Here is a 975,007-nt window from a genome sequence, read left to right as displayed (position 1 = left end):
GTTTGGGCAAACCGTATTTATGGAGGTAAGTGAAGTTTGAGCTGTAGTTGATAGCGCACTTCCCTGACATATTTAGCCTGAGGCAAAGCCAAGTAATGGTGAAGGGTACGCGATGGGGTTCATGGTAAACACGAAGCGTGATTGATGTTCAAAATCGATCACTCGATAGTCGCCCGTCTGGGAGAAAGGCAGCTGTGGTGTTGTTCTTCAGTTGCCGATGAACGGCCACCACTGAACGTTGGTTGAACAAATGATTCTTGTGGGGGGTGATGCTCGACTAGCAGCAGAATGTGAGCGTGGTACCTGAATGGAAATGTACACCATCTGAATTGCACGATCTGCAGAGCTGTTAAGGGGTGCATCACTTTGTTCCATTTGTGTGCAGCTCGAAGGCGTTGATAAATGCAGGGCTGGCCCATTCGGGCGAGACACCCTGGCGATGCCCCACCTGACAGCCATGGACCCTGACTCCCACGTCATCTGTATCGCGACAGCACCATGGCTTACGAGGCCGCCGGCCCTTTGTTTGGCCGTGCGAGGCTCAGCCCCTCGCACCTGGGGTCGCGGGCTGTACATGGACGTGACAACAGATAGTCCTAGACAGTCTCATCGCACTCTGTCGTCGGTAGTAATGGCCAACCCCACACCCATCTCCCCGCCCAGTGAGGGACCCATGTCCCCTGTCTCACAACCGCCTGGTACAAGGCTCACGCACACAACGTCTGCTGCAGTCCCGACGCATGTCCCCCTGATAGACACCTCGGTGCCCGCGATCAACGCGCAGCCCGTGGAGCTAGACGGCATGCCGACGAGCCCGCAAGAGCAGGAGCTGAAGCGCCGCGAAACGAGTGGCAGCCGAGTGCTCAGCGCGACAGACGAAGACGCGGATGGCGCGCTGCTGAGCCAGCTGGACAAGGACACGGGGCGCTTGGGGCAAGAGGTGAATTGCGAGGCTTGTAGCGCGACGGGACACGACGCTGACGGTGCTGCAGAAGCGCGCGGCGATGCTGGCGAGTAGATCGAAAGATCCAGGTGTCATTGTCGACATACCCGACGAGCCCACCGCGGACGCTGTCGAGGCCGCGGATAGTAAGGACAGGAAAGGGGTTGAGGCAAGCACATAGGTTTGGCAACACGCGTGACAAAGCGGTGGCGGTCGAGAGAGACGTAGTATGCGTTAGTCAGACAACTGGCAAGGCAGGTTTCGTTGCGATGGTGCAGGATAAGTAGGATTGGCAAAGGCCTTTTTGAGTTTCAAGTCAATGTTCAGCTGCAGTCGTAGCTCATCAATGCTATCAAGCGCGTCCTCCCAAGACTGCTCACAGTCTGGCTCTGCCCCCACCAAGAGGACCGGGCGACCAGCAGAGCCACACGACTTGGTCAGGTTGCTAAGCCCAGCGACGACTCTCGACAAGGTTTCCTCTTCAACAGATAGTACCTGCAGAGTCCCACTGAGCAGCGGCGCATTCCTCGCTGTTGGCTTGTCTATTCGAAAACATGCGGATACGACTTCTCTTCGGTGAGTCCCTGGACGCGTGGCGGACTTTCTACGCAGGCTTTGGCTGGCTGACCGCGTACTGGGCCAGGAAATCGGGATCGTTGTCGAACTCCTCCTTGACCTGTCGAGTGTTAGCTAGGTCTCCACAGGACGTGCGGGTTACTCGCAATGTCAAGGCCTCCTACGAGCTCGCCGTCTGCCCAAAGCTGAGGAAATGTCGGCCAGTCGGCAAACTCCTTGAGCCCCTGCCTGACCTCGTCGTCGGCCAGGATGTTGAAGAAGCCGTATCTGATGCCCTTCTCGCGCAGGAGGCTGACGGTCTGGCGGGAAAAGCCGCACTGCGGGGCGCTCGGGGTGCCCTTCATGAACAGCATGACGGGGGCGGCCTTGACGAGCTCGCTCAGGCGCTTGTGCAGCTCCTCCTTGGTGGTCTCGGGCTCGGCTGCGCTGTACTCGGGCGCGGTCTTGGGGTCGCCGGGGCCGGGCGCATAGGCGGCCAGGCCCTTGGGGCTGTCGCCGTTGGCGCCGTTCTCGACGGGCGGCCGTGTGACTGTCTGGGCGGGCGGCAGGCCCGGGGCGGCAGGGCCAGAGCCGGGGCCGGCATGGCGTTCGACGGCGGCGCGCACCTTGGCGGCGTCGGAGCCGCTGACGGTGTCGAGGGTGCGGCCGTCCTTTTGCACGACAATGTAGGGCACGGCGGTTACGTCGTACTGCTCGGAGACGTCGGGCAGCTCTTCGGCGTTGAGCGAGAGGAAGGCAATCGGGGCGTCGGCGGGGTAGGTGCTGGCGAGCGTCTTCAGGATTACGGCCATCTGCTCGCACGGCTTGGCCCACGGCGCATGGAAGTAGACGACGGCGAGCGTGCCGGCGGGCAGGCCCTGCACGGTGGACGCGAAGGCGGCCTCGTCGGTGACTTCGCGCACGGTGGCCATGGCGGGAGGGCGGGGGCGGCGGGTGGACGGGCGAGGCAGCGCGGCAGGGCGTGGAAGAGCACGAGAGCAGTGGGACTGCGCACACGGCGGATGGATGGTGCCATCTGCAGCGCGCCGGCCGCCGTGACGTGCTCGGCGCGGGCTGACTGACGCGCCCCCCACCAGCGACGTCGGGCGTCGGAATTTGCTCAGGGCCCCGCGCCGCACCGCTTATCAGATCCTTCAGGTGCAGCGGCGCAGCGCCGCCGCCCAGCCGCTTTGGGCCAACTCGGGCGCGCCGCTCAAAAAAAAGTGCCAGCTGCGAAATCTTGGCGCACCGCTGCACTGCACTGCACTGCACCGCACATCGACCACCACCAGCTCGCACCGCCCAGCAGCCGCCCCAGCAGCCGCCCACCATGATCAAGGCCGTGTAGGTGCCCCGTCCGCAGAGCGCCGCGTCGCCGCCACTGACGCCGTCCAGCAGCAAGCCCAAGAATGCGCGCGCCGCGCGCGCCATGAAGGCCCGCGAGCCGCAGCAGCACGAGAACCCCAAGACGACGCTCTTCGTCACCGGCCAGCGCACCTCGCAGATCCTCAAGCTCGCCGCCGCCGACCTGGCCACGCTCAAGCGGCCCTTTGTCGAGCGCTTCACCAAGAAGAACGACATCCACCCCTTCGACGACGCCTCGTCGCTCGAGTTCTTCGCCCTCAAGAATGACACCTCGCTGCTCGCCCTGTCGCTGCACTCCAAGAAGCGCCCGCACTGCCTCACCCTGGTGCGCACCTTCGGCTACAAGGTGCTGGACATGCTCGAGCTGTACATCAACCCGGACACCTTCCGCACCCTGCAGCAGTTCAAGAACAAGAAGCCCAGCGTCGGCCTCAAGCCGCTCATCTCCTTCCACGGCACCGTCTTCGAGGACCCGAACGAGACCAAGTACACCCTCGCCAAGAGCCTCTTCGTCGACCTGTTCCGCGGCCAGGACACCGACGAGGTCGATGTCGAGGGCCTGCAGTACCTCATCAGCATCAGCGCCGAGGAGCCCACCGACGCCCGCCCGAGCCCCGAGATCAAGCTGCGCTTCTACCTGCTCAAGACCAAGCGCAGCGGCCAGAAGCTGCCGCGCGTCGAGGTCGAGGAGATGGGCCCGCGCATCGACTTCGCCCTGGGCCGCGAGCAGTTCCCCGACGCCGACATGCTCAAGCAGGCCCTGAAGAAGCCCAAGGGCAGCGAGGAGCGCACCAAGAAGAACATCACCACCGACGCCATGGGCGACAAGGTCGCCAGGATCCACCCGGGCAAGCAGGACTTCAGCACCATGCAGACGCGGAAAATGAAGGGCTTGAAGCGGAGTCGTGACGACGACGTCGAGGGCGATGCCACTATGGCTGAGCCCGCCGAGGACAAGGTCGACAACGACGCGCTGAAGCAGGCCTTGTTGAAGAAGGCAAGGAATCAGTAGAACCTTGACCAAGACTTGCATGGGCGGCGTTACGGCATTTCGGGAGTTCTTTGACGGCTTATACCACCTTCGCGGGCAGCTGGGCACATGAAAAGTCTGTTTACATCCACGAACAGCTGCACATGAATGTTGAATGTTGAATCGTGAATGTATAGTGGGATATCTTTGAATCTATTTTCCAACTTTGCACCGTCCTCACCTTCGTTCGCATCGTCTACTCATCATCGCCCGCCTCGTCAATCTCTAGCCACTTGGCCCGACACTTGACCGCTGCGCTCCTAACCTCTCTCTTCCTATCATCCAGCGCTGCCGTCAATTTCTTGACCACCTGTCTGCGATACGGAAGCACCGTCTCCGCCTTGAACTTCTCCGGCACCAGCGTCAAACAGCGGAGCGCTGCGACGCGAACCTTGGCCTGGGGTGCCGACTCCTTGCCCACTGTGGCGTTTGCAAGCAGCCGTGAGATGAGGCTGCCACTGTGCTCCTCGAGAAGCTCCGCCTTCTCCACCAGCGTCGACGTAAGCGTGCCAATCGTTGCCTCCTTGACGTTGTCAATGCCCTTCAAATCCAGCGACTGCAGAAGCAGAGTGACAAGCTGGTGCACTTCTTCGACAACAATGTCAAACGGCATCCACCTCAGTATGCCGCTCAGCGCAATGAGGTAGTTCGGCTTCGTCTCCGCTGATGCCTCGCGGAAGGACTGCACAATGCTGGGAACGAGGAGCGCAAAACTCTTCTGCTTGTGCAATCCAGAGATCTGGCAGTGGCTCTGCTTCGTCAGCATGTCGTCAGGTTGCAGCAGACTTGTGAACCCGTGTGCCACTGTACTGCCATGCTGCGGGTGAGCAAGTAACGAGAGCACCGTGGTGTACAGGGTATTGAGGACAGGGCTACTCCTTAAGGCAATGCCTTTCAGACAGGCGAAAATTACTCGTATACGTTGAGTGTCGAGCTTCTCGCTGCTGAACAAATCGAATTCAGATAGCAAAGGGTCCATGCATGTCTTTAGACCAGATGCGGAATAGTATTTGTTGATGACGAGAGAAAGTTGCCGCAGGGAAGCGGAGCGGACAGGTACCGAAAGGCGCGGTAGTTGCGCGTACCCGGCCAGTGAGGTTGTGAGAAGCTGCAGCTCACATGGCAGGGCAGTCTCTCTCCTAAAAGAAGCCAAGAGGTGAGTGCTGATCACCATCGTCTTGTCCGTCTCTGGCGCAGAGTCGAGGTTGAAGGGAGGCAGCTCGGATTGCGTCGTGCCACGGAAAAGTGTGTATACTTCTGTCGCAATCATAGTCTGCGACTCTACGGTTTGTGATCTGATAATTAGGCCGCATATACGTCCGACGAGATCGAGCGTACTCTCGTCGTTGAAAGCCGCCGGATGCGATGAGTCTGAGCTGGACGCTCGCTGTAGCAGTGGTAGTGCAATATCGTTGTAATAGGTGGACGTTTCGGGGCTTTGGGAGAGCTTTGCCTCCCCCTTATTGAGGGCATAGAGCATGGCAGACAACAGCGCAACCAAGTAACTTGACGATGCGCCTTGTTGCACTGCAGTGCTGAACTTGTTCTTTAATCGCAGGAGGACAGTGTCGAAAATCTTCTCTTCACTTGCAAGCTTTGCAAATGCTTCCAGTACCGAGGAGTAGCTCTTTGAGCCATCTGTATCGCAGTCCGGTAGCTGGGCCAAAAAGACAGGGAAAGCATTGTCGACCACAAGCTGAGGCTTTTGATGTGCAATCTCCACAAGACCACTCACGGCAGCTTCTTTGACCTCGTCCTTCCCATATGGATCTTCGTACACGACCACGTTTTGAATGACCTGGATTGTTCGGCGAATCTCTTCGTCGCTCAGGAGTTGTCGTACTTTAGACAACTGTAGGAGTCCATCCAAGCACACTAGGCGGAATGAGACCTCTTTTACTGGCGCTGATTCAACGCCATTAAGTAGGATCTCCAACGCTTGCCCGCTGAATCCCCTTAACGCATTGGTGCTCACTTGATCGCCGGAGGCGCCTGGTGCACGCCAGTCACCATACTCGGCTACGTTGGCACGGATCAACTGTATCAAAACTTCGAGTAGCCCCCTTCGCTTTGCCATGGTGTCTGCGTTCTGAAACAGCAGAAACAAAGTAGGAAGCACACCTGCTAACAAGATGTTGTTGACCTCAGCAGACACTTGCGCGATCTTGTGTAATATACGTGCAGATGCTTGTGACTGTTTCGTTGGCGCATCCTCAAGGTGTTCATTGCATTCTTTTACAATGGGGCGTAGGTAAGCGTTGAGTGGTCCGCTGGTGCCCTGTGACAAAGATCGTGCGATAGCGGCCAGACCATTCAGAGCTTCCTCTGCGAGATCCTCCTCCTGTACGTTTAAAATCTCGAACTTCAAAGCATCCCATAGAGTTATCGAGTAAAGCGAGATCGTTCGAGCGCCGTATTCATGCACTGACGCGGTGATCGCTTGTAAAACGTCGCGCTTCGTATTCATTGACGTCGAGTCAAGCTTGTCCAGCAAGGCGGGAAAGGCGTATGGCGCAAAGTCTGGTGTCGAAGATATGCAATCTCTCAAGCGGTCCTTCAGATCTTGAGCAGTGATACCGTACGGGTCGTCCGGTGGCGGTCGAAAAGTAATAGGAAAGTAGTTAAAGACGGCATCGAAGAGGTCCTGGGCGTCGGCACCAATACTCCATTCAGTCATGGGCACCCGCAAAATGGAGAAAACAACCATCAGATTGCGAGGGTCTTTCTCGCCATCGAAGTACGATATGAAGCGGGGCAGGAAATCGCCATTCTCTATGTGATGTACGCGGAGGGGCTCCCGGTATTTGGCCATGAGTGTATCGATGAGTCGAAGGACGGGGTATCGTTCCGTCTGCTGCTTGTACTGGCGGAGAGGGTGTGTGTTGCTGAGCAGGGATTCCAGTATGGCCACCACTCTCGTGTCGTCCCACTTGCCCAGCGCTTCAAGTGCCAACAGCGCCTTCGCACAAGACCCTATGCCTTCGCTGTCTTCCGTGCGGGACACTACAAAGTCACAGAGTAGATTCCGCTGCTGCAGCGACAGCACCTTTTGGGGCGTCGCGGCAACGACCTCAGCGAGGTAGGAAACCGTTTTCGAGCGTACTGCGCCATCTTCGCTGTTGAAGTATTCTCCGAGGTCTCCCACCAGCTTCAGAAGCTTCAATTGGCCGCTTTGCAGTTCTGTTCGTGATCAGCCTTCGTCCCATGCTACCCCTCCAGATGCCCACACATACGGATTGCGCTACGCTGCGCGGTGGCAGACGCTTCCTTCTTATTACGGTCATAGTCCAGCAGGTATTGCTGGATGTCTGACATACTCGCGACGCGTCTCAAGGCTTGTGTCGGTCGTACTGGAAGGACGGCGATCCGTACCAGTGCTTCGAAGCCAAAGAGCGGCGGCTTATGACGCAACTTCCCCAACCCGCTGATTGGTCGCCGCATTCGGTGGGGCAGAAAAAAGTCAAGACACCACGAAAAGTGCGGCGCCTTTACAGACGGAGGTTTTAGGATGACACAGACCAAACGTCTTCTTGTCCTTCGCGTCGGGATACGCGTAAAGTAGCCAACTGCCTCCCACCTTTCCTTCTGAAGTCCTGCCCGCTTTCACCTTCCCCCCATCATGGCCGCCGACAAGCCCAACTGCAAGGTAATCCTCGCGAACAACATCGCGAAAAGCCTTCTTGGAGAAATCCAGGACGGTCTCAAGGCGCTCGATCGTAAGCCACTCCTTGTGGGCTTCCTTTCAAGCAGCGATCCTGCCGCGCGAGTGTATGCAGAATGGACGGGCAAGACTTGCAACGAGAAGTGAGCCCACCCATTGCGCTGCTCTTCCTGTCTGTGCCGGACAGCCAGAGACAAAAAACTCATGCATGACAGTGGCTTTGACTACGAACTGCGCGAAGTCGACCGCGAGGAGCTGGAAGACGCTCTGATCGACGCCAACAACGACGCCAGAGTCGACGGTATCATGGTCTACTACCCAATCTTCGGCAACAGGCAAGACCAGTACCTGCAGCAGATCGTCTCCACCGATAAAGATGTCGAGGGTCTGTCTCACCAGTACATTTTCAACATGTACCAGAACATCCGCTTCCTCGATCCCGCCGGTACCAAAAAAAGCATCCTGCCATGCACGCCACTTGCCGTTATCAAAATCCTCGAGTATCTTAGGATCTACAACACCATACTTGCCTACGGTAACAGGCTGCATGGGCGTACAATCACTGTTATCAACCGAAGTGAAGTTGTGGGCCGGCCACTGGCAGCTCTGCTGGCCAACGATGGCGCGACTGTGTACAGCGTGGACATTGCCGACGTGCAAGAGTTTACTCGAGGTGAAGGCATCAGGAAGAAGAAGCACGATGTTGTGGAGAAGCCTGGATGGGAGCTCAAGGACTGCCTTTCCAAAAGTGATGTTGTCATCAGTGGTGTGCCGGGGGAGAAGTACAAGGTACCTGCACACCTGCTGAAGGATGGCGCTGTGTGCATCAACTTCTCGAGCGAACGCAACTTCAACCCTGATGTGAAGGAGAAGGCGTCAATCTACGTTCCAGCTATTGGCAAGGTTACTATTGCGGTCTTGCTACGAAACCTGCTCGTATGTCCTATCCCAAACATGATTGGTATCCCAAAGCTAACTTTTCCATAGCGTCTTGCCCAGAACAAGGTTGACGCTGCCACCGCGACTCAGTCTGCAACTCAGTCCATTGAAGACGAGAAGAAGCCTGCAGCTGAGAGTGCCGTTCCGGTGCTGGCTTCCTAGGACTCCATTCATTGACATATAGATATACATTGCGTTTCTGATACCCTGAAGTCGACCGGACAGTCAACCAACATCAACTTGTCATCACTATATGATAAGATTCTATTCAAAAGAATGCAAACTTGCATAAAACTTCTCGAAACTATAGGTATAGTGAGCTGTTCATATTGATACAACAAAACAGTAATTTGCGTGACGCCTCCATCCTTCGTGATGCTCATACAAACGATGCTACGCTGAAATCACCTTCACTGTGTCGTTTCAACAGCCATGCGTAGGTGGGAGATGTTTGAAATAGAAAGTAGCATGTGGGTCTAATAACGAATGTATGGCCCTATCCACACCCCAATGCTGAGGTGCCCAGGCAATGGCAAATGATTAATCTTCCCCTTCTTGCTCTGTGCTTAATTGTGATGTCTTGAGGCAGCCAACTGCTGCAGTTTCACGGCCCTCTTGTTACCGATCAGGCTACTGAAACCAAATATGTCACTTTCTGCCATCACACGCCTTAACTTATTCGCCGCATCGTGCATATTCTGCTGTTCTGTGTGAGCTTTGGAGTCAGCGAATATCTGAGTGCTGGTTCCAAGTGTGGGATCATAAAACGGAGAGGCCGGATCCGTTGAGTTCAGTGAGAAAGTACTGAGTGGAGGTACGCAAAGTGTATCCTTCGCAGGCAACGCGCCTGTCTGGAAATACGCCTTGATCCTTTCATATGCGCACAGGTTTGTAGCCGAAAAAGAGCAATGACCCGCCTGATCGTTGACAAGAAGCCTGCTATTGGGGAATTTGGACTGCATAATTCTCCCGCTTCGCAGCGGTGTGACGGGATCCGCGGTGTTGCTAACAAACAGAATCGGGTAGCTTGTGTTACCTCCATACTCCCCATCGAATTTGTAGCTTGCGGTAATTTTCCAAGCGGCACACTTCATCTTCAGCATTGCCCATAGGTCTCCAGCTGGATACGAGATAGTCTGTAGAAGATGCCAGTACTCGACAAACTCATTGGGACTCAGGTTCTGCTGATCTATGCCGTCGGCGCACAGGATGGCGAATGTCGGAACATCATTGGTATACGAGATGCTAGGGTTGACATTCCCATTAACATCACACGATAGCGTGTGATCAAGCCGGAAGGGTTTTGACAGGTAGTCGATCAAATCACCATGACCAGCTTCGAGCTGTGCAAGCAGTTGCCCAAGAATCTCAAATGTGATGTGTGGTTGATAGATGCTGCTGAAGATGGTACTTTTGAGGTCAGAGTAAGTGAAGACCTCTGGGCCATCTGCTGAAGCGAGGATGAATGGATTATGGTAAAGCGAGTTTATGATCCTCTCGACGCGCTCTTTGATCTCCGCGGTAGTAGTGGTATTTTCCAGTGCTAAGGGGCAAACTGTTGATCCAGAAAGTAGACAGTAGGAATAGAAAGACTCCATGGCTTTTTCGCTGTCTACCAGACTCCCGTTACCTAAGGAATGGACGTAGTCCCATTCATTAACAACACCATCGAGCACGGCTCGGCCAACTCGATCTGGAAACATGGACGCGAACGTGGAGCCAAGAAATGTTCCGTAGGAAAATCCCCAGTACTGTAGCTTAGCTTCTCCTGGAGTATATTTTGGGTGTGAATTAGTGTGAGGGCCGGAACGTTTTCCGTTGTTGTGCGTTTCTCGTGCGACCTTATGCACATTGTACTCAGCATGTCTTTCGACAATCTCGAGCATATCTCGAGCAACAAAGGCAGTGGTCATGTACTGCTTCACGTCTGGACCGTCCTCCTCGTCCATAGCTAGTCTGCACGAAGAACCGAGCGCATGGGTCATAGACCACAATCGACCGAGCGCGGCGTCTGAGCTGCCTAAGATACCTTCTTCGGACTCTCTCAGTCTCCAGGACCACGCTGCGGCAGCATCTGAGATACATGTGGCGGCGGGCGTAGTCTCGCCGATACCGCGAGGATCGAAACCGATTATATCGAAGAATCGGGAATCATCTTCCGCTGAGGTGGGTTTCGAATCTGCGTCCACCACCCACTGTAGTGATTTGGCTGTGGATAGCGCGAATTGCGCTCCTGGCCCCCCTGGTCCGCCCGGGTTGAGCAGAATCGGACCTCCGTATCTGGGGTCATTGATGGATACCTTCGCAGGCAGCTTCGCAATTGCCACACTAACAGTGGCGTCTGGAAACGTGCCATTGAAATAGTCCAATGGTAGGCTCAATTTCGCACACTCAAAACCGTCAAAGCATTCATGGAACTCGAGATATTCCTGGGCCTCAATCTACGTGGGCGGTCAGTATGTTGAAATTTGTGCTCGAACAAATGACGATGCAGATTCCAGAGCGCATAGCGTACAGTGGTGAAAGACCTCGATTTGGCAAGATGACAATACACATATGAATTGAACCACCATGTTGTTCAAGCCTAGAGACCTAGTTCAGATCTTTCGCCGGTCACTGACGATGGTATACAAACGCCGTGTCATGTCTATCATTTCCCACACCACCCGCTGTTGTAATGTTGCAAGGGTAGATTGAGGAAAGGACGAGACACAGTATGCACGGTCCCCACATTGCTAATGCTTAGGAATGTCAACACGTACCTGAGACCATTCGAACGATTTCGAGCCGTGGCTGATTCCTACCCGTGGCTTGTTACCGACGTTCGGAATGTATCGATGCTGGAAGCTGGGAAAGATGGTATCTAATCCAGCCACAAGGACAAGTGCAACAAAGGCAGCAGTCAGGAAGCGAGCGCCTGAGGGAGCCCGCTGAGGTGCAATCCGTGCGTCATCATGTCCATTCCAACTCTTCATGATGTCCTCGAGCCTGCTGGAAATGGCCGGTGGTGGTTGTGTTCCAGCAATCCGGGGACACGGATTGCTTCCCTGTCCACGTTCCAGCCTCTGCGCCAACCCCTAAGGCAGCAGCGATGCGGGTCACCCGGAAAACATGGCTGCGCGTGGGGCGCCTGACTTACGACGATCACTTGCATCCGCAGTCCGCATCTGCTCTATTGTATGCACTCTTCTGCAGCCCGTCTCTAGACTCACGGCGGCTAGGTGCGTTCTATGCGGGCTTATCACAATGCGTTGGCTGAGCTGACAGTCTGGGCTGTCTTACAGAATAACTGCATTGGCACAATGTTGTATAACGGTCATGTCGCAACATGTGTAGGGTTGTGTTACACATTACCTAGCTGGATTGACGGGGCCACCAGCTGGTCGACTTCAGCTTGATTGCCGGCAAGCGCTCGTTTTCTGGGAGCTGGTGCCTACGAAGCAGAGCCTTCTCCATGAATCGTCTGCCTGGCATACTGAATGAATGGCGATTTTGAGAAGACTTGGTGTTCATGTTCAGCAAGCTTGGAAATGCTAGCACCTTGTCATGCACATCAGAAATTGGCCAGATACAAGAAGAAGCCGTGAATAGGGTTGAGTCAGACAGCTAAAACCACGACCTGAGATAAGCAAGTCCTGATTCAATGGGTATCAATCATCTCGTCAGTGCGACTCCAAGACAACCTGCAAAGCCCTGAAATAGGAGCTCGAGAGCACATTGAACCGCCAGCACCCATCCCAGTCCGACACAGTATCTGTCAAAGCTCGAACATCAGTCCTCCATCGAAGTCCGGACGTAGTGAACTTCTTGCTGAGACCCTCAACAACGAAATTGGCTGATGTTGTGACACATGTTGCCGTCGCTGTGAGGGAAGCTTTGCTAGAGCCTTTACCACTGGCCGCCGCCGCCGCCCTGCTGCTGCTGTTGGTCGCCGTAGCCTTGACGCTGGCCGCCCTGGCCGCCGTAGCCGCCTTGACCTTGGTAACCACCGCCCTGACCACCAGGGGGGCCCCATTGACCACCATAGCCTATCAAAATTGTCAGTAAAGATCGGGCTCCCATGAATTGTGGTTACGAACCACGACCGCCACCGCCGCCACCGTAGCCTGACGTCGAGTTAGTAAGAGAACGCTCAGTGTTGGATCTCATAATCTCACCATTGCCGCCGCCGCCGTAGCTACCACCACCGCCGCCGCCTCCACGTCCGTAGCCGCCTCCGAAGCCGCCGCGGCCACCACCTCCACCACCTCCACCGGCACGGTCAGAAGCCTTGTCGACGCGGATGGTACGTCCATCGAATCTAATGTATGATCAGCAAGTTCCAATGAGAAGACTCGTTGGCGCGAAACAGAAGACGACGTGTAGAGCGCACGATCGATCGCGCCACAAAGTAGGAGCACCTACTCAATGTTGTTCATGTTCTGCATAGCAGTGTCGGCCTCGGCATCGGTGGCGAAACGGACGAAACCGAATCCCCTGCTGCGGCCAGTGTCGCGGTCCTTGACGACTACCTGTAGTGAGGTGAGCTACCATGCTTGCTTACTGGCACCTTCTTGCTCAATGAACGTGACTTACTGCCTCTTCAACTTGGCCGAACTCCTCGAACTTCTGGCGCAGGGTTGCGTCATCAGTGTGCCACGCAAGACCGCTACCGCAATGTTAGTGGCAGCCTCGTAGTGACAGTGAGGTCAGACTTACCCTATGAAGAGCTTTGACATGGTGATCTAAAGGAGCACTGAACTGTCTCAATACTGACTCTCGAGCAAAACGAACGCGCACGCGATACAAAGAGCCTCACAACAGGTAAACGAGAAGAGTGTTAGAGAAAGGAAGTTGGGAGGACACATGCGAAGGAAGCCCATCGCGGCGTCCTCTGCAGGTCATAACAAGCAACGTGACGGAACGAACATTTAGTCTTAAGCACCAGGCTGTTTCGGTATCGATGGCACAAGCAATCGATAATGCGTGTGGACGAAGGAAGAAGTCTGCTGCAAGGTCGTGATGATGGGCAGAGAAAGCGAGGTGGAGGGCGTCGGTTGGCGGGGCAGGTAGAACTAAGGACCCCTCCAGTGAAAGAACGCTAGCTGGATTGGTGTAGGGTTGGCGCTCACGCAAGAGCAGGAACCTGGGTCGATGGTGACGGCGGGATAGTTGAGAAGAGCTGGCTCGCGGCCAATGAACCGATCGTTAGGCGCTTTAAATGCTACGTGTCGAGAAGGGCACGGGAGGCACAGGACGAGAGTAGGGCTATTGCGCCCATGAATTCACTTGCTGGCCCAACACCTCATTGCAGAACACCAGCTCTCCCACACCTCTGCTCCAGCTGAGCTAGCTCGTCCCGTGTGCGTTTCCTCATGCCGGAATTATGCAACCCATAGCTAGCTTCAGACTAGTGGGATCCAATGACAGGGCAGCAGGCCGGCAAAAAGAGACAGGTCGACTTGTCTGATTCGACTTTTCGAGGGGCCGGCACGCACGCAGGGGCATTATTGGACGGTTGCGAACGGCCTGCGCTCAGAGGGCCTTACAGGCTGCGGCTTGCGTGCTCGGAAGGTGAAGAGCGCATTCGGATGCAGCCAAACCAGAGGCATCACCAAGGACATGGCGTACACCTCGTGGGATTGGTCAATTGACAGGTGGGTCCAGGCCGCTTGTCATAGTCACATCCAAGGAACCTGGAGGGGCTGCGGCACGATCGAGTGGAAAGACCGTGCGCTTCTGGCATTCACTCATTTGCAACGCGCAAAACCTACGCGAGCCATCGCAGATCTGCCCTTAAAACGCGTTTCCGCGCGATACTCGACACGCTGCTTTAAGTTTCGCCGAATCACTCGCCAGTGTAGATAGAACGGCGTCCGTTGCTCCCTAGCTGCAAGCTCTATCAGCACTTGCATGCGAGGGCGATCGGTATCCAGTTACAGGGATCCGGGGCTGAAGACGCACGGCTGCTAGCTCCCAACTTCGCTATGTCGGAGCAGATTCTCGTCCAGCGTCACGAAACTTACAAGGGGACCGCACGTCTCCCGAGTTTCACAGTCCATACCTCGACAGTCGATACATACAGACCTAAAGAAGCTGTCATCGTGGTGTCCTCCTTCTGCGAAAGTATCGGATGTCAAGTCACGAGGGACATGCGATGGCTATAGGCTGGCAGCTGCAGGCTTCAGGTGTGGGACAAGACCGCTGACCGCACTCACCCGTGGCCGGATGATTATGAGTGTAATGTCTACCGTTGATGAGGTGTATTCGTAAGTTCCGATTGGCGAAGAACGCCTTTCAATATACGCCGATGGCGAGTGCAGCACGATGGCTGTGAAATTTGGGCAGATCCTTGTGCGCCTGGGCAACTGCCAGTACTCAAGTAAGGCTCGACATGTGCAATATCCGTCATGTCTGCCTCTTGGGAAAGGGCACCTGGCGGCCAAGCAGCTTTGACGAGCACTTTCAACATGCCTTCCCTACTCATGCGCGTTACTCGATTCCAGCAGCATCGAGCGGCGCCATGTCTGTTCACACCATTTTCCTGTCTTCCTTCCGGGTTACACAAAGTCAACCTCATAGGGCTCAAGGCTCGTTGTCGCAGCCTACCCCGGTGCGCTGCTGTACAACATCCTTTTATCGTCACAGTCTCCAGCGCTACCTGGTTTGATTCTCCCGACGGGACCGCTGGCTCAACACCGCTTGTCCTATCATAAATGCAGTGGAATGCAACAATCGGGCCGTAAAATGGATATTCGAAAGTGGCTTGCTGAGACCGAGAGTCCAGTCCGGTTCAAGCGACCAGATGTTGAGCATTTCCTCCTGCCAAAGCAGCCTGATCCTGTTCCACATACAAGACGAAGACAAAAGTGCAGCTCGTCAGACAGCTCGCTACTCGAAGAGCTTCCTTCACAGTCGCGGCCTAAAGATATCTCAACACTGGAGAAACCCAGAAATGATGTCCGAGATGCCGTCGAAGTCGCATGTAGCGTAGCAGCTCACTCTGCTTTTAGTAATTCTGTGGGCAGCAGTGCTGCAAGGCAACGTTATGCGCGACAACCTCGCCGCAAGATACGCCCGGGTAAATACGACACTCAGTCAAAGAAGCTGAAGGAGCAAAAACAGACGTTACACTCAGACCGTGCGATCGGTTCCAAGAAATCGAAACAGAAATCCAAGCAAAGAAGTGACGGGAAACTACACAACGGTATTGGTCATGAGTCTTTGGCTAGAACCAACTCCAAGGATCGGTTGACAGTCAGTGTTATACATACGTGAAATGCCAGCTATATTGACAACTAGTCTAGCTGAAGCCGCCGGACAAGACAGGGCTTTTCAGCAATGGCAAAAGCTCGGCTTCTGTTAGGGGCCGTGGTCGTAAGCCTACTCCGTTGCAACCGTCCGAGCCTTGAGCCCACAACGGTTCGCGTAGTACCAAATCGACTGACACTATGACAGTACCCGATCTAGTCTTCTCTGAGATGAAGTTTTTACGAAACGGCCATGATGAGCAAGACTATGCTGCACAACCCTCGCAAACGAAGAAGAAGCGCAAGATGGATCACACACGGAGAAAAGAAGAAGACGTCTCTGCATACTTCACTTCGGCGCGACCTGCATTGGCAGATACTCACGGAGGTGCTGTACCAAGCAGCACACACTCGCTATTGATGTCATCTGCCGCAGTAAGGCCCAGTCGTCCAGAACGAGCGCGAGAACTTGGCGTATCCGATGTTGCTGTTCAAACAAATGAGTCTGAAGGTAACGCGTTGTACCCAATGACTGGTCGTGGGGGACCCAGCCATGAGAGCAGCAGCTACTTCTCATGGTCAGATTCTGTTCGCGCTCCCAGTACTGCGCCAGTACAAGCGAGAGATCGGCTCACGGTTGGAGGTAGGCGGTTCGATATATTGAACCGGGAAGTCGAGGAGGTGCAGCATCACAGACACAGCCAGGCTCGCGAACAGATGCCCGCTTCAGTTAGTTTATTTGGCATCAGTAGTGCAGAAAAACCCAAGGTATCATCGATAGCTCCAAAATCCGTAGGCCTTGCGAGGTCACCATTGTCGCTTCAACGGTCTCCTTCTCTCCAGCAATCAGGGCTTATCGATCGAGCCGCTTGCCACTCAGTTGAACGCGCTACTTCATCCTCCTGGAAGCCGCCACATTGGCAGACTCAAATCAACGCCGAGGGTACAACCCTCCCCAGGGTCGGGCGCTCAGATCAGACGGCTTATACAAACGATAATGCACCGTCAGCCCAGAGACGAATCTCTATCGATGTTCCCAACTGTCCCTTATCATACCAGAGTCTGCAATGCCCAACGGATCTAGACGAAGTACTACAGTATTATAACAATTCGTCCCTGGCGGTGTCTCAGCAAGTATCATCGCAAGATAATCTCGACAGAGTCTGTCCAGCCTCTGGCCCCCAAAGCACAGCTCAGCAAGCTCGACGTGTTCCCCCTCGAGTGACTGCATACGCGCCTACAGCACGATTTGACGTTCCAAGTGTGCAGCAATTCAGTCTGCCGAACTTCTCTGGCCCCAACTCCTATGTAGTGCAGGAACAGCAGCTTGTGCCATCACAGCTTGATGTTGGCAAAGGCAGTGATTGCCAGGACACGGGTATCACTGATGATGCAGATACATGTGAGAGCGAGATGTTGGACCAGGGGAGCTTTGAGGGTTTCTCGGGAGAGTCAAGTCTGGGAGAAGTGGTGGAGGACATCGACGATGGACTGGTAGGCGTAGTGGATCAAGTCGAACAGAGGCAAGAGCCCGAGCATGCAAAGCTGTTGGGCCGGGGTTTCTGGCGGCCACATAGACTGTATTAAACATTTGAGGTTCAGGGACAGACCGCAGGCGAGCGATGCAGACTGCAGGTGTGATGATACAGACTGCAGACGCAATGATAGATGACAGGCGTGGCTTCCCCACGCAGCGACTCAGTGAGGCAGGAGCCGTCCGTGCGTTGCGCGTGGAAAACCTCCGGCAGCTCCCACACCTCGGTTTGAGCACGAGGAGCGTTGCCGGCCAGTCGAGCTAAGCGGCCCCCTGATAATTACCGTCTGCATGCACTGCTCGCGATCGTTGCTGAGGCTCAACGTAGCCAAGCGAGCCGGTCGCCCTCTGCCATTGTCCATCCTGAGCCCTGGGTCTGCCCCATGCCGGCAGACGCTCGTCACACTGGCTAACCAACACCGCCCGCCTGCGCGTGCGCCTGCCAGCCCCACTAGACCCCTCCAGCGCCTCGACAAAATCCAGCAGCACTTCTCCTCCTCCACTTCACCCTCCACAACTCTCAAGTCAGCACCCACCAGCATGGCTTACTCCACCCGCAAGGTCGCTGCGGCGAACACGCTCGAGCACCGCGTCTTCATCGAGAAGGACGGCCAGCCGATCTCGGCATGGCACGACATCCCGCTCTACGCCAATGAGCAGCAGACGGTCCTCAACATGATCGTCGAGGTCCCCCGCTGGAGCAACGCCAAGATGGAGGTGAGTGCCCCGGCATTGAGTGCCATTGAGCGTTCGCGAGCGCCCGCCGCCCGCTACCCCGCCATGGCGACATGCCACTGACCGCCCCAACAGATCTCCAAGGAGGAGACCCTGAACCCCATCAAGCAGGACATCAAGAAGGGCAAGCTCCGCTTCGTGCGCAACTGCTTCCCCCACAAGGGCTACCTCTGGAACTACGGTGCCTTCCCCCAGGTACGATGACGCCCGCCCCCTGTCGGCCACGACGACTGCGTACTGACCGCTGCTGCAGACCTGGGAGGACCCCAACGTCACCCACCCCGAGACCAAGGCCAATGGCGACAACGACCCGCTCGACGTGTGCGAGATTGGCGAGCTTGTCAACAAGCCCGGTGATGTCATCCAGGTCAAGGTCCTCGGTGTCATGGCTCTGCTCGACGAGGGCGAGACAGACTGGAAGATCATTGTCGTCAACGTGAACGACCCCTTGGCCCCCAAGCTCAACGACGTTGAGGATGTCGAGCGCCACCTGCCCGGTCTTCTGCGTGCCACCAACGAGTGGTTCCGCATCTACAAGATCCCCGATGGCAAGCCCGAGAACCAGTTCGCCTTCTCCGGCGAGTGCAAGAACAAGAAGTACGCCATGGACATTGTCCGTGAGTGCGCTGAGGCGTGGGAGAAGCTCGTCGCTGGCAAGACTGCCAAGAACGACCTCTCTCTCGTCAACACGACGCTTGCCCACTCGGCCGAGAAGACCGACGCCAGCTCGCTGAGCATCCCCGCTGGCGAGGACAAGGCCCCCGCGCCTATCGACTCTAGCATCGACAAGTGGTTCTACATCTCTGGCGCCCCCTCCAGCTAGACGTCTGGAATCACCAATGACGGCAGGAAACGGCTCTCGTGGAAGACGGTCATATATCGCATCGCAAACAAATGAAGACATGACGGGCCCACGGATCGACGTGGCTACGGCCAGAGGCATGGACGGAAAAAGGGGTTGCGATTGAGAAAAAGTCTATTCTTGGCCAAACACATAGATTCATCCAAAAGCGATAGTCATGTTGACATGCAGTGGCTCCAGCCCGTGCCGTGACTCGGTGTGATGCTTCTTATATACATGGCTAATATACATGGCGGTGCTGGCGTCGGCGGCTCGCGTGCTCGGTAGCAGACGCGTGTGCAAGACTGCGGTGTGTGGAGCAGTGTGTGGAGCGATGTGCCGAGCGATGTGACGAGCGACGTGACGAGCAATGTGACGAGCAATGCCCCAAGGCTTTAGTTGCCTGTCAGCTCTTCCTTACGCGCAAGCATGCGCGAGTGGCGGTCGACCTGCTCCATGACGTCTGTGATGCGCATGTTGGACAGGTCGAGGTTCATCTGCTTGCCATCCTCTGCGGGCGGGTCAGCGCTGGCGGACGTGGCGGGCCTGGGGTGGACCGGGGCGAGCGGGCACACGTACTGAACTTGACGTCCAAGGTGGCATTGTCCTTGCTGGTGCGCGGCAGCAGCTTCGACTGGACGAGCATGCCCGAGGCGCGGGCGTCGGCGGGGATGAGCGACAGGAACAGGCGCGCGGGCTTCGAGCGCGGGCTGAAGGGATTGAAGGCGACGCGCACCTCGGTCAGGAAGCGGGTGATCATGCTGGCGGTGTTGCGGCCGGCTGCGAGGCTGCGAGGCTGCGAGGCTGCGAGACTGCGAGACTGCGAGGAGAGCCAGACCAGACCGTCTGGGCCGCGGGATGCGTCGCCCAGTGCACCGCGCCCGTGCTGCAGTTTTCGCCTGGCGCCGTGGACTGGCGCGGTGGGTCTGAACGGCCCGCTGGACGGCTCCCCTCCGTCATAGGCGCACCGCACTCCGACCACCTGTTGCGCTGCACCATGGCGCCGCTCCCTGCGACCACGCACACGCTCACCGCCCGCCTGACTGCCCTGACCGAGTCCAACAAGTCCGTCGCCCAGCTCATACAGCGCCTGGCCAAGCTCGACTTCCAGCCCGGCTCGCAGCCACTGCACGCCGACGCCGCCGACGTGCGCCTGGAGCTGAGCGCCGAGATCCACGAGACGCTGAAGGCCGTTGAGGAGGAACTCGAGCTGCTGCGCCAAGAGGTCGAGGACGTCCTCCAATACGGCCCCGCCACAGCTGCGAAGCGCAGAGACAGCGCCAGGGAGGCCGAACGCGCGCGGCTAGCTGTCCTGCTCGCGCGCCTCACCGAGGACCTCAAAGCGTACGTCCCCCCGCCCGTGCGAGTCGTCACCGCGCGCTGACAGCACCAGGTCACGCGCACAGTACCGCAAGGCCCAGCTCGTTGCCAAGCACAACGCCGAGCGCGCAAAGCTCAAGGAGCGCGAGCTCCTCTTCTCGAACCTGCAGTCCGGCGCCTCCACGCCATCGTCCACCTACCGCCAGCGCAGACAGAACAAGGGCCTCAACGAGGACGAGATTGTCGCCCAGGCCTCGTCCGACGTCACAGCCGCCCTTCGACGAACGCATGCGTTGATGCAAAACGAGCTCTCTCGCTCACGCTTCGCCCAGGAAACCCTCGAAGAGTCGACGGCTGCACTCGCCGATCTAGGAGAGAAGTACGCCGACCTCAACACGCTTCTCGCAAACAGCAGAACCCTCGTCACCACCCTGCTGAAGAGCACCAAGAGCGATACCTGGTACCTCGAGACCACCTTCTACATCCTCATCACGACCATCATCTGGCTCGTCTTCCGCCGCTGGCTCTACGGCCCGCTGACCTGGTTCCTGATCTGGCCCCTGAAGCTCGTCTTCCGCATCGTCTTTGGCGTCGTCGGCATCACCACAGCCGCAGGCGCATCCAAGTCCTCGAGTCTCGCTGTCGTCTCCGGCTCGAGCACCAGTCTCGTCGTGCAGCCAAGTGCGACAGGAGGCCCTCCGCGGAGGAACTTCGATCCCAACGCCCCACCGCCCAACAATTACATCCGTGTTGGTGGCGGAGGCAGGGGTTATCACCAAGGCGATCCAAGTCCCCCAGGCTCAGTAAGTCAAGAAGTTGGCAAGATGGCGGAGCAGGCGCAGCAACAACAACAACAGCAGCAGCAGCAGCCGCAGGCAGAGGATGTTCATCCTCAACTAAGGGAGAACAGACAGCAGCCAGACGACGAAGGCCCGGTGATCCGCGGTGACGGGACTGTGCTGAAGGAGAGTGACAAGCCTCGAAACCCGAAGAAAAAGATGTGGGAGGAGGACGTGGAGAGGGAGAAGTTTGAGCAGACACAGGAGCAGCAACAAGCAGGCGGTCAGAGGAGGAAACGCGATGAGCTGTAGCGCATGCACGGCCTGTCATGACACGAGAAACATAAAAACATAAAGTGGACTACTCTACACGACATGCATATACTGATAGAAGAACCTGGGTATCAAAATCCGCTTCAGCGCTCCCCACGCACCTCAAAACGACGGTAGAGACCCCACCGTCCACACAACAAAAATGCATATGACACTCTCAAACACGATACTCGTTATCCCCCTCCCCCTCCCCCTCCCCCTCCTCCTCGCCCACAAGCACCTCATCCTCAATCTCCTCATGCAGCAAAACCCCCATCTCGAACGTCTTCTCGCGCACCTCGTCCGCCGCGTCGCGATCGCACTGCAAGTCCTCCATGATCAGCCGCACCGCAACTTCGGGCACCAGCACGGCCTGCACGAACGTCGCGGGGCCCGAGGTCTGCACGACGGGGTCGCGCGACTGCGCGATCGGCGTGTGCAGGAGGGTCATCACGGCTTCGGTGATGTGGCGCCGGCCGCGCGGGCCGTAGTAGCCTGGATAGACGGTCGCGTCGTCAAAGGTACACGAGGCGAGGGCGTTTTGCTGAGAGGGGGGCAGGTCGCGGCGCGTGGAGGGCGCGGCGGCGGCTTTGCCGGTCAGCGCGAGGGGCGCGTAGCGCGCGCGGTACGGGCTCGGGGCGTCGCCGGTGAGGATGGTGTACAGGTCCATGCGGTGCTTCTTGATGCGCGAGGAGAGCGTGGCCCAGTCGATCGGCGGGTAGCCCTCGGCGGCGTACTCTTCTCGTGCAGACGCCTCTCTGTGGGTGTGGCAGAAGGTGGCTTGGTTCTTGACCGTCTTGTCGCGGCCTTTCCAGAAGGCCCAGTAGCGTTCTTGGTCAACGCGCTCGTGGCAGATGGGGCATGCGGCGTCTTCGTCTGCTTCGGCGGGCAGGTCGCGGACGTACGAGTCGAGGGTGTCCATGTCTTCTTGTGGTGCGCTCGACGCCGGCAGCGAAGAGTATGCGTCGTCGGTCAGACCGAGCTGTTCACGCAATGTCGGCTTGAGGAGGTTGGCGAGCTCTGTACCGTCCACAGCAGACGGCTCTAGCGTATTGCCGTTTGTCTGAGCTTCTTTCTTCTTCTTCCGTGGAACTTTACGCAGCTCTGGATCCTCTGGTTCCGGTTCGGGCGCTTCCTCGTCCCGTGGGTCGGTCATCATGGAGACATTGTCATCCTCATCGCTATCGTACTCGACTGGAGTCTTTGGCTTGTTGGACTTGGTTCCAAACTTTACTGGTCCCTTGCTCGGCTTCGTCGCAGGGAGTGCTGCATGTATGTTGAACGTTTTGCTCTTGGAGCTGTAGTCTTTTCTCCTTCCACTCTGCGGACTTTGGCTCGAAGCAAGGAGCAGCGGGTTGAGCCCCCAATCGTTCCCCTGTGATGAGAGCGGCGGTGTGTGGGTCGTCGATGCACCTGCTTTGCCGGCGTGGAGCTCTTCCTTGGCTGCCCTGCTTTGTTCAAACTGGCCAGATCTTGGTGCTCGAACTGCAGTGATGCGAGGCCTCGCGGCCTTGGGTTTTCTCAACCCTTGCTCGGGGTCTGGTTCTCGTCCGGGCAGCAGTGCATCTGCTTTCCGCTTTCGATTTGAGCCCGGGGGCTTCTTGAGTGCGTCTTCATTGTCACTTTGGAAGGACTGTGTGTGCTTTCGGTGTTTCGGTGGGGGCCTGAGTGTGTCTTCGGTGTCGCTCTTCAGGGACTGCGTCGGCTTTGAGCGTTTGGGCGGGGGTCTCAGTGCGTCGTCGTTGTCGTCTGTTGAGGATTGCGTCGGCTTTGAGTGTTTGGGCGGAGGTCTCGAGGTCTCGCCGTCCGAGGACACAGGGTCAGCGTCAAAGTCTTCAAGAACAGGGTCAGCGTCGAAGTCTTCAAGGACATGTTCCTGTTGCGGGGCTTCTTCGTGGTCGTGTGGTCCAGCATGCACCTTCCCCCGGACAATCTTCAAGAGCGGTCGGGCTGCGTGTCGGGTCTGGCCAACGCGAACAGCCATTGATGACGCAGCAAGCTCGCCGAAGGTGGCTAAAGCGAATGGACGCAAAAACAGGCGGAAACGGCCGCAGCAGCAGAAACACGGCGGCAAGACGCGGACCGCGAGCACCGCGCAATCGCACCTGAGGGCACGCGCTGAGGGACGCGATGCGGAGAGACGCACGGGCTAGGTCAGGTGCGGGCTAGCGCGGCTGTTATCGATTAGAAAAAAAGCTCCCGCCGCGCCATTCACTCGCCGGCTCGCCAGGCCCTCGACGACCGACGACTCGACGACACCGCCCGCACATCCGCCCGCACATCCGCCATGGCCGTCGACGAAGCGCTCCAGCAGCCGCTGAACTTCACGGGCCACCGCCACCTGGTGTCGCGCCTGCTGCTCGCGACCCTCACCGGACGCCCGATCCGCATCTCGCAGATCCGCTCGGCGTCGACCAGCCCCGGCCTCACGCGCTACGAGACCAACTTTGTGCGCCTGCTCGACGCCGTCACCAATGGCGGCCAGGTGCAGTTCAGCATGACGGGCACGACGCTCGTCTACCGCCCCGGCCTCATCACCGGCTCGGCAGAGGGCCTCGGCGCCCACGGCGGCGTCATCCGCCACGAGATCCCGCGCGAGTGCGCCCGCAGGGGCGTCTCGTGGTGGCTGATCCCGCTGTGCATCCTGTCGCCCTTCGCCAAGGACAAGGTCAACGTGATCCTGCACGGCGAGGGCTGCGTCACGGGCGCGACCCCCAGCGGCGACGTCAGCGCCGACACGGTCCGCACCGCGCTACTACCACTATACAAGCCCTTTGGCATCGAGCGCAATATCGAGCTGCGCATCCTGCGCCGCAGCTGCGCCCCGGGCCCCGCCAAGAGCGCCGGCGGCGAGGTCCAGCTCGTCTTCAACCACCAGGTGCGCCTGCCCAAGACCCTGCACCTGCTCAACCCGGGCCGCGTCAAGAAGATCCGCGGCGTCGCCTACTGCGTCGAGGTCCCCAAGAGCAACAACGAGCGCATGATCCACGAGGCCCGCGGCATCCTCAACAAATTCGTGCCCGACACATACATCTTCTCCGACGCCTCGCCCGCGCCCCTGATCCCAACCACGCAAAAGGGCAGCGCCGGCGCCAAAGTGAAGGGGGCCGTGGGCTTTGGCCTGAGTCTGGTCGCCGAGAGCAGCACGGGCTGTCTATACAGTGCCGACGTGTGCTCGCCGCCCGAGGGCGGCGTGCCAGCCGACGACATCGGCAAGCAGTGCGCGTACCAGCTGTTGGAGAAGATCTCGCAGGGCGGCGCCGTGGAGAAGATCGCCGCGCCCACAGTGCTGATGCTCATGGCCATGGGGTCCGAGGACGTCGGCAGAGTCGCGTTGGGCAAGGACGTGCTGGCTAGCGAGGAGATCATCTCGCTGGCTCGAGACTCAAAGGTGTTTGGCGGCAGTGGGTGGGGATTCCGCGAGAACGGCGGCGACCAGGACCGCGGCGAGATTGTTGTGAGCGTGGTTGGCCGCGGCGTGGGCAACGTCGGGCGGAAGGTAGCGTAGCGTAGCGTAGCGAAGCGTTGCTTAACGTAACGTAGCGTAACGTAGTCACAGAGAGCTTGCATGGTTTGGCGTTTGGGGCGGAAAAGCATGTAGAATCAACGATACCCATTTCAATGCTGTACGCATATTACAGACGTCCTCTCGCAGCGGGCGAGTCATTTGAGTCTATAGCAAACGGGCGCAAATGCAATTCCAAACGCAACGCCGCCCAATGCCCCTTCCTACATCCTTTGTACATAAGCAGAAGACTCCTCTTTCCGTCGTTTCTAGTCAAGCAAGCTCCATCGTCTCTAGTCAAGCTCGTCGTCGTCTCGTCTACTCCTTCCGTCTCCCGGCCGAGCTTCCACTGACCTCGCTCCCGTCATCGTCATCGCGCTTGCCGTGCTTCTCGTTGAACCTCTCCTGGTCGCGATACGGCCCCTCATCTCCACCGTCGCTATCGCTGAGCAGGTCCTCGTCGCTCTCACCAGCAAACGCATCGTACAACTCTCCACCTCTCCTCGCGCGACCCTTCTTCTTCGCGGCTGCGCCGCTAAGCATGCCCGTCTCTTCACGGTCCTCGACGTCATCGAGCACCTCGAACTCGTAAGCGTCACGCGATGACTTTTGCTGCTTGCGCCGCGCAATGTAGAAGTAGGCGCCGAGTCCGGCCACAAAGACTAGGATGAGGGCGAGCGACCCGTAGATCCAGATCTGCGTGCGGCGCGAGACACCGAACGTGGGGAAGATGGAAGGAAGAAGGCTCTCGTTCTCGTTTTCCGGTGCGCCGGTGGGGGATGCCGAAGGTGTTGGTGTTGCTTCTGTCGTGGCAGATGCTTCGGCAGCGTCTGTCGGCTTCTGATTCACAGGGCGATCGGGGTGGTCAGTGGGGTTCGATGTGACGGTCGGCTTGGAGCTGGGCAGCGCGACTGAGGTGGTGTGTGCAGGATGGTCCTCAATCTTGTCGTGGTCGTCGTCGTCGTGTTCGGTGGGGATAGGACGAAGGGTAGCCTTGGAGGAGTCGATACACTCGCCCCAGAGACGCAACTTCCAGTCCGTCAGGCTGCCAGTCTTCTTGTTATTGGCGACGGTGTCTTTGATGATGACTGTCCAGTTTCCAATGCCGGATTCGCCCCAGTGAGCGACAGACATGAAGGTCCAGTCTTCGTAGCCACGAATGTCCTCATCATCGCGGCGGGCAGTCGAGAGATGGGAGCTCATGCCGGCCGGGGAGATCAACTCGACGCTGAGATCGCCACGCCGTTGGTGCTTGACGTTCATGGTTAGAGTGATGTGTTCCACGCGCTCGAAGTTGGCGCCCTTGAGCATATCGCCAGTAACCTCAAATACACTTGCAAGACCTTCTTTGCCCTCGGGAATTGCCTTCTTGACATGCATCCACGGGGAGTAGAACCAGGCTTGAGGCTTGACAAGTTTCCAAGTCTTGGCCATTTCCACGATGGCCCATGCGTCAAGTTTTCCATAGCCAAACTGGTGGCTGTACATGCGGTCGAGGGCAGTCTTTGTCCAGTCGCTGGGTGTGTCGAAAGGCACAGCTGTCAGTACAGTCAGCCACTGCACGTCACGCCAGGTGAGTTCAGGGCGAGCCTGCAGCACCAGAGCATACACTCCGACGCCGAGAGGACCAGCAGCTGAGGTACCGCCGTGCTGACTTGTGCATTTGTTGGCGCCAACGTCTGTGGTGTGGATTGCATCACCGCCTCCACTGCTGTAGGTGACGACCAGCTGCGCGGAGCAAGCCTCTGAGTAGTAGGGGTGCTGGTTGTGCATGTCGATGGCGCCCACGGTGATGCTGTAGATGCTGTTCGTGTAGCCATCAAAGTTGCAGTTGTCATCGCTCGCGGCACCGTTGCCAGCGGCAAAGACGTAGACAGAGCCCTTGCCACCACGCCCTTGTTGCACAGCCGTTACCATGGCCTTCTCAATCAGGACGCCCGGTGCTTGCATAGTCTTGCCGTCGTCTGGGGGGCCCCACGAGCACGAGTAAATGTCGTTCTTCTGCATCTCGTAGTTGATGGCCAGCGCTTCGTCCATGTCTGTGATCTGGCCCGAGAGAATGCGCACACCAGAGATCTTTGCGTCGTACGCCAGACCAACACCGCAGACGTTGTTCTTCCCGGCAGCAATCTCGCCAGCGCACCGTGTGCCGTGCCTGTCATCAGAGAGCTTCGGGGTGGGCAGGTCTTCGTTGTCGTTGAAGTCGTGCGAGCCTTCTGCGAAGAAGTTGTCCTTGAGGTCGCCGCTGTCGTAGTCGAGTCCGTCGTCGACAACACAGGCCGTGACGCCCTTGCCCGTGATGCCCTGCATCCACACGTCGGTGATGTTCATGTCGTTGCCGGGGGTCTTGACGTTGAAGATGTGCCACTGCTCGTTGAAAATGGGGTCTTGGATGCTCAGCGACTTGGCGACCTCGCGCTGTGTGTTGATGGCTTCGTTGACGTCCTGGCGGGCGGGGATGACGCTGCGCTTCCAATGGCGGGGCTTGAGCTTCTGCTTCTGGGCGAAGTGGATGCTGTCGAGCGGGTGGTATTCAGGGCCGAGCTCGCGCTTCCGCCGGCGGCGCTTCAGCTCCTGCCGGGCATCCTGGACGATGTCACCGTCGTGCTTGGGGGCCTTGAAGACGTGGTGGTCGTCGAGGGAGCCAAAGGGGCCCTCGTAGGTCAGGCCGAGCAGGTCGGCGAGGTCGGCGGGCGAGGCGGACGGGGCGACGTGCAGGGCGTAGTAGTCGCTGGTTACGTAGTTGCGCTTGGGCAGGTGGTGTGCGGCGGCGGCCAGCGAGGCGGCCGACAGCACGCTGAGGAGGTCGAGCAGGCGCATGGCGGACGGCAGAGAAGGGGCGAGGAGGAGGTTGTCGGACGAAGAGGACAGCAGCGCTGGGAGACGCAGCCAGCTGCGATCAGGCGGTCAGGCGGTCAGGGCGGTCGGCGCCGCGGTGTAAAGCCAAAGGTGCCGTATAAAGTAAAGGTGCAGTATAAAGTGCAAGGTGTCGTGTACTAAGTTATTGTCGGCCTATTGAGGAAGGCGCGGCGGCGGCTTACTCGCACAACGAGGGTTCGGGGCGGTGGCGAGGCGAGGGCGGCGGCGGGCAGCAGCTCGCTTTGCGGCAGGGAGTCTGCTGGGACGGCGGTGGGCGACAGAGCAGCGGCGACGCAATGAAGAGCTCCAGGCTGTGAAACGCGGTGCGTCGCTGTGCAGCCCCCGGCGGCCGCGCCACAGCGATCTGCACAGACACCGAGCGGCGGCCGGAAGCAGCTAGCGCGCGGGACTGCGGCTGCGGTGGGGCCCAGCCTAGGCCGAGCTAGCTAGCCGCTGAGCTTCCCAGCTTCCCAGCTGGAGGCGCGGGAGGCCATGGAAGCCCGAGGGGGCTGGCGTGGCTTGCTCGAAGGCTGGCACTCGAGTGGTGATGAGCTGGCGGCGCAGTCGCACGCCGCCCCTGCGTCTGCCTGCTCCTCGTCTCCAGCGCCTGTACGTGTGTGCATAGCAGAGCGACGGCCGCCTGCGTCCATTGCGAGTCCTCCCAGAGCGTCGCGCCGTCCAGCCCGTCCAGCGAGCCCGTCCAGCGAGCGCATCCTTACCACGCCCTGCACCGCGTCCTGCACCCTCCCCGTCCGCGTCGCCAGGTAGCTATTGCGCACGCCGTGCCCATTGAGCCGCCTCCAAGTGATCTGCCGTGCCAGTGTAACCCGCACCACGTGGCCGCCTTCATGGGCGCCCGCCGTCATGGACACCAGTAGAGCCAGCGGCACCTATGCCTCGCGCGTTGCGAGCCCGCCGACCACCCAGCAGCACCACGAAACTTTTCCCCAGCGCCGCAATTCCTACCGCCGCCCGGCAGACGCGCGCCCGCAGCCCCAGGAATCCGGCATGGCGCCCCTCGCCTCCAGCACCGCGCCCCTCGTCCCCAGCAACACCGCCCGCCCCGTCCAGGCCCCCGCCGCCAACGGCCTGCCGAGGGCTGCCTCGCACCGCCGCCGCCAGAGCCAGCCCCGCCCGTCCAAGCCCGGCGGCGTGGCCGAGTCGCTGCCCACTGCCCCAGACGTCCCACGCGCACCGCCCTCCGCGTACAAGGACCCCTACGCCCACAAGGCCGCCTCCCGCGCCCCGCCACGCCCGTCGCGCGAACCTGCCATCCAGGTCAATGCGAGCAGACAGCAGCCCACCATCCAGACAGCCGCCGGCAGACTGTATGAGCTGCGCTCGCCCCCGTATGCCCCGGTCGAGCCGCTGTCCGGCACTGTCGAGCGCCGGTCGTCGTCGTCGCAGCGCAAGCCCTCGGTGCCGGACCGGTCGCCGCTCCAGAAGCTCGAGGGCAAGCTCGATGACATCAGCAAAGAGGAGCGCCGCGCCCGCATCCTCGAGGCCGAGCTGGCCGCTCAGGAACGCGTCGAGGCCGAGATGCGCGCCCGTCGAGCCCGCGACGCCGCCGAGAAAGAGAAGACGCTCGCAGCACAGCCCGAGCCACTCTACGACCCCGTCCCGAACCACACTGAACGCCCTGCAAGTAGCAAGCGCCACGTCTCACAGCCGACTTACGAGATGGTGCCCGACGCCATCCAGCGCGCAGGATCCAACAAGCGCAATGTCTCGGCGCCACTCCAAAGCCACCCCAAGTCCCCCGTTATCAGCGACCTGGAGTCCGAAGATGGCCTGGTCTACGACCTCTCTGATCCGTGGGACCCCTCTGCCGCTCAAGCAGTCGCCGTTCCTGCCCCACACCGCATCCCTTCACAGAAGCAGCCACGCCTCACCTCCATATCAAAGGTCCCCAACGCAGATCCATACATCGCGCGTAATCCCTGCATCAAAGGCAAGGAACCAGCAGCCAGTTTTCGAGACCGCACAGTTGCACCCACCGCACCAGCTACTTCTGCCGCACCAGCTGTACAGCGCATCCACCGGAAGCCAGTCGAACACCCCATCGGGAGTCTGACTCCTCTTTCTGGGCTCGGCTTGGAGGATGCTGGCATCGACGACGTCATGGGAGGAGCTGAGGTCGCCCGTTTTGACGACAGGCAATTTGCGAAGAACGCCCAACTGACAGGTCGGCATGGGAGCCAAAGAGACAGCAGGGGCATCATGGCTGCTCGTATGGAGATGCAGCAGCAACAGATCGATCAGAACCGCGTTCCACAAACCAACGGCCAGTTTCAGGTCCATCCATACGACTCTCCCCTTCCACCCGTCGCTCGCAAGAGCGTCGGCTTCTCTGACGTCGATGATGAGATTCACCCGCAAGGAGTGCACGAGTCTCACCGCTTTTCACGCCATCACGGTCCCGAGCGGACGTACGTCAAAACGCCCATGTTAGAAGAGTGGAGACAAGCGCCCGTTGCCACTCTAGTTGCTGAGGACCTCGACTTTATGACACCTACAAGGACCCCAAATACCGCGAACAACAACACTTGGTGGGAAGGGAACCAAACAGGCCGGCGCCGGCGGTCAGGCACACATGTGGAGCCTACATACGATGGCTATGCCGATGAGCCTTTTCCCCAGACAATCTTCGATCCTCCGCTGCACCTCAAGTGTGGACCACTGCTACGATACACTGGCCTACGAAGAGACCAAAGCCGGGCGGGCAAAGAACGAGAGATATGGAGAGGAAGTGTAATGATCGTTACCACCGACGCCGGGTCAACGTATCATAAAACGCCCGTCCTACGTCTTTTCAAACAGGCAATGGACATCCTTCCACCGCCACCACAGGAGCTTGACGGCGATGAGCTCAACCCTGCTTATGTTGATCCCATCGAAGGACAATGTAAAGTCTCGAGAACCGGGCAGACCATGTACGTGAAACCTGTCCACGAGATAGCCGAAGGCGAGGATCTGTCTCGAACCGAAGACGAGTCTGGTCTTTTCTCGTTGGTTCGTTCACTGAGCGCCCCCGGCGCGAGACCGACGCGCATTCATAAAAAAGACGGCGAAAAGCTCGGTAAAGTAAGAGAGATTCCTGGAGTTCGTCTGCACGCTGAACGAGGCGTCACGTTTTGGCGCTTCAATCTCGAGGTCGAACTTGGAAGCGCGCAAGCACGTGTTGCATACAGGATCAACAACGGCCCTGCGGTCGGTTTCTGGGTACCAGCCAAGGGCGAGACTATGAATGTCATGTTCCACAGCTGCAACGGCTTTTCATTGAGCGTAGACCCAAAGCAGTTTTGTGGACCAGATCCAATGTGGCGCGACGTTCTAAACTCACATCAAAGCAGGCCGTTCCACGTTATGCTTGGAGGGGGCGACCAAATCTACAATGATGCTGCCATGAAGCAGACGACATTGTTCAGACAGTGGACCGAGAACAGGAATCCGCTAGATAAACATCATACTCCATTCTCCGAGGCAATGCAGAATGAGCTGGAGCAGTTCTACTTGGATCGATATTCCATGTGGTTCTCACAAGGTCTCTTTGGCATGGCCAACTCCCAGATTCCAATGGTCAACATATGGGATGACCACGACATAATTGACGTAAGCCATCTTTCATCTCATCTCCAGCTTCAGGCACTAATGAACACAGGGCTACGGATCTTATCCCCACCACTTCATGCAGACACCAGTCTTTACTGGCATCGGTGCTGTGGCCTTCAAGTACTACATGTTGTTCCAGCACCAGTCTGTTCCTGCCGAAACCGAACAGACAGAACCCTCGTGGGTACTCGGCAAAAGTCCCGGACCATACATCAAGGAGCGTTCTCGAAGTGTGTTCATGCATCTTGGCCAACAGTTGGCCTTCTTGGGACTGGATTGTCGGACTGAACGACAACGTGACGAGATCTTGACTGAGGATTCATACGATGTCATTTTTGATCGTCTTGAAGATGAGATCATCAAGGGTCAGACCAAACACTTGATCGTACTCCTTGGAGTGCCAATTGCTTACCCAAGATTGAACTTTCTCGAAAACATATTGACTAGCAGATTGATGGACCCTATCAAAGCCATGGGACGCGCCGGTCTGCTTGGTGGCTTTGTCAACAGATTCGACGGTGGCGTCGAAATTCTTGACGACCTCGATGATCACTGGACGGCCAAGCACCACAAAGAAGAACGAAACTGGTTCATCAAGGAGCTGCAGCATATCGCAGAGACAAAATCCGTTCGTGTGACCATCCTTGGAGGTGACGTGCATCTCGGTGCTGTAGGTCAATTTTACTCCAACAAGAAGCTTAAGATACCAAAAGACAAAGACGCCAGGTACATGCCCAACGTCATCTCTTCTGCTATCGTCAATACGCCTCCTCCAGATATGATGGCCGATATTCTCAATAAGCGCAACAAGGTTCATCACCTCGACGCCAACACCGACGAAGACATGATTCCAATCTTCACTCATGGCGTAGACGGAAAGAAGCGAAACAACAATCACCTCCTCCCTCACCGGAACTGGTGCAGCATCCGCGAATACAAGCCGGGGTCGTCACCGCCGGGCACTCCTAATCCTGAAACAAGGCCCCAGCCTGGTAGGAGACTATCAGACTCTTTCAATCCTCGTCAGATGGTCAGGAGATTCAGTAGTGACCAGGCGCGTCGACCAAGCGCGCGTGGACGCGGCCCACCTTTGTCGTACTACAACAACCCTCAGAACGCCACTGCCGACGAGCTTCAGACCGACGTACACAATCAACCACAATCATCATTCTCTCCAGATAGATCTGAGAGTGAAAGGCCTCGGTCTCGCCGCAACTCGCTAACTTCACTGTTTCGCCGCCGCGCTTCAGTCGACAGTGGCGATCGTCACAACTCTACACAAAGTCTGCCACCAGTGCAAGCCCGGAACAATGCCTCCCTCGAGCGCCCGTCCGAGTTTCGTCGTAGACCCAGCGTCTTGACAAAGAAGGGCTTACAACAGAAACAAAAGGGCGACTTCATCAACCTCGAAGGTGGTCTAGATATCTCTCTGAATATGGAGGTCTCACAACACGATCCCGCTGGCATCACTGTTCCTTACCGCCTTTTGGTGCCTACGCTCAACTACACGGTCCCAGAGCCTGGCACCACCGAGAAGCAGCCACGCAAGGGCAGCTTTTTGGGCATGTTTGGAGGTCGGCGAAAGAGGAAGACTATCGGTGACGACGGCTATTCGCAGAGCGGCAGTGAGAGTGGAACTGACAGTGACGTAGGAGAGATGTCTGAAGACGACGAGGAAGAGCGCGCTCGCCAAAGGTACAGGGTCGGGCCCAGGATCCTGATTCCTGGCTTTGGATCTAGGAACAAGCGTACTGCTTCTGCGAACCAAGCCCCCGCACACGATACTGGTTTGAGCTCAGGGTTCCATGCTAATGAAGATTTGGTCGACCATGCGCGTACGGGCGGGTCGCGCGATATGGGACCAAATCGAAGGCAAAGCGTAGACGTGGAACCTACAAACCATGGCACTGACGGTTCAGCATGGGAGGCTGTTGGAGGGAGAAGACACAGCAGTGCCCCACAATCACAATCTGCACCTCCAACTGCAGCTCTACCTCCTATGCGTTCTGGCCCCTTACACAGAACACCCACGCACAACTCATCCCACAAATCGCAGCTGCCTGAGCCCCAGTCTCCTGATGTCCAGAGGCGTTCTATGGGTGGGATTCTCAATCAGCATGGCGACGAGATCTTTGAGCACGATGCTCACGTACTTGCTCATACCTCTTCCAAGTCGAAGCGGGACTCCTACAAACGCGACTCCTACCCACCGCACCCTGCCATCGTAGGTGCCGGACCAGACTCACCGTACAACTATCGAGGCGGTATGCAAGCCCGAGACGACACCGCAGGTGGTGATTACTTCAGCAGTGGCAGTCGACAGCCACGACCCACGAGCCAGACCCGTCCCATATCCAATGGACATTTTATACACCCAACACCTCAACGCGCAATTCCTGCGCCCGCCCCTGCGCCTGCCACTGCATCTATAAGGGCTGTGTATGCTGAACGAGGTGGCTATGACCGGATGTCGTATCCTGCTTACCCCAGCCGAAACGGCAATGGTGCTGGAGATGACGAGTATGATAGCGTCGATGATGACGACAGAAGCTACAGTGGTGGTGGGCAAGAGATGAGCCAGGAGAGCTTTGTGCCGCCAAAGCCGAAGAAGAAGTGGCAGATCTGGCGGTAGAGCGTGAGCTTCGATGTTGAATTGGATTCGGCGAAACACCTATCCTTATGATTAATGACGCTATGATCAACGGCAGCTTTGTGGATGGATAAGAGAGAAAGTACATAATAGTCTTTTAACATACGTTCAGCATTCAAATCTCATCTTTCCATGCTGATGTAGCTCGTGTCTCGCGGGTCAGCGGAGGAGGCAACAAGCGTTCCTTCTCTTGTGCTTGGCGGTCAACAACCAGAAGGTGCAGTTCGACTGATGATTGGCTGCTACAAAGTGTTCTTGGCGAGAGTTTAGCTTCGACAAGACAATCCGCCTTAAACGTTAGTTCCCATCACCTGTTCCGCCACGACACGATTTTGATAGATCGCCAAGCACCCCAACCGACGCCCAGTTTGGATTTAACCATGCCGCGAAGGATTTCAAGCGGAACACGAACGTTTTACCAATGAGAGCGAGAATCTGGGGATCCCGCCCGATGCTGCAGCGCACATTATCCACGACGTCCGGATAAACGGGAAGTTCACCCTTTCCAAGCAAGTAGCCTCTTCGAAGGGGTTCACACCACGCTTACATTTGTATCGACGGCGTGCGCATCCTCGTGATCAACAGTCCCGGTGGTCTTGTTATGAGGTCTCGCCGGCTGCAGACTTGAGCGACCAGCTTGTGGCGCCGACGAGCGTGATGCTGATGTGCTCTGCACAGCTGAAATGTCCGAGGCACGGTACACCACGTTTCATGGTAAAAGTCAAATTTACTTGCCATGCCAGATGCACAGAATTGACAGCAAGTCATGGATAGCCTGTAGTATCTCCATCGCAAACAAAACCCAGCATGAATAGACAGACTGGAGTCAATGGCCACTCCCAGTGCTTTCGACTCATCTGCAAGCTCGGAGATACCCTGCAGGATGCTCTAGGACCCGCAAGGGAAAAGATAGGTACATCACGGTACCAATTATAAGCGCAAATGCATATTCGGAATCACAGCAGCACCATACAACTCAACCCGGTCCTCTTTTCGTTGCAGTAGTCAAGGGTAAATTCCCCACCAATACATTCGGACCAATAATTTTAGTCGCGCCTGTGGTCTTGCATGCGCAACGCTTAGAATGCGTGCTATCGGTGCGGCTTCCCTGCTCCCCCAGCTTTCAATATGGAGCTACATTGTGCGGCGCGCAGTCCATTAACGCGGTGAGCTTCGGTAAGGGATCCCAAGATCTATGACCAATGAAACAATTGTTCTTGGCCCAGGTTCGTCGGGCCTGTGTGCCAACGGGTGGCTTAAAGGGCAGGCTTGGTATCAATCCATTGGCGAGATTCGGTCTTCGTCTGACAATCCCCACAAGCACCCCGGACAAACTCACATGACGGGCCGTCCACCATGGGGCGCCTGTCGAGTTCTGGAGTCAAATCCTGGATGATTTGCGGCGAGCATAAATACTACTTGATGGTAGTGTGCCCATCTTACTCCACGCCGAAATACCCTGGGGGTTGATCACTCATTTCCTCATACCACCACGCACTGTAGGAACTCCGATCCATCATGCCGGTCTTTGCTGTCGGCGCCAAAGCGCCCAACAGCAATGCTGTTGCGGCCCGCGAAGATGCACCTGAATTCGAGAAGGTCAACTGGCGGAAAGAGCCCAACATGCGCAAGCTCTACTTTTGGGCTTGCGTTCTCTGCGTTGCTTCGGCCACCACTGGTTACGACGGGTATGTTCCAAACCGAACCATGGCCATACTATTTGCTGACTGAGGTGTCAGTATGATGATGAACTCGTCACAACAGATGAACCGATGGACCGCATACTTCAACAAGCCTGATGACAACCGCCTGGGTCTCATGAACAACGCCTACAACATTGGTTCCATCGTCAGTTTCTTCATTGTGTAAGAAATCAGCTCCACTTCTCATGGTAATGCAAATTACTGACTGTTCCATACAGACCCTTTGCCGCTGAATGGTGGGGCCGCAAGATCCCCATCGCTATTGGTTGTTCCATCATGATCGCAGGTGCTCTGGTTTCCACGTTCGCAAAGAACTGGGAGACCTACATGGCCGGTCGCTTGGTCCTTGGTTTCGGCAACAGTTTTGCACAGATGTGCTCCCCCATCCTGCTCACAGAAATCTGCCACCCTCAGCATCGCGCTAAGTTCACAGCCGTTTACAACTGTCTGTGGAACCTGGGCGCTCTTTTCGTTGCGTGGATTGCTTGGGGCACGTCGCAAGCCGACAACGAGTGGTCTTGGAGGTCAATCACTCTTCTTCAGGGTCTGCCCTCTGCCATCCAGCTTTGCTTCATCTACTGGGTTCCAGAATCACCTAGAGTAAGCCTCGCAAGACCAGTGTATCTGTTCAGTGCTGACAATATCCCAGTGGCTCATCTCAAAAGAGCGCTACGAAGATGCCTTGAACATGCTGTCATACTACCATGCGAACGGCGACAAGAACAACACGACTGTCCAGTTTGAATACCAGGAGATGAAAGAGACTATCCGCATGGAGATGGACGCTTCCAAGAACTCCAGCTACCTCGACTTCCTCAAGACTCGCGGCAACCGCTGGAGGTTGGCTATCTTGATTTCTCTGGGTATCATCTCGCAGTACAGCGGTAATGCTTTGTTCTCCAACTACATCAACCTGGTCTACGAAGGCGCTGGCATCACAAGCCAGAACCAGAAGATGGGTGTAAGTATTGACACCACTAAGAATTTCGATGCAGACGCTGACTTCTTATAGCTCACTGGCGGCGAGCGAATCCTGGCTTTGTGTGTCTCCCTCTACGCTGCTACCCTGATCGACAAGGTCGGCCGCAGGAAGCTCTTCCTGATCGCGACTACCGGTACGTACACTCACACCACAACTCCACTCCCCCAAGCTAACTCTCCCAAGGCATGGTCGTCAACTTCATCTGCTGGACCATCACGTGCGCCATCTACGAGCGCTCGGGCGAGACAAACACGAGCGCCGGCTACGCGCAGATCCCCTTCATCTGGATCTTCGGCGTCTTCTACTCGCTCGCCTGGTCCGGTCTACTTGTCGCCTACGCGCTGGAGATCCTGCCCTACCGTCTGCGCGGCAAGGGCCTCATGATCATGAACATCACCGTGCAGGCGATTCTCGCCGTCGGCGGCCAGACAAACCCCGTCGCCTGGAAACGCCTGCCAAACCACTGGAACCTGGCGCTGTTCTACACTGTAAGTCTACGAGCGTCCTCTATATTCACGAATGGCAATGCTGACTTGACGGATATAGTGCTGGATCTGCGTCGAGCTTGTCTGGGTCTACTTCGTCTACCCCGAGACCCGGGGCCCGACGCTCGAGGAGATTGGCAAGATCTTCGACGGCGAGGATGCCACGGTTGCGCACATCAGCATGAAGCAGGTCGAGAGGGAGGCCGAGGAGCGCGAGGTGATTGACGAGAAGACGCCTCAGGTTGCTGAGAAGCGCGTTTGAGTGTGTTGACACCTATGCGTTGCGCGCTCGACAAAGGTCGTCGGGAATATGTCACTGTAATGGGTGGTGCGGCTATGCAAACTGTAGACTGTCGTTACAAGTAATTGGGGATTGCTACGTCCCGCTCATGCCATGCGCTCGGTTGCTTTCACTGGTCGTCAATGACTGACTGATGCGATGACGGGTAATCCCACAGTCGATCAAGCCCGCCCAAGCCTTGCTTTAGACTTCAATTCTGCACATTCATAGCAACTGACACAAGCCTCTAGAAGGTATTTTGCAAGGGCTCAGCATCTCGCGTCTCATTTCTGTATAACCTCCTTGGCAACCGCAGCACACAACTCAACGCCCACCCCGGCACCACTGAGGACATGTATCCAAAGCCTCTGCGTATCACTCAAGCGATCATTCTCACTCTTGACCTCCGCAAACCTGACCTCGCCCTTTTCCCCCTCCCCGGTTCCCGTTCTCCAGAGGAACAGATCCGGTACACCGCCGCCGCGCTGCCCGTACTCCTGCGCCATGACTTTGCACACCGTGGCCAGTGCTTCGCCGTCGAAACAGCGGACAATCTCCCGCAGATCAGCGACGTCGTACGTCCAATCCAAACCGACCACACAGGTGCGTCGTTCGTGGTGCTCGGCGTACACCCTCTGCACAATACGCTCTGCGTCGCCATTGCTGATCTCGTTCAGCCGCGCGTTGATCTCCGAGATGCGCGACGGGTAGAATGCGTCGGTATGGAGATCAAGCGGACACGTCTGGTACTGTGTTTGGAAGACGTTGGGCACGTAGGTGAACAGGACGTCGTAGAAGAGGTATGCGAACAGCGTGCGGATGATGCCGCCCTCGCTGTGGAAGCCCTTCCAGCCTTGGTTGCGGTAGTGAGACAGACACATTGCTTCGACGCTGCATTCGCCTGCTTCGCGCGGGTCGATCCAGATTGTTTTGCCACCGCGGCGATTTGGGGCTGGGGAGCTGTTCCGGCGGTTCGAGGTGGGTGGGCGCAAAATTTGTGTTCCTTCGAAAGTGACCTCGACAGGTTTTGTGAGTCGCACGTGAGTGAATTCGTGTTGTGAGCGTTTGGGGATGTTGAGGGATCTCTCGAGCTTGGTGATTCGTTTCTGAAGGTCGTAATGGTGCATTATGTGGACAAGATTGTCTTGCAGACCATCCTCACATGTTTGTAGGGCAATACGCTTCCAGTGCTTCTTCTGTTGTTCTTCGCTACGCTTTTCAGTTGGGAAAAGAACTGCCATGTAATGCTCTTCTAAAAGTGCTTTGCGCTGATACCAAGCACCGCGGCGGGAGTGATGGAAGAGGCGTTGTCGGACAAGAGCAGATGTCACATCGTACTCTAGCCTGTGCTCCTTACGACGGGCAATGACATACATTGCCTTGTGGATTATGCGGGTGTACACCCAAGCTGGTGACAAGCGGCGTATATAAGACCCTTCGCCACTGTGATAGATGCTATCCTCCTTGCGCTGTTCCTCATCAACAAGAATCTGCCACCGAGGATACACCTCCTGAAAACAATCAACTATCTCTTGATAGTCTTTCTCCGTCGGCCTTCCGTTGAACTCTAGAATGCTGTCAATCCGAAACTGAGTCCGTATAGCTGCCTCATATTCCAGAAGCAAGGACCGCGAGGCGAAAATGTTTGCGGATCGGGAGACGATATACTCAGGGAAATTACGGCGGGCTATCTTGGCCAGGATGATAGTTGTCAATGACTTCTCGGTCCATTCTGTTGAGCGGTAAAAGACAAGATGCACACGTTCAAAAAGCTTCCTGGCGGGTGCTGAAAGTCGGATGCAGGACCCAGTCTCACTCATGATCTTGCGAGTAAAATGCGCATCGCGGTTAGCGTTGTCGGACAAGTCAGAAAGATTGGCCTCGTCGGCATCTTCCAGTTCTGGCGTCGCTGTGCCCGACACGGAAGACTGTCTCGACGTTCTGGAGTGCCGAGAACTTTCTGTATCCGACCGTTTCAGTCCGACATGTCCCAAGCCAGCTTGCTTCTTACTCGTTCGTCGAAGTGCCGTCAATAGCTCCCTTTTGTTCTTTCCTTGCACCTTTGCATCTTTCGCCAACGCCTTAAGTTCGTCGAGACGCAAAAGGGAAGATGCCTCGTCTAACGTTGTAATCTCATCCTCGGACCTGTCCGCAAATGTGAAGGCCTTCGTCAAATTTGTGTCAATCGGCGCGTCCTGCTCGCCAGGATGGATCTCGACTTCAGCAGACGATGCTGGCAGATTGAACGTGCGTTGTAGCGTTTCGACCGCTGTCTCTAAATCAGAAAGATCGCTGTGATATCCAAGGTTCTTTATGCGATGCCATGCGGACGTCTTCCGTAGGAAGAGGCGTACGTAGAGGTATTGAGCCTCGTAGTTGAAATCTCTCCAAATCTCGAACACTTTGGTCTCAGCCTCGTCAAAAAGATGGCTCTCTTCTTCCAAGACGGTGTCTAGCGCTAGATTGAACGCATCGACGTATAATGAACTTTTCCCTCTGACCCATGAACGGTCTTTCAGACGCTCTTCTGCGCCCTCAGCGGTTTCTTCATGAGATGCCTTGAATGCCTCATATGCCTCTATGGCTTGTTCACCAATGTCGATAGGCGGCAATGCGCTCTCTAAATCTGTCTTTACATCTTTCTCTTCTTCTTTGATAATAGAATCTTCATTGTCGGCGTCCGATTCACCTGCGTCTGCTGTGAGGTTACGACTCCTACGTGGCGTGGGCGGCGGCCTAATTACGTCACCGGTCCGCCTACGCTTTGGAGACCGGTCGTTCTCGCCGTCGAAGTTGGTCGATTTGGGATGCTTTATGAACTGCGTGATCATCTGGTTATGGCATGAAGGACTGCGCAGCCGTAGCGCCATCGTTGTGTGAAAGAGGCACGCCGCCTTAGCCACGCTTGTGGCCGCTCCAATAGGGACGCGATATCCTCCTCGCGCTGTCACGTGTGCGCTAGGCTGCATTCAATGTGAAAAGGACCTTTGGCTCCATGACTCCACATGTTCGCCCGCTTGACTAACGATCCGTTCCGGGCTATCGTTAACTGTCAATTTGAGGTGGGGAAGAGCAAAGCGCAGTAAAGGGTTCTTGGTCGTGCGACTTGGTGTAGTCGATCAGTACCTTGCGATCAGCAGGGGAGAAAGTCGTCTTTAATATTAACTCTAATAAAGTACAGCTCAGGAAAAAGACATCACTTCCTGCCTCCCTCGATCTGAGTTCTTTGGACACCCTGAACCGCTGTCCCGTCCCAGCTGTCTCTTTGTATCTCGACTCTGGTGTCCACCTGCACCTCCATCACGTTCATCCCCTTCCAACTTCCCAATCCGTGGAGTGCCCTCTCCTGGCTGTCAAGACTGCTCTTCCCAGATCTAGAATCCGCGCCCGGCAAGTGTGGAGAGGAATGTATAGACCGCGCACCCGACTTCATGTATGAGTTCTTGAGTTCCAATTCATCCGAATCAACATTTCCCATAGTGCTGCGTATGTGACTGCGCTGGGGCTTTGACAAATTCCCGTAGTTGGAGCCATAGCCATATTGTGGCATGCGAGATTGTCCCGTAATGTATGAATTGGTGTGATCGCGAAGAAAGCGAATATGCTCCCTTAGCAGCGGCCAGATGCCTGGTAGATTGGCTACGTAGACAGCTACCGAGGCTTCCCGTGTGTACCATAACATGTAGGCTGTATCGTATACGTCGGATAAATTGTAGACTTTAGTGAGGATTGCAGCGATGATCTATTGGCAGTGTCAGTGGACGATGATGATGCTTCGTAGAATTCAACCTACAACAAACGTGCCCATACTGAATAGCACTCCCAGACCAAGCTTCTGTTTGTTTGGCAGAGTCAGTGACACAACCATTGGTATAGGAAGAGCGATGATCAAGACGTCGCTGCTGAGGTTGAATGACGCTTGCACGATTGCAAAGTGCTCTAGTGTGGTGCATTGAGGATTCGAGACGGGTACAGCCCAGTATCCACGGAAGGGTATGCAAGCTGTGAAGAAGGCAATCTGCACTGCTATCCAGCCAACTATAACGTACACAGCGACAAATTTGATCCATTTGAGGTGCGTCGTTCCTGATGTCATGCGTGCAAACATCAGCAGCATGCAAGCCTTGAGGGTCCAGATCACGTTCAGCATGCACTGTGGACTGTCAATCATCTGAGACGCAATCAAGGGGGGACTTGACTTACTTGTTCGGAGACAATCACTATCTTGGATCCCTTGATGCGCTCCTCTATGTCCTTTTGCGAGAAAGTGGAGAACTCTTCTGGGGGAAACAAATTACTCCCTCCACCTTGTGCGATGACGTTCAAGCAGACGATCAGTCCTGTGTAGAATAGTGGTACAGCCGTCAACATCAACCAATCGTCCAGTGCCAATTGTGAAGGACTCCGTACTCTTCGCCATCGTGCAACACTGCGAACTCGGTGTAAGTCATAGAGACACTTCGTAGGCTTTGCGAACTTACGTTCGAATGATTATCGTGAACATTCCAATGCCGTATAGTGTCCATGATTGGCTAGCCAATTCCTGCTGGAAAGACACGTCAAAGCCTTGATTAGCCATTGCTGTCGATCTAGCAAGAGAGAGCAGTTTTGGCAGAGGGCCTCAAAGGGGTAATCTCAGTGTTGGACCAAGACTAAGTGCCGATCACAGAGGGTATCGAGAACGCGGAGCAGAGACCATGTCCCGAATACTGAGTCTCGATGTACTGGACAAAGTGGATCTGCTGGAGCAGGCAGCTGCGCCGCAGTAAAACAAATATAGAAGTTTCGGGTCCCACAACGATCTACGATGTCTCCAGTCCAGTACAATGGAAACAGTACATGAACACCCACCAGGGAACTGGCCACCTTTGAGTGAGACAGCCCAATGAGCCTTCGAACAGGCCCCAGTACTTGCCGAGCCATTCTCCGGTCACCTAACGGCTCACGTATCTCTAGACTACTAGTACATACCCGTGCGCGATATCGTGTGAGGAATTGGCCGGAGGCGATCGCTCGTAATATACCTAGTATGAATGATCACGACCAGGGTAAGATCTCAAAGAGCCTTAGGGGCGGTGCCTAGAGGCACAATGGGGTATGTATCCCACGACCCGTCAATGCGAGATGAGATCCGCCGCGTTGGCACCGTGGGCGACGGGAGCGTCGATGTCACCCGCACGCCTTCAGCCGGACGTTAGGTATGGCAGAAGGGGCAAGATCGTCATCTGGTTGGTCTGCGCAGTCGAGCGCATGAACAACGTCGAAGAGATGGCATGAGTGTAGGCTAAGAACGCCTACGAGTCGCACCTGCATCGAAACTCAGGCCTCTCCTGACAACTTGGGGTACCGAGACAGGGAGTGGTAGTGGCGGTTGGAAGGAGATAAGATGTTCAAGGTACCTACTTCAGGGACCACGACATGCGCGGGTGGTGGCGTCGAGCTTATTGGACCGCAGGTCTCTTTTGAGGTAGCTTACCTCCAGATACAGTCGTATGATGTTCTGGGGACTCTCTGTTTCAAATCAAACGGTCGGTCGACACTGCAGGCTACAGCGACGATCGGAGAGCTCTCCGTGCCGTTGGTATCGCCGTACATACAGCTCAGAATCGGGGTTGGTTCGAGCTTTCACATTACTGCAACATAATCATTGCGAATGTAAAGCTCACATGTGCGCGAAAGGGGCAACGACTGTTGATGCGAACGACAATCGCATGAATCAATGATAACCGTATGAATCCATGGCAACGATTCAGGTGCGCGTTATCGTCAGCGTGGGCGTGGGCGTAATGGCGAATGAATGATCAAAAGGAATAAGCCCACGATAAGGAAACAACGGGAAACGCCCAGGCACCTCGCGTATTATGCCTCTTGTGCTATCTCACGGGTCCCAGGACGATGAGCCGCAGGAACTAGTGAGTCTTCCTCGCCTTTCCTCGCCTCACAAGTTGAGCCCAGATCTCTCGGCGATCCGGGCTCTGTCATTGGCACGTTGAATAGCGCCCGTAGTCCCGCAGCAGAGCTACCTGCAGTAGGCTGTAGCCATTGAGAGGTAGAACGCATGCTTTTGAGATGCCTCGAGCGTACAAAAAGCACCTGCGGTTCTGATCGGTTGGCTCAAATTGCATCGTGCATCAACAACAAACTTCAGATAGATTATCAGGTTGTACTATCGTGTGGGCAAATTATATGTCAGTGTTGGGCGGCTGAAACCCAAGCCATGCAATATCGAGACAGTATGCAAGATAACGCCAAAAGTAGAAAACGCCAGATCGCTGTAAGCACACGCTGAATCGCCCAGTAAATGCAAGTGTAGATCAGACCAGGCGCCAAAGACTCAGAGTCCCCAGCTCCCTTTTCTTACAGCAACTCCATGGCTTTCGGCAGAAGGCTGTTCGCTCATCTTAGGGTGCTGCCTGGCCCATTCCTGTATGTAAACGCGCAGAGCCCTCCAGCGCGTGCATGTCTCTTCTGTTATCTCAGAATTTTTTAAGTTTCCGTCCTCGCCTAGACGGATGTAGCCTGAGGACTTTTCAAGGTGATCATCTTGCCTCAGCTCAGACACAGAGATACCAGAGATTTTAGACAATTCTGGGTCAAAAGGCTGCGCCATAGCTGGATAACCCAACGACAGGTAATTATAAACCTGAGTGACGAAGTCGTCACCGAATTCCTCTTCAATGGTCTGTTCGATGGCAAGTTTCTCGTCGATATTGCCAAAGTCGGTCGATGATGCCGGTGGTGTGGGTGGCAAAAGACTCATGCTCATAGCAGGGGACGGGTTTGGTGACATCGGATTTCCCTTCTCGTGGCTGGGCGTTAGAATACCGGTAGGTCCCCGGGGCGACTGCTCTCCACCATTATTGACGCACATCCCACCCCACAGCCCATGGGTACTAGACGCTCTGCTGTTGGCGGTGGACCAGAGCGATGGTGTTGTGCTTGTTTGCTTGCCATTGCCTTTGCCACACCACAAGCTTTCTCTCCCGTCTTCAGCAGCTTTGCTTTGTTCTGACAAGTAGCACATCGCTGTGCGTACTGCGTCACATCCTTGGGTAGGATCAAAACGTGCTGGTTCTGGGGACGCACATCGTGGGAACTTGATGTTCTTTCCAAGCATAGGAGGACGTGCTCCTTTCCGCATCGGCTCGACCTCACGGTCTTGTGCAAGCTTCTTAGTAGTCGATGCATCAAGGAAAGCGGCCGGGTTACCGAAGGGACTGAACGCAGGCTCGGTCGTCACTACAGCCTTTTGCAGCTGAGCAGTCCGCCTTTCCAACTTTCGCTTCTCGTATTCCTGGAGATCATGGTACTCTCGCATATCCTTCAGATCCCAGTTGACTTCGCTATAAGATGATCCACGTCTGTCCTGTGCATTAGTGTCATCCGTCTCATGGTCAATGAAATGGTCGACGGGCTCGTGGAAGTCGTCATTGGGAAAAGCGGCCATGGCTTGTTCGCGCAGTTGTCTTTCGGCAGCTTTAGCGGCGAGCGCAAGCATGTATCCAGAAGAACTCTCGTCAACGCTTTCTCTTCTTCGTGTAGCCTCCTTGTACATAAAGGAGTGGTCAGAGGTTGAAGTGGTAGGCGATGGCGGACTCGACGCTTCTGATTCAGAAGATTCGATAGGCTCCAGATCTGGGACGCGGAATGAGTGCTGTGAGCAGGAAAACCAGGATCTTCGTCTTGATGGAGGTAACTCCGAGCGCTGAATTTCTAAAAACAGGGGGTTGTGAGAAAGAGGATTGTGTGGAAGATCGATGGTTGGCGTGTTGTTTGGTGCCGACGGTGAAATGCCCAAAATCCGGGCTTTCCTAGCACTTATGGCTTTGCTCTCAGGCGTTGCCTCCGTTTTGTCGGATGGCAATAGTGCTGGGGTGTTGTCGCCTGCTTTGCGTGATCTTTGAGCGCTCTCTATCAGCTGTGGTGCGAATTTTCTTGGGCTGGGTGGGTGTCTGTTGCCTCTCGAGGTTGTCTCCAAGGGTTCGGCCTTGAATCTACGAGGGGATGTCGTCTCGTCCCACTCCCTAGCAAACTTGCGGCGACTATTTTTGCTTGACGTTGCAGTTGTCTCTACAGGCTCTGGGGCAAACCGACGAACTCTTCTCTGGGAAGTTTCAATGGGTTTGGGAGCAAACTTGCGATTTGTTGATTGTGTAGTTTCAATCGGCTGAGGGGTGAACTTGCGATTCGTTGACTGTGTGGTTTCGATGGGTTCGGACACAAACTTGCGATTTGTGGACTGTGTGGTCTCAATCGGCTGAGGAGCAAACTTGCGGTTTGTCTTTTGTGTCGTCTCAACTGGCTCCGGAACAAACTTGCGGTTAGTCTTCGTTGTGGTTTCCATCGGCTCTGGCACAAATCGTCGGTTTGTCTTGGTCGTTATTTCCATCGGTTCTGGTTCAAATCGACGGTTGGTCCGTTGCGTTGTCTCCACGGGCTCTGGAGCAAACTTGCGATTACTCTTGGTCGTGGTCTCAATCGGCTCAGGTGCAAACTTCCGAGCAGGTATTGACGTTGCTTCATCCAACTCTTGCTTTCGTTCTTTGGAGCTTGATGTAGTGGTCTCGAGAGGCTCTACTTTGAAGCGTCTTGGGGGAGCATCAGACGCCATGATGTAAACAGCCTGGGCGCGAAAGTGGTATGGTGCCCTTATACGTTCTTAGAGCTTGGTTTGGCTGACGTGTGAGGTGTTGCCAATCGCAGCGATGCCGTCGGTCGCACGGGTAGACTAGTGTCACGCCAGGGCTGCACGTTTGACGTGCGGGTGCGCACTCTCGATGCGGGGACGCCCAAAATTCGGGTATTTACGGGAGCGTGCAACGATCTCCTGCAAAGTGCATGCAATCCAAATGCTGTGCGATGTGTGATTTTCGGGACGGCGCACGCTGTGTCTCAGTCTTCCCACCGAACCTGCATATAACCTGCGCAATAGACACGTCCTTGTTGTGCCGGCAATAGTGCGGTCGCGTGTTCGACGGTTGAAATAGGCTGTATCGAGTATTCAGAGATCGGGGATGTACCTGTGAGGATGTCAGAGCGCATTCACATGCCAATTCGACCAAAGCTCACCAGTCCTCGAAAGAGAATAACCGCACGGCCAAAGACTTCTCGAATTCGCACTGCAGAAGGCCTTTTAACGAGCTGAACTTCGGAAACATGTGAGATCGGACGGTGTCGAGCTATGGTTTTGACGTGCAGCAACAGAATGACGTAGCTAAGGTGGAGCGAACGTGGAGAGTATCCGAGAGAACCGCAAGTGTGAAATGAACGTGGAGGTGGAATGTGAGTCTTCGCCGCTGAGGCTGGGGGGCCCGTGGTTTTCTTTGTGGAGGAGTGCGGCTGTGGTGCCACTATACAGTCTGGACAAATATGAGCTGGTGGTGCTTCTTGTTGAGCCAAGGGATTGCGCTGGGATCAGATCTCGAACGATCCGCGGACGGGCCCAGTGAGGTGTCAATGGGCCAAGATTGGACAATCAATGCTTGCTCACCGCAAGTGCAATGTGTGTTGCTTCAATGAACCAGCAAAGGACATGTCTCGAGGTGAGACCCTCTAAGCTGCATACGTACCTTCAATAAGAGTTAGCCTGCGTGAGAGGCACTGCACCGCTCAAAGGCCGCACCACAGAGTCACGAACGCACACGAAGCCACAATCAGCAGGCATCAAGATGACTAGCGCCTGACTCGTCGAAACAAGCAGTTGGTCTTGTGGGTCCGTGGCAACGACTCCAGTCCGATATTCCTGGAGACTCGAAATGTTGGAGAAATCCTCTTGGGGGATCTGCGAATGCGCTGCTGCAGCTCCGCACTTGCCTCGACTGGCTCTGGTTGTGTAGCTCTCCTAGACACTGCACTCCGTTCGCGCAGCCAGAGCCCCTATCTACGAAGCCACCTGCGATATCGACACACAGCCATCAGCTTTAAACGACACGCAATGCTCAGCAGCAGGAGCCAGCGTCGGGCCCGCGGTACGAAACCTAGAACAAAAAGCCGCGGCGCCCAACTTCCGCTCTAGGCAACGCCTCAACATCGGGCTGCATGGTTGTACCACTTGCACATTGACGAGCAAAGCTCGCGATTACGGAGTGCGGGTGAAATAGGGTTGTTGTGGGTTACCGTGCGCGCCACCCCCACATACAGCGAAAGTGCACCCGCGGCGCGTTCTTCCCGCGGGAGTGGGATTGCTCCTACCTGGCAGCGACCACCACATCGCCTGCAGTACTTCGTTTGACCATGAACTCGGGTCCCCCCAACGTTAGCGCATGCATTGTATGCTCACGGGACACGCACGGGCGGGGAGGAATGCGCTTTAAACATCCTCCTACGCCGCTATTTTCAGGAGACTGTTCGCGCCTGTATGCACCTCAAGTAATCGCTTGTCAAAAAGGAACACTTGGGTGATAGTGAGCAAGTATATTGACTAACCACAGCTTACATAGACTAGATGCTAGAACCCTTGTTCATTTTGTTCCACACAATCTGCCAGTCTCCCACCAACGCCAAACATGAAACGGATATGTAAGTAATACTGGAGTACAATCCACCGCCAACGCCATGCAACGAGAACCACCATGAGACAATCCAATCTTGCTCTAGACTCTTGGGGCGTATTCTTCATCTGGTATGAGCATGTGCTCGACCACCTTCCCACGCGCATGCTGGTATTCTGCGCTCAGCCGAAGAGGTGTCAGAATGTAGACGCGTTGACTGTGTTCAACGCGAGTTCTCTCCGGAACTACATGCAACCATCCACCGATTCCGGGACCCGGAGATATTATTTGCACGTTTCCTCGACCAGTGCCTACGCTGCTTAGGGTTTCCACACTGTAGGGCTCATCAAGAGGGCTCACTGTCCTGCCTTCGTCGCCGTTGTAGAGCAGTGAAGAAGCGGAAATTCGATCCCGGCCCAGCAACGTCTCGCTGAATTGTAGGATTTCGGGTCTCTCCAGAAGCCAAACGATGACCTGATGCGACATGGCACGCGGTGACAAGACCCCAGGATTTGGGCGACTAGGGTTCTCACTATCGACGCCATGGTCTGGTGTATACTGGGCAGGCGCAGGATCCTCTCCATCCTCAGACTCGCTCGAGCCGATCGCTGTCACGCTGTCGCTCAGCCGCTCGCTCTCGTCACCGTCGCCAGCACAACCACAGCCACATCCGCAATGGCAACCACAGATGGTCTCGTTCCGTTGCGGTGACATGTTGGGAGACACTACCATGGGCCTGTATTCGCCCATGGACACGATGGAGTCGTAACTTTGATCCATTGTGATATGACTGGAAATAGTCAGTAACTGGCCATCCGTGTCGGCTTCAGGCTACTGCTGGGCATAACACAAACAAAGAGACATGTGGCAAGCTGTGACTTACCTGAAGAAGAAAGATCAGTACGCACAAACGCCAATGGCTTCCCAGGTTATCCTAGAAAGGCAAAGGAACCGTTTCAGTGTTTGGTAGGGCTGATAAGCCAATGCAAGATCAATGCGTACAAGATGTCAAGATGCTCCAGGGCAAGGAAAGTCTGTCAAGAGGGTAATCAATTAGACGATGACTGTTTTTCTAGCTTTATGTCCTTTGTAGAAGAGGGGTATGAAGCAACGCACAGTATCCTGTGACCGTGACCCTGAACGGAAGGGAAAGACAGCTCACAGTTGCCTGCAGACCTGCAGAGCCACAGCTCATTCGCCAATTGCTCTCCGATCCTGCTCAGTTCAAGCTTCATTGGCTCTGAGGTCTTGACTCACGACAAGTCTCACGCCAGGGTAACATTCGTCATCGCTGCCCAGGTCTCCTATGGGTCGATCATTGAACTTTATAGCCACCGGCAGCGGCGTCTATACACGCCGTATACCTCGCCTAAGCGCTGGATGTACAACCGTCTACAGCCGCTGGCAACCTTGAGAGGATACGGATAGCTGTCCTGATCCACGTGTTCCGCGTTGTCAAATAACGATGTAAGTTCAGCCCTATTGGAGGAGCGGCACGACCCCACGAGCCGTCTCAGCCTTATACGTCAAAACTTACACCAGCCGATATCTGCTTACCCCACATTGACACCTCACATCCCACCTCGGAACCCCCCGACACTCAGATTGCGGAGAGATTTGCTCGAACCAGGTCACCGGTGGGCGAGTATTTCACATATCGAGGAGGCAATTGACCTTCCGGTCAGCCGTTTCATTTGGGTACTTGATCCGACGTGCAGCCTTATGCAAGGGTGGATTGCTTGAACGAGACCGCTGCAAGCACCTCGGCTTTACGGCTCGATTGTGATTGGATGCGTGATTCCATGTGATACTTCGTGGCTGCAAACTGCACGTTGGGCGTAACAGATCATTGTTCATATTCTCCGGAGCTGCACTCGTATCCACCTGACGGGCGGCAGGTTGATCGGCAGGTAACTTGGCGTACAGTGGCTTAACAAGGATGAAGTGCAGGTGACATTGTCTAGGGTATCTTATGTGCGATCAACAAGAAAATTACAGCTCATCGAACTTACGCAGCAGCCGATCGTCCAGCCCAGCAGACGACTTAGCGGATGGCGTTTGCAGCCGAACGGTGGGGACTGACGTTGCTAGCTCCAGAATGTCCTCCTTTGCCATCTTCGGTATTGGCGCTTCCAGGATCTTGGCCTTGACAGCAGAGTCAAGGGCGGGCTTCGGTTTTGTTTCCACATGGATGGGTTTCAGATGGTGGAGAACCACCAAGATGACGATGAGCGAGATGATCGAGACTACTACGCCACCAAACCATCGCCACCAACCTACATACATCGTTAGCATGCGCATCTCGATATGAAAGCCAAAAACGAACGGTTTGTGCTAGCCTCCCACTGAGCCTCGCTCCTCGCCCTTCTATCAACTCTGTCTTTCGCTTCCACCAACCTTGCAGTGAGCGCGTCTGCCTTCTGCTTGCCCGCGTTGATTCTTTCTTCCAACGCCGTAACTTGGTGTTGCTGTGCATCAAAGGTGTTTGAGCCCTCGAACTGTCCCTTCACGTCATCAAGGAGGTCTTGAGCATCGGTCTCAAAGTTGCGGTGGAGTTCTTTCGTAAGACCAGAGAGCTCTTGTAATGTGCCAATAGTCTGGCGTAGCGTGGAGACTTTTTCGAGAATCGAATAGTAAGTATCATCGAGGCGGCGAGAGGCCTTGAGCGATTGATCTGAAAGGGATTGTAGGGCGTTGCGGAGTTCTCTATCATCGTGTTATTCCTGGCAGCTGTGAATGACCTATGTGATGCGCACCTTTCCCTTACTTCCACCCTCTTTGCCTCTCGTTCTATTTCCTCCCGCCGCAGTGGTCTTGGCGGCGGTATGGTAAGGCCAGTATCGCCACTCACCATCTGTTGCTTGCCGGCCTCTCCCCTGTTCGGACTTTGTCGTCGACTGCGACTGCGACTGCGACTGTGACTTGGTGAGCTGTTTTTACTGCCTCTTGCCTGCTTCAGGAGATCTCCAAAGCTCGTCGGGGGCTGCAGCGCAGACGCCACGACTTCTTTGGCATGGTGGCGCGTGGAGCTATGGCGGCGGTGCTCGTCATGGTGATGGTGGTGACGATGCGACGACTTGTGCTTGTGCAGATGAGGTCGCCGGCTACTGGCATCCGGATCGGAGCTCACACGAATGGACGGTCGAGAGTCGCGGTCGTAAAAATTGGGACGCAGAGGCCTGGAGTAACCTGAGTGCAGATAGAGGTTATCCATGTGGACATGTTAGTGGTGAGGGTTGATAGGAGCATGAGGCACGGAGGAGCCGCGGCTGCGTCACTGAACCCTGAGCTTGCGCCAAGCGAGCGCAGGAGTGACAACGACGTGGCTCACCAAACGCACTGGCATATTGAAGCACGTCCGCAACAGGGCCTCGCAGACGCACCGTTACCGCCTCAGTTATCGTGTATACATAGTATTCGCAAGCACTGCATAACGCTGTGCTGTGACGCGCCAGCGTGGCGTTTCTGATGTGGCCCCTCTGTGCAAATGAATCCCTAGAACGCCGTACACAATGCATGCTCAACGCGCCCGGGCAGACTCCCAATGGCCCTGCTCCTAGTATCGCTGCATCCTCTTATTTTGGCGCTTCTCCGTGCTGAAGGTAGCAAAATAGGCAGCGCCTTCGCGTCCACTTGATCCACCCCATCCAAGATCGCAGAAAGTCTGTTGTGTCTGCGCGCATCTTGCAACAACACCTCACGACTTCAACATGGCATTGCGCTTCTCTCTCCTCTTCAGGCGCTCGACGCGCTTCTTGTGCATCTTCTCCTCCATCTTCTGGAACCGCTCTCGCTCCTCCTTCGCGGCGCGCTTTTCCCGGATCCGGTCAACCTGCGCCTGCTTTGTAGCCGCTTTCTCGTCCTTCAACTCCTTCTCCTTGGATTTGACAGCAGCTAGTGCTTTCCTATCCGCTGTACGTTTATCCCATGAGGTCTGGTTCGCGCGGGGCCGAAAGGCTCTCTTGTTGTCGTGCCACTGCTTGCCTGATATGCGTTGAGTCTCTTGTGATACTCAGGTCACGCCTGGTGCTACATACCGTTCTTCTTCATTCCCTTGACGGCAGCCGTAGCCGGCGCAGCGGTCGCCTCTGTTGCTACTTCAGACATGTTGGGCGTAGTATTGGTGATGTTCGGTGGTGTTGCATCCACATTCGCGACCCCAAAGTCTCGAACGCGCCCCAGCGAAAATAATCTGAGCCGGTATCGATAGGTACGACGCTAGTGGTGCACTAGGCTGTGTTTGTGTCGCTCCGTTTGGTGGGTCAATCCAAGGATCAGTTGATTTTGGCAAAGCCAAAGATCAGATAACTCGTTATCAGATCAAAAGGCACAGGGCTGGGAATTCATATGAGCCATTTGGTCGTCGGCGCTCTAGTCTTTCGCACTACGTATCTCAGCTTCCCACGCACTGTGCGGCATTTCCGCCCTTTGCAGCTCGTCGTACGTATGCAGGGTTCTCACAAGACTAGCTGAAAATTTCGTCACACCTCTGCACATTTGTACAATATCGGGCCCCGATTGCCTTGGGTGCGTTCACCAACACCCCGTTACAGAACCCACCCCGCGGTCCACTGCGTACTCGAGACCTTAGCCGCCGTGTGCTACGTCGTGCCCACGGCTCCTTCCGCACTCGCCAAATCATATAATATCGCGCCTGCCCTTATGGGCCCAACAGCTTGAGCGAACACCTCTCGCCCTCCTCACCACCTACAATCGCTGCTCTGTTTAGTGTACCATGTTCACTGCTTCATGACCAGACATTGACCGCTACATCTTGTGCATATTCAACATACATTCGAATCGAGAGTACCAGCACAACCCCATGGAACTGCGCGAGAGTCCGGTATCGGTGGTGGGGGCAAGAGGTGGATTGACCAAACCAGTCATTGTGGAAGAGACACGTCCCACAGCCGTCGCAAACACCGGCGGGCAAGGGGAAGAGGCGTTGAAAGACGTTGTGTGCGGTTCAGTCGCTGGCATTGTTGGCAAATACATTGAGTACCCATTCGACACAGTCAAGGTCCGCCTGCAGTCACAGCCAGACACTGTCCCTCTGCGGTACAATGGGCCCTTGGATTGCTTCAAGCAATCCCTACAGCGAGATGGGTTCATTGGCATATACAGGGGCATAAGTGCGCCGCTGGTCGGTGCTGCTGTTGAGACAAGTACCCTGTTCTTCAGTGTAAGGCTTCACATTGGATGAGCAACTTATGCGCATTCGGCTAACCATGTTGCAGTACCGAGTTGCCGGAGACACCCTGAAAGCATCTGGATTCTATCCCGAGCTAAAGAGAAATCCCGATCAAGACCTACCCTATCCTGCGATGCTCGGCTGTGGTATGGTCGCTGGGGCCATCACTTCGCTCTTCCTCACGCCTATTGAGCTCGTCAAATGCAAGGTGCAGGTACCAGTAGAGACACCTGGGGGTATCGTTGCTCGCCCTACCGTGCTCAGCAGCATCGTCTCGGTATATCGACACCAGGGAATCCTTGGCTACTGGCACGGCCAGCTTGGAACCTTGATTCGTGAGACTGGTGGCGGTGCAGCGTGGTTCGGTGGATATGAGGGCATGAAGATCATCTTCAAGAAGATGAACGGATCTACCAACGATGATCTTCCGATCTATCAACGTATGACAGCCGGGTCCATTGCTGGCGCGGCGTACAACTTTGCGTTCTACCCTGCAGACACCATTAAGTCGCGCATGCAGACAGAAGATGTAGGGAAATTGACGGGTGGCCGTTCCACCTTTGGCGCAGTTGGGAAAGCATTGTGGAAGGACCACGGTATCAAGGGCATGTATCGCGGATGCGGCATCACCGTCGCGCGGTCAATTCCTAGCTCGGCATTCATCTTCACCATATACGAGGAGCTAAAGAAGCACTGGCCAGAGAGGCGGATGGATTGAGGGAGCATTCAGTATCATCTTGGGCGTAACGAATTGTTCATTGTTGCGCGATACCCTATAGAAGCATTGGGTAGCTACGGCGTTGGTCGGGGTTCAAAAGAGCGTCATGTAGAGTGATATGATATAATCTTCACATACTCGAGGCCATACAGATTGTGTACTTTCCTAAAAATCGCCTTTGATTTCATCGGTTTGCCAGCACGAGCATGTGAACGTGCATCGCAATCTCACATGCCAACAACCCCTGTCACTTTCCCCACGTTGGAAGCCCCAGATCGCGCTAAGCTTTCGCCGATAATGTGACGCTATGCCGAGGCCAAACGCCCATCGACTGCACCCAGCTCGATAGCCGGCTGGTTCACTCAGGCTTGCGACTCGATCGAATGTACCACATTTCACGCTTCTACTGTTCCCTTCATTGTCGCGCCTCTCAACCTCGACAATACTGCCGACAGCAAGTTTGAAGAAGGAAACTTTCGCGGCGCATCATTTCCTGGTACCGAGGCTTCAGATACCGCAACGCGACATGGACAAGTTACATGCACTCGAAGTGCGGAAGCGTGCAGAACCTTACAAGAGACGTACACTGACTTCTCATAGTCTGCGCTGGAGAAAATTATTCTTGACCCAAAGTACCACGACATCCTTACACTGGTAAAAGGTGTACGGAATGGCATCGTTTACGGCGCCAAAGTGCGCTTCCCGCACGCACTTGTGTACGCCTTCTACGATGTAAACCTCGGTTTCAGAAAGCTAATTAAACTTAAGGATGATCTTCCTCTTCCGCTCGGGAACGTACGTACCGCCTCGATCACTGCGACCCTTCATCTTGAACTAACGTCAACAGAATACGCTCAAAATGCTGGCTTGTCTACAAAGCCACACGGCAGCATGCCCGTAATCTCGGCCTTTTCGCCCTCACCTACAAGACCACTATGCTCTTCCTCCGCCATACCTCTCCCACAGGCAAGGAGCGCCACTACGACTCGTTCCTCGCCGGCCTGCTCGGCGGCTACACAGTCTTCGGGCGCACAATACATAACTCTGTCTCTCAACAGATCGTCATATACGTATTTGCACGAGTGGCGCTGGCGCTGGCGAAACTCGCTGTGCAGCCGAGACATGTTGCTGGGACTCCAGGCGGAGCAGGTGGGTGGGAGCTGTTCGGAGACGGAGAGATGCGGAGGATTCTGATCCGCAATGGATGGCCAGCCTTTGCGAGTTTGAGCTGGGCTATGGTTATGTATCTGTTCAGGTGGCATCCAGAGACTGTACAGAGCAGTTTGAGGAGCAGCATGAGTTACATGTGGGTATCTTCCCATTCAGGCGATTCAAGTTTGCTAATTTGTGACAGTTATGTACAGTCGGATCATTGGGACTCGCTGCGAACGTTGGTTTGGCACAACAAATGAGGCGAACAGACCCAGAGCATCACACGGGCTCGCTACAAGTGTACTGATGCAGACTCGGCATGAATCCGGGCGCATCGGCTGGTATGAGCGTCAGACTTGTCATCCGCCTGGTACAACTTATATGTGGTATGGATGTACTCGTGCAAGCAGCCTTACCTTGCAGCTCCATCGGCGACAGCACGTGGCAGGCGCGACTAAGATTGCCCTGTTGACTGCAAGTCCGTAGTTACTAGTAATATGCGACCGATACGATTTTGTTTTCACTCTCCTTATAGCGTCGTTGTGATGGTGTGGTCTCTGATATCTCGTATCCTTGTCTCGAAATGAGTTTACACATTTTTTCACCTTTAGACCAATTTCATGTCATATTGCTGCTGCAATATCTCGATAATTGCCGCTTTCTCAACCGTTTCTGTTACTGAGCCGTGTAAGAGCAAACACCTAACATTTCCACCTCAAACGTAGTTGTTAGTGGGCTACATGCATGAGGCGTATACGTGTCGATTTTGGTGTTATTCTTCACAATTAGGTTTGCAGAGTAAAGATCATATCGAGGCGTCAGTCTAGTCATCTTGTTTACTTCGGGACACCCGCATGTGCTGTGTGCAGTCTTTGAACTGTGCGAGAGCAAAGATCCAGTCAAATCCGACAGAGATGGAAGAAACTCCGAGTCGAAGACATGAGCAACGAAAGATCATCTTGGCGGTGCTTACAATGACACAGAACATGATGCTGTAGTGAGTTGTCTTGCAAACCTATTGTCAGTACTGGCTTGAGGAAGTACATTTAAGATCGCTGTCTTCGTCCAAAAGATTGAAATGTCCCTCACTTGAAGCAAGGACACCATGGAAGTCTCTCGTATATATCTAAACAAGAAGACACAAGCAGTGTTGTTTTGTGAGAAGAACCGGATCGAAAGTAGAGGAGAGTTCCATCACGCTTCTGAGCCTGCACGGACAGGACACAAAACAGGAGCCGAATTCTGTATAAATCTTTGACATGGCTTCTGTCCAAAGCTCTCGCCTCCAGATAGATGCCTGGCGTGATGAATAGCGCAGAGAGGCTTACTGCAGGACATCGGTAATCTAGGCAACTATATTGGGTAGGAGGAGTAAGTGCATAGTGTTACGTGGATCTGGCACTGTTGGAAGGGTGGGTAAACAATATGGCACAGGATAGTAAGTATGTTTACTCTTGACATTTGATAGAGAAGAGACGGGTGAACTGTCTAAAGGCCCGGAAAAGGTGGCCGCGAGTACGTGACAGAGAAGAGATTCAGCCGCCATGAATGCCAAAACGCCGGACGTGCTTGCCGCATGATATCACTTGACTAAACATGTACGCTTAAAACCATATACGCCATTGATGCACTTCCAATCCATTTCCGCCACTAAGAGCCTCCGCCGGGCCACTGTCGGTGAGGCGTCATGTTCCAGACGTGAATCGAGAACCCGACATACTGGCTGATCTTCGGATCGTATACACCAACTACATTCAATGTCAAACGTGCTTTGCTCCCATGCACTTCGACCAGCGCATGTACTCCGAACGCACCACGTGGTACATTCTGGACGACGATCCGGTTCGCCTTTTGAAAGTCCTGTCGGAATTGCCCAAGATCAAGTGTAAGCGCCTTGGGATCTGGGAGAGCAAAGCTCACTTCCTTTTCAGAGCCAGCTGCAGAAGAAGATGAGGGTGACGTTGGCTGCTGTGTAGCTGCAGGCAACGAAGGGCCAAACGGAGAGGCAGTGGCGGCGGTGGCAGAGGATGCCGCAGAACCCGTTGACGGCGACGGGGTCGCGACCTGCTGCGTCATTTGTGTAAGATGCTCGGTCTTTTCTGCCCATCCTATATACACAGCAATGTCGTTCCACGTCCGCTCTGCTTTTCTCTTTGTGTCTTCGTACAACGCACCAGCAGCTGCGCTGGGCCGAAGCAGCTTGTGGAGTCGGTGATGATGGACTGGCTCGACATCTCGGGTGGTTTTCCGCCACTCCAGGTCTTCGGTCAGCTCGTAGCCCGGACGCTCGTACTCGGGAGGTGGTCCAGGTGGGAACTTGAACTCAATCCATACCCGTCCCTTCTTGTGATCGACCTCTCCGATCTTAGCAGCGTATGCTGGTGCACTGAATGCCGTCCGGACCAAATCCACTAAATTTTGCCGTATCCTCTCGACCCTCGCTTTGTCTTGGCTGACTTTTTTAAACTCTTGCCATTCTGGGTCTGAGCCTTTGTAGAGTGTTGTTGGTTTCCTCCTTGAAAGTCCTGTGGGAAAGAACAAGACAGCCTCGTCGTACTCTTCTTCGTCCTCGTCCTCCTCGTCTTCCTCTTCGGCCTCTCCGATCTCATTTGCCTCTTCATCGTCTACCTCCTCCAGGGTGCCGTCTTCCTTGCGCACCTGTTTTTTCCAACGCCCTGGCTTCTTATCTTCCACTTCTCGCTCTTCAATCTCTACTTCGAGGCCGAGGTACTGTCCAAGCCCGTACGTGGCTGTAGCAATAGCCACTGCGCCAACGAGTCGCTGCTTGCTGAGGAAGGGCTTCTGTATTCGAACTCGGTGTATCGTTATGCTTTCGTGACCGTCGCGTGCGGCGGACTGTACTATTCTTGAGGTCGGCACTCGGTTGAAGACGGAGAAGCTCCGCCGCAGCACTTGAGCCTTGAACATGGCGGCGATGTGCGGGGAGGCAGCAGGCGTTATAAGGGATGGGAGGCGACGTGGTGAGACATGAGGCGGGCGGGCCAGGCGTGACGTTCGTCAGGCTGTAGCGATAAGTGGTGTTCCTGTATCAATATGATATTTTGCGCGGCGCAGTTCGTACGGTTGGGCGATGGTGAATCGGTGACGGCGAATCAGAGCAGGTGAACGCCTCTGGACGCACGGACGGGCCTGCTTGGAAGCTGCGACGAACGACACCGACTGCATCATCGCCGCAGCTGCACGCATCCCAACCCCATCACCCCGCCACAATGAAACTGTCCTGGGGCCTCGTCGCCTCCTCGCTGTACTGCGCCGCTGCAGCAGCGAAGCACGGCCATGTCTTCACCTTCGACGGCACCAAGAACCACGCCGCCCCAGCGTCATCGCCCATCGACCCTGAAACAGCTCGACTGATCCTCGCCCAGCGCCTTGGTCTCTCGCGATTCCACTCGATCAAAGACGCCGATGCCCAGGCGATCAAGGACATCAACACGCATGGAGGGAGACAGCAGAAGCTGTTTGGTGAGGACGCGGATGCATCACGGGCCCGATTGCTCGTATGGCTAGAGGATGCCGAGGAGAGTCTTGTTGCCAGTAGGCCCAGCCGTCTCGTTCGCATGGCCGACGATTAACACGTATGCAGAACTGCGCGATGTTTCCACGACATCCTTCGACATCTCAACCCCCCCGCCTTCGGCAGACAATGACCGCCTTATCGAGGACTTTGCAACACAGGCCGAGTCCCTGCCAAAGCACGCTGATCCTCAGGCGAAGACATACTCAGCAGGCATCGATGCTGATTCCGCGTTGTCTGCACTGAAGAGGACTACGCTCCACAACGAGTACTTGACCATCTTCCGCGCCAACAAGAACGACGACATCGAAAGCAACATTCTTCAGTACACTCTTCCTGGCCTCGCTGAGCGCGGTCTTGACATTACTGTTGTCACTATGCCATCTTCTTCTGGCAACTCGAAGCGCCGTGTTGTCTCCCCCTACGGCAACTATGGCATGCCCTCCGTCGACGCGCGTGGCAACCGTCAGAATTCCGAGGCGCTCCTCTCTTTCACACCCGAGCCATCCACCTCGCCCAAGGCCGACTATTCAGATCTTGAGGACTTCCCCGTTTTCACCTCAGCAAAGAAGAGCAACGGTACTGTTCACGGCATCTTGCCACCCTTCTTCAACACCCTCGCCTCTTGCGAGAAAACAACGCTAAATTGCTCTGGCCACGGTGAGTGCAAGTTGCTGCACAAGGCCCAGGGTAAGACTCAGCAGGACCGATACGGCTGTGCTTGCTCGCCCACCATCATTGGTGAGGGCAAGAGCCGAAAGGTTACCGACTGGGCTGGCCCTGCATGCCAGAAGAAGGACATCTCGATCCCCTTCTGGCTGTTCGTTGGTACCGGTGTTATGCTGGCTTTCCTGATTTCGACCATCATCGGTATGATGTACTCAATTGGTAGCGAAGAGCTGCCGAGCGTTATCGGTGCCGGTGTCAGTGGACCAGTCAGGAAGTAGAGGAAGTTGCAATGGTGAGGAGGTGAAGAGGTGTTGGGAGATGAAGAAGAGCAGAGGAACTGTATATCTGGTGCTAGGCACCGCCATTTTATTAGACAGCGAGACGAGCTTGTACGATGAGATTGGCTGAGTTTGGGTCAATATGGGAACGGCGTTGTAGCACTGCAATTCACCACATGAACACTAAGTTGACCTCCATGCCCTTTGACTCTCGAGAGCGAAAGATGTGTCAAGTCTGAAGCTGAATCGGCGTTGCCTTAATCGGAAGACGTATCTCCTCGATGCTATCCTAGAAGAGTATCATATCGTGGCCCTGCCAACACCTAACGCCAGGCATGCAATGCGTATAATAAACACCCTCCGTCTGTCCTCACAATGTCACATCACTCCAGTCGATCCTCCAGGCTCCCACCACGATGTCAAGCATTCACTTATTTCTTGCCCTTCTTCTTCTTCTTTCCACTTGGGCTCTCGACCATGACCGCATCATCGCCCATCACACTCCCCGCAACACTAGCTGCAGGGGTGCCGACAACGCTCCCTGTCCCTGCAACGCTACCCTCGCGACTTCTAATTTGCTCCTCGTCCAGCTCCTTCATGAAAGAGCTCTGGATCTCAGCGCGGCGACTGGTCCACCACTGCGATTCCTTGGGCGCTTTGGCGAGAATCTCGTCTAGACGCTCGCGGATGTGGTTGTTCTGGGCCATTTCAGAGGCGGACTGGAAGATGGTCTGGCCCCAGTTGGGCGCGAACGCGTTGGCCTGAGTTGTGTCAGCAGGACTCTTGAGATGTCATGTGTTGCGCTGTCAGTGGCTCACCTCTTGCACAACGTCTCTGAGCTCCTCCTCAATTTCCTTCTCGGCACGCTCAAATCGCTTCCACAGATCGTCGCCAACGCTGCCTCGCTGCAGAAGAACTTGGAGTGCCTGTTTCGCGTTCCTGATCTGGACAATGCGGTGGATGTCTTCTGTTGCGCGGCGCAGGAGCGCAGCCTTCAGAATGCTGTCCGGGACTTTAGGGTCTTCCTGGTGCAGCAGCGACAGGTAGATGTTGCGCTGGATGTGCTGTGGGAACCATGGCTCCAGGGAGGACGCGGCGGCTGCTTGACGCTTGCGATATAGCGATGAGAAGACTGTGAGCGAGCCGATCAGGATGAAGAGGTAGGCGAAGGGGATCAGGAGCATAAGCCAGTCGACGGCGTCAAAGGGCCACATTCTGGTAGCGGGCTGCAGGGCAGACTTGCTCAGTTACGTGCGGGCGGTATGTTGCAATTTCCCCTTGGGTGGTGAAAATCCCTGCGCAGACCGACTGGAGGTAAAAGAGCGACTGTAAGAAAGGTCCGGACGGTGAGTGTGAATGTTTTGTGATGTGAATGATGCCAGATAATCGTTCACCAAGCGCGCTAGAGCTGCGGCGGGACATCCCTGTCCGCCGGGCTTAAGCACTAAGGCAATGACGACTAAGTTCCGGGAGCTTCGAGCGCGCATGGTAACGAACGCTGCCACCTAACCACCTCCACCGCACTTTCCTCTCAGCTGTATATTCACAGTCAGCCCCTCACCTCTCTACTTCAACCTGCCCCGACAAAACACGTCATGATTCTCCGATTCGTGAGCAAAGAGGGCCAGTTCCGCCTCACCGTGGAGCCCACGACGACCTTTACAGATATATTGCCTCAGGTGGCGGAGAAACTACCAAAGAGTGCTGACCTTGCGAGTGTCGCCGTTAGCAATAAGCCTCAGGGAGGAGATGCCAGGAAGCTTTCTTCGCTCCAAGGCGTGACTTTCGAGCAAGTGGGACTATCGTAGGTAGCTAGCTCTAAATCGCCATCGCGTCTGACACATTCACAGACATGGCGCACAACTCTTCCTGACCTTCGACGAGCAGTCCGCGACATCAAACGGTGCACCTACAGTCCCTTCAGGCGCTGCCCGCCTGAACGGCAAAGCTGTCGAGCAGTCTGACTTACCCTCTGTGCCCCTCGGCGGCCATACACAGCTGATCAAGAACCCGTGGGAAGTAGTTAAGCAATCACCACTCGATGACCGGCTCGACAGGCTGGACGGCAAAATCTCGCGCAAGCGCGATGTCAGGATGTGCACACATGGGCCGAAAGGCATGTGCGATTACTGTATGCCTGTAGAGCCGTACGATGCAGCATACCTAGCCGAAAAGAAGATCAAGCACCTCTCGTTCCACTCGTATCTGCGCAAGGTTAATTCTGCAAAGAACAGGCCGGAACTCGGAAGCTCTTACATCCCGCCACTCAACGAACCATACTATCGCGTACGACCAGACTGCCCGTCCGGCCACAAGCCGTTCCCCGACGGAATTTGCACAAAGTGTCAGCCCAGTGCCATTTCGCTCAAGCCACAGGAATACCGCATGGTTGACCACGTGGAGTTCGCGTCGACGCAAGTTGTAGATGATCTCATCAACTTCTGGCGAAACACAGGCTGTCAGCGACTAGGCTTCTTATACGGCCGATATGAGGAGTACACAGAGGTGCCGCTGGGGACAAAGGCCATAGTAGAAACGATCTACGAGCCACCACAAGTGAATGAGCTAGACGGCATCTCGCTGAGCGACTGGGATAACGAGAAGGACATCGATGATATTGCTGCACAGTGCGGGCTGCAAAAGGTCGGCGTCATATTCACAGATCTTCTGGATGCAGATAAGGGCGATGGATCGGTCATCTGCAAACGTCACGCAGATTCATACTTTCTGTCCTCTTTGGAAATCACATTTGCGGCACGGTACCAAGCCAGACACCCACGACCTTCGAAGTGGAGTGAGACTGGTCAGTTTGGGTCGAACTTCGTCACTTGCGTTATCAGCGGAGATGCAGAGGGGCAAATTGGCATCTCGTCATACCAGGCGTCGAACGCAGCGGTAGAGATGGCGCGTGCAGACATCATCGAGCCGTCAGCTGAGCCTTCCGTGATGCTGGTACAAGATGAAGCGGACAACGAAACTCTGAATCGAGCACGATACATCCCTGAAGTATTCTACCGACGGATCAACGAGCACGGTGCAAATGTGCAGGAGAATGCGAAGCCTGACTTTCCTGTCGAATATCTGCTACTCACGCTAACACACGGCTTCCCTACACAACCCAACCCCCTGTTCACAGGTGGCAAGTTCCCGATCGAGAACCGCGAGATCATGGGCGAGATGGCAGATGTGTCGGCACTGAGCAAGGTGCTCAACGCGAAGGCCAACGGACTTGCGCTGAACACAACAAGTGGTCTCAACGCCATTTCGAACTTTCATCTGCTTAGCTTCGTTCACAATCTCGGCATTTTGTCGAAGGTACGTTTGATGTGACAGGAATTTGCTTTGTTCTAACGCACGGCACAGGACGAAGAGTCTCTTCTCTTCAAAGTTGCATCGGCACACGACCCATCAGAAGGCTCAGCACTCCAGCACACCGGAGGGTGGGCGACGTTATTAACGGTTCTCAAAGAAAGCGGTGAGCGCCCCCCTAAACGATCTCATTACACCTCACCTTCGTCTTCTTCTGCTCCGCATTCCGCCAGTAGGGGGGTAGCTCACCGCAACCTTGCGCGACAGCCCTCTAACGGCTCCGACTCCGATTCTGTACAACTGGCTAAGCGATTGAAGGCTAGTAACTTGAGGGGAAAGTAGGGCTTTCCTCGGGTTGAAGCTTCTGGTGTGTAGATCTTACCGAACGATTGTCTGCATGTGGTGCGGGTGAATAGACTGGCATTACGAACAAAGCATGGGTTGGCGTAGGAGGAGGTTTCCAATAAGCAGGTAGCATTCTAGGTCTGCACAATTGAAGGACAAATGTGTCGACTTTGAGAAGCGACTTTTGGTGTGATGCTGTCATTGGCGGACCGTGCCCTGAACGTGAACGCGCGCTTGCCAGTCGCGTCGCGCGTCGCGCGTTGCACTTTAGCTCCTGCCATCTGGTCCCGCAACATCTTGACACTACGCAGTCGCACACAATGGCTGACTTCTTCAACCTCAAAGCGCGGCAACAAGCTGCTGCCCGAGCGAACTTGTCGAAAGCACCGTCCACAAAGCAGCAACCCGATCGCCTGCAACCATGGGTCGAGAAATAGTACTGCGTCCATCCACATCGTCACCTCGAGGCATCATCTGAAGCTAACACTTCCATACAGCCGCCCCAAGACGCTCTCGGAAGTCACAGCGCAAGACAACACCATCCAAATCCTCTCGCGCACCCTACAATCCTCCAACCTCCCACACATGCTGTTTTACGGCCCACCAGGCACGGGCAAAACGTCTACAATCCTCGCTCTCGCAAAACAGCTTTACGGCCCTGAGCTCATGAAGTCGCGCGTTCTCGAACTAAACGCCTCCGATGAGCGCGGTATCAGCATTGTGCGCCAGAAGGTCAAGGACTTTGCGCGCCAACAGCTCAGCTCCGCTCCTACATATAACGTCATGACGGAAGATAAGGATGGTGGTGAAGGCAAGATGGTCAGATACAGGGACAAGTACCCTTGTCCTCCGTTCAAGATCATTGTGCTGGATGAGGCAGATAGCATGACGCAGGATGCGCAATCTGCGCTGAGAAGGACGATGGAGACGTACAGCAGGATGACGAGATTCTGTCTTGTGTGTAACTATGTCACGCGCATTATTGATCCCCTGGCGTCGAGATGCAGTAAGTTCCGCTTCAAGAGCTTGGATCAAGGCAACGCAGTGAAGCGTGTCGAGGACATTGCAAAACTCGAGGGCGTTATGATGGATCAGGGCGCAGCCGAGGAGCTGGTCAGGGTCTCCGATGGTGATCTGAGAAAAGCGATCACGTTCCTGCAGTCTGCAGCGAGACTGGTGAGCGCTACACAAACACCAAAGGAGCCGAGTCGGAAAGGGAAGCCCCTCATCGACGATGACGAGATGGATGTCGACTCCGATACCACTCTTGTAGACAAGAACACCGTCTCACTACAGTCGATCGCGGAGATCGCAGGTGTGATTCCCGCCGCGACGCTCAATACATTCTCAGACTCGCTCTTCCCCAAGAGCTCAAGCCGGAGCATACGGTACAACGAGATCGCAAAAGTGGTGGAGAACATGATCGCAGAGGGATGGAGCGCAAGTCAAACGGTCGCACAATTATACGAGCAAGTCATGTTCGATGAGAGGGTAGAAGATGTCAAGAAGGTCCGCCTGGCAGGCGTGTTCAGCGAAACTGATAAGAGGCTCGTAGACGGTGGGGACGAACATCTCGCGGTGCTGGATCTGGGGGTTAGGGTTGCGGGTGTACTATGTGGTGCTTGAGGGCAAACAGCAACGCGTCCAGGTGACATGAGCTCTCTGCGAAGATGTACTGTACCATGTGATTCGATCAGGCAGCTTCTTCGCCCGCAGATGCACTATAAAATAATAGCAGTAAGCTGTTTGTCTTCCTTCTCAATCCTCTTCTGGCATCTTCCCACCCTAGCCGCCGACTTCCGTTCAACGTTGAACCTGATTCGGAACCGGCGTTCCGATCAATGCTCAGAATGTTGCGACATTATCACCTGCTAGACGCCATGCCGGCCTCCGTCTCGCGCCAATAACGGCGCCTACCTCTCCCGGACACCACGCCGTGCAGAGTGAACGCTTTGGCCCAATGACCTCGACGGACGCACATGGGATTCCGAGGTCCAAGACGAACCGAGCACACACTATTTCGTACACTGTTGATGCTCTACCAGGATTGGATTAATGACCGTGGGGTAAGGGCCACAGCACCGCTTCGCTTCGCTCAGTGCAGGGCTTCCCCGCGGAAGAGTTAACTTAATCGGGCAGATGCCTAGGCATTGATCTGGCCTGACGCGCACATGCAGGTACATACAACTCAGCGCGGCCTGTTAACAAAGGCATGGCACAAGGGGCTTAGAGCTGGGCGAAACATACGGGGACATACTTAAGATCCTCAACGTCCCGCCGCAGGGTCGTGACGCAACAAATTCACTTTTGAGGAGTCGAGCACTGCACTACATCCCATCGCATCACCATCACCAACGTTGTAGTCTTGGCAAAGATCAAAGTCATATCCCAATCATAATGGCCGCCCCAGCATCTGTCAGTGTTAAGAACCTACAAGGGAAATGGGTCATGGTATGTGGAGTCAGCGACCACCATTTCGTGCTCCACTAACGCGTCAGGCAGAACAAGAGCCAGTCTGACAGCTTCGAGCCTGTTCTTGCCCTCCAAGGCATCGGCTGGCTGACCCGTAAGGCACTCGGTGCTGCCACTGTAACCCAGCACCTGAAGCAACACGTCGCCGAGGACGGCACCTCTGTGCAGATTGACATTGACCAACTCGTCTCCGGTGGTCTAAAAGGTACCTCGGAGAAACGCACACTCGACTGGGAGTATCGTGGACACACCGACTATCTCTTTGGCACAGTCAAGGGCCGCAACAGGTATACCACACTTGCTACTGTGCTCGAGGAAGCGAAGGGCAAGGGTGTCGTAGAGGAAGATGCGAAATTTCTTGCCGAGGGCTGGCTCAAGGAGACCGCAGAGGGCGATATAATTGAGGCTTTTGTGGAAAACGAGGGAAACAAGTGGACAGCATGGCAGATCTGGGGTTTCGCGGAGATTGGCGGGGAGAGGAAGTACGTCAGGCGTATTGCGGTGCGGAAGACTGACAAGAACGAGGTGCAGAGGGTGAGGCTTGTGTATGACTATGCTGGAGAGTTGGCGTAGTGTGAGTGCCCGTTTCTCGTCCAATACCGTCTATGATAGTCACGTTCCAGTTCTCTTCATTTCAGTCGCTTGTTCTGGATCCTCCCTTGCATCTGAGACGAAGTTGCACGTTATTTCCTGAGATATGCCGTGTGAAGCATCCAAACATGGTTCTGTCACGGAGCACTCGATGAAGCAAGCTAAGCGCGAAACACAACCACCACCTTCATCGCTAGGGCCAAACTCGAACGTCAACCTCACAAATATGGCTTCATGTTCTTTGCCTTGACACCTAGCTCAAGTGACAGTTCGAGCGCTTCAAGAATTTTTAGATCTCTTCCTTTCACAACCCTGGACCATGCCTTGTTCGCTACCTCGAGCGCTGTAGTCTCTTTTACCCTTCTTTCCAAGCACTTCCTCAGGGCGCAGTGCGCTGACTACTTTGTCGTAGCTATTCTTCTTCATCTCGTCTCAATCGTTCTGCACCTGTCACTTTGTGGTTGCACAATCGTTCATCAAACGCCCCACAATAACTGGTCGAAACGCTACACCTGTGCGCTTGCTTCCCACATCAGACGCCTTGCTTCCCGTATTAGGCGCCTTGCGACAGGTATCAGCAGACTTATTACCTGGGCAAACGTGCAGAATCCCGGCTTGGACTTCAGACTATTTCTTTGTTTCGTTCTCTTTGTTCCATTCAGAAGCACAAAGAACGTTGTTTGGCTTGTTCGGGCAATCGAGCATTCGGTTCATTTCGCATGCACACTTCAGCTTGCCTGGAGTAGACATTCATCTTAAGCTTGGACTCGTCTTCACTTTCACTACATCCGCATTTCACGGCTGCCTACGACGCTCGCGCTCACCTTGTTTGTCAACAAGAGCAACAACGACCTTACTGCACGCACGATCTTCCAACACTTCAGCACCATACGCCGTCACGATTCTACGCTTACCACGCCATCTTACACCGCAAAACATGAAGCTAACGACTATTCTTTCTACTTGTGCGCTTCTTGCCAGCGCCATCGCCAGCACTGTGCACCCCAACATCCATGCTGTTGCAGACCTTATCGCGCGCGATGTGGACCTAGCGACCATGGACCCGACCAAGCTCTCCATCCTCTCAGTCCTGAAAACCGCAATGCCCACCCCGACCGGCACCGACACCGAGATCGCCCTGCCCACGGGCGACGTGGCTCCACAGTGGTACAAAGATCTCCCTGCAGACGTCATGGTACTGTTGGCGCAGATGTATCCAGCAACATCCTCAGTGGCCGTTGGTACGTCGAGCGAGACGGCAATTGTTAGCCCGAGCACGTCTTCACCCTCGATGCAGGAGGTCAGCAGCATGTCGGCAACTCAGACAACGCTTACCAGGACACTCGAGCTTGTTCCTACCGTCACGGCGGTGTCTAATGGTTCGCTGTCGACTGGATCGTCAAGCGCTACCTTGGCGAATGGTACACTTACCACCGGCTCACCCAGTCCGACGCAGTCTTCCGTCTCAACTGGTGCTAAGAACACTGTTGACATCAAGCTATGGTCGCTTGTGATGGGTCTGAGTATCGCTGTGTTGTTCTTCCTCGTCGCCTAGCTGGCTTGGATGATGTCCGACTTATTGATGGAGCAAGAGATGCGCAGAAACACATGACCCTGGAGGAGTACCGTAGCCGAAGAATTGGTGACGCTACGCGCGTCAATGTACTTGAGCATTTGGAACAGGGCGATGTGCTTGGATTAATGAGCTTGAGGCTAGGCGTGCGGTGTGTGTAGTTTTCCTTTTGAGATATCCCAATGTTCAATTTTGTCTTTGCTACGACTGGCCCAGAGTTCCTGAAGGGGCCAATTATCCCACTCGGCTCTCTTTCGTGGCGCACTAGTTTTGGTACAAGCTCGTATTGCTTCAAGAGAGGCGAAGGCTCCATACGGTGTGACATGACAAGCTAAGAACCTCACCTATTGCACAAGACCGATCTGTGCGACAGCCAAACTTCGTCATACGACTACACATGTGACAGCCATGTCCTCCAAACATGCTGCTGAACATCAGGCATCCCCCCATCCTGTCTTCCCAGGCAAGTCACCAACATTTCCACCACAATGCCATCAACTCCCCTAGTCCTCACCCTTGCTATCCTCACCGCAACAATCCTCGTCCTCCTCATCATATGGCTGTTCATCCGCTACACCAAGGTCCGCCACGCACACCACACCTCTCACGCCCTAATGCCTCATGAGGAGATCTCTACAGCCGACAACGGCGAGAGCACTGTGCAGCTGTACAACACGTACCGGCCGACCGGCGCTCCACAAGCAGCCGGCGATGCCGGCGTTGAGCTGCAGTATTTGCGAGTTCGCGACTGTGCTGAGGGGGAGAAAGCGGAGGTGTGGTTGCAGAGGGGCACTAGCAGGGGTGGTATGAGGGCAGGCGGTGCCGAGAGAACGCAGCCCCTTGGGAGGGTGAAGGAGGAGGAGCAAGTTGTGCTGGGTACACGCACGGTGAGGATGTAGGGCGGAGGCGGCGGGGAATAAATGTTTGATTTGTCGCCTGGGTCTGGACGAAGGCTGGATTGGGCCTGTAGAGGAGCCGAGCACACAGGGCGATAAAAGTTTCTCTAGTCTACGGCCAGCAGAGCTACTAAAGGAGTGGCCGGATACCGTGGTGGGCCAGAAGTCCGTACTATTAGATTGATGTGTCCATTCAGACGTCGTTTCGATCAAACCTGCTCCCCTCTGTCAACATACCGCGACGGCAAACCCGTGCCCCCTGGGTAATCGAATCTGTTTCTACACCCGAGTGAAAGAAGGCGGGTTGGATACTTTTTCACTGATCCGCTAAAGGCAGCAGGTGAAAAGATTGTGCTGCGTTCTTGAACAGATTTATGCTCGGGTTGAGAGGGTATCAGTAGACAGCAAGGCGTGCTGAACTAAGACCCTCCCCTTGACCGAGAACCGTCCTTTCACTCTTGACACGTGTACGCCTCGGTCCTGTTCTTGAACGCACTGAAGTCCGACTTCAGATATTTTGGTCGGGAATTGGAGAGTCAGCCATGATGATTAGCAGACCCTCCAAGGCATAGACACAATGTATGACAAGCACGATGTGCTCACTTGGCACTTGAGTATCATGGTGGCTCACCTATGGCGCATTCATGGATAACCGTTGTGCAGACGCGGTTGTGATAGGAACGTGGCAGGTGCAGTGGAGCGGTAAGCTAGGCAGTCTAGCGCGTGGTCGGTGCGCGGCGGTGTCTACCGTAAATTTCCATGACCATTGTAAACAACTGCTTGTTGTTCTCGCGCACTTGACCCTTTCTCTCTTTCTACCACCTCGGCGCGCCATCATCGTCACACAGACATAGCATAAACAGTCGCGCCACGACCGCGCCTCTTCGTGAATCGACTCCGCGACCGCTGCCCCACTACATTCACCCCTCGCACAACCCACTGCACGAGCACACGAGCTTGCTTGTCGCAGCACCCACTGTTTCGCAATGCCTGCCGATATGGACATCGATTTCACGCGTCGCAACAAGAAGCCTCGCCCACTGTCCGAGCACGAGAAGGAGAAGTTGGACGAGTTTGTTGACGCGATCCACTACTCGGCGAGGTGCGTTGTTTACTCGGAACCTTGTATGCGCGCCCGCTGACAACAACACAGATACTCGGACGACGAATTCGAGTACCGCCACGTCCAACTACCCAAGCAGATGCTGAAGATCATTCCCAAAGACTATTTTGATGGCGCTAGAGGCACACTGAAGTTGCTGTGGGAGGAGGAATGGAGAGCACTCGGCATCACTCAGGTAAGGAAGAATCAGCGCGAGACATGCGCATCATGCTGATACGTGCGCAGAGCTTAGGATGGGAACACTACGAAGTACACGAGCCTGAGCCGCACATCCTTCTTTTCAAGTACGTTCCTTATCTTGCTGGCAACCTGCAATCATACTGATACGGTCCTCAGGCGACCGATCAATTACCAGCCTCCCATGCACTAAACGTATGGGCAATTCAACCTATTCAGAGGGAAAGCTTCCCTTGCCGATTCGACGATCGCGATCGTTGCCTCTAGGATCCACGATAGGACATGGCACCTCGCAGCGACCCAATCCAGCTTCTTTGTCTATTTTGAGCGCGACATGTTAGATATAACGACGACATGATAATGGCGGAACAAACGACGTGCTGAAGTCAGAGCTACAGGTCATTTGGGCTCCCATGGCGACTGTACCATCGTGGGCGAGAAGAAAGGCCGACCTTGTACATACGGCTGCTGCACAAGCTCGGTTAGGCAGCTGGCCGCGAAAGAGTATGTCTTAAGCTCGTTGCTTGTGAGCAGAGAGCACCTATGTTAGCTACCGCCAATTCTTAGGGAAATCAAAGCACCGCTCCATCAAAACGCTTCAAAAATCGTAGTACAACGGCTCAGACACATACAAAAATATCAGACCCAACTTCGGGTGCCCTTCAAAACCACTCATACGATTTACGCAGCGGTCTATGGTCCGGGAAACCGTCGTCGCAAGGGTCACGTGGCAGACACATGTCCCATAGGTTCCTATCTACCTAGCATCGTCAACTTCTAGACCCTTTCTTGCTTCGGATCCAGATCCACCGGATTCTGGGACCCTGATGCAAATCATCCGTATTTTCTTATCGATCTACGCATTCGGCCCATATGCTTCAATCCCGTGGTCGCTCTTCTTAAGATCATACTACATAGCGACTTTAGATGACATTCCAACCTGGTGGCATAGACCGAGGTTGCTTCACTACTAGAGACTTGCTTTGATACAAGAGATTCGCTTGATTACAAGAGATGATCGTGGGGTGGCAGGTTTGGCATGGATAATTAGTATCGAATTTGAATATCGACTGGTTGTTGTATCGGATGACAGAGCCTCAAAAGGTCGAGAACAAGACCTTGGACATGCAATGACGCGCTGTGAGACCTCCGGTATAACGATCGACAGCGTGGCACAGTGAGTGCTAAAAGCCTTCGCGACAACATGACGCTGCGGCAGTGCTCCACTCGCATACATCGAATCGAGCTTCTTAAACATCGTCCCAACCTCGACGCCCAACCCCGTCAGTACGTACCCCGGACTAAATCGGCCCGGGGTCGACCCAATGCCGGGCTGAGATGTTATCCAGTCGAAAGCCCCCGCTTCATTCACATGCAGATCTCGGCAAAATTCTCTCTCGTAACAACATCCGCAACTATGGAAACAGTGAGCAGATCTTGAAACGACTACGGAAGGCAGAGCGATCAGTGCAGCCTCGACGTTGCAAGCCGCCGCTTGTAGTATGTACTGCTGGGTACACGTGCAAGGCTAGAACTGCACAGCTCACACAAGATGCAGCACACAAAGCATGTTGGCCATCTGATATTTCGATCATGCGTGCATCTGCGGCATGCAGCTTTCAGCCGCCGGACGAGAGCAGGTTTGAACTTGCCGACTTACTCCCTAAGTAGATTGCTAGCTTCACTGTTACGTACATGTATCGATCTTGTCATATCCTGGAGCCTTGGAAGGTTTGGCGTTTCCCAATTCGCCGCGGAAGGCTTTAATCTGTGTCTGAGTCGCGTTGCACGGTGGGCAACTGTATGACATAAGGTGAGACCTTTGAAAAGCGCCCACGAGGATTGGCGGAGATTTGCGGGCTCAACAGCCGGTCTCGGAGCGGTGGAAGCCTTGCCTGAAGCGTGAGCGTTTGGGGCGGAGCGGAGATCACAGGTCCGGGGACACGTGTGGTGCTTGATCGCAAGGCTGCAGATTCGAGAACTGCCATGGTAGGCCCGTCTACAGCGGCCTTGCAAGCATACTCAAAGAAACGTTGAAATCTTACGAAGGCACAGCATCACTCTGCATGACCATTACATACTGAGACACACTTCAACCAGCAACAACACCGACATTAGTAGTCAAACGGCAAAGTGCGGTCTGGCGAGTTCCTTCCCAAACGGTCCGCGCAGAACGATAGGCGGTAGATTACGATGCGTCAGGCACTTGAGGAGGGCAACGTTGTCGCTCGAACCGCGGGTGACGTGCATATGCCAATACCGAGTACCTAACAGCAATTCAGTGCTTGGCTGGTGTTGCTACGAACTACGTCGCGGTGTAGAGGCCGGAGATGATCCAGAGATAGCCTCCAAAAGTTGGCATAATAATTTTACGCGCATCAAAGCAGCAGCGGGCAAAAATCGCTCCCATTGGCCCTTACATTCTTATCTTCTTGGTACTCGGATGGCTGCCGCCCTGCAGATGGTTGCTCGTCTGCCACTTAGCCGCATTCGGTTTGCTATCACGTAACGGGCAGAAGCACAAGCCATCCAGGCACATGTTCGCAGATGTGTGAAGCGTAAACCTCAAAAGACATCGACAACGCTCTCAACACAGACGGTTTTACGACTTCCTGGATTATGTGTCCGTTCGCCCCCCGCACAGGGTTCTAGATCTTCATCGTCACCCCAGGCTTTGCCCGCCATCGCCGCACGTGTCCGCCTCCTAAAAAGCATTCAATGACGGCACGCACCACCAAACATCTTATACTTCTCGCAGCCGTTACCGGCAACCTAGGCCCTTGAGGCTGTCACTGAAGAATTTATCCACAGAAATCGGGATTACTCAATTCTCTGTGCCTCTCGCCCGACTGGCAGGATATAGCCTGTGGGCCAACTACACTACTCCCACGCGATAAGCCCCAGCAGCTACCCGATTTGGGCCCTATCTACCTCAGCATCGTGTGACTGGTGCACCGTGGCACTCTTGCTTCTGGCATCCTTCCCGGCACCTATTCTCCGGCGCCCAGCCAACGGCCCGTTGTCTATCAGTAGTATAGACCTTGCCTGTTGCTGTACCCAGGCCTACGCCGACCCTCTTACGACATCCGTCCTTATCTGCAGTGCACTATTTGTGCCATCAGATAGCGATATGACGACCGTACTGGCTATACAGCCTGCGTTGCCTCGCGCGACACCGGTTCCTATTGCTGCCGCTCGTCCACGCAAACAACAGAAGCTCGCCTCGCCGGGGAAAGAGAACGTTGTTGCCAACAAACCGACCTCGACCAACGGACCTGTTTCTAACATACGATCACGAAGGGAACGCCCTTGCGACGCGTGCAGGAGGAGGAAGAGCCGTTGTGTGATTCACGAAGGTGCCGCCTTGTGTGTTCTGTGCGAGTTCCACAAGCAAGAGTGCACCTTCGTGCAGAGCCCACTACCCAGGAAAAGGAAGGTTGTCGACGGTGATAAGAAGGACTCACCCAACGTCTCCAAAAAGAGGTATGTTTAGACATTGCAGCACGCTCCATGTTCGATCCAGCGTCCAGGCGTCGTCAACATCACCCCACCACTCAGTCGAAAGTAATGTCACGTGCGCACGTGCGAGCGTACTCCCAACACTCAGTCGATTATGAAACTTTGTTACATGTCGTCTGGAGCCTCCAAACCTTCTGGGTCGCGTTGTGAACGTTGTCACACACGGACATGCAGCTAACCTTGTCGGCAGGTCTGTTGATGCAGAGCCACCCCCACTAGCACTCGCAACGCCCACCATCACTGCAACTGCGCCAAGTCCCCCACCGCCCCAGCCGTTGCTGGCGGCAAACATCCACCTGCCTCAACTGGGTGAGACCTTGGGTCTGCAGCGTCGCCAGCACAGCAGGTATATCGGGTTAAGCTCGCCGTTTGATCCTACACTTATCGGTCTGTCGCACTTCGATATCCGCAACGAGTCCACTTTCGATCTTGGCACACTGCGACGAGTAAATGATCATGAATGTTTCATTATGCTTCCTGACGAACACACCCAAGACCATGCTGAAGAGGCGAATTATCTGAGCCATGTTGAGCAGCTTGTTCATCCCCATGGTCCCGCACTTCTTGACATCTACTTCCAGGTGGTCCACCCAAGCTATCCCATCATCCAGAAGCACCTCTTTATCGAACGGTATCGAACAGGCGACAGAAGCTTTTCGCCCGCCCTGCTAGCTGGAATGTATATCTTGGCTCTTAACTGGTGGTCGTTCGATCCTAAGCTTGCAAACTACTCGAAGCCAGATGCAGCTCGTTTGGAGGCGATCGCGATGAGGTCGCTTACTCTAGCTATGGAGCGGCCAAAGCTGTCCGCAGTCCAGGCAGGGCTACTGTTGTTACAACGTCCAGATTCAGATTCGTGGAGTCTGACAACGCAGTTGGTAGCGATTGGGCAGGAGCTAGGCCTTCACCTCGACTGCACATCTTGGTCCATTCCTCACTGGGAGCGTGGTCTGAGGAAGCGCATTGCGTGGGCGCTATATATGCAGGATAAGTGGAGCTCGCTTATCCACGGGCGACCGTCGCATATTTTCAACGCAAACTGGGCAGTGAAGCCAATTACGGAAGACGATTTCAACGAGGAGGGAGACGGGTACGAGACGCGACAGGATGAAACAGAAGAAGAGGAAGAAGAAGCCCAACGAAGCCGCGTTTTGTTCGCCCAGATGATCAGTCTTACCCAAATCATGGCGGAGGTTATGGACACTTTCTACACCCAGACAGCGATCCAGGATTTTGCGAACGCCGGACGGAAGTCGACAGAGTTGATCTTGGCGCGGGCAAAGCCCGTCCAGATCAAACTTCGCCAGTGGCACGAGCGGCTGCCTACAGAGGTTAAGATGCATACGCCGAGCAAAAGCAAATTGATCTCGACTGGATACCTGCATCTCGCTTATTTCGCAACCGAGATCACCCTCCACCGCCGAATCGTACAGTCGCTTGACACGAAGGAGCCTGATAATTACGGCCTTTTCATGTGCCGCAACGCCGCAAAGACACGTCTCATCTCTGCCATGGACTTCGTCAACCGCCTAAAGCCTGAGCACCTCCAGGCCTTCTGGTTCTTCGCGTCGAAGGTGAACTTCACCCTCATTGGCACATTCGGTTCGCTTCTTTGGGCGACAGCGCCAGCGTCTGAAGAGGCTGAGTTCTATAAGCTCAGACTTCGCGAATACCGCTGGACACTATCCGTCTCTTCAAAGCGCGCAGACTTCCTTGAGTACGCGGTATCGATGCTCGATGCCAGCCGTGCCATGCTCAATAACCTCGCTGAGAAGCCCAGCTTGGCTGAGCACATCAGCAAGGTCGGTGTTCCGCCTCCGGCACCCCCGATGATGTACCCGGTTATGAGACAGCAGTTCGATGACGGCGAGGACATGCACATGAATGATGACGGCGCGAGTTTCGAGGGTTTCGATGATGAGTCGCAATACGGGAGTCGACCCGGCAGCGGTGCGCATTCACCGCGTTCCCAGTAATCATTGCAGCCAACTGCACTGCACAACATCTTGTCGAGCGTTTCAGCGAGGGAGGGTAACAGCGCCAAAAAGCGCTTGTCTCAATTTACGAGAATGGACTTCAGGCGTTATATATGGGTAAGCGGTCACAAGGTCGCGTAATGATCGCGCGATATGGCGCCACGACCACGATTTCATCCACGAATTTGATACGCTTCGCGCGTTCTTGATGACGGTTATTGTTATGATTCGATTTGTAGCGATGATATCTTAGACTTCTGGGCATACGGAATAGATGCAAGACGTGCGATGGCACGATAATCTTACCCACTTTGGATTATTATACTCTGAGTGCAAAAGGGGAGATGATCATGCTTGGAGAGTGACGCGTGCAACTACCAGGGTATAATAAGGTTATACTTCCCCTCAATCTCCGCACTTCCATATATTGCCTTGGATCTACCAGGACGACCCATGTGTCAACATGTGCGCTTTCCTTTGTCTCTGGAATGGGATCCTCGTCTCTAGTGACTGCATCCCCTTGGTGCACATCCGACCAACCACTTGACACCTTTGTGGGTTTCAAACAAATCCTGTCGTGGCTGGTATACTGCAGGACTGCAGTAGAAAAAAGAGCCTCAAAAATCACGAGATCCGCGAGGCAGCTGAATCAAACGCTGAAGCCACACCATCGTCCGTCGTTACTGGCGCCGTACATCTGACATACTACACAGCAACTATATGGAGACGCAGCATCGATATATGCAACGCTAGAGCTTCCAAAATAGCTGACATCAGTGAAAGATCGTCGATTAGTGCCGCTGGTGATGTTGTCGGCTGCGCAAGCAGCATGCGCAGTCTACCGAGAACCGGCGTCAACCTAGCAAGAGGCCAGTCATTGACAGATCATATCTCACACCCTGTTTCAGACGTAAGCTTACAACTACTGCAACGGTAGCTACTCGCGCTGTTGACATAGGTCCGACTTTGGTATAATAATGTATAGCCGATACCGACCTGACCTGCTCTTCGGTGCTGATAACAAGAATAGTTGCAAGAGCAAAAGATGCTGTTGTCTCTCAGAACGTTCACACTTCAGTAGATGTATGGCTAGAATTATATTCCCGAGATATGCGCATCTCTTATATGATGATCCTCAAGGCTCATTAGTCGAAGACGAAACTGACCATCGAGACTTCAGAGATACCGTAGCATTCTTAGACAGATGTCTTTCTGCTTGCTTAGCCACAAGGAATACCGGAACGCAGGCAGAATGGTAGTCATAGTAGAAATCGTTCTTCTCCCCCTCTCTATATCGCATATTAAAGTCTATCCTGTTATACGTGAAAGTACTGGATGATCGTGAATCCAGACAGCGGTGTTAGACTACACATCGCAGGCGAAGCATCGACATATCTCCCGTTACTCTTACAAATTACTCGTCACGCCCTTCTGAATGCGTTCCAGCTTCTCCGCCAGCTCGCCCCACACCCTCTGTTGATCCTTCCAACCCTCTGCACTCATCACATACTTCGACGGCTGCTGCACCATGCAGTCACTCACATACTGACCGTGCGATTCTGGGCCCATCGACGCTGCATGTACCAGATTACGGCTTCCGGCCTCCGTGCTGCGTGCCAGAAACATCTTCAAGATCGTCAGTCCCCAGCCCGCCTCACGCCCGAGCTCGCTATGGCAGAGGCCGGGGTTGACGTTATTGATCGTGACGGGAATCTGCGGCGCGGGTTTCTGCTCGGCGATGGCGCGCACGGTGAGCACTTCGAGCAGCTTGGAGACCATGTAGCGATCGCTGATGGCGCCTGTTTTCTCGTTGGAAGAGAGCGTCTCGAATATCTTGCCTTCGGGAGCTTTGCGCTCTTCAAAAGCGGCCCAGGCGTGGACTTCGGATGAGGTAATAGTGAGATTGGGCCGGGTGTTGTATTTCGAGGCGGTGGATTTCATCTTGGGTAGTAGCGAGAGGGCGAGGAGAAATGTCGAGATCACGTTAACAGTGATGGTGGATTCTTCGCCTTCGGCTTCTTCCCAAACGCCTCGTGCAACGCCGGCATTGAGCAGCGCGACGTCGAGTCGGTCAAGATCTTTTGATGCCTTGGCTGAGAAGTCAAGAACGCTCTGGTAGGACGACATGTCGAGCTGCCATACTTGGACAACGCCTTGTTTACGTGTGCTGGACTCAATGTCGCGTTTTGCTGCTTCACCTTTCTCGATCGAGCGTACTGCGAGGATCACCGTGGATGCTCCAAGGCGCGTGAAGTGTCGTGCCGCTTCCTTGCCGAGACCGACATTAGAGCCTGTGACGATGACTGTCTTTCCTGTGTAGTCATATGTGGGCGATGGAAGCGAAGCAAGGAGTTGGGAGTAGATGAAACCCATGATGGTGTTGTGACGTCCTCCGTGAGCTATTGCTATTTACGATTGAGTTGGAAGTGTACAGGTACTGAGTCGCGACGTTATCCGTAGCAGCTGGTAAATTGCTGATATGATGAGTTTGGAATGAGACAGGTGAGAAATGAAAATGGGGCAGCTTTCTTATACATCTCTTCGCGTTACTAGGTCCGTGAACACTTCTCTTCTCAACCGCCCTGTCGGCGCAACTTGACCCCACACATGGTCACGATCTAACCTCCATTCGTATTTCGGTCGAACGAGCGTGCTGTACTGACGACATTATCGGCCAAAGAGATCACGTCCGTGGTAGGTCCGTACAAGCTAGCAAGGCGGGAAGGTACATAGCGTTCCCGTCTTCGGTCATATCGGACAGCGTCTTCTTCGGCGGCGTTAAGCTTCAAACGGCGTTAAGGCGGTAAGCCTCTTTGATCTTAAGACCAAACATGATGGGGCGCCTCGTTTGTGAGGTTGGTAAGAACGCATGGCTCCGAAGCCGATACCATTGAATAGCAATACTACTAAAGGGCGAGCGAGAAGAAAACGTGGGTGTTGCTGCGGATTTAGCAACCCCAGTCGTGACGCAAGACGCGCTTGCGCCAGTTCCTAGAAATCCTGTCACGGGTCTAACCACTTGGCCGGAACGAATGCATCGAGAAGTGATAATGAAGATGGATGAAGGCAGACGAAGCAGACGAATAAGTGGTTTGCTGATGATCGTCGCTGCCGTCCGACTCCTATTGTATCCGTCGGGTCGGCTATGGGTCCCGTCGGCTATCTCAAATCGTACTTGCATCTTTTCGCCAATCGCAACCTCCATCTAAACTTCATCAATTCTAGAATATTCAAATAGCAATGGTTGCCGGTGGAAATGTAAGCCACTCTCCAAATATTCGTGAATCAGACTCACACGACACAGGACAAGAACACGCCTGCCGTGGTTTCGCTGGCCGCAGGCGGAATTGCAGGGGGCATAGAGGGTTTTCTCTCGGTACATATGCCAAGCGACGTTAGTAATTTGACGCGAATCTGACTCGAATTTTAGTATCCATTCGAGTTTGCAAAGACCAGAGTCCAATTAAGGCAAGAGAAGGGACAGTCGACTCCGCGCAACCCGTTTTTGGTGGTTACACAGGTCTACCAAAATGAGGGTCTGCGTGCATTGTACAAAGGCTGCGGCGCACTTGTCTTTGGTTCTGTGGGCAAGGATGCTGTACGCTTCCTATTCTTTGACCAGATCAAAGAGTCATTCGCGGATCCAGTGACTGGCACATTGTCCCCTGGGCGCAACTTGCTGGCTGGCATGACCGCCGGTGTCGTTGCATCTATCACAGCAGTGACGCCAACCGAACGCATAAAGACTGCCTTAATTGACGATGCGCGCAACGAGAAAAGATTCCGCTCAGGCCTTCACGCTACACGTGTCATCTGGAACGAGCACGGTATTTTTGGGCTGTACAGAGGCTTTGCAGGAACCACTCTGAAGCAGGCATCGGCTACAGCATTCCGAATGGGGACCTATAATATTCTGAAGGACTACGAGAAGAAGAAGGACATCTCACAAAATACCGCTGTCAACTTTGCGAACGGGTCGGTTGCCGGGACCGTTACAACACTCGCAACACAACCGTTTGATGTAATCAAGACCAGATCACAAAGCGCTAGGGGTACGAGCACCCTTGAAGCTATCAAAACCGTTCTTCTTGATTACGGTATTCGCGGATTCTGGAAGGGCACGACCATGCGATTGGGGCGAACGGTGTTTAGCGGCGGCATCCTCTTCACGAGCTACGAAGCCGCGGTCAAGGTCATCATGCCATTGTACTCTGGATCTTCACGGGCAAAAGATGTCGAGGCAGCATAATCTAACAATATATCTACCTAATGTCCTGTCATATGAATACATGCCATGACTTCCACCCAAGATTTGAGTTTCATACTCTTTCTTCAAACTCGTCAATAACGCTGACTGGTTTCACAAACCTGCCCAATGGCTTGTACTCCAAATGAGTCAAACCGAAAGCACTGGGTCCGCCTATTTCGACACCTTTCGGGCTGGTCCATCGCTCGCTGGCAGTAATTCCAATGACCAGGACCAACAACCCGTATCTATACTCGGGTGTCCCAATCGCCTCACCGTTCTGCGCATCGATGACCGAAATTAGATCGGGTACAATGGCGAGCACATCCTCATTGCGCTCCTCTCCAGTCTTGCTTTCCTGTCCATCGTGCATACGGATGGCGGCGATATTCTCGTTCTTGAATGGTATCTTAACCTTCCCAGAGAATTGCGCCTCGGTGCCTTCGATAATGACCTCGCCGTAAACGTGACCCATCCAGAGCTTGCGTTCGACGCCGACGATCTTGCCTTTGAAGAGGACACGGCCAGTGTCTGGCCCTCCCACAGCATCGATGATAGACTCAGCTACGCTGTCGATGCGATTTTCCTTTCTTGCTCGAGCGACTTCCCGACCTATGCGCCATGAAAGCGACATGGTGTGTTCAACTGCCCATCGTTTCGTCTCCTCCCCAGTGACCGGGGCATCGGCTGTACCAACTGCGCTTCCCATTTGACTCAGAGCCGACCTGATGACCTGCTCAACCTTCAGGTCGCTTTGCGCTGTAGGCATGTAAAGTGTATTACCATTGCCATCAGCAACACATACTGGAGCGAAGACGATCTCACGCTCTCCAAACACCACAGGAGTAGTCTGCCACTTTGTGGGATAGGCACGGCCCATCCAATCGCCATCGACGCACGGCACATTCATGTTCGTCGATGCGGCAAGGACAAGGCCCTGAAGGCCGTTGGAACCCCCAATCTCTATAGGGATTACGTGAGTCGCCCGACCTCCCTTAAACAGCTCGTAGAGGCTGTTTTGAGCGTCCATCATCTCATCTGCTGACAGCTTTTCGATACCAACCGTTGGACTGCCAGCACCGCCGCCACTGCCGATGAGATCTTTGTCTTTGAGATCATCTGGACTGACTACCCGTATGGTACCACCAGCTTGTAAGATTCCGCGTACTCTCAGCATTGTCGAGTAGGGCGAACCGCCACCACCGGTACCCAGGATATAGCAGCCTATTGTGATCCAGTCGAGGTCCGTCTCGGAAATCCACCATTCACGGGCAACGATCTTAGGCTTGTAGCCTGCGATGTCAACTTCTGGAACTGCGTCGTTTTCGAAAGTGGTGTCCTTGATTGATGCTGGCGTGATTGCATCATGTGCGGTGTTCACGCTCGTTGCGTCCTCGTCCACTTTGGTAAGCTCAAGGTTTGCGAAGTCTTGTGCGCGAGAAAAGTCAAAGTCTCCAGCAGCTCTGACAATAAAACGCGTCTTGTCAGCCACATATTGAAGTGGAAGTGCTTCGATTTCGACAATGTTCACAGAATCAGCTAATGCGCCTGCCTCAATGGTTCGCCTCTTGGCTTCTGCAGAAATTTCGACCAGCAGTTCCTTCTCGGATTGCTTCTCTGTCGACTTGACAGTGTCCACGACAGCGCTGACTCTGGCCATGGCAGCACCAATTGCGTTCGCGATGCCCGACCATCGTGGCTTGATGACCCGGCTCGCACCTTTCAAGCGATCTGGCGCTACCACGGCACCACCTCCAACAAGCAGTACCGGAACGTCTTCTGGAGACGTCTTCATAGTGTCAACGATACGTTCTAACATAGCTTTGGTCTCTTCTTTAAATTCTGCGATTTCGCTCTCATCGAGCTTGCCTCGCACATGCTCTGGCTTACCGATCGTGACTTCAAGGGAGCCTGCCACGGTGTAGTCGGTGGCAGTTGGCACGTCGCCACCAAATACCAACGCCTTCTCGGGTAGACGGTAGCCTACAGACTCGGGTCCGACTTGGATTTTTCCGCCGACTCTCCTCACCAGGCTACCACCTCCGAGACCTATACTTTTCACGTCTGGATACGAAAAGTTCATCCTGACGCCAGACAATTCAGAGTAAGCTGCTTGTTGGCGTGGGAATCCATTCGCCAAGAGGAGGCCAACGTCTGTCGTCGTGCCACCCACATCGACTACCATCATTGCCTCGTTGTTCTCTTGCTTTCCGACAAGGAAGGCAGCGCCGCGCATACTGTTGGTCGGGCCCGACGAGAATGTCCGAATAGGTAGCCGGCTTGCTGCCTCACCACTAAGGATTGTCCCGTCGTTCTGCGTGATGAAGACTGGGCATTCCAATCCGAGTTGTTTTATTGGAGCTTGAAAGGCTGCAATCGTCTTGCGTGCAAATGACAGGATCGAGGCATTGAGTATCGCAGCATTCTCTCGCTCCAAGAAGCCGAGGTTAGCAACAGTCTTGCTGAGAACGATATCCACTTGCTCACCAAGCTCTCGCTTGATGATCTGGGCAGCTCGCTGTTCCTGCAACTCGATGGTGTCAATTGGACTGAAAACTCCGTTGACCACAATACTCTTGATACCCTTCTCTTTGATAATCTTGCACTGCTCCACAATTTCTTGCTCCTTGATGTCTGATATGAGGCTGCCATCAATCTCAAGGCCACCTTTCACTAGGGCGTAATGCGCCAAGATGATCTTGCGAAGTGAAGCTGGCCAATCAACACAAGGGGGCGCATGCTTGCTGAATGGTCCAGACAGGCGCAGCACTGCGACTGGCGAGAGTCGAGAGGAGTCGCGGGTCACCACCGCATTCACGAAATGTGTCGTCCCAATCGTGACGCTGGCGACCGAACTGGGATCCACGGATGCGGTCTTGAACATAGTAGTGATCGCATCGGCAATTCCATGACTTGGATCCGCCGTAGTGGGAGCCTTGTGCCTGAGAAAGTATCTTTGTCAGAAGAATGGTCGGTCCAGGAGGTGAGAGTGAAGGTTGATGTCACGTGCTCTTATCGTGGCATACAAATGTTATCACTCACCAGGCAACAATTCCTTTATCGGCCTCGATTGATCTTGCGGGATCTATGATTACTCCATCGGTGTTGGTACTGCAATGTCATGTTAGGCAAATTGAGTCTGGTCGACGGCAGGCGCTTACCCGCCAACATCAACACCAATGCGCAAGTTGCGCAAAGCACTCATGACTCTAGACGTCGATGTATTTTGTGTACGGTGGCGGAGATCCAATAGCAAGACGAGGGGTAGAGAAAGCTCGAGGCAGTTGCATCAGATAAGATAATCTGCGTGGTGGGGCACCAGCGAAGATCGGGCGCCGTCATCCGCAGAAGGCGTCACCTTCCTTGACGGTTGCCCGCCAGCTGCACCAATGTACCCGCCTGTCACCATTGGAGAACGTCACATCCCGTGAATAATGTGGTATTCATGCTGTCGATCATGGCGCCAACCTTGATCTGATAATCTAAATCGGCGTACCCCTCACCTGGCTTGCCTATCACGTTGGTCGCTTTATCAACCTGCGTATCACGGCTTCCGCTTTTGAGAAGTAACTCCGACTATCTCGACTTGGAGGTTGACTTGGCTTGAAGTGTAACATAGAACTTGAGATGTAAATGTCCGCCTTTTCAATAGGATGATGGGGCCTTTGAATTTCCATCCTCTCATCTGCCCTGGAATACCAACAAACTTCTCATTATGACTATGAGGCAGAGGCTAGTGTCACTCGATCAACACGTACGGTTGAAGGGTGATGACAGCCGACATGAGCAGACTGACGCTTGGAGCAACCGCGACCTGATCCCCTTGCCACCAGAGCGACGAACTTGGTACCTCAGGATACAACTCTGCCTCGACTGTGATTCTGACAACATGCAGGGGTTGGTTCAACTTTTTTGGCTTCTGGGCCATAGCAAGCTTGAACGTTGCGAACTGGCAAACCCCAAGCTCTTACTTGAGTATGTGTGACTCAAGAGGAGTATCAACACGCTGACGTGTCTTAGCACTTGGCTTGTCTGTTCCCCAGGCTATGCTCATCATTGTTGTCAGCAGGTTACTTATCGTCATGTTTTCCACGCTGATTGCGTGGATCGGACTGACATGGCATATCGGATTTACGGTACAGAATCGTTATTCTTGGGGCATGAGAGGCAGCTTTATTCCACTACTGCAAAGAATCTTGCTCAACTTCATCTGGAATGCTGTACAGTGTATGTCATAGTCACGATCAGATCCGTTGACTGCTAATCGATGGCAGGTTGGAACGGGGGCCGCTTGATTGCAGTGTGCTTGACAGCCATATGGCCTTCCTATGCGCGGATGCCAAATACATTTGGACCGAACATGCCAGCCACGACGGATCAGTTTGTGGGATTTGTCGTATTTTGGTTCCTATCGACACCCTTTCTCTGGCTCCGCCCTGAAAAGTTCAAGATCCCGTTCCAGATCGTATGTACTTGGTGTGGTGTCGGTATGCTGGCTTGGATGATTTGGGCTCTCGCTGTCGCAAAAGGTGTAGGCCCGCTTTGGAGTGCTGGACAAAGTATTCCTGCTGGCTCCCCCTTCAACTCATCCTGGCTCATCATGGCTGGCATCAATCAGGGTATTGGCGGACTGGCGGCAGGAATCACCAATGGCTCGGACTTCTCGAGGTATGCTAGTGCCCGCAGACACTATGTCTACAGTACGATAAGCAGCTGCTTCATCACTGGTATTCTGGTATCGTTTGTGGGTCTTGTCACTGCATCGGCAGCACAAAAGATATATGGTGAAGTGTATTGGAACCCTCCTGATTTGCTCATGGTCATGATGGATAACGGCAACGGCAGCTCCAAGGCTCGGGCCGGCGTCTTCTTCCTGGCTGCAGGATTCGCCTTTACTGCAATGTTCGAGAACATATGTGGCAACGCTATCGCTGGAGGCATCGATCTGGCGGGCCTGTTTCCCCGATATATCGATATACGGCGTGGCGCCATCATCACATTCGTCGCTGCCTGGATCGTACAGCCATGGCAGCTTATCAATCGTGCCACGACCTTCATAGCTGTTCTATCGTCGTTCTCCGTCTTTTTAGCTCCTATTATAGGTATTATGGCCACTGATTACTACCTACTGCGCAAGAGGAGGATCAGGCTTACACATCTTTATAAGACAACTGACTCCTGCTATTTCTTTTGGAATGGAATCAATTGGCGGGCTATACCAGCGTGGATTTGTGGATGGGCGCCTACAATAGGCGGGCTGATTGTCACGGTTCGAGGAGATGCCGCGCCGCCGAGGGCATTGGTGCAACTGTACTACATGGCCTTTTTGATTGGTAAGTGGTAGACGGGGTGTCTCACATGTAATGCGAGTACTAACACTCTGGTAGGCTTCTTTGTCAGCGCCGCGGTCTTCTATGGTCTCAACGTCATCTTCCCGCTTCCCGACATGGACCAGTTGGATTCGGTCGATGTTTATGGGACATTTACAGGAGCAGAAGCCCGTCGAATCGGGGTTGTTCCACTCGAGGAAGACTCTTCGGCTTTTGGGATCACTGGCACATCCATCGGACCAAGTCTATCGGAAAAGAATACCATGGGTGAGAAGGAAGTGTAATGAAGGGTAGCGGGAATAAAGCCGCGAACGTACCTTTCCAGGCCTGGGCATATCCACAGCCTCAAAGCGTTCGGCATACGAGAGTATTACCTAGAGCTCGTCCCCACTGGGCGCCAAAATGTCTGATCCTTGCTTGTTACGCCCAATGGCTGCATTCACGGGAGGCTGCGGATACCCTGTAATAGCATCAAGATCTATCTCTGACGTGACCCGAGAAGAAATAATTTGAAAAGTGATGCCAAGGCTCCGGGAAGTCTCAAGCACGACGAGATATCGAGTTATAGATTGCAACTCCTGAATCCTTTCGGCCAAGAACAACAGCGCCGACGGTCACGGCTACAAGCTTGCGATACATCGAAGAATGCAGGTATGAGAGATAAGACTCATTGAACAATAAAGAGGTAAATTGGACTTTTGCCCAAGACATGCATGGCATTATACCTGTCAGTTGCGCAATGTCTTCCTTGCTGAATCAGGAGTTGGATGCATGGTCGCAATCGGGCAGAGATCATAACGTAGTTGCAGCGATCATTAAAGCGCGACTCAATAGTAGACTGTGTACTACGGTTGCTGGCATAAGTAGTATTATCCATTGCCCCTTGCAAGGAATTTGAAGTCGATGATCAGGCTCATCAGGGTTGGTGTTCTTCAAGTGGGCCCTGTTAGCGCCATGAAGGGACGGCCAGCCCCTTCGGCTTCGTCACCTTGCGCTGATCTTCTTCGCATCACTGGTTCCCGTTGAGCCTCAATGCCATTCCTTTGCTCTTGGCGATAAGCGTCACAGTGTGCGTGCAGTCTTGTCTACGTCAAACAGTGGAGCCTTCTCTGTGCATCAATGCGCCTAACTCAAGCCCAAGCAACGGCCCGATTGCGACATAAGGCTGACTTGGGTATTGGCCGAGTGCACTGCCCCCAAAGATCTTCGTCTTGTAGCGACAGAAGTTAGGTATGGGCAAGTTGGGCCACAGGTCGCAATCTCTTAGAGCGACGCGTAACGATCAGCATAACTTTCATCGGCGGTGTACACGTTGACCACCCACCAGGTGGGTTTGTGCTCCAGCGTAACACTTCAGCTCCAGCAGAATTACCCCCGAGAGCACATTTTGGAACACACTTGGGGGGGAAACATTTTTATCGAGGTCGAGATAGGCTTTTTGCCTTCAGGCTTAGGCTTGGCTGTGCAACACTCAAACACTGAGTGGGCCCAGGGCATTGTTGAGACGGCGACCCTATCGCTCATGGTTGTCTCGGACAGGATCTGTTGCACTCCCAAAGCAACTAGTGTGTATTATTCCGCGATCTTATCAGGACGACAAGCTTATCTGGTGCACGGCTGTGGCTTCCACGTCGCCAGGTGGGTGGGGCCGCTTTCTTGGATGCGTTTTGTGCTGCTTGGCATCAACATCCGACACAATTGGGTCCGCTTTTGACGTTTCGTCACCCGTTTCACACCTTTTCGACGGGCGCCAGTCCGCACTTGAGCCGCAGCCAATTACCCGCCGCCTAAGTCCCGGACCTACCCTCCATCTAGTCTACAATTGGTAATCGGGAGATGCCGGTCTTCACCATTCCATGGTGATCCATATCAGAGACCGCCAGGTCCAGCCAGAAGGGGGGTCCGTAACGTGGTAGGGGGCTTCCCTGGTCCGCGGCGGCATCCCGCGTCCTCCCTGAACACAGACTCCTTCCGTCGTTGTATTCTCGTGTATCCGCAACTCCATTACCCCAAAGTGCTCTGCTTCACAGCGGAGCGTCTGCCAAGCTCACCTCGGTGAAATGCACTAGCCCAATGCTTGCGCGGCAGTGGATTCAGACTGTACCTGAGTCTGCACAACCATTCGTTCTAAGCATCTACACAAGCAACAGTACATGCAAGTGTTACGCGTTCATTAAATCTCTTATCACAGCACTCAAGAGATCTTGTGTCCAAACACCTTGGCGGAGCGGACGCTGCCAAGGCATGTGTTTCCGTTTATGGACTGGGATGAGGCGAAGACGACCTCAGGTTGCTTTGAAAAAGCACGTGCATTGCCTGTGTCGCAAAGCTTATTCGGCGCTTTGATGTGGATATCAGGAGCAAGTACGCAACACATCACTCCAGCCAAGCTTGTCAAGGTCCCAATCCACCCCTACGTCGCTACTCAGAGCCACTTTGCTAACCGCCAGAATTGTCTAGTGCCAATCGTGGTACATGGTTCGAAACGACCTTGGGTTGGGGAACGCCCACTCCCCCATGCTGGTTCTGCTCCCCACTTGTTATTACTTCGCCTCTCGCACTTCGCGTCCATCTCCTTTCCTAACGGCCCGGTGCTGAATTAATAATTGTTACTACACCCTTCTGCATGTCATATTCCTTCACTTTTTTTCCAGGCGTCTCCATTCGTTAGTTCCCACGGTGCAGGCCACCTCTTTCACATCAAAAATGGACTCCCGATTCCAGCCTGAGGGATTGACCTTCGACAACAAAGACAGGAACAACTTCAGCCCTAACTTTGACAACAATGGACCAAGCTACTCTCGTCCTCAGTCTGATCCGCGACCTGCCCTGTACTCAGGACCAACTGTTGGCCTTCCTTCTTCAGTCCGACCAGTGTCTCCTCCGCAAGCAGTTCAGTACGCACAACCGGCATACCAGCCGGATAACAGATATATCAATCAAGGCCCTCCTCAGCACGATAACCGCAATTTGCCCATGAACGTTCAACAGCCCGTAAACATGCAGCAAGAGAGCCAATATCCTGCTCAGTCACAGCAGACCACCCGAACCAACACCTGGGTCCAGACACCTGCGGGTCCTTACCCAACGGGCGAAGCCTACTTCACGGGACCTGTGGATACCAATGGCTATCCTATCGACTCTAAGAACACAGTGGTAGATAACCCTTTCAACGACCCCTCGTCTCGACCTCCTCCCATGGCTATGCCTACACCTCCAGCCTCGATCGACCTCGAGAAGCAGAAACACGATGATCATGGCCATGGCAGCGGCTGGGATCACAACTCGAAGTTGCCACACAGAAAGGACCCGAACCAGCCATACATGACCTTCAGTGAACGTCTCCGCCATTTCACATGGGCCTGGTACACTCTGACCATGGCTACGGGCGGTATTGCGACACTGATTGCCAACCAGCCCCATGCTTTCCCCGGATTGATTACCATCGGTGCTGTCTTCTTCATCTTCAATCTCATCCTCTTCGTTGGTGTCACGGGAACTATGATTCTGAGATTTACCAAGTTCCCTGGTGCCTTCAAGGGTTCCATCACACACGAGCGTGAGGCCCTCTTCTTGGGGCCTTTCTTCCTCTCGATAGCCACCATCATCACTGGAACGCAGAAGTACATCATTCAGGCTTATGAGATCGATCACCCAAACCGCGCCTGGGCTATCACTACCATGTCGGTCGCGTTCTGGCTCTACACATTCTTCGCCTTCTGTCTGGCTGTATTCCAATACTCCTTCTTGTTCAGTGCACACACCTACAAGCTGACTAGCTTCATGCCCTCGTGGCTTCTTCCCATCTTCCCTATCATGCTTTCAGGAACTATTTCTGCAACCATTGCAGCTGACCAGCCGTTGGGCGCCAGGTATCCCATCATCGTGGCGGGTATCGGATGTCAAGGTCTTGGTTTCACGGTCGCCATTCTCATGTATGCTCACTACATTGGCCGCCTCATGCAGGTTGGATACCCAGACCGCGAGCATCGCGGAGCCATGTTCATCGGAGTTGGTCCACCCTCTTTCACCTGCTTGGCTTTCATCGGTATGGCCAACGCTCTTCCCGAGGATTTCGATATTCAGGGCGACGGCCTCTTGGATGGCAAAGTCATCCGTACTCTGGCCATTGTCGGTGCTTTGTTTCTCTGGGTGCTGGCTATGTGGTTCTTCATGATTGCCCTTATGGCCGTAAGTTTCCGCATCAAGTCTTGCAAAATCACCACTAATTCGTCACCAGGTTATCAATCAATGGGCTGTCTACTTCCACTTGGGTTGGTGGGCTATGGTTTTCCCCAACACTGGTTTCGCCCTTGCCACAATCTCAATTGGTAACGCGTTGCAAGATGAAACAATTCTGTTCGTCGGCAACGGTCTTTCCATCGCCATTATCGCGATGTGGTTCTTCGTCCTGTTTAATCACGTGCGATCCGTCGTTGTCGGCGATATTCTGTACCCCATGAGGGACGAGGATGTCGCAGACCACTAGGCTGATCGCACACACCGTTTGAACTGCAAACACAACATCAAATTGCTCAAGTCCAATGTGTTCTGCAGAGCCTATGAGCACGGGTGTCGTTCTCGCACTGATTATAAGGTTTTTGTCTTTTTCTCATTCACTCTTTTTGGCAGCAAACAAGCGTCGCGCTGCAATTGCAACAGACATTCCTTTATACCCCTCCCCTGTTCTTCCCCTTCCCAGTTCCCTACAAGTCGTCTGCAGGATCAGCGCCTCTCGTATGTACTTAGACATTGGAGCTCTGAAGCTCGGCGGCTATCTCTGTAATCTAACCACTTTCTTTCCGTTCGCATTTGCTTTTCACATAGCGCTGGCGTCAAAACGGGAAGGGCACATATACCATGGGCATCACATTCTGCATATAGATTGATGAGACGTTAAACGCGTCCGGACGGCCGATCAATGATAGAGATCGAATTTCAATGCACTATCGCGTTTGTGGCCCTTCCCAGCTTTGCATCACGTTGTGATACATTTTTTGCAACATACGAAATGCCTCCGAATAATGACATAATACTCGCAGTGCTACAGACCACAGCTTGGAAGTCTTGGTTCAGCGTGGCAGCTGCTGGGCAAAATGAACGAAACGTTTCGAGGTAAACGGGAAGGAACAACTCCGACCCACGGGCTCATGCCGGTGATGTTTACTTCCGATGCAAGAGAAGTCTTGACTTTCTAGGTGCTTACAGCCAAGCAGTCTTGATTGTCAGGAGAAGACCTTGGTACGGAGATCAACAGTGACATTCCCATAATCCAGCTTTCTGGACGGCACACCCACACCACACTGATAGTTCCACAAATGGACTCACCAATTTGCAAGGCTGTGTCTGAGACGTACATACCATGGGTACTTGTCGGGATCAGTACAGAAGCAGTACTTGGTGCGCAGATCGGTTGGCCAGGGCGACTACCGGCGCATCAGATGCTTCAGCAGCCGCTTCATTAGTATAACAAAAACTCTACTAAGCCACAATTGATTGTGCACAGGAAAGCAGATAGAAGGCATCGGGCCGTTCGTGGATGGGATTGTTCTCGAAGCCCATAGTTTTCGAAGCACGTGAAAATGCGATGAATGACGTAATGTGGAATGTGCACCGCCACGCCGCGGCAACGGCACCACAACTGTGTCCCTGGGCGGTGGCAACACACGTCTCCTATATCAGGCAACAAGTCACCGACCCTCGAAACCCTCCACAACACGTCCATACGACATCAAGAAGTCCTTCAAATCCTTTCCGACAGTACCAAATATTTATTCAACCGCCAAAATGGACGAAGACCTTCTCGCACTCGTCGTGGTCATGGGCGTCTTCGTGACTTTCCCGCTCGGCGTCGTCCTCTTCACTACGGGCTGCATCGCATACTCGCGCACCAAGAAGTGGGACAAGGAGCGCAACCTCAAGGCCGTCAACGCCGAGTCTTCCGATCGGCTGATCGATGACGAAGACGACTTCCTCGACACCGACGATGAGGAGGAATACGCCACAAAGAAGGCTGAGGAGGAGAACGACAAGACCCTGACCTTCAAGCAGAAGTTCCGCAAGGAATTCCGCGCTGTGTGGTCAGGCAAAGGCAGGGAGCAGATCATCAAGGAGAGGGAGCGTGAGGAGAGGAGGAAGCTGGCCAAGGCCGTCGCGAAGGAGCTCGAGAGGCGGGAGCGCAGGCGTGCAAGGAAGGCTGAGAGCCAGGCGGGCTTTGAGGCTGCGCCGCCGAGCTACAAGAACTAGATGGTGTTGGTGTGATAGAGTCAAGCTGCGATACTGCTGTGACTGGCGCGAGTTGAAGTTTCCATTGGCCTAAGATTGATATACCCCCTACTATTCTGCACCTTTACTATTCGCAAATCAAAAATGCCACATACCAGCACGTGCTTCACAAAACGCTCGTGGACGGCTCCTTATCCTTCATCGAGCGTACCATCGCAAGTGCCGTATCCAGCCCTTTCTTCGTGTTTTCAAAGTATATGTGCGAGAACTCACTGCTCGCCTGCCCGCTGATAGTCCTTGCTTGGATCCCATGACTGATCGTGCTGCCCTACCCCTGATGTTAGCCGGATATCTCCCTGCATCACATCACAAAGTACATACCCGCATCAAGTGAAACACCTTTGCAATCTCCCATTGATCCGTCCTAGGATCCCACCCGGCGATCTTCGTATACTCATCTACCAACTCGTCCATGCTGGGCATCCCGTTACTCCTCTGGTTCTCAGGCAGATACACCTCACCGCCCTGATCATCCCTTACTGCGCCACCTTTTGCCGCTCGGTTCCAGTACGGGCCGCACGCGTAGCACACGTCCATCATCGGGTTTCCTAGCGTACTCAATTCCCAATCGAGAATTGCAATGACTCTCGGCTCAGTAGGGTGCAAGATCAGGTTGTCGAACTTGTAGTCGCCATGGACAATGCTAGAGCGATCTGTGGGCACGTTCTTGCGAATGTAGTCAACAATTTCGTCGAAGTTTGAATGCGCACGACCTAATTCTTTGCCTGTGTTGATATCTTTGACTTTGGCCTGCTGGGATTCTATGCGCGAGAAGGTGTTACAGTGGCGCGTGTAGAAGTCAGTCTTCTTACCGAAGCCCGAAAGGCCGATGGTATCTGGATCAATGGAGTGCAACCAGGCCAACGTGGATATCATCGAGAACCAGGCTGAGCGCCTCTGGGTCGGTGGCAAGGTGGAGAGATTTGGGTCGGTGATGATACGGCCTTTGACGAATTCCATTACCTATCACATCGTTGGCGCCAGTCGTATGCTTCAAGCGTAGTATGACTTACGTAGAATGCTGTCCCAATGACTGACGTATCCATACATAGGCAAAACACTTTTGGTACTGGGAAACCGCTAACCTTTCCAAGTGCTTCGAGTACTTTGTACTCTCGATCGACCTGGTGCGCAACTGGCGAGATGATGGTTCCGCTGGGCTTCTTTCGAAGGATGTATCGAACATTGTTGGCATCGTCAACAAAGTAAGTCGGGTTACTCTGCCCATATCCGATCTTCGTTGATATTATGGGAAGCTTCAGAATTGAAATGTGCTGTTGTAGGTACTTGCCCAGCTTGTCGTCGTTGAGGTCATGTCGTGCTGATTGCTTCGAAGAGGCCATGTTGAGTTGCTTTTCTTGTTGCTTGGAACCGTGAACACTTTTTCACCTTATTTACGGGCGGTCGCCTTTGCTAAATTACATGCCGTTTGGTGTTGTTCGAGTAAGCTGTGTCGAGCGAAGGTTAGCCTCGGTGAAGATGATTGGTGCGGGGTCAACCAGGTACATCGAAGCCTCAATCTTGTGTGCGAGATTGGAAATAATGAAGATTCTTGTGCTTAAAGATTTTTATTGACAGTATGCTTGTTCTTGACTCGACTGCCTTTCTTCTAGGATTGCGCCATGTTGTCTCACTCGCCGACAGCGTCCCAAGCGCTCAGAGGATCAGCCCAGATCTCCCAGTGTCCTATCCTACCTTGCTCGTCGAATTCACTGAACTTGTGAATGAACTGCTCATCCCAGCCTCTGCCTGTCTTTTGGCTTGAGAAGTAGCCTTTTCCTACTACACTCACCACTCCGGCCTCAGCATCGACGCAAAAGGCTTTGGCGTCTGGAAAGGCGTCTGGACCCAGAGACATCGCGAGTGTCTCGGTCATCAGCTTGAAGTACTCTTCGCATCCATCTTTGCCTGTGAAGGTCTTCGCGAGGAAGGGAAGGCGAGATCGTGCCCACTCGGGTCCATGCTCAGTAATCTTGGGATTATTCGAGAAGTACTGCGACAGAAGCTCAGGCAGCGGAGGGGGTGCAATCAGAGCTGAGCAGAACTCGGAAGTGATGCTGCGAAGTGTGTTGCTGCGTGTCGAAGCCATGCTTAATCGTATACAACGGTGTGTTCGTAGATGGTCGGGCGCTCCTGGGTCTCGTGCGCGTGGGGATGCACAGCTGGCAAGGTACAATATGCACGTTCGCCTATCTCAGCTCCTGATTTGGTGGAAATTCGGTGGCTTGAACCAAAGCGGTGAATGGCATTTATGGCTTTCGGTTGGAGGCTCAGTGACAGACTGTCGGGTACAACAAGGCACCGCAAAGCGGTAGGCGTTAAGCTACGGTTGCAGTGGGGAGCGCTGAGTGAGAATTTAGCGTGGAAGGAAGCAACAGCGACACATGCGGCCGTTGCGAAATGCGCAGATAAGCCCAGCTCAATGGCAACGCTGGCACAGACCTTGCTGAACGCGTAAGGCTGACGGAAATATTGCAGCAAAGTGGTGTGTTCAGCAGGTAAGCTGTAAGGCGATTACGTCACTGTTGGTAGGGGTCATCTAAGCATGCCAAATGCTTTCCCACACCATTGGAACAAATCAAATCAATTGAGACGCTTGAATTTGAATGAGAAGAATTTCCTGTAAAATGGGAAGACAGTGACAGAAGATAATCAGTCCGCCTGTCGAATGGTATTCAAACTATTTGATGAAGTACGACTAATGATCGTATCGGTATGGGTATCATAAAGTCTCCTGAAAGAGATGCCTCCGGGGTATCTATTTCTCTAGCAGTCGATCCAGTCGATCATTCATTCGCGCCACGCAGCGCATACGCAAACAACCCTCTTTGAGTCCAGCTCTCATCCCCCATGTTTTGAGGAGTTTAATTCATCGCCGTGAACAAACAGGTCTGGCGTGCCATCTGGCTCGCAAGCAGCACCTCTCGAAAAACTTGGTCCATACCACCAGCGAAATGGATTGTGTAGCTGTCGACTTTCCCGCTCCTCTTCTTTTCACCCCACACTAGCTTTGTTGCTTGTGCATCATCACACCGCTTTCCTGTTCGGCTGCCTGTCTTTGCCCAATCTTTTCGAAACTCGTACAGCGTCTCCGGCATCGAGTCATCCTTGGAATCACCGGACTTCCATACAAAACGTCGACCTCCGTAAGTGAAGCGCCGCGGCGACCATGGGATCTTCTGTTGCCGGTCTGGGTATTCCCTGATGGATTGCGCAAAAGCATCTTTGGCATCCAGATGAATGCATCGCGACTTGTAGGCGGCATCCTTTGATGATGTGGACAGGCGTTGTTTCTCGATCCCAGAAAGGAGTATGCGAATGCAGGTTTTAGGATACTCAGCAGCCCGGAAGAAGTCGGCTGCAGTAATCTGATTATCACCACGATGCATGGCTTCGAGCATGTACATGGCATACTTGTCTGAATGCTCACGTGCCGTGTAAACATATTTGCGGCTGCCAGAGAGACCAGTCCACTCCCGTGTGCGATGGAGGTGGTATGTTGTTGGCGCCTGGTATGGGTCCAGCATTGAAGAGTAAGGAACATCTGGGGATGGTAGCTCATCATAAAGTGGTGAATAGGGTGGCGTGACAGAGATTGGTGACGATGATTGCCATGTGAGAAGTTTGTGTATCTAGGACAACGTTAGTTCGTTTGCATGTCATGGTGAGAGAGGAGACATACAGAGGACAAAGTCTCGCTTTCCTCATCAAGGTCCCCATTCGCGCCCCACTGGTTCGGTGCAGGCACAAATGTGCATTCGTTCCCCCATCCATCGAAATCACCACTACCGCTCTCTAAATGGGGCCTCAGCGCTTTTTGTCGCTCCCTGTGAATTGTGATTTGTGTCTTGATAATCCTGATCTGCTCGTCCGAGTTCTCATCTGGTGATATACTAGCTAACGACCGTTCGATCTCTTGCTCAAGCGCTACCGCAGCTGCCTCGTGCTCCATGTAAGATGTGTCATATTGCCAGGCGTGCTCGGATTCAAAGGCGGAACTGCGTAGAGCCTCCAGGCGCTCATGGGACATAAAGTCTTCCCTGCCCATGCTGGGCGCATAGTAGATTGAATGCATCCAGATGGTTGGCTGTGAGTGGGTAGTCGGAGGAGTAGAGAGACTTCTAGGTTGTTTGGGAATACCGCCAGTTATCTTGTTACAGAGGCGATTTGCAAGATAGGAGGAATGTGTCAAGGCATCGAAAGGCTCATGAACAGAAGGCTGAATTGTAGTGCCCGATACTGCTGATAAACAGCTGAGATGACCCGTGAGCAGGGTGCGCTAGAGGCCCTGGTATCCCCGTTGACCCCTGTCATGCTGCGTCTGTCCTGTGTGACGCTGCATGACCGGGCCGGGATCAAGTTGCGGTGGACATGGGGTAGAGCCAGGGCTATTCGCGAAACTAGCTGGATACAGGCGTAACTCAATGTAACTGAGCGCTGAGACAATCATTTGCTGCTGGGACAAAACCCCATGCGAGAGAGTCCTGACCGCTGGAAGTGCGGCGTTTCCGGTGACCTGTACGAGTTCCCAGCGTGGCCGTCCGCCACCAAATGGCATGCAGTCCTTGTGGAAACACGCTACATATTCCTTTTCCATTCGGTTAGTCGGCCCAGGGGTGCAGGACGATGCCGACTGGTCTTACGCATGCCATGTCCTCCTGGGCTTGAGCTCGGCGATCAAGAACTCCAATGATATGGGCTTGTTGTCCACCAACTACCTGGGCACTCTTTGCACCACGTTCTTCCTCCCTTGACTCGCGCGATTTACTGTCGGTAAAGAGTATCTTCTGAGCGCGGACGCAGAACTTTGACACGGTTTGGCGGGCGGGCGGGCTTTTGTCGCGTTTTGCAGGGACAGGCGTTTGGTGTGGGCAGCGCTGACAGCAGATGGGTTGCGCTGTAGCGCCTTACCAGCTCCACCATCAGCTCCCTCACAAGCTCAACCTATCCGACGGCGTCGGCCCCTCAGACTGCGGCGTGATGAACAACATTATTGCGACAACTCACCATCGAAGTCGTCACCTGCGCACGAGTCTAGAGCCAGCAACACCTCACAGGGCTGCCAGACGAGCCGTCACAGTGGGTTGCACTAGCGGGAGGTGGGGCTGGACGGGGGCGAAGCGGCTCGGGCGCGGGGACATCTTGTTGGCGCAACGACCTGGAGTGCCAACCAAACACTATGCACTGGCCATTCGAATATTGTTATCTCAATCGCGGCAATGTATGATTATTGCAGCGCGAAGTCTATCATGTTGAGCCGAGGACGCAACTCGATTCGAGCCACAGATGTCATGACGTGACAGGGGCGATACTTCATTCCTCCGCCCTGCACATGTCGATGTGCCACAGTTGCTGCCTTGCCTCATGCCTCTTACCTTTCCGGATGACCCCCCACCGGAAGGGCTGGGGGCCGTGAGCACAGCCTCTGATCAGGCATATGGTTTTGTGTTACGGCAATCAAATGAGCATTCGGTTCCGCCGTTTGCGTTGGGACTGAGAACAAGCAGCACGGTCCGCTCAGGTGTTTGTAGGCCTCGCCGAACTGTGCGCCGAACTACGCTGACCGCTTCTGTTGTGCCACCACTCTCGTTTCGCGCGTCATGCAGGACCCATGTGCTCAACGTCGAACTGCGATCGCGATATGGAAGTGAGCGATCAAACAATCCGCTATACCAACAACAACAACAGCAGCAAGAGCTGTAGAAGGAGGAGATGATGGTGTTCGAAGAGCTCAGGAGATGCTTCCTCGGTCTGGCGTGTACATGTCGTGATGTGCTACGTCATCCATTTCCGGTAGTGCCGCATTAAGTACAAAGCTGAAGGGTTTTCCTATGTGTACAACCCCAAGAGCAAAGTCAACCCTTTTCACGCTTTCACTAGGACTCAGACACTTCATAATCATGGCTCCAGGCGACAACCTTCCGGATTTCTTGACGAACACTCCACTGCACCCATCCTTCGATAAGGATATCAAGGATACGCATCTTATTTACGACTACGACGCACAAGACAAAGATGGCAACCCGGAGAAGTGGCGGTACGAGCTTTGGTGCTTCTCGGAAGATCGTGTTGTTTATGCTATCCACGGAGGTCCAATGGCAGGGCGTATCAACTACCAGAGGGCAACATACCAGTGCATCCGTCCCGGGGAGCTTTGGCAGATCAATTGGCTTGAAGAGACAGGTACTGTAGTCTCTGCTGTCTATGACATCCCCAACAAGAAGATCACAACCTTGATATCGTTTTCTGAAGGACATTGGAAGAACGCAGAGGTCGCGCACGGAGACAAGAGACACAAGGAGAATCTAGAGAAGTGGAGGAAGCTAGCCGATGTAGGAAACCAGACCAGCAGATTTATGTTGAGTGAGCAGGCGCATATCTCTGAGGTCTTCAAGGTCAGTATCCTCATTAAGTCCACAGAATGCACTGACATCCCATTTTCAGGGCAAGGGCGATCTGGTCCCGATAAGCGAGGAGGACCCCACGTTCTGATTCAGTAGCACAAAGTAGAAAACCTTGTTCGTCCAAATAATGATTGTATGAGATATTGCTAAGTTGATGCTCTCCTCAGATCAAAGGTCAGGGCTTTTGCTGAATGCAGTTAGTCGCCTTGGCACATTGGGGTTCGCTCAACTTTTTCCAAGCTTCGTCAACTCACTCACACCTGCACGTCGCACCTATCGTGTGCCCACGGAACATTGCGTCGCACTTTCTTCGCTTGCGCACTTTGATAGATTCTCATTCTGCTAATCAACAGTAAGGTTACCAGCAATCCCTCATCAGCGGTACGTTTGAATTTCTGCAAAATACCCCTCCCCACGCTAGAAGATGAGATACATCAGACCATATCAATCTATAGGAAGAGCCGGAAAAGGTATGGCTAGCATCGACATATGCTACGCCGTCGCTGCTTATAAAACGGTCGCTGAGAGCGAATATTCCCCTACGCATTACAAGCACGCATCGGCTGCATGTACTGACTCTGGGACGACAGATAAATTCTCCTCGAACGAACGATACGAGTGTCGCCTTGCACCTGTGTATACAACCTCGTTCCGCGGATGCGCTTCTGCAGTTACAGTTGCCGCGGCTGCGATCTTGATGAGGATTGTGGTGATTGGCAGCGACTTTCATGGTCAGCGACATCACGGCGCAATCAACGTAGCAAGAGTAGAACAATATATTTCAATCCGTCTAGTACACATTTCCTGCACATTTTGCGCTGGTCATATGCGCTCTTGATCTACATTGTACACAGCGTGGTCAGCTTAGTGGAGCTGGTGCGGATGAAACAGCGGACATGTCGAAGTCTGGTGTCACATCAAGTGTGAAGTCGGTACCTGCCATATCATTCTGAAGTAGCATGGCCAAATTGATATCGAAGTCGAATGTCGGATCTATAAGTATCGGTTTCGTACTTGGATACTGTCCGAAATCGATAAAAGTAGAGTCCCATCCACTTAGGCTTGACAACTGCTCATTTGACAGTGTGGAGTCGGTATCTGAATTGTCACCGTCGGGTGATCCCATGACCCAGGGCTGTATCGGTTGCTCATCAATCGAGGTCTCCCCAAACCCGGCAGCTGTGATCTGTGCTGCCTGTACCATAAAGTCGTCGCTCAATGTCGAATTTGAATCGAAATGGTATTTTGCCAGCTCAGAGATGTCGAACGTGTCCCAGTCGAAGTTCTCCAAATTCGAAGGGCTTGCATCGGACCCCGATGATGGGCTTGAGCTACTGTGTTGCGCCGCGACTATGTTCGTGTACTCTCGTGGCGTTGTGTTGGTCTTGTCTTTAAAGATCTTGTGGAAATACCTTGGTGTCAGACCGACTTTCTTCGCAAGATCGTGCAACTTCAATTGTTTTGCGTCGCCTCTTCTCACCGCTTCCTCGATGAAACCCATTGCCTTCGCGACAGCTTTGTCTTGTGGGTCTTCGTTCTCAACGTTCGGTCTACACCGTTTGCATGCCCTAAAACCTAACGCTTCTGCCTCCGCAATTGTCTTTTGGAAACTGATGTTGGCTCGTCGCGCAAGTCTCGCTGGACACGTCGGTCTGCAGTAAATCTGTGTCGATTTGACGGAATAGAAGAAGTGCCCGTTGGCGTTGGGATCACGTGTGGCTAACGCACGCCACCGTTGAGCCTCTGTTATGTACGACATGGATGCGAGAGTTTTCGTGCTACAGACCTAAAAAACACAGGGTTAACAAAACAGTTCGCGGAACATTAACATGAGTACAATCAATACTGACTTCAAAAACCAGCCTCTACACGTGACATCCGCCTGCAATCCAAAAGTGGGGCGCTTGTTGGGACTGGCTGTTGGCGGTCCAGGAGCACACCAAGTGGTAATCGATGTAAAGACAAAACTTATAGCGTGTGGATGCGCTTGCTAAGGATCGCTAGGTAGAGGTAGTTGTGGAAGAGACGGAGCCAACTGACTGCGCGCTCGTAGAAGTTCACAATTGCCGATGACGGAAGAACAGCGCTCTGATTGGCTAAATTGAAAGCATCCTTAACTTCAGATCATACGCTCCAACATCGCGACTCCACTAACCGCAATCAAGATGTGCAGAAACGAGACAGTGATTGTAAGCTGTTAGATTGTATTGATAGAAGCTGGTCACATGATGGCGCGGCGCCTGCGTGCCCATCTGGGCAGGCGGTCGACCCATCTACGCGGTTCGCCTAGCTGAAGGGAAGGCACGATGAGTTGGCTCACCTCAAGCCTGACGATTGCCACTCCATGACGGAATCCAGTCTCATTTCGAATACAATACCATATCCTGCCGAGCATGATAGGTGGTAGAGAAGACAATGCACCGCCGGGGATCGCAGCACTTCCACCGACAACAGTGCGACAACTCGGCTCTCATCAGTTGATCACTGATCCCAGCTCCGCGGTCAAGGAACTAATAGACAATGCTCTTGATGCACGAGCTAAAAGCATATTTGTTGATATCGCCTCTAACACCATCGACTTCATACAAGTTAAGGATGACGGTCATGGCATTCCCAGCGAGGACAGAGCACTTGCGTGCCGTCGCTACTGCACTAGCAAGATCAGAGACTTCCACGACCTGAAGGAGGCAGGAAGGAAATGGCTTGGCTTCCGTGGGGAAGCACTCGCTAGTATGGCTGACATGAGTGATGCCGTCCTCATCACGACCCGTGTGGAGGGTGAGCAAGTGGCTGTGAAGCTTACTTACCAGCGTAACGGTGAACTCACGAAGTGGGTTCGACTCGGGGGTAAGGCAACCACAGCGCTAATGGATCACACAGGATCGAGCGCGACTCTCACCCAGTGGGCACTACAGTCAAGGTTGTACGATTGCTGGAGTCGGCAAGGGTTCGAAGAGACTTGGTTATCAAGAATTCAGTGAAATCCCTCGCAAAGACTCGACGTCTCATCCAAGCGTACGCACTTGCGAGACCTGCCGTGCGTTTCAGATTACACGTTCTCAAAGCGAAGAACAACAAAGGTGACTTTGTCTATGCGCCGAAAGCCGATGCCAATGTCGAAGATGCTGCTTTCAAAGTCATCGGCAAGGATTGCGCCTTACAGTGTGACTGGACAGCACTTGAAATGAGCGGCTACGAGTTGCATGCATTTCTACCAAAGCCTGCTGCAACAGCGTCAAAGATCGCAAATCACGGTGCTTTCATCTCAGTCGATTCCAGACCAGTTTCTGCCACGCGAGGTACTCTCAAGAAGATTGCCTTGGCTGTCAGAAGCCGACTACGTAAGGCTCATTCAACGTTGTCTGACGTCAAAGATCCTTTCTTTTGCCTGAACATCATCTGTCCGGTGGATAGCTATGATCCAAATGTCGAGCCGGCAAAAGACGATGTCATCTTCGGCGATGAAAGCCTTGTCATCACACTGGTAGATCGCCTGCTGATCTCGTACTATCCCGAGAATATCAGCAACTCTACCGAAGAGATTCAGTCCGAGAAATCGGTGATCATGCAGTCAGGCCAAGATCCAGACGCGGAGCCATCATCTCAGACACTGTCATCTATCCATCAAGATAGCCCCAGTGAGGAGCTCAATGTGCCGATACAGCAACCTCGATGGAGGTCCAGTATGTACGGTATTGACGAAGAAGATCTGGAATTCTTGCAACAAAACAACCCTGTCGCAATCGAGGAGGAAGAAGATTGTCGCGATATATCCATCTCAAACCCCTGGACCATCGCTCGTATGAACGCCCCTGTCAAATCCAGAGGGCCTACCAGCAACAGGCAGCTACTGAGTCCTGCAAAGAGCCAAGAAGATGCAAACCGCGCGGTTCGATCCCCTACACCAGTGGCGACACCAGGTCGGTCTAGACTTGTCGAACCTCTAACGCCCCAAACGATGTCACAAGCCAACGTACACAGGGACACACTCGATGGTGAACAGCTGCGAAGTACACAACACTTGAATCCACTTGCTGCTTCAGAGAACGTCTCCTCTGTCACCCATTCAGGCCCCCGACCGGATCGCGCCTTGGAGCACCCATCGTTCGATGAGAGAATGTCTTTTGGCTTTTGTCAGCCAGCACCTCAAGCCTCGACCCCAGATTCATCTTTTCAGTCATTCACAGGCCCAACAGAAATACAAACTAACCTGAGATCTCGTAGAGGGCTCAAAACAAAATCAAATGTGTCACTAGATCCACAATCAAACGTCGCTTGGTTTGGACAACCCATGCGTAACGCGCCCAAAGCTGCTCGCCCACAGAAACGTTCCCGACAGAAAGCGCCGCCCGTCACTGTGACCGAGGATTCCTTTGGCTCACGGTATTCGCTGGTGTTACCAGCAGCTGAACGCCTCACTGAGCCAAGGTTGGCCTCGAAGAACAATACCGACATTCGTGAGTTCTTCGGTAAGTCGAGACGTGTGCCAGACGATGTGGCCTGTTCTCCTACATATAGAAACAGGCAGCCACAGGATGTTTTAGACCAGCCTCGAGCGCACGTCGAGCAGGATAGTCCAATGGAAGGTTCATCACACAGATCAAAATCAGCTGATCCATACGAGCGCCCGACAGTCACGGCTCGAGAGATGAACGCTGTCTTCGCGCTCCACCAAAACACACCTCCCAGCCAAATGTCAAGTTCAGCACGCGTTTCAAACCCCATAGATACTGCGCAACCAACTCGACCAGTCCAACGCCTACAGCGTCGTCGAACCGCAGACACTACTCTCCACCGCACCAAGTCCTCCACCCTACCCCTCAACTCCACACCCCTCGGCTCCGAGACACACAACTTATCCCTCACCATCAACACAAGCGTTTCCTCCATCGAACAATACGCGCGCAAACTCGACATGACCGCCAACAGCCTCGAATGGGGCTACGACAGTACGGACGCATTCGATGTCTTCGGTACGCCGGTCTCAGAGCGCACGATCATGCAGTGGGTGGTCAGAGTCGACGGGCTACTGCATGCAAGCTTCGAGCGGGTGGAGGGCGTGGAGGCTAGGGGCGCGTTGCACGAGGGTGTTCAGCGCTTCCTGGATACGCGTAGGGAGCAGCGAGAGCGTGGGGATAGGTGTGCGATCGTTGCTGCAGGCGGACAGGAACCTGTCGCTATGGAACGCGATGGTATGCGCCGGGATACGGACGGCGTGCCGGAGCCGGGAGGTGAGATGGGGAGAGACATGATTGCGGACTGGGTGGCTGGAACAGCAACTGCGGATTCTGCGATTGAGTCGGACGATTGCCCAGGGGGAATGGATCTCTCCCCGCTTGTTGAGCTTGATGGCGACGCGAGGCAAGGTTCTCCCGTGCTGGTTATCAAGGCCGAGGATGACTTCGGTGATGGCATTGATGATGAGATGTTGATGGATCTATGAGGGGCCGTGGAGAAATGAGGAGCGCTTGGGCAACGTTCGGACTCTGACCTGATAGCGATTTTAGGCGAAGGGCAGAGTATGTTGCAGGAAAATGTACGATTAAGATGAAGCAGGTGGTTCAAAGTAGATGCATTAACAGGCCTTTATGGGTATCCAATACCGCTCTTGAGAATAAACGCCGACCTTTTGTCTATACCTCACCTCCCCCAGAGCGCCTGCTCGCTCACACCTGCCGGAAAGCGACCTCCTCCGGCAGCCTGAAGGTAGCGCAGAACATGCGCTTCTTCGGTGCCACATCCCTGACATCATAGATGTCTACACCGGGCATGTCAGGCGTGAGCGTATATCCCATCTGCCGCGACAGCTCCTCGCAGATCTCCTCCTTCTCCCTGACGTTGTCGTCGCTCTTGGTGCTGAAGCAGTGCACGTGTACCATGGGCAAGTCGCGGGTCTCGAACAGCTTGCGGATGTCGGCAACGGGCACACCGGGCACGTTGGCGTACAGGCCCACGAAGCTCGAGACGAAGTTTATGCCCGACGCGGGCAGGTTCATGACGTAGTGGCTGAAGAGGCGCGGCTGCGTGAGGGTTTTGAGGGGCGCGGGTTTGGTCTTGGGCGGGTTGGAGCGCGAGAACTTGGTCTTGGGCATGATGTCGACGGCGTGCTCGGTTGTGAGGAGCTCGTGCGACGCGGTGCGGATGAAGTCGGTGCCGTCGCTGTTGAAGGCGCGCACGTAGTCGCCGACCTTGTTGAGCGTGATGTTGTGCGCCAGGCTCTTGAAGCTGTCGGGGTTCAGGTCGTTGGCCCACACGAAGCAGCGCTTCTTGCCTGCCGGCACGGCAAAAGGACCCACGCCGGCGGTGACGTCGCAGACTGCCTCGCCCTCCTGGAAGATGGAGCAGATCCGCTCGTGCTCGGTGTGCAGGCGCGTGTTCCAGTAGACTTTGGCAAAGTCGAACTTGAAGGTGCAGCCCTGCTCGTGGACTTCGACGTTGAGGTCGTCTTCGCCAACGAGGACCTCGTACTGGAACGTGCGGAAGGCGTTCTCGCTGCCGACGTTGTCCAGCTTGTTGATGACCGTCTTCACCATGGGGTTTTTGTCGGCGAGCACCGTCGCAATGAGGTGCTTGTACGGCCAGTAGCGCTCGCGCAGATTGAGGTGGGCGACATGGCCGGCCAGCGTGAAGCCCTGGGGTATCTCGTCGTCGTTCTTCTTCTCGGGCGGGGGTATGGTCGCGCTCGTGATCTCCGCGTAGCTGAAGTAGTCGTAGTCGAGGTGCAGCTGGTAGGGTAGCACGCCGAGCGTGCCGTCCTGCTCGAGGTCGCGCAGCTTAGGGCTCCATGTGGTACGATCTGCCTGCCGTTCAGACTCAGCACCCCGGGGCGTCGCGCGGGGCAGGGGACTCACCGTTGTGCACAATATCAGGCTTCAGGACGAGGCACTTGCCGCCCTTCTGCGCCCGTTCGGCGTCGGGGTCTGGCCGGACCGGCTGTATGCGGTTGTTGGGGAGCGTGTCGTTGCTGAGCTGCAGCTCCTTGCGGCAGCGCGCAATGTCCTGCGGCTTGAAGATTCTCGCCGCAGATGCGGGGACCGTTTTCTGGAAGAAGCTGCGGTCCAGCACCTTCATGGCGCGGTTCACGGGCGGCGCAAACATGTCGTCAGCCATGGGACTGCAGTATGACCGGCACAAGCTCAACTGTGTGTTTCTGATATTCTTCACCCACCAGCCGTCGCTCGAATTATTGGGCGATGACAGGCGCCAAGAGCAGGGTCCAAGCCGGCAAGCATGGGCAAGGATCCACGCGTGTTATTAGTTGCCGCGACTCGATCACAACAATCGTGACGCTCCACTGCTGACCGCCTCCTTTACTGCCCTAGTACCACATTTACAGACTCGCCGTGGTATATGCTCCTCGATGTCCTGCACATGACCGCCAAATAACCTCTGCCTTGCCCGGCGTTCACTCCTTACGCCGCACCAACATAATCTTGGAAACTAAACATTAATAAGCCATACATCATGGCGTCAGGCGGCGGCAATATCAAGGTGGTGGTGAGGTGTAGGCCCTTCAATGGTCGAGGTATGCTGCACCCGGATTCCCGGCCTATCCACTGGCTAAGATACCACAGAGAAACAACGCAATGCCCAGTGCATTGTCGAGATGAAAGGCGACCAGACCATTCTCCGACCTCCTTCAAACCTCCAAGGAAAGGCTGCCAAAGTTGCTGCCGAAGGTGTAAAGGCTTTTGCCTTCGATCGTTCCTACTGGTCCTTCGACCGCGATGCGCCCAACTATGCCGGACAAGATAACCTGCACGAGGATCTGGGGAAACCGTTGCTGGACAACGCCTTCCAGGGTTACAATAACTGTATCTTCGCGTATGGCCAGACGGGCTCAGGAAAATCATACTCGATGATGGGATATGGGCAGGAGTATGGAATCATCCCTAAGATCTGTCAAGACATGTTCGAGAGGATTGGGGAGATGCAAAAAGACAAGAACTTAAGTTGTACAGTGGAGGTGTCATATCTGGAGATCTACAACGAACGCGTTCGCGATCTTTTAAATCCTTCGAATAAGGGTAACCTCAGGGTCCGAGAGCACCCTTCGACCGGTCCATACGTTGAAGACTTGGCGAAGCTGGTGGTACAATCGTTCCCAGATATCGAAAACTTGATGGATGAAGGAAACAAGGCCCGTACCGTTGCAGCGACGAACATGAACGAGACCTCCTCCCGATCGCACGCCGTCTTCACCGTAACCCTCACACAAAACCGCCATGATGTACAGGCTGGCATGAGCGGTGAAAGAGTTGCGAAGATCAGTCTGGTCGATTTGGCTGGTTCAGAACGAGCGCAGTCTACTGGTGCGACAGGAGCTCGACTGAAGGAAGGTGCAGAGATCAACAGATCTCTTTCGACCCTGGGACGTGTCATTGCGGCGCTAGCAGATCAGTCGACGGGAAAGAAGAAGACGCAGGTACCATATCGAGATTCCGTTCTGACATGGCTGCTGAAAGATTCGCTTGGAGGAAACAGTATGACTGCCATGGTCGCAGCTATTTCACCAGCCGATATCAACTTCGACGAAACCCTTTCCACACTCCGATACGCCGACTCTGCGAAACGAATCAAAAATCATGCTGTTGTCAACGAAGATCCGAATGCGCGCATGATCCGAGAACTCAATGAGGAACTGGCAAAACTTCGCTCCCAACTCAGTGGAGGCGGCGGGGGCGGCAGTGGTGGTATGGTCGCAGAACAGTATCCCGCGGGCACACCACTAGAGGAGCAGATCGTCACAATTACCGAGGTGGACGGCACCGAGAAGAAGGTGTCCAAAGCCGAGATTGTAGAGAAACTGAATCAGTCTGAGAAGCTGTACAAGGATCTGAATCAGACGTGGGAGGAGAAGCTTCAAAAGACGGAGGAGATTCACAAGGAGCGTGAGACCGCCTTGGAAGAGCTTGGTATCAGCATCGAGAAGGGCTTTGTTGGGTTGTCCACGCCGAAGAACATGCCCCATCTGGTGAACTTGAGTGACGATGCGCTTATGAACGAGTGTCTCATTTACAATCTTAAGCCTGGCACCACGGCTGTGGGCAATTCCGATGACAAGGATCAGACTGCGACGATTCGCTTGAACGGATCGCAAATACTTGCACATCATTGCGATCTCGAGAACGCGGATGGCACTGTCACTGTAGTTCCACAGGAAGGGGCGAGCATCATGGTGAACGGTCTGCGTATCGACAAGCCGACGCAACTCAAAAGTGGCCACCGCATCATTCTCGGCGACTTCCACATTTTCCGATTCAACAATCCAGGAGAAGTAAGAGCAGAGCGTGCCGAGATAGGAAAGAGCCTGCTGAGACATACGGTACATGCCAGTCAACTGAACACGCCCTCGCCAGCACCACGGCCTGGACATGACAGGACGCAGAGCACCATCAGTATTGCAAATTCCGAGTTCGACCCGGACAGTCCGCGAGCATCTTCGCCCGCTTTCTGGCAGCGTGGGAAAGAGTCCGAATTCTCGTTCGCGCGCAGGGAAGCACTTGCTGCATGGCTAGGGCCGGAAAAGCGTCTCGAAAATTTGCCAGATGACGAATTCGATGCTATCATTGACGACCTGCAAAGACAGCGGGATAACCGTAAGGCTGGTAATACAAGTCGTTTGTTCGAGCAGGAAGAAGACATGGAGTCGACATCTTCTTATCCCATACGTGAGAAGTATGCTTCCAATGGAACCATCGACAACTTCTCGCTCGATACGATGCTGACTTCGCCTTCCACGCCTCAATACGAAGACAGCGAGAAAATGAGAGAATTGAAAAGTGACATGCAGGACAAGCTAGACAAGCAGAAGGAGGACTTCCAAGCCAAGCTAAAAGCTGATGAAGAAGCTAAAGTTGAGCTGGAAACGCTGCGCGCCGCCAAAGATGAGATGGAAGCCAAGCTGAGGAAACAGAAAGAGGCGTTCGAGCGCCAACTGAGAAAGCTGGGTGTTGAGCCAGAGCCAGAGGCTGAACCCTCGTCTACGAAGGAAGGCTTGAATGAGCAACAGCTCGCTCGCGCCAGAACAGCATTCCAACACTGGCGAAAGCGGAAGTACGTCATGATGGCTGAGACAATCTTGCAGAACGCTTCCATCCTAAAGGAAGCGCAAGTCATGAGCCAGCAGATGGACAAGAGCGTCGTCTTTCAGTTCTGCATCGTTGATGTCGGTCAAACTGTCCCATCAACCTATGACCTCATCAATCTTGCTGATACAGGGGAGGAGGACGACGATGATCTGGACGACACACCGAAGCCATGTGTTGGTGTTCGCGTGATCGACTTCAAGCATGAGGTGATACATCTGTGGTCACTTCAGAAATTGCGTCAACGCGTACGGCGAATGCATCAAATGCACCAGTACATGAACCGACCTGAGTACATGCAGCACTTCAACCCAGAGAGCCCTTTCTCGGATCCTTGCATGCCCGAGTTTTCTCGTGTTGGCGATGTTGATGTACCACTTGCTGCGGTGTTCGAATCGAGAGTACGAGACATGAAACTCGACGTCACCTCACCGTATACCGCCAACCCAATTGGAATCATTCATCTGTCTGTGGAGCCCTCTTCCGCAGAAGCTCCGACCACGACTCTCAACTTCAGCGTCACACTTCACGAGCTTGTAGGTTTTCCCGAAAGGGAAGGCACAGACGTTCATGCTTTGCTGTATCTGCCAACCCTCTTGAAAGAAGGGGGCGCGACGAGTACCATGTTCATGAACAAGTTTGATGAGGGGCCTATCCGTTTCCAGACCTTCCACAGCATGAGCATACCATATCCGAGCCCACCAGACACCTTTCTGCGAGTCGCAATTTTCGCCCGAGTAACCTCGATGCATCTTGACAAACTCCTCAGTTGGGACGACATGCGAGATCAGGCTCCTCAGCGGAAGCAGAAGCGCCGTACCGCACGGATAGCGGAGTCGGAGTTCTACACTGAAGATAATCACGACATCTTTTCACGCATTCAAATCCAAGAAATCACAGATGATGGAACCTACAAGCCTGTTGAAGTCACGCAAAGCAGTGTTCTTGATGCTGGTGTTTATCAGCTACATCAAGGTCTAGCAAGACGCGTTGTAGTGAACCTGACACATACTTGCGGCGACACCTTGCAGTGGCAAAACGTCACATCAATGCGCATGGGCCGTATTCGTCTGATCGATGCATCTGGCAACGCCCCCGGGATAGACTCTCCTGTGCGCGAAGTGCCTATCGATCTGACCGCACCGCCTATTGTCAGAGACAACGCTGATGGAACCACAAACGTAAAATTTATCGGACGATGGGATAGTACAGCTCACGGATCGCTTCTTCTTGACCGTGCTACTCAGGACAAGTACCGCGTACAAGCCAACCTGCTCTTCAACGTCACATCCGCGAAGCTTGATGAGCCGATGATATTCTCCCTGGATCTCAACATGCAGATTCGCAACCGTGCCTACATTCGTCAGAACTCCCTTTTCTCCCTCTCGAATCTTTGGAATCAAGTCAAGGTCGTTCACTCCACCGTCGGCATCTTCAACGTCGCTATCCGTCCAACTTCGGTCAAGCGCGCCACCGACCTCTGGCGCATGAACACACGCGAGGACTACGTCAAGGGCGAGGAGGACCTCGCCGACTGGACACCGCGTGGTGTCTCGCTCGTGAAAGACTACATTGGAGTCGAACGCCGCCGTCGGCGCATCGCAGAAATCGAGCTCGCACGTACTGTGCTTTCGCCGAAGATGCTTACCGTCACGGCATCAGAGACCCCCACAACAGACCTAGATGACCGGCAAAAGGCCCTCTTAACCCGCATAATCGACGTGTGGACATCAAACAAACCCCCCGAATCCATCATCCTCTCCAGCACCAATCTCGAGCCCCCCTCCGCCGGTGCCGCTTTCGCCCCGCGCTCGCCCTCGCGCGGCAGCTCCCCTGCTCCCAAACCCAGCCTCACCGCCTCGGTCCGCTTCGTGTCCAAAAACCCCAACCTGCTCAAGGCCAGCTTCCTCCTCACCCCAGACCCCACCAACACGCGCTGGATCCGCCGCTACGTCGAGTTCCGCAAGCCGTATCTGCACATATACAGCGTCGACGGGGATGAGCTCAACGCCGTGAATCTCAAGAACGCGCGCGTCAATCACAGTCCGGAGATTGCGCGGCTCATGGGCGGTGGCGGCGGCGGCGGCAGTGGTCAGCGCGGCCATGTCCGCAATGTGAGTGAGGGCGTCACGCCGCAGCAGAAAGACACCATTTTCGCCGTGTTTGCGAAGACGAACACGTATATTTTCCGCGCGAAGAGCGAAAGGGAGAAGATTGAGTGGATTCTGAGGATCGATCAGGGGTATTTTAGCAGTGAGGGCGAGGACTCCGGGTGAACTTGGATTGACGTGCAACAGACCCACGATGGAGTGGCGAGAGAGAGCAGATTTGGATCGTGATTTGTTGGTACATGCGTGAGGCGTTTAGCGTTGGTTATGTTGTGGCATTTACGTGTATTGCTTGGGATACCCAGAGCGCTGGCAACGCGCACGAGCGAATCAAGACCTCAAGATCAATTATGACTACTTATGCATTTGTTTGGGGTCCGTGTCTGTATCGTTGCTTACAACATACATCTGACTATATGCAGTGCTCGTGATGTCTCCAACACGATGAATCTATCTGTATAAGAAGCCCCTCCGCTCGACTTATTCAGTCCTCGATATCGTCATCCTCAAGCACCAGACTCGCCCCCTTCGCCGCCAGCCCCGCAATCGCAGACTCGGCCTCCTCGCTCTTACTCGCAACGAATCTCACGCCCTTCTTCCTCCGCGGCGTGCCCGGCACGTTCTTGTCGGTAGCCCACTGCTCCTCCCCGCCCTGCTGCTCCAGCATCTCCTCGCCGTCGTCCTCTGCGCCCGCTTTGCCCGCGCCATGGAATGAAGTGAGTTTCTGGATCTCGCGGAGCGTGGCGGCGGTCGTGGGCGCTGGCCGCGTGCGGCGCAGGATAGCGGCCAGGTAGGGAAGGCGCTCGAGGAGCATTTCGGAGCGTGCGGAGGCGCCGCTGCCGAGAAGGGTCGGGGGCGGGTCGCCAGTGGCGTGGGACTGGGGCGGTTTCGACGCGGGGTCGTTGCGGGTCCATGATTCCACGCCGCCGCTGGGGAGGAAGGACTTCGCTTGGTTGGGGAGTGTGGAGAAGAGGTCGCCGCGCTGGCCGCGCGCGGTCCACAGCTCGAGGAGGCTGGTTGTTTCTTCTTGCTGTTTCCAGATGCGGAGCGAGGCGGGGTAGTACATGACGAAGGCGCTGCCGCTCTTTGGGGGTGCGGTGCTGGCGCCTTGTCCTTTGGCCTTGATGCCCATGACGCCGGGGGGTGGTGCCATTCGTTTCACGGGATGCGGGAGGTTGTATAGGAGGCCGCGCACGCTGGTCTGGAAACACATCTCGTCTTGGCGGAGATGGTCTGTACTTGAGCCTTGCAGGTTTCGTCGACCTGAGCCAGCGCCAAATCGGTCCGGGGACAGCAGGTCAGCGTCGGATAAAGCTTCGATACAACCGTCCACCGACTCCATGGTTTCTTCGCTGTCGGCTCCCCCGCATGAGAGGACATAGTTTTCGTGCAAAGCAGCAGTAAAAGTATGGGTATCGGTGCCGAGCTCGTCGATGAGCGTGTCGAGGTTGACCTCCGAAGCCTTCGGTCGGCGTCGCTCGGGGAACGAATGTGGTGGTTGAGGCACAGGATGTGTCGGATCTTCAGGAAGACGTTTGTTGTGAACAACCTTCCCGACAGCGTGGAAGATTCCTAAAGTGCTTTCTCGCCGTGTCACTAATTCGAGCGATTCTCTCTCCATTTTTGTAATCGGTACATCCTTGGGCCCCTTCTTTTTCGAAAAGTTGACCTTCGCGCCCCAACCCTCCGAGTCATCTCCCCGCAAGCAGAGAAACTCAAGCGATGATACGGCACTGCGAATGTCTCCAAGCTCGGCCAGCTGTTGTATGACCTGGGGCCCAACGGTGTTCCTACGCCCTGATTTGCGCGCCTCCTTGATCACTGTGAGATCCAGCGCCTTTGTCATGAATGTAAGGGCGACCGGGTTGAATTCGATCACTGACACCCCGGGGTGGGTCAGAATCTCAGGGCCGAGCAGACGGTGGGCAGTAAAGCTGTCGGCAGCGGCCGTAGTCGTAGAGAGCAGTGTCTCGGAGATGATCATAACAATTGGCGTCACAGACTGCCCGAGTCCAGGCTGCTTAGCAAAGAAAGTAGTAGCTGAGGGAGTGGTGGCAGCAAGATAGTTGAGAACAGATGATCGAAATGATTGCACGGCGGCAGAAGCACGTGCGAATGTATTGGGAAACTCCTCTACAAGGACGAGCTGCTTTTGCCTACTGTCGGTGCTGTGCACAGCCTGTGTTGGGGTTTGCTGTGGCCCATCGAAGGTGAGGCAGCCGAATGCGCCTGCCCTCTCGACAAAATCCTCGAACTGGGCAGTCGCAGAGACCAGGCCCTCGGACGCGGTCAAGGAGCTGGTGGGATTCCTCCACTCGTGCATGTGGATGCCCAGCTCTCGCGCGAGCAGTGCCATGGTAGTGGTCTTGCCGCTGCCCGCAGGACCCTTCAGAAGGAGCAGCCGTTTCCGCAGTCTGCCTCCGTAGACATCTTCGAGCCACGCGCGCACGTCCGACACCTTCTTCTTGTGGACTGCCAGCTCCTCGAGCGACTGCGGGCCGTATTTCTCGGTCCATGGCCGCCCGTCTACGGGCTCTCTGCGAGGCGGCTGGGGTGGCGGGGGCGTGCTGCGAGCGCCGGTTGCTGTGCGAAGGAACTTCTGGCTGGGCTTGGGGCCGCTGCCAGCATCGGCAGCGAGAGGCGTCACGCTCTTGCGCTTGCGCACGGGCAGGGCGGTGGGTGGCTGGGAGCGGCGATCATCCTCGGAGGATTCGAGGATGTCGTCGAAGTCGTCCGGCGGTGAGGCGCGCTTCTCAGGGCTGGGGGTCGGTGTGGACTGCACAGCCTGCGGACGGGGAACAGGTCCCGGGCGGAAGAAGGAAGTGATGGGCTTATGAAGCGTCTTCAGCTGCCCGGGCGGCTTAGTGGGCGACTTCTGGGTCGCCACAGTCGACGACGGCGCCGGCGACCCTGCACGTCTCGTCTGCACGCGAGTCGTCCTCGCATTGCTGCTGCCATGCACCTCGGCGGACGAACTGGCTAGCGGGCCCCTCCTGGGTCTCTTGGGGGCCGGCGGGGGGCTGTCCTCAGCGTCGGACGAGAGCACGACTGGCTGCTTGCGCGCAGCTCGTGGCTTCACCATGCCGCCTCAGGTTGGGCGGTCTGAGATGTGGCCCGCGGCCAGTGGACATGCTGGGACGGCCGTGGTTGGCGCGCCGGTGGAGCCGTTGACGCGAACCTCACCTCGACGGCCAAACGCGCCTTGCGGAGCGAGCACGACATCACGTGACTCGCTGAGCGCAGGCCGCCACTGCACCGCTGCGCTGGCCATGCGTCCCAAAGCCACACACCGCACCTCCGCCGTGCTGCACGTACCCGCTCTTCTCGGCTCACTAATGATGCGCCTGCTGGAGGCTGCTGCAGCTAGCGGCCGTGTTCTCGTGCTCACTGACGTTGCACCAGTCGCAGGCCACCACATACCCACTATCACGCTGCCTGCATAGGAGGTCCGATCTGCACCCCAAGCACAGACAGCACATCCCCATCGATCTGCTTCTCTGGATTTCGAATCAGTCATAATGCCGCCCAAATCCTCTCCCAGCCACTTCACTCACGCTGATGGTTCTGAAGCGTGTCTGGTGGTGTCTTCGTGGCCCGTTGTAAGAGGCATGAAGAACGTCCCGTGGCGAAAGATGCCCCACACATGTGCGAGGCTGGTGATGCTGTCTTTAGACGCCGAATATACTTCGCCCGGGGCGCATAGATTACTCGGCTCGGACTACGTTGCCAGCTCACTCTCCCTGCAATCGCCCCCATTGGACAGTCGTGCGTAACCAACTCAAGTCATCTTCATGCACCATGCATCCCGTCTTATATAGCCCCTAATGCGCGTATTCGCTGGCTATCTACATGTTCCCCCGTCAGAGTGCCACGCGCGCAATTACATAGCCTCACTCGTGACGATTGCTACCAGGCATTGTGCAAGCCAGACATAACTACCCCAGGATATCGGCGCTCGGGGTCTCCACATTCAGTCACAGGGGCCGTCTCAATTGCCATAATGGCAAAGAAGAACAAGAAGAAGAGCACGCAAAAGCAGGTTGACGTCACATCCACACCAGCAAGCCCTCAGCCGACGCCAACACCAGCTGTCGAGGATCCCGTCGAGCTTGAAAAGCTGACGCCTGAGGCACCTATCGTCGAGTCGACTCCAGAAGAGCCGACAGAAACAGCGACAGAAACAGCGACAGAAACAGTGACAGAAGAACCAGAGGCGAAGATCGATGATGCGGTAGAAGCACCCACATCTGAGCCATCTACTCAGGAAACAACAGCTCCTGAGGTTCCGTCGTTATCCGAAGAGCAAATTGAGGCTGAAGCGACTGCACCGGACGCCGAGGCTGTTCCTGAGCCAACCGCGGAGCCTATCGCAGAAATCGAGGCACCCAGTACGGATGAAGCTGTCAAAGACCTAACTGCTGGGGAAGGGCCGGAAGAGGCGATAGCAGAAGCTGCGACAGAACCCGTGGAGCAAGTCGAGAAGCTAGATTCCACAGCACCAGAAGCAACTTCTGAGCCAATAGCCAAGGATGAAACCGAGGCTATTAGTGAAGAGCTTGCAGCTCCAGCTCTGGAGACACCAGCAGAGGCAGAGCAGCAGGATACTGAAGCGCCCGAAATCACACATGAAGATGGGCTCAACAGCGAGGTTGAGCCTGTTGTAGCACCAGCTGAGCCGCTTCCTGTTGTCGAAAAGCCCTCAGAAGAGCCTGCGGAACCAGCGCCCGTTGAGATTGCCCCCACAGCAGGCGATGCGCCTGCGCCTGAGCCTCAGGATGCTACAGAGGACGACTGGGCTCCTATAGCAAAGAAGGGCAAAAAGAACAAGAAGAACAACAAGAAGAAGCAAGACTCTGTTATAGAGCCGATTCTGATTCCAGAACCAGCCGAGGTTCAGCCTACTGAACAGGAGCCTGTTGTAGAGCAGAAAGGTAGATTTCCCGCAATGCGCTGTGCAGTCCACGATCAAATCGGCTAACGCCTAAACAGACGAACTTCCTGTACAAGAAGCTGATCAGCCTCCGATCGCAGATGACACAGCAACACGCGAACCAGCGATAGAGCCAGAATCGATCGCCCAAGAGCCAGCAGTTGAGCCAGCGCTTGAGCCAGCACTTGAGCCAGCGGTTGAGCCAGCGGTTGTCGAGACTGCACGAGCGCTTACGCCTGCGCCTCGTCCCGAACCAGAGCCAGAGCCGCCTGCAGCTCCCGTAGCTGCTGCAGACCCCGGTCCCTCTGACGCCGAGCGTGACACCTGTCAACCAACCCCTGCTGTATCAGAGCAGCCTCCACAATCGCCTCACTCCGCGGCCACAGTAGCGACAAAGTCCAGATCTCCCGAGGCCCCACGATCGCGTGCAGCCCCAGCCCCTCCAAAAGCTGTTCGTCATGTCGTTGACGAAAGGCCGCCAGCCCCCAGTCCACCTGTGGAGAGAGCGCGCACGCGACATGTCCCTAGTTACGATGACGATTCCGATTCCGATGCCGCCCTTGTCCATCGTCGACGTTTGGATCGAAGCGGTGAGGCGTTAGTCTCCTCACGTGACAGCAGTGGGTCTCGATACCCACAGCATGCAGCGCCAGCGCATCATCCCCGTACTAGTGGCTTCGCCTCGCGCGTGCCAGTTGAGCACTACTCAAATCCTCCACCGCCTCCACCAGGGTATCATCCAAGGTATGGGTACGCGCCAGGTGCCCCGCCATACTATCCAAATCAAAATGGGTATGGCATGAGTCAGCCGGGATATTCAAACCCTAATCCCTACGGCTCCTCCTCTCACAACTCTTCTTCTCCATATCAAGAGACTTGGAACCAGTACCCACCAGGGTATCCTCCTAATGGAACTCCACACCAACACCATGACACCTCTGCCTCTAGAGACTATGGCGTTGGCGTGCCTGCTATAGAGAACGGCTCTCCATTTGACGGTGAAGCCGCTGACATCTTCTCCCGTATATCCCAAGCTATCCCTGACCTGCACGCTTCGCTTGCAAGACAGAAGGAAGTACATGGTCAGCTCTCACACAAGCTAAGAGCTAAGGACGAAGAGATATACGACCTGAAAGAAAGGATCATCAACATTGAGAACAAGCATTCACTTGAAGCCAAGGAGCAGATCAAAGAGCTTCGAGAACAGATTGCGGAGACTCACAAACACAAGAGGGAGGCAGAAGATACCAAGCTTGCGTGGGACGCATCAACCAAAAATTGGGAGACCAAGGTAAAAGAGTTGGAAGCCATGTATGCCTCTGAGAGGGCCCAGGCGAGGAGGGAGTTTGATGAGTGGAAGGCAGCAGCTTCTACAAGGCATGATGCCGAGAAGATCGCGCTCGCCATTCAGTTTGACAAAAAGCTCAAAGAGGCCGATCTGCTTGCTGAAACTAGACGACAGGAAGAGGTGGATGCTCTTGCTGCTGAGAAAGAGGAGTTAGCGGCTGAGTATGAGCGACAGCAGCAAGAACGTGAAGCCAGCTTCAACGATGAGCGCGATGAGCTTGAGACAAAGCTCAGCGATGCTCAGAGAGATCACGAAGAAGCCCGCGAGAACTGGTTGGCGGAGCGTGATGACCTAATTAGAAGCCACCAGGCGCAAAGTGACAGCCTTCAGAGTGGGTGGAGCGAAGAGCGTGAGGCCCTGGACTCCAACTACCAACAGGCAAAGGAAGAGTCTGACAGGGCCTGGGCTGAGCTGCACAGTGAAGCGAACCGAAGAGCTGACGAGTTGGCCCGTGAAAGGGACGACTTGCTCAGTAAGTACGAACAGCTGAAGGCAGAGAGCCAGAAAGAGAAGGAGATCATCAAGAGCGTCGCCACCAACCTTGAGTCCGAGAAGGCTAGGCTGGAGAAGATGATGGAATGCTATGGAGACATCGCAGAAATCAAAAGCAAGGGCGATACATACTAGTAAGTACATTCGGATTGTTCATTTTTGATTTGGAGGACTTCATGGTGCTGAGGAGGGCCAAATGTCTTGGGTCATTTGCGCCTGCCCACCAGCAAGCGCACATGGCACCCAAGGCAGGCAGCCTGGACTGTATCTCGACCGTAGAGCTAGACAGTTATCCTCGTGTTTCCCAATGCAATTGTTTTTGTCGCACCTGTTCCCTGTCTTTGCACTGTACTCCTTTGGATATTTGCTGATTCTTGCCTCAGCTTAGTGTCGTTCTCGCAGCTACAGAAGCAGATTATCGACCTGGCCGCTACACACTTCAAACACCTCCCAGTCCGCCCTCCGCACGAGGATCTGGCTCAGGTGCCTCACAATCTTCCATCCTTCTTGGGCGATACTCCGGCATCCAAGTACGTACAGAAACACCTCTTGAGAACGCACCTTACTAACTGGACATCTTTAGGCAAGTTCGTGCTGCCTACATTGCACACACCGTGTCGAAACTGATCACGTATCGAGTCTTTGGGCCCTTCCTATTCAGTCTGGGCCGCCGCTACGACAAGGCCGACTCTTTGTTCCTGTCAATGAGCAACCACATCCGGGACAAGAGCACAAGGAAAGAAGCGATCTGGCGTCAGCAGACCCTCCTCGCTGCATTTACAAGCAGCGGAGCAAAGCAACGTATTAACACCGCTGCTGGCACCGTCGTCGAAGAAATCGTGAATGCAATCAAACATTTCGCCGATCCTAGAGAAGAGGAGGGAATCAAGATTGCCGTCAAGAGAATCGTCAAGCTTGCTGCTGAGACGTGGCGTTTTGCTCGTCTTGAGCGCGAAATGATCACGGCTACCATGCCAGCTCTGTACGACGAAGAGCATCAGTTCACCGGTGGCGAGTTCTGGCCTGCTTACGAGAGCACTTACAAGTCTGATGGCACATTAATAGCCTCTATGGCCGATACTGTGCATCCCGCTGATGCGCAGGCGAGACTTCTACTGAGACTTTTCCCTGTCATCTACCGCGAAGCCAAGCACGAGAACTTCCACGCGAATGGAGAACAGAACGATGAAGGCTGCATCTACCACCATGGAATGGCTTTGTACGATGATGCAGAGCCTGTAATGGCAAGGGCGGAGGAGCTCAAATCAGCCGGTTTGCCATCCTTCACAACTGCTTCACCGACAAATGCTGAAATTGGGAAGTTTCCGCCGCCTATGGTTCCCCCACCCAGGAACCCCCTCCCACCTACACCGGCTATGTCTGAGAAAACGGCTTCAACAAGTGCCAAGTCGCCTCCTCCATCTCCTGTTGAGGGATCTGATCGGTCACCCGAACGACGGAGGTCGCCACCGCCACCTCCTTCGTCGATTGCTGCGTTCAACGAGCCTATGGGTCAGCCAGTGCGAGCATATCAACGTCCTCCACCGGGGCCCATCGACTTTGCAACACCACGCAACATTATTGGTATGCCGCCACCTGTTGAGAGCCTCTTCACGCCAGGCCCCTCAAAGGCTTCCAAGGCTCTATCGGAGGCGGTGTTCGTCGAGACTGGTCGCCTGCTTGCGGAGACTGCTTCTATCCCGGAGGCGATCGAAGAATTGTCTGAGGAGTCACCTCAAGACAGCGAAACCCTGCCCGTGTTTCTCGAACATGAGCCTCCAACACCACCCCATTCTCGTTCCAGCACGCCACCACGTCCTGCGTCTCCACTGTATGAGGCTATGGATGAAATTGAGTCGCTGCAGAATCATCGCGCTCATCCGTCCTTGAGGCACCGCCGCTCCACGCGTACCCGCCAGACTGAGGACGAGTTGCCAGACATCAACCCCCGCCCTGAGACTCTACGACGAACTAGCGGTTATGCGCTCAGCAGTCGCACCCTAAAGAGCGAGCGCAGCGAACGAACCGAGCGAACCGGAAAATCAGAGCGCACTGAAAAACCTGACCTCAAAACCCGCTACTTGTGTGAGAGCCGCAGTGCTGGTGTCAAGGCCCTATACCCCAACAGCCCAATGTCGTCGCAGAGCGGCAAGGCCTTCAAGGAGGCCATGCAGGCCAAGCGAAGCTCAAAGGATTCGACAAAGTCCGAAAGTCACCAAAAGTGGCTGAAGGAGCAGAGAAAGCAGAGTCCTGAAAAGCAGGAAAAGCCTGGAAAGCCTGAGCGATCTGAAAAGTCCGAGCGATCCGACCGACCAGAGCGTTCCGAACGATCAGAGCGCTCTGAACGACCGCGGTCCGAGAGGAGTATGAAAGAGCTGCGGCGCGAGAAGAGCACCAGGAGCGTGATCGACAGGAGCGTGGTCGAGACGATCGCGGACAACGGGACCTGGGACACCAACTCCACGCTCTCCAGTCTGGAACCGAACACCCAGTACTCTGTCAACGAGCGCTAGCCTTTGGGTTCTATCTCAGATGTCTTGCAACGGTTTAGCGTTTCTTTTGTCATTTCCTTTGTGACAGCGTTCGTGTTGCTTTGCGTTTCTATTCCTTTAATGAAGCGTGCCAGCGGATGCATGAGTGGAGACCGGCGACGACGCATGGACATGTTTAACGGCCGAATACAGCATAGCACGACAGTGATGAAGTTAGCGAGCATCGTCACGACTAAGGTCGTATGACCGGGCGAGGTGCAGATTACGAGGTCTGTGTTTGGCGTTTGGGGGCTTTCGCTTCATGCTGTAAATTATATGGACTACAACCTTTTGTGCATTATTGCCGTTAAGATCGTTCAGGCTTTCTTTGAGTGGTGTGCTCTATGGGCGACGTGATGTGTAGGAAGGACCATATTGTCCCTGGGCGTGAATATACTGGTCTCAAGCGAGACTACAACTTCGCCGGTTTGTCAAAAGCGAAAAGGCCTCTCCCTTTCGTCTTCTTATCCTGCCATACCCATCCGGACTTACCTACGATTTCAACTGCCCCCTCCGCCATCTGCCGAAGCGTACTCTCATCCCCTTGATTGGCAAGAAACCTCTTATTATTGCTCTTCAGCCGTCCAACAATATGGCCTCGCAACGGAGTCCCATCGCGATTGAACTCAACAGTATACGTCTGCCCAAAGTCAGCAATCGCCTCACAGCCATATCTCGGCTACATACCTCAACGACACACTCCCCGTGCGCCTCCTCCGCCAGCGCCGGCACCTCAACATCACTCAGCACCTCCGGCAGCGGATTCCCCACCGGATACCCCGACGCCCTCGGCTCCGTCCCCAGAACCACGACATGCTGATAACTCAGCACGCCCCCATTACACAGAACAAGCCCCTTCCGCCCCCGCCCCGCGCGCAGCTGCCGCGTCATCTCCGTCAGCGCGTGCATACTGTAATTGTTCCCCGCGCCGCCGAAGCTCGTCAGCCCGCCCAGCAGCGTGAGCGGCTTCGCGCCACCGACTATCGGCAGCCCGAGCGCGGTCGCTGCCAGCTTGGGCACGATCGGGAAGCACGAGTAGATGTCCACAAGGTCCAATTCCGCGGGGCTGGTGTCCGCGGCGGCGAGCGCGGCGGCCAGTGAGCGCTCGATCGAGGGGGAGGTGTGGAAGTTGGGCCGGGCCCAGAACTCCGAGGCGTCGGAGGTGCCGGCGCCAGCGAGCGGGTAGATCCAGCGGGATTCCGGGACCGCGAGGGCTTTTGCGATGGAGGTGGAGGTTAGGATTACGGCGGAGGCGAGGTTGACGGTGTTAAAGGCGTTCATGAGGAGCGGGTAGGGGGTGCATATCATTCTGTTCTTTGGGCTCACGGTACCGATGGCTGTTTTGTCGAGGGTTTTGCCGTGGCTCCAGGCGAAGGGCTGGGTGGAGGCGACTGTGCTGAAGTCGGCGTAGAGCTGTGCGCTTTCTTCGTTGTTGGCTTGGAGAGTCTGGTTGCGGTGCGCGCGGAAGGCGTTCTCGTACAATGGGTAGACGTGTATGGGGGCACCGATCTTGTGGATGGCGCCGAGGTCTGTAGGGGAGTGAGTGGAGAGACGTTGCCAGAGGGTGGAGATCGTACTGTTTCCCAGGTCTCGGCCGGTGGGTGTGAAGACAGAATCTACGGCCGAGGAGGGGGTGGTCCAACCTGGCGGAGGCAGCTTTTTGGCTGCTGCACATGCAGATACTGGATCTTTTAGCAGCTGCATATAGTTTTTGATGGGCAATGTTGTGATGACGCACGTGATGCCAGCGCTTCACCACCAGTGATGACGGCAACTTTGCACTCTCCCTTTGCGATCCGTTTTGCAGCCTCGTCGAAGAGCTTTCCTGGTTGATTGCCGCCATGTTCGGAATAGTTCTTCCACTTGACACTGTCCTGGACACCTATCTTTTCTGACAACAGGCTGGGTAGGTCAGGGTAAGGCCAAGTCCAAGTCTTTACGACGTCTATGCTGTCTATTGAAGATTTAAGCTTCAATGCTGAGCTCGATGAAGCATCTTTGAGAGCGAGGTCAATGGCTTCGAGCATGAGCGTTGCTGGCTCTCTTGGGTCGTTGACATCGCGGTTCTTGACGTCGCCGACGCCGATGATGACTGGAACTTCCATCATCGCTTTCAAATATTGTACGTTTAAGAAACAAGAGCAAAAGCTCGTTGATCGAAGATCACATATTGGTCAAGGTGTTGTTGCCCCCGGAGAGTCGTGAGGAGCGAGAGGTGGTTGCCGAGGTACGAATGGATTGATAAGATTAGATTCCCCTCTTCATTAACCACCTCTTCAACAACCACCTCACTTCAGGAAACTCACTTCATATAGGCTTCTACTTACCGTCCCTGTATACCTACTACAGGAAGCTCACTGTGCTCAATATTGGTGACCTAAGCTCGAGTCAGCATGATCAGGGTTCCACACTACAGTTTCACGCTGATCGTTTCATCGGCTCCCCACGCTCGATGACAATTTTGATCAAAGACTCAGCCTCCCATCACCACATAAAGCATCCTGGTCGTTGTACAGCCAATGAGCAGGCATGCAGTGCGAACAAAGTTACCGAATTCGCAGCGAAGGCCATCATTCGCTACAGTACAGAGGATTGGTGCCGTATCAGCGATGGATGACCATACCAATAGTAGAGCTTCGGACTTCCAAGACTTCTCAAAAGTGAGATCCGGGATGCGACGATGGCGTCCTATTATTAGTTGACAGCTCGCACATGTTTCGTTTTTTAAGCTTACTCTTACTCTTGTAACTCTGTTTCCACTGTGCGTCTTTCTATATGTACATCGGCTTGTCGAGCCTCTCGTCTAACGTACATCCAGTAATTCTTCAATTCCTGCAATGCCTTCAATAGTTCCACTACCCGCCTCCCGGATCCCCTCCATCAAGCCGGATACAAGATCGTTACCAAGGATACTTTGTCTGCACGGCGGCGGTGTCAATGCAGCCATCTTCGAAGCCCAGTCGCGATCACTCATCAAACACTTGCAACACTCTTTTCGTCTGGTATGGGCAGATGCACCCTTCTTTTGCGACCCGCATCACGACGTGATCGACGTCTACGGTTCATACGCGCCTTTCCGTCGCTGGCTGAGATGGTTACCAGAGCACGCAGAGATTGACGCCGAGAGCTGCATTGAAGAGATTGGCTATGCAATCCGGACCACAATGGAAGATGATGACCGAGAAGGTGGCACAGGGGAATGGGTAGGGCTGATGGGGTTCAGCCAAGGTGCGAAGATGTCCGCAAGTATTCTGCTCGAGCAGCAGGCCAGAGAAGCAGAGGCGCGAAGAACGGGACGAGGCATCGATGTCGGTTTTACAGGAGTGCCAGACTTGCACTGGCGGTTCGGGATCTTACTCGCAGGAAGAGCTCCGCTCAGCAACCTGAACCCAGGAGTTCTGTCGAGCCCAGCGTTAGTAGACGCAAGCGACTTGTCTGAAGGCTTCCAATTCTGTAAAGAAGTGGACGAGGATACGATACTGCGGATGCCTACTTTGCATGTGCATGGCATGGCTGATGCAGGACTACACCTCCACAGAAAACTATTACACGATTACTGTTCGCAAGACTCCACGACACTGGTAGAGTGGGAAGGCGCACACCGAATACCCTTGAAGAGCAAGGACGTTGATAAAGTCATTGGCGCTATCTATAACATTGCGCAAGGAACCGGAGTCAGAGTGAATAGAACCTTATAGCTATCCAGGCAGGAACGCAAATGAACTCGTTGGCACCTCGTCCGGCTTCTCCTGGCGACCTTCCCCCTCCGCGGAACTCCCACGCTAGCGCCACTATCGACTTCTCCCTTTCTGTTCAACTTACTTCCTCACCAAGACACAGTCAAGCAACAACTTGCGATTAGTCAATGCGACCAGTCGTCACTCCGCAAGATACAATTCTGAGTCAAGCTCGCGATAATGAAAGTCATGACGTATAGGCGGGTGTCACGCAGATATCTTGACGACTTGTGACGCAATGGTCTATTCCATCATTCGGAAACACAAGACTGAATAGCATATCAAAACCTATCCTAATTATCACGCGAAGTAAACCCCATCATCTTGAAACGTAAGAATCACCATAGTCAACATGTCAAGCCAGCCAGGATCCCACACAACCGACGCCGACATCCCGAACAAGGCTCAGCAGGAAGCGCCTCAGGGCAAGAAGGAGAACATGGTAAATGTATATCGCTCCAAAAAGTTATCAACCGTTCGACGGACTAACGTAGGACTAGGCAAGAGCTCCTGGCCACATTTCCGGCGTTGAAGGGAAAAGCGTAAGAACGAACACGAAATAGTGTGTGGTCAAAACTGATCAGACTTATCCAGACCGACAACACTGCTGCAGACACCGACGACCCTGAGGTCGCCCAGAGCCATGCTAAAAACGGAGGACAGGCTTCCATCGTGCCGCAGAAAATCCAGGAGGCGCTGCCGGAGAGTGCCGAACGTGCTGTGCCGAACGCTATCCACGATACTGGGAACAAATAGGGTTCCCGGAACAGAGACGTTTTTAGTAAGTAGCAACAGAACCAAGAAGCTTCAAATATAATGCACCATGTCGGTATACTGCGGTGTTGTGTTATGATACTTCGGCACAGATTGACCTGCCGCAGCGAGCGGTTCGCGCCGCCAGGGGACTGTCTCCCCACCCTGTAGTCGTTCAAGGAAGGAGCATCCCCACTCGAATCGTTCCAGCCGCGTTGGTAATCGAAATGCATCTGAATTATGAGAATATATCGTTATAACATTATACTTTCGGATAGCAGCATGGCGCTCGGCGCCGGTACACTTTCGCGGTCGATCGCCTGGACAGTACTGGTCGGCTTCGGCGCCTTCTTTCTCGCTTCGAGCTGAGAGCAGACTGCACTTGGCGGTATATGAGGATATTGCAGAACCAAGGTTTAGTGAGTGCGGATCGCCAGATGATTCCTTCTTGGAGGAGACTGAATGTTGCACAGCCTGTTACAATTGAAATCATTGGGTGCTCTGTAGCTCGAGCTGACGCTGATCTTTGTTGTTCGCTGCTTCCACCTGCCTCCTCAAGGTGGCACAACCCCAGTTACCCCGACGCATGTAAGCAGGCCAAGCCCGCCATACTGCCCGACTGGTCCGGAATTAAGCATTGATAGTAACCTCCTCGTCTGCCAAGCGTATCACAGAGTACTGGCTCTTGGCCTCTATCTCCCGTTTCGGAAAAAAGATTGTAGATAATCAGTACACTGTAACTACATTGGTTCGTACAACCCGATGCAGCTTGTTCTCATGCACTAATGTCAGGGTTCCTGCACCCCTCTGATGTAACGCCTTCAAAAACTACTGAAACCCTGCAGGACGAGATAGTTACTGCTCTGCTCTTTATGATGGCGCTTATAATGATGGCCATGGGTTCTTTTCTGCCTCGTTTTCCTCAATTATGAGCATTGCGTCTCTATTGTCTGCATAATTTTTGTTAGGATGGCTGCTTCCAGCACTTCGACCGCCAAACATGAGGAGGTGTCAAAACGGAGTCTATGGAGTGCGCACACTAGCAGGATTATTCTCACATCTTCTCTCGTGGTCGTACCTATGGTTGCGTTCACCATCACCATCCTCACAATCGTTTTCTCGCACACCATCGATCTCGATGAGTGCCTACAACACGATCTTTGTCCATTCAATGACACTTCTAGTTCAGCCAACAGCTCGGATTACTATGTGGACTTTCCTGTCGGTCGTCTTGCATTTGTGTCATCATTATCGTCAACAATCAGCTTTGCAATGGTGGCGGCGATAATGAGCTTGTATACATACGTAGTTGCTTGCCAATTATTGCAAGCTTCAGAACTAGATCAGGAGCATGCTACGTTGCCGACACCTCGCGAGGCAAGTAATCTCATTCGACTGCTCAATGCGGAGATCATTCTCTTGCTGGAAATGATGCAGAGTTGCTATCAAAGGATCGCAAGGCAAAAACACGCTGATCAGCGTGGAAAGAGCAAAGGATCCCCGCTGATGCGGCGATGTCGAACTGTGTTTCTACTCGGACTAGCTGCCAGGTGATTATATCTCCCACATAGAGCATGCATTGAGGCTGACTATCGGCACAGTGTGTTGATACAAGCAGCAGACACATATCTCCACGTTGTCATCGAAGCTATCAGTGTGACTCGGCTCTCGTTATTGCCTAATAGTGCAAATCAATTGAGCAGGACCTTGGGTCAGTGGGTCTTTGATGAGTATGATCCTGCAGGAGACAAGTTCTTTTGGAGCTCAGCTCTGGAAGATGGCTTGTTTCTTGCCAACTTATCGACTTTCACTGAAGTTGTTGAAACAGTCGATACATACTTACTCAACTATACAGACGCGCAGGGCATCTCCTATGTCTTGGTGAAGCCAGAGGTTGTAGATCCAAGCCTGGACTGGATAGGTAAAACTTACGGAGTGTCCAACCGATGCTCCGCGATACCGCGTAATAGCTGTAATATCCGGCCGATGAATACGACCGATAGAACACAACCGTTCCAATGCATGACGAACTCGCCGCGGAGAAACATCACAGGTCGACTTGGCCCACACTCGCATGAGACATGGGCCGACGACTGGCATCGATACCTGAAGGAATCGCCGCCCTTTGTCGACAGCAGGGGTTCTGGTGGTGTTGTAAGAATGAGCGTCATTGACGGCTTCAACGAGTCTTCCGTTATGAATATGACTAGAGAGGACTCGAATGCCCTTTTCCGCAACCCATGGCATTGGCTGTCGAAAGTACAAGTCTTGGCCCCAGACTCAGAGTTGCCTGATGTCTATCTGCAAAGCCAGCTCATCCAAAAAGAATCTGCCAATTCTTCTATATTCCTGTTAGAGTGCAACACCACCGGTCAGTACTCCTGTCCTCTCATCGAGTCTGCATTGACATACCGCAGTCTACGATGTAACCTACAATATCATAAACGGGGAAGTGACATCGCTGTCTCTACAAGAAAGTGACGGCGCGGTAGCAGGCATGGTCTCAATGACAAGCCTCGCCTCAGTTGGCAAGTTCATAACTGGTCGCAACAAAGTCAGCCTCCAAGCCAACTATCGTCGCACCACGCCCGAGGCATTCATTCAGAGATATGAGCTTTCAATGAGCAAGCAGATGAGTGTGCCGCTCGTCGTGCACACTGTTCCTGCACCAGCACTTCTGACACAACGCCGCAGTGAGGCGATCATTACGAGATTGCCAAAAGTAGCACTCTGGTTGCTGATTGTATCAAATATTGCGTTTGCGATACTCGGTCTTGTCCTCGCCCTCTTAGCTGTCAAAGCAACGTCTCCAGACGTTCATCAGGTATACGTACGGCTTAGCACAGCTGGACTGGCCGCGCAGTTACTTGATGCTCAGCATGCCCGGCGAGCTGTGACGAACGATGCTAAACTTTTCGAAGAATATGATATCAGGAAGGCCCCTGATTTCAAGAAACGAGTTGCATTGAGACGTACAGGCCTTGGTGGCGCAAAGTTTGTCACGGTTGTGAAAAGCCAAGAGGCAGACATGGAGGATGGTGGGCAAACGTTGCTTCAGCACCACACGCATGCAAGTACAGGCTAGCTTTTCTTTCGGCCAGTTACACAAGAATTTGGATCAAGTTATCCAGAAAGTGCACTTTCTTCAAGGAGTCGAGCCAATACGCGCGATCAATACAACATCGCTCTTTCTCACGATGTTATTTCCCTGACGCTGGCGTTATCTCATTGGAACGACAGTTAGACAGCTTAGAAGTGCTACTGTTTGTACTTCCATATCAACAAAATCATTACAACTCAAAACTAGCAACTCCTTCCTAACATTGGCAGCACACTAGATTAATGTAACATTGTGTTGCATGCAAATGACGAAGTGTCACCAAGTTCCTCCACTGATACCTCCGTGACATAGGTGTCGATCGAGCGGCGGCAACAATCAAAACCAAACTCCATGATGTAGTTGTAAAATGCAAAGACCCTCAAGCTACATGCCTTCGTCGGCAAGATCCCCACCTGTGTCATTTTGTCACACACATGAATAAGAGGTAGAGTTATTCAATATCTTTGCACGGATTTGTTGCCTGATCATGATATGGTTTATTGCACATGTCACAGGCTTGACAGTGTTTGATTGTTTAAAGACGTATAAACAAGGATAAGATTTTGTTGCTAACTGAAAGCGTAGCTACGGCTTTCAAATGAATGACTGCATATACTGATCTCTCTGCTTCGAACTTCTAGTACTAACAATGAACATTGACCTCGCTGAAGTACTCACGATCGTCTCGAAGAACCTTTTCTGGTCTCTAACAGAAGTGGTCGCCTCGCCAGGTACGACCAACAGCAAGGTCGTTGGCGCCGCCACCGTTGGTCCTGCGATCGTAGCCGTATCCATCCTGACCGCAGTAGTGACTGACGACAGTATGCATGTCAATGATCAACTGGTAGGTCAGGAAGTTGCCCTGGTAGTTGCAGAAGAAAGAAGTCTCGGCACCAAGGTGAACCTGATTCTGTTAGTCAACGCAAATGAAAGGTGCGATACCTAGGACGACATGACTTACCCAGCCTGTATGACCTTTGTCGTGCCAGCCTTGAGCGTTGGCATTGTTGGCTAGCTGCACATTGGCTTGGTTGAGTGTACCAAGATCGATGGAGCGACGCCCAGAACAAGTAGTACCGCGCTTAAGGAGGTTGCGCTCGTCCACTGCAGACGTAGATCCTCCATCGATATCAATGCTGGCAAGCTCAGCAAGAGGGGTGAACTCGACATCAGCAACGCCCGTCTCGTTGTTAAATATGGCACGGTAGAAGCCATCACCCTGGTCCATTTCGCCGCGCACGACAAGGCCGGAGGCTGAGAGGGACTCGGTCGGCGCACCGAGGACGGTGGCGGCAAAGAGGAGGGCGATGGTAGAGAACTGCATATTGAAAAAGATGTGAGAATCTGTTGTCCGTTGGATTGTTCTCGCTTGGGGGGGATGTGTTTTGATGGACAATAATTTGAGGTGGTGCTGCTTGCTTTCATATGATTCTGCCTGCATCCTAGCAGTCACGAACACGACGTGAAAACCGTGCCAAGAGGGTGTGCTTACTCCAAGTCAGCTGAACAATGGAGTATCTATTACTCGAAGTAAGCAGCACAGGGGAAGTTAATTGCTCGAAGTAAGCTGAACTCTCGCCAAGACAGCCTTACGTACCTGAAAATTGCGCGATGGATTGGAATTGCACAGCTACGCCAGGGCTTCGGAACAAAGGAAGGGGGCCTGAGGTAAAGGTAGTCAGACCTAATTCAACTATGGTGTCGTCTTTTCGAACGATCTACCGACTTTAGGAGCTGGCAATATCTCGAGGGATTCTCAATGACATTCGTTCCGTTTCATGGTGGGAACTAGATACCTAAGAGCTAACATGGCCTCTATATATTCAGAAACAATACCTGAGCACTTGGGTGTAATGTCATCTCAGTCCGGCGTGGCACAAACCCCGAAAAATATTTCTCAACTGTGATGGAAAAGGACGATACAAGACATTAAGGTTTCGGGCCGTCAAAGGGTGGGCCCGTCAGCAAGGGTCAGTCGCTCTTCTATTGGTGGAGAGTAGCGCCACGTTTGTGTTACATCACAGTCTTGGAAGCTCACCAGGCTATACCAATTCTCTAAGAAACTCCACAAAACACGAACAGCCTACCCGAATTAGTGTCTCTGACCGAACACTTTGGTCTCCAACCCCGGGCTGCCCACCTGGTCAGTCACATGGTCAGGTCCAAGTTCGAATTACGAAGTAGATCTGCCATGTACAAGCGCATTTCATTCCCTGTATAGGAAAAAGGGTTCCGTTTAGGACGTTCTCGACATGCCGTTTACTGAATAGGAAAACGGTTTCTGTAAAAGACATTCTCAGCATGCCGTTCACTGAATAGGAGAATGGGCTCCGTAAGGAGCCCTAACCCTCTGTACATTCATCGCCTCCGAATTAACCTTGTCCCTGCAGTAGCAGCTGTTGCCCTTGTCGTTGAGCCTGACGGCGTTCTGCGTGTGGATTTGCTCACTCTTGTCGGTACTAAAATTCCAGGTGGCACACCTCTTAGCTTTCAAATCGATCAAGAGTAACAGATCTTGTCTTGTCTTGCCATCAATTCTCATCAACCTTTATCGAGACATGGTTTCCATGACCAGTCCAATTCGACAATGGGTATAATAAAAATAATCCCCCCAATCGTTTGCGGGTGATTTCATTGGATTGCGCGTTGGACCCTAGGCCTCGAAAAACGCAGGGTTGAACCAGGCTTGCCGACGATAAAAATCACATTATCGAACCGCTGTACTCTGCCATTAAATTCACAGGCATTCCAAACGGGCCTATAATCTTGTGTTGAGAACTATCTGACGTACCTGCGAAGATGTTCTACTATAGGTTCACACTTTGCAATTGCCTTGCGTGAACCAAAGTGCGAAAGCCAACAATCCATAGAGGTAAGATGCGCAGACTATATAAACATCTCTGCATTCTCATTTCTTGTCATTCCACCATCGCAATTCAAGCTACATCCTCTCCCAGAGTACAACTGTCCCAAAATCCAAAGTCCTCAAGACTCCGAGCCCAAAGCTACAGTACGAACACAACACCATCACCCCAAACCACACCCCATCACCCAGCTCCAACCCCCCACCATCATCAAAATGGGTTGCTGCTTCAGTTCTCCGAAGCCAAAGCCCTCTTACACCAAGAGGAAGTTGACTCCTTCTGAGAAAGTAAGTTATCCCCCCTTTCTTTCACCTGCTGTTTCGCGTACTATACCCACAGCGAATAATTCCTTGCACTTCACTGTCTCCAAATCTTGAAATATCAAATGCTAAGCCTGCACAGCAAAAGCGGGTCAAAACCCGCAAAGTCTCGACTGGTCCAATGCCAATGACTGAGGAGACTTGGAGAGAGAATCTGCAGAACACTGCCGGCTTGTATTACTTGCCGAGCTACAATTATCCGCCTTTTATGTACACCGGTTGGGACGGTTGGGGAGCACCTCAGTCACAGTAACGCAAAGTTCGGATCATGTATCCCAATCTGGGAGCAGCTTCGTTATAGTAATGCAAAGTTTGGTTCATACATCACTGAACTCCCTGCCACTTAAAGAAAACGTGAAGATATCTCAAGTGATGCTATGACCTAAGAGCATTTCTTTGGCACGATGATTGGAGTGACTTGGTATTCTGGTGAGGTACGATGAAGAATTGTCCCATTTTCTCTGTAATGTAAAAAAAAAGAGACAACAACTGGCCATGGCCAGTAAGTCTCCAAGCCTTGGTAACATGGAAATACTAGGGGTATCGTGACCGGAAGACGTCGAGCGTGTTAGCGCCACCACCCTGATACTTCGAGACCTGTTGAATTATCTGCCGAGCTACTTTCGGCACCCATGCCGGCACCGAAGTACAAGTGCGTTGTCTTTAACACTGCTCTCCGGTGTTTTTTATCTGGTTTTATATCACAGTGAGAATAAACGTCTGAGATAGCAAACAATGGACTAAAGATCATTTCGCCTGCATAGCGATGGGCAAAAATCGAGCCATAGCGCTCCCGAACTGTGAATGCAAGCCCAACGCAAGTACTGGCATCTGGCTTGGACGAATGAAAGAGTTTGTCTGGCAGAGATCACCTGGTTCGAGACAGGCTTCGCTATCGAGAACACACAAGGAAGACGCCGAACTGCAGAGCATGCATTTGGTGCTTCTTACTGTGTACAATGAGACATTCAGTCACACCCCACCCAGTATCAATGTCAGAAGCTTTCTGGTGGATCAACGGTGTTTTCTTGATGGCATCGCACTCAGCTCCAGCCGGGCCATCACACTCTTGCAGAGAACGAATTTTGGCTACGCGCCATTGCAAGTGTATCACGGTATCTGTTTAGCGATTTGACGGTCAGCGATGGACAAGCAGCATGTTTTTCTCTACAAAACTGGACTTCTTACTTTTTTTCGGTCGTATGCGAATTGCGCAATGGCCGAAGAGCCATTTGTATGGACTCGGGGCGATCATTAGACAGAAACTGGGCGGAAGAGATGCCGGCGAGCTGGACAGGACACTGGACCGGAGTCTTTGACTCTGGCTACATGATGTTGGATGATTTAAGTACCGCGGTACACATATCTACGAAATGGACTCTGGCGAAGGGTGAAATGCTCTGGAAGCCGGATGTCAGGATCTTCCAATGCAGCTGCAAAGCCACTAAGGGTAGCAGATGCATATGCGAAGCAGGCGTGCGGAAGGAAGGTGTGTCGCGGTGCATGAACTCCTTGGGTCCCTGGATGCTCACACGGGTTCTGTACGCAGTGAAGAGAAGAAAAGTAAGTGTACAACAGGCAGCAAGTGATCGTCTCAGCAACAAGTCAACCCTTTGTGTAGCCCGTACTATCACTCAGCACACTCAATACAGATGGAATTCTGTGGCCGGCTCACCGCTCTTCCGCCAGTTCTCAACTGCCTGGCCACCCATAATTGCGTGCACGTAAGCCTCCCCAACCAAACGAAAGTGTTGGCCGTCTCCAAGTGGACGCAAGACGAAAGGAACAGTGCCTCCAAACAACACAACCACCAGATCACCTTCTTGCATTGCTAGAGGACCGAGTCCCAGATCGCCGCCGGTTGTTATGAAGAAGCGCCTCTCGATGACGTTGGCAGATATGTTCATGTAGAAGCGATAAGCCGATTGGACCTCAGCATTATACTTTTGGGGCGGAGGTGGTATGTCAGTGCCAGTCATGAAATATTGGTCCACATTCCAAGCCAGAAAATTTTGGAAGCTCGCAATGTGAGATGCGATCTGACGAGACTGTGTTGGCTCAGCTAAATGCCCGTCAGGCCCCCGGCCAGCGGACATCGTGAAGGCTATTGTTTCTTCGTTATAATCGCCCTGGAATTCAAGGCACAGCTTTTGAATGTACCTGAACGACTCTGAATTTGACCCTCCAAAGGAATTACCATTAAGGTTCTCGGTGGAACGCCGAATACCGCCAACAACAATACCTTTGATGGATACAACAGGTCCATTGTGGCTTATCTTCCCGCAAGTAGTGCAAGACGGCCTTTCTATAGTGGCAAGAGTCCCCAAGCTGGTGTTTCTCGAACGGCTCATGAAAATGCTGGTCCGAGGATGGCTCCAATCTGGTACCCACGATGGCCAGTCTTGAGCTAGGCAAGGCCCATGTTGGACCATCGCAAGAACGTCTGTATCTTGCTTCTCGAAACAGAGCTTCTCTGCAACTGTCGTATAGACTTCGACAACGGAAAGGCTATAGTCAGGCTTGAGAAAGTGGGATGCCCTTAGGACTGGATTTTTCATTCTCAGCCCTAACATACCATACACTTTGTCCCTGGGATCTGAGACTTCGTAATCTCTTGTGAGCTCTAGAATTTCCAGAAGCAGGTCATCCTCCCACGGCGCGAGCCGAATCCCGCGCATAACAATGCAATGCATTACACCGCGAATAGCCTCACGTGTATCAATAAACACTGCTGTATGAAAACTGGATACATAGATTGCAGCGAGCTCGAGCAAATCAAAACTGATGCTTCCGAGACCCCAAACCACCACCGCTGCCTTAGAGAGCACAATTTCTTGGAGTATCCAGAGGCGAGTGAACCAACGGCAGGTGAACAATGGGTAGAGCGCATCCACGTCTGCAAACTCGGGCAGCTCTCGCGACGCGTGTCTTGTTCTTGGTGATGAATTTGTGTCAGCTCGTAATTTGTAGGTTGAGTTGTGCCAATTTTGAGGCGCAAGTGCCCGCTCGAGTTGATTGGGACGGCCTTGACGCGCCTCGTCCCAGCCTCTACTTGCGATTTGACACACCAGGTCTAGGCCAGCCTCCACTTTCTCGGGGCTATCGTGTCCGAGCCAGACAAGTACCCTGATTGCGTTGGAATAGATCGAGCCCATTATCTGTACTTGTTGGCTCTTTTCCTCGGTGTCGCTTTGATTTATGCAAATACCGTCTGCCCATAGTGTACGAGGGCCTTCGCCGACCAACGGCCGCAAGATCTGTAGAGCATCAAACAGAGAGTTTGTGATGGACAAATTCTGGTTGCCACATATTATTTCCCGACATTTGGTTGGGTCGCCCCAGACATACGAGATTGCTTCGTACGGTGCACTCTCGTCCAACGGGTCGAGGCCTACAGTCGATAGCGAGCATCGTATCGTGTCTTCCCATTGCCCAGGATATAGCGTCAGCAGACGGAGGCAACGACCCTCGGAGGGGAGGCGATCATATGTGAAGCCTTGTGACTCTACATTGGGAAGGCTGGAGGCCGCATGAGGCTCGAGAATGTGTTTGGCGTGCTTTTGAGGAAGTGGCATAACGCGAGACACTTTGAAAACACTGAAAAGAGTGAGTGAAGCCTGTTCCGATGTCTAGCCGAGCGATGGTGTGAAGTGGAGAAGGCTGAGTTATACGGTAGAGACCGGGGTCGAGATAGGCTGAGCCAAGCCCGGTCGCACCTTCCTGCACGTTGTTCCAAGCAAGAGGCCGGGGCAGTCGAAGAGTCAGTTAGATCTCCTGCCTATCATGCGATACATATGCGTCTCCACACTTTTCCTTGTTCCAAAGCCCATGTTCTTCTTATTCTTCGAAAACCATAGCATGCACGCTGTCGCCCGTCAAAGTGGGATTTTACCTCGATTGCTTGCATCATATCATTCCTTCAAAACGGGTATCTAAATCACATCCCCTGCCCACTGCAAAGATAGCGCCTTTGTCACATCCCATTTCTTTCGTGCAAATCGTATCCAACACCAGTCCCACCACACCATAAGACTCCTGCCCGCTCCCCATAGCCCCGAAACGCTAGACCGTCCTGTGGTCTCCGGCGTGCCGTTGGAAAGCCCAGCCGAACCTCCGAGGCTTCCAGGGCGCTCTCCAAGAATGTCTTTAACTGACAGATGCTAGATTGGAAGTTGTTCGCTCGCTCAACGCTGACGGATGATTTCTAATACAGTCCAGTATCAGTCGACTCGGAAATCGAGTTAAAGAGGAAGAGAGCTTGCGCACCTGTCAGGAACTCCTCGCTGTTTGGGTGTTAGTAGATGTTCATGTAACGCCAGAATACCGAGGCGCATCGACTGCTGCCAGCACTTACAAGCTTAATGTGATGTATCCATCTCGGTCCTCGTCATATTTTTTGAAGACGTCTGTCATTCTCTTAAGGCTGATGCACGCCTGCACGAACAGGTCGAAGCTCATCGCGTTCTGGCCGCCACGATCGTAGGTGCGGTATAGTAGGGTAACGAACTGCTGTGATAGGCGGTATCCGAAAGCGACCAGGGCTTCGTTGAACTCTACATAGGAGATGGAACCACTGTGGTCTGCATCGAAGCGGTCGAAAAGGCCGCGCCATGCAGAAAGGAATCCCCACAGCCCGCTGAGAAGCATCAGTAGGTAACTGTAACAGACAACAGCGCGTTTTAACGTACCAGAATTCGTCAAAGTTCACAGACCCAGAGCGATCAGTGTCAAACATCCTGCTCCCATTAGTATTAACCTATCTAGTGGCTCAATGAAGCTTACCTGATCATCATGCGTACGGTATGCGGGTCGAAGGGACTCCAGTCACCGTTGACAAGCGCAGTCCGTAGCTCAGCTTCTGTCAGACTTCCGCTGGCATCTCTGTCCACAGCCCCAAACAGCTTCCAAAGCGCATCCCGATCATTCGCGTCTCGTGGCGGCGCAGGTGTTGGAGGGGGTCTCTGCACCTGAGAAATCGGTGGCCGTCCGTGGTAGTTCTGCGGCGGCGGCCCATTGCCGTAGTTCGCAGGTGGGGGGCTGCCGACGCTGGGTCGGGAATCGAAGCGCGAGTCGTAGCGGTCGTTGCGGTCGTTAAATGAGCCTGGAGGCGGGCGCGAGTCATAGCTCGCTGGGCGGCCGCCGTAGCGCTCCTCTGGGCGATGTGACTGCTGTGAGCCGGGAACTGGTGGAGCGGGCTTGTTGTAGTCCGGCCTCGCAGACGATGTCCGTGGAGGCCGTGAGGACTGCGACAGCATTTGTGCAGCCTGGGACGTGTCAATGGGCGTATCAGTTTGCAAGCACATATACGGACCTGCTCTGGCTCTGCATGCGCGGGCAGCCTGTCTGGGTTGAATCCTTTGTTGTATGCCATGGTGGGGTGTATGAGCTACGAAGGGAGAGCAAAGGAGGGGCGTTGGTGCCAGCAGCCGTGGGAGGTCACACGAGGCGCGAGCTGATATAAGGCGCAAACGGGGCCTGCGTATTTAGAGAGGCTGCGTATTCGGACCTGCAAGATTGGCGACAGATTATGTTCTGAGCTCCACACTTGTGTCGACGCCCAATTCACAGCCTGGTTATGGCTGAACCGTGGCGCGGGGCCCTTGCCCTATGACGCCCGTCTTCGGAAACGGCAAAGTGCACAGGACACAATCAGAGCCCAGCATCATGTTCTTCGGGGGTCGGCCTGGAAATGCCGAATGAACACTGCCTGTGGGACACTCAGCCCGTTGAGCCCGACCTTTGATGATGACTGGGTTGAGGCTCTTGTTCAGGGGTCATCGCTGTAGCGATCGGTAAGGCGGCGCAGAGCTGAGGTCTGACAAACTGCGGCTGTCAACCAGTGGAGGCGCACGCACCACAGTCGAGCAGTCGAACGCTCGCACAGTCAAGGTGGGAAAATAATTGCCGCGTCTGTTCAGACAAGAGGCACATACTCAGAGTGAGTGAAGATTGCTTTTAATCTTTAAATTGGTATTTACGCCTAAGGCCTCATCTCCATCTTCGTGACTATCGTGCAATTCTTCGCGTCTTGAACTCAAGACACCCAATGGCATTACATAGCTGAACGAAACAACAAACATACTCGGGTGTCGTGGGTATCCTATAACGCCTACAACATCGAACAAAACAGCACGCTGTGGAAAGGCAACATATGTGCGAAACAAGTGCCGCGCTCGAAAGCAGAAGGGAAGAATAAAATGGTACTACAGGTCAAGAACACCTAAGTCTTCGCCCTCTTCTGACTGGTATCGCTGCCCCCGTCAGATGTCTTGCGTTTGCGATCTGCAGAATCATCGCGTGCGAAAGACGGCCCGTTTGTGACGACTGGTGTTTGGAAAGTCAACGGGCTGGGCAGCATGTTGGAATCACCGCGACCAAAACCCCACTCTGGGTAGAAGCTGCTTGGTGATGGAAGCAACCCGTTCTCAACGAATCGTGACGGCAGTGCCGAGATGGGCGTCTCCATGTCACGATTGCTGCTGCCGTACGAGTTGCTGTTCGTAGGGGGTGGTGGGCGAGCGAAAGGGTTTGGGGGCCCGGTTGCGCCAGCGCTGAGAAGGGAATTTGCGGACGGTGATGGAGGTGGGAGAACGACGCCGGACGAGTGCGAGGCGTCTGTGCTGCGAGCTGGCGTGGCGCCTGAGATTGAGTCTTTGGGTGACGAGTCGGCCGTAGCGCTACCTCCATCGGAATGCTCGCTTGGTATCTGAACTCGTAACTTCGGCTTGTTTTTGTCCATCTGTAGACTGTTCGTTCGCGTGGGCGGAGCTATTGGGGGTACGGACGAGGTAGATTGCGTTCGTAGAGGAGGTTGCAGCGGCGGTTGTGGGCTTGGAATCTTTAGGGGCTGTAAAGACTGAGGACCGTTTGGCTGGAGCCGTGACATAGCAGCTACATCAATTGATTGCGACCGATTTTCTTGTTTCACGGCGTGAAGATCACTGCGAGGTGGAACCATACTACTGCTACCCCAATGCGCGGCTAGCATTGACTGACTATCGTCGATAGGTGTGAATATACTGTGCTTGGCGGAGGCATGTAACGGCTTTGGCTGCGGAAGGGGTGGGCTCTGGAAATCATGGTGCTGCGGTGGTGACGGGACGGTGATGGTAGGCTGCGGTGGTCGCTCAAGTTGCTGCTGCGGTGGAGGCTGTGGTGTCTGCGATTGTTGCTGTTGCTGTTGCTGCTGCTGCTGTGCCTGCTGTTGCGCTTGCTGTTGCGCTTGCTGTTGCTGTTGTTGATGCTGGATTTGCTGTTGTTGTTGCTGTTGAATTTGTTGCTGCTGCTGGTGCTGCTGCTGCTGTTGTTGGTGCTGAGATGGGTGCGATTGCATCTGTGCCGTTGGCTGCATTTGCGGGGAAGGCTGCATCTGGGGCACGGGCGGCATAGACTGTCGGCGTTGGTCCTGTTGCATATACTGCTGTACTTGAGGATTTGGCATAGGGTGCGTTGCATAGTGGTACTGGGCACCTGGCGGGCCTTGCGGCCGCTGAGCAGTTTGAGGGTTGTAGAACGGCGGGTTCGGCATATAGGCATAGCTGGGCTGCGGCTGCGGTGCTTGCGAAGGGTACGGTTGGGGAGGAGCGAGATTGGAGCTTCGGCGGACATGACCTGGGTGCTGTTCCAGACGCGAATTCGGTCGCGACAGGTGGTGGGGAGGTTGCGGCGAGGGCCCGCGATGCTGGAACCCGTTCGGAATCGGCGGCGAGGCGGAGGGCGTGACGTGACGGACGTGTTGAAAGGCCTGGGCATGCTGCATGTGGTGTGGCATCAGGCCGTGTTGCTCCGGCGGCGTGTGCGAGTCGCGCGGAGGCGCGCCGTCGTCGTCCTCGTCTTCTTCGTCGTCGTCTTTCTTGCCCATGAAGTCCTCCGGCCCCTTGTGCTCGTGCGCGCCGCCATACTGCGTGACCTGTCAGCGCGACTCGATTAGGGGACGCGCTCCACTATCAAAGAGAAAGGAAAGACTTACATATTGGTAGCGACCGATGGTCTCGTTGATGTCTCCGGATGAAAACTCGTACAGCTTCTTGTTGTGGCCGAAGATGATGACCGCAACGTCCACAGAGCAGAGCACAGACAGCTCGTGTGCCTTCTTGAACAGACCGCCTTTGCGCTTCAGGAAGGTCCTGCGTAATGTTAGCGATAGGCCGCGGAGGCGCGCGTCGAGGGGAAGGCGTACACAGAGCGGTTACGGTCATCCTTAATGGCCTTGATCTCGATCTTTCGGCGACCCATGATGAACAGCAGACTCAGGCGTCAGCGCGCATCGAGCGTGGAGGGGTAGAGGCGGTGATGGCGTGGCTCGCAGTCGAGCGTCGTCGAGGCAGCGGCGTCGATTAGCTTGCGCGGCGGCGCCGTAATGAGCGCAACCACGTTACTACGAAAGCGTTTCAGGAGGCCAGTGTGGGCGGCCAAAGTCGGCGCGAAGAGTGCTGGTTCTGCCGCAGCTCGCAGACTATATGGCCACAGTGCGCGACGCAGAGCTGTACCCAGAGCTCCCAGATTCGTGAGGCTCAGAATGAGAGATGATGTGCAGAGGCATCGAGGCAGGCGCGGCGGGCACGCCTCTATAATTAGAAGCCGTGGGCTGCTGTCGAGCCTGGGCCACTGCTCGACAAAATGACCCTTCGCGGACATTTGCTTCCTGTGCCACGGCAGCTTGGCTATCGTAATTGGTCACAGCACGATCATGACACTCACCGGCAGCCGCTAATATCACCCGTCTTGGGCTAGACCGGTAGCAAACGGGCTAATTATAGGTCATATTATAGCCGGGACGCCGTTGACAGACCCTCGACGGTTTGTGATGGAGATGCAGAAACAGACCCTGATGTTCTTTGCGGCTTTCCTTATGCGTGTGCCTGCACACGCTGCACAGATGGCCAGAGTGCATCATCCATGACGCCGGGCCTGTCTCACCAACCCCGCAGAACGAGTGCGCGTGCAAGGCGAGCAGAATGTCTGCATCAGTCCGAAGGGCAGGTAGCATTGAATTGCGGGAGCTCGACCAGGACGACTCGACCATCTCGTCGTGTGTCGCCAGGAATGCTGCTTGTACACACACCACGGCCACAGTTTCCCTGAGCTGTGCCAGCAACCATTAGCATTTGTGTCGCACAGCTCTGCGGAGCACTGCGGCGCCCAAAAGCACTGCTTCGTCAATACTGCAGTGCATCGCCGTCAAACTCGCCCTTCGCCATCGCACCAGCCACTGCGTACTGCGCTGTCAGCGGACAGCGAGACCTGCTTCTCTGTACGCGCCCCAGCCTCACCGATATCCATCATAACCTCGTCGTGGTGTCGTAGCTCGTCACCCTCGCGTACCTTTGCCTCCGCTGTCACAGACGCTCTAAATTTAGCTATGCATGCACCCACGCGGGATGACGCAGCCGTGAGCGACCCACTGAACTACACTAAATGCTAATGGGCTACGACACTGTGATCGGTTGCGCTTTCGTGACGACTTTCGAGTGCCATTGGCGAAACGCTTGCCTCAGCTGCCAGTAGTTCCCTGAGCGGGATTGAGGATGACCCGATCACGCACCGCAAACCGAGCTAGGACAGTGTTGGAACTCCATTCGTAAACACGCATGAGTATCTTGTCTATGTCTTGCGATTGGGCTCGTCAGATATGCAGCGTGATCAAGCCGCACAACAGCTGGCAGGGTTGTACAATACAGCGTTGAATCGAGATCTATTGATGAGGAATCTATTGATATTCGAAAGCCCTTTGCAAAATGCATTACATGCCAAAGTGGGATACTTATTTGCATGAATCGACTAGGTCCATATGTTTGTATGGATATTGTCCATCTCAATTACCTTGGAGAACAAAGATTGAATTATAAGAAGCGCAGTAAGTCAAAAGCAGAAACGCTGAAGACATAAGAGGGTATTAAATGTCCGAGAGCAAAACGGAAATGGGTATCTGTGCTCTTTGTACGCTGAGGAATTAGGCAGTATGTGTAGACATGTGAAAGATCTAACCAGATATTAACCATCGGCCCACCGTAAGATAGATCCTGGACATACCTGATCATATGAATCGAGTGTTCTAACGCATAGCACCGCCAGGTCTGCCGGGCACTCCATCGACGTTACCAGTCAGTTCCGCCACGCGGGCCTTGATACGAGCGACACGGCTCTCAATTGTCTCTTCACCACTGGTCTCCCCTTCGTCAGTGCGCTGACTTTGGCTTTGGCTTCGGCTGCGACGCGTCTGCTCTTCGCTTAATCGTGCTGCGCGATCAGCAGCATTCTTTCTGATCTGCGCCCATCTATCCTGTGTAGGTGAGGCTTGCCTGCCAACATCGACCGAGTCTTCTGACATATCATCCCTTCCATATGCGGCCTGCTGCTGAGGTGGCGTGACTGGGCGAGGTATCCTGGATTCCTGGCCCATTGGTCGACGGTGGATTGCAGGTGGAGCAGCAGAATCCTCATCGTCACTGTCTTCGGGAACAAAGGCTGGCATATCTTCCATGGGTCCTTGATCAAACCTCGAAAAAGCCCGATCCGCCTCGCGTTGCTCAAGAGCAGCACTGCCTGGAGCGAGTGGCGGACTGGGTGGCTCCATCATGTGTTGATCTTGCTCCATAGGATAATGGTTATGTTCCAATGCTGGAGAGTACGTACGTACAGGTTCGGCCTGCTTAATGCTGACATCTGGCGACGACTCTCGGTATTGCTGGTTGTGATGTGAGATCCGAGATGTGCTTCGGGCAGCGTCAAGTGCCCGTAATTGCGAATCGTCCTCCGAGGGCCTCGGCTGGTTGACAGCAGCTGGAGCGGAGATGTCAGTCTTTTTCCTGCCAAAAAGCTTCCTGAAACCGCCACCGCCTTCCTTCTTCTTCTTCTCTAGCTTCTTGGGTTCGAGCTGTTTCGTCTGCTCTTCACTACGGCGAACATTTGTGGGCGCCGGCGTAATCGCCCTATGATCAGGAACCGACGTCTTCAAGACCGGTGGAGGAGCCAGTGCCTTGTCATCCGATTCCAGCCTAGGTGTGGGAAGGGGTGAGTCCTCGGGCCACGGAACCGGTGTAATAGTGACGTCCTGACTTGCGTTGCTCGCAGGGTTCTCCCACACCTGCGACCTCGATGCAGGTAGGTTCGTCTGAGATTTAGGTAGCGCAGGCAGGTCACGGTTCGAAATCTCAGGAGGTAACGGCGAGGAACGTCCGTTAGCTGTAGACTTGAGATCGGTGCCCTTTCCTGCATGGATGTCTCCAAGATACTGCGCCCGCAGGGCATCTTTGTCCTTCGCACCCTCTCCAAATCTCTTGTCCCACTTCATCGCAGGCCCGGCTTCGCTCAGTAGATGTGGTTGCAGAGTCAGCACACTGTTCGTCTTGACGGACGTAGTATCGTCCATTCTAGCTCGGCGCTGCCCACGCTGTTCCGCGGCTTTCTGTTCACGTTCTTTCTGTGCCAACTTAGCAGCTGCAGCCTGTATACGCGCGTGCTGGTCTACGCCAATAGTACTCGACGGCGTATTTGTGTTGGTTCGATTATAAGGATCCTTCGCAGCAGGCGCTGTCTTCTTGCCAGTAGACTTTCTTCGTCCTAGACGTCCGCGTTTTGTGAAGCTGAACTTCGACTTTTTCTCTGCAATGTAAGCCCCTTCTTCGAGTCCTGCGGCAGCGCCCTTGATCTGCTCCTCCATGATAAGCCATTTCCCGCCTGGAATACGTGTCTCAATGATTGTGCATCTGCCAAAGGCCGCCTTGCGATCGGGAGTTTCCTCATTGGCAAGACTTGTCATCCACACCCACCAAAACGTCTCATCTAGATCAAATGCGGTTATGCTAGCTAGTTCGCCTGGTTCGAGGTCTTCCTCGGAGCCATTTATGTTGCGTACGTGCGATTGGGAGCTGTGTACACGGGCCGGCTCGCCAAGCGGAGGGAGCTTCTGCGAGGGAAGCAGCAAAGTGGTGGGCGAGGCCTGGCTGTTCTCATCAGCGAACCCAGATGAAAGGAAATCAGCCCAGGATGGGGTGGTTGGCCGGCCGAAGTCAGTCTCTTTGGAGCGAGCGCCGTTTCGAAGCCCAGAGAACTCATGCGTGCCTCCCGCTGCCGGAGCACCGTTTGTTCCGCTAGCAGAATTGTCCAAGAGCTCAGCGAATCCGAAGTCCTCGAATCGAGACCAAGTTGGATCTGGGGTAGTGGCAGCCGGTGACGTGACGGACTGATTCGCCGACGCAATAGAATCTAACACTCTGCGACACTCCTCTGTGAGCGCCTTGACAGTATCGTCATAAGCCGAGAATTGCTGCAACGCTGCGTCTTCGTCCCGGTATTCAAAGTTCTTAGCCCGGCGTAATAATGCAAATGGCGTTGGCGAAACGGAGTCCACAATCATTACTACCTTTGTCGTACGAGATTGCATAAGTGCAGGCGCTTGTGGTGGGTATTCGGTTTGGGAAAGCAATGCTTGTAAGGAACGAGGAAGGGAAATGCCGCCCAATGCATTTGCATCGGGAGAGAGTGATCGGAGGTACGCAAAGAAGAGATGACTTGCAGCGTCTGCTGCCCTGTGGTTCGAATCAATTAGCGATGCGCTTCTAGACATGATGTGTCCGAACTTACTTCTCCCATGTACGGTAACCTCCATCGAAGCCATTCCCGTCGTCGTGGAATTCAAAAGCCCACCAGCCAGCCATGCGCGACAGCTTCCTACCGCCCATGCCATTGGTCTTGCCTCGCGCTGCGACCGCGGACAAGAGGTCAAAGAAATCGAAGATTATGCGCTGGCGTGCCTCTACGTCGACGCTGAGGGGTATGAACGTATCGAAAGCATGACGTGCAAAGTTCGAGTCTGGGAGGCATGTCAGTTCGCACTTGCGGAATCACTTAGTTTTGTGGTGGTTGCGTACCAGATTCGCCAATGCGAAAGAGCTCGTAGGCATCCCAAGTCACCACACCACCTGGTAGCCTACTCCAACACCATTTGATGATACTGCACAACGTCTGAATCTGTCAGTGTATGGTCCAGCTCCGAGGGTGTAATTCGCCGTACCAGTGGCTCGGACAGCCGAAGCTCTTGCTTCAGACTCTCGCCTCGATATTGCCGTGTCCCTTCGTACTGTGCTTTGAAGAAACTACGCACGAAGTTTCGTGAAGCGCTCGAGTCGGAAGTGGGGCGGAAAGGGAGGAGTATGAAGGGCATGTCGACAGCTGTTGCGAGATTAGCACCGACTACCCTGTGAGCCAGGACCATTTCTGCACCTACCTCTCGATTTCATCTCTTGAGTGCAAAGGTGAACGAGCTCTTGAATCTCTTCTGGGGCGACATCTTTGCGAGACCATGCGTCTTCCCATCGTGGCCGTGGTGCAGGCTCGCTGCTGGCCTCGGCCTTGGACCCTGACCTGGATGTATCTTTCGATTTGAATACATGTTTGAAGAATGGCATGCTGGATCGGCACAGGCAGCCTCAATGGGCGACTACTGTGCGCGGGGCCAGTGGGTATTAGGAGAGGGCGGTTGGCGTGGAGCGTGCTGGGGCGCGCGAGCGAGATTTGTGAAGCGCGCAGGGCCGGGGTGAAGCTAAGTATGCAATGGCTGCGCAAGAAGTGGGAGCGTCGCGCAATGTACCTCAGGACGTGCTGCAGGGCCTCGAAAAGGTGCTAGGTGGAAAGGAGAAGCACGAGGCAGTTGCTTGCTTCTGAGGCAAACCTACGCTCCCGGATAGCGAGAAGCGAAATGACAAGGGTGCGTCCAATAACGCGAACGACTGAACCTGGAGCCAATGCCGTCGCCCTCCAACGTGTGGCTCCTTCCTTGTGCACGTACTGGAGATTGTTCTCTAGACCTGCAACGGTTCCCTGCCCGCCAGCACATCGCCTACGAGATTGTCTGGCTGCCTTGCCCATACATAGCCCTTGGGACCTCCCATTGGCCAGGCTTCGCCGATGCGTTGTCGTCGTCGCGTCACTCGCCGCAAATCATTGCACTCTGCGGCCGGCATGTGTAGAACATGTACCGAACGCCACATCTCTCAGGCACATTTCCCTGTGCAACCTTCGCAACACAGGGGTTTGGCTATCAGCGCCGCTCTGATGGGGACCTCGCATCGCTAGTCTGCTGGGCGCTGCCCCTGAGCTGCTGGTAGCCGTTTGTTTAAGCTCCAGTGTCCCACCTTGCGGCCCGAGCGACGTCGCATGAATGTCAGTTCCACTCACATTTGCTGCTGTCGAGTGCAAGCAAGGATCGCCTGCCAGCGTGGCATTGGGCGAGCTTGATCGACCATGAAGGACACCTCAAGCCGATGACAGCAATCTCAGCTGTGTGCTGAAAAAGAAATGCTTGCATTGGGCATGCAAGCCATCATCTTGCAATCTCCGAGAGGCTCGAAACAAAAGCGAAGAAGCAGCTTCAATGCTTATGTCACGCCAAGAATGCGAGAAATGCTCTGTCCAAAGATTAGCTCGCGATCTTGCGCGCGTACAGAGACTGGGGATTGTTCGTGCTCCGTTCGTGGAGCATACCTGACAGATTCGGAGAGCGTCACGTGAGATCGCGTTGTGTTTATTTCCCAGATTACCTAGCGTTATCGCGCATTAGCGTCGCTGTTTTGGACCCTTTGCGCTTGACAGACTGTAGGGCCTGAAACTGTACCACCGCTCGTCTTGCATTTTGTGACCCACACTTCGTCCATCAAAGTTCACGGATCTGATCGGTCGGTTTCACATAGTTACTCCGGCTCAGGTTCACTGCATCGCGCAACTTTGTTAAGCAAACCAGCACAAACATACGCCATCTGCAATGCCAGCTGAAACAGCTTGTCCAATCTCTGGGGTCGACCGAGCGCTGTCGTCATACATCAATTCTCGTGATGACACGCTAAAGATCAGACGGACGCTCTCGCGCTATCTCACATCCAGTCTCCGGCCAGTGAATCATGCAACTCAAAATCAGCATATGGTTCACGAGCATCCGCTAGGCATTTCAGCTGCCAGTACAAATCCGCCTGGCTTGAAAGAATCGCGCATAACTTACCTGCAAGCGCTGCGAGCAAGAAGTCAGGCAGAGGCGAAGCATCGAGAGCTCCAAACATCATTGGAAGATTTCCAGAACCGCCACGTCGACGAAAATCCTACCCTACCACGACAAGGCCAAGACGACGAGTCCACGCGAGGATATATCAACTTGCTCCGACAGCGTCGGAAGCTTGCAGAGTTGACTGTCATTCAAGAATCTCTGGAAAAACTACTGTGTGCACAGCCGACCAAGCGGCATCATGACCCAAGAGATCACGTTCAGGAAGTCATCGGAGAGCAGCCAGATCTCCCAGCTGAGAGATTAGAGCAGATTGCTCAACCCGAGGACAACCAAAGTTCAATATTCAGGTTGAAGCAAGAAGTACTGGACGCACGAAGCCGAATGGATCGGGCAAATATCGCCAGACAACAAGCGAACAGTACAGTCCGAGGTCGATCTGGACTTCAAGGCCAAATTAATGCTCTTGAAAAAGCGCGAAACGAGATTGTGGAGTGGATGCAGGGCGAGTTGGCCAAGATGGAGGAAGAATCGGTGTTTCTTGAGGATGCCTCGCCCATCAAACGTTCAGTACATGAGGACACTCTTGTAGACCTTGAGTCTGCTGAAGCTCGCGTCCGTGCCTCTTACAATCGCTACATCGCAGCTCGAGTGGAGTTAATAAAGACCTATGAGAGCCTGGACGAGCCCTTGCCTGAGGGCAAAAAGACGGAGTCTGATGATGCCGCGAAGTCCTCTGCTGAGAGTCTCAGAGACCCCAACCTTGTGAGACCTATCACAAAGCTGCTCCCTCATATTCCTCAGCTCGCTCGCTCAGCTCAGAATGAACGCTTCTTGCTACAGCAAGCCGTATATCTCCAAAGTCAACTGGCTGCTTCGGACCAGGAAACAGAAGAGGCACTGCTGCGCTTGTCGGGCGAAAGCCACTTACTGCCGGCCGGATCGAAGGAGGCCAGCGCGTGGGGCAAAGTCGCCGTCGAGGCAGAATCTGCGACTGAGACAGTCGTGAAAAAGCTTCTGAGGGAAAGCCGCCAGGAAGTCGGCAGTATTGACGCTGTTGCTGATCTTTGCTCACTACAAAGTAAGGTATTGGCTTCTGTGTAGGAAAGTCAGCGTTCCATTATGATGCCATGTTTGCGTCAAATCCGAGATCTCCAGATCTGATCGCACCTGTAAAAGCCGAGGGGAAAACACACATGTGTTCGTGTTGTTGATACCAGTCGTAATGGTGAAAAACCAGCGAATGTTTGACGGGGCTGCCTACGTTGAAGCGACCAGGCAGTGCTCATTCGCGTCGCCATCACATCTTACGTGAATCTCACGGGAAGGGCACCGATCGTGTAGCCCGCATTATAATACCCTGACAGATTGTATTCGACGACGCCACAAAGGATCGGGAAGATTTAGAGTGTCATGTCGCAGATCGAGCTTTCCTGTCCGCATCGTTCACGACACCAAGATAATTACACAGATAGGCTAGAGTCACGACTTCGAACGGAGTGCTCGCTATGATTGCCGTTGAGCACGACAAGAGTCCGGCAAATGTTTTCACCAAGAAGTCGCGAGCAATTGAAAGAAAGAAGATATTCATGCAAAGCTATGGCTGCCCAGAAAGAGAGCGACTGTGCTGCTGCGTCGCCGCCGTACGCACGTACATATCAAGCCAGTGTGACAGCAATCCGCTACAAAACCGCCTGTGAATGTCCTGTCGTGTCCTGTGATGCACACCAAGAGCATCCATTGCCGAACAGAAGCCTTGACCCAATCCCGACCCCGACCGTAAACAAATTAGATAAGGAAAAAAACTTACGACTGCCCATTCAGATGGCGTCGTGAAGTAAAAGTAGCACCGCTCAACGTGTTGTGACAATCAAATCGTAGGAAGCGATGGCATGTGCGTCGCAATGTGCCTTGTGTGTTTGTTAGTGCGGGCAGAAGTAGACCTGCAGACACCACGAACGTCAAGATGGCGAGAGGCCTAGATCTCCTCTTCGGCATCAGCGACGGTAGCATCGCTCTCCGGGTGGAGCTCATCAGCAGAGTCGGGCTCAGGCTTGACCTTGGCTATTGAAGTCAACAATCAGGAGTCGGCACATGTTACGATGGTGTTTACTTACAGTCCTCCTCCTCAGGCTCCGGCTTGGGCTTGGCCTTGGAGGGACGGCCCCGCTTCTTGGGAGACGCATCGCCGTCCTCAGGCTGCTTGATGGCACGCTTGCGGGGAGTCTTGGGGGTGGCATCGCCGTCGTCCTCCTTCTTCTTGCGGCCACCAGCCTTCTTGGGAGTGGGAGGAACAGCACCATCAGCAGATGTCGTGAGCTTCTTCTTGATGGCGGCCCAGGCGTTGCTAGCGGAACGTGGGTTGGTCATGCTCGCAAAGGCGGCCAGCTTCTCGTAGTCGATCTGGGCTTGTTAGTACTGTCCACGGCAGAGGAGGAGTGGAAGGCACATACTTCAGGAGGACCTGACTTCAAGGACTGCATGGCCCAGCCCAGGATTTGAAGCTCGCGTTCGGTGAACTTGGGAGCCTCTGTGGCAGCGCCAGGGGCGGGAGACTTGGAAGTGTCGGACATGGTCACTAGTGAGGCGAAGTACAAGCGAGACGGAATGTGATATGAGTGTGGAGCAAATTGTGGTAGTTGCAAGTGGTGGAAAATATAGAGGAATGCGATGGTGAGAAGTGGCGGGGTATTAACGGTTCTTATGCATGCAGGGGAGAACAGAGAGTGAAGGTGAATGCGCGCCGATGCTACCAGATAGCGGCGGATGCGCGCTTGATGCGGCTTTACCTGCTCTCTGTTGATGAACGTGATCTGGACCCTGTCCAACTATCCAATAGGGCATGGCAAAAGCTTGACTGATCAAGATTCACTAGGAGTGGCAGCTGTTATGAAGCTAAACTCCACCACATGCATGTGGACTTCTATGGCGGCAACGTTTACCTACCAGGTACGGAGTATACAGTCTTAGAGAGTTGATCCCAACCGACTGTACTGATGCGTATGCTGTGGCGGTCGTCATACCCTACAACTGATGTGTGCATGTACTCCACAAGCTCTGAGCAGAGCAGAGTAGCACCGAGATCTTGCTAGCAATAGCCGCGAGCCTACATCCATTATCTCATCCTAGTGATAGAAGCCCTAGTAGATACTATGGTAGAACCCATCCGTCACTCTGCAAATGTCGTCTAAACGGCAAGTGCAAAGCAGGTGAAGGCATCAAAGAGCAAACAAAGCGGGCAAGGGTATCTCGGTGAAGAATTGCATCTGCCAGCGTACTCCTCACGATCACTTCCATTTAGCTCATATAAAAGAGCTGCGTACGCATCCATTGTCGTTGTTTGCATTGCGCATGAAAGAGGTGAGGTCAGCCTTCGAATGACACAGAGCCGCGATGGGCGACTATTGGCCTGACTCGCGGACCACCACCGAGCCACTGACCTTGGAAGCGTTAGGCACAGGAGCTCCCGCCGCCGCCAACCCAGTCGCAGCACCCGCCCGAGCCATTGTCGCCAGATTCCTTCTCCAAACATCTTTCTTCGAGAGCATACTTTCCCACAAAATGGCTGACCCCATAGACAGCGCCCTGTAAGTCGTGCCCGCGCCAGGCTCCCCAAACAGCCCCACTAACATGCCCCAGCGACCTCCTCAGGCGCCTCAACCCTAAGGATGTCAAGAAGAACGTCGACCACATTATCAGCCTGAACCCCGCGCTCGAAGAAGATCTCCTCGAATCCGTCGATATCCCGCTCACCGCGAAGAAGTGCTCGAAGACGAAGCGCGATTTCCTGTGCTGCGACTACAACCGCGACGGCGATAGCTGGAGGAGTCCGTGGAGCAACGAGTTCGAGCCGCCGATTGAGGATGGCGTGACCCCAAGCGAGAGGATCAGGAAGATGGAGGTCAAGGCGAACGAGGCGTTTGACGTGTATCGTGAGCTGTGAGTGCATTGGCGGGGTCGTCTCGCGCGTGGTCTAACACGGGCAGGTACTTCGAGGGCGGCATATCGAGTGTCTACCTCTGGGACATGGACGATGGCTTTGCAGGCTGTGTGCTGTTGAAGAAGGGTATGCGACCAGCATTACATATTATAAGCTGTTAAGCTGACCCAAGCAGCGGTCAACCCCACACAACGCAGCTCCGGCAGCTGGGACAGCATTCACGTCTTCGACGCGCAGGACCGCGCCCGTACCGCCCACTACAAGCTGACCTCTACTGTCATTCTCTCCCTCGGCACTGACTCCGAAGCGCTCGGTGGTCTGGACCTGTCTGGTAACATGGTTCGCCAGGTCGAGGCTGACATGGCTGTCGAGGACGACACTTCACACGTTGCGAACATCGGCAAGATGGTTGAGGACATGGAGCTGAAGATGCGCAACTTGCTGCAAGAGGTCTATTTCGGCAAGGCCAAGGATGTTGTTGGTGACCTGAGGAGCATCCCGCCGCTCAGCCAGACGAACAAGGATAGGGCGACACAGAGGGAGATGATCAGCAGCATGGGGAAATAGACTCATGTTGTGGTATAGTGAAATTAAAGTGAGATATTGAGAGCCACTCTTTAGCTCTTGTAAAATCTCGTCCAGTCACCTCGGAAGTATCGTCATTCGTTGTCGCTCACTAAGGCAGGATGTTCTTGTATCAATCCTCACCGTCACCAAATTCAGCCCATGTCTCTTCATCATCTGTACTGATGTAGTCGCTGTCCCAATCCATACGTCTACGACCGATCTTACCAACAAAGCCTGCGTCAGACTTGTGGATCAGACAGCGTATGTTTGGGCAGACAGTCTCCCTCAGCTCCTTGCAGACCCTATCTCTGTCCTTGGTATCCCCTTCCAGAAGTTCAAGGCGCTCGATGGCTTCAAGCTGAGCTGGCAATCGCTTCTTCAGCCAAGTTCTCATTCCTAGCTCGACGGCGAAAGAGAAAGTATTCTTCCTGTAAACAAGAGTGGCTGTCTCAGAGTAAATCTGTCGACACACTTCAGGCAGTCGCATGCCGAGCTGTCTGACGGCGGACCGCGGTGGACGTGTAGAGAAACCGCTCCTCGAGTACCGGCGGACACTGTTGAAGTACATCTTGAGGCGCACCTTGGACGTCAACGTGTACTTGAAGATCATGTTACGGAATTCTGGTGGCAGGCGAAGCAGAGGGGAATTGGCATTGGCGATCGTGCTTTATGCCTCGTCAACTCTGATGTTCATGCTGACAAGGACCATCACTCACATATGCTGCAAGCCCCAGGTCTTCTTCAAGTTGACTAGACCTTTGGTACTCGCATAGCGCTTGTGGCGAGGCAGTGGAGCCCTACCGGGCCTTCGAGGTGGAGGTCTGCGTACGAAACCTTTCTTAATTGCAGCATCGGCACTGGCTTGGGTCTTGTCTTGGGTGCTCTTCCGAAGGGTGGGAGCCATTATGGCTACACAACAGTGTGATAATGCGTAGTTGGCGTCGAAGAGAGTTGAGAGAGGAGAGGAGGAGCGACAAAGGCGAAGGTCATGTGGGTGGGAAGCTCTTTCCTTCGACGCGTCCATGAACGCGCTAGCACGCGAGCACACAGTGACGACTCGGTGGCAGATCAGATCGGAAAGTTCAATAAGGAGTGTATCCAACTTCGACCGTCTACTCAAATATGTACGTTTCGATACTATGAACAAAAGAAAGAACCGTCGAGGTACAACCCAGATCTATGCCACATTTCCCACCGCCCCACGCTATGCATTCACCGATATCAGACACGCCCCAGCTCCATACAATGCAACGCAACTGCTTATACCCAAATCACTCTCCCTTCACCGCATGCCTCACCGTCCCCTCCGCATTCCAGCTCCCCTCATACTTCTCCTGCAGCACCCTCAACTTGCTGAAGAACACATCATCATCCACATACGCGCCCTTCAGCCACCTCTCGCCCTTTGTCGCGTCAAACGCCCGGCGCGCATGCAGCACCCTCCTGTTGTCGAAGATCACACACTCGCCCTCGTTGAGCCGGTACTCGTACAGGTTCTCCTCGGCGCTGAGCAGCTTCTCAAACGCGTGGCTTGCAGCGACGAAGGACCGGAACGAGGTCTGGTTGTTGCTGCCGATGCGGGCTTCGAATGGGGCTTGGAAAGGCGGGGACCAGTTGACGCGGCGGATCGCGAGGTTTGTGGGCTCGCTGTATTTCGGGTAGGGGAAAAGCTCGATTACCGGACGGGTGAAGTGGTAATGCTCTGTTGGGTGGTGGTAGTGGTATGTGACAGGGAACTTGCAGAGAGTGCGAAAGTGGAATGCTGAGAAGCGCTGCAGTTGATTGACGGCGTTGAACGAGTCGCTGAAGAACGATTCTCCCCCTGGTGTGCGAGCGCGTAGTGAGTGGAGCAATTGCAGATGTGGTGGGTTGGTTGTGTACAGGAGGTCCATGTGCAGCCCGAGGAACTGAGGCGTATAGGCAATGTTCTCGGCTTTAGCTTTCGAGCGAACATCCCAGGTGCGGCCGTAAAATGTGTCCTTGAGGTTACCGATGCGCTCTGAGAGCTTAACTACAGACTCTTCTGAATCGGGGATATTCTTGATGAAGAGCAGACCGTACTTGTGCAAGTGCGTCAGAGCATCGTAAAGGACCTCATCCTGACCCATGTAGTCGTTGTAGTCAAGCCATTTGTTATCTCTTGTAATCTTCTGCTTGTCCCAAAGCACTCGATCATCCTGCCGTACGCCACCTCTTAGTTCGACCTCTTGGTGGATCGACCTTTGCAGCCATTCGATCGAGTGTCGTGTCCGGTGATCTGGTCCATATCCTTTGACGTCGTCCTTCCACTGAAGTTCGATTGAAGGCCCCTTGTTTTCATCCTCGACAAGCCTGTAGCTCCCTTCTAGGTCTTTCGGAATATCGGACGTCTGGAAAACTTTCTGCTTGCTGTCTGGGTCTCTGCACTGGGTGCACGAGCAGCTGTCCCGCAAGAAGGCAGTGTCGAAAACTCGAGCATTTCCATCTATTTCCACAGCAATATGTTTCGCAGGGGCACCATCAACCTGACCGATTTCTGATTCTTCTGGAACCGGGAATTCTTGTGCTGCTTTTTCTGCAAGTTCTTTCTCCTGTTGCTCCCTGACCTGTAGCTTGCTTTGCCGATGAGGGCCGTCAATCGCGGGGCTCCATTCCGCCTGCTCTGCCGAACTTGCAGCCTTGCTCCAAAAAGACCGAAATGAAAAGTGCCGTCTCTGCACAGAAGTTACTGATTGATATCTCGGTGCAATTCTCCGTGCAGTTCGGAGCGCAGGCAATTTGGTGGTAACGTTCAATGACATGGTGTTTGCGGTACTTCAATGCTGGGGACCTCCGTGGAGATATATGTCATATGCCGACCGCAACAATTCCATCCGACGACCGAGGCGCAAGCTCCTTCTCGACCGCGCACGCCAACATTGGGCCTTTTCTCCGGGAACTTCCACGGTCCATCGCCCGCCGGCAGCTTTCATCGCGTGTTCGCGGCACGTGTGCGCTACTGTGTGGCATTGAGTTGCTAAGCGCATGTCTGAGGGTGTCGCACAGCTCAAGCATGAGGTAGGCGTGGATGTCGTCTTCGCGTTTCACAGAGTGCTCACAAATTTCCCAGGGTTCTCAGCGGCAGGTTGTAGTAGCTGGCGCTGTCGCGGGCCTCGTGTCGCGGTTTGTCAACCCTAGCCCTGAGGGTCTCCTTTACGCCATGCTAACTGTTACAGCTTTGTGATAGCTCCCCTCGATGTTATCAAAATCCGCCTGCAGCTACAGATTCACTCGCTCTCCGACCCACTAAGTGTTCGCGGCATCGGTGGCCCTGTCTACAAAGGAACATTTGGTACCCTCAAGCAGATCCTGCAACAGGAAGGCCTGACGGGACTATGGAAGGGCAATATCCCCGCTGAGCTGATGTACCTTGCGTACGGCAGCATTCAGTTTTCCGCCTACACATACACGTCCTCCCTCCTGGAGCACCCTGCTCTGCCATTCCACCTCCCTAGCTCGGCTGTCAACTTCGTCAGCGGCGCAGCTGCCGGTGCTGCTGCGACAACGGCTACATACCCGCTGGATTTGCTGCGCACGCGCTTCGCTGCTCAGGGAAACGATCGCGTGTACAGCTCCATCGCGGCCTCGTTGAAGCAGATAGCACAGCAGGAGGGCCCTGCAGGGTTCTTCCGCGGCCTTGGAGCTGGTGTGAGCCAGATTGTGCCATACATGGGGCTGTTTTTTGCAAGCTATGAGAGTCTGAAGCCAGTCATGGCAAGCTCGCCAATACCCCTACCTTTCGGCACTTCAGATGCCGCTGCTGGCGTAATTGCTAGCATCCTTTCGAAGACCGTCGTCTACCCTCTCGATACCACACGGAAGCGCCTACAGGTCCAAGGTCCGATGTTGGCGCGCTACATTCACGGTAACATCCCTGAGTACAGGGGTGTGACCAGTACTGTAATGCGCATATGGAAACACGAAGGTAGGCGTGGGCTGTACCGTGGCTTGACCGTCAGTCTACTGAAGGCTGCACCGGCGAGTGCCGTCACAATGTGGACATACGAAAGAACTATGGCGACCATGGTGGCATGGGACGAAGCGGAAGTATGACGGTTTATTAATACGCACGAACTGCCATTGGGTTCACAGGGCGTCAGAGATACCACATCAATGGATTGCATTTCAACATGTCTGCATCTTGTGACACTGATCACAATCTTGGTCTATCACCACCATCCAGTCACACAACATTCTGTTCCAACCACTCCTCCCATTGTTGCTCCGTCCAGCCTGAGGAGATATCGTTGTTGACAACGCCGTCAAAGACGACCGTCGGTGTTACGTGGACACCCTGCAGTCGGTTTTGCTTTGTCTGCAGCTTGACAAAGTCGGTCACCCCGTTTCCTACATTCAGCCCTCCGTCCTTGTCAGGCTTGTCACTAATCTCCAACAGATTGTACACCTCCTGCTCGTTGACGCCTACACTCCCTGCAATCTTCGCCAGTCGCTTGTATGTGTTGTTCCTGGTCTCGTTCACCACGTTCGCATCGAAGAAGTCCTTCTGCTGCTCAAACAGCTTCTCGCTGAAGTCGTAGAACTTGTCCGGCTGAACCTTGAGCACAGCGAAGCCCGCTTCATGTACAAGCGTAGAGGATGGGTGCCATGGCTGGATCTGCTGGCGGAAGATGGTGACGACGCGATCGGAGTACTTCTCGAGGAGCGTCTTGCGCAGAGGCGAGCTGTAGACAGTTTTGAATATCTTGGCGCTGAAGGGACAGACGTAGTCGAGGTCTGAAGTGAGTCAGTATTTGTAGGTGGTGGAATGATGTCAGATCAGCGCGTACAAATCTCAATGGTGTGGACAGCTTTGGGTTGGATGGCAGCGGCAGCGAGCTTCTGCCCAGCGAACTTGGGTGCGAGAGCCATTCTTGATGTTGGAGAGCTTAATTGAACAAGGACTGATTCAGCTGAGGCCTGAACACTTTATATATCGAAGAGAAGGTCTAGACAATGCTGAGAAAGCACGCAAGATGACGCTGAAGCTTGGAGGGGTAGCTTCGGAAGCTCTGGAAGCTCCAGCACGAAGGGGCTCGCTTTTGAGACTCGATACCTCCCGAGGCACTCTTCTATTTCTGCTCAATATTGCTTGATACCACGACATGATAGGCTCTTCTCGCTTGCTCAGAACTCTAGCACAAGTAACCCGCTATCTGTCAATATAAGATACGTATCTACTCTGCTTGTTGTGATATCATCGTTTCCCGCAATCGGCTGTATACATGCGACGCAGTGACGAGCTTGCTCGTACGACGTTGTGGGTCGACAGATGTTCCTATGCTTCACTCTGCACTGGCGTACCTTGCGCAAAGGCTAGGTTCTTGTTCTTACAAATATTTGGAGCGCTCCAGGAACAGGAGCAAGGTGCATAGCCACAGAGCTCTGGCGGCCCCACATCTCCCCGCACACTTCCGAGCACTTGAACATGCAATGCACAGCACAACTTCATACACAAACGGTGTAGTCCAACACTATTATATGTGACCATGTCAGGCTCCGGATCTGTGGACGATGATCTTCTTGCTCGCCTGAACGCGCTCAAGAAGAGCAGCGTCAATCTCGACACTACATACAGCTCCTCCATAGCGCGATCTCCAAAGCATACAGATGACCTTGCTTCGCGGTTCGCACGCCTTGGCTCCGCATCGCCTTCCGGCTCGCCACAGCCGTCGCGCACAGCTTCCGCAAATAATGTGATAGCTCCCGGAGCGCCGAGTTACCTAGAAGGTGCAGCCCAGGGTGTGGGAGGTGGATCGGTCGAGTTCAATGAGGAGGATGAGAAGAGTCTGGAAGAACTGCTCGAGGAGTTGAACGGAGCTGTAGGGCATAGGAAGGAGTGGGATATGAGTCGCGAAGAGCAAGGTGATGTTGGGAAGCTGCTCAAGGATATGAAGACGCTCCTGCCAGAGTTGCAGAACGACCGGGCTCAGAATGCTGCACAACGACAGCCAGCCAACGGCAAAGGCAAGGGCGAAGCGCTCACAGATTGGGAAAACGTCGAGTTTGATGTTGGCAGTGGCTCGGTGGGACCAAAACGTGACGAAGAGGACAGCGGCAGCGATAATGAAGACGGCGAGGGCAAGAAGCAGACGCTGGAAGCAGAGGCCGACGATGTGATAGCACGCATCATGGCTGAACTTGAAATCAGCAAGAAATACGATCCTCCATCTCCACCCCCACCTTACTCCGATCGCGATCCAGAGCAACCAAATGCTGAGAAGTCAACCGAGGACCACACAGAAGATACCTCGCTCTCTCTTCCTTCCGCACCAACAACCCTCAAGCCCTCAGACTCCCTCGACGAGACGCAAGCGCTCGAAGACGCCTTCACTGCCCGTCTCGCCGCCCTCGCAGGCCCTAAGACCGACTCCCTCGGGCTCCCCTCCGCACCCTCCTTCGCGCCCTCCGCAAAGCCGCCCAAAGTCCAGTCCAGCCTGCAGCAGAAGCTCGATGAGGAGATAGACACTTGGTGCATCATCTGCCAGGACGACGCGACACTGAAGTGTCTAGGCTGCGAGGGCGACTTGTACTGCAGGAATTGCTGGATGGAAGGGCACAAAGGGGAGAGCGCGGGGTTTGAGGAGAGAAGCCACAAAGCTGTCGAGTTTGTTAAGGGGGGCGATAAGAAGAAGAGGCTGGCTGCTGCGGGTTGAGAAGCTCCGAACAGAGTTAGGACGCGCATCAGACGGAAATGAGAGACCGAGGCCGCGGGTTCTAGAGGCCGGCAAGTTGCGAAGATACGAGTCGCCAACCTGTGTCTATCTGCCGGGCCGTTCAGTCTGCGAGGTTGCGACGGGTGACATCGATCTTTGCGCTGCTCACTAGAGCATCGGTCAGTGCTTGACACGAGGATTGACGGCAGATGAATGTCACATGACATCATTCATTGGGCTCTACAGTGTATACTTCAAAGGCAAGCTTCCAGAACAGCTAGAAGCAGCGCCGCGGCAGCAGAGTAAACGGCTTGAGTAGCTAACGGACAATGCTAAGGCATAGAAAACAAACTCATGTCATAAGTAGATGTGTTCTATGCATATAAAATAACAAGAGCAATTCATTACGACTATCTTTGGGCCAGCACCAGTCGGACCACTTTGCAGTTATCATCTACAGCTCTGGCAGCATGTCATTAACCCGCCTTTGAGACTCTGCAATCAGCAGTCTACTACCTTGCATCTATGCAGGGGTAGTGACATTAATACCAATCGCCTTCAGCGCCGGCGCAGCATCCAGGTCCAGCTTGATAGTATTCGCCTTGATCGCCTCCTCATAGTACGTCAGATGCTCTCCATTCCTCACACTGCTGTTGCCCACAATCTCCAGCGGCAGGACGCCGTTCTTGTACGTGCTCAGCACCATGGTCAGAATAGCGGGCTGATCGACGTGCGCCTGCATCGGCACGCTGTTCTCGCCGGGGCGCAGCACCAGGTCGGGCAGCAGGCAGTAGCCGATCGAGGTTCCGGCGACGGCGAGGTTCATGGTCACGTTGCCCAGGTCGAGGGTCATGACGGACGGGTTGGGGATGTTCACTGTGCCGACCATGTTGGAGCCGTCGGGCAGGATTTGCTTGACGCCGGAGAGGATTCGGATGTCGCTGATGTTGAGGCCGGAGAGGTGGTTCAGACCTGTGGGAAGATGTTAGAAAGGAAGGAATGTTATCGGTGGATATTTGACTTACCCTTCATGGTGATCTTCTTGTTGTAGTCGACGTCTGTCTTCGGGAGGCCGGAGATGTGGATTGTAGTTTTGCCGTTGAGGTCAATGGTGAGCTCTTCGCTGCCAAGGACAGCTTTGGTGTATCTGATTGTTGCGTAAGCGAGTGTTTGAGGAATCGGGCTTGAGTGATGGCTTACGCAGTGAAACCTTCAGAAGATTCGAAAGTCACGTCCTGATCGACGGTGATGAATGTCTCTCCTTCAGACTTTGCTTCAGGGATGTCGATGTAGATAAAGGGGTCCTGGCCTTCGAGAGACAGACCAGCACGGAAGGCCTCAATCCTGGGGTGGTAGCTGCTGTCACTTCTGATGGTGTTGTCGATCTTCAAGTGGATGCTATCTGGGGTCGGGTTTGTAACTTCCATGTTTGTCACCTCTAGTGTAGACGAGTTGATCTCCTTCTGTGCTTTCCTTGGAAGGCCAACGAAGATGAGTGGCAGAACAACGACCAAGACTATGACGATAAGGACACAGCAGTCTACTCACCATCAGCACATATTTGAGTACTCGAGAGGTTAAACTTACCACACCACCAGAACTTCCTGCAATGGTTCTTGACCCGCCCGCCAGCACCTGGCTTTGGTCCAGGAGGGTAAAGTTTGTTCATGACACCCCCTTTCCGCGGTGCAGTGTACACCTCCTCTTCCGACACTGGTCGCTCATTCTTTTCCATCATAGTGAGTTGTCGAGATAGGATCAAAGTCGATGTTCGGATGCACTTTTCTTTACAGGCAGAGGTTTCAAGATGTGCTTTTTACGAAACCTTACGATAGGACAGTTGCACAAGGGCTGTGAAATAAGAACTACCCCAGAGCCGAAGACCGAGTGGAGATTTGCGGGGAAGAGAACCCTTATGAGACTCAAAACTTGAGTATCGAAGCACATGGCCAGCTTAACGAAGATCCTCACGGACCAAATCGTATACAGGCGCGCTGCCGCGAGTGGAGCCGGACCTCGACAGAGGCGCGGTCACTGACAGGGTGTGTGCCACGAATGACATTCAACCGCCAGAGCTGGATATGGCAGAGCCCCGAGATGATTGCCACCATCTCTTCGCGAATAGTACGAAGCCGAGGCACGAGCACCATTAACTTGAAAGGATCGACTGACACATGTTTGCGTCGCTACTCGAAATGTAGCAGTGCTGTGTAACATCTGGAACCAGAGCACGCTGAGTGGCTCAGTTCTCGGAAGCTAAAAACGGGCCATCTCTTCGACTATCTTTCGGTGGTTCTAACATGGCAGGGAGGCGTGGAGTATCCACGACTATTGGCAGCAGGACTGATGAACAGCAGAAGAAGCAAGGCCTACCAAGCAATTCAACGAAGAGCCCCTGCAACGCTCCCCGGAATTGGCGGATCGTTGGCGTCCAAAGGCTCCCGCTGTGGGGAAGCATCCTTGTCGACAACCAATCCGAAGCACCCAAGACCGGCCTCCCACCTGTTTTGAGCCAAAAGGTCTTTTCTCTTGCCTAAGAGGTCGTCAAAGGAGCATGTGAGCCAGCACTCAATAAGTTCGATGCGGCGAGAACAATCACACCCGCGGCTCAAATTTTTCACATGAAGGAGCGCCAAATGTTAGATTGGAGGGCCTCACCGACTCAACAAACGGCTGGGAGATGGAACTCCAGCATAAGTCCCAACCACGTTGCCATCGCCGGGCCCATATAACGCTATGGCAAATACCTGGTGCATTTGTGCGCTACATCCAGGGTATACGTGTGGAGGGCAGAAGTGCATTGGAATGGATACGGGACTCAGGCGCATGGCGCGTGAGCATAGGCCTCATGATAATTGAGATTGCTCGGCCAAATACGTGTATACGATCGGAGCGAGTGCTGATTTGGCTTGTTCAGGTCCTCGTTGCCATTCGCATCCTCTGGGGTTCAGAGATCTCCTGGAAAGACAGCCAATGAGGCAAATATGTCGCAATGCCACTGCAATGCCACTGCAGCGCCGAGAGCGCAAGGTTTAGGCGATGTTAGTTACTCGATATTAGACGAGGCTGCAGGTCAGGCATGTCGTCAGGAGAAGAGTCTGGGGAAGCAGCGATCGCTGTCAGGGACGCGGGGTGCCAAGCATGACGCTATGTGGGTCGCTCAAGACGGACTTCTTGGGAGCTGCAGTTCGTCCTTACTGCTCACCACGATCACGCCAGCAACATGTCGAACTCAGACGAGGAAGATGACTACATGAACATGGTGTTCGAGGATGCGCCCAAAGGTCCAAAATTCGAAACCGCACTGCAGCGCGCCGCGCGCAGGCGCAAAGAGGTACGCGCGTGTTGAAAATTCTCGAGTCGCGCAAGCTAACGCGTTTACAGGGCGAGGCACGATCGCGACAGAAGACAAAGGCAGAGAAGGCAGCAGACGCTGAAGCAGCGCGAGAGGAAGCACTCGCGACAGCCCTCCCAGAAACCAACAAGGGCTTCAAAATGATGGCTAAACTCGGCTTCAAGCAGGGCGATACACTCGGTAAATCCGCAGACGCGCGCAAAGCACCCATTACAGTCGACATCAAAGCGGACAAGGGAGGCATTGGTCTTGAGTCAGAGAAGAAGCGCAAATTCCGCGAGCAGTGGGAAGAGGCAGACCGATTGGCCAAGCGCTCCAAAGAAGAAGAGGGCGACTATCTTGAGGTGCGACGACAGGAACAGCAGGAGAAACAGGCGGAGAGGGATCTTGACAACGCACAGCGCACAGCTGAGCGATTGTTCGAGAAGCAGGCTGAAGAGAAAGGCACCCCCGAGCCCAGCGACAAGCCTCTCAAAGACATCAACGTGCTCTGGCGCAGCCGTGTCAGAAGAAGGGTGGAGAAACAACAAGACAAGCAGCAGCGGCGTGAGCTGAACGACAGCCTGGCTTCGCGACTGCCCACGTTAGCCGACGAAGGTGATGTCGACAACGACACCAAAGTCGCACTGGGCCAGGACCTGACACCCTTCTATACCACGCTCGAGAGTGATCTCGCAGCAGAAGACCCCGAGCTCGCTGAGTTCGAAGCATTGCCCGTGACCGAGCGACTTGAAAAGGTATTGCTCTTCCTCCGCGATGAGTTTCACTACTGCCTCTACTGCGGGTACCAGTATCCTGATGCGGTTCTGGAAGGTTGCCCAGGAGTGACTGAGAAAGATCACGATTGATTTATGCATGTTGAACTCAGACACTCTTGCAGGCGATTACGGTCAAACCATGTAGAAGGACGATCAGTAAGTGACGTAGGATGGACTACGATTGGGGCACATCATGCATCTAAAGCATCCCTGTGCTATGTTTGTGAATCAGCACATGAGTATCGCTGCATTTCCGAAGGCCAGGTATTATATGCTGGCATTATGAAGATTCTGCAGGGGAAGGATGGTGTATAGGACTCAGAGATACCCAATGGAAATAAGCAAAACTTATCTCATCAGCTCCCATTAAACGTGTCAAAGTGTGTACCTCAAGATCGTCCTCTGCATGTTCAAAGTGAAGCATACACGTGTTCCCGTGCCTACGTGCTTAGCGCCGTCGCGCCGTGCTCTCCTGTGGACCCTGGCAAATCCATCTTCAACAACACGCTGAAAGTTCGCAAACATCACTCTATAGCAATGGATTTAGAACATCAGCGATGCTACATATATCAACCTCCTGAGGATGAAGAGCGGGCTCCCAAACGTCAGCGCATTGAGCAATCCCGATCTCAACCACAGCTTGCAGAACGACTCCAGATCTATCGCGACCTGTGGGCAGCGCAAGATCAACGCATACAAGTAGTCATCACGTGAGCTGTAGAATCAACTTGACTAACTGTGGCAGGCTACTCTCGAAGAAGCAGACAGCGCGACACAAGGGAGCATTGTTGATTTTGTCTCGGCATCAGGATCATCACCAGATGAACCAAAGTTTGCCATACCTACAGGTCTTGTAGTCGCTGGGCCAAGCATTGCATCCCATGGACCCTACTTTGAGCGACTAGGGCACAATATCAGATCTGATACGGATAGCGCCTACGTTCTCCTCAATTCTGGCGAGTGTCCTAATTTAAAGACTCTACTCAAGGTGCTCATCAAAAAGGCGACATCACGGCTTGAGGACGAGGACGAAGATGACTTGGATCAACCGAAGCCGTCAAGGCGCGGGCCGAAACTGCTGAACTATGACCTGGGACATATCCAGGAATGGCGGAAGAAGAACCGAGTGTCGAGCGTTGTTGTTACGATCCAAGACAGCGAAGCATTTGATGCTGGGCTGCTGATCGATCTGATTGATCTTCTTCAGTAAGTTGGAGCATCTATTCACATAACAAAGCTAACTCGTGAAGCTCGTGGCTCGATCGCATTCCATTTGTGCTCCTGTTTGGTATCGCTACATCGGCAGACAGCTTCGAAGACCGTATATCTGGGAAATCTCTGCGATATCTGGAAGGTGAGAGATTTGACGTCACGCAGTCCGACGATATCATCGAGAAGCTGTTCAGCGCAACCGTTGCCAGCCTTGACAATCGCCTTTTCATCGGTCCACAGATATGCCGGCGTATGCTCGACCGACAGAAAGACTACGTGCAGAACGTGCAAGACTTCTGTGATGGTCTCAAGTACGCGTACATGTCACACTTCTATCCGAGCGTTCCGACTATATTCCTGGACTCTACTCTAGAATTACAGGATATAGACGCAGGTGCCTTTGCAGCAATACGCAATTTGCCGTCATTTCGACGGCACATCGAAAAGAGGATTGAGCAAGGCCCTTTGGCTCGCCAGATTGCCGGCAGCCTGCTCAGGTCGGACCGAGAATTATTCGAGGCCGTCAAATACGGCATCAACTTGGCTCAGGACGAATTGACCGGTCTGAACCACGCAGTACAGGTCCTCTTCAGTATCCGGGAAGCTCTGCAAATGACACCGAGAGTTAAAGCGTCTACCATTTGGCTGCGAGCATTATCTGCAGAGTTGCTTGATTCCCCAATCCTCCGTGAAACAATGCTCAGTCTCAAAAAGACGCCTTCGGACAAATTCGCCAGCTTCCTGTCGGCGTTGAGCGAGTTGTCGAAGCAAAGAGAGATGCCATATGAAGGAGAAACCGAGCAAGCTATAGAGACATTAGACGTGAGCAGCATACAGGCAGAGTTCAACACCATCGTCCAACAGCAAACCACATCCGCCCCGCTCCGCACAGAGCACGACGTCCAAAACGCCAGTGTCCGCGCTACAGTCGTGGCGCAGAAAGTCCTGCTCTCCAAGCACAAAGCAGCCCTCTCCAAGCAAGACCAAGCGTACTCGGACCTGGTCACTCGCGTCCACCGCCAGCTGGCGTCGTTCTTCGAGCTGACCCTCGTCGAGCCGCAAGCCCTGCTCTTCTCCGAGGTCTTCATGTACGACCTCAAATCACCCCATCTCGAAGTCTTCCAGCCGAAGCCGCGGTTCGCCATCGAGCGGGCTTTGGCGTCGCCTCATGACTACCTGGGATGTGATTGCTGTGGCACTGTCGATGGCAAGGAGTCGGTTCTTGGTGCGACACAGCCGGCGACTGCGATCGTGTACCAGATGTACCTCGAGTCGGGAGCGCTGATCAACGTGACTGATTTGTGGTCGGCGTTCAAAGCAATTGCTGGGAACGACGATGGTGAGGACGAGTCCATTACGATGTAAGTTTTATCTGTGATAGCTACGAAGATAGACTGACGTCCTCAGGGCACTGTTCCAGCGAGCGCTTGCCGAGCTCAAGTATCTGGGCCTGCTCAGACCGACTAAGAAGAAGACCGACCATGTCGCCAAGGTCATGTGGAAGGGTCTGTGAGGTCTTATAGAAACACTGTATTTTACACGCCGGGCTTGAAGCAAAGCCTGCGCCTCGACTGCATCTACGAGGGCTGGAATGGGACCTTGTCGCCTTCACTGGTCTTCGCACTCGCCTCTGCTTCCTTTGCACTCTTGCCCTTCTCCTCCGCCACGTCATCTTTGGCCTCTTCCTCCAGCTTCTCCTCAGCGCTCTGATCCGAATTCGCAGGCTTCGCCGGCTTCGCGGACTTCTCGCCAGACTTCGAGGGAGCTGTGTCGCACAGCGTACCGCAGTTTCCACACGTCCTCAGCTTGGTATCCGCCTTGAACGCATTCACCGCATCCTTGATCTGCGTCCCCAGATCGGTGCAGTGGAACGCAGCCTCATGCACCTTCTCGCCGCAGCTCTGGCAGTACCACCTCAGCCGGTCCAGACTCCCCTCTGGGCGGTGCTGCTCCAGCACCAAGCCCACAGTGTCCTTGAAGCGGACGGGGTTGTGCGGCGTGTTGGGCGGCAGCAGGAACATGTCGCCCTCGTGGATGTGGATGTCGCGGAAGGCGTTGTCGTCGACGACCTTGAGCAGCATCGAGCCCTTGTGCTGGTAGAACCACTCGGCGGTCTCGTTGATGTGGTAGTCGGTGCGCTCGTTGGGGCCGCCGACGATCATGACGGTGACATTGTCGTTGTAGACGCAGTAGTTGTTGATCGGCGGCTTGAGCATGTGCGAGTTCTCAGCTACCCTGGTCTCATTAGCGGTGCTTGGAGGCAGAGCGGATTCAGTACCATTTCGGCACGTTCAAGGGCGGCGCGAGGAGGCGCGCGGGTGCTGTGCGGGAGAAGTGTCGCGGTGGGGTGATAGCTCCGGAGGTCCGCAGCAGGCGTGGAGTGGGGTTCTGGGCGTAGCGCGCAGCCAGACGGAGGGAGTGCATGGTTGTGGGCTGTTAGTGCTGCAATCTCATTTCAGATCAGATGTCACCGAGTTGCTGTCGTGGCGAGCTGTAGAGTGCGCGTCATGCGGCTGCAGCGTGCAAGTGTCAGCGGTAGCTTACCCATCTGGACCCTGAGGGAAACTTGCTCACCGCGGGGCGGCGATCTCGACGTGCAGGGATGGTGCGACGCGCGTGATACGCCCCGTTCCCTCGCTGCAGCAGCGTCTTGACACCTCTCCCTCCCACGCAGACAGCAGACAGCAGAACGCAGAACGCAGAACGCACACAATGGATCACTCGCACATGGACCATGGCCACATGGACCACGGCCACATGGACCACGACATGCCCGGCATGGACCACGGCCACAAGTGCAACATGAACGTACGCCTCCCAGCCGTCGAGCTCCACACGCCAGGCTAACCCCCACAGATGCTGTTCACCTGGGACACCACCGACCTCTGCATCGTCTTCCGCAGCTGGCACGTCAGCGGCACCTTCTCACTCATCGTCGCCCTAATCGGCATCGTGCTGCTGACCGCGGGCTACGAAGCGGTGCGCGAAGCATCTCGGCGCTACGAAGCGCACTCGAACAAAGCGCTCGAGGCCCGCAGGGGCGGCGACGACCTCAGAGGTGAGTCTCTCTCCACTCGTCGCGCGCCGGGCGCTGCACAGCGCGGGGCCGGGGCCGCTTTCCTTGCTCCGTCTCGCATCTGTTGGAACGCCAGCTGAGTCCCGCGCGCGAAGATGTGCTCACGGCCGATGAATCGAGCTCATTGCTTCACCCAGGGAGACACGCAGGCAATGCGGAGCAGCAGGCGAAGCTCGTCAAGGCTGCGCTGTATGCGGCGCAGGTCTTCTACTCGTTCTTCATCATGTAAGTGCTTTCGATGCTCTGTCACGCGTGCTTTAGGGTGTTGACGGGATAGGTTGCTGTTCATGACATACAATGGCTGGATTATGATCGCGGTCGCGGTGGGCGCGTTCGTCGGTTACTTGCTGTTTGCCAACTCGAGCCCGACGAAGTCGGCTGCTTGCCACTAGCATCCACAACTGATGTTGTCAGCATCGTACTGAGGTCTCAAGATGCAGTCTGCAGGACAGGGTCCAGACTGTGCATGTTTATAACTCGCATTTGAGCGGTTTCCTCCCGACGCATTGTTCCATCAGTGTCCGATTGACGGAATTGACGGAAATTGCGGAAAGGACGGCGGTGAGCTGTCTATTGTGATGATTTGGCGTTGGGTATCTGGTAGATTCAATGTTGGATCTGGCAATCAGTGTGCAAGATATGTCTGCAGTGAACTTTTATTCAGACCATTCAATCGCAGTCGCGTCAAGTGGAGCCGAGCATCTCGCAGCATGGACGCTCGGGGTGGACTACCCCGAGTGGAATTCGGACTGCCCCAGCGAGGTCACGAAGCCTATCATGGACACGGGCGTTTGTCTTGAGAGGAGGAAGAAACTTCGCGCATTGATTACGTTGAGGGATAATGCGTCCCGGTCACAGCAAACACAATTGACTCAAGCACACATCAGGCAATGCAGCCCCCTGCGTGGCAGTTTCTGGTGGAGCAAACGCCGGTCGGCGACTGAAGTGGCAGCGACATGTGTGCGGGCAAAATTGCCAAAGTCGGCAAAGGACACAATACCTGTGAAGAAAACGAGCGGCGGAGCTGCAGTCATGACTGTCAGAACTCGATGATGCTCTAATACATGGCCGCCAGTTTCGGGCGTGTTCACATGAAAGACGCTCCACGCGTGACTTCACCCCAGATTCTGGGCGCGTTGGACGAGATGCCGGCGTCGGTCTCAGCCAACCACAGCGCCGCAGTTCGGTCATCATGTGGAAGGCGACCGAGCTTTGCATCTTCACATGCGATGCGCGGCGCAGCGAGTCTGAAACCCGCAAGTGCATCACGGGGCGCTGGAGCGAACAGTCGGTCTTCCGGGCCCCAGCCTACAAACAGCGCGCCTCTCACTGGCTGGCCGGCACACTTGCACTGGGGAGACCCGCATGCGCTGACACTAGCGCATTCTCCCCATAGCCTCGGCACCCGAAGCGGACGGAACTGCCACCGCCTGTACAAAGGCACTGTCTCCGCACTTTTCACCCGCATTTGCGCCCGCGAGACTTTCTTCCTACCTTCTTTGCTTGCATCTGCCAAAATGACTGCGAAGGTTATCGTTGTTGGTGCTGGCTGTACGTTCAAGATGCTGCATCATGTGCACGGCTAACATCCACAGTGTCCGGCCTGAGCGCTGCTCACACCATCTATCTGGCTGGCGGCAATGTCGTTCTGCTCGACAAGAACAGTGAGTGTAAAAGTCGAGTATTCAAAATGCGAATGCTGACCATCAGACTTCATGGGAGGCAACTCCACAAAGGCCACATCCGGTATCAACGGTGCCCTCACAAGGACACAGGTTGATCACCAGATTGGCGACAGCGTCAAGCAGTTCTACGAGGACACACTGAAGTCTGCGCGCGACAAGGCGAGGCCGGACCTGATCAAGGTCCTGACCTACAAGTCCGCCGCTGCCGTCGAGTGGCTGATGGATGTCTTCAACCTCGACCTGACGCTCGTTTCTCGTCTCGGGTGAGTTCAGACCGAAACGGATATCTACGGTGACTGACAGAAACAGCGGCCACTCATTCCCCCGCACACATCGTGGTCACGATGCCAAGTTCCCCGGTATGGCCATCACATACGCCCTGATGCAGCGGTTCGAGGAGCTGGCCGAGGCCGAGCCCGAGCGTGTGCAGCTCGTCAAGAAGGCCAAGGTCACCAAGGTCAACATGGACGGCAACCGCACCACCGGCGTCACCTACACATTCGGCGGTGAGGAGACCACTCTTGAGGGTCCCGTCATTCTCGCGACCGGTGGTTACGCTGCAGACTTCACAGAGGACTCGCTGCTGAAGAAGTGGAGACCCGACACATTCGACCTGTCCACCACCAACGGCGCCCACGCCACCGGTGACGGCCACAAGATGCTGATGAAGGTTGGTGCCCAGGGCATCGACATGGACAAGGTCCAGGTCCACCCCACGGGTCTCGTCGACCCCAAGGACCCCACTGCTAAGACCAAGTTCTTGGCCGCTGAGGCGCTCCGTGGCGAGGGCGGTATCCTGCTCAACAACAAGGGCCAGCGCTTCTGCGACGACCTTGGCCACCGCGACTACGTGTCCGGCAAGATGTGGGAGGAGAAGGAGAAGGGCCAGTGGCCGATCCGCCTCGTGCTCAACTCCAAGGCGTCGAATGTGCTCGACTTCCACACAAGGCATTACTCGGGCCGCGGTCTGATGAAGAAGATGTCCGGCAAGGAGCTCGCCAAGGAGATTGGCATCAACCCCGAGCAGCTCCAGGAGGAGTTCACAAGCTACAACGCCATTGCCAAGGGCGACAAGAAGGACGTCTGGGGCAAGAAGTACTTCCACAACCTGCCGTTTGACATCAACGACACATTCCATGTTGCGCTGATGGAGCCCGTTCTCCACTTCACCATGGGCGGTATCGAGATCAACGACCAGGCGCAGTGCCTGAACGAGCAGGGCAAGCCGTTTGACGGCCTGTTCGTGTGCGGTGAGCTCGCTGGTGGTGTCCACGGCGCCAACCGTCTCGGTGGCTCGTCGCTGCTCGGGTGTGTCGTGTACGGCCGTGTTGCCGGTGACTCGGCGTCCAAGTACCTCTTCCAGCAGGCACTCAACAACGCCGGCGGGTCGGCCGTGTCGCGTCTCGGGCAGATCTCGCTGCACATCGACCCCAGCACACCCGGCAAGATCTCGGTGGAGTGGGGCAGCGGCGGTGCGCAGGGGCAGACCGGTGTCGACAAGGTAGCACAGCAGTCGCAGATCTCAGCGGCGCCCGTCATGTCGAGCGACGCCGACTCCGCGGACCCCGGCAAGGTGACCAAGCCCAGCCAGCCGGCCAAGTTCACGATCCCGGACAAGGAGTTCTCGCTCGAGGAGATTGCCAAGCACAACAAAAAGGACGACCTGTGGATCGCGGTCAAGGGCATCGTCATGGACGTGACCAACTGGACCGACGAGCACCCGGGCGGCCCGCAGGCGCTGTTCAGCCACATGGGCAAGGACGCGTCCGAGGAGTTTGAGATGCTGCACGACGACGAGGTGATTCCCAAGTACGCGCCCGAGATTGTCATTGGCAAGGTCAAGGGCCAGGCGGTGACGCTCGAGTACTAGGAAGGAAGAAGGGGAGGGTGTACTGTACTTCTAGCATGTCCGAATGATATCCTTTGCATGATCACGTACTGCATCTGTCGCATGTGAGGATGGTGTGGTGGCGCTAGCGGTCGATCGGCGGAGTTCCCCAGACCTCGGGGGTCCGCCAGCAGCCACGCAGTGTACCGCAGCCACGCACGCCGACCCTTTCTCAATTGCAGTATACCGCAGCATCGCACCCCGCACGCTGACCGTTTCTCACGCAGTGTACCGCAGCCGACCGTTTCTCGCGCAGTGTACCGCAGCCGACCTTTCTCTCGCAGTGTACCGCAGCCAACCCTTTCTCACACTGTACCGCAGTATCGCACTCCGCACCGCACCGACCCTGACTGCACAATGCTGCGCTGCCTCGCCCGCGCCTCGACACCCCGATCATGACCGAGTACGACGACTACGGCGTCCCCGTCGGCGCATACCAGGAGCCGGACAGCTTCACGGGCCAGACGTACCGCACGGCGCGCGCCTTCTTCCTGTACCGCGTCAAGCCGCTCGTGGCGCGCAGCGTGGCCCAGGGGCGATGGAAGCGGGTGTTTAGCCTGGCGAACGCGCTGGTGGTGGTGTGGTGGATGGCCGTGTACTGGGGCGAGCGGGCGGCGTTTGACAGCGCGGTGGGGAGCTGCAATTGGGACGCGTGGGAGGACTGGGTCGGTCACTCGTGCATGTGTGAGTATATGGTTGGGCTAACGAGAGTAGGAACCCGGCGCAAACCCCCACCGCCTCGTCTTCGTCGCTGACCCCCAGCTCGTCGACCCGCACACGTACCCCGGCCGCCCGTGGCCGCTCAACCCGCTGACCATCAAGTACACCGACCAGTACATGCGCCGCGCGTACTCGCGCATCCAGACAGAATTGTACCCAGACACGGTCTTCTTCCTGGGGGATCTGTTTGATGGTGGCCGCGAGTGGTCGACGCGCACGACCAAGTCGCCCGAGAAGCAGTACCAGCGATATGGGGACAGCTACTGGCTGAACGAGTACCGGCGCTTTGGCAGCATCTTCTTCGCGCACTGGGGCGACGGCGGGACGCGGCCGCGCGCAGGCCAGCCCGGGCGCAAGCTCATCACCAGCCTGCCCGGCAACCACGACCTGGGCTTCGCAAAGGGCGTGCAGCTCGGCGTGCGCGACCGCTTCCACGCCTACTTCGGCGACGGCAACCGGATTGACATTGTCGGCAACCACTCGTTCGTGTCCATCGACAGCGTCTCGCTGGGCGCGCTGGGCGTGCCGTCGCCGCACGAACTGAAGGACATCTGGGGCCCCACCGCCGACTTCCTCGCCACCGCCCAAGCCCAGAAGCGCAAGCTCGTCCAGCGCGAACTGCGCCGCCAGCAAGGTCTACAGCCGTACCCGGGCTTCCCGCACCGCGAGATCCCCACCGACCAACTCGCCCACTCCCCGCTGCCCCACGCCGACACCGACGTCGCCGACTTCCCCACCGTCCTGCTCACCCACGTCCCCCTCTACCGCCCCCCGGGCACCCCCTGCGGCCCGCTCCGCGAGCGCTCGCCGCCCTCGCCCCCCGCGCCCGGCGAAACATCCCCGCCCGACCCCGACCCGCCAAACGCGATATCTGTGTCCGGCGGCTACCAGTACCAGAACGTGCAGACCAAGGACCTCAGCGCCTCGCTCACCTCCCAGATCGGCCACATCAGCGCCGCCTTCTCGGGCGACGACCACGACTACTGCGAGGTGGTGCACCGGGGCTACGCGTCCGCCGGCGGCGGCATCCGCGAGATCACCGTGAAAAGCATATCGTGGGCGATGGGCGTGCGGCGCCCCGGCTTCGTGGCCGTGAGTCTGTGGAACCCCGTTGATGCACGGGGCGCGCCCCTCAAGGGCCAGGGGGAGAAGACGCTGCAGACACACCTCTGCCTGCTGCCCGACCAGATCGGCACGTTCGCGCGCTACGCGCTGCTCTTCGCGCTCACGCTGCTCTTGCTCGCCGCCCGCGCCGCGCTCGTCGTCGCCCGCGTGCTGCCCGCCCCGGCGCCGCCCGTCAGTGCGCCGCTGCTCCCCACCGCGGTCGAGAAACACGCGCACGCGGCGACCTCGTCGGCGGCGGGGGGAGCGTCGCTGAGTCGGAGGACTGCGTCGCCCGCGGACGGGGGTGCGTATGCAGGCGCAGGCGCAGGAGGATATGCGTATGGGAATGGGAATGGCAATGGGAATGGATATGGCTACGCGCCCGCGCCCGCGCCGCTCCCGCACCACCAGTCCTCCGCATACACGTTCCCGCTCGTGCAGCACGCGGGGTACACCGCCGCGCTCGACGCCGACGCGCACGCGCAGAATGACGTAGATTGGGACCGCAGCAAGACCAAGAAATCGAAGGTCTACGGCAGCACCACGGTGAGGAAAACAGGCGCGGCGCTGTTCTGGGCTGAGATGAGGGGTGGGCTGGGGTGGGTGGTGGGGTGGGGGGTGGGGTGGTATGTGTGGCTTGTTTGGCGGGGGTGAGGGGGGGTGTATCAACAACACGACACAAGTCGGGTTTGCATGTGTGGCGTTTGGCGTTCGGGCTGTAGAGTAGGTGCATGGAAGCATGAGAGTATGGTAGTGTACTGCTAGAATAGATGTATCCGAGGTGTACCGCTAGAATATACACAGTATGTATCAGAGCACATGTGCCAGGACCGATGCGTCAAAGCAGGGCCGGCGGAGCGTGGCTAGTACGGCAGGGCCAGTATATCGTATCAATCTAGGCACAGCATGTCCCTGCGTTGTCCACGCCTGCAGGAGTAGTGCTTAACTCTAAGTCTCAACATGTCTAACATGTCTGATACCCTGGCATTCCTAAGTGCTGTGTACATCTATGTACTCTCTCACCTGCAGAATCTTGATACAGCAGCCTAGACACACTAAACCGCGTGTCAAACACACCTACACAAGTACATCTCCTAGAGCATCCAACACCCATCCACCAGACCACACCACCGCACCCGCCAGCCCTCAGTACCGAGCCCAAAATAGTGAGTCCTCTCCCAACGCACACAATAGCGAGTCCTCGCTTGGTACAGTGTATGTTGCGCTTCCGTCCCAAGGCACAGGAGAGGGGATCTGATGGTGTTGTGCATAGTGCTAGGATTGGTCTAACACGCGGGTTCTGGTATACCTGATGTTGAGAATGCTGATAGGCCTAAGTGCTGTGTGCTGTGTATATCTACTCTCTTCTGCGTAATTCTGATATAGTAGTCCAAGTACAGTAGAGTGTGTGTTGGGCGTGGCTGTACGGGCATGATCATCGTGGCATGTCTATCGGAGCATGTGTATCGGAGTATGTATATCAGAGCATGCCCATCACATCACACCCATCAGATCCCACCCACCCCACCAGAGCGCGTCTATCGTGTCACACCAACGCAGTTGAGTTGAAGCATGGCGCTGCATCACACACACCGCACCGCACCGCACCGCACCGCACCGGCAGAAGCATTGCTCCAAAGATGCAAATACTGATCATTCCTGATATGTTGAACATGAGCGTTTCCGGCGTTTGGTGGGTGGTGCTGGGTACAATTACAGCACAACAATGCATAGCACGACACACACACCCGATCAGCAGTCGTACTTACTGGTAGTAGCATTCATAGCAGCACTGGTAGTAGTATCGGTAGCAGCATTCATAGCAGCATCGGTAGCAGCATTCATAGTATCACTGGTATAGCATTCATAGCAGCATTCATAGCAACACTGATAGCAACACTGACAGCAACACTAATAGTCGCATTCATAGCATTCATAGCATCCATAGCATCGATAGCATTGCCAGTCACCCCCCACCCCTTAGACAGCCAACTTCTCAATCCACCGCCTCGCCTCCTCAACACCCTCATCCACGCGCGCAGCCTCAGTCCCCTGCCCAACCGCCGTCGCCGCGCCCGCCTTGCCGCCCGCCTTGCCGCCGATAATCGGCGTTACCGAGGCAGCCCACTGGGGCCCGTCGGCGCCTTTGGCCTTGAACGGCTGTTTGGATTAGCATACACACACGGGATAGTTTTGGAAGGGGGGGTAAGGATAGGGGCGGGTAAGGATATCGCGGACTCACCTCAGAAACATAACACCCATGCACGACCTTCCCCTCCTCGGGGCTGGCAGCGAACAAATACACACTGCGGTCCTTCAGCGCGCTCTTGGGCGCCGACACCGTCTTGACGACCTCGCTGATGGTCTTGCCGACGGACGGCGAGTACGCGACCTTCAGCACGCAGAAGCGGTTCGCGTCGTCCTTGAAATGCGCGGTGACTTGGTCCAGGACGGCCTTCTGCTCGGCTTTTGCGGCGGCTTTCTGCGCGTCGAGCAGGGACTTGGAAATCGCGGCCATGCGGGTGCGGAAGCGGGACTTGGTCAGCGCGGAGATGGTGAGCGCGTTGAGGTCGACCTGGGTGCGCTTCGCGTCGGCTTCTTTCTGGGCGCCAAAGGGGAGTTTGTCGAGGGCGTCGAGGCGCGCGGCGAAGTCGGCGGCGATGCGCTGCACGTCGTAGGCTTCCTGGCCCGTGACGGCGATGACGCGGCGGATGCCCTTTGCGATGCCGGACTCCTCGAGCACGACGAGCTGCTTGATCTCGCCCGTCTTGAGCACGTGCGTGCCGCCGCAGAACTCGATGGAGAGCTTGCTCCAGGCGGCGTTCTTGGGGTCCGCAATCAGGTCGTCGACCGAGGCGCCGACCGAGACGACGCGGACGGGGTCGGGGTACGTCTCGCCGAAGACGGCGCGCAGGCCGTTGATCTCGCGGGCGACGGCGAGCGGGACGTCCTTGGCGAAGACCTGCGCGTCCTGCTTGATGTAGTCCGAGGCGATCTGCTCGACCTTCTCGAGCTCGGCGTCGGTCAGGCCGGCCTTGTGCGAGAAGTCGAAGCGCAGCTTCTCGGGCGCGACCAGCGAGCCCTTCTGGTCAACCTCGTTGCCGAGGACCTCGCGCAGCGCGTAGTTGAGGACGTGGGTGCCGGTGTGGTTGTTGCGGATGGGGTTTCTCCGGAGCTCGTCGAACTCGGCAATGACCTGGCTGCCAACGCTGAGCTCGCCCTCGCCGAGATAGCCGGTGTGCAGGACGTAGCCGGCGTACACCTGGACGTCGTCGACGGTGAAGTCGGCCTCGCCGTCGATGACGAGCTTGCCAAAGTCGGCCTCCTGGCCACCCTGCTCGGCGTAGAAGTTGGTCTTGTCGAGCAGGATGCCGAAGCGCTCGCCCTGGGGGACCTCCTTTGTGCTCTTGAGGAACTGCTTGTTGTGGTAGATGGCCTTGATGGTGGCGGTGATGTTCTCGCGGCCGTGCTTGGCATTGTCGTCGGTCTTGGGGACTTCGGGCATGTTCTCGAGGGCGCCGAGATCGTGGACATCAAGCTTGACCACGACGCCGGCAGCCTTCTTGTCGCCCTTGCTGGCCTCGCGTGCCTTCTCCTGCGCCTCCTCGACCTCCTTGTCGTTGATGTTCAGGCCGCGCTCCTCGGCCATGAGCTTGGTGAGGTCGACGGGGAAGCCGTAGGTGTCGTACAGCCGCCAGACGTCGTCGCCGGGCAGGTCGTTTGAGCCCTTGGCCTTTGCCTTTTGTGCGTATTTTTCGAAAATGACCTCGCCGCGGTCCAGCGACTTGGCAAAGGCCTTCTCTTCCTCGTCAAGAATCTCGATGATGTCCTGCTGCTTCTTCTTGATCTCCGGGAACATGCCGCCCATCTGCTCGACCAGGGTGGGGACGATCTTGGAGAAGAAGTCGCCAATGTCCGTCTCGAAGTACTTGCGGGCGTAGCGGGCGCCTCGTCGCAGGACGCGGCGCACGACATAGCCGCGGCCGACGTTGTTCGGGACGCCGCCGTCAGCGATCGCAAAGGACATCATGCGGACGTGGTCGGCGACGACGCGGTAGGCAGTGTCAATGCCGTCGGCGTCCTCCTTGCCGAACTTGGCGTTGTACGGGCGCGCGCCGGTGATCTCCTGGATGCGGTCGAACAGCGGGGTGAAGACGTCGGTGTCGTAGTTGGACATCTTCTTTTGCAGCAGACACACCAGACGCTCGAAGCCCATGCCGGTGTCGATGTGCTTGTTGGGCAGCGAGCGCAGCGAGCGGTCGGGCTCGCGGTTATACTGCATGAAGACGTTGTTCCAGATCTCAATGACCTCGGGGTCGTCGGCGTTGACCAGCTCAGCGGCGTTCCTGTACTCGCCGTTGACGGGCTCGCGCAGGTCGTAGTGCACCTCGGAGCAGGGGCCGCAGGGGCCCTGGTCGCCCATCTCCCAAAAGTTGTCCTTCATGTTGCCGGGCAGGATGTGGTCCTCGGGCACGCCGACGCTCTTCCACAGCTCGAGGGCTTCCAGGTCCGGCTCGAGGCCGCCGGCGGCGTCGCCCTCGAAGTAGGTGACGTACAGGCGCTTCGGGTCGATGCCGTACACGCCCGTCAGCAGCTCCCAGGTGAAGCCCACGGCCTCCTTCTTGAAGTAGTCGCCGAACGACCAGTTGCCCAGCATCTCGAAGAAGGTGTGGTGGTAGCTGTCCTTGCCGACATCGTCGAGGTCGTTGTGCTTGCCGCCGGCGCGGATGCACTTTTGCGAGTTGGCGGCGCGCTTCAGCTGGGCAAAGTCGGACGACGGGTCGACGGTGCCCTGGAAGATGGCCTTGTACTGGTTCATGCCGGCATTGGTGAACAGCAGCGTGGGGTCGGACAGCGGCACGACCGAGGACGAGGGCACTGCATGGTCAATTGGGCTCTTGATACAACAGGGCAGGCGTACCAAAGGTGTGGCCGCGCTCGGAGAAGTAGTCCAGGAAAGTCTGGCGCACTTTGGCGGCAGGCCACTGTTGGGTCGCCATGGTTGCAGCCGCGCGGGGGATCGAGAGGGTGAAGCGCGCAGCGAGCGTGTGCGGGAGGCGGGCGTGTCGCAGTGCGTGGCCGTGACTCAGATGGGCAGCGCGAGAGAGTGTGTGGAGCATGCCGAAGCAGACGCGCAGGCGGCGGGGCAGCGGCGGGGAGCTACGAGCTCATTTTTGGAGGCATCGCTAGCGGATAAGCCCGCGGTAGTCACTGCAATCTGTGCGTCTGTGTTCGTGTAGGAGACGCCGCAGATTATTTTTTAGTACAGACTGCATGCCCGTTCGCCATGCTGCCTGGGAGTCTGCAGTCCTCAGTGCCTCGAGAATGGCATGGCTGCGTGCTCGGAACGCTTCTGCGCTGTTCTCGAAACGCCCAGAAGCGGGCTCGCTCCTGATAAACACGCGCGACCGCCGCGCCCATCAACCCTCGTGACGACCAGGAAAGTGAGACCGCCCTTGCACAGCCTGTGATGGATGGCGACCGCCATAGCGCCCGGCAGCGACCAACACCGCCATGCGATGACCACACCGCACGGCACGAAGCGGCCGGCTGACAGCGCCGCCGACGGCGACGGCGAGCAGCGCCTGCGCAAACGCTTCGACCGCCTGGCCCTGGGTACGTTGTGTGTTCTGCGTGCCGTGGAAGTGCTAACAGTGTAGACGCCCACGCCAGCAGCGCGAATATCCACGCCAGCAGCGCAGACAGCAGCGCAGCCTACACCCCCGTGCCCGCCGCCGCAACCACACCACCGCCCGCCCCCCATGTGCCCCCCAAGCGCCCGCGCCCGCGCCCGCGCCCCGCCGACTCCATGGCCGTCGACGACACCCCGCACCGCGTCTACATCCACGACCTAGCCGCCGAGCTGTCCGACTCGGACTCGGACGCCGACCGCCCGGTCTTCCTGTCCGACATCGAGAAGCACCTGAGCCGCATCCCGCGCCACGTGCTGCTGGGCCCGCCGCCCGCCCCGACCGCCCACAACCAGGTCGTGCTGTACAATGTGCCCGCGAGCCTGAGCGTGCCGCACGAGCGGGACGGCGTGCGCAAGGCCATTGTGGAGGCAAGGCAGCGCATTAGGGACAGGCAGGTCAGCGGGGTCACCGAGCTGGGGAGGGCGGGAGTGTCTGGGGTGGATAATACAAGTGCTGGGGTAGACAATACAAGCGCTGGGCCTGCGGACGAGGATGCCATGGATCTGGACTGATGGCTACTGGATTGAGATGCTATACTGGACTGAAGGCTGTACTGGACTGAATGGCTATGCACTACTGATTCAAATCATGGCTACACTGCACTGAGATGGCTATACACTGAACAAAGAATAGTTACACACCGCACTGAGAATGGCTACATCATCTAGACGCCAGGCCCGGATAGACTACTACTAATTCGAATTCAAATCATAACCTCATAACCTCGTCAACCCGCACGCATACAAAACCCCCAAGCAACGCACGCAACGCACGCTGAACAGCACTAGCACCGTAATTACAAAAAAGCTAACCCGCACCGCAGTACCAGTACCAGTAACAATTAGTATACCCCCGAAGTACGAACCAGCCACACTTCCCTTTTCATTGCTTTTGCACATCCCGTCCCGCCGCGCCTCACGCCAGCCTACTTGCGAAACCGATCCGTAAACCCCTTCAGCACCGCTTTGGCCTTCTGCGGCGGCCGAGGAGGGAGTCCTTGCTCTGCATCCGCCCCTCCATTCCCTCCACCAGTCGCACCCACAACACCACTGACCTGCTGACCCACCGGCGGCCCACCATACATCCCCATCTCCACCCCGCCAGCGTCCTGCTTCGGCGCCCCGGGCGCAAAGTACTGCGGCGGCGCGTCGCCCGTGTACGTCGGCGGGGCGTCGGTCCAGGCACCCCCGTTGTTGGGCCGGGCGGTGTAGGGGTTTTGCTGGGATGAGGGGGGCGCGTAGAAGGTGAAGTTGTTTTGGGCGCTGGGGGTGTGGCGGTTGAGATCTTGGCGGGAGACGAGGAACTGGTGACATCAGCCTGAGATTCGAAGGATGGGAGAGAAGGACGGATGGATGGGGTTATAAAGGGTGGAAGGGTGGAAACGAATCACTCACCCGATGGTACTTCAACAGCGGCTTCCCCGCCTTCATGCGCCGCCGCGCGTGGATATACCCGCCGATGAACCACAGCATGAACAGCGCAAACAGGCTGCCCAGGATCGACCATTTGATCACCTGCCCGTGCTGCGCTCGCGTTAGTCTCCACACACCTACACAATCATGAATGTGCGTACCGTGGTGTACCAGAACCCCGTTTCGCGGAAACACTCGACCGTGCCGTTGACGTACTCGAGGCAGTATCTCTTCGCTACCGGCATTGTGGATGTGAGATGTGGATGTGTGATGTGTGTGAAGTGAAGTAAAATGCCGATCTCCAACGTGCTCTCCACACAATACAAAGGATGTAAATGATACGAACAACACGCCTCTCGAAGAAATGTAGATGTAGAAGTAAGTCGTAACTCTCAGAATCTCCCTAATAGTAAAAGAGCGACCAGAATCAAAAATCCTCAATCCGAAATTCGAACAAGAAGAAGAAGAACAGCAGGCCCGTCCTCCGCACAGCAACGGCGCACCCAAGGGATAAGGACCGCGCCCCAGAGGTTCCCTCCGCACTGGTGGCGCGGCACACCCGGCGCTGCAAGCCCGGCGCTCCTGCGCTCCGACGTGCGCTCTGTCGCAGCCGCGACGCGCTCCCACGCAGGCTGTTTCGGTGGTCTCGACGCCGTTTCAAGGGCGTGCGCAGGGGTTGCTGCGGCGCTGCGGCGCTGCGGTGCCGACGCGGGGGGGAGTGGTAGCAGGCACGTCACTACGTTCAGCAGACACTTCACTGGGTTCAGGACACGCGTCGCTGGGCGGCCAGCCGCGGAGACATGTTCGTGTCTGCAACACACTCGTCCTCGCGGCCGCGCTGATATAGCAGGCCTGAGGTTGGAGCCGAAGCCGGGAACGTGGTTCGGGCTGGGGATCTGCAACGCTTGCGCGTCGCTAGCGCGCCACACAGGGGCACCTGCCCAACATCACGCCAGCCTTGCCCTGCAGCGCTTGGCTCGTGCCAGCGAGTGGACACGTGTGGCGCGCAGTGAACGAGATGCGGCAGCTGATATCACTTGCAACAGCACAGGGCTTCAGCCAAGGGCTCAGTCTTGCAAAGTCGTGTTGGTCTATCTAACGTATCCGTAGGTATCTACCGAGGGCCGAGAGGACCAGTCTGCGCATGTCCGTGACACGCCCTGGGTCCTCGGAAGCAACGTCCGCCAAGCAAGACCTCGCAAACGAAATGAAGAAACGTGTGGTATCGTGCCACCGGCTCCCTTGCAGTACCCAATAAATCAATGCAATATACCCAGCTGTATACCGGCTGCGCCACAAAAGGCTGCGCCACCTATGCTGCAAATGCTAAACGGGCAGTGACAACTCCTGCCAATGAGCCCAAGGTATCGTAATAGTACAAAACAAAGATAACGAAAGCCAAAAACTCAGTGCAACAAATTACGAAGCGAAGGGCTGGCGCTAGCGCCCGTGTTGGCACGTTCTGTCGGTGCAGACGTTACCATCGGAGCCTCTCGCATCACCGTATCGCGTGGCGTCTCCGGTCGGCCCGCCGCGGGGTTGTGGTGGAGAGTGTAGTGTGGGACTGAGGATGCAGGCGCCGCAAACGGACTCTCGGTCGAACGAGACGAGTGGTACTCGTGAGGGTGTGTGGGCGAGTAGGGCATATTGCGCGGTGAGTGCAAACCGTTGACCATCATCGCATTGTTATTGAGATGCAACGGCGGGGGCGGTCCACTCGAGGGCGGAGGGTAAGGGCGCATTGGGGCCGGTGGCATCTGGGGGTGCACCGGCGCTGCCGAGTGTGGGGGGTATCCGTTGGAAGGAGGATACGGTGCGTGGAAGGGCGCGTGATGGCCGACAGGAGCGTGCGGAGCATATCCTATGCCATTCTGAAGATGGTGTGGAGGATGCGATGGTGCTGGTGGGCCAGGTGGTCCTGCACTGTGCCATGCTGGCAACGGCGGGGGCTGGTTCGAAAGGGCCGGGGGTCCTCCCGGAATGCCCCAAGGCGTGAGTGCTGCGGGAGGTGGCGGTGCCACGAACGCCTGCACAGGAGAGCGGAGAGGGAGTTGTTGGGGCTCTGGGAGAACAGACTTCGACCTCTCTCGCTCGTCGTTCTCATCAATACCCTGCTCTTTCTTCCAGTGGCACTTCTGACATAGGTACGAGCTTCCAGCTGCGACACTCGTGTCTAGATGCAAACGAGGGCTTGTCGATTTGACAGCGGATGGTACGTCGCCCATGGGATGATCAGCAGTGCCGTTCGGCACCTGTCCGTTCTCGAGGCTTGGCTCGCCCACATGCCCGTTGGTCTCGACGCCATTCTGTTTTGGCACATCACCTGCAGCATCTTCGATCTTCCACCACCGTGGGCTAGCATCGACTTTGCACCGCGCACAATTGCGCTCCGGTCTGGGCATCGAAGGTTCTGCAGGCTCCTCTTTGATAGGTAGTCCGGCATTGGAGGTGCGACCCCGAGCAGAAGTGGGTGTCTGAGCAGTGACAGCAGAAGCACGTCGGTTGACGGTTGTTGATACAGGCTGCGAGGTGATTCGCGTTGATTGGTCGACCAGATTGGCTTTGCGTGCTGTTCCCGTAAGCGTCAGGTCCGCCTGCTTGAACTCGCGAGCGAAGAGTTGCAAGGCGATCATGTCCGTGCCCTCCACCTCTTCGTTAACAGGATGCACGGGGGTCTTTGGACTGTGCTCCTTGCACCATATAGCCGCTGCCATAGTGCCCGTGTCCCCATTGAGTGTGACTGTGGGTACGGTGTCTCTTCGGGTAGCCTTGACCGGGGTCATGTCGAAGCCAAAGGTGTAGCCCCGCTCGTGCGCACAGCCGACGTGGAAATTTGCATGGCACTGCAGGCACGACACGCAGGCACCGTGAGAAGTCTTGCAGAGCTTGCAGGTCTGATCGTACCGCAGAGTGCTTGCGCCAACCCCTTCGACCATGTCGAGGCGATTGGCGTTGCTGAACTTCACCTCGGCATGCCAGAGTGCGCAGTACACGTGCACCCAGTTGTTGTCTGCGGTGCGCTTGAGTGGCTCTCGAGGAACAATTGGTCGGCCCTTTTCCTGCTGCCGAGTGCGGTAGTCTTCCCTGGCATTCTCGATGAGCTCTCTCTCCATGCGCTCCTTCTCCCTGTCCCTGTCGCTCTTCTTCTTGTGTGTGACTTTGATCTGCTCATAGAAGTCCTGGTCTGTGATTTTATGGGGACACAAGACGCACTCGTATGTCTGATGACTGTTAGGTCCTGTAAAGAACGTTCTGGCGGAAGACTTACATAGGATACGCTCTCTTTCTTGTCATTCCTGCACGTATCGCAATACCATTTGTTCGACTGTCGACCGTCCTCGACGCCGTAGCAGGCTTTGTGCACCGTCAAGCGACAGGCGGCGCATTCCAAACGTGCGCCATCTGCTGATCGACAAACAGCACAAGGTAACACCTTCAATCGCGGCTGCGCTGGGACAGGCGGCGGGGTTGGGGCCTTCGGCGGTGGTGCAACCTTCTCCTTCTCTTTCCGCTTGGCAAGCTCATTGTTGGGAGTTGAGATACCGCTGTCACCATTTCCAGCGTTGATCTTCTGCTTCTTTTTCGCGGGCTCACCCACGACTTGAGCTGCTGCAGCAGGAAGGTCCAGATATTCCGGTGCGCTGGCCGCAGGAGCAGGGTCAACATGTGCGGCGTAGACTTCTCGGAGCAGCTCTTCATCGATCCTCCTCTTCCAAGCCTTGCCGCCGCCTTGTGCGACTTTCTTAGCAATCTCGTCAACGTTCTCCCACTTGACTGCATATTTGCGCCAAAGGTTCGCACAGCGCAGGCAAAGTGCCACGACATGACCCGACTTGTCCTTGGCGCGACCATCTGCAGGGATCATTTGACCCGGTGATACGCCGGGAGCGCGTCTCCACTGCCGAGAGTGGCGGACGGTGCAGAACTTGCATTGAAAGTTGCGCTTTCGCTGCACAGCTTTCTCGTTATCGAAGGCTGAGTCATCCTGGTTGTCGGCGACATCGTCTAACAGCCGACTCTGCGCGTCGGGTTCAACCCTCTTGCTCTTGCCTTTGCGGTTGCTGTAGGAGCCCCAAATCTCCTTACCTTTCGGGGTTTTCTTCCACATATAGTAGTATCGGACCGCATCTCCATAGAACATGCTTTTGCTGGTGTGCAAGCGGACGCTCCTGATCTCAGAACCAAATTTAGCGACGCCCTCGTTCCACTTCTTCTCTTCATCCTTGGTAAGCTCCGGCTCTTTCAAGTCCTTGCGCTTGTCGAGCTTCTTAACCTGTTTCAATGCAGCGTCGGCATCGTACTGGTGTTTCGTGAATAGTGCCAGCGCTTTGGTGAGGAAGTTAGTGTTGTATGATTCAACGCCAACATGCTTCGCCAGGGCTTTCGCGCGATCCATGTAGGCTTCTAACTGCTCTTCGGTGACTGTCGGTGCATCGTCTTCCCCACGCGTCGAGTGCACTCCCAAGGGGGGCATCTTGAACGTCAACTCGGCGGTGCATTTCGAGTCCTTGTTCGGGAGGTCTTCGCCACGGCGGACATAACCCACAGGTTCGTCCATGACGTGCTTTGGTCGTTTGGCCTTCTCGGCCTTATCCGCTTCAATCGCTGCGACGGTTTCCTTGGTCAGTTTCCCTTCTTTCTTGTTGTTGGTCGACTTGACATAGCGCTTCTTGATCTCTGCCGGCTTGACAAATTCTACAGCCTGGCCGTGCCAAACGTTCACGTTCGCTTGGTGTCGGGGTCCTAATCGAGAGCTAGCGCGTGGGTATATAGCTCTGTCATCGTATTGCAGAGCGTCTTCCACTCGGCAGTGAATGCCCAGGTATCGCATTGGCCACATTTTTGCCAGGGCAATCTCAGCTTGGGTGCCTGGGTGCAGGTCGACTTGACTTTCAGGGTCGGGGGTTGTGGCGCTGTCACTACCAGCCTCCTCTTCTTCTTCGTCGATGACCTCCTCCTCCTCGCCGTCTTCGTTTGTCGCACCCATTAATGGAGTTCTTCGGGCTTCGAGCTTCTTCTCCTGTGCTCTGCTGCATGGCCCGCAAGCCCAGGCAAACCCACGGGACGGCTTTTTCAGTAATGGCGGACGAACACAATTCATGTGATACGTGTTGTGACATACCGCGCACTCTACAGAGTCATTACTAGACACGTTTAGCAAGCAGTGAGATGGAAGGATCTGGCCAAGACTTACGATGCACAGTACCCGACACAGCGCTTACAGGACTTCACCGCGCTAGTCAGTTCTTTCACCCGACTCGTTTCAAGGCAGATGTATTTCCAGCGCTCGTCTAGTGCTTTCTTCACCTTCACCGGAACGTTGATGACCTGTGAAGTAGGTATGACATCGTACCAGCGATGGATGAAGCGATCGAAGACTTGATTGAACCAAAAACTGTCCTTGCCTTTGCGATACTCGTCAAGATCGCCGATTTCGCTTCTGTGCAGGATCTTGCACTTTCCGCGCAAGGAGGCTATGGGGCATACATCCGAGTGCATCGTTGCATACACCAGGCGCGTGTCGTTGTTGTAGCGCCCGACATCCCGTGGACGATAGAACCAGTTGACTCTAAATGAGTCGACACGCTGCTTTGGATCATTCTCTTTGTGAATGAACTCCATAATGCGACACAGGTAGTATGGCTCCCCGGGCGGCTCACACACGAGGTACACTTGGTCTAGACGCCGCATTAGAAATCGCAAGCTAAGCCGCAGGACGTGGCTGGCGCAACATCACAGCTGTCAGCCGCGGCAAAGAAAGGTCAAAACTTACCATTAACGGACAGGGTCTGTCCATCGTCTGCCTGCAATTTGCCGTCTTTCGGAAAGGCACCGCTGAATTCAAATGTCATCATATTAGACTCTCGCGTGTAGGGGGCCGCTGCTGGGGCCTGGACCTGGGCAGCGCGCTTCGCAACTTGGCTTGGCGCGGTCGCACCTGCCTGGATTCCATTTGTGGCATCTTTGGTGGCATTCTTTCGCCGCTTTGATGTGGGTTGCGCTGTGGTGGCCTGAGGAGCTGGTGTAGTTGCCGACGAGCCGGAAATACTGAGGGTTGCTGGTGTGTCTTTAGGGTTGGGTCCGGAGTTACCCCACGGCGCACTACTCTGTGCAGCACCTGCACCTTTCTTCCCACTCACACCTGAAGATTGACCATTTTCGGCTGCCATGGAATTTCGCGACGGAGGATCAGACGCGTTCCCATTCGTCGACGCATGGGCGGTCATCTCAAAATCCATTTCAGTGTCTTCTGCATAGTTGATGCGCGACCTGCCTGGACGATTACGCGATCGCGTTCCATACGGCGCAGCAGCCTCTTCTGAGCCCTTTCTCGAAGGCTGCACTGAATCAGAATCGATGTTTACCGTGTCCTGCGGTGGCTGGTCCACATCCATGGTGGTAGTCGCGTCAGTGGGCCCTTGTGTAGGAGGTTGAGATTCTGATGTAGAAAGTGCAGGCGTTGAATTCCTGGTAGATGGTGATTTGCCGGTTGCTTTGGAAGGTGTGGTACCTTCGGTGGCGTTGGTGTCGTTCACTTCACCGTTGTGCGCGTCGACTTTGCTGTGCACTGAATCCGCATTGACGGCCCCAGACAACTGAGCATCGCCATCCTCTTTCTGTGCATCCATTTCGACGGCCTCCTGCCGTCAGGCAGTCGGTTTGCGAAACGTGTCAGATGATCTTTGTAGCAAGCTCAGACGGGTGCGATGTTAACAAGTTGCCCCGTGAAGAGCGAGTCTCGAGGTCGCATGGAAGGACCAATGGCGTAGAACGCGGAACTTCTGGACTCTGGGATGCCAAAAGTGGCAATGTGGAGGATAATCCACTGTTGGAGGAGTCGAGCGGTTAGTGAGAATCAGTATTGATCCAGAGTCAAGCGCGGAAGCGCGATGGGAAGGATATTTAGAATTGGGTGTGAGGAAGTGTCGGAGGGAGAACTTGGGAGGATCATCGCGGCATTCACGTCCATAGAAGCGTGCGCACGGGCCTGACCTGCCCATTTTCGGTTCTCTCTGCTCTGACGCATGCCATATCAGACAGCTCCTATCGGGACGCACCGCGTTTGTACTTGCTTCGACGCAGGCGTTCCTCCCGAGGAATATCTGCGAGCACACTATGTCGCCCCTTGGCCCGCACCCGATCTGACTTCTACGCATCACAACCGCATACATTGCGCCTTGAGTCGCTGCCCCAGCAAGTCCGGAAGCACGATAGGAAAAAGCCCCGGGCCATGCAAATGCCTTGCTACTGGACGCCGTGATAATCGCCAGATGCTTACTTTCCCCACGGCTGCCAAGGTCGAGGCTGCGCGGTGCTGTCAAAACAATAACAGGACTCTGGTCGTATTAGCTGCGAACCCAAGTTGTTCCGATCGTGGACTGCGATTGGACTGCCTTGTGGTGTCGCTAGTCAGTCCACGAGCACCGTTGGCGACCTCAAGAACTCTAGAAGTGTCGCTAGTCAGTTCACGAGCCCCGTTGGCGACCTCAAGAACTCCAGAAGTGTCGATGTCTTAGTGCGGCCTAGGCGGCGGCAGGGGTGGTGGTGAGGCCCTGAAGGGATCACAAAGAACAGGAACGCGCCCACCAACACTCCCACTGAATTTTGTCCCACCCCAAGATGGCCATCACCAACCTAACAGTGCGGTTTTGAGCAACACTGCCGTCCAAGCGATCGTATTCGCGACTGCTTCGCAGCACCTAAATCTTATCCGGCTTCATCCTTTTGCGGGCCGACCGTGATCAGCACCAGTAACGAAGTGACCCGTCAAAAAAACAGCGAGTCCTCCCTCCTTGCTCAGGCGGCCTTCGTGCGCGGCGGTTCAACTATGCATGCGACAAGGTCCGCGCCGTCACCCAGCGGGGGCAGATCCATTACAACCACGACTGAGGCCGTGTCGAAACTTCAGCCGTGCGCTAACCATTTCTGCCGGGCGCCATGCAACCATCAGCCACCATTCGCTAGACGCGAAAGGGTCTGATTGGACGATCGGGCGCGGCCCTGGACCTCATCTCTTCGGCCACGTTCGCTGTTGGCGTCTACCAGCTCCTCCAACAGTAAGCAGACAGCCGACTGAAGGCTAGATACGACCACCTGCGGTGTGAGGAACTGGTCTCGGTACGAGCGCAGATGGAAAAGGCTTGGCGTGTGCAGTGTTGATGACGCCGACATGCCTCCAAACCAAGTACACAGCTTGATCTCGGCAAACTATTCTGGTTCGTTACGACACGTCCGCTATCTCTTCAGATCCAGCACCCTTGCATCGTGCCCAAAGAACGCATGAGACCCTTCGCTTTAGGTGTATCAGATGCTGCCATTATTATTCAGCCTACCGAGACCGTTAGATCACAGCACTATTGGCCTACTTGGTACAGCGTGCGCAAGCTTGGAGGCACTTCGCATGCGGAAGTGTCGCATGTTGCGCCCTCGACGAGACCTCTCGGCGACCTTTAAGACATGGTTAACAACAGCTCTCTTTCGATCCGAGTATAGCAGCTTGTGGGCAATCACCCCACTAGTCCTCCCTGATGAAAATTCTTGGTTTTCGTTTCGAGCTAAATACACCCCCATCTTTGCTGACGGTATTTTGCTGAGCTGTGTCTATGACTTGCAGTCTGGCACGAAATTTGTCGTTCACGGCGGCCTATTGTCCGACTAAACAACCACGCGCTTGTTAGGAGCACAACCTTGGTTTGCTATGGGCTGAAACCGGTTTGACTGAAGCACTATCCCTGTTATGCAGTGATCGTCTGTCCATATCTCTCATGCGCTGCTCTGCAACAAAGACCGCCTACAAGGCTAATAGATGTAGTGGGTGCCACGACTCCTCCTGCTTCAAACAAGCGAAAGGCCGCGTCGTCTTATTCAGATAAGACCCAAACAGCGAAGTCAAGATTAGCCTCAGAATACAAGAGAAGACCTACTTTGGGGGAGAATTATGAAAGCTGAAGAAGCCACCACATGGAAGTCAACGTATATGAGATGGGCGACATGCAACTACTTATCGCTGGTCGCGCTTTCCTGACGTAACATAGCTCTCAAGTTTCAGAAAAAACGGCGGATAAAACCCTAAGCTTACCAACTTTACAGAATACTGAACTTGTAGCAATCATCATACCTATAAGAGCTTCCTATATTGTAAGTAAAAAAGTATTTTATAGAGTTTGTTAGTATTTTCCCTACTTAACTGTCGTGTGGTGTACTTGGCTTATATTCTCAGTTCGCCATTTATTCTGCAACGTGAGAGCATAACTTGCACGTCACATCAACGAGCTAGTCTCCTGAAGTAGCCACCTTCCCCACGTCCCTCCTTCTTTGCTATCGTGCGTCCGGAAATGACTGATCTAGCAAAGGGCGCCCTTCGCTGGCATATTGTATATATAGAGGTCATTCCATAATTGACTCGCCATTAACATGTTGTGATAGTAGTGTTCTGTGAAGACAAGGGTATTGATCCTTCTTGTTTGATGAGGCACCCAACATCCATGTTTTAAGTGGCACCAGTGCATCCACCTTGCGACCTTAGATCGACCTCTCGTATTGCGAAAAAAGGGGACCAGTTACTATCATCTTTCAATTCGTATACTTTTGCCAGGAGATATCCTGGCATTTACGGTCCTTTGCTAGCAAAACATGTTGTAGCTTTCAACCGGTGACTTACAAATCTTTCCCGGATCTGCCCTGGGACCTGCGCAGGTGCCAAGTGTTGATGACTCGTCGCCCATCTTCCAGAATTTCGAGAGAAGTACATACCCGTCTCCCGACAGGTTCTCCCAAGGATAGATGTTGGGTATATGGCAAACTACAGTTGTTGTCAAAACTGCCATAGGATCGGTGTGATTTGTAAAGGTCGTGCAATCACAGATCAGGTAGAAAATCACGCTGGGTATCAAAATGCGAGGCTCGGCAAAGCTTCGCGGCATGATAGCTCGGTCTCGGTAACGGCTTTCACGGTACGAAGTGGAAGTCATGCCGGCCTCCTGCTTCTTTTGTACGTCATACAATCGGAACACCTGACCCGTGTACAACTTCATCCATTATCGACGCTATCTCACTAGCCAGTCACTCTCATATCGATCCGCCGCGCAGACGCCAGCCCTGTCACATGCAAGATGCTGTCAAGCAAGAGCAGGTAAATCGTCAATAGTACGTTGGAAACCATCACACAAACGTTACGCGTCTACGCACTACTGCCGTAACCTAGCATGCGACGCACGTTGTCGACGCTTTACCCCTCAGTTGTACCACCGCACTCGATACATGGATCGAAAGTTCAAGTCCTTAATGCACGACCCACTACAGCTAAAGCAGCGGTTTGTTTTCTTGCTGAAAACCTTCAGATGACATCTACAAGGCGAAGACAGCGAGGAGACCAGCGAGACCAGCACCACCGAAGTGAGCAGAGACGAAGTTGGCAGCACCAGTAGCCGCAGCACTGGAGCCAGTCTGGGTACCGGAAGAACCAGTGCCGGATGCGCCTGCGTAAGTGTCAGTCTAAGTCAATTGCTACAAGTCATTTCAACCTACCAGTCGCAGCAGCAGTGCCGGAAGCACCGTTGGAACCAGAGACAGCGGCGGAGGCTGCGCCGCCGGGGACGGCCGCACCGGTCTGGGAGGAGGGGAACAGCTTGGCAATGCAGCCCTGAACACAGTCGGAGTACTTCTGGGTGGCTTCGGCGGAACCATCACCCTGGTCGCACTTCTCAGCGCACTCCGTGGTCTCTACGGCCTGGGAGGAGTTGGGGCGGGCAATGCCTAAGCAGCTGGCCTGGCAGGTGCTGGACTGTGTAAGCGCGTTTAATGGGGCGGAGTCAAATTGTCCTTACACATCACCAGCAGAGCAGGCCGAGACACAGCTAATGGAGGGGGCAACCGCGGGGGCAGATGTAGTCGCAGGAGCGTCAGTGATGACGGAGGACTGGGCGAGCGCGCCGGCAGCGAAGGCGAGGAGGACAGCGGTGTACTTCATTTTGGATGTTTGGTCGCGTGATGCAGTTGAAATGTTCGAGAAACGAGAGTATTGTTTATTAGTAGGTGTATTGGTAAATTACAGCGAGTGAGTGTTATGCAATTGAAGAAGTATCTGTGCAAAAAACGAGTGTACAGAAAGTGCTGGAGGGACTACCCGAAATTCTGGGGAAGAGCCAGCTTTATTGACCGTTGCAAAGGGGCGCCATGAGCCCACGGGCGAATTAGCACTCGCAAGGATATATTGGGACCACACCAAACCCTTTGAGGCCTGGTTGCTTGCGGGCTTGGTACTCATTTAATGCAGGTCGGAAGCAATGGCAAGGGTCTTTCTCGCCTGATCGGCAAAGAAACGCGCTAGTCAAAACAACGCGTTAACTTTAGGCATCGTTGCCACTGTTGAAACAACCATTGATGCCGTGCGACACTATGTCGGATAGCGATGACTACGGCGACGGTTACGACGACACTGAGTTCTTCAATGCGGCGACGCAGGTCGAAACAGACGACACGCCTACATTCCAGCCGTCGCCACGAGCAACCAAGCGCCGTAAGATCAGTGAGGCACGTGACAAGGCCAAGTCCATTCCGTCCAAGCAGACACCGAATCGACGACGACAACCATTCGCAGGGTCATCTGACGAAGACGTCTCTGATTTTGCAGCCAACAGCGGCAATGAGTCCTTCAATGCACGTGGCGACGATGATTCGGCTGCAACGATTGAGGAACTGCAAGGAAAGCGGCCATCAACTCGCAATAAGAGGGCCACATCCAAGCAGCATGACGGAATAGACGGGGAGGATATATCGCCTGTACGAGCTACAGTAGCTCAGAAACGGCGAGAGCGCATACATATCCCGACAGCAGACCTTGATATGACAGACGTCTTCTTCACCCAACCGCCACGAGAGCATTCTCCGCCGTGGAAGCCTAGAGGCGCAATCTGGGCGAAGCCGACCAGTATCGGAGTGCACAAAAACTCCGCGGAGCCTACGAGGCGGAGCGGACTGGATACAATGAAAACCATGGCCTTGCCTAGTAGGCGGTCAATCTCATCACGGCCGAGCGCACCAGTCTCGAATGCCACCAAGGATTCTGAATCTGCTCCCGGGGATGATCAGCTCGCTCAAGCTCCCGCAGTTGCTGGCGCGTCGGCAGCTTATGATTACACGCAGGACCTCGCTGACCTACCCTCTGATGCGTTCTCATCCTCAGCAGGATCACCGCAAAAGCCGGACGCGGACGACGTCACCTTTATGTCGGAAACTCGTACAAGAGTCATGGCACCTCAGACCGGGTTGCGACAAACTACTTTATTTGGAAGACAGGGTGTCGACGGTCAAATTCCACCATCGCAACTAAACAAGCGTTACAATTTTGTCGTCGACCAAAGGCAGGAGCCTCCAACTCACCACAAACTCGACCAGGAAGCCCTGAAAACATGGGTGTATCCGACAAACCTGGGAACTATCCGCGATTATCAGTTTAACATCGTGCAAAGAGGTTTGTTCCACAACCTCCTCGTTGCTTTGCCTACCGGACTAGGAAAAACCTTCATTGCAGCAACAGTCATGTTAAACTGGTATCGCTGGACAGTCGACTCGCAAATCGTGTTTGTTGCGCCAACTAGGCCGCTTGTGGCCCAGCAGGTTCAAGCTTGCTTTGGTATCGCTGGTATCCCTCGATCCGCTACCACTATGCTTACGGGAGGAATCAAAACCGGGATAAGATCAGAGGAGTGGAAGAGCAAGCGTGTGTTCTTCATGACACCACAGACACTGTTGAACGACCTCAAGCACGGGTACGCAGATCCCAAGAAGATTGTCCTCATTGTAGTCGATGAGGCGCATCGCGCGACCGGATCATACGCATACGTAGAGGTAGTCAGCTTCCTTCGACGCTTCAATCAGAGCTTCCGTGTTCTGGCTCTCACAGCTACTCCAGGCGCCGATGTCGAGGCGGTCCAAAAGGTCATCGATGGGCTTGACATCTCGAAGGTGGAGATTCGAACCGAAAACTCAATGGACATCTGCAGCTACGTGCATCAGCGTAGGGTTGAGAAACGCGTCTTCCAAAACAACGAGGAGATGGAGATGTGCATGGACTTGTACAGCCAGGCTTTGCAGCCATTGGTCAACCAAGTCGCGGGAATGGGGGCGTATTGGAGCAACGATCCGCGAACACTCACGCCGTTCGGTTGCACGCAGGCAGCAAGCAAATGGGTAAACGAGACTGGGCGGCATGCGAACCAGGGTGTGAAGAACATGGTCCGCACTATCCTGACTCTGCTGGCATCTATTTCTCACGGCATGGATCTGCTCAAGTTTTATGGCATGGCGCCCTTCTACACAAAGCTCAAGGATTTCAGGGACGATAGCGAAAAGACGAAGTCAAAGTATAAGAAGCAGATTCTTGATAGCGACGCTTTCAAGAAGCTCATGACTCGGCTAGAGATGTGGCTCAACGATGAGACCTTTACCGGACACCCCAAACTCGAGTACGTGCAGGAGTGCATCCTAGAGCACTTTGTCAATGCTGGCGATGGACCAAACGCTTTGCAGACCAGAATCATGGTTTTTGCTCACTTCCGAGATAGCGCTGAAGAGATTGCTCGCATATTAAAGAAACACGAGCCCATGATCCGGCCTCGTGTGTTTGTTGGCCAAGCAGCAGCAAAGAACTCGGAAGGCATGAATCAAAAACAGCAACTTGAAGCAATCGAAGACTTCAAGGCAGGCAAATTTAACACCCTAATTGCCACCTCCATCGGCGAGGAAGGTCTCGACATCGGTGAAGTCGATCTCATCATCTGTTACGACTCAAAGGCGTCACCGATCCGCATGTTGCAGAGGATGGGGCGTACTGGTCGTAAGCGCGAGGGAAAGATCATCATGCTTCAAATGCAAGGAAAGGAGGAGAACGATGCCAACAAGGCCAAAGACAGCTACGAAAAGATGCAAGAGCTCATTGCAAACGGGTCCCATTTTACGTTTCACGATGAAACATCCCGAAGGATTGTACCAACGGATGTTAAACCTGTTGTCGACCGCCGGATCGTCGACATCCCTCCAGAGAACTCACAGGGAGACTGGCTTCCCGAGCCCAAAAAGAAGGGTCGAGTAAAAAAGCCTCCAAAGAAGTTCCACATGCCGGATGGTGTTCTGACCGGCTTCGTTACCGCGGGGCGGATGGACGAAGAGATCGTCCCTAAGGGACGTGGCAAGAAAGCGCCTGTTATCACGTACCCAAGCGAGGAGGCGATAGAGATACCATCATTCGAATCGGTGCTGCTAAACGAAATAGAGACGAACGATCTAGAGAGGCGGTTTCAGACTGTGTACGATGACGACGACGCACCGATGGTTAGTGCTCTGGATCTCGGTCAATACGCTGATCATCAGCGGACGTTAACCAAGACACACCTTCTGTCAATATCCGGACGAAACACACGGGATTTTGTAGCAATGATGCAGCGCGTCCACGATATGGACACCAACCGTGTCGAGTCCTTCAAACAAAACCTCCACCTTGCCGATTACGAGTCGGATAGTTTGGACAGCAATAGTCTCATCGCAGATACAGCAGCGCGGCCGGCGATACGCGACGATATGTGGGCTGATGATGATCCTGCATCACAGGAGATCGTCAAGTCAAAAGCAAAAAGCAAAGCCAAACCAAAGGCAGCACCAAAGCCAAAAGCCAAACCTGAATCCCAACCAAAGGCGAAAGTACCGCTGGAGGCCCCCGCTGCTCGTGGCCGCCCACGGAAAGAAGCCGCCACAGTAATTGCTGCATACACGCCAGTTCGACCGTCGAATGTAATCTTGCAAACACCACAGACAAGAACACCCGATTGGGGGGTATCGGCACTGGCTGCGGAGGGCGAGGGCTCGTCGCCACCTCCTACAGATCCTCGTTTCCGTATAGCCTCGCAAGCGGATACTATAGGCTCTCAGGATAGCATGGCTGGTATGGAGGCGGAAGATAACTCTCTCTGGAGATTGGATTCAGACCTTCAAAGTTTCATTGTCGACAGCACAGTTGTGGAAGAAGAAGTCCCGGCATCGAGTCTGCCCAACCTTGACTTCAATGGCCTCGGAAAGGCCACACAGGCGATGATCAGATCCGCTACAAAGACAAAGAGACCCGCAAGAGCCGAGAAGCTCTTCACTAGCGACGTTACGGACAACGACGCGGTGGTTAGCAGCGACAGTGACAACGATGCACCTTTGCTTGACCCGGGCAAAGGTGCAACTAGAAAGCACATTTGTGTTATAGACTCTTCGGAGGTGTCTTCGCCGGTAAAACAGAGGAAGAGAGCGCGAAGGGTGGTTTTGGATGACGACGATGATGATGAATGAACCTTACATGCATGTATATCAAGACACTAGATGGCTCTGCCAGCGTCGCAGCAATGATACCTTTTTCGCACTTTGGCTTATGCAAATTGTTTCCAGTACTCGGGTTCAAAGCCTTCCAGTTGCTGCGTGTACAAATTCCCAGCTTTGACCCAGCCTTTGATGCCGCCTTCAAGGGTCAAAGACTGCAATTGATTGTCGTCTTGTTCGGCAATGTAGTCTGCGAACCAGCCTGAACAGCGCGGGCCTCTGCCATTTGACGAACCTAACACGTTTCAGCCACCGTGCAGTCAGCGAGGCGAACACCCGGCAACAGCATGACACTGGGCTCACATTCCCCACATCATCAATGGAGTTGCGTTACTTACCACAATAGAACGCAACCTTCTTCACGCCTGCTCTCTTGCACAAATCAAACAATACGGCCCGGTTCATGTAGAAGCTGTGAGCAGGCAGATTGAGGCTGCCTTTGATGGTGCCGCCCTCGAAGTCTGTTCGACGCACATCGACCAAAAGCAGGTCACCAGAGCTGAGGACAGGCAATACCTCCTCACGTGTGATGGTTGGTGCTGTCGCACGTGGCGCTGGGAATGCATCGTGCCAGTTAGGCTTGGGGTGGTCTGTCGTCGCGCTGTTCATTTGTACCAAGACCTGCAATCTAACGCCGCTGATTGGAGTCGGTGCCTGCACTAGTCAGGAGATTTTTCAAGGATGGGTATGTTGAGGTTGAGGCTCTGGCTCAGCCCTACTGCGTGGCATCCGCGGCTAGTGGCATCTGTCAGCTCCGCTCCTCCCCTAACGCCACTGCGGGTTCCGTGGATGGTCCGATCAACGTGTGATTAGACGACCGGTCCGGCGACGTTATTAATCCAACTTGCAGTCTGTCCTTTCCACAGCTCGCTGCCTGCCGCTTAGTGCGTGTTCTTCATATAGTCACGCCGTGTCCTTCATTTACGCAGATCGTCCGTTTCGACTTAGATTGCCTATTGCGGCCACGCCTACCCTCAGCGCCCGGCCCAGTGCTCCTGCCATTTGTGTCGACGGCGTTTCAATGCACTCTGGCCTCTTGTCATACCCCACACCAATATCCGGCCGTTAATCTTCCGGCGACTCTTAATTGTGAGTGTACCCGGCATCGCGAGTCGCAGAGCTACAATCGCTTTGAGACTCACATCGCAGACGTTTGCTGACCGGAGGACTGTAGTAGCACATTTGAGCTAGCTAGAAGACAAAATGCGCACAGCATCGCAGGTGTTCTACCTGGCAGTCTTCTCGCTGCTGGGTAGCTCGCACGCTGCCAGCCATGCCGCGCCTACAAAGTCCAAATCCCCGCCACCAAACGTCTGCAATGTAAGCAAAAAAGCGACCCCCGCGGCCACACACACCTATAGTGACGGTACTGAGACTACTTTCCAGCTGGAGCCTGGCGCGATCGTGTCAGACGCCTGCGCAAGCTACAGCACCCTCGAGCAGCTGAACGAAGCCGTACACCCCTACCTGCACTCGATTACGCAAGACACCGACTTCTTCTCGCACTACCGCCTGAGTCTGTACAGCAAGAAATGCCCCTTTTGGGACGACGAGAACGGGATATGCGGCAACGTGGCATGCGCAGTGAATACTTTGGATAACGAGGAGGACATTCCGCTGGTTTGGCGCGCGAAAGAGTTGGGACGTCTGGAGGGGCCCACGGCGCATCACCCTGGCAAGAAGGAGCAGAAGGAAGACAGGAAAAGGCCGCTTCGTGGCAGCTTGGGCGAAAATGTCGATGAGAGCTGCGTAGTCGAATACGATGACGAGTGCGACGAGCGCGACTACTGCGTACCCGACGACGCGTTCGCTCCGGCCAAGGGCGACTACGTCTCTCTTGTGGACAACCCGGAGCGCTTCACAGGATACGCTGGTGTGGGTGCCCAGCAGGTCTGGGAGGCCATCTACCGTGAAAACTGCTTCAGCAAGCCTCCGAAAATGGCTCCCGGACAGTCCGGTGGACAATCCAACCCACTAGGGGCTTCACCGTTTGGTGGATTTGGCAATCAGCAGCAAGTAATGGCAGCGAACCAGCTGCGGAACGTCATGAAAGAGGGGGGTGTTCAGCAAAAGGTTCAATCCGCAATCGCCCACGGAACGGCTGTGGCACGTCTCGATCCCGTCGAGTTTGACGACACCTGCTTGGAAAAGCGAGTCTTCCACCGCGTTGTTTCGGGCATGCATGCGTCTATCTCTACGCACCTGTGCTGGGATTACCTAAACCAGACAACCGGCCAATGGGGACCAAATCTTTCCTGCTACGAACAACGACTCCACAACTACCCCGAACGCATCTCCAATATCTACTTCAACTACGCGCTTGTCATGCGCGCGGTAGGAAAGATCAAGCAGCACATCCAGGACTACTCCTTCTGTTCTGAGGATCCTGAGCAGGATCTGCGCACCAAGAACTCTGTTCTACGTCTTGCTTCCGCGCTCCCTTCAGGTCCCGAGATTTTTGACGAGACCGTCATGTTCCAAGACCCAGATACTGTTGCTCTGAAGGAAGATTTCCGTAACCGCTTCAGGAACGTGAGTAGAATCATGGACTGCGTTGGCTGCGACAAGTGCCGCCTTTGGGGCAAGTTGCAGACGAACGGCTACGGCACAGCCCTCAAGGTGCTGTTCGAATTCGATGAGAACGACTCTTCAAAGGACCCCCCGCTCCGCAGGACCGAACTCGTTGCACTCATCAACACCATGGACCGTCTTTCCCATTCACTATCAGCCATCAAAGAGTTCCGTCGCATGATCGACGAGCGTGAAGGTATCCCTAAAGCGGTTGTCCCTGTATCGCAAGAGCCTTCCCAGGGCGTCCTCAAAACGAAGCTTGCACTGGAAAAGAAGGAACCCGAGATGAAGTACAGGGACGACGGCCTTCCCGACTTCAATCGCGACTGGGATGCCAGCAAGATGACGGTCTGGGAGGAGGTGGTTGCAGAGTGGCAGCTGGTGATGCGTGTCTTCAGATACGTCTTGGTCCAATGGTATTACATGCCGAAGAAGTTGTAAGTCACGCGTCTCACGCACTTACAGGAATGTCACTAACATCTCACAGTGGCACAATTGCTGTTCTTGAGGCCAAGCGCCTGTACGACTGGTGGGTAGGCACGGTGCCCGGCGAGAGGAGCTGGGAGATTTACATCCCTAGACGTGACGAGATATAGGTATTCGTCTCAGAGCCACTACATGTATCGCTCTCTCTAAAGTGGTATTTTTTGCATAGCACAGGCGTTCAACTTAGGTTTGTTGGCATTGGATTGCGTTGTTATATACTACTAGCCATTTGGGCTCTATCAATATCCAGATATATCCAACCTGAACACAATTGCACACAACGTTCGTTACATGTATCTGCGTGATCAACCCTTCCGTCGCGCGCCTTTCCGGCCACGATACGTCATTACACTCGTACTCACGCTGGCATCTCGGCCAAACCGCGCGCCTCAGCTTCAGCGCCCTCGCCAAACCGCCATTTCGCCCGACCGGTCTCATTACCAACCCATCCATCTCCGGCGCCTCTCGCAGGAGCCCCGTCCCCACGCCGCAATTGGCCGTGAGCCACAAACAAGACTTCCGTCAAGCCCGCACCTGTTTCCCACAGCTGCCGCTTCGGGCAGGCGCACGGCTGCCAAGCACGGCGCCTGCAATCGACGGCAGCTGCTCGCGGAAGGTTGCGGGCAGCGCGTGGGCGGGCGAGGCTGGCGTGGGGCCGAGGACAAGGCCGCGTTTGGGCGTCGAGGGTTGCGGGTTACGCTGGTGTCGGTTTCCAAGCCCAACGCCTGTTTTCCACGGCGGTGCTGGAGGGTTGCTGTTTGTGGTATGTTCGGGGCTGCGCCGGGGGTGCTGTGCTTCTCTTTTTCCTCTTAGAGGGCGCGATTGACGTGTTGGCGGGCACGGGTGTCTTGTGCTGTCGCAGAGTCGCCTCTCGCGTGTTGCTAGGTAGGTCGGCTGCAGGGTGTCGGTACCTAGTCCAGCCCTATTAGAGACCCTGAGAAGTTAATTATCAGACTCAATCCCATGTGCAGATGCGAGAAACTCTATCAAGAGCCGAACATCTCCCAGGCCGAATATCTCCCAGCTACGCTGTAAGTCCGTGATCCATGGTTGCTGCGTTGTCGACTACCTCCTACGCGAGAGCCTCTGTACTTTAGCGGTGCTGGGGTCCAGGACAGCCCTGCGGCTGTTAACGGCTGCTGGTCGGCCGAAGGTGGTTAAGGTTAAGGTTAGAGTTGCAAGGAAGCTCAACGCCTGCAATTGACGGTTGCCGCGTTAGGGAGTTTTCAAGGTTACAAGCTCGACGCCTACTTTCGACGCAATGCTAACAAGTTGCCCCATACGGTAACTTGGTGAGAGACCTCGCAACAAGTGTGGTGCAGCATGGCTGTTTGCGGTGGTCATGGACGGACAGTGGGACGTCGTTGGCTGCTTCCTTTGTCCTTCAATGCTGTCGGGTGGGAAAGTTCCGTCGCGCTGCGGGGTACTCCGAAAGGGTCGCTGTTGCATCCTGGACGACATGTCTTCGCGCAAAGCTACTTCATATGTTACCTAGGGGATATTGGGGTCAGGTTATCTGGGTTCATTGCTACCTGAAATCTTCCGATGCTTGATATATATGCTCAGGTGTCCAGTCGCACCATGCAACAGTGGCAGTAAGCAATCAGTTTTGGCCCCCACGCGCTGTACGGTCGGCTCTGTAGCCTAACAATATGCGACAAGCCGAATCCGCGCACCGTGTACAATCTCCACGATGCGTGTGATCTATCTGTTATACTCTTCTCCGCGTGCCTTTGTGACGAACTAGCTCTCAACATACATCGAGCATGAAGCTGTGCGACTACTGCATCGCCAACGTCTTGGAAAGCGACGTCTCCTGGGACTTCCATAATCACTCTTATGACGCTCTGACTCCATCGTCGAAGTATCGATGCCTCTTTTGTTCGACGCTTCGAAAAGACATCAGGCGAGTGGCGCCGTGGTTGAAGGAGTCTGACTATGCAGAGTCCTGGCCAGTTTATCGCTGGAGCATCAGGAGTCTGGCCAAGATTCGAGAGAGTCCGGAGACAGCGGTCGTGACGTTTCGATATGTGCCTCCGAAGAAGAGACTTGCCGTCGGAGTGGACGCAGATCTAGACAATATTGATCTCCCAACGAGAACCTTCTTCCTCTTTCCTGACGAAGGTAGGCACTTGATCTTAGCAAGACCGTTCTCGATATCTCGCTGATTGTTCATAGATTTGCAGCCTCTACCGACGCTGCTACAACTTGGTCGGTCGACAAATCCAAGCGTGAACGGCGGTCGTCAGATCCGCGAGTGGGTCGGGAGGTGCGACCAACAGCACACAGACTGCATGAGACGAAGGAAGGCCACCCCAAAAGCGTCTCGTTTCATCCCAACCCGTCTGCTAGATATCAGTGGACCACCCGAGTCCGCTATTCGGGTAATAGAGACCGCGACAACGACTGTTCATGGGCCATACTGTTCTCTGTCGCACTGCTGGGGAAAGCCCGACTTCGTCCAATTACGCGATAACAACAGGAAGTCGTTCATGACTGACGGTGTGTCGTGGAACATGCTCACCAACAACTTCAGGCAAGCCATCGAGGTTGCTCGCTTTCTTGAGATCGGGTACATCTGGATCGACAGCCTTTGTATCATCCAGGGCAGTGCAGAGGACTGGGTACGTGAAGCAAGTAAGATGCATCTGGTGTACAGGAATAGCTACTGCAATATCGCGATCGCGGACTCCGTAGGTCAGTACGGGGGCGCCTTTCGTAGTCGTGAACCCATGGATGTGTCTCCAGTCGAGTATACGCCTCGCGAAGCTTCATCCATGTTCACTGGCAAGAAATGGAGGGTTGTACCTGAAGATCTATGGGATCGTGAGCTATTACAGTCGAGTTTGTACACGCGTGGGTGGGTGTTCCAAGGTACGTGGCAAAGATCAAATGCTAGCGAGATGCTGACCCAACACCAGAAAGAATGCTGTCACCTCGGATTCTCCATTTCACCCGGGGCCAGGTGTTTTGGGATTGTCCTTCTCTGAGCGCTTGTGAAAGTCTTCCGGCCGGCTTACCAAAACCCATGGATAAGACATCGAAACCCGACAGACACTGGAGAGGCCGCCTCCAGGAACCCGAAGGCAGTCGCGATCTCGCCGGACCAAATGATCAGCCTCTCTCCGTTTACTGGCAAAGTGCGGTTCGGAATTACACGAGCTGTAACCTGACACAACGTTCTGACAAGCTCATTGCACTCTGGGGTATTGCAAAACTCATTAAAGACAGCATGGGTGTGGAGTACGGCGAAGGCCTCTGGGAAGACAACCTCGAAGATCAGTTAGCGTGGCGGGTTGCTGAGTGCAAACTCAAGGAGCGCCCTGTCACAGAAAGGCGAAAGATCCCGTCTTGGTCATGGGCGTCCATGGACGGCGAGATCATAATCGCCGACAGACTCTCCGACAAGAGTCATCGCACAGTGTGCGACCACAACGGTCGTGACCTCGAACTCGATCTCAAAGGCGTGAAGCGTTACGCACGGCCGTCGTTGCCTTCGAGACCTCGAGGTCCGGGACCGTTTCTGCCGCAACGAGTCCAGAGCGATAGTGTACTGGAAGTCAAACATGCAAAGACGAAAGCTCAGAAGGATATAGGCCACTACGGTCAGGGTGAAAAGGCCGACAAAGTGGATGAAAATGCCGAGCCAGTACTTCACAACTACGCTATAGCTATCCAAGGGCATATCAACCACGGTATACTTCGCTTCAGCGAGACTAGAAGAGCATGGGTTCTACGAGTACACGATGAAAATAATTTCGAAATGGAAGCCTATCCAGACACTATCCCAAGCCTGATGAACGGCGAACACCCGTCAAAGTTTGTGGTACTGTCAGTAAAGAAAGTGGTAAAACTGAAGGCAGAGAGCATGCAGACACATGGCAGCGGAGATATAGAGTTCGAAGGTCGTGGTATTCTTCTAGAGTCTGTTGATAAAGAAGAAGGAGATCGGTTTCGCAGAGTGGGTGCGTTTGACTTCCGCGGTGCAAACGCGGAGACATTCAGTAGGCTGTTAGTGACCGCTGGCAGTGAGAAGCTTCCGCCTCAGGAATATAGTGCGAGATTGGGGAGGAAGTTTTGGTTAGAATAGCGTTCTATAGCCTTCTTCAAGATTATGTCCAAGCTACCGTGCCTTTCCGAACAATGAAGGTCTGAGGAGGTGCTTCTTCAATAGCCGGCATAGTCGTCATAGTTCTTGAGAGTTTGTATGGATTGATCTGTTGTGGCTCCTCGTATGTGTTCTGTGGCTCAAAGCGAGCTGTGGACGACCTCTGAGGTGTACCGAACTCTGAAAGTGCAGAGCCTCGACGGCTACTGGCTTCGATTTGTATGGCGGCTCGGTGAAGAGCTTGATTGTATCTCTGTTCCACATAGAACAGGAAGTTCCTGTTATAGATCTTGAGTCTTTGTGGGCCTTCAACCATTATGTCGACGAGCCAGCCCCTGGTTGCTTCGACAATCTCCTCCCCACTGTAAATACCAGGGATATCGAACCCTCGTAATTGCTCACGTAGTTCATCTATCGCCTCCCCGTCATCATACCGGCCCGCGGAAGCGATAGCTTTCAGCGCAATTGCCCGTTGATGCTTGGGCTGAGCCTCGATGCTTTCGAGTCCACAGTCGAACAGGGCAACGATAGGTGCAGGAAGTTGTTGTCTCCTGGCATCGAGGCTCTCAGCAGTCTCCATATCATGCACCAGGTCTAATCTCGCCCGTGCCATCGCAATGTTTCCATATGAGTTCAGTTCGATATCGTCGACAAGCTGTGTGATAGGCTTTACATCCCGTGTGGACACTAAACTCTCGCCCAGTGCAGACAGAGGGGGCTTCCGACCGCGACTGTTGAGTCCCAGGTCGCCATGCTCGCGTTCCAAATCCCATGCAATGAAGGCCTTCATCACATCTGGTGGGACCCATAGCCTGACGTTGACATGATCATAGTCCTCCATGAGGTTGTCGTGGACATTACTGTAGCACACATTAGAGAGTGGAGAATCCAGGGCATATGGAAACTCACCACGAGTGGCAAGTTTTGCCTGCGTCTCTGCACACAAAACACATGGTGAAGCCTTCGCAACTATTGTCAAGGCATAGCATATACATATCCAGTGGAATTTGGTTGACATGGTTGTGACATTCGCGAATATCGCATTGAGCCTCTCTCTGCTCGAAGGCCGCTGAGCGAGACGTCAACAGAACCCTCGTTCCTTTTTGTTGCAGATCAGCCAATTCTGTCTCCAACATATACCGTACTGTGGGGCCACATCTGTCAATACCGTCAAGAATCAAAAACGCGTAACTGTCGTTAGCTGCTTCAAGGCTCGCATGGACAGCTTGACGAAGACACCCTAGTCGTTTCCTCCTCTGTGCACCCATCGATTGAGGGTCACATAAGTCGCTGTACTCCTCATACAACCGGTCAGACTCATCGCTCTGGTGGAGGACAGACTCCTTAATGTTGTGATACACTGTGACCAAGAAGGCTTCGATGAAGTCGATCTGGCAATTGGGGATGTCTTTGTCGATACAGACCAAGATGATAGGACAGCCTTGATGTTCAGGGTGCTGCCTTAGGTGCCGAGACGCCAATCTCGCGAACGTTGTCTACTCTGGTGTCAGTAGGACTGTATCTATTTTCAGCATCTTGAAATGACATGACTTGCGCCCGAATCTCTGTGAACCAACAGTGAAAAGGACCAGCTCCACGACAAGCAAAGCTCGGACAGATTGTGGCCTTCCGAGGGACCACACCGGTGTGGCGATTCCTTGTTGAGGCTGTCACACGACGTAATGGATTTGCTCACCTTCCCAGACCCCGGTCCTCCGATACAGTGCAATTGCCACTTCCCATGACCTCGATGCCATCTTTGAAAGGCGTCGCTCTCGAACACCCATCCAAGAAGGTCGGGGAAGATGTCTGTAGAAATATTTTGGTCAAGGTGCTGTGGAGCCAGGTACTCCATCTTGGACGCGGGGGTCTATGGTGTGAATGGCAAGTCCTTGTGGAAGTTTGTTGTGTATTGCAGATGAATAGCCTGCAATCAAGTGCGCATACAGAGTGGGGCCTGTAATGAGCAGTCAGCACTTAGTCCCGATGTGTATGGGGCTGAAGCCGGTGTCAGATTCTCTAAATGGCACATGCAGGTGTAAGGCTTTGCCGCGGGTGCCTGGACGGCTTAACTCGCCCCCAAATAGGTATATTTGGGGGCCATTTGAGCGTATGCATGGCGTCCGCCTCGCCGACTTGCAAACGCCATCAACGATAAAAACGAGATTGCTTAAATTAATGATGCCCCCTTATTTAATAAGATCGTTATCCTGACAGCCTCTTGCCTGTGCTGTTGTATTCGAAAGGATGATCTGCAGAAGCTTGTTGGTGCTCGGCTTTGCGGCCTCCAGCTTTGCCCGCTCAGTGCCGCAAAGAATTGCCCGGCAGGAACCATCGACTACTGCAAGTGCCTCAGATGCCCAATCGACGATTTGTGGAAAGATCATCGATGCTGTGAACGAAGGTGAGTCAGTTCCAGGTTGAAGAGCAGAGGGGAGGGGTCAAAATTAGCGCGTTACGCGTTGCTACTACCATCTCAACCCTAGTTATCGCATTTTCGTTCTTATCAAGCTAATGCTGAATAGGGTATTCATTCTTTGCTGCCAGCGATGCCTACGAATGCCTCACTAGTGTGCCATTCAACAGTGCCGTCGCTTCGCGCTTTATCGCCTATTGGAACGAAACTCTCCAATTCCAGACTACTCTTGCATACCTGAAGAACCCTCCCGAAGGGTATCAACAGCCGGCAGTCGATTTTGAGACCGAACTTGGGAAGATACAACAGCGTGTCGATGCAGGTGCATACCGCAACCAGTATGACTTTGAGGCAGACGTCCAGCTCCTGACGTACGCCTTGAAGGATGGTCATGTCATACTGAACGCCGGCATTCTATCAGCCTTCTCCTTTGGCAGCCCCTACGAGATTACCTCAGCCTCCATCGATGGCAAACAGGCACCAAAAATCTACATCACTGATGACCTCCTCCCAGAGAAGGCATCGCAGCCCTGGACACCGTCACCAATCGTCACCATCAACGGGACGGAGGTCAACGAGTTTATCAGTACCTACGCTGCGCTAAACTCATGGGGATATGTTGAGCCGCATGCTGAATGGAACGATCTGATGTCTCATCCTACACTTGACATTCTAGGTGGACTGACTACATTCTCCGGTGCAGGCACATTCTACCCGGGCGACAATCTGACTTTCACGTACGAGAACGGCACGTCCAAGGACACCATTTGGGTGGCGATTTACAACGAGCCTGCCAATGCCACAGGCCCTTTGACGACAGGTGGTGACTTCTACAACTACTTCGTGCTCGGTCTCTTGCCTGCTTCGTTTGAGCCTGTTGCCTCCCCGCTGGAAAGCTCTGGCACTGTGCAGGCTGCTCCTGGGAATTGGTCAGAGGCAAGCTTCGGTGCCTTTCCGGAAGACCCGGACATCGTTCAATACGACCTCGGTGTCTATTACACCGGTCTCGTGTCTGGATACTTCTACAAGGACATCTCCACGGGCGTCTTGAGCCTTCCAAGCTTTGACGGTGTCCCAGAGACACTAGGGAATTGGACGGATACAGTCTCTTATTTTGTCCGCAACATCTCTACTGCAGGTGTAGACAGGGTCGTGATCGACCTCCAACGTAACTCTGGAGGCACTCCCCTGCTCGCATTCACCACCTTTAAAGAATTCTTTCCAGATCTGTTCCCGTTTGCAGGGAGCAGAAGGCGCAGCTTTGATGTAGCCAATGTAATGGGCTCAGCGACCACGGAATGGTGGTCCTCTCTGAGCGAAGCCAACGAGACGGAAGAGTACATAAAGTATGACAATGCAGCGAACGAATGGGTCATCACCGATCGACTCAATGCTGTTACTGGCAGCAATTTCAGCAGCTGGTCCGAATACCAGGGACCAATCAGGGCGCAAGATGACGAGTTCTCCCTTGTCGAGCAATATGACCTAGCCAACCCTACCTTTGATACCGTAAGTCGGTTCAAGCCACCGAGATAGTAGCTCGCTCTGATAATTCTTAGGCTGCCTTCGATGAGTGGATTCCAACGTGGTATCTACCTGAAAACAGCATCGGGCCGTTCCTACCACGACCTGTGCAGGCGGATCGTATCGTCCTGCTTACTGACGGCCTTTGCGCATCTGCCTGTGCTCTATTTGTCGAGATGATGACGCAGGCAGGAGCGAAGACGGTGGTCGCTGGAGGTCGTCCAACAAAAGGGCCTATGCAAGCCGCCAGTGGTACCCGTGGTGCCAGATCATACGACACATGGACACTGGACAACGACATGATCTACGCACGAAGCCTTGACGAGAGCGTCGCAACGAACGTCAACGCGACAGTACCCGAGATCAGAGATTCCGCAATGTTCGTCAAGTACGGCGGATTTAATCTTCGCGATCAGATCAGAAAAGAAGACACTACTCCGCTGCAATTCAAGTATGAAGCCGCCGACTGCCGCATCTACTACACAGTGGACAACATCTACAACATGACCCGCTTGTGGCACGACGTCTCTGCTGCAGCATTCACGGACTCTTCTCTATGCGTGGAGGGATCCACCGGGTTTTCCAAGACCAACAACACGAACCCCATCGCACCGCCTCAGCCAGATGCACAGAAGCCCGTCCTCAGCCTCAACACAACATCAATCGCGCAAGCCAAGTGGGATGACGATGACAGTGACAGCTTCCACGCAGCCGTGAATAGCAAGGGCACACGCAACAAGGACCCTTTTCCGCTTTGCGTTCCCGTCCCGTTAACCGGCGGTCAAGGCTGTACTGACGCTGGCTCAGTATGCAGACAGGTATCCGTGTATTGTACCAAGGACAAGGCGTATAAGAACCCGTACAGGTGCGTCTCAGAATGCCGGAACCAACCAGGGAGCAAATGCCATGGATCTTGCAAACTTGACTCTCCTAGCGCGGAGAGCAAACCCGTCTACGCGAACGCAGCGGGAACTGAGTTCTCAGAGAAGCTCTCGACAGGTTACTGCTACCCTTCAGTAGGCACTAAAGCGCTCGGATGCTCAGCGGACGGGTGATTTTACAACTAGACGCATATATAGAATCCGATTATCACTGCGGACAACTTGCATCTGAGTGAACATATGGTGATCGTATCAAATGAATTACTAGCTTACAAATTCGAGAGGAGAGCCTTTTACCGCACAAACCTCATGCCAAAGCATTTCCTAACTCCTCTAAACTTCCTTTGTAGATGAGTCGAGAACGCTGTATAAACAGGACACAAAATCTCCTCGAGGTTGATCCGTCTTGCTTGCCTCACAGACCTATCCTATCCGACCCCGGTGGGTATATGGCTCTTTTATTCTTCCCATGTTACTCTGCCGTGAAGCAGGATAATGAGTACATGTCATTTACAATGGTCGTCCACCAACGAACTCGCTCCATGTGCGGACTTCGGTGGGGATGCCCTCCTTCTTGGGCAGCTTCTCGCTCATGCACTGAGCGAAAAGGACAGCAGTCTGTGGACTGTTAGCATGTGATGATGGTGGAGATGAGAGTCCTGGCTTACCTTGGGCTCCATGAAGAGAGGGACGCCAAAGTCGACTGCGTTCCTGCGCATGACATAGTCTTCGTCAAGCAGACCGTTGGCCCTGAACTTGGCCAGGTTGAAGCAACCACGGATGTCGTTCTTCTCAAAGACCTCACGGAGAGCACGCTTATCCTCCTTGGGGAAAGCGATGACTTCGACCTTGACACCCTCGACGCTCTTCTCGAGCAGAGCCTTGACGTTCTCGTTGGCGGCAAGGAACTTGTAGCCAAGAGACTGGATGTACTTGGCAATCTGGATCAGGGAGTTGGAGTGAAGAGATCCAGCTGTGACATCACCGCCGAAGAGAAGACTCTCACCAGGCTGAGGCAGGCGGAAGTTCATCTGCGACTGAGCAGCTGCCCAGTAGGCCTCAATGAGGTCCTTACCGAAGCAGGCCATCTCACCAGTGGAGGACATCTCGACGCCGAGGTAGGGGTCAGCACCAGCCAGCCTGGTCCAGGAGAACTGAGGAACCTTGGTGGCAACGTAGTCACGGTCAACCTTCATGAGATCAGTAGGCTCGGGAACCTCGCGACCGACAAGAGCCCTGGTGGCAACATCGATGAAGTTGGTGCCAAGGACCTTGCTGACGAAGGGGAATGAGCGGGATGCACGAAGGTTGCACTCAATGACCTTGAGGTTGGGCTCCGCACCCTCGACCTCCTCCATGATGATTTGCATGTTGAAGGGACCGGTGATGTTCCATGCCTTGGCGACCTTGTCGGCGATCTCCTTAACGCGCTCCTGGATCCTGGTGTTGAGGTTGACAGGAGGCAGGACAAGTGTGGCATCACCAGAGTGGACACCAGCGTTCTCGATGTGCTCACTGACAGCGTGAACAAGGACCTTTCCGTTGGAGGCCACAGCATCGCAGTCAATTTCCTGAGCGCCGTCGATGAATTTGGTGATAACAACAGGGTGGTCAGGCGAGACGGAAGAGGCGGCCAGAAGCTTCTCCTCGAGCTCATCCTCGCTGCGGATGACTGTCATGGCAGCACCGGAGAGAACGTAGGATGGGCGAACCAGGACAGGGTATTTGACAGCGTCAGCGAACTTCTTCGCCTCTTCGTACGAAGTCAGCTCCTTCCACGCGGGCTGATCAACGCCGATGGAGTCCAGGATCGAAGAGAACTTGTGGCGGTCCTCGGCCTTGTCAATGTCGTTAGGGTCGGTTCCGAGAACCTTAGCCTTGCCAGACTCCTGGAGCTTCAAGGCGATGTTCTGAGGCAGCTGACCACCGACAGAGACAACGACACCCTGGGCGGTCTCCAGCTCGTAGATATCCATGACACGCTCGTAGCTCAACTCCTCGAAGTAGAGCCTGTCCGCGACGTCGAAATCGGTCGACTAAAATATGTCAGCAATGGCAAAACCAGCGGAATCGGGGGTTACCGACATAAGTCTCAGGATTCTGGATCCGTCAAGTTAGCATAATACATTCAAGTAAAGGAGGTTGGGGTTGGGTAAGGGTGAAGGGGTATACTTGGGTTGGACCCGGAGTTCCAAAAATTGGAGGAAAGTGGTCCGTGCATGGGAGGTCTGCGGCAGGGATTGTAGCTTACATACTGTCGCGATATGTTAGCATGTGTACTACAATTGAGTCTTTCCAAAGGCCTGGGGACGGACAGATAGTCCTGGAGGCTTTCAGGGAAACGTACGTTGATCATGACAGTCTTCTTGCCGAGCTTGTTGAGCGACATGGTGGCGTTGACAGCACACCAATCGAACTCGACAGAGCTACCAATACGGTAGACACCGCTACCAAGGACGAGGACACCGTGGTCGTCGAACGAGACATCGTGGGAGGAGGCGTTGTAGGTGGTCTGAAGTAAAGATTAGTAGTTGCAGAAGTGTGAACAATGACGAAATTTCGCGTTGAGGAAATCTGATGAAGTGGCGTAAAGGTCCTCAGTTAGACATTAAATGGCTCTTCAATCGGTCCAGAAAGTGCGCCAAACGAGCCGCTCAGACAGAGCGAATAGTGACGATCATGAGCTCCAACTCGGTATCGACAGTGTCGATTAGCTGATGCCACCGGATATATGACGCGTTGAGTATATCAGACGACGTCAAAAAGATCGAGGCTGTCGATTTGAGTTACCCAAAGAGCTCAGAGCTCAATGAGGTAGCCTTCAGCTCGAACATGAAAGCCTGGTGCTTCCTGCCCTTGCAGCGACAGTCCCAGTTCTTGCGCACGTCGGTGCCATAGCCGCAAGGGCCACACTCGAAGAGTCGCGGTGTGGGTTGGCTTCTTAGGCACGGTGCTTCTCTGTCTTGTTGTGCTCGTCAAGGTCGGACTTGTGGTGGCAGGACTTCTTGCAGATATCGCAATAGTAGGTAGAAGACCGTTAGAGGCCTCCAAGAGACCGCATGTCGAATATGTGCAGTGACCGTGTAGTGTAGAAGACCTCCTACGAGCCGTCCGGTAGAGTGGCAGGACAAAAAATATTGATGTGTACAACGGGTAGGCAGATCAAATGAAGGCCTCCAGAGAGCGGTGTGTGATGTGCGTGCAGTAGTGCAGGTAGCGCTGATGACCTCCAGCAATCCAGGGAAGTCCAGTCTAGGAGATGGCAAAAGGGGAAAGATTCAATAGGAAGGGGTACTCAAAACAAAGGAGATCAAGGGTAGGGGATCAGGGACTTACGTAAAGGTAGTCTATAACGTGTTAGCAAGCGTACGAAGCACAGGGGAGGGTCATTAACGTACTTGTGTCAGCGGGAAATCTTTTGAAAGTTAGCATAGAGATCGATGAGTGGAGATGGGGAACATACTCAGCAGCCAGGGTGTCAATCTTCTTGACCCAGGGCCTGATGCCGAAGCTCTTCCTGCGAGCGCGGACCTCGTCTTCGGTGCTGTTGACAGCCTTGGCAATCTGCTTGTCGGAGAAACCGAGCTTCTTGGACTTGAGGATGATTTCCTTCTTGAGGCCAAAGAGGCTGCCGATCTCCTCGAGCTCCTTTGTGCAGTCGACGATGTTCTGGAGCTTGTACAAGAACCACTTGTCAATCTTGGTGAGCTCGTGCACCCTGTCGACAGTGTAGCCCTCGTGGTACATGGCCTGACCAACAGCGAGCCATCGGCGATCTGTGGGGTTCGCAAGCTCGTAGTCAAGGCTCTCGCCGTACTTCTCGGACTGGAAGCCGAGGAACTTGGGGTCAACCTGTCGGCAGGCCTTCTGGAAAGACTCCTCGAATGTACGACCGATAGCCATGACCTCACCAACGGACTTCATGGAGCTACCGATGTCGCGCTTCACGTTCTGGAACTTGCTCAGATCCCATCGGGGCATCTTTGTGACTACGTAGTCGAGGGAGGGCTCGAAGTTGGCAGTGGTGGTCTTGGTGACAGCGTTGGGGAGCTCAGGCAGAGTGTGTCCGAGACCAATCTTTGCGGCAGTGTAGGCCAAGGGGTAACCGGTAGCCTTCGAGGCCAAAGCAGAAGAACGAGAAAGACGAGCGTTGACCTCGATGACCCTGTAGTCAAGACCGTCGGGCTGGAGGCAGTACTGTACGTTGCACTCACCAACGACACCCAAGTGTCGCACAATCTTGATCGAGGCAGAGCGGAGCATGTGGTACTCCTCATCGCTGAAAGTCTGACTAGGCGAGACGACAATGCTGTCACCGGTGTGCACACCGAGAGGGTCGAAGTTCTCCATGTTGCAGACAGTGATGCAGTTATCAGCCGCATCACGAACGACCTCGTACTCAGCCTCCTTCCAGCCCTTCAGCGATTTCTCAACCAAGATCTGGGGGGAGAGAGTGAGCGATCGAGCAGACAAGTCCCTGAGTTCATCGGGGTTGTTGGCGAAACCAGATCCCAGACCACCGAGCGCGTACGCAGCACGGACGATGATGGGGTAGCCGACCTTCTCGGCAGCGTCGAGAGCCTCGTCGACAGTGTTGACAGCAATCGACTTGGCAATGGGGATATCGATTTCGTCCAGAGCCCTTGCGAACAAATCACGATCCTCAGAAGTCTCGAGAGTCTTGACGCTTGTTCCAAGAACCTTGACACCATACTTCTCGAAGAGGCCCTTCCTGTTCATTTGGACACCCAGGTTCAGCGCAGTCTGTCCACCGAAGGACAGGAAAATGCCATCGGGCTTCTCCTTCTGGATGACATATTCGACGTATTCGGGGGGTGACAGGCAGGTAGTAGATTTCATCGGCAAGCACGTGCGATGTCTGGATAGTCGCAATATTGGGGTTGATAAGCACCGACTGTACGCCAGCCTCCTTAAGGGCCTTCAAAGCCTGAGAGCCTACGTTACGAATTAGTATGCAGCATCTCTTTTAGCATCTGCTCTTTCATACCTGAGTAGTCGAACTCTCCGGCCTGTCCAATGCTGAGACCTCCACTACCAATGACCAAGACCTTCTTCACGTCGACGAGATCGCGGGCACCAGAAATGGCGCCGCTGTTAAGGTAGGCCTGCGCATTTGGCGCTTCCTGTGTCTGGTTGAAAGTGGACGAGACTTTTGTGAAAGCGCGCAGCTGGCGGTATGTCGCAGTTGACTCACCCTTCGCGCGGAGGGAGGTCAAAGGACGAGCTGTACGAGATGTGAAGCTTCGCGCAGAGACAGAAGATGCAATGCTGCGGAATTGGCCTGTCGTAGTAGGTACGCGACGTGCCAGACGCGCGCAGAGAGCCATGTTGCAGGCGGTAAAGCAGCTGCTGAGCCGAGCTCTGAGAACACCCAGTGACGTAGAGGAGAGGGCGACGAACGCGCGAGAGGAAGTCGCTCGAGGGCTAAAGGTGCGATTGAGGGGTGCTAGAGCTCAAGCTCAACAGAGCAGAGGGAATGTGACTCTATATGAATTATTGAATCGTGGGGAAGATGTGAAGCTTGCCAAACTTTCTATTGCCGATTTTAGCTCCATCCGATTGCGATAAGACCCGTGGTTCAGTGCGCAGGGCCCGCTTGAGTCAACGGAACCCAGGGTTGATGCTTTTTTTTTATTACACAAATGAATCAATTGACTACTCAGCATGATTGCGCTTGCTTGATTGGCTTTGTACACTGGCTCGATGTCACTCGTTACGCTCTCTCTCGTTCAGCCAGCACTGTGCTTCACACAAAGACCATTCGGATCAGGGCCGATAACGGCGCCGAACACTAACACTGGCATGCGCACTGGCGGGAAGAAATTTTGAAGCAGTTTTGCGGGCTGCCGTCACCCGCAGAGCTCACGGACCCTATTCCACACCGAAGGAGTCATTACGACTCAAACCGGTACTTTAGACTGCGTCAGAGGTGCCCGCGTCAGAAGAGCAGATTTCCTTCTTTGTCGTCCTAGGCACGTCTGTGCGCGCTAGTAGCGTTGATCATCGACTGGGCGATGGCATAGCTTGCAATCAAAATCCTCAGATCGAAGAGTCAGAATTCTTGGATTCCGAGTGCGAAGACCTGGCATTGCTTCCAAGAGGTCGCATGATGGTACCCCGTGGAGCGTGCTTCTCACATCTACATGATGCCATGGAATCTTGAATATGCAGATGAATTCCTCACACACTTCTGTGTTGTAATCTTTGTTGCTCAAGTCTTCTTTGACTTGTCTGCTGCCGCATGTCTACTTTTGTACTCTCGTGGACTCTCTAGGCCCTGAGCCTTTGCGCCAGCCAGCCTTTGTAATAGTCCAGGTTTCGACCACATGCCGACCTTGCGTTCTTTGGCCTGCTCTTCAGCAGCGCGATACTCTGCTTCAGAATTTCCAAACTCAGCCCCAGACTTGGCTTCGTAGACGGTGGCTAAGCCGGCCTTCAGCATCTCCAACCCCACGTCTTTCTTGAAGAACCATTTCCGGTAGTAGACCTGCGCTACCACTCTATCGTATTGATCGCGTCTGTATAGTTGCGCACGAACTCGTCGGTTAAGAATGAGGTCGGTAAGCATCTCAAGTGCTTCTTTTGAGTACGGCTGAGCTTCTCGGCCCCAATGCGCGAGTTCTGGCGCATCGACTCCCGCGATTCGAATGTGCAGCTTCAATTCCTGTCAGTGTCATGGCAAAGAGCAAGACCAAGCACTTATCGCCATAGTAGAGGTGCATGCTTACTGTTTGTTTCATGAGTTGGTCTCTTTTCGTTGGTACACTCTTCCATGGCAACCAGCCCCATCCTGCCAGTCGTCCGCCAGGGGTATGATACAGTCTGAAGTTGTCTGCATCTCCAACGCTTGTGACCTGACCAAACAAACTTTTGCGCCGAAAGTAGTCGGGTTTGATGTGGTTGACGCTGGGTATTCTCCGTAGGTAGGATTTGTAAAGGCGAACACCAGCGACGGTGGTCACTGTGAGCGCAAGAGATGGGATCAGGGTCCTTGGCTCCAATAACGATGCCGCCCAGTCATCTGAGCTGTAATGTTCAGTCCATGCTGCGAGGCCGGTCTTCTTCCGTTCATTATCGTCGCCTGACCAAGGCCATCGCATCGTTTAGTTTTGCAAAAGGTGTTGTTTCTGGTAAACAACGTTGCTGCGGGGGTCCGCATTTACGTCAATCGAAATACATCACTGGCCGCCCGTGCCCAGCTTCCCGCCTCCACGTGATAGGCTCACTTGCATGCACCTGCAGTACATGGATCGATAATGCTCGAATGCAGTCACTTTCGTATTATACTTCGCTCTAAATTGAGCGACAATGAGAACATACACAATCGGTGTCACCACTAAGATTGCCCGGCAAGGCAGAATCAAATCAGCATCGTGAGTCGGCAGCTTCGTATGGCTTACGACACAAACGTGCACAATTGTACATAGCAGGCTATTACCTCGGCGCTCTCGTTGCGAGCACCACCTCCAGCCTCATTCACGGAACACGGTCCTTGCGCCAACAACATGCAAGCAAACTGATGAATCCCGCCTTTGTAGGCTCAATCTCCGCTTGTTGAAGGATCGTCTACCCGCACTAGAAGAGTCTACAGCGGTCTTCGACGGTCTTCATAGTGTTCAGATGTTGTGGTTGTTCCTCGTAATAAGCCCAATCATCATGAATATCGTCGAATCTAAGACAGCTATCGTCTCGGCGTCGAGGGTTCGCGCTCTGTTGACCATGTCAGCTTTCGTTTACAACAATCTTCGATAACGCGGCCATACTGATTTGCCCGGACTATGCATGTTTCAGCACCAAGTGTCCATAGCGGGCGCTGCTTGCCATCTCTAAGTATCGGATTCTGTCAGTGGTCCAGATAGTATCTCACAACTCCAGGTGACGAGTGATGCGGAAGGTCATCGCAAGATGCCTCAGGAGCGACTTCATGCCACCAGAATTACCTGTCTGGATTTCAAACCTCATAAACTCGAAGTTCGTCTGCCAGCTTTATTATTCATGTAGACATCAATCGTGTCGACTACGTGGAATATGAGCTACGTGGTGGATAGCGCACAGTACCCCTCACGAATACGCATCGAATATCGACCTGATTGCTGTGCGCTAAATTATCGTGTTGCCGTTGTTTCGACGATGCGGCGATGTCAATGCTGTACGAGGGGAGAATTTGTTCTCATTACGGTTCTAGAAGTGTGGGCCAGCGCTCCGAGATCAGTGGTGCTCAATCAACACCAACCTGATCGAGTAAGGTGGCCTTTGACTGCACGTATCTCCGGGTGCAGGTCTTAGCCAAAAGCGATGCTTGAAGTGGGTGGAACTTAGAAGGCGGCGAAGAGGGGTGCGATGGAGCTGCGCAGGGATCGCTCTAAACGCGGCTGCCGAAGAAGGAACGGCCACTCGTGTGGCTAGGCTTCCCGTGCTCAACCTCTTCACTCACGCCCGCCGCGCATGGGATCTAACATCTTTACAACAATCGAATCCTCCATGCCTGCAGGACCTGTAATCATTCGTTACATACTTCGGATCCCCTTTACATCTTGTCGCATGGACCTGCGCGATCTGTAACCCTTGTGCGGGAACATCAGGTGTTCGCACGAGATTATCCCTCCCGGGTGGAGGCCATCATCATGTTTTCCGCCTTTGCGTCTGGGGCCGACACAAATACACTGGATGACGACTCCGATATGTTCGAGCAATCTCACCAAGACTTTCTGTCGCTACCAATAACGCATGGAAGCATGGATCTGAAGGGTGGTACCGCTCCTATGCCTGGGCTTAGTAACATTGGCTATGGCAGAGAATCGGCGACATCGTCCGTGCACTACGGCGAGAACAACGACACATCGGAGACCAGTCATCAAAGCGGCAATCAGGAGGCAGATGGATCTACACCTGGTCCCTTCACGAATGCGTATGGTTTCAATCTTACTCCCTCGCCACTGCCATGTCCAAATACACCGCACTCCACGGTGGAGAATGGAACACACGGTATCAACGGAAACAACTCGAACAACAATGGGAATGGGATATCCAAGGCTGTTGATGGGAGTGTCACTCATCAGAGCGACGGGATATCAAGACTGAAAGATGCCTCAACCAAGCACAGCTTCATAACGAGAACGCCACAAAGCTTGAGCCGCGAATCTCAACCATCTTCGACACCTGAGCTATTACAATCAAATGAGCGTACTGCTAAGCGGCGGTTAGTAACCACTCCGAAAGGCAAGCCGGTGGAGTGGAGAGCAAATTCAAGCATACCTAGCGACATGTCATGGCCAGAGTTTGGCAGGCAATGCATTCTGGCAGCAGAAAGCAGTAGACTCAATCCGTTTGCCCTGCATCCAACAGAATATCGGCTTCTAAGGAACCATATCAACCACGCGCAGGTCACCATTTACCTCAACATACGGAACGCGATCTTGAGATTATGGCACCGCAATCCTCTGGTCTACGTTTCATCCGAAGAAGCCGCAGGTTGCACTCGAGACAAGCGCTTCTTTGGCCTTGCAAAAGTAGCATACCAGTGGCTTCTCAGAAACGGATACATCAACTTCGGATGCGTTGAGGTACCGGATACGGTACCAGCAATGTCTAAGAAGAAAACGAAGGACAGTTCACAGCGAACGATTATTGTTGTCGGTGCTGGGATGTCAGGCCTAGGTTGCGCTCGACAGCTGGAAGCGCTTTTCGCTCAGCTGGCAGATCAACCACTCAACGACGGTGAACGTCCACCGAAGATCGTTGTCATTGAAGCCCGTCCACGCGTAGGTGGTAGGGTGTACTCACATCCCTTTCTCAATCAAACTAACTCTTCGCTTCCTCCGGGGCACCGCTGTACAGCCGAGATGGGCGCGCAGATCGTCACAGGATTCGAGCACGGCAACCCTCTGAACGCCATTATTCGTGGGCAGCTCGGTATTCCATACCATGGTTTACGCGATAATACGATACTCTATGATTACGATGGCACAACCGTAGACCGTGAGCCTGACCTGTTGGTAGAGAGGCTGTACAATGATGTGTTGGAGCGAGCCAGCGTTTATCGAAACAAAGCTCCCGCGCAGCGAATTGTAGAGGGCGATCGTAACCTTATAATGTTTGGCCGCGACGCAAACGATAACGGTGGACCAACGGTTGCGGAACTGGAGAATTCGGACGCGCCGTTGTCTGTTAATGCGAAGAGTACGGCGTCGACAACAGTCGATAAACCTACAACGGGAGTAGAGAAGCTGGCTGGTAGAGCTTACCAGCTTAGTGCTGGCTTCAACCCGGACATCACAGCGGCTGAGGGGATTCACAATCTTGGGTGGAGGCTCAAAGCAGGGGTGTCAATGACACAGACTGTAGACTTGGATGCAGTTGCGAAGACAACAGAATTCCCTACGTTGGGTCACACTATGGACGAGGGTATCAAGCAATATCAAGCTATCGTTGACATGAAACCGAGAGACATGCGGCTACTGAGTTGGCACCATGCCAATCTTGAATATGCAAATGCAGTCAGTGTCAACAAGCTCAGTCTGGGCGGTTGGGATCAGGATATGGGCAATGAGTTCGAAGGCGAGCATTCGGAGGTCATTGGAGGCTACCAGCAAGTTCCGCGAGGACTCTGGAAGTCGCCGAGCCAACTGGACGTTCGCTTCAACACGCCGATCAAGTCAGTCCGGTACAATACGGAGGAGACCGGGACTGGGAAAGCTGTGACGATTGAATGCAGCAACGGACAGTCCTTTGAGGCTGACCGAGTTGTATTGACAACACCTCTAGGCGTTTTGAAGTCAGGGTCAATAACGTTCCAGCCGCCTCTTCCCGACTGGAAACAGGGTGTGATTGAGCGTATGGGCTTCGGACTACTCAACAAGGTCAGTGTTTGGATGTGTTTGGATTGCAGTGACTAATGGCGCGTAAAGGTCATATTAGTATACGAAAAGGCCTTCTGGGAGCCCGACCGTGACATGTTCGGCTTGCTGAACGAAGCCGAGCACGAAGCCAGTCTCCGACCTGAAGACTATAGGGCGCGGCGAGGACGATTCTACTTGTTCTGGAACTGTATCAAGACCAGCGGCAAGCCAACGCTTGTTGCGCTTATGGCTGGCGATGCTGCTCACTACGCTGAGGCGACGTCAAACGACCAGCTGGTCAAAGAAGTTACAGACCGACTGAGTTCGATGTTCGCATCGAAGACGGTTCCACTTCCCACAGAGGCTATTGTCACAAGATGGAGCAAAGACCCTTTTGCCCGCGGCAGCTACTCATACGTTGGCGCAAAGACACAGACGGGCGACTACGACGTCATGGCTCGACCGCATGGTCCATTACATTTCGCAGGAGAAGCGACATGTGGAACGCATCCTGCTACGGTTCATGGCGCATACTTGTCAGGCCTCCGCGCTGCCGCTGAAGTATATGAAGCAATGAGCGGGCCTATCGAAGTCCCCAGTCCGTTGGTGGAGAAGAAGATCAAGCTCGAGCAGCCAGCTACTCCCTCGTTCGCGGACTTCAAACCAGGGTTTGCGCCTGCAGTGTTGCCCACGCAGACGGAAAAGACAGCACGAGCTCAACAGGACGAAGACTACGAGGCGGCCATTATTGGTGCTATTCTAGAGGAGATTGGCGAGCGACCGATCAAACCAGGCCGCTCTGGAGTGAATCCGTTTTTGCTCTTCACCAAAGACTACTGGTACACTGTTAAGAAAGAGTGCGACGACGCGCGTGTGGCTGCCACGGGCAACCCAGAGGCAAAAGCGTCAAAGCAGGAGGTCCGGATTGCCATCGGCCTCAAGTGGCGGACGGCGGGCGAGGACGTCAAGAAGCCCTTCCAGGAGCAGGCTGACAATGCACGGGACAGTGCAACGTCTCACGCAGCAGACTTCAAGGAGCGAGTGGTCCGCTGGGACAGCGAGGCTTCACGCATACGGCGGGAATACATCCAGAAGAACCCGCCACCGGGCGGGAACGAAGACCTGATACTCAACAGCCGCACGGCGATTGAGCTGGGCGCTGGCAAGCGAATGCGGCGGCTGTGAAGCAGTTTGCGTTTCATTCTATTTTACTTTCTGTTGTAACACCATGTACATGTAGTTGCATTCGACTGCGCGGCACTTGCATTTCACGGGCGTTGGTGGAGGCTCCAGGCCACGCGGTGCGGGCAGGCTCGTGTGGGCGACGGAGGCTGGACGGCTAAATGGGGCATGGCTGTTGGGCGGGTTAGTGGATTTGCGCCATTTGTGATGTGGCGTGGACAGGTGAGCAGCGGACGAACAAGGCCCGCGCGCGCGGTGCATGTCTGGCCGGCAGCAGGCGCGAGCAGTAGCAATGCAGTAATAGAGGTGCCAGTGGACGCCCGTGAGCCCGTGAGCCTGAGGCCCCGTGATCAGCGCGTTCGCAGCATTAGCCGCCGGCCGGCTAGGACGTGGTTTGGAGCCAGGCGCGGCGGCGACGCTCGACGCTGGTGACGCACTCGCAGTGACAGTGCCGATCGCTGGCAACGTTCACTGCGGCTGCAGGGTTGCGCATGCATGGGTGGGGTTCTGTGGGGAGACCGGGCGCTCGGAGTTCGCGTCAACTGGGACGACTAGACGCCTGGGGGCTTGGGCGGGCGGCCGACTGCCTCCAAGCCTCGTCGCGCTCGGGACGATTCAAGACGGCCGGCCGTCGTGCTGAGCGAGGCCCGCTGGCGTGCCGTGCGGTCTGCGTGTGCTCTGCTCTGCATCCTGCCACTGCTGCTGTGCCATAGTAATACGGACCTGTGCTGCGCCGCTGCCCCATGTCTGCTCGCCCGGGCTCTACCCCAGCATCTCGCTCGCCGCCGGTCCTCGCCCGCACCTCCGCCTGCACGCCTCTGCCCGCCCCCCCGCGCGCCCGCCGCCGCGAGCTGCCACGATGAGCTCGTTCTTCGGCCGCCTCAAGTCGGGCGCTGTGAGTGCCCCTGCGAAGGCCCCCGCGACTGCTGCGACGCGCCGCCGCGCAATGGCTCGTACTGACGGCTGCAGGCCCCGGCCAGTCCCGCCGCTGGCCACCCGGTCGCGAAGAAGGACCCCAACGCGCCCGAGCCGACGCCGCTGGAGAAGCTGCTGGCCAACGCCGGGCCTCTGCGCGGCGACGGCAGCGACAAGTTCTTCGGCTTCGAGAATGTGAGTGCGCCCGCCCCGCGCGACGACGCTGCTGACCCCCCCAGTTTGGAAGCACCTGGTAAGCCGCCGCCGCCGCCGCCGCCACTGACCCGCTGCCTCTGACTGACCGCCAGCTACTGCAATTCCGTCGTGCAGTGCCTGTACTACTCGGTGCCCTTCCGCGAGCAGGTCATCAACTTCCCCGCCCGCTCCGCCCCCGAGACGCTCGAGCGCCCGCAGTCGCTGCCGCGCATCAACACCAACCTGCAGAATGGCCAGTCCGCCCTCTCGCCCGCCGGCCGCAACTCGCTGTCGAGTCCCACCTCCAAGGCCCCGCCGCTGCCCGGCCAGCCGCCCAAGCCCGAGGACAACAAGGACTCGCCCGAGTACAAGAAGAAGCAGGCCCTGGCCGCCGGCCCCGTGCTGACCATGGACTACGAGAACGCCAAGGCCTACGGCATGTCCGAGTCGCTCTTCACCTCGCTCAAGGACATCTTCGAGGCCGTCATCGCGAACAGCTCGCGCATGGGCGTCGTCAGCCCCCACAAGTTCCTCGAGATCCTGCGCCGCGACAACGAGATGTTCCGCACCCCCATGCACCAGGACGCCCACGAGTTCCTGAACCTGCTGCTGAACGAGGTCGTCGAGAACGTCGAGCAGTTCTCCAAGTCACGCATCGCAGAGGTCGGCGAGACCGAGCAGAACGGCGTCGTCGCCCCTGCGCTGAACAACAACAACAATATCAACACCGGTTGGGTGCACGAGCTCTTCGAGGGCACGCTGACATCCGAGACACGGTGCTTGACATGCGAGAACACCTCGCAGCGAGACGAGGCCTTCCTGGACTTGTCGGTCGATCTCGAGCAGCACTCGTCCGTCACCAGCTGCTTACGAAAGTTTTCCGAGGAAGAGATGCTGTGCGAGCGCAACAAGTTCCACTGCGACAACTGCGGAGGCCTGCAGGAAGCAGAGAAGAGGATGAAGATCAAACGGTTACCGAAGATCTTAGCGCTGCACCTGAAGCGTTTCAAGTATACAGAGGATCTGCAACGGCTACAGAAGCTGTTCCACCGCGTCGTATACCCGTACTATCTCCGCCTGTTCAACACGACAGACGATGCGGAAGATCCCGACCGGCTGTACGAGCTGTATGCTATCGTCGTCCACATCGGCGGCGGTCCGTACCACGGCCATTATGTTTCCATCATCAAGACCCAGGACCGCGGCTGGCTTCTGTTTGACGATGAGATGGTCGAGCCTGTCGACAAAGCCTATGTGCGCAACTTCTTTGGCGGAGAAAACGTCCTTGCGTGCGCATATGTTCTCTTCTACCAGGAGACAACCGAGGAGGCTATGATGAAAGAGCAAGAAGCAGATGCACGCGAAGCCGCCGCGAAGCAGGCATCAGAACTCAACCCAGAGGCTGTCACTGTTGCTACATCACCAAAAACTAACGGTTTCCCAAATGGCGCCGGCCACGCCCAACGACTATCGACAGCACAGACGCCAACGATAGAAGAAGAGGACCAGTTCGCAAGCCTCAACCACGCCGCCACAGCACCTGCCCTCAACTCGACCGAGCACGCCCACCCCGTCGAACACGTCAGCACCAACATCCCCGTCCTTGCCGCGAAGAAGAGCAACGCCGGCCTCGGCCTCTTTGGCAAGAAATCCAAAGCCGAAAAAGAGGAACGCAAAGCCGCCGAAAAGGAACTCGAAGCCCAGGCCAAGCAGAAACGCAAGGAAATGGAACAGCAGCGCCGCAACAACTACAAGCGCCAGGAAGACGAACTCCAGGCCGCCCTCGCCGCCTCCAAAGAAACCGCTGCCGAGGAGAGCAGGAAACGCAGCCCCGACGACACCCCTGCGACCCCCGGCACGCCTACGGTCCCCAACGGCGGCGGCGCGCTCGGCAAGGCCTCGGGCCTGAGTCGCTTCAGACACTCCAGCATGAGTCTCAAAGGCAAGCCGAAGTTCTGGGGCGGCAAGGATAAGGGCGAGGCGAACGGGGAGGATTCGGCGGGCGGCGGCGACGAGCCCAAGGGCCATGGCTTGGGGCGGAAGAAGAGCGTGTTCAAGTTTTAGGTGTTGTGTTCGTTGTCGTGGAGCATGGAACGGAGCATGGAGCGGAGCATGGAGTCGAGCATGGAGCGGAGCATGGAGCATGTAGCATGGCTGTTGGAGCATGGCTGTTGGAGCACCGCTGTTGCAGCACAGTCTCGCGTCGCGTTCTCTGCATGCATGCGTCGACACACAGACGCGAAACCACAACAGAAAGAAACGCGAGAGAGACAGAGACAGACAGAGAGAGTTGTATCAGTGGGCATTTTGTACATTCACGGCGCCCGTGCATACCGCACCCGAAGCGCCCACGCCGCCGGGGCGCCATCGCCGTTGCGTTGCGTTGCGTTGCGTTGCGTTGCGCCAGTATGGTATATGTAGCTGAGTGGACGCAGCAAAGGGGGTTTTTAAGCATGGTTTGCGGCATGGCATGGTATGGCATGGCATGGTGCTGGCGTGCAACGCGTGACTTGTGTAGATGCATAGCCGAATGGGAATCCGTTAATCGAATGTCGAGTGTCGAGTGTCTGCTGATGTGTGCTTTAGATTGTGGTCACACCATCTCCGGCGTCTCCAGGGGGTGAGAGCCGTGCTGCTGGTGTGTTGGGTTGGGTTGTGGTGGCTCTTCGTGCGTTGTCTTGCGCGCTGTCTGCGCTGCTGTAGGCTCCCTGCTGTATACTATCCACTGTATTCTCCCCACCGTACACTCCACGGCACGCAACCCAACACCCCCGCCACGACCACCTCCAGCAGCGCGCCAATACCCATACTAGCCACACTGCTATCCCCGCATCCCAACCCACACACATACAGCTGCACCTCCCCAAACCAGCCACTTCCATACCTCATACCCCGTAAGCTCCACCTACACACCGCGCCCACAGTTGTTATAAACACCTGCGCGTACTACGAGAAATTGCTCGAGGAGGTACTTGGTAGAGGAGGTACTTGGTAGACACACGCCACCACGGCGGTTTGTGCCTGCTGCGTGGCTGTTGGGATGTGGTGCGACTCGTGTCTTGGACATGGAGGGTTGGGGGTTGAGGGTCGAGGGGGGTTGGTGTGTGGTGTGTGTCTGGCTGGCGGTGGGATGCGAGGTGGAGGTGGAGGTGGATTGCGTGAGAGGGGGGGTTGGTGTTGTGGATGGTTAGTCTTGTGGAGCACTGAGTGTTGTAGAGCACTGGGTCTTGTAGAGCACTGGGTCTTGTGGATGTTTGGACTTGTGGATACTCTGTCTTGTTAGTTTTTGGTATTAGAGATGTTTGGTCTTGTCAACGCACAGTTCTGTAGATGCTAAGTCTTGCAGATGTTTAGCTCGCAGCTGTTTAGTCTTACAAATGTTTGGTTTTACGAAAGCTTAGTGTAAGATGACACTAGGTCTTGTGGAGCACTTGTCTGGCGGTGGGATGGGTCTGGTTGGTGCTGTGGGTGCTGTGTTCTTTCTGTGGGTTATACGGCTCCGTGGTGTTTTCGTGATGGGATGGAAGAGGGTGGTGGGCGCTCGGGCGGGTGTGCAGTTGGCATCCTACCGCGCTTTCCATGCGAAGTCTCGTGCCGGTTTGCTTCTGTTTACGGGGTACGTGGAGTGTGTCTTTTGGAGTGGTGACGTCTGCATTATTGCCATCCGTTTCTACGACATGGCGTTTGGCTATGTAGTCTGCCTATAGACGCCCTAGCTCGGCTCTGACGCTGGTCTGCCACACTTTTATGGCCCTGAGTTCCAGCTCTTGTTGTAGGTCGAGCCTATGGTCCTTCTAACGCCGCGCTACACATCGATCGTCTGGTGCCAATGGTATTGCCTCGAACAGCGGATCGCCTCATTCACGTCCTCCTATGTCCGGGCGCGTTGAGTCCCGCATCTTGCTATGCTGATGCTCGGTGTGGAAAGCCGGGCTCGAATGCTTTTGTATGCGCGCGTTGTTCACCCAAGAACCAGGAGGTAGACAATCATGAGTGTGTTGATGAACATGAGCGGTACTACGGCCGAGTCAGCATGATGTTCCCAGTGTGTCTCTAGGCCAAATGTCTGACAAGGGGGCGCTGACGTACTTCTCATAAGTGTTCGTACTGAAGAAACCAGGTTTATTAATCGTGCCTTTATGCTCGCATCGTCTCGTTGCCCAAAGCCAGGCTCTGCTGCGCCCGCAGTCCAACCAACTGTCATTTCTCGTCAGCAAGGCCTAAAGGTGTAGTACATTGCGCGCAACTGCAAGCAGTCTTCGTGTGGTATGAGGGGTAGCGGGGTTCGCGGAGGCTTGCGCGGGATCTGGACGTACTGCGTGCGAGGAATCGGTCTTCAGAGAGAATGGCTATCGCGTTGATGAGGAGAACGGCGACTGCACATGGAGTCAGCCTTCATTCGATGTGCGCATGGCTAGATATTCTACCATAGAAGAGGCCACCAAGGCCGAAAGTGAACATGTTGTTGCTAGAGTAGGCTGAGACTTGTCAGAGAGAATGTCAAGTATTCTTTGGTGGGCTGCAAGGTCAAGTTGGCTTCAATGGTGTTGCCTATCGAGGAGACAGCTGTTCGAGCTGTCCTGTCGAATGCCAAGACCCAGGGTCACGATCACGTGTCGATGGCCGAGCCGTTGTAGGTACCGGGTATCCCGAACCCGGGGATTAGACGGAGACAGAGGGCCTACTCAGTCTGTACCACTACTAGGCTTAGTGCGATCGCAAAATGATCCATCTCAAAGACTGCGCGCGCATGCAGCCCTGCAAACATGCCTGACTTGTGCAAGGCTGTCGGGCAAGGCCGATGCATCATGTGGCTCACAGGCGAGCAGGGGTGCCCATCTAGCCAGGAGAGCCAGTGCGCATCGCCGAGGCCTTTGGAAGTTCGATCGAAGCGCAACAGCTGCACGGGGAAATACTCCGCTCCAACGTGGGCAGTTCGAAGTCTTTCGAGTGCATTTTCTGCTCCTTGCTGGAGGACAAAATCCACAAGACTTGGAAAGCATCAATGCGATCGGCGCAGATCGGTGGGCCTGCGTGCGCTTAAATGGAGTGTCTCCAGTTTCAGCATCTAGCAATCGAGTCTGCATTCGAATCGTGAGCGACGGATGTCTTTCCTGGCCCCCACTAAAAGACCCTTTCAACATGTGTTGCCAGCGCCCAATGACGATGTTTGTCTGGCAGACCCGACAACGTGACGTTCTAGAACTACCGAGGGCTTCTCCACTACAACAATGCCCAAGTCCGAGTGTTTGACAGGCGCAGCGCGCATTTCGTGCCGGTCGGTCGTTCCCACCAACTTCACACCTCACAACCCAACAGCAGAGGAAAGAAACCGAATCTACTTACTGCAACTTCCTGGGTGGCCTAGAACAGCCGCCGAGCCACTGATCTACCACCATCATCCGCTTCTAGAAGAGCCGCAAATCCCCGCCGGGGCGCGCATTTACAAACGTTTTGCAGTCGATTTCCTGCCCCTCGAGGCCTTCTCTCTCCCTTCTACGCCTCCGTCGGTACCTCTGCATTCGACACCCCTCATGTTAGCGTTGCGCCACTCCCTCAAGTACTCCCGGTTGACCTAGAGGAGCCCTGGTCTGTTCTGCCTTCGCCGACGATCGTCCGGCAATCTGGGCTTTGGAGCACTGCGCCCTTGGCCTGGGGCGCATTCATAGACTGCCACAATCCCGGTTTGCGCGTCTAATCTCAACATGATGCCTGAGGAACTAGAGGACGCTGAAAGCGGGTATTTCCCTTCCAGCGACCGTCCGAAGTCCCCAAGCTCGCTGCACAGCAACGATTCCATGTCAATACACTCGTCTCAGCCGTCCGCTATGGTGGCGTCCTTGACCGCGCTGCAGTATCTCCCAGTTCCTCTTTTGGTTCTCTCGACCAATAAGACCGTAGTGATCGCGAACGAGGCCATGGGTCGCCTGCTCGGAATCGACTTTGAGAGCACCGCCTACCATGATTTCTCGATAACTGAGGTCCTACAAGAGAAGTCCATGGGTGAGCTGGGTATTGATATTCTACAAAATGGGTCTCCACTGCTAGTGACCTGGGAGGTGCGTGTGAGTGCTTGAGGATGTTGTTCGTTGGTTAACATGACAAAAGGATTTCCTGGATTGCGTGATCGACGATGCCCAGAAGAATAGCACGAATGAAGAAGATGATCAGTTGGAAAGTGGCAATACTACACCTACTGCGCATACTGCAAATAGCCGACCTGATTCACCATCGAACCCTTCGTTGCCTCGTTTGAGCACCACGAATCTAGCGCGGACGACTGTGCATGATGTTTCGGTAGAGGTGATTGTGTCGCCTCTTTCCCGAGGCCCTGGCGGTGCTGTAACGAAGAAAGACAAGATGCACTCACAACACGGTGCTTTCCAGGCCACTTGTATCATCTCGATATGGGGGATAGAAGACACCCAGTACTTTACTTTGACCTTTACTAGTGCCACAACTACGCAGTCAGCAACTACATCGCGCCCCTCGAGTCGAGTTGTCAATCGCACTCATACAGGACCGCACATGAGCAAGTCGCGCGGCTCCGGGTCGAGCTCATCTTCTGGTCGTCGCTCAGGAAGCAGCTCAAACAACGTATCCAAAGCCGTCACACCTACCATGCAGCAGCCGATGTTTCCGCCTCGTGGCCCACCTTTGCTGCGTGATTTGGACACCTCCACAACGTCGATTTTCCAGAAGGCTACGCAGCTGAAGGATGCCCTTCTTAATTCAATCAACATGCCAGCATATTCCATGTGGAAAGATGAGAGCTTTGGGATACCAAACAATGCACTTCTAAGACTTTTGCCCAAGGATGCAGTGTACACCTCAGGCGACCAGCGAGCGTTCCTTGCTCTGTTTCAGGTTTGGACCGAGGATTTCCAGCAAATGCTCGACGTCGATGACTTTCCCATTATACAAGTATGCAGAACACAGAAGCGCCTTGAAAAGGTGCGACTCGGTATGCGACAACCAGGTACCGGCAGAGGCATCGTCTTTGAAGTTACTGGGGAACCGGTCACAAATCCGGATACTGGTGACTTCTTGGGTGGTATTGTGATCTTCAAGGATGTTACAGAGTATACCAAGGCAATAGCAGAAAAGGTGGAAGAGAACGAGAAGCAATTCGAGTACATCGCCAACTTCATGCCAGTCATGGTCTGGACAACAACACCTGATGGCCTCCACGATTGGTTTTCGCAACGCTGGTATGATTACACAGGCCTCACCGAAGCACAGAGTCTCGGCGAGGGCTGGAAATTGCCCTTCCACCCTGAAGATATGGTTACAACGAAGGATGTTTGGTTCAAGTGCCTCGAGACTGGTGATGAATACAACACGGAGTACCGATGTCAAAGATACGACGGGGAGTGGCGTTGGATGCTTGGACGAGCGATACCTTTCCTCGACGACTCCGGGAAGATCATCAAGTGGTTCGGCACTTGCACCGACATACATGATCTAGTCATGGCTCGGCAGGAGGCAAAGCAAACACGCGAGCAGCTGCAAAAGGTTATTGAACACGCCAAAATCATGCTGTGGGCTGTTGATCGGCAAAACAATCTGGTCCTGATGGAAGGCGATTTGGGGCCAGACAGGGATCGAAAGGACATCCTCGGCAAAAACATGTTTGATCAGTTCGACATGAACGCTCCAGATCGCGTGCGTTGGAGAGAGCCGATACAAGAGATCCTTAATGGAAAGGCGCAGGACGAGATGGTGGAACGATACATGTCTTCAGATCGGTACTTCCGCACTCGCCTTGTCCCGCGCTGGAGCAGTGTACGAACGGGGGGAGTTGAAGGCGAAAGATTCATCGATGGCGTTATTGGTGTTTCGATGGATATAACAGAACTGCGGGAAAGAGAAGATCAGCTGAGGCTGCAAGAGAAGGAGAACTCAAGATTGCTGGCTAATGCGGCGGCTGCCAGCGAGGCCAGTAGGATGAAGAGTCAGTTCCTGGCCAACATGTCACACGAAATCCGGACACCAATCGCTGGAGTAATCGGCATGAGCGAGCTTCTTTTCGACATGGATCTTGATGCGGAGCAAAAGGACTGCGCGGAAAACATCCACCGGTCAGCCAACAGCCTCCTGACTGTGATCAACGACATTCTCGACTTTTCAAAGGTCGAAAGCGGGCGACTCGATGTTGAAGAAGTGCAGTTCAGTCTTAGTGTCGTCCTTCGAGATGTCAACAAGATGATGTCTTTCGCTGCACAACGAAAAGGGCTGGCATATCACAGCTTTATCGAGCCAGAAGTGGAACAAGATTTGAGAGTCGTCGGAGACCCAGGACGACTCCGTCAAATATTGACGAACGTATTGACGAACAGTATCAAATTCACATCTGACGGATTCGTAAAGTTGAGTGTCGCAATCACTCAAAGATCCAAAGATTCTGTTACCGTAAATTTTACGGTTCAAGACACAGGCATCGGTATCGAGGAGGAGGTTCGCAAGCACTTGTTCCAGCCGTTCAGTCAGGCCGATTCATCTACAGCTCGCCGTTTCGGCGGAACCGGCCTTGGGTTGACCATCAGTAAGAACCTTGTGGAACTCATGAAGGGTCAGATCTGGCTTGATTCCAAATTGGGCCAAGGCACTACAGCTACGTTCTGGATTCCGTTTGCGAAGGCGTCCTATTCCGATGACGGCTCGCCGTTGGTTGATCTCGCGTCGATCCCGGATAGACTGCAGAGTGATGTGTCGGTGTCTGTTGGAAGCTCTGAAGATCACACCCCACCATTGACACCTAGAGAGTCAGCAAATGGGCATTCTCGAATGCAATCGTTCCCCATTGGGAGCAAGCTGCCGGATCATCTGACCAGTCTTCCAGAGAATGAACGGAAGAAGACTCACGTATTGGTTGTGGAAGACAAGTAAGTCTATTCACTCAATGGCCTATGTCGACCGTGCCTAATGTTATGATTTAGCCACATTAATCAGCAGATTGCCTTGAAGACGATCAAGAAACTAAGTTTCTCGGTGAACGCAGTCTGGAATGGTCAGGAGGTCTTGGACTATCTCGCTCAGGACTTCACTCCATCTCATCCACGCCCCGACATCATCTTGATGGATGTTCAAGTCAGTAAAAATCGCAATGCAATATTGATCTTGGAGCTAACGACTGACATGCAGATGCCTATCCGCGATGGTTATTCAGCCACCCATGCCATCAGGACAGAGGCACCATGGAGGGACAAACCTGAAATTCGAGGTGTTCCTATTGTCGCTATGACAGCCAGCGCCATTCAAGGTGATAAAGAAAAGTGCACGCTGGCAGGCATGGATGTAAGCCTTCAACACACTTCCCCTATACTTCAAGGACCGGTGGCTGACGCTTTGCAGGACTACTTGGCCAAGCCAGTGAAAGGCAAGCTCCTCGAGAAGGTATGGCTAGCCAATTCTAGGGTGGACAATTACTGACTCGTGCTAGATGCTTGTCAAGTGGGCGATCGAGGGACGGCGGAAAACGGCGGCCGCAAAGCCATCCGTAAACATACCTGATCGACATGGAACGCCGTTCACCCTGGCGCCTCCGACCACGGACAGCGTTAGCGCAAAAGATGGTTCGCAAATCACGAGCAAGCCAGGTCCACCTGAAACAACGGCTTCAGCACTGACCGCTCAACTTGACCGGCTGCACTATCAAAGCGATGCAGCGTTCGCAAGGACATCGGAGAACGAGGCAGACAGGGCTTTGAGGCGTAGCGAAGCTGAGGAGAGAGATACGAAGCTACGTGACGACAAATTGCTGTCACTCACGGGGCCGCAGCTTCACCGCCATGGCACCGCTCAGGGGCGGGAGAAAGAACCTAGCATGCCACTTACAGAGGAGAACATGGAGAGGTTTTCGCATGCCCAGGATGGCGAAGCAAACCCACGAAGGTCAACGGAATCTCCGGAAGCCAGGTCAGACGTTGTTAATCTACCGCATAGCCGGACACAGAGTAGGGCAGAGCAGCTTGCGCCTCGACCGTCGCTTTCAGAGTCGCGTCTTCGTGAAAGCCAGCAAACAATTACCCCGAAGACTCTCTCCCCGAATTGATTCTGTCGCAACGATGGGACTGGCGACACAGTTGTTGGCTTCTATTGCCGTTGAATACCAGCGGTTTCTGGGAGACGAAGGAAATATTTAGAGTCATGTTGAGGGGTACAGCGAGCACAACACGACAATAAGCACGAATAGTGTTGCTTTGCCTGGATAAATGCATTGCTTTGCATTTCCCCGATGCCCGCTGCGTCCCGGGGCCGGCATAAGCACAACCAACCAGCGCAACTCGCGGCACCATAACGCATTTCACCTTGGCTAGCACCAGCACCCATGGAGTTTTCCATGGGCTGTGAGTAAGTCCAATCACGATTATTCGGTCATTGTTTGGTCACTGTGTACGGGCCATGGTGGAGGAGGTCACGAGGTCCTTTGGCAGATGGTATCGGCGACCACAGCCTCACTTTATTGGCACGGAGAATTATCGCGGTTTAGCGCCATCGCGCATTCAGTCAAGGCATGCATCTGTGCTGCGTCCGCAAGCAGAAAGGAAATAACAAATGCGGGAGTACAGCTGCACAGATAGACCATGCACAATGAACACGTCCATATCAGGTTTGGCCCCTGAGATGTCCAGGAACTATCACAGGACCTTCTCGTGACTCTAGCTTTGGCTTTGAACATGTCTCCACCTTAAGCTTCCCACTTCGCAGCGGGTAGCCATCCTTCATGCACTGTCTTTAGACCGTGACCGGACGTTTGATTGGGTCGCGACTGCATCTGGAGGCAGTTGTGGATGCTGGAAAAGGAGAATTGATAACGATCGGCCATGTCGTCAAATACGCTTCACTGTTTCGAGACTGTGTGCCTTTCGCATGGGGACCTGGAAACTCAAATGGGGACTTGAACCAAAGGATTGGGTGTTCGCAGGTTGATCTTCTTCACAATGGTAAAGGGAGATGAGCAAGATCGTCGTACGACACGTGGGTGACAACCTCGAGGATTCGATTTCCTGGTATCTAGCTAGCCATGAACGCAACATCCTTGACCCCAAAGCTGCCCAAGATCTGCTGCGAGCTGACTCCAACGGTAGAATCTGTGCACATGCAAGTGCGAAGCCGCCACCATCTGACAAGTTGACACCTGGCAACGGCGCCTCATTTCAGAGTGTTACATCGCGCTTTGCACATGAGTTGTGGCCGACGTGCGACCGATGCGTTTTGGTATTGCTGGGCATTGCTGTGCCATTGGCCGAGCTGGCAAAAAGCACCCTAGACGTTTACCGTACCCCTCGAAGGTTTTCACTGCCCAAAAAGCTAGCAGAGCAATATACCGCTGCGCTGGGAACAAGCTACTCGAACTTTCTGCCTCGCCGATGTGAGGCAATGATTCGAGTACAGCGTCACATGGGATAGCGAAAGTATTCACACGTCTAATCGGCTTGACTCGGCCTGCCAGTTCGGGTCGCTACTCTTGCGTGATTTTGACTGGTGTTAGAAGACGTTGGTTCAAGGTTGGTTGATGTGGAGGGATGGCGTAGAGGGGAAGCTTCCCTCCGATGTTAGCGTGTTGTTGGTGCCATCCTGTTGCCGAATGGAGGGCGGGCCACATGATACGAAGGTACAGCCAACAAGGCCGAGCGATAGCGGCCTGAGTAGGCGCGGAGTCAGTTGCGGAATGTTTTGCTGTTCACGGCAAACTGGGCAAGTTTCAGATTTCCAGTCATGAACCTATTGTTGATTTACTGGACACGAAGGGAGACCCACGAGCTTCGACACTCGTGTGATCCTAGATCTTAGAGAGCCGCGCGTCTGGTTCGTGCTATGTGAGATGAGATCTGACACGATTCCACGAGAGGAATGTGTGTAAGACGATCACACAGATGATGGCATCTAGTTGCACGAGTGACATTTTGCGTTCTCCAGTGTTTCTGCGACGGCGTGCTTGGGTCCTTCCACAACCATCCATAATTGTGGAAATAAAGAGGACCAAGAGCTTGACGAGACACCGTGAGCTTGGCGGCCCTTCAATGCCGCCGTGGACTCGACCAAAGTTTGGATGCAGTGCACAGTGGGCTGTTGTACTCACTAATGTTGACATGGTAGCTTCTGCAGGGTCCTATCTACTGTGGAGGCTCGCCGAGCTTTACGGATGGAAAGAGCCGTTGGTTTAGGGTGGCGGCTATGGAGATGTTGAAGCCCATTCCAAGTTTTGCTTTTGTACTATTGGTACTTTTGATCCAAGGACTCCACCGGTAGGTACCTAGTCAACGGCTTTGGGGTTGCTTTACCGTATGTCGTTAGCAGAGCGACTTCTGCCATATTCCGTAGACATTTGCCTTTGAGAGGCGCCAAAAACAAGCGAGGTCTGGCAATGCTAGCGCTGCATACAAGTCAACAAGGTTGGAATGTGCAAAGCCCGGTGGGGCGATGGGGCAAGCGGATGGCGCTCGCCAACCACAGGTGCCCTGCATGATGAGACGCCTAGCGAGCAGTAAGGCTAGCGAGGACAACATGGCTGACAGCAGCTGCTCGTGAGTGGTCAAGTCTTAGGGGAGACTTGGGCGGACTGCGGAGCGGTGAGGATGCTAAGTTGGAGACGGTTCGCCACCCGCGCTGTCGTCTCGTGCATTGTGAATTGTGACGGAGAGAGGACCGCATGTTCCTCGCGCATGCAGCGCGTGAGCGGGCCATGATTTCGTCAAGATGGTGTGGAGTCTCTATCGTTGGCTGTTCAGATAATTCAGTGTCACTCGGGCGACAAAATTTCCCGCACACCGCCGAGATTCCGGCCTCACACCCACACCACCATCACCAGCACCCTGTTGCCTCATTGCTTATTCCCCGGATTGGGAAGCTCACGTAGCAGGCCTCTCTTCATTGGATTCTCGTCCGCTTTGTAGAAAGGGGCGAGATCAATTTAGGTGTTGTAAAGGAAGACAATGACTTCTCCAACGGGGCAATATCGCGTGGAATCAAATGCAGAACAGTATCACTTTCTCGTGACAAGACCTCTTCCAGAAGAACAGGGTAAGAGAAAGCATTCAATAGAAAGCATATTTACACCTTTACGTGGGCCTGTATACATAACAAGCAGGAGTTGTGTAGAACCTTATTACTCAACGACCTTGCAGTATTGAATTGCTCTACCAAACGAGCGCGACAATTGAGTGTGATGACAGCTATTACTCGGCGCTGTAGGTTTGTGTGGGTGGTGCTGGATACCTGCTCATCTTGGTGTGCGAGCTTTTCTGTCACCCGTGAGGGTACATACCTCTGACCGCTATGTTCAATGACATAATTGGTCAGAAGGGAAGCAGAATGACGACACTGTCTGAGTTGCTAACCCAGGTCAGCAGAGCTCAACCTTGGCCACAGCATGGCTCATTTATCGCATGGCTAACAGCCCGTCTTTCCTCCTGTGTCCCGCAAGTACCATCCATGACAGGCCAGCGCACACGGGCTTTGTAGTGAGCCAGGAAACGTTTGAACGGTCGCGGAGGTTGAGGCCTGCAACATTGGCGGGAATAGTAGACATGACTCGGCTGTCAAGCGCCCGGAGCTGACACCGATTCTTGTGCTTGACTGGAGCCAAGCTCACATTGCGAAGGGCTAGGGACTGTGCCTTTGCGGGATTGCGCTCTCGTAGAGGGTGGAATGTGCAGGTACGGCGAACCCTAGCTGCATCTTCCATCGTTGAAGTGGCGTACGCCCATTCAGTGGACGGGCTGACACTTCCACGATCCACAGCAGCAAAAAGGAAGCTCAGGACGGCGATCAAACGCTTGACCAGTGCTTAAACAGCCGGCACAGGCACTGCCTCATGAGACTAATTTCGACTTGGGCACGTTGGGAGGCCCCGCGCTCGGCATGAGGACAGCGGAACCAGCACTAAAGGAGGGTTTTAAGAGGTTACATTCTGTGTGCGCAACAACGTGGAGAAAAGTACGCGGTTAGCGGTCGGGTTTCTCCCCTGTCAATCTTCAGTGAATGACCTGCCCCCCTTTTTTTGGCCCTGCCCCGCCCTCCGACTGCTGTGCGACGTTCTGCAGCAACAGCAGCATAGCAGCAGCGACAGGGCTGAACAGCTTCAAGGCAAGCATGCAGGCAGTCGTAGGATCCTTCACAAGGGAACAATGACCTCCACCGCCACCCGTTGCATGGCAGCACAGCGGGAAGTTGCCATTCAGCCTAGCGCTCAATGGTCAGTACCAAAGCGGCAGCATCGGATTCCAGTGAAGGCTAAAGCTGCATTGAGTATGCCTGCCAACCCTGGCTTTTGCTCCTTTGCCGCCACGACAGCCATCCCGTCACCAAGCGTTGCTGATTCGCGCGGGCGCAAGCTATGACGCCTTAATGCTGGTCGCTCGGTGCACCGTCGGACCCTCTTACGGCTCGCTGCGTAGCCGGCCACGAGATTAAGGTCTAGCAGATTTAGCGGCTTCTGAACGGCGGGAGGCTTTGCGCTTCGAATCGGCCAAACAAACTCCAAAGGCACGGGAGGAAGAAGACCGGGGTGCTATTCACTTTTCTGACCCCACCTACCCACCCTAAAGCAGCCCCGAGAGCTGGCTAGCGTTGCTGTGGACCCCTGCGGGTGAAGCCAACCTGTTGCGCCTTTGCTTGGCTCAGAAGCCTATGATGAATGTGCATGGATTGCGAGAGACAGAATTTAACTCCCCATTGATGCCCGCTGATCAGCACTCTTCATACCTCAAAGCTTCACTCGGTTTTGCATCGTCTCTGACTACAACACGCACCACAGTCAATCAATTCCCCTTACGTCCTTACGCTACGCACATCCTTTCTTCTTTGTCGCTGGTCTGCTGCCGTCAACCTGAATGCGTTAGCGGCCGCCCGCACCTTCACCACCGCGACACGCAAGCTTACACTCTCGCGGTCCGCCCCTGTGCCCGCTGCACAACTGCCTTCTCCACAGGCACCTGAAACGCTCGAGCACCAGTCAGTCGTGTCCGCTAGGACTCAGCGTCTAATCTCGCAGCCCTCCGCTACAGCTCCCGCCTAGGACAGGTCAACTGATCGGCATACCGAGGGGTTTATCATTACTCGTCTCGGCGAACCACACTACAGCTGTCCCCAGTGTCAGTCTCCAGTTCAAAAGGCCCGCAGATCTCACCACCACCTGCCACTGATCGTCTCTATCCCCACGTTGACCGACCTTCGAACCACCTGTTTCAGCCGTTGGATTAACAAGAGTCGCGTACCATCCGTAGAGCACTCTTCTTTGTTTGTCTGCATACCCTCCACTCTTGTCTCCCACCCCAACACATCTCCGTTGTTTCCGCAATGGCTATGGCCGTAGACAACCGCCAGCAAACCCAGCTTGCTGGCATGGGTTACGATGCTTTGCGTTACCCAGCAGCACCACACTTCACCAACCCGTGGGTGTCGGCGCCTGGTGCTACACAGCAATTGTACTCGACATCCCTCACACCCAATGCTTCGGCCGGACTTGAGCAGTCTCAGCCTCGTCCTACAAGCATCGCGATTCCGTACCACGGTATTCCAGTAACCGCTGCTCCTCTCGGACAAGGTATTGCCCTCCCGGAAGGTCCATTCGCGACAGAAGACTTACTAGATGCGTCGCAAGATCTCATGTCAAGGAGCTATACAGGCGGATATGCCACATCTGCTTCTCCAAACAACCAAACGTATGCACCCACTTCGGCTCCTTACTCTCAGGTGGAATATGCCACACAAGATCGGGTTCCATACACATATCAGGATGCTGCGCGTCGCTCCTCACACCCGTCAGTCCCCTCATTAGCGCTCTATGAATACTCCATGGATACACAGCGACAACGCCAAAGTTCACTTGTTGACTTTAGCAGAATGAATGCGCCACAGCAAGCTCCTCGCAGCAGCTTCAGCGATGCGCTCGATGCCAGCCGCGGTATGGTCTCTTTGAGCCAGTCTGATATCACACCACGGAATATCTACGGCGCTCAGGGGTCCAGCCGCAGCTCGACCGACTCGTACGGTTTCCCCTCGACGCACTCAGCACACTCGTCGATCTCTTCCGCAAGCTATGGTGCCAACGGTTACTACGCCGGTGAAGGATCCGTTACCGACTACAGCTCTGCCTCCGAGTCTGTCGATCTTACCAATTCGAGGACTCTGCCCCGTCCCAGCGCGCTTTTGGGAGCATCTATGCCTCCTGCGCCGCAATCGATGATGGGCCAGTTCAGCTCCAAGGTCTCTTCCAGCTCACAGAAGAAGCACAAGTGCAAGATTTGCGATAAGCGCTTTACGCGCCCCAGCTCGCTACAGACGCACATGTACAGCCACACCGGCGAGAAGCGTATGTCCAATCAAACATCGCACATTGAATTTCACTAACAACTGATAGCATTCGCCTGCGAAGTAGAGGGCTGTGGCCGCCACTTCTCTGTTGTCTCCAACCTGAGAAGGCATCGCAAAGTACACAAGAACGACGGTGCCCAGGATCATCCATCGCCAGACGACGTATGAAGTGCCGATTATTGAACGATCGACACCTTTCCTTGGACTTCCTTTTTCATCGTTCCATGTAACTTTTTTGATACCTTTGTTTGAGATATCCACTGTCGCGTTTTCGCAGCACAGCGAGTTCCGGTTGGAATTAGACGAATCTCTCGCTATACCACGATGTTGGTTACTTCCCGACCACCTCACATTACGAGGGGCTATCATGGCGTTTTCCGGCGTTCGCATCGATTACGAGTACCATTTCCTGGGCGAGTCAACCTCCCCACCTGTATCAGTACGAACTCTCTCGATGTTTGAATTCGCAGCTTGTTCATCACATCCGACCGCCTGTGGTCCATGGGCAGATACCCAGGTCTTCATAGAGCACGACCATCGTTACATTTTTAATACCTTAGACACCCTCACTAGCAACATTGCTGACCATAGACGGTCACATGTTCGCACACTTATTCGTATAATATCCTGGGAGGGTTAACGCGGGCGCGCTCGTGTCGAACGAGCTTGCCAGCGCCCCATACCTCGCCGCTGAATACAAGACAATGACCGAATACCGTCTCTTACTTCTGCAGTGACGACAATGTCGACGCCAATGATTCAATCTCACCCACATCCGAGATTCACGATTCTGTGATTGGTCGAAGTGGCCCCACACCGGTTGCCGCTTGCGTCCTGTTACATCATCGTGCAGGACCCTGACATGCTTTGATCACGGCTGGGGCCCATCGTCACAGCTGTTCAAAGCTTGCTAACTGGGGTCATCGGACCAACCGTCATGAAGCGCCCAACACGAGTTGTGGCCGCTTGCGCAACATGGTCGTCGGATGTCTTTCTTAGTCTGTCATGTCGGTTGTAGTCTGCCTTCGCTGTCTCCCAATCGTGATGCCTGAGTAGCGGGTGGGAGTGCGTTGTGCCTGAGAATTGTTTCCAAGTGTGGAAGGATTGGCAAGGGACGCGACGACACGCATGACGCGAAACACAAGGCTGAACAGCTGAGGGCGGCCACTGGGAATGCTCGCTGCATTGGCAGTGGCCACCAGCCAGTCATGATCGAGGAGTAGATTGAACATCAACACCCCTTTCATGTCGATATCAAAGCCCTCGGGACCTTGAAACTCTACTCTACACAGCCATCAGCCACGCGGTCGTTCCACTGTTCCCCGCCTTACAAAGTTGACGATCATGTTATCAAACAGCAGTTTGGAGTTGCTGTCAGCTGTCGTCCAAGCGTTGCAGTTGGATTATGGTTGGCTACGAGTAAGCCACATGCTGCAATTTACCAGGATGCAGATTGCAGCCCGCAGGACCCTACACACAGACTCTGTGAGAGCGTAACACCGGCACGCTACGTCTCAGGTGAGATGAAGCGAGAGCTCAACATGGACTCTTCTGCCGAACAGCGCCCTGTGCACCCTTCTCGAAATGTGCCAGAAATACATCTGAGGGCCTTGCATCCTTTGGAGAAGATGCTTGTTACGTGCTGTGTTATAGTTATATGCCCTTCTGTGTGCATGGTATAGGCTGGTTTGATTGATCTTCTATCTGTAACTGCTTGGCTACCATCATTGTGCACCTTGTACCCAGGTACTCACCATTATCTAATCGACGATATGGCGGAGTCTCGGGACGCGCTTCAATCTAGCCGATGCGCTGCTAAGGCACGAACCTCCGCGCGCGTTTTCCGGTGTGCCAAGTGGACTACGCGCTCTTCTGCACCAGTGGAAGTAAGCAACCAGAAGGAGTAATCTCCACTCCGACGAAGAAGCGAGCGTATGATTTACCAACGGTGAAGGTCGCAGAGGGACCCACTTCGAATCGAGAAAGCTGCGACGCCGTCCCGCACCCCGCGATGCAAGTGCATCTTGCAGTTTATCCACCGGGCACGCGCGCAATCTTTTCTGCTCATGCCTCCGAACCTTCCTAATCTGTTCACAAGTCCCTCTCGCTCTCCACTTTGGATCCATAGGACGCGCAATGCAAACTGCCTTGCAATTGCCTCGTCGTATCTTTTGATTGCCAGGGCGTGTGGCATCACGATACCATCGTAGGTTCGGCGTGCTGTGGTCGCCACTTAGGCCCTTCACTCTCTTCCGTATGAAATCTTATTCCTCTTCACTGATGCGCTGTCCGCATCATCGTCGTCTCCGGCCTTCTTCTTTTTGCTTCCTCCCCTCGCGCCGTTCGCTGTAGGCTGACTTGACTCGCGGGTGGGAAACGATGAAATTGGCGTAGCTGCATGTGATGGAGTTGTTCCTGCAGAAGCTGGTGTCGATGCCTCCTACACGTGCATGGTCAGCATGAGTGCCGTAATGCCGACTGCAAATCAGCCTGTTGTATTCGCCAACATACTCTCAGGAAACTAGACGAGCTTCGACTGAAGATTCGGTCTACGTCGCTGACCTGTGCTTTGCGCCGTGTCGCTGTGCCCGCTCCACTTGTGGTCGTGGTAGTCGCCGCGCCTTTAATATAGTTGTCGAAGCCTTTTATGATGTTTCCCGCGCTTGTTTCCTCCAAATATTGCGTCTCGACTCGGAGGATGTTGTCTTCAAGCTGCTGCTACGCACAAAGTAAGCGCAACGCGTCGAAGCGCGTCGTCTTTTGTACGCACCAGGTTATTATCCAGAACGCGTTTCTTTTGGAGTGATTCGCGCAGGTCGCGTCGTAGTCGTTCGTAGTAGGGCATGCCGCGCGAGGCAGCATCAGAGGCCGCATTAGCGCCCCCGGGAGGCGCGTTTTCGGCCATGGTCTATGATATGAGTGCGGTTGTATATTTCGAAGCGTCGAGGCAGTATCTTGGTCGTTGCGGTCGTTGGCGTCGTTGTTGCTATTGTTTTCAGACACTCGATATCGTCCAGTGAACCCCAGCTCGCGCTAGCGGCAACGCCAAGGCCGAGCTCTTTGCAGACAACAACTTCTCGCTTTGAAAGCCTTGTCTCTCCCAACCACCAACTCATACTCCGCCAACCTGTAGCTGTCGTCGCGCCACAGCCCCCCATTCGCGACCCTGCTCCCAAGACGAGAGATCACCAAACGCATACCGAGCTCGAGCGATCGACACGAACAATATCGCGTGCGCCTCTGCGAAACCTTTAGCTCGAAAGTCAATCCCAGGATCCGCATTTGCGTGACCCGCCAGAACGAAGATGGCCATGGATGCTAAGGAAATTGAGCTGCGGGGAAAGGCGATTGGCAAGGCTATTCAAGAGAATGAACCCAGTGCTTCCGTCATCAAATTGCTGAACGACCTCAAAACTGGCGTTCACGCGACCGAGGACATCCTACGCTCTACCCGAATTGGTGTGACCATCAACCGCCTGCGTACACACAAGGACCCAGCTGTCCAAAAGCTTGCGACAGAGTTGGTCTCAAAGTGGAGGGATGAGGTCAAGAAGCAACCTAAGAAGGGCACTTCGCCTGCGCCTGCGCCTGCGCCTGCGCCTAGTCAGAGCAAGCAAAAACACAGCGTAGATCCCGCAAAGCGGAACCATAAGACAGACAAGGTCAACTATGAGGTTACTGGAGATGATGCGCGAGACATGTCGGTCCGCCTTATGTACGACGGTCTGGCGCATATGAGCACCGAACGTAAGTCTAAATGCTCAAATCCACCGGAGTTTGTACTGACATAGATACAGTGCCCGATGTCATCCTTCCGATCGCAAAGCAAATTGAAGCCGCTGCCTACGCCAACGCCGGCAGCGTCAACGACGAGTACAAGGGGAAGATGCGCTCCCTCTTCCAGAACCTGAAAGCCAAGTCCAACCCCACTCTGCGGCAGCAAGTCCTCCTCGGCCAGATCAAACCGAAGAAATTTGTGATCATGACACACGACGAGATGAAGTCCGAAGAGCGCCGCCTAGAAGACAAGAAGATAGACGAAGTGAACTTGAGAGAGGCCATGGTTGCACAGGTCGAGAAGAGTATTTCCACGGAATTCCAGTGCGGAAAGTGCAAACAGAGGAAGGTTTCTTACAGTCAGGCGCAGACAAGGAGTGCCGACGAACCTATGACGACATTCTGCGAGTGCATGAATTGCGGTAACAGGTGGAAGTTCTCTTAGGATTGGTCCTTGTGGCACCAGTGCGATTGAATGCAGGGTTGAAGATCCGAAAAATTTTGCAGCGGGGCGTTTCACGGGCATGGAGAGGCGCGTTCATCTTCATTCGATTACTTTCTAATGGGTACAATCAGGCGGTTGTGCTCAGTGCGGAGACACCAGTCAGCCTCCGTACATACATCCTTGGAGCGAGTCACATCATGCAGTGTGGCTCAAGAATATACACACCATCACAGGCGGCGATGGTCAACATATACTACTCGTCATACCACATGTGCCGCTTCATCTCCACCATCTTCATGTGGTCCCAGGTTCTCCTCTTTCACCGCGTTGAATCCAACCCAAGGGATGGGACTCCGCAGTGCGAGACTGCTGCAAACCACGCTGATGCTGCTCAGCGCCATAGCTAAGGAAGCCCACACTGGATCTAGCCTGATATGTTTCCCACCGCTGTGCGAGCCATGACTGTCTGTCCCTCCACCAGTCGTGATTGGATACAAGACTCCAGCAGCTATTGGCATCGCTACTAAGTTGTAGATAGTGGCCCACCCAAAGTTGAAGTACACTCTCCGAAACACCACACGTGACAAGTCTAGCAGGGTGATGATCGTATCGAGCTGGCTGTTGATGAGGATGAACGAGGACGACGAAAGCGCAATGTCTGAACCACTACCGATGGCAATGCTTAGATCTGCCGTGGTGAGCGCAGGGGCATCGTTGATACCGTCTCCGACCATGGCGATAGTGGCACGTTTGCTCTGCCTCTTCTTGCGCAATATCGATGGCAGTTGAAACAATGTCGATTTTCGTGACCTCATCAGTGTCTGCTGAAGGTACTCGATCTGTTTCGCCTTTTGATCGGGAAGCACACCAGCAATTATGTTGGTGGCGGCGATTCCGACTTGAGCGCCAACAGCATTTGCTGTCGTAGGATTATCGCCCGATAGCATCCAAACAACTATTCCTCTCTTCTTGAGAGCGCTCACAACGCCAATTGCCTCTGGTCGAAGGGGATCAGAGATGGCGAAAAGGCCAGCAAGTTGCCAACGGTTGTTTGTGTAGGCTGAACACAAGGCAAGTACTGCTATAGACTCCCCACGTGCTTTCCAATGCTCTAGTGTGGTTGCCGTGTCCACATCAATAGAGACGTTGTGGTCGTTCATGAGGTCTTCGTTGCCAATGACAGCATTCATGTTGGCTCCGTTAACGTCGAAGAGTCCTTTCAACCCCTTTCCAGGAATCTCGTCGACGGAGACCAGAACTGATGTACTGAGTACCTGCTCACTGCAGAATTTTGACAATGCTTGAGCAATCGGATGACTGCTGTTCTCTTCCAGAGCTTTGACAACGGCGAAAGTAAGCGATGGATTTTGCCCGGCTCGGACAAGCCGATGGTCGGTTACTGCAGGACTACCGCCCTGTGTCAGTGTCCCAGTCTTATCGAATACGATGCAATCAAGTGAGCTCGCTTCTTGAAAGGCTTCCCCACCACCTCGTACAAGTATGCCATGTTTGGCTGCCAATCCACCACCAACAAACAGTGCAGTTGGTGCCGCAAGCCCGATTCCGCAAGGGCATGCGACCACGAAGACAGCGATGGCAAATCTCAATGACCATAATGCCCAGCCTCCAGCCTCTTCATCCCTCCAGCTCTTCGGTATCACGCCTGTTGAGCCCAGTATAAGCCAAATGATCCAGGTACACGTGGCAACAAGGACTACGAATGGGACGAAGTGAGCGGTGATTGTATCAGCTGCCCTCTCAACGGGCGCCCGACGAGTTTGTCCTTCTCTGACAGCGTCGATAATCTGGTCAAGCATTGACGTGCCCGTGATTGTGGTGACTGTCATCTTGACCGGTGCCCCTTTGTTCACAGTACCTGAAAATATCTGGTCGCCAACACCCTTCTTGATAAGACGAGACTCTCCAGTAAGACTCGACTCGTCAAAGCTGGCAGTGCCTTCCAGAATAATTCCATCGAAAGGAGGCGAGGTGCCATGGTGAATACGAACCACATCGCCAATTTCGAGCACATCAGTCGGGACCTTTGTGTCGCCGCTGATAGAGTTGACCAAGACCGCTTCATTTGGACGTAGTGCGCCCAGTGATGCGACAGTATCTCCGGTCTTAGCTTTACTGAGGGCCTCCAGGAATCGTCCGATGAGTAGGAACATCGTCAAGAATACCACTGCATCAAAATAGGAGTTTTCCATCGACCCGGACGATTTCTTGCTGGCAGCTAACGCCAGCTCAGCCACTGACGCAAGGAAAGCTATCGTCGTCCCGAGTGACATGAGCATATTCATGCTACCAAAGCGCGTGAGTCTTTGGCGCATAGATGTCCGACTACCTGGACGCCACAGTACTTTCAACTCTTTGCAAGCTCGGATATGGAATGATTTAGCTGAGTAGAAATAGACCGGAAGAGAAAGAATGAACAATGCCCAGCTCAGTCGGGAAGCGTTCCCACACCAAGGTTGCATCAGATACTGCCGGACACGGTTATTCTTTGGGACTAAACTCATGAGGACGATACCCAGTATGAAGGCTGGTATGGCGACAGCAATGCAAACGCCCAGATGGCGCAGTGTCCGCCTTCGCTCCGCCGTATGCATGGCCTTGACGCGTTCCTCGATAGTAACTGGATGGTAGACTGATGTTTGGAAGGCTGGATTGATGCCTGTAATCGTCGCGAAGATCTCTCTGATGGTAAAGCCACCTCTAGGGTCTGGCAGATACTCAATATCGAGTATCGGTGATGCCAATGACAACTGTGAAGTTTTGACACGGATCCTTCCCGCAAACGTGCTTTCGAGGCTCTGTATGATATTGCTTGGGCAATGATCACAGAACATCCCAATGATATTGACCGACACAGTGCGCATGCGAGGGGCTTCAGCGATGGCGTCTATTGCAATGACGCTGCCAAGCGTCGCTGAGTAGCCAGCATCTTCGATGATCTCTTTGATTTTTGGGAGATGTTCTTTGCCTCTGAATGCGATGATGGCGCTGTTGTCAACCAGATTGATATTCACCTGGTCGACCCAAGTGTATGGTCCCAATGCATCTCTGACATGACTAACGCAAGAGCCACAAGTCATGCCGCCGATCGCATAGGTGGCTCGCCATCGTTTATTGCATTCTTCCTCTGGAGAATCAGTCGCAAGTGTCGCCAATGTGATATCTTCCAACTTCTGCACACTGGCCTCGAATCCGCAATCTTTGATCGTGGTAGTGATGCCTTGAACAACATCCACTCCCTCAAACACTACTACGCCACTGTTCGTGAGAAGATTGATATTGGCCGTATGCACATAAGGCAGCTGGTCCAAAGCATGAGCGATGCTCCTTGCACATGAACTGCAGGTCATTCCTGAGAGAGCCAAGGTCACTCTGTGTACCGCAAGAGGAGTGGGTGTTTCGGCGCTGTGGAGAGACTGTCGAGCGGAACCTTGGGATTGTACGGGGAGCGTATCCTTAGAACTGGAGGTCGAAAATGGCTCTGCACTAGGTGTTCCCTTGCAGTCCTCGAATCCCAAGTGGATACCTCCCTGTTCGACCTTACACTGCTCACACCGTTCCATATGTATCGTCTTCTTGTTCTTGTCTTCTGCGTCTCTGAGCGGCCCAGAAGAAGTCCACCCAGATATTGCATGCTCCAGCCTTGAAGACCAACTCCGGTTTTGATCGGTTGGCATAGCGCGGTGAGGCGATTCATAGACTGGCTTATTGTCCTGGAAGACACTGTGCACCTCGAATCCAGCAGCTTCGAGTGAGCCGGCAATTATTTTGACTGGGAGAGAAGCACTGTGGTAGATGACGACGGTGTGGGCGACGATCGAGATTTGAACATCCTCAGGCGCAGGTATCAGGGCACCTAAGCAATCGCGTATAGTCTCCACACATGATGGACAGTGTAGGTTAGCAATGAAACAGGTTGTGGTGGCGTTTGTGGGGAGCAGATCGTGAGTCCTGGAAGTGGGATCCCTTGGTGGCATCATGTTGAGTAAAGTCGTTGTCGCCTTGTAGTTTCCTGTCTTGTAACTGCGCTAGGAACTGGGTAGGTACCTTCGTGCGACTAAATACTGGAAACAGTACGGTCGAGTCTTGCAAACAAGAAGTACAACGAAACGACGAGGATGAGCTCACAAGCAATCAATTATAGCGTTGCCGATTTGCCATTCTCAGATTGCCACAATTCGAGTCATCACTCGCACATATCGCGCACCCTGCAGTTTCGTTGGTCATTCCGCACAATGCGCGCAAGTGACACCCTGTCCAATAGCGTTACTTGAAACGCAGCTAGGTATCCACAAATGGGTCTGACTGTATATGTTGCTGAACAAACGTGTTACAAATTCTTCACACCCGATCCTAGCGGAGGGAAAGTGGTAAGTTGATCAATCGATAGAAAACTACAGAACATCTTGCTAAGGAAGCGAGATAGCCTAGTAGTAGCCGAATCCATCTTAGCTTCTATTATCGTGATGAAGACGGTGCCTCCTTGTCGTGCTCAACGTCTTTGCCTACGTGTTCCTGCGACGAGGCGTATGCCAAAGGAGCCTCCCCACCCTCAGCCTTGACCAAGTCACCGACTGGCGCGCCAGAAATTTCGCCTTTGGTCTCCATCGCGAATGTTGGTTCTGTTCCTTCGCCGCGACGTTCGTACGGAATGAAAGCGTCGTAGTACCTGGGAACGGTGAAACCGACGATGATGACCACCATTGTCAGATTTGCCAGAATGAAGCCTGTGATGTACATAGGATCATAACGTAAGGTGTGGAACTCCGGATACGCAAAGCTGAAAATCATGGCGAGTACCGGTCCGGAGATATAACGTAGTAGGAATGGAAGAAAAGCAGGAATCTTCCAGTTCTTGCCTTGTCCGACAATGACATTAAGGTCGCGGCGAAGTTGATTGCCCTACAATGGTCAGTGTAAGCCCTTGAGTTTCGTGATAGACTCACGGAATAGAAAGCCAAGAACCAAAATCTCCGCAGGAAGACATTCTTGTTCCAAAAAGACGGTGCTGCAACGCCAGGTGTCTGTGAAATGATCACAGAAATCACAGTAAACACAACGTAGAAGCCAATGCCTGCTCCAGCACCTACACCAGGATTGTTGATGCCATGCGCGAGGACTATACCGAAAAATTGAGCACCAAAGAAGCCGAAGTTGTACAAGCTGAATGACACAATACCAGTCTGATCCACAATGTCGTGCCAGCGATACACTGTAGTGGCACTCGTGACCTCAGTCCAGACCACGAAAATAAGGGCAATATTGTTGATCCATCTGTCAACTCCATCAAGAAGGTAGTAACCAAACTCGGTGCAATATGGCAAGCACATAAGAAAAGAGAGGACTGTGAGTACGGTAACGACAACTGAGCGGGAAGCCTTGACCATTCCAGAATCGCAGATCAAGGTTACCACGACATCCAGCATGACGAATGCCGAGGAGAAACCCAAAACGATCAGGGTGAAGAACAGGAGAACAGCCCAGAAATTTGCACCTGGCATCTGCAGCACAGCTTCCGGCAGTGTCAAGAAGCCAACGACGAACGCACCAAGCCGGACGTCAGGCTGGGGCCATAGCTCGAGGTAGCCAACAACCCCGAAGATGGCGAACGCGGCGAAATTTTCGAACAGAACATTGCTGCTGCAAATGAGAATCGCGTCCATAACAGCGTTGGCATGCTTCTGGTTGTAACTCGCGTAGCTTGTAAAGTACCCGAAACCAATACCGGTGGAGAAGAATACTTGTCCAACAGCAGTTTGCCATACAATGCCAGATCCGAGCTGCTCGCCTCTGAAGTTGGTCCACAGGAGTTTGACACCCTCGCTAGCATTCGGAAGCGATAATGCGCGTCCAACGAAGATGATAGTGGTCACAATGGGCAGGCCCATTGTAAAGTAGACGACTCTGCCAGTCATTCCGACCCCACGGAATATGGAGACCCAAATCAGGAACCAGACAAAGATGCTCCAGCCGACAGTTTCACCGATCAAAGATACGTTGGAATAACCGACATATGCTGCCACACTCTTGCCGTCTTCGGTCAGACCCCCTTCGGTGATATTGCCGACACGAAGCACGTCGTTCCAGTAAAACTGTTCGATCCGGTTTTCCCATGGCAAGGGGCTTGTGAAGCTATGGCGAAAGTAACTCATGATCCACGCGAGATTGACGGTGAAGTACTGAACGACTATGAAGGACACAATGACTGGTCCCATTCCAACCCCCTTTAACCGTCTGTTCATGTTGTTGAATGCGATGACGGTGCCTCCTCGGTAAGCTTGGCCTATGGAGACTTCCAGGATCAGGGCAGGGATGGCGATGAGGAATACGGCCAGCAGGTACGGAATGAACCATTGCAGTCCATAGTTGTTGTAAACCACGGAGGGATATCGAAGGAGATTTCCTTGTCCAGCACAGCCGCCCATGGCAGCAAGAAGGAAGGCTGCACGCGAGGGCCATTGATCACGTCCGTCATCCGACTTTGGTGGGGGCGGTGCAAGATATGCACCAATCTTACGTAGGTAATCCATCCTCCTGGAAGGTAAACGACTTGGGACGACAGGAGAGGGTATGGGAGAGACCGAGCGGAGACAACGTAGGCGAAGCTTGCACTTGTATGCCGTTTGTTGGAAGGCAACGCCAAGGACAATGCTGGATGCAAAGATCCTGAATACGTTCATCTCACGTCCCATGGTGACGGCGTTCACGCCAGTGACGGCCCTCCTTGTCTGGACTAGGCAAAGCGTAGACGCAATGCGACCCTCATATTCTGACTTGGCGTGAGCGTTGCCCCACCTGGGCGTCTGCGAACATTCACAGTACATATAAATCTTCTGGGCATGGATAGAATCTCAGAGATGATTTGGTAACGGATAACGAAGGTCTCGAACCATCTGCAGTAGGCTTGGAACCCTCTTGAACGTGGTTGCACTGCCTCCATTGCAGTGATTGTTGTCTCGAAAGCCGACCAGCAACTGCATCGGTACCACACAAACTTCGAAAACGGCCTCCATCTTGATGCCAAGTTTCCGCTGCACGATGTGGATACTACACACGGGCGGAGGTTCGGCGCACGTCAGGTGTGGCGTGTCTGATGCGTTTCCGGCGAATTATCAACCATCTCACTTGCCGATTGCCGACTTGACAAGCCTGGGCATAGCTTGGCCTCCGCCGTCCTGGTCTCAACCTTGCATAGTGCTTGTCAGCCACGAGAAGTGAAGGCGCCGTTATTTTTTCATTTCGTGCTTACAAGGTCTCATTGCGTGCTCACGCAAACTTCGCTGGCAAATGCACCCCTAGGTTTGGAAAGGATTGCGGAAAGGATCGCTACAGTAGACGCCTACTCCCCGAAGAAGGGAATTGCGACGTACGTGCCACGGCAGTCCCGAGGGTTTGCAGCAAGATCGGCTCTGCAGCGTGAGAGTGGGGTGGTAAAGTCTTGTTTGCCTTTGGATTGTTGCTTATAGTCTTTAAGCGGGGTTCTCTTCTCTTGAGTATCCACTGCCATGCTGGGTATCATGGAATACCGGGGAGTGACTGGTGTGTGGACGCCATGTTCCCAAGCCTGTCCAGCTGAAAGTTGTGAACTTTCATTATCGATATCCCTACGCAGGAAAGTAGCCCAGCAAAGCCGAGAGCATCTCGTCCTGGAATAAATCAAACTACCAAGGTACTTCCTACAGGTCTGGGTTTCGACAGAGCGGTGTCCCAAGGGCTTGATCAGTGCATCGAAACGGACGGAAGCCATATATCGTTTCCGAACCTGTGCAGGACCTGTGCTGTTGCCGGGAAATGCATCTCATGCAGGACATTTCGAATGTAATCAATCTTCGACGAAAGCGAAGTTCTTATCAGCTTGCACTGTCCTCAGTTTCAATTTCCCACTGTAGGTGCCTCACCAATGCTTTCTCTGCTTCGAGTTCTGCTTCAAGTGTGTTGATCCGATAGCTAAGTTCGGTAACTTTGGCATCTCTTGCTTTGATCGTAGATCGTGCAACGTCGCGTCCTCGTTTGAGACCTTCTGTGGCTTTCATATGTTTGGTCAGCAGAAACATAAGATCGTTTTCTGCCGGCACATCGAGCTTGATTCTGGCATTTTGTAAGAGAGTAGACACTTCATGGGCAAGGTCTTCTGATCCCATATATTTGGAGCGACTAGGTCTAGGCATCTCGTATGGCGAAGAAGAAGGCGTAGCAATTCGATGTGGCGTGCCAGCGGTTTGAGAGGATGGCGGTACACATTCGCGAGAATTCGATGACGAGGGGCCAGCTCGAGGAGAAGTAGCCGTTTGTGGCATCTGAATTCCATTGGAATGGTCTACATTCCAAGGTAGAGTGCGTCTCGTCGAAGGTGTCACCAAAGTACTTGTTCTGGCTGCTTTCCTGGGCGTATCGACTGTAGTCAAGAGATCGTCTTCGAATGCCTCATCGCTGGCCTTGAAGCCAAACTCATCATCCAAATCGATGCTGTGAGCTCGCTCTCGTTTCCGGGCACCTTCCCTGCTCTCAGACCCAATCGTGTACGGTGGTGGAGGAGATGCTGGACGCTTGGAGGGAATCTTCGTGTGTGAAGACTCGGTACGGGAATTGTTTGCAAGAGCAGCTGCCTCCCGGGGATGAGCGTCACTGTCCCATAGAAAGAACTTGCACCGAGATTTGTCGTCTGGCTGCTTCTGACATGTCGAACTACGGTGGATCAGTCCCTATGGGATCATTGAGGCATACGCAGCATCTTGACGCTTACACCATCTGCCCTGATTTGGACCCTGCTTCTTCACTTCGAAATGATTCGCTGGCTGCTGAGGAGTACAGTCGCCTTGAGATCATTAGTTAAGTGTTGCATGCAGTGCTGTGCATTGCACTCACAGTGCCAGACGCCGTCCACAAACAGCCCTCTTAGTGGAGCGCCAGCTCCTATGCGGCGGGGTGTGGAGCCGGACATGCTCGCGAAAAGGCTACCAAGCTAGATATTCAACCACGATAATGTTATTTCGTGGGACATGTGTCGTTGTTCAGCCGCAGGAGGTGACCGTGCGTCCAGCATGGAGAGGTGGGGTCGGGCGACCATCCAGGGCCTTCTGGGTCAGGGTCCACTGGGCAAGAGCGACGACGATTACGGGCCGTCGCGCGTGCCCTCGTCGTGCCTGATGATCGTTCCCACCCCCAATTATCTTCCGTGGGCTCTTCATGCATGTCTTTCCAAAGGGACCCTCGGGTCTGTCCTGCGGATAAGCTGAGCCCTGGGTTGCAGTCTCGGCAGGGGTCTCACAAGCCCCAAGGGAGCTGACTTCCCCTCGCACATTCAAAGCTGCGCTCCATCACGACCTGCTCGGAAATGTAGCTGGCTGAGGCTGCAACTTGTCAAATCTACGGGCAATCTCTCTACCTCCATTGTGGAGCTTCCAGACGCCAGGATGCTTGTCCGAACTCTCAGGATCCCTCCAGCCTTCGTATTTCTTCTCGTGTTCCTTGCGTTTCTCGGATGGCAGCTTAGCCAAGGCCCGTCCCATGAAGAGGGACCCGTAAGCACGGCGCCGGTCCCTGCTGAAGCTCCCGTCGAGCAGAAGAAGCCGCCTCGTGTGGCGCTTATGACTTTTGTGACCGAAGAGCGCTCATACCATCATCTCTCGCTCAAGAGCAAAGACCGTAAGTTGAAGCTCATAGCACAGTCACCAAGCTCACACAACGGCTCCAGATTACGCCCGTCGCCATGGCTACGACTTCATTGTTGACTACGAATCGCACACCGACCGCGCCGTTATCTTCTGGAAGTACAACATGGCTGAGCGTCTCATCAAGACTGGCAAATACGATTGGATATGGTGGCTTGATTTCGACACTCTGATCACCAACACGGATATCAAGCTCACCGATATCATCGAAGAGGAACTCAAGAACGTCACAAACCCCGACGCCATTGACTACCTTACTACCCACGATTGCAATGGCTATAACTCCGGCTCCTTCCTCGTCCGTGGACATGAGAGATCGCTGAAGCTGATCCACGACTCTTTCGCAATCCACGACGAAGCTAAGGGAAGGGACAAGCAAATGAGCGAACAAGACGCGACCGTGCAGCTGCTTAAAGACGACCAAGCTATGGCTGAGACTGTGCACCGGGTGCCTCAGTGGAAGCTGAATGCTTTCCCACAAGAAATTGCATGTTTTGACGATTCGCATCAAGTATGGGTGCATGGCACGTTTGTTATACACTTTGCTGGAGCATGGGCACATGTGAAGGGCGATGACCCTACAGGCCAGCTTATGCAGAAGTACGAACGCGACATCATATGGGGCGATTGGAAGGAATTCTACGACCAGTAAATACCCAGACATTCTAGAGTGATGGTGTTGAACGCATCAATGTGACGTTTTCGAAAGAGCTTCAAAACAGGCTAGCATCCAGCTTTCATGATAGTACTTTGTGGCTAGTTCTCAATCCTGCTAGATTACGGAAAGAAAGCCAGAACAATGCAGGTGGCATATTGGAGTCCTCCCAGCCAGATTTATACCGAGGTCTCACGTCCATCTATCGGTGAATACGAGCAATGACAGCATAGGGTCCACGCGGAGTCGGCAACTTGATGGTCCCGTACACTTGACTCCACATGCGGCTTCGAGGCCTCCCATGTTGCCACAAAAGCTGTGTCTAAGCAGGCAGACCCCCGACTTCTGTTATGCACTTGATCTAAACTTACCCGTGGTTTATAATTCGATAGGCATTTGGACGACTACAGGAAGCTTTACTCACCGGATTGTATAAACTGGATCTAACGACCACGAAAGTCTCCAGGCTCCACCAACTTTGGGATCGGTGTCTGGATTTTGGGGCGACATGTGAAGAGAACTTGCCTGACGCGAGTCACCATGTGTGTCGATCTCCGCCTTCATCTGTCCAAGCATGCTGCAACCCTTGTGCTCGTGTTGGCGACCCAATGCGGTTGTTGGGATAGTCAGACAACACGCACCATGTTATACAAAGGGTTTAACCTCCCTTTTCATGGAGTTTCTTCTCTACTTTATGTAGCCAGGGGGTCTTAGCTAATCCAAGATGTATTTGCTGTAAAAGAGAAAGTCTATTACTTTCCTGCAGGCAGCTATGAACACCAGCCCACTTTATCGGCAAAATGAAAACCCCAGCTGCACAATATCTCCGATCGTTTCATGGAGATTACTGGGGCTTTGTGAGATCTCAGCAGCCTCTGTGGTAGGACAGCATTCCTTCTGTTGCAGTCAGGTCGTCGCGTCAGCACCCCCACGGCGCTCCCGCACGAATCAAACAAGCTTGCGGCTCAAATGCAGGGGTATTGAGTGGGATCGGCAAGAACACTTTCCGCGATAACGGGTGCACCGTTATACACCCCCCGGGAGGTCCTCAGCGCTTTGTATGCGTGAAGGCCCTGAGACCAGTAAGGTTGGTTGGGTGCTGTGACGATTGTTGTTGTGCGCAAAGCACGCGTGTACGGAGCTTATCGACAATTAGCGTTTCCAATCTTTAAGTCTTCGGCGGTGACGTATGTCGCATGTGGAAATCTCGGCGAGTTCAACGGTATTTTGTGCAACGTTGATTCGTGACAGACAAGCACTCTTACTGGGCGTTCACTGGCCACAAGCATAGGCTTTCGTACCAAACTTGTCCCAACAGCCTCGAGTAAGTTGGGATCCACATGGATGCGCGCCATCGACGTCGGTCGATCTCATAGCTGCAGCTGCCGTGACTTGTTCGCTCTTGACCCAGTTTTCCTCGCAATCCAGTTGGCGACAAGGGCCCAAAGGGGCAGCCGTCGTCTTGTCGAAATGAACAGGTCGATCGGATCCCTCATATATCTCACAGTCTCGTCTGGGCCGCACATCACTTCTCCACCAAGTCCACCGATATTGTCTGGAATTCCCACATCCTTTCATAATACTCAACATTCACTTACATTCACTTACCATCACTTTTTACTATCACTCGCTACTAGACGGCCTAAGGAACTTCTGGTGTACGGCAAAATTTCACAAACGCTACGTCACTTCAATTGCTAGCTTCATCTACGACATCTCGTATAGATACGACCAGCCATCGGTAATTGACTGCTCGCCGGACGCTTCAGGTCGCTGGACCTTCGAAAATCAGCAAACATGACAACACCCGTAAACGAGCGGCCCGAGCCAACGTACAATATGGATAGTACCACACATGGCCCTGCGACGCACCAGCGCTCATCTGACGACGACGGCACATATGTCGGCGAGGATCTGAGCCACCAACAGTCCAACACATCAGCGCCAGCGAATCCACCGAGATTGGCGACCGGCACCCGGCCGCGATCGGGAACTCATTTGACCGTAGAAACCCAATACGACTACCCGCAGCAGATGCAGTCACCGTCTCAGACACGCGAGCAGGCGAGCAGACTTGATGATGATCTTGCGGTACTCCAGATCGAGCGGGGCATTATCGATGCCGAAGCGCTCGAAAGAGGTCAATCCGTAAGTCGTTCTATGCAGAGGGTCAGATCCCGACGCGACGAGCCTATAGACGACTTCGATGCGGCGACGAACCCTCTACACGAGCAGGCGGCCCGCTACAAGCCCCCAGAGAACCCGACTACAAAGTTTTCGATATTCTTCAAGAAGGTGCACAATTCGAGTTGGATTGTTAGGTACTTCACATACATCACACCTCTGGTTCTCATTATCCTCATCCCGCTTTTGATCGGCGCTCTGGCTTTCCCAGATGTGAGTGTTGGCGGTGTTGAGCTTGTGTGGTTCTCAATATGGCTGATGATTATTTGGTTGACACTTTGGGCTGGCAGGGTAAGCTATCTACATTCGCTTCGTTAATATGTCTGACATGTGGCAGCTTCTTGCAAAATTGCTTCCATGGCCCATTGGTCTCGTCTCTAGCTTGTTCACCAACAACAGCAAGAAGTGGAGAGATATGGGCAAACAGCTCGAGTTGCCAGCAACATTGTTCTTCTGGTGGTTAGCCATCGAAGTATCCTTCCTTCCGACAATGACACATCACAACATCGACCCAGCAAAGAACGGACAGACGCAGCCATGGCAAAAAACGATGAACAAGGTGCTTGTTTCATTCTTCGTTGGCTTCGTCCTAAACTTCGTCGAGAAGATCATTATCCAGCTCATCGCCATCAGTTTCCATCTTCGAACCTACCAAGACCGCATCGAACTGAATAAGTTTCAAATCGGCAGTCTGGTTAAGCTTTATACGTACTCGAAACAAAAGATTGCTATGGAGGACTCTGAATTCGAGCACAATGATCAAGGACCATCCGGCGCACGTACTCCAGGTCAATTGATGGGTGAGGCTCAAAAGAATATCAAGGAGGGCTTCAGCAAGTTTGGAGACATTGCAGGAAAGGTTGCTGGTGATTTTACTGGCCGTCAGGTCACATCGAGCAACCACCCTAGTCAAGTTGTCATTCAACTCCTCAGCACCAACAGCGGTGGACAAGTTCTTGCCCGTCGTTTGTACCGGACCTTCGCACGACCCGACACCGAGACAGTACACTCTGACGACCTCAAGAACGCCTTCGAGAGCGACGAGGAAGCAGATGCTGCTTTCTCTATGTTTGACAAAGACATGAACGGCGACATTTCCATGGAAGAACTGGAGGCGGTGTGTGTCGAAATCGGCCGTGAACGCAAGTCCATCACCGCATCGCTGAAGGATCTTGATAGTGTCGTCGGAAAGCTTGACGATGTTTTCATGTTCATCGTGCTTATCATCACAATCATCGTCTTCATTTCGTTGATCTCAACATCAGCATCTGGTGTGCTCACATCCGCTGGCTCAACTCTTTTGGCTCTGTCATGGCTGTTCTCTGCCACCGCGCAAGAGTAAGTGGACAGAAAGACTCTCGGATGATCTATCGTAGTGCTGACACATAGCTAGGTTTCTTCAATCGTGCATCTTTGTCTTCATCAAACATCCGTACGATGTTGGCGATCGTGTGCAGATTTACGGTAACAGCGGTGACCTCGGACTCGGTGATGACTACTTCGTCAAAGAGATAGCACTCTTCTACACCGAGTTCAAGAAGATGCAAGGCCACGTCGTTCAAGCACCAAACAGTTACCTGAACACGCTGTTCATTCTTAACCACCGCCGATCTGGAGCTCTCGCCGAAGCTGTACCTATCATTATCAAGTTTGGAACCACGCTCGAACAGATTGAGAATCTCCGCGCTATGCTACTCGAATTCGTTACGTCAGAGAAGCGGGAGTATCAGACTAACATTTTGACTGAACTGAGAGCAGTCAAAGAGGTTCACTGGCTCGAAATGAACGTCGTGTTCTTCTACAAGTCAAATTGGCAGAACGAGTTGTTACGTCTACAGCGCCGTAACAAGTTTATCTGCGCGCTTACAATGTCTATCCAGGAGTGTGGCATCGAAGGACCTCGCATGCGCTACCCTGGACAGAAGGAGTCGTTCCCCGTATACCTACAGAATCTCCAGAACAACCCTACGCCTGGTATGGGGCAGAATGGCCACCCCGACAATCCGAGTGGACACATCAACAACCAAAGTCAAGACGCGCCTTTCGTGCCAGCAGTAGATGGCTCCAACGATGCCAATCACGCTGCGGGGCCTGGTCGCCGTGGCTCCATCTTACGCCAACCCGGGCAGTCCCGTGGAGAATCAATAGCCGCAATGGGCAAACGTGTGGACTTTTCGCTGGGCATGAAGGGAATGATTGACGACCCCAGCGGTGATGTTCTAGACGACCGTGACGTTGCGGCCCGTCAACGCGCTACCGTTGTGAGAGTGACCTCGCCATCACGCTCACAGGATCGAGCGCGCTCGTCTCAAGACACGGCCCACTCCACAGGCATCCAGCGTGTCGGTACGAATAGCAGCCTGGGAGCGCGAGAGCGCAACCACAGGAATAGGTTTTTCAGCCGTAGCCGTGGTGGCGACGAAGAGACCGGGATGGCCAACATACCTGAGGGCGACTACGACAGCACACCGGGTGGTACGGAGAAGCTCGATCCGCGTACTGGACTGGTCAGCCCCAGGGCTGTAAGGTCGAGTGACGAACCTCGAGCGACAACATCATCTGGTGCTCTGAACCAGGTCAATTCCATCACCTCAGAGAGAAGCTTTGCTGCTCCAGCACGGTCACGGACCGATAACATCGAGATGAGACGATTCCACTAGTCTGTTTGTGATTTGACTTATTGTTTGCTTTCTTAATATAGACTGCTGGGACTGAGGGCTCAAGCTATAGCGTGGTAGATTTGCAGTCGATACAACATAGCAGACCAAGGGCAGTGCGCCATGGTCATGCACTTCAGCTTTCTGAAGTTCGCATCGCAGAGCGTGCATAGGGACGATCATAGATACACGGATTGATTGGAACGTTCTCAGAATATCGCATTCATCTGTGACAGGTAGTCTTGATCATCTAGGAGGTATTGAAAGAGTGACGCTAAGTTACTTAATACTGAGTTGCCAACTTTTTAAATGGTGCGAGCTCCATTGACTACCTAGGTATGTCGAAGAATGGTAGCGACTGCGGGAGAGGAGACCCTGACGGCCCAGCTGGCGCAATTGCTGTTCAACATAGCTTTCGGCGGGACGTTGCAGCCGTGCCTAGTTTGCATGAATCGCAGCGGTAATGGCAGTAGCCACGGCCCGTTAAAGCATTCTGCTCATCGCTGGAAATGATCTGGGCAGCTGTCTCGATACGGACGCACCCTGAATCTGGTCTAGACTAAGATGGAAAGGAGCGCTTGTCGCGTAAACAAAGCTAGCGCGACACGCCCCTGCAGAAAGTGGGGGCTTCTGGCGGTGAGACAACGAGCGAACGACTTCAGAGATTCTCAATTAACTCCCTGGCTCCGACCTTGAACCCATTGCTCCAGTCTGTTTGATACAGCGTCGACCATCCACCATGCGAGGAGAGGTACGTCTGCCCGCGTTGCAAGCCCCGGGCACGTCTGCCTGTTCAACGACAACACCCCTCCTACGCGCCTGAGACGAGACGAGAGCTCCGCTTGCTCGCCGCACAACATGCGTGAGCTAGCCGAGGACCGAGGAGTCGCGTTCATCGCCAATGGCCCTGACATTGTCGCGGATTGAGGCTGCGTACGGCATTCAGCACAAGGTGCTAACATCCAACTCTGCAGATCTGCCACCTCCACATCGGCCAGGCCGGTACCCAGCTCGGTAACAGCGCCTGGGAGCTGTACGTCTTGCAACCCGACACGTTCACCATCACGAAGCTCGACAGCTAACCCTGCCTCCTCAGGTACCTTCTCGAGCACGGTCTCAAGGCTGATGGTCGCCCGGATCCCGATGCGAAGCACCTCAACGAGGGCGGCTCGTTCGAGACCTTCTTCACGGAGACTGGCAACGGCAAATACGTCCCTCGCTCCATCTTCGTCGACCTGGACCCTTCTGTACGTTGCACAGTACATGCTGCGTAGCTGCAAGCTAATGGCCGTAGCCCATCGATGAGATCCGCACGGGTCCCTACCGCCAGCTGTTCCACCCTGAGCTGTTGGTCAGCGGCAAGGAGGATGCTGCCAACAACTGTGTGTTTCCTGGAGTTTGTTCGTCAACACACAGCGCTGACATGTATCAGATGCTCGTGGCCACTACACAATTGGCAAGGAGATGGTTGACGGTGTTATTGACAAGATCCGCCGCGTCGCCGGTACGTATCTGGGTACCACGTTGCATCACAATTTGTACTGATGATCGTCAGACAACTGCTCCTCGCTTCAGGGTTTCCTCATCTTCCACTCGTTCGGTGGAGGTACAGGTTCCGGGTTCGGTGCTCTACTCCTCGAGCGCCTTTCCACCGACTACGGCAAGAAGTGCAAGCTCGAGTTTGCCGTTTACCCTGCTCCACGAGTCTCCACCTCCGTCGTTGAGCCCTACAACGCCGTCCTCTCAACTCACAGCACCATCGAGAACGCCGATTGCACATTCCTTGTTGACAACGAAGCGGTTTACGACATCTGCCGTCGCAGCCTGGATATTCCTAGGCCCAACTACGAGCACCTCAACCGTCTGATCGCCCAGGTCGTCAGCTCTATCACCTCTTCCCTGCGCTTTGATGGTGCGCTCAACGTTGATCTGAACGAATTCCAGACGAACCTTGTGCCTTACCCGCGTATCCATTACCCTCTCATCAGCTACGCACCCGTCATCTCAGCCAAGAAGAGTTCTCACGAGAGCTTCAAGGTCAGCGACCTTACCTTCCAGTGTAAGTTCTCCAATGAATCGCCTTCCCGCAATGCTGACTGATCATTTCAGGCTTTGAGCCCAACAACCAGATGGTCGTTTGCGACCCACGCAACGGAAAGTACATGGCTGTTGCCCTTCTGTACCGTGGTGACATCGTTCCTCGCGACTGCACTGCTGCCGCCGGTGCGCTCAAGGCCAAGTCTTCCTTCAACTTGGTCGAGTGGTGCCCCACCGGTTTCAAGCTCGGAATCAACTACACCAAGCCCATCAGCGTTCCCGGAAGCGAGCTCGCCGCTGTCGACCGAAGCGTTTCTATGCTCAGCAACACCACCGCCATTGCGGAGGCCTGGTCGCGTCTCGACCACAAGTTCGATCTCATGTACTCCAAGCGTGCTTTCGTCCATTGGTACGTTGGTGAGGGTATGGAGGAAGGAGAATTCTCCGAAGCTCGCGAGGATTTGGCAGCACTCGAGAAAGACTATGTAATCGCCCCCATCCACCGCAAAACCTTAAGCACAGCTAACAAAAGCAGGAGGAGGTTGCCAGCGATTCTCTGGAGGACGAGGTCGAGGAGGGCGAATACTAAGCGTTATACCACTGCCATGAAATGTAGCTTGGGCATTTTGTTAGGTTCGATATGTCAAGTTGTCGCCGTGGTATTGCTCAGAGATAGAAAGCCAACTAGACAATATGTCAACATGCTCCTGGATGTGATGTCTCAGTTGCAAGTTGACTGTCATGCGACAAATTGGACCTACAGTATAGCAGGGGTAAGTAATCAACGTAGATCCTTGAATATTCTTCTTCTAGCAGCACCTCTCTGCAAGTGATAGTGAAGCACACTAGACTAAACAATAAAGTGCTAACATTGAAGCTGAAATATGTTGTATACATCTATAGGTTATGTTTTGTTGACAGTTAGCTGCTGCGAAGTCTTGTGACACATTAACTACTTACCCCTGTCATACTGTAAGAGCTCACCTCAATAGCATCTGGTGAGTTTTCACGGTGCGTTCGCCCGGGTTCTTGCGAAAGCTGTTCGTGAGAATTGCAGTAAACAGCCTCTGTTGCGAAATATGCACAGGACCGTACACACGCCTATTTGATGGAGCTCAACCACTAATGGTAATGGTTGCGAGCGGGGCGAGGTCACGGTAATGATCCGAACCAAGCGTCACGTCATGCCCAATCGAGCGATCTGCGCCCGAGTTATGATGGAGCTGCTCCCCGCACGCAATTGCATTGTATTGCTTCAAGCCCAGCTTCAAGCGACAGAACACACCCGACAACTCCTCACTATGTTCACCCTGCCTAGAATAGCTCTACCAGCATTCCTCACTGGAGGAGGCGGGAATCACCAAGCAATCGACATTCCCTCTGTCGAAGTCCACGACATTGAGACCGCCGCCGAGAAGCGCTCGCGAACCTTGAAGCACTTAATAAAGGCGAACCATGCGAATTACTCGATCATATATCACGATCTGCGTTTCCATAATCACACGCCGCACGTATGCTGCTCCAATGCCCATCAAGGCTGAAGGTAGCTGCTAAGCTCGCAGAACAGATCCTGGGATCCGCGTACATCCTTGGAGGCACGGCAGAGCACCTGAATCTCATTTATGAGAAGGAAGCTGAGGGTCTAGAGCCATGGCATGATGCACCGGCGGAGATCACCAGCGATGACTGGAGAGATTTCCTCGGCAAGCGAGAGTGGGTTTTACCATAGAGGCAGCCGGCTTACGCTGACCTTCCTCAGGTACCAACGCGCGTTCGTGGACTTTTTCGAGGATCAGCTTGTGTTCAGACAATACAATATTGAGCTGGTGCTGGAAGAGTTTCTATTGAGTGGGAAGAGACCGCTCATCAATGGCATGATCTCCGGACTCGCACATCCTCTTATCCACCTTGGCTACGCGTACGAACTCGGATCGACGACCGTTGCAATTGAGGCGCTAGCTCTCGGTGCATGTTTCTACAGCCCTCTCCACAACTACCTCGACGACCCATCGTACACAAAGCCGAGTCCCCATCGCAGCGGGAACCTCCATGAGATCTTAGAGAAAGTACGCGTGGATAACCGCTTTGACGGGTTATATCCGCATCGCAGCGGAGATATCTCGAAGGTATTGGAAAAGCAAGAAGAAGCGTTCCTAGAATATTGGAATGCATGGGAGTTGTCAGATCCACAGGCGGCGTTTCGACAGTCGCAGGAACTCGCGGTCTCGATATTGATGGGCACAGAGGCGTCTGACAACACGAAGTTCGATTTCTTCTTCGTGCATATCCTTACCTCGTCACACGCAGTCCGCGTATTGCTCCCATTGATCCCAGCAAAGTTCCACGTGAGCCTAGTACGACAGTGGTGGCTTTTCACGTTAGCTGTATACATTGCGCAAACAAGACCTGGGATCGATCCCACCCTCGTCGAGAAGTACGAGCTCGAAGGACGAGACTGGAAGTTTGTTGTACACAAGGCGCTCGACTCGTCTGAATCAACAGACGCACACTACGTCAAAGGTATTACCACACGCAAGATTTCCCCAGATGCCCCACTAACCCCACATAGCTTTACGTTGTATGAAAGCAATCAAAGAGACCTGGGGTGACGACTCGCAGTACTTCGAGAAGGCGGCAGTCAAGTTCGCAGACGAGTTTGAGCACTGGGGGGGTTTCAGTACTGAGGAGGATGCTGCGAATCTAGCGTACCCTGAGAGGCAGTAAGCTGCAATGCAGGACAAGCAAAATATCGTCGCAGGAACAGAAGCTGCGACTAGACACGTCGCCGATGATCACAGGGGCCTTAGCAAGTCATTTCCTGTTCTCGTTTCGTAAAAGAGCCAATGAGCGAAGATCTACTGAAGGGAATTACTATGACGAAGTTGCGACACCAGTGGTCATGGGGCCTCTCATCTTGCAGACGGAAAGGGGTGGGTTATGAGCACAGTCAGTTTTGGTGTACATTGCATAACCAGGAATACCTCAGCTACCCCCAGGCTATCTTATTTCTCTTGTAAATATTATGTAGTCTTCTGGTATATCTACCGAATTACAAGCCTCTCTCCTAACTACACGCTCCCTCGGGGCCAGAGTTAGGTATTGAGGACTTGTTAGCCCGCTTTTCAGCAACAAGAAAGTGATTTCCATGTGTGGCGTCCTAATGAAGATCTACTGGTCTAGACATGTACATCAACAAGATTTACTACCGGTAAATGCATGCTTTTGTGATAAGCATGCGAAATGCCATGTTGCGACAAGGGGAAATACCTGAAAATCGACAAACAGGCCTTTGGCATTTGGAACCCACCTTTCTTTTGTCATGCAAGAGTCGGCAAATCGAGGGATCGAAGCTCGTCTTGTTGTGCGTAATCGTGATTCGTTCGAGGCCTCCAGATTATGCACGGCTGACCGCTCTGCACGACGATGTCCACAACGAGGCAGTCAGAGGTTTCATCAAGCGCGATTGGTGAGCTCAGCTTGGCCCAACCTGCTCGAAGTGGGGTCCTGTCAGCTGGGCTTGGGAAAGCTTCAGTGTGCTTCAGCATGTGGGTAGGTAATCGTTGCCACAAGCAGTCGGATGTGACAATGCAGTAGCCAATGCGTCAGCATGGTCAAAGGCCATTGAGAAGTCCTAAGGCCTTGAGGGCTGAAGACCTGTTAAAGGACTCGCGACAAAAGGCTCACGCTGACCGACCTCTTCCCCAATCTCATCGGTTGCCCCCGTATCACAGTCGAAGGATCTTACCGGATATCAAACAAACGTCATACCGACGCATCCGCGGTCTGTTCATAGATTTCTCGGGCGCGGCCTGACAAGCTTTCCAACGCTAGAGACGCATTCGGAACGCACGCGCCACACCTTCCGGGGTGCACAAACTGCGTCATACCGAGTGCAGCAAGAAAGAAGCCAGCACCGCATTCGCGATCAGAAGGAACCCGGCGGTACTACGGTTCCGGCTTCTCCGATTGATACATCAGGCCCTTATTATCTTTTCGTACTCCCCACAAAGATCGCGTTTTCCAAACCGACCTCTTCCCTACGTCCTTGCCCCTCCATTCCGTCGGCTTGCCCCGCCTTGCGAATTGGTAGTCTCTCCACACGCGATCCGGGCACAGCTTCGACACAACGAACACAACAATGCCAACCGCACTAAAGAAAGCGCTTGAGAAGCTCAAGCCAGGCCACAGTGACCATGGCTCCGGGGAGGAGAACAGCCTCAAGTCGCCGACCGGAACAAAGTCACCAGTAGGCGTATCTGCTAACGGTAGAGCCCAGTCTCCCGCAGCTACGCCGCGCTCTTCTGGCATCTTCCACAGGCCCAGTGGTGAGATGAAGCGCGACCAGATCGTTTCTCCTACGGATAGTCGGTCAAGCCTCGATCGTGTCGGCGGGCCCCCCCGCAAGTCCATGACTGGCGTCTTCCACCGCGCAACACACAGCCCTAGTCGATCTGGCTCCAAGGACCGTCACCATGAGCGAAGCGCCTCACTTGGCAGCCCCATGCGTGTCGTCAAGGAAAAGCTTCACCTTAATGATACCTCCAGTGACGATGGCACTCCCATCAATCGCGAGGGGGAGCCCATGTCTCGCAACCAGCTGCGTAAACACGAGAAGCACGCGCAGCAGGAGGAGCGCCACAAGCAGAACTTAGAAAAGGACGCGGAGATTGAGAAGAGAAGGAAGGAGATGGAGGAGCAAGCCAACGCTGAGTTAACTCCCGAACAGAAAGCGAAATACGGCCTTGTTCCCCCAAACAGCTATGCTGGTGAGTGGAAGCACGAACAGCGCCACAAGATCCAAGACTTCACGGCGGCCGATGTTGGCAAGGAGGTTATCTTCCGCGCTCGTATCCACCACCTGCGCAAGATGAGCTCCAAGTTCGTCTTCTTTGTGTTCCGTCAGCAGCTCGCCACTATTCAGGGTGTGCTCATGGAGCACGCAGACATCTCCAAGTACATGTTGTACTGGGCAGAACACCTCGAGGTTGAGAGCGTCGTTCTTGTCAAGGGTATCTTACAGGCACCCAACTCAAAGCAGGGTGAGGTTACTGGAACTTCTCTCCACGACGTCGAAATCTCCGTGCACGCACTGCACGTGGAAGCTGCAGTCTCCGAGAACCTTCCCTTCAATGTATACGAGGCCGAAGTTACACAAGCCGATGTCGACGCCGAGATTGCTGCGGCCGAGCACAAAGAAGGACACAACCGCGTCAGGATTGCAGACAGGACGCGCTTGAACAACCGTGTTATCGATCTACGATCAACAGCATCCCAAGGTATCTTCCGGATTCAATCTGGTATCTGCAATCTCTTCCGTACGGCTTTGGACGAACAAGGCTTCATCGAAATTCACACACCCAAACTGCAGGGTGGTGCTACCGAGTCTGGTGCTAGTGTCTTCAAGGTTGAGTACTTCACTCGCGGTGCTTTCCTTGCCCAAAGTCCACAACTGGCGAAGCAGATGGCCATCTCCGCGGATTTCGGCAGGGTGTACGAGATCGGCCCCGTGTTCCGTGCCGAGAACAGTAACACATACCGCCACTTGACAGAGTACACCGGTCTCGATCTCGAGATGCAAATCGACGAGCACTACCATGAAGTCCTCCGTGTCCTTGATCGCACGTTCAAGGCAATCTTCAAGGGTATCTACGAGCGGTACCGTCCAGAGATCGAGGCTGTCAAGAAGCACTTCCCTCATGAGGACTTGGTCTGGCTGGACCAGACCCCCATCATTCCTTTCGCTGAGGCTGTGCGTATGCTCAACGAGTCAGGGTGGAGAGATGACAACGGTAACCCGCTGGACGAGAACGAAGACCTAGGTACCCGGGATGAAGTTCAACTCGGCCGTGTCATCAAGCAGAAGCTCGGTACCGACTATTATGTCTTGGACAAGTTCCCGGCCAACGCGCGACCTTTTTACGCCATGGTAGACCCTAATAACCCTGAACTCACGAACTCTTTCGACATCTTCTGCCGTGGTCAGGAAATCCTCAGTGGTGGACAACGTATCCACGACTCCAGAGTGCTGCTTGACAAGATGTCCAAGCTGAAGATGGACCCTAGCACCATGGAGGAGTACATCCAGGGCTTTCAATGGGGAGCACCTCCTCATGGCGGCGGTGGTATTGGTCTGGAGCGTATCCTTATGCTTCTGCTTAACCTCGGAAACATCCGTCACGCATCAATGTTTCCTCGCGACCCCAAGAGCTTGCCTGAGAAGCCTGTTATCAAGCAGCTGCGCCACCCGGAGGCTAGCACTATGCATCCACCTTGGGAGGGACAAGACCGCGTGCTGGCCAAGATCGATCTGCAACGCATTGAACAGCTCATTGCCAACTACGGCGATGCAACCAACACATCGTGGCTGGAGCCTCGCACAGAGATTTGGCGTGACCAGAACACTGGTGCAGCAGTCGGCTTTGTGCCTCAGGACGGCTTTGCCATCACTGTTGGTGACCCTCTTTGTCACGAGTCTCAGTATCTGAAGACAATGACTGGATACCTCAAGTACATCAAGAAGGAGCGCAACCTCAAGCCACTTTGGCTTCTCGTTGGTGCTCCTGTAGAGGAGGTGCTTGCCACAAAGTTCAACTGGCGGACATTCTCAGTCACCGGCGAGCAACGTGTGGACCCAGCCCATAACCCTGCAGAAAAGGACGCTGATGTCCAGCGTAAGATTCGTCACGCTGAGAAGGAAGGCGTCAAGATCAGCGACTACGCGATTGGCACGCCGCCACCACCAGAGGTCAAGAAGCAGGTTGATGCTCGTGTTGAGGACTGGTTGAAGGGCCGCAAGGGTCGCCAAGTGCACTTGACCAACATCCACCCATGGCAGGACGAGGAGCACCGCCAGTATCACATCGCACAGACGCCGGATGGCACCATTGCTGCTTTCGTTGCGATGGCACAGCTGTCTCCTGACCACGGCTGGCAGGTCAAGTACTCGCTTGACTTCCCCAATGCGCCTTCTGGATCGATTGAGTACATTGTTACCCATGCACTCAAAGCGGTCGCTGCTTCTGGTGCCGAGTCTGTGACCTTCGGCGGAGGAGCTAGCTCCAAATTCACACCTGGCCACAACGTCAAGGGCACGCGCGTCAAGGTGCTCAGCCGCGCATACCACGCGATTGCAACCGAGCTCAAGCTTACCAACAAGACTGAGTTCCGTGAGAAGCTGGGCGCGGTCGATGACCCGAGCTACATTTGCTACCCACCACACGGGCTGGGCCCAATGGCTATCAAAGCCATCTTGAACTTCTTTGAAGATGATGATATGTAGATGGAGATATGACTTTAGGGCATGATACCACGGCACGTAAAGGCCACATTCGAGTTGACAGTTGCGAGTTGGCTCACTTTTCTTTTGTTAGTGTAGTGAGCTTAACGATGCTTCGTTTGATTAGTTAGAGACGAGCTTATTCCCTAATACAGTACCCTGTACACCCTTATCATCAATGTTTCACGCTGTTGTTCAACGGGCTGCTGACGTGCGACGGCATACGTCCCTATTGCGTTATTGGCAATTTCATCTTTCTGACCCTCTTCACCTATAGTATATTTGTCTGCCATCCTACTCGAAAAGTTGGTGTTTGGCCCGACGTGAAGTCCTCTGAGTGTGCCAACCAAGTGGTAGCATTTGCTTAGATGTGTACAAATGATCATCACAAATCACATGTGATGAGCACAAGCTATCCAATCGCACTGCTCCCGAGACGCTTACGATGCACAACATTCAATGGCCGCTGCATTGACGTTTTGAGGCTCACGGAACAGAGAGTCGGCAATCTTACACTCCACATAGTTGCGTCAACCCCACAACCCCTGGTTACCACTCTGGCCAGTGCAGCGCACAAGACTCGGTCAATCGCGCGTCCTAATCGGGAGCAGCACGAGACGACGGCAGCCGAAGGATGGATCCCAATGGCGGGGGAAACTCGGACTGCGGGGTATCCACGCCCAGCCTTCAGCGTCCCGGAGCCTGGAATCGGCTTCGCAACGTCGATTGGAGAAGGGTCTGATTGGACGATACTCGTCCGCCCCACGACGAGGACGGCCGGCCGATGCTTGAACGGTCTCGTGCGGGTCCTGGGTGTCGTCGGAAGCATGCTCGTTACCAGCATGTTTTCTGCATGTTGGACCAGGTCGGGGCTTGGAGCTTTAGACCTGGAGGAGCTGACAGTGGGTGGAATCAGGATATAAGGAAGGCGCGTCGCCAGGTCGAAGTGAGCATCAACATATCGAGCTGAAGCGGTTACGTCAAAGGTGTGCTCTTCCGTTTGCGCGACGACTCCTCTTATACAAGTGCGGTCCTCGATCTTGTCTCTTCCCTCCTCACAACCTTCACAATGTTTCTTACGATCTTCCTTACGCCATATACCCTCATCCTTCTCCCAGTCCTCTACTACATTCTGCCTTATATTCGCAATTGGCAGATCAAGGACGTCCCTGCACCTTTTCCGGCAGCCTTCACAAACCTATGGCTCCTCCTCCAAGCCCGTCAAGGAAAGCGGTATCTAGCTGTCGACGATGCGCACAAGAGACTCGGAAAGATGGTTAGGATTCAACCGCACCATGTTAGCATCGCAGACGCCGATGCGATCCCCATCATCTACGGCCACGGCAACGGCATGCTGAAGAGGTAAGAAGAAAGCCATGACTAAACGTGCCGCAATTGACATCGTCTAGCGAATACTACGACGCCTTCGTTTCGATCCGCCGCGGCCTCTTCAACACCCGCGACCGTGCCGAGCACACTCGCAAGCGCAAGACTGTTTCGCACACTTTCTCGGCCAAGTCAGTCCTCCAATTCGAACAATACATCCACCACAATCTCGAGGAGCTGCAGAATCAATGGGACAAGCGCGCGGCCTCCAAGCAGGGCGGCTGGTACCAGATGGACGCCCTGAACTGGTTCAACTACCTGGCTTTCGACGTCATTGGCGATCTGGCGTTCGGTGCCCCATTTGGCATGCTCGTAAAAGGGAAGGATGTCGCTGAGGTTAGGAAGACGCCTGATGCTGAGCCTACATTTGCGCCTGCTATTGAGGTCCTGAACCGCAGGGGCGAAGTCTCTGGGTATGTTGGAATCTCCCTCCAAGCGCTTTCGGACCACAACTAATCTTCCGCTCAGAACCGTTGGCATCCTCCCGCAAATCAAGCCCTACGCAAAGTACTTCCCGGATCCCTTCTTCAGCCAGGGCATGAAAGCCATCGAGAACCTCGCCGGCATCGCCGTCGCCCGTGTAAACGAGCGCCTCGCCCGACCAGACACCGACCGCGTCGACCTGCTCGCGCGCCTCATGGAAGGCCGCGACGAGAGCGGCAACAAGCTGGGCCGCGAGGAGCTCACCGCCGAGGCACTCACCCAGCTCATTGCCGGCTCCGACACGACCTCGAACACGTCCTGCGCCCTGCTATTCCACTGCCTGCAGCACCCGGACGTCATCCGCAAACTGCAGCAGGAGCTCGACAACGCGCTGCCCAGCGACGACGTGCCGACGTACGCCGCGATCAAGGATCTGACGTACGTCGACAACGTCATCAAGGAGACGATGCGCATCCACAGCACGTCCTCGCTCGGCCTGCCCCGCGTGATTCCCCCGGGTCCCGGTCTGACGATCAACGGCCGCCACTTCCCCCAGGGCACCGTGCTCTCTGTTCCCGCGTACACGATTCACCACTCGAAGGAGATCTGGGGCCCGGATGCGGATACGTTCCGACCAGAGCGTTGGGAGAAAGTTACCGAGAAGCAGAAAGCTGCCTTCATTCCCTTCAGCTACGGACCCAGGGCGTGTGTTGGTAGGAACGTTGCGGAGATGGAGCTGGCTCTCATCGTGTGCACTGTGTTCAAGAGATACGAGTTTGAGCTAAGGCAGGGTGAGATGGAGACAAGAGAAGGCTTCTTGAGGAAACCATTGGGTCTCGAAGTTGGTATGCGCAGGAGGCAAAAGTAAAACTCGCGACTCGAGATACGATTATGACCACAAGACATATCATTTTTGGAAATTCTTCTTGTATATGTTTCTGTAGCTAAAATGTTCCGACGAATACATACTTGTATCAAACTACCGCACGTGGTGCTAATCAGCGCTTCTGTATTCCCCCTGCTTCACCAATCTGCACGGCTTGTATCATGTTGCTTGCTCACCTTCTCTTGAGCATCCTCAACTGGCGAACCATCGATGGCGTCTTCAGTCGCGTACACTCTTCATCGCCCTTACGAATATGGATCCTGAAAGAATCCTCGGTGTATGTCACACCACGCTCCATGAGTCCAGGCGCATTATCTGGCTGACCCAGCTCCCTCCATGCCACATCGACAGGCTTGTTTGTCTCAATCAAATCGAGCGTCTCGACTTCGAAAGCATCTGGGTAGCTCTTTGTTGGGTCTTCTGAGCTGGAGTGGTACATGCTGCTAATGCAAGTCGCAATTGCAGAAATTGAGCGCTGCTGCTGGCGGTGCGCGTTGACCCATCGCTTCGTTATAGCTTCGCGAATTTGCCCCATTCGCTCAAGGTCTCCGCTAGCACCATTGCAGACGTTGGCGTTGATTATGCGGGCGATATGTAGAGCTCGTTCTATGCCCTGGAAAGAACTTGACATCCAACCGTGCTTGGTATTTGTGGCTAAAAGCAAGTCAGTGGGTGGATCTGTGCCTCTCAGAACATCGGACACTTACCCAGTTCATGCTTGTGTATAAGCGCTTGAAGCTCCTCGATCTTTTTATACTCACGGGTGATGAGAATTTCCGACTTCCCTCCTCGTCGCACATGGTTGGGTGTACTCAGCTTATCCCTCATGAATCTCAACCAGATCTTACGAAGCCGGCGATATGCCTCGTCCTTATGAATGTTGCCAATCGTATCCGCCAGCAACTGAATCCGACTATGCCAGGCTGCCGGTCTAGGACAATGCAGGAGTGCAGGAGTTTCAATCGGGCCCAGCGCCACAAACGGCTCCACGACGAAGAATATCGCAGCAACAGCCTCATCCGATTGCCAGTTATACGAAAGCCCAGGAGCTGGTCGAACTTCCACCTGCTTGAGGCTTGAATGGTTGGTGGCGGACTGGTCCTCTGTTGCAGGCGAGAGCATGTCGACGAATTTTTGCACAGTGTCCCGCACCTGGTAGAGTTCGTAGTCTTCGGCGCTGAGACCAAACGAACCAATGCCCTTGATTTTGAAGTGGCTGATTGCGAATCTTACATCAACACAGAGCTTGCGAATCCGCTGTGCACCTGCTTGACACAGAGCTTTGTTGATGTCGGAGTACTTGTCATCACCGTTCGTGTTCCAGGTCCTTCCAAGAAACTTGATGTAAGAACGATCGATATGAGCCTCGAACTCAAGCTCGTTGTAGACAATGGAGGAAGCTGCCAGGTGGAACGTTCGATTGACACTCAAGACGGCTCCGGTGTGGCGGCAAAGACCATTCTTGTCGACGGTCTTTGGAAATAGATACCGAAAGATCATGAGAAGTAGTTCGGTGGGAAGTTCCATAATGCCGCACGGGAGCGTACTGGTCCCTTTCTCGTGTTTGACGCAAAGGTGGTATGGAGGCGAATGTGGTGCGAGTCGGCCACACATCCGCCCACACTCCTCCATAGCTTGGCATTTGCCCGCTTTCTTCATTGACCAGTATCTGTTGTGGGTTCCACATACTGGATAGAAGCCTGTGGTGAAGACCTTGGCCTTGCGGCTGCACTTCTGGCGAGTCTGTGTCAGAGCATTGCAGTGTGTTGCTAATGAATCGACGTGGAGAGTGCAGTGCTGCTCGTGAGGGCCATCCGACTCAAATTCTTCATCTGTGTCTGATTCATTAGTGTCTGTGAAGGCATTTGTGGCACCATGATCGCCTCCGAAACAGCCGTCAGATTGATCGTCAGTGTAATAGGAGTCTTCGCGGAAGGCATAGTTGAACGAGCGAGGAGGACTCGAAAGGGGAGTCGAATCCTCACCGGCTTCATCAGACGGCCCTGCCATGATGAAAGGTGTCAATGGTGGAAGAGAGGTGTGGGCCTGGAAGAGGCCGCTATGTGGGTGAGCGAAGTGAGACGCGTCGCGAAAAGCGCGCTATCACGCGTAGTGACAGTAGGCAGGGAAGGGGCGACGTGCAACACGTTCAGAGCAAGTACAGCGCGAACAAAGGTGCTATATGTCAGCCTAGGGTCTTTGCCAGTGGTGGGAACTGCGCTGCATTGATGGGTATTTGGCAGCCGCTACCTTGTGGTTCTTCTGCGCACTCGAGCCGTGCTGGCTGCTTCTCGGTTACTCAAGAGTACCTCTTCCATGCGAGTCCTCCCTACTTCGAGTCTTTTACTAGCAACCTTTTGTACAATGCATTCATTGCGCCATAACACCATTCATTCCCTGGCCTGTACAAACTTTGTCTGCCCACGCCAGAATGCCCGACACTCAAATCCATGCTTCTCTTGTATTCCATCGCTCAGTTGATGAAGTTGACACAGAAGAAGTGCAACAGCAAGCTCCCAAACACAAAGTCAGCAAACGCCCGCTCGTGCGAAATGCTCTCGAAGTCGGCCTTGTTCTCGGGGTTGGTCTGCATGCGGAGGGAAGCTGTGAGGACGAATTGGCCGACGCAGGCGCTGAAGCCAGACAGGAACGCATTGAAGGGCTGTTCTTACGTTAGCACCTAGTTCTGCGATTGCGCCGTTGCATGCAAGGTCTAGGAGTATGCGGCTGAACGTACAAAGTTGCCAACGACTACGACGTAGAGGAATTGCAGGGCGCCAACGACGACCAGGAACAGCATGAAGCTGTCGAGCAGCTTCGTGCGTTGTGTGGTCTTCTCAACGTAGCGGCTCCATACTCCCTGCACGATGTCTTGCGCGTTGTTTCCAGTCTTTGGTTTCGCGGGCGCGTAGGGCGTGCCGGGGACGGTCTGGGGGGCTACTGTGCGTTGCTTGGGCGGCATTGTGAAGTCTAGTCGAGCTGAGGCGTGCAGCGGGCGACAATGGATTGAGTTGCGAGGATTGGTGTTGAGCTTGCTGGAGCTACGTACGCACGTTGAGGCCACATTCGTAAGCCCCGGGCGGCAGGGTTGCAGGTCGGCATCATCGGCAGTCCGAAGCTCCCCGCAACACCATAGCTAAGTACCGTCATCTGTCAGCTTGCGGAGTTCCGCAGCTTCCTCCCTTGGACACGATACTAAACTGTAACTCAAGCTTCAGTTTCGCCCATAGTTTCGATATCGCTGACCACAGTCGCTGAACGTCCATCACAACCATGGTAAGGACCTCTGAGAGCTTCCTCCGGCTCTCAACCCAATCACACCGGTCGAATTGCGATGCATACTAACAACACACAGTCTCTCTCAAATATCGCTCTCATTCTCGGTGCTCTCACTGCTGGTGGAGGTATCACAGGATACATCCGTACCGGATCAATTCCCTCCGTCGCAGCAGGCGTCACCGTCGGACTGCTCTACATCCTCGGAGGACTGCGCATCCAGAACCGCAACCCCTACGGTGTTGAGCTCGCTCTTCTTGCTTCGATAGTACTTGCTGGCAGCTCGATTCCCCGCGCGATTAAGTCCGGCAAGCCGCTGCCCATTGGACTGAGTCTTTTGGCTACGTTTGGACTGTACACTTTTGGCACTGCGTTCCAGAGGGGAAGCGCGAGGGTCTAGGGCATCGAACACGCTCATGATTGGAACAGGCAAGGGGGAAACATGTGTACTGTAGGACTATATTGGAATCAAGTTGAGTTTTCTCAATGCACGCTATCTAATGCCGATTGCTACAACTGAACCAAACTACGTTCACTATAAACACTTCCCGCTCAGTGACCGTTGGCCTTGCCCAGCTTGAACTCCTCCCTCACAGCTTCGCCCAATCTCCTAATGCCCTCATCGATCTTCTCCGCCGGCGCCGCTGCATATGTCGCCCTGAAGAACAGTGTATCATGGCTCTCTTCAGTATCCGCATAGAACCAACTTCCGCGCATGACCAACGCTCCGTGATCAATGACCTTAAGGAAAATCTCCTCCTCGATCGTCTCAATGGTCTTCGCCGGATAATCTGGGTGCTTCCTGAAGTCAACCTGCATCCAATGGAACATACCGGCCATGGGCGGATTCCAGCTCATGACCTCGCGGGGGAGGTGTTTGGCGCAGGACGCAAGGATAGCGTCGCGGCGCTTGGTGTACTCCATGCGGATGTAGATCAGCCAGTCGAGGTAGCCGGGGTGGCCCCAGTGCTCATCCAGCAGCTTGAAGAGCACAAGCTGCGATATGCCCGACGGATTCTGCGTCGACAGGTCCGCGTGCTTCTGGTACTTTTCGATGACTTCGGCAGACGCGGTGACCCACCCGATGCGGGACCCGGGCGCGATCACTTTGGAAAACGAGTCGAGACGCATGACGCGACCGTCGGTATCCATGGAGAGGAGACTGGGTACGAGGGTTTCCAGGAACTCGGCATGGGATTTGGGCGGTGGGGCGACTGGGGCGTTAGGACCGGTGTACGGTTGCATTTGGAGGAAATAGTATGGCTCATCTTCAATGATGTAGACGTCATGCTTCTGGCACACCTTGTACAGTGCTCGTCGACGCTCAGTGCTCTGCGTGGCACCTGTGGGGTTCTGGCCTGTAGGAACGGTGTAGAGGAGATGGGGTTTGCGGCAGCCTCGAGTGCTGACATCCCAGCTTGAAAGAATATCGTCCATAGCCTCGGGAAGTAGACCTTCGGCATCGACCGGAATACCGCAAACGCGAACACCCATTGGACGTGCTGTTTCTACAGCCGCTGAAAACGTGTACTCCTCAGAAAGCATCACGTCACCAGGTCGTGTAAGTAGTCTCAGAGCCATTTCGAGCCCAGATGTGCTTCCGATGCTCATCGTGCATCGCCAGTCCTCGTAAGGCGGGTCGTGTACCATCTCAGTGTGCTCGGTCACCCAACGCAACATCTGTGCAGCTCCAGCACCTTGGCCATAGTTGAAGGCGGTTGCAATGTCGAAAGTGGATTTGTTTTCCGCAAGGTCATGCTTGCCTGATTTGATGATGACGCCTGAGGTCTTTGTCTCGGCCTCAGAAAACTTTCCCACTGTAGGGACCTTGATCGACAGCTCTTCGAAGGGGAAGTATTCACTTGACGGTAGCCCACCTCCAAGAGATATAATACCTGGTGTGCTTAAATACTTCGCAGCTTCCTTGAGCGAATTACCCTTCCTCATCCGCGCTTCATGGCTGAAATAGTCTGGGCGACAGAAGTCAGCTTTCCATATCTTATCAAGCAGTCAGTGGAACATACGCTGCCAGGATTTTGCTTTGGGCTTGTGGTCGTGTGATCGCAGTCTGAAGTTTGCTGTATTTGCTGGAGCTGCGGTGCCCCATTGAGCTCTGTCCGTCTTCTTTCGTCGTCCGTACAGATCGTTGTTCTGCACAGGAGCAGTGAGAGGATTTGGTAGAGTGACACCGGTTGTGTCTGAGACCGCTGAGACCTCTATGGCTGATGGTGGCGCCATTGTGCTCGTGGCTTTCAGCACAAGTGTGTGTACGTCAAGTGGGTGTCAATTGGCCTGATATGCGGTGTGCTTCACGTATACTTGAAACGTTGGGGTGATGGAACTCTAATTTCGTTGAGAAGTATGTAGTACGAGAGACAATTGTTGGGGTAGACCGAAACTCTTTATCATTCCTGCCGTATCGGCGGCATAGTCATGGGATATCGGGGTCCCATCTCCACGCCCTGCACGCGTTTGAGACCCATTGTTTGTCGTTACCCGATTAGTACCGGCTAGGTACGGATCGGGCGAACAACGTCAAGCGAGCCAGTTACACGAGAAGCACTAGTAGCGCGCCCTGTGTGTTACACGCCCTGTGGAGTACTCCGAGCAGTGTTCCGATGAGGGCTGTAGAGAGGCGCTTGCGATAAGCATGATTGTAGGAGTTTTTGGGAACTTGCAGTTCTTGAGGAGGGTAGCTGTCGGCCATGCCCTTGTGGCGGTGAGGGGGCAAAGAAGGGTTCAACATACGTAAGACGCTTCTATGGTTGACGTAAACGCCGTAGACGGACAAAGCCGTGGTCAACCGCATTGGCGAGCAGACAACTGCATCACCTTCCGAGCTGCCGATTGACCTGAATGTTGCAATAGCAGCTAACGATGTGTCAATTAGTGCATCACCTGCCTCGATCTTATAGATATATGAAAGCTGTTCAAAATGTCTTGTCTGTGGAGACGCGCCCTCTTATGTTGCAGAACAGGTAGTAGCTTCATTATAGAATATATTTAGCTACCCTTGGACATGTATACATGATATAGTGAGTACGTGATAGTCTAACAGCTATATGAGCATATAAAGCTGTTGCTATGGTGGGCTCTACAAGTCTGCAAGAAACGAGGGCAGTGAAACACATACCTAAGCAAGGACACCATAACCAGAAACCACGCCTCTTACCATCGTTAACGGTGGACCCTGCCACTCTCTTGTACAAGTTCAGCATTACCATTATTATTTTTCCATTATTTGCTCATCTAAAATTTTCCATTACTCCGCTCGAATCTTGGTATAAAACACAACGTAGATGCCAAAAAACCTAAAGAAACTAGCACTCAGACCGAAGCGCTCTATGCAACCATACCATGCAGATTCGCCATGTCGTAATCGTAGCGCAGTGCTTCGGGCAAGCTGCTTCCATGCATGCGTAGCTTTTGTGGGGAATTGCGAAAAGAAGCTCACATCACTGTGCAGTTTTCGTCTTTTCCGTCTTTCCCTTCTTTTCCGTCTTTCCCTTCTTTTCCGTTCTTCTTGAGCTTGCCTTTCTCATTACCGGTTGGCGTGTGCACTTGGCCTGATGCTGCGGCTTGAATGATGGCAAGGCGTTGCTTGGCTCTCTCGTCGCCGTGACCAGCGGCCTTGACGTACCAAACATTCGCTTCGAGTGGATCACGTCTGCAACCGATGCCCATCTCTGTGAAATAACCGCAGGCATACTCAGCTTTGGGAAGACCTGGATTGGTTAGCATTAGACCGCGAAAAGATTAACGATAGCATACCATGCTCTGCAGCTTTCTTGGCCCACTCATATGCCTCATTCTCGTCCTTCTCCAATACAGGCTCAGCACCGACCATGTACCATGCACAAAGGTTCATCATTGCATCAGGTATATCGGCTTGGGCGGCGCAATTATAGTAATGGACCGAGAGAGCAGCATCCTTGGGACAGCATAGGTATCCGTGCTCATAAGCCTCTCCTAGTTTTAAAGCCGCGGACGGATGCCCTAGCTCTGCAGCCTGGGTGAAGAGCTGAACCGCGTATACCTCGTCTTTGAAGATGTCGTCTCCGTAACCTGTTTCATGCAAGAGGCCAAGTTCATACGGGGCGTTGTTATACTGGTAGTCGGCGGATTCGGATGCACGCTTCAGCCACTTTACACCCTCCCTGTACTTGCCCTGAAGACCCATGTCGCCTCTGAGGCATGCAGAACCAAGCCGTGTAGCGGCTCCAGGGTGATTCTTGGACGCAGCAGCACGGAAAAATTGCACAGCTTTGGCGTAGTCTTTGCGGCATCCCCAGCCAAATTCGTAGCAAAGGGCGGCGCGGTAACCGGACTCGGCGTGGCCATGCTTACTGGCAGCAACGAACAGAGGGAACGCTCGATCGTAATCGGGCTTGTCCTTGTTGAACAGACCGGAAGCATAACCGTCCGCGAGATAGTATTGCGCAAACGGGTAGCTACGGTCAGCTAAGCGCTGTAAGATCTGCCGTGCTTCCTTCAGAAGCTCAGTAGGCGACAGGCCGCGGTCATCGTGTGTCGGTCCAGCTTCTGTGATCTCACGTGCCACCTGTACCATGAACAGTGCAAACTCATACTGCACCGGGCTATCCTGTGTCTTCTTCAGATTGGCCCTGTACATATCCAGGGTCTTCTTGGTGTCGAGAAGCGAAGCGTTCTGTCCCACAGCACCTCGTAATTGCGAGCTCCCTATGTTTGCAGCCGGGGCAACCTGCTGATTGTAAGGTAGGTTCAGCAAGTCCACATATGATACAGGCCTGATGTCTGGAGACCGGCGATTTCCCGAGGCTTGTCGCTGGTAGCCAACTGGGGAGCTGGTGGGCGACGGAGACCCACCCACTGAAAGATGTGGAGAATGCGTAGGACGACTAGTGTTCATTTCGGGACCGAGGGTATATGCGGAGTTCGGCCGTACGTGTGTGGTGCGGGGCACTTGCAGGGGCGATCCGCTGCCAAAGTCGAATCCGTGGGAGTCAGTGCCTGGAGACTGAACTGGAGAATGGACTGGAGAGTGCATAGGGTCGCGAGCTGGATACGCGGACAGCGGAGGGGTGGGCTGCGAAGAGTGACCGGCTTGGTACTGCTCTCGAGGAGTATAGATGGAATCAGGCTCATCTTGCACGCTTGCCATCTCCAGCTCTCCGGCGTGAGAATACCGGCTGCCGTAGGAACCGTCGCTGATGTGCAGCTGCCGAATGGGTATGTCCCTTGTCACCGCATCCGAGGCTGCCGAGTCTCGATTGTTTGCTAGATCCGGTGTCTCTCTTGACGGTGTTCTGGAGTGACCGACGGAGCTTGGTGTCAGAGACGACCCGGACTGCCTCGAATCGCGGCCTCCGGCCATTGTGTCGGCATGCTCGTCGATGCTGAAGGACGGAATCGGAGGCCTGCGGATGGGACTCGCACCAGTTTGCGCGTTGGCGCCATGGGGCGGAGGCGTTGGAGGTAGGTCCCTTGTGGGCACAGCTGAAGTCGTTTCGGCCATTGTGGTGCGTGGTGCTGTTTCTCTTCTATGCTGGCGGCTCGAATGGTAGAATCGGCGGTGTGCGCGCTACTGGAAGCAGCAAACTCGCGATGGACAGCAAATGGCAACGGAACAGGTTGCCAGGCTGCGGAACTCCTCAGAGCGTCTGCCGTGTCTGCTCCCAGTCAGCGTCCAAGTTGTGGCGTGGAATGTCCAGAGGCCCGGCAGGCTACAAGACATGACATGCATGCGCTGAACCCTGGATCGGCGCCGTCGGAACGTGGAACGTGGAACACTTAGTCACTTACTTGGTGCAGCTACTTAACACGGTACTGGGAACGTCACAGTTTTCCTGACGGAGAGCCAACCGTGGTCTGGAGGCCGCCGGGATGGCAGGATGGGCGCAGTGCTGTACAAGACCGAATTCGCGGCCGTGCTGCTTCCCCACTATCACTTGCAGATGGCAAGCACGATGCACGATGGAGCAAGACGTGATCCTGGCAGCGCCCCACACAAGCCCTTTCGTTCGCGCTAGAAAGCTTGGGCTGCTGAGGACCCTAACGACCCTAACACGAGCTGCTGGCCGCCCAAAGTGGCTTGCAATTGCAGACCGGGCGCTATTGTCTGCAGACTCTTGCGCGCCCGAAGCGCACTGGGCTCAGAGCGTACACAGCAGCCATGACCAAGGATGCTGTCAGCAAAGAAGGTCTCGAGAGGCTCAGCTGCTGGAGGTGTCGCTTGGCGAGCAATTGGGTGCGGTGAGGCAGACGTCCCAAAATGGAAGGAAAATACACACTCGGTAGCGTACATTTTCCCGTGCGCAACAGGTGCGGCAATAATTCGCCGTGCATATACCTAGGGACGGGGTCGTCATTCGCCATGGCCGGTGCCGGGCTGGTGGTTGGCTGGCAGCGATGCTGAGCAATGCCATGCGCAATGCCATGCGTGCTGCCATCGCACCAGGCGCGGATCGCATCCCAGGCTGTGCATCCATGGATCGCAGCAGTCACTGACTGACTGAGGCACAGAAAGCTTGACCCTGTGGACGATTCGTGGGGGGGCCCTAGTGGCCCTGCAGGATTCAAGAGGCTCTAGCATTATTCATGTTCACTAAGACCCTGGATCGTCGCCGGGCGTTTCGGCTGTCAGTCAGAGCTACAGAGGCACGCTGCAGGCACAAAGGGGGGAGGATTTAGTCTGGAGGCGCAGTCCCGTGTCCGTCAGGCTCCCAATAAGAGGTGCATTTGGGGACAGGACGGGGACAGGACGTGGACAGGCACAACTTGCGTCTGCCTGTGCCGTGGTGCTGTGAGTGTGAGCCTCGCGGGTCCCAAGCCTCGGCATGGCTGCTGGCCCCAAGCACGTCTGATCGGGCAAGATCTTCAGTCAAGTGGATTGCCAGCAATGCTGGAGCTCACGGATCCTGGGTCGGCGACAGTGCGTCTAGCTGCATGCTGGTTCGCGTGTGTTGTGGGGGTGGGTCGAGGGTGCGCGACTCTCAAGTGTCTCGAGGCTGGCAATGGCAGAACGAGCACGAAGACGCACCGGCCAGTGCAGCGCCATCGCCGCGACAGCGCCCGCTCGACACGGATGGCGTCTGTTGCCATCGCCGAGAACGATCGCCCGCGCGCGCGAAATCACGATGCTCTCACGGCTGGAGCCCCGAAGTCCCGTCCGGCCTAGCGCAGCAGATGGATCGAAATAGAACCTGTGGCCAATGTGATTTGCCCATCTGTTGCCCCTGGCCGGCGCCATCTGTAGTTGCCCTCTCAACTCCCGCTCGAGGTCCAGGGCAGTCACAGCACGCACTGAGCCTTGCCGCTCCGTCGCTCACCGCAGCACTGTGTCCACGCCCACGCTCGCTCTTGCTAAGAGTCGCTCGCTTTGCCCCCGCATCCTCTCGCTGAAACGCCTGGCTCTTGCTCCTGCTGCCGACTCCACGTCGCCCCCACAGCAACAGCAACACACGGCTTGGCTGCACGCCCGCACAACAGCCGCACAACAGCAGCAGCCTCACTCGGGACTGCGGCTCTATAGCGCCGCCTTCTGTCCCGGCCCTTGCTGGCCATCGTCTGCTGAGCTGTGCCACGGCCAGGGAGGCTGCATTCCTCGACATGTCTCTGCCACAGCGGCCAGAGAGCGGCTCGCGGAGGGAGGAGCGACACCGCCGCCGCCGCACCTCAGATGCCGAGAATACGCGCTCTCACGACCGGACACACAGCCACGGCAAGAGTGGCGCGCAATCGCACGCTCGTCCGCTTCCTTCGCCCGGCACGGGGCCAGTGCCCATGGAACGCGACCCCATCATGCGCAGTCAACAGTCAACGCCTGTGCAGGACTTGGGCAGGAAGCGCAGTCTGATTCGCCCAGAGCGCCGCCGCGTCGATCCGAGCGACCCCAACTATTACTACCGCAAGCATGCGCAGCGCATGAACGTCCACCCCTCAACCACCGGCAACGACCCTATCATGGAAGATGCCATGGAGGCCGAGACGGTCAGCTCCGCCAGCACTGACCTAAAGCCGCCACACATGCGCAATGCGTCGGGAGGCGGCTACAACGACAAGCAGGCGCCACTGGACGACGAGACACCGCACGTCGAGCGCAGGCTGACACGGAGCAAGACAATGGAGAACCTGGAGAAACAGCGCCAGAAGGAGAAGGACAAGATGCGCCCTCCGAGTCTGTGGAACGTCTACTGCGCCATCATCACCTTCTGGTGTCCGAACGCCGTCCTGAAGTGCTTTGGCAAGCCGCAGAAGGCGCAGCAGCGTGCTTGGAGAGAGAAAGTCGGTCTGGTCAGCATCATCTTGCTGATCTGTACATTCGTTGGTTACCTTACCTTCGGTTTCACTGAGACCGTATGCCCTTCTAATGGCAACGTTCGCCTGCGCGCCAATGAGGTGGGTGGAGGATACATGATCATCCATGGCAAAGCATATGATCTGGCCCAATCCACACACCCTCTCGCACGAGGTGTCCCGGCCGGCGCCAATGTGTTGTTCGACCTGCCCGAGAAGCACGGAGGACAAGACGGCAGTTTCCTCTTCCAGAACGTCAACGGTGCTTGCAAGGGGCTTATCACACCCAAGGCTAATTCTGGCATCCCTGAAGTAAATGGTAATCTTGGCTGGTACTTTCCCTGCCGCACTTTCAACCAGGATGGGTCCTCGAAGCCGAACATAACTTTCCTCGAGTACGGTGGCTTCCAATGCCATACTTCTGACAACGCTCGCAGGGCCTTCTATGGGCTCAGGAACGCCGGTGATGTGTACTTCACCTGGGATGACATCCGCAACAGCTCCCGCAACCTGATGGTCTGGGGTGGAGATGTCATGGATCTATCCCTGCTTGATTGGTTCAACAGCACCCAGGTGAATGTGCCCACTATCTTCGAAGACATTAAGAACAACCCAGCCGTACGAGGAATCGATGTCACCCGTGCGTACTCTTCCAGCTACGAGAAGCAAGTCGCACGTTGCTTTACCGAGATCATCAAGGTCGGCTCAATCGACACCGAAAGCATTGGCTGCATTGCTTCCAAGGTCGTTCTTTACATCTCGCTTGTTTTCATCTTAGCTGTCGTTGTCGCTAAGTTCGTGCTTGCCCTGGCATTTCAATGGTTCCTCAGCCGCAAATTCGGTGCCGACAAGACATCTACCGGCAAAGCAGACTCGAAGGAGAGGAAGCAGCAGATCGAGGAATGGAGTGACGACATCTACCGTCCGCCTCCACGACTCGCAGACCCTGCCGCCGGACCTGACCGTTCAAGCAAGCGCGGTAGTACCTTCTTGCCATCCACTTCCAGGTTTACCAGCCCGTACGCTATGGAAAAGTCATCAAAGACTCGAGCACCACCAACCACCATGACCAGCCAGAGCGCGACATCTCGTCTTAATTCGTCCAACAACGGTATGTACAGACAACTCAACTCCAGCCAAGGTACCCTTCCAACGACCTATCTCGAAGCGAAGACCCAGGGCCAGTCACGTTCAAGCTTGCTTCTGTCAGGATCTGCAGACAATCGCTACTCCAGTGTTATAGGTGAAGAAGGACCCGGCCCGTCCGGCTTCATCCACGAGGCCGTTGTACCCCAACCTCCTCCTGAATGGCAACCGTTTGGTTATCCCTTGGCTCATTCTATCTGTCTGGTTACTGCATACTCCGAAGGTGCGGAGGGTCTGCGTACTACATTGGACTCTATTGCGACTACCGACTATCCGAACAGCCACAAGTTGATCTTGGTTATTTGCGACGGTATGATCAAGGGCCAAGGTGAAGATCTGACCACACCTGAGATCGCACTGGCCATGATGAAGGACCACGCTGTACTACCCCATGAAGTTCAAGCGTACTCTTATGTTGCAGTCGCTAGCGGTTCGAAGCGACACAACATGGCCAAAATCTACTCGGGTTTCTACAACTACGGCGAGGATTCTCGTATTGCCTCAGACAAGCAGCAACGTGTACCAATGATGGTTGTTGTCAAGTGTGGTACACCTGACGAGGCGACGAAATCCAAGGCTGGTAACCGCGGAAAGCGTGACAGTCAGATCATTCTTATGTCATTCTTGCAAAAAGTCATGTTTGATGAACGTATGACGGAGCTTGAGTTCGAGATGTTCAACGGCATCTGGAAGATTACTGGCATTTCGCCGGACTTTTACGAGATAGTACTCATGGTCGACGCCGACACCAAGGTCTTCCCGGATAGTTTGACTCACATGATTTCCGCCATGGTCAAGGATCCAGAGATTATGGGACTCTGTGGCGAGACAAAGATCGCCAACAAGCGGGATTCGTGGGTTTCCATGATCCAGGTGTTTGAGTAAGCATTGCCCCTAACGTATGACGATCGCGCCACTGACAGCGGTAGATACTTCATCTCGCATCACTTGGCCAAATCTTTCGAATCGGTGTTCGGAGGTGTTACCTGCCTTCCCGGATGTTTCTGCATGTACCGCATCAAGGCTCCCAAAGGTGGACAAAACTATTGGGTCCCTATTCTGGCTAACCCAGACGTTGTCGAGCACTACTCGGAGAACGTGGTCGACACGTTGCACAAGAAGAACCTTCTACTGTTGGGCGAGGATCGTTACCTCTCGACACTAATGCTCAAGACGTTCCCGAAGCGTAAGCAGGTTTTTGTGCCCCAGGCCGTCTGCAAAACTACTGTACCGGACGAATTCAAAGTCCTACTGTCACAACGTAGGCGATGGATTAATAGTACAGTCCACAACCTGATGGAGCTGGTACTAGTACGAGATCTCTGCGGCACCTTCTGCTTCAGTATGCAGTTTGTTGTGTTCGTCGAGCTTATCGGAACACTGGTTCTGCCAGCCGCCATCGCTTTCACCTTCTACCTGAGTAAGCTTGTGTGCTCCACATCCATAATTTTGTGGCGCTAACGTTTTCTAGTCGCTATTGCCATCAAAGCAGCCGTGCTAAACACCGCGGCGCCTGTCATCCCTCTCATTCTTCTTGCCCTTATCTTGGGTCTGCCTGCGATCCTCATCGTTGTCACGGCACATCGCTGGTCTTATGTCGCTTGGATGCTTGTCTATCTATTGTCGCTTCCGATCTGGAACTTTGTGCTCCCCACATACGCGTTCTGGAAGTTTGATGATTTTAGTTGGGGCGATACCCGAAAGACATCGGGCGAAACGACGAAGAAGGCAGGCCTGGAGTATGAAGGCGAGTTTGACAGCAGCAAGATTACGATGCGGAGGTGGCACGACTTTGAAGCAGGTAAGGTACACCGATTACCCCTGAGAATGCCTGTCACTAACATTGGGCGCCAACAGAGCGGAGACTGAAGACACCCGGCGGCGGGTGGTCACAGACGACATCGGCTGGGGGATGGCCGCAGCAGCAGCAAGGATATGAGCCATACTATGACAACTGATTTTCGCATGGTGGCGTCGTTTAGGAAAGCAAGCCGCCCAGTCGTTTGCGCGGCGAGCTAAAAGACTGCATGTTGTACCACGTTCCTTCTCACTGCATTGCCAGGATGCTCGGGCGTATTTCTCACGCCAGTTTTGTCGGTTTTATGGGTACTGTAGATGTTGGCACTGGCCAGTATAGGGGCCGCCTAGACTAATTGTAGCATTAATTCATTTCACCCAGCATGAGTGTCCCGGTGATACAAGGCGCGTCCTCCAGACAGCAGGCTGAATGCCTCGTCGCCCCTTTCGGACAGCCCGTCTGGCAGCTTGTCATGCCTTCTACCTGACACTCCCGTCCCCACTACGCACTGACAAAGTTTGCCGTGTGGCGGCTGCTGTGGAGTGCCAGCGACTGCGTGCACAGCATACTCGTGCAAACCTTGGCTTGCGGTGGCCGTTACACGCCGCAACGGACAGTGGCCTTGTTGCCGGCCACTCCTGCTCTCGTGCAATGCCTGCGTCCCAAAGCGGACTGACATTATCTCGTCTCGCTTCCTGACACGGGCGCAGGAAGACCAAAACGGCACTCGAGCCACAGGGCAGGGAGGGCTGGCGAGCATGCGAGGGGTGATTCGCTCCACGCATGAGCTGTGCAACGTCGCCAGCTCGCGGTGCGCGCAGAGGGTCGAACGTTGTCGTGCTGGCAGGCCATGTGAGCTGTAGCACACCCCATCCCCGCCTTTGCTCGTTGATTAAAACCGTTGTGCAACTGCAGCCAGGCAGCACGCCGTGCCGGCCGCGTCGCCCTGACAGTGAGCGACAGGCTGCAGCGGGCTCTTGCACGGCAACGAGCGCGGCGAGCACAGATCTGCGGCGTGCGCATGTCGAGATCTGCGACCGAGGTTGCGTGGGCGGCCGCACAGCTTGTCCAGCTCGTCCAGCTCTGTGGCATCGTGGAGAGCGGGCGGTCTGCGGCGGCGTGCCTGGCCTAGATCAGCGCACTCTCGCCGCAATGCCATGCCGCGGACCACAGGGTTTGGCGTAGCATCCCCAGCAGCGCGGTGGGTGAGCCGCCCCTTCGCGTGCGTGCATTGCATGGTCTGATCGCCTGCACCGCGCCGACTGCCTGCAGCAGCGCAGCTCCAATAGCGCAGTGCAGCGCAACCAGTGCACCCGACGGCGACACCCCACCGCGCTCGATGCGGCACCTGGCTCGCCTGCAGCGCTGCAGCTCCCGTGCAGGCGGCCCAGCGAGTAGTCAGCGCGGCCAGCGTCGTTCGGCGCTCCCTACATAGCGCCTGCGTCCACATGTGTCGTCGGTGAATGCAAGTCGTCCAGTAGCAGCAGCCCACCCCACGCTGCGCCCGCCCATAGAGAGAGCCGCCGCGCCGCCCGCCCGACTGACTGCAGCAGCTCGCACCTCCGCACGCAAACGCACCGCCGACGCAGACACGCACGCCGCCGCCCGCCGCCGCAGACCGCGCGCCCATCGCTGCCCGCTGCCCACGGCTGCCCAGTGGCTCTGCGACAAGCTGGCCGACCGCGGGCTGCCATGGCCAGCCCGCCCGCCGCGCTGCCGCACCCCGACGACGGCCTGCACCTCGCCGCCCCGAACAACGTCACGCTGAGCTACGCGGCCGACGCACCACCAGCACCAGACGCAGGCACCGGCCCCGGCGCCCCGGCCTCGTTCAGCGTGCTCGCCGCCGCCGCGACACTCGCCACGCTGTCCGACAGCCGCCCGCCCACCAGCCACGGGGACGATGCCGTCAGCGACGACGACGACGGCGGGGGCATATCGTTAGCAGACTTCTCCGCACCGCCGCCCGCGCCGCTGCTGGCGAGCACCCTGAGCCCCGGCGCCATCCACATGCACGCCATCATGGCCCAGTTGCAGTACGACGCCGTGCCGCCGCCGGCCAGCGACATGACCTCCTTCCACATCAACAACGTGCACCTGCCGCCGCCGCCCTCGTACCTCGCCCACCTGTCGAGCTCCGAGCCCTCGCTGGAGCCCCTGCCCGCCTGGCCCGAGGCCTACCTGAGCATCAAGGACAAGAGCCAATTCGTGCCCATCACCTCCTTCTTCCACTACCTTACTCCGGAGAAGACGACTGTCCCGGGCCTCGATCTTGTCCAGGTGCCAGACACCATCACGCGCGACGATCTGCAGGGCGACAAGTACGACTTCCAGGGCATCGACTGGAGCGTGCGCAACACCACAAGAAGCTCTGTACGAGCCAAACGGAGGGAGTGTGAGCAGGAACGGCTGTCGCCCAGTCTGAGGGAGACGCGCACAGTAGGCACATCTGACACCGCTGAAGATATTGTTGAGCTAACAAGGGCCAGCAGTGGACTCCCCCAGTCCCCAACACAGACAACTTCTTCTCGTTTCGGAGGAACACCACGTCTCATCGCGTGTACTTCCCCCACTTCCAACTGCGCAACGTATTGGCGGCAACGTCCAGGAACGATGTTCTATATGCAGCCGGTCAGAAAGTCATGTGCACAGATGCTGAGGGCGCGCCCGCCAAAGCAGTCCTCGATCTGAGCAAGAAGACAGCTGCCGATGGCTCCATCACAACCATTGCCACTCTGAATGATGTGTTGATAGCAGGTGCCTTCGAGGGCGAGTATGCTATTACGGATCTGTCATCCACAACAGACACTCCCTGTACGTTCGGCCGCACGGCCGATTTTGTCTCAGATACAAACTCCAAGATTGTCAACCATCTGCATCTTTTCGAATCACGGACTACGTATCACCCCCAAGGAGTCCTCTGCTCGAACGACCATCACTTGCGCATACTGGATTGCGCAACCAATACTTTCATACACAATTTCGAGTACTCAGCTGCCGTCAACTGCTCGGCCACCAGTCCCAACGGTCGAATGCGCGTCGTGGTCGGTGACTTCCAAGAAACACTAATCACGAACGCCGAGACAGGGCGGCCTTTCGAGACTCTGAAGACCCACACCGACGACGCTTTCGCTTGTGCTTGGGCTGACGATGGCATCCACGTCGCTACCGCAGCCCAAGACTCCACCATTGCCGTCTGGGACGCACGGTACTGGAACCAACCGCTCGCCGTCCTCACAAGCGAGCTCAGCGTCCCCCGCGCTCTCCGCTTCTCCCCAGTCGGCTCAGGTCCGCGCGTCCTCGTTGCCGCTGAGGCAGATGACTACGTCAGCATCATCAACGCGCAGACGTTCGAGTCGAAACAGGTCTTCGATTTCTTCGGCCCGCTGGGCGGCGTGACGTTCACGCCCGACGGGCAGTCCCTTTTCATCGCCAATGGCGAGCGCCGCTTCGGCGGCATCATTGAGCTCGAACGCACGGGCTGGGCTGAGCGCACAGCCCGCCGCGCCTCGTTCGACTCCGACCGCGACGACCTGGTCTCCGACTGGGCGCCCGACCACTGTCTCGCCGCCTTCGATAGGAACTACAGCGGTGATGTCGAGCGGCAGCGGAGAGGTGTCGACTTCAGCCAGCTTGTCGTATGACAGCGGCTTTGTAGATGTTTTGCAAGTGCGCCTGGTGGGATATGGAGGAATTAATCATGATGCATTATGGATCCTTTCTTGTTTGCCTTTTTTTTCTCCCGGCGTTGATATAGAGGTGGGCTGGCCCGTTTTCCGGCTTCGTACATGACTTGACGCACTCGACTGGACTGGACTGGATTGGACTGGAAGATACCACAGCATCATCGGCATCGCGATTGGTGTTGACGAGTATTTTAATATGGCATTTTCATGTGTATATTGCATCTGGAGATATTTATTAATCACATTATTCGTATCTTTCACATTGTTGCTTGCTGTGCTGCACTGGTTTGTTGGTGATTGTGCAGGTATACTAGAATGGTGCATAAAGCTCTGGGTTGATGGGAGTTGTGCGGTGGACATGGAGAAATATCGTTGTTCACATTCTCTGCAATATAGTGTTCATTTAACGTTCATTTGTAGATACGACTACATGATTTCGCACTTGGCCGGTAACCCACAGGGGCCCTCGCCATCCTTCTTCTCCTGAGGACCAGAAGGCTGCTCAGGGACCCTCTGCGTCGTCGGCGCCGCACCGTTTGTCCCGCTCTCTGTTTTATCTTTTGTGGGGTTTGTAGATGTGTTTGGCGTTGCGCTATCCGCCACGACGGCAGGGGGAGTCTGCTGCTCCGCCCCCGTCTTTGCAGTATCTAGTCACGGGTGCGCCTTGGCCACGGCGGCGTAGAAGGCCTTGCCCTGCTCCGTGGCAATGGTCAGCTCCAGCGGGGTGGGCTGGCGGCTGCCGTCGGCGCCGGAGAAGGTGCCCGCGCCCCAGGGCGAACCGCCGTGGATCTCCTCGAGGTTGGCCAGCTGTGCGAACACGGTCTTGTAGCCGAGCGGCACGTAGATGAAGCCGTGGTGCGTCAATGTCGACATGGCCGCGATGGCGGTCGACTCCTGGCCACCGCCCAGGGTGCCGGTGCTGATGAACAGACCGGCGTACTTGCCCCAGAAGGAGCCCTGCTGCCACTGCTTGCCGGTCTTGTCCCAGAAGGTCTTGAACTGGGCAGGGAAGTTACCGTAACGGGTGGGGATGCCGAAGAGAACGGCGTCGAAGGCCTCGAGCTCGGCGGGGTCGTTCAGGGTGGGGATGTCGGTGGGCTTGGGCGGGGCGTACATCTTTCCGAGGACTTCGTCGGAGAGGGTCTCGGGAACCTGGAAGAGGGTGGCGTCGCCACCGGCCTCGCGGATGCCCTTGAGTTCAGCTTCGGCCTGTTGGGAGGTTAGCCAGGTTGGAGAAGAGGTCAATGGCGAGAGCAACGTACCAATGTCTTGACATGGCCGTACATGGAGTAGTAGACGATAGCGATCTTGGGAGCCATTGTGAAGGATTTGGGGTATCAGAAACAGAAAGGACGGGGTCAATTGATGGTAGTGGTTGACGATAGAGGGGTAGCATCAGTCCTTATATACGGAAACATTACACGGGCGAGAGCATTCCACGCCGAGCCAATAAGACCGAGAGCAGCATCTCGATCGAATCATTGCCATTGATTGTCTGGCGATGAAGCCATCGATGCATAGAGCTGTTTTCCAATCGTGGTCAAGCTCGCTCGAATGATGCAACTTGAGCTGCGTTAGCGCCGTCTAGATGTGGGGCGTTGATTATCAAAGGCTCATGTAATGGTTGTCAACCCATTTGGAAGGCTCTACCTGTTGGCACAGCCTTGCTGCATAATAGTGCGGTTCCCTTTCCGCTTTCGTCGTAATGTACAGCGCGATTTACAATCACTGGACGACGTTATCAAGCATCGTCGTGCCCGGAGGAGAGGGACTTCCGGACCCGCTTGCAGCTTACAGCGTGCTGTGTAAGCACGCGAAGTTGCAAATGCCGTAGTACCTGGACTAACGCCATGCGCACTACGGGCTTCGGTAATGCGGGGTGCACATCTCCTGAGTAAGTGCTGTTTCCACTGCATTCATACTTATGCTTCTCTTGTTCGGTAAGTAAAGCGAGCAGACGGCCTTCGACGTGTACCCAAATGTACGCGTTCGTACGTTCACATGAGGCCTCGACCTCACAATCAGCCACCGAACTCATTACTTAGAAGCCGTGTCTGAAACACGCACCGTTTGTGCCCCAGGTCTGAACCTTCGGCGCCACACGATATCAATCGTCGTCGTGCACGATCTACGAACCACATCCACCGTTCTTGATCGGAGAGGCCTTTGCGGGGCCTGTTGGATTCAGGTTCCCACCTACATGCTTGCCGGCTAGTCTGCTGGTGCGCCTTCAAGCACACGACAGTTCATGGCCGCACCGTCTGGCTCGCAGTCTCACATGCAAGCAGGCAGCGCTTCTAACGCTGGATGACGACGGCATTGCGACGCAAAACCTTCGGGACTCGAGATTGGCCTCGAGCATGCTTTGCCAATGGACTAGGTTAGGGTTCTCAGTAAGCGTGAAGAGCTCTTTGTACAATCTGCTGCAGTGCCATCTCTTCCGCTTACCTGCAAAGCCTCGCAACACATAAATACTTCTTCGAATGAGACCGTATCACCTTCAGAAAACGACGAAGCAGGTTTCGTTGCGGGAATTCTTCGGGACACAAACCCATGTCACTATATCAGGACCGTACTCTTTTCAGCAGCCGCAAGATAAGCGTCTTTCACACGACTCCCGATAACAACCTACTAAAGATCAATCCACGAGCTCTAGAATCACGATGAAACACCTCCGCAGACCTTTCGGGAGCTTACTCCTTGAGAAGCCATGTAGGAGTCAATATTCGCAGCCAAGTGTAGACTACGGGCATATGGAACGTCTTACGGTTGTCCAATGACGTTTCTCTGGCCCAATCTCGCAGAGTCATTGGCTTGAAGGCTTACATGGGATTGATGGACAATCGGTCGACAAATCCGCCTATGCGGCACAGATTGTCGTAAGCTGCACGCAGCCCCGACGTCCCCAGAAAGTGACAAGCCCCTTGCGCACATCTTACGCAAGGTCTATCAGAAGTGCACGAATGTCTATTTCCTTCTAGGTGAGTATGTTAGTCGATGAAAACCTAAGACAATGCCGTTGAATTACGGTACCCCAGGGGGACATCTGTTTCTGCAGGAAAACTAAGGAAGACGTAGGACAGGGTTGAAGTGCAAATATGTTCGTGCGCGATTCATCTGTCCGGGGCAATCAATCAACAGGACGGAGCAGCATTTCCCAATACAGTAACAGGCGAACAACTACAAACCCACACCGTATGGACGGACATCACGACAATACAGCGGCACTACCTTTAAGCCTTTATGGGTCTTAGTGAACTCTATACTGGTCCGTGAGTATCTTGTATAGCCACACAGCCACTTCGTTGATGAGGATTCCTTCGCGTGTTTCCTATATACAACACGGCCCACTTTTCGGGGAGTTTGCCGACTCTGGGGACGCCTTGTATACCTGCACAACGCGGGGTTGAATGCTTCCACGTACCAGCACTCAGTCAGACAAGCGCACACCAATGAAAGCAAGGATTTGCGAAGCTTGTCCACTTGATAGGACGGAGATTAAGCAACAACATCCACACAAGCAATTTGGCAATCCTTGTCCGGCATTCGACCACGCGGCCGCCCGGCACTCTTTGTCTTCACGGACCACTACTCCAAGCCTTACGTTCTCCAAGTGCTGTCTATCTAGCGTTGTACAATGGCATATTATACGGCCTTGGCTATTAAGGCTGCCGCGTGATGCCGGGAGACATAGTATCTAATCTCTATTTTCTCCGTCTCTCAAGTCTGGTCCACAATGGTGTATTTAAAGAGCGGCTGCTCCTGTTTCTCCGAATTATCCTAAGCATCGTCGACAATATGAAGTTCTCAGTTCTTACAATTGGAGGTGCCATCGCTAGCGTGAACGCTGCTGCCCTGGGTGAGCGTTCCCAGTTTGAAGAGCGAGCTACGTATGCTGTTATCGGCAAGCCAGAAGGCTTCGCATCTGGGACCACGGGGGGTGGAAGTGCTGCATGTGCTATCCCATCCAGCGTCGCGCAGTTGAAGACCTGGCTTACAGATAGCACTGCTCGATGCATCGTGCTGGACAAGGAGTGAGAATTTTCCAGCATACCCTGAGATAATCTGACTAAGAATCTTTAGGTACAACTTCAAAGGCACCGAAGGCACTACCACTGAGACTGGATGTCGGCCAGCGTCCAACACATGCCCGGGTAATGGTGGTCAAGACGCAATCAACAAGGCCTCCTGGTGCACCAACGGAAATGCAGGTGCTGGCGTCAAATCTATCAGTGTTACCTACGATACCGCTGGTGTTGCGGGTATCAATGTAGGCTCTAACAAGAGCATCATTGGAGTTGGATCGAAGGGCGTGATTCGTGGAAAGGGTCTGCGTATGGCCAACGGCGCAAAGAATGGTGAGTAGGATTGACGTCCGGCCTCTCTGCAACACTAATCGAACTTGCTAGTTATCATTCAAAATATTCATATCACTGAGGTAAGCTCGATGATCCTTCGTTATTCGACAGTCAGCTAACCAATGTCAACAGCTCAACCCTCAGTACATCTGGGGTGGAGATGCCTTGACTGTGGATGGTTCAGATCTCATCTGGGTTGGTATGTTGCAACAAGTACACCCTTAAACCCCAAGAACGGTCACTTACATCTACATAGACCACGTTAAAGTATCTCTCATCGGCCGCCAGATGTTCGTCGCCGGAAACGGTGCCTCAAACCGCGTCACCATCTCGAACAGCGAGTTCGACGGGTCGACCAGTTGGTCCGCTACCTGTGACGGCCACCACTACTGGGGCATCTACTTGACTGGCTCCTCAGACCTGATCACCATGAAGGGCAACTACATCCACCACACCTCCGGCCGCAGCCCCAAGATTGGAGGAAACACCCTCCTGCACGCAGCCAACAACTACTGGTACGCCAACTCTGGCCACGCCTTTGACATCGCAGCCGGTGGCCAGGCTGTCGTCGAGGGCTCCGTGTTCCAGAACGTGGTCACGCCGCTTCTCGCCAACTCGGGGGGCAAGCTTTTCGGCAGCCCGTCTACGAGTGCCAACACTGCCTGCTCCAACTACTTGGGCCACGCTTGCCAGTTGAATGCTTTTGGAAGCTCTGGAACCCTGGGAGGGACTGATACCTCTTTCTTCAGCAACTTCAATGGCAAGTCTATTGCTAGTGCTGCCACGGCTAGTTCGAATATCGCAAATACTGCGGGTGTTGGCAAGATCTGAGTCGGCAAATTCAATTTGCGTATCTGATCACGGATTTACCGTTCAAGCGTGGCGGCATATGTAGCCTTTGATTAATCAATTTACACATTCAATCGAGCATCACAAGGTCCTCTTGGAGGCACTTCTCACCAATTCACCGTACAAGCCAGAAAAGTGTGAAGAAGTTATAGTGTGTTGTTGCGGCGGTGTCGACTTATCATCAGTGCTTCACGCTTTCCCCCTGGATGTATGATCATGCCGTGGTTTCGTCGTGCTTGGGAATCCCCTCTCCTAGCGACGTGCCAGTGAAGTTCATTCTGGGCCGAAGAACGCAGCGAACTGTATGCGGCAGTCAGTTCCTATGCCGACCCTTGGCAATCTTCGAAGCACTGTTGTGTAAAGGGAGCATACTGAAAGGTGCTCTTGTGCTATAAGTGTGCGCTTTGAAGGTGTCATGTAAGGGCTTTTCGTGCCGAACGAAAGATAACAGCCCGTCGTGTAATTTGCACAGTTCCTCAACACGCAACATGAACGACCTGAAGCCGTGTTGCTGTGCTACTGCGATAAGGGCATTCTACATTCCTGAATGTCGGATACGAGCACGACGATCTAACAGGCCATTGAGCTTATAGGGGTCATCTTGACGGTCTCCAAAAGATGAGTCTGACGAATCCATGAGCGCAACGAAACGGCGTTGGAACGGCTGCATATCTCAGTGTAGGGCAGGTGGAATGTTGGTTGAGTCATACTCAGGGGCTCCGTAGAGAGGGGACGAACTTCTTGTCCCTGTGCACATTGAAATGTGGATATCAATTAGGGAGCTGATGAAGTGACGATTTGTCGTACTCATCCGTGAATCGTGCGGTGTCGCCTCATGGTGCCATGCTCCGTGCACCGTGCACATATCGGCGTCATATGGTTGCCACGTAGACACTACCTATTCAAGCGGTTAGCCCTCAAATCTCACGATGCTTGGAATAATGGGGCGAAAAGAAGAAGGTCACGATGCCTTCAGTAGTGTTGCGGCGTCTAGCGCCGAGCATACGTGTCACACGTCCAGCCTCGTGACTGTGACTTGGAGCTGGGGAACATGAAGAGTCCGTGTGTATAGCAAGCGCATCCTGGACTACCGAACCAGGCGACCCCCGAGGACCTGACCCTGATGGTTTGGGCAAGTGCGTGCGATAGGCCAATTTGAGCCTTACGCTTTATAGGAGGCAAAAGCCAACCGTCAGGGGTCGAAGATCTTTTCGCGGGGTAGCGTCTCTTTTAGTTCCAGACCCTATAGAAAGCATTGTTGATCTCAGAATGATCCGACTGTTGTTCCGTTTAACTTCATCGAAGGGATGTGATGTACAAAGGCAATAGCCAAAAGGCGTAGGATCTGCGCACATCAGCGCCAGAACGAGTCTGTACTCGCCCTCCAGTAACACAAACGAAGAGATCAGCCTCGCAGTCGGACTGCAAGCAAATCTTTTACGGTGTGCATCCCGAGCTAAAGTAGCTCCCGTACCTTCAACGATGCATGTGGAGACATAAGGGTCGCATGCGGGGAAGGTTCGGAAACGTAAGAGATTACTAAAGAAGCTGTTTCGAAGGCGATGCTGCCGCAGCTTAGCTCGTCTCCTGCAGACGCCAAAGACGCGTGTCTGCAGGTAAGATTGAAGTATCGTGAAAATTCTGTGGTGGTGTCCGCACTTGGGATGAAAGCTCGATGGCATGGACCACAGCCGCTCCGGCATCGTTCCCGAGATCACAGTGTCCTCGAAAGGAGGTATGCCAGATACCATCATAGGATTGCAATAGCAAATTGTAGTCAGCAGCATTTGGTAGCCACATTTGCGCGTTGTTCCACTGGTCAAGATGGAAGGACTCCATAACACGTCAAGATGCAGAAACGGATGCGCTGCATGAGACATGATGGCGACAACTGACGAAATCGAAGGTGTGAGACCAGACACCGATGGCGACACAGGTAGTTGCAGCCGCCAGGAGATGCGGAAATATGGAAATTGTGCAACAGGGTGTGTGCACGAAGGGTCGAGCAAGCCACGTTCTCCGCACATTCCTTTCTGAGCATCAGGATGTGAAGTGCAAGGCTTCAATGGATCACCGAGGGGCATGCGGCATGCATCGGCAGCACCAGCGACGTGCTTTGCAAACGTCCGACGCCACAGACCGGTCGCAAACGACGCCAGCAGCGAAGTGCTGAGCAGGCACGAGGTGGTGAACGGTGGTCGGACAGTCCTGCCAAAGGATTTCGATGTGTCAAGAACATCAATCTGTTACCCCTTCAAAATTGAGAGTTGGCCTTGTGACCCATCGCACGTGACGGCTGAGTCGCTCATTTTGCTCCGCCCAGCCCGGGGAAAGGACCGCTTGGCAAGCTCTTACATCACAGAAATCCATTCATGGCAGCGGCAACCAGGCTCTCCAACGCCTCTCCGTCGCGGAAGCACACGCGTGCTACCCTTAGACTCATAGGCTAATTGGTCAATCCGTGTCATTCTTGTGCCAGAATGATCTTTTTAGCTCGCTCCACTCTGTACCCGGTGTCCGAGCAGTTGGCGCTGCTGCAGGAGCTGGGGAAAGTTGACTCTTGACTAACAACATACCATGGTGCCCTTTGTCTAATAAAATTCTGCACTCCCAGTGAGCGAGGGCTGTTTCTGCTATAAGAGACAGCCCTCCCACTTTCACCTGAGGTCCAGACCACCTGACCTGAACCAAAGCATCTCACCTTGTCTACGACTCACCTCATCACTACCTAGGTATTTCGCCACATAAGGCATCCACAATAACATCGTATCGTCGACCACCTTACAATACCACCCAACGTACTGTCGATCATTCAATGCACATCCAACAACTTCCGTTCGAAATCCTTTCCAAGATCCTCGAGGAGGTTGCTGAAGCCAATATTCGAGATGGTCCTACCTTCACATTCGGCCTTTCTCAGGCACCCCTGCCGCTCCAGAAGTCAACTCTCCAACGCTATGTGAGAGGTCCTGTTCCACCTGAGATGCTCAAGTGGGATGCCATCTGTGCTATGCGAACCGTTTGCTGGCAATGGCACGAGTGGGCGCTGGGTTATGCTCTGAAGAATGTGTACATTCGCCGCTGGAAGGGGGGAGAGGTAAGCATGATGCAATTCTCATGATGCAGGACACTGTTTGACATTTCCTAGCGATGGGCAGAGCTGTCCAACCGAAGATCGAGCTACCCCTTGTACGAGCTCATTGACCGCCCAACCGGCACTGCTGTTTACCGCGATCCATTTGCTTCTCTTAGGCAGACTGTGAGGAATTTCAACGACTTCCCGGATCTTGCCTCTAAGATCAAGCGCATGTGGTTCCACGGTTTCTACACCGCCGAGACGAACCGCATGATCTTCGACTCCCTCAAGAACTGCACCAACCTTACCAGCCTATCCGTTCCATGGACCACGATCCGGCACTTGGACGCAAACTCATGGAGAACGCTCCTGACTGGCAACGGCAAGCCCCTTGAATCTCTGGAGCTTCAGTGCATCGACCCCACCTCTCAGCAGGCTGCCGAGAAAGAGAACCAGGTTAACCTCATGGCACTCCAGTCAGTTAACTTCGGTCAGCTGAGGCGATTGAAGATCTTCGGTGACACCAGCTTCATGCCGATCGTCGATGACGATCTCTTTGCGATTGCTCGTACCGCCGTCCAACTTGAGGAGTTCCACATGACCTGTATCTCCTCCATCACCATTGATGGTGTCATGGCTGTTGTCAAGGCATCTCGCAACACATTACGAGTACTCGAGCACAGCCCGCGGTCGCAGGATGGCTTCTGGCATCCCCACCCAGGATCTCCCAGCGACAGCGAGCACCTTTGTGAGACATTCCGCAGTTGCCCCAAGCTCGAGACTCTGTCTATCTCGCTTCCATCTGTGTGCGCAGACCTGTTCTCCCACGAAGACGCCAGATTCAGGGGCGACATGCAGGTGCGCGCGCTTCACCTGTGCGGCCACGAGCACGGGCGCTCTACCCAGGAAGCCACAGATGCTTTGCAGAAGCTGCTGCAGCAGGCACGTGCCTTGGTGCAGCGCCGCGCTAAGAGCGACATTCCCCAGGAGCTCTATGTGGAGCTTTTCTTCGCAGACTGCATTTTTGAGCCTGGATTCGGCTCCGTTCACGGCGACTTTGCCCTAGCGCAGGTTATCTCGAACGGGCTTTGGCCTGAGCATGTCGAGTTCAGTGGCAAGGGCCCATTTGGTAGCACTGGGCTCTACGAGAAAGAGGAAGAGGGCCCGTTCCAACGGATTGACGAGGACGAGTTCCTGACTGGCGTCCGCCGGAGACTCCACTCCATTTCGACTTGATCACATCAACCGCAGAGCGATTGATGACAAACAACTTCGCTTCTTCTGTACTTCTATTGCGCTTCAGCATTACGACTTTGATGATTCCCTTTACGCATATGCAGCGAGCTTGGATGATACCAGGCCAAGGAGCCATCAAAAGAAAAAGTTTCTGCATACTGACACATCTGTTTGGGCGGGCATTTGCATGGGGCGACAACACGTCGCACCCGATTAGCATTCTGGCGTTTGCTTGCGCATTATCTTGCAAGGAGGGGTGTTCTACCTCCAGGTCACCTATCTCAAATCGTAGAAGATTACGTAGTCTTCAACAAGTTTATTACCCATCAAAGTTCGTGCAGTCCTGCTGTGAAATGTCTGGAGTGAACTGTTTAGACTCATCTCCCACTTATGCTTACATCGACCATATGTAGAGTGGATTGAAGTATAACTCCTAGAACTTCAGTGATACACGAATCGCCCACGAAGACACCACCCCTGCCTCAAAATAGAGCTCCTACTGATATTCTATATAGACACGAGTCGCCAATGTGCCCAGCTTGAAGACAGCACTCGGTCACCCATACAGCTAGGTAAACTGAGAAGCGCACTTCTACATGCACTTCAGACCGATCTAATCAAACTGTATGTAGTTGCTCGGTGGCATAGCTCTGGATGGCTGACAGACTGACTACGGAGTCTTCGAGGACACTGTTGTTGGGTGCGGGTTCCTACAGTGTCGATGGACATGGCGTCCATCGACACTGTCCTCTCATGCCTGAGAAGCGTATCACCGAGTCAACCTTTACAATATAACGGACAGTTGTTCCTGCACTTATGTTACACCGGCCACTCAACTGTGGGCGCTGGTACGGGGCAGATATCTTGCACATAAAGTAGCAACTGGTCAAACAGCGAGCGGATTGGTAAAGTAAGCAATGCGTGTACGGAGAGCGAGCTGGTACTCTTTATAGGGTGCGTAGATGGGGTTGATTATGAAGCGATAGGAAAACAGGCTTCCACTAAGATCGCAGAGGAAATAGTAGGAGCCTACTATGAAAATACCGAGTCTTAAATCGCCCCGAAAGCTGACAAGACGTTGGGATGTGATTACCTTCCACAACTATGTAGAAACTTTCTCTCAAGACACCAGAATTGTCTTTTGGAGAGCATCTAGACGCATGGTTCGCCGTACATGTGCTTAGAGAAGCACTGTTCCCGGTTGCTAGACTACAAGTTCCACACGAGACAAGTGCTCCTGCCGACCTTCGATCTACAGTATAGCCTGCTTGCGCAACACAACAATTTCTTCATTGCATGACGGTCATATCTTACTAGCTTGTTGCACTACGTTCTTGGTCAACACCTCACCCTTCTTTCTCACCTCACTCAGCCTCCCCATCTTCAGTAGATTCCCAATCAAGCGCTCATCTCCGAAATGGCTATTATGCTCGAAATCCGGCTCCTCCCCATACGCAACCCTTGCCGCATCAACCAAAATCCTCGCTGTCATGCCAAACACCCTGAACGTCGTCAGATCATCCAACGCGCTAGGTTCCGGCCTCGGATCGTCGCCTTCGGGCTGACCACTCCCGTGCTCGGAGGATTTGGCTGGGAGCTGTGAGTTGGCAGCATTCCTCCGCATTTCCTGGGAGGATGGAGGGGGCTTGGGAATGTAGAAATTGTGCATACGCCATCGGCTCTCGTGCCAGTCTGTCCAGCTGCCTCGGTACCATTTCTCTGGCGTGCCGTTCTTCTGAACTGGCATTGGGCCCGGCCCGGACCACTCTTTACGGAGGAAGGCGCGGAAGGGTGCGGTGAAGACGGCGGCAACCTCTTTGGGGTCGAGACGAGGAATCAGGCGATCCTCGACTTCGCTGTCACTGCCAGACGAAGTACCGCTGTCCGAGGCGCTCGGCGATAGGTATGCTACGCAAGGACGAACACCGAGCTCCGTCTTCGCCAGGTTCGCTGGTAGCTCGCAGAGGTGCTCCACTTTGAAGCCCTTTAGCTTGGAATCATCTAGGGGCAATCCAATCTCTTCATATGCCTCTCTCCTGGCAGTGTCCCATGGTGTTTCTTCCAGTGAGTCTGCCTTTCCACCAGGTAGAGCAGCTTGGCCCGCATAATTCCTTAGCGAAGCGCTTCGCATAGTAAGTACGACTTTGAGGTCGCCATGGCGGTCGGGAAAGAGAACGATCAGAACGGCAGCGCGACGGCTCAAGGGACAATTATAGTAATTCGTGGTTGGCGGAGTGTATGCGCGCAAGCGGGCGAGTACTTGCTACATGGCTGTCAGCATATCGAGATTTCTATGAAGGCGTTGCTTAAGCAGAGCTCTGAGTAACAGACATACAACTGAGGTGGGAGAGAGCGCCATTGTCGCAAAGGCTCTGCTTTGCGCGAGCCATGCTGTCGGTCTCATGAGTTAGATGCTCGGCAATTGAGGCTCTCCATGCAGCTACACGAGGGGTCGCCGAGGTAATCGATAAGCGAACAGTGACGTCACCAGTTTCAGACTCGAATCTCAGGACTCGATATTGACCATGAGCTTTGAAAATAGTTGTCACGATGTTAATCTTCTGGAGCTGTTCCGTCACAGCGAGCAGTCAGCACCGCAAAGAGATATGGTCAGAACAGGGAACTTTTCAGTGACTATCATGCAATTGAACTGCATCTCTATATGAAAGGAAACTCATGATCGTTATCGTAGACAAGCGTGACCACGGGAAGCGTATTCCATCGCGCGGGCATGCCTCGATCGATCGTAGCACATCCTCGGAGAACAAAAAAGCCCATGAGAAATAGCTAAGAAACAGTAGATTGCATAGAAAAACATCCCAGCCAACTGACGTCTCTATCATCTGCAAGAAACATTCTTTTGGGGAAATCATTTCGCACATGAAAAGGACAAACGCCAAGATGCCGCGATGGGTAGACGACCGCTCGTCCCACTTATCGCTTTTGTGCCGAATCAACAAAGCACGCCTGATCTCGCAGGCGCGTCCGAATTAATCACCACCGCGTCTATGCCAGTCGCACCACTCGATTTACTGAGTGGGGATGGAGGACAGTGATTGGAAAGCAAGGAACAGCTGTTTAGATGAGGTCTGTGAAGTGGGTTAGCGCATGTCATCTCTGCGTTTGGGTTGCGGAACTTACCAGCCACGTTCATGGGCATCTCCTCGATCTGTGTGCTGTAGAACTGCTCAATCTCGCGCATCATGCGGACATCGTCAGCGGTGACGAAGTTGATGGCAACACCCTTTCGTCCGAAACGTCCACCACGACCGATGCGGTGGATGTAGTTCTCGCGGTTGGCGGGAAGGTCGTAGTTGATGACCAGGGAAACCTGCTGGACATCGATACCACGGGCGAGGAGGTCAGTGGCGATGAGGACACGGGAAGATCCGGAACGGAACTCCTTCATGATGACATCACGCTGGCCCTGGTCCATGTCACCGTGCATGGCGGAGACAGTGAAGTCACGGGCAGTGAGCTTGTCGGTGAGCCAGTCAACCTTCCTGCGGGTGTTGCAGAAGATGACGGCTTGGGTGATGGTGACGGTCTCGTACAAGTCGGAGAGAGTATCGAGCTTCCAGTCCTCCTTCTCGACGGCAATGTAGAACTGCTTGATACCTTCAAGGGTAAGCTCGTCCTTCTTGACGAGGATACGGATGGGGTCGCGCATGAACTTGGTGGTGACCTCGAGGACGTCCTGGGGCATGGTAGCGGACAGGAGAACGACCTGGGTGGACTGGGGCAGAAGCTGGAAGATATCGTAGATCTGCTCGGTGAAACCGCGGGACAGCATCTCGTCGGCCTCGTCAAGGACGAACATCTTCATGGAGTCGGTCTTAAGAACACGGCGCTGGATCATGTCCTGGACACGGCCGGGAGTACCGACGACGACCTGGGGACCGTCCTGGAGGGCCTTCATGTCGTCACGGACGGAAGTACCACCAATGCAGGCGTGGCAGGAGATGTCCATGAAGTCACCGATGGCGATGACGACCTTCTGGATCTGCTGGGCCAACTCGCGGGTAGGGGCGAGGATAAGAGCCTGGCAGGCCTTGACGGAGGAGTCGATCTTCTGGAGGGTGGAGATCGAGAAGGTAGCGGTTTTACCCGTACCGGACTGAGCCTGCGCGATGACATCGTGGCCTACGAGCGTTAGTCACTGGCGTTTGGCTGGAGCTGTGCCGGTCAAACTTACCCTTAATGACGGGCATGATGGCGCGCTGCTGGATAGCAGAAGGGCGCTCGAAACCGTAGGCGTAGACACCACGGAGGAGCTCAGCCTTCAGGTTCATGTTGTCGAACGAGTCGGTGGTCTCATCGTAGTTGGACTCGATCTGGCCTGCATGGCGTGTCAGTCTGCGCTCGAAAAGTTGCTGTTGCCCTGCGCTGAGCACCTGCCGCTGTCGCGGTCGTCGCTGCAGCGCGGTGCAAATATTTCAGAGGCACTCACCCTCAGGCACGTCCTCAAGACCCTTGTCAGCCATGATTGCGGTTTGGTGTGCGAAAGACTACTGGCACTGCCTGTAGTCGGGAGAGAACTGGTTGTATTGGAGTAGCAGAGGGACCGTAAGGTGACCGCTGCTGTTTTGTATGTTGTGTTTGAAAAGTTGTCGGTGGGTGAGGGCAGAGACAAGCGGCGGGGCAAAAGTGATTTTTTATGACCCCCGAAAGTGCGCTAGCTCGCCCGCGCTTAGTTTTGTTCTGGGGCGACCTCCAACAATCCAAGGTTTCGCCTTTCACGCCCGTGGTCCGGCCTGTGACTCCTCGCCGCTTTGTGCTTACCTTTGGCTCAGCTGTGCACAGCACAATAGTATTTTTCAATTTTGCAGAACATCTGTTGCGCCGTCGTTGAACCATGGCGCCGGGAATTTTACAGGATCCTGGCTTTTCGCCCGTCGAATCACAGCCCGCCAAAAAGAGAAGACTTACAGTTCCAGTGCATGTCGAACAGGACGACGAGGAAGTGGCAACAGCTGTGCCCTCGCATCCGTTGGGTGTCAAGCCGGCCGGGAATGCGTACACAGCAACGGTGAACCTCAAATCAAGATGTGGATCTTTTGCAAGGCTGCCTGATGAGCTGCTGAACCACATTCTTGAGTCATTCGATGCCGACGCTCTCATACGACTTGGGAGTACGTGTCGGGCGCTGTACGCATTCACTAGGCTGGATGAGTTGTGGAGGGCCTTATTCGTAGGGTGAGTGGCACAGTTGTTTGACTCCTACTTTCCTGTCAGCCCCAGCCCCAGCCAGTATTCCAGTCATACCTGAACAAGATGCGAAACTCCAAGTCAGGCCATCCACGAAGGGGACAGTGTATTGCTGTGACTCATACCGGTAGCTCCAGACGAAGCCGGCATTAGTTTATGCGAGGCGAGTGTTGAGCAGCAATGACTTTCCTCTTCGAGACTTGTCTGTGCGAGTCTGGAGTGAGGACAGAGCTGTCCCAGTATCGACAGTTGAGGCCTCCCCATAAAGTTTCATGCTTTCGAGGTCAACCCAGATTAGTTCATCAGGTTGCCACATCAATACATCATTTTCTGAGACCAGCATCTCAATCCGCGCACACTTCAGTAATCTTGGCAAACACTGACAGGCCCCAGATCCTCCCCCGAGAACTTTACATGGCGAGGGACATGGCGGGCCACATATCTGAACACACCAGCCGAGAAGGTGACAAACATTCGCTGCGAGAATCTCTTTTCAGACGTTCTCTATCGCCCCTTCCAATGTGCACATACCTCTCTCAATCCCTATGTCACGAGAATCCCAGCAGCCAACGCCATCGCTCGCCTACCCGACCTCACACCTGAAGAGTACTCCGCCAAATGGACTGACAAACCCTTCATCCTCACCGAGCCGGTCAAGGCCTGGCCTGTGTACGGCAAATGGACATCCCAGTACCTCCTCGACAACTTCCCCGACACCAAATTCACCGCCGAGGCCGTAGACTGGCCCATGTCAACCTACACCACCTACATCAACAATAACACCGACGAATCGCCCCTCTACCTCTTCGACCGCGCCTTCGCCCCCAAAACAAACATCGACACATCGCTACCCCCCCCACCACCCCAACGCCGCCTACTGGACTCCGGAATGCTTCGGCCCCGACCTCTTCAGCGTCCTCGGCCCCCACCGCCCCGACTGCCGCTGGCTGATCCTAGGCCCCGCCCGCAGCGGCTCGACCTTCCACAAAGACCCCAACGCCACCTCGGCCTGGAACGCCGTGCTCACAGGGTCAAAGTACTGGCTCATGTTCCCGTCGGGCGGCGCCCACGCCCCGCCGCCGGGCATCATCGTGTCGGACGACCAGAGCGAGATCACCGCCCCGCTCAGCATCGCAGAGTACCTGCTCACGTTCCACGAGCTGGCGCGCGCCACGCCCGGCGCCAAAGAGGGCATCTGCTATCAGGGCGAGGTGCTGCATGTGCCCAGCGGCTGGTTCCATCTCGTGCTCAACCTGGACGAGAGTCTGGCGCTGACGCAGAATTTCGTACCCAGGGCTCGGGTCGCGGATGTGCTGGGGTTTCTGCGCGATCAGAGGGAGCAGGTGAGTGGGTTCAAGGAGGATGTGGCGGATCGTGCGTTTGAGTTGTTTGTAGAGAGGTTGGGTGAGGAGCATCCTGATGTGTTGGCGGAGGGGATGGAGAAGCTGGAGAAGAGGAGCAAGCAGGGACGGGGAAGGTGGGAAGAGTTGACGAAGGGCGGCGAGGACGGAGAGGGCGGTGGGGGGACCTTTAGCTTTGGGTTTGCAGGGGACGATAGCGATGCTGATATCCCGTGAATGAACCCGGTGGCACGTGTGTGAGTAGCAATTGAGTCTGTCATCTTCAACGAGGTCGATGTTGAACGTGATTCGTAAATTAATGATCTATCGATCAGCCCAGTCCCACCCAATATTGCCCCCGCGGCTCACTGGTACTGTCTCTGGAAAGACTCCAGCAAGCCCGTAAACTCCAATTCCACATCGACGGGCGCCTCTCGCGGAGCGTCAAGCGTCGCAACCCCATCTGGACAGCCATCCTCCATTCGAGTTTCCCCACCACAGCCATCCAAAAAAACAACTGCAGCACCAGCCTACGATGCAACAGCCTTCCGCTCATCCTCTTCCTTCCGCATGTCCTCCAAGAACTTCTCCCACGTCTCGATAGTCCCCTGGAAGAAATTGACATGCGCATCAGCCAAATCGCCGAGAGTATCTTTGAACTCGACTGCCTTGATCCTCTCGAAGTCCGCGACCTCCTTGACAGTATGCTCATCGAAAGCCTCGGTGGCCTTCTTGCTGTTCTCTACCTCGCCCGTCAGGCGCTCGATCTCGACCTCGAGTTTGCGCACACGCTGGCGCCGCGCTTGGTCGTGGTCAATGCCGCGGAAGTCCTCGACCTTGCTGCGCAGGAAACCCGAGGCGCCCAAGCCAGCACCGTGCTGCGAGGCGAGCGAGTCGCGGTCGGCAGCGGATTTGGCAAGGTATTCGGAGAGGGCCTCGAAGTCGAGCTGTTTGCCTTCTCGTGTGCGCAGGAGGTTGCGGAGGGCGAGGATGTAAGCGTCCATGTCGCGAAGGGAGGTGAGGTAGTTTTGGTCTGTGTGCTCTTTGATGGATTTGAAGCCCTGTGATGTCGTGGTGACAGAGGCTGCAAACGATGTCAGGGTGCTCTCGACCGCTGGTTCGAGGGTCGTTAGCTTCTGGCATTGCGTCGCGAGGTCGGCGTAGTCTTGCTCGAGGTCGGCCTGCCGCCTAGCTACGCGAACAGTAACCTTCTCGACGTTGTTCAGATCCTCGGTGAGCTTGCCAGCTCGTTCACTGACTTCAATGAAGCGCTTGTCTGGCTTGTGGACTTTGGTGAAGGTGTTGACGAGGCTCTCTGCAATTGCGTCGACAAGGCCGCCGCTAGGCTCCGACCCGCTTGCAGCTCTGGACGACCTCCCCTTCATGTGCTGGTTCCAGTCCGGGCTCTCAAGGAAGGTGATCAGGAGCATGGCCCTCCGCAGCACGGGGTGCAGCGATAACCGCTTCAGGAAGCGGTGCAGGGAGTGTGCGCGCCGTTGAGTGAAGTCCGGACCGAAGCGGTCTCCGCGGACATACTCCATCTTGTGCTTGTCGGGCAGCGGGGGGACGGCGCATTGCGGGTACTCTTTCGAGAGCTGTTTCCAGAGGAAGACGAAGTCGGTGAAGCGGCGGCGGACGGAGAAATCGGGCTTCTGGAAGGACTGGTAGTCGGACTGCAGACGCGTGAGCATTTCGGTGCTTCTACAGAGACGCAGCACCGAGCGCGAGCCTGTAGTGTACCTTTGTAGAGACCAGGTAGGAGACATAGGCGTTCTGGGTGCCTGCCAGCTCCTTCTGCGGGCTGCCGACGAGCGTCTCTAGGCGCCCTTCGCTGAAATCCTCCGCCATTGCGCGGGCGTCGAGGGCAGACGGGGGGTTTTGAAGGGCGTGAAGATGGTCTGCAACGTCTGACCAGTCGTCCGAGTGCTCAGAGGCGCTATCGCTCCAGATTTCCTCAAAGGTCGTTGGATCTAGGGTCGAGCTTGGGGTCGGTGGAGTCGAGGCTGGCGCCGGCGGTGACGACACTGTGGTTTGGCTAAGCTCATCTCCAGCCCCGCGCCACAGCTCCGTCGACCGAAACGCGCGCCCGTGCTTCGCAAAACCGTGCGGATCGAACTTCATGCTGGGTGTGTAGAAGATGTTGCAAAAGTGATAGTTTGATGTAAACAACGCATTATGAGCGTTTACAGGGAACGTGACCGCGCGTGCCAGTGGCGGTCAATATATACAAGTGAAAGAGACCCGTGCCTGCCCAATCATACAAGTACCTCGGAGCTTCGTAATACATAGAAACACACAGAAGGCCGTGCCATGTCGTCGACATGCTGCCGAAACCTGCCACCCATCCAAGCAAGCAAAATGGTATATAACAGACTACAGGCCGCCAATAATCTCGGGAGGAGGTATCCCAAAGCGCCTGCCGAACTCTTTGAACAGCTGGGGGGTGATCTCGTCACTGCTGTTGCCGTTCACAGTCCACAAAAGGCCGGCCTTGTCGTAGTGCTCGAGGAGCGGCTCGTTGTTCTCCTTGAAGCTCCGTAATCGCTGCTTCCACACCTCAGGATCGTCATCGGCCCGGCGCGTAAGCGGCTCGCCGGTAATGTCGTCCTTGCCTTCCACCTTCGGCGCATTGAAGGTGGTATTGTATACACGCCCTGAGGGTGCGTGCACCCACCGATTGCAAATGCGATCAATAATGATCTCACTCGGCGTGTCGATGCTGACAACCATATTGATGGGCACAATGTCGTTCAGCTGGACCGCCTGGTTTGCCGTGCGAGGAAAGCCGTCGAGAATAAACGAGGCCTCGGGATGATCCGAGTATGTGTACTTTGCTGTCTTGATCGCAGACGGGATGGACACCGAGTCGACTGTCGTTTCCTCTACGGTCGCTGAGCTCGAATACACGGCGTATGGCCGCAGAGTGCTGTCCCTAATCCATCCGCGCGTTGAAAGTTCGTTGATGATGAGTCGTAGAATCATGCTGTCGGGGACCAGTGCGCCGGCCTTCATCTTGGATTCGGCCTGGATGCCTGGATTCTGTTAGCGATGCATTGTCACCCGCAGAACGCGCATACCCAGCGGGGTTTGCTCTCTGACATTCTTCCTGAGCAGATCGCCTGAGCTGATCGAAGAGAGCTCCGGGAACTTTTTCATCAGACGCTCGGTCTGAGTGCCCTTGCCCACTCCTGGTGCGCCAACCAGGATAATTCGCGCCGCTCTTGAAAGATTCTGGACAGCCATTGTTTGCGATTCAGACCGGTCAATTTTGGAGATATGCAGATGAGTAATACTGTTGAGGATGTAGGGATGGTGCAACAAAACGGAAGCCGAGGCCTTCAACGGGGAGGGTTTCTCTTAGCAAGAGATCATCTTGATAGCAGGCCGAGATGTGTTATGGAGGGAAGCAGTCGCAACACAGAACACAGACACTAAAGGAGTGAAGTCGTCGGAAATGCAAGCGCGAGCGTGGTGAGTTTGGAGGGGCGGCTGGCCGCGGCGAACATAAGAATCTCGGATTATTGCCCCAACTGTCTTGGACTTCTCCGCATCACCGGTTTCGGCCCCGAGACGCTTGGCTGGCGCCCGCGTGTCGTCGTGCGCGAAACTGGGTGGACGGTCGAGCGACAAATCTGCTGACGTGCTGCCTCGGTCCGTGGCGGCACGGCCAACAGCGCCCTGCATGCGTTGACGTCTGCCTGAAACACACCCGAGTTCTCCCATGCCAGCTGTCGCGGTCCCGCCATCCCAAGCCGGCAGTCCGAGCCCAGCCCTACGAAGGCCAAGCTTTCGGGGCGCGAACGGCCGCAGCGATCTGTTCCTGGGACCTTTGAATTATTCTAGCTCTTTCGTCAGAGCGTTTTCATCATAATCTCGCATTCCGCATCAGCACCTCGCCCCTGGCCGGCTGCTGTGATCGACTGCTGTACTATAGCTTTCTTCTTCCCTCTGCTGTACTACTACGCTTTTTCTGAACCACCACGCCGCTCTCTACACCCCTGACACCGCCATGTACGTCGCCCGAACTGCCTCCCGGGCTGCGCCCGCTGTCTTCAGGGCTGGCATGAGGACCGCTGGCCGACCCTACCATCGCCCCATGCCCAAGAACGTCTCTGCCATTGCCATCCTGCTGCCGTACCGAAGCTTCCAGACCGACACATCGCAGACAAGTACACAAGGCAACCCCCTCCCGTCTGGCTTCAACCCCAACCAGGCGAGCAAACCCGTCGCCTCGAAAGAGCAGCAAGCCGCCCAGCAGAACAATGCTACACCTCTCGAGAAGGACACCATTGTCCCCAAGTCCGAGCCTACCGCAACCCCCAAGACCGCCGCCCAGGATGCACACACCATGAGCGAACTCGCCTCGGAAAAGGCAAACGCAGAGACCGACGCTGAGAAGAAGGCGGTTGCAAAGAAAGAGGAGATCAAGAAGAAGTTGACACTGTGGGAGAAGGTCAAGCACGAGGCAGCGCACTACTGGGACGGCACCAAGCTGCTTGGTTTTGAGATCAAGATCAGCTCCAAGCTCGCCTTGAAGATGGCTGCCGGCTACGAGCTCACAAGACGTGAGCGGCGACAGGTATGAGCTCGAGACAGTGTGCCACTATAGAAGACTAACGAGAGTGCAGCTGCAACGTACTGTGCAGGATCTGGGACGGCTGATTCCCTTCCTGCCTTTCGTCATCGTTCCCTTTGCCGAGCTGTTGCTCCCTGTCGCTCTCAAGCTGTTCCCCAACATGCTTCCCAGCACATACGAAGGCCAGTCCTCGAAAGACGCCAAGGCTAAGCGACTTCGATCGACACGAAAGGAGGTCAGCGAGTTCCTGCGCACAACGCTGAAGGAGACTGGTCTGCCCATCTCCGCTGAGAACGCACAGAGGGCTGAGTTTGCCGAGTTCTTCCGCAAGGTACGTACACCCGACATGAGATGTTAACTTGAACTGCGATGTTGACGAACACAGGTCCGCACTACCGGCGAGAAGCCCACCCCCGCGGAGATTGTCAAGGTCTGCAAGATCTTCAAGGACGATCTGACCCTCGACAACTTGTCCCGCCCACAGCTTGTCTCGATCTGCCGCTACATGAACATTACCTCATTTGGTACCGACAACTTCCTTCGTTACCAAGTCCGTGTTCGCATGAGGCAAATCAAGCGTGACGACAGGGCGATCGCATATGAAGGTGTCGAGACCCTTTCCGTACCCGAGCTCCAGACTGCCTGCGCCAGCCGTGGTCTCCGCACATACGGTGTCTCTCCTGGCCGTCTCCGAGATGATCTTCAGACATGGCTCGACCTTCGTCTCAAGCAAGGTGTTCCCTCCACCATCCTTGTCCTCTCGAACGCTTTTGTCTACATTCAGGGTAAGGAGGCCGATGCTACATCGCAGATTGATGCATTGGAGTCTGTTCTCTCCAGTGTGCCCGAAGAGCTGTACCACGAGATCGAGCTCGAGGTGAGCACGACCGAAGGTGCAGCTACCAACAAGCAGCGTCTGGAGGTCCTCAAGGAACAGCAAGAGCTCATTGAAGAGGAGAACGAGCAGGCACAGTCTCACGAGAACAAGGCGACTGCTTCGCCCAAGGATCACGAGGACATTGACGAGGACGATAAGCCTAAGAAGGTTGAGGCTAAGGCTGCAGCAGAGGAGAGCAACGAGGCCGAGGCCAGTAGCGGTGATTCCAATGCTTCTCAGGGCAGTGCTGAGCGTGCAGAGCAGGACGAGCGCGCCAGGAAGGACGAGATGCCAGAAGGTAAGGAGGAGCAGGCTGCTCAGACCCCGAAGAAGGAGTAGAGTTGACACGATTTCCAATTCTACCATGTGTGAATAGAATAAACTCCATTCAAAATGTATCTTAGACTTGGACCAACAAAATACCCATTACCCCGCCTTGGGCGGACATATAGACTGTACATATATAACAACAACCATGAAACTGGAACAGAATAGCATTTCGCTGAGGGTATCATATCGCTACGTCAATCAATGCACAACTCCATCAATCACCAGCTCCCCAACATCCAAGCTCATCATCCCCTCTCGATCCCGCATCCACACATCTCCCTCCCCCACCCTCCCCTCACCGTCATGAATAACCACAGCCTCCCTCCGTCGCCGCCGCGCATCTCGCTCCTCCTCGGCAACCCTCTCGCCCCCCCAGATCGACTCGCGCGCCCGCGTACCCCCCGTCCATTCCACACCCGCATCCCACTGCCCGCGCGGCTCCACGCCGCCAAACCCATAGCTCAGCCCATGGGCGCGAAACACGCCATAGTCACGCAGCAAGCGGAACGCCAGCTGCGCCGCGCGCTGGACGTGAGTATCGGCGCTGCCCAGGTCGCGCAGCAGCAGCTTGCGCGCGGCCGAGTTGGCGTAGAAGCGCTCGCACAGCAGCTTGGTGGCGCTGGTGCGGATCTCGATGTTGTGCGACTGCGCGAGGGTGAGCAGCGAAGCGGTTTTGATCGCGTCTTCTTGCGAGGTCGGGGGGTGGATGCCGAGCGGTTGGGGCGCGGGGCGGTCCACGGTGGTTAGGCGCTTGACGGTGCGGAGGCCGTGAGCGACGTGGCGGATGGCGAGGAAGGTGAGGGCGCCTGGAGGGTTAGCTGGGGTGGAGGTGGTGGTGGACGGGGGCGTACCAAGGCCGAGCCACAGGTAGCGGTCAGGTATGTTGGGGGCCATGATGAGCTATGGCGAGGATCGTGGGACCATGTTATGCAGCTGGCGGGCGTGGACGATGTGCTGCCATATACTCTTCGCGGTGTTCAAGAGCGATGATGCAGCCGCGGCGGAAGGAACAGGGGTCTTGTGAGCTAGTCCACGAATAGAAGGCGGTGAGACCGCCAAAATAATTTCTAGATGGCGGAGCATCAAGCACCTCTCACCCTCGCATTGCCGCAGGTCTCACCCGTCGCTCTTTAATAACTCCCACAGAGCGCTTGCCATAATGCCGCCCTCCCAACTCAAGCGCCTCAAAGCGTCGCTGCGCGACCAGGGCATAACGGGCCCGCAAAAATCCAAGAAGGAAAAGAAATCCCAGTCCAAGAGCGCCTCGCACCACGCCCAGAAAGCCTCCGCGCTCGCCTCGATCCGCGAGTCCTTCAACCCCTTCGAATTCAAGCACCTCAGCCGCCCGCAGAAATTCGAGTACGCGACCACAAATGCCAAACCTAAGGTGCTTGGACGCCCCGGCGTCACCAAGAGCGCGGGCGAGGAGACGCGCCGCAAGACGCTGCTGCCGGAGATGAATCGCAAGAACAAGACGGGTGGGATTCTGGATCGCCGAATTGGTGAAAACGATCCGACGATGAGCATGGACGACCGGATGATGGCGCGGTTCGAGCGCGAACAGCTGCGCAACCGCGGCGGGAATATGTTTGATCTCGAGGATGGCGATGACGAGATTGAGCTTACGCACGGTGGGCAGACGCTGAAGTTTGATGACGAGATTGGGGACGAGGATTATGATGCTGCGAGTGTGAGCGGTAGTGATAGTGATGGCGAGGATGGGTTCCTGAAGAAGAAGAGGAGGAGAGACGACGATGAGGAAGGCGATGGTGAGGCTGAAGGGGAGGATCAGCCGGAGAGGAAGAAGAGTAAGGCTGAGGTCATGAAGGAGGTCATGGCTAAGAGCAAGCTGCACAAGTATGAGAGACAGCAGGCGAAGGAAGACGACGAGGAGCTGAGGGAGGAGCTTGACAAAGATCTGAACGATGTTCTTGCTGCGTTGAGAGGCCACATCAACAAGAAGCCTGAACCCGAAAAGATCAAGCAAGTGGCGCAGAACGACTTCGGCATGAACGCCGATCGAGCAGCGCTGCTCGCGACATTGTCGCAGGAAGGCAAAGATAAGGAGTACGACCGCCGGGTCCGCGAGCTCTTCAATGATGAGCGATCGAAGCCCACCGAACGGACAAAGACGGCCGAAGAGAAGGCCAAGGAGGAGGCTGACCGCTTAAAGAAGCTCGAGGACAGGCGCCAGAAGCGCATGAGGGGAGAGCCTGTCAGTGATGATGAGGAGCCTGCTAAGAAGCCGCAAGACGATGATGACGACGACGAGATGTCTGATGTCAATGACGATGCTGCTGAGTTCGGACTTGCTGCACCGCCAGCACCCGGGCAAACCAGACCCGTTGGCGTGGACGACGAGGATGACTTTATATTGGATGACGATCTTGTGGCTACAGACTCAGAAGCCGACATCTCTGATGAGGAGTCGGATAGCGAAGCTGAAGTGGACGACACAATGGCCATGGAGGAAGACGATGCCGACTTCCTGAAAGATGTAGTGGAGCAGCCAAAATCTCAACCCAAGGCTGTAAAAGGCGTGCTCACAATTGGCGCCAGTACGACGTCTTCAAAGTTGGCGTACACATACCCGTGTCCACGGTCGCACGAGGAGCTTCTCGAGGTCTTCAAAAAGGTCGATGTCAAGGACACCTCCACAGTCATCCAGAGGATACGAGCGCTGTACCATGCTGGCTTGAGAGAGGACAACAAGAACAAGCTCGCCGACTTTGCGTGCGCACTGATTGATCACGTCTCGTACCTGGCGAACCAGACACCAGCAGCGCCGCTGTCGGTCATCGAGTCCATCATCCGCCATATCCACTCCATCTCGCGCTCATACCCAGTGCAGATCGCCACGCAGTTTCGCAAGCACCTCAAAGCATTCCAGCTGTCCAACCAGCCAACACCAGGAGACCTAGCGCTTCTGACGGCCATTGGAACCATCTACCCAACATCCGACCACTTCCACCAAGTCGTCACCCCCGCTATAACCCTCATGGCACGCTGGATGGGCCTCACCACGCCGTCCTCCGCTAGCGACATTGCGACCGGCGCCTTCATCGGTGCGCAGTGCCTACAGTACCAGACGCTCGCGAAACGCTACATCCCCGAGTTCATCCGCTACACATCGCTCTGCCTGCGCTCACCTGACGCCACAAAAGCGCTGCTGAGCTCACACACACGCAATATCCTCACAGCAGCCGATCTCTGGAGCGCCTCCCCCGCCTTCATTGAGATTTTCACACCACTGCTCGGTCCTCTCAAGTCCGCGCACCAGACCCGCACAACGCAGAACCTGACTGCGCGCCTCAATAACGCAAAGCTGTCCCGCCGCCCGCAAACACTGCACCACCACCGCCCACTCCCAATTCCGAGCCGCATTCCCAAGTTCGAGGAATCCTTCGACCCGACCAAGCACTACGACGCGGACCGCGAGCGCTCCGACACCGCCAAGCTGCAGAAGGAGTACAAGCGCGAGCGCAAGGGCGCCATGCGCGAGCTGCGCAAGGACGCAAACTTCATTGCGCGCGAGAAGCTGCGCGAGAAGAAGGAGAAGGACGCTGCGTACGAGGTCAAGTACAAGCGCCTGGTTGCGGAGATCCAGGGCGAGGAGGGGTACGAGAAGAACCAGTACGAGAGGGAGAAGAGGAAGAGGAAGGGCAACTAGAAAGGATTGCAAATAGAATTCTCATTTTTCGGAAGCAGACGTGTGTCTGGCTTCTGCGTCGTACTTTACAGCTGTTCAATGTCGTGTTCTGAGTCGTGTGGGTATCGCAAGGTCGTGCTGTCGTAAATCGTGTCTGCTGTCTCGTGTCCTCCGTGATGCTTCACTGCCTGCTCCGCCCTACTTCGCATGGCACACAATCTCCGCGTACATATCTTCTGGAATCTGACCCGAGAAGCTCACAGCTACGTCGATAATCTTCCGCGCCTGCAGCCCAGGCAGGTTCCTCAGGATCTGGTTCGGGCTGATAGCACATTAGCATAGTACACCCAAGCAGCTCAACATCTAAACTGACCTCGGACTGTTCAAAATCTCTCCCCGGAGCAGCACCAGCTGCGCCACAATACACAAGATATTCAGATGCGGGCCGTACGCAAACAGAAAGTCCCACAGCAACAGCACCTCGGGCAGCGGCGGCGTGCACGCACACATGGTTAGCACCGACGCAAACGCGTAGATCTTGGCCTCCATGCGGTGCGCCATCAGGTGCGCGTGCAGCTTGGGGTCCACAACCTCCAGCACGCGGTCCACCAGCGCAAGCCCCCTGTGCACCCCGTCCATGCTGCCGCGCACATAGCCGGGACACTCGCGCGTAATCAGCGTCTCGAAGCCCGTAAACGCCTCGACCTCGCCCTTGGCCGCGTACAGAAACGGCCCGCACAGCACGTTCATGCCCTGCACGTAGCCGATCTGCTCGGCGTCGGTGGTGGTGCTGGGGTTGGCCGTGCTGAAGCTGTGGCGCGAGATGATGCTGGTGTTGGGGGACCCGCCGAACTCGCTCAGCGTCGGCGGCGACTGCCAGCCGTTGACGCGCGCCTCGTGCGCGTCGTTGAGCCGCCATGCGACCGCGTTGAGCACCCGCGTGATGCTGTTTTGCGTCACGCGCCGCCGGAACAGCGGATCGCCCTGGAAGGTGCGGAAGGTGTCGTTTTGGATTTTGGCGTGCGCGGGCGAGGCGCCTTGACGCACGAGGTCGAGGTACACATCGGTGCGGAGGGGAGGTGCGTTGAGGAGGATGAGCCAGACGTAGATGCGGAGCTCGGACTGGAGGCGGGGGTTAGCGGTGTGTTGCGGTTGTGAGGACTGTGTGGGTGTGTGGTTGTCGTCAGGGCCGTTGTTGTGGAGAAGGGAGGCGCACCATGCCCTCGCTGTTTGCGGGTATGCCCTTGGTCAGGATTGTGTAGCGCAGTTCCGCCAGGTTCTCCTCTGTCAAGCCATCATTGGCGCCTTTCAGTAGCAGCACGTCCAGATTCGTCATAATGGCGGTGTTGTTGGGTGTGGAAGCATTGGGGTGACGCGAAGTTGTCCGATGTTGATGTTTCGAAGGTTGTGGACAAGACCCTGTTTCACGCCGTCGATTCACACCACGGACTCTCCACACCAAACATCCATTCCTAGTTCTGCGCCTCTTTTCCGGGCGTGGCTTTTTGTCTCGAGAGCGCGACTGGCACGATTGGTCTGGGCGTGTTCGAAAATCTCTTGAGTCAGTGTCCAGTAGCTGGCAGCTCAGCCGGCCTGCCGAAGCGAAGAAGAAGAAAGGAAGTAGAGCGGAAGCGTCATGCGGCGAGATTTATCACCGCTTCCATGGTCTAGGCCATGTTGATAAGAACTCTGATTGAGCAAACACCCATCTGTCGACGCATAGTTGCAGCATGTACACCGGTTCTGCCACGTGCCAAACCTTACGGCTTGCATCAGCGAGCTGCGCAACAGGCTGGCTGAGGCTGAAACAAGAAGTGTTGGTAGGTTCTTGTAAGCTCCTGAACGCATTTGAAAAGCTTATTGGCGGAAAACGATCTCACATGTCGTCCAACGCCAGTACGAAATATGGTCCTTTCTTCATACCTCAGCTCAGCCCGCCCTCAGCTTCTTCACTTAGCGTGCACGGAGTCGTCAACAGAAATTTACTCTCAGGCCCGCTGTTAGCGCCCGAAGAATGCTCAAGATGCGGGAGAGTCGCAGTCTAGGAAAGATTTCAGCCTTGCCAGCTTCTGCTCGCTGTAATCCAATTCGAAGATGTCCTTGACCATCTCAAATCCGGGACATGTGGCTATGTCACCAAGACCGCTCCTGCTTTCCCTCCCAGCAGAACTTCGCAATATAATATGGGCCCTCGTACTAGGCGACACCACCTTCGAGATAAACAGCGAAGTACGCATACCATGGGGCGTCACAGTTCGAAACACCACCGCCCAGCGACATAGTCTCGCCCTTCTCCGCACCTGCCGCCAAATCCATGCGGAAACTTGGTCTCTCCCATTCACACTCAATACCTTCCAGTTCCGGTCTGAAGATGCATTCAAGCCCTGGCTTGCCAGATTCAAGCCTGCCCAACGCGCAGCGATTGCGCAGGTCAAGCTTGTCACATGGAAGGCGAGACATATGGTCGAGAGCCGAGGGTTTGCGCCGAGGAAATTGGGGGATGTGTTTTCTGTGGAGATGTTCGGGGGTTTGAGGAGGGTGGATGTTGAAGTCAGGCATACGGGGGTGGTGAGAGACTGTGAGAAGTGGGTGTGCGCGGGGAGTGAGTTGGAGGATACAGATTGGATGGAGCAGGAGGGCAGATTGAGGCTGAGGTGGAAGAAACATGATCCGCAGTTGCAAGTACGCTTTGAAAGAGTTGCCGTGTGAGCGCCAACAGTCATCTGAGGGTGAGAGAAGGCGGCATGCGTCTCAAACTCACTTGTCAGAGGGTGCCACGATACACATATATTCTCTTCGACCAAGATCAGTTTCAGTCTCTTCAACATCGCCTGCAAACAACCAGGCCACCTACGATGGCGCCAAAGAGGATTTCCTTACGCCCTACTACTCGAAACAAACGGGCCTTCGTAATTGCAGCTTGGTCCCGGGTCATGAAAGCAAGATCGCAGCCCAACCCTGCCCGTCGCCTCAAGAATGGTCTGCTTGACGTTACCAGCAAATGCGGAGAGCATCTCGAGATGTCAGTCTAGACACCCACAGTCTTGACCTGAGCAAAAGACATTGACAGTGTTCAGCGTTAAGATGAATTCTGAGGCGCCACTGCTTCGCCTGCCGGCAGAACTCAGGAACCGAATCTGGGAGTACACACTTGGCGGCAACATCTTTGATGTCGTCTTCGTCGAAACTTACAAAGGCCGGTACGTGGAGGAGAAGACATTCGTCCACTCAAGGACTTTCAAGCCGAACACCAATGCCCTACTGCAAGTCTGCCGACAGATCTACATGGAGACAGCACTCATTCCCTTCTCACATAATGCATTTCGGTTCCAAAGATGGGAGGCGTTCGAATGGGTCCGCCAACTCCTCCCGATCAATCAGGACTCGATCAGAGAGGTGCATATCGAGGCCTATCGAGCTGGATGCGTGCTTGGCCGGTGGTACGAGAACAGCGACGATTCCTCTATGCCAGAGACGTTCCCTCTCGAGGTCTTCCCAAAGGTCAAGAGGATCGTCCTTGCAATCGATATCTCGCTCAAAGACGACTTTCTCACTGGATTTGGGCTGAACGCGGAAGAGCGTGCTCACCGTGTCGAAGAGTTTGTGGGCAAATTCACCGATTACATAAAGGAAGCGAATCCCAACGCCGAGCTCGTCTTCGAGTTCCCTAGCATGGACCCCCGTGAGCATGGCTACGCGGCATGTTAACTACATCCCGACGTCTTGGAGAGCGATAAAAAAATGCGGATTGGCTGCGGACTTCATTGCTCTGATAGGCATGGCCTCACGTGCTATTCTTTTTCTTCGTCAACAGCCACTTGATGGCACAGTCATTTGGGTTAATTTCCTCTGAATATCGGTTCGTAAACATTAATGACTCTTTTCACTCACTATCACCTCTCACTTCACTCGTGCGGCTTCTACTTGGCAGCCCTTCACTTCACTCGGCTATTTCAGCTATAACTAGTCCCAGCCGGCCCCACCGCTCCTCCAAACCCAAACTCTCAATCTCCTCCAATCCATCACACTTGGAGCTACCTCGCCAACACCGACGATCAAGGACTCGCCGTCACCATGGCGCCTCGCACATCGGAGCCAGCGATCGCAGACCGCAAGCCAGCAGTGGAGGCTGCAAGGGTCTCCAAGTCCACGTCAGAGAAGACTAAAGGCACGGCCAGCGCTCACGTGCGTGCTGCCCCGTATCTCGTCAAGAAGTATAGGAACGGCCTCGTGAATGTTGAGAGGACACCTGCGCATCTGGTGAAAACGTATGTTCTGTTATCAAGGTTGTTATATCGATTGCTCACTCCAGAGAAGTGTTCGACGCAACGCCAAGAAGTCGCCTCTACTCCGCCTGCCACCCGAATTAAGAAACCAAATCTGGATCCTTGCAATGGGCGGTAACATTGTGGTTCTTACCCACAAAGGCTACCCGAAAGGCGGTGCAGTGGATCTCAAGACGTATTTATCGCTACGTCTCAAGAAGTGTCCCTGGCCGTATATACACACGCAGCGGGTCACCAAACTTCCTGCAGCTTTCCATCTCCCAGAAGTCTGTCGCCAGATCTATGCCGAGACAGCTCTGACAGCATATCAACAAAACACTTTTCTGATCACGTATCAGGGTATGACATCAAGATGTTCACTCGAAAGCCTGAAATCGGGTCAGAGAAAGGCCATCAAGAGTATTCAGCTCGAATACACCTTCTTGCGTAGATGCGGGAGTATGCGTTTCTACGATGGAATTCTTCCATTGCCTAACCTCAGCTCCATATCATTGACAAGACACACATTGAGACGTTTGCACTCGCTTTGCAAACGTGATTCGACGGCTCGTCACGATCACACTCTAAAAGAGTGTCAATCTCCGATTGTGGCGTCCCTAAGATGGTTGTGTGGCGACAAGGTGAACATTCTGATTGAGGGCATCGCTACCACGTAAGCACATTACCGTCAGCTAAGTCGCCATTGATCGCGACGGAAATCTTCAGAGCAGAACCAAAATGGCAAACCTGAGCATTCAGAGTTTGGAATCAGCCCGCAGACTCTCCCACCGGACTGCCTCTGAGGTATACGTCGAGGGATTTGATTCGCTGCGGAGTTTTTGGTACATGGCTGGCGTATACCATTATATAATTGGCGTATCTTTGCTGCTTTTTGAGCCATTTGGCAGGACAATTTGTCGATTATGTAGCTTCAGACAATCAACAACTACTTCCATAGCGATTCTTGAAAAGTAACATGCCGCTCGTTGCACGCCTCCACACATCGTGACGAGACAGCCTTTCCATCTAGCCACTCTCACCACTCTTTTACCTTCGGTCTTTCTTCTGGGCGCTTGGGCTTGGTGTTTTCCACCTTGATCGACGGGTTTCTCGTCTATCGCACCATTTTTTCAGTTAAAGAATAAACATTGCAAATACCGAGCCGTTTCCAGAGACATCGTTTCTATTGAGAGGCTGTTTCTGTCTGGATGCATATGATATCGTACCCAGGTAGCATTCCAGATTTGTTCAACGTACGTGTTCCTGATCTTGCTGCGAGCGGACCTTTGTCGATTTCCTCTCATGTCTAGATGTAATGAGCGTTGCTATGACTACGAAGTTGTCACAGGTGTTTAGCGTTGAGTCCCTCACCTTCCTTTCACTTGTTGCTTTCGCATATGGGCCCGTGCACCTTACCTTACCCTTGCAAACCTGCTTCTTCCACTCACCACACGGCTCGCCACCGCAAAACCTCACACACACATAACACCACGCAACGCAACAACATTGCTTGAGTGCGCCTAGCAATGGAGCCCAACGCAGCGGAAGTGAAAGAGTCGAAGTCATCAGCGCGTCCAGTCCAACAGTCCGAAGCTAGCAGTCGCATAAAGCGCTACGAAAACGGGCTTCTCAACCTAGAGAAAACGCCTTCTCATCTTATTGCCATGTGAGACAGGCTCGGACATTGTCACGTGTATCGTCTCTCATGCTGATCCTTCTCGAAGCGTCAAGAAGAACGCCGACTCACCTCTTCTACGCCTCCCCGCCGAGATTCGAATCCAAATCTGGAGTTTCGCATGTGGTGGACAACTGGTGGTCTTACGCAGCAGACTGTCTCGTACTGGCAAAGGTGGAGCCGTATATTGCCAAAAGGATGAAGACCTGATCAAGACTGCCAAAACTCTTCAAGGTTTCTGCAACCATACCCAAAATTTCACTCGCATGTCCTCGGCTTTTCACTTGCCCGAAGTGTGTCGCCAGATCTACTCTGAGACTGTGTTGACCTCGTATAGAGAGAATATCTTTGTCTGGGATTTCTCTATGTTTAGCAACAAACGTCCGATGTCCCAGTTGATGCCTGTTCAGAGGAGATCAATTCAGACCTTGCAGCCAGATCGTCGAGCACTGCACTGGATGATGGATCGTGGCAGGAAACTTTTCGGGAACAATATGTTGAAGGTGTTACCAAACCTTCGCACTCTTCGCATCGACTCCTTCGCTTTGAAGTACGTACAACTCTTCTTCATCACCCATCACTTGGATGAAAAACAAATGCGGCTCTGGAATCAAGAGGAGTGGCAGGATAACGTAGCCAAGCAACTCGCGTCGCTGACGGAGGCTGGTGTCAAGATACTGTTCGAAGACTGATCAGGTCTCATGGTGAAGGTTCGGATGACGGAAGCGTAGGCCTGTGCCCACATCGGCGTTGTTCAGGTCAGAATGTACCACCAGAACATTGGTACAGATCTTGTTCGTCAAATAGCCCGGTCATGCCATTTGGGCCAGACTAAAACACTTTCACTGAAGGAGAAAGATAGGAACAATAATCTTAATTGAAAATGTATGAGACGCTGAAGTGCTACAAAAGACCGCCCACCGTTGCTATGCAAAAGCAATCTGACATGAATGCATGACGCTCGAATATAGCTACACCAAGTCGAAATGCGGTCCAAAACACGCGAGTGATCTCACAAAGAGTTCTCGGTCTTGACAAGCTCATCAAACGCTTCTCGCCACTTGTTCGTCTCCTCTTTCGATGGTCTGGGAAGCGGCTTGCGAGCATATCCTCCATACCCAAAGTGCGCAACAAGGCCAGCCTTGGTGCCGATAATGCCGCCCTGAATTGCCGCCCAATCGCCACGGGCAACAATGGCCTGCACCTTTTGAGCTTCCGCGAGCTTGCCAGATTTGAAAAGCTCGACCAGTTTGACGCAGGTCTTTGGCGCAATGTTTGCCGTGCCGCCGATGATGCCGGATCCTCCACCAACAAGCGTCTGCAGGGTAAAGTCGACGGAGCCGCCCATGCACATGAAGCCTGATCCAGGGCTGGAGACTGTGGCTGCGTTTGTGGCTGCGGCAACTCGGTTGAGCTTTCCGGTGTTGCCACAAGTCAGCTTGCAGCCCACAATATTGGGGTGCTGTGCTAGCTCAATGATGACATCCGAGTTGAGATCCAGGCCCGAAACAGCACCGGGGTAGTTGTAGATCAAGATCGGGATTGGAGAAGCCGTGGCAACATCCTTGAAGAATTCCTTGATTGTATCTTTGGAAAACAGGCCCTGGTAGTACGCGGGAGGAAGAACCAGCGCGTAGTCTCCGCCAGCGGAGGCTGCTTCTTCGCAGAGCTCAATGCACTCCCGTGTTGATTGGACACCACAGCCGACAATCACAGGCATGTTCTCGAATCCAGCAGCATCGAGGGCTTGGCGGGTTGTGCTGGTGATGAGATTACGCTCCTTGTGGGATAGATGGACGGCCTCGCCATTGGAGCCTTGTGTTGTGATACCGGCAACACCAGCTTTTGCGAGACGGACTGCGTGGCTGGCAATGGTTTCGACATCTACGTCATCTGTTGCTGGGTCGAAGAATGCTACAGTCGGAACGTATATCCCCGGTACAAGGGGTCGGTTGCTGGAGTTGTTGCTCATTGTGTACGCTGATTGAACGGGCTGGTAAGGCTCGTCGGAGTAGGAGTAGCTATCTGGGGTGGAAGGTGCGTCAAGGAGTGGTGACATGGTAACCAAAAATATTGTTGAGTTAAGACTTTTACGTGCTTATATAGAAACAATCGGTTGCAGATCAAAGCGGAGACTTTTTGACAAAGAGTAATTCGGGAAGCAGAGCGACGAACGGAACAAATACGTCAACGGTAATGGTTGGATCACCTACCTAGGATAGTAGAGGTACTTAAATAGTGCGAACGGGGGATGGAGTAACGCTCCCGCTCACGAGCCAGGCTGAGTGTGGGGGTCCAGCTGACGGCTGGTAGGTAGTAGCTCGGGATGAACAGGCAAAGGAGGCGCTCGCAAGAGCCGTCAGGGTTTCACAGACAGGTCAAAGAGGCGGTGTCTGCAGTAGCCAATGTCAGGCACGGCTGTTTGCGCCAATGGAGCAGGTGCCTGATATTGCTTGCCGCACGGTCTGCACAGTCGACAAGCCATACAGGGTCAAATCTTGGCTGATGGTCGACAGCAAGGGTGGGCGCCATGCGACGATCTTTGGGACGCATACTAGACGGCCATAGGTCAATGCTTGCCACTGCTCGCGCGATCCGAAATGCTGGCGGGCTCAAAACGGCGTTGGTGGAGACCGTTCGGGGGATCTTAGTGTGGGGGTGGGGAATGGTAGCAACCAGTCTTCGCCTCCTCGTATCATCTGATTCCGCACCCGTGGGCCCCGCAAATTCCGTGTTCACTGAGGGTCCATAGCCAGCTTTGTTCATGACTGCGGAGGAGCAGATGCGGGGTGAATAGAGAGGTTGTTGAAACGTGGCAAAGCCTGCTAGGGAAGATGATCACAAGACCTGAACAACATCATCATTACTTGGGTGAAATGAGCAACCCACTGATGATCACATCCCTGCGTAACTGACATGCGCGCCTCGTCAAGACAGGCTTTGCCAACTTGACGAAGCTTTCACAACGCCCCCACGTTGTTACTTCAAGTGGCGTTTTTCTGGTCCATGCTCCGCTCTAGCCCATGAGCATCTCTCGACCTCATGTCTCTGCAACATGGACTTCATTTTCCGACTCCACTCAAGCGCATAGCCACGCGGACCTAAGCTCAAGCATTGTCAGGCGGAGGCGCAGACAGAGTCCGCATGACTTTCAGATGGCGCTCTTTGCCAGCTGGCAACAGAATACGAGAGGAGACTCCTCCACGCATAATGCAGGGAGTAGAGGGTACCTAGGTACTTCCGCTCGATACAGCAAGACACACGGCAGCAACGGCACCAGGTGTGACCCGAGGTCCTGGAGTCACATCGCGTTTCTTACCAGGATTCAGGTCGGACAAGTCAGGCCCGACAGAACAGCCTCGCGAGCTGTGCCTGATCCTCAGTGGACCTGGCTCATGTTCCCCCACGCCAGTAGCCGAGGTCCAAGAAGGGAACCAGCAACATGCTCTCCGCTGTGGGTCCTCGAGATCCCGATGCTTGAGAAGAAATTCTTGTTTCGTACTCTTCAAATGCCGATATTTTACAAGTCATGCCGCTGCTCCACATTACCGTGTCAAGTTGCCAAGGCGTCCAACCCGATAATCAGAGACGCAAACGACCATCGCTTAAGTCATAAGAGATCGAACATCCTCGGACGATCCATCGAATGAGATCGAACATGATTCTTGGGCGCCCATGTGCACAACTTCACGATGGTACCCAGTAAAAGGCCTGCATCTTTATGCACGCCAATCCTGTCTTACCCCACAAATTGGCGTCCCGAGGAAAGCTTCCCCGCTTTCACCCTCAATCTGTACAAGCTATCCATCACCGCCTGCAGCTGCCTCTGACATGCATGAGCGTGTGGTCAGAGGCTGTACTGACGGTAAAATTGGTCGACGCCACAGCACCTTCGAGGTTGAGAGTCGGCCCATCCATTCATTTGCTACATCCACATGTCTTGGCGAATGAATATCTTCAAGGGACATAGCTGCACCAGCTCTACTAACACATTTACCTGGATGATGTATCTATGGCAGTTTCAGAACTCAGTCAACACCATGGCATAATATAGCCGCACAACATCTTCCAAAGGCCAGCTCAGATCACGTAGCTTTCTACTCGATTGCTGCAAAGCATGTTCGATGAGTGTACCCCGGACGGCATCTGCGTTCAGCTATGAAGACCCCATGGCATAACACCAAACTTCCAATCGCGACTATCACTGTCGCGATTCGTGGAAACCATGCTACAAGTTCGCACAGAATCGCCAAGATAGTATGATTAGTCACCTTTTCAACCCACTGAGCTGCTTGACAACACTACACGCGGGAAGTCCGGTGTTATAAGCCTGATTATTGGGGTCATGTTCGTCTGTTGAGAAGTCATGCATTTGCTGTCTGACGTGGGGGTCGTGAGAAGCTCACATGCAGCCTTGGGCGGGATGACTTTGCCACGATCCTTCGCACTTTGTCCGGATCTGGAAGCATATGGAGCCTCAACGGTGTGAACCGAAATGTATGCGTGGGACAACATCGTACGAACACTTTCCAAACATGGAGTAAGCGTGGGGTGCCAAGATTTAATGGAGGATTCTAGTCCAACCTCACTCCAAACTCGATACCGAGGATGTCAAGAGTCTGGAAGAAAATGTCACGGTTGCATTACAGGCGGCGATCAAGAAAGATTAACAGCTCAAGCCTCACGCACTGCTGAAGGATAATTACCCGTAGAAAAGAGAACAAGGTTTCCCGTATCCGGATAAGTGAGCGGACAACGCAACCCGAGAGGGCGCACTGGAATGCATCCGTCAGCCTAAATTTGGCGTCAAGTCTGTTGTAAGATGGCACATGCTCTGACTCGTTTGTTCGACTGCCGAGCAATAATGCTTTTCCAATCATCAACTTCTCTCCACACCTAGTGGTGCACGCCTCGCACTTCTTCCCGACCACACAAGTCCTTGTGCTTCCCTCTGGTTCTTGCGCTACGTGCGTACACATGAAGTCCGAACAACCGACTTTCAGCCCAGAACCACACGATATGTATCCGCGGCCACGGACTTAAGAGTCGATGCGGCGCTAGAAGAAGGGTGTTGTTAGAGGTCACCTGTGGGACGGGATTCCAAGGTATAGATTTTGTCGACCATCAAGTCCAAGCCTGGACACTCTCGACATGGACCTAACCCAATTTGAGCCATTGCTCAACATCCTGCCACACATATCAGGCAGCCTTTTGGAAGAGAAGCGACCTATGGTAAGTATTCAGACTGGCCGCAGATGTGTAGCGGCCCAAGCTTGTCATCGCATGTTTCCACCAATCCGCGCAGGTCAACCGGGATGTCGGAAGAAGTCAGGAAGTCCGGAGACCTTCTGACACCCCGGTGTCCATCAATCCTAAGAAAGGATTTGAGTTCTCGTTTGACTGTTCCGTGACATACAGTGTGCTTATTCTTCATGGTTGGGACGAAGAGTCTGCTTCGACAACGTCAGTACATAGCCGTGGGCCCGTGTCACGAATCTATGATCTGCTCAAGTATAAGTACGTCTGGTTTTAATACACTAGTAAGGTCATTCAAACAGGTTTATGTGCAGTCTTACATAGAGACTGCACGTGACAAGGTCCGCTATTTACAAAGGCACCCATGGAAGATACATGATGCTGGGTAGGTATCTTCAGAAGGCGCGAGAACTAATCAAGTTAACTGTTCATCATGCGTATTGTATTGTAATCTGTTCCAATTGAGCGAGCTCTCGGTCAAGACGCGAGAACTGTGTTGACTATGACTGCGAGAACACAATTGATATAGTCACATAGACGAACGACCAAGATACCCCTAGCAACAAGAAAGCATCGCTAATACCGGATTTGGCCGTATCCTAGTAGGAGCCGCAAACGAAACCCCGCAATGCACACCTACTTCCCGGCTCCAGGCGCTGTGTATGTAGCGCCGCCGTTGCCGTCATTGTAGTAAGTTGAGCCATTGGAGTTGGAGTAGTAGTACGAGCCGTCCCTGTAGTACTATCAGTAGTCGCTCTGATAATAGACTATGTCTCTCACGTGTTAGAGTAATGGTAAGAGTTCTGATTCGCAGCACTTGGACCAGGATCGCGGTGGCAGTAGTGGTTTCCAGCTTCGTTCGTGCCGGAGCTAGTCACTGTGTAGGAACTGCTCTCGTTCGATGAGCCGCTTGGCGTCGAGTTGGAATTGCTGTTGTTCGACATTCTGAAGTGTATCTCCTGATAGAATTTGCGATAGAGTCTGTGACGGATGGGTGATGGATGGGTGATGGACGGGTGGTGTAGACGAGGACGCTAGGAAGCGTCGATAAGATTGTACCGACCGTAGCACCGAGTACCGGTATGTACCTACCATGTTTAGTACTAGCTCCTTACACAATTTGGTATAGCTACAGGCACGTCCGATCAGTCGCTTAGCAAAACGCAGTATCAGGCAAGAAGGATCAATGCTTTCACCACAACTCGTTCTTGTGTGAAGTCCAGTGGAGGTATTTCGTTGTTAAGAATGGACTGTGACCTGAAGGTGTACCTGCGTTATATGTGCTGCATGCCCCTTGTCAAGCGTTGATTTGGAACGGACAAAGCTTGTGGTATCAGTGCTTGCGGACTTGCGCAGACTAACCTATCCATAGAATCGAGATGCGGCAGGAAGGCCCTGTTACCGCCTGTTTTGATACTTCATATGCAAGTAGTGTAGATACTAGCCAATGACAGAGCTACTAGACTCTTTTTACTTGATCATAATGTGAAGGGGCTTGCATAATGTGACAAAGGTTATACTTGCTACCGAAATTGCGTGTCAAAGCTTTGCAGTTTGTGTTAGACGATTGAAGGTTACTAGGCAGAATGATTGTAGTGGACAAACTTGCTCCCCTGCACGGAGTAGACTAAGTATAGCCTAACGATTTCAATACAGCATGTACTTCGATGGCTTCCAGGAACTACTAAAGCCTTGTACGTCACCAGTTTGCTCCTCAAACTGCTAGCTTGTGTATACTAGTTTGGTCGTCGACATGTCAAAATGCGTTCATTTCCACTAGACGGTATGTCCATGCCAGGACAATGGACCCTTGCCAGAACGATCAGACTAAATAATAATGAGGATTAGACCCTGCATCTAGCAAGTGAAGGAATATTTTTTCTCTTGGTAAAGAGCCTCAAACCGCTGGCTTGCTCGTATTTGTAGCATGAATCAGAATAAACACCATGAACAGATTATCAGCTATACTGACGAGAAAAGAGTCCAGCTCCTATGTCTTGAAATGCTTCAATGAAGTCTAATTGATGTGCGGAATTACTCATGAGTCCTAGCTTTTACGTAGTATACATTGGCCCATAGTTCATGCTCGGTTCTGGGCTCGTTCGAGATCTTTGCTCTTCCTGCCATCGCTACTGAGATCGCTGTCATCATCGCTATCGCTCAATAAGCCATTCCACGCTTCGTCATCCACGCTGTTCAGGTCGTCTTCTCTTGCAACAGGTTTATTGTCCAGCTTAACAGTAGAGAAGAGTACCCACAGGCCTATGTCATATGTGATCCTGCAAGTACCAGTCGCGAGGAAAGCAACCCAGAACGCGTTGCTGCCTGACAGGAGACCAGTAATCGAGGGCCCAACACTCATTGCCAGAGTCCTGACCATACTTGTGATACCCATAGCGCCTGTACGCTCCTCGGGTTTCACAACAGCTGCAATGAATGCTGTGCGTGGAGCCTGATCCATGCTGTTGAGGGCGGCCCGAAAGAGAAGGATGCCGATTGTTGGGCCAATGGTCTTCGGTAGTGGTACGAAGGCGCTCGCGATCGATGATGGAAGATGTGTAAACACCATAGTGTTAATGAGCCCAATCTTCTTGGCTAGCGGTCCAGCGAACACTGCACTGACAGCGCAAAGAAACTGCGAAGCGGAGGTAATGTCGCCTAGTGTCGCCTTCGAGACGTGGAACTTCTGTTCCACATAGTAGTTTATAAGGGAGTACGGTGTCATACCATCCGCAAGAGAGTCAATAGCCAGGAGTATCCAGAGTTTGTACATGATGGAGCGAGTTGTCTTCGAGATCTGACTGAAATAGCTCTGCTTTTTCTTGGGCGAAACCCTGATATCTGCGTGTCTCGCTGGGCGTATTTCCTCGTGATCTGAACCGTCAGCGGAACTTGGTGCCATAGCTTCCAATAGGACTTCCTCTTCTTCTCCATCGTTGCGTCTACGTTTTTGTAACTCTGCATGTCTCTCGCCGGCGGCCTCACAACGCTCACTGAGTCCCAGACACAGAACGCTTCCAACGACCCCGAAAGCTGCGTATGCCCAGAACAATGCATGATAAGCCTTGACCACATCATGTCTTTTCTCCAATGCGTGTACAACCCTTCCTGCAACTTCCGCGCCTACAGCTCCTGCCATGGTGGTGAACGTAACGTACCAAGCCAGCACGTCGCTTCGTGTTTTCTCATCTGTGAGGCCACTCAAGATGCTCTCTTCGACTGCTCGAAAGGGACCGCAGTCGGCACCAGTTACGCTTATGATACCAAAGACAGCCGCGATCAACAAAGTCCAGAAATTCTCAGACAAAGCAAAAACAACTCCCGAGAATGCCATCATAATGCTACCACCAAATAGTATTCGCCTTCGACCTAATTTATCCGCGACAAGAGTGAGCAATAGTGACAGAAGTACATCGCCAAGCAAAGTCAAAGTCATGAAAACCCCGATCCTCGAGTCCGGGAACTTGAGCGAAGCAAAGAACAATGCGAGAATCAACGATGGGATTCCAGACGTGAACATGCGTAGAGAGCGCAGTGTGATGATGATATAGGCATCTCGTCCGGTTGCTCGAAGCGAGGTGATGCCGAGGAAGCCTGCAATGCTCGATAGGATCGGTATAGCCATGGCGGGGTTCGTCAACACTTGAAACGGCCTACCAGCGAACAATGGAGAAGCGCTTCTGCTTGTACAAACAGTAACGTTCTTAGTATCAGATCTGGAAGGTGAGGAAAGAGGTCAAGAAAGAAGCAGCGATGAGTCGAGCTTGAGAGGCTGATCGCACCTGTCGCCTAAGCTGCATATGGGCAGCGGTAAATCCGCGTGCGAGCTCTCGGGATTAACACCCAGCCACAAGATGCTTCTGAGTCATCCGTCCTGCAACGAAAGTTGCTGTGGCGTTCATCACTAAGCTTAGCAGCAAGCTCAAGCCGAGAGATGTCGATGGTCGTGTGCTTTTCGCGTTCCTCAACACTGCAGAGACATGACGTCATTCTCTCCACAGCTTCGCACAAACACGTCCGAGGCTTTATCGACTGGAGGGACTTCTTCTTCTGCTCCAAAAACTCTGTTGCTTGGAAGACGCATTCTATGGGGGAAGACAACCATGTCATGTATTTCGGTTGCCCAGTGCCGGGATTCGCACAAGCTATCACCATCACCTTTAACGTCAGGCCGGCTCATTTCAAAACGTCACATCACTTTGCTCACGTACACGACACAGCAGCTTTCAACTCCGTGCATCGCACTTGGTGGCGTCAAAGCGACCGCTGTTTTAGATCCGCCAAAGAATCGATGCCGTTCCTCTCGGCTCTGCACAAGATCGAGTAGCAGACTCTAGGCCTCTCATACGTCGTGTTATGAGAGATGAACAGCTGTGTATACTGTGTAGTGTGCCGTTCTTTTGGGGACTAGCCTTTCTCAGCTTGAGCGCGCGCATGAGAGGTAATACCAGTTACCTGCTGTGATAAACGTGACGAACAGAGTGCATACTGAGTCTGAAGAGTTTCTCTCTTAAATTCCAGTGAGCCTACAATCAATAACAGGCGACAAAGCAGGATTACCGTGTTCACAGATGCAAGAAATCCTTAGCCAGACGCTGTATATTTGTTCATCGTATGCACCATGAAAAGGCGTTCGCCCCAGACTGACAGTATGCAGTTCTAGGACGTTACGAGTTCTTACAGTCCTATGTCCACATGTGTCCGGTAGATGCTTTAGGCTCACTGTGTAGAGCGGTGGGAACCCTCTGGCTCCAGTTGCACGATGTCATCTCACGTACCAAGTCCAGTGTCATCGAATTTTCGTATTGCGGAGCGCTCATGTAGTTGATGCGTTCCACAAACCTATTGCGGGAAGGCGGGTTGAAAGCCAAGAGTGAACCCTCTGGTAGATGCTCGCCGCACCAATCGAAAGGTGTCATACCAAAATATATGTAAAAGTTACACGGGCTACAGAAGCTTGTTCCAGCCCGCCTTCACCCCGCTCCACCCTCAGCTCCGTGTCATCTTGTTGTCGTTGAGACCCTCTTCTAAAAGCGGCCCAGAAGAGGATACTGCAGCTGGTACCCCATTGGCGCCCCACGCCGACCCACTAGAGTCAGGGCCGTCCTGGAGTGACGCACTTGTCTCCGTCATGAGCTCCAACACTGAAAGAGCCTTCAAGAGCCTTAATTAGGTTACCCGCGATTGTCGATGGCGGCGTAATGAGTGTGCAAAGGCTGTCCTGCAAAATGTCAGGAGGATGCGATTACCGCGGCAAAAAAGTCGTCACTACACTGCGCAATAACGAATAAGCATAAAAAGAACAAATTGCACAGGTGCCTTTGTCGAAAGATGCACATGTCGGTCGCACCGGGGACATTCGACATCACTGCCTGTGAGCACGCCATTCTGACCCGCCAATCTCTACAACACCATTGGCTGAATATCGCGTGCGGTTAGCGGCTAGCGAATCCTCAGTGTACTATCCCTGTCGCTCTAGCCGAGTTTCTCTGTAAACTCACATTCGGCCTTCCACGCACGCCGACCGCGGCAGTTAGCAGCAATGCTACCCCAAGGCCTGAGGGCCAACATGTCCACATTATTATGTCACTTGTCAAGTTCTGACCTTGAAGTGTCTTGCTTTAAGGTGGTCCAAAACTTCGTCTCTTACATTCGTCTTTCCTGCCGCATCCTCAGTACTTGGGCATACGCGTCTGCATCGAGCTGGGGCCTAGACATCGCCATCCGTCAACCCTGTCGTTCTGGTCCGTCTAGTCAACAAGCTCCTGTCACGCAATAAGCCGCTACTTTAAGCAATTTCGAGGCGTTCCCCAAGCTTTCTGCTTTGCATTGCCGCACCGGAGGTACCTGAATTTGCATCCCATAATTCGATATCACTGGCCTAGTTGCTGGACAGTCTCCCGCTATTCGTTGGAAGTGGACTTCCCGCACGGAACCTTTGCCTTCCCAAGTGCCTGGTCCCTTGATACATAAGTGCCAAACCCTGGCAACCGTTCATGTGGTAGCTTGTCAAGTCTTGTCAGTCTTGTCAGTCTTGTCTTCTCACTCCTCCCTTGGAAGGGCCAGTTAGCACGTGGGACCATTGTCGGACCGTCTCGACCATACCCATCTGGCTCAGCTCGCCTTGTCCCTCTACGGACACAACCTTCCATTATGGCGAACAAACTTGGCAACGGTCTCGCCAAAGCCCTTGGTATCGACCTTCACTACCGGAATGAGACTGGTTCAGAGCGTGTGACCCGTGGAGAGAGTGTCTTCACAGTGGGTTCTGCGCATACCTACGTCGAAGAAGAGCCCACTGCTGCCGAATGGTTTCGGGAAGTGATTCCTACCGGAGCGGAGTTTGGGCAGTATTGCTACAGTCTCTTTCCGTTCGTCCACTGGATTGGCCGGTACAACGTCCAGTGGCTCATTGGTGACCTTATCGCTGGTATGTGCTTCTTGTAGCATTTTGAGCAATTTCTTACATATTTTAGGTATTACTGTCGGTGCTGTCGTCGTTCCCCAAGGAATGGCCTACGCCAAACTTGCCCAACTTCCCGTCGAATTCGGACTGTACTCTTCCTTCATGGGAGTACTTATCTACTGGTTCTTCGCCACTTCCAAGGATATTACCATCGGTCCTGTCGCCGTCCTGTCGACCGTCACGGGCAACGTCGTGCTGAAGGCCGAGGCTACAGGAGTCGATGCTTCTCGCGATATGATTGCATCGTCATTGGCCATCATCGCAGGCGCAATTGTGCTCTTCTTCGGTTTGGCACGGTTGGGCTGGATCGTTGATGTTATTTCGTTACCTGCTATCTCGGCCTTCATGACAGGCTCCGCTATCAGCATCGCTGCTGGACAAGTACCAACCATGATGGGTATCACTGGCTTCTCAACACGCGAAGCGACATACAAAGTCATTATCAACACCCTCAAACACCTTGGACGCACGAATCTTAACGCTTCATTCGGTCTCACCTCGCTTTTCCTGCTGTATTTCATCCGGTGGTTTTGTGGTTTCCTGGCGAAGAAATATCCCAGCAGAGCTAAGATGTTTTTCTTCGTGAACACGCTCCGCACTGTGTTTATCATCCTTCTCTACGTCTTGATCAGCTACCTTGTCAACCGAAACCACCGGGCTAAGCCGCTCGTCTCAACACTAGGCAAGGTTCCTCGAGGCTTCCAGCACGCTCGCGTTCCTCAAATAACGATTCCCATCATCAAATCTTTCGCCTCGGAACTGCCGTCGACCGTCATTGTTCTCCTCATTGAGCACATCTCCATTGCCAAGTCCTTTGGTCGTGTCAACAACTACTCTATCAACCCCTCTCAGGAGCTGGTCGCCATTGGTGTTAGCAACTGTCTGGGACCTTTCCTTGGCGCTTACCCTGCCACCGGATCATTCTCGCGTACCGCTATTAAGTCCAAGGCTGGCGTGCGCACTCCTTTTGCTGGTGTTATCACAGCCGTTGTTGTGCTGCTTGCAATCTATGCACTTCCTGCTATGTTTTGGTACATTCCAAACGCCACGTTAGCTGCGGTTATTATCCATGCTGTGGGTGACCTGATCTTGTCACCCAACACAGTGTACCAGTTCTGGCGAATCTCACCTATCGAGGTGCCTATCTTCTTCGCTGGTGTCTTTGTCACGGTCTTTTCCAGTATCGAAAACGGTATTTACACCACTGTCGCCGTCTCCGCAGCGCTCTGGGCTTTCCGAGCCTTCAAGGCGAGAGGTCGTTTCCTTGGCCGTGCGAAGATCCATTCTGTCATTGGAGACCACCTCCTTGACCCTACGAACGAAGACAAGCCGGAGCGCAAGAAGAACCCTACTGAAAGTGAGGACTCAGTGCGCAGCATATTTTTGCCTATCGATCATCACGATGGCTCCAACCCTCAGATCCAACTTGAGGACCCTTACCCAGGTATCTTTCTCTATCGATTCAGCGAGGGATTCAACTTCCCCAACGCCAATCACTATCTCGACGACCTTGTTGAGACGATTTTCAAGAAGACACGCCGCACAAATCCATCTTCGTACTCAAGACTCGGCGACCGACCTTGGAACGACCCCGGTCCACGACGTGGGAAGGATACTGCCGTATCTGACGATCGCCCTACGCTGAAGGCCATCATTTTGGATTTCTCTTCCGTCAACAACGTTGATCTTACGTCCATTCAAAATCTCATCGACGTCCGTAATCAGCTCGACAAATACGCTGCACCAGATACAGTGGACTGGCACTTCTGCAACATCAACAGCCGTTGGACTAAGCGCGCCCTCGCTGCTGGAGGTTTTGGATACTACACACCCGAGCCCGACACGAGCGGTCTCCACCGCTGGAAACCCGTCTTTTCAGTCGCCGAGATTGGTGGCTCCGATTCTGCTGCCGCGGCAGCTGAGGCTCGGGAAAATCGCCACGCTCAGCGCGCACTGTCACAAGTACGCACAAACGATATCGAGGCTGCACACGAAAGTGCTGAGTCTAGCGATGCTGGGTCATTGAACAAGCAACTTGAGCTTTCCAAGGCGTACGGGGGTGCTGAAGTTGATGCTTCAGGCGGAACAGCGGGCAGGATCGCTGTTGTACAGGGTCTTAACCGACCGTTATTCCACGTGGATGTTACTGCGGCGCTCGACAGTGCATTGGCCAATGCGCAGAGGAAGAGCCATTAGTGTTGCATTATAATATTGGGGGCGCTATGGTGTTTTCCAGGAGGATATGAAGCGATGACACGCATGGCTTGCGAGTACATGATTCCCATAGAAGCTGTTACTATCTATCTACTTTTTGCAGGGTCGATTGACCTGAAGCCTCTCAAAATACCTCTTCCACTGCACTCATCATGTTCGTGACGTTGCCAAATAATCACGTTAAAACCACCAAACCCTCAATGGTAGAATCACTGCTGAAAACAGTCTGGACCCGCGCATCACGTCAGTGGAGACGGTGAACAGCTACTATCTGAACTGCCATTATCCTCCTGGTCGATAGATCTACGTAGTCCAAATCCTTGCTTTATTACGTGGATGTGAGCATAATTTGTAAAGGACCAATTTCTCCATGCGCCATCTTCATGTTTAGGAAATGGACTAAATCGTGCACTTCGGACACGATGGACTGGTAGCTGTCGGGGGTTTCTAAGACCATGAACCCAGGGGCCTTGATGTGAACAGTCGTCAGAAACGTGTCTAGGAATGGCCAGCCCGTCAGGACACTGTAGATGCTACCTGGACTACCTTCCAAACGTTGCATTGAAGCTTGCATGTTAGCGGTTTCCACGTACGTTTGCCAGCAGACGAGAGAGAGGACCATGGGTTCGATTTCCTTCCCAGTATCATCCACAAATGAGAGGCCCTTGTCATCTTCCAAAATGATAATACTCTTGTGGATAGCCGAGTACTCGTAAATCAGGTTGCGCAGCTCGGCAGGTAGGCGAAGTAGTGGTGACTGCTCCTGGTTGAGGACAGTACTTGGTCATGGTATTAGCCTTACATCAGCCTTTAGATTCCTGGAACTTACAGCTCACTTATCTGACGTGAACCCATTATTTTCCGTAGTTTAGACACTTGAGATAAGTGATGGTGAGACTGGATGCCGTTTATGTATGGCGCACTTTGAGATCCGCAAGACATGGTCTTAATATAACAGTGAGATCATTCCGCTTGCTCTGCATCGATTACACCAGTTGAAGTGATGGCTTCCCACGAATGTTTGCTCTGTGATTGCAAGCGGAAACTTCAGTCGGATGCGTTTCCCAGTTGCAAGCCCAGGGACATCTATAGGCAAACGTCTGCTTTATTGTAATTACAGACCCTTGCTGCTTCACACGAACAATCTTGAGAGATGGGGTTCTGCGCTCCAAGTCTATGTCCACACAGGGCACGTGGGCTGAAAAGCGGCTTGTCATGATGGAGATCCACGTCCGCTGAGAATCCGTAATACTTATTGAGATAGCATTCAAACGTATGCATGTGTTGCACGCATGCAAGCTGCTGCTGGGCTACTAATACGACTGGTACCTCTCGAATAGGCAAGGATGAATAAAGTATTCCCACTGTCTAGAGACCTGAAGAGATGAATGCAGAACATGGTCAGCAATTGGATTGATCATGGTAATGACACTACCAGCTTGTCGATATTGCAAAAGAGTCGATGCTGGAAAAAAATTAGAGATTGAGATAGGTTCATGAAGAACGTGGCTTCCTCGCAGTGAGCCACACGCTGTAGAACTGTCGGAAAAAAACACACTGCATTCTCTATCTTGTGAAGCCGTTTGCTAGACGAGGCTGTTAGCTGTGTTGAAGATGTTGTCGCAATTAAGGTGTCAGCGGCGCGTCGCGTTGTGCTTTCCCCACATTTGCCCGTCCCACCAGCTTCATGACGATTGGTGACCTCACAACTCGTCTATCAAACAGAACCGCAACATCGTAGTGATGCTCTACCCGCCCAACTCTGAGCTCCAGAAGCATTCGTCTTGTTTTGCAGCACCATTTGATTGATACCCACACTTTGTTCCAACGTCTGCAATTAATTCCACAGATCCTCACAATGGCTGCGTCTGTATCGAGGAAAGACCTTCTTAAGAAGGTGTACAACATGGTCCCACCCATGCTTGAGAGCTTTCACAAGGGTAGATATATCTTTGAAGAGTGTGTCACAGCAGTACTAATACATTCAAAGGTCAACTCGGTCGTGTAGCCGTCATCGGCGGCAGCGAGGACTACACAGGCGCACCCTACTTCTCCGCCATGGCGTCTGCAAAGCTCGGCTGCGATATGGTACCTTTTCCTTCACCTAATCCCCAAAATAGCTAACATCAGTCTTAGTCTCACGTCATCTGCGAACCCGGCGCCGCCGCTGTGATCAAGACCTACTCCCCCAACCTGATGGTGCACCCGATCATGCGCCAGGAGAAGAACGCTGCGCAGTCTGAGAGCGTCGAATCTGTGTCAGCCGAAGTCGTCGGGATGCTGTCTCGTCTACACGTTATCGTCATTGGCCCCGGTCTCGGTCGCGACAAATTGATGCAGGACACATGCGCGAAGGTGATTGAAGAGGCGAGGAAGCAGGGCATTCCGTTTGTGCTGGACGCCGACGGTCTGTTCCTGGCTCAAACACGCCCGGAGCTAGTTGATGGCTGCAAAGAGTGCATTCTCACACCCAACGTTGTGGAGTTTGGGCGGTTGGCGAAGGCGAAGGGGGTTGATGTCAATGAGGGCGACCCAGCTGAGCTCTGCTCTAAGCTGTCCAAGGCATTTGGTGGCGTCACAATTGTGCAGAAGGGCGCTAAGGACTACATTTCCAACGGCGAGAACACACTTGTCTCAGATGGTGAGGGTGGTCTGAAGCGCTCTGGTGGCCAGGGCGACACTCTGACGGGCAGTCTGGCGACACTACTGGCATACCGGAAGGCATACCATGACAGGATTTGGGAGCATGACAACAGCATGCAGAGAAGCGAGACTCTGGCTTTGGCTGCGTATGGTGGTAGCTGCATCACAAGGGAGTGCTCGAAGCTCGCATTCAAGGAGAAGGGTCGTTCACTACAGGCCAGCGACCTGACCGAGCACGTCCATACTGCCTTCCTCAACGTCATCGGGGAAAGAAAAGAGACTCCACAATTGTAGATAGAGGTGCAGGAGATTGGGTCGTAATAATATAGACACGTCCTACTACGCTCGGGAAAGTATACATGAACAACGACGAAATGAATCTTCTGCTTGATCATCTCATCCACCAGATGGAGCACTGAATGTTAGGAGAACGTGAGCGTGCCTGGCAAGAAGCCTGTTCACAAGATGACTGCAGCCGATAAGGGTAGGACGGAGTTGTATAGGTTTCTATGTAGGGTTTGCTCGTAATGTGTAAGCTATGACGGTAGTGCGTCTCATTGCACATCCCAGCTACGATGCAATCGTGGCCAACATGCCTTCCACCAGTGGTTTGATATCTGTGCCCTTCGCCTTCTCCTTCTGAAGTGCCACGACCAGCGGCTTGGTCTCCTTCGGGGCAGTGAACATCAGAAGTCGTTGTTTTCCTTTGCCACCGGCTGCTAATTTGCTGCGCAATGTGTCCCGTTTTCGTGGTTTAGCTGACTTGGTCGACGCAGGAGGCAAGCTGGAGATGGTCAACAACATCACGCCTAGACTCGAGACGCTATACTTACGGAGTCTCGGGCTCGGGCTCTGGCTCTGGTTCAGGTACGGGCTCTGGTTCAGCAGCTAGTTGGATATCCTGCGGCTGTTCTTCAAGCGGGGCCTCAGCATACATGTCTATCAAATCATCAATGACTGAATCGGGGTTACCTTCAGACTCAGGAACTTCCGCAGGTTCCTCTGCAGGCGCTTCGTCTGTTGGTGGTGGCTCTTCGGCCGGAGGGTCTTCAGCAGGGGATGGCTCGACAGGTGGGTCCTCGGCAGGCGGTTCTTCTACAGCAGGTTCAGGTTCAGTAGCCTCAGGTGGTTCTTCAACCGTAGGTTCTGGGGCAGGTGCTTCCTCGGGCGATGAATCTGCTGCTGGCTCTTCTGCAGGTGGCTCTTCAGAGGGAGGCTCCTCTGCAGCTGGTTCTGGAGCAGGTTGAGGCTGTTCTTCCTTTGGAGCATCCTCCGGTACAGCGGCCGGTGTACCAGCGTCTGACATATTGATCAGTGAAACAGAGACCTGCCGAGAAAAGGGCTTCAGTGAGTGTTAAAATGACAATGGTAAGGAGTGGCTGTGATGAATGCGGGAGAAGAGCAAAACAATGGCAACGAAGTACGGATGAAGATTTGAAGCGCCGAGGTAGCATCATAATTGTTTGCAGCATCGCGTGGCTACGAGAGAAGTCGTGGCTTTGAGGACCTGCCCTCTGCGACTTGGAGGCAGTCATGGATTGGAGTGAGGTAAGTGCACCACATCATGTTTAGTGAGGAATATGAACGAAGTCAACACGTCCGGTTGAACATACGAGCTCTGGAAAATCTTCAAACAACTTTGTTCGGGTCAGAACGTATTGATCGTTGTTGAAGTCAAGGTGGCGGAGGACGCGACGCGTGCGGACCTCCGCAAGTGCCAAGCCGAGCCACATGCATCATCGGAGCTCGCGTCTCCACAGCCCAACCTTCCTCAACCTTTACCCAACGTACTGAGCCATTGCTTTACAGCAACCATGGCTCTCAGCATCGATCAGAAGCGCCTCAAGGCCACCAAGTTTCCCCCGGAGTTCGATCGTAAAGTTGACATCGAGAAAGTGAACATCGATCTCATGAAGAAGTGGATCGCGCAGAAGATCACAGATATACTGGGCGACGAAGACGACATTGTCGTGGAGACATGCTACAATTTGATCGAACAGAGTCAATACGTGAGTAGTTCTACACGTTCACCGCCACGACGTTGGCTGACATTCGCAGCCAAAAATAAAAGAGATCCAAATCCAGCTCACCGGCTTTCTCAACAAAGATACCCCAGGGTTTTGCAAAGAGCTCTGGGACCTGATGCTTAGTGCACAAGACAGCCCTATGGGTGTTCCAAAGGAAATGCTTGAGGCGAAGAAGCTCGAATTACAGCAGGAGCAGGTAAGGCTACACGAAACGCTTCCTACAGGTCACAGCTGACACACATCCCTAGCTCTCGAAGGCCGCCGCCGAATCCCGTCGTAAAGAGCAGACAGATCAGGACGATATCGTGAACATGTTCCGCGACAACGAGCGCCCAGATAGGGGAGACCGGGGCCGTGGTCGTGGAGGACGTGGAGGTGGCTTCCGTGGCGACCGCGGAGACCGCGGTGACCGTGGAGACCGAGGAGACCGTGGAGGCTACCGAGGTGGTAGAGGAGGTAGAGACTTTGAGCGTCGAGCACCGCGTCGAGACTCACGATCTCCTCCACCGTGAGTGCAGTTGCTTGGTGCAAAAGCTCACACTGACAAATGGCAGGAGGCGTAGGTCACCACTGCGCCGCGAGCGTGACATCTACGTGCCCAGTGGCCGTGGTCGAGGACGCGATCGTCGCGATAGCTCACCAAATCGCCGTCGCGTACCCTCGAACAGCCGTTCTAGATCCCCATCGCCGCGTCGCACCCGCCGCTCACCCTCGTCAGACCGTTCACGCACACCACCCCGCCGCCGAAGACGCTCGCCTTCCAGTGAGCGCTCGAGATCGCCACCACGCCGATCAAGACGCTCTCCTTCTCCGCGGCGCAAACGAAGAGATGGTGGACGGGATAAGTCTTGGTCTCCGAGCAACGACAGCAGAAGGCTGCCTAGGCATCAACCGCGACCTGCTTCCCCCAAAGAGAAAGCAAGCTCACCAGCACCCAGGCTGTCAAGGTCAAGATCCCGCACGCCGCCGCGCCGCCGCCGCGCCGCAAGATCAAGCAGTTCACGGTCTGTAAGCCCTGTAAGACGACGCAGACGTGATTCTTCCGATGTCGGCTCCGGCTCTCCGGCTGAGATCAAGAAACGTAAACGTTCTCCTAGTTCAAGCAGGTCAAGGTCTCGAAGTCGAGGCGGCCGCAACAGAAAGCGCGCCACACGGTCACCGTCGGACTCGCCTCCACCAAGAAAGGAGAAGAGCTCTGAGGACTAGGTTGGTATATCATCTCATCACCAGGACCTGAATCGCGAATCAACGTAGCTGCTCGATCGCCGACATATGATTGGAGACTTGTATGCCTAACGAACTCTGATCTGTCCGCAATGTCCCAGCCAGATACCCGCCATACGTGTCTCGATTATAGATCCTGCACAGAGTGCGCTGAGAGGCCATGCTTTTCTTAGAAGCGCTTGTATCATACTAAAATTCCATGCCAATTAATGTCTGAAATCCTCCTTATGCTGTTCATATCGCTCATAAATGTCTTCGTGAACTTGTCACTTGTCGTGAAGGAGCCTGGCGATTCTCGGGCGCGTGTTGGGCGCTTGGACGGCTGTGCCATGGCCGTAGGCAGCGTCATTAGCAGTACTGGATGCTGAACCCCAATTCTTTGGAGCCATGTCCGCTACCGATCGCCCGTTGAGGTAGCTGTGTGCTTTTGTGTCGTCAACATGGAATCGGTGCTTCAGCCGTTGCGCCTCTTGCACTGAGCAGCGACGACACTGATGTCATCGAGCTTGCCTGCACACAGTCAGAATGTATCCCACAAGCTTTCGCGTCAATCAACACTTACCTCCTTCAATGCTCAATCCCTCGTCAATGGCCTTCTCCATGTACGGACTCTCAGCAAAGGGATCCTCAGCAATCTCCCTTGCCGCATTCACCAGCCTCTGCGCAACGAACCGCATACCGTCCGCATAGCTCTGCTCTTGCTCGTCTTTCCCCGTCTCGCCGACTTCCCGCCCCTCGACCTCCTTCACGCCCTCGCTCCGCCATTTCTCAATGCTCTCGCACACGTTCGTGACGACTTCGTGCTCCCACAGGTTATCCACCACGCCGTCGGTCATGGCGATCACGACGTCGTCCTCGAGGATCTCGATTTGGTCGAGCGCGGCGTTGGAGTCGGGCGTGTCGGGCGAATTGGTGCCGAGTTGGCGTGGACAGTCGAACCAGTGCCACTGCTCCTCTGTGCGGAAGAGCACTTCTTTCGTGCTCGGTCTGATGACGAGAATCTGGCCGTCGCCGATCTGCGTCACATACAACAGCGGCTGGTCGTTTTTGTTCGCGCTGAGCAGGGCGCCGCACGCGGTCGTTGTGCCGTGCCATTCGTTGGGCTCTGAGACCGCAGCCTTGGTCTTGTCGAAGGCCGTCTGGAGGTATGCGATGGGGGTGGGCGGGTCCGTGGGTGAGAATGGCGCGGCCTCGACTTCCAACGACCAGAAGTGCAGGATGAGTCTGGACCAGAGGCTGTGGGACTGTGTTAGCACGATGCGTGTGGGGATGCCAGGGGTGGACGTACGCGGCGTGTCCGCGCTCGCGGGTAGCCCATGCGCCTACGCCGTCGTTGGCGCCAATGAAGTAGTCGCTGACGAGGACTGCGTCGTCGCCGTTCGTGACCCCCCGTATCATCTCTCCGTTGACTCGCGGTCGCCGGTCACGGCTCCTGTTGTACGTGCTCAGAGGCTCCGAGAAGCTGGTCGACGGCAGCGAAAGGAACGGCGGGGGGAATGGTCGACTAGGCCGCTTTGCATACAGCGCGTATCCGGCCTCGAAGTAGAACGGCGACTTCGGCGGGGGTGGGGGCGCATCATCTGGGACGGGAGTGGTTGTGCCTAGATGTGGGTTTTGCGGCTGATGGGCGTAGCCTCTTATCTGTGTCTGCTGTGCTACAGGAACCCATATTTGTGTTCGTGATCGTGGTGCGCGAACTGGTATGCGAACGGTCCGTGGAAGGTGGAGAACAGGACTGCGCAGGCGGAGAAGCGCGGGCATGCCAGCGACCGTAGGAGATGTGTAGGGGACGAGGCGTCCGGTAGCAAGGGTTATAAGCGCATGAAGGCGCGCAGTCTCACGTTTGGCAAGGAGTTTTGACCTGCAAGATTCAAGTGGAACAATGTCGGGTTATCAGGGTCGGGTCGGTTGCCGAATCCATGGATGGTTGAGGAGCGCGGATAGGGCTGAGCCTCACTAAGCCTTTCCAAGGTAGCATGACGTCTAGTTTCTTTCGTGTCGTGAAATGGTCGTGATGTGCTTATGTGATAGCCTCAAAACATTTGAAAGCGTGCAGAGTACTCTTGCATAGATGTACCAGGCGATCACTTGGAATTAACCATGATTAACGTCTAGGATCTACGATAGGCGAACCGCTAACTCTTTACAAGATTGCTTTTTGCTCTGCTGCAGTTGTCTGGCACTTCATGTGCACGTGCAGTCCAGTTCTTGGAGGGAATGTTGAATCAACCCTCCTGTGACATCTCCATAACACCTCCTCCCAAGTGGTATCCGAAGCAAACGCCGAGCAATGCAGAATGGTCTTGAACCCCGTCTCCTCTTCGAACCTTCTCATGCCCTTGTCTTCAGAAACTTGTCCAAGTCGTCTGTCGTTGCGACACCAAGGACAAATTTGCGGCTTGCATCTGTGACGACCGCGAAGTCCTGCTTCCCACTACCGTCCACTCCACCCTTGAAGAACTCCTCGAGCTCCTCAAGCGGCGTCTCCATGTCGATGACCTTGTATCGCCTCCCACGTCGCTGGAACTTGTGCATTGCTGCCTCAACCGCGTCATTCTCATTCACTTTGCGCTCTTTCAGCAACTGCTGTAGGCGCGGGATGCTGATGTATCCGAGCAGAGCGCGGTTCTCTTGTGACACGACAGTCAGGTGCGTGTAGTCGCGTTCGAGGCCACTCATGAGCGCCCATGAGATAGGGTCTGTAGGCTTGACGGAGAGAGCTGGAGGTGGGTCGAGGTCTTCTACCGTTGCCTGTTCAATCGTTAGCATCTGGTCTGGTAGAGATGCGATGACTACATACTCCGCGGTATTTGTTCGCCCACAGCGCCTTGTATTCAGCACTGTGGTCGCCATTTGTGGAGGGTGCTTGGGTTGCCATGTTTGTGTGTAGTGGGGACCTTGTTGGCGCAACTTGAGAAATGTCCTGATCTGCAACTCCCCGCGCTAGTATGGAAGCACGAGCCCGCAGTGAACGCTTGCAGCCTCGTGTAAGATCCGAGAGTCCAAAAAGCATGTTTCAAGAGCAAAAGGTTGACTGGTGTTTGTAGACAGGGATTCTCACGCCATGCATGATAGTCAGAGTGATCGAAGATCTGCAGGTGTTTCTGACGAGATCTATGTACCACCACGCCTTACGTCCTTACGTGAGGTAGGTCCCTTAATCTCGAAGGCGTCCAGGCATCTACAGTTCTGTTTGTCACGGTCATGAGACCGTCTTTACAGAGTCCATAAGCGATGGCCGTAGCAAGCCTCATGCAGTTGACGTCTGCTGCTTGATTCAGGTTGCGCGTGGCTGCACGTGATAGAGCGCCGATAGTAGCGACCAGCAGACCATTTCGATCGTACAGAACCGCCTACCTCGAACACCATCTTCGCCATATCTACCAGCATCAGCAAATGCCCAAGCTCTTCTGCGATACCGAACGTTCCGATGCGCCGACCCCATTATTGTTTGGCGAGCGACGACGATGGCGCTGCTCCATAACCGCTTGATCTGCTTGCTGCGCGGCAGCCCCTCGGTCGACCGATGACCTCAAGCCGCCGACCGCCACGCCCACAGCACACGCCCATTCTGCAGGTTTCTAGCCATATTCGAAGGCAGATCGAGTTATGCGCTGCATTTATACACTCTACACGATGCAACGACTGGTTCGAGCTCTGCACGACCCATGACTGCGTTGAGCGGACACCAAAGGCACCACAGATTGGTCGAACACTATTCTATCAATACCTAAGGCTGCGTCTGTCTAGACGCCCACAATAACACACCTGTCATTGGATAGCACAAGGCGGATGATGCTGGCTTGCAAGTGTTCAAGTCACTCCACGCCCCGAAAAGCGACGTGTGAAGAGTTATCATTTTTTACCACGACGATGTCTGGGCTATCGGTCATGCTGATGACAACATGGACCAGCACCATCAGAGAGCAAGAGCCAGGTAATCACAGAGAGTCAGCGAGGATGCAAGCACACCGGACTAAGGGCCGTATGCTGTTGTACCAGAGCTTATCGATAGCAATCTGCACCGGAGGCTCTCCGCAACGAAGCCGCGGCAAGGGTGTTGGTGAGTACGCAGCTGTCCCGCTCGAGCGCGTCCAGACCTGTTGGTCTCGGAAATTACACCACTGTGCCTGAGTTTGACTCGCACTTCGTGCAAATGCCCAATATGGTAGGCCTACTCACGGTTGAGTTCCGTTCCAGTATCGTCATGTTCCTTCGTGAAGGTGTGAAAGCCTTTCAAGTGGCTCTTGAAAGCTTCGATGCAGCTTCGGTGCAGCTCCCGAGAAGCGTCATGTAGGCTGCAACGCAGACGTATGGCTGACTGTCTTGCGGCCAGTCTTAGGCACACACGGGAGTAGAATTCCGCGTAAGTCATTCATTTAGTAAGGCTCATACGGCAGATTGTAGACCATCCATCATCTTGAACCCTGCGCTGGGATTCTCGGACAGTCGCACTGCAGACCGCCTGCTGACAGTCAGCTCCTTTACGTTCATTTGTATTCTTTGTCCACCACTACATGAGGGGACACTTCAGGATTGTTGGAGCGAGGCCAGTGACAGCGTGGGAAGAGTATGACTTGGTGAGAATGCTAGAAGCTCTATGTGCCCATGGCCTGCAAACTCCTTGCGCGTAGAGTACAGTAAGTGCATCTCTCGACCCCTAAATTCTCCAGCTAATGTGTACTCAGTAGTTAAATCGCATTGGGCCTTGCAGCCTTCCAGTGAACGACTCTCCAATCATTGGTCCCTTTTGACGTCGTGGTATTTTTATCATTCGCGGGTCGCGATTTGATGGCGAGAACAGGTGATCTGTAGCAAGGTAAGAAGGTAGAGAACGAACAATGGCTAACGATACAACAGTTGGGCGTCCAATATGTGCGACATGTCACCACTGCCATTTGCTGCGACGAATCGCGCTCTGACATGGAAGGCGCAGCCTAGCTCATTGGCGGCTTGTCTGGAAAAGCCGAGCAGCCGCGTACGCCATCATTTCCATCAGGCCTGATCGCCAAAGGGGGAGTCAAGGGTCATCGGGACACCAGCAATCACATACCACGATCGCATATTGCTGGCTTCACCAAGTGCCTTCGTGGGATCCTCTGCGCTGCGTATCGAGGGGCGGATCCTGTACTCCAACGCACGGCCCTCTCGAGGCATCGCGCCAAACCTTGGAAGGCACCAACAACATTACGAGACAGCATTACGATCACAACATCCAACAGCTGCAACGGCTTCAAACTGGAGGCGGTGATTGCGGTACGGTCAGGGAAGCACCTCCATTTTTTGCGGTCAAAGTAGGGGCAGCATTGCGGCCAATCTAGCGCGCGTCATATTCACGTGACAAGAATTGAAAGTTACGTCCCGACGCTTCGCTCTTCACAATCCCCACTCCACCACGACACGACCCAACCACCTTCACCACCGCGCGTCATCAACACACGTCGCCACCCATCAAGTACGCGGTACACATATCGCGTCCGACACCTCGTCAGCTTTAATCGCTGTTTCCCATCCATCCTACGCGTCGATAGCAGACCGTGCTACCGTAAGCTAGACACGAACCATGGCGGACGCGGCGGCAACACCCGTGGCAACCGAGCCTACGATCTCCACCGAGATCCCAACGCGTCCCGCAGACGCCGCAGCTGCGCCCGCTGTCGCCGAAGCGAAGCCCTCTGAGGGGGATGCCGTCATCGCTACCGAGGGAGTCGCTGAAGGTGAGAGAACTTGCGCGTAGCTCCCACGGCGCTTGCTGACGCGACAATGTTTCAGTTGCAGACAAGGAGAAGACTGAGGAGTCCACTGCTGCGAAGGATGAGGCCACTGCCGACGCGCCCGACACAGCCGCACCAAGCAATGACACGGGTACGCGAAAACAGCTTCACCACGGCCTAAAGTCGTGTCAGCGGACCTTACAGACACCAACAAAATACTGACGTTCGTCCTAGACGCCGCGCCTGTCACCGAACCTGCCGCCGAACCTGCAGCTGAGCCCCCAGCTGCTGGCTCCGCGACCAACGGCACCGCCACCACCCCGGCTAAGACAAGTAACAGCAGGCGAAAGTCAGGGGCTGGCGTGCCTGAGCATAAGAAGAAGACACCTGCCAAGAGCAAGAAGAAGGCACCCGAGCTCCGTCTCGATGCTCAGCCGGGAGACATGTACATGGTCGCTATGCGAGGGTACCAGCCGTGGCCGGTCATCGTTTGCGACGAGGAGATGCTCCCCGAATCTCTCCTGAGCAAGCGACCGGTCAGCGCGAAGCGCATCGACGGCACATACCGCGAGGACTTCCTCGAGGGTGGGAAGAACGCGAAAGACCGCAGGTATCCTATCATGTTCCTCGGTACCAACGAGTTGTGAGTCTTGTTTCGTAATCCCCACCGCTCAGTGCATTTGCTGACGTCCTACAGCGCATGGCAGGTAAATACCGAGCTCCTGACATTCAATGTTGAAGACGTAAAGAAGGATGTCGAGGCCGGGAACTCGGCGAAGAAGAACAAGGCGCTGTGGTCAGCGTACGAGATGGCCGCAGAGGGCCACGATCTGGCCTACTTCAAGACCATGCTCGCAAGCCACGAAGCAGCTCTGCAAGAGGATGCTGAGGCACGTGAAGCTAAGGAAGCCGAGAAGAAGGAGAAGAAGGACAAGGCCTCTAAGCGGAAGAGCACGGCTGCGGTCGACTCGGACGATGTGGAGATGGGAGATGCTGGCGATGATGCAGCGCCTTCTGCGAAGAAGGCCAAGGCAACAAAGAAGCGCAAGAAGGAGGATGGCAGCGACGGCGAGGAGCCTGCGGCTAAGACCCCGAAGACTACCAAGCTGAAGCTCAACAATAAGACCCCCAAGGAAGGTTCTGCCGCGAAGCCGAAGAAGGAGACAAAGTCTAAGAAGAAGGCCGTTGAAGAGCCTGCGCCAGCCATATCAGAGGAGCCTGAGATGACTGCCGAAGAGCGGTTCGCTAAGCGCGAGAAGCAGAGTATGTACACCACTGTTCACATCACGAGCAGACATTGACCATCATAGTTCTATACCTTCGACACCGGTTGCAGAAGGGTTTCCTTTCGCGAGACCAGGCACCCAAGGACGAAGACATGACTAACATGGCCGACTACCTGAAGCAGCTTGAAGCGTACGATGACCTCGAGGCTGAGATCATCAAGAGAACGAAGGTCCACAAGGTCCTCAAGGCCATCATCAAGCTCGACAACATCCCCCAGGAAGAGCAGCACAGCTTCAAGCAACGCTCTGCGGAACTGCTCGGCAAGTGGAATGCTTCGCTGGCTTCTGCTGACAGAGACTCTGCGGAGAAGACCACACCTGCTGCTACCAACGGTGTCAAGGCCGACGACGAGAAGTCCGAGTCCGCAAAGGCCGAGACCCCAGTGGTCGAGAAGAAGGAGGAGACCACAGAGGAGACCAAGGGGGAGACCAACGCTGAGCCGACAGAAGAGAAGGAGGAGGCACCAAAGGTCGAGGCACCAGCCGAGCCTACTGCTGCGGCGCCTGCCGACAAGGATGGTGACGTGTCGATGGCCGATGTTGAGGCTACCAAGGAGGCTCCCGCAATCATGGATGCACCCAACCCGGAAGGCGTCAATGCTGCGACCACTGAATCGGCATCAGAGACCGCGGCCGCAACTACCTCCTGAGCAACCCTGTTAGCTTGGTGACAGCTAGGCAAGTGGACAAGCCTATTGAGTGAGAATGATACACTTTGAGATTGACAAGGCGAGGCGTCTGATTGGACGTCAAGACTGCGATGCGCGGAGAGGGTGCAATACCCAGTGGTCTTACAAGCCCAAGGGCGTTGACGTACTGTACATATATTGCTGCTTAGCATTGTCAGCCGTTTTGGTTGGAGATGGAGAGCGGCGGGTGGTTATTCTTTGAGCGAATCTGATCCAAATCAAGCACTGCAATCACTTTGTCTATCTATTATGTGTTCTTCGCGACTGGTATATTTGGAAATACTGGCTCCTCTCGACTATCTCGCAAAGCGTCATCGCCATTTCATACCAACAGGTCTTGATATGTAGCAGCATATCTGCACAACACTGTCTACTTCAGATTGAGCTCGGAACTGGCAATATTTCTAGAATGATTTTCTGAGCTGTTAACATACACGAAAATCCAGGCGAAAAGCACTCACTACGCAGCATATCACACATTTCGAGAGGCAGCAACCCATGCTCGATAATTATGATATCACGGGCTAGACTAGACAGATGATGAGCCTGCAGTGTATGTTGTGTGCTGAAAGTGACACAAAGCACTGAGACAGGACAAGAAACCGATTAATTGTGTTGATGATGTGGAACAGCGCATTTATTGTAGCAGATATTGCCACTGGCTCTCCAGCATACACACCGAGCCGCAAACTTTCTTGCGCGCCACGGGCAAGAGATGGCGGCTGACTGTGCGTGGAGATAGCATTGCACCTGCGTACTCGCGCACATGGAGTCTGGAAACGAATCAGGCGTGGAGTACTGCAGGCAAGCAACGCAGATCCGTAGGTCCCTGTACGAGCACCTCTGCTACAACCTCTGCTACAATCTCTGCAGAAATTCCTGCGGGCACATCCAAACCCTTACCCCCGCCTTCTCACTACCCTGCCCCAGGCACTCGAACTCGAACCCCTCTTCCCGTAGACTAGACACACTCGTCCCCCGCCATCTCTCCCTCACGCGCCCCCCATCGCCCGCTCAACATCCCCCCTCGCCCCCGCCAACGTCCTCCCCAGCGCCCCCGTTCGACACCGCTCGCGTACGCCGTAGTGCAGCGCAACGAGGTCTTTTGCACGACGCAGGTCCGGGTCTTGTTCTTCTTGTCCCTCTTGTGCGGTGGGTTGGGCGGTGGTTTGTGCGGAGGACTGGTCGGGCGTGTGGGCCGCGGGTTGGGGGCGTGCGGATACAAGGGCCAGGGCTGCGGCGGGGTCCTGGGTGTGTTAGAAGGAGGTTGTGTATGTCTATGTAGATGTGTGTGGGGACGCGTGGGAGGCAGCTAGCAGCGGCGCTTGGGACGCAGGAGGATGGGGGATGGAGGGTGCAGGATGGATGGAAGAGGGGGCGTACACAAACACCCGCCCGCAGGCTCATCAGATCGCTCAGGATCTGGGCTACCTGCATATCCGGGCTCTGCTGTGCTGCCATTTTTCTCTCTGTGTGTCTCTTTCTCGCGCGCGATGGACGGGCGCTGAGTCTGTGTGCAGGTGGTAAGATTCCGCGGGTCGTCAATCGCCAGCCGTCAGTCGCCAGCCGTCGATCGTCAGTCCTCGCAGTGCTCCCCGTGATATCCAAGTCGAAGTCGAAGTCGAAGTCAAAGTCCCAACCCAAACCCAAGACCAAGACCAAGCTCAAACCCGACCTCGGCGACGACCTAACATCTGCCACCCGAAATTCAAACCCCAAGCCCAAGCTCAAGCTCCAGCTCCCAAACGCGCTAGCCGATGACGCACGCGGGGCCCAGAACGCACGGCACGACACGACACGCTACGGGACACGCCCCGGCCTCGGCCGCGGCAGATACGGGTCTGCGCCGGGCGTTGAAGTAGCAGCGGAGCGAGGCGCGAGCGAGTCTCGCTGTGTCTGTGTGGGAATCTTGGTGCGGCTTTCTTTGTACATACACGATTTTCTGGTATTACTACTCTTATTCCTACTATCATTATACAAGAACAGTAAAAATGGCGAGCGCGCAGAGCATTGCGCGGAATTGCCGCAAGGTATGTGGCTCTCTCTTCTCTCCGCAGCCTGTACGCATCGCGTCGAGTTTCTGCGTGCGTTGGTTGCTGCGAGCTGGGGGTTCTGGAGGGAAGGGGCCATGGCTGTGGACACCACTGCAGCTACACGGCATCGCTCATGGTGTCTGCTGTCGCGCAATGGCTCTGGGACTTTACTGCACAGCAGTGACAGCACTACATCGCATCACACACCACACAGTATGCAGAGCACCGCCCGGCTAACGCCCCCAGATAATGTGCATTGGCCGCAACTACGCGGCGCACATCGCGGAGCTCAACTCGGCGACGCCCAAGCAGCCCTTCTTCTTCCTCAAGCCCGCGTCGTCGATCCTGCTGCCCGGCGCGGGCCCCGTGCTGCGGCCGCGCGGCGTGACGATGCACTACGAGGTCGAGTTGGGGCTTGTCATGGGGCGGACGGTGCGGGACTTGCGCGAGGACGACGAGCAGGGCGCGCTGGATGCTATTGCGGGTATGTATTGATTCTATGGGGTTGATTGCGGATACATGGGGAATATCTAGGGGGAGCTGGGAACATAGGGCTGACGATGATAGGATACCTCCTTGCTATTGATATGACGGGGCGCAATGTGCAGGATGAGGCGAAGAAGAAGGGTCTGCCATGGTCGATTGCAAAGGGCTTCGACACCTTCATGCCCATCTCGCAGCTGATTGCCAAATCGCGCATTCCCGATCCGCAGAACGCGCATCTCTGGCTGTCTGTCAACGGCGAGATGAAGCAGTCCGACAGCACCGCGCTGATGCTGCACCGTATCCCCGAGCAGTTGAGCGCTATTAGCAGGGTCATGACGCTGGAGGCGGGAGACATTATCCTGACGGGCACGCCGAAGGGTGTTGGGCCGGTCCAGACAGGGGATGTTATGCGGGCTGGAATCAAGGTTGACGGGAAGGACATTGAAGAAGCGAGCCTCGAGGTTCCGGTCGAGGACCGCGAGGGTTTGTATTCGTTTGCTGAGACATAAAAGATCGGACAGTTGAATGAAGACATAGACCACTCTTACTTCTGTTTCGTCTTCTGCTTCGATGGAGAAGCTTTTGGATTTTGTGTGTTCTTCGCTCTCGGTGCGCGAGAGCTGGCTGCGGTAGGAGCAGCGACAGACTTCTTTGACGGCGAAGCAAGCGGACGTTTGGCAGGGCTCTGCTGTCGCGGTACTTCAGGGCTGACAGTTACAGATCTTTCTCGCTCGTCGTGCGCGGGATTGGCATCGTCCTCTGATTTCTTGATAGGCAGCAGTGCTTTCTTCTTACCGGGACTGGCTGATACTCCATTGACTGGCGCGCTGGAGCCGAAGGCAAGAGGATACTCGCAAGCAATACCAAACTTGACGCAGCGACCACAGTTCGGGTGTGTCCGATCGCACTTCTGGTGGCGTGCACGACACGCTTGGCATGCGCCTGCTGGCTGTCGGTGCCCCTTTCCTTCCTTCTTCACAACGGCAGGAGTTTTGGAGCTACTAGCTGCTTGAGGTGCTGGCTGCTTAGTCGGCTTCTTGGTCTGCTTGGACTTGCTGACATTTTTGCGTGACTTCACAGTCTTAGCTACCGTCACAGCTGGCTCCACGACGGGAAGTGGGTCGATTTCTGGTATGCTTGTGCTGGCTTGTGCTGTCTTCCGTACAGGACTGTTCACAGCTGGCTCCTGATTGTTCAATGTCTTGCGGGGAGATGGAGGCGGCGCCAAAGAATTATCACCAGGGACTGAAGGAGCAGCCTCCAGAACGACTTTGTCGTCCTTTATCTTGCTCTTGCTCGCACTTCCAGCAACAGGCTTCTTAGCAGCGGTTTTACCGTCACCGAGCTTCGGCCGGGTCACTCGCTGGACAGGAGCGTCGTCGACACGCTTCCGCTTCGCTGTCGTCTTGTTGCCAGTGCGTGTCTCATCGGGGGGTAGTGCACTGGCCAACAGTGAAGGGCGAGGAGTTCGATCTGGTCCCGGCTCAGCGTCCTGTCTGCGTTGCTTCACTGAAGGCAGTCGTGTTGAAGGTAGTCGTGGATTATGGATGGAAGGCCGCTTCATGATGTTTCGCCGGGCTGACTGCGTCTCTGTTCGCTTTGGTGGCGACGAAGGCAGCCACATCTCAGAGCTGCCAATCGTCAGTCATATCTCAACCTCATACACGCGGTGAAAACTTGCCTCAAACCATCCACTGAGCCACGAGTGAGGTCCATGCGAGACTGTTGGCGATCAGCACCGTCGTTCTCCCCCTCTGCCTCAGTAGTAGCATCCGAGAATCCAAGAATCTCCTCCCGGGGAACGATCAGTGTCTCCTGGGGACGCTGCGTCATGTCTGCTGTCTCGCTGTCATGCTTAGACTCTTGTGTCCTGCACATCGCTCGAAGCTCATCAAGCTCTTTCTGCATGTCCTTGTACTGCTGAGTGTTCTCCCAACCGTAGTCGACCGGGGGAGCCGCTTCCCGAGGATCAAAGGTATGCTCCGGCAGCGCGGTGTCCTCGTCTGGTGGTTGCAGGTTGCCACGTCGCTGCTGTGGTGACTCAGTACGCTTTCTCGCAGGACGATCCTGACGGCGCGCATTGGGCGTCTCGAACCGACCCTTCTGCCTCAATGGCGACTGCTGACGCCTCTGCGAATCGATCCCGTAGAACACCGCCAGCGGATCATCATCCATCAGCGGAGAATCATCCACCAGCACCTGTCCGCAACCCTCCGCACCCGCATCCTCAACACCCACCTCCTCCCTCCGCTCCTCCTTCTCACCCTCCAACACCCCCACCCTCCTCACCACGTCTTTAAGCAACCCACCCCCACCTTCAACCTCCTCCCCCAACCTCTCCACCTCCCTCTCCAACCCCCCCACCTTCCCCCTCACCCCCTTCAGCCCATCAACCACGACCTGCAACTGCCCCACCGCCTCCTGCACCCACTTATCAAACGGGCGCTCCGCGTCCTCGGCCTCAATGGCGCAGACCTTCGCGTCCAAGCCACGCACCTGCTGGACCGCGGCGTCGGCCGCCTCGGCCACGGCTTCGGCGGCCCGGATGCGCGCGTCGTAGGCGGCGTGCTGGGCCTGCAGGGTCTGCAGTTGCTGCGCGAGATGGGTGGTTAGGCGGTGGGTTTGGCGCTCCCAGAGGAGCGCTTCGCCGGCTTCGTAGGGGAGGCGCGGGGTCCGGGTGAGTGGTTGGGCGGTGCTGGGGCGCCGCGGGGTGGTGCTGATGCTGCTCATGGCTGTGGGTGAGTGGTTCGAATTCTGCTTTCTGGTGTGGCGGTATGAGGGGTTTTTTAGTATCGTTTTTGTTGGTGCTTGAAGAGAGCTTGCTGGGTAGATGAATTGAGACTGCTCTGGCTGTGGTGAAGTGTAAGTGCGTCAGTGCTTACATTCAGACACACGATGCAAAGAATTGCAGCCTGAGGTGAGGCGAGTGTCTCCAGGCCGGTAGGACAGAAAAGAAGATTTCTTCTCGCGAGAAGCGAAGTGTGGTGAGACTGCAAGCTCCTGCTCGGAATGGAAAGAGCAGGACGAGCGCACCTTCCCCCGTCTCCGCCCACCTCAGGCTGTCACACACCGTCTGCGCTGCAATCCAAATCATCAGCACGTCATGTCTAGAAGAGTGTAGATTGGACCTTTCTTATTGAGGCTACCTTATTTTACTATTTGGCTGGCTGCAGCTCGACATTGACCAGTCACACGGCACGTTTCGGCCCCTTGGGCACGTCTAAGACCTCGTCTCTCTTCATGATTCTTATCTTGCCATCCTTCTTGCTGTCCTCGACCTCCTCGCCGTCCTTCGGCCGCTCGGCAACGCTCTTGTCGTAGCTGCTGGGGTCGATGCCGAGGATGCCGCCGACGTTGTTGCGGTCGCCAGGCACAGAGAACTCGCGGAACGCGTAGCGCCACTCGTTTAGAAAGCCGCGGATGGCTTTGCCGACCTTGTCCTTGCCGTTCTTGGAGTGATGGCCGGTGCCGGTGATGGCATAGACGGGGCGCGAGGAAGCGCTGTGTTTGACGAGGATGCCTTCGAGATAGGATACAGATTCATCCGGATGGAGTCCTGCATGCATGTCAATGAGTGCAACAGTCATGGATATCAGGTGGCTCACCATGTAAATCAACATACAACTCCTTCGAGTCGTCGTTGCGTTTATTGCGCTCTTCATAGAGAATGCGCGCAGCCTCGCGATGAGCTTCACGCATCAGGTTGTTCTCGCTCTGCCCCCTCAGACTGAGGGCTTTGGCGGCGCGGGAATCGCTGCGATTCCAAGCTTGTGCGGCACTGTACGGAGTCAGTACATATATAATCCGCCGTCGAATAGACTTACCTCTGCAAGAACTTATTCCGCAGACTGCCATGCTTAAAAGCCTCTGCGCGAGCCTTCAGATACGCCTGATTCCCCTTCTCGCCCGTCTCGAGCCACGGAATGTGCTGTGGTGCAGGGATGGCCTGGGCGGCAGCGCTGTTCTCGCGGGATCCAGTAAAGCTCTTAGCAGTCCTGAGGCCCTTGCGCGCTGGAACAGGCGACGCTGGTGCTGGCGACATGCGCACGACGTCCGACAGATTACTCGAGGCCAGAACATCCTTGTGGCCGTGGCCACCTCGCTTTCCGTGGTGTCGCTTGCCGGTCTTTGCAGCAGCGGCCGAGCCAAGACTCGGGAAGGCATCGTTGTCGTCGACGGCGAGCACGGACGGCGTTGTGGCACGAGAGACTTGACGGCTGCCAGTCCGCGACTGAGGACGACTGCCAGCTCCAGGAGTGAAGACTGGAAAGGGGCTGAGGCCAGGTGGAGGCCGGGTGTGGCCGCTGCCTGTCAGTCCGTAGAGCTGCTCCAACGAAGGCTGCGGGGCGCCGTACGGAGAGTCGGCTCCTTGGAGAGAAGGGAACATGTCAAAGTCGGACATGTGGAAGTTGGGCACAGCGGCCTGGAGAGGCGGTGTCGAGACGTCTGAAATAGCCATGCGAGCCATCATGGCCGAGGGATCGTGCGAGAACAAGCAGGTGTCGCCGGCGAGACAGTTGCCGTTGAGGAAGTACCTGAGATGTCAGCACGTATAGTAATAGCTTGGACGGGAGACTCACTTGCACAGCGTCTTGGTGGTGTCATGGCTGAATCTACAATCCGCCCGGGCACAGTGCCCGGTCGATAGGAAGTACTTGCACACAATGTTGCTCTTCTGCTGTCCGACAGGGGTAGCCGGCCGGTAGGCTGGGCTCATTGACTTCCCGATCAGATAGCCCGACTCGCTGCCCATGGGCGTAGTGGCGACGGCGGCCTGGCCGTTCTGGGCGACCATCAGGGCCAGCAGGGCGGCGGTCAGGTCGTAGGCATTGGCTTCCAGGGCGACCTCGATCTCCTCGTCGGAGCGCTCGTTGCCCAGCACGGAGCGCAGCATGTCATATGGGCCCATGTCCATGGCCTGGGGCTGGACCCACTCGGCGGCGGCGCCATTCAGGGTGCCGTCGCCCAGCAGCGACGACTCGGTGCTGCCGGAGTCGTCATTGACCAGCCAGTCGACCGAGTGGCTGTCGAGGTCGCCGTACTCGTGGTTGGGGCTGGCGCCCTCGCTGAACTGGTATGCGCTGAGGCTGGGGCTGTGGGGGATGTGCGGCGTGGCAAAGGCCAGGCGCGGCGACGGACGCGGCGAGGTGAAGGGCGAGGCGGTGCCCGTGTGCGACTTTGCACGGTTGAAGGCAGGCGGGGCGATGCCGAAGCCGGGCGGCGGGTTGACGAGGCGCGGCGACTGGCTGACGGGGGTCGGGGCGCGGTTCTGCTGCCACGGGGCGGGCGACGGCCGGCGGATGATGGTGTGGCGGCTGGGCGGCGGCGAGCTCGACGAGCTGCCGGCGTCACGGTAGCGCCAGAGGCAGTCCAGCACGACGTTCTCCAGCGACTTGCCCGTCAGGCCCGTCTCCTTGCGCAGCAGCTCCTCCAGGCGGTCCGTCTTGTCCTCGTCGTCCAGGGCGTCGTCTTGCAGGATGGGCCGCGCCTTGTCATACAGGGCGTCGGGCACCATGGCGGCGGCGGATGGGGTGGTAGGGAGGTGGAGGCGGTGGTGGTGATGCAGCCGCGGACGGCGCGTCGGGGGTTCGCGCGCTCAGCGGCGGCCACTGCACCAGTCGGGCGCGGCGGGGGAGAGGCGGGCAGCGCAGAGGCGGCGCAGAGGCAGCGCGGGGGCAGCGCGGAGGGCAGCAGGAGCCTGCGCGCGCGGATGGCTGGAGACTCGAAGGTCGAAAGTGTGGGGGAGCTGTTGGTTCCCGGAGGCGGCAAGCGGCAAGCTGCACCCTCGGCCAGGTCGGACGCTGGGGCAACCAGCCACGCTTGGGGACGCTGCTGCATTTGTACACAGAGTCCGCGAGAGGCCACGCACCGCCGGCCCGCTGCCTGGAGCCTCGCCGCCGCAGCTGGCACACGCAGGGCACCGCTGCTGGGCTGCATTCACGTGCGACCGGCGGTGCATCAGCGCGTCGGCCGCCGTCAGGGCACCGCGCGGGGAGTACCAGCAGCGCAGCGGTGCCCTGGAATGGCTGCAGAGGCCGTGGAATGGCCCTGCTGCACGTCCGTGTACGCTGCGTGTGACCGTGTGACGGCTCTGCCACAGCTCTGCCAGCTGCCGCCCTCTACGTCTGGCACTGCACCGCCTCAGACCCTGGCGGCGGCTCTCCGGATGCCGCTGAAACGGCGCTGCTAGTCCGCTAAACGCCGTCAGCGAGACCACCATGTACGCGCAGTCGAGCTCCCGCGTACCAGCACACCGTCCCCCCCGCTCCATCGACATGTCCCGCAGGTAGCGATCGCGAGCCCCCGTAGTCCCCCTCACGCATCCCACCCCACCGCGCCTCGCTGCCCGTCCCGCGCTCCTCCGCCACAGCCCGTCCGGCGCCACGCCCACCGCCCACGCCCGCCATGCCTGCCGACGACTACGACGCCCGCGCCCTCGCGCTGCCCCTCGAGGACGACGCCACGGGCGAGACGCCCATCTGGAGCCGCCGCTCGCAGTCGTTCGCGCGCACCGCCCACCCCCAGCCGCCCGCAGACCTTCCTGCAGCGCGCCTCGGCCACGGCCGCCATGCTGCAGCGCCGCGGCCTGGCCCAGTACAACAAGCTGTCGCCCGTGCAGAAGGTGCTGTTCAGCCTGGGCGGCATCGCCGTCTTCATCACCAGCATCTTGTTCCTGGTGTACAACGAGGCCATCTTCGGCGCCCTGCTGCCCTACGCCCGCAAGTGGCGCGACGTGCCGGCTGGCTGGCTGGTGCTGTGGGCGCTCATCTTCACCGTGTCGTTCCCGCCGCTGATCGGCTACTCGTCGCTGCTCACCATTGCCGGCTTCGTCTACGGGTTCCCCAACGGGTACGGCCTCCCAGTCACGCTCCCGTCTGATCATTCCCCCTCTATGCTCTCACCCCGCCCCATACCTCACCACGGCTAACCCCGCCCAGCTGGTTCATCGCCGCCTCGGCCACCGTCGCCGGCAGCACCGCGTCTTTCCTGCTCTCGCGCACCCTGCTGCGCACCATGGTCACCCGCCTGATCGCCAACGACAAGCGCTTCGCCGCCCTCGCCCTGACGCTAAAACACGACGGCCTGAAGCTGCTGGTCATGATCCGCATGTGCCCGCTGCCGTACTCGCTGTCCAACGGCGCCGTCGCCACCTTCCCGACCGTGCACTGGGCCTCGTACGCGCTGGCCACCGCCATCGTCTCCCCGAAGCTGATGCTGCACATTTTCATCGGCGCGCAGCTCGAGAAAATCGCCGAGAGCGGCGGCAAAATGGACGCCCGCACAAAAGCCATTAGCTACCTGTCCATTGCCATTGGCGCCGTTGCCGGTGTCGCCACGGGCTGGTTCATGTACCGCAAGACGAAGCAGCGGGCCGCCGAGCTCGAGGAGGAGGAGCGCCAGGGCGTGCGCAGGGCCAGTGAGGACGCGCTTGAGAATGAGTATGCGGATGATCCGGATGCGCTGGAGGCGGCGCAGCAGCTGCGCGAGGAGGACGACGATATCAGTCTGCGCGGCGGCTGGGACGATGAGTACACGGATGATGTGGATGCCGCCGAGGTCGCGGATGATATCTTTGATGACGACGACGAGGGGCAGGAGGGCCGCGGGCGGAAATAGGCGAGTAGATTACTTGTAGAATAGATGGCGTTGGACTGTGGCTTTCTAGACGCTCCAAATGAGATCATGTTGTTTGCTTATGCGGTACACCTCAACTCCGTGCCTTGACCAGCTCGCACGTCCATGAACACTCTTGGAGTACGTCAAGATGCAGCTGCCAGGCGGAGCACATCGACATCTTGCACAATCTATGCGTCAACACCACACACTCACAATACAGTCAAACTTTCACATCACAACACATCTGTAACAGAACAGAAATGGATTCGCGATATACAACGTCTGCATCCGCATATTTACCGCTAACAGAGGAAAGCATCTCGGAGATCGCAGAAACCCCGTCTTCCGAGGAGGTATCGTCCGACACGCACGCACACCCATCAGTCGCTGCAATGACGAAAAAGAACCTTCTCATATTGAAACAGCTGATGGCGAGGACGCATCTTCTATTATACATCTATTCTCAGAGACCAATCAGCACATTTTGACCCCGCAAGAACCTTGGAATAGAGAGTACCCACTCTTCAACCCCTTGTCATTTATGCCGTGAAGCTCTTGGTGAAGCTAATGGCAACCTCCTTCAGCTTGGACTCGAGGTCCTTGCTGAGGGCACCTTCCCGCTCGATGGTGGCAAGAAGCTCAGACTCGTTCGACCTGAGGTGGGCGAGGAAGTCGGCCTCCCATGTCAGGATCTTGTTGACGGGGACCTTGTCGAGAAGACCGTTGACACCGGCGTAGATCAAGGGAACCATCTCGTTGACGGCCATGGGGCTGTACTGCTTCTGCTTGAGGAGCTCAGTCAGACGCTCACCACGGGCGAGGGTCTGCTTGGTGGCGGCATCCAAATCGGAACCGAACTGGGCGAAGGCGGCGACCTCACGGTACTGGGCCAAGAAGAGCTTCAGAGAACCAGCGACCTGCTTCATGGCCTTGACCTGGGCAGCGGAACCGACACGGGAGACGGAAAGACCGACGTTAATCGCGGGGCGGATACCCTTGTAGAACAGCTCAGCCTCCAAGAAGATCTGGCCGTCGGTGATGGAAATGACGTTGGTGGGAATGTAAGCGGAAACGTCACCACCCTGGGTCTCAATGATGGGAAGGGCAGTGAGCGAGCCGCCGCCGAGGGAGTCGTTCATCTTGGCCGCACGCTCGAGGAGACGAGAGTGGAGGTAGAAGACGTCACCGGGGTAAGCCTCACGACCTAATTTCAGTTAATACCTGGGTGCCGCAAAGTCTTGACGTGGAATGCATACCAGGAGGACGACGGAGCAGCAGAGACATTTGACGGTAGGCTACAGCCTGCTTTGTAAGATCGTCGTAGATGATCAGAGCGTGCTTGCCGTTGTCACGGAACCTGGGGATTGTTAGCATATCGATATGCTGCTATCAGATGGCTACATACCACTCTCCCATGGAGCAACCAGTGAAGGGGGCTAGAAAGACGTCAGTACAAGTATCACAGCATCGACGGCGTCGTCGGCTTACCCAGGTATTGCAGGGGAGCCTTTTGTAAGTTAGCTGAATGCTGCTAGATGAATGAACATAGTGGATGACTTACGGCCTCGGAGGCAGTGGCGGCAACAATGGTGGTGTACTTCATGGCGTCGTTCTCCTCAAGAGTCTTGACGAGCTGGGCAACGGTGGATCGCTTCTGACCAATGGCGACGTAGATGCAGTAAAGCTTCTTCTTCTCGTCGGTACCTAACGTAAAGTCAGTAAAGTCTCACTCCTGGGACTGACAGGGAATCCAACCTTTGTTCCAGCGACCCTGGTTAAGCATGGCGTCGAGGGCGACGGCGGTCTTTCCGGTCTGACGATCACCAATGATCAACTCACGCTGACCACGGCCGATGGGGACCATGGCGTCGACGGACTTGAGACCAGTCTGGACAGCCTCGCGGACGGACTGACGGGGCAGAATACCGGGGGCCTTGAGCTGGGCACGGCGCCTCTCGGTGGTCTTGAGGGGACCCTTTCCATCGATGGGGTTGCCGAGAGCGTCAACGACACGGCCGAGAAGAGCCTCGCCGACGGGGACATCGACCTGGGCGCGTTAGCTGGGAGGCACTCGGTACAAGCTCGCTGCACTCACAATCTCTCCGGTACGCTTGACGGACTCGCCCTCCTTGACGAGACGATCGGAACCGAAAAGCACGACACCGACCTGGCCGGCCTCGAGGTTCATGCACATGCCCTTGACACCGGAGGCGAACCTGCGATCCCGTTAGCTTCTGCTGGCGGCTGAGAATGGAATTTGGCGTACTCGACGAGCTCCTCGGCCTGGACGTTGTTCATGCCGTGGACACGGGCGATACCGTCACTGTCTCCTCGTCAGCGGACTGCGTTTTTGAATGGCCGCGACGGCGCTTTGGTGTGGTGCGGCGTACCCGACGGAGAGGACACGACCGGTCTCGGCGAGGGAGTTCTCCTCCTGGACGCCACGGATGCGCTGCTCCAGGATGGAGGAGACCTCGGTGGGGGTGGCCTTAGCATCGACAGCGTAGGCGCGAGCAGCGGTGAACGCAGGGGCGCGGGCCTGTGGTGGGAAAAGTCGTCAGTATGGTGGTTCGTGGCTTGGCTCGGCGGAGGGGAGCTCCCATCGCCATCTCAGCACCGCGCGCTGCAACCCGGAATCCATCATCGATGGAGCTTCAATGCATTGCCAATGGCATCGGGATCCGATTTTTCGAGCTGCAGACGACGGCGGAGGTGGCGGCAGGCGCAATGGCTGGCAGTTGCGATGGACTTACCGAAGCAATCCTGCTCGAGGCAGAGATTGCGGCGACCCGGCGGCTGGACTGGCGGATGGCCCTTGAGAACATGACTGCAGTGCTCAAGAGTCTAATGGGATGGCTCTGCAACCAATTGAGATTGATGCAGGAAGGGAGGAGGGGAGAGGTTGATGGAGTAGGAGATGGAGCTCTGAGGAAAAGACTTGAGCGGTCCCCGGGAGGAAAGCGCAACCCACGCTAGACAGGAACGCGCTAGCCAAAAAGCGACCAGGGAGCGACCAAAACACGGGATCTGGGGATGCTCCAGCACCTCATAATTGTGAGTGTTTGCAGCATGTGGAAGAGGAACCTGGCAGTAAGTAAGGTCGTTATTGTACACATAATTTTTGCAGTGTTCATGTCACCCTGCCCGTGATATATACTGAAACAGGACCTGCACGTTCGGTACATCCCGGGGAGAGCTCCAGGACCTACGGAGCACTCGATGTTGTGTCGTAGTAGCTCCGGGACGGGCGATCTATCCAACAATATGTCCATCACATAGGCGGCTGTGCAGGCTCCGACAATGCCAGATGTATTAACGCTAAATGATCGCTGTAGTATGCTCAATCCTGTCCCCAGCTCCCACGTAGATGTACATACCCACTGCACATGCATATACTGGACGCCGGGACACCGTACTCCCACGCAATGCTGTAACCTTCCTCTTCTCACCAAGCTCGCACCCAGTTTCGTCTGTGCGTCCTCTTCCGACAACTCCTTTACTTTCGACAGCCAACTCCAGCCTTCTTCAACCGGTACCCACCGTGCCTGGTCTGTGAGACTCAGTGAGCCTTGCCATTCTGTTCCTTGCTCTTCTTGAACTTCTCAATGTCCTCCTCAACCGCTTTGTCGATGCGACTCTTCAGCTCTGGGCGGTAGCCGAGGGAGAACAAGATCTCAAACCACACAAAGAATGGCGCCAGGAAAAAGGCCTGCACAAGGTTGTCGAGCAGCGCAGGAGCCCTACCCTCAAACTTTCCGTGGCCGACAAACTGCGCAATCCAGCATGCGACGTTGATTCCACCTGCCCAGTAGTTTGCTGTTGCGCCGTAGGTCGTCGTGAGGTAGTTTCCGTAGGCAGTCGCACCGATGAGAATGGGCGCAAGTAGAGCCCCTGCCACCGGCTCCATGAGGACGTATAGGGTCGAGTACAGCACTGCGCCGAACGTTCCGACGTTGAGGGGTAGGTTGGGTATCGACAGCCACGTGGGCAGCGGAACGGCGGGGGTGTTGGTGAGCTAGCAGCACGTAAGCGGCCGTCGAGCGTGCGCGTTGCCAGAGCTTACGAGCAGAAATGCCGTCAACAGAATCGGGGGCACGCAAAGGACATGTATCCCCACATTGACCTGGACGAAAAGCGGCGTCAGTTGACATGTGCAAGGCCGCGGTCAGGAGTTGAACCCACGGGGTTGTGGTGGTATGCGCCGTACTGTGGTTCAGTCAGTCTCTACGCCCACCATCTTCAGTCTCTTGTGAATGACGTACGAAGCGCAACTGCTTCTCCAGATTCAAAGACATGGTGCCCGATGCGGTTCTTTCTCGCGTGTCAAGGTGTGGGAGAAACCAGAACCATGTCTTGGTAAATGTGAGTGGCCGAGAGAATCCGTTAACGTGCTCACGAGATCCCACGCTTCCGACCGTGAGCGCACAGTGATAAGCAAGACGGTTCGCAGGGTGACTGGTTCCACGACATGGGTGGGGCGGCCGCTCAGCGCTGGCAGGTGCGACCCGGCACGGATTATCTAATCGGCGGCTGAAGGCAGGCGCGACTTGCATGGCCTGGCATTATTCACCAAGGACTCCACACCCCGCATCCGCCCTCCACGACCTTTCCCGCTTCAGAACTGCCCTCGCTAGCTGGCGCGACCGCCTTGAGAGCTTTGCGCGTAGACTGCTGGAGCGTGGATTGAAGAGGATAGCTTTGCAGGCGGTACGCGCCTCTCACTCGAGGCTTGCGCGCCGGTCGCTCACTACAGTCGCTACAGCGATCGCAAGAAGATATTAGTCGCATAATACGAAGGCGCCCGCGCCCGTACTTTCTCCATCACCGTGCAATCGTGCCAACAATCTCGTCTCTATAACCCAACCACGCACCCCTTCCGTGCGCCTGCGCAGTCATGTTCTTCCTCAAGGAGCTTGAGAAGACCATCCAGCTGCACCCTTCATACTTCGGTCCGCTCATCCGCTCGCACATCCACAAGGAGCTACTGCAGAAGGAGGAGGGTTCGAGCACGGGAAAATACACCATTGTGTGCATATTGGACTCGTTCGACATTACAGATGGCCAGGTGATGCCGGGGTCAGGCTCTGCCGAGTACACGGTCCACTACAAGGCCATCGTATGGCGGCCGTACAAGGGAGAAGTGGTATGTTGGAACTGGAAGGACGGCAAACCGGTGCATGTGGCTGACCATGATTAGATGGATGGCATTGTCACCTCGATTCTTCCTTCTGGCTTCTTCGTGGACTGCGGTTCTTTACAAGCTTTCGTCGCGCGCAACGTATGATGACCTTGACAAGCTCCTTCTGAAGGCATAAGCTGACCCTGAACAGATGATCCCTTCTGATATCAAATTCGAGGGAAACGCAGCACCGCCGCAATGGACCGACGGCGCAGACCAGGTCATTGAGAAGGGCACAAATATTCGCATCAAGATCAAGGGTATTCGATCTGAGGTTGACAAGATGTTTGCAGTTGGCACCATGAAAGAGGTATGCAATTGCCCGTTCTGGAGTTGCGCTGATAGTTCGCTGACATTCTATAGGACTATCTTGGTCCTCTGTCGCAGTAGTCTGCAACAGGATTATTCTACTTGGCGAGCATTTTAGGACACGACGGTGCAAGAAGCTGATGCGACATATTCAGCTGAAGAAACATCTTCCTGTCGTGAGGCTGAACTTGTGCGATCAGCTTGCTGGCAGCACAGCCCATGCGCTCTTGACACACAACTACAGACTGTTTCACATCTATCACCAGACTCTTCGATAGAATTTGCGAAACCGAGATTGGAGGTACTTGGATAATTTCTCGTTCTCGGTATGCATGCAACAAATCGCCGTTATTGAGGCGTATTCCAGACTGCAAACGGTGTAGTGCAGACGTTCCTCGGCATTTCCAGATGTTCCAATAGAGTTCCCAAAAAAGGGTCTGAATAGAAATTCGTTCATCGCGTTCTTTGTCTTACGCAATGTTTTGGAAGTGTTGAAATGTGTCAAAGGGTGGCTTGGTAGTTTCGGCGATTCAAGGCACCTCCGTGTCGCCGCAACCTGAGCACCGCAGGCAGCCAGCTGACCACCAGCTGTGCGACTGTGGGCGATATTACCTCTGAACTCACACAGCTTACATCTCTGGACGGATGCGAATATGATATAATCGCGAACACACAATCTACACCACCCTTACAATGCCGCGCGAGCGCGCCACGATCGAGGAGGAGGCGGAGCTGCTGGGAGGGCACGCGGCGGCCGCGCGAGTCTCAGAAGACGGTTCTGAAGCTTCCGGGTCTTCGATATCGACCATGTCGCTTGTACTGGAACACATCAATGACGGCGAACCGAACGCCTCCTTGCACTCGAGACTGAACGAGAAGTACACAGACGATGACGGCTACGTACCGGGGCGTGCCCGCGAGCAGCTGGACATTGAGGACGGTCGTCTGGAACCTCTCAAGCCGGTGGATAAGAAGGCGCGGCGCATGCTGTGGATCGTGGGCACGATCTGTATTATTGGATGGGGCCTGGCGCTCTTGTCGTTCTTATACAGTGGGAGCTACAAGCACGCCTCTACCCGGCCGCACGATCCTCTAGCAAGCTCTACAAAAGGCTCGGGGAAGAAGGTCACTCTTGATCAGGTCATGAGCGGGCAGTGGTACCCGCATACACAGAGTGTGTCATGGATACCAGGTCCCAACGACGAGGATGGCTTGCTGCTGGAGCAGGGCGTTGGCGGTAAAGACTACCTTGTCGTTGAGGACATCAGGGATCAGGGCAAGAAAGGCAGCAAAAGTCACACCATTTTGATCAAGGAAAACAGCTTCAGGGTTGGAGATGCTTATGTCTACCCAAGCGAGGTCGTGCCGAGTAAAGACTTCAAGAAGGTGCTGGTGCAGTCCGAACGTCAGAAGAATTACAGACATTCTTCTACAGGTCTATACTGGATATTCGATGTCGCAACACAGACCGGTGAGCCTGTCGATCCTGAGAATCCCAAGGCACGAATTCAGATTGCGTCGTGGTCGCCACAGTCGGACGCCGTGGTCTTCACCCGAGACAACAATATGTTCATGCGCAAGCTCGACTCAAAGACAGTCGTTCAAATCACCCAAGACGGTGGCGCTGAATTGTTCTACGGTATACCAGATTGGGTGTACGAGGAAGAGGTCTTTTCAGGCGACAGTGCGACGTGGTGGTCTGAAGATGGGAAATACATCGCCTTCCTCCGCACAGACGAGTCGACTGTTCCTACGTATCCGGTTCAGTACTTCCTCTCTCGTCCCAGCGGAGAGCAACCAAAGGCTGGCGAGGAGAGCTACCCGGAGGTCCGTGACATTAAGTATCCCAAGGCCGGTGCACCCAACCCTATTGTCTCGCTCGAGTTCTACGATGTGGAGAAAGGCGAGGTCTTCAATATCAAGATCGAAAACGACTTTGCAGACGGCACCCGTCTGATCACCGAAATCGTATGGGCAGGCTCAACCAAGCAAGTACTCGTCCGAGAGACTAACCGCGAGAGCGACATCCTGAAGCTCGTCCTCATGGACGTGCAGAAGCGCACAGGTAAAACTGTCCGGACCGAGAACGTAGCAGAACTAGACGGAGGCTGGATGGAAGTGTCCCAAAAAACCACCTTCGTCCCTGCCGACCCGTCGAAAGGCCGCGAGCACGATGGCTACGTTGACACTATCATCCATGAAGGCTACGACCATATCGGGTACTTCACACCCTTGGACAGTGATAAGCCGATCCTGCTCACGCAAGGCGAGTGGGAGGTTGTCGACGCCCCATCACGTATAGATCTCAAGAACAACCTGGTCTACTACATCTCTACCGAGCGCGGCTCTACCGAGCGCCATGCATACGCTGTCAAACTCGATGGCACTGGGAAGCAAGAAGTTATTGAGAACAGTGGAGTAGGCTACCACGATGCGTCGTTCTCTTCCGGTGGGTCATTCGCCCTCATCACGTACAAAGGCCCGGGCATCCCATGGCAGAAGATCATCTCCACGCCATCGAACTCCGAGAAGTTTGAAAAGGTTCTCGAAGAGAACAAATCTCTGGAACGCTTCGCCGCTGCCCATGAGCTCCCCATCCTCAAATACGATACCATCGAAGTCGACGGCTTCAAACTCAACGTCCTCGAGCGCCGACCTCCGCATTTTAGCGAAAAGAAGAAATACCCCGTACTCTTCTACCAGTACTCTGGGCCCAACAGCCAGCAAGTCGATCGTAAATTTACCGTCGATTTTCAGTCCTTCATCGCCTCGTCGTTGGGATACATAGTTGTGACTGTCGATGGGCGCGGTACTGGCTTCCTCGGGCGCAAACACCGTTGTATCACGCGTGGTAATATTGGGCACTACGAAGCGCTCGACCAAATCGCGGCAGGCAAGATCTGGGCTAAAAAGAAGTATGTTGACGAGGACCGGATGGCGATCTGGGGGTGGTCGTATGGCGGCTTCCAGACACTAAAGACTCTCGAGACCGACGCAGGCGAGACATTCAAGTACGGTATGGCTGTTGCGCCAGTTACAGACTGGCGGTTCTACGGTACGTCATATCCTCACCCTCGCAGAGTGCTGAAAGAACATCAACTGACAAGTCTACAGACTCCATCTACACTGAGCGCTATATGCACATGCCGCAGCACAACATTGCAGGCTACGACAACACCTCGATCAGCGACGTTGCCTCGCTCGCCAAGAATGTCCGCTTCCTGGTCATGCATGGCATTGCCGACGATAACGTCCACATGCAGAACACCCTTACTCTGCTGGATAAACTGGACCTTGCAAGTGTGGAGAACTACGACGTGCATGTCTTCCCGGACAGCGATCACAGCATCTACTTCCACAACGCGAATCGCATTGTATACGATAAGCTGACGTGGTGGTTGACGAACGCTTTCAACGGCGAGTGGCTGAGATTGCAGACTGTGAGGCCGAAGGCGCAGATTGATAGCAAGGAGAAGGAGAGGTAATGTTGCAGCATCTTCGGTTTTGGTGTTCAGGTAATTGTGGGATGGTGTAGTCGAAAGCAAGCAATGTAATATCAGCGTATTCAAATTAAACACCTAAATCCCTTCATACAAGCCTTGCACTTCTGAACACACCTCATTGCGCCCTTGAAAGGCTCGTTATTCAGTACATCTCCTCAAACAACTCCGCGTTCTCATGCCCCCCGACTCTAACAAATGTCTTCATACTATCCAAAACCTGCTTCTTGAGATCCGTTCTCGCGACGTTCTGGCCCATGAAGCCGCCAAACGTCGCATCGAACTCGTACGGCTTCAACGCCTTCCAGATCCCGTGAATCTTGCTCGGCGGCAGCGGAATCATGTTCGGGTACGACCACATGAAGCTGTACGCCGTGGTCTTCGGGTCTCTTTCCGCACGGCCTGCATTATAGAAGCCAGACTGGGTGTTGTTAGCTGGCGTCGTTGCTTGCTGTGAGTGACAGGAGGCATACAGGAACACTCATCATCGTGTCCGCAATGAAAAGCTTCTTCTCCCAGTGCAGCACCGAACTGCCGTCGAAATGCCCGCCGCACTGCACCGCCGTCACCCCCGGCACCACTTCCTGCGCACCTCGGAACAGTACCCGCACACCCTTCGCATCTGCGCGGTTCTGCCACTCGGCATCGTCGGCAGCTACGTACACAGGACACCCGAACTGCGCGGCCCACTCGAGATGCGAGGTGTAGAAGTGCGGGTGGCTGATGACGATGGCTTTTAGGCCGCCCTTGCTGTTGACAAAATCCACGGTCTCGCGGTTGAGGAAGGCGATGGCGTCCCAGAGGATGCTGCCGTGGGCGGTTTGCAGCAGGATTGCTCGCTGGCCAATGCCGAGTTGCTTGCGGGTTGTTGTGCTATCGCTGAGGCCGGGAGGGAGTTCGGAGGGGGTCAGGGGCTTTGTTGTGATATAGTGGATGCGAGGGTCCTGCTCATCCGTGTGAAATTCATTCTTCTGAGTGTCCTGCGCGGCATTGAGGGATGTCCAGGTTTGGCCGTGGGCGGGAACGTATTGGCGAGGGTCCTGACCATGTTAGATTTAGCTGGGCGAAGTGGATCTTGAGTTTCTATGGAAGGGGCTGTTGTTTCTGAAATTTTATAGCTCTCACTGCCGGCCAACCACTTGACACATTTGTAGGATTAACCATCTTCATCGCAGCCAACAAGTCGCGAAGTACGACTGGACAACATTGCTCAAGCGTATGCATCTTAACGTAAAAAGCACTTTGTTGTCTGATGCTGCATCCATGCCCACTTTGGTTGTGCTCAAGTGCAGTAGTGGATTTGACGTCACTTACAAGACAGATACGGCAGTTTTCCGGTGGTGAGGAGAGGGGAACGTCGAATTGCGTGCCGCACACTTCGCAGATAGCGAGGTCACCGGATTCAAAGTTCATAATGAGTGCGCGGGGACTTGGTCAGTCGGATGTGAGAAGACTGGATTGTGCGATTGAGCCTGTACAGACTTATTGTCGTTTATGTACATGTAGAGTGGGGGTGTAGAGCTCACTGCCCAGATGGGATAGCTTCCCAGATTACGTTCGGAAAGCTGCCGCCTCCACAGCTTACCAACTTGGGGTGTTATGTCATGCGGAGTTGAATGTGTAAGGCTTCGGGTCTCGAATGGCATTGGCCAGATTGCGGACAGTGTCCTTAAGCCGAAGCGGTCAAAAGTGCCTCTTACGCCTAGAATTACCACACAAGGAAAAGTGTCTCGAGAAGCCGCGAGGACGAAAACTCCTTTGCGGAATTCCACGGTCTATGATAGTGAGCCTCCAAGCACCCAGATCTCGCCATTCGCGGCCTTGTCAGCAATGCTCGTAACTTCGATGTTGCCGGGCTGGATCTGCATGGTTCGTCAGCACAGGTCGTAGCAGTAATACGTTCAACCAGCCACTTGGCAGTTTTGTAGAATCCAACCCATTACTATCGTAGCCAGTAAGTCGCAGAAATCCAACTGAATAATCCTGTCTAAGTGTGTGTAGTCCAATGAGAAGGAGTCCTGATGAGACCATTCATCATTCCCGACTGATGCTGTAATTTGCCAAACAGCTGATCGGACGGCAGTATACGTAAAAAACTGAGCAATAGACCTGACAAAACAAGACAGTAGAAGACCAGGGTCCAAAAGATAGTCTGGATGGCAGGGCTGGGCCGCGGTGTCGCTAAGTAGCGCCGTTCCGGACTTTCACCGCCACAGCACCCACACCACCAAAAAAAGATATCCTGGAGTGCTCAAGCATTGTTGAACGAAGCTGATGAGGACGGGACTCGAACCCGCGCCACTTTCGTGACCAGGAAGCTTATCGCTAAGCAATGCTAAGGAGGAAGACCTTAACCTGGCGCCATAACCAACTCGGCCACCTCACCCATCGATCCAGTTGTAACCGGACTGATTCCATGATTTGATGGAAGAAAGGAAACAAGGAGACAATATATAATCAGTGCCATAGAGAGATCGCATGTGTTCTGAGAAGGATGCCGATGAACGGGATGACTTTGAAATTTGCTGTCACTTACCGATTTTTGGCCGTTCTTCGACTCCCACCAAACTTCGTTTCCCGCTAGCGTCTTTACTTTCTTGCCTTCCTCCCAGGGACTCTCCGGAATAATGTGATGGTTCAAGAATCGTTCAAGATTGCTCTGCGCACGATCTGATCCGCCAGTCCCCTCGTAGGCTTGCGCGCCAAACTGATTGTAGTCTTCTGGGTCTTTCCACGGCTTTGTCTTCATGTTCTTCATAACAGTGTTGTTTGGCGCGAGTACCGTGGCATTCTGCGCTGCATCATCAAGACGACCAGACACTGCGTCGATGTGATGCGTCAGACCGTTAAAGATAGCGATGTCTTCCACCCGCCCAATCAAGTCTGAGATGATGATCCCGCTGGAAGCATCGCTTGGGGGCATCATGTAGTTTTGCAGCGGCGACTGCTCGATGGGCGCCTTGAGGTTGGTATCAAAGGGTCGTGACTCTGCGGCGCACGCGAGAAAAAGGCAAAGACTTGCGAGGGGATGCGCAAATAGTCTCATTGCTCTTGTTTCGTATTAACAAGGATGGTGTTGGGTGACTACATGGCTGAGGCAAAGACGTCATCTTTCCGGGGGAATGCCAAGGGCACGTGAAGACGTGAGCGATTAGCGACTTCGAGACCCACGCCTTTCCTCTTCCACACCATACTCGCAAGAAGGTAACAGCCGCCCACAGCGGGCACCTTCCACTACAGCTCACTCAAAATGGCCACGATGGCACCCCAACTCCCTACAGTCACCGTTGTAAGTTCATGTATGTTATCTAGGTGTTGCGAAAACACGCTAAATATTACAAGGATGATTTACGCGACTTTCACGCGAAACACTTCCCCAACGCGCCTACGCCTGAGCATTTCCTCTATGGTATAGATCATGAGCCTGCTGAAGAGTATTACGAGGAGAAGGAAGTTGACCTAGGCTGCTATGAAGACGGTACGCCGCGCACTCTCACCGACGAACAAATCGCTATGTTCAGGCACTCCGAGATCCAGGGTATCATCCGTAAGCGAAGGCAGCAACGCGATAACGGTGTTGGTTTGGAGGAAGGAGAAGCAGAGGGCTCAGCCGCTGAGAGTTCAGCTATGGCCGAATCCCCTCCCTCTCAACCCGCTGCCACTGCGGTTTCGGAAACAGACAAGGTTGCATCTGGCCGTGTGGAGAAACTGAAACATCAGCAGCAATGGACGACGAGTAGTCCAAGAACAAAGGCTAGGAACAAGAGGAATCGTGATAAGTACAAGGCTAAGAAGAGAGATGGAAGGCCTAACCGCGAACAAGCTCGAAAGAATCACCGCGATCAAGATGACGAAAGCGACGAGTGGGATCCCTGGCACCAAGCCAAGGGACCAGACGTACAGAAAGACGATACCGTGGACCTGGATTACTGAACCTGGAGCAAATGCATGCTTCCGGCAGCACAGCGCTCTTCGCTACGTACGTACCCCTTCCCTGATACATCAGCATCGTGCAATGATGAAATCCGATATCGTCATCCTTAGACAGAGAAGAAGCCGGGCTTGAGTCGAGGATGTTAGATCGCTCTGCGATTGGACTCCTTGATTCGCCGAGGCACCTTCAATGATGAGTTTACAATCTTCTCTCTGATTGCACTTTGGCCTCACATCCTGCTTACGCAACCAATCTCCTTATATCACGGCTGACATTTGCGCAGGGTATGCGATCTCATACGGTTCGCAGTTGCGTGGCACCAACTACCGTTTTGGCAGTGACTAGGCCTCCGTGCGACTTAATTTCACTTCAATTGACCACGCCCCACCATCATCTACAGCCCATCAATTCACCACAGCCTCGGTGCGCAAAGGCTTCGCATCGGTCACATAATGTCACACGGTTTGTCATGGTTCCAAGAATGACTCCAGCCACGGGTAAATATCTCCAGCTACTTGCGATGAGCACACCCAGTCGCGTCAGTAAAAGCCTCAAAGGAGGACTTCGAGGCTGTCATGAATTCAGGCTGGGAATATTGAGCGTTACCTCGAAGTCAGACGAGCAAAACCTAGAAGTAAAGGTCGCACTCGCCTGGTCTTCGAGTGAAGCAGAGACTAACATCGTATCGTAGCGTAGACAGCGATAGCAAGTCTTCACTATTAAGTCTACCTTCGGAGATTTGCAACAGTTTCTAGGCCTACATGTCCAAGCATACAACAGTGCTAGCAGATATCATCCTTCATAACCTGTGCTTGAAGGTGTGCGTTATTATGAACCCCGTGGTACTTCTGCGCACTTGTCGTCAAGTCTGCCTTGACACCGCTGTGCTACCAGATAAGCTCAACACGTTCAGTATCTGCTCCGTTCCGAAGACAAGCATGTTCTTGCTAGTCAAAAGGTTGCTACCGTATCAATGCACGCAGATCACTTCACTTCAATTTGTGATCTCTGACATCAATGAGTTCACAGACATAGCTTCTCCTGTTCTCTTTGCTTCGCATCTTGAACAGCTATCAGCTCTCAGGCGAGTGTAATTCCGCATTTATACGTACTTCATTACTCACGCTGAGTGCACGGTCGTTCTGCTGAGTGATCTTCAAAAAAAAAAGCTGCTGCAGATTATGTTTACTGCTACGGACCTTTGGGCTTGCGCTGTACTTCACCATATGCTAAGGATCTTCTGATCAAGAGCGGCAGTACGATCGCAAGGAGTAAGGGCCAGTCATCACAGTCAACGCTGTAAGTAAGTATACAGCTCGAAAATTGGTGACATCGCGATATTATCAAGTGATACATTGTCTGCTAGTAATGTACACGTCTCATCTCTCCCCGTCTCTATTATCTCCACATTGTTGTTAGTACGTGCCAACGCTGCCTCGTACGCTGCCGCTCGATTAGACCTTGTGATGTATCACTTCACTCAGAAACTCATTTCACCTTCACTTGCTCCGCATCTTGCACTAGCGCGACGAAGGCAGCAGCTATACCATACCTGCGGCCTTCATCTCTTGACCATCACACGCCCGCATTACTGCAACCACGTACAAGTCCCTCCGATATGGCGCCACGCAAGCCTGCTACGCCCGCAAAGGTAGCCAAGAAAAGCCTTGCAAGTCCAAACAACAGGATTGTCAAGCGACCCGCTCGCGGCTACCACAAGTACAAGAATGGACTGTTGAATGTCACGCCCAAGGGCGGGGAGATGAACATGTAAGTCGGGCTGAACTCTATCAAAGGGCTGAGACAGCTAAGGAAATACGCAGCGTGAAAAACAATCAGGATACGCCACTGCTACGCCTGCCTCCTGAGATCAGGAATCGTATCTGGGAGCATACCCTCGGTCGCAGCAGTTTTAGGGCACAAGTGTCCAAGCAGGGAAGGAAGAACGTAGCCACAATGGTATCGCTGTCGGACGAGCCTGGTGTTGGCGTCGCTCTTCTACGCTCTTGCCGCCAGATCTACTCCGAAGCTGCAATGATGCCTATCTGTCTGAACACTTTCGTAATCAGAGACTACTGGCGTAATATGAAAGCCTTCCGGCTCTTCTCAGCGCATCAGTTCAAGCGAATCACTATGATCCGACTCGAACTTCAATTTCCTATATTCTACCTGGATGCCCTCGAAATTCAGCCTCTGTTTCCTGCGATGAATGATATTGAGATAGTTATACATTCAGCCAACAGTGTTACCAACAGTGTTACCAACAGTGTTAGTTTCGAAGATGCAGCAGCAGCCATTCGCGTCTACTATCAGCCTTTCATGGAGTCTGGCGCTATTACCATGACGATCAAGCGACTGGATCAAAGCATTACTGCCTGACGATCGATCTAGGTGAAAGATTGACGAAACGGATTTCCAGCATTGCATGATGCGTTGTTGAGGGGACGAGGGGAGCTAGGGGAGATGGCGAACATTGGCATGCGCGGACCATGGCAGTCGGCAGCTGCAATCGTGTTCATTGTTGCCGGTCAATGCAGTCTGTGCAACCCGGGCGAGTCTGAGGCATCCTTGCGTTTCCGTACGAACATGTCGATACATACACTCCATAAGAGTCACGCCACCAAGTCCTTTTTTGGATAAATTGAGGGCTGATTGCGCAGGGGCGTTATTCGGACAGAAATCGAGGATGCAGGATGATCAGGAGCTGTTCTACCCCTCACCAGAAATAGAGCTCAGCGTACAATGCGTTTATCGTTTGTTGCATGTGATTCGTGCCGGATCTGGTACTTTGAGGAGATGAGCACATGCTTGTCTATTGATAGTACACAGTTTCTCTGTAATCTGGCAAATACATCAATTTACGTAAGTTCGTGTATGTTGCTGCATACCAAGGAGGCATTCTGTGATTTGGAAGGTTCGTGAGTTGCGGCTGTGCAAAGAACAACCATGTGAACATTCAGTTAACGTGTAAAGAACGGAAGCGGAATCCATGGTTTCCATTTCCGTGATGAATCTCAGCTCAACATCTTGCAGCCTTGGCCTTGGCAAAGCAAGCTCATCGCTCTTTGTTCTAGGTGTTCTACCTGGATATCTAATACATGCGGGAAGGCTCATTGAGACTAAGAACATAGAAAATCACAAATCGCACCTTTCCTCTTCCGGTAGTCTTCGGCTGTACGATCTAGACTTACTGTTACCCGTTAGTCTTCGGATCTCAGCCATCAGCCCTACCGATCCGTGGTTCTGGATCGATAGACATCGTTCATCGCGCGTTGCCAGATCTTACTATAACGCTTGGGGAAAAAGGCGCGACCAGAAAGGTTTCGATTCGGACTATCGGTACGCTTGTATTTGCCACACGGGATACTCTTGGCAGGTTTCCAGCTGAGTTGGGACTGGTGAAAGTACGGTAGCGAGAGCGCGGGGCGATACCGTCGATCCGGGTGCTGGAGCGAAAAACGAGTGCGAGTATGGGATTTTCCAATACTCGGTACAGGGTCTGTACCTGATCCATTACCATGGTGAAGCTCGTGAGCAGAGTCTACCGGAGCCTTCGTCCCTTGCTTGCATTCTTACACTAAGTCTCGTGGGAACGGATTGGATACTGAGGACTGTTGAATCAAATCAAATACGTGTTCGGTTGCCCCAACGATCACATGTGCTCTAATAGTACATTTACTTACATTACATCGGATGTGATGCTCTGTTCAACAAAGTGATGTCTCTCAGTGAATGCATGTAATGAATACATAGCAATGCCTCAAGATACACGCCCTTCTATCATGTTAATTGAGGACTGATGGAGTTTTTTTCTCACAGTCTGGATATAAAGGCAGGATATTCTGAAGATTGATAAAAATTCGTATAATCGTGATATGTACAAAGTTGTGCTAGTATATACAGTTTCTCTACTCCACTCTGTCTCTGTCTCTATCTTCTTCTGGTGCTGCTCGTCGCCGCCTTCGTCGAAGAAGACTTTTTTGTGCTCGTACTTGAAGAACTTGCAACCTTTGCGGCTGAGGTGATTGTGGAAGATGAACGGGCGGTGGTAGCAGCCACCGCCGGTGCAGATTTTCCAGTAGTTGTGGGTACTGCAGTGGCTGTAGATGAAGTGGATGATACAACAACAGTGGAAAGAGTCTTAGGTGGTCCGTTGATGCGGTAATCTTCAAGTGCCTCCTCAAGCTTCTCAACATTGCTGTAAGCCTCCATTGCCTCGAATTTTGACATCTTATCCATGATGAATGCCTCCTGACTGTCTTCTGCGCTTATGGCCTTGCTGCGGTATTTTTCCTCCATGGGATCGAGGAACTTGGTGGTCTCAGGGTAGCCCCAGTCAGAAAGGCTAGTGACGTTGAAAGCAGCCATCATGTCGTGATCCTCGTGGATGAGGTTGTGGCAGTGAAACATGTAGACACCGTCGTAAGGAGCGTAGCGTGCAATCACTGTGACCTTCTCGTTCTCGCCAAGAAGAACGACGTCCTTGAGTGCTTCCTTCTCATAATTGAGCACAGGACGCTTGCCACCAGTGCGAGACAAGATCTGGAAGTCGACAAGGTGGATGTGTACGGGGTGGGACCAGCCACCACTGGAGTTCTCAAGCTCCCAAACTTCGATAGCACCACGTTGAGGCTTAGCCAGGATTCGGTTGTTAACGTCAGCGAAAGTGACACCATTGACGGTCCAGGCGCCACCGGACTTGCCAAACTTGAATGTCCTATCAACACCGTTCTTCTTTGGGGGAAAGGGAACAGTGCGAAGAGTACCAGGGAGGGGGCCGTTGTTAGTTGTATCCGGGGCACCGGTACCAACAACAAATTGCATGACCTTGTCGGTAGCTGCGTAGTCTTCGTCGTGCTGGACATCGCGTCCATTCTTGAGGGTCACGTTCTTTCCAGCATACGGGCCGAAGTCAAATACAACTTCCCAGCGTTCCGCCATCGATATTTCCAAATTGCTAGTTTGTACAGGCTTGGTCAAGAGACCAGTATCGGCAGCGATGACGTGGAAGGGAATGGCCTTACCATCAGCTTCAAATGTGAGCTTGAAGGCCCGGCTGATGGATGCATCGAGGAAGCGGAGACGGTACTTGCGAGCCTCGACTTTGTGGTATGGCCATGGCTGCCCATTAACGTGGATGACATCACCAAAGAGTGAGTCTCTTTCGTTAACGGGGTCAAAGAGAGTTCCATCTGGGTTGTACTGTTTCGCCGATAGGGCGAGAGGAAGATCGTACTTCGGGCCAGAGGGTAGACCCAGCTTAGCTTCGGCAGGGTCCTCCAGAATGTAGAAGCCAGCTTGGCCGAAATAAGCGTTTTCGGCAGTGTGGTGGACAGCATGGTCGTGATACCACAGAGTGCGAGCGCTCTGGTGATTGGGGTAGTCTAGCCAAGATTAGTGGTGAAGTGTTCACGAAGTAGACAGCTACTCACAATAGTCTTTGTACTGTTTTGGTTTAGTCACGTCCTCGGCCCAGCCATCAAAAGGCGCTCGGCTGTAAGAACCGTGAAGATGAACCGAGAGATCCTTATCACCGTTGTTCATAAATCGTACGACTGTCTCTCGTCCCTTCTGTGTGCGGATTGTGGGACCAGGAGACACGCCATCGTAGCCGACCAATCGGGCAGGCTTCAAGCCAGGGTAGACCTGATGCTCGAAGGGCTTGACGTCGATCTCATAGTAGTCGATTGTGTTGCCAGTGGTCTTGTTGGTGTAGCTATAACGAGGAGACTTTTCAGGGGGGAATGGTAGGGGATTTTGGAAGATTTGCTTGTACTCTGGACTGAGCCAGTCTTTGTCGCCAGCGAAAACCCCTGATGTGAAGAAGGCAGTGACGCCCAAGAAGAGTGATTGGCGCATATTGTGTAGAAGATGAGAACGATGAGCCGGAATGAGGCTGTTCTCGATGCTGAGAAGCAGGTATGAAAAGGTTTGAGCTGATGAAAAAATGAGAAGAGCGAGTTGTCGAGGACTTATATATCCATCGAACATCAAGGATACACGGCGCAGGCCGTTGGACTCCATGTTGTTGGACGTTCTCGAGCCATCCAGTGGGCTCGACTATCCAAATCTGCCATGGCTCCATATTCGTGAAAGCCTCATGTCAGCGCCTATCGTGAAAGTCTCGGTGCGTCGATACGCATGGCAGCCACACCGCTAGGCCACCCGTCCAGGCGAGTGTACGCCCACAGCCGCACCTCGTGTAGGTCCAGATGTCAATGCCATACCCGACGATGCCTTGGAGATGCTTGAGACGTGAGCACCAGACCACACAAAGACCGTGCACAAAGCTTGGTTGTTATGCCACAATGCCAGTAGTGACAATGGGGCTAGTCATGCTTGTCTGAGCGGGCTCGACGACTGTACAGGCTTCAAGTCGCCGATCGATGATTTCATGCCAAACTCTTCAAAGGTCTGCTGCTGCCAAGAGCTTGAAGCTCTGAGATGACTATCCTCTTTGTCTGATAGTCTTCTCGCGAAGTATGGGACAAGCGAGCAACGATACCTAATTTGGACCAGTTGGAGAGCTGTAAGTCTGAAGAAGACTTGAGATGGTAAGGGCCGGCGACGAAATGTACCGAACAGACATGGCAAGGCTTCTAGTTCTCAATTCTGCCAGTAAGCCACGGCTGAACATCGCTTGGGTAGGTATAGCGCACGGCACATACATCGATTCTAGCGCTAAGATCAGGGTAGACCCCTGCCTACACCAGCCGAAGTTGTCCACAGAACGATGGTCTCATGGCAGGCGAGGACCGGTCGGGCCTCTGGAAGGCTCAAAATAGCCCGTGCGTGGAACGAGAATTCGATGTAGCTGTCAGCTAATGCGCGGGGCTAAGCTCATGCCCAGAGATGGGGTTTGTCCATAAGATTCTTTCCGTGGGGAAGTGGATGGAGGTCGAGACTTCGGACGCTAAGCCAAAAGCCCGCTTGAATCACGTGGTAACAACATTCGGCGATCAGAGCGGCCGGATTTGCAAGGCGTTGGTCGACACTGCTTTTCAGCCTCAGACCGCCGCTTTACGCTACCTCAACTCATCACGTTTTGTTTCAAAGACAATGCTAACGACTTTCACCACGGCCTCCAGGTACTGCTGTGAGATGAAGGAATCACCAATTTGGGGAATTTCGATCGCAAGGGCTGGCAGCATCTGACATGCTCCTGACGTTTGACATCCATGCCTTCCCCCGCCTCGCCAGGCCTATTGCTTAGAAGAGGCCCTTCAAGCTTGCTTGGCCTTGCTGTCTGGCTTGGCACCTGAGCGACTTGTCCACGCAAAACTACCTAGGCAGCCGCTTCGGAAGCTTCACAGAAGGCTGCTGATCCCTGACCTCAGCTCGCGTCGGCAATGCCGCCTAGATCGAGAGCAAGGCGGGCTGCGGCTGTCGATCTGGAAACAGTCCGAGCGCTAGACCTCAGAATCTGTGCAAATCCAAAATGGCATGCATACGTGCAATTTCGCTTCACACGGGAGGCTTCATATGTGCCGATGAGACAATGGTATCGAAGTTTTGTGTGCTCATCTTCATCATTCACTTTCATTGCCTACCCACTTCTACAGCTACGTCAATACCCGACGTTCGTTTTGAGCATTGCTATCTCTCTCTCTAATCACTCGCTTAGGACTACTGCCTCGCCTTTTTCCAATACATGGCTTGCAGTCGCCAAGGCTGTTCTCCGGTTGATGATGCTTGGCACACAGGAAGTAAGCCCTGCGGATACGAGCAACTGCAGCTTGGCTATCAAACCTTCCTAGTATCGCCGTATCCACCGCCATCACGATCCTTGGGGGCTAGATATGCAATGACCCTTACACCGTATTCTCGACCGTCTCGCAAACCACATGTTCACTTAGTGCATCGTGGAGATCTGGTCGTGCCCACGTTGGCAGCCTCCAACGCTTGCTAGGTCCCAGATTTCCGATAGTGCGATCTATCTGATGACTGGGTAATGCGGTCGGGCCAGCATCTGATGACTTCAGCATAATACCGTCTGGTCTTTGCCTGCCGAGCATCTCCCGTCTGACCTGTAGATTCCGTATTGTATTGCCGCTGCCGAAGTACGCCACTGACCATAGCTGAACCGCGAACCAGGAATAGTTCCCGTGCCTCCTAAGTACCGACTACCGACAGGCTGGATAGCCTTCGATATGGGATCATGGATGCATCCTCTGGCGACTTGCTTGTGACGGCGGCCGTAATATGTTGTGTTGAGGGTCCTTATCCGCTGACTGCCTTCCATTCAAAGCCCTACAGCTTCAGCTGCAATTGTTCAATGCAGTCTAGAACGTGCTCCATCAAACAAAGGACATTCTTGGCAGTCTTTGTTCGATTTGTCTTGACTCATACATTGTCGCCTTCGCATAAATCGTGATGCTATAGTTAGTAATCACATATGTACAGCGTTGTGCAGTCAATAGCAATCCAAAATGGTCGCGAAAACTGCACGCTTCGAGCTGCCTGCTTTCATGCCTCCCGCTCTTGCCCACAAGTCTCGCGTTTGGAGAGTGATATTGAGTGACCGCATGATATTGTCTCGGAAGAGCCGAATCATGTCATCATCCCTACGGCACTAGTAGGTATATATGGTCATATGACCCATGCAAGTCGCTTGACCATGGTATATGCAGCAGTGTTGTATCGCAGCATACCGAAGCCAGCCATCCACTGGGATCATCTGATGCGAACGGCAATGTGCAGGAGTCTTACCGAATCCCAATAACATGAATGATCAGCAGACATGGCACTAACAAAGTATTGATTGAGTCCCAAGTAGAAGGCACATGTATGGCAGACCTCATACAATCAACAGAAGGCGAAACACTACATCGCTTTGTAGGTCGCTCTAAAGGATTCACAGAGAATCTTCATGTCAAGCGAATAGTCTCTAAAGTGGAGGAAATTACCCGGATCTCTTTCAGTGTATACATGATGAACGGATCTCGAAATCAAGTGAATTGATGACTAGACGCACAGAGGGTGTCAACGATTCAATATTAGACAAAAGCGCTCAAATATATGTTGTCAGATGACGATAGCTCATGGATCAATGATCTAAGACTTGGACAGGTTGCCTTCCTAAACCCAATCTTGAAATCCACGTCTTGCACACTGCTACTAAGCCTCATCATTCTAAGCCACTCGTCCACTTGGCCTACCACTCCCTCACGTCTATCGTCCAACAGCTTTTTGTCTACATCTTCACCAACGAACACACAAGCGACCCAAACACCACGAACATGCTCGCCCTCTGCAATCCTGCAAATGCCTTGGGGTTGTGCACCTACATTGTAACCGTATAGACTGGTGTAGATCATCGCTTGTGTCGCAGTCGCAAGGGAATGTCACAAGGGACGAGAGCATCTTCGTGACAGCCCCGAAAGACGTATTGACAGAGTCTGGTATGACCATGAAAGTCAAGGTAACGAGTTTGCAACAGGATGTATTCTCAACCGGAGTAAGTTCAATAGGGAGATCCTGATACGACATCCAAAGGTTGTTTGTGGTGCGATCGAGACCCGCTGTCATTATAATTAGGTAGTATCTCACAGCACCCTGTCCCATATTCAAAGAGCAAGTGTACAAATCACGACTAGACATCTCGTCAAAGACTCCTGCCACCGCCAAAACAATGCTGACCGCTACAGGCTCTGTTTTAGCATTCTCATCTCCGTCTCGTCGAACTGGCTCCTCGCACCCACACAGCGCCCTTGTGTTGACCAGATCCAGCCGCCGAGGCGAGTTTTGGAAAGAGTCCATGTGTTTCATGAGCTTGGTATCACCCAGCACCATGTTGTAAAAGTACTCCTCGCCACTTTCGGCGGTTACCTGCGTGTACCGCAGTGCCTTTAAGGCTCCGCCTAGTTCTTCATCATGGGGACGGGATGAGATGTCGCGCATGTGCACTTTTCTCCATCGCCGGAACAGAGCGCGGCTCTGCTGCGTGTCGTCGTGAAGTCTGGGTCGTACGATCGCGATGCCAGGACGGCGTTGGGAAACCATGCCGTCCATGTTCCGTAGTGTATACATGGGATAGTGTTCTATCCGTAAGCAAGCGACTACTTCGACTAAAACAATGAATTTGAAGTTGTTTTAAAGTTGAGGAGAAGCTTCAACGGGCTAAGGTGAGGAGTGCCGGCGTGCATGCTGTAGACGCGGTCATGCTGCTGTGCGTCGAGGGAAGATCGCTGCACGGTAGGGACAAGGATCAGAGGACAGTTAGTACTACAAGTAAGTTGATCGGAGATGATGTAAACCGAAAAGTGAATGTAATTGAGTGCGAAAAGTTGATGTCGAATGCATTCGGTGGTATATTTTCCCCAAACGCACATTCATACTCAATCTTCTTGTTGTGAGCTACAATCGTAACATGCAGACAGATTTATGGCATCTTGTAAAAAGGAACTGGTATAATGGCTACCTGAAGGAGAGGGGACATGATGAAACGAATGAGATCACGAACTTCATCACCCTGGGTCGCGCTAGTGCTCAGCGCCAACAACGGGAGATCGACAAACCGAGACTTCCACCCATGACAAACTCTATTCCTCTTCACGCACAGAAGCCAGCATGCGCCCTCCACCCCGCCGCCACCGTCCCCTCACTCTCGCAACACTTGCAGGCTTTGCGTCTCTCATCTTGCCAGCCGTCACCCTCGCACGCCTCTACACAATCAATCCCACGCTCAAGTCCTCCCTTCTGCCTGCCGCGTATACATGCTTTATCAGTGGTGCCACATTCATCACGTATGGATATGATAAGATGCAGGCACGGAATCTTGAGTGGCGGGTCAGCGAGTGGACATTGCACACGCTCGGGTTACTGGGCGGCTGGCCCGGTGCAATAGTTGGGATGCACTTCTTCCAACACAAGACAAGGAAAACGGCGTTCTTGATCCCTTTCTGGAGCATCGTCCTGGGATGGCAAGGGCTATTATGGAGGTACTTATATGGAGATCAGAGTCAGGTTACATGGTGATTTTAGGTAGGTCGAGCTATGGGTATACAAAAGGGTCTCCGCCAACACCGCGCTACGTCAGTCGTTATTCGTGGAACATCATCGTTGCTACGTCTCCTCTGCCTTCTGCTGCGTCTTCTCAGCCGCCTTCTCGGATTGCTCCTTGAAGGATTTTACACTCTCCAGTGCGCCGCTCGCGTACGCTTGCGCCATGTCTCGTACTGAGCTGGCGCTCAACTGCATGGTATCCTATACGTTGCTTGCGGTTCGCACTACAGACGCAAGCATATTAGCGACCTGTGAATGGGCTTGTAAGGCTGTCAGCAGCCTCGCCTGTGAATTCGCCAATTGGGTTCTGTGCTGCACCGCCGGCAAGGTTGCTGACGCCCTTCTTCAGCTGCAGAGGGTCGGTCTGGTCGGACGTGGGGATCTTGTCGATTTGGCCTGGTTGGCATTAGCAGGCCATCTTGCCATGCTGACAGTCACTTCTGAGAGGACATACCCTTGGCAACGTAGGACAGCTTGTTCTCGCCCATGGTCTTGAGAGCTGCGCGCTCCATCTTGCGCTTAAGCTCAGGCGGGATACCGAAAAGGAAGATAGCCAGGCTGATGACAGCGATGACGCCAGCGAGGGCAGTGAAGAAGCTTGCGGCAGTCATCGTGAGAATGGTATACGCGTGGGTGTAGACAGATCCGTGAATGATGTCGTGAAGAATGCGATCAAGAGGAAGAAAGGGTTTTATTTTGTAGAACGCCCTTTTGTCAGGTTTCTTGAAGTTGACCTGACGCGTGTGATGTCATCTGCGACTGCTCCATGAACGACCCCTGCAAACGCGAGCCCTTGCTGTTCGAACTCTTTGCAGCTTGGCAAGACATGTGCAAGTGGAACTTGTTCGGAAGGAACGGCGCTGGGTCCCTTCGTGCGCGTTTCACCTACGTTCAGCGTCGGTACTAAGCGTAGAGGATTCGCCCAGTGAAGATGACATGTGCGCGAGGCTGACTGACATGTGCATCGGCATGTTGATGGCATGTTGAATCAACAGTAAGACACGAACATTGTCTTTGATGTAGCTGCTGGGCGAACGACAAATTATAACTCGGTGCTTCTTCGACGACAAGTTAGGCCAGTGCACAGCCATACTCATCTCCCTAAATATCACAGCCTTACGAACCGATATGCCTGAGGCGCGTGCGTCGAGCAATCTAGCTGCGCCTCGAACGAACGCGCCTGCCGCCAACCCGCACCTGGCGGAGACCGACCAGCAACGCACAGGAGCTTCAACTTCTTCCAAGACCCTGCAGTGCCTATTACTGACACTTTCTGCGCCTCCTTTAACAATTTCCTTTGAGCCTCTCTCTTTCTCCCTACAGCCATTGTTATCGACTGTTGACAACCTACCCCTCATCACCCCCACCACCAGCTGCACGCTGTCATAAAGGCCAACCCGTCTTACTCCCAACCCACAAAGACATCTGGCAGTCTTGTTGCTGCGACACTTTGCCCATTATGAGTTGCGCTCCTCTCTCTTAGCCTTTTTATCTGCTTTGACAACCACTAATGCGCTATCGCAGTGACAAACATGCTCAACAAGCTGCACGGCCAGCCTGACAGCTATGACCGCAAGTCCGTGCCTCATGAGAACCCCCCGCACACGAAAACGTACTGAGCAAATCAATCGCAGGTCACGCTACAAGTTTGGAAAGACACTAGGTGCTGGAACCTATGGCATTGTCCGAGAGGCCGACTGCCCAGATGGCAAGGTCGCGGTCAAAATTATCTTGAAGAAAAACGTCCGCGGTAACGAGCAGATGGTCTATGACGAGCTGGAGATGCTGCAGAAAATGAAACATCCGCACATTGTCAAGTTCCACGATTGGTTCGAATCGAGGGTACGCGCCAGGCGGACGCAGAAACTAAGGTCAAAGGTCTGACAACTTGCAGGACAAATATTACATTGTGACCCAGTTGGCAACCGGAGGAGAACTCTTCGATCGTATTTGCGAGAAGGGCAAGTTCACTGAGAAGGATGCTGCCGAGACGATCCGTCAGGTTCTTGATGCAGTGAACTACCTTCACCAACACAACTGCGTCCACAGAGGTACGATTTGTAACGCGCTCATATGAGTATTGCGCTTACGTTGCATAGACTTGAAACCCGAGAACCTCCTCTACCTGACACGGGAAGCCAACTCCTCCCTTGTACTGGCTGACTTTGGTATCGCGAAGATGCTCGATTCGAAACACGAGGTGCTGACTACCATGGCTGGCTCCTTTGGTTATGCGGCACCTGAGGTAATGCTAAAGAAGGGACATGGCAAGCCCGTTGATATGTGGTCTATGGGAGTCATCACGTATACACTGCTTTGCGGTTACTCTCCATTCAGATCTGAGAATCTTGCAGATCTGATCGAGGAATGCAAGAACGGCCGTGTCATCTTCCATGAGCGCTACTGGAAGGAAGTCAGCAAGGACGCAAAGGACTTCATTACACTGCTGCTGCAACCAAACCCGGATAAGAGGCCAAGCAGCGAGGTGAGAGAGGTTCCAAACTCTGAAAGGTGCAAGGCTGACAATACTAGGATGCGCTCAAGCATGTCTGGCTGAGCGGCAAGACTGCCAGCGACCACAACTTGCTGCCCGAGATTCGCGCATACGTCGCGAAGGCTCGCCTCAAGCGCGGTATTGAGCTGGTCAAGCTTGCGAATCGTATTGAAGCCCTGAAGATGCAGGAAGATGAGGAAGAGGGAGTGCCTGGTGAGGCAGACGTGCCTGCCAACGCACTGGAGACGGCTGGTGAGGCGATCGCAAACCACACTACAAGCAAGGCCTTGAAGACGACAGAAGACGCGACTGGTACCGGCGCTAGCACAACCGGAAAGGGACCAAGCCGTTTGAGTCAGATCGCGAAGGGCGCCATCTTCCGCGAAGTCGTGCTTGCGAAGGTGCGCGAGATGAAGGAGCAAGAGGCCCGAAAGGAGTTTGAAAAGACCGCGACAGAGGCTGCTTCCAAGAAGAGCTAAGTGATGAATTCATTCATGCACCTTTCAAATTGGTCTCAACGAACATGATCGGATTGCTGCGGTACTTAGCGGAGGTTTATATTGCTGTTCAAATACCCTGAAGCAACGTCAGGGCCTAGTTTCTAGACACCACAATGCCATTTTGAACGGCTCCTACATGGCTAAGTGAGCCTATATAATTGCACACCAACAGAAAATGGAATTGTGCATCCTGCATCTGTGCTGCTCCAGTACAGGTCAGATAGCTCTAGGTAGATATCCAGCTTTTGGAGGAGTAATTTGATTAAGGTCGCACGTGACTAAGCACCTAGCTCCACATCCTGGCGCAACACCAGTTCGCGACTACTGCGACGCGGTTACGACGGCCAGCTCCAGCAACGCAGTGCACCGGCACCACGACCCCAGAATTCTTCCGATAGCGTCGAGACCGGCTTCGATCGACGACGCGACTGCGAATACGCGAAAATGGAGAGTGCGTCGAAGCGCAAGGCGGGTAATGTTGCGCTGAGCCCTGGCGAGGGTCGGCCTGCAAAGCGACAGAAAGCGCCGGTACGTGCACTCCCCAATGGCGCGCAATGGCGTTGGCTGCATCGTGGGTGACGTGTGGAGACGTGCACGCTGTGTTTGGCGCGTTGCGGGATGCGCACTTGAACATGGGCGCGACACTCCGGTCTGGATCGACCTACGGGCAGCACTTCACATCACCGAGCGGCCGCCGCGAACGCCAGACGCCGTCGCGATGCAGCCAAAGAAGGAGAACACAACGTGTGCAGACATCGAGGAATACCTTGCTGACCATACCTTCTGTGCGTGCAGACCGCTAGCGGAGAGACGGCTGAGTCGACAACGGAGATGGGCTTGAAGTTCCTGGATGGCTTGAAGCAGGCCAAAGACAAGACGTACGTGCATATGGGGAGCATACATAGTGGGGGAACATAGGACTAATGCTGGACAGCGGACGGCCCATTGCAGTGCATTTCATGACACTGCCAGACAAGGTGAGTGCTCCTATCGACTACGCCTTGGCAATGCGCTGATCAGGTTGCATAGGACGAGCTGCCAGACTACTTCGAGTTCACCAAACTGCCACTGGCCTTGGACTCGATTGAGGTACGGCTGCAATCTCCCATATTTCTAGCACTTGCTGCCCGCAGCTCACGCAACCTTCAAGCGTCAGTCGAGTGGCCGCAGCCACGGCATCGCGATGAGCATTCGATCCAAAGTATTGCACTGACGCACAGTAGGAAAAACTCAACAATGGCGAATATACTTCTCTTGCACAGGTCGAAAGCGACTGCAAACGGCTCGTCAACAATGCCAAAGCATACAACGACAAAAAGTCGATCATTTACGAGGATGCTGAGCGACTTCGTAAAACCGCCTCCAACTGGATGGTCAAGCATAACCCTGCGTACCGTGATGGGAATTACGTAGCGGTCGCCACGCCAGTTCCAGGCGAGGAGAACATGCCGCCTGGGAAACCAATTCCACGTATTGCATCCACACCACGAGCTGCTGCTACGCCCACACCCGCGTCCACTGTAGCCACAGAACGTCCTCGACGCGCTGCAGCGTTGGCACAACCAGAGACACCCGTTCCTTTGAAGCCGAGACAGTCTACTTCTGCCGCGCCAGAATCGCGATCGACCGGTACTCGTGGAGCTTCTACACCGTCTTTCCAACATGCGCAAGAGCAGATCATCCAAGAAATCATCGACCACACGGATCCAGGGTATGGGCTACTATCACCGATTGGTGCATCATGCTAACGTACACTTAGTGGCGACCTTGCCATTTTTCAACCGTTCCTCAATCTTCCAACTCGTGCCCTGAAGGACTACTATCAACTCATCAAAGATCCCATGTCACTAGCAGCTATCAAGAAGAAGGTGCAGGGTGTGGTCGGCCGTGACGCACCTACCGGTCATACTTTGTTCAAGAGCTGGGATGCTTTTGAAAGTGCAATGAGTTTGGTGTGGAGCAATGCGCGCATCTACAACGAAGACGGGAGCGAGCTCTACAATCTTTCTCTGGAGCTCGAGGTGCGTAAACAGAAAGCCTGAAGTGGTGTTGTCACTAACATCAGTAGGAAACCTTCAAGGAGAAGCTCAGAGCTATGAGAGCCAGGGTGGATGAACCACCTCAGCCAAAACTTAAGCTGAACATGTCTGGTGCAGCGCCGAGCCCAGCTCCCAAACCAAATCTCAAGCTTAAGCTCAGGCAAAGCCCGGTCTCAGGGTCCAATACGCCCAACGCCCGGGACTCTGCAACGCCCGGAGTCATAGTAGACAACGAGGCACTTCAGCGTCAGCAACGGCACGTCAACGACAGCATGGGCGGACGGCGGTCACGCCCAACAGACAAGGCCGCGACACCGGTAGCGTCGAATCCATTCTCTGGGACGAGGGTACCTTCCACTATCATTACTCCTGTCCTTGCTGCACAAGCACGGAATGCTGGGTCACCAGTAGCGAACGGTGTGAAGCAAGATGTCCAGTCGCCAGCATTGAGTGCGATCAGACCTGGCAGCAACGCACCAGATTCACAACGAATGAGCGTTCCTGCTCACACTCCGCTCCCAGCCATGGCGCCGCCACAAGTCATGTCACGCCCGCCAAGTGGCAGCCCACACCCCAACGGTCTTTATAGCCAACAAAATGGCCTATCAACCCCGGGATTTCAACAACCGACACCATATATCCCGCCTTCTATTCCCCGTACCGATGTCTTCCGCAAGGTGCCTCTCAAAAGTAAGTCACTTCCTATCAACCACACAGCTATTCGTTGACACAAAACAGAACTCAATGAAGCCCTTATCCCCAGTCTGACTCTGAACACGCATCCAGCCCTCAATCTTCCTCATCCTTGGACTATAACCATCCCTGCGAGCAAGACCAAGACGCACCACAGCGCCACTATCAATCTCTCACCCACGCATTCCTATCTCCAGATCACACCTAAAGTTCCCATCGCCCTGACGGGCCGCATGTACCGCCTCTACGTCCAAGTCAACAGCAACAAAACTTTCGAAGTCAACCGCGTGCCCGTAACTGCAGGCATAAATGGCAGCAGCGAAAGCACAGGTTTTGAGGGTGGAAAGAAGAAGGGCGAACCGGTCTTCGAGGCGAAGCTCGTTGGTGGTGTCAACAGAATCGAAGTAGATATTATCGCCGAGAAAGCACTAAGGGATGGAGAGCTTGCGAGCGGCAAAGACAACACTGTGGAGATTGAGAAATATACGGTATTCCTGCACTTGGCAAGGCAGGGATACTAAAGACTATGACCAAGTGAGCACAATAAGGCTCAGCAGACCGAGTCCGTCAGGCTTGTCAGACACTTCTGCTCGAGAATTTCGCCGCTCGTGTACCGTTCCTTAAGGTGTTTTGGCGCTCTGGGGGTCATTGAGCATAAGGTACGCCTTGGTGCACTGGGATTGGGAGGCTATGGTTATGTTTCCTTACTTTCTGTTCTAATTTCGAGGACCCTCCATTAGCTCGCTTGGGCATCACTGGCCTGGCTTGTATAGTATCTAGCTGGACTTAAGAAATGCACATGGTACACGTACTAGCCGACCAAGCACGCCAGCTTGACGCTATGGAAGCGTGCGTTGCGAACGTGACTTTTCTGTGGATCAGTATATGTAGTTATTCGCAGTCTGGCATTTTGTGCGGGCCAGCCCTACATGTGGTGAACGAAGGCGTAAAGATAAGCGGGCGGGCAAGTCCCTAGTATATCTGCTAACTTGTGACTTTGATGACAGATGATATTGGGAACATTTTATAGCGTGGTTCGTAGCACGGAAAAGTGGCTACTCGAATTTGGTTCAAGGTATCATGCGTATCACTACTTGTATGTACAGTTGTATGTGCAGTACTATGTCAAGTCTAGCCCTCTCATAGTTGGTATACAGATGTTCGGTCCCCTGAATCCGAAAAGTGGCCTAAACTTAATCAGAGAGCTTATGTACCCGGTATCTGGATTGTCGGTTTTACACGGTACCAAGAAAGAGATGGTCAGCACATGTTCCCATGCACTGCCTGTTGAACGTTGCACGACATCTACCTATGTAGGTATGCACGCCATCTCTAGTCGAAGCAGGATGCAGGTCAAGCGAATTCCATGCGAATCGGTTCCTGGTGATCGACGGTCTCACTGCATTTGCATCGGGACTCCACACCTTAGCCCGGTAAGCTGAGACAAGATACTAAGTACATAAGCACCCCAGCGTAGTTCAGCATAGTGCCCAACACCGAAACTTCTTGGTTTCTCGTCTGAAAACCCCTTAGCGATATATGACACGCAATGAACGGCCTTATTCTAGCTTCCGGTTCAGCCTCTGGCATTGCCGACAAACACCCAGGCATCATGATCGTGCGCCCCAGTCTACATCATGAGACGGACGAGAACGCAGCGACATTCAAGCGCTGGACCGTCATGCACTTCAATGACCTGCTTCATTGCACTCCTCCCACATCCAGTACCAGAGGTGTTACTCACGCTCTCCGCTACATCAATACAGACGGCCAGATGTTGTACACTATTCTTGCGGATGACATCTCAGTCTGGCAAACGCCGCCGTATTACGCGACTAGTCGACGTCTGGACCTTGAGAATACCAGGGAAGTGGTGGACGGTGAGAATAATGTCTTGTTGGGCGAGCATGGCTTTGGGAATGAGCCGATGGTGTGGCAGCTTGTTGATGCTGCGTTTGGTATTTTCAAAAGACATGCGGAAACTTCTTTGAATAAGGGAGACAAAACTGAGTACCAAGCTCTGCCTCATTCTCAGGTGTCAAGTACGAGGGAGAATTTCGGTGCGCCGGAGTCTACGCTCGTCACGCTCACATACACCTCTTCCTGTGCCAGCAAAGAGGGAGATGATGCTGTACCACCGGAACCACTCGCCCACGTCAAGAATCAAGTGCTGCATTCCTTGTCTGCAAAGAAGACGGATGATCGAAAATACTATCACAGCATGTACCGTCATGATCCGGGCGCGCAACCAGATATGCATCCGACAATTGCAGAAGGTGCGGATGGAAATGGGTCGTGGGTGGCCTGTATTCTGGTCATGGGTGAATTAGATGCAGCGGAGCGAACACGGCTGCAAGATGATATAAGCAGGAAGATCGAGGCGATGATTAGAATGGAGAGTTTGGATCAGAAAGAAGAGAAATGGGGAATCAAAGTTGGTTTTTGGGGCGGTGAGGTATTTGTAGCTTGATACTTTGACGTGAGAACACATACCTTGACGCGTTGGTTGCTAGATGTAGGACTAAAACAAGAGTGGGACTATTTCGACTTGCAGGGACATCCGTCTTTCTGTTGTTGCGAGGCAATTTGGCCTTTGGCAGGAACCTAGCAAATGATCGGTAGGTTTCGCTCGTCATCAGGCACCGCCTCCACAGACAAAGAAGATACAGGTACCTCAGTCAAATCTCTACCAGGAAATCATCTGAGAATGCATGCGAGAGCTGTTATGAAGTACTGGCGAATGCAGACACGTTGGCAGATTCATGTTTATGTAATCATACGCTAAGTGGGTGAGGGCTGCACCTGACAGGGACCCCATCATTGCTTTCGCAATCTCCTCAGGCTGGGATACTAAAGGCCATCGTTATTACACTCTTTATACAGGAGTGCGCTACACAATGTATATATATCTTGTGTTCACCACTATCCCTGCCTGCTGCGCCGCAGAGCAAGGCTGAAGACGGCTAGCGATCACGACGCGTCGGTCACCGACACTCCAGCCACTATCATCATGATCATACAGTGCTCACCTACTTGAAGACGCTGTTGAACATATTTGCAGCACATCTGATTCCCTACTAGAGTGACTCGAACTTCAGCATGCCCTTCCTGGATGTATGCCATTTGCGTTTCGAACCCGCCGTCGCCATAGAAGATGAGGCATCCATATTCGGCAAAGAATGGCGCATGACGCTCCAGTATGTCTTGCATCAAAATGGATTAAAAGCTGCGTACAGGACGCATCTTAGCGACGAACATGATCTGTGGTTCTTATTGTGTAAGTTTGTGTGTCATTCATTCGCCTCTGTTGCTGAACCGTTCCCAAGTGTGGGACTCCGAAGACAGCCGGTACAAGTTCTACCACCAGACGCCCGGTCTAGGTTTCATGAGTCAGCGCATGGCGAAGGCGCCGAGTGTGCTCTTCTTTTGCAACGATTCATATCTGGAGCTGGATGAATCAAGAAACTGGACTATCGATGTCCTTAGTGCGGAGACAAAGGATACGAGCGAGCTAGAGCATTCAAAAGATGCGAAGCAAATGTCCAAATTGCAAGAGCAGCAGTTTGTTGAGTTGTTGAATCGACACCGCTTCGTCGCTCGACACGAGCAGGCAGTAGTCGAGAATCTATACCAGGGCAATTGCTTTGGCAACGCGTTCTTCGGTCTCATCAGGAGTGACCTATGCGGCGAGAAAGATATAAAAGGTGGATTCAGCTCGGAGCGATATTCTCTTGAGCTTCAAAAGCTCGAGCCGGGCCTTCATCCGACCTGTGCTCACACGGATGTGCCCACCGATATTGCACACCTTACCAGAAAACTGCCATGGGAGTATGCGGTGCTAAAGTTTGATACCTCGGAGTACTCTGACACAGCTTATCCGATGAACTTGAGTTTCCGGCCGATGTCGACACTTGCAATGGCGGACAAATTCCTATCGGAATCCGATGGTCTCTCAACTACGTGCGCAGAAGTGGGCAATGCACACGCCGTTTGTATCGTTTCCAAGTTGGTAGATTCTGGCTACCCGACTGGAATTGATAAAGATGCAAATGATTCGCGAGCGGAGATGGGTCTGCATGATGGAGTCAAAGGGCTACAAGAGCTCAGTATCTTACAGATGACCGGTAATCAAGCTAAGAACAAGACGGTTCGATTTCTATGTTGTACGTCACATTCAGATTTTACTCGCACGTCGATCTGACCAAGAGCCTAGCATGGGACACAACTGTTGATTTCGAGCAATGGCGGCAGAATATCGCGGTTCGTGATCACTGTAGTGTGGACTTGACGTGGACTAGTGGTGAAGTTGGAATGCCGAAATTGAAGTTAGAGGACATGCCTTTGACGCCCGACAACCAGTCATGGCAGGACGTTGACAAGATTCTGGAGATCGTCGAGTTCACTTTTATGCAAAATCTGTCCCCAGTGGAGAAGGAAGCATTTGAACACAGAGTTTACGCTCTTACTAAGTAAGTGGCTTTCTATACCGCGCCCTTTGTAAGACTCACACCGCCTAGCACAATGTCGTCTTGTTGGTCTGGGGACATCGATGGAAGGCCAGTGGTATACGCAGAAGACCCAGTCTGGACTCAATCTGAAGAGGCCCTGCCATCCTGTCTGTTGCTCCTATCATGGGACGGAACAGCGCAGCGCACAGCGTGGCTGAGAAGCTTCATGGCAAATGGCTTCATTTGGACAGGCCACATCGCTTTCGCGTTGGGTACATTATGTAACCGTGTCGAATCCGGTACCTACAACATGGACAAGGTGTATTCATCTGACACGAAACGCGATGTGCCATCGGGTGTGGAAGATGGAGGCGATACGGGTTATGATAGCGACCGAGACATGGGCTTCTGAGACGGATGGCGTGAAATGATCATAGGATGATTGTGTATGATACAATTCTCTGTTTCTTGATTCATGTCAACAAGGCAAATAGATTGCCAGCGGACATGTATGCATTTGAAGATCATTGTTGGTGGCACGGTAAGGTCGCTTCGCCGTATGTCGGACTTCACGCCTCCTTCGTTTCGAAGGACAAATAAATGCCCACAGGACGGACTTCGCCAGATGCACAAACTGAACCTCAGCTAAGCCTGCTTCCGTCTCACCGACCCACCCCAACAGAGACTTGGCAGGTACCGGACATTACGAGAGTGCGTCAGCATGTATGATTGGATGTCCGATCCTTGTCTCTACTATCGCATCTCAAGTATATCAAGTGCATCACGCTGCATCGTTGTACAGAACTTATAGCAATTGTCTGACATTCACTTCGTTTCTTTTTGACTGCTCTGGAGCCGTCGTCCATTCTTTCCTCCAAACATCATGAAGCTTTTCGGCGCAGACGTTCTTTGTGCGGCATTGCTGTTCGTCAATGCTAATGCATTCTCGTTTGACCTTTCAAAGCGGGCTTTGAAATTCGACGCTTCTTGTAACACCAAGTATGGCTCGCTCACTGCAAAGCAGCTGATAGACAAGAGTATGGACTTGCAGCCAAAACTCGCAGCGGCTGGAAAAGACAGTCTGGACATCCTCATTACAGCACTCGAATATCAGAGCAAACCCGCTGGCGCCAACCTCAAAAAGCCTTCAGTCAGCAAAGACAAACTCGACAAGATCATCGCGACTTACCGTGTTCTATTCGGTGAAATCCAGGCAAAGAAAGCCGATGGCACACCAAACCCGAATTTCGAGACAGAGGCGAAGAAACACATCGCCGCCATCAAGGTCACGAGGGAATCACTCGACCGTATGACCAAGTCTGGAAAGCCAAATCTGATCATCCATTGTAATGATGACTGGCTTACTGAGAAAGCTCCAAAGACTGCAAAGGCTAAGCCGACTGAGAAACTGGAAACGGGCTTCCAGTATCTTTACGACATGGATCGTGCTGAATGGACGAAGGTTAAAGGAGGCAAGCCATGCCAGGGCAATAAGGCTGCAGTCACCTCAATTAACAAGAACCTGCCAACGGGAGGACGAGAGAAGGGCCCGGAAAGGTATAGCAATTACATTGATCATATCCTGAAAGATGATGAGCACTGATCGCCTCCAGGATAACCTTTTGTAAAGAATACTTGAAGCGTCAGCACCAGCTTGAGAAAGACAAGCAACCTCATCTCTGGGACATTTCCAAGACCAAGTTACCCGATACCTTCACAACCTACACACAGGCTGGCAAGAAAGATAAGACGTTGCCTTTCCATATCTCTGCTTTCGGTAAAAAGATGGGCGCGAAGTGGTTCCACGAGTTCATGCATACGCAACTCTTTCATCCAGTCAGGAACGAGTTTTCAGACAAGAAGATCCCGGATACTCAAGGAGGCACCGGGGGGTCGGCTTACGGTTTTGCTGGCGCTGTCGGACTCGCAAAACACAAGGGAATTGCCGAATCATCTCGTAATATCGAAAATATCCTGTACTGGTCTTTGGCCATGTACTACGATCAGTGGTTGTGGAGCACTGGTAACCCTGAGGATCCGGAGACATTGACGGCTCCTCCGGTCAAGGCTGCTAGCATTGAAGAAGAAGAAGGAGACTTCCAGGTGGATGCGGCAGCGAAGAAACCACCAAAGAAGCCTACTAAGCCTGCTGATCCGCCTAAGACAACTGCTGCACCACCACCTGCCAGCTCAAAAGCTGATCAGCCTATCACTTCACAGCCGCAGCTACCAGCAAATAGCGCAGCCCCTCCAGCATCTGTGCCACAAACCAGTCCACCCGCCAGTAACCAAGTGAGCGTTTCCAAGCCCACATCTGCACCTTCGGTCAGCAACCCTGTGTCTGGATCATCCAACTCTGTCTCCGGCTCCATGACCGGCTCGAAGACTAGCCTCGCTCGTTCATCTTGCTCAAACACACTCTGCACACTTACCTCCTCATCCGGCTCTGCGACGTCTTCCGAGGCCATTCCGCAAGAAACCTTCGAGTCGGAGCCCATGAACGCCGGCTCCATGACTGCGGACGAGATCATCGCTATCGCAGGAACCATTGCTTCCGAGCAAGTTGCTGCGATGGCCTTGTGGGATCAGGCAATTGTCGAGATGGATCTGCCGAGTGAAACGATCGGGGGAGATCCGACGGCAAGTTTAGGAACAGGGCTACCGATGGCAACTGGTGGAGCGGGGGGCGCTATGAATGGAACATGGTCTATGCCAGCGTTGAAAGCGAGGGAGAGTAAGGATACGAACGGAGCGAGGCAGAGAAGGATGTATGATTATGCCAGTTGAAGCAATTGCCTAGAAGATTGTAGAGATGTGGATGGCGAGAAGTGGTTTATTGAGTAGGTCACGAATGCAGAAGTCAGATCTTTTAGGAGAAGCATGTGCGGGTGTAGTGGACAAAGTGAGAATCGAACGTGTATGTAGACACGGAGAGTGTATTAAATGCCTTCAGATGCCCATATCCCGATGAAATCGACAGCCTTTTGGATGGATCCGTGCTCGTGGAGCAAATTATCGACGCACGCTTGCTTTTTCTTGAGCATTTTGACAATCAGATGAGGTTCAGTCTTCTTATTCCACATGTTTGAAGGGAAGAAGCGGACGTTCGCTATGTTCAAATCCTTGACGTGTTTACCACGGCGCCAGTTCTTCTTCATACCCTTATGCGCTTTGATCCAACTGGGAGGAGCTTCTCCACGAATAGCTTCAAGAATTCGATAACCAAAAGTAAGAAATCCCTGGAGATGCTGGTCAAACTTCCAGTTTGGTACGCACACTCGAATGATGGCCTTGGGATGAGTCTCGCCAAACTTAAGAATTCCGTGTAGAAGTGTTTCGTCTACGTGGTGGCCGATAGAGAAGTTTCCAATGAGGGTGACAAGACGAACGTTGGCGTACCACGCTGCCTGGTTTGGGTGTGTCTGCAGTTGACTTCTGAATGTGTCGAACGTCCACCCATTGCATTGAATTTCGTTTTGTTGGAACTCCATCCCGCGCACTTCTCTATACAGTTCTTTGCATGTGTATTGTAGCTGGTTGTAGGGCTTCGGCAGCTCAACGTTGTAACGATGATGGGATGCAAACGCTTGCCGAAAACCGCCAACTGGCATGATGCCTGTCGAAGTCACGCCTGGTCGTAGCTTGTCAGCCTCTTCGAAGATGTAAATTGTATTTGATTCAGTAGTCAAAGCAAATTCACAGATCATTCGTCGTAGCTCCAGGGGTAGTCCTTGAATCGGAAGGGCGGTGCAGCTTTGGAGTGGGTCCGAGACTCTGGGTTGTCGATAACGCCAGAGCTTCGAGCTGAAGCCATGGTAAGTTTGTGTGACCGTATAGGCCCAAGAGATGCGAACTGAGCACAAGGATGGTCGGGTACGGTAAAATCTCGTCCGGACGGAATGGAAGTGGAACCAGGGGGCAGCTTTCCTCAGCCAGATCAGAATCTCGAAGACTTGAGTGCAGCTACTGGCAGTGCATTGGGGACTGCGATGCCAAGGGTCGATGCCGCGTAGCTTTCTGTGGAGCTGCTGCCTGAGCTTACCTTCACTCTCACGGTGAGCTCACTAGCTTGAGGCCCTAGCGCCTGCGCGTGGGCATATAATCTGCATTGCCCCGCTCCTCAGAGATTTCAATTTGTTTCTCTCTTTCCACCTCCTCCTTCTTACAACACAGGACTTGCACCAACTCTCTTTTCAATTGGTGGCGTCAGTTGGTGTCAGTGCCACGATGCAAGGTCGTGATGTACTCCGTACGGACTCATCATCTCCTCTCAAGTGCGCGAGTACTGAGTCCTCAACGGATATCAAGCTTGCTGTTTCACACTGTGCAGGTGCAGGTCTGCCTACGGTCACTGAACGTTGAGTATTGCGCGGGATCGCGGCACGGTGGAAACGAACTTGTTCTGCTCCATCAGACTAACGCCTGCGAGCAATTTCTCTGCCGGGGAGGAATCCCAAACCGGACGTGTGGACGAGCTGGCTCGTAGGTCATGCGTTGTGGTGGTGTGCAGAGACACTTCGGTGTCTCGCCGCACAGAGGAAAGTCGGGAAGCGCCCCGTTATGGGCCCGGCGAGTAGTGGCGTGTTCGGCAGGTTCGAACGCGAGCAACGCTCAGCTCAATACTCAGTTGTGTCCTGTAACAACATCCTTTTTCGTTGAGTGTATCCCAATGGGATCGCTTGAAGAAGATGGTAGCACTAGGTGACTACCCTTGGTTCCTCCATGGTGTGACTAAGCCTTACAAGTTTACAGGAAATCTCTCGCGGATCCTCTCGCCGAATATGTAGAAGAGAATGGGAGCAGGCGCGAGTATCAAACCGGTGAAGGCAAACACACTAATTCCCCAGCCATAACCTAGCTTCTCGAATAACCCTGGCGCAGCTAACGGCACAACGCCACCAACGAGACTTCTGAACACAGTGCCTGCTGCGATCGCACTTGCCGCATACTTCTCGAAACTGTCAATGTAATAGTTTTGAGTGCAGTTTAAAATCATGACTTGGCCGATGCCGTAGAAGAAGGTCGCTGAGATAGATGCGAACCAATGCGCGTGAGTTTCTACCGTCCACGCAAACCAGAACAACGATACTGGGATAAGTACCGCACCGATATTTGCAAGAGGTAGGCGATATTCAGGCTTGGCCTTCTCGCCATGTTTTGCTGTGAGACTCTTGTATACTGTATCAATCCGAGGTACCAGAAAGAAGACTGCGAAGATAAAGCCAAGACCGGGTCCAAGATACAATAGGCCAACTTGTTCGGTATTGAAGCCGTATAGATCAGAATATATTTTCTGCATATTCGTGTAGATGCTGAATGTCGTTCCAAAGATAAGAGCCTGGTACACAGCCATAGTTGCAACAATTGGTTGTGCGAAGATCTTCGGTGGTCGCTTTAAAGAATGCAGGATCTTTTGGCGTAGCGGTCGGGTATCTTCGCCTTCGTACGTATACTTTGCGCCATCGGAACCAGAGGCCTCACGCTCGAACTCGTCTTTCTTTTGGCTCAAAATCCGTGGCACGTATGTTTCACGTAGAAGGAAGTAGCCCGCTGCTGTATTTGTAAGGGATACGACGGCCATAATCCAGTATGTCCAGCGCCATCCAAGCTCTTGCACGATCACACCGCCGAGCAGAGGGCCGATCGTCGGGCTAGAGTTGTTAGCAAATGGTATCGTGTATGGTGCATGACTCGCTCACCCCAGTAAAGGGCCTAATAGGTACCATCCGAAAACCCCAGCTCGCTCACTTGGAATGAACATATCTAGCTGTCAATCAGTTTCTGCAGACTGCATCACTTATCTTGCTTCTTACCTGAAATCGTTCCTCCTCCGTTGGCTACGCCTACACTACCAAAGAAGCCTGTAACACTGCGTATGACGATGAGGAATTCGATGTTGGGAGAGAAACCTGTTGGGATCTGTAAAAGGGCGAATATAGAGAAGCAAGTAAGGTAGAGATTGCGGCGGCCAAAGGTTTCTGAAAGCGGTGCTAAAAGTAAAGGCCCAATCCCTAACATAACAATGTATCCGGTAGTTGTACCAATAACAGCGGTGGTAGAAGTATTAAGATCTTCAGCAATCTGCGCAATTCCTGGAGTGAACATGCTACTAACGAGGGGACTCAAAACTGGTATTGATCAGTTCTTGTAAGAAAAGGCAATTTGATGCTACAAACTTGACATGCATGCAATGACGACTACGTTGGCCATCTTATTCCATCTCGACCACTCTCTTGGATTGTACTCAGTGGGAAGATCTTCAATACGTAGAAGCTGTTCGACTTTAGCATTGATCAAATTCACGCTTACACGCGACACACGATCTTACAGTTCGGCTCTCGCCTTCCTCACTCCACCTCTCCTGGAGCAGCGGCGTCTGCTCATTGTTTCGGGACATATCAACAGCTTAACGACAGGACTGTTCAAGGGCAAACTCTAGGAAGTCCGGGGAAGGAACATATAAAGGTTAGAAACGAACGCGTCAAGCATAATTACCGCTCCACAACAATCGTCATGATGGGAAACATGCGCACCACGAGCTTGTTAGACGCAGAAGGCAAATGCGAATCAGCCGCAGACTCTCTTTCATCATCGATCCTAAGCCGCGGATCGGTCGAGGTTCCGATTCTACGCTAAGTCGTAGCGCTTCGCTTATTAGCCAACCAAACAGCTCTAGGTCGCGCGTCACTTTGGGCATCATGTTGCTCATCCTAACAACCTTGTCGTGTAGTTATATATATGTATATATAATATTAGCTACTTAAACCTTTTAGAACTGTGCTGGTCTTTGGCGCACTGATATGCACTATAAAATCTTACATACCCCCCCCCCCCCCTCAAGGAGGTACACTATACACTGCTTCAGACTGGTCAGCCCTCGTTCTTGGAGTCTTTCCAAAGCTTGAGTTGGGAAAAGTTTGGCTTTCACTGAATACACTTTATTTAAACTCTACTACGCCTAGGTAGCTATAGATTCCTGGTTCCGCAGAAGAGACTGCAGAGCGGATTACAAAACGGGGGCATCCCTTGATGCTCGGATGAGTTCATGTAATCCAAACTCGACACAGAACTCTCCATCTATGGATCTCGAGACGGACGTGTGGTATGCAATGGCTCTTCTACAATGAGTTGGGAAAACTTTGATAACTACCTAGATCGAATTTTGGGTGCTCTTGTCATAAAGTTTGGGCAACAATTATCTACAGTCCCCTGAAGAGTCAGACTGGATCGCATTAGAAACTTCACTGCTTTCAATAATCGCCTGTTTGCAGCGTAAGGACTGTCGTTTACTAACGAGATTGTTCTATCGACTCAGAGCGCAGCAACTCTTCGTCAGTTCAGTGATTGTATGGAGACCAGTATGGCAAGCCTGATCGAGTAGTATTATCTTAGGATTGACATTGTTCGCGAGTGACACGAAACCCTAGGAATCTATTAATCAGCTCATTACGGCTTTCGGTGGTCTGCATTTCCCATCGATGGTCACGCGTGCAAACAAGGGTGTCAAGTCTAAAGCCCTCCTGTGCACCTTCAATGAGTTTTCCTGTATAAGGAACCGAGCGCTAATACCTCCATCGTCACCTCTTCCTTATTGGAAAAATCGAGGCTTTCACTATCTGCGATGCGTGTCTTGCTTTGGCGTCTCCCAATATAAGCGAAGTGAAGGGCTCATCCGGTCTTTACATCCCCTCAACTATAAGAGACTACCGCCCGAAAAACTACAACCATCAACTACAATCATCAAACACAACAACAATGCCATCAAAAGCCATCCCGACAACTTCTGAAAGTCGCGGTGAGACTAGACTTAGCTCTCAGTATGCTAGTCGATACCCGTCTTATGATATCGCTAATTTTGGAAGCTCTTTCACTCATCAACACAGATCTCATCTCCTCCGTCTCCCCGCTGAGCTCCGTAACATCATATACGCTTACACCTTTGGCGGCAACACCTGGTCGATCAACATGAGCGGCGGCCAGACACCGCGCGCTGACAACGCCGTGAAGCACGCTTTGGCACTCTTGCGAGTCAATCAGCAGATCTACGCCGAGTCCCACCTCTTCCCCTACCTCTGCAATACCTTCGCAGGTCGTCACAACGGCCACTTGCGGGAGTGGATCCAATCCTTGTGCGCCATGCACCGCGAGTCAATCACCTGCATCCAGCACAGCCACCGCGGCTACCTCATCAAGGGCGCAAACGGTGTAGACGTGAGCCCCATCTTCTAGATGGATATCTTGAATGTGTCGCAATGGCAGTTGAGCGGTTTGAAGCAGATCAAGATCGAAGTTACTCTGAACAAATGGGGTTGGGAGATTGATGAAGCGGAGGCTACGGCGGCAAAGGCAGGGGCGCTGGCCAAGCTGCGCAAGCTGTTGGAGGAGGCACATCCTGGACTGGAAGTTAACGTCAAACTGAGGCGCGGGTATTGAAGGTGGTACGGTTGGCAATGAGCCAAACTGCAGTCGTTCAATAGGCCGGCAACAGATCCGGAAGGAAGACCTTCACGGTTCATTATTCGTCAACCTTTATGGTCAGGATAGTTGGTAACGATTCGTTCTCCACTATGCTCAGTTAATTGCGCCACATACCATGAAAGAACGCCAGAGGTCAATCGTTTTGCGACACATCCCCGACGTACCAGATTTAGAAGGCACAGTCCTGTTAGCACACCTAATTTCGTCAGTATCTGATGTTGCCCCTGGCTTCTTGGTTTACGCGGTACCCATCACCATCCCCTCTTTACTTCTGATCGATCTCGGCAGGAAGATGCCCATTTATGTTTTTTCAACGATTCGTCCATTTTAATACTAACATAGAACCAGTAGTTCAGCCTACCCATCTTAGCAGATCCACTATTAACGTAAAAACTAGCCTGTTTTATCTCTAAAGTTAAAGTTGTGGTTAGCGTTCTAGTAGCTCTCATTACTGTTCCACGTCTTGAGTTTGATCTTGGGTTCGACATCCCGCGGACTCTGTAGATAGGGCCATCTAACTGCCCGTACTGCATCTAGCTCGCGGAGAAGTCATGGTATAGGGCAGTCTTTCGCAACGACACTGAGCATTGCTCCACATCTTGTTGTATGGGGTGTGGACAGAACTCATCGAGAGGGGTAAGTACAAAATGGAGCAAAAGGCCGATTAAGTAACTTTCGATAAAGATTGTGAGGTCTAGAAAAGCCCGTCACATGTACTACTGTATGACGAGCCTTAGGATAGTACCTACTTCGTAGAACAGTGCGCAACCATGAGTGATTGAGTGATCGATTTGATCTGCTGTGGATACCCTGTTCTGTATTGGTACTAGCCTACAAAAACGCGCTGCTTTCGTTGCCGATACCGAACATCGGTCCGCATCATGCGACCATCACGTCCGCTATGGTGCCAAGAAGATGAGCTTCGAAGTCCGCTAAGCTTTGCAAAGCAATGATCTGATCGAACATGGTGTATCTCCGAGTCGGCTGCGCGCAAGCCCTGTGGCGGCTGCCACGACCCCTGTACTGACGTCAATTGAGACCGAATTGACGACTCGGAACTATTCCCGACTGGCGGTATCCAGGAGAATGCGCCAGCAAACAATTCTTCGTTCAAAAGTTCGATGCAACGACTATCCACTTCCCCTCTTTGCTACCGGCCAAGATGCGGAGTACGGGTGAACCACGGCAGAGATGGGAGGAGCTCGTTACGAGGCTAATGCAGCGCACATGCATCACGTACGTGCGGGTACAGCATGATGTGCTCTCTAAATGGAGTAAGAACATAGACTATAAGACCAGCCTCTCGTTCAACTTCAAATCTTCGCCCACACCCTCACGAGAACTCTAACCGGCTGCACGATGAAGTCATCTCATCTTCTTGCCCTGAGCATAGCCCTATTCTCGAGATCATCACTATCTCAAGGCTATACCAACGAGTCAGAGGTACCACTGTATGGCCAGAGTCCGCCTATCTATCCTAGCCGTGAGTTGTTTACCATTCCTAAGCATTGATATATCCATGTTGCTAATGAAGCCCAGCAAGCAGTAGCGGCTCAAGCTCATCGGCATGGGCAGAGGCATACGCGCGAGCGAAACAATTAGTCGCTGAACTGACGCTCGAAGAGAAGTCGAACCTAACTCATGGAGTCACCGGCCCCTGTGTCGGACAGACCGGCGCTGTCCCACGTCTCGAGATTCCCGAATTATGTTTTGCAGACGCCCCAGCCGGTGTACGTGGCCAGGAGTTCGTTTCATCATTTCCATCTGGTATTCATCTTGGAGCAACTTTTGACCGAGACCTTATGCTGAGGTATGGCCACGCCCTGGGGCGTGAGTACCGCGGGAAAGGTATACACGTAGCGCTCGGCCCATTTATTGGCCCAATAGGACGAGTTGCACGAGGTGGACGAAATTGGGAGGGCCTGGGGGCAGATCCGGTCCTTGCAGGAGTCGGTGGTGGGCTGATTACGCGGGGCATACAAGCGGAGGGTGTCATCGCGACCCCGAAGGTAATCTTGTCCCCTCGTTGGTCATGTATTCATCATACTGACAGACTCATAGCATTGGCTGCATCAAGAACAAGAGTACAGGCGCGTGCCTACATCAGAAGGCGAAGCGGTGTCCTCCAATGTGGATGATCGAACAACACATGAGTTGTACGCTTGGCCTTTCATGGATTCGCTAAGGGAAGGTGCCGCATCCCTCATGTGCTCGTATCAACGCACCAACAACAGTTATGGTTGTCAGAACAGCAAATTGCTCAATGGCATTCTTAAAACCGAACTCGGTTTTGAGGGATTCGTCGTATCAGACTGGGATGCACAGCACTCTGGGGTAGGATCTGCTAACGCTGGCCTTGATGTCGTCATGCCAAATGCAAAGTTTTGGGGCAACAATCTTACAGAGGCAGTTACCAATGGTTCAGTGTCATCCGAAAGACTCGACGATATGAACGCGCGGTTACTCGCGGCCTACTTTTACGTCAACCAGGATGAAGGCTTCCCTGAGAACGCAGTGTATCCATACAATGTTATCCACCCGATTGTGGACGTACGCGAAGATCATGCGTCTCTAATCAGAGAGATTGGAGCTGCTGGCACCGTTCTGGTTAAGAACGTCAACAACACATTGCCGCTCCAAAACCCTCGATTCCTGAACATCTATGGCTATGATGCTGAGGTCAAGGCCCAGCCATGGAATAACCCTGCTCGTTTTGGTGGCGGGTATGAGGAGAACTTCGGCTGGTCAATCCTCAATGGCACATTGATTACAGCAGGCGGTTCCGGTTCGAGCACTCCGCCATACGTGATCAGCCCATTCAAAGCGATCCAGGATCGCATCATCGCAGATCGCGGCACCCTTCGTTGGGACTTTTTTGGTGTCAACCCAACTGTATACGCCAACGCAGATGCGTGCCTTGTGTTCATTAACGCCTACGCCTCTGAAAGTTTCGATCGCACAAGCCTCGCGGACGGTTTCAGTGATCAGCTTGTTAACAACGTAGCGAAGAATTGCAGCAACACGATCGTTGTGTTGCACAGCGCTGGTATCCGCGTCGTCGATTCTTGGATTGAGCACCCAAATGTCACTGCAGTTATCTTTGCAGGTGTCCCCGGACAGGAAAGTGGGAACGCGCTTGTCGATGTCTTGTACGGTGACGTGAACCCGTCTGGTCGCCTGCCCTACACAGTCGCACGCAATGAGTCAGACTATGGCCACCTTCTCAACTCTACTATCGACCTAACCCACCCTGCCTTCTTGCAAAGCAACTTCACCGAGGGTTTATATATCGACTACCGCGCATTCGATCAACAGAACATCACGCCAAGATACGAGTTTGGTTACGGTCTCTCATATACTACCTTCGAGCACGCTGATCTGAGCATTGAGAGCATAGCGGATGCATCTCTTACCAGCTTCCCGTCGGAATCTGTTCCAGTCGTGCAAGGCGGGCATCCTGAGCTCTGGCAGGTACTTTACCGGGCGCACATCAACATCACCAATACCGGCGAAGTAGCAGGACACGAGGTTGTACAATTGTACCTAGGTATTCCAAACGCACCTGAGCGACAACTGCGAGGTTTCGAGCGTGTGGGCATATTGCAGCCTGGTGAGAGTCGAGAAGTCGTGATTGCGCTGGACAGGCGTGATCTGAGCGTATGGAGCGTGGAAGCGCAGAAATGGGAGCTTCAAAAAGGAACTTACAAAGTGTGGGTAGGCGCTAGCAGCAGGGACTTGAGAGCTGAGGGCGAGATTGTTGTATCGTAGCCAAAGCCATATCATAGCCAAAGTTATATCCAAAGTCATAAAGTGTAGGAAATGCTCTACCAGCTTGTTTCAGACAAGACCCCGTTAGACATCCTTTTGTGCTTAGCAATTTGTGGGAAACATTGAATCAGCGATTGGCTGGTAGTAAAGATGTTAGGGTAAAGTGAAGGGATTGGAATTTGATGCCATGGTTTTGTTATCATTGTGCGTTTGTGCTTCTTGCTTTTTTCTGGTATAACTGGCGTGTACCTGCTCAAATGCAAATGGGTATCTCTTACTGCATCTCCCTGAATGCACACGTTGGCGACCCTTGCTTCACTCTCCTCGCTCGGCCAGCAGCTTTGTGATCTTCTCCTCGAGCATTTTGATGTCGTCGCCTACCACTTTGACATTGCCCTGCATGGCCTTCTCGTGCTTCTTCACGTCCTCTTCCACCAGCTCCAACTGCTTCTCCCAGTTCTTTATCTCCTCTTCCTGCTTAGACTGCCGCGACTCCAGCTCGGTCAGTACCTCATCTGCTTGCCATGCACTGGTGTGTACGAGGCGCAATGTGCGAAGGCGCTCTAGGACAAGAGGCAGAATGGGCGAGAGCTTATCAATTGAGGGCAGAGTACCGTAGAGTGCATTGATCTTGGCTTCCTGGTCTGGCGTTGTGCTTTCTTCGGATGAGCCGGCGCGCGACGCTTCTAATCGAGCCTCCTTGAGATCCTCGGCCTCCTCTATCAGTTTTTTGATCTGCTGTGATGCTCCGTCGAGATTGCTTGACGAGGCGTCACCAATCGCGCCAAGCGTTTGCTCAAGTCTTTGTAGCGTTGTGAAGACAGGGGATGTGGTGTCCTCGCTCATCTCCGGTATGGTGTTGCCATTAAGCCCGAGGCTGCTCTCCATTTGCGTGATTCTTTGGTCGAACTCCGCTGCTTGAGCCAGAACATGATTTAGTTGGCTCTTCTGAATCTGCGAGCCTGGTAAAGGGGGCTGGTTGGCAATCGCTGCTGTGATCTTCGAGCTCGGCGCAAAGGGTTCGTAGTCGTTGAATCTCTGTATTGTCCGGTCGAGCAGCGGTTCTGCACTTTGAGCACCACCTCTGCGGCTAGCGTATATTTCATCGACCTTGTCTGAGATGAGGTCTATCACCTCCTTGGCGTCTCGTTCTTCAATTTTGGTCTTGTCTCCAGATTTCTTCCTCTGTTCATATTCGTCCTCCAGCTCCTGCAGTTCGCGCTTCACCCTTATGAGTTTCCGCGAGAAGCTTTCTTGTTCTTCGTCGCTGTCATCGCCCAATATTTCGCCCCGCCGCCGCTGCTGTGTGTACGTGCGGTATGCTTGCCGTTGAGCGATGTTGTCGGAGAAGTCTACACCATTGGCATCTACTCGTGAGGGTTGAAAACGATTGCGCGCCTGATCTGTCTGCAAGCGTTGATGGTTTACAGCAGAGCTGTCGGGGTCAGAGTCTCCGTAATCTGACTCTGATATTGCTGTGGACGCTTGTATTGTCGAGACATCTTCGGCGAGTTCGGGGGTTTCATAAACGTCCGGTGCTGTGTCTATTCCCGGCAGGCTGTCATACTTCGGTCGCGATGCTTCCGAAGACATTGTGGGGGTAACAGAAGAAAGGGCGAGGAAGGGGCGGGCTGGATTGGTGGGGTGTTGACGTTGTGGGGTGGACTGCGGGAACGCGTCGAGTGGAAGTCGCGACCCGTCCGTGCACCCAAATCAGTTACCTCAACCTCGGGGTCCACAAACACCTTCAAAGAATGATACGTTGTGTGGGTCTCAATTCAAAGTCACTTCAAGCTCAAAGCAAGGCTTGTCACGTTATGTCTGTGTTGGCTTGGCATTGTCTTGTCTTCTTCTCGACAAACTACTTGTCTCGCCATGTGCTTTATGCCTGTACCCTGAATGTTCGTCCGCTCGCTGTCTTGCGCTCCTTCTCTTCTGCCTCGGGCCTTGCTCTTCGGAGGACTGTGATACGGTAAATACATGAATTTCACGTGAAGGACTGAGTTCCACATACCCTGGAGGAAGTCTGCAGTCCTCTTACGCATCCTCGAGTGAATGAACGCTTTGGAGGCCTTGATGTGATAGTGAAAGTAGTCGCGGAAGGTCTGGATGTGAGAAATGACGTCCGCTCGTCGAGCAGCTGTCAGATGGCGAGGGAAAAGGACTGTTCCTGTTAGCAAACTCCATTTGTGGACGTTGCGCTAGACGCACCAAACGTAATGTAGCCAATATCGGCAGAACCAGATGTGTCAACTCCTGGGATACCCTGCAGCTCGAGAGGTGGGTCGTTACGGAAAAGTACTTGGGGTGCGTTTTGGATAGCTCTCCGCCTGGCGTCGACAAACTCCTGAAGGAAGACCTTTCCGAAGATCCTGTCGGTCTCTTCCCTGAACACTGTGGAGAAAATTACTGTAACACGGTCGAAGCTGGCCTTGATGTATATCGCTTCCTCCTCACGGTAGTGAATAGCGCGGACCTCACCGCCCTCTTTCATGCCCTGGGGCGCTGATTCTGATGTGTACTTGGAAGCTTCCTCCTGCAGCTGTGCAAACTCGTCGAAAGCTTGCTCGAAAGGTGCAGCCATAGCGTTCCGCTTAAGGAGGGAAATGCGCCTGATAAGATCATCACGGTCCTCTAACCACCGTCAGCAGTTGCCGTGTCCCAATTGACATATGACCATACCTTTTTCTTCCGGCAAGTTTTCCAAGTCTACCAGCACTGAGAAGTCGTACCCCGACTCGGGCGACACAATGTACGGGCCATACTCGCGCTCGAGGACGGCCTGAGCGCCGTACTGGACCAGCTCCGAGAAGCACTTGATCTGCAGAGATACGAGGATCTTGGTCTTGCTTTCGGGCGTCGAGATGTGAAAGGTGACGCCGTCGAAGTCGGAGACGACCTGGTCGATGTTCGCGGGAGCTCCCCTGTATGCGGTCAGTCGGGCGGGTTGCGGTGTAGGCAGTGGCGGGGCAGGCGCACCCAGAGAAGCGGTCCTTCAGCAGGGACTCAATGAGCACATTCTGGTAATCGAGGAGAAGCATTGTGGCTGTATTGGCGCTGTGAAGGGGTGTAGCTGCGTATGGTGGGGAGCTCTGACAGGCTGCTGCGGAGCCGGAGGTGCCCAGTGTCGTCGCTGGGTGGGCCGTCTGTGGCTGGTGCAGAGCTGTGGCGCTCCTTAGTTAGGGCGGGCCGCAACTTCCAAAAAGTTTCGAGAGCTGCTGCCGAGAAAAGTGCACCACCTTTCACACTGGCGGCCAACAACAGCAGTGGAAGTCGGACTAGTGATGACCTAAAAGTTGTTCGACATATCTTTCATTTTTCTCGAATCTCTTCTGGGCGCTCGCAAGTCTTACTAGTGGCGCATAATGGTGAAGTCCTACAGGTATGCAGTGCAGGCGCAAACTCAGTATACCTGCCACTGACTCCTAGACAGCAAGTACGAGCAGAGCGACGCCTTTGGCGTCGTTGCGACTGCCACTTCGAACCTCGTCTGGACCGCCGAAGCCACCCAACCCGGCACCAAGTCCTCCGGAGCAGGACGCGCATACGCCGCCGCAAACGAAGAAGTCCTCTGTTGGGATGTGAAGAAGGGCGAGCTACTGAGCAGGTGGCGGGATGCAAGCTGCACTGATGAGGTTACTGTCATTCGTAGAAGCGACACCGACCCCGATGTCTTCGCTGTGGGATACGCAGACGGAAGCATTCGAATCTGGGATGCAAGGACGTCGACCGCCATCATCAGCTTCAATGGGCACAAGTCAGCCGTTACCACACTGGCCTTCGACCAGAGTGGGGTGCGACTGGCCAGTGGCGCAAAGGACACAGACATCGTCATCTGGGACCTTGTTTCTGAGACTGGCCTGTTCAAGCTACGAGGGCACAAGGGACAGGTCACTGGATTGCAGTTTCTCCATCCCGGAGCAACGCCGCAGGAAGGCGGGGAAGAGACGGAAATGGCCACGGACCAGACCTACCTCTTGTCGACGAGCAAGGATGCTTTGATGAAGATCTGGGACATTGGCACGCAGCACTGTATCGAGACACACATTGCACAAACAAACGGAGAGTGCTGGGCGTTGGGCGTATCACCAGATGGCAGTGGTTGTATTACAGTAGGGAATGACGGCGAACTCAAGGTCTGGGCCATCGATCTACCTGGTTTACGACAAGCTGGATCGACCGTTGGCGAAGCTTCCGAGCAACGCTATCTCACGGCGAGGGGCGTACTGTATCGATCCGGTAAAGATCGAACACAGGGCATCTCTTTCCACCCCAAGTCGAACTATGTCGCAGTGCATGGCACAGAAAAAGCTGTTGAGATTTGGCGGATACGCACGGAAGAGGAGGTGAAAAAGAGCTTAGCAAGGAAGAGGAGAAGAAGACGCGAGAAGGGAAAGAACGAGGCAAACAGCGATGCGCAAGAGGAGGAGGCAGAAGACAAGATCAATGTCGCTGATGCAGATATTGGTGATGTCATCACCTCGTACGTTACCGTACGGACCGCAGGAAAAGTCAGGTCTGTTGCGTGGATGAAGACAAGGGGGTCGAAAAAGATGCAACTCCTAATCGGCACCAACAACAACCTCATCGACGTATTCGACATTCCTACAAAAAGCAAGTCGAAATCCGACGAGGTGCCAGACTACACTCGCACATTGTCTGTCGAGCTCGCAGGCCATAGGAACGATGTACGAGCACTGGCGCTTAGCTCAGACGATCGTATGCTGGCATCAGCTTCAAGTGGCGGCCTGAAGATATGGAACATCAAGACCCAAAATTGCCTGCGCACACTAGAGTGTGGCTACGCACTTTGCTGTGCATTCTTGCCGGGTGACAAGATTGTTGTCGTGGGCACGAAAGAAGGTCATCTTGAGTTATACGACATTGCAGCCTCATCGTTACTTGACAAGATTGAGGCCCACGAAGGCGCTGTCTGGACTTTACAAGTTCATCCTGACGGCAAGTCGCTCATCTCTGGTAGCGCGGACAAGTCGGTCAAGTTCTGGAACTTTGAGATCGTCCAGGAAGAGATTCCTGGCACAAAACGCACGATGCCTCGCCTCCGGCTCGTTCAGTCACGCATTTTGAAGCTCAACGACGATGTTCTGAGCGTTCAGTTCTCGCCCGATTCTAGGCTATTGGCTGTCGCGACACTGGACAACACCGTAAAAGTCTTCTTCGTCGACTCGTTGAAGCTTTTCCTTAATCTCTACGGTCATAAGCTTCCGGTACTGAACATGTCGATATCGAGTGACAGTAAGCTCATTGTAACATGTTCAGCCGACAAAAACGTGCGGATCTGGGGTCTGGACTTTGGTGATTGCCACAAAGCACTCTTTGGCCACGAAGACAGTATTATGCAGATATCCTTTATTCCGCATCCTGTTGATAGCGACGAGAAGCACTTATTCTTCAGTGCCAGCAAAGACAAGACGATCAAGAGTTGGGACGGCGACAAGTTCCAGCAGATACAAAAATTTCGCGGACATCACGGCGAAATCTGGGCCATGACCCTCGCACGCACCGGCGACTTCATTGTCACCGCTTCGCACGACAAGAGTATCCGCATTTGGACCAAATCCGATGAGCCCATCTTCCTCGAGGAAGAGCGCGAACGCGAGCTTGAAGAACTCTACGAAAACACACTCGCCCATTCCCTCGAAGACGAAGAACCTCTGACAGGCGAGCGCGCAGAAGCTGTCGATGCCTCCAAACAAACAATCAGCTCCCTCACAGCCGGAGAACGCATCCAAGAAGCACTAGATCTTGGTGTTGCGGATCTGGAGGTCGTCCGCGCGTGGGAGGTGCAGAAGCGAGCGAATCCAAAGATCGCGCCACCACAGCGCAATCCTCTGTTCATGGCACTGGGCAATATCTCAGCAGAGCGTCACGTTCTGAACACCATGGCAAAGATTCCCGCCGCTCAACTCCAGGACGCGCTTCTTGTTCTGCCCTTTGCCTCACTTCCAGCACTCTTCACGTTTCTCAGCATCTGGGTTCAGAAACAGTGGAATGTTACACTCACATGTCGCGTTCTTTTCTTCATGGTCAAGACGCACCAGAAGCAAATCGTTTCCTCGAGGGAATTGAAGACAGTCCTCGAAGACATGAGGAGTGATCTGAGGAGAACTTTGAGCGGTAACAAAGATTTGATCGGTTTTAATGTTGCGGCTCTCAGGTTTGTGGGCGAGAGAGTGGATGAGCAGAAGGTTGTGAGATTGGAGGACGTTGAACGGATTGAGGAGGAAGGAAAGCAGAGAAAGAAGAGAGGGTTCGTGGACGTTGCGTAAAAGTGTGGTGCGAAGGCATCGGAGGAGTTGTAGGCGTTGTTGGATCTGTACAGATGCTGATCATCTTTCTTCACCTGTTGTCTAGCTACAAGAAACTTGTTAGTCCGTGAAGTAATGCTCTATCCCCGCCCTCCGACTCACTGCACAATCCAACCAAAGAACCCCTACCACCATTACCTACTTCTGCCCCGCCCGCTGCTTGACAACAGGCACATCCTCGTCCAAAGTACGCAGCTTGCTCACACCGTTCTAGAACATCTATACATCACCATTTTCTCTCGCACCAAGACCCAGCGAATACCAACGCAATGCTCATCTACAACTAACCCTGTAGGCCTTGCTAGATTCATGTGATATGGCTTCAGATGGAAACATGTTGAAGCACTGACGTGAACTTGACGTCATATATCTAATGGTACAATGATTTGTTATCAGAAGACGACAGGAGGTATAATGTAGCACCATCAGGTTTAGTTGAGTTGAGAGACAATCCAGACATACATGATCAGATCAAAGAGCAACTTCATGCATGTCATTGCGTCTCAGGAAGAGACCCTTCGCACAGCGCTATACGATCTACTTTGCGACAAGAGACAGTACTTACATGTCAAAAAGACACGTCTTCAGAAGACTGGTTGAGTGGACGTGTGTTGTGCTATTGTTAGCATATCCCAGTTCAAGCATGATCACGAAATACGGGTCGGACAACGGAACAGTTCTATCACCGATCATTGACATCTCAGGGTCTCGTGCTTGGTCGAGTACGGGTGAAATTGGAACAGTGCAATCGCTACACAGTCACGAGGGGCGAACGGGAAATCGGAGGACCGGAAGTGGTCCGTAGAGGCTCTACTATTGACGTGGCAGAGAATCAGACGCACCTTGAATGTCTTGTTCAGCTCTGTAATCTCCAGTTCTGCCAGTTCTCTCCGCTTCCCGGCCATCCAGTCGGAACACGCGCCAAACCGGTGAACTGCACTTGGACAGTGGTCTTTTATCGTACGCGCACACCCATTTCACCTGCAGGACTGCGTACATTTATGAAACGACGGGGAGGACGCAATACGAAACGTACAACTGAGCAGCAGCGTCGCTGTAGCTTCTTATCATCATCAGCTCACGACATGGCAGGGTTAGGTCGTTCATGGAGCGGCACGGAACTGAGGTTTGACAGCACTGCCACTTAGGCAAGCCATCCACTTCCAACCCTGGCGTGGTCTGGCCACTGACACTCGCCGCTAAAGGGCGTTCCTGCTGCGTGTGGGTCACCGGTCAAGCCTTGTCGTCGCTGTGCATTTCCCTGGCCAGTGGGTTCGACCGCCCTTTGCAGCCGATTTTGGCTGTGCATGCTCTGCTTTTGGTGCAGAAATGGCGGTGATTTGTCGCAACAGTGCAACTCTGCGCAATCGCACGGGCAACGACTACAACGCGCATCTACGAAACGGATGGCGAATAGAATGGGGCAGATGGCGCCCTCACTGGTGAACAACTTGCGTCAGAGCCGGGCGTTTTTATTATGCTCGCAGCGAATAGTCGCGTAAGCTCAGAATTGGCAGCGAGTTATTGAGGCGTTAGGGCTTAGCTTTCACGCTAACTTCAGGCAACAGCGACCGCGCATCCCGTTCCACGATCCTGGCTGTCAGCGTCGAGTGCTCAACTCGTGCTGTCCCTCCCTCTCTTCTACTCTCAACTTGCCCAACTCATCACTCCTCCTACGTCCTGTTTTCTGTCCTGAGGCCTGCAACCCCTCTTTTGCACTGCGCTCCCGCCCTTCTGCATCACTTCGCCACGCACGCAGCCCGTCTCACCCGCACTGCGCCGCCTTTCATATACCGCCCACTTCCCCACGCCGAACAACGAAAGGACTCTGCACGCCCTTCCTCCTCCACTTGATCCATTTCTATCATTCGGCCAATCAACTACGTCTTTCCGCGGCCGCCAGCTCGCTGATTCCGAACCGGTCAATGAGAACGTGATCCAGGACTTGCACTACCATTATCGGTTCCGGCCATAGGTCAATAGGATCCCTCGGGCTCTGTGAATTGTCCACTCGCCGTGACTCATAACCTGAGGCCTCCTTCCCATCTTAGCGCGTCTGGATTCAGTCATACAACATGTCTGCACCTCATCCCCAGAACAGCCACCCCCGCCGCCGTCCTTTTAAGGGCAACGTCTCTCCTCTTAGCACCCATGGCATGCATCTTCGCAAGTCCGGTACCTTCTCGTCACCCAAGTCGTTGAGCAACGACATCTGTGGCCTAGAGAACCAACCGTTCATGCCCAGGAGATCACCGACAAGCACTGAGAGTCTCGAAGCCCTCCTTCAAGACCATCACCCTAGTGTCAGCCGTGTTGCCAACCTGCTCAAGGACTTTGACCAGAAGCTCGCAGGTCACAAGGCTGCATCTGTATCCGGTGCAAACATCCTCAACGATCCTGAGGTGCTTCCTGTACCCAGCTTCATGCTTGACAGCACCACTCTGGATGACATGCCTATGGACATTGACTCTAAGCCCATAGCAGTTGAGCATAACCCCCACGAGCACGCTTCAGACAGTGGTCTGGGTTCCAGCGTCGGCTCCAAGTACAGTAAGGACTCAATGCAACTACTCATCTTGGACGCCCCACAATCTAACATACATAAAGGCGACGCTCGCACCACCAGTGCCCGCGAATCCATCCACTCTTCCGTCACCACCCACTCTGCTGTCACTCGCTCGTTCTCGGCATTGGGCGTATCAGAAGAGAAGCACACTCTCGGCGAGTACGCTTGCAAACAAATACACGACTCGATCGTCAAACCCATCCTCGCTGAGGAGTCGCTGAAGGACTTTCACTCTCTGATCCAAGACGTACCTCGTCGCATAGGTGAGAAGAGTATTTGCAACCTCCGTGATCTTGAAAAGACCCTGGTCTTCCTGGCTCCTGTAAGTGGTATCCGTTGTCTTTTAAACAGTGCAAAAGCTTATTGCATTCTTCTCGGTTTTAAGGAGTTTTCGGCAACACCGGCATCTTACCTTCGATTCTGCGAACGATCAATTCAACTGCTTCACACAACTGTCGAGTACCTTTCGGAACGCGACCAGCGACTACCAACCGACCGCCCGTACACTAACAACTACTTTCTCGACTTGATCGAACAGATCCGAAGATACGCTGCAATCATGGCTGCCACCAGACAAAAAGAAGCCCAAGGAGAGCACCTGGACGATATGGACTACTCCCGGTATGACCGTGCCGCGAAATTTCTTTTTACCCGCTCGGCTAACCGTTCCGTTCCTAGTGATGAGAAGATCACCCTTCGTGGTGGCCTCAGCCACAACGGCCGCCCAGTCGAGCTCGTTCGTGAGAAAGATGGCAAGGTCATCTCCCTTGCGAACGGCCCGGAACACGTTTACAAGAAGCGTGCTCTTTCAGAAGAAGATATCGACGACGATGACGCCATGCGCTCTATGGCTCGTCGTAGGAAGTCTGACAAGCCCGGCGATGTCCTGCACATGTGCCGTGACTGCAAGAAAGAGTTCAAGCGCCCTTGTGACCTGACCAAGCATGAGAAGACTCACTCTCGCCCATGGAAGTGCTCCGAAGAGAAGTGCAAGTATTTTGATCTTGGATGGCCTACTGAGAAGGAGCGCGACAGGCACGTCAACGACAAGCACTCTGCTGCGCCGGCGCAGTACAAGTGTCTCTACCCTCCGTGCACATACGCCTCCAAGCGTGAGTCGAATTGCAAGCAGCACATGGAGAAAGCTCACGGTTGGGAATACGTTCGATCCAAGAGTAACGGCCGTAAGAAGAGCCACGCGGTCAGCAACAGCCCCGCCACTCCCCTCACACCGTTCCTCGGTACACCACAATCTGCTGCTCTCACCACACCCATCACACCTTTCATGGCTTCTCCCTCGGTGCCACTGATGAATGACTTTGATCCATACGGCTTCAACACTCCAGCGATGAGCCTCCACAACTTCCAAGATGATTTCCGCCGAGACTCAATTGCTACTGACGGCACGCATCTTACCTTCTCTTCCGGCAACTCGCCGGTCGAACCAAACTCTTTTATGGAAGCTGCCGTGACTCCAGCTGATGTTACCATCGACCACACTGCTTCTTTATTCCCAGAGTGCTCGAACTTCAACATGGGCTTCCAGCAGCACACACCTGCTCTCAGCACAGACTTCAATTTCAGTGAACCCATGTTCACAATGGCTTCCAACCAGACGCTGGGTCTTCCTCAGTTGTCACCCATGGCACGGCCCGATCTCACTCTCTTCTCTCCTCAGATGCAGATGGATGAGGGCTTTGGAGACGCCATGGACACTATGGACATGCAGGCCTTCAGTCGCCCTACGGAGGACTTCACTCTGTTCGATTCTGCGCCAGCCAGCAACTTGTTAATGAGCAACACTGCCAACTTCTTCCCCGACTTCAACCAGCTTGGGGGTCAGTTTGACAGCGGAGCTCAGCCTTACAACAACACCTTCTACAACTCCACTACCTTGGACACTACATTGGATGAGATGCTTGGTCTCAGCTCGAGCAACCAGCAGTAGATGCCGGTCTGCTTCGTAAACGATGACGGACGTGCACTTGGATAAGGATCTTCACCACTTTGTTTTTACGGCGCATAGCGAGCACAATGAACATCACAGCGGACGCTTTACGGTTACGGTATGGATATGGCATGGAACACAGGATTTCCCTCTCTGCTACACGGTGGCACGGTCCACCCCAGAACAGAAAATCCACAAAACAGATGACTCCTGGATCTCATCTCCCCATCATTTAATTGATTTGATCTCCCCCCTTGTTTGCTTGGGTGTGCGAAAGCAAGGTGCGGTTGAGATCATCAGATATTTAGTGTAGAATAGATATACAACACAAACAAATTGTGGAGGATATTGTGTCTTCGAAACTGCGTCGTGATGTGAGACACGTGGTGACTCTGATCTTGTGACACATTCCGCGTCAATGACTCTGTCGCGTCATAGCAACCATACATAATTCTCCTGGACCCTGAGTCGCGGCAAGAACAGGGTCTTGAATCCAGCACTGACCTCACCAGACTAGCCCCTAACAGGATGACATCACGGACTCTGTCTTTCGATATAGATGGTGCAGACGAGTCGGACTTAGCGCCCTGAGCTGAGCAGCGGAGTGGGTCGACACGGACATCGGATGCAAGTGGCACGGACTTGAAACACTCGAGCGGCTCGCGAACCAAGGCCCCCTCCTCTTCAACCGTCATGCAGCCTTCTATCCTTGACAGGCGGAGGCTCTTGTCGTCGTCGTCGTAAAGACGCGTTCTTGTCACTCTCTTTGAAAAGCTTTAGCCTCCATAGGCTGTCCAGTCTCTATCCCTATCTTGTCTATCTTTTTATAGGGTACGCTGGTCGTTTCCCTGCCTCCGACGAATCCGCGCCGATTCTGCGCCGTTCCAGTTTTCTCGATCTATTCACGTTGATTTTCACGGTTTTCAGGATGTTGGGCTTTCACAAGAGAACGAGGAGTCTGATTCCAGTCAAAGAGCTAGCCAAGTACGATGTTGTACCGCACGATGAGGAATTGCACGACTATGAGAGCGAGAGTGAAGACGAGGAAGAGCTGGAGAACCAGACCACAGACGCGTCCGATTCAACAGCACACTCGCGTACAAGACAACTGCTCCTCGTCTATCTGATCTTTTTCGCTGAAGCGTAAGTTTATTACTCTGTCATATGTTTACTTTCAACGTGCACTCCACGGACCCTGAGTCAAATGTAACAACGCTAATGCACGACATGCAGCATCATGGCATCGAGCCTACAGCCACAACTCCAAATGCTTCTCTCCTCTTCCGATTATTGCGGCAACCTCTCCACATCCTATCTTCGCAGCATCCTCGATTGCGCGTATGCGTTCGGCGGCACTACCGGTCTGTTCTGGGGATACCTGGCTGATCGCATGGGCCGACGTCGTGTTACGCTGATTGGGTTGTGGAGCATGGTGATCTGCTGTCTGAGCATGGGCTTTGCGACGAACCTTGCGGCTTGTGCTATTTTCAGGTTCTTTGCAGGCATGGTCAGCTCGGCTGTCATGTGTACCAGCTTGACCATGATTGGGGATTTGAGTGGGACTGCTGAGGAGAGAGCAAGGAACGTTACCAAATTACCGTTCATCTCACTGTGTGGCTCCGTTGGGCCGCTCGCCCAGGGTATGGTCTCGGAGAGTTTGCAAGCATACGGCATGGTGTGGGAGAAATTCCCTACACTTGGTTCGGAACTGGCCTGCGGAAGTGTGCTCTTTGCGATCGCGCTGGCTGCTTCTGTCTTCCTCAAGGAGAGCCTGCCGCTACACTACGAATTGCCAGCCGAGCCTATGGATTTGGACTGCGAGAAAGCAGCCTTCCTGACACGCAGCTCGGAGGACACCAACATCACCCTTGTCGACATCGCTCACCCCGATCCCATCACCATCACTCAGTTCATGCAAGCGCCCTCCCTCATGGTCCTCCTCTCGTCATTCTGCATTCTCTCTCTTCATGCGGCAACCTTCGACGTCCTCCTCCCACACTTGGGACAAAGCAGTACACGGCACGGTGGCATGGGTATTCCATGTGACTGGCTCAGCATTGTCGTACTAGCTATGCGCGGTATTGCTGCCATGGCGATCTTTGCTTTCGTTCCAACGGTGATGAAAAAACATGGCCTGCTTAAGCTCTACCGCACGGTCTCGCTCCTGTTCCCTACCATATACATCATCACACCACTCCTCGCTCTCTTGGTAACATTTTCTGGCCTCGCCCCGGTTCTCTCTGTCTTCGCCATCTTGACAAAACACATCCTTGCAAGCAGCGCATTCGTCCTTGTTGTTCTTCTTGTCCTCAACACCACACCTGATGCCTTCTCTACAGGAACAGTCGTCGGCATGATGCAAGTTGCATCGCTATTCAAAGCGTTCGCTGTCGCTGTAAGCGGTGCCAGTTACTACGTCAGCAGCGATGTCAGTGTACCGGTCACTAACTTTGCCCTTTGGACATGCCTCGCTATCTTCGGTGCAGCAGGTGCCGTGTGTGCGTGGTTCGTGAAGGAGAGGCCAAGTGTGGGCCTCGACTTCAAGGGCGAGGTGTTGAAGTGGGAAAGTGTCTTCGACTTCGATGCTGACGAAGTCGTGGAGGCGAAATTCGAAGAGAGTTTCGTGATTGGCGATGACTGAATATATTTTCTTACTTTGTTGTTTTTATCTAGCGACTTCTTTCATTCGTAGCTCTCTCTTTGTGTATATATTACTGCATTTCGAATGCCATCTCGTTGAACCACGCCCAAGGCATGGCATTGCTATACATAGTGATAACACTTAAACACCCTTGTCTTGCTTGCAGCCCAGCGAGATTACGGTCAAGATGCACGTGAATGGGATTAGGCAGCCGAACTGTGAAACACGCCAACACGCTGCTCGGAAGTTGGTACATATGCGGAACGTGAACACGTCGCACTCGTGGTGGTTTCTGCTGCGCAGGTTGATAAGAGCAGGGCAGCAAAGTATGTAGGCAAACGATCAAGCCTTTTTAACGATCCATGTGCTGCACTCCACGCGTTCGCCATGGAGATCCTCCCCGCAGTTGACAGGTTTCCATGTGGCACTAGCAACCAAAAGAGGCTAGAAAACAACAACGCAGTTGCGACACGAGTAGCGGCGGGATGCCCCTGCATGACAGCCCTCAAAATGAGGGAGGGAGTGGTCGCGGTGGCTTCTGTTTGGGGATGACCGAATCACGCTTGCAAAGGCGACCGCAATCTGCGTCCCTTTCACTTTCCTGACCACAACACGCCTTGCAGACTGTTTGTTTATCGATTTCGCGCTTGTGCGACCGAACCCCCACCACCACAAACAACCGTATCTATTAAGCCCGCAACACTACACAACATTTAGCAGACGACAGAATTTGCGACGATCGGTGCCATGACGCTCAGCGACACATACAAGCGGTTCCTAGACCGTCCTTCGCAGGGCGATCTTGCGGAAAAAGTAGCGCTGCACTACATCACCACCCTAACCAGCATCAACGACAGTGCCGCGATCATCAAGCATCTGCAGATTCAGGAGAAGCTGCTGAAGAAGACGAAGCAGCAGGTTGTGAGCGTAGTCGAGGGCAGGCATGCGCTCAGTGTAGATGTGGAGACGACGATTGAGTTCCTGAACGGTGGCGGCGCGTACTTGCCAGGCTTGGACGACAACTTTGTGGCAGACCGCACTGTCACTTTCCCTATGGTGAACTGACCTCCACAAGGTGCTCGAGCGCATACTGACAATAATGCAGGTCCACATTGTGCACTTCGACAGCGCAGACAAGATCACACAGATCCGCCAGTACTGGGATCAGGGCTCGCTGCTCAAGCAAATCGACGTGATAGGCGCACGCTCCCGCAACTGGCCTATTCGCGAGGGCCCAGAGCAGGCGAAGCTGATCAAGTCATCCGCTCAAACTGCACAGCCTGACTCGGCGCCGTCTTCACGTCCTTCGACCGCTTCACGAGGCGCAGACGAGGTCTCGATCCGCTCGCGCGGCTCGACTAGCAACGCCATGAACGACCCACACGCCTCCCTCTCGCTCTTCGAACGCCGCCAGATTGAGGAGAATGAGCTGCCCAGTGCGCACCCGACAGCGCCTCGCGTTCAGTCCGCGAAGCCTCCCCCACGCGAATACTCTGAGTTGTTTGTTGGCGAGAACACAGGCTCGCCATCGACTCAGCAGCAGAGGTTCCCAGTGAAGGCAGGCGCCAACAAGCAGTCACAGGTGAACCGATTGTTTGATGAGACAGACGAGGACAGGATTGCTGCTACCACACCGCTCAAGGCCACCAAGACGAATCCGAAGAAGTTCAACCACTTCGAGTTTGGTGACGGCGAAAGCGAGAAGACACCTCGTGGTCGTGATGCATCAAGGAAGGAGGCTCCTCGCGGCAACAGCAAGAGCCAGGCCAATTGGAATTTTGAGGACTTCGTTACACCCGAGAAGACAAACCCAAAGAATGATCCCCAGGCCGTTCGCAACTTCAGCTGGGAAGACGATGAGGTAAGTGCGGGATGCAAGGAAAGTTCGGCTCTTTGGCCTTCACAACTTTGTGTCAAGAAAACATTTCGGCGAGAGCTGTGCTGATACTTTGCAGGTCGAGGACTCTCCTGTCCGCGTTGAGCGTGTAATCAAAGCACGTCCTGGGACTGGCCACCAATTTGAATTCGAGGACGACGGCACGCCAACTGCGCGCAAGACACTACCTCCCACCAAGGGTGGTGTATCGAACAAGGGTCAAGGGCTGTACAAAGATCATGTTACCGCCAACGACGATGATGAAGGCACCGCTCATGGCGACAACCGACCACTGAGCGACGTGACCAAGGTCGTCAAGAACAAGAATCGCTCGAAAGATTTCGGCGCCCATTGGGAGATGAACGACAACACTCCCGTTGGCAAGTCCAGTGAGAACCGCAACCCTGGACAATCCCACCAGGCTACCAAGTCCAACTTCGGCTTTTATGACGAGTCACCTCAGCCGGCATACAAGATCAACATCGCTGGTAATGGCATGGGCAACCGTGCTGGCACACAGTTTTCGTTGTTTGATGATGAGCCGGAGCCAGCTGTTGATGATAGAAGCATTGGCAACCACAAGGGTATCCAAGCCGCTGGTGACGGTATGGGCGGACGCAAGGGCGCGGACAAGAGCTTTTGGGACTTCTAAGTGCCGAGACGCTCGCGTATGTCTTGATACCATTCTTGGGGTTTCAAGTTGTATTTGTTTCTGTACTTTCGAGACGCTTGGATGTGCTGTCACGATATCTGACGCGTTCGGCACAGCAACATGGTCCAGCTGGCGCAAACATAGGTATACCATGATGACATAGTTGCAATTCATAACGCAAATTGAGCGAGTACTCATGCTTGTGATCTACTCTCACCTATCACTCAGTGAGTGCAGGTTCTGTTTGCGAGTGCCTCCCAGCCTTTGTAAAGATAACTTCTAGCTCGTCTCCTACCCGATAACTGTCCATCTCGCCATCCCACTTGACGAGCCTGATAGAAGACTGGAGACCCATCCGCGTCCCTCCATTCCCTGCGCACAACCCTCTTTCTACTAGCATGTCCCACACGCACCGAAACGCCTCGCCTTCATACTCGCGCTCGCCACCCTCTCCGTCCGTCACAGGGTCGTTGAACCATACACCCCGCTCCACGATCCGTGACAGGTCATCGCAGCTGTCCATGCTCGCCCAGATGTCCCAAGGCATGTACTTGACGCGCACCTCGGCCAGCGTCGTCGACGCATCCAGCATACACAACGCGTGAGCGGCGACGTGCACCCAGTACCGCACCTTCAACGGCAGCGTGTAGCCGGGACGGCTGTTGCGGCGGTGCCAGAAGGACTCGCGCGAGATGAAGTACAGCGGAAGGGTCACTGAGGTCAGATGGGGGAAAGTAGTGTTAGAGAAGTATGTGAAGAGCGGCGCGACTTCCATGTCAACTAATAGATCGAGTTTCGTGCTCAAGTCCTCCACCGTATGCGAGGTCGTTGTAGGGTGGTACGCCTCCTCAGCGTCCTGGAACGGATTGTGGTCGAATAGGCTGGAGAGGTCATTCGCGGCGGTATTGGGGTTTAGGGCAGGGGCATGGTGAGTATATGCAGGGTACAGCGCGGTGTCGGCGGGGTCGTAGAAGTTGTCGTCATAGTAGCCGCCCGTATGGTCGTGCTCATCGTAGTGCCCGTTGTAAGCAGCGCCGCGCACGTAGTCGACGTCGACCTCGATATTGTCGTGGCCTTCGCCGCCGCCGCTCTCAAACCACCATTCGTCACGCCCCTCCGTGCGGTCTGGCGGGTACATGCGCAGGTCGGGGAATGTGACCCAGTCCAGCTCGATGGCTTTCAACCATGTGAGCCATTGAGCGCCGGACTCGTGTTGTTCGACAGCTTCGAGCAGCAATTTCAGGACGAAGGGTCCGCAGCTGAGAAAGACGGTATGGTGCTTGAAAAGTGCTTCGAGGGCCTCCAGGGCGACCTGGCGGTTGAGAAGGAAGTACTCGTGGTGCAGGATGAGGAGTAGGGCGGCGGCGCTGGGGCAAAAGTGCTTCAGGTTGCGGCGCTCGATGCGAAGGGCGCGATCACTGCGCTTATCGGGGATGTTGAAGGCATGGTTATAGATCTGGAAATGGGTAAGCCATTGTCGTAAAGATGGTAGCTGGAGCCTGGAAGCATACCTGATCACGAAGCTCGCGTGGAAGTCGCAAAAATGGTAAAATTAACCTGCTCGGCGCGTTGTGTCCATCACCTGCAGAAGTATCAGGCACAGATGCTACGGGTGCAGCAGACGCAGTGGCAGCCATCTTACCTCGTCCCTCGATTGTCGCGTCGTATCTCGTGTTCACGGAAGCGCATCCCGCGGTGCCTCTACGCGATTTGCACGTGATAGGCTGTGGGGCTGGGGATCCCTGCTCGGAAGCAGATCTCTCTTTCGGGCAGGAGCGACAGATCGACGGCGTTGTTGTAGGCGGGCCGGCCGGCGAGTGAACGTGTTTCTTGCATTGACGCTGCACCCGTGGCTCCATGCCAATTGCTGCTAACCGTGGGATGCTCTTCCACGGTCCAAGTGCGGAGTAATATCACTGTACCATGGTTTTTTGTGGACCACGCTGTTGATGCAACGTGTTGCTGAGATCTTACTTCTGCTTCTTACAGACCCCTGAGCGATTGCTCGAATGATGCCACTTGAAGTCTCAATCGAAAGTCTTGCCCGTGCCGAGGAAAGCCACATCAGATCTGGCTAAAATTCCGCTAGTTGATTTGGCGATCACTGACAGAACAAAATTGTCGTCGGCGGTGCTCACAAGCCAGCGGGCACAACGCCGTCCGCTACCGCTGCAGGTATGATGTAGATTACCTTTGGGGGACACGCTATGTGATGTGCAGCAGTGAACTCAGGGGCGAGCGCATCTAGCCGCCGGAATGTTTTCCCGAAAGTTTACCAACGTGGTTGTACGATTCGGATGTCGGACGTATTGGTATCTCTGGTGTTGATCACGGATTGAAGCGAGAGGACTAGGCAATTTCGCAACTATTGGCCCGAAATTACTGTGTTGGCATGTCACTTGAAGGACTCTTCGGAGAGTAAAGCTAACTGCCGACGAGCTGCAGAGCCTTGTCAATTACCTGAACGCCGTGCCACCTGCCAGCCATGTACCAACTGCATCTGTGCCACGGCCAGAGTCCCAACAGTTCCACCTATGAACGGCTACGGCCGTTGACTTACGAGGCTCGATGCACAGCATGAGGTTTTAATCCGTGTGTTTCGGCTTGAGTCTGTCCTAGCAACGTGTTATCCTCTGGCGACACAAAGGCTGTTGAGATTCTATAAGCCAATAGGTGGCTCAAATCGGACAGCAACGATGCAGTACGAAGAACTGTGATATTTCCAGAGCCAAGGTTCGCAACGAGGCTAGATGCCGACGATCCACCTGACCGTACGCAGACGTCCCATCTGTCGTGTAAGCAGTTGCCTCAAAAGGTGGTGTTATACGGCCAATGCAAGGCTGACGTACAGTAGCTTGTGTGTACTGAAGAATGGTAGGTAGTTTGTTGTCTGTAATCAGTCGTGCATCCTGGAGTTTCAAGATCTGCAGGTCGACGCAGGGCGAAGACAAGGGCTCAACATGTCCCCATTACGAACACAGACACTCTTCCAAATCATGGACACTCGGTGAAAGACATGATCACTTCATCTAGAACAAGGCCAGTAGCAACACCAAGATGACATGACTCACGGCCCATGCTGAGAGGTGTTTTGTGTACAGAGCATGCATTGGCACCTGACACGAAAGCCGTTATTCTGGAAACCTGGTTGTCGGTTCTTGCGTAGTGTCGCACAATCCGGGTCTCAAGCAAAGAGGCGTACATGCAGCGGTGGACCTGACGCCCACCTCGAGCTAAGCCAGTGACTATGGCGAAGATGCTCAGAAACGACGAGAGATGCAGGCCGTCTGAAGGAGTCGGTCGCGCTTTGCTGGGAATTGCGAGGCTGCTGTAACCATGGGATTCAGCCGTCCATTTGTGCTACACTGTGACCAGACCGCACCTTGACTGATCTTCATTGTTTGTCTCAGAGGGGAGGCAGGTCTACCGGGACGCCTCAATTCTGCCACCACCTAGACACCGTTGTCGTAAGGCACGTGGTAATTCATCTGGGCCTTTGCGTTCCTGAACTCTGGGTGAGTATCTCGAGAAATCGAGTGCCTAGATGCACACAGGTCTGCAGTACTGCTTGACATCTTGGAAGATTGTACGAGACCACTTTCGTAGACCTAATCTGTTGGAACCACGCAGAAACAGCGTTGCTTGCAGTCACAGACCTGCGTCAACAGGATCCGTAGGCACCGTGACCACTGACGATGTCGTGTAACTGCCGTGATCGATCGGCACAAGCCGTGGGGGCATTCTGGGAGAAGGGTGATCGCAGAGCCACGGAACAGCGCAATCCTTGAACTTTTCAATCTTTCTGGTCCAGGGGTGACAGGCGAGAAGTTTGGGGTTCCCCACCTGGCATTGCGCTGTTCACGAGACGAGGATCTGATCGTGTTGATCATCTCTTCCCCTCCACAGGTACAATGTGGGACCATTTGCAAGGGTGGGCGGCCTCGATATTCCTGCTGGTTGTAGGCATCCAAGGAGCATTTCGGAGGGCCTCAAAAACCAGTTGGTCTTCCCTTGTTGGTGCTCTGAATCATAAACATTTCAGGGTTGCTGATTGTCAGGCGCGTGGGAGCATGGGCGTCATGCACCTTGTCTTATTTGGTTTGGACGACTCTTCGTTTGCGGCTCGGACACTGTGCTTTCAGCGTAGCCCCAGCTTTCAATGCACACGCGCACTGATAGGCAATGATTGATAGATAAACAGGGAGAGGTTCTGCTGCTCATGCAAAGTCAATTGCGATAGGTATTGCGATGGTGCTGGCAGTGTTGTTGTATGCGGCATGCACGACTCGGCGTAGTGTCGGCCGTGAGGATCATCAGTGAGGCGCAGACTTTGCTTCTCCCGGCGAACGCGCCGGTTGGGCAGGAGACGTGGAGAAAGGTGGCCCTCGTGGCGGACGATGCTCTGTACACGGCGGCTTTACTAATTCCGCGCCTTCACACGGCTCAAATGCTGGTCTTCTACCATGGTACGGTGAAGTTACTTCTCAATCTGGCCCACGCATGGCAGCTGGCTGGAATGCTGGCTACTGGTGCGCAGTCGCGGCCGCCGGCGCTGAGAGCGCTGCAGCTGTCGTGCTGCTGGGGCGTCATCTGCACCGCCATCTGACCAGTGACCCATGAGCAACGCAGCAGTTCGCGCGGAGCCAGGGAGCGCCATATTAGTCGCGACTTGCCGCCGCTAGACGGGCTTGTTTAGATACACGAGGCCTCGATTGAACGATTCCCACGTGCGGCCGGCTTTGTTCTGGGCAGCAGTACCCTCATTAATTGGTCCCTCCCAAAGGTGCCCTTGCTGATCGAATTCGTGCCTGTTGGCTTTCCACTCCGCTGCAAGCTCCTCCACTTCGAATCCGTCCCGCGGTCGCACACACGTCCAGACCACCGGCTGCGCGCTGCTTGACCGTGTCTCTATCCGGCTCGTTGTGTGCCCTCCGCGCCCTTGGAACTGCACGGAGCCTGTCCATGCAAGGCACGCTGCCCTCATTGAATCATCAGTCGCGAGCAACAGCTGCTGCCCCCTCAGTGCCCTCACCCTTCCCACGACCCCAAGGCGACCTGATGTCCGCTGAAGCTGGCCCTTTTTCCACCTAGCACCCACCTGTCTCCATCCTGCGCGTGCAGCCATTTCCAGAGTGTCTGCGCTGATTCGCGCTGGCTTTGTTTTCGCCGCGCCCGATCTGTTTGGGGAGTCCAGTTCGACCGCACTCGACGTGTGCAACCTCCAGGCGCCACCATCAGCTGCTCCATAGGTCTCCGGAACAGGCCAAAGCTCATCAGCGACCTCTGGCGCGCCTCGTAGGCAGCCTGCACGTTGCATCGGATCGTCAGCACGCCAGTCATCGCGTAATCCTGAACGCCCGCCTCCAGGACGCTGTGTACCAGTCCCAAGCAAGATTGGTTCTGCAAGCAATTGACCTTGCTGCAACGCAGACCCGCCGAGGATTGCACTGCAGCCACGTCCAATTTGGCAACGAGCGCTCGTGAGAGCTTCATGATCCATCTAGGCCGGCGCGACTATCACTCGTTTAGCCTGGTGTTGCTGCTGTCCGCCAAAAGAAGGGCGTCTCGGCATCGTCATCGCTCACATCGGCTGCAACTGCGAGTACCTGCGACTCCTGCCCAGCCGAACTATTTGCGTGTAGATCACACTCGACTGCGCCTGCCTCTGCAGCAAAGCAGAGCGTTTGCTTGGCACGCACCCGGGATATTCGTTCTGCTGGCTTGCCCCACCAAACGTCTACTCGACCGCAAAGGGTAGGAGCGGTCACATCCCGTGCGCCCTTGACCCTCGACCTTCCTTCTCTCCAGCCTGCAGCACTCCCTGGCCATCTTCCCCCTCCACGCTGCTGCCATCCTTCGACCCCAGATCATCACCCTCTCTTATTACCATCCACTCGGTTCAGTAACCGCTGCAACGGGAGAGTCGCCCATCTCTAACGCTCCCTTCTGGGCTTCGCTCTCTTGCTTCTCATTGGCCAGCTACCCACCACTGGCGCTCTGCATCACCATCCACCCACGGCAACCAACCCCAGGTTTGCCTCCCAACCTCAGGTAGTGCAACAGGAACTGGCCCTCGCTCATTGTCATCGTTATGGAGTCTGTCTCTCAACAACGGCCACCCGCGCCCGGCAACGGGTCTCACCCTCAGGCTCTGCCCTCCATTGCTTCTCTCACCAGTAGCCTCTCTCCGTCTGAACAGAGCCCAGTTCGATTCAGACAGCACTCCGAGTCTCGCGAAGCTCGTGATTCTGGTAATTGGTCCATCTCTCAGAGCAAACGTGAGTGCTTCCTATCACTTGCTCTTGGGCCCGCGCAGGCCCCTTCTTGCCAGTGCTGACCATTCACAGACTCCTCCACCGTGTCCAACAACATGGGCCTTCAACTGCAGACCATTCTCAACGCTGAGGACTCACCAACACGTAATGTGCCCGACACACCCTCTTCGGCCAGGCATCAGGCTGTCCACCCTCAACAGGTACGTCGCTCGTGACCTCCGAGAACACTCGCTAAGAAGCATGCAGCACAATGCGCCATTCCCTTCCCTCAACCAGGGTTTCGGCGATAATCGCTTGAGCACTGATGCGAGCTCACATTTCGACTCTCGACGCAGTAGCGTGGACAGTCGAATGAATGTTGGAATGGGTCACCTTCAGATCAGCCCTGCTTCCCCGTACGACAGTCAGAACACATCGCGCGTGTCGCTCGTTTCCAACCTCCAGCATCAGCGAGGTATCACCAACCCTGATGCACGCATCAACGGTGCTTCTCCACTGTCGCCGTCTGTTCGCAATAGCGGCATCCGTGCTAACCACCCTCCTCGCCGAGCACCTGTGATCAACCCCAATCCTCGCAGCGTGTCGGGCATGCCAGACCCTATGGCTGCAGCACCCACCAAGGGTTATGCCTGGGCTTTCCCTGCCGAGTTTGAGCCTGACGAGAGGCGGCAATCCAGCAGCGGTGAGTCCAGCGCGGGGAATTCACATATCCCATCGCGCCAAAATAGCTTTGCCACATCCATCAACAGCAGTATATATACCACAGATTCACACCTCCCCTCTGGCCAGAAGCGGTTGGATAACGGCACGAACACCCGATCCACGATAAGGTACATTTGCTAATTTTACACAGACATCTCGACCACCCACCACCACTCTATGCAGCATCGCAGCGTCACGAGTCTTCAGGGCCTTGATCACGGGTCTCTGGCTCAAGGTAGTGGGAACTACAGCCGAACTCCAGAGCTTCGCATAAGCCACAAGATGGCTGAAAGGAAGCGCCGCAGCGAGATGAAGAATCTGTTCGATGAACTGAATCAGATTCTGCCGAATTCTCCTGGAAGTAAGTCCAGCAAGTGGGAAATTCTCACAAAGTGTAAGTGTTTCAATTTTTGCACCTCGGGGCCTTCATGTTAATACTCTGATAGCTATTGAGTACATCAAAAACCTCGGCAGAGCACATGAAGCTGCCCGATCCGAGAACGCACGACTGCGACCCGAAGCAGACTACTCGCGCCGAGCACAGGAAGAAAACGAGCTTCTGAAGAATGAACTGACCGCAATGTGGACCAGCCTGCGCCGCCTTGATCCGAACAATCCACATATATATGGAAGCATGACAGGCATGCTCGCACAACAGCAGGGTAACACACCAGCTTCCACCAACAACGTGCTGCCACCGTTGCAGCAACAGCAGCAGCAGTCCCAAGCACAGCCTGCGCCACAACAAACTCAATGGGCCACGCCGACGCCTACGGCGATGCAAGGCGTCGAGTTTGGTGGCATGCGGCCTTATGAGCACCCACATCGCTGAAGCCCATGTCACACATGCAGGTCAGGTTGCTAGACTCGTCCCCAGGGACTTGCTGTACATTACCATTTTAACATTCACGGATTACGGGCGTTATCGCATACACTATTCGACTTTCCAAAATTTCCCATCGGCCGTCATTACGCTGGCGGTTTTGAGCCTGCACTATGGCCGGCATGGCTTTCTCATTTGTTAACACATACGGTGGCGGCATGAGCTGGGTCATATCATGTGTAACCCACCTTTCGCCCTCACGTTCTTCGTTAGCGGGCTCCATCAGACATAATGGCCAAGCTCGGTGGCATACCCTGGCTGCTGTCTATTTTCCAATGGTTTCTCGCATTGTACTGTCTTTTTCTGGACTATTCTATGGAGGATGGCCCATATCGGTCGGCGGATTTACGTAAGGTGTTTCGATCTTGGACTTACAGCAAAAGTATGTTACGCGCACGTATCCTACACGATATACATGGCTGTTTTCGGGAAGCGTATCTGAGAGGTACGGCACTAATTGTTCGCTGTGGGCATGGCATGCGCCAATTTAATGTCAGAAGGGGTCATCATTGCTATCTGGACTTCGGTCTCAATGAACGTGGAACGGCCTATCTGCATGGATGTTATGTGTTTGGTAATCGTGCTGTTCACAATGCACACAAAAAGCATAGGCTGGCTAGAACAACGAAACCTAGTTATCACACATTTCTGCCAATTAGATCTGGGTAATTTCATCGCAAAGCTCCGAGGTGCTCGACCCTCCCATGCGAGCTGTGATGGCTTCTTACCTTATGCAGACAAGGCCTCACATTTGCTTGCTGATTAACACATAATTTTGACAGGTCGTTGGACCACGAGCGTAGATCGTCAAGATCTACAGATCTGCACTGCAGCACTTGCGGTCGGTCGCGTCTCCGATCGCTGAGCGAGCACATGGCCATCAGATTGTTGGGTCAGGCTTGGGAAGTTCGGCAAGCTGAACCGGTAATCCGCGGGATTGGTGGGTGTCTGTTGGTGTGGTGCCTCCAAGTGTTGAGGTACTAGAGATACATTCCTAGGCACCTGCATCCGAGGACGTAAGATCACTAAACTCTAGTTCCTGCCTTGATCACGCTGACGCGGGTCAGAGGAGATACCTGTCTGTTAATCGTGGAATTCGCCGATCCCCACAGCTGTGCAAGGAAAATCTCTTGTCCAATCGAGCAAACGCTGCTGCCAAGCCGATAGAGAAATGTAAACCACAGGTTCTCTAATAGCATCCAGGTCAAGAAGTAAAAGTAGATGCATCAATACACGTGAGTACGAAAAAGGAAGTGATATGATGTCTACGTTTTGCTTTTGCAGGTTGTTATTCGAGAGCATGGTCTTCACTGATTGTGCACAACGGCTCCAGACGTGATAGTAAAGCTGACGCGCACAAGCCGTCACCATCATTGGACCAGTCCGATCCTGAGCAACCCAAGTGTGACGAACAGGCACATCAATATCGTGAGATCAAGCGGTCAGCTGTCATAGCATGAATATGTGCACCTCAACATTGTTGTGTTGGGATTAGGAGTAGGCCAATGCTAAGAGGCTGGAAAATGCTTGCTCAGACTAGATGAAAGCCATGAGGCATGAATGCAGCAAATAGAATAGCCCAATCTGTGTGGTTCCTTCCTTTTCGCTTTCATGTGCTACACGTCCCTGAACGTATCCTGACAAACAACGCTAAATCAAACGCTCATTACGCCATGCTAAGAATTAATTTATGCCAAACCAATGTCGATGTCTTGTCCACTCCAGACTATGATCCGAATTACTTCATGTACTGATCCCGCTGGAGACAGTCCAGACACCAGGAATCCTTTTCTTGCCCGACCTCTGCAGTACATTCTCTGCAAACCTTCCTTCCACACCCGCCCAAACACTGCCTTGCACAGATGTAGCATGTTCGGCCAACGCATCGCTTGCAGTCCATGTAATTCTCAAGATCGCTCTTTCGTTTCGGGGCTGATTTGCACGCGTGACATGCTCGCAAGTCGGCAACGGCGTGGGACAGGACCTGGCCATATGTAAGGCCTACTGGTGGGGCTGCCCCGCCATCGGTGTCCATAAGGTGTGATGTCGGCTTAACCAGAGCGAGCTTGTGGTTGGTGCGTTTGATCTGTTTCATTGGACGATGTTCCGCTGTTGAACACGCTCGGTCGTTGTTATGGTCGAAGGTCGATACATAGTGTGGACGGGGCCCTCGACTTGGATGTGTTGTGTCTCCTTCGTGTGTTCGCTTTCTTTTCCCCAGACCGGCCGCATCGTGCTGTGTTTCTGCCATGACGTGCCAGTGGCGGGGCGATTGGTTGTGTGTGTCAACAGGACCGAAGAGGTCCGATGTGATATAAACCATGGCAGCGGCCACTGGTGGTGTAGAGTAAAACAGGTGGAAGCTGAATCGAAGGAGCGCGCCGCGGCAAAGTGGTGGAAAGGCCAAATGAAGATGCTGATACGGTCGAATATAGTGCAGGCGGGTATAACGTGGGAACGCAGATGCTAGACAAACAAGACGGTCAAGAATGAGTGTATCGACAATAGAGGCGAAGACCTCAATGATCTTGGTTGTTGTCGGAGGATCGACCTAGCGCAAGGCATCACCACGCTAATGCAGGAGGGGAAAGCGTGGTCTCCACACGACGCGCTTCACGTGCCAGAGCAGCGTCCGAGCTGCGTGCCCACTGTACATAGACGGCCTGGCCCCCGTTAATGGAGGTCAACCTTGCGACTGAGTATATTGTTTTTGGCAACTAACACAGGATGTTTCGACATGTCCTACGGGATTTGTCATGAATCAGCGACATTCACGATCTTCATCTACGCCTCACTACCGCACGCGACCGCGTCACTAGGCCATGGACAGCGTCAACGTCTCCGAGCTGGTCGCTCGATTGGGAGCGGATGAGGAGTCGACTAGGAAGATGGCAGCATTCAAGCTGCAGTCTGCCATTGGAGACCCTTCATTCGCAGACGTGTTCATGTACGAAGGCGGTTTGCCAAAACTTAGGTTTCTGGCCCTGCATGCAACTGGAAACACACTGGCATATGGCCTCACGTCGCTGGCGCGCCTTCTGGAGCTAGACAAGGGCTGGGACCATGTCACAGATGATCTCATAGTGAGGGTGCGTGCTACGGCGGGAATTAGCAACGTCTGGAGAAGACTGACGGAGCGGTAACAGATAGTTGATCTCGTAGTCGCGCAGCCGCTCGTCAATGTCAATCGAGGTGCCATGTCGGTATTGGCTGCGATCGTCGGACACCCTCTCCACCGAACCTCTCAACCTGGTGTCACTGGCTTCCAACGGCTCAAGCCAGCAGTCGACACCCAACCACAATTCCTTCCTTCGCTTGTCGAAAAGATCACCTCCGCCGACCATGCCCTCTGCGCAAATTCGCTCCAGCTGATCAATGCGCTGATGCGCGACGCTATCGCACACGATGCGGACTTCGAGGCGCCTAAGTTTATAAAGCAGCTCCAAGAGCTAGGTGTGATCAAGAGCGTGTATGTTCTCATGCAGAGCTCTGCGATACAAGACCTGGCGCATCCGTTACTCGACTTCCAGACGCTCACAAAAATATTGCTACGCAATTGGCGGGAAGAGAAGGTTGATTTGGAAAAGTCCGATCACCGAAGGGCTATTCGAGGCTTGCACACTGCCAGCACTGTTGAAAAGGGAGATGCTCTAGGCAGCAAGAAGCTGAAGTGGAGGCGATTGGGATTCGACACCGAGTCGCCGGCGTGGGAATTCGAGGCTACAGGTTTCCTTGGTCTCATGGACTTTACTGACTACGTCTATAAGAACGAAGATGGTTTCCAGAAGCTCCTGTTGGAGCAGTCAGCAGAGCCTGTTGAGCAGCGCTGTCCAATTGCTCGGGCCAGTCTCTCAGTGACGTCCATTCTATACGAACACTTTGAAGTAGAAAGGGCAGACGATCTGGACTCGCAACGGTACACAATTCTGGAGTCTCGGGCAAACTTCGACCGTTCTTTTAGGCCTCTGTTACTCCACTGGTCGAGAGTGCACACAAGTGGTCTCAATGCGCTCATCCGGTTGTGGAAGACAGCAGGAGCTCAGGTCGAGGACTTCGACAAGATTGAAGAACTGGTCCGGATACTGATCGAGCAGGTCGTAGGCCAGGCGCCCCGCACGAGGGACATCAAGGATGTCGAAGAAGAGCTTGCAGGGTTTGAGATACAGAGACTGCGCGAGCTGCAGATGGAGTTACTCGAACTCACATATGAGGATGCATGGGGCCATCACTTGCGGTATGTCCTTCTTTCGGCGGCTCCGCTGTCAATGCCAAGACTGACCTTGCGTAGCCAAGTCCGTGAAGAACTGAACCATGAGGCCCTCCAATTCGTCAAAGAGCAGAGAATAAGGTGCTTACTCCAAGGCGGGTGGTTTCCAAGTGGCCTCGATCATAGCTCGGGTGCGGGGCCAGTCATAAGCAAGACTCTCAGCCGTGCAGTCCCCTCAGCGTGGCGTTTTGTACGACTATCACACAACCGACGATATCTGCATTACGCCGATTTCGACGAGAAAACATCAGCGGAACCGAGGTTGGACGCCTTGCAGGAGAAAAGTAAGTGCTACCGATCTGCATAGGGTGCATGCCTGCGTGGACAATGTGGCTGACATGCAGTGACAGTCGATCTCTCTATCGTGTCTTCTGTGGTGAGCAACGTTTCGGCAGGAGCACCATCATCCTCTTCGTCTGACAGCACGGTCAAGAGTCTCCCGCACGAGCGAGCGACTACCTCGACTAAAATAACAATTCATGGCTACTTGCCAGCTACCAGTCACTCACGACAGGCATCCAGCGGCTCAGGTGCGGGCCGCAAAGAGTCTGTTCTGCTCCACTTGCACCCCCAGAGCCATACTCTTGCCTCAGAATGGCTGGACGGCCTGCTTATGCTATTGAACCAACAGCCTATTACGGCTGACACCAATAAGCTTGTGAACTTCATTGGGGGCTATGGACTGAAGATACGCCTGCTGAACGTGCGCTTCGAGGATGTTGGGTTGGAGGAGCCGATCTTACCAAGTCGTGAAGGATTGGACGACGAGTATTATTACGACATAGCTGGAGCATGAGGCTGAGTACAGCCGTTTCTATTGGCAGTACACGCCGTGTCTCATTTGTTCACAGACCTGAGGGCTCTGCCGAAAGTTAATAGGCTTTGACATGGCGCTACCATTCCGCAATCTTGAGATTGGCAGTCCAGCGCACAAGGTCAGGAGTTTTTGACTATAACAGTGGGCAAGTTTTTGGGGGCGGCAATTTGTTGTTGGGTGTTGAGATATCCTTGCTTGTACTCGCAAACTATAGTAATCACCGTAGATGCTTATTGGCAGTGCTTCCGCTACATGCATCGAGCATGTCCTCTCGCTCTTTGGCGTCACACAGCGCATGCTTGCAATGTAACACAAATGGCACATGTGCGACGTCCGGCTGATCCAGATGAGATGGACACGAGGTCAGGTTGAGGCATGCTGAAAACAAACAATGACGACACCTGCAAAGGAAACCAAGACTCGATTCTAACGCGAACAACTCTAATGTACGCGCAAATGCCTGCAAGCCAGAGGTCTGTTGGCAAATCGGTGTGTCGCAAGCTAGTGCGTAGCGGCAGTGTTGGCCTGAAACAGCGGACGGAAGAAAGTGGAGAGCGGGGATGTGTGCAACCACCATGCGGCGATGCGCAGTCACGACTGCAGCAAACTTGGTACGTGCTGTGGTGTTTTGACTGGGTCGTGGCTCGCGGGGGCTCTTTAGATGCCACCATAACGGACAATGCTCTGGTTTTAGAGCGTTTTAGCTGCCTCACCCACGATCGACTCTCGAGAGCCGCGACCGGCCAACTGACTTTCGGTTCCTGAGTCCGGGCTGAATTGGACCACGTCTCTTAGCGGCTTGTTGGCATCCCGACTCGCATGTACTTACGTTCTAAGTGTGCATGTCGCTCGTATGTAATAAGCCCTCACTGTTTTGTTTATTTCGCGTCTTCGTTGCTTCTTCGACCCTTTGCACCCTCGCTCGTCTATCGTTGCCTTCATTGGACGATCCTCCTTGACGATCATTCCACGGGCATCTTTTAACACCCACGGTGAGGTCGACGCACTTCTGCCAGGGTGTGATCCTGCTGCAGGAGGGCCCGTATGTCCCTGAATCCGGCTGTCAAGCCTTATCGCACTCGAAACCATGAAGAGAAAAACGAAGACAGTCCCTCCGCGGCTCCCAGAGGTCGCTTACGACACGCTTCCAGAGTCAGTAAAGTACGTGTGTCTCAGCGTTTTCTGATTTGTCGAAAATGTGAATGGCGTGTCGTCGCGTGCATGAGCTCCACGATTATTGTTCTGTACCTTGCAGGCCAGCCAGAAGCTAACCCATATTGCTGCAGGAGGAAGTACTTTTCATCCTTCGAGCGACTGCAAATACAGCAGCGGGCCGCCGGTGACCAGACAAGCGAGCCGTCTTCTGGCTCCTCATCTCGTGCAGCTTCCACAACACCATTTCGACATTTGCACTCGAGACGTCGAGCTCGTACTGTGGGAAATCAGCAGGAGCCCCGTTTCACGCAAGCAGAAGCTGCGTTCTTCCTGTCATTACCTGTCAAAGTACGGAAACAGCATTTTTCCCGCGAGGAACAAGTCATCCTTCTAGCCAAGTGTGATCAGGCGTTCCTTCCTCCTGATCACGACCTAGACACGGACGAGGTGGCCAGGCAGCGTTTCCACGATTTTCACTTTGACTTCTCCACCAACGACCTCGCCAACGCATTGGAAGGCGTTGAATCACGAGGGCGTCGTTCTTCAATTTCTACGTATAGCCCTCGCCGCCCTTCGTTTGGTTTCTCGCCAAGATCAAAGAAAGAACGGGACGCAGAAAGCAGTGTATTCTTCATCGACACTATGGACTCACCATCAACAAAGAAGACACGACAGGCAGGTTTCAGACGAACGATGTCTTTGGGTGGCCCACCCAGTCGACACTCAACATGTTCTGGGCCAGCTTCTCCGCTGTTCATTCTCCCAGCAGAGTATCGCCCTCAACATCAGCGTTCACATTCATCGGCACTATCGGGACGACGTTCCTCGTATACACCACCAACACCAACGTTCGATCCAGAGGCCAAGTACTACCAGGATCCAGAAACAAGGACAAAACTACGCATGTACCTGGCGTCGCCACAGAAATTCGACGAGGCCATCGAATTCGGCTTCCCATCTGCTCGGGAACAAGAAGCCGCCGTACCTCATTATCAACTGCCTCCAGTCACGAAGCACTCGCGTAAATTCAGCCGGGACATGCATACTTTCCTCAGAGATGGCAGAATGTCCTTCCTCGAAAACAAAAATTGCGACAATCAAGGCCTCGAGTCGGATGGCGAATCCACCGCTGATCTTGATTTACCGAGAACACCCTCCAGCACAGGTTTATCTTTCCGTCTTCACACTCGTCAGATGTCTTCGATCGACTCCAACGGCCTACCAACTTCACCCCCTAGTTCTGGACACATGAATCGTGAGATGACTCTCCGCATGACTCTCACTCGGCCAGAACTCCGAGCAGATGAGGATGCTCTATACGGCTGGCAGGGCCCGTCTCACCAACAGCACCAGCATCAGAATCAACACCCAAAATCGACAGTAACAGCGACCATTCAAGATGACCCACTCGCCCTGGAAGAGCTCATTCTGACGGACGATCAGACCGGTACCAAGGGACCGTTCTACGTCAAGCCGAAGCCAAGAGGCAACCTTGTCACGCGGCTTCTAAAGCGCACAAGCCTCAAGGGACGATCGCACACATCCTAGCCGCTAAAGTCACGTTTCCTCACTTCACGACTCATGTTTTTCCAATCTTCGAGCGACTATATTGTTGCATGTTAGCGGGCGTTTTGCTTCCAGCCACATACACGGCTATGTACGATGACGATATGCATGAACGAGGCGTTTTCATTTTCATTCTAATGATTTCCATTCGACCGAAGACAGAAAGAGAATCAAGTGCCGAATGAATAGTGTCGCGCGCGCTTCAAAACGTCGCTGTTTTGCCTATCAATCCCCGAGCCAGTGACCATCAGTTAGTGCGCTTGAGGCTGAGGCTACTACACTTGCCGCCAGCAGTATGGCCCACAGTCTTTTGTTCTCAGATGGCTGTCTAGGTTTTCCACGTGTGTGTAGGTTTTTCGCTATAGATAGAGTTAGGTCTCTTCGTTAGACTTACCTCTTCATCGGCTCACTTGCTTTCCTGTCGCGTCCAATGGCGACCGTTATATCTAAGCCCTAGAAATGTGTATGGCGATGTGTAACGCCGGAAGCGTCATGGCAGGACTAGTCTCCGGGTTGCATGTGGCCAAAAACGGCCACACTGCTCGAGTCGTCTTCTGCCCTACAGTGCCGATCTAGCAGTGACGTGCCGTGTCCCGTCCCAGAAGACTAGCAATTTCGAGTGGCAATTATGGGGTTTTTTTTTGAACATCGCACACCGCATTGCCGGAGGACTTCTCGACATTAGCCAACCCACAACTGATAATCATAGCAGTGCCACCAACTACCATACTCTAGGTTTCGAGGATACACACCACAACGAATGACAGGTTTCTCATTATCGATCCTATAGCAGACCATAACAGCGAAATGCCGTGACCAATAATGTGTCAACTCTGTGTCGAATGCACGCCTACCAAGGAATGTAATTCTAGCGTGAGTGTAGCGCGGCAGTCAGAAATTTGGCAGCATGAAGCCACAACACAGAATGCATAGCACGAAAGACAAAGGAGCACGCGAGAACTCTGATCCTGTCTCCACTTGGCCGTCGTTCACGCAAGGCGGCTGCGTCGCAGCCTTAGCGGCCTTGAAACAGTAGTCTACCAAACCTCATGCGACATTCACCGGATGCCTTCCCTGCCACCTCTTACCTCCCACAGATCTCAACCCGCATCCTGCGATCGGTCACAGCTTACGCATGGTTGCTCGGCTCCACAGGATGTGCCGAATGATCGTGAGATGCGGTATCCAAGGTCGCAACTCTGCCCTTGTGGCCCGGCAAGGATGTGTGTGGCTTGCACGGGCAGGAAAGTGGATAGACGGGATCCGCATTACCAGATGTCGGTGGGTAGTTGATTGGGGGCGTGGTTTCGGTTGACGTGGGTGCCGAAGTAAGTAGATCTATTGCAGGCATGCCTATGCTATAGTTGGAATCTACCTCTATAGCGGGTGGATGTATAACAGTTGTATTATGATGCCCACCTACTCTTTGCCATGAATTCCTTCCGGGTCAGACGGCAGAAATTACATTTTCCCACTTGCTCGGTTGATGGGGGTGCCGGACTCATCAGCATGCGTCGTTGTAATGTTTAGCATGAGCGTGACGTGTTCGCGCTGCTGGTGAGATACCTTGCGTCAGCTCGTGCATTTCCAGCGCTGCTGCATCACCACGTTAGTGTTGATTGTATGTAAGGAATCGAACTTGCAATGTGGCACGCTCGAGAATGCTGCAGGGGCTGTTGCGCGACTGCTGTGTTGTGGCCACGCGAAGACGCAGCAAGGGACTCGAGAGGAAGCAGAGCCCGGCATCGTGCGCCCAGGCCTGGTGGTAGCGATGGCTCCAATGACCTGGTTACCTATGGACCAGTTAGGATCTGGAGCGAGTTAACGCTTACTGTCTCCACTCTGCAAGTATCGATCGATGTGGACATAATAGAGATACGGTTGTGGGTCTGAGACTGGGCTGAGAATAAGCTCACACGGACGTGCTGACCTCGCTTACACATTCATCTGCAGCAGCTTGCCTTGATGTAAGTAAGGGTAGTCGCAGCGTTGGTTGACGTACACCTCAGTCTCAATTGATTTGTGGACTTGAAATGGGTGCACAAAGTTTGCTTCAATGGCTTTTTCATTACTCATGGTTGGTTTCGACTGCTCGTTGCTAGTTCAACAAGAGTGCCTTACTTGAACCGACATTGTGATTCGTGCACATCTATCCACGGGATAGATTAACCTTTACCTCGACAGAGCAATGTCATCAATCCGGAGGATCATCTTCACTGTCTCCGCCGCTAGCTCGATCGCACTTGTGCTGACGAGCAGGGGCTGGAGGACATTCTCTTCTGCGATGTCGTTCTTCACCCCTCCACTCTTGATGCTGATACCGGCATTCTTCTGATCCTGTGCGTGCCTATGTCTCAGCTCTGTGACGACCTTGATGCTGTTCAGACCGGCGTTCTCAGCCAAAGTTGTGGGAATGACCTCCATAGCGTCGGCGAAAGCCTTCCAGCAGATTGCTTCTGTGCCAGACAACTCGCGGGCGCGGAGGGAAAGCTGGTGTGCGATCTCGATTTCCGGTGCGCCACCACCAGCGAGAAGAGCCTTCTTCTTGACCAGTGAGCGGATAGCACAGTGAGCGTCGTGCAGCGAGCGCTCAGTCTCATCCAGGATAAGCGTGTTGGCTCCCCGGCAGACGATAGAAACGGTCGATACTGCCGACTTAACGCCGGAAACCTTTACATAGCGTGCGCCTGATGCCTGGACCTCCTCCACGAGATCTGCAGAGCCAAGCTTGTCTTCGGTGAAAGAATCGACATCCGCAATCGGCTTGCAACCTGTGCTCTTACAGATGAACTCGATCTCATCACGCTCGATGTCCTTGATAACCATGATCTTCAGCTTGGACAAGAAGTGCAAGCTAAGGTCGTTCACAGCATCGCGCAGGATCGACTTCTGGATGAAGAGAACGTTGCACTTCGCTTTCTGGATCTTCTTGACCATGTTGAGCAAGTATGTTCGCTCCTCCTTGAGGATCTTGTCCATCTGCCTGTAATCGTTGACGACAATCTGGTTCTCCATATCCGGCTTGGGAGGGCTCAGCTGGAACTGAATGAGACCTATCCGTGCCTTCTCCTTGATTGTGGGTCCACCAGCGCTCTTCACTACAGGCTGGTTGAGCACCAAGCCGTCGATCATCTCACTGTCCTCGATGGTTCCACCCTGCTTCTTGATCATCCTGATGTTCTTTAGGTCGACATTGTTGGCGGTCTTGGGGTCAATGACCTTCAGGACCGAATCGACTGCCATGATGGGCAGCTTAGGTTCCTGTGCGACGATCTTGGACGACAGCGCAGTAGTCGCGGTCTTAAGAAGTGTCGGTCTGTCGGTCAGGGAGATAGGGATTGACATGTCTGTCAAGATCTGTATCGCCTCGCGTGCTGCACGCTGGAAAGCCTCTGAAATGACGGTGGGGTGGATGCCTTTTGACAGTAGGCGCTCGGCTGCGCCCAACAGACTTCCAGCAATGACGATGACTGATGTTGTTCCATCTCCAGCTTCAATGTCTTGGGCGTGTGCGAGGTCGACGAGCATCTTCGCTGAGGGGTGGAGAACGCTCATCTGGCTGAGCATAGTGGCGCCGTCGTTGGTGATGATGGTTTCACCCTTGCCGGTTTGGATCTGCGATAGGTCAGCTCACTTGCATGCTTATGATCTTTCAAGGTACGTACCATCTTGTCCATACCCTTTGGTCCCAAGGACTATTCCATGTCAGTACTCGATTGCTCCCCCGCACTTCGCAACGGGACATACAGTTCGGATCGCATCAGCCACAGCTATACATTTTGATTAGCAATACGTTCATATGGAGCTTGGGAGGCTTCTCGTACCTCGTGCAGCAATGATGTTGGCGCTGCGAACAGCTCTGGGCTTCTCCTTGTCCTGCAGGCTGCATCAGTCACTATTTTCAAAGCTCCGGAATCGCGGTTCGTACCTTGAAAGCGGCATTTCCGCTGCCACCGTTTGCGATCTGAGCGGCCATCTTGTGTTGTATGCGGTAAACAAAGACAAAAAGAGGGGTATCGTGGGTGAAGGCGCGTTGTGCTGTATTCCAAACTTCGAATAATTTCCACGCGGCGCGCGGAGTCGATGCCAAGTCCCCCGACCGCCGACATCAGTGCCTCAGCCGCCGTCACTGATTACACAACACCACGCCCGCCATCCACAGCAACTCACCCAGCAGCCCTCTCGCCATTTCCCTCTCGTCTTCCTATTCCTTCTACACCTACAAAGCGCTCGAAGCTTAGCCAGCGGCCCCTCACCCCACGCAGACCGCAAACATGCCCAGCGCCACGGGCTCGAGCTGGGAGAAGTACCAGAAGAACTTCGCAGACGACGAGGTCGAGGAGAAGAAGATCACGCCTCTTACCGACGAGTAGGCATACTAGGAGGTCGGTACACAAAGCTAGAAACTGACACCGCCCAGGGACATTCAGGTGCTGAAGACGTATGGCGCGGCACCCTACGGCGCGGAGCTCAGGAAGCTCGAGAAGGAGATCAAGGACAAGCAGCAGACAATAAACGAGAAGATCGGCGTTAAGGTAGCTATACTAGCCGCATCACTACCAAGCTACAGCAACTTATACTCCGCAGGAATCAGATACCGGACTAGCACCACCACATCTCTGGGACATCGCCGCCGACCGGCAACGAATGCAAGAAGAGCAGCCCCTGCAAGTCGCCCGCTGCACCAAGATAATACAAGATGAGAAGGACTCCGAGAAGAGCAAATATGTCATCAACGTCAAGCAGATCGCCAAGTTCGTTGTCAACCTCGGAGAGCGCGTGTCACCTACAGATATTGAGGAGGGCATGCGCGTGGGCGTCGACCGCAACAAGTACCAAATCTTGCTTCCTCTGCCACCCAAGATCGATCCCTCGGTTACAATGATGACGGTCGAAGACAAGCCGGATGTCACATACGGAGATGTGGGAGGTTGCAAGGAGCAGATCGAGAAGCTGCGAGAAGTCGTCGAGATGCCTCTCCTGTCACCGGAACGCTTTGTCAACCTCGGTATTGACCCCCCGAAGGGTGCGCTTCTCTATGGACCTCCGGGAACCGGAAAGACACTCTGCGCGCGAGCCGTTGCCAACCGTACAGACGCCACCTTCATCCGTGTCATCGGATCAGAGCTAGTCCAGAAGTACGTTGGTGAGGGAGCTCGCATGGTCAGAGAGCTTTTCGAGATGGCACGGACAAAGAAAGCGTGCATCATCTTCTTCGACGAGATTGATGCTGTGGGTGGAGCGCGTTTCGACGACGGCGCAGGAGGCGACAATGAAGTGCAGCGTACCATGTTGGAGCTGATCACACAACTCGATGGTTTCGACGCGCGAGGAAACATCAAGGTCATGTTCGCCACAAACAGGCCCTCTACTCTCGATCCCGCACTCATGCGTCCCGGACGTATCGACCGAAAGATCGAGTTCTCGCTGCCCGACATGGAGGGTCGCGCCAATATCCTTCGCATTCACGCGAAGAGTATGAGCGTCGAGCGCGACATCCGTTGGGAGCTCATCTCGCGTCTATGCCCGAACAGCACAGGCGCCGAGCTGAGGAGTGTCGCTACAGAGGCGGGCATGTTCGCGATTAGGGCTAGAAGAAAGGTTGCTACCGAGAAGGACTTTCTGGCTGCTGTGGACAAGGTCATCAAGGGCAATCTGAAGTTCAACTCTACCGCAACTTACATGCAGTACAATTAGAGCGGGTTAGACAGGAAAGAGAACACTGCATCACGGATGGGGAGCTTGACTCTTGTATGACTAGATATCACGATCGAGCTATGAACATAGCCATAATGCATCTTTTGACAGTTCATGGCCACTATCTCAAGTTGCGTGATGAGTGAGCTACATATTCTACTACACGACAGTAAAGTAGGGAGAATACACCGAAACTCTATGGAATACGTTTTTACCTACAATATAGGTAACGCCTAGCTATATTTTAGCTTTACGTATTACGATAGCTACAAGTTCTGCACCGAAGTCAATTAGCTTGAAACGTTTTCTCCGAACTTTGAGAGACTATATCTCAGGACATCTACGCGAAGGGTCCAGCCATCTTTCTACAAGCTATCGCACTCATTCCTAGCACTCCAGTAGCGCGATAAGTGACAAACGACACCTCGAATTTCTTGTCAACTGCACCCGGCAAGCTCTCGATTGGCAAGGAGTCTGACCGCACAGTGGCCTAGCAACCTCCTCTGGCCATCTACGAGGACGCGTGTGCTCTCATGGTACTTTGAAGGGCTCCACACCTATGTTCGCAGCGTCTGGGAAAGCGGGTGATGGAACCAGGTTCAACCAGCACTATCTTCAGTTCAACGTGCAGATGAAGCATCTCCTTTGATTGGTTCCAAGATGCATCGATGTAGGGCGACTGCTCTGTTAGATTATTGTAACTTGGTTCAGTTGTTAAATTAAGTATAGGATAGGATCATAAGCACTACAGTAAAAGTGTAGTGTAAACAACACTGCCGAAGTGTAGCTAGTATCTAGTTCTATTGTAGGTTCGTAGCTAGGTTCCTCCTTTAAGGCTTATAGCCTACTATCTCTCTATTACCCCTCTTCTTGTTTTTATATATCTCTCCGCTCTCTCTCCTCTCTCCTCTCCGCTCTCTCTCCTCTCTCCTCTCCGCTCTCTCCCCTCTCTCCCTCTACCCTCTACCCTCTACCCCCCTATACATACTTCTTCTCTTCTCTATTTATTCTCTCTCTCTCTTCTTTCTCTCTTCTTTCTCTCTCCTCTCTCTCTTCTTACGCTCTCTCTACCCCCCCCCCCCCCCCCCCCCTACAGCTCTACCTTCTCTTTTTACTTTCTTCCCCCCCTCTTCTTTGCCCCCCCCCCTTCCTCTACTAGATAGATAGATACTAGATAGAATAACAGGCCTATATAAAAAACTACTATAACGTGAAAAAACACCGCGTAAGTAGGTAGAAAATACTGCGTTAACGGGTAAAATATACCCCCCCTATAGTGGACTTTCTTCTATATAATTTACCCGTTAGGTGTTAGGCCTCAGTACCGAGCTACTGAGCTAAGCAAACCTCCAAAAGGTATTACGACTCACACGATAGTGAGTCCTCGCTCGGTACAGTATATACTGCCCTTTCATCCCAAGTCTCATGAGATGGGACCTGACGTTAGGAGTTCGGTGTTTTTTTCCCGATTTTGTACCTCAGTAAAGGCGAACACTAAGAATACGGTGTTGTGGCATCTAACACATGTGATATATTAGACTATTACTTACGGGGTATTATACGTACAGGTGGTTTATCAATTGATTGAATAATATTTGCGTCTATGAGAGGTACATGTAAAGCCTCCTGGGGGCATAGTAGACGTGTAAGTTTGTAGGGGTAGTGCGGGTGTGGACGTGGAGGTCTTCCCGAGGGAGTATAAGTGCTAATATCTCCGCTGGTTAAGAAAGTGGCATGGTGTGTTAAGGGAGCATGTGGTAGTGAGCGTACCAGAATCCTAGTGTTAGCTACGGGCCATTATTGTCATACAAAAAGACAATGAGAGTTTTCGTAGCAGGGGGGATGAGTAGGGGAGAGAGAGGAGGGGTAGATAGTGGCCTATCTTGTGTCGGGTACTGACAACCGCCCTGGGTCGCATCCAGGGGGTAGTTGTCATATACAGGTCTGGGCGTAAAACCTTGTAATCTCCAGGAATTTCGTGAAGTCTTTAGGGTCTAGTAGGCAGGCAAGTATTAGCGCCCTTCACTCGCGTTCGTGAGCGGTCCATACTGGCTCCGAAGGCGCCATCGAGAATTGACTATATGATCCGGGGTCTGGGTCTGCCGCACGAGCAGTCCGGAACTTTCTATGTACCAGGATATTCATACGAATGGAACACGCACAGTAAGCGAATAAGTCGTCATACTGTCAAAAGGGGGGTTTGTTTGTTACCTTTGCATTGGTATATTCGAACGACTTGAAGATCAAAATCTCTAACATGCATTGCCAATCAACCATCCAATATACATAGAATACAGGACGAAATCCCTCTCTCCTTTTCCTCGGCGTCTCAAACCCGCACCACTAGCGCATCTAGTAGGTACGCTTGAAAGGCGGGACAGCCTTGCATTCGTTCTCGTCCAATGTTGTACCGACCACCCTCCTGTAGCCGAGCTCGGTCTTGCCGTGAGGCTGCTTCTGCCACGATAGTGTGTGCTTCATCCAGTTCTCGTCGTCACGCTCAGGGAAGTCCTCGCGGGCGTGCGCTCCTCTCGACTCCTTGCGGTTGGCGGCAGATTCGGCAGTTTGAACGGCGCAAGTGAGCAAGTTCCTCAGCTCGAGAGTCTCAACGAGGTCAGAGTTCCAGATCATGCTGCGGTCCTTGATGCCAACATCATCGAAGGTGGCGTCGACCTCGTGGATCTTCTTGACACCCTCGTCCAGGGACTCCTGGGTACGGAAGACAGCGACATCGGTCTGCATGACCTTCTGCATGGCGAGGCGGATCTCGGCGGTCGACTTGGAACCATCTGCAGTGCGAACCTTGTCGATAACGGCGATGGATTCGGCGCCAGCGTCGGCAGAAACAGGATCGGCCTTCTGTCCGGGGCTGAAGTTGTCACGAATGGTATGCGAAACAGCGCGGCCGAAGACGATGAGATCCAGAAGAGAGTTGGCACCGAGACGGTTAGCACCGTGGACAGAGACGGAGGCGGCCTCACCGCAAGCGAACAGACCAGGAACGACCTGATCCTGACCCTGAGCGTCTTGTGTGATAACTTCGCCAGTGTACTTGGTAGGAATACCGCCCATGTTATAGTGAACGGTGGGCAGGACGGGGATAGGCTGTTTGGTGACATCTACGCCAGCGAAAATGGCGGCGGTCTCAGAGATACCGGGCAGACGCTCGTGGAGGATCTCAGGAGGCAAATGGCTGAGCTGGAGGTAGATGTGGTCCTTCTCAGGTCCAACACCGCGGCCCTCACGGATCTCAAGGGTCATCGAACGGGAGACAACGTCGCGGGAGGCAAGATCCTTAGCGGTGGGTGCGTAACGCTCCATGAATCGCTCACCCTCAGAGTTGAGCAGGTAACCGCCCTCACCACGGGAGCCCTCAGTGATCAAGCAACCAGCACCGTAGATACCAGTAGGGTGGAACTGGACGAACTCGAGATCCTGGTTGGGGAGACCAGCACGGGCGACCATGGCCATACCATCACCGGTACATGTATGGGCAGATGTGCAGGAGAAGTAGGCACGTCCGTATCCTCCGGTAGCCAGAACAGTGTTCTTTGCGATGAACCTGTGAATCGTGCCGTCTTCCTGGTTATAGGCAACGACACCCTTGCAGACACCATCCTCCATGATCAAATCGGTGGCGAAGTACTCGATGAAGTACTTGGTGTTGTGGCGCAGAGACTGTCCGTACAGAGTGTGGAGAAGGGCGTGGCCGGTTCGGTCGGCGGCAGCGCAGCATCGGTATGCCTGTCCACCCTTGCCGAACTTTTGAGACTGACCACCGAAAGCACGCTGGTAGCTGGAAACAATTAGCGGTCAGATACGAACACAATAACCGTATGATCGTACATCTTGCCATCGTCCGTTCGCGAGAATGGACAGCCGTAGTTCTCAAGCTCGATGACGGATTGGGGCGCTTCTCTTGTCATGTAATGGATAGCATCCTGGTCACCAAGCCAATCGGATCCCTTGACAGTATCGTACATATGCCACCTCCAGTCATCCTCGTGCATGCTACGATGATTGTTAGCGTTGCAGTGCGCTGTCAAATGTGGCAGCGTGCACATACTTTCCGAGGGCAGCATTAATGCCTCCCTGTGCGGCTACAGTGTGCGAACGGGTTGGGAAGAGCTTGGAGATACACGCAGTGTTGAAGCCAGCCTCAGCGAGACCGAAAGCCGCACGCAGACCAGCTCCTCCAGCACCAACAACAATGGCATCGTACTCGTGGTCGATAACGGGGTATTTGCTGGAGATGAACCCTGAAGCCTCCTTGGCCTTTAGGTTCTCGGTAGCAAAAATACGGGCGGCGGGCCGTGTCGACGAGAAAGCGCGCGATGGTGTGCGGATGCTCTTCGAGAGCTGTGGCGATAATAGTTAGCCATTGACCATTATACATACAGAAGAGGAAGCCATTGCATCCACGCGTCGTTTAAAACTACATCAGAATGCTCGGACGCCCTCGTCGACACATGCAAGAGTACTGTGGGATGCGTGGCACACGCCTCGGCGCGGAGGACGTCGGAGACACGAGAGCTCGAGGGCGAGACATGGCGCATGAAGCTTCAGACGGAACTCACCTGGCTGGCAAACTGCGTGCGACGCATCCTGGCGAAGCTCATGATGGCGGTAGCCGTGGGGTGGAGAGCGGAGGGGTGGGTGAGACCTTTGGCGGTTTTCGATTGCTGCAAGTCAATGATGGAAGGAAGTCGCGATGACAAGCTAGTATTGACGTGCGTTGATTGGCGCGGAAAGGCCGAGGCTTCAGGAAGGAGCAACGGGATCGAGGCGCTCCGGCTTTTTACGATTGAATTTTGATGTTTGGCCCAGGTGAACGTTGCACTGCAGTGCGGAGTGGGCCCATCATTGTGCACGCGTTCAGTCTTTATTGAATCTGATCAGACGTATCCGGTTCAGCCTCATCCATTCCTCATAAGTAATTGCCACTGCCATTGCCACAAAACCACCAGCAAACTGCCTGCAAGCTACTGGACATGGCCAGACAGCATGATTTTACAAATCACCTTGGGTATTGACACATGTCCAGATGCAATGGTCCGACAATGTCGCCGCTGGTGCTGGTGCTGTAGATTCCCGCTCAATATCGTCGTCGTCATAGACGTTTTCAGAGCATCTGATCCAACACAAAACCTCCACACCACATTTCCACGATTCGGAAAACGTTTCCATCAAGCACCCATATTCACGTAGGTACTATGTATTAAACACTAAAGTCGTAGATGCGATTTTGATTTTCAAAAGTCACAATCTCTCTTCCGTTGTGATTACTGGATTTTCAGAAACTACAGTAGATGTCATTCATCCTGGGCTGGGCTCACAAGTGCGTTGATGGTCGACAGATGTGTACATGTACTGTACTACACTCGGGTTATGAGCGGCGGCATCGTTCACACGTATTTTTCTTGTATCGCATGTGTTTTAGAGGATGCTATTTGCGATTAGGCATTGCACGTCTTCTGGTGCTGTATTTGAGATCGTGGAGAAATTCACCATATAGGCGCTCGTTGTCTCTACCGCTTGAGGGCAAAATAGTGTACCTGTAGTCCAAAACTTAGATTGAGAATTATGTCCCAGTATAGGAGGTAGTTCCTCCGGCTGTTAGCTCACGGCATCTGTTGAGGGTTTGGCCAATATGGAACAGCTACAACAGTCTCCTAGGGCTTCTGACTTGCTAAATGCATGCCGCGCCGGCGCACTGTATGAGCCCGTTAGCCCCCTGTATGCAAGATGTCGACCCCATATAGAACTTTGCCGCGTGGCTGGAAGAAGCTTTATCCAGTGAGTACACACCGAGTCTCAGAGCATGAGACTGCAGAATAGTGAGTAGTGAAGCCCTGCGTGAACGACAGATTTCAGAAATCAGCAACAGCCTCTGTTTGTTGTAATGAGGACCAGACCAGTCGCAGATCAAGCAAAGGCATCTCATGTGATACAATGGGTAACAGCGATAGGACATGTAGGGTGTGAATTGGGGAATCGTTAAATTTTTGACATTAGATGCTCATGATCATTGGCATCCATGCATTGCACCTATCCCATTCGCCAAGTAACCTTTGCAAAGAAATTCCGAACAACTGCCAGAACACTTCTAAGCAGAGGTCTGGAGGTCCTTCTTGAGGGTACCCTCGTACTGCCTCTTCTCGGCGAAGGTCTGGTACGCACCGTGACCGAACTTGGAGGAGGTGTCGATCCACTTGAGCTCGACCTTCTCGAGAGCCCTCCTGGAGGTGTGGGTGAACATAGACTTGCGGAGAGTCATAACCCTCTTCTTGACACCAGGGCAGGCACCCTTGATCAGGACGAAGTCGTTCTTGACCTCACCGTAGCGAACGAAGCCACCCATGCTGCTTTGTGTTAGTGATGACCTACTATGATTCATATCAAGTAACTTACGGGGTAATCTGCTTCTTGGAGACGTCGAACTCGGTGGAGGCGTTACCCTCATCGTCACCCTTACCAATGCGGTAGATCTTGTGGTTGACGGAGGTACGGTGGTGGTAACCCATCTGACCAGCACGGGCAACAGTCCACTGGACGTGGGCCGGGTGCCAGGCACCGATACAAGCGACCTTACGGAGACCCTTGTGGGTCTTGCGGGGAAGCTTCTTGGTTCCCCAACGGGAAGTGACACCGTTGTATCCGTGACCCTTGGTGACGGCGATGACATCGATCATCTCGTTGGCCTCGAAGATGGAAGAGATCTCGATGGGCTTCTCGAAAAGACCGTGGCCGTAAGAGACCTTGTCGGCGATGGAGCCACCGTTGACCTGGATCTCCATGAGGTGGGCCTTCTTCTGCTTGAGAGGGGTCTTGGAGATCTGGGTGTGGGCGAGGACACGGACGACGGTGCAGTACTTCTTGATGCGCTCGAGCTCGCGGGTGATGGACTGGCCGGAGGACTCGGAGTGCTTCTTGGCGTACTTGGTGAAGGCCTTCTTCTTGCTCTTGTACCAGTTGCGGTAGAAGCGACGCTTGATCTCGTCGCTCAAGTGCTCAGCCCAGACGGTGGTGAGCGAGCGGAGACCACGAGGAGTCTCGATGTAACCAACAAGACCGACGGCGATCATCTGCGAGATTTGTCAGTCGATTGCGACCAATTGCTCATCCTCGGTGTTCTTACGGGAGGAGTCTCAATGACAGTGACAGCCTCAACGATCTCCTTCTTGTGCAGCTTCGCACCGGGACGGTCCAGATCACGGACGATCGTGGACATACCGGCCTTGTAGCCCATGGCGGCGGTCAGGTGGACGGGCTTCTTGGGGTCATCCTTAGGGAAGCTGTGCGGACTGGTCAGCGTCCTGTTCGCAAATTTTGTCGCGGGCGAGTCGAGCATACCTCTTCACCTTACCCCTGTGGCGGGCAGCGCGCTTGCGCGGCAAGAAGGCCAGAGACCCGTGGCGGGGGGCTTCGAACTTCCTGTGGGACATGGCGAGTTCGGTGCTGTGGTTAGTATCGAAGTTGTCGAAGTTGAAAAGTTGAAATTGAAATTCGTGCAGGTGGTGGGTACTCGCTTGAGCACTCTTGGCGCTTGTCTAGCTTCGGCCATAGCGTGGTCCTGGAGTGCAACACTATCTCACTATTGCATTCGGGAGAACACCGTATTACGGTGCACTAATTAATGCCCTCTTTGCCTGTGGTAAATCTTTGCGTATTATTCATCTTTGTGATGTGTAAAGACGATCCCTCAGTACTAGGAATGCTTTTCGTCCTCGAAAACATCGTAGAGTTCAGTGCGCGTCTAGTCTACCTGGTCAAAGCGAAGCCCACGAACTCTACCTATATAGTTATGTTCATACAACGTTCGTATACGATACTCCTTTAGTTAGTATGGCGAAACAGAGACAGCCGAGATGTACACAGAAGGCGCAGCGCTCTTCGTAAGTACCTACTCCCCGCTGTCAACATAAACAAGGGTCTGACAGCTTTGCGGATTAAGAACGAGCGTCACTACATCTAAGAAAAGTGTTGTACCTACCTGGTGAAATAACGGCTGCCGCCTTACATGGGTAACAATGGCCGAATGCATAATACAGTACAGAACTTCAGCAATCTGGACTTTAAATTCAATACGCAGCAGCCAATCCTACGTGCACATGCGTCCATCACTAAACATCGTGTAGAACATGTAACAGATACGGTCTATGCTCTACTAGCGATTTGCCAACTAGGATTTCAAGTACTTCCGCTCCTACCCCAGCAGATGTGTATATTCATAGTTGTTTGGGTTCCGTCCTGGGATCTTTTTACCCACCAAGCGATCTAGACGGTAACCGTAACCTTGTCGATAGCAATCAGGATGCTAGGGCCACATGAGAAGATGGACTCCATCATAGATGCCTTCAGCTCTATAATCTCCCTCCGCACTGCGAGCAATTGATGCGAATCCACCGGACAACGTGCCTCTCAAGTTCCAGAAAAAAAAGGCAGATAAGCAACCTTCGAGCTGACTAACTTTAATACAGAACCTGTGGTCATTGTAGTATGTAAAGCTAATATTTACTTAAATATTGCCTGCAATATAGGCAAGAAAGGAATCTATAGAATTTTTATATTCTCTCCCTTACATTCTTAGTCCACCGTTTGCCCCGCAACGTGAGAGTGTACCTACTACATTCTGAGAAACGAGGCGGCGAAAGGGCAAAGTATACGGGCCGCGTCTCTAATTCTCAGGGCCCCTTACGTACCCGCGCTCTGGTCTGCCTTGGCAAAGATATGATCTAGTGGCAGTAGGAATCCTTTCCCCATCACCGTTGTCCTGACATCCAGGACTCTTTCCGGCGCCTCCATACCTTTGATATGACAGAATTCGCTCAACTCGGCATCTTAGGCGCCTAGTCGCCGTTTCGCTGCTCGGCGTGGTGGGGATCCCGGGCGCTGTGCACACTCGATGCCTCGAGCGCCTTCTTTCTCAACGGTGTCAGCATACAGCAGACATGGTGACCTGCGTTTATGTTTCCGTTGACAATGTTACAATTGGCGATTAGTATCTCGTTTCCACTCATCTGCCATGCCTACACCGCATGTGCAGTATGCTCTAGCTTCTTGGGACCTACAGGCCTATCGAAAAAGCTATTCAGGATGCACAACCCCCCACATTCTGGTAAATAGCGAGCATGTCCTTGCTGAAGTGAGGGTATCATCGAATAAGCTGGCCTCGAAGTGCTCACGGTGCACAGAGACCTAGAGCTTGCATGCCAGTCTGACATCTTCTGACTATGCATGCTATAGGTAGATGACGTTTGATAAAGAGCTTACGGCTGGATGAGCGTGCGACGGTACCAGGTAACGCATAGAAATTCGAGAAGACACGAGCTTGGAAAAGGAATATCAAGAGGCGTTAGCAGAGGCAGGTAGGTATAAGGGCATTGAGCTACACCGGAAGATCGCTGAGAAGATCACCAACCTCTTTATTCCACTCTTGAGCCGCACCTCTTTTCCAGGATCACAACCGAGCAGAGATAGTGTGGAGAAGGCAGGAAAGTAAATCTCACTAATACGTGATGGTACATACATTGGACTAAAGCTCGCAGCCGATCAAGCCCAAGAAGTACGGCTTGTGCGCGAGACTAGCGCCTTTCGCGCCTCCGGTGCCTTGGCGGTCAACCGCGGGGCGTCAAGGACCTTTGAAGCTGGAAGTGCCCTTCAGACGCCTTTATCTTGTACCTGCGCTGCACCGAGACTCCCTGCATCGCCCGCCCGCGCCCGTCGTCCCGCCGCCGACAAGCATCCGCAGGTCTCTGCACCGTCGCAACACGCCCTCGCCCACTGCTGCCGCCGTTTTCGTCCACCCAACAAACACCGCTGCCACTACATCATCCAGTATTACCTGCCTGCCCAGCCCCAACGTCGGCGGCGCCATCACCACCCCGCCGTCACGCCACTCGCCAGCTCTCCGCCGGCTGTCCACGCTGCTTGCACCTGGAACTGCACAAGGTTCTGATCGCTTTCGACCGAGTATCCCAGCCTTGGTTTCGGAATCATGGTAGAAGCAGCAGAGGGTAACCCCACGACGTGGAAGTTCACACAGTAGGTCGACCCCAACAGGCGGCTGCGATAGAAGGCCTTGAGACTATAGTCTTCAGCTGTTCGCGCAGTCGCATTGCTCGCGGGCTGTTCTCTAGAATGGCACTGACCCGGCCAGGTGCTTCGGTGACAAGGGCGATGTGGAAGACATAACAGAAGGTACGTCACTAGCACCCCACCCTCGGCAGAGCAATCCAGCACAGTTCCTGCAGCGATATGACTAACTTCGCCCTCTAGCGGACATCATCTCCACTGTCGAGTTTGATCAAACGGGCAACTACCTAGCAACAGGTGACAAGGGTGGTCGCGTGGTTCTGTTCGAGAGGAACGAGACCGTACGTCTTGCCGACCCCAAATATCCCAAACATTCGGCTAATTCCCGTCTAGAAGAAGACGTGCGAGTACAAGTTCCATACCGAGTTCCAATCGCACGAGCCTGAGTTCGACTACCTCAAGTCTCTCGAGATCGAGGAGAAGATCAACAAGATCAAATGGTGTCGCCGCCAGAATGCATCGCATTACCTCCTGTCAACAAATGACAAGACAATCAAGCTCTGGAAAGTTTTTGAGAAGTCCCTGAAGGTTGTGGCGGAAAACAATCTATCACACGAGCTGACGCCCGGAGGTGGGGTTGCTGGTGGAGGCGGTCCTGTCAGGAACCCAAATGCACACTTCCGTACCGCTACCGATTTAAAACTTCCTCGCCTCACTCACCACGACACCGTTGTCGCTGCCGTACCGCGCAAGACATACGCCAACGCACACGCCTACCACATCAACAGCATATCGGTGAACAGCGATGGAGAGACGTTCATCAGCAGTGATGATTTGCGAATCAACCTGTGGAACTTGAACATTCAAGACCAGAGTTTCAACATTGTCGACATCAAGCCTGCCAATATGGAGGAGCTCACAGAGGTCATAACTGCAGCAGAATTCCACCCAACCAGCTGCAACTGGTTTATGTACGCCAGCTCCAAGGGCACAATCAAGTTGGCAGATATGCGCGAGAGTGCCCTGTGCGACCAGCACGCAAAACGTGAGTTACCACACACATTCAACTAGCAGGGGATGTCCAGACTAAACGTTCACAGAATTCGAGCAAGAAGAAGACCCGTCTTCCCGTTCTTTCTTCTCTGAGATCATCTCCTCGATATCCGATGTGCGATTTTCCCACGACGGCCGTTACATCCTCTCACGCGACTACCTGACCGTAAAGATCTGGGACGTAAACATGGAGCGAACCCCTGTGAAGACCATTCCTATCCACGAGCACCTACGACCAAGGCTATGCGACACATACGAGAATGATAGCATCTTCGACAAGTTTGAGGTTGTCTTCTCCGGCGACGCTAAGAATGTCATGACTGGCAGTTACAACAATAACTTCATGATCTACCCGTCGGACCCTGAGAAGGACACCGAGGTGGTCCTACAAGCTGATAAGTCGGCTTTCAAGGCCAAGAAGGTTGGCATTCCCACACCGATGAACTCTTCAACAAGCCCCAACGGCGGGAAGAAGGGTGGTTCGAGAGCTGGCAGCCCTGCCGCTGGCGCAGCTGGGCAAGGACAGCGCATGAGGAAAGAGACGGATGCGGATCAGATCGACTTCAACAAGAAGATCTTGCACATGAGCTGGCATCCATTCGAGGACAGCATTGCTATTGCAGCAACGAACAACGTAAGTAGTCTGCTCCGCTCAGCACTTCCGTTTACTGACATGCACCCAGCTCTTCGTCTTCTCAGCGTTGTAAGGACCTAATGCATGGCACGGTTGATCTTGCAGGGACATTTGCCAAACAGAGGCATACGCTTGCTTCTTCTCTGATGATCTATTACTCTCTATTCCTTCCTCCATCATTGGCGACGACCACGGTAACAGCGTCCGGAAGGTAGAATCAAGCCACGAATTGTGACTGGGTGCATGAGACCAAACGAATGATGACGTGACGCGCAATTCGAAGGCATGAGACGACTGCATTAGATTGGAACACCACGTTAATTGACCAGTGGTGAATAACAAAAGAATTACAGAACAGCGCTTGTAATGATGTCTCGGTGATGGTGTCTAAAAACGACCCGGGTTGAACACACCTCTCAAACAGGGCAAATCGAACACTGGGTTTAGAGCAACGCAAGTAAGTTCAGCGTTGCCTATGCTTGTGCGTGAGCCTACATGCGCCTACGTGCTCAAGTTTACCCAGGTTGGCCCTGGGTGCCCAGGGTAACGGGAGGGTGCGGCCATTACGACTAGCGTCCGCGGTGAGGCTCTAACAGCATCAAACCTCCACGTTGACCGCTAGGAGCTCGATCGAACACCCTCTGAATACCACCACGGCCATGGCCCTATGTTGATACCATATCAGCTTCCTAGACAGATTCATACTGTAAGTAACTTGCAGCCTATGATGTGTGTCATGATATGGTAGCGCAGTCTCGAACTAAGTATGCGGTCAGCGTCCAAACACGTCGGCAGGTACGAATCACACAATGCGAGGCTAACAATTTCATCTCCGCTTCATATAGCTCTCTTTAGTATTCAGAGACTCCGCGAGACGTTTATCAATCCCTCAATCATCCATCATCCACTTGTGTCGTCATGGCAGCCCTTGCGCCTATCATCAGCAGCTTCTCGCTCATTTTTGGAGGCTGTTGCGCCAATGTAAGGACACATATCGTTTGGATTGCTAAGGCTGATATTCTATAGGTCTATTGTTTGGAAGCCATCGTTAAGTGAGAACCCTAGTATCGTCGACACACCACGCATGCGCTGACGCACTACGAGACAAGAACCTGACAGCGGCCTTCTGATCACGCTTTTCCAGTTTGTTTTTACATGTCTGTCGACATTGCACTACCAGTTTGACCCAAATGGCCGCTATTACTTACGATCATCACCGGTACCATTTCGTAAATGGGTTACCAGTGCCCTATTATTTTTTACGGTCAACATGTTGAACAACTGGGCATTTGCATTCAACATCTCCGTTCCTGTTCACATCATCCTTAGGAGTTTCGGTAGTGTGACTACGATGGCTGCGGGCTACTTCCGTGGGAAGAAGTACACTCCGTTGCAGATCTTCTCCGTTGCAGTTCTGACTCTGGGCGTGATGGTGTCCGCATGGGCAGATGCGTCATCAAAAGTACAAAGTCCACTCCCTCCTCTGATCGTCCACTAACAATTTCAGGGCAAAACAAAAACGACCAACGCGGATCCAAACAAAGCGTCTTTCGAGGCTGGACTGTTCGTACTCCTCGTGGCTCAGTTACTTTCCGCGTATATGGGTGCCTACGTCGAGGACGTTTACCGCGACCATGGCAAAGATTGGAAAGCTAACCTGTTCTACTCGCATCTACTATCCATCCCAATGTTCGCAGCCTTCGCGCCCGCTCTGAATACGCAGTTTGCACGCCTTCAATCCTCGCAATCTTTCCAAATTCCACCCAGCGTGGCCGCCACACTGCCACCAACCCTGAATAAGCTTCTTGCGTCAACTTCACAGCACATCATCTATCTTCTTGCTAACGCAAGCACGCAATTGCTCTGTATCACTGGTGTCAACATTCTCAGTGCCAACACATCTGCTGTTACAGTCACAATTGTGTTGAATATCAGGAAATTGGTTAGCTTCATGCTGAGTATTTGGCTGTTTGGAAACCAGATGAGCGGACTTATGAAGGTCGGAGCTATCATGGTATTCGGTGCTGGTGCTTTGTATGGATACGAAACTACGTACAGGCTACCGCAGAAGAAGAAGCTACAAGCAGCGAAGGAGAAGAAGGGTCAGTGAGAGCGGAAATCAAATCTCAAAGTTGTCAATGAGATGAACAGCGTCTGAATCAGGTCTGGATTTAGTCTTAAAGCCGGTTGGGCTCAAGAGCATGCATGGATAGACGATAGAATATACGAAGCTCAGTCTTTTTTTGCATGTTCTAGAGATACTCAAATCCTTAGCCTTTTGTAAGCGACATGGAGGGGCAATATATGGAGTTGACGGCTCTGTATCTTCTAAGACGCGACACTGATTCCGCAGATATTCGTGAGAATTGTCGAGCCGCTGTGAACATATCGAGACTGTGCAAGAAGGGGTTCTGGACGCCTCAATGTTCTTCAAGGGGTCTGCAAGGAGCTGAGACCGCTGCGGTGGACCAATCATAGCTCGCGAACCTCACCAGCGGAGGTGGAGCTTAGCGCGAGATCTCCTATGTACACGAAAGCTGGCGATCTGGCTTTCCGGTCCTCGATCTACGTTTCTTTCTCCAACTCATCTTTCTTTGGGATCATTTGCGCGGGGTCAGTTCCCTACAGCTTCTGCGATATGGCCTGACGCGTTATACTGACACTGTATTCAGATTGATACACTATGTCTTCCCCCGCTGGCGTGAGGCAGCGCGCTGCGAAAGACAGCAAGAAGCCTTCTACAACACCAAACCTACCTTCGGCGGAACTCGTCTCAGAGAAGGCCACCAAGTTTCTCGAAAAGGCCAAGCCTTACAAGCCGCGACAGAAGCAGTCAGAATGGGACTACAAACTTGCGATTACGATTATGACGGGCCTTGCGTTCATCACGAGGTTCTGGGGCATCTCGCACCCTGACCAGGTCGTCTTTGACGAAGTGCACTTCGGCAAGGTATGTGCACTGAAAGCTGCTGTTGCCACCAATCATGGACAACCAGCAGCCACACAGAGCTCGAGGAAAGCTAATGGAATGCGCAGTTCGCTTCATACTACCTGCAACGAACCTACTTCTTCGATGTCCATCCCCCTCTCGGAAAGCTTCTGTTCGCGCTCGCAGGCTGGCTCGTTGGCTACAAGGGCGAGTTTCTCTTCGAGAACATTGGAGACTCTTACATTACCAACCACGTTCCCTACGTCGCATACCGTGCCATGCCCGCATCTCTCGGCGCACTTACTGTTCCCATTGTATTTCTTATCATGTGGGAGTCCGGATACTCTCTGCCCGCCTGCGTCACAGCTGCTGGCCTCATGATCCTCGACAACGCCCACATCGGCCAGACACGTCTGATTCTGCTTGATGCATCTCTCATCTTCTTCATGGCCCTCTCGGTTCTCGCATACATTCGATTCTACAAATTGCGCCATGCTCCCTTCAGCCGCAAATGGTGGAAGTGGCTGCTTTGTACCGGTATCAGCCTGAGCTGTGTCATTTCCATCAAGTATGTTGGTGTTTTCACCTTCTTCTCGATTGGTGTACCTGTTTTGATCGATCTCTGGGATTTGATGGATGTCAATCGCCGCCAGGGCGCATTGTCTCTTCCCGAGTTTGGCAAACATTTCGCGGCTCGGGTCGTTGGTCTCATCATTGTTCCCTTCTTCCTCTACTTGTTTTGGTTCCAGGTCCACTTCACCATCCTGAGCAAGTCCGGTCCTGGTGACGACTTCATGACTCCCGAATTCCAAGAGACTCTGAGCGACAACGTGATGACTCTTCAGTCTGTTGGTATCAACTACTACGACACGATCACTTTGCGTCACAAGGAGACCAAGGTTTATCTTCACAGCCACACCGACCGCTACCCCCTTCGCTACGATGATGGTCGCGTCTCTTCCCAAGGGCAGCAGGTCACCGGATACCCCCACAATGATACCAACAACCACTGGCAGGTCCTTCCTGCAAAGGAACTTTCAAGTGAAATTGGCCAGCGCATCAAGATTGGCGACGTTGTCCGCCTGCGCCATCTCATCACCGATTCCGTCCTCCTTACACACGACGTTGCGTCTCCATATTACCCTACCAATCAAGAATTTACGACGGCTCCTAAAGACGAGGCGGCTGGTACGCGATTCAACGACACCCTGTTTGAGATTAAGGTCGAGAAGGGCAAGGGTGACTTCAGGACCATGTCATCCCACTTCAAGCTTGTTCATGTGCCAACCAAGGTCGCCATGTGGACCCACACCAAGCCTCTGCCTGAATGGGCCTACAAGCAAGCTGAGATCAATGGCAACAAGAACGTCCAGCAGTCCAGCAATGTTTGGTATGTCGATGACATTCCTTCCTTGTCTGCAGACGATGAGCGCAACAAGAAGGAGGTCAAACAGGTCAAGCATCTCAGCTTCCTCCGCAAGTGGATCGAGCTTCAGCGAGCTATGTTCCACCACAATAACGCTCTGACAAGCTCTCACCCGTATGCTTCCCAACCGATCTCTTGGCCTTTCCTTCTCCGCGGTGTATCATTCTGGACCCACAACGACACCCGTGAACAGATTTACTTCCTAGGCAATCCAGTCGGATGGTGGCTTGCCTCTTCGCTCCTTGCTGTTTTTGCCGGCATCATCGGCGCTGACCAGCTGGCTCTGCGCCGCGGTATGGATGCCCTCGATGACCGCACCCGCTCTCGCTTGTACAACTCAACCGGGTTCTTTTTCCTTACTTGGGCCGCTCACTACATTCCGTTCTACATCATGGGTCGTCAGTTGTTCCTGCACCACTATCTTCCAGCTCATCTTGCGTCGTGTTTGGTCACTGGTGCCCTCGTTGAGTTCATTTTCTGCATCGAGCCTCAGGACCCTCTTACACCTAGCACCCCTGCTGAGAAGGGTCACCGCAGGACTCGATCTCGCCCTGTTCGGGAGCGTGTCGCCACTGCTAGTCAGCTTGGAAGCTGGATCGCTGCTGGTGTCATCCTCGCCGCGACTACCTGGTGCTTCCTCTTCTTTGCACCTCTCACCTACGGCAATCCAGGACTTACAGTCGAGCAAGTCCAGGCCAGAAAATGGCTCGGCTACGACTTGCACTTCGCTAAATAAGCGGTAATGCATGAATTGGGTGTCGATTTTGCCTGGATTGGGAACTATTTCTTGGTCACTTTTCTTTAGGGTAGTGCTGTTTAGCACGCAGTATCAGTGGTGTGGTCAAACTCTTTCCGCTCAGTTCTAATGAGGTTTTCCTTGTGTCTCACCTTGAAAGGTCTCGTGACCTCTATTATCTACTGCTAACCCATCTACTGGTGGGGATAACTAGCCCAAAAATGTACGATTGAGAGTGGCAGGATGTTCAAAGGGTCTTCAGTAGTGTGCAACTCGACTTATACTGAAGTAACAAACACAGGGAACTGCTGAAATGAACGATGGCATTTCCACCTGGCAATGCCATCAGCCACAGAAGCGTAATCAAGGAGGTCTATGACATCGACACATTTGCTTTTGTGGAACACCCAGCTCCTTCATGATGTGTCCCCAACCTGCTCAGTCGCGGGCCCCTCGCCCCCTGAACCATCCTAGTATCCCAAGCCCTCGGTTGTTCCCGTCATCAACCGGGTGCGCGTTCTCTACCGCGGTGACTTCCATTGACGAACGCTGCGATCTGATGGTCGTACTAGAATCAAACATTTGCCCCTGGCTCACGTTCGGACTCTTGCTTGGCAACCACAGGACGGCCAAGTCTTTGAGCTTATCCTCGGTTGTAAGTGGTACGTCGGCCTCCAGATTAGTCCAGCTACGGTAACCTTCGCCCTCGTAGGCTCGTCGCTGCAATTGCCATATGCCGTCTTGAATCCAACGGTCGACGCGCGGTCCAAGCGCAGCGCGAAACTTGCTCAGATAAATGACAAACTTCAGCATGAAGATATCAAGCAGTGCAACCAGGACGGAGAATGCAATTATGAAGGAGAGACCGAAGACATTGACGTTCACCACGCTGCCGGACTTTTTCATCTTCTGCATCTGGCAAAGCTTCTTCTCACTATCTGATGTTGGTCGAAGATAGACAGGAAAAGCGGTGTCGCGTGAACCAGGGCCAATTGCATAGTCGATCATGGCAACCTGTAACGCCGCCAGAATTTGTTTTTGCCATCGTGTCAACTCCCGAAGCCATTGATCATCTGGAAGGCCTCGATCGATGTCCGGGTTTTCAAGTGAGCCTGCTAATAGATCCTGAGCGACAGTTGCGACGTTAAATCCGTATGAAGACGAAGCGATTAACCGGATAATCGTTTTCTGCATCTCGTTCGCATTTGGGAAAGGACTGAAATCAATGTCCGGAGGGGGAGGGAGATTTCCTATCCAAACGCTGAGAGGAAGTTCGCCGAGTTCGGTGCACTCGTCTTCTCCAGTCGGTAGCTTGTAGCAGAATTGATACTAATCATGGTTAAAGTAGGGACAGTGTTGCTAAATCATGTGACTTACTTGTTCCTGGCAGGCAAGGGCTTGAGCGTATCGATTTGAGAGGTATATATTCTGGACCGGACGCCCACCCTGACTGTCAATACCCACCGATTCCACAGGAATTGTTGCATTGAAAAGCGGATCGCGGACTTTGTTCAAGTAAGTCACACTGTTCAGCCCAACGATGATGATTGTAAGTGTTGTGTTATCGCGACGGAGCTCGGGACGTGGATCAAACCCTCGATATACTGGGGCCAGGGGATTGGTATAGTTGTGGACAGTACTGTCAGCATGTTAGTTAAGGTTGCGAGTGGGAACGAAGCTCAACATACTGCACCGTATATTTGGTTAGCAATCTTGATTCGTCTTGGTCCACCGCCCAGGTGATACCTTTGACGGATCCACGATAATTTGTACCGTATTCGAACAGAAGCGAACGTGGGTTAGTCGAAGAATTTGGGGACATAGAGCCATCGAACGCGGCGCTGTACCCGACAGCAATATTGTACTTCGAATTTCTAGCCATCAGGGAACATGTCATCTTCTGACGGAACTTTACTCCATCGGAGTCCGGGAGGTTCAGTCCGAATGAGGACCCAACATCCATGAGTCCGGTGTCATAACTGACAGACTCCAGATTTGGTTCGCAAGCAAGCTTATCGAATGGACAGGGTACTCGAGTCGTGGTGAAGGGTAGCTCACGCTGCACCAGACTGTTACAAACCGATGGGAGTCTGGCCGCGCTTTTGTTCGCTCCGTTTGTGTAGCAGAGATTGGCGTACGGATCAGCGACTTGCTTCACAGGGCGGACCATGCCCCTATCAAAAATGCGTATTGGGTGAGCCCATCCGCAGTTGCGACTCTTGACTAGCACCTCTAGACTCGTGGTATCCACAACAAGAGACGAAAACACACTGGCCGCACCTGTTCCTACTGTAAAGAGAATGGCAATGATTAAGAGAACCAGCGATCGAAGTAAAGGTCTTTTAGCTTTGCCTCGCCAAGCCCACCATAACTTGATGGTGTCTGCCATGACTGCACTCGGTGCTGGGAGCGTACGCAAAAGTGCTTGCTGTTGTCTGAAGAGCGCATCTTCTGGTCGTCCGGTGGCACGTAGTTGATGTATCGAGAACGTAATAAGATGCCATAAGTGTGCAGTGGCTGAGACTTGTGAGCTTAATTGATAGGCGAGATGAATGTATGAAACTTACCCAGTGTTGAGAGGACAGCGAGTAAAGCAACAATTATGTTACCAGTTTGCGTATCAGTCGTTATCGTTTTGCCCATGACAGAACCATGGTCCAAATTGATCCTGTCTTTGTGTAAGAAAGAATGCGTGATGTAACGACTTGCAATTGATGAGCCTACCAGACACCGCGCCTGATCAAATTAGGCTCAATTTCAAGAGACATCTTTTCGAGCCTGCTCGTACTTGCTGTGGGAATGGACTGAGTATACAGGTACCACCTGGCGCGAAATCATGCTTTAAGTAGCAAGCTTGCAAGCTGCTCTCATCGATACAGAATATACCAAGACCGATCTTGCTTTACTTGAGGGAGGCACAGTTAATTGTTGGAGTGGAGGCTGACGTTGTAGCCAATGAGCATTAATTGTTCGCTCGCGAAGCGCCCAAGGTGCATCGTCGGCGCAAAGTTACCGCCGAACGCTGCAAGACCTTTCGCTTTTGTACATAACGTTGAAATCGCTTGCTATGAAAAGATCTCTCTGTATCCGCAGTTGTGGATTGGCAGGCATAAGCAGCGGCTCAAAGTCTTGGAAGCCTCCCAATATGGCGAAAGTGCTGCTGCAGTACTTTGCCGTATACCCGTTGAACCCATTTCGAATATGGACCTCTCAACACTAACAACACAGACATGAGCACTGTGTATCTGAATTTGTTAGCGAGAAGCATAGCTATACAAAATGGATAGCATCTTGACAACTCATCTGCGCAGCTTCAAGCTACAGCTTCACTGGTGGTCAGGTTTCCAGTCCAACATCCTTGACGCAAATAACAAAACGTTCAAGGACCTCAAGGACAGGTATATACAAGACGGAAAAGTTCGATTAGGTTCACGGCGAACATCTACCATGCTCGCGCGTGGTAAATGCTGCGTGCTTATGTAGTGACGACGATCCAATTGTAGGGATGACGAATGCGGAACTCCGCGCATCGCCAGCACCAGCAGTAACTCTCAGAAATCAGCTGTCGTTCGACAGCATCGGTTTCTTGGGCACGTTCCGGTTCCATTGTCACATTTGTCTGGTTAATACAGGTTCTACCTGAGAGTATCTTACCTAAGCTTTGCCACAGCTTCTCCGTTGCGTCGCGTCCAGTTGTTTCAGCAGTGCCAAGCCGTTGCTTCCAGCTCGACCAGGCTACAGACGGCAAGCAGCCAGCTGTCAAATAAGCACACATCCAACCCATCCTTCACCATCCACAGTCTTTATCGCCTCTATGCATCATGCGGTATAACACAGGCCTGCTGCTGCCGGCGCTATTGGCACTCGTGCCCTCTATCGCGGCCAAGAAGGACACGCCGCTCGTCGAGACCACTCCATTCAAGAACGAGCTTGTGAACATCCTCTACTTCGACGATTCTACGGTCGCATTACTGCAGGAGCTCGAGAGTGGGAGGATATGGAGATCAGAAGATGCTGGAAAGGGTTGGAAGCAGGAGAAAGAACTGAACGGAGCTGGTATCCTCAAGAATCCGTACGACAATAAGGTTGCCACAGTTCTGGGCGAGACGAATCACTGGATCACCTTCGACCAGGGAGAGACTTGGAAGTCCTTTAAAACCGAGCTGCCTCCTTCGCCAGACACACCTCTGAGCTGGCATGCGACAGATAACAAGAAGATCTTGGTCAACGAGATCGAGAACTGCTTCACTGCGCCATGTCTCGGACGTACATTTTATACCACCGATGGCTTCAAGTCAGAACCCAAGGTTCTTATCGAAGACCGCCGCATGTGCCAATGGGCAAAGGGCTCCGAGAGGTTCCTTTTGGACAGCGATAAACACGATGACCGCGTCTTGTGTATCACAAGAGGCAAATACTCGGACAGAACGAAGGATTTCAGGTTGCTGCACTCCGATAAGTAAGCTGCAGCCTGATCTTTCGTGGCAAAATATACGCTAACATCCACAGCTACTTCAAAGATTTCGACGAGCCAGTTATGTCCTCTGGGCGCACTGTGCAAGGCATGGCGAACATGGCAGCTGTGAAAGGCTACATCGTTGCTGCTGCGAAGGCTGATCACTCGAGCGAACTCACTCTCTATGTCACCACCGATACCGATACCTGGCATCATGCTGAATTTGGCGATCACAAAGTCGAACAAGACGCATACACGATCCTCGAGTCGACGAACTACAGTATCCAGGTCGATGTCATGACATCGAAGTACACTGCGATGGGCTCACTATATACGAGCAATTCGAACGGTACATACTTCACAAAGAACGTCGAGCATATGAACCGTAATGAGCGAGGCTATGTAGACTTCGAGAAGATCGCCAACATACAGGGTGTGGTAATGGTTAATGTTGTGGACAACTGGGAAGATTATGAGAAGAAGGGTTCCACTAAGAAATTGAAGTCGAGGATCAGCTTTGACGACGGCAGGACCTTTGAGAAACTGCGGATCAAGGACAAAGACAAGGAGCTTCACCTTCACTCTGTCACAAACCTCCACAACAGTGGGCGCGTTTTCTCCAGCCTAGCCCCTGGTATGGTTATGGGTGTAGGCAACACTGGAGATCAGCTGGGCAAATACACCGACGGCGATTTGTATGTCTCAGACGATGCCGGTCTAACCTGGGAACTCGCTCTCGAAGAAGCTCACAAGTACGAATTTGGTGACCAAGGGTCAATTCTGGTAGCAGTTTTCGACGAAGGCGACACTGATAAGGTCATGTATTCCCTCAAGCATGGGCGCAAAGATACTTGGAAAGAGATCGACATCGGCTACAAATTCCGCGCCCGCGAGCTAACTACTCTGCCTGATTCAACAAGCCAGAAGTTCATGCTCTACGCGTCTAGTAAAAAGGATGGCGGCGGTCGTGAACATGTCATTATCCACCTCGACTTTTCCGAACTTCACGAACGGAAGTGTGAAGACAAGGATTTTGAAGAGTGGTCAGTTCGCAAGGAGGATGATGGCAAGCCAAGTTGCGTCATGGGCCATAAGCAACTATTCAAGAGGCGCAAATGGGACGCCGACTGCTTCGTATCTGAGCCATTCAAGGACCCCACACCACGCTTCGAGGCCTGCGAGTGCGACGCCGGCAGAGACTATGAATGCGATGTCAACTTCACACCAAGTGGCGAGGGCAAGGACAAGAAATGCGAGCCTTCCGACCAGGTCAGACTACCAAAGGGTGCTTGCGCAGGAGATGCCAAGACGTACAAGGGTAGTTCAGGATGGAGAAAGATTCCAGGCAATCAGTGCAAAGGCGAGACCGAGCTCGATAAAGAGATTGAAAGGCCGTGCGGCGATGCCGAGAGACCTCCACCGAAGAACGACAAGATCACCAGTGAGATCACCAAGTTCAAGGGTAGCAACTTCATGGAGCACTACTATCTTGAGCGTGACACTCAGAATAGGGACGATCGCGATAATGCCAGGGATCGTGACGAGACCATCGTCCTACTGACCTCGGAACGCGAGGCTTACATCACCCACGATCACGGCAAGAAGTGGAAGAAGGCCGTCGATGAGGAAATCGTACGAATCTACCCCCATACCTACGAGAACAACTACGTCTACTTCTTGACGGCTTCGAAAAAGGTGTTCTATTCGGAAGACCGCGGCCTAAAGGATAGTATTCACAGTTTTGAGGCTCCTGTCATGCCGAACACGCAGATGCTTCAAATCTTACAATTTCACCCGAATCAGAAGGGCTGGCTCATCTGGCTCGGTGGTGAACATTGTGAGAAGCTGGGCGACAAAGACTGCCACACTGTTTCATACGTCTCGCAGAAGAACGGTGTTTCTGGAAGCTGGGAGGCCATGCTTCCTTACGTGAAGAAATGCGCCTTTGTCTGGCGTGAGGCCGGACGCGACGTCAAAGAAGAGCAAGTCTTTTGTGAACAGTACACCAAAGAGGAGATGGGCGCTCCCATCGAACTCGTCTCGAGTGATGACTGGTTCAAGAAGAAAGATGTCAAGTTCGAATCGGTCGTTGAATTTGCAACAATGTCTGAATTCATCATCATCGCGACCAAGGGCAAGGATGGCAAGACTTTGGAACTGTCGACCAGTCTGGATGCCAACCACTTCGCCGAAGCCAAATTCCCTCCCAAATTCAACGTCGACCACCAGACAGCCTACACTGTGCTTGACAGTTCCACTCACTCCATCTTTCTCCATGTCACTGTCAATCCTCGTCCAGACCAAGAATACGGTTCGATCATTAAAAGTAACAGCAATGGCACATCCTACGTCATGAGCTTGAACGGCGTCAACCGCAACACTGAGGGCTACGTCGATTTTGAGAAGATGCAGGGTCTGGAAGGTGTTGCTCTCGCCAACGTAGTTACAAACATCAACGAGGTCAACAATGGCGCCAAGAAGAAGAAGCAGACGCGCATCACTCACAACGACGGCTCCGAATGGACGCCTCTCGAGGCCCCAGGGAAAGATTCAGAGGGCAACAGCTTCTCCTGCGATGTGTCAAACTCTGAGAAGTGTGGGTTGCACATTCACGGATATACGGAACGCTCAGACCCCCGCGAGACGTACTCTTCTCCTACAGCTGTTGGTCTCATGCTCGGTGTGGGCAATGTTGGTCCAGAGCTGGGCACTCTTGGCGAGGCCAGCACATTCATGACCACTGATGCTGGTATCACATGGAAAGAGATTAAGAAGGGCGCCTACGCTTGGGAATTTGGTGATCAGGGTTCAGTCATCGTCATTGTACGCCGTGGCGAAGACACAGATCATCTGTACTACTCACTCGACAGCGGCGAAAAGTGGAACCTGTACAAGTTCGCAGAACACGCAGTCCGAGTGGATGCCATCACCACAGTCCCTAGCGACACGTCACTCAATTTTTTGTTATGGGGCAAGGATGGCAAGGAACTGGTTGCCATCAATGTCGATTTCTCTGGATTGGAAGAATTTACCAAGAAGTGTAACCTCGATGAGAAGAACCCCGCTAATGGCGACTACGATCTCTGGGTGCCCCAACATCCCCTGCAGGACGACCAGCAGTGCTTGTTTGGTCACGTAGCAGAGTATCATCGTAAGAAGCGCGACGCCAAATGCAGGAACGGTGAGCGCATTGATCATATGCACGAGATTCAACGCAATTGCACCTGCACACGCCGCGACTTCGAATGCGCCTACAATTACGAGCGCCAGCCTGGAGGCGAATGCAAGCTCATCCCTGGCCTCACTCTTGAAGACCCTAAGGCTGTTTGTAAAAAGGGCGCGCGAGAGTACTGGGATAACAGCCCCTACCGCAAGATTCCACTCTCAACTTGCGATGGCGGTCAGGAGTTTGACCATGTAGGCACCGTGTATCCTTGTCCTGGCTTCGAAGAGGAGTTTGAGAAGAAGCACGGTATTGGCGGGTTTGCCCTTTTCCTTGCGATCGTTCTGCCGTTCGCAGCAGCTGGTGGCATTGGGTACTACGTCTGGAGAAATTGGAGCGGAATGGGCAAGTTTGGCGCTATCCGTCTGGGTGACTCTGGAAGTGGGTTCGACTCAGATGCGCCCTGGATCAAGTATCCGGTCGCTGCTGTCAGTGGGCTCGTGGCTATCATCGCTGCTATCCCCATGCTTGTTGGCAGTCTGTGGAGAATGGTATCTGGTGGCAGGGGTGGTGGTGGCTATGGGGGTCGGACCTACACGAGCAGAAGCTCTTTCGCAAGAGGCAGAGGCGACTACGCCGTCGTTGATCCGGACGAAGGCGAGCTCTTGGGCGACGAGAGCGACGAGGAAGTTTAGGTTGTCATGTCAGTATGATTAGCATTCAGTTGATAGTAGTTAGGAGGATTCAAGATCGGCGTAGGCTCAGATGATGATGAAGTCGGGTTGGAACGTTAGTGTGTACATTTTCCCTGTAACATTTCAATCTGTGGCATCGTTGAACGCTCCCTCCCTCCCCTGAACCGCCGCGGACAGCTGACAAGGTCAACCATCACGGAAGTTCGGTTCTTCTGCAACAACGATGGGGTGAACCGGTCGTCTATTCGCAGCCGACACACACCGCTTTTGCTTCAATGATCGGAAAATAATCTATGGTGGGCCATCGACGGAGGAACACTGCCTTTCTCGTTAAGCGATGCGGCGCAAGCAAATTGGTTGCATGATCCAGGCCAGGGTTGTCAATCTAAGCTGCCTGGCATTGATGAGGCGCAGCTCAGGCCATTGAAGGCGTTAAAACAACGTCGATTTGGTTTCGAGGACATGTTTGCGAGGCATGAGAGGTGTTTACGACACATTCATGCCGTGCTACGCGACGGCTGCTGGTTGGCAGCTGTCAACATGCTGGGAGACGTGTTTGTCATGCAAGAGAGCTTAGCTCGGAGATTGATGTCAGTGTCAAACACGACCGACGCTGAAAGACGTTATCGATTTTTCGACAGTTCCGTGGGATCCGTTCCCCAGGTGGAGGCGTTCATGATGCACAAGCAGCTGAGAGGGCATTGTCACAGCGGCACTGTAAGTCATGCTCACGACATCAAGTCCGAGCAGCGAGACGGGACTCATCTTGTTGTTGTCCTTAATCAGCGATGAAACGTCCGCTTACACGTGTATGGCTCCCAGGTGGTCCAGAATGCATGAAGTTGCATGGGCTTGACGGCTTACCAGCACGGAAATGGGTGTGCACGGCACTCGGGCAGCGGGAACGAATCGAATCGAGGTCGAAGGCCGGTTATGTGCCACAGGTTGCGGGTGGCTCAGGCACAACAGCGGTCGTTGGACGCCACGGCTTGGGTTTCTCTGGCGCATGAATCGTCGAGGCGCCAGGGACCCCTTGGCCGTGCGTTGCTAAGCGGCGAGCCCGCGGTGTTGAGTGCGGGTTTATGCAAGCCCACGAGCTGCGGAGAGCGGCCGATGGCGCTTGCTGAGTTGGGTTGCGTCGCAAGCTCTCGTGTTTCATGTTGATTCAGCCAATCAACGCGTTGACCCTGAGGCTTGCAGCAACGCGGTGCCGTTTGTAGCGAGCGTCTGCTGAAATTTGTGTACGTTCGTGTACGTCCATACGAAGCGCCGTCGCCAGCGCCATGGGCGCGAGCACTGTTCTACGCGACTAGGGTGAAGATCGATACAGCTTTCGCAAGGTGTTCGTCTTCGTACAATCTCCCAAGGCCCCAATCGTGCCCTCGGGCCCGGTTCTCATGCTCACATCGACTCCACCAGTGCCACCGCTGTTCCCGCTTGAGAGACTGAAGCAGGCCAGTCGTCTTGGCCCGCGAATAGCGCTCGTGAATTGGGTATAGTCGTCGCGGGAGCTAGCCGACTGCCAAGCTGTTTCAAATGCAGACGAGTCTTCGCTGAGCTTGGTGCTCGTAGCCCAGAAACTTGTGACGAGTACATGAGCGGAGCCCCAAGCTGCTCCTACCCTCCAGTCTTGGTTCTTCTTTCCTCCACAGCTCTCTTTCTTTAAAGCACTCGCCTTCATTCTTTAGGTGTGCTTGCCTTATAGTAGTTCCCGTTCTTTTGACAGCTACTCTCAGTCCCTTCACTTCGTTTCTCGTCTTGAGACTCTTTCTCCAGCCGCATCCTTATTCACCCAATACTGTGCTGTGCACGTCTTGGCTCAAACGCGTAGCTCCTCATACCCGTTCCGCTTGACGAGTTCTCTACTAGCCTTCGCAGCTCGCGCGTCGTAAGTACTCATGTTTCAATTGTCTAAGGCTGCCACTTCACCGTGATTACCCCACACTGTTGTACGAGGCCACCAGGTGTCTCAACTCCGTCTGGCTTACGCATCACCAAATCTCCGCTGCCTTCTACGAGTGCCTTCGCGCCTGGGCGGGGTGCTTGCCTGTTTCAATGCAAGCTATTGTCGTTCGCTGTTAGGTCTCACAAAACAAACACTGACATGAAGTAGCGTTCTTTATTACATACCTCCCTCTCTCACCAGAACGGCTACACACACTCTCTCTCCTCTTTCAACGGATCAGGATCCAGTTTATAATTCACAATGAGGACCAACTTTGCTGTCGCTGGTCTTTTGGCCCTTGCCTCATCACTCCTCGCTGCTGCTGCTCCCCAAGATGGCTACATCGGCAATACGACAATCCAGTATATGGAACATGGTGACGATGCGAAAGAGCTCCTTATCATGTTTCAAAAAGACGAAGTCCCCAACTGGAAACAGAACCTCGAAGACGCTCAGATGCGTATCAAGGAAACCGATGTCATTGCTGAGTTCAACAACACGGTCTTTGCGGGTCTCGTCATCAGAGCCGGAAACCATTGTATCGATGCTTTCAACGCCATGAATGAGGTCGCGTTTGTCGAGGAGAAGACAGTTATCAAGTCATTTGTTGAGACTAAGGCCGGTGCCCCCTGGGGCCTGCAGCGCATCTCCAACGCAGCTGGTGCATCCGGATCACCTCAGAGCCAAGACTTTACCTACAGCTTCGATAATTCGGCTCTAGGCGCTGGTGTCGATATCTACGTCATCGATACTGGTGTACGAACCACCCACGCTGTTTTCACTGGCCGTGCTACACAAGGCTTCACTGCTACCGGATCTGAAGTTGATGGTGATGGTCACGGTACTCATGTTGCTGGTACCGCTGGTGGCGCGAAGTTCGGTGTTGCTCAGGGTGCCAATATCATTGCCGTCAAGGTTCTCGGTGACGATGGTTCTGGCTCATCCACCGACACCATTGCTGGCATGGATTGGGTTATCAACAACCACAACAAACGCAAGACTCAGCCCGGTTTTGTCGGTTCCATTATGAGCATGTCTTGGGGTCTTCAGGGCACTGCCAGATCCGTCAACGAAGTCATTACTGGCGCCAGCGAGGCTGGCATTCACGTTTCGGTTGCCGCTGGTAACGACGGCGTTGATGCTTGCGGCTCCACCCCAGCTCAGCTCGGCGGAAGCAACTCCAATGTTGTCACCGTGGGTTCTGTGAACATCAACAACCAAGTCTCCACCTTCTCCAACCTCGGAAAATGCGTCGACATCTACGCCCCAGGCGAAGAAATTCTCAGCTCTTGGAGCACTGGCGACAATATCATCAACTTCCTCTCCGGCACTTCTATGGCCTGCCCTCACACCACTGGCGTTATGGCAACACTTATGGCTCAAGACAAGAGTCTGGGACAAGACCCGGCTGCTCTGAAGAAGAAGCTCCTTGCAGTTGCTCGCTCCAACGACATCACTGGCAATATTGGTGGTAGTGCTAACCTCATGCTCAGCAACGGTGTTGACGGTGGTATTGTCAAGCGCCTCGTTAACAACTACGTTGTTCCTGAGCGCACCGGTAGCCCCGCTGCGCAGGCAATGCAGAAGGCCAAGCAAGCCAGAGAGCTGGAGAGATGGGTGGTCGTCTCTGACGACTCTCCTCTTAGATTCTAGAGCTTCACGTTTCTGCGGCGTTTGACATGATACCCTTTGTCGTTGAGCTTCACAAAAAGTCTGCTTAGAACGTTTTATACGTCGAGACATTCATGGCCGATCTCAGGACTATAGAACCTAATAATTTCAGCATGGCGCGGTTTTCAATCTATGCATAAGTTTTCTTCTTTGTCATCATGTGGTGGGAGCCTAAGGTTCGTAGTCGAGGCCAACTGCACAGGAGGCGAGCAGTCAGTGAATGAAAAGCCTGCCTCGGACATCTTGCTGAAGTATGTGCTGATCGAAGACTCCATTGTATACTAGTAACCGTACAAAACTACAAATCAATACTTCGGCATTTGGAAATTAGACATGTTGCGGTCCGCGTGTCGCTAGAATCGTGATTACCTAGTGGGTTCTATCCGCACGTGCTTCGCCACAGACTCACCTGCGGCTTTGGGTACGAGCATGCGGTGGCGCAAGGCCGATTCGCTATTTTTCTTCCGACACACGGTCGACGTCAAGATACGACAGTCAGCTTTTGTCCATAGCTCGACCACTTGTTCATAGCTAGTCTCTCCGACCTCACGTTTCTTCTCACATTACACAACGGCATATGCTTTGCTACGTTGCTCTGTATCAAATTTTAGTCGTAACATAGAGACTTGGCGATGATTTGTTAGAATGAGAGGTGGCAAGAGGTTTACATGAGCTATATCTATCTAGCTCAGAAGCGGATGCTGATAGACAGAAGAAGTACTTATTTGTCGTTACTGTAGCGAACTACGGACCTGCATTATGCAGGCTATCGCTTAACTACGGGAGTTCATATATTTGGATAACCATTGTACTTGCACTTGGCCGACCTACACAGACATTGTCCACCCCGAAAGAAGTCCGTTCCATAGTCGATAGTGACTTGCTCACCTGCGGCGATGCGTTTAGTTGCTCTAAGCACAAGCACCCTCTCCTCCCCTACTCTCTCCTCGGAGATGTTCGCGTTGTTCTCACAGCTGTGATTGCAAAACCGTACGTAGTTTCCGCAGCGCTCAGCATCGATATATGCAATCGATGCACCCGTCTTCTCGAACTCCGGGCCAATGAAGACCTCATGGCAGTATTCTGTGTTACTGGTACGGGAAGGAATGAGTTCGCCGAGATACGCACCCAGAATGTTGCCCTTCTTCCAGTTGCATTTCGAGAACAAACCATGCCCCATATGAGGAAGCGTCTGGAATTCGAAGCGCTCTTCCCAGCTGGCAGCACCTGTGAGCCACTCCTTGACGGTATGATTGCAGTTCTCTTCTACGCAGAAGATGCCATCAGGTAAATCCGTTTGCTGCCAGCAAAACTTACCTAAACACTCATGGAAAGCCTGCTCGCCATTTGTCTTGCGAAACTGCTTAGCTTCTCGAGACTCGCTGTCATCATGGAGCAACATGCGAGTATTCATCAACTGCGACGCGCATGTTGGCGGCCAAATACCGTGGTAGTTTCGTGGCCGTGGTGTGTTCTGCCATTTTGCAGCATCAAAGCGCAGAGCCTTGATGTTCTTCGGGGGGTAAACGTACACTGTAGACTCCTCATCCGCTTGGTTAGTAATAGGATCTCTACTTCCGTCCGCTGTGTAAAAATACTTATCCTGAGCGGTTGGCTCTGACGGACACGCACCGTAGTCGTACGGCTTGACTCGTGGCGACGAAGAGCGTCCTGAGCGGCGTAACATTGCTGCCATTATGCCCTGTGTACGGTGGTTCTGCTTTGTGTCCTTAAGGTCCATGCGTGATTATTAATACACGCTGGAGGTACACTGTTGAGAGAAATCCTCTCCTGTAAATACACAATGCGGTGCAGTGGAGTTGAACTCAGTCAGTGCAGATCAGATAACGTTGTACGTCAAGTCAATGAATCACACTCATTGTGTCAAAACCATCAGCAGGGAATTCTTTTGGACCATGACGAAAGTGAAGCAAGTTTCGAGTCCGAATGTGCCGGGTCTGGTGTAATTGGTGATAATGCACTCGAAACCAAGTGATGAAGGCATGAGCACATTTGACTTACATTAGTGCAGACCTTCTCGTGTAAATGGCTGGACTTGTGTGCAAAAACTCAGGAGGCAGCAACCGCTAAAAAACCGAGGCGACCATCCTACTTGTTTGTGGGTATCGTCTATTGTTATACTTCTCGCCCAGATCATCTTCTCCTAGCAGCCATACTTTCAACATTGTTCGCATGCGCGAGCAAGTACTTGCAACATGTCAGTGTGTACTTACACGCCTTTGTCCAGCTCTCTTCTTTGTTCAGCGCTAGTTTAATGCTCTGATCATGGATACGATCTTTGCGTATCTCGTACGGCATCTTAACGCCGGGTCCGCCCATACCCACACGCAAGCTACTTCCAGCATCAACACCTTGATTCTCTACAAATTCGCCAAGCTGCCGCAAGCATTCAAGAAAAGCTACCATGGCGGTGTCGAATTTACGGTGCAAGAAACCGAAATTGATAGGGAAGTCACCCGATGAATACAGCTCGAGACGCTGCTTTTGGATGTTGGGCGAACTAGCTGTGGACGCTCGCGTATCGGCTACAGAAGTACCATTCTTGATTTCATGCTTCAAGATAGTGGAAGTTGAGCCCATGGGAGAAAGCTCATAGTTTTGAAATTTGTAGCCTAGACGCTCAGCGAGTGTGGCGAGAAGGAGGCACGTTTGGCCCCATGCAGCATTGATCTCAGGCCAGTCGACGTATGGATGTGGCAGGCGACCAAGACGGAGACCGTTTATAGTGGCAAAGTGGTTGTCGTGCGTTATGTTGAACGTGTCGTTGTAGACGCTTCTTCGTTGAAGTTGATTCAAGATCTGTGTGTCATGAGCATGCCGTGCCGTGAGAGCATCGCGCTCGTTTTGAAACTCTGTCAAGGTGGAGTTGAAGGCGTTCCGGTCTCTCCAAAAGTCCTCCTCCTCCTGGTCGAGTTGGCGAGCCTCAGCTTCAAGCGCGGCCAACTGTGCATCTAAGTCTACTTTCTCCTCTTCAAGCTTCTCTAGGTTGGCGATGGCAGCGGCCTCGGCCTTCTTAGCGGCCTTTAGGGCTGCGTCAGCGGCCTTGACCTCCTCAGCGCTGGGTACATCTGTGTTGGCGCGGCGGAGGTAGTCCACGTATGCGTCGCGTTCCCGAGTCGCTACTCCAAGCCGCTTTTGTAGGCCGTCCACCAGAAGCTCTGTACATTCAACGCATATTGGGTGATCGATGTCTGAGCGCGCAGATAGTATCTCAAACATCCGCTGTGTAGTTTCCAGACCATCTGCAAGGCTAGTTCCTCCAACTGCCCCTGAACCCGCAGTACTACTCGATTGCCTCGACGCTTCGACTGTGGTGAGCTGTGTTTGCGTCCCTTCAGCTGGTGACTGCTGATCTAGGCTGCGTACTGGTGCGGGTAGGTGCTCAGGCGAGTCCATCATCGATTCCGACATGTGCACGTTGACGAACGACATGGCAGGATTCTGACCACCATGCTGGAATCTCGAAGACGGTACATTGCGCTTGAATGTGGGGTTCCTTGCGGACTGTATTGCGGTTTCGTAGGTTTGGTGTCTGGAGGATGGATATGTCGGCCGCGACTGGCGTGGAGGATTGTTCTTCTGGTTCTGCTGCTGAGCTGTGATAGTTGAGTCTTCCGGATGTCAGTAGAGAGTATTAAACAGAAGTTCAGCTGCCTTTACCGGTTAGGAGCTTGAAGGCTGCAGGGTTGAGCTGGTCGACGGAGGCATCGACATCGAGAGGTGTTCGGCATTTCTGGCAATAGAGGCCATAACTCTTCTGGTCATTCGACATGATGTTATTGTCTAGCTGTCTGCATGTCAAGTCTCGGTGATGTTTGTACAGGGAGAGAGAAGCTCGATGCTCGGAGCAGCATGCCGTTGGATGTGCATCATCTGCTCCATGCAGGCGGCCACTAGCTCCCGTTGCCCCACTTCAACGCGAGGGGAAGGCGCGTCGCAGCCCTTCTGTTGCGCGTTTGGCTCGAGCTTCCTGCACACACAGTCTCCGCCAAGGATTCGCGACAACCGCTTTCCGAGACAACAACATCGACCCGGCGCACCCACCAGGCCCCAGGGGCATCCGTTCGCTCGGTCACCGCATTCAACATGATTGAGACGCCGGCAAAGCGGTTGCGCATTCTCCGATCGATCGAAGTGGACGAGACGAATCCCGATTACATAGAAGCGAAACAGAAACAACAACAGAAGTTCAAAGGCAGACTTGAGAGGATGTTCGAAAAATATGAGAACATGCACGAATCGATGACCGACGAGGTCGACTTGAATACAGGCAAGATTGTGGTGGACAGGGGACATATCAGGAGAATGCAACGACAGCTGACGCGGAATAGACCAACGATGGTCGACAGCTTTTTGGGTGCTGCAATTGAAGATGACACAGCTTCAGAGGACGAAGATGGTCAAGGCGAATCGGAGGATGAGTTGGCACCTACTCAAACGCGAAAGAGGAAGAGGGACAGCGTGGAGGACAGCGAGACAGCGCAGACTCCAGCGCAACAAAACATGAATCTCGTTGCCACACCGCAAGCTGTACCGACAGCATTTATACAGAGAAATTCGTCCCACATCCCCAATACGCCGAACCCAGCAGCAAACCTACTAGAAAGCATACAATTCCCACAGACACCACTCGGACAGCAGGCGCAAGCAGCATTCGTTGCCAGCTTGAACCAGACGATTGTACAAGCCGTGCAACAAGTCGTCGCGCCGTTGTTCACCATTCTCCAGAACACACCAAACGGACAAGCCGTCCAACCTCAATTACCTGCCACATCTCTCCCACTACCATCAACAGATGGTGTGAAACCAGCAGCGGATCCAAAATGGTACTTTCCGCCTATCTTAGCTATAAAAAAAACGCCACAAACCGAACATCCGAGATCTTCCCCGCCCGTAGTAACGGAAGCACCACTTGCGTCTACCAATGAAGATCATGTTAGCTTGCCTCCAGGCACCCGTCGAAGAAGCCCAAAGGTCCATATACGAATGCGCTCTGGTCCAATGAGGAGGGACCAAATTTCCCAAACACTTGAGACAACCGTTGAAAGGCCACATAGCTCACACTCGCTACCAGCACTGCGAAGCGATATTGACGTTCCCCTTGATGCTCATCTTGTCGATAAAACGTCTGCTCGTAAAGCCAAAACAGTTCGATTGACTCGCAAATATCATTTCACAGAAGAGGACGATGCATATATTCGCGAGAGAAGGGTGCTACACAACATGTCTTTCAAGGATATCAAAGCCAGCAAAACCAAATGGTCGGATTGGCCTACCACAGCATTGTCCAACCGGTGGAGAACCCGACTGAAAGACGAGAGCCATCAGAACCAGACCAAGTCAAAGACAAGATCCGTTGCACAGAATCCCCTACCGACATCCGAAGAACACGAAGAACATTATTTCTCTAGCATGGAGATCCCAGAAACCTCTTCAGCCGAGCATCGTCTACCAACACCAAACTCTCTGGAACAGGAAAGCCACTCATCCGAACGAATTGTGCTCCCGTCGTCTTCTCATTTTGATGATGACGAACTCGAGCTCCTCTCGTTAGCAGGCGCCGACATCAGCGACAGTCCCTCTGCACACTTCTTCGACGACGAAGGGAACATGTACCCAGCACCCGACGAACCACTTCCTTCGATCGAAGGCGCTGATTTCCGCAACGAAGACGAACTACAGCTCGAAATGCTCAAGACCGAAGACTCGCCCACTCCAGAGCCACCTCAATGCAAGACTTTGCCCAGTACAATACCAGAGACTCAGGAGTCGGGAGTTGTCGTATCATCAACGAGTCAGAATCGTATGGTGATAGAAAAGCCGAAAACCAGGCCGGAAGCCACTTACCGCGCGTCCTCCAAGTCCTCCGATGACCTCGACCTCATCGGTACAAGCGACGAACCAGCCACCCCTCACATACGCATCAAGCGTGAATCTTTGACGCCTCAGGCTACCAAGTTTCTCTGCAGTTCGCCTGTGTTCAAGACACCAAGACCTGCCCCGCAATCTTCAGGCTTGCTCGCAAAGTCGACAGGCAAGTTGAACAGGAGAGCTTTTCTCAACGATGTGAAGCAGGGGTGGACCAAGAGCAAGGGCAAGACATCTAGTTCACAGAAAAGGAGGAGCTTAAATCTGGCACCAACAATAGTGGGGACAAGGCGTGTGGGCGTCAAGGCTAGCGATAGCGAAGATGAACTGGCTGTATGATGAGTGTTGTGAATGATATCCCTAGTTGCTATTCCATTGCGCCTTGGTGGCTTTTGAAGATTGAGATATCTCGTTTCCATGCGATATCAGTGGGAAGGGACAGAAATTATTGGTCGTGTTGCGCCGTTGCTTCGCACCGACAGTGAGAAGTACAAGTCGGACTACCCGATCTCGAACTCGGCAGAGAAGAAGTCTACAAGGCCGGTCAATCCCTGATCCCTGCCCAGTGCGCCTTCAAGTCTACCCATGCACTCTTCATCGCCGTCTTTGGCTCCCAGCGCGAGAAGCACAAGCTCCTTCAGACTACCAGCGACATCACTGACTGCAATGACTTGGTCTTTGCTCAGTATTGTCTCGACGGTGCAGTGCGGAAGAAGTGTAGCGACTGTGGTACCCGCTACTGGTTTGTGTTGCTTCAAGGGGGCAGGAGCTGTTGGCGTGACGTGAGTCTGACGCATGGGACTGACTTGCAATCGAGGGTGTTGATCATGAGGCCGATGACCTGGATACTGCTGCTGCTGATGTAGGTGATGATGATTGACTGGCAGCCTGCGGTCGTCCCTGGCGGTGAACTGAAACGAACGCGGGTTGCCCTCTGCAGGTCCATCAACTTGCGAATTGAGATCACACTGCGAGGTGGCCGTGAGATGTGCTCTGACTGCTATGCCCTCAATTCTCATCGCTGAACGTCTGGATGCCGGAGGCATTTCGCTCTCAGGGTCCTTGATGAGATCCGACGACATCAACGTTTACAGCTGTGAGTACACTACTGATGTCGAAAGGATGAGCTTTGTACTAGACGCAGGAGAATCTGACGTACCGCATGGGTCGTGGAAGCAATCTACATACAAAGACCATTGACGTGGAAGACTACGCACGAAACTAGCGACTGGAGCTGAGCGATCAAATGCAAGCAAAGCCTATGTGAGCATGCATATACGAGACTGTGTTCAGAAGAGGGCACATCGTCAGAGCTTGGGTTGCAGGGGTTGACGCACGTGGCTTGGCGAGAGAGGCAAGAGCGACTGATGGGCCCATCAGCTCTCCCAGGAACCATGCCCTAGGGAGTTGTGATCAAAGTTAGAATATAGTAGGAACTTTGTTTGTTATATTTATGACCATATAGCTGATCCAAGATAGTGTACATACTATACATCTCGTGTGACAAGAGTCGCAAAGCGCATTCCTATCATCTGTCTATAAACGGGATGGGTATCATGAGAGGAGAAAATGTTTACAACAGGCGGTGCAAGACGGTATAGCGGTAATCAACGGTTTCCTCGGTGGGCTAGAGGATTCGCTCAGGAAGTGACATGATCCACCCCTCAAGATTTGGATGACACCAATACTCAGCGCTGAGATTGGCTGTCATCCGTTGCGGGGTGCTCCTGAGAAAGAGCTGATGTTTGTGTTGTCAGGTCTCTTACACTTGCAGGCTTTTCAGTTTCTGCTTGCTCTCTTAGTCTTTTAGCTTCCTTTCCCTTTGCAACGGCTATCTTTGCCTCAGCTCTATGCTCATCTTCCGTCTTTTGATGCTCGGCGACTCCACTTCCTCTCCAGAAACTTAGCAGCTTTCCTTGCTGCACGGGATCGGGCTGCTTCCTTCTCAGTTCCTCGAGCTCGCTCTTGACAGTTGTCAGTTCGACCTGCAGCTCTTCAAGGTCCTCCCGGATATCGTCTCGAGCATTTTTTGCTTTCCTTCTTTGCCGCCACTGCTCAAACAAAATGACACTTATACCGACAGCGAAAATGAATGCCTCAGAGACGAAATTGGCGCCGGTCTCGATAGCCTTCTGTTCGGAGAGGGGACGGATGCGTGGCTTGAATTTCTCCTCGGTTCTCTTCTTTATGTCCTCCCTCTCCTTCTCCGTCATCTCTTCCTCGGCCTGCATCTCTGCCTCTGTCTTAACAGTGGGTGTTGCATGCTTGTCTCGTGCGGCTTTCGCCGCCGCCACTTCCTTCTTGATCTGACGATCGATCACGGCCGGGTCCTGTAGGAGACCAAGACGCATCCTCATGTCGACTCGGTGAATCTTCTGTGCGAAACTGACACATATTCTGCGGAAACGCTCATGTTCGTGAGCATTGCGCTTGATGGTATTCTACCCGATGTAAGCCTTTCTTCAGTCAGTTGCAATTTCAGGTCTTACGGCCATCGGCTTCGCGAGCGTCCTCACGAACAGTGAGGTGATCTTCAGTGTGAGAGACATGCTGGGCTGCACAAATATGCTGCAACAACACTCGCTATAAAAGGCAATTGGTGTCGCAGAGGATGATCATAGCAATCGTGTTCCAGTCGCACACACTACAGTAATAATGCGCCAGATTCAGAGGGGCCGGTGATCAGGAGCGAGCGTTGTGCAGAGGTGATGGCTGCTTCGAGGCTGCCTGAAGTTCCGTTCCGTAGCTCGGAATTTCCCCAACGCCGACGTCACTGCGCCTGCCACGGGCAGATTGCAGGCAACGACAGTGAGACAACAGTGTTCATGGTCAGAATTGGGAGAAAGAGACCTGCAAGCGATTTCAGTGTCTCTCGTGACTGGACAACATGGGTCGTAATGCTCTGCAGGATGTGCGTCATGAAACCAAGCACACGCATGAGCTTGGTAGCGACAGGGGTCTGGCATAGCAACCGCTTAGCTGTTTGTTTAGCCCGCCCCGAACTTCAACACCAGCGTCCACGCCTCCACGGCATTCGACATTCGACCGCCCACCCTTGGAATGTCTGCCCCATCCGTCCACGCCGAGCCACCACCAGAGGTGGTGCACGATCCCGAAGGCCTGCAATATGAAACTGGGCCACAGCTCGGGAAAGGCGGGTTCGCCATCTGCCACCGCGCAAAGCTGCTGGGCCACGATCACCTGGGCAGCAGTACAGTCGCTTTGAAGATTGTTAGATCAAAAATGGAGCCGCCCAAACTGGCACAAAAGGTGCGCGGACTGCGCCTATGCACGACCCATCCATGCTGACGCGTCGCAGTTTGTGACTGAGCTGCAAATCCACTCGAAGCTGGCCCATCCGAACATCGTCGAGTTCTACCGTGCCTTCTCGTTTTACTCGAGCACCTATGTCGTCCTGGAGCTATGCGAGAACGGCTCCCTTGCCGACGCCATCAAGAAGCGCAAGTATTTCACCATGCCCGAGATTCGCAGATTTATGGTCCAGACATGCGGGGCCATCAAATACCTGCATCAGCGCAACATCGTGCACCGCGACCTCAAGACCGGTAACCTCTTCCTTGACAAGGATATGAACGTCAAGGTCGGCGACTTCGGTCTTGCTGCCTTACTCCTCTCCCAGAACGATTACGGCGCGATCCGGCGAACGACCATGTGCGGTACGCCGAACTACCTTGCCCCCGAGGTTCTCGAAAAGACCGGCAAAGGCCACGATGAGAAGGTCGACCTGTGGGCGATTGGCATCATGATGTACACGCTTGCTGTTGGTCGAGCGCCTTTCCACGCAGCGAAGCGCGAAGACATTTATCGCAAATTGAAGGCGCGAGAATACTCCTGGCCGGACCCAACAAAGTGCGCAAACGAAATCACAAATGACTTGCGCGATATCGTATCACTACTGCTTGTACACGAGGACGATCGACCCACACCGGACCAAATCGTAGCACACCCGTTCTTCAAACTGGGAATGATTCCTTTGGAGCTAGACAGCGGATGCACTTCGAAGATTCCGAGATGGCCTAAGGAGCGCGCACCTTCGGCTTCAATCATAAGGCGAGGCTACACTGAGGAATGGTGGACGCTGTGCAAGGCCTCAGCCGTTGGCGAGTACGAGTCGGGGAAAGCATTCGGCGCATACGGAAGCAGAAGGAACAAGACAGTCGCTCGTGATTGCCAGAAAGAAATTGAGGCTGGCAAGCAACCCAACATACCTTTCAGCAAGGATGTTGTATACGTGCCTTTTCCTGCACGGGTGCAATGGCCTCATCAAGCTGCGCCTGGAGGGTTGAGCGAGATCTCAGAAGAGAAAGAGTCCTCACAAGAAGGTCAGGCGTTGATAGAGACATCTGGGAACGACCGTTTCAACGGACGTCTGCCTCGCGTTCGAAAAGCGATGCGACCACCGGCGTTGAAAGAGAATGAGCCAGTGACGGCAAAGGAGCAGATGGCATCGACGGAGCCAGAGCCAGCTAAAAGGATATTAGACAAGCAACCCACAAGGTTACGTGCGGTTCGCAAGGTCTCGAGCTCTGCACCTTCAAGTGAAGCCACGGCGCCTGCGCCAGCACCATTGCACGTACCAAGAGAGACAAGACCAACGACACGAGCCCGTGCTGCAAGGGAAGGGACGAAAAAAATGTTGCAAGAGACGGAGACCGGACTCCCTGATCTCCCGCCACTGCGCCCGATCAGGACAACCGTGAAAGTGACGGAGAACCCAGAACCTGCGCCCCAGTTCGGGATATCGACACGAAGCACAAAACTTTCAACATCTATCCGAAGCGAGTCGAGATTTCGCGCCGTCGGTGCCGAAATATCTGCTACCGATCCAGTCACAGTTTTGGCGCGTCTATACACATTTCGAGACAATCTCGCCCGAGCTCTTGAGAAGAAACCCTCAAAATCAAGGAGAGAGCATCCTCCCAAGTTGCCGTTTGTGACAAAATGGGTCGACTACTCGCGTAGATATGGAGTTGGCTACGTCTTGGATGATGGTAGCATCGGAACCCTACTCACGGGCAACGAGCAGAATCCGGTCACGGCTGCAATCGCTATCGACGGATATAACCACTTGAAGAAGAACGGCAGGAATCGCGAGGCCGCGAAGAGCGTTCCCCTCGACTATTACACAACTGTCAAGAAGGACCGGGGACTCTGCCAAATCGAGATTCAAGATCGCCGACGAACCGAAGAGATTCGAACTGTATGGCACAAATTTGGGAAGTACATGTGCGCGACTTTCGGTGATGAGGAGTTGGTCGTAAAGGAAGGTCCAAAACAATCAAACTTCGTCAAGTTCTATCAGCGCCTTGGCAATGTTGGTATCTGGGGGTTTGACGATGGTTCTTTTCAAGTATGTTCAGTGGCAACGAAGACATTTGGGCCCGACTAACTTTTTCTTAGTTCAACTTCCCAGACCACACAAAGCTTGTATTGTCGTCGGACGGAGGATATGCCAGTTTCCTGTGCCTTCCATACGAAGCAACCGCTCTACTTGAGGCGACGGGCAATGTACCTTGGAGACACGTCAGGGCGCGTGAGACCCTAAAGGGGTCTCTTCAGCAACTATTATATGGTTCGGCAGACAAGGCAGACGGTTACAAGGAAGTCACTCAAGGCAACCACCTTCGAGAGAAAATCGAGTTCATCTACGCGGTCGTTGAAGAATGGGTGCGAGAAGGGGGCCTCGGTCGCCTTATCGAACCTAAGGAGTACTCGTGGACCGGACCGCAGCTCGAGGAGACCAAGCGACTGGATTGGGCGAGTGTCGGTCGTTCTGGTGGCGATGTTTTCTCATGACCTTTCCTTTTCAATTTTAAGCCTTGCGCTTTTGTTTCTCGATTTGACAAGCGTTGGCGTTTTGGGTATTTTGGACATTCTTACTTTCGGCATTGGCATATTCCGTGGCGTATCCGTCTTCGTCGACGATGTTGTGGGAGTCTGTGTTCGCTTTTCATTCGAACCCTCGTTCATAAAGTCTTGCATGCCTCCAGGCTGGATCGGCGCATTTTGTAGCATAGCGTTTGCAACGCGAACAGCAAAGTCATTCATGACCACCACTGTCTAGTGCTTGAATGCTCTTTTGTTGCTGCCTGACTAGTGGTGGGCCGCGTCATTAACAATGAGTCTTTGCAGAAGGGATCCTTGGCAGACTGTGAATGCAGAGGAGTGAGTTGTGCGGCGGCGGAACGGCTTGCGCGTCACTTGTGTAACTGCACGTAACAGGGTGTGGCTGTGCGGGCTGCCGTACTCGCTGCAACATCCGATACGGCCGACGTGGGCTGTGACATCGTCGGTAGGATTGCTGAGGCGTAGGGAACGCTGCCCACTAATCTTACTCACCACACTTTCGCTGAAGGCCGCTCCTTCTCTTCTCACACATTGCGCCTGCACACCCTGATCGATTCCACACACTGCGCCTCTACCTGCTGTGAATCGAGTGCAGCAGCGCACACGACACGCCAAACGGGCGACCACCTAACACTCCGGAGGTTGCGGTCGGGCATCAGCCATGGTACACCCGCCCACACCCGCCACCACGACTCTGCAGATGCTGACGAGGATATTGTAGGGTGCTGTATCTAAGCGCGCCGGGCGCAAGAAGGATGCTGCCGCCGCTGGCGGCGCTGCTCGTCCTGGGCAGCCGCAGTCCCAATTCGCGACCAAGGCTGTCTTCGAGACGACCAAGAAGAAGGAGGTTGGAGTCTCAGATCTGACGCTGATCAGCAAGATCTCGAACGAGGCTATCAACGACAACCTAAAGAAGCGCTTCGAGAATGGCGAGATCTATGTGCGTCGACCTGCCCCCGCCAGCCCCGCGCTACGTCAATGCAACGCGCCAGACCGAGATGACAGTAACTGACGGAGGCGCAGACATACATTGGACACGTTCTGGTATCTGTGAACCCGTTTCGAGACTGTATGTGGGAGCGCGAGGGTCTTCAAAGGAGATGTGCTAACAATTGGCAGTGGGTATCTATACCGAACAAGTCCTGGAAAGCTACAAGGGCAAGAACAGACTGGAGGTATGGTAGTCAGTCCCACATCCATGCTCGTATCTGACGCGACTAGGTACCGCCGCACGTCTTCGCAATTGCCGAATCGACATACTACAACATGAATGCCTACAAAGAGAATCAGTGTGTCATCATCTCTGGTGAATCTGGAGCAGGAAAGACAGAAGCCGCGAAGCGACTCATGCAGTACATTGCAAAAGTCTCTGGTGGCAAGGGCTCGGGCATTCAGGAGATGATGGACATGGTGCTGGCCACAAATCCACTGCTCGAGTCCTTTGGAAATGCGAAGACACTGAGGAACAACAACTCATCACGATTCGGAAAGTATCTTGAAATTCACTTCAACGCACAGGGCGAGCCCGTAGGAGCAAACATCAACAATTACCTACTCGAGAAGTCGCGCGTGGTCGGCCAGATCACGAATGAGCGCAACTTCCACATCTTTTACCAGTTCGCGAAAGCAGCCTCGCCCCAATACAGAGGTTAGCTACAAAGAAATTGGAAGCGGAAAAAGGAATACTGACAATTCTAGAAACATTTGGACTGCAGCAACCGCAATCGTACCTCTATACAAGCCGGTCGAAATGCTACGATGTACCAAACATCGACGATAATGCCGAATTCCAGGACACACTGAACGCCATGAAGGTCATTGGTCTACAGCAGGCCGAGCAGGACAACATTTTCCGGATGTTATCTGCAATCTTGTGGCTCGGAAACGTATCGTTCATCGAAGACGATCAAGGCAACGCCACCATCGCAGATCAGTCTGTAGTCGATTTCGTGGCGTATCTCTTAGAGGTCGATTCTGCGCACGTCAACAAGGCTCTCACCATCCGAATTATGGAGACGAGTCGTGGTGGACGAAGAGGTTCTGTCTACGATGTGCCTCTGAACCCGGCTCAGGCTTCATCGGTGCGAGACGGCCTGGCCAAAGCAATTTACTTCAACCTTTTCGATTGGATTGTTGAGCGCGTAAACCTGTCGCTGAAGGCGCGAAGCACCTCAGCCTACTCCATTGGTATCCTGGACATTTACGGATTCGAGATTTTCGAGAAGAACAGTTTCGAGCAGCTGTGCATCAACTACGTCAATGAGAAGCTCCAACAGATTTTTATTCAATTGACGTTGAAGGCTGAACAAGAAGAGTACGAGCGGGAACAGATCAAGTGGACACCGATCAAATACTTTGACAATAAGGTTGTGTGCGAGCTGATTGAAGAAAAGCGACCACCCGGTGTTTTCGCAGCGCTCAACGATGCTTGCGCCACAGCTCACGCCGACCCTGGAGCCGCAGATCAGACCTTTGTGCAGCGACTCAACGCACTCTCATCGAATCCTAATTTCTCGCCCCGCCAAGGACAGTTTATCATCAAACACTATGCCGGAGAGGTAGCATATGCTGTGGAAGGCATGACTGACAAGAACAAGGATCAGCTTTTGAAGGACTTGCTTAATCTGTTGGGACAAAGTGCCAACCCATTTGTTCATACACTCTTCCCGAACCAAGTCGATCAGGACAACAGACGACGACCACCCACGGCTGGAGATAAGATCAAAGTATCAGCGAATGATCTCGTGACAACACTCATGCAAGCCCGACCATCATACATCCGTACTATCAAGCCCAACGAGAACAAGTCGCCAAAAGAGTTCAATGAAGCAAATGTACTACATCAGGTCAAATATCTTGGCCTGCAAGAGAATGTCCGGATTCGCCGAGCTGGATTTGCATCTCGTCAGACTTTTGACAAGTTTGTGGAACGATTCTTCTTGCTGTCACCCAAGTGCTCGTACGCTGGAGAGTACACATGGACCGGAAGTTATGAAGCCGGTGCTAAGCAGATCTTGAAGGACACCAATATTCCAGCCGAGGAATTCCAGATGGGCGTAACGAAGGTCTTTATCAAGACTCCAGAGACACTATTTGCACTGGAGACGATGCGCGATCGTTACTGGCACAATATGGCCATTCGCATCCAGCGAGCCTGGAGAAATTACCTGAGCTATCGTATCGAGTGCGCCACACGGATCCAGCGCTTCTGGCGCAAGCTGAACGGCGGCAAGGAGTTTATTGAGTGGCGTGATCAAGGCCACAAGGTACTTGCAGGCCGAAGAGAGAGGCGAAGATACAGCTTGGTAGGATCCCGAAGGTTTATGGGTGACTATCTTGGTATCGCAAACCGAGGCGGTCCAGGCGAAGTAATCGCACAAGCTATCGGAATCTCCAGCAATGAGGAGGTGCCATTCTCGTGTAGAGCAGAGACCCTAGTGTCTAAGCTAGGTCGTTCGAGTAAGCCGGAAGGACGCATGCTCATTCTGACCAAGCGGAATGTGTACATTGTAAAGCAAGTGCTGGTCAACGGGCAGGTCCAGATTCAGGCCGAGAGAACGATACCTGTCGGCGCTATCAAGTTCGTCAGCGCGTCCAAGTTGCAGGATGACTGGTTTTCGATTGGTGCCAGCTCACCGAACGAGCCAGATCCGCTTGTGAACTGCGTATTCAAGACGGAATTCTTCACACAATTAACGAACGTCTTGCGAGGGTCATTGAATCTTCAAATCGCTGACACGTAAGTCGATTGACGCTCGGTCATTAGAACCACACTGACTAATAGCAGGATCAATTACAACAAGAAGCCTGGCAAGCCTGCATCGGTGAAAGTCGTGAAAGATCCGGGTGCGCGAATTGATACGTACAAGAGTGGTACAGTCCATACAGGACAGGGCGAACCCCCAAATTCTGTCTCAAAACCTACTCCGAAGGGCAAACAAGTTGCTGCCAAGCCTATCACCAAGGGAAAGCTTCTGCGGCCCGGTGGTCCAGGAGGAGGCCCGTCAAAGCTCGCCAGCCGTCCTGCGCAGCCGCGACCTGTGCCCGCTCCTGCCGCCGCTCAGTCACGAGCAATACCTCCTGCTCCCATGCCAGCTCCGGTACAATCGCGACCCGTACCTGCTGCAGCGCCTGCTGCATCCACACCCCAGCTTCGACCAGTACCACAGCCTGTGGCAGCCCTCAATGGATCAGCAAACCACTCAAGATCATCGTCAGCATCACGAGCACCACCCCCACCTCCACCGCCGCCCGCTGCGCATGCTGCACCTAAAGAACCCACATTTAAAGCTCTCTACGACTTTGCTGGGCAGTCAGCTGGTGAGCTAAGTCTGCGCAAGGATGAAATCATCCTCGTGACGCAGAAGGAAAACAACGGTTCGTCCCCGCATTTCCCCACCTTTCCAGTGTCGTGCTAATCAACCTCTAGGCTGGTGGCTAGCTTCCCGCCTCGACAAGTCTGCTTCAGGTTGGGCACCCAGCGCCTACCTCGAAGAGCACATCGTCAAGACTGCACCCCCACCGCCTCCGCCTGCGCCACCCGCACGCCCCGCGAATGGCAAGCCGAAGCCGCCTGCACCACCGGCCAAGCGTCCCGCGGCGCGCAAACCCGCTCCCGATAGTAGAGATAGTGGGTATTCGGGGAGTGCGAGCGAGACGGGGGCACGAGATAGCAGTGGAAGCATTGCGGGTGGGTTAGCAGAGGCTTTGAGGCTAAGATCACAAGCTATGCAGGGGAGGAAAGGAGATGAGGATTGGTAGAGGTTTGTCGGTTGCTGATTGAGTAGTGTCGTGGGTATATACGTAGAGACCGATGTGGATGGTACTGAATTTTGAACCAGTAAAGCAAAAAGCTACTTAGACTTGGAGTTATACATATTGATTGATACGAGTGACGCGTGACTTCGATGGACTGACCATCAGCCTATGACAACGAAGATATGAAATTGCAATTCATCGTTACGAACGCTCACTGTGTTTCGGCCTGACTGAACGCAGCAAGCAAACACGACTAGGAAATACTAAAATTCCTTTCAACGGCCCAAATGGGCCATATGCACTCCCACGAGAATCTACCCAGAAGGGCTCCTTCCGCGGTGCCCCCGATCTCTAGATGAAATGCCCCCTCCCTCCGCTTAGAAAATCCACTGGAAGCTTTCCTTGACTTCAAAGCTGATTCTACCCCTGCACAATAGTCAGTTTTTGCGCGCGAAAGTGAAGCCTGGAAGGGTACGTACCTGATATCCGCGCTACTCGCGCCAACGAGGACCTCAAAGAAGCCCTCCTCTGCAATCCACGCGCCCGTCTGCCCAAGGCTCGTGTCAAAGTATCCCACGCTGTACTTGTCGAGCTTCATATCCACCGTCTTGGTCTCGCCGGGCTGTAGGAAGACCTTCCCGAAGGCCTGTAGTTCCTTGTCCGGGCGTGGCAGGCTGCTCTTGACGTCCTTGACGTAGGCTTGCACGATTTCGTGCGCAGCTACACTGCCGGTGTTGGTCACGGGGACGCTAAGCGTGATGTGTCCGGTTTCGGTGAGCACGGTGGTAGACAGTGTAGGCGTGCCGTGAGCGAAGGTGGTGTAAGTCAAGCCGTGGCCGAAGGGGAAGAGCGGTGCGATCTTTGAGCGCTCATAGTGGCGGTAGCCGACGTAGATGCCCTCGCCGTACACGGTTGTGAGGTTCTCGCCCGGCCAGTTGTGGTACGCCGGGTTGTCCTCGATACGCACGGGAAATGTTGTAGGCAGCTTGCCGCTGGGCGATGCGTTACCCAGGAGCACATCTGCGAGCGCATTACCGGCTTCTTGGCCTTGGTACCACGCTTGTAGGATTGCAGGAGCGCGATTCACCCATGGCATTGAGATGGGCGTTCCGGATTGGTTCACAACGACGGTGCGCGGGTTTGCTGCAATCACCGCTTCGATGAGACGGTCCTGGCTGCCGTCCTTGGGAAGGTCCATCGTCTGGCGATCGTACCCTTCAGACTCCCACTCGGCATCGAGACCGACAACGAGGATTGCAATGTCTGCATCGCGTGCGATGTCGGCAGCCTCCTGGAGACGGTCGATGGCGTCTTCTTCTTGGTAACCGATGCGGCAACCACCATAGTCGTAACGACGGCCAATGATAGAAACCTTTGAAGCTGGACGGACTTCGCTGGTTGACTCGATCAGTATCTCGACAGGCTTGTTGGCAGTGAGACGAATAGATTTGAGGACGTCTTGAGATGCAGAGAACATAGCCTCTCCCTCCTCGGTCCAGTCCCAGTTGTCGATGAAAAGCTCGCCATCAAGAAACATGCGTCCAGGTCCCACAGAGGCGAAGCTGAAGCTGTGGTTACCGGTCGTCTTAGGGGTTAGAGTTGATTTGACCTTGAATGAGAATGCTGGTAAGAGTTCCATCGGTGCAGAATCCCACAGCCATAGATCCGTGCTGACCTTGTGTTGAACAACGGCTGGCTCGCCCTTGAATCTGTCTCCACGGTAGTACTCAAGTCGTACACCTTGCTGACCGTCTGGGGATGTGCAGTATGGTGTAGCGAGTGGCAGCCACTTTGCACTATCACAGCCCTGTGCAAACGTGAGCTCTCCGTCAAAACGATTGCGCATTCCATCCCACGGACTGGTTCGGTAGTAGGGGTTGAGGCCTGCGCTACCACCACCGCTCACGATTGCTCGCTTGACATTTGGCCCTATGAGCGCAATCTTTTTCGCGTTCTTGATGGGTAGGACGTTGTTCTCGTTTTTCAAAAGCGTCAGTCCTTCGACACCAGCTTGGAGAATGAGGTTCCGTGTCTCGACATTGTCAATGGATTGTTCGGGAGCTTCAGGAGTTGTGTTGCTCAACCCCTTCGTACGATCCACAAGGTAGAGGACCCGTGCAGCAGATGCCTCGATGTCTTCCTTTTCTATTTCGCCATTGTCAAGCGCTTCTTTGACCTGTTCAATCTTTCGCCATTTCGAGGGTCCGGGCATCTCAATGTCCACGCCAGCTTTTATCGAAGGTGCTGTAGCATATGTACCGGTCCAGTCAGAGATAATGGCTCCGTTCCATCCCCACTCGCCGCGTAGGATGTGTTTTATTGTGTGTTCGTTCTCATCAGCATGAACACCATTGACCAGGTTGTAAGAGCTCATGAGAGCCCATGGTGAGGCATCACGGACAGCAATCTCAAATGGCTTGAGATAAATTTCACGGAGCGGTCGTTCTGCGATGACAGCGTCGTAGGCCTGGCGTTCAGTCTCCTGCTCGTTACCGACAAAGTGTTTGATGGTTGCGGCGATACCTTTGCTTTGTAGGCCACGCACATACGAGGCAGCAAGCTTTCCCGTGAGGAATGGATCTTCGGAGTAGGACTCGAAATTACGTCCACCTAGTGGGGAGCGATGCATGCAGACTGTAGGTGCAAGCAGAACATCTGCGCCGCGAGCTTTGCACTCCTCTCCCAAGTGCCGTCCAATCTCCTCCATCATGCCCACGTTCCATGTCGAGGCCATGGAGATTCCACATGGGAACAGTGCCGCCTACACAGTCAGTCATCGGACAACATGCAGCTTGATACTGTCTCGCAAACTCACGGGCGTGCCATTTGTAAAGAACTCTCCTCGAGCGCCGTTGGGACCATCCGTTGTTTTTATAGACGGTATTCCCTTGTCAGGGATAGGCATCGTCCGCCAGAAGTCTACTCCGGCCAATAACGATATCTATAGTGGTTAGCATATGGTAATGAAGGATGTTGTAACGTCGCCTATAAATGCACCAACAGAACGCCGCCGGTCAGATGAGGTCGAGCGACGAAAACCATTTGTCATAACGGTAGATAGACGAGACTGGATACACGAGTAACTAGCTCTGATGCGAAGATGTTGACGACTGTGCATAGGTTGCTCTTCGTTACACGGGCCTTGACATACCTGCTCTTCCAGTGTCAACTTGGAGGCCAGCTCCTTTGCCCTGTCATCTGGCTTCTCCAGCGAGTATAGCTTCTTTCCTGTCATGGCGTCTCTCTCAGGTGTTGCCGTGGGCGTAAGTGATGGAGTGACAGTATTGACGGGAGTGACTTCAAAAGTTGCTTGTTTGAAATCAATGGTCTTATTGTCGTCTTCTGTGGGGCTAAGGGTGCCCAAATGCATGGTAGTCATAGCGAATCAGCCTCGTTACTCGTTCGAGAAAGTCGGAGGATTCGAAGGAAGAGCCGCGTGTCACGCCGGTGTCGACAGGTCGCTGTGACCTCGAACCCTAAATACGTGACCTGAAGGTGGGGTGGCAGGAAAACGAGTGACTTTACAAGCGTGGGATCCAATGCCAGTGAATGGTCATCTTTTAGTACTCTGAGCGCTCGAGTATCAAAGCATAGACCACTCATCGCATGGACCCAGAGGAAAGCACGTAGAATATCCGGGTGTATTGAGCACAGGGCTTGTACCTAGTTGCGGCACGCATGCTCGTCTCAGATCTACTCCTTAGGTACTATTGGTCGACGGGACAGTAATGAACCGAAGTTAAAGCGCGACGGAATTCATCTGCAGCTGAAGGAGGCTCTCGAGCGATTTCGATCTAGATCCAAGCGCGCCAGGGCTTGACTGTGGCAATTGCAAGCGTAACATGCGCGTGTTCGACGCAGAAAGCTTGTCCGAATCACGATGGGGAAGAGTAATGAACAGCCGACCAGGTCCACTGCGATAGCTTGAAAGAGAAGCACTGGATGAGTGCATATTGAGGCAGTCATTGCAACCGTTGCATGCCAGCTGCTTGCCGTTGTGGTAAGCAGCCATGTCTGTGATTCGACATTAACAAAGCGGCGACGGCGGTCCTGGAGTGCGGACCGGGCGTGGCTGCTCCGGGCCTACTATGGAAGGCTTCCGGAACTCGACTTGAACGGTCGAGTGGTGGAGAAACTGTTTTGAGAGGTTGTGCGGGCCTTGTTGGCGTCGGAAGGAGCGGGAACGACAGCGGAAGCAGGCCCGAGCGACCGGTTGGTGAGCTCCGCCGGCCCGCCAGCTACGGCCACCTTTTCCCCAGACACGTGCGTTGAGACAGATCGTCGCATCTGCATATACGCGGGCGTCTGTGCAGCTCTCATTGTTGATTCATACAATTCACACCTACGCTCCAGGGATGATGATTCTAACGATGGCATGTGAACGACTTCACCGCAACTCTGTTGAGAAGAGATGAAGCAGGCGCATATTGAGTCCCGGGGGCCTGTACAGATCTCGCACCGCTACTCCGAACCCATCCACTTTCGAGCATGATGCCTGCCCAGATGGAACTTGCTGGGACAATTATCATCCTCAAAGTATTCAGCAGATCACGCAGATGACCAGAAACTTTCGACAAGGGCGATCACCGCTTCAATCGCGCCGGAACTCTTCCGTGTTGCAGCTCGAGACAAGGAGTACTTGATGCAAATGAAGTTTTGATAGCTTAATCTGCTTAAGATAGTGTGCGGGGGAGGATCGAAATCACGAACAAGCGACGACCTGAGCAAGCGAGCTTGACGCTGAGATGAACGGCGGTCGTTGTATCCTCTACTTGTGCCGGTGGTTAAGGTGGGTCCCCTGGTTACGGATGATCAGTCGGACACGGTGAGCAGGAAGAGGGTGCCGAGTGTCCATCGAAGAATTCTTGAGTCTTCGTCAGCAAGCTTGCAGATGACAGGACTTGGGTTCAAGAGTGATAGGGCAGTCTCGTTTACGCGGAAGAACACGAATCATGATATGGATATAAAGTTGGTTATCAAACCAAACGCCACGACTGCGTTGCGCAGTCTCACATGCACGCTCCAACGCTTAGCCCATACACTCAGGTATACAACTGTCCACAAGCCAGTAAGCAAGCATAAACCACCCATCCTCGTTATGTGTTTCGTGTTCGAGATGTGCAATTCGCCAGACGCCGTATTCCTGAAATCAAATTATCCCTCTGCCATCTCAACGTCCTCCTCCCCTGATTGCTGGGCATCGTCAATTCCCTTCTTGAAGACAATCTTCTTGGAGTCAACCTCGTCACGGCTGAGATCCCTCATCCAAGTGTTGTTGCGCACAAGCTTCTCTTGAGCTCGCTCACGCCTTGTGTCGTTAAGGGCCTTGAACTGCTCATTCGGTTGCGATGTGCTCTCGCTGATGCCTGCACGGACGGTGTCCGGAAGCGTGAAATACTGAACGCCGCCGGTACCGAAGGGCTCGCTGTTGATGAACGTGATGTTGTAGGTTTGTGGGCTGATTGAGACCGTAATCTTATCGCTGTGTTTCACAACATCAAGACGATCATCCTGCTGGGGAAGGTCTTCCACCTTGGAAAGGCGTTTCTTGAGGTAAGGATATTGGACCTTTGCGTGGTCCACCTCTTCGGTGGGCTCTACAGCTTGGAAAGAAGCGAGGTATGCGCGCCAACGCCTGGTTCGGTCCAGTGCGCTTGAGTCGAATGTGGGATCGTCCTTCTTGAAAAGGCGAACAGTAGCTTCTGTCTTCGCAGGATCCTGGCAAGGGGTTAGTCTATACCGAGAGCCAAAGTTGGGGTGACTTACGTATGTGATGCGATAGGTGTCAGCGTCCTTTGCATACTTCTCGACTGCCTTCCTGTAGCTAATCTCGTTCTTGTGCGACGTGGTGTCATTGACTCGGTCCTTCCTGAACAGGTTGTAGATGTCAATGCTCTTGTCCTTGCTGTCAGAGCTGACTACGACAAGAGCAAAACGGACGAGTGAGTTGATGAGCCTGTCGAAGCTATACATCTGCCAGCCGATCTGCAAGTAATACCGTCGCAATGTCTCTTCGATGAAACCCATATCAACTTCACCGAGGATCTGGTCTTGAAACATCTCCAGCACTTGCTGATAGAAACTCGCAGACGAAGACGTATCCTTAAAGAAATCATCCGGCTGCTTGTCCAGCATCTTGAGTTGTCGGGCCGCCTTAGGTTCCATTGCGCGACTGACGACCTTGCGGACATTGTCCTCGCTCTCCTTGAGCTTCAGCAATCGCTCGTATAGGTAAACGAACATTCGGAAGAAGCAGTAGATAGACGCATTGGCATACATGTTGTATTCAATACGTCTGTATGGCTCGTCGTGCTCGATTTCCTTGTCATCAAGAGCTGCAGGCTGTGCTGAGTACTCCACCCAGCTACCCGCAGCTTGCTCGTCACGGCCATTGGAGTTGGAGCTATCCGCGGCAGCCTCGTCTTCGACACCTGAAGCGATCTCTGGAGTTGTATCCCGGCTTGCTGACGCAAGGCTATCATCTTTGTCTTTGCGGGACTTGCCACGTGGATCGAGTACGTCACGTCGCAAGTCACCCTTCTTCGGTTTTTGCGATCGCTGGCCAAGATCGTCGTCAGGGCTTGGTGTGTCATCGCCGGACTCGTTGGGTGTCTCGCGGCCTGATGTCTGGACACGCTGCTCGAATTTGGCTTGGTCAAGACCGAAGAATAGAGGCACAAACTCCTTGATGAATGGAACCACCTTGGCGTATTCAGTGCCGCTGTTGTTATCCGCGAACGTGATCATCAGGCGAGCGACGTCAAAGAGAACCTCTTCGTCCTTGAATGAGAAAGCGAACTGGTACTCAGTCTGGGGAATCTCCTGGACTTGTCGCAGACGCTTCTGCTCCTCGTAACGGACGAGGACCTCGTTGGTCAAAGACTTGGGCTGGAATTGACGCTTGTCGGCCTGCTTCACAGATAGACTCTGATGATCCAAAGACTTCCAGAAAATCTTCTGCGTCTGATCGCGCCAGACCCTTTCCCATTCACGCTGAGCAGCTTTCCAGTCTTCCAGCTTGCATTTCAGGCGGTGCAGCAAGACTGGTACTACGCTCCAGGGCATGGCAAACAGTTCTTTGATGACGTCCTTGCCCCTGTCGCGGCCGTAGATCTTCATAATGACGCGCTTGTAGATAGTCTCGCTCTGTCCTCCAAGGCCGGCTGGAAGCACGAAGTTGGTACGGTCCTCTTGCTTCATAGTCAGCAACTGGTTCGCAATTGGCTCTAGTTGCTGAATGGTGCGACTGCAAGCCTCGATGTTGAAGTCATAGTCGTGACGCTCTTCTTCGATCCTGTGAAGACCTTCTTCAAATTGATTCTTGCGATGAGCGATAAACCCGGAGTCTTCGGAGGCCCACGTTGGATGAGAAGCCCACTCGTCGTTCAGGACGGACTTGCATAGCTCATCACGGCCGCTGCACACCCGCTCACGCTCGCGCTTTGGCAGCAGACGGTAGCTAGGCCCAAGACTACGGCAGTTTGAAAGTGACACCCGAGAGTTGACAGTCTTGGGACGAGTCTTCTGTTGATCGTCGTCTTCACCCATGTACTTCTTGAACCAAGCAAACAGTTCTGGGTTGCCCCCAATGAAGGACTGTGCGCGATAGAGAAGGAGCGTTTTGTCAATCAGGTCCTGTGAGTAAAGGTTGCACAGCTTCAAGAACTCATTCATTGTGTTCTTGTTGCCAATGAACTTCTTCACACGGTCGAAGAAAGCAAGCTCATCCTGACTTGGTGTGGTTGTAGTTGTTGGCGGGATGGGCTCCGGCAGTGCTGGCGTGAGAGTTGGCGAGACCGGAGGACCTTCAGGTACGGTCTGCTTCGCGGCATGGCCAGTTTTGGCGCGCTTGTTTGCAGCGCTCGGTCCCAAGGTGCCGCCACGAACGTTCGACATCGTTGGTTCCTGAGCCATTGGTGTGGGCATGGGCGCTGCCACTGGCCCTTGTCGGTCACGTTTTCGCTTGTTGTCACGGTTCGCAGTAGGTGTAGGAGCAAAGTTGCCCATGGGAGGCAGTCGTGATTGATCTGCGCGTGGGGTTTGCTGAAGGTTTGGCGTCTGACCATACCCAGCAGCGTCGCCACGAACATTGCTCAGCATAACCGCATCTTCAGCATGCCTCGCGGCTTGCTGCTGTGCTCTATGCTGAGCGGCTGATTCCGGTAAGAACTGCTTGAAGTCTTCCAGTAGATCAGGAGCAGCGTTGAACAATCCGGTGACTTGGGCATAGACATCCTGAATGGGTTTCGACTCCCGCTGATATGTCTGGAGAATCTCCAGGAACTGCTTGTAGATATCAGGTTGTGACGCGAAGCGGTTCTTGATCTTGTTGACGTAGCTGATGGCATGATTGAACTCGACTGGACCACGCTTCTCAGCGCCAGGGCCACCCATCTGAGCAACCTGGACCGCGCCATTCAGTGCCTGCACAGGCAGAGCAGCAGATGCGTCGCCGCTCAATGCAAGCATAGAACGTCCGGTAGCTGCAGACACTGCGTTCTGAAGCTGAGAGACGCCCTGCTGTTCCTGTTGGTGTGCAAGTGCGGCCGCCGAGGCAGCAGCATCTGGGTGTGGGCGCGTAGTCGCCTCTGGTGAATGCGGTGCAGGTCCTTGCTGCCCTTGCTGTGCGCCATACAGTTGCTGAACAAGATTACGGTTGTTCGGCGAGAACAGCGACTCAGCGTGCTCTGGTGCCCTCTGTTGCTGGGGCCAGGGTCGTCCTTGAGTTGTTTCATAGAATGCAGCCTCTTGTTGAGTTGCGACGCCGCCGTTTGTGGCTGCGCTACGTGGGGGTGACAGAGGCCTTGGAGCAGGCATAGTCGAGACCATTGTGCCCATGGGTGTGGTAACCCTGATCGCATTTGGATCTCCATTTGTTCCACATTCAATCTTGTATCCCGGAGGCAGGAATGTGTTGAAGCCTTGAATCAAGTTCGGATTGCCGGCGAAGAGTGTGGAAACGCGTTCAATGACACCAGGGGTGTCAATAGCACCGCTCTTGAAATCCTTCATGATATCCAAGAAGCGGTTGTAGACATCGGGATGATCGGCGAATTGGACTTTGACTTGGTCAAGGTAGCTTAGAGCGTCCTAAAGCAGATTTAGTGGGGTTCCCAAACAAGCAGGCCTTGGACCACTTACATTGAGGATTGGTTGTTGACCCTGACCCATGCCCATGGCACCAGGTGGGCCAGTAAATGGCATCAGCATCTGAGCCTGTGTTGGCGCTTGCACAGCGTGCTGCATGCGCGGCGTGGTCTGGTCGTGCTGAGCAGGCGCATTGCCGTAGAGAGGGCCCGCAGCGTTTGGCCCTCCTGTCTGGCCAGCCAGTGGGTTTGCTCCTACCAATGAACTTGACTGACCGAGCAGACCGTTCGGTCCAAGCACTGTTCGTGTCGATGGGGCTACAGCAACGGGCTGGTGGATCTGGATTGGCGCAGAGTGGTTTTGGAGCGCAGCTTGTTCGCGCTGCTGACGCTCGTGCATCTCTCGATCGCGTTGCTCAGCCTCGCGCTTTGCATGTTCTTCCTGCTGCGCAGCATGCTGGGCCGCGTGCGACTCCATTATCTCGCGCTCTCGTGTTTCGCGTTCGCGCAGCTCTCGTTCCCTTTCTGCGTTGGCCTGTTCTTGTAGTGTGCCTTGTTGCTGCTGCAAAGTCTGGGAGATGCCCGGTAGGGAGTACGGTGGACCCTGTGGCATCTGGTGTCCTTGCGCGACCGGTCCTGCCTCTGTTGAAGGCGCTCTTTGCGCAGATTGGTGGGGCGACGAGTGTGGAGGCTGACCCGACAAGCCAGGAAGCGGCGGCAGGTTTTGATTGTGGGCCGCAGCCGCGTTCGATGAGTAGAATGGCTTGTCTAAGTTGGGGTCAGTTGCGTTTGTAACCCCGCTGTTGCTGGGAGACGTACTAGAGGGGGGCGGGAGCACAGGCCCTGGGGCTTGCGCAGGTGACGCGTGTGTGGGAGCTTGCGCGTTTGGGTTGTTTGGCCTGTTGTGAAGGTGCTTGTCAGTTCCCACGTCTACAGCGTGCGATCGCCTGATGGCGGCTGGATCCCTGAGATCTGGCGCGACAGGTCCACGAGCGGGGCTAACGTACCCGTAGGAATCCAGCGGACGCGCAGGCTGTCTCTGGTTCTGCTCCGCTTGTTGTTGCGGTGTCTGCCCAGGCGCCGGTACCTGCGACGAAGGCCATCCTTCGCGATGTGCTGGATTCATCTCGGCGTTTGCGATTCTGTGGCGGTAGGGGATGCAGCGAAGACACCGAATCGACGCGTACGCGGCCGAAGAGCGGTCTTGAGATTGTACAAGGCTCGACTAGAGTCCAAGCCAGGTGCTGGAACCCTGTGTTTGCGCGGTGGCTGCTAGGTGGTGGCTGTGGGTGCAGCTGCTGGAGGGAAGAGGAGCAGTCCAGCTCGAGCTGGTGTTGGTCTTGGGTTTTGGCGGTTAAAACGCCAGGAAAAGAAGGGCCTGCGCCGTGGAATTATGTCGCCATGTATTGCGACCCTAGAGCGACTCTTCGTGTCGTCGAGGCTGTTGACTGCCGTGGTGAGAGCTTGACCAAGATGCTCACAAGTTAATCCGCGCCGACGCTAATCCTACTGTGGCCATGTCGGCCACTGACTTGCCGAGGAGAGCGCGTCATTTTCCCGATGACGGCCTTGAGTGCGCGTTGCGTGCTGAATTTGGTCCCACAGGCCACGGGAAGTCTGAAGTCGCGTTTCAATTAGGCCTGAATCGTGCAGTCGCACCAGGCCACCAATGACTATGATTTTATTACACCAAAAAAGCACTGGTGCAGGATTCAGGCAGGTCGTGAGGAGGAAACGTTCATCTGTGAAGAAGCTGGGTATCAATATTACAAAAACTCCTATGTCTATACAAGCCTCCACATAAAAACCTCAAACTGTAGTTAATTGAGCCTATCACTATTCGTCCTGTTTGACTTTGTCATCCTTGAGAGGATCATGCTTGTGCACAAAATCATCAACCCAACTTTCAATCTCATCAGCCTTATCCGTGAGCCAATCCCACCAATGCTTATGTGGCGGCTTACTGCTCGTCGCAGGCGGTGCACTGGTTGTTGTACTTGTCTCAGTTGATGTGGACACACTTGCTTCTAGCGAAGCAGTCGTTCCCTCAATCCCTGATGACGAAGCAGCAAGGCTGGATGATGAGGACATGACTGCAGATACGGTCGCTGCAGGAGTGGGCGCGGAGACCAACGAGTGAATACCGACAGGGTCAGAAGGCGTTTCGTTGGGCATGTCATCTTCGTCGTCGTGGAGGCCGACCGGCTTCAGAGGGAGACGCATCGTGCCATTGTTGGGTGCCGGAGTCAAGCCAATGGAATCGCAAATGATGTTGTACAACTCGATATTTTCTGTCAGACTGTCAGCACCATGTCCCTGGATATATTTATGGTGAAGCCTTGAACTTACGAAAAGGTTCCATGCGACTCCCTGGTGTGTGAGGGAACGCTGGGCCACGAGCAACAAAAATGGCCCTCATAAGAGGGTGTTCGTGATCATAGCCGTGCAGACCGCGCGGATGATATACCTCGCCATTTTTCTTGCCCTCTTCAACGTCGAATTCGCTTTTCGCAACGATCGCCCAGCCTGCTTTTGGTATGATCCAGAGTGGAGCTATGCGGTCGTTCTGCGAAAAGTGGTAGCGCTCAGGCATGTTTTCGCGTAGATATATCTCGATGTTTGGGTTGTCCCCGTGTTCGCGCTTGATCTTCTCGTACAGTGGCTGAAGATTATTGGGGTCTTTGAGTCTGAGGCCATACAACGGCCAGCCATCAATGTGTGAGAGCTCGGCGGGATCGACAAGGTCCTCTAGCTGGATCATACGGGATACATCGGTAGTGGCCATGCCGTGATCAGAGACGACAACAACATTGACAATGCCGGTGAGGTTGCGCTCTTGCAGACCCTTGAGAATACCGCCAATCAAAGCGTCTGCGCTGGAGATGGTTTGACGAATCTCCGTACTGTTCGGCCCATACCTGTGCCCATCGCCATCGACATTGGGTACATACGCTGCGATGAGTTGCGGACGAGGGACGTCAGCCTTCGCGCCTATGTCTTGGGGACCAGGTACGTCGAGTAGATCCATAATGCGTTCGACTTTTCGATCCAGGACCTCTGAGCCGTTGTACTTGTCCACGTATGCAATTTGTTGGTTGTCGATTTGTGCTTCAGATCCTGGCCACATGTGCACCGCTGTCCTGACGTTCTGCCTCTCTGCTGTCACCCAGAGCGGTTCCCCGCCCCACCAGAATGGCTGGAGACTGCGCGCAGGATCGGTGTAGAAGAACTCTTTCTCAAGCACCGGATCCCAAAAGCTGTTGCTTACAATCCCATGCGCCTCAGGATACATTCCAGTTGCCATTGTGTAGTGGTTTGGGAACGTCACGCTGGGGAAGCTGGGTAGCATGTATTTTGGGGAGATGCCTTCAGCTACAAACTGGTTGAGCGTGGGCGTGAGGTTGCGGTACAGGAAATCGGCGCGAAATCCGTCGAGCGAAATCAATATCGTTGTTGGCGCGAAGAGAGAGGTTCCGTTCGAGACAGCAGTTGCCATAAATGCTGCTGTAATTTGGCTGTCTGTGGGGTTTGAAAGACGGTATATGAAAGCAAGCAGTACGAGGAAGAAACCTGTGATCGACGTGTAGATACAAACACTTCGCAATCGCCTCGATCGCTTTGCCTAAATCCAACGTGAGCTGCATCTTCTCAGCCTGCGCGAAACGCCATACCTTCTTTTGCACTCTACTCGCGAGTAACCGCTGCTCATCACTCTCAGAGCTCCGTCCCGTGCGCAACAAGCTCGAGCTCGACTCGCCAATTCCCTCCTCTGTGTCGTACGTGGGTGTGCTGGCCCCTGAGTTGAGACCTCTCTTGCGCTCGACCATCTCAGCTTTCTTCCTGCCGCCATCGCGCTTCCCAATCTTTACGGCAGAGCTGAACAAGCCGGAGATCCCCTCCTTCTGTGTGAGCAGTCGCTCGCGCTCGTCCTCAGATTCCAGTATATCGTGATCCGCGTCTGACAGTTCCGCGGAGGGTCGGATGTCGTAGTCGTCGCTGTCAGAGGCGTCGTCGTAGCGCGAGCCGCCAGCAGCTCTGCCGTTGTCCACTCGTGACTCTGACGACATTTTCAGTTTCGGATTGTCGTTGCGCTACCTGACCATGACAAGTACGGGTGTTGTGCAGCGTTGAGCGCTCACACGTCGAGGGCTGAGCACCTCGATCTCGCTCATTCGCGCTACGGATACTGTAGCGCGACATGTTTCATGCAGGGACGTCGATCACCAACATCTAGTCGCCGTTCGCAACTAACCGCATCTAAACGGAACATGCAGTAAGTCGTTAAGAAACAGTTTCGTGAAGGCATAATGATAGATACTACAAGCTATATAAACTGTATATTGAATTATATTCCTTTCTTGTCACCACTCATCTCAACTACCACAACGCCGTCTGCATCAATCCAATTCGATCCAAAGTCGGACACCTTTCCCTTCGAGCAAATCCACATAAGTAACCACATGTGTTCTATGAGCTCGCCCCAACAATATAGCCTCACAAGCCCTAATGTATGTATGGAGCTACTTTCCCGATGCAAAGTTGCACCCCACCCTATCCGCCCGCTGCACACGTGTTCATGAAGCGACGACCAGAAGTCTTGCTGGATCCTCGGAGGCCATTTTGTGCAGTCAATACGCCAATACCCACGTTCGTCGGTTTCCAAGGTTCTCCGTTTCCGTTTTGGTTTGAAGCGACTGGGGTTCTTGGCCTTGATGGCCGCGAGGTGTTTTGTTATCTGTGAAGGCAGAGCTGCATGACTCGCTACTGATATGGCTGGTGGAGGCGGAAACGCATCGATTGGAAGATCGGAAAAGTCCGATTGATTGAGACTGGCATCAACGCAACTTTCAGAAGCGTCGCCGGTGCTTACGGACACATCCACGATTTCTTTTAACGGGCTTGCTCCTAATTCAGCCTGTACCTGGTCCTCCAGCAAAGCCGGCAGTGTCACTTCTGTAGCTATCCTACAGGGTGGACTCCCGACTGGACTATACTTGCGCGAAGGTCGTTCAGGCTCGTCTTGATACTCATCATCAGATGTGTCGGAAGAAATCGCCGAAAAGGTATCCGGCAATTGACTCTGAACAGCCAGCAACGCTGATTGCGAATCCTCGATAAATCCCGTGTCGGCATCTTCGAGGCCATCCGAACTGATCTGCACCTCCCCTTGATCGTGCTTGGAACTGGTTCTGGGCGATGCACGTGCGCGCCAACTTAGATAGCTCCGATCGAGTTGAGCCAAGCGGCTGAGTGGGCGCATTGAATCGTCCGGGACTGAGCCATGGTCCTGATGATGCCCACCAGAGGACAGGTCGGACGGGAAGCTGCCGTATGATTCTTTGCTGCCCGTCGGCACGGGTGCTTCGGGAGCCTCTGAAGTCGGGGTCCTCTGAGCTGTAGTGGAAGGGGGTTGATCACGGAATCCTGCTACGTGGCTCTTTTTCACTCGTTTTCTGGCAGATTTATCGCGATGAATCCTACGTGGTTTAAAGTTGTTATATGCATCGGCAAGAGCTCGGAATTGCTCATCGTTCTGTCGTGTAGTAGATGCTGAGATGTGTACAAGGACTTCGATGTCGTCGGCCATAGTTGGTGCCGAGCGTGCGTGAACGTGGGGTTTGCAAGACCGACATCATGCACTGAAGAGGCCTCTATATCAGTGTTCGATGTTGAGACCCGCCAAGATGATTATTAAGAGGTAAAGTGAAGTTCAACGGGTGAGTGCAGCCTTCACGTTACGCTAAGTCGTAATCTCACCAGCTAGCCGCTTTTGGACTAGACCACATCAACTTTCAACAATATATGAATCTCATTACACTAATTATCTACATGAATAACTGGCAATTTCTCGCGTCAGTTTGAACTGTTCGGAGAATTCGCATATGGCACCATGAAGCCTACATATAGACAACATACCAGACCAGATCTGTCATATGTGTAGCTAAGACAGAAAACCAGGAGCAGCGGAGCGTTCAAAGTCTCGATCAGGAGATCATGTCTTGAGGATGTATGTTACAGATAATAGAAGGAGTGTAGTAGTCTAAAAGGAATTGAAAATGAAGCAGACTCGTCTCGCCACCTCTTGAGCAATACCACCCCTATAACCAGTACCCCTGCCGCACCGTCACACCTCGCGATAGCTCCTCGCGCTCAGCCGCTCACTCAGCGGTCGGAACTCAGAACCTCCTATGCTTCCCTGGTCGATCAACCTCGGTTTCCGTCTTTCTTCAACAAAAGTAGCCGGTTGCCCATTCTCATCAATACCCTTCCAGCTTCTGACCTCGACCAGTGGCCCGTCTCCCTCGTCCTCAGAGTCAGTCATGTCATCTTCTGAGGTGATTTGCCTTCGGATAGGTGGAGGCGTGAGGGACCGAGCACGCTCAGTGATCCTTGTACGAGAAACGTGGCGGTATCGTGGATGCACTGATCGCTCATGCGGTGGAGGTGATGGCGAATGGCGAAGCGCACGCTCTCGAGTCTGTTTAGGGCTGACACTGACATGGCGATAGTGTACCTCCTCGAAGCGTCTAGGTGGAGAAGGTGAGATGCGACGTGCACGATCGACACGAATCTCATCAAAAGCCCTTTGAGGAGACGGCGATGAATGCCTAATGTGAAGCCTCTCCATGCGATCAATTGGCGGAGAAGCGGGCTCGTCGACATAACTTCGCCTCTCATAACGGAGATGTCGCTCGTGTTTTTCATTGTCATGCCTCGCAGTTGGAAGAGGATCATCTCTCCGTTCTGTCGCGAACTGAACACGGGGTCCTCCAACCTCGACATTCGTGCTCTGCTGGCTATCGCGCAAGTTGGTTCTGCGCCTGTACGATGTTTCGTATGTCATATCTGCCGGCTTGAGGATTCCACGGTTGGCTGACTCTGAGCCAGCATCGTTTGTTGAAGTATCGTCCGAATGCGAGACAACTCGACGTTCCGGTATCACAGTCCTGTAGGGGCGAGGATGCGATTGCATACGAACGCGACTCTCGCTGCGCCGCACAGGGCTTCTAGGTCTCCGCTCTTCTGATTCTTGCCGGTAGTGTACCCTTGTAGTCCTGGACCGTTGCGGCGGAGGCGAAGGAGAGAGCTCGATGATACGCGGGTTCACGCGGAGTGGACTCTTCTTCCTATACGAGTGAGTACGGATGACATCAGGTGGCGGCCATACCTCGTCAGAAGTATGGTATTGCTCATCAGATCTCAAAGGTCTTGTGCCAACAACATCTGGCCGTGGCCAGACACCTGCATACCTTGATCGTTCAGGACTGAACGAAGAAACCCGCACTCTAGTGGCGCTTGTGTACTCGCGTGGAGGACTTCGCTGTACTGAACGCAGCCCAAGGTTGGCGCGGCTTGAGCTTTCCGTGACGATACGCGGTCGAAGGTGATCAGTCCCCCAAGATGCATATACCTCATCGCGATCCCTCCGCCGGCCTCTTCGCTCACTGTAGTCGATATCAACGTGGACAGGTTCTCTAGGCCAGTCACACGGTTCTTCGGCTCTACACGTCCTGACTCTCGCATAGCTGGTTGCCCTCGAACGATGGGTGTTTCTACTACGTTTCTTACACTTCCTACACGGCGTAGTAACGATGGGCTTGCCTGGTATGACCGGGTGATTCCGATGAAATCCCGCAGACCGCATTTGTCCGCAATCGCTGCAGGTGTGACAAAGCAACACAGGCACTGTTTGCTCTACATTTTGTAGTGGCGCTTCCTCGCCTGCTTGATGCTGATAGGCGAAGTACTCCTCTGTTCCCTTTCTGAACATCTGAGTAGAAACATTGCGCTGGACAGGAGCCATGACACTAGACGTAGCCCTAACTAGATCTGTCCGGGCAGGGAGTGGTGCCCTTGGGTCCGTGTATTGCCAACCAGTGTTGTATCCTGTCGGCGGCGGTGGCTGACTGGCGTATTCGCGCGGCAGCTGAGCGTAGCCAGGTGAGGCTTGCGTTAGTTGAGTACTTCCTGGCTGACCCTGACTCTGATTTTGTCCTTGGCCGAGAGGCGGCAGACGTTGGGGAAACCTGAGATCGTCAGTGAGATGCGCAAGAAGTATACACACTGCGATAATGTGATGGCAGTCACTCAACATACCCAGCCTGACCGAAAGCAGCTTGCGGGGGAAACCCGCCTTGAAACCCGCCTTGAAAACCTTGATACGAAGCGACCGAACTCGCAGCAGCCGGCGGAGGCGTAGGCACTGCTGGCGGGACACCCAGGCCCGGGAACTGCTGCACACATGAGTGACTGCTCCAACCCACACCAGACTTTCAAAAAGCAACAAAACTTCTGCAACACGTATTAGCTGTGCGCATGAGAACGCCCGGGCGCCGACAAGAGACACCTACACGTTGAAGAGATACTGGCTGGCAGGGTTGGCGACCGAGCCTGGATACGGCGGTATTTGCTGTCCAACACTCGCGGTCGAGCTGCTGCCGCCGCCCATGTACGCGGCGAACGCTTTGCGCTGCTCCTCGTTCGCCATGTTATGTTTGGGGAAGGAAGGCGTCGTGCGATGGGGATCTGGGAAGGTCCACCTGGCGGCACGTGGGAGAAGACACAGTCGTGATCGTGTCTCCCTAGTATTGTGTCTGGAGGAAGCAGTAGAGGCGTCAATGAAGGATGATCTAGAGTAGGCGGCAAGTGGAAGGCCGATCGACGGAAGAAATTAGGCGGACGACGCTATTGCAAGGTGAAGGTGAGGTCACGGAGATCCAATCGCTATCGCCAACCTAGCCTGCCAAACCTTTCATGTCATAGTATTGTGCTCTCCAAAGTCCTCACGAGGAAGGTGTTATCATTGGGCTCAAATGTTCTTTTATTCTTCCCAAAACGCCTGCCTGTTAACATGCTAATCAACATATCTTTTCTGTACAGGTGCTAAATTGAACTCTTGTCAGATGCGTTCTCTACTCGACTCTCAGCACCCTGGGGCCCTTCCTTTTCGCGGCCCTCTTCTTCTTGTGGCCTTGGTCGAAAGCCACGGCGTTGCTGTGGTCACGGCCAAAGTTGTCAAGGTCCTTGACCTTGTAGATCCTGATGATCCAGTTCTCACTGGTGAAAGCCTCCTCGATGGTGTTGAGCTTGGGGCCCTCAGCAGGCAGCTTTACGCCACGGACACGATCTTGAGCCTGTCCGGCGGGGAAGAGGGAGTTGTAGTTGTAGTAGGACATCTTGTACCTGGAATGGCATTAGCAAACATGTTAAATAAACACAAATCCGCAACTTACATCAAGCTGTTCTTCATCGTTGGTGTGGCCTCGTGGTCCACACGGTACTCGCCTCGGGGCGTGAAGAAGTTGCGCTCCTTGACCTCATCAGGCCAGATGCCTTCAGCGATACGGACCATCCAGAGGAACTTGTTGATGTCGTCGCCGGAGTATCCGAGAAGACCACCGAAGACAACAAGGACGTAATCAACCTCGTGCTGGCGCATGATCGGGTAAGAGACCTCTTCGCTGGAACTCATCGCCTTACCAACGGTGGCAATGTGGGTGTTGTTCCAGGTGTTGTTGTCGACAAGGGTCGGGCGGTCAGCCATACCACCGATCTGGTAGCCGTAATCCCACCAGGACATGATTTTGGCGTCCTTGGCAGTGTTCTGCCTGAGCCAGTAGTACGCCTCACGGTAGTCGTCAATGATGTGCTGGCTACCGTCCGGAAGTCTGGAGGCGAGGACAACGGAAGGCGAGGAGTAGGCGTTGGATGTGACCCATGTGCAGTGGAGCACAAAGAGCATGAGGTAGACCGCGGAAGCGCCAACGACCGTAAGCTTGGAGGCGTACGACTGGATGCCAACGTAGGGCTTGCGAGTAGAGCGGAGACCATCAGGCAGGACAGCCGCGGCAGCAATCTTGGCAGCATCGGCGGCATCAGTCTCTGTGGGCTCGGTCTTGACCGGGGTCTTCGCGTCGAGGTAGGTGTCAAGGATCTGCGAGAAAGCAATGGCCGACGCAACACAGACGATGGGGGTCAGGGTCAGCATGAGACGGACCATGACACCAGCAAAGTAACTGGCAAGAACGGCGTAGATGACGACGAAGACTTGCTCATCAGTCAGCTTGGTGAAGCACATGTACACACCGGCGGGGAACAGCCAGATCATCATGCTCAAGTCGAAGAAGAACGCGGGCCAGGCGGTCGGCTGGTGCTCGGAGACGGAGGCGATGATGGGAATGTGAATCTTGGCATATCCAGTATCCCAGAGCGAGTAGAAACGTCCAGTCCAAGGGGCAATGACTCCACCGACTGTCAAGAGGACAAGTCCACCGAAAGCAACGACAAAGACGACCAGGACGAGAGCGCGGAGCAGAGTCTGGAACTGCTTGCTGGGGAGCTGAGCGCGGACCCAGTCGACGAAGGCCACCAGTTGGAGAAGACCGAAGACACCGAGCGCAGACATGTGCTCAGAACTGCGAATAGGCAAGAATCCCACGAAGGGAATCTGCATACTCGCTAGCGTACCGAGCGCGTACCACGAAGTGTAGCTGACGTAAAGCCTGGGGCTGTAGCGTCCCATGCAGATCAGAACGAACGCGTGCAGGGGCAGCAAGTTCGTAATGAAGACATATCCACCCCATGCAGACACCATGTATCCGTAGAACAGCGCAGTCAATGCACCCCAGAACATGGAACCATTCTTGACAGCCTTGATCCACAAGAAGAACGTGAAGACCAGCAGGAAGATGGCGATGGCCTCGTTATCGTAACTTCCAGCAACCGAACGCGAGATGTAACCGGGGGTGATACCCATGAAGGCTGCGGCGAGCAGACCGGCAGAGGGCGAGGTAACCATTTCGGTGGTCAGGAGGTACGTCGCAAGCGCAGTGAGGCCAGAGAAGGCCGGGGCGAGGAGGACACAAATGTTACGAATGTCGACGGGCATGGCGAGGGCGCGTAGGGCATGGTAGATGACGCCACTGGTGACCATCAAGCCGGGGTAGAGAGTACCGCCGGTGACACGGCCAAGAGGATGCCATGTTCCTGTTATTTGTGTCAGCCCAATGCGCGAATCGTGGGTACGTGTCGTATGTGTGTAGCAGCGCGGAGGAGAGGCGTACGGTCATCAAACCAGTCCCAGAAGCTGTAGAAGCCATTCTGTACGAGATACTTTGTTGCTCGGAAATTGAACCATGGATCGACTGTGACCATCAGTTAGCCAATTGCGCATCATAAAGCTCGTGGCTGTACTGACACTCGTGAATGATGCTCTCAAAGCGGATCACAGAGAACAGACGACTGCTCACAGCTGCACCTGCGATCAAGCACAGAATAACAACGCGGAGCAAGCCTCGAGTATTCCGGCCCATGGCCTGCTTGAGGAATTGACCTTCCTCTACGGCAGCCATAATTGGGAAAAGGAAAGTGGTAGAGAAAGTGAGGTGTGTTGCTTTGAGGCCGCGTCACAGCTGTAGCTATCACCGTGTCCACACCACGCTTCCCGCACAGCAGTCTTGGCGCAACATCCCTGCAACCCACACGCAGCCGTGCCACCTCCACACCAACTTCGATTATAGTAGTGGAGACAAAAGTGCAACACCAAATGTTAGATATTGATATTGTTGTTGTCTTATGCTTTGTATATATGGCAGTCACATGACAAGCTCTAGGTTGCATCGACTAGAGGCAGCTTTCATCGTCGAAATAGTGATACATGGTAAGAAGAGGCGTAGATAACAATAGCCCAGATGATACAAGAGATGCGCAATACCTACAACGACTCGATCCGCTAAGCAGATCTCCTTGAAAAAACGGCTGTACCTTCGCTGATAGAAGTTTAGTTACTGCAAAACAACATATATCTGAAATGCGGTACGTAACTGAACATCAGGACGTCAATCAATGACGGGTATAATCCAACTCGCTGTCATCAGCATAGAAACGACTACAGCTGTCGCAAAAGCGATGCGGGCATTCCGGACAGCTAGGTTGGACCGAGTGGGTGACTGGGCCGCCTTGACATTGACACTGTGGAATCAGCAATGCACATTGGTTGGAGTGAGACCACTTACGCAATTCCACAGAATGGTTGGAGTTCGCTCCGCTGCTGGGGCATTTCGGTCGTTGGAGCCATGCTGTGCTGGCGTCTGGTACGTTTCGGCGCTCACCAATGACCAGTCCTCGGGGTTTGGAGACAGCTCGTTGTCGCTGTCATTCGTACCAGTATCTGCACCTGCGTCCGCCTCGTCTGTGAATGCATAGCGGGTCGCCTCCTCCTCTCGCAGCAGCTTCTTCGTCTTGTCCTGCTCCACACAGAGCCAATCATCGATTGACCTCTTCTCCTGCTCGAAGTGGTGCGCAATGTGGTTGAATCGTTCGTCCCAGGCCTCGTTACGCTTGCTTTTGAGAATCATAATCTCGCAGCAAAAGCCGCACCAATACTGGCCCTGGCAATTCTTGCCTATTCTGCAGCGCTTCATGCTTGTCTCGAGCTGCGAGTCTGAAGTGACGTTGTGCTCCTTTGCCAGGTGTTCTTGGAATTGTTTTGAGCGGTGAGAGTGATTCCCGCACTTCTTACCCGCATTCACAAGAACATCGCAGCGGAAGGCTTCCAGCTGGAAGTGCTGCGAGTTCTCATGACGTTTCCAGTCTGACTTTGCTCCAAATCGTTTGTGACACTTGGGGTACGTGCATCCGTAGGGTCTCTGATGTCTCTTCATGTGCTTCTTCAAGTCGCATGGGCGACCGGAGAACTTGCAACCATTGACACCACAGGACTGCAGACTCGAATTAGATCCAAGGGTTGAACGACGTTGCTGGGAACGCCTAGACTTGCGGCCCTCCGCTAAAAGATCTGCTATTGCTTGCGAGGCAAGCGCCCTTTCATCAGCAGAGAGAATGGACGACGCATTGCGCTGGCTGTTGTCTTGTTGTTGCTGGGTTCCAAGAACGTGCGTCAAGATGTCTTCGATGTTGATGTTGGCCTTTAACTTATCAAGGACCTGACGCTGTTGCTCAACCTTGGTCTGGGGCCCATTCGACAATGTAGGTACCAGTCCCGTGATTTGATTATCTGTAGAACAAGGCATGACTTGTGAGGCAGAGGTTGTTTTTGTGGGCGGACTCTTGGACAGTCTTCGACGTTTCTGCGAAGCGGTTGATGTGTGATCTGACGATGTTAAGCGGCGATTATCCGCAGGCGACGTGCTATTGCCGAGAGTGGAGGAAGGCACTTTCCGTTGTGAGAAGGACGTATCCACCGAAGCTACGATTGGAGAGATCTGAGAACTACTCGAGAAAGATCCTGTTGGAAATGATACCGATGAATGGTAGGAGAAAGCCTGACCGCCCATTGGGGATAGGCTGTCGTTCGGATCGCCCATACCTGCAAGCAGCGCTGGATCGACAGAGAACGGCTGTTGTATCGAGGCCGGCTCCTGCGGTTGATATTCCGAACTGCAGACGTCAGCAAGGTGAATGTTCCATCGTCCACTTGAGAAGCCTGACCTTTTAATGAGTTCCAAAATATTTTCCTTTCTATGCATCCGTTCAAGATGCTGTTTGAAGTTATCGAGACGCGGCCATATTTTGGTTCGGTGAGTGCAACCTGTGGCTGCACATTGGTATGACTTTGATTTTTCGACGCCAATCTTATGTACACTTTTCTTGTGGCGGTCGAGGTCGTTGATGGTCGAGAAACCTTTGCCAGCCCTCTTGCACTCGAACTCAGTGCAGATGAAACTCTTCTCGTGCCTCAGCATATGCCTCCTGTGCGTTGATTGTTAGAACATAAAGGCAGTGTACACATTTGTTTCATACATACTTGTGATCAGATGCGCACTTGGACTCCGTGTTACAGTTCAGTTCAGGGCAGTAATATTTTTTCTGGCGGCCGCCACTTCGACTACTGTGTTGTGATACAGATAATTGATCTGAAGTCGTGCGCACCATAGTTTGCGACGCGTTGGGTGCGCCATTGACATTCATTCTGCTCGCTTGGATCATAAGATCTGGAGATAATTCCTGTCCACCATGACCAGGCTCGTTGCTGAGAACCGAGCGCGGGGGCTGCGTGTGGTAACCAGAGTCAGACACATTATCAATATCCGAGCAAGGTCTTTGGCGGTACTGGCTGATGTCTTTTTGTGTATATTGGACAGCATTTTGGCTATCGTTAACGTCAGAATATCTCATCTGGTAAAGGTTCCACGGCGCATCGTTGCCATAGAGTCGAGTAATAGGATCCACGATTGGGTCTACAATACGAGCAGCAGAATATGGCCGTGATTCCGGGATCATGAGGTGTTCCAAACTCGGTTGGAATTGCATATGCTGAACAACTCTTTGCGGCGGCACAATGTTCGGGCGAGTTGGAGCTCTTGCAATCTGTGGAGTGCGGGTAGCGCGTACAGTATTCATTGGGCCGGGCCTCGACTGGACTGCTCCTGAATAGTCCCATTGTTGAAGGTACGGGTTTTGCAGCTGAGATGTGTGATCGACGTAGCCCTGCAACGGTCACAACCCAAACATGAAAGTACTTGGGAGACAAACATACAGCTTCATCAATATGGCTGAAACGAATTGTGGGATTCATTCTGTGGGTTGGCTGCGTCATGTCTGCTATGGCAGGTTAGCACATGGATGGACGCCCGACATTGTTCTCGAGTCGTTCCACAAGGTCTGGCAGACACCAAAAGAAAGACCTGACGAATGAAAAGAATGAAGTTGCAGAAGGCAATACGTGAGACTCAAACTCATCAAGACCTACCGATGCTCAGTGGCGCTCAGCTGCAGCCTTACGCCTTCTTGTCCGCCCTCGAGGGTAGTTTGAGTAAAGATCACAGAGCGTCCCATGTGCACACGGCTGCATTAGTATAAGAGATACTGCAGTTCACCGCCCCACCCAAATTGCGAAGAAGAGCCGCAGCCGTGTCGTCCAGCTTCAGGACCCCGTGCACGCACAGCCGGTGAAGAATCGGGAATGGCGGGAAGGGTTGATGAGCGTCACCGTCGTCAAGCGCTCATCGCCAACCAATGAGAACAAGGTCTGCTTGTCAACAACACTGTTGTCAGAAGACGACGAAAGAGAGGGAGAGATACCGTCGCAAAGGCAATGACATGGTGAGGTTGTGGTGGGCGGCCGCCGGAGGGCACAAGGGCAAACAGTTGCCTGTTTTGCCTGATTTCGAGGGTGCTGGCGCGCCAAGGAGGAGGACGTCTTGCACTGCCACGCAGATGTCACAGAAGTCCTGCAAAGTGACGCACCAATCATTGCCTGCGACCTGTGATTTGGGTTTACTCAAAGGGCAACTTGAGGCGTGGCTTGCTGACACTGTACAGTAGCATTTGCTCCATCGAGTCTTTCGTTGCGCGATCGACGAATAAGCATCGCCAGAACAAGCATCGCCAGACAGTGTACGGGGCTTTGACAGGACCGTGGTTCTGGAATGCTGAAGATAGGGTGAACGCTTTGTGCCCTTTTCAAAGCTGGAACAGAAGAGAACTTGTTACGGTTTAGTGAGCATTCAGCCTTACCCGTGCACGCCTTTCTATGACGACAAGAGCTTTAGCAACGCGGTCTCTCGTGTAACTGAAGAGGTGGAAGATATGCACTATCAAAATCTATTCGGAATCGTAGCCGGACAATACTCGGCTACTCCCAGACCGTCCCTGGGAAGTGAGTTGTAGATAACCAGAGTACTAGCGTCACAAAGCTTGAGAGGGGACTTGAAGGTAGTCAGGGGAATGGCATCACCGAATAAACGCGATATCTTTTTCTATCGGGACAGGAGCAGTGAGAGGTATGAACAATGTTATTAGCAGAATATGGATGACCATGACTGCTGGAGGTATCCAGCGCACTCGAACTCTGAAGCGCAAAAGAATATAACTTGAAGCGGAGATGAGCGGACCGCATGCAGGAACGCCGACAGATGAGGGTATGCTAACACGCCGGATGCCTGGACAGATGCAGGTACGTCAAGAAGAAACGCCAGGTGGCGGGCCCGGAACCGGTGCAACGACGCCAAAGATAAGCAAACAGGTCATTCACAACAAATGGAAGAAGTTGGATATCACCGTCCAAACAGACCGCCGCCCACAGGCATGCCCAGTCCGCTGCGCTGCGGTAACGCGGCTCTTGCGCCAGGCGGTCCTGGAGGTATGGCCGGTGAGCCAGACGGCACACCCCAGCGTTGCGTTGGGGGCTCGTACAGATGGGGTTCGGCATGTTGCGCAGCAGGGCTGGACAGTATCCCGTAGGCCTCCCTGCCCATAAGGCCCATATTGCGTGGGTGTGAACCTGGTGTGTCGACGTACGAAGTGTACTCTGCTGGTGGTCGTTTCATCTGCATGACTGGCGATTCCGATTCTCCCGTTCGTCCGTGTGCGTTATGTGTGTTGGATGACGGAGGGTTCGAGTTGGCTTCGATCGTCGATGCAGAGCCATTAGGAGCATTGATGTCTACGATTCGTCTTTGCCCAGCTGGTGTCTGGTAGCTCGCTACGCGTGATGGCCCTGGTGCAAAACGGGACTCTTGCTGTGAGCGGGTCTCCTGATGCGATGGGTGTCTTGGATTTGCCCATGGTGTGCTCTCAAGGAACTCACTCTCAGCGGCTACCTCATCTGCTGTGGTCCTCTGATTATAGGTACGGAATGACGGCGGTGGCACTGGTAACGTGGGATGTGTTGCGATCTGCAGCGTCGAGTCAGCTGCCAGCCTCCTGAGAGAAATTTTCATCAACATACCTTCATTGCTCGAAGATCCTCGTCAACCTCACTAGGTCGTGCCGCGCTGATATCTGGCGCTGCTGGGAAGCCAACATACTTGGCCACACCAGAGAGAATTGAGACCTCAAGATTGTATGCCGTCTGCTGTCTGATCTGATCGGAACGCTTCTCTGGAAGCTTGTTCATGTATTCAGTCTCGTCACAGCCCAGTGATCGCCTGCCACGCTGCAGCTCAAACACACGCTTGTTGCAATCTGCTATGATGTCTTCTCGCACGTCCCTCACGGTCTGGAAATACTGGCTATGCATCTGGTGTCGTTGAGCTGCTGTGATGGTCACCAGGTTCTGTTGCTTCAACTCCAGCAGTGTCTTCTCATAGTCGATTTTGTCTGCTCTTCGGTCGTCAATGCATTTGATCATCGCAAGGTACTCGGGATGCTGGCACTCGGGTTGCTTGAGCATTTCGAGCTCTTTCTCGTATTGTGCAATCTGCTCGTCACAAAGCCTATCAAAGTCAGCATCTACTGTCTGGCGTTAGCCGCCGGAAAGCTTACTTCTCACGGAAAAGCTTGAATTTCTTCTCGATTTTTGCAAGCTCATCAATTGCGCTCTTCTTTTTGGCGACTGTTTCAGGACGTCAGTAAGGTTATTAAAGAAAAAGTCTTGATGTGCCTCACCTTCTTCGTCAAGTGTTGCACTGTCCTCTTCGTTTTCGTCACCCTCAGCATCGCCATCGACGGTCTCAGTCGTCGCAAGAGCTTCGGTGTAAGCGTAGCTTGAATCTTCAGCTTTCCGCTTTCCCCTCCTGCCACCTTTACGAGGTTTTGGGTGTTTCGCAATTGTAGCCAACTCGCTCACAGCTTCGGCGGCAAGATTTGCCTGCCTCTCTTCCAGATCGATTTCCTCGCGGGCAAGTTCGTCTAGACGTTCCTCGGCGTTATCTAGCTCCTCCTCGGCGTCGACATGCTCAGAGCTCTCAATGATATCCTCTGTTGTGCCGTTGTATGTCGCGGCCTTTGCCGACGCGCTGCGTTTCCGTGCGGGCTCGTCATTATGGTCGTCGATAGGTGTGCCTCGTGCGCTCATTCGCTTTCTCTTCTTTCCCGCCAGCTCGAGGCTTGCGGCTTCCGAAGCAGCTGCCAGGGAAAGCGCATGTAGTGGATCTTGAACGTCGTCTGCGTCTTCCATAATCTCGTCCTCAGCGACGTCTGAGGGTGTGTGCGGGGCAGAATCGTCGTGCTCTATAGTCTTCGAATGCACCAACTTGCTCGGTGTTCGTGTGTACAGTGCATCGGAAGTATCCATCACGGTGCGTATAAGCTTCCGCGGTGTCTCTTCCAAGCGCTCTGTCTCGGCTTCGGAGTCGTTCTCGTTCAGGTCTGCGGTTGCGATGGGTAGCGGCGTGGGTTGTTCGGACTCGACGTCGGATGCGTCTCCAAGCTCGCTGAGGCTACTCGAGCGGTCATCGGGGTGGTCGTCGAAAGCACCCAAGACCTCGGCAGCGCCGATGGGGTCTGTTGTGATCATGGTCGGTGCCGGAACGGCTGAGATTATCGTTGTAGCGGCTTTCGCAGGCCCAGGACGCGTGACTGGAGACAGCTCCTCGACCTCAGGCCGGCGGGTGGGGGTGGTCATGGGCGAAGGCCGGCGCTGCTCGTCCTTCTCCACTGTAGCTCGCAGGGCAGTATCCATACCGTGTGCCGCGTCGTCGTCTGTTCTATCGTCGTAGGATATCGTGGGCGCCACGGTCGTTACGCCCGTCGTGGTTCCATTGTGAGCGCTCATAGCACCAGATGCGCCCCGGCGAGAGGATGCGTCGACGCGCAGCCAATATGATCAGAGCCGTGTCTGGCCTCCTTATCAGAGGTCTGCGACGCACGAAGAGGCGTGGTTGAGGGTGGAGGGCGCTGGGCGCTGGGCGCGGAGAAGGGTCAAAATCGCTGCGGCTGCGCAGGCGCCGAGGGCAGTGTCTAGGATAGTCCGAGTGGCGGTAGGACCTCTCCCAGCTGCGAGAGGCACAGTAATATCTGGTGATAAGAGTATCGCTTTGTGGAGCATGTGAAGTGGGAGTGTGCAGCAAAGCGCAGCTCGCGGTTGCTCACCGCGCGGGAGGGCGAACCGCTGCCGGCGGTCATAGGCGATTGCACCGGAAGGCGGTCTGGAGTTCTGCCACGCTGCCATTGGCCCTTGTGCCAGGGCCCTTCAGGTCCCACTGAAACTTTCTGCTCGTGAATGCTGCTCGTTCGCACATATACCACAGTCAATCATCACCATGGCCAAATCAAAGGACAAGCAAACAAAAGCAGCCAAGGTCGCGAAGCCATCAGCCGCAGCGCCTAAAGTAGCGTTCGACCCTGCACTGAGTTCGTTGTTTGCAAGCAGTGTATGCAGCACTCGTCCGAACATGCGATCAAAGTAAACCGGCTAACTATTGTACAGCTGGGCCCAGTGCAAGCGCCGCCAAAGCAGCGATATGATCAAAAGCTAGAGAAGCGCCCGAAGGCGCCTGTCGAGGAGTCAAGCGAGGAGGAGGATGAGGAGGAGGAGGATGATGCTGAGGACGATGCATCCAGCGACGAAGAGTCAGAGAGCAATGAAGAGTCTTCAGAAGATTCTGACAACGAGGCAGAGCTGGCTAAGCTGCGCGAAGCCACTCTAGCCGGAGAGCACGACAAGCAAAGCAAAAAGCGCAAGCGCGGTGGTCAGGAAGAGATTGAGGAAAAGTTTATGCGCAAACTGGCGCGTGAGGAGGAGAAGGAGGAGGAGGAGAGGCAAAAGAAGCGCAAGACAAAAGAGGTGGCAGCTGCGGACAGCGATGAGGACATGGAGGAGGCGTCCGAAGCGTCCGAAGCGTCCGAAGCTGCGGATGCTACAGAGGAAGACGCCGAGAAGATAGAGATCCCACAGCACGAGTCTCTGGCTAAGACAGACGGCAAGTCCGAGGAAGAGCTCGAGAAAGCTGCTCGTACAGTCTTCCTCAGTAACGTCTCGGTTGATTGCATCAACTCGAAGTCAGCAGAGAAGGCGCTGAAGAAGCACCTCGAATCCTTCATTGCAGACTTGGCCGATAACAAGCCTCCCCACAAGATCGAGTCGATCCGCTTCCGCTCCACAGCCTTCTCCAGCTCGCTACCCAAGCGTGCAGCTTTTGCGAAGAAGGAGATTATGGATGCAACCACCAAGTCCACAAACGCCTACGCCGTGTACACGACTCAGACCGCTGCCCGCGAAGCTGTCAAGCGCCTGAACGGCTCTGTTCTTCTCAACCGCCACCTGCACGTCGACTGGCTTGCCCATCCCAACAAGGTCGACAACCGCCGCTGCGTCTTTGTCGGCAACCTTCCCTTTGTGGACGACGAGAGCAAGGGCGTCGAACCAGAGGATGGCAAGAAGAAGAAGATCCCCGCAGACATCGAAGAGGGTCTCTGGCAACAGTTTGGCAAGTGCGGTAAGATCGAGAACGTGCGTGTCATCCGTGATGCGCAAACGCGTATTGGCAAGGGGTTCGCGTACGTGCAATTTACGGACGAGAACGGTGTCGAGGCTGCTCTTCAGCTCAACGAGAAGAAGTTCCCGCCCATGCTCCCCCGCGTTCTCCGCGTCACGCGATGCAGGGCAGAGAAGAAGAAGGACAAGCCTCGAGGCCCTGCGCCATCGTCGGAGCGAGCGGGAAAGAAGGGTGCGTACCAGAAGAAATTCTCCGCGGAGGAGAAGTCTCAGCAGGGGCGTGCGAAGGCCATGTTGGGCAAGGGAGGTGCTGCGAGGGCGAGGGAGGGCTTCATCTTCGAGGGTCACCGTGCGACCGAGGGGCAGGGCAAGAGCGGGCTCAAGTTCAAGGGTGCAAACAAGAACAAGAAGGGAGCGAACGGGAGAAAGAGCAGGAGTGCGGCGTGGAAGACGAGCGCGAAGAAATAAGCCGAGTAGCAGTAGCCGTAGCAGTAGAGAGACAGCGTGGTTGATGCTTTTCTTCGACGTCTTCACAAAGACAAATTCAATGTATACTCGCAAGCACGATCTCTCATACATGCAGCGACACGCTGCCAGCACTCAATATTCTCAATTGAACGCAAAGTGCCCGTTGACGCCAGATGCAATCTCCGAGGCGACAGATGGCTTGACTCTGGGTGTTGGGCCGCAAGGGCCGTGAAGGACGACGGCTGCTGGCCGGGGCGAATTGGCAGGGCAGCATGTTCTCGAAGCTTTGGAAGACGTAGAGGCCAGGATGCAGGGTGCAGCCGTCGTCTGTGGAACCAGGGAAAGCTGCAGCACGTTGACGTCGTAAAGGTGGAGCTAGCTGCTAGACGCAGGCCGGTGGCCAGTGCCGTGCGGCTCTGAGCTGAGGTCGATGCGACCGTCTCGCCGTCGTGGCTGCACTGCACGAGCGCTCTCCCCACACGTGTTTGGTGCTACTCGGCCACCTGGGCAAGCAATCGCCTTGATTCCGCTCGTGCACCCCCTCGCCAGGCGCTGCTCGACTGCCACCGGCCTCGGCCACTTGCCCCTGCCAGCCCCTCGAGGCACCACCTCCGTCTGCTCCGCCGCGCTCCAGCCAGCCATCCCTCGCCATCCGCACCCCCCAACACACTCAGACACACACACGGTGCGCCGCACCGCCCCGCGTCGCCATGGTGTTCCTCGGCATCTACCGCGCGCTCTACGACTACGTGCCTCAGAGCGACAATGAGATTGCGCTGACCGAGGGCGACCTGCTAATGGTCCTGGACAAGTCGTCCGACGACGACTGGTGGAAGGCCAAGAAGAAGAGCCACGACGAGGACGCCGAAGAGCCCGAGGGCCTGATCCCGAACAACTACATCGAGGAGGTATGTCGTCCGCCCGCCCGCCCGCAGACCCGCCATTGACCCAGCTTCTAGGCAGCCCCCGTGGCCCAGGCCAAGGCTCTCTACGACTATGCTCGCCAGACCGACGAAGAGCTGTCCTTCCAGGAAGACGCCATCCTCGACGTGTACGACGTCTCGGACCCCGACTGGTCGCTCGTCGGCTTCGGCGGCGACTACGGCTTCGCGCCTGCAAACTACACCGAGGTCATCAAGGGCGGGACCGTGCCAAAAGTCGCAGTCACGTCTCCAGGCCTGCCCCCACGCCGTCCTGTAGCTCCTGATTCAGACGACGGGCAGGACCCGCCCACGCCAGACAGCCCGCCGCAGTCGCGCCCGAGTCCCGCTGCTGTCATAGCTGACCTCATTCATAAGAAGTCCGAGCAGCAGGCCGTCCCGCGCGAGACAATCTCTCCACCAAACGACAAACCCGCTCGGAAACGTGTCCAGTTCACTCCCGAGGAATCCGATGAAGAGCCGCTGCCGCCTCGTATGCCCAACCGGGCCCACTCGCCGCAACGTGCTCCTCCACGCTCTCCGTCACCTGTTCGTCGCAGGCCAGACCGGACCAAAACCTTCGACGAGTACGATCCTTCGCCACGCGAGCGCGACAACTCGCCCAACACGCCCCTTTCAGGCTCCGGCTACCACTTGTACAACATCTATGAGTATCTCACTCAGCCTGGAAAGAACAAGAAGATGCCTGTCACGCTGGGTATCAACATCCCCCGGGGCATGATCATGATCGCACCTGAAAAGGCGCGTGATGGTGCACAGGAGGAATGGTCAGCGGATAAAATGGAGTACTACTCGCAGGAGGGCAAGCATATTTTCATGGAGCTGAAGCAGCCGAGCAAGAGTGTCGACTTCCACTGCGGAGCCAAGGACACTGCAACAGAGATCATGTCAGCTCTTGGAGAGCTGGCAGGTGCAGCCAAGGGCGCTGGCCTGCGCGAGGTGATTGCTGCTGCCTCTGGGCATTCGAATGTGCAGAAGAAGGGTGTCATGCTCTTCGACTTCATGGCTCAGGGCGACGACGAGGTCACTGTCGGTCTTGGTGACGAGATCCTGGTTGTCGACGATTCCGCCAGTGACGAGTGGTGGAAGGTCCGGCGGCTGAAGAATGGCAAGGAGGGTGTTGTCCCTGCTAACTATGTCGAAATAACAGAGACCTCTTCTATTCCGACCTCCTTAAATAACGCTCGATCTAGTCCGAACCCTGGCCGATCAGTCGTAGAGCAGAACAGGCGGGAGGAAGAGGAGAAGGCTCGTCAGGCCTCGAAGCGAGACAGGCCGAAGAGTGATGTGCGAAGTGATCAGGTAGGGCCCGGTCTGCCTTTACCCGCCCGTGGTTCTAGTCTTCTGCAAACAAGCTCTGACCATCGTCGTACTTCACAGAGATCAAGCACGCGTGATAGCTCCGCCAGAGACTCGAAATCGAAGTCCTCGTCGTCGAAATCCTCATCCAAACCAAGTAAGTGTATGCCTCGATACCATCGATGCGTGCTGACCACTCTTCAGATTCTTCAAAGCTACGAACGTGGACCGATCGATCCGGCTCATTCAAGGTTGAAGCTGAATTCCTGCTACTCAAAGAAGGCAAAATCCATTTGCACAAAGTCAATGGCGTCAAGATTGCTGTGCCAGTTACCAAGATGTCCGTGGAGGATTTGGAGTACATTGAGAACGTCACAGGCATCTCACTGGACGACGACAAGCCACTTTCGGAGATCAAAAGGAGAAGCACCGTTCGTACGAACGACAGAGCTGCTGCTTCATCGCCCGGAATATCGGTCCAGAAGAAGTCAGGCTATGACTGGTTTGACTTCTTCCTTAAGTGTGGTGTCAACCCTCAGATATGTGAGCGTTATGCTCAGGCTTTCGATAAGGATCAGATGGGCGAGGAGAATCTGCCTGATATTACCCCCGCGCTTCTCCGCACTCTGGGACTGAAAGAAGGCGATATTCTTCGCGTCACGAAACACCTAGACAGCCAGTTCAACCGCAACGCTGGTGAGGCCGGTGCAGACGGTGGTGCTGGAGGCTTGTTCTCTGGTCCTGGCGGCACACTGCGCAACAACACTCGAAAGGGACGCCCAGCCCCGCCTGTGGAGACGAACAATGATATCGACCCGAAGGCGTTCGAGCAGAAGTCCGACGACGCAGTCAAGAAGCCCGCTGATGCGACAAGGACGCCGTTGGCGTCTGCGCCTGTTCCTGACAAGAAGTCAGAGGGAGCTGATGGGTTTGACGATAACGCGTGGGATGTGAAGCCTGCGAGGTCGACTCCAGCAGCACCAGCAGCGTCACCGCCCCCTGCCCAGACAGCACTCCCTGCACCAAAACCTCCTGCTCTTACAGGCTCGATGAATGACCTTTCTCTTCTAGACATGCCCGCGCTCAAGCCTGAAGAGATGCCAAAGGCGCCAGAACCAACTCCCGCTCCTGCCCCTGCGCCAGCGCCAGCGCCAGCGCCGGCTCCTGCTCAACAACCACAACCTACAGGGGCCACTATGTCTCTGTTCGAGCAGGTCGCTGCTATCAAGGCCCTGACCCAGCCACAGAATGTGGGACCACCAAGACTGAGGCCGCAAGCACCTCAGCAGTCAGGGCCTGGTGGTCTCATTGCACCTCCACCCCAGCGAGCATCCTCAGCACCGCAGAACCCGCAGCAGAACAGCGCCTTTGGCCCTCCGCCAACCCTCATGCCCCAGCTTACAGGCTTCCAGGGCAACCCCAACATGCCCCAAATGGGCCCTCCCGGGCAAGGTATGATGAACATGCAACCGCAAATGACTGGCTTCCCGCAGCAGAACCCTGGCTACAATGGCTTCCAGCAGAATGGAATCATGCCACAACCGACCGGATTTCAACAGCCGCAGAACGGCTATGCCCAGTTCCAGCAGCCACAGCCTACTGGCTTCCAGCAGCCAATGCAGACTGGATTTGGTCAGCAAGGCTTCCAGCAAGGCTTCGGCAATGGCAGCCCATTCGCAGACCCACCCCGGGCACCTTTCCAGCCTCAGCCAACAGGCTACAACAACTTCCAGCCGTCCCCACTTAATCCTCAGGCTACAGGCATCAACCAGTTCCTCCCACCTGCTCTTCAGCCTCAGCCCACCGGCTTTGGACAAAGCCCACCTCCTATGCCGCCAATGCCGCCAATGCCGCCTATGCCCATGGCACAGCCGTTGATTCCGCAGAAGACTGGTCCCGCTCCTCCTGTCCGTTTCGGAACACAGCAGGCAAAGAAGCTGACGCCGCAGCCAACAGGCAAGGCCAGTCTTGCCAATGCTAGTAAGTCATCTGTATCGTGTGTCCGCCACGAGTCTAACATCTCACCCAGCTCCCCAAAACCCATTCGGCTTCTAGGCGGTCGCGCCAAACACCATCATTCACCTGTGATTCACACGCAGACTCCGGATCGCTGGGTGTTTTTACTGCACATACGCATGTACATAATTCCATCGTGATCTCCTTGTACCCGGAAGAAACGGTGGCGCCGGATCACATCTTATTGTTTTATCTAAAGCCGCATTCGCTCTGCGCTCGCGTTTCTCGTCGTGCCGTTGCCGTTGGTAGAATTGTTGTAATTTGCATTCCGGCCATAGGCTGTTCTGCGGCTGAGCGCGTTAGATGGAACTCGATAGCATAGCGCTGAGCCACAGTATCGCGCGTAATCGGACCGCCTTGCCAAAAATCACGCAGTCACTTCTTTCGCGTGCGGGCTTTTTTGATGACTTCTGGTGACCAGCGATGTAGCTGCTGTCAGCGCAGATCGTGAACCGTGTGCGGGTCAGCACTGTGACAGCTGTCAGACAGCCCGGCGTCCAGTGTCCTTCACCCCTGCGTCACCAAGCTTTCGCCAAGCAGAAGCTTAGCAGCACATCAGCACATCGGTGGAGTCGCAGTGGCTGAAGCGCGCCCCGATTCCTAGCTGACGAAGCGTCTGCGCCGCAAATGTCTAGTCACTCCATGCGCGCTTTCCCTGCGTCTCAGCACGCCGCACCCCGGGACTGGCGTCCTGGGTGGCATCCTGGAGCGCTATCGGTGCTTCCTCGCACGAGCGGCGCAGAATTTGAAAAGCCACCCCTGGCGCAGCGCGCGCTGACGAATCCCAAGTCAGCCGGACTTTTGGCGCCAATTGCAAAGCGGCATCGCGCAAGGATGCAGCTGTGGCTAATGCAAAGTGACCAGTCCTCACATGCAGAGCTAGATGATGCGTTCTCCGCTCCAAGCTGGTCGCAGCTGAGCGATCGCCCTTAAAGCCGCGCGCGCGCTCCTGATCCACCTGCCTCCTAAGCTCCTTCTAACCTCACCTCTCGCTTTGCAGCTCTTTGTCGTCCCATCGCTTGCAAACCGCCCTCGACTCACGTCTCACAACTCGCGGCTCGTGCACCCCCTTAAGCTTTCGCCCAGCAACTACAAAGCTTGGCCCCGGACCTCTCCCCGCATCCACCACCCGCAGCGACCGCCAAACGCAGCGCAGCATCCTCGCGTTGCAAAATCTCTCCCAACTCCAGCGAAACCTTGAATCCGCACCAACCAAACAACCCCCCACCACCACCGCCGCCACAATGTCCGCCCAAGGCTACTACAACAACCAACAACAACCCCAGTACCCGCAGCAATCCTACGGGCCGCCCCAAGGGTACGTCTCCCCCCGCAAACCCAACACAACAACACGCTAACACGCCCAGCTACCCCCCGCAGCAAGGCTACCAGCAAGGCCCCCCGCAAATGCAGTACCAGCAGCCCATGTACCAGCAGCCGCCGCCGCAGCAGAAAGCGCCCAAGAAGGACCGCGGCTGCCTGATGAGCTGTCTGGCGGTGCTGTGCTGTTGTTTTGTGTGCGAGGAGGGGTGTGAGTGCTGTGTTGACTGCTGCGAGTGTGCTGAGGACTGTTGTTGAGCGGGGTGCGGCGCGGTGTGGAGATCTGGTGAGCGTGAATGGTTCATGGCGAGGGGGCTGGTTGGGGAAGGTACAGGGGCGCGAATATCCAGACACGAGTTGTCTTTTCTTTGTGATAATTTATTTGGGTTATCCGGGTTTCTTTGGGTTCAATACATTTTCTTCTCTGAGCGTGCTTGGTCCATCTCGAGTCGCGTTGAGTGCCTACTTCGATCTCGCTGTTGGGTTTCCCCGCTCTTGCTGGCTTGCAGCCTGTCTCTTGTCATGCAGAGGTCGCAGACTATGAGTACTGCTGTTCTGCAGGTTTACGTAGTGTAGCTGGGTACCTGGCGACTCCTGTGCCATTCTGCATCTCTGCTATGATACTCTGTGTGGCCTGTCGAGACTACACATCTGTTCACGATGCCACGGAGTTTCTAGGTGCAAATGTGCAAGGTGCTGCAGTTTGGTAAATGCGGGAAGGCGCTACGTCTTGCACTCTCTGAAATACTACACAGTTCTGGCCAATTGCAAAGGGCCCTGAAACGTCTTCCGCGCGTTTGCTCACCGTCTCTGATCTTCGCTGAGACTAGTAGGAGCATATATATTACGTCTGAGACGATCCAAAAACGAGGTAGACCCATGGGTTGGTTTTGAGGTTGTGTTGAATTCAAGATGTGCCCGTTGAGTGCCCTGGTGCTGGATCTCATCATTCATCGACGCATCCTTTCGACACTCGTGGACTTGGACTCCTCAAGATACCCATGTATTACCTTGCCCTACCTCTGAAAAGATGTAGAAAGACAGCTCGCTGGTTTTTGACGCTTACGGGGAGTAAGTGCCGGTGCGTCTTCGATTGAGATGCTCGAGACCACTGGCAGAGGATCCTCTGGGAAATGCATATGTTTCAACAACGACTCCCCGTACGTGCTCGCCTGGTGGTATTTGGTAGTGTACCTGCATTGTGCGGGCGAGATTGTTACTTACGGCCATGTGACATGTCCCTTATCCGTCATCCACCACGGTACAACATCACCGAAGAATGTTGTTCCAAGTGGGTCACAGGCATCGAAAAGGCCGCCGAGGTCAGAAAATGGTGACAAGGGTGCCAAACAAAAGACTGCAGCGGACAAGCTCGACAGCGTACTCAGAGTAGCGGCAGTGGTAGTGCCCGGCTGCTCGATCTGCTTGCGCAGCACTTGGTAGTCTTGTGCTATCGTGTGTTGCGTTCGCGCATTGAGAGGTGGGTTGCGTTATAGGTACCCGTTGCTCATGCCCTTCGACACCCTACGCGGTCCTTGATGCTACGACTTCATATGATGTTCAGCTCAAAGAGCGCCACAACGCTGCTGCGCAGCCACTCACATATTGATCTTGTCGGTTAGTTAGAACGCCTTGTAGCTTACCAGTCCGAGCTCCGATTAAACACTCATATCTGCAAGTCAAACGGCCAGATCTCTTTCAGGTCGTCTTCGCTTTTGATTGGCTCGTCATCGTCCAGCTGCTCGTTTACTAACACTTCCTGCAAAATTCCTGCATACGTTTCCTTGTGCGCCAGCTTTGTCGCTTCCCATTGTTCGGAGGGAACCCAGCCGTCAGGCGCAGTATTAAGCAATCCTGATAGGCTGTGCTTCAGCTGCTGGGCTGCTTCAAAGCGCTTGTAGTCCTGCTGATGGTGTACGAGTTCGTTAGGACAGGGTAGAGGAAACGGACATGATCCCCCAAGACCAAGCTCTTTCCAGTGAAGCGATGTTTGAATGAGTTCCTCGCGGAAAGCAACGGCCCCATCTTCCCACGTTCGATAGCAATAGCGAAATGGCCGGAAGAAGGCTTCGTCCATTGATCTGGCAGTTGCTAGCTTTGGGGCCAGCAATGAAACACAGGCGTTGAACGCTTGGGCACACGCCTCGCTCTTAGGCTCTATGCGATCTTCGTTTACACGATCGGGAATGGGCTGCGCGAAGTCCGGTACTTCGTCTGCGTACCAGAACGCTGGTTCGATGCTAGTCGATTGCCAATCAATTATAGCTGTGACAACGGAGGGATCTTCTTCTGAGACGAAGATGTTCCGTTTGTGCAGATCGGGATGGAACATTACCGGAACAGCTGCCTTTCGAACACGATAATCTGTTGCCATTTTGCTTAGTACTGCGCGACTGTGTTCGAGTAGTCGACGATGTGTTTCGACGGACCCACGGTAGCGTGGCCGTTGTGGAGCCGCGTCGGCTGGGGGAAGTTTGGCAATCCCAGTGTCCACGAGACCGTCACAATACGCAACAAGGTCAAGCCCTGAAGATTGCCTTTAGTGTTCTGCTCACATTGAGGCCATGGATCGACTCACAGGGGCCTTGGTTGGAATCAACATTGTGAGAGTACCTGGACTGTCCAACGTGGTTGTCCCAAAACCGAGCTCCACAATGAGGGCCAATGGTAAATTCCTGGTCGAGTGGTAGTAGCTTTGAAGCGGCGATGTATGAGATATCCGCGAAGCATAAGCTGCCGTAAGCCTGGAAGTCGAGGTCGACAACCTCTTCTAATTTTTGAATTATCGCTTGTATACACTGGATTTGATCGTGTAAGCTCATCGTTGGCCATTTTTCGTGTAGCGAAATCCCTGGCGCATGTTCCATAATGATATACTCGCTACCGATGGTATTAGAAGCGTCGTCGCTCCACTCTAGTATCTTCGGGATAGGGATGCTGGTCTTTCTTTGTACTACAGAAGGCAAGCAGTTAGTCACTCAGCCACCCTTTCTGAACTATCTTAGATCAGGACCTACAGAACTGGATTGTTGCGACTTCAGAATTGGTAGTCAGCTGTCGCGGTCCTGCCACTAGAAAGGGCAGTCTTGCGACGAGACGTTTAGCGTTATCTGTGTGAAATATAAACACCCGATTAAAGCCTCCTTCCTTCTTGCTATACGAAGTAACAGATCTGGCACCAGGACAGAGCGCGATGATCCTGCGACGTAGTGCGTCGAAATCAAACTGTACATGGCGTGCATCTCTCTCTAGCGCGTCCTGACGAAGCCATCTTCCACCTGTATAGTTGAAAAGGTCAATGCCTGCGGTTGCAATAACGGTTAGAATCTTTACCCAGAAGAAGAGAGATGGGTGGATCTCTTACTTTCACCGGCCGGCCTCATGATCCGCCTGGCAGAGGAGAACGTCGCACAAGAATCTTTCAAGATTGAAAAACGCGTCGAGCCAAGAGCGTCTCCGCGTGGTAAAAGCACAGTGATCCTGCTTGGAGCTATGTGCCGCGTGCGAGGAAGGCATGACATGAAGTGAGGTGCCTTGTTTAAGAACATGCGATTCATAGGACCTCTCACGCTGAAGCCGAGAAGAGGTGTAACGACTGAGATGATTGACTGCAAGGAAGCCGTGTTGCTCTCCTGTTGACAAACACACGCAAATCCTGGACAAGCAGCCTTTCGACAGCGAGCTGAGACGCTGTCAAGCTGCACAGGTAGCCAGCTTAGTCAGCACTGTTAGCCACGATCTTGGACCGTGCGAGCGGGCTCTTCTGTGATTCGATCCCCTGCTTTCCACGCGCCGTCTTAGAACGTCCACCTCAGAACTAGAACTGACGTTACCACGCTCTTTCTCCCGTCTCCCACTTCCCATGTGTGCGATATTTCATGCTCTGGCTGTTATCGTAGGTGGGCTCTAGACTTTGCCGAAACCACTGCTACTTTACGAAGAAGATGGTTTTTGATGAGGGCTGATTACCTATGTCTCTCATAACTGCGTCCTGCTTTTGGGCCAGTTCCTCAGATTTGAGGACTGCGTGATTTTACGTGCCCGAATGACGATGCCCGTCTCCACTGGGCACGTTAAAGCTGAAGTTCATTTCATCTAACACAACTTATAATTGTGTGCATGCGCGGCATGCAAGTGCGCGGCATGCAAGCGCGCGGCTTCGAGCCAAGAAGTGTAGACTGCTGTGTTAGCATTCTATCGTCAGGTCTATATCGGTTGTTGTGTGCAATGTCGAGGTGTATACAGATCTTTCTACTTCACTCTACTTCACTAACCAAGTCCAGGGAAGACACCACGGAGGGCGTCAAGAACCACCACAAGAAACGTGAGACCGAAATACAACCCCAGGGATATCCATGTCATGTGTACTGTGAAAACTGAAGCCGTGATGCTGCAGCCCGGAGACCCCGCCATGCGCTACACTTGCACGAACTCCTCCTCTGGGCTCAAGAGGTCTTCGTCCCTCTCCGGACGCTCGCCTGTCTCGCTGCCCAGGTTCTCGTCGTCCTCCTCCTCCTGCTCACCCGGCAGCCCCCTGTCAGCGCGTACGAGTCCATTCGCGTCGACACGCTCTCCGAAATCCCACTCAAAACCCTCCTCCTCACCCTCGGCACCCACCACCTCCCCCTCCCCGCCAGCGCACAGACCCCCCTCCAGCAGCGCCTTCTCGCGCTCCAGCACGCACACACGGGCATACAGCTCCTCCGCGTCGTCGCGCAAGACCGCGGTCTCGCGCTCGTGGCGTGCACGCAGGGCATCGGTGTCGGCGCTGAGCCTGCGGTAGTCGGTGTGCAGGATGTCGTGCATGCGGCGCAGGCCCTCGGCCTGGTCGCGGAGCGCGGTGGTCTCGATGATCAGGCCATCTTTCGCGGCCTCCAGCGCATCGTTCGCAGCCGCGAGTTCTCCGTTCGCAGCAGCGAGGTCCCCCTTCTCGGACTCTAGGTCTGCGATCCGGGCGCCCTGCTCAGCGGCCTGTGTCGCGTGCGTGCGCTGCGCCGTGTACAGCTCGAGCTGCGACGCCAGGGCGTCGCACTCCAGCGTGCGGACGGCGGTGCGCAGTGCGGTGTGTGCGGATTCTTGGGTATGGATTTGGTGGGACAGGGAGGCGTTGGTTGTCTTCAGCTCCTCGTTGGCGGTCTTCAGCTCCTCGTTGGCGGTCTGCAGGTCTGCATTGGCGGTCCTGAGCTCCTCACGCGCAGCCCCGAGGCCCTCATGCACCGCCTCCAGCTCCTCGTACGCGGCCACCAGCTGCCCACACGCGTCCTCCCACCGCCCGTTAACCCCCTTCAGCTCCCCAACCGCCCTCTTTAGCCCCTCGCCCGCGGCCCGCAGCACCGCGCTCCCGCGCTCTGCTTCCTCGAGACGCGCCCGCAGGGTTTCGTTGTCGAGTAGTAGCTCGGTATTCGACGCACCCAGTCCCTTGCCACGGCGCTCGAGCTCGGCGATACGGTGCTCGAGGCGCGCTTCACGCGCTTCACGCAGCGAGGAGGTGGAGGTAGAAATGGACGTCGAGGTGGTGGTGGTGGGTCGCACTGCAGCGGGACTAGGTGTCGGGGCGGAGTGGTTCGTCCAGAGAGTTGCGGTGGCGAGGAAGAGGAGGAGGAGGGCGAGGTAGGTTATTATGGGGGAAAGGGGGGCGGGGCAGGGTGTTGTGGGTGGGGTGGACGTAGACATGGTGGGTGGATACGAGTGGGTATGCGTGGGTGGTGATGGGTGCTTGTGAGCTTATTTCTTCTCGTGCCGTCTTGCGAGGGAAGTGCGTTGGAGTCTTGAGATGTAGGAACTTGAGTGAAAGGATGCAGGACTGAGACCGTGTGGAGACGGCGAGAAAAACAGAATCAGAGACGCTTATAACTCGATATATGCAGGGAGGGTCCAATATCTCAATACTTAGTACCTGAATACCCCTCCACCAACAGGAACCAGCAGCGCTCGCTGCATCTCGCAAACAGCGGTTCCGATTTTTCTTCTTCCTTTCTTTCTACCTCCGTACCAGGGATCCTCCGCGGACCCTGCATGGACAACCGCTCTACTCGTCGAGCTGGACATAGTTGGCAGGGAACAGGCCAGACGCGCCGTTGTAGTTGCCGAGCCACCAGTCCTCGTCGGGGAATTCCTGCTAGAGTTAGAAATAGTTATAATGTACACGCAACAACTTACGACGCCTGTGATGGTTGCGCCCTCGGGGAAGCTGAGCTCGTTGTCTTCGGCGGCTTCGTAGTCGTAGACGGCGGTCGCGGTGGGGCCTGCAGCGGCGGGAGCGGCGGCGGGAGCGGCGGGAGCGGGCTCAGGGTCCTGGGGCGCAGAGGGGTGCGAGGGCAGGGGAGGGGGTGCGGCAGCGTCGTCGTCGCCCTCGACGAGCTCAACGTAGTTGGCGGGGAACAGGCCGCGCTCGCCCTGGGCGTTGGTGCCCATCCACCAATCGTCGTCGACCATGTCGATGTCGGTCACGTGGTCGCCCTCGCGGAGCTCGACCTCGTTGTCTTCGGCGCGCTCGTAGTCGTAGACGATGACGGCGCGCTTGCCAGAGCCGCCAGCTCCAGCACCAGCGCCCGTGTCGTCGTCGTCGTCGTGAGCGAGAGCAGCGCCAGCGGCAGCGCCGACCACTGCTGCAGCGCCGAAAGTGCCGGCTGCAACAGCGACGCCAGCACTGCGCGCAGGGTCCTTTGCCTCGACTCGGGGCTCGGGCGAGAGGTCGCGGGCCTGCGAGGCGGCCTGTGCAAGCGAGCGGTTGGGCATCGCAGGAGGCTGCTCCTCGGCCGGCGAGAGCTCGGGCTCCCTTCCGCGTGCTACAGGCATAGCAATGCGTACGGGAGAGCCTGAAGGCTCGGGAGACGGGCTGCGTGGCTGACGAGGCGGCGACGGGAGGCGCTGGGTTTGCGTTGCCGGCACGTCGTCGTCATCAGACTCGGGTTCCTTGGGACGGCTGGGCAGACCGGGCATGGGGACACCGCGACCAGCGTTCGGCTTGCTCGAGTTGTCCAGGGCGGGAGCTCCCATAGGCGCGCCGCCAGCAAAACGGTCCTTGAGCGAGCCAACACCAGCGGGCGGCGAAGAGGGCTCCTCCTGTTCTGGGGCATCGCCGGTCCGCTGTTCGCTGAGGTTGCTGGCCGACTGGCCGGTGCGGGTGGTCTGGACAGCCGCCCAGGACTTGCCCGTGTAGCCGCTCTTCCAGCCGCCGCCGCCGCTCTGCTGGGCCTCGATGGGCGCAGCGGGTGCGTTGACCGACTCGCCACGGGCGGCCTTCTTCTCTGCCCATATCTGAGCCGGGGTCTTGCCCCCCTCGTCTGCAAAGGTCTTGCTCGCAGTGCCAACTGGCGCGGAGGTGGCCGGCTTCGGGGCGGTGAAGCCGCCGGGAGCAGGGGCCTTGGTGCCGGTGAAGGCGCTCGCGCCTGCGAACTTGTTGGCGACCTTGGGCTTGGGCAGGCTGGTGAGACGCTCGGGCTGGTTGCCGAAGGCGGCGGAGCGCTCGGCCAGCGACTTGGGCCGCTCCTCTTCGTCGTCGTTGGATGCGCCGGTTGCTGCTGGCGAGCCCGACGGCGCACCGGCGGCCTTTGCACGGATAGCGGCAATGTCGACCTTTCCGATTGGCTCGTATGCGCCCTTGACCACGGTGGGCCGGTCGTCCTTCTGCTCCTTCGCCTGGGCCCTGATGGCGGCGATGTCGACCTTGCCAATGGGCTGATAGGCGCCCCTGACGACTTCTGGGCGGTCGTTCTGCGAGCGGGTGGTGTCGTCCCTGCCCTTGGACAGCTCGGCCATGTTGACCTTTGTAGGCTTGTAGGCGGTGCCGACCTTCTCGAGCTGCGAGCGCGTGACCTCTGGCGCATCGGCGCCCCAGCCATCAGCGTCCTCGTCGCCCCGCGGCGCAGGGGCTCGTGCGCGGCCGAGCGGGTTGAAGGCGGAGGCTCCGCCCCCGACGTTTGTAGGGGTGAAGACGGGCTTCTTCGCGGCGACAGGCGGCGGCCCGCTCGACGAGGGGATGTTGGCGCCGCCGGAGTACTTGGCGCCGGAGGCATCCGACACCTTCTGGATGATGCGCTCGGGGGTGAGGTCTGCGTCGGAGCGGGCGGTGACCTGGACGTGGTAGCCCTGCGGGGGTTAGCGCGACCATGAGACGGTGACGACGGCACGTACGTGGAGCAGCTTGGAGACAACGCCGAGGTGGCTGCCAAAGTAGCCCTTGGTGCGCTCGGGCACGCCTTCGCCGCACTGGTCTTGGTCAGCAGAGGCGCGCAGAGAGCATGGACCATTCGTACCCAGGCAATCAGCACGTTCTTAGGCAGCGACGAGTTGGGGTCCTTGACCTTGACAAAGGCGAACTGGATGCGGCCGTCGGAGAACTCGTCGATCAGGTCGAGCAGCTCTCCCTCTGCGCAGGTCAGCAGGCGGGCCGGAACTCAATTGGGCGCAATGGGCGGCGTACCTCCGGTGCTCTGGACCTTCAGCACGCTCTCCTTGCCGCCGTCGTGCTGGAAGGCGCTGACGAGCGGGGCGGTGACGGCGAAGACGGCCCATTGCCCGTAGGTGGGCGACTGGGCCTGCGAGCCCGACGGCGGCGGGGTGTTGACGACGTTCTGGTAGCTGCGGGTGATGTTGGGCCCGTTGGTCGACGTGTTGAGCGAGGCCATGGCGATGGCGGCGGCGGCGGCGGGCGGCGGGGTGGGCGGAGCGGCGGGTGAGAGGAGCGAGGAGCGAATGGGCGGGTGAGGCAGAGAGCAGCGTGGGAGGCTCTCTGTGTGCGCGGTGGGTGTGACGAGCGCGGTGTGGGCTGCTCGTATAGGAAGCGTATGGCGGGCGGGCGGTCCTCTGTACGCGCACTGGGCGACGTAGGTACAGCGCCCGCCGCCAAGCCTTCGTCATGGGCCCAGCGCGGCTGACGTGCCGGCCCCAGCGTGTCCCAGCGTGTCCCAGCTTGTCAGGCCGCCGCTGGGCTGCGCGCCTCACTGCGCCCTGATAGGCCGAGCGCCGCGAGCCTCGTCTGCACGCTGCTCGCCGGCCACCAGCTCGCCGCCGCTCCCTCCTCACCCTCGCCCAGCACGCGCTGCCGTCTCTGTCCGCCTCCGTCGCCATAAGCACGCCGTCCGCTACCCGCTGCCCGTTGCCGCCGCCCCGTGCCCGTCTGCACCGCGACCCCGGTCGTCGCCCGCCACCACACCACCACATGTGTGCAGCCTGCCGCGCATCGTCGGTGGAGCTCCTGTGAGCTTCGCCACTGTCGCTGCCACTGCTGCTGCCATGTTCGAGCGCGAGTCGAGCGCCGCGTCCTCGGTCGACTTCTACGACGCCGACGCCCTGGCCGCCGCCCGCATGCACCGCCATGCCTCGCCCGCAAAGCGCAGCCTGGACACGGCCGTCACTGCTGCCGACAAGAAGCGCCGTCTGGACGCGGGCCCGCCTGCGGACAAGAAGCGCAGGCTGGACTCGGTCTCGACGGCCGTCCCCGCGCCTGTCACTCCCCAGCTGCGGCCCAGCGCCGGCCTGCCACCCGCTGTGTGGCAGCACGTCTTTTCCTTTTGTTCTCTTGCAGACCTCGGTCGGTTGATCCAAGTCAATCGACCTTTTCATTCTTATCTCACAGACGTGTCTAACGTCCCCCTGTCCAAACCAGAGCATGGTTGTCTGCCTCTCCTAAAGTCTGAAGCGCTGTGGGCCTCTGCCCGCAATGCCTACCACTCCAGTGCCCCCAAGCCCCTCCCGGGCCGTACCGAGCTGCAAATGTGGCAGCTTGTATGGTCCAGGGCCTGTCAGTTTTGTAGCAAGCTCGGCGCGAGCCCTTCCAGTGACAAGATGTGGCAGCAGGGCCCAGGCGACACCATGGTCCGCACCGTGTGGCCCTTCGCCATCCGAGCCTGCGGCCCTTGTCTGATGCAGCAATGCCAGACAGTGAGTTGTAGGCGCACCCTTCCCCCCAGCTGCTGACTTTTGCAGGACGCGAGCCTGCTCTTCTCCTCCGCCTCCGCACTCCGCCCCGCACTTCCCTTCGCTCTCATCACGAGCGACCACCACTACATTCCCGCCCACGCTCTGCAGACCGCCGCCACCCCTGCGAGCGTCGAGATTGCTAAATACTACTACCGACAGCACGTCGACGACATCTCCCAGGAGCTCAAGGACGCTCTCGCTCTCGGACCCGCTGCCGCTGAAGAGTGGTACAAGGGCCTTGAAGCACGAGGCAAGCAGCGCCTCAAGGCAGCCGAGGCCTGGGAGCGCTGGGCCGTCAAGTACAAACACGCAAAGCGTGCGCCCTCGCCACCCGCCGCACCCAAGCCCTCTAGATCCCCAAAGCGCCACACTGCCTCCCCCGTGCTCCATGCGCCAGTCCCAGCGAGTAAGTCCTCTTCAAGTGTTTCGATTGCTGCCATGCATGGCGGCCGTGTCAGACGTTTCACAAGTACCCCTCCGCTGCCCAACCTAACAGCTGCAGCGCCGCACCACTACGCACACAGGCCTCCCACCATCCCGCCAAATGTCTTCACTCCCCAGCCCGTCCACTCCGGTAGCGCCCAGCCAAACCAGCAGCGGAACCTCCATGATGCCAACGAGGCCAAAGCCACCCGGAAAACGGACATTGAGCGCCGGTGCCAGCAGATGCACCCTCCCATTGCTCCAAGCATATTGCGCCACATGGACGCCTTCAAGGCAGCCATCCAGATCTCCCAGCCAATGACTGACTACGCCTGGAGCGTCTTGCAGCCTCGCCTAATTGCCAACTTGCCTGCTGCCCAACAAGCCGAAGCCGACCACGTGTCTCGCGCAGCCCTGCTTCCGACAAAGCAAACTGACCGCCGTCACCAGGATGCCAATTCCAAGGAAGCAAAAGAGGCCATGGACCGGGAATGGGAGGAGTCCCAGCGGCCCATTCGTGACAGACTCAGCGCCATTGCGGACGACTTCATCAACCGGGAGTGGGACCATGGCAAAGCTCTCACCCACGAGAACAGCCCAAAGTTTGCTGCGGACCTCCTCATGCACGTAAGGCGCGCTTACTATGAAGGCGTGAATGCTGCGGAGCCCTCTGATAGACCCCCGCTGGTGCTGGAGAACATGAAGTGGCTATATGACAACAAGCTCAAGCCGCTAACAGAACAGTACCGCCGCGAGATCTTCTTCTGCCACGGCAGCGACTGCGATCAAGCCACCCGGCCTTTTGGGTTTGAGGGTGTTGTCCAGCACTACGGAGCAAAACACACCACTGCATTCAGCAGCGGCAATATCGTCGTTGCCTGGCGGGAGGCCGAGTGGCCTGAGGAGACCCCCGCGCGACTACGTCTCCATCCAAGACCGCACGCACCACTTCTCGCCGCCCCGCTTCTACGACGACCACCGCAACCCCCAGCCGCCTCTCTACTACCCCGAGCCCGAGTACGAGTTCGTCCGCGTCCGAAGCGACCGCCCGCGCCCGTACCACCCCGAGTACCGCCCCGCGCCGGACTACCGCCCCGCCCCCGTCCGCTACGAACCGTATCCCGAGCCCTACGCGTACGAGCGCGCGGGCCCGCGGTACGGGGGCCGTGGCGGCGGCGACGAGTACGTGTACTACGACGAGCGGCGCGAGGGCCGCAGACCCGTCCGCGAGGACACGGAGGCGCTGGAGCCGCAGGTCGGCGTCAAGGTCGAGGTCGCCACGCCGGCGCCGGGGGTGGCCGAGTAGTTGGTACAGTAGTTTGTACACCGTAGTTGGTACACAGCAGTTCGTGCAGTAGCTTGTACGCAGTAGTCCGTACAGCAGTTCCGAGTGGAGAGTAGTATTTAATGTGTCCCCTTGGTTCGTAGTGTTGCAGTACTCCAGCGTCGGATTCGATGTGTTGTGCAGATATACATACACACACATATATATACATACACACACACATACACATGCATGCACACACATATATGCGTTCATCTGCATCCCCACACCGTCGCTCGCGGCCGTTGCGCAGTCTAGTTGTTAAATTACGCGACAATGAACTGTCGTCCCTACATTGGCCGCGTGTCTGGGAGGTCGGCCGCAGATAACGTGGCTCCGACGATTCTGAAGTCTCCGAAGCCGAAGCCTCCGAATCCGAACCTGGAAATGTCAGCGCGGTGGGGGTAGGGTCGGGGTTGGGGATCTGGGCTCTCTCTCTCCCTCTCTCTCAATAGGACGGCGGGGGGGGGGGGTTGAAGATCACTGGGCTTGGTGCTGGACTTGTAGTGTAGCTGTAGTTGTGATGGATGCGTGGAGCTGGGGTTTAGCAATAACGGTAAGTGGTACATATATTGTCATGTATTGTAGGCGAAGAAGTGTTTTATAGCGTCTTGTGTGCTTTCTCTGCTTTGCTGTCGTTGTAGTAGGATACTTCACAGGTAGGCTTGCATCTCCGTCCACCGTTATCCTGCCTACACCGCGAGACACACATGCACTATCCCGCGCACTCTGCCGCACTCCAACCACCACCTTCAGCACGCCCTGCAAACACCGCGGAACCACAGCGCGCTTACCACGCATCAGTAACAAGTGTCATCCACAGTCTATCTCGCAAGCGCACACCCCCCTTCTGTAAGCATCCCCGAGCACATAACTAAGCGCTTACCAATCCCCGCTCCCGCGCCTGCTAAGCAGCACCCAATCCGGGCACGCAGCGCGCACGAGCCTCGGCCCCGGCTGCGGCTGCGGCCCGGATCACACCTGCGTGCAGGAGGATTGCACCACTGCTGGGGTGGGTGAGATAAGCACGCAGATTTTCCAGCGCGTTCTGTGGGCGGGGCTTGGGTTCGCCTCGTCGCGTCATGGGCTTTGGGTTTGTGCTTATATGAGAGGGTTTGTCGGGTTTTTGGGTGCATCGTACTGCTCTGGACTGACGCTGAGGTTCGTGAGCGGGCTTGCTTGTGAGGGCAGTTACGGATTGGCGACGCTCGCGGTCGACGCTAAGAGGCACTCGGGACTACACGTGTTGTATAGAACTACACATATCGTGTTGTTGTAAGAGAAGGACTAGAGGGCTTTCCCGCGCCGCCACAGACACCACCATGGTCAAACGGACACCCAGCCAGGCGTCGGAGGAGTCGGTGCGCGAGGTGCAGCGCGAGGACGACGGGTCGCTGCTGTCAGCGCCAGACGAGCTGGAGGAGAAGTGGAAGAGCGGGATTCGATTCAAGGTCGACCTGCGGCTGTGCAGCATCGCCGGCGTGCTCGCGAGTCTCAACCTGCTCGACAGCGGCGTCATCTCGTCGGCGTCGGTGACCTCGATGCTGTCCGACCTCGAGCTGGACGTGGGGAACCGCTACTCCGTGTCCATCTTCATCTTCACCATTGCCAGCATCGCGTTCCAGCTGCCCTCGACCATCGCGGTGCGCACGTTCGGCCCGCGCATTTGGTTCTCGTTCATCACGGTGTGCTTTGGGATTATCACGCTGTGCACCGCGTTCGTCACCTCCTGGCGCCAGATGATCGCCCTGCGCATCCTGCTCGGCATCGCCATGTCGGGCGTCTACCCTGGGCTTACCTACTTGCTTAGCATCTGGTATACGCGCAAGGAGCAGCAGCTGCGCTTTGCCCTCATGCAGAGCGGCGAAGTATCCATCCTCGCCGCGGGCAGCATCGTCAACTACGGCCTCAACCGCCTCGACGGCGCCCACGGCCTCAAGGGCTGGCAGTGGATGTTCGTCGTCCAGGGCGCCATCACCGCCTTCCTCGGCGTCCTGACGTACTGGTGGATGCCCGACTTCCCCGAGCGCGCACACACGTCGTTCCACTTCCTGAGCGAGTCGGAGGCGCGCGTGGCCAGCGCCCGCATCGCGCTCGACCGCGGCGACCACGAGCCGACCCCCTTCACCTGGCGCGCGGTGCTCTCCCACGCCGCAGACCCCAAGATCTACGCCTTCTGCACGCTCTACTTCCTCCAGAACCTCGTCTCCACCAGCATGAGCTACTTCCTGCCCATCATCCTGCAGGGCGGCATGGGCTTCAGCACGGGCGACTCGATCCTGCTCTCCGCGCCGCCCTACTTCTACGCCGTCATCCCCGCGCTGCTATCGTCCTACGTCGGCGACCGCTTCCGCCTGCGCGGGCCCGTCATCGTGTTCAACTGCGCCACGCTGGTCGTCGGCTTCGCGCTGCTGGGCTTCAGCCCGCACGTCGGCGCGCGCCTGGCGGGCACGTATCTCGCGACCGGCGCGTACGTGGCCAACTGGGCCGCCATGGCGACGTACCAGGCCAACAACGTCGTCGGCCAGTGGAAGCGGGTGTTCACGGCCGCGGCGGTGACGGCGTGCAACGGCGCGGGCGGGATCGCGGGGAGTTTCATCGTCCGCCGCCAGGAGAGTCCGCGGTACTTGACCGCCGTGTGGGTGTCGATTGGGAGCCATGTGTTGATTGTCGCGGTCGTGGGGCTGTTCAGCGTGTATTTCTACATCGCGAACGGGCGCCAGAGGAGGGGGAAAGTGGTGTTGGAGGGCACGCCCGGGTTTCGGTTTACGTATTAGAGGGGGCGGTATGTATATCTATTCGCATCTCAAAAGCTCAGGTTCGTTATATTCATTGAGTTCACGACTCTACGTCCGGATATGCTTGCTACTGGTGCGCCGAACGTTCGCCAGTGTCGGTGATTGGCGACGACGTTAACACGAGCAGCATTGCCAAAGCTCAATATAGCCACACCAGCTACAAATTGAAGCCCGCGATGTTCCCGATGAAATGGTGGCTACGATCTCATGTCGTGGTTCATGATCCACAAGCAAATCCTAGGCAAGATTCACGCATGCTTCAACAGAAGAAGCCGTGCAGGACGAACAATGCCTCAACGCTGCTTCCCACAAGGTTCCACCATGCGGTAGCTATAGGTTCAAGGCGCCCAACTACTGTGCGGCATCGCATACCTTTTCAGGCCAGAACGTGTGCAGAGGTACCGCCGAGAATCCCGGTGGTGGCATTTATTGGATTCGTGTTGCATGCGATGGGTAAAGATGGCGAGCTGTGTCCGGCACAGCCACATATGCATGTGTAGGAACTGCACTAGTGGGAGGTTTAGTCCAAGCCACTTCGCCATGCTGATCTTTGCACGTCTACGCTACACTCTCGAGTGAGATACAAACAGCGGACGATCACGGGCTCTTGCTCGTACGCAAAACGGCATAGCTACTACAGTGCTCTATTTGTTTTTTGCAGGAGATTGCCACGGGCTAGAACGAATCTCAATCTCCGACCCCAAGAACAAGAGGCGGCAGAGCAGAGCATGCGGGAAGTCAGGACAAGGTTCATGCGTTCATGGACGATATAGCTCTCACCGGGTGCTGCTCTCCTTGGCAACAGCGCCGACAATGGCACTGAGAGATTTCCCCCACTGGACAATATGCAGTACGCCATGTTACTCTAGGTTCTCGACCTGAAGTCTAACCACTGAAACGGATAGCAGCCTGGACGCCGTGTTATTGTTAAATTGGCCAAGAGCTTCGGGGCATACATACTGCAGGGCAGCCGCTTGGCGCCTCATTCGACGCGGCTACAATTGAGGAAGCTCGCGACTACAGAGACGCGGAGGGCGAATCGTGGTTCACGCATTATAAGCGCTAGCCGATAGACTAGTACTTTAAGCAGGCGAGCAACGGGCCTATTGTAGATATGTGTATGACACGCTCGAATAGGATATTGCCAAGTTAGGCACCTGCTTGGCAAGATTCCGAGGGAACGTTACTTCCTCGTATGGCTATGGGAGATGCATGGCCGGTGAAAAATGGCCGGTGTTAGCTCTCAGCGTACTCGGTGGCTTCGAGACATAGGTGTGTATACATTTATCTATGTGGGTTGTATAAAGCAGACGTCAAACCTTCGTGTCTGGAGAAGTATCTCGAACACCACATCCCCTCGACATCACCAAGCAGCCTTCAATCCGTTCTCAGTATGAAGACCGCCTTTGTCACTGTCCTGGCTACGTGGCTCGCCGCTTCTGCTGGCGTAAGTGCTGCACCAGCTCTTCCCTCGCCGGACACCTCTCCCAATCCTCTCAACAAACGAGGCCTTTGGTTCCGCGACGAATGCCATGCAACCATAGGAGGTACTGTAGTCGGAGGCAGCACGCTCTGGATGTTGCGGAACACCTGGAACAACAACTACGGCGGCGACTTTGGCGGCAACCTCGGCGTGAGTATCCCTTGATCAACACAGAAACCCCGCTCCTAACACGCAATCCCAGGTCTACGAAATCAAGGGCGTCTGCTGCTGGGGCCAGTGCTTGTGGGTGGCGTCCGAGGGCCAGGGCAGGAGCTGGTCTGGCGATGCCTGGGGCAATGCGCACCACAGGCTTACGGGCATCACGGGTGGCAGCCAGCGTGGTCTCTGTGGAGCCAGACTCAACAATGATGCCTATCTTGTCATGATGTCTGCTCAGCACAACCAGGTATCACACCAGGGTAGAAAAATTGGCGAGATCTTCGGGGACACCTGCCGTGGTAACCCGCCGTGGTAGGCAACGAATGGCGGCGACAAGGGTCCGTAAATGTTGGGATTGGTTGGATGGATATGAACAGGTCATCACAAGAATTATTATTCGTGTAGATAGCCTGTGTAGCTCAGCATAAGTCAGTCTGAATCTACGAATGCTATCAGCCAAATCGCTTTCTCACTTGTTATCGGAGAATATAAGAAACACCCGAACAATCGAGGGGGGTCCAAAAGATGGGATGCTGTGATTCATGAGAGGGGGGTTCAAAGAAAGGTAGAGGGTTGCGTGTTGGAGTCTTTCGGCCTGCAGCAGACGTTTGTAGTACGTCGAAGGAGATATCCCGACATCAATCAGCCGGATAGTACGCTTTGTAAACTTAAATCGCCCCCTCGATGTCCCGAACCAACCCAAAGAAAAGCGTCAACCCAATAGCAACAAGTGCGACCCACGAGTTCAGCCATCGGTCTCCCTTTTTGCTGTCTTTCAAAGCTTGCAGGAGTGCTCTTGTTGGAGGCGTAGCTGCTTCGGCAGTCTCTGCCAAAATGCCCAAACGGTCGTGCCAGAAGGTACATCGTTTCCAGCGCCTTGATGCATGTCCCGGTCGGAAATGACTACAAGCCTGCAATCCGTTGTCCCACTGTGGCTCGCTGCCTAGCCATCGTTTTGTTCTGCGATCGTTGTCTGGAAAAGGGTGAGTCAGTGTGTCCAAGGTCTCACCATCCAGTCAATGGTCCTGGACATGTGAACATATCGTTTCTTACTTATCCTTTGAGGCTTCCTTTCTGGATATACTGGCTAAAGACTCGCAGAATGCCTTTCTGGACTTCGTATGAAAGAAGGGTTGGCGCTTTGAACAACAGTTAGAATGCAATAACGTTGATCATAAGTTCGACGCAGAAGGTGGGAGCGGTGGATCTGAATACGCAATTGCCCTCTGTTTCCTCTCTTTCGGGTATACTTGAAAATACGTGGCTTACTCGAAAGCCCTCTTGCTTCCTATGAAACTATGGTAACTGCGTCCAGCAAGAGCAAAACTTTGAAGATGCACCTATCAATGGAGTTATTCAACGAATCTCTCACAGCGGCAGGTTGCCTGATATTTCATCCTTTAGGCATTTCTGCAGTGTTAGTGGCCGATCATACTTTGAGCGATTGGCTGCTGCTGGTATCAGTCATTTGACAGGAAGTAGGAATTCTGCAGGCGCACTGGACACTAACCCTAAAGATAGGGAGTTTGCCAGCTTAGTAGGTTTACTCGTCGACATGGAACTTAGTTTATCCATCAACATAGAACGAAGTAACTTAATTCATCATCTAGAGCAGCTATACCTCCCCAGAATAGAATATCAAATCACCCACGACAAACACCCTCACGCATCCCGCCCAACACTCCCACACGAGTCTCAACAACTGTCATCACTCCAATAAGTTATAACCACCCCAACACCGCTAAACTCCACTCACTCCCAGCACAAATCTGCCTTGCCTAGCGCTTCTCCCACGCCACATCCCACGCCCGCACCACCAGGAAATTCGCCGAACATCTCCCACAAAAGGCTTGCTCCACTGTAAGTACACCCTACTCCCGGCCCTCGCCAGTGCGCTCCGCACAGACGTACACCGAGATTGCACTCGTACCGAGTCGCGCCAGATCCGGCGGGTGATGCTCGATCGGCCGTGCTTGATCGGCACGAGGTATGGCACACGTAAGTACTTGTGTACATATTGTACAAGTGTGACGGCATGAAATGGCGAATGAGCTATCGGGGGGTACTTTGCGTTGAGAAATGGCTTGCTGAATTTGCTCAACGACAAATCAGTGGTTTGGCTCGCCCTCCATCACGCAGGGCTAGGCAGCATGCATGCGGTGATTGGCCGTTAGATTTGAATTACAGTCCACGGAGACAAACGACGGTTAGCGTAGAAGATGCGAAGAATCCACGGAGTACAGTCCGGGATCGTGCATAGCGAAATAAGGTTCAGTACAGCACTGTGCATCCGCGCCCGGACATCCAGCACCTCTGCATTATCGCGGGGGAGCCGCGCGGACAAATGAGAAGGGTAGGTTAGGCGGAAATTAAACATGATAGATTTAGTACGTTACTGTTGGCGGATGGCGCACATTATGCGCCGCCAGCTGTCTAGCCCACATCAGACGGCGACCACCGCTCTGCGCTGTCATGGCGATCATGCGGTTGCTTGATGTCGCTTGCGGGGATGTGATGACGGCAAAATGCTGCACTGAAGATTGGTGACCGTGTACATGAAGCGAGTGACTCCGATATGTTGACATGGATTGGGTATCTATACGTAAAACGGTGATGACCGTCGCTCGAGACATGATGCTGACGCTGAACGCTGAATAAACACAAATGGCGAACTATGATGGTTGCTGGCTGTAGCGAGCTGTTATGCACGAGAGTTAGTCGCAGTTCACCACCAGGGGAACCTTATGACCGTAGTGCGCCCTTCATCAACAATGACAAACGATGTCTGCTCTTGGGCTTACCTGGAGTTTCCTCCTTTGTGTTCCACGGCAGCACATCGCTCTTGCGCATTTGCCCGCCCAGACCAAGCCGGTCGCGGGAAGATTGGTGCCAGTGCTCCGATAGTTCAGAAGGCGCAATCGAGGATGGCGTGAAAGACGGCGCAATCGACTGCGCATCGTCATCCCGGATCGTCTCCAGAGACTCGGTGCTGGCGATAGAGTTCTCGTATAGAGTTGGAAGGCTGGAGCTCTTGGCCCGTGACCGAATGGATGATGGCGCCACAGGCGGCGGAGCTGTTGGCTGGAAAAAACTGACCGGCTTGGGTGTCGGAGATGCCATTGGCCGGCTGAAGTTTTGGACTGGCCGCGAGGGGGAGTAGTGAGGGACAGGCGGGTTGTCGTAAACAGGCGATGGGGTGTAGGGTGCTGGTGGTTCGGCGTGGTGGATATCTGGAACACTATAGGAGCCTGATGGCGATGCCATGGGAGAGTCTGTCTTCTGCGATGAGGTGCCAGACGGTAGCTCGAAGAGAAAATCGTGAGACTCGGGCACATCCGACTCGGAACCAGCCTCAGAGGGTGTCTGCACGGCTGGCGCGCTTCCACCCCAGAAATTCTGCTGCTGGGGACGGTCGTTCATCTTCTTGAAGATTACATCGGCTTCGGCACGTACAATGGTATCGACTGATGCTGTTGATGATGCGGGCGATATCGATCTTACGCTCTCGAGATCTTGCACTGTTGGATACTGGTCCCTGGACAGAGGCTTGTCTTCGGCGTCGTCCGAATGGGCTACTGGCAGGGCACCAGATGCCATTGGCTCCTCAGGGTGATAGTGAGATGGCTCAGCCAGCGAACTATCAGATGGCGAGGAGGGAATATAGTGTCCGTTGTGATAGATGTCGGCGTTGATCCCGTGTGAGACGGATCTGATCGAGTTGGGCGGGCCCCGGGACTCGTTTGACATGACAGAGAATTCTGAATCGTTCCAAGGTAGTGCAGCGAGATTCGAGCCTTTTGTTCCAAACGAGGATCCTGATGACCGTTTGGTGTCCTTGCTTGACCTGGTGGCGGAAGCAGCTGTGGACTGGCGCTTTTTTACTGTTTCCGGAACACCATCCCATTTGGAATTGACTTTGGGAACGGTTTCCGGCAACTTCTTGCTTGCAAACGTGGCACCACTCTTGACGGAAGAATTCGAGGGCGATATCGAACCCCGTCCATTGCCTTGCTTGCGCTGCTGTTCGGCAAACTGCTCGAAAGCCGCCTGAGAAGGTTCTTTCAGAGACAAGAAGCCAAACACCGAGTTGCTCTTTTTCTTCTTCTTTGGCGCCTTGGAGTCATTGGAACTCGAGTGGCTGGACGGTGTGGACGCCAGACTGGATGTGGTACTTGCAGCAGTCTCGAAAGACGGCCGGCAGGGTGACGGAGGGAATTCTGAACTTGCAGCTGAGGCTTGTCTTTGCGTTGGCGGCCGTGTCGACTCCTGAGATGAAACCTGCGACGATAGCGAGATTTGATCTGGCGGCAGTGGGTTCCTATACTTGAGCTTTGGTATGCGTGGGCCAGCCGGCGGGGACTGCGTTGTTAAGTCTGAGGCCATGACTCGATGCAACAACGGCGACGATGATCTCGGTCGGGCAGTCGGTTAGGGTTTAGCAGCGAGGATCGGTGTGTCGCAGAGAAGCGAGTGATTGGCAGATAGTAGCAACAGCACATTGCGCGCAGCCGTAAAGCGGCCAGCTGAGAAGTCGCACGACACAGCAGAACAGCAACAGAAGCGAGGACAACGGGGTAGAAGAGAGTAAATACAATGCGGTGCACGTGGAAAGCGCAAATGACGGGCAGCGGGTCCCAAAAGCAAGAGCGACTCACACGCGAGATCTGGTACCTTCGCGCTACTAACGACAAGCGAGCCCTCGTCCAGATTCCTCCAGCGAGCGGAGGCAGCCCTCCACCACGCGCAACCAGGATCCGGCTGCAGCCATTGGTGGCAGGCCGGAGACGGTCTTGCAAGGGACTGTTGTGGCTGCCTACCCGCGGCTGACGCTCGCTCAGAACCAGCAAATGCCCGCTTCGTCCATGCTGGCTTGACCTGGTGGCGGACTCAAGACGGCACATTTGCAGTGACATGGGATTGTCGGCCGAGCACTGGCTGGAGTTGGCTCAAGCGTACCAGAAAGAGAACAGCCAAATGGCATGATCAGCGTGAAACTGCTGCTCAGTTGCCCAGAGGGTGTGTTAAGGTTCGCTCACCCGCAGTAGTCGGTCTTGCTCGACCAGATTTGGCGTCTGTCGGCCAGATCGGTAGCTCACGTAACGGCGCTGCGACAGAGAGCCATGGCCGCTGGCCACTGTCTGGACGCTCTCGCCCACGACGGACAGGTCGTAGCCGCGCCTCGGACTACGCGGCGGGCTGCGCGGGGTCTGGGAGAGCCGCGGTGACATGTACTCGCTATGTAGAGCTAGAGCAATGAATGCTGTCCTGCCGGAACAGGCAGTCGCGGTGAACACCTGGCCGCAGCGCGAGTGTGCAGCACGGGCACAGCAGCCAATCGACTGTGGCGTGCAATAACAGCAGTGGGAATGGGAGGCCGCCATGGCCGTGGCGCTCCGAGTGATGGTTGACGAGGTCAACGAGCAGCGTCGCTCCGAGAGCGCAGGTCCGGCCAGGCCAAGCCACATGCACTTTCTTCTGCTGCAGCCCCCACCGTTCTCGTGAACAGACCTAGTGCAGGCGCTGCCTTCCTCCCTGTCGCACCTCAACCCGCGCGCGCTCTCGAACCAACATGGCACACACAGCCGAGGCGCGCATCTGAGCAGCGCCGCATTGCCGCCCCAGCGCCCCACCGAGAGCCCGCAGGCCTCAGCGCGCCCCGGCCTCCGCCCCTCCGCCTCGTGGCCGTGGCGATCGCTACTGCGCGCTGGACTCCTGGGCACCCGCGACGTCCACACCCTCAGCCGCCATGCCTGCGCTGCTGGTCAACACGGATCTGCGGCCGGCTTCTTCGAGCGACGCCTCGTCGACCTCGGGAGCCTCGCAGCAGCGCTCCGAGTCGCCCACCTCAGACCGGCCGCCCGTCTCCCCCATCACGCCCACCGCGACGGTTGCCCAGCTAGCTCCCATCGAGCGCTCCGACTCCCGGCCCCGCAACGACCCCCCACCACGCCCTGCGCATGCCTCTGCGCATGCCTCTGCGCCCGCCTCTGCGCCTGCGCCTGCGCCTGCGACATTCCGCCAGAAGCCGCCGTCGGTGCCCATCTCAGAGAGCGAGAACCCCGACGCCATCGCCCTGCGGTCGGCCATCTCGCTGCTGCAGATCCAGCGCGAGAAGAGCAAGCGCGACCTGAAGGCGCTGGAAGAGCTCAAGCATGCCGCCGTGCAGGATCCAGAGAGCTTCATGCGCTCCCTGCAAGCGCAGCGCGCCCAGGCAGCAGGCGCGCACCACGACGTCCTCACGCCCACGCTTGCCGGGCTCGCCGACATGGCCGAGAGCAGCGACGACACCACCGCCGGCCAGCAGTCGGGAGCTGCGCGCAAAGACTCTGTAAACGTAGACCACAAGACAACGCCCAAATTCCCTGCGATACCGCAGCCGCAGAACGTGGTGCGGTGCCCGCCGATCGAGTGGGCAAAGTACCACATCGTCGGCGAGCCCCTTAACAAGATGCACGACGAGCAGAAGAAGTGGCCAGGCTCCGGCGAGCCTCCAAAGCTGGCAAATGGGCACCGCGCTCCGCCGCACTCGATCGCTGCGCCGTACTCGCCCTTCAAGGACGCAGTCGGCACCAAGTCCAAGTCACCCTCAACCGGGCCTTCGGGCAAGACAAAGAAGACGCCATCGTAGACATGGGCGCACCACGCTGCAAGCGTATACCATACTCACACCAAACATCTATACCACGCCACTCAAAAGCATGAGGCACAGGATGCCCGTTCACGACGACCATTCCTTGTGGTCACTTATGATAGACGAGACCTTACGATTAGACGAAGGCCCAAACAATAGACATTGATACACGTAATGTGCATCTAGCAACCCTCTCTTCTCCATTCGTTCGCTTGACGTGAGATAGCATGCTGATATACTTGAAGCAGACATCGTGAAGATTACGACGCAAAGGGCAGACTATTCAAGAGTTCTATTTTCATCCAGGTCCCACAAGCTCGCGTACCTCGATTCGTACCTCGATTCGTATCTCAGGTGGCTGTGTGACCCCATCTTGCTGCGTGGCACAGTCGCGCCAACCTGCCTGCTCTGAAAATCCTCCGCCTTTTCCTGCATTTCTGTGGCCACTCACGCCTGGCCAGCCAATCCGACGGGCTCGGTTGCACTCGGCAGAACACGTCTTGCTGGACCCCTGCGCGGCTGCAACAACAGGCTGAGAGCCCTGCGCAAGCTTCCCAGACTAGTGACGTAGTGCCCGTCAGAGCGCCTACACGTCAACATGGTCGGTGTGCGCATTGATGCCCCTTTGGCCAATACAAACGCAAAATTTCGTCGATCTTGAGGTTGGGTGGCAGTGCCTGTATCCTGGCCCGCATGGACTGATTCGACGGGGCCTTGTAACCCTGGCTTGAGTGACGTGAATGCAAAGCAAGAATGGAAACACGAATCAAGCTTGGAATGCTCGCACCGCGTGAAAGGCAAGTTGCATAAAGATTGACATGTGCTGTCGTTGTTGTGGTCCTTTGACGTTTGTCTTCATCTCTTCAATCGCTTTGTGCTGCAAGTCAGAGGTTTGCCGTTGTCCTCCTCTACATCATAAGGCGACTGCCCACTCCACTGCCATTCTCAAAGTACACGAAATACATCCACCACCATGCGTTTTACAGCCCTCCTCCCAGTGCTCTGTTGCACAGTAGCACTCATCCTCTCTTTCCTGTGCCTCTTCGCTGGTCACAAGAAGGACTTCATGGAAGACTACCACCTCATTTCGCTCAACACCTCGATGATCGGCGAAACCATCATCAACGAAACCCGCTCCACCGACACCTCGAACCCGATCACCAACCTGCTCAACTCGATCAGCAACACCGGCAGCGAGATTGTCAACGACGCCATCGGCGAAGTCACCCAGCGCCTCGGCATCGAGGACTTCTACTCCGCCCACATGCTCAACTACTGCGAGGGCCAGTACACCCCCGCCGAAGCCCCCAACGCCACCGTCTCCGAGAGCGACATCAGCAAGAACGTCACCGAGTGCAGCAAGAACCGCGCCATGTACAAGTTCGACCCGACGCAGATCATCGAGGACGCGCTCAACCGCACCACCGGCCTCGACGTCACCCTCGACGACCTCAACTGGCCCGAGGACATCGACACGGGCATCAAGACCCTCAACGCGCTCATGGGCGCCATGTTCGTCCTGTACTGCATCGCTATCGCACTCATCTTCGTCGCGCTGCTGGCGGCCGCCGCCGCCGTCCTGCTCTCCGGCCGTCTGTCCGCGTGCGTAAACTTCCTCATCTCGGTGCTGGCGTTCCTTTCCATTGGCCTTGCGAGCGCGCTTGTCACGGCGGTCATCGTCAAGGCGAGCAACATCATCAACGACAAGGGTAATGAGATTGGTTTGGTGGCGCACTACGGCGGCAAGTTCCTCGCCCTTACGTGGGCGGCCACGGGGCTCATGCTTGTTGTTGTGTTGACGTGGGTTGTGGAGTTCTGCATCGGACGCAGACACAACAAGCAGCCCACATATGCTAAGCACGGTTGAGCTGAGTGTTGGAGAGAGTCAGCATGGAACTAGACGTTGGGATTGGGAGGCCTTGTTTCTTTTGTATCTGTCCAAGTTGTATACCCCTTGAGCTTGAGACTACGTAATCCACGATAATGTACAGACGAATGATATACATCACAAACAACCTTGAACAGCGCCACACAACTTGCACTCACTATGTAACGAGACCCCCCTACCACGCTGACCATTAATCTTACTGCTCGTCATTCTCCGCATACACAAAATTCGCCCCAACAGCCACCAACCCGTTCTCCCCCGCCCACTCCCGCACCCCGCCCCCCTCCTCCCCCGTCCCCCAATGCCGCCGCTCGCTCGGCGCCTCCAATCGCAACGGCTCCGTCGTCCCATTCCGCGGCGCAAACACAAGGAACACATAGCGGTGCTTTCCCGTCCGCGGCGGCGGGCCCGGCGGCTTGTACTCGACCACATCATCAGCGCTGCTGTGCTCGCTGTCGTGCTGCACCAGTCCGTGTTCGAGGAGCGGCAGGATGGAGAAGTGGCGCGGCGCGACGGAGACGTTGGTTGCGATCCAGTGGCACATTTCGCTCCACTTGGGGTCCTTGCGTGAGGGGGCGTCCGGGTCGGTGAGGGTGAGGACGTAGGTTGGGTGTGGGGTGGTGGTGTCGGGGCTGGTGTCTTCGCGCAGGGTGATGTGGGGTGCGGATTGGAGGTGTTTGGGGTTGAGGGTGTTGCCGAGGTCGGCGGAGTGATGTTTCTAGGAGAGTGACAGGGTGAGGCTGGGGAGGAAGTCGTCGATGACTGGGTGGGTTAGAGGGGGAGGAGTATGGGAGTGGCGTGGTTTAGGTACCTGTGGGGATGATTTCGGCGTCTCTGAGGCTGAGCTGTGTTGGTGGTGGGATGAAAGAAGCGATTCGTCTGGTACGTACGCTGCTTGGACTTTTTGGACGTCTGGAGAGCCATTCGATTGCAATGGTTGTTGCTCGGTGGGCAGAGCATGCACAGCTCCGTAAAGCCGCGATAAGCTCGCAATGCCGACCAAGATGTGTGCATACATTTTTCAGTACAGTTGCTGGTCGGGTTTTATTTGATTGTACCCAGGGTGAGTAGAAAGTAGGTGAGGAAATTCGTCGCGTGAGGTTGTTCCTAAACTGATGTTGCTCCTGCACCTTGTCGTCATTCAGGGTCACTTCGCAGATCCTCAACTATTACAGCAGTCAACATTGATTGGCCAATACGGACGTCACGGCTGCTTCATCAACCAGGTGGATCTATCATGATGCATTATGCTATGTAAGAGGGTATACGCAGTCGCATGCATGCGCTTGTGGGAGAAATAAAGCAGACAGCCGCACCTGTAACGCAGCCCGCCAGAAAATGATCAAATATCAAACAGTAATCGCCTCGCAAAACTCCTTGCTTCCAGTGACAAAACCCATGTTCTGTGCAATGTTGTACTCGGCAACAGCCTGAGCACCTAATCCGGTCATGGTACCTGTGCAGTCGTCCAGCAACACACAGTCCCAACCGTACGAGTACGCGTCGGACACCGTACCGAACACACACTGATCGGTGTTCACACCAGTGAAGATCAGCGTCTTCTTATCGACAGCGCGGAGATATTCGTGGAGAGGCTCAGTCGTGGACCACAACCCGCTCATGCGTGTCTTGTCGAAGAATAGATCACCAGGCTCAGCAACCGCTTTGAAGGGCTCATAGAGCTCTGCGTTCCACGTTCGCTTGAAGAGGCAACGACCCTGGTTCCCGGGGAGCTGAGCGCCTAGTCCGACGTGCCATCCCAGAGTCTTGTGGAACCCTCGCTGGATTGCTGGTGCCATGGTCTTGAGGTTGTGCTCTGTCAGGCCCCAGTTTAGCCAGGCGATCTGAACACCCTCCTTCCTGCACCGCTCAATGACCCTCAAGGTAGGCTCGACAGCCTTGATACCAGCAGCGTGATCTCGGTACTGAGGGTGGATGAAGTAGTTTTGCATGTCGACTACAATCAGGATGGCACTGTCAGGATCGAACATGAACCCGGTGTGGTTGTGGCGTTCTTTGTCGCATTCAACAATCATCCTCTTCTCTGATCCCCTCGACAGGTCAAATTTGCCATCGTCAGGAAAGTAGAGCCATTGCTCTTCACCGCCGAAGGGAATTGGGGCCGTGCATTTGATCGTTCCAACCGTCGTTGAATTGTACTCCTCTTCTTGTAGTTCACTGAATGTCTTGGAGGCCATAGGCATGTGGGATCGGATGCTTATGGTCGGGCTGTGGGAAATGGGACTGCAGGTAGACAAAGGATAGAAGGTGTCGTATTGAGTAGGTGCAGAGTTGGAAAATGGCAGGAGCATACCAGAGGGTCAACAAGTCTAAGTACTTGCGCCGCCTTTGTACCATCCGAGACCTCAATGAGCACAGACTTACCGCTTTGTTGGGCGGTGTTTGATAACACCTGCCCTTATCATAGTGATAGGCTTCCCTCGGAGCTTGTAGCTGGGCGGTGTTGATCATGGGACCCTGATTTCGTTCATGAACGCTTGCCTTTAATAACTGCCCGGTTTGCTCTGTTGTTAGGACCTAGCAGCTCTACTTGCTGCATTGAGCATGGGCTGCCCACTTCAACCGAAGCAATCAGAGAGTGTTTTCATAGATAAGAGGCGACGGCAAGAATGCGGAGGCTAGAATCCGGGGTATCGCAGCGTGTTTTGTGGTGACCGTTGTTGACCGAATGCTGGATCGAGATAAGGCTGAGGCTGATAGTCGTGGAGATAAGCGCCCGTGACTTTCGTGACTTGACTTTTGGAGTCAACCGCCCACCGATAATACCCGACTGCCCGACCGACCCGACCCAAGAAAAGGACAACAACATGCTTGCGGCACCAGCAATGCCGGTCCGGTGAAGACTACCTGGCGCCGTTGTCATCCAACCGCTCAGGGTGCGTGACGTATCATCCAGCCTGCGAAATGCTGTTGGTTAGCGAGCAGCACGCGCCATGTCTGTAATGGCACATGCGCATGTTGGTATGACGGTCGCAAGTCATGGCGACGGCCTTTGCTGTCGCGCGAGCATGGACTTCATCCGATATACCTATTATCGACATCTCCTTTATGCAAAGCGAATGTTGACGAGACATGAAATTAAGGAGAAGTGTAGCCTGGCCCCGGGAGGATGTTTGATTGTGGAGACGTCACGTGCTTAGAGGCGTTCCAACCTTCCAACTATGACCTGGGTCCTGGGCGAATGACGACAATTCTATCACGAGCCTCAGTCCCAATTCAGCAGGCATCCAGGTACCGCGTCTGCGCAAGCGATCTCTACATCCTCGGCACCGACCTCCTGCACCTGCGCAACCTCTGCACCCATCTCGAAGCCACCGAGGCTGTTGTTTACCTTGCTGAACGCCGCCAAAGTTACCAGGAACTCCAAAACCGCACACATCCACCAGCGTTATGGCGTCGCTGGGTGAGGAGCTCCTCAACATCGTCAACAGGCTCCAGGACCTTGTTTTCAACACCATCGGGAATGATTCTCTCGATCTACCCCAGATTGTACGTTGCCCCTCCCGCCGAGGCATCTGCGATGCGGCAGCAGACACTGCCGAAAGTTCTGCTGCTGCGCTTCACGACCTGTGAAGATCTCAATACTGACTGTTCCAGGTTGTTGTTGGTTCACAGTCCTCTGGAAAATCGTCGGTCCTCGAGAATATCGTCGGCAGGGACTTTCTCCCTCGAGGCAGCGGCATCGTAACACGACGACCGCTTATCCTCCAGCTTATCAACCTACCGAGCGAGCGCGAGGATGCCGAGGAAGGCGATGAGGTGCACGTGCCGCACACACCAGCCAGCGTAGCAGGACAACAGGAATGGGGAGAGTTCCTGCACATTCCCGGGAAAAGGTTCTACGACTTTGCGGAGATCAGGCGCGAAATCGAGGCCGAGACAGCGAGGATAGCAGGAAACAACAAGGGTATCAACAGGCAACCGATCAACCTGAAAGTGTATTCTCCACACGTCCTCAGCTTGACACTTGTCGATCTTCCTGGTCTGACAAAGGTACGTCGCAGAATCTACCTTGGACGACATGGCGCTAACAGCTGCAGGTACCCATCGGCGACCAACCGTCGGATATCGAGAAGCAAACCCGTACTCTCATCACCGAGTATATCGCCAAGCCGAACAGTGTTATTCTCGCCGTCTCTCCCGCGAACGTCGATCTTGTGAATTCGGAAGCACTGAAGTTGGCCCGCCATGTCGATCCTATGGGCAAGAGGACAATTGGTGTGCTTACCAAGTTGGATCTCATGGATCACGGAACGAATGCTATGGATATCCTGACCGGACGTGTGTACCCGTTGAAGCTCGGTTTCATCGGCATTGTCAACCGTTCGCAAGCGGATATCCAGAGCGGGCGACCTCTCGCGGATGCTCTACAGGCCGAGCGCGACTTTTTCAAGCATCACCCAGCCTACCGAAACATGGCCAACCGATGTGGAACTCAGTTCCTGGCCAAGAGCCTCAACCAGACCCTCATGTCCCATATTCGCGACCGATTACCAGATATCAAGGCGCGCCTGAACACTCTCATGGGACAAACACAGCAGGAGCTGGCAAGCTACGGAGATGTGGCATTTACAGGAAAAGAGCACCGCGGCTCCCTGATTCTGCAACTTATGACCCGTTTTGCCTCATCCTTCATCTCTTCCATTGATGGTACTTCTACTGAGATCTCGACCAAGGAGCTTTGCGGTGGTGCCAGAATCTACTACATCTTCAACTCGGTGTTCGGCAATTCTCTCGAGCAGGTTGACCCCACCCAGAACTTGTCTGTCCTCGACATCCGCACTGCTATTCGAAACTCTACCGGACCTCGACCCAGCCTGTTCGTTCCTGAACTGGCATTCGACCTCCTTGTTAAGCCGCAGATCAAGCTGCTCGAGATTCCCAGTCAACGCTGCGTCGAGCTCGTATACGAGGAGCTCATCAAGATTTGCCACACATGTGGCTCGACTGAGTTGACCAGATACCCCAGATTACAAGGCAAGCTCATCGAAGTTGTATCAGATCTGTTGAGGGAACAGCTCGGGCCGTGCTCGACATATGTTGCCTCGCTTATTGACATCCAGCGAGCGTATATCAACACAAATCACCCCAACTTCCTCGGCGCAGCCGCAGCCATGTCTTCAGTCATTGCAGACAAGGAGGCCAGGGAGAAGAAGGCCATTCAGGATGCGGAGCGTAAGAGGCGCGAACAGAAGAGGCTCAAGGAGCTGAACGGCGCCAACGGCGGTGAAACCCCAGAGGATGGCGAGGAGTCGCAGAAGGTTGCCGACAAGGCGATGCCGCTCAGGAAACACCAGTCACAAACAAGCCGTAGTATGTCGCCCGCAGTCGGGCGCTTGATGAACGGCTCTCACAACAGCATTTCAGGTCAACTCAACAACCGCAACCGATCTCCGCCAGGTAACCCACGAGATGGGTTCTTGAACTACTTTTTTGGCAAAGACGGCGGTGCTGCACACAACCCAGCTTTGACACTCGACAACCGACCCGGCAGTCGGCATGTCAGCCAACACGTCGAGCCTAGCTTTGCACAGAGCATCAGGAGAGGCGACCCTAAGGCACCGTCTCCAATGATACCTACGTTCAACATGAACGATGAGGATGACGAGCCAAGCAGCCCGATACAAGAGGTCCAGGGCGGATTTGTGAGTATATTGTCTGCTCATGTGTTACACATCACTAACGTACATAGCCCTCGAACCCCGAGTCTGCTCCTGCGCTCACAGAGCGTGAAGCGCTGGAGACGGAGCTCATCAGCCGTCTCATTTCTTCTTACTTCAACATTGTGCGCGAGACGATTGCCGACCAAGTGCCAAAGGCCATTATGCACCTGTTGGTCAACCACTCCAAGGACGGCGTGCAGAACCGCCTCGTCAGCTCCCTGTACAAGGAAGACCTGTTCCAGGAGCTGCTGTACGAAGACGACACGATCAAGGCGGAGCGCGAGAAGTGCGAGAAGCTGCTCAAGACGTACAAGGAGGCGGCCAAGATTGTGGGCGAGGTGTTGTAAGATGTAACGCTGTATGGATATTACGTGTAGGATTCAAAATGCTCTTTTGGTTGGCGTACTAAGGCCACGCACTGTGGATAGGTGGGGCGAGGGAGGCCTGCTGTACGCGTATTTCTACTCTTCTGTCGGGTGACAGGCAACCGCGTGGGCGGTGGGTGGTTGGCTTGGATGACAGGGCGTTTAGAGGACTCTACTCCTGAGTCTAGTTCGGTTTGCACGGCGAGCAACGGACCGTGTATAGAATCTACCACACAAGTTCAAACCGCGGCTTTTGATGCGAGTTGTAGCGAGGCGTGTGTCAAATCAGACGAAGCTGAAAGTAAGCATGTATATTGAAATCGCGACCAACCGCCGTCTATACTGTACAGATGGTACACAATACAAGAGGTTGATATCTCGCACCGACTATCGACTATCGACTGATTTCCGCAGCGCGCCTCTTGGCTGCCGTCGGGCGGCCATTACGTCCATGCTGATGGAGAAGAAAAGACATTCCACGCTCTACGGCTCACACGCTCATTTCTCTGTGATTCCGAGAACGGCGTTCAGGTCGGCGTTGGGGTCCTGCGAGTTCGCCTTGGCTGCAGCAGCGTTAGCTCGGAGCGCTCGTCGCAATCTGAGGGTCGGGGGACGTACCAGAGGCCGCGGGCTGCTCCTGGGGATGTGTCTTGGCCCACTCTGCCTTGGCTTGCCTGATCAGCGACTCCTTGTTGCTGTACGCCTTCTGCTCGGCCTGGACGCGCTCACGCGCGGATATCGACAGCTGGGTGTAGGCGCCGTAGAAGAGGCCGGTCGCCAGGGCGGACCATCGGAGGACCTGCGTCATCGGCGTTAGCATCGGGGCTGCAGTTCCAGGGCGGCGCGGAGCGCGAGACGCCCGTAGCAGCGGCGGGTGAGCGCGCGTCGGGGGAGGAAGCGTACGTTGACACCGACGGAGGTAGACATGGTGAGTCGTGCGAGGGCGTGCGGCTGCGACGGGGCGGCTCGAGAGTGTCCAATGGCAGGTATTCCGGGGCGTCGACGGCTGATGCACCGCTGTTCGAGGTCCGGAGGGTTGTGACGGCGGCGTCGGGGCGGATAGAAGAGGGTGGGCGGAGGAGCTGCTCGTTCGCAAGATTCCTGCGGTCCATCCCGACCTGCGCACGGGCCGCCTTACTAAGAGGGCGACCTGGAGGAGGGCACCACACCTCGCAACGACGCCGGCATTTCTCTGTTTCTCTGCGGGGCAATGTCTGGGAGGGGGGTGTAGGATCTGACGCCTTTCGTACACAGCCCGTAATCGCGCCTGCATATCGCCGCAGCGCGCCCACGAGCCCCGAGCTCACCCCACACTCCATACCGCGACCATGGAGGCCTCCTCGTTTGAGCAGCGGCGCCAGGAGATCCTCGCGAAGAAGGCCAAGCTCGCCGAGCTGAAGCGGCAGCGCGAGCTGCGCAAGGAGCAGGCCGGCTCGGGCAGGCAGTCCAGCACGGCGAGTCCGCTGGGCGAGGTGCGCCGCCCGCTTTGTTTACCTATACACAACACTGACCCGCTGCGCAGGTGCTGTCGCCCACGCCGCGCCGCAGCCAGGACCTCGACCGCAGAGCCGACGTCGACAGCCTCATCAACAACATCCTCGGCGACCGCCGCCCCGGCTCGACCCAGCCCGGCTCGCCAGCAGTGCGCGCAACGCGACCGACGTCCGTAGTCAGCGCCGGACAGCTCAGCAGCGACAATGAGCCTGCGTCGCCCGCACAGTCGCGCATGGTCGATGGCGAGTCGCAGACCATCTCCTTTGGCCCGCTCGCCACCGTTTACGAGTCGGCCGGCGACGGGCAGGTCACCGCCGAGGCCAACACTCAGAAAGAGGTCATCACCTACAGCAAGGGCGTGCAGGCAAGCATAGACTGGAGCCCGCAGAAGTCACGAGGCGTGGGAGGCAGCGACACAGAACGCGACGAGAGCCCGACACGGTCACCACGCAGCAAGCGACTGAGCCGGAGACAGAAAGAGAGGGACGAGGAGATCCGCGCCCAGCTACGGAAGGAGATCGAGGAGGAGATCAAGACCGCACAACAAGCGCCCCAAGACGGCACAGTGGCGAGCTCAGACGAGAACTACCCGTTCAAGACCCTCACCAACGAGGAGCTGACCGCGGTCGAGAACTCGGACGACTTCATCGGCTTCGTGGAGAGAAGCACAAAGGTGCTAGAGAGGGCGTTGGACCAGCAGCTTGGATACGACATTCTGGCAGACTACGCGCTCGACGGCATAGACATTGGCGACGAGGACGAGGGCTACGGCACCAGCGCAGGCAAGAAGGGCAGGCGCATCAAAGAGGTCGCACAGTTCTGGGACGATCGATGGAGCAAGAAGAGGATGATCTCGGATCTAGGCTTCTCGCCAAAGGTACTGTGCTCGATCAGTCTTTCTGGACCCAGCTAACATTCTACAGTTCCCGGAGCTTGTCTTAGCCTCATACACAAAGAATCCCTCTGCTCCCCATGACCCAGATGGTTTGGTACAAGTCTGGAACATGCACATGCACGACCGGCCTGAGTATATATTCCACGCCCAGTCGGACATCCTCACTGCAAAGTTCTCTCCTTTCCACCCGAATCTCATCATCGGCGGTGCATACTCGGGTCAGGTCCTGCTATGGGACACTCGTGCAAAGTCCACCCCGGTGCAGAAAACACCGCTGACAGGGTCTGGGCACACACATCCCGTCTACTCGATAGATATCGTCGGAACGCAAAACGCAAACAACATCATCTCCTGCTCGACAGATGGTGTCGTCTGTGGCTGGACAGTGGACATGCTTACCCAACCGCAAGAGTTCCTCGAGCTCACCTCACCACCACCGGCGAAGACTGACGACATGGCTGTTACATGTGTCGCCTTCCCGCAATCAGACCCAACATACTTCCTTGCCGGCACAGAGGAGGGCTCCATCTATCCATGCCACCGCTACGATCGCGCAGGCGCGAAGGCAGGCGTGGACGGACGAGTCAAGTACTCCGGCCACGCGGCTCCAGTGATGAGTCTGGACTTCCACCCCACGAAGGGACAAATCGATCTCGGCGACCTCGTCCTGTCTTCCAGTGTGGACTGGAGCGTCAAGCTGTGGAAGGTCCGTCCACCAGCGGCCACCGGCTCAGGCAACGCCATTCTTCCTGGTGCTACACAGCAAGTCACACCGGTCCTGGATATTGCGCGCGAAGACCTCGTCTACGATGTACGCTGGTCGCCAGTCAAGCCTTCCGTGTTCGCACTCGTCGACGGTGCAGGCAGTCTTGAAGTCTGGGACATCAACGTCGACACCGAAGTCCCTGTCCAGTCCATCAAGCCGAGCGACGGCAAGAGGGGCGCTTTTGCGAACATGCCAACAGGCATGGGCTACATGAACCGCAGTCTTAACAAATTGGCCTGGGAGAGGACCGAGGGTCGACGCGTAGCCGTCGGTGGAATGGACGGCGTCGTGACAGTCTTCGAGGTCGGCCAGGATCTAGGCGGTGTTGAGACAAGGAACGAAGAGTGGAGCGGCGTGAAGAAGCTGGTGAACCGGCTGGAGGGCCATGGCGACGGCGTCAATGGCAGGTAGAGTCGCTTTTCGCCACCATGAGTGCCCATCGACCTCGGTCTGTTTGGTCAAGTCATGGAGCAGGGTTTCTTTGGAGGAGTCGATACTTGGTCAACATACCCCTTGTGCTTTCAAATAGACTTGCGCACACTGCACGACGGAACTACCAACCAGAAATGAAAGTGTGTGTAAAGCTCGCGTCCTCTATTTTCAGCAACCGAGACATGCACACAGGTGAAGTCAGCGAGGCATAGCTGCTGATCTCACAGATTACTTCATCGCTCACTTCTTGTAATAGAAACGCTGGAGCTCTGGTTCTGATACAGCAGAAACACGCTTGACGTGAGACCCAGGATCTCGCACGACGATTCTCACCACATTTGCATCAACACGAAGCCCTAATAGCTATCGAGCTAAAAGTTCATTCGTGGGCCAGCAGCGTCGTACGGCTCCAACTACCCGGATCCTCGGCGATCTCCACGGGAGGGATTGGAGAGCCGAACCCTTCACCAACCAGCGCCCACTAACCTCCATCTCACATCTCACCCGCCCGCCGATCGCCATGCCCACACCATGCCGCACGTCAAGCGCGTCGCGGCTGCAACCCTGATGTCCGAATATTCTGGGGTCGCCAGAGGACTGCGCGCATGCTGAATGTTAAAATCGGCAGCGCGCGCTCCCATTGCGTCCTCAGAGTCCACTTGAGCAATACCACCTAACAACCTACTATACTACCATAAACGAACACGAGCCCTACGCTCCGCATACCCACCTCGCCAATCACCGCCCACCTGCACGCCTGAGCTGACGACGACCCCCGCGTATCCAGGCCGCTAGACACCTTAATAAGAATAAGCCGCAATGGCAAGCTGCCTGCTCCCCACAATCCAGCTCCTGCAACCGACCACCACCAACCCCGTTCTGCGCCCCAAACTCTCCTTCCAGAACCGCAACCAACCCAATCATCCCGCCCAGCGACAAAGGAAGCTCTACCCCACCTCGAAACGCGGCACAATGCGCCCCGCCCTCCTGCCCTTGCTCTCCCTGCTCGGCATCACGAGCGCCCAGAGTACATGGGCGCAGACGCAGCCCTTCGAGGTCGATGGCGAGACGGACTCGCTGCTGGGCAGCAGCAGTGTGCAGGGGCTTACGAACGAGGGGGGCAGCACGCTGGGGAGCGAGGCGACGCTGAGCCAGAGTGTGGTGACGCTGACGCAGGGGAGTGGCAGTGCGAGCACGGTGTCGCTGGGGCCGGGGGCGAGCCAGACGACGCTAGGTGGGGGCAGTTCGCTGGCGCCGGTGCCGAGCATCACGGGGCTGTTTAGTACGACGCTGCCGACGGAGTTGGGGACGGTGGTTACTGTTACGAGGTCGGCGGTGAGTGGGAGTGGGAGCGCGGGTGTCAGTGGGAGTGCGAGTACGAGTGCGGCCAGCTCGGATCTCGGCGCGAGTGAGAGCGCAAGTGCGTCGAGCCGGAGTGTGAGCGCGGCGGCGTCCAGCTCCAGAGCGAGTTCGAGCGGCACGGGGGCTGCGGTGCAGAGTACGGCTGCTGCGGCGCCGGTGGGCGTGAATGGGCAGCATAAGATGATGGGTGTTGCTGGGGCGTTGGCTGGGGCTGCTGGGGTGTTGTTTGTTTAAACTTGGATGTGGACATGGATATGAACGCGCAAAATGAAAGCATACAATTATACGTCTTGAATGTATATGTGTACAAGAGGAACCTGAAACTCAAACAAGATAGCCATGCCGTCCACTGCCACAAATGGACAGCGTCTCAAACTATTCTATCATGTTCATTCCATCCACCCCAACCATGTCACACCACGCATCCAATCGCTTCTTGCCCCCCCCCCCCCCCCCCCCCCCAAAGAAAGTCAAAAAGCTCATCCATCCAAACGCCCCAACGTTGGTCAAGAGTACATTCCTCATCTTCAACACTCATCTTCAACGTCAGTCTTCATGTGCGAAGCTTAGGAGTGAAACACACATAGAAAGAGACCAAACTAATCAACGGCAGACCACATGATACTGATTCACTGTACTATCGCACACTCTCTTCCTAATCCGACACATCATCAGTCCACATGCATATATACGACCCCTATCCATACTCTACCCAATAGTGACAGCGAGTTGTTCCATTGTACTACCGTTGCGACACAGAAGTAGACGGTGTCTTCAGTCGAACACTAGCACTATTATGCTGCGAGGAGTGGGTCTATCCCAAGACTCTACGTGCTGATGCTCGGGGGTTGTTGAGTGCGTCTGCAGCGCTTCAAAGGTCTGCTTAGCTACGCTACGGTAAGAGGTAAGATTTGGACGAGCAGTAGGCGGAACTGGCGGGTCCTACCGACCTACGGTACGCAGTCATTTATTGAAGTAAAATGTGCTTACTCACTCGAGTAGAATCAGGGAATCAACGATCGGATATGCCAACTCAACGTGTCCTGACGTCTCTACAACCTGTACATCGCATGTCTTGATACAATATGAGCGCACTCAAACTTGAACCAATTTGAAATTTCGCCTTGTTACTCCCGTAGACTGGCCAACTACAACTCCTGTAGACTGGCCAACCACAGTGGCCCGGACTAAGACAGGGCGGCTACGCTACGGCTCGTGCCTTCACTACGGACTGCCCATTTACTTAAGCCGTAAGACTGTATGGTAACGGTTAGTACTACACCCCACTGGAAACGCTGTGCGTCTTGTCGTTGAGCGCATCCGGTTGTGCGCATCCGGTTGTGCGATGTATAGTGGCAACGTGTACCTGCTTGCTGGGTTTCTTGAGTCGTCAAGTGTATCTGGCCACTAAGTTCTCCTGGCAAGTAAGGTTTCCTGGCAAGCAAAGTTTCCTGGCAAGTAAGTTTTCCTGGTAAGTGATTTTCTGGTTGTCAATTCTGTGTAACTTTCAATAAATCTGATCAACCAGTATCCCTGGCCAACGACAAGAAGAAACGAGAAAAGTCATGGGCGAATGCTTTGAAGGGTCTCTCTGGCCGTCAGAGGCGACGTCTCTACAGTGACCTTTCTTAATGGCCTGCCTTTGGCTACCATCTACCCTGCCATGCTACCGTAACTTCAAGTTACAGCTGGAGTAAAGTACTTAGCCGTACGCAGCGCATCAGTCCGCCTCGGTCTGCATAGCTGCCCTAAGCCTGCATCTCTACGGCAGTGTTGATGTCTATTTTCAGATCTCTGGCAGCGTAAGTAGGCAACAAGCAGTTACCACCAACCAGAGGCACACACACGGCACCCAGCACGCCATTAGACTTGGGTGTGCGAATATTTGGTGTGGCTGGATCCCAGAAACGGCGCTGGTAACAAGCTCACAAAGAACATGCTCCTCTGGTACACCATCGGCCCAACAGTCCGCCCCCGCCGGGAACGGCAGAATTTCCTTTGCCACGTCCTTCTGACTGGTCTTTATTCAGAATCCACCAAGAAGAGCCTCCACGCCTAGCCCGGCTGAACGCGCAACAGGCGCAGCACGCCAAACACGGCGCCCAGCTCACCGGTCGTCGAGCTGGAGTCGCACTGTCGTCGCATCGCGCGCCCAGCACATCTGTCCTCAGCCCCGGCGCGCCCGGTCGTACTTCGCACTTGACATCTGTCTCGCACCGAAACGCGACGCGGCGGCATGTTTCGTGCAATCGAAGGGAGCTGGAGACGCAACGCGCCCGCCACCCAGCCCCAGCCCTACGCGAGCCAGTGGACCATCACGGCTGGTCCTGCGCTAGCGCCACACACCCAAGCCTGGTGGGTGTTGGCCGCGCGAGCGAGTATTGACGCGTAGACAGTCTCGCCTGGCGCGCGGCGATTTACCTAATCGAGTTGGGTGCGCAATTGCATTTTGTGCATGATCAGGCGCGCGAAAAGAGTCTGCGTGTGGTGGCAGGGCGAAGCAACGATCAGATGGGAAGGTGGGCGAGGTTGTGTGATGCGAGGCGGGTGCATGCAGAAAAGGCTGGGGTGCAGAAGCGGCCGCTGTGGAGCTCAGCAGCCAGCACGACACGAATGCTGAACCATGGGTGATCACCGGGTGAGCGTTGGGATACGAGTTTTGCGTCGGTTCCGGATTTCCTGGTTCGCTGCTGAGTACTGGCTCAGTGACGTCTGTATATCCCAAAGAAACGAGAGGTTTGATGTCCCTGTCTTGTGTGAGGCTGCGAAGGGAGCAGAACGAGCGCCCCATGAGTACTGCCACAATGACGCCTTTGTGTGACCGTATGACGAACGCAGCATGATTGATGCGATGACACCTGCCTCGAGGGCGATCTTTGTGCAACGGGGCGTTTCAAGATGAGTGTGCAAAGCAATGCGGACATGGGTTTATGCATGATCATCAAGCAGTCATCGGACCATCGCAGATCGCTAAAAAGCATCAATTGATAGGTAGACAAGATCGTGATTGAATGGTATAATGGTTTCATTGTGTCATTGGTCTGCCGCCCACTGTACAAGGCCCTCTGCACTAGACTAAGCAATGCACAGCACTCCCACTCCCAAACGAACGCCGCGGCGCTCGTAACTCATTAGAAGGATATCAACAAAAACAAGGACTCTAAATATCCGATGCATAAATACATGAAAATGTTTAGACGTGATCGCTTAGTTGAGGAAAGCGAAAGCACCGACGGCACCGAGAAGGAGCGCGAGAGGAGCGGACGAGAGGGAGCTGGCAGCGCCAGTGCTCTCGGGGATGCTGGCAGAGCCGGTGGAAGAGCTCGAGGTGCGGGTAGCAGAGCGGGAGAGAGTGGCGGAGGAGATGGTGCCGTTGGAGCTGGCAGTGACGGCACCGGTACCGGTGGCAGTGGCCTGGACGCTGGAGACAGCGCTGGAGATCAGGCTGGAGAGCGAAGCAGACGCAGCGGAGGCAGACGAAGCGCGCGAAGAGATGACCGAGGCGACAGATGAAGCGGAAGCCGAAGAGGCGGAAGCCGAGGAAGCAGCAGATGAGCTGGCGGCAGCAGAGCCACCGGTCAGACCGAACTGGCCGGAGTAGTTGGGAGTCTCGCCCTGCTGCTGGATCTCAAGAGCGTAGTCGGCACCGTCGGCGAGGTCGCTGGCAACAGTCCAGGAGTAAGAACCTCCAGTAGCAGTGGCTGTTTAAACCGTTAGTATGACACTTGATAGTAGTAGACGTGATACAACTTACTAGTCAGGGTACCGATAGTACCGAGGTTGGTGGACAGACCCTTGCGGAGGATGAAGGTGGTCGGGGTGTTGTCGGCAGGGGAGTAGGTGATGGTGTAGGTCTGACCGGCACGGACACCTCCAGTGGGGTACTGGTTGATCTCGAGGGCGAGAGCAGCTGCGATGAAAGCAGCGCTGGAAGCGACCATCTGGAAGAAACGCATGTTGATTTTGTTGGGGTGGTTGATTAGGTAGTTATTAAGTGTTGTACGGGTATGTAGTTGGATTAGAGAACGAGTGTAGGTACTGTGTACAGCGAGAGGAGCGATCGGTAGATGAAGGAGAGAATGTGGGCGATGTCCTGGGGATTAAGAACCTATGTGAAGGCTGGGCGCAGCTGACTTTTACACAGAGGGCTTCCGGCTGGACAACGCCAGAGCAACGGCTGGAATGCAAAATTAGGTCCTTGATGCGGCATGGTTTAGCCTGAAGCTTAATGAAAGTCGGTGTCAAGCACCAATCGGCGTGGTGCTAAGAGAAGGATTCCCCTGGAAGGCCCCTTTTTCGCACCCCTCTATGGTCGAGGTAGGAAAGGTGTGCGCCGGCCAGAACCACTCACCATTGGAGCCTGGTCGAGCATCCCGGCGCATCCAAAGGTACGCCAACGGCCGCCCGTGTCTCTCCTCTAGCCAGGGTAAGCCTAGACAAAAGCCTCTCAATAATCTGGGGAAATTCAGGGGCTGAGCCTGCTGCTCCCTTGACAGGACACACAAGGCGCACAGCAGCGGACGTTGGAGCACAAAGCGATGGCTGCACACGGCCGATCTTCCTCGATGACGGACCTCGTGCAACGCAATGCGCACACGATCACCATTGTTCTCGGTTGTTGCGGGTATCTGCACGCAACATTCTCTTGCCATCAAGCGCATGCCTTCCGCATTCGGGCGCCTAATCCACCGAACGCTCCGTTTCATGGCTTGTCGATGGCAACGTCATCGACCGACCAGCCAAGCCAGATGCGCGGCTTCTCGCTGTTTTAATGCCCACCCTCTATCGATTATGAACGAGGATCTGCCGCTGGGACAGCGGCGGTCTGCGGACTGTTGTTGGTGGAGACGGCATTGGTCGGTGCGAAACGGCTTAGAAACCTTGCTGTTAGCCCGAGTAATTTTACTCGCGATGGTATTGGCTCCACTGTAAGGAAATTTGTTTGTTGAATCGAAGTGGTCGAAGAACATTCGATGAGAGAGTCGCCCTTCGCGCTTGGGCAAAGCCACCCGAGTCCTGCCGCCGGGAGTGGACGCCTGCATGGACGGCATTTGAGTGCCCACATCTGCACGCTCCGAGGACCCCGGGATATCATGGTCCACAAGAAGATCTATCGCGATGAGAGTCAGCAAACACTACCCAAGCCAGGATAGTACCATGCAATGGGCGCGTTCTTTATCGATACACGTCACGGGCAATCACCATGCCAATGCGTTGTAGGTATTAATGCTGTGGATTTTCGCAATGACATTTGATTGAATCGCTATTGAGGTCCCTGCATTACGGCATCTCGGTCACAAAAGCCAAAGGCGGATGCCATAGAGATGCCACAGACCTGGGCAGGAGAAGAGCCATCGAAAGAAAGCCTTCACAAATAGACGCCAGAGTAAACAAAAAGAGATGCCTTATCCAGCTGCTCCGGGATTTTGAGTTCAAAGCGAAGTCAGAGAAGTAGTCACAGAGCTCCTGAACCGCGGTCGTTTCCTTGCGAGCTCAAGAGGTGTACCAGCGTTGACCTTAAACATAGTCCCTCTCCCACTTCAACTCGCTTTTGATGAACTCGTCCATGTCAGCGGGCAGATCATCGTCGACGGCATCTTCGGCAGTCTGCGGAGTCGGAGCAGTGATGGGCTGAGACTGAGCCTTCTTTCCACGCGGCTTGGGAGTAGCTTTCTGCTTCTTGGTGGGCGTCTCGTCGGCATCATCGCCCTTGCGCTTCTTAGGTGTGGCGGGTGTGGTGCCTCCTGGTTGTCGTTAGCGTTTTGAACTCTCCATAACTACTGTCGCAAACATTGCACACCTCGCTTCAGGCCAGTGACAGGAGCAAATGTTTCGCCGCCCTCGACACGCTTCTTGAGCTCTTTAGCCTTGGCGATGATGGAGCGAAATTGGTGTTCGAAGCTACTGGATGAACGAGTACCATCGAGAGCCGACATCATGTCGAGCTGCTCTTTGGAGATACTAGTACGACCCATTGCCATCAACAAGACAGCGACGCAGTCCGCCGAGACCATCTTCTGGCCTCCAGCAGTGGAGTCGGCGGCTTTGGCCATCTCGTTGTTTTGTGAAGAGGGTGTGTGTGGTAGAGAAGAGAAAGGAAGATGCAAAAGAGCAAAGTGGAACGAAGTGTCAAGAAAGAGGGTGGGCCGCTTGATAAGAAGACTTTGTGGCTGCCTGGAAGGGTGAAGCAGGTGAGAGTAGGCTGTGATGGCATGCCAACGGTGAAGGTGAGAGGGCGGCAAGTTCGCAACACAAACAACAATACGTACCACGCTTGGTCGTTGGCTGGACAGGCTCGAAGACCTCACCGCTTTCGGTACGAGTCTTCAGCTCCTTGGCCTTTGCGATGACGGCACGAAAGTCATGTTGGAAGGCACTAGCAGTCTTGACGCCGTCGAGAGAGGACATCAACTCGTAGTGTTTCATGGTAAGCGACGTGGTACCACTGGCGTATAGAACCGCGGCGACGACATCAGCGCTGTACGTCTTTCCTGCCTTGTTGTCGCCGTTGGCAGCGGATTTTGGAGGCATCTTGACTGTCGCAAGTGTTGTAAGGGCGGATGTTGGTGTGCAGTGGGGAGTGGAGTGTATCGTTGAGGTCAAGGAAGAGTTGCTCAGGGCCAAGACCCAACAGCAAGTTTTCTCACCGAAATGAGTGAAGGTGGGCTGCATCAGCCAAGTGACAGTGAACGTGAAAGTTGCTAGGTTCGCACACCCCTGGAAGACAACAAGCTCTAGTCAGTTCTGCTTTAAACTGATTATACTCACAAGCGGTCGATTTCACAGACGATGTTTTCGAGGTTCCAATAGTACCTAGGTAAACTATCTCGTGGTCGTACGCAGTGGCACTAGTACGGGATCCAGTCACCCATCTCCATCAGTATCTCCTTTTGCGACTCAAGCTCCTTGTTGATCACATCTCTATTTGGGTTCTCGCCTAGGCTCCTCTTCAGTTCCTCACTCATCTCATCCGCTTTGCTCTGCACACTCTTCGTGAAAGCGCTATTCGGGCCGTGACTCAACATCGAAGCGTCGAGCACCTGCTTTGTGAGCATCATTGCGATCAGCCCCATGTTTGCTCCGGGCGCCCCGATTCCCTCCTCTTCGCCAGCAAAATAAGCAGCCAACATAGCCATCTGCCAGGTTTGGACCACACGTACAGGATGGAACGGTACAGGGTAGAGCTTCGGTTGGATGTGCTTGTAGCGTTTCGCGCATTGTGCCCATGCCACCGGGTACGCTCCCGTTGCAAGCAGGTTGACGATCAATTCGTCTCTAAGCGCAGCGAACGGTTGACGATGAATTGGCCATAGACTAGATTGGTGACAAAGGCGCATCCCATTCACAATGATTTCGTTTGCTTGTTCTGGAGTCGCGCGCTGAGCTGCCTCGTATTCAGCATAGGCTTTGCCCTGGATCGCGGCGATGAACTTCTCGATCTTCGAGTTCCCGACATAATTTGCTGGATCGGATGCGAAGTCCTCGGTCTTAGTCATCATTTCGGCGGCTTCTTGCATCTCCTTGGGCAGATCATTGCTATCGATGGCCCACTTGTCTTCCTCAAGGGTGGCGCCTTTCTGACATTTGGCACACCTGCAAGTGAAAAACCATCGTTGTTTGAGCTCGTGTTGACGACGAGAGTAGGGATTAGTCGTGTCGATATACGAGATGAAGATTTCTTCGTCCTTCTTGATAGGCTTGAGTGATCGTACGTTCACCTCGGCGCCATCCATAATGATGTATGCGTTAGGGTCACATGAGTGGTTGAAGTGGCCTAGCATCGGATCTACGATGATGCCCAGGGGGTCAAGTGTAGGCGTGATAAGTGTCAGAGAATTCGTGAGTACCTGTGTCCAGATAAGCCCAATACTTCGTTCGGCAGGTTATGTTTGCTTACCCTCGCGTACATGGCTGCTACAAAGTCTTTGTCGAACAAATCTTGTGTGACAGAAAACTGACTTGCTCCCATTGCCATCAGCTCGATGTTACCGTAGTTCCCATTCGCTTTGAAGTCTTCGATGTGAGATGGCAGACTGAGCAGCATCTCCCACGCCTGTTCCGGTATTATGTCGTGCTTCTTCATTGTTAGAAGATCCATGCATGCAAGAACAGCCTTCGGAATCTCCCTATCACCGAGCTTCTTGAATATTTTGCATTGGTATTTGTGACCTCGGTTCCAGGCAGCTTTCTGGCATGCCTGTTGCTTGTCAGCAAATGAGATCGATAGGTGCACATTTACACGTACTTTACTGCAGTAGCGGAACCTTTGACATCCTGCGCACTTCGAAACTTTGACGCCCTCTGGAACATACGTCCTTGTACCTGTTGATGCGCCTTCCGTCCAGACGTAGCAATTTGCACAGGTGTCGTGTAAGCGCTCAGTGTCCAATGAGCCCATAATCGGTCGCCTGATTGATGCCAAAAGCTGTCCGGGCTCGAAATCTACATTGGCGAAGAGACCATTTCCTACACTTTCGCCCTTCTCGTTAACACAGACCCCAGATTTTGCAGGCCTGAATGGGGCAGATGAATTCGCCCATCCTTCCTCAGCCTCCTCGGCTACATTGAGAACGTGCTTGATAGGCATGTCCAGATGTCTGTAGGAAAGGCCAGATTCGCGTCAATTGGACAAACGCGATTCTGTGTCATGTAACGTCATGTTGTCGCAGAGCTCTGTCGCGTGGAGACATGCTCCACACTAGCACCATTTAGGTCTAGCGTTTTCAGACTACGGGAACTTTGAGGCTCAATGCATGTATCGAATATCACACCTCTACATCGTTTGACCTCGTGTTCCTCGTCGTGTCACTATCTGAATGAGTTTGTTTTAGATAGCCTCCAAACCTCAGCCAAGCAACGAGCGCCAGGAAAATCACACCCAGCACGAACAGCGGAATCAATAAGAATCGCGCACTTCGTAACTCTCTGCAAAGCGACTCCGCAGTGCCATCCCTACCGCGATTCGATAATACACATGCCCATGCCTCCACACTATGATCGACTGGGGTGTATATGAGCACGATCAGCGGCCGTAAGAAGAAGAAAGAAGCTACAAAGAGAAGCGCGTTAAGGTATCTCTTTGTGATCTTGCGCTATAATCGTCAGCATCTCGTAGAATAACCAGCTAGATCATAGGAAACTGACTTCGCTATCTTGGAGGGGGGTTTTCAACCAGAGGAAGAGGAAGAGGCAGCAGTCTACGATGCCGCCGCAGGCAGGCCAGAAAAGCAAACTCAAGCCAGTACTTCTCAAGTCTGAAGGTGCAGCATATTCGAGTTGGTCCTTCAGTTCAACACCATTTGCGACCAGACCAAGTATGGTGAGTGATAGGCAACCGACGCACACACTGATGGTGTGAATTGCGATAGTTTGTATGGTCATGGCAGACTTGGACGTTGCGACTCGCCAGATTTGTAGCTTCGGAAAAGATTCAAATTGCAAAAGCAGCACTTCGTTGTTCTCTGATCACTTGTTGCTATAGCACTCAGTCGTCTCTTATAATCTCTGTATTTACATGTGTCACCGTCATCTTATAGGCTAAGAACGCCACAACCGCGATGTGCAGGGATGTAGGATCTGCATTTCGCATTCGCTTACACCAAGCCATTCTCTCCATGCTGCCAATAGAATAGGCTACAAGTTGTTAGTGCCTACTTCTAGCAAGGTCCTTCAAGGCAAGGCGGAGCTGAGAAGAAGTAAGTTGATCAACAGATAAGAGAGCGCAGAAACCTGTACTAGAGAAGTTGATAAATGTAAGAGCAGCGAGATACCTACCGTGCAGTTTCAAATTGACTATGCCGTATTTACAACATGAAGTAAGAGGCATTTTTGTGACCAGTAAGTCCTCGACTGACGAATCACGCTGGCTTTTAGGAACCGAGAGGAATGGAGCTGCTCAATTTGCACGTGGTACTACCAAGCATACATAGATTCGGGACTACAAAGACGTAACATTGACATGCATGCATTCTATTGGACGATAAAAGCCCATGGCCGGGCATCCGTCGGCAGGCGAAACGCCCCAAATCCTGTTCTTGCCATTGCTGATTGACAGTGAGTACTTGTATAGTTGAGGATCATTTTTCGACTAAACGCAGCTTCAATAGTGACCTTGGAGCTATCGGAATTGGTTCAAGTTTGCTCATGAGTCAAGTATACGGCATTCATAAGATTGGACGCTGACTGGCTTGCTACTCATGCATGCAACCGTACGAGATGCTGCGCTTCTTCCACACGTCGATGCTGGAAAGACAACAAGGTCTTCGGACCAACTATACAAGTCTGCCGGATGATGTGTCCCTCGAGATCTTCCGCAGAATACAGAGCTGGTTGCGCAACTAAGTGAGAATGACGTCGGGTGCCAGGTGAAGTGGCAGCCACGCTAAAACTCCCGCGGAGGCCCGAGCGTCAATCGCGGCCGAACAACGCGCCTGCCGGCGAGCTGCACCCAGCAACCACCGTCGCCCTCGAAAAGCTCACACGACCGCGCATTCTTGGGAGCAGGATCGCCTGCGTCGCCCACCATGGCGCCCACCGAGACGGCCGAGATTCCGGACGATGCCTCGACGGGCGACACGTTCACGGTGCTGAAGCAGTCGCTGGAGCTGGACATTAGCTTTTGCCCGCGCCGTGTCGTAGGCAAAACAGTTCTCGACATTCAGCCCAAGAAGGGCCATTTTCGCGAGATCGTCCTCAACTCTCGGCAGCTCAAGCCAACGCGCATCCGGATCGACGGCCAGACGGCAAGCTACAGCTACTCGAACCTACACGAGCGCCTCACTCTGTACCCTGGCACGGGCCTGGAGCAGTATCACTTTGCGAAAGATCGGATAGCACGCCACTTGGACCCGAAGTCTCCAGCAGATGAGTTGGTCGTCTTTGTTCCCGACAGGATCAAGATACGGGAAGTGCGACCGGAAGAGGTGGGCGAACTGGAGAGTGCTCAGGGTGTCTTCTACGCGCCGCTGAGGCTTGAGATCGATTATGTGCTGGACGACTTTCGCGACGCCTTCCAATTTGTTGGGGTTGAGGACGGAGACGCACGTTACCCTCATGCTTTCACCCGGAACTCTCCATTCCCGGGAACGGCATCGTGTCTATTTCCTTGCATAGACGACGGTACACGCAAATGCCTCTTCGATGTTGCTATTCGGTATCCGCGGACACTCGGCGATGCGCTCAGCAAAGCAAAAGCGCCAGCACTGACAGGTGGAGATGGACAGGTTCTGGCAAGCGGGGTTGATAAGGCAGACAGCGTTATGACGGATATTGACGATGAACTTGGCGATTGGTCTGCCGAGGAAAGAGCCATGGAAATGCAAGTCATCTGTTCAGGCGCTCTGACCGACGATATTGCGGACCACGCAGATGCGTCTCGCAAAACAGCAAGCTTCACCTGCGATACTCCGGTTCTGCCACAGCATATCGGTTTCGTCATAGGTCCCTTCGAACATGTCGATCTTTCAGAGTATCGCGACACTGCCGATGACGAACGCCTCGGATCAAATGCAGTGAAGGTGCATGCCTTCTGCCTACCAGGAAAAGAGGATGAAGTCCGGAATAGTGCCATGATGCTCGCACGCGCTCTCGATAGCTTTACGGAGCGCTTTCAAAGTTATGCGTTTGGCAATGCCTACAAATTGGCCTTTGTGGACGATTTGGACTGCGACGCTGCTCACACCGCCTCGTTCTCCATCTGCAGCACGCGTCTGCTTTTCCCAGAAACCGTCTGGGAACCACTTGAACATACAACACGTGTTTTGGTGCACGCAGTGGCCAGCCAGTGGATCGGAGTCGACGTTGTAGCTTATTCCCCTTACGATTACTGGATAATCATCGGTGGCTCATGGTTCATGGCTGAGCTATATCTTCGAGACCTGTTTGGCCGCAACGATTGGCGTTTCCGACAGAAGCAGATGGTGGACAAGATCGTTGCAATGGATCATGAGCGGCCGAGTCTGATCGAGCTTGGACCACTTCTGCAATTGCATCCTGCTGAACAAGACTTCATGGAAATCAAAGCCTTGCTCGTTCTCTCGGTTCTCCACAACCGTCTCGTCAAGCAGAGTGGCAAGAATGGTGTTGACAGGTGTCTGTACCGCATGCTGTTCAATGCTCGACAGGGCAAGTACGATAACGGCGCAATTGCCACCGATGACTTCCTCGACATATGTGAGAAAGTCGGCCACCAAAAGCTTGAGACATTTTTCAAACAATGGATCGAGGGTTCCGGGTTTCCTACCTTCACCTGTGAACAACAGTTCAACAAGAAGAAACAGGTTGTAGTGCTCACTATCCAACAAGAACAGAATGTCCTGGCGCTTGGAAGCACACTTTCTCCTGACGAATTTGTGCGAAAGACCAAAGAAAGCATGCACAACTTGGCGCCAACACAGAACTGGCCGGTGTTTCTTGGCCCCATGACCATTCGTATACACGAAGCTGACGGCACGCCTTATGAGCACATTGTCGAGATCAACGCATCAAAAGTCAAAGTTGAAATCCCGTACAACACCAAGTATAAGCGTCTGAAGAGGAACCGGCTCAACAAAGAGCGACTGGCGGCCGCGGCAGGCTTAGACGCGTCCGGTGATGCACAAGAGGATGTCACATTCTACATGCTGGGTGACGTGTTCGCATCACCTGAAGAACAGCAGGAGTGGAAACTCGGCGACTGGTCTCCTGAAGTCGAACGTCAACAGGAGGGCGAAGCATATGAATGGATCCGCATTGACGCAGATTTCGAGTGGATCTGCAAGGCCAAGGTTGTAATGCCGAGCTATATGTACATCTCGCAGTTGCAGCAAGATAAGGACGTTGTTGCACAGGCTGAGGTAAGCGTGATCGTGCCCCTGTCACTGGGTTGGCTGACAATCTAGTCCATTCAATTCCTGGCTACGAAGGAAGATAAACTTATATCGACGTTTCTCGTCAAGACGCTCATGGACACTCGATACTTTCACGGTATACGGACCATGGCTGCTGATGTTCTGGCCCAGAGTGCGAAACAGAGTCTGGACTGGATCGGTCTCTTCCATCTAAAAAAAGCTTTCCAGGATCTGTTTTGTTTGCCAGGATCGCCGATGACAAGATCCAACGATTTCTCCGATCGAAGCCTGTACCTCATTCAATGCGCCATTCCCAAAGCAATTGCAAGAATCAAAGGCGAAGACGGCAAAGCTCCCATGGAGGCGAAACGTTTTCTACTCGATCTCATGCGATACAATGACAACCGCGGGAACGATTACAGTGATGACCATTACATCTCGACACTGATGAGGTGTCTAGCTGAGTGCCTCATCAGCGTTCCATCTGGTGTCACGACCGAATTCGACTTTCGCGCGCAAGCGGAAGAATTTGACTTTACTAAGAAGGCCATTGAGGAGCTAACTCGTCATCAACGGCTGGACGAGTGGATTCCAACCTTCCAAAATATTTATACAACCACCGGTCTCGAATGCACGCTGAAGCTGGTGATCAATCGAGTCATGCCGTTTAAACCTTCGGAGTTTTCACAGTACGCCCAGCTCGGCAATGCGGACAATGTACGATTGAAAGCCTGGGAATGTATTGTCCGATTAAGTATGATCCGAAAGGACAGCATGCTAAGGTTTCTGATGCATGAAGTTCGATCAGATCCTTCACCCTACTTCAGAAAGCAGCTCCTCCTTATCTTCGATGTTGCCATTGGGCAGATTGCGACAGGAGAAAGCTTCACGCCAAGCAGATCCCAAGAGGTTACAAGTGGCCTTGTCATCGATCAGGAAGCGGACAATTCTGCCCGTGCTTCGAGCCTCGCACGCCAATCGCTAGCAGGAGCACTCAACGGACTGAAGCAGGATCTGGTTAACAACCAAACACTGCGACTAGTATTGGAAGAGGCCCTCAATTCGAGGACTCTGTCTCTTGGCGATATGACACACCTCCTGGATTTCTGTGATATGATCTTCCGAGACCGCAGGAAGAATGCCCTACCCGTCAAGCTTCGCTTTCCACGTTACTGGAAAGTCAAGCATCTCGGCCAAGCAAAATTGCAGTTCCTACAGACCGAGAGGTATCGTACGAAGCCATTGCATCCCCTACCTAAAGAGGTACCACCTGCACCTGCATTTGTACCCGCGGCAGCGCCAGTGTCAGCGCCGATACCGATACCACTGCCAATACCCGCGCCAGTGGAGCTACGTCGAGAAGCATGTGTCCAGCCGCTACCGGCAGCTATCGTGGCATCAAGCGCTGCGGCACCGAATATTGTTGCACCACCAAAGCCCAAGCTATCACTCAAGTTCAGCAAATCGAGCACCTCTGGGAACGCGTCTTCTCCGCCGCCTTCAGCTCTGTCGAAAGCGAAGCCTGCTTTCTCCCCATCTGTCAAGCACGCATCCCCTGCGCCAATGTCGGCACCACCTTCGCGCAAAGCATCACCCACACTGCAGTCGGCGGCGGTCAAGCAGGAATCACCTACACTACCACCGAAACCTTCGAACCCGCTTCCTGTGTCACTGCCGAAGAAGGATTTGACGCAGGCTTCTGTCGTAAAGATATCTGCTCCACTGCCAACTGCTGCGCCAACACCAACACCAGCAGCAGTGCCAGTGCCAGTGCCAGTTTCAGCACCCGCAGCACCTCGTCCAAAACCTGCGCCAGTCAATATTCCAAAGGTTATCTCGGCCCCATCGCCCATTCACTCCCCGATCCCCACGTTAGGCCCTAAGATTAAGATCAAGACCAAGACCGTGCCAGGGTCTTCCGCACCTAATTCTCGGGCGTCGACGCCGGCACCGTCTCGACCCAGTGTCCCGCCACCTCGAACCAATGCAGCCCCAGCCCCCCCGTCAAGATCTGCAACCTCAACTCCCGCCCCACGACCGACGCCTGGACCATCTAAGCAAAGCCAGCCAAAAGCGAAGCGCAGCAAAATCGTCAAGCTCAGATTGCCTTCTGAGGTGCTTGCACAATTCAAGAATGGGAACAATAAGAAGAGAAAGTTGGCCGGGAACAGTGAGGACAGACCCTTCAAGCGGCAAAGCGTCGAACCTAATGGGCTCGTCAATGGAAACGGTAACACTGGTTTGGTGAGGATCGAAAGGTCTGGTGGCAAATTGATCGTGAGAATGAAGGTTCCCAGGTTCAAGCTGCCCCGTTCATAAGTTAATTCATATGCACAATGTCTGAGGTGGGGGACTCACTGTGCTGGTTGTACGCATTTTTTCTGGAGTTAATGGTATGAGACTCAATCAGTCTGCAAAATGGGTACTTATCGGATTGTTAGCATTCAGCGACGGCGTTTTGGGTGGGCCCAGTGGAAGGATATACCCACAGTCAATCACCTTGAGAATGAAATATTGATAGCAATGGCAACGAATGTTCAGCGGAATCGGTCAAATTAGACTATACATGCATTTGCGCTTGGCACGGCCCTTCATGAAAAGCGATTGACGAATCAGAAAAGCCCATGTTGTCAAAGATGTCAAATTTAACATTGTGCCAGCCCCTGTGCACAGCGAAAGGCGCGGACTCGTCTCCGACATGACGTATCACGTGTCATCGTGCCATCGCGTTTTCCAAGCCGGTCGATCTGCGGACCCTTTGTTACTCTGCTTGCGGCCTTTGATCATAAACGTCGTCTTGTGCTCTTTTCGGCCTGGGGAAGACCCTTGGCTGGCAAGATGCTGCAAAGATGACTAAGTCTTAGCAATAAGTAAGCTGCTGCAGGCCGCGCAACACGGCAGAGGCAATGCACTCTCTCTTAGTCGGTACGAGGTGCAGCAACACGGCGACATTGAACAGAGGGTAATTGGAAACACCGTCGTGGCGGCATAGCATTTACGCAGCGGCCGTTCGTCCAGAAAGTGGAGCAGCTGTTCCTGTCACCTCGCATTGTACTGTTTGCTCGCAGTCAGCATTCCATGTTCTTTCCCCGCCGCTGCCAACAGCCACAGGACATTGCCAAGGACTCCGCCTTCACAATATCATCATGGTCGGCCAAAAGCAGAGAGCGTAGTGCCGGGGAGCCGTCGGCGGGCGTACGAATCCGGTTTGATTGAGCAGCATGGCACTCAGGTACCGGTGCGATGAAATACGACGAGCCAGTAAGCAGGCGCCAAAGGCACAGACTGCATTACGTCGACAAACGGAAGCTCGCTGCCAGTCTGAGGCGCGAGCGTGGAGCGACAGCCCCCATATATATTGGCGCTCCGACGTTCGCAGCGGTGCCAGCCACAGCGCGCGTCGTCGACTACCTCCTGTCTCCCTGCTCTGGCGCGGTTGAATCGAGTGACATCTGCGTCGGCCTTAAGATCACAGCACATCACGGCTGCGGCGATCCCCTTGTCGTCATCTTTGCTGCACCCCTGCCGTTGCGCCGAGAATTATTGCTGCGCTCTACCGCGGTGGCCCGCATATACAATACGTACTGCACTCGCCGCCCTAACTACGGCCACGCCCGCGCGCCTTTGCCTGCTCGAAGGTACTGAACGTTTCTAATCTCCTTGCTCCACGGGACCCTTGTGTCTGTTGTCACTCGTTACATAGACTCGCAACCGGTGCACGCATCTAGCTCCCGCGCTCCCTCTCCGTGCCCTTGCCTCGAGCCGGTGCATCCGTGGCTTGCGCGGCTGACCCAGCGGCGGCGACCACGCGCAGCGAGATTGCCTGCGCTTCCTGGTGTTTGTAGTGCTGCGTAGTGAGGAGGAGCGTCCAGGCTCAGTAGGAAAGCGCGCCCATCATGGCTCGCCCCAAAAGAGGTAAATAGCTGCGCCCAGCACCCCTACGCCGTGCTGCTTAACGAGGCAGCCGTGTTGATAGGAGAGCACTTCACTAATGCTGCGCTCCGTTCGCTCCCTCACAGTCCTCTCGTTCATGTCACAATGGGGTGGCTCCGCACATCAGTCCAAGTCGGCCACGACCTCGCCCGGCCCAGCGTCGCCCACCACCCATTCGCCCTCGAAGCTGCCCTCGTCCGCAAACCCGCACGCAGAGTCGCCCGCACTGCATGACCTCGATAGCGGCCGCGCCTCGCCCAGCCCGGCCCTGCAGCAGCGCCAGCGCACCGACACGGGCCGCTCTTCACGCCCTATGTCCATGATACAGACGTACCAGCCGCCCGTCATGGAGGTCAGCCACGATACGCTGCCCGAGCTGCAGCGCATCTTTACGTTCCTGAACAGCCACTCGAACAAGCTGTACCAGGAGGGCTATTTCCTCAAGTTCCACGACACAGACACCCGTACGTCCAAAGTGCCCGGAGATCCGTTGCTGTGATACTGACGGATATGCAGGCGGCCGCCCGGCCCCGGACAGAAAATGGCAGGAGTACTTTGTCCAGCTCGTGGGCACCATCATGTCCCTGTGGGATGCGAGCGAGCTGGATCTGGTTGGCGGCGATCGCGAAGTGATTCCCACTTTCATCAATCTCACTGATGCCGCAATCCACATGGTGTGTTTCCCGCGACGACACAACCGACATCCACTGACACCCACCAGATTCCCGCCATGACCCTGAAGGACGGCAAGAAGCTCGACCACATCCTCAGCGTATCAACAGCCGCAAAAAACAAATATCTTCTCCACTTCGACTCGTACCACGCCCTGACGCAATGGACTGCTGCCATTCGACTCGCCATGTACGAGCACGCGACGCTGCAGGAGGCATACACGGGCTCTTTGATTGCTGGCAAAGGCAAGTCACTGAACAACATTCGCATGATTTTATCCCGAGAAAACGCCCGTTATGAGGACTGGGTTCGCGTGCGCTTCGGTGCCGGTACTCCTTGGCGCCGCTGCTGGTGCGTCGTCAATCCGCCAGACCAGAAAGAGTACGCCAAATTGCAGAAGGACCAGAAGAGCAAGAAGAATCCGTATGAGAAGCAAACCGTGCTGAAGGGCGACATCAAGTTTTACGAGACGAAAAAGATAACCAAAAAGACCAAGCCAATCGCCACAGTCAAGGATGCGTTTGCATGCTACGCCATCTACCCCCAGTCCAAACCTCTCATCGATTCATCGACCTTGGTCAAGATTGAGGCAAAGATCACTGTGCACTCTCAGCCAGAGAGTACTACGGAAGGCTTTGTTTTCGTCATGCCCGAGTCGCGACCCGCCATCACAGGCTTTGAGATCATGCTGCAATTCCTCTTCCCAATATTCGATACCTTCCATCTTTATGGACGACCGAAAAAGCTTGTTGCAGATGTCTTGGATAGCCGAGGTCTTATGTTCGCAATGCCTAATGATAGGCGATATGGGTATCTCGAACTTTGGGACGTTACTGGCTTAATCAATAGAGATGGTAGCCAGACCTGGTCTGAGAGGCAGTGGAGGAAGCAGCTGAAAGATTTAACGTCTACACGTATGAGCGCAGTGTCAGACTCTGACAGTGGTCCAGTGCCTGGAGGCCGCAGGAATACGGTAAGTCGAGCTGGGTTCACCCCCTCGACACGGAACCTTAGATTCCAGGACGGAGGCTCGATTCGTTCACAGCCCTCTACTCGGCAACCTTCGCCCACGAGGGAAACCAACTTTGAACAACAAGGACCCCGTCGCGTGGATTCGGCACCACCAAGTGCTCTCTTTGCGTCTCCACGTCATCAGCGATCGGTATCCGAGAATGTGCACAACCTACAGAAGATTCGCTCAGGCCAGGCGCAGCAGCACAGCATGGATGACAACGATAGACCACCCACTCCCCCACAACATGGAGGTGTATACAACGGGACTCCCCAGAACGGGTCGGCTCAACAGTTGGAGGGTTCCGACACCGATGAATCTCCTGGCCACGAGCCTGTGAATTTGCCTGAACTTCCAGTCGCTGCTTCTGCGCCTCCGGTTGGCCCTGTAGACCACCCACCTTCATTTGCGCATGCCTCAAACCAGAAGCCGCCTGTCCGGCCTGCAGTGCCAGGGTCTACTATAAAACCAAACCCACACGTCGACAATGCTACACTCAATCAGATGGTCGATGCTACGAATGCCCCTTCGTCAGCAGGTATCGCGGTAGCTGGTGCGGCAGCTGCCTGGAAAAGCCAGGAGAGTCTGCACAGCAGAAGGAGCGGGGAGTATGGTGCGGAGCGCGGGCAGCAGATGCATCTGCAAAACCCCCAACGCCCTGTGACCCGCGAAGGTCGCTCGCAAAACAGGATGCCTACAATCCCTGCGTCACCATACGTTGAACACGCTGAATTTGTGCAGCCACCGCCGGGGTATGAACCTGTAGGACCTCCAGTGCCAGAGCATGGCGTGCCCTTACAGTCTCAGACGAGACAGGAACTCCCCCACCGCCCGCATTCTGGTAGCAGCGGTGGCCCCATCCACCGTAAACCAGTTCCAGGTCGGTCCCTCTCCTCCTCGCAGCACTCGACCACTAGCTCAAGTCTCGGTAGTTTACGACAGGATGTAATTGATCCTGAAGCACTTGATGCCCTGAATCAGACAGAAACCTCACTATTCAGGCAGCAGAGCAAATCGAGCAGCCGCTACGATGACGATGCTGTGTCAACGTCGACTCCGGACTATGCTAGTACGCATAGCGAGGAGGTTGTAGTACGGAAACTGCCTGCGAGGAGAGAGGACCGACCTCGCAGTGGTGTCTTGAAGACAATTGGCGACCCAGGTCTCGCGTCTCAGATGGATACATCTTCGGGAGCAACGCACCCAACTTTGGACCCCAGGGTCCAGCCTTCGGCCGATGTGCCTTCAATCGACTTTGGCCCAACATATGCGCTTGGTTTCAACGACAAGCGCCCAGGTACAGGCGGAACAATGACAGGAGGGCAGGTCACGATAGGCCATGAATTCTCACGCTCGAAGGAGAACCTCGCGTCTTCACCCAATGAAATGCATAATCGCAACTCGTATATCTCGTCTGGACGAACCACGCCTAATGCTGCACTACACATACGCAGCACTTCAGCATCTCCTAACGACTTCGACACACGGCAAGTTGCATGGCAGCCTGCTATGGCGTCTCCACGCAAATCAAGCGCACACAAGCTCGACGCAGAGGAGTGGGTACTGCATCGCGCCGCGCAACAATCTCCTGCCCTGATGAACTACACGATGCAAACACCACCACCCATGAACCGAACACGATCTGGTGACTGGGCTCATCTGCAGCGTACACCAGAAGGTCCACCTTCGCCTGCTGCGCGACCGAATAGTAGACTCACGCTCAGCAGGCCACCTTCCCGAGGTGCGGAGCTTCTACTTGATTCGAAGCCTACCACATTGTCTGCTCGAGAGCAGGAGCAAGTGGCTCGTATGACTGGAACACCCATGCTGGACATGTCGACCAACTCCAATAAAAAATCACAGGAGCAGCCTTCACACGGGCTGACAGGTTACATCGATTTCCGTGAGAAGGAGAAAGCCGCCGCAAAGCAGCAGAATCGTCACTCTGCTGCTATGCAAGCTGAGATCGATAAGCGGATGATGCAACAAAACCAGCGCCAGATGCAGGAACAGCAACGGCAAATGGAAGCCCGCCAGATGCAGGAACAGCAACGACAGATGGAAGCCCGCCAGCGCCAAATGATGGAGATGCAGAACATGAATCAGCAGATGGCCATGGCACAACAAAGCATGTATGCACAGAGCAACTACGCACCAAGCATGATGGGCACACCCCAGGGTCTCGGTACTCCGACCGGCATGCCCGGCATGGCCTTCTCCACACCTGGCCAGGCTCAAATGTACGCTCAGCAAGGGTACTTTAATCAGCAGCCAATGACACCTCAAATGCAAGTGCCAGGCGGCTGGATTCAAACACCCGCTCAATCTATGCAAGGCCAGTACTTCCCACCACAGCAGCAGCAAAACCAGAACCAGTACCCACCTACGAGGCCATATGGTCAGCAGCAGCACAGACATTGAAGAGCTTGGAACAGCAAGATCGTACAGCTATACGTTTTCTTGCTTACAGGAGCGTTCTACAACATTTTAGTATATATTGGGTTCTACAGATATTTTCCGTTTATATATTTTGGGGCGAGAAAACTACATAGTCGGTGCATTGGATAGGAGCACTACTTGAAATCGCATTCTGCAAAAGCGCGTGTTTGGTATATATACATCCCAATAGCGTTGTGATTAGATGATATTAGTAATGTATATGCACATACCTCTGTTCTCCACTGGACATCCTTGCCGTCTGCAATGTAGTCTACAGCCTGGCATTCATCTCTCTGTTAGCGATTTCCTTCAGATCTTTCTTCAGTATCTTGCCAGAGGCGTTTTTGGGTATTGCCTCCACGAAGCGCACTCCTCCGACCAGCTGCTTGTATCCAGCTAAGCGCTCCTTCATATAGCTCTGCACTTCCATCTCGCCCATCCGGCTCCCGTGCTTCAGCACAATGTACGCCCGTGGCATCTCGCTCACGTCCTCTCCCGCATTCGCTACCGCGTTTACGCCGCCCGCGGCGACCCCGATCACAGCTGTATCGCTGACGTCCGGGTGCGAGAGCAGCACGCCCTCGAGCTCTGCAGGCGCGACCTGGAAACCCCGGACCTTGATGAGCTCCTGTGTTGCACGTCAGCACTTCTCCACTCTCTTGCTACGTCTCACTGCATACATACCTTCTTGCGGTCAACGATGTACCACAGCCCGTTCTCGCGGCGCCGTACCGCAACATCACCCGTGTGGAAATACCCGTCCGCGTCCCAGCTCTCCGCGTTCGCGCGTGCGTTGTTGTAGTAGCCCTTGACGATCAGCGGGCCGCGCGCGCACAGCTCGCCGCGCACATCGAAGGCGGTGATGTCGCGGCCGTCGTCGTCGACGAGCTTGGCGTCCATGTTGGGTAGAAAACGACCCACGGAGCCCGTCGGGTCGTGCTCAGGGTAGTGCAGCATAGTCGCTATGCAGCTCGTTTCGCTCATGCCCCAGACCTGGTTGAAGGGGGTGTCGGGGCGCAGTAGGGCTTTGTAGCGGGCTTGGGGTTCTGCGGCGAGCGGGGCGGCGCCGACCCAGGAGTTGCGGATTGATTTGAGGGAATACTGTGATGTGAGCGGGGAGTTTATGACCTGGATTACCATCGGGGGCACCATGTTTGCCTCTGTGATGCTGAAGCGCTCGATGTTCTGCAGCCAGGAGTGTAGTTCGAAGCGGCGCATTACATAGGTGCGCAGGCCGCCGCGGAGGGGTGATGTATGAGCGCGTGGGACGTTGGAGACGTGGAACATGGGGGTGCATAGTAGGCGGATTACTTCGTAGTCGCGAGGTTTGTGCTCAAGGACCATGGTGTGTTGGGCAATGAAGTTATGATGGGTCATCTCGACGGCTTTGGGAAGACCGGTCGTACCGCTGCTGAACAATCTTGCAGCTGTAGTTGACTTGCTTCGCGCTTCGTTGTCCCATTTTATCCAGTCGCTCTCTCCGTGGCCCATGAGGTATCTCCAGCTTTTGGCTCCACCCCATCGTTCCTCGCCTCCAAGTCCTTCGCCCCAGACTTCACTGTCAACCCAGGGCTGAGCAATCGACGTGTGATGATCGAATACGAAAATATTGGTCATTGGAATGCCAACTTGCGCAGCTGCTTTCAAAGCATTTGGGAGAAGCTCAGGTTCGACGATGAGTGCTTTAATCTCGGCGGTCTGAAAGGCATGTGCGAGCTCGTATGTAGTGTGTGACGGGTTGACGCCGGCAAAGATGCCACCGAAAGATAGAATGCCTAGGAAGGCCATCGAGTAGTATATCTGATAATGTCAGCAAGCATAGGAGGTTCGAGGGCCAGACAGGAGAGCTCACATCATTGAAGGACAGCATGCAAACGCAATCGCCCTCCTTCAGCCCAATTGACTTGAAACCAGCACATAGCTTCTTTGTTACGCTTCTTGCCTGTTTGGAGGAGATAGATCGTTCTGGCTCTGCTGCATCGACGTAGATCTTTGATGGTCAGTCCGTGTTATACTACATTACTGCTTTCATGAACGCACAGCTTTGTCTGCATCGTAAGTCTGCTTATCAAACATCCATGACAGCAGATCAGTAGTGGGTATGTCGATGTGCTCTTCAGCCAGGAAGGGCATCGCGGCTTATGTGAGAGCTTCTAAAGAAAGGGCAGGTGCAGCCGGTCTAGATTGCGGGAATGTCTTGAGCGGCGAGGAGAAGACTGCATTGTGTTTCGTGCTTCAGACTGAAAGTCAATTGGATCGATGAATCGTGGGTAATTGTCATGCATTGCAATGTGAAGTGCGAGGAGGTACCTCGGCGATGCTGCTCTAGTGCGGGGCCCTGCATCGAAACAAGAGCTACCCCTCCATTCTGCCAGAGCTCCATACAGCCTACTTGAGCCTCGTCATCTCCTTACACAATCCGCATCTAGCCCTGAAGGGTGATGTTGCCAGCAACAATGACAGGCTTCTCGCTGCTGAAGTTGGGAACGTCGTCCATAACCGCCTTCGTGGCAGGGTCTGCCAACGCCTTGCCGAGCGCCTCCTGACTTTCGAAGTTCAGGGTCGCGGCTATGCTGTACTGGTTCTCTGGGCTGAGCTGAACAACGGTGAAGCTCTTCAGGCCGTGCTTCGTCCATGTCTCCTTGGCAAGCGGCATGTGCGTTGCGTGGTAGTAGTCGAGGTCGAATGTCGCGCCATCCTTGCGAGGGTAGAGGACGATTGCTAGTGCGCCAGACATTTTGAAGATTCGAGACTGTTGGGTGGATATCTTTGAGCGGTAAGTAGAAGCAAAAAGATAACAAAATTATACTGACCGAGGAGTGTGTTGTGCGATAGAATTGAGCTGGAGTGGAATTGCAGAATCGAAGTGAGCTGAGGCGGGGAGTGGGTACCTTTATGTCGGTCTGGGCAGTCTCGGTGCCATACCCCACTTCATACAAACGTCCTTACACCCGCAGCCTCCGGATGCCAATCGTTTGGGACCAGTACCTGACAAATGTAGTAACGTCTGGTGGCCAATCAATACGCGGTGGCCTTCCCAGCTGACAACATTGAGCGTGGCTTTGCATACGGTTTAAAGCCCACCACGTCGTCACACCCTTGAGCTCAGCTTATCTGATGTGATCATTGATAGAGAAACTGTCAAATCGAGATACGACGCTCGTATCAGTGCATCTTACTGTAGATACTTGCTGACATTGACAGACAACGTCGAGTTATCTTTAGACATGACAAATCTACATGATACGTGAAGATATCCAAGCCGGAGACGTGGTCAGTCGCTCATATCCAAACTCGCCCGGAATTGTCTCGACCTCCCAAAGTCGTTGATGGCAGCTCGATTATGCTACCCTTCTCCACTACCTTCAGCTTGCCTTCCGCTGCTGGGCAATCGGCTGCAAGTCCCAGGAAAGGAGCTGGGATGTCATTCCTCAGCCCAGCAAGTCTCACATTTCCCCAAATACGCCCCTCAGCCGTTCTCAGTGGTGTTTCGACCTTCGCCCAAACGTACCCCATCTCGTTCATGCCGCTTAGTCGTAGTCCGATTACTGTATGAGATTCGCGTACGATATTGAGGCCCTGGACCTTCGACCTACATGACTGGGCTGCAGAGATTGTGGGCCGCACCCCGGTGCTTGTACGCTGAGCAACCGTAGCTTCTAGTATCTTAATGCTGGCAGTCATACGTGCAAACTTTTCTGGTACTATGCCTTTGGTGAAACGGCCTTGTTCTTCATGCGCGCAGTCTGTCAGACGAAATCGAAGTCTTGAGTCAAGACCAACAATGGCGCCTGGTAACTGACCACCATCGATCGTACATGAAAATCCGGATTCGAAAAAGAGCTGGAGGGTCGGAAAGAAGGTGTTCAAGTTCCAATACACGATGTCTGCATTGTGGTCAGTAGCTGTGTTGGAATCATTTGTCAAATGAACCTTGGTTCACCAGCTCGTCGGCTGAAAATGTCTGCCCGAACTCCCCTGTCCGGGTTGAATTGACTTCGGGTCGCGCAATTGTCATGAGGGTTTCAGTCATTATCGTCGTCGCCTCGGAGCCTTGCTCATCGTCATCTGATTGAAGACGCTCGCTGAGCTGATCGTGGCTACCACACGAAGTGAAGGAACGGCGCTGCAGTTCCTGACGCAGCGCTTCAGTTGAGCACTGATAGTAGTCCATGCAATGCCTGTTGAGTATTGTACTGGATCCTTTTCCGTTGATCTCGTTGGCTCAGAACAGTCCCGTCGCGATTGGCGATGTTGGTAAATTGAAGGTGGTGAGTAATGTAAGTGCTTGCCAAGTTCCAAGTCAGTGGGATTCTTTGGTGCACTGTGCAGGATGCGTGTTTGTTCTTTCGCTTTCGGTTCCTTTGCGATTGCTTTCACTGGGTGTTTGTTCAGCTGCGCTTGCCCTCTGTCGTACGATTTCCTCGCTTTGTCCTTCCTGCGTTCGTGCCTTCCGCAGAAACTAGCGGTATTATGCTGTAACGGTCTTAGCGAATAGAACAGTATACTTGTTAACTTGCCTTTTCCAATCACTTCACCTCACCTTCTGAACTGGAACATTCCGTCTATCAAAGTTCACTTGGCCCAAAATGGTATGGCGCCAGTCGCGCGGCTCCTGATTTACGAAGTACTTCGTAGTCCGCGCAAAACAGCCAATACCCGCAGCGATTTCAAGGCCGAGAATAGGTTTGCTGTAGATACTGTGATCCTCGCAAAATATCTCGCACGCACGCATTTCTGTATCCTCACTCTTATCACACAAACAGCTCTAGTCGTAGTATCCGATGTCTTCGAAATATCTATAAATGTCATTACAGGGCGCTGTGTTGTCTACAAAGCATGCCCGTAGCCACCCTTTCTTGCCTCCGAATCGGACTCGATATCGACTGCGTAGCTTCGTTCAGCGTATATCCTCTTCGGATCGATCGGCGCGTCGCTTTTATCCGAGTCTCCATCGAGACGCTCCCACTGATCATCCGCTCTTCCATGATGTACAGTCGACAGGCTGAATCCAATATCCGTAGGATTGCGAAAACTGTCGCGAAGTCTTTTCTGTTGGCGCGACCCTCCCACTGTTACAAGCTGTGTGCCTGTTCCACTCCTCTTATTATTGCTGGGACCAGAACTGCCGTCGTTGCCGCGTCGGAAGAAATGGCGTAACGAGGGGACCGAGGAAGCTATGCAACCAATGCCGGTTTCAATGTTGGAGCAGAGCATGGTGTGTGCGACCCAGACTGGGTACGTCATTAGCTTCAAAATCGTTCCGTGTGGCAGTGTTCTTACATTGCAGGTCTGTCATTTTCTCAAACTTGTTGACGTAGGGTATCCGGACCATCGTGATGACTGATGCGCTGTAGTGTGTGAGTATTTGACTTCCATCTGAGATGCAAAAACATACATGGAAGCGAACGACAGCAGACCGAAAGCCTGGAATTTTGCCTGTCGCTTCATTTGCGTGTTCCACAGCATGACAGCCGGTACTACGACCAATGCCAAATCAGTGGCAATTGTAGAAACTGTTGCAACGTGTCCGATGATGACGAACGTATCCACGGGAGCGCAGGAGCCCTCGCCGCTCAGAATCAAAGTGGGTGTCCATATGGCGCGGACTGGTCGACAATAGAGCAGGGTGCCCAGAAAGGTAATGAGGAAGGACATCCATGTCACGGCGAGCAGAACCCAAACGCTGTAGACCAGCGCTTTTTTTGTAGAAGCAATGCGTTGTATCGTGATGCAGATGGACGATTTGACCATCGCTAGGCCGACAACATACATCAGAATCCAGATGATGTAGTATTTCATGGCTTCGGAGTATTGCCAGGCATTGAGATCTTTCTCGAGTCTTCCCAGTCCCACGAGACAACCGTATATCGACAGACCAGTGACTGCAGTGTAGACGGCCTGTGGGAGAGTTCAGTGCATGTTGTTGATAAGTCGATAGGCTACACGTACAGTTCCGCAACCAATAATGGCATCATCATAACCGAACGTGCCCTTTGCGAGTCGAACATAGGTCCTTAAAGACACTGCAAGAATGGAAAGACCGAGGAAGACGCACGATGTGACGATGATCGTTAGTGGAAACCCATCCGGGGTGATGAGCCTCGCTTCAGGATCGACGTTCGGATTCTCCATAGGTGATGATCTGGGGAATAGTCGATGGGCGGAGACACAACCTCGAAAAGCTCAAAAACTGCAAGTGCACTGCGCAGCGCTCCACCTTATACAAAGGTAGGCTTGGAGGCAATTATGGCAGGCATTCGTAGTATAGTGTCGATCTTGACTTCTCTTGCACTACAACAGCCGTTCCTGGATACAACGCAGTGGGCCCAGGTTGGCCGTGGTAAAGGGATCCACTATAGCAGGAGAGGCATGTTGCAGGCCCAACAGTTTCAAGGGTTCCTGTCCTCGACGACTGTGGGTAATTTGCAGGCCTTAAAGACATCGTATCCTGACCTGTTCTTACCTAACCCAGTCCCTGTTCAAGCATTTCGGAGATCCCGATTGAGAGGCAACTGCAGCGTCCCGTGCCCTAGTCAACGTGCCAACTACTATAACGGCCAATGTCAAACCCACACCTTCGTTAGCGTTGACTTTCGTAAAATCCTGGAGGAATTGTCTGCGTGGCAGTGATTCGCAGTTCATGGACAGGGTACACCCATTGTAGCGGGATCCTTCCGTAGCGCCACGCGAAAGGAATTTGCGTCAGATGAGCGAAAGCAGACCTTAGAAGTCTTACGGCCCCCACAGCAGCTTTCACAAATTTCTTACTCGAGAGACCCACAATGGTCGTCACTACTGCTGTCAACCGTGTGAATGTCGGGCCGATTAGGAAGACGTCGGCTTTCGGATGCCGGCGCTTTGCTACTCCAGGTTCTTCGCCGGTGAATCGAGATTATGATCACGTGAAACCGGAAGCGGGAGGCCTTGTGCGGTTGGACGCTGCGTCTTTCACGTGCTGATCATGACCAAGCCAGCCGTGTCATGTTGAGGGTCGAGTCAGTTGTGCAATCCAGCCAGACCCCTGATTTAACGCGCTAATTCTTCTCCTGCTCAAACAAGTAATCTCAACGCTGATGTGTTCTGGATTCATACTGTCATAACGAAAGATAACTTTATACAAAATCTTGGTATCGACTCGAATAGAAGAACGCGCAAGCAAAAGACCGGAGTTGAGTGCGAGTACATATTGTGGTATCTGAGTTAATCAATCGTGACTCGTACGCCTCTGTTGTCTTTAGTCATGGGAATGAACATGTCGTGGTCATACGCCAGATCTTCCGCCGTTGTATCAAACAGATGCATGTGAGGGAGGACGCGTAGAACGAGTGCTGAGAGACTCAGGTTGAGCTCACAAAGCGCAAGACTGGAAATGTTAGCACTGTATATTCAACCACAAGACTGGCGACCTACTTCATGCCCAAACAGGACCGGCTGCCTTTGGAGAATGCGAGCATACTGCGCTCAACATCCTTTCTTCGCTGATTGTTCTCATCCAACCAGCGCTCGGGGATGAAGGCATACGAATCGGGGAATACTTTTTCGTCATGGTGGGTAATGGCAGCTGACATGCCTATAGCGTAGCCCTGCGGAATAATGTACTCGACCGACCGTTTATTCCATTCGCCACGGAAGACCAAGTTCTCTTCAGTCGGCACACGAGCTGTACGAGCTGAGACACCATACGACAGCCTCAAGCCTTCCTGAATGACCGCTCCAAGGTATGGTAGGTTCTCAAGCTCAGTCCACGATGGTAGCTGTTTGGGGTCCTTTACTACGGACTGTAGCTCGGTTCTGAGGTTGGTAAGAAGCTCGGGTTTGGTCAGGAGGTGATAGGTAATCACAGCCATTGCCCAACTCGTCGTCTCTGTCCCTGCACCGATGACTCCAGCGGCTTCATCAGCTAACCTTTGCGGTTCCTTCTCCAACGAGACGAGATCCGATTCCAAGATCGTGCCGAATACAGTGGGCCGATCGTATCTGATACCCGCATCGATATCGGCCTTAGCTTGTCTCATCTTCTCGGGCAGATCAATCTGCAGCGTACGAATCATGAGAGCAGAACTTGGAGGCATGTAGTCAACCAGGTATTTACCAAGTGCAGCACTGGCCTTTGTCCACGGGAAGAAGCGGAAAATGAAGACAGGTCGCAAGATCGAAGCAAGTGGTTCGCGGAAGTTGGGGTACCAACCCTCTTGATCAAGGAAGCCAAAGCTCTCGCCAAAGCTGTAACCAGAGATAGCATCAGACGTGAAGCAGCTGTATGCCATCGTGACATCAAATGCCTCCCGGCCAGACTCTCGGAGCAGTTTATCGCACAGTTTCTGTGCCAGGTTCTGGATCTCTGGTTCAAGTCTTGCAATCATTCCCCGTGAGAAGAACTTCGCTACAGGAGTTCTGCGAAGGCGATGCAAATCGTGATCAGCTGTACCAAATCCAGCTTGCCCTAGTCTATAGCCGCAACATGTTTAGTGTATGCATTTTGCGATTCATGGAGGGTGGCTTACGCTGAGCCGTTGATCTGATGCACTGGCTTGTCGCGTTTGCGCCCGCCCACAGCATAGATTTCATCCGCAAATGAAATGTCATTGCAGTGCACTTCGTGCGGGCTGATGCGAACAATCGGGCCTGTCAAGTAGGTCAGTTAGTTCATCGAGATCGAATGCGCCCATCCTAAATCCAGTAATCCCCTAGCTTACCATACTTCTCATGCATCCTCGCGATCTCTTTGGTGTAGCATCCGAATTTGACAACATCGTGGTAGAACTCTGGCCAGTACGTCGCGGCTGCTAGCTTGTCGCCGGGAATGCGACTGAGTGGATGAAGCGGTGATACATTGTAGATAATCTTGAGGGTTTGGTAGACCAACCAGAGACCAGCAAAGATCAGTACGTTATCAATGGAGATGAAAGACGTCCCCGATGGAGGCAACACAGCCTGAGCCGTCGACATGTTGGAGGTGGTGTAAGGAAGTTGACTGCAGGAACGCAGACGACTCTCTTCTTACAAGCATTCTGCGGAACGGCCAACATTATCATTTCGGCGTGCTTTGCTGTGGAGTGCGATACCTGCACTGTCGGGTATTGTGACAGAAGTGTCGAAGGGACGAGTGCATGTGGAGCCAAAAGCGATCAACATGCCGCTTGTGTCCTAGCTAGGCTGAAACAGGAAACCACCGTCTTCACGGGCCGCAAGGGTGACAGCGGTATATCTACGTTCTGATTTGCTGTACGACGAGTTCTCGAGTCAGTCATGACCCCCCTCTTCCCTGTCCCTTGTCTGATCGAGTCAGTGGGCCAGGGAGACTTCCGCACAGTTGGTGCTGCCAAAACTTGACCCTTGACTGAAACATCAGGCCAACTAGCAGATGTAAGACATTCGATCAGTAGACTTGGGTTCCCTGGATTTGCGGAACATTCATTGTTCAGGCGGAACTTTCATAAATGACTTTAAGCATCTTGATGCTGAGATTGTAGAATGATCCAATTTGACTGAAAACATCTAAGCCTAGTAATTGCACAAATTCCTTCTCATGTAACTCTATCCAGTCATCTTGTTCAAGATTGCACAGTTACCTCTCACAAGTGTCGACTCTACAAACAAGCAGGTGCAAATGGATATGACTTTCCCAGTAATCTTGACACCCTAAGAAAGTATGAGATATGGTGCAAAAGAAAAACCCCGTACACATTGGAAGATGACCGTCAAATGGCTGAAGGATGGTGCCATATCCAGGGACATGGAGAGCCCGCAGGCTGTTGCACTCAAGATCAAGTGCCGAGATCATAGATACCATTGCCACACATGCGAGAACAGGGTAACACCCCAGTCACCGCGATCGTGAGGCATTTTAAGGTAGAGTGGGGCTGGATGCCCCAAACCATTAACATCAGACCAGGCAGTTTCGTCTGAGCTCAGAAGCACGATCTTGAGAAAGACCAACGCAGAATTGTCATAGCGCGTTCGATCCACAGCCGAGTTTTCCGAGATCCGACGAGACAACGTGGAGTACCTAGGTCAGCTGTGAACTACTGGGGTGGTAACGAAGCAGTATCGGATCATGGCCGATCGGCACACTCTCATTCAGAATGCTGGGATATGCAGAGGCTTTAACAGAGGTGCAGTGTCAAGTTCTTAGGGACTGGCTAGCCTGAGGGTTGTAGCGTGGGCCGATATCAGTACTGAATATGTGCGGTAACGGATGGGAGGGTAGGGCAGGATTAAACGACTTGAAATCGATAGTCAGACTGGGAACGAAAGAACGGTCATGAATCAGCAAGCAATAGCCATGCGCTCAATGCTATTCTTCGGCGTATCTTACACAGGAAAAGCTCACCATATGTGGTCCTCGGCCAGCTACGAGCTAAAGCCTGTATCACAATGCTACAATACTTGACTATCCAGCTACCACATCGCTGAAATATAAGGAAGGGTATAAACGAGTACGTAATGAAAGAAAGCCGAAGCTAAGTTGACTCTGTGTTCGCGCCTGTCTGCCTTTCTCTCTGTCTCCTTCTCCGTTGTCTCGCGTTGTCACGCAGGAACTGCGGGTCTATGTAGTCTTCTGGCAGCTCGAAGTCATGCTCGCTGAACTCTGGTATCGGTTGCCCAAAGGCTGTAGCATTGCGTCCATGGCGGTGCTTGCCCAAGGCTGCTGCTCGTAGATGTGGTTTTGTGTAGAAGGATACGAATGGCGTTGTAGGTTCGGGCGGGATATAGGGTAAGAGGAAGCCATGAGGTCGTGGCGGACGCTTGGGTTTAGGAGGCTCTGGCTCTTTGGGTTGCTGATCTTTCACGTGTGAGGTCTTTCCGTTTACCTTATGAGGTTCTGAGGCTTCTGACTCCTCGCCCTCCTCATCTTCGTCCTCCGTTCGGGCGGCCAGTGCAGCTTCCTTTTCGGCTCTTATGCGTTTCTCTTCCTGTTTCCAGACGCGGAACTTGTCCACAAGCGCCTCTACTTCTTTGACAAAGTAGTCTCGTTTCGACTCCCAGTCTCGTGTCTCTCCAGCTGTAACACCGGTTATACCCATGACTCTGAGCCAATCAGGCCCTTGTAGTCCATCTAGTAGTCGCTCCAGTTGCTGCTTTTCGTGCATCGCGCGCTCCTTCTCAATATTGCGCAGCTGCTTCTCTTTTCGCTCAGCACGACGATGTTGTGCGAAGAAGTAGCTATCGGCCAATGGATCTTGTTCGCCATCGCTCCGTATGTGCTTGGCTATGCTGCTGTAGTCGAGTACTTGAAAGGTAGTGGATGATTGTGCAGCAGGTATGGGAGGGTTCGAGGGATCGCGCGGAGGTGTGATAGCGCGTGGCTTTCGTGTTCGTGCAGGACTTGCGGATTTGCGAAGTGATTCGGGTGAGGCCGGTGCAGCAGTCTTGGACTTGGGGGGCTCGTCGACAATATATATGGGCGTGTCGACGTCGAGGTATTCTACATGCAAAGGTCAATGGACATCTCTGTACAACAGCTAGGGGGCGCACCAGAAGGCTTCGGCAGGCCTGCGATGATGTCGTCGTAGCTCGAGAAGTAGACGGCGAGGTCGCTCTTCAGTCGCGAGCCACCGTCTGAGCTTCGCAGGCTCCTCCTATCCTTCGACCTGGAGTCTGCGGCCGGCACGGGCACCGCAAGCTTCCCTGCGCTGCCTGGCCGAGGTGTCGAGCGCCCTGAAGGCACGTCGTCGGCATCTATATCAAGCAATGTCTGCACTCCGTTCGTAATGCGCACCAATTCGCCGTGTGGTGAACGGTGCACGACCTTGGTGGGTGGTCTCGTGTCAGCGTCGTCCAGCGCTGCATAGGGCCTCTTCCTCGAGCCGGTGCGGGCCGGAGGTGCTGGACGCGCTGGCGATGCCGTCAGCTGCTCCACTGTCTTCTCATCGTCGTCGAGGACGACCAGGGGACCGCTTTTGCTAGAGCGACGCGTCGAGACGGCCGTGTTGTGGGGACTGCTCTGAGGCGCGACTTGGAAATTGAGCCGTGTCTGCACGAGACGTTCAGTCGGCGAGCGCATTGGGGGCCTGGCGAGGTTGGCCATGGTGCTGCTGGGGAAGTCTCTGGTTTCGCAGGCTCATCTTTCAGTCACTGCGACGCATAGCTGCCATTGAGGGTGTCGCGCTGGGTCAAGGCAAAACTGCGCGACGGCGTTAGGGTGGTCGAGCTCAGTCGGCCGCCTTTGAGCTGTATATGCACGTATGCTAGATCGTTCACCTTCACCAATGCACCTGTGAGGTCAGATTAAGCTCTCGTACATGGGATTCGACCTCCTCCATGTCCTGCTGCAATTTAGAACCAATTTCATCGAATCAAATTGCAGGAACTCCGAGAAATTTCAGGATAGCTCGACGCCACAGTTGTTGCAGCCAATCATGTGCCGCCATTCTGGACCTGCGACATCGACTTTGCAACAGCACTGCTTGGGTTTGAGGTTCGTGGTCCGCATAGGGCCCCTGCACGGCTTGCCGTACATGTACTATGTATGTACCGGTCTGTCATTACACATTATATGTACATGGCTTTGCCTTCAAATGCAGACTTGGTCATCATCCTGTTATCGACTATCCAACCCGCTTCATGACAGAACACTAATAAGAACATGCTAGAAGGAACAAATCCAATACACCCACGTGCTGTTGCTTACGAGAACAGGAAATCTTTGAGAACTGGTGATCCCGCAAACTCTGGGTTGAGCAAGACGCAGCTAAAATTAAGTCAGTCGATATCGCTAGCGTGAACGGTAGTAACGAACTTCAGGAAGTATGATAGACCCTGCTTTCGCCGCTCGAGGAACCTCGGTCTAAATCGTGCTATACGATCGTGTCAGCATCGAATGTGGAGAAGTGGGGTGAGCTGAGGGTGTGTGACTTACACACCACCGATTTGGGTGGAAACTGTGGCATGGAACCCACAGCATGAGGGAATGTTTTGACCAGCTTTTGGTGAAGGTCTTCGAACTCAGAGTACCTGGAGCGGGGTAAGTAGAGACACGGGGCAGCATCTCGGTGATACACACCTCTTGCGAATCTTCATTGGGCCGCCCTGGTGTTAGTTAGTCGACTGTGCTTGCGTTCCCACATGAACGACCTCCTCAAGATAGGCTGTCTAGCTGTATCATGCATCTTGGTGGTTCCCTGCACGATCCGTTCTTTTGGAATACGCCAAAATGGCATGATTGGCTGCAGGGAAGTATGCTTGGGCAAGCCGATATGTGGGCCGCGTGTACCACTTCTCGATCGGGGTGAGGCTCTTGGAGAACTTACATCGAGCGTCTCAACTGTGCAGTTCCATACAACATACTGGCCAGGTGCATAGGCTCCGAGTCCTGGCGCTGTGCCGCTGACAACCACGTAATCGTCAATTGACACATGCTTCGCCCAAAGCACTTTACACTGCTCAGAGCCCTCATCGGTATGGTCTTCGAGCACAATGCGAGCCCCAGCGTCCGAGGTATACGAGCTTAGACGATTACTGTCGCGCTCGTGCCTCTGCCAGTACGGCGGGACTACGCTGTTCCGCTCAGGACGAGCGGTGGCGGGCTTTGCCCCATCTTCACGGGACGGTGATGGGGGGCTTTCGTGCACAGTTTCAGAGCTCGCCAGCTCCATCCATCTACAGAGTAGCGGACTGGGCGGGTGGCGCGTGGAGCGGGAAGGCGGAAGTCGTCAGATGAAGTGCGTGAAGGTGAGGGGTAGATAAGTGCTTTAAGGTGGGACGACGCTGCAGCCAGATATCTTAGTCCCGTTAGCAGCAGACAAAAGGATGCGGGTTTCTGCCTTTGCCTCGCTTTGGCGACACAATGATGTGCAGACACGGGACCCTGGCCACGGCGGGCAGAATAACGCGTCGTGATTCGACCGTGCACGGAGGGATGTAGACCGCCATTGTTCGGAGCACACCCGAGAAGGGTCTTGAGCAACATTTCTTTGCTCGTTCATGGTGTTCCACGGCGGCCTGTAAGCCCCAGGCCGCGCAATGCACCAGCACACAGCGTCTGGCGAGACATGCAGCGCTGCCCGCCCTTCTGTTGGCTCGAACGGCCAAGAGAGACGGCAATAAATCGAGTGGCGGGTGCCGGGAAGACTCCCCAAGCTCCGAGCTAGTGGATCGAGATAGGCCCAAGCACTGGACGTGCGCCATTGCCGTCCTCATGATCGTTCCCTTATATACCGCGCTGCACCCTCCCGCCACTCTGCCTGCACTCACGCTCGCTGTTGAGAATTGCCCTCTTGCACGAGAAATTGCTTATCGAAAGCGTGCTCGAATTCTGTCTGTCGCTGACCGTCTCCTCTTTTAAGATTGTGCCACTCTTAGCATCCAAGCCAGCATAGGTACGTGCATTCCAAACTATAACTCCGCACCTCGGGCAATTTCCTCTGAACATCCAAGCTCATACATCTTCGCAGTCTCGTACCCAGTTTTTTCTGCAAACCTCACAACACACACCGTCAAAATGCACTCCGCACTCGCCCTCGGCCTCGCTGCCTTTGCCGGCTTTGCCGCAGCTCAGGAGAATACTCAGAATGACTACCCCTACCGCATCGATCCGGATAGCGTCACCCCGGCCAACAGACGTAGGTGCAAGCATCATGACATGTCTGGACTGCGTCTGACTTTACCGCAGAATTCTGGTGTGACCAGAACATTGCTCAATGCCCGCTCATTTGCCTTCAGCAGCCCGGCGTCACCACCCAGACCACTTCGGTCAACGACTGCGATCCCGTAAGCCTCACAATTCCACTACACAGACTGCGAGGAGTGTGATGACGGGCAGGTGTCAATGCCGTAGCGCTCAGACGGACATGGCCGTCATTGGCTCACCCTCCTTCACGCTCCTCAACAGTCCCAACATTTGCCTAAAACCCTAGCTAACACCGCCACAGGATGCGTTGAGCTACAGCTGTGTCTGCGATAACGGCGTCTCCCCCAACATCACCCAGTACTCCCAAACGCTGCCCTTCTTCATCTGCCAAGAGTGGGGCAACCAGTGTGTCGCCAACTGCAACGGCGACGCTACCTGCCAAGACAGCTGCCGTGCCGACCACCCTTGTGGCGCTCAGTCTCCCTTCTTGGGCAACGCTACGTCGAGTTCTTCCTCGGCCACTGGATCTGCCACTGGGTCTGCTGGTGGATCTGCTACGACCACTCGTCCTCCCGCTACAGGCTTCGGTGGCGCTGCTGCTACCTCTGGTAGTTCGGGCTCGGGTTCGGGCTCGTCTGCCTCCGCCACCTTCGTCCCTGGCGCTGCTACCAGCATGGCTGTGCTCTTCGGCAGCGTATTCTTGGGATTCGCTGTCCTGCTGTAAGCCGTGGATTTTTCCGCGCCGCTCGTCCATTAAACGTAAATTTTTCTTCCGGATCTTCTCCATGCATAGCGTCCGGGATACATACAGTCATTTCACACCACAGATACCCAACGGTACTTGCCGCTCATTTGAAAGCAAACTGGGAGTTTAATTAGCAAGGCGCATCATACAGGATGCGACTAATACTGGCAAAAAGTAGCATTTGCATCACCATCATGTAGCCCGGAGTTGTTAGTTCTGTATCAGCAAGGAGTTCTGGCGAATCATCAACACTCGTGCAAACACTCTACTTCCATTGCCCTTGTCGCCTTCCACGGCAATTTTGTCCGTGATATGTTGCCCTTGCCTCCCTTGAATGTGTGAGGTTGAAATAGAGACGCTATAGTACTACCATGGCTACTGCTAGGTGCGTATAGCGTACAACCGTGGCTATCTCGACGTAAGTGTAGTGTAACAAAGGCAGATCTGACGTCGGCTCTCACACGAGACATCGAGCGTGCGACTGAAAATGGTCAAGTATGGTACATGGTGTGATTAAAAAGTCCCTAACAACTCTAGCCTATTCATCTGTCCGTCGTTTACATTCTTTACACATTACATCCATACTTCGTAAGTTCGTTAGTCCATATCTTCATATCCACACCCCTATCTTCCACCCCTATCTTCCCGCTGGTCCACGACCCCTCGCCGTCCCAGCCCACCTCCTATCCCATGACTCTCTCGGGCTCTCATACACCGGGCAATCCTGTAACAGCTCTCCAGTAGTATCAGACAGCTTGCACGCCGACTTGTCCTGCACTTGCTCTGGATGCGCGGCTGTCACCACGCCGCCGTACGACTTGTTCACGACGTCCGCAGCGCAAGACGCACTGTTGGGCCGCGAGTCAGGGGGCGTAGGCGGGAGCTTGGTGATTGGGGCGGAGACGCGGTGCATCTTGTTGACTACATTATAGATAGTGTCTGCGTTGGGTTGGCGTCTGGGTCGAGGCTGCGATACATCATGGCTGAGGTCGTTGATCAGAGTGCGGACGTCGGCGTCGGCGGCTTCGCGCTGCTCGACTCGCGAGACAGCGTGGGGGGCATTGTTGCGGACTTCATCGGTGGGGGCTTCGACGAGTCTGATGGTGGAGTGGAAGCCGCGCTGCACGTATGTCGGGGTCAGGTCCGGGGATGCAGGCGGCGACATGTGGAAGATGCGCTCGTCTGAAGATGCTGGTGAGGAGTCCTTCAGGTATAGGGGCGCTGGGGCGGGTTTGATCTTGGGTGCTGTTGGAGGCAGGTACGTTCTTCCCGCCAAGGGGAAGGGTAGGCGTCCTTCATCGAGGGGGCAGCCTTCATACGGGCGGCCTGTGGCGTGGGCGAGGTTGCGTAGGTCGAGGCCCGCCGACGATGCTGGCTTCAGGTCTGGGACGGCAGGGACGGGGATTCTGGAGGAGTCCAGAGAATATGGGACGACAGAGCAGATAACAGGCTTCCTTTGTGTGCGTCGGACAGTCTCTCGGATCACGACGTTACCTCTGGGCCGTCTCGATATTCTTCTGAACCGTTCTGTCTGATTCTCTTGAGCCTGCGTTTTGGGGTGGACCATCTTGCCCAAGGCGTGTGCGGCTTCCTCATCGGTACCGGCAGCTGGCCATTTCCCTTTCTCTTCGCGTTTGCGGGATCTCGGGCGCCACATTGACATAGAGAGGTGACCATCGTCAGAGGAAGTCGATTCGGTGAGCGGTTTTGGATCCTTGGGCGGCGGTAAGGGAGCCTTCAATGGTGAGGAAAATCCCTCTATTGTGTTCACCGGAGTTCTACAGATGTCGCACTGTCTTCGGAGGCATCTCGCTTGGTGACGTTCCCATCGTGTAGAGTCTCTCCAGTTACTCCCACAAGCTTGATATAGGATGAAGAAATGATCGATCACGCGTTGATCTATTGGTTCGCCATCTGGACCTGATACTGTAGCGTTTACCTCTTGTGAAGCCCGCGTGAGCTCTCTCACAAGGTCCGCTTCATCGAACATTGAGTCGCGATGGGCTCGATGCTTGAATCGGTCGAGACGTTGTGCATGATGAACGAGCCATTGCTGAATGCGATCTCGCTTTCGGGTTGGTTCTTCTGGGGAGAGATCGTGTGGAGCGATTGTCACAGGGGAATGGTCTTCGGTTTCACTGGAGGACAGTGCAGTCGTGGATGGTGATATATTTTGTTGACATTGAGAGCTAGCAGGGCTTTCTTGGGAGAGTTTACGTTGCCCCTTGCAGAAGGCTCGAAACCGCTTCTTCATACTCGGTAACATGCTTGGGTCGTCTGAGGGTGGGTGAGAGGATTGGTGAGAGGATTGGTGAGGGGATTGGTGAGGGGATTGGTGAGGGGATTGGTGAGGTTGATCTATAGAGGAGTCGTTTGAGGACAGCGAAGATATTGAGACCGCACCAAAGCGCTGTTCAAAGGTGGCCATGATGAAACAGCAATACTGAAGCTATTAATGCACACTGGCATCTAAACAACAGGGGTCTATCACGAAGTCAAGTGGGGATTATTTATACCAATGACTGCCCAATCTTGGAGCAAGGTTGGCATCTCTGCACGTCATGGTCAAAGCTCTCCTCCCCATGTCATCCCAACAATAGTTCGCTATCGAGGAAACTCGGAACTGCGCTTCGTAGATTGAAGGGTGCTTCGAAAGATCTAAGTAAGTATCTTCGGGTAAATTGGGAGTCGATGATGTCAAATTGACTGACCAGGAACTGTTTGGAGGTGCAGTCGAAGGGTCAGCGATTCTGCACAGTCATCAACCAAGTAGCAGCTGTCGACAACATGACGCGATTCCAGATCTCTTGGGCCTTGTAACCATGGGAGCGAGAGGGGAAACTGGGCGTTGCTTGTACAACCACTCTCCAGAGCCCAACGGCTTGCATCTCATGGCCTGTTCGCAAATGAAACTGCAACCACAAAACAGTTGACACGTCGATCCAATAGGGAAATGAGGCTGTAGACAACGGTGAGTAGCTTGTTGGCAGTCCGAGCTCGGGTGTGACTGCAGGGCGTGACTGTAGAGTGGGTCTGGTCCGGTCAACACAGGCACCGTAGCAACCCGATGACGAGGCGAAACCTCCGTATACTGTTTCATGAGATGGCTGTACCAGTATCCTCGGAGCCTAATATTGACATAAAACCCTTGGTCCTGTCGAAGCTGGGAAAGTGATCAGCGGAAAGGACGTCTGGAAGTCTCGAAGGATTGCGATGCTGGTGCAGCGGATCTTGCCGCACTCGGAAGCCAGCCGATTCGATGATGAGCGAGGGTTCATGTCGTCAGCCAAACAACGCAAACATGCGCGGCTCACCATGACACCACCGCTCCAAAGCTTCGACTTCCCCAACCGATCACGCTCGCCAATGCCACAGGGTTTCTGAGATCGCCATGGCCCCACGATTGCTTTTCGCAGCGCCCCGAGCGCTCGCTTCGCGCTCAGCGGTGGTAGTGCGAATGCGCCTCGGTCGGAGGTTTGCCTCGAGCTCCGCAAATGCGCCAGAAGTCTACGATGTAGTCTGTGTGGGCGGCGGCCCGGCAGGATTGAGCTTGCTGGCGGGGTTGAAGGCGTCGCCGGTGACGAGAGGACTGAAGGTCGCTCTGATCGAGGGCCAGGACATCCAGAAAAATAGACTGTCGAAAGATGCAAGCCTGGAAAGCTTCTCCAATAGATGTAGCTCCCTCACACCCGCTTCCGTCAGGAACCTGCAAGGTGCGCCAATGAACGAAGCAATGCGACAAGTGCCATCTAACTTCTGCATGTAGAGATTGGGGCATGGAAGCATGTGAACGCAGCACGAGTACAGCCATACCAGGAGATGCAAGTATGGGATGGCGTCTCAGATGCGCGCATATCTTTCGACTGGGATACAGCGCGCCCACTTCTCTCGCCTCGAAATCCCGCACAGCCGACTACAATCGCGTATATGATCGAGAACACAAACACGGTTACTATGCTCTTGAGCCGACTGGAGGAACTGGGGGGCGTAGACATGTTCACTTCCACCAAAGTGAGCTCGATCGAGCTGGGCACAGACACGGAACAAGTGGACTTCACATCGTGGCCCGTCCTCACGTTGTCAAACGGCAAGACACTGGCTGCTAGGTTGCTCGTAGGAGCAGATGGCGCAAACAGCCCTGTCCGAACGTTCGCTGATATCGAGTCGCGAGGTTTCGACTACAATCGTTTCGGTGTCGTAGCTAGCTTGAGCATCGAAGGTCAAGGCTGGGGTGGACAGGATCACAAGATTGCATACCAGCGATTTTTGCCTTCGGGACCTCTGGCACTGCTGCCCCTTCCTGGTAACAAGTCAACGCTTGTATGGAGCACGACACCGGAGCGCGCAGCTAGGCTCAAGGCCCTATCACCAGAAGACTTTGTTGCTATGGTCAATGCCGGCTTCAGGCTGTCGCCAACCGATCTCGAGTACCTGCACACGCTCGAATCGGGGCAAGCAGAAGAGGTGGCCTGGCGAGAGAAGCACACACCTGTCGATGAGCGAGCCATACCGATGCGCATCACCAACGTCGAAGCTGGCACAGTTGCCGGCTTTCCCCTTCGTATGCGTCACGCCGACACATATACCGGCGAGCGAGTCGCTCTCGTGGGAGATGCAGCCCATACTATACACCCGCTTGCAGGACAGGGCCTGAACCAAGGGCAGGGAGACGCTGCGGCTCTGGTACAGACAATTTCGCACGCAGTGCGAACTGGTCAGGACATTGGCTCGACACTGGCTTTGGAGAGCTATAACAGCGAGCGATATGCAGAGAACAATGCCATGTTGGGCGTCTGTGACAAGCTGCACCGATTGTACAGCATCGAGTCAGGGCCAATTGTAGGACTAAGGAGTATTGGACTGAGCGCTGTGAATGCCATGGGCCCGCTGAAAAGCTTCTTCATGAGCAGGGCAGCAGGTGGTTCGTAATATGTTGTACTTTACATCTGTACACTTAACTTGTATACATAGAGCTGAGAAAAAGATCTACGAAAGATACGAATGGCATCAAATCGCGCCATCGGAATAGCTCCGCAACTTGCCCTGCATACGCCCCACTGTTTGTTGCCCCACGTCATTGTCTAACAACATTTCGATGTCTGACATTTGAGACTCATTCGCATAACACCGATATGGCAGACCACCAGAAAGAGATAGAAGAGTTCGGGAGCAACGATGACTTCTGGCTGTTTGGCTACGGGTATATGCTGTCTGCAGAATTCATAAGGACGGAATTTAATATAGCACAGGAGTTTGATTTGGAAGCCACCGCCACACTTCGGTATATGCACCTCTTTTTGGACTTACAATGATTCCCACTAAGCATTCCACAGACCAACGTGTCCCTGGCTACATCGAAGGCTACGTCCGACGTTTCTGGCAGGTACAACAACCCACCCAAGACATCCAACCCCCATAACTAAACACTCTCCAGGCTAGGTACATCCTCTCCCACCACCCCACAAAGTCCCCCTAACACCCCTCGAGCGAAGACCACAGAGGCACCCCCGAAGCCCCGGGGCGCGTAGTAACCCTGATCGACCACGCGCACTGGGCCACCCTCACCGACCACGTGAGCCCTCCCCCCTTCCCCAGAAACCAGTTTTCACATGTACTCACCCAACCAGCACGAGCCCACCGAGCGCGTCTGGGGCGCCGCGTACCACATCCCCGCGGCACACGTCCGCGCGGTGCGCGACTACCTCGACCTGCGCGAGATCAACGGGTACAGCATCCAGTTCACGCCGTTCCGGCCCGCGGCGCACGCGGAGCCCATCCGGTGCCTCGTGTACATCGGGCTCCCCTCGAACCCGCAGTTTCTGGGCCCGCAGGAGCCGGGGGCGCTGGCGCGGAAGATCTTAGAGAGCAAGGGGCCTAGTGGCGAGAATAGGGAGTATTTGTTTAATCTTGAGGAGGCGCTGTTGGGGCTGGGTGCAGAGAGTAAGGATGCGCATATTAGTGATTTGGTGGCGAGGTGTAGAGAGATTGAGGCTGGGGGGCCGGGGGTGGAAGGTGATGGTAGGTAACACAGACTACTAAGAAGACACCTCCTTATGAAGGTTGATCATATTACAACATTGTTGTGGAGGAGGCATAGCACTATGCATTTACGAAGATCTCATATTTGTGCCACATGTCGAGGCTGCTGCGAAGCATCAAGTGTATATAATACCCAGAAGAAGACAAGTCTATGCCCAAGCGCCGACCAATGCCATGAGCAGTGCCCCAGCGACGACACTAGCACATGCCTGCAGTCGTCGCTTGCCCTGCAAAGTGATGTAGCTTTCGTCGCTCAGAAAGTCCTCCGCAAGAAGCTCTACCAGACCTGCAAACAGCAGAAGACCACTCGAGATGGCGTTCATAAAGCCAACCATCAGCAGGCCAGTCTGGCTGAATGGATCGTAAAGGGTGTGAATTGCAAGACCGATCGCTTGACCTATAGGCGTCGTAGTCCCGTAGGCAAGTGCCATGAGCCATGGCTTGGGAGACCCAGCAGGGAAGCGGATGGCGCTGATGCGCGATCCCAATGCAAAGCCTTCGAATGTCTGGTGGAACGAGATGGCTACTAGCAGCACGATGAACGAGGTTCCTGTTGCGACGGACAAAGCCATGCCAATGAACACGCTGTGAAACAGAATGCCCGCTTCGAGAAGCAAGCACTGTAGCAATAGCTTCTGGTTCTGTGCCTCTGTCTTCTCAGGCGTTTCTGGCGAAGGGTCGCGTGAATCGTGGGCTGGATGCGGATGTGACAGCAGCTGGGATTCGTCTTCCAAGTCTTCTTCCTCGTCTTGTCTGGCAAGCTCTTCAGGGCTTATGTCAAGATCTGAATCGTCAATGCTGTCGATGCTTTGCCTGGCAGCACGACCGTTTGGTGCGCTCGGCGTAGTGGGCGACACAAGCGAGAGCGCTGGCGACCGTCCTGTCATAAGACCTGACTGTTCCGAAGCCTCTACATCATGCAGAACGATGCCCGGTATATTTCGACCAGTGCCAGCGCTATATCTCCCGAAGCTGTGGCTTCTCTTGTGGGTCGGCCGGGTGTGGGCGTGGTGGTCATCGTGACCCAGAGTATCGTAGTCGATTGCATGCGAGTGACCTGCACCTTTCGATGCAAAGAACATCTCAACGCTGACGACCACGAAGACCGACGTCATGGCTATGAGGCCCGGCATGGCCGGATAGCCGCGGTTCCAGAAGTGCGGGAGACATCGATCGGTGAGCGACACGAAGGCGGTAGGGAGGAGGTGGACGAAGGCGGTCGCTATGAGCACGCCGGTGCCGAAGTGTCTCGACAGGAACAGGAATCGTGAGGGCACCGGGATGCCAGGGAATCGTTTGACGATGATGGGGAAGGAGCAAGCTATCCATGGTCAGTTGCGCCGGCAGCAGTCCACCACGAGTACACACACCTGCTGTGCTCAGGGCAAGGATGAGAACCAATGCAAAGACATGGATGCCTGTGTTGTAGTGCTTCTTGCCGCCTTTCGATCCGCACGCTGGCTTCTCGGCTTGCTCCTGTCGGCGTTGCAGCTCGTTGCGGAGGAGCTCGGTGGTAATGTGCGAGAGGCCTGGCCAAACGCTGCAGTCAGTATATGCATACAGTTCGGCTTCGCCTACGTAAGCCAGTTTGCGCGACTCACCTTCTGCAAGACCATCGCTGGCCGTCATGTCGGTGTTGCCAGAGACGTGCTCAGGGCCACTGGATGCTCTTGCCAATGGTACCAGGCGGAGCATCCCCTTACATAATTCACGTCTGCGCGTCCCCGTAGTGCCAATCTTGAGATACCTCTTCACTCAATACCACGCTCGGGTCAGGTGATAGTGAGAGTGAATTGCGACGACCCATCGTGGATATTGTTGGATCTGAACAACAGCCTCGGAACGTGGGTCCGCTCCAGCGGCTGCCAGCACCAAAATCTTAGGTCCGACAACGCAACATCGAGATTGCCTTGGAGACCCGCTCGTGCAATGGAGATGCAGAAACCGATGCTAACTGATAAGTTGTCCGTTCAGCCACAGATAGTCTTCTGAAGGTGAGTATACTGTGTCAGCCTCCGACCAAAAGAGCAGCCTTGCAATACCCTGTCACGTTCTTCACTACTGCCAGCCAATCCAACGTTGCCTCATCACACCAATCAAACACTGCAAGAGCATGCATACATAGGACACGATAAGTAAGGGTCTACAGTTCTGCGTCTCGTCTCGAAACTATGGACGGCCTCAGCCGATTGGCCTATACCCCGGAAGTCGAGAGGCAAATACTGGGTTCATAATTCCAGACTAATCGACCATCGCAGGGTTGCGATGCTATCTTTGTGTATGTTTGACACATAGCATCAGTTGGCGGCAACACACAGAACCGTGACTCGCCATATTTGCCAATTCCGGGACGTGTTTTACCAGATAACTTTGGACAAAAGTGTAGATACACATTGTAACAAAGAGTTCAATATCGGCACCAGGCACCGGCAGCTCCGAGTTCCCGTCGCCTCAGCAGCCTAGGACTGATCCGGACTTTGATAGTTGCACAACTTCAGCCCCTCCGAGAACCCCAGATCCATCGCTAAGACGGGACAGTCGCACCCCGGCACCGCTCAAAGGACACGCGAGTAAGGATGGTGGTGAGCAAGAATCAATTGCGAGACCTTGGCTTTGATACCGTTCGCGTCTTACGCTTTGGCGTACCCTGTTGAGCTGCATTACCACTAACACCCCCGAAATCAGGTCAGCAACACAACCTCCTGCTGGCCCTGGTTCCGCAAAACGTGTGATGGAGGACCAGGATCAAAACGCCAAGGCTATACAACGCTCTGAGCCAACTGTGCCAATCCAACAGGACTTCCTCTTTGTCGATGCTTCTGAAGCAAAGGCATCTCGCCAAGGACGACGCAATGCTCGCTCGTTTGTTATGCAGAAGGCCAGAAGGGAGCGGCCATGGTCAACGAGCAAGCAAGCTGCAAAACAACGAGCGCAAGGAAGTGCGAGTCCGCGAAGTGCCGGTACACCCCCGGCACCATCAACTCCAAACACAACTACTCCAAGTCCTACCCTGGAGTCCGGCCAACAAGGCTATTTTCCTATGTTCGAGCAAACCAGAGCTGGCGTGGGTGAGCGACGCATCTGTTCGAATTGCGGCATCTTTGTAGTCCGCCACGGCCAGACACTCTGTCCCAAGTGCATCTTGCTCACACCTACCGTGTCCGTAAGGGAGCCTAACAAAGGCATGCTCGATCCGTTTGGCACGTCTTGTGTCAAAATCACCAAGGATGTATCGGAGCTTCTTGATCATTGTAAGCTTTCTGTTCCTTCTCGCAAAAGGCAGCTCCATCGCAGTGGTTGAGGTCAAGTGCTCGAGACTACCCGATGCGCCACCGTCGGGATGTCGGCAGGCTCAAGCGAATGCGAGGCGAAGCCTTGTCCCAAGTCTGTGGTCGTTGGAAGTCAACAGTGCTGACTCGTCGTATAGTCGTCCATGAGATGGCCCCTGGCATAATCGGTGTTGACATTCGCCGAAGGTCAACCCTGATGAAGTCAGAATGGTTTGATACGGCACTGAGTAACAGAGGTTTCATGCACAGTTTGCTTAGTACAATTGCTCTGCACATGTTCGTCTTTGGGAAGGGTACCGTCAAGACGATCCTTGATCATCGCGCAAAGGCCATCTCAGCGGTGAACAAGGCGTTATCGGCACAAGATCGTGCTGTTCGCTTCTCAGACGCGAATCTTGGTGCTGTGTTCAACCTTCTGACGGTTGAAGAAGGTTTGATGATGCCTCAGTTCAGAGGGAAAGCAACGCGCGACGAGCAGCCGAATGCAACGGCAATGCACCTGAACGGCTTGCGAGAGATGTTACATCTGCGGGGTGGCCTAGGTGCTGTTGGCACAAATCGTATATTACAGGCCTTTATACTTTGGTATGTAACACCACGCTTTGTGCATGGCCCAAAGCGGTTGGCAAACGCTTACTGAGCATCAGGCATACTACAGCACACGCTATAGCCGCTTTTGCAGCTCCTAACCCCACAACATTACAATACATTCGCACCGCAAACTTCCCTCATCATCCACGAGGTTATGTTCCGAACTTCTCACAACATCTCATCGGTCTGTGCCGGTATGCAGGTCTGACAGAGTCTCTTGTCGAGTTGCTTGAGTCTGTGCTAATACTTGCCGCTGATCTGAACGCCTGGTATGATGAAACAGAGAGCCCGCTCGACGCGCTCGACATCCAAAATTACTCATGCGTGCTGGAGTGCTTGTTGCTCGCATGGATGAGCGAAAGAGAGCCTCTCATCACACCGCTTGAAGGCGCACTTTGTGTTGCATTGATCATTTTCACCGTACGAACAACTGAAGCACTAAAGAGACCTTCAGACGTTCATCAACTCCACTTCATCGCAAGCAAGCGGCTCGAAAGCGCCCTGAATTGCACGACGCGCGTCGAGTGGCAATCGTGTCCAGACTTGCTTCTTTGGATCCTATCTGTCGGTGGTATCTCGGCAGAAGGATCAGCAGAGAGCGCATGGTTTGTCCATCAGTCCTCCCTTGCGTGCGCAGAGTTCAACATCGACTCTGCCGATGCATTACTTGACAGACTAAGTCTTTGTGGCTGGGTCAACTACAAGCTGGACGAGTCCGTCTGTCATCTGTGGGACAGAATAGTTCACCTCAGGTTAGATTACTACACCCACATTGAACCCATTCGTTCTTTTACTTATACTTGACTCCTCACCCTCAGACTTGAACCATACCTTAACGCGCACTCTCCAAGTATCGATAACGCGAGCAGCCCTCCGGGGCCCTTACAAAACAGCCTTAAAGAGAACGAGCTTATAGATTGGCAGACAATCGATTGGGCAGCCGTCATCTCAGCCACGCCTGCACAAGAGGCGGATATGAGCAATGAAGGAGTAAGTTGGATGACAGCAACAGCAACTCCGGCACCATTTGGATTTGGCGATGCTTCTGGCAATGTTTTGATAGATTACGGGCATTATCACGAAGATCTGGGTTGGCTATGTTTGTACCCTTTCTTGTTTTTACTGCGACCGCATTTGCGCTGGGCCCAGGTATGCCGTGGACACCGCTGACCAATACTTCTACAGGATGCCAAGTGCTTCTTTGCTGACCTGACTATCGACCAGTCCGGGAGGGCAGTGAACGAGTTGATGTGCAAGTATATGTCGCTCATCATCAGGGTCGCGAATCTTGATGCCCCCGAGAATCGACGACCGAAGCTGAGGGACCGAAACGATTCTGGGAACGGGTAGACTGCGGCAAAGACGAAAATGGAACAGGCATTCAGATACACTCAATGGTATTGTACCGGCGCGGACGGCGGCAAGCTCGATGTTGATGAACTACATCCATCATCAATTTCCAGCAGGATTCAACAACCTCCCTCCATCACTGGTTACCTGACTTCCGTTCGCAAACTTATCCTTCATAAGATATCCGTACGCCTCGGCAATCTCCTCCGGCTGCCCCAGCGTGCCCGACAAACTGGCCACTCGCTTCCACTTCGCCTCTGCCTCCTCATCCATCCCATCCAACAACGGCTGCAGCAGCTCGGTCTGAATAGCCCCCGGAATCACAATGTTCGAGCGAATCGGTGCCAGATCAACGGCTAGCCCGCGCGTGAGTCCCTCGGCAGCGGCGCCTACAGTCGCCACGAATGTCCAGTCGGGGAAGGGCTTGTGCGTGTTGGTCCCGCCCGTCACCGTGAACGACGAGTTGACGGACTGCGGCATGTATTTTCCGGTTGTGAGCAGCTTGGCGACGAGGCTGGCCGCGACAATGCGAACGGTGAAACCTGCGAGGAGGGTCTCGGGCGTGACCTTTGCTACGGTGGGAAGAGATAACGCATCGCCCGCCGTGAAAGCGATGTGGTCGATCTTCTTGCTGCCGCCGTCCGTCGCCTTCTCGAAGAGCGCGGTCAGGTTGGATTCAAGGTTCGCGACGTCGAGCAGATCGCAGGCGTAGCCCGTGATGTTCTCGGCTGGCAGATCGGGATACAACGCCTGGAGCTGTTTGACCTTGGTGTCGACCTTGGGCTGTGCGGATCCGGAGATAGTGACGCGCGCACCGTTCGACAGCGCCATGTTGGCCACCGCATAGCCAATGCCCGACGTCCCGCCAAACACGAAGACACGGGCGTCCTTGAGACGATTGATATGAGCCATGGCCAGAACTAGAGCAACGACGAGAGGAGCTGTATATCGTACAGAAGAAGAAGCAACGGTATTGATGAAGCACAACACCCATACTCCACCACGCTTTATATTGCCCACACCACGCTGCTCCAACCAGCGTACTCCCGCTATGTCCGCCAGCAGAAACCCGTCCCTCCCTCAAACCACGAAGGATCAACACCTGAGGCCACAAACCCCATCATCTACTGACCTAGCCGCGGGCCGCCTTACACACAACGCCACGCTTGCTTGCAACGGCCTACCCGCAGGCGGGTCTTGGACGGCATAGTTGAACCCCGCTCCGGGCAACAGAACAAATTTACTACCCGAAGCACTGGTACCAGGAGGACTTATGGTGTTTGGTGGCGGTGTGTCCGTCTTAAGTCCGGCACTAGTGCGGCTCGCTGACTGAGCTGGATGCGCATGTGGTAGTCATTGAGCGCGGATTCTGATCATGTAGTCGATGCTGCTTTGTGGATTTGTTGGGGTTTCGGTGGCCACGATGGTTGGTGTGGTGGTTGATTGTGCTGCAGGAGGGCTGCGTGAAGTAGATGCGCCACAAAGGTATCTAGGGTGTGAAATGTTTGTACTACGAGATCTACTGCAAGAGACTCCGAATTGAATCAATCGTATCTTCATTCTTGTCGTGTACCATGAAGGTCGTTCATACATCTAAAGTTCTTTGCTACCTGTCACGATGTCTGCTTGGCTTGCTTCTTCTACGCACAGTCGTGGTCTGTTGCTACCCACATTGACACCATCTGCTCGACCTCCGCAGCCACTGGGCTAGTGCGGTTGGATTGTGAGTTCGTGTTCGCTCATACTCTACCCTACCTCAGGCCACAGCCTGCGAGGCATAGAACTCTGGATACTGGTTCTGGATCATAGTCGTTACCTTCTCCACCTCCTCAGCAAGGCCCATTACGTTCGCATCCCACTTCCTCAGCTCCTTGCCCACCACGCGCTCTGCATGCCCCGTTTTCCGCTCGCCACTGGCCTCGCCCTCAAAGAAGATCAGCCGGTCAATCTGGTCAATGTGCCCCGAAAGACGACCCTGCTCCAGCATCTTGGCCGCGTAGTCCTCCGCCTTTTCGGCGTCAATGCCCAGCAGCTCTCCCAACTGATCAAACCCGATGTTGTTGTACAGCTTCGATGCGCCAAGCAGGTTGTGCTCGAGAACCGCCTTGTCGAGGACAGTTGACCCATCCGCAGTCTTGGCGAGCTGGTGTGGACTCAGCTTAGTAGCGAAAGCCTTGATCTCGGCGGGCGAGAGGAGACGGTCGAGGAAGATCTTTTCGAGGATGGGGTAGTCGGGCAGCGAGCTGGCCCTTTCGTCCTTGTACAGCTTGGCCAACATCCTACCACGCTGTGGGCCAGCTGGCGCGAGAACCGTGCAGATTATGCCAGCTCCTAGTGACGACAGGCGCTCCTCCTCGTCTACCAGCGATTCTTGGCTCATTGCATAGTATGCGGCTGCTGCGTCGAGGAAGGAGCGCTGGGCATCGTAGATACGAGCTTGACTGAGCTGGAAGTGCATCCGCGTTTCCTTGTCTTGGACACTGAAGATGATGTTCTTGACCTTATTCAGATGCGAGAAGGCGCTTGTTGGGTCATCCTCTTCCAAGTAGCACCGCACGATCCGGATCCATACTCTTGCTTTGTCGTCTGCAGTTATGGACTTCTGTGTTGACTCCAGGTTGATTGACGCGAGTATCTGCGCCGACTTCCTGAAGTCGTCGATGGCCTCATATGCGTCGGCCAGCGCCTCTTTGATTGATGTGTCCTGCTCCTCGTACTGTCCAGCGCCCTTTGACTGCAACAACGTGACGACTCTCTCGCCAACTTCAATCTTGACATCTGGATTCTTCACCTGGCCAAAGGCGTCTGCGAAGGCAGCGAGGAGCGGTCGGAGCTGGACTATTCCTATTGAGTCGTCGAGGAGGGTTTGTGCGTATGCGTTGAGGTTCTCGGCGAGGTTATCTGCAGAGCCGATGATTTGTTGGAGGATTGATGTGTACTGCGCGGGCTTGTCGGCGGTCGAGGCGGATTGTACGTCCTGGAGCGCAGAGGCGACTGCTGGCGAGGCCATCTCCGCGGGGGTGAGCAAACAGCTCGGAGAGTCGAGGATTCAGGGTGATGGCGAGCTTGGCCTGGAGGCTGGCGCAATGTTATTGTCTGCAGAGCACGGAACTGTATGAGATCGCGCAGTATATCTCAAGGGTGCAAGGCAACATTCATGTGGGGGAGGGGCGGAGGGAGCTATGACCGCTTGGTACCGCGGACTAGTTACTTCACTAACGTGTTTCGTGCAACAACGATTTTTGAGAATTATACTTACCTATAATATTTGGGGAGTATTAATATTATTCTAGCTATGTCTACGTTGGTAAGTAGGTGCGTGGCCTTCTACCCATTTACCACTGTATCTGGCCCTTGGTCCCAGACTCCCAGCCCGGGACCGATTTACTAGCATAGTGTTGAGATGGCTTATATTTCATATAACGGGCTGTGTGCTATATATAGTGGTATTTATTATTCTAATATAATTATATATCGTCGAATTTTCAACGTATGGCTCCGAAAAATCGTTCTTGAACGAAACGCGGTAGCTTGGCAGGCAGCCGTTAGCGCGAACCGTGAATGCGGCTCTCGCAACTCTCTATATCTATTGTCCCACCTACATCCTTATTCCTCAAAAACAATTTCGTCGAAACCACACCAACTCGTCCACTCACTACGAAAATTCTGCCAGAAAACATTGCGCCACATCATACTCATACCAGCCACATCATACTCACACCCGCTGTTACAGACAGACTCAACGACGCATCCCAAAGTCGCGCAATAGGCTCCAGCCAGTTACCAACCTTACACTCTCCTTTCACAAAAATGAACGGTATCAAGCAAGAAGCGGAGGCGGGCACGCCAGTGCAGTACATGGACGACGAGTTCTTCGAGGATACCGGGGAGATGACGATGCCCGAGCCAGACACCAAGAGCGACGTCTGGTTAACGCGCATCGAGAAGTGGTTGTACGATGCTGTCTCCAACTGGGATGATCTCGCAGAAGGCAACGACGACGACCAGATCCAAATTGGCGAAATACTCGCCTTCAACACAACCACAGGCATCGACAAGAGCAAGCCCATGCGGATGTTCTTCAACGACCGATGGCGCGCCAAGGCGAAATTGCCCACTGCATATGAAGTGCGGCCACAAGAGTGCTCAGATACCGTACTCGGGAACACATATGTCTTCACCGAGAAGGACCTCCCAGGCTACAAGCCCAATGGGTTTGGCCAGGGTTACCGAGGCGGTCCGGGAAGCTATGGCATGCAAAACCCCAAAGCCGGCATACAGAAGCGCGGCAAGTACAGAAAGGCAATCCCTAAGCAGACAGCCTTGATCGGCCATGCAACACGCCAGTACCAGGCCATCCCTCTGCCCACGAAAGAGTATAAGGACTTTGAGCAGCAGCGTCTTAAGCAGGCCATCCAAGGCTCGCACATGGAGACTGTCATCATCAAGGATCCCGGCGTTGTCAACTACAACAGCGTCCAGAGCAAATTCACCTCATTCATCAAACCCACCACCAAAGCAAAGGCACAGCAGAACAAGGCGGCTCGTATCTCTCACCGCGAGTTGCTGGACATGCTGCACAGCCTGTTCGACGAGTACGAGTACTGGTCCATGAAGGCGCTCAAGACACGCACAAGGCAGCCCGAGCAGTTCCTCAAAGAGGTGCTCCCGGAGCTGGCTCACTTGGTCAAATCGGGCTCCTTCGCGAGCCACTGGCAGCGCCAGCAGCACTTCAACGTCGGCCGCACGCTCAGCAACCAGCAGTCAGCGCTGGCTCCGGACGTCGGCGGCGACGAATCGGAAGACGACGAGATGGAAGACGTGATGGTTTAGAAGCCGCAGCGGTTCTGGATGACGTTTTCATTGTTCTGTCCGCCGCAGAGGCCCAGACTGCTGTGCTGTGTGTAATGGAGGTTTCTCGCGTTTTCTTCAGCGGTGTTTCTGTACATGGTTTCTGTACACGGTTTCTGTACATGCATAGAGGCGTTTAGTAGTCTTGCGTATACCCCCAATAATACCAGATCAATCCCATATCAAGCAAAGAGATTCAGAATGTGTCTAACAGTGCTTCACTTCATCTGTACTATCCCTTCACGTCGTATCCGCATACAGTCAGATCACGACGCCGCGGCCCACTAGCGCCCGTCCAGCGCACGACTCCTGCTCCGACGAGCCTAGTGGCCGCCCACCACCCGTCATCGTCACCACTATGCCGTCTCCAGTGGGCCCGGAGCCGCGCCCCAAAGGGCGCGGAACCCTCCACCCTCCACCCCAACACCTCTCACCCCGCGCAGAAAGACTAGCCCGCCATGCCGGGCCCGAAAGAGCAAGGAATTGAAAATGGAAACCGCGCGCTCAATGCCATGGAGACGCAGCGCCGCGCCGCGCACTGGCTCGACCGCTACGCGACCTCCTACCACGCCTGGACCCGCGACGCGTCGCACCCGCGCCGCTGGACGCGCCCGCTGGGCCTGGTCGAGACATCCTTCGACGCCGATGGCGAGTACGCGGGTGGCCGCGCCGACATCACGGCGACCCTGCGGTGCGGCGTGGTGCACTCGCTTTCCGCCCGCGAGTGGCGGCAGCGCATCGGGCTGGCGTGGGCGGCGCTGCGGCTGCGGCACGTGCTACTGCTCAGCCGGGCCTTTGACGCCGCGGACACGGGGCTGCGGGGCTTCAGCGTCGAGGTGCCGGGGGACGTGGAGCGGGCGGTGGGGGATGCGGTGCGGGGCACGGTGTGGGCGTGCGAGGGGCTCGATGCGAGTGATGTGCACGAGCATGCGCTGAACGCGGGGCGGGTGGTTGAGCCGCGCGAGTGCATGTCGAAGTTGCATGTGTTGCCGGGGCGGCGGGGGGCGGACGGGGTGAGCGAGGTTGCGTTTCTGGTGGTGATGGCGCATGAGATTTCCGACGGGCTAAGTGCGTATGCGTGGTTCAAGGACTTTGTGCGGCTGTTGAATCTGCCGGTGGGCGCGATCGAGGACGAGATTCGGGCGTCGTTGGAGCCGGGGGTGGTGGAGGCGCGGCTGCCGCCTGCGCAGGAGGACTTGTATCCGCGGATTGGCGGGAACAGGGCGAGGCAGCGGTGGATATGGGCGATTCTGCGGGTGCTGCGGCATGTCAAAAGCGCGCCTCCGCCGACGTTCGAGAACCCTTTGTACCGGCAAGAGCGGCTCGAGAAAGCCAGGCCGCTGCAGCCAAAGTACCCCCAGCTATTCTCCTACGAGAGCGCAGACATGCCGCCCATGTCAACGGGCCATATCAATGCAACGCTCTCGCCGTCTGCATCGGCACGCGTGATCAGCCTGTGCCGCGCCGCAAAGCTGAGCATCGGGGCGGGCTGTTTCGCGCTCGCAGGACTGGCGATGATGGACATACACGCGTTGCGGTATCCGTCACTCAGCGCCTCCGAAATTCCCGCCATGACGGCCTCGTTCCCGCTAAACCCGCGCGCATTCTTTACCAACCCGCCGCCCACGGATTCGTGCATGCTCGCCTTCAGTGACGGCGTCGCAATGCCATTTACGCCCTCTAGTCTGCCCATTGAGAAGCGCTTCAGACTCGCAGCCAAGACGGCGAACCGCGAATTGAAAGCGTACCAGAAACGGCTCAAGACCTCGGACAAAGGCGAGATCAGCGCTGGGCTGGACAAGCATGCGCCCGGGCGGTTGCTGGCGACGGGGTATTTGGCGATGCTGGAGCGTGTAGAGTCGAAAATTCCGCCGCATAGACAACTCGGCGTTGGCAATCCGCAGGGTGAGTTGCAAGCTAACGGCGGGTATAGCGCGACGTGTGGAGTCAGCAGTGTGGGGAGCTTGAAAGGGTTCCTCGCGCCTGGAGACTATGATTTGCACAACAAGAGTAAAGATTTTGTCGCGGATTACAGAGGCCTGAGAATGGGTGTGCGGGCAAGAGAGAACGAGTTCCTGATTGGAAGCTCGACCGACTCGGAAGGGCGCGTTGGGTTTGGTGTGAGCTACGACATGAACGCCATTGATCCCGAAGCGGCAGAAATGTGGGCGAAGACGATTACGGGGTTGCTGGAGAAGGACGGCGGACCGAAACTGTAGACAATAAGCACTCTTCAACTGTACATATAACCGTCACCAAGAAGCAGTGTATGCGCTGAGGAAAAACAAATCGATTCGGCTGTTCTCCAAGCCTAGGGTAGTCTTATTGAACCAGGGACTATTGCACAGATGTATGTAACATGAAATTGTCTAGTGTAGGACGCTTATGCCTTCTGGGAGACGATGCCTGCAGGTTGTTAGCACTGGTCGGGGCGCGGGCATGGGTGCACGCACGCTCAACGTCCAGGACGGACTGGTCGAGGATGGACTTGAGGGTCTTGGGGCTCTCGAGCTCCTTCTCGATCTTGGCGATGATGGACTCGGCGAGCTCGCGCTGCTGCCTCTGCTTGACCTGGCCCTCGTAGCGGACCCACGAGTCGAGGACCGTCTTGGCCTCGGTGGCGATGGCGGTCTTCTGCTCGAGCTCGTAGGCCTGGGCCTCGAGCTGGGCGGTCTCCTGGTGGGTGTCAGCGCTGAACACTAACACTGGCACACGCCGTGTCTCTTCCTGGACACTCCACTGTGCCTACCTTGGAAACCTCGAACAGGGTCTTGGTGATGTCGATGACGCCGCCGAGGTCCTGGACGCTCTCGATGCGCTCCTTGACGGCCTTGGTGTGGTCGGCGCGGGCGCTGTTCAGGATGCCCGAGATCTTCTCGCTCTGCTGCTTGGCGTAGTCGGCCCAGGCAGGCCCGGCGTACTTGCCGACGGCCCAGAAGATGGTGAGCAGCGAGAGGGCGACGATGGACTCCTCGTTGACGACGTACAGCTCGTTGCTGATGGCGGCGACGGACAGACCAGCGCCGGCGGACAGCACGGCGGCCTTGGTCAGCGGGCTGTTGCCGGGGACGGGGATGGCCTCCATGATGCTCGCGGCCTTCTTCTTGGGGTCCTCCTGCGAGGACTGGAAGCGGGCCTGGGCGGCGAGCGAGGGCACGGTGCGGAGAGGCAGGGCAGGGCGGAGACGGGCGGCGCCTGTGCAGTGTTACTATGCGTGCTCACGGGGGCTGTGGCGGGCCAATGGCATCAATGTCGCATCAGCCGGCGGACACCTACCAACCGCGCTCCTTGCGAGACGAGAAGCCATTGCTGCGATGAAAGTGGGGAGGGTCGAGGTGGTGTCGTCCGTCTGCAAGCTTCTTCGGGATGCAGGTTGACTGCCGCTTGGCGCGCGCTAGCCGAAAGGGCTCCGAACTTTTTTGTGCCCGCCGCCAGACGCACCACCACCACGCCGCCCGCGACCAGACGAACGATGCCGGGCTCCAAGACGGCCGCCGCACCGGGCGTGAAGAGGAAGCGCGACCCCGCCAAGGCCGAGCGCCGCGAGGCCAGGTCGAAGAAGCGCCAGAAGTCGCCCGCCAGCGCCGCCAGCGACGACGGCGATGTCCAGGCCGAGATATTGCAGCTCGAGGCGCAGATCCTCGAGTCGCGGCGGCACTACAACAACATCGCGACCCTGCTGCAGCTCGCCAAGCAGCCCGCCGACGACGCCCCCGTGCTCGCCGCCGTCGCCCTCTGCCGCGTCTTCGCGCGCCTGCTGGTGGCCGGCGACATGGCGAAGAGCAAGGGCATGGGCGAGGCCGAGGCGACCGTCGTGGCCTGGCTGAAGGAGCGCTACCGCGAGTTCGTCGACACGCTGCTGCACGCCTTCCTGCGCAGCGACAGCCCCGCGAAGCAGTCCGTCGCCCTGACCCTGCTCATGCGCCTGGTCAAGGAAGAGTCCAAGGCCACCGCCGAGTACAGCCTCAAGAACGGCCCGCTCTCGCGCCTGATCGAGACGCTCCTGCGCCTGCCCGCCGACGACGCCAACCGCGACGAGTTTGCCGACAAGTACTTCAAGACCTTCGACGACGTGCGCTTCCACACCTTCAAGACCATCAAGACCATCCTCGCCACCGACCTCGACAAGACAGAGAAGACCCTCGTGGCCGCGAACAGCCTGTCGCTGCTGCTGTCGCTCGACACCGTCCCGCAATCGAAAGACGACATCAAGAACTACCACACAGCGTCGCAGTCCAAGGGCTCACGCCCGACACTGCAGGTGTACAAGCTCCAGGCGCAGGAGGCTTGGCTGGCGACAATGCGCGCCGGGCTCGACAAGGACCAGCGCAAGGCCATCCTGACCGTCTTCTCGTACCAGATTGCGCCCTGGTTCCAGCAGCCCGAGATGCTCATGGACTTCCTGACCGATTCCTACGACGTCGGCGGCGCCACCTCGCTCCTCGCTCTGTCTGGCCTGTACTATCTCATATCCGAGAAGAACCTCGACTACCCGTCATTCTACCTCAAACTATACTCTCTGCTGGACGAAGGCCTCCTCCATTCGAAGCACCGGTCGCGCTTCTTCAGATTGCTGGATACCTTCATGTCCTCGACGCATTTGCCAGCGGGTCTCGTCGCCAGCTTCATCAAACGCCTCTCACGCTTAGCTCTGCACGGCCCGCCCGCCGGCGTTGTCATTGTCATCCCTTGGGTCTACAATATGTTCAAGCGCCACCCGGCTTGCACATTCATGATGCATCGTGAGGTCCGTGATCCTGCGCTAAAGGAGAAGCTCGACCTTGAAGGCATGGACGATCCCTTTGACATGGACGAGCTGGATCCGATGGAGACAAACGCCATCGAGAGCAGTGTGTGGGAGCTCGAGGCATTGCAGTCACACTACCACCCGAACGTGGCCACATTAGCAAAAATCATCTCCGAGCAGTTTACAAAACGATCCTACAATTTGGAGGACTTCTTAGACCACTCATACACAGCTGTAAGTCATCACACTCAAGTTTGTAGATTCTTACTAATACAATCAGCTCCTTGATACCGAACTAGACAGAGACCTCAAGAAAGACCCAGAGGTCGAATTCGAGATACCCAAGCACATTTTCACCGCCGAGGAAGGTCTGAACCCAATAGGCCAGTTGCTCCAGCAAGCTATAGAAGCAAGATAGACATTACATAGTGTCTACAACAAAGACAAGTTTTCCGTCCGTCCAGCGCCGCCAACTCCATGTCCAAAGCAACCACATCCTCAAAATGGCTTCATCGCATACGTTATCCAGTACTGCACATACGTATGAATATTCGGGTCCATAACCTCCCTCTTCGCAGACGAAAGTATCGTCTGCAAATCCTCTGGCCTGCCGCCAAGCACTTGCGTGTATCCGCGCAGCATATACGCCTCAAACCCGCCATCCAAAATCATGATCTGTTCCATCCTGCCCACCGTTCGGAGCCGCTTGCTGCGCGGCCACGATCCCATCGGCAGCTTATACACCTCTTCCTGCACGTTTGCAAAACCCACGCTCCGCATCTGCTCAGCCCACTGCTTCGGCGCGTCCAGCGGCGCCCCCATCTTCTCCGCCATCTCAAAGTACAGCCGCCCGGACTCGACGTACCCGCTGTCGGCGGGGATGCTGTCGTCATCCGTCAGTGCGCCCGGGATCGTGCTGCACAGCTGGATCCACCCGCCGGGCTTGAGGTGCGTGTAGGCTTGCGCGAGCAGGCGTGGCCAGTCGCGGACGGCGGTCATCAGGTCGCGGCCGTGGATGAAATCGAAGTGGGCGGGGCGATAGGCCCAGTCGTCTTCGATGTCTTCGATTTCGAAGGTGCAGTTGGGCGGGACGAAGGCGGGCTGGGTGGCGGCGATGTCGACGCCGGTTAGTTCGGCGCACGGGTATTTGTCTGCCATGTCTACGGCCCAGATACCCGTCCCCGTGCCGAGGTCGAGGATCCGGCTGTTTCCTGACGCGAGCTGGTCATCTGGGATGGGTGCGACGAAGAGCCGCTCTTTGAGCAGCAGGTGGTATTTGTGGTGCTGCAGGTCGTTGCGGTCCATCTCCTTCTCGTCAATGGGCATGCCGTATTCATGTTTGCCGTAAGACGGATACAGCCGTCCAGCTATCTCGACACCGCGTCTGACTTCCGAGAGGATGGATGAGAGGAACGACGACGCGTCCGAGTCCGCGTATCTACATTATCATGAGCTTGAAGCAGTGAATGGATGTTTCCGATTTACCCTTCATCAACGTCGCTTGACGCTGTATCCGTGTCCGTTTGCGGCTCGATAACGTGATGCGCGTCATTTTCCTGATCGTAGTCCTGGTCGACCCCAGAATCCACAGCCGAGGACGTCTCCATGCCGTCTTGCTGCGCCTGCATGATCGCGGCGCGGATTTCTCGTCACGCAGTTTTGGGAGGCAGCAGCAGTGCATCAAAACTTATTTCCGACGCCTTTTGCTCGGCAGATCCTGCCAATCCTTTGTGAACCAAATCCTACTGCCTCCAGCAACACACTATGCGCGCTTCCAGTTTAGCGAGTCTTGATGCTACGAGGCCACCCCACATCACCATCCCGCAACACCGCAGATCGCACGTGTCCTCGACGGACGGAATCACACAAGGCTGTTATTGATTGTAGAGAAAGAGCAAGGGCTTCCCGGAACCAGCACAGCCAGAAAGACACCCAAGATGACGTCGACACCACCGCCGTCCCAGGCCACCCTGGACATCCTCAGCGAAATCAACACCCTGGGCGATGCCCTCAAGACCGGCGCGCAGGGCGCAAGAGAAGGCCTTCTGGCCGCCGCCTCACGACTAACCGCCTCGCTGCAACACCCCACCGAGAACGCCCTGCAGCTCCTCTGGGCACAGCCAACCCACCTCAACGTCATCCGCCTGGCCGTCGAAATCAAGCTGTTCCAAGCCATGACCACGACGCCCGCGGCCGGCGAGTCCAGCACCTCCATCGCTGCACGCTGCGAGCCGCGGGGCGCCGTCGACCCCGTGCTGGTGGCCCGCATGCTGCGGCACCTGGCGGCCATGTCGACGGTGCTGGAAACCGGGCCGGACAGGTTTGCGCCCACGGCGACATCGCTCGCCTACGCGGCACCGAACTACCAGGACACGGTGCTGTATATCGTGGATAACTTCCAGCCAGCGCTCGACGGGGTGCCGGCGTTCTTCCGCGCCAATGGGTTCCAGGCGCCGACGAGCAGTGTCGAGGCGCCGTTCCAGCATGCGTTTGAGAAGGGCGTGCATTACTTTGAGTACTTTGAACGGTTTGATCAGGAGATGGGGAGGAGGTTTGCGAGCATGATGGATGTGTGGAGTATGGGGCGGCAGCGGTGGTTTGACACAGACTACTATCCTGTTGCCGAGCGATTGATCGAGGGTGCCGAGACCCCGGTGGATGGAGAAGAGAGTGTATTTCTGGTGGACGTTGGCGGTGGGACTGGTATGTTGATCTCGTCGGGCATCAGGAACCTCACTAACAGCACCCAGGCCACGACATAAAAGACCTGAGAGCTGCCTTCAACGACCAAATCCCGGGCAAACTGATCCTCCAAGACCGCCCTGAGATAATCGAACACGCCCAAATCGACGCCCGAGACACCAAGACGCCCCACGACTTCCTCACCGAGCAGCCCATAAAAGGTACATCTCCCCGGTCCCTCCCCCCGACTTGACTAACCCACCCCAGGCGCCCGCGCATACTTCCTCCACAGCATAATCCAAGACTGGTCGGACCCAGTCAACACGCAGATCCTGAGCAGCCTCGTCCCGGCCCTGAAGCGCGGCTACTCGAAGGTGCTGATCAACGACTTCGTCGTGCCCAACGCCGGCGCGCACTGGAGCCAGACGGCGCTGGACTGGGAGCTGATGGCGGCGCTGGGGTCGCGGCACCGCACCGAGGCCGAGCACGCGGCGCTGTATGCGCGCGCGGGACTGAAGATCGTGGGCATGTGGCGGCATGCGCACAGTCTGGATTCGCTGATTGAGCTGGAGCTGGCGTAGGCCGGAGACGGAGGCTGGCAGTCGAGGTCGATAGCGAAGACCGATGGTATTGACCGCGTGTCTGTATCGCTGCGGACAAGATCACCATGAAGACGAAGCAAAGCACTACACAATCTGTGGCCTGGTGCCGACACCCCCGCTCTCTCTCCTACATGTACATATGTATATACCCACACACAACGCACACTCAACGACACGCACAACCAGCGTCGCACCGCATGCAAGCGACCTGACCCCGCCGGCCTACGCCAGCGTATGTACACCCGCAGACTGCGGCGAGAAACCTGTGCTGCATGGCATGTGAAGCCACAGGACGCATCTCACTTGATATCACTTGAATATGTTGTGTTTCGTTCCGAGTGATTCGAATACACACGCAGCGCGATGGGAGACGAATTCACGCAGCCGATGAGACTAGACTATCCTATCCTATCCTATCCTATCCTCTCCACGACACATCAGCATACTACCTCCAACCACCCATTCCACGCAACTCGATCATCCACATCTCTCCTCCGCGCTCCAGGCCAGTCATGTCATGTACCGCCATAACTATCCCTCCCCGCAGACAGCTAGGCAAACACATACATACACTCCCCTTCCCTACCCTACCCTACCCTACCCTCCTCACCTTCCTCCCACGCACGCTACATCATCCACCCCCTGCCCAAACAGCCTCCTCACCCAAACCACCCATGACAGGAAAACACATCACAACCCGCCTATAAACGCAAAACCGCCACTCAACGCTGAAACACACGCTGGCGCGCCACCGAGCCCAAGCAATCCAATAGCTTGATTGTTCAGTAGTGTGATATTCTCTAGCGGCAGTGGTGGCTGCGCGTTCCTGTGCGGGCGCTGGGCTAATGCACGGGGCTTCCCGTAGCGCGATGAACGTTTGGTCGTGTATAGTGGTGGAGATGAGGAGATTTATCGAGACTGCATGGGTGGAGGATCAAATCAACCGGGCTCGAGTGGTGAGCATTCAGAAGTCACTCAATCGTGGACTAGGCATGGAGCAGCCACAACACACGTCACAACCACGAACAGCACATACTAAACGATTGCGGCACCAGTGGTGCATGTGTATTTGGTCAAGACTATCTATACACGGCTTCCGTGGACGATCTGCATTAGCGGACGCTAGTACGTAGTCATTACCCCGACCGAGCGCCGTTTCCCTCCCCGAGAGCCAATTATTACCCGCCATGTAATCAATACTCCAGCTTTTCGGATATAGCCGACCATGCAACGAGCTGTTGAAGGAGAATATGTAGCGAAAAGTGTGGTCGTTAAAAGCGCGGTGTGGCGCCAGCTAGACGCTGCCTTCACATGCCGCTGAGTCGTGAGAATGGAATGTTCGCAGGCACGCGCTGCTCGTCTATGCGAGGAAGGCAGCGAAGGCGAGGACAAGGCCGCCGAAGGAGACCATGTTGGCTGATGCGCCGCCAGTAGACTCGGGAGGCACAGATGAGGTGCCGCTGGCACCGCTGGCGGGCGCAGATGAAGCGGGAGCAGTGCCAGAGGGCACGGCAGAGCTGGCAACGGGCACGCTGGAGTTGGCAGCAGGGGGAGTGACCGAGGTGGACAGAGTGGGGACAGCGGGAGCTGAGCTGGGGAAGGTAGGAGGAGCGACTGATGTGGAGTTAGTACGCTGCTCTTGGTGAGTTCAAGATTGTAGATGACTTACCAGGCGAGGGCATGGAGACCGGGGGCGCGACTGAAGCAGTGTTAGTATGAGTCTTGATGGGTCCAAGATTGTAGTCAAGTGACTTACCAGGCGAGGGCATGGAGACCGGAGGCACCTCAGAAACCGACGAAGCCACGGCGGGGACCGAGGAGACGGGCGCAGTGGCGCTGACAGGAGGAGCCTGGATCTGACCGTCGCCGATCTGGGTGATGGTCTGCACCTGGGCGGCGGCGGTGGCAGCCAGGGCAAAGACGGAGACAGCGAAACGCATGTTGGCGGTTAAGTGTGTTTGGTCTGTGAGAGTGATAGCGATGACACCGGTCGACTTGGGCGAAGAATTGATTGATGCGCGGGATTGATGATGGACTGGGTGAGGAGAAGCAAGCAGCGAAAGCGAGAGGAATGCACTCAATTTATTGCCAGCAGCTGCGCGGCTGCTGAGCTTGTTTCACTGCTCCCTTCCCGCCCCAGCGAATGCACGCACGGCCCCACGGTGTAAAGACAGGGAAACAAACAAGCTCCTTGCCAGGAAGGCGGCACTAAGTCGTTATCGACCGCATCAACGTCCTCAAAGCCTGTTAGCAGCCCGGTCGCCAGCCTCCAACCACGGTGAAGCACCGCATCGGCTGCCCTAGCGCTCCTGGTGTATCACAATGACTTGCAGAATTGCAGGCGCACCCAGTGAGCCCGCGGTGTGCGTCTGCCCGCAGCCTGCCCCCGTGGTACAGCGAGTCTGGAGGCTGGCCCAACGCGCTGCTGGCCGTTTGGCTCCACGCCCGTCTCCCGCTGGCTCTACGCGGGCCGTCAGGCACGCCAATCACAGGCCAGTGCGCGATAAGCCGCGCACGACTCGGAGATCCCAACGCGCCACCGTCCAACAAACAAAGCTGCGCGTGCAGCGAGCCACCAGCTGCTGGGACCTGCTGCAGGCTATGAATAGTCGGCCCAACGCCGACGGTCGCCAGCACAGAACGCAGCGCGTGGATAAGGACCAGCCGTTTGTTCATGCCTCTGCGTCACCGATGACCAGCCTCGTTTGACGTCTCTGCATCCACCCCCCCAACGGTGATCGCTCCCCTTGCTGGAATGCGCGGCGCAAATCAAATCGACGTGCGCACTGCCAATCCTTTCCGCGACCGCTGCCGCCCCGGCATTTGATCCCAGCTACCAGCCTTTCTAGGTAGGTTCTAAGCCTCCGTCGTGCAACCATCATTGGCATCACACAGAATCGCACCACAGCCCATCAATCGCACTGTAGCACCCCGGCAACCCCGCCGGCCCCAAGCCGATCGAAAGCGCTGCATGCAGTACCCCGACTTTCGTGCTGTGCGGGCGTGTTTCTTGTTGTCATGACGATCGTCTTTGGTCGGCTTGCAGCGAGTCTGGCTCCTGCCTGAAACATGCTGTGTCCTGGCCTGGACACTCTGTGAACCGTTGGGACGTAGTCTTGCGCCTGCTGGTCGCCGATAGGGTGAGCTATGGCGCCGCCAAAGGTTGGATATTGATGAAGTCGGACCTCCTGAAACCCTGTGTCGACCACCAGTGACCGTCGCTCGGTGGCCTTTCTTTGCGAACAAGCAACGTGGTTAAATCATGGGTAAATGGCTTGAAGTGTGACATGTTTCATTAATGTAATCATGTGGTATCTTTTCCTAATACGCCGAATGATGCAAGTGCCCTTGGAAGAAGTGCTCTACTTCTCCCTTGTAATCTCATCGCTAACACCAGAATCGCTGCCGTCCGCCCTCTTCTCCTGACCCTGAGGCTGCAACAGGCCCGACGATGTCTGGCCGTTGCCGTCAGTCGTACGCTTGAAGTAGTTGTGAACATCGGCGTCAAACTGGTCATCGTGCTCAGCCTCTTCCCAGCCCTTCTTCTCAGAGAAGTTGTGCTGCTGGTGCTCAGCCCATTCCTCGCGCATCTCCTGGATCTTCTGCTGATAATCAAGCTTAGCGTCGTAGCCCTTGTGCTGGCCGCGCATGCGCTCCCACCAAGAGAGATGCTTCCAGTGGATGGCAATACCGTGGTAGTCGTGCTCGCGACCGGCACGGATGCATGCCCATCTGCGCTCCTGCTCCTTGAGGTCGAGACCGGTTGTGTCGGGCAAAAAGACCCATGTCATGGCAGCACCGATGAGACCGAACCAGGGAACGAAGTAGAACTTGGTCTGGGTGTCGATGTAGTTGTACAAGATGGAAGCGAGCAGAGCACCAGCCTTACCAGCAGCAGCCGAGAAACCGTGGGCGGTGGCACGGACAGGTGTAGGGAAGACCTCGGCAGCAACTAGGAAGGAGACGGAGTTGGGTCCGAATTGGTTGAAGAACGAGGACAGGAAGTACATGGCCTGGAAAGCGTGGACGTGCTCGGGCTGTGTGAAATACTCAAAGTGGAAAGCAGGCACAATGAAGAGGATGAAGTCAGCCATGAACCCGATAATCATCATCCACTTGCGTCCGTACAGCTTGTTATCAATCAAGACCGAAGCAAGGTAGTATCCACAGAGAGAAACGCCGACGTTGATCAGGTTGTAGAGCCAGCCGGTCATGACTGAGTTGTTGCCGGGAGTAATGACCTTGATGAACTCGTGCTGGAACAGCTTGTTTCCGTAGAAGAAGACATCGTTAGCGAACCAGGTACCGGCAGTGGCAATCAGACGAGGTCCGAAGTAGCTGAAGGTGAGCTTTAGAGAAGCAACATCGTAGCCGGTGACATGTGCCTTCTTCTTGGCAAGCTGGAGCTGCTTCGACGCAGACTTCATCTTGAAGTAACGGAAGTAGACGAGCCAAAGAGTACCAACAGCGGGGATGGCGAAAGAGACGCGGTATGTCCACTGCGTGACCTTCTTTGAGTAAGGAGGTGCGGATCCAGAGTGGAAGATCAGAAGCAAGACAATCAAGATGACTTGGTTGAAGAACTGGCCCCAACCCTGCATCAGGAAAGCACCAGTAACCTTGCGACCACGATGCAGACGATCCTCCTTGGTCGAAACCTTGCCAGAGCCGATAGCGTTCTCCATACCTGCGGTTGCAGTCATGGGGTACTCGCCACCAACACCGATACCGTAGAAGAAGAGGGACCAGACGTAGCAGATAACCCAGCCGTTTTGGGTAACACCCCAGGCAGCAGTGAGCATGAGAAGACCAAGAAACATGATGACGGCATCCTGGATGAGACCGTGACGACGACCCAGCCAGTCACCGATGATACCGACGAGAATCTGACCGACAATGATACCGCAGATCTCCAGGTAGTCCACGGCTTGCGTCCAGATCTCGTTACAGATCTCGAAGGTTGTCCAGCATTGCGGGAATGAGGCCTGCAGAAGAGGCCTGACGTTACCAATTGAGAAGAGCACGTAACTAAAACATGTCAATGCAGCTCTTCAAATGTGGACTTGCAGAGAAACTCACCCTTCGAGACCCAGACCGGCACCGGGAATCACGTAGTTCCTGAAGTACTGCCTTACGGGCTCGAGCGGATCGGTCTTAAAGGACTGCCAGAATTCGCCAAACTCCCTTTTGGCTTCTTGCTTGTCGACGTTGGTCACGAACTTGATACGTTGACCAAGAGGCATATCGGCCCAGTAGGTACCCTGTGCATCATAGAGATCGTCTGGGTGAAGCAGAGCATGGAAAATGTCTGCCTCAGTGGATGTCATGTCGGCACGGATGTCGACGTCCTGTGTTGCAGCATGGTGACCAGAGGTATTTGGCCCGTGAGGCGCAGCGACCCCATAGTCGCGGATCGAGTTCTCCTCGCTGTGTGTGGTAGCCATTGTGGCCGTTCGCAGCTGCGGTGCTGGTTCTGGTGGGTTTAAATGGCGGCCAAGATGTTCAAGGCTAATAATTTGGTATTAGGGTCTTGAATCAGGGTTGCTCTTATAGCCTCCAGTTTGGTTGTCGAAGCTTCGGACTATTGAACCTTGATGCTGGATGGTGGATCACGCCTAGTGTCGCCGATGACGTTGATTCTAATGGAGCCCTGATATCTTGCTCCGAGTGTATACCAGGTAAATTGTTGCAACGTAACACGTTCTTCGCGCTTAGTTGTGACTGGCTGCAGTGTCCGAATTAATACTTCCGGGAATTCCGGTGGGTTGTGGAAATGGTAGACCCTGTGTAGTAGTGCAGGTGACCGACAACCAATGTCGAACGTTGGTATCAGAGCGTAATATGCATGCACCTCGACGCTGAAATTTGAGCAAAGGGAGGCCACGGGGGAGGACCGGGCAAGAGTGACGAGAGCACGGCAAGTGTGAACGCTCAAAATGAGAGAGGCTGAAGAACGACAGGAAAGAACCCTGAGAGCTTATATACAAGCAACAGCAGTCTGAAAATTTCTAGTGTCTCCACGGTCGCCTCCGGCGGGCAGGCGCGAATCGAAAGTTCAAGTGACCCCGGCGCGACCAACACGGCAATAGCTCGCGTGTGCCCCATAAATGGCCATAAACGGCAGCGGTCTGCGTTCTGGCAGGTCAAACCTAGTCTCGTTCGATGCACCTTGCTCAGGGCAACCCCACCTGCTAACCTCAGAATACCTGAGCCGTATATGTAGCCTTGTTTCCCCAGAATCACTTTCACAGAGCTCTTCAACATTGCGTCGACGTCAGAGTTTGCCCACCAAGGCTTTGCCTAGCTGACGCAAGCACGTCCAAGCAAAGCATGGCGCCAATCTGCTGCTCGGCGCAAGACTACCGTCCGGGCGCCGTCGCTGCAGTTGCAACGTCGCTGGCGTCGGAGCCGACGAAAGCCTTCGAAGATTTGAAGCTGCGACCGACCAATCATGTAGCGTCCTGTGAGAACGTGGTGAGTTCTCTCGCTCTGAGAGTCCAGCCAAGTCTAGCCAAGGACCCACATCCTGGCCCGAGCTGCATGGATTCTCGCCTGACAAGCTTGAATTTGCGGACCCCGTTGCCGTTGCCTTCAACGCGATCCACGAAGTGACATCGCGCGGCGTGTCGTGTGTGCATCCGACAATGCATAATGGTCGATGTTGCAGGAATATTACCCATTTCAATTTCGTGAGATTGGGGGCGTGGTCACAGGACCGAACGGTGTGAAGCACCCTACCATCTGCGATTGAGGCTGCATATCAGACGACTCCATATCATGCTAGCACTGTGCCCGACATTTGGCCTCTGGGGCATGTCGCGGAGACGGGAATAGAGGTGGGCCGCTGAGGAGGATCTGATACATTTTAGCGGGGGTGGTCAGAACGGCATATGGAGCCATGAGCGGGTGGCACCTTCGCAGTGGATAGCGTCGAGGGCGCTCAACTATCCTCAAGATGTACTAATTCGATGTGGACGAAGACTCCTATGCTCAATTTGTGGATCGATGGCCAGCTGGAAGTGTTGCCCCGTTCTGACAGCCTCAGACATGCATCTGCTTCAAATGGACAGTGCAGTGATATGATACAGTCGATGTCAATATTAAGTATGTGCTCTATGTAATATTATTTTACAGGGATCCATCCAGTGGTCCTCATTAAGCTACGCGAGTAGGACCAAGCCGTGCGCGTTCACTGATGTGCCGTGGTCAAGCAATGACAAGCAATGCCACGCACTGCCATATCGTGGCAGACTCCAGGCTGCCAATTGGCCGCCGCGGACAAAATGTAATCCAGCGCTCCACTAAATACAGGGTACGATGTAAAGAGAGCAGAAATCTGCTGCCGGACGCCTTAATCCAGCCAGTTCTGGTACTTGCATGAGCAGCCTCCCGATCCTCCGTCAATGGGTCCCGTCACGGCCGGGCGCCCCTGAGTGCCGTTCACGAGATTGCCTCCGAAGGCGCGATCTTCGAATTGGAACGAGCGCTTGGAAGCTTCGTTTTTGATGGTCCCATCGCTCTCCATGTCATAACAGTAAAGATTCTTCTTTGCTGCGTTACCACCATGTCGATCGATTGTGACGGTGACCGGGTAAGGGAATGTTCCTGGCCGCTGCATATTGCCCGAACCGTTTTGTGTGGAGCTCTGCAGAAGTGGCTTGCTCGACTGGCTGCGCGTCCATATCTGAACCAGGAATCGCGTTTCGGAGAACGTGCATCGAAGCGTAGCTGCCTCTTCTGTGCTGCCGCCATCCGTATCCGCAGGGTTGCCACCGCGATTCGTTCCGGTGATCTGCTTCAGGAATATCGATCGGTCGTAGTACGTGTAGAAGCCGTAGTGCTCATTATCCTTCCCACGATTGTACAACCGAAGTGGTTGCGCAGAAGGCAAGGGAAGTAAGTTGGCTGGCGCGGCAGTCCCGTCTGGGTTCAGCATCGGAGCAGGGATGGAAGCGGTGATGTTTGTGGGGTCATTGCCTGCGCGCTTCGCGAGACGAGATGCTGTGGCCGTTGGGTCTTGGAAAGAGACAAACAGGGGTGTCTCTTCGCCGTTAAATGGTGCACTGTTTCCATCTGTCGTCTTTCCCAGAAAAACCATGTCATCATTGTTTGGAGGTGCAGGAGATGGCGAAGCTGCCGCACGAGCGTTCAAGAAATGCTCTCGGATGAACGCACCGACCGAGACGGCATTGGCAGCTCGCTTCTTAGTCTGTGTCTTCGAGGCTGTTGATGAGCTACTGTTATCGAATGTGATCTCGATCCTGAAGTTTGGCTGATCTGGCTTGTTGGGCTTTACCGATTCCTGCAATTCCTTTGGCAGTGCGCAGCTCCACAAAGTCGTAGGTGCAACGCATCCACTTTCTTCTTCTACTGCTTCAGGTTGGGCAATAGTCAATACACCAGTAGGGATCGGAGGGAGATTCGTCAAGGTCAGCCACTCGGACTTTGACTCACCACCTGGCTGATTTACGATCGGGGTGGTTTGAGTCACGTCGTGTTTCTTCCGGGAGAAAACAACAATGATCGGGATCAGGATTGCAAGCAGAACAACCAAGATAAGGCAGCAACCGCAACACCAGAAGAAGCATCCCCGCTTCTTCTTCTTCTTCTGCTGCTTCTTCTCCTCTGTCTTCTCCTGGTGTTTTCGCTGCAAACATGGCAGCAACATTTTCACGTCAAACACCTTTCGGTGTTTCTTTTGTCGCTTAAGATCTGAGACAGAGATCGATGAGCTTGCTTTGCTTGCGTGGTCGTAGCTGAAGTGGGACCCTTTGTAAGCAAAGGTAGGAGGAGGAGCGAACGTTGGTGGACTTGGAGAAGGGCTGTTAGACCTTGAGTTGTATGACGCAACGCCCTGAAAGCGTGGTGCTGGCCAAGATGTATGGTTTTGTTGCGTCGCTGGCTGCGAGTTGGCATTCAAGAGTTGGACATTGACATCTGGTCGGCGATCTTGCATCTCAATGTTGATGTTGATAGGTCGAGGTGCTTCTTCCACCTGACGTGGCATCAATACTGTCGCCATAGCTGCTGTACCAACGACAGGGGTCGCAGACATTGCTGATAGCGGCGAGGTCACACTACGGTCAGGCGTTGCTGCAGTTTGGTGGTTCCTATTCTGCACTATGGGCCTAGGAGCCATGTCTGCGGAGATCTCACTCGCCGCCGTCATAGGAGAGGCATGTCGTGATGACGTGCTCTCACTGACCGGCACAGGCACCACAACAGGAAATCTCACCTTCGAAGGCAGAGTGCGGTCAGCGTAGGACTGCTCCACCGCCGACCAACTGTCAGTAGGCAATGAAACTGGCGCTGCGTTGCTCCGGCTGTACTCAAGTGGTAGCGTTGGCACGTCAGGTGTTCTTGGGGTGCTCTGATCACCTTTAGGCCACGTTCCGGTCAATGGCGTGGTGACAAACGGTGTTGTGATGAAATTCCACCACCCTTGTGAGCGTCGCGGTGTTGGCACAAGCGAAGTGTCCACTACCAGAGACGGCTCGGCGGTCCGTTCGCGTAAGGGTGTCTCATCCTCCTCAAAGAAAGTATCACTTGACATGACACGGTTCTTCTGCTGAGCATTGTCGTATTCTTCGAAAGCCGTTTCGTTGGAGTCGACTGTGTCGTTCCTGTTGTGTGTTGGCGAATCAGGCGCTGGCCTTACATGAACTGGTGCGCCGGCTGGTCCGGTCATGCCCAGAGGAAGCGCTGGAACGGGGGGTACGTCAGTTTGATGATTGAATGTGTAGCGAGAATAAACACTTGGAGTGTAGTCAGACTCTGTGTATGGGGTGTCGGGCGACCAGATTGATTGCATTGGCATGGCAGGTGTGATGACGATGCTGGGTGTGACTAAGGTCAGGTCACTTCCTGACCGCTGGCGGGCTCCTTGGTATGGGCTGAAGTCAGAAACACTGTCTGTCGGAACCGTGATACCAATAGGTATGGGACGGTCCCATGGCGAGATTTCATTCCAGGTTGCGGTACCTGGGGCTGGAGCCAACGAGTCTGCCGTCTTGGGCTCACGATCGATGCTCGGGACTCTGCGATGTGACACTCCCGGCTGAGGGGTGCCTTTCGTGATTCCTAGTCCTTTGAACTTCATAGACGAACGTCCAACACTGAACCAGCTTTTCCTTGCCTGTCCAATGCCATGCATGCCATGTTCAGGAAACACTTGATGCGGTGTGTCGCCTTTGTGTCTCGCAAAACTCGTGTCTAATTTTGTTTGTCGCCCTAGCAGTTCGCGCCTCCTGCTCTTGTGTCGAGATACGCGTGATGTAAACGGCCTGGAAGTTGTCTTGCTGGCAGCCCTCTGCACAGGTATTTGAGCGTCGCTATCCCATGCTTCCCGTTCTTGGGTCGTCTTTGGTAGAGCGATTGTCCCATCAAAGTGTCCGTTCAAACGTATCACTATGTGGTCGTCACGATCGTTTTGCGGTGTGGAAGAGTCGAACTCGAAGTGTGCAGGTCGCGCTGTTCGCTCCAGGTGCGTCGATGGCTGCATGCCGAAATTTGTTGTACTCATACTGCTGGATGCAAGATATCGTGTGTTCTCAAAAGAAAATAGGTTGGAATTTATAGTGACGGGTGCGTAGAAGCCGTGGGTTCTGATCACGAAGAGCTCTGCTCTGGAGTTCCCGGGCTTGTAACAATACGGACAATACGAAGCACTGGCCGCTTGAGGTAATGAAGTGAAAGTGAAGACGATTAGAGATGGCGTGAAGGGAACAAGACACCAAAGACAAAAGAACGAAATGGAAGTCTCGCGTATGGACACACGACCTCCACGCCCACGGATCTTCTTGAATTACCTCGAGCGTACAGGCTACCCGACCGCATGTCATTAGCCTCCTTGTACAGCATACCGCCTCGCCTTCTCATTTGTCAAGAGTACCGGGTATGCTGGCTTGGACGAGCTGCAGTTCATCCCAGCAATAGTCGACGATGGGCAGAGAGCCGATATGATTGGATGCAGCCATCCAGATCGGTCGTGCGGCGGGCGCCATTCTCCAGCGATGAGGCTCAATAACCGCCCAAGATTCGCTGAAGCTAGAATTGTACAACACGGGGCGGGATCTGAGACGCTCTAGAGGCTGAGCCGGACGTCGTGGCAGGCAATATGAGGGGTCGGCCAGTGAGGTGCGAGTATGAATTAGCGTAAGCGCCCGCCGTCGCTGAGCGCCAACCGTTGAATAGCGCTCGTCAAGAAGTGTAACCTTTTCAAGCCATCAACATTCTGTCTGTGACACTGACTTTAATGCACTCAAGTCGCGTGCCTGCCACAAAATGTCTGTATCGTGCATGTGTCTGACCATATGTCTGTCGAGCGACAATGGAGGTGCTTGAGACAAACCACGTTGATATGAGTCTGGGGACACGCAGCCAAGAGAAGTCGATCAAGAAGACCACGTTCCACATCACATTGACTTTTGGTCTTGACAAGGTTGCGTCGAAGGTTCACGAGAAGCAAGAAAGGTTAAAGAGGGCGGCTGGCTGATCGGCATATATTGCCCGTCAGTCCGCTTCCTTCTCGATTCGTTATATACTCGCGTCGTGCATTGACAGCTGGGACGCACAGGTGTGCGAGCGCGGTCTGGTAAGGTGCCATAGAGCTTGTTGAGTGTCCCGCAAGGGATGGACGCACAGCGACTCCTGAAGTCTATCAAGTACTCTCTGAGCAAATGGCGAGCCTATCGATCATGACCCTGCGAGGTCGTGGAGAGCGTCTGCGGTCAGCAACACGAGCAGCTACTGCAGCATTGCTTCGCCGGCATAATCGCAACCTCGTTTCTTCGGCTTCGTTATCCAGGAACGTATTGTCTATTTCGAGAGTGAATGCCCACACCCAAGAGTCCAAGACGATGCCACCGAGTCGATGCGCAGGTGGAGCGAGGTGCTAGACTGCTAGTCAGGACCTCCTAATGATTAGAAGCCCGCCAAGCTTGACATTGGACGGTAATTTTATCTATCGCAAGGAGCTCCTTTTCCACTGCAGGCGTTCGCTCTTTACAGGCTGCCGTACCTTGATCTTGTGCCTTTGACTGCAGCTGCCCGCAAGCAAAACTGTCCTTTGACGTTGCACTGCAGATCTCCCTTCCCGCTGGAGGTGCGACCGCCTCGCCTTGCCGACCGAAAAGCTTCATTTCGTAGCCAGCTGTCCTCATCGCAATCATCCGCCTTGCTTTTGGCAGCGCATTGCTTATCGTTAAGCCCCGTTACAGCCTGACAGCCCTGCTGCCAGAAGCCACGCGCGATCGGACCCTGTGCATTCCGCGCACCTTACAACCCCGATAAAGGCACGCTGGCTTCTCAATCCTCTTTCTCCAGTAACGCTGGCCAACGCCGACGGCGCTCATCTGCCGCAAGAACGCAACCACCAAATCTCAATCTTGGCCTCCCCAACCGGCTAGGGACGACAAGTGGCCTCTCGGGTGGCTCATTGGGCGACGGCCTGCCCACCATCCCCGGCACACCAGCGGCCGACATGTCAAGATCGCCTTCACCTAGACCTGGCGGCTGGTCGAGTCCTGGCCTGAACACTCCGTACGATTCAGGCGGGGCCAATGGCTCGTCGCACAATGTGACCTGGGCTTCTGCCCAGGCGCGGAGCGCTGAGGTGAAGGGATACCCAGGCTTCAACCCGAGGAACCAGGGCTTCTTCGCCAAACACTTCCGCAGGATATCCACAAGCCTGCCCATGAGCTACGGCGACAAGGAGAAACTTGGTCGTGGGCGGACTCAGGGCAATAAATTGACGCAGATGGTGAACCGCGTTGGCTGGAATCTCTGGCGTTTGAGACGGTCACTAGGGGTGGTTCTGTTCATCCTCCTCAGCATCATCATATTCTACGCGACACGTAAGCATACACCACTGCTACACTCAGATTATTACTGACGGTACCAGCTCTACACCGAACATACCGACGATCTGCACTTTTCGGCGGCGGCAGTAAATACGTTGTGATCCTCGCAGCAAACCAGGGTGGAGGTGTCATGGAGTGGAAGGGTCCTCGCGAATGGGCCATTGAGCGCGACAGCGTCAAGAACAAGAAGAAGTATACCAAGAAGTGGGGATACGACCTCGAGATCGTGGACATGAGCACCAAGAAGCGCTATGCCCACGAGTGGAGAGAAAGCTGGGAGAAAGTGGACACTATCCGCAACGCCATGCGGAAATACCCACAGGCTGAGTGGTACGTATGAGTACAAATCTCATGGCTACAACGACTGACCGTGGCAGGTTCTGGTGGCTTGATACCAACACCTTCATCATGGAACCGTCCTACTCTCTCCAGAGCCACATCTTCAAGAACCTGCAAGACATCACATACCGCGATATCAACGTATACAACCCCCTCAACATCTCACACCCTCTGACCGACGAATATCTTGATCTCGAGACGCGGTCACCGGTCGGTGATGGTCGAGTCGAGTCTATCAATATGCTAGTACCACAGGACTGCGGTGGGTTCAACTTGGGCTCATTCATGTTGCGAAGGAGTGTCTGGACCGACCGACTTCTAGATATCTGGTGGGATCCTGTTGGCTACGAGCAGAAACATATGGAGTGGGAACACAAGGAGCAGGACGCTTTCGAATACATGTATCAGAACCAGCCATGGATTCGACCGCATGTCGCTTTTCTTCAGCAACGCAAGATCAACAGCTTCCCACCCGGTGCGTGTGGCGATGGTGGCGACGATGTCAGCATCCACTACAGGGAACAAGATCGCGACTTCCTGGTCAATATGGCTGGTTGTGAGTGGGGTCGCGACTGTTGGGCTGAGATGTACAACTACCGCCAACTCAGTAACCGTCTGAATCGGAACCCTTGGGAAAAATTTAAGGACGGGATCAGCGACTTCTTCAAGAAGCCGGCGAAGAAGGAGGAGAAGAAGAAGAAGGAAGAGAAGAAGAACTGAACGCTACGTAGAGCCGCCGTCACCTTCGCCATATCTAATTTCTGCGGAGATCGACCATTTTGAGCCGCCATACCTGCGTGGGCACGTCGACCTGCAACGCGTCTTATACCTCGCAACAGAGGTCGCCGTATCTTGTATCATATCCAGCCAGAGCGGATCATGGCTGAGCTTGTCCGCTTTCTAGAGAGCTTTGCTGTTCTTATCATTTCGACTTTACTTTGACGAAGCCCACGAAATTGTCCTGGCATTAGAGCTGCGTCTTTCCACCATTTCCCTCTCGATTGAGGTCATCTAAATTATCTCATTACACTTGCTTGTTGTCCGTTGAGGGCACCCATGTATGGGTTACCATCACATCCGCATAATACTGGCGTTCATTTGTTGCGTTTTGTGGTTTACTCTCTCTGAGCAGTCGAGTCAGGGCGATATGTATGCCTAGAGTAGTGTTTAGGGACGTGCCTCGCTGAAACAGCTACCGACATAAGGAAATACATGTCAGACCAACGTGCAACTGCTTATGTTCTCATCTACACTTCGATGACGTGCTGAGTGCGAAGCGCCACAGCGAAAACAAGCACGAGATTAGGGCAAATATACCCTCTCCAAGTGTATGGTAGCGAAGCGCCAGAGAGGTGCGCAGCATTATCTCGAGATTGCGTTATGCAAGGCAGAAGACCTGAAGTTACGCAGCTGTGTCTTGTATCGGGGCCAGATGAGCACCAGAAACGGCTAGACTCCAAGCCGAAGGTGTGCGGGAGTGTAGCGTGATTCGCTCATGAGCACATCCACCGCTTTTTGTCTACGTGACCCTGCCAGAGAGGCTGGCCATCACACGGGGTCAGGAACGAGTGTCATAATCTTCGCTTTGACCGTTCACTTCTGCTTTCATCCTCTCTTATTGCTGTTTCCCTCGTCCTCCCAGCCCCGACGTGTCGCAACCCCGGCGCCCCACCAAGCGCACCCCGCTTAGACGTCACTGCGTTCCGGACCATCGAGCCACCCTCTGCCATAGCGTCAGCCGCGGTTGCGCCCTGGTATCTCCGACTGCAACGGTAACCACGCGCAGTCTGAAGCCTACAGCGTCAGGCTGTGTGTTGTCTACCGAGTGCTGGCTGCTTGCTGTTCCTTTGCAACGCGCCCTTGCTCTCCTCTACTCCTCCAGCCCACCATCGCAAACGCGCCTGGAGACAAAGAACCGAGATCGGAACTGCCCGTCTTGGTAGACCCACCTACGCGCATACCTCTACATCACGAACCTACGCACGGCGTGAAACAGTGAGGCAGTTTAGGCCACCGATTTCGCAGATACCTAGGTGTTTGTAGCTGGGTACCAGGCCATTTCGCCAAGGTACTATGCACGATCACCACCCGCCACGACCCGCTCGTCACACTGCATCCCCTGAAGAGACACATTCACGGAGCTCAACTATGGCCCCTTCGTACTCGAGATTATCACCGTCTAGGCAACATTCAGAAGGTGCGTTCACTGTTCGGTATGCTTTGAAGGCTCTGAGGTAGAAAGACGTGCGCCTCAAACATTACCAAGTTGTACCCACTTGCTGTTCACAAGCTAATATAGTGTTATTAGAGTCCTGGATCGATATCACCTCAAGACCATCCTCATCATCTCTGTCCTCCGCTACTGACGAGATCATCACGACGGGTCTTACGGTCCAACATGACTCAAACTTGCACAGAAGAAACAGGCGTTCGCGCGGTGGTCACTTTCATATAGGCACTGGTCACCGTGTGGCGAGCACCGGTGGAGGCAACAGTAGTCAGGAGGAATATGATGAAAGCGAGAGCGAATCGGACAGAGTCATGACGTCCTCGAACGAGCATATAGGGCCTTCTCCTCTGAGGCAGGAAATGCACCACAGCCCTCGTGTGCTACATTCGGTTGCATCCTCTGATACCATGTCAGAAAGGGAGGAAGAGGACGATGATGAAGACGAAAATGCGACTGCGGTCAACTACCCCAGGTCCACCGGTCGGCATTTCCAGCCCCGTCCCAATGCATTCTCGCACCCAAGCTCTGAGCACATTGTGCGCTCACAGTCGGGCACGGTCTACACGCCCCGAAGGCCCACAAGACCAGGCTCTCAACGACAACACTCATATCCACAGCACTCCCCCTACAACGTCATCTCACCCAGTCACCAAGCTGATCACGACGAGGCACTGCGAGCTAGTCTTTCCACACTCCTCTCTGCTGCAGCTGCAGTTAGAGGCCTTCCCAAGCCTGGTCATTCTCGTGCCGCACAGGGTGCAACAACCGGCCGCATCGATCCCTCATCTCTCCGCATGGTGCCTGAGTCAGTAGCGTTGGGCGAGATCATCGAAGAAACAAGCAACGGGTCGTCTTCTCGTGCCACGAGCAGCAGTCCTTCCGACAAATCCAAACGCAAAGCCAGCCCAGCTGTTGCAGGGGCACGAAGTAGCAGCAGAGACCGCCATGCCGCAAAGAAGGTACGCAAGCAGAGTGCTCTGATCGAGGAGATTAGCCCAACGCTGTTCACATGGGTTGTCAGTGCCGGCGTGGTCGTCCTCGTGAGCGCTCTCAGCTTCTCTGCAGGATACGTTGTTGGCAACGAAGCTGGCTACGCCGAAGCCATGGGTCAGGTGGGTGCTGCTGGCACCGAAGCTGGAAGCTGTGGTAAAGAAGCCGTACGAGGCACTGGCCTGGGTTTGCGCAGACTCCGCTGGACTGGAGGCGCAGTTGTTCGCGTCTGAACACAACCGACGAAATTAGGACATTACGAACACGAAGCGAGTGCTTGGTTTTGCATTATTTCCGGAACAAGCACACATGGGTGGTATCTTACTTTGCTGAGCTTCGGCATCCATTTGACGGCGTCTGTTTTTCTGATTTCGAGCGCGCATGTTTCCTTCATGGTTGGTACAGGCGCTGGTTTGGCGTTTCTGGTTGCATATGGTCACGATAATGGCATTGGCTGGCGACATAGATGGTGTTTGGGGTGTGGTGAGCGGGATCTGGCCATCTACTATAAAACAACCCTACTTACTTCACATGTCACGTTCGCGCGCGCCTCTTCCACACTCGAGCAAAGCTCGCTTGAAGTAAGTTCTTCTTTCTGTTCTGTCCGTCGGAGTAATCTGAGCCCTACATGCGCGCAGCTCCAGTGTTACTCTGGAGTAAGGTCGAGCACATTTCTTCTTGGGCAAGGCCTGTCAAAAAATACAGCATCTTCGAGCCATCACTGGAGCGCCATGCCAAGGTGAAGGTGAAGTAACGGTTCAGCCTTGCGGGAATGTTCAGCCTTGTAGGAATGCTCAGCCTGTCTTGTTGAATGTCTCAGCCTCGTGGGATGACAAAAGACCATCAAAGACACACTCTCAGTCCAAGTTCCTCCATCTCTTTGCCTCAACACACATTGCCGCAGATCAGATGGCTTTCACGAACAGTGTTGAAGAAATCCCGTTCGGCAGCATCGAGCCTGATCTTGGCGCACGTTCTCCTGCTCGAAGGCTCGAAGACAGCTCTCCAGGGCGCAGTAACTATCATTTTCAGGCTACCGCGTACCATCTTCAGTATAATTCTGCAGTTTCGAACGATCAAAGGCCTTTGCTCGAGGACGATACAGCCTCAGCTATAGAGTAAGACTCATCGGCACAACAACTGATCACTTTCTGACAGTGATTTAGCACTCAAAACCGAAAGAATCTGTGGCAACGGCTGCAGGCTTGGATAGCCAAGCGAAAGGAACGAAGCCGTTATCATGGATGGCGCATGGGCGTTCTGATCGGATGCTGCATGGCATTCTTCGTTCTTTGCTGCAACGTCACTCTTCTCCTGATAGGCGCTACTCGTCCGGGTGGCTTCAACGACGACGGTTTCGCAAATCTACTTTACGGGGACAGGGAACGCATCTCCTGGTACAATGCAGCTCTCCACATCGGTATCAACATACTAAGCAGTTTGCTACTGTCTGGAAGTAACTACACAATACAGGTCATGAGTTCACCAACACGAGAAGAGATTGACAGGGCACATCGTCAGGGAGATTGGCTTGCGATCGGATTAACAAGCTTTCGCAACTGGAAACGGATCTCGAAGAAGCGCGTAGTTCTTTGCCTCATTCTGAGCCTATCTTCAATTCCCTTACATTTATTGTGAGTATAAGATTACCAAGAAGTCAATACAGTAGGAAATCTAATAGTGGAATAGTTACAACGCTGCTACCTTCAAGGTCCTTGCACAGAACTGGTATACCGTACGGGGTGTCCATCGCTACTCCTCTGAATACGAGCATCATGCCACCAACACGTCCTACGTCAATCTCTCAAATACGCAATGGAAAGAAGACTTCGTTACTTTCAACACAAGCTACGATTATACAGAACTCATTATTGTATACGACGAAGTTGCTTCAAAGATGGCCCGTACAATAGCGGACAACTCCACCGTCGAACGGCGAGATTTGTTAGGCGCTCTTCGTCCTCGTCCCCACTCCGACATTTCCTTAGCAGACCACATAAACGCAACGGATTGGCTTTCGCCTCTGCCGTACTTCAATCCCGAGGACGGTGCTGAAATACATGTTGCGCATGCATTTGCGATTCGTGCTCACACGCAAAGTCGAATCCAACTGAGTTTGTACTTCATAGTGGTTGTCATTACAGCAAATCTCTTCAAGCTTCTCATTATGCTGAACATTTTGTTTATAGATCGATCAAGGTACATAGTCACGTTGGGTGATGCTGTGGCGTCTTTCTTATCTTCTCCTGACCCAACTACGGAAGGACGATGTCTATACGAAGACAATGATATTGTCAAGCAGCGCGAACTGTCTACTCAGGCGAGCAGAACTCAGGACAAAAACACAAACAGTACAACGAATGACCGGAGGCCACACTCGGTAGCAAACACCGGTTGGCGTGTACGGAAACTGAGCTATTTCACACTCATCCGGAATGAACATGCCAGACTTATGATTCCATTGTAAGTAGCTGCAATCCTTGTGCATCATCTTGCTAATTTTTTTTCAGCATACTTATGATCATCGCTATCTCGTTCGGCTTCATGTCAGACGCGAAAGGCGGTGCATGGGCGTGGGGCGTTGCATCCAACTCCGTGCTAGAATTCACGATCAGACCGGTAACCGCCACTAATCTCACCGCTTGGCTTGCCAATATGCCTCAGCTCGCACTGTCGTTCTGCTACATGAGCTTGAACAGCTTTTGCACAGCCATGGCAGGAATCCAAGAATGGAACAATCTAGGCGCTACAAGGAAGGGACTCCGCGTCAGCGACTCCAGGGGCGAACAACGCAGTACTTACTTCCTTCAACTTCCGTACAAAAGGGCTGTCCCCCTCCTAGCTGTGAGCACGGGTCTCCACTGGCTTCTTTCGCAAACGTTCTTTCTCGTGCGGATCGACGTCTTTAAAGGCGACAATCTAGACACAAGTTTATCTCGTTCAGCGTGTGGAGCATTGGGAGTTAGCTTTGCGACTTTCTTTGTCGTTTTCTTTGGCCTTTGGATTATCGTTCGAGTGGTGGCAAACCAGAAATTGGTTACGCATATGCCCCAAGCCTCGTCGAACAGTCTCACTATCAGCGCTGCTTGCCATCCTCCAAAGGACGATGTTGAGCCGCACTTGAAGCTGGTACAGTGGGGCGTTGTTGACAGCAGCGAATTCATCGAAGGTTACAGGCACTGCTCGCTTTCGTCACTGTCGATCTGTAGGCCGGAGGAGGGTCAGCAGTATTATTAAGTATTCCGGGCAACTCATTTGGGATCGCTACAGAGATCGCTGCAGAGATCGCGTCGAAACGTCCACTCTATTGGTATTCTCCTTGCACCACTGGACCAAGAGTAGTAATAACATCTGTATGTGTTCTACAAGAGAGTGTTTCCTTTTTCCATCGCACCATTCGTCCTGTACCATTCCTGTATTATATTACTCGATTGAAATGTAGATGATTCGCCTGCCATGCATACACAGTGACCGAGGACTTCATTGTTATTCATCGTCGATTGTCTCGAGGTATTTTTGAGTTTCATCGAAGAAAGCGAAGAAGTTGAGTTTGGGACCATCGACACATCTGTAGTGACGCCCTTCGTAAGCCACCTTCGCCCAGCGCGTCGAGGCCAGATCGTAGCCTGTCTTCCAGACTTCGTCTTGAAAATCAAGACCCACAGACCCAAAATCATTGTGGTTGTAGTATTCAGCATATGATGCCATCTCACCCAGTCTGCACAGTTCACGTGGACTGCACTTCTCGAGGAATTCCGATGCATTATGCTGTAAATGTGGAACCGTTGCCATGACTCCAATGGCCCAGACACAGTAGAAAGCGTGCTGGAAGCGTGCAATCTCGGATGGTCTCATTGGATCGTGTTCCCGGTCAAAGCTCAGTTCAATCTCACAGAGTTCGATCCAATCCTTGGTCACAGCAGATGCACACCGGGCGTTGAACAGGAGACGCTTGGCTCGGGAGATAGACCGCTGCGCAGAACCAAATTGAGATGGATCGGCTTCCTCTTGTATGTCAAGCAATCTCTCGGCGTCTGCATGGCTGAACAAGGCACGGGGTGCGACGGCTCGACAGATAGCGGTTGGAAATGCTCGCCACGTTTGGTAGAAAGGACGTGCAGTCTGCGCAAGAGCAGCCACTGTTGAGAAGTCGGCAGCAAACTCGAACATTCGACATATGAGCTCGGGTGGGAGATTCGAGAGAAGACGGGTTGAAGCCATGATCACAGAGAACTATCTTCCGAACGTTGGTGAATGAGCAACGGGCTGAGCGAGGAGTGATATCTCTCAGGAAGTCGTTGATGGTGTGAGAGGCAGCAGAGGTGGCTTGAGGGTTCGCAAAAGCTACACAAGTAGAGTAGTTGTAAGGTCAGTAGAGGTGCTAAGCGCGGATGCGATGTTCAAAAGACCCCACTTTTGTATGAGCTGTGCAGCCAATCGTCAAGTAAGTCCGAATGTAGCAAGGATTGTGATTGGGGGCCCACCGGGCGCTAAACGTCCGGGGCAAGGTCCTGCCTGGTACCTCTCGTCGCCTTGCGTACTCAGCCAACAACCACCATCCAACACATCATTTGCTTCGCTGTGCCTCCCCCTTAGGAATGACATGAACCCCGGCAATATCAGAGAGCCGATCTATTCTTGAACATATTCAGCATACGATGTCCCGTATGTGGCCATATAGCAAGATGTGACTCTCCAAAGCACCTATGCCGCCGGAATTGAGCTTGTCTTGAAACGCGGATTCAAAGACAGGCGGATTTCAGTTACTACTTTTTCTTGTAGCAGTCAGATGAAGATATGGAGTATCGCAGACTGATCCTTGTATTGACAAGGCTATGGAAAGCACCACAGTCCGGTAGCCATTATTACATAGCTCCTCAATGCTCTCTCCCCTCGGCTCGTCATAAACACACTTGTTAACATCGTTGGAAACCTAAACAACCCTTTCTCTCTTTGCAAAATTATTCGTTCAATCCATATCGTATCTACTCGTTAGTGATAGCAATGTCCTCCGGCTTACCAGGCCCGAGACGCTTCAGGGCTGCCTTTGTACTGTGGGTGTTCTTTGTATTCACAATCCTTCTTGGATATGCATCAGCAACACCACTTCATCATGCTCGCAATGAGTTGATTCGACGTGCAGTCAAACCAGGAATTGGTGTAGAACTCGAAATCAGGAACATCAACATTGTAGGCCCAGGCAAGCCGTTGGTCGGAGAGAAACGGGAAGCTATTAAGGGCGCTGTTATGACGCCAGTCGGCTTCGCTGGAGCTCCAAAGCTCAACTGGGCACTTACGGCAGAGGTTGGCGAGTCCAACATTCTACCCGAGGCCATTGTCGATGGTATCAAGAACAAAGTCGGGGACCACCAAACAAAAGTCATTGGAGATCAGATTTTCCAATTCTTTGTACGTTCTTCAGCGTCTGAGACACCAGCACAACTTCATACTCCCAGTTTTGCTAATTCTCTCCACTCGCAGAAAGGATGGGCTCCATGCTCCGCTAAAGGCTGCAAGGTAAAGATCAACGGCTTCGATAACTTAGGCGAATGGTCAGTCAAATGGCCAATGCAACCAATAGACTCAGACAAGATGCTTTTCGGTCCCCAGGTCACGACTGCAATGCCCCTGGGTGCCGTCCTGAAAATCCTTGCCGATGCGAAAGCGAAGAATACGGTTAAGAACCCGCTCGCTAGCAGCGGAGCGCTAGATGCAGCCAGGATCAAGATACTCACAAAGGCCGACTTCGCGTCTTTCAAGAAAATCAGTCCAAGCGACATTGATGATGAGTTCCTTGGTTTCTTCTCCCTCCTTACGTCTTATTGCGTCCTGGCCAAATTCACCGATCCTAAAAAAGGACCAAAACATCTACTTCCAGTTATGCCTCGCACCGACTTCGTTGCGCAATACACTAAGTTCATAGAAAAGAAATTGACAAAACAATTCCTTGACAAGACGACGTCTCTGCTTGATGTCGTTGTCAAAGTCTCTGGAAACGCGCAGCTTGCCAAAGAAGCATTCAAATGGAACACCGGAGCCATCGCGACTATCCCAGAAAACTGGGCAGGCAAGGCCAACAATATCAAGACTGGGAAGCTAGAAATCGACGACTTCATCAACCACATTCAAGGCTTCGACAAGACGACGAAGAAGACACTCCCGAAGATGGATCTACTGAAGCTCATGGACAAGACCATGCGGCACGGACAGATCGGCAGTCTCAACAACAAAATGGAGCTCGTCCTTGATTCTACCAAAGAGGCTCCTATCTTTGAGTTCCGCGAGCTTGACTACGTTCATGGGGCCAAGCTTGGTACTACCTTGGGCACGTATGAAGACAAGGTTATTGCATACCACAAACAATTCAAGAAGCGCAGTATCAATGACCAGGAGGATGTGGACGCGTCACAAGAATGATGTGTGGACCGTTGATCAGCGTCGCAATGAACAAGAGTCGCAGAGACATGTGCAACAGATCGTGGAAAGGTTCAGTGTAGGACAGAAAGGATTGTTGCCCAAACAAGGATAGACAAAGGCAGAATACAGCAGATTACAGTGTCGCAATGCAAATTTTCAACACCGAACGTTCAGGTGTTCAAGGTGTTGCTTTTCCTGAGTATTTGATTTAAACATTTAGATGAACGAGTTGGATGACGACAAGAAGATTGCGTATCGTGGGATTGGCAAGTGTAAAGAAGTTGGAATGGAACAAGGTCGAAACTTGTTCAAAGAGGATCTTTCTTGGCTGATCACTCGTGCTGGAGGAAAGACACTCGTCACTTCAACATGTACAGTGAAGCATTGGAATCAACTAAGAATGACTAATATGACTATGAAAAAATATATAAAAACGAGCAGCGAAACCGCTACTGTGATGTACTGAAAGAGATTAACTCCCGACCTTGCAATCAAACGAACTTTTTCTCATTGCCTGATACCAATCCTTTTTCCGGATCATTGAGGGGTTGTTTGCGAACAGATGGCCTAGCCAACCAGCCAAAACTGTCCTCCAACTTGTCTTCCAACTGCCAAATATGTTTCAGTAGAAGAACATGAATTGAGTTGCGGCAAGGGTAAATTGACTTACATCTGGGAATCTTTTGAAGACGATCCATACCATCATTGTGAGGCTCAACGTTCCAGCCATGAAAACTAGGCACCATTTCCACGACGGATTCGATTCGAGAATGTCGACATTCATGCCAAAGAGGCCCTGAGTGCGGTTAGAAGTGAGACTCTCACGAGTCACGTATCCGAGGTTTTACTTACAGAGACAAATACAAGCGGTAGGAATACGAACTGATACGTCAGCTAAGGTCGAGAGGCAGGGACTTTTGAGTCATACTGTGATCCAGCTGAGACGCTTCATGCTACGATTCAGCGATGTCGACATTTGTACCTCTCTGATAGAAGTAAGGTTGAAGTCCTGTGCATATATCAGCAAGACCTTCCGCTACTCTATGGATGTCATAAAATGTTGGGGCAGCTATTTCGAGACATACAATCTGGACCAGAGAAGCCGAAATGGAATCGAATCTGTCGATTTGTAAGCTGACATCGCGCGCGAAGGCTTCAGTAGTGACAGCGATGCTCCCAAAATCTTGAAGGTTCCCGTCCCAGAACCCTCTGAGTGTCTTGATTTGTCTTTGAAGTATGTCACGGAGCTTAAACCAGGTGTTTGCATCTTCCAGCAGACGACGGATGAGCTTTGGATCACTCCCGTTCGCAGCAAGGACGTCAGGTCGCTGTATATTGGTTTTGTCGTATCAGCTTAATGTCATTTATCCTGCTTGTGCAAATAAGGTCAATACTTACACAGTCGATCAAATGACCATCAATACGATTGCAAAGGTCTGTCCATCCTTCCATAAGAGTATGGATCAACATCTTGAACAACGCCGCTTCGCTCTCTGGTACCGATCCAATTTGAATCGTACTGAGATAATCAACTGCTACTAGATGGTCTCCACCGCTGGAGTCTGGAAAGGACGCCGTGGTCCAGCCAATTCTGATATCTTTAAAACGGTAGCTGAAGGTTCTATCATTGCCAAGATCCCCCTGCACTGGCATTGGCGCAACGACCGAATAATGTTGGAGATAATCATCATTCAGTGATGTGTTGGCGAGTTCGCGTCTCAACCACGAGATTGCACCATTCTGACTACTTTTCGGATTGATGCTAACGTCCATTGGCCAGGCAGCAATCCCAGAGAATACACTATGAGGTAACGATTAGATCATGACTCAATGGATGTTTAGTGCGATACCACATACCGAAGGCGCCTCTTGTTACGCGTGGGCAGCCCATTACGACTGGACTCCTGTGTAGTCGAGGAAATGAATTTCGTACATCCCGGACTATCTTTCCATAGTTCAACAGTATCTGATAGTGGTCTTCCGTGACATTTTAGCCAGCTCGACGCAGTGATGCCTTCTGTTTTGGCTAAATTTTGGAGCAGTAGGTCTATACCCGACGTCCATTGGATCTGCATAGCTAGTTGGAGTGCTGAGTATCCATTTATATCTCTTTCATCGATATCTACACCACAAGTAACGGCGTGCTGTATCAAGTCTGAGTCTTGACGCACGACGCCGATGTGGAAAGCGTTTCTTGATCGCACATCTCTAACACCTTGACCTGCGACTCTCAACAGTGAGTAGGCGAGTGGACTCTCCTTCCTATCCAGCATCAGTGTGAAGGTTGTTCGGTCTGTACGACTATGTATGATCATGATCATGTTGCGGTTAGCCTCCGTTGCGCGCCACAAAGGGGTTCGTCCCTGTGAGTCCCTCAATGCTTGGTCTTGTCCTTGTTTCAACAAGAACTCTACAATACGTTCCAATCCGAGATGTGATGCAAGGTGAAGGCCAGTCTGTTTATGGTCAAAATCCTGGCTATACCCCGGTTGTCGGAACTCGGTCTCCAGTAAGCTCATTGCTTGACTTGCAGATGCTACCTTGGTTTGGTTGAGCAGAAATGAACGAAGTATTCCCTCTGGTAGATCCTGGCAGTCTCGAAAGTGGTTCGGCCAGTACTTTGCAGCATATTCGTAAAGAGGATTTTGCTGCAGCCTCAGCTCGAACTCTTGATCTGACGTGCAATAACTTTCGCCAAACGTGTGGAGGGCCAGATAAGTCAGACATCCTTCAACTACTATAGTTTTGGATTCAGGATACCATGTATCTAGAGCTTTCTGCAGATATTGAGCGGCCGAGGAGTGAATCAAAGACCATGTGTCGGACTTGTCCGTGAAGACAACAAGGCCTTCACATATTGTTTGAATCTCTATATCATCTGGAAAGTCACCGTCTTTCATTTCAGACGAGCCAACTTTTATTGAAAGTGCAGTCTGAAGCTCCATTCTTTTCAAGGGTCTCTGTGCACGTAGGAGCCATGCGAAAGCCATTATCGCGAGACCCTGTTCCTCATCCGGCTTTTGTTCAATATTTTTCATCTTCTTCTCATACAGGTCATTCAACGACACTGAAAACTGCGTTGAGATCTTACGTGCACGCTTATAATTTGATGAAGTGGCGAGACGATCTAGTAGTAGATTGGCGAGAAGGAACCTGACCCTGGTTAGTGAGATCACTCGACGCCCAACACCTTACTTACGATCCTTCTGATTCCCTCATCACATCCTTTTCAATGAGGTCAGAAAAATCTCGTAATGAGCTGGGGAAATTTGATATTCTATAAGCAATGTACGTTTGCACGTCCTGCTTCGTGTCGACACCGATGTCTATGGTCGGGCATTGCCTGAATTGCTCGATGATGTCTGACCGAGAATCGGATGCAGCGAATATACTGATCGGAAGGGTTTCCTGTAGTCCGAGTAGTCCCGACAATAAGCTGCGTACATCGGTACTGAACAGTTGCTCCAAGGCATCGATTACCAAGTAAACCCTTGACCAGTTGGCGACTAATCCTGACATGACACCTAGTAGGGTCTGAACTGTTGGTGGAGATGCGTTGGTACTAGAACGGCGGTAGAGGTCTACCAATACGGATGGAACTGATGGCATGCGCTGTCCAAGTTGCAGCAACACACTTCGCAGCAGCTGCTGAGGGTCTCGATTCTTTCTTCCGGTCCGAGGATAGAGGAATGCAATCCCAATACTAGAGTCACGACCATGTTCTTCAAACAGCTTGTCTATGACCATAGAAGTGATACCCGTCTTTCCCGTGCCTGGTGCTCCCAAACACAGCAGTACCTGTTGCTCATCGGCCAACCATGTCTGGAACTGAGCTGAGTTCATAATCCATTCTGACATCTTCGCAATGGCAGGCAATCGTTGCGACTTGACTTCAGCGTGTCTGGTAGCATAGTTCTCTTGGCTGAGCCATTTAAGAGCTTTGATGCCAGTAGCTTCGTTCATACTGGCAGTGAGATGTTGCAACACTGTACTTGAGCACCTGTGTTCAGGACAGCCAGAAAGGCAATCCGCATAGACGGATCAAGAGCGATGCTGACTCGACTGGGCAGGCGCTATGTCAAAGCACTTGCGCTAAACGCATGGGACTCGAGTCTAGCTTTCGGGCTACGGAAAAGACCCTGGATGGACAGGGTGAAGGAGTCGAATACTCAAGAAACGTATCGTACCGCAACGAAAGTGAAGGAGTATGGATCCATGTTCGCTCGTGAGACATTCAGCCTGGTCAAGTCATCAAGGAAGGACAGGTGGGGTAAAACGCACTGACCATCTATCTGATCAGCCTTGTGTGCATGATGCAGACCACCCTAGGTATGATTGGTACGCCGATGCAGAATGCATGTGGCAAAATGGAGGCGAGGAAAAGCAAAATGAGAAGTAAACGACAAAGGAGGATATGTTTGAACCCCCGAAAAGGCACTTCACTCCAGCCTCGCCCTTACACCTACGTCAACGTCTATGTTGTGTTTAACATACCAGAACTGGAAGGTGGAGAGAAACACAAGACTACCATCCATCGCTGTCACTGTATCACCTACACTATCGCCACTATTATAGCTCTACTACTACAATCCTACTACTTTAGCTCTACTACCACAATCCTACTACTCTAAACCTACTACTACGGTTCTACTACTACAGTTCTACTACTACAATTCTACTACTACTACTATAACACCACCATCATCACCATCATACCTAGCCCCCGCAACCTACCATACTTCAGCCTAAGCCAAACCAAACCAACACAGCTCTCCAGCACCAAACCAACGCACTTCACACGTCTATCCCATCCCGTCCAGTGATCCACGTCTCACTCTGTATCCATCAATTCATAGTATAGTAACGGTGGAGCAGCGCAAGCATGCCTAGCTATTGAGAACCAACACAGCTTGTGACGTGGGAGATAAATGCCAGTGAAGAAACTACTAGTCATTGCATTGCATTGCTTCGCTATCGCTGTCGTTGCTATACTGTATCCCATTAGCATCCCCCCTCCCAATTCCCTCCGAAAAACGCCATCGCTATGCTCCTCGTCATCGTCAATCCAGAAACCCGCCTTGTTTAATCCAGAAACCACATCAATCCAGGGACACCTATGCCCACACCTATGCCCACACCTACGCCTACGCCTACGCCCACGCAACACCAACGGCCAAGTCGCACCAACGGCCAAGTCGCACCAACGGCCAAGTCGCACCAACGGCCAAAGAACACCAACAGAAAATCAGCGTCGCTGTGCCGTCACCTAGGCGCCCACGTCCAGCCCCGCGCTCTCCAGCCCCATCCGGAACGCGTCCTTGACATCAACCTTCTCGCCCTGGTCGACCATCTGCTGCAGCAGCATAGCCTCGACGGCGCTGATGCCCGCCTGATCGGCCTTGGTAAGCGCGGGCGTCGCGGTGCCACTCCCCGTCGCAACGGCGCCCTTCTTGCGGCCCTTGGGCGGCGCGTCCTCGGCCTCCTCGCCCTGCACCATCTTGTCGAGTTCGAGCTTGCTCACGCCGAGCGCGTAGATCTGCTCCTCGACGGTGCCCGCGGTGACGAGGCGCACGACCTCGACCTCGCGCGTCTGGCCGACGCGGTGCGCGCGGTTCTCGGCCTGCACGTCGTCCTGCGGGTTGAACGAGCCGTCGAAGACGACGACCTTGTTGGCGCACGCGAGGTTGATGCCCGCGCCGCCCGACTTGGTGCTGAGCATGAACACGGGGATGCCGGCGTCGCCGTGGAACACGTCGAGCAGGCCCTGGCGCTCGGCGATGGGCGTGCTGCCGTCCATGCGCATGAAGGGGATGTCGGCGTCGTCGAAGACCCAGCCGAGGATGTCCATGACGCTGGTGAACTGCGAGAAGACCAGGGCGCGGTCGCCGTTGGCTTGGTATTGTTTGATGAGTTTGAGGAGGGTTTGGACTTTGCCGCTGTCCATCCATTCGCGGTCTTTCAGCTCGAATTTCTTGAGCGCGCGCGGGTATTTGAGGGCGAGGTGGTGGCATTGATAGTCCTGGTACAGCTGTAGTTCTTCGTAGATGATGTCGGGGTTGCTCTCGGCGAACGTCTCCTCGCGCAGACAGGCCTTGGACATCTTCCGGATCTTGTCGTCAGTGTAGCGGTGGCGGAAGAGCAGGGGGTGGATGGCAGCTTGCCTCAGCTTCATCATGACGTTGGCGTGATCTTTAACGAGGAGGCCGGCAGCGCGATCAAGAAGGATCTTGCGCTGCTTCTGCAACTGTTCGTTATACAGCGTCTTCTGTGTGTCGGTGAGCTCACAGTACTCGACACGGCACGTTTTCTTTGGAAGATGCTTCAGCACCTGCGCCTTCTTGCGGCGGAGGATAAAGGGCGTCAGCATAGTCCGAGCGCGCTGTACGCGCTGTGCCGAGAGCAGCGTGCTGTGGGAGGTACTCTCGGTGACCTTCGCCTTGTGCTTGAACAAGATCTGCAGCATCTCCTGCACGCTGTCGTCCTGCTTGTCATAGAAGACATCTGGCATGAGGAAGCCCAGAATAGACATGAGCTCCTGCAGACTGTTCTGCAGCGGCGTGCCCGTCAGGAGGATCCTGCACTTGGGCGTGATGCGCATCAAGCTCTTGTATCGCGCCGTATTTGCATTCTTCAAAACGTGGCCCTCGTCGAAGATGCAGATCTGGGGCTTGCACCTGCGCAAGAACGCGTTGTCCTCCTTCCTGTATGCCAGGTCGTAGGTCGTGATTATGACGTCGCAGTTGCCCGTCTCGATGTTATCGCGGATGGTGTCTTGCGATTCGAATCGCTCGGCTTGCGATCCGTAGTACGGTGTGAAGTTGACTTTGCTCGAGAAGCGCTCGAACTCACGACACCAGTTCTCAAGGGTCGATCCAGGAACAACGATAAGCGTCGGCCGCCCTTCTCCCTGCTCTTTGAGGTGCGATAGAAATGCGATGACTTGACACGTCTTGCCCAAGCCCATGTCATCGGCTAGAATTCCGGAGATGCCATTCTGCCAGAGCAGATTGAGCCAATTCAAGCCAACAACCTGGTAGTCCTTCAGCTCAACATCCTTGTTCATGATGGCCGGCTGCTTCAGGAGCTTAAGCTTGCTGCTCGTTTTGCGGAGATCGGTCTCATTGTCGCTGCCGTGACCACTCTTCGGTGTGTGATACCCCGAGTCGCGGGTCGAGCTGGTGTCACTGCTGTCGTCCAGCGCAACCGCATCAACTTCGCCATCCGTCGAGGCGCCGAAGATGTTAATCCCCCAGCGAGCCATGCCGGCCACCATCGGCTTTCCAAGACCCTCGCACTGCTTGACGACCGAGTCGATGGTCGAGTAGGCGTCCCACATCTCCTCGGCAGACTCAACGAGCCGGGCACCAGACGTGATCCTGGGTTTGCGTGCCTTTTTCTTGCCCTTCTCCTGCTCTTCTTTCGCCTTCGCGTCGACGTGGACCTTCCGGACTGCGTCGAGGGACTTGAAAGGCCGCTGTTTCAGCAGCTCGGCAATATCCTCCTCTTTGTGATTAGACAAATCGATCATGGCCTCCACCGAGCACTCGTTGAAGAAATCCAGCAGCTTGTCCTCGCTGAACGTGTGCTCCTTCTCCGATGCCACACCGGCGTCCGAGTCGTTGTCAGAGATGGCAATGATCCCCTCATCCTCGTCATCAGACACCACGATTGGCGCCTGCGCTGGGGGTTTTGAGACCTTGGTCTGTGGCCGCGGTGGTGTCATAGGCTCGTCGTCACTCTCGGGCTGAAAATTGCGCCGCCCACGTATAAGCCTGCGCTTCTTCGGCTGCTCAGCGTCTGTAGTTGTAGGGCTCGCCGTTGCGCTCGGCGTGTTGTACGTGGGTGCCTGCTTCGAGTACTTGTCCATCAGCGACTTGACGGGCGCATTCAGCTTCCGCTGCGCCGTCTTCTTGGGCTCTGCGGTGCTGGCGCTACGCTGAGCGACGCCAATCTGCGGCGACTTGAGCAGCTCATCGTCCGAATCTTGCTCCAAGAGATACGAAGAAGCGTCTTCAAAGTGGCCCTTCTTACGGACAAGTGCTTCGTAAAGCACACTGATTGGCTTGCTCCCGAAAATGACCTGCAGCCTCGTAGTCTTCCGCCTCAGATCAAAGTCGTGGATGTCACTCAATGCCATTTCCCTCTCTTCAGCCACAGGCATCGCGCGACTCGGCCCGCCCTGACGCGGCAACGGCTTGGCCTTCTTCGACGGCGGACTCTGACTGAACTCACCGCCGCGCTTCCGCGACGCCTGCTGTACGACCGTGTACGCATAGCCCGAGAGATCCCAGCTGGCCGGCTTGGGCGGGGTCTCCTCGACGCGCAGCGCACGGGTTCCCATCTCGACCTTGCTGAGCGGGATGTTGGAGCGGAACGACGTCTCGTCCTCGTCCGGGTCGCGCTCGACGGGCGCGTCGTCCGAGGTGAGGTCGAACACAGGCTTGCGGACGGCCTGGGGCGGGTAGAAGCCCGTGCCCGGCGGCGCCATGGGGTTGAAGCCGTGCGGGCGCGGGGCGTACTGCGGCTGCGACTGCTCGTGGGCGGGCGACGAGAAGCGCTCGAGCCCGGGCGAGGAGCGGGGGACCTGCAGTGCGGGGGACGTGCCGAGCTCGATGGGCAGCGTGCGGTGCGCTTTCGGGGTGAGCAGCTGCGTGGGCTGCGTCACGTCGGAGGCGAAGTACGGCGAGCGCGCGGGCAAGGGCTGGGTAGGCTGGGTGACGTAGGTCTGTTTGTCTGGGCTGCTTGAGCGCGTACGATTCGCGGCGGGCGGAGGCGACGACGACATTATGGGATCCTCGGGGTACATGGTCGCGTCGAGGCGGGTTGTGAAGTCGAGAGGGTGAGATCGAGAGGTGAAGTTGACGAGGTTCGCCGCCGCAACGACAGGCGCAGGAATAAAGAGACGGCGATTAACAACAGGGTCGTGAAAGGGCGGACAAAGCGGCAGACGTATAAGCCATGCAGCAACCACAGTCCAACAGTATGGAAAACGACACAGCGAGCCTTAGGAACCAAAAAGTCAACCGAGTTCTCGTGCCCGACCCCAGACGCGCTTTTCGGCAGAGCGCGTTAAGTGATGCCGTTCGGTACTAGCGCTCGATGCTAGCGTCGAGCGTCGCACGGCTAGCGCTGAAAGCTGCCGTTGCGTCAAGATGGGCCCGTGCGACACGTACGTCTACGGCTCCACGTGAAATCGCATTGGAGTGGACTCGCATCCAAACCACCACACGCCCATCATGACGACAAGAAGACCCGTCAACAGCTCGTCGATCAGCGCAGACGATGGCCGGGGCCCGCCAGGCCCGTCCAACACAGCGCCAGCCGTGCCCTCGTGAGTCTCCCAGTGCCGTTGTGTCTGCCTGCATAGTCGACATGGTCGGTGTTGCATGATGGTCGACGAGCAACACCACCCAACCCATGTCATATTCCAATTCGTCCTCATACTCATATCCTATTCAGCGCGCCTGACTTCTCCAGCGGCGTCATCTTCAAGCTGATGGCGTTTACCTTTGCCATGGTGACGCTGCCGATCGGGACGTATTTCTTCACGAACGCGTATGTGTTTAATGGTATGTTTATATTTTCTTTCTCTACTCACTCCCATGGTGGACTGACCACACTCAGGCAACGCAACCTATGCAGGCGGCCTGGCAGCGCTAATGGCCAACGTGGTGCTGATCGGGTACGTGGTGATGGCGTTCATGGACGACCAGCGGGAACTGGCCGAGGAAGCCGGTGCAGAGAAGAAGGCGCTGTAAAGAAAACGCATACTGTAGAAGATTGAAAAACATAGTCATTACGAGTACGTCATTACGAGTATCACTTGCCCTTGAGACAAGCGGAGGGCTGGGGCACCTGTTTGACACAACTGTGCACGGCAGAATAGTCATGTGCACACGCAACCATCACACAAGAGTAGATAGAGATCAAGTATCCAAAAGAATAACACCACGCTGTATTACAAATTACTACACACGGCTTTTGCAGATCAATCCAAGCTCACGCACTCCAACGCACTCCAATGCCGGAGCAAGCACACACTACACAGGCCGCCCCATCGTCTCCGTTGCTGCGTGCACCAAACAAGCACCCGAACGCCATCATACACCGACCGCGTGCGCACCCCGCCGTGCGTCACGCGGGGGGTGCTAGGAATACCATGACAGGCGCGGGTGAAGAAACGCCAGCCCCGAATGCAAGAATGTGGTAAAAGGTCGTAAGAATCGTGCTCATGTGTGGCCGCCCGCCGCCCGCCGCCTGCACCTCTCTCTCGAAAGTTGCTAGACAGAGAGAGTTTAGTCCTTGCTGAACCGCCTCTTGAACCAGCTCCGCCTCTTGTCGTCGCCCTGGCTCTCCTTGCGCAACACGCCCGGGCGGCCGCCGCCCGCTGCCTCGCCGCCGCCGCCGAGTTTGATCGGCGCGGCTTTGGGCTGGGGCTTGGCGCTTTGCGGCGGCGGCGGCGGGGCCGCGTTGTACTGCTGCGGCTGCTGCGGCTGCTGCTGCTGCTGGGGAAAGTACCCGGCCTGCTGCACATACACGTCGTCGGCCGGGGGCGGACGCACGGGCATGGAGCGCTCGAACGACGAATTGTCGCTGTGGGGGTCCGTCGCGTAGGCGTCGCTGGCCGAGCCGCCGGAGCCGTTGGTGTGGACGGTGTCGCGGCTCTGCTGGTACGCGTTGGGCGGCTGCTGGGCGTAGACGCTCTGGTTTTGCGGGCGGGCGCCGTTGCCCCAGCCCGGGTCGGACTGCATGCGGTTCCCGTAGCGGACGCGGGGAGGCCCGCCGACGGGGCCGCCCTGGCTGTAGCTCGCGTCGTAGGAGTCGCGGGGCGGGCGGGCGTGCGGGTTCGCGTAGTAGCTGGCAGACGAGTGGCGGGCGTCGGGGCCGCCGCCGCCGTAGTACGAGGAGCGGCGCGAGGGCCCGCCGTAGCTGGACATGATGTCGGTCTGGTCGGAGCGCATGTGCGAGGCGCGGCGGCGGTATTCGCCGTCAATGGCGGCCTCGAACGAGCGGATCGTGTCGAGCGGGCGCTCCCAGCGCGAGCGCGTGGGGTTGGAGAGGTCGGGCTCGGCTGGACGGGCGGGTTAGCAGGTGGGCGAGCAGGGTAGACGGGCGGGCGGGCGCCACTCACCGATCGGATTGCCGTCGACATCACTATGCTGGAACGAGCGCAGCGACTGCAGCGTGGGCTTCTCGAGCGCGGCGGCGACTGGCGCGGTCAGCGGCGGTCACGGCGTCAGGCACATCATCACATACTGGGCTGGGCCTCGTTCATGGCGGCGTTGGGGTTCGCCTTGGTGGTCGGGTCGTAGTGGGTCTTGCGGCGCTCGCTGTCGCTCTCCTTGCGGGCGTGCTTGGACTTGGTGCTCTTGGGGGCGTCGTCGGACGTGTGGCTGCGGAAGCTGAACGTGTTGGACTTTGCGCGCGCGCGCCCTTGCTCGGGCCTGGCGTGCTCATCCATCGCGGCCGACATGTCCCGGTTTTCTCGAAACGCGGCGGGCAGCGCAGGCGGTGGGTCGGGCGGAGCTGGTGAGCGAGCCGGTGGAGCGCTTGGGGTGCGTGGTGCGTGGTGCGTGGTGCGTGGTGCGATGTGGGCTGTGCGGGCTCCGCGGCAATGGAGAGTGATGGTAGGCGCTGGGGTGTGCGACGGATTCCAGCGCGGGCGGCTGCGAGTGATGGGTGGGGATGGAGGAGCGAGAGCAGCGGCGGCGAGGGCGAGCGCGGCGGCGGTATTATCAGCGTCCAGAGGCCGCGCAATGCGAGTGTTGAGCCCGGCCGCGCTGCGTAATCGCGCGGTGCGACGGGACGGCGGCGCTGGGCCAGTTGCTAGGCCCGATCGCTGCAAGCTGCTGAAACGCGCCGGAGCACCGCCCTCGCGTCCACACAGCGACACACGCTGACGCTCGCGCCGTGACGCTGACGTTCAGTGACGCTGCCATCGCCCGCGCGGTGGAGCGCTGCCAATGCCCCCGGCCTGCGCTGTGCAGTCTCGCTGCTGCGTGCGTGTCGTCGCTGTCGCCTGCCCAGATGCCATTCCGCCACCGCGCTGCTGATCCGCTTGCATCCGCGTCGCAACCAGCAGCCCGCCCTCCAGCCCGCCAGCACATCGCCAGCCACCGCCACAAACGGTTCCATAGCAACGCCGCGGCCAAATTTGCCCGCCAGCCTGCACGCTGCCCGTCTGCCCACTGCCAGCACGCCAACAGAGTCTCGACAGCCCCCATATCCTGCCCCAGCCCATTGGCCGTGACGGCACCACCCTCGAATATCTATGTACATGTCCACGCACTGCAGCCGACCAGCCCTTGGCACCGTCGTGGGTACGAAGCAGCAACCTGTCGTGGCTTGAAACGCAGACGCACCCCACCCAAAGCAGGCCGCCCCACAACCGCCCCTCCCCGTGCCAATCACAGTCCCCCGCTGAGAATCCCATACCCGCCCACCGCAATCCCCAGTCGCGGTGGATCGGCATAGCCGCCTTGTAGCAGAAGAGTGGGTGGCTTGGCTTGAGTGCATGTTTTTGTTATCGCATCCTTGCCACATACCCAAGTATACACACTGTTGTGCTGTGTTGTGCGGCGCTCGTGCATGCTGCTACATGATGAGGAGTGCCATGGAGTTTCAGCGCGCTGGGCCCGCTGGTTACAGAAGGCGCCTGTCTCGCGCTGCACGAGCGAGGTACTTCACAATTTCACGAGGCAGCCAGAGTCGCCGTTTCGTCATGTCTGATTCTGCCACGCCATTCATCTCATCGACGTGGAGTCATCGCAAGTGACCTGGAATGATCTCAAATAACGTTCGGTGAGCTAACTGGATGCTTTTGAATGCCAAGTCAAAACGCCACGTGTGGTATATACAAGTATGCAAATTGGCCGTCCACCTCCAGTGCCTCATGCCATCTACGAGTGTGTCGGCATGGCAACGTCCGCCTTGGTCGCGATCGCGTCCTCGCTCCTCCACAGACTTGTCACCGTCTTCTGCTGCGTGTAGAACTGCAGACCGGGCTTGCCGTAGAACGTGTTGGCGCCGCCGCCAGCAATCGACTTCTTGTTGCCGGTGAAGGAGAACATGGGCAACTGCGCTTTGTTAGTCGTCGTTTTCTACGTTGAATCACGGGCACACTTACAGGCACGGGGATCGGCACGTTGATACCAACCTGGCCGGCCTCGATCTCGCGCTGGAACTTGCCAGCGGTAGCGCCGGAGCGCGTGAAGATGGCTGTGCCGTTGCCGTACTCGTTCTTGTTGATCATGTCGATGGCCTCGTCGATAGTATCGACGTTCAAGCAGACCAGCACCGGGCCAAAGATCTCCTCGGTGTAGCACTTCATGTGGGGCTTGACGTTGGCAATGATCGTAGCACCGACCCAGTTGCCGTTGGCGTACTTGCCAGACGCAGGCTTCTGGCCACGGCCGTCGAGCAGGATGGTGGCGCCCTCCTCCTCAGCGCTGGCGATCAAGTCTTCGATGCGCTTCTTGGACTCGGGGCTGATGACAGGGCCAAGGTCGGTATCCGGCTCGAAGCCACCGTCCATCTTGAGCGCCTTTGCACGCTCAGCGATCTCGGGCACCCAGTCCTTGGTCTCGCCGACCAGGACAAGAGTGCTGAGGGCCATGCATCGCTGTCCAGCAGCACCGAAGGCAGCACCGGCAATGGCGTTCAGAGCGTGGTTCTTGTTGCAGTCGGGAAGGACAGCGGCGTGGTTCTTAGCACCCAGGTTGGCCTGGACGCGCTTGCCGTTGGCAGAGGCGCGCGAGTAGATGTACTCTCCAGCCTTGTTGCTGCCGACAAAGCTGATGGCCTTGATGCGGGGCTCGTCGAGGATGAAGTCAACCGTCTTAGCTGAGCCGTGGATGATGTTGATCACACCGGCAGGGAAGCCGGCCTTCTCGGCTAGCTCTGCGAGAATCATGCACGCACCGGGGTCGCGCTCCGAGGGCTTGATAACGACAGTGTTGCCAGTGACGGCGGCGATGGGGATCGTCCAGAGAGGAATCATGGCAGGGAAGTCTGACAGCACGTTAGTAAAATAATCCTGTCGAGCCAGGCAAATACCTACTGAAGGGGCAGATAGCAGCTACAACACCCAAGGGCTCCCTGTAGCTGCGAGTCTCCATGTCCTTGGCCACCTCGAGAACCTCGCCGGTCATCTGAGTGGTGATGCCGCAGGATGTCTCTGCGACCTGCAGACCACGGAGAACGTCGCCACGCGCATCAGCAAAGGTCTTGCCCTGCTCGAGCGTGATGCTGGCAGCCAGTCTGTCCCAGTTCTCACGAATAAGATGTGTGTACTTGAACATGATCTGCTGCCTGTGCAGCAAGCTGGTCGCCTTCCACGCCGGGAACGCCTTCTCGGCGCTGTCGACCGCGGCCTTGAGCTCCTCATCGGTGCTCTGGGGGACTCTGGTCACCAGGTTGTTGGTGGCAGGGTCGTGCAGGTCAATCCATTTGGTCGCTTTGGAGGCGACGAACTTGTTGTCCAGGAAGTTCGGCGTGTCCTCAGGCGACTTGATCTGCTCGTGGCTGGTCGGGTAGTTCTCCGCAGCAGCAACACCCACAGGCTTCAAGTGCTGTGCTGTAGCATGCAGCCGCCTGGCAGCGACCTTGTTGGCGCTCACTGGAGACGACATTCTGGTGCAAAGGGGGGCTGCGCGGTGGAGAGAGGAGCGAGCGGCCAACGCCGGTATGCGCGCGATAGCTCGACGGGAGGCCATATTACCGCTAAACCGACAGAGGGAGGACAGCGAGGATAGGTAGAAGCTCAATTGACCGCCAGAAAAGGGCCCGGCTACTTTTAGAAGGCTCGGAGCAGGCGAGTGACCACGATGCAATAGGCTGTTCGCGGCTTTAGAAGGAAGCGGCTCCGACCTGCCCTTCGTGACTGACGATAGATGTGGAGATCGATCCCCGCAGTTCCGAGGTTGAGCTCAAGCCGCACCCTTGCGCCGACGCGGAGAACTGCGACCGATGATAGGTAAACGCCTTAGACGCTAAAAGTCAAGAGCTCAATTCGGCCTTCATTCCGAGCATTCAACTCCATCAATCGGCGGACTCCATAACCTCACGATAGGAAACAAATGTGGGTAAAATGTTCAATGCCGTTCCATTGCCTCATTCCAAAACAGCGGGCTATGATACACTCTGCGCCTTTTTACCCGGACGATATATAACGTGTGAACAATGAAACCCAATCGCTATCGCGATACCAATCAATTGCCTCCTAGACGACTCTGTCTGGGGCTTGTCGCTGTAAAATAAAGACTTCGTCCACTTATCTCACCACCCAAACGCTCCAGCCACTTTTACTACCTACTGGGCAGTTGAGCGGGTCTGGCGCTTGTTGACCTCAGCCTGAACCTTCTCCGAGCCAGTCGCAACCGCCTGAGCAGCCTTGTCCTTGGCCTCAACAGCAGTCTTCTTTGCCTTGTCGGCCTGGGCCTTGATCTGCTCCTTGGAGGGAGCAGCACTGGAGCCAGCGAAGAGAGACACGAGGAGAACAAGGAAAGTGACGGCGAGAGCGGCGATACCTCCAGCGACCTCAGGCACGAACTTGACAGCCTCAACGGGGTCCTTCTTGGCAATCTCAATGAACAAGTTGAGCTTCTCCTTGATGTAAAGAGCGGGGTCATCCTTGAAAACGAGGTCTGAGGGAGACTTGGGCGACTCCTTGGGCTTGGGGGCGGTGGCCTCCTCCTCGGCCTTCTCAGCAGCCTTCTTGGGAACGAAGGTCTCCTCCTCGAGCTTCTTGGCATCCTCAACGGAGTGACCAATGTAGAGGTTGTCGAAGAGGATATCGTTCTGCATGGACCAAAGCTCGATACCAACGGCGCCGATGGGCTCGAAGTTGGCGGGTGACTTGTCCTCGAAGTAGTTGGGGTTGGCGATCTTGCGAGGGGCCCAGACGCCCTTGTAGGCAGGGTTGTCAATGTAGGGGGCGGTCCACTTGCCCTTGTAGGCAGGGTTCTTGATCATTGGGGATTCCCACTTGCCGCAGCCAGAGACCTCGTCACACTTGGGGTTGGGGACAGTCGGGGCGACCCAGTCACCGTCCTCCTCATCATCCCAGTCCTCGGGCTTGACGGCCTCGGGGTCGGGGATGGTGGTGGGCTCATCCTCGAGCCAGTCCTCGGGCTTCTCAGCGGTCTCATCAACGATCTCGAAAGGAGCGTCCTCATCCCAGTCCTCAGGCTTGGAGGCCTCGGGATCAGCGATGCGGGACTCGTCAACCCAGTCCTCTGGCTTCTTGTCGTCCTCGTCGTCGATCTCGGCCTCGGGGTTGACCGAGGGGGTAAAGTCCTCGAGGAGGGTACCGTTGCGAGTGGACTCGCCGTCGATCTTGATCTCGAAGCTCTGGTCAGGCTTGACGATCAGAGTGTAGAGGGTGGAGGTCTTGACGATGCGAGCCATCGGGGGGTTTGTAAGGTGCTTCTCCTCGTACTCGCCGGTCTTGGGGTTCTTGTGCTTGAAGATGAAGTGAACCTGTGGTTGTTAGCGGGGAAGTGTACAATTAGGCGGAGTGCCGTACCTTGTTGGTAGCACCGCACTTGTCGGGACCAAACATGATCACGTAGGGAGAGGCGTTGGAGAACTCCTCGGCGTGAAGAGCTGCCTCCTCCTTCAGGAGCTTCAAGTAGGCACCACCGCACTCGAGGCCGTCTATCAGGTGGTTAGTTACTGTTTGCGCGCGAGCACGGTTCGTTGGACTTACTCTGGAGCTTGACCTCGTACTGGACAACCAGGGTGTTGTCCTTGTTGTCGATCGCCTTGGGGAACTTCGCGGAGATGGCGTGGTGAGCAGCCTTGTCCTTGACAACAAGACCCTTGTCGCCCTCAACGCCCTTCAGAACAGTAGGCTCCTCAACGGCCCAGGTACCGACGTACGCCCACTCCTCATCATCAGCCTTGACGTCCTTCTTTGCGTGGGAGGCCTTCCATCGGGTTTCCCAGTCGTCTGTGAACTGCTCGAGGAAGGGAGCCTTGAGTGTGGTGGGCTGTGACAGTTGTTAGCACGCAAAGTCACCGGGAGCCGCGGAAACCACATACGGTGAAGGTAGGCTTCGCGACGGAAGCCGACGAAGGCGCCTCGGCGGCGGGCTCTTCGGCGCGCACAACGGCGGCGGCGAGCGCAGCGGTAGCTCCAATTGAGAAGCGCATTATTATTGCCTGCTGTCGGGAAAGGGCAGAGGTCTTAGGTAGAGGGTTGAGAGGTGAGTAATGGAAGAGGCGCAAGCTGGGACGCGGCGTTGATAAATAAATGCGGGTGGAAGCTCTGAACGTGAACGTGTCAACTTGGATCTTAGAAGCTCATTGGCTGTTTCGCGCTACCCCTGCACTCCCGAGGATCTGAAGCCTCCACGGTTCATAGATTATTCGAGAAGAGCGAACACTTGGCCTTTCACTTCTATAGCTGCTCAAGTGAAACAAGAGCTCTCAGACACGACGTAGCTTCACATGGTGTTTCTAGCTCCACCCTTCTTCCAAACCGCGCTCACTTCGACTGCAGCCTCCTTGCAGTCCCCGCAGCACAAGCTGTCGGCGCTAGGCGCTCGCTAGGATGAGGAGCTCTTTGTCCGCAGCCGTAGCACCGAGACAGTTGTTCGTTCCCAGGAATTGCTCCGAGAGCAGTGTCCAGTGTGCAGTCGTGGCCGAGCCCACAGACTGCATTATCGAATATCTGGCTCTAACACTGCTTCACAGGCTTCTGGCCAAACTATGAGGGGTGTTCTTCATCTTGTGTGCACGCCGTTTGTATGTAAGCGATGCGCGCGATGATCGTGAAGATCAACACATATCTGGAAGCGAGGCTGGTCGCGCAGCTCCGATAATGGTGCGGTACATGGACTGCTCGGCCTCTGCAATGCAGCCGAAGAAACGTGCAGCCACATCTTACACACATGCTGCCGAGTGACCAGCACGCCTTTCGTCCAGGACCGGACCATCCAATGCCTATCGAGCACGTGACATCAGGCAACCTTGGAAACCCTAGGGTGGCGTCTCCACATTTCAAACCCGGGGTAATCGCGCATGGTGATGACCTTGTTGGGAGATCGGTTGTCAGCTGTCGCCTGTTGGACCAAAGTTAACCACGGTTCCATTCATTTAGCCTGGTGACATTGTCAAACCACGGTTGTGACGTGTCGCTCACCGCATTGTGAACTATTGGAGGAGTGCTTGTAACTTGTATTATTGCGCGAGCCGAAACTATATCCATAGTCCGTGCCAATGCATGCAAACCCCTCAGCTACGGGCCTTGGAGCGCTGTCTAAAATTCAAAATGTACACCGCCAGACCATTCCACCTAGACCTCGTATGCATGTACCCGTACAGAACCGTATCCTAAAGAATGCTACAGTAGAAGGAAGCCGAGAACGCCTGTCGCTAGTGATGACCTCCCATTCCTCATCTACATCCCGGTCTCTTAATTCTTCCACCCCACGTTCCAAATCACGTGTGCTATGTCTCTTGCGGTATTCACTGTATCTACAACGCTGCCTAGTATGCCTCCACGTTGAGGCTCGTCATCGGCGTCTTCGAAGGGTGCAATCATGCCCGACGCTGTCCTCCGTAAACCACCTGATTCAGAGGCGATGCCGAGGTGCTTGTTTCGTTGCGAGTATAGGTCCGACGTGGTTGGTGTGGCTGTACGCTGAACGGCAAACGCCCCCGACGGATTGAAACCCTCTTCGTCGTCCTCATCATCGGGGAGAAGGAAGTTTGACGACGGATGCGATGGTCGAAGGGTTTCTTGGGATGGCGAGGGTGACAACCTGCTCGATCTCCAGAATCCCAATGAATGAGACTGTTGCTGCTCGCTAACGTCTGGAGAGTCCGTTCGATACTTTAATGTCGTGGACGGCAGCTTTTCAATCGTCTTGTTCCCAATCTTGCTGCTGCTTATGCTGGTCTTTGACGAGGTTCTTGATAGCGGCTTCCTTCTGTTCTTCCGAGAACGCTTCATCATGACGACCCCCTCATCGGACGACGAATCTTCGTCATTCTGCGATGCCCAGGGGTTGTGGTTGAAGTCATCTTCATCCTCGTCTCCGTCTTTTGTCTCAATTGCGATGCACTGCTCGACATTGTCGTCGAACCGAATGTGCTTCTTCTCGCCATCATACGGCGTGTGGAGGCCTGATGTGGATCTTGAGGTGAAATAATCTGTGGGTTCCCGACTCGTGGTCCTTGACATTAATGACGAGGCGGTGGGGAAATCGGAGGTTTTGCGGCCGATGATTGGTCGGGGTTTCCGGCGCTCAAGTGACACAGCGGCCGGAGCACGCTGTTGCTGAGCCATCTCTGCGGCCTCGGCCACCAGTGATGACGACGACAGGGACTTCTGCAGCATTGCCTCCGACATGCTGCGTTTCTTAAGGATTGGCTTCCTCACATTGCCCAGGAAGGAACTGCTCTTGGACAAGCGGCTGACGGGCTCCGAATTCTGCTGCGAGGCAAATCTGTTGCATGCAGGCTGCATGGGCCCGTACAGCCATGTTACGTCGACGTCTTTGAGCCTGAGGGGGTAATTAGCTTTCGATTCCGACGCGAAACTTGGACAGCTGTGCACGGATGGGGATGATCGACGCTAGAGAAAGACAGGGGTGCCGATCACAAAAAGCTTGGAACTCACCAATTAAGTGTTTCGGGCGACACCGTCTTTAATTTGAATTGCGACTTGGCCCACGTCCGCCACGAGGCATTCTCGAGCCTGGAGCGTTCGCCGTAAACGCTCCGGTGCTCGACGATGTGTCGCCACGAGGACCAGATGTCCTCTTCTCTCCACACGTAAGACAGATAGTCCACGTGATGCGACGGCTCCTTTCGCACGGCGGTGTCGTCCTCGGAGACGGGCACTGGGTCTGGTGTCGTCAAGGGCGTGTCGGATGAAAACGGATCTTCGACGGCTGTGGGGCGCTCGAACGGCGGTAATTGCTCGCCGCTGATCTTGATGCTCGGCGAGTCGTCGTGCTCGTAGGCGTCGGTGGCGGTGCCGTAGCTCCGCCGACTCTTGCTGTAGTCGGGGAAGGCGAGGGCGTCGTCTTCGCTGCTCGACTCGTCGAGCCTGGTGTCCAGCGACAGGCTGCTGGAGGACTCGGAGTGCAGGGACGAGGCGCGAGACGACTCGGACGGCTCGGCCTGCACGCGCAGGTCGTTGAGCGAGAAGTGGTTCCGCCGCGGCGAGGCCAGGGCGCTGTACAGGTTGTTCGACGAGGTGGTGCGTGCCATGGCAGGGCCGCCGAACGGCGAGCCCTCGCGCGGCGTGTGCAGGACTTCGGTCATGGCGTGGTGCGGTGGTGCGCGGGTGCGCGGGCTCAATGCCTCAGTAGCAGTCACAGCGAGTGTGACGAGGTGATGTCCGGTTCCAAGACGCCCTCCGCGGTGTTCCTCCGGCTGGCCGGTGTCGACATGCGTATGCGTGTGTGCGGTCTTATGGTGGTCAAGCAGGCGCGGGGGCTGTTGTGGTGGTCGACATGCAAATATGGGGGGCGATGCAAGGGCAGGGCAGCGTGCGGGTCGGCGCCGTTAACGTGCAGGTGCAAGACGAGCTGCGGGCGCGCGTGGGGGTGCAATGGAAGGGAGAATGAGTTTGCACGTTGGAGGCGTTGGGGAGACGAATTGGCGGCGAGACGGGGCCTAGTGAGTGCGCTAGGCCAAGCAAAATGCCTCGACGGTAAAGTTCAGGGCGCCGCCGATGCATGCTTTCGTCGAGCGTGGGCCTCTGCGCCCCATGGAACGCAGCGCGCCGTGATAGGCACGCGGCCCACTGCTAGCTGCGTGCGAGCAACGACCCGCAACTCCCAGCACTCGGCTCCAGCCCAGCGCCAGCGCTCCAGCGCTCGAGCAGCCAGCTTGGTGCGGTGCTGCGTCGCAGGCCCGCTGCGACTGCGACGGCGACTGCGCTGCCGGCCTGCTTGCGCCGCCGTGTCAGCTCGGTTCGGCTGCGTCTCGGATGATCGGCTGTGCATGCCAACGAAAACGCAGAGCCTGGACCGTCAGCCTGCGTGGCCGCCAGGAGCCTTGCGGAACAAGTCGCAGCCCAAGCCCGACAGATCGCAGCATTCGCGCGCAGTCAGGGTTGCAGGCGGGGAAGTGAGGGGCTGCTGCAATCAGACGCTGCTGGTCCAAACAAGGACGCGCAGGCGGCTGATAACGTTTCCAGAGTGCCTTGGATCCGTCGCCGCGGTGCCGCGCTGCACTCGCTGCACTCGCTGCTCGGGCGCTGCGCGATAGCCTAGCCTTGCAGCTTAGTCTCTCAACACCATACACCATCCACTCGTGGCATGACGAAAGCCACCGTGGCCGTTCTCAGCTGTCGCCGCTCCGGCTGCCGATGCTCTCTCCACATCTGTGGACGCCAGGCGCTGGGGGAACATGTGGAGACTGCCCGTCTGCCCGTCGCTTCATCTCGATCAGTCCCTCGTATGACGAAACCGGCGCACCGCTAGGTGGTTGGAGGCAGTCGCCATCATTGTTATCGACACCTCCAAGCCACTCGTTGGTGACTGTGTACCCCGTCTGTCCACCAAGCCCTGCCCATCTCTGCTGCAGAGCTGACACTAGAAGCACCGCTAGAACAGCCTACGCGTAGTGCAGTGGGGACAAGGGGTTCAACAGCCCCAAAGTACTCCTTTGTGTATGCAACTCAGCTCGTTCGATCCAGAGTTGCAGTTGCTGATTTCAGCATATGCAATACTCGGTGCACTGTGCATTGCTCCTCGTGTCTGGCTCCCTGCGGAAGCTGTAGCCGATGAAACAGCCTGTTCTCGGTGCTGACTGACCTACAAATGACATATGTTGCAGACAAGCACTTCTAACCGATGACTTGGTGTTGAGTCTGCTCCCTGAACAGGCATCCCGATAGGTCTACAGCACTCTCACTATCGCCGCTCCACTTCTTGATACTCGCCCCAGACCTTCTCGATGAACAACACTATCGTTTCTATGGACAAGGGGCGGTTCAATCATGCCCGCTCTTGCATTGTTGAAAGGTGGGCCATGATGCCTTGATCCGGTCTCACGCACATGCGAGATAGAACAGGAAATTGATAGAAAGATTGAGGGCCTCAAAATACTTTTCGAGGGCATCATGTTACTGAGTTCCTCCTATCCATTCTCTTTTGGCAAATCTCGAGACTGAAATTGCTCGTGACTTTGCGTTACGCCTTCTCGAAGACACATGCAACCTGTCACCCTGGACTTCACGGCGTCACGGTCTATTGTTTGCCGAGTGAGACGTGCAGCGCGAGCTTGTACATACGTACATGCACCTGTGTAACCTATGCAATGCGCATCTTACAACGTTATAAGACTTGACATGTTTTGCCCACCAATTGACGATATTTGAGGTTTTAAAGCACACCCACGATGATCTCCGGAAATAAGCATCGTTCTAGGCCGCTGCGGCTGCTAAACCCTGCGTCGGTAGGTACGCAAGCTCCGATCGCAAAGCGCGATCTCAATTGCGATTATTGCTCGATTGTAATTTTGCAGGCTCTACCGAGCCGACTGTCATGCAGCGGCTCTCCTCTTACATTCTCCTGATCTCACCCGCATGACTGAGACTACATAATGGACCTATCCACCGACACCGACAAGCCTGGGCGCTCAACACAGAACACAGCGGACTTGACCGCGGACTCAACCCTTGCACGTCACGACGCCACCGATTCGCCGACATCATCGCAAAGCAATCGCACCCTGACAGGAGGAGAAGGAGGAGGAGGAGAAAGCACACTGCGCACATTGGATGAGAATAAAGAGGAGGTCGCATCTAGCAAAGAGGACGATGTCGCCGCCGACACGCCTGCCGCGCCTGCAGCGCAAGAAGAGGAGCGGCCACAGCGCAGCAAGGCGAAGATCAGTCTGATCATGTTCTCGCTCGCCATCGCCGTACTTCTTGTCGCACTCGACATCACGATTGTTACCACTGCGCTGCCTACCATTGCCGAAGAGTTCAACTCTGCATCTGGATACACATGGGTTGGTTCAGCCTACCTCATCGCAAACTCTGCCGCCACTCCAATCTGGGGCAAGGTCTCAGATATCTTCGGTCGCAAGCCATGTCTGTTAATCACCAATGCTATATTTTTCATCGGCTCCTTGATCGCCGCACTCTCGGTCAACATGAACATGTTGATTGGAGCCCGTGTGGTTCAAGGCATGGGTGGTGGAGGACTCATTGTGCTGGTAAACATTGCCATATCTGATCTGTTCGCCATGCGCGATCGAGGTGCATACTTTGGTATCATTGGAGGTGTATGGGCGCTTGCCAGCAGTCTCGGACCTATCGTTGGAGGTTTGTTTACGCAGAAGGTTAATTGGAGGTTAGTCTTGGCTCCGAAGGACCTCACGGAAATGTACTGACCCTCGCAGATGGTGTTTTTGGATTAACCTACCATTCGATGGCCTGGCTTTCATCATCCTTATCTTTTTCCTTGACATCCACACGCCGAAGACGCCCCTGCGCAAGGGCCTCAAAGCCGTTGACTGGCTTGGTTCTTTGACCATGGTCTCAGGGACCATCATGGTTCTTCTTGGCCTAGAATATGGTGGTATTGCGCATCCATGGGACTCGCCAATCGTGCTCTGTCTCATCATCTTTGGTGCAGTCACTATTGGCCTTTTCTTCGTGATCGAGTCTCGACTGGCACCTTACCCGCTTATGCCACTGAGCATCTTCTCGAAGCGCTCGAACGTTGCTGCTCTCGGGACCTGCTTCTGTCACGCCTTCGTTTTCATTCCGGGCAACTACTTCTTGCCTCTGTACTTCCAGGCTGTTCTTGGTGCTACGCCAATTCTTTCTGGTGTTTACTTGCTTCCGACTGCAATTGCTCTTTCCATTTTTTCGATTATGACGGGTATCACGATTAGAAAGACTGGCCAGTATCGCCCCATTATTTGGTTCGGCATGTTCATGATGACCCTTGGTACGGGACTGTTCATCGACCTTGGAGTGCACTCGGGTTGGGCGAAGATCATCATTTACCAGGCTATTGCCGGTATCGGTGTAGGACCAAACTTCCAAGCTCCTCTTATCGCCATGCAGAGTCTCGTCCCTGTAAGTACCCCCACATCCAGATTTCAGCGGGGCAGACTCTCCTTACTTTGGCGTGCAACTCCGAGTACGGGCTAGTGCCGACCCAAACAAAGTCATCGGTATCTGAATATATCAATGTGCTAACTTATTGATAGAAACGCGACATTGCAACAGCAACAGCGACCTTCGGTTTCACACGCAACCTTGGCTCGGCCATCTCAGTCGTCGTCGGCTCCGTGATCTTCCAAAATGAAATGAAAGCGCAGCAAGGGAACCTGCGTGCCTCTCTCGGCGATCAGACCGCATCGTCTTTTGGTGGCGGCGCGGCAGGCGCGAATGTCGGCCTTATTAATTCACTCCCTGGTCCGCAAAGGGCCATTGCGCGAGACGCGTTCGCAAACAGCTTAAGCAAGATGTGGATTCTTTATGCCGTGTTTGGCGCACTCGGATTGCTGATTTCCCTACTCATTGGAGTCAATGTATTGGACAAGCATCACGAGGAGACGAAGACCGGTTTGGATATCGAGAAGGAAAGGAGAGCAGAGAGGGAGGCGGAGAAGGAGGCAAAGAGGTTGAAGAGAGCTAGCAAGGGCCAGAGTAAGGCGAGTTTGCCGCTGGATACGGAGAAGGGCGATGCGCCACCAGCAACTGGGGACGACAAGGAGGTCAAGGCTTGATGTTCGATCTGAAAAGTTCATTTGCGGTTTTGCATAGCCCTGCTGGACGCATACATACTAACTACACATACTGTAAGATACAATTTTTAATAAGAGCAGCATATGAACTCATTTCAAGCCACACTATATCAATTGCCTTTCTATCATTCGTAACAGTGTAGTATGTCCGGGGTGGTGGGCGCCTGCACCAGATGTGAAAGAACCTTCGTTTCTCCCTCTGGCAATCTCCATGTCCAGACACACCTGCAAGGCGCACTTTTGTATTGCTTTGTCTAGTCGTGTTAAGCAAGAGTGTAGGACCATAGTGGTGGCTACCTACAGTATAGTGCCTACGCTAGCGCCTGTGACGTAAGTCATCGTCGGTTATTCTTGCTGTTGAAGTGTTTCTCCACCTTCACCAAACCTCATAAGTCAATATCTCAGTTGTAAACATACTCAGATTTTGCATGTATACAGCAATGGCGATGCATGTCAGATTACCGCTGGAGATCATACTCAACGTCCTTGATCAGCTCGTTGGATCTTCCCATGAAGAACACCCTATATTCGATCCTTCAAGCCTCATTACGAAGACTTTGCGAGCACTCTCTCTCACTTCACGCTCAATGTATACAATTGCATCAAGATACCTATATCGTCACTGCCTCTACTTGAGAGATTGTATGAGCTATGCATGCTTTAGAAGAACGATGGGACTCGACCTTGGTGGCAACCATCCTCAATCACTTGCCTATGGGCAGGCTGGACGCCTTGATGAGCTGTGGCATACTTCCAAGATTACCCAGTCAATCGCCTCTGTGTTTATATCACCAATGGAAATGCCGAACGAGGAACCGGGAAGCGCTCGACACACCCCTATGGTTCGGCTCCCACAAATCCTGGATCTTTGCAACCACATAGGCCCGACCCTCAAAAGGCTGATGCTAGACATGCAGCCTGTCTATTCGACACAAAGCGAGGTTGAGAACGTCAGACTTTCCCGAAGGGGAACGGACATATTCCTGGGCATGTCGAATCTAGAAGAGCTAGTCGCAAGCTACGATGTGCTCGATTACTTTCGTTACCCACCACCAAATTTGAAGAGGCTGGCTATTACGATACAAGATCTCCACGATCTAGCGATGAGATTCTGCTTCTCTGTATCCACCTTGCACACGCTGGTCCTACTACGACCAGTGGAGTTAAGCGCAACAGATATCAACAGCCTCTTCACCACATACAAGGGACGGAGCCTAGATGTTGTCCTGGTAGATGTCAACTCGAACCACCGAACCCCAAAAGACACCCGAGACTGGGCTGACGACGACGCAGTCAGAATCTGGGAAGTAGATGTCCCAACTAGCTTCTACGGCGACGACGACGATCTCATCCTCTGCGACAATTGGATTTGGACGCATGCCGTCAAAGATACACTTTGGGCTTTTGAGAAGAGGAGAATGGCCTCTTGGTCCGAGGTTCAACGAAGACTGGCGGGTCCCGTGCACCACATTGTCGATTGATCTGGGGGTTTTCCGTGGAAGAGGATCTTCAAAGCCCATTGCAACATTTGGTTGTGCAATTTCCAGATTGAATCCCTTTCTTCTTGTTAATATTCTTGGCTTCTCAACCACAGTCTTGAAGGCGCAATATACCTTGGAATGGCGACTTGTATTGCTCAATCACCGAGCAGAACACCGTTGTCGACCAAGTTGCATTGTCTGCCGTTATTTCTTCGTGGTTATGAAGAGTGGTCCAGCTTGTAAGTAAGGGGTTTGAAAGGAGGATGAGGCTTGGGCGAGGGTCGTCTGAGACATGCTCAGACAGTATTACATTACAAAGCTGCATATTCAACTTCCACCAACTACGTCACAGGTGACAATTTAACACCGTCAGTCACTTCACAGCAACCAGCTGACCTAGTTTCTCTTCTTCCACTGTGTGCAAACACCAGCGCCTACACCTATCCTATGTGACGATTTCTGACCGCGGGAAGATTGGTGCATAACCTGTCCCCGGCATTATTATCGCTGATTAAGAATGAAGAGTCAATGGGTTGGTAGGTATGAGAACGGACACCACTCAGGTTTGAGGACTGTGTGATGCATAGGTGAGGTAGTCAATGTGTTGGATTGGTAGCACCTTCCGTGCACCGCCAACCCACACTATCTGTCTCCAGCTCAACTACCCATCGCGCAATGCGTATTGATAAGAGCAAGGTGCGGATGGGGAGTTATACGATGCCGACGAGAGAAATCTATACCTCCAAGCCCCACACTTGAAATTGTGTTGTTCACGATACCAGATCCCGGGCTTCGTGCAAGGTGAAAGATGTGTGCTAGCTAGTATGTACCATCTGTTCTCGCATGTAGAAGCTCTAGGTTTCCGAAATGAGGCGGTCAATTGCAAACTTCCGGTCCTTCGTGCCCAGCTCAAAGTAGCGCACTGTCTTTCACTGTCACGCGACCAACACGCCGCCAGTTCCGACTAGCGCCGTCCGCATGTGTAGGCTATCTGTTACCATTGCAGCTCCGTATGGTGTTTGTTTTCTGGCTGAATCGGGCTTTAGTATATACTTGGAGCTATTGCTTACAGCGCAGGAATGTAGTTGAGCTGCAAGCGGACGACTCGAGGTCATCTCATGGCCAAGAAGATTAGCGAACACTCAAGAATGCAGTTATCTGTGCCAACGCGAAGATCACACCGGACTTCGATCCAGAGGGTCGGTTTTACACAAGTTGTTGAACTGTCGTTCTGCACAAGTTCCGCCACCATAAAACAGCGCGTAATTTTCCTGGGCATCGTCATATCCGAGCCGACATCCGAACAACAAGCAATGCAAGGACCAGCTGTGTGTTTACCCCAGATTCACCACGTGTTTAGCCTTCTCCTGCATCCGGTCGGATCACGTCTATGATTTGCTCCAAACTGGGCTGCATGGTCTCTAGGCCTCTCTTTAACCACTTTCGAGCGTAGTATCCGTATAATGGGACCAGGTTCTTTGTTTTGTATGCGGCTGCACTTGCCATCGCCAGATCCCCAGATTCGACTAGCCCTTGGCGTCCGAGCTTGGTAGCTTCTTGAGGCTCAATTTCGCGGGGTGGCACATCCGGTGCTCTTGTCGACCTACCTTGGCTCACGTTGTGGTTATGGTAACCCGCTCAAGCTCTCGGCTCTTGGACACAAGTGTGCCGCAACCATCCATGAGGTCAAGCCAGGCATTGGCCTCCGTAGGTGGCAATGAGCCTTTCTCTATATGAGATGTCTGAAGTATATAGTCAGGCCTGCATCCGGTGTTGCGACTCTTGCTGTTGCACGCACGACCAATTTTGGATGAACTCTGCACCTACACTTACAATTTAATCTTATCGAACACCATGTCTGAAGAAAAAAGACGACTATCTTCAGTAGTCGCACACGACCATGTCAATGATGGCACGGTTCGTGTCAACGACGAGGCCATGCGACGGCTCAGTGTTGTCCGCTCCAACATGGGGCAACAACAGGAGGCTGCGAGGCTTGCCACCGATGCAGAGAAGTCTATGACTGTTCGACAGGCTATCCGCCTATACAAACCTGCAATTATCTTTAGTATGATCATGTCCTTGGCGGTAGTGATGGAAGGGTGAGTTGACCATTCCCGTCCTCAGAGTCCTTTTAATCATCCTCTAGGTATGATCTTGCCGCAATGGGCTCGTTCCTAGGATACGATCAGTTCCGTCAGCGCTTCGGCACAGAGCTGGATGCAGACGGCAGCCCGAGGATTTCAGCCGCCTGGCAAGCCGGCATCCAAAATGGTGTCCAAGCAGGCTCTATCATTGGTCTTTGGGCCAATGGTTATATCTCAGAATGGTACGGGTACAAGAAGACCATGTATGGAGCAGTCTTTGCATCGATTTTGTTCAACTTCCTCCACTTCTTCGCTCAGAGCATCGGCATGGTCGTGGCTGGTTCTGTACTGCTCGGACTGCCCTGGGGAATTTTCCAAACTCTTACTGTCACCTACGCCTCGGATATCACGCCCGCAACCATTCGCCCTTATCTGACGACATACATCAATCTATGCTGGGTCATGGGCCAGTTAGTAGCTGCAGGCGCACTCCGCGGCTGCCAAACGCTTGGTAACGACTGGGGCTGGCGCATTCCGGTCGCCATTCAGTGGGTCTGGGTTCCTTTCATCTTTCTCGGGGCTTACATGGCCCCCGAGTCACCCTGGTGGCTTGTCCGTAAGGGCCGCTACGAGGAAGCGAGGGCCTCTCTTGTGAAAGCCACAACCCCACAGCCTGACGTCCGATTCGATCCAGATCATGCTCTTGCCTTGATTAGGCATACGAATGACCTCGAACAAGCAATGAATGAGGGCGTCAATTATCTCGATTGCTTTAAAGGTGTTGAAAAGCGACGAACTGTCATCGCTTGTGTCGTCTGGCTTACGCAAGCGCTGTGCGGTGCTGCGATGATGGGATACTCGGTACAGATATATCGCGAATCCGGACTCAATGAAGAAGGTGCTCTCAACCTAAACATCGGACAGTACTGCCTTGGTTTCATTGGGACCATCGGCTCGTGGTTCCTCATGCGCCGCATTGGACGTCGAACGCTGTACATCTATGGCCTGGTCATCCTTTTTGGCTTCCTTATGGTCATCGGAGGTCTCGGTGTTATTTCCCGCGAAAACACTGGTGCAGCATGGGCTCTGGGAAGCATCTTGCTGGTCTACACGCTCTTCTACAACTTTACAGTTGGACCTGTGTGCTATGCTCTCGTTGCGGAAATGTCTTCAACACGTTTGAAGATCAAGACTGTGGTTCTCGCACGCAATGTATACAACCTGGTAAGTTTCTTCTGAATCCGCAAGATGGTGAAAATGGCGTACTCACATTCTGCTAGGGCAGTATCTTTAACAACATCGTCGTTCCACGTATGCTCTCGCCCACAGAATGGAACTGGGCCGGTATGACCGGGTTCTTCTATGCTGGACTTACTGCCCTGCTCATTACCTTCATGTGGTTCATGTTGCCCGAGACAAAGGATCGGACGTTTGCCGAGCTGGACGTCTTGTTCGAGAACAAGGTGTCCGCAAGGAGGTTTGCGAAGACGAATGTCGACCAATTCTCGGGCGATACTACAGCCATCAGGATGGACAGTGACGGAGGCAGTAGTGACGACGAGAAGCGCGATACGCTCAGGCGTGAGCAGGTCTAATTGTGTACCTGAAAGGATCAATACCTTCTGCCTCACACGTTGTTCGTTGAGATATGCACCGAGATTCTCAATTTGCAGGTGTTCATCACATCATTATTTCGTAGCTGACAAATTTCCAAATGAGAGTACATTCCACGGCTGTTGTGATATCCGAGACGTGACGTACTAAAACAACTCCGACAGCAGTGAACTTTGTGTGCGGAATCATGTCCGCGGCTATTGGCTGTTGCGCCTTCCGCCACTCCGCATGCCCCACGTGCCCCACATCTCATCGCATTTCATCTGCTTTGCTCAGCTTGACAAAGCAGAAAGTACGCTAAGCCCTACAGCCCTGATGTGCTGCTTCCTAAATATTTACCAAGCACAGGTCATGAGTCTCTTTAAAGCCCACCTCGAAGATTCTCGAGCTTTGTCGTATATAGCCCTTCCATTTGACTGATGAAGGTCCTCTCCTCTATCTTTTTCGCCATCCTCGCAATTGCTACAGCAATTTACAACAACCCATATATGCTAGCACGCTTCACCAGCTTAACCAAGCACTTCACACCTACACGCAACTTCACAACTACCTCTACAGACATGGCTTCCAATATGTTCCGCGGCCTGCCCGTCATCCCAGACGAGCAATTCAGCACCACAGCACCCCGCAAGATCGCCAAGTCCTTCCTTGCGATCGAGCAGTCTGAAGGCGCTGGCGCGCGCGTCCGCCGCTCTGTTGGCACACCCAAACTCCGCAACTTCTCGCCCTTCCTTATGCTCGATCATTTCAGCATCCCCCCTGGCGCTGGTTTCCCCGACCACCCTCACCGTGGACAAGAGACTATCACATATCTGCTATCTGGTGCTGTGGACCATGAGGACTTCGCAGGCAACAAGGGCACAATCGAGACAGGCGATTTGCAATTCATGACTGCAGGGAAAGGAATCGTGCACGCCGAGATGCCGAGACAGAACGAGAACGGCGACGCGAACGTAGGAATGCAGCTCTGGGTCGATCTGCCCAAGGAACTCAAGTCCTGCGAACCGAGGTACCGCGATCTGCGAGCCAAGGAGATCCCTCAGGCCACATCAGAAGACGGCAAAGTCACGGCGAAGGTTATCTCTGGTCAAGCCTATGGTGTAGAGTCTCTGAAGGAACTGGCGTACACACCCGTCTGGCTTCTGGACTTCACAGTCCAGCCCGGCGGTACCGTCAAGCAGTCTTTGCCCAAGGGCTGGAATGCCTTCGCGTACCTGTTGAACGGCACCACAATATTCTCTTCTGGCGGCGAGTCGCGACCGATTGAGCAGTACCACAATGTTGTTTTTGAGTCGGACGGTGACAGCATCGAAGCTTCGGTCGAAGAGGGCGCAGAGAAAGAGTCGAGATTCATTCTTGTCGCTGGCCTGCCGCTTGACCAGCCCATTGTACAGTATGGACCTTTCGTTGTGACATCGAGAGACGAGGTCATTCAGGCCATGACTGACTACCAAACACATTCTAACGGTTTTGAGAGGGCGCACAACTGGGAAAGTGAGATTGGAAAGAGTATGGTTCATTAGAGTAGGGTTTTTTACCAACGACGCTGATGTGAAGACATTTATGTACATAGTTTTCTAGCTTTCAACTCGTTCGAGCAAATTCAAGTTTCGTTCTATATCCTACGTTGCCGCTCCAATATGCTCTTGATGATGTAAGCTCCTTGCGCACCAGTGCACCGTGATCTTGCTGTATCGCGTCTTTACCTCCTAAGCCTACCTATTGTCACATTCCGTAATCAGCGATGTCATCTACACATTGTCTTAATGATGCAATTCTAGATCGTTAATACATTCTTTCATGGCCTATGCAAATCGTGAGGCGCCCCGTGTAGGTGATCTGCCATAATTCGAGTGACAGATGAGATGAAGCTCCTGATACGTACTGAATGGTGCTATCTATTTGGAACCAAAGGATCTTTTGATGTTTGATAATGTGCAGTTTTCAGACTAAATTGACATGAGATGGATGCTGCTACCTGCAGGCTGGCTACAGTCTGGTCCGCATTGAGTCCACAGTACCGACTTGGGTGTCGTCTTTGCACGTCTGCCTGTAGGACTGTGGGGTGACTCAAGTCACGATTCTCGTGATGTTTCTATGTCATTTTCGGTGTATGTAGATACATTCGAGGCCGCATGTTTACATCGGCAATGCAAAATCTTGATGAAAATACACCACTTGTTTGTCACTGCCAATGCCTACGGGAAGAAAAGTGGATACGCGGTCGGTGCACACTGCACGGCGCTCTTTGAGTTACAGATGATCTCCCGAGATGAATACTGTTTGCGCACTTTGGGTTTGGATGAGCCCTGAAATCAATACTGCAGCCTGCTAGCGTGAAGAAAACAAAGTCTGACAAGACGGCTCCAATTGGTGGTCATGCAATGTCGTCTGGCGACATGACAAGTGACGTATGAAATATTTGACGCGTCCGTTTAGCGGTTCAACGCGTCGAGTCAGTCAGAAACGTGATTGCGTGGCGATGGGGTGCTGCCTGTGTGGGCTGAGTTGACCAATCAGCGCTGCGCAGCCCGGAATGTCTCACAGCTCCGAACCCACGAGAACTGCTCACCCTCACTTTCTACGGCGGTCGCGGTTTTCTTGTTACTGGTTTTCGCATTGTACGTCGTCGCATTCGCAGCAATTGCAGCATTTCCATCTGAAACGCCCCACCGCGATCGCTCCCGCTGACAATTGAAGCTTCGACGACGATCTTGTTCCCAGGGCAACCCTCCGCGTCGAATCCCCCCACACGTTCCTTCAGACGAGGCAAACGGCTGCCTTGCGACGCCTTACAGAATTTTCTACATAAAGCTTTCGCTACACCTACGCCGTACCTTCGATCGACGTCTCGGGAGCTTCGCTCCACACCAGCACACGGCTGCCTCATCAGCGACGAGTCGAGTCTGACGCGATCATACCCGCTGTGAGAACGCGCAATTTCAAGCAGTAGAGACGAATACGTCATCGGTCAACAATAAACCACTTGCTACAGTTTGGGATCTCTTTGGCGCCAGGATAACACTACGCTCGGCCAGAGATCGCGCTGTTATCGGGAAGCTATTGGTATAGAGCTCGACGCATTGCTATTGGCAGTGTTATTATGTCTCATTAGCTTGGAAGACAGGACGTGATAAAATCGGCGCAATTGAGCACGGGAAACCCTTAGGGGAACCGTTATCCACTCTGACTGCCACTCAGCACCCGCAACCCCTCGCACGAATCGAACACAGGCTTTCCATTCGGAGACCAACCACCCCATGGCACTTTGTCGTAACGCTCCACAAGACCCGTTGCACGAGTATCTCGATCGTCCCAATACACCTCCGCCACCATACTCTCGCTCACAAATCATGTCGCAGACCCAGCCGTCCACACAGCAAGTTCTTGACCCGCGTCGGTTGGGGCGGAACAACTCGGGACTCAACGATGGCGACATTGCCGATGTGCTTGTAATACTGCACCCTGCTACGCCATCTGCAATTAAGATTGTCGAGAACACGGCAGAGTCCCGTCCTCAGCACGTTCTATTCCGCAACTCTCTCGACCCCAACTCGATGAATGCATCTATAGTCGATATTGAGGAACAGGAAACGATCATCATAAATGGCAATGGAGACAGAGTAGGCCAAAGCTCGAGGGCAGGCGCCGACCTTGCTCTGCGTATGTCCTCAGCGAATACTCTACGATTCAAAGAACTGGGCTTCATCTTCGGACGAAACCCAAACAGTGCCGATGTTGTATTTGGTCAAGATTCTGGCAAGCGCATCAGCAACCAACATTTTCGTGTTTATCTCAATCTAGACGGTATACTGATGGTAGAAGACCTGTCAACTAACGGCACCATCGTCGACGATCAGCTGCTGAAGCAAAAGGACAGTCGTTTCGGCAAGATTCGTATGATCGGCTCAGGATCCATCATCTGCATACAGAGCTCTAACGACGCCGAAATGATCAAGTTCATTGTCCGTGTACCTTCCCGTGTGTCGCATTCCGATCGCTTCCGAGAGAACCTTCAGCGATATATTGCCGACTGCGCAAAAGGCGAGGACAAGACCAAAGGTCAGTTTGTAATTGATTAAACGTGGGCATAGTGCTAACGTCGCCAAGTTGCGCAGCGCATCGGTAAGAACTATGGTGGCCCAACGATGAAATGGGATGGTGGCATGAACTACAACATTGTTGGTATGTTGCTGAGCATTATTCCCCTGGGTGAAGTACTTATTTGTATCAGGTATCATCGGCAAAGGCGCGTTCGCAACAGTACACCTGTTAGCCACTAAAATGGAGGGCAAGCTTCTTGCAGCAAAAGAGCTAGAAAAGCGTCGTTTCATGAAGAATGGACAGCTGGACAAGAAAATCGACAACGAGATGAGAATAATGCAGGGGCTGCGACATCCAAACATTGTCGAGTTTGTCGAATACCACGACCAAGGCGACTACCTGTACATCATCATGGAATACGTGCGCCATGGCGACCTCCAGGCATACCTCAATCAGAACGGCCCAATGAGCGAGAGACTGGTCCGAGCCATCGGCCAGCAGATCCTGGGTGCCCTGACCTACCTCCATCGCTCACAGATCACACATCGCGATATCAAGCCGGACAATATTCTCATCTCTGATGTCGATCCACTCAAAGTCAAGCTATCGGATTTCGGCCTTTCAAAAGTCGTCAAACACGAGGAGACTTTCCTCAAAACGTTCTGTGGAACTCTGTTGTATTGCGCTCCTGAGGTCTTTCCCGACTTTGGAGAGTCCAAAGGCACCAAGCGACGAAGAGGAGCGAAGCAATTCCACCAGTATAGTTCGTCCGTGGATATCTGGTCATTTGGCGGCGTTTTATGGTATGCCTTGTGTGGCGAGCCGCCATTCAAGGGTATTGCCGATGCCACTGGCCAGGCCATGTACAACAACATTACTACTACCCCACTGAAGCCTACAGCACTTGAAAAAGTGGGAGTATCAGCTCCATGCATCGACCTTCTTATGCAAATGCTCCAGATAGACCCTTCTGAGAGACCTGACGCCCGCGCTTGTCTCAGTCATCCCTGGTTGAAGGATGGCGCCGCAATTCCACCTGACCCAGCACTTCAATCCATTGTTGAAGAGGAAGAAGAGGAGGCCGAATCACAACTGTCTCAATTGAGCATCGGGGACGAACTTGAAGAAGATGAGATACCCGAGTCGGAAGACGAAGCGGATGTAGATGACGAGCTGCTTGCGCTTGTCGGGGAAAGCAGAAAACCGAAGCGCATACGTGCAGATCCTCTTTACCCTCGCAATCAGGTGCGCGACCATGATGAGGAATCAAGCGCCGAAGCTTCCTTCCAATCCGACCGTGTCATCGACGAGGAAGAGAGTTTTAAAGTCATGCCCACGCCTCGGCAACCACGACTCTTTGGTGAGATTGGCCAGTCTGCTTTGCAAAGCTCCGGCATCCTGCAAGATCATGCACAAGAAGCGCTCTCCCAACCGGACCTCACTGGCTCCGACTACCGTGATAGTGCGCCTATCTTTAGCCATACTACAGGTGGTGCGGAGCGCGAGATACCCTTCAGTGCTCCTCCACATCTTGACAGAGCTTTCTCTTCGCCTAGCCTTCTGGGTACTGAGTCTCTCGTGCGAGAGTTGTACATGACCTCTCCAGCCTCGCCTGGCTCTGGGGTCTACAGTCCAAACGAACCAGCCACACCCCGAACGCCGGATGTCCCTCAGCACAATTCACTTGAGCAATCTTCTCGATTTGCCAGTCAGATTAGCGAGCCAACACCAAAAGCTCGACCATCTGCGTCAAATCGCCAGATTAGCCTCCCTGTGACAGCTTCCTACTACTACGATCCCCTCGATCCAAATACGCACAACTTGGAGCACGCATCGCGAGTTAGTGGGTTCGATTTTGTTGGTGCTCAAAAAGAGGCAACAGCTGGCGCCTCCGCCTATGAAGAAACAACACGAGGGTCAAATGCAAGCAGCAGTTTTGCAAGTGGGTCACAAATAGGTGAGGCGCAAGCTTCATCACCATCTGCAGAAGTACCCTCATTGCCAGCTGAGCTTGACATCAGACCTCCGCCCAGACGCTTGGGCAAGCTGGTAGCGACTGCTGATTCTTTCGTGCCAAGCCTTGTGCTTAATATTGACAAAAGCAAGACATCTTGGGGACGACTTGCAAACAATACAATTGTGTACGATCAGAGCCGAGACACCCGCATTCCAAAGACGGCCTTCATCATCTTCTGGTACTCATCGGGTGGCGATAGTGCTGAGACGGTGCAGCAATTATCACAGAGAAACAAAGATTGGACAAGCCTCGAGAGATTGAATGTGGGCATCTGGACATGCGCAACACACGGCATCTCGGTCAACGGCAAGCACCTCAAGCAAAAGGACGAAAAAGGAAGAGCTCTGTTTGGACATCTTCACACAGGTGATATAATCCAGGTGTATCAGGACTCGCGTGGCACAGAATGCCTCAAGTTTCGCTGCGAGTTCTATCTAGGTTCTGGCAAAGATCCAAGGATCACTAACCAAAGTTTCGAAGTCCTCAGGCAATAGGAGAGCTGATGGACTTACCGAGACATGATACGACCGTTCCTTGTATTTTTCTCTTCGTACTTTACATGATATCCATTTGAATTGTTAGCGGGTGTTGACGGTTGCCATAGTCATTGTTTGTCGTGTCGTCGCTATATAGCTGGCCTGCAAATCTACAGAACAGGGACCATTTCAAACTGACATCGAATAGCAGCGTCTCTCGGTGGCTCGAAAGAATTATGTAGATCTTAGAAAACAGGATGTATAGTAGAGATAATGATCATCAATAAATTACCGCGTTTGTTGTTCGAGGTCTACACTATCGTGGTCCACCATTCCGAGCTTAGCGCGTCAGGTCCCGGAAGTGACCATCTGTCTCCATCCAAGCTACAGCTTATAATCCTTCTCGAGCTTCGGCCCTGCACCTGTTAGTATCCCAAGATGAGGGGCTTCTGGGCGCTACCGGCAGTGTTGCGCCTTACTCTCGCGCACCAGCATGCGTTCAGCGTCTTTGACGACCTGCTCGCGTTTCCACAGGTATGACGGCATGCGGTTCAGACCAGTAGAGGTGCACGAGCTTACAGTAGCCAGTACGAGGTCGCATGGCCAGACACATTCATACTGGAGGACGATGCGACCGCTCTCCTCAACCAACAGACGCCGCTCGGCAGTACCAGCACGGGCAAGGCCAACTCGCAGCATACACAGGATCTTGCTAAACACGAGCGACCTTCCGCAAATGCACCCCCCGTCGAAGATGCGCTGCCGGTCATATACGAAGCTGTGGTTCTGCAGGGACAGCGATATCTATGCAGCATACCCAACATACCAGATGATGTGCCACAACATAACTCTACAAGCGCGGAAGAGGCAAAGGCGGAGGAGGAGAAGGAGCTCGTGCGTGCAACAGACCGTGGATGGGAGTTGCTAGAGGGCATGCGTGGCAACTGCATCTACTACCTGAGCGGGTGGTGGAGCTACAGCTTCTGCTACAAAGATGAGGTCAAGCAATTCCACCAGCTGCCCCCAAGTCGTGGCGTGCCCATCTACCCTCCAGTTGAGGACACGAGCGTGTACAGCTTTGTGCTCGGTCGCTTCTCCAAGGATGACAAGCGCAAGAAAGAACACGCGCGCAAGACACTGGGCAGCGAACAGGGCAGCAAGGACGCTCTTGACGACGAGGGCAACGCGCCGGATGAAGAGGAGAAGGCATTGGAAGTCCCCCGCTTGGAGTCGAAGGGTTCCAGCAGATACATGGTGCAGCGCCTCACAGATGGAACGGTGTGCGATCTGACTCACGAGCCTCGCAAGATTGACGTACAGGTAAGCTGTTTTCCACACCTACCTTAGGGGAAATTACTGACCGAATGCTAGTTCCATTGCAACCCTCAGTCCGCCGATAGAATCGCTATGATCAAGGAGACGAGCACCTGCTCTTACCTCATGGTCATAGATACGCCGCGACTTTGTCATGACGTGGCTTTCTTGCCTCCGCAGAAGAATCTCGCACACCCAATCACCTGTCAGGCTGTCATTCCTGCAACCGACGCCGAAGAATGGACAGCTGCTGCACTTAAAGCCAAGGCCCGTGAAACAGAGCGCCTTCTCGCCCTGGCGGAGTCAGAAGACAATGCGAACACAAACCCTCTACGAGATATTACCGACGGTCTTGAAGGCTCTACAAAGCGCGGACCCGTCATCGGTGGTATCGAGGTTGGCGCAAAGGCTCTTGTTGGCAGCGAAGGCAACGTCATCGAGAAGAGTGTTGTGGTTGGTGGCGGCAAGGAGACCTACGTCGGCACCGTCGCAAGCAGTGATGGCACGCAAATGTCGAAGGAGGAGATGAAGAGACTGAATATCCCAGATCCAAAGGACGTTGAGAAGTTGAAGAACAATCTGCGAAAGTTGGCTGGAAAGAAAGGATGGAAGCTCGATCTTGTTGACACGCCAAGAGGGAGGGAGTTCAGAGGCATCATTGAAGCTGATGATGAGGACGAGAAGACGTCCAAGGAAAAGAAGGGTGGTAAAGCAAAAGAGGAGAACGCTTCGAAGCAAGGCAAAACAGAAAAGGGCGCTGGAAAAGGAATGGGGGCTGGCAAGCAGGAACCAGTTGAGGCTGTAGACGAGGAGGATGGGGAGTGGGAGGAGGAATCACATGAGGGGAGTGAGGAAGTATATAAAGACGAATTGTAGATTCTCTGTCATACCAATTCAGTTCAAGACAGCTCGATATCTCTCCGCAATGCTTGTTGGGACCAAATAGTTCTTTCAACACTGTCCGGCAATTACCAGCGTGAATGTCGAAACCGGCTCGCTAGCCATGTAGGATTATCTGGAAATATACGGCAAGTGAAAATCCCTGCATGAGGCCAATGATCGCAAAGTTGAAGCTCTCACAACATTGACATGAAAGATGAACGCATTTCAGCCAAATTGAGCTTAGTGCGAGGCAGGCCAGGCGCGCTTTGTCCCCGCATCCGATTTTAGCCCGTGAACTTTCCTGCAGACACGGACGCATCCTTGTTTCAGGGCTGGAGCTCACTGTCTTACTCGGTCGACTCGTGTCACTACGCGCCATTCATGCCATTCAGTCGACGAGTCGCTCACAGAGCTGAAAAAGAGCTAGGCTATGGCGCTCAAACAGTGCAGCATGTGCGATCGCACATTCACCAAACTCGAACACCTCAAGCGACACGAAAGATCGCGTACGTCGAACGTGATCGACGGAGAGACCACTACAGAACTAATGCCACTTCAGATACCAAAGAACGCCCATATGAATGTCCAACATGTAATAAGAGCTTTTCGAGAAGGTAATATTGGCTCAAATGTCCCAAGCTCACGATCTAACGCGACAGTACAGCGACGTCTTGTACAGGCACTGCAAAGGCCACAATCAGATTGCGATGAATCGCAAGAAAGAGCATGAGGAGCAAGATTACAGACAAATCCCAAGCATAGATGGGGCAAATCAGCACCCGCAATACCAACTTGCGGGACACATGACTGGCCCCACCCCTGCGCCATCCTTGCAAGGTGGGGATATGTCTTTGGCAGAAGGAGTGAATGATCCGGCAATCCACGCGGATAGTGGGCATCGTATGGAAGCTCTCATCAACGCAGCGCAACACCTCGAGCCCACTAGTTACCCAGCATGGCAGTCACCTAGCTCAATACATCATGAAAACTATCAGCTAGCAGGCCATCATGACAGCAGCCTGGGACCGCCGATTGACCCTTCCATGGAATCTCTCACTTTCGCGCCATCTGGAAATGTTAACACTTTTGATCCGTGGGCCTTTGATATAACACAAACTCATCAATCCATGCTCGCTCAGACGCCCTCTCAGGCTCTGCGCTCATGGCTCTTCCCGCCAGAGAGCAACATGGACACACCAAACGGATCTCATCGGCCGGAATTGGAGGACACGCTCTATCACGACGCTGCAGGGAATCAACGCAATAGCCAAGGCAGCCCATCTGATGCCATGTCAATAGCATCGAGGATCCCTCGAGAGCGGTTTGCAAGAGTTGCGAACTGCTGGCCGCCTCAGACATCACGAACTACACGTCTAATGCCCATCTTGTGGCAGGATCTTGCGTCACGCGGGTGTTCGAACATCTTTTGGGATGACATGATTCACACGTTTGAACAAGCCCCGTACAATGATGAACGGAAGAACTCGCGATGGTGCTTAGACGATGCCAGCAGAAAGTCACTTCAGGACGCCCTAACCCAAGCACAGCTCGCCGAGGCTTCACGACCAACCCATAGGGGAAGTCTGGTGGGCAACAGCATAGCTGTAACTGGAAACAGCTTGCCATTTCCGCCGGCCGAAATCCTGGATATTGCCTTGGAGATGTACCAGAATTACTTCCACCCAACGCTTCCTGTCATCCATGTCCCGTCATTTTCGGTCAAGCAAGCTGCGCGACCGCTCCTGCTTTCAATGTGTCTCGTCGGACTGAGCATCATCGGCACTGCAGGAGCCGTGAAGTTTGTCACACAAAGCTTCCCTAGCTTACTACAGCTTGTGTTGTCAGATCTTCGCTCTTTGCGCTCAAGCGAGTACCCACCGCATCGACACATGCGCACTATCGCGACTGGCCTTATCGCTCTCAACCTTGCTTCAATCACCGGCAGGAAAAACCGCATTGCTCAGGCAGAGGAGTTATATATCGAACTGCTCACAGTAGCCCAGAATCAAGGTCTCTTCTCTGTGAACGATGGCACGGATGTTGGCGCTTTGTTGGACTCACTGGTCGATGAAAAGAATAAGTGGAGTGCCTGGATCAATATCGAATGCGTAAAAAGGGTCACCTTTGGCCTGCTCCAAGCAGACTGTTGGTGGTCAGGACACCTATCAACCTCGCCAATTATACGTCCTGAACTTGTACAGGTATATCCTGTGACAAACCAAAGCTTGTACCAAGCAGAGTCATCGACGGCGTGGAGTAATCTCGTCAATGGCGGCACGCCCGCCCACATCGACGCCATTGCGCCATATCCGGAATTGGCTCCTGAACTACAGCCGCATGTATCGGATCTGGCGTATAATCAATTGACGCTCATCTCAATCCGGATAATGGAGGCTCACGACAGGCTTGGCGTCAAGACTGACGCCTATCAGCTCGAACCATGGCGTGTGTTTGCCGAAGATGAGCGTAGCCATGGCATAGTATCGCTCATGGTAAGCTTCAGATCCATAGACGACCTGAACTCGCTCGTCCTCTGGCATATGTTATGCATGAGACTCAGTGCCAACATGCAATACTTTGAGCTTGCTGCTGGGCGAGCTGGTGCGGGCCCAGCAGAGACAGCCTTGGAACAAATCGCTGCTTGGGCGCAAACCTCGACGGCGCGACGCTCCATTCTCCACGCAGCACACATCTACAAGCTACTGTCTGACCGGAAAGTTTCTGATATCGTTCATCCACATAGTATCTTTGCCTTGTTCCACGCTGCATTGGTCCTTGGGCTTTATGTTTTCTCCGTTTCATCTTCCGAGTATATTGATCGCACTAGCTATGAGCTTTCAGAGTCAGTGGACTGGACGACCGTTGGAGATTTGGGCCTATCTAGTACTGAGCAATCTGCTAGCGTAAACGCTGCAGCAGTTCGCTTCATTCGAAAGGGAGGTCCTATTTGTATGAGTAACGTCACTCTCGAGGCAGGATATGCTGCGGCTCGCAAGACCCTGCTGCACTGCGCTGACCTCATGGAAGGCATGGGACGCTGGAAGAGCAGGACTTTTTCTCAGATTCTACACATAATGAGCGACGATCTCACTGAGATTAACGGTCTCGATCACGACGATGGATAAGAGACCTTTCAATGGCGGGGAGGCCAAGTCTTAATATCGATTTAATGTTCCGCAAGTATGGGGCATTCCCCTTGACTTGTTATTCAATACGAGTGACAGTCACTTCCAGTGCGACTTCTTCATACTCATCAACATACCGTCCCTAGGCTTTGACTCGAACACATACTCCTGAAAAGCTCGGTCTCCAAAAGTCAGATCCAGGTCCGTCCAGGGCACTCGAGGCGTCTTGTTCGGCTTCAAACCAACGCATGTGAAGTCGAAATCTCGAACTGTCAAGAGCAGGATGATCTTCATCTCATCCATAGCCAGCGGCTGTCCCATGCAGGCTCGTGGTCCTCGCTCGAATGATCGAAAGGCATGGCGTGGAAAGTCCTCACGCGCAAAACGATCTGGGTCGAATGCCTTTGGATTCGGGAAAACCTCTGGATTCAGGTGCATGGTGTGCCCCACTGGCAAGATGAGGAAGCCTTTCGTGGTGTACTGTCGGCCATCATAAGGAAGGAAGCCGTCGCTGTGCTCTCTGCGAGCCGTACAGCCTACAGGATAGAGTCGAAGTGCTTCTTTAATGACGTTGGTGGTGTAATCCAACTTGTTGAGTTTGTATGGCTCGGAGCATAAAATGTCGTATGAGGCATCGATGCCTGGTGCGAACACTTGGTCATGCTCCTCCCTCAATCTTTGGACAACGTCTGGGTATCCTGAGAGAAGCATATATACAAAGCAAACCGTATCCGTTACTGTGCCAGTCCCGCCCACAATTAGCGTTCGTATCTGTGTCAACACGTCATCCAGGAATACCGGATTCAAGCCTTGCTGATTGTCGTAAGCTGCATCCTGCAAATACTCCCGTAGAATCAAGTCAATGATGATACTGTCTTTCCGCTTCTCCAGATTGACATCGTTATCTCGAACGTAATCGAACCTTTCCTGAACCAGTTTCGTTAGTATGGCGTCGAATTTCTTTTTTGCCGCGTCTCGTTTTCTAAACGCCATGTAGTTCCTGACGAAGTCGATCTTCCAGCGATCACGGATGTGTATATTCGCTCGAGTCATGTCTTCCCAATGCTGTATCACGGAGCAGGCATCGCCCATTGCTTGTGCATCCAACGAGTGACCGAATGTTGCCGAGCCCACCACATCCAGCGCAAGCCGTCCCATGTACTTTTCGAACTCGAAGGCTTCGCCTGCATCAGCAAGCTTGGCTAGGATGGCTCGAAACTGCATCACGTTCTGCCCAATCATCGATCGCATGTTCGTGACATGCATTATTGCAAACGCAGGCGCGAGCATCTTGTGCATTTTCTTCCAGCGCGTACCCTCGGATGTGACGACATTACCCTCGCCGATTAGAGGATCGACATCCCTCGCTTCCACACTGTGCTTCTCGTGGTTACGCGTGACGGTCATGTAGTGGGCCAAGTCGGGATCCTGGAGGTCATCAGCCCTCTGGCACCATCGTCATCTATGTCTTACGTACTGTTACGAGACAGAGACCCGTAGACAGCGGCCACAGGTCAAGGTAGAAGATGCCGGGGAGGTCGTACTTCTGGCTGATGGTGGTCACAGCAATTTGGATGTGGCTGTTTTTGGGGAGAATGGCAAAGATCTCGCCCATTAATTTGAGATGCCCCCATAACAGCGAGTGAGGTGGTTTCGGCTGAAAGAGTTAGTGAGCTGAACCACTGGAAGAGCAGATCAAAGTCTGGGCGTTCCCATTGCACATAGTGATGAACAACATACTAGATCTTTATAGAAGCGCCTTCGTTGGACCAGCAAGAGGACAAAGTAGCCTAATGCTGCTATGATACTGGTAAAGACGATGATGGGCAATGATGAGCTGGAGTCTGCCGTCCGAACTGTAGGATTGTGAGTTGCATTCCCCATAGAAGGCGACATTGTCACGTTGAGTTGCGTTGAAGCTAGCAATTGATTCCACAGTCAAAACAGGGGCTAATCTCCGCTTTTGAATGTGTGTTCACGATAACCACTAGCCAGAGAGTCACGTTATTTGCCACTAGAAAGCATTAGTTCGATCTTGATGAGGCTCAGAAGTCCGTTGATTCGTGCAGCACTGCACGTGATTATCGGAGATGCGATATCCACGTAGGAATCATATATAGAAATCAGAATTGACCTTTGCAAATAGAAGCGTTCGTCCCTGGTATGTTCTGCTCTGATTTGTGCCCGCACCGGCACAATGTGCCGCCCTACGGGAGTAGGATCAAACCTTGTTAGATACATGGACTCGGTCCGAGATTGGTTTGAGGTATCTGTACACAGCTCCACAATCGCACAAGACCAGGTTGTTCCAAAACCATCAATTGAAGTGTGGAAAATGGCGCAGGCAGAGACAGTTCCAGCCCCTTCTTTACTTCTTCCTCAACCAAAAGACACGACGCCCAGCCTCCATCTACATCACCCAATCAGCGTCCGCAGGAAGTCAATTGCAGTGCAATGTCACTCGCCGTCCATGCGCTTCATAATTGAACAGCTTCTCCTAATCGAATCGCGTTACATGACTGCATCCTCCCTCTACAACATTCACCAAATTACAGCTTGCTGGCATACCCGCCCACCTCTTTCGTGAAGATAACTCGCATCGGCTCAGCCAACAAATCTTCTTTCTTCATTGTTTGACCCATGGCCTTGAAGTCCGGGCTCTTCGCATGCGCGGCTATTGAGGCTTGATCCTTATAACTGACGCAGTTAGTCGGGTTGAGCACGGGGTTGCGGAGACCTGTACGTTTCTAGCATAACGAAAACCGGGGTATCGCCTTTGGTTTCACGTTGCAGATGGTAACGCAGTGTACCAGGCTCGTTGGCTTTGACTGTTTGCGCTGCTTGCAGAAGCAGCTCTTCGACCTTGGATTCATATGAGCATGTTGGTCTTCATGACTTCGTTGTAAGCTAGGGACGTACCCGCGAGGCCTTACCGGCCTTAGGCGAGATAATGGCTACGATGTCGATGGTCATGGTAAGTAGAAGGTAGTTACGATGTCGGGAATTGAGGTGCCAATTTACAGTACATGAAGTAAGGTCGCTGATGTACTGGAGTTGTTGCAACAAGTTCTCCGCTCTTCCCTGGATGGTTAGAGCCGAAAGATGCCGAGGCACATTTAAGAAGGATGACGCTAACGTCGTCAGTACATACGTCTCAGGGCGAGTGTTTTACTACAACAACAACAACAACATATACGAATCTGCCATGGTCTCATGTGTATAAGGTCATATGCGGACTATATCAGCCGCATGCGATCTGGCTACATATAAGTACGCAGTGGCACACCGCGTACAGCGCTTGCTCTTGCAACACGCATTGTGAACATCGGTTGATGCACATCGCGTAACCCAGTAGACGAGCAAGTCGGCGAAGTAGATAGCATTTTGCACCATACTTATCCAAGCAATGCTCTTCCGCAATCGTGTGGAGTTCCGGTCTAGATGAGTTGGCAGTCAGCTTACAGGTGAGATGGACTAGTGCTGAGATACTTATTAGGAGCGCCATGCTACAGACGTTGGCGGAGTCCTTTCTTGGATCAGAAAGACGGAACATAAGAAAGACACCTGCACCTTCGATATTCAACGCATCTCAACCCTCCCGATCAACATTCAGCCCTATACCTCAATCGTCGCCATGGGCTATGTTGTACTCATGTTCGTCACCCGAAAGCCAGGCATGAGCTTCGAAGCTTTTGTCGACCATTACGAGAACAAGCATATTCCTCTCGTACTTGAAATCATCGGCGACGACGCCCCCGTCCGCCATACTCGACACTACGTCAGGAGCAACCCAGGTAGTGCCGAAGGGAGCGATGTTCATTCACCACCTGCAACCACCGACTTTGACTGCCTCACTACGGTAGAGTTCAGAGATGAAGCGCATTTCCATCGCGTTTTCGCAAACAGTCGGCGCAAGCAGGAATTGGAAGATGATCAGGCGGCATTCAGCGATAAGACAAAATTTCGGGCTGTCGCTGTCGAGGACCCGAAAGTCACAGTACCTTGACAATATGAGCACATTGCAGAGAAAGCCACGGGACAAGCATTGGCCGTTTGTAAATGTCAGGTTCATTCAGGATCTCTCCATACACTCGATGAACACCACGAAGACTCCATCAATTAGACAAATGTTTGTTTGTTTAACATGCACTGCTTGCGAAAACCCAGGTGAAGTCTTTTGAAAGCTTGCCTTCCCCCGGCCTCCTACAATTCTCTCCGTTCTGCAATCGTTTCTGCTTCAACTACCTTCCTGAGGCCCAGATCATACTTATCTCCAGCCTTGAGAAAGTAAAATCTGGACTCAGGTGGTGGCAGGTTTTTCAATTCACTTCCTTCCCTTGACCAGAATCCCCCGTCATAGAAAGCAGCATAAGTACTTCCGAACACTTCTGCATCATTTTTGCTTACAATCAGTGCCGTATCCTCATCAATCGCAATTCCCAGCAACTCAGGATACACTTTCAGAATATCAAAGAGATCAAACTGCCTGTTTCTCACCAGGAAGTGCTGGTCAATCGCCGTATTCTTCAGGTACCCGAACCCAACGGTATGGTCGCCGATCATGACCTGATTGTTCGCTGTGTCACCTCGCGCCAGGAAGCTGCCCTGGATACTCGCGCCGGCACTCGATCCAGAAACAACGCCTCCTTGATCAAGCACGGCCTGAACCGCTTTCTCTGTCTTGGTGCCTGCGTATGCATCGACGAGACGCCATTGCCTGCCACCACCGTAGAACACGCCCTTAGCTTCGAGTAGCGGTGCAATGAACTCGTCTGTGTCTGCCACAGCTGGGTCATATGTGTGTAGCACCGTGACATTCTTGGCGCCGAGACGGCGTAAAGATACTGCCGATGAGAAATTGGCATCGTAGGTTGGCTCGCCGCCTGCTGTGGGAATGACTACGATGGGAGCTTCGGGGCCGCCGGCTAAGTCGATGATGCGTTGCCAGATACTGTCGCTCTGCAGGTTACCACCAACGATGACCAAGTGACCATTCTCAGGACCTATGTAGGTCGTGTTGGTTCCATTGATGGATTGAGCGAAAGCTGTAGCTGCTGTCATGGCAGCGCCAAGAAAGGTAGTGAGGCGCATGGCGAAGGGTGACAATGTTGCATCTTAGATAATGCACGACTTATATAAGATCATGCGACGCTAATTTTAACAACATATCGCAGATAGTGCCATCATGATGCGTATCGCGACATCGTCGGCACAGTAGCGGATCTGCATATAACTACCAGAACAGGAAGGTGATAAGAGCATTCAGAATGCGATCCGCATACGTTATACCTATATGCATTTGTCCAGATTCTGTCGGTATGTCAGCTATACAGTTAGATTACAAATGGATGATCGAATCAGTGTTTAGCAACCTGCTACATGCTTTAAATTGTTGAATAGAAAGGCAGGCTCCCAGCGTGTGTGGTCGAAGTCCGGTGAGGCCGGCGAACTCTCAATAATGGGGAGGGTACAGAGAAACAGCGCTGGTTACTGAAGACTCGTGGATTCGTGTGCGTTGCATTCCGTTTGAAACCTATATATTGTACAGCTGCTTGCCATCTGCACATCTCCGTCATTCACATCGCAGGTCTTTGCGGCTGAACTCTTGTACATCCCGCATGCTACCCTCAGGTCTGCTATAACTATACAGTAAGTAACCTTTTGGCTCTCGAAGTCTTATCATGATTCTCATTGCGTCCTTAAGATTTGACTACACAGGCACAGTCAGCGGGTTCATGACACCAGCACCTCCATCAACTCTCATCTCCGCGCCCGTGATGTAGCTGCTAAATCCACTGGCCAGGAAACCAGCTACTCGCGCGACCTCTTCAGGTCTGCCAGCCCTCTCAAGCCCGATAGTCCTCTTCTGAACTTCCTTGTCCTGCAACGCAGCCGGCGGAAACTGCCCACTCTCCATCTCTTTCAACCCACTGCCCTTGAGGTCCACGCCAACGTCGATTTGTCCAGCCGTAATAGCGTTGATACGAACACCTGTACCTTTGAGGACCGTCACGCCAGACTTGACTACACCCAGTGCGGCGTGAGACGCCATAGTAAATGCTGGGGCCCAGCATCCGCCATAAGTGCCGGCCACGGAAGTGACCACTATAATGGATCCGTATGGAGCATCTTTCGGCGCAGCGTTGGGATAGCTTCCCTTGGGTGTGGTCTTCTGCATTGCGGCTGGTGCGTACTTGAGAGCAAAGAACGCAGGCATAGCATTTGTCTCGAACGCGGCGTAGAGATCTCTCGGGCCAGTAGTGGTGATAGACGGTGGACCGAGAAGTCCGGTTGAGGACGTCCAGATGTCAAGGCGTCCCCAGGAGTTCAGTACATCGTCGATGAGTGCCAGAGTATCTTCTTCAGAAGTGATCTTGTAAGGATACCCAATGACCTTGGTGTTCGGGTATTGCGAGTTGATGCTGGAGGCAAGTTCGGCGTAGGGTTCATCGGGTAAGGAAGAGCAGGCATATATGCATGCTGCGCCGTGCGCTGAGATATATCAGTACGTGAACTTTGCTCCGAGTTGCATAAAGAAGCGCAAAGCCTGGGTAGTTTGTCCAGCTAAAAGCCCACGGGAGAAACGGGGTTGAACCCGAAAGCGATTGTTGGTAATGAAGAACAACCTTGACCATAGTCTTCACGTACCAGCAAGTTCAGCAACGATCGCCTTCCCAACAGGTTGAGTGGCACCGGTCACCACACACACAAAGCCGTACTGTAATTGTAGAATCAGCACACTGTCCAAGTTTTGCTCCGCAATCGCTCCACAAATCTACTGCATGTACTCACAAGTTTGCCATCTGCCCTGTATGGCGAGAAGTGCTCTGAATCGCTCATTCCATTGATCGCTGCCATCTTGAAGCTTCAACCTCAACCTGGCGTGAGCGAAGATGGGACAGCGGCGCGAGGGGCAGCCATAGATTTTGTTGATGCGAAATCAATCACACAAAATGCGAGAGAAGCAATCATGTCGTTTGACACATCTCCGGAGCGCGGAGATGCATAATGTGTAGGCGGCGGTTGGTTGAGCTTGTGTAGCGCGATAAGGACGATAACGCAGGTGGGCTGGCGGGCACTGGGTCACGGTTCGCCGCGGGGGTGCCACATGAGGAAGAAAGCTTCAGGCATTTGCGTCGACAAGCACATTGAGCCTTTAGTACTGATTTGATACTACTTGATTCATTGCTGCGATTTAGCCTCGGAGCTGTATTCTATCACTACGTGCGCGTCACGCTGGACTGAACTGCTTATGCAGCCTTCGTCTTCTCCTCTTCTCTCTTCTTCTTCAGTTGCTCTCTTGGTGGCAACACATCCGGCCCGAAGCTCAATGGAAGCAGCTCGCCCATTGTCCTCACAATATATTTGCCCTCTTTGTTGAACATAAAGATGGGTGTGTCCAGCTCTAAAAACTCTCTGAGAAACTGCCTGCACATTCCACACGGCGAGCAGAAGTCGTCAATATCGGTAGCTACGCCAACGGCCTTGAAGGAGCCCAATTTGTGGCCTTGTATCACAGCGGTACCGAACGCGACGCGCTCGGCGCAAGTGCCGACAGGATATGCAGCATTCTCGACGTTTGCGCCTACAATGATTGAAGGCCCCGAGGAGGTCGACTGATGCAGAAGGAGTGATGCGCCGACGCGGAAAAGCGAATACGGGCCTACAAAGTCGGATCAACATCCTGTGCTTTGCACCTTGAGGAATTTCTAACATACAGTATGCCTTAGTCTTTGCGTCGATGCATTGTTCGCCGATGATCTGCAGCTCTTGCGCAGAGACTCCGTGGATCAAACCATTCTCTTCGTTGACGGGTTCCGCGGCGACAGGCTTAAAGGAGGATGTGGACATCGTGAAGGGAAAGGAAGGAAAGGGAGAGTCGGCGCGACGCGGGCAGCTTTATCGATGATGATGGTGGTGGGGCCCGGCCGAGGCTTGTCCGCGGGGAGCTTCCTTTGTTGGTTGGATGGCCCGGAGGTCGCCGGTCCATATCACTGAAGGCCTCACGATTTGCGGCAAGATTTCGATGTTATGAGCTCTGATAGTGTCAGACAAGGTGATGTAGGATATATTCGGGGTCGGTGGCGGACTGCTGTGATTCAGTGCTCGAGCACAATCGGTTTGCCCTTCTCCCAGTTCGCAATGCTCTCATTGATGTTCATCCAATATCGAAGCTTGACGGTCTCGCTCTTCGCCAACTCCACGTCGTCTTTGGCAAAGGCCTCTTCAAGCGCCTTGATGCTTTCTTGTATTCTGCCTTCGTTCTCATCCTTCATCCCGATGAGATCCTCTTCCGACTCCGCCTCCTCTATCTGTTCTCTCGCCTCTAAGACCTCCATGAGCAGCTCTGGATCATCCACCTTCGCCGTCTCGTCTTCCGCCGTCTCGATACCACGCTGCGAAAGAAGGTACTGTGCACGATGTAATGGAGATTGAAGAGTTTTGTAAGCCTCGTTTATTCTCGCCGAGGTTGCCTCAGCCCTCTTCTTGTCTTCTTGGGGGTGTAGGTCAGGATGCGCCTTGGCCTGAAGCTGCAAGAATTCTCGCTTCAGAGCATTCAGATCAAGGGTGAACGGTCCCTCCGGAGGTGGGCCAGCGGAGATGGACTTGGGGAAGAACGAGTAATGCGTTTGTAACTGTTGCAATGCTGGCTGGGCCTTGAAGGAATCCTCGCGAGCATTTGACGTCGACTGGTAACGGCGCGAAGGTCTCTGCGGCAATGCGCGGTGCGCGCAGAAGAGGCATGGTGTTGCAGTCGACTGCACGTTCCTGTAGGCACCTGAAGTCGAAGCTGCTCGGAGCGCTCGTGCGGCTGTTGGACGTATCGTATGCATCTTCAACGGTCGGGGTATTGTGGAGAGTTGAAGACGGAGTGCCTGTGTGAGTACTGCCATGTCTAGACCCGCGGAGCAAGGCCGGCGGCAAAAGAATACGCGTGGAGTCTGCGTTGTGCCGTTACGTCATCTTTTACGACCATCAACATCATCACTATGATCACTCAGTACATCTACAACTTCTCAACCCTCCAACATACGATCTAGCGAAGATCTCATCAATATCAGGGAATGGCCTGGCCACTCGTAATTTGATGTGGTGTCACAAAAATAATTCCAAGACTCGCTTGCTGCGCTCTGGCCACGAAGACCGTACTTAGTACAATGCTGAGCAATCGTCGGAGGCCGTAAAGCGCGAGCATCAGATATAACGACTCGTACTACAGGCGCGTACCTGCTATTAAATTCTAGCTTCTCGTAAGGTACTGATTGAGGAATGATCTCGCATCCTTTCTTCCGGGCAACAACGCGCTGCTTTGCCCTCTCTGCGACCCTCCTTCACGTTCGCGGCATGTCTTCGTTCACACTGGACCGCAAGATCTTCACACCAGCGCTGTACCAGAAGGTCCACGAGATCTGGCTTGGCGGTGTGAATCCCAATGGCGAGGAAGTCAACATGGACGTAGCGAGAAGATGGTTCATGGGCACACCAGAAGAGCGTTTAGCTCTCGACAAGATATGTAGCGATAACTTCCTCCATGCGCTCGAAGCAATCGGCCCAGTGCAATTTGCCACACCGACTGCCGACCCATTTATCGACCAAGTGGCTGAGATTGCGCAAAGCGACCCCAAGGGTGATGGTGCGGGTGCTGCATCTGCAGCGTTGGGTATCGCCATCCTGCTAGACCAGATGCCGCGCAACATCTTCCGTACGAACGAGGGCCTGGCAAAGGTCTACACCCATTATGATGGGATCGCGCAAGCCTTCATTCGCAAGCTCTTTTCACCAAACTCGCCCATACCACGGCCAGACCAGCATCCACTGTGGCGCAATTCCACGGCACACAGGATGTGGTTCTACCTACCGCTATTCCATTCTGAAGAGGCCCAGGCGCATGAACAGGTAGATGGATTACTGCAAGATCTGCAGCTGGATCTGTACAAGCAGCCAGGGTGTGCAGGCTCTAAGACGTTACTGGAAGGCCAGTTGAAAGCAGAGAGAGAACACATAGAAATCCTTGATAAGTTCGGAAGATATCCGCATCGAAATATCGCACTAGGGCGGGAGAATACATTAGAGGAGACTAAATTCCTGTCAGAGGGAGGAGCGACCTTTGGAGTTGCGCAGAAGAAGGATGAACTGTAGATATTGAGCAAGGCATGAGTAAGCAGTCTAGCTACGTTATGAGGGTCGCAGGATCTTTTCACATGCTACGCGTAGTGCTCCCGATCCAAATCGTCTCTCGTGTGCAAGACATCTTCCATTGTTAATAGTGATACAAGGCACATGCACTTCAGCACATGTCAGCTTGACCTCACACAAAGTCCACAATTCGTGATTAATACTATGTGATTAGCGTAGTATCTAGCGAAGTCCACATGGTCAAAAAACCACCTTGCTGCCTCGAGAGGGTAGGGAAGCACACATCAGCCAAAAAAAGGGTCCTGCCGCGACTCGAACGCGGGGCCTCTCGCAAATTGCTTAGTCACCCTAAGCGAGAATCATACCACTAGACCACAGGACCGATGGAGATTTGGTAACTCAAGATGTATATATAGTCGAGTGCGGATGCCCATCACCTACAGCTCATGGACATATCTAGATTGATCCAATCGTCTTGAGGCATTGACGTGACTAATCTCTCAATCATATACGGTAAGAGGCGAAATGGATGTCGCACACCTTAGCGCGCGGATGACGATCGCGCCGAAACCGGAATAGCCTACGTCAACGCGTCAAGCTACACCTGCACACTCGCCCTTCAATTCCTCGAATTGATAGCCACGATGGTTTCTTAGTATCTATCGCTGCATTCATAAGTGGCTAGGGTAACGAAAAGCTCAACATGGTACGCTTGTGTGTGCCTGCTGGTGAGACTCTTCAACACACTTCTTTGCGTAGGTAGCTAACGTCGCGTAGGTGACAACCAGCATGTTCTCACTCGCAGGCCACCCGTTGGCTTCTCCGCCGCGGAGCCCTCCTTGATCGACTCGGCGTACCGAGCTTGCCTTGTTGCTACCGGTCTGACCGCATTCGGTTCTATCCTTGGGATTGCACGTCCTGGCCTATTCCTCAGAAACGTTACCTTCGTCGGATTGATTGATGGAGTCGTGACAGCGTGCGACATATATGGGAGACAAGAGATAAACAAGGCAGTGTTCAAAATGGACGGCCTAGAAAATCCAAAGCCGTTCAAGCTATGGGAGCGCTCAAAGCATTGGACTCTGGAGGATGCCTCGCTATTTGGAGGCGCATCAGGACTACTCATGGCGTCAAATCCGCGGCTTTTCCCTGGTGCGACTGGCTTTTCTCGATTCTTTGGAGTGGCTATTGCAGGATGTGCTGTTAGTACGAAGATTGCAGAATGGGCCGACGCTCATGCACCGCGTGTACAAATGATACGCACAATGCAACAGCGCGCAGCATATCAGCGACTCTCGCAAGATGAGAACGCAAAGTCAACTCTATCACGGTTTGGAAAAGCACTGCTCATGTCGTATACGAAAGATAATCCTCTTATGCGGACGCTCAGCAAGCCATTTGGAGGTCTATCTGGTGCCGCAACCCCAAGTAGTATCGCAGCTGAACTTGCTCAAAGTGCCCAAACTAAGTCTGCGCGTAGGCAGGCAGCGCAAGCGCATGCAGGGCAGCATTTTATAATGTTGGTTGAGTTTGACAAAGGAGAGCTGGCTGCGCCCGATTACGAGGAGGGCTATCGACTGTTTAAATTGGATCCGACAGATACAGATCTGGAAACATTGCAAGAGCACCTGGATCATTTGAAGAAGCTTCGTGACTCCGAAGCGAAGGAGCTGGCATTCATATGGCGGGTAATGGCACCTAAAGAGCACAAGATGCACCAATTGTCACAAGAAGATCCCGAGAAAGACCTATTGCGCCGTGAGCTCCAGCTGCTCAACAGTATAGCTTGTTCCTACAATACTCGATTTGCCATTATATCCTTTGCGCAAGCTGATGCCCGCAAGCGAATCGCACAAATACGAAACGAGAATTCATCTGTGGTCTTCGAAATGCCTCTGCCTGGAAAGGAGATTGCGTCCCTTGAAGACAACTGGAGTGAAACCCACATACCGCAAAAGACTGTAGACTTGATTCGCCAGCGTTGGGAGAACGCAAGGACTACGGTGGCGGGGATTGAGAATGCTCTGGCAGAGTTTGATGAATTGAAGGCTCAGGGCTTTGCGGGCCATCTAAGTAAGCAGACCGAGGATGTTCGCAACCATCAGTGGCCGGCCAAACAGAATGTATTGGCCACAGAAAGGCTTTTGAAAGAATTCGAGGATCACATTCTAAAGCCCGAGGGGACCACTGGCAGATAATGGTAACATACCCATTCGCAATATTAAACGGCCGCTACCGAGGAAGAGCTTCGCTGTTAAGCTCTTGGAACGACTCGCACTGCAGCACTTGCAAAGCCGGTTGACGTCCTTAGCATCACGGTGTTAAACTATTGAATGTTACGTCATTTGGGGTAAGCACATATGGTATGGTTCAATGAAGCTGTAGGGACAGATCATCGGCTCGCAGTTTACCTGCGTACGCATGCGTCACATGGAGTAAACAATTACGTTCGCGTGGCTGATCATCTTTAGGTGGAGGTGCAACAGCAGTTGAGAGTGGATTGTAAAGACGAAAACAATTTCTCCTTGACAGAATTGTGCTACTGAGTATCTTATCAGTGCCTAGTGGGCATAATCAGTGAAGTGAAGAGTTGCGTTATCTGTTTGCGTCATCTGTTTTTTTCGTTTGTTGCCTTCCCAATTCGTCATATTTGAGCAAGTTCACACCTGCTCAATTGCCACTTTCTCGATCCCCCGCAACTCATTCAGGTCAAAATGGCGAGACTCAATCATCCAGCAGATCCTTCACGCCTTACGCCAGTAGCAGAGCAGGCTCTGGATGCTACCCCAAGCTCTGAGCCTGCAATTTCATCACCTACACCCACTCAAGCAAGCCTCCAGTCGCACAGAAACAACGACCTGCCATATCCGCCAGCGCGCGGAGGCTCTGAACGGTTGTCATTCTCGCCTGCCGACTGTCGAACCCTTGACAAGCTCCTGCAAGACACAGACAGCAACTCCGCTCCGCAGACGCCAAGCGCAATCGAGCTGGATGACCGTCGATCTTCCAACTCACGCAGCACCAGTGCCTTGCAGAATCACACACATGCATATGGGGGATATAACCTTGTGGGCGATGAAGCGACTGACGCTGGCTATAAGGATGAGGACGGCAGCATGGAGCTGAGTGACGGCACCGAGGGAGTCGTTGCTTACAACGCTTCGAATACAATCAGTAACTCTGCTTCACCGTCCCTTTCCTGGTCTGCTCCCAGGCTACAGGACAGCGTGTTAATGCACGACGAGAAGTCTACGCTGGGATACACAGATCGCCGCTTGGGGTCAGAGATGCATCCAAAGCTCAAGCAGCACGAGTGTACGTATAACAAGACTGACGGAACCACCCAAGACGATACTGTTCAGGAAACCACGAACTTACCAGATGACTCAGATCAACAACAAGCGCCTGGAGATATTAGGCTATCAAATCAATTGGGCTACTCTTTGCCCATACTGCCAGAAAATGAGAGTGTCGAAGGAGATCCTCACGCTATCATTGCAGCGCCCCGTGCGGCACAAGAAGAAACGAACAAGGTCGAGACTTCTGATCTCGATGGACCCGATGCAGATAAGGAAGATACTGTTCCCCAGTCATCAAGAGCCCAACGCCAAAAGGTATGTAATATCTGCATTCCTCCAGTCCCTAATACTAAAGGCATAAATCAGAGCCCGCACCGTCGCATGTCAAAGCTCGAGATGCAGATTTCACCCCTCGTTAGTCCATTTCGCAACGAAAATGAGGAGGCACAGCTGTTAGTGCCTAATACTCCAACAGCTCCTGATCAATTCCCCGATCAATTCCACCTCCAGTCTGCTAATGAGAGCGTTCCTGAAACACCTTTCACCAAGACACTGAGCTACTACAAACAATTTCAAGGCACGGAGAACTCTTCTCCCAAGCGTCGTCGCCACACTGCTTTACCTCAGGAGATTGCAAAGGTCATCGCCCATACGGATCCTGGCACAGGCCCGCCTGACCAGACGAAGACGTCTCAGACTGCAGATACAAATGTATCGCCCACAACATCTGCTCTTGTGGACTTGGAAGAGATGATGTTTGCAGGGGTTAGCAAGGTCATAGATATTGCGCCTCAGTTCACGGACAAGCAGGAGGACCCTCGACAAGATATGTCTGATGCAGAGTCAGCGCCGGATGAATCTCGAAAGCAGCTGATACTCTACCCGCAGCACCCCGCCTTCGTCAATGCCATCGGTATGATTCCAGCTACCATGTTCTGGGTGATCACAGCTCCCATCGTCAAGTACACCAACATGGCTGTTGATTTGCTAGTTGACAAGCTGAGGGACACATACCTTTGAGAGGGGCTAAACGACATACTTAGTCACTTGTTCCTCGCTCTGCATGCAGAAGCTAGTTCTTGCGATGACCAAGGCAGGTACATCATGCTCGGCCGGGAAGTCATAGTAAAACAAAGTGACGGGTCAATGTTGAACTACTTCATTGGCAGCGAGGTGCCTAAATCTACAAAGCCGGAACGCCAATGCTATACAATATACTAGACGCTTCACTTTTCCTTTTCCTAGATTTCCATCTCCTTGAGATCTTCAGCAACCTTGAAGGGCGCCTCAGTCTTTGCCTTGATCTCTTCAACAGTGACACCCTTGGCATGTTCCCGTAATGTCAGACCTTCGACGCGATCAACATCAAAGACAGCAAGGTCTGTGATGATCGTCGATACACACTTGGGTCCTGTGAGAGGAAATGTGCATTGGTTGAGGATCTTGGGGTTGCCCTTCTTATCGACGTGCTCCATTGTGACGATGACTTTGGTCTGTGTGGGATTTGCGACGAGATCCATGGCGCCACCAATGCCCTTGACCTTTCCAGGAAGCATGAAGTTTGCAAGATCTAACGAAGCAAGTTAGGGGGGGGTTCTAATAACGGGTGTTTACAACATACCTCCGAACTGGTTGACCTGCATAGCACCCAGCATAGCGACATCAATCCTTCCAGCCCTGATCATACCGAAGCTTTCGTGGCTACCAAAAGTCGATGCTCCACTGTTGAGCGTAACAGTCTCCTTTCCGGCATTGATAAGATCCGGGTCCTCCTCACCGGGCTTGGGGTAGCGGCCCATACCCAAGATACCGTTCTCCGACTCAAGGATTATCTCAGTCCCCTCTGGCAGGAAGGCGGGAGCAGCAAGAGGCATTCCAATACCCAAGTTGACGTACATGCCGTCTTTGAGTTCCTGCGCGGCGCGCTTGATGATGCGTTCTCGCTTCTGGCTTGCCTCCGAGCTGCCCTCAGAGATGGCCTTCTTCTGCTCTTCGGGGCTCTTGTAGAACACTGTACGCTCGATCTGCTTGCCCTCAGTGCTCTTGATAACCCTCTTGACGTAAATGCCCTGAAGGTGGATATCCTCTGGTGCGATCTCTCCGTCCTCAACCACCTCATCAGCCTCGACGATGGTGATCTTTGCGTTTTTGCCCATGGCTTCGTTGAAGTTGTTTTGTGCCTTGCGAAACTGGCAGTTACCGAGACGATCGGCTTTGGCGACCTTGACGAAGGCATAGTCGCCAAAGATGGCTTCTTCGAGCAGGTAGGACTTGCCGTTGAACTCGCGAGTTTCTTTAGGAGGAGCCATCTTGGCGATGGTACCGTCGGTGTTGTAGCGAACGGGAAGCTCACCGGTTTGTACTGGCGAAGGTTAGAGTTTGAAAGACTGCAGACATAATGATTTGCAATATACCTATTGTGCCGTACGCTGCTGGTGTATAGAAAGCGGGAACTCCAGCGGCCCCAGCGGCGCACTTTTCGGCGATGGTACCCTGGGGCGTCAATTCCAAACTGAGCTCGCCCTTGAGATACATCTGCTCGAAAACCTTGTTGTCACCGATGTAACTTGCGACCATAGTGCCGATTTGCTTGGTCTCCAAGAGCTGACCAAGACCCACGCCGGGCATACCAGCGTTATTGCTGACTACCCTGAGGTTCTGCACATCTGACCGATCGCGAAGTTCGTTGATTAATGTGTTCGGTACGCCGGAGAAGCCGAAACCGCCAACCAGTAATGTAGAATCAGACTTCATGTCCTTGATTGCTTCTGACGCGGAGGGAAAGATCTTGTTAATCACAGGCCGTGCCGCTGTAGTAGAAAAGAATCGCGTAATCTTGCCATTCCGGCGACCGGCGAATTGAAATGTGCGTTGCATTGTGAGATGTGTAGGTCACAATTCGAGGAGAGTTATTACTGGTAGGAAGCTTGATTTATGTTCCTGTATCGCTCTGTCGCTGGGAAGGCAGGATTGATGACAGCCAGAACGCGGATATCTAAGCTTGAAATCCACGAGAATTTGCGAATGGGGTATCTGGGGACGTAACGCGACAATGGGTGATTCCATCTTTTTGTTTCGCGATCTGGAGCTCCCCACACAAGCTATCGGAGCGTTGCATCATGATGCTAACTGTATTCGGGACACCGATACACTTGCCGTGCCGGCGCCAGTGGAGCTCTGGAAGCCGGAAAATTATCCACACTTGGCGTGGATAAGTACTTAGCCGCACAGCGTTCGGAAATGGTCCGGTACAATAATATAATTGGCTGCAGAGCGAGTCGGAAGAAGGCAAGGGTGCGGATAAGGGCACGTTTTCCATTTTCAGAAAATTGTATCCTTCCTCACCATGTGATTCTGTGTACTGATTCGCGTCCCGTTGCGCTTGTGTCCATCGCCTTTCCATTCCCGTGACACAAATTCACATTGGCGTTCAGTAGAGGCTACGAATGATCCGTCTCACTATGGTTGGAAAGTCAGCTACCAGGCAATGAATGTCAGGCGTAAGCATCTTACCATTCGCAAAGTCCTGGTGATCTCTATTACCATGCAGAGCCCGAGATGCAATAGCGTCCTCTTCCTCTTCACCAGTCGGCACATTGTACTACGGTCTGTAAGTTTCTGTAGTATCAGCTAATAATCACAACTTACGGCTGTTAATGTTGTCGTCAAGTCAAGCTTGTCCACGAGGTTGGCAATTGCATCTGCGACATTCTGTGCGTCTCTGACGTTGTCGCCAGCGGTCTGCTGATTGATATAGGGGATGATACGCGCAATCTGCTTTGCTTCGTCGGGGTTCTTTGCCTTTAGACGCACAACTGGTGCAAGGCTCAGACAGCTTGTAATACCGTGAGGAATGGCATAAGTAGCTCCAATCGCATGGCCTATGCTATGACTGAGACCAACGCCACCGCTGAACAGGAATGGGAAAAGAGAGGCGTAACATGCAAGGAAGAGCTTCGTGCGAATCTCGGCATCGCTGGGATTGGCTTTCGATTGCGGAAGGTACGTGAATAGATCTCTGATCGCTTCAAGACATAGCCGTTTCGTTGGTATCTCGGACGCGAGTGGATGGTACATCAGCTCGACAGCATGATCAAGAGCTCGCATCTGGCTCCCTGTTAGTGATGCTTGAGTGCCGCAAGAACGCTTTGGAACCTTACTCCTGTGCTTAACCACAAATTCATTGGTGTGTGAATGGCGTTCTCGCCATCGTATATGACAGCTTAAAAGAATAGAAATCAGTTACTTGCTGGCACGCCGATGACAAATATACACACCTTTCGGTACCTGTTCGGGATCGCTGACGGCTATTTTGTGACCTTCATCTGTGGTAAATCCGGCATTTTGCGTTGTCTCTGCGACACTGAGTGTAGTTGGAATAGCGATACTGGGGATCCATTTCCCCGTTTCTTCGTGAATGTTATGGGCGATAGCCTTCGCTGAGTCAATTGGAGAGCCGCCCCCTACAGAAACCAGAATGTCGCAACCTGACTTTGACATCATCGCGGTTGCCTCTCGGATAAGTCGGATGGGTCTGCTTTCGATCAGCTTAGGGGTCGGCTCTGCCTGGTGACAGAACTTGCGCATGCTGCCCAATCTTGTAGAATGTTCCACCATGCATGTGATCCAGCTGCTTTTCGACGTTTCTGATGACCGGTGTCTTCTCATATAGCGATCGACCTGTAACAACAAATGCCTTTGTACCTCCTAGCTGTGTGATCACATCTTTGAGCTGACTTGTTTTGCCTATTCCAGGATCAGTCACATTCGTAATATGCGATCAGACCCTGACCATTTCCATACAACATCAATCTGGCAGGCGAAGCTCGATACATGCCCATGGCGGAACTGTCGCAGGAAGGGCCATGAGAGTGATCTGGGAGCGCCATTTTGAGAAGTAGAATGGTGAATGTCAATATCTGGTGTGTGGTGTCGGGACACAATTGCTAGTTTACGGCGTTCATCGTGGGGGAGGGGCAATTGCGCGTCACGAATGAACTAGGTAGATAGGTACCCCACCTCGCCTTCTCCCGAGGTCACCTCCACACCCAGAGACAAAGTTCACAAACCAGGCGAGTGGGATAAAATCCTAGGTTTGTCGTATTTCATAGGTTGCTCCGATATTCGTACAACAACGCATGTCATCAGAACGCTGTTGACGCAAACGGCGGTGACATTACAACATACCTACTGTCGACAGTCCAAGCACATAAATCTGCGAACCTACACGATAATCTGTAGAGCTCTTACATGGTTCGTGAACTTCTCGTACCACTATAAGTGTAGAGTCCACTACGAGTATGAGGGACTATTCTTACGCTGGTGTTTCTATTCGTCAAACCCAGGCACCAAACCGACCGGACATCTTGCCTTCGTGAGTCCATATAGCTAAGCCTAATCATGAACAGACAGTGCTGATTCCTTTGCGAAGGGCACAGCAGAAGCGAGAGATCTCGTCCTTCTTATCTCTCCCAGCTGAGCTTCGAAATCAGATCTATAAGCTCGTGTTCCAAGGCTTGGTCATAGCAATCAGGCCAAGTCAAAGACTGGAGAAGAGCCTCGAGGTTGACGTCTGGCCTGATACTACCGACCCTTACCAGATTGTAAGCAGCCATACGTTGCGCATTGGCAACCAACCAACCAACGTGCTCGGCCTTCTGTACACTTGCCGACAAGTGCATAGTGAAACAAGGCTCCTGCCTTACTGTCTGAACACGGCTTTATGTGGAGAGGAGCCATTTCCCCGTGCATGTGTAGCTAGTCTACATATGCAATTGACTCAGGTCAGTAGCCTACAACTATGCTCGTACATGCCGGCCAATATCGCGTTATCCAGAGCCTGGCTGGATATTCTACCTTGGTTCAGTGGCCTGAAAAGGGTCGAGATCTACTGGCAATTGCGTATGCCACCATGGGAATCAGAAGAAGATTATCTGTCAACAGCAGCCATTGACGAACTTGAAATGGAGAGGAAGATCATCAAGGCTACTTCTACTACATGTGAAGTCACCTTTTGTCGCACTGTTGTTTGGGCGTGACGCATCGTGGTCCCACAAGAACGCCGTCGAACGTGGAAGCAGTACATTTGCAATCCTAAAAAATACTGGAGGGTTCGGTCTGCCTTTCGCCGGGAAAGAAAAGCGAAACAAGTTTTGAAGAGACGCGAGTTACAACTTCCAGAGCACTCACCGCTCAATGCGCCCAGCCAAGTCATGTGAAGATTACCGGAAAAGCACAGAACTTGCAGAGGGGCCCTGCATACACAGCAAGAAGTTGATGGCCTTCAGCGACGCAAACAATCCAATGAGCTGAGCAACGCTTAGCCGGAACTAACACGTGGGTAACCTGAATGCGTTATTATCAAGACCTTGGTCTTCTTGGACGAAAATATCAAGCTGCTTAGCGTGCGACTGCGACACTCCAGATTCATGTTCTGCAGCCGTGTTCAAAATTGCCTGCATTCGCCGCACTCGATTACAGAATGCCAAACACGTTGGGAAGGCGATGTTTTTTCGATTCCAGGACTTGACTTGATCTTGACAAGATCGAAAAACGTTAAGAGCAACCTGAAAATCCTTGATCGCTTGCGGCTAAAAGTGGAGTTAGCATCACTCCACTTAGCGTCATGAGGCAACGGCGCCACCGACATTCCACCATCATCGTCATGTCGTTCGATCAGAGCTAGGGACAAGCCGGAATAAATTCTTCGCGAGAATTTATCGCTATGTATGACACTTTGGTTGTCTCATAGAGGGCAAGGGAGGCGCAGAGTTGTATAAGTAGAACATCTGCACATCTGCCGTCTGGTCACCACACCAGCGCATCTGATATCCAACCCAGTCAAGTCTATCAAATACAAATATCCCGAACCACTTATATTTGCTCACCCAACAACTCCATAATGCCATCTTTCAAGGGTAAGTTCTAACCAATTTTACTTCAGATGTATACTGACATCTATTGTAGACTCCGTCTCCTCTACCCCTGCGGGCCCTTCGTCGGCACCTACCCCGGCCTCGACTGTTCCCACTCAGTCCACTCGCGAGACTCTCCACGGTGCTACTGCATCTTTGACCGCACAAGGCCTCAATCTCTGCCCTCATTGCTTCCGTGAGATGTCTCACTGCAACGAGCGCTTCGAATTCGCTTAAGAGCACTTCGAGAAAAGCAATGCCTGGATTAGTGCGTAACAGTACTCCGGCTGGAACAGAACCCTTCGGTTCCGTATGAACACCATGCCGTTCTGAGCGAAACGTTGGGGCTACGAACTTTCATTAGATACCATTAGGGATAGGATTCGGGGGAAGATTACGGACTGGGGCATTTACACGGCGTTTGTGGCTATGAATTGGTAAATCCAATTACCATATTTAGATTACAGGGAACTTCTACACTTTGGCTACTCCACATGCATTTATAGCATCAAAGCATCACACCTCAATCTATGATCATTGGCACTGCCTCGCTTTTATGATCTGTGAGCAAGTTCAACGTACATCAAGGTTGATTCTCAGCTTTTCTTTCATGCGCTCTTTGTAAACCGACCAACACCATTCACCTTTGTGTGATTCACTGAGATGGTGGGTTAATTTAGGAACTCAGGGCGACCATACGATATGAAGGCTAGGACTAGATTGTCCAAGTGCATCCTTATCTTATCTCCAATACGTCACGCAAAGTTGCATTAGTGAGCCGCAAGGGCCGATATCTTGCACCCAAACACCAAAAGATGGTTCCTGCAGGATTCCTGTCCGCTCCATTCAATCATTGACCATCATGTGTGGCATTAGCTGCATCATCAGCCTTGATCGCCCTCAGGGGCACACTGCCGACCGTCTGAGTGATACCAAGACATTAGCGAAGCGACTGGACGACAGCCTTGAGCTGATCAAGCATCGCGGCCCTGACTCACGAGGCCAATGGATCAGCCCTGACAACAAAGTTGGTACTCTGTCCTTGCAACCTTTCCCAAACATGCGACACCACCATTCGTATCCAAAGCCACTTGCTGACGTTACATAGCTTTCGGTCACGTCAGATTAGCAATTAACGATCTCTCGCCTGACGGTGCCCAGCCGTTCCATGATGAGGACGGTGACGTTCATGCTGTCGTGAATGGCGAGCTCTATGATCACGAAGCCATTCGTGCGTCATTGGCCGACAAGACAGACTACAAGTTTAAGAGCCGTAGCGATTGCGAAATCGTGATTGCACTTTACAAATATTACGGGTTGTCATTCCTGAGCAAACTACGCGGAGAGTTTGCGCTTTGCATCTACGATGCACGCGCTCAACTCTTTGTCGCAGCGAGAGATCGCTATGGAATCAAGCCACTATTCTACACCTTTGTCGACAACAAATTGTTGGTCGCTGCTGAAGCTAAGGCTTTCCTGCCATTAGGCTGGAAGCCTGAATGGGATGTTACAAGTCTAAAAGAGGCAGGATGGAATCACGATGCTCGCACCATCTTCAGGGGCGTTAGAAAAGTAAAAATACGGCAATGACATGAATTGATGGCGGTACTAATAAATTCAGGTTCGCCCAGGTCACTACATCACCTGCCGTTCCTTCGACAATATAGAGTCACGACCCTACTGGGATATTGAATATCCCTTGAAGGTGTGTATTTCATCCTCCGCCCAACATCAATTGGTCTGATGCAGCCGACAGACACTGAAAGAAACACGTTCCGACCAGGAAATGATCGAAGGCGTCAGAGAACAGATGCTGGAAGCGATTCGCGTGCGTCTACGAGCTGATGTTCCAGTCGGCGTCTACTTGAGTGGCGGCATTGATTCATCGGTCATCGCCGGCATGGTCACTCATCTCGTAAAGGAGCAAGGCGAACGAATGGGCAACGACAAAGAAACCGAACGCGTCAGCTGCTTCAGTATCGCTTTTGACGAAGATAGTGGTTTTGATGAGTCTGCAATCGCAAATCGGACCGCCGACCACCTGGGCGTCAAGTACTATAAGAAGCACATGGGCGAAGCTGAACTTGCTGCTCGTTTCGAAGATGCAACCTGGCACTGCGAGCACCACAATCCTGACCTCAACTACGTTGGGAAATATGCTCTCTCTGAAGTGCCTCAAGAGCTTGGCTTCAAGGTTGTCTTGACCGGCGAGGGCGCAGACGAACAATTTGGTGGCTATCCAATGTACCTCCCGGACTATCTTCGCGAAGCAGATGCGTCGTATCCGTCCAATCCATTACCAGAGCACGTGCGCAAGGCACAATGCATCCAGACCGATGAGGAGGCCAGTGCTTACTACGAATCAATCGGCGCAGATGGCGCCAATCGTGGTCCGTCTTTGCCTCGACGCATGCTAAACGACATCACTACTGTCTCTTCCATGACAGCATTCTCCGCTGATACGCTCTTTTCCGACTGGACCCAAGGTCTCGGTGCCTGCGACCCCCAGCTCACCATTGCAAATAATGTCGATGGCCGAATCAGGGAAGCAATAATGGATGAATGGCATCCGCTACATACAGCATTATATGTGTGGCAGAAAGGCCACCTATCCAACATATTTCTTTCCTGTTTGGGTGACAGGACAGAGATGGCACATTCCATCGAAGCCCGGACACCATTTCTTGATCATCACTTGACTGAGTATGTCAATGGACTCCCTCCAAGTGTCAAGATCAGGTGGGATGCTGGTGAGAAGCGATTTATAGAGAAGTGGATTCTTCGGGAAGCAAGTAAACCTTTCATCACGGAGGAGCTCTACAAGAGGAAAAAGCACGTAAGTGATATGGTGTTGCAAGTTTGCTGAAGATGCGTTTGTGAAACTAACGAGAGATAGCCGTATTCGGCGCCGACTACGTACCCAGAAGATGGTCCTCTGCAAAAGCTACTTGCAGGTCTCCTCACTAAGGATAGAGTCGAACAACTTGGCTTCATCTCGTGGGTCAAAGTCGAAGGTCTTGTCGCCAAAGCATTTGAGCAGAAGGATCCGAACGCGATGCGCTTTGCATTCACTGTCGCTCAATGGGTCGTCATCGGAGAACGCTTTGGGGTCAAAAAGGCTGTGGCACAGCCAGTGGAATGTCCCTAGAGCCATGCCTTGGAGTCTACTTGTTGTTGAGCATGTCGTAAACCAGCCTCAATTTCAAGGTTTACAGCTTTAGCTCAAGACACTACCAACACTCTTTGCATTATCGCATGGCATGAAATCGCTCACTGGATACTCTCGAGAATGTTACTTAGGCTAGAGTGCATTTCATCATGCGAAGCACTTGCGTAGCTTCCAAATTGTTGAGTATGTACCTGTTAATAACATCATGTTCAGCCGTCACTGACACAGTTGTTCCACAATCCACGTCAATCGCCGTAAGAATCATCTCTCTGATAAGAGAAATAAGGGCAAAGCTATGCCATAGAGATCGATTGAGAACAGGGCCCTTGGTTGGTTGCACGTGCCACACATGTCTTTGCAATGGTAAGGTTCATTGCATCTCGCCAATCTTGTCTTCCGGATGCAGTCGTCCCCACTCCGAAATATTGCTCGTAGCAAACCACCGCTGATTTTCGCTCATCATACCCTTACAAAGTGTGTACCAGATCTTCCGCCCGAGTTTAGCCTCTAGTGAGAACACGAATCGTATATACTCTGGTGAGGCAGTCTTCCTAAAGATCTCGATCAACTCGGCCGTACATTCCTCGATAGCCGTTTCCTCGCCTCCACTCCACATCTCCATGGGGGCTTGATAAGCACAGAACTTTGGCGCGAAGCATGCAAAGTCCCAATCCACGACGCCAGTAATTTCGATGGAAGAGTCATCTACAACCTCAGCTAGGATATTACGAGACGCTAGATCGCCATGTGAGAGATGGAACGTCTCACCAATCAGACCACGACGCTGCAGTGAGTGCAGAATGCCTTTGATCTCATACCAAAGCACAGTATTGTTTTCGCCCGAACAGTGTTCGTGCTCATACTGTACCCAAAGGTCCACTAGTTTCAGCATGAAAGTCAAGGGGTTGTGATCAGGCAACTGAGTGAGAGTACTCACATCGAATGGGAACTCAAGCATCTTCATCGGTATCCGGCTCGTACAGAGATGTGCGTCAAACCCTTTACCAAACTCTTCCGCAATGCAGCCTGCATACGGCGCGGTCACTTGAGCGAAGCTATCCACGAGACGGATGGTTTTCTCGAAGACATCAACGTTCTGTGCCTCATTAGTATCGTTGCCAACTAAGTCCTCCAACGATCGGCCGCGCAAACGCGTTTCGAGCGAGTATGGTGAGCCTATGGCATTGTTCTTGTCAACATCGAAAGCGATCACACGCGGGATGGGTACATGGAGGTTTCCTTCAAGACCGCGCAGTACGGCAATTTCGTGTCGCATGGCTGCAGAATGGTCAGTGACGTCGGAGCGAGGTATGCGAACGACATACTTCTCGTGCTCGACGACGAAACGACCTGATCCAGTTGTGTTGTCTGATTTTTTAAGTGTGAGCTTCGGCGTCGGGTTTGTGAAGCCGATGACATCGTGAAAGGTGCCGGTGCCCACATGTTCGACCTGCAAATCCGCTGAACATCTAGCCTCGGGGAATAACTGGGCGGCAAGAACGACGACTTTCTGGCACATTATTTTTTGGTTCCGCTCTTCTGATGTGGTGTCAGTTGGTTCGACAGCCGCGACGAACGGATGTGGTGGTGATGCAATCCGCTGATGGCTCCCGTGCCATGACTGATGCACAACCGATGTATGCATCTGTGTCTGTGTTGATTGTTCATTAGATGTCTCGTTAGAAGATGTGGCGATGTGCTCGCATTTGCCAGATGAGCAGTCGCAGTTTGCATTAGAGGGAATCAGCTTCAGGGTGACCATCTTGATGCGGTTGATTGTCTGCAGATCAGAAAGGCAGGTATTTTCTTCCAAACATGAGATGATATCAATACTGACAGTGTGTGAGACATAGACATCATGCAAGCTGAGGAGGTGAAACAAAGATACATTGTGAAAACACATGGAAAAGGCGCAGATTTACATTGTGTGCGGAACCAACCCATCGATTTTTCCTGTGACTTTGCAAATATCGTACATACTGCCACTAATACAGTCTGAAGTCTGACAAGAACGTGATTGAATCCTTCCATCCCTAATTTTCTTCAATATACCCTTCGTCTTGTCGCACCCATGGAAGGAGCGGCTGTCGCTTACCTAAAGTTGTGCTGAGATCTACTCTGCCGATTGAGACACAAGCTCACCTATCGCTCATAATGACCTCTTTCATCGAATAAGGTATGCATGCAAGAGAGTACATCGAAAGAGTTGTTCACATCCGCCAAGCTCAGATCACCAGGTCACCGCCTAAAACCCTTCCAGTCCCAGAACGACCTCACCTCACCGCTAACATCTCTTTGTATCGTATCCTTCTCCCACACGTCTTCCATATCCTCAAGCATGGAAGTCCACTCATTCAAAGCCTGATCTTTGTGGTTAATTCCCGCAAAATGGATTAGCCAATCACCCCTCCTAGCATGTAAATCCTCCATACCTTCGTCCATGGTATCGTTTCTTTGCACGAAAGCATTGGATCCGCCGCCCGAGTAAGTGTTGAACCAGTGCTGTGGCACTATCTGGACTTGGTCCTTGAACTGGTCATCCTTCATAACAAACTCCATGGCGGGTTGCTCTGTAAACTGCAGCTCGACGGTAGGATTGTAGTGCCTGAACGCGAGAATGGACGTGAAGAGGTAGATCGCCCAAGACGAGACCCGCAAGAAAAATATGCCGTTGTTAAGGCCGTTGAGGTCGTTTGTGGCCAGGAGATTTACCTCTGGCGGAGCTGTATTGGTATCATCGCTGCGAGCGCGGCCGTACTGGCGCCACCACTTTGCGACCGGCGTTTCGTCCGAGCGAGGAGGTAGGAATGATGCTGGAGGGCGGCATTGATCGAGGATGAGTGTGTCGCGGTCGACCCAAACGAGCCATTCTAGTCGCTTGCTCTGTGGCTTGGCCATCTCTCTGAAAAGTAGGTCAAGTATGAAGGCGGGCTTATTCCATAGATCGTCGATGATCTTATCGCATAGAACATGTACTTCATTGCCATGTACGAGAGCATTTTCCAAGTGTGTTGCAAAGGCTCGGGTGTAGTGTTCGTTGCCTTCAAGCCCCCCAAAGTGTGCGGTCACCGTCGCGATACGAGTCCTAGGAGCTGAGAAAGGAGAATACTTCGAGCATACGGCGTGCTTCTTAACAGATTTCGTAATCATCTCTGGCGAGACTGGCGGTAGACATCTCGTGGTGCCGTAAACATTAAATCGAGGAACAGGTAATGGTTGCAGTCTTGGAAATAGGAACCGACAAAGAACCTGAGATGGAGTAGACTCGTTCTGTGGGTGGTAATGAGGGACGTACGAGACTGACGAACTGTAGGGCAAGAACGAAGACAACCAATCCAGCGAGTATCTTAATGCATGTTGGTCTGAAAACGCTGGAAGATAGTGGTGTCATCCTCTGTGAACAAGGAAGAAAATTGGAGGGGATACGAAAGGAGAAATGAGGGTATGAACTTGTTGACAACCGCACGAGAACTTCTTCAAGTCCTTTGAACAGGCTGGTCAATTGCTACTTACCTGTAATTGACATGTGTTCGATCCAAATCTGGTGCCGAGGGCACACGCATCCTCTTTATCTTGTCACGCTTGACTAATGTCTGCTTTCCCATCAAACGTACCAACAACTGTGGTTTGCCGAAGCTCAGAACAGTCACTAGTATTCGTGGAAGAATATTGCAGCATTAACGCACTTTTGATTGGATCATGACCGTGCAGCTCATGATCTTAACAAACCATGCTGTGGCCGGACATCGGTCCCCGAAAAGGAATTGGCTGACCTGAAAACGACCCTACTCTACTAGCAATGCATGGCAACACTCGTAGTCGACCACCTTCCACGGTACTGCATCAGGTTTATAAGCAGTTCCTAAGCGCTCTAGCAGATAGAACGCGCGTGTAGGATGCATAGGCGGGCTGGGTCTTTATATACCGTGGTACGACCTACGATAACAAATCAGAGAAGCTACTAGTCTAAACGTCACGACTCCCAACCTCACAGCTACACCGACGACAGCACTTCCACAAACGCCACGCGGGAGGACCCATGCTTGGCAACGGCCTTTCCGCGTAGTGTACCATATGTAGAGTGGTCCTCAATTGTTGTCAACGATACAACGTGGCTGCTAGCCCTCAATAACCGCGATCGTTGGCTCGATTATCATCATGTTACGATCCGAACATTGTTACGCATGTATATCAGAGGTGATCGCCAAACAATCCGGATGGAAGGGGAGAGTATAATGTAGGTTACTGGTCAGGTAAAATCGTTGGGTCGTGACTGGTTTTGGCGATGTTTGCGTCATCAGTCGAGAACGCTCGCTCTGTTCTTGTTTCGTCGCATGGGATTCGTCCAGAATCGAGGCCGTCCTGCTGGACCACAGCTGCGTGTTTCTTTTGCCTAGTATATGCGTTGCTCCACCATCCATGGCAAACTTTAACATTACTATTACTGCTACTATGTTGTGAAGACCTTCATACGAGGACACTACCCTCGGTGAAGAATAGTATCCAGAGGGTTCTTCTTCTTCTCGCCAATGTCCTTTTGTATCTGCTTTTTCTTCTCCTTGGTGGGCAAGCCTCTGGCCTTGAGACCACGCTCCTTCCTCAACTTCTTCAAAGCCTCTTCAGTAAGACCCTGTCGCATCATCTGCTCGACTACGAGTGTCTTGCGGCTGCGTTTATCGCCGATACCAATGATGATACCCGAGACGATGTTACATGTAAGACTGCATGCAAGAATGACAGCTGTAAGTGCCTTTGGTCGCACCTTGTAATAAATACCCCAGGTTGTTCCGCCAAGCGCAATTTGAAACATTGAATGACAATCCAGCAAAACGATGATAGTGATGAGCAGTCGAATGGAGAACGCGTGATGGGTATAGGTCTCGTGCGGTCGGTAGAAGGTATGCGACTTGGCCAGCTTGCCTTGATGATACTCGAGTTTCTTCTGTTCTTCGTCATTCAGGACGGGTGCTTCGATACGCACTTCCTCTTCGATTTCCTCCGCAGTGTCATATGGCGTCGACTGAGGTGGCATTGCAGGCAGCTCGTTATGATCTTTCAGTTTCTTTAGTCCACGCTCTTTGCGAAGCCGCCACGTCTTGTGAGCGTATAAAGCAACGAACGACATGTGGTAGGTATCGTAAAGTCGGAACGGGAACATGGTGATGCCGACAACACAAAATAGGGCAGTCAAAATCTGATCACAGATCTCGACGAAGTATGCCTGTCGACCAGCAACGGATATCCAACCGATAAGGAAGAGGACCCATGCAGCCCCCCAGAAAGTGATCAAGAAGAAGTAGACGGTGACCAGGAGCCCGAGGGGGTTACGGCAGTATCGACCAAACCCGCGCATACTACGCTTGAATTTTGCTCGGCGCGAATGTAGCAAATGTCGTACGTGATCATCTAGAGCGTCCTTCTCTTCCTGACTCCAGCCAGGAAGTGAGGCGCCGTGTGGAAGGACCGCGAAATGGTGGCCCGGACCCTCTTCCAGGGTGGACAATGTCGAATCGATCGTGTCAGTTCGACGAAGCTCCCCACGGGATGCTTGTTCGTGTTCTCCAGGTTGAGTCATTTCGGCTAATCTGTCAGTTTGGCTTCCACGTCGCGTACCTGCCTCTTCATCCGAGGACTCTGATGCTGATTGCATAAGATCGTAGGTAGGTTGGCGATTGTAGAGCCATGGTACGTTGGGCAGAAATAGTGAATTTTGAAGGTTATTCAAGGTTGTCAATGCAGAAACCTCCGGATCTGTAATAATTTAGTGAAAATCTTCAGAGAACAGTAGTAGTATCTACCAATGACGTCGAGCATGTCAACCATGTCGTTGTCGATTTCATGATCACGTTGCTGATGGTCTCTGCGACGCAGATTGATGGCCGATGTCATCCGGTTCATGCCTGGCCTCTTCCTTTTACTATCACCTCTGGTAGGCGGCGGCCCTGCGCCCACATTGGCACCGGTCTGCGATTCGTCTTCGTATAATGGCTGCAATGGCATTGTGGCTGTAGGATGATGTCTCAATTCGTGCTCAGCTTCAAGTAATGCTACAGGGGGACGCTGAGGTTCGGAGCTGCTTCTTCTACGGTTGCCCTGTCCCTGCCAGCTGTTTTCTTTGACTGGAGTAGGTCGTGGAGAGATCAATGGTGGCTGGGCCTGAGGGATCGTCTGCAACGGGTGAGCAGCTGGTGCAGGGGCCGCAATGGGAATGTCACGGCCCGAAGAAGGTCGCCTTATGCGAATAGAGCCAGTGCGTGTTCGAGTGATGGGCGCAGCCGTAGACGCAGGTACCTGGGGTTGAACTGCTTGGTGCTGGGATGGTGCCTGGGATTGCGGCTGGGATATTCGGGTGTGGGTGTGGGGAGCCTGGGATGGTGACAAGGGAACGTGCGTGGTGGTTGTTATTGTAGGATGAGTGATGGTAGTGGAGCTGGGACCGTGAGTAGTGACATGGCCCGGCCCAGCCGGATAGCTGGTCGTTGTTGTCGTTGTATGTGGGCCTGAGGTGGTGGTTGACGTCGTTGAGGATACGAGCGGCTGCCCATCGTCTGTGGATCTGTCGGCCATCGCGTCTCAAAGAAGAAACACCACAAAGGGGTGTTGTTCGGGACACGCTCCCTCTGAATATTTTGGCGAAATTGATAGCGTTGAGCTTGGGGCACGCGGGATGATGTAGGGCCTTCTTAAAAGGTGTGCCGGCCGCAACCGGGCTCCAAGCTCGTTGTCTAGTCAGCAATCTAGGTTGGCGAAACAGCGACAACGTTGTAAGAAGGTGCGATGGGGTCTAATATGCGTGCAGCTCTCGGCGATAACGATGGGAAAATGGCGTTGCTTATGTTCTCAGCAGTTGATGTTCTGCACAACCCCACGTCATGTTTTTGCCGCACTGCCCTTTTCAACATAACGATCTACCAGACCCCGGCTCTGGCGCAATGCATGCAGCCGATGCAGCCACCAACCTCCGCAGCTTGCCGGAGGAGCCAATCCTTGGTTTTGCTTCGTATCGCTCCGAATGCTGGCCAAAATGAGTAAATGCGACTAACATCCGTGCCCAAGCCTTTGCACCGTGTCGGAAGTTTCGATATTCGACACGCGCACATGCCAGTACCTCATCCACATCAAGCCTGACGAGCCTTCTTCACCTTAACAGAGAGCAAATCAAGATCATTATGCAGATTCAAGCTTCGCAGGCTGTACGTCGACCAAGGCCATTCAATGTCTTGAGTTTCAGAATACCTTGATGGCCAGCCCTAGCGAGCTTGGCTCTTACGTCAGTGCTCAACCTGGAAGCTCAGCTCTGTCTTAACCACTTCAATGCTCGAATGCGCCTGCGCTTCCTCCAGCTTCGACATTCTTATCCCACACACTGTGCAAATATGAAGTGGTTCCTCGCACTACCAGGCCTTCTGGCAGCCGGCCACGCGGCTGCCATGCCGCAATTGCGTGCGCAATCGCAAACAGTCTTGAAGACTCCCTCCAAGCACATCGGTGTCGGTCACTTTAGCGAATGGAGCCGGGCTACGAAGAAGGCCTTCCTCATGGACTGGCAAGCTGGCAAGTCTTCTGAATGGACGATCGTCATGGGAAACGAGGGAGGTGATTTAGATTCCATGACGGCCGCCATAACGTGGGCTTACCACCTCGACCATGCTACGGAAAACGACACGCATCCAGTCAAGGCCATCGCGCTCCTACAAACCCCCTCCCACGCTCTCGATCTTCGACCGGAGAACAAGCTCGCGCTTGACAATTCGCAGATGACTGTACATCATGAAGATCTTCTCACATCGGACGAAGTACCTGAAGATCCAGAAACGCTTTCGAGGAAGCTGAAGGGTATCATTCTTGTGGATCACGGCGAGCCACTCCGCAAATGGCGCGACGCAAAGATCATCAGCATCTTTGACCATCACAAAGACCGCGGTACTGCGCCGGAAGCCTCACCGCGGATATTCGAAAAGGTGGCATCCTGCACGACTGTTGTTGCTCGGGAACTTCTCAACGAGCTCGAGAAGCTTCCCCAAGAGTATCATCTGAACCATGAGTTTCTCGAGCTGATCCTCTCCGCCATCGCCATTGACTCGGGCGGCCTGACCAGCGACAAGACCACCGACGAGGACATCTCAGTCGCCAAGCGCATCCTAGCGCGTAGCAACTGGAAAGACGACGATCTCTCCAAAGTCATGGAAGAGCTAGACGACGAACTCTCATCCGCCCAAAAAGACATCTCGCAACTTGGCCTGCGCGACCTGCTGCGTCGTGACTGGAAGGGGGACCTGATCGACACGCCGTCGCCGCGCACCCCAACCGTCTCGCTCGGCTTTGCCTCCATCCCGTACTCGCTGGACGAACAAATCAAGAAGACCGACTTCGCGGAGCTCTTCGACTGGTTCGCGGTGCACGCTGCATGGACCGCAGAGGCCGGTGTCGACATCAGCATCTGCCTGAACAAATACAAGATCAAGGACAAGAAGACAGGCAAGAAGGAGAAGATTCGCGAGGTTGTGCTTACTGTGCGCGACGATACGCGTGTGGATCAGCAGCAGGCGGATGCGTTGTTCAAGGTTATCAAGGACGCGCTTGAGAACAACAAGGAGGGGATTGAGTTGAAGCCGTGGCATCGCGCGGATGAGCTGAGTGCCAGGCAGATGGTTTGGACGCACAAGAGTGGCGCGGGCAGGAAGGTGTTCAGGCCAATTGTGGAGGACGCCGTCATTGGGTGGGACAAAGTGGATATGGAGCTTTAGACAATGACGAACTGAAGCAGAAGCCCTGTATGTAGTATGAGATATTGATATATTGACTTTCGAGATCTTTGTTAGAGGCAGGCATGTCTGACCTTTTCTGTGTATGGATCTTTGTCACGCTCCACTGGGATCCAAATAACCAAACTTCAGAGCGACATGCGTCTAAGTGAACAGAGGCAATGGCGACCCTGTATGTTGCTCTAGCATCACAATATGCATTGGCAACAGTTCAAGTGAGTCAATCATCGTTACGCTATTCAAACTCAACCTTCGCCATGCGAGATCAAACACAGGAGCGAGCCAAAAGAGCAAGACTCAACTGAGGGGTTCTCGAACCTGGAAGAAGGTTTATAAAAACAAAACTGTAGTACATGGAAACCTGAAACCTCAAAGCCCTAAAATCCCAAAACGCCGTGGAACCATCAAAACATCATGGGTATCTAGCGAATGAACCTCCGAAAACTCCTTGAAGAACTCCAGTCGTCCGAATCAATAAATCTATCGTGGCCTGACGCTGCGGGTGGATGACTTTGCGCGGGTGTTGTTGTTTTTGGGTGACAGAACATCGGCGGGAGCGGTCTTTCGTGACGCTGCGCGTGTGGATCTTGCAGCGGGAGCGGCAGGTTTGGGGACGGCAGATGGTTTTGTCGCTGTGGTGGCAGCTCGGCCTCTCTTCTTGGGAACTGCGAGCTCGACAGACACGTTCTCCTTGTCTTCGCTTGTGGCTTCGTCGCTGCTGCGCTTTTTCCCACGTAGGGAGGCTGTCGGGACAGATTTGGATGTTGCATGTTTGGTGGCAGGTTTGGCCGCGGGCTTCGGCGCTGCTTTGGCGGTCGTTGGTCGTGACGTGGTAGTAGCAGGAGCAGCACGAGTCTTCGGGGGCGGAGCAAGGGCAGGAATAGGCGCAGCAGCTGGTGCCTTCTTAGTTGGCGCTTTCTTGACAGGTGCCGCTTTGATTGGGGCAGGTGCGGGCTTTGGTTGAGGTGGCGGAGGGGCGAGGAGTTCAATAAGAGGCGTTTGGCGCTTCGTGGCTGGTACGCGATTGACGCGACGCTCGAGACGCGACCGAAGACTGGCGCACTGGGCTTCGCACATTGCACGGAGTTTCTCTTTGCGTGCATTGACTGTGGAACATTAGAAGAGTTCCAAACTGCGCGGCATGAGCGAGTTACCCTCAAGATCGAAGTTGGCAAGCATCGCGGCTTTGGCCTCTGCTGTGACAGGCGCGACCATGGTGTATGGTGTCAAATAAACAACGCGTAAACACGAGTTATCTGGTGGATGGAGACAAGAAATTGATGGCCCAAGTGAGCTTTGAAGCGTATGGTGGGCGTTTATGACGGTATCGAAGTGTCTCAGGGCGGTGTTGGGTGTGATCGCTGCTTCTGATGTTTGTGTTGTGGAGGGAAGGGACGATGGACAAGGAGGGGGATTTATAGGGCGCTAAACATCCACCCAGCATGAGCACAGCGCAACGACACAGAGAACAGTCGCACGGTGTATGCCAGTATTGAAAAGTTGGGTTCGCTGCTCACGACGCTGATCGCAAATATTTGTGTGCACAGTGAGAGACGTCTATCCAATTATCAATACGTCAAAGCTTCACCCAGAGAGCCGCGCTGGCACGTGCGCCCTGGTACGCGGCGTTCCACCACCTCCGACGCCGCCTTGAGCTCATCCAACATCGCCCACCTTGCCGCACCACCAGACAACTACCGCCATACAACCGCCAAGATGGTCTTAGAAGCTACTATGATTGTGTACGTACGCTCAGTACCTTAATGTAGTGCTTTATTGATTATCACAGTGTGGACAACAGCGAAGCCAGCCGCAACGGCGATTACGTACCTTCACGATGGGAAGCCCAGTCCGACGCCGTGAACCTCATCTTCTCGTCGAAAACGAATGCGAATCCTGAGTCATCAGTAGGCCTTATGAGCATGGGAGGCAACCAGCCAGAGATCCTCACAACTCTCACAACAGACATTGGCAAGGTCCTAGATGGGTTGCACAGGACGAAGATAAAGGGCAGCTCGCACTTCGTCACTGGCATCAACGTCGCAGCCGTATGTTGATTTGAAGCTCGTCTTCAGCGTGACGCTAACCGCTTGGACAGTTGGCGCTCAAGCACAGGCAGAACAAGTCTCAGAAGCAGCGGATAATCATCTTCAACTGCAGCCCCGTCGAGGAGGATGAGAAGAGCCTGGTCAAGTTGGCGAAGAAGATGAAGAAGACAAACATCAGCATCGACATTGTTGCATTCGGTGAGCTCAACGACGAGACACTGAAGAAGCTCCGGGCTTTCAATGAGAACTCGCAGAGCGCAGAGGGCTCTCATCTCGCGGAGGTACAACCTAGCGGCAACCTTCTCAGCGACTCGCTTGTCACAACGCCCATTCTTGGTGGAGACGGTAGCTCCGGTGGCGCAGGCGCAGGGCCATCTGGAGGCGAGGCTGGTGGCTCAGGCGGTAACGACTTCGAGTTCGGCGTGGACCCGTCAGTAGACCCAGAATTGGCATTAGCGCTGAGAATGAGTTTCGAAGAGGAGAAGGCACGGCAAGAGAAGGACAAGAAGGCGAAGGAAGCAGCCGAAGGCAAGACAGAGCTCGAGGGTATTGCAGAAGGCGATGAGAAGCAGCCTCTGCTGGGTGACCAGGGAGAGGGTAGCAGCAGCAAAGACAAGAAGGACGACGATGACAAGATGGACACAGCATGATTGCCCATCACACGTGTGCTTTGCATTCAAAGGTTGGATCTGTCCAGGCCGCAACATGCTACACAGGCATTCATGGCGTCAGTCATCTAGATGATACACTACAGCAGCTTGCATGGATCAATGAGATTACGATAATCATTACATTATAATAGTCATATGCGCGCAGGCTATGATCGACTATTAGCAGCTGTCTTTTTGACTCAGTGGTCGATCACGAAGCCATATGCTCTTGCAGTCCTTGGGTACTGTGTCGCTTACCCGGCCTCATAGCGTTTCTGTGCTCTTCCGTTCGTGTTGGGAGCCGATGAAGGACTCTTTAGGACGAAGTGTCTATGATGCTCTTCCCCTTTCAGCGATGTGCCATTCAGCTGAGTGGCCAACGCTCGTCGCGCAGAGACCCTCTTGCTTGCCGTGAGACTGACTTTTCCTATCATGATTGCTTGCTCGTGTTCTCTTCATATAGGTCTCCCTTCATCCCCTAACTTTGATAAACCCATCTAGCCCCCTATCGAACTTCTCACACCTAATAGGCATCTCCACAGTGTAGAACGGATTCTTCATGACAAAATCTGCGTACAGTTCATACACCTTCTTCATCATGGTATCCACATTCGGCTGCTGTGGTTCCGTGACCAATAAGAACTTGGTCCCCGTCTGTGTCTGGAAGCACTGCAATCTGAAATGACTGGACTCCATGACCTCAATGCCTGTCGGGCGGTTAGGAAAGGGCGAAGGCGCCATCATGTTGTTCTGCGGTGTGATGTACGGAACGCGCGGGGTGGGCGAGAGCTGAGACGTTATGGCGTGCATGCCGTGGAAGGAGCCGGCGAGGATAAGGTAGTCGTTAGAGGTCAGTTTGGACAGACCCGTGTGGAATTCGCGATTATAGATTAGGCCGCCAGATTTCGAGACGATCATGAGGGCAAACACGACCCTGAGGGTGGTTAGCTGTGGACGTATGGAGCTCCTAGGTGTTCGTACATGGTGACAGTTGGGGATTATTGGCTAGTTCTAATCCGTGAGTCGGGATCCTCGGTCTACTTTGGGTACCAGCAAATGGCAAGGAAGGACGGGTTACAAGAACGCTCAAATGCGAAACGGTCGTGGGTATCGCGCGTATTTGTTGGTGGTGAAAGTGCCCCGTCGCGCGAGGTCCAAGTTGCGGGGAGACGCGCGCCCCACATGCACGTGGAGGTGTTTGCTCAACACCTCTACTCTCATCGTCCCCAACACTGTGGCAGCTCCTCTAGTCACCTCCCTTGGACGCCGTGAACTTGCTGTCTCGGCGTCCCTTTCCCCGTCTTTACCCCGCAACTGCTGCACAGCCCTTGATACTACTTCTGCCTGCCCCTGCGATTTGGTTGAGGCTCACAGCCTGAGCCTTCCAGCATGTCCAACCAGTCGATCCTTCGGATCACCCGCGAGCTTCACGAAATCCAAAATGGCTCCGATCTTTCGCTCGCAGTCGCATGGCGCGACGTCGACGTGCGCCATGTCCGCGCACTCATCGTTGGCCCACCTGATACACCCTACCAGTTCGGCTTCTTCGAGTTTACTGTCAAGTTTGGCAGGGAATACCCAACCAAGGCACCGAGCTTGCTGGCGATCACGACGAATGGCGGAAGAACACGCTTCAATCCAAATATATACGCTGGTGGCAAGGTGTGCCTGTCAATCCTAGGGTAAGGGTAGCCCTCCAAGATCACGACTATTGGATGCTAATCTTCGTAGTACATGGCGCGGCGAGCGAGGAGAGGAGTGGTCGTCTGCTCAAGGACTCGAGTCAATCCTCATCTCCATACAGAGCTTGATGTCTAGCAACCCGTACGAGAACGAGCCTGGCTTCGAGGACGCAAACTCAGATTACGACAAGAAGAACCAGGAAGCATACATTGACAAGATTCGTCACGAGACACTGCGCATATCAGTTATTGATCGATTGGAAGAGTATCTGAATATCCGTGGAGAGAGGCCAGCAGTCACAGTGTACAACGCAGAGGAAGAGTACCAGTCTGGACGAGAGGATGCTCCCTTCGAGCCCTTCAAGGACCTTTGTAAGCGCCGATTCCTCTGGTACTACCGTTCGTACCTCGCAGTAATAGACGAGGCTGCCCTAAAGCACAAAGATGGTGACCGCTTCGAAAAGATGCCGTTCGAGGGGCCAGGTAACACCATGGAGGGTACTTACCAGTACACAGCGCTTAGGGAGCGACTCAACAAGATCTTCACAACACTGAACCAGGAGACAGAGAGCTGGATCTTAGAGGGCTGTCTAGCTGTCAAGAAGGAGACGAGTATTGCAAGTAATCTGCAGCGTCAGTTCGAGCAGATCGTCGAGAAATACAAGAGGGAGGACTCTCTTACGCTGGACCTCAACCTTGTTGACAAGAACCCGTTTGTTTGGCAGCTTACTCTTTTTGGTCGGCCCATGACGAATCTGGATGGTGGTATGTTCAGGATCATGCTGTACATCAATCCAACTAGGTGGCCTGACGTGTTGCCACGCGTGTGCTTCGAAACTCCCATTTTCCACCACCGCGTCTCCCCGGACGGCGTTCTATGTTATGACGCAGCGAATAAGCAAGACATGCGATCTCATATTGAGGCCATTGCTGGGGCCATCGAGGAAGAATCTCCAGCCTACGACCCACGGACGCTTGTCAACCCAGAAGCTGCAAAGCTCTTCTGGGGAGCACCTGACGAGAAGAAGCTGTACAATCGCCGTCTGAGGCGCTCTGTACAGGATAGTGCTGAGTAAGTACTGTTTTACAAATAGCCTCGTAGCGTTACTGATCACTATTAGGAACTGCTTCTAATACACAAGTTCGCGTGCGGACGGGCTTGTGCTCCCAGAATCTGTCCCGGCGACATAGTATACCCTGATGACACATCCAACATGATGACTACACGGCCGATCGCAAGGAAGATTGATTATACTGTACATTGATACCCACGCTTGGTCTCTTCAAGATCTCGCGGCTTGCATACTTGGCGCTCGTGATGGAATTGGCGCACAGCATTCTCGATTACCATAGCATAGGAGTTGGTCGAACTTTAATGATGATTTGAGACTCTTATTTCATTACAAGTGTGAGATGATCCTCGGCACGTAGGTCAGCCTGTGTACATGTGAGCTTGAATATTGCATCTACTCAGTCGGAGAGACTCCGTCCAAGACTATCGAAGGAGCGGGCCTTGGACTGTTTGCGGGGGCTAGGCGCTCCGCCGAATCTCCACAAGACAACCCATTCCCCTGCACCACCACCGATTGAACACCATTCAACATGTCAGCCCCTTCAAAATTTCAGACACTTGGTACGGTGGTCGTCGTTGGCGGATGCGGGTTCTTGGGTAGCCACATCGTGAGCTACATCGTCAAGCGCCATCCCCAGACGCAGATCGCGGTCCTCGACCTACGCACCAATTCGAACCGTAACGCGAGCAGCACTGTCTCCTACCACGATGGCGATATTACCGACCTTGCGGCTATGGAGAAGTTCTTTGCGCAAATCAAGCCGGACGCCGTCATCCACACAGCATCTCCCCATTTCAACCTACCGGCTGCGATTCACGACAAGGTCAACATAGAGGGTACCAAGAACCTGTTGAAGGCGTCGCAGGATGCGGGGGTCAAGGCTTTTGTGTACACCAGCTCTGCTAGTGTCATCTTCGGGGGAGTCACAGAACTTGTCAACGCGGACGAGAAGTGGCCATTGGTGACTGGAGACGCCCAGCCAGAGTACTACACGACTACCAAGGTGGGCATCCAATTGAAGACTAGCAAAGGCTTTTGCTAATTTCATGCTAGGCATACGCCGAGACGGCCGTACTTGAAGCGAATCGCAAGCCGGAGGGCTTTCTCACCTGCGCCATTCGTCCCGCGGGAATCTTTGGCGAGGGGGATGTACAACTACTCCCTAAGATGGTGCAGGCATACAAGGACGGCAAGACCAAGTTCCAGGTTGGCGACAACGACAACCTCTTCGACTTTACATACGTTGAGAACGTAGCTTACGGACACGTTCTTGGAGTCTTAGCTCTCCTCAGCACGCACAAGTTCCTGCCTACCGTGCCACTTGATTCTGAGCGCGTCGACGGCGAGGCGTTCTTCATCACGAATGGCGAGCCAGTCTACTTCTGGGACTTTGCGCGCGCAGTATGGCACGAGGCCGGCGATCGTCTCCCCTTGAAGTCGGTATGGCATTTGGATGCCGGCTTTGCCAGCACAATTGGCTTCTTCTCCGAGTGGGCCATGTGGCTGGTGGGCAAGACACCCAACCTGACAAGGGCGCAAGTCAGGTATAGCACGCTAAAGAAGTACCACAGCATCGCGAAGGCGAGAAGCAGGCTCGGATATTCGCCGCTTGTGACTTTGGACGAGGGCGTTAGGAGAGGTGTGAGATATATTCTCGAGCAGGATGAGAAGGCAGGTCAGAAGAAGGGTCAGTAGACAAAATAGCACATCGCATCATACATAGTGTAATTTAATATACCCTTTGATCTGAATACAAACTGTTGTGGCTCATTCACCCCACGGGTTCTCTTCCATGCCCAGCTAGTCGCAGATCCGGCGCCCAGACTCGGTACCTTTCATCGCTCGCGTCAACCATAGTCCTCTTCTCCAAACCCCGCGCAACCACACCATGGCCGTTCCCAGCATCACCAACCAACATGAAGTATGTCGCACCACCAAGCGCTGCCCGAGTCAGCATACTCCGCCCTCGGGCTGCCTCCCAGTGTTGTCAGGATCCTGATGAACCCTAAGCCACCGCCGCCGCCACCCTTGCTGGCGCCAGAGCTGCACCAGAACGAGACCGACTTTGCCCAGCGCCTGCCGGAGAATGGATCTCACATCATGCTGTATGCAGAGTTACTGCTGCACGTGCGCACCATCACGCTGTTTGCGAGCTTGCGCAGCAACCACATGAGGGGAACCAAGGTGCTGCTCAACGCAGCCGGCAACGTGATTACGGTGTCGCATGAGGGGTACAGTGCGACTATACGACTCCCAGTCAAGGTCGACGGCAAAGGCGATGCTGCGCTCGAGTTGCCCGCGCAGCCGCCGAGCAAAGAGCTGACGCTGCGGCTGCAGCTGGAAGAGCAGGATGACAGCGACATGCTGGGGCTTATGGCCGAGTCGCGTAAAGCGAATATCGTGCCTTGGGACGGCGTGGCGCTGAGCAAGCAAGACGGCATCGAGCTTAGGTGCAAGAACTGCGAGGGTGTGTTGCTAGAGAGGGGTGCAGTAAGAGAATGGAAAGACCTGCCGAATGAGAATTGGGCGGAGATGATGGACTTCTGGCATTGCCACAAGCCCGATGAGCATCATCTGCATGATCATACACACGAGGTTGGCGGACAAAAAGGGTACGCTGCGGGGAATCGCCTGCAGGCAGCACAAGGGGTGGGGTTTGTGGACCTCACAGGCTTTCTGCTGAAGACACAGGACTGCGTGGGCGCAAAGGTAAGACGACTTCCATTCCTTTGTTTATCTGGTGCAAATGCGCTTTTGGGCGCACAAGAAGACAGACTCGCCAATACCTGTGGCATTCTCGTCGATACAACCGCCCCATATTGATGCGCTCAACACATACCCTCAAAGCTGGACAGATCCTCTTCTTATCGTCGATGGGTCGCCGGTGCTGTTGGGTGAGCTGCCTTACGTTTGACTGTCCTTCTGCCCTAAGACTCTTGGGATTGACAGGATAGCAATAGACTACATCTCACTATCCCCTCTACATCTAGTCCTATAGCATGCTGACATGGTGTAGGTTTCTTCTGAAGAAGCACTATCAGATGTAGCCGTCACATGCAAACATTGCGGACACACGCTCGGCAAGCAAGACACAGCAGCAGACGGCTGGCGGATATGGAAATGGTGTCTCAGTATCTCGTCCGGCCTAACAGCCTCGCCCTCATACAGCACATACAGTGTCCAGAAGTGGATATCTGCGCGGCTGCTGTACCTTATCGACAACGTCGGCGTGCGCAAATTCCACATTCACCATCCACCATCTCCCACTGTATCAACGGCAGCAGCCACATCGCCTTCCCCAACGCCTTCCATTCTCGTTTGGGTCTTCACCCCAGATCTCATGTTCTCGTCTTCGATCGTACGCCCACATCGCACAGACCCAACCAGGGCGATCAAGTGCTTCTTTCAAAAGCAGACCTGGGCACCATTGCAGCCTGGCGAGCCAGAGAGCGCAACAATTGAAGATGTGGAATTTCCAGCAGAACTGTATGAAGAGTTGGAAAAGAGTCTGGATGAGAGCCAGGATGTGGTGCCGCCGACAGCAAGAAAGTTCCAAGGATGGGATGTAGGGTTGTTGGAGAGGTTCGATGTTGGCGAGGAGGTGCTAGAGGAACAGGATGGAGCAGCTGAGGCGATGGAAGGGGTGGAAGGACTAGGGCTGGGTGACGAGAGAGAGAGGAGAGGCAGAGAGTTGCGGCGGTCACTGTCACAAGAGTCCCTTGACTGAAGACTTGCAATGGACGTTTGGCTGAGCACACCACATGAGAACACATCCTGCAATAGATGCAGAGACTCGAAGCGACTATACGTTATATTTTCAAACTTACATTCTCAAACACACGGCTTGGATTCTGCGAGCAGATGTGGTGCTTCGAGGTGAACACATGTTTGGTGACGGTGCGGTGCAATGAGGCGGGGCAGCTCCCATTCGGCGCTAACGCCACGCCAAATTCGCCAAATTTTGATATTGTCGAAATCGATTGAACAGCGACTCGACCCCACACTCAGCAACCAACATGGCGCCATCATCACTTTTGGACCTCGTGTCCGCGCTCCCCACCACCGATGGCTGGGGCCCGGCGGTCTCTGAAGAGACGATGCTCGACGGCGTGCCCTTTGCGCCTTACTCCAAGGCCGACAAGCTGGGTCGCATGGCCGACTGGACCGACGGCAAGGACCGCGACAGGGGCGGCCGCCAGCAGTACGGCAACCGCAACTACAGAGGTAGGCACAGAAGACTCCGGGACTCTGCCGAAGGAGACGCGGGCACTAACATCCACTACAGATGCGCAGGTGTACGGCGCCAACGCTGCCGGCAACCCCTTCGCCGTCCAGGTCGCGGAGGAAGAGGCCACTTTCTCCGTTGTCGACAACACACGCACATCAGCCCGCACACGCGGATTTGGGAGAGGCGGCGGCACAGTCTTCCGTGGCCGCGGCGGAGCACGAGGTGGACAGGCACAGCGCGGCGGGCGGGGCACGTTCCAGCGCGTCGGCGGCCGTGGCGGGCAGGGAGGCTACGACAGCCGTGGAGGCCGTGGAGGCGGACGCGGTGGACGCCGCTTCGGACGGTGGGACGACAAGCCCCAGCGCAACCGCGACCCCTCAGTCCAGGCCAAGCCCGACTGGATTGTCCAGGAGGAGATCGACTTCTCGCGTCTCGCCAAGCTCAACCTCGATACCGGCGAGGGCGAGGACCTCGACAACTACGGCTTCCTTTACTACTACGACCGCAGCTACGACAAGCAGCCCGGCGCGAAGACCTCGGAGCGCAAGCTCAACGTCCTCGAGCGCGCCGCTTACAACGTCACCACCTCCAGCGATCCCATCCTGCAGGAGCTTGCCGACAAGGACGAGGCCACCGTCTTCGCTACCGACAACGTCCTCTCCATGCTCATGTGCGCCACCAAGTCTGTCTACTCGTGGGATCTGGTCTTCACAAAGAGGGGCAACAAGGTCTTTATCGACAAGCGCGACCAATCCAGCCTGGACATGGTCACCGTTAACGAGAATGCCGCGGATGCGCCCCTTGAGATCTCTGAGGGCAACAAGGACTCAATCAACAGCCCCGGTGCGCTTATGCTCGAGGCTACCCACATCAACAACGTCTTCCCTCTCCAGGTCGTCCAGGAATCGGAGACCCAGAAGGTCAGCATGCCTCACGAGCACCCCTTCTACAACGAGGAGGTCGAGAGCGATCCCGCTGCTTCCAAGGCGTACAGGTACCGCCGCTTCGATCTCTCGCTCGAGAGGGATCAGGAGCCTCTGCACCTGATTGTCCGAACTGAGCTCGACGCCGTTGTCAAGAACAACATCAACGGCGAGGACCAGTTCTTGACCATCAAGGCGCTCAACGAGTTCGACAACAAGGCCCAGGGTGCTGGTGGTGCTCTGGACTGGAGGTCGAAGCTGGCCAGCCAGCGTGGTGCCGTCCTTGCTACTGAGATGAAGAACAACTCATGCAAGCTCGCTCGCTGGGCTGTCCAGTCCATCCTTGCCAAGGCTGACACTATGAAGCTTGGGTACGTATTCCTGAGTACCCTAACATGACCAGAATGCTAATACAGAGCAGTTTCGTATCCCGTACCAACCCCAAGAACAACAACGACCACGTCATCCTCGGCGTGCTCACCAACAAGCCCCGCGAGTTTGCTTCGCAGATGGCGCTTAACCTTAACAACGGTTGGGGTATCGTGCGCACAATCGTCGACATGGTTCTGCGTATGGAAGAGGGCAAGTACGTCCTTGTCAAGGACCCCAACAAGGCTCTCCTGCGTCTGTACAGCGTGCCAATGCACACGTTCGAGGAGGAGGATGAGATCGAGCTGGGTCCGGTTGAGGAGGATGACGAGTAGAGCGTGCTGGGGTGTGTATAGTTCGCGATGATACCATGTTGATGGCTCGCATGATTTGGTGGTGACGGACAAAATACGATGATTGATGGAACCACAATTTGCTGTTCATGATTTCCACACATGTCTCAGGTGAGCCACATTGTTGTCGGGCACTTGTTCAGGATGCAGCAGAGAACATGCAGCACGGCAGATGCCCCTGTTCGTACATGAAGCTATTGACACCTCCGTGTGTCTGCGGATGATGGACGATTACTCGGAGACCTGTTTGAACTTTGCGTGTCAGCAACACACCGATCATGAAAACCTCGGTCGTACATACTCAACGAAGCCAAGACGCGTTCTCGTCCACTCCCTCCGTGAAGACGACCGAAGCTAGCGGCCAGGTCGGCGAGTAAGGCCTCCGACACTATATTCGACGTCATTACTGGACGGAACGGACGACCGCCATTGCATCTCTGCGGCCATATGTGCACCAAAAGAATCCTCGAAAGCGCTGCGATCTACCTGCTAGACTTGCGGTGACAACTCGGCGTCTCCATTGCCACCAGCTGATCAGCAAGTAGACAGAAGCAACGGTCCGTCCCGTCGTACAAGACAGTTTGTACAAATGTCAAGTGATGTGCAACATCAACCCCAATTCTGATCCTGCCTTCACCGATGTCCTCGCCGTTCTCCACAATATGGTCATCGCATCATAATTTCTTTTTCGGCAATCCTGCCCTGCGGCAAAGCACGTAGTGTCGAGGCTTCACTTAAGGTCACTGACATGTCCGTAGCTGCATGAATGAGGGAATTGGCAGAAGAACACTCTACACGAGGCAACGTGCCGGACGTGAATGCATAGGCGTAGTAAGTAAGCTACTGACTCGAGGTGGTTGTCACGATAAGACATGCTACCATACTTCGCGATTGACACTCGAGCGCATTTACGCAACCATGGCTCTGTCATGCATCCGTGCCTGCGTCTATGTGCCGTGCAGCACGTGGCGATGGCGACTCTGCAGGCGCAGCACGCGCATGCCGAAGGATGCATGCATGAGTCCTGCAACCCTTCTGTCGGGCACGGAGCACTCAGCCTCGCGATCCTGGATTAATCCGGCGCAAGTCTCCGACATTTCTTCCAGAAGCATGCAGCTCTGACATGTGTGAGACCGGGAGCCGCCGTATAGCAGATGAAAGTTATCTCAGTGGTTAAGGCGCCAGCCAAGCGGCTTACTGCCCCAGCCATCCGAGCGCCTTCTCTGCCGCCCACTCCACTCTCAACAACGACGATATGATTTTGGGTGGAGTGCGCCCCCTGAGCATGTCACTTAGTTCCATTTGTCATCCGCGGCTTGCAGAGCGCGAGCATGTGTTCGGTCAGTAATGCACTGCGAGTTGTTTGGAGTCGCAATCTGCAACATGTTTCGTCAGGATTGCCTTGCTCTGGCACGAGCTATGGCTCGGGTCAACCCTGTAACGTCCTATCCGTCTCTCTATTCACGTGGTTGAAACACAACCTCGGGAACCATTTTTTCCAAATGTCAACCTCGACCGCGCTTCACTCTTGTCACTCGCTGCATGCGGTTGGGAAAGGGCGCTAGTACACTCCGCTTGCGCCTGTCCGCTACTCCACGCGGTTCAATGGCGCCAGAGTGCCAATGAAAGGCCCGACTCCGCCTCCACGACGATCCAATGGGTTCCGGTCCCCGGCCCACGGCAAGTCAAGTGGCGATGAGAGAATTTCGAATTTGTTCCAGCGCACAACAAAGTTCGCAGAGATGCTTGACCTCATTTCAGCTTGGCGGCTTTCGTCGGCATCGTCGCGTGGTAGTCCGAGTCAGCATGCAGCAGTGACAACGATGGATCCCGGCGCTGCTATCAGTGAATCGTCCCCCGCGATCCAAGTACGCCGCCAGTATTCCTAGTGCCCACCTGAGTCTTGCCATCTGCAAGTACCTTTCGAACCCTCCGCGGTCAGCTTTCCGCCTGTGACGCCGCTGGTTCCCAAGACTTATACCCACCCCTACAGCGATTGTCGGCCCTGTTTCACGACCTCGCAGCCGCTTGTCCCTGAGCCTGTGTCTACCGAACATCTGGTATCTTCATGGACGATCCCTTATCTCGACTGCCTCCACATATTGCTATTTTCTACAGCGTTGGGTGCTGAGCCCTGACGTCGCCCATGTCGTCAATTCTCCAGCCGGAGGCACGTTCCCTGGCTCATATGTGACTACCACTACTGACAACTGCAACAGGCTGGTATATTTTATGGAGTGTGCTGGTTTGTAGTAATTGTGCGATTGATATCACGACGTCTCCATCGAGGAGCATGGAATCGTTTGCAATTGGATGACTACCTGATCGTCTGTGCTATGGTATGACCATGACAGTGTTCTAACTCCGAACATCTGCTAATCGAGACTCTAGGTGACTGTCACTGTTCTGCTCGTCGCCATGACGAGAGTAGTCTCCACTTCGACCAACCTCATCCCGCCCGGTGAGGATGTCACGCAGTACACTCAAGCCGAGATCAATGCTCGAATCACTGGTTCCAAATTTGTCTTGGTGGTAGAACAGATGCAGATCGCTACCATCTGGCTAGTCAAAGCATGCTTGCTCATCATGTACTTCCGTATGACGGCCGTACTGCCGCAGCGCAAGCTGGTTGTTGCCACGTCCATCTACGTTGGAGTTACGTTCGTCATCATGGAGATCCTCTACTTCGGCGTGTGGTGCCGTCCTTTCAACCAGTACTTTGCTATGCCCACTAACTCAAGTAAGTGCCTGGACTCACGGTGGAAGATGTCATGCTGACCGCCCAGTACAATGTTCTGCAGCAACAAACCATTTGATAACAAACGCCGTGTTCAACATAAGCTCAGACCTCATCATTCTCAGCATACCGATGCCACTTCTGTTCAAAGTTCGCTTGCCAAAAAAGAACAAGTTGATTTTGATTGGCATCTTCTTGATTGGACTTTTCACCGTGAGTTCTTCACTATTTTGTCGAAACGTGCTAACATGAATAGGTTGTTGCCGCTGTGCTCAACAAGTACTACTCTTTCTCCAACCCCTTCGGCAACGACTGGGTGTTGTGGTATCTTCGGGAGTCATATACTGCCCTCTTGTGCGCAAACCTGCCCCTCACGTACCCTCTTATCCAGCGAGTCTTCAACCTGCGCAACTGGAGCTCCCACTCAGGGGAGTCTCACTCGATCCAGGCGGCTGGAACAAACACACGAGGAACAAACACCTTTGGCACCGCAAGAAGCCACAGCCATTGGGTGAGTCAAAATAAAACTCGGACAAAATCGAAAATCTACCGCGATGATCTCCGCGCTGCCGAGAGCCAGGAAGAGATCAACGACCCGTTCCGAAACCCAAGTGCAGATAACGGACCCGTTTTCATCACCAGTGCGATCGAATTGGATGGCGTGAAGGCATATGAAAAGTCCTCGACCGACATCAGTATTGAAAGCCCGATGACATGGCGGACCGAACAAGACCGCATGAAGGACTTTAATTATAACGCCCCGACATGAAGCAACGCCCAAAGCAATATAATGTCAAATCACGTTCAACAGCCCATTTGCAGCCTTTCCAGAGCGGCCCAGAATGCCCGCTAAACTCCCAATGCAGTCTCCCCGAGCGGTACTCAGCCACCAGCCCTTCGAGTCTCTCCTGCGCGAAGTTGACGCGCTTCGCGACCTCTGTCTAAAGGGCCGGTGCCGTGTTTCCATGTGCGCCTAACGAAGTTTGTGACCAGACCTCATGTCGGGATCTCTCGATAACAGTTTAGGAAAATGCTCGGCACTCGCTAGCATGCGGCTTGTTTTCACATACTACTCAACGATATGAGATTTGTGCGACTTGTAACGCGTAGGTGTCGCGTGCATGTGAGCACCCAGATGGTCTCACCGAAACGGTGACGATCTCGGGAGCCATCAAGGTGCGAGGCGTGACATACACCTCAAATATCGACGCAGCCTCATAGAAACCATCCAAACAGCTTGAATTGCTCGAAACTCCTTGTCTTTTACACACTGTGCTGCTATGCATGTCCATGACGTCCTCATCATCGGCGCCGGTCCTGCCGGGCTTGCCGCTGCAGCAAGACTGCGAGAGCATACACCCAGTGGTACGGTTCATTCCGAGTCATGTCACATCGTTCTGACTGATCAAAATAGCAACTTTCACGGACGACGAACATCAGCGTTACCACTGGATTCGAAAGCACGGTCGCAAGATGAACGTCAAGAACTACAGGACCAACAAAGACTCTCTATCGACATTGCGGCCTGCGTCCGACACATCTGCATGCGGTTGCAGTTGCGATGCAAGGGCCAGTGACACCTCTATAGACATGCTGGTGCTGGATGCGGATGGTGCCGATTGGATGAGCAAGTGGAATCGATTGTTCAAGACCTTCGGTATCAATCATCTCCGCAGCCCAATGTTCTTCCAGATCGACCCCGCGGATCGCGATGCACTCCTTGGTTACGCATACGAGAAGGGGCGAGAGAAGGAGCTACAAGCTTTGCCGGGCTGTGCGGGTAAGGAGATCAGCAAGCACCGGAAGAAGAAGAAGATAAAGAGAGGGAGATTCCCAGGGTCAGGGCCAGATGTTGATGAGCGAGACCGGAAAGACTACTTCACGCCAAGCACAAGTCTATTTACATCGCATTGCGAAGAAGTCATTCGGAGATATGGTCTGGGGCCCGACATGCTTCGACAGGAGCGTGTGTTGGACGTACGCTACGAGGAAGCAAGTAGCTTTGGTGGTGCTGAACACGATAGTGTTATCTCAGATGATGCGTCGTATGAAGACAGGAAAATATTCTGCGTCAAGACCGACAAGACCCAATATTTTGCCAACATCGTCATTCTAGCAGTCGGGCCCGGCAACGCGCCATCGATACCCTCCATCCCAGGTCTGCCAACACCGAGTCCACACGAAGGTTACACACACGCAATGCAAATCAAGCAGTTTCCGCCACCACACGTTGCCGCCAGAGTCAAGGCTCGGCGCTCAACCAATATGCTTATCGTCGGCGGCGGCCTCACCAGCGTCCAACTCGCCGACCTTGCCATCAAGCGAGGGGTGACAAAGGTCTACCTCCTCATGCGCGGGCCACTAAAAGTCAAGTACTTCGACGTGGATCTCGACTGGGTAGGCAAGTTCCGCAATTTCAACCAAGCTGCTTTCTGGAGTGCAGACACAGACGAAGAGCGCTCCACGATGATCGCCCAAGCCCGCAATGGCGGCAGCATCACCCCACGCTACCGCAAGATCCTCGATGCACACATCGCCAGCGGTAGAATAGTCCTGCACACACATACCACGCTGGCCTCCCTATCGTGGCACGCTGACACGCAGTCCTGGACAGACGTTAAATGCTCAACAACCTCCGAGGTCCCACCACCCGTACTCCCGGCACTCGACTACATCGTCTTCGCAACTGGCATACAATCCGATATCCGCACCATCCCCTTCCTCGATTCACTGCGCGTCCAGCACCCCATCACGTGCGTCGCCGGTCTGCCCTGTCTGACTGACGATCTGATGTGGGACACTGGCGTGCCACTGTTCGTCACAGGAAGGCTGGCAGGTCTGCGGCTGGGCCCTGGCGCGCCGAATTTGGTCGGGGCGCGCATTGGCGCGGAGAGGATTGCGTGGAATGTCCAGGACGAATTGGAGAGATTGAGCAGTAAGGGAGTACGGGTTCAGCGCAGAGACTCGGGGTACGAGGACGGCGCGGATGAGTATGAGACGTATGCGAGTGCGAGGGCGAATCGATTTGCGGGGCTGGTAGGGGTTGGGGGGTGATTCGGCAGTGTTTGGAAGCAGTTGCTGTCTTTCTACTTGTGACATGGATTAGTCCTCATATGCGTGCCAGTCTCGTACGGAAACCATCTCGCTATTCAATCCTATACACGCTCGGAGACTGTTCTTCGAGACCCAGCTTAGTGACTACGAGCGTCCTGTCTTCCAGCTTATACAAATACCCCTACCTTTATGTTAGCAGCACACTTCCAATCACCGTGACTTCAGAACCTACGACAGACTGTCTAGCATTACCCTGCTCCCCCACCGGGAACCACATATCGGGTACGCGCAGCTTCCTATTCAAGAGCTGGAGAAAGGAGACGATTATTGAGGAGAACTTAGGCTATGCAACAGGCTGTTCAAACATGTCGGCAGAAACCTATGACATGTTAATTTTAACAAGACCAACTGCTTTGAAAATGTTCAGCGTCTTCCTCTGTATCTGCCTTCTTCCATAGCTCTTCCCCACCATCCACGCCACTCGCGTTGACGTTCCAAGAGTTGTTCTCAACTTGTTCCTACCAATTCACCAGAATCGCAGCCAGCGGTGTACCGTGGTCAGGCATGAAAGGGTTACATACGCCATGTCGATACAACGCGTCCTGAGCCGGTCTATCTACTGTTGACCCATCCCCCATCACTACATGACCTTTCTGACCGAGCTGAAAAGGTAGAAGCAGAGTGCTGGCGTGAGCGTGGATGATATCAGGTAGAAGATAGAGGCCGACGCGGTTGTCTAAAAGACTTGATTGTCGCGGAGATTGCCATCGGTCTCTTTCATCTTGCGAAACAAGTTGCACGCCTGGTGTGCGCCATGGAAACAGCAGAAAGGTTGGACAATCGACGAGGTCATGCTGGGGAGTAGCGAGAGAAGCATCGGGGTACCTTGATCGTAGCTCAGCGCCCACGCGGTGGATGAAGGCTTCATTAGGGACATCCAATTGTGGCGCGATAGAAGTAAAGCGCGGCTTTTTTGCCTGAGACAGGAAGATGCGCGCAAAAGGCGGTATCGCAGGATACTTGTTCAAGATGTCGACAGTAATCAAACCAACATTTTCCGTTTTTCTCCTCTTCTTCGGTTGGGATGCTTCATTGCCATCATCTTCTTTCCCACCAGACGCCGCGGTAGACTCCGGTAATCGTGCAGTGATCGTATTCACCAAACTGTCCCAAATATCAAGTACCTGCCCCAACTCTTTCTCCGTCCACTCCGCCACTCTCCAGCCCTGCGTGACAAGGCCATCCCCATCGCCAAACCCAGGGTGCTCTGCATCAACAACGAACTTGCCCGACTCGATCGACTGCAAATAAAGCTCCAAAACCGCATCAAGATCGCCCCACATGCGTTCGCGGGGCTCGTCGAAGGGGTCGCGGACAAAGCAGACTTGATGGGTAACTCGACTGTAGACGAGACCACTGGGATCATGTCCCATACCCTTATACAGCAAGATAAAATCCTCATACTCATCTATACCTTCCCACATATCTGGCTGCAATTCATTGGGAGATGAAATGCCATTCAAGAACGGGGTAAAGGCTAGGTGCTGATGATCTTCAGGAATGACGATATCGATGCCAGAGAGAAATGCTGTGAGGTCATCGTCAATTTCAATGTCGAGGTCTGGCGAAGATGCGTCCAAGGAGTGGGCGGCGAACCAGCTGCGTTCTACTTTTGGCTGTCGGTAAGGTGAGAGCTTGGAGCTAGCGTGCGAGATGACGGAATTGTGCAGGTCAATGCACTTTCCAACGTCCATGCCCATTCTGTAATTGAGGCTGCGTTTGTGCTTGGTGGCCTGGTCTGGTTGTGTTGGAGTGTTTATTGTGGGCAGAAAGCACTCCAACCTTGCCATCTGTGCTAGCAGGGCATACCGAAGAAAATCGTTTTTTATGAGGCATCACACACGCTACTACAACAGCACAACGTAAATGTTAACTATATAAGTTGCACAACAAGATAGAGAATTACTTTTAGTAAACATGTATACTTACAAAAGGCATTTATCTCGTTGCGATAATAAGTTATCACAAATGGAAGTTGGAAGGATATTTTTGTGTCCCCGCTAGTGATACCTCACAAAAAACGAGCTTCTTCGTAGAGGGCTAAGATTACCTAGGTGACGTCATCAGCTTACGTGTACGACTCCACGACATTCAGAGTCCTCCTCACCATGGTACGGGCAGAGAATACAGTTCAGGAGGTATGAGCAGGTCACGGTATCCTCGGTGTTCACCATTCGATTTGACCTCCTTCCTAGCCTACCGCTTCAAGATGGTTCTTTCAGAACGTCCACAGAAAGGAGTGGAGCCGGCCTACATGCAATACATAAGATAGTGTCTCTTATTTCAATCATGGCTGACTCGCTGCATTTATTAATTGCGCAACGGTCGTGTATTGCTGCCCCGCGCCATGAAGGTGCGCAGCACTCCCAATATAATATATAAAGGATGCTCCGAGCATAGGTCGTCTAGGTACTGCTCGCCGACGATTGTTATCAAACGCTCAATTGAGGAAACGAAACAAGCATACTACAACGGGGTGAAGGCGGATGCTATTTCTGGAGGTATGGATTCGAAATCAATAGGATGTCACATCGATGACCTGCGCCATGCCTGCCAAGGCCGCACGGAGGTTCTACTGTGTACAATATGGGTATGAAACCAATGCGGGGAAACGCATGGGCTTAATGTGGAGACTAGTGCGACCTCTAGCAAATAATCTTAAGGCGGGGACTCCAGAACTCGTCCTTGCTGTGTGTGGTGTTGTTGCTTTCTTAAGCCGGCCTAAGCTGTGCTTATATCTGAAACATACTTCATAAGCCCCTGATATTACGAAGAATGGCCACACGTCTAAGCCAAAACGCACCCACCTGAAGGTATGCATCAGCTGAACCTTTAACATGTCTTTGCTAATGTCGCCGTTTGCCTTATACCTAAGACTGGTATCGAGTCTGTGAACATAACAATTGAGTACCTCATATGGTTCTTTGTTTTAGATAGATGAATGTGTTATATTTCTAAATGAGGACAAGCAAAATACCAAGGAATAATCCTTGGAAGCACATCTTGCAAGATGGTTACAATCTGGGTTCTTTTACACTGTCGTGTATGTTCAATAACGTCACTAGATTTCTGTAATTGCGCGAAATACATGCATAGTCTCAACTGTTTCTTACAAGGGGGTAACATGAATGAGTGAGAATACGACTGTAGGTGTCGACCCTAAACTGACCAATAGGACGTGTCAGATGTGGGTACTGGGCATTGAGAATCGTCGAGATGTCTCTGTAGGGTCACCTCGTATTCTCATCCGTTCATGTCACCCCCTTGCACCAAAGTAAAGCCGTCAATCTATCGGTATTACTTCCAATCCAGGATTATCATGGCCGCCGATCTCGGTCGTTACCGCGGTCAAATCTCGTACACCACAAGACTTTACTTTGTGAAATAGTATATAGGGAGGAACTATCTGCTTGATACTGTTCTTGCACAATAGCTTTCAAGCATTTATTTCAGGGATTCCAAGCCATCTCGTCATACAACATGCGTTCGTTCATTATCATCCCATTTCTTTCCTCTGCTGCTCTTGCGGCATTCAACACCAGAATCTGTGATGGTGCAGGAGGATGTGTCGGTACTACTTGGTCCGTCGGGGATCCTTTCCGCTGCCCTGATGAGACTCGATTGAATGTCCAGCAAACCGCCGGCAACAGCATTGATACTGGGAACGGCTCATACGAGATTATAACCAAGGAGGAGTTTCCCAGCTCATGCCTGAGAGGTGTGAAGCCCGCCGACACCGATACTCTTGTCGTAAGTCTAAAACCTGAATACTCAAAACCAGTCTCTTGCTTACCACGTTTGTACCTAGCTCCACCATACAGAGTTTGGACAGAAGATGTACGTCTTTCTGGCCGAGACGTGCACGGAAACCAACCCGATCGCCGATTGTTACAGTGCCAACCCTAACCCATCAACGTCAGTTGTCGTCCGGTCCGATCACGCTGTATATTGCTGACTTATATACCTAGAACTACTATCTGTCAGTTGGTTGACACTACCGGAAAGAATTGTGAGATGAATCCCCTTGCCGGTGAATGTGAAAGGTGGGGAACCTCAGCTGGGCGTGAGCACTGCGCGGGGTGGACCCCAGATCAGGTTGAGGAACCCTCTGAATCATAGGCTCCACGTGGGTTAAGATTTATCTACGAAGCTTGCGACTCTTGAATTAAGTTTTCTGTTGTAGGATAACGCAACCGCCATGCTATACGGCTGTGTCTACCTGATTGTAAATATATATAGTACATGTAGAATACTGCCTTAAGTTATGGTTACATTTCAAAACTACTTCTATATACAACTACAGGATATTAAAGATAAGTCCTTCTAAGATAAATTTAGGCTAGTAAATGGGTACCCTCTGCCTCAGGGTGCAGTAGGGGTAGGGCACAGTGTAGCTTACGCCGTCTGACGTCAAATTAGATATATCCAGCTAGTCAAAGACCCCCCCTACATTTCTAATCCAAGTACGATATAGCAAACACCATATACAGGATTAAGAGTCGCGTTTTCATTTCCCTAGCCCTAGTTAAGTAGTAAATAAGTATACTAGTACTTACCTGCGTAGTTAGGTATAGGTAGCTTATCGTGTACGACCCAGTGACTTTCCCAGTCATCCACACCATGCCTCAGAGCGGAGCGTCCAATTTAGTAGGTACAAGCAGGCAACATTACTCTTGGTATTCAGTATTTGTTTTGACATCCTTCCTAACTAAGCCCTTGAAGATTAATCTTCCACAATGCTGTCGAATCCCATCACCGCTAAGCCGTCGACTACCTACAGAAGGGAGTAGAGCATAGCTTACATGCAATATATAAGATAGGAACTCCTGTATCAATCACGGGTGTCCAGCTGCATTGACTAGTCGTGCAACAGTCGCGTGTTGCAGCCCGCCTGTCTGGTAAGGGCCTGTTAAAAAACAGGCAGAAAGTCTCAGCGGTTGGATTTCCGGAAGAGATGAGTTTGGGTGCTGAGCAGGATCCCAGACTCAACAATCTCTCTCCTTTGCGTTTAACTATCCATCTACAAGCTGAAAACCTAAAGATATGGCATGAGTTGTTGACCATATCTTTCACATACGACCATAGGACGTTGAAAACAAGGCTTCCCGTTCGCTCAGCCCTATTTAAGCAACGTACCGGTGGATTAGTACTCAGGTGGGTGACCACTGGGGAATCCCCACTGTTGAATGTATTCTTTTTGGCGGTGTTCTGTTCGTTGTCAGAGATCTTTTTTTTTGGCGTGGTGGTGCTATGAGGATCTTTGCTGCGCGTGCAGGCACAGTATTAGGCATGTTGCAACACGCTCTGAGCCTCAGCCTGAGGGTTTGGTGTTGACGGCTGGCTGGTGATCGTGCTGCAGGCTACGGGTTTTGGTGCTCGTGGCTCGAGCGCTAGCCCGCGATTGGCGTTCAATCTCTAGCGTCGGCCTTTCCCAGGCACGTAAAGGTAATCGCACCTCTCAACACTAGAATTGCCTGCCGGCGACTGCACAAGACACAAACTTCTTCCCATCCCATTCAAACGACACGAAATACGTAAGGTCGCTCTCCATAGACCTGCATCTATTGCGGCCCTTCACGAGCAAGCAGAGGTTTGTACTCATCAGGGAAGTGAATACCGAGCAACCATGCCAAACCAGGATGGGTTGGAATGGGTCGAGAAGACGTTTGGCCTGGAGCCGCGTTGGACAAAAGAACCAGATGTCAACATTATAGCATCTATCGCGCGCGCGCACCTGGGCTGTGACGAAGAAGCATTGCCAAATATCAGCTTCTACGCTCAAGGTGCTTTCAACAAGCTCTACAAGGTCTCGACTGTAGACACGACCTGTTTGATGCGCGTCAGTCTCCCCGTTGATCCGCGTTACAAAACTGAGAGCGAGGTTGCCACGATTGAGTTTGTGCGACAAAAGACTTCATTGCCTGTCCCACATATCATCGCATTCGATTCTCACAACGAGAACGAGCTAGGGTTCGAGTGGATTTTGATGGAAATGATGCCTGGCATCACTTTGCGCAAAGGCTGGCGGAAGATGTCATGGGACGCCAAAGAGAACATCGTCAAATGTCTTGTCGAGAACCACGCGCGACTGTTCGAACACCGCTTGCACAGGATTGGGAACATCTTCAATTCAGAAAAGCAAGCAAGCTCAACTTCCTTCACCCTTGACCGCATGGTATCTCTTATCTTCTTTTGGGGCGACCACCTTACACACGATGTTTCTCGTGGGCCGTTCACGTCAAGCCACGACTGGCTGAAGGCACGTTTACAGCTCGTTCTCACTGATCAGCAGCGCATCCTCGATTCCACCTGTGATGAAGATGAGATCGAAGATGCCGAGGCCGCGCTAGATCTGTCAAAGAGGCTGCTCGACATCCTTCCCACCATCTTTCTGCCCAATGACAGCTCTAGCGAGCCAAGCATGCTCTTCCACGACGATCTATCGATGCAGAATATCATGGTCGATGATAACGGACAGCTGACAGCAGTCATCGATTGGGAGTGCGTGTCTGCTATGCCACTGTGGAGGGCTTGTCAAGTGCCCGCGCTGCTTGATCAGCGGACCCGGGAAAAGAAGCCCGACAAGGAGACGTACGCCGCTGATTCAGACGAGGTAGACGCGACAGATCATGACGGGCTTGACAATGAGGGAATGGCGGATCTCTACTGGGAACATCTTCTGGAGTATGAGATGACGCAGCTGCGCAAGCTGTTCCTCACTGAGATGCAGAAAACACAGCCCGAGTGGGTCGCCATCATGAGGGACAACCGCCTCAAGGCAGACTTCGAGATGGCTGTGCACAATTGCGACAGTGGGTTGGCGTTTAAGATAATCAAGCGTTGGATCGACGCGTTAGTGCTTGGAGATGTTCGAAGCCTAAGCGCCGAGTTCAACAAATAGTCACTCCTACGGATCGCATGACAACGGGAGAAATCCACAAAACATTTGCTGCACGCCACGCCGCATTCCGAGCTACCAGTAGAGATGAGGGGATGTCCGGTGAACCTAAATGGGTCGCGCGAGCACAGCCTTGCACCGTCGCGATACGCGCCGCCAATGCCTGGCGCTTCAACGCCCAACTGGTCGGTACTAGGCTGAGCTCAGCCTGATGCGCCATCTTCTGACACCTGAAAATGCCTTGCTCACTGCAGATAAGTCTACGACACGCCCGTCGTTCTCTAATCGCGATCTGGTCATACAATCTACACATATTCAAGACAAATTAGAGCCTCGTTCCACTTCAGTCAACATGGGCAAGAACACAAAACGCTGTACACAGTTTATCAACAGCATCCCTGATGAGAAACTCTCTGCTTTTGCTACGAACGGAGGGACAATTTTCAAGGACACTGACTGGCGTCTGGACATGCAGGGCGCAAGTGACATTACCACCTGTGCAGGCAAAGTACTTACCCAATCCAGATGACTAGCGACAAGCCTGCGAAGCACAACCTGCAAGTACAGATAAACAAGCAAACCACAATCACATCGCTGAAGGGAGCCGCACCGAATACTGTAGCGACACTGATCGTACCGGCGGATGGAAGCATGTCTGTTGCACAGGTCAGACAGGGGTTGATCGATGCTATCATCATCTGAGCCGCTACTTCTGCCGCAATTTTCTACAGCCTCTTATCATCGTCGACGGGTCGCCGAGCCATCTGAAGCATTGGGATCGCTGCAAGCCAAAAGCAAACACAGCCAATAAGGTACCTCACATTCTAGAGTAGCTCTACAGCCCTATACTATACGCCAATTTGAAAATAGGTATCAACCATCCTTATTTGATCTTGCAGTGCCTTTGGTGACCCGTCGGCGCTGGTAAGAGGCTGTCGGTTTTAAATGGAGTAAATGATGTCTGTTGACCTGCTGCTTGGATGTCTTTGAAAGCCTCCTCATAGAGTTACATCCCCACAGAACTCGATGAGAGCTTACACCAGCGGGCATCCACCACTCCTCCACTTAACTACTAGCATGCCAAAACATCATTGGCTGAGCATTGAGAAGGCACCATGCATTGGACCAACAACTGTATCTTGTGCTGTTGCATACGTGTCTTGTTACAGATCAATCAAAGCATACATTGATATGCTACACTTATCGACTGGTATGTAGCTACTGGCAAGTCTTTGTATATTCTTTCTACTTCGCCTTGCCGCCTTTTCACCCTCATCTCAGGTGATTACTGTCCGCATTCCTATGTACATATTCCTGAGTATTAATGATGCATATCTTCCACAACATCTATCTCGACTTCACTCATAGCGCTGCTATTACTTAATCGAACGTGACATATAGGCCGTGTACTCCTGCACATTAGACTCCGTTGCGTTGATCACTGCCTGGGCCATCAAAAGCTGCTGTGCATCCATATCAAACACAACGTACGCCGCCTGCACGAAGGGCGCGCCCAATGTGTTAAGATCGTCTGTCGCGAAGATAGGAAGCATGCAATCGGCGCCGCTTCTTGCTTCTCCGACCACGGTAGTCTGATTCGGGAGCAACATGAGCTCAAGGGGGACTTGGATCTGTGCGTTGTCGTTATTGAAGCCAAAGCCAAGGCTCATATCCTGCTGGGCCAGGCCACACGGTAAATTTCCTAGGGAGCCATCGTCTTCATTGAAAGCGGTACCGAGGGCTCTGGCAAGAGCCCTCATCGACGAGGCCGGAATGGCGAGACTTGGGGCGCCGGAATCAATCAGTGCGACGCCAAGGCCGTCTCTTGGGGCCAAATCGACAGAACTATCTTGTGTTTGACGTTGTTGTAGTTTCTGCGCTGTGCTGTTACCAGAGAGCAACATCATTGAGCTGAAATCCACGACAAACGATGGGAGAAGACCGTCGTTGTCGCGCACAAGCGGCGCGGCTTTGAGGTCGCCTTGGAACTTTGCTGTATCTACACCGCCGAATGCAATGGAGCCATCTGGGCCTCCTATGTATGCATTAGATCCGTGCTTGGTAGAGTAATCCATGAGTGGCGGGAATACTTACGGAAATCGTTTAGGTAAAGACCAAAAGCATTTGAATTGGTGGCTCCAGCATCCTTCATTCCCGCGGGTATATTCTGGTAAAGATCTTGCGCTGCCTCTCCCTGTATTGGGCCGACACCAAATATTGGAAACAGCGGCTCATCTGGAGGCAGTTGACCTTGGGTCACAAGAGCCATTTGCAGCTGGTTTACCGTCTGGTTCTGCACTGTCAAGGCAGTCTTGATAAGATTTCCCTGCAAAGCAACGCCGTTGACAAATGTTGCATTGACCGTAGTTCTAAGTTTTGTTACTCCAGTTGAATTATTTACATTGAATGAGCCTGTGACAATCGCATCGCGGTTGGCAGTGCACTGCTGTTGTGGATCGTTGCAGATAGCACTACCTGTCTGAGGAACCACGAGATCGCTACTTCCGGTATCGAGTAAGACTGTGACCTTCTGAGGTGGGTTTCCAAAACCCAGTTGCATGGTGGGAATAAGAGCGGACCCCGATCTGCCAATGAAATGTTGAACAGAGCCTGTGACATATCCAGGTCCTGCCACGGGTGTCGACGCCGGCGCCGCGGTACATTGAGTAGATAGAAAAGCAACGACGAGAAGAAAATGAAGTTGGCCAGCCATGATGGTATCGAGTTCTAGTTCGTGCAGACCTCTCGTGAACGGTACCGGTCATCAGCACCACTTTATGTATCGAAGACTCGGTGCTTCAGAGTTTCTCCAGACAAGTCCCCCGTATTCCGCGACGTCGGAAGCAGAGGATGTGATGTGGTGCCCATGCTTGGAAATGTTACTGTGCTCAGTGTTTTGCTAGCCGATGACATCTATCACTTGTTCTGGCAGGTGCGGGCAAGTACTGGCAGGCGCTGGCAAGCACTTACAAGCACTTGTTTCAGGCTTATTCAATGACAGGCAACATCCATAGTGGGTCCACAGCGGATGCAACCGGCAAGTCTCAGAGAACGACGGTTTGTTTGTAGGTAACCGCCGGACTACAGACCGGACGATGGAAGACCGGCATCGACCAAACAAGAGCATTAACGCTAGGAGTTATTATTTTCCCGCAGACGGGACGCTCACTACCCGTCACAGTGAGATGTTCGTCTAACGCCACGTTTTGTTACAGGTCACGTTTCGTCGACTTTCTACTCGGCGACACCTGGAACACCATCACCTAATGACCCGGCTGGAGTTTGGCCGTTGCGACGAGGAACTTCAAATTTCACTACCAAGAAGGCGTGCAACACTATATTCGGAAATGGAACGAGGATATGGCACGAGGCTTCATACTGGACTTCAACCCCGGCCCGCTCGGCACTCTTCCTAAGTCTTTGCATTGTCCTGAGACTATGAGCTGTCGATGGGGGTCTCCGCTGTTTCTCAATCAGCTATGCGCACCAAACGGCAGTGTGAATGTAATAGACGTGTTTTAGCGATCGTGATCAATACAGATCTCGGAGTACATATCAAAATACCTGGGGCTAAAAGCTGTAGATATTGTGACCACTCAACGTTGCATCCTATGCAACTGAGAACGAGACCATGTAGGGTATAAGAGCTGACAACCATTACACGAATTTACTTGCGTCCCGTCGGCACACGTCTAACACTGATCACCTCATGTAGCCTAGTGTTTCTCGTTGATAAAGATGCGGTCCATCGAAGGGCAGAAGAGCCTCACTCTTCTTAGCTTACGCTTCTTGGTCTTGACCCGGAATAGTCTGCTGGAAGTTCGTCCGCGTGTCGGTCTGCCGCTCACTTTTCTCGCCCAGAAGATGAACCAAGTCTTTCGGCTTATGCATAACGATGCTTCGCTCTGCTGCTTTCGGGTCTTGCCTCCTCCGCCGCTTAACTGTCTTCACGTTTGAGACAACGTCAAAACCTAGACACTGTACGCCTCTATGATTGACGGACTCGTACAAGCCGAATGAGTATCGCGCGAAATCCTTTCCACTACTGTCTAGCTCGGTCACTAAACGGGCGTTCATGTACCATCTCTCAGCCATTTCCTTGTTTAGCATGTTGATATCGAATGCATTGCCATCGTTTGAGCGGAGAATCTTGCTAGCATATGTCCAGGATATGAGATCTGAGATAGCATCATAGCACCGCGGGAGGTGTCGATTACCATAGCTGCTGAAGGTATTCCAGCCAAACACCTCAAGCGGAATGAAGATACAATAGAGTCCGAGCCAAGCAGCGATGATGATAAAAATCGGCTTGGACGCAAAAATCGTCACTCCTTGGTCTTCAGGGATGACTGTGGTTGATCCGGCTGCGAGAACCGGAAGGATCCGCTGCACGATGGCTACGATTGACGTAAATGCCACTCGATAGTGCTTGTTGGAGAACGCGGAGTACGTCACGACGAAAGGAGGGAGAGTGTTGTAGTCGAGGAGTAGCGTTTTCGTTGCGGTTTCCGATTGCACCATTCCTCGAAAGGGCTGCGTCGATCGGGCGAAAAGATCTAAGTCGTGCCAAAACCAGTTGTAGAGGCTGATGAGAACTGTAGGGACGAACTGAAAGAGTGCGGATGCCCAACCGTACGATATGGAAATAGACTTGCCATCCACAAGTCCAACAATCAGGCCAGTAGTGAATGCGGCAAATAGTACCAAGGTCATCAGCATCCAGATATATGCCATCCAGTGTTCAAAGTTCAGCCAAACCGAACGGTAACGAGTCTCTGAAACTACCCGTGAGGAATCTATTCATGTTAGGGCTTCGAGACCCAGCTCAAGGCAGTCCCGTACTTACAGTTCTGGGTATCAACTGCTCGAGATGTAGGTTTCGTGATCTGTAGCTCGATCTGCTCTCCGAACTCGTTTTCCGGTGCGTTTCTGGAGCCTGGTATTGCTCAGTCATGGCTTGTCGTCAGACGTCTTGATGTCATACGCACCTGAGCTCCGCTTCTCTCGACCAGGGAATAACCCAAATCCGTGCCAGACTTCGTCAGCTCGTTTCCAATAACCAAGTTTGAGACCTTCGTGCCCAATAAGTTTCTCTATTGAGCCTCTAGTCGCTATGTCTGTGCCTTCGAACCTATCGAGGAAGTCGCTATGACGGAGGAGAGTGAAGTGATCCGCAATCGAAACTGGGTCCCACCTTAATCCAGTGACACGATTGTATAGTTTACAGATAAGGATTAGGTTGTAACCGATCATGAGAGCGTAGATTACAATGAGAAACAGGACTGCCCAGTCAGTGACCACGACGTCGACGTAATCGCTGTAACGATCAGTATTAAGTAGACTCGATTTGAAGGCTAGGATGAAAGCGACCAAGAAGTCTATGATCCAGCCAGAGATGAGCAACCCATTCTTAGTGCGGATCGAGCTCCACAGATCGAGTCCCGGGAAATACGAAGCAAGAATAGTCGCTTTGAAGGTAGATCCTTTTGGTTCTGCTGCTAGTATGAATGGCATGACGCGATAGAGACTGATCATAACAGCTCGCATGAGCGACGATGTTATACTGCCAAGGATAGGGGGCAGAATTTGAATAGCAAAGTAGCCCCACTGGTGAGAAAATGTGAAGCTGGGTCTGTACCAAAGGCGGACGAGAAGAGCGAGTATGAGGAGATTGTAGGCAAGTCCCAAACACATCCAGCCCGTGCGGAGTAGTAGAGGCACAAATTTCAAGTCCGGGAGGCCCTTGGTCTTGATGTCTTGCTGAAGCATTGGACGCAGTACTGAAGTAATGTGTCGTTCATTGTTGGACGATGCATTGGTTGATATTGCAGAGGTAACTCCAGAGTTGATCGGGTAACTATCCGATAGCTCGTTGCACGAATTCGTAATTGCTGTAAGTCTGTTTCCTTGATCTGTCGGAAGCCCAGGGCCATTACAAATTAGTGGGATGCTCTCCATGACTGAGAAAAAAATCAGAATAATCGGATCGGGTCTCTATGGTGTTGGAGAAGGTCGGCCACCAGGCTGAAGAATAAGAAGAGCCTCATGGATGGCCGTTTCGCCCCCATTCTCAGCCTTGTGAGAATGGCTGAATCATGCAAGCGCCAGACAGGGTTTGCATTCGAAGCGACCCAATCCAATGGCAGATAAGTCCTCCAGTACCACTGCAAATGTATGCCCAGCTTCCTTGGGGTCACACAGTACGTCGGCTGCCATGTAAGCGACAGGGGTTCGTCAGCGAGTCAATGTCTATTCACTGCGGACATTGAGGGAACCCGACGCCTGGAAATCATGATTCGACGACCCAGGATAGCTTTGGATCCTGAATTCCGGAATTGGATAACAGGCTGAAGTGTGGTGCATCGAACCTTGGAAGGCTGAGCATCGTAAATTTGAGTGTGGTGGAACAAAAAGCTCATTCGCAAGCAGGCACCAGCATATCATGGCCATTGCCAGCGCATATGTAAACATATACTTTCACAGATCTTTCAAAGGTAATAGTTGTCGCAGGTCCTCATTTTAGTCTCCACTGATCGGAGACGGCAACTGGTAGCAATCTGGGACTGAGAGTTCATGAAGAGACTCAATAAAGGAGCAAGAACAGGCATATATTCCTGTAAGTTTGAATGATTAGTAAGAAACGCTGTTGTAGTTGCGATTATGTGCTGGAAGGTATTTCAACCTGATGCTAGAACTCCAGGAAATGTTGCTGACCAACTGCTCTGAGAAGTGTACATAGTAGGGTACGGAGATCTGTTATCTGTCAAGGTGGATAGTTTCGTCAGTAGTTGAGAGCCTTGCACTGACCTAAGCGGTGAGCAGGCTTGGTAGGTAGTGAGTGACTTTTTCTACACCAGGTAGTGCAATGGTGGCCAGAACATGCACAGAAAGTCCGATGTCGTCATCAAGCCACAAGCAGAAGGCGGTAGACGTTCTGAAAATACAGCATGCTCTTTCTTCATCCACTCCCACATACAACCACAGGACGATGAGAACAATCTCGCGATCCATCAAAGCTCACGGTTTGGTATTGGGACTAATTACCTGGTATTTGTTGTCGGTTACCTACCTGTTTTAGGTGTCGGGATTCCGCGCGTTACTGTGTACCCGCACCTACATGGTAGAAACAGAAAAGGAAGAATAGAGCAATACTTCTGGCTAATCCTACTATACTGTGTATAGTGTAACCTCGTTGTGGTGTTGCGCTGCGTTGTTCTACAGTCGCAGCGCTAGTGTTGAGTGCGACCGAGGTACTAATGCGATACTTCTCCCGAGTATGGCTCGAGGGTTCATGAGGGTTATCCGACGAGATGGGCGTAGCAGCTACTTGAAACAACAGTTTCAGTATTATGATCATCGACATATTCTCTCGAAATGCACCTAATCGCCGCGATGTTTGCCTAGGCTGCGTGCAAGTTACAGGCTTCGGCGTGTTTTGGTCTACATCGGACCCCGACATGCACTTTCGACTAGCCGAACTTGTCTGTGAAAATCTCCGAATTTGCGCATAGAGCTCTATTCAGCGAAGACATGTTTGTACATAAGTTGATAATTATCCTATCATCCCAAGGTTTGTTGGGTAATTGCAGAGCTGCAATCCACATTCTATTCGCGCAAGACTTAACTTCTAAACACTATGGCGAGCAACTTCAAGATCGAGCCTCTGGTCCATCCTGAAGGGAAGACATGCAAGGTACGAGTCATTAACCCTGTCCGATACTACTTTGTATGATCCCTGCTTACATTACATTGCTTAGTTTGGCGCTGTCATAACTGGCCTTGATCTGAACAACTTCACTCCAGAGATAGTGGCTCAGTTAGAGAAAGCGACCTGGGAGCATAAACTCCTTATTGTCAAAGGTCAACATGACCTTAAACCGAAGCGTGCCTGGGAGTTGCTGCAAGCTCTCGATCCAGAGATGATAGTTGAACCGGACGACATGATGATGGATTTATTCCACCCTCACCAGTGGTTCAGAGTAAGTCAGCAGCGGACTAAAACATCAACAATACAGCAAAGTCTAGCATAGCGCTAACAATAAATGAAGGACTCCTTCCAAGCTATCAAGGTCCCTGATGCGGGTTTGTTTTACTTTATTGGGAAAGGCCCCCAAGACGATCCGCGTTACGGCAAACCAGGTCTAGACATGGGTGACGCTAATGTAAGCCATTACTACAGCGTACCACTCTCAGATGAGGACTTTGAAGCTGGACGTACCCGTTTCCACGTGTGGTACATGAATGGATTCTATTGGCGACACAATATCACGAAGATGACCATGCTCCGAATGATCAAGTTTCCGACAGAAGGCCTGGACAAACAGACTGTAGAATGGGCTGACGGCTCAGGTACGACTATGGAAGTGAAACCAGGACGTCAGGCGTTTTTGGACACTGAACAACTCTATGACATGCTAAGCGACGAGGAGAAGAGAATGGCAGACCATAGTTGGGCTGAGTACAGCTGCCTGCCATTTGAGAATCTTAAGGACTGCCACTATGCTCCCAACGGCCTAGGCGTGGTAACTGAGGGCAGAGAGCAGCCAGAAGAAGAGCTACTGAAGTTAGTAGATGGGGCGTCTAAAGACTGGCAAAAGAAGGTATGTTTCTACTTAGAGGGGGCTGATCTATCGAACGCTAACTCTGTAGTTACCGCTGGTCTGGGTCAATCCCGTCACCGGCAAGAAGTCATTCCAGTGTATGCATCACTTGACTTGTCGGTTGTTTATCCGCAACGGCCCAGATGAGACGCCGAGGGTCATCGATGACTTGGGTGATGTAAGGAAGTTTCTGGATAAAATTCACAGCAGAATCATCCAGCCCGAGCATATTTACATAGGTCCAGAGGAGGAGCACGACTTCGTTATCTTCGGGAGCTATGGCCTGCTCCATTCGAATATCGACTATCCTGCTAGTTGGGGTGTTAGGACGATACACCAAGCCTTCATGCCCACAGTCAAGCCGCCTGTAGGGCCAGTGCCTATTCCAGACAGTTCGACACACTGAATAAGCTGGCCCACCTGAAAGGTGGCCCACCCCACCAGCGATCTTGAAGAGATTTGACCTGGAATTACGATTACGATAGAACCATGATTATGTTTACCACTCTAATTATATAAAACCAAAGACTGTGGAAAGCTAAAAGACTTGAGCAACTGATCAATGTGAGGATGAGTAATGGAGTTCATCTATCGAAGTACTCTACTCAGATGTACCATACTTACACTTCTCCTGTACCAGTGCGCTAATCTACACCTAAATCGATCTACTACATTGCTCCGATTGGTCAAGCTATACCTAGGTACTCATCCTTCAACAGAGGTACAACTAGGAGACAACCCTATCCCTTTTCTGGAAACCCTACCACGTGTCTTAAGTGAGCGCATTACACGTTTTCAAGATGGCCTGTTGTTGGCACCTATTTTTATGTTGTGATGGGGCTCAGATCTGAGCACATTCGACACTGTGACGATCGAAACGCACGACCTCTCAACCTCGGCACTTCCGCTCCACTCCTCTTCTCTCAGACTGCACTAGAACTCCGAGCACAGCAGCCAGATTCTTGCAACCCGGCAAGTTTTGTCTTTTTCAGGGTTACGATCATGTCTTCCGCAAGTTCGCCTGCCGCAACGGGTGCCATTGTCATTGCACGAACTCTCAAAGCCCTTGGCGTCAACGTTGTCTTTGGTGTTGTCGGTGTGCCTGTATCAGACATCGCGGAGCAAGCTCTTAATATCGGCATACGCTTCATCGGATTCCGAAACGAGCAAGCTGCGAGCTATGCGGCGACGGCTTATGGCTATTTGACAGGCTTCCCGGGTGTCTGTCTCGTCGTCGGCGGTCCTGGAGTCTTGCATGCCATCGCTGGCGTAAGCATACCATGTCTATTTGTGCTCTATCTTCTGTCCACTGTTGTTATGGTGATGAATAGTGGTATACGGGTTGCAGCTGGCTTAGGGTGACTTTGTTAGGTTGGTAACGCAAGCGCGAACAACTTTCCCTTGCTCCTGCTCGGCGGATCCATCGAAACTCATCTCGTCACGAAGGGAGGTTTTCAAGAGATGGATTCGATCGCGATTCTAACACCGCACACGAAAATTGCTCTGAGGCCGTCGAACATTGGCGTGCTGCCATCGATGATAGCCGATGCCTACCGAGCTTCCTTCTATGGTCGAGCCGGCCCAACCTTTATTGATCTACCTGCTGATCTTATCAACGACCCGCTAGCTTTGGACGATCTTGAAGAAGCACCAGACGTGCCTAGAGTTTCGGATCCCCCTAAAGGAGCCGCAGAAGAGGAAAGGCTGGCAAAGGCGGTCAGCCTGATCAAGGCCGCGCAGGCACCTTTAATCGTAATTGGAAAGGGTGCGGCATATGCGCGCGCTGAACACTCAATACGTGCCTTTGTCGACCAGACTCGCATACCGTTCCTTCCATCTCCGATGGGAAAGGGTGTTGTCGCAGATTCGCACTCTCAGAATGCATCCTCGGCTCGTAGTGCAGTGATGAGAATGGCTGATGTAGTACTGATCCTAGGTGCAAGGCTGAACTGGATCATGCACTATGGGGAAGCGCCGAAATGGAGTTCCGAAACGAAATTCATTCAGGTTGATATATCGTCCGAAGAGATGGGCCGCAACGCAGCCGACGCCGAACAATCCTTACTGGGAGATGTTGGAGCTGTCGTTAGGCAGCTGTCACAATCTCTTCAGGGCTGGTCCTACACACCGCAACACGATTATCTGCAACAGCTTGCCCAGGCCAAGCAGAAAAACGAGAAGATATCCTCTTTGGCAGCACAAGACCCCTCAATGCCACTCACATATGCGCGCGTGTTCCACGTCATCAAGACGGTTCTACATTCGCTATCACCACCTTCGTCTGGTGGCATCTGCTACGTTGCAGAAGGCGCAAATACGATGGACATCAGCCGCTCGATCTTCCCTCTCGAACACCCCCGTCTGCGTCTCGACGCGGGCACCTTTGCTACGATGGGCGTCGGGCTTCCTTACGCGATAGCAGCCTGGGAAGCATACAATGCGCCCAACGCGCGAGCTTCGTCTGGCCCGGCGCTTCGCAAGAAGATTGTGGCGATCGAAGGCGACTCTGCGCTTGGATTCTCGGGGATGGAGATCGAGACCATGGCGAGGATGGGCATGGACGTGCTTGTTTTTGTCATCAACAACAGTGGCATCTACTTCGGTGACTCCGACTCGGCTGAAGATTACAACGAGAAGAGAGATAGGACAATGAAAGGCGAGCTGGGTCTGAGGAGCTGGGCGTTGGGTTTCGAGACTAGATACGAGAAGCTCGCGGAAGCATGTGGTGGAAAAGGGTATTTTGTGCGGTCGCCGGAGGAGCTGGAGAGAGCTACTGTGGAGGGCTTCCACGCAAAGGTACCAGTCATTGTGAACGTGATGATTCGTAGTGGAAAGGTCGAAAAGCCGGTAGGTTGATGCGCTACTGCTTGCCTTTGTGACCTCAGCTGACGGAAGTAGAGCTTTGGATGGCAAGTGTCTCCCAAGAAAAGAGTGCCACGGCTGTGATCTGTAAACTCTGAGACTGGATCAAATTGCGATGCGAGTATTCCGTTAAGGCTTCTCCAAGCAGCATGTCATCATTCATGTCAACATGCAGACGGACTGCAATTTCTTACACATGTGAAATCTGACGCGGCTCGTGCGTAGTTATAGCCCACTGCAGGGCTAGTGGTCCCGCATGGCCGTTTTCAATCTGGGGCTGCAGGTGATCGAGATACATGCCTCCCAATGTGGGAATAAACGGTAGCGGTGGTGCAACGCCAGAAAGTGAAACATGCTCGTGCTGTGTCAAGGCCAACGGTGCTATCCTGTCTTGAGCTGTGACAATGCACACACAGACTAATTTCGAAATGGCCTGTATATATCAATAACAGCGTTGACGTTTGGCATGCTAGAATAGGGTACACAGACGTCATTCGCTAGGCCAGGCTGTGTTCCCGCGTCCACATTATTCGATACTCCAGCCAACCGAGCCCTCGTCCCAGCAACAAGGCGCAACCTGGCAGAATGCAGCCTCTAGTGCAGAGAACGCAGCCAGAAGGCTCTCGTAGAAACCCAGATAATGCTCAATACGGCATTCAATATTGGCCTGTCGCACATCCAAGCTACCCCATGCGGCAGTTTGCAAAAACCGTCGATTGCCCCCAATATATTGGCTCCATCACCAGAGGACCAGAACCGCCTCACCGCATCGCCGGCGCCGCGGCTGCCACCTTGCCCTGCGTCGCGCTCACACACACGCCGCCTGTCAGGACGCCGGAAAAAGGTGCACTGCACAGCACGCCCGCTGCTCCAAGCCCGCCGCGTAAGGTCCCCCGACCCACAGCCGCGCAACCCGCCCGCCCGGCCTGCGCCTCCGCCGATCACGTGCCTGCTGCTGCCTGCGTATCACGTGCACGCTAGACGCACGTCCCCCTTCGCTTACGCATATAAACCTCTCGCCGGTCGCCCCAGCTCTGATTCAGCATACTTACCTTGTTGGGAGGGGCAGGATCAAGTCTCTGCTTCCTCTACCTTGATCAGCTGCATTGCACAGCGCGGACTGGTTGGGGTACGGCTTTCCTTCGGGGACGCCGCCGGCGCAATTTTTGCTTGCTTGCTCGCTTTGCGTGGCTTTTTCATTGATGCTGCTGCCATGTGCAGGGCGTTGAGGAAGAAGAGAGTTGTGATACCATGGAGACTGCGGAATTTTGCACGCAACGTGTTGTTTGTGCGCGACGCGACATGCTCAGTTGTCGTGCAATCGAGGCGCGCTCGCAGGCGCGACAGACATTGATTCTTTGCAGGTCTCTATGTACTCGGTCTCCATACTCAGCGAACGCATCAGTAGTCCATCAACGCGCCTGCCATCCTCCGCTGGTACTTGTCCACGACTTCCTGGCACCGTATCACGACGCCAGCCGCCAGCACCCTGATCCGCTCATCTTCCTCGCTGCCCGCGCCGAGGCCCTCAAACACCATCTTGACCCACGCCTGAGTCTCCATCAGCTCCTTGCCCTGCTCTGTCGCGAGCCGCTCCTTATTCTCGTTCGTCTCCAGCAGCATCAAGAAGCCAAACAACAGCGCGCTCAGAATCGCCTTATCGTTGCTTGCAAGCCCGCGCACGGACAGCAGCAAATCCCAATACTCGCGCGTCATCTGCGGCAGCGAGAGCGTGTTCGGCCCCGACGCGTTCAGCAGCAGCGACAAGGTCTGCAGGAACGGCGGGAGGAGATGCGTGGAAGCGTAGATAGAGTCGCTGCTCGAGCGGATCTGCAGCCACCAGCGGCCGGTCAGAGGGAAGAAGAAGTTGTCGGCGACAATCTGGGCGAGCGCGTTGGGTATGGGCTTCTTGCGCGCGGCTTCGACCTCCATGCGCGTGCTGAAGGTGCGCACTTTGAGCACGTTGGGGCCGCTGAGTTCCTCTGCTGCTTGCGAGGCGAGCGGGGAAAGCATGGCGCGTGCCATACTGCTCGTGAGTTTGGCAACTGGATTCGCGGTTTTGTCCTCGGTATACAACTTGTGGAGCTGAGGTGGTAGTTGTTTGCTCGGGAACGATGGTGCTACTGGGACAAGATCCTCTGTGGCCGCGTCCTTCATGCCTGCGAGCTCGCGCGCTCCAAGACCGAGCGTAGTGAGCATAGCGATGCGCTGTGCGAAACTGTAGTCACCGGAGAAGAACGACCGTGCAAACCACTGTGCCATTGGTGCGGGTCGCGCAAGAAGGACGGCGATCAATGCCTGCTGTCTTTGCTGTGCGAACGACTCAAGTTCTAAGCCGTTTTGTAGGCCGGTCAGAATGGCGGCAAGGTCTTCAATGTGATCTGCGACTTCTGTGCCGAAGTTGGCTTTGCGTCGTATCAAGGACGCGGCAGTAGCCAGAGCGAGCTCGTGACGATCATAGTTCTCCTGGTCTCGAAGACCGGCAACGAGATCCCTGATGTATACAGGCGTTGTAGGCTTATTGCGGTTGAGGGCAGTGGGGTCCTCGTCTTCATCCTCTGGATCTGAGTCTGGCTTGCTATAAGCAATCAGGTCTGCATCTTCGTCCTCGGAATCAGAAAGCACCTCAACGATACGGGGACCTTGGACCTCCGTAATTGCTGGGTTCTTCAAGGCCTTTTTAACTGGCTTCGGCTTCGCAGTCGATTGAACCAGAGGCACTGTGGTAACCTGCTTCTTTTGGAGGTCCGCCATTGTCCCGATCTTATCGTCGACCTTGGTGAGACGTTCGTACCACTTCGCTTCATCTGCCTCGCTTCCCTCCAGCTCGATCTTCAGTTGCAGCTCAGGCTTGTCAACCATTCTTGACATTGCTGATCCGACCGCGATCCCAAAGAAGCGTGCTCGAGGGGAGGCTGCGCCGATACGACTCGACATGCCGTTGACGTGATATGTCGACTTGGCCATCATCATTACAAACATGGGCTGGGTACGCTGTACGTAGCCGCAGCATAGAGCTAACGTTTGCGCAAGAGCTGATGACAGTCAGTCTAAGTCTGCGGATATGGCAGGAGGAGCTGACCTTCTTGCTGTAAGATGGGCGTGTGTTTGATATAGACAGAGTCTCCAAAGGTCTTGATGCAGTTCTCGAACATCGTCTGTAACTTATCTACGTGGCGTTAGGTCTGTTTGTGAGACTGAACTTCCGTTACTGACCTTCGTCTTGGGCCAAGGCGGCAACCACAGTACGACGCGTCGCCAAGGACTCATCCAGAGATGGTATGGTAGAACGTGTAAGCGATGATATAATGTGATCCTTGAGTATTTCGTTATCCTGGATGACTTTGTTGAGCAGACACGCTGCACCTGATATCGTGGGTGACTGGCTGATAGGGATGTCCTCCTTGGCAACCATCTCCGATTGGAAGAATTGCTTTGTGATATAGACAATGATAGCATTCAAATACTTTCGTTGTTCGAACGACTTCATTCTGCTTATGAGGTCCACAAACTGATCCACTTGGCTTTGCTCGATAGCAGCGTCGAGTACAGTGGCAATGAGCCGGTCTGATACCACATTTAGTACAAACCTCGAACCTCGAACAGGTTGACTTACCAGTGTATCCCAAACTCAATATCTTTGAGCTTAGCTCAGTTAATGCTGCGGCCAATGTCTCGCTTTTGTCGCCGTTGGCCAACATGTGAACAATGTTGCGGCCAAGCCATCCTGCGTAGTCACTACCACTCGACGGCGAGCGTTCGACTCCCTTCTCCTTCAATATGTCTTCGGCCTCGGCCCTAATTGACAACACGCGGCCTGATGCTACTTGGGCGAGGTATTCCTTCCACATCAGCTTCTTGCGTATGTCATTTTTGCCGAAGTTTTGAATCTCTTTCCACACACAGAAAGACACGTCATCTCCACTCAGAACTATTTCGAGCACATCCAATGTGTCTTCGATGAACTCGGATACGTTCTGCGTAGTTACCGTAACTTTCTTCTGCCGACTGTCCGCAATGAGCGAGCGTAATCTCGTAAGTAGATGCCCGACCCCGGTAGGATTACGAAGTGCGAGGGAAAGAGCGCGAGAGTCCTTGGATCGATGCTTGAGTACCCTCCAGAAGTTTGGGATAGTGTTGCTAACGAGCTCGTGCGCTATACTTGTGTATACTGGCTCTGAGACGACAAGGCTGTTTTCCGGACCATTTAGAAATTTCAAAACACCGATGAATGTATCATGACTTGGTTGACCCTTCAATGCCTCGAGCGCAGTTTGCGCTGAGTCGACTGTCACTGCATCTTGAATACTCAAGTCCTGGATCTTTTGGATAGTCGGCTGAGAATTAATCTTCTTGGTGGAGACGGCAGTGAGAAAGTCGGCCATTGCGGGTGTGCATGCAGCAATTTCGTCACTTCAAAGTAATTAGGACGACTTAAATCATACAGACGTTCTATCACTCACACAGCGTGGAGTGGAGTTGTATGTTTGTCCACCAGACCTCATCTGCTCGTGCTCGCCATCAGACTATCTGGATCCAACACTCACAACACCCTCTCCACAATTTTGAGGTCGTTCGAGAAGTTTGATTATACGTCTAAGTAGATGTCTTGAGGCTCGCCGTATGTTTGCCTTGGCACTAGAAGACGTTAGGCTCTTGGCAATGCGCTAAACTCCATCCAACACCGATGCCTACGTACATCGTGCGTTTGCTCGACTCAGCTTCCTCACTCCTCATCCAAACTTTCCACAAGATGTCGGTCGAAGTTCAAAACCCCCTGTCTGGTACGACAGCCAGTCCTCGCGCACGCTGGTAGGTCTCTCATCTGGAGTGATTTCCGGCGGTTAACACGATATAGGAAGTACTTGGACAAGGTGTTGACGCGAAGTGGGCCATTCACGGATCCTGATATGTTTCAGCCGGGTGAATCGGTCATAGAGCTCTTGAGTACAGCCAAAGTATTGTGCGTGAATGAGAATTTCCAACATGGAGTCCGATAGCTAACGCCATGTAGAGTCATGTGAGTTTACTCCATCCCATCTCATACTGTCTTTAACACACGATTAGTGGAGCCGGTGGTCTCGGATGCGAGATCCTTAAGAACCTCGCACTTTCTGGCTTCAAGGATATCCACGTGATCGATATGGACACCATTGATGTCAGCAACCTGAACCGGCAGTTCCTCTTCCGTCAGGCAGATGTTGGCAGCTTCAAGGCCGAGGTCGCGGCTCGTTTTGTCGAGAAGCGTGTCAAAGGTGTCAAGATCACACCTTACTGTGGCAAGATCCAGGATAAAGACGAAGCGTACTACATGCAATTCGCCATGATAGTATGCGGTCTGGACAGCATCGAGGCTCGTCGGTGGATCAACGCAACTCTTGTTGGCATGGTTGATGAGACAAACCCTGATTCAATGAAGCCGCTTGTAGACGGCGGTACTGAAGGTTTCAAGGGCCAAGCGAGGGTCATCTTCCCGACCATGACGAGTTGTATTGAGTGCCAGCTGGACATGCACGCGCCTCGCGCTGCGGTCCCCCTCTGCACACTCGCCACCATCCCCCGCCAGCCACAACATTGCATCGAGTGGGCACACATCATCGCGTGGGACGAGGAGCGCAAGGACATTACTCTCGACAACGACGACCCAGAGCACATCACCTGGCTGTACCAGAAGGCCCTCAAGCGCGCCCAGGAGTTTAACATTGAAGGCGTCACATACTCAATGACGCAGGGCGTCGTCAAGAACATCATCCCTGCAATTGCCTCGACCAACGCCATTGTTGCTGCAAGCTGCTGCAACGAGGCGTTCAAGATTGCGACAAACACAAACCCGTTCATGGGCTTCCCGGGGACAGACAACTACATGATGTACACGGGTGATGACAGCGTATACACCTACACGTTTGAGCACCAGAAGAAGGACGACTGTCCTGTCTGTGGTGCTGGCAACATTGCACGGCCTCTGCCGGTGAACCCAAATATCACGCTGCAAGAGTTCATTGAGGGGCTAGCAGAGAGGCCTGAAGCGTGAGTCAATCTACATGCCGGACGGAAATGATGAATACTGACATGGTACAGTCAACTCAAGAAGCCCTCGATTCGCACCGGCGAGAAGTCGCTGTACATGCAGATGGCTGGACTTGAGGAGCAGACGCGTCCCAACCTTGAGAAGAAGCTGAGCGAGCTGGTTGAGGACGGCGAGGAGATTCTCATCACCGACAGGTCATTCCCGACGCAGTTCAAGTACAAGGTGGTGTACCAGAAGTAGGCTGCTGGTATCCGATCAGTCAGCAGGTCACAGTCTGATTAGAGCGAGATTGACGGAGCATACGTAGCGCAATGTCTTGCATATGCTCAATACAAGATGCATTCTGACGGCAAATTCATAGGATATCTGTCTATCATGCTGTGTGGGTGTAAACTCAGCGCCGTGACTGTAATTCCAGACTGTAAACTCCATGCGCCATGCCCACTCCCAGTACTCGCTTTATCACCCCATGCCACCCGCTCATCGCCTGAACAGGCCGCCAATAACCCCACTCGCCAGATTGCTCGCCAGCCCAGACCCGTAAAGCGCATTCGACGCAAACCCGCTCGCCTGGCCAAACTTATCGCACCTCGAGAAGGCCAGGGTATTCGTGATGGTGAGGACGAGCGCAATAACTACACAGGTCAGCCTTGTGCCCCCAGACTACCGCGCAGCACGTCACAAACTCACCAACAAGCGTCAGCCAGATGAACTCCAGACTGACCAGCGCGAGCACCGCCAGCAGCACCCACAGCACGGGCTGGGCGTACAGCGCAATCCAGAAGAAGCGGCGGTCTGTCGCGTTCTCGTCACGCGCGCCGGGCTCCGCGCTCTCAAACACCCACCGCCCGTCGCCCGTCGCCGTGTCCACTTCGTTCCACCACCGCAGCCCGACCAGGCGCCGCCCCGCGATGTTCTTGAGGTAGTAGAAGTCCATGGCGAGGAGCAGCATGGTGATGATGAAGATGAGCACGAAGTTGGAGGACAGCAGGCGCAGGCCGAGGATGTAGACGAGCAGGGAGGCTGCGGGGGCCAGGTCGTTAGCTGGGGGACTTTGAGGGCTCAGGTGTGGTGCCTGCGGTGGAGTGGACGTACAAATGCGGAAGAACAGGAAGGTCAGCAGAGTGATGGGGTGGCTGCTGAGTCTCCAGCTCAGCGCGCCGGGCGCGGGGCTCTGCTGGGCCGTCTCCATGGCGGGAAATGCGTGGTCGAGTGCGGGCGTGGCTGTGAGCTGTGATGCGCTTCAGTTAGCCGCGTGGCTTCACCGACGCTCAGGTACGCGCCCTAGCGTCGTCGGCGGTCGGCGGTCGAGCTGAGCTCCGAGCTCCCTTCCCCACAGGCGAGTGTCAGATGCCATATAGCCGGATGTAGCCGCGGTTGCTGCAACACTGCGAGCGCTCAGCGCTGACAAGACTGCACTCGCTGCCAGTGGCAAGCATCTGCACAATGGCCGCCCCAATGATTCGGCGGGCGTGCATGTACGGTAATTGATTCACCCATTTGCGTTCCTCAGCAGCTCTAACACTCAGCAGTCCCCGCGTCGTCGCCCAAGATGCTCTCCAAGGCCCTCGCCATGCACGCCGACAACCTGACCTTCGACCTGGAAGACTCAGTCGCGCCCGCGCTCAAAGAATCCGCGCGCGCAAACCTGCGTCCCATCCTGTCGCAGCCGCGCCCCGCCGGCGTCCGCGAACTCTGCGTCCGCATCAACAGCGTCGACACGGGCCTCGCGCTCGCCGACCTCACCGACGTGCTGCAGGGCCCGCACCTCGACGCCATCATGCTGCCCAAGTGCGAGTCGGCCGCCGACCTGCACTTTGTGACCGACGTGCTGCGCCACGTGCTCCCCGCGCGGCACCCCAGCAGCCCCAGCCCCGACGCACCACAGCCGCCGCTGCGCATCATCGCGCTCATCGAGTCTGCCCGCGCCGTCCAGAACCTGCGCGAGATCTGCGCCGCGTCGCCGTACCTCGATGGCCTGGTCTTCGCCGCCGAGGACTTCGCAAAGGATATGAGTCTCACGCGGACGCCCTCGCTGACCGAGTTCCTGTACGCCCGCAGCGCGATTGCGACGGCGGCGCGCGCGGCGCTGCTGCCCAGCACGATTGATCTCGTGTGCACGAGCTACAAGGGCGAGGTGGGGTTGAAGACGCTGGAGGAGGAGTGTCTGGGCGGCAAGGGGCTGGGGTTCAATGGCAAGCAGTGCATTCACCCGAGTCAGGTGGCCGTGTGTCACAGGGCGTTTAGTCCGGGGGAGGCCGAGGTGGAGTGGGCGGCGCGCGTGGTGATTGGGGACGAGAAGGCGGATCGGGCGGGCCGCGGGGCGTGGACGCTCGAGGGCAAGATGATCGATGTGCCGGTGGTGAAGAAGGCACGGGCTGTGCTGCAGCACGCGGCGGCGTGCGAGATAGACGTCACGGCGGTGCGGGAGAAGTGGAAGCATCAAGAGCCCGAGTAGCATTCAGAGCCCGAGTAGCATTCATATCGTCATTCATGTACATGGCGTCACATTAATACCCTCTGTTGCGGTTCACCTCGTTGACCAGCTTGCCGCCGCTCCGCTGCCGCCGGATGTTGGTGGCCAGCAGCTGGAACGCGCGGTCGACGTACGCATCGCTCGACCCGCTGACGTGCGGTGTGATCAGTACGTTCGGCGCGCTCCACAACGGGTCGTCCTTGGGCAGCGGCTCCGGGTCTGCGACGTCCAGCGCCGCGCCACCAATCTGCTTTGTCTCGAGCGCGTGAATCAGCGCCTTCTGGTCGATGATCGCGCCGCGCGCAATGTTCGCCACAAACGTCCCGCGTGGGTTGCTCTTGTGCAGCACCTCGAACTCGGCCGTCGAGAGCAGGTGCGTCGTGTATTTGCTGCAGGGAGTGAGTGACATCCAATACGCACGCACACGGGTACTCACGTCAGCGGCACGCCCACGACCAGCAGATCAATCTCCTGCTCCAAGAACCGATGCAGCGCCTCCTTCCCCGTCCCGCTGAACCACGCACTGGGCAGCGTGCCCTCCGGATCCCCCGTGCCGGGCACAATATACCCGTCGTCTCTCTTCGACTCGGGCGTGTCGCGCGGCGACGCCGTATACGCGATAACATCCATGCCCATGGCCGTCGCCACGCGCGCAACTACACACCAACATCAGCAGTGCCCTCGCTAGCCACACACCCCGCACTCACCCTGGCGCCCAATACTCCCGTACCCCAGAATCCCCACGCGCTTCCCCACGCGGTCGCTCACCTCCATCCCCGCGCGCTGGTTCCACTCGCGCTGCTTCTGCAGCTCCCACAGCGCCGTGTACTTGTGGCTATGCACCAGATCCATCATCACGACCCACTCGGCGATCTGCGGCCCGTGGACGCCATTCGCGCTGCACAGCGGGATCTTCGAGTCCGTGTAGATGGGGTGCTGGGCGACGTGGTTGGTGCCCGCAGAGAAGAACTGGATGAGGCGCGCGTGCGGGATCGCGGCGGCCGAGGGCGGCAGCCAGAACAGCGTGGCGAGGTAGGATGCCCGCGCCGGCACGTCGTCGGGGATCGGGTCCACGGTGATTTTGCCGTTGGCAAAGTGCGAGTAGAAGTGTGCGACTTCGAGGTCCGGGAACTCGGCTTCGAGCGCGGCGATGCCGGGCGCGCATTGGGCTTGCGGCCACGGGAGGACCGCGAGGAGGAGCTCCTTCGCGGAGGTGGGGGGGTGCGGTCCGCCTCCCATTGTGGGCATTGGGCGATTGAGCTGGTTCGGGGTCGAGTCGGTATGTAAGACGTGGTCTGAGTCGTGAATGTAGGCGCGTTGGAGCTGGAGTGCCGCGGCTGCTGTCCGTCTATGTACTTAGGCGGCGGGAGGGCGGCGGTGGGGTACGTGTGGGGCCTGTCAGTGACGTGCTTCCGTCTGTAGATGTCCGAATGCGCCGGCCGAGACCGGGCGGGCGGGCACTCATCAGTGTGAGGCGCGGTGGGAGGTATTACTCAGCGGCGTGAGATTTGGGGTGAGAGCCATGCCGGGAGGAGACGTTTGACGGCAATACGCCTGTGGAGCCTCTTGCCGGATGAGGCAATTAGCACACAAGACATGGAACACCCACGAGCCTGACATTGCGCCTCGTTAGCATCGATGCATCTGACCATTGACTAGACGAGGTGTCGCTGTGTAACCTTGTACAACCTTCCGGCCGCTTCAAGCCTGGGTTTACCTATCAACGAACCTCACATCAGCAATCTCGAAAGTCGATTCAAGCCTATAGTCTGTCATTGACTGGACATAAAGTCCCAGATACAGTTTCAATCGCATGTTCGCGCCGGTTTGACACTGGACGGTAGTAGCCGTTGTTCTCCGCCAACAGTACCGGCGGTCGCTGTGAAGATAAGTGTGAGGATTGGTCACGTGAGTCTCTCCTGGCTCCCGGTTCCTGGCCAGTGCAAAGTCGGGTCCGCGGTTTGCCGCGTGCTTCCAGGGTAGAATGCCCAGGCAGCCCGGCGTAGTGTAGTACTTGCGATACCGGGGTAGCGGGGAGGTCTCCAGCGACCTTGGTGTCTATCTCGTATCGCGAGCCTCCAAGACATCACCAACTTGCGAACCTCCCTGCATTATCAGACTCAACCAGTGTCTCGATCCGTAATCCCATGAAAAGGATTGACTTGATTGTAGCGCTGTCATAATGTACACTGAGGTATATGAGTGTTGTCACATCTACACAACTGGAGTTAATACAACCCCAGAGCGGGCTTTCGTCGGGCCAACTAGGTCAACGCGGACTCCAATCGGAGCAATTGCGCTACCGTACACTCGGAGCCCAATTACGGCACGTCATTATCTGAGCCCTGGCCGAGAGACGACTCATGCTATCGTTCAGACAATCGCCGGTGGTTCAGGATTGACCTATGAGCAGCGTCGGTGGTCTTCATCTCAGCATCGGCGGGGACCAGGGTACCTCCGGATGCGCAAGGATCTTGAGCATGGTACTGAAGACTTGATGGAGCTTGCCCAAATCAGGATTGCAGAGGTCGGTGATCAGTATAAGTAGGCGGAGCTTCCTGGACTTCGGACGACATCTGGTGTCAGCAGCAATCTCTCGCAATGGTGAACCCTTCAGTGCTCGCTGCAGCTTGCTTGCTCGCCAGCCCTCTCGTCAATGCCTCTGGTGGAAAGAATGAGCATAAACCCGAATATGCACCCAAGTAACACCCTACCTACCCACCTGGAAGTCCACTGAACTGACCCCACACAGCTACTCGACCCCAATTTCATACGGCAACATAACCTCCATCCTCGACCAAATCCAGGCCCGCGGCTACCTCAAAGTCGGCACAACAGGCGACTACAAGCCCTTCTCCTACAAAGTCACAAACCGCACCGCCCTGCCTGCCACGCCCGCCATAAACACCACCTACATCGGCGCCGACATCGACCTCGCGCAAGCCCTCTCCAACTCCCTCGGCCTGGCCAAACCCGTCCAATTCGTCCCCACCATCTGGGCAAACCTCACCTCCGACCTCGCAGCGCACGCCTTCGACGTCGCCATGAGCGGCGTCAGCATCACGCTCGCGCGCGCGCAGAAAGTCTTCTTCTCGACCGCGGTGCAGCGCGTCGGCAAAGCAGCGTGCGTGCGGTGCGCAGACCTGGCGCGGTTCTCGTCGCTCGCGGCCATCGACGCCGCAGGCGTCAGGGTGGCGGTGAACCCGGGTGGCACGAACGAGGCGTTCGACCGGGCGAATCTGAAAACCGCGACGATCGTGGTGGTGCCGGATAACAACGCGGTGTACAAGGCGGTCATGGACGGCGAGGCGGATGCGATGATCAGCGACGTGATTGAGGTTGAGCTGCAGGTGCGGTTGCATCCGGACGTGCTGTGTATTGTGAATCCGGACCAGGCGTTTACGTTTGAGGAGCTGGGGTATATGGTTGCGCGCGATGTGGTGTGGAAGCAGTATCTGGATTTGTTTGTGCATGTGCAGCTGGGGAGCGGGGCGTGGAATGGCACGCTGGAGAAGTGGATGTCTTATAAGTGGCCGTCGGTGTAGATGGGCTCGTAGACGAGAGTGTTTTAGTAGGATCATGGAATCGTTTCTATGCTAAAAAGAGGCAGATCTTGTACAAACAGTGACTTTATCTGCGTGGTGCACTCCTAAACGTGCTGGTCGTTCACAATCACCAGAAGTCTTGAGGCAGTTGCCCATATTTGAATTTCCCTGCGGTCGGATGATCCAGGAACTGTAGTAGCTCTGAGTCGAGGTGGTTAATACTGTGTGTAACGCGGATGTTCGATAATGCCTTGGAGGCTACCAGCGCAGTTGGGCGCGCGTTTGTACGTCCAACCGCAAATCACCGTACCTACAGTGGAATCACGCAAAGTGTAGCAGTAATATTGTTAATGTGGGGCAACGTTCCTAAGGTTGGTGGTTGAGGTCGTGCGCCTCAACGTCAGTTGTGGACCTTGGCCACACCACCAAAAAATTCTGACGGTAACGACAAACTTCCAAAAAATACATACAACAGTGGGGATTCCCCAGTGGTCACCCACCTGAGTACTAATCCACCGGTATGTTGCTTAAATAGGGCTGAGCGAACGGGAAGCCTTGTTTTCAACGTCCTATGGTCGTATGTGAAAGAAGAGGTCGAGACGGCATACTATATTGTCAGTAATGTGAGAATCCCGTGGACCACCAGATCCCACATGTAAGTTCTCTCGCAGTCGTGTGCTGGACGTCTTATCCCCACCTTCGTGCTCACATAGAAGATCAACCACTGCTGGCTGGACAGGCTTCTCAAAGCCAGGTACTAGACGATTCGATGTTCACCAGAAGATACGGTATGGTCAGGTCTTACAGATCAACATGCACACACCAGCGCCGCCCACACTCTTGTGAGACTACCCTAGTTGGCATTGGCATTGCTTGTGCTTGAACTGCACAAGTCAAGCCTTTGCAGGATTCGGGTTGCAGCTAAGCTATGACCATTCGACAACGCAGTAAACACCCACATTCTGATCCTTCGCTGGCGGATTCGTATGACATTGTTTGTAAGCTGCAGTGTTTGTCAGCACCTGTATTGCACACAGTGACGGTCATCTTTCGGAACAGCCTCGTATTAAGATTCGGTATTGTTGCAGAAACATAGGGCAAAATAATAGCCACGCGCAACTACTAGATTCTCTAGAATCACTGCTACAAGTAGGCATTCTCTGCTGAGACAGGTACCTAATTGTCTCTGTTGTTGCTGTCCAGTGTATCTCTTCCAGCAAACAGTCGTTTCTTTGAATTGACCTCGATCCGTTACCCATCGTCTTTACAATGAAAGAAGCACCTAACTGGCCAATCGATGGCGGCAGTCGAGCCTGGCTGTCGACCTTTGGTGCTTGGTGGGCTGTCTTCATCACCTTTGGTTGGGTCAACTCACTTGGTGTGTTCCAGTCCTACTATGAGCAGACTCTCCTGCGGGACTACTCTCCCTCAGCAATCTCTTGGATCGCCTCAGTACAATAGTGCTTGATTTACAGCGCAGGCATCGTCCTCGGTAAACTATTCGACGGTTACGGACCACGCTGGCTCCTCATCATCGGCGGCCTCACACAGGTCTTCGGCCTCATGATGACTTCCATCTCGACAGAATACTACCAAGTGTTCCTCGCGCAGGCCATCTGCAGCGCTGTCGGTGCGAGCGCTGTTGTATACGGTACCTTGGGCGCTCTCGCCACGTGGTGGAAAGTGCGAAGAGCCACTGCCTACGGGATTGCCACCTCGGGCTCTTCTATCGGCGGTGTCATTTTCCCAGTCATGGTCAACCGTCTCATCCCTCGAGTCGGATTCGGTTGGACCATGCGGGCAGTGGCATTCATTATCCTTCTCGGAGTGGCTATATCCGCAGCCACAATTCGCTCAAACCGGGCTCACGCTCCAACTCCTTTTTACCTTCACACATACATAACTCCTCTGAAGGAGAAGAGCTTCGTTCTTCTTTGTATCTCCATGACACTGTTCGGGTTTGGGCTGTTCCTTCCATTCAACTTCATTCCCTCTGCCGCACAGCACCTGGGCATGTCTTTTGAGATGTCCATCTACGCGATAGCCATCTTGAACGCCGTAAGCGTGTTTGGGCGAATCTTGCCTGGGTTTCTTGCAGACACCTTTGGCCGCTTCAACATGATGATGGTCTGCACTTTGATATCAGCCATTCTCACATTGGCGCTCTGGTTTCCTGGACATAACAACGCAGCCACCCTCTCCTTTGCGGCGTTTTTCGGGTTCTTCTCCGGATGTTACGTGTCACTGACTCCTGCATTGGTTGTAGAGGTGTCGCCTCCAGCAGAAATTGGTCACCGTACTGGTATCCTGTACTTCTTCATCTCTGTTGGTGTCCTTACCGGTAGCCCTATTGCAGGTGCACTAGTGGAAGCCAATGATGGCGACTATACCTACCTGAAGATATTCGCTGGTGTAACCATGCTTGCAGGAGCACTTCTAATCGCCCTTCTCCGCTTCTACATCCACCATCAAGAAGCCAGGGGAAAGCCGATAGAGTCCCCCATTGAAGAGACGGAGAAGTAGTACAAATCAAGATGGCTCCAGAAATTTCTCTAGCTTTGACACTACATTGAAGATGCCTAGAGATGCTTCTCGCGGTCTCCCGGTTCAGCCGGCTGCTGTAACAGATGGCTGAGCCTTGTGATGTTAGCTGCACGCTTTTATACATACAAGAATACAGTCAGCCCACAATTGCAACATTGTGCTACATCATTACTCAGGCTATTCAAATTTCGCTTTTCGGAGTGCATGGTGGCAGAAGTTATAGAGTCTCAGCGCTTAATCAGTTGTATGAATTGGGAGCTACATGGACGGGGTTTTCTAAAATTAACGCAAGGATGGTGCTGTCTAAGCTCTAATAGAGGTCCACTTCTTCGGCAATTAGGAAGCTGTCTCTCTCTTCTCATACCTCCAGCAACAAACCACCTACCTAGATCGATAGTAGTTAAGAGTGGTATATGTCCTTGTGATCCTGCTTGATCAGGTCGGCACCCTTCTCAGCGACCATGTAGACGGAGTTTTGAATTCGACAATCAGGGATCACAGGGATGCAGGATGCGTCGATAACACGAAGGTTCTGGATACCGTGAACCCTAAGAGCTGGATCCACAACTCCCTGCTCGATACACTTGGAAAGACGAGCAGTTCCACAAGGGTGAAACGATGTTTGAGAGCGGTCGAGTACGGCGTGCTTCATCAGCTCGTCGTCGTGTAATGGCATCTCCCAGGGATACTCGTTGAGGATGACGTCCTTGAATCCATCCCCATGCTTCAAGATATCGTAGGCGTATCTGATTCCCTCTCTGATAGCAATAATATCAAGGTCATTGTTGAAGTAATTCAGGTTGATGTTCGCTTGTTGCAGAGGATCGGTGCTGTTCAGTGTGACCTCGCCAGGGTCGGACACAGGGCGGACAAGATCTACCATCACCGTGATATGGCTCCCCGTGGGTGGCGTAGGGTAATGCCACTGGAAAGCGCTTCCAAACAAGCAGACAAAGTCGAGCTCGAAATGTGGTTGTCCGTACGGACAGAATGGATCGCGTCCATTGTTGGAAGCCTTCGCGGCGCGGTATTCCGGAGACTTTTCCAGATATTTGTCAATGCGAGGAAAGCCAACCATTTCGAGGAATCCAGATCCCATAGGCCCTCCATGGCCGTTGCCATAAGCCTTCAAAGCTTGATCGTGGCCCACGGTTCCTTTGCGTAGAACGTGGTCGTCCATACCAAACTCGTCCTTTACACGAAGGACAAATGGCACTCCGGGATGATCCAAGAGATTCTGGCCCACCCAAGGCGATTCCACTATGATCGGAATTCCGTGCTTGTCTAGCTCTCTCTTTGGACCGATACCACTCAGCATGAGCAGCTTTGGCGTTTCGAATACACCTTCTGAAACGATGACTTCGCGTGTCGCGAAAAAGCTCAGCTCTTCCCCTGTGGCTGTGATGACAGTCACTCCCTTACAGGTACGGGTCGCTTCTTCAAAGAGGAGCACTTTCGAATGCACTTCTGCCAGGATAGTAATGTTTGGCTTGTCCGCGACAGCCAGGAAACTACCTGAGCGACGGCCCTGGTAGATAGTGTTCACACTTTGAGTGAGACCGAGCATTTCGCCATCGAATATGTTTTCGGTGATTGGCTGGCCAGTAGACTTCCAGGCCTTGGTAAGAAGGTCGCGGAAGGGTTGCATTTCTGGTATAAGCTCAGAGTGAGAGATCGGAATCGGACCACCACCACCGATCTTCTTCATCTCTGGGGAATATGCATTCTCATCATCGTAGTACGTGACAGCCTTTCGAAGGTAGTGAACAAGGGGGTCCCAAGTCCATTCTTTTCCTCCATATTCCTCCCACATGTCGAAGGTCCCCTTGGAACCTGGAGCCCAGGTAAAGTAATTCAATGATGAACTACCTCCAAGGACCTTTCCGCGAGTATTGGGTTTCTCAACACGCTCGTAGTCGTCGCGTTTGACGATGGTTGTTTTAAAGGCCCAGTCGTACTCGCTGTTTCTGAGCTGCATGGCTTCCGCAGGAGTCCGGATCCTCTCGTTATCCTTCGCATCGGCAACGCCAGCCTCTAACACAAGAATGCGGACATTCGGATTCTCAGCAAGACGGCCGGCGACGGTATTACCAGCAGTCCCTCCACCCATGATAATGAAGTCGAAGCGAGCATTGTTTGGAACAGTCATGATGCGAATGATTTGGTTTGATAGGTCAAGGCCAAAGAGCTGAAGGTCTTCAATGGATGCGGTTCGACAGAAGTTGGATCCCTATTTCTTTTTAAGACCTTCGAATTACTGAGCCGAGTGACTGACGACCGTACGCGTACGACAACCGACGTCATGGTGGTGTTAGCAGTACAAACACTTGTCTATCTGGGTGACGAACCCTCTGTCAATTGTTGGACTCTGCTCGCAAGAATACTGCGGATCCTGAAAGACATGGTAACTTGGGCGAGCTTGTGGGACGTTCGTGATGCTTCGTCAGCGGCGCCACCTCATCACCGGTTGACCCCGAGCTTCATAGCACATACACGTCCTTGGGTGCAGTGCTTTTCATTCGTGATCTCTAAGCATTTGATCGCCTGTTCTTCGTATTACACATTCCATCCCAGAGATTCAATCGTCAACGCACAAAGTGAAGGGTATGGCAACGCGCTGCAGACAGCTTCATTTGAACGCTGCGAGCAGATACGCTGCATAGGTACGAACCAAAAGCTCCTTGGAGTCTCTTGGACTCTATTTTGCCTTTTTTTCTGCCTATTCGAACTCCATTGCAAATATCTTGTAGATATGCATAAGTTACACGTTGTGCTTGAAGTCACTTCATCTAGTGGACTCTATCACCAGCATCCGGTGTGAACTGAAGAACCAATAGCACCACCAGCAGAAGTCACCAACGTGACGGCCGAATTTTGCGGTCTGGACGCTCGGCAGATGCATTTTGAGGAGGACATACACGCTTCGCACGCACCAGAAATTGTCAAAGAATTAAGAGCAAAAAGCAGGGGCATGTATGACTGACCGTATAGACAGACTGCACGGACGCACATGGAAAACAGAGACTCACGAATATCTGGGTTTGATCAGCTCGTGATTGGGTTACAGATTGTATTTCATTACCAAACTTGGTGCTCCGCTACCACTCCATAACAAGACCTTTCTTGCGGGTTTTGCCTGTATCGCTTTTATACAAAGTTAACAATGCCCCAAACTCCATTACAGACGCCAAGAGGATATATATAGTGGATGACATTACCAAAACGAAGCCCGAAACGTCTCGCTCCTAGATGAAGATATCCAGTTCGTGCCTCCTTGTCTTCTCCTCCTCAAACGCTGGATACGCAGGCACCATGGCGTCGGCTGACTGTACGTATGCATCGTTGTAGATGCGCCAGTACGGTTGTCGAACCTTGCGCGCAGGGTGGAAAAGACCAGCCCATGCGTAGTTCATGACTAAGGGTGTACCGACGGCATTGCGGACACCCTCAATGGCCTCAACAATGCGATCAATGACGTGAGGACTGGTTTCGAACAGGTTGGGCCACAGAAGATTGAGCAGGTGGATCATGGCATCCTCGCAATCGAGGCCAACACAGCCGAGGGCAACGTGCTTGACAACTGATGCAGCAGTCTGACGATGAACTTGATCTCGGTCGATGAGAGCGTCTTCGAGCAAAGGTGTGATGGCGTATACGTAGTCCTTGGCCATTTCGCCAATGTATTCGAACATGAACGATAGTGACTTGAGAACACCGTTCTGAACGTTGAGCTCTGGCACACGGTACTCGTTCATGAGAGCAGGTAGAACTGTAAAGGGCGCACAGGTTTCGGCGACGATACCAATGGCGACGGCGGTACAGACACGGGATTGACGCTCCTGCACACGAAGGTTGCCCAGAAGTGTAGCTAGCACATCCTGAGGACCGATGGCTTTAGCGATGTAACCAAACGTGTTATTGGCAGCACGTCTGATGCCCTTCTTGTGTGCCTTCAGCATGTCGAGCAACTCGAAACAGATTCGCATCCATTCACGCGGGTTGACATAATTGGCACCACGATCAGCGATACGTCCTACGAGATCGATGGTGTTTTCCTGCACCTTTTCGTGTCGATTACGAAGGATTGGTGTGAGTCGGGGCAGAAGATCCTTGATGGGCGGTTGCATGGCGTGAAGGCCGACGACAGTGACGATCGCTCGGAGAGCGCCCAAGATCGAACCCAGCACTTCTGGATATTCTTCGCCAAGGTACTCGTACAATGCCTGAGCAAGCTTGATTAGCTGTGGATCTTCGTCGCACTTCTGCATAACGAATGTGATTCGTGAGATCAGGTCCGCCGCTTGTTGTCGCACAGTAGCAGACTTGTTGTTCAGGCGGGCAAGAACTGTAGCAACGATCTGTGGGAGGTAAGTTTTTGTACGCTCGCCTAATGCGTTGACAACAGTAGCGAAACCATCAATGACAATAGGGTCCTCGATAGTCTGGTCTTGAAATGCGACGAGGACACCGTCAATGAGTTGTTCCTCCAAGCGCTGGTCAACGTCGTGGGCGCCGAGAGTGCTGATGACCTTGTCAATAGTTTCGACGGTCATCTTGCGGTAGGCTTCGTTCTCGTCCTTCATGTTGTTAACAATGCGGCCAACGATCTCGGCGACGCCGGCCTTCTGAGCAAGGTCGACGGTGGTGTCTACAACTTGACGATAATTTCGCTTGTCGAGAGCCATGCGTCGTACCCAGAAGTGCTTGAAGAACTCTGGCAGCACATTGTCTTTCAAATACACAGGCGTGACACCTGCTGTGCTCGAACACTGGGAGACCACCTTCAGCACGACTTTCTTCATTTCCTCATCTGGTGACTGGAACTCGCGAATGACAATCTCCATGATCTGACTGGTGTAGTAGTTGGAGTACTCTTCGTCCATGAGAGGGATGACGTAGCCTACAGCCTTCAGGAAAGAAGCGAGGGCCTTGCCACGTTGTCGGCGTGCTCCTGTCCAAAGGGGGTTGAGAATTTCATCGAATGACTCGATACCATATGGACTGGCGGCTTCGGCGAGGGCGGCAAGGGCGAGAGCTGTGACCATACGGACCTTTGGCTGCTCATCGTTGAGATTCTCTCCGATGCATTCGACAAGACCCTTTAGGTGAGGTAGAATAGCGCAACCCATTAGGATAGGAATCTGCTGCACGATCTTCACACCAGTGTGACGAGCGTGCCATGACTTCTTGGACCTACACACAGCGCGGAGGAAAGGAAGAAGAGCTGGTATACCGAGAGCAGATGCAACGACAGCAAAAGCTCGAGCTGTAGTGTTGCGTACGTACTCATCCTGATGATCCAGATCTGGGCGCATAGTACTGATCATATGGGCGAGGCCAGCTGCCTTTGCGAGGTTGGAGATGATTTCACGGCCCTCCACTCGTGCGTAGTAGTCTTGGTCGATGAGAAGCGGTTCAATGACAACAAGGATCTTGTGCACGTAGGGTCGTACAAGGTCATCGAGCTTGTACAAAACTCGGTCGATGACCTTAACCAGCAAATGCCGCTCTTGGTCCTCGAGCGTGCGCTCCATTAACAAGGGCAATATCTGGTTGAAGAGCGCCCCTGCACCAAATTGACGGGCATTGTCTGTAAGCTGTCGCAGAGCGGTCTTTCTCATCGGAGGTGTACCGTTCTTCACCTTCAAAAGCAGTCGCATGATTTTGCGCTCCTTCAATTCCTCCACGGTCATCTCATTCTCGTCCGCCCCATCGGTGAGCTTACCAAAGTACTTCATGTCCTCGTTCTTGAAAAACTGTAGATCTCCAACACCGGGTATCTCAGTTGGTAGCTGCTTGCCCATAGCTGCCAGACTGTTGTCTACTTCTGGAATCAAGAAGCCTTGGTATCCTGTGGGTAGTTGTGGTACACCCACTGGTCGGCGTACCGGCTCGTGGCCTGGTGGTGGCTCAAGCACCTTGTAGCCCTCGGCTTCGCCAGGCAACATCATGTCAAGCATCTCATCGGATAGCGGGGCGTTGCGGTTGGAGATGTCTGTGCCGAAGGCGTATGCGGGCGCCGCAGGGCGCGCACCGTTCGCACCTGTGGCCGGTGCTGGGGTTGCGCCGCTCGAGGGTGCGACTGCTGTGGTGTCCCATCGTGATCGTACTGGTGCCTTCTGCTCCTCAGACCCTGTCTCCCATCTCGACTTCTTCACCTCTGGCTCTTTTTCCGTCTCCGTCTTCACGACTGGAGCTTCATCTTTGCCACCCTCGTCCCATCTTCTTCTCTTGCGCTTCTTCTCCATAGGTGGAGTCTTATCGCCGTTGACTGGTGCCGGTGCATCATCCTTAAGCGTAGGCTTGTGGTCCAACACTTCGTTGCTACCATTCTTCTCTTTGTCCTCGATAGCCCTCCTTACGCGCTCCTCCTCACGCTCTAGCTGTCGCTCCGCCATAACCTCCTTGTACGTGGCGCCCTCGCCTTGTCCATCTTTCGCGAATGCATCGGCACGTTCTGGTGACAGTCTACGATCGAATCTTCTTTTTTGATAATCGGTTTCGCGCGAAGCGATCTGCGCCTGCTTCTCACGGCTATCGAGGATGTCTGCTTCCGCAGTATCGCCGTGCGCGAACTCGTTTAGCATGTCCTTCGACGCTGTGTATTGCCCAACAAGAGATCTTCCATTGAGTCCGACATCTTCCATATCATCGTCTCCATCCGCAGCGGCGATAGACAGGTTGTAGCCTGACATGTCGCTTTGGCCATACAACTCTGTGTCCTGTGCTTCACTCAGGGACTGTTTGCCGGATGAGCCCCCATCGGAGGGACCGATGGCCCTAGAACTCTTTCCTGCGCGCGGACCGGGCATTGTGTTGCGCGTTCCTAGACGATGTGGGGTAGGTTGGTGGGAAAGTGGTCGTTCGTAGGTCGCGGACTTTTCCTCAGAGCTTCGCAGAGCTTCTTGGCGCGGAAGGCGCGCTAGCGCCAGGCGCGACATCTGTGTCCATGATCACGTGCTACACTCACCTGCAATCACGATCACGATGAACCATCAAAGGTCTGCTGCGATGAGAGTAAAGGTGAACCCATAAAACCCTGACAAAAGTGTAGCTTCGCAAGCCACCCTTCTCGTCACCCAGATGTTTCTCGTCAACCAAATGTTCAGACAGATGCCTAGACATATGTCATTGATGACACAGACACTGCGGTTCACCGATCCCCGACAGCTTTCTAGTGTTCTTAGCAGGGTTCGGTGTGGTTGCAGACATAGCCAAAGTGCGCACACCGTACAACCCGATAGGCCTCGACTTTCAAGCACTCAGCATGCCTCAATACGATGCACAAGTGAGAAACTCCATCATCATCCTTCCACAATTCAACTAGTGGCAAACGCTCCCTGCCGTCGCTTCCGCTCGTTGCCATGAGATGCATCCAGCAGCATATAATGACAGCTTCCGCGTATTGTGAGAGGCTTGCCATTCACCAGCCACCAAACCTTCACCCTATCTCTAGGGCATTCCTTATCGTCTCGGAGACCCAACCCCGGACACCAAGCAATGCAGGCCAACAATGCACGACGCGCAACCAGGACGACAGTGCAACGTTGAAATGCAGTGAGCGATTCACGTCTTGCAAAAGGCTGTGTCGTGCTTGGGGTGACCGTCGGCGACGACTGGAGGCACTATAGCTCAAATTTATCGTGACTTAAATTTGGATCGCCGGTACGGACTCGTAACCTTATTTGCGCGTAAATTCCACTCTCGTGACAATGACCAACCCTCGAAATACTCGGTGCTGCAAGCGTCGCGGCGCTCACGTATTCCTGGCGCTATTTTTGGATCGTTCGCCTGCGGGCCGGGCGTAGATGACAACACAACCTTGAAATCCTCCGTCCGACAGCGAATGAACAGACCATCCTGCCGTGTAAGGTGGGCTAACGTTGTTTGCACGGTCTGCATCTTTGAAACGGTTCTGTCAAGTCCTGTGTAGCCGCAATAACGCGGTGGGCTGGACGTGCGACCCCAGCCCTCGTGTTAGGTTGCCTTAGGGTGGCATCACGAATGCAGATAATCACAATACAGTCCCACGCCGTCGACATGCAGTAGCTCTTGATCGCCGCCCTATCGTTTTGCTCGTGCCTACATTCGTTTTTGCCTTCCATTCACTCACTTTTTGCAACCTTTCTATCGCTGGTTGGCAAATTCAATAGCGGTGATCCACAACGGCCATGCCCATATTAGCGCCCGACCTATCGCAGCACCCTGCTCTGCGACACCCTCGGCCAGTTACCAGAGACACTGCGAAAGCGCAGCGTATGCTGGGCCTAATTGCAGATTCGGAAGAAGCAAGATTGCACCGCGAGAAATCGATCACTACAAGATGGCTAGAGAAGCCGCTCTATGCGCATCTGGATGTTTCAGATGTGGAGTCTGAGAAAGAGACCGATGACGACTCCCCTCGAACCCTCGAGGCACCCAAGACCCACACACGCCAGTAAGTTACTTTCTACCACTCCCTAATCCCTACCTTCTCCGCTTTTCACTCGACACTCTCGACATGGAATGGAGGCATTCAGCTTTCGATTTCGAGCAGCCGTCAAGGCTCTCGATGTTCGAGGACTTCAGGCCGTCCGTCATGCCTCAGACAAGTGCTAATCCTGCCTCCGTCAATAGAGACAGTCACGTCACCAAAGAGTACGACATCTCACCTGAGGTACCACAGAAGCGATGGAACAAGCCAGATCGACCGTCTCCAGCGTCTTTCGACTCGGTGGAGGCCGTACAAAAGCTCGCGGAACCTAAGGTCAGCAAGCTTGAGAAATCTTTCGACATCAAGCGAACAGAGACGATAGACTGGATGCCGCCGTCCTACAACCACGAGGAGATACAGTCGATAGCCTCATACTCGTCATCCCCAGAATGGGCTGCTCTGTCAAATACCCTGAAACAAAACGCTCGTCAGCAACGACCTGTGTCACTACGTCTCGACAATCCCAACCTCCTCGCAAAGCCTACATTGACCTCAGCCCCTATCTTTCCGTCCATTGACAAGAGCGAGCCAGACCTCCGTCTCATCCATCCCCATACATGGGTCGCCCCGGCACACGCAGCGCAAACGATAACGCAGCCGCAGCGTTCCGAGTCATACGATTCTGGGCGAGAGAGCTTTGAGTCAATGGAGAAGCCATGGCTGGATGGCAGGCCGCGGCCCTTGTCATTCGCAACATATCATGCACGCAATCGATCAAAGACGAAGATAGCATCGTCGAGAAGCTCTCGGTTGAACTCATACCCGAACTTCTCGCGCAAGATGTCTGGTGAGAACCCGGGTATCGTAGTTGACGAGCACATCGAGCAGGACACAAAGATTGTTTCACAAGAGACAAGACATGAGCCTGATACTTATGCAGAGTCGTCAGTGCCTTTCTCTGCGCCGCCCTTTGCACGCAAGAATACATTCGAGCGCATTGGAGGTAGGATGCTGAGTGAAGAAGAGAAGGAGGTTGAAAAAGAAAAGGCAGCCAAAGCCGCGAGAACAAACAAAGCAAAACATCGATGGTCCACGATACCAAACATACTCAAGTTTTCAAAGCCTGTGAAGCGTCGTGCTTCCAATGCCAACGAACTTGACAGGGCTGCTGTCGTTGAGGACTTTGTGCGTGTAAGCCAGAATGCACCTCAACTGACCAACCAGACTCCCATCATCACCCACCGCTACTCTTCATACAATGAGTCTCATAGAGACGTCGAGTCTACACCATCACCACATCCTCAATCGCAGCTCAAGCCCCTCGATCTCCTGCCGACGCCTCAGCATTCCCCACTAGCCATGACGTTCGACAAGTCAACAGGCAGCTCTGCCGTCTTGCCACCTCCATTCGCTCCCTGGGCTAGCACAGCTGATTCGAACGCCGCGCCGCCCAGCCCACCGGCCTCAGTCTCCAACCCTCTCAACAATCCTCAACGACGGAAGAGCAGCAACCCACTGCTGTCTCCGGGTCATGGTTACTCCTCGCCTCTCAGTCCAGGCTCGCCGCGCGAGACGTTTGAGAGTCGACCCACATCGCTGCATTCCCACCGCAGCAGCACATTCTCTTCGCACATGGCCTCAAGCCTAACATCACCAACAAGCGGTTCAAGCGCTGCACACTCACGCTTGAGTTTCATCTCGCCCACGAATATGTCACCCCCCTCAGCCTGCGTTTGCAAGCACATCGTCCTCCACACCACGGCGTGGCACACCAATGCTTGAGCGGGCATGTCTCCTCTGCAAGACATCGAGACCTGTCGATGACTTCAGTACACGACGCATCACGGCGAACTGCTGGCACGAGACCTCGACATGCACGTCCTGTATGCAGGCATGGGTTGAGAACAGCATTGACAGACGAGAGAGATGTGTCTGTCCAGAATGTAGCGAGCACATGGGGTATGAAGACATCGGCGCCTTTGCTGTCGATGCACTGGGCGGACGCGCAGATGGAAGGCATTGGATATAAAATTTGGAAAAGAATTAGTATTGTTAATCATAATGAGATCGTATCGTATGTTCTTCAAGCCAGAACGAGTTCATCAGCTTCTTCTTCTTCTTCTTCTTCTTCTTCTTCGTCGTCGTCATAACCTCGTGCGTGATGTCTTCTGCACATGCTGTCACGATCATGTTGTATCTTTGTTGTTCGTCATTCGTAGAGTCCAGTTCGAATAGGACAATGCAGTGAATCCACGCGAAACAGCGATCAGAATACTCCTTGTTTCTCGGAATATATTAGATAATGGTGTCGAGCGCTACTGCACGAAGGCCTCGAACACCAAGGGGGAGAAGGCTCGCGCTATTGTGGCTACGAAGCGATTAAACAGGCCTGGAATATAGACCCTCGAGCGTTCCAGTCATTGGACATGTGTTCTGTCTCCAGGTTCAATGTCGAATTACGCGTCTGTTGTAGCGTTCAGATATGAAGCGTACGTGAGTGCGTTTGTTTGACGGTCTGCATCGGGTAGGCATTATGCAACAGAAGTCGAGCCTACTTTGCACATCATCAAATGCACATGACGAAGCAAGACAGGAGATAGCTATAGAGTAATAAAAGTTTGAATTTGAATTCGTTGTTTGTGCAAGTGGTATAAGATATAAGGATACTCCCAGCTCCATCGCTCCCAAGAAAGAACACTCATCATCATAAAAGTTCAGTTTGCCCATAGGCTCATTCAGCTAAGACTCAACCAAGAATGATAGCCTTGGCGGCAACCCATGGTGTGTCGCGTGTCTCGTCCAAGGTAGTACCGACACACACTGTCAAGAAGTTGTGCCAGCCGTCAATGGTCTCAGCGGCCACACCAGTCTTGACAGCTTCAGTGCACTGAGTGCTATAGAACCAGGCCGCGCTACCGAAGCTCGTCGCATCATCGCTGTTGACAAGCGCCAGGACAGCGTTCAGTCCAGCGTCACCTCCTGCAGCGCTTGCCGTAGCGACAGCATCTGCGCCGGCTACAGCAGTGGCGTATTTGGCAACGAAAGGAGGCATAGCCATCATGCGGGTTCCCTGTCCGGGACGACCAGGGAAGTGGTTCTTGCTGTACTTGAAGTTGCCGGATTCAAACAAGGTGTAAGCGATGAGCGCTGCCTTCTCGCCCGCAGTTTTAATACCATACGTGTCGAAGGACTTGTTGAGGGCAGTAGCCGCGGTGGCAGCATCTACACATTCCTCGGGAAAATCTGCGCCAGAGCAGGATGCGGTCGCGGGCGCGATCTTGATGAGCTGATCGGCGGTTACAGAACCGACAGGATTGCTGGTGTTGGTATCAGGAGAGGTGGATGTATTGTCGTTTTGGCTGTTAGGGCATTCGGGAATGGGTACGGCGAGGGCACCAAGTGCGAGGGCACCGGCCAAGATAATGGAAGCCTTGCAGAGCATTTTGGTAGGGCTGGAGACTTGGAGATAGAGTTGGACCGTTTTTGATATGATGTAGAATCTGTGAAGCGGAAGGCACGAGCGACGGCTGCTTTTGAATGAATGACTGAGAATGAAAGTATGAATTCCTCGACCAGCGAAGGAGTGAGAGCAAGGTGGCTGAGTGAGTGCGTGAAGGGCCGTGGAAGGAGGCAAGGCAGCTATTTAATCACAGCTGACCATGTTTGTTCTACGGAGTAAGCATTTTGTGCTCAGGGGTGCATTGAGCTGAACGTCAACGGCCTACCAGTCCTTGCGGTGCGGTGATTGTGAATGGTCAAGTGCTGACCCGTCCTGGGGCTGTGATTCGCTAGGTTTTCCGCGCCTGTCATCCCTTCCTGCGACACCTGTGTTTCGAAACAGGCCCCAGTACTAAGCTTTTGCCAACCGCGTCCGTCTAACTCCAACCAGTTCTTGCTAGGTGCACCAGCTTCGTATTTTCCACGGGCTTTGCGCATGTGTGGCTGTTTGTGCTAAGTCACACCCGCAGCATACATAAGTAAGCTGCAGCGGTAACACGCTCGCGTCAGGCTGATCCTGCACAGTGGACCTGGGATGATGTATCGTCAGCCGCGCTCACTGCAGTCATGGAGATCTTAAACGCGTATTATCTGAGTCTCTCCGACGAGCGTTCTGGCGGGCTTGAAGGATTCTACACGGCAGAGAGAATCGTCTGCAATTCGCTCGCTTCACATATTTGTAATGGACAGCATCAGCAAGCGACACCAATAATTAAATGCTGCACTCCCAATGCTATATCGCCAGCCGCGCTCATTGCAGTCATGACGAGATCTTAAATGTACTTTAGTAGAGCGATGGGAGCACCTTCCGCTTTCGAACTCGACCGAAAATGGCGGGGCTATCATCGCAGTGGGGGCCTCAGAAAGAACGGGGGATAAGCGACCCCCAAGCCGACCAACTTCATGAAGAATTTGTCGCTGGTATAATACCAAAAGCTGGGATCTATTTAAGTTACCTATATTGTAGGCACAAAAGCAGTCTGTGTAGTTTTTGTGCGTTGCCCCAATATTGTTGCCGCGTAGTAGAGTATCCGCCTCACATGCCTAGTCCGCCGTTTATCATGCAACGTAAGAGGGGCATGACAAACGTCATATTTCTTAACTCCGGTGCGGTACTTCTAGAGCAGCTGAGCTTTCTCCATTGACATCTCTCCAACACCTTTCACCAATACCTCACAACCATCACAATGCCTGCCGTCGAATCGAAGTTTGATCCCAAGGATATGGAGTTCCGACGCCTGGGACCTGCCGGTCTCAAGGTGTCTGTATTTTCATTAGGGGGGTGGTTAACGTACGGAGGAACAGTAAGAGTTGATTGAGATTGAGGTGAAGTAACGAAGCTAACACCCCTCGTAGCAAAAGGGAAACATCGTGAAGGAGATCATGGAGGCTGCTTGGAACAATGGCATCAACTTCTTCGATACCGCTGAAGTCTACTCGGCCGGACAATGCGAGATCGAAATGGGAAATGCTTTTGCTGAACTCGCGTGGCCGCGCGACGAGTACGTTTTGTCTACCAAGGTTTTCTTTGGAACATCGAGGAAAGAGCCCAACACCCGCGGCTTGAGCAAGAAGCACATCATCGAGGGCCTGAAGAGCTCTTTGAAGCGTCTGCAGCACGACTACGTCGATGTTGTCTTCGCCCACCGCCACGACCCTGAGTAAGTCAATGCGTTCTCGGAATCTTACCAGCACTTACACATGCCAGTGTACCTATGAAGGAGATCGTCGAGGCCTTCACGCAGGCGATCCACATGAACCTTGCCTACTACTGGGGTACCTCCGAGTGGTCTGCAGCTCAGATCCAAGAAGCCACAGAGATCGCAGAGAAATACCACCTCATTGCCCCCATTGTGGAGCAGCCTCAGTACAATGCCTTCCACCGCGAACGATTCGAGAAGGAGTACGCTCCCCTATACGAGAAGTTCCAATACGGCACTACGATCTGGAGCCCGCTTGCATCTGGTCTCCTTACAGGCAAATACAACGAGGGCATTCCAGAAGACTCTCGCTTCGCAAACAACAAGGATTTCTTTAAGAACACCCTCGATGGGCTCAAGAGCGATGAAGGAAAGGCGAAGATCGAGAAGGTCAGGAAGTTGACGAAGGTTGCCGAAAAGCTCGACGCTTCGGTCGCCCAGCTCGCGCTTGCCTGGGCCGCGAAGAACCCCAACGTTTCGACCGTGATTCTGGGTGCCAGTAAGGTGCAGCAGGTTCATGACAACTGTGCTGCTCTCAAGCTACTTCCTAAGTTGACACCAGAAATTATGGAGGAGATCGAGGGTATCCTTGGAAACAAGCCGTGACTGTCTTCAAAGCTTTGAGCAGGTTGGCGTAAAGGACCATTTGACAAAGGGGGGCATGCATGGCTCGAGAGTAGGGGAAGGTAACTCGACAAGGTGATCAAAGACAATTGGCCAATAACAAACAAGCAATCCCATCATACATGCGACCACAGCGTCAATTTCATCGGCCGCCTACGTGATAAACAGCCGAGTCTAGATATTCGTGTACCTTTGGGTCCCTTTCTAAGGATGCAAAATGTCCTAGTCGGCTACTCTGCTCACACACACCCAGAGCCTGGGTGGTTTGGGAGTCATGCGTGGATTGAAGCTCAGCCCAACCAATCAGAGCTTCTGTGCAGGAGATCGGGCCAATACTCCTAGTGGCAAGCGATATGCCCTAGCGAATTTCCTGCCCATCCGCGTTGTACCCGCCATTCCTCAGAAAAGGCCGTGGATGGACGGATCGTGCTTCCTGCCCCGTGCACGTGATGAACAGTGATGTGAGCGGAACATCCGAGCCCGATGAACTTCGGGGGCTGGGCAGCGTCATCTTTGCGAGTGGTCGCGGGCGAGATCTTCCTGGCGCACATGGCTTGTTCCGGATGCAGCAAGGCCAGACCGGTCGTCACGGACGCATCAGCCATCAGCATCAAAAGAACAAATCGTGTCTTGCATGCCCTCGGCGCAACTATTATTCTCCCTAACCCTCAACTGTCGCTGTTGTCAAACTCCTTGCTTCCTGTCGTGTGTTGCGCTTAGCACGAGACGGTCGCCGATCAAGTCAGTAACCCCTCTGGAGTCTGGACCAGCAGAGCCACAAATCTACTCGTCAACACCACCGGAGGCCACACTGCTACTTTCGGATCAAGTCGATCCAGTGCCCGCCGGCTCGTTCCGTGCATACTCAGGCTCGACACTCAATTCCAAATATCCAGTCGGGGGGCTGTGCTCCTTTCGCCGATGAACTCGTTCGCGCAACGCATTGAGCCCGTTCGACCGCGTTAAGGACTCCTCCGTAAGTGTAAGAGCGTCTTCCGAGGCTTCTCTCTGGCTGCAACCCGCTCGCTCTTTTGGTTTCCACTGCCTTATTAGATCCCCCACTTGCGACGCTGGCAGCACCATCATTCGGCTCGATAAAACCTCAGCCACCACGCAACTGTGCCACTGCACTTCTTTTCACGTCTCTCGGAACACATTTCCTGTACAATTGCGCGTTGGGCCTCTGTTCCTAGTGACTCTGATCACATCTTGTAACCCGGCTTCCTGTTCGCTGGGTCCTGCCTGTCAACCTCAAAGTGCGGTAGTAACTGTTCTGTGTGTGTTTCGGATTGGCGCAGGGGTTGAACGTTGACTGACAGCCTCTAGCACGTATCAACCCAGACTCAGAGTACTGTACACGAGCATCATCGTTAGGGACTACGTTCAACTCCTTGTGGGTATTCTCTGGTAACTCAAAACAAATGGCGACTGCTATCAAGGCAGACCCTGGCATGGGTGACTACAACAGCGGCAGTGGTGAGTATACTTTCAACTCCTTTCATGCTTTGCCCGTTCCACGTTTGAGATCGACTTGTTTGAGCTGCGCTACTGTCTCCGTCGATACGTAAGGCTTCCCATCCTCCGTCACCTGGCCAAGCATCTATCCGCCCTCTTTTCTACCGCAGCTACAGACACACTGTAGAGACAAGACAGGTCTCGCCAAGACTATCTGTACAGACGTCAGCATAAGATTTGTCCAATTATCCCACGGCTATGGGTATGCCGGGCATGAGCATCTATGCACGTCCTCGGTGTACCATGCGCAAGGCAGGCCTACATATACATCCCCATGCCTCTGTCATGCCATTCTAGGGGCCATTGCGTACATCTCCTGTAATTTCTATTGTCATCAACATTCACGGCTTACAATGTCAAACATACATCGCGCATCTTGGCCAGACTTGCTGACTATGATGCCCGGTTACTCTCCATGCGACACTGCCATCGAGTACACTCCTCAGGCATCCCGCCGACCTTCGTTGTGTCCGCCGGAGGGATGCCGGAGAGACAGCTCGGTTGGCTTTGTGTCTGCAATGGAGAGCAAAGGGCAGTGGTCATCTGCAGGCAGTGAATCAAAAAGCCCGCTTTCACAGTTTGGATTTCTGAAGAACCTGAGCGAGAAGAAAACAACACGAGGTCCGTAAGACGTACGATAATATTGCCACTGGCTTATTCTTAGTAGATGGGCAACCTCCCAAAAGAAGAGGCCCCAAGCCTGACAGCAAACCGGCTTTGACTCGTCGACAAGAGCTCAACCGACAGGCACAACGGTACGTCAATTTGTCCGATGATGTCGGACACGCGCTTACGTGATCTTCAGCACACATCGTGAACGGAAAGAGATGTATATTAAAGCTCTTGAACAAGAGGTTCTTCGCCTCAAAGAAACGTTTGGTACAACGAGCCGAGAACGAGACCAGTATGCTGAAGAGAACCGTCGATTAAGAGAGCTGCTCATGGCTCATGGTATTGCTTTTGATAGCATCACAAGCCCCATCAATGGTTTGACTGTCAACGTCGGAAGCTCGACGTACAGCTCAAACGGCAGCGTATCTGGATATGGGCCTGGGTCTGTATCAACTGGATACACTTCACCACCCAGCGTTCATCACCGGAACGGATCGATATCACAGGATATGATGATGCCGCCGGCGATGCACACACAAGCTATGCAACCAAACCAACAAGTCGGCGGACTGGACTACGACCAGATCGGTGTTGACTTTGTCTTAACGTACGACCGAACGCCCTACCTTTCTCCTCCACCCCAACAATAATGTATAAGGCCTGCTACGTGACCTCTTTCCCTTCGTTCACCATCCTCCGTACGTTCATTTCTTTACTTTGGAACGCTCCTTGTCTGACGGTTGCGCGTTGCAGTCTCGAGCGCCCCTGCATGGACCACATGCAATTCCTCATGGTACGGGCCCACGATGCTGAAGAAACGATCAGCGGGCACGCGCTCATGGCGACCGCGCCACCCGATTCGCATATTGCGCATCACCCAGAGGAGAAGTACCCGCATCAAATGCCGGATGTTGCGATGCCAGACCTGATGAAACTGCTTGATCTCAGCGCCAGGCTGCCTCTCGACGGCGAGATCACACCCATCATGGCATGGGTGATGATTTTGAAGAATGACAACTTCAAGACACTCACAAAGGCGGAAATCAGCGCCATTAAAGAGGAGCTGGTCGCCAAAGTGCGCTGCTATGGGTGAGTGCGTCCGAGCGTTGTATAACGAGCATTTGCTGACAGTGCACAGCTTCGGCGCAGTCCTCGAGGAGTTCGAAGTGCAGGATGCGCTGATGACCGCTCTTGCTGGAAGGGCGAGCGGCAGCTAGGCGCGTAGCAACATTGACTTTCACGTTTATTTGATATATTGGCCAGCCACACTTTGGTGTAATATTTAATATCGTTCACTCCATTCTGCAATTCAAATCCATCATTACTCTACTGTTCCTTTTATGCACGTTTGTGGGGCCAGACAAGGATTCCATGCGGGACCCTGCGTGGCGGGAGGGGTGCGCCACGACCGTCGCAATGGCCTCATGCCAAACACTGACCTGGCATCGCTCATCTTGAAACCCCTGGCTCTAATCTGGACGATAAGAGTTTCTTCCACTTAAGCCCGACTCTGCTGCTTCTCCTTCAGATTCTCTATATCTTTGTGTTGTCTTCCAAAGCTACCCCGCCATTCCTCGGAGCTTCACACCGCCCAGCATGGCCGAACTCGCTGTCTTCGACAAAGACCCCAATATCTACCTCTTCACATCCTTGACCGCTGGCTCTTCCCATATCATTACGGCAACGTCGCGTATCGAGACGATTCTGAGAGCGAACAAGATCCCTTTCATCGGTCTCGACACTGCAACACATGAATTGGGCAAGAAGCTGTTCCAGAGGCGGGCAGCTGGCAAGAAGCTCCCGCTGCTGGTCAAGGAGGGATATGTACTTGGCGTATGTATCAGTAAAGCTCGAAATGCACGACTACTGATCGCGTCTCACAGGGTATCGAGGAAATCGAGGAGTGGAACGAATACGACGAACTGCACGAAGCACTAGGCGTGGACACAGCCTTTACCGCTTATCCACCAAAGCCCACATCTCTCTTCGAGCCTGTACCAAGCAAAACGCCGCCGCCGCTTGCTGATGCACTACCGGGTGGCTTCTCGTTCGGATCGTCAGCCGGTCCCGCTTTCGGATCGTTGGGTGGTATTGGAGGCAGGGCAAAGGAGAACACCCCTATTGCGAGCGCAGAGCAGAACCTTGCAATCAGACAAATGGGCGCTGAAGCAGCAAAGTTGGCCGCGAGCAAAAAGCCTACACCAGTCAAAATCTCAACAACAAACCCGTTGTTGACCGAGAAGACAAACGCAAATAGCCCCGCCAATATCCTAAGCCCGAAGTCGACACCGCTACCCATGTCGCCGAACGCCGATACAACAGAGAAGAACAAAGTCGAGCCTAAGAAGGCAGAGGCCCCCGAAATTCTCTCTCCACGCTCAATACCACTGCCCGAGACACCTACTACCGCCCCGAAGCTAGAACAGCAAAAGCCCATCCACGCACCGCCGTCGATGCACGTCGATGCAGGGAACCCTGCATTATCCGCTGGTCCGATAAAGACTACACAGGCGAAGGAGGAGAGCCCGGAAGAAAGCTCGGATGATGAAGAGGAGAGCAGCGAGGACAGCAGCGAGGAGGAAAGCGGCGAAGACTCCACCACGGCAAAGGCGGCAGAGAAGACCCAAGATCAGGATCCCAAGGACGCGAGTAAGGTCGGCGAGAGCGTAAAAGAGGGTGAACAGGAAGAAGTAAGCGGCGACCAGAAGAGCGAGGTTTCGGCCAAAGCTGACACCGAGGCAAAGAAAGTGGAGGCTAAGGCTACTGAGACCAAGGAAGCCAAGGCTACTGAGTCCGCGGAGCCCAAGGCTACAACAGAGGGTAAAGAGACTAAGGTTGCAGAGACCAAGGCCGTTGAGTCTACAGAGACTAAACCTACGACAACCAAGGACGATGTTCCTGCGTCGGAGCCAAAGCAAAGCAGTAGCGAAGAGACAAGCGAGGAAGAAGAAGACAGCGAGGATGAGGAAGACGACGAGGAGGACGATGAGAAGAAAGTAGAGCCGAAGAAGGACGATGTGCTGAAGAAAGAAGAGCCCAAGAAGGACGACGTGCAGAAGACACAAGCCCAGGACGCCAAGGACGCAACGAAGGCTGGTGAGAGCGTCCTGGACTAGTCTCCAAGGCATGTCTGTAGTATGGAGGACAGCGAGTGTGTCAGCATACCAGCATTCTGGTTTTCAGCGAGCATGTACTGGCAATATGTTTAGTTCAATATTACATCATCCGCAACCTTATGTTACCTCCACATCGTTCCCCCGGTTTCGATGAATGACTTGAGCTAAAGCATGGTCGTCATATCATTGGTGGCATTGTCGTTTGTTCTGAGTCAACGCATAAATAAGCCCTCGTCGCTCCGAGAACTGCTTGTCTTCGATACATACGACTAAATCATGGTAAAAATGATTGAAATGTTGTATGTGTGCGCGGCTTCTCTGTTTCCCTTCGAACTAGTAAACTTGACGACGAAATATTTGCTTTTGCAAGTTGCATCAAAAAAACACCGATGTCCCGATACGAAAAACGAAAGATAAAGAGTCATGTGAGAGGCCTTTCTGCTTCCCACTGAACCCAACAGGACCACTTCATGTGTGTACTGTTGTCGCCATCATCATCTTCCACAGAGAAGGGTAGCTTAATACTAGGTCTGTTACTTGCATCGTCTATCGTAAAGCGTTCTCTCTGCTCCTAAAGGCGAAACGGTCCCGCAGATGTTCCTGCTTCCGATATGATGATACAACCAAGACGATGGCGTCCACAGGTCTTACCCGCCCTTTATCCTCGAAATGTATCGATAAATTACATGTTTAGCGTGTCTTTGGAGCCTAGATTTTGCTCCACCGAATTCATGATCGGCAGTGGACTTGTTGCCTCAAGCTAGACGATGTTCTTTTCTGGATCAAAAGAACTGATATGCATCACGCTTACAAAACTCTGAAAATTGAGCTTCGCTCACACATGTCTTGCCGCTGCCAGCTAAGTGCTATATAAGAAGGCCGCCCATACTCAGTCTTCTCCTCGCCAAATCACCAAACCCTCAACTTAAATCTTTCTTGTTCTGGAGATGGACAAAATTCAGAACCATGTGAGCGGCCACTCCATGTCTGCTTAGCTCAAAAATTATACGACAAACACAACATGTTCCCTGCTGCTGTTTAGACTTTGAAGTTTCTTCAAGAAAAGGCCACTGTCGCAAATCGAAAACTCGTGGGTTCCTGCAAGCGATCACCAGAAAGTACGAACATCTTGCTTGATTATCCCTCCATCGTACGAGTGTCCTTGCGCTGGACTGTCTACAGTTCCGTACAAAGCCTTCTTTCTCTCATTCTGTACTGGCCATGTCTTCTCCCATATGTTGTCCAAACCCAACGATATCTAAACGCATGTGCTGGAAAGTCGAGTTTTGTCAACATCAAAACTTGAAACGGTGGCATGCGGCGTGCATCTCTGTCTGCTTGATCGCCTGATCTTCTTAAAATCTTCGGTCAATGCCCGGGCTCCTGGTTGAAATGTCCAGTAACGGTCGTCGTAGATGAAAAAACCTCTGCCCTGTGTGTATGCTGTTCTGGTGGACAGACGTGTCGTTTCACTTGATGTACATGTCTGTCATTTACTTAGGTACTTTCAATGACCCCTGTGACCTCGGCCATGAAGCATTGTAATGAACAATGCAATAAACGACCACCGGCTTCGGTGTTAGATAGTGTGCCACAGTGATGTACGTCAACAGTTTGCAGAATTTGTATTGGCCAAGGTCAATGGCGCGAGAAGGGACGGAGCCTGGAAAGTGCGTTTCCGGACAGGCTCAGTCAAACAAAGTCAGTTAATCTCAGGCGCCAGCATAATAAAAGTTAGTTGGTGTTGAGGAGTCGCATGTTGGAAGTGCCACACGTGAGCCTCGGTTCAGCCCCAAGTCCACAAAAAAACCCATGAACGAGTCTGCCCGCAACACACCACTTCACGGCCTCGATATGCGCAAAAAGAATCGTATCTCTCCGACGGGGAATCGAACCCCGGCCTCCTGCGAGCTGTTCCGAGGAATGACAAGCAGAAATACTGACCACTATACTATCGAAGATATCCAACTGTTCGTTGGGAAGAGATGTGATCGATGGAAGATGGACCAATTAGAAAGTATAAATACCTAGACAATTATCCTTCCGGCCAGTGAGAAATTCCCATCGCAGACGCATGGGGGTTCGTCGTTCAATGAGGGTCTGCTTTGATAGAGTTTTCAACTATCACGGGAAAGGCCAAGCGTCTCCACCCTCTCTTCGACCCAAAGTATCCGAGCTCACTAACGAAAACGAATCCACGTTTGTGAGGTAACACATGTATTGCATAACTAATAATTACCTTGGCCGATTTACTACTCGAACTTCCGCATCAGGCAGAGGGAGATGCTACCTTTTGCAGCTTCTCGGGCACTCCATCTCCTGATCCACCAGAAATCGATCGTTGCACATTCTGACCGTCCAGGATCTGCTGCTCGTCTCCGAGCATCATGTGCGCGACATTGACCTTTGGGCCCTTGAACCACTTTCGTGCAGACACAACCCACCAAATCGATACCAAAAGCATCGGCACACCGTACACAACACAAGTCCAGTTCATTTCGTCTGCGTGCAGATCTGCACCTGTGACGCTAGGAAAGCACAGGATTGGTACCATAAGTGCGACGAATGCAGAAGCGACGACGCCAGTGGGGATGGAGTAGCGCCCTAGATTCCACGGGCCTGGGCGGAAGCGGTTGCCTACAAAGAAGACACGGATGAAGATTGGAATCGTGAAAGCACTAAATGTGTTAGATGACGGGGTCTACCATGTAGGTGCGGTAAGACTTACACAAAGGCAGAGATGGCGCCGATACTGAACAGCGCTCCGACTGCCAGCTCTCCACCGAAAATGAGCAGCAAGCAAGCAATGCCAACCGCGCAATTCAGCCATACGGCATTGACCGGTGTCAGTGTGTGCTTATTCACCTGCTTCCATAGGTTGCTGAACGGGAAACAGTCGTCGCGCGCATACGCAAAAGTGACTCGACTCGCAGCAATCATACAACCCTGACCCATCGAGAAACCAGCGATGATGGTCAGCGCGAGAATAGCAAGCGTTGTCTTCTCGTTCATGCATTGCATGAGATACGCAGCGAATGGCTGGCCAAGGTCGGATTCCAGTACGGCGTCGATGTCCACCACGGTGTATGCAACTACAAGCTGCAGAGCCCACCCGAAGATACCACCAGTGGCGGAGGTAAGGACGATAGCGCGAGGTGCTGCGATGTTCGCGTTCGAGCACTCCTCTGCAAGGTGGAATGCGCTGTCGTATCCGCTCATTGTCCAGATCACGCCGATGAAACTCATCAGTACTGAGATGCCTGCTGGAAAGGAGGTACCCTCATAGATATCGCCCCAGACCTCGCGAGATGGTGTGAACTTAGGGAGGCCACGCTCCTCACGGTCAGTGCCAGCTGGGATGAGAATGATGACGACGATGAGGGCGACGAAATTGAATGTCGATCCACCGGAGTTGATCTGCGCCAACCAACGAGTTGGTAGGGAGGACATGATGGCATGCAAGATCATGATGAAGACGGTAAGCAGGAAGGTCTGGTAGTTGGTTGGGGTGTAGGTAGGATCGCGAATGGAAGCTGCGGCAAGTATCATAGCTGCAATGCCGTAGTTCACTGCCTTGCAAGTCAGTTGACACAATCGACGCATACACATAGGCCCGCATGTACTGACCGGACGGTGCCGCAGTGATCTGGGCAAGCCAATTACTCCAGCCTGTAATCCACGCAGCGAATGGGCCCCAGCCTTTGGGCGCAAGGACTGCTGAAGCATAATACAGCCCTCCGCTTGTTGGCATAGAGCTACATAGCTCGGCCATGCTACATGCCACGCACTGGATGCCGATCATAGCTATCATCCATCCCCATACCATGCCTGGTCATGTCAGCGATAGGGTAGGCTACAACGATGATTCAACGTACCAGCGGTTCCGGCATATCCCATGCCATAGTACAATGTACTCGCAAAACTCGGCAAAAGACCTAACACTGCGAAGCTTACACAGAAAGTCGTGAAGAGGCTGAACTCTCTCTTGAATTCACTCTTGTATCCCAGCGCTGCCAGAATCTCCTCGTCTGCATTGTACTCGTGGGTTGGATCATACGGCACATCGCCTCCAGGCAGGACGCTGCTGACAGGCTCGTCTGCTACGGTGTGCTTGTGAATGGATGCCATGACCGTGCATTCACAAGACTAGCGATGTCGGTGGCTGGCTTGACGGCAGGCTAAAGACAACGGGAGAGCAGCAACGACGTCAGGCACGAGCTGAACGATATAAGAGGGCTAGGTTGCACAGCTGGACAACGAGCGAAGTTGGCATGCATTATATCAAGGTCACTTGCCAATCTTGCCCCCAGTCGTGACCACAAGCCACGAGCGGGGAACGCGAAGCGCCGTTCTTAGCAACAGGTTCATGGCGAAGCGCGATACAGTGGTACGAATGTGCGCCTATCTGTCGGGTACAGCGTAAACTTGCCGAGTTTGGGATTTGGGCCACGAATGACGGGCTGAGACGGCTCGAATGCCTATCTTCTTTATCGAGATGATTGGGGTCGCTAGCGTGGGTGTGGGGATGATTTGCCTGCTGGGTTGGCATTCCCGGTGATGCAAGCAGCTGCCCAGACACATTGCCAATGCGCCCTTACAGCCACAAGAGGACCACGAAACTCAGAACAAAGAACAAATTGTTCGCTTTACAAGGATCTTTACGTTTAATTGTTTGCTATTGTGTTGATTGTATCAGGACTCATTTCCTCATGTAGATTGCTGCCGTTTTGATACGGAATTCCTCCGGTATCTACAAGCTAACCATGAGCACTCAGGCTGATCTCATTCCGCGCGGCTGGACCTACTGAAACGGGAATGGACTGGGTCTTCTGCGACGGTCCTACCCGTGGCGTGGAACGGGCGCGATACCCACAAGCTGCACGACAACGTAAAGCGTGTATTCAAACGCTGCGTCAATTCACTGTCGCTGAAACTGGCAGCGTGAAGGGCGTCAAAAATCGTGGGGTAGCAACTTTGTCATTGTACCCACGGTATCATCAGCCTCTCATCCGACAGGAACTATCAGATCGAGATCATGACCAGCAGGCAGGCCTTGCTATCCGGGGCGTACTGAAGACCGTGCGGAGACCGAATGATACTTCAGTAGTAGCTGGTGTTTGTAGGATGGGCGGGGAAGGCTCCTGGAGCTGTTCTTTGATCTTCGTCTGCGCTATCTTCCTCCTCGCCCTCGAATGCCTCACTGGGGTCAGGCGGTGCCCTCATGCGAACGAGCGAATGTTCATCAAGAGCCGGAACGATCCACATCTTTGCTGTGTGGTATTCTCGACCAGATGGCATGCTTGCGAGCAGCGGCTCCGAAGGCGGAATCGTTTGAACACCCACCTGGTAAGCGTGTTAGCAACATAGCTTCTCGAAGATTCATGCTACTCACCGTATCGTTCATCTTTTCCCACTTTTTCATTAACATGTCGACAATGCGACCTTCCTCAAACTTTCCTGCATCCGTACCCCACCCTTCGCCTTTCTCGATCTTGCGGTCTTCTTTCTTCTCTTGAAACTCCTTCTTGAGTTTGGAGAAACCAAAAGACTTCTTCTCTTGATCCACACCCAAAGATGCAAACCCTAATTCTTTCTTTGCACCGCGCAACCAGGCAATACCTTCTCCAGTCTTGCCTCCAGCTTCAGAGTCGCAGGCTAGGAAACGGCATGCCTTGCCTTTTGCAGTTCTTCGTAGGTCGTCGACGTATTTGATCAAATCATCGCCCACTCTCGAAGATTGGCCAAGCATCGCTTGAGCTTTGGCTGCATGCTCCGAGGACGCAAGGCACAGGCGGGCGAAGAGATGCGCGCGGACTTTGGGTATCTCAACCCCTCTAAACATCCAGTCTTTGCTGTCCTTGTTTCTGTCCTCAATCACGATCGCTGGGTATGGGTCGTCTTTGAGGACTGTGATCAGTGTAGCTTCAGCCATAGTGAGCTCAGCCAGCGCGCCCATGACAGCAGCTGAGATGTCTATCGCCGCAGGCTGAGTATGCCATTGTCCTGCTCTGTTGACCAAATAGGTATGTACTGAATTTGCATCGAGGAAGTGCCTCATGGCAGCCCCTATCGCCGTTGCGCGTTGCTCAGGATTTGGAAGCGTAGCATTGTAGAGAATGTGCAGCTGTGCTCGACCTTGCAGACTGTAGACGTATGCCAGAGTCGAAAGCACAAAACAAAGCTCGCTCTCAAGGCTTTTAAGCTTGATTCTTGCCGGCTCACGACCAGGTATTGAAGTACCAAGTGTTGAGCGCCATTCGACCTCCAGCTCTTTGACCAGGATCAAGTCAATCTCTTCTCCAGCGCAAGCTGTACCACTCAAGCCGGCATCTAATGCGAACAGGTATGGAATGTAATCGTTGAGCGCGGAGAGTATGGTCGACAAGTTCGAGGCTTGCGAGGAAGGAGGGATGCGCTTATGGCGTTTCAGAACATCGCGGACCACGCCTCGAGCTGTTGTTGCGCAGTTCGGTAGAGAGGGATGCGTGTTGCTGCTGAAATAGTCGGTAAATGCTACGCTTGAGGTGGTTGGCAACGCGAAAGGAAACGGCATCTTGTGGTGCGTTGTTCATGGTATGATGCAGGTACCCAGCCATAGTGGGGTTCTAAGACGCTAGTCTTGGCCGCATCATGATGGCTTGGACATGGTCAACTAAGCAGCCGGTAGACCTTTGCACCGTCAGCGGATATCGTTCTACAAGACAGATTGACGAAAGAGCACAGTGCATGTGGTACGAGTATGATGTAACTGGTCTCAAACCAAAATCATGCATGTTCATCCTCTCTTTGTTTGCCAGGTATATGTACAGGTCTGCTTTTGCAGATTGACATGAGTAATCCTCTCTGGTTGTAGTGCTTGTCCAATACCTGAATTCGTATCTTCACAAGTGCGTGTAGTCTTTGCGCACGTGTCTCTCTCGACCTTCTACTAGTCTCGCTCTCATATCCCCAAGTATCGCGAGACGGATGTTCTATGGCTTCGATGCCGACATATCGTTGTAGTTCTGCTGCTGGAAAAGGTGGCCCTTGATCTTGGCGTCCTTCAGAAGCTCAAAGTAGCGCTCTGTCAAGCTTCCGTTAGCAATGACCTATTTCACTTTGACCCAGTCCCGCGTCTCCGATCGTCACTAAAAGCACTCTTGAGAATGGCACAGTGACAGTATTTGCGGAGCGGGCTCGTGAGTGCGCCGTACCTCGTAGGTGCCCGCACTTCTCCAAGTGGTTGACTCCCTCCCTCCTGTAGCACTTGCCCATCTCTTCCCTGACCAGCCTGGCCATCATGCTCTGAACCCATTGCTCGCGGATGATGGCATCTTGTGCACCCTTGAAGGCAACGTTGTCCTCGTAGTCGACCCCATCGAAAGTGGGCGCAACCTTTGGCTTCTTGGCCAGGAACAGTGCGGACTCCGGTGTAGGCATTGCGGTGGTTAGACGCTGTGCGACGTCGACTTGAGCGTTCGAAAGTGACTGCGAGGGAGTTCGTGCGATTTGGAGTGGTCAATTGGCGGCGGGAATAGCAGTTCGTTGTCGCGCTTTGCTGTGAAGTCGAGCTTCGAGAGATCCGCAAGCCGAACCGCGCTAAACCCACGTGACTTGATCATCACCATCTCGATGTTTTCAATTGGTCTGAACCACCACGACTTCGATCAACAATGCTAATTTCCTACCGCTTCCAGTCCCTCGTCCAGCCTGGGTTGCTAGTGATGAGGTTGCTCAACGTTGTAGTTACGCCCCGTGCGATCCCGTCAACGGTGTTGGAAACGGCTCCCTTGGATATATCTTCTTGCTGCACAAAGGTGCTTCCACCTTGGTACTTAAACTGCCATCGCCAGGGCTCGAGGTGGATTTTGCTGTTCAGTGATTCGAGATCCTTTAGTCTCTGGACTCTCTCGCCCTCACAGACTACGCAAAGTCGTTCAAATCGTCTGGTTTGCAATGGATGTATCTGAGCTACATTGCATGGCCGCATCGTCTTGGTTGTCAAGTCAGACTCACAAGCTTGTTGATCCTTAGCTTGCACACTGTCTGTTCTTGGAGAGAGACTCGGCCTGGTTGACATGATCGACTCCCTCTGCCCTGAGACGTGGATAGGCACGACCAATGCCGCTTTGCAGAACCCCACCGGCAGCTCTGAAAACGTCGAATGCCCACAGCGCAAGAAGATATGAAGCTTGTAGTAGCACATTGATTCGGGAGTCGTGTGAGAAGATCCTTGTGTCGCACATGATCATTTGCAGTACTTGCGTACTTAATGTACCAGGCTGTGCCGAGCAAAGGTTCTTTGTTGAACGTTCACACTGTAGAATTAATGTTAGTCTACAAGCGTTGAATAAAGACAAAAGAGCCACCGCTGGTCACTCGTCGATGTCACGAGGGTCATGTGAAAGATAGCATGACAATGAGACGTGAAGCCTAAACCACCCTCATCACCACGGTTCTTTAGTGAACCCATGTCGATAGTGCAATAGAAGATCAAAAAGTGTAGTTTTAGTTGCTCCAGAAGGACTTCGAGTATTCGAATACATATTATTGTGATCAATTGGACTGTGATGATGGACAAGAGCAAGGTGACTAGCGCGAAACTGCATCATCGACGAGCCTTTTCACATCGCAACTTTCACAAACAGCCAACGGACCTCGGAAACGACCCTCGGTCACGCGAATAACGCGCCGAGAACACTGAATTATTCTCTGCTCCAAAGAAACAACAAAGAACATGGACGAACCTACACTGGATGCCGCGTCGCAAGTCGCAGAAACGGAGCCCACGCCCATCACAAACGGAGCTGCATCCACTGAGACAGCAGACGTGACAATGGCAGACTCCACTGATATACCAGTCTCTACAGAGGTAGTTCATACCCTTGGCTTCGAAAGACCTCTGTTGACCCTACCACAGCCAGAATCCCAAACAGCACCACTTCCAGAAGTTCAGCCCGAAGCGCAACCGGAATCGCAACCAGCACCGACACCAACACCCGTGTCAGCACCCACACCCACGCCCGCGCCAGCAGCCCCTGTCTCGTCGCGCAATTCCCCGCACCCTAGTGGGCCACAGCAAGCGCCCACGCATCCCATCCCGCACGGCAGCCCGACGCGCGTATACCTAAACCAGCACGTCACACCGCACTTGCTCGAGGCGATGAAGCACTTGGCAACAAACGAGCCGGAAAAGCCATTGAAGTTCTTGAGCGAGTTCTTGGCTATGAAGAGTGCTGAGATCGAGGGGTGAGATCTTTGGGATTACAGCAGCTAGGACAGCGCATGATGAAAGGCACGTGTGCAATACAAGAGCAGTGAAGAGAGCGGGCTGTCATGGGTCGCAGTATAAATGCACCGCTAGCATGATACCACATACGAATGAACCAGACAATGCGATGCCTGGCGGAGGGTCTACGCTGCGCGCGATGTTGTCTGTCAGGGACACAGGCGGGATCGGGTGGTCACGCAACGTTCAAGTGGATGGACGTTGTGGCTTCTGTGACAGGCAATCAATTGCCTCGCAGCTACTCTTCTGCGAAACTGACGAAGTATCTAGTACGAATATCCACTTGATCATGTTCTCATTGCAGTGTAGCCATGAACGGTTGAGTACGATCAACATGAATTGTGAGCGATTGCATGCAAGACAGTGGCAGATTGAGGCTATGATCCAGCATAGTAAGTTTTACCCTATAGTGTCATATATAGTGTCATTACCCGACTGAGTGGTAGTCCGCAAGTCACGAACATCAAAACGAAGAGGGTATCTTGTGCCTGGCTTCGTTTTTATCCCCACACGCATACCATCACATGCAAGAGATAGACCGAATGCACGAGAATGTGTTTGAATTGAGGTAATGCTTTTCATTCATTCCAGATCATGACCCGGCTCCCTTTCATGGGTAGTCCGTAAAGCATCCATGCCCGTGAAACTCCATTTGGATATTTTCTACTTCCACGCCCTCTCAGACTACTTCCACACACGCTTATGCGACGAGGGTGGAGGCGGTGGCGCTCTCGTACCTCCAGGTGGGGGGGAGGACACCGACGGTCTTGTAGTAACGGGAGAGACGGTGGATACGGGACTCGATGAGAATCAGGCGGCTGCGTCATGTTAGTCCAATGCCTCTCCTATCCAGATATTGTGACAACGTACAACTTGGAGTCCCTGTCCTTGCGGTTGGTGGAAAGGTGCTTGCGGACGGCAACAGCCTTCTTGATGAGCATGTAGAGGTCCTCGGGGATCTCGGGGGCAAGGCCTAATGGCTCTCTGTCAGCTTTGCACTAAACAGAGGCAGTTTTATATAGCGCTACAGATGCACGCGGGCAGAGCTGTTGTTGACTTGCGCTTCAACATGGGCAGGGTACCGTACCGTTCGACTTCAAGATACGGAGGATCTTGTTACCGGTGACAACTGCGGATAATTAGCGCGTGCGCAAAACGGGTTGGAATGCGCAAAACTTACTCTTGACCTGGGCAATGCCGTGAGAGTCACGAAGGATCTCACCAATCTGGGAGGGAGTGGCACCCTTCTTCGCGAGCTTGCTGATCTGCTCAACAACCTGCTCGGGGGTGGTCTTCAACCACGCCGGGGCGTTGCGAGAGGTAGGGGATGGCGGAGGCCGATATGCCCTTTCCGTTGCTGTGAAGACGACCCATTTTTGAGGATTTGGCGAGAGGCTGGAGTTAGTACTGGAGTCGAGATGAGGCACGAGGGTTTGTTGCAGTGGGTGAACAATTCAAAATTCGCTTAGGCAGGCGCTAACGGGGGTGCTTGAAGAAATGGCAGGCGCACGGCTGCCAAGCCTTTGGCGCGATACAAAATCTTCGAAGACGCTTCAACATCAGTACAACTCACCAGCCAGTCTTTGGTCTCGTGTGTGGTTTAAGACTTCATCCTGCCACCACGACTGCCCATCGGTAGCGCAGCAATAAAGAGCCCGAAACTATAGTGTAAGTTTACTCACCACACGCGTTACCTCCTCAATGATGATTTCTCGATGCTCTTTCTGGCACCTCTTATATCAGTCCCTTTAAGGACGATGCATTCAACTCGACTCTTCTGATACTATCGCCATCGCATATACTTTTGTTTTCAATCAAGATTGTGAACAAGCGCTAATTGCTCGATAGACTAGATTGCTCGATATGTTGATCCTTCGTCACTGTTTTTTGCGTTGTGCACCTCCTTGTTGAGAGTCACGAAGCAGAAAGCCGCGCCTTCAAGGTCTATTACATGGCAGGTTCAAAAGCATTCAACGGCAGGTGCTGTAGACGACCAGATTACGTGCCTTCGTTCACGGCATCGCTGCTTCCATATGAGAACCATGTAGCGTGGTCAGTGATTGCGTTCACATTCCTGATCAGGCTTCCATCTGCGCGATTTTCTTCTGCTTGCGCGCTGTCCATCACACTACATCAGTCTCCGCATCAACGTATCGCACATATTCAACATGAGGCATCTCTTATATCTTGCCACTTTTATTCCATTTGCGCACAGCAAGACAGCTGGTCAGTTATGCGCTGGCACTGCTGAGCGTGCTTCGGATGGCAACTAGTATTGCTCTGAAGTTCAGGCTATCACGTACAGAAACATCAGTCAGCCTGGCGCATACAACCGCACTACATACGTCGACCCTAGTACTGGAATCTGTGGTCATGAGACTGTTCGGTACCCAGCTACTAGCTCACTCACACCATTATTTGGAGAGGTGGTCATCACTGTCACGGGTTCTCTTCCCACACTGACGAAATGGCCAGGTATCGATGCACCTCCGTGGTCCCATGAACATATCTCAGCTTGCTGTGTACCAGGTGCCCAGCGAAGCGTTCAGAATGCGGAAACGGAGTTCTACCCCATTCTACAATCAACGGCGAGACCCGGAACGGCGCAGTATGGAAGTTGGCAACACGGGCTATACACAGCCACATGTCAAGCGGACTTGGACAACTACTACCAAATGCGACTCTATGTCTACTGTTACCTCGACTGTCACAGTGACGGATTGTGGAACAAGTTCTAGCAGTACTCCAGCACCTTTACCCAACACGACATATGTTGGCCCGCCATTGCCGTGTTTACCTACTCCTAATATTGCTTGGCCTCCCACCGGCACCAATTCCTCAAACACTAAGTGCACATGTCAGAACACGCAGACAGTCAGCCAGCATCTCGGACACGAGCATCCCAGATTTGCGTCGAGACCCACGCCAGCCCAACAGTCAGAACCAGCAACCGACGTTGCTGAAGTGCGCAAAAGAGCTGGAGCTTGGGATCGTGTTGCATACTATACGTCGACAGCCCCTGCTCAAGCAACCGGGTTCTCGTTCCTTGCTAACTTAGGCGATCCGCGCCAATCCGGTACCTTTGACTAGTATGTGTTTCCTTTGACGTCTTGATGTATTGCTGACAGAGATAGTGCTTTCGGCAACTCACTGAGCTTTGTCACTCCTGCTGGTAATAAGGTGGCGCCTGAAAGCCAACCTTTCGACGGCACACTTGACACCTCGGAGTATGAGATTGCAGTATTCTCTGACAAGCAATGTGACGGGAATTGTCCATACTCGAGACCGAACGCTACGTCACATTGTAAGTGGCCATCTACACGCTATGGGGAACTTCACTAACAAGCTCATAGACGGTTGGTCCGGCTCCTCCAAAGCCTTCTTCATTGAGTTTCAGATGGATCATTATCAGAACCGTGGCAGCGATCATGGCATAATATCCGACGCGCCCGCATGGTGGTTCCTCAATGCCGCAATACCTCGCATTCTCCAGTACGGCAGCGACCGCAATAACATACCTTGCTCGTGTTGGTCAACTGGTTGTGGTGAATTTGACGCTTTTGAGGTTTTAGGCAATGGAGAGGAACGGGCGAAGAGCACCATGCATCGACAGGGGAATCTTGAGGGAGGGGATTCGAACTACTTCAAAAGGCCTGTGGGTAAGAAGTTGAAATTTGCGGTGGTGTGGCACTTTCCACACATCACAGCCAGAGTGATGGAAGACGACTACGAATTCCCTGATTCATTGGCAGAAGGTCAGATCGATGCCCTCGTAGCTTATGATCCTGACAGCTGGGTGCACTCAATGTTTCCCATTGGCGACTGAAGGGAAACATCTGTCTACAGCAGGGTTGCTTTAGACCATCTATCTCTTTAATACATGCCAATTAGATGCTTATTCCGTCGTAAAGTCCTACATAACGTGTCTGTTGTACGGTGGTTCTTTTCTGCTGCGAGCCTTGGGAGTGCTGATGTGAGGCGCAAAAAAGAGCAGTCGGCGATATCTCGCCAGAGCCTTGTCCGTTGCACACTGATTTGTTATCATCTCGCACGGAACGCCCGATCTGTAGCGGCAGTCCGAGCAGCGGAGCGTTCATGCGTGCGTTGAGTGGCGATGACTCGCGCGGCATGTGCAAAGACAGTGCCAGAAACCGAGGCATGATTGCCGCATCCCGAGCGATCACGACCATATCATTGCACGCTTCCCCGCGACACTCGCGCCTCTCATTTTCTCCTTGATACCCTTTAATTTCTGTCTGCAGCACGCGGTTCTGTCACACTTCTCGTCGAACCACCTCGTCACCGCGCACCCCGGCGAACCCCGCAAACTCGCTTCGACAGGCCGGATCCGCGTTTCCCAGCCCTTTGGCGCACCCGATATCGTCGAGACAGCAGCGCTCCACACAGCGACAATCGGCCGGTGCACGACGGCGTGGTGAGGAGACACATTTCAGACATGTCGGCGCCATCACCGCCAAAGCCGTGGGAGACGAGCGGCGGAGCCACGAGTGCCTCGGTTGGTAAGTGGCCGGCGACGCAATCTGCGCCGATCGCCTCTAACAAACCCACAGGCCTAGGGTCGAGTCCAACACCCGAAATGTCATCAGCAGGCGCACCACCCCCCCTCCCATCGGTACCAGACACGCTCAGCACAGTCGCAAACAGAAACGCATCGACGTACTCCAACATGAACCGCGGCTACGGCGCCTCGCCGTACAGCAGCTACGGCGGGGGCTACAACAGCTACTCGTCGCCGTACGGTATGGGCTCCATGTACGGCGGCGGCGGCTACGGCGGCGGGATGTATGGCGGAATGGGTGGAATGGGGGGAATGTACGGCGGCGGCGGGATGTATGGTGGGATGGGCATGCCTGGCGATCCAAACAACCCCCAGAGTCTCACGCAGTCGTTCAGCCAAAGCACGCAGGCGACGTTCCAGCTCATTGAGAACATCGTGGGCGCTTTCGGCGGGTTTGCGCAGATGCTGCAGAGCACGTACATGGCAACGCACTCCTCGTTCTTCGGTGAGCTTACCTTCTCTCATGCAGCTGGACACAGCTAACTCGAAGACAGCCATGGTGTCGGTCGCTGAGCAGTTCGGCAACCTACGACAGACTCTCGGCTCGGTGCTCGGAATCTACACGCTAATGCGCTGGATACGGACAGCGTTCGCGAAACTCACAGGGCGACCGCTGCCGGCAGATGCGATGGGCCTGACGCCCGCAGGCTTCCATGCGTTCACAGGCAAGCTGCCAGATGGCTCACCAGCACCGCCCAAGCCCTCCAAGAAGCCATTCTTCTTCTTCATTGCTGCAGTCTTCGGCCTGCCGTATCTGATGGGCAAGCTTATCAAGGCGCTCGCACGGTCACAAGAGGAGGCGGAGAAGCGCCGCATGCTGGAGAACCCGCAGGCCGCAGCCATTGACCCAAACAAGCTCGATTTCTGCCGCGCGCTCTATGACTTTACCCCCGACTCGAACATGTCAGGAATGGACCTGGCAATCAAGAAAGGTGACATGGTTGCAGTCTTGAGCAAGAGCGACCCTATGGGCAACGCGTCAGAATGGTGGAAGTGCCGCTCACGAGACGGAAGGATGGGATACCTCCCGGGCATTTACCTCGAGCCTATCCAGCGCAAGCAGCCCGCTCAGATCACAAGCGGAAGCCAGAGCGGTAGCCCAGCAGGCAGCAGGGCGCAGACTATGACGAGCAACAGTGCCGCGAGTCCGACTCCTACCATGGTCGGCAAGCAGGTAGAAGGCCCAAAGATTGAGGGCAAGGCTGGCGACATGGGAGTTGAGAGCTTCCAAAAGGGCGCTTTCTACTCATGATTCTTCTTGCGGCGTTCGTCTTGGGGTTCTCTTTTGCGTTGCAATGTCGTGCGTAAGCCAGCGTACACGTCTTATACGAGGGTTTGGTCATCTTGGGTGTATATCATTAGCTGGAAAAGCAACGCAAGGCGCATGGCTCTCGGTTTTATTAGAGATATCATCATGTCACGTGAAAAAATGCATAGCTTCTTGTACATTATTCAAGAAAGTCTCACTACGATGTGCTTGGCATGTCAGCCATGTGAATGGTCGGGAAAATGGTTCCATGCATGTGGGTCGAGCTCGAGCTCACGCTCCCCGTAACACGTCGCGAGTGCTTGAGCATCACACTCTATGACAAACAGTGCTCACTCTCTTCACTAACCCGATTATTGATCTGTGCACACCCCAGGCTCAGGCCAGCTTCACTTCTGCTCCTGCGCCTACAAAAAGCGCCCGCACCCCACCTTAGCGGTAGCTGCCTGGCACGGACAGCCGGGCAACGACGTAGAGAGCAACCACATAAATTCAGTAGAGAATCTCAGTCTCGCCACACGACAAACACATCACCACACCACAGCAAACATGTTTGCAACAAGGCGGTTGGGCAAGGTAAACGGCGCAATCTTCAGCAACGCTGAGCCCGAGCTCATGCACATCGATGACCATAGCTAACGCGTGTACAGGAGCTTAGCAAGGTACGTCGACCTCCTCGTTCTCCACACGGCACCCTGTCCCATTCTCGTAGGAGCATACTATCGCATGTGCTGACTGCTTGCCGTAGATGCAGGGCCAGCTTCCGCCTGGGATAAAGCTCGTCAGCGCAGACAACTTCGAGAGTTGGCTTCTGGATATCCAGGTGCTTGACGGAAACCCGATCTACGCAGGTGAAACCTACAGACTCAAGTTCATGTTCAGCCAGAACTACCCAATCGAGGTACGCTTCCAATCCCCAGCGCGACTCCGACACCTCATGTCCATCTAAATCTGCAATCTGCACGGCTACACATGCTAACCACATTCAAGGCCCCTGAAGTAATTTTTGTCAGGGACGATACGCACCCGATACCCTGGCACCCGCACATCTACACCAACGGCATAATCTGCCTCGACCTTCTCGACAAAGCAGGCTGGAGCCCTGTACACAACGTGGAGAGTGTCTGTGTCAGTCTTCAAAGCATGCTCACGAGCAACACCAAGAAGGAGCGACCGCCTGGAGATGCGAACTTTGTTCGTTTCAACACCCAGAGACCCAGAGATATTAACTTTGTGTTCCATGACACCCAGGTATGAGAGATTAGCGGGTGCTTGCAGGCGTAGTACTAGGAAAGCTTTTGTGGCTTGGGAACGGCGTCGATATGGGTCTGCTGGCCCGGGAGTCATTCATTTAGGCCATGGCGTTACAGGGAGTATCCACACTAAAGACTATACCCAGCAATGAACATTTTTGATATTTGATGAGCAACACATACGTAACACCGTCTGAAGTACTGCACTTGAGGACGTCCAACCAGCCACTTGGCAAACTGCAGTTCCAGGCGAGAAGGAGCAATGATGTCAAGGTCTCATCAGAGTTATGTCTCATTTGACAGTATACGCTCGAATGGAGTATTTCAGTCGTAATTCAGCGGTTTGTTGGTTGGTTGCTACAAAAGTGTCAAAGGACCTGGGAAACAACCACGAGTGTCGCGTAGATCAAAACCGAACCAACGGAACGATGCACGAGGCCTTGACAGGTGCGCTCCCCGGAATCTCACACTGACTAAGGCCAAGCATAGACCCGTCGTTGCATCAGCACCAGCATCAGCACCAACAGAAGCAAGGAGCCGCATCTCGCCTCGGTTGGCAATCGTCCACTATCGATAGGCCTACAATCGGCGAATAATTTTTGCGGTTTTGCGCACTTGAACGTTAGCGCGCTCGGGCTCTTAGTACGCTCTGCGGGCGAGCCGCCCACAATTTTTCAGTCTATAAGCGTGTGTGAAAAGCTCCCACCGCCTCCCACCTCCCTCCACCACTCCTCTCTCCCAAAAGTTTTTCAGGTCGTTCCTGTTAAATATATCCAATATGAGCGACGAAGTCTACGAGGGTGCCATTGGCATCGATCTTGGTGCGCACACTCGCAGTTTGAATATTACCCCACAATGGTCCGCTAACTTTTCGCAAAGGCACGACCTACTCTTGCGTTGCCAACTACGAGGGCACCAATGTCGAGATCAGTATGCGCATGCCCTCCTGAGTCGCTATGACCGAGCCTAACGATTTTGCCCACAGTTGCCAACGAGCAGGGTAGCTTTACCACTCCCTCGTTCGTCTCGTTCACCAGCGAGGAGCGTCTCATCGGTGAGGCGGCCAAGAACCAGGCTGCCATGAACCCCGAGAACACCGTCTTCGATGTCAAGTGAGTTTTTGACATGTCGAGCGCTCACACGTGCGATTTACTAACTTTTCCAGGCGTCTCATTGGTCGCCGCTTCGACGACGAGACCGTCAAGAAGGACATCCAGTCATGGCCCTTCAAGGTCATCGCCCAGGGCGACTCCCCCATGGTCCAGGTCGACTACCTCGGCGAGAGCAAGACTTTCTCCCCCCAGGAGATCTCCGCCATGGTCCTCGTCAAGGTACGTTTCTGCGAACACCACAGCCTGGAAGCAATCACTGACCCCACCAACAGATGAAGGAGGTTGCTGAGACCAAGCTCGGCATGAAGGTCGAGAAGGCCGTCATCACCGTTCCCGCCTACTTCAACGACAACCAGCGTCAGGCCACCAAGGACGCCGGTGCCATTGCCGGTCTCAACGTTCTCCGTATCATCAACGAGCCTACCGCTGCCGCTATCGCCTACGGTCTCGGCTCCGGAAAGTCCGAGAAGGAGAGGAACGTCCTCATCTACGATCTCGGTGGTGGTACTTTCGATGTCTCCCTTCTTCACATCCAGGGTGGTGTCTTCACAGTCAAGGCCACTGCCGGTGACACACATCTTGGTGGTCAAGGTGAGCTTTTCTGTGTACCGTTCAAAGTAGTTCATTGCTAATTCTCCAGATTTCGACACCAACCTCCTCGACCACTTCAAGAAGGAGTTCACCAGGAAGACAAAGAAGGGTTAGTTTGCCACTCTTCACCCCCGCAAGCTTGTAGTCGGCAACTAACATGATTAGACATCTCTGGTGATGCCCGCGCCCTCCGCCGTCTCCGAACTGCTTGCGAGCGTGCCAAGCGTACCCTCTCCAACGCTACCCAGACCACTGTTGAGATCGACTCGCTGTTCGACGGTGAGGACTTCAACGCCAACATCACCCGTGCTCGTTTCGAGGACCTGAACCAGAAGGCCTTCGCTGGCACTCTTGACCCCGTCGCCCAGGTCCTCAAGGACGCCTCGATCGACAAGAGCAAGGTTGACGAGATCGTCCTTGTTGGTGGCTCCACCCGTATCCCCAAGATCCAGAAGCTCCTCAGCGACTTCTTCGGTGGCAAGAAGCTCGAGAAGAGCATCAACCCCGACGAGGCTGTTGCCTACGGTGCTGCCGTCCAGGCTGGTATCCTTTCCGGAAAGGCCACCTCCGCCGAGACTGCCGACCTCCTCCTTCTCGATGTTGTTCCCCTCTCCCTTGGTGTCGCCATGGAGGGTAACATCTTCGCTCCCGTCGTCCCCCGTGGACAAACTGTTCCTACAAGTGGGTGGAAAAATTCCTGCTGTTGAACGCTGCTAACCATTTTGTAGTCAAGAAGAGGTTCGTGAATTTTTCTCCATCCCATTGTTTCCCCAAAATGGTACACTCTGGTAAGTGGTGTACCTGGTAAGTCGGACCTTGATGATGATACTACTGGATACTGGATACTGGAAACTGGATATTCAACACTGGAGGCACCCATGTCTTCCATTCGCTGCCGGTGATGCGAGCGCGTTTGCACACTGCATGATTTGTGCATGCATTTGCACGTCACATGCATTCTCGCCTGACGTCGCGGTGCCAGCCTACTCACGGTGGCATACAAGGCTGCAAGCTGCTCATTCTCACAATCAAACCTCCACCGCACACCCACACCACAACCAACATCGTCGGTTTCGGGCACCTCGCAGCAATGTCTCCACTGCTTCACACAGTACGATACTGCGTCTGCCTCCAAGGTCGGCTGTGAACGTTTGTTGCCTCGCCTTTTGAGCAGCTCACTTCATCTCGACTCACTCAACAAGGGATTCATTGGCCTGTCACCACCATGACTGCCTCCAGCGACCTGTTGCAGCCCATCATCCTGCAGGTGTGGGCCTGCTTGGAGGTCCCCGATAGCCAGAATAAGCTCTTCGCTTAGGTCTCTTCGCGATTGTGGTTGTTACCCAGATCGCCACTATCGTTCTCTGGGATTTCGCCTCTGGCCTGTTGGACACCCTTCAAGGTGCTGCTCCGCCCTCTGTCGACTGGTCCAAACAGCTCCCTCGCCAGACACCTCGGACGTTTGAGAGTCTATGTTCTCGTCTTCGAGTTTGACGGAGTGGCTCCGCGCCTCTATCATGGTTCTGCCTCTGAAGCCAGCTGTGGCGTGACATCCTGCTGGGTGCTCTTCGTCACAACCTCCACCTCCGCGACAACACTGAAGACCTCCCAAGCGGCGGCATCAAAGCCACCAAGGCCGGAATGGAGATCACGCATAATCATCCTGGTGTCCGCCCCTATCCCAACTGCTGCTATGGGCTCTGCATATCGTCTACTCTTCTATGCTATGGAGGCCACATTCTCCTTCGCGTATTGGATGATGCACGCCCTCATATTATCACGCAAAACATGAGATGGCTCCTTACGGGTACCGTCGTTTCCAGTAGGTCTCTCATCAAAGCATCGACTACCTTCAGCAACGAGTCACTGGTTATGAGCCTCTCATTTGGACCACAATGCGCTCTGCATTGGACCCCACGGCCTATCCTTGGAACGGTTTCCGGCAGGTACCTTACCGTTGCATGTGCTTCGTTACATCTCACGATGCATCTTCGGCTATCGAACATTTTCGACATGTCATGTGAGGAGATCATCGTCTACCTCCAGCATGCACCATCTTCATGAGATTCTGTCCTTCGCATCTCGACTTCGACTTCCAGGCGTGTCCAGTATCCACCAGTATCATCGTCAGATCATCATGTCGCCACCTTCTCAGGGTCCGGGCTTTTCTGTTTTGTCTCTTACATGCTCGACTACTTCCAGACATTCACATACTGACTATTATCTTTCAGGACGTTCACGACAGTTGCGGACAACCAACAGACTGTTCAGTTCCCCGTTTTCCAGGGTGAGCGTGTCAACTGCGAGGACAACACCTCTCTCGGAGAGTTCACCCTTGCTCCCATCCCTCCCATGAAGGCTGGTGATGCCGTTCTCGAGGTCGTCTTCGAGGTCGATGTCAACGGTATCCTCAAGGTCACTGCCACCGAGAAGACCTCCGGCCGCAGCGCCAACATCACCATCTCCAACGCCGTTGGTAAGCTCTCGTCCTCGGACATCGAGAACATGATCAGCGACGCCGCCAAGTTCAAGAGCTCCGACGAGGCTTTCTCCAAGAAGTTCGAGGGCAGGCAACAGCTCGAGTCCTACATCTCCCGTGTCGAGGAGATGGTCTCGGACCCCACCACTGCCATCCGCCTCAAGCGCGGCCAGAAGGAGAAGATCGAGGCTGCTCTCTCCGACGCCATGGCCCAGCTCGAGGTCGAGGACTCCACCGCCGAGGACCTCAAGAAGAAGGAGCTTGCGCTGAAGCGCGTTGTCACCAAGGCTTTCTCCACCCGATAAACGTGGACGCTTTGATGACAGGGATGTCGGGCAAGACTAGCCGCAGGTGCAAGGGGCATATACCCAGACTGCTCGCTGCCTCGTGCGCTAGCGCTGCGAACGGAGTTTCAATGTTTTGCGGCATTTCACGATAGACTTGGTGTGTTTGGTTCTACCTCCTTTCTCTTTCCTACGGTTCTCTTCGGCATTTATGGGGGGACGCAAAAGTATTGTATGTACTTCTCACGACGATGCCCTGACGACCAATGGATGTCTTACAAAAATGACTCACGCTTAGCGGAAAGATGTAGTCGAAAGCGAAGGAAAGGAAAATTGAATGAACGTTCGATGTTACAAGCACCATCTTTGATGACCGTGATACTCTCTGCTCTGTATACTCCTGATCTGCGTACCTGAACTGCTCAAGGTCCAGCATATACCTGTGTGGACAGGCTGCACTTGGGCACGTCCAACCAGCCACCCAACCACCTGACACTTTTTTAGGATGCAACTCATCTCTATCGCAGCCGATAAGCCGCACAGTTACTAATGGATAGCTCTGTTCAAGTGCAGACACTGCCCTGGTGTGGCCATTTATTTTTCTTCCCTGCTGCTGCATCTCGCCAAGTGGCTGGCCTGACGTGCCTGGCGACAGCATGCTGCAGCCATTCAGTTCATCGTCGCCATGCACACATATCTAGCATGAATATACTTCCTCTCCATCTTAGACTCCACTATGCCTTGAACACGCCCTTCTCCGTCGCAGCATCCACCAGCTTCTCACCCGTAAGCACATTCGTCGCAGCAACCACAATCCTACTCCCGCGCCCTTCCCCCCCGCTCTCCGCCAACTTCCTCCCCACCCACCGCAGCGCCGCAATCTCTGCCCGCGTCACGCCCCCCAGGAAGAACACCACCACCGTCTTCCCCGCGTCGCCGTGCCCACTCAGCATCTGCCTTGCCTTGAGCGCCTTCTGCGCGCCCTCGCCCTTCTGCACCTCGTCGAACGTCGCGCCGCGCACATACTTGGCGCAGTCGTCGAACAAGCGCGACCCGTTGGCGAGCGGGTTGGCGTTCAGCGGGGCGCCCGCGGGCTGCGGCTTGATCGTGTTGGCGAGCGTGTGTTTGTGCACGACGGCCTGGACGAGGCGCACGCTCAGCGGCGCGTAGCCCGAGAACGCGTAGCTGATGTCGTTGGGCTGGGCTTCGTTGACTTCGTCGTCCCACAGCCGCAGTGTTTTGCGCAGGGGGGTGTAGTTGGTTACGCTGCCGGGCTTGACGGAGCTGCCGGTGCCGCCGGCGAGGGTGGCGCCGCCGCGGGGCGTGAGAAGAGACATTTTTTCGAGGGACTGAAGAGTCAGGAGGTGCTGGGGCCCGAAGGCTTGGATGATGGCGCGCTTGAAGGTGTCGAGGTCTTTGGGGCGGATGCCGGCATTGGTGGTGCTTTCGAGGCAGAGGAGGCGCAGGATGGTGGAGAGGGGCGTGCCGCGGTCGATCAGCTCGGTGATGAGATCGTGTTGGGTGGATGGGTCGGCGCCGGATGTGAGGTTTTGCTGGACTTCGAGGCAGCGCGTGAATGCGTCAGTACGAGTGTGCTTTATAATCTCTTCGGCAAGTGAGGTATGTAGCTTGAGACTGGCTTGCTCGGCTTGATATCCAGGAAGGCGGGCAACAAAGTCGCGGAGTTCAGACGTAGTTTTTGCGGCGAGACTGTTGCGCTCCGTACTCGTCTGGAGACGGCGCGCTACTTTGTTGAGAAGAGAGCCGACGATGGCGAAGTTGGCATCGCCCAAGTCGTTGTAGAGAGTATCCTTGGGGTCGATCATGATCTTACGCTTCATGCTGGTGGATGCGGAACCAGTCTGGCCTGGTTGTGTTGCTGCACCACCAATGATCGAGGAGTCGACTTCAGTCTGGTTGGCAGAGATGTTGAACACTTCATCAATAAGGCCCTCATACGTCAACTGGGTGAGCAGGACAGTCGGAAAATCGACCTCTCGATCGATGATGATCAGGCTGTCGACCGTCGTGCTTGGGGCAAGACCTAGGAATGATGGACCGGCGTTACTTGGGGGTTCGCCTGCTGCGACTTCCGTGCGCATCTTGATGAGGAGATCGGCGAGACGCTTGCCATTATCACCCTTGCCAACGATCCGCGGGAAGAGACCGTGCTTGCGTTGCTGAAGCATCAGTGCTTTTGCTGCTAAGTAGATCGAAGTAGGATCCTTGCGCTGGGGCGGGTCAGTCGCAGTTGGTGGAGCATGACATGCACAGACGTACAAGGTATAGGTCGGATACTGCATCGTCGAGCTCGAGAGACAGCACATCGTCGGCCAAAGGTACGAAGAAGAGCGGCCATTCGCTCACGCTGGCCTCACCAAGCACGCCAGCTTCTTCGAGCAGCTGGTCTGAGACCAGCGTGCGCCTCGGCACCCAGAAGATAGAAAATTCATGTTCAATCTCGCTTTCTCTCCGTATGCGTTTGATGTGCTCTACCTGACGTTAGTCGTGCGTTCCTGGACATCGAAGTGCAGATATCAAGGAAGAACAGATGATGCGCAAATGTGAAAGATTAGCGCACTCTCAATCACAACAAAATCAACTACACATACCAGCAACCCTCATCACCGTCTTCGCCTTCTCTCCCCTGACGAGGAAGACCACATTCCTTTGACTAGCATCGGCATTATCGTTCTCAAGGAAAAACGGCTTATCGACACCGTACTCCTGAAGTGTCGAGAACTTAACCAGCAAGTTCAGTGGGCCCGCAAGTGCTTTCTCAAGGACCAGGTTTTTCTTTCCCCGAATCTGCGAGAACAAATTAGGTCATGGTTTTGGGAGTGCGATTGGCTGCCTTACACCCTCGAGCAGCAGCAGCAGGTCGCGCCGCGCCTTTTCTGTTATTTCGGCGGCGTTGAAAGGCGTGGCGGGCGCCATGTTTGTGCGAGTTGTGTGGAGTGGTCTTTGAAGCCTCGTGCTATCTTATGGACATCGCGATGAAAGGCTTGCTTGTTGATTGGAGGTGTTGATGCTGATGCGAGGTTGGGGATGCACGCACGTGCACTGAGGCTAAACTAGGCTTAGGCGGTGTACATCTTCACAGAACCGAACAACAATCATGATACCCTCTCATACGGTGTTCGATTATGAGTCTTGTTGAACATGTCAAGACGTATCTCAGACGTCCATTTGCTTACGAAGACCGAAAACTTGAAGTCATTGAATCGCTAAAAGTCTTGTATTCAGAGGTCATAAATCCTGCGCCTCCCCTACATTCGCTCAAGCTACTATGCTAAATGTACAATGCCCATTTAAGAAGTCTCTAAAGCTCACTATGCTCGGGTAAATCATCAACAATCTCCTCAACATTGATTTGAATTGGCTCCTGCTCGGCAACCTTCTCCTTGACGGTCTCTTGAGTTCCAGATGCAATCAATGTCTCGGGAAGCTTCTCCTTCTTACCCTCACCCATGCGGATGGCATCGACCCACGTCTCAACGTCTTTGGCGCCAAATTTAGTGCCAGGGTACTTCTTGTACCAGGCACGTTTGCCGTGAGTCGCGATAAGATCAAGAGTGTCATCGACGCCGAGGCTAAGCTCGGAACGAAGTGTCTCTGCGAGTGGGTTTGAAGGAGGGACGATGACGAAGGGGAAGAGCTTGGCGCCGTGCTTCTTGTGAATGGCTCCCAACGTGGTAATGACGGACATGGCAGACATGGCAGCATCAGAAGCATCGTCTGGGGGCAAGATAGCCAGGATACAAGTCTTAGCCTGCTCGTTGAGGCAGAGAGCCTGGAGTTCGGCAGCATCTGCAATAGAGGGTACAGAAGGCTTGGCCTCTTCAATAGGCAGTTCGACCGGGTCTGGGGTGTCCTCAGTCTTGACATTAGGGTCGGGAGACTCTGTCGCGGCGATGGGCTCCTCGACAGTCTCATCCGTAGCAGATGCAGCAGCCGATGAGGCGTCGGCAGACTTGTGAGAACCCGATGCCTTGGCGAACTTGCTGGAAGACTTCGATTCCTTCTTGGCATCCTTCTTACTAGCCTTGGGCTTCTTCTCTTTTGGACCAGGGCAGTCAGGGTTCGGTGGCGCGACCTGGGAAAGGAACTTGACCATGGCATCCTTCTCGACTTTGCCCTTGTGCTTGATGGGCTCTTCCGAACCAGCCGGCACGAGGATAAGAGACGGGAAGTCGGTAACGCCATACTTTTCAACAGCCGTCTTCTCGGACTTCTTGATCTGGGCCACGGAGACGATGCCAGCGAAATCAATGGCAAGAGCCTTCAAAGTTGCACTGACTACACCCTTCTCGCTGAAAAGGATGGCCTTCGCGCCGCTCTTGTTCTCCTGCAGCCACTCGTCCAGGTTCTTGTCGGTCACCCTCTTGACGATGCTGGGGACCTTGTCCTTCACAGCGTCTACAATGGCTTTGGCCGAGCGTGGACCATCGTAGGGCTCGACAATGGGCTTTCCTGGCTTCTTGCCTGGTCGTACGATCTTAAGAGTCGGGAAACCCTGGACACCCATCTGCCCACAGAAGGGCTTGTTGATCTCCTCATCGCAGTTCACGGCGGCGACCTTGGCAATGCCGGCGAGGGACTGTGCGGCCTTTTCGTAGGCGGGCTTGAGGTTCTTGCAGTGGCCGCACCAAGGCGCGTAGAACTCGACAATCTAGCGGCATGTCAGTCCGCGTCCAGTGCTTCTTGCAGCATGCGACTCACCGAAGTGTAGTTGGACTTGGCAATGACTCTGTCGTAGTCGGTGCCTCCGATGTTGAGGACGCCGGACTTCTTGCTGTACATGCTCTCGGCATGCGCATTCAGGGCCAGCGCGGCCGTAGCGGCGACATAGGTCGAGAGGCGGACCATGGCTGAGTGGGTATGCGGTTGCGGGTTGGTGAATGGAGAGAGGGTCAGCAGCAAGTGCTTGGACTGCGGCGCTCACATAACTTCAAGGTAAATGCAAGTTGTCCTCAAGGCTGTTTGTAACTGAGGCCCGGAAACAGCTGCCCATAGCTCGAGTGCGGGGCGAGCAGGGGTGGCTCCTACCGCCTATGACCACATGGCACATGCAGCGTGCCGTGCAACACCTCCACCAAACTCACAGCGAGTGTCCCTGTACATATTGTGAACCATCATGGCCGATGCGATACCCGCGAAGCTCAAGTCGCTGCAGCTTGCGTCGTTCGCGAAAAGGGCGGCGCAGCTCGAGCGCTTCAGGCCCATCGTCACATACTGGTGTGAGTACCCGTGCAGCTCTACGTGAGGCAGCAAGAGACTGATACTGTTACCAGTGCGCTTCCACATGGTGCAGAAGATCATCAGCTCTGGACTACACTCGGCTGACCCAGAATGCACCTCCTACACCACCGACCTGATGGAGAAGCTCGAGCAGGCCAAGGCAGACATGCCTGGCGAAGACGCGCTGCTGGACGATATCGCTGCGAGCGCATACTGCGAACAGTTCGCCCTGCAGACCTTGGGGAAGGGCGACAAGGAAATGACAGAGAACACGGTCACAGCCGCCACCGCGGACACGCTCATGGCCGCGTCGACATTCCTTGACGTCCTCGGTGTATGGAAGAAAGACGACCCGGAGATAGCTTCGAAGACCAAGTACGCCAAGTACCACGCTCTGCGCATAATCAAAGCCATCAAGGCTGGCGAGGATCCGAACGCGACCAATCCTGTGCGAGAGCAGGAGCAACAGCCACCAACGCCGCCTCTGCTTGACCCAACCGACCCAGACGTCCAGCGCATCAACCAGAGCACGTCACAGCCACCCGCCCCAGATACGTACCAGCCTTACGTGGAGTCAGCGCCAAACACAGATGCGCAGCCGTCACCCAGTTTCTCAGCGCCAAAGGTATCGCCCCCGCCAAACTTGCCCACAGTACCTTCCGGATACACATCCAACGCACATGACGACGTGTCTCCCATCTCTCAGCCAGCAACGTCCCGCCAGGGGTCTGTGGTATCAGTTGGGGGCGGGTACTTTCCAAGGACAGACGCACCACCGACGTTTACCTCGGACAACACTGCCCCTAGCCTGCCAACAGCACCCTCGATCGTTGATGACCCCTTGACGAGCTCCCTGGGCAATCCAGATGTCGCGATGGGGTCAACACCGCAAGCGTCTGGAGTGCCTGACCCGTCCGCTTTCTACCAGAACCCTGCATCGCCTCCTCTGGTGACGCAACCACCGCAAGCTTCTCCACTGAACCCGTATGCATCGCCACCCCAGCGACCACAGCAACACTTCCCTGCACCATCGCCTCAACCCCCTCAGCAGCCGTACCACATGCCTCAGACCATTGCGCCCTCTCAGCAGTACTCGTCAGCGCCACGTCAAAATCCCTCTGCTCAATTAGCAGCCCCGCCGCCACAAGTAGCCTCGTCGTCGGGCACCTTCCGAGACGACGAGGAATCGATCAGGCAAGCGCAGAAACATGCCAAGTGGGCCATCTCGGCGCTGAACTTCGACGATGCGGCTACTGCAGTCAAAGAATTACGAATCGCTCTGCAGGCACTGGGCGCACATTGAGTGGGATTTTTCTCAGCCCACCTGTCTCTACACCGTCGTTTCGCTGCATATATAGAGAAGCTGCTTTGCTGTATACCCCTGATATCGTATAGAATATATTTTGAGGCTATAACACGAGAAGGATCTTCAGCATGGGGAACTTGGGGTGACGTGTGCCCTCTTGCTCGCCCTGAGCAACGGTCGCAACGTGGCATTCCCTGTCATCGGCCCGGCTTGACCGGCACTGACAGAAGTCCCAACGCAGACACGCCAAAGACAATGCGCTTACTCCGTCGGCTCCACGGGCTATGGCCTCCTACCCAGTCTAGACACTGCGGCAGAATCAGACTCAGCAAGACCTGCAGACGCCGAAAAGACCAACCCGAAGGCCACGTCAAGTGTGTTGAATCTTGTCTTTCTTGGCCTGCATGTGCAAATTACAGGAGGTGACGACGCTTGTGAAGGCAGCCAACAGCCGTTCGGACCTTCGCAAAGAAACCGAGGGCTAGCGAAGTTCTGGCCCGGTACCTGTGCTTAGCTGCCGGTGGATCTCCACTGACATACCGCGCGCCTGGCTCGCCCCACACACGCCACGACCTCACAAATCGAATTCTGCATCGATCTCTGCACATGAGAGCATGTTGTGCGGTGTGCTGTCGTACTGCTTGGAGTGCCATGTCTTGTGCTGACAGCGCGCATGACCGGGGTGGCGTGCCTGGTGTGCGCAGTGCGATAATGGAGGTGCAGTGTTCCTGAACGCCGAGCGGGTTCCTGAAAAACGGGTTGGTTCCTGCATGCAAGAGTCGAATATCCAGCGAATCCGAGGTGCAGAAAGTGCAAAATGCCTCAAACTACTGCAAATATGACCGCGTCAAGAGTCGCTCTCGAACTGCAGTTGAGCGGCATGCATAGCCGGACTTTACGTTTTTGTTTGAAACACGACACAAGTCGCCGATGGCTCACGCCAACCCACGCCAACGCTCCGCCGGACAATGTGCAGGAGCTGGCCCTGCGGGCCGTGCTTTCATTTCCGATTCATGGCTACTATATAGAAGATGTAGGCACTCTGGAGTTCGGTTCGAATTACAGCAAGACACTCTTTTGTCACTACACTCATTCCCATTGAAAATCAGCGGTGCTTCACTCTTTTCAGCACACGTCACTCTTTCAAAACAAAATGTCTATCAAATCCACTCTCTTTTTGGGCCTCGCTGCCCTCTCAGCCCTGACTGAGGCTGCCCCAGCGAAGCGTGCTTCCGCTGGCAAGCGTGGTCTTGCATTCCCCAAGCAGAACAACGGTGTCGCTGGATCGACTTACACTCATCTGTTCGACAGCTATGATCAGATCACATGGATGTACGACTGGGAGGCTGTCATTGACGGCACACCTGTCTCTGGCCTCGAATACGTCCCCCTCCTTCACTCCAACCAGGATTGGTGCACCTCAGGCTGGGCCAACAACGTTGCCAATGCTCAGAAGAACTACAAGGTCTCGCACGTGCTCTCCTTCAACGAGCCTGACCAGTGCGGTGGTGGTGGCTCTTGCATGTCCGTCGCCGACGCCGTCACAGCCCACAAGCAGTACATCCAGCCTCTCGCCGGCTCTCTGAGGGTCGGTTCGCCTTCCGTCACCAACGGTGTAGGCGAGGCCAAGGGCATCAACTGGCTCAAGTCCTTCATGTCGCAGTGCAGTGACTGCAAGATTGACTTCGTCGTCGCCCATTACTATGCCTGGGACAAGGCTGCGGACTTCAAGGCCTACCTCACCAACTTCCACGAGACCTTCAACAAGAACGTCTGGGTCACCGAGTTCGGTGTCACTGAGGGCAACTCCGCCGCTTTCCTCAAGGAGGTCCTTCCCTGGATGGACCAGCAGCCCTGGATCGAGAGGTACGCCTGGCACATGGCTGCCCCCACCACCAACGCTGGTGGTCTCAAGTTCCTGCTGAACGAGGCTGGTACCGCACTCAACGAGGTCGGCGCTGCTTTCGCTTCGTAAGCGGTGGAACTGAACTGGGCGCGCGCGCGAAGGCGGCGCCTAGCGAAACACCGTTTCCTCTTGTTCCTTTCAAGATACCCGTTTATAGAACAAATTGAGCGTTTCACATCAAATCATCTTTGTGATAACTTCGGTCTTTATGTGTTTCGTGATGCGCGCCAACGCTCGGTTGGGGTGGCTTCGCCATCGGCCTCGTGCGCAGTGCCTGATCGCCTTCGTGGGTGTGGAGGGGTCGTCTCCATCGCAGTCGGCCAGATACGCGCACTGAGACACAAGTGGCCGAGGCGGCTGGGTCCGGACATTACGCACTTTGTGTGGAGGTGCAACGAATACGCGGAGTAATCAGTCAGACCACCTTCATTCATGCGTGCGACACCTCTCTGCCTTATCTATGTGTCATTGCAATCCTTCCTTTGCCAAGAAAAGCCGAACGACGCTTGCTCATGAGGAGTGTCGTCATGTAGTGTTTAATGCTTTGGTAAGTTGCGTGTAGGGATGTTGGAGATCACACCTGCCAGAAACGTGACACAAAACGTACCGAGCGCCCGAGTCTGAACTTTGAAGAACGCGGGATGTTCTACATGATAAGCAGAGAATCAAAGCCTTCGACATACTCAATTGCGAGAGTGGAACAAAGCCCACCCCAAGCTTCATCCAGACTTTCGTGCCACACCTTCACACAGCGAAAGCAAGACCTAGATTTCTCATCATTCGCGGATGTCGTACCCTCAGCTCGAAAAGCCTCCTAACAACACAGCCCAAAATCACAAATCTAGGCCCCACAAAGTCCTGAATTACTCCAAGAAAAGCAGAAACACCACTTAATCACCAGCCAATCGCAGCGACGTAACCGTCCTTCATGACGCCCAATATCCCTTTGTCTCACATCACTTGTCATCAGCACCGCCACCATCTCTCCCATCTGAGAAACGCCAGCACGCCCGATCTGCGAAGACACCTGCGGCGAGCAAAGGATGCGCCGCGCATCGCTGTTGGCGGGTGCGCGCTTGAGATCCTCAGGGAATGCTCAACCGTGGTGACCCCTGCAATAAGACGGAGGTGCAGCTATACTACGAAGTACTCCCGAATTGAGTATACTGCACCGTGATCAGGATCTCGCTGCTCGGTCTTGTCGGGCGCGCTACCAGTAATGTTGCTGCGGTTGCTGGGAACGGCGAACGGGGAAGTTGCGTCGGCAATCTCATGGCACCGTGTCGATTCGAGGCCTGAGCACCGCGATCTGCCGAAGTCCTTCAGGCTACCTAGAGGGTTTGAAGTCTATACATGTGCGGATATGGCAAGCCACCAGCAGCATGTCAAACTTGCCTGCCTACATTTGCTTAGGTACTTGGATAGTCTAGCACCTTTACCAAGATAAGATACCTCATGCGGGAGGCCCTCTAACAGCGGGCTTCCCTTAATGTGGACCAAGATAGGATTGATCCGCACATTTCGGCCAGCGTTATAGCTATTACATGAAAAACAGCAGCGTGGAATTATTCGATTCCTCGAGAAACCTTCCTATTAGGCAGATTCCCATGACATACCCAATGTTCACCACAAGTCCCATCCATCTCACAGGCGATGGCCAGTCGAAGGCACACCCACACCATAGAGCATATAGCCAGCGAGCCGTTGCGATGAGAAGTAACATCACATCTCTAACCATTGCATTGCTCTTCCGTGGGTCTGTTCGATATTTTCGAACGCTCTCTGCAAGTTCGCTATGCTTTGCTTCGTACTCTCGAAGTACTTGGTGACGCCAGGAGCTTTTCAGGATCCACTCTCGGTTGAAGAGTGCTATCGGCGAGTCTATACTTATGAAGCTGGCTGCGATTGAAGCAACAATAATTTCGAGCCAAAGAGGATGGGACAATATCCCGTACATGAGATTTAAGATAACGTAGCTGATAGAGGAGACTACCTCGGGTATCCGCGGTGGTTCTAGAGTGGGGCTATATGGATCTAAATGTCCACGACTGTACATTTCCCATTCCCTAGGCTGCCGCTGAATCTCATGATGCGAAAAACGGTAGGGAACAGCGAATACGGCTTCGATCAGCATGTACATAGATGTTGGTATGCGAATGCAGCGATGTATCTGGCGACAAAGCTGCTGACAGTTGTTGAATAATACCGTATAATCGTCGCCATTGCTCCAGATGATGTCTTCGGCTAGCTCCATAACATATGCATTCCATAGAAAAGTGTGCCCTGCTGCATACGTGAACCAGTAACGTTCCTACTGCGGCAGAAAACAGGGTTCCTTTGTACCTAGGTACCTAGGTACAAATTGTGACTTCGTTCCGAGCAAACCCTCTCCCCTACCTACGATAACGGACAATACTAGTGTCGTTCTTCGCTTCCTCAACAGCTGGTGGTTACGTCACAGGCATTACTTCCTCGCGCTGAGAGACGTTGGGTGGCTTCCTCGCAACACATTAAAGAAGACCTGGTTGACATAGTCTATAAGAAGGGACAGGCGTCCAAATACTAACCTGGGAGATAACATCATATGTCTACCAGTGTTTATCCGTCATCCCAGCCACTACCCGATTGATTGGGATCCCGGTAGTCTATCACGTTCTCTCTGGTATTATCAATGTCCAGCGGCTCACCTCCATCCCTCCAGAAGGCCACATTCTGCCCGACATCAGAAGCTTTGCACCTGACACGCTTGTGCAATACCTGACCCCTGTCATTCATAGCTACCAGCAATACCCACCCATCTTCACATGCCTCACCATCAGCGACCACTACGAGCAACGCTTGCGACCCCATTAGCTCCTCGTCGTCTTCTGCATCGCGCCCACTACTGCCTTCCATCGCGTCGGGGCACCGCACCAGAGCATTCAAGATGAAAGACGGTATTCCATCCATTAGATCCACTTCATCGTCTGCATCTCGTGCTGAAACCCCGTAGATGCCAGCATTGTCATCGAAGATGTACGGGCCGAACATGCTGTCGTTGAATCCGTCCTTTTCCAGGGGCCACAAGGCTTTCTGCCACAAGCGAGCATACGCAGCATCAGCACTTGCGCGGGTGGCCATCTCCTCGTTTGGGAGGTCACCCTCCTCTGCTTCATTGCCATACCATGTTCGAATCCAGATGGCACTGGCGTCACTCCATTCATCTGGATCCACCGTTTGCCGCTTCTCAAACGCCGACAGATCTCTAGGAGCGTGACCAGGGACAGGAATCTGCCCATTTTCCATGCATCGATCGATATAGGTCTAATAGACGATTGCGTGAGTGGGCTGGTATGTAAGGTACTTGGGAATTGGGTTGAGAGATCCTACAGAACGACCATGCCTACCAAGGCTAATCCATGTCTCCACAAGGGTTTGCTCTTGCGTCTCTCGATCGAGAATCAATTCTGGATCCCAATTGTCCTTTGAACAATGTCAGCTACGAGTGCTAGTACTCTAACAAGGCCGTTAAGCGTACCACGAGGAAATGGTCAAAAGGCATGTAGCCAAATATATCGTCCAGCTCGTACATAGCGGTCATTGTGGCCGATTTAGTGTAAGTCAAAGTGAGCAAGTGCAAGGTTGTGAAAATAGGCTATGATGTAGCCGTACCGCCAGGAAGGGTTGGTGGACACCATGGTGGGGTCTCGATCGTCATGCGGATGGGTCCGTCTTGGCAACTGTGCTTGTTCCTTCTACTATTGATTGACTTCAGGCCTACCGCAGGCCAAGTACTATGTCAGGCAGTGCATGTACTGAACAATAATCCACTGCAAAACGAGCCCGTCTACAGATCCGTACCGCGCACCCTAGGGTACTTGATAGACATAGGACATGACGTCTAAGACGTGTCAGGAGGTGATTTAAAATCAGTATGATATGCCCGCAACAAAGTATCAGCCGTGCAGCATGTTAGGATTAACATGATGTCAAGGCTGACACGATGTCAAGGCTGACACGATGTCTGGAGTCTGTCAGAGGTAGAGGCAGGAGCAGACCTGTGCCTTCCTTTGTACAGGAACATCAACACAAGGTACCTATTAACAGGGCGCCTACACCTCTGCAGAAGGTGCACCTATACCTCTGCAGAGGATGCTTCTATAGGTATGTAGGCCTGCTGCACCTTTCTATCTAGGTTGCAGCCTTCTGGCGTGCACCTTCACAGCGTAAGAGGTAAAGTAAGAAATGCCAAGAGATACAAACACCAGGCTTAAGGGCTGACAGAGCAGGAACGTTGACATCATGTTACCCTTAACATAACAGCAGGCCTGATAGAGCCCTAACAGCGTGTTACCTTAACATCGTGTCACCCCTAACATAGCAGCAGACCCTAACATGCTTTCATCTACAACAGAGTTGTGCCAGTCTATCAAGACTTAACATATTGTCTACACCATTTCATTCCTCTGACAGCATGTCCTGCCTCAATCAAGTACCCTAGGGTGCGCGCTATGGATGACTGCGCCCGTGATCGTCTTCGACAAGAGATGTTAGGCTATGAGAGACATCGTGAGCGATCGTCTTCTAGCTGTTCTTACTGTGCTAATTCGATGATAGTAAACAACTACCTAAGTAGGTTTAAGTATGGCGGCTGTTGGTTACGGACATTCATGTTCGTTCGTACGCTGCTCGGCGGTGTCTCGTGGCTTATACGACAATGGGCGGCGCCCTTTAAGCTGGCTGTCCAAGCACTATGGCCAACACTAGGTAGATTTAACCAAGAGAGCAGTAAGCCTTGCGGATCGTACGTTGAGTCAGTCTGAACAGGACGAAACCCAGAAGCCGTTCATTTGCGGAATTAGGGTCTCGTTCAAGCTAGCCAGATTCACGATCCAATCTACGTAGCTCGCCCCTGATTAATTTTCCCGCATCAATTCACCCACCACTGCCACCAAGCATTTACAAGCTCTGCCCATCCATGCTTAACAGAAGCTTATTACACTTGGCCGCAAGAGTGAGTGGTGCAACACGCGAAGCTGGCAAACCACGCGAATCAAATCACTCGATGAAACAACGCTTGAACGAACTCGTCCATCATAGATTAATGTTTCATTGCACGTTCGAGTCTCGATTGACTGGACTGGAGGAGAAATAACGCACAAGGCTGAACAGCACAGGCGCCATGTTTTAAGAGAGCGAGTCAAGATGCATGAGCATCAAAATATTGGCCGCAGCGGTACGAGTGACTGCGATGCATTCTATACATAATGCCTCGTAGCCAGGTCAATAGGTACCACTGCACTCACTTCCTCCTGGTGTAAATTTGAACGCGAGTTTTTCTGTTCTCAGCTAAAACCAAGATGCCCCGATCCATCCTCGCTGCTCTGAGCGGCGCTCTGCTTGCCAACACAATACTCGCTGCCCCAACAGCATCCTCATGCACAGCAACGAGTTACAGCCAAGTCCCTGCGGCCGTCGCTTCATGTACGGCAATAACCCTCAGTAACATTGCGGTTCCCGCTGGCAGCCAGCTTGACCTCACAAAAGTGAAGCCGAGCACTACTGTGACTTTTGCTGGGACAACGGTTAGTCTGCGCTTTATGATCATTACTCATTATGAAATCGCGCTAAACTACGTTGTCACAGACGTTCGGCTTCAAGGCTTGGGAAAGTCCTCTCATCTTGATTGGAGGCACTGACTTCCACATCACTGCTGCACCTGGGGCTGTCATTGACGGAAACGGAGCGGCTTGGTGGGATGGCCAAGGTGATAACGGCGTCGAGAAGTATGGAGTCTCCCTACCGACCGTTTTGTTTGCGCACAACTAACATGTCGCAGGCCGGGCCACTTCATCCAGGTCAAAGCCGCGGGTACCCAATCGCGCATTGAGAACCTCTTCATTAAGAACTATCCTGCTCACGGTTTTACACTTGGAGGGTCGTACCTGGTCGTCAAGAACGTCACTTTGGACAATTCGGCTGGCGATGCTCCGAACAGCCTCTCAGGGGGGAAGCCTGCTGCGCACAAGTACGATATAAGCTACCTTCCACATTGAGTGTTCAGTCTAACGAGATGCCAGCACCGACGGCTTCAACGTGAAAGCCACAAATGTCCTCCTCCAAGACATTACCGTAATCAACCAGGACGACTGCGTCGCCGTCAGCGGAGGCGCTGGAAACGTCACTGTAAGGAACGCCTCATGTGACGGAAGTCACGGCCTGTCCATTGGCAGTGTCGGCAGTAAGTTACCCTTCGCGCGGACCTCGCAGATTCCCTACTGACCAAGCCAGGTGATACAACCATCAAAGATGTTTTCTTCTACGACTCCAGGGTGAAGAACAGCCAGAACGGCGTCCGAGTCAAGACGGTCTCCGGCGCGACAAACAGCGTAGTCCAAAACATTCTGTTCCAGAATATCACGCTTTCCAACATCAACAAATTCGGTATTGTAAGTGGACGCAAAGCTGCCCGAATGCCTGACTAGAGCTGACTATTTTTAAAGGTTGTGGAGCAGGACTACCTCAACGGCGGTCCAACAGGCACACCTACCAACGGTGTCAAGATTCAGGACGTGGCCTTCAAGAGCGTTACCGGTACCGCTACGTCCAAAGCGAAGAACTACTACATCCTCTGTGGTAGCAACAGCTGCTCGAACATCACTTTCTCGAATGTGAAGGTCACAGGTGGTTCCGGGGATAGCTGTAACTTTGGAAAGCTCTGCTAGTGACCTAGAATACAAGTATCTGTTGTGAATGCATACATTCAATTTGATTCTCAGTCATGGGTCACATGCACAAACAATGGACTGAGGTGCTCGTAGGATCCATATTCCGGAGGCTTTCTACATGAATATGTCCTATCTGATCTTAACAAATGTTAATGGTCGAAATACATCGATCCCCTGAGTATACTCTCCGACTCTCGACTCTTCCACAGCACATATATACCTAGGTACCTAGGTGTTGCTGACAAGTCTGCATACCTACTAATACCGATGCCCTGCACATCGGCCCTGTGCCGGCAGTATTGTAGAGCCTAGTTGATGACGCGGCTAAAGTTCATATTAGCCAAGCCTGTGGTGTGAAGGATCACAAGTGCTTACAAGCTTCCGATGGCGCATCCCGAGATGGGCAAGTAACAGTTGGTACCTTGCTGTTTGACGGACGCGCCGCCTGCGCAGTTGACGTTGCAGAAGGTCTGGAGGCCCCCTATTCGCGTGGAACATGATTAGCAGACAGACCCTTTAACTGAGGAGCGTAGCAGCGGGTATAGTTCTGAATATCCGCTGTAGGATACTTTGAACGAAAGAACATGCATATGGGAAATACGTACTACCGCCTCCGTTGCCGAAGAAAATGTCAATCTCGACCCTGTTCCAATTGACTCCAGTTGGGGCAGAGTAGCAGTTTCCGACAGTGCCCTGGCCACTGCAATATACGTATTAGTTTGACTCTGGTAGATTCAGGGCATTGGCATGGCGATGGCTGGAGTGTATATTTGGAGTCTTTGGACTTACGGAGGAGAGCCGTTGGACGGGAACGTGTTAGACGGATTGCTGTTGTGGTCACACCCGCCATTGCTGTCTGATGCTCACAATTAGCAACTATCCATGTACTGATGTTTCACACTGTGAAGCCAAAAGCTCAAGTGTGGAAAACTCACAGAACCTCCACTGGAAGTCAGCACGCTTCTCCAGAGGCGTGAAGTCAGGACGCGTCTCCAGGGTCGGAGCGAACTCTGCAACACTTTCGGCCTGCTCGATCGGAGAGCTCAGAACGGAGAAGATGCTGAGAGCCACGATGGCCATAGACTTGAAGATGGGAGCCATGTTTGAAAGATTGGCTGGTAAGAAGAGATGTTGAGTTCTCGGGAGAATGTAGTGAAGTATGGGGACGAAGAAGTGCGTGCTGGTGTCTCTCTCTACTAGGCATTCTGATGGCCTTTATATACCACAGAGCGCGGTCTTTGGTTTCTCACATATCTGATCAATATATTAAAATCAGGCTTTGCAGGCCCAAATGGTACGATCAATGTTCGAATTGTCTTCGTGCCCTTGTTTGTCCTAACTCCGAGTACCAAGATGTATTATATTAGTAAAAGACAGAAGGGTGTATTGTGTTATGAAAAGGCAGAACCTCTTTAAGAACCAGTGAGAACCTGGCGGAGATTATACAATTGTGCCACAACAGAGAGAGGACGTACACATCCATTCATTGGACGAAGTCTGGAAGAATAGATCTCGCACAAGCAACTCCCAGCACACAGTGGTTGAGCTTCTGTCTTTCTCACTAAATCTTCATATCAACGAGTGAACCTTCGTCTCACCACGTATTTTTTAATTCCAGTTCTCAATCGCATTACAATGAGCCTTGATAGCAAAGCTAACAATGCATGTATGCTGACAGTCAAAGTCGAAGTAGAACTTCGCCTACCTAGGTATGCAACGCGTTGGAGTTCTGCTAACAGTATAGACGTGGCGCGCTGAACAGGGACTAGACTAAGCAGCGGAACGGTGCGGTTCCCGTGCACCTTCCCTTATAGCATGAAGCGCTGTTTCTAGGCCAATCACACTACATAATTTCGTGGGCCTGCAAGGCCTCCAGCCATTCTCGCTCCGGAAGATCCGCAACTTCTCCTCAATTTTGGAGCGGGGGAAGTCTCTCAACAAATCCCTACTGACGGGTAAAAGCTGATAGCGCGAATTAATCAAGGTTACAAGCCGCCAGCGCCATGGATCATGGCCGCTCACTGGTACCTTGCGATGTCGCTCTAATGCTATATGCGCGCATCTCCTACGGTACTGATAGCTGTCATGCAAGTCTGGAAAAATCCTGGAGAACGTAGGTCGACCTCAGAAATGCGTAGCTGGGTCAATAAGAGGAAGCACGTTGTCGTCCGTTGAAAGCCTTCTTTATTGCTATCCGCTATTGCAAGCTTCCCTATGTCTCCTTGCTAAGCGGAATCATCCTTGTAGACTGAAACAGTCCTCTGCCTTCGAACCGCCATCTTCTTCTCAATGTCTGCGCAGCACTCTTAGGCCGTCGATCGCGGGTGAAAATGCCTTTCTTGTTGCCATCGACCCGGAATACATGCTGACTTGTCTGAAAGTCTGAGAAGGACCATGCCTGCTCCCCAACCACGTTTTTGACGCGGTCGAAGACTCGATGGTACAGATCATACACGTCTGTTTGGAACTCTTCGCTCCAGGGTGTGACGCCTGCAGAATGCAGACCAACAATGGTGTCTGCTCCGTACTCAGTCATGATGATGGGCTTCTCGGGGTACTTGTTCTGCCACGTCAACAAATCTGCTTCAAGCTCGGCCTCTGCCAACTCCAGGTCTCCGCAGGACTCGTACCAGCCATAGTACCGGTTCAGGCAGAGGACATCGAAAAGGTCTGAGATCCGATCTTTTGCTGCTGTGGCGAGGCCGAAGTTAGCGAAACACACTGGACGGCCGTCTAGCGAACGTGTGAGTTTGACCAAAGGGTCGAAGTACTCGCGAGCGCCCTCCTCATGAGACGCTGGCTCGTTGCTTATTGACCACATAACGACGCAAGGGTGGTTTTTATCTCGAGCAATCAATTCGCGAATACCTTGCGCATGCGCAGCTTGTGTACGGTCGTTACATGCATCTGGTGCGAAAGTGCTGGGCGGCTTGCCGCCGAAGAGACCAGAGGTGATGCCGAGATTCAAGCCAACAGCAGCAGTTTCGTCAATGATTACAATGCCGTTGCGATCTGCATAGTCCAAGACTTCTTCAGCGTAAGGGTAGTGGCTGGTCCGAAAAGAGTTCGCGCCTATCCACTTCATAAGCTCGAAATCGTGCACCATGTATGCCGGATCGTGGCCTTTGCCACGAATGGCGGTGTCCTCGTGCTTTCCAAATCCGGTAAAGTAGAAGGGCATCTTGTTGATAAGGAACTCGGCATTGTTGACTTCAACCGTCCGAACTCCAGTGAGTATACTGTATGTATCAAGGAGCGTACTGTCGTCAGCATGGTTTAATACGACCACAACAGTGTAGAGGTATGGTGCCCCGGGCTGCCAAAGATGGACAGAAGGTATCCTTATCTGGCTTTTGAGACCCATGACTTCTGCAACTGCTCTTCCGTCTTCGTCTTTGACTATGATTTTTGCTTCAATGTTGTCATTGCCACAGCCGGTATCTGTCAGAACAGTACATTGGATTAGGCCAGTGTTAGTGTCCCAGTCAATGTCGGTCGCAATTGCTACATCTAATATGTATCGCTTCGGGACTGAGTACAACCAGACAGATCGTGCAAGCCCGGAATAGTTGAAGAAGTCGTGCAGGTAGGTCTGGGTCCTTCTCCCGCCCGTGGTAGTGTTGATCTTCCCAGGCGGGATGGTCTCATTAGTCAGCTCATTGCTGACAGCGATCGTGAGTTGGAACTCCTCTCCTGCGGCAACCAATTCAGTGATCTCCACATCGAAAGGTGTGTAGCCGCCGTGGTGATCGATTGTGGACGTTCCATTGATGAAAACCTTCCCACGATGTGTGGCAGCGTCGCATCGAATGAAATATCTTCGGTCGGACCATCCCTGTGGTACTCGTGGTCTCCTTTGATATCTCACCCAGCCGATGTGATTGCGAATTTGATTGTCAAGAAAGACGTCGTTGTAGCTTGCCGGAACTGGTGCCTGCATCATAGATCGAACAGGGCTGGTCCACTGTTCACCATGGTCTGGTGTCTGTGCCAGGACTTCGAAGTCCCACAGTCCGTCCAAGGACACAACTTCCCGGGTCGCTGTCGACTTTGGCCTGAGCATGATTGCAGCCGAGACAAGGTAAGGAAGACTAAGAATAGGAATTTTGAAGTGAGAGCTGGACCTAGTGTGTTATATCGTTCTTCCTCTGAATTGCTGATCGAGAAGGGTAATTAAGAGCACAGAATTACAACATTGCCGACGAAGCAGCGAAAGGCCGAGTGTGGTTGCCGAGTGGGTCCAATTACCAGACGTGATAACGTGAGACTCGCCTGACAGCTGTGCGGCATATTTATCGCACGACAACTCGCCCATCACTGCAGGTGAGCCAAGGGCTTGTTTGGACGCTCTCTTCATTTTGGGCGTGCGGTAGAAGTGTCGTGCGAGACCTCGACCGAAAGTGGGTCAAGGGGCGTGCGCTAGGCAGAACTTCGGCCTCGTTCACTCTCTCCAGCTTGGGTGGAAATCGTGGGGAAATCACGGGGGAGGCATCTAACCCCAGAATAAGTGTCACCAGTGGCGTGGCACACCAATTGATGGCATGGTACGGCCGGGCAAGGTTTACCGGTTGTTCACAGCCAGAACGGCAATTGCACCTATGCGACGACTTTACCTAGGATGTATTTATTGCCAGCGCTGACCCAGTGGAGTCCTTACATCTTCCCAAATACCTATCTGCCTTAAACGTTCTTGCTTCCGATCATCAACAATGTCGGAAGACAAGCGAATCTCAACTGAGATGACTGAGAAGACAGACCCAACTGTAAGTGACGATGTGCCACCCGTGTCAGCTTTCGCTACATGGACTAGAGCACAGTGCGTCCGAAAGTTCTGGCGACTGTATGGCAGCGGTCTGGGTGTATCTGTGGCAGGATTGTAAGTCAAGTACCCTGGAGTTGAACTTGAAACTCACAAAGCAATTAATCAGATACGCTGGATATGCAAACTCGGTCATTGGTAGCATTGTGGCCAACCAGGGATTTATCAATCAGTACGGTACCGTGAGAGACCCACAAACTGGCAAACTTGCATTGAACGCAACTCACATCTCCCTCTGGGGTGCCCTGTATTTCGTCACTGCGATTTGTATCCAGACGGTTGCGCCATATACTGCTGATCGGTTCGGCCGGAAATTTAACATGTGGGGTATCACGTTCTTCATCACACTGGTATGTTCCAAAGACGATGCAATGTATAGCTCCACTAACTCGGTCCTAGTCTGTCCTCCTTCAATGCTTCTCCAAGACATGGTGGGAGATCTTAATCGCGCGCTTGATTGCTGGATGCGCCGGTGGTCTCATGGGTACATCATGCATGGTATACATGTCAGAAATTGCCATGCCTCAGTTTCGTGGCGCATTGCTAGCCGCTTTTTCGATGGCTTTCGCACTAGGCCAAGTTTTTCTCGCCGTGGGCCTAAAGGTTCTTGAGGAGACAGAGCCATTGGCCTTCCGACACATGTTCTACTCCGAATTCATCTTCACAGCATTGTGGCTCATCCCTTTGCTTTGGGTGCCAGAAAGGTAAGCTTTCACAGTTCTACGTCATCATCATTGTATTTAATTTCTACTAGTCCAGTATGGTATTGCACAAAGGGTCGACACGAGGAGGCCAAAACAGCCCTTCATCGTCTCGTTGGCAACGTCGAAGGCTACGACCTTGATCACGAATACTCTGTCGTACAGTATGAGACTCGTAGGTCCAAGGAGCTTGCTGAGGCTGCTGGCACATCCGACTGGAAAGCGATGCGATCAAAAGTCAACCTTGTCCGATGCATCGTTGCCACACTCCCATTCACGTTCCAGAATGTGTGCGGTGTGCCGCTGATGTTTGGATACACGGTTTACTTCTTTCAGTTGGCTGGGGTCAAAGACCCCTTCCTGGGTAACCTTATAAAGCAGCTAGTCCTCGTCGTCGGCATATTGACTTCATTCTACACCGTGGACAAGGTTGGCCGCAGAGCACTCTTGCTGGGCGGTGGGCTGGCCATGTGTGTCATCAACACCATCGTCGGGGGTCTTGGCTTCATGAAGCAGAATAACGCATCGGGCATTGCGCTTGTCTTCCTTTGTTCTTTGTGGGCTTTCGTATACGCAAACTCTCTAGCACCCATAGGTACGTCTACACTGCACCACATCGTTCTACCTCCATCCCAGGGCTAATTGAAAACAGGTTGGATCAGCCTCGTCGAAACATCAAGTCCAAGGCTTCGAGCGAAGACAGCATCTGTTGCCGTCACCGTACAGTACCTCACGGGTATACTTTTCAACTACACAGTACCTTTGATGCTTTCAAATCAGAACGCTGGCTGGGGCCAGAAAACTGGTTTATTCTTCGCAGGTACAACAGCAGCATACCTCATTCCATGCTTCTTGCTGTTTCCGGAGACAAAAGGTCGGACCTACAGTGAACTCGATGAGCTATTCGAGCGTGGCGTGCCAGCCTGGAAGTTTGCTACCACGAATACAGCGCACAGTATCGAAGTGGAGCATCGAGAAGAAAGCAAGAAGTAGTCAACGTGCACTGTACACCAGCAAAATCGCCGGTTAGGGTTATCACGGCAATGAATGGCCAAATCTCTGAATAGGTCATACCATGAAGCGCACAGGGTTTTTGAAAAACCTCCTATGTTGATTTTCGTGTTCTTGATACCTACTGAGGTATCCATGTTTGGAATGTTTTGACGGAGTAGATATAAAAGTGTGTCAAAATAGCTTAGACATGTGTTGGAAACTACCTAGGTAGAGTCTTGATACGCCATTATTCCCAAGCCCCATGCGCGCACTATGATATTTGTTTTGCCTCGAAAGAAAGCTCGAAATTTACTACGAGTCAGGTGCGATGATCTACCGACTCGCCGACCCCGCTTTGTGGCACTCTTAAAGTGTGCAGTTGCCCCAAAGCCGGGCCAGCACTACTCCCGACAACTTCGATGGATTGTAATGCGGCCACGAAAGATCCTAGTGATACAAGTATACCTTCTTGCGAAAGCTGCCGAAGGCGAAAGCTGAAATGTGGCCGGCAACAGCCGACCTGTATCAATTGCGACAACTTTCAAGTTGATTGCATCTATAATCTTGACAAAAAGAAACCAGGCCTTAAAATCGGTGCAGTTGAGAGCCTAAGTCGACGGCTCGAGGTTGTGGAGGCTGCTCTATCGCATCGGACCCCCTTGCAACACAACAGAGAAGATCTACACCGCAATGGAAGTATCATCGAAGATACTACCCAACACACAATTGAGTCTACCCATAATGTTCTCTCGTCGTTGACCAAAGAACTCCATGGTCTTACCAATGCAGTCATTGCAGCACAGTCACACGCATTACACGGCCGCATCGTCGACAATACGCTTGTGTCATCAACGCCGCCAAACAAGAGAAGGCGAGTCCCGTCAGACAACGGTGTCTTCACGCTCATTGATCCTTCTCATGGGTTGGGTGCAACTTCTGCTGGCCCTATTGTCTATCAGAATGCTCAAGTCTTGGATGCCTATTTTAGCCGTATACAGCCGTGGCTTTCCATCATTCACGAGCCAAGTTTCCGCAAGCAATTCCATGACCAGCGGCTGTCCAAGTCTATGGAGTTAGTTCTTCAGGCTATGCTGGTGGCCACCTTTCCGTTGGAGGGACATACTATACCACTGAACCTCACACCGTCTGAGCACATAAAGGAAGCCCGCAAGTCTATAATTTCCACAGCACTAGATACTATGTGCATTGAGCACGTCCAAGCTCTCCTTATTCTCATTTATGCTGATATCGTCGATGGTAAAATACGGCAAGCAAGGTCATTACTTGGCTTAGTTACTAGACAGCTGGAACTTTTAGATATTCATCAAGAGCCGTCCAGCAACAAGAGTAGGGATGCCCCGGTCCAGAACACCGCCACAATTGATTGGGTTAGCGAAGAAGAAGAGCGGAGGCTGGTATGGAACGTACAGATTCTTGACAGACTGTGCTCAGCCTTGATTGGAGGCACGGGGCATGTTACAGTGACTGCTTTTTCACGTAGGCTTCCTGCATGCGCAAGTTTTTGGTACTCGAATAGACCAAGGGAAACGCCGTTTCTCAACTGCTCTCACGTAATGGATCATCATAGCGACGCGTGTCGAGGCTCTCCAGCCAAGGCATGCAGTAGCCACAAACTGCAGATGGACCAATTCACATGGAAAGGATCACTGGCTTTCTTCATCGATACCGTAGAGTCCATGGGCGCTATCTTAGATCATCTCCATCAAGCTGTAGTGTATAGCGACCGGGATAATGTCTCAAGCTGGCTCAAGATGTTTAAAGACCTCGACAACCGTTTATTCCGGTGAGTGCTGTATTCTGCTTTTGTTCTTTGCTAGTACTCAATGATTTATCTGACACTGGATAGATGGAAGTCCGAGCTGCCACATCAATGGACTGATTCCGGCATATCGCGGCACGTATTGCCTGGTGTCATGGACCCGGTCATGACGGAAGCGAACGCTTTGCACAACACAAACGTTATACTTCTCCATGAGCGCATCGCATACCCAGAGGCGGAGCTTCGCTTTGTTCCCCTTCCATGGTCACAAAGCGCGGAGACGTGTCGCAATGCTGCACTGGAGGTGTGTAGCATCATTCGTAAGTTCTTACAGCAAAGGAAATCAGAGTATCCGCTGGGTCCTTATTTTAGCTATTGTGCTTTCGTCAGCGCAAGAAACCTTCTGAGTAAGTTGCGTTTCTCTTCGGGAATCTTACGCTGATAGTCTCAGTGTACTCGCAAGAGCACCACAGTCCGCTTGTCCGCGACTTCTGGCACCTCATAGAGGCTCTTGAGTGTATGGCACAACGTTCAAATGCTTCGAGTTTCAAAGGGAATGAATCAGTGGATATATTCTGCAGGCTTGCTGGAAGATTGAGAATGCTGCACGGAAGATCACACGTTGACTCGTCTCATGGTGTTAATGTTGCGGAACCACCGCTTGGCTCCTCGATTGTTGACACTGAGCCAAGACAAAGACACTGGTGGTCAGAGGAGGTCATGGTTGGCATGTTACAGCAGAGTATGAAAGATATTGTTCTAACGGAACCCGGCGGTTCTCAAAACACTCACCAAGACTTTGCGCGTAGTGATCTACATCACAGCGCCATGGATATCACTCTCCAATACGATAGAGACCTCAGCCTGCCACGGGTTGAGGTGCCGTATGCCTCCGCACAGTATTGGAACCCAACTCAAGGGCAGCGGACGATGGACCCGCTGCTTGATAACGACGATCTTTTCGCAATCTCTCAGTCCCTCATCAACCCAGACTTTACGGATCTAGACAGGGTGTTGAACTTCGATAATGTGTTTTCCACGAGCACCTAATATAGATCAATACTTTCGAGTATTAGCATTGAAGGTAGGCTATAATTGATAAAACAAAGATTGTCCTACTGTATATATTAGAGTGCACAATTGTTGAAGATGCCGTATGCAATGAAAAGCTTTTTTAGCGGCCTAGAGCACAGATGTTTGTTGGAAATATATACGTCTAATTCGAGTTCACATTCTACATACGACCATAGGACGTTGAAAACAAGGCTTCCCGTTCGCTCAGCCCTATTTAAGCAACGTACCGGTGGATTAGTACTCAGGTGGGTGACCACTGGGGAATCCCCACTGTTGTATGTAATACATTCATTTTTGCCGTTTGGTCTGCTGTCCTGCGGATACCTGAGAGGTGGGTTGCTGAGGTATGGGATGGGTTTAGAGAGCCAGCTAGTGAAGGGTGGAAGCTGCGAAGGTGCTAGTTTTTGGCAACAGCAATTGCACCTGCAGAGAGTGATTTCGTCGTAGTGGGAGATGCGTGTGACACCTGAAAGAATCGAGACATTGAAGATGTCGTATGCAATGATGAATTTCGTGTCGAATAGCGTGTACACGGTTTTATACTCCAGCCAAGAATCCCATGGCGATGATATCGACACATATAATACATCCAATACTGTTGAACTGATCCGTGAATCAACAGATACATGTCATCCAAACCACCCTCGTGTCTACGCCTCGCCCTCGCCAGTCAGCGCCTGTTCGTACGCTTCCAGGCTCTTCACTTCCATCTCGCTGATCTTTAGCACGGTGAATCGCATCTTGCTGAAGACGTGCTTGGTGTGGCGCTGTCTGCGCTTCGTCTTCTCCTCGACACGCATGGGCTCTGTCTCGATACCAACGACCCGCGCGCGCACGGTGAACAGGCGCTCGTCGAGGTAAAACACCTTCTTGGCGTGGTCGGCGTTGCCCTTGAGCGACTCCGGAGCCTTGAGGGTGTAGTCGCGCGAGCCAATGTGGGTGGCGCGCGTCAGGCGCAGGACGTCGCCGGGCTTGACGTCGGGCATCAGGAACGGCAGGCGCAGGGTGTCGCCTTTTGTGAGCAGGTACGGGCGCCCGTGAATGTGCAGGGTCATGTAGTGGGCGGGCTGCGAGTGCAGCAGGGGCAGCAGGTTCCGTATCGACGGCGTGACTTTCTTGGAGATGACATCGAGGCGTGTGTTGGGCGTGTGCGGTGTGGCCGGCGCGGGCGCCTTGGGCGAGAGCGTGTGCGACTGGACCTTCTCCTTCAAGGCGGCGGAGACGCGCTGGCCGGACTGCAGCAGCGGCTCGGGGATGCTGCCGTCGTCGAGCGTGTGTGACTGGGTTGTGATGTGGGCGCGGAGAGGCAGGAGCGTCGCCGGCAGGGTAGCCCGTGTCTCGCGGAGGGCGCTGCGTGCTGTGCGGGCGAGGAGAGCCATGGCGGGCGTGAGCGGCGGCTGCGTCCTGTCAATTGGCTGTGCGGCCGCGGGCGCTGGTCGCTGCTCGTGGTGTTGCAGCGCCTGGCCGCACGGGCCTCCGCCGAATCTTTGGACGGAAGTCCGCGCCAAGGCGAAAGTGAACTGCAGCGCTAGCGCCCGCGAAATTGTCAACTTTCTTAGGGCGCAGTCTCCACCCGACCACCAGCCCTCAACACCACCAGCCATGCCTCAGAACGAGTATATCGAGCGCTGGACAAAGCTGTACGTGTTACCCGCCCCGCTATCCCGCCCCTACCAGGCTCCTCTATTCTCCCACATATACTGACCCCACCAGCCACGGCAAACGCCTCGACCATGACGAGCGCAAGCGCAAGAGAATAGCGCGTGAGGGCCACGATGGCAGCAAGAAGGCGCAGAACTACCGCGGTCTGCGTGCGAAGCTGCACGCCGAGAAGCGCCGCAAGGAGAAGATCCAGATGAAGAAGACGATCCGGGCCCACGAAGAGCGCAACGTCAAGACCTCGGAGCCCGCCGAGCCTTCCACCGAGGCCCTGCCGCAGTACCTGCTGGACCGCTCCAACGAGAAGAACGCCAAGGCCCTGTCGTCGGCCATCAAGCAGAAGCGCAATGAGAAGGCCGCCCGCTTCTCCGTGCCCATCCCCAAGGTCAAGGGCATCAGCGAGGAGGAGATGTTCAGCGTCATCAAGACCGGAAAGAAGACGGCCAAGAAGACCTGGAAGCGCATGATCACCAAGCCCACCTTTGTTGGTCCGGGCTTCACCCGTCGCCCCGTCAAGTACGAGCGCTTCATTCGCCCCATGGGTCTGCGCTACAAGAAGGCAAACGTCACCCACCCGGAGCTCAGCGTCACTGTTCAGCTGCCCATCATCTCCGTCAAGAAGAACCCCCAGAACCCGCTGTACACACAGCTGGGCGTGCTCACCAAGGGAACCATCATCGAGGTCAACGTCTCGGAGCTAGGTCTGGTGACGGCCGGTGGCAAAGTCGTGTGGGGTCGCTATGCTCGTAAGTTTCAGCGTCTATACATTTGAGAGGACAGCGCTAACATCCAACAGAGGTCACAAACAACCCCGAGAACGACGGTTGCCTGAACGCCGTCCTGCTTGTCTAGGCATGAGAGTTTGACGTGTAGCATTTTCCGGCGTTATCTATTGGGCTTGGGGTCAGACACGGCGTTTGTACGGCGAGGCAGGACAAAAGTTGGCCGGAGAGATGACGCAAGGCCCGCTGTCTCCAGAAAAAGAAGGGATAGGGGCAGATCTATGATACCACAATGAACAAGTACTGAACCGCAGGGTTTGGCCTCACTGACCACTTCGCCACCTCACCACTTCGCCTCCTCCCGTCTGAACGCCTTCGCGCAACTGCCCCGCATCATGCCCCGCCACGCCCCGAATGCTCCCTAACCCACTCAGCTGTGCGCCCACCCTCGTCCCCAGAAACCCTCCTCCCAGCCACCCTCCCCTCCAAAACAGCCAACCGCCTGACCAACTCCTCCCTCGACAACCCCTCCAACCCCTCAAGTCCCGCACCCTCCTCACTCTTACCCTCCCCTTTCGAACATTCCTCACCGAACATCCCCCTCAGCACATCCCGCCCCCGGTACTTGAACCGAAACACCGCATACGGCTTCTCCAGCCCATCGACGTACTTGGGCCGACTGACCGCGTGCCCGTACGCCGTGCCCCGGCCCGCAAGGACCTGGTGCTGGACGCCCTTGAGCGCCGCAGTGGAGAGAGGAATGGGGTGCGGGGTCTGCGGAGGCACGCTGGGGGGTTCGTTTCCGGCGGATGAGGTGTGGGAGGGGTGGAGAGTCGTTTTGGGGGGCGAGGGGGGGAAGGCGAGGTGTGCGTTGTGGGCGCGTGGGGTCGAGAGCTGGCGATATTTGGAGAGGGATTTGGAGGTGTGACGGTGGGAGGGGGTTTTGGGTGGTCGATCGGGGGTGGCGGCGGTGGGGTTCCCTGCTGTGTTTGTGTTTGGTGCGAAGCCCCAGCCGTTGGTGCCCTGGGAGGCGTCGGTCTTGTCCTGCTTTGCGTTGTTTTGGTCCCAGCTGGGTCTGTTGGTCGTGTTCCAGCTGCCGACTGCTTTGTCTGTGCTCCAGCTGTCGAATGTCGCTTCTTTTGCCTCGTTTGAGACGCCCCATCCGTCATTGCCCTTCTTGTCTGCGTTCCAGCTGTCATCGCTTTGCTCAATAGCCTTGCTGTCTCTCCAGCCTTTCGCCTTGGCCTTCCGCTCAGTATCTCCCCAAGCATTCTTCGTCTTAGCAGACTGATCGTTCTTGCCCCAAGAAGTCATCTGCAGCTTCTCATTTCTAAGCTTCTTTGACGCCTTCTTGTTCGTAACGCCCCACGATGATGAACCACTTGATGTACGGCTCTGTCGAAGAGCTTCACCCACAGAGCTAAACGGGACAGGAGGCAAGTAAGCTGTGGTGGTGCTGTGCTTGCGTTGCCCTTCGGACGCGCATCCCCATGTTGGTGGCGGTGCCGTGATTGACGCAGCTGGCTGAATATATGCACTTGGAATTCTTGATCGGACGCCCGTTAGGACTTTTGGAACCGGCGTGGAGACTATCGTAGGCGCGTTCGTCACCAGGACAGACGGCGGTCGGGCATAGTGTACGCTCTCAGGGTACCACTGCGTTTTCTCGGTGAGCTGTGACAGCCTCCGCTCATGACCGGCGCGGCTGCGTCGGGTAGATCTGCTCCTTGACGGTTGCACCTGGCTACGAGAGTGCGAGGGCTTGATTGTTGAGTCTGATCTTTCGAGAGACGTGGACGAATCTGATGGTGGCTTGATGCGAGTCCACCCGTCGTTGTCTTCTGAAGATGACTTTGCGTCGTCATCCCAGTGGGAACGGGCCCTGGATTGAGAGCGGCCTTGCCTTGATCGTCGACGCTCAAATGTACGGTTCGACACTTGAGATGCCAAGCGAGGAGAAGGATCGCGGATCGTGTGAGACCTGAACTTTGGTCGTCGACGAGCTTCTTCCCACCCATCAGACTGCTTGTTCGACCATGTCTCATCCGTATCCCAAGTATCATCATCCTTGTTGTCCCACCCATCGGCTGTAGGCTGCTTGCCCCAGTTCGGCTCCTCACCCCAAGTTACATGCGTGTCCGCTTTGCCTCGACTCGAGCGGTGCTTGGTGGTTCTTGATTGCTGTTCCCAAATTGAATCTTCGTCGTCTAGGCCAGTTTTATGGTTGTGGCGCTTGGAAGGAGCTGACTTGTGCGTTCGAAGCTTCGATACACGACTGGGGGATGTCGGCCATGCTCCAGGGACTTGGCTGGAGCTCTCCCAACCATCGTCATACGGTTGTTTGTCAGGTCGACCTTTGTCTTCTTTCCTCGATTCTTCGACCCCACGCTTGACAGCATCTGCAACGATCTTCCCGAGCATATCTGGGCCGACCGCAGGAGCAGTCCTTGACGTGCTATCAGGCACGACTCCTTTCTGAATCTCTGTGCGTGACCGCGGTGGAAGAGGTCCGCTACCATACTGGAATGCTGGAGCTGGGATATCGCGGTAAGTTCGTGTACGTGGGCTTACGGGCTCGGAATATCGTGAGTTGTCTTTCTCTGTTTGTCCACGGCTGCGCACCGTCTCCGCATAAGGCAATCGGTAGGCTAGCTTTGATTGCAGCGGGTTGGCAGGGGGTTCTTGATCGTCTTTGGCTGATGTTCGAGACTTGCTATTGCGATCGAAGAAATAGTCAAAATAGTCAGCAGCACCGTCCATATTCATGTTTGCCGCAGTCTTTGCGTTACGCGTGCCAGCGCAACGCAGGACCACAACTTCGATGCAGCCAATATTCTCGAGAACGTTTGGTGAACATGAGTTTGGTGCGCTATCCGCTAAAGCTACACAAAGTTATAACCTCATAACGACGTCAAGATTGAGGGAGCCTACCGTGATCGAGCTTCTCAAATGTCCATTCCCGCGCGATCATCGAACCGTCCTTCTGCATCTCTTCCTTCTGTCTAACCCTGAAGTCGACGAGCGAGCGGCGATCCGGAGGCGTTCGAAGCTTCATGTCTTGCCTGTTGCGGTTGCACTGGTAGATGCCATCGATGAACACGTACATGGCGATGCCTGGCGCGATGAAGTTATTTGATGAGAGGTGGACTGTGAAAGCTTGCTGCTTCTTGGGCACAGGGATGAAAGTTTCGACGCAGGCATCGCCGTAGACTGTTCCGAGCTCTTGCAGCGGTTCTGGTTCGCCCGAGAGCTCGATGGAGCAGTTCAGATCCTTGAGCAAAGGCATCGCGTGTTGGTGCGCTACCTACGGTGGTGTTGACCACCGGATATAAGTGGCTTCGGTTTATGGTTTTGAGAGGGCGGTGCTAGTCAGTTGCCAGGGTGACGCAAATGGAAGTGAAAGGTGAAAGGTGGGAGCGAAAGGATGATCAAGAATGTGACTGCAGCGACCGATCCGCAGGAGCTCGCTCAGTCAGTCAAGCATTTTGAGAATCTGAGCTGCTACCTGCAACATCTCGAAGGCAGACAAAAGGTGTCAAAATTATACTGAACGATGAAGCCGGTATCGCTATGCGATCGAACGTCGAGCATTCACACGGACCACCATGGTTTGCCGCGATTGTACGGAGCAACAGAAAAAGTCCAGCGAGGTCTGTTAGCAGGGATACTATGCCGAGTCGGAAGTGCTTGGTGTACGTGGCCAGGATCGTGTTTCCCGAGCACTGTTTCTCATGTGAAGGAGCTGCTGTCGCGTTTGTGAGGCCACGTCAACATGACTTGACCTGCCTGGCATTTTACGGACAGCGGCAGGAGCACGAGCAATCGTTGGAGGACGATGTGAGCTGTTCCATCAGATCCTGTGAGAAGCTCCGGCTTCCAAGCACCAATCCTTGGCCATGTCAATGAGGAAAGCACGATCGTATTTGGGAGGAAAGATCGCAATAAACATTAAGCTCGTGACGTAGAGAACTTCCAGATGGATTAGCTATCAGGCCCAGCAATCTGCCATACGCTGTCATTGATGCGACTAAAGCAGGTCCAGGTGGTATATGTGCTACTGTTTTATGCATAGGTCGGTGGACTGCGTCCCGCGCAACTTCGCAGCTTCCATCTCTAATGTCTCGCAACATTGGCCTTCTCAAGAATCCGCCTTCATCGTACCGCAGAGTGAACAAGTCCACCACTGGTTTTCCATAAACGTACCACACTGCAGACAATTCCAGCCAATCCTTCCCTTTGCGGGCTCAAAAGGTGTTGCTCCTGCGCCTCGCAGCCCGGACTGTGGCGGCGGCGCGGGCAGACTGGGTGCTGTATGTGAAGAGCCGAAACGCTTGTGTCGTGGGATTGGTTGCGGAGGCTGCTCTAGGCCACACACGCCACACTGCAGGAAATCTAGAGGATTGTGAAGCGTGCACTGCGGACACGCCCATTCGTCGAGGTTGGTAGGCACTGGTGGTGACGCTGGTGGCGAGACGGGTGGCGGTATGGACGGTAGTTGTTTGTTGCGGTGGTCCTGCTCGTCTCGCGAGATCAGGCGCGACTCTGGGCGATTCGTTCGTGACGAAGAAGACGTTCGGTTCGTCTCCAGAAGCAGGCGCGAGGGCTGGTGTCGTTGTGCGGGATTAGACACCGTACGCGAAGCTGCAGGGCGCTGAGACGTGGCTGTTGCTGGTAACGCAGACAATCCGTGCTCTTTGCTCCAATTCAGCCCCGGCGACGCACTCGGTACAGGTGATGTTGTTCTCGATGGAGGGTTGCTATCGAATTGTAGTCCATTCTGTCGATCCCATGCAAGGCCACCACCACCCGTCGGAGCGCCAAGTTCTTCGAGCCTCTGCATTTCCTCTTCGTATAAAAGATCCTGTAGTGCCCGTGCGATTGCCTCGTCGTTCCCATCGTTCTGTTCAGCCGCGGTCCTAAAGCCATCCTGTTCTTGTTGATGCAGCAAGTTTCCAGCTTGGGCACTTCCACTTGCGCAGCCCTCGGTGATACTAGTCCGTCGCGTGGCTGCCTCCGAGATGACCTTGCGCATGTCGACCCCGTTTGTTACAGGAGCGCCTCCTAGTCGGTGACCACCAGCGTTCAGGTTAGTGCTAGCCTTGCGCTTCTCTGCGGCCGATCTAGCGGCACGACGCATCTCGTCGACTGGTATACGCCTACCTCCGAGCTTCTGACCTTGTGTAAGGAAACCTTCACCTGTGTAACCTTTTGTGAGCAGCGACTGATGTTCATCGCGGAGCTCATTCCAGAGGTTGTTGAAGTCGGCATTGTGCGGTCCAAAGATGATGTGCGAAAGTTCGTGCAGCAGAGTATCTGTAACCTGCTCCATGGAAAGAAACTGCCTAGAATCATGATGATATCTCAAGCGGATGAGGATCCTTTCTGTGCGATTTATGTTGAGACCTACAAGGTGTTCAGCCAGAGGTCCTCACAGTGTCACAAGGCGACGCACCTAGCAGCTGCGGCTCATCTGGTAAGAACTCAGCTAACGTGCCGACTTTCCAGCCACGCTTCCGCATCATAGGCTTGACCATGGACGCGGCCTTGCGGAGCATGTGCAGCGCCTCGCCATCCCTTGGCAGATGCTTCAGGTGCTCATACGCATCGAAATGGGCGTCGATCTCCCTCATGTTGTCCTGGTTCTGCAGCAGGTGTTGGTGGGAAAGCTAAATCTAGATTGGCAACGGGCAGTTGTGCACACGGCTGAGGCCCGTCCGGCTGCGAAGTACTCAGGTAAAGTAGGAGATTGAGAGGTGCAGCCGACGTGAAGAAGACATGGGTGCAGAAAAGGCGACGACCAGGCGCAAGAAAAGCAGCGAGATGAAAGTATAGAGGCAACGCCGCTGAGTTCGGCCACGTAAGCTATCACGTAGATATTCACGCGTCGCTGGCGAGCGCCATTGAGGGCAGAGCCGACTTATGATCAAGTGCCTGTGCACGGTAAAGGACTTTGCAGGTTCGCATATAGAATGCAATGCAGCGAGATAGGCGATCGGCGGCAGTCAGCAGCCTCTCCGCGGCGAGGAAATTAGGCAGCCCGTTGCAGCAGCGTCGTGGTGGTGCCCAGGTGGCGCAAAGAGCAGCCTCACGTGGCCACGCGCTCCGCCCTGACGTATCTAATCGACGGCCAAGTGGAGTGGGGCCTGCCTTTGATCACGCCGACCGATAGCAACCCTGAAATCTTCGCTGTTTCTTTGCGATTCTGTTGCAAGCAGACCATAGCGACCATGTCCGCCGACGACCTGCTGGATGTGGTGAGTGCTGATGTTCCCCGCTCGCGACTGCGCTGACGGACAACGAGGGCAGCTTGCGGACTACACCAAAGACGTGCGGACTCTGACCGGCTCCATCTGGGATGCCAGCGACCGGCACTTTGCCAGCGTCGCCGGCTACGTGAAGCGACACGTCCCTGAGCAGTGGCTGCCCGAGTATGCGCGACCACCGCCACCGTCGCCGCCGCCTCCGCCACACGGCGTGACCGGTGCCTACATGGAACGACTGCAGGACTGGGTGTCGCGCAACCGTGCACTCACGGCGGCGATTGTCGCGTTCTGTGGCACAGGAAGCTACATGTTGTGGAGGCAGAACAGATCTCACAACCGCAAGAGAAGAGCGCGGCGCGCAAGCAACGGCGCCCGGCGTGAGGTTGTGGTGATTGCTGGACCGCCAAACTCGCCCATCACGCGGTCGCTGTCGACGGATCTCGAGCGCCGCGGGTTCATCGTCTACATTGTGTGCTCGAGCATCGACGAGGAGCAGCAGGTCTTGGGTGAATGCCGCGCAGATGTCAAGCCGCTGCATCTGGACATTGCAGACACCATGGGCACGCGCGATGCCATGGAGCGCTTCAACGCCATGCTCACGCGGCCGCACGTCGCCTTCCAGGGCGCAAGTCCGCACAATCTCAATCTCCGCGGCGTCGTCTTGGTGCCGGATCTGATCTTCCCCTCGGGGCCCATAGAGACCATCCACCCCGAGCTGTGGTCGGATGCCCTAAATGCCAAAGTACTGAACACGATAGCGGTGACCCAGGCGCTACTGCCGACCATCTGTCAATTCAAATCCAGGGTACTCATGCTTACCCCGAGCATTGTTGCGTCATTACGGCCGCCGTTCCACGGAGTCGAGACTACGGTGGTGTCTGCGCTCGAGGGGTTCCTTGCGACGTTGAGAGGGGAGCTCGGGACTCTGGGCATCCACGCGATCCAATTTCACCTCGGGACATTCGATTACTCGAACGTTGGCCCGAAACACCACCTCCAAACGAAAACAGCTCCAAGCCCGCTTGGCTGGCCTGCAGGAACGCGCGAGATGTATGCTAGTAACTTCACGAACCAAGCACGGATAGGGCAGAGTCGGGGGTTGTTCAGCCAAAACAGCCCAGGCACCTCCTTGCGCGAACTGCACAACGCAGTCTTCGACGCCGTGACGCAGAAACGTCCACGCAAGGTCTGGCGCGTGGGCCGAGGCAGCGTGACCTACGGCCTCGTGGGGTCCTGGCTCCCCAACTCGCTAGTAGGCTGGATGATGGGCCTAAGACGGGTGTCGCTCGACACAGCATCGACGCCGAAGTTGGAGGACAGCGTGCAGTCGTGGGAGAGGGTCGAGGCTGTTGCTTGAGGCAGACGTGGCGCTAACAAGCGCTCGAAGCAGGCCATGTTAATCTTGGCTGCTACCCGGCAACCGACAGAATGCAGATCAGTGTGAAGAAGTCTGGAGCATGACGCGGATGCGTGCGACTCGTGATTGGTCACGTTACATGAGCATCGCAGAGCTTATTTTGGCGTCCCGCAGGCGATTAGGAAAGGTGGTGGAGGAATACGAAGTTTATTGATTCGGTGAGCTAGCAGCAAAAGCATATGGGCAGCCAGCCAGTGTGGTTGCTGGCGGCGACACTCAATGAAAAATTCTCAGCTCTTGCGCGCTCGCTGCAGGAACAGTCGTTCGTGAGTTTGATGAGGTGCAGCTGTCGCAAACGCAATGGGCCCCGCTCTGTCTCCACAGCCGCAGAGCGCCAATGAAGTTTGACGCGCAGTGGGTGCCACCAAGCAACGGGTGCCGTCCGAAACTGGCAGGCGCCGTTATTACTTGACCTCGCTGCACGCCGCAGCGCGCGCTGGGCTGGACAGAGCCTGCAGCGCGCACAACGGCGCAGAGAAGAGGCCGCCGTGCGTGTCGCTGCGTGTGCAAGCAGAGCGTCGCGGTGTTGGTGGCGACGGCATGGGTGGGTGGCATCTGTGGTGGTGGCGCGCTGCTGCTATTCATGGCACTGCAGTAGCGGTCGCAGACTGACGGCGTAACGGGCGTCGATGCAGGGCCTGGTCCTCCAGCTACCCGATTGGCGTGTGCCTTCCTAGTGCGCAGGGAGGGCTCCCCAGACAAAGCTGGTTTGATGCACTCTGAAGCCGTCCTGCCAAGCGATTTCAGGAGGTCAAAAGTTTGGGTGCACCCTCGTCAAGAGGCGCCCGCGTCCCCAGGTAGACAGAGACTGCGACTGCGGCCGCGAGTATCTGCCCGTCGCCCCTCGGCCGTGTGTCGAATTCGCTCCTTCGCTGCTGCACCCCGCCTGAAACACTACTGCCCAGTCCAGTCCCAGTCCCACAGCCACCGCCGCACACCCCAGGCCCCCTTCCATGCCGAGTGATCGTCGCGCTCTCCAGCAAACGACGACCCTCAGCACGCCGCGCCCTTCGGCACGGCTCCTCTTGTCTCACCCCGCCGCGACGGTGTTGGCGCCCGCTGCAAACCCGCTGCAAGCCCGCAGGCCCGCGTCCTAAAGCCCGCCTCTGCGCCGCTGCTCGACTCCGGCCCTGCCAGTCGCCCGCTGCTGCGCGCATGACGACCCAGCGTCACCACTCGCCCTGCTCCATGAGATATCCTTGCGCCTGCTGAACACCTCGCCCACACGTCGCCCGCCATGGTCGACCGCCCCGAGCGCCCCAACGCCCTCGGGCTGCGCTCCTTCTCTCACGACCCTCCCAGCGCCAACCCCAGCGTCGCCAGTCTCGCCAGCGCCAGCATGAGCAACCTCCCGCTCGCCGACCTCCCCAGCCCGCGCGCCGGCGATGCCCCGCCCGCCCTCTCGCCGCTGGACCAGCTCGCCTGGCAGGGCCGCCTGCTGGCGAAGCGCTTCGAGGCCGACAAGAGCGGCCGCCGCCTCAGCAGACTGGCCCCGCTGACCATCCAGAACGAGTTTGGCAACCGCTCCGGCTACTTCTCGTCGCTGTCGTCGACCGTCAGCTCTCCCAACGAGGACCTGGGCCCCATCTCCGCCGGCCCCGGCGGCGTCGCTCCTCCGCCCGACGCGTCCCCGCGCCAGCACGTGTCGGACAGGCACCGATCGTACTACCCGCAGATCAGCAACGAGGAGCCGCTCTCGGCGCACTCGCTGACCGCCTACAGCCAGCTGGGCCCCATTGGAGAGACCAGTCCTGCTTCTGCGCCATCTCGCGGCTATTTCGACATCCCCAGGTCGCACTCGCCTGACTCGGTGGAACCTCACATCGGCGTGCGAGAAGCCACGCCCATCAGCCCCTCTGGCCCTACGCCAACTTCTCAGCTATTCTTAAATCCCCAGAGGAAACCGTCCTCGGATTCGGTGCCCCGATCACACCCAGGCGCCAACCTGGTTCCGCCCCGCAAATCAAGCAAACGCTCTCAACGCTCGCCGAGACTATCACCGAGCATCAGGTCTTTCCAAGATAGCTCCGACGAGGTTGATGATATGCCATTGAGTGGCTCGTTCGATTCTTTCCCGCGCAACAGAGCTCTGTCACCCAGCTCCAGTTTCTCCCGCGCCCAGTCCCCTTTCACACCCACTACCACCATGCCTCGCTCCCCTTCTGCGACCTCAGAGCACTCTCCCAGCGGACACCTCGCTCGCCCAGCCTTTAATTTCTCACGGCCCATCAGCCGACAGAGTACTCGACCTTCCATTGATTGTGTCCGACCGTCGCTGGACATGCCGTCACGACAGCCTTCAGACGACAGTGTGTCCATGAGACCTTACTGTGACAGTAGCCTCAAGCGCCAGAATTCCAACACAGACGGTCCCGCTGCTCAGCATGCCAACGACACTGTACACACCCCTGTCAGCATGGTAAGTGAGGATTTCCGCCGATCTGGCGATTACCCCACCAACCCGGTACCTTCTTATATCCATTCCACCTTCGACCTACCTCGCGGTAGGAAGCTCGATCGCAAGTCTGTTGGCATTGACGATTTCTTCAAGAAGGAAATCACCTGGGATCAGTCCAAAGGTCAACAAAGGCCACCTTCCCCTGAATCACCGCCTCGTTCGTTCGACAAGAACCGGCCGACACAGGCACCGTCTCTCACTTCGAGCAACAGCACAATTCGCGCTGCCACCGCCGGTACTGCAGAAGTCACTGCCCAGGAGCATTGCGACATGGGCATTGAGCTGCATGAGAAGGGCGAGCTCTTGAAATCCACCTACCATCTTCGGTTGGCAGCTCGTGGAGGGCTCCCGGAAGCTATGCTCTGGTATGGTCTCGCCTGCCGCCATGGTTGGGGCATGCGCGAGAACAAACCAGAGGCCCTACAGTGGCTGCGCCGCGCAGTCGACTCTGGGCACCTTGAGATCGCAGACGACGAACAAGGCAACTCTACCGATATTGTTAAGAAGAAACAGCATCGTGCACAATACGCTGTCGCAATTTACGAGCTCGGCAAGTGTTACATGAATGGTTGGGGTGCTGCCCAAGACAAAACCCTTGCCCTTCGCTGCTACGAAATCGCAGGCAACTGGGGCGACCCTGACGCATTGGTCGAAGCTGGTTACTGTTACGCCGAAGGCGTAGGAACCAAAAAAGATATGAAGAAGGGAGCCAAGTTCTACCGCGCAGCTGAAGCGAAGGGAGTTAGTATGGTCGGCAACAGCTGGTGAGTGATACCCCTGAAACCATCTTGCAACAACACTGACTTCTTACAGGATCTATAAAGACAAGTACAATGACGACGCTACCAGCACCTCCGACTCTCGCTCCGTCCGCTCCGGACGGTCAACCAAGAAGGACAATTCTGAAAAGAAGTCTCGTGACAAGAGCCGCACGCGTACCATCTTCAGCCGCAAGAAGAGCCACACGGTATCTTCGAACTGAGCTTTGTTCACAGCTTGTACATGAGACCCACGACTTGGCTTTTACATATTTGGCAACGGCGTCCTCGGATTCGCGTCTGCCTGCTTGTTTTGCATATACCATGAGCGAACAGACAGATCCAGAGCCTGTGTCATCTGCCTTTTGCTTTATTGTTTTTGTTTGTTTGTATGTTTGTTTGTTTGCTTATTTGCTTGCTCCATATGCTTTACTTTCATTTGTACTTGTTCGTTTTTTGATACCTGCCCGGTGCATGGCACCGCTTCGCTTCTTGGGCCAAAATTTCCTTCCATTTCTGGACACATCAACACCATTTCCTTTCATTTTCATTTGGCTATGTCTTTGTTACATTATCTTCCCTATGTCTATAAGCATTTGCACGTAGCGGCATGCTTGTATATCCCTCTTGAGCGTTGACGACGAGCTGGTTTACTTTCCATTCATAATTAGTTCCAGTATTTGATGTGCTGGCTGGAGCGCGCGGACTGCATCATGTTACCGCAGCGGCTTGATTGTAATTCTGCCATACGAGGCGGATTTGGAGGACGTTTCTGTTTATTGGATGGCTGTGATGCTGGAATGCTCACGGTGCTTTTGTGTCCAAAAGATGGCGAAAGCTAGAATCGAATGAGACTCGAATACCTCCAACCTGTACTCTCTTGAACCAATTACATGTCTCCTGGCTAAATCCACAGCATAACGCGTATCCCACCACGGGTTCGTATACATCCCATGCATGTCCAGCTGTAGTCCGCCACACGAGGCTTCCCCGGAAAGTCATGCGCATCATCGCACGGAGATCGGTCAGCATCCTCGATCTAAGTAAGCTCCACTGATCCCTCGCTCTAACTGACCCACTCTCCTTACCTGACTCGCACCTCTCAAGCCCGGGATCCAGATACCCACCTCCACTTCTCAACAGTAAAAGCTTCTAGTCCTCATGAACAGCTCAACAATATAGGTAAGAAGCCGAACTGTACAGGCATACCCGTGACAATCTATGCATCTATCTTTATTTATGCATCTGCCTGTGTGCATATTAGCTAAAGATTCCAACGAGTGTAGCTTGGGATCTAGGATTCATTTTGTGACCTTACCTTCTTTTTCTCAAGACTAGTGTCTCCTCAATAGTGCCAAAGCCATATCTTTCCTTAATCGTTTTTGTACCACTTTGTTCCTTATTGAACAGCTCACCGTACCGAATTCTGAGGCCTTGCAGCTCTTTTGATATGTTCCTCGGGCTCACGAGGCCTTGTTTGACAACGAGCCTTTCCAACTCTGTGTCCCCCTTGGTCGCCATCATGACTTGCAGGAAGCCACCATCAGCAGCTACAACTTCGTTATGGTAGAGTGACCATAGTCCGAGGACAGTGACAACAAGTCCTATACCCAGACAAATACCATATGGTAAAAACAGGTTGATAGGCCGAGAAAATTGATAGGTATTGTGGTACCTGGTTACGTTTACCGGAATCGGCCGGTGCCACAAATCGAGAGCTACCGTGGATAGTGTGGTGTTGGTTAATAGCTCATTCAGGGAGGCCTCCGTGATGTTCAAGTCGTTGAACCGCGCCTGGGTATCGTCCAACGAGCTCGAATGAGTGTCTTTGAACCGAGTGGGGTTCAAACGAGAGTCGCTCAAAAGGACGACAGCTGCTTAGTGAGTTAGTAGAGTGCTATTGGATCCATCGTAGTGACATGCGAAAGCCAGGCCGCCTTGAGAGAATACTTGCCGTCGTTGCTAAAGCTTGTCATATCCGGAGTGGTGCAAATTACTTCTCGAAGTGCCATGGTAGTACCATTGGGCAGAGTGCTGGTCTTGCAATCAAAGCTCATTCTAGCGAAGCATTCTAGCTGTCTTAGAGCACCTATCGCATACTCGAAATGATCCAATAAAGCAAACGAAGTCCAGTAGTTCAGACTTTTACGGACAACATCCCTCCAATCATTGAAGCCTGGCAGACTCGAAATGTCAGGACGGTCACTCGAGTCCGGCTTACTAGTAGTGACAGGGAATCGGGTTCCCATGTCCAAGCTGGGCTGTGTATCTATGTCTGACATCGTGTACGTTATGTTGCGTATGCCGCGTGTCCAAGAAATATTGACTGAGTACTGAACGTGTTTGTACCTGCAAACCATCTTTTTATTCTCAACGTACCATTTCAAGCTTTCATCTGAATCATCTTGGCAGTTGGTAGCTCCTAAAGCTTGTACTCGATTGATCTCCAATTGACCATCGAAATTAGTCGAGATTGACATGGTCCAGTTCCATGGATGGCCTGTGGAATCTTCAAAGCTTCTGGTAATCTCTTCAGTACATATAAGCTGTGGAGCCAAGAACTCATATGTATGCGAGGAATCCAGCCCTGGCGATGGAGGTAAAGATGAACTGATCTCTCCACTCATGATGACTTGGCGTATCAAGCTCAAAAACGGTGCATTTTGTAGACCATAGGTAGTATTACTGTTCCAGATTTAGTGTAAGCCTATTGATATTTCCAGAATGGGTAACGTACCGATGTTTCCAGCTGGCAGTGCGACCTCCAGATTTGTAATCTAGCCGGGCAAAGTAATCGGTCTCGGTTGTATTCTGTAATGGATCAAAGTCGTCTGGTTGAAGAGGATTTATCACTGACATGTTGACGAATTCCGTGCTCTGGAAAGGTTGCGTAGATATCGTCAGAGCACCAGGAGGGAAAGTGACCGCCACAGGAACCACCCACATGAATCCTGCTATGAGAAAGAGGAGTGTACCCTCTCTCATTACATGGAGACTTGCAAGTGCTAAAGGATTCGATCGCATCTGGAATAGGCTTTCAATGGTTGAGACACGGAAGGACTGGTCCCGCAGCATTCGCCAGAGCATTTGCGCAAAGCATATGCCAACGCTTCCTAGCAAAGTCGCTCTGAACAAGTTGGCAAGTACTAGTGAAGATGCTGTGACATATGACTGTCGTATAGGTGCAAGATCGTCATCGGCAATCTGGTGATTTAGCTGAGCAAAGAGCACGTAGTGTGCTACACTACACAGAAAGGCTACATTGTGCGTCAGATTCTGGAACAGTCATTCCAAAAAACGAGCATCTCACCTAAAGATAAAAGTCCCAAAACGCTCGCCACCGTTTTCCAAATTGATACGTGACAGTCGTGTTCACTCTCCGCTTCACGATCTATCAAGGCGTGCGGATTGACACAATCTGTAGTTTCTGGACGTAACAGTTGTCTAGCTGGCGGCAAGTCATCTTGACGCTGAGTCAGTACCGTTCTAGAGTTGTTGTCGTTACGCATAGGGGTTGGGATGTGCAGCGTGCCCAGAAAACAGATTCTTGCTAGAATCAAAGTGTTTGGCTGGACTTGAAATGACGTGGATATTTATTATTATGTGGTATTGGAACTCGTGCCATCGCCGTTGTTTGAATTCTAAGGCAACCTGTATGAAGGGGTGCGAAAGGATGTTGAGGCGTCCATCAGCCAGAGTCGGGGATTGTCTCTCACCACATTACTGGTCCGAGAGGAGCCGCTAAGATCTTACATGCAGGGCAGGCGGCTACATCTTAAATAATGGAATCTAGGACAAGGTACTCTTTAATTAGCAATGCGTCAGATAGAGATCAAGCGCTCTGAGACTGCTATTTGGGCTATACACGTTGCTATGTTAGAACAAAGTGTTACAAAGTATCCTTCTATGAGACTCGTCTCAGTCCTTCAAGAGAAACAAGTGCGCCTTCCATAGCCATTATACGAAAGGACTTCTCCAATGTCGCAGTATTGGTCCCTCGTTGACTAACGTTATGCGTCATGGAGGACCTGTCTGTGCACTGGATCTGTTTGTCGTTCCGAGAAGTTGTATTTGCTCTGAGCTTGCCAGTTTACAATAGCTGAGACTTGTCATACGGTTCATGCCACAATGCATCTATTAAAGTGAAGAGACTGCCGGTTGATTGCTGTATAACTATAACAATTGATATTGAATTACTTAGCTGACGGGACTTGACCTGAGAGGAGGGGTGGCCTAAGGGCGGGCTATGTTCACGACTACAAGACATTGTCAGCAAATTATGTATGGGTTTCAATAAGGTTCAGAGCCCCCAAACTAGGGGAAGAGAAAAGCAAAGGAAATGGACCGTGAGGATGAGAACTGATCCTGCAAAATTATTAGAAGAAGCGACGACTAAAGTCGGAATTTATTACAGAACGACAATGACTTATCGTGTTACTACTTCGTAGAGATCCTTAAAGCTGCTAGTGTGTCTTTGCGAGACTTTTTCTTGGTCTGAAGCTCGACATTTTGCCAGCAAGGATGTTGCGACATAAGCGGACTGATAGAAAGCTGCGTCGCAAATTTACAGTCAGCTTTTAACGTATCGTAAGTATATCGAGAGCCACCGGTGATAAGCTGAGCTTAGCCCCGATTTCGCGGGGAAGGGGCAAAAAGATGCCTCGGTACGAAGGACTTCGAAGCGATCAAGCTCGGCGAGCTTCAACAGAGTGATATCGTGAGTCTGCTCCATGAAATCTTCCCTACAGCTCATCTTCAGGTCTCTCCTAACTCATATCCAATTCGTCATACCTTGTACTCGGAGTCCCGCAAATTGAAACAACATGACTTCCCCAGCAGAGTTTCATGGATGGCTGGGCCACGACGACAAAGCGGCTGAAGGCAATATGACCTGGACGTCGTTCAAACCTAAGCCGTTCAACGCCATTGATGTCGACATCAAGGTCTCGCACTGTGGAATCTGCGGATCTGACATCCACACTTTGCGCTCCGGGTGGAAGAGCACGCGTTACCCGGTCTGCGTCGGACACGAGATTGTCGGACATGTTGTGCGCGTTGGGGATAAAGTCACAAACCTGAAACCTGGAGATAGAGTCGGAGTCGGAGCCCAAGCATTCTCTTGCATGGAATGCGAGGACTGTAAATCTGGCCTGGAACAACATTGCGGCAAGATGGTTGGCACTTACAATGGCAAATACCCCGATGGAAGTTTCAGCATGGGAGGCTATGCAGATTACGCACGTGTTCCGGCGCACTTCACGATCAAGATTCCTGCCGCGCTCAAGAGCGAGGATGCTGCGCCCATGATGTGTGGAGGCATTACAGTGTACTCGCCACTGAAGAAGAATGGCGCAGGTCCCGGAAAGAGAGTAGGAATCGTGGGTTTGGGAGGTCTGGGTCATTTCGGCGTGTTGTTTGCCAAGGCCCTGGGCTGTGAGAAGGTCGTCGCTATTTCAAGGCGAAGGAACAAGGAGAAAGATGCAAGAGATATGGGTGCTACTGATTACATTGCGACCTCTGAGGACGACAAGTGGGCTCGCAAACACTCCCAATCCCTTGATCTTATCATCTCGACTGTCAGCTCACCAGACATGCCATTGGAATCGTACCTGCGATTGCTTAGGACTAACGGCACTTTCATCCAGGTCGGCGCACCAGAAGATAAGCTACCAAGGATCGGTGCCTACAGCCTCATCCAGAAGGGTGTCAAGATCGGGGGCAGCAACATCGGTAGCCCGAGCGACATAGAAGAGATGCTTAAGTTCGCTGCAGAGAAAGGCGTCAAGCCGTGGATCGAACAGCACGATATGAAAAACGCAAACAAGAGCGTTGTGGATATGGAAGACGGAAAGGCGAGATACAGATATGTACTCGTCAATACGGAACAAGAAGATCGCGCAAAATTGTAAATGTCAGATATATATATATATATCATGCTACTCTTCGCCAACACATCAGATCCTGGCATTGTTAACGTGTTAACCGTATTGGGCGGAGCCGGCGCAGCCGACGCGATTTCTTGAACACTGCCTCCCTTGCTCCGTACCCCTTACAACTGCACGATCAGTTTACCAAAAGAAAATTCCAATGCCAGCCGTTCCAGCAAAACGAAAGACACATTCGAAGTCAAGAGCAGGCTGCCTGCAATGCAAGAAGAGACACACGAAGGCAAGTACTGCGCACGTACGCGGTGTTTGCCCTTCAACCAATAAGGAGCCTTCGCTGCGACGGCTCTTTTTGACATACCTATAGAAGCCATTGCGTACTTCGTCCCCACCCAGGTGCCCGAATTGATCCCTTGTTTAGCATGAGGCTGACAGTGTGTTTTCAGTGTAATGAGAAGCACCCGCAGTGTGCGAACTGCATTCGGCTGGACGTGAAATGCGAGTGGCCTCCTCCACAGCTCAAGGTTCAGACTGTATCACCAAGTTCCGAGCCCAGTGTTGCATCTCGAAATGACTCATTTAGTATAAGCTATCGACCGACACATGCGGTTGGAGAGGGTCCAGCTTTCACTCTCGAAGATATGCAATTGCTACACCACTGGACAACTAAAGTGTACTTGTTCCATGATGCTAGCGTTGAAGAAGACCGAAGGCTTTGGAGTGAAGGTGTAGTCGAGCTTGGTTTCCAACACCCCTTCCTTCTTCATGGGCTTCTTGCACTTGCAGCGTTGCACAAAACGCTGGTTGATCCGTCGGGGAAACGTGCCAGCCTGCTTGCGCAAGCTGATGCGCACATGTCTGCCTCCCTCGCGACTTATCTGCGGTTGATCGAGGAATCGGCAACAGAGACCGTGGTCCCTTGTTTCATCCTTTCTTCAGTTTTTTTCGCATACAACCTTGCTAGTGCCCAGGTTGAGGAGCCCGAGGATCCGTTTGATGCCATTCTACATTGCTTTCGCTTGCTTCGCGGAGTCAAAGTTGTCATTGGCCAGCACTGGGAGCAGCTTCAGCAGAACGATATCATTTACAATTTGCTCACCCCTGTGCGTACCTTGGAAGAGATGCACCTTCCCGAGGAAACGACATGTGTTCCTCTCCTTGAATTGAGGCAACTTGCAGAACAAACGGATTCGCCACAGCGTGAAATATGCTTAGTAGCGATCGAGGATCTTCACAAGATATTCGTAAAGACAACTCTGTGTTCCACAGTGAGGGAAGAACACAGTATCGTCATGACCTGGTACGTTGTGCATGGTCCGATCATCGGTGCAAAACGACAATGCTTAATAACTAAATAGGCCGGCAAAGGTTACCACCGAATTCCTAGACTTGTGCCACGCTCGCAACAGTGTCAGTTCTCTTGTCATTGTCTACTGGGCTGTACTTATTGCCCGCAACCCAAATTCCTGGTGGCTTACCGGCTGGCTAGCCAGGTTGACAAAAGCCTGCGAAGAGCTGTTTGCGCCGACACCAGAGCTCAAGAAGTGGTTAGAATGGCCCATTGAGTTCGCGAGACAACATCCCAGCCTGGCCACGGCTTCGCACTCCACTCATCCTTCACCCAAGGCATACACTCCTGCCGATGGAACGATACTCGGAGGTACAACGCCAAAAAGCACTCCTGGTATCGCCGAGACATCTTAGGTTCAAACTTGAGGACCTACTTCTTAGACGCAAAAGGGCAACGATAACGCCTTCTTACCCCATACACTAAGGCCATGTTTCCAAGGTTGCGGAGAAACCTGAGAAGTCTATGCAATACAATGTAGTCCAGCATTACCAGCAGGAGCGGCATTGACGTTCGATGACATACGACTTAAGCACCGCCGAGTTCCGATGAATGCTTATCCGCACCACGTGCCCTCCTTCCTATCTCGTTCTAGTCTGGGATCAGGCCGGCACCTTGTCAATCCCATCGACTAGCCATCTTATCAGCATCGAATCATATCAGGAGTTGAGCGCAGGTGAGCCTTTCCCCGCGATTAGAGCCCGGAATTCCGGTCGTTCCTGCAGCGATTATCACAGGCTATCGTCATGGTCCTGACTAGCGACTTGAGAACGGGAGCAGTGTATACCGTGGTGGAATATAAAAGGAGGGCCATGGCATGGTGAGACGTCAGGAAGCCTTCAATTGACCATTACCTGGTTATCTTTCTTCAATCGGACTCCGAGATCTCTGTTGCCTGTCAACATGCGTGTTTCTCTCTCCACAGTGCTCACCGCAGCCTTGGGCCTCGCCTCCTCCAGCGATGCTCTCAAGATTCTCATGGGCAATGACGACGGTTTCGGTAGCGGTAATCTGCGCGAACTGTACAAGCTGCTCAAAGACGCTGGACACGAAGGTAAACCCGCCATCACTCAAGAATTCTTCAGTCACAGTGAACTGACATCATGCAGTCCTTGTAGTCGCACCCGCACAGCAACAGTCCGGCAAAGGCGGAACTGTCATCTGGGCAGAGAGCGCCAACCTCACCGTTGCATCGCAATACAACATCGTGCCCGCCGGATCGCCGTCCGTCGGCCGCGATCCCTTAGATGAGGACATCTGGTACTACGACGGCACGCCCGCCGCTTGTACCTTCGTTGCGCTCGACTACGTGCTGCCCCGATACTACCCCGAGTGGCACCAGAGCGCGGACCTGTTCGTCGCAGGCCCCAACTATGGCACCAACCTGGGCGCGTTCGTCATGGGTTTGTCCGGCACGGTGGGCGCGACCTTCGCCGCGGTCTCGCGCAGCATCCCCGGCATCGCCGTCAGCGCGAGCAACAAAGCGGTCCCGTTTTTCAACGTCACCGGCGCGGGCCACCCCGCTGCGCTCGCGGCGAAGGTCTCGTTCGAGGTCGTGAACGAGTTCATCGAGAACACGGTTAAGGGCCAGGCGGTTCTGCCGCTCGGGTATGGCGTTAATGTTAACATTCCGCCGCTTGTCAACGGCACGACGCCGCCTGTTGTCAAGACTAGGCTGACGGGCAATGCGAATACCGATGTGGCTGTGTTCAACGAGACGACTGGGCTGTTCGACTGGGACAACATTGATCCCGTGGCGGCTGGCATCAACGCAGCGTACAACGGCGACACGAGTCTGCCGGGCGAGACGTGGGTTGTTGCTGGTGGCGGCGTCAGTGTTTCGGTTTTCACAATGGACTTCACTGCGCCAGAGACCAAGTACACTGAGTTGGTGTTTAGCAAGGTGAAGAACTTGTTCAGCGGTGGCAACGAGACACAGTACAGTAAGAGGATGATGGACGAGCGGATGAGGAAGAGGGGTGTGATGATGACTGGACGTGATGTGTTATAGATATCGTATACATCCTGAGATACAAGACCATTCTACTCGTCCATGCACTCAAAGATTTGAGCATGTCCCTACGGCCTCCAAACCTCGCGTTCGTTCACTATGCTTGCTTTTGCTTATGATCAAATTAGTGTACAAAGCAGTCTGAAGCGTTTGTGCCAACATGCACCAAATGCTTTTTAAACCCAAGAAAACGCCGCGTCTGCAATCAAAAGGCATCCCCTCGCTGTGATAACATTTACCAAGCCTCAACGTCGAAGCCCTCTTCCGAGAACTCAGTGGCAACAACTGTCCTCCGGGAGAACTGGCGGCCGGCAAGCGCCTTGATGGCCTTTTGTGCGGAGTCGGTATCCTGGTACTTGATATAGATCTTGCCAACACCGAGGTTGATGCGGGCTCCAGCCGGGCGAGGAATCTTGACCTCGACGATGGGGCCGTATTTGCCGCATTCTTCTTCAATATCCTCTTTGATTTCTTGGACACCTTTAGCAACATCGCCATGTGGTATAAGGGGTAAGGGAACGTACCGTCATACTCGTCATCATTAATCAGTTCGTCAGAGGTGACCATGTTCATCAAGCAAATGACGCGGCTGTGCTCATGATCCTTCGTAGCCTCAGCACCAGCCAGTCCAGTAATGGCCTGTACACCGCCATCGAGACCTGAGGTCTGCTGCAGACCAACGGTTGCGCGAGAAACCTTCAAGTGACCGTCACCAAGTGGGATATCATTCAGTCCCTCAATGACAGCGTCAACGATCTCGTTGTCGACATATTCGCAGAAGGCAATGCCACGGTGTTGGCCAGTGCTCGTGTCCTTGACCAAGACAAATGCGTTGAGCTTGCCCATCGTCTCCACCAGCTCGTAGACCTGCGCCTCCTCGATGTATTGAGGAATGTTGACGATGCTGAGCTTGTTAGGGCTGTCCTTGACGTCGGTCGAAACCTCGTCACCGGAGTATGCGTTCTCATCTCGGGTGGGTGTAATGTAGTCCTTGGGTCGGCGGATAGATAGACCGGTCTGATCGGGGCCTGCAGCGTTGTCGCGCATGGCAATGCCATTCATGGCAAGAGCGATAGTCGCATCCTCGGCAGTCTTGAATTCCAAGAGTGCGTACTCGTTGCTGCTTGCGACCTGAGCGGAGGTACATGGATCACTGCCAGACACGACGTTCAAGCCGTTAAGCTGCAAGTTGAAGAACTCGATGATCTCCTCAGATGTGGCGCCAGAAGGTAGGTTGTGAATGTAAAGACGCTTCGCCTGCTTTGCGTTGACAGTCTGAAGCGCGGCAGATGAGGCCGTGCCAGCAGATGGGCTCATGAAGGCAGCCAGCTTCGAGGGATCCATGGGCGCCGCGCGAGGAGCGCCAGGCAGAGGGAACATGCCTGATAGCTTCGCCTGCTCAGCGGTGATGTTCTCATATCCGGCCGGCTTGATGTCCCACTGTGTCATGCGGCGCGGGCGGTTCTGGATATTGGTGAATGGAGCCAGGTCTGGCGTAGGCTCGCGCTGCTTTGCGACGGGAGAAGGAGACTTCTGGCGTTGGTTGCCTCCCCTACCGCCGCCCCAGCCGCCGCCCCCTCCGTCTCGTCGGCCCCTTCCACCGCGATCCTCTCCGCCAAATCGGTCGTTGCGATCACCTCGGTCGCGTCGCCCATTGCCGCGGTCATCACCGTCGCGGTCGCCACGATCGCCGCGATCACGCGGCCGGTCGCGCCTCGAGTACGAATCACCCCAGTCCCGGCGGCCACCTCCCTCACGGCCGCCTCCTTCGCGACCGGCACCTTCGCGACCGGCACCTTCGCGGCCACCGGCTTCGCGGCCACCGGCTTCGCGGCCACCTGCCTCACGGCCGCCGGCTTCGCGGTCGGCTCCACGATCATCTCGCCTTTCGCGGCGCGCATAGGTATCCTCGCGCTCACGCTCGCGGTAGTCGCGACTCGACGAATACGTATCGACCTCGTACTCGCGTCTGGAGCTGTGGCGTGGCGAGCGCGAACGGCGGCGGCGCCTATCGCCGCCCCGTTCGCGGTCGCGGTGGTCGTCCCGGGAGGACTTCGTTTTGGTCAGTCGGCCGTCAGTGTTGCGCACGTAGTGGCACTCACGTAATTCCTTCCGCCTCCACCAGAGCGGCCGCCGTCTGCTCATGTTAGTACTATTGCATTGTGGGGCACTGCACACCAGTCAGTACGTGTACTGAGACTAGCTTACCTCGGGAATAGCTGTCACCGTTCATCTTAACAGCTGGAGCGCAGGCTAGAGCCGTTGTCGCGTTGGTGAGGACCTTCAGCCGGATACTATTGGCTATGGCGGAAAGAAGAGCTTAACAGCTGCAATTAGCAAACTGAGATTAAGCAACGTAAAATACACAGCTTCCAGCAGCAGTCCGAATATTAGGACGCGATGCTTGGACGGGTGGTGATGTTGTCGTTGCTGCGAGAAACTGCGAGTTCACGGAGAAACCACTGCTAGCGTGCTTTTACATGAAGCTTGGCAAGCGCGTCCCCGACTAAATACTCGAGTCGCATTGGCTTGTGTCTACAAGACATCACCATGGCTTTGCGAGCGGCAGATTGGTGCAGACTGCCAACTAACCTGACAGAACTCTGCATCAATACCACACTGCGCTGCGGTCAATCATTCAGGTAGCCTCTGCTTCATGCATGTAGTATAGACTCACTTCTGATGTCCCTCTTATAGATGGCGGAAATCCGACGATGATATATGGTCCTGTGCCATGCATGGCCGCATCCTCTCCCTGCGTCAAGATGCTGAAGCCCTTCATTACCGCGCCGCCTTCCCCTCCAGACCTGCCTTACCTACTCCTCCTGCATCTACCACACCATCAGTCGCTGCCGATGATGACGACACTCTCGCCTTCATAAATCATTACTTCAACCTGACGCCCAACCTCGGCCAACTGTACGAACAATGGGCAGCCGCAGATGCCAACTTCAAACGTCGAGCGCCGAAGTTCACTGGCATACGGATACTGCGACAAGATGCTTGGGAAGCGCTGATAGGCTTCATATGCAGTAGCAACAACAACATCAGCCGGATATCAGGAATGGTGCACAATCTTTGCTTACATTATGGGCCGCTGATAGGACATGTCGACGACGTGCCTTATCATGACTTCCCAACACCAGAAGCTCTCTGTAAGCCAGAAGTGGAAGAACATCTTAGGAAGCTAGGCTTCGGATATCGAGCAAAGTACATTGCGAAGACGGCACGGATTGTCGCTGAAGAGAAGGGAGGGCTGGCATGGCTGGAGGCTTTGAGCAACCCAGAATACCCACAATTTGGGGTCGAGTCAAAATCGGCTGGCGAACTGGTGGAGGGTGGCAGAGAGGGCTATCGCAAGGCGCACGAAGAGCTACTTGTCCTTCAGGGTGTTGGTCCCAAGGTTGCTGATTGTGTTTGCCTCTTCGGTCTTGGTTGGCTCGAGTCAGTACCCGTTGATACACATGTCTGGCAGATTGCGCAGCGCGATTACAAGTTCGGCAAAGGCAAGCACAGCAGTCTGACTGCAGCGACGTACGTCGCAATTGGCAATCTCTTCCGCAAACTATGGGGCAAGGAGGCTGGTTGGGCGCATTCGGTCCTGTTCACAGCGGATCTCAAGGCGTTTTCCGAGAGGACAATTGCCAAGACGGAAATTAAGGAAGAAGAGACGGTTGTCAAGAAAGAGGATAATGACGTTGTGACTGATGCTGTTGTTAAGCAAGAGACTGTCAAACGTAAGCGCATAAAGAAGGAACCAGAGGAGAACGAGCATCAGATTCTTGAAGTTGAGGAGCGGATCACACGACGGAGCAAAAGGCAGAGAGGTTAGAGGGTAGAATGCCTCAACACATCACTGTCAGCCAGCAAGCACACGAGCCCGTCCGGGAATATAAAGATTCCGGCGCTAAACCAGAATGGTTGCTCGCTGCTACTGCCTAAGTACTGCGTGTAAGAGGTCTCTTCTTCCTCGCCCTTCAACACGATCACGCTCACTCCTCCGCGAGACCACCTCGAGTCTGCGATATATCTTGACGAAGGCTCTTTGTCCGCCCCTTAGAGTCTGAATAGGCATTATTCGTTAAAGAATTGTAATCCTCTACGGCATGGACAGCCTCCCTCAAGAACTAGTCGACCATATCAGCAGCTATCTTGGGCGCAATGATCTCAAAAACACACTGTTATTGACTACTAAATTCCAGCGTGTAGCTGAACAGTACTCCGAGGCATTTTCCACTTACACTATCTCCGAAGACAATAATGGCGATTTCGTCAATTTCTGTCGTGGACGCCTCGTGCAGCATCTGCGTAACATCAAGTTTTGGCCTAGCCTGCCTGCACTCGATATGGACACCTACAAGAGAAACAGAGAGGCTTTCGAAGATAATCCGTGTCGCGACACCATTGACGAACTTCGAGAGATGGACGAAGAGTTCACGCGCCAAATCCGTTCTTTCTTCACGATGTTACACGAAGTTGAGCAGGCGGGGTTCCTAGATGGACACAGGGGTCTCGAGCTCGAGATACACAGTCCAACACGAGCTGTGGACGAAAGCGAGTTTTGCCTCCATCGCGTATTCACCAGCTGGCGCATACACATAATCTCGCCTGAGACACTTCCGCAGATTGCGTGCATCCGCTCCCTGGTCATCCGAAATGGAACCGATTTCGAGTGGCACGATGTGCCGGATCCTCCGTTCCGTAAACCAGATCTCCGTATGATCCTCGATATTGCTGCTAGATTGCCAAACCTCCAGGTATTGAAGTGCAACGTCGGCGGCGACGAATGGATGGCCGCTCTCGATTTGGATGACGCGATGTACACTGTCCAAGACTGGCCAGGCCCCCGTCGTGACTCCCGCCACAATTTTGCAAAAGCAACTCAAGTCATCCAGCTTCCTACTTTGAGCCACGTAAATCTGGACTTCATATATCCAATCTATAAAGCTGATTGGGTTGACCAGCGTCTACCAATGCCTAATCTTGTCAAACCGGCAATGTACGACCCTTTCAGCTCGAGTCTCCGTCTGCTATCCTATCAACTCCGAACAATGAAGTTGAGAGTAGTGACTGACGAGACTTTGTTCTGGCCTGCTGACGGAAGCACACCCTCATGGCCGAATCTTGAGAGTCTGAGCGTCATGTTCCACGCGGTCTCTCCTTCGGGTGCTTGGTACTTCGAAGGGCCGCACGACGTGGGAGCGAACGAAGGGGTTGAGATTGATGATTCATCATATCCGCCATTAGAAACCACAGAAGAAGACGAGATCGCGGATGGAAGCTTTGACTGGGAGGTTGACTGGGATGCTCATCGTGTCTTTGCTCAATACCGTGTCAAGCCCACCAACAAAACGCTGGTTCCGTTTCTTACAGCGTTCGCTAAGGCTGCAGCACTAATGCCTTCGCTCAGGGAAGCTGCGTTGTGGGCACCTTTAACGTTCGACCCAGAGCATGTGGAACAGTACGCCGGCTTCGACTGTAAAGAAGTAGCCCATGCTACAAATTGCGAGCTAGCATGGGGATTGGCGTACGCGAAGCCAGGAATGCGAGCCTTCACGGAAGTCGTAGGCGAAAATTTTGCCGCTTTCCCTCAGATGTGGTGGTATGTGGGAGAGTGGCGCCCCGACCCTGAGCTTCTTGATCTCTTTCACCAGATCGGGCGACAAGAACAGGACGAGCCGACTTCAATGCATTGGGGAGATCGATTCACCAACCCCGGTCTGGTGGAGAGGGGTGAGTTCGAAGGCTGGGAGTCTTGGCGATTTGATCACTGATGGTTATGAGCTTTACCTTACGTATAACGATCAGTCAGCAAAGTGTCACAAATGCTATCAAGACGACAATGGTAAGCAGAAACTTTGTATACAGGAGGACAAAAAGGCGTGGGAAAGTAAGCCGATCTGGGTGGTGCCACCGCTCCACAAGTTGTAGTGGGACGAACAGAGACTACTGCATGAGCAGATCAAGGTATCTACATCAACTTAGAGCAGGATAGCTCAATAGGTGAAACATATCACGTATTCTTACACATTGATCAGCTGATCGATGTCCCCCGGTCCTGGCTTTACACAACGTGGGGTATGTCCGTCCACCTGTCTGTGCTCGTAAGGCAGTCTCAAACTTGATACTACTGCGGAGTTAAGTGTTAAAATCGTAGGGTACAAAAATCATGCTGTTGATAGTGTACTTAGATATGACAGCCTGTAATGTAGTCGTTACTTGTGGTAGACCTGATTTGGCCCTCAACCATGGACTCAGGGATGTCCTCCTCCTTAAAGGATTATGACGAAAAAAATGGAAAGATTTCTGGTTCTTCTTCATATGACTTAGTACTTTGACCAAGTATCTATAGCTGCATAGACACGCAGCAAAGGCGTTACTGGTATTTCTAGCATATATTATATATCTGCTCTTGCTGTTGTGCACAACAGGGCAAGTTTGGATAATGTTCCTACCAGCGATCGGCGATTGTTCAACAAGAAAGGCCTTCTAGGGTCCCTTGTAGCCAACGTTGGCCGATCCAAAATAACTGCACTTTGCTCCTAGTCGTTCTGACCTGATGTATGTATGCCGCGCCGGCGTCCTGCCCGGTACGTAGTGCCAAAGTTGCTGTTTGCGGGGCTGTCCTTCGCGAGGAAAGACCAATTGTAATGCTTCTCGGACTTTAGGCGAGCTTTGATGGCAGACTATAACCAATACGAGTGGACAAAACCACCCAAGACCATGAATCGGATGGCTGCGCCTCCGATTATAGTTAATGCAGCGAGAGACCGTGGTAGAACCGAGCGTTCGAGTCTAACCTAGTTTCGTATATCTGGTCTCGACTGCAACAACACCACTTGCAAGCATTATTGAGATTAACTCAGTCCATCGTAGACGGACCTTCTTCGTTTGGTTGAGCGAATGGACGTCCGACTTGCTATAAATCCACTGCCTCCCGTATATATCCAGGTATCTGCACACATCTGCTTCACACATCTACTTCACTGTCTTCATCCAAACCCAAATCCTAAACCAAAGCAACATCACGTACTGTTCACAGGCAATCATCATGCACCCCACGAAGAAAGACGTCACCTTCGAGAACCGAGGTGTGAAGCTTGCTGCGCACCTCTATCTCCCAAAAGGTTTCCAGGAAGATCAGACATACCCTGCTTTGGTGGGCGTTCACCCTGCAGGAGGTGTGAAAGAGCAAACCATCGGTCTTTACGCACAGCGTCTTTCCGAGCATGGCTTCGTGACATTCGTATACGACTCCACCTATCAAGGCGCGAGCGGAGGAGAACCCCGTCTCTTAGAGGACCCCACGACCAGAGTGGAAGACGCCCGCTGTGCTGCAGACTTCCTATCCACCCAAACCTTCGTCGATACCGATCGCATGGGCGTCTTCGGCATTTGTGCTGGTGGCGGCTACGCGCTTGCCGTGGCTCAGACCGAACGCCGGTTCAAGGCCGTCGCCGGCGTGAGTGCTACACCAATGGGTGAAGCAGCCAGGCGATTCTTTGGAGCAGACATCCCTCCTGCCGAGCAAATCAAGTCGCTCGAGGCAGCTGCAGCACAGCGAACGGCAGAGGCCAATGGAGCGGCCCCGATCTACATTCCCTTTGTTCCCGAGAAGCTGGAAGACATCAACGAACAGACGCCGAACATGCTCCGCGAGGGCTACGACTACTACAAGACGCCGCGCGGTCAGCACCCGAACTCTGTAGGCCGCTTCTTGATGACCAGCATGGACAAGATGTTCGCCTTTTCGACCTACCCTCTGATTCCGACTCTTTTGACACAACCCCTGCTCTTGATTGCTGGCAGCAACGCGGACACGAAGATCTACAGTGACGAGGTTTATGGTCTGTCCGGAGGGCCCAAGGAATTGTTTGTCGTTGAAGGAGCAACGCATATTGCGCTCTACGACAAGCCTGAATACGTGGACCAGGCTGTGACAAAACTCGTCTCTTTTTTCGGCCAACTGTAAACGAAGGTTCTTAGACGTAAGTAGTACCGATCAGAATAGTCCACTGTACTTAGCTCGAAAGATTGGCTCGTCTACCTTTTTAGGTAGATATTCTCTACTTGTGTCGCCCTTTCAACGTAGAACACCATTACTCTACTCCAGTACATGTACAAATCGTATTACAGGACAAGGGCTGTTGCAGATCTGAAATGTATTGCTGATCGTACCACGCAAGGCCGCTTCCAAGAGGGTTATCTCTTCAACTTGAACAACAATTATGGCGCCACCACAATTGTTGCAGGCGAAGACGCTGACCGTATAAGTACGCCAGTGCCAACAGTGATCAGAGCTTGCAGCCGCTGGTCAATGTTACCACACCAGCAAGAGTGAGTGTTGCAGAAGCGCGAGAGGCATCCAGTAGCCGGCTGTTACAACCCATGGTAGCTCGCGCCATTGCTGCTAAGCTTATCAAAGCCTTTGCTTTCTCACACTTTCGAGGCATCATCCACGCAGGTAGGTGACCGGACTAGATGAGATAAAATCTCGCCACGCCCTGCTGATCAGATCTTCAAATCTTCACGAAACCAATACTACGCTTCGCCTCCCCAGTTCCGTTGACAATACTCACCCAGCCCAGCTTTATCAGAAGTATGGAGAGCCCGAGCTCGAGCACATGAGACGGCTGAATGGACAGCCCCTGATCCCTGGGCGCCACCTTGTGGTGTTGTACCGATCTGGTTTGGAGATGCCAGCGACGCCATCTCGCTCGCCGATTCACGTGTCTTTTCAAGTCACTTTAGCGAGTCCTTCCAACCAGTAATTGGGGTTTCACGATCTCCAGAGCTCCTCTTACAATCAACATCGCAAGTTTCCTTCCTTGCTGAAATTCGGTAATCGCCGCACCAGCCATTGGAAGATCGGTTGGAGTATTCAATACAGGGCTCACGAAAACAATCTGGAATGGCAGAGATGGAGGAAGAAGAAAAGCAAGCCTCCCTTGCACTCATGAGGTCGATGTTGACGTTCCGGCCCAACGATCGACTTTCAGCGTAACAGGTTCGGAGTCCAGATGGATGCAGAAGTGGGCTAACCCGGCGTTTGAGTTGATGGAAGAATCTCCGTGGGACTAAATCTGCGGTGAACTGAGCAGCTCGTTCTGGACCTGCACATTACCTTCGAGGCCACCTTTTACGACGCTTTGCCATGTCACGACTACTCTAAGCTCAAGCTCCAATCTTCAACTACCTTTTCATTCTGTGCCTAGACACCCAACAGGCAAGCTGTTCCTGTAACTCGTGGACGCAGCGTGTCCCCGTGCAACTCGAATCCCGACATATGTGTCTACTAGATTGGACCTTTCGGAGAAGAAGCCGGTGAGTGTGGCTTCGCGCGCAGCCCTGGTGGATCATTTCAGACCGTTGTACAGGGGAGAACAGGGAGGCGTCGCCCGACCCGATTCGCTAAGGCTGCGCACAGTGCCGCACCGTCAAAACAAAAGGTTGTGCAGGTCGCTGCAGAGTGAGAGGACTCAAGGGTGCGAGTCTGAGACGACGTATTGGAGGATCTAGGGTCGATCTCGCTGGTGTTTGATCGTCGTGCAATATCTGGAGGATCAGCCAAAAGGTACGATGTATGGCAGGAACAGGCCTGGTGCATCTTCACGTGCTAAAACGGCTGGTGCGCCAATGACGCGCAGCGCCACAATTGATCCCTGCGGCGCCTTAGAAGCGGCAGGTCCCTTACAAGTTTGATGGCGATGGCTGCGCGGTCCCAATAATCTGCCACTCCACACCGCAAGAGCTGTTTCTCCTGCACGATTCCCCGCATGTGCATGGCCTGAATTCGCATTTATATATAATTCTCCGTCCCCTCCAAACACTCATGTCGCTTCCTCCCCCAGTCACCAGTCCAAAGATGCCGCCGAGCAAAGGTGCGACCTCCCTGACGCGCGTGCGCTCGTAAACGGAATTGTCTGCTAACAACTGTACTTAGAAACTGCAAGGCACGAATGTGTCTCCGAGGATGCGCTGCAGCACCTCAAGACGTACAAATACTCGAGCGTGGACAAATCCTTCATCTCCCGCTACATCCTTAAACACTACGTACGGCCCCTGTCGCGATCGCTCCGATTGCGCACGACCTGACATAAAGCAGTGGAATGGCTTCGTGGAGCTGCTTCCCATGTGGATTGCGCCAAACCTTGTCACTTTGCTAGGCTTCTTCTTCATTATTGGGAATATCGCGTTGTTGGAGCTGTACATCCCGGATCTGGTCGGACCGGTGAGTCCGCCCCATGATTTTCTGCGATGCGACAGTAAGCTCACGAACGACAGGCACCATCATGGGTATACTACAGTTTCGCGTTTGGTATGTGGATGTACTCGACTATGGACAATGTCGACGGCAAACAAGCGCGCCGCACTGGAACCTCAAGCCCGCTCGGAGAGCTTTTCGAGTACGTGACCTAAGCCTCATGCGCCAAAGCCCCGACTGACCCCGCCACAGCCATGGGATAGACTCTCTGAACTGCACTCTTGCTAGCCTTCTCGAGACTGCCGCTGTTGGGTACGGCTCCACCAAGATTGGCGCCTTTACTGCCCTTGTGCCGGTGCTGCCTATGTTCCTCTCCACTTGGGAGACATATCACACACACACGCTGTATCTTGGCTATTTCAACGGCCCTACAGGTTTGCCGCCTATCCGGTCTATTTCCTTACAAACACTGACGCACAGCAGAGGGACTAATCCTTGCATGCACCTTCATCTGCATGTCCGGCTATTTCGGCCCTGAGATTTGGTCGACTCCTCTGGCGCACTACTTCCCGTCCTACAAAGCAGAGATCGGCGACGTTACCCTGAAGGAGCTCTGGGTTCCTATCATCCTTTTCACGTTCTTCGTTGCCCACGTGCCAGCCTGTCTGGTAAATGTTGCAAAGGCACGCCGATCCAGAAATCAGCCTTTCCTTCCGACCATCTACGAGTGGACTCCGCTGGTCATCTTCACTGTATGCACCATTGCCTGGCTCGGATCCCCATACTCCCACCTGCTCGAAGAGAACCACCTGGTGTTGTATTGCTTGACCATGTCCCTGGTCTTTGGGCGCATGACAACTAAGATCATCCTGGCTCATCTTACCCACCAGCCATTCCCATACTGGACAATCATGCTCGCGCCCATGATTGGAGGCGCTCTACTCGTTAACCACCCATACTTCACGATTCCTGGTACAACCTTCGGGCCCCTATCTGCGGCCACAGAACTGTGGTACCTCCGCGCGTACTTCGTCTTTGCAGCTGTTGTGTACGGCCGATGGGCTCACCTGGTCATCACCAGCATTTGCGAATACCTCGGCATCAACTGCTTGACCATCCCCAAACAGACAAGGGAGATGAACGCCAAATCTAATGGTGTCGTCAATGGTACCCACCCTGAGAAGGGCCGTACCGATTGATCGTTAAGTAACGAGCAAAACTAACGGAGAATCGAACATCGCCCTTCTTGGGCTACGATTAGACACGACGGCCTCACCCACTCTTTCATGCATGCATGCCTCGGCGCACTTTGGGTTTACGATAGACGTCCCCGCACCATACCACTTCGACATAGCTTTGTCCTATAATGATTTCCGCTTTCTGGATACATTCATCCTATTGCTACATAATATCTGGAAGGGAGAGAAAGGAAGACGCAGTCTTCAACAGAAGCGTTGGGCCTAGATAATGGCTGTAATGTTGACATAACACGAAAGAAACACCTAAGTAGAACGATATATTATTACAGTGCATATTACACTTAAACGATTATAGGAAAGCTGTGCTAAGCATCAGTGGCCACCGGCTATCTAGTTCACTCCAATGAAGTCGCGAAATTCCTCATCGTCTATCTAAGCATAATGGAGACGTCGCAGGTCGACCACTTTGTTTCTCAGGATGGAGAGCTTGGTAGTTATGGAGAGAGCTGCCCTGCAAGACGGTCACCGTGCACGCGCAGCGATACGAAGAAAGACTGCTCAGCCGTCTTCTTGGTAGAAAGCAAGAGCAAAGCCATATGAAAGCAAGGCTATACGACTGCAGCAGACCACTTCTACCACAAGCACCCGTTGCTAGTGCATCCAGAGGCCGCGGCTGAGGGCAGCAATCTTATCGAGGCGGCAGAACCGGTCAAGCAACATGTACGATAAGCAGCGCTACGAACGACCACTAGCTCAACGTCTTCGACAATCAACACACGTTGAGGCTGCTTGGGCATGACGAGTCAGGTACATTTAGCATCCAGCCGTTCCTTTCCCAAGCACACCATAGGGCTGTGTGGTTACGACGCGGCCGTCTCAGCTGTAGCTGGGTCGTCCTGCGGCGGTGAACAACATGCAGGACATTGAGCAAAGCCTGGGGATGCGGTCACAAGCATCAAGCAAGATGGGAGCTGATGCCTAAGTAAGACCTGTTATGCCTCCCTGTAAGCGATAACTACTCACAAAGTACAGCAGCAACATCTCATAGCTCAAAAACTGGCTGACAAGCTTTCGCTTGATCCTGTCACAGCTGGCACCTACCTGCATCGGGTGTCAATAAGCTTTGCCCATCATCTGCGGCTGTGCAAGTCTTGGGGCTTCAGCTCTAGCAGAAGACGCCACAGCAGCTGTGGCGTATCTAGGTAGAGACCATACGCCCTACTCAATATTGAAAACCCCGCTACACGATGTAGAACACCAGGACGCACTAGCAACAAAGTTGCTGTAGCTGTGGGTATATTCTAACAATCAAGATGTATGACTGAAGCTTCTGCAGGAATGTCAACAAAGTAGTTCAGCGTGGCTTTCTGAGCTGACCGAGAACTATTTCAGCTTTGAGGAAGTAGCAAGAGTTGTCTGCGACCATGCACTCGTAGAGGCAGATGCAGACGAACCTTTGCATCTCTTAGCGCGTCTTAGTGGTGACCATTCCCCGGGCCAGCTGATTCGTCTCTCGGCAAACGGTCAAGCCTTGCTCGTCCACATCTCCCGCCAACGCGATGCTCAAGCCTAATTCGATCCCATGCTGATGGCAGGTTTGAGTGTTTTGCGCTCCTGGAAAGTTGCATCCAGAGTTGATACGAATTAATCATTTGTGTTCCCCGGCATGCGGTGCTGAAGGGATGAGGCAGCTGACTGGGGAGATGAGCTTCGTAAACAACCTAGCGCTCTTTTGAGCCGTGGATCATTCACCGGCCAGTCCTTCGCTCCCTGGCTCATGCTCTGGTCGGAATAGGTACGCGCGGCTTGCATGAGCGGGCCGAAGATGATGGGTGTGTACCATATTGCTGGGGTAGCTTCAGCTGTTATGATCTCCACATGGCTTTAGGGAGCTGAGTGGAGCAGTGGTGAATGCTCTCCTCGGAGCCATAGCCATACTGCATTGATACCACTCGCCAGGCGCCGTCAGCACTACAGGAATCGAGGCGTATAGGAGTTCTGCGGAGCATACTTGCACGTGTATGCTGTCCAGGTAGATCTATGGTGGCCCAGATCAGTAACAGAAGGTATAAAGTTGGGCATCCGCTGTGGCTGCAAAGCTTAGAACATCATACCACTCGAAACACAAAAACTTATAGCATCGTTTCACCCGAAATACTCCTGTCTAAGAAGACACAATGTCCACCGTTCCACATTCCACACTCCCGTCAGATTACGTTACGAAATACGCACCTACAGTCAAATTCCACGGCGATGAGCGCAACTTCCCTGCCAATATCGAGTTTCTGCTACTGGGAGCTACTCTGAAGAAGCGCGTATGGCGACCGGCAGAGATGGTCCCTAACCAGTCCACTGGCGTACCAGCAGTGGCTGTGTTGGATGATGTTATCTACATGCTTTATACTGATGACGACATGGAGATCTACGTGACTAAGAGCGCAGACGGTCAAAATTGGACCGAAGCAAAGAGGATCGGCCAGCAGACAGGTATACCAGCAGTAACTGCCTACAAAGGCAAACTTTGGATGGTCTATACTGGTCACCACTCTTCGCAAGTATGCGAAAACAACTGATCTTTCGCTATCTTGTTCTTGGAAAGCTTACGTGAAATACAGCTCTATGTCACCTGCACCGCCGACGGCAAACATTGGGAAGGCCCAAGGGAGATTGCTGATCAGAGGACTAGCGTTCCTGCTTTGACAGTCTTCGAGGATCACCTATTCATTTGCTATTCTGCCGCTCATAGCTCTCAGTTGTACCAAAGTCAATCAGATAATGGCTGGGACTGGTACAACCTCAAGGAGATCGATGGTCAAGGCAGCGACATCCCTGCTATCACAGTCGTTCCTGGGCCGGATGGTGATCAATTGCTGATGGTATATCCTTCCAACGATAGGGGCGACGACAATCAACTCTTGCAGACTCGCTACACGACTAGCAAGGGTTGGAGCGATCCAAAATGGATCGACGGCCAGCAAGCTCATCAGGTGGGCTTGACAACATACAATGGCACCGCAATCATGGCGTACAGTGGCAACCACTCAGCAGACATGTATGCAAGCACTTCCACCGACGGTGTCAACTGGCAATTTTTCCAAATCGCGGATCAGCGAGCGCGATCCTGGCCAGCTATGTTCCCCTTCAAAGATCGAACCTACATGGCGTTCTCCGGAACAAGTTCCGCTAAGCAGATCTGGGTCAGTTCCTGTACGGGTGCGAAGATCACCCCTTCACCAGATAAAGCAAATCCGACGCAACAGGATTTGGTCAATTGTGCAGATGACCCGGACTGGTGGATCGATATCAACGATGACAGATGGCGGGCAGACAATCAGCCTGCGGCCACAGCTATTTACTATGCGGTCCAAGAAGACGATTCAAACTGGTACATTCACTACATATTCCTCTACGCCGGCCAGCATGGTCAGACTGTCAGAGGCGAGCGTGCAGGTACAGATTTCAACTGTCAGCTGTGGACTGTTGGGGAACATCCTGGAGACCTGGAACGTTTTATGATGACGATCTCGAAGATCAATGTTGGTGATGTTGTTAGTTGTCAGTTCGAAGCACATGGGAACAAGAGAGACTATGCTCCAGGCGATTGCGATTGGGACACCTCGGACCCTACGGACACTGGGAAGCACGCGATCGTCAGTGCCGCATTGAACAACCACAGTTGCTGGAACTTGAAGATAGAGGGTGATCATCCATACGAAGACAATATCACCGGTGTCGCCATGATTGGCAACTTCTTGGGCGGAAGCTACGGAGACGGCTCAATTTGGTGGAAACCCTGGCAGACACCAGCGGAGTTCACTCAGCTCGGTCTTGATCGAGAAGGCAAGCCAGTCAATGATCAGGTATGGGCGACTTTCAGAGGGCGCATGGGAGACTCTTACACATGTGATCTAAACGGCGGCACATACTTCGGCGGTAGTAACCTCAGTACTTGGGATTGGGATTGGGTGAAAATCGTTTGGGCAGGAGGGAAGATCCTTGGAAAAATCAAGACAGATTTACAGCAGGCTGATGGACCAAGAGGCCCAGGTGACAGAGATTGGGTGCACTGCTCGATGTAGGCGACCAGAGCTATCTAACTGATAGTGGTCTACTATAGATCAGACGATCATATAACCTTGATACCTTACTATAACCTACGAGATACCAACGTAACCTGCGCTTCTTCCGGATAGCTCATCAAGTTATACCCGTGTGCTGAGTTCAGCAGTCAATCTTGAGTGCTTCTCAAAGTCTCCAAGATATGAGACAACTATTTCAAGTACCTAGGTAGCCATAATTAAATTTTCTATCTGGGAATTAGCCAGTCATGGCGCCAATGCCTACCTCCCTCTGCAAGCACATTATCAAGGAAATGTCATGGTGTTGAGTTCTTATGGTCAGGATTACTGTGTACAAAAGCGATCATTGTGTACTAAGCTAAATCGAGTACTGAGCGCGGTACATAGCCTACTAACAGTGGCAAAATGCCGAATTTGTTACACCTGCAAGGCTCAGCCCCACGCATTTGCCAATGAGATCCTAGTTCTCGGTCGAATGCATCTGTTCAGTCCCAGTACCCTGGCTTTTGTTTCTAACTTTGTTGCGAACTGTTCACGCACCGCAGTGCAGATCTTCCTTTTTGGCTAAGGAGGGTGCCTAAATCGCGAATCTGCGGAGTGACGTCCGCCCGACACAGCCCGGTTCTGAGGCTCAAACCTAACACCAAGGCTGACATGCTGCAACGCGACCGCCTGACGCAGCCCCAGCCTTGTCGGTGTGGGGGCGAGCTGAGACGTGCAACTTCCACATAAAGACAAACGAGCAGACACCTGCCATCGGTTTCTGCGTAGCTTGCTGATTCTTTTACCTGTTCAGAGACCAAATAAGCAAACACTGGCTTCAATAAGACTCCACGTTACGTATCTGATTGTTTTCGCATGATACCCAACCATGGGCTGGCGGCTGTTTGACTGCGCAGACTCTTCAGTCAACTGTAGCGAGAATAAAACACGGGTTCTTGCAGATCCAGATGTCGCAGGCATTGGAGTACAGACCTCTCCCTAGCTCTGAGATGGCATACGCTGACAATTTCCAGATCATTGTCGGCTTCCTATCCTCGACATGTCTCGCATTCTTGATCGCGTTCACAGTACTGTTTTTAGACCGCTTCAACGACATCGTCAACTTCTACCGGAGGACTTTCACAAACCGAAAAACAGCGTACGAACAGAACCACGATGATAGCACAAAGTACTGGCGCTCGGTCGCATTCTGGTCGCGTGTTCTGAGCAAGAATTTGCTTGCCTTCTCAGATACACAACTACTCACAGGCCTGGCCATCCAGTTCACCGCGCTGATCAAGCACTGCTCCATGTCCGTCTACCACTTCCGTATCGTTACCGATCTCGCGTTCCTCACAACTGTGACGCACCTTCTCACCGTGGTGGCGCTGCGCAACTACTTCGTCAAAAACAAGTGGATCAACCTGCCGCGCATCTTCTTTATGCTGGGAAACCTTGGTCTCTTGGGATATACATCGTTCGTGTCGTACTCGTATGATATCGTTCACCTCGACTTATCAGACGATCTGGCATGCTTCTTCAAGGGAGAGCGCCCGCCCTTCAAAGCCGCGTTTGGCGGTAAATGGGCTGCGCTTCTGATTGGCGCAATTGGTGGTCATGTCACTGTGATAGCCGCCATGTATTGGCTGAAAGACCCCGATCCGAATAAGAAAGGCGCATGGTGGTGGTGGATCTGGTATCTGGGCGCAATATTCCGCACGTGGATTGTCGCTCCAGCCTATTCTATCTACGGTATCTACATGGCCGGCGACGGACTTCAGTACACTCAAGCCTTGGGCAAGCCGCCGGCAGGAGTTGAGATCGATGGAGACGAGAGCAAATGGAACTTTGGACAGTTTCTCCCCGTCCTGTTACTGGCCCTGCCAATCTTCGCTGGATGGGAGAGCTTTTGGGAGGAGAAGGATGAGGATCGCGAAAACCGATTCGGACGACATTTCCATAGGAAATCGGGCAACACACTGGCCGCCGAGTCCTTTGTGTTAGATATGCAACAAAAGAAGATCACACAAGGCCACTCAACGGATCCTTCGACAGAGGAACTGCAAATCGAAAGCAATGGTCCGAGTCCGGCCACTACGCCTCGCGTTGCTCCACGAGCTTCACCGCATCTTCGTTCCAATTCAGGCGATACTTCGACCCTACATCCTTCATCTGGTTCTGATATGCTGTTGTCAGTACCATTGCCGGCAGCCAGCCCAGGTCTTGAACTCAACTTCAGCAGACCAACTCCACCGCGAAGCCCTCCCGGGAGCCTTCCAAGGCCACGTGGTAGTACGACTTGAGCACAACGCAACACGTTCCTCCTGAACTACTTCATTCAGCAGCACGCCTTGCTATCCGATCTTGTCGCGTAGCTTTTCACGGAAATCTTATCCTTTGAGTCTTTCCGCTCGGAAGAGTTGACTGACTAGCTCTTGAGGATACTGACTGCGTTTACAGCGATGGCTGTCCAATCAGTTAAGCTGGTTGCGCAACAGTAAGCTCCAACACACCCATGCTGAACATAGCCTCAGTCAGCGATGCTGTGCCAGCCACCTCACTACACCGCGTCTCATCGCCATGGCAATGGCGCAGTGGACCTGGGTCGTTTGTGTCCTGATCAGTCGCACTACGCACTGGTTTCTGGCATTGTATAACAGGAGTACAGAGGATCTTGGTGCAATGATACCAAGAGGTGCTGGGTTGCGCGATGAGTTTACATGTGGCAGTTAGGTAGACATATCGAAGATAGGAGCCTTTTGTGGATATCGACTTTGTCTACGTGTCTACGTATCGTATGGGTGTCGATGGCGACTTAGTGGTTTGACATGTCACAATGCCTGGACTTTCTTAGAGAAGCTTCGCAAAAGTTTTGATGCTCTGAACAGTTGATACATATTAAAGTCGAGCTGACCATGCATTGTGACGTCTGACATTTGCGTCGCGTGCGCATCTCGACCTAGGTACCTATCCAGTGCTGCGGCCGAAACTTGGCTTAATCAGACCAAGAGTCTTGTACCGGTACTGAACCCAGGCAGAGTAGTATTCCCCGGCGTCCGCGACCATTCCGCGCTGGACGCCGTACATTGCATCGCGTCTACTGTGCTGGGTATCTCCAATCAGATTAGAGCCTCCACTGATAAGCCAAGATAGGCTTGTGAGCTTGAGCATGTCTTTGCAGATATTTGATACCAATCGGAGAACTCTTCAAATCCTTTGAGGTTGCTTCCTTCGATTTTGCTGCGTACGCTCGAGGCTCGCATGGCCAGCCAACCACCGCGGATCAGCGTCATTCCCCGCGTTTCCCATGACCCACGAGCACGCTCAGAATTTGACCCCATAACCCACCATTTGGATTTGCGAACGCCTGGTCAAACGCTAGCAGGCTTCTCGAACGACATTTCCAGCTATGTGGGTTGAGCCTCACAGGTTCACTCCGACAAAAACCGAGTCCCGGGGGAGCGCACTGATCACTTAGCGCCTCCCGACGACCGTTCGCGCGCGACCGTTGCCCGCATAAACTCGGCCTTAGAGGTGCCTTCACACCAGCGCAGAAGTCGCGACTTTCAACTCAGACCATCAGGCATGTTTTGCCGCAAGATCTGGGGTTGTACGTAACAGTAATTGGCTACAGTCTGGGGATTCTGAGCGCAGGGTTGTTGCATCCCTGCCGCGGTTGCAATCGAAGCGACCTGCCTTTACCGGTTCGAGGTGTGGGATGCGTAGGAGCCAAGATGTTGGCATATCAGCGTCTGACGCACCGGGAAAGTTACTTGAAAATCTCTGCTTGAGCGCCCTGGCGCGACGATGGGTGATGCTATAAGAGTATTTGGATCGCCGCTGCTTGTGAGAGTGTGCAGACCGGATTGGGGATCCTGAGTTTCTTACCTCCAGACTCCCTCACCTTGGCATAGCTACGCAGTTTGCCACAGTCCATCCTCAGTATGCCCAATCGTCATGTTATTGGTGCTGGAGAGGCCGAGAAGGGATACAGTCATGCTCAGTATGGCTATGACAAGCAGACAACGACCACTGAAGGGCCTTTTGTGCACGGCGCTGCTACGATCGGAGAAGCTACCGGACGAGGAGGCGACACACACCGTGGACTGAAGAGTCGACACATCCAGTTCTTGTACGATATCCCAGTGTCAAACGCGCTCAGTGAAGTGACTAACGCGCATACAGAGCCCTTGGAGGTGCCATCGGTACAGGTCTCTTCGTCGGATCCGGTGCGATCCTTGCCCTGGTCGGCCCCGCGCCGCTGTTCATGGCTTACTTATCTATGATGATCGTCGTCTGGAATGTCATGAACAACTTGGCTGAAATCGTAACTTATCTGCCCATGAAGGGTATCACCATCCCCTACTTCGTCAAGCGCTTCGTAGACCCCTCGTTGGCCTTCGCCGCCGGCTGGAACTATTGGTACGCGTACAGCATTTTGATCGCAGCTGAAGCGACTGCCGGCGCTATTCTTTTGGATTACTGGGAGACGCCTGTTCACAGCGCAGTCTGGATCACTATCTTCCTCGTCCTCGTCTTGTTTTTGAACATCGTTGCTGTTGGCATCTTTGGTGAGGCTGAGTTTTGGTTCGCTTCTATCAAGTTCATTACAATTATAGGTCTGATCATCGTTGGTTTTACGATCATGCTGGGTGGAAGTCCCAATGGTCAAGGCCGCCTTGGCTTCAGATACTGGAACAATCCTGGAGCGTTTAAGCCGTATCTTGTTGAAGGGCATGCTGGCAATTTTCTGGCATTCTGGACCGCGTTTGTCCGCGCTGGATTTGCCTTCATCACTTCTCCTGAACTCATTGCACTCAGCGCTGGAGAGACCATCGCACCTCGACGCAATATCCCGAAGGCAGCCGGTCGTTTCATCTATCGTTTGGCCATTTTTTACGGATTCGGATCCTTCATCATTGGTGTCATCGTTCCTTCGGACAATGAGCAGCTCCTCAGCCCGAACTCGAATGCTTCTGCATCGCCGTTCGTCATCGGTATTCAGAGGGCTGGGATTGGTGGCTTGAACCATGCCATCAATGCCGCAGTGCTGACATCCGCTTGGTCAGCTGGAAACGCTTTTCTCTTCTCTGGCTCTCGTGTACTATACGGTATGGCGTTGAATGGTGACGCTCCAAAATTCTTCGGCAAGACGAACAAGAATGGTGTGCCTTGGGTCGCAGTCCTTGCGACCTGGTCCATCGGTTTCCTTGCGTACCTCAACGTTTCCAGCACCGGTGCCCAGGTGTTCACTTGGTTCTCCAACATCTCCACCATTTCTGGATTTATTGCTTGGATCGTTGTTATGATCACCTACATCCGCTTCCGCAAAGCCATGATTTATAACAACATGCTTGACCAGCTGCCCTACCGCACGAAATTCCAGCCTTACTTTGTCTGGGTAGTACTCTGCGTCGTTACGCTTCTGACCATCACCAACGGCTTTGGCGTCTTCACAAACGCAAGATGGAACGTTTCTGATTTCCTGGCAGCATACATCACACTTCCTATTTTCCTCGCCCTGTACTTTGGTCACAAGATATGGTACCGAACGGCTTTTTACATCAAAGTCCAAAACATTGATGTTATAAGCGGCAAGAGAGAGATGGACGAGCTGTGTGCGAACGATATCTCTGGGGCGCCTGTGCCGAAGAACGTATTGCAGAAGATCTGGTTCTGGATCGCTTAGGCAGTTACTATGCTCGCAAGCAGTCAAGTACAAGTCGAATTTATGACACAGATAATGTGATATAAAGTCATCTGATTCAACAGTGTACCGTAAGTCTGTGATGAATCTCTTCACGTGCCGAGCCATGCTATTCGTTGTGTTGTTGTAGCTGCTGCCTACGTCTACTTTTGACTAGCATAATCGAATGAACTGCTTAGCGGATGCGGATGACCTGCAAACGTCGAACTCCATTTGATACTTACCCCACCGATCTTTCAATAAAGCAGACCAATACACTCAGTGCATTTCACCTCAAGCTGAAGTATCCGCCAGCCATTCATCACTAGCGTACAGCTCATCTCCCGAAAGAGCTAAGCTTCAGCTTAGCCCGCTCCGTCCGTGAACGGTTCGGGACGCATGTCTCTGCCCAGCCGCGTCCAGAACTGCAGGTACCCAATCTGGAGACGTGGAGAACAACACAGCTGCCAAGCCAGCGAGCGCGAAAACGGTGAACGCACGCAGATGCGGTCTTTCAGCCCTGTGTGCATGTGTGATGGAGGGCTGTGAGGCGGCGCCGGTGTGACCGGGGTGGACGGTGAGCTCAGCTTGGGGGACTTGGAGGCTTGGGAGGGCCGCGGTGTCAGATTCGCGGGCTTAAACGGTAAGGCAAGCGTATGCCTTGTTGCATAAAGGCTCGTGGAAACCAATTATTTGCTTCCTCCTTCAGCCTGCGTCTCTCCAACTCCGCACCGTGCGACCCTCTCTCTCTGCTGTGGAAGTATATGTGTGAATAAGCACCGTGTTATAGCTTATAGCCGCTCTCCCACACATTTTCTAGAGTTTATCTCTTTTCATCCAATTTCTACCCTCTACCAAATTTAGGACATCATCATGGCCGATGCTGATCAGCCCTGGGGCCGACGCCTCGTCATTTGTTGCGATGGTACCTGGCAGACCAGTGTCAGCGAAAAGGAGAATGTCCCCTCGAACGTCACAAAATTATGCCGCCTCATCAAGCGGTACAGCGAGAAAAAGACAGACAAGGCCAGAAACTGGCACCAACTCGTGTACTATGACAGTGGCATCGGAACTGGCAGCCTAAGTGGCGTGGAGGCCGCTCGTCAGGGCGGCACAGGTGCTGGTCTCATGGAGAACGTGATTGAGGCATACAACTTCATCGTCCTGAACTACCAAGAGGGCGATGAAATCTTCTGCTTTGGGTTTTCACGTGGGGCGTTTACTGCACGCGCAGTATCCGGGTTGATCGCAGACATCGGTGTTATCAAACCGCTTGAGATGCAGTACTTTCCACGGATTTACCGTGCCTACATGAGGTACGGCAGCGAGGAAACCAAGGACCCCAAGACCGGCAAGAGCATTGGTATTCAGGCTGCGATTGACGCTAAGGCGGGCAAATGCTTCCGCGAGTCTGATGAATGGAAGAAGCTCATCAACTTGGGAACTTTCATTGACCAGCCGCCTACTGATGCCAGTCGCCAGATCAAGGTCGTCGGTGTCTGGGATACTGTGGGTAGCTTGGGCATGCCAGACTTGGCGGGTCAGAACCTCGGAGGTCTGCGAAAGAAGTATGGATTTCACAACGTCAAGTTGTCAAGCCGTACGTCTGCCCATTCAGCTGGTTTTGTCGCAGACTGTTAACGCAGAAATAGATGTCAGTCATGCATACCATGCTCTAGCTCTGGATGAACGCCGATCGGCTTTTCGACCCACTCTGTGGTACATTGATGCGAATTCATTCAAAAAAGGCGGCTCGAACGAAGGCAAAACTATGCCCGAGTTGAAGCAAGTCTGGGTATGTGAATGCGTCTTGTTGTCAGTGGAAGTCTCGAAAATCACTAACACTTCTTGATGTAGTTTCCTGGTGTCCATGTGAACTGCGGAAGAATGGGCCGCCGCGCCCACGCCGTCCTGGGCACGAGCAGATGGAGATTGAAGGCGAGTGGACCGACATCAAAGGTCGTCGCGACGCACCGACGGGCTTCAAGACACACGAGTACATCCACCCGCTCGTTGAGTACCGGCGCGCGGTGCTTACGAAGTGGGACAATTGGGCCTGGGAGACGGCGCACCCGCTTAGAGACTGGCGGCGCGCGGTACGGACCGAGAGCGACGGGAGTGCGCGCCACTGGTGGTACAGGCCTGGTGGGGATGACGATGATAGGCTGCCCGAGTGGTGCGTGTTGCCTGACACCAAGGTCGAGATTAACTATGAGCGCACGTGGTACAATGCCACCAAGCAGATGAACTCAAAGAACAGTAAGAAGAAACAGTTGTTGACTTACTTGGAGGATCTGGATAAGGAGATCAAGTTCGAGCCGAAGAGGATGAACGAGTGGGAGCTGTAAGCTACACACCCACAGGAATTCCCTAGTCCTTACTTGTCTTGGGGAAAATGGAAATTGGGCAAGGTGGGTTGAGGAGAAATTGGCTTTGAGGTGTAAGAAAAGCGTCTCGTAATGTAGTCGTTTCGTCTAGTCGTCTTTTGCTCTACTCATCATCCTCTTCATCGTCGTCCCCAAACTCCACGCCATACTCGGCACAAACATCCCACTTATCGCCCTTTGCACTCTTACTGACGTACTTCGTGAACCTCAATACTCCCCTGTCTCTGAGAACTATCGCAAGGTTATTCCACGCAGCAGGCTGACTGAACAGGATACCATCGTCCTCGTCGTCACCAGCGCTCTTGTAGATCGCAGGATCAGCCTTCGCCTTGCGTCTCTGGCCCGCTCCCGTGCTAGTCGAGGGCTCACCAGCGGGCACATCGTCCTCATCTTCGCCAGCCATGTACATTTCGTAGCCGCCAACTTCCTCTTCCTCCTGCTTCTGCTTAGGCTCGGACTTGCCGTTGGTCTTGCCCTTGCCCTTGCCCTTGCCTTTGGACTTGCCCTTGCTCGAGCTACCGTTCTGCTTGGGTTCCTCCTCAGCCTCCTCCTCTTCCTCTTCCTCGTCACCCCATCCCTTGGAAGGTGTAATACCTAGAGTGACTTCTAGCTGAGGCTCCTCTTCTTCGTAAGCAGTTGCGAGTGTGTAGTCAAGGCCACGACGGAATCGGCGTGCAATGATATTACTCTTTGTGAGCGTAGCGCCTGTGACGAGGGAGATCCATTTTGAGAATGCTGGGTGCGGGAAGAGACCGTCAATGAGCTCGTCGTAGGGTGTCAAGCCAGCGTTCTCCGGGTAGCCCTCTACCGGTCGGGGCTGGATAGCCTGGCGATAGAGGTAACGCTGCTTGTGTGGCGGGCGCGCAATGCCGACCTTTGCATCCTTGTTGGTAGGGTTCGATGGCAGACTCGGTTTAGCCTCATGATCTTTGGACTCGAGGTACTCGCGAAGGCGTGCTGAAAATTTGGCTGACAAGAACCCAGCAAGTCGAAGGGAAGACTCGTTCTGGAACATCTCCGAGACCTCTTCAACTGTGTCAGGTGTGAGATAGTTAGGGTTCATGTATTTGATGAGGAAGTCAATCTCAGTCTCTGTGAGTTCAACGTCATCATCGTCTTGCTTGGCTTGCTCCTCCCAATCTGGGTTCTCTACCCAATGTGATTGTGGTTCGTCAAAGACGTCTGCCTTACCACCCTGCAATTGTGCAAGTGAACTCTTCTCGGCCAGCTTCTCCTCGAGGCCCTCCTCGAATCCCTCTTCGCCCTCTTGCGGGATATGGAACCAACCACTGATCGCCATGCGTACACGGCCACCGTCGTCCTCTTTCATCTCGTCCGCACCCCTTCTGTAAACCTCCTCAACATCGTGGAAGCTCTCTCCCGGCTGGACAGTGAAAAAGGACAGCTGGTTCCAGGCGGGGGGTATGACGAGCGAGAACTCAGGTGACGGAATCTTAACGTCAGAGCCATCGGATGTTGTCTTGTGCTCAGTAGGGTACAGTCGCAATGCGCCTCCGTACTCTGGCTTCCATGTCTTGTCCGGGTCCAACAAATACAGGATCCAGCTTACACGCCGGCTACCAATGACATCGTCATGGCAAAGCAGATGACATCCTGGTGTATATACATTGACAGCCATGTCTGTTTTCTTTCCACTCAATGGCCCAGATCCTGTAATCGAGGAGAGGTATTTGCGGAAGGCCGATGAGTACAGCGAGTCGCGCAGCGTGAGTAAAGAAGGTAATCGCTTGAGCGCCGAGTCATCAAGGCCATCGAGGTTCGCTAGGTCGCCAGATTGGTGGATTTTGTAAATGTCGGTCTCCTTGGGTGTGAAGGAAATGTGCTCTCGGATTTCTTCGCGTACTTTGCGGAGGAGCGAATCGTCGACAAGTTTGTTGATGACAGCATGCTTATAGCTACGCCGGCGTTAGAATGAGCCGAATAAATAGGCAGGTGGACGTACGGTTGCGATTCGGCGTAGTATTTGGTGTAGCCGGCGAGCCTTTTGCTCTCGAACAGACCCTCATCAAAGTTCTTGTGCGCCTCGTCGTCGGAGATGGCTCTCTTTTTCGACTTGCCGTTCGCGGGCGACTGATTCTTGCGCTTTGGCATAATGGTTGTTGCAGGCAATTGCTCTTGCTCGGAGATGTTAAAAGCGTCGCGCCGAGCTCGATGTAAATTTTGGTGGCCGGAGGCTTCGATGCCGTCACACCACCATCGCTCGATCATTATCGATAACACAACTTGCTACAAGGCTTGAAGGCTTGGCCGTACACGTGAGGGTTCACAATTCAAGATCAAAGATCAGATTTCTGCTCTTGATTTGGAGCCATGATCAGGTGTCTGGAATTAGGATACGCTTCATCGACCATGTTGTCTAGGTAATTCGACATCGCGATGTGCACAGTTGTTGGGAGAATATAAGAAGATATTGTAGTTGGGTATGTAAGTAAATCTACACGACCTTGTCACGCAGCTTGGTTTGCTCGTGCTATGAAACGAAAGACTTTTTACCCAGATAACGCCGACCCATAAGATGAAAAGTAAATCCGTGTCCAACAGTAGTATCGAGAACTGACAGTTGGAGCCCAAGTTCATGAAGCTCATGCCGCATGTGGTATCATACACGACGACCCATTACTTACTCTTGCGAGATGATCAATGCAATTACGGGAAATCAGAGGCAGAGGGACAAGACGCTTAGTCGAAGCTGACCTTGGAGCCCTTGAAGTCACCGAAGCCGCCACGGTTGAACGAACCGCCGCCACGGCCACCACGGCCACCACGGTCGCCGAAGCCACCACGACCACCACCACGGCCGCCACGGTCACCGAAGCCACCGCGGCCGCCACGGCCACCGCCGCGACCACCACGATCGCCGAATCCACCGCGACCACCGCGGCCACCGCCACGGCCACCGCCGAAGCCACCACGGCCACCGCCGGCGCTGTCGTCACGAGCAGCAGCGAAGTCGAGACGGATGGGACGACCAGCAATCTCGGCTCCGTTAAGAGCCTCGAGAGCGGAGGTAGCCTCCTCTGTAGAAGAGAAGTCGACGTATCCGAAACCCTTGAGGGCACCGGTCTCACGGTCGGTGGGCAGAGAGACACGGGAGATGCTTCCGTACTCCTGGAAAGCCTCCTGGACAGCGTCGTTGGTGCAGTCGAAGGAGAGGTTACCAAGGAAGAGGGTGTTGCTGGGAGCGGAGCGCTTGTCGCCGAACTTGTTGGCACGGTCGAAGGTCTTGTTGGCAGGCTTCTCACGGGGGGTAGAGAAGTCGACGTTGAGGGCACGGCCATCAAGCTCGTATCCCATCATCTCCTTCTGTGCCTTGGCAGCAGCATCAGCAGACTCGAACTCAACGTATCCGAAGCCCTTGGAGCGACCAGTCTCGCGGTCGCTGATGACACGGCAGCCGGTAATGGTACCGAACTGCTCGAACTCGCGGTAGAGCCAGTCCTCATCGATGTTCCAGCTCAAGCTGCCGACGAAGAGGTTCTTGATACCCTCGCTCTCAACGGCCTCAGTCTTGGACTTCTTGACAGCAGGCTCAGAAGCCTCCTCGGCCTTGCGCTTCTTGGAAGGAGCCTCGGCGTCGCTGTCGGACGAGTCGGAGTCGGAAGAGTCGGCGTCAGATTCGGAGTCGGAGTCAGAGGACTGGTACATTGTTAGCATGTGTGGAATGGACAGGTGGGTGAAGGACACTTACAGCATCAGCCTTGGCTGCGGGCTTCTCCTCAGCCTCGCTGCTGTCAGACTCGGAGTCGGAGTCGGAGTCAGAGCTCTCAGCCTTAGCAGCGACCTTAGCGGTCTTAGCAGCAGGCTTCTCCTCCTCGCTCTCGCTGTCACTGCTGTCAGAGTCGGAAGACTCAGCCTCAGCGGCGGCGGGAGCGTCAGGGATCTCAGAGTCAGAGTCGCTGGACTCGTCCTCGCTCTCAGACTCGCTGCTGGAGGGCTCGGGGGTAGGCTCCTTCTTGGCCTTCTTGGAGGACTTCTTCACCTCCTTCTCGACAGCCTTGCCAGCAGCCTTGCCTGTAGCCTTGCTCTTGGCCTTGGGGGTTTCGGCGACCTTGGCAACGCGGCCAGCCTTGACGCTCGAGAGCTCAGACTTCTTCTCCTTCTTATCGGCGACCTTGGACTTTCCCATTTTGGTGATGATGAACTAGATCTACAATGTATCAGTATGATGTAGGTGATGACAAAGTTTTAAAAATGACGGAAGGAAAGAGGAAGACGAGACGGAGCTCGTATGCTCGTGCGCTGACTTCCATAGGAAGATCATGCGCAGATAGCCTGTTCAACTGGATGCCTCATATTGCAAAAGCCCACTGGAATCTCTCGAGATCGCGCGAAGCGATGTGCCCTCAAGCCCACGGAAGCCCACAAGATGCCCACAGAAGAATTGGCTTCAAGGCAGAGTGTTCCCACAAAAGCCGAGAAGACAAGACGAAAACCCTCATAGTAGCCATAAGCCCTCTGGTTTGATCTTGTCGTGCTCTAGCGAGCGACGAACATTGTCCTCTAGTGTGTTAAGGAAAAGCCGCAAATGCCCACTGACTTGAATAGTTTCTGATAGCCCACAGTAGAACCTCGTAAAGCTGATAAAGTGTCGAACAAGATAATGTCGACAAGTAAAGGTGTGGAGGAAGAGTGTAGAGAAAATATCGGGAGGCGCACAGCTTTAAGCTCTCGGGAAGGCCAGGGCAGAAAACCGAACTTTTTTTCAGCGGGTTGGGTGGCCCAAGCGCCAGGCGGTGTGGAGCTAGCGTAGTCCCTGCCACCTCCACGCGCCGAGAACTGCTGTCCAGTAAAGCTCCAGCAGTCGCCATGGCATCACCAGCGGCACACAAGCCGCGCAGACGGAGGAAGATCGAAGAGGGCTCTCTCGCCCATGTTAATCACGGGACACTCGATTTCGACGAAAACACCAATGCACGGAAGCCTGCGTTCCCGCTCGTTGCTTTCCTTTGGCCAGCCAAGGGTACTGTGTCGCTATGGGTGACAATACCTCTAATCTTGATGGCCGTTGGCCTCTTTCGATGGACCGTCGGTCTATGGGGCTATTCTGGCTACCAATCGCCTCCTATGCACGGAGACTTTGAGGCTCAACGGCACTGGATGGAGATCACCAAGCATCTCCCCGTGTCGCAATGGTATTTCTACGATTTGCAGTGGTGGGGCCTGGACTATCCACCCCTCACGGCCTACCACAGCTGGGTCTTAGGCGTCATGTAGGTCAACATGTCAAGCTTCAGCTAGCAGTACTGAGTTTACCAGTGGCTCCGCCATCAATCCAGAATGGTTCGCCCTCGACAGGTCGCGTGCACTTGACGATCCCAACTTGAAGATATATATGCGAGCGACCGTCTTCGTCTCCGAATACCTTGCCTACGTACCGGCACTCGTTGTCTTCCTCCGTCGGTACACGAAGTCAGAAGGCGTCAATGTGTGGGAGGGCTCGATCGCGCTGGTCGCGATACTCCTCCAGCCAGGCACCATCCTCATCGACCATGGGCATTTCCAGTACAACACCGTCATGCTCGGTTTTACCGTTGCAACAATGTCGAGCATGATTGCTGGCCGGCCACTGTGGGGCTGCGTCTTCTTCGTAGCCGCACTCGGATTCAAGCAGATGGCTCTCTTCTACGCCCCTGCCGTCTTCGCATACCTGTTAGGGATCTGCGTTTTCCCCAGAATCAACATGGTGCGATTCTTCTCGATCGCACTTGTAACGCTTGCGGCTTTCGCAGTGCTGTATCTGCCTTTCTTGGTGGGCGTGGCCTACGACATCTACAGAGGCATCTCAGACAAGGGGCTCCCAGTACCTCCACTCATGGACTCATTGCCAATCCGATGGGATACTAACGCCTGGTACTACTCTGTTGTTCTGCAAATGTCGCAGTCAATCCATCGGATCTTCCCTTTCTCCCGGGGCCTGTTTGAGGACAAGGTTGCTAACATTTGGTGCACTATCCATACCTTTCACAAGTTGTACCGCTACCCACAGCAACTTCTTCAGCGTGCAGCTCTGTTGGCTACTTCCGCCGCCATCTTACCGCCGTGCCTGATCATATTTTTCAAGCCGAAGAAGGAGCTCCTGCCTCTTACTTTTGCAGCAGTATCTTGGGGGTTCTTCCTGTGCTCGTACCAGGTGCATGAGAAGAACGTGCTTCTCCCATTGCTGCCGATGACCCTTTTGCTAGGTGGACAAGAAGGTTTGCTACCATCGACTCGCGCCTGGGTCGGACTTGCCAACATGTTGGGCATCTGGACAATGTTTCCTCTCTTGAAGCGGGATGAGCTTCGAGTCCCGTACTTTGTCATCACACTCCTCTGGGCCTACTTGCTGGGCCTTCCGCCAACCTCCTTCGCCGCGTACCACGAGGGCAGTCAGAATGGTCTCAACTTGCTTAGCAAAATCATCCATCTTAACATATATCTGGCTATGGTGGGCTGGCACATTGCTGAGGCTTTCTATCCTCCACCAGCCGACAAGCCAGATCTGTGGGTGGTTGCAAATGCCATCGTTGGCACAGGTGGATTTGGCATCTGCTACCTCTGGTGTCTGTGGCGACTGGTTACCAAGAGCGAGATTCTTGGACAAGCGAAGAGCAAGACGCAGTAGTCTGCCTCGGTCTCATTGCATTCTTTCGAAAGATACCCCGGCATTGGAGGGAAGATTGAGGTCGTACATTGTATATATACCGCGAATGTAAAATACCCATATCTAATGCTAGACGCCATCATGCTGTGTGTTGTACAGTGACTCTAAATCTTCTTATGATACATCCTTCTGGCCAGCTTAGATCTTAAACCCGTAGCCGGCCATGCATGTCTTGTACTGCGAAACAAGGTCGGCGCACTCCTTCTGGGGGTCGTTCGATGTCGAGAACAGCATGCACTCGTCGCGCTTTGCTTTCTGATCAGTGCAGACACAACACGGCTATTGTCGTTAGTCAGACTATCTCAAAGCACATAATGCATACGCACCTTGTACTTGGTCTGCGGCGCGGTGGTGTCCTTGAGGTCTGCGCCCATATTGGCGGCGGTCGGTGCTATTTCAAATCAGCCATGCAAGTCGCGACACACTCGATTGCATCACCAGCATACCTGAAGACATTGTGCGATGTGGTGGTGGAGTGCAGGAGCGCTGCTTAGAAATCGCCTCGGGCTCGGGTAGGCGCGTGAACTTTTGGCGATGTCATCCCAGCGCGCCGACGAGCGCCTTGGCTCTCCCGCCTCTCGCCGAGTGAACGCCTGCACGTCTCCAGCGCTGCCTAGCGCCTGCCTGGCCCTGATTTTTGCAGGGATGGCAGCCCACTTCGCCGGTCTTCGACCTGTGCAAATACCCCACCAAAACATTGCCCCCAAAACAAGTCAAACCGCGCCACACTTCGCTCTGCTGTCCGCGTACTGGCAAAGATCTACCCTGACTATTCTTCCTTTCTTTGGTTCCGATCAACATGTCTAAGCTGTTCTCGCTCGAAGGCAAGGGCCTGAAGCTCACTTCTGCCGCCGATATCGAGCCGCATCTCCAGGCCCTCAAGGAGAACAACGATGTGGAGGAAGTGAGATTTTTGGGCAACACATTGGGCATAGAGGCTTGCGAGGCTCTGGCAAAGGTTCTGGAGACCAAGAAGAGCCTGAAGGTACGTTTACATTGTCTTCTGTCTCGAGCGCACAATTCACACATGACCAGATCGCAAACTTCGCCGACATCTTCACAGGCCGCCTGCTCTCTGAAATCCCAGCTGCGCTTCAGCACCTCGTCAACGCCTTCCTTACATTGCCGAATCTTCAAACAGTTGATCTCTGCGACAACGCCTTCGGCCTGAACACCGTCGCGCCCCTTGTCGACTTCCTCTCCGCCCACACCCCGCTCCGCTTCCTCTACCTGAACAACAATGGCATGGGTCCCGCAGCCGGTGTTCTCCTCGCCGACGCTCTCACAGCTCTCGCCGGAAAGAAGGACGCCGCGCGCAAAGAAGGCAAAGAAGTGCCCGACCTCGAGCTCGTGATCTGCGGCCGCAACCGCCTCGAGAACGGTTCGATGCAAGCATGGGCCAAGGCATACGCAGCAAACCAGGGCATCAAGACCATCAAGATGACACAGAACGGCATCCGCCAAGAGGGCATCACACACCTCCTCAGCCACGGCATCGCGCACCTTTCCAAGCTCGAAACCCTCGACCTGCAGGACAACACGTTCACATCCATGGGCGGTAAGGCTCTCAGCAACGCCGTCGGAAAGTGGCCCGCCCTGCGCGAACTCGGTGTCGGCGACTGTCTGCTCTCTGCCCGCGGCGGCGTTGCGCTCGCTGAGGCGCTGCAGAAGGGCAACAACAAGAACATCGAGGTGCTGCGCCTGCAGTTCAACGACATCAACGCAAAGGGTCTCGCGGGCCTGGCTGCCGCCGCGCCGAAACTCCCTGCGCTGCGCCGCGTCGAGCTCAACGGAAACAAGTTCGATGAGGAGGATTCTAGCATTGAGAAGCTCCGGGAGATTCTGGATGCGAGGAAAGAGGAGAGCGGCGAGAGGGAAGATGATGAGGAGTATTGGGGTCTTGACGAGTTGGATGAGCTGGAGAGTGAGGATGAAGACGAGGAGGACAGCGATGATGAGGCGAAGAAGGACAGTGATGACGATGAGGAGGGCGTTGAGGTCGAGGAGCGCGCGGCGAGACAGTTGGTCGAGGAACAGCGGGCCGAAGACTCGCCAGTAGCACAAGAGAAGGACGTAAAGGTCGACGATTTGGCCGATGTCCTGGCCAAGGCTGAGATCAAGTAGGCAAAGATCATGCTGATGCTGCTTTGGACGTTGTGCGATGCGCACAGGATACTGGATCGTGTAGATCAGATGCATAACGAGTCGATACCATAGAATTCATGATTTTTATTCGTACAAGCAGTGCCTCTGTGTTGTTAATAACAGCCTGATTGGGTAGGACCTGCAATAACAATGACACGCATAACTCGATTTTGTAATAGGAGTGATCGTGTTCAAGTGCTTTGGGGCTGAAGACACCAGTCCTTCCTCGATCGACATGAAAGTCTAGGTCGAGACATCGCATCATCTGAACCACACTCTTTCGTCGCCAGATCACACGACAGGTTGGTCATTCTCCCGCTTGTTCGTATGAGGAGAGTTCTCGGTATCACCGCCGCCTGTGTCGGCAGAACCGTAGTTGTGGAACTTGGGGTACGTGACATCGTGCCTGCTGTCGCCACGAGTAGCGTTGGTAGAGTCGCTGAGTGAATAGTACCGCCTCATAGAAGAGTTCGACGGTACTACAGCACTCTTTTCTGGCGAGCGCTGTCGCCTTGAATGGGCTGAGTCTAACCCAGCAGTATCGATATGGACCGTACGAATCTCGGTCTCGGTTTCAGGCAGATCGGCGTCAGCTTTGTGATGAAGCTGCCTATGTGGCATGAAGATACGGCTATCGATACGCGGCCTGGTCTCCGGGGAGGCGCTGCTGATCGAAACTTGTCGTTGACGTCTTGCTACTACAGACTGAGCTATGGCAGTCAGTCCGCCCCTCTCTGTATGACCATGGGCTCGGGCTTCCAGAGAATGCAGGCGGTCAGCCTCGGCCTTAGTGACAATGCCACGCTCAACTTTGGGTATTATCTTAGCGTACTCCTGTTGGAGCTCAGCCTCCAGCTCTGGATGAGGTGCATTCGTGTGACCAATGGCTTTCTGCATGACTGAATCTGCGTTAGATAGCCTCTCGCAATTTAGCAAAGCATATAACCCACTGCTAACGATGCTCTGTGTGGTCCGAAGGACATCTGTTGTAACACTCTTGGGATTGGCTTTGACTGCAGCGTGGAGGTCCTCGACGGCATTAGGCAGGTGGACCATGGATGAGCGGTCGTCTTCCAGAGCTGACTCCCCGTCCTCGTTACGTATGGCGAGGTCTGCGACAGCAGCAATGATGTCAGCTGTCCATTGATCCCCATCTTCGGCATGGTCCGCAAGAATCTGAGCATCTACTGTGGTAATGCTTTCAGCATCATGTCTCAACTTTGCGAGAACGAGCTCCATAGCGATCTGCAGCCTCCGGTGACGATCCAGCCTCTCCACCTGTCCTGGTGTAACATCCGACATGCTGGAGCTCTTCGTGGTTATAGTTGAGAGTACCGAACAATTTGGATCGTCGTCGAACAGCGGGGGTGGCAGTGTGACGATCAGCGTCTTGCGAGGAAAACAACAAAGTACGAACCACAATCGATGACGTCGGGTGCCCAACGCGCTTGCAGCACGGCGGGTGAAAGGGAAAGAACGAACGACAGTAGCCTCAGTGCGGTACTCTAATACGGCTGCCTGCAAAGCCGCAAATCTTGTGTAGAGATCCAGAGAATGCAAATCAAAGGAGGCGTGTGATCAAATGCTCTGCATAAGATGCCATCAAGAACTCAGCTCGACTTTAGTGGTTCAGGAATGGGTGTGGAATACACCGCGCAGAGCCATCCACTCAGAGACTGCCCATGTGCTGCGCAAAATATTCAGCCTCTCCTGGTGACTGTATATGGACTGTATTGGCTGGCACCGCTTCAGGATATCATCAAGAGAACGTCCGGTTCCTTCACACAGCTTGTCAAAACGCATTATGCGGAGACCAGTCGTTGAAGAATCAGGTGTAACAGCTTTACGGAGTTTGTCCCCAAGGCAGATCAAGTCGACCGCCACGTCGGCTCGAGGATTCATCCTTCTGACTTGAGTCTTTGCTTCTTGAAGGAATTCGATCTGCTGCATGAGCTCCATTGCATCCACTGCATGAGACCGGAGTTCGACAAGAATGTGTTTCAGCCTACTCATTTCCGGGAATGCCATTTGCGTTTGTATCAGGTTGTTCATTGCCAGGTTGTTGGCAATAGTATAACCAAAGTCGGTGGCATCGGGTGGGAGCTCCGCAGGCGTATGATAAGGAGAACTAGCAACGACGATGTGTAATCTACAAATAGCGTTCAATTGTTCAGGTGTACGTCTTTTCTTCCACTCTTCAAATCCGGTGCGAGGGCCGGCTGTGATTGAATTCATGGAGTACGGAAGCAGGCGTGTTTCCAAGTACATTTGCCGATTGACGAATAGTAGACTGACGCGGCGATATTGGACATACGTCACGCCCCCAAAACACGGGAAAGCGTTGCTCAGATCGCCGAGGACGTCCTCGTAGATCACATTGCGGAGCTCGGCCGGAAGTCTAAAGAATGGAGGTTGCATCTTGCCAGAGCCTTCGATCGTCTCATCAGCAGACGGTGCAAGCTGCATGTGTGTTCGACCTTGGGTGCCTAGTCTACACTTTGTGCGCAACAGTATGTCGTGACGTGTTTGTTGTGAGAGCCGTAGTTGCTGGAATCAACTGTCTTGATAGTCGAGACAGATGTAATGTTGTAGTAGACCGCTAGCAGGAGTGAGCATCCAAGAGGCCAGGATTGGCACACTTAATTAAACATATGTCGCTTTAAACGTGACTAGTGGACCCTTCTTTTACAAAATGGTGAAGAGAGTCGGTTTCTGTCAGCGGCAAGCTTTCGTAGTACAGAGCTGCACGTGACGATCTTCGTTATCGATAAGAAATTTCCCAACTTTCGCCTGCAGGAGACTGCGCGTCTGGAGGCACCCGAAACGCATCGCCATCACGTCCGCGTTTACTTTTTTGTATACTCAGCCTTCCTTATATCCCTACTTCTAGACCAGATGGGGTATGAACTCGTAATCTCTGCGAACTCGAGTCCTCTTTGCAGCAATACCTGCGATCGCTGCGCTCGCTGATGCTTGCGCTCCGCCAACTACGATGCCTTCTCCACTCCACGCCAACTTCCCAGACGCGCACTCTGAAAACACTACCTCGCCCGGTTCCTACCTACACCAAACAGTGGGATCCAACAATACATAGCCCGCGCCGCCCATCGAAGACGTCGATCGAGTCTCTCGAACCCTACGAATCCTCACGAACCACTCTCGAGCAGAGTCCGACTGGCGACGTCAAGGATGATTGGCAACGAGTCAAACCCCAACAGCATGGTGCTGAAGATGTTGTCATTGAAGTCAACAGTAGCAGCTCGAGGATCGTACATGCTATGAAGAAGCTAGCGTACTTGCTGAATCTTGCGAACTCTGACGATGTCATAAGCCCGGATTTGCGAGCACCCTTATGGAAGGCTTATTTGTTGGCTATGAAGTACAAAACATCCGTACCGAAGCACCTGTCTCAAAGGGCTTGGAATATACTGTGGAAGTCGCGGTATGCTGATTTCCTTGATGTCTCGCGCCGCGAGACGCACTTGGCCAAACTCAACCGAGATTTCCTCAAGGCACCAACATCTCCGGTCGCTGGGCAAGTGGCATATAGCATCGAACAAAAGTTCATGGCTGGCATGCAAGAACAAGCTCTCGACATGTGGGCAGGTAGTCGACATGACTTTGCTACGGCACCCGAGTATCTGGATGTGGGCACAAGACTGTACGCGCTTGCTGGCCATGCGGACCAATCACGGGATATCATGGATCATCTTCTTCAGTTAGACCCGAACTGGGACCCGACTATAATAATGGCAGTATTCCGCGCATACACCAGCTCGGGCCTGGACCAGCACATTGATAAAGCGAGGGAGATGTATCGTGCTATCAAGGAAAGAATGGGGACTGAAAGTGTACTCGAGGCATACGATTCCTGCATGGTTGGATTCCTGGAAACAAGATCGCTGCCAGATGCGAAGCGAGTGTTCCAAGACATGATTCGTGCGGGCTGCCTGGAGACCACAGGATCCGAATCGCATGTTCAAGGAGTCATCCGGAGACTCAACTTGCTGTATGCTCTGGGCACCAACATAACAAGCATGAGTGGGATTGCATTGGATGCTATCGATGTCTTACCTGTGGCATATCATGGACACATATTCACCGACTGGATGAAGTCTGCGCTGGCTGAACGGTCCCCAGAAGCCGCTGCTCATATTCTCGACAGTATGATCCGTCGAGGTTATCGACCTGTTACTGAAGATTACAACCTGCTGTTGAGAACTCTCTTCGGAACGAAGCTACCTGACAATATCTTGAGGGCAGAGGATATTGGCTGGAAAATGATTGAAGAAGCTCGCCTATCGTCAATACCCACGGAGCAGCATCCTTCGGGAAGTCGGGTCAAAGCTATCGCAGAAAAATTACAGAACGTCGGCATGCTTGATGGTAACTCAGCAGCCTCGGTGCCTGCGGCAAATGCGACAACCTTTGCCCTCATTATGCGCCATCATGCCTCAAACTCACAATGGGAACATGTGGACTATCTCACTAGACAGCTAAGGTTGGCTGAGGTTGAAATAAACTGCGCTATCATGAATGTTCTCATTGATAACAAATGTCACAAAGGGCAGTTCCGCGAAGCATGGCAGATTTACACATCAATCACGGACGACCCTGACCGGGCTGGAACCGTGTACCCTGACGGTGAAACTATGAGAATTCTGTGGAAAACCCTTCGCATTGCACTCAGCGATCCAGCCAATCGAGAGGATCCAAATCTGCCGACACCACGCAAACTACTCCGCGAAACAATAGACTGGTGGATGTTGGTTCGCCACAGACCTGACGCCCACCGGTTTATCCATGGCCTCGCTACCGATAACAAGGGCGCCATCACTAGACTGATGCTGCACTGCTTCAGTTACGCACAAGACTTAGCCGGTGCCCTCGTGGCTTTGCACGTCCTCCGCCAGCAATTCGAAATATACCCCACGCGGGACGCGGCGAGGATAGTGATACGGCAACAGGCATGGCAGGCTATGCACGACGAAACTGAGTCGGTTCGCAGACAATTTGGTCTCAGTAAAAACAATGCAAGAAACTTACAGAGACTTCAGCATACATACGAGCATATGTTCTGGCTCAGGCTACAGCGACTGGACATTTCAGAGGATATGTACTGGGCGTACAGCTATGAGGAAAAGGGCGATTTCGAGCTCAACGCAATAAGTGAGTTCGTCAGATATGCTCTGCATGCACAATGGTCGATGGAGTCCGTCGAACGCCTGATTTCGAGTGCTGCGACTGTAGCTGGAGTCCAGCACATGTCGACTGGAGATCGCACTGTCTTTGACATTTTTAATACCTCGCAGGTCTGATCGTTTTGCGTACACCGGGCTCATATAAGTACGTCAGTGTCGCTGCATCTGTAACACTCTCCTCTCTCTGTCGGCCTTTCAAGAGCAGGTCAGATTATTGCATTTCTCATAACTTCATTGTACCATATATTTCCAAGATACCCCACCAAATTCATAGACCTGATTTTTCGTGTACCATAACCGCTCATATCTTACACCGTATCTATCTTCTCTGCCCGTGTCTTACAGCCCCAGGGGATTGCTCGCGCTGGACTTCTTCACTGTGCTACCTGTGACGCCAGGCCTGGTTGCCATGCTCGCAGCGCCTCCTGCGGCACTTGTTGATAGACCCAGGGGGTTTCCCTTGGTAGTCGCCCGGCTGCCCGCGGCGCCAGTCATGTCCTTGATGGAGTTGCCATACTCGCGGACCATGTCACCCCAGCCTCGCGATGTGTTTGATATGCTGTCGAATGTCAGTGATGTTGCAGGCTCATACTGGGGCTACGAACCTTGCACCAGCACCCCTTCCAGCACCAGCAACGCCATTCCCAGCAGCTGTTACTACCGCGCCGGCAGCATTTCCCACGCCGCTCGCGGCAGCACTTGTCGCGCTACTGATGCCTGACGACGCTGCACCAATGGCCTTTGTAAGCCAGCTCTTATTCTGCGGCTTTACGACGTTCTTTGGTGCTGGTGGGATGGCCTTCTTTGCACCAATCGGTTGCGAGCCAACAGGCTTCTTGACAGCAGGGGCGCCAAGGGGCTTCTTAGTCGCTGTTTTGGATGTGATAGCCTTTTTTGCTGGTGCTGTGGCGGGTTTCTTGTACGGGACCGTTTTCGTCTGGGCCGATACGGGCTTCTTTGCTGCTCCAACGGCTTTGGGGCCCGTAGTTTTGGGACCTGCGACGGACTTCTTTGTGCCAATGGGTTGGGCGACCATTGTGGTGATGTTTGGGGCTTCGATGAAGTGGAGACGGTCTCGCAATAGTTCAACGTCTTATTCGAGATAGTTGCAGGTCGAATGAAGGATTTCTACCCTTCCTGCAGTACACCTACCCCATATCAAGTTTCCCACATCGCCCCATGACGTCGAGGCGGGAACACAACGTCGGGGCGGGCGCCATCTCCCTATCAGGACAAGGCTGTCGACTAGTGCGGAGGCTCGATCGTTTCGCAGCACAGGTGGACCCTGGATGTCGTTTCGCATTCGCGGTCGCTGGACGACATGTCGGTGTCTCCTTCACGAACGCTCTTTGCGCATCTAATTTATATTGTGCCTTGTGCATCTACACTGCATCGAACTTTCCTTCAGTTTACGTGACCAGCACGCCTTGACTGGCTGTGTTGACGACCCTCTGCCCCCACTGCTCCCTGGGTCGGTGCATGTCGACGAACATCCGCCTCGCACACCGCAACAAACGCACACGATGACCAGCCTTCACTTGATCCCCAGGCGGCGCCAATAAATACATAACAACAAACGTGAGTTGCTGTTCCGCACCCACCATGCAACACCACCTGCGCACGCGACCAGCGAACCTCAATTGGCGCAACCATGCTGGGTGAAGATACGATCCGGTCGCTGAAGCGGTCCAAAAGCGATGTAGATGATCTCGTTCCTTTGGGCGAGATTACTCCTCGTGGCAACGCTTCGAGCACCCCGCGCACACGAGGCTCTCGTGCATTCTCGTTGACCAACCTTGCCAAACTTACTGACTCGATCAGAAGAAAGAGCAGATCAAACTCTAGCCGATCAAGCTCTACAATCGACAAGGATAGCATCTCGAGTCCTATCACAGATCCAAGAAGCCCTTTGTGTCCACTCACACCTACCTCGCCCTTCGCTGCATCGCCGTCGCCACTGGTCAAGACGAGATCTAATCCAAGTCCGCACCCGTTCTTCACAGCTGCACGCCCAGCTACCAAACACACGCACTCGGTCTCTGATCCCACGAGCAATCAGTCTCCGCCAGCTCGACCGCGAATCGCTGCTTACCCACCGTTCGCATCACCCACCGCACAGAGCTTCAGCAGCGCGGACACTGTGATAGGGAGCCCACTCGAGCGCATTGCAGAGACGCCCTTCGATTGCGATCACGACAGCGAACACCTGGACCTCGACCGAGTTGACAGACGATTGGCAGACATGGAGACAATACGAAACTCGCTGCTGCCGCCAGCAATGGTGACGGGCACGAAAGCCCGTGCCATAGGGCAGGCGAAGGAGATGGAAGCGCTTGTGGCAGAAAGGGCGAAACGCAGTGGCGATGAGCCGCCGCAGTACGACTTTTACGAACTTATTGGCAAGGGCGCCTACGGACGTGTGTTCAAAGGGTGAGTAGTAGATGTTGCTGAAGGTGTAGATCATGCTGATGCAGTCGCAGCAAGAGCCGCAGGACTGACAATCTTGTCGCTATCAAGATCATCGACATTGATACAGTCGACTACCAGGAGATGACGACGAAGAACTTGTCTGAGACCTTGAAAGAGATCGACATTCTGCAGCAACTCAGAGACAGTAGAGCACGACCCTACGTGAACATCATCGAGGAAGCGAAGGCAGTGCACAACGAACTTTGGATCATAAGCGAGTACGCCAGCGGTGGCAGTGTTGCTACGTTGATGAAGCCGATGGCAATGCTGAAGGATCCTGGACCTGGACTGCCGGAGAAGTTCATCATCCCGATCGCCCGTGAATTGGCACTCGGTCTGAAGTATATTCACGAGGCTGGCGTTCTGCATCGAGACATGAAATCAAACAACGTCCTCATTCTTGAAGACGGCCGCGTGCAATTGTGCGATTTCGGTGTATCTGGAACGCTTGAGCCGCAGAAGTCAAAACGTACGACCATCGTGGGCACGCCTTTTTGGATGGCTCCCGAACTCCAGCGGGAGTGGATCAAAGACGCCGATCCGCACAGCTTAGCAAAGCCTAGGGAGATTCTGTACGGCTCCGAAGTCGACATCTGGGCGTATGGCTGCACAGTGTACGAAATGGCTTGCGGCTTCCCACCACATCACCGGTCGGCACCTTTCGATTTGCCAAACGCTGGTGTACCAGTGCTCGAGGGCGATCGGTACTCAGACGAGCTCAAAGACTTCGTGTCTTTCTTGCTTCAGCCCGATCCTCAAGATCGTCCTACGCCGGACGAAATTCTTGAGCACGTCTACCTGAAGGACTCGACGAAGATGTATCCTACGGTGATGCTGGTCAAGCTGGTCGAGGACTACTATGCCTGGGAACAACAAGGTGGCGCTCGTCAGTCACTCTTCAACGTTTTTGGTGCACAAGCCCCCGATCCGCTCGCTCCAGAGACCGACGATGACGAAGATGACGATTGGACTTTTAGTACGTCTGAAGAATTCGAACAAGAGCATGCGCCGCAGTTTTCGGATCCATTCATCGGCGGCGCTGCGGGCCACTCTTACATGGGACTTCCTCCGGTGGCGGATATGGGACGATTTGAACAGCTGCAGGCTAGATTCAAGGAAGAGTCGATCACAAGAGGACAGAAGCGCCTGAACAAGTTGTTCGACACAGAGACAACGCCCTACAGATACAGTATGATCGACGATGACGATGACAGTAAAGGCCGACCGCCTTCGGATCTCGTCCTTCGCGACTTCAACCCAGGCGCTCCGAATAGGGAGACAGTCATTGATCTGGACTTTTCTCTCCCGTCCACCGACCATGTCCCTAGTATTGATCTTGGCGAAGTGCCAACTATCAAGGCGAATCGAATCAAGAGCTTGCTACGAGAAATGGAAGAGGAGGACGCACGTGAGATTGAACGCGAGCAAGAGCTGCGTGAACAGCAAGAGTTTGAGGCGGAGAACCAACTCACGAAGCGTGCGACTCGAGATTGGAAGTTCCCGTCTGCAGCAGACAATCGCAAGACGCGAGAGTGGACATTCCCATCAATGGATGCACCAGCGGAAGAACCGGGCACAACGGAAGATCTGGATAATCGGAAGACGATGGAGTGGTCGTTTCCAGCAGCCGAACCAAATCGCAAAACTATGGAATGGTCATTTCCAGCCGCTGAGCCACCGAAACCAAACAGGAAAACGGTTGAATGGACGTTCGACGCTGCTATGGCAGAAGCACAATATGATGCTCCGAGAAATCGCACATCCCGTCGTCGCGAGACGAAGGAGTATAACTTTTCTACAGCGACCACGGCAATAGACGAGAACAGGAGCACCATGGACTTTTCGTTCCCCATGCGCAGTCCAAGCCCCAAGCAGAGACAAAATGGCAGTGGTTCTACGCATGACTACTCATCACCACCAACGCTTCGGTCTGGATTCCGCCCGAGTCTACGACAAGCTGCGACTGAACCAACCTCTGATGGTTTCCCGCGTGTGAGCTCTGACCCCAACTCACCTCTGCGTTCATCAATGATAGATTTGGACATGGCCACGGTTGAGGACTATCGCCCATCGACATCAGGTTCAGAGTCAACGTACCCTGCTTCCATTTACACTGCGAATGATAACCCCTTCAATCTTGAAGATCAGGTCCAATTGTCACAGAACAATCATCGTGCTTCTTTTCATATGAAGTCGCAGTCTGAGCCCAACCACGCAGTCCCGGGCCTCCTCACACCGCAACAATATGACGAACAGGGCCTACCAACGAACCAGGATCCGCACCATCCAAGTATGCATGCTCGTGGTGTATCCTCAGTATCGCAGATGCAAGCGCACAACAAACCACCCGCAACCTCGATCCCGCCCCTCAACTCACACCACTCCCACCAACGCTCCCAGCAAATATGGGACGGCTGGTCACACACTCACGCATATGGCCTCGGCTCCGACGATCAATCCCCCGCAATGAGCGTGACCACCGATACCTCGCTTTCAGAAGAAGATGTAGACGAGCTCTGGGATAACTTCGAGCGGCTGACCCTACACGCGCAGCGGAAATTTCAGTCCTACGGCCCGCTCCGCTCAGCACGCCGCCTTGGCAACACAAGTGTCGACGAGTCGTCCGATCCGCGTATGGCCAGTCTACACTTAGGCATCGGTAGTGATACAGACGAAACCTACCCCTACACTGCCGAGTCTGACTCATCCTCCCCGTCGTACGCGTACCACCGCCTCAGCAGAGTCAGCGCAGGCCCCAATGGGCGCCCCCTCGTCGACTTTCCTGTACCGCGGGGCCCAGATGTTGAGGCCCTACTTGGAGTGGACAGTGACCCGCGAGTGCTGCAGGAGTTGTTACTCAAGGGTGCGATAGAGTTGCGCGACGGCACAAGGGCAAGTAGAGATCTGCTCAGGGCGATGAAGCTGAGCGAGGTCGAGGAGGGTGAGATTGAGATCGACCAGAGCACAGTCCGAATGTCGAGTCGTGGAGGGGAGTAAAGCGGCGCTGCTAGAAAGGTATTGGTACAATGGGCGCACTGGCGTTTAGCAGGCTGGCGTTTAGCAGGCTGGCGTTTGGCAGCCAAAATCGGATTCATTGGGATGGGCTCCGGGTATGGAAGAGTAACGCTTCGGCGTTTTGATCAAGACATGTAGTAACACGTACAATACGAATACTTGCAATGACACAAACATTAATGTGTATGAGGTTTTTACTGCGTTTCGTGAATGCTTCATATCCTACTGGACTTGCATTCATGAGTCCCAACATGACTGCAGATGCAACCAGAAATCCCAGCAGATGCCCAACCCAGCGCCAAGCTATGCAACATATCCGTCCATTGAACGCCGCGTACATGATAAAACAAATGCATCAAATCAGACACTGGCCTCAGTACTCAAATCATCAAGATCCTCGGGCACGTCCTCTGCAACATCCGGCTCGACTTCCGACTCAGACTCGTCGTCCTCATCATCGCCCTCCTCTTCGTCCTCAGACTCCTCCTCGTCGCGCTCAACAGGCATGCCCGGCACTGGTTTCCACTGCACGTAGTCGGGCTCGATCCAGCGCTTGCTGCGGGGCAGCACGTACGGATCGAACGGGAAGTACGCGTCGAGGAGAAACATGTCGTCGCCTCTCTTCTGGCTGAGCGCTGTTTCCCGGCCGCCGATGCCGCCGAGATACGCACCCGCCATGCTGCGGGCGAGGCGCACGCGCTTGTTTGTCTCGATCAGCGGGTACACGTACAGGAAGCGCAGGTGGTGCGCCATGCGGGCGAACTGGGCGACGATGCTGGGGGCGCAGATCTTGAGCGGGTTGAGGGCGGAGAAGATGTTGCGCCGGATAATCTCCTGGACGTTGTTGTACCAGGTGAAGTCGCCCTCGTGGTAGATGATGTCTTCGTCGGTGGGCGTGTGGCCGTCAGGGGTGACGATGAGGTCGCGCCAGCGGAAGCAGAAGGTGTAGAGGAGCGCTTGGCTGATGGCGTAGTAGGTGCCGTAGCGCCGCAGATCGGGGCCTTTGCAGCCGGGCTCTTGTTGGATGCGCAGGCGCTCGAGGTGATGGCAGAGGAGGTCGAAGACATCGCGGACGACGGCGCCGGAGACGTGGGCGCCGCGCGCGATGAAGGAGGCGAGATATGCGGCGGCGGCGACGCGGAGAATGTGGGGGCGCAGCTGGTCGAATGCGAGGTGCGAGCAGCAGCCTGCGAAGCGCTCGGTGAGGTCGGCTGAGGTTTGACTGAAGTGGAACAGCAAGAATTGGACGTGTCTCGAACGGTAGGTGGGGAGGACAATGTTGGCGAATTGCGAGAGAAGAGATTCGAATAGTTCGTCGCTGTCGAAAAGGTCGCCCTTCACGAAGACGGAGTCGTAGTGGGAAAAGAGGAGGTCCATTACGGCGTCAAGCTTGTTCACGTTTTCTTGGATTTGACGTTTTCGGCGGTCCTCGGGCTCTAGGCTCTCCTCGCTGGACACAGACTCGTTGTCGCTCATGTCCTCCTCTTCCGCATCGTTAATCGCTCGCCCTACAAGTTCTTCCTCGTCGTCCTCCAGATCGTCCATGTCTACCTGGATCTGAACATCGATCTTGACAATCTTGTCGGTTATGAGTGACAATATTTCACCCTTCAACTCTGAACAATATTCGGAAATTTGAAGGATATTCCTGATATATCGTGTGTGCGCCTTCGCCGTGTCGTCGGCGAAGGGGAATGTAGATGCGATTATGGGTCCCAGATATGTGCTTGTCATAGGACTCTGTCGTAGAAATGACCGGAGGCATTCGTGTATCCGTTGTGTGAGGCGTGGCGATTGAATAACAGGATCGTCTTGCGCCCTAGCTGTTGTAGGGGGCGGGTTGAGGAACATGGAAACTAGCATTTGGAGAACTGTAGACATGTACGCAGGGTGCACCGAGATCAGCGACCGCAGCAGATTGCGGTACTCCCGCACGAAGCCCTCATTGCGCGCGATCCAGCTGCAATCTATGATTGCATGCACGAGCCCTTTGCAGTTGTAATCCAACAGCGGTACACTTTCTCTGAGCGCGATGACGTATTTTTGCAGCAGTGCAGAATGAGCTGCACCAGGTGTGGTAGGAGAGTCTGAGAAGGTACTCCGCAGCTGGTCGTATTCACCCTTCTCGCCGATTGCGTGCTTTTCGATTGCCCGGCGCACTTCCTCCGCCACCAGCTCCGTACTCTTTTCCACCTCCATTACTATCTGCACATTGATGTTGGGGTCAAAGGTGACACGACGACGTTTCGTTTGGGCGAGAGCGTTGTTCTCAGCGTCGGGAGACGAGTCGCGTTGCTTCCGTTTCAGGCTGCTGCTAACAGTCGGTGCCATGAAGTTGCTTGGGGGTACGCGTGGAGCAGCGAGAGAAACCATGTTGGGCAGATAGACGTGTGCGAAATCGTTACATCGGAAAGACAATACAGGAGAGGAATACTACGAACGTTCCGTGGTTCGGCAGGCCGTTTGTGAAAGTGCAGTGGGATGGTGAACCCTTCACACACGCGACTCTGCACGGATAGGCGGGGACTGGCGCCTGGGCGTTCAATTCAACTTTTCTGTGGGTCCTCTCAAAAAGCTTGAGTCCCACAACCTACTTCTGATAGGCCCTACGAATAATACAGAATTGTGATGCTTGAAGCAGCCATGATGTCTGTGGGGCTCAAATGCACATCTTTGAAATTTTGGCTACAGTGGATGTGCAGCTCGACTGGCCGCAATTTTTGGGCGTCACCGTTCGTCTTTTTACTCGGCCATACTTTACACCTGTGCTAACTACGCCATCATTCTTTGCCCGAACCGCAGAATCTGCAGCGAACACCGCTCTTGACGTCGTAGCTGGAGGTACAAGCCTACTCTAGATAACTACGTGCAATAACGTGGTGGTGCACAGGCATCAAGTGTCGGTGCCATGGCTCGTCGTCCCACCCTGAAGTGTTGGTGGGAACCAGAAGCAAATGTGTTATGGGACATTCACAGGTGGCTCGTTAATCCAAGAGTTCTTACATCTCACCACACTGGGAGATGGCGACATCTTGCACCGGCTTTCCTTCCGGGTTTGCGAGAGTCCTCGTGTTCTCGATCTTGGTGACAACGTCCATACCCTCGATGACATTGCCGAAAACGACGTGCTTACCATTCAGGTGAGGCGTTCCGTGCTTTGCGGTGATGATGAAGAATTGGCAGCCGTTTGTCTATACGTTGTCAGCGCAGCACTTGTCGTGTTTGCGAAATAGCTTACGTTTGGTCCGCTGTTCGCCATAGACAGTAGACCCGGTCTATCGTGCTTCAGTGTGAAGTCCTCATCCGCGAACTTTTCGGTGCCGAAGATCGTCCTGGAACCAGTGCCGTTGCCATTGATAAAGTCACCTCCCTGAATCATGAAGTTTTTGATCTACGCTACTATTAGTATCGGTTGTGTACATAACTTGAAAATGATTGGAGAGCGTTGTGTTTAGTTGAGTGGAACGAGGTAGTACTTACCACTCTGTGGAACTTGCATCCTTTGTAGCCCTGTGGCTGACCACGGTTGTTCTTGGTCTCTCCAGTGCAGAACTGGCGAAAGTTCTCAGCTGTTTTTGGCACAATGTTCTTGTATAGCTCAATCTGAATTCTGCCCAGCTTCTCTCCTGCAAGTTTACATCAGTAAATGCATCGGAAACACACGAAACCGGTGCCGACAGCGGTGACAGTCTGACCAGGACTAAGCCTAAGGGAGATGCGGAGTGGAGGGCGCGGGGTGAGTGTGCCCACACCACCTGGAGAAAGCGGCACGTACCTCCCAACGTGACATCGAAGAACACGATTGGATTCTTATCCTCGGCTGCGTCCGCCATAGTTGGGGCGGTGCAAAGTGATTGCAGTAGGGCTGATGGGGGACAGGCCTAGACTGGTGACATTAGCTTCAGCGGTTGAACAACAGCGCGGGGTCTCACCGTCGAGTGAACGACCTTGAAATCGATCAGATGCACCCCGGAGAAGTCGCAGGCCGGAGCAAGTGCACACCGAAGATCTCTGGGAGAGCGCAAAAAATCGTGCGCTTGACCTGCTTCACCAGTGACGCCGAAGGCAGGATAAAGACTCGAACCAAGCTCTAAGCGGTTGGTGTACGGGGAAAAGTATCCACTTGAGCAGGGATTGGACCGGTGCTGACGACTTGCGCAAGCCTGCCTGCCGCTTTGAGAGCGAGAGATAACCCGAAGATTGAGGTTGAGGAACGGAGGAGCCGTATACGAGGTGTTGTAACAGCACCACTCCTGCGACTGAGGCTTCTGTACTCCGTACGCGCTCACCGGGATTGGATGCTGTCCGTTTCGGATCTTGAAGTCGTGCGTACCACGAGCAGAGTCGAGGACTGGCAAGGACCCATGCAGCGCAACGTCAACAGTCCCAAACACCTGATAGCATGACGAATCTCAGTGTGACAATTTTGCGAAGCAAGCATTGCAAATAACAGGCCGTCGGTGCTTCGTCCGTGAAGCGGCAATTGTCAACAGTCGCTGATCCGGGCAGGCCTTCGTTAGGTTCCGGTCATGTTGCTTGGCTCCATCTAGCGAGCGTGCTGCGGCTGCGTCCTTTATCCTGTGCCCTGCCGCTCCTGCCCAACCCAGTTTCGACATTCACTCGCCGTCGCACTCGACGTGACCGTCAAACAGCACCTGCAAACCGTTCAAAGCGCATGGCCGACAGAGCTGCTGTCAACTCACGTGCACCCGTCGTCCACTGCCGCAGTCGCAACTTTTAGTCAGCCCGTCGCCACTGCGCAGCACCTGAAGTCGTTACCGTCACCAATCTCCCGCCCTACCGGTTCGGGCGAATCTAGGGCTCCACCCAAAAGCCGACCCATCGCTGCGGCTGCAACACCACAGTCTTTCAAAGGGCATCGTGTGTTCCAGCTTTGCGCAATTTCGTTGTTGGCCCCGTATCGACCAAGCCTCGCCGTCCGCATCCGGCTTCCCGCCTGATCCCTAAGCCTGACGGCCCTTTCACAGGAGTTCTGTGTTAGAACAATAAAGCTACATAAACACATGGACCCGTAGACCCACATCACTCCACGATGTCGACGACAGTTACTTCGGCGCTCGCTAGCACTAGCAGTGCCAATGCCAACCCGGGCAATGGAGGCGGCGGCGGCGGCGGTGGGGGAGGACCAACAAGCTCGCCGTTGCTGTTCTTTGTTGCGCTGGGATTCGGTGTTGTCTTCACAAACCTATGGTAATCGCCCTGCTCGTCACACGTGTAAAGTGGCTCAACTAACTTTGTTTGTAGGATCATCGTGGGTGTGAAGTACTGCTTTAGATATAACCGCCGCCGCGCGGCCGCTGCTGCTGGCGAGACTGGCGAACCGATCGACATGACAGCCATGCCACGACCACATAGGAGGAGGCGCGAGAAGAAGCTGATGACCATGGATGAGGTCAACGAGCAGTTCTCCTTGACGAAGTACAAGCAATGGAAGTCAAGTCGAGAGACCGAAGGACTTCCCGCAAACGGTGGAATCGCGACAGCACCTCAGAGCCGAGCAGCCAGTCTGAAGGACGTTGAGGGTACGATTTCCGCAAGGGACGGTGCTGCGAGCCCTCAACTTGGGACTGCTCTTGCAATGGCTCGTGAGGATGTGCAGAATCCAGTAGCATCGCCTAGAGCTAGTCTGTCTCCAGCTGAAGCAAAGGAGACCGTCACAGCCTCGAAGAAGCCCGAAGACGAGAAATCGCCCATGACAAGGACAGACACCGTTGACACTACCGGGAAGGATGTGGATCCAGCACACAGTCATCGCGTCGATGACGACGATTCTGATGATGAAGACGATCCTATCCGCACCGCCACCGCTCCTGAGCTTCTGGCTGAGCCTGGAGACACATGTGCCATTTGCTTGGATACACTCGAGGACGATGACGACGTGCGAGGACTCACTTGTGGCCATGCTTTCCATGCTAGCTGCGTTGACCCGTGGCTGACAAGCCGCCGTGCCTGCTGTCCCCTCTGCAAAGCCGACTACTATGTCCCCAAGCCTCGCCCAGAGGGTGAGGCTGATCAGACAGGCCCAGGCCGTCGCTCTGCAATGGGAATGCGATCGCCTACATCACCTCAGGCGATATGGACTAGCCCCCGCAATGGCCTGTTCCGCTCGCGCGTGGTCATCATCGGCAACTCAGCTACACAACCAACCGACCGCGTAGATCGGTTTGGGCGTTCGACTCGGCCCAGCCGACAAACTCGTGATGCGACCAGTGATGCGACGCAGCAACCGCAAACTGCCGAGAACTCAGGGTGGATGTCGAGGCTACGACCGAACAGGACGACGCAGAGTCCAGCGTTCACCACATGGTTTGGTCGCAGTCGCAACGAGCCACAAGCAAACACCACCACACAGCCTACTCCCAGCCAGCTTGAAGCCGGCAACAGGTAGTCGTCATATGCCAGATACGAATCTATACTTTTTCCACACGATTTTCACGCTATTCACGATCCTCTTAGCAAGCATTTGGTCGTAACAGCATACAAGCGCTATAGTCGGCCAGCCGGCGCATTTCTCACATCACGTTGTCGTTACAGTTACCATCTCTGCTCTCTTATACCGGCTGCATCGGCATGTTACAGCAGTGTCAGTGGGGCTGAAGCCGCTCCTGTGTTCGCACACAAGCGGAGGATTTGTTGTAGATAAGATCGTCACTTGCTCTGCAATTGTACATGCAACATTCGTGCATTGATTCGCCGGGTCTTTCAGTAAAATGCCAGTAAAGTGTGAATGAAATACTACTACATATCCATCATGTGTACATGAGATGTGGGAACGACGTGCCTGTGGATAATTTTGAATAAGGTTCAACTAAAATGAGGAGGATCAATTAGCATTTTGTGGTTGTGGACGAAGCATGTTCAATGACTCTGCGCCAGGACCAGCAATCATGGTATCGTGATTTCAAGGTGCTCGATCTTGAGTGATGCACACAATATGTTGTGGGATTTTACGAAGGATGCAAACATATCATACATTGTCATGATGTAGGCCCATCAGAGTCGTTCGACAGCTGAACCATAATAAGACTGCGGATATAGACTGGGTTCTGGGCTTCGATTGCGAGGATGTACATATACACTCCATGGTAGATGGCTTGGTCAATGTAGGGCGCTTGTGCCTTCCATGCTTCCTCTCACTCCCTTCATGATGCAACACTGTTCAGTATACGGGTTCACGGAGGCTCCATGGCCTGAAGGAAGCCACCGATGTCGTTGAAGAACAAACATTACATGACCTTCGACTTCCGAAGTCAAAAATGTGAAGATGAAGTTGCTCTGTCGCGGCCGCGTCTTGATCTCTGCTTTTTTGGCGTATCACCTGTGCATGGTTGTCGAAAGTACTACTCTTCAGCCTGGACAAGTAGTTCAGTTCACGGTCCCAAAACTCAAAGGCATTACGGTCAGTTATGAGAACCACTGGGCCGTGACTCGCTAGGGCCGTCCTCTAGGGACGTCTTGGTAAGCCTCAATACATACGGACCGTTCTACTGATGTTCTAGTGCGTACCATGAGAAGCAGGACACGCAGCTTTATGAATGGTTGTTGGACACGCTGTTTTTTGCAGTCTATTGGACCAGAGCTGGAGTACCGGTCAAAAGCTTCTTTGTCTGTGATGACTGGATGCTGCGCAGTAGGGTACCAAACATCGGGTGGTCCGGATGCTCTACCACAACATCAGTCTACTTCGTGCATGTGAAGACCTTTTGTCTCGTCATCATGACTATGCCCTATATCTGTCGACGATGTGCTGGTGGGAGGCTCGCAAACGCTCAGTGTAGATCTTTTGTGATTCGAGTCGAAAAGAGTGACTTGCATATCACGACATCTCCTCTTTCCATGTGCACCTTGACAGCGTATGTATATCTTCGATCAGATTCTCCGACTTCAACGCTTCGCTACCTTGAAGATGGAGTAGAGGCATGCGGTGGTGCCTCAGGCGAGGACGTTCCTACAGCACAAATAGCGGTGACTCAGCAATGCAGAGCCCAAGCGGGTACCATACCCACGACAGCTACTGCAGCTACATTCCTGTACACTCTCATCGTCGGATGGATCGCCGCTCACACCACCAAGTAACTCTTGAAGTATATCGACGCGAGATGACCTCTTAGTGATGGTGCAAGAAGCTTCAAGAGATGCTTAAGTACGCAAGAGGCTCATGACACTGGAGAACGTTCAACGACGTTTCAAGCCTCGGTGTTCTTCTCGATAGAGCCGGACTTCTATCGCAAATCGATGCGGCTCTTTGGACAAATATCATCTGGAGGGTAGGCACATTGCCATTCATGACACTATTCTTACACACCGACTACAAATCATGAAGGGGGGTTTGGGTGACTCAAAGAGCACGACCTGAAGACAAGCAGGCTTCGAACGAGGCGTCGGCGAAGCTTAAAGAAAGAATAAATAAAACAAGAAGAAGGACTCAAAAGACTCAAAGTTATTTGTCAAAGAGGAGGACTGCTGCGAAGCGGAAGTGACGAATCTTGACAAAGAGGGGTGGTGAGAGGAGGACTACTCCTTACTCATCTACCGGTAGCGTCAAGAGCGCCTTGTTGCGCAATAGATAACTTCTTACACCCACGCTCCACCAAGTCTTTCACCCCCACATCTTCCCAGCTGGCGATCAACAGTAAAACCGAGCCGCTACTGGCGGAAGAACCGGATCGTAGCCGCTGAAGGACTTCTCGTGTATGCGCACTAGTGGGGCGTGTCTCAGCCTCGTTTGCCTGCTGCACGCAAGCCGAGGCGGGAAGAAGGCAAACACCAACGTGGCAAGCCACAGCACGATCGCGGTAGGGATACCTTGCCACAAACCCACAGGGTCGTCGAATCCTGATATAGGAGTCGTGGCTGCCTCTTTTGGGCGAAGGAAGCCGCGCAACACGGATGTCACTCATGTCGCGATCCTGCTCGCTTCGTGAAACAAATCGAGATCGGAACGGGAATGTCATTACGGCGCGAGGGTTCATGCACGATCCTCAGTCGAAAGTGGAGTCTACATCGTCCTCCAGGCTAAAGTAGAGTGCTGACAGCGCCACGGTCAATGCTGCGACCATCCACTGTCCGATTGCGAAGCCACTGTCCTCGGACTTCGTTACCAAATTGTAGCCAACCGAAACTCCAAGACTCGCTATCAGGACTATCATGAGCGCCCAGCAGATTGCGACTTTGTTTGGCCCCTCGATAATGTGGATGCCCCATCCTTCAAGCAAATCGTCCACTCCAAGCGAGCGGGTCAGACTATCTCCAAGCTTCTTAGGCAGTCGGTTCACGTACTTCGCACTAGTGCTATGTGAGTGCATGGAATGATTGTAGAAGTAGTGCAAGAACGTGCGGGAGTCGATCGGGGGCGGCACAGGGGGCTGCGGATTGTACTCGTACCGCTTCGCTGCGATCTCATCCTCGGATGGGAGGGGGTCGCTAGAGAAGAAGCTCACCCGGTATCCGGCTTGGACGCCGAAGTGAACGAACTTGATACCTGCGGGCCGGTACAGGAACCGACGCCAAGTGTGCTTCCGCAGTGCGAAGTATCGGTGGTAAATTTGACGGAAGAGATGTGCATCGGTGCAGATGGCTGCACCGTTGGACTGACTAGAGGATACCTGGATCTCGGCCAGCTTTGTTTCGTACTTCCCGACGTTCACACAGAGCTCAAGATATTTGTTTCGCGCATAAGGATCGGTCTGCTGTGTAGAAGGGAACTGCGAGATGCCTGTTCCAACGCATGTACTGCCAGAACCTATGGTAGATGCAGGTGCAGGTGCCGCTCCTTGCATGAAACTACTTTGACTCGATTGCAGTGACGCGTAGTCTTGCTGACCGGTACCTCCCTCGAGCTGTGAGGGTGTCTTTTGATTATGACTGGCCTGTTGAGTCTTTGGACCCGGTCTTGTGAGAAACTCGAGCATCTGCTGGTACTGGGCACTGTTCTCAATGGGCAGGTCCGCATACATCTCCTCTCCGCATTCCTAAAGAGCATCAGTCTCAAACTCGAACAAGAAACGAGATTGCTGCACTCACACATATCCACTCCAAACGTTGTGTGCCGGGACGCGGCGCCTTACTGAAGTATTTCCTCCAACGAGTAACAACTGAGTGTCCAAACCAATTCTTGTTCTGACGGGTCTAATCGAGATCAGTCGAATACTAGGAATGGAAGGAGATCGATCCTACCATTTGTCTTTTGAGAATGGACAGGTCTCGGCGCAGAGTAATCACTTCATCCATCATATCGTTGTTTGCTTGGGTTTTTGGTGCATGCTCAACGAGTGTGCTCCTAGGCCCGCCGCTGTGAATAGGCTCAGTGATATCTGGACCATCGCTTGATCGACCACTCCCAGATGTAGACTCTTGGTCAGAATCACTGCTGCTCAGAGTTTCGTCAATCGTCGATTCTACAGAGTGCCTGTCGGTACGCGCGCCCAGTCGGCTTTCGGCTGCGTGACCTGGAGAGCTGATCTGACGTGTCTTCTGGCCCAAAGACGAGATACTGGAGCCTGAAGAATTCCCAGCGACCGAATCTCCATCAGAGCTACTCGAGTCCTCGCTGTCATGGTCATAGTCCGTCTCATCTTCGGGAGTCCGGAAATCGTGCACATTCGGTACGTTCACAGCAACGTCGGCTGGGGGTTCAATCTTATCATCGGGCTTCAGCATTGCCCTCTGTGAGCCTCGTTTCAGATAGTCCAGGACCTGATTGGCTTCCAAAAGCTTTTCCTCATTCTTCTGCTTCAGAAGCTGCATGCGCCTTTCCATGAGCTTGATCAGTTCGAGATCTGTCAGAGCCACTTGTGCCTGTGTTTCTGTTGCGGACAGCAATCTTGGGGTAGGGATGAGATCGATGTCTGTCAAAGGTATGCCCTTGGCCTGTGCTGGCGCTTGGCTCGGTGTTGGCTGGAGATTGCGCATGGAGTCCTTGTGATTATCGGCCTGGCCCGCTTCGTTAACAGCGACTACTTGTGTTTGCTTGGCATGATCGTGCTGCGGTGCTGTGTTTGAGGCTTCACCACTGTCTTGACGAGAAGCTGCTGGTCTCTGTAACGTTGCTGGTTGCACCACTGGGCCTCCCCGAGGTCGAGATAGTGGTGCATACCCTCGATGACTCGAAGCAGGCAGTGGATAGTCGTCGTATGGGACCTGGAGTGATGGATGTTCAAGATGAGTTGGCGCAGATCCTCTTGTCCTCCTGACATACTCGAATGGCTCCGCCCAGGAATGTGAATGCGGATGTGACCAAGACTGATACGGTGCAGGCGTAACTACGTTCTCATAGTGGCGAGCATGACGAAGTTCTGGTCTTCTAGGTCCACTTATCGTATGTTCACGACTTGCTGTAGGCGCCTCGAAGTTCATGTACATGGCCGGACTGGGTCGGCGCCTAGCCACACGTCCCGGCCTAGCTACACGTCCCCTCACTGCCCTCGTGGGATACCAGTCATCTTCCTCTTCGCTGTTGGTGTATTCGCCTTCGGCTTCTCGGACCCTTGGACCATATACTAGAGGTAGTCTTTCACCTGGTCTTCGTGTAGGGGAGCGACCACGAACGCCAGGGCTTGGGGGACGACCGCCATCGTCGATATCAGAACCCACGACAGTCTGAGCCTCTGACAGCCTGCTCGTTCTGTTTATGGATGAAATATTTTTGCCTCGTGAACCCAACGGCTCATCTGGCCAGCTGACACTGGCGCGTTTTGGTATCGTGGATTTTACGATGATCGATTTTGGTTGCGGCTGTTTCATTCCATCTTCTCTCTCCCCTGTACGGTCCTTCTGTTCGTCATCGGAGAAGTAGTCCTCAACTGTGGCCTTTGTGGTCCTCTGTGACGTGTTCGCAAGCTTGCCTGGTATCGCGTTCTCTTTAGGCCTAGGGTCAATACGGACGGGTGCATTTTCCAACGACGACGCCATCGGACTCTCACTGGATAGTACAATAATAGAGACTGTCAAGCTTGGAAGTTCAGTTCAAAGACGATGCAGATAAGCTCTGAAGTTCGACAGAAAGCCACGTTCTGACAGGTGGGGGCGGAGCCACTTGCATGCAGGAGTTGATTGCCTGCGCCTCCCCGGGCTCGCACGAAATCCAACGCAACAGTGGCTAAGTACACTTGATGCTAATTGGACTGCCTATCCGTACTTCAATTCTTTTTGGGACTGTAGTCCGAAAGGTGTGGGGGCTCTTTGGTTCAAAATCCTTCGCTTACAATGTCCCTCCTGCGCGGTTGCACATCTCCAAACAAAGTTCTCACTGCCTCCGGTCAGTGCAGTCCTCCATCAGGCGCATGTTTCGTAGTCAAATCGCGTTTGAGATATTGGGGCCAGGCAATCGCGAGGCTTCTTCGTCATCTGCGGCAGTCAGCCCTGCATGATTGTCGGCGCGTCGGTGACGTTGATGGATTTCAGCCATGCTTTCGTTTGGACCCCTAGTGAGGCTCTCAAGGTAGGAAGCGTGTAGGATAGGAAGCGGAATAAGCACTTCTTGTTTTGCAACAGCATGCGATATTCTTATCCAGAGTAGAATCAAAGACTATAATTACAATACGAACATTTTGTGTATGGTGATCAGAAAACAGTATGAATTATGCTCATAATCGAGTTCGGATATGCAGAATGACCGAAAGTGCATCTACTCAAGAGAATGCTAGTGTAAATGTATGCAAAACGCCTCAGGGTATCAGGTTCTAAAGAGATTCGTAGCATGGACTTGCTGCTCAGGCAAGGATCAATAGCCGTCATCGCTGGAATCGCTGCCAACTCGTCGCAATTTGCCATCGCCAGTCTTCCACGTGCCGTGCTCCCAGACGACTAGGTCTTCGTCAATGAGGTACTGCTGAAGAGCGGTATCGACGTTCCAGCTCGCGATGTCAAGAATGTTGGCACCATTCTTCCTGTCCTTTTCCATGTGGCGTCCAACATGTTCCATGCGCTCGTCCCAGCTCGATGGGCCAATGAACTCGCGATCGCAGTTACGGTATGGGCAGATGGATTGCTGAGGAGCGCAACGAAGCTGGAGGTAGCAGCGCGCCTGGTGATCTCCGATGTTCTCCTCATTGACTGGATGCTCCTTATTGTGGCGAGCGCCAGAGCCTTGCGCAGCGTGCATGCGACGGAGATGCTGCGTGAAGAGGTCTTTACGGTTGAAGTCATTGTAGTAGAGTACGGAAGGGTCATTAGAGTCGGTGCTAGGTGCGCAGAGATCGCAGCGCCAATATCCAAGCTTGATGTGCTGCGTACTGACGTGACGCTTCCATTCGTTCTTGGAAGCGAACGTCGACTTGCAGTTGTAGGCGGCGAGTGGGCAGGGGAAGGGTCGACAGTCCTCTTGGTATTGGCTTTCGATATTGGACTTGAGTGTACCGCGAGCTCGTCGGCCTGACTTGATGGCGCTTGAAATGCTCACTACGGAGTCTTTGCGAGCACCAATGCGTCGCCTTGGAGCTCGAGCGGCGTGGGTGCCAGATCGCTTTCGCTTGCTGCCCCGGTTGTTTGGTTCGTAGTCCGAGTCTTCGTCAGATTCCTCCTTGACATTGACGGGCTGAACAGACTCGGCGTCTCGAACTGAGTTGCCAATACCGGAATCTGTGTAGTCGTCTCTGTATATGTTGGTATCATGCTCAGTCTTGACTAAGACCTGCTCAGCATCGATGGTGGGCTCATCCTTAACGCTGGTGGTGTCAACCTCTTCAGTTATGGGCTCGGACTCGGAATCGTGGCGCGTATATTCAATCTCCTTCAGGCTGATACTTGCCCCCGAGGGGCCAAGTATATGTGGTATATCACTGAACTGATCGCCGGCATGGTATGGTAGAGCATGCTGGAAGGATTCGACTGGACTTCCATAGGTCACAGTACTGTAGGGATATGGCGAGTGCACTTCGTTCTGAGAAGCATAGGTCGATGTTCCAGACACTGATGTCCGATCAGGTGAAGCATTGCGGAAGCAGTCGGTCGAAGGCCATTGACAGGCGAATTGCCTCTGGTGCTGACTTTGTAACGGAAAGTTGGCTTGTAACAAACCAAAGGATTGCGGTGATGGATCGAACATGAAGCGGTGTATTGGCTGCATGCTCATGCCATCTTCGAGGCTGTCGATACATAGATTATCTTCAACGACATGAAAGCCAGCCAAGTGTTGCTTATCAGCATATGGATAGCTACAGTAGTCAGAAGACCAGCCCTGGAAGCGGGCATCATCCCCGTACTGGATCTGTGGAAGATCTTCGAATTGTTGGGAGAGCATGTTGGCTGGATGCGAATTGGGCGGACCGGGTTTCTGTGCGCTCAAAGTAACCGAGAATGGAAACGGCAAGGGAGGTGTGCTACAGAAGTACGACAGTGACGGATCGCACCAGAGTAAATGCTGAAGTGCTAGGTCGTGTAAGTGAATAGTCTAACATCTGAGATGGATGTTCTGACCTACGGAGGTATTCTCTGGTCTTATAACAAATGCTGGCAGATTTACTCAACCAAGCAACTCAAGTGCTAAGTCGACCACGAGCTGTAGTCGAATAGGTGTTGTGCAGCGAATGGGCAGAAGGGGCGCAGCATCGAGTAGAATATCGGTGACTAGAGGCAGCAAAGTTGAAAGTCGGATTTGACTTGCACTGCCACTTGTTTAGACTGGTGTACTTCCACCTTCAAGCTCACATTCCCAACCTGCTTTATGATGCCGTCTCATAGCAGAGCCGCATCATTTTTGGGGTTAGCGAGTGACAAGGGTGTTTGATGGGACTAGTGCTCGACTTGCATAGGGGCCCTGCAGGTGCGCTCACCGGTGGAGGCCTAGAGACAGCTGGACAGCCACCACACACCTGCCACTCAGCTGTCTAAGCGTCTAGCTCTTGTCGTGCAAATCTGATAAGGTTGGCCTACGGACCGCAGCCCCAGTTTTAAAAGCAATATGGGCGGAGCATCGCAAATCATTGCCATGTGGTAGTAGTACGTACCAAAGCGTTAGCCGTGCGCGAACTGTCGCGTACAGTACACGCAGGTTCGAACAGGGAAGCCGATCTGGGTCCTGTGATTCCTAGCGTGCTGCTCCGCGGGTTCGTTTTAGAAGCCAGGTGAAGGATCAGCGGCGAGTGACGAACAGCGAATAGCGAACACCTAGACGCATGATGAGAACAGACCACCATCTTTGACCTGGAGCCGCTCGTGGCAGAGTCGCCGTAGACGACAGTTGTACTCCCGCACATGCATCAGGGGCGTAGTCATCGAACGGATGCCCAAGGCCGCAGAGTAAAAAGAAATTATGACGGAGCAGACCATGGCCCCCAATCAAGATGGTGAGCACAACCCCAGTTGGGAAACTGCTGGTAAAGGTGGTGGAGAAGTCTCATTCCATTGGAGAGCTATTACAGGGGAGCACACCATCTGCGGCGCACTGCCGAAGAGCCTGCTGGAACGAGGCAGCGAGGTCAGGGCGGAGCACAGATGTTTGCCTCGTTCTGAGTCGTAGTACATAAGAGGGCGTTCGAGATGACGATTGCAGACTTGCAGGGTGAGGGTCACTGAGGGACCGGACCGGGCCCGGGTAGGCTGTTTCGGGGGCTGCGCGCGCGCTTCCTCTCACTTCGGCAGACGTGAACTGACTCGAGATCGATCGATGGCTGTCGCAGTCCTGCTGGTGAGGATTTGAGGCGCATTCCAGCGCATTGGGGGCGGTGCGACCCGCGGAAGCTGGATGAAGGGGATTGGACGGCCGGGCGGGGAAGTTGAAGGACCTCGAAGCTCAAGCGAACAGACCTCCTCCATGACAGCACTTTGCTCCAAGCGCCAGCTGCAGGGGCAAAGCAGACATTCCTGTCCCAAGAAGCGAGTTTGATGCTGCTGGTCTGCTTCATGTTCTGCTGCATCAGAGCTTATCGTTCCCGTCGTGGTTGCCATCATATCCCAGAGCTTACGCTTACCCTTGGCGTAGTCGGTCCCCGCAGTCCGTGATCGAACCACCTGTCACAGTACCGAGACAACGGATCGAAGGACTGTCATAACATTGACATTATTGCTATCGTATGGCCGGTCGCGCGGATCGGACGACTAACGCAGGTTACACTGCGGGATGATAGTCATCCATTTTCGGTACTCTGTTGATAATCTATATTGCAATATGATTGCGAGCTGACGGCGGCCACCACCATCACGTACATTACGCCGCATATTTTGCTACCAGACGTTCTTCGATGCCCTCGAGGATCCATCTGTGCTCAAGGACCTCGAGGTTCTCGGCCTCTGCCAAGAACAGCTTATCCGGATCCTGCTCAGGTCCCATCATGCCTGCACCAGGATTCTGCATGGCCATCTGTTGTGAGACGTTGCTTGCGGCTATAATTGGAGGTCAGCTGCGTTCGCATGAACGGAAACACGGGAACGCATACCATTGTTGCTGCCGAGAATGAAGTTGTAGACCGGCTGCAGGCCAAATAGGGTGAGGAAGTACCAGGACAGACTGGACACCCATCTCACATCCAAATCGCGCGTCCCTACACCAGACTGGAGCATCGACTTGAATTGCGGGGTCAACGGGAAGGGAAGTTTCACTGTCATCGCGGTCAGCAGGTCGTTCTCTGACCCCAAAAGCGTACGCGAAGCGCCACAGAGCGCACTGGCCGTTCATCCTAATCTCCGCGTGCTGGTTTGCTTCTTCCTCGCGTGCAAATTCCCCGGAAGCTCCTCTGACGTAGTAAAACAGACTTACTAATAACGAAGCCAGAGAAGAATGCATTGATCCATCCCATGATCAGTGTCTGTGGAATCATCATAGCCATGTTGCCCTTCATCATGCCCATCATACCCTCCATAGCCGCAGGGTCGCTCATAGGGTTCGGTCTAGGCTTGCCCCTCATGTCAGGCTCTGCTAGAAACTTGCCCTCCTGGTACGCCTGCACCATGTATGCCTTCCTGGCAGAGAAGGCAGCGGGAGAGATGACATTGGCGTTCTGGCGCAGACTCAGACCGCGAGCCAGCGACCGCTGTTGCCGAATCTTAGGTAGGTCTTGCTTCTTGGGGGTCGATTGCAGAAGTGTCATCGCGTAGTGGCGGAGGATACCTGTCAGAACCTGTGCAATGATTAGATGCGAAGCTACAGATGCAGCAGAATAACATACCATGACCACCGTGATGGGAAGCAGGATCCACCAGCTACCATCTCGTCAGTGCCTGATCACGGTCTACCGGCGCATTGCACGTACAAGAGGGCAGGATCCCTATGGATCGTCTGCACAATAGGTTCAGCCATCTTGTCGGTCGTGCACAAGATGCGCGCGAAGTCTGGGTGAGGGTGGAGTAGACGTGAGGTTGAAGTGGCTCATTTGATGATGGAGCCTCGTGCGGCGCGGCCGCCGGACCCTTGTCACCTCCGCGCCTTCCTTCTGGAAAGGTGTCTTCCATCAATCGAGCTATACAGCTTCAACATCACCTAAACTGCACGCCTCTTACACGCAAATCGCTGCAGGATTGGCGCTTGGTTGCACAATTCATTCAAGATGTCGGTGACACAAAAGATCGCTGTCCACTCCCTGTCCGGTACTTCGCGCCTGAATACTCGTGTGAACACTCACGCCCGCAGTAAACTAACAGCTTCCAGACCTTAAGAATACCACCGACGATGCCCTTCCCAACTACCTTCACTCCCTCAAGTTCAAGCAAATCCACACTCAGACCGACGTGAGGTTAGCGCTAGGCTACAGCGCGGTCATCATTGCCGGTGTGCTCTTCTACTTCGACTGGAAGTTCGGCTGGGAGGCCTCGAAGCCATACACTGCGCCAGCGGTGGTCGCATACTTCCTCCTGAACGGCGCGTTCTCGTATTGGTTGTGGTTCGTTGAGAAGGGTGTTGTGTACGAAGGCGAGGGCAAGACGGGGAAGGTATGTTCACGAACACCGTCCGGAGACATTGGACTCAGCACTCACACATACTTAGATCCGTATCTCCTCGTCCACCAAGAAGCACTTCCCGGTCTACGAATGCGACGTCGTCTTCAGACCTGCGCCCTACAATTCGAACCCCGAGCAGAAGCTCCATATCCGCGCCGCGATGACACGGTGGTTCACGTCCGACGGCTACTTCACCGCCAAGCCGTTCCAGCAGTGGCTTGCTTCTGAGATCCCGGTTATTGGCGCCGCAGACCCAGACAATGTCGTGGAGGACATTGGCCGAGGAAGTGGGACGCAGGAGTTGAACCTGAACAGCTCGAATGCGATCGATGTGCTGAACCAGTTGAAGGCCAGTGGAGCGAGCTTCGCGAGTGGCGAGGGAAGGAGGAGGAAGTGAGTGAATGGTACGGCGTGGCATAGCATGTCTTGGAGAAAACGGAGTAAGAATTGCTGGGGTATCATCTTGTAGGCGTTTGGGACAATGGGCTGCATCCGCTCAATGTGAGCAATAAATTCAAAGAATCAAGGGTCACATCACGGACAAATGTCATACTATTTGTTCGGTTCGAAGAGGAGTGAATATCGATTGTGAAATATGTTGTACTAGGTTGTAAATGCTATAGACGATGAAAACGTGAATCACAATGCTGTAGCCGTGGCCTCATAACCATCTCCATCCCTACCAGCGAAAACCTAGTTTGTGTCCCTCTCCAATAACGGCAGAACCTCCAGCTCCCTCTGGATAATCCTCTCAAACTCCTGCCTATCGATACCCGACGCCCGCGCCAGCCTGAACAGACTCTTGATATCAGTGCTGATGTGCTGCTTGATAGCGAGTTCTGCCTGGCTGTGGTTCGCAGCCTCCCTCTCAAGCCTCTCCACCGATCTGGACGAGGAAGACGAGTTGGGTCTTGGGTGGCTCAAGGCGGCGTGCCGTGTGTCGTCAACAGCCTCAATGTGCTCTGCCCTACTCTCTTCGCCCGAACCGTTCGCGAACGCTGGCGGTAGCGACGAGTCGTAGCCATAGGGGCCTAGGTTTGACGTCTCGAGCGGTTCGGTCTGTGGGGCACGAGTGTAGTTCAGGGCGTTTCCGTTGAGCGTTGATTCGCCAGCTGCGGGGTTCTCCTCGTCGGGGTCGTGCGCGTCAAGGGCGGGTTGTACCTCTGATGCATAGCGTGCGAAGTACTCAAGCTCAGACTGAGAAGGCCCGACTTGTGTGCGGCTGATCGATGGCGGTGCGGGCGAGCGCTTTTGTGCAGGAGTGCGAGTGTTGGGCGTCTGATCGTATGCAGCCCAGTAGGAGCCGTCGTCCTCATCTTCGTCCTCCTGATGTTGCGGTTCCGAGTACTGTGGAGCCTCCTGTGCGGGAATGCCGTTGCTCTTCGATGGTTTGCGGCGGAAGCCTGCTGCATTTGCTTCGCTGAGGTTCTCAAACCATTCCGTCCCATCATCGGCATCTGCTATTCCCCTGAGCTCAGCAAGAAGCCATTTGCTGCCACCCTCTCCACCTGTGCACCAGAGATATGTTGGTATGATCCCAAATTCGCCCAACACTAGTCTTGCATGTAGTGTCTCTGGATCAGACCGCCTGTACGATATCTGGTCTGGATCTTCTGGCTCGATCTCGCCCGAGGCGGGGTGCGGTTCAACGTGTATCTTTTCGATGACCGAAGGTAACCTCGCAGCGATGTCTTGGTCCCAGCAGAGGAGGGATAGCCAGTCGTCTGTAGCAACAAGCTGGAGTCGTTGGCGAAGGATTGGCGAGACAAGTGGCAACAGTCCTGGAGGGGCCTCTTTCGCTTTGCCTGATACTGCAAGACAAGCCAGTAGTGGAGGAAGGAGCTCCCTGGAGTCGGGCTGTGGGATGATCTGGTCGAGTCCAGGCATGCTTGATGATTGCGGAGGAGAATGCGATGGGTGGGTGTCTGCAGCGACTTTTGATGTGGCAGTCCACTGTGGTAGATTTGCACGGTAACCGTAACTGTTGAGACCAGACCTGCCTGTTGTATCTAGATGTCGGGTTCCGATTGCTAGTCTGGTGATACCGTCACATGCAGACACGAACACTGAAGCGCGGGGAGACTAGCACTCAAATGCGGAGTAGAATGCAGGGATTAATAATGAATAGAAGTATGTCTGGGTAGAGAAAGGGAAAGTGAAATGTCTGCATTCTGGAAATGAGCCATGTTTTGCGGGCAGCAGAAAGCTGGAGCCGTGGAGTTAGCCTCCGCTCCGCCGAACATCGAGGGTCCAGTTGTTTGAAGCGCACGGTTGTCGACTTCCGGCAACGTTGAATAAAAAGTTCCAGATTGCGACGACCGCGGCTAAAGTTGAGCCTCACGTCCGTCAATCAACGGCGTTCGATTTCCCAACGGCAGCTTTTAAATGGCACGCCCCACGTTGAGGTGCTGTTGCCCTAGATCGTGCATCTTGCAAACGCAGTCCTCACGGCGACTTTGATCACACAAGACAATCGAAGGAGTGGATGTGAATTCCGGTGCATCAGCGGCATGTACCATTATAACTAGATGATAATATTAGTGCAAGAGTAGCCACTTTATTCTAATGCGTGTCCATGTGGCATGTGCGATGACGTCGATAATAAACGACTATACCTACTTGAAAACCTGATGTTCTTTGCAGTGCGGGCTTTATCGATTGAGTACATATTTTAAGGCCCCCAGAGTTTTGATGGAACCAGCACAGCGCTACCGTGGCCGAGTAGGAATGAGGATCGGGCTGTCCGGGTGCAGACAGGGGCCTTAATGCGCTTGGGAGGCAAGCTCACCATGACATCGATCAGAACTATCAGATATCGTTGGGGATTGCTGCATGTGAAACCATTCAGCTTTATCTTCAATCTGAATTGGTATCAACTGCATGCCTCTAGCCGGGCTGCCCCACAATCGTCGGGAGCCGGCATCGGTCACTGAGCCAGCTCAGATCCGCGACGTGGCTAGCAGAAGCTCAAGCGTGCTCCGCCACACTGGGCTCAATGCTTGAAGCTCAATTACAACCTGATGCGAACGCCAGGCAGACACTCAAGTACTTCCGCACGCATTTTTTTCCTGACTTGCTCGTGTCAAGACACTTCGGTATGCCAGGATTCGATTTAACCTGCAAACAAAAGCTTGGCTGGTCTTTATATAGCACCTGTCGGCTCTTGGTCTTAACTGCAATCTAAGCGCCAGCCAGGAACTTGGTGCTGAAGACCGTGAAGTTGAGATGAAAGTGCAAGCAAGGAGCGTGAGACGATACCGCATCGAGTCTCAAACACGCTATAATGACGGAGGGTTGCTCCGACTTGCAGTCAAAGTGTGCCTGCATCAAAAGTGTCGAGTCTCGATCATAGTGGCATAGCCACTTGTCCCGTTTCAGAGGGTTGGGGCTGTGCTTTTGTACCATGAAATGCCAAGAACCGGTCAGGCAGATTCACTGTCACTCAAGCTCGCAGCTCCCGTTGCATGTGTGCGCTTGTTTCGATTTCTCTTCCACCAGTGTTCGTCGGACCAGCAGAACAACCGAGTTTATTTTTCTAGGCCACGAAAAGCATCTGCTTGGCAAACAAACGTTCCCCAACCCCTGTCAGCACTTGAAGTTCGCGAGGGAAGTCCGCCTTACGCTCCCCTAACCAGCCGCAGCAGCATCAACCATACGAGACTGGCGCTGCGTTCGCCTACCATTCGACCCACTGACGCATTACCTCTGTATCTCGCACGCGCTTTCCCCATTTCTCCCTTCGGTCCTTCGTAAAGTGGTCGACTTCGCGGAAGCCTGACACCGCCTCTACCACTGCAGCAACCACCTTGCGCAAGGCAGATCGCAAACGTCAGGCCTCAGGCTAGCCTCACTCATTTCTGACCGTGCAAAGGTATTACCTACCTGGGTCACCTCTCTGTACATACTCTGTTTGCGCGATTCGATGCGCTACTGAACTGCTCTCTGTTGTTGTTTGTTGGTTCCACAGCCTCTCGCACATCCCTCCACAGCATTCAGGCAGCGCCATGCCTCATTGAACAGCGGTGTCGAAGTCACGTTGTTTCTAGATGTGTGCTTGATTGCACCCGTTGCCCACCACACATCCAGTCACCATCAAGTTGTTCAATCTGCACCCCTAGCAGGCTTTCACAGCCGTTGTTCATGAACGCGATCGACGCTCGTATGCAGCCACACGATGGCCAGCGGCGTCAGCACCGCCACTACGAGGCTGCGCCTGCCAATGGCTACCCTGTGTCTGGCACCGGAACCTTTCTGATGCCAGACGCGCAAGGCGCATTTGCCCTTTCGGCAGAGCCCACAGCCATGTCCTACGAGAATCCGATGATGGTCCTTCCACCCTCCAGTTCCCCGGGTCAAGACTCTGTCTTTGCCCCCAACGTTGGATCCTCTTTTGACTCCACCCTCCACCCCGACATGGTTAGTCGCTCATACCCTCCGCTCAATTCGTACAGTCAAGGCCAGAGCCTCTCACCAGGGGTCTACAATAATATTGGTCAAGCTATCTCGCCGTCGCACTCAGCAGAGCACCTCAGCCCAGAGCCTGGGTACGCGAGCGACTTTACTCAGCACGATCTCAGTAACTACACCACACCGAGCTTCAATGGCCAATACCTCGACGAATCCTTCTCGAATTTGAACTTCACCGAGGATCCCACGACCACAGCATTCCCCCCTTACCAAGCAGATGTAGACATGTCCATGTTAACGTCCGGCACCTTGAGTACATATAATGCTCAGCACCACATGTCGACGGCCAACGGAACTTTCGCCCATCAAAGCCAACTGATGTCCCCAAGCATAACAAATAACTCTAGTCCTGCAATGGGCAACGACAACTCGGCATTCACAACCATGCAATATGCTGGAGAAGACCAGAGTTCCTTCACGTCTCCCAAACCAGCAACGCATATGCCACACACCATACCAAGGAAGCCGTTGCAGAGTCCGCCTCTGACGAACACTCCAGGGCATTTGTCTTTGGCAAGCCCTCGTCCGCTTACTCGTCATATGACAAGTCCGATTGTACGAGTAGAGAACTACAGTAGTAGAGAGGATTCGCCATCACACTCCGATAACAGCCGGGGCATGAGCAGACGAAGTCTCAGTAGTCGGCGATCTGGCAATCACCTCTCTCCATATCCAAAAGGCGAATCTTCTGACGAGGAAGACCTGCAAGAACAAGGAAGCACCCACACCAGATATCGAGAAACACAACGCAACGCAGATGGTTCATGGCTGGGCACGGGTGCTCAAGGCCAAACCGGATTGAGTCCTGAGGATCGTCGAGCAATGGGCAATGTCCTCGTACCGAGCCTCGATGAAATCGCAGAGCGTAGAGCAAGAATGGAGAAGAAGCTCGAAGTGCAGGACTGGCTTACGAAGAGCGAAGTTGGGAGTGAGGCAGGGGACATTGGCTCATCGAGCAACTATCTCAAGCCCCACACCGGACGACGTCGTGCCAAAAGCCAGAATGATGCTAACCGTCAGGCTTTGCAGGGAAGTTTCAGTCCCAATATCGGTGCTGACCTTGGTAAATTCAACCCCAGGTTCATAAACGAGGATAGCGACTATGACGATGACGATGAAGATGACGAAGATTATCAATCAAATTCGCCGCCAGCCTCTGTGAACATACACGCAGACCAGGTAGACGAGTCATACTTTCCTGCTACGCGAGAACCTAGTCCGACCCCAGACGCGATTGTGCAACCGTGGATGGACGTGCCCATCCAGCCGTCGACAGCAGCGAGCCACTACCAGCCTCCAACCTCGAACGCTGCAATGATGCGCTTTCGACAACGAGCAAAGGATGTTGAGTCTGCATCGCTTGCAGCGACCGTTGGGTCGCGCCGTCTAAGCGAGCCCGATCTTGCCAGCATTCGTGGAGCGCCAGGTATCGCACGACTTATAGAGCCTGAGCGAAAGAGCGACGAGAGACAACGCCGACCAAGCTTTCTGCGTAATATTCGACGGACTCCAAGTAATCTGCTCAAGCGAAAGGGTAGTATGCCTGTGCAGCAGACTATGGACATAGATTCGGATCAGTCCAAGGAGCCCATGTTCGAGAAGCCGAAGCGCATTGGTAGCTGGGGTCGACCCAAATCGCCAAGGCTGAATACCAACCTAAGCGACAAGAGTAAAGAAGGTACCCCGTCAAGCTCACTGGGGACCTCAGGACCGTGGTACCAGGGTGCGAGAAATGTCATAAGACGGAATCGTAGTCGGAGTGATATCGGCAGAAGCAGAGGCGATTCTGGCAAGTCTTTTGGTCTTGCCGAGCTCATGACACAGCACGGGGGACCACCAATGCCCATGCTTGCCTCGCCGCTCGCAGATACGGAAGCAACAAAACAGTCTGTGCAGCCGAGCCCCACCGCTGATGCGGACGATGACGATGACGAACGAGAAGCAATCACAATGGACCTTAAAGTGCGTACTGATCCCATCATCCCAAACCAAGAGGGGTTCCGAACGCATGCTCGCCAATTGAACCCTCGCCTAGCGGACTTCATGGTGGAGCGCATTGCTCAAGAGCAAATTAGAAGATACAAACGACTTCTTGAATTCCGAGTGAAGCATATCAATGTTGTGCAGAACAAAACTTGCCCGTCGGTGAAGTTCTGCACCGAGCTGGGAGGGGAAGCCCGACAGCTCCCACCCAAAGCTGGCAATAAGGATCCCGATGTGCCTTTCATAGGTTTCCAGATATCAGCCCCAGGCGAGGAGGAAGACGACGAAGAACTTCCGTCAGAAGGTACGGTTGTGGCTGCTCAATTTCCCTCGGGCGTTCCCCTGCCGCCTGTCAAACGCCTGCCAGCAGAGTTTGAGTGCCCTCTGTGCTTCAAGGTGAAGAAGTTCTACAAGCCATCTGATTGGACTAAGCATGTACACGAAGATGTCCAGCCTTTCACGTGTACCTTCCCGAACTGTCAAGAACCGAAGTCTTTCAAGCGTAAAGCTGACTGGGTTCGCCACGAGAATGAGCGCCATCGACAGCTCGAGAACTGGACGTGCAACATTACCGATTGTAACCACACATGCTTTCGCAAGGATAATTTCGTGCAACATCTTGTCCGAGAGCACAAGATCGCTGAACCGAAGCAGCGGACCGGGCGGGCATCCAACAAGGATCCGCCCACGAGTAGCGACCCAGGTATGTATTGCGGAAGTGTACTTGATGAGTAATAGCTGATAATCTGGTAGACGATATCTGGGCTATTGTAGAGAGATGCCGCCAAGATACAACGAAGCAGCCCAAGGACGAGGCATGTCGCTTCTGTGGCAACATTTGCAACAGCTGGAAGAAGCTCACTGTTCACTTGGCGAAACACATGGAGCAGATCAGCATGCCCATACTTCCGTTAGTTGAACAGAAAATGCTCAATGCCGATACTATCATAAGCCCTGTACAGGAGTTCCCGGACCAACGCAAGCTATCGGCACAATTCACTAGGAAGCCAGTCGGCGGCAGCCCATCGCACCATACTGCTGGCACGACTTTCGCGCCAGGCATCAACCCGTTTAGTCCAGTCCCGCAAAATAATACACCTGAGGCAGCGACCAGTGTAATGCACTCATACCCGCCGCCTCAGCTAGTCCCGCCACAGCAGGGTGCGTATCCAGTTTATGCTGGCAATAGCTTACCATACTCCAATCAGACCTATCCGGGTCTGCAAAATCCGCCGAAATCCCCTCTGGTGTTTACCAATGGCTTCGACATGCAAAATCCCTCCTACCTCAGCTTAGGTCCTATGTCTACGGTTCAACAACAGGACCAAGCAATGTTCACAAATTCTCCTACAGAGACGACGGCGTTCCCCAATTACTTCACTCCGGACCAGCAGAACATGACGGGAAGCTTTGACCCAACGATGCAAATGCAGTATCAGCAACAAAGTCCCACAGGAACATATCAGGCTATGCAGTATTTGACGAATCAGCACCAGCACTCGTATCAATATCAAGGCCAGTAACGCCTCAAGGAAGATGTATGAGCTAGAGAAAGGATGGATATGTTGCAATATCAGCGCTTCTCACGCATAACGACCTTTGTTTTATTTTTTCCTATCTCAGCGATATCCCTGCTGTCTTCAAACGCACATTTGGCGGACATACTGTCGTTTGCGTTTCGTTCAGTTGTGTATTATAATAGAGATAATGCATAATTTCAAGAATGACGATCAAAACCTTCCACCAAGGTTTGCACGATACTTGCACCAAGGTTTGCAGGATACTTGAGAACAGCTCGAGGAGGTCGCACCGAGAACATTGCCGCTTGCGCAGAGTAGGATGGTCGCGAGCCACAGCATACAAGACGTATAATGCAGGACTCGATCGTGTGCACCACATCAAATATAGCAATGGTGGCACTGCGTCTGGAGAAAAACAGGGAAGAGTCGCGTGCAGGTGTGAATCGCTGTTGTGTTCAGTGTTCACTCGGAATGCATTTCCATCAGGGTCGCAGTTGTGTGCCCTCTAGAGGTAAGGCATAATGCAGACCGACGGGCGGACTCAAGTCGGGTCGGTGAGCGAGAAATGACTCTTACCAACAAGCATTTGTGAAGGGACTCAGGCTTACAAGAGTATTACATGGCAACATACGAAGGTCCGATTTCTAAATCTGCTACCAGTCTAAACCAAATTCGGTCTGAGCAGATCCACTGCTGAACAGGTAGGCGGACTGCTCTGCAACGCCTACATGCACATCCCGATCGCTTTTCTCGAACAACACTGGTTTCTTCCGTCGAGTTTCCCTTTGCGACACGGTAGGATGGTATTGTGCGCAGTATCGATCCTACGCTGTCATGGTTGGTGCAACTCGACGTATCGGCGAGGGTGGGCCGGGACCAAGCTGGCGGGCGAGCAGCCGTCGGCTGGAGACGGTGGACGGGATGACGCAGTGAGGCAGGGTAGGGTTGGGGACTTGTTTCCTGCGCTATGCGCTTTGTTCAACAAAGCTATCCAGGACGTCAAGACAAGAGGTCGTCCAGGTGTGCACACAAGGTTGTCCTAGCTGAGACATGCTATCTGAACAAAGCGCCTTGATCCGATCGGCACACGCGAACACGCCTCGTCCATGTGCACGCTGGCCCCGGCATGCCGATCAGAAGCTTTGACGCTCAGGCGCGGGCTAAGCTGCATGGCATCGTGCTGACGTTGTATGCTTCTGAGACGCAGACGAGACAGCGGCTGAGCCAACGGACAGCTGAAGCAGCATCACAGCTTGACCACAGGCGCGCAACACTGCAGAGCGCGAGGCGGCGCCCTGGATTTTGGAGAGTCCATGCCAAAGCAGCGGGGCAACAGTTGGGCACTGGAGAACCCTTCAAGGCTTAGTTATGCAGAGACAGGCTTCGCACTGGTGAGATGGCAGCATGTGCTCTGTGCGACTGTGACGAACGTCTGACCCGAGTGAGTAGTGCCGATGAGCAGCAGCATTGTTTGCTGTCTCCATAACCGTCTGCTTTCTGCTTGCGGTTTCGGAGCGTAGTTCCTCACAACGCTTGGGCGCGGCCGCGCCGCAGTGCAAAACTGGGGGCGGCCGCAATTTCAGGCGAGCAGCGAATCGGCCGCAAGGGCACACGGCAAGAGGAGCGCGGCGGGATCACGTTGGCTACGCGCGCGGGATTTTCGGCGGCGTGCGACTGTGATTTGCCTGTGAGATGTGCATTTATTTCGCGTCTGAGCAGTGCAGAGCCTGGCAAGCGACGAGCACGTTCGCGCTCGCCTGCACCTGCCACGGAACTCAATTACGCATTGCGTAGCCCTCGGGCTGACCGCTCTGATGCTGCCCGCTTCTGAGCCGGGCAATGACGTCCGGCGGCTCTCCCTTGTCCGTGAGGAGCGCCAGAGCGCGGCACGCTGGACAGCATGCCCACGACGCTGTTCTTTGGAGAGGCGATGATGGTGTGTGGAAACAGACGCCCCAGAGTGATGTGCAGCATGGACGCACACAGCAGACAACAAACCCCAGTGCGCAGCTGGGGCGTCGCGAAAGACACGCCCGTGGCTGACTTGTTATTGGCAGAGCATCCCTGCAACAGCCCGCGCCTTCCGCGAATAGAAGAACCCCGCCCGTCGCCCTTTCCCTCTCGCGCCCAACCACAGCTTCTCCTTCCTTCTCCAATCATCCTGCACCACCACGACTAGCCATCGCATCAACCAGAATCACGAGTCTTGCGCTACAACGCGCTCGTGGTCACAACACGTCAAACCGCACCGGGTACCTTTGTGTATCTGCTCGGCGCTTCCACACGGCGTGCTGCCCAGCGCAAATTTGGTTCTCGCAGCCAGAGGCACGCGTCGGTAAGACAAGAGCTGCCTTTGCCGCCTTCTCAGCCAGTCAACGCGAGTCGCGCTCCTCACCACCACAAAATCTCGTGACTGACTTCTGCTGCGGCCTACTGCATCCGTAAGTCCACCACGCCCACCTGCCTGGGATGCCTCGCTGTCGTTTGATAATATCGCGACGCGCCGCCATGTTTTTGCTCTGTTCTTGCGCGACGTTCGCAGCTCTCCCCACCCAACTGTCCGAAGCTTCATGCTGGCCCCAGCGCTCGACCCCGTCGCGCCTTCCTGGCCTGCCATGCGCTCTTGCTAACAACGCCCCTACAGGCACAGGGAACACACGACTCACTAACGCTGCTCGGCCTTGTATCTCGCACACTGCTAGCTACTTGGACTGACCCTGCTGTCGCCGTCATCACCTGCACTGCTCAATATATCGCTGCACAGTTGCTGGTTGCCCTAAAAAGCACTGATCACTGGAGCCGCCATCCGAGCACGCTCTAGCAACACCGCTACCAGAGCCCTACCACGCAGAAGCGTCACCTCGCCGGCGCAGCAATCAGGCCTGCATTTGCGACGTGCATGTGCCGCGCTGATTCAAGTTGGTAAGTGTCTTTACGGCATGCATGAACCTGCATTGCCAACGCATCACCTCCAATCGCCCGCCCGCCAACACATGCCACCCTCGCCCTCCTCCAATTGCTCGAGTATCTGTGCCTCGGACTAGCTGACGGTTACTCTTAACAGTGTAGACATCTTTTGCAGTCACATTTTACTGGGTGAAGCCCTGAAACGGACTCTTCCCCACACGGAGCGGGCCTCTAGATTGCGCGTTCTTACCTTCGCCGGTCCACTCTACCTCTGTCCCAGTGCACCGCCCCAGATCTGACTCGGCGCCCAATCGCCATCATTGCGCCTCAACACCTGCGCTGAGACGACAACCGTGCGCCTCTCAAAGCACCTCGCCTCAAAAGCGTGGCCATTGACAACGCATCGAGCATCAAGCCTGCCGCGACGTGATCAGCTTGTGCTGCGCGCCTAGAAGCTCCCTTCCCGCTCTCGATCGCAAGCACGACGCATCCACCGCGATAGCTTTCACCACCTAGCTCACGGTCTAATCAGCCACCGACTACATTGACCAGGCTTGACTCAATCCTCCGTAAGCATCCACACCTTCCCAACACGCGTCATTGGTCGCGTACTAAATTCGGTTCCAGCTCCAGGCTACCATCCTCCAACCAACCCTCATAGAGTTCTTATCCAAGTCGCGTCCCTGCGCCCATCACAACTCTACGAATCAAACGCGACTCCCTTATAGGCAACGCACAACACAAGCGCTCGCAATTGAGGCTCATTCCATATACGGCTGAGGCTTCCACGAGGATCGAGGACCCAGTGTTTGTGTTAGCCAGTGGCGCATCCGGGGTAATATTCACAGCAACGCCGCCTTCAACTCGCGCGCGTCGAGCCTCCCTTGTGCACCCACAACACAAACATCACATATTCCTACCATGACCGATTACGCGCAGTACCAGCAGCCCCACCACGGGCATGCGCCCGGGCACATTCAGCCATACGGTGGAGCGCAGAACGCGGCTCCCGGGAACCCATCAATAACCTCGCCCACCCAACAGCAGCAAATGCATTCATATCAACAGACATCGCCTATTCTCCCGTCGCAGGGGTACGGCCAAGCTGGCGCACAGCACCAGCAGCACCCCCAGCAGATGGCTTATGCACAGCAAGGCTACATGTCTGGCATGCCTCAGGCATATGGCATGTCGCCGACACAAGCAGCAGCCATGGCCACAGCCGCCGCGGCAGGTCCAGCAGGCGCATACGGATATGATCAGAATGCTATGCACGGACAACTTGCGCAAGACCCCAGAGCGTCTCCACGCATGTCTGGGGGACAATTGAAGCAAGATGGGCGCCCTGCGCCACGATCGCCCACTGCTGTGTCCGCGGGGATGGCTGGGCCTCTTGCTTCCCAAGTCCAAATGACGCCAGGTCAGATGCAACAGCGCAGAATGAGCACACAGATCAGCAGTCCTGCGATGCAGCAACCGCAGCCCGTGATGAGTCACGTAGGACCTCGTTCGTCCATCTCAGTCCCTCCCCAGATGGCAGCGCCACCGCAGCATCAACAGTCACCTGAGCTCGTGTCTGGAGCTCAGGCTGAGGAAGCCCCACTTTACGTCAACGCTAAGCAATTCCACCGTATTCTCAAACGCCGACTTGCAAGACAGAAGCTGGAAGATGCACTCCGCCTCACCTCAAAGGGTCGCAAGCCGTACCTGCACGAGTCGAGACACAACCACGCCATGCGCCGCCCGCGTGGACCTGGTGGTCGATTCTTGACCGCTGAGGAGGTCGCTGCTATGGACGCGCAAGGTAAAGATGGCGAGACCGACAACAAAGAAAACAATGTTGCCGCACCTGCCCCCAAAGCCAAGAGTGCAGGACCCAAGCGCAAGGCTTCGCAGACTCAGCTGAAGAGCGGCCCACCCAAGAAGACCAAAGCGCAGCAGAGCATCAGCGAGGAAGATGAGGATGATGACGAAGATGATCCTGAGGATGACAGTTAAGTGCCTGATTCGGCTCCCAAGAACTGCCTGAAGAAGACCTATATCAATCGACATGCTCGTGGTGTACGGTTGACAAACCCACTCGCATCTAGGAGGCCTCCGGATGCACGCTGCGACCTCTACATCTTTTAATCTCGACTTCACTCTTCACAACAACCCCACCTTATTGACGAATTACGACAGCGAGTCTTTCGGGTCTACGGTTGGCTTTTATATGTTATCCATATTGTGCGACCGACACACCATTTGATATCAAATTGTCTTACCAACAAACGACTCGGCGCCCTTAGCGGCTCCGACTATACACACATGTCAGGCTGGTCGGGTATGGTACACTTGTTTGTACGGACGGACTGATTGGCTATTGTGCTTTATGCCTGTTGTATTCCCCTTCTTGCTTTTTGTGCTTTACTCTCTTCTCATACCCCTATACCCCACATTCGTTCAGGAGCTGGATCGGGATTATCCATTGGAAGCTGGTGCAAGTGGCTACGGATATAGAGGACTAGTCTTCAAGGACGAAAATGGATACCAAGTTTGCGACAATCTATCCATTTCATCTACGTTGCTTCTGAAACGATTTTTTGAAATAGACTATCATGTTTATAAGATCTATCAACAGCGTTCTATTCTTCGAGACTTTGCAGCCTTCGGCACATCGACCGTGTACTTGAGAACTTGTTATGTAGTAGTATTAGAGTCGAATACACATGTGAGACACGGTCTACGCTATCTCATAGTCTTATGGAAGCACGACATCCTACATAAGTCCAAGATCTTCGTGCGTGACTGCACCACCTTACGTTGCGACTTGCTGTACGGGCAGAGCACAAACAGACCCTCTTCTGGGGGACGTAGGTCGCCCTACGCGGTTTGATCTTGTTGAGAAGTGCTCTGTAAATGATCTGGTGCAGTGGATGCCTATGCTTACGCAGTCAGTCTATGCCGCTGATGCATAGCGGGACCCACAAGTACTCATCGAACGCCTCACGGCTTATCATCAACACTATGAGCAGGAAGTGTCTCACACAGAAGCAGGGACTTGGGGTTGACCTTTGATAGGTTCGACATCCAGTAGCTGGATTTTCTGAATGCTCTTGGTAAATACAAATGGGTATCTCTCGCAAGTACTATCTATATGGAAACAGATCATGAAATCAGGCAGACGCGCAGCACAAATCGCTATGTCGTTTGCGTGAACCTTGAAAACGGTGATTCGACAACAACCATGGTCGATCCGGGAAGGATTCAAAGTCTTCTCATCCAATCGACCTCAGATCCCAACATCAAACCTGCCTCGTGACCATCGTCACATGCTGCGCCCAGCTCGAGACAACCAGGCATCTGCATATCGCCATGCCGCAGCAATCACACTTGCCGAAATACTTCGATGCTGTGAAAACGACATCGAGATCCCCGCATATCAAGATCCGCCGGCAGAGAACCGACCAGATCGCTGCAAAAGCAGCATGTTCCTCCGGATCGAAGAGAGAAATACATCCCTCTACGTTCAGGCGTACTAACTGCTTCATGCGAGAGAGCCGGCAGACCAACCAACGGAAATCACGAGACAGAGTGAACATACCATCCACGAAATCCGTGTCGCCGGGCCGCAAGCAAATCGTCACGGCGCGCAGACGCTGCAGCGGATTCGGCTTGCCAAGTAAGCGAAGCAGAGACGCCGAGTCGCCCTCGACGTTCTTGAAAAGCGGGTTGAAGTCGACCGTCTCCCGGCGTAACTGGCGGCAAGTGTGGTGGAGACCGGTGATTGGGTAGGAGGAACGAAGCCTCTCCAGTTCTCCCTCGTCGGCGTCGGCGGCTTCAACTTCCATCCAGGTCTCCGGCACGGTGTGGCAGTCGTGAGCGTAGGATATCGCTCGCCGGGTGCCATAGACGTGGTCGTATATCATGTGGCGGATTTCAGGCGGCATGTGGAGTAGTGATGGGGCCGGCCGGACCCAGGAGGAACTGTGCTTGGTCAGCATGGGCTAGTGGCTGGCAAGGGGAGGTTATTGTACTTGAAATATTCCAGGGATTTGGAGAAGTCTCCCGAAGACGTGTCAAGGGGAGGTGAGGTTCTCGCTTTCTTGTTCATGTTGACTTGAGTGTGTGCTGAATAAAATGAGTGAGGATGAGTGCGGATTCAGTGGGAGAAGAGTGAGAGAGTTGGACATGGTTTTGTTGCTACAAAGTGCGACTGGTTCTCCGCGAGAGGAAGGGGGCGGTGTGCATTTATGGGAATCGGCTCCACACTATCTCTAGTCTTCGTCTTCTTGGGTAACGACGTTCTAGCGCAAGGAAACTACGCTTGTTTATACACGCTAGAAATTCGCTCTTTACAGCTTGAGACGCGGATAAAGCACTAGCGTCGACTACAACAAGCGTAGACACAGTGAGCATTTCGCCCTTGATGTCGGGCATTGTTAGCAAATATACGCTGTTGACGAAAACCATGGGGAAATCACGCGCTAATGACAGCACATAACTCCAGGCAAGAGTGTTCCGACATCATTATCAGTGCCATATTGTAGGCAAAGTTGCTTCCAGCATCACCCACCTACCACAATAGCCGTGTGATTGAGCTGTATACGTTTTCGTTACCCAACAGCTACTTACTGCCACTGTGATAGTTCTAGCTCAACTCTCTGGTGATAGCTATACAAAGACAGTGTACACGATCGAGATATTCCAGAAACGAAAAAGTAGACTGGTGGGTACCATATCGACCACGCGTGACGAAGAAAAGTGTGCGGACAAAAACAGTTAGCGACTATCAAGCGAATCTGGTAGGCACTTACGTGAACGGATCTAGCAGTTGATAGGCAGGAGGGCGATGCAGGAACCGTTGGACGGCCCGCTGCCGCTCTCTATCAATAGTCCTATCGAATCCTTAGGTGCATGCTAGTCAACGAATCATGTCGAGTGTGGTGTTACAGAACGTCATATGATGCATCAACCGGTAATCAGTCCCTGGAGAAACAGACTCTGGGTTCCCAGTATCGTGGTGTACGCTGTCAATGGGGAGAGGGGCTGTGCCCACAGTGGACTGCGAGACCTGACCACGAAAGTCTGGACACTGCCCCACAAGGAGAACAGGAACATCGTACCTTACATTTTGTGCATCTGGTTAGACTTGACTCTACGATAGTTGGGGTCCGGGTGCAAAGGGTCCTTTGCAAGAATGATTGGGCTGCGCGGCGAGTGCCAATCAAACCAAAGCTTTGCCACGCATAACTTAGCAACGCTGGTCATGGTGGGCCCTTACTATATGTTCCAGAATTTAACACCTCCCAGTTCACATACCACTGCCGGAGCCATACTCTTGGTACCTGGACTACGAGTAGGCGGCACCCGTAGCGTCCCCTCTCCCACGTCCAAGACCCATCCGCTAGTTGCACGTGTCCCTGCAGCCCTAACCAACTTCTTGAATCGTAGTTCAGCCATACATATCGTTGAGAGAAACCTCGCTCGGGCCGTGTACCCGCCCCTTCCTTGTCCGCTAACGAGCACCGGTGCCCATGGCAAGCATCGCCTACAACGCCAACCTCACTTGGGACATTGCACCGTGCGGTCGCATACATCATGAACACCTCAATAGGATGTCAACCTGATGATGTCGCTGCCCTGCTTCTGCCCCAAACACCCGCCTAGCCTCATCCAGCACCTGCTCATGCTCATACCCCGCCAGCCGCTGCGTCTCCTGCACGAGTACCACTGTCTCCAGCGCCGCCAAGGCGCGTAAGCTGCGCAAAAGAGCCTTCAGCGACATCGTGAGCTCCAGCGGTTTGAACGCGTAGCTGCTCGTGCTCACTATGCCTCCTACGTATACGTGCAGCGTGCGGAGCAGATCCGCCTCCGCACTATGTCGGCGCAGAAAACAGGCCACTCCTAGAGCGGAGCCAGAAAATGTATTGTGGGTCCAGAAGAGGGAAGTGAGACGGGCGGTTTCGTGGTACAGTTGGCGGCAGGTGCGGTTCAGGGTGAAGCGGAAGGGGTGCGTGCTCCAGAAGGTGTTGGGGGGATGTGATGAGCGGTAGTGCAGGTAGTCAATGGTTGGCTGGACTCGCGAGATGTTTATTTCGTGCCCAGTGAAGACGTACTGGTAGATCCTATGTCGAAGCTCGGGAGGGAGGCGCAAGAGAGGTGAGTTGCGTTGATTGGTCAGGGTGCTAGAGGACATCAGTGATGCTCGGGATGAAGTTCAAAGGCGTACATGTCGTTGCGATCCATCTTCTCAAATGTACAGCATGAATGTTATGGTAGAGTGGAAACTTGTAGTTTGATTGATTCTCCAGAAGTTGAAGAGAACTACAATTCAATGATGCCTGTCGACTCCTAGGCTCCAGGATTACCAGTCTTTGTATGCCGCTTGTTGCCACGGCAGCGCCCTCTCTCATAGAATCTCTAGCTCTAGCCTCACATCCTCTAAAGACGCGAGTTCGCGAAATATTCTCTCGATCCCACTCTTAAGTTTGTTGTCGCGCACATCTCTAAGATCTGCTGTCGCCGCGACTTTCTCAAGTCTATTGAGCGTGCTCAAGTCGTGTAGAACTCGAATGATCTTATCCCACGGTCCACTCAACCTAGGCCTATTCTTGTCCCACCGCTGGAAATAGCCTGCGCATGTTACGATACGAACAGCCTTGATGAAGTTTCGTTTGTATCCTACATCCCTGATGAATCTGCTTATGTCGTCTGCACTGCCAACGAAGACGTTCCTCGTAAAGTACATGTTGGCCGTTTCGTGACGCAATTGGCGAGACACAGTTTCTAGTGTAGGCAGCATTCGGTCTCTCGGAGACGAACGCCGATTCTAGTCTGTTCTCTTGTACTTTAGGGACAGACGGCCGCGATGCCTGTTCACTTCGATCTTGTAGCCACTGATCGCGTAATCGTAGACCCTGTTGCGCAGTTCAGCCGGGAGCCGAAGTAGAGGATACTGTTCCCGGTTTCGACGTGTACTACTAATGGATTAGCACTTGGAGTGTTACACGCGTGTGCACAACCAACATAGCATCATAGCCCATGGCGACGAAGCGTTATCCGAACTGGGTTGAAGGGGTGTGTAGTCGATGCCGGTCTGGGCTTTGTGCAGAGAGATTGTGTAAAATAGTGATGGGAAATTTTGCGAAATAATGATGGTATGAGAGACTGAGAGAATGAATCCTGAAAGTTAGGCAATGGCCTGGTAGGCAATCACCTCGCTTCGGGTCGGGTTCTGGAAGGGAAGGAGCGAATGATGAGTGAACGTGAACTTGCTTTCTGCAGATCGATTCTAGTAAACTACTCACTCTCCAAACCCTCCAGATATTCTTACTCAGACAGCTTAAGCTTCTCGAACTGCTCAATGCTAGCCTGCCAGTTCCTGCCCTCGATCTCCGCCGCCCTCAGCTTCTCCTTCTCCTGCTCCTTGACAGCATCAGAGACCTTCTCCTCCCAGTCGGCATCCATGATCTTCTTCTGCTTCTCGACCGTCTCGTTTGCCTTCTTGAGTCTGTCTTGCGCCTTCGTGATCTCCTTGTCGACCTCGATACGGCCCTTGACATCGAGGAATGCTGTCGCGGAGGAGCCAATAGTGTAGACTGCGCAGCCGGTGGGAAGGGGGTCTGACGGACCGAGGATCGTGATCTCGGCGACGGTCTTTCCAACCAATGAGCGGATGGAAGGCAGGGATGTGGAGGCCTCAAGCGTCTTGCGTGCACCATCACTGAGAGGCTGAACGTAGGTCTTGCCATCCTCCTTGAACCCATACTCGGCAGTAAGGGAGCGCAGAGCTCCGGAAACATCAACGAGGAGCTCGTATTCGGCATCGGCGGCCTCGTCGTCGAAGGTCTCGTTGTATTGCGGGAAGGAGGCGACAGTGATGGAGGGAGTCTTGTCACCTTGCCTGCGGGGCAGACGCTGCCACAGCTCCTCTGTGAGGAAGGGCATGAAGGGGTGGATCATGGTCAGACCACCCTCAATGGCTGTGTAAAGGGTCTGCTTGGCGCTCTCCTTCTCGGCCTCGCTGCCGTGGTCGAAGATTGCCTTGCTATTCTCGATGTAGGTATCGCATAAGAACTGTTGAGCATTAGCATTTGAATCTGACACAATCGTTGTCCGTGTTCTTACCTCATAGAAATACCTATAGGCAACCTGTGTGGCAAGCGAAAACTCGCGTGCCTCGAGATGAGCATTGATCTTCTTGGAGGAAGTGGTGAGCTTGTGCAGTATCCAGCGCTCAGGAAGCGATTCATCGCCACCCTTCTCAACCTGCGCACGGGGCTGAAGGTCACCAACACGACCAAGAACATACTTGGTAGCCTGGTAGATCTTGTTACAGAATCGCCTGTAGCCGTGGATGACGGAGACATCGAAAGAGATATCGCCACCGCCAGTTGTGTAGCCAACAAGAGCCATACGCAGAGCGTCAGCACCGCATTCTGGAATACCCTGAGGGAAGGAGGTCTTCTGGTACTTCTCGGCGGTCTTCAGTTCCTTAGGATCCAAGTTACCAACCAACAGTTGTGCGTGAAGCTTCTCAAGAGTAATACCGTCCATGATGTCAACAGGATCGATAACGTTTCCGAGAGACTTGGACATCTTCCTGCCCTCAGAGTCACGGATCAAGGAATGGCAATATACCTCCTTGAAGGGAACCTTCCCTGTCAGACGGAGCGACATCATGATCATGCGAGCAACCCAGAAGAACAGGATATCCCAACCAGTCTCGAGGACAGATGTGGGGAAGAGGTTCTTGAGGTCGACGGAGTCCTCATTGGGCCAGCCGAGCGTGCTGAACGGCCAGAGACCAGAAGAGTACCATGTGTCGAGTACGTCCTCATCACGCTCGAGGGTGAATTTCTTGCCCTGGAACTTCTCCGCAGCCTTCTTCTGGGCCTCCTCTTCTGTGCGACCAGTGACCCAAAGCTCGTTGCTAGTGCGGTCGCCATCGCCACCCTCAATATTGACAAAGTACGCAGGAATCTGGTGGCCCCACCAGAGCTGGCGCGACAAGCACCAGTCCTGGATGTTGTTCATCCAGTGCATATATGTCTTCTCTGAGCTCGCAGGGCGAATCTTGATGTCGCCGTTGCGCACAGCGTCGATCGCAGGCTTGGCCATCTCGTCCATCTTCATCCACCATTGGGGCTTCATGATTGGCTCGATGACGTCTCCAGACCTCGAGCAGATGGGGACCTTCATTGGGTTATCGGCCTTCTTGACAAAGAGACCGGCCTTCTCCAGAGCCTCAACAACCGTGTAACGCGCATCGAATCGCTTCTGACCTGCAAAGTCGCCACAGTTCTTGTTTAGTGTGCCGTCATCGTTGAGGATGTTGATGAACTCAAGGTTGTGCTTCTTTCCGAGATTGAAATCGTTGGGATCGTGTGCCGGTGTCAGCTTGACGGCACCAGTACCGAACTCAGGATCAACATATTCGTCAGCAACGATGGGCAGGAGACGGTCGAGGAAGGGGTGCTTGGCCTTCTTGCCGACAATGTCCTTGTAGCGCGCATCGTTAGGGTGAACGGCAATTCCGGAGTCACCAAGCATAGTCTCAACACGGGTTGTCGCGACTTCGACGGTCTCGTCACTGCCCTCGATCTGGTACTTGAAATGAGTCAAGACACCGAATTCGACCTTGCGCTCGTAGCCAGGAACGGTAAGCAGCGTTCTGCCTGCGAGATCCTTGTTGTCGACCTCAAGTGCTGACAGCGCTGTGTTGAGTTTTGTGCACCAGTTGACGAGCCTGTTCGATCTGTAGATAAGGCCATCCTCATGGAGCTTGACGAAACTGTCTGTTACGGCGGCAGAAAGATTGCTGTCCATTGTAAACGCCTCGCGTGTCCAGTCAAAAGATCCACCCATGCGCTTCAGAGAGTGCACAAGATGCGTGTGGTACTCCTCCTTCCACTCGTGTGTACGTTCGAGGAACTTCTGGCGACCGAGGTCGTACCTGGTCTTCTTCTCGCGCTTCCACAGCATCTTCTCAACAACGCTTTGTGTGGCAATACCTGCGTGATCGCAACCAGGCAAGTAGAGTGTGGTGAAGCCGCGCATGCGGTGCCATCTGATCAAGACGTCTTGCAGCGATGTGGCGAGGGCGTGTCCGCAGTGGAGCTTGCCAGTAACGTTGGGAGGAGGAATCGGGATAACGAAGTTGCCAGCGCTCTTGACGGTGCCGTCGGCCTGGAGTTCGGGCTTGAAGAAGCCCTCCTTCTCCCACCAGTCATCTGAACAAAGGTCAGCACACAGAATGAAAGCCAGCAAGAGCAAAACTCACACCACGCTGATTCAACGACCTGGGGAATGTAAGCCTTTGTGAAGGGGTCGTCAAGACTCCTGAGACGCTTCTTTTCGCCCTTGGGTGTCTCTTCCTTGAATTCGGGCAGTTGTTGCTCCTCCTTGCCCTTCTTCTTTTCCTTCTTCGAGGCACCCTCCTTCGCCGGCGCAGCGCCAGCTGCAGCCTTCTTTGCCTTGAACTTGGCATCCTTCTCGGCCTTCTTTCGCTCCTTCTCGAGCTCCTTGGCCGTCTTCTCCTTCTTCTCTACGCCCTTCTCGTTTTCTTGTCCGGGCGCAGACTGGCCGGTGCCGTCCGCATTAGCGGCCTCGAGGAGCTCCTTCTTGCTCTCATCGCTGATGGCAGGAGGCGCAGCGGTGACAGGGCCGGTCTTCTCGCCGGCAGCGTTGTGTGAGGCAGCATTGAGCGCCATGGTGGCGGTGGTGTAGTCGTGTGCGAGCAGGCGCTCGGTGTTGCAGAGAGTGTAGGGCTGTGGTCGCAATTGAGCACTACGCAGCGCAGGCGAGTAGAAAAAGTGCAGAGAGCGGTGGCGTGGATGTGGTAGAGAGATCCGAAGGGAGTGCGGTCGACGCAATATAGGACCGAGGAGGGGCAGCATTAATCCAGGCGGGGCATTATTTTGCGGTGCAGTGAGTCGACGTACAGTCACTAAGTTAGCCTAGCGTGGTCCGCGGCATGAACACCCAATTCCTGAGGTACGAAGTATCCGAGCGTTTCCGCTCCGACCCAATGGGCGATGATCATGTATCACAGAGTCAACACAACAGTCAGGATCGTGAATAATATGAGTCTTTGTATATGTCGGATAGCACATTGACGCCATTCCATGCATGTTTGACGCGTTCTGTTCCCAAGCCTGCGCCCCATACTCCAATAGAATCCCGCCCCGGCCATGACGCACACCGACTCGTACGCCTGTCCCCGCGACATGTATGACTGAATATGCACTGAGACATCGATGGGGAGACACCGGTGGTCAGAACGATGGAGGATCAATAAGCCATATCGGGCGTCGGATCGTTCGTCAATCTCATGCCATTACTCAAGATCTAGGTACTGAAAAGGGTATCAATCAGGCCGCGCTGATGCTGTTCTGCTGAGCAGCTTGTCGAACAGGGGCAAAGTAAGGATGAGCCATCGCCTCTTTGGCTGTGAGTCGATCCTAGCTGAGTCAGTATTGTGAAGTCTGCAGACGGGACGCGCTCTTACCTGGTGGTCATAACGCAGAAGCTTGTCAAGGAAGTCAATGGCATCATTGCTAACAAAACGCTGGTTGTCTGCGTTGATGAATGAGTGCCATGGCTTCTTGGGGTAGCGGCTGAGTATGTCGTCGTACTGAGCATCCAGCTCAATGTCGTACTTGTCGAGGTAGTCAAACAAATCCTCGGTTCCAAGCACCTTGGCAATCTTGACCAGCTGATCAGAGTTGCTGTTGCCGTGGAAGAATGGTTCTCTCCTGAAAATCATCGATGCGAACATGGCGCCCAACGACCACATGTCGAGCGAGTAATCGTATTCTTGGAAGTCCACGAGCAGCTCGGGTCCCTTGAAGTATCGAGAGGCGACACGGACGTTGTACTCGGTCCCTGCGTGGTAGAACTCGGCGAGACCCCAATCGATCAGGCGCAACTGCATGTGATTAGCAATAGATCTTTTCGGTCGATGAGACAGACTTACCTTGCGCTTCTCATGATCGATCATGACGTTGTGGGGCTTTACATCACGGTGCATGATGCCCTTGCTGTGGCAGAAGTCCAGGGCTTTGAGCAGTTCGTAGATGTAGTATCGTACGTCGTAATCCTGGAACTTGGGGTAGAGGCTCCTGAAATCGGTGTTGTTGACATATTCGAAGATCAACGAGGGTGTTTTGCTCTAAAGCTCACATGTTAGCAACGTATCTAGGACGCGACAGCGGGCGAGGCACAATACCGTGCGGTCGCTCATGCAGTCTTCTTCAGAATCGCTACTGACCTGGTTGTCGCGCACCACATCCAGAAGCGAAACAATGTTGGGGCCACCAGACAGATTCTGAAGAATCTTGATTTCGCGCTTTATCTTCTTCTTCTTGACCGGCTTCAGGACCTTGATGACGCACTTCTGGTAGTTGACGACGTTGATGCCCTCAAACACCTCCGAGTACTTTCCGCGGCCAATCTTGCGGACAACCTCGTAGTTCTCAAGCACGCCCCACGAGATGTTGACCGAGTCGTAGTCCCAATACGAGCGAGGCATGTTGGCATTGACGTCGGCATAGACGCGAGCGATGCTCGCGCCGCTGCTGTTCGTCGTCATCTTGGTGGCAGCCAGCTTGGCGGTGACAGTCGGCGACAAGGCAGCGACTGTCTGGGGAGCAGCGAGTGTGGTGTTGGTGACGCGGTCGAGTGGTGGGGGGAGGAAGCGGAGGATGGCGGGAGACGGGCGCAGACACAGGCAGGTTAGGCCGACACACAACACGCCGAACGCAGTTGCCTTGTTCCAAGATACGCGCCCAGGAGGGATGGTGTCGCGGCGCGGTTGGGGAGCTGCAACAGCCGGCTGAGACTTGGCTGGCGGCGCGGAGAGGTCGAGATTTGACTGGGTGCGGGGAGGAGGGTGGTGTTCAGCAGAACCACTAGACGACCCTGGCCCTGTTATGTAAGCATGCATTTATGATAGCACCGCGCTCTCGACAATCCACTCACCCATTCTGCCGCGAACATCTTCAGACGAAATATCGCCCATACTGGCCATGTTCCACGATCTGAACGTTCCGTGGCCGGGTGCGGGTGCAGATGCTGTCAGGGAATTGCAGCGCACAGTGGCCTTCTTAGACGAATGTACGCAGACGAGGCGCCCTTGCGTGGATTTGAGATCGTGACTGACTTGTGTAGTAGGATACGACGTGGTTGCCCTTACACATACTTATAGCGGCAAGCTACCGAACGAACTGGTACGTTGAAGCAATATTTCCGCCTCGAACCATAGTTGCGTTGTCCCTGAGCTTTCTGGGAGTCGTATTGGCCCTGGCGACCAAGATACGCTGCTAATATAGGTCAAACAGAGTTCACCAATACCAAGTCCACTGCCGTTCCCACATCGACTGCGAATTTTGCGACGATGCAACATCTTCCTGACCGACAGCGCCTCGAATTTCCGTATTCCCCAGCTCCAACAGCACTATGACCTCGTCGCTGCGAGACCAACCGACGAACGCACCCTGCAACAAGCGTGCCAAAGTCTCGATGTCGACATTATCTCGCTGGACCTGACGCGCCGGTTCGAGAAGCACTTCAAGTTCCCAATGCTAGGCGCAGCGATCGCGCGCGGCATCAAGATCGAGCTGTGCTACAGCCAGGGCATTCTCTCAAGCGACCCACAGGCGAAGCGCAATCTGATCAGCAACGCGACACAACTCATTCGAGTCACCCGCGGCCGAGGCCTGATCTTCAGCTCCGAAGCGAAGAGCGTGCTGGGCATCCGCGCGCCCAGCGACGTTATCAACCTGGCATCTGTGTGGGGCTTGGGGTCTGAGAAGGGCAAGGATGGGCTGACGAAAGAAGCGCGCAATGTGGTCGAGCATGCGCGGCTGAAGCGCGAGAGCTTCAAGGGTGTTATCGATTTCGTGTATGGAGGCGAGAAGCCGGCAACCGTGTCGAAGGACAAGCAGGATGGCAAGGGCAAGGCAAAGAATCTGAACGGAAAGAGGCCCAGTGAGAGTCTGGAGGGTACACCTGCGCCTCAGACAGAGAAGCCTGCCTCAAAGCGCGAGCAGAAGCGCCTCAAGCAGGTTAAGCAGGGTGCAGGAGAAAAGGAGGCTGCGTGAGATGGCGAAGACAGCAGAAATGAGATTCTGACAACATTCACTGTCCAAGATCGGTTACACGATGCGGACCTTCCAGAATAGGTAGTAGCCAGGACGCCCTCACTGCGTGCGAACCGCCGACGAGTCACCGATGGCCTCTCAGCCTTATATTGGTGACCGTCAGCGGTTCGCATGCAGTACGCTGGATGATTTCCAGTCTGTCTGGCTGGTAAAAGCAAGGATGGCAATCAGTGGCGAGACATCACTGTTCTCTGCCAATACCATCCACTTCAAGATAATGAACAAACGAGTAAACACCTCAAAGATACCCAATAGACAAACAACGAATCACTTCAAGGCAAAATTTATATGCATGTCCTCAATTTTGATATATTAATCTTGCAGAGCACTCAATGCCCGCGATACTTACAAAGATAAAAGAAAGAAACATGAGGGTATTGCATGGACTCGTCTAAGTAACTCATCGGCCTCACCACAGCCACCTCCTCGCAGCCTCAGTCGGCTTCTCCAGCCGCTTGCCCAAATTCACCGTCACCCGGCTCTGCAGCGCAACCGTCGAGATGTCGAACGGCAGCGCCTGGTTCTGCTGCAGGCTCGCCGTGCTGTCCGGCAGCACGGCGCTGGATGTTGTTACTGCAGCACTGGCCGGTGCGCTTGAAGCCCCGATTGTCGGCGTGCCCTCGACAGCACTCTGCGCCGGGACGCTTGTACCGGCACTGCTTGTCGCGCTGGTTGATTCGCTGGCAAGGGTCGCTGCGGGCGCAGCTGCTACGTTGCCTGAGGAGCTTGAGGAGGAAGAAGCAGCAGCGGACGCGGACGCGGAGATCGCTGGGTCGCCGGAGGCAATCATGGTGACGCCGGGCCCGGCGGGCGGAGCTGCAGATCCTTGGAGGAGGGCGTTGGTGGTCAGAGTGGCGGAGTTTATGCTCACAGTCGAGCTGGAAGAGGATGAGGCAACGGCTTGCTGAGCGCCGGGGGGTGCTGGGCCCGCGACCACTGTGATTGCGGATGCCATGGTTTGCATCGTGCTTGCGGCGCCCATGGAACCCAGCTGGAATGGTTGCGCCTGGGGAGCAGACATGGGGAATGAACCTGCGGGACACATGCATGCGCAGTTGCACCCACCATTCGCTGCTGCTGCAGCGGCATTTCCTCCACCCGAGCCAGCGACGACGGTCACGGCAGCACCAGCGGCAGCAGCAGTCGAGGTGGAGTTGGAGCTTGAGCCTGAACCAGCGACGACGGTGACAGCTGCTGCTCCGGCGCCGGCTGAGCGTGTCGAGTTGCCTCCAGTTCCTGCTACGACAGTAACGGCTGCCGCTTGAGCTCCACTGGTTGAGCTTGTCCCATTGCCGCCTCCACCTGAGCCTGCCTGTACGGTGACTGGGTTACCTGCTGCGGTGACTGTAGGAGAAGCCACAAGAGCATCTGCGGTCAGAGTGGCAGAGTTGACTGTAGCCGGAGTAGTAGACGATGATTGAGCAGCAGCTTGGGCTCCAGGTGGTGGAGCTCCTCCAGCACTAACAGTCACAGGGGCAGGAGCAGGAGCTGCAGCAGCAGCGTTTGCACTGCTTGGTGCGGACGATCCTTCGGCTGGCTTTGCAGCCTCCCCGGCTGGCTTTGGAGCCTCACCTGCCGCTGCGGTAGGTTTACCTCCCTCGGCAATTTCAGTAATTGTACCAGGCGCTGTAGGAGCTGACGCCTGTGTTCTGTGTTAGCATAAATATGCATTCTCATGTTTGAATACGTACCATTGCGCTCATACCCTTAGGCTTGGCCGCTTCAGGCTTGGCCGCCTCCGTAGTGTTTGATTGACCCTTGGGCTCGGCTGGAGCAGGCATTGCAGCTGGAGCTTCCCCAGGTTTTCCCTCCATTGGTGGAGCTGGAGCCGGAGGTGGCATCATTGGAGCCGCTCCTGTTGGCTTGGCCTCCATTGGGGCTGGGGCCGGAGGGGGCATCATTGCAGGCATTCCAGTGGGCGCTGGCGGTGCTGCAGGTTGTTGTCCTTGTCCTATCTGTTCAATGATAGCCGTCGCTATCTGCTGGCCGTTGGCCTCCTGGATGATGGTAGATCTGATCTCGATGATCGCGCCGCCAGCACCTCCATTCATCGCAGCAGCAGCCTGTCCCGGGCCTTTTCCAGCCGAGGTACCTTGACCGGCAAGCTGGTTCGCCAGATCTCCTGCAGCATCATTGCTTGCTGGACGCTGACCGCTGACGCCTGTTTTGGGCGCCAGCTGGTTTGCAAGGTCGCCTGCAATGTTACTGGTGTTGATATCGGTGGGCCCTACAGGCTTTGTGCCCTGAGTTTGACCTTGTCCACTGGGTCGTGCTGCTTCAGCGGCCTGGGCTTGAGGAGCTGGCGCTTGGGGAGCTGGTGGAGCTTCGGGAGCTCGCTGAGGTTGTTCGGCTCCTGGACGTGGTGCTTCGGGAGCTGGTGGAGCTGGTGGAGCTCCGGCAGCTGACGGCATTTCGCCTGCTGGCCTTGGTGCTCCAGGAGCGGGCGGTGCTTCACCTGCTGGCCGTGGCGCTTCAGGAGTTGGTGGAGCACCGGCTGCTAGTGCTTCGGCTGCCGGCCGTGGCTGTTCAGCTGATGGAACCTGTCCTGCTGCTTGGCTTTGTCCAACAGTCGGGCCCTGTGCGGCAGGCGTGGTCCCAAATCCAGCGGCTTGGTTCGCGAGAGCTGCCCCAACATCACTCGTATTGATGTCTCCTGTGCCGACAGTAGACCTGTTTCCTTCTGCGATCTGGTTTGCGAGGTCACCCGCGATGTTGCTGGTGTTGATATCGCTGGGGCCCGTGGGTCTTTGTCCTAGAGTCTGACTCTGGGGTTGCGTCTGGCCCTGGCCCTGCTGTTGACTTTGTCCTTGACCCTGCCTCTGACTAGCTCCCTGTCCTTGTGCGCCAGCGTTGAGGAGCGCACCAACATCCAATTGAGCGAGTCTCTTGACAATGTCGGCTTCCAGTGCGTTGGTGTTAGCGCTGCGTCGCACGTTGTTGACAGAGGACAGATCGAGCTCTGCCACATCCTCCGTCGACCGGTCAACTCCAGAAATGAGGTTCTCGATCTTCCTTCCTCTCACTTCCCGCCCGACATTATTACTGTGGAGATCAACTCCTGCCTCCGCAACCACCTATGGTAGTTAGTCTCCCTGTAATTAGCCTGTCGAGCGCGACGTACTGCATTGATCAATAAAAAGGCCAAGCCCAGAGCAGAACTGGTAGTCTTCATGTTGATAACGATGAAAGAAACACTTCGAAAGTAGGCGAAGTCTGAATAGAGCAAATTAAGATTAGTACATCAACAGCACAGCTGGTATGGAGTCGAAAAGGCTGTCGCAGACATGCAGACCCGTTCGAATCTGCGCAGCAGAAGGTCGAAGAGGAGTTACGAAAGCGAAAAGGCGGAATGGGTGAGAAGACAGGTATTCCGGATCCAAACGAGCGTAAAGTTCCGGTATGGCAATTCCAAACCTTTCAAAGGTGACACCTGAGGTGGAAACGATGGTACTTAGGGAATGCGACGCACGCCCCGCTCAGTCTGTTTCTAAGAACGTGATGAGTTTCGAGCAAGTCAATCCGCGCGGCTGCTCGTACGGCTGCCGGCGTGTCTCAGGGGTGTGGCCTATGTCCTAGGATGAAAGGAGCATACTGAAAAGCATCACATTGTCGGGATGGCGTGGCCAAGAAGTTTTGTCGCAGGGCAGAACGCATGGCGACTCAGACTGACAGGCCTCGGGAAGGCAGTTCTGGAGGATTCTAAGCTTCATCATGGTCTGGCCAGCGGCGAGGGTGGTGAGGTCTGAGACGCGACTTGCAAGACGCGGCGTGCCTAACACCGGTTGTGTTTCACGATAGCTAGAGAGTCTTCAACTGATCGGCATTGCCCACGGGCTAAGCAGTGATGCGCTCCCGCTGCTGACTTTCGGTGCCGTCTCTTCCATAACAAGTGCTCCCAAGATTGTTTATGGCCAAGTGATGTTCGTGATGCACCGCCGTTGATGTTTGGCCGAGAGAAGATGACCGTCAGCGCTGCGGGCCGGCAGTCGATCGCACTCGCTTGGCGATTCGAACGTTCAATGTCGTCACCGTTCCTTTCTCGTACATAACCAAATCGCACACCCATCTCGAAATGGCCTACGCGCATCGACCGGAGTCGGTGAGATTAAGAATGCGACAGCTTAGCCTCGGGGGCGCAGCGGCCGAGACCGTACAGATGGTTGAGTATAATGGGTGCAGTTCCCTCGGGCTTTGACTTCTACATACACAACAATTCTACATAGGCGATCATCTTCAAGATGGCCGTCCACGTGCTGGATAACTACTACCTCGCGATCACATTCCTCATTACCGTCGCATACCAGCTATTTTTCTTTGCGATTGCCTTTTATTTCAAGTTTGATAAGCTGACAGACTTTGCTGGCGGCACAAACTTTGTCGTCCTCTCAATCCTGACGCTTGGTCTGAGCGAGAACAGAGGCGATGCGCGCAATATTGTGGTGTCGGTGTTTATGATGGCTTGGGGAGCACGTCTGAGTGCCTTCTTATTGTTCAGGATCCTTAAAACGGGAAAAGACGACCGTTTCGACGACAAGCGCGACAAGTTCTGGTCGTTTCTCGGCTTTTGGGTATTGTATGTGACAGGCCTGCGTACAGAATTGTATACAAGACTAATAATCTCTAGCCAAATGTTCTGGGTGTGGACATGCTCTTTGCCAGTCACAATCCTTAACTCACCAAACGTTACACAATTCGCTCAGCCAGCTTTCGGTACCGGCAGAGATATTGCTGGCGTCGTCCTTTATTCGATCGGATTTCTGATGGAAAGCATTTCCGATATCCAAAAGTACCGGTTCAGAAGTGTCCATCAACACGACGGCGCAGTCTGCGATGTTGGCCTGTTTGCGCTGACCAGGCATCCGAACTATTTTGGCGAGATGATCATCCAGTTTGGTATGTTCACGATCGCAGTGTCACCTGCCGCGTACAACTACGTTTCGGGCGGAGCCTACTCAGCTCTCTACGCGTCCATTCTAGGGCCCTTCTTCCTTACATTATTGCTCATGTTCGTTTCGGGTTTGACCCTACAAGAACGACCTGGCGCCAAGAAAAGATACGAAAAGGGCGACAACTGGCCAGCCTATGCGCGATGGCTGAACCGGACGAGTATCTTGATCCCGTTCCCGCCGCAGCTATACGAGAAGATGCCAGTCATCTTGAAGAGAACCATTTTCTTGGAGTTCCCGATTTACGTGTTCGATCCAGCGAAGCATGCAGATCAGTCCAAGACGCAGAGCAGAGGGGCGGAGGAAGGTCGTGCGGGAAGACCAAGTGACGAAGAAGGGCTCAGGACTTCTTAAGGATGTTGTCATCCTTGCTATAATTGTTCGATATCCCTTCTTAATCTTTAATCAAGCAATTCTTTACAGTACTAAAGCGCGTGGCTTACAAGTGTTTAGCCATCATGGATGATGACGTAGTTGAAAGTCTTTCCGCTCAGCAACTGTCGTGGCAGTAACTTACTGCGGGACCTTGATCATGTTCGACAGCACACTTTGGTGACGGCTCATTAACCCTATGCGAACCATCATCTGTCCCTGCCTTAGGGCGGCAGCTGTCAGATCATCTCGTGCCTCGCATGACTGACATCACTTGCAGATTAGCAGCCACAACCACTCCGGTTCCAACCTCGCGAAAGGTTACCTTGTCGAGCCACCTTCGAGTGGGATGTTGAAGGATGCACACAGCTTAGTCACGAGTTTAGCCTATCACTAGGACTCCTCTTATCTCGCCACCAAAAGCATCACCTCACGCCATCACACAACTGTAGCGGCGTAATCAGGTAATCGACCAAATATTTGTACCGCAGGCTCGCTTTTACCTTGGCTTGACTGCTCATTTGGTTCAACTTTACAAACTAGCAATCATGGCGGCATTTCTCGACTCGGAAGCTTCGCCCATCCCGCGTTGAATGGCTGCTGCTGCCCTGAAGCTGCACGAGACGGAGTTGCGTCATTTGCTGGTCTGCTTCGGCGTAATGAAAGAGCAAATATAAGATGCGGCGGTCGCACCCTGTTTGTTAGCTTCCAAATACACCCCAGAACTGCGACATAGTACAGTTTCTTTTTTGCAACTAGCTCACAACATGTCCACTACACCACTCCACTCTACAGGCCGCGGAGGTATGATCATAACCCTATGAGCAGCTCCATCCTCGGGCTCAATAGCTGATCTGTTCTAGGAGCCGGTAACATTGGGCACGATGATACGGTATACGCCGATGGTGCTATCACCCGCGAAGGCCTCGCAGGCGAGTCTGTTGCCAACGAGTTCTCTACTGGCCGCGGAGGTGCTGGAAACATAGGGAAGTCGCCTCGACTTGGACCGCAGGTTGTCGACGGCGACAGCCCTCGTCGTTCCACCGATGTCGTTCCTGAACTTGCGACACGCGAGGCTCAAGATGAGTTCCATACAGGCGTATGTTTAGGCTCATACATTACTTCCGGTCATGACTGACAGTGGCACAGCGTGGTGGTGCTGGCAACGTTTTCAAGGAGAAGCATGGAGGACACAGCAAGTCTCCCGATCGTCAGGGCCTTGGCGACAAGATCAAGCATGTGCTTCACCTCGACAAGGACAAGAAGCATGAGTCTTCTCCCCTCGCGCAGGAGACTACCGTTGGAGATAAACAGTGATACCCCACGCTTCTATTGAAGCATGATTTTGAATGATAGAGAGGCGATAATGGTACCAATGGAGGAGCTTTATGATACCCAGACCCTATTCAGTCTCAGGGTCCTATAGTTATCAAAGCAAACAGTGATATTCTTGAGTCTCTTTTACATGTGATGGTGGAGAGTCCGACTACCCCGCGGTGGGCACCACGGACCACGTGGGGTCGCGACTGCCCGCCATCGCGTCATTGCTCCAAAAAGTTTTGAACCTCGTGAAGCACTTCAATCACACCAAATTCATCATGTCGGCCAATTCTCACGATGCAGAAGCCCTCATTCGCTCCGAAGATCCACACCACCCTGCAAACCACATCTGCACGCTTTGCGCGCACTTCTACACCTTAGGATGGGTATGATAGTTTATTTTGGGGACGGGGTTGACGCAGTAAGCTGAGCGTGAATGCTAACGTGAAAACAACACTAGGTCACAGGTACAGGAGGAGGAACCAGCATTCGCCATGAAGACAAGATCTACATTGCACCCAGCGGTGTGCAGAAAGAGCTCATGAAGCCAACGGACATGTTCGTGATGGACTTCAACAGCAAGGAATACCTCCGGAGACCACAGGTATGTACTCCAGACGTAACACATCCTCAATTAGTTGAGATGTTTGCTAACATTTCACCAGGTTCTTAAACCCTCCGCCTGCACTCCCCTCTTCATGGCTGCCTTCGAGCGTGGCGCTGGCTGCTGCATACACACACACTCGCAGTGGGCTGTCCTTGTCACGCTGCTCGTCGAACGCGACTTTGGCAAAGATGCTTGTTTTGAAATTGAGGAGATCGAGCAGATCAAGGGCATCCCAAAGGGGCGTGGCAAGCAGGGCAATCTGGGGTACTACGATAGGTTGAGGATACCGATCATTGAGAACACCGCGCACGAGGAGGATTTGAGGGAGAGTTTGGAGGAGGCGATGGAGAAGTACCCAGATTCATACGCGATCTTGGTCAGGAGACACGGGATGTGAGTGTTGCTTTTTCTGGTCGAAACTGGGCTGTGTTTGCTGACAGATGATAGATACGTCTGGGGCGATAACGTCCACAAGGCGAAGACTCAGTGCGAAAGCATTGATTACATTCTGCAGCTGGCTGTTGAGATGCACAAGTTGGGTCTGAAGTGGACAAAGTAAGGAGATAAGCGTCGACTACGTGCGGATTTCCACTAGGAACACGGAGGTATGTTCTTTGATCGAGAGACGATTAGGACGCATTGAGTGATAGCTTTGGTCTAATCGTAGTGCTCCCGCAGGATCAATGACTACAATCCTTGTTGGTTGTTCCAGCCAGATCTACTTTTGACCATGTGTAGCGAGTGGTGTGACTCAAGGCATCCAGGCAACTGTTGGAAACGAATGCGAAGTACAGTACAGCTAAAACGTGATCTCGCGTGTGGCACGCGCAACCCCGACGCGCCTGGTTGGCTGCGACCGAGACTGGGGGCCTTAGGTAGACCCGTATTGTGGAGCTGCACGCTTCGAAACCCACTTCTCAAAGCGGAAATCGATGCGATTCAGGCATTGAATCTGAAGAGAGGTTGATTTCAGGCAGCAACATTCTTGATAACTCCACCAATAGACCATTCAACTCTTGTAGTACACAGCAACAAATACTTGAGCCCAGCCATCCCATCTCTGCCTCTCCTCGAACAACAGCAAACCAACATGTCCGACGCCAAAGCCCCCACTGAAACATACAAAGCATCCTGCCACTGCGGTGCCTTCGCGTACACCGTCAAAACCGCCTCGCTCGCCCACGAAACCACCGAAGTCGTGCGTTGCAACTGCAGCATCTGTCTCCGAAACGGCATCTACAACATCTACGTCCCAGACGACGACATCACATTCACCACCGGCCAGTTCGCCGACTTAAAGGTAACCCCTCCCTTTCATCTGCCTTGACCCACCCTTTCCCACCCAACCTGTCACCACAGCACACCGCTGACCCCGCTGCAGAGCTACACATTCGCAACGCACTCTGTCGCCCACCGCTTCTGTCCCACCTGCGGCAGCTCGTGCATGGCGCGCAGCATCCGGCCGGGCTTCTTCGACGGCGTGAGTATCGTCAACGTGCGGATGTTCGAGGGCGTTGAAGTGGAGAAGTTGCGGTTCAAGGAGATGGACGGGAAGAGCTATACCAAGGAGAAGGCGGAGGCGCGGGTAGCAGAGATCGAGGCCGAGAAGGAGAAGGCCGCGGCGGAGAGCGGGGTGTGAGGGCTGGCAAGGTGGGTTTACTGGACTCTCAAGGGTTTTTGGTTGCGGTATGTTAGGTGAGCGTGCGTGGAGGGTTTGGTCCTGGTCGTTCTGCTGGCGAAGACTGAACTCCATGTCGTCTGGGACAGCAGCGTAGCGTGTATGGAAGACTGAAAGCACACTGTTGCATGCTTTGAATCGTCCCTACTACACCTACAACTATAAACCATCTGTCACAATCTCCCTTCATATCCTTGCCGTACCTGGGTCACTTGCTTTTGGTGTCGAGTGTCCTCCCATACGCACTGCACCACTGAAAACAGCCTGTTTAGACACGTCAGGCTAATAAAATTATCGCACGCATAGCTCATGAGAGTCACGTCCAGTTGACGAGAACATTCCCTCAGATGTTTGCACCCGCGGACATCTCGAGTGATCCGTAGTACAGCGCTCCGAAGGGCGATTCGCCCAAATCGTACGTCGTGTTCAAACGCTATGACATGGCCAGCCTCAAGGCAGTTTTGCACACAAGATTGCAATTGACTGACATCCGAACATCAGAATTTCAAGTTAGATGGAATATATAGTAATTTCCAAAGCAGTCCCGACCGCACATCCAGACAATGCAGCAAACCGTCCCATGCAACCGCTACGCCCTTAAAATAAGTATTGCCGAGGCAAGTCTGGTGGGTATACATATATCGAAAGCAACCCCGTCGTTCCATGCGCGTCTCGGCCCTACATCGCTGTCCTACGACGCGGCCTTGACCTCCAGCGCGCCATTCGCACTCTCCTTCGCGACCTGCGCACCCTCGGTCTTGACCGGCGGCGCATCCTCTGCGCTCAGAACCTCCGGTTTCCATCTGGCCAGCAGCTTCTTCGCGCTTGGTCTCGCGCGGTCGTTTGTTTGGTAGATCTCGGTCAAGACGTTGACGACGATGTCCCGCACCGGGGGCCTGAACATGTGGAGGTAGTGCAGCGCACTGCATGCCAGATCAATGCGTTCGGGATCCTCGGCCATCTTTTTCAGCCGTATGAGGAGCTCGTAGTTGAGCGCGGGGACCTCGGACAGGAAGCGGAGGATGATTTTGTCGGTGTGCTCGACGTACGGTAAGATACCGTCGATGAGGCGGAGTGCGCAGCGTTGGTAGTTGCCGTTCGGCGCATTGAGCACGGATGTGAAAGTGTCCCCGTTGGCGGTGCCGTTGGTGGCGACGTCCTTTGACTGGGCTAGTACGGTGTCGTTGTACCATTCTTCGTTCAGCCACAGCGTAGCAACGTCGATGCGCTTTTTCCAGTCAGAGATAATGTAGTTGTACATACCGTCTCGCACGGTGTCGCTGATGCTGAGAGTTCCTTTCGCGTTGTTGATGGCATGCTCGTCTTTGATGCCTTCCTGAGGATCCTCGAGGCCAGCACTGGCCCGTGTAGCCAATCGTGAAAGTATCGTCACCCACGCGTCGCGGCCATAGTCGCTCGCTGCCAATCTGTTGAACCCTCCTTTGGCGATCTTGCTCTTTTGTGCGTCATCGATGCTGCCGAGCATGCCAAACGCTCGGTACACAGTCATATCACCATATCGCTGAACCTCTTGTTCTGTCAGTGGAGGTGCCTCGGGAAGTGTGTACGGCGCTAGTGCTGCTGATGGTCCAGGTTGAAACGCTAGATCAGATGGCGAGAGGCCATCGAGTCTGTTGTTGATCTGTTCTGCATCTTCAGGTTCGAAGTCGGGTTCATACTCCTCATCGTCCTCAGCAGCATGACCTGTAGTTTGAGAACCACGAGTAGCCTGGCTGAGACTCAAGTATCGAGAACGTACGATCTGCTTGTACATTAGAAAGAGTCTCGTCGCGTACCAAGGGGATTGGCATAACAGCAAGTAGCATGGCAACTTACATTCAAAGCATGGCCCAGCTTGACATTGTCCACTGACTGTAGAACAGGTACCAATATCCTCACCAGCTGTTCCGGATCTCTAAAGGCCTGCACGTCAAAGTTCACTGTACTACCCGCAGGGTTTAGTGTAAATAGCTGGCGCCAGCTCACTGGTCCTGGTGGCAGTGGGGGCGCAGTAGGTAGGGGCTCTGGGGCTACGGCAGGGGGTGCGCCTGTGGCTACTCGCTGCCTCTTGGCTTGATCAAGGCCATCAGTCGGCTCACTGGGAGCTGGTCGCTTGCGGTTGACCTCGTCAACCATCTCAATGCGCATACGGTGCATACGTTCAAGGAATTGTTGGATCCTGCCGTTGATAGGATTTTGAGGGTCCCTAGTCATGGTGAGCATCTCTCGTACACATTCCATGTATAGACGTACCTCTTCATGATGTTCATCATTAGTGATCTTGTTGTGCGCTCAATTGATTTCATGATGACTTTGTTCCTGGGCGTCAGAGGGGCGCTGGCCAGCTTGAAGGGATTGAAGTTGAAGATGCTAGTCAGTATCTTATTTACAGCAATAGGGCGTCGGTGCATCAGCACGCCCAACGTATTGAGCGTTGCTGTGACGAGCAAGCCATCACTGTTCCTTGTCAGAGCTATGCCAGGAGTCTGGTTTTGTCTATCTGACCTGTGATCTCCATGTATGATATCCAACAAGCGATCGAGCAGTCCATGCCCTTCAGCCTCGAGGCTCACATACGATATGACGGGGTGGTCGCGGGGTACGAGGGCGAGGGAGATATCGCTGTGGTCCGGTCGCTGTGATGTGTGAGAAGATGTCATATCTCCTGAGAGACTGAAGCTGCTCACCCGTGGGTCGACTACGCCTGGTGTCTGTACCAGCACGACCTGCTGAAGGAGCTTGACGCAGCACACGCGCACGCCCGGCAGGGCCGAGTCCATTCGTCGCAGAATATTCGCTTTGATAGCTGACATGAGCTGCCAGTTTTGGGCATCGTTGGAGTTGTGAACACTGGTGCACGCAAGTATGAGACAGGGTTCGACAAAAGTGCAATCAGGCGTGTACGGGCATTCAAGAGTGAGCGTACACACACATTGCACTCAAGGTGAAGGACAAGGCTATCTGAAGGTTGGAGGGTTCCACTCACGTATGTCTGTAGACAAGCGGGTACACACTTGCAGCCGCTTGTATGGCGCTTTTGACGACGCTGATGTCGTCGATATTCTCCAAATAGTCCTTCAGCGTAGCCAGCACCGACGGCGCGCTGTTCTCCTTCACGTCTGACGTCCACGCTGGGGACGCGAAGGCTTCGGCCAAGAAGTCTGCGCCCCATCGTTGTACCTCGAGGCTTTGGTCTGCACTGAAGCTTATGATGGGCAGCACGCCCGGGATGATGGTAGGGTAGTATCTCCCATCGCCCAAGGCGAGCGCGCGGGCTGACTGCAGCTGCTGAATTGGACTCATGGTGGTGCGAAAGAATAGAGCACGAGAGACAGGCTTTGTTCCCTGCAGCGTGGTCGTGCACAATGGTGACGCTTGTTCACGCGCAAGCTGGCAAACTATCGCGCGACAAAGCCCAGAGCCTGCTGTGCCCAACCCCTCATTCCCTGCAAAGCTCGCGGTCAGGAAGTAGAAGGAGCGTGTGGAAGCGAAAGGGCGCGTGTGTTGGTGGTGGTGTCTACTGGGGTTGAATTGGCAGCGACGATGGCCAGCTGCCGGTCACGCTGGTGAACGGCGGCGCCAAGGAACCATGCGGAAGGAGCCTCTCACCACCGCGGCGAATCCTGACTTTCCCCGCAAACTGCAGAGGTCCACGACGCTACCATGGGATAGTGAGTAGGATTGCTTTGGGCGCGTGTGAATGCTGACATGAGCAGTAAACCTTTCCAGTCGACTTACTACGATGCACGCATGCGCGCCTCGCCGGCGCTGCTGCGTGCTCGCGCCCCGTATCTGCTGAAGAACACCATCACGGGGTTCGCAATCTGCTCGCTTGTCATTGGCATTTGTAGGCTCTCCAGAACCTTGTGCTGACCTTGACTCACAATCGACAGACACATACACCATCAACGCCATCTCCCAGGACGAGTTCGAAGACGTCATTGTACCTGACGAGCCCCTCGTACGATCGCAGCAGCCCGCCGGAACAACAGCTGCTGTTCAGCAAGCCGTTGCGGCGAGAAAGTAAATACCATTGGGGAGTTGCGACAGATTGTATACTGGTGTATCAAGATATCTATGCATTGGGTTGGCGCCACGGTCATTTTTGAGCAATATATCCACTCGCTGTGAGCGAATGTCGAGACTGAGGAGCGCAAGCTCTTTCCCTGCCAATCTTGCGCCTGCCAGTGTCCCGACATTCTCGGTGGTCAAGCGTTTATTATGCCTTGCCAAGCGCAGCACGTATGTATCGCTGTGTTGGATGTGCCAACGTGCTGTCAGTTCACAAGAGGCACGTCTCTACAATCAAGCGAACAGGTAATTCCGGAACGCTGAGAGGACCGAACGCTGTTCTTGTGGGCTGACATCCATCCACATCGTGCACTCAGCTGCAGGCGTGATGTACATTTCAAATAGGGGGCGCTCTTTTCTCCTGTTCCAACAATGGAGTCCTAAACACGACGCTCCCTACTGTGGCCTGGACTACGTAGATCTGAAGTTTGGGCGGGTACCCGAGTTGCGCATTTGCAGTGTCGAAATCACATGTTTGTCGGAAGCCGCCCGGGCAGCTAGCTATGCAAGCCACTTACAGAAACGTACCATCCCTGCATCGCTCACCCATCCACCGATCCTTGTATCTGTCGTTGAGATGCACACGAGTGGAAATAGTTCTCATTGATTCGTTGCCGTGCACGACCAAGCCCGCGGAGTGTGCGAGATCTGTGATGTCATTGTCAAATTCGCAACCAAGATAGGTGCGCTGATCTCCAAGACTATCTGATACGCGCACCGACTTTGCGATTCATGTGTGCATCGCCATGTCTGACCCTTTCCTTTGTTTACACCTGCGTCTTCATGCAGAAGTTCAATTGATGTAGTCTCGCAGCGTACCCACCTTTTGTTCGTACTATCCAACTCGCCAACCTCGGACTTCTCCGCCGACCGTTGTTTCACCAGAACTTACACCGCGCTACGGCATGGCGACTACTACAAACGTGAAGCGTAAAATACACGAAGCAACCGACAAGACAAAAACAAAAGCACAAGCAGCGATCGAATTCGCAAAGCAGGCCGAACGCCTTGGGCAGTATGCACCAGACCAGGAGACCGATGCAACTGGCTCGACCCAGGCCGTTGAGGCACGGTTCGTCACTGCGCAAGATCCCGTGATCCAGACAGCGGGCGGTGACCGACTCCCAGCTGTACCCATTGAGGAAGCCAGGAAACTCAACAGCCTTAGAGATGTCCTGGAGGACCGCGATCCGTCTGAGAACGAGCCTGTGGCAGGAGAGTCACGCGAGTCAAGAGATGGGACCATTCATGGAGTGCGACCTCAAAAGGACGACACGGAGGGGCAGCGGGAAGGAACAGATGCCCCCCTCGGTGAAAGCAAAGCTCCATCAAACACAAATCCTATGTTCCCGCCTGTACCTGTGTATGGTCCCCCAAGCACGCTAAGGAAACTCCACTGCATCCTGTTGCGGATCTCGTCCGCAGTCCTGTCCCTCCAATTCCTGCTAGTCATCATACTTGGCGCAGCCGTCACTTCGATACCAACCGCTGCAGTACACGTCTGGATTCGCTTAAAAGGACAGAACCCAGATCGGCGTCGACCGTTCTTCGAAGAAGAGGAGAGACGGAAGAAGGCACGGAGAGCGGCAGAGGTAGCGTGGAAGAAGCAGCACAACGTGGAATCAGAGAAACTCGGAGACGACAACGAGGAGGGCAAAGAGGGGGATGAGTTCGTGCCCTTGGAAGGCGGCTCTGATGAGCTGAAGTGCGACGTCCGTTACTACGCACGCCGGGTAGGGCTGGACTGCGAAGTGTTTGAGGTCCAGACCGAGGACGGCTTCATCATCGATCTCTGGCACCTCTACAATCCACGCGATTACGACCGCACAGATGACTCCGACAGAGCACCACGCGCGCCAGATGTCTTCAGGAGAACAACTTCGTGTAATGGAGTTCCAGGATTGCAGTACCCGTCGGGTGAAAAGAAATATCCTGTCCTCATGATCCATGGACTTTTGCAATCAGCCGGTGCCTACTGCACCAATGACGATGATAGTCTTGCCTTCTATCTGGCAAAGAGTGGGTACGATGTCTGGCTGGGTAACAACCGCTGCGGCTTCAACCCTCGCCACAAGCTGCTCGACTACGGCGACCCACGAATGTGGGCTTGGAACATTCGACAAATGGGCGTTATGGATCTTCCAGCGCTCATCTCGCGAGTCCTCTCCGAGACCGGCTTCGAAAAGCTAGGTCTCATCGCTCACAGTCAGGGCACCACACAGACTCTTGTCGCTCTCGCCAAGGAGCAGCGTCCCGAGATTGGCGACAAGATCTCGGTATTCTGTGCTCTTGCGCCAGCAGCGTACGCCGGCCCACTGATCCAGAAAGCCTACTTCAAGTTCATGCAAGTCATCTCGCCCTCCATGTTCCGCATCGTATTCGGAATCCACGCATTCATCCCCTTCATGATGACGATGCACTCTCTGCTTCCCGGCAAGCTATACGGAGCCATGGGCTACCGCGTGTTTTCCTTCCTCTTCAACTGGACCGACGAACGCTGGGACCGCGGTCTCCGAGACCGCCTTTTCCAGTTCTCGCCCGTCTATGTCAGCGCAGAGAGTATGCGGTGGTGGCTCGGCCGCGAGTGTTTCGCGAAGCACAAGTGCATCCTGTCTACCCGCGAAGAGAAAACAATCGAAGAGGAGGAGGACGAGGACGAGGACAGATCCCGGTCCCGTTCACGCCCGCGACGCGACTCCGATGAAGAGACTTCAGACGACGCGCACGTGGGCACCACCGCGCTGAACGGCCAACAACCCAACTCGCACACACGCGACAGCAGCCGCGCCCGCTTCGCCTGGTACGGTCCGCACACGCCCCCCTTCGCGCTGTGGGTCTGTGGCGCCGACGAGCTCGTCGACGGCCGCCGCCTCCTGCGCCGCTTCGAGCGCAACCGCGAGCCGTTCGTTGACGTCGTACACTCCAAAGTCATCGAGGGCTACGAGCATCTCGACGTCATCTGGGCCATGGACGCGATCGAGAAAGTGGGCAAAGAGGTGCGAGCGGTGCTGTGGAAGACGGCGCCAGAGGAAGCGAGGAGAGTGTGCCGTACGCCGAGAGGATGTGAGGATGTTGGAGAGTTTTATCGGCGTAGCGAGGGGCGCAGAGAGGGGGCGGCGAGGGAGGTAGATGCTACGGCGGGAGAGTGGAGTCAGAGGGGTGCGGAGCAGGTCAAGGGCTCGGAGCAGATTGGGGGCGGTGAGGGGAAGGGATATGAGGGGTTGGAGGCTGAGAAAGAGGTGTCTGCGAGCAATGAACGGGAGTAATCTTGTGGTTTTTAGGAATGGGTTTGGTTGGGCGTTTCTGAGCATACACCGTATACCCGTACATTTTTTCGTCAAGACTATACTTCACCAGGCACATACAAATAGCCACATATTAAGTGCAAAGCAGGCACTAAAGAATCATGATCTCGCGATATTTTTTCATCAGATGATCAGAGTGTACACGCTTAGACGGAGTGATTCAGTAGTTCTGCAGCTTACTGGATTTGTTTCGATAAGAATAGACTAAATCTTACATGTTGCAGTAGACATGCAAGTATACAGCATTTTCATCTATAACTTGTGGTCATCCATCCTCATTATGGTCTATGTGAGTCCGAAGGCGGTGAAGGCGGATGCTTAGCGTTGCGGCAGAACTTTTTGGACTTCGAAAAAGTGAGCGGAGCACGGCCCGTATCTCTCGCAGCCACCACGCGCATACCCCACGCACCTGGAGGTCTGAAGAGCTGAAACTCCCGGAACAGCTTCAGATTACCTCCGCGATCGATCACAGGCCCCACGATCGACCCCACAACCCGAACAGACAATACCCAGAGAAGAGGTGGGGAAGCCTGCGGAGCTGTCAAGATGCCGAAGAAAGCCATGTACGTGAAGATGCACAGACTGCTGGACTCGCAATGGCTTACAATGCTCAAGTGACTCCCGTATCCCGGCTTTGATCCGAAACGGCGCTCAGGTATGTGCATCAAGCACCTCAATCCATGCCATGCTCACAATGCGCAGGAGAAGAAACGAAGCTTCTTCGTAGTCGTCGGTGACCGCCAGAAAGATGTCATTGTCAACCTGTACCATATCCTGCTGAATGTCGACGTCAAGCTGAACAAGTCGGTGCTCTGGGCATACAAGAACAAGCTGCTTGGGTTCTCGAGTCACCGCAAGAAACGCGAGAAGAAGATCAAGAGCGAGATCAAGCGCGGCATCCGCGACATCGACACCGAAGACCCATTCGAGCTGTTCGTCTCGACACAGAACATCCGCTATGTCTACTACAAGGAGACGGAGAAGATCCTGGGTAACACATACGGCATGTGTATCCTGCAGGACTTCGAGGCGCTCACACCGAACCTGCTGGCGCGCACAATCGAGACAGTCGAGGGAGGCGGACTCGTGATTCTGCTGCTGAAAGGCATGAACAGCTTGAAGCAGCTCTACACAATGTCCATGGACATCCACTCGCGGTACCGGACCGAAGCGCACAGCGATGTCGTCGCCCGATTCAACGAACGATTCCTGCTGTCCCTCGGGAAATGCGACAGCTGCTTGGTGGTGGACGACGAGCTCAACGTGCTGCCCATCTCCGGCGGGAAGCACGTTAAGCAGCTGGCGCCACCAGACCCAGAGCTTGAGGGCAAGACACCGAAGGCGAAAGAGTTGGAGGAGATCAAAGAATCGCTGGCAGACACCCCTCCCGTGGGCGATCTCGTGAAGCTGGCGAAGACTGTCGACCAGGCGAAGGCGCTCCTCACATTCGTGGATGCGATCGCAGAGAAGACGCTGCAGAGCACCGTGACTTTGACAGCCGCGCGTGGTCGCGGAAAGTCTGCGGCGCTGGGTGTGGCGATTGCGGCGGCGATTGCACACGGCTACAGCAACATCTTCATCACCTCGCCCAGCCCGGAGAACCTGAAGACACTGTTCGAGTTTGTGTTCAAGGGCTTCGACGCTCTCGGATACATGGAACACCAGGACTACAACATTCTGCAGTCGACCAATGCGGACTTCAACAAGGCGATTGTCCGAGTCAACGTGCACCGACAGCACAGGCAGACGATTCAGTACATCCAGCCGCAGGACGCGAACCAGCTGGGTCAGGCTGAGCTGTTGGTTATTGATGAGGCGGCTGCTATTCCTCTGCCGCTCGTGCGCAAGCTGATGGGCCCCTACCTGGTGTTCATGGCCTCGACTATCAACGGTTATGAGGGTACTGGACGTTCTCTTTCCCTGAAACTCATCAACCAGCTTCGTGAGCAGTCGAGAGGGCGAAAGAGCGACAGCTCATCTACTGTGGTCGACAGGGCTACAGGAAAGGAGAGCAAGGACGGGACAGAGCCTTCGATGGCCGGCCGCTCACTGCGCGAAATCACACTGTCAGAGCCTATTCGATACGCCCAAGGCGACTCGGTCGAACGATGGATGAACGACCTCCTCTGCTTGGATGCTACCCTGCCACGCTCGAAGCTGGGAACCCAGGGCTGCCCGCACCCCGACGAGTGCCAGCTGCTGCACGTCAACCGCGACACGCTCTTTTCCTACAACCCCGCCGCGGAGAAGTTCCTGCAGAAGATGATGGCGCTCTACGTCGCGAGTCACTACAAGAACACACCCAACGATCTCCAGCTCATGTCCGATGCGCCCGCCCACCAGCTGTTTGTGCTCACCGCCCCGGCCGAGGACAACAAACTCCCCGAGCCCCTGTGCGTCATCCAGGTGGCTCTCGAAGGCCAGATCAGTAGAGAGAGCGTTCTCAGCAGTCTAAGCCGTGGACAAAGAGCGGGTGGTGACCTCATCCCGTGGATCGTGTCGCAGCAATTCCAAGACGAGACCTTTGCCTCGTTGTCCGGCGCACGCGTTGTGCGTATTGCGACCAACCCTGACTACGTCAACATGGGCTACGGATCGCGCGCGTTGTCGCTGCTCGTGGACTTCTACGACGGCAAGCTCGCGTCTCTGTCCGAGTCGGCGCCGGCTGAGATCGAGACGATGAAGCGCGTCACAGAAGAGGATCTCGAATCTGCCACCCTCCAGACAGACAGCATCAAGGTCCGCGAAGCGTCTGAGATGCCGCCTCTGTTCGCGCGCTTGTCTGAGCTCGCATCGCCCAAGCTCGACTATGTAGGCGTCAGCTACGGGCTGACAAGCCAGCTGCACAAGTTCTGGAAGCGCCAGTCTTTCGTCCCTGTGTACCTGCGACAGACACCGAACGATCTGACCGGCGAGCACACATGTATCATGCTGCGCTCGTTGGAGACAACGTCGTCTGACGGGTCGTGGGTTGCTGCATTTGCAAAGGACTTCCAGAAGCGTTTCCTCTCCCTCCTCTCCTACCACTTCCGCACATTCCCATCTATGACATCACTCTCCATTGAGGAGTCCGCATCTCAAGGCGCAGACCTCGACGCGGAGCTCCAAGCCACGCCCATCACAAAGGCTGAGCTGGATGCGCTGTTCAGTCCGTTTGACTTGAAGAGACTGGAGTCGTACGCAAACAACATGCTCGACTACCACGTCATCCTCGACATGCTGCCCGCGATCGCCACACTGTACTTCACCGGGCGTCTCAAGTCGCATCTCAAGATGACCGGTGTCCAGACGGCGCTGCTCCTCTCCGTCGGCCTGCAGCGCAAGGAGTTCAGCGAGGTAGAGAAGGAGCTCAACCTCTCCTCCTCGCAGCTGATGGCCATGTTCGTCAAGATCATCCGCAAAGTGGCGACAGCCTTCCGCGGGATCCTCGAGGGTGCGGTGCGCGAGGAGATGCCCGAGGCCATGGACCTCGAAGACTCAGGCGCGCACAGCGGGGCCCCGGCCGACCCCCGCTTCCAGCCGCTCGAGAAGGATCTGCAGGAGGAGCTGCAGGAGGGCGGCGACGCGTTCCTCGCGGACCAAGAAGAGCGCGAGCGCGCCAAAGCGCTCATCGACGCGCTGCCGCTGCACAAGTAAGCCCCCCAATTCACTTACCATGGCTAGTGCTAATTCAGTACAGGTACGAGATCGGCGCCGCAGCAGACGACTGGACAGAAGCCGAGCGCTCGGTCGCGAAAGCAGCCAAGGGCGGCCGCGTGGATACGCTCACGGTGGCAGTCAAGACGGGCGAGAAGAAGAGGAAGGCCGGCGAGGCGGTGGCGGAGGCATACAAGGAGGCGGAGAAGAGCAAAGAGAAGAGCGAAAAGAAGCACAAGAAAGCCAAGCAGAGCAGGAAGTAAGTGCAGGAAGTAGGTGTGCAGGAGACAAGTAGGGCAGGAAATAGGTCGGTTGCAGGAGAAGGGACATGTGGCGGCGATGAAAAGATGCATGGCAGGTGTTGGCGGCGTTTGATATCCCCGCGACAGAGCGGGTTTGTGTTGTATGTAGTCAGCATGGCTCACGTTATTTCTGTGTATACGCGAGTGCGGAGAAAAGTGAGGCAAGCCAATGGGCGTTTCTACACAGTACACACATGCCATGTATGTTCGTGAAGTGAAGCATGTGGAGCACCTCCAGCTCGCATTGAACCCGGAGCCGCACTCCCTCCACGCAGCAGACCCAGCCCCCAGCGCCCAAACACACGGTCAATAAACACGTCTCTGAACCCCTCCACCACCCATCGCAGCTCTGAACGTCTTGACAACAGAAATTCCACTCCACCTCTCGCGCATCTCGGCGCCTGTACACTCCCCGCCGGACCCCCGTACCTCGGCCCCGTACCTCGGCCCACGACCACGCCCGCTTGGCAGCCACGCGCCGCGCCGACCACGCGCGACCTCCGACTCCGCAAGGCCCGTCGCAACACACCAACGCTGCAATTGCCAGGCCACGGGAAAGAGATGGAGGCGCAGAACGGCACAACGAATGGCACAATGAATGGCGCAGTGAATGGCGCACATACAAACGGGAATGGTACGCCGACGAACGGCGCTCGCGCACATGCGACGAACGGATTGTCTACGAACGGATTGTCCACGAACGGATTGCCCACAAACGGATTGTCGACGAACAGCACACGCAAACGCCGGCGGCGGCTCGATCGCCCCGCGCTGGCGGCGCGGTTAGTGGTCGACGAACGGGGCAGCGGGGAGGTGGGCGTGCTGAGTGAGGAGGGGTTTGGGGAGTTGTTTGGGCGGGGCGCTTGTGAGTGTTTCTCTTTCCCGTCTCGGGATGAGAGAGGGGACGCGGGAGACGCTGGGGCTGACCATGGCAGTGCGAGACGAGGCGAATACACGGCGACACATTGCGATTGCGCCGTGGGTGCCGGGCGAGGCGGAGGCGAGGTGGACGGTTCTGCCGGTCAGGGTGGGGGGGAAGGCGGATAAGGGGGCGGCGAATGCGTCGTCGACTGCATCGTCGACTGCGTCGTCGACGGCGGAGAAAGGGACTGCCTCGCTGCAAATCCCCGCGTCGGCGCTCGCGCTGCAGTCGTTCTCGCAGGCGCTGCACAGCCTGGCGCCCAACCGGACGCAGCGCCGCGACGCCCCCGTCGAGGTGCGCATCCACCACGTCGTGCCGCTGGGGCTGGACACGGTCTACGTCAACCTCGACACCGACGCGCTACGGAAGCTGGACGACGTGCACGCGCGCTTCGGCGGCGGCTTCGTGACCCCCGCGGCCGGCGCCCGCGGCCCCAAGAACCGCAATCTGGACGTGCAGGGCCGCAAGGCAGCGCCCCGTGCGGATCTCGCGGCGCAGGAGAAGGCGTGGCGTGCAGCGGTGCGCGAGGCGCTGCAGTCGCCCACGGTGCTGCACACGGGCGACCTGCTGCCGCTGCCGCTGCCGGCCCACCCCATCACCCACGTCCCGCCGCCGCCGCTCAAGATCACCGCCTGCGAGCCCGTCGCCCAGGGGCTGCTGCTGCCGAGCACGCGCATCGTCGTGCTGCAGTCGCACCGCAGCCCCAAGACGGTGGCCCCGCCCGTGCGGCCCGCGCCGGTGGCCAACGTGTTTGACGACAGCGAGGCCGAGGACACGTCCAACGACGCCTTCTACACGGCCGACGAGCGCGGCGACTCGCGCAATGCGAGCCCGCCCGACGGCGAGTCGGCCGACGACCTGAACTCGGACTTCTCGGGGTCGGACGCCGGCGACCTGTCGGACGAGTCGGACGACATCATCTCGCTCAGCGCGCCCATGCTGCCGCCGCAGTCGTCGGGCGTGCTGTCGGCCTTCACATCGGCCACGCCGCGCCCGGGCAACTTCCGCACCGGCATCGCGACGCCCGGGTCCGTCTTCTCCAGCTTCACCGCGACCAGCACCGTGCGCGGCGCGCCGGCGTCGAAGAGCAAGGTCTTCAAGGCACACGGCTTGCTGCACAGCATCTCGGACGAGCTGGTGCACCCGAAGCCCGGCGCCGACGACGACGAGGAGGCGCGCGTCTTCGTCGATACCAACACCCTGGTCAAGGTCGGCTGCTTCTCGGGCGACTGGGTGAAGCTCGAGGCATCCGAGGAGCCGTCGGCGCACTCGCTGTGGGGGCTGGGCGCGTTCGGCGGCGCGCAGGAAGAGGAGAGCTCCAACTGGCGGCCCGTCAGGGTGTACGGGCTGCCCGAGACCATGTCGAAGAAGGTCGCGCGGTATCCAGTACACAAGTCGGAGAGCGGCGAGCGGCGCATGAGCATATCGAGCTTCTCGGGCCCGGCATCATCCTCGCTCCCCGCCTATCTCTCCCCCATCCTGCTGGCCAACCTCGGCAGCCCGTCGCATCTGCGCATCACGCCCCTGGTTGCACCGCACGTGCCTGGTCTGCCGCGCACGGCGCTGCAGAAACCCCGCCTGACCAGCTCGTCGGTGCCGTCGTCCGCGCGGGAAGTCACGCTCCTCAAGGTCTCGACGCCGCTGTCCTCCGACCGCCTGCTGCAGCCGAGTCTGTTCGCTGCGCTGAAGGAGCACTTCGAGCAGAAGCGCCGCGTGGTCAAGGCTGGTGATCTGATCGGCATATCCATCGACGAGTCGCTCGGGCGGGCCGTCTTCCAGACGTCCACCGAGGACGACGTCGGAAGCGATGAGCTTTTGTCCACCTCGAGGAAGAGAGACGTCGACAGCGCCAACCCCAAAGTCGTCGCGTGGTTCAAGATCGGCAACGTCTCATCCAAAGTCTCGCCCCGCGAGGGCGACGAGCTGGACATCTGGGGCGGCGCCGTCACCGTCGACGCCGCGAGCACCAAGATGGAGATGAACGGCAGCGAGCAGGGCAAGACGCCCGCGCCCATCGACAACGCGTGGCAGTACTACCTCGGCGCCAAGCGCACCCCCGTCACCGCCGCGCAGAAGATGATGGCCATGGACGAGCTGCCGAAGCCGTTCATCTCACCGCTGCGCCGCCGCCTGCGCGAGCTCATGTCCGTGGCGACGAGCCCGCGCGCTATCCACATGGGGCTCCCGCCGGTGGCGATCCTGCTCACGTCGACGCAGCGCGGGATCGGCAAGGCGGCGATATCAACCAAAGCCTGCGAGGACCTGGGCCTGCACACGTTCGCCATCGATGCGTTTGACATTGTCACCGAGGGCGGCGCGGGCGGCGGCGACGTCAAGACCGAGGGCTTCTTGAAGGCGCGGGCGGAGCGCGGGCTGAGCTGTGGTGCAGAGTTCACGGCGCTGCTCATCAAGCATGTGGACGCGCTCACGGCGGACCGCATGAACACGGCGCTGAAGGAGATCTTGGCTGATGCTAGAGTACTGATTGCAACGACGACTGAGATTGACAAGGTGCCTGAGGGCATCCGCGGGCTGTTTACCCACGAGCTGGACATGACAGCGCCAGACGAGGGCGAGCGAGAGGGCATTCTGCGCAGCATCATCGAGGACGCGGGCATTCGCCTGTCGCCCGACGTCGACCTCGGCAACATCGCCGTCAAGACCGCCGCGCTGGTGGCAGGCGACCTCGTCGACGTCGTCGACCGCGCCGTCGTCGCAAAGCGGACGCGCATCGAGGCGCTCGCCGCCACCGCCAGCAAAACCTCCAGCGAGCCCGTCACGCGCCGCGACGTCGAGCTCGCCGGCGGCCCCTTCAGCAGCAGCCTGACCAAAGCCGACCTCGACGCCGCCGTCGACGCCGCGCGCAAGAACTTCGCCGACGCCATCGGCGCCCCCAAGATCCCCAAGGTCGGCTGGTCCGACGTCGGCGGCATGTCGCACATCAAAGACGCCGTCATGGAGACCATCCAGCTGCCCCTCTCCCGCCCAGAGCTGTTCGCAAAGGGCATGAAGAAGCGCTCCGGCATCCTCTTCTACGGCCCGCCGGGCACCGGCAAGACGCTGCTCGCCAAAGCCATCGCCACCGAGTTCTCGCTCAACTTCTTCTCCGTCAAGGGCCCCGAGCTGCTGAACATGTACATTGGCGAGTCCGAGGCGAACGTGCGGCGCGTGTTCCAGCGCGCGCGCGACGCGCGGCCCTGCGTCGTGTTTTTCGATGAGCTGGACTCCGTCGCGCCGAAGCGCGGCAACCAGGGCGACAGCGGCGGCGTCATGGACCGCATTGTGTCGCAGCTGCTGGCGGAGCTGGACGGCATGAGCGACGGCGGCGAGGGCGTGTTCGTCATCGGCGCGACGAACCGGCCGGATCTGCTGGACCAGGCGCTGCTGCGGCCGGGCAGGTTCGATAAGATGCTGTATCTGGGCGTGTCGGACACGCACGCGAAGCAGGCGACGATTCTGGAGGCGTTGAGTAGGAAGTACGTATACCCCCTCTATCTCTATCTTTCTACCCCCCACCCGAATCCCCACGCATCCCTACATATCCCACTGCGATACTAACACCCCCCAGATTCACACTCCACCCCTCCCTCTCCCTCACTACCATCGCCTCCACCCTCCCCTTCACCTACACCGGCGCCGACATGTACGCGCTCTGCTCCGACGCGATGCTGAAAGCCATAACACGGCAAGCGCGCCTCGTCGACGCCAAAGTCCGCGCCCACAATCTATCTCACCCGCACCAGCAAATCAGCGTCGCGTATTTCTTCGACCACTTCGCCACAGATGAAGACACCGCGGTCGTGGTCACGGAGCAGGATTATCTGGATGCGAATAGGGAGCTGGTGCCCAGTGTTAGTCAAGAGGAGTTGCGGCATTATCAGAGGGTTAGGGAGATGTTTGAGGGGAAGGCGGAGGGGGGGCAAGGGGGACAAGGTGGGCAGGGGGGTCAGACCGGGCAAGGGGGGCCGGGGCGTCAGGCCGGACAGCAAGGCCAGCAGATGCGCATCGCGGCGAGGCCGGCACCGCCTTCTCAGCCCACGAACGCAGCGCCGCCGAGCGCCGATACGCATACTCCCGCTCCAAACGGTAACGGAAAGGGGAAGGGGAGAGCTACCGCCCCGTCTGCAGACGAGGACGCCGAGGTCTCTGGTTCTGCGGCTGGTGGGAGTGGCAGCGCGAGTGTCAACACGAGTGGCAGCGGAAGCGCAAGTGGCAGCGGAAGCGCAAGTGGCAGCGGAAGTGGGAGTGGCAGCGCGAGTGGAAGCGGAAACGGAACTGCAAGTGGGAGTGCACACCCCAGCCACGCGAGCAAAAGCAGCATCGACATCGCCGAAGGCGGGTTCGGCGACGCGGGGGATGACGGGGGGTTGTACGAGTAGCGAGTAGCTCTACCCATGTTATCGAGAAATTCTGTGTAATATAAGCTGTGGACAACGGTGCTGTGGACGGACACCGGGGCTGTTGCACTGGGGCCGTAGACACCGGGGCTGTGTAGGCTATGCATATCAGCAACGTAGAAACTACATCAAGAGCAAGAGCAAGAGAAGCCACAGATCTACGATACTTCAATACAACGTGGCGGAGCGCGTACACAGGGCCTGTATGACATGACATATGTTCTCGCTACGTCCGCGACACGGCCGCGACTCGACGCCTACACGCCGTGCCCGTCGACCTTGGCCAGTCCGCAGCACCCGTATTCTTCGATAGTAGTTTCTCCAATCGCTAGTACCCACGACGATTCCCACTTCTGCACAACCCATGAATCTCAGAGGGGCAGTTCTGGTCAGGTCTGGAGCACAGAGATATGTGTTTCCAACCATCGATACCACAATGGTACGAGTCCTCTCCAGGCAAGCAATGCTTGAACTGTTTCTTCGGAAAAGACCTGGTCCGTTGAAATACGAGAAGTGTGTACGCAAGGATTTGAATACTCGATTTAAGAGCCGCTGTGTGTTATCGTGTGTTTTGTGACGAGTATGAGATGAGCCTTATTCTAATCGTTTCAAGAGACGAGAGTGGTAGCCTTGCAGACAGTCTCTATAGTGTTGATAAAATTGTTCTTTTCAGAAGCGGAGCAGGCACTTTCCTAACTCTGTGCGGCCTAACCTGCGCCATTCACACAATTCATCATTTCGTCTATTCTAAAGCTGATCCCAAATGAATCGACTGCCGTCACGATCACCTGGCTAGACAGTTCAATGCTTTGCAAACCCATTGTGATCCGTGTCACTGGGTTCCTATGAGTGGACAATTTTCTCATCAGATGAGAGAGGGGACTCGGCGTAACTGGATGGATTCACTGTGGACGGTGGAGGGTTTAACAGTGCGTGGCCAGGCCAAGTTGGGTCTTATTGCCTTTGCATTCGTTCCGTCCCAGGCATCGCAAGGAGAGTACGTGGTGCTGCGCTGTAGCATTGCGTGTCAGTCTCTCGATCCAACACGAGCTACCATCCCACAAAAAACAGCGCACAAGACCCCAAGCCTGCCAATTCCCAGAACACACGACTTGCAGCTATTACAACACCAAGAACTAGAATGTGGTTGAGAAGTACCTGTGTTGTAGGTAACATAGCATTCTATAGGGTTTTCGAGTGTCTTCCCTGCTTTGCTGTCGTGTGGTGTGCTTGGCCCACTTCTGCGGTCCGCTGTTTGTTTGGCAACGTGAGAGACTCTGCAATGGACCTGAGAGGAGGGGTCTCTGTTGGGAAACGATGTGAGGCTGTGGGGGTGGTGGGTGGGTGGTGGGAGTATAGGGTTGGTGCTAGTTGGTTTGGATAGTGGGGGGTTGACAAGTTTTGTGATGCTGCATAGTAGCTACAGAGAACCCTGACTGACTCGAACCACTAGGGCCGTCCAGGTCTTCTCTCTCTGATACAGACGGTTAGCTGTACTCTGCTCGAAGCGACGCGCGGGGGTGGGTGAGAAGTGTGTGTCATGTATCGCTACGGACTATCCTTAACACTACACCACACCACTACACTACTCGTCCGCCTTCAGCGGCGGGAGCCCCACCTTGGGATTCACAAACCCAAACACCGTCTCGTGCCACAACAGCCCGTTCTCCGGCTTCAGCACCCAGTGATTCTCGTCCGGAAACGTCAGGAACTGACTCTCTACACCCCGAACCTGCAGCGTGTGGAACGCCGCCAGCCCCTCGCCGATTAGCAGCCGGTAGTCCAGCTCGCTGTGGATCACCAGCTGCGGCGTCGCCCAGTGCTGGGTGTGCGCCGAGGGGTCCCAGCGCGCCCACGCGTCGCGGTGTGTCCACGGCGCGCCCCGCAGGTCGTGGAACGGGAAGTACAGTTCCTCGCTGGACATCTGGCTCGCCATGCTGAACACGCCATCGTGCGTCACGAGGGCCTTGAAGCGGCGCCCGAGCGGGTGGCCCTGGATGTAGTTTACCATATAGCTAAAGTCTTATTAGTTTCTTGATTCGTAGATGTATTAGGGTATTGTAGCCTACCCGCCGTAGGAGGCGCCGAGGGCGACGGCGCGGTCGGTGTCGACGTATGACAGGTTCTTCTCGATGTGCGAGAAACCCAAAACGAGGTCTTCGTACGGCAGCCCGCCCCACTCGCCCTGGATCGCGTCGGTGAAGGCCTGTCCGTAGCTGGTGCTGCCGGTCGGGTTCGGGCAGACCACGACGTAGCCCTGCTCGGCGAAGACGGCGGGGTTCCAGCGCGTGCTCCACGAGTCTTCCCAGGCACCCTGGGGGCCGCCGTGGATGAGGTAGGCGAGGGGGTAGGTTTTGTCCGAGGAGAAGTTGGACGGCTTCACGACCCAGGCGTGCACTGAGGTACCGGGGGCGGCGCCGTCCCAGTGGATCTCGCTGATCTGGGAGCGGGAGAGGCCGAACATGGAGCCGGAGCGGGTGTTGGAGGAGATGTAGCGCGTCGTGAGGCTGCCAGACTCGGTTGACTTGTCGGAGAGCGGGAGTTCGTACGTGTTTGCGTGGTTCTTCTGGTCGCTCACAGGGACGAACGAGTACAGACTGTTCTCGATCAAGCTGTTCGAGGTGATGAAGATATTGCCTGACTTTAACACCTTCATGTCCGCAACATTTCCGCCCTTGACAAGAACTGTAGGCAGCGGCGAGTCTTCGCCTGGGCGCTTGGGCGGTCCAGCATGGAAGAGATTTCCGCGCCCGTGGTCTTCGGCTGTGAAGTATAGGTGCCAGTCATCCGGGCTCCAAGCGACGGACTGCGGGCTGCGGTCCCACTTGCCCTTGCCATCCTTGGTGGAGTAGAGGACTGTCACGCTGTCGAGTTTGTTGTAGTCGTGGATGATGAAGGGCTGGTTCTTGTCCGACTCGTAGCCGTCGGTCCGCATGGCCAAGAACGCAATCATGTCTCCTGAGTTGGACCACACAGGGCTTGTGCAGGCACCCTCGAATCCATGACTCTTCGCGATATCCACTTGGCGGATTTCTGACGTCTCATCGGACCACAAGTCGGGGTGTTTCCAGAAGCCAGGACCGGAGTGCGCGGAAACGTAGATGTGAGTCCTCGTGTGCAGGGCAGGGTTGAGATCGGGGTCCTTCGCCGTGAACACAAGACCGTTCTTGGAAATGTCGAAATGGTCCTTGCCGCCGAAGGGATCAATTGGGCTTTCGAGCTTGGTGCCCTTCAGTGCGTTCTTGAGCTTGGACAGCTCGAACTTGCCATCCTTCTTCACCAACTTGCCTAGCCAGAGTGCGTTCCTGTTCTCTGTGACGTAGTGGTCCCACTGTGTGTGTTAGTGGGGAATTACAGTCACTGGTGATGCTTACGTGACGGACGAACATGGACTTGTACAGCCTGCCCGACGTGAGAGGTTTCTCGGCCTTCTCGGGGTTGAACAAGGTGCCATCAGGCTTGGCTTTGCCGGAGACAGCGAACGCAATCTCATCATCGCTGAGCCTGTACGTCTTCAGGTCGCCGACTGGGCCTTCAATAGTGCCAGCAGTGTAGTTGCTGCGACAGTTAATGATGAGTTTTCAGAGCAATTGGCAAACATACTCGCTCTCAAAGTCGCCAGCCTTTCCAACGAGCAGGGTGGTAACGCCGTCCTCACCAGACTTCAATACGAGCACGTTGTCGTCGTCGATCCACGCAGGCTCGCTCGCTGTCTTGTCGTCTGTGACGAGCGTGGTCTGCTGACTAGCAACATCAAGAATCCGGATCTCGGACTTCTTCGCGTGCTCCTCGAAGCTGTACGTCGACACGCTATACAGCACCTTGGACGCATCCGAGTTCGGAATGCCCTCGGATCTGCGCGGTGCGCTGAGCAGCACCTTTGGCGTAAACTGCGCGGCCCTGATAGTCATATTGAGTGAATGTGATGCAAGACGTGGGATGAAAGCCTACATGCTGTCAGTCTCGTGTTCTGGTGCCGCAATTACAGAATAGAGACGGCGATGGATGGGGAATGCAGAGTGAGGCTGGCCATGCACAGAACCGCCCAATGCACGCAGGGAACCCGTCCAATCCCTGTCCTGCCGCCGCTGCACGCCGCCGCTCAAGACATGGAGACTGCTGCACCGCACGCGTGGACTGCTCGGGACTGGAGCTCTCGCGCGTAGACACGGAAGCCAGCGCGCTGAAGGGGGCAATCGCATTGTGAACAACAACCCAACCCGTGCAACTCACCTCAATTGAACTCGCGACCACACAAGTTCCAACACTGTAGTCCTCACGGTAACTGATGAATGACACGCGAAGCCCGCTCCAGAAAGCGGAGTCTAGCGCGGTGTCATGGCTCGTCCCTTCCGCCCCAGCCACACCCTCTTTCCCCGCCCCTTCGCAGCGTCATCAACGCAACCCCTCTCGCGCCCCACCAGCCCACCAGCCCACCAGATCCTCTGGCAGATCTCGCCAACGCGTGTCAGCATGCAGTTATCTTGCTGGACTATATAAAGGTTACAGAATTTGCATTCTCATTAAAACGCTTTCTGAAACAGGGACACAACGTGTTCAAAAAATGGTGCAAGCCATTCCTGTGGCGCAGTGGTGTGATAGGATGTGATAGAATATGTACATTTAGGGCGTGGGTTGACATATAGTAGCAACACGCAGTAAGGGACTGGGACGCTGACACCACCAGGATCCTTTTGTAACAACTTCCGTTGACAACATCTCACCTTCCATTCACGCAGACTTAAGCGAGCGCTACAGTTCATATCGACCATGGTATTTGGCTCCCTCAGACGGCTCTATAGTAAGATCCAGAAGGACCTGAAATTACTGTAGATCAAGGGCGAAAGCTCGCTGGTAGCGTTCCGGGTCTTCTGCTCGGAATCCGTCAACATGGAGTGTTTTTGCACTTTCGCGAGCGCGCGATTTTATGAACCATTTCCTCTTCTCATACCTTACATCTGCTACAGATTCCATGACACTCTACCGGTGCAAATCTACCAGAGGACGATTGCCGATGCTAACTTGTTCGTGGCCGCCAAATTACTCCGTACCACGCATCAGGGGGTACTTGATAGGCTTACATAAGCGTATCGGGACTGTGTCGATTGGTAGTACGACAACAGTGTAGAATTTGCGCACCTCGGTCTCAAGTGGACATGGCGTTTGTGACGAAGATGATGTTACAAGCATATCAGGGGGAGGCTATGTCGTTGCGTTACCATATCTGGGGCGTGTCGAAGTTGATATATTGTCATATGGATTGCTTGTGAACATCAAATCATACCGTTCTGAAATCAAGGTTGAAGACATATTGATATGATATCAAGCGTGACACAAGTGCGATGTGACATTCTCCATCAGCCTCCTTGCTAACCTTACGGTCAGCCTTACCAAATTGCTTACAATGTCAGCCGCATCCTCAACACCACAGACTCGTCGCTAACAACCATTCTCGGACACGCGTTTCGGCCTGCCCATCGTAATGTGGACAGAAAATATGGACTGTCCATTCTGCGTTACGTCAGCACCGCGCACTGTCCTCACCTTCACCGTGGCTTGCTGCCTGTTCCTGCCGCCAGCATCGGCGCCAGCGTAGCCGGCTGCCAGCACAAAGCAGCGCAGCACGGCGCAAACGGCGCAATCAGCGCTAGCGATGACGCTAAGACCTGCGCAAATTCGCTCAATAGCAACGCCTCCACCTGCTCCAGCTTCCTTCCACTTGACATCAACCACCCGAACGCCAATGAACCAGGTCGATATGATGGGCTCGCTGCTTGTAGGTCAATTGCTCTTCACACAAACCGCCGTACTAACATTGGCCAGCAGTTGGTCGTCCATGAAGTTTCGTAGCTCAACGCTGAGTGGTTGAACTGCAAGAGGTCAAAGATCTCGTGACGCCCTAATCACGGCTCAAACAGATCCATATCTGTAAGAATGTCAGCAACCATACCTTGGTCAGTCCCTCCATCATCTCGGTGCTCCAAACCGACCAACTCCTTCGAGGCTCACGAGCCACCGAGCCACCGGGCAACACAAAAGAATACCTGGCCAAGGGTGAGTTGGAACGATGTGTCGAGGTGAGATGCTGTCCGATGTTGGACTGTGTGTCGGAGGCTGAGTGTGTCTAGCCAGGATGCAAAGTGTGAATAGGCTGTCTGGGTCCTGGCCAGGGTCGAAGAAGATGCAGGATGTGAATGAGCTGTCTGGGTCCTGGACAGGGTTAAGGCGGATGCAAGATGTGAATGGGCTGTCTGAGCCTCAAGCAGGGTCGAGTGGAACATGGGTTGGCGGGATGGCATATGATGCTGGTGGATGCTGTGTTGATGGGTGGTGCCTACCCTACAGTAGGCCGCTGGTGGTCTAGAGGTCTGGCTAAGCATTCCCATAGCATTGTACTTCCTTGGAGTTCAAGAAGAATTCACAGCACCTGTCTTCTACCTAGACACCTAGACATTTGAGCACATATTTTTAACACTTCAGCCTTTTAGAAGTATCTACCTACAAGACTTAGTTATTTCTTAACAGTTGCTAGTCTCTTATAGGACACGTACTTAGCAAAGTCCTAGTTAAGATTATTATTGCTGTGTAGCTGTGTAGACTTAGCTATTTAGGTACAGAAGCTAAAATCTGTCTTATAAGGCAATATCCCAAAAAAGCTAAGATAGATTATAGTGCCGCGACATCTATAGTAACAACGCTAGTTGTTAGCAGTTAAATTCCATAGTAGCTACTAATTGTTTTAGAGTTGCTAAAGAAAATGTCTAATGTGTCGTAGCAGGCTGGTATGATACGGGAGGTAAGCAGGATTAGGGCGACGATAACAGGAAGTCCGGTCTACTATCAGGGTTAGCAGCATCGCTGCCTTCAAGTAGCGCACGCATAAGGTCTGCGAAAATTGCCGATCTATTCTAAGTCTAGAGCCTGATTTACCTATCCGCGGTAGCCCTTACTCTCACCATCGATGCGCACTTCGAACAGCAGGGCGTTAGCGATTTCTTTTGGGTGTCTGAAGCTTATCCAGAGAAGGAGGAATGCGTGGCAGACTTCGGAAGGAAGCATGGCAATATTCTTCAAGGCGCTATTGCGAAAGCCTTGAAATTTGAGACGCTCGACGGTACATTCGTATCCAAAGACAACATCTGTGCTATCATGACGGAGGATAAGGTCCTGGCGGCCTTGTACGATAGTGAATCTAAGACAGGTGGCAAGATTGATGCGGCGCGCACTACCGACGTCCTGATACACATCTTGCGCGGTGCACAACGCATATTCGCGATCCTGGTAACTAATTAGGTATTCAAGCGACTTGGTTCAAGAAATGCTCCGTTCAGGATAATGATGCTCTTGACTCACATTGCCGTTCACACAGAGCAGTCTCAAACGCATTTTTAGCACCAACGAAAATCCTTTCGTTAGCGAACATTTCTTCTTCTTGTAACAATGCATATCTGCAGCACCTATGTCCTTTGACACTAGTTTCTCCAGATCGGTGGCACCCAGGACGATTTATCCTCTAGGAAAGCTATGAATCTCAGAGAAGGCAGTTTCGGTCAAGTCTGAAGCATAGAGATACTTGTTTTCAATTATTGATACCACAATGGTCCAAGTTGGCTTGCAATTTTTCTTTGAGAAAGACTTGCAACATTAAGATATAAGTAGTGTGTCCGCAAAGAATTTAGTTTCTTAATTTAATAACAGCAGCTATGTAGAAACACTATGAAATTATTCAATCCTAAAGCTTGTGATTTGTTACAAGTATAGAATAAGATTTACTCTAATCCTTTAAAGGGCTAAGAGCAGTAGCCTTATAGATAGTCTTGATAGTGTTAACAAAAGTGTTCTTTTTAGAAGCAAAGCCGACACTTTGCTAGCTCTATGTGGCCTAACTTCTGCTATTTACAGAGCTTATCGTTTATTCTCTTCTAAAGCTGATCCCAAATTAATTGAATGCTGTCGCAATCTAGAACCATCGAACATCCCGGACCATTGTGATAGACCATTGCTTTCTGAATTTGGCCTCTCAAATTTCGAAGGCGAGGACGAAGGCTCCAGGACCGAGTGGAAACTGCTTCGCCCACACTAAGCACCCCCAGGATGCTGGAGAAATATAGAAGACAGAGGTAAACCGACCGTTCACCAATCCGGCGATATCTGATCCTTGGCATGTATTATGACTGAGGTCGTAACGTTCATGGAGTCAGGTTCGGCAGCGGGTGTCATAGATTTCTCCAATAGCCGAGCCTGAGAAGAAATTGCAGTGAAAACGAGCCATAGGTTTCATTGCGCCCAAGAACACATTCCGGCAGTTGCAGGCTGGCTAGCCAAAAGGCAGAAACACATATCCATGACTGTGCAACTGATGGATAATTTGTTAAAGCTCATGTTCAGCATCAATCCCAACAAGCGGTCCGGAGCACCAGAAGTGGATTTCGGACTCAGAGGGTAGGAAAAGAGAAGTTCTACTCTTAGAAGTATGAGTATTACAGCTTTGGCCTGGTTCTTCTCAAAATCAGGCTCTGTATATCATTTTCTCTGATAGTAAAGGGAAACGAACCAAAGGCAAACGCACCAATTGAAGAAGAGATTCTAAGACTGGCGTTCTTGACTGGGAGTCGTTATCGTCGAATGGTGCATCGTTGTCTGGAGGGAGATATTCAAGATGACACTTTGGCCAGCGGCTAAGGAAAAGCAATCCTATAAAGGCCTCTACCCAGAGTTCTCGAGACTGACAGTCCAACAGCTTGCGGATATTCCGGGCAAATTACCAGCATCGGCGAAGGGCAGACCACAAGAATGAGAAGGAACATAATTATTCGTGGGAACTGAAGCCTTGCTGGAGCCGAGGAACGTTTGATACTTTCTATCTACATATAAACCACCGCAGCTTTTTTTGTTTCTTGTAGAAGCCAAGAATTTCTAAACTGCGGATTGTGGTTGAATATTCATGGCCAAGCAGCAACGATCGTGAGGCCAATACCGATCCCAGGATTGCTGAACCTTCTTTGTCCCGATGCATCTGGCGAAGTTTGAAGCCGCGGCAATGACTGATCGTCAACATGGTTTATGCTTGACCTCCAAGTTGTGATTCGCACAATTCCAAAGCCCTGGCAAAGAAATGCTCGGCCAATTCGTGGTACTCCAATAATCGGGTTGTCTATCAAATGCTCTCAAAATGCGCTGGTAGACTTGCGTGGAGTCGGTCAGTCGCTGTTTGGCCGCATGGCATCATGTGCCGACCAAATAATCCATGTAGCATTCACGATAGCTCTTTCAAAGTGCTATTCACTTTACTGGTTGTGCCCTTGCCTGAAACAATGAAAGACTAAGCGGCGCTCAAGCCCCATCACTCGACGAGCGTTTGATCCTATACATTTGCTCAGCTCTCTCAGCTGATCTTGCCAAGATTCTTCCGCCTCGGATAACCGCCCTTGCAGTTCATAGACTCCACCAAGAGTACTTTTGATCCGAGGTGCGGCAAAATCATCTTCGTCACTGAAGTTTCCCGTAAACGGAACTAATTCCTCTGACAGTGAACATTTCAGCAGGTCTTCGGCCTTATCCAGCTAATTTCGGTTCAAATAGCAGATAGCTAGGTGCTGTAGGATTCTTCTACTTCAGTAGTGGTCAGCACCGACAATTGGTTGAGCCCCTCGAGCTCTAGGATGCGTCGTCATCTCGAAGTTTCCCGGATCTGACACATGAATTGGCCGATTTCTGCTGCAAGGAGAGCACTGAATCTGACTGATTGCCTAGAGTCTGCTGAAGGCGTTTGAGCCCTCCCTTTTGGACCCTGTAGGCTGTCTCTGTCATCTCCGCCTTTGCGTAAACTTCGGGGCCAAGCTCCTCGTCAGCTTCCTCAGAGAATTGCGAGTGGTATTGTAGGCGCGCCTAACTGAAGTACTGTATCTCTAGTTCAAGCGCTTCTATAGCTGTACGGATCTCCAAAGGCAAATTTGTTCGCTCAGAACACTGTTAGTGACAAAAGGTACCGTACGCAGACATGCAGCCAGCTCGAAGCCGATATCTCTATCCCTCAGATCCGTGTTATTTTCGTAGATCTCCTGTAGCTGTTTGAACATTCATCTGCGGACGCGAAGGTTGACCTAACAGGGCTAGGAGAACGAGGATGCAATGTGATCACAACTTCGACCGGGAAGCCTGGAAAGGGATTGATATGCAGGTGATGACATACCGAGAATCTTGGTGAGATGTTTGGCCACAACAGGGTTCCGGAATGAGTGGTGGGCATGTTGATCTCGCAATTGCCCTTCAAGATGACAAGGCTTTGCGTCCTGTTAGACGAACAAGTGGCCAAAGCGGAGGCACGGAATAATCGTGACATACCTTTCTTGTATCAAAGGCAAAATCCTCAGCTTCGGCAATTGTGCGCGAAGCTTCCGGCGCAAGGCTCCGACAACTTTCGCGAATCTATTTTAGGGCAAGTACACTCATTAAAATATTCTTTTGCGGATCGAATGAGTACTATGGAGAGGAGTCCTGATCACGAACTAAGAGCCACCAGGAGAACAATGCAAAAAAGTGGGCCTATGCTTTTGGCTTCCGCGATAACATATGTCTCGTTTTGTACAAGCTCTGGAGAATGCCACGGTTTTGAGGAGGTATCAGCACCCCTCTTTCAATTCGAACTCGAATAATATAGGAGCGTAATCTCCAGAAACGTTGGAGTCCATGAGCATGTTATCAGGCTTTACTTCTGCCCAAAAAACCCGGAAAGTTTAGATAGGTGCTCGAAGTTCCCTCAGTTAAACTCACCATGACGATGTAGATATCGAAGCGCACTGGTAATGTCTTGACGAAATTCTATCCGACACCCCATACTAGTGTTTACTCTATCTGAAACCCTGAGAGTTTCCAGATCACTATATACTGTTCGTTTCATCGTTAGTTCGGGCCAGACGCGACCAGAACCCGTGATTTGAAATGATATGCCGATTAGCTCCACCATGGTCAGATGCTCACGGACTTTTGAATGTACGAGGACAAGAAGCTCATTGAGTAGAACTCGATAGACCGGATCTACTGATCGTCGCTGATTGTGTTCTCTCCGTCTCTCAATAATCTCCGAGACATGACCTCCAGCAGGGGATTCAGTGTCAGGTGCATCCGTCATCTCGACATCGACATTGATATCCCGAGAGCTCAGTTTACATTGCAGATAGCATAATTTTCGCCTACATCCTTAGCTTAATCTAGCGATCCAGATCCATCAAGATGTATAGCGAAGTTGTCGTTGGGGTTCTCGAAGACGCCGCTGATGCTGCCTGGTGCTCCTGTAGCTGTATCTGCCGGCGAAGGTCCGCGAAGACGGTCATAACGAACGAGACCTGCAGGAGAGCGAGCGCGCTCCGCAAACCGGTTGGTGGCGGTTGTTTCTCCTACACATTCTCATCCTCGCTTCCACCGGAAACGAAATTAGGATTGTACAAGTCTTGAACACCCTTTGTGAAAGCGATCCAGGTGTCAGCGCCAGATGCTTCAAAGGGCTACTGTGAAGCATGTGTCCGAACGGTAGGCAGCTAGATCTGAAAGTTGATGAAATGTAGGAACGGATCGTCGTGTCTGAAGGGTAGGCAGGCAGCTTGATCTTGAGCCTGATGAAATGTAGGAACGGAACGGCGTGTCCAGGTCCTGAGCAGACTCAAGCAGGACCAAAGGGCTGTGGGACCTACCTAATTGAATTGTCTGATGGTTTGATATGTAGTAGGATGTTGGCCTAAGGAGCACTAGCTATAGTGTGGTGGCTGAAGGGTTGGGGGAAGGTGTTGAAAAGCATAGGCTAGACACCTACAGGCCTTAAAAGCTAAGGGACATTAACAGTACCTAGCTTGCACCTAGACATTATGACATGTTGGTACGCATTTTCAAAGCATTCTTAAGCATAGCTACTCTATTTGCAAATTTAAAACTTCCAAGTCTATGCTGTAGGTAAGGATTTTCTGTAAGTTAGAGCCTTTATCGCAACTAAGTCTATCTACTACTATAACTAGGCTATAATCTTAGATGCTAATTCTACTAAGACTAATAGCATGAATCCTAGAGGTTATCTAAAATTAGCTTGCGCTAAACAGGCTAGTAAGTGTAGGGAGTAGGACATTGTATGTGTTAAGTGGAGCTACCTAGATACCTACCTAGACCCAGTCCCAGGCATCTGGTTCTTCGCCCTCTGTACTAAACGCGATATCTATGCCCAACTCAGTCTCCTCGAGTTCTTCCTCCTCTCCATCTGTCGCTGGATTCTCCTCTAGCTCCGCCTCCTCATCATCAGCCCCGGAAATGTCTACCCTGGCCAATTCTTCATCAGCTGCGCCTACCTCTGCTGCTGCTGGTGCGTTCTCACTGTACCAGTGCGCTCTCCAATCAGTCAGCTGGTCGGTCGTCGGGAAAGGGATTTTCGACGGCTCCTTCTTTTTCTTGTCGTTGTTGAAGGCTACATATTGTTCTGAGGTGTGAAGCTCTTTCCAGTTATCTGTATCTTCTGGGTGCAGCGTATAGAGATCGTTTTTACGCCAACCATAGTACTGGTCGCGCAGCGATTCAGTCGAGCGGAGGTAGCATCTTCGGGGTCTGATGATTCTTTCGTCCTTCCGCTCAAGCCAGTCAACAATCTTGTTCCACCGTGCCACCCATGCATTCGAGTTGCCCTCTTGGCGAGCCCAGAAAAAAGAAGTTATGGTGTCAGGATGCTGGTATGCTGCAGAGTCTTTTTCCTCGAGCGATTCCCAGCAAGTCCCGTTCAAGACTCCACTAATTTTGATGCCCAGTCGCCGAGCCGGGTCCTGGTACTTGATTGGGGACATTTTCCCTCTGATGATTGAATTTGGGTGTGTCTGCCCTTCTGGTGTGAGATCCAGATGGACTCTCATTGTGTTTGGCTTCCATCTGTCGTATGTTGCCATCTCTATGCGAACAAGAATGTTCATCAAGCGGAAAACGTAGAACTTGCCAAATTTTCGGCAATCTTTACCATTACGAAGCCACACCGCCCGAGTGTATACCTGGCCTTCCAGGAGTAGCCTCCGTCGCTCATGCTGCACTGTGATGTGCTTTTTGCGCGTCTTTCGAGACTCATAGTAATCCCGAAATTCTTCAACCGGTGACTGCTTCAGAGCCGATATCCCTCGCACTGGCCATTCGTTTGGCTTAAAAGCCTGTGCAAGCGGTTCTCTGATGTTTAAACCATGGTTCAACTTACCTTCTAGTAGAAGGAGTTCCATTGCTTTATCAGACATACTGCTCTGGAGATCTGGGAGCTGGAGGGCCTGGAAGAGCAGCGCTACCCAATGCTCTAGGACGTCTAAGGCCGGGCCACCATGCGCAAGTGCTTGCTGGTGATCTTCCACAGCCAACAGAACCTTCACCATCTTTGCCCGCTCCCACATGTAGTAGAGAAGGGAGGGATTCTTAGCGCGGTATGATGGATTGAAGTGACTGGCGACACGTCTTCTGGTATTCGTTGATTGACCGACATAGAAGAACTCTTCGTCTTCGAAAAACAGGCAAAGAACGTATACGCCGGGGCTAGGCGCAAGATCTTCCGGGATTATGAAAAGCTCTTCAAAACTAGAAAGGTCTCAGTCAGGTTACAATGATCAACTTCAAGAATGGATGCCTACTGTTTGGGTGAGCGCAACTGCTTCTTTGCACTAAATGTCGCAACGCCACCATAGCTGTTTGTCACAGACTGTCCAAGATCAACTATTTCCAAGCGCCTGCGTTTGGCAAGATCTTGCGGCGGATTTACAGTAGCCCTAGTCTCAGCTCTACGGGCAACTCTTGGGGTAAGTTCTTCGCCTGTGTGATTTAGCTCTGGAACTATGTGATAGGTAGGTACGCATTTCGTGGGTCGGTGACTGTGATAACTTCACCAAATGATGGCAAGTTGAGGTTTGATTCTTTTGACTGGGAACTCTGCGTCTTCTATCTTGTGGTTGATTGCGAAGCCGACTGGCAGACGTCAAGGGCAATGTTGCTTGCCAGTCTTGCTTGCTGGTCTTTCGACATCCTTTCAATGCTTGCATTCACGAATGGTCTTTAGGCATGTGATTGGTGCTAAAGTATGTATGTATCTTCTACGGGCAAGCATCAATGTATGTACATCTCTACTTCAAGAGCATCCCAAAACAACCAATGTAGTGATATTTACTCTCGTGGTAAACTCAATGATGTAGCGGTGGCAGGCCTGACAAACGGGATGGCGCGGAGGTCCGCATCGTGATGTCTGCATTGACACCATATATGCTAAGGTATGGTCTTACGCTGTAGATAGGCAGTGACAAACATCTGCACATGTAGAAGAGGATTTAAATCATGTAAAGCAGCCATACCAGCAAAAGGTATCCACAAAGTAGACGGTGCGTGGTGACTGCAGAAATCTCGTCTCAAGGAAGGCGCCATGCCCGGCCGGTGAGAGATCCGCCGAGCAGCCCTCATCATCTCACCTACAACATCGCAACATCGAGCATGTTGAGCATGCATCGCGACGCCCTCGCCACACGTCTTGCGGTTCTTGCAGACCATGGCGTTTTGCAGGCAGCCATTGCAGCCAGCGCAGCCAGTGCCTGTATGGCAACACATTCCCAAACGAGATCGTGGTTTTTGGTCCGGGATCCAGAGGCGCGTCGCGTCGGCTGCACGCTGCGCGTCTGTCCAACATACACCAGCAAAGTCAGAATCCTAAGGACCGGCACACGCGCACGCGTTTTTCTGCTAAGTCCACGCATTTTGGTGATCCTGCTAAGTCCACGGCCCAGGTGACACATATTGCGCGACTTCTGCAGGCGCACGCGCTCAAGATATTTGGCTAAGTACATGGCACAGGTGACAAAGTTGAGAGTGCAAAATTTAGCTAAGTCCATGTCCTAGGTGACGATACCTACCAAACAACTGACAGAAACAGGCGCAATGTCCAGGATGTCCAAAATGTCCAGAAAATGCGTCTCGATGTCATGAAAATGCGTCTCGATGTCATGGTGTTCAGCAGCAAGGCAAGTCCAGCCAACTGCCCTCAGGCCTTGCGGATCTCACTTCACCAACCTATGCCAGTTGTTCCAGGACCCTACAGCTCCAGCTCGACCTCTTCCTCCACAGCACCCTCCACCCTCTTCCGAACATCGGCAACCACCACGGACATTCGGATGCCTCATCACCAGCCCTCCTGTCCAACCGCCTGGCATTTGTCAAGTGAACGACCCTCAGGACGAGTTCCATTCTCCTCAAGCCCTGCATCACCCAGTCCCATTGACCAGCCCAGACTTCATGACCCAGCCTCCGGGACATGCAACAGTTATGGCACATCCTTGCCCAGCATCATGATGTTCCACCACCCGGTATGAAGCCCCAAGATTGTACTGATATGACTGACATCCAACCAACATTGTCCGATGTTGTCCGAAAAAAATGAGACGCGAGGCGGCGGGACGGTCAAGATGCTCGTGAGCTCGTGGAGGGCGCGCGTGCAGGGAATTGCGTGGATGGATGCGAGATTGTGACCCAGCTGCAAGCAAAAGTCAGTATGGCGCACGCAATGACAACTCGGATGACTTACATGCTGACTGCCATCATCCTCGGCAATCCGTCATCTCATACGAAATTCGATCCACATATTGGACCGCCGACCGTCATCATCTTAAGCACCTCCTCGAATGCTGTGGCCGAGGAGGTGCTCCGTCACCTCATACGAAATGCGATCCACATATTGGAAATTGTCTGCGGTCTCGACGGAAGTTCGCACGTCGCACGTCGAAGTCAGGGCTCCTGGCCCGTTGTTTGGGACCAGGAGCCCGCGAAGTCTCTCCGTAAGTCGATCGTCAGGTGGAATGGGCTCAAAAGAGGCCCGAGGGCGTGCGGCGGGCACTGTCGAGTACAGGCGGGGTGGGAACACCAGCGCGGCGTTGTTGTTGTGAAGTAGGGACGCAGTCGCGTGGCGGCTTGAGACCACACTCGCCTGGAGCTGGTCGATCAAAACCACCACGCGACGCGTCCCTCTCCACAAAGGTAAGTACCTTGATAAGTATGGCGTCGCAGATTTTCACTAAAGCACGGGGTTAGTACTGATGGTATAGCTGGTGAGGGACGTGTACCTTTTGCTGTTGCAGGGTGTTGGCGTCAAGGTAAAGTAGAGGTATGGGAAAGAGTTCGCTGGCGAAACGTTTGCTGCTTTGTACAGCAGGGCTTAGCGCCGCTTAGCAAGGCAGCAAATTTGCGGTGAAGGTGAGAGTGAATAGCGCAACAGGCATCTGCTGACGTATACAGATTCACCCATGCGGCACCTTCTTGAGCTTGCCTTAGGAATGGTTGATCGTGAGGCTGTCGTGATCTTCTTGGCACGTCGTCCGGGAGCCGGCTCGGCCTTCTTGCGCTTAGCCATCGTCTTAACGATGAGTGCAGCGGGAGCTGGCACGCCGTCCGGGAGCTGGCTTGGCCTTCTTGCACTTAGCCATTGTCTCAA

General features: G+C 53.9%; 386 protein-coding genes and 3 non-coding genes across 389 annotated transcripts in view; 201 read left to right on the top strand and 188 right to left on the bottom strand.

Moving 5' to 3' along the window:
- The window catches only part of C7974DRAFT_159894 (fungal-specific transcription factor domain-containing protein), a 3,303-nt gene extending 3,011 nt beyond the window's left edge, over nt 1-292 (top strand). The window contains exons 4-5 of the mRNA XM_046135930.1: nt 1-25; nt 77-292. The exon at nt 1-25 is cut by the window's left edge and continues 155 nt beyond it. Coding sequence (XP_045999604.1) covers nt 1-25; nt 77-145 — 94 coding nt within the window. The 3' untranslated portion in view covers nt 146-292. The remainder of the gene's footprint in view (nt 26-76) is intronic.
- Nucleotides 293-1,547: 1,255 nt separating this feature from the next.
- On the bottom strand, nt 1,548-2,430 carry C7974DRAFT_307603 (monothiol glutaredoxin-4; the record flags this gene model as incomplete). The annotated part of the gene is made up of 2 exons (XM_046138134.1): nt 1,548-1,633; nt 1,662-2,430. The coding sequence occupies 2 exons, from the start codon at nt 2,428-2,430 to the stop codon at nt 1,548-1,550; spliced, it is 855 nt and encodes a 284-aa protein (XP_045999603.1).
- Nucleotides 2,431-2,659: 229 nt separating this feature from the next.
- C7974DRAFT_391475 (Brix domain-containing protein) lies at nt 2,660-4,058 on the top strand. Its single transcript, XM_046141587.1, has 2 exons — nt 2,660-2,842; nt 2,894-4,058. The coding sequence occupies exons 1-2, from the start codon at nt 2,829-2,831 to the stop codon at nt 3,873-3,875; spliced, it is 996 nt and encodes a 331-aa protein (XP_045999602.1). The 5' UTR covers nt 2,660-2,828; the 3' UTR covers nt 3,876-4,058.
- Nucleotides 4,059-4,061: 3 nt separating this feature from the next.
- C7974DRAFT_471083 (MMS19 nucleotide excision repair protein-like protein) lies at nt 4,062-7,256 on the bottom strand. Its single transcript, XM_046146487.1, has 2 exons — nt 7,127-7,256; nt 4,062-7,073 (listed from the first exon to the last, which is right to left on the bottom strand). The coding sequence occupies exons 1-2, from the start codon at nt 7,206-7,208 to the stop codon at nt 4,090-4,092; spliced, it is 3,066 nt and encodes a 1,021-aa protein (XP_045999601.1). The 5' UTR covers nt 7,209-7,256; the 3' UTR covers nt 4,062-4,089.
- A 256-nt stretch (nt 7,257-7,512) lies between these two features.
- Nucleotides 7,513-8,968, top strand: C7974DRAFT_451751 (uncharacterized protein; the record flags this gene model as incomplete). The annotated part of the gene is made up of 3 exons (XM_046145792.1): nt 7,513-7,697; nt 7,770-8,490; nt 8,542-8,968. 3 exons carry the CDS (start codon nt 7,513-7,515, stop codon nt 8,653-8,655), a joined length of 1,020 nt encoding a protein of 339 aa, XP_045999600.1. The 3' UTR covers nt 8,656-8,968.
- Nucleotides 8,968-11,548, bottom strand: C7974DRAFT_159858 (TAP-like protein-domain-containing protein). Its single transcript, XM_046135929.1, has 2 exons — nt 11,256-11,548; nt 8,968-10,934 (listed from the first exon to the last, which is right to left on the bottom strand). The coding sequence occupies exons 1-2, from the start codon at nt 11,466-11,468 to the stop codon at nt 9,060-9,062; spliced, it is 2,088 nt and encodes a 695-aa protein (XP_045999599.1). The 5' UTR covers nt 11,469-11,548; the 3' UTR covers nt 8,968-9,059.
- An 833-nt stretch (nt 11,549-12,381) lies between these two features.
- C7974DRAFT_411802 (RNA recognition domain-containing protein) lies at nt 12,382-13,211 on the bottom strand (the record flags this gene model as incomplete). Its single annotated transcript, XM_046143595.1, has 6 exons — nt 12,382-12,521; nt 12,573-12,599; nt 12,651-12,793; nt 12,898-13,004; nt 13,069-13,141; nt 13,192-13,211. The coding sequence occupies 6 exons, from the start codon at nt 13,209-13,211 to the stop codon at nt 12,382-12,384; spliced, it is 510 nt and encodes a 169-aa protein (XP_045999598.1).
- Nucleotides 13,212-14,883: 1,672 nt separating this feature from the next.
- On the top strand, nt 14,884-17,428 carry C7974DRAFT_159766 (uncharacterized protein). The gene is made up of 3 exons (XM_046135928.1): nt 14,884-15,729; nt 15,780-15,849; nt 15,931-17,428. Exons 1-3 carry the CDS (start codon nt 15,199-15,201, stop codon nt 17,307-17,309), a joined length of 1,980 nt encoding a protein of 659 aa, XP_045999597.1. The 5' UTR covers nt 14,884-15,198; the 3' UTR covers nt 17,310-17,428.
- Nucleotides 17,429-17,476: 48 nt separating this feature from the next.
- On the top strand, nt 17,477-19,016 carry C7974DRAFT_356718 (inorganic pyrophosphatase). Its single transcript, XM_046139604.1, has 3 exons — nt 17,477-17,973; nt 18,067-18,186; nt 18,245-19,016. Exons 1-3 carry the CDS (start codon nt 17,548-17,550, stop codon nt 18,812-18,814), a joined length of 1,116 nt encoding a protein of 371 aa, XP_045999596.1. The 5' UTR covers nt 17,477-17,547; the 3' UTR covers nt 18,815-19,016.
- A 1-nt stretch (nt 19,017) lies between these two features.
- Nucleotides 19,018-19,649, bottom strand: C7974DRAFT_391464 (39S ribosomal protein L53/MRP-L53-domain-containing protein). The gene is made up of 2 exons (XM_046141585.1): nt 19,412-19,649; nt 19,018-19,343 (listed from the first exon to the last, which is right to left on the bottom strand). Exons 1-2 carry the CDS (start codon nt 19,590-19,592, stop codon nt 19,228-19,230), a joined length of 297 nt encoding a protein of 98 aa, XP_045999595.1. The 5' UTR covers nt 19,593-19,649; the 3' UTR covers nt 19,018-19,227.
- Nucleotides 19,650-19,826: 177 nt separating this feature from the next.
- C7974DRAFT_356714 (Sec20-domain-containing protein) lies at nt 19,827-21,444 on the top strand (the record flags this gene model as incomplete). The annotated part of the gene is made up of 2 exons (XM_046139603.1): nt 19,827-20,176; nt 20,226-21,444. 2 exons carry the CDS (start codon nt 19,830-19,832, stop codon nt 21,241-21,243), a joined length of 1,365 nt encoding a protein of 454 aa, XP_045999594.1. The 3' UTR covers nt 21,244-21,444.
- Nucleotides 21,422-23,370, bottom strand: C7974DRAFT_423256 (RTC4-like domain-containing protein; the record flags this gene model as incomplete). The annotated part of the gene is made up of 1 exon (XM_046144371.1): nt 21,422-23,370. Exon 1 carries the CDS (start codon nt 23,225-23,227, stop codon nt 21,422-21,424), a length of 1,806 nt encoding a protein of 601 aa, XP_045999593.1. The 5' UTR covers nt 23,228-23,370.
- Nucleotides 23,371-23,381: 11 nt separating this feature from the next.
- C7974DRAFT_333453 (RNA 3'-terminal phosphate cyclase/enolpyruvate transferase) lies at nt 23,382-24,852 on the top strand. The gene has a single exon (XM_046139134.1). It carries the CDS (start codon nt 23,531-23,533, stop codon nt 24,749-24,751), a length of 1,221 nt encoding a protein of 406 aa, XP_045999592.1. The 5' UTR covers nt 23,382-23,530; the 3' UTR covers nt 24,752-24,852.
- Nucleotide 24,853: 1 nt separating this feature from the next.
- C7974DRAFT_391459 (peptidase S8/S53 domain-containing protein) lies at nt 24,854-27,930 on the bottom strand. The gene has a single exon (XM_046141584.1). It carries the CDS (start codon nt 27,566-27,568, stop codon nt 25,067-25,069), a length of 2,502 nt encoding a protein of 833 aa, XP_045999591.1. The 5' UTR covers nt 27,569-27,930; the 3' UTR covers nt 24,854-25,066.
- A 1,357-nt stretch (nt 27,931-29,287) lies between these two features.
- On the top strand, nt 29,288-33,851 carry C7974DRAFT_308441 (uncharacterized protein; the record flags this gene model as incomplete). Its single annotated transcript, XM_046138170.1, has 2 exons — nt 29,288-31,219; nt 31,269-33,851. 2 exons carry the CDS (start codon nt 29,288-29,290, stop codon nt 33,849-33,851), a joined length of 4,515 nt encoding a protein of 1,504 aa, XP_045999590.1.
- Nucleotides 33,852-35,012: 1,161 nt separating this feature from the next.
- On the top strand, nt 35,013-37,511 carry C7974DRAFT_159691 (hexose transporter-like protein). The gene is made up of 7 exons (XM_046135927.1): nt 35,013-35,557; nt 35,609-35,734; nt 35,791-36,172; nt 36,222-36,533; nt 36,585-36,687; nt 36,738-37,042; nt 37,101-37,511. Exons 1-7 carry the CDS (start codon nt 35,388-35,390, stop codon nt 37,299-37,301), a joined length of 1,599 nt encoding a protein of 532 aa, XP_045999589.1. The 5' UTR covers nt 35,013-35,387; the 3' UTR covers nt 37,302-37,511.
- Nucleotides 37,436-40,196, bottom strand: C7974DRAFT_391455 (uncharacterized protein). The gene has a single exon (XM_046141583.1). It carries the CDS (start codon nt 40,187-40,189, stop codon nt 37,604-37,606), a length of 2,586 nt encoding a protein of 861 aa, XP_045999588.1. The 5' UTR covers nt 40,190-40,196; the 3' UTR covers nt 37,436-37,603.
- Nucleotides 40,197-40,406: 210 nt separating this feature from the next.
- Nucleotides 40,407-42,051, bottom strand: C7974DRAFT_159668 (uncharacterized protein). Its single transcript, XM_046135926.1, has 4 exons — nt 41,801-42,051; nt 41,523-41,748; nt 41,113-41,472; nt 40,407-41,061 (listed from the first exon to the last, which is right to left on the bottom strand). The coding sequence occupies exons 1-4, from the start codon at nt 41,896-41,898 to the stop codon at nt 40,516-40,518; spliced, it is 1,230 nt and encodes a 409-aa protein (XP_045999587.1). The 5' UTR covers nt 41,899-42,051; the 3' UTR covers nt 40,407-40,515.
- Nucleotides 42,052-43,653: 1,602 nt separating this feature from the next.
- Nucleotides 43,654-45,930, bottom strand: C7974DRAFT_308675 (uncharacterized protein; the record flags this gene model as incomplete). The annotated part of the gene is made up of 2 exons (XM_046138183.1): nt 43,654-45,361; nt 45,635-45,930. 2 exons carry the CDS (start codon nt 45,928-45,930, stop codon nt 43,654-43,656), a joined length of 2,004 nt encoding a protein of 667 aa, XP_045999586.1.
- A 1,981-nt stretch (nt 45,931-47,911) lies between these two features.
- C7974DRAFT_374910 (uncharacterized protein) lies at nt 47,912-48,589 on the bottom strand (the record flags this gene model as incomplete). The annotated part of the gene is made up of 1 exon (XM_046140176.1): nt 47,912-48,589. The coding sequence occupies one exon, from the start codon at nt 48,587-48,589 to the stop codon at nt 47,912-47,914; it is 678 nt and encodes a 225-aa protein (XP_045999585.1).
- A 716-nt stretch (nt 48,590-49,305) lies between these two features.
- Nucleotides 49,306-51,122, bottom strand: C7974DRAFT_159502 (uncharacterized protein). The gene is made up of 3 exons (XM_046135925.1): nt 50,566-51,122; nt 50,136-50,515; nt 49,306-50,085 (listed from the first exon to the last, which is right to left on the bottom strand). The coding sequence occupies exons 1-3, from the start codon at nt 51,021-51,023 to the stop codon at nt 49,802-49,804; spliced, it is 1,122 nt and encodes a 373-aa protein (XP_045999584.1). The 5' UTR covers nt 51,024-51,122; the 3' UTR covers nt 49,306-49,801.
- On the bottom strand, nt 51,052-52,157 carry C7974DRAFT_391420 (rRNA-processing protein CGR1). The gene is made up of 2 exons (XM_046141582.1): nt 51,847-52,157; nt 51,052-51,793 (listed from the first exon to the last, which is right to left on the bottom strand). The coding sequence occupies exons 1-2, from the start codon at nt 51,914-51,916 to the stop codon at nt 51,507-51,509; spliced, it is 357 nt and encodes a 118-aa protein (XP_045999583.1). The 5' UTR covers nt 51,917-52,157; the 3' UTR covers nt 51,052-51,506.
- Nucleotides 52,158-53,885, top strand: C7974DRAFT_356694 (amino-acid transporter arg-13). The gene is made up of 2 exons (XM_046139602.1): nt 52,158-52,991; nt 53,047-53,885. The coding sequence occupies exons 1-2, from the start codon at nt 52,632-52,634 to the stop codon at nt 53,716-53,718; spliced, it is 1,032 nt and encodes a 343-aa protein (XP_045999582.1). The 5' UTR covers nt 52,158-52,631; the 3' UTR covers nt 53,719-53,885.
- Nucleotides 53,886-54,045: 160 nt separating this feature from the next.
- Nucleotides 54,046-55,338, top strand: C7974DRAFT_159423 (Tim17/Tim22/Tim23/Pmp24 family-domain-containing protein). The gene is made up of 5 exons (XM_046135924.1): nt 54,046-54,268; nt 54,319-54,434; nt 54,487-54,513; nt 54,566-55,024; nt 55,073-55,338. Exons 1-5 carry the CDS (start codon nt 54,245-54,247, stop codon nt 55,128-55,130), a joined length of 684 nt encoding a protein of 227 aa, XP_045999581.1. The 5' UTR covers nt 54,046-54,244; the 3' UTR covers nt 55,131-55,338.
- An 897-nt stretch (nt 55,339-56,235) lies between these two features.
- C7974DRAFT_391416 (uncharacterized protein) lies at nt 56,236-57,970 on the bottom strand. The gene has a single exon (XM_046141581.1). The coding sequence runs from the start codon at nt 57,796-57,798 to the stop codon at nt 56,521-56,523; it is 1,278 nt and encodes a 425-aa protein (XP_045999580.1). The 5' UTR covers nt 57,799-57,970; the 3' UTR covers nt 56,236-56,520.
- Nucleotides 57,971-57,989: 19 nt separating this feature from the next.
- On the top strand, nt 57,990-59,540 carry C7974DRAFT_159406 (uncharacterized protein). The gene is made up of 2 exons (XM_046135922.1): nt 57,990-58,425; nt 58,475-59,540. Exons 1-2 carry the CDS (start codon nt 58,101-58,103, stop codon nt 59,350-59,352), a joined length of 1,203 nt encoding a protein of 400 aa, XP_045999579.1. The 5' UTR covers nt 57,990-58,100; the 3' UTR covers nt 59,353-59,540.
- Nucleotides 59,541-59,783: 243 nt separating this feature from the next.
- Nucleotides 59,784-60,566, bottom strand: C7974DRAFT_432998 (Sec62/63 complex, subunit Sec66; the record flags this gene model as incomplete). Its single annotated transcript, XM_046144887.1, has 3 exons — nt 59,784-59,869; nt 59,912-60,113; nt 60,171-60,566. The coding sequence occupies 3 exons, from the start codon at nt 60,564-60,566 to the stop codon at nt 59,784-59,786; spliced, it is 684 nt and encodes a 227-aa protein (XP_045999578.1).
- Nucleotides 60,567-60,844: 278 nt separating this feature from the next.
- C7974DRAFT_462556 (NPL4 family-domain-containing protein) lies at nt 60,845-64,632 on the top strand (the record flags this gene model as incomplete). Its single annotated transcript, XM_046146206.1, has 5 exons — nt 60,845-61,156; nt 61,203-62,667; nt 62,716-62,827; nt 62,994-63,028; nt 63,514-64,632. Exons 1-5 carry the CDS (start codon nt 60,948-60,950, stop codon nt 64,630-64,632), a joined length of 2,940 nt encoding a protein of 979 aa, XP_045999577.1. The 5' UTR covers nt 60,845-60,947.
- Nucleotides 64,633-65,403: 771 nt separating this feature from the next.
- C7974DRAFT_306901 (uncharacterized protein) lies at nt 65,404-66,051 on the top strand (the record flags this gene model as incomplete). The annotated part of the gene is made up of 2 exons (XM_046138104.1): nt 65,404-65,457; nt 65,509-66,051. The coding sequence occupies 2 exons, from the start codon at nt 65,404-65,406 to the stop codon at nt 66,049-66,051; spliced, it is 597 nt and encodes a 198-aa protein (XP_045999576.1).
- A 955-nt stretch (nt 66,052-67,006) lies between these two features.
- On the top strand, nt 67,007-67,624 carry C7974DRAFT_411781 (uncharacterized protein; the record flags this gene model as incomplete). The annotated part of the gene is made up of 1 exon (XM_046143594.1): nt 67,007-67,624. The coding sequence occupies one exon, from the start codon at nt 67,007-67,009 to the stop codon at nt 67,622-67,624; it is 618 nt and encodes a 205-aa protein (XP_045999575.1).
- A 506-nt stretch (nt 67,625-68,130) lies between these two features.
- Nucleotides 68,131-68,541, top strand: C7974DRAFT_374900 (uncharacterized protein; the record flags this gene model as incomplete). Its single annotated transcript, XM_046140175.1, has 1 exon — nt 68,131-68,541. The coding sequence occupies one exon, from the start codon at nt 68,131-68,133 to the stop codon at nt 68,539-68,541; it is 411 nt and encodes a 136-aa protein (XP_045999574.1).
- Nucleotides 68,542-69,524: 983 nt separating this feature from the next.
- Nucleotides 69,525-70,031, top strand: C7974DRAFT_374899 (regulatory subunit of cyclin-dependent kinase; the record flags this gene model as incomplete). The annotated part of the gene is made up of 4 exons (XM_046140174.1): nt 69,525-69,640; nt 69,692-69,836; nt 69,887-69,945; nt 69,998-70,031. 4 exons carry the CDS (start codon nt 69,525-69,527, stop codon nt 70,029-70,031), a joined length of 354 nt encoding a protein of 117 aa, XP_045999573.1.
- Nucleotides 70,032-72,968: 2,937 nt separating this feature from the next.
- Nucleotides 72,969-75,333, top strand: C7974DRAFT_411778 (nitrogen regulatory protein OTam; the record flags this gene model as incomplete). The annotated part of the gene is made up of 2 exons (XM_046143593.1): nt 72,969-73,321; nt 73,548-75,333. 2 exons carry the CDS (start codon nt 72,969-72,971, stop codon nt 75,331-75,333), a joined length of 2,139 nt encoding a protein of 712 aa, XP_045999572.1.
- A 1,407-nt stretch (nt 75,334-76,740) lies between these two features.
- On the bottom strand, nt 76,741-77,706 carry C7974DRAFT_432994 (uncharacterized protein; the record flags this gene model as incomplete). The annotated part of the gene is made up of 1 exon (XM_046144886.1): nt 76,741-77,706. The coding sequence occupies one exon, from the start codon at nt 77,704-77,706 to the stop codon at nt 76,741-76,743; it is 966 nt and encodes a 321-aa protein (XP_045999571.1).
- An 807-nt stretch (nt 77,707-78,513) lies between these two features.
- Nucleotides 78,514-79,617, top strand: C7974DRAFT_159250 (tricarboxylate transport protein, mitochondrial precursor). The gene is made up of 3 exons (XM_046135921.1): nt 78,514-78,591; nt 78,638-78,709; nt 78,764-79,617. The coding sequence occupies exons 1-3, from the start codon at nt 78,574-78,576 to the stop codon at nt 79,580-79,582; spliced, it is 909 nt and encodes a 302-aa protein (XP_045999570.1). The 5' UTR covers nt 78,514-78,573; the 3' UTR covers nt 79,583-79,617.
- Nucleotides 79,618-79,620: 3 nt separating this feature from the next.
- Nucleotides 79,621-82,834, bottom strand: C7974DRAFT_333408 (uncharacterized protein). Its single transcript, XM_046139133.1, has 3 exons — nt 82,741-82,834; nt 82,622-82,690; nt 79,621-82,521 (listed from the first exon to the last, which is right to left on the bottom strand). Exons 1-3 carry the CDS (start codon nt 82,782-82,784, stop codon nt 79,653-79,655), a joined length of 2,982 nt encoding a protein of 993 aa, XP_045999569.1. The 5' UTR covers nt 82,785-82,834; the 3' UTR covers nt 79,621-79,652.
- C7974DRAFT_391396 (NCS1 nucleoside transporter family protein-like protein) lies at nt 82,835-85,402 on the top strand. The gene is made up of 5 exons (XM_046141580.1): nt 82,835-83,425; nt 83,475-83,554; nt 83,600-83,806; nt 83,854-84,912; nt 84,967-85,402. Exons 1-5 carry the CDS (start codon nt 83,295-83,297, stop codon nt 85,191-85,193), a joined length of 1,704 nt encoding a protein of 567 aa, XP_045999568.1. The 5' UTR covers nt 82,835-83,294; the 3' UTR covers nt 85,194-85,402.
- A 2,015-nt stretch (nt 85,403-87,417) lies between these two features.
- C7974DRAFT_159205 (voltage-dependent anion channel-domain-containing protein) lies at nt 87,418-89,614 on the top strand. The gene is made up of 2 exons (XM_046135920.1): nt 87,418-89,100; nt 89,150-89,614. The coding sequence occupies exons 1-2, from the start codon at nt 87,616-87,618 to the stop codon at nt 89,396-89,398; spliced, it is 1,734 nt and encodes a 577-aa protein (XP_045999567.1). The 5' UTR covers nt 87,418-87,615; the 3' UTR covers nt 89,399-89,614.
- Nucleotides 89,615-90,544: 930 nt separating this feature from the next.
- On the top strand, nt 90,545-91,327 carry C7974DRAFT_159162 (uncharacterized protein). Its single transcript, XM_046135919.1, has one exon. It carries the CDS (start codon nt 90,697-90,699, stop codon nt 91,153-91,155), a length of 459 nt encoding a protein of 152 aa, XP_045999566.1. The 5' UTR covers nt 90,545-90,696; the 3' UTR covers nt 91,156-91,327.
- C7974DRAFT_432989 (kinase-like domain-containing protein) lies at nt 91,301-92,537 on the bottom strand (the record flags this gene model as incomplete). Its single annotated transcript, XM_046144885.1, has 3 exons — nt 91,301-91,462; nt 91,516-92,157; nt 92,208-92,537. The coding sequence occupies 3 exons, from the start codon at nt 92,535-92,537 to the stop codon at nt 91,301-91,303; spliced, it is 1,134 nt and encodes a 377-aa protein (XP_045999565.1).
- Nucleotides 92,538-92,744: 207 nt separating this feature from the next.
- C7974DRAFT_391387 (uncharacterized protein) lies at nt 92,745-93,647 on the bottom strand. The gene has a single exon (XM_046141579.1). The coding sequence runs from the start codon at nt 93,281-93,283 to the stop codon at nt 92,825-92,827; it is 459 nt and encodes a 152-aa protein (XP_045999564.1). The 5' UTR covers nt 93,284-93,647; the 3' UTR covers nt 92,745-92,824.
- A 137-nt stretch (nt 93,648-93,784) lies between these two features.
- Nucleotides 93,785-95,422, bottom strand: C7974DRAFT_391385 (uncharacterized protein). Its single transcript, XM_046141578.1, has 2 exons — nt 94,877-95,422; nt 93,785-94,826 (listed from the first exon to the last, which is right to left on the bottom strand). Exons 1-2 carry the CDS (start codon nt 95,267-95,269, stop codon nt 94,059-94,061), a joined length of 1,161 nt encoding a protein of 386 aa, XP_045999563.1. The 5' UTR covers nt 95,270-95,422; the 3' UTR covers nt 93,785-94,058.
- A 1,672-nt stretch (nt 95,423-97,094) lies between these two features.
- Nucleotides 97,095-97,686, top strand: C7974DRAFT_374888 (Calycin-like protein; the record flags this gene model as incomplete). The annotated part of the gene is made up of 2 exons (XM_046140173.1): nt 97,095-97,589; nt 97,639-97,686. The coding sequence occupies 2 exons, from the start codon at nt 97,095-97,097 to the stop codon at nt 97,684-97,686; spliced, it is 543 nt and encodes a 180-aa protein (XP_045999562.1).
- A 694-nt stretch (nt 97,687-98,380) lies between these two features.
- On the bottom strand, nt 98,381-99,615 carry C7974DRAFT_391368 (metal binding domain of Ada-domain-containing protein). The gene has a single exon (XM_046141577.1). It carries the CDS (start codon nt 99,355-99,357, stop codon nt 98,458-98,460), a length of 900 nt encoding a protein of 299 aa, XP_045999561.1. The 5' UTR covers nt 99,358-99,615; the 3' UTR covers nt 98,381-98,457.
- A 418-nt stretch (nt 99,616-100,033) lies between these two features.
- C7974DRAFT_451680 (uncharacterized protein) lies at nt 100,034-103,153 on the top strand (the record flags this gene model as incomplete). The annotated part of the gene is made up of 2 exons (XM_046145791.1): nt 100,034-100,432; nt 100,519-103,153. Coding segments are annotated over 2 exons (2,922 nt in total), but the record flags the coding sequence as incomplete, so codon positions are not given.
- On the bottom strand, nt 103,153-104,838 carry C7974DRAFT_159068 (Met-10+ like-protein-domain-containing protein). Its single transcript, XM_046135918.1, has 2 exons — nt 104,450-104,838; nt 103,153-104,394 (listed from the first exon to the last, which is right to left on the bottom strand). The coding sequence occupies exons 1-2, from the start codon at nt 104,706-104,708 to the stop codon at nt 103,265-103,267; spliced, it is 1,389 nt and encodes a 462-aa protein (XP_045999559.1). The 5' UTR covers nt 104,709-104,838; the 3' UTR covers nt 103,153-103,264.
- A 13-nt stretch (nt 104,839-104,851) lies between these two features.
- C7974DRAFT_391362 (kinesin family protein-like protein) lies at nt 104,852-110,228 on the top strand. The gene is made up of 2 exons (XM_046141576.1): nt 104,852-105,123; nt 105,173-110,228. Exons 1-2 carry the CDS (start codon nt 105,063-105,065, stop codon nt 109,960-109,962), a joined length of 4,851 nt encoding a protein of 1,616 aa, XP_045999558.1. The 5' UTR covers nt 104,852-105,062; the 3' UTR covers nt 109,963-110,228.
- Nucleotides 110,139-113,089, bottom strand: C7974DRAFT_391361 (cell cycle checkpoint protein RAD17). Its single transcript, XM_046141575.1, has one exon. The coding sequence runs from the start codon at nt 112,874-112,876 to the stop codon at nt 110,279-110,281; it is 2,598 nt and encodes an 865-aa protein (XP_045999557.1). The 5' UTR covers nt 112,877-113,089; the 3' UTR covers nt 110,139-110,278.
- Nucleotides 113,090-113,393: 304 nt separating this feature from the next.
- On the top strand, nt 113,394-116,891 carry C7974DRAFT_391360 (uncharacterized protein). The gene is given in 3 exon segments (XM_046141574.1): nt 113,394-113,974; nt 113,987-114,725; nt 114,784-116,891. 3 exon segments carry the CDS (start codon nt 113,795-113,797, stop codon nt 116,697-116,699), a joined length of 2,835 nt encoding a protein of 944 aa, XP_045999556.1. The 5' UTR covers nt 113,394-113,794; the 3' UTR covers nt 116,700-116,891.
- A 54-nt stretch (nt 116,892-116,945) lies between these two features.
- Nucleotides 116,946-119,476, top strand: C7974DRAFT_451670 (uncharacterized protein; the record flags this gene model as incomplete). Its single annotated transcript, XM_046145790.1, has 2 exons — nt 116,946-117,094; nt 117,148-119,476. Coding segments are annotated over 2 exons (2,079 nt in total), but the record flags the coding sequence as incomplete, so codon positions are not given.
- Nucleotides 119,388-121,377, bottom strand: C7974DRAFT_462543 (uncharacterized protein). The gene is made up of 4 exons (XM_046146205.1): nt 120,834-121,377; nt 120,673-120,777; nt 119,783-120,624; nt 119,388-119,735 (listed from the first exon to the last, which is right to left on the bottom strand). The coding sequence occupies exons 1-4, from the start codon at nt 121,201-121,203 to the stop codon at nt 119,508-119,510; spliced, it is 1,545 nt and encodes a 514-aa protein (XP_045999554.1). The 5' UTR covers nt 121,204-121,377; the 3' UTR covers nt 119,388-119,507.
- A 445-nt stretch (nt 121,378-121,822) lies between these two features.
- On the top strand, nt 121,823-123,055 carry C7974DRAFT_158933 (serine hydrolase FSH). The gene has a single exon (XM_046135916.1). It carries the CDS (start codon nt 121,933-121,935, stop codon nt 122,791-122,793), a length of 861 nt encoding a protein of 286 aa, XP_045999553.1. The 5' UTR covers nt 121,823-121,932; the 3' UTR covers nt 122,794-123,055.
- Nucleotides 123,056-123,184: 129 nt separating this feature from the next.
- Nucleotides 123,185-123,588, top strand: C7974DRAFT_411761 (uncharacterized protein; the record flags this gene model as incomplete). The annotated part of the gene is made up of 3 exons (XM_046143592.1): nt 123,185-123,274; nt 123,333-123,374; nt 123,427-123,588. 3 exons carry the CDS (start codon nt 123,185-123,187, stop codon nt 123,586-123,588), a joined length of 294 nt encoding a protein of 97 aa, XP_045999552.1.
- A 749-nt stretch (nt 123,589-124,337) lies between these two features.
- On the top strand, nt 124,338-126,951 carry C7974DRAFT_158975 (uncharacterized protein). The gene is made up of 3 exons (XM_046135917.1): nt 124,338-125,135; nt 125,187-125,956; nt 126,003-126,951. Exons 1-3 carry the CDS (start codon nt 124,555-124,557, stop codon nt 126,668-126,670), a joined length of 2,019 nt encoding a protein of 672 aa, XP_045999551.1. The 5' UTR covers nt 124,338-124,554; the 3' UTR covers nt 126,671-126,951.
- A 440-nt stretch (nt 126,952-127,391) lies between these two features.
- On the bottom strand, nt 127,392-128,009 carry C7974DRAFT_411759 (uncharacterized protein; the record flags this gene model as incomplete). Its single annotated transcript, XM_046143591.1, has 2 exons — nt 127,392-127,589; nt 127,647-128,009. The coding sequence occupies 2 exons, from the start codon at nt 128,007-128,009 to the stop codon at nt 127,392-127,394; spliced, it is 561 nt and encodes a 186-aa protein (XP_045999550.1).
- A 3,348-nt stretch (nt 128,010-131,357) lies between these two features.
- C7974DRAFT_158905 (uncharacterized protein) lies at nt 131,358-133,560 on the bottom strand. Its single transcript, XM_046135915.1, has 2 exons — nt 133,078-133,560; nt 131,358-133,027 (listed from the first exon to the last, which is right to left on the bottom strand). The coding sequence occupies exons 1-2, from the start codon at nt 133,135-133,137 to the stop codon at nt 131,513-131,515; spliced, it is 1,575 nt and encodes a 524-aa protein (XP_045999549.1). The 5' UTR covers nt 133,138-133,560; the 3' UTR covers nt 131,358-131,512.
- Nucleotides 133,561-134,073: 513 nt separating this feature from the next.
- Nucleotides 134,074-135,240, bottom strand: C7974DRAFT_432979 (uncharacterized protein; the record flags this gene model as incomplete). Its single annotated transcript, XM_046144884.1, has 5 exons — nt 134,074-134,152; nt 134,224-134,505; nt 134,558-134,605; nt 134,652-135,133; nt 135,181-135,240. 5 exons carry the CDS (start codon nt 135,238-135,240, stop codon nt 134,074-134,076), a joined length of 951 nt encoding a protein of 316 aa, XP_045999548.1.
- A 568-nt stretch (nt 135,241-135,808) lies between these two features.
- C7974DRAFT_158868 (uncharacterized protein) lies at nt 135,809-138,038 on the bottom strand. Its single transcript, XM_046135913.1, has 2 exons — nt 137,839-138,038; nt 135,809-137,778 (listed from the first exon to the last, which is right to left on the bottom strand). Exon 2 carries the CDS (start codon nt 137,728-137,730, stop codon nt 136,090-136,092), a length of 1,641 nt encoding a protein of 546 aa, XP_045999547.1. The 5' UTR covers nt 137,731-137,778; nt 137,839-138,038; the 3' UTR covers nt 135,809-136,089.
- A 1,499-nt stretch (nt 138,039-139,537) lies between these two features.
- On the bottom strand, nt 139,538-143,652 carry C7974DRAFT_391335 (uncharacterized protein). The gene is made up of 5 exons (XM_046141573.1): nt 143,098-143,652; nt 142,885-143,042; nt 142,742-142,835; nt 142,455-142,683; nt 139,538-142,399 (listed from the first exon to the last, which is right to left on the bottom strand). Exons 1-5 carry the CDS (start codon nt 143,276-143,278, stop codon nt 139,924-139,926), a joined length of 3,138 nt encoding a protein of 1,045 aa, XP_045999546.1. The 5' UTR covers nt 143,279-143,652; the 3' UTR covers nt 139,538-139,923.
- An 831-nt stretch (nt 143,653-144,483) lies between these two features.
- On the top strand, nt 144,484-145,986 carry C7974DRAFT_158838 (uncharacterized protein). Its single transcript, XM_046135912.1, has one exon. The coding sequence runs from the start codon at nt 144,631-144,633 to the stop codon at nt 145,966-145,968; it is 1,338 nt and encodes a 445-aa protein (XP_045999545.1). The 5' UTR covers nt 144,484-144,630; the 3' UTR covers nt 145,969-145,986.
- Nucleotides 145,987-146,842: 856 nt separating this feature from the next.
- C7974DRAFT_471038 (uncharacterized protein) lies at nt 146,843-147,536 on the bottom strand (the record flags this gene model as incomplete). The annotated part of the gene is made up of 3 exons (XM_046146486.1): nt 147,318-147,536; nt 146,982-147,267; nt 146,843-146,928 (listed from the first exon to the last, which is right to left on the bottom strand). Exons 1-3 carry the CDS (start codon nt 147,435-147,437, stop codon nt 146,843-146,845), a joined length of 492 nt encoding a protein of 163 aa, XP_045999544.1. The 5' UTR covers nt 147,438-147,536.
- Nucleotides 147,537-148,425: 889 nt separating this feature from the next.
- Nucleotides 148,426-149,371, top strand: C7974DRAFT_374872 (F-actin-capping protein subunit beta; the record flags this gene model as incomplete). The annotated part of the gene is made up of 4 exons (XM_046140172.1): nt 148,426-148,451; nt 148,504-148,803; nt 148,851-148,930; nt 148,980-149,371. 4 exons carry the CDS (start codon nt 148,426-148,428, stop codon nt 149,369-149,371), a joined length of 798 nt encoding a protein of 265 aa, XP_045999543.1.
- Nucleotides 149,372-149,501: 130 nt separating this feature from the next.
- On the bottom strand, nt 149,502-150,275 carry C7974DRAFT_411751 (uncharacterized protein; the record flags this gene model as incomplete). The annotated part of the gene is made up of 2 exons (XM_046143590.1): nt 149,502-150,036; nt 150,088-150,275. 2 exons carry the CDS (start codon nt 150,273-150,275, stop codon nt 149,502-149,504), a joined length of 723 nt encoding a protein of 240 aa, XP_045999542.1.
- A 170-nt stretch (nt 150,276-150,445) lies between these two features.
- C7974DRAFT_391327 (uncharacterized protein) lies at nt 150,446-152,183 on the bottom strand. Its single transcript, XM_046141572.1, has one exon. It carries the CDS (start codon nt 152,149-152,151, stop codon nt 150,643-150,645), a length of 1,509 nt encoding a protein of 502 aa, XP_045999541.1. The 5' UTR covers nt 152,152-152,183; the 3' UTR covers nt 150,446-150,642.
- Nucleotides 152,184-152,374: 191 nt separating this feature from the next.
- On the top strand, nt 152,375-153,442 carry C7974DRAFT_307620 (mitochondrial deoxynucleotide carrier; the record flags this gene model as incomplete). The annotated part of the gene is made up of 3 exons (XM_046138135.1): nt 152,375-152,407; nt 152,460-152,512; nt 152,566-153,442. The coding sequence occupies 3 exons, from the start codon at nt 152,375-152,377 to the stop codon at nt 153,440-153,442; spliced, it is 963 nt and encodes a 320-aa protein (XP_045999540.1).
- Nucleotides 153,443-153,507: 65 nt separating this feature from the next.
- On the bottom strand, nt 153,508-154,695 carry C7974DRAFT_158783 (uncharacterized protein). Its single transcript, XM_046135910.1, has 2 exons — nt 154,177-154,695; nt 153,508-154,123 (listed from the first exon to the last, which is right to left on the bottom strand). Exons 1-2 carry the CDS (start codon nt 154,256-154,258, stop codon nt 153,573-153,575), a joined length of 633 nt encoding a protein of 210 aa, XP_045999539.1. The 5' UTR covers nt 154,259-154,695; the 3' UTR covers nt 153,508-153,572.
- A 123-nt stretch (nt 154,696-154,818) lies between these two features.
- Nucleotides 154,819-156,448, top strand: C7974DRAFT_391324 (uncharacterized protein). The gene has a single exon (XM_046141571.1). It carries the CDS (start codon nt 154,876-154,878, stop codon nt 156,040-156,042), a length of 1,167 nt encoding a protein of 388 aa, XP_045999538.1. The 5' UTR covers nt 154,819-154,875; the 3' UTR covers nt 156,043-156,448.
- On the bottom strand, nt 156,304-158,032 carry C7974DRAFT_158798 (uncharacterized protein). The gene is made up of 4 exons (XM_046135911.1): nt 157,630-158,032; nt 157,243-157,582; nt 157,068-157,189; nt 156,304-157,014 (listed from the first exon to the last, which is right to left on the bottom strand). The coding sequence occupies exons 1-4, from the start codon at nt 157,778-157,780 to the stop codon at nt 156,566-156,568; spliced, it is 1,062 nt and encodes a 353-aa protein (XP_045999537.1). The 5' UTR covers nt 157,781-158,032; the 3' UTR covers nt 156,304-156,565.
- A 1,202-nt stretch (nt 158,033-159,234) lies between these two features.
- C7974DRAFT_356602 (uncharacterized protein) lies at nt 159,235-160,518 on the top strand. The gene is made up of 2 exons (XM_046139601.1): nt 159,235-159,376; nt 159,427-160,518. The coding sequence occupies exons 1-2, from the start codon at nt 159,266-159,268 to the stop codon at nt 160,243-160,245; spliced, it is 930 nt and encodes a 309-aa protein (XP_045999536.1). The 5' UTR covers nt 159,235-159,265; the 3' UTR covers nt 160,246-160,518.
- Nucleotides 160,519-160,637: 119 nt separating this feature from the next.
- Nucleotides 160,638-162,838, top strand: C7974DRAFT_158720 (origin recognition complex subunit). The gene is made up of 3 exons (XM_046135909.1): nt 160,638-160,854; nt 160,901-161,361; nt 161,406-162,838. The coding sequence occupies exons 1-3, from the start codon at nt 160,693-160,695 to the stop codon at nt 162,730-162,732; spliced, it is 1,950 nt and encodes a 649-aa protein (XP_045999535.1). The 5' UTR covers nt 160,638-160,692; the 3' UTR covers nt 162,733-162,838.
- Nucleotides 162,839-163,127: 289 nt separating this feature from the next.
- C7974DRAFT_290593 (3-hydroxyanthranilate 3,4-dioxygenase) lies at nt 163,128-163,689 on the bottom strand (the record flags this gene model as incomplete). Its single annotated transcript, XM_046137643.1, has 2 exons — nt 163,128-163,602; nt 163,646-163,689. Coding segments are annotated over 2 exons (519 nt in total), but the record flags the coding sequence as incomplete, so codon positions are not given.
- Nucleotides 163,690-163,972: 283 nt separating this feature from the next.
- C7974DRAFT_391317 (Ctr copper transporter family-domain-containing protein) lies at nt 163,973-164,769 on the top strand. The gene is made up of 3 exons (XM_046141570.1): nt 163,973-164,175; nt 164,224-164,425; nt 164,539-164,769. Exons 1-3 carry the CDS (start codon nt 164,080-164,082, stop codon nt 164,670-164,672), a joined length of 432 nt encoding a protein of 143 aa, XP_045999533.1. The 5' UTR covers nt 163,973-164,079; the 3' UTR covers nt 164,673-164,769.
- Nucleotides 164,770-166,057: 1,288 nt separating this feature from the next.
- On the top strand, nt 166,058-168,075 carry C7974DRAFT_158694 (fumarate reductase). Its single transcript, XM_046135908.1, has 2 exons — nt 166,058-166,391; nt 166,438-168,075. Exons 1-2 carry the CDS (start codon nt 166,159-166,161, stop codon nt 167,996-167,998), a joined length of 1,794 nt encoding a protein of 597 aa, XP_045999532.1. The 5' UTR covers nt 166,058-166,158; the 3' UTR covers nt 167,999-168,075.
- Nucleotides 168,076-168,085: 10 nt separating this feature from the next.
- Nucleotides 168,086-170,776, top strand: C7974DRAFT_462528 (uncharacterized protein). Its single transcript, XM_046146204.1, has 3 exons — nt 168,086-168,681; nt 168,731-170,429; nt 170,501-170,776. Exons 1-3 carry the CDS (start codon nt 168,412-168,414, stop codon nt 170,560-170,562), a joined length of 2,031 nt encoding a protein of 676 aa, XP_045999531.1. The 5' UTR covers nt 168,086-168,411; the 3' UTR covers nt 170,563-170,776.
- Nucleotides 170,777-171,820: 1,044 nt separating this feature from the next.
- C7974DRAFT_306431 (tRNA synthetases class II (A)-domain-containing protein) lies at nt 171,821-174,840 on the bottom strand (the record flags this gene model as incomplete). The annotated part of the gene is made up of 3 exons (XM_046138081.1): nt 171,821-172,000; nt 172,083-174,718; nt 174,762-174,840. The coding sequence occupies 3 exons, from the start codon at nt 174,838-174,840 to the stop codon at nt 171,821-171,823; spliced, it is 2,895 nt and encodes a 964-aa protein (XP_045999530.1).
- Nucleotides 174,841-175,359: 519 nt separating this feature from the next.
- On the top strand, nt 175,360-176,262 carry C7974DRAFT_423203 (uncharacterized protein; the record flags this gene model as incomplete). The annotated part of the gene is made up of 2 exons (XM_046144370.1): nt 175,360-175,456; nt 175,501-176,262. 2 exons carry the CDS (start codon nt 175,360-175,362, stop codon nt 176,043-176,045), a joined length of 642 nt encoding a protein of 213 aa, XP_045999529.1. The 3' UTR covers nt 176,046-176,262.
- Nucleotides 176,250-177,587, bottom strand: C7974DRAFT_391303 (uncharacterized protein). The gene is made up of 3 exons (XM_046141569.1): nt 177,107-177,587; nt 176,928-177,056; nt 176,250-176,836 (listed from the first exon to the last, which is right to left on the bottom strand). Exons 1-3 carry the CDS (start codon nt 177,188-177,190, stop codon nt 176,459-176,461), a joined length of 591 nt encoding a protein of 196 aa, XP_045999528.1. The 5' UTR covers nt 177,191-177,587; the 3' UTR covers nt 176,250-176,458.
- Nucleotides 177,588-178,009: 422 nt separating this feature from the next.
- Nucleotides 178,010-183,875, bottom strand: C7974DRAFT_356588 (uncharacterized protein). Its single transcript, XM_046139600.1, has 4 exons — nt 182,719-183,875; nt 182,140-182,623; nt 180,214-182,089; nt 178,010-180,166 (listed from the first exon to the last, which is right to left on the bottom strand). The coding sequence occupies exons 1-4, from the start codon at nt 183,572-183,574 to the stop codon at nt 178,352-178,354; spliced, it is 5,031 nt and encodes a 1,676-aa protein (XP_045999527.1). The 5' UTR covers nt 183,575-183,875; the 3' UTR covers nt 178,010-178,351.
- A 3,417-nt stretch (nt 183,876-187,292) lies between these two features.
- On the bottom strand, nt 187,293-188,130 carry C7974DRAFT_423200 (uncharacterized protein; the record flags this gene model as incomplete). The annotated part of the gene is made up of 3 exons (XM_046144369.1): nt 187,772-188,130; nt 187,473-187,723; nt 187,293-187,423 (listed from the first exon to the last, which is right to left on the bottom strand). Exons 1-3 carry the CDS (start codon nt 187,912-187,914, stop codon nt 187,293-187,295), a joined length of 525 nt encoding a protein of 174 aa, XP_045999526.1. The 5' UTR covers nt 187,915-188,130.
- Nucleotides 188,131-188,342: 212 nt separating this feature from the next.
- C7974DRAFT_333328 (uncharacterized protein) lies at nt 188,343-192,661 on the top strand (the record flags this gene model as incomplete). The annotated part of the gene is made up of 3 exons (XM_046139132.1): nt 188,343-188,607; nt 188,650-188,952; nt 189,046-192,661. The coding sequence occupies 3 exons, from the start codon at nt 188,343-188,345 to the stop codon at nt 192,273-192,275; spliced, it is 3,798 nt and encodes a 1,265-aa protein (XP_045999525.1). The 3' UTR covers nt 192,276-192,661.
- Nucleotides 192,353-192,911, bottom strand: C7974DRAFT_411735 (Rhodanese-like domain-containing protein; the record flags this gene model as incomplete). Its single annotated transcript, XM_046143589.1, has 2 exons — nt 192,353-192,537; nt 192,641-192,911. 2 exons carry the CDS (start codon nt 192,909-192,911, stop codon nt 192,353-192,355), a joined length of 456 nt encoding a protein of 151 aa, XP_045999524.1.
- A 133-nt stretch (nt 192,912-193,044) lies between these two features.
- On the top strand, nt 193,045-195,640 carry C7974DRAFT_391293 (endoplasmic reticulum Oxidoreductin 1-domain-containing protein). Its single transcript, XM_046141568.1, has 4 exons — nt 193,045-193,391; nt 193,480-193,622; nt 193,689-195,310; nt 195,361-195,640. Exons 2-4 carry the CDS (start codon nt 193,506-193,508, stop codon nt 195,467-195,469), a joined length of 1,848 nt encoding a protein of 615 aa, XP_045999523.1. The 5' UTR covers nt 193,045-193,391; nt 193,480-193,505; the 3' UTR covers nt 195,470-195,640.
- Nucleotides 195,641-197,125: 1,485 nt separating this feature from the next.
- C7974DRAFT_308604 (heterokaryon incompatibility protein-domain-containing protein) lies at nt 197,126-199,449 on the top strand (the record flags this gene model as incomplete). The annotated part of the gene is made up of 3 exons (XM_046138179.1): nt 197,126-197,483; nt 197,538-198,233; nt 198,281-199,449. The coding sequence occupies 3 exons, from the start codon at nt 197,126-197,128 to the stop codon at nt 199,447-199,449; spliced, it is 2,223 nt and encodes a 740-aa protein (XP_045999522.1).
- An 11-nt stretch (nt 199,450-199,460) lies between these two features.
- On the bottom strand, nt 199,461-201,477 carry C7974DRAFT_158506 (uncharacterized protein). The gene is made up of 3 exons (XM_046135906.1): nt 201,164-201,477; nt 200,377-200,963; nt 199,461-200,327 (listed from the first exon to the last, which is right to left on the bottom strand). Exons 1-3 carry the CDS (start codon nt 201,320-201,322, stop codon nt 199,472-199,474), a joined length of 1,602 nt encoding a protein of 533 aa, XP_045999521.1. The 5' UTR covers nt 201,323-201,477; the 3' UTR covers nt 199,461-199,471.
- A 1-nt stretch (nt 201,478) lies between these two features.
- Nucleotides 201,479-204,670, top strand: C7974DRAFT_158490 (uncharacterized protein). The gene is made up of 3 exons (XM_046135905.1): nt 201,479-201,871; nt 201,993-203,392; nt 203,443-204,670. The coding sequence occupies exons 1-3, from the start codon at nt 201,715-201,717 to the stop codon at nt 204,460-204,462; spliced, it is 2,577 nt and encodes an 858-aa protein (XP_045999520.1). The 5' UTR covers nt 201,479-201,714; the 3' UTR covers nt 204,463-204,670.
- A 128-nt stretch (nt 204,671-204,798) lies between these two features.
- C7974DRAFT_411731 (uncharacterized protein) lies at nt 204,799-209,636 on the bottom strand (the record flags this gene model as incomplete). Its single annotated transcript, XM_046143588.1, has 9 exons — nt 204,799-204,906; nt 204,957-206,324; nt 206,374-206,388; nt 206,636-206,800; nt 207,625-207,635; nt 207,687-207,703; nt 207,752-209,094; nt 209,159-209,244; nt 209,297-209,636. The coding sequence occupies 9 exons, from the start codon at nt 209,634-209,636 to the stop codon at nt 204,799-204,801; spliced, it is 3,453 nt and encodes a 1,150-aa protein (XP_045999519.1).
- Nucleotides 209,637-210,520: 884 nt separating this feature from the next.
- C7974DRAFT_411730 (uncharacterized protein) lies at nt 210,521-211,409 on the bottom strand (the record flags this gene model as incomplete). Its single annotated transcript, XM_046143587.1, has 2 exons — nt 210,521-210,964; nt 211,038-211,409. 2 exons carry the CDS (start codon nt 211,407-211,409, stop codon nt 210,521-210,523), a joined length of 816 nt encoding a protein of 271 aa, XP_045999518.1.
- A 1,246-nt stretch (nt 211,410-212,655) lies between these two features.
- Nucleotides 212,656-216,698, top strand: C7974DRAFT_471024 (flavin-containing amine oxidoreductase-domain containing protein). Its single transcript, XM_046146485.1, has 2 exons — nt 212,656-215,168; nt 215,217-216,698. Exons 1-2 carry the CDS (start codon nt 212,934-212,936, stop codon nt 216,330-216,332), a joined length of 3,351 nt encoding a protein of 1,116 aa, XP_045999517.1. The 5' UTR covers nt 212,656-212,933; the 3' UTR covers nt 216,333-216,698.
- Nucleotides 216,699-216,933: 235 nt separating this feature from the next.
- On the top strand, nt 216,934-219,842 carry C7974DRAFT_356571 (uncharacterized protein). Its single transcript, XM_046139599.1, has 4 exons — nt 216,934-217,224; nt 217,299-217,439; nt 217,484-217,497; nt 217,553-219,842. Exons 1-4 carry the CDS (start codon nt 217,189-217,191, stop codon nt 219,501-219,503), a joined length of 2,142 nt encoding a protein of 713 aa, XP_045999516.1. The 5' UTR covers nt 216,934-217,188; the 3' UTR covers nt 219,504-219,842.
- A 902-nt stretch (nt 219,843-220,744) lies between these two features.
- On the top strand, nt 220,745-221,273 carry C7974DRAFT_158389 (uncharacterized protein). Its single transcript, XM_046135904.1, has one exon. The coding sequence runs from the start codon at nt 220,847-220,849 to the stop codon at nt 221,144-221,146; it is 300 nt and encodes a 99-aa protein (XP_045999515.1). The 5' UTR covers nt 220,745-220,846; the 3' UTR covers nt 221,147-221,273.
- C7974DRAFT_158369 (Yos1-like protein) lies at nt 221,211-222,164 on the bottom strand. The gene is made up of 4 exons (XM_046135903.1): nt 221,867-222,164; nt 221,756-221,815; nt 221,529-221,636; nt 221,211-221,456 (listed from the first exon to the last, which is right to left on the bottom strand). The coding sequence occupies exons 1-4, from the start codon at nt 221,898-221,900 to the stop codon at nt 221,401-221,403; spliced, it is 258 nt and encodes an 85-aa protein (XP_045999514.1). The 5' UTR covers nt 221,901-222,164; the 3' UTR covers nt 221,211-221,400.
- Nucleotides 222,165-223,147: 983 nt separating this feature from the next.
- C7974DRAFT_307644 (uncharacterized protein) lies at nt 223,148-227,493 on the top strand (the record flags this gene model as incomplete). The annotated part of the gene is made up of 5 exons (XM_046138137.1): nt 223,148-223,498; nt 223,548-226,324; nt 226,379-226,736; nt 226,794-226,835; nt 226,882-227,493. 5 exons carry the CDS (start codon nt 223,148-223,150, stop codon nt 227,491-227,493), a joined length of 4,140 nt encoding a protein of 1,379 aa, XP_045999513.1.
- A 5,249-nt stretch (nt 227,494-232,742) lies between these two features.
- Nucleotides 232,743-233,927, top strand: C7974DRAFT_432955 (C2H2 conidiation transcription factor-like protein FlbC; the record flags this gene model as incomplete). The annotated part of the gene is made up of 2 exons (XM_046144883.1): nt 232,743-233,757; nt 233,806-233,927. The coding sequence occupies 2 exons, from the start codon at nt 232,743-232,745 to the stop codon at nt 233,925-233,927; spliced, it is 1,137 nt and encodes a 378-aa protein (XP_045999512.1).
- Nucleotides 233,928-236,001: 2,074 nt separating this feature from the next.
- On the bottom strand, nt 236,002-236,664 carry C7974DRAFT_374853 (histone acetyltransferase subunit NuA4-domain-containing protein; the record flags this gene model as incomplete). The annotated part of the gene is made up of 3 exons (XM_046140171.1): nt 236,002-236,199; nt 236,271-236,477; nt 236,530-236,664. The coding sequence occupies 3 exons, from the start codon at nt 236,662-236,664 to the stop codon at nt 236,002-236,004; spliced, it is 540 nt and encodes a 179-aa protein (XP_045999511.1).
- A 106-nt stretch (nt 236,665-236,770) lies between these two features.
- On the top strand, nt 236,771-238,111 carry C7974DRAFT_158187 (transcription elongation factor S-II). The gene is made up of 2 exons (XM_046135902.1): nt 236,771-237,506; nt 237,557-238,111. The coding sequence occupies exons 1-2, from the start codon at nt 237,065-237,067 to the stop codon at nt 237,979-237,981; spliced, it is 867 nt and encodes a 288-aa protein (XP_045999510.1). The 5' UTR covers nt 236,771-237,064; the 3' UTR covers nt 237,982-238,111.
- Nucleotides 238,112-238,241: 130 nt separating this feature from the next.
- On the bottom strand, nt 238,242-241,638 carry C7974DRAFT_356559 (E1-E2 ATPase-domain-containing protein; the record flags this gene model as incomplete). Its single annotated transcript, XM_046139598.1, has 1 exon — nt 238,242-241,638. The coding sequence occupies exon 1, from the start codon at nt 241,560-241,562 to the stop codon at nt 238,242-238,244; it is 3,321 nt and encodes a 1,106-aa protein (XP_045999509.1). The 5' UTR covers nt 241,563-241,638.
- An 819-nt stretch (nt 241,639-242,457) lies between these two features.
- On the bottom strand, nt 242,458-244,529 carry C7974DRAFT_306435 (uncharacterized protein; the record flags this gene model as incomplete). The annotated part of the gene is made up of 2 exons (XM_046138082.1): nt 242,458-242,901; nt 242,946-244,529. 2 exons carry the CDS (start codon nt 244,527-244,529, stop codon nt 242,458-242,460), a joined length of 2,028 nt encoding a protein of 675 aa, XP_045999508.1.
- A 391-nt stretch (nt 244,530-244,920) lies between these two features.
- Nucleotides 244,921-245,634, top strand: C7974DRAFT_158119 (uncharacterized protein). Its single transcript, XM_046135901.1, has 2 exons — nt 244,921-245,190; nt 245,249-245,634. The coding sequence occupies exons 1-2, from the start codon at nt 245,017-245,019 to the stop codon at nt 245,417-245,419; spliced, it is 345 nt and encodes a 114-aa protein (XP_045999507.1). The 5' UTR covers nt 244,921-245,016; the 3' UTR covers nt 245,420-245,634.
- A 215-nt stretch (nt 245,635-245,849) lies between these two features.
- C7974DRAFT_411721 (uncharacterized protein) lies at nt 245,850-246,940 on the bottom strand (the record flags this gene model as incomplete). Its single annotated transcript, XM_046143586.1, has 3 exons — nt 245,850-246,684; nt 246,724-246,814; nt 246,865-246,940. 3 exons carry the CDS (start codon nt 246,938-246,940, stop codon nt 245,850-245,852), a joined length of 1,002 nt encoding a protein of 333 aa, XP_045999506.1.
- A 472-nt stretch (nt 246,941-247,412) lies between these two features.
- On the top strand, nt 247,413-248,322 carry C7974DRAFT_307641 (galactosyl transferase GMA12/MNN10 family-domain-containing protein; the record flags this gene model as incomplete). Its single annotated transcript, XM_046138136.1, has 2 exons — nt 247,413-247,644; nt 247,694-248,322. 2 exons carry the CDS (start codon nt 247,413-247,415, stop codon nt 248,320-248,322), a joined length of 861 nt encoding a protein of 286 aa, XP_045999505.1.
- A 1,697-nt stretch (nt 248,323-250,019) lies between these two features.
- C7974DRAFT_157959 (Mechanosensitive ion channel-domain-containing protein) lies at nt 250,020-253,342 on the top strand. Its single transcript, XM_046135900.1, has 3 exons — nt 250,020-250,800; nt 250,847-251,847; nt 251,903-253,342. The coding sequence occupies exons 1-3, from the start codon at nt 250,123-250,125 to the stop codon at nt 253,167-253,169; spliced, it is 2,946 nt and encodes a 981-aa protein (XP_045999504.1). The 5' UTR covers nt 250,020-250,122; the 3' UTR covers nt 253,170-253,342.
- A 489-nt stretch (nt 253,343-253,831) lies between these two features.
- Nucleotides 253,832-256,146, top strand: C7974DRAFT_391240 (Tubulin/FtsZ, GTPase domain-containing protein). Its single transcript, XM_046141567.1, has 8 exons — nt 253,832-253,917; nt 254,141-254,199; nt 254,263-254,413; nt 254,461-254,548; nt 254,599-254,670; nt 254,722-255,225; nt 255,276-255,688; nt 255,739-256,146. The coding sequence occupies exons 1-8, from the start codon at nt 253,906-253,908 to the stop codon at nt 255,790-255,792; spliced, it is 1,353 nt and encodes a 450-aa protein (XP_045999503.1). The 5' UTR covers nt 253,832-253,905; the 3' UTR covers nt 255,793-256,146.
- Nucleotides 256,147-256,504: 358 nt separating this feature from the next.
- On the top strand, nt 256,505-257,927 carry C7974DRAFT_432948 (uncharacterized protein; the record flags this gene model as incomplete). The annotated part of the gene is made up of 4 exons (XM_046144882.1): nt 256,505-256,714; nt 256,771-256,916; nt 256,963-257,723; nt 257,773-257,927. 4 exons carry the CDS (start codon nt 256,505-256,507, stop codon nt 257,925-257,927), a joined length of 1,272 nt encoding a protein of 423 aa, XP_045999502.1.
- Nucleotides 257,928-258,861: 934 nt separating this feature from the next.
- Nucleotides 258,862-262,917, top strand: C7974DRAFT_391220 (aspartyl-tRNA synthetase). Its single transcript, XM_046141566.1, has one exon. It carries the CDS (start codon nt 259,342-259,344, stop codon nt 262,480-262,482), a length of 3,141 nt encoding a protein of 1,046 aa, XP_045999501.1. The 5' UTR covers nt 258,862-259,341; the 3' UTR covers nt 262,483-262,917.
- A 519-nt stretch (nt 262,918-263,436) lies between these two features.
- C7974DRAFT_157849 (benzoate para-hydroxylase) lies at nt 263,437-265,251 on the top strand. The gene is made up of 3 exons (XM_046135899.1): nt 263,437-263,841; nt 263,889-264,278; nt 264,334-265,251. The coding sequence occupies exons 1-3, from the start codon at nt 263,549-263,551 to the stop codon at nt 265,154-265,156; spliced, it is 1,506 nt and encodes a 501-aa protein (XP_045999500.1). The 5' UTR covers nt 263,437-263,548; the 3' UTR covers nt 265,157-265,251.
- Nucleotides 265,252-265,281: 30 nt separating this feature from the next.
- C7974DRAFT_333282 (uncharacterized protein) lies at nt 265,282-267,342 on the bottom strand. The gene is made up of 2 exons (XM_046139131.1): nt 265,882-267,342; nt 265,282-265,828 (listed from the first exon to the last, which is right to left on the bottom strand). Exons 1-2 carry the CDS (start codon nt 267,182-267,184, stop codon nt 265,347-265,349), a joined length of 1,785 nt encoding a protein of 594 aa, XP_045999499.1. The 5' UTR covers nt 267,185-267,342; the 3' UTR covers nt 265,282-265,346.
- A 2-nt stretch (nt 267,343-267,344) lies between these two features.
- Nucleotides 267,345-268,220, bottom strand: C7974DRAFT_333280 (DAD/Ost2). The gene is made up of 2 exons (XM_046139130.1): nt 267,912-268,220; nt 267,345-267,836 (listed from the first exon to the last, which is right to left on the bottom strand). The coding sequence occupies exons 1-2, from the start codon at nt 268,134-268,136 to the stop codon at nt 267,648-267,650; spliced, it is 414 nt and encodes a 137-aa protein (XP_045999498.1). The 5' UTR covers nt 268,137-268,220; the 3' UTR covers nt 267,345-267,647.
- An 82-nt stretch (nt 268,221-268,302) lies between these two features.
- C7974DRAFT_391212 (transmembrane proteins 14C-domain-containing protein) lies at nt 268,303-268,929 on the top strand. Its single transcript, XM_046141565.1, has 2 exons — nt 268,303-268,450; nt 268,530-268,929. The coding sequence occupies exons 1-2, from the start codon at nt 268,448-268,450 to the stop codon at nt 268,848-268,850; spliced, it is 324 nt and encodes a 107-aa protein (XP_045999497.1). The 5' UTR covers nt 268,303-268,447; the 3' UTR covers nt 268,851-268,929.
- C7974DRAFT_391211 (aromatic amino acid aminotransferase 1) lies at nt 268,930-270,883 on the bottom strand. The gene is made up of 2 exons (XM_046141564.1): nt 270,475-270,883; nt 268,930-270,420 (listed from the first exon to the last, which is right to left on the bottom strand). The coding sequence occupies exons 1-2, from the start codon at nt 270,686-270,688 to the stop codon at nt 269,003-269,005; spliced, it is 1,632 nt and encodes a 543-aa protein (XP_045999496.1). The 5' UTR covers nt 270,689-270,883; the 3' UTR covers nt 268,930-269,002.
- A 579-nt stretch (nt 270,884-271,462) lies between these two features.
- On the bottom strand, nt 271,463-274,398 carry C7974DRAFT_391209 (uncharacterized protein). The gene is given in 4 exon segments (XM_046141562.1): nt 271,463-271,950; nt 271,969-272,175; nt 272,222-274,101; nt 274,235-274,398. The coding sequence occupies 3 exon segments, from the start codon at nt 273,945-273,947 to the stop codon at nt 271,901-271,903; spliced, it is 1,983 nt and encodes a 660-aa protein (XP_045999495.1). The 5' UTR covers nt 273,948-274,101; nt 274,235-274,398; the 3' UTR covers nt 271,463-271,900.
- A 1,294-nt stretch (nt 274,399-275,692) lies between these two features.
- C7974DRAFT_423175 (chitin synthase-domain-containing protein) lies at nt 275,693-280,148 on the top strand. The gene is made up of 4 exons (XM_046144368.1): nt 275,693-278,754; nt 278,803-279,293; nt 279,345-279,674; nt 279,731-280,148. Exons 1-4 carry the CDS (start codon nt 276,041-276,043, stop codon nt 279,829-279,831), a joined length of 3,636 nt encoding a protein of 1,211 aa, XP_045999494.1. The 5' UTR covers nt 275,693-276,040; the 3' UTR covers nt 279,832-280,148.
- A 1,183-nt stretch (nt 280,149-281,331) lies between these two features.
- On the top strand, nt 281,332-283,342 carry C7974DRAFT_157772 (WD40-repeat-containing domain protein). Its single transcript, XM_046135898.1, has 2 exons — nt 281,332-282,110; nt 282,161-283,342. The coding sequence occupies exons 1-2, from the start codon at nt 281,364-281,366 to the stop codon at nt 283,313-283,315; spliced, it is 1,902 nt and encodes a 633-aa protein (XP_045999493.1). The 5' UTR covers nt 281,332-281,363; the 3' UTR covers nt 283,316-283,342.
- A 279-nt stretch (nt 283,343-283,621) lies between these two features.
- Nucleotides 283,622-284,876, bottom strand: C7974DRAFT_391203 (flavoprotein-like protein). The gene is made up of 2 exons (XM_046141561.1): nt 284,620-284,876; nt 283,622-284,566 (listed from the first exon to the last, which is right to left on the bottom strand). Exons 1-2 carry the CDS (start codon nt 284,674-284,676, stop codon nt 284,009-284,011), a joined length of 615 nt encoding a protein of 204 aa, XP_045999492.1. The 5' UTR covers nt 284,677-284,876; the 3' UTR covers nt 283,622-284,008.
- Nucleotides 284,877-287,155: 2,279 nt separating this feature from the next.
- On the top strand, nt 287,156-288,546 carry C7974DRAFT_411707 (pectin lyase fold/virulence factor; the record flags this gene model as incomplete). The annotated part of the gene is made up of 5 exons (XM_046143585.1): nt 287,156-287,391; nt 287,441-287,715; nt 287,767-287,795; nt 287,848-287,914; nt 287,972-288,546. The coding sequence occupies 5 exons, from the start codon at nt 287,156-287,158 to the stop codon at nt 288,544-288,546; spliced, it is 1,182 nt and encodes a 393-aa protein (XP_045999491.1).
- Nucleotides 288,547-289,723: 1,177 nt separating this feature from the next.
- On the bottom strand, nt 289,724-290,775 carry C7974DRAFT_391192 (uncharacterized protein). The gene has a single exon (XM_046141560.1). The coding sequence runs from the start codon at nt 290,646-290,648 to the stop codon at nt 289,734-289,736; it is 915 nt and encodes a 304-aa protein (XP_045999490.1). The 5' UTR covers nt 290,649-290,775; the 3' UTR covers nt 289,724-289,733.
- A 137-nt stretch (nt 290,776-290,912) lies between these two features.
- Nucleotides 290,913-293,203, top strand: C7974DRAFT_333262 (uncharacterized protein). The gene is made up of 2 exons (XM_046139129.1): nt 290,913-291,661; nt 291,713-293,203. Exons 1-2 carry the CDS (start codon nt 291,380-291,382, stop codon nt 292,874-292,876), a joined length of 1,446 nt encoding a protein of 481 aa, XP_045999489.1. The 5' UTR covers nt 290,913-291,379; the 3' UTR covers nt 292,877-293,203.
- Nucleotides 293,204-293,925: 722 nt separating this feature from the next.
- C7974DRAFT_356517 (NUDIX hydrolase domain-like protein) lies at nt 293,926-295,361 on the bottom strand. The gene is made up of 2 exons (XM_046139597.1): nt 295,212-295,361; nt 293,926-295,139 (listed from the first exon to the last, which is right to left on the bottom strand). The coding sequence occupies exons 1-2, from the start codon at nt 295,278-295,280 to the stop codon at nt 294,180-294,182; spliced, it is 1,029 nt and encodes a 342-aa protein (XP_045999488.1). The 5' UTR covers nt 295,281-295,361; the 3' UTR covers nt 293,926-294,179.
- Nucleotides 295,362-295,486: 125 nt separating this feature from the next.
- On the bottom strand, nt 295,487-297,603 carry C7974DRAFT_391188 (eukaryotic initiation factor-like protein 4A-I). The gene is made up of 4 exons (XM_046141559.1): nt 297,327-297,603; nt 297,072-297,215; nt 296,018-297,019; nt 295,487-295,965 (listed from the first exon to the last, which is right to left on the bottom strand). Exons 1-4 carry the CDS (start codon nt 297,358-297,360, stop codon nt 295,955-295,957), a joined length of 1,191 nt encoding a protein of 396 aa, XP_045999487.1. The 5' UTR covers nt 297,361-297,603; the 3' UTR covers nt 295,487-295,954.
- C7974DRAFT_391186 (uncharacterized protein) lies at nt 297,604-299,695 on the top strand. The gene is made up of 3 exons (XM_046141558.1): nt 297,604-298,072; nt 298,478-298,998; nt 299,042-299,695. The coding sequence occupies exons 1-3, from the start codon at nt 297,732-297,734 to the stop codon at nt 299,659-299,661; spliced, it is 1,482 nt and encodes a 493-aa protein (XP_045999486.1). The 5' UTR covers nt 297,604-297,731; the 3' UTR covers nt 299,662-299,695.
- Nucleotides 299,696-299,700: 5 nt separating this feature from the next.
- On the bottom strand, nt 299,701-301,601 carry C7974DRAFT_391183 (lipid binding protein). The gene is made up of 2 exons (XM_046141557.1): nt 301,165-301,601; nt 299,701-301,097 (listed from the first exon to the last, which is right to left on the bottom strand). Exons 1-2 carry the CDS (start codon nt 301,543-301,545, stop codon nt 299,955-299,957), a joined length of 1,524 nt encoding a protein of 507 aa, XP_045999485.1. The 5' UTR covers nt 301,546-301,601; the 3' UTR covers nt 299,701-299,954.
- Nucleotides 301,602-303,034, bottom strand: C7974DRAFT_391182 (adenylate kinase-like protein). Its single transcript, XM_046141556.1, has 2 exons — nt 302,502-303,034; nt 301,602-302,456 (listed from the first exon to the last, which is right to left on the bottom strand). The coding sequence occupies exons 1-2, from the start codon at nt 302,665-302,667 to the stop codon at nt 301,798-301,800; spliced, it is 825 nt and encodes a 274-aa protein (XP_045999484.1). The 5' UTR covers nt 302,668-303,034; the 3' UTR covers nt 301,602-301,797.
- A 113-nt stretch (nt 303,035-303,147) lies between these two features.
- Nucleotides 303,148-305,502, top strand: C7974DRAFT_356505 (LETM1-like protein-domain-containing protein). Its single transcript, XM_046139596.1, has 3 exons — nt 303,148-304,003; nt 304,053-304,331; nt 304,386-305,502. The coding sequence occupies exons 1-3, from the start codon at nt 303,434-303,436 to the stop codon at nt 305,214-305,216; spliced, it is 1,680 nt and encodes a 559-aa protein (XP_045999483.1). The 5' UTR covers nt 303,148-303,433; the 3' UTR covers nt 305,217-305,502.
- Nucleotides 305,503-305,510: 8 nt separating this feature from the next.
- Nucleotides 305,511-308,877, top strand: C7974DRAFT_470999 (nucleolar protein 14; the record flags this gene model as incomplete). Its single annotated transcript, XM_046146484.1, has 3 exons — nt 305,511-305,846; nt 305,955-306,085; nt 306,354-308,877. 3 exons carry the CDS (start codon nt 305,511-305,513, stop codon nt 308,875-308,877), a joined length of 2,991 nt encoding a protein of 996 aa, XP_045999482.1.
- A 177-nt stretch (nt 308,878-309,054) lies between these two features.
- C7974DRAFT_307043 (cell division control protein 16) lies at nt 309,055-310,192 on the bottom strand (the record flags this gene model as incomplete). Its single annotated transcript, XM_046138110.1, has 3 exons — nt 309,055-309,178; nt 309,230-309,978; nt 310,073-310,192. 3 exons carry the CDS (start codon nt 310,190-310,192, stop codon nt 309,055-309,057), a joined length of 993 nt encoding a protein of 330 aa, XP_045999481.1.
- Nucleotides 310,193-311,495: 1,303 nt separating this feature from the next.
- On the top strand, nt 311,496-312,747 carry C7974DRAFT_157487 (uncharacterized protein). The gene is made up of 2 exons (XM_046135897.1): nt 311,496-311,878; nt 311,934-312,747. Exons 1-2 carry the CDS (start codon nt 311,601-311,603, stop codon nt 312,562-312,564), a joined length of 909 nt encoding a protein of 302 aa, XP_045999480.1. The 5' UTR covers nt 311,496-311,600; the 3' UTR covers nt 312,565-312,747.
- A 1,900-nt stretch (nt 312,748-314,647) lies between these two features.
- On the top strand, nt 314,648-315,488 carry C7974DRAFT_470996 (uncharacterized protein; the record flags this gene model as incomplete). The annotated part of the gene is made up of 2 exons (XM_046146483.1): nt 314,648-314,787; nt 314,846-315,488. The coding sequence occupies 2 exons, from the start codon at nt 314,648-314,650 to the stop codon at nt 315,486-315,488; spliced, it is 783 nt and encodes a 260-aa protein (XP_045999479.1).
- Nucleotides 315,489-315,655: 167 nt separating this feature from the next.
- On the bottom strand, nt 315,656-317,249 carry C7974DRAFT_391176 (uncharacterized protein). Its single transcript, XM_046141555.1, has one exon. The coding sequence runs from the start codon at nt 316,853-316,855 to the stop codon at nt 315,809-315,811; it is 1,047 nt and encodes a 348-aa protein (XP_045999478.1). The 5' UTR covers nt 316,856-317,249; the 3' UTR covers nt 315,656-315,808.
- A 408-nt stretch (nt 317,250-317,657) lies between these two features.
- Nucleotides 317,658-318,521, top strand: C7974DRAFT_157439 (uncharacterized protein). The gene has a single exon (XM_046135896.1). It carries the CDS (start codon nt 317,820-317,822, stop codon nt 318,444-318,446), a length of 627 nt encoding a protein of 208 aa, XP_045999477.1. The 5' UTR covers nt 317,658-317,819; the 3' UTR covers nt 318,447-318,521.
- A 2,043-nt stretch (nt 318,522-320,564) lies between these two features.
- On the bottom strand, nt 320,565-321,195 carry C7974DRAFT_157435 (uncharacterized protein). The gene is made up of 2 exons (XM_046135895.1): nt 320,833-321,195; nt 320,565-320,785 (listed from the first exon to the last, which is right to left on the bottom strand). The coding sequence occupies exons 1-2, from the start codon at nt 320,994-320,996 to the stop codon at nt 320,689-320,691; spliced, it is 261 nt and encodes an 86-aa protein (XP_045999476.1). The 5' UTR covers nt 320,997-321,195; the 3' UTR covers nt 320,565-320,688.
- A 634-nt stretch (nt 321,196-321,829) lies between these two features.
- On the bottom strand, nt 321,830-323,848 carry C7974DRAFT_391174 (major facilitator superfamily domain-containing protein). The gene has a single exon (XM_046141554.1). The coding sequence runs from the start codon at nt 323,675-323,677 to the stop codon at nt 322,133-322,135; it is 1,545 nt and encodes a 514-aa protein (XP_045999475.1). The 5' UTR covers nt 323,678-323,848; the 3' UTR covers nt 321,830-322,132.
- Nucleotides 323,849-326,018: 2,170 nt separating this feature from the next.
- Nucleotides 326,019-328,766, top strand: C7974DRAFT_157401 (sulfate transporter family-domain-containing protein). Its single transcript, XM_046135894.1, has 2 exons — nt 326,019-326,482; nt 326,529-328,766. The coding sequence occupies exons 1-2, from the start codon at nt 326,206-326,208 to the stop codon at nt 328,712-328,714; spliced, it is 2,463 nt and encodes an 820-aa protein (XP_045999474.1). The 5' UTR covers nt 326,019-326,205; the 3' UTR covers nt 328,715-328,766.
- Nucleotides 328,767-330,423: 1,657 nt separating this feature from the next.
- On the top strand, nt 330,424-331,760 carry C7974DRAFT_391171 (H-hydrate dehydratase). The gene is made up of 3 exons (XM_046141553.1): nt 330,424-330,672; nt 330,723-330,820; nt 330,869-331,760. Exons 1-3 carry the CDS (start codon nt 330,591-330,593, stop codon nt 331,667-331,669), a joined length of 981 nt encoding a protein of 326 aa, XP_045999473.1. The 5' UTR covers nt 330,424-330,590; the 3' UTR covers nt 331,670-331,760.
- A 97-nt stretch (nt 331,761-331,857) lies between these two features.
- On the bottom strand, nt 331,858-333,046 carry C7974DRAFT_391168 (uncharacterized protein). The gene is made up of 2 exons (XM_046141552.1): nt 332,209-333,046; nt 331,858-332,159 (listed from the first exon to the last, which is right to left on the bottom strand). Exons 1-2 carry the CDS (start codon nt 332,679-332,681, stop codon nt 331,946-331,948), a joined length of 687 nt encoding a protein of 228 aa, XP_045999472.1. The 5' UTR covers nt 332,682-333,046; the 3' UTR covers nt 331,858-331,945.
- A 52-nt stretch (nt 333,047-333,098) lies between these two features.
- On the top strand, nt 333,099-334,181 carry C7974DRAFT_157342 (PWI domain-containing protein). The gene is made up of 3 exons (XM_046135892.1): nt 333,099-333,384; nt 333,434-333,598; nt 333,651-334,181. The coding sequence occupies exons 1-3, from the start codon at nt 333,190-333,192 to the stop codon at nt 333,912-333,914; spliced, it is 624 nt and encodes a 207-aa protein (XP_045999471.1). The 5' UTR covers nt 333,099-333,189; the 3' UTR covers nt 333,915-334,181.
- Nucleotides 334,182-335,037: 856 nt separating this feature from the next.
- On the bottom strand, nt 335,038-336,589 carry C7974DRAFT_157337 (phosphatase 2C-like domain-containing protein). The gene is made up of 3 exons (XM_046135891.1): nt 335,915-336,589; nt 335,189-335,862; nt 335,038-335,136 (listed from the first exon to the last, which is right to left on the bottom strand). The coding sequence occupies exons 1-3, from the start codon at nt 336,385-336,387 to the stop codon at nt 335,081-335,083; spliced, it is 1,203 nt and encodes a 400-aa protein (XP_045999470.1). The 5' UTR covers nt 336,388-336,589; the 3' UTR covers nt 335,038-335,080.
- Nucleotides 336,590-336,957: 368 nt separating this feature from the next.
- On the bottom strand, nt 336,958-337,504 carry C7974DRAFT_374818 (uncharacterized protein; the record flags this gene model as incomplete). The annotated part of the gene is made up of 2 exons (XM_046140170.1): nt 336,958-337,377; nt 337,427-337,504. The coding sequence occupies 2 exons, from the start codon at nt 337,502-337,504 to the stop codon at nt 336,958-336,960; spliced, it is 498 nt and encodes a 165-aa protein (XP_045999469.1).
- Nucleotides 337,505-339,870: 2,366 nt separating this feature from the next.
- On the top strand, nt 339,871-342,712 carry C7974DRAFT_157292 (uncharacterized protein). The gene is made up of 5 exons (XM_046135890.1): nt 339,871-340,343; nt 340,405-340,491; nt 340,575-340,983; nt 341,038-341,603; nt 341,651-342,712. The coding sequence occupies exons 1-5, from the start codon at nt 340,190-340,192 to the stop codon at nt 342,274-342,276; spliced, it is 1,842 nt and encodes a 613-aa protein (XP_045999468.1). The 5' UTR covers nt 339,871-340,189; the 3' UTR covers nt 342,277-342,712.
- A 595-nt stretch (nt 342,713-343,307) lies between these two features.
- Nucleotides 343,308-344,007, bottom strand: C7974DRAFT_423151 (uncharacterized protein; the record flags this gene model as incomplete). Its single annotated transcript, XM_046144367.1, has 2 exons — nt 343,699-344,007; nt 343,308-343,562 (listed from the first exon to the last, which is right to left on the bottom strand). Exons 1-2 carry the CDS (start codon nt 343,774-343,776, stop codon nt 343,308-343,310), a joined length of 333 nt encoding a protein of 110 aa, XP_045999467.1. The 5' UTR covers nt 343,777-344,007.
- A 9-nt stretch (nt 344,008-344,016) lies between these two features.
- Nucleotides 344,017-345,426, top strand: C7974DRAFT_391161 (uncharacterized protein). Its single transcript, XM_046141551.1, has 3 exons — nt 344,017-344,345; nt 344,595-344,832; nt 344,916-345,426. Exons 1-3 carry the CDS (start codon nt 344,307-344,309, stop codon nt 345,341-345,343), a joined length of 705 nt encoding a protein of 234 aa, XP_045999466.1. The 5' UTR covers nt 344,017-344,306; the 3' UTR covers nt 345,344-345,426.
- Nucleotides 345,379-347,564, bottom strand: C7974DRAFT_423149 (uncharacterized protein; the record flags this gene model as incomplete). The annotated part of the gene is made up of 2 exons (XM_046144366.1): nt 345,379-346,465; nt 346,501-347,564. 2 exons carry the CDS (start codon nt 347,562-347,564, stop codon nt 345,379-345,381), a joined length of 2,151 nt encoding a protein of 716 aa, XP_045999465.1.
- Nucleotides 347,565-347,950: 386 nt separating this feature from the next.
- C7974DRAFT_391160 (CCCH zinc finger and SMR domain-containing protein) lies at nt 347,951-350,699 on the bottom strand. Its single transcript, XM_046141550.1, has 4 exons — nt 349,415-350,699; nt 348,659-349,369; nt 348,440-348,612; nt 347,951-348,390 (listed from the first exon to the last, which is right to left on the bottom strand). Exons 1-4 carry the CDS (start codon nt 350,347-350,349, stop codon nt 348,023-348,025), a joined length of 2,187 nt encoding a protein of 728 aa, XP_045999464.1. The 5' UTR covers nt 350,350-350,699; the 3' UTR covers nt 347,951-348,022.
- A 703-nt stretch (nt 350,700-351,402) lies between these two features.
- C7974DRAFT_374815 (uncharacterized protein) lies at nt 351,403-352,451 on the top strand (the record flags this gene model as incomplete). The annotated part of the gene is made up of 2 exons (XM_046140169.1): nt 351,403-351,683; nt 351,773-352,451. The coding sequence occupies 2 exons, from the start codon at nt 351,403-351,405 to the stop codon at nt 352,449-352,451; spliced, it is 960 nt and encodes a 319-aa protein (XP_045999463.1).
- Nucleotides 352,452-352,518: 67 nt separating this feature from the next.
- On the bottom strand, nt 352,519-355,570 carry C7974DRAFT_391157 (ATP synthase-like protein subunit alpha). Its single transcript, XM_046141549.1, has 11 exons — nt 355,205-355,570; nt 354,842-354,990; nt 354,718-354,774; nt 354,547-354,667; nt 354,207-354,498; nt 354,013-354,155; nt 353,940-353,958; nt 353,857-353,887; nt 353,708-353,808; nt 352,973-353,655; nt 352,519-352,908 (listed from the first exon to the last, which is right to left on the bottom strand). Exons 1-10 carry the CDS (start codon nt 355,274-355,276, stop codon nt 352,991-352,993), a joined length of 1,650 nt encoding a protein of 549 aa, XP_045999462.1. The 5' UTR covers nt 355,277-355,570; the 3' UTR covers nt 352,519-352,908; nt 352,973-352,990.
- Nucleotides 355,571-355,572: 2 nt separating this feature from the next.
- C7974DRAFT_391148 (uncharacterized protein) lies at nt 355,573-356,908 on the bottom strand. Its single transcript, XM_046141548.1, has 4 exons — nt 356,714-356,908; nt 356,634-356,657; nt 356,515-356,574; nt 355,573-356,466 (listed from the first exon to the last, which is right to left on the bottom strand). The coding sequence occupies exons 1-4, from the start codon at nt 356,744-356,746 to the stop codon at nt 356,011-356,013; spliced, it is 573 nt and encodes a 190-aa protein (XP_045999461.1). The 5' UTR covers nt 356,747-356,908; the 3' UTR covers nt 355,573-356,010.
- Nucleotides 356,909-357,026: 118 nt separating this feature from the next.
- On the top strand, nt 357,027-358,448 carry C7974DRAFT_391145 (uncharacterized protein). The gene is made up of 5 exons (XM_046141547.1): nt 357,027-357,158; nt 357,214-357,594; nt 357,649-357,729; nt 357,782-357,940; nt 357,994-358,448. The coding sequence occupies exons 2-5, from the start codon at nt 357,346-357,348 to the stop codon at nt 358,018-358,020; spliced, it is 516 nt and encodes a 171-aa protein (XP_045999460.1). The 5' UTR covers nt 357,027-357,158; nt 357,214-357,345; the 3' UTR covers nt 358,021-358,448.
- Nucleotides 358,449-358,473: 25 nt separating this feature from the next.
- On the top strand, nt 358,474-361,519 carry C7974DRAFT_470983 (putative dipeptidyl-aminopeptidase B). Its single transcript, XM_046146482.1, has 2 exons — nt 358,474-360,994; nt 361,054-361,519. Exons 1-2 carry the CDS (start codon nt 358,633-358,635, stop codon nt 361,422-361,424), a joined length of 2,733 nt encoding a protein of 910 aa, XP_045999459.1. The 5' UTR covers nt 358,474-358,632; the 3' UTR covers nt 361,425-361,519.
- On the bottom strand, nt 361,474-364,485 carry C7974DRAFT_451534 (uncharacterized protein; the record flags this gene model as incomplete). Its single annotated transcript, XM_046145789.1, has 6 exons — nt 361,474-361,860; nt 361,913-362,479; nt 362,754-362,868; nt 363,140-363,141; nt 363,239-363,301; nt 363,976-364,485. 6 exons carry the CDS (start codon nt 364,483-364,485, stop codon nt 361,585-361,587), a joined length of 1,533 nt encoding a protein of 510 aa, XP_045999458.1. The 3' UTR covers nt 361,474-361,584.
- On the bottom strand, nt 363,712-363,825 carry C7974DRAFT_t52. Its single transcript has one exon. It is a non-coding gene; the product is annotated as a tRNA-Leu (tRNA).
- A 69-nt stretch (nt 364,486-364,554) lies between the features above and the next one.
- On the top strand, nt 364,555-365,516 carry C7974DRAFT_156884 (uncharacterized protein). The gene is made up of 2 exons (XM_046135889.1): nt 364,555-364,728; nt 364,782-365,516. The coding sequence occupies exons 1-2, from the start codon at nt 364,690-364,692 to the stop codon at nt 365,370-365,372; spliced, it is 630 nt and encodes a 209-aa protein (XP_045999457.1). The 5' UTR covers nt 364,555-364,689; the 3' UTR covers nt 365,373-365,516.
- Nucleotides 365,517-366,991: 1,475 nt separating this feature from the next.
- On the top strand, nt 366,992-367,805 carry C7974DRAFT_451532 (uncharacterized protein; the record flags this gene model as incomplete). The annotated part of the gene is made up of 2 exons (XM_046145788.1): nt 366,992-367,143; nt 367,197-367,805. The coding sequence occupies 2 exons, from the start codon at nt 366,992-366,994 to the stop codon at nt 367,750-367,752; spliced, it is 708 nt and encodes a 235-aa protein (XP_045999456.1). The 3' UTR covers nt 367,753-367,805.
- Nucleotides 367,806-369,303: 1,498 nt separating this feature from the next.
- C7974DRAFT_374808 (oxidase cueO precursor) lies at nt 369,304-371,232 on the bottom strand (the record flags this gene model as incomplete). Its single annotated transcript, XM_046140168.1, has 2 exons — nt 369,304-370,757; nt 370,806-371,232. 2 exons carry the CDS (start codon nt 371,230-371,232, stop codon nt 369,304-369,306), a joined length of 1,881 nt encoding a protein of 626 aa, XP_045999455.1.
- A 4,679-nt stretch (nt 371,233-375,911) lies between these two features.
- Nucleotides 375,912-376,737, top strand: C7974DRAFT_156807 (uncharacterized protein). Its single transcript, XM_046135888.1, has 2 exons — nt 375,912-376,356; nt 376,412-376,737. Exon 1 carries the CDS (start codon nt 375,943-375,945, stop codon nt 376,348-376,350), a length of 408 nt encoding a protein of 135 aa, XP_045999454.1. The 5' UTR covers nt 375,912-375,942; the 3' UTR covers nt 376,351-376,356; nt 376,412-376,737.
- C7974DRAFT_423138 (uncharacterized protein) lies at nt 376,315-377,381 on the bottom strand. The gene is made up of 2 exons (XM_046144365.1): nt 376,832-377,381; nt 376,315-376,773 (listed from the first exon to the last, which is right to left on the bottom strand). Exons 1-2 carry the CDS (start codon nt 376,986-376,988, stop codon nt 376,619-376,621), a joined length of 312 nt encoding a protein of 103 aa, XP_045999453.1. The 5' UTR covers nt 376,989-377,381; the 3' UTR covers nt 376,315-376,618.
- A 528-nt stretch (nt 377,382-377,909) lies between these two features.
- On the top strand, nt 377,910-379,350 carry C7974DRAFT_411669 (Ca/Cm-dependent protein kinase A; the record flags this gene model as incomplete). Its single annotated transcript, XM_046143584.1, has 5 exons — nt 377,910-377,953; nt 378,012-378,219; nt 378,272-378,428; nt 378,477-378,862; nt 378,910-379,350. The coding sequence occupies 5 exons, from the start codon at nt 377,910-377,912 to the stop codon at nt 379,348-379,350; spliced, it is 1,236 nt and encodes a 411-aa protein (XP_045999452.1).
- Nucleotides 379,351-379,704: 354 nt separating this feature from the next.
- Nucleotides 379,705-382,934, top strand: C7974DRAFT_391119 (Bromodomain-containing protein). The gene is made up of 8 exons (XM_046141546.1): nt 379,705-379,899; nt 380,167-380,249; nt 380,306-380,348; nt 380,401-380,460; nt 380,595-381,082; nt 381,131-381,392; nt 381,440-382,100; nt 382,149-382,934. The coding sequence occupies exons 1-8, from the start codon at nt 379,816-379,818 to the stop codon at nt 382,622-382,624; spliced, it is 2,157 nt and encodes a 718-aa protein (XP_045999451.1). The 5' UTR covers nt 379,705-379,815; the 3' UTR covers nt 382,625-382,934.
- A 671-nt stretch (nt 382,935-383,605) lies between these two features.
- C7974DRAFT_391115 (uncharacterized protein) lies at nt 383,606-384,916 on the top strand. Its single transcript, XM_046141545.1, has 2 exons — nt 383,606-384,407; nt 384,597-384,916. Exons 1-2 carry the CDS (start codon nt 383,653-383,655, stop codon nt 384,709-384,711), a joined length of 870 nt encoding a protein of 289 aa, XP_045999450.1. The 5' UTR covers nt 383,606-383,652; the 3' UTR covers nt 384,712-384,916.
- Nucleotides 384,917-384,936: 20 nt separating this feature from the next.
- Nucleotides 384,937-387,344, top strand: C7974DRAFT_391113 (uncharacterized protein). The gene is made up of 4 exons (XM_046141544.1): nt 384,937-385,380; nt 385,430-386,266; nt 386,317-386,572; nt 386,621-387,344. Exons 1-4 carry the CDS (start codon nt 385,203-385,205, stop codon nt 386,961-386,963), a joined length of 1,614 nt encoding a protein of 537 aa, XP_045999449.1. The 5' UTR covers nt 384,937-385,202; the 3' UTR covers nt 386,964-387,344.
- Nucleotides 387,345-387,367: 23 nt separating this feature from the next.
- On the top strand, nt 387,368-389,414 carry C7974DRAFT_156682 (uncharacterized protein). The gene is made up of 2 exons (XM_046135886.1): nt 387,368-388,108; nt 388,165-389,414. Exons 1-2 carry the CDS (start codon nt 387,435-387,437, stop codon nt 389,336-389,338), a joined length of 1,848 nt encoding a protein of 615 aa, XP_045999448.1. The 5' UTR covers nt 387,368-387,434; the 3' UTR covers nt 389,339-389,414.
- C7974DRAFT_156683 (uncharacterized protein) lies at nt 389,415-390,525 on the bottom strand. Its single transcript, XM_046135887.1, has one exon. It carries the CDS (start codon nt 390,256-390,258, stop codon nt 389,491-389,493), a length of 768 nt encoding a protein of 255 aa, XP_045999447.1. The 5' UTR covers nt 390,259-390,525; the 3' UTR covers nt 389,415-389,490.
- A 638-nt stretch (nt 390,526-391,163) lies between these two features.
- C7974DRAFT_156657 (membrane transporter) lies at nt 391,164-393,211 on the bottom strand. Its single transcript, XM_046135885.1, has 5 exons — nt 392,880-393,211; nt 392,728-392,824; nt 392,365-392,679; nt 392,251-392,314; nt 391,164-392,202 (listed from the first exon to the last, which is right to left on the bottom strand). Exons 1-5 carry the CDS (start codon nt 392,946-392,948, stop codon nt 391,290-391,292), a joined length of 1,458 nt encoding a protein of 485 aa, XP_045999446.1. The 5' UTR covers nt 392,949-393,211; the 3' UTR covers nt 391,164-391,289.
- A 1,026-nt stretch (nt 393,212-394,237) lies between these two features.
- Nucleotides 394,238-394,780, top strand: C7974DRAFT_451518 (uncharacterized protein; the record flags this gene model as incomplete). The annotated part of the gene is made up of 1 exon (XM_046145787.1): nt 394,238-394,780. The coding sequence occupies exon 1, from the start codon at nt 394,307-394,309 to the stop codon at nt 394,778-394,780; it is 474 nt and encodes a 157-aa protein (XP_045999445.1). The 5' UTR covers nt 394,238-394,306.
- Nucleotides 394,781-396,185: 1,405 nt separating this feature from the next.
- On the top strand, nt 396,186-398,955 carry C7974DRAFT_156595 (beta-glucosidase-like protein). The gene is made up of 3 exons (XM_046135884.1): nt 396,186-396,512; nt 396,569-397,038; nt 397,091-398,955. The coding sequence occupies exons 1-3, from the start codon at nt 396,389-396,391 to the stop codon at nt 398,795-398,797; spliced, it is 2,301 nt and encodes a 766-aa protein (XP_045999444.1). The 5' UTR covers nt 396,186-396,388; the 3' UTR covers nt 398,798-398,955.
- Nucleotides 398,956-398,983: 28 nt separating this feature from the next.
- On the bottom strand, nt 398,984-400,496 carry C7974DRAFT_391101 (Dynamitin-domain-containing protein). Its single transcript, XM_046141542.1, has one exon. The coding sequence runs from the start codon at nt 400,388-400,390 to the stop codon at nt 399,113-399,115; it is 1,278 nt and encodes a 425-aa protein (XP_045999443.1). The 5' UTR covers nt 400,391-400,496; the 3' UTR covers nt 398,984-399,112.
- Nucleotides 400,497-400,514: 18 nt separating this feature from the next.
- C7974DRAFT_391099 (actin-related protein-like protein 2/3 complex subunit 2) lies at nt 400,515-401,927 on the bottom strand. The gene is made up of 5 exons (XM_046141540.1): nt 401,777-401,927; nt 401,480-401,721; nt 401,009-401,431; nt 400,812-400,961; nt 400,515-400,759 (listed from the first exon to the last, which is right to left on the bottom strand). The coding sequence occupies exons 1-5, from the start codon at nt 401,836-401,838 to the stop codon at nt 400,680-400,682; spliced, it is 957 nt and encodes a 318-aa protein (XP_045999442.1). The 5' UTR covers nt 401,839-401,927; the 3' UTR covers nt 400,515-400,679.
- A 235-nt stretch (nt 401,928-402,162) lies between these two features.
- On the top strand, nt 402,163-405,087 carry C7974DRAFT_374798 (WD40-repeat-containing domain protein; the record flags this gene model as incomplete). Its single annotated transcript, XM_046140167.1, has 2 exons — nt 402,163-402,179; nt 402,231-405,087. 2 exons carry the CDS (start codon nt 402,163-402,165, stop codon nt 405,085-405,087), a joined length of 2,874 nt encoding a protein of 957 aa, XP_045999441.1.
- Nucleotides 405,088-407,201: 2,114 nt separating this feature from the next.
- C7974DRAFT_306881 (uncharacterized protein) lies at nt 407,202-409,640 on the top strand (the record flags this gene model as incomplete). Its single annotated transcript, XM_046138102.1, has 3 exons — nt 407,202-408,014; nt 408,078-408,313; nt 408,371-409,640. 3 exons carry the CDS (start codon nt 407,202-407,204, stop codon nt 409,638-409,640), a joined length of 2,319 nt encoding a protein of 772 aa, XP_045999440.1.
- Nucleotides 409,641-410,452: 812 nt separating this feature from the next.
- C7974DRAFT_156480 (major facilitator superfamily domain-containing protein) lies at nt 410,453-412,293 on the top strand. The gene is made up of 2 exons (XM_046135880.1): nt 410,453-410,783; nt 410,874-412,293. Exons 1-2 carry the CDS (start codon nt 410,569-410,571, stop codon nt 412,279-412,281), a joined length of 1,623 nt encoding a protein of 540 aa, XP_045999439.1. The 5' UTR covers nt 410,453-410,568; the 3' UTR covers nt 412,282-412,293.
- A 302-nt stretch (nt 412,294-412,595) lies between these two features.
- C7974DRAFT_391094 (uncharacterized protein) lies at nt 412,596-414,993 on the top strand. The gene is made up of 3 exons (XM_046141539.1): nt 412,596-413,337; nt 413,387-414,142; nt 414,237-414,993. The coding sequence occupies exons 1-3, from the start codon at nt 413,029-413,031 to the stop codon at nt 414,807-414,809; spliced, it is 1,638 nt and encodes a 545-aa protein (XP_045999438.1). The 5' UTR covers nt 412,596-413,028; the 3' UTR covers nt 414,810-414,993.
- Nucleotides 414,994-416,464, bottom strand: C7974DRAFT_356440 (uncharacterized protein). Its single transcript, XM_046139595.1, has 2 exons — nt 416,321-416,464; nt 414,994-416,265 (listed from the first exon to the last, which is right to left on the bottom strand). The coding sequence occupies exons 1-2, from the start codon at nt 416,444-416,446 to the stop codon at nt 415,030-415,032; spliced, it is 1,362 nt and encodes a 453-aa protein (XP_045999437.1). The 5' UTR covers nt 416,447-416,464; the 3' UTR covers nt 414,994-415,029.
- Nucleotides 416,465-419,487: 3,023 nt separating this feature from the next.
- C7974DRAFT_374793 (uncharacterized protein) lies at nt 419,488-420,309 on the bottom strand (the record flags this gene model as incomplete). Its single annotated transcript, XM_046140166.1, has 1 exon — nt 419,488-420,309. The coding sequence occupies one exon, from the start codon at nt 420,307-420,309 to the stop codon at nt 419,488-419,490; it is 822 nt and encodes a 273-aa protein (XP_045999436.1).
- Nucleotides 420,310-421,116: 807 nt separating this feature from the next.
- C7974DRAFT_156411 (uncharacterized protein) lies at nt 421,117-422,759 on the top strand. Its single transcript, XM_046135879.1, has 4 exons — nt 421,117-421,284; nt 421,331-421,889; nt 421,938-422,180; nt 422,233-422,759. Exons 1-4 carry the CDS (start codon nt 421,180-421,182, stop codon nt 422,616-422,618), a joined length of 1,293 nt encoding a protein of 430 aa, XP_045999435.1. The 5' UTR covers nt 421,117-421,179; the 3' UTR covers nt 422,619-422,759.
- A 2,483-nt stretch (nt 422,760-425,242) lies between these two features.
- Nucleotides 425,243-427,930, top strand: C7974DRAFT_156338 (ELMO/CED-12 family-domain-containing protein). The gene is made up of 4 exons (XM_046135878.1): nt 425,243-425,758; nt 425,816-426,903; nt 426,958-427,220; nt 427,287-427,930. The coding sequence occupies exons 1-4, from the start codon at nt 425,492-425,494 to the stop codon at nt 427,730-427,732; spliced, it is 2,064 nt and encodes a 687-aa protein (XP_045999434.1). The 5' UTR covers nt 425,243-425,491; the 3' UTR covers nt 427,733-427,930.
- Nucleotides 427,931-428,840: 910 nt separating this feature from the next.
- C7974DRAFT_411652 (uncharacterized protein) lies at nt 428,841-430,456 on the top strand (the record flags this gene model as incomplete). Its single annotated transcript, XM_046143583.1, has 2 exons — nt 428,841-428,914; nt 429,040-430,456. The coding sequence occupies 2 exons, from the start codon at nt 428,841-428,843 to the stop codon at nt 430,454-430,456; spliced, it is 1,491 nt and encodes a 496-aa protein (XP_045999433.1).
- A 1,954-nt stretch (nt 430,457-432,410) lies between these two features.
- On the bottom strand, nt 432,411-434,575 carry C7974DRAFT_391075 (t-complex protein-like protein 1). The gene is made up of 6 exons (XM_046141538.1): nt 434,403-434,575; nt 434,299-434,350; nt 434,222-434,244; nt 434,140-434,169; nt 432,477-434,089; nt 432,411-432,430 (listed from the first exon to the last, which is right to left on the bottom strand). The coding sequence occupies exons 1-5, from the start codon at nt 434,448-434,450 to the stop codon at nt 432,647-432,649; spliced, it is 1,596 nt and encodes a 531-aa protein (XP_045999432.1). The 5' UTR covers nt 434,451-434,575; the 3' UTR covers nt 432,411-432,430; nt 432,477-432,646.
- Nucleotides 434,576-434,601: 26 nt separating this feature from the next.
- C7974DRAFT_391074 (P-loop containing nucleoside triphosphate hydrolase protein) lies at nt 434,602-436,286 on the top strand. The gene is made up of 3 exons (XM_046141537.1): nt 434,602-434,843; nt 434,895-435,009; nt 435,062-436,286. Exons 1-3 carry the CDS (start codon nt 434,749-434,751, stop codon nt 436,169-436,171), a joined length of 1,320 nt encoding a protein of 439 aa, XP_045999431.1. The 5' UTR covers nt 434,602-434,748; the 3' UTR covers nt 436,172-436,286.
- A 2,237-nt stretch (nt 436,287-438,523) lies between these two features.
- Nucleotides 438,524-440,790, bottom strand: C7974DRAFT_307917 (succinate dehydrogenase subunit A; the record flags this gene model as incomplete). The annotated part of the gene is made up of 4 exons (XM_046138149.1): nt 438,524-439,967; nt 440,018-440,182; nt 440,238-440,530; nt 440,749-440,790. 4 exons carry the CDS (start codon nt 440,788-440,790, stop codon nt 438,524-438,526), a joined length of 1,944 nt encoding a protein of 647 aa, XP_045999430.1.
- A 1,487-nt stretch (nt 440,791-442,277) lies between these two features.
- Nucleotides 442,278-443,616, bottom strand: C7974DRAFT_307330 (60S ribosomal protein L3; the record flags this gene model as incomplete). The annotated part of the gene is made up of 4 exons (XM_046138122.1): nt 442,278-442,533; nt 442,583-443,256; nt 443,310-443,466; nt 443,525-443,616. 4 exons carry the CDS (start codon nt 443,614-443,616, stop codon nt 442,278-442,280), a joined length of 1,179 nt encoding a protein of 392 aa, XP_045999429.1.
- Nucleotides 443,617-445,854: 2,238 nt separating this feature from the next.
- Nucleotides 445,855-448,038, top strand: C7974DRAFT_156210 (protein phosphatase-like protein pp2a regulatory subunit B). Its single transcript, XM_046135877.1, has 6 exons — nt 445,855-446,215; nt 446,331-446,371; nt 446,450-446,547; nt 446,600-447,251; nt 447,307-447,893; nt 447,943-448,038. The coding sequence occupies exons 1-6, from the start codon at nt 446,169-446,171 to the stop codon at nt 447,964-447,966; spliced, it is 1,449 nt and encodes a 482-aa protein (XP_045999428.1). The 5' UTR covers nt 445,855-446,168; the 3' UTR covers nt 447,967-448,038.
- Nucleotides 448,039-448,811: 773 nt separating this feature from the next.
- On the top strand, nt 448,812-452,984 carry C7974DRAFT_432895 (Dolichyl-phosphate-mannose-protein mannosyltransferase-domain-containing protein; the record flags this gene model as incomplete). The annotated part of the gene is made up of 7 exons (XM_046144881.1): nt 448,812-448,874; nt 448,920-448,945; nt 448,998-449,355; nt 449,401-449,999; nt 450,600-450,843; nt 450,930-451,863; nt 451,999-452,984. 7 exons carry the CDS (start codon nt 448,812-448,814, stop codon nt 452,982-452,984), a joined length of 3,210 nt encoding a protein of 1,069 aa, XP_045999427.1.
- A 219-nt stretch (nt 452,985-453,203) lies between these two features.
- C7974DRAFT_156147 (uncharacterized protein) lies at nt 453,204-455,921 on the bottom strand. Its single transcript, XM_046135876.1, has 5 exons — nt 455,709-455,921; nt 455,552-455,652; nt 454,673-455,501; nt 454,362-454,623; nt 453,204-454,313 (listed from the first exon to the last, which is right to left on the bottom strand). Exons 1-5 carry the CDS (start codon nt 455,750-455,752, stop codon nt 453,423-453,425), a joined length of 2,127 nt encoding a protein of 708 aa, XP_045999426.1. The 5' UTR covers nt 455,753-455,921; the 3' UTR covers nt 453,204-453,422.
- Nucleotides 455,922-456,339: 418 nt separating this feature from the next.
- Nucleotides 456,340-456,878, bottom strand: C7974DRAFT_156121 (uncharacterized protein). Its single transcript, XM_046135875.1, has one exon. The coding sequence runs from the start codon at nt 456,766-456,768 to the stop codon at nt 456,460-456,462; it is 309 nt and encodes a 102-aa protein (XP_045999425.1). The 5' UTR covers nt 456,769-456,878; the 3' UTR covers nt 456,340-456,459.
- On the top strand, nt 456,500-461,442 carry C7974DRAFT_333156 (vacuolar protein sorting/targeting protein 10). The gene is made up of 2 exons (XM_046139128.1): nt 456,500-457,443; nt 457,494-461,442. Exons 1-2 carry the CDS (start codon nt 456,806-456,808, stop codon nt 461,296-461,298), a joined length of 4,443 nt encoding a protein of 1,480 aa, XP_045999424.1. The 5' UTR covers nt 456,500-456,805; the 3' UTR covers nt 461,299-461,442.
- Nucleotides 461,443-463,129: 1,687 nt separating this feature from the next.
- Nucleotides 463,130-465,241, top strand: C7974DRAFT_156101 (peptidase S8/S53 domain-containing protein). Its single transcript, XM_046135874.1, has 2 exons — nt 463,130-463,186; nt 463,412-465,241. Exon 2 carries the CDS (start codon nt 463,505-463,507, stop codon nt 464,894-464,896), a length of 1,392 nt encoding a protein of 463 aa, XP_045999423.1. The 5' UTR covers nt 463,130-463,186; nt 463,412-463,504; the 3' UTR covers nt 464,897-465,241.
- Nucleotides 465,242-465,680: 439 nt separating this feature from the next.
- Nucleotides 465,681-466,903, bottom strand: C7974DRAFT_451488 (uncharacterized protein; the record flags this gene model as incomplete). Its single annotated transcript, XM_046145786.1, has 2 exons — nt 465,746-466,903; nt 465,681-465,691 (listed from the first exon to the last, which is right to left on the bottom strand). Exons 1-2 carry the CDS (start codon nt 466,653-466,655, stop codon nt 465,681-465,683), a joined length of 921 nt encoding a protein of 306 aa, XP_045999422.1. The 5' UTR covers nt 466,656-466,903.
- C7974DRAFT_391050 (autophagy protein Apg6-domain-containing protein) lies at nt 466,865-468,773 on the bottom strand. Its single transcript, XM_046141536.1, has 2 exons — nt 468,596-468,773; nt 466,865-468,546 (listed from the first exon to the last, which is right to left on the bottom strand). The coding sequence occupies exons 1-2, from the start codon at nt 468,705-468,707 to the stop codon at nt 467,069-467,071; spliced, it is 1,590 nt and encodes a 529-aa protein (XP_045999421.1). The 5' UTR covers nt 468,708-468,773; the 3' UTR covers nt 466,865-467,068.
- Nucleotides 468,774-468,910: 137 nt separating this feature from the next.
- C7974DRAFT_156084 (uncharacterized protein) lies at nt 468,911-471,222 on the top strand. The gene has a single exon (XM_046135872.1). It carries the CDS (start codon nt 469,022-469,024, stop codon nt 471,140-471,142), a length of 2,121 nt encoding a protein of 706 aa, XP_045999420.1. The 5' UTR covers nt 468,911-469,021; the 3' UTR covers nt 471,143-471,222.
- Nucleotide 471,223: 1 nt separating this feature from the next.
- Nucleotides 471,224-471,965, bottom strand: C7974DRAFT_156088 (uncharacterized protein). The gene has a single exon (XM_046135873.1). The coding sequence runs from the start codon at nt 471,883-471,885 to the stop codon at nt 471,304-471,306; it is 582 nt and encodes a 193-aa protein (XP_045999419.1). The 5' UTR covers nt 471,886-471,965; the 3' UTR covers nt 471,224-471,303.
- Nucleotides 471,966-472,234: 269 nt separating this feature from the next.
- On the bottom strand, nt 472,235-473,783 carry C7974DRAFT_356407 (optic atrophy 3 protein-domain-containing protein). The gene is made up of 2 exons (XM_046139594.1): nt 473,293-473,783; nt 472,235-473,244 (listed from the first exon to the last, which is right to left on the bottom strand). The coding sequence occupies exons 1-2, from the start codon at nt 473,350-473,352 to the stop codon at nt 472,492-472,494; spliced, it is 813 nt and encodes a 270-aa protein (XP_045999418.1). The 5' UTR covers nt 473,353-473,783; the 3' UTR covers nt 472,235-472,491.
- Nucleotides 473,784-473,821: 38 nt separating this feature from the next.
- C7974DRAFT_462457 (P-loop containing nucleoside triphosphate hydrolase protein) lies at nt 473,822-481,541 on the top strand. Its single transcript, XM_046146203.1, has 10 exons — nt 473,822-474,073; nt 474,123-476,174; nt 476,225-476,587; nt 477,393-477,611; nt 477,695-477,740; nt 477,791-477,846; nt 477,893-478,319; nt 478,370-480,410; nt 480,459-481,048; nt 481,101-481,541. The coding sequence occupies exons 1-10, from the start codon at nt 473,864-473,866 to the stop codon at nt 481,430-481,432; spliced, it is 6,336 nt and encodes a 2,111-aa protein (XP_045999417.1). The 5' UTR covers nt 473,822-473,863; the 3' UTR covers nt 481,433-481,541.
- Nucleotides 481,542-485,254, bottom strand: C7974DRAFT_391040 (glycoside hydrolase superfamily). Its single transcript, XM_046141535.1, has 4 exons — nt 484,581-485,254; nt 484,245-484,370; nt 481,909-484,190; nt 481,542-481,855 (listed from the first exon to the last, which is right to left on the bottom strand). Exons 1-4 carry the CDS (start codon nt 484,806-484,808, stop codon nt 481,807-481,809), a joined length of 2,685 nt encoding a protein of 894 aa, XP_045999416.1. The 5' UTR covers nt 484,809-485,254; the 3' UTR covers nt 481,542-481,806.
- A 1,016-nt stretch (nt 485,255-486,270) lies between these two features.
- Nucleotides 486,271-491,773, bottom strand: C7974DRAFT_156000 (uncharacterized protein). The gene is made up of 5 exons (XM_046135871.1): nt 491,523-491,773; nt 491,335-491,414; nt 490,571-491,283; nt 487,196-490,519; nt 486,271-487,147 (listed from the first exon to the last, which is right to left on the bottom strand). Exons 1-5 carry the CDS (start codon nt 491,639-491,641, stop codon nt 486,584-486,586), a joined length of 4,800 nt encoding a protein of 1,599 aa, XP_045999415.1. The 5' UTR covers nt 491,642-491,773; the 3' UTR covers nt 486,271-486,583.
- A 476-nt stretch (nt 491,774-492,249) lies between these two features.
- On the bottom strand, nt 492,250-494,692 carry C7974DRAFT_356392 (alkaline-phosphatase-like protein). The gene is made up of 3 exons (XM_046139593.1): nt 494,187-494,692; nt 492,865-494,137; nt 492,250-492,806 (listed from the first exon to the last, which is right to left on the bottom strand). The coding sequence occupies exons 1-3, from the start codon at nt 494,580-494,582 to the stop codon at nt 492,352-492,354; spliced, it is 2,124 nt and encodes a 707-aa protein (XP_045999414.1). The 5' UTR covers nt 494,583-494,692; the 3' UTR covers nt 492,250-492,351.
- Nucleotides 494,693-494,816: 124 nt separating this feature from the next.
- Nucleotides 494,817-496,214, bottom strand: C7974DRAFT_391037 (uncharacterized protein). Its single transcript, XM_046141534.1, has one exon. The coding sequence runs from the start codon at nt 496,100-496,102 to the stop codon at nt 494,861-494,863; it is 1,242 nt and encodes a 413-aa protein (XP_045999413.1). The 5' UTR covers nt 496,103-496,214; the 3' UTR covers nt 494,817-494,860.
- A 41-nt stretch (nt 496,215-496,255) lies between these two features.
- On the bottom strand, nt 496,256-499,003 carry C7974DRAFT_451479 (uncharacterized protein; the record flags this gene model as incomplete). The annotated part of the gene is made up of 5 exons (XM_046145785.1): nt 496,256-496,290; nt 496,432-496,441; nt 496,646-498,542; nt 498,613-498,765; nt 498,867-499,003. 5 exons carry the CDS (start codon nt 499,001-499,003, stop codon nt 496,256-496,258), a joined length of 2,232 nt encoding a protein of 743 aa, XP_045999412.1.
- A 242-nt stretch (nt 499,004-499,245) lies between these two features.
- On the bottom strand, nt 499,246-501,931 carry C7974DRAFT_356384 (oligosaccharyl transferase stt3 subunit). Its single transcript, XM_046139592.1, has 4 exons — nt 501,713-501,931; nt 501,579-501,659; nt 499,749-501,501; nt 499,246-499,698 (listed from the first exon to the last, which is right to left on the bottom strand). Exons 1-4 carry the CDS (start codon nt 501,864-501,866, stop codon nt 499,428-499,430), a joined length of 2,259 nt encoding a protein of 752 aa, XP_045999411.1. The 5' UTR covers nt 501,867-501,931; the 3' UTR covers nt 499,246-499,427.
- Nucleotides 501,932-502,245: 314 nt separating this feature from the next.
- Nucleotides 502,246-505,285, bottom strand: C7974DRAFT_155937 (uncharacterized protein). The gene is made up of 6 exons (XM_046135870.1): nt 505,226-505,285; nt 505,009-505,074; nt 504,281-504,963; nt 503,965-504,225; nt 502,530-503,913; nt 502,246-502,485 (listed from the first exon to the last, which is right to left on the bottom strand). Exons 2-6 carry the CDS (start codon nt 505,018-505,020, stop codon nt 502,357-502,359), a joined length of 2,469 nt encoding a protein of 822 aa, XP_045999410.1. The 5' UTR covers nt 505,021-505,074; nt 505,226-505,285; the 3' UTR covers nt 502,246-502,356.
- Nucleotides 505,286-506,531: 1,246 nt separating this feature from the next.
- C7974DRAFT_306693 (Sds3-like-domain-containing protein) lies at nt 506,532-508,879 on the bottom strand (the record flags this gene model as incomplete). Its single annotated transcript, XM_046138094.1, has 4 exons — nt 506,532-507,152; nt 507,206-507,692; nt 507,742-507,811; nt 507,865-508,879. The coding sequence occupies 4 exons, from the start codon at nt 508,877-508,879 to the stop codon at nt 506,532-506,534; spliced, it is 2,193 nt and encodes a 730-aa protein (XP_045999409.1).
- Nucleotides 508,880-509,428: 549 nt separating this feature from the next.
- On the top strand, nt 509,429-511,237 carry C7974DRAFT_391021 (nucleolar protein 12). Its single transcript, XM_046141533.1, has 2 exons — nt 509,429-509,570; nt 509,627-511,237. The coding sequence occupies exons 1-2, from the start codon at nt 509,460-509,462 to the stop codon at nt 511,100-511,102; spliced, it is 1,587 nt and encodes a 528-aa protein (XP_045999408.1). The 5' UTR covers nt 509,429-509,459; the 3' UTR covers nt 511,103-511,237.
- Nucleotides 511,238-511,812: 575 nt separating this feature from the next.
- On the top strand, nt 511,813-515,397 carry C7974DRAFT_307207 (cytoskeleton assembly control protein SLA1; the record flags this gene model as incomplete). Its single annotated transcript, XM_046138118.1, has 5 exons — nt 511,813-512,010; nt 512,062-513,345; nt 513,424-513,499; nt 513,547-515,322; nt 515,372-515,397. 5 exons carry the CDS (start codon nt 511,813-511,815, stop codon nt 515,395-515,397), a joined length of 3,360 nt encoding a protein of 1,119 aa, XP_045999407.1.
- A 1,050-nt stretch (nt 515,398-516,447) lies between these two features.
- C7974DRAFT_155866 (uncharacterized protein) lies at nt 516,448-517,149 on the top strand. Its single transcript, XM_046135869.1, has 2 exons — nt 516,448-516,676; nt 516,726-517,149. The coding sequence occupies exons 1-2, from the start codon at nt 516,603-516,605 to the stop codon at nt 516,934-516,936; spliced, it is 285 nt and encodes a 94-aa protein (XP_045999406.1). The 5' UTR covers nt 516,448-516,602; the 3' UTR covers nt 516,937-517,149.
- Nucleotides 517,150-518,344: 1,195 nt separating this feature from the next.
- C7974DRAFT_432881 (kinase-like domain-containing protein) lies at nt 518,345-520,199 on the bottom strand (the record flags this gene model as incomplete). The annotated part of the gene is made up of 4 exons (XM_046144880.1): nt 518,345-519,204; nt 519,257-519,631; nt 519,696-519,980; nt 520,043-520,199. The coding sequence occupies 4 exons, from the start codon at nt 520,197-520,199 to the stop codon at nt 518,345-518,347; spliced, it is 1,677 nt and encodes a 558-aa protein (XP_045999405.1).
- An 877-nt stretch (nt 520,200-521,076) lies between these two features.
- C7974DRAFT_155834 (uncharacterized protein) lies at nt 521,077-522,528 on the bottom strand. The gene has a single exon (XM_046135868.1). It carries the CDS (start codon nt 522,349-522,351, stop codon nt 521,095-521,097), a length of 1,257 nt encoding a protein of 418 aa, XP_045999404.1. The 5' UTR covers nt 522,352-522,528; the 3' UTR covers nt 521,077-521,094.
- C7974DRAFT_155833 (uncharacterized protein) lies at nt 522,529-525,542 on the bottom strand. Its single transcript, XM_046135867.1, has 5 exons — nt 525,104-525,542; nt 524,937-525,049; nt 524,815-524,889; nt 522,838-524,769; nt 522,529-522,793 (listed from the first exon to the last, which is right to left on the bottom strand). The coding sequence occupies exons 1-5, from the start codon at nt 525,306-525,308 to the stop codon at nt 522,707-522,709; spliced, it is 2,412 nt and encodes an 803-aa protein (XP_045999403.1). The 5' UTR covers nt 525,309-525,542; the 3' UTR covers nt 522,529-522,706.
- A 1,063-nt stretch (nt 525,543-526,605) lies between these two features.
- C7974DRAFT_282765 (uncharacterized protein) lies at nt 526,606-527,964 on the top strand (the record flags this gene model as incomplete). The annotated part of the gene is made up of 1 exon (XM_046137600.1): nt 526,606-527,964. A coding segment is annotated over one exon (1,359 nt), but the record flags the coding sequence as incomplete, so codon positions are not given.
- Nucleotides 527,965-529,578: 1,614 nt separating this feature from the next.
- On the top strand, nt 529,579-531,481 carry C7974DRAFT_155800 (major facilitator superfamily domain-containing protein). Its single transcript, XM_046135866.1, has 2 exons — nt 529,579-531,220; nt 531,275-531,481. Exon 1 carries the CDS (start codon nt 529,672-529,674, stop codon nt 531,124-531,126), a length of 1,455 nt encoding a protein of 484 aa, XP_045999401.1. The 5' UTR covers nt 529,579-529,671; the 3' UTR covers nt 531,127-531,220; nt 531,275-531,481.
- Nucleotides 531,482-532,273: 792 nt separating this feature from the next.
- On the top strand, nt 532,274-533,230 carry C7974DRAFT_155797 (uncharacterized protein). The gene is made up of 2 exons (XM_046135865.1): nt 532,274-532,780; nt 532,833-533,230. Exons 1-2 carry the CDS (start codon nt 532,541-532,543, stop codon nt 533,103-533,105), a joined length of 513 nt encoding a protein of 170 aa, XP_045999400.1. The 5' UTR covers nt 532,274-532,540; the 3' UTR covers nt 533,106-533,230.
- Nucleotides 533,231-535,178: 1,948 nt separating this feature from the next.
- On the bottom strand, nt 535,179-537,277 carry C7974DRAFT_155781 (uncharacterized protein). Its single transcript, XM_046135864.1, has one exon. It carries the CDS (start codon nt 537,170-537,172, stop codon nt 535,532-535,534), a length of 1,641 nt encoding a protein of 546 aa, XP_045999399.1. The 5' UTR covers nt 537,173-537,277; the 3' UTR covers nt 535,179-535,531.
- A 946-nt stretch (nt 537,278-538,223) lies between these two features.
- C7974DRAFT_155771 (uncharacterized protein) lies at nt 538,224-539,642 on the top strand. Its single transcript, XM_046135863.1, has one exon. It carries the CDS (start codon nt 538,536-538,538, stop codon nt 539,415-539,417), a length of 882 nt encoding a protein of 293 aa, XP_045999398.1. The 5' UTR covers nt 538,224-538,535; the 3' UTR covers nt 539,418-539,642.
- A 391-nt stretch (nt 539,643-540,033) lies between these two features.
- Nucleotides 540,034-541,396, top strand: C7974DRAFT_155637 (actin cortical patch SUR7/pH-response regulator pali). Its single transcript, XM_046135860.1, has one exon. The coding sequence runs from the start codon at nt 540,394-540,396 to the stop codon at nt 541,285-541,287; it is 894 nt and encodes a 297-aa protein (XP_045999397.1). The 5' UTR covers nt 540,034-540,393; the 3' UTR covers nt 541,288-541,396.
- Nucleotides 541,357-542,513, bottom strand: C7974DRAFT_155613 (uncharacterized protein). The gene is made up of 3 exons (XM_046135859.1): nt 542,199-542,513; nt 542,120-542,148; nt 541,357-542,070 (listed from the first exon to the last, which is right to left on the bottom strand). Exons 1-3 carry the CDS (start codon nt 542,320-542,322, stop codon nt 541,426-541,428), a joined length of 798 nt encoding a protein of 265 aa, XP_045999396.1. The 5' UTR covers nt 542,323-542,513; the 3' UTR covers nt 541,357-541,425.
- A 19-nt stretch (nt 542,514-542,532) lies between these two features.
- Nucleotides 542,533-544,082, bottom strand: C7974DRAFT_390999 (Isochorismatase-like protein). The gene has a single exon (XM_046141532.1). It carries the CDS (start codon nt 543,618-543,620, stop codon nt 542,658-542,660), a length of 963 nt encoding a protein of 320 aa, XP_045999395.1. The 5' UTR covers nt 543,621-544,082; the 3' UTR covers nt 542,533-542,657.
- On the bottom strand, nt 543,743-544,315 carry C7974DRAFT_155766 (uncharacterized protein). Its single transcript, XM_046135862.1, has 2 exons — nt 543,811-544,315; nt 543,743-543,762 (listed from the first exon to the last, which is right to left on the bottom strand). Exon 1 carries the CDS (start codon nt 544,190-544,192, stop codon nt 543,914-543,916), a length of 279 nt encoding a protein of 92 aa, XP_045999394.1. The 5' UTR covers nt 544,193-544,315; the 3' UTR covers nt 543,743-543,762; nt 543,811-543,913.
- A 404-nt stretch (nt 544,316-544,719) lies between these two features.
- C7974DRAFT_374756 (dynamin-1) lies at nt 544,720-547,339 on the top strand (the record flags this gene model as incomplete). The annotated part of the gene is made up of 4 exons (XM_046140165.1): nt 544,720-544,818; nt 544,927-545,322; nt 545,370-546,974; nt 547,022-547,339. 4 exons carry the CDS (start codon nt 544,720-544,722, stop codon nt 547,337-547,339), a joined length of 2,418 nt encoding a protein of 805 aa, XP_045999393.1.
- Nucleotides 547,340-547,650: 311 nt separating this feature from the next.
- C7974DRAFT_390995 (ATP synthase E chain-domain-containing protein) lies at nt 547,651-548,532 on the bottom strand. Its single transcript, XM_046141531.1, has 3 exons — nt 548,261-548,532; nt 547,976-548,156; nt 547,651-547,920 (listed from the first exon to the last, which is right to left on the bottom strand). The coding sequence occupies exons 1-3, from the start codon at nt 548,282-548,284 to the stop codon at nt 547,856-547,858; spliced, it is 270 nt and encodes an 89-aa protein (XP_045999392.1). The 5' UTR covers nt 548,285-548,532; the 3' UTR covers nt 547,651-547,855.
- C7974DRAFT_155660 (WD40-repeat-containing domain protein) lies at nt 548,521-551,115 on the top strand. Its single transcript, XM_046135861.1, has 3 exons — nt 548,521-548,829; nt 548,880-549,728; nt 549,775-551,115. Exons 1-3 carry the CDS (start codon nt 548,686-548,688, stop codon nt 550,921-550,923), a joined length of 2,142 nt encoding a protein of 713 aa, XP_045999391.1. The 5' UTR covers nt 548,521-548,685; the 3' UTR covers nt 550,924-551,115.
- Nucleotides 551,116-551,440: 325 nt separating this feature from the next.
- C7974DRAFT_390992 (uncharacterized protein) lies at nt 551,441-552,684 on the top strand. Its single transcript, XM_046141530.1, has one exon. It carries the CDS (start codon nt 551,764-551,766, stop codon nt 552,538-552,540), a length of 777 nt encoding a protein of 258 aa, XP_045999390.1. The 5' UTR covers nt 551,441-551,763; the 3' UTR covers nt 552,541-552,684.
- Nucleotides 552,685-555,278: 2,594 nt separating this feature from the next.
- C7974DRAFT_155564 (Ser-Thr-rich glycosyl-phosphatidyl-inositol-anchored membrane family-domain-containing protein) lies at nt 555,279-556,404 on the bottom strand. Its single transcript, XM_046135856.1, has 2 exons — nt 556,061-556,404; nt 555,279-556,007 (listed from the first exon to the last, which is right to left on the bottom strand). The coding sequence occupies exons 1-2, from the start codon at nt 556,260-556,262 to the stop codon at nt 555,514-555,516; spliced, it is 696 nt and encodes a 231-aa protein (XP_045999389.1). The 5' UTR covers nt 556,263-556,404; the 3' UTR covers nt 555,279-555,513.
- Nucleotides 556,405-557,823: 1,419 nt separating this feature from the next.
- On the bottom strand, nt 557,824-558,837 carry C7974DRAFT_411610 (uncharacterized protein; the record flags this gene model as incomplete). Its single annotated transcript, XM_046143581.1, has 3 exons — nt 557,824-558,050; nt 558,107-558,508; nt 558,576-558,837. 3 exons carry the CDS (start codon nt 558,835-558,837, stop codon nt 557,824-557,826), a joined length of 891 nt encoding a protein of 296 aa, XP_045999388.1.
- Nucleotides 558,838-559,066: 229 nt separating this feature from the next.
- C7974DRAFT_155575 (uncharacterized protein) lies at nt 559,067-560,953 on the bottom strand. Its single transcript, XM_046135857.1, has 3 exons — nt 560,552-560,953; nt 560,204-560,503; nt 559,067-560,153 (listed from the first exon to the last, which is right to left on the bottom strand). The coding sequence occupies exons 1-3, from the start codon at nt 560,891-560,893 to the stop codon at nt 559,155-559,157; spliced, it is 1,641 nt and encodes a 546-aa protein (XP_045999387.1). The 5' UTR covers nt 560,894-560,953; the 3' UTR covers nt 559,067-559,154.
- Nucleotides 560,954-560,971: 18 nt separating this feature from the next.
- C7974DRAFT_390986 (uncharacterized protein) lies at nt 560,972-562,187 on the bottom strand. Its single transcript, XM_046141529.1, has 3 exons — nt 562,081-562,187; nt 561,451-561,939; nt 560,972-561,398 (listed from the first exon to the last, which is right to left on the bottom strand). Exons 2-3 carry the CDS (start codon nt 561,685-561,687, stop codon nt 561,072-561,074), a joined length of 564 nt encoding a protein of 187 aa, XP_045999386.1. The 5' UTR covers nt 561,688-561,939; nt 562,081-562,187; the 3' UTR covers nt 560,972-561,071.
- A 576-nt stretch (nt 562,188-562,763) lies between these two features.
- Nucleotides 562,764-567,705, top strand: C7974DRAFT_390984 (uncharacterized protein). The gene is made up of 2 exons (XM_046141528.1): nt 562,764-565,139; nt 565,185-567,705. The coding sequence occupies exons 1-2, from the start codon at nt 562,830-562,832 to the stop codon at nt 567,450-567,452; spliced, it is 4,578 nt and encodes a 1,525-aa protein (XP_045999385.1). The 5' UTR covers nt 562,764-562,829; the 3' UTR covers nt 567,453-567,705.
- Nucleotides 567,706-569,029: 1,324 nt separating this feature from the next.
- On the top strand, nt 569,030-573,171 carry C7974DRAFT_411607 (uncharacterized protein; the record flags this gene model as incomplete). Its single annotated transcript, XM_046143580.1, has 4 exons — nt 569,030-569,048; nt 569,153-569,530; nt 569,583-569,740; nt 569,788-573,171. The coding sequence occupies 4 exons, from the start codon at nt 569,030-569,032 to the stop codon at nt 573,169-573,171; spliced, it is 3,939 nt and encodes a 1,312-aa protein (XP_045999384.1).
- Nucleotides 573,172-573,315: 144 nt separating this feature from the next.
- On the bottom strand, nt 573,316-575,468 carry C7974DRAFT_155451 (4-coumarate-CoA ligase-like protein). The gene is made up of 4 exons (XM_046135854.1): nt 575,230-575,468; nt 575,042-575,179; nt 573,874-574,989; nt 573,316-573,817 (listed from the first exon to the last, which is right to left on the bottom strand). The coding sequence occupies exons 1-4, from the start codon at nt 575,320-575,322 to the stop codon at nt 573,461-573,463; spliced, it is 1,704 nt and encodes a 567-aa protein (XP_045999383.1). The 5' UTR covers nt 575,323-575,468; the 3' UTR covers nt 573,316-573,460.
- Nucleotides 575,469-576,225, bottom strand: C7974DRAFT_155450 (uncharacterized protein). Its single transcript, XM_046135853.1, has 2 exons — nt 576,003-576,225; nt 575,469-575,956 (listed from the first exon to the last, which is right to left on the bottom strand). Exon 2 carries the CDS (start codon nt 575,924-575,926, stop codon nt 575,615-575,617), a length of 312 nt encoding a protein of 103 aa, XP_045999382.1. The 5' UTR covers nt 575,927-575,956; nt 576,003-576,225; the 3' UTR covers nt 575,469-575,614.
- Nucleotides 576,226-576,329: 104 nt separating this feature from the next.
- C7974DRAFT_155448 (uncharacterized protein) lies at nt 576,330-577,047 on the bottom strand. The gene has a single exon (XM_046135852.1). It carries the CDS (start codon nt 576,871-576,873, stop codon nt 576,472-576,474), a length of 402 nt encoding a protein of 133 aa, XP_045999381.1. The 5' UTR covers nt 576,874-577,047; the 3' UTR covers nt 576,330-576,471.
- A 972-nt stretch (nt 577,048-578,019) lies between these two features.
- On the bottom strand, nt 578,020-579,324 carry C7974DRAFT_432869 (uncharacterized protein; the record flags this gene model as incomplete). Its single annotated transcript, XM_046144879.1, has 4 exons — nt 578,020-578,423; nt 578,473-578,540; nt 578,588-579,090; nt 579,142-579,324. The coding sequence occupies 4 exons, from the start codon at nt 579,322-579,324 to the stop codon at nt 578,020-578,022; spliced, it is 1,158 nt and encodes a 385-aa protein (XP_045999380.1).
- Nucleotides 579,325-580,392: 1,068 nt separating this feature from the next.
- On the bottom strand, nt 580,393-582,141 carry C7974DRAFT_308559 (cytochrome P450; the record flags this gene model as incomplete). The annotated part of the gene is made up of 4 exons (XM_046138174.1): nt 580,393-580,555; nt 580,603-581,640; nt 581,697-581,817; nt 581,889-582,141. The coding sequence occupies 4 exons, from the start codon at nt 582,139-582,141 to the stop codon at nt 580,393-580,395; spliced, it is 1,575 nt and encodes a 524-aa protein (XP_045999379.1).
- Nucleotides 582,142-583,631: 1,490 nt separating this feature from the next.
- C7974DRAFT_155396 (something about silencing, SAS, complex subunit 4-domain-containing protein) lies at nt 583,632-585,339 on the bottom strand. Its single transcript, XM_046135851.1, has 2 exons — nt 584,671-585,339; nt 583,632-584,620 (listed from the first exon to the last, which is right to left on the bottom strand). The coding sequence occupies exons 1-2, from the start codon at nt 585,221-585,223 to the stop codon at nt 583,656-583,658; spliced, it is 1,518 nt and encodes a 505-aa protein (XP_045999378.1). The 5' UTR covers nt 585,224-585,339; the 3' UTR covers nt 583,632-583,655.
- Nucleotides 585,340-585,585: 246 nt separating this feature from the next.
- On the bottom strand, nt 585,586-587,037 carry C7974DRAFT_390971 (PX domain-containing protein). The gene is made up of 5 exons (XM_046141527.1): nt 586,446-587,037; nt 586,199-586,224; nt 586,055-586,149; nt 585,935-585,992; nt 585,586-585,886 (listed from the first exon to the last, which is right to left on the bottom strand). The coding sequence occupies exons 1-5, from the start codon at nt 586,788-586,790 to the stop codon at nt 585,823-585,825; spliced, it is 588 nt and encodes a 195-aa protein (XP_045999377.1). The 5' UTR covers nt 586,791-587,037; the 3' UTR covers nt 585,586-585,822.
- Nucleotides 587,038-587,315: 278 nt separating this feature from the next.
- Nucleotides 587,316-588,653, top strand: C7974DRAFT_155266 (uncharacterized protein). The gene is made up of 4 exons (XM_046135850.1): nt 587,316-587,513; nt 587,589-587,756; nt 587,807-587,904; nt 588,066-588,653. Exons 2-4 carry the CDS (start codon nt 587,636-587,638, stop codon nt 588,486-588,488), a joined length of 642 nt encoding a protein of 213 aa, XP_045999376.1. The 5' UTR covers nt 587,316-587,513; nt 587,589-587,635; the 3' UTR covers nt 588,489-588,653.
- Nucleotides 588,654-589,063: 410 nt separating this feature from the next.
- On the bottom strand, nt 589,064-591,104 carry C7974DRAFT_155246 (uncharacterized protein). The gene has a single exon (XM_046135849.1). The coding sequence runs from the start codon at nt 590,935-590,937 to the stop codon at nt 589,147-589,149; it is 1,791 nt and encodes a 596-aa protein (XP_045999375.1). The 5' UTR covers nt 590,938-591,104; the 3' UTR covers nt 589,064-589,146.
- A 796-nt stretch (nt 591,105-591,900) lies between these two features.
- C7974DRAFT_374741 (uncharacterized protein) lies at nt 591,901-594,573 on the top strand (the record flags this gene model as incomplete). Its single annotated transcript, XM_046140164.1, has 7 exons — nt 591,901-592,222; nt 592,276-593,430; nt 593,481-593,790; nt 593,944-593,948; nt 594,002-594,081; nt 594,137-594,527; nt 594,569-594,573. The coding sequence occupies 7 exons, from the start codon at nt 591,901-591,903 to the stop codon at nt 594,571-594,573; spliced, it is 2,268 nt and encodes a 755-aa protein (XP_045999374.1).
- Nucleotides 594,574-594,697: 124 nt separating this feature from the next.
- On the bottom strand, nt 594,698-596,177 carry C7974DRAFT_374740 (Zinc/iron permease; the record flags this gene model as incomplete). The annotated part of the gene is made up of 3 exons (XM_046140163.1): nt 594,698-595,869; nt 595,919-596,077; nt 596,150-596,177. 3 exons carry the CDS (start codon nt 596,175-596,177, stop codon nt 594,698-594,700), a joined length of 1,359 nt encoding a protein of 452 aa, XP_045999373.1.
- Nucleotides 596,178-597,279: 1,102 nt separating this feature from the next.
- On the top strand, nt 597,280-599,792 carry C7974DRAFT_451445 (uncharacterized protein; the record flags this gene model as incomplete). Its single annotated transcript, XM_046145784.1, has 5 exons — nt 597,280-597,799; nt 597,976-598,423; nt 598,486-599,181; nt 599,248-599,419; nt 599,615-599,792. The coding sequence occupies 5 exons, from the start codon at nt 597,280-597,282 to the stop codon at nt 599,777-599,779; spliced, it is 2,001 nt and encodes a 666-aa protein (XP_045999372.1). The 3' UTR covers nt 599,780-599,792.
- C7974DRAFT_155223 (uncharacterized protein) lies at nt 599,750-600,927 on the bottom strand. The gene has a single exon (XM_046135848.1). It carries the CDS (start codon nt 600,689-600,691, stop codon nt 599,882-599,884), a length of 810 nt encoding a protein of 269 aa, XP_045999371.1. The 5' UTR covers nt 600,692-600,927; the 3' UTR covers nt 599,750-599,881.
- Nucleotides 600,928-601,274: 347 nt separating this feature from the next.
- C7974DRAFT_390956 (COP9 signalosome-like protein complex subunit 4) lies at nt 601,275-602,937 on the bottom strand. Its single transcript, XM_046141526.1, has one exon. The coding sequence runs from the start codon at nt 602,787-602,789 to the stop codon at nt 601,536-601,538; it is 1,254 nt and encodes a 417-aa protein (XP_045999370.1). The 5' UTR covers nt 602,790-602,937; the 3' UTR covers nt 601,275-601,535.
- A 437-nt stretch (nt 602,938-603,374) lies between these two features.
- Nucleotides 603,375-604,831, top strand: C7974DRAFT_155100 (transcription initiation factor IIF). The gene has a single exon (XM_046135847.1). The coding sequence runs from the start codon at nt 603,590-603,592 to the stop codon at nt 604,610-604,612; it is 1,023 nt and encodes a 340-aa protein (XP_045999369.1). The 5' UTR covers nt 603,375-603,589; the 3' UTR covers nt 604,613-604,831.
- A 311-nt stretch (nt 604,832-605,142) lies between these two features.
- On the top strand, nt 605,143-606,849 carry C7974DRAFT_306893 (uncharacterized protein; the record flags this gene model as incomplete). Its single annotated transcript, XM_046138103.1, has 1 exon — nt 605,143-606,849. The coding sequence occupies one exon, from the start codon at nt 605,143-605,145 to the stop codon at nt 606,847-606,849; it is 1,707 nt and encodes a 568-aa protein (XP_045999368.1).
- Nucleotides 606,850-607,013: 164 nt separating this feature from the next.
- C7974DRAFT_411590 (uncharacterized protein) lies at nt 607,014-607,937 on the bottom strand (the record flags this gene model as incomplete). Its single annotated transcript, XM_046143579.1, has 4 exons — nt 607,014-607,036; nt 607,084-607,306; nt 607,380-607,825; nt 607,907-607,937. The coding sequence occupies 4 exons, from the start codon at nt 607,935-607,937 to the stop codon at nt 607,014-607,016; spliced, it is 723 nt and encodes a 240-aa protein (XP_045999367.1).
- A 139-nt stretch (nt 607,938-608,076) lies between these two features.
- C7974DRAFT_155056 (CBF/Mak21 family-domain-containing protein) lies at nt 608,077-609,835 on the top strand. Its single transcript, XM_046135844.1, has 2 exons — nt 608,077-609,611; nt 609,658-609,835. Exons 1-2 carry the CDS (start codon nt 608,103-608,105, stop codon nt 609,793-609,795), a joined length of 1,647 nt encoding a protein of 548 aa, XP_045999366.1. The 5' UTR covers nt 608,077-608,102; the 3' UTR covers nt 609,796-609,835.
- On the bottom strand, nt 609,771-611,159 carry C7974DRAFT_155077 (S-adenosyl-L-methionine-dependent methyltransferase). The gene is made up of 2 exons (XM_046135846.1): nt 610,863-611,159; nt 609,771-610,815 (listed from the first exon to the last, which is right to left on the bottom strand). Exons 1-2 carry the CDS (start codon nt 611,003-611,005, stop codon nt 609,876-609,878), a joined length of 1,083 nt encoding a protein of 360 aa, XP_045999365.1. The 5' UTR covers nt 611,006-611,159; the 3' UTR covers nt 609,771-609,875.
- On the top strand, nt 611,010-612,832 carry C7974DRAFT_155058 (O-methyltransferase). The gene is made up of 3 exons (XM_046135845.1): nt 611,010-612,080; nt 612,128-612,280; nt 612,327-612,832. Exons 1-3 carry the CDS (start codon nt 611,315-611,317, stop codon nt 612,638-612,640), a joined length of 1,233 nt encoding a protein of 410 aa, XP_045999364.1. The 5' UTR covers nt 611,010-611,314; the 3' UTR covers nt 612,641-612,832.
- Nucleotides 612,833-613,675: 843 nt separating this feature from the next.
- On the bottom strand, nt 613,676-614,754 carry C7974DRAFT_155032 (uncharacterized protein). Its single transcript, XM_046135843.1, has 3 exons — nt 614,418-614,754; nt 614,331-614,360; nt 613,676-614,275 (listed from the first exon to the last, which is right to left on the bottom strand). The coding sequence occupies exons 1-3, from the start codon at nt 614,599-614,601 to the stop codon at nt 614,022-614,024; spliced, it is 468 nt and encodes a 155-aa protein (XP_045999363.1). The 5' UTR covers nt 614,602-614,754; the 3' UTR covers nt 613,676-614,021.
- Nucleotides 614,755-615,786: 1,032 nt separating this feature from the next.
- On the bottom strand, nt 615,787-618,348 carry C7974DRAFT_155002 (major facilitator superfamily domain-containing protein). The gene is made up of 2 exons (XM_046135842.1): nt 617,741-618,348; nt 615,787-617,689 (listed from the first exon to the last, which is right to left on the bottom strand). Exons 1-2 carry the CDS (start codon nt 618,103-618,105, stop codon nt 616,024-616,026), a joined length of 2,031 nt encoding a protein of 676 aa, XP_045999362.1. The 5' UTR covers nt 618,106-618,348; the 3' UTR covers nt 615,787-616,023.
- Nucleotides 618,349-619,748: 1,400 nt separating this feature from the next.
- Nucleotides 619,749-623,437, bottom strand: C7974DRAFT_390947 (uncharacterized protein). The gene has a single exon (XM_046141525.1). It carries the CDS (start codon nt 623,181-623,183, stop codon nt 620,013-620,015), a length of 3,171 nt encoding a protein of 1,056 aa, XP_045999361.1. The 5' UTR covers nt 623,184-623,437; the 3' UTR covers nt 619,749-620,012.
- A 1,513-nt stretch (nt 623,438-624,950) lies between these two features.
- C7974DRAFT_307652 (galactosyl transferase GMA12/MNN10 family-domain-containing protein) lies at nt 624,951-626,580 on the top strand (the record flags this gene model as incomplete). The annotated part of the gene is made up of 3 exons (XM_046138139.1): nt 624,951-625,515; nt 625,563-625,851; nt 625,899-626,580. Coding segments are annotated over 3 exons (1,536 nt in total), but the record flags the coding sequence as incomplete, so codon positions are not given.
- A 1,353-nt stretch (nt 626,581-627,933) lies between these two features.
- Nucleotides 627,934-629,313, top strand: C7974DRAFT_432853 (uncharacterized protein; the record flags this gene model as incomplete). Its single annotated transcript, XM_046144878.1, has 2 exons — nt 627,934-628,057; nt 628,169-629,313. 2 exons carry the CDS (start codon nt 627,934-627,936, stop codon nt 629,311-629,313), a joined length of 1,269 nt encoding a protein of 422 aa, XP_045999359.1.
- Nucleotides 629,314-629,969: 656 nt separating this feature from the next.
- Nucleotides 629,970-632,317, top strand: C7974DRAFT_462422 (uncharacterized protein; the record flags this gene model as incomplete). The annotated part of the gene is made up of 4 exons (XM_046146202.1): nt 629,970-630,198; nt 630,247-630,714; nt 630,770-631,543; nt 631,591-632,317. The coding sequence occupies exons 1-4, from the start codon at nt 629,990-629,992 to the stop codon at nt 632,315-632,317; spliced, it is 2,178 nt and encodes a 725-aa protein (XP_045999358.1). The 5' UTR covers nt 629,970-629,989.
- C7974DRAFT_390941 (uncharacterized protein) lies at nt 632,303-633,475 on the bottom strand. The gene has a single exon (XM_046141524.1). It carries the CDS (start codon nt 633,299-633,301, stop codon nt 632,567-632,569), a length of 735 nt encoding a protein of 244 aa, XP_045999357.1. The 5' UTR covers nt 633,302-633,475; the 3' UTR covers nt 632,303-632,566.
- A 520-nt stretch (nt 633,476-633,995) lies between these two features.
- On the top strand, nt 633,996-635,497 carry C7974DRAFT_423057 (uncharacterized protein; the record flags this gene model as incomplete). Its single annotated transcript, XM_046144364.1, has 2 exons — nt 633,996-634,489; nt 634,562-635,497. The coding sequence occupies exons 1-2, from the start codon at nt 634,085-634,087 to the stop codon at nt 635,495-635,497; spliced, it is 1,341 nt and encodes a 446-aa protein (XP_045999356.1). The 5' UTR covers nt 633,996-634,084.
- Nucleotides 635,498-635,888: 391 nt separating this feature from the next.
- On the bottom strand, nt 635,889-639,838 carry C7974DRAFT_390939 (uncharacterized protein). The gene is made up of 8 exons (XM_046141523.1): nt 638,697-639,838; nt 637,355-638,650; nt 636,896-637,298; nt 636,583-636,825; nt 636,426-636,506; nt 636,350-636,379; nt 636,168-636,293; nt 635,889-636,105 (listed from the first exon to the last, which is right to left on the bottom strand). The coding sequence occupies exons 1-8, from the start codon at nt 639,458-639,460 to the stop codon at nt 635,989-635,991; spliced, it is 3,060 nt and encodes a 1,019-aa protein (XP_045999355.1). The 5' UTR covers nt 639,461-639,838; the 3' UTR covers nt 635,889-635,988.
- Nucleotides 639,839-640,661: 823 nt separating this feature from the next.
- On the bottom strand, nt 640,662-644,649 carry C7974DRAFT_390937 (SNF2 family N-terminal domain-containing protein). The gene has a single exon (XM_046141522.1). The coding sequence runs from the start codon at nt 644,301-644,303 to the stop codon at nt 640,764-640,766; it is 3,540 nt and encodes a 1,179-aa protein (XP_045999354.1). The 5' UTR covers nt 644,304-644,649; the 3' UTR covers nt 640,662-640,763.
- A 28-nt stretch (nt 644,650-644,677) lies between these two features.
- C7974DRAFT_390936 (vacuolar ATPase assembly integral membrane protein VMA21) lies at nt 644,678-645,444 on the top strand. The gene is made up of 3 exons (XM_046141521.1): nt 644,678-644,828; nt 644,975-645,066; nt 645,122-645,444. Exons 1-3 carry the CDS (start codon nt 644,734-644,736, stop codon nt 645,253-645,255), a joined length of 321 nt encoding a protein of 106 aa, XP_045999353.1. The 5' UTR covers nt 644,678-644,733; the 3' UTR covers nt 645,256-645,444.
- On the bottom strand, nt 645,445-647,085 carry C7974DRAFT_390933 (uncharacterized protein). Its single transcript, XM_046141520.1, has 3 exons — nt 646,754-647,085; nt 646,629-646,706; nt 645,445-646,568 (listed from the first exon to the last, which is right to left on the bottom strand). The coding sequence occupies exons 1-3, from the start codon at nt 646,968-646,970 to the stop codon at nt 645,793-645,795; spliced, it is 1,071 nt and encodes a 356-aa protein (XP_045999352.1). The 5' UTR covers nt 646,971-647,085; the 3' UTR covers nt 645,445-645,792.
- A 1,311-nt stretch (nt 647,086-648,396) lies between these two features.
- On the bottom strand, nt 648,397-650,127 carry C7974DRAFT_411575 (Aldehyde/histidinol dehydrogenase; the record flags this gene model as incomplete). The annotated part of the gene is made up of 3 exons (XM_046143578.1): nt 648,397-648,573; nt 648,624-649,507; nt 649,557-650,127. 3 exons carry the CDS (start codon nt 650,125-650,127, stop codon nt 648,397-648,399), a joined length of 1,632 nt encoding a protein of 543 aa, XP_045999351.1.
- Nucleotides 650,128-650,581: 454 nt separating this feature from the next.
- On the bottom strand, nt 650,582-652,938 carry C7974DRAFT_390931 (Calreticulin family-domain-containing protein). Its single transcript, XM_046141519.1, has 4 exons — nt 652,541-652,938; nt 652,206-652,488; nt 652,023-652,153; nt 650,582-651,976 (listed from the first exon to the last, which is right to left on the bottom strand). The coding sequence occupies exons 1-4, from the start codon at nt 652,649-652,651 to the stop codon at nt 650,807-650,809; spliced, it is 1,695 nt and encodes a 564-aa protein (XP_045999350.1). The 5' UTR covers nt 652,652-652,938; the 3' UTR covers nt 650,582-650,806.
- An 873-nt stretch (nt 652,939-653,811) lies between these two features.
- Nucleotides 653,812-655,957, bottom strand: C7974DRAFT_154818 (uncharacterized protein). The gene is made up of 2 exons (XM_046135841.1): nt 655,125-655,957; nt 653,812-655,008 (listed from the first exon to the last, which is right to left on the bottom strand). The coding sequence occupies exons 1-2, from the start codon at nt 655,772-655,774 to the stop codon at nt 653,916-653,918; spliced, it is 1,743 nt and encodes a 580-aa protein (XP_045999349.1). The 5' UTR covers nt 655,775-655,957; the 3' UTR covers nt 653,812-653,915.
- A 2,106-nt stretch (nt 655,958-658,063) lies between these two features.
- C7974DRAFT_411572 (major facilitator superfamily domain-containing protein) lies at nt 658,064-660,208 on the top strand (the record flags this gene model as incomplete). Its single annotated transcript, XM_046143577.1, has 3 exons — nt 658,064-658,818; nt 658,868-659,552; nt 659,687-660,208. The coding sequence occupies 3 exons, from the start codon at nt 658,064-658,066 to the stop codon at nt 660,206-660,208; spliced, it is 1,962 nt and encodes a 653-aa protein (XP_045999348.1).
- A 398-nt stretch (nt 660,209-660,606) lies between these two features.
- C7974DRAFT_390926 (uncharacterized protein) lies at nt 660,607-661,739 on the top strand. Its single transcript, XM_046141518.1, has one exon. The coding sequence runs from the start codon at nt 660,655-660,657 to the stop codon at nt 661,705-661,707; it is 1,053 nt and encodes a 350-aa protein (XP_045999347.1). The 5' UTR covers nt 660,607-660,654; the 3' UTR covers nt 661,708-661,739.
- Nucleotides 661,740-663,561: 1,822 nt separating this feature from the next.
- C7974DRAFT_411570 (uncharacterized protein) lies at nt 663,562-665,389 on the top strand (the record flags this gene model as incomplete). Its single annotated transcript, XM_046143576.1, has 3 exons — nt 663,562-663,809; nt 663,857-665,018; nt 665,075-665,389. The coding sequence occupies 3 exons, from the start codon at nt 663,562-663,564 to the stop codon at nt 665,387-665,389; spliced, it is 1,725 nt and encodes a 574-aa protein (XP_045999346.1).
- A 298-nt stretch (nt 665,390-665,687) lies between these two features.
- C7974DRAFT_390918 (RmlC-like cupin domain-containing protein) lies at nt 665,688-667,033 on the top strand. Its single transcript, XM_046141517.1, has one exon. It carries the CDS (start codon nt 665,828-665,830, stop codon nt 666,929-666,931), a length of 1,104 nt encoding a protein of 367 aa, XP_045999345.1. The 5' UTR covers nt 665,688-665,827; the 3' UTR covers nt 666,932-667,033.
- A 1,728-nt stretch (nt 667,034-668,761) lies between these two features.
- Nucleotides 668,762-671,963, top strand: C7974DRAFT_411568 (uncharacterized protein; the record flags this gene model as incomplete). The annotated part of the gene is made up of 3 exons (XM_046143575.1): nt 668,762-669,470; nt 669,519-669,593; nt 669,643-671,963. The coding sequence occupies 3 exons, from the start codon at nt 668,762-668,764 to the stop codon at nt 671,961-671,963; spliced, it is 3,105 nt and encodes a 1,034-aa protein (XP_045999344.1).
- Nucleotides 671,964-672,334: 371 nt separating this feature from the next.
- Nucleotides 672,335-674,304, top strand: C7974DRAFT_333013 (glucosidase II beta subunit-like protein-domain-containing protein). Its single transcript, XM_046139127.1, has 3 exons — nt 672,335-672,479; nt 672,534-673,265; nt 673,317-674,304. The coding sequence occupies exons 1-3, from the start codon at nt 672,384-672,386 to the stop codon at nt 674,133-674,135; spliced, it is 1,647 nt and encodes a 548-aa protein (XP_045999343.1). The 5' UTR covers nt 672,335-672,383; the 3' UTR covers nt 674,136-674,304.
- A 145-nt stretch (nt 674,305-674,449) lies between these two features.
- On the top strand, nt 674,450-677,316 carry C7974DRAFT_154710 (uncharacterized protein). The gene is made up of 3 exons (XM_046135839.1): nt 674,450-674,647; nt 674,701-674,755; nt 674,806-677,316. Exons 1-3 carry the CDS (start codon nt 674,572-674,574, stop codon nt 677,264-677,266), a joined length of 2,592 nt encoding a protein of 863 aa, XP_045999342.1. The 5' UTR covers nt 674,450-674,571; the 3' UTR covers nt 677,267-677,316.
- On the bottom strand, nt 677,316-679,203 carry C7974DRAFT_154714 (cytochrome P450). The gene is made up of 3 exons (XM_046135840.1): nt 679,007-679,203; nt 678,744-678,923; nt 677,316-678,694 (listed from the first exon to the last, which is right to left on the bottom strand). The coding sequence occupies exons 1-3, from the start codon at nt 679,160-679,162 to the stop codon at nt 677,366-677,368; spliced, it is 1,665 nt and encodes a 554-aa protein (XP_045999341.1). The 5' UTR covers nt 679,163-679,203; the 3' UTR covers nt 677,316-677,365.
- A 612-nt stretch (nt 679,204-679,815) lies between these two features.
- Nucleotides 679,816-680,239, bottom strand: C7974DRAFT_411564 (uncharacterized protein; the record flags this gene model as incomplete). The annotated part of the gene is made up of 3 exons (XM_046143574.1): nt 679,816-679,963; nt 680,010-680,128; nt 680,186-680,239. The coding sequence occupies 3 exons, from the start codon at nt 680,237-680,239 to the stop codon at nt 679,816-679,818; spliced, it is 321 nt and encodes a 106-aa protein (XP_045999340.1).
- Nucleotides 680,240-680,690: 451 nt separating this feature from the next.
- On the top strand, nt 680,691-681,370 carry C7974DRAFT_154673 (uncharacterized protein). Its single transcript, XM_046135838.1, has one exon. The coding sequence runs from the start codon at nt 680,901-680,903 to the stop codon at nt 681,270-681,272; it is 372 nt and encodes a 123-aa protein (XP_045999339.1). The 5' UTR covers nt 680,691-680,900; the 3' UTR covers nt 681,273-681,370.
- C7974DRAFT_154666 (uncharacterized protein) lies at nt 681,371-682,542 on the bottom strand. Its single transcript, XM_046135837.1, has one exon. It carries the CDS (start codon nt 682,355-682,357, stop codon nt 681,470-681,472), a length of 888 nt encoding a protein of 295 aa, XP_045999338.1. The 5' UTR covers nt 682,358-682,542; the 3' UTR covers nt 681,371-681,469.
- Nucleotides 682,543-682,706: 164 nt separating this feature from the next.
- C7974DRAFT_390907 (uncharacterized protein) lies at nt 682,707-684,309 on the bottom strand. Its single transcript, XM_046141516.1, has 3 exons — nt 684,059-684,309; nt 683,915-683,984; nt 682,707-683,758 (listed from the first exon to the last, which is right to left on the bottom strand). The coding sequence occupies exons 1-3, from the start codon at nt 684,122-684,124 to the stop codon at nt 682,977-682,979; spliced, it is 918 nt and encodes a 305-aa protein (XP_045999337.1). The 5' UTR covers nt 684,125-684,309; the 3' UTR covers nt 682,707-682,976.
- Nucleotides 684,310-684,516: 207 nt separating this feature from the next.
- On the bottom strand, nt 684,517-685,117 carry C7974DRAFT_374710 (cytidine deaminase; the record flags this gene model as incomplete). Its single annotated transcript, XM_046140162.1, has 2 exons — nt 684,517-684,929; nt 684,985-685,117. 2 exons carry the CDS (start codon nt 685,115-685,117, stop codon nt 684,517-684,519), a joined length of 546 nt encoding a protein of 181 aa, XP_045999336.1.
- A 248-nt stretch (nt 685,118-685,365) lies between these two features.
- Nucleotides 685,366-686,100, bottom strand: C7974DRAFT_308411 (Co-chaperone HscB, C-terminal oligomerization domain-containing protein; the record flags this gene model as incomplete). Its single annotated transcript, XM_046138168.1, has 1 exon — nt 685,366-686,100. One exon carries the CDS (start codon nt 686,098-686,100, stop codon nt 685,366-685,368), a length of 735 nt encoding a protein of 244 aa, XP_045999335.1.
- A 148-nt stretch (nt 686,101-686,248) lies between these two features.
- C7974DRAFT_390902 (uncharacterized protein) lies at nt 686,249-687,553 on the top strand. The gene has a single exon (XM_046141515.1). It carries the CDS (start codon nt 686,537-686,539, stop codon nt 687,404-687,406), a length of 870 nt encoding a protein of 289 aa, XP_045999334.1. The 5' UTR covers nt 686,249-686,536; the 3' UTR covers nt 687,407-687,553.
- A 147-nt stretch (nt 687,554-687,700) lies between these two features.
- Nucleotides 687,701-687,785, bottom strand: C7974DRAFT_t51. The gene has a single exon. It is a non-coding gene; the product is annotated as a tRNA-Pro (tRNA).
- A 156-nt stretch (nt 687,786-687,941) lies between these two features.
- C7974DRAFT_423035 (uncharacterized protein) lies at nt 687,942-689,981 on the top strand. Its single transcript, XM_046144363.1, has 2 exons — nt 687,942-688,131; nt 688,181-689,981. Exons 1-2 carry the CDS (start codon nt 688,107-688,109, stop codon nt 689,599-689,601), a joined length of 1,446 nt encoding a protein of 481 aa, XP_045999333.1. The 5' UTR covers nt 687,942-688,106; the 3' UTR covers nt 689,602-689,981.
- A 136-nt stretch (nt 689,982-690,117) lies between these two features.
- C7974DRAFT_470889 (uncharacterized protein) lies at nt 690,118-690,881 on the top strand (the record flags this gene model as incomplete). The annotated part of the gene is made up of 2 exons (XM_046146480.1): nt 690,118-690,718; nt 690,794-690,881. Coding segments are annotated over 2 exons (687 nt in total), but the record flags the coding sequence as incomplete, so codon positions are not given.
- A 1,062-nt stretch (nt 690,882-691,943) lies between these two features.
- On the bottom strand, nt 691,944-695,591 carry C7974DRAFT_432836 (uncharacterized protein; the record flags this gene model as incomplete). Its single annotated transcript, XM_046144877.1, has 10 exons — nt 691,944-692,272; nt 692,324-693,064; nt 693,117-693,537; nt 693,855-694,042; nt 694,216-694,303; nt 694,351-694,809; nt 694,863-694,924; nt 694,980-695,236; nt 695,286-695,448; nt 695,495-695,591. The coding sequence occupies 10 exons, from the start codon at nt 695,589-695,591 to the stop codon at nt 691,944-691,946; spliced, it is 2,805 nt and encodes a 934-aa protein (XP_045999331.1).
- Nucleotides 695,592-695,715: 124 nt separating this feature from the next.
- C7974DRAFT_154567 (uncharacterized protein) lies at nt 695,716-696,901 on the top strand. Its single transcript, XM_046135836.1, has 3 exons — nt 695,716-696,076; nt 696,134-696,485; nt 696,539-696,901. Exons 1-3 carry the CDS (start codon nt 696,003-696,005, stop codon nt 696,653-696,655), a joined length of 543 nt encoding a protein of 180 aa, XP_045999330.1. The 5' UTR covers nt 695,716-696,002; the 3' UTR covers nt 696,656-696,901.
- A 702-nt stretch (nt 696,902-697,603) lies between these two features.
- C7974DRAFT_411553 (uncharacterized protein) lies at nt 697,604-697,853 on the top strand (the record flags this gene model as incomplete). The annotated part of the gene is made up of 2 exons (XM_046143573.1): nt 697,604-697,619; nt 697,669-697,853. 2 exons carry the CDS (start codon nt 697,604-697,606, stop codon nt 697,851-697,853), a joined length of 201 nt encoding a protein of 66 aa, XP_045999329.1.
- A 521-nt stretch (nt 697,854-698,374) lies between these two features.
- C7974DRAFT_154489 (asparagine synthase) lies at nt 698,375-700,960 on the top strand. The gene is made up of 5 exons (XM_046135835.1): nt 698,375-698,647; nt 698,725-699,188; nt 699,238-699,321; nt 699,373-700,452; nt 700,513-700,960. The coding sequence occupies exons 1-5, from the start codon at nt 698,479-698,481 to the stop codon at nt 700,762-700,764; spliced, it is 2,049 nt and encodes a 682-aa protein (XP_045999328.1). The 5' UTR covers nt 698,375-698,478; the 3' UTR covers nt 700,765-700,960.
- A 2,063-nt stretch (nt 700,961-703,023) lies between these two features.
- Nucleotides 703,024-704,176, bottom strand: C7974DRAFT_432834 (uncharacterized protein; the record flags this gene model as incomplete). Its single annotated transcript, XM_046144876.1, has 2 exons — nt 703,024-704,034; nt 704,081-704,176. The coding sequence occupies 2 exons, from the start codon at nt 704,174-704,176 to the stop codon at nt 703,024-703,026; spliced, it is 1,107 nt and encodes a 368-aa protein (XP_045999327.1).
- A 1,089-nt stretch (nt 704,177-705,265) lies between these two features.
- Nucleotides 705,266-707,352, bottom strand: C7974DRAFT_307848 (uncharacterized protein; the record flags this gene model as incomplete). Its single annotated transcript, XM_046138148.1, has 3 exons — nt 705,266-706,536; nt 706,584-707,109; nt 707,173-707,352. The coding sequence occupies 3 exons, from the start codon at nt 707,350-707,352 to the stop codon at nt 705,266-705,268; spliced, it is 1,977 nt and encodes a 658-aa protein (XP_045999326.1).
- Nucleotides 707,353-707,849: 497 nt separating this feature from the next.
- C7974DRAFT_390886 (uncharacterized protein) lies at nt 707,850-709,762 on the top strand. The gene has a single exon (XM_046141514.1). The coding sequence runs from the start codon at nt 708,108-708,110 to the stop codon at nt 709,530-709,532; it is 1,425 nt and encodes a 474-aa protein (XP_045999325.1). The 5' UTR covers nt 707,850-708,107; the 3' UTR covers nt 709,533-709,762.
- On the bottom strand, nt 709,748-711,222 carry C7974DRAFT_390884 (uncharacterized protein). Its single transcript, XM_046141513.1, has 2 exons — nt 710,705-711,222; nt 709,748-710,656 (listed from the first exon to the last, which is right to left on the bottom strand). The coding sequence occupies exons 1-2, from the start codon at nt 710,763-710,765 to the stop codon at nt 710,031-710,033; spliced, it is 687 nt and encodes a 228-aa protein (XP_045999324.1). The 5' UTR covers nt 710,766-711,222; the 3' UTR covers nt 709,748-710,030.
- Nucleotides 711,223-712,396, top strand: C7974DRAFT_390881 (uncharacterized protein). Its single transcript, XM_046141512.1, has 3 exons — nt 711,223-711,292; nt 711,340-711,598; nt 711,649-712,396. The coding sequence occupies exons 1-3, from the start codon at nt 711,267-711,269 to the stop codon at nt 712,246-712,248; spliced, it is 885 nt and encodes a 294-aa protein (XP_045999323.1). The 5' UTR covers nt 711,223-711,266; the 3' UTR covers nt 712,249-712,396.
- C7974DRAFT_390879 (Sybindin-like protein) lies at nt 712,397-713,373 on the bottom strand. Its single transcript, XM_046141511.1, has 2 exons — nt 713,230-713,373; nt 712,397-713,182 (listed from the first exon to the last, which is right to left on the bottom strand). Coding segments are annotated over exons 1-2 (465 nt in total). The 5' UTR covers nt 713,232-713,373; the 3' UTR covers nt 712,397-712,719.
- Nucleotides 713,374-713,448: 75 nt separating this feature from the next.
- C7974DRAFT_356233 (ubiquitin-conjugating enzyme/RWD-like protein) lies at nt 713,449-715,320 on the top strand. The gene is made up of 3 exons (XM_046139590.1): nt 713,449-713,930; nt 713,980-715,002; nt 715,052-715,320. Exons 1-3 carry the CDS (start codon nt 713,638-713,640, stop codon nt 715,062-715,064), a joined length of 1,329 nt encoding a protein of 442 aa, XP_045999321.1. The 5' UTR covers nt 713,449-713,637; the 3' UTR covers nt 715,065-715,320.
- Nucleotides 715,321-715,329: 9 nt separating this feature from the next.
- Nucleotides 715,330-716,757, top strand: C7974DRAFT_462399 (C-3 sterol dehydrogenase/C-4 decarboxylase family protein). The gene is made up of 2 exons (XM_046146201.1): nt 715,330-716,006; nt 716,057-716,757. Exons 1-2 carry the CDS (start codon nt 715,533-715,535, stop codon nt 716,696-716,698), a joined length of 1,116 nt encoding a protein of 371 aa, XP_045999320.1. The 5' UTR covers nt 715,330-715,532; the 3' UTR covers nt 716,699-716,757.
- A 134-nt stretch (nt 716,758-716,891) lies between these two features.
- Nucleotides 716,892-718,730, top strand: C7974DRAFT_432827 (HECT-like ubiquitin-conjugating enzyme-binding-domain-containing protein; the record flags this gene model as incomplete). Its single annotated transcript, XM_046144875.1, has 3 exons — nt 716,892-716,904; nt 716,943-717,712; nt 718,020-718,730. 3 exons carry the CDS (start codon nt 716,892-716,894, stop codon nt 718,728-718,730), a joined length of 1,494 nt encoding a protein of 497 aa, XP_045999319.1.
- Nucleotides 718,731-719,019: 289 nt separating this feature from the next.
- On the top strand, nt 719,020-720,858 carry C7974DRAFT_307423 (eukaryotic translation initiation factor 3 subunit D; the record flags this gene model as incomplete). Its single annotated transcript, XM_046138127.1, has 3 exons — nt 719,020-719,227; nt 719,289-720,525; nt 720,576-720,858. 3 exons carry the CDS (start codon nt 719,020-719,022, stop codon nt 720,856-720,858), a joined length of 1,728 nt encoding a protein of 575 aa, XP_045999318.1.
- Nucleotides 720,859-722,894: 2,036 nt separating this feature from the next.
- C7974DRAFT_154186 (uncharacterized protein) lies at nt 722,895-724,394 on the top strand. The gene is made up of 5 exons (XM_046135834.1): nt 722,895-723,046; nt 723,096-723,215; nt 723,268-723,616; nt 723,663-723,826; nt 723,870-724,394. Exons 1-5 carry the CDS (start codon nt 723,023-723,025, stop codon nt 724,380-724,382), a joined length of 1,170 nt encoding a protein of 389 aa, XP_045999317.1. The 5' UTR covers nt 722,895-723,022; the 3' UTR covers nt 724,383-724,394.
- Nucleotides 724,395-724,622: 228 nt separating this feature from the next.
- C7974DRAFT_154155 (uncharacterized protein) lies at nt 724,623-726,926 on the top strand. The gene is made up of 2 exons (XM_046135833.1): nt 724,623-724,978; nt 725,028-726,926. Exons 1-2 carry the CDS (start codon nt 724,894-724,896, stop codon nt 726,665-726,667), a joined length of 1,725 nt encoding a protein of 574 aa, XP_045999316.1. The 5' UTR covers nt 724,623-724,893; the 3' UTR covers nt 726,668-726,926.
- Nucleotides 726,927-727,185: 259 nt separating this feature from the next.
- Nucleotides 727,186-728,427, bottom strand: C7974DRAFT_411539 (uncharacterized protein; the record flags this gene model as incomplete). The annotated part of the gene is made up of 1 exon (XM_046143572.1): nt 727,186-728,427. The coding sequence occupies one exon, from the start codon at nt 728,425-728,427 to the stop codon at nt 727,186-727,188; it is 1,242 nt and encodes a 413-aa protein (XP_045999315.1).
- Nucleotides 728,428-730,160: 1,733 nt separating this feature from the next.
- Nucleotides 730,161-730,932, top strand: C7974DRAFT_390860 (uncharacterized protein). Its single transcript, XM_046141510.1, has 3 exons — nt 730,161-730,477; nt 730,536-730,642; nt 730,696-730,932. The coding sequence occupies exons 1-3, from the start codon at nt 730,208-730,210 to the stop codon at nt 730,844-730,846; spliced, it is 528 nt and encodes a 175-aa protein (XP_045999314.1). The 5' UTR covers nt 730,161-730,207; the 3' UTR covers nt 730,847-730,932.
- A 1,252-nt stretch (nt 730,933-732,184) lies between these two features.
- On the top strand, nt 732,185-733,732 carry C7974DRAFT_154123 (kinase-like domain-containing protein). The gene has a single exon (XM_046135832.1). It carries the CDS (start codon nt 732,354-732,356, stop codon nt 733,626-733,628), a length of 1,275 nt encoding a protein of 424 aa, XP_045999313.1. The 5' UTR covers nt 732,185-732,353; the 3' UTR covers nt 733,629-733,732.
- A 1,269-nt stretch (nt 733,733-735,001) lies between these two features.
- On the bottom strand, nt 735,002-736,459 carry C7974DRAFT_451363 (aspartic protease; the record flags this gene model as incomplete). Its single annotated transcript, XM_046145783.1, has 2 exons — nt 735,720-736,459; nt 735,002-735,660 (listed from the first exon to the last, which is right to left on the bottom strand). Exons 1-2 carry the CDS (start codon nt 736,336-736,338, stop codon nt 735,002-735,004), a joined length of 1,278 nt encoding a protein of 425 aa, XP_045999312.1. The 5' UTR covers nt 736,339-736,459.
- A 946-nt stretch (nt 736,460-737,405) lies between these two features.
- C7974DRAFT_411536 (uncharacterized protein) lies at nt 737,406-739,394 on the bottom strand (the record flags this gene model as incomplete). Its single annotated transcript, XM_046143571.1, has 3 exons — nt 737,406-738,421; nt 738,472-738,561; nt 738,614-739,394. The coding sequence occupies 3 exons, from the start codon at nt 739,392-739,394 to the stop codon at nt 737,406-737,408; spliced, it is 1,887 nt and encodes a 628-aa protein (XP_045999311.1).
- Nucleotides 739,395-741,261: 1,867 nt separating this feature from the next.
- C7974DRAFT_411535 (alpha-ketoglutarate dependent dioxygenase) lies at nt 741,262-742,631 on the top strand (the record flags this gene model as incomplete). The annotated part of the gene is made up of 4 exons (XM_046143570.1): nt 741,262-741,318; nt 741,383-741,604; nt 741,674-742,225; nt 742,275-742,631. 4 exons carry the CDS (start codon nt 741,262-741,264, stop codon nt 742,629-742,631), a joined length of 1,188 nt encoding a protein of 395 aa, XP_045999310.1.
- A 596-nt stretch (nt 742,632-743,227) lies between these two features.
- On the top strand, nt 743,228-745,171 carry C7974DRAFT_411534 (thiamine pyrophosphate enzyme, N-terminal TPP binding domain-containing protein; the record flags this gene model as incomplete). The annotated part of the gene is made up of 3 exons (XM_046143569.1): nt 743,228-743,494; nt 743,597-745,072; nt 745,124-745,171. 3 exons carry the CDS (start codon nt 743,228-743,230, stop codon nt 745,169-745,171), a joined length of 1,791 nt encoding a protein of 596 aa, XP_045999309.1.
- Nucleotides 745,172-746,389: 1,218 nt separating this feature from the next.
- C7974DRAFT_390847 (telomere length regulation protein-domain-containing protein) lies at nt 746,390-749,691 on the bottom strand. Its single transcript, XM_046141509.1, has 5 exons — nt 749,551-749,691; nt 748,704-749,500; nt 748,304-748,654; nt 748,170-748,256; nt 746,390-748,122 (listed from the first exon to the last, which is right to left on the bottom strand). Exons 2-5 carry the CDS (start codon nt 749,470-749,472, stop codon nt 746,489-746,491), a joined length of 2,841 nt encoding a protein of 946 aa, XP_045999308.1. The 5' UTR covers nt 749,473-749,500; nt 749,551-749,691; the 3' UTR covers nt 746,390-746,488.
- Nucleotides 749,692-749,798: 107 nt separating this feature from the next.
- Nucleotides 749,799-751,436, top strand: C7974DRAFT_390845 (uncharacterized protein). The gene is made up of 5 exons (XM_046141508.1): nt 749,799-749,899; nt 749,946-750,050; nt 750,102-750,107; nt 750,155-751,114; nt 751,166-751,436. The coding sequence occupies exons 1-5, from the start codon at nt 749,841-749,843 to the stop codon at nt 751,353-751,355; spliced, it is 1,320 nt and encodes a 439-aa protein (XP_045999307.1). The 5' UTR covers nt 749,799-749,840; the 3' UTR covers nt 751,356-751,436.
- C7974DRAFT_390841 (Golgi apparatus membrane protein TVP23) lies at nt 751,437-752,370 on the bottom strand. The gene is made up of 3 exons (XM_046141507.1): nt 752,211-752,370; nt 751,806-752,138; nt 751,437-751,750 (listed from the first exon to the last, which is right to left on the bottom strand). Exons 1-3 carry the CDS (start codon nt 752,305-752,307, stop codon nt 751,596-751,598), a joined length of 585 nt encoding a protein of 194 aa, XP_045999306.1. The 5' UTR covers nt 752,308-752,370; the 3' UTR covers nt 751,437-751,595.
- A 49-nt stretch (nt 752,371-752,419) lies between these two features.
- On the top strand, nt 752,420-753,573 carry C7974DRAFT_356199 (Pyruvate/Phosphoenolpyruvate kinase-like domain-containing protein; the record flags this gene model as incomplete). Its single annotated transcript, XM_046139589.1, has 2 exons — nt 752,420-752,598; nt 752,648-753,573. The coding sequence occupies exons 1-2, from the start codon at nt 752,562-752,564 to the stop codon at nt 753,571-753,573; spliced, it is 963 nt and encodes a 320-aa protein (XP_045999305.1). The 5' UTR covers nt 752,420-752,561.
- Nucleotides 753,574-753,599: 26 nt separating this feature from the next.
- C7974DRAFT_154000 (uncharacterized protein) lies at nt 753,600-755,109 on the bottom strand. Its single transcript, XM_046135830.1, has 3 exons — nt 754,299-755,109; nt 754,028-754,247; nt 753,600-753,980 (listed from the first exon to the last, which is right to left on the bottom strand). The coding sequence occupies exons 1-3, from the start codon at nt 754,837-754,839 to the stop codon at nt 753,626-753,628; spliced, it is 1,116 nt and encodes a 371-aa protein (XP_045999304.1). The 5' UTR covers nt 754,840-755,109; the 3' UTR covers nt 753,600-753,625.
- An 851-nt stretch (nt 755,110-755,960) lies between these two features.
- C7974DRAFT_154019 (uncharacterized protein) lies at nt 755,961-757,232 on the top strand. The gene is made up of 2 exons (XM_046135831.1): nt 755,961-756,293; nt 756,344-757,232. Exons 1-2 carry the CDS (start codon nt 756,193-756,195, stop codon nt 757,134-757,136), a joined length of 894 nt encoding a protein of 297 aa, XP_045999303.1. The 5' UTR covers nt 755,961-756,192; the 3' UTR covers nt 757,137-757,232.
- A 1,173-nt stretch (nt 757,233-758,405) lies between these two features.
- On the top strand, nt 758,406-759,659 carry C7974DRAFT_432815 (major facilitator superfamily domain-containing protein; the record flags this gene model as incomplete). Its single annotated transcript, XM_046144874.1, has 2 exons — nt 758,406-758,516; nt 758,598-759,659. The coding sequence occupies 2 exons, from the start codon at nt 758,406-758,408 to the stop codon at nt 759,657-759,659; spliced, it is 1,173 nt and encodes a 390-aa protein (XP_045999302.1).
- A 421-nt stretch (nt 759,660-760,080) lies between these two features.
- Nucleotides 760,081-761,829, bottom strand: C7974DRAFT_411526 (uncharacterized protein; the record flags this gene model as incomplete). Its single annotated transcript, XM_046143568.1, has 1 exon — nt 760,081-761,829. One exon carries the CDS (start codon nt 761,827-761,829, stop codon nt 760,081-760,083), a length of 1,749 nt encoding a protein of 582 aa, XP_045999301.1.
- A 1,096-nt stretch (nt 761,830-762,925) lies between these two features.
- On the bottom strand, nt 762,926-766,492 carry C7974DRAFT_308516 (splicing factor 3B subunit 1; the record flags this gene model as incomplete). Its single annotated transcript, XM_046138173.1, has 1 exon — nt 762,926-766,492. One exon carries the CDS (start codon nt 766,490-766,492, stop codon nt 762,926-762,928), a length of 3,567 nt encoding a protein of 1,188 aa, XP_045999300.1.
- A 1,602-nt stretch (nt 766,493-768,094) lies between these two features.
- On the top strand, nt 768,095-770,195 carry C7974DRAFT_390828 (uncharacterized protein). Its single transcript, XM_046141506.1, has 2 exons — nt 768,095-769,824; nt 769,877-770,195. Exons 1-2 carry the CDS (start codon nt 768,181-768,183, stop codon nt 770,120-770,122), a joined length of 1,890 nt encoding a protein of 629 aa, XP_045999299.1. The 5' UTR covers nt 768,095-768,180; the 3' UTR covers nt 770,123-770,195.
- Nucleotides 770,196-770,709: 514 nt separating this feature from the next.
- On the bottom strand, nt 770,710-771,739 carry C7974DRAFT_153841 (uncharacterized protein). Its single transcript, XM_046135828.1, has one exon. The coding sequence runs from the start codon at nt 771,533-771,535 to the stop codon at nt 770,840-770,842; it is 696 nt and encodes a 231-aa protein (XP_045999298.1). The 5' UTR covers nt 771,536-771,739; the 3' UTR covers nt 770,710-770,839.
- Nucleotides 771,740-772,451: 712 nt separating this feature from the next.
- C7974DRAFT_390824 (voltage-gated potassium channel subunit beta-1 channel subunit beta-1) lies at nt 772,452-774,055 on the top strand. Its single transcript, XM_046141505.1, has 4 exons — nt 772,452-772,584; nt 772,640-772,895; nt 772,948-773,252; nt 773,300-774,055. Exons 2-4 carry the CDS (start codon nt 772,779-772,781, stop codon nt 773,895-773,897), a joined length of 1,020 nt encoding a protein of 339 aa, XP_045999297.1. The 5' UTR covers nt 772,452-772,584; nt 772,640-772,778; the 3' UTR covers nt 773,898-774,055.
- A 1,773-nt stretch (nt 774,056-775,828) lies between these two features.
- Nucleotides 775,829-777,259, top strand: C7974DRAFT_374673 (uncharacterized protein; the record flags this gene model as incomplete). Its single annotated transcript, XM_046140161.1, has 5 exons — nt 775,829-776,051; nt 776,098-776,185; nt 776,236-776,649; nt 776,796-777,131; nt 777,181-777,259. The coding sequence occupies 5 exons, from the start codon at nt 775,829-775,831 to the stop codon at nt 777,257-777,259; spliced, it is 1,140 nt and encodes a 379-aa protein (XP_045999296.1).
- A 138-nt stretch (nt 777,260-777,397) lies between these two features.
- On the top strand, nt 777,398-779,271 carry C7974DRAFT_423003 (uncharacterized protein). The gene is made up of 2 exons (XM_046144362.1): nt 777,398-777,875; nt 777,926-779,271. Exons 1-2 carry the CDS (start codon nt 777,639-777,641, stop codon nt 779,156-779,158), a joined length of 1,470 nt encoding a protein of 489 aa, XP_045999295.1. The 5' UTR covers nt 777,398-777,638; the 3' UTR covers nt 779,159-779,271.
- A 1,761-nt stretch (nt 779,272-781,032) lies between these two features.
- Nucleotides 781,033-781,119, bottom strand: C7974DRAFT_t50. The gene has a single exon. It is a non-coding gene; the product is annotated as a tRNA-Asp (tRNA).
- Nucleotides 781,120-781,229: 110 nt separating this feature from the next.
- On the bottom strand, nt 781,230-783,751 carry C7974DRAFT_462382 (amino acid permease-domain-containing protein). Its single transcript, XM_046146200.1, has 4 exons — nt 783,034-783,751; nt 782,786-782,986; nt 781,887-782,727; nt 781,230-781,836 (listed from the first exon to the last, which is right to left on the bottom strand). Exons 1-4 carry the CDS (start codon nt 783,284-783,286, stop codon nt 781,428-781,430), a joined length of 1,704 nt encoding a protein of 567 aa, XP_045999294.1. The 5' UTR covers nt 783,287-783,751; the 3' UTR covers nt 781,230-781,427.
- A 10-nt stretch (nt 783,752-783,761) lies between these two features.
- Nucleotides 783,762-785,783, bottom strand: C7974DRAFT_153588 (pH-response regulator protein palC). Its single transcript, XM_046135823.1, has 2 exons — nt 784,551-785,783; nt 783,762-784,501 (listed from the first exon to the last, which is right to left on the bottom strand). Exons 1-2 carry the CDS (start codon nt 785,709-785,711, stop codon nt 784,259-784,261), a joined length of 1,404 nt encoding a protein of 467 aa, XP_045999293.1. The 5' UTR covers nt 785,712-785,783; the 3' UTR covers nt 783,762-784,258.
- Nucleotides 785,784-786,699, bottom strand: C7974DRAFT_153688 (uncharacterized protein). Its single transcript, XM_046135825.1, has 3 exons — nt 786,352-786,699; nt 786,026-786,221; nt 785,784-785,827 (listed from the first exon to the last, which is right to left on the bottom strand). Exons 1-2 carry the CDS (start codon nt 786,575-786,577, stop codon nt 786,130-786,132), a joined length of 318 nt encoding a protein of 105 aa, XP_045999292.1. The 5' UTR covers nt 786,578-786,699; the 3' UTR covers nt 785,784-785,827; nt 786,026-786,129.
- A 910-nt stretch (nt 786,700-787,609) lies between these two features.
- On the top strand, nt 787,610-788,501 carry C7974DRAFT_153623 (uncharacterized protein). Its single transcript, XM_046135824.1, has 2 exons — nt 787,610-788,009; nt 788,058-788,501. The coding sequence occupies exons 1-2, from the start codon at nt 787,875-787,877 to the stop codon at nt 788,388-788,390; spliced, it is 468 nt and encodes a 155-aa protein (XP_045999291.1). The 5' UTR covers nt 787,610-787,874; the 3' UTR covers nt 788,391-788,501.
- A 625-nt stretch (nt 788,502-789,126) lies between these two features.
- Nucleotides 789,127-790,447, bottom strand: C7974DRAFT_411515 (40S ribosomal protein-like protein S13; the record flags this gene model as incomplete). Its single annotated transcript, XM_046143567.1, has 5 exons — nt 789,127-789,244; nt 789,297-789,399; nt 789,514-789,555; nt 789,607-789,833; nt 790,443-790,447. The coding sequence occupies 5 exons, from the start codon at nt 790,445-790,447 to the stop codon at nt 789,127-789,129; spliced, it is 495 nt and encodes a 164-aa protein (XP_045999290.1).
- Nucleotides 790,448-790,594: 147 nt separating this feature from the next.
- Nucleotides 790,595-792,541, top strand: C7974DRAFT_462379 (putative TOS1-like glycosyl hydrolase-domain-containing protein; the record flags this gene model as incomplete). The annotated part of the gene is made up of 5 exons (XM_046146199.1): nt 790,595-790,679; nt 790,713-790,852; nt 790,902-791,515; nt 791,561-791,730; nt 791,780-792,541. 5 exons carry the CDS (start codon nt 790,595-790,597, stop codon nt 792,250-792,252), a joined length of 1,482 nt encoding a protein of 493 aa, XP_045999289.1. The 3' UTR covers nt 792,253-792,541.
- On the top strand, nt 792,542-794,510 carry C7974DRAFT_390795 (Peroxin 13, N-terminal region-domain-containing protein). The gene is made up of 3 exons (XM_046141504.1): nt 792,542-792,946; nt 792,998-793,450; nt 793,500-794,510. The coding sequence occupies exons 1-3, from the start codon at nt 792,883-792,885 to the stop codon at nt 794,255-794,257; spliced, it is 1,275 nt and encodes a 424-aa protein (XP_045999288.1). The 5' UTR covers nt 792,542-792,882; the 3' UTR covers nt 794,258-794,510.
- A 311-nt stretch (nt 794,511-794,821) lies between these two features.
- On the top strand, nt 794,822-795,529 carry C7974DRAFT_411512 (ubiquitin conjugating enzyme; the record flags this gene model as incomplete). The annotated part of the gene is made up of 4 exons (XM_046143566.1): nt 794,822-794,848; nt 794,923-794,934; nt 795,021-795,173; nt 795,263-795,529. 4 exons carry the CDS (start codon nt 794,822-794,824, stop codon nt 795,527-795,529), a joined length of 459 nt encoding a protein of 152 aa, XP_045999287.1.
- A 774-nt stretch (nt 795,530-796,303) lies between these two features.
- Nucleotides 796,304-800,012, top strand: C7974DRAFT_411511 (heat shock protein 70 family; the record flags this gene model as incomplete). Its single annotated transcript, XM_046143565.1, has 9 exons — nt 796,304-796,346; nt 796,405-796,455; nt 796,511-796,637; nt 796,691-796,856; nt 796,910-797,228; nt 797,278-797,337; nt 797,394-797,909; nt 797,957-797,966; nt 799,460-800,012. 9 exons carry the CDS (start codon nt 796,304-796,306, stop codon nt 800,010-800,012), a joined length of 1,845 nt encoding a protein of 614 aa, XP_045999286.1.
- A 306-nt stretch (nt 800,013-800,318) lies between these two features.
- On the bottom strand, nt 800,319-803,024 carry C7974DRAFT_422994 (vacuolar sorting protein-like protein). The gene is made up of 4 exons (XM_046144361.1): nt 802,851-803,024; nt 802,604-802,799; nt 802,272-802,483; nt 800,319-802,222 (listed from the first exon to the last, which is right to left on the bottom strand). The coding sequence occupies exons 1-4, from the start codon at nt 802,926-802,928 to the stop codon at nt 800,726-800,728; spliced, it is 1,983 nt and encodes a 660-aa protein (XP_045999285.1). The 5' UTR covers nt 802,929-803,024; the 3' UTR covers nt 800,319-800,725.
- A 105-nt stretch (nt 803,025-803,129) lies between these two features.
- Nucleotides 803,130-804,964, bottom strand: C7974DRAFT_332906 (protein disulfide-isomerase MPD1 precursor). The gene is made up of 2 exons (XM_046139126.1): nt 804,714-804,964; nt 803,130-804,663 (listed from the first exon to the last, which is right to left on the bottom strand). The coding sequence occupies exons 1-2, from the start codon at nt 804,858-804,860 to the stop codon at nt 803,314-803,316; spliced, it is 1,497 nt and encodes a 498-aa protein (XP_045999284.1). The 5' UTR covers nt 804,861-804,964; the 3' UTR covers nt 803,130-803,313.
- Nucleotides 804,965-805,029: 65 nt separating this feature from the next.
- On the top strand, nt 805,030-806,743 carry C7974DRAFT_153372 (Vta1 like-domain-containing protein). Its single transcript, XM_046135821.1, has 2 exons — nt 805,030-805,231; nt 805,286-806,743. Exons 1-2 carry the CDS (start codon nt 805,129-805,131, stop codon nt 806,533-806,535), a joined length of 1,353 nt encoding a protein of 450 aa, XP_045999283.1. The 5' UTR covers nt 805,030-805,128; the 3' UTR covers nt 806,536-806,743.
- A 698-nt stretch (nt 806,744-807,441) lies between these two features.
- On the top strand, nt 807,442-808,943 carry C7974DRAFT_153374 (uncharacterized protein). Its single transcript, XM_046135822.1, has one exon. It carries the CDS (start codon nt 807,692-807,694, stop codon nt 808,511-808,513), a length of 822 nt encoding a protein of 273 aa, XP_045999282.1. The 5' UTR covers nt 807,442-807,691; the 3' UTR covers nt 808,514-808,943.
- A 2,021-nt stretch (nt 808,944-810,964) lies between these two features.
- C7974DRAFT_390779 (uncharacterized protein) lies at nt 810,965-812,100 on the bottom strand. Its single transcript, XM_046141503.1, has 3 exons — nt 811,962-812,100; nt 811,814-811,906; nt 810,965-811,747 (listed from the first exon to the last, which is right to left on the bottom strand). Exons 1-3 carry the CDS (start codon nt 812,022-812,024, stop codon nt 811,043-811,045), a joined length of 861 nt encoding a protein of 286 aa, XP_045999281.1. The 5' UTR covers nt 812,025-812,100; the 3' UTR covers nt 810,965-811,042.
- Nucleotides 812,101-813,783: 1,683 nt separating this feature from the next.
- On the top strand, nt 813,784-815,148 carry C7974DRAFT_451278 (glycoside hydrolase; the record flags this gene model as incomplete). The annotated part of the gene is made up of 6 exons (XM_046145782.1): nt 813,784-814,008; nt 814,070-814,209; nt 814,263-814,451; nt 814,504-814,664; nt 814,715-814,872; nt 814,927-815,148. 6 exons carry the CDS (start codon nt 813,784-813,786, stop codon nt 815,146-815,148), a joined length of 1,095 nt encoding a protein of 364 aa, XP_045999280.1.
- Nucleotides 815,149-815,459: 311 nt separating this feature from the next.
- On the bottom strand, nt 815,460-816,362 carry C7974DRAFT_422989 (uncharacterized protein; the record flags this gene model as incomplete). Its single annotated transcript, XM_046144360.1, has 5 exons — nt 816,087-816,362; nt 815,941-816,007; nt 815,757-815,851; nt 815,527-815,632; nt 815,460-815,475 (listed from the first exon to the last, which is right to left on the bottom strand). Exons 1-5 carry the CDS (start codon nt 816,250-816,252, stop codon nt 815,460-815,462), a joined length of 450 nt encoding a protein of 149 aa, XP_045999279.1. The 5' UTR covers nt 816,253-816,362.
- Nucleotides 816,363-817,363: 1,001 nt separating this feature from the next.
- C7974DRAFT_462370 (glycoside hydrolase superfamily) lies at nt 817,364-819,514 on the bottom strand (the record flags this gene model as incomplete). Its single annotated transcript, XM_046146198.1, has 2 exons — nt 818,098-819,514; nt 817,364-817,995 (listed from the first exon to the last, which is right to left on the bottom strand). Exons 1-2 carry the CDS (start codon nt 819,212-819,214, stop codon nt 817,364-817,366), a joined length of 1,749 nt encoding a protein of 582 aa, XP_045999278.1. The 5' UTR covers nt 819,215-819,514.
- A 1-nt stretch (nt 819,515) lies between these two features.
- On the top strand, nt 819,516-821,856 carry C7974DRAFT_422987 (general substrate transporter). Its single transcript, XM_046144359.1, has 5 exons — nt 819,516-820,027; nt 820,080-820,320; nt 820,370-820,674; nt 820,725-821,266; nt 821,324-821,856. Exons 1-5 carry the CDS (start codon nt 819,861-819,863, stop codon nt 821,662-821,664), a joined length of 1,596 nt encoding a protein of 531 aa, XP_045999277.1. The 5' UTR covers nt 819,516-819,860; the 3' UTR covers nt 821,665-821,856.
- Nucleotides 821,857-822,073: 217 nt separating this feature from the next.
- C7974DRAFT_451273 (uncharacterized protein) lies at nt 822,074-824,494 on the top strand (the record flags this gene model as incomplete). Its single annotated transcript, XM_046145781.1, has 3 exons — nt 822,074-823,468; nt 823,532-823,851; nt 823,896-824,494. The coding sequence occupies exons 1-3, from the start codon at nt 822,084-822,086 to the stop codon at nt 824,492-824,494; spliced, it is 2,304 nt and encodes a 767-aa protein (XP_045999276.1). The 5' UTR covers nt 822,074-822,083.
- A 186-nt stretch (nt 824,495-824,680) lies between these two features.
- On the bottom strand, nt 824,681-825,997 carry C7974DRAFT_390772 (uncharacterized protein). Its single transcript, XM_046141502.1, has one exon. The coding sequence runs from the start codon at nt 825,895-825,897 to the stop codon at nt 825,169-825,171; it is 729 nt and encodes a 242-aa protein (XP_045999275.1). The 5' UTR covers nt 825,898-825,997; the 3' UTR covers nt 824,681-825,168.
- Nucleotides 825,998-826,120: 123 nt separating this feature from the next.
- On the top strand, nt 826,121-827,029 carry C7974DRAFT_306439 (TGF-beta-inducible nuclear protein-like protein 1; the record flags this gene model as incomplete). Its single annotated transcript, XM_046138083.1, has 3 exons — nt 826,121-826,158; nt 826,232-826,923; nt 826,974-827,029. 3 exons carry the CDS (start codon nt 826,121-826,123, stop codon nt 827,027-827,029), a joined length of 786 nt encoding a protein of 261 aa, XP_045999274.1.
- A 102-nt stretch (nt 827,030-827,131) lies between these two features.
- C7974DRAFT_451264 (uncharacterized protein) lies at nt 827,132-830,327 on the bottom strand. Its single transcript, XM_046145780.1, has 2 exons — nt 829,831-830,327; nt 827,132-829,781 (listed from the first exon to the last, which is right to left on the bottom strand). Exons 1-2 carry the CDS (start codon nt 830,183-830,185, stop codon nt 827,293-827,295), a joined length of 2,844 nt encoding a protein of 947 aa, XP_045999273.1. The 5' UTR covers nt 830,186-830,327; the 3' UTR covers nt 827,132-827,292.
- A 383-nt stretch (nt 830,328-830,710) lies between these two features.
- C7974DRAFT_390768 (WLM domain-containing protein) lies at nt 830,711-832,363 on the bottom strand. The gene has a single exon (XM_046141501.1). It carries the CDS (start codon nt 832,226-832,228, stop codon nt 831,038-831,040), a length of 1,191 nt encoding a protein of 396 aa, XP_045999272.1. The 5' UTR covers nt 832,229-832,363; the 3' UTR covers nt 830,711-831,037.
- Nucleotides 832,364-833,010: 647 nt separating this feature from the next.
- Nucleotides 833,011-834,922, top strand: C7974DRAFT_390765 (uncharacterized protein). Its single transcript, XM_046141500.1, has 2 exons — nt 833,011-833,153; nt 833,206-834,922. The coding sequence occupies exons 1-2, from the start codon at nt 833,127-833,129 to the stop codon at nt 834,517-834,519; spliced, it is 1,341 nt and encodes a 446-aa protein (XP_045999271.1). The 5' UTR covers nt 833,011-833,126; the 3' UTR covers nt 834,520-834,922.
- Nucleotides 834,923-835,816: 894 nt separating this feature from the next.
- C7974DRAFT_451255 (uncharacterized protein) lies at nt 835,817-838,360 on the top strand (the record flags this gene model as incomplete). Its single annotated transcript, XM_046145779.1, has 2 exons — nt 835,817-837,801; nt 837,851-838,360. 2 exons carry the CDS (start codon nt 835,817-835,819, stop codon nt 838,017-838,019), a joined length of 2,154 nt encoding a protein of 717 aa, XP_045999270.1. The 3' UTR covers nt 838,020-838,360.
- Nucleotides 838,361-838,927: 567 nt separating this feature from the next.
- Nucleotides 838,928-841,511, bottom strand: C7974DRAFT_153289 (uncharacterized protein). Its single transcript, XM_046135820.1, has 5 exons — nt 841,106-841,511; nt 840,533-841,052; nt 839,750-840,480; nt 839,114-839,669; nt 838,928-839,044 (listed from the first exon to the last, which is right to left on the bottom strand). The coding sequence occupies exons 1-5, from the start codon at nt 841,302-841,304 to the stop codon at nt 839,029-839,031; spliced, it is 2,022 nt and encodes a 673-aa protein (XP_045999269.1). The 5' UTR covers nt 841,305-841,511; the 3' UTR covers nt 838,928-839,028.
- An 829-nt stretch (nt 841,512-842,340) lies between these two features.
- Nucleotides 842,341-843,812, top strand: C7974DRAFT_153217 (alcohol dehydrogenase-like protein). The gene has a single exon (XM_046135818.1). It carries the CDS (start codon nt 842,619-842,621, stop codon nt 843,702-843,704), a length of 1,086 nt encoding a protein of 361 aa, XP_045999268.1. The 5' UTR covers nt 842,341-842,618; the 3' UTR covers nt 843,705-843,812.
- C7974DRAFT_390759 (uncharacterized protein) lies at nt 843,773-845,060 on the top strand (the record flags this gene model as incomplete). The annotated part of the gene is made up of 2 exons (XM_046141498.1): nt 843,773-843,963; nt 844,127-845,060. Coding segments are annotated over exons 1-2 (989 nt in total), but the record flags the coding sequence as incomplete, so codon positions are not given.
- Nucleotides 845,061-845,658: 598 nt separating this feature from the next.
- On the top strand, nt 845,659-847,063 carry C7974DRAFT_153226 (survival protein sure-like phosphatase/nucleotidase). The gene is made up of 2 exons (XM_046135819.1): nt 845,659-846,082; nt 846,138-847,063. The coding sequence occupies exons 1-2, from the start codon at nt 845,932-845,934 to the stop codon at nt 847,037-847,039; spliced, it is 1,053 nt and encodes a 350-aa protein (XP_045999266.1). The 5' UTR covers nt 845,659-845,931; the 3' UTR covers nt 847,040-847,063.
- Nucleotides 847,027-848,888, bottom strand: C7974DRAFT_390755 (uncharacterized protein). Its single transcript, XM_046141497.1, has 2 exons — nt 847,564-848,888; nt 847,027-847,510 (listed from the first exon to the last, which is right to left on the bottom strand). The coding sequence occupies exons 1-2, from the start codon at nt 848,486-848,488 to the stop codon at nt 847,275-847,277; spliced, it is 1,161 nt and encodes a 386-aa protein (XP_045999265.1). The 5' UTR covers nt 848,489-848,888; the 3' UTR covers nt 847,027-847,274.
- A 701-nt stretch (nt 848,889-849,589) lies between these two features.
- Nucleotides 849,590-851,008, top strand: C7974DRAFT_451253 (DNA glycosylase; the record flags this gene model as incomplete). The annotated part of the gene is made up of 2 exons (XM_046145778.1): nt 849,590-849,681; nt 849,737-851,008. The coding sequence occupies 2 exons, from the start codon at nt 849,590-849,592 to the stop codon at nt 850,869-850,871; spliced, it is 1,227 nt and encodes a 408-aa protein (XP_045999264.1). The 3' UTR covers nt 850,872-851,008.
- Nucleotides 851,009-851,145: 137 nt separating this feature from the next.
- C7974DRAFT_422975 (uncharacterized protein) lies at nt 851,146-852,813 on the top strand (the record flags this gene model as incomplete). The annotated part of the gene is made up of 1 exon (XM_046144358.1): nt 851,146-852,813. One exon carries the CDS (start codon nt 851,146-851,148, stop codon nt 852,811-852,813), a length of 1,668 nt encoding a protein of 555 aa, XP_045999263.1.
- Nucleotides 852,814-853,650: 837 nt separating this feature from the next.
- C7974DRAFT_153144 (Alpha/Beta hydrolase protein) lies at nt 853,651-855,459 on the top strand. The gene is made up of 3 exons (XM_046135817.1): nt 853,651-855,027; nt 855,095-855,376; nt 855,435-855,459. The coding sequence occupies exon 1, from the start codon at nt 854,091-854,093 to the stop codon at nt 855,009-855,011; it is 921 nt and encodes a 306-aa protein (XP_045999262.1). The 5' UTR covers nt 853,651-854,090; the 3' UTR covers nt 855,012-855,027; nt 855,095-855,376; nt 855,435-855,459.
- A 1,445-nt stretch (nt 855,460-856,904) lies between these two features.
- Nucleotides 856,905-858,442, top strand: C7974DRAFT_411487 (ethanolaminephosphotransferase 1; the record flags this gene model as incomplete). The annotated part of the gene is made up of 6 exons (XM_046143564.1): nt 856,905-856,920; nt 856,983-857,092; nt 857,145-857,270; nt 857,324-857,445; nt 857,496-857,677; nt 857,727-858,442. The coding sequence occupies 6 exons, from the start codon at nt 856,905-856,907 to the stop codon at nt 858,440-858,442; spliced, it is 1,272 nt and encodes a 423-aa protein (XP_045999261.1).
- Nucleotides 858,443-860,619: 2,177 nt separating this feature from the next.
- On the top strand, nt 860,620-862,670 carry C7974DRAFT_451247 (uncharacterized protein; the record flags this gene model as incomplete). The annotated part of the gene is made up of 2 exons (XM_046145777.1): nt 860,620-860,997; nt 861,058-862,670. The coding sequence occupies 2 exons, from the start codon at nt 860,620-860,622 to the stop codon at nt 862,519-862,521; spliced, it is 1,842 nt and encodes a 613-aa protein (XP_045999260.1). The 3' UTR covers nt 862,522-862,670.
- A 571-nt stretch (nt 862,671-863,241) lies between these two features.
- On the top strand, nt 863,242-865,214 carry C7974DRAFT_153026 (uncharacterized protein). The gene is made up of 2 exons (XM_046135814.1): nt 863,242-863,488; nt 863,538-865,214. The coding sequence occupies exons 1-2, from the start codon at nt 863,393-863,395 to the stop codon at nt 864,804-864,806; spliced, it is 1,365 nt and encodes a 454-aa protein (XP_045999259.1). The 5' UTR covers nt 863,242-863,392; the 3' UTR covers nt 864,807-865,214.
- Nucleotides 865,215-866,146: 932 nt separating this feature from the next.
- Nucleotides 866,147-868,400, top strand: C7974DRAFT_152862 (proline-specific permease-like protein). The gene is made up of 2 exons (XM_046135813.1): nt 866,147-866,635; nt 866,689-868,400. The coding sequence occupies exons 1-2, from the start codon at nt 866,448-866,450 to the stop codon at nt 868,190-868,192; spliced, it is 1,692 nt and encodes a 563-aa protein (XP_045999258.1). The 5' UTR covers nt 866,147-866,447; the 3' UTR covers nt 868,193-868,400.
- A 454-nt stretch (nt 868,401-868,854) lies between these two features.
- C7974DRAFT_390744 (uncharacterized protein) lies at nt 868,855-870,641 on the top strand. Its single transcript, XM_046141496.1, has 3 exons — nt 868,855-869,789; nt 869,842-869,984; nt 870,047-870,641. Exons 1-3 carry the CDS (start codon nt 869,063-869,065, stop codon nt 870,434-870,436), a joined length of 1,260 nt encoding a protein of 419 aa, XP_045999257.1. The 5' UTR covers nt 868,855-869,062; the 3' UTR covers nt 870,437-870,641.
- A 1-nt stretch (nt 870,642) lies between these two features.
- On the bottom strand, nt 870,643-872,795 carry C7974DRAFT_422969 (Oxoglutarate and iron-dependent oxygenase degradation C-term-domain-containing protein). Its single transcript, XM_046144357.1, has 2 exons — nt 872,540-872,795; nt 870,643-872,492 (listed from the first exon to the last, which is right to left on the bottom strand). Exons 1-2 carry the CDS (start codon nt 872,686-872,688, stop codon nt 870,680-870,682), a joined length of 1,962 nt encoding a protein of 653 aa, XP_045999256.1. The 5' UTR covers nt 872,689-872,795; the 3' UTR covers nt 870,643-870,679.
- Nucleotides 872,796-874,308, bottom strand: C7974DRAFT_390741 (uncharacterized protein). The gene has a single exon (XM_046141495.1). It carries the CDS (start codon nt 874,249-874,251, stop codon nt 873,277-873,279), a length of 975 nt encoding a protein of 324 aa, XP_045999255.1. The 5' UTR covers nt 874,252-874,308; the 3' UTR covers nt 872,796-873,276.
- A 1,077-nt stretch (nt 874,309-875,385) lies between these two features.
- C7974DRAFT_332847 (ALG6, ALG8 glycosyltransferase family-domain-containing protein) lies at nt 875,386-877,243 on the top strand. Its single transcript, XM_046139125.1, has 2 exons — nt 875,386-875,807; nt 875,854-877,243. Exons 1-2 carry the CDS (start codon nt 875,404-875,406, stop codon nt 877,199-877,201), a joined length of 1,752 nt encoding a protein of 583 aa, XP_045999254.1. The 5' UTR covers nt 875,386-875,403; the 3' UTR covers nt 877,202-877,243.
- Nucleotide 877,244: 1 nt separating this feature from the next.
- On the bottom strand, nt 877,245-877,808 carry C7974DRAFT_390733 (cytochrome C oxidase copper chaperone-domain-containing protein). The gene is made up of 3 exons (XM_046141494.1): nt 877,687-877,808; nt 877,567-877,631; nt 877,245-877,519 (listed from the first exon to the last, which is right to left on the bottom strand). Exons 1-3 carry the CDS (start codon nt 877,694-877,696, stop codon nt 877,379-877,381), a joined length of 216 nt encoding a protein of 71 aa, XP_045999253.1. The 5' UTR covers nt 877,697-877,808; the 3' UTR covers nt 877,245-877,378.
- Nucleotides 877,809-877,872: 64 nt separating this feature from the next.
- On the top strand, nt 877,873-879,558 carry C7974DRAFT_152739 (uncharacterized protein). Its single transcript, XM_046135812.1, has 2 exons — nt 877,873-878,225; nt 878,276-879,558. Exons 1-2 carry the CDS (start codon nt 878,040-878,042, stop codon nt 879,362-879,364), a joined length of 1,275 nt encoding a protein of 424 aa, XP_045999252.1. The 5' UTR covers nt 877,873-878,039; the 3' UTR covers nt 879,365-879,558.
- C7974DRAFT_152722 (uncharacterized protein) lies at nt 879,526-880,850 on the bottom strand. The gene is made up of 2 exons (XM_046135811.1): nt 880,336-880,850; nt 879,526-880,284 (listed from the first exon to the last, which is right to left on the bottom strand). Exons 1-2 carry the CDS (start codon nt 880,685-880,687, stop codon nt 879,677-879,679), a joined length of 960 nt encoding a protein of 319 aa, XP_045999251.1. The 5' UTR covers nt 880,688-880,850; the 3' UTR covers nt 879,526-879,676.
- Nucleotides 880,851-881,014: 164 nt separating this feature from the next.
- On the bottom strand, nt 881,015-881,851 carry C7974DRAFT_374634 (uncharacterized protein; the record flags this gene model as incomplete). The annotated part of the gene is made up of 1 exon (XM_046140160.1): nt 881,015-881,851. One exon carries the CDS (start codon nt 881,849-881,851, stop codon nt 881,015-881,017), a length of 837 nt encoding a protein of 278 aa, XP_045999250.1.
- Nucleotides 881,852-882,759: 908 nt separating this feature from the next.
- On the top strand, nt 882,760-884,703 carry C7974DRAFT_306660 (uncharacterized protein; the record flags this gene model as incomplete). The annotated part of the gene is made up of 1 exon (XM_046138093.1): nt 882,760-884,703. The coding sequence occupies one exon, from the start codon at nt 882,760-882,762 to the stop codon at nt 884,701-884,703; it is 1,944 nt and encodes a 647-aa protein (XP_045999249.1).
- Nucleotides 884,704-884,814: 111 nt separating this feature from the next.
- On the bottom strand, nt 884,815-885,766 carry C7974DRAFT_152711 (uncharacterized protein). The gene is made up of 2 exons (XM_046135810.1): nt 885,192-885,766; nt 884,815-885,145 (listed from the first exon to the last, which is right to left on the bottom strand). The coding sequence occupies exons 1-2, from the start codon at nt 885,620-885,622 to the stop codon at nt 884,926-884,928; spliced, it is 651 nt and encodes a 216-aa protein (XP_045999248.1). The 5' UTR covers nt 885,623-885,766; the 3' UTR covers nt 884,815-884,925.
- Nucleotides 885,767-886,237: 471 nt separating this feature from the next.
- Nucleotides 886,238-890,052, top strand: C7974DRAFT_411474 (uncharacterized protein; the record flags this gene model as incomplete). The annotated part of the gene is made up of 2 exons (XM_046143563.1): nt 886,238-887,016; nt 887,067-890,052. 2 exons carry the CDS (start codon nt 886,238-886,240, stop codon nt 890,050-890,052), a joined length of 3,765 nt encoding a protein of 1,254 aa, XP_045999247.1.
- An 84-nt stretch (nt 890,053-890,136) lies between these two features.
- On the bottom strand, nt 890,137-892,565 carry C7974DRAFT_390726 (RNA polymerase I-specific transcription initiation factor RRN3). The gene has a single exon (XM_046141493.1). The coding sequence runs from the start codon at nt 892,441-892,443 to the stop codon at nt 890,431-890,433; it is 2,013 nt and encodes a 670-aa protein (XP_045999246.1). The 5' UTR covers nt 892,444-892,565; the 3' UTR covers nt 890,137-890,430.
- A 44-nt stretch (nt 892,566-892,609) lies between these two features.
- Nucleotides 892,610-893,996, bottom strand: C7974DRAFT_390724 (peptidyl-prolyl cis-trans isomerase H). The gene is made up of 4 exons (XM_046141492.1): nt 893,846-893,996; nt 893,551-893,696; nt 893,309-893,461; nt 892,610-893,261 (listed from the first exon to the last, which is right to left on the bottom strand). Exons 1-4 carry the CDS (start codon nt 893,901-893,903, stop codon nt 893,070-893,072), a joined length of 549 nt encoding a protein of 182 aa, XP_045999245.1. The 5' UTR covers nt 893,904-893,996; the 3' UTR covers nt 892,610-893,069.
- An 821-nt stretch (nt 893,997-894,817) lies between these two features.
- On the top strand, nt 894,818-896,843 carry C7974DRAFT_152618 (RING-8 protein). The gene is made up of 2 exons (XM_046135808.1): nt 894,818-895,281; nt 895,336-896,843. Exons 1-2 carry the CDS (start codon nt 895,124-895,126, stop codon nt 896,477-896,479), a joined length of 1,302 nt encoding a protein of 433 aa, XP_045999244.1. The 5' UTR covers nt 894,818-895,123; the 3' UTR covers nt 896,480-896,843.
- A 512-nt stretch (nt 896,844-897,355) lies between these two features.
- Nucleotides 897,356-898,167, top strand: C7974DRAFT_374627 (uncharacterized protein; the record flags this gene model as incomplete). Its single annotated transcript, XM_046140159.1, has 3 exons — nt 897,356-897,490; nt 897,527-897,549; nt 897,591-898,167. 3 exons carry the CDS (start codon nt 897,356-897,358, stop codon nt 898,165-898,167), a joined length of 735 nt encoding a protein of 244 aa, XP_045999243.1.
- A 905-nt stretch (nt 898,168-899,072) lies between these two features.
- Nucleotides 899,073-902,320, bottom strand: C7974DRAFT_374626 (uncharacterized protein; the record flags this gene model as incomplete). The annotated part of the gene is made up of 4 exons (XM_046140158.1): nt 899,073-900,062; nt 900,115-900,219; nt 900,268-902,011; nt 902,295-902,320. The coding sequence occupies 4 exons, from the start codon at nt 902,318-902,320 to the stop codon at nt 899,073-899,075; spliced, it is 2,865 nt and encodes a 954-aa protein (XP_045999242.1).
- A 312-nt stretch (nt 902,321-902,632) lies between these two features.
- On the bottom strand, nt 902,633-904,695 carry C7974DRAFT_152531 (uncharacterized protein). The gene is made up of 2 exons (XM_046135807.1): nt 904,511-904,695; nt 902,633-904,458 (listed from the first exon to the last, which is right to left on the bottom strand). Exon 2 carries the CDS (start codon nt 904,328-904,330, stop codon nt 902,813-902,815), a length of 1,518 nt encoding a protein of 505 aa, XP_045999241.1. The 5' UTR covers nt 904,331-904,458; nt 904,511-904,695; the 3' UTR covers nt 902,633-902,812.
- Nucleotides 904,696-906,235: 1,540 nt separating this feature from the next.
- Nucleotides 906,236-907,324, bottom strand: C7974DRAFT_411468 (integral membrane protein DUF106-domain-containing protein; the record flags this gene model as incomplete). The annotated part of the gene is made up of 5 exons (XM_046143562.1): nt 906,236-906,411; nt 906,465-906,626; nt 906,785-907,145; nt 907,194-907,227; nt 907,278-907,324. 5 exons carry the CDS (start codon nt 907,322-907,324, stop codon nt 906,236-906,238), a joined length of 780 nt encoding a protein of 259 aa, XP_045999240.1.
- A 125-nt stretch (nt 907,325-907,449) lies between these two features.
- On the top strand, nt 907,450-908,505 carry C7974DRAFT_390716 (microsomal signal peptidase 25 kDa subunit-domain-containing protein). Its single transcript, XM_046141491.1, has 3 exons — nt 907,450-907,611; nt 907,673-907,953; nt 908,009-908,505. Exons 1-3 carry the CDS (start codon nt 907,572-907,574, stop codon nt 908,357-908,359), a joined length of 672 nt encoding a protein of 223 aa, XP_045999239.1. The 5' UTR covers nt 907,450-907,571; the 3' UTR covers nt 908,360-908,505.
- Nucleotides 908,506-908,517: 12 nt separating this feature from the next.
- C7974DRAFT_152447 (uncharacterized protein) lies at nt 908,518-910,119 on the bottom strand. Its single transcript, XM_046135806.1, has 2 exons — nt 909,963-910,119; nt 908,518-909,915 (listed from the first exon to the last, which is right to left on the bottom strand). The coding sequence occupies exon 2, from the start codon at nt 909,847-909,849 to the stop codon at nt 908,656-908,658; it is 1,194 nt and encodes a 397-aa protein (XP_045999238.1). The 5' UTR covers nt 909,850-909,915; nt 909,963-910,119; the 3' UTR covers nt 908,518-908,655.
- A 1,790-nt stretch (nt 910,120-911,909) lies between these two features.
- On the top strand, nt 911,910-916,035 carry C7974DRAFT_152435 (uncharacterized protein). The gene is made up of 2 exons (XM_046135805.1): nt 911,910-915,115; nt 915,166-916,035. The coding sequence occupies exons 1-2, from the start codon at nt 912,103-912,105 to the stop codon at nt 915,933-915,935; spliced, it is 3,783 nt and encodes a 1,260-aa protein (XP_045999237.1). The 5' UTR covers nt 911,910-912,102; the 3' UTR covers nt 915,936-916,035.
- Nucleotides 916,036-919,370: 3,335 nt separating this feature from the next.
- C7974DRAFT_152355 (CCAAT-binding transcription factor (CBF-B/NF-YA) subunit B-domain-containing protein) lies at nt 919,371-921,023 on the top strand. The gene has a single exon (XM_046135804.1). The coding sequence runs from the start codon at nt 919,761-919,763 to the stop codon at nt 920,835-920,837; it is 1,077 nt and encodes a 358-aa protein (XP_045999236.1). The 5' UTR covers nt 919,371-919,760; the 3' UTR covers nt 920,838-921,023.
- Nucleotides 921,024-924,417: 3,394 nt separating this feature from the next.
- Nucleotides 924,418-925,126, bottom strand: C7974DRAFT_451219 (uncharacterized protein; the record flags this gene model as incomplete). Its single annotated transcript, XM_046145776.1, has 2 exons — nt 925,051-925,126; nt 924,418-925,006 (listed from the first exon to the last, which is right to left on the bottom strand). The coding sequence occupies exons 1-2, from the start codon at nt 925,065-925,067 to the stop codon at nt 924,418-924,420; spliced, it is 606 nt and encodes a 201-aa protein (XP_045999235.1). The 5' UTR covers nt 925,068-925,126.
- Nucleotides 925,127-926,150: 1,024 nt separating this feature from the next.
- C7974DRAFT_307814 (valyl-tRNA synthetase-like protein) lies at nt 926,151-929,533 on the bottom strand (the record flags this gene model as incomplete). Its single annotated transcript, XM_046138147.1, has 3 exons — nt 926,151-926,897; nt 926,949-929,053; nt 929,104-929,533. 3 exons carry the CDS (start codon nt 929,531-929,533, stop codon nt 926,151-926,153), a joined length of 3,282 nt encoding a protein of 1,093 aa, XP_045999234.1.
- Nucleotides 929,534-929,891: 358 nt separating this feature from the next.
- On the bottom strand, nt 929,892-931,700 carry C7974DRAFT_390697 (casein kinase II subunit alpha). Its single transcript, XM_046141490.1, has 4 exons — nt 931,093-931,700; nt 930,799-930,993; nt 930,331-930,750; nt 929,892-930,283 (listed from the first exon to the last, which is right to left on the bottom strand). The coding sequence occupies exons 1-4, from the start codon at nt 931,411-931,413 to the stop codon at nt 930,194-930,196; spliced, it is 1,026 nt and encodes a 341-aa protein (XP_045999233.1). The 5' UTR covers nt 931,414-931,700; the 3' UTR covers nt 929,892-930,193.
- A 112-nt stretch (nt 931,701-931,812) lies between these two features.
- Nucleotides 931,813-933,285, top strand: C7974DRAFT_390694 (RNase P subunit p30-domain-containing protein). Its single transcript, XM_046141489.1, has 3 exons — nt 931,813-931,937; nt 931,992-932,050; nt 932,162-933,285. The coding sequence occupies exons 1-3, from the start codon at nt 931,850-931,852 to the stop codon at nt 932,921-932,923; spliced, it is 909 nt and encodes a 302-aa protein (XP_045999232.1). The 5' UTR covers nt 931,813-931,849; the 3' UTR covers nt 932,924-933,285.
- C7974DRAFT_152296 (uncharacterized protein) lies at nt 933,158-936,268 on the bottom strand. Its single transcript, XM_046135803.1, has 3 exons — nt 936,105-936,268; nt 934,675-936,057; nt 933,158-934,625 (listed from the first exon to the last, which is right to left on the bottom strand). The coding sequence occupies exons 1-3, from the start codon at nt 936,153-936,155 to the stop codon at nt 933,393-933,395; spliced, it is 2,667 nt and encodes an 888-aa protein (XP_045999231.1). The 5' UTR covers nt 936,156-936,268; the 3' UTR covers nt 933,158-933,392.
- A 719-nt stretch (nt 936,269-936,987) lies between these two features.
- C7974DRAFT_152260 (uncharacterized protein) lies at nt 936,988-938,713 on the top strand. The gene is made up of 2 exons (XM_046135802.1): nt 936,988-937,556; nt 937,608-938,713. The coding sequence occupies exons 1-2, from the start codon at nt 937,222-937,224 to the stop codon at nt 938,281-938,283; spliced, it is 1,011 nt and encodes a 336-aa protein (XP_045999230.1). The 5' UTR covers nt 936,988-937,221; the 3' UTR covers nt 938,284-938,713.
- Nucleotides 938,714-939,068: 355 nt separating this feature from the next.
- C7974DRAFT_411456 (uncharacterized protein) lies at nt 939,069-939,618 on the top strand (the record flags this gene model as incomplete). Its single annotated transcript, XM_046143561.1, has 3 exons — nt 939,069-939,105; nt 939,165-939,400; nt 939,451-939,618. 3 exons carry the CDS (start codon nt 939,069-939,071, stop codon nt 939,616-939,618), a joined length of 441 nt encoding a protein of 146 aa, XP_045999229.1.
- Nucleotides 939,619-939,759: 141 nt separating this feature from the next.
- Nucleotides 939,760-941,089, top strand: C7974DRAFT_152233 (Methylthioribulose-1-phosphate dehydratase). The gene is made up of 5 exons (XM_046135800.1): nt 939,760-940,007; nt 940,082-940,225; nt 940,287-940,621; nt 940,676-940,833; nt 940,907-941,089. Exons 1-4 carry the CDS (start codon nt 939,900-939,902, stop codon nt 940,785-940,787), a joined length of 699 nt encoding a protein of 232 aa, XP_045999228.1. The 5' UTR covers nt 939,760-939,899; the 3' UTR covers nt 940,788-940,833; nt 940,907-941,089.
- On the top strand, nt 941,054-941,876 carry C7974DRAFT_152252 (Mss4-like protein). Its single transcript, XM_046135801.1, has 2 exons — nt 941,054-941,528; nt 941,610-941,876. The coding sequence occupies exons 1-2, from the start codon at nt 941,319-941,321 to the stop codon at nt 941,865-941,867; spliced, it is 468 nt and encodes a 155-aa protein (XP_045999227.1). The 5' UTR covers nt 941,054-941,318; the 3' UTR covers nt 941,868-941,876.
- Nucleotides 941,877-942,273: 397 nt separating this feature from the next.
- On the bottom strand, nt 942,274-945,477 carry C7974DRAFT_422942 (uncharacterized protein). The gene is made up of 6 exons (XM_046144356.1): nt 944,893-945,477; nt 944,594-944,756; nt 944,412-944,542; nt 944,160-944,363; nt 943,743-944,112; nt 942,274-943,668 (listed from the first exon to the last, which is right to left on the bottom strand). Exons 1-6 carry the CDS (start codon nt 945,207-945,209, stop codon nt 942,598-942,600), a joined length of 2,256 nt encoding a protein of 751 aa, XP_045999226.1. The 5' UTR covers nt 945,210-945,477; the 3' UTR covers nt 942,274-942,597.
- An 18-nt stretch (nt 945,478-945,495) lies between these two features.
- Nucleotides 945,496-945,933, top strand: C7974DRAFT_411452 (uncharacterized protein; the record flags this gene model as incomplete). Its single annotated transcript, XM_046143560.1, has 3 exons — nt 945,496-945,581; nt 945,623-945,753; nt 945,800-945,933. The coding sequence occupies 3 exons, from the start codon at nt 945,496-945,498 to the stop codon at nt 945,931-945,933; spliced, it is 351 nt and encodes a 116-aa protein (XP_045999225.1).
- A 582-nt stretch (nt 945,934-946,515) lies between these two features.
- Nucleotides 946,516-949,498, top strand: C7974DRAFT_390679 (Alpha/Beta hydrolase protein). The gene has a single exon (XM_046141487.1). It carries the CDS (start codon nt 946,883-946,885, stop codon nt 949,241-949,243), a length of 2,361 nt encoding a protein of 786 aa, XP_045999224.1. The 5' UTR covers nt 946,516-946,882; the 3' UTR covers nt 949,244-949,498.
- An 18-nt stretch (nt 949,499-949,516) lies between these two features.
- On the top strand, nt 949,517-953,406 carry C7974DRAFT_390678 (N-acetyltransferase-like protein). Its single transcript, XM_046141486.1, has 4 exons — nt 949,517-949,845; nt 949,898-949,937; nt 949,985-952,914; nt 952,962-953,406. The coding sequence occupies exons 1-4, from the start codon at nt 949,829-949,831 to the stop codon at nt 953,179-953,181; spliced, it is 3,207 nt and encodes a 1,068-aa protein (XP_045999223.1). The 5' UTR covers nt 949,517-949,828; the 3' UTR covers nt 953,182-953,406.
- Nucleotides 953,407-953,512: 106 nt separating this feature from the next.
- C7974DRAFT_356055 (peroxin 6) lies at nt 953,513-958,702 on the top strand. The gene is made up of 4 exons (XM_046139588.1): nt 953,513-954,091; nt 954,156-957,618; nt 957,711-958,087; nt 958,190-958,702. The coding sequence occupies exons 1-4, from the start codon at nt 953,782-953,784 to the stop codon at nt 958,519-958,521; spliced, it is 4,482 nt and encodes a 1,493-aa protein (XP_045999222.1). The 5' UTR covers nt 953,513-953,781; the 3' UTR covers nt 958,522-958,702.
- Nucleotides 958,703-960,061: 1,359 nt separating this feature from the next.
- Nucleotides 960,062-962,759, bottom strand: C7974DRAFT_470805 (dipeptidyl-peptidase-like protein V precursor). The gene is made up of 4 exons (XM_046146479.1): nt 962,143-962,759; nt 961,914-962,097; nt 960,609-961,870; nt 960,062-960,554 (listed from the first exon to the last, which is right to left on the bottom strand). The coding sequence occupies exons 1-4, from the start codon at nt 962,448-962,450 to the stop codon at nt 960,125-960,127; spliced, it is 2,184 nt and encodes a 727-aa protein (XP_045999221.1). The 5' UTR covers nt 962,451-962,759; the 3' UTR covers nt 960,062-960,124.
- A 1,132-nt stretch (nt 962,760-963,891) lies between these two features.
- On the bottom strand, nt 963,892-964,925 carry C7974DRAFT_451207 (uncharacterized protein; the record flags this gene model as incomplete). Its single annotated transcript, XM_046145775.1, has 3 exons — nt 963,892-964,309; nt 964,354-964,409; nt 964,584-964,925. The coding sequence occupies 3 exons, from the start codon at nt 964,923-964,925 to the stop codon at nt 963,979-963,981; spliced, it is 729 nt and encodes a 242-aa protein (XP_045999220.1). The 3' UTR covers nt 963,892-963,978.
- A 5,763-nt stretch (nt 964,926-970,688) lies between these two features.
- C7974DRAFT_451204 (uncharacterized protein) lies at nt 970,689-971,921 on the bottom strand (the record flags this gene model as incomplete). The annotated part of the gene is made up of 1 exon (XM_046145774.1): nt 970,689-971,921. One exon carries the CDS (start codon nt 971,919-971,921, stop codon nt 970,689-970,691), a length of 1,233 nt encoding a protein of 410 aa, XP_045999219.1.
- Between the last annotated feature and the right edge of the window lie 3,086 nt (nt 971,922-975,007).

Source organism: Boeremia exigua (genome assembly GCF_020726555.1).
Source record: "Boeremia exigua strain MPI-SDFR-AT-0100 chromosome Unknown C7974scaffold_4, whole genome shotgun sequence".
Classification (NCBI taxonomy): Eukaryota; Fungi; Ascomycota; class Dothideomycetes; order Pleosporales; family Didymellaceae; genus Boeremia; species Boeremia exigua.
Note: the sequence above shows the minus strand (reverse complement) of the source record. Positions and strands in the feature narration are given on the sequence as shown.

Bases quoted from the DNA above. Each gene is read 5' to 3' on its own strand.
- C7974DRAFT_391360 (XM_046141574.1), top strand. From the start codon at position 113,795: ATGGCAAAGAAGAACAAGAAGAAGAGCACGCAAAAGCAGGTTGACGTC. The intron at 114,726-114,783 runs GTAGATTTCCCG...ACGCCTAAACAG, and splicing joins GCCTGTTGTAGAGCAGAAAG to ACGAACTTCCTGTACAAGAA.
- C7974DRAFT_391211 (XM_046141564.1), bottom strand. From the start codon at position 270,688: ATGGCGCCACCATCAGCCATAGAGGTCTCAGCGGTCTCAGACACAACC. The intron at 270,421-270,474 runs GTATGTTCCACT...TCTGTCGCCCAG, and splicing joins CAAAGCAAAATCCTGGCAGC to ACTATTTCAGCCATGAAGCG.
- C7974DRAFT_462543 (XM_046146205.1), bottom strand. From the start codon at position 121,203: ATGATGGAAGTTCCAGTCATCATCGGCGTCGGCGACGTCAAGAACCGC. The intron at 120,778-120,833 runs GTGCGTCATCAC...TAAAAGATCCAG, and splicing joins TGGTGAAGCGCTGGCATCAC to TATCTGCATGTGCAGCAGCC. The intron at 120,625-120,672 runs GTACGATCTCCA...ACTCCCCTACAG, and splicing joins CGGCCGAGACCTGGGAAACA to ACCTCGGCGCCATCCACAAG.
- C7974DRAFT_390937 (XM_046141522.1), bottom strand. From the start codon at position 644,303: ATGTACCCCGAGGATCCCATAATGTCGTCGTCGCCTCCGCCCGCCGCG.
- C7974DRAFT_390956 (XM_046141526.1), bottom strand. From the start codon at position 602,789: ATGGCCTCGCCAGCAGTCGCCTCTGCGCTCCAGGACGTACAATCCGCC.
- C7974DRAFT_155613 (XM_046135859.1), bottom strand. From the start codon at position 542,322: ATGCACACATCTTGGTCGGCATTGCGAGCTTATCGCGGCTTTACGGAG. The intron at 542,149-542,198 runs GTACGTACCAGA...AACACAGCTCAG, and splicing joins GTCCAAAAAGTCCAAGCAGC to CCTCAGAGACGCCGAAATCA. The intron at 542,071-542,119 runs GTACCTAAACCA...TAACCCACCCAG, and splicing joins CGCCGAAATCATCCCCACAG to TCATCGACGACTTCCTCCCC.
- C7974DRAFT_462528 (XM_046146204.1), top strand. From the start codon at position 168,412: ATGACCGAGTACGACGACTACGGCGTCCCCGTCGGCGCATACCAGGAG. The intron at 168,682-168,730 runs GTCGGTCACTCG...TAACGAGAGTAG, and splicing joins GGGACGCGTGGGAGGACTGG to GAACCCGGCGCAAACCCCCA. The intron at 170,430-170,500 runs GTGGGCTGGGGT...GGGTGAGGGGGG, and splicing joins GTTCTGGGCTGAGATGAGGG to GTGTATCAACAACACGACAC.
- C7974DRAFT_391362 (XM_046141576.1), top strand. From the start codon at position 105,063: ATGGCGTCAGGCGGCGGCAATATCAAGGTGGTGGTGAGGTGTAGGCCC. The intron at 105,124-105,172 runs GTATGCTGCACC...AAGATACCACAG, and splicing joins TAGGCCCTTCAATGGTCGAG to AGAAACAACGCAATGCCCAG.
- C7974DRAFT_390931 (XM_046141519.1), bottom strand. From the start codon at position 652,651: ATGCGCTTCTCAATTGGAGCTACCGCTGCGCTCGCCGCCGCCGTTGTG. The intron at 652,489-652,540 runs GTATGTGGTTTC...CAACTGTCACAG, and splicing joins TCGCGAAGCCTACCTTCACC to CCCACCACACTCAAGGCTCC. The intron at 652,154-652,205 runs GTAAGTCCAACG...ACCACCTGATAG, and splicing joins GTACGAGGTCAAGCTCCAGA to ACGGCCTCGAGTGCGGTGGT.
- C7974DRAFT_156121 (XM_046135875.1), bottom strand. From the start codon at position 456,768: ATGGGTTGGATGTGTGCTTATTTGACAGCTGGCTGCTTGCCGTCTGTA.
- C7974DRAFT_391148 (XM_046141548.1), bottom strand. From the start codon at position 356,746: ATGTCTTTGAATCTGGAGAAGCAGTTGCGCTTC. The intron at 356,575-356,633 runs GTGGGTTCAACT...CTTTTCGTCCAG, and splicing joins GCGCATACCACCACAACCCC to GTCAATGTGGGGATACATGT. The intron at 356,467-356,514 runs GTAAGCTCTGGC...ACGTGCTGCTAG, and splicing joins TGTTGACGGCATTTCTGCTC to CTCACCAACACCCCCGCCGT.
- C7974DRAFT_152296 (XM_046135803.1), bottom strand. From the start codon at position 936,155: ATGAAGACTACCAGTTCTGCTCTGGGCTTGGCCTTTTTATTGATCAAT. The intron at 936,058-936,104 runs GTACGTCGCGCT...TAACTACCATAG, and splicing joins CCTTTTTATTGATCAATGCA to GTGGTTGCGGAGGCAGGAGT. The intron at 934,626-934,674 runs GTACGTATTCAA...CACAGAACACAG, and splicing joins CTAAGGGTATGAGCGCAATG to GCGTCAGCTCCTACAGCGCC.
- C7974DRAFT_156088 (XM_046135873.1), bottom strand. From the start codon at position 471,885: ATGTCGTCGGATCTCATCAAGGACCCTGAGAGCGAAATGCCTCCGGCA.
- C7974DRAFT_391385 (XM_046141578.1), bottom strand. From the start codon at position 95,269: ATGCATTCAATCTACTATGCGCCCAGCATGGGCAGGGAAGACTTTATG. The intron at 94,827-94,876 runs GTATGTCTCCTC...ACGTTGTCCTAG, and splicing joins AAAGCGAGACTTTGTCCTCT to ATACACAAACTTCTCACATG.
- C7974DRAFT_155223 (XM_046135848.1), bottom strand. From the start codon at position 600,691: ATGGCTCATATCAATCGTCTCAAGGACGCCCGTGTCTTCGTGTTTGGC.
- C7974DRAFT_423175 (XM_046144368.1), top strand. From the start codon at position 276,041: ATGTCTCTGCCACAGCGGCCAGAGAGCGGCTCGCGGAGGGAGGAGCGA. The intron at 278,755-278,802 runs GTAAGCATTGCC...TGACAGCGGTAG, and splicing joins TCCATGATCCAGGTGTTTGA to ATACTTCATCTCGCATCACT. The intron at 279,675-279,730 runs GTAAGGTACACC...GGGCGCCAACAG, and splicing joins GTGGCACGACTTTGAAGCAG to AGCGGAGACTGAAGACACCC.
- C7974DRAFT_157487 (XM_046135897.1), top strand. From the start codon at position 311,601: ATGCGTCTCAAACTCACTTGTCAGAGGGTGCCACGATACACATATATT. The intron at 311,879-311,933 runs GTCAGTCTAGAC...GACAGTGTTCAG, and splicing joins TGCGGAGAGCATCTCGAGAT to CGTTAAGATGAATTCTGAGG.
- C7974DRAFT_356588 (XM_046139600.1), bottom strand. From the start codon at position 183,574: ATGGATGCACAGAAAGAGGATGGCGATGCTCAGTTGTCTGGGGCCGTC. The intron at 182,090-182,139 runs GTAAGTCTTGGC...AAACGTGTCTAG, and splicing joins TGTGTCGGGTACTGTGCATC to TAATGACTCTGTAGAGTGCG. The intron at 180,167-180,213 runs GTAAGTCTTCCG...AACAGTCATCAG, and splicing joins AGAAAGAGAGCGTATCCTAT to ACATACGAGTGCGTCTTGTG.
- C7974DRAFT_153688 (XM_046135825.1), bottom strand. From the start codon at position 786,577: ATGCCTACACCGGAGTCCGCACTGTTCCTGGCCAAGAAGCCAAAGGTT. The intron at 786,222-786,351 runs GTACGGCGCACT...GAAGCTTGACAG, and splicing joins GAAGTGCGGGCACCTACGAG to AGCGCTACTTTGAGCTTCTG.
- C7974DRAFT_152355 (XM_046135804.1), top strand. From the start codon at position 919,761: ATGACCGATTACGCGCAGTACCAGCAGCCCCACCACGGGCATGCGCCC.
- C7974DRAFT_390947 (XM_046141525.1), bottom strand. From the start codon at position 623,183: ATGAGTACAACAAATTTCGGCATGCAGCCATCGACGCACCTGGAGCGA.
- C7974DRAFT_391101 (XM_046141542.1), bottom strand. From the start codon at position 400,390: ATGTCTTCGGAAGCATCGCGACCGAAGTATGACAGCCTGCCGGGAATA.
- C7974DRAFT_157439 (XM_046135896.1), top strand. From the start codon at position 317,820: ATGAGCATCTCTCGACCTCATGTCTCTGCAACATGGACTTCATTTTCC.
- C7974DRAFT_332906 (XM_046139126.1), bottom strand. From the start codon at position 804,860: ATGGTCCGCCTCTCGACCTATGTCGCCGCTACGGCCGCGCTGGCCCTG. The intron at 804,664-804,713 runs GTGAGTCGCATG...ACATGCCGCTAG, and splicing joins CCAAGTCCAACTACACTTCG to ATTGTCGAGTTCTACGCGCC.
- C7974DRAFT_152722 (XM_046135811.1), bottom strand. From the start codon at position 880,687: ATGTCGGATGTTACACCAGGACAGGTGGAGAGGCTGGATCGTCACCGG. The intron at 880,285-880,335 runs GTGGGTTATATG...ACGCAGATTCAG, and splicing joins CACACAGAGCATCGTTAGCA to TCATGCAGAAAGCCATTGGT.
- C7974DRAFT_391040 (XM_046141535.1), bottom strand. From the start codon at position 484,808: ATGACTACCATGCATTTGGGCACCCTTAGCCCCACAGAAGACGACAAT. The intron at 484,191-484,244 runs GTGAGTTTGCGA...CTGACTGTGTAG, and splicing joins TCTTTACAAATGGCACGCCC to GCGGCACTGTTCCCATGTGG. The intron at 481,856-481,908 runs GTACGTACCCTT...ACTATTGTGCAG, and splicing joins GCGAGTAGCGCGGATATCAG to GGGTAGAATCAGCTTTGAAG.
- C7974DRAFT_157849 (XM_046135899.1), top strand. From the start codon at position 263,549: ATGTTTCTTACGATCTTCCTTACGCCATATACCCTCATCCTTCTCCCA. The intron at 263,842-263,888 runs GTAAGAAGAAAG...GACATCGTCTAG, and splicing joins GGCAACGGCATGCTGAAGAG to CGAATACTACGACGCCTTCG. The intron at 264,279-264,333 runs GTATGTTGGAAT...TCTTCCGCTCAG, and splicing joins CGCAGGGGCGAAGTCTCTGG to AACCGTTGGCATCCTCCCGC.
- C7974DRAFT_391416 (XM_046141581.1), bottom strand. From the start codon at position 57,798: ATGTTCAAGGCTCAAGTGCTGCGGCGGAGCTTCTCCGTCTTCAACCGA.
- C7974DRAFT_390716 (XM_046141491.1), top strand. From the start codon at position 907,572: ATGTCGGTGACACAAAAGATCGCTGTCCACTCCCTGTCCG. The intron at 907,612-907,672 runs GTACTTCGCGCC...AACAGCTTCCAG, and splicing joins CGCTGTCCACTCCCTGTCCG to ACCTTAAGAATACCACCGAC. The intron at 907,954-908,008 runs GTATGTTCACGA...ACACATACTTAG, and splicing joins GCGAGGGCAAGACGGGGAAG to ATCCGTATCTCCTCGTCCAC.
- C7974DRAFT_332847 (XM_046139125.1), top strand. From the start codon at position 875,404: ATGGCATCACCAGCGGCACACAAGCCGCGCAGACGGAGGAAGATCGAA. The intron at 875,808-875,853 runs GTAGGTCAACAT...TGAGTTTACCAG, and splicing joins AGCTGGGTCTTAGGCGTCAT to TGGCTCCGCCATCAATCCAG.
- C7974DRAFT_390733 (XM_046141494.1), bottom strand. The intron at 877,520-877,566 runs GTGCGTATGCAT...TAACGACAATAG, and splicing joins CGCCGCAGACCAAGTACAAG to CCGTGTTGTGTCTGCACTGA.
- C7974DRAFT_391176 (XM_046141555.1), bottom strand. From the start codon at position 316,855: ATGTCACCACTCCTTGACGCACCTTCCACCCCAGATAGCTACTCCTAC.
- C7974DRAFT_462382 (XM_046146200.1), bottom strand. From the start codon at position 783,286: ATGGCATCCATTCACAAGCACACCGTAGCAGACGAGCCTGTCAGCAGC. The intron at 782,728-782,785 runs GTCAGTACATGC...CTTGCAAGGCAG, and splicing joins GATCACTGCGGCACCGTCCG to TGAACTACGGCATTGCAGCT. The intron at 781,837-781,886 runs GTAAGTCTTACC...TAACACATTTAG, and splicing joins GGCGCCATCTCTGCCTTTGT to TGCTTTCACGATTCCAATCT.
- C7974DRAFT_152435 (XM_046135805.1), top strand. From the start codon at position 912,103: ATGAACGCGATCGACGCTCGTATGCAGCCACACGATGGCCAGCGGCGT. The intron at 915,116-915,165 runs GTATGTATTGCG...ATAATCTGGTAG, and splicing joins GCCCACGAGTAGCGACCCAG to ACGATATCTGGGCTATTGTA.
- C7974DRAFT_158933 (XM_046135916.1), top strand. From the start codon at position 121,933: ATGCCTTCAATAGTTCCACTACCCGCCTCCCGGATCCCCTCCATCAAG.
- C7974DRAFT_153623 (XM_046135824.1), top strand. From the start codon at position 787,875: ATGGACGAACCTACACTGGATGCCGCGTCGCAAGTCGCAGAAACGGAG. The intron at 788,010-788,057 runs GTAGTTCATACC...ACCCTACCACAG, and splicing joins ATATACCAGTCTCTACAGAG to CCAGAATCCCAAACAGCACC.
- C7974DRAFT_462457 (XM_046146203.1), top strand. From the start codon at position 473,864: ATGTCTGCCCCATCCGTCCACGCCGAGCCACCACCAGAGGTGGTGCAC. The intron at 474,074-474,122 runs GTGCGCGGACTG...GACGCGTCGCAG, and splicing joins CGCCCAAACTGGCACAAAAG to TTTGTGACTGAGCTGCAAAT. The intron at 477,847-477,892 runs GTATGGTAGTCA...TGACGCGACTAG, and splicing joins AGGGCAAGAACAGACTGGAG to GTACCGCCGCACGTCTTCGC.
- C7974DRAFT_390744 (XM_046141496.1), top strand. From the start codon at position 869,063: ATGGCCGATGCTGATCAGCCCTGGGGCCGACGCCTCGTCATTTGTTGC. The intron at 869,790-869,841 runs GTACGTCTGCCC...ACGCAGAAATAG, and splicing joins CAACGTCAAGTTGTCAAGCC to ATGTCAGTCATGCATACCAT. The intron at 869,985-870,046 runs GTATGTGAATGC...TTCTTGATGTAG, and splicing joins CCGAGTTGAAGCAAGTCTGG to TTTCCTGGTGTCCATGTGAA.
- C7974DRAFT_390995 (XM_046141531.1), bottom strand. From the start codon at position 548,284: ATGTCTACCTCCGTCGGTGTCAAC. The intron at 548,157-548,260 runs GTACGCTTCCTC...CCGATGACGCAG, and splicing joins CTACCTCCGTCGGTGTCAAC to GTCCTCCGATGGTCCGCCCT. The intron at 547,921-547,975 runs GTACGTCCCCCG...ACGCTGCTGCAG, and splicing joins GGAGCAGCCCGCGGCCTCTG to CCAAGGCGAACTCGCAGGAC.
- C7974DRAFT_159423 (XM_046135924.1), top strand. From the start codon at position 54,245: ATGGACAAGTTACATGCACTCGAA. The intron at 54,514-54,565 runs GTACGTACCGCC...TAACGTCAACAG, and splicing joins TTCCTCTTCCGCTCGGGAAC to AATACGCTCAAAATGCTGGC. The intron at 55,025-55,072 runs GTGGGTATCTTC...AATTTGTGACAG, and splicing joins AGGAGCAGCATGAGTTACAT to TTATGTACAGTCGGATCATT.
- C7974DRAFT_470805 (XM_046146479.1), bottom strand. From the start codon at position 962,450: ATGACTATCAGGGCCGCGCAGTTTACGCCAAAGGTGCTGCTCAGCGCA. The intron at 961,871-961,913 runs GTAAGCATCACC...TAACACACACAG, and splicing joins AGTCCATGTTCGTCCGTCAC to TGGGACCACTACGTCACAGA. The intron at 960,555-960,608 runs GTAGGCTACAAT...ATAAGACTTTAG, and splicing joins CTCGGCGCCTCCTACGGCGG to CTATATGGTAAACTACATCC.
- C7974DRAFT_391050 (XM_046141536.1), bottom strand. From the start codon at position 468,707: ATGTCGAATGACCAGAAGAGTTATGGCCTCTATTGCCAGAAATGCCGA. The intron at 468,547-468,595 runs GTAAAGGCAGCT...GACATCCGGAAG, and splicing joins AGCCTTCAAGCTCCTAACCG to ACTCAACTATCACAGCTCAG.
- C7974DRAFT_158694 (XM_046135908.1), top strand. From the start codon at position 166,159: ATGGGAGGCAACTCCACAAAGGCCACATCCGGTATCAACGGTGCCCTC. The intron at 166,392-166,437 runs GTGAGTTCAGAC...TGACAGAAACAG, and splicing joins ACGCTCGTTTCTCGTCTCGG to CGGCCACTCATTCCCCCGCA.
- C7974DRAFT_391168 (XM_046141552.1), bottom strand. From the start codon at position 332,681: ATGTCAGACGCTGGTACACCGGCCGCTGTACCGGAGGATGCTCCAAAG. The intron at 332,160-332,208 runs GTAAGTATAGCG...GACCATCTCCAG, and splicing joins GAGCCCGAGCCCGAGACTCC to CTTGCCTCCTGCGTCGACCA.
- C7974DRAFT_390999 (XM_046141532.1), bottom strand. From the start codon at position 543,620: ATGCTCCTGCCATTTTCCAACTCTGCACCTACTCAATACGACACCTTC.
- C7974DRAFT_356233 (XM_046139590.1), top strand. From the start codon at position 713,638: ATGTCCAACCAGTCGATCCTTCGGATCACCCGCGAGCTTCACGAAATC. The intron at 713,931-713,979 runs GTAAGGGTAGCC...TAATCTTCGTAG, and splicing joins GTGTGCCTGTCAATCCTAGG to TACATGGCGCGGCGAGCGAG.
- C7974DRAFT_390697 (XM_046141490.1), bottom strand. From the start codon at position 931,413: ATGACGACGAACAGCAGCGGCGCGAGCATCGCTCGCGTCTATGCCGAC. The intron at 930,994-931,092 runs GTCAGTAGCGAT...TGTGAGCTTTAG, and splicing joins ATGTGGTGCGCGACAACCAG to AGCAAAACACCCTCGTTGAT. The intron at 930,751-930,798 runs GTAAGTCTGTCT...AATCACATGCAG, and splicing joins TCGATCATGAGAAGCGCAAG to TTGCGCCTGATCGATTGGGG.
- C7974DRAFT_157342 (XM_046135892.1), top strand. From the start codon at position 333,190: ATGGCTCTCAGCATCGATCAGAAGCGCCTCAAGGCCACCAAGTTTCCC. The intron at 333,385-333,433 runs GTGAGTAGTTCT...TGACATTCGCAG, and splicing joins TGATCGAACAGAGTCAATAC to CCAAAAATAAAAGAGATCCA. The intron at 333,599-333,650 runs GTAAGGCTACAC...ACACATCCCTAG, and splicing joins TCGAATTACAGCAGGAGCAG to CTCTCGAAGGCCGCCGCCGA.
- C7974DRAFT_390824 (XM_046141505.1), top strand. From the start codon at position 772,779: ATGCCTGCCGTCGAATCGAAGTTTGATCCCAAGGATATGGAGTTCCGA. The intron at 772,896-772,947 runs GTAAGAGTTGAT...CACCCCTCGTAG, and splicing joins GGTTAACGTACGGAGGAACA to CAAAAGGGAAACATCGTGAA. The intron at 773,253-773,299 runs GTAAGTCAATGC...TACACATGCCAG, and splicing joins GCCCACCGCCACGACCCTGA to TGTACCTATGAAGGAGATCG.
- C7974DRAFT_155797 (XM_046135865.1), top strand. From the start codon at position 532,541: ATGAAGACCGCCTTTGTCACTGTCCTGGCTACGTGGCTCGCCGCTTCT. The intron at 532,781-532,832 runs GTGAGTATCCCT...ACGCAATCCCAG, and splicing joins ACTTTGGCGGCAACCTCGGC to GTCTACGAAATCAAGGGCGT.
- C7974DRAFT_155266 (XM_046135850.1), top strand. From the start codon at position 587,636: ATGCACTCCGCACTCGCCCTCGGCCTCGCTGCCTTTGCCGGCTTTGCC. The intron at 587,757-587,806 runs GTAGGTGCAAGC...ACTTTACCGCAG, and splicing joins CGTCACCCCGGCCAACAGAC to AATTCTGGTGTGACCAGAAC. The intron at 587,905-588,065 runs GTAAGCCTCACA...ACACCGCCACAG, and splicing joins CGGTCAACGACTGCGATCCC to GATGCGTTGAGCTACAGCTG.
- C7974DRAFT_153374 (XM_046135822.1), top strand. From the start codon at position 807,692: ATGTCTATCAAATCCACTCTCTTTTTGGGCCTCGCTGCCCTCTCAGCC.
- C7974DRAFT_155246 (XM_046135849.1), bottom strand. From the start codon at position 590,937: ATGGCCACCTTTGAACAGCGCTTTGGTGCGGTCTCAATATCTTCGCTG.
- C7974DRAFT_156147 (XM_046135876.1), bottom strand. From the start codon at position 455,752: ATGTCTCTTGAAATTGAGCCTAATTTGATCAGGCGCGGTGTCTG. The intron at 455,653-455,708 runs GTAGGCTCATCA...ACACAAAGACAG, and splicing joins TTGATCAGGCGCGGTGTCTG to GATCAATTTGGACCATGGTT. The intron at 455,502-455,551 runs GTAAGTTTCATA...CACAAGTCTCAG, and splicing joins CGCTGTCCTCTCAACACTGG to CCACTGCACACTTATGGCAT.
- C7974DRAFT_156480 (XM_046135880.1), top strand. From the start codon at position 410,569: ATGTTGGGCTTTCACAAGAGAACGAGGAGTCTGATTCCAGTCAAAGAG. The intron at 410,784-410,873 runs GTAAGTTTATTA...CACGACATGCAG, and splicing joins CTGATCTTTTTCGCTGAAGC to CATCATGGCATCGAGCCTAC.
- C7974DRAFT_333282 (XM_046139131.1), bottom strand. From the start codon at position 267,184: ATGGCAGGGCCGTCTGATGAAGCCGGTGAGGATTCGACTCCCCTTTCG. The intron at 265,829-265,881 runs GTAAGTGTCCGA...ACTTGCTTTTAG, and splicing joins TATACACAAGCATGAACTGG to CCACAAATACCAAGCACGGT.
- C7974DRAFT_462399 (XM_046146201.1), top strand. From the start codon at position 715,533: ATGTCAGCCCCTTCAAAATTTCAGACACTTGGTACGGTGGTCGTCGTT. The intron at 716,007-716,056 runs GTGGGCATCCAA...ATTTCATGCTAG, and splicing joins AGTACTACACGACTACCAAG to GCATACGCCGAGACGGCCGT.
- C7974DRAFT_155834 (XM_046135868.1), bottom strand. From the start codon at position 522,351: ATGTCTACGTCCACCCCACCCACAACACCCTGCCCCGCCCCCCTTTCC.
- C7974DRAFT_390679 (XM_046141487.1), top strand. From the start codon at position 946,883: ATGGCGACTACTACAAACGTGAAGCGTAAAATACACGAAGCAACCGAC.
- C7974DRAFT_422942 (XM_046144356.1), bottom strand. From the start codon at position 945,209: ATGAGTCCAATTCAGCAGCTGCAGTCAGCCCGCGCGCTCGCCTTGGGC. The intron at 944,364-944,411 runs GTCAGATAGACA...GACAAGGAACAG, and splicing joins ATCATACATGGAGATCACAG to TGATGGCTTGCTCGTCACAG. The intron at 944,113-944,159 runs GTACGTCTATAC...CACCATGACTAG, and splicing joins ATGATGAACATCATGAAGAG to GGACCCTCAAAATCCTATCA.
- C7974DRAFT_153372 (XM_046135821.1), top strand. From the start codon at position 805,129: ATGGCCGATGCGATACCCGCGAAGCTCAAGTCGCTGCAGCTTGCGTCG. The intron at 805,232-805,285 runs GTGAGTACCCGT...TACTGTTACCAG, and splicing joins GCCCATCGTCACATACTGGT to TGCGCTTCCACATGGTGCAG.
- C7974DRAFT_158798 (XM_046135911.1), bottom strand. From the start codon at position 157,780: ATGATGGAAAAGAATGAGCGACCAGTGTCGGAAGAGGAGGTGTACACT. The intron at 157,583-157,629 runs GTAAGTTTAACC...GATGGTGAGTAG, and splicing joins CAGGAAGTTCTGGTGGTGTG to ACTGCTGTGTCCTTATCGTC. The intron at 157,190-157,242 runs GTAAGCCATCAC...CGCAACAATCAG, and splicing joins TCTTCTGAAGGTTTCACTGC to ATACACCAAAGCTGTCCTTG.
- C7974DRAFT_391188 (XM_046141559.1), bottom strand. From the start codon at position 297,360: ATGGCTGACAAGGGTCTTGAGGACGTGCCTGAGG. The intron at 297,216-297,326 runs GTGAGTGCCTCT...CACGCCATGCAG, and splicing joins TCTTGAGGACGTGCCTGAGG to GCCAGATCGAGTCCAACTAC. The intron at 297,020-297,071 runs GTAAGTTTGACC...TAACGCTCGTAG, and splicing joins CATCATGCCCGTCATTAAGG to GCCACGATGTCATCGCGCAG.
- C7974DRAFT_390765 (XM_046141500.1), top strand. From the start codon at position 833,127: ATGTCCGCCGACGACCTGCTGGATGTG. The intron at 833,154-833,205 runs GTGAGTGCTGAT...CAACGAGGGCAG, and splicing joins CCGACGACCTGCTGGATGTG to CTTGCGGACTACACCAAAGA.
- C7974DRAFT_155637 (XM_046135860.1), top strand. From the start codon at position 540,394: ATGCGTTTTACAGCCCTCCTCCCAGTGCTCTGTTGCACAGTAGCACTC.
- C7974DRAFT_391186 (XM_046141558.1), top strand. From the start codon at position 297,732: ATGGCGCCGGGAATTTTACAGGATCCTGGCTTTTCGCCCGTCGAATCA. The intron at 298,073-298,477 runs GTGAGTGGCACA...GACAGGCCCCAG, and splicing joins TGGAGGGCCTTATTCGTAGG to ATCCTCCCCCGAGAACTTTA. The intron at 298,999-299,041 runs GTCCTCGGCCCC...GGCTGATCCTAG, and splicing joins TCGGCCCCGACCTCTTCAGC to GCCCCGCCCGCAGCGGCTCG.
- C7974DRAFT_152252 (XM_046135801.1), top strand. From the start codon at position 941,319: ATGTCCGACGCCAAAGCCCCCACTGAAACATACAAAGCATCCTGCCAC. The intron at 941,529-941,609 runs GTAACCCCTCCC...ACCCCGCTGCAG, and splicing joins GCCAGTTCGCCGACTTAAAG to AGCTACACATTCGCAACGCA.
- C7974DRAFT_390841 (XM_046141507.1), bottom strand. From the start codon at position 752,307: ATGGAGACGGCCCAGCAGAGCCCCGCGCCCGGCGCGCTGAGCTGGAGA. The intron at 752,139-752,210 runs GTACGTCCACTC...TGGCCCCCGCAG, and splicing joins CTTCCTGTTCTTCCGCATTT to CCTCCCTGCTCGTCTACATC. The intron at 751,751-751,805 runs GTGAGTTTGTGA...TGACCTGTGTAG, and splicing joins CATCTGGCTGACGCTTGTTG to TTATTGCGCTCGTCCTCACC.
- C7974DRAFT_156683 (XM_046135887.1), bottom strand. From the start codon at position 390,258: ATGATCTGTGAATTTGCTTTGACTACTGAATCAAATACAATTTACATC.
- C7974DRAFT_390926 (XM_046141518.1), top strand. From the start codon at position 660,655: ATGTATACAGCAATGGCGATGCATGTCAGATTACCGCTGGAGATCATA.
- C7974DRAFT_333408 (XM_046139133.1), bottom strand. From the start codon at position 82,784: ATGAGTGCTTTGCGCAACTTGCGCATTGGTGTTGATGTTGGCGG. The intron at 82,691-82,740 runs GTAAGCGCCTGC...ATGACATTGCAG, and splicing joins ATTGGTGTTGATGTTGGCGG to TACCAACACCGATGGAGTAA. The intron at 82,522-82,621 runs GTGAGTGATAAC...ATACTTTCTCAG, and splicing joins GATAAAGGAATTGTTGCCTG to GCACAAGGCTCCCACTACGG.
- C7974DRAFT_391293 (XM_046141568.1), top strand. From the start codon at position 193,506: ATGCGCACAGCATCGCAGGTGTTCTACCTGGCAGTCTTCTCGCTGCTG. The intron at 193,623-193,688 runs GTAAGCAAAAAA...ACTACTTTCCAG, and splicing joins CGCCACCAAACGTCTGCAAT to CTGGAGCCTGGCGCGATCGT. The intron at 195,311-195,360 runs GTAAGTCACGCG...AACATCTCACAG, and splicing joins TATTACATGCCGAAGAAGTT to TGGCACAATTGCTGTTCTTG.
- C7974DRAFT_390939 (XM_046141523.1), bottom strand. From the start codon at position 639,460: ATGAACGAAGCTACTGGCATCAAAGCTCTTAAATGGCTCAGCCAAGAG. The intron at 638,651-638,696 runs GTAAGTAAGGTG...AACCAGGGTCAG, and splicing joins ATGAGGGAATCAGAAGGATC to GTTCCTTCTCGCCAATCTAC. The intron at 637,299-637,354 runs GTATGTGGTATC...GTTACCTCATAG, and splicing joins CGTAACAAGAGGCGCCTTCG to TGTATTCTCTGGGATTGCTG.
- C7974DRAFT_154155 (XM_046135833.1), top strand. From the start codon at position 724,894: ATGCATGTCCATGACGTCCTCATCATCGGCGCCGGTCCTGCCGGGCTT. The intron at 724,979-725,027 runs GTACGGTTCATT...TGATCAAAATAG, and splicing joins GCGAGAGCATACACCCAGTG to CAACTTTCACGGACGACGAA.
- C7974DRAFT_391368 (XM_046141577.1), bottom strand. From the start codon at position 99,357: ATGTCGTACATAACAGAGGCTCAACGGTGGCGTGCGTTAGCCACACGT.
- C7974DRAFT_158905 (XM_046135915.1), bottom strand. From the start codon at position 133,137: ATGCTCTACAGATCTTGCGGCCGTTGGTCGGCGAAGGCCCTCGTACAC. The intron at 133,028-133,077 runs GTATTTGCATAA...CAACAAGTACAG, and splicing joins TCGTACACTATGGGCAGACG to ATAATGGGCTCGATCTATTC.
- C7974DRAFT_159068 (XM_046135918.1), bottom strand. From the start codon at position 104,708: ATGGCTGACGACATGTTTGCGCCGCCCGTGAACCGCGCCATGAAGGTG. The intron at 104,395-104,449 runs GTGAGTCCCCTG...AACGGCAGGCAG, and splicing joins GCCTGATATTGTGCACAACG to ATCGTACCACATGGAGCCCT.
- C7974DRAFT_155866 (XM_046135869.1), top strand. From the start codon at position 516,603: ATGTCCGCCCAAGGCTACTACAACAACCAACAACAACCCCAGTACCCG. The intron at 516,677-516,725 runs GTACGTCTCCCC...TAACACGCCCAG, and splicing joins TCCTACGGGCCGCCCCAAGG to CTACCCCCCGCAGCAAGGCT.
- C7974DRAFT_391420 (XM_046141582.1), bottom strand. From the start codon at position 51,916: ATGTCTGAAGTAGCAACAGAGGCGACCGCTGCGCCGGCTACGGCTGCC. The intron at 51,794-51,846 runs GTATGTAGCACC...AACGCATATCAG, and splicing joins CAAGGGAATGAAGAAGAACG to GCAAGCAGTGGCACGACAAC.
- C7974DRAFT_391075 (XM_046141538.1), bottom strand. From the start codon at position 434,450: ATGGCCGCTCAGATCGCAAACGGTGGCAGCGGAAATGCCGCTTTCAAG. The intron at 434,351-434,402 runs GTACGAACCGCG...TGCAGCCTGCAG, and splicing joins GCGGAAATGCCGCTTTCAAG to GACAAGGAGAAGCCCAGAGC. The intron at 434,090-434,139 runs GTACGTACCTTG...GACCTATCGCAG, and splicing joins CAAAGGGTATGGACAAGATG to ATCCAAACCGGCAAGGGTGA.
- C7974DRAFT_154666 (XM_046135837.1), bottom strand. From the start codon at position 682,357: ATGCGCCTCACTACCTTTCTTGGCGCTGCCATGACAGCAGCTACAGCT.
- C7974DRAFT_154489 (XM_046135835.1), top strand. From the start codon at position 698,479: ATGTGTGGCATTAGCTGCATCATCAGCCTTGATCGCCCTCAGGGGCAC. The intron at 698,648-698,724 runs GTACTCTGTCCT...GACGTTACATAG, and splicing joins CAGCCCTGACAACAAAGTTG to CTTTCGGTCACGTCAGATTA. The intron at 699,322-699,372 runs GTGTGTATTTCA...TGCAGCCGACAG, and splicing joins ATATTGAATATCCCTTGAAG to ACACTGAAAGAAACACGTTC.
- C7974DRAFT_391192 (XM_046141560.1), bottom strand. From the start codon at position 290,648: ATGCCCCTCGGTGATCCATTGAAGCCTTGCACTTCACATCCTGATGCT.
- C7974DRAFT_391074 (XM_046141537.1), top strand. From the start codon at position 434,749: ATGCCCAGCGCCACGGGCTCGAGCTGGGAGAAGTACCAGAAGAACTTC. The intron at 434,844-434,894 runs GTAGGCATACTA...GACACCGCCCAG, and splicing joins ATCACGCCTCTTACCGACGA to GGACATTCAGGTGCTGAAGA. The intron at 435,010-435,061 runs GTAGCTATACTA...TATACTCCGCAG, and splicing joins ACGAGAAGATCGGCGTTAAG to GAATCAGATACCGGACTAGC.
- C7974DRAFT_154567 (XM_046135836.1), top strand. From the start codon at position 696,003: ATGAGGGACTATTCTTACGCTGGTGTTTCTATTCGTCAAACCCAGGCA. The intron at 696,077-696,133 runs GTGAGTCCATAT...TCCTTTGCGAAG, and splicing joins CGACCGGACATCTTGCCTTC to GGCACAGCAGAAGCGAGAGA. The intron at 696,486-696,538 runs GTCAGTAGCCTA...CGCGTTATCCAG, and splicing joins TACATATGCAATTGACTCAG to AGCCTGGCTGGATATTCTAC.
- C7974DRAFT_390986 (XM_046141529.1), bottom strand. From the start codon at position 561,687: ATGACCATACAAACTATCGCAATTCACACCATCAGTGTGTGCGTCGGT. The intron at 561,399-561,450 runs GTCAGTTTCCTA...TGACGATTATAG, and splicing joins CCCCCCTCCAAGATAGCGAA to CGCAAGATCACAAAGAGATA.
- C7974DRAFT_451264 (XM_046145780.1), bottom strand. From the start codon at position 830,185: ATGCCTTTGCTCAAGGATCTGAACTGCTCCATCGAGCTCTCGGGCGAA. The intron at 829,782-829,830 runs GTAGGCTCCCTC...AACTTTGTGTAG, and splicing joins ATTTGAGAAGCTCGATCACG to CTTTAGCGGATAGCGCACCA.
- C7974DRAFT_333156 (XM_046139128.1), top strand. From the start codon at position 456,806: ATGCGGTATAACACAGGCCTGCTGCTGCCGGCGCTATTGGCACTCGTG. The intron at 457,444-457,493 runs GTAAGCTGCAGC...TAACATCCACAG, and splicing joins AGGTTGCTGCACTCCGATAA to CTACTTCAAAGATTTCGACG.
- C7974DRAFT_158119 (XM_046135901.1), top strand. From the start codon at position 245,017: ATGCCAAGTTTCCGCTGCACGATGTGGATACTACACACGGGCGGAGGT. The intron at 245,191-245,248 runs ATAGTGCTTGTC...TTTCGTGCTTAC, and splicing joins CGTCCTGGTCTCAACCTTGC to AAGGTCTCATTGCGTGCTCA.
- C7974DRAFT_333262 (XM_046139129.1), top strand. From the start codon at position 291,380: ATGCACATCCAACAACTTCCGTTCGAAATCCTTTCCAAGATCCTCGAG. The intron at 291,662-291,712 runs GTAAGCATGATG...GACATTTCCTAG, and splicing joins GCCGCTGGAAGGGGGGAGAG to CGATGGGCAGAGCTGTCCAA.
- C7974DRAFT_390971 (XM_046141527.1), bottom strand. From the start codon at position 586,790: ATGGAGCTGGCGAGCTCTGAAACTGTGCACGAAAGCCCCCCATCACCG. The intron at 585,993-586,054 runs GTAAGTCACACA...ACGATCGTATAG, and splicing joins TCCACCCAAATCGGTGGTGT to CACGATTTAGACCGAGGTTC. The intron at 585,887-585,934 runs GTTCGTTACTAC...ACTTAATTTTAG, and splicing joins GGTCTATCATACTTCCTGAA to CTGCGTCTTGCTCAACCCAG.
- C7974DRAFT_158975 (XM_046135917.1), top strand. From the start codon at position 124,555: ATGGCTGCTTCCAGCACTTCGACCGCCAAACATGAGGAGGTGTCAAAA. The intron at 125,136-125,186 runs GTGATTATATCT...CTATCGGCACAG, and splicing joins CTACTCGGACTAGCTGCCAG to TGTGTTGATACAAGCAGCAG. The intron at 125,957-126,002 runs GTCAGTACTCCT...GACATACCGCAG, and splicing joins GTTAGAGTGCAACACCACCG to TCTACGATGTAACCTACAAT.
- C7974DRAFT_158389 (XM_046135904.1), top strand. From the start codon at position 220,847: ATGACACTAGGTCTTGTGGAGCACTTGTCTGGCGGTGGGATGGGTCTG.
- C7974DRAFT_154123 (XM_046135832.1), top strand. From the start codon at position 732,354: ATGCCAAACCAGGATGGGTTGGAATGGGTCGAGAAGACGTTTGGCCTG.
- C7974DRAFT_158506 (XM_046135906.1), bottom strand. From the start codon at position 201,322: ATGGAGTACCTGGCTCCACAGCACCTTGACCAAAATATTTCTACAGAC. The intron at 200,964-201,163 runs GTGAGCAAATCC...ACACCAGAGTAG, and splicing joins GAGGACCGGGGTCTGGGAAG to ACAACGTTCGCGAGATTGGC. The intron at 200,328-200,376 runs GTGAGTTTCCAT...TGTGTGCTACAG, and splicing joins GGCAAAACTTGCCACTCGTG to TAATGTCCACGACAACCTCA.
- C7974DRAFT_390902 (XM_046141515.1), top strand. From the start codon at position 686,537: ATGATCTCGCATCCTTTCTTCCGGGCAACAACGCGCTGCTTTGCCCTC.
- C7974DRAFT_391203 (XM_046141561.1), bottom strand. From the start codon at position 284,676: ATGGCTCCCAAGATCGCTATCGTCTACTACTCCATGTACGGCCATGTC. The intron at 284,567-284,619 runs GTACGTTGCTCT...ACCTCCCAACAG, and splicing joins ACGGCCATGTCAAGACATTG to GCCGAAGCTGAACTCAAGGG.
- C7974DRAFT_153217 (XM_046135818.1), top strand. From the start codon at position 842,619: ATGACTTCCCCAGCAGAGTTTCATGGATGGCTGGGCCACGACGACAAA.
- C7974DRAFT_391021 (XM_046141533.1), top strand. From the start codon at position 509,460: ATGGCCAAATCAAAGGACAAGCAAACAAAAGCAGCCAAGGTCGCGAAG. The intron at 509,571-509,626 runs GTATGCAGCACT...ACTATTGTACAG, and splicing joins GTTCGTTGTTTGCAAGCAGT to CTGGGCCCAGTGCAAGCGCC.
- C7974DRAFT_356384 (XM_046139592.1), bottom strand. From the start codon at position 501,866: ATGGCTGCCGTAGAGGAAGGTCAATTCCTCAAGCAGGCCATGGGCCGG. The intron at 501,660-501,712 runs GTCAGTACAGCC...TGATGGTCACAG, and splicing joins TGAGAGCATCATTCACGAGT to TCGATCCATGGTTCAATTTC. The intron at 501,502-501,578 runs GTACGCCTCTCC...CACAAATAACAG, and splicing joins CTGGGACTGGTTTGATGACC to GAACATGGCATCCTCTTGGC.
- C7974DRAFT_391182 (XM_046141556.1), bottom strand. From the start codon at position 302,667: ATGGCTGTCCAGAATCTTTCAAGAGCGGCGCGAATTATCCTGGTTGGC. The intron at 302,457-302,501 runs GTATGCGCGTTC...AACAGAATCCAG, and splicing joins CAGAGAGCAAACCCCGCTGG to GCATCCAGGCCGAATCCAAG.
- C7974DRAFT_390795 (XM_046141504.1), top strand. From the start codon at position 792,883: ATGTCGGCGCCATCACCGCCAAAGCCGTGGGAGACGAGCGGCGGAGCC. The intron at 792,947-792,997 runs GTAAGTGGCCGG...ACAAACCCACAG, and splicing joins AGCCACGAGTGCCTCGGTTG to GCCTAGGGTCGAGTCCAACA. The intron at 793,451-793,499 runs GTGAGCTTACCT...ACTCGAAGACAG, and splicing joins AACGCACTCCTCGTTCTTCG to CCATGGTGTCGGTCGCTGAG.
- C7974DRAFT_152233 (XM_046135800.1), top strand. From the start codon at position 939,900: ATGTCGGCCAATTCTCACGATGCAGAAGCCCTCATTCGCTCCGAAGAT. The intron at 940,008-940,081 runs GTATGATAGTTT...AAACAACACTAG, and splicing joins ACTTCTACACCTTAGGATGG to GTCACAGGTACAGGAGGAGG. The intron at 940,226-940,286 runs GTATGTACTCCA...ACATTTCACCAG, and splicing joins AATACCTCCGGAGACCACAG to GTTCTTAAACCCTCCGCCTG.
- C7974DRAFT_423035 (XM_046144363.1), top strand. From the start codon at position 688,107: ATGGTACGCTTGTGTGTGCCTGCTG. The intron at 688,132-688,180 runs GTGAGACTCTTC...AACGTCGCGTAG, and splicing joins ACGCTTGTGTGTGCCTGCTG to GTGACAACCAGCATGTTCTC.
- C7974DRAFT_158868 (XM_046135913.1), bottom strand. From the start codon at position 137,730: ATGGGCAAGAAAGACGACGACGAAGAAGACGAGGACGACGACGGCGCG.
- C7974DRAFT_390992 (XM_046141530.1), top strand. From the start codon at position 551,764: ATGGCAAGCTGCCTGCTCCCCACAATCCAGCTCCTGCAACCGACCACC.
- C7974DRAFT_155575 (XM_046135857.1), bottom strand. From the start codon at position 560,893: ATGCCTATCAAGCACGTTCTCAATGTAGCCGAGGAGGCTGAGGAAGGA. The intron at 560,504-560,551 runs GTACGTGTAAAT...GACAAGCAACAG, and splicing joins GGTTCCGCTACTGCAGTAAA to GCATGCCAGAAAGCTGCCTG. The intron at 560,154-560,203 runs GTAAGCAAACAT...ATCTGGACACAG, and splicing joins TAGCAGCCATGTACGCGAGG to GTACTCACGAATTCTCTGAC.
- C7974DRAFT_155002 (XM_046135842.1), bottom strand. From the start codon at position 618,105: ATGGCTACCACACACAGCGAGGAGAACTCGATCCGCGACTATGGGGTC. The intron at 617,690-617,740 runs GTGAGTTTCTCT...GACATGTTTTAG, and splicing joins GCCGGTCTGGGTCTCGAAGG to TTACGTGCTCTTCTCAATTG.
- C7974DRAFT_152711 (XM_046135810.1), bottom strand. From the start codon at position 885,622: ATGGTCGCCCAACCCATTGGCACAAAGAAGTCCGTCGCAGGTCCCAAA. The intron at 885,146-885,191 runs GTTCGTAGCCCC...GACATTCGACAG, and splicing joins GGAAGGGGTGCTGGTGCAAG to CATATCAAACACATCGCGAG.
- C7974DRAFT_156807 (XM_046135888.1), top strand. From the start codon at position 375,943: ATGCGCCCTCCACCCCGCCGCCACCGTCCCCTCACTCTCGCAACACTT.
- C7974DRAFT_391324 (XM_046141571.1), top strand. From the start codon at position 154,876: ATGTCAGGCTCCGGATCTGTGGACGATGATCTTCTTGCTCGCCTGAAC.
- C7974DRAFT_471083 (XM_046146487.1), bottom strand. From the start codon at position 7,208: ATGTCAGACATCCAGCAATACCTGCTGGACTATGACCGTAATAAGAAG. The intron at 7,074-7,126 runs GTATGTGTGGGC...GATCACGAACAG, and splicing joins CGCGCAGCGTAGCGCAATCC to AACTGCAAAGCGGCCAATTG.
- C7974DRAFT_391113 (XM_046141544.1), top strand. From the start codon at position 385,203: ATGCCCTTCCTGGATGTATGCCATTTGCGTTTCGAACCCGCCGTCGCC. The intron at 385,381-385,429 runs GTAAGTTTGTGT...ACCGTTCCCAAG, and splicing joins TGATCTGTGGTTCTTATTGT to TGTGGGACTCCGAAGACAGC. The intron at 386,573-386,620 runs GTAAGTGGCTTT...CACACCGCCTAG, and splicing joins AGAGTTTACGCTCTTACTAA to CACAATGTCGTCTTGTTGGT.
- C7974DRAFT_155058 (XM_046135845.1), top strand. From the start codon at position 611,315: ATGACGTCGACACCACCGCCGTCCCAGGCCACCCTGGACATCCTCAGC. The intron at 612,081-612,127 runs GTATGTTGATCT...AACAGCACCCAG, and splicing joins GGACGTTGGCGGTGGGACTG to GCCACGACATAAAAGACCTG. The intron at 612,281-612,326 runs GTACATCTCCCC...AACCCACCCCAG, and splicing joins CACCGAGCAGCCCATAAAAG to GCGCCCGCGCATACTTCCTC.
- C7974DRAFT_157772 (XM_046135898.1), top strand. From the start codon at position 281,364: ATGGCCAGCCCGCCCGCCGCGCTGCCGCACCCCGACGACGGCCTGCAC. The intron at 282,111-282,160 runs GTAGGCACATCT...AACAAGGGCCAG, and splicing joins GTCTGAGGGAGACGCGCACA to CAGTGGACTCCCCCAGTCCC.
- C7974DRAFT_155450 (XM_046135853.1), bottom strand. From the start codon at position 575,926: ATGTCTGGCGCACTAGCAATCGTCCTCTACCCTCGCAAGGATGGCGCG.
- C7974DRAFT_159502 (XM_046135925.1), bottom strand. From the start codon at position 51,023: ATGGATAACCTCTATCTGCACTCAGGTTACTCCAGGCCTCTGCGTCCC. The intron at 50,516-50,565 runs GTGCGCATCACA...ACACGATGATAG, and splicing joins AGGGTGGAAGTAAGGGAAAG to AGAACTCCGCAACGCCCTAC. The intron at 50,086-50,135 runs GTTCGTTTTTGG...CGATGTATGTAG, and splicing joins GTGGGAGGCTAGCACAAACC to GTTGGTGGCGATGGTTTGGT.
- C7974DRAFT_159766 (XM_046135928.1), top strand. From the start codon at position 15,199: ATGCAACAATCGGGCCGTAAAATGGATATTCGAAAGTGGCTTGCTGAG. The intron at 15,730-15,779 runs GTCAGTGTTATA...CAACTAGTCTAG, and splicing joins ACTCCAAGGATCGGTTGACA to CTGAAGCCGCCGGACAAGAC. The intron at 15,850-15,930 runs GTAAGCCTACTC...ACACTATGACAG, and splicing joins TTCTGTTAGGGGCCGTGGTC to TACCCGATCTAGTCTTCTCT.
- C7974DRAFT_391145 (XM_046141547.1), top strand. From the start codon at position 357,346: ATGTTCTTCCTCAAGGAGCTTGAGAAGACCATCCAGCTGCACCCTTCA. The intron at 357,595-357,648 runs GTATGTTGGAAC...GACCATGATTAG, and splicing joins GGCCGTACAAGGGAGAAGTG to ATGGATGGCATTGTCACCTC. The intron at 357,730-357,781 runs GTATGATGACCT...GACCCTGAACAG, and splicing joins AAGCTTTCGTCGCGCGCAAC to ATGATCCCTTCTGATATCAA.
- C7974DRAFT_333013 (XM_046139127.1), top strand. From the start codon at position 672,384: ATGAGGGGCTTCTGGGCGCTACCGGCAGTGTTGCGCCTTACTCTCGCG. The intron at 672,480-672,533 runs GTATGACGGCAT...TACAGTAGCCAG, and splicing joins ACCTGCTCGCGTTTCCACAG to TACGAGGTCGCATGGCCAGA. The intron at 673,266-673,316 runs GTAAGCTGTTTT...ACCGAATGCTAG, and splicing joins CTCGCAAGATTGACGTACAG to TTCCATTGCAACCCTCAGTC.
- C7974DRAFT_391361 (XM_046141575.1), bottom strand. From the start codon at position 112,876: ATGGTGAAGCCACGAGCTGCGCGCAAGCAGCCAGTCGTGCTCTCGTCC.
- C7974DRAFT_152447 (XM_046135806.1), bottom strand. From the start codon at position 909,849: ATGCCTGGACTCGACCAGATCATCCCACAGCCCGACTCCAGGGAGCTC.
- C7974DRAFT_155937 (XM_046135870.1), bottom strand. The intron at 504,226-504,280 runs GTATGTATGAAA...ATCAACGCACAG, and splicing joins AAGTGCGCATCTGATCACAA to GAGGCATATGCTGAGGCACG. The intron at 502,486-502,529 runs GTAAGTGGTCTC...CTGATTCCACAG, and splicing joins CAACCATTCTGTGGAATTGC to TGTCAATGTCAAGGCGGCCC.
- C7974DRAFT_390881 (XM_046141512.1), top strand. From the start codon at position 711,267: ATGGTCTTAGAAGCTACTATGATTGT. The intron at 711,293-711,339 runs GTACGTACGCTC...TGATTATCACAG, and splicing joins TTAGAAGCTACTATGATTGT to TGTGGACAACAGCGAAGCCA. The intron at 711,599-711,648 runs GTATGTTGATTT...CCGCTTGGACAG, and splicing joins CTGGCATCAACGTCGCAGCC to TTGGCGCTCAAGCACAGGCA.
- C7974DRAFT_159162 (XM_046135919.1), top strand. From the start codon at position 90,697: ATGGACGAAGACCTTCTCGCACTCGTCGTGGTCATGGGCGTCTTCGTG.
- C7974DRAFT_155077 (XM_046135846.1), bottom strand. From the start codon at position 611,005: ATGCAGGCGCAGCAAGACGGCATGGAGACGTCCTCGGCTGTGGATTCT. The intron at 610,816-610,862 runs GTAAATCGGAAA...ATGATAATGTAG, and splicing joins TCAAGCGACGTTGATGAAGG to ATACGCGGACTCGGACGCGT.
- C7974DRAFT_390768 (XM_046141501.1), bottom strand. From the start codon at position 832,228: ATGGAGCAGGTTACAGATACTCTGCTGCACGAACTTTCGCACATCATC.
- C7974DRAFT_390726 (XM_046141493.1), bottom strand. From the start codon at position 892,443: ATGGTTTCTCTCGCTGCTCCACGCGTACCCCCAAGCAACTTCATGGCA.
- C7974DRAFT_156210 (XM_046135877.1), top strand. From the start codon at position 446,169: ATGGTAGAAGCAGCAGAGGGTAACCCCACGACGTGGAAGTTCACACA. The intron at 446,372-446,449 runs GTACGTCACTAG...TTCGCCCTCTAG, and splicing joins TGTGGAAGACATAACAGAAG to CGGACATCATCTCCACTGTC. The intron at 447,252-447,306 runs GTGAGTTACCAC...AAACGTTCACAG, and splicing joins GTGCGACCAGCACGCAAAAC to AATTCGAGCAAGAAGAAGAC.
- C7974DRAFT_356694 (XM_046139602.1), top strand. From the start codon at position 52,632: ATGGAACTGCGCGAGAGTCCGGTATCGGTGGTGGGGGCAAGAGGTGGA. The intron at 52,992-53,046 runs GTAAGGCTTCAC...ACCATGTTGCAG, and splicing joins CAAGTACCCTGTTCTTCAGT to TACCGAGTTGCCGGAGACAC.
- C7974DRAFT_390907 (XM_046141516.1), bottom strand. From the start codon at position 684,124: ATGGCAGCGATCAATGGAATGAGCGATTCAGAGCACTTCTCGCCATAC. The intron at 683,985-684,058 runs GTGAGTACATGC...CTACAATTACAG, and splicing joins ACAGGGCAGATGGCAAACTT to TACGGCTTTGTGTGTGTGGT. The intron at 683,759-683,914 runs GTACGTGAAGAC...GATATATCTCAG, and splicing joins GATCGTTGCTGAACTTGCTG to CGCACGGCGCAGCATGCATA.
- C7974DRAFT_158720 (XM_046135909.1), top strand. From the start codon at position 160,693: ATGGATTTAGAACATCAGCGATGCTACATATATCAACCTCCTGAGGAT. The intron at 160,855-160,900 runs GTAGTCATCACG...TAACTGTGGCAG, and splicing joins CGCAAGATCAACGCATACAA to GCTACTCTCGAAGAAGCAGA. The intron at 161,362-161,405 runs GTAAGTTGGAGC...TAACTCGTGAAG, and splicing joins GATCTGATTGATCTTCTTCA to CTCGTGGCTCGATCGCATTC.
- C7974DRAFT_423003 (XM_046144362.1), top strand. From the start codon at position 777,639: ATGGCCGAACTCGCTGTCTTCGACAAAGACCCCAATATCTACCTCTTC. The intron at 777,876-777,925 runs GTATGTATCAGT...CGCGTCTCACAG, and splicing joins AGGAGGGATATGTACTTGGC to GGTATCGAGGAAATCGAGGA.
- C7974DRAFT_153026 (XM_046135814.1), top strand. From the start codon at position 863,393: ATGGGCTGGCGGCTGTTTGACTGCGCAGACTCTTCAGTCAACTGTAGC. The intron at 863,489-863,537 runs GTACAGACCTCT...GACAATTTCCAG, and splicing joins CAGATGTCGCAGGCATTGGA to ATCATTGTCGGCTTCCTATC.
- C7974DRAFT_159858 (XM_046135929.1), bottom strand. From the start codon at position 11,468: ATGAAGAGTTGGAATGGACATGATGACGCACGGATTGCACCTCAGCGG. The intron at 10,935-11,255 runs GTACGTGTTGAC...CCGCCCACGTAG, and splicing joins AATCGTTCGAATGGTCTCAG to ATTGAGGCCCAGGAATATCT.
- C7974DRAFT_470983 (XM_046146482.1), top strand. From the start codon at position 358,633: ATGCCGCGCGAGCGCGCCACGATCGAGGAGGAGGCGGAGCTGCTGGGA. The intron at 360,995-361,053 runs GTACGTCATATC...ACAAGTCTACAG, and splicing joins TACAGACTGGCGGTTCTACG to ACTCCATCTACACTGAGCGC.
- C7974DRAFT_356407 (XM_046139594.1), bottom strand. From the start codon at position 473,352: ATGTCTCTCACACTGAAGATCACCTCACTGTTCGTGAGGACGCTCGCG. The intron at 473,245-473,292 runs GTAAGACCTGAA...TACATCGGGTAG, and splicing joins CGCTCGCGAAGCCGATGGCC to AATACCATCAAGCGCAATGC.
- C7974DRAFT_154186 (XM_046135834.1), top strand. From the start codon at position 723,023: ATGTCGTCAATTCTCCAGCCGGAG. The intron at 723,047-723,095 runs GCACGTTCCCTG...CAACTGCAACAG, and splicing joins CGTCAATTCTCCAGCCGGAG to GCTGGTATATTTTATGGAGT. The intron at 723,216-723,267 runs GTATGACCATGA...TCGAGACTCTAG, and splicing joins ACCTGATCGTCTGTGCTATG to GTGACTGTCACTGTTCTGCT.
- C7974DRAFT_153289 (XM_046135820.1), bottom strand. From the start codon at position 841,304: ATGCGTAACGACAACAACTCTAGAACGGTACTGACTCAGCGTCAAGAT. The intron at 841,053-841,105 runs GTGAGATGCTCG...CGCACAATGTAG, and splicing joins TTTGGGACTTTTATCTTTAG to CCTTTCTGTGTAGTGTAGCA. The intron at 840,481-840,532 runs GTACGTTACCCA...AATCTGGAACAG, and splicing joins ACTGCCAGCTGGAAACATCG to TAATACTACCTATGGTCTAC.
- C7974DRAFT_152739 (XM_046135812.1), top strand. From the start codon at position 878,040: ATGTCTAAGCTGTTCTCGCTCGAAGGCAAGGGCCTGAAGCTCACTTCT. The intron at 878,226-878,275 runs GTACGTTTACAT...ACACATGACCAG, and splicing joins AGACCAAGAAGAGCCTGAAG to ATCGCAAACTTCGCCGACAT.
- C7974DRAFT_391335 (XM_046141573.1), bottom strand. From the start codon at position 143,278: ATGCCATTCTTCAAACATGTATTCAAATCGAAAGATACATCCAGGTCA. The intron at 142,836-142,884 runs GTACGGCGAATT...TGACAGATTCAG, and splicing joins TTCGGCTGTCCGAGCCACTG to ACGTTGTGCAGTATCATCAA. The intron at 142,400-142,454 runs GTAAGTTCGGAC...TTCGAACCACAG, and splicing joins GGTTACCGTACATGGGAGAA to GGCAGCAGACGCTGCAAGTC.
- C7974DRAFT_159205 (XM_046135920.1), top strand. From the start codon at position 87,616: ATGGACTCCCGATTCCAGCCTGAGGGATTGACCTTCGACAACAAAGAC. The intron at 89,101-89,149 runs GTAAGTTTCCGC...ATTCGTCACCAG, and splicing joins TCATGATTGCCCTTATGGCC to GTTATCAATCAATGGGCTGT.
- C7974DRAFT_390860 (XM_046141510.1), top strand. From the start codon at position 730,208: ATGCGTTCGTTCATTATCATCCCATTTCTTTCCTCTGCTGCTCTTGCG. The intron at 730,478-730,535 runs GTAAGTCTAAAA...GTTTGTACCTAG, and splicing joins CCGACACCGATACTCTTGTC to CTCCACCATACAGAGTTTGG. The intron at 730,643-730,695 runs GTCAGTTGTCGT...TTATATACCTAG, and splicing joins GCCAACCCTAACCCATCAAC to AACTACTATCTGTCAGTTGG.
- C7974DRAFT_156595 (XM_046135884.1), top strand. From the start codon at position 396,389: ATGAAGTCATCTCATCTTCTTGCCCTGAGCATAGCCCTATTCTCGAGA. The intron at 396,513-396,568 runs GTGAGTTGTTTA...AATGAAGCCCAG, and splicing joins TCCGCCTATCTATCCTAGCC to CAAGCAGTAGCGGCTCAAGC. The intron at 397,039-397,090 runs GTAATCTTGTCC...ACAGACTCATAG, and splicing joins GTGTCATCGCGACCCCGAAG to CATTGGCTGCATCAAGAACA.
- C7974DRAFT_156000 (XM_046135871.1), bottom strand. From the start codon at position 491,641: ATGAATCCAGCACATCGCGAAGGATGGCCTTCGTCGCAGGTACCGGCG. The intron at 491,415-491,522 runs GTACGTTAGCCC...CCTTCACAACAG, and splicing joins CGTCCGCTGGATTCCTACGG to GCCAAACAACCCAAACGCGC. The intron at 487,148-487,195 runs GTAAGTCACCCC...ACCCCTTGCCAG, and splicing joins ACACCTATCGCATCACATAC to GATCCTGCGAAGACAGAAGC.
- C7974DRAFT_391220 (XM_046141566.1), top strand. From the start codon at position 259,342: ATGCCAACCGCACTAAAGAAAGCGCTTGAGAAGCTCAAGCCAGGCCAC.
- C7974DRAFT_155100 (XM_046135847.1), top strand. From the start codon at position 603,590: ATGAACGGTATCAAGCAAGAAGCGGAGGCGGGCACGCCAGTGCAGTAC.
- C7974DRAFT_155564 (XM_046135856.1), bottom strand. From the start codon at position 556,262: ATGCGTTTCTTCCAGATGGTCGCTTCCAGCGCTGCTTTCATCGCAGCT. The intron at 556,008-556,060 runs GTAAGTTGTATC...CGGTTTAAACAG, and splicing joins TACTATCGGTACCCTGACTA to CCACTGCTACTGGAGGTTCT.
- C7974DRAFT_153144 (XM_046135817.1), top strand. From the start codon at position 854,091: ATGCACCCCACGAAGAAAGACGTCACCTTCGAGAACCGAGGTGTGAAG.
- C7974DRAFT_390724 (XM_046141492.1), bottom strand. From the start codon at position 893,903: ATGGCGGACGCAGCCGAGGATAAGAATCCAATCGTGTTCTTCGATGTC. The intron at 893,462-893,550 runs GTAAGTACTACC...ATAGTAGCGTAG, and splicing joins GATGCAAGTTCCACAGAGTG to ATCAAAAACTTCATGATTCA. The intron at 893,262-893,308 runs GTAAGCTATTTC...GACAACGTATAG, and splicing joins TGGCGAACAGCGGACCAAAC to ACAAACGGCTGCCAATTCTT.
- C7974DRAFT_152618 (XM_046135808.1), top strand. From the start codon at position 895,124: ATGTCGACGACAGTTACTTCGGCGCTCGCTAGCACTAGCAGTGCCAAT. The intron at 895,282-895,335 runs GTAATCGCCCTG...CTTTGTTTGTAG, and splicing joins GTTGTCTTCACAAACCTATG to GATCATCGTGGGTGTGAAGT.
- C7974DRAFT_390918 (XM_046141517.1), top strand. From the start codon at position 665,828: ATGAAGGTCCTCTCCTCTATCTTTTTCGCCATCCTCGCAATTGCTACA.
- C7974DRAFT_356718 (XM_046139604.1), top strand. From the start codon at position 17,548: ATGCACTGCTCGCGATCGTTGCTGAGGCTCAACGTAGCCAAGCGAGCC. The intron at 17,974-18,066 runs GTGAGTGCCCCG...CCGCCCCAACAG, and splicing joins GGAGCAACGCCAAGATGGAG to ATCTCCAAGGAGGAGACCCT. The intron at 18,187-18,244 runs GTACGATGACGC...CCGCTGCTGCAG, and splicing joins ACTACGGTGCCTTCCCCCAG to ACCTGGGAGGACCCCAACGT.
- C7974DRAFT_390936 (XM_046141521.1), top strand. From the start codon at position 644,734: ATGACGACAAGAAGACCCGTCAACAGCTCGTCGATCAGCGCAGACGAT. The intron at 644,829-644,974 runs GTGAGTCTCCCA...TGACTTCTCCAG, and splicing joins ACAGCGCCAGCCGTGCCCTC to CGGCGTCATCTTCAAGCTGA. The intron at 645,067-645,121 runs GTATGTTTATAT...GACCACACTCAG, and splicing joins GAACGCGTATGTGTTTAATG to GCAACGCAACCTATGCAGGC.
- C7974DRAFT_155396 (XM_046135851.1), bottom strand. From the start codon at position 585,223: ATGGCCAACCTCGCCAGGCCCCCAATGCGCTCGCCGACTGAACGTCTC. The intron at 584,621-584,670 runs GTGCGCCCCCTA...CTTTGCATGTAG, and splicing joins AGGCCTGCCGAAGCCTTCTG to AATACCTCGACGTCGACACG.
- C7974DRAFT_391160 (XM_046141550.1), bottom strand. From the start codon at position 350,349: ATGGTGCCCGACGCCCTGTATGACAAGGCGCGGCCCATCCTGCAAGAC. The intron at 348,613-348,658 runs GTAAGTCTATTC...GACTCCGTACAG, and splicing joins CGGAATAAGTTCTTGCAGAG to TGCCGCACAAGCTTGGAATC. The intron at 348,391-348,439 runs GTGAGCCACCTG...ACATGCATGCAG, and splicing joins GTTGTATGTTGATTTACATG to GACTCCATCCGGATGAATCT.
- C7974DRAFT_155833 (XM_046135867.1), bottom strand. From the start codon at position 525,308: ATGGCCTCGCTCAACACGTCGACCAACGGGCCCAACATCACCCGCAGC. The intron at 525,050-525,103 runs GTACGCCGCCCA...TGACCTGCGCAG, and splicing joins GAAGGTCCAGAGCACCGGAG to AGGGAGAGCTGCTCGACCTG. The intron at 522,794-522,837 runs GTAAGTTGTTGC...TAACTCTAGCAG, and splicing joins GCGCAACCATCACAGGCGTC to GAATTCCCCGACGAGGACTG.
- C7974DRAFT_391115 (XM_046141545.1), top strand. From the start codon at position 383,653: ATGAACGGCCTTATTCTAGCTTCCGGTTCAGCCTCTGGCATTGCCGAC. The intron at 384,408-384,596 runs CTGTATTCTGGT...GAGAACACATAC, and splicing joins GGAAATGGGTCGTGGGTGGC to CTTGACGCGTTGGTTGCTAG.
- C7974DRAFT_391119 (XM_046141546.1), top strand. From the start codon at position 379,816: ATGGAGAGTGCGTCGAAGCGCAAGGCGGGTAATGTTGCGCTGAGCCCT. The intron at 379,900-380,166 runs GTACGTGCACTC...CTGTGCGTGCAG, and splicing joins CAAAGCGACAGAAAGCGCCG to ACCGCTAGCGGAGAGACGGC. The intron at 380,461-380,594 runs GTACGGCTGCAA...GACGCACAGTAG, and splicing joins TGGCCTTGGACTCGATTGAG to GAAAAACTCAACAATGGCGA.
- C7974DRAFT_153588 (XM_046135823.1), bottom strand. From the start codon at position 785,711: ATGCCGTTTCCTTTCGCGTTGCCAACCACCTCAAGCGTAGCATTTACC. The intron at 784,502-784,550 runs GTGAGTAGCATG...CACGCTTACCAG, and splicing joins GGGAAAAGATGAACGATACG to GTGGGTGTTCAAACGATTCC.
- C7974DRAFT_154000 (XM_046135830.1), bottom strand. From the start codon at position 754,839: ATGCCCACAATGGGAGGCGGACCGCACCCCCCCACCTCCGCGAAGGAG. The intron at 754,248-754,298 runs GTGAGTGCGGGG...GTTGGTGTGTAG, and splicing joins CGGGAGTATTGGGCGCCAGG to TTGCGCGCGTGGCGACGGCC. The intron at 753,981-754,027 runs GTGAGTACCCGT...CACTCCCTGCAG, and splicing joins GTCGTGGGCGTGCCGCTGAC to CAAATACACGACGCACCTGC.
- C7974DRAFT_333280 (XM_046139130.1), bottom strand. From the start codon at position 268,136: ATGCCGCCCAAGCAACGCACAGTAGCCCCCCAGACCGTCCCCGGCACG. The intron at 267,837-267,911 runs GTACGTTCAGCC...ACGTAAGAACAG, and splicing joins TCGTAGTCGTTGGCAACTTT to CCCTTCAATGCGTTCCTGTC.
- C7974DRAFT_391094 (XM_046141539.1), top strand. From the start codon at position 413,029: ATGACGCTCAGCGACACATACAAGCGGTTCCTAGACCGTCCTTCGCAG. The intron at 413,338-413,386 runs GTGAACTGACCT...ACAATAATGCAG, and splicing joins GCACTGTCACTTTCCCTATG to GTCCACATTGTGCACTTCGA. The intron at 414,143-414,236 runs GTAAGTGCGGGA...GATACTTTGCAG, and splicing joins TCAGCTGGGAAGACGATGAG to GTCGAGGACTCTCCTGTCCG.
- C7974DRAFT_155448 (XM_046135852.1), bottom strand. From the start codon at position 576,873: ATGACTGCCAGCATTAAGATACTAGAAGCTACGGTTGCTCAGCGTACA.
- C7974DRAFT_158783 (XM_046135910.1), bottom strand. From the start codon at position 154,258: ATGGCTCTCGCACCCAAGTTCGCTGGGCAGAAGCTCGCTGCCGCTGCC. The intron at 154,124-154,176 runs GTACGCGCTGAT...GACTCACTTCAG, and splicing joins TGTCCACACCATTGAGATTT to ACCTCGACTACGTCTGTCCC.
- C7974DRAFT_391037 (XM_046141534.1), bottom strand. From the start codon at position 496,102: ATGGCCGACGACATCGAAGTCCTTGTACACATCTCAGCATCTACTACA.
- C7974DRAFT_390741 (XM_046141495.1), bottom strand. From the start codon at position 874,251: ATGCTAACAATGTACCAGTCCTCTGACTCCGACTCCGAATCTGACGCC.
- C7974DRAFT_391183 (XM_046141557.1), bottom strand. From the start codon at position 301,545: ATGAAGTTCGATCCGCACGGTTTTGCGAAGCACGGGCGCGCGTTTCGG. The intron at 301,098-301,164 runs GTACACTACAGG...ACGCGTCTGCAG, and splicing joins CCTACCTGGTCTCTACAAAG to TCCGACTACCAGTCCTTCCA.
- C7974DRAFT_422987 (XM_046144359.1), top strand. From the start codon at position 819,861: ATGTCGGAAGACAAGCGAATCTCAACTGAGATGACTGAGAAGACAGAC. The intron at 820,675-820,724 runs GTAAGCTTTCAC...AATTTCTACTAG, and splicing joins TTGCTTTGGGTGCCAGAAAG to TCCAGTATGGTATTGCACAA. The intron at 821,267-821,323 runs GTACGTCTACAC...AATTGAAAACAG, and splicing joins AAACTCTCTAGCACCCATAG to GTTGGATCAGCCTCGTCGAA.
- C7974DRAFT_159250 (XM_046135921.1), top strand. The intron at 78,710-78,763 runs GTACATATGCCA...CTCGAATTTTAG, and splicing joins GCATAGAGGGTTTTCTCTCG to TATCCATTCGAGTTTGCAAA.
- C7974DRAFT_152531 (XM_046135807.1), bottom strand. From the start codon at position 904,330: ATGCTCTCCCAACAATTCGAAGATCTTCCACAGATCCAGTACGGGGAT.
- C7974DRAFT_154673 (XM_046135838.1), top strand. From the start codon at position 680,901: ATGGGCTATGTTGTACTCATGTTCGTCACCCGAAAGCCAGGCATGAGC.
- C7974DRAFT_156682 (XM_046135886.1), top strand. From the start codon at position 387,435: ATGAAGCTTTTCGGCGCAGACGTTCTTTGTGCGGCATTGCTGTTCGTC. The intron at 388,109-388,164 runs GTATAGCAATTA...GATCGCCTCCAG, and splicing joins CGAGAGAAGGGCCCGGAAAG to GATAACCTTTTGTAAAGAAT.
- C7974DRAFT_159668 (XM_046135926.1), bottom strand. From the start codon at position 41,898: ATGGCTAATCAAGGCTTTGACGTGTCTTTCCAGCAGGAATTGGCTAGC. The intron at 41,749-41,800 runs GTAAGTTCGCAA...CCGAGTTCGCAG, and splicing joins TTCACGATAATCATTCGAAC to TGTTGCACGATGGCGAAGAG. The intron at 41,062-41,112 runs GTAGGTTGAATT...CACTGCCAATAG, and splicing joins TCAGTATGGGCACGTTTGTT to ATCATCGCTGCAATCCTCAC.
- C7974DRAFT_356392 (XM_046139593.1), bottom strand. From the start codon at position 494,582: ATGTCGTCAGAGTCACGAGTGGACAACGGCAGAGCTGCTGGCGGCTCG. The intron at 494,138-494,186 runs GTATGGCGTTTC...CGTTGGATTTAG, and splicing joins CGAGTAGAGTGCAAAAGAAG to GCAAAGCGATCGAGGCGATT. The intron at 492,807-492,864 runs GTAAGTTCAAGG...ACAGTCTGACAG, and splicing joins GAGTCGCATGGAACCTTTTC to AAAATATCGAGTTGTACAAC.
- C7974DRAFT_154714 (XM_046135840.1), bottom strand. From the start codon at position 679,162: ATGTCGCCTTCTATGGGGAATGCAACTCACAATCCTACAGTTCGGACG. The intron at 678,924-679,006 runs GTATGTTGTTCA...TAACTCTTTCAG, and splicing joins GGCGCTTCTATAAAGATCTA to CCGAAACCACCTCACTCGCT. The intron at 678,695-678,743 runs GTACGTAAGACA...GATGACCTCCAG, and splicing joins CGGGTCTCTGTCTCGTAACA to GATCCCGACTTGGCCCACTA.
- C7974DRAFT_422994 (XM_046144361.1), bottom strand. From the start codon at position 802,928: ATGGCGCCCGCCACGCCTTTCAACGCCGCCGAAATAACAGAAAAGGCG. The intron at 802,800-802,850 runs GTAAGGCAGCCA...TTGTTCTCGCAG, and splicing joins TGCTGCTGCTGCTCGAGGGT to ATTCGGGGAAAGAAAAACCT. The intron at 802,223-802,271 runs GTACGTCTGTGC...GACCCGCCCCAG, and splicing joins CAGTATCCGACCTATACCTT to CGCAAGGATCCTACTTCGAT.
- C7974DRAFT_391240 (XM_046141567.1), top strand. The intron at 254,200-254,262 runs GTACGTCTTGCA...CTGCCTCCTCAG, and splicing joins GGTAACAGCGCCTGGGAGCT to GTACCTTCTCGAGCACGGTC. The intron at 254,671-254,721 runs GTACGTATCTGG...GATGATCGTCAG, and splicing joins CAAGATCCGCCGCGTCGCCG to ACAACTGCTCCTCGCTTCAG.
- C7974DRAFT_356571 (XM_046139599.1), top strand. From the start codon at position 217,189: ATGAGCTCGTTCTTCGGCCGCCTCAAGTCGGGCGCT. The intron at 217,225-217,298 runs GTGAGTGCCCCT...TGACGGCTGCAG, and splicing joins GCCGCCTCAAGTCGGGCGCT to GCCCCGGCCAGTCCCGCCGC.
- C7974DRAFT_153841 (XM_046135828.1), bottom strand. From the start codon at position 771,535: ATGCTCTGCAAGGCTTCCATTATCTTGGCCGGTGCCCTCGCACTTGGT.
- C7974DRAFT_390828 (XM_046141506.1), top strand. From the start codon at position 768,181: ATGGAATGGAGGCATTCAGCTTTCGATTTCGAGCAGCCGTCAAGGCTC. The intron at 769,825-769,876 runs GTTTGCAAGCAC...CCAATGCTTGAG, and splicing joins TGTCACCCCCCTCAGCCTGC to CGGGCATGTCTCCTCTGCAA.
- C7974DRAFT_391157 (XM_046141549.1), bottom strand. From the start codon at position 355,276: ATGTTCTCAAGGGCCATCCGCCAGTCCAGCCGCCGGGTCGCCGCAATC. The intron at 354,668-354,717 runs GTACGCCAAATT...ACGGGATCGCAG, and splicing joins CAGGCCGAGGAGCTCGTCGA to GTTCGCCTCCGGTGTCAAGG. The intron at 354,499-354,546 runs GTGAGTGCAGCG...TAACGCGCCCAG, and splicing joins TCAAGCGTACCGGAGAGATT to GTCGATGTCCCCGTCGGCGA.
- C7974DRAFT_155032 (XM_046135843.1), bottom strand. From the start codon at position 614,601: ATGCGTTTCGCTGTCTCCGTCTTTGCCCTGGCTGCCACCGCCGCCGCC. The intron at 614,361-614,417 runs GTAAGTCACTTG...ACACTGCTTCAG, and splicing joins GGTCTCCATGCCCTCGCCTG to TCGCGCCCCCGGTCTCCATG. The intron at 614,276-614,330 runs GTAAGTCATCTA...ACTCCACATCAG, and splicing joins GGTCTCCATGCCCTCGCCTG to TCGCTCCTCCTACCTTCCCC.
- C7974DRAFT_423138 (XM_046144365.1), bottom strand. From the start codon at position 376,988: ATGACTGCCGCAAGCTTCTTCACTGCCCTCGCTGGCGTCATCGCTGTC. The intron at 376,774-376,831 runs GTATGTCCTCTC...AATGCCAACCAG, and splicing joins GCTGTCCTACGTTGCCAAGG to GCCAAATCGACAAGATCCCC.
- C7974DRAFT_391317 (XM_046141570.1), top strand. From the start codon at position 164,080: ATGGATCACTCGCACATGGACCATGGCCACATGGACCACGGCCACATG. The intron at 164,176-164,223 runs GTACGCCTCCCA...TAACCCCCACAG, and splicing joins GCCACAAGTGCAACATGAAC to ATGCTGTTCACCTGGGACAC. The intron at 164,426-164,538 runs GTGAGTCTCTCT...CCGCGCGCGAAG, and splicing joins GGGCGGCGACGACCTCAGAG to ATGTGCTCACGGCCGATGAA.
- C7974DRAFT_156884 (XM_046135889.1), top strand. From the start codon at position 364,690: ATGGCCACGATGGCACCCCAACTCCCTACAGTCACCGTT. The intron at 364,729-364,781 runs GTAAGTTCATGT...AAATATTACAAG, and splicing joins AACTCCCTACAGTCACCGTT to GATGATTTACGCGACTTTCA.
- C7974DRAFT_391174 (XM_046141554.1), bottom strand. From the start codon at position 323,677: ATGGCTATACCGATCCTATCGAGCATTGCAGGCTTCCTCGGCATCACC.
- C7974DRAFT_390755 (XM_046141497.1), bottom strand. From the start codon at position 848,488: ATGACACAGTGGGACATCAAGCCGGCCGGATATGAGAACATCACCGCT. The intron at 847,511-847,563 runs GTACGTTCCCTT...AAGGTGTCCAAG, and splicing joins TAATGATGACGAGTATGACG to AAATCAAAGAGGATATTGAA.
- C7974DRAFT_391464 (XM_046141585.1), bottom strand. From the start codon at position 19,592: ATGATCACCCGCTTCCTGACCGAGGTGCGCGTCGCCTTCAATCCCTTC. The intron at 19,344-19,411 runs GTACGTGTGCCC...ACCCGCCCGCAG, and splicing joins CACCTTGGACGTCAAGTTCA to AGGATGGCAAGCAGATGAAC.
- C7974DRAFT_157401 (XM_046135894.1), top strand. From the start codon at position 326,206: ATGGCGAACAAACTTGGCAACGGTCTCGCCAAAGCCCTTGGTATCGAC. The intron at 326,483-326,528 runs GTATGTGCTTCT...TACATATTTTAG, and splicing joins CATTGGTGACCTTATCGCTG to GTATTACTGTCGGTGCTGTC.
- C7974DRAFT_391303 (XM_046141569.1), bottom strand. From the start codon at position 177,190: ATGCCGGTAGCGAAGAGATACTGCCTCGAGTACGTCAACGGCACGGTC. The intron at 177,057-177,106 runs GTACGCACATTC...ACGCGAGCGCAG, and splicing joins CGGGGTTCTGGTACACCACG to CACGGGCAGGTGATCAAATG. The intron at 176,837-176,927 runs GTGAGTGATTCG...TGATGTCACCAG, and splicing joins CGCTGTTGAAGTACCATCGG to TTCCTCGTCTCCCGCCAAGA.
- C7974DRAFT_156338 (XM_046135878.1), top strand. From the start codon at position 425,492: ATGGACAGCGTCAACGTCTCCGAGCTGGTCGCTCGATTGGGAGCGGAT. The intron at 426,904-426,957 runs GTATGTCCTTCT...GACCTTGCGTAG, and splicing joins GCATGGGGCCATCACTTGCG to CCAAGTCCGTGAAGAACTGA. The intron at 427,221-427,286 runs GTAAGTGCTACC...ATGCAGTGACAG, and splicing joins GGACGCCTTGCAGGAGAAAA to TCGATCTCTCTATCGTGTCT.
- C7974DRAFT_155056 (XM_046135844.1), top strand. From the start codon at position 608,103: ATGCCGGGCTCCAAGACGGCCGCCGCACCGGGCGTGAAGAGGAAGCGC. The intron at 609,612-609,657 runs GTAAGTCATCAC...TAATACAATCAG, and splicing joins TAGACCACTCATACACAGCT to CTCCTTGATACCGAACTAGA.
- C7974DRAFT_391387 (XM_046141579.1), bottom strand. From the start codon at position 93,283: ATGGCTTCGACACGCAGCAACACACTTCGCAGCATCACTTCCGAGTTC.
- C7974DRAFT_391327 (XM_046141572.1), bottom strand. From the start codon at position 152,151: ATGTCATTGAACGTTACCACCAAATTGCCTGCGCTCCGAACTGCACGG.
- C7974DRAFT_356440 (XM_046139595.1), bottom strand. From the start codon at position 416,446: ATGGCTGCCACTGCGTCTGCTGCACCCGTAGCATCTGTGCCTGATACT. The intron at 416,266-416,320 runs GTATGCTTCCAG...ACCCATTTCCAG, and splicing joins CACGCGAGCTTCGTGATCAG to ATCTATAACCATGCCTTCAA.
- C7974DRAFT_158490 (XM_046135905.1), top strand. From the start codon at position 201,715: ATGATCTGCAGAAGCTTGTTGGTGCTCGGCTTTGCGGCCTCCAGCTTT. The intron at 201,872-201,992 runs GTGAGTCAGTTC...AATGCTGAATAG, and splicing joins CATCGATGCTGTGAACGAAG to GGTATTCATTCTTTGCTGCC. The intron at 203,393-203,442 runs GTAAGTCGGTTC...GATAATTCTTAG, and splicing joins CCAACCCTACCTTTGATACC to GCTGCCTTCGATGAGTGGAT.
- C7974DRAFT_390933 (XM_046141520.1), bottom strand. From the start codon at position 646,970: ATGTCGGCCGCGATGGATGAGCACGCCAGGCCCGAGCAAGGGCGCGCG. The intron at 646,707-646,753 runs GTATGTGATGAT...TGACCGCGCCAG, and splicing joins CATGAACGAGGCCCAGCCCA to TCGCCGCCGCGCTCGAGAAG. The intron at 646,569-646,628 runs GTGAGTGGCGCC...CCGCCCGTCCAG, and splicing joins TGTCGACGGCAATCCGATCG to CCGAGCCCGACCTCTCCAAC.
- C7974DRAFT_154019 (XM_046135831.1), top strand. From the start codon at position 756,193: ATGGTGAACCCTTCAGTGCTCGCTGCAGCTTGCTTGCTCGCCAGCCCT. The intron at 756,294-756,343 runs GTAACACCCTAC...GACCCCACACAG, and splicing joins AAACCCGAATATGCACCCAA to CTACTCGACCCCAATTTCAT.
- C7974DRAFT_155800 (XM_046135866.1), top strand. From the start codon at position 529,672: ATGGTCAAACGGACACCCAGCCAGGCGTCGGAGGAGTCGGTGCGCGAG.
- C7974DRAFT_156084 (XM_046135872.1), top strand. From the start codon at position 469,022: ATGATTGAGACGCCGGCAAAGCGGTTGCGCATTCTCCGATCGATCGAA.
- C7974DRAFT_155771 (XM_046135863.1), top strand. From the start codon at position 538,536: ATGCCTGCGCTGCTGGTCAACACGGATCTGCGGCCGGCTTCTTCGAGC.
- C7974DRAFT_356055 (XM_046139588.1), top strand. From the start codon at position 953,782: ATGGAGGCGCAGAACGGCACAACGAATGGCACAATGAATGGCGCAGTG. The intron at 954,092-954,155 runs GTTTCTCTTTCC...TGACCATGGCAG, and splicing joins TGGGCGGGGCGCTTGTGAGT to TGCGAGACGAGGCGAATACA. The intron at 958,088-958,189 runs GTCAGACCGGGC...CCACGAACGCAG, and splicing joins GGGACAAGGTGGGCAGGGGG to CGCCGCCGAGCGCCGATACG.
- C7974DRAFT_391099 (XM_046141540.1), bottom strand. From the start codon at position 401,838: ATGCTTCTCCTCGATTACCAGAATGTGCTCATTGAGTCCCTGCTGAAG. The intron at 401,722-401,776 runs GTGCGCCTGCCC...GACCGCATACAG, and splicing joins CTGAAGGACCGCTTCTCTGG to GGGAGCTCCCGCGAACATCG. The intron at 400,760-400,811 runs GTATGTGGAACT...ACCGTATCACAG, and splicing joins GACTGCAGACTTCCTCCAGG to TCCTCCGAAGAGCAAGGCCC.
- C7974DRAFT_356517 (XM_046139597.1), bottom strand. From the start codon at position 295,280: ATGAGACCGACAGCATGGCTCGCGCAAAGCAGAGCCTTTGCGACAATG. The intron at 295,140-295,211 runs GTATGTCTGTTA...ACAGCCATGTAG, and splicing joins CGCTCTCTCCCACCTCAGTT to CAAGTACTCGCCCGCTTGCG.
- C7974DRAFT_390772 (XM_046141502.1), bottom strand. From the start codon at position 825,897: ATGGCTCTCCTCGCCCGCACAGCACGCAGCGCCCTCCGCGAGACACGG.
- C7974DRAFT_390678 (XM_046141486.1), top strand. The intron at 949,938-949,984 runs GTATGTGCATCA...CACAATGCGCAG, and splicing joins TGATCCGAAACGGCGCTCAG to GAGAAGAAACGAAGCTTCTT. The intron at 952,915-952,961 runs GTAAGCCCCCCA...AATTCAGTACAG, and splicing joins GACGCGCTGCCGCTGCACAA to GTACGAGATCGGCGCCGCAG.
- C7974DRAFT_471024 (XM_046146485.1), top strand. From the start codon at position 212,934: ATGTTTTCCGCCTTTGCGTCTGGGGCCGACACAAATACACTGGATGAC. The intron at 215,169-215,216 runs GTCAGTGTTTGG...TGGCGCGTAAAG, and splicing joins GCTTCGGACTACTCAACAAG to GTCATATTAGTATACGAAAA.
- C7974DRAFT_155451 (XM_046135854.1), bottom strand. From the start codon at position 575,322: ATGCCCTTCCTGGCTGAAGAGCACATCGACATACCCACTACTGATCTG. The intron at 575,180-575,229 runs GTGCGTTCATGA...TGACCATCAAAG, and splicing joins CTTACGATGCAGACAAAGCT to ATCTACGTCGATGCAGCAGA. The intron at 574,990-575,041 runs GTGAGCTCTCCT...TGACATTATCAG, and splicing joins GCATGCTGTCCTTCAATGAT to ATATACTACTCGATGGCCTT.
- C7974DRAFT_390779 (XM_046141503.1), bottom strand. From the start codon at position 812,024: ATGACCGCTATGTACGAGCTGGACGATATATTTGGCTACATGCCTTTT. The intron at 811,907-811,961 runs GTACGCTTAACG...CATTGTTCAAAG, and splicing joins CTTTTGACCATTTCCTCGTG to GACAATTGGGATCCAGAATT. The intron at 811,748-811,813 runs GTAGGATCTCTC...ATCGTCTATTAG, and splicing joins TTGGTAGGCATGGTCGTTCT to ACCTATATCGATCGATGCAT.
- C7974DRAFT_158187 (XM_046135902.1), top strand. From the start codon at position 237,065: ATGGCCATGGATGCTAAGGAAATTGAGCTGCGGGGAAAGGCGATTGGC. The intron at 237,507-237,556 runs GTAAGTCTAAAT...ACATAGATACAG, and splicing joins GGCGCATATGAGCACCGAAC to TGCCCGATGTCATCCTTCCG.
- C7974DRAFT_356505 (XM_046139596.1), top strand. From the start codon at position 303,434: ATGTACGTCGCCCGAACTGCCTCCCGGGCTGCGCCCGCTGTCTTCAGG. The intron at 304,004-304,052 runs GTATGAGCTCGA...ACGAGAGTGCAG, and splicing joins CAAGACGTGAGCGGCGACAG to CTGCAACGTACTGTGCAGGA. The intron at 304,332-304,385 runs GTACGTACACCC...TGACGAACACAG, and splicing joins TTGCCGAGTTCTTCCGCAAG to GTCCGCACTACCGGCGAGAA.
- C7974DRAFT_152260 (XM_046135802.1), top strand. From the start codon at position 937,222: ATGGCCGTCCACGTGCTGGATAACTACTACCTCGCGATCACATTCCTC. The intron at 937,557-937,607 runs GTATGTGACAGG...AATAATCTCTAG, and splicing joins TTTCTCGGCTTTTGGGTATT to CCAAATGTTCTGGGTGTGGA.
- C7974DRAFT_156411 (XM_046135879.1), top strand. From the start codon at position 421,180: ATGGGCCTTCAACTGCAGACCATTCTCAACGCTGAGGACTCACCAACA. The intron at 421,285-421,330 runs GTACGTCGCTCG...AGAAGCATGCAG, and splicing joins AGGCTGTCCACCCTCAACAG to CACAATGCGCCATTCCCTTC. The intron at 422,181-422,232 runs GTAAGTGTTTCA...ATACTCTGATAG, and splicing joins GTGGGAAATTCTCACAAAGT to CTATTGAGTACATCAAAAAC.
- C7974DRAFT_159691 (XM_046135927.1), top strand. From the start codon at position 35,388: ATGCCGGTCTTTGCTGTCGGCGCCAAAGCGCCCAACAGCAATGCTGTT. The intron at 35,558-35,608 runs GTATGTTCCAAA...CTGAGGTGTCAG, and splicing joins GCCACCACTGGTTACGACGG to TATGATGATGAACTCGTCAC. The intron at 37,043-37,100 runs GTAAGTCTACGA...TGACGGATATAG, and splicing joins ACCTGGCGCTGTTCTACACT to TGCTGGATCTGCGTCGAGCT.
- C7974DRAFT_154710 (XM_046135839.1), top strand. From the start codon at position 674,572: ATGGCGCTCAAACAGTGCAGCATGTGCGATCGCACATTCACCAAACTC. The intron at 674,648-674,700 runs GTACGTCGAACG...ATGCCACTTCAG, and splicing joins CAAGCGACACGAAAGATCGC to ATACCAAAGAACGCCCATAT. The intron at 674,756-674,805 runs GTAATATTGGCT...GCGACAGTACAG, and splicing joins AATAAGAGCTTTTCGAGAAG to CGACGTCTTGTACAGGCACT.
- C7974DRAFT_155766 (XM_046135862.1), bottom strand. From the start codon at position 544,192: ATGACAACGGCGCCAGGTAGTCTTCACCGGACCGGCATTGCTGGTGCC.
- C7974DRAFT_391171 (XM_046141553.1), top strand. From the start codon at position 330,591: ATGGCTGCGTCTGTATCGAGGAAAGACCTTCTTAAGAAGGTGTACAAC. The intron at 330,673-330,722 runs GTAGATATATCT...ATACATTCAAAG, and splicing joins GCTTGAGAGCTTTCACAAGG to GTCAACTCGGTCGTGTAGCC. The intron at 330,821-330,868 runs GTACCTTTTCCT...CATCAGTCTTAG, and splicing joins CAAAGCTCGGCTGCGATATG to TCTCACGTCATCTGCGAACC.
- C7974DRAFT_153226 (XM_046135819.1), top strand. From the start codon at position 845,932: ATGCGTGTTTCTCTCTCCACAGTGCTCACCGCAGCCTTGGGCCTCGCC. The intron at 846,083-846,137 runs GTAAACCCGCCA...GACATCATGCAG, and splicing joins CAAAGACGCTGGACACGAAG to TCCTTGTAGTCGCACCCGCA.
- C7974DRAFT_391459 (XM_046141584.1), bottom strand. From the start codon at position 27,568: ATGCGCCTGCTCGACCTCCTCAGCGTGCTGTCGGCCGCCTCGCTGGCC.
- C7974DRAFT_391161 (XM_046141551.1), top strand. From the start codon at position 344,307: ATGGCGAGCGCGCAGAGCATTGCGCGGAATTGCCGCAAG. The intron at 344,346-344,594 runs GTATGTGGCTCT...TAACGCCCCCAG, and splicing joins TTGCGCGGAATTGCCGCAAG to ATAATGTGCATTGGCCGCAA. The intron at 344,833-344,915 runs GTATGTATTGAT...TGACGATGATAG, and splicing joins CGCGCTGGATGCTATTGCGG to GATACCTCCTTGCTATTGAT.
- C7974DRAFT_390884 (XM_046141513.1), bottom strand. From the start codon at position 710,765: ATGGTCGCGCCTGTCACAGCAGAGGCCAAAGCCGCGATGCTTGCCAAC. The intron at 710,657-710,704 runs GTAACTCGCTCA...AATGTTCCACAG, and splicing joins TGCCAACTTCGATCTTGAGG to TCAATGCACGCAAAGAGAAA.
- C7974DRAFT_356602 (XM_046139601.1), top strand. From the start codon at position 159,266: ATGTCGAACTCAGACGAGGAAGATGACTACATGAACATGGTGTTCGAG. The intron at 159,377-159,426 runs GTACGCGCGTGT...ACGCGTTTACAG, and splicing joins CCGCGCGCAGGCGCAAAGAG to GGCGAGGCACGATCGCGACA.
- C7974DRAFT_390847 (XM_046141509.1), bottom strand. From the start codon at position 749,472: ATGGCCGACTTTCTCACTGCCGTCTCCACCAAGAAGATTAATTCTCAG. The intron at 748,257-748,303 runs GTCAGTAACGGA...AACGCCACGTAG, and splicing joins CGCCTTGGCCCAAGACGAAG to ATAAGTTACAGACGATGTTC. The intron at 748,123-748,169 runs GTCAGCTCCTCC...GACTGTCATCAG, and splicing joins GCCCATCTTACAGCAAGAAG to CTCTTGCGCAAACGTTAGCT.
- C7974DRAFT_158369 (XM_046135903.1), bottom strand. From the start codon at position 221,900: ATGTTCACTTTCGGCCTTGGTGGCCTCTTCTATG. The intron at 221,637-221,755 runs GTACGTCCAGAT...GAGAAATGACAG, and splicing joins AGACCGATTCCTCGCACGCA to TTGGTTGGACTGCGGGCGCA. The intron at 221,457-221,528 runs GTACGTCAGCGC...ACTCGGCCGTAG, and splicing joins AGTACGAACACTTATGAGAA to TACCGCTCATGTTCATCAAC.
- C7974DRAFT_390984 (XM_046141528.1), top strand. From the start codon at position 562,830: ATGGCGCCCACCGAGACGGCCGAGATTCCGGACGATGCCTCGACGGGC. The intron at 565,140-565,184 runs GTAAGCGTGATC...CTGACAATCTAG, and splicing joins ACGTTGTTGCACAGGCTGAG to TCCATTCAATTCCTGGCTAC.
- C7974DRAFT_157292 (XM_046135890.1), top strand. From the start codon at position 340,190: ATGGCGGACGCGGCGGCAACACCCGTGGCAACCGAGCCTACGATCTCC. The intron at 340,344-340,404 runs GTGAGAGAACTT...TTTCAGTTGCAG, and splicing joins TACCGAGGGAGTCGCTGAAG to ACAAGGAGAAGACTGAGGAG. The intron at 340,492-340,574 runs GTACGCGAAAAC...CGTTCGTCCTAG, and splicing joins CGCACCAAGCAATGACACGG to ACGCCGCGCCTGTCACCGAA.
- C7974DRAFT_159406 (XM_046135922.1), top strand. From the start codon at position 58,101: ATGAAACTGTCCTGGGGCCTCGTCGCCTCCTCGCTGTACTGCGCCGCT. The intron at 58,426-58,474 runs GTAGGCCCAGCC...ACACGTATGCAG, and splicing joins CGAGGAGAGTCTTGTTGCCA to AACTGCGCGATGTTTCCACG.
- C7974DRAFT_390845 (XM_046141508.1), top strand. From the start codon at position 749,841: ATGTCGGTCGAAGTTCAAAACCCCCTGTCTGGTACGACAGCCAGTCCT. The intron at 749,900-749,945 runs GTAGGTCTCTCA...AACACGATATAG, and splicing joins GCCAGTCCTCGCGCACGCTG to GAAGTACTTGGACAAGGTGT. The intron at 751,115-751,165 runs GTGAGTCAATCT...GACATGGTACAG, and splicing joins CTAGCAGAGAGGCCTGAAGC to TCAACTCAAGAAGCCCTCGA.
- C7974DRAFT_391396 (XM_046141580.1), top strand. From the start codon at position 83,295: ATGACTATGAGGCAGAGGCTAGTGTCACTCGATCAACACGTACGGTTG. The intron at 83,426-83,474 runs GTACCTCAGGAT...GACAACATGCAG, and splicing joins CCACCAGAGCGACGAACTTG to GGGTTGGTTCAACTTTTTTG. The intron at 83,807-83,853 runs GTATGTCATAGT...AATCGATGGCAG, and splicing joins CATCTGGAATGCTGTACAGT to GTTGGAACGGGGGCCGCTTG.
- C7974DRAFT_390941 (XM_046141524.1), bottom strand. From the start codon at position 633,301: ATGGCTTCAACCCGTCTTCTCTCGAATCTCCCACCCGAGCTCATATGT.
- C7974DRAFT_157959 (XM_046135900.1), top strand. From the start codon at position 250,123: ATGACAACACCCGTAAACGAGCGGCCCGAGCCAACGTACAATATGGAT. The intron at 250,801-250,846 runs GTAAGCTATCTA...GACATGTGGCAG, and splicing joins TGACACTTTGGGCTGGCAGG to CTTCTTGCAAAATTGCTTCC. The intron at 251,848-251,902 runs GTAAGTGGACAG...ACACATAGCTAG, and splicing joins TTCTCTGCCACCGCGCAAGA to GTTTCTTCAATCGTGCATCT.
- C7974DRAFT_155781 (XM_046135864.1), bottom strand. From the start codon at position 537,172: ATGGCCTCAGACTTAACAACGCAGTCCCCGCCGGCTGGCCCACGCATA.
- C7974DRAFT_390886 (XM_046141514.1), top strand. From the start codon at position 708,108: ATGCGCCTGCGCTTCCTCCAGCTTCGACATTCTTATCCCACACACTGT.
- C7974DRAFT_422969 (XM_046144357.1), bottom strand. From the start codon at position 872,688: ATGCCAAAGCGCAAGAATCAGTCGCCCGCGAACGGCAAGTCGAAAAAG. The intron at 872,493-872,539 runs GTACGTCCACCT...ACGCCGGCGTAG, and splicing joins TACTACGCCGAATCGCAACC to CTATAAGCATGCTGTCATCA.
- C7974DRAFT_156657 (XM_046135885.1), bottom strand. From the start codon at position 392,948: ATGTCCCGAAACAATGAGCAGACGCCGCTGCTCCAGGAGAGGTGGAGT. The intron at 392,825-392,879 runs GTAAGATCGTGT...AAAGTCGAACAG, and splicing joins AGGAAGGCGAGAGCCGAACT to CTTCTACGTATTGAAGATCT. The intron at 392,203-392,250 runs GTGAGCGAGTCA...TAACAACTCTAG, and splicing joins CTATTAGGCCCTTTACTGGG to CCCGACGATCGGCCCTCTGC.
- C7974DRAFT_154818 (XM_046135841.1), bottom strand. From the start codon at position 655,774: ATGACCGAAGTCCTGCACACGCCGCGCGAGGGCTCGCCGTTCGGCGGC. The intron at 655,009-655,124 runs GTGAGTTCCAAG...TTACCCCCTCAG, and splicing joins TCGCCCGAAACACTTAATTG to GCTCAAAGACGTCGACGTAA.
- C7974DRAFT_158838 (XM_046135912.1), top strand. From the start codon at position 144,631: ATGCCAGCTGAAACAGCTTGTCCAATCTCTGGGGTCGACCGAGCGCTG.
- C7974DRAFT_391455 (XM_046141583.1), bottom strand. From the start codon at position 40,189: ATGGCGCTACGGCTGCGCAGTCCTTCATGCCATAACCAGATGATCACG.
- C7974DRAFT_390694 (XM_046141489.1), top strand. From the start codon at position 931,850: ATGTTCCACGATCTGAACGTTCCGTGGCCGGGTGCGGGTGCAGATGCT. The intron at 931,938-931,991 runs GTACGCAGACGA...TGACTTGTGTAG, and splicing joins AGTGGCCTTCTTAGACGAAT to TAGGATACGACGTGGTTGCC. The intron at 932,051-932,161 runs GTACGTTGAAGC...TAGGTCAAACAG, and splicing joins GCAAGCTACCGAACGAACTG to AGTTCACCAATACCAAGTCC.
- C7974DRAFT_157435 (XM_046135895.1), bottom strand. From the start codon at position 320,996: ATGTCGAACAACAGCAATTCCAACTCGACGCCAAGCGGCTCATCGAAC. The intron at 320,786-320,832 runs GTGAGAGACATA...ATAGTACTACAG, and splicing joins TCTTACCATTACTCTAACAC to GGACGGCTCGTACTACTACT.
- C7974DRAFT_155660 (XM_046135861.1), top strand. From the start codon at position 548,686: ATGGAGGCCTCCTCGTTTGAGCAGCGGCGCCAGGAGATCCTCGCGAAG. The intron at 548,830-548,879 runs GTGCGCCGCCCG...CCCGCTGCGCAG, and splicing joins CGGCGAGTCCGCTGGGCGAG to GTGCTGTCGCCCACGCCGCG. The intron at 549,729-549,774 runs GTACTGTGCTCG...AACATTCTACAG, and splicing joins ATCTAGGCTTCTCGCCAAAG to TTCCCGGAGCTTGTCTTAGC.
- C7974DRAFT_152862 (XM_046135813.1), top strand. From the start codon at position 866,448: ATGCCCAATCGTCATGTTATTGGTGCTGGAGAGGCCGAGAAGGGATAC. The intron at 866,636-866,688 runs GTACGATATCCC...ACGCGCATACAG, and splicing joins AGTCGACACATCCAGTTCTT to AGCCCTTGGAGGTGCCATCG.
- C7974DRAFT_391209 (XM_046141562.1), bottom strand. From the start codon at position 273,947: ATGGCCGAAACGACTTCAGCTGTGCCCACAAGGGACCTACCTCCAACG. The intron at 272,176-272,221 runs GTATGCTATCGT...TAACCAATCCAG, and splicing joins CAAGAAAGCTGCAGAGCATG to GTCTTCCCAAAGCTGAGTAT.
- C7974DRAFT_333453 (XM_046139134.1), top strand. From the start codon at position 23,531: ATGGCCGTCGACGAAGCGCTCCAGCAGCCGCTGAACTTCACGGGCCAC.
- C7974DRAFT_157337 (XM_046135891.1), bottom strand. From the start codon at position 336,387: ATGCCCGCGCTTCTCCGCCTGCGCAGTCCTGTTCTCCACCTTCCACGG. The intron at 335,863-335,914 runs GTACGTCCACCC...ACAGTCCCACAG, and splicing joins CGCGAGCGCGGACACGCCGC to CCTCTGGTCCAGACTCATCC. The intron at 335,137-335,188 runs GTAAGTGTTGAT...GACTGTGTGCAG, and splicing joins GGGATTGAGCATTGAAGGAG to GCAAGCTCGATGACATCAGT.
- C7974DRAFT_156101 (XM_046135874.1), top strand. From the start codon at position 463,505: ATGAGGACCAACTTTGCTGTCGCTGGTCTTTTGGCCCTTGCCTCATCA.